The 1,049,836-nt window shown below is 36.3% G+C and overlaps 4 protein-coding genes, 1 non-coding gene and 5 pseudogenes across 21 annotated transcripts; 7 read left to right on the top strand and 3 right to left on the bottom strand.

The window, feature by feature from the left end:
- Positions 1–172,607: 172,607 nt before the first annotated feature.
- LOC132594075 (rRNA-processing protein FCF1 homolog pseudogene) lies at positions 172,608–173,208 on the top strand (annotated as a pseudogene).
- A 233,809-nt stretch (positions 173,209–407,017) lies between these two features.
- Positions 407,018–812,237, bottom strand: KCNT2 (potassium sodium-activated channel subfamily T member 2). 16 transcript variants are annotated; one of them, XM_060294913.1, is made up of 30 exons: positions 776,364–776,480; positions 743,874–743,958; positions 669,800–669,879; positions 667,492–667,591; positions 643,826–643,874; positions 641,381–641,440; positions 631,772–631,846; positions 630,462–630,545; positions 627,578–627,672; positions 586,808–586,988; positions 585,224–585,388; positions 583,327–583,463; positions 579,558–579,621; positions 559,167–559,275; positions 532,793–532,901; positions 514,123–514,272; positions 512,514–512,743; positions 505,095–505,308; positions 502,575–502,680; positions 498,510–498,682; positions 490,541–490,612; positions 486,906–487,040; positions 474,164–474,275; positions 462,239–462,340; positions 457,733–457,816; positions 456,707–456,835; positions 448,677–448,697; positions 432,812–433,112; positions 414,399–414,483; positions 407,018–409,801 (listed from the first exon to the last, which is right to left on the bottom strand). In XM_060294913.1, the coding sequence occupies exons 3-30, from the start codon at positions 669,858–669,860 to the stop codon at positions 409,690–409,692; spliced, it is 3,315 nt and encodes a 1,104-aa protein (XP_060150896.1). In that variant the 5' UTR covers positions 669,861–669,879; positions 743,874–743,958; positions 776,364–776,480; the 3' UTR covers positions 407,018–409,689. The 16 variants fall into 16 exon arrangements, 15 of the variants coding, with proteins under 15 accessions (XP_060150896.1, XP_060150931.1, XP_060150720.1 ...); XM_060294948.1 differs by lacking the exons at positions 743,874–743,958; positions 776,364–776,480 and adding an exon at positions 812,117–812,237; XM_060294737.1 differs by lacking the exon at positions 743,874–743,958 and having other exon boundaries at positions 776,364–776,964.
- Positions 706,653–706,757, top strand: LOC115867770 (U6 spliceosomal RNA). The gene has a single exon (XR_004045266.1). It is a non-coding gene; the product is annotated as a U6 spliceosomal RNA (small nuclear RNA).
- On the top strand, positions 758,086–758,644 carry LOC115867740 (large ribosomal subunit protein uL11m pseudogene; annotated as a pseudogene).
- On the top strand, positions 777,102–902,310 carry CFH (complement factor H). 2 transcript variants are annotated; one of them, XM_030884113.3, is made up of 25 exons: positions 777,109–777,233; positions 781,992–782,076; positions 807,462–807,555; positions 809,708–809,935; positions 817,625–817,810; positions 818,248–818,353; positions 821,890–821,966; positions 823,498–823,689; positions 825,907–826,077; positions 831,675–831,848; positions 835,364–835,543; positions 835,983–836,159; positions 865,959–866,141; positions 867,983–868,159; positions 872,091–872,267; positions 873,272–873,454; positions 873,562–873,741; positions 876,090–876,269; positions 880,913–881,095; positions 894,925–895,134; positions 895,859–896,032; positions 896,735–896,911; positions 897,966–898,139; positions 901,225–901,407; positions 901,867–902,303. In XM_030884113.3, exons 4-25 carry the CDS (start codon positions 809,878–809,880, stop codon positions 902,073–902,075), a joined length of 3,711 nt encoding a protein of 1,236 aa, XP_030739973.1. In that variant the 5' UTR covers positions 777,109–777,233; positions 781,992–782,076; positions 807,462–807,555; positions 809,708–809,877; the 3' UTR covers positions 902,076–902,303. The 2 variants fall into 2 exon arrangements, with proteins under 2 accessions (XP_060150638.1, XP_030739973.1); XM_060294655.2 differs by lacking the exon at positions 880,913–881,095 and having other exon boundaries at positions 777,102–777,233; positions 901,867–902,310.
- Positions 902,311–917,343: 15,033 nt separating this feature from the next.
- Positions 917,344–927,494, top strand: LOC115867737 (abnormal spindle-like microcephaly-associated protein homolog; annotated as a pseudogene).
- Positions 921,549–922,780, top strand: LOC138842865 (abnormal spindle-like microcephaly-associated protein homolog; annotated as a pseudogene).
- Positions 927,495–936,244: 8,750 nt separating the features above from the next.
- LOC132594074 (ataxin-1-like) lies at positions 936,245–937,196 on the bottom strand (annotated as a pseudogene).
- A 1,097-nt stretch (positions 937,197–938,293) lies between these two features.
- Positions 938,294–970,272, top strand: F13B (coagulation factor XIII B chain). The gene is made up of 11 exons (XM_060289881.2): positions 938,294–938,454; positions 946,986–947,171; positions 948,292–948,468; positions 948,838–949,014; positions 951,698–951,877; positions 951,970–952,155; positions 953,263–953,445; positions 956,937–957,137; positions 957,867–958,049; positions 968,640–968,850; positions 970,019–970,272. Exons 1-11 carry the CDS (start codon positions 938,334–938,336, stop codon positions 970,050–970,052), a joined length of 1,839 nt encoding a protein of 612 aa, XP_060145864.2. The 5' UTR covers positions 938,294–938,333; the 3' UTR covers positions 970,053–970,272.
- Positions 970,273–976,904: 6,632 nt separating this feature from the next.
- On the bottom strand, positions 976,905–1,044,049 carry ASPM (assembly factor for spindle microtubules). Its single transcript, XM_060285081.1, is given in 28 exon segments — positions 976,905–977,080; positions 979,663–979,832; positions 981,085–981,261; positions 983,106–983,260; positions 983,391–983,583; positions 984,218–984,406; positions 985,227–985,379; positions 986,685–986,894; positions 988,197–988,293; positions 989,771–989,937; positions 993,291–998,000; positions 1,006,003–1,006,197; positions 1,011,223–1,011,351; positions 1,011,471–1,011,613; positions 1,011,718–1,011,925; positions 1,012,971–1,013,192; positions 1,013,636–1,013,721; positions 1,013,811–1,013,956; positions 1,015,999–1,016,174; positions 1,016,687–1,016,817; positions 1,017,370–1,017,511; positions 1,019,830–1,019,897; positions 1,020,172–1,020,417; positions 1,022,125–1,022,271; positions 1,022,674–1,022,769; positions 1,031,567–1,033,070; positions 1,033,225–1,033,368; positions 1,043,765–1,044,049. Coding segments are annotated over 28 exon segments (10,392 nt in total). The 3' UTR covers positions 976,905–976,977.
- Positions 1,044,050–1,049,836: the final 5,787 nt, after the last annotated feature.

Here is a 1,049,836-nt window from a genome sequence, read left to right as displayed (position 1 = left end):
CTATAAAGAATGTAATAAAATAAACTGAAGTGTATCAAAATATTATTCCATAGTAGGCCTGCAACAAATGCTTCCTGAATAAACGAATGAGCCAATGATGATTTTGATTAATTTATACTATCCCAAGTATGGAGTCATTTTTAATTTAACTTTAATGAGAAAACAAGTTCTGTAGAAAAATGAGTTATACTATATTATTTAGCGAGGATTAGGTATATACATTATTTTTAGAGAAAAAATTCAAAATACTATAATTTAATACTCTCCTCTTTGTGTCCGCATATCTGATTACCATATTTTGCAAAACTTTCTCTAGGGGACTTTGTGGGAACAGATAGGAATGGGGGAAATATGTTTTTAAAATTCTTAAGTGATCTTTTGGGGGAGTTTAGAGCACAAAACAGCAATGAATTATTAAAGATGTAAGAAAAAATAACAACATAAAAAGCAGTGCTTTCTTGGCAAAGATTTTTCCTACATAAGCTGAGCTTTCCTAAATTCAACTAAAATATATCATGGCTTTTCAGAGGTCAGGAATGTTATGCTGCTGGTGGTTTCAGTAAGTTTAAAATCATAATTTTAATCAAGGTAATTTATATACCAGGATTACAATAGAATTCATTTTAATTTGAGGAGAACATATGGGCAAAGATTCAATATTCTGTATACACTCTCATGTCTTTTCAGCGCTCGAGTTCAAATGGTGCTTCTCTGATTTAATATAGGAAACTGGATTCTGTTCTGTTCATTATGAATATGTGAATTCATTTGTCTGCCACAGGATCTTTAACAAAATGGACCACATCTTACTATGCTTTACATGCAATAGTGCTTGGCACACAATACTTTGTGGGTAGTATATGGTACAAACAACGATGTGAGCAGTTGTCTGTTGGTTTTTTTTAACATATTTTGCTGTAAGTTTGTAACTGCAGAATTTTATATCAGCTACGATCAAGATGAGTATCAATATTAAGTAGTAAAATTTCTTAAAAAATTGTTCTGAAAATCAATATGAATACTTATTTGGAAGACAGAAACAGAAGTTCTACACTTATGAGCTGAAAATAGAGGCTTCTGTTTTTCTATGCAGAGATAGAATCCATGCTTCTCATTATGTAAAGAAATTGCATTTGAAAGGCAAAAAAAAAACACTAAATATATCCTTAAGATTAAGTCATGTTATCAGAAATCTGTAACGGTTGTACGGTGCCAAAATATTGGCTCTGAAGGAAATTATGGAAACACCCAGGTTAAGTACTGATATTTACAATGTTTGCAATAGAAGTTAGCATGCATTATGTCAAATAAGAGATGCTGATGATATACATGGTAGCAGATTAGTAACAGTTACAGTATTTGAGGTAGTTTTCAAGAAGAGGATTGTATTACAATTAACCCTAATGAGTGATTAGTATTCCCATAGGTGAAGGAAAAAGGGAAATATTCTGCCATGGTTAAAGCAAAGGGATACCAATTAAATGCACTCACCATGTATTGAAGGAAATGTGCACACTAGTAAGATCGGAGATTAGAATTTTATTCACTTATTCATTCAACAAATATTTATGGTTAATACAGTAAATTCACAGTATATAATCTGTGGGTGGTATCAGAATGAATACTACCTAGTCACTGTATAGTATGAAACAAGGGAAGGGGAATTATTGGAAAAAAGGAAGTATATGATATAGAATGGGGTCAAAAAATATTCCCTGTGGGTCAGATCCAGGCTACCACCTGTTTTTATACATAAAGTTTTATTGGCACACGGCTACACTCATTCATTTGCATGCTGTCTATGGCTGCTTGCTTGCTACCATGGCAGCATTGAGTAATTTTGACAAAGGCCATATGGCTGACAAAGCCCAGAATATTTTTGGTCTGCTCTATTCCAGACAGTTTGCTCACCCTTGGAATAAAATATAAACAGTTTATAGCAGGCCAAAATTATGAGTGCTTTAGGGCAGTCCAAGGAATATTCATTTCAGTCATTGGATAAGTAGATCACTGAAAGCTTTTGATCAGTACATTGGTTCCCTGTAGCTACTATAATAAATTACCACAAACCTGGTGGCTTAAAGCAACAGAAATTTATTTTCTCATAGTTCTGTAGGTCAGGAGTCCAAAATCAATGTATCAATGGCCCAAAATGAAGGTTTTAGCAAGGCTGCACTCCCTCCAGAGGCTCTAAAAAAGATGTTATTTCTTGCCCTTTCAGCTTCTGGTTGCTGTCAGCATTCCTTGAGCTAGGCCACATCACTCCAGTCTTCAAGGCCAGCATCTTCAAATATTTCTCTGCTACATCTTTACATCACATTTTCATGTGCATGTGCATGTGTGTGCACCTGAAATCTCTCTCTGCCTGTTTCTTATAAGGATACGTGCAAGTGATAGAATTTAGGGCTCACATGGATAATCCAGATTAATCTCCCCATTTTGAGATCCTTAACTTAATCACATCTGCAATGCTTTGCCAAATTCAGTAGCGTTCACATGTTCCAGGGAATGAGGACAGGGATATATATATACATATACATATATGTGTATATATATGTATCTTTGCAGGAGGAGGCATGTGTTAGTTTAATACAATCAGTAACTTAAGAAAAGTAACATTTTAATCTGGTGACCAAGTATAGTACTAATTATGGTGAAGTGACACTGAGGAAAATAAAAAGGGAAGATAGAATACTTTGTAGTAAATACAGTGAGTTGACTAGTACCTGAAATATGGTTTTGAAAATATGAATAAAATAGAGATACATTTGTAACAAAGAAGAAAAAAATGGTAGCATTTACCCTTTGAGATTTACAAATATCATTCAATTAAATCAGTTACCCCATCAAGAGATTTTCTAATCTACTCAATGTTTAGCCTTTTGCCTTCCTATCTGAACAATTACTATATGAATAAGAATTGTTACTGATGTGAGGGAGTTACAGGTAGAGATTATGGAGGCAGAAAACATAGGAAAAAAGTTTGGGATCCATTATTTTAACCTAATCTTCACTGTATCAGAATTATATAGCTGGTTAGGCCTTAATATATGAAATTCTCAGAAGAGAAATCTATAGTTTAGAGAGTTTAAATGATGTTCCTCTAGTTCTCAAGTCCAAACACACATTTTCTATTTCACAAACAAAAATATTTGGTGGTGCCTTAAAATAAAAGCACTGAGTTCCTTCTTTCTGGTCCATGGCTAGGCCCCAGGATCTGACATAGATTAAGATTAGTCCTCCAGCTGGTTGATTGACTAACTGAGGGAATGAAACACTCAACCATACCGGGACTTGATTTAGACACAAGATTCTGGACTTGGAGATGATACAGTTATGGAACAAGGTATCTGTGTAACTTAGGAATAGTTGAGTGCATTTTGCATGTGGGAAGGACATGAAGCATTGTGGGCCAGAGGACTGACAGTGGTAACCAACCTCCACACGGACCCCTGTGATCTCTTCTTCTTGGTTTTCACACACTTGTGTAGGCCTTGCCTACATTGTACTGGAGTTGCTCTATCTAAACAACATATGGCAAAATTGATGTTGTATCACTTCCAAAATTGTTATTAAATCTGTGACTTCTGTCTTATTTTTCTTTTTTCTCTCTCTCTCTTCCTTAGGTCACTCTGGGGAAACAAGTTGCTATGTTTTGAGCAACCCATGGGGAGGCCCAACTGCCAGGGAACTGAAGCCTCAGGCCAACAGCCAGTAAGGAACTGAGGGCTCTAACAGCCACATGAGTGATCTCAGAGTCAAACTCTTGAGCCTCAGTTGAGCCTTCAGACATATGCGACCCTGCCCTTCAGCATAACTGCAACCTAGTGAGAGCCCAGTTAATCCATTCAAGAATCCCAGTTATGACAAGTGGGTTAAAAAATGTTTGTTGTTTTACACTGCCAAGGTTCACATAACTTTGCTATGTGGTAACATATAACTAAAAACTTTAAAAAATATATGTGTGTATACGTAAACACACATATACATACTAACACAAACTAACCAAGTTCAGTCTAAAGTTATATAAAAGTAAGCATGTATAAAAGAATAAGAATAGGTCAGAAAGGTAGTATAAGGATAGGCTGCCAGTTTTTCTAAATATTTAAACATATAAAAGTCAAATATTTAGATCATAGTGATCCTGGTGCATGAAGAGAAAAATCAGTGGCAGGAGAAAGGCAAGTTCAAAACTACAGGAAATTTGACATGTCATATGAGAAGAAGGAATATGAATTTTTCAACATATTTTATTGATACTTCTAGCTAGTAACTTGGGGAAATAACAAAATTTGACTCTTACCAAGTGTTTTATTAAATTCATTTATAGATGTGTCAAAGAGTCACTAGTAGAAAATTAAATTTTAATAACTTTTAAAAATACTGTGAGAGGTCCTGTTGTTTTCTGTGGTTGTTTTAATAATTTGATAGTTTAATTAGGTTAATAATTTAATAATTTTGGTGGCAAAAGTCTTGGGAAATACTTAAAACTGAAAAGCCAAAAAGAGTTAAAAATAAAAAAAATTGATTACAAGATTTTGACCTGTCTACATGTCAAAGCAAAATCACAAATAAAGTATAATCATGGTTTTCAAAAGACAAAACAACAAACTAGACTCAAAAAAAAAAAAAGAAAATTCAACTCAGTCCACAAGCAAAGTGTCCATTTTAATACTATTAGGGTGATCCATATGAAATCTCTCTTATTGCCAAGGAATCAGATATTGATAATTTTTATTATATATGTATATAATAAACATAATATTATAATATTTATGTATAAAGAATATATAATCCTGAAAGTTCTTATTATCAAGATCAACAATGCAATTAGGGAAATAAAAGGAAAGGATTCTTAACATGCTTTTACAGAAAAATCAAGCATAAATCATTCTTAATACAAAAAAGATGCTCAACGTCAATCACAATGACAGAAATGCTAAATTAAAGATACAATTTTTATTTTATTGTACTGACCAATTTTGATAACTCAATCTTTTGTTGAGTTTTTTTTTTCATATGTTAGTTGGAATGAAATTTCAAACTAATTGGGCAGTCATTAAGAATTTCTATCAAAACTGAAAGCAAAAATAAGCAAATGGGACCTAATTAAACTTAAAAGCTTTGGCAGAGCAAAGGAAACCATTGACAAAACAAAAAGACAACCTTCTGAATGGGAGAAAATATTTGCTGATGATATGACAGATAGGGGGTTAATATCCAACATATATAAACAGCTCATACAACTCAACATCAAAAAGACAAACAACTGAATTAATAAATGGGCAGAAGAATTGAATAGACATTTTCTTTCCAAAGAGGAAATGCAGATGACCTACAGGCATATGAAAAGATGCTCAACATCACTAACTGTCAGGGAAATGCAAATCAAAACCACAATGAGATATCATCTTGCACTTGTCAGAATGGCTATCATCAAAAAGAACACAAATAACAGAAGTTGGCAAGGATGTACAGAAAAGGGAACCTTGCACACTGGTGATGGGAATGTAAATTTGTGCAGCCACTGTGGAAAACAATATGGAAGTTTCTCAATAAATTAAAAATAGAATTATCATATGACCCAGCGATTCCACTCCTAGGTATATATCTGAAAAAAGCAAAAACACTAATTCAAAAAGACAAATGTACCCCAATGTTCATAGTGGCATTATTTACAGTTGCCAAGATATGGAAGCAACCTAAGTGTCCATCAACAGATGAATAGACAAAGAGGATGTAGTATACATACATACATACACACACACACACACACACACACACACACACACTGGAATACTATTCAATCATAAAAAAGAATGAAATTTTGCCATTTGCAGCAACATGGATGGATTTGGAGGGTATTATGCTGAGTGAAATAAGTCAGACAGAGAAAGACAAATACTGTATGATATCATTTATATGTGGAATCCAAAAAAGTACAACAAACTAGTGAATATAACAAAAAAGAAGCAGTCTCAAAGATATAGAGAACAAAGCAGTGGTTACCAGTGGGGAGAGGGAAGGCGGGAGGGGCAGTATATGGGTAGGGGATTAAGAGGTACAAACTATTATGTATAAAATAAGCTACAAGGATATATTGTACAACACAGGGAATACAGGCAATATGTTATAATAACTATAAATAGAGTATAACCTTTAAAATTGAGTACACTTGTAGCTTATATAATATTGTACATCAACTATACTTCAATAAAAATAAAAAAAGAATTCCTATCAAAACTAAAGATTATCTTTTGATCTAGAAATTCCATATTTAGCTAATTTCCTAAAGATATAATTGAAAGTTTACAAAATAATGTATATATAATATGGTTCATAGGCGATTTTTTCTTCTAAAATATTGTAAGCATTATAATGATTACAGCTCCATGAATCAAACACATCCATAAAATATTTCCATAATCTTTAAGAAGATAAGGAAACTACATATGTCCTAGTGTAAGAAAATCTGCAAGGGAGAGTATTAAGTATAAATAGCAAATGTAGAATAATATGTATAATTTGATATAACTTGCTCAAGATAAGAACAAAGACATAATTATGAATAGGCATTGTGTGATGCATGGAATAGAGTTCAAAGGATAAAAAGAAAGTGATGTTAGCGGCTGTCTCTGGGGAGGAAACTGAGGATTTAGGGACCAAATTCAAGAACAATATATTTTAGTACTTGTGAATTTTGTACATGAGCATTATAAATGAAAAACTGCATAAATATTTTAAACTACAAAATACAATATGCAGGGTTTGCATATAAAGTACCCAATGTATATAATGCTCAACTATTAAATAAGTATGATTTTCATATTTTTAAAACCACCTTTCTTAAGATTTTTAACATAAAATATGTATTTATAGGTCCATTAAAGTACAGGTCCATGTCATAAATAATTCTGTTCAGTGCAAAAGAGATTAAGGATGTGGCTCATAAAGAACAATTTTTCACATTAAAAATTGTCAAAATTAGTATAATTTTTCATTTTTAAAGGGAAAAAGAATAGTAACTATTTAGATTACTTATTAATGAGAGAAAAAAGTCTTTGATCCTAATTAAATTTTGAGAATTTATGTGTTATTATCACCTAATACTTCAGTGAGAAAAAGTATCAAAAAGAAATGAAATGAGGGAAACAAGGGGTGGAAATGAGAATTTATTCCTTAAACATGGCTGGCAGCCTGGATCATTTAATGCCATCACAGTGTATTATAATCTGCAGAGCTGTTAATTATTTGACCATTTTACACTAGCCTTTTAAAACGAGGTTTTAAAAACACATTTTGGTGTCTTTAATTTCAGACATGTCACTTACATTTTGCTTTCTAATGGGCACTAGAGCATATAGTATACTAAGGTACTTGGAAAATTCATTCTATACACTTACTTCCTAGAAGTCAAAAAAAGGAAGAAAGAATAAAAAATGTAGGGCTTATAGCTATTAAAAGAAATTCAAAGATACTCCTTTAAATGAGCATCTTCAAGAATGTTTTTGTTTGCAAAACTATTAAATATTCCTCTGTAATTATTACGTGGGCAATTTAGCCGAATGTCAAATGATGGAACCTGAAAGTGCATTAAGAGCTTTCCATGAATTACTAACTACAGGTGTAGTGAAGTGACTTATAAATTTGACTATAACTTTTTATCAGTAAAGTTGAAAAAGAAAACAATAAAAGGTGAATAATAAGTACCATTTACAGAGAACCATATAACTGTAAAATTAGTATGTCAGATGGTCAAATTATGACCTATAAGGGCAAATTGCATTGAGAAATATTTGTATGGTGGATCTAAATTTTCCCCATCTTTGTCATTATTACTCTAGTCCTGAATATTCTTTGCATTCTGCTTTCTTATTGGTATCATTGGTGTGGTCTCTCCAATCCTATATCTTTTGAACTACAAGAAAAAAAAACAACAACTCTGTTCATAATGCAGCTATTCACCTGGCTCCTTTTCACCATAGTTCCACAGAGGTAATTGAGTGGGACACCCCTTTTCTGCTTGGAAGAAACTGCCTGCTGTCAGCATGATTTCTCTCCTTATAAAATTGTCATTGTGGTTTTGCCTGTCTCTTTCAGGAAATATACCCTATCTTAAAGGGAGCCAAGCCAGAAAATCATTTTGATAACACAAAGATTTGTGGCCTCTCTTTGAATACGGGAGACCTGGCATAATTATATTAAAACATAGTTCCTTTAGAAAAACTATACATATTAGTATACTATATTGGGAGTTCACAATATTGTAATACAATAGAGCAATGGTTCTCGAAATACATTTTCCAAAACAGAGCTGTCATCCTCAGTATCTCCAGGGAGCTTGTTAGAAACATAAATCATTAAACAAACTGAATCAGAACTTTGGGAGAGAGGACCCAAGAATCTATATGTAATAAATTCTCCAGGTGATTCTGATTCACGCTCAAGTTTTGAGAACTAAATTTAAAAGAAAACAGTTGGGATAGCGGGAAATACCTGAGTTCTGGAATGGAAGTACCAAATTGTGAATACTTGCTCTCCTAGAGGAAGCAGTTGACTATAATTATTTAATATCCTGGTCTCTGTGTGTCTATCCAACAGTATTGAAATTGTGTTTCCACCAATTACAGACTGTGAGAGCTCAAGCAAGATACTTAACATATTGGTTCTAATTTTTATCCTCTGAAATAAAATAATAATAGTAGCTTTTAATGGTTATTTAATAAGGAGTTAATATAGTTATCTGTTGTATTTTGCATTTCATTTATTAATCTTATATGCTCTTTTTGGCAAAATGCTTAGTCTTCTGAGTACCAGTCTCCCCTATCAAAAAAAAAAAAAAAAAAGGAAAGTAATGCTCACTTTGGAAGAACTACTGTACAAATCAAATCTGAAAATGCATGTTACAGCACTTAACACTGGTCCAGGGTCTGGAACATAAACAATCCAGGGTGACTTTATTTGTTTGAAATTCGAGTCTTTTAACTTGTTTTCATCTTTTGAATGCTTTCATCGCTAAACATAAATGTCAGCACTTTCTTCAGTTTCAGTCTTTCTTAAACTCAATTCCTGACAAGGGATTAGTCTCCAAAATTTACAAACAGCTCATGCAGCTCAATATCCAAAACAAAACCAACCCAATCAAAAGAGGGCAGAAGACCTAAACAGACAATTCTCCAAAAAAGACATACAGATGACTAAAAAGCTCATGAAAAGATGTTCAACATCACTAATTATTAGAGAAATGCAAGTCAAATCTACAAAGAGATATCACCTCACACCAGACAGAATGGCCATCATCAAAAAATCTACAAACAATAAATGCTGCAGAGGGTGTGGAGAAAAGGGAACCCTCCTACACTGTTGGTGGGAATGTAAATTGGTACAGCCACTATGGAAAACAGTATGGAGGTTCCTTAAAAAACTAAAAATAGAGCTACCACATGATCCAGCAATTCTACTCCTGGGCATATATCCGGAGAAAAACATGGTGTGAAAGGATACATGCTCACCAATATTCACTGCAGCACTATTCACAATAGCCAGGACATGGAAGCAACCTAAATGCCCATTGACAGATGAATGGATAAAGAAGATGTGGTACATATATACAATGGAATATTACTCAGCCATTAAAAAAGAATGAAATAATGCCATTTGCAGCAACATGGATGGACCTAGACATGATCATACTAAGTGAAGTCAGACAGAGAAAGACAAATACCATATGATATAGTTTATATGTGGAATCTAAAAACCAAAAATGATTCAAATGAACTTATTTATAAAACAGAAACAGACTCACAGACTTAGAGAATGAACTTATGGTTACCAGTGAGGGAAGGGTGGTAGGAGGGATAGATTGGGAGATTGGGATTGACATGTACATACTACTATATTTTAAATAGGTAACTAACAAGGACCTATTGTTAAAAAAAAAAAAAAAGTTAATTCCTTTACGACATTCTTTTCTTGGCTGTATAATAGGTCTCTCAAAATGAATATGCCCCAAGCAGACATCCTGACTGGCATTCTATTTCTCCTCCACCAGCCAAGACTGCTCTTTTCCCAAGCTACATTACCTGAGTAAATGGCAATTTCTCCTAATTGCTCAGACCAGAACTTTGAGTCACCCTTGATTCTTCTTTATCTCACATTTCATATGTAATCTTCTAATTTTATTTTATTTTCTCTTTCTTCAAAAATAGATCCAGGACCTGTGCACATCTTACTATATCCCCTGCGTTCACTCTGGCCTGGGTCATCCTCTTCCATCACCTGTCCTTTCAAGAGCCACCTAACTCATGTCCAACTTTAGGCCCCTGTCCTTTTTCTCTCATTTCCTAACACAGAAGCCAGAGTGATCTTCTAATAAGTAGGCCATATCCTGTCTCTCCTCCCCTTAAACACCAATTCCTCTTCATCTTATTCAGAGAAAGAGACACAGTCTCCAAATTAGTTCTTCTCCAACTATCTGTAGAGCCATCCCCCATGTTTGCAGGAAGCAATGCTGTTGTAAAAATAAATAAAAATTAATAGAAACTTTTTTAAAAAAGGCATGTGGATTCAAACAGTGATGACATACATGGATGTCACAGTAATGTCAAATAGCTATAGAAGTGTGTAAACACTTTCTCTCAATGTCTGTATTTATCTTGGCACTAATTCATGGATTATTTTTTGAACAGTCCTGCAGCAAGTAGTCTGCCCATACATTCTTAACTGTTTGGCCTCATTTCCTACATCTGCCCCTCCCTCAATCTGCTAACTCTGCTGTTAGTATCTCCTCCAGCAGGGCAGGCTCATTTCTGCTCAGACCTTGCCTTGTGGTTGTGTCTGCTCACAGAGCTCTTCTCCCTGCACTATATGTAGATAGATAGATAGATAGGGAGATAAATAGATAGATAATAAATGTTAGATGATAGAGATAGGTGATAGATAGATAATCGATACATAGATAGATGGTAAATGATAGATGAGTTAGATAATAGATAAATGATAGATGATAGATAATAAATGATAGATGATATATAATAGACAGATAAATAAATAGATAAGTGATAGATGATAGAGATAGATAATAAATGATAGAGATAGATGATAGATAATAAATACATAGATGATAAATGATAGATACAGATAGATATTAGATAGATAATAAATGATAGATGATAGATACAGATAGATGATAGATAATAAATGATAGGTGATATAGATGATAGATAATAAATGATAGATGATAGATATAGAGAGATAAGAGATAGATCTATCCTGCCTTGCTTTATTCAATGTCAATTTGTCACTGAACCCTTTTCTGACCACCTACCTAAAACTGTACCACCTCCCACACTCCTTTTCTCTGACTTTATTTCCTCCTTTCCATCTATCCTTATTACCATGTTATGTATTTTCCCTAATTATGTTGTCCATTGTCTGTCTTTTTAACCAGAACGTAAGCTCCACCTGGGCACGAATTTTTATGTTTGTTTGCTGCTGTGTCCACAGGTGGCTAGAATGGTGCCTGATACTTGACAAGTGCTCAAAAATTTTTCATTGAATGGAAGAATGAATGAATGAATGAATATTTGAATAGTATTCAGACCCTTAAAGGGCCAATGAAATTGTCGTAGTTATTATGAGAATCCTCAGTAGAAAACATACTTTAACAAAATAAGTATAATAAAAAGAGCACTTTATAAAGCCAAGGCCCATTGATAATCCTATATGATTTCCCAAACTGCAGAAGAATATATTGGTTCTAAATTATTTGAATTAATGTACATTACACTAAAAGAGGCAGTTAAAGTTCAATAGAAACCCTTCAGGAAAAGGTAACTCAGACTAATTTTCCGGAGTGATGCAATTTCTAGTTTTAAATGAAGTTACTGTGTTATTTAAATTTTGTTAGCTCACTAGTTGAATTTATTTAATAGTTCATCAGGGAATCACAATAGCTGTATAATGCTGGTGTCTTACTCCAGTATTTGCAAGGATAAAAATTAAATAAAAATCAACCAAACAAAACTCTGGAGGCTGGAAATAACAATTTTTTGCTCTTCAAAATATCCCACTGTTGATAAAGACTCAGCTATGTTCCAAAGATATTTCTTAGTCTACTAAAGCTTCAGCAATCTCCAAAACATTCTTTGTACAGGTGCAAATGAAAGAATTGGACATTTTCCAATTACCATGATACCCATTTATATAAATATTCTTGGGGATCATTTAATCTAATGTAACTATTTTAAAGAGGAGGAAGATGAATTTCAGAAAGGAAATATGATTAATAAAAGTCAGTAGACAGATTTCTCTTCACTCTCAATTCAGTGTTATTTTTATTATACAACCACAGCTTTTATAAAGCTTTACTAAAGCAATCAAAAAAACCAAAATCCTTCTAACTCTAACTTAAAAGGTGGTTAAAAAATAAATCATTAAAATTTTCATGTGTCTATTTAAAATATTTTCATGTGTGTATTTAAAATATTTTAAATACTTTAAAACAATTTAAATAGCAATTTCTTTCCTGAACATTTGACATAGAATTGAAGCTTTTGAATACAGACCTGTCCAAGGATAGTGAATTCTCTCTCCCATGAATGACAGATTTCCAATTTAGATTTCTTTAAATTCAGGTGAGAACTTTTAAATTCTCATGAAGTAATCTGAAGGGATAATTATTTAGAAATGTATCATCCCCATGACTATTTTCTAGTAGTCTTATAGTGATCTAGTAAGAAAAAGGATGTTTTTAGCAACTTATTTTGATATTTCTACAGCTTTCAAATAAATATCCTTATAGCACATTTCTTCCTTTTCAAATTCATATCTGGTTTGTTAAAAAATATTATGTCACAACAATGACATACAACTAGCATTAATAAACTTAACAAATCTAAAGGACCACATCATCGGTTTCAGGGCAAAATGTGTCAGCATAAATTTTTTAAATTTAATTTTATTTATTTTTTTATACAACAGGTTCTTATTAGTTATCCATTTTATACATATTAGTGTATATATGTCAATCCCAATCTCCCAATTCATCACACCACCACAACCACCCCCGGCATAAATATTAAGGAGTGGCCTTCTGGTCATAAATAATTAGCACCAGATGAACACCAAAAGTCATACTTTACAATGGAAATGGATATGGTTGTCTAACTATCCAGTGATTTAAAGGGATTTTTGTAAGGGCGCTTCTACAATACTGATTAAAAACACTATATTTGTGTTTATCTCAACCATGAAGGTTAAATATTAGTGCTAAGATCCTAGGAGTGCCCAGATATATTTAGAGTATGCATCTTTTTGACTTATTGCTACAAGGAGGCAGAACAGGTAACACAGTGGTTGTGATATGAAAGACTGTTAACTTTCACACATGGTCATATAGAACTACCTCACTGCTATTAAATGCTGACTTATAGTTAATATATTCTATTATTTATCCATACTTTATCAAAAGAGCTTATTTTCAGTCACTTGAATTGCTCATTTTGATGCAAGGTGGATTATTTACAAAAAGATTATATATATATATATATATATACACACACAGATATATATAAATGGTTCATTTTTCCCATTAGATCATTCCCATTTTCCCATTAATCACTATACTTTGTGCTTGCAGATAGGACACATTGAACCTTATATGTATCTGTTTCTTATCCTACCATGGTAGACGCTAATGAACACTGAAGAAGTAGCAATAATAGGGCAGAAGTAAGGGAAAGGGGGTGGTGATGAAGGACTTAGAAGCAGAAGTCAATGGTAATAGTCTCTCCTTAATATTTTCTTAATTAAAATTCTGTATTATATATACATGTGCATACCTATATATGTATCTGCATGTGTATAAATGTACATATCTGAATAATGATGGCATTTAAATACATAGTACTTTATTTTATGTTATGTTACTTCAACTGAACACGCCCTTGAAATGATTAAATGTCTATTTTACTGTTTACTCTTTTTTTTAAAAAACATCTTTATTGGAGTACAATTGCTTTACAATGGTGTGTTTCTGCTTTATAACAAAGTGAGTCAGCTATACATATACATGTTTAGTGTTATTATGAAGGGACAGACATTTTAAGAAGCTCATGAAGTTTCAATTTTATATTTTAATTCTATTAAGAGTTTTATTACAGAATTGATGATGGTTGTGAAATTGCTTTTTATCTCAAAATCAGGAAACACATTATTTTTCTAGAAAGCTTTATTTGGGTCATTCATTATGAATGACAAACCTAACAGTAATGCTATCAATACCATAATGGCTACATTTTCCCAAGAAAAGAGTCAAAGATATTATTAGTGACAAAAACATGAACTCACCTCGAAAAAATCAATTTCTGTGGTAACCTAAATGCATATGATATGATTGAATAAGTAATTGTAGTGTTCCCTGTGAAGACTAAGGGACACAGACCATGGTAAAGATTTCCAACTAAACCATGTGATGAACTGGCACAAACCATGGCTTCTACAAATAGAATTGTTTTTAGAAAAAGTTCATTGAAAAGATAAATTATCTCTTTTTTTCCCCTAAACACCAATATCATTCTCAGAATAGTGTTTGCCTCCTTTTGCGAAATTATACCCAATAATTAAACGCTAATAGAACAGAAATGTCAGTTTTGTGAATTCTCGCTTTGCATTCCAGAAGCATTCAACCCAGAGCTGAAGGGAAGAATCACAATTCTCAGTGAATGAAATATTCTCTGCAACATTAGACCAAAATTATTTTTTGAGAATAATTCAGCTTCTATAAGCACAGACACAGCCAAGAATATTAAAATAATCCATGGGCATTGTGCTACTGATTATCTCCCATTTTGTCAAGTCTCCTCATATGCTTGTGTTTATTCTGTGTTTTTTCTTGATAAGCGTCTTTTTATGTTTCTTTGATTTCTCTAACCGAAACTGGAAAAGCTCACTAGTGTTCCTGTAAAACGTGCTATTTGCTTGGAGAAAATGGTTGTACCAAAGAAAAAAGTATATCTTAAACATCAAAACTAACACAACATTGTTAATCAACTATACTCCAATATAAAATAGTTTAAAAAAAAAACACTAACTCTAAAAATGGATAAGGTAACATAAATTCTTTAAAATAATAATGTTAGATAATAAGCTCAACAAAAATTAGTCATAAAAAAGCTATTTCATAAACCTCTTTCAAGATTCATGGAAAGAGAAGAAAAGTTACTAACTGATCCCATTTTAAGAAAATATAAAATGTAAAAATACAATCTTTGAAACCTAATTTAAAAGGCGATTCCCAAATTTCTTTAAAAATGTTATGAAATGTGGTCAAGATAAGCCTTGTAAAGAAGACCGCTATCAGGTTATATGGCGAATGTTTTAGGTCTGATTTAAGATTCTTATGTGTTTATTATTACTCGATGCCTTAGTTTGGGCTGTTATAACAGAAGACCACAGACCCGGTGGCTGAAACAACAGTATTGTATTTGTCACAGTCTGGAGGCTGGGAAGTCTGAGATCAAAGTGCCTACATGGTCAGAATCCGGTGACATCTCTCTTCCTAGTTTGCACAAAGTTATCTTATTGCTGTGTCCTCACATGGTGGAGAACACAGAGAGATTCCCTTTCTCCTCCTGTTTTTGTAAGTGCATTAATCCCACCATGAGGATTTATAATGTAATCTAACCCTAACTGAGGATTAGGGTTTCAACATAGGAATTTTGAGGGCACACATACATTTGGTCCATAACACTCAAGGTCTACATTGAGGTCCAAATTACAAACATAGGAACTCTGATTTAGTACTTTTATCACTACATAGTTCTTCTTAGAGGCTTTTATATATTTTCATATGCTAATTCATACACACACAGGCATGCCATGGACTGAATGTCAATGTCCTCAAAATTCCTATGTTTACACTCTAAATCTCAAATGTGATGAAATTTGGAGGTCCAGCCTTTGGGAGGTAATTATGGTAGAATCAAAATATATCTCAAGTTCATCCTCACAATTCATTGCTTTGTCCTCTGCCAAACAATCCTTGCTTAAATAGTTTATGAAGTCAAATAAGATTATTGTGAAATAGTGCCCTTTTTTATTCTAAGATATGCATTTTCTATTTTCACATTTTTTGAAATTATGACATATTTTAATATCAAAGTCAAAAATATGCACCAGCCACCAAAGTGCTAGACTGTGATGCATTTTGCACTGTCCATGAAAGTTTAAATTTAGCCAAGCCTAGAAGGGATATGAATGTCACCTCAGTTACATTTTTTGCATTTGTGTTTTCTCTCCTGCTTGAACATCAGGCAATGCAAGTAAAAAAAAAAAGAGAAAAATATCTAAATCCTAGAATAGGAATGACATATTCAAAATGTCAGAGGTTTGTGTGACTAAGATGCATCCTGTGGATTTTTAATAGGGACCCAGCTATCTCTTGGCAAAAAGTTTCCAGCTATCTAGAATGTATTTAATTTTTAATGATACATGAATCCAGTGGAGGTGTGGTAGGGGGGCTGCAATTTAACCAAGCAAAAGTGTCACAGGAAACCCTGGTATTCTTCGTATAAATTAGAATGTATTATCTGTTCTAAATGTCTAAAGCAAGATCTACCCTAAGTATTGAGCATTCCAAAAAAAAAAAAAAAAAAAGAAAAAAACAAAAAAGGTCACAAGTTACTGCAATAGTTTCATAATTGCATTGGTCATGAGTAAGTTAAAGAAAACTTTAGATTGTGGATTGAAAAAGATATTAACTAAAATTCTAGTTTTTGCCTAAAACTTATTGTGCTCTTACTGTGCCCCAAGTACTATTTTCAGTACATCACTATGTACAGGCAAACCTTGGAGATATTGCAGGTTCGATTCCAGACCACTGCAATAAATCGAATGTTGCAATAAAGCAGTCGCATCAATTTTTTGATTTCCCAGTGCATATAAAAGTTATGTTTATAGTATACTGTATCCTATTAAATGTGCAATAGCATTATGTCTAAACAATGTACATAGCTTAAATTAAAAAATACTTTATTGCTAAAAAATGCCAACCATAATCTGAGACTGCAGTGAGTGGTAATCTTTTTGCAATAGTAACATCAAAGATCACTGATCACAGATAATAATTTAAAACTTTGAAATATTGCAAGAATTATTAAAACGTGACACAGAGATATGAAGTGAGTAAATGCTGTTGGAAAAACGGCACCCATAGACTTGCTGGACTCAGAGTTGCCCACAAACCCTCGATTTGCAAAAATTGCAATATCTGTGAAGTGAATTAAGCGAATTATGATAAAATGAGGTATGCCTGTAAATACTTTTCATTTTTTACCTATGAAGTAAATACTATTATTTACCCTGGTTTACAAATGAATAAACTAACAAAGGTTAAAAAAATTGGTAGTATAGTATGAAGACAAAAATCAAACTTAGTTCATCTGGTTATAGAGTGCGTACTCTTAACCACTATTTTTGCTTCTCAATTGTGTTACTTAAGAGGAAAGTATGTTGTTTTAAAATGACCATGTATTTCTTTGTCTATCTATCTTCTATTGGGAGGATTTCCTTCTTTTAGGAAATTGAGTCTATGCCCCTGTCATAATTTAGCTTTACTGGGATCTTACATGTACTCCACATGACCAAGCTTGAACAAATAAGTAGTTTTTTTTAGTGGTTTTGGTTGTTTGTTTTAATTAAAAATTAGGTAGAGGCTGAAAATATAACTATAATCATTTCCGACAGTCATATTTCCTGCTCTGTCAAAGTAACAAGTCTACCAATTTGAAATAATTAAGCTCACATGAGACACATATATTGATACAACAACCCTGCCAGTAAGTATCCCCTGAATCAATCTGGGAACACAGAGCCACACTAAGCATTATAGAAATACATCTAATGTTGGACTTACAAAAATGTGTAAAGAGCTGGGAGAGTGAAGGTCAAGGAGGGAAATATTTGTTGATGACTACATTGTGAAACACTCAAGCAGCTGCCCAAAATTTGTTGGGAAAATCCCACTACTACCTTAATATGTGTCAGAAAAAGAGTGCTTACAAAGAAGACTGAGAAACCTCTCAGTGCTAGTTCTGTGACATCTCAAGAAAAATAGCTTTTCCTTTTCCCAACTTTCAAATATTTTGTGAGTTACTCTCAGTGGCAAACCCTAATCTGGGACCATAGAATGAAGGGGGACCTGGTAAACAAAGTTTCTGGGCTCTTCTCTGTAATGCGATGCAGAGGAAACCTTCAAAGTGAGTGACTGACATGCAAAGTTGACAACTGACGACGTACCACACTCCTTTCCTGCAAATTGCCTGATCATAGTACACAGTGATTTGGTGTTACAGGTGGGAGATTTGACAGAGAGAAGAAACGATGTGATCTAAAGAAATGGTAGAGCTGTGCAGAGAAGGAAATGGTGGTAATTAAGGCCCTTGGATGAGTTAATATCTATGGAAAATCATTCCAACAAAACTTGTCATGTATAACTGCTTGATGATTTCATGTAAAATGACATGTCTTCAACAACAGGAGTAGTTGCTTACTCTGAAGGACGTATAAGATTTTTCATTAACTGAAAATCACTTCACTTCTGGAATACCTCTGAAGACAAACTGGGATTCCTCCAAAATAATTACACTGAGATTTCAGAGATCACAAATATCTTCACAAGTTTATTCCCTCTTGGTGTTTCAACATCCTTCTTATTTATGTTCTTTCTTATAAAAGTTATTACCTTGGTTCATTAATTTGTTTATATTTATACTCCCCATTTTCTTTTCCTGAAGTTTTTTCTGATAGATCTACGTTCTTTCTAATTAAAGGTTAATCTATCTATCCTACAGATGCATCCTTCCACGCAGAACATTGGTAACTCCTAGAAAATCACATCTATTATCTCTGAAATTGTTTCACCAAAATTTCATAGTCTCCAAATTCAAACTCCGCTTTATGGCTCAGGTCTTGTCCAGTTATGCTTCCCTGGAATTTCTCTTATTACCCTCTTTGACAAGTCCATATTTCCTTCTCTTTCCTCAAATTCCCTATCATGGATGTAGGATATCTGTAATGATGAGTGTGGTGAGTGAATCCTGTCCCCCCAGAAAACATCAATTAACCTGGTCACAACTATCTAAGATGATCATTTAAAGTTCTGGAAATTGGCCAAAGAGGATATAACAAGCGCAAAGCATTTATTTTATAAAATCTATAGATACTTAGTAAGAACAGTGGGAGGCTGTGACATTTGTGCCAGGAGCAGCATCTGTCTCCCCCAGTGTCCTATTACAGAGATCTATTCTGGTTGAGATGGGCAAAACCAAGGACTGGTGGAGTCCATCCCTCCTAGGTCTGTATTGTGAGAGGTATTCAGAATGGACTCAGGTTGGGTCCAGGTCCCATGTCTCTTAACTCCCTGTTGTGAAGAATCTAGTTTTGGTGGGCATTAGAAGCAAATTAGTGTTGTTCATTCTCACCATTTCCCATTTGGGTAACTAACATTCAGAGTCAGCTAACATCTCTGTTACCACAAAATGTAGATCAACAGAAATTTAAAAGGGAACGAGACAGTCAAGGAAGGCTCTGTTAAAATCATACTCATCCTAGTATCTGGAAAACTGTTTGCATATCTAAATCGCTTTCAAAAGTCACTGGAAAGGTTGTCTCTGACCTATTAGTCCATGATGCTGAAGATGTTAAAACTAGTAATTTCCTGAACTTTGAAATCAGTTCACAGGCCACACACAGACCCAATGGTAAATGTTGCAAATCATATGGGTAAAGAGGACTTCACCTTACCTACTGACAAATAAGTGGCTGATCACTAATCTATGCCAACCCAGTAATGACCCCATGGAAGTCAGATTTGAAAATAAAAGCAAGGAAAAAACACCTGAGCAGAGACATCAAAGGAATCACAAAGCAGGGGAAACAGACTTTGCAGAATTAGTCCAGTAAAGTCATTTAAAAAAGGAAAAACAAACAGCAACATCAGAAGTAGGGTAGGTCAGATTACAAAGTTGCTATAATACATTATATAAAATCCTGAGTGCTCAATGAAAAATATTTTTGACACATGCAAAGAAACAGGAAAATTTGACCCATATGAGAGAGAGAGAGAGAGAGAGAGAGAGATGAGAACTTTTAAGGGACTTAGATGTCAGAATTAGCAAAGATTTCAAAGCAATGATTATAAATATGTTCAAAGAACTAAAGCAAAGTACGTTTCAATATCTAAAGGGAAGTGTGATGAAGATAACTCATCAAATAGAGGCTATCAATAAAGAAATAAAAATTATTTTTAAAAAAAAAGAACCAAATGGAAATTGTGGAGTTGAAAAGCCCAATAACTGAAATGAAAAATTCATGAAAGAAGCTCACAAGTAATTCTGAGCTGGTAGAAGAAAAATAAATAAATGAACTTGAGATAGATCAGTGGAGATTATGCAATCTGAGAAACAGAGATAAAGCATAAAGAAAAATAAAGCCACGGGACAAATGTGTCAAACCATTAAGTACATAACTGATACATAATGGGAGTACTAGCAATAGAGAAGAAAGAGAAAATGACAGAAAAAAATTTTTCCAGATATAATAGCAGAAAACTTCCTACATTTGATGAAAAACATTAACCTACACATCCAAGAATCTTAATAAACTGGAAGTTGGATGAACACAAAGAGAGTCACACCAGACACATAATCACACTGTTGAAAGCCAAAGATAAAATCTTGAAAGCAGTAGGATTAAAATGAAACATCATAAAGAAGGAAACCAAAATAAGATGAACAGCCAAGTTCTCATCAGAAGCAATGGAATCCAACAGGTATTGGGATGGCATTCACAGGGCAGAATCCTGTACCCAGCAAAATTGTTTTTCAAAAATTAAGTCAAAATAAACAAGTTTGTACATGTAAAAGGAAGAAACATGAGATCACTTGTTGATTGTAGACCCTCCTTAAAAGAAATCCTAAAAGAAAATTCTTCAGGCTGATAAACCCTATCATTTCTCCCCATGCACATATCGATAAGCAGTTGAATTCATGTGTTGTTATACGTAATGAGCCCATCAGGCAAGAATCACCACATTTTTCACCTTCACCTTCAAATTCTTCAGCCTTTCAATTTTTGCCTTAGTTTTTGCTGATCAGGTGAAAGAGATGAAATTCCACATAATCTGTCCAATGTAAATTTCTCTCCATATACGTTCAATATTATATTCTTGTTTTCTTCCTGGATTTTCCTCTATCATTCCTTCATCCCTTATTTCATCTCTATCACTATTATTTTTTCACTGTTCTCTCTTCCTTTTGGATAAAAAGCATGCTCAACTTCTTATTTACTAAAAATAACCTCCCCAATTTTTCCTCAATCTTATGTCCACCCCATTCCTATAACAGTTTATCTCTTTCTGTGTCATATAACTGAACTTCTAGAAAATAAAGTACTGATCATCCTTTATATCTCTATTTTTAATTCATTTGCTACTTACTGCAATGTAGCTTCCACTTTGACAAAAATAATCCTTAATAATGAGGCTTTACATTATCAAAAGCTTTTCTGCAAATTTTGCCCTCACACTTATATGCATGTGTAGAGAATATAGACTGTTAGGTTTAAGATAATTGTCTCTCAACATTTTGGAGGCATTTTCTTTTTTCTTGTTTCTAGCATTTCTGTTAAGAAAACTTAAAATTGTCTAATTATGTATATTTAATATATTTGGTGATCAATCACCTTGGTTTTCCTGGGCAGTTCTGGTGTACATCATTGGCCACAGGGTCTGTGACAACCTTGAATTGAGCAAGTCTATTGGCACCATTTTTTCAGTAGCATTTTCTCACTTTATGTCTCTGTGTCACAGTTAAGGAATTCTCACAATATTTCAAACTTTTTCATTATTATATTTATGTGAGCAGTGATCTTTGATGTTACTATTGCAAAAAAAATTACAACTCGCTGAAGACTCAGATGGTGGTTAGCATATTTTATCAATAAAGCATTTTTAATCAAGGTATGCACATTTTTTAGACATAATACTATTATACACTTTATAGAATATAGTACAGTGTAAGCATAACTTTCATAGGCACTGGGAAATCAAAAAATTCATGACTTGTTTTATTGCAATACTCACTTTACGGCAGTGGTCTGGAACTGAATCCACAATATCTCCAAAGTATGCCTGTAAGTCCATCTCCTCTGCATCTCTATCCATCTGCCACTTATAATGCCGGACTGATCACCAAATTTTTAAAATATAATTTCTCTAAAATTTTCCACTTTTTAAATATTTTTACCTTCTGGGAGATGGGGCACAGATTATTTTCCAAAACTCTTGGTTAAATATTAACTTTTATAATATTTTTCATTCCAAAGATATCTCTCATTCTTATTGTTACTTTTGTCAGCACCATCTTCCTCCCCTCTATATTTTTTTATACTTGACCTAAGATCTGAAAAGATTAATAATTCTATTGCTCCACACCCAGTGGTCATCTCCCTATTACTCTTCTCTGCTTCCTTCAAGTTTATTTTGTCTGTTGATTTGTTCTTGGTGTTTTGTGTGAGAAGTTTTTTCTTAATATATAATTATTCTTATTTCTGCTAAAAAAAAAAAGACAGTGAGGCATTACAAAGCTCTCAGCCAATGCTACATTGCCCCAATCACATGACTTAAAAAAAATTGTTTTCAACCTATAGAAGACTAATGCTTGTGGTGTGCAATTATTTCTCTTCATTTCTTCTCTTTCTCCATCTTTACTGATGCCAAGTTAGCACATATCTTAATTTCCTTGACTTTATTTTTTACCAGTCATGTCTTATGAAAGGTGGAAAATATAACTTTTTAATGTTTTCTTTGAGGGGTTGTGTCTGTGAAGAGAGAGATTGTAACTTGAAAGTAACATTTTTATTGTTTAAAACTATATATATTTGTGTAAATAATATATAAAAACATATATACATAAAGAAAAAAGATTTCTTTTTAATAGCAATTGTACTCATAAGACCTATGTTTGTTCTGACAGTAGCTAGTAAAAGTTTTAACTAAATCACGAAAGTGCATTTCAAGCAAAAATATGTTAAATTTTTCTTTACCTATAAATATTTGGGGGGAGGGGAGCCAATATTTATGACTAATCATAAAATAGTTATTGAATACTTTAGAGAAACTTGAAGAAAATTTAAGGTCAGCTGAAAGATTCTAAATGTTTCTTCCAAGTAAAAGAACATTTACTTAGAGGAAAATGGGAATCAGTTCAAACTTCTTTGAACAGCATTTATTTTTACATGGACAATTTTATAAAGGACTTCTGTAGGAGAACAAAAGCATCATTAATTTCATTTTAATGTCTATCATAACATGTAATCTGGTGGATCAAATTATTGACAGAAACATAATGTTTTTCCTTTATGTACATTGGAAACCCTATATAAGTGAAGTTTATTATAATATATGTATGTCCATTCTATGGAGCTTATACCAAATTTTATTATTCTAGATTCCTGAGAAAGCTAGAGTTGCTGTATCTTTGCTTTGAGAGCAGTTATTAATCCTATCTATGATCTTATACAGAGAAATTTGTGAGAAAGGCAAACTCCTGAAATTTTACAACTGTCTTTATGGGAAAGCATCATTCACTTTACAAGAACTAAATCATGATTCAAGTTCTAGGAATAGATTATGTATAGGTTGAAATTTATGTGTGCTTTTGATTCTATGAGCTAATTTATGTTTTGTTGTTAAGATATGTGTAGGAGGAAAACAGGTTCAGATGCAAGTCTCAATGTAGAAATGCTTTGAAATTGACTTCTATTTAAGGTCACTTTAAAAAAAAAGTGTTGGAGCTATTTGAGCAGTTCTAAACTATCACAGACAATTTGCTGTATAATAATCCTGTCTCATTGCAATATAGCAATTATATAATTTTATATGCAAATTAAGCTATAATCAAAGATGTATGTTTTAGCTGCATTTAAGTCTATTGCTCAGAAAGTCAAATTCATTTAAAGCTGCTGATGCACTCAGAATATATCTGTTCAGGCACTAATCTTGACTAAAAAAAAATGTATATGTCTACAGGTCAGCTTATATTAGAATTTGACCTGGATCATGCATTTGCTGTATCGAAAACATCATTTTGTATTTCATGCTTTGGAAGTAATGCATGTTGAGGTTCATTTATCTTAAATCCATGCAAGGAATAAAACTTGAAAACCACATACATATCTTCCTTCATTGAGGGCATATTGACCACAGTTGAAAGGAAGAGATATGATATTGTATTTAAAAACCTATGCAGTTCTTTAATGCAGAGGAGGTTGACTTTAGCTGCATTAAGCAAAGAGCTGCTGACACAGTGAAGGATTACACTGTAATTTGGAACAGGATGATTAAATGATGTACAAACTTCCTACAAGAGTAGCATACAGGATACTGGAACATATGGTTCAGGACTCTTTTTTTCCCTCAATAACTACAGATTCTGGCCAGAGATTTTTGTTGATTTGTACAAAATCTCTTGATTAGAGTCCTCAGCCATCTGCTTTAGGACAGCAATGTATGAAAATGTCAGCAGAAAGAACAGAGCTTAAAACTTATTTGTGGAAAGGATTTGAAGCTAGTATAACCATGCGCAAGACAAGGTGATCAGCCCCAATGTGTCAGGAGCTAATTTATGCTGAGAGTGAAAAGAGGGTGAAAATGTTGCCAAAGTAAAGCAAAGACAAACATATATGTTCTCTATTGTTTGGAACTCACACAGATGCTGATACTTTGTCCCCTATGAGCGCCAAAATGTTACATTGTAATATTTGAAAACTGTCTGAAATTTTCTGAAACATAAAGCTAATAATTATTTAAATTTTTATTATAGAGGAAACCTGAGTAGAATATTATTATTTATATCTTAGTTTTAATTCTATGTAGGGCATTCCACAATACTTAATAATCTAGATTCAACAACCACCATGTCACTGAAATTTCACTTTCATTGATCATCCGTTATGACCCAAATTGCATATCCAACTTTCTAAAATTTGCACATTTTCCACTTGACAACACCTCTCTCCCTCTCTCTCTGTCTCTTACTCTCTAATTCTCCTTACTTATATTTCAATACAGCATATATACTTTTCTCCCACTTTCATAATCCACCCTTTTACATTCTCTTTTCTGACAAGAGTTCTTTCTTATTTGCACTTGCCATAATATATACACTTCTACAAGTATTACATTCCTGTCATTTGGCAATTCCATTCACTCTTTCATGATTTCAACTACTATGGTTATGCACTGAATTCTCTCTCAGAATTCTCTCTCAAATTTGATAATCCAATACCAACAGTATAATCTTAAAAGACAGACACTACATTTCTCTAATAATTAGCAATGTTTAGCATCTTTTCATGTGCCTATTGGTCATCTGGATGTCTTCTTTGGAGAAATGTCTATTTTGGTGTTCTGCCTGTTTTTCTGATTGGGTTGGGATTTTTGTTGTTGTTGTTGCAATTGAGCTGTGTGAACTGTTTATTTTGAAAAATAAGCCTTTGTTTGTCACATTGTTCTCAAATATTTTCTCCCATACTGTAGGTTGTCTTTTCGTTTTGTTTATGGTTTCCCTTATTGTATAAAAGCTTATGTTTGATTAGGTCCAATTTATTTATTTTTGCTTTTATTTTCTATTGCCTGGGTAGTCTAATCTAAGAAAACACTGGTAAGATTTCTGTCAGAGAATGTTTTGCCTATGTTCACTTCTAGGAATTTTATCGTGTTATGTCTTATATTTAAGTCTTTAAGCCATTTTGAGTTTATTTTTGTGTAAGATGTGAAGGTGTGTTCTAATTTCAATGATTTACATGCAGCTGTCCAGCTTTCCCAGCACCACTTGATGAAGAGACTGTTTTCATGTATATTCTTACCTCCTTTGTCAAAGATTAATTGACTATAGGTATGTGTTTATTTCTGGACTTTCTATTCTGTTCCATTGACCCATATGTCTGATTTTGTGCCAGTACCATGCTGTTTTGATTACTTTAGCCTTGCAGTATTGTCTGAAGTCTGGGAAGATTATGTCTTCAGCTTTGTTCTTTTTCCTCAGGATTTCTTTGGCAATTCCGGGTCTTTTATGCTTCTGTATACGTTTTAGGATTATTTGATCTAGTTCTGTGAAAAATGTCATGGATAATTTGATAGGGATCACACTGAATCTGTAGATCGTTTTGGGTAATATGGCCATTTTAACAATATTAATTCATCTAATCCAAGAGTGTGGGATATCGTTCTATTTCTTTGAATCATTTAAAATTTACTTTATCAATGTTTTATAGTTCTCAGTATATAAATCTTTCACCTCCTTGGTCAGGTTTATTCCTAAGTATTTTTTATTGATGAGATTTTAAAGGGGATTTTTTTTTACTTCCCTTTCTGATATTTCATTATTAATATAAAGAAATGCAACATATTTATGTATGTTAATCTTATATCCTACTACCTTGCTGAATTCTTTTATCCATTCTAGTAGTTCTACAATGTGGTACCACCTCACACTGTTCAGAATGGTAATGATTAAAATGTCTAAAAATAACAAATGCTGGAGAGGGTGTGGAGAAAAGGGAACCCTCCTACACTGTTGGCAGGAATGTAAATTGTTGCAGCCACTATGCAAAACAGCATGCAGTTTCCTTAAAAAACTAAAAATAGAGTTGCCATATGATCCAGCAATCCCATTCCTGGACATGTATCCAGATAAAGCTCTAATTTGAAAAGATATAGGCACCCTAGCACTAGCACCAATAGAAGCACTGTTTACAATAACCAAAACATGGAAGCAACCTAAATGTCCATTAGCAGATGAATGGATAAATAAGATGTGGTTTATATACAATAGAATGCTAGTCAGCCATAGAAAAGAAGGAAATAATGCCATTTGCAGCAACATGTATGGACTTAGAGATTATCATACTAAGTGAAGTAACTCAGAAATAAAAAGACAAGTACCATATGATGTCACTTATATGTGGGATCTAAAATACAATACAAATGAACTTACCTTTGAAACAGAAACAGACACACAGACATAGAAAAGAAACTTACAGTTACCAAAGGGAGAAGTGGGTGGGGGAGGGATAAATTAGGAGGATGGGAATATCAGATACACACTACTATATATAAAATAGATAAAGAATAAGGTCTTACTGTATAGCACAGAAAACTATATTCAATATCCTGTAACAAACATAATGGAAGAGTGTATGAAAAAATATGTATATATAACTGAATCACTTTACTGTACACCAGAAACTAACACAACATTGTGAATCAACTATACTTTAATAAAAATAAATAAATTATACAGACTACAAAAACATACCTAAAAGCACTCCTCCAAAAAAATTTCTACTTAACTAAAGAAATAACTTTAAAAACAACAACCACCACAAAATATCTTAGCTTTTCTTTCTGACTTTCCCATTTTGGTGAAATGTATGGTAATAAATATTAGTCCCAGAAGAACTAAAACTAAAATGGTTAAGAGTTGTAGGCTCTTGTAAGATACATACATATATGCTGCTAGTGCTAATATCAGTAGAAATTTCCGGGCACTCATGTCCTGTACATGGTATAATTGGCTGAGGCTTCCCTTGGCTTAGACAATAAGCAAATCCTAAATGAATTGGTTAGGTCTGAAAAACTAAGTCATTCATCAGTACTCTAGCTAATACCACCAGCCTCTCCAAATAATACATTTTTTAAAAGAAATAAAAATAATTACGCACACAGTAAAATTGAACAATATATGCTGTAAGGAACTCCTTCCCTCTTTCTCCTGTAAGCCAATAAAATAAGGGCTGGTAAACAGATAGGCTTCCCTCTTAGAGAACTAATTGGGGGCGAGACTTCCTCTTTTCCTCCATCCATTATTCACCCTTAAAGGAGGCCTGACATCTATGTTTATTTTTAATCCAGGTAGGAAGAAGCTACTCAGGCATGGTTCTGACCCTTTGAGTTTTAAGTCTCTGTCTTGTATTGGCCTGCCTGCAGTTGGAGCTGTCATCCTTTCAAATCTTACTCTCATACTGTGCTCACATCAGGGTCAGAGCAGCCTGAGTCCTGGATTCTAGAGTTGGGACTGTAGTTCCATGGCTCTATTCTTGACCAATATTCTTCTGTATTCATGGAATAAACACTGTTGTACTGGCTGGGCAAATTAAGTAGACACCCCATACACACATTTTACTAGAAAGAATTGGATTTACAGAGAGGTAGCATGAAGCCCCCACACTACAAGAGACCCCAGTTTTGATCATTTATCTAAATTAATAAGCAATAAAGAAGATCCTATTTTTGAAGAATATAGGAGAAAATTTTTGTGATACTGAGTTAGGCAAAGATTTTTCAAAGATAGCAAAATAAACACAGTTTACAAAAGAAAAAATTATAAAAGGGAATTTAACAAAGTAAAATAATTTACACATTGAAAGACATTATTAAGATAACAAGAAGGCAAGTGTACTTGGAGAAATGTTTTGAAAACCTATCTGTAAAAGAGCTTATATACAGAATATATACAAAAGTCTTATAACTCAATAATAAGAAGATAAACCATCCAAGAAAAAATAATGGTCAAATTATTTGAACATATATTTCTAAATTATATATACACATATATTTATATGTATATATATCCAATAAGCACATGAAATATGCTCAACATCAATATTCATGAGAAAAATGCAAATTAAACCAACGAGATACCAGTACACACCCACTAGAACAGTTTAAGACTAACATACGAACTGCGAGTGAGCATGTGAACCAACTGGAAATTTTGTAGATTAGTGATGCAAATGCAAGGTCGTCCAACCACTTTGGAAAGCAGTATGGCAAATCTTATAAAGGTGAATATATGCTTATCATATGATTGAGCAATTCCACTCCTAGCTATTTACCCCCAAAATAACATATGTCTACAGAAAGATGACACATAATATCCAAAATCTGGATGCAAGCATACAAACCTGTAAGTGGTAAATGGATAAGAAATTCTAGGATAGTCATACTATGAAATAATACTCAGAAATTAAAGGAAATAGAATATTAATACATGTAATAACATGGATGAATTTCATAACTGTGCCAAGTGAAGAGCCAAATACAAAAATTACATACTGTATGATTCTAAATATATGTAGTTTTAAGGAAAAAAAGAAAAATTATAATGACTGTAGGCAGATTCAGAGAATTTCTGGGGCCATGGGTGGGTGCAATAAGGAAGTAAGAAACTTTATGATGAGGAAAAGGTTCTATTGTGGTTATACAACTGTAAACAATTATACACATTCAAAGTTTACTTAAATTGAGTGAATTTCATTGAATGTAGATAAGAATGAAAGAAAAACTAATTAAGACTAAAAACTAATTAAAACTAAAGAAAAACTAATTAAAACTAAATAAGGAAAACTAATCCTGTCTAAGCTACCTATTCTCTCTGTGGCACTATTTTTTTTAAGTTTATTGAGATATATTTGAAAAAAAATCAAATAGTTACAGCATATAATTTGGTGAATTTTGACTTATTTGTACACTTATGAAATAATCACCATAATCTAGATAATGAATGAGTCTAATCATACATGTTCTTATGCCCCTTTGTTATATATCACCCCTATCATATCTCCAGGTAACCACTGGTCTGCTTTCCGTCCCTATAGATCAATTGTAATTTCCTAGAATTTTATATAAATAGAATAATGCACTATGCACTTTATTTTTTCCTGATTTCTTTCATTCAGCATAAATATTTTGAGATTCATATAGTTGAATTCACAAATAATGTGTTTCTTTTTATTGCTGAGAAATATTCCATTGTATCAATATACCAAGATCTATTAATCTATTCAATTATTAATGGACATTAGTGTGATTCCCAGTTAGGAGCTATTAAAAAGCTGCTATGAATATTTGTATAAATCTTTGTGTCTTCTTTTTGCATTATAAATACCTACGTGTTGAATGATTGGAACATATCATAGCTGTATGTTTTAAATTTTAAGGAAACTACCAGCCTGTTTTCTAAAAAAATCTACCATTTTTCATCTCTGTTAGTAGTAGATAAAAGTACTGGTCCACATCTTTGAAAACTTGTTATGTTCATTCTTACTTTTTAATTTCCTGAAGTATTTTTGCCTTCTGAAATTTGAGACTGTTGTGGGGATTAAATAAGATTATGCTTTTAACACACATAGTATATCTGAATTCAATAAATAGCAAGTTATTGTGATTACTCTTCTTGTTATTACTCATTGTTTTAAATTTCAGCACCAAGCTAAATCAATGCAAACATATACAGAAATATTTTGCTTTTCAATACATTAATAACAAACTATAAAAGAAAGAAAAATTAAGAAACAATCCCCTCTAAAATCACATTAAAAAGAAGAAAATACCTAAGAATAAACTTAACCAAGGAGACACAAGATCTATACTCTGAAAACTTTGAAACACTGATAAAGAAAATTAAAGATGATATAACAAAATAGAAAGATATCCTGTGTTCATGGGTTGGAAGAATTAATGTTAAAATATCCATGCTAACCAATCAATGTACAGATTCAATGCAATCTCTATCAAAATACCCTTGACATATTCCCAGAACTAGAACAAATAATCCTAAAATTTATATAGAAACACAAAAGATCTCAAATAGCCAAAGCAATCTTGAGAAAAAAGAACAAAGCTGGAGGTATCATGCTCCCTGACTTCAGACTGTACTACAAAGTTACAGTAATCAAAATAGTATGGTACTGGAATAAAATCAGACATATAGAACGATGGAACAGAATAGAGAACTCAGAAATAAAACAAACAAATGAATATAACAAAACAGAAATAGACACACAGATATACAGAGGAAGCTAATTGTTACCAGTGGGGAGAAGGAAGTGGGGAGGGGAAACATGGGGTAGTGGTTTAAGAGGCACAAACTACTATGTATAAAATAAACTACAAGGAAATAAAGTACAGCACAGGGAATATAACCAATATTTTAAAACTTTTTCTTTCACATCTTTATTGGACTATAGTGTTTTACAATGTTGTGTCAGTTTCTGCTGTACAACAGAGTGAATCAGCTATATGTATACATATATCCCTATATATCCTCCCTCTTGAGCATCCCTCCCACGCTCCCTATCTTATCCCTCTAGGTCATCAAAAAGCACCAAGCTGATCTCCCTGTGCTATGTGGCTGCTTCCAACTAGCTATCTATTTTACATTTGGTAGTGTATATATGTCAGTGCTACTCTCTCACTTCATCCCAGCTTCCCCTTTCCCCCCATGTCCTTAAGTCTGTTCTCTATGTCTGTGTCTTTATTCCTGTCCCGCCACTAGGTTTATCAGTACTGCTTTTTAAAATTCCATATATATGCATTAGCATACGATATTTGTTTTTCTCTTTCTGACTTACGTCACACTGTATGACAGACTCTAAGTCCATCCACCTCACTACAAATAACTGCTTCGTTCCTTTTTATGGCTGAGTAATATTTCATTGTATATATGGGCCACATCATCTTCTTTATCCAATCATCTGTTCATGGACATTTAGGTTGCTTCCATGTCCTGGCTATTGTAAATAGAGCTGCAATGAACATTGTGCTACATGACTCTTTTTGAATTATGGTTTTCTCAGGGTATATGCCCAGTAGTGGGATTGCTGGGTCATATGGTAGTACTATTTTTAGTTTTAAGGACGGTTCTCCATAGTGGCTGTATCAATTTACATTCCCACCAACAGTGCAAGAGGGTTCCCTTTTCTACATACCCTCTCCAGCATTTATGGTTTGTAAATTTTTTGTTGATGGCCATTCTGGCTGGTGTGAGGTGATACGTCATTGTGGTTTTGATTTGCATTTCTCTAATGATTAATGATGTTGAGCACCTTTTCATGCATTTGTTAGCCATCTGTATGTCTTCTTTAGAGAAATGTCTATTTAGGTCTTCCACCCATTTTTGGACTTGTTTTTTTTTTGTGATACTGAGCTGCATGAGCTGCTTGCATATTTTGGAGATTAATCCTTTGTCAGTTGCTTCATTTACAAATATTTTCTCCCATTCTGAAGGTTGTCTTTTTGTTTTGTTTATGCTTTCCTTTGGTGTACAAAAGTTTTTAAGTTGCATTAGGTCTCATTTGTTTATTTTTGTTTTTATTTCCCTTAATCTAGTAGGTGAGTCAAAAAGGATCTTGCTGTGACTTATGTCATAGAGTGTTCTGCCTATGTTTTCCTCTAAAGGTTTTGTAGTGTCTGGCTTTACATTTAGGTCTTTAATCCATTTTGATTTTATTTTTGTGTATGGTGTTAAGAAGTGTTCTAATTTCATTCTTTTACATGTAGCTCTCCATTTTTCCCAGCACCACTTGTTGAAGAGGTTGCCTTCTCTCCATTGCATACTCTTCCCTCCTTTGTCAAAGATAAGGTGACCATATGTGCATGGGTTTATCTCTGGGCTTTCTACCTTGTTCCATTGATCTATATTTCTGTTTTTGTACCAGTACAATACTGTCTTGATTACTGTAGCTTTGTAATATAGTCTGAAGCCATGGAGCATGATTTTTCCAGCTGTTTTTCTTTCTCAAGATTGCTTTGGTTATTCAGGGTCTTTCCATACAAATTGTGAAATTATTTGTTCTAGTTCTGTGAAAAGTGCCGTGGGTAATTTGATAGGGATTGCATTGAACCTGTAGATTGCCTTGGGTAGTGGAGTCATTTTCACAATATTGATTCTTCCAATCCAGGAGCATGGTATATCTCTCCATCTGTTTATGTTATCTTTGATTTCTTTCATCAGTGTCTTATAGTTTTCTGCATATAGGTCTTTTGCCTCCTTAGGTAGGTTTATTCCTAGGTATTTTATTCTTTTTCTTGCAATGGTAAGTGGGATTGTTTCCTTAATTTCTCTTTCTGACTTTTTGTTGTTAGTGCATAGGAATTCAAGAGATTTCTGTGCATTAATTTTGTATCCTGCAACCTTACCAAATTCATTGATTAGTTTTAGTAGTTTCCTAGTGGCATCCTTAGGATTTTCTATGTATAGTATCATGTCATTGGCAAACAGTGACAGTTTTACTTCTTTTCCAATTTGGTTTCCTTATATTTCTTTTTCTTCTCTGACTGCTGTGGCTAGGACTTCCAATACTATGTTGAATAAGAGTGGCAAGAGTGGACATCCTTGTCTTGTTCCTGATCTTAGAGGAAATACTTTGAGTTTTTCACCACTGAGAGTAATGTTTGCTATGGGTTTGTTGTACATGGCCTTCACTATCTTGAGGTAGGTACCCTCTATGCCCACTCTCTGGAGAGCTTTTATTATAAATGGGTGTTGAATTTTAGCAAAAGCTTTTTCGGCAGCTGTTGAGGTGGTCATATGGTTTTTATTCTTTAATTTGTTAATATGGTGTATCACATTGATTGTTTTGCATATATTGAAGAATCCTCACATCCCTGGGATAAATCTCACTTGATCATGGTGTATGATCCTTTTAATGTGCTGCTGGATTCTGTTTGCTAGTATTTTGTTGAGGATTTTGCATCCTGATGTTTTCATCAGTGATACTGGTCTATAATTTTCTTTTTTTGTGACCTCTTTAGTTTTGGTATCAGGGTGATGGTGGCTTCGTAGAATGAGTTTTTTCCTCCCTCTGCAATTTTTTGGAAGAGTTTGAGAAGGATAGGTGTTAACTCTTCTCTAAATGTTTGATCCAATTCTCCTGTGAAGCCATCTGGTTGTGGACTATTGTTTGTTGGAAGATTTTTAATTACAGTTTCAATTTCATTACCTGTGATGGGTCTGTTTATATTTTCTAATTCTTCCTGGATAGATCTTGGAAGGTTGTACTTTTCCAAGAATTTGTCCATTTCCTTCAGGTTGTCCATTTTATTGGCATAGAGTTGCCTGTAGTAGTCTCTTAGGATGCTTTGTATTTCTGCGGTGTCTGTTGTAACTTCTCCTTTTTCATTTCTAGTTTTATTGATTTGAGTACTCTCTCTCTTTTTCTTGATGAATCTAGCTAATGGTTTATCAATTTTGTTTATCTTCTCAAAGAACCAGCTTTTATTGCTCTTTGCTATTTTTTTCTTTGTTTCTATTTCATTTATTTCTGCTCTTATCTTTACGATTTCTTTCCTTCTATTAATTTTGGGTTTTCTTTGTTCTTTTTCTAGTTGCTTTAGTTGTAAGTTTAGATTGTTTATTTGAGATTTTTCTTGTTTCTTGAAGTGAGCTTGAATAGCTATGAACTTCCCTCTTAGAACTGCTTTGCTGTGTCCCATAGGTTTCAGATCATTGTGTTTTTGTTGTCATTTGTTTCTAGGTATTTTTAAATTTCCTCTTTGATTTCTTAAGTGATCTCTCGGTCATTTGGCAGTGCACTGTTTAACCTCCATGTATTTGTGGTTTTTTACTGTTTTTTTTCCCTATGAGATTTCTAATCTCACAGCGTTGTGGTCAGAAAAGATGCCTGATATGATTTCAATTTTCTTAAATAATCCAAGGTTTGATTTGTGACCTAAAATGTGATCTATTTCGGAGAACGTTCCGTGTGTACTTGAGCAGAATGTATATTCTTCCACTTTCAGGTGGAATGTCCTAAAAATATCAATTAAGTCTATTTGGTCTATTGTGTCATTTAAAGCCTGTGTTTCCATATTTATTTTCTGTCTGGATGATCCGTCTATTGGTGTAACTGGGGTGTTAAATTCTCCCACTATTATTGTGTTACTGTCTATTTCTCCTTTTATGGCTGTTAGAATTTGCCTTATGTATTGAGGTGTTCCTATGTTGGGTGCATAAATATTTATAATTGTTATGTTTTCTTCTTGGATTGATTCCTTGATAATTATGTAGTGGCCTTCCCTATCTCTTGTAAAAGTCTATATTTTAAAGTTTATTTTATCTGATATGAGAATTGCTACACCAGCTTTCTTGTGATTTCCATTTGCATGGAATGTCTTTTCCCATTCCGTCACTTTCAGTCTGTATGTGTCCTTAGGTCTGAAGTGGGTTTCTTGTAGACATCATATATAAGGGTTTTGTTTTTGTATCCATTCAGCCAGTCTGTGTCTTTTGGTTGGAGCATTTAATCCATTTATATTCAAGGTGATTATCAAAATGTATGTTCCTATTACCATTTTCTTAATTGATTTCCATTTAATTTTCTGGGTCTTTTTCTTCTCTTGTGTTTCCCACTTAGAGAAGTTCCTTTAGCATTTGTTGTAAAGCTGGTTTGGTGGTGCTGAATTCTCATAGCCTTTGCTTGTCTGTGAAACTTTTGGTTTCTCCATCGAATCTGAATGAGATCCTTGCTGGGTAGAGTAATCTTGGTTGTAGGTTTTTCCATTTCATCACTTTCAATATGTCCTGCCACTCCCTTCTGGCTTGCAGAGTTTCTGCTGAGAGATCAGCTGTTAACCTTATGGGGATTCCCTTGTATGTTGTTGCTTTTCCCTTGCAGCTTTTAATATTTTTTCTTTGTTTTAACTTCTGATAGTTTGATTAATATGTGTCTTGGCATGTTTCTCTTTGGGTTTATCCTGTGTGGGACTCTGTGCTTCCTGGATTTGATTGATTATTTCCTTTCCCATGTGGGGGAAGTTTTTGACTATAATCTCTTCAAATATTTTCTCAGACCCTTTCTTTTTCTCTTCTTCTCTTGGACCCCTATGATTCGAATGTTGGTGCATTTAATGTTGTCCCAGAGGTCTCTGGGACTGTCTGAAATTCTTTTTATTCTTTTCTCCTTTATTCTGCTCCCTGGCAGTTACTTCCATGATTTTATCTTCCAGCTCATTTATCCATTTTCTGCTTCAGTTATTCTGCTACTGATTCATTCCAGAGTATTTTTAATTTCACTTATTGTGTTGTTCATCACTGTTTGTTTGCTCTTTTTTTTCTTCTAGATCCTCGTTATATGTTTTTTTGTATATGCTCCATTCTCTTTCCGAGATTTTGGATCGTCTTTACTATCATTACTTTGAATGATGTAGGAACTCCTCCCCTCCCCCAGCCACCCCTCAGGTGCCAGTCCTGGAGGTCTGACCTTTACTTTTGCTCCCTTCACTCTCTCCCATTCCCTCAGGACCCACACAGCTGGAGGGGGTGGCAGAGGATCAGGCTCGGGATCTCAGCAGGTTCCTCGGGGCCCAAGTGGGCAGGGGAAACCTGGTCACGCTCCCTTTTCATCCTCTTCCTTCCCAGTGGTTCCCTAATTTCCCCCTTTGGGCAGGGGATCCCTTCCCCTCTCCCAGCCACCTCTCAGGGTTGCCAGTCCCGTCCCACCTCCACTTCTCCTTCCACTTCACTCCCCCCATGCCTCACGTCCTATCAGGTTGCTGGGGGTTCCTTCCATCCCCTTAGGTGTCTGTGGTCCCCCATGGGTGTCAGGTAGGTGCCCTAGTTGCACAGAGACACAAATTCCACCTCCTCCTAGTCCACTATCTTGACTTCACCCCTATAATAACTTTAAATGGAGTGTATTCTGTAAAAATATTGAATCACTATGTTTTATACCTGAAACTAATATAATATTGTAAATCAGCTAACTTCAAAAAAAAAATCAAGGAAAAATCTAATGAAAACAGATCCAGAATATACCTATTTGGGTAACAATTCTGGACACACACACATAAAGAATTTAGAAAAATTTTACTTACAAACAGACACCAAGCAGTCTTACTTTCTTATGCATGAACAAAAAGTCATGACATATACATATTTTGAAAGAAAAAAAAGTAATTCCTTAGATTGCAAACCCAGACAAATTAACTTTCATGTATAAATATAACAAAAAAAATTGTTAGAAAAACAAAGAGCAGGGCATACATCCAACAATCTACCTCTGGAAAATATTGAAATTACTTAAAACATGGATTTTAGAAAATAGAAATGATAAACACAAAAGCACTTGAGAACTAAAATTAACTAAAATAAAAATTAAATCTGAATCTATAGTTTTCAACTGGGGTGATATTACCTATCCCCAGAAGACATTTGGCAGACATATTTGATTGCTACAACTAAGTGTAGTTTGCTAAATACCCTATACTGTCCAGGACAGCTCTCCACAAAAAAAAATCATCTGGCCCCAAATATCAATAGTGCTGCAGTTGAAAAGGCATCTTCAAAATAAATGTTTTAAGATCAGTTTTCAATCATGAGGCACAAGTAAAAATTAAAAGAGATACTACATGAAGAGACTATTTAACATAGTAAGAATAATCTCAATCTGGCACTCCTGGTTGTATATTCAATGGTTCACAAGTACTTGGGAAAAGAAGATTTGGAAGATTTGAAGTAAAACTATTTGATTACATACCTTAAATTATCTGAGATCTTACAGTTGTTAATTCTGCCTTAAAAATGACAGAATGACAAAATATAGGCTTAATGAATAAATCTAAACGTTTAAAAGTGCTACTTGCAGTAAAATACCTGGAATTCTTATTATATCATAATGATGGAGAAAACAAAATATTCAAAATTGGACATAGAAAAACTATCTAAAGTTAAAACTAATTTTTATAAAAGATACAAGATGAAAGGGAAGCAGAGACAAAATGTATGTGCTGTATATATAAGCACAGTTAGAAACAAATTCAAATGTATCTTACAGTAAAAGTAAAATTTAAAAATCACAGATAATTGTTAAAGTAGTGTCTGTCCAAAATCAAGTAAACGAGGACACAAATAAATCAGGGATCACATATATTTCAACCATGTATAATTCAAGGAAAAAACACCAAGCATGACAATGATGTGTGCAAAGTTTTTAAAATTTGCAATACAGATGAAACTATGATAATCACTTAGATGTAAAAAAAGAAAATGAATTATAAAAAAAGCAACAGAAAATAAATAATTATGAAACATAAATTAACACATTAGTAATCTAAAAAAGTTTGAAATAGATCAATAAATGTAAAAATCATTATCACAGCTAAACTGAGGAAAGGCTAACCAAAGAAAAAGAGAACATATGTAAATAATTATATGATATAAAAAATAAGTTAGGCATGACCGCAAATATAGAGACATTTTAAAATCATAAGATCTATTCACACCTAACTTGTGTGCCAGTAAGTAACAAAAATAGATGCAGTACTTGCTAAGAAATTATGCATTTCAAAAGCCAAACAGAAAAAAATGAATCCACATATAAAGACAATTATATAATTTGAAAATAAGCACTATCAAAAGGCAATTTGCAAGAAAGTTCAGGTAAAAGCTATTACATTTTCCAAACATAGATTATTTTTATGTTAGTTAAATGGATTTCTCTTTTGTTTTTCACTTAACCATTTATATTGGAAATATGACACCACAATTTTCTAAAAATGTCTTTTTTCTATGATTATGAATATACTTTAATTGCATAGCTATTGATAAGCTTTGAGAGAGAAACCAATTTTCTGAAAGAATTCCATTAAGCACTTAAATTCCTTATTTAGTTTTTAAAAAGATTTCCATTTTGAATTGTCAACTATAATTATGTTATCTAGCATGTTATTTTTCATGTATTCATTTTATTTCATGTTCAGGTCATTTACCTGTTTGATTTTTCTAGAACAAATTTACCAGTATTGTATTTTACCACTTGCAGGGTTAGTGGTTACCTTTTAAGTTTTGCATTAGATATTTATGCCTGATTGGAGTAAATAATTGATATTTTGTTGTATTTCTCAGGAAATTTACAACAAAACTGGCAAGAATTTGTCTATGGCAATAATGCTGTTTGTTTCTGTGTTCTTCAGATCACAGATTTTAACAAAATAAAAGGTAAATTTCAGTGCAAAAATATAATCATGGCATAAAAGACTTATTACAAGACAGTGATGAATTGCTGGTACTGTGTTTCTCATCTTGCTGCACAGAATCTTAACACTAGACAGCATGCACACAGCAACTATTTTCAGGTGTTGGACAATAGACATAGTCCTGCAATCCCTGAGCAAAGAAAAACACACAAAGTGAGCCTCATCTTTACTCTGGCTCTCTGCCTTGGAATAATTTTCAGACACCTGCTTAGGGAGCATAAGAGATAGAACCCAAGGTCAGGACATCCTCACTGAGCTGATGAGGCAGATATTGGAATTCACAGCAGCTGGAGCAGCTAGAACCTAGAGATCAGGGTATTTATTATTGGAATAGGAAATGGAAAGGTCGGGTCTAATAAATGTGTGTGATTTTTCCCCCCTGTCCTTGCTGAGAGCTGGACTGCAAATATGAGGGCCCTACCAGCAAGCAGATATCTCATGGTTAAGAGCAGAACCAAGTTAACAGAATTGTACAGTACTTGGGGACATAAAAGTTATAGACATGTAGAGTGAAGTGATCTCCTAAATACTCAGGGTATATGTTTTAGGAACTAGAAAAGTCACTGAGGTATTTGGCCTCTGGTTGAAAAACTATGTGTGATCTTTCAGTCTCAATAATAGGCCATTACAAAGGCTGAACCTTTGGCCAGGCATGTGAGAGAAAGCTGCCTTCCCAACATCACTTAGTGCATGGCCGTCTGAAGCTGCAGTCAAGGATTCAGGCCCCTTTGGCCGGTCATGCTCTTTTCCTATCTGCATTCCTAGCCCCTGTGCCTTCATTCCCAGGACCTTGGGCAGAGGTCTTCTGCTGAGGTTTCCCCACTCTAACTCAGTACCCAGTGCTTCTCCACTCCTAGCCCTTTGCCTTGCCCTCCTCCCTTGACCCTAGACTCCATAAAACTGCCAGAGCATATTGTTTTTTGGGGGGGCCCATCAACATTGAGATGACTCCTATTTCTTTGTTGATCCACTTGATCTTCAACCCATGTGCCTTTCCATGGGGAAAAGTGGAATAGAGGGAGTTGGGCTTCTCTCCAGTTTGAAACTCTTGCTTTTGCCATCACAGTAACTGATTAAAGCCCTCTTTCATTTTCGTCTTGTTGTTATTCTGACACTTGGCAGCTCAGCCCTCTGTCCTAGCTCAGCAGAGCTCCTGACAAAGATGGCTTAGGAACTATATTAAAAAGCTTAAAACTACCACCATGAACCAGTGGAATTTGAAATTGAAAACAGTACCATTGATATTAACACCCCGAAATGATATACTTATATAGAAACCTAACAAATTATCTGTGAGACCTATATGAAGAAAACTACAAAACTGATGAAAGATATCAGAGAAGAACTAAATAAATGGAGAGGAATTTTACGTTCATAGAGAGGGAGACTCAACATTGTGAAGATGTCTATTATTCTCAACTTGATCTACAGATTCAATGCAATTCCAATTAAAATGCCAGCAAGTTTTTTTTGTTATTGACAAACTGAGACTAAAGTTTACATGGAGAAGCAAAGACCTATAAGCCAACATGATATTGGAGAAGAACAAAGTGGGAAGACTAACACTACCCAACTTCAAGACTTATAAAGCTACAGTGATCAAGACAATTTGGTGTTGGTGAAAGAATAAAAAAGAGAGCAATGGAACAGAACCAGGATCCCAGACATAAACTCATTTAAGGATGGTCAACTGATCTTTGGCAAAGGAGCAAAAGCAATAAAATGGAGCAAAGATAATTTTTTCAACAAGTGGTGCTAGAAGAAAAGAATGGATCTAGACACAGATTTTACACCCTTCACCAGAATTAATTCAAAGTGGATAATAGGTTTAAATATAAAAGCAAAAACAAAACAACTCCTAGAAGATAACATGGGAGAAAACCTAGATGACCTTTGTTATGGCAATGACTTTTTAGATACAACACGAAAGGCATGATCCATGAAAGAAATAATTGATAAGTTGGACTTCATTAAAATTAAAAACTTCTCTGTGAAAGATGATGTCAAGAGAATGAGAAGACAAGCCAAAGACTGGGAGAAAAGATTTGCAAAAGATACATCTGATAAAGGACTATTATACAGAATATACAAAGAGTGCTTACATCTCAACAGTAAGAAGACCAACGATGTGATTAAAAAATACGTCAAAGACCTAAACAGGCATCTCAGTGAAGAAGATAAAGAGATGGCAGGGGAGCATTTGAAAAGATGTTCAGCATCATATGTCATGAGGTGCTTGCAAATTAAAACAGTGAGATATCACTACCCACATATTAGAATGGCCAAAATCCAAAACATTGACAACACCAAATGCTGGTGAGGATGTGGAGAAAAAGAAACTCTCATTCATTGCTTGTGGGGATGCAAAATGGTACAGCCACTTTGGAAGCCAATTTGGCCATTTCTTACAAAATGAGTGTACTCTTACCATACAATCCAACAATTGTGCTCCTTGGTATCTCCCCAGGAAGTTGATACCTTATATTCACACAAAAACCTACACGTGAATGTTTACAGAAACCTTACTAATAATTGACAAAACTTGAAAGCAACCAAGATGTCCTTCAGTAGGTGAATGGATAAACAAACTGTGGTACATCCAAGCCACGAAATATTATTCAGCACTAAAAGGAAATGAGCCATCAAATCATGAAAAGACATAAGGGAAGCTTAGATGCATATTACCAAGTGAAAGAAGCTAATCTGAAAAGGCTACATACTGTGTGATTACAAGTATATGGCATTCTAGAAAAGATAAAACTATGAAGACAGTAAAAAGATCAAAAAGTTGGTAGGGAGGATAGAAGAACGAATAAGCAGAGGACAAAGGATTTTTAGGGCAGTAAAATGATTCTTTATGATACTACAGTGGTGTATATATGTCATTATACATTTGTCCAAGCCCATAGAATGTACAACACTAAGAGTGAAACTTAATGTAAACTATGGCTCTGAGTAATAATGATGTGTCAATGTAGGTTCATGAATTATAACAAATGTAACACTGGGGTACAGAATGTCAGTAGTGGGGAAGATTGTGTGTGTATGTGAAAACAGAGTAGATGGGAATTCTGTGCACTTTCCACTCAATTTTGCTGTAAATCCGAAACTGCTATAAAAATAAAGTTTATTAATGAAAAACAAAGTTTTAAATAAATATATATAATTGGAGTCCCAAACTGAATGGAAAGAGAGAGGGATGGAGGGATGGAGGGAGGGAGGGAGGGAGAGAGAGAGAGAGAGATTGATTTAGAAAAGGAATAGGAAGAAACAGGCAAAATTTTCCCATATATTTTGAAGTAAATTCAAATTCCAAGAAGATAAACCACCTCAAAGAGAATTAAAAGAAAAAAACAAGTACCTTGTGCCCATAATAATCAAGTTGCTGAAAATTAAAAATATGTTTATAAAAATTGATAACATCCAGAAAGATGCTTTATTTACAAAGGTATGAGACAGACAATTTCTTACTTAGCATCAGAAATAGAAGCCATAAGACAAAGAAGTGTCATATTTAAAATGCTAAAAGGAGAAAAATTGTTAACCCAGAATTCTATATCCAGTGAAAATATTCCTCAAAAATTAGAGAGAAATAAAATCATTTTCATATAAAGGAAAACTAAGAACATGTGTTGCCAGCAGACTTGTCTTACAAGAAGTAAGCAGAAAAAACTGTGATACAGAAAGTATACCAGTGCAGAAACTCAGATGTGCAAGACAGAATAAAAAACCAAAAAAGATAAATTTTTGTGTAAATATAATAATCTAGGTTTTTTCCTTCTTGTAATATTGTTAAAAGGGACATATTTGTTTAGAGCAAGCATAATACTTTTGCAAAATGGGGTATATAATGTCTTTGACACATAGAGGATATGACAAGCAGAGGTAATGAAAAATGTAAAGATTGGAAATGGAGATGTAATATCATTCTTATTCACAGAAAATACTAGTCTATTTTTTTAAATCCCAGTGAAAATACAAAAAATATGTTTGAATAACTGAAATGCAAAAAAAAAAATTAGAGAATACTATGAACAATTATATGCCAGCATAGTTAACAACCTAGAAGAAATGGACAAGTTTCGAGAAACACAGAGCCCACCAAAATTGAATCAAGAAGAAACAGATAATTTGAACAGACAAATCACTAGAAGTAAAATAGAATTTAATTAAAAAAAGAAAACTCCCTACAAACAAAAGTTCAGGAGCAGATGGTCTCACAGGTGAAATCTACCAAACATACAAAGAAAAACTTTTACTGATCCTTCTCAATCTCTTACAAAAGACTGAAGAGGAGGGGACACTCCCAAAGACATTCTATGAAGCCACCATCACCCTGATACCCAAACCAAAGATGCCACCAAAAAAGAAAATTACAAGCCAATATATTTGATGAATGTAGATGCAAAAATTCTCAACACAATATTAGCAAACCAAATCCAGCAACACATACATACACCACGACCATGTGGGATTCATCCCAAGCTCACAAGAATGGTTCAACATATGCAAAGCAATCAATGTGGCACACCACATCAATAAAAGACAAAACCACATGACCATCTCAATAGATGCAGAAAAAGCATTCAACAAAATTCATCATCCATTCATGATAATAACTCTTACCAAAGTGGATATAGAGCAAACTTATCTCAACATAATGAAAGATATTTATGACAAACCCACAGCCAATATAATACTTAACGGTGAAAAGCTGAAAGCCTTCCACCTAAAATCTGGAACAAGACAAGGATGCCCACTCTCACCACTTCTATTCAGCATAGTACTGGAAGTCCTAGGCACAGCAATCAGACAAGAAAAACAAATGTATCCAAATTTGAAGGGAAGAGGTAAAACTGTCATTTTATACACATGACATGATACTATATACAGAAAACCCTAAATCGTAGCAGGATACCAGATTAACATACAGAAATTGGTTGTATTTCTATACACTAACAATGAAATATCGGAAAAATGATGGCAAAAACAATACCTCTAAAAATCGCAAAAAAAACAACAACTTAGGATAAATCTGACCAAGAAGTGGAAAGATTTATATGCTGAGAACTATAAATCATTAATAAAGAAAACTGAAGATGATTCAATGAAATGGAAATATATCCTGAACTCTTAGATTGGTAGAATTAATACTGTTAAAATGGCCATACTACCCAAAGCAATCTACAGATTTAATGTGATCCCTATCAAACTACCCATGACATTTTTAACAGAACCAGAATAAATAATCCAAAAATGTATATGGAACCATGAAAGACCCAGAAATGACAAAGCAATCTTGAAGAAAAAGAACAAAGCAGGAGGCATAACCCTCCCAGACTTCAGACAATACTGCAAAACTACAGTAATCAAAACAACATGGTTTTGGCACAAAAACAGACATATGGATCAATGGAACAGAAAAAAGAGCCCAGAAATAAACCCACACATCTATGGTCAATTAACCACTGACAAAGGAGGCAAGAATATACAATGGGAAAAAGAAAGTCTCTTCAGCAACTCATGCTGGGAAAGTTGGATAGCTGCATGTAAATCAATGAAGTTAAAACACCCTCACACCCTACACAAAAATAAATTCAAAATGGCTTAAATACAAATGTAAGACATGACACCACAGAAATCCTAGAAGAGATCACAGGCAAAACATTCTCTGATATAAATCATAGTAATGTTTTCTTAGGTTAGTCTCCCAAGGAAATAGAATTAAAAGGAAAAATAAACAAATGGGACCTAATCAAAGTTACAAGCTTTTGCAGAGCAAAGGAAACCATAAATGAAAAGACAATCTACAGAATGGGAGAAAATACTTGCAAATGATCTGACCAACAAGGGATTAATTTCCAAAATACACAAACAGCTCATACAACTGAATAACAATAACAACAACAACAACAAAAATTTTAAATGGGCAGAAAACCTAAATAAACACTTCTTCATGAGAAGAAATACAGATGGTCAATAAGCACATGCAAAGATGCTCAACATCGCTAATTATTAGAGAAATGCAAATCCAAAGTACAATGAGGTACCACCTCACAGTGTTCAGAATATCCATCAACAAAAAGTCTACAAATAGCAAATGCTGGAGAGGGTGTGAAGAAAAGGGAACCCTCCTACACTGTTTGTGGGAATGTGAGTTGGTGCAGTCACTATGGAAAAGAGCATGGAGGTTCCTCAAAAAGCTAAAATTAGAGTTGCCATATGATCCAGCAATCCCAATCCTGGGCATATACCCAGAGAAAACTATAATTCAAAAAGATACATACACCACTATGTTCATAGCAGCACTATTCACAATAGCCAAGACATGGAAACAACCTAAATGTCCACTGACAGATGAATGGATAAAGAAGACACAGTACATATATATAATGGAAAATTACTCAGCCATCAAAAGAATGAAATAATGCCATTTGTAGCAAGATGGATGAACCTAGAGATTATCATACTAAGTGCAGTCAGAAAGAGAAAGACAAATACCATATGACATCACTTACATGTGGAATCTATAATATGACACAAATGAACATATCTCAAAACAGAAAGAGACTCACAGACAGAGAACAGACTTGTGGTTGCCAAGGGAAGGGGGCGGGTAAGGGAAGGAAGGAATGGGAGTTTGGGATTAGCAGAGGCAAACTATTGTACATAGGATGGATAAAAAACAAGGACCTACTGTATAGCACAGGGAACTATATTCAATATCCGGTGATAAACCATAATGGAAAAGAATATATATATGTATAAATGAGTCACTTTGCTGTACAGAAGAAATTAAATATGACATTGTAAGTCAACTATACTTCAATAAAATTTAAAAAATAAAGTGGGTCTGAACTAAAATATAAAAGATACAAATATGAAACTTTTAGAAAATATATGAGAACATTTTCATGAATTTAGAGTAGGAAAAATTTGTTAGGTGGATTCAAAAGTTGCTAATAATGAGAATAAGAATTATAATTTGTACTTGTTAAAACATTTTGCTTTTTTAAATTACACTAAAAAAATTTAAAAAGCACACAGGTTTGAAAAAATTACTTATACCTATGTATGTGTATATAAATATATATATCTCCAAAAATATCACGTGTGTATTATATAACTAAAATATATCAAGAAGACTAAACCTCAGCAAAAATGGGTGATGGATCTTTATAGACCTTTCCCAAGATACATGAATGTCTAATACACATACACACACATGTGCACATTAAAAGATGTTCAACATAATTATGCATTAGTGAAATGGAAATTTAAAATGACTGTGACCTATAACTACACACCTGCTGGAATGTCAACATTTAAAAAGGACAATATGTCAACTGAGTAGCGCAACTGAAACTCCCAAACAAGCTTGAGGGAATATAAAATTCCAGAACATCAAATGGAAAAAGTTTGGCTGTATCTTAAAATGCAGTATAATGCAGCAATTTCACTCTTAATTTCCCAAGAAAAACTAAAACATGTCTCCACAAAACTTATACATAAATGTTTGAAGCAGTTTCTTTCATAGTAACTCAAACTGTAAATAACTGAAATGTCTGTCGAGAGGAGAATAAATGCATATATTTTGGAAAATTTACAAAATGAGATACATTCTGAAATGAATAAAAACATTGTGATATACGTGGCATCATGGAATAATCTTCTAGATGAGTCTGATGTTAATGTGGCCACAAACAATATGTATTTAATTATTTCACTATGTGAAAGTCAAGAACAGGTCTGAGGTTAGGAGGGGTGTTGACTGTGAAAACATTAGAAAACTTTCTGGGGATATGGAAATATCTGCTTCTTAAGGATCTCAATTGCAGTGTTGTATGTATTTTTCAAAACTCATTTCAGTTTACACATCAAGTCTGTGCATTTTATAAAGTATACTGAAGATAATGTATACATGTATTTCTACAATATAAAATCAGAATCAATTTGATAAGGTCAAAATAATGAGATTAATTTGTCTGAAGAATAAGCAGTTGGGAATCTTTGCAACGCATTTTGTAAGGCTAGGCACGATTATGAAAATCCTGAAGCCAAACCAAAACAAAAATTTTAGATCAATTTCACATTGCTAGACATGGAAGCTTATTCTATTTTGGTTCCTGCTTTTGGGTAGGATGAATTAAGTTGTTTTTGGACAGAATGAAGCCAATTCTCTTCATGTTACATAATCAATTTATTTATTCACAGTGATATTCTCAGTGAAACATTAATTAGCATTTATAAAATACCCTTAAATAACACTAAAAATCAATATTTCACAATAGGCCAAGAAAATTATCAACATAAAAACTGAGCTGACCTTATCTAAAGAAAAAGTTAAAGTATATTATAAAGTGACCAAGAATAATATGAGTCAGTGGCAAACATACACAGATAAGCCATTGTCAAAAGTGTTCTGAAACAAACTTAATTTAGTTTTTATGGCAATGTATAGTAAATGTACCATTTTACAACACGTGTGAGCAACTGGCTATTTGGAGACAACAATGAAATTCAATTAATTTTTATAACATGCTCTAAAGAATTTCAGATGAAATAAATGTTTACATACAAAATGGTCTATACGCATACTAAAAGAAAATTGATGTTGCTTCTTATTTAATTTTGATGTGGCAAGACTATCAAATGTAAATCAGGAGCAGAAATCAGATGTTACAGATCTATGCAACTTCATTAAATTTCAAAAATAGCTTTTTAATTAAAAAGTATGAAAATGTACACAATATATAATATATAAATGTGTGTGTGTTCTTGGTTTAATCTTAATTTGTATATGTTTGAAAGGTTTATTTTATGAACTAAGCAAAACAGTATAACAAAAATTTTTATAAAAATGTTGTTCCATCAAACAGTGAATTTCAGGAATCAGATTTTGTTTGAATGAGTTTTTCCTTTTAGTGGAAATGTATATACCCTCAGAAAGATGAATAGCTTATTTCAAAAAGTTCCTAAGAAATTAAATGCTATTATCATTTGCTTTTTTTATAATGTATAACATTTATTTATGTGCATTATTAAGCAGCTAATTTTTGTATTTCTCATGAGAAAATATTAAACAATTATAAATAAGTTCCTTTTACTAAGCTTGACCTTGCATGCTAGGTTTTTTATTAGTTTTTTTAAAAAATTTGTTTAAGAAAATGTATATTGTTATAGGATATAAAGAAATATCCTCTATGCCTTTACTCTCTGGATTTCTTTTCTAAATTTACATTAGAGTAAGTTCTCCTTTACACAATAAGGGCAACAGTACATTTTTACTGTATTGCCTCAGGATTATTCTAATTCTCTTGCTCATAATTAAAATATTACCTGCAGGAAACTTGGTCATGATCACTTTCTGAGAAAGTCCAAACTCCAGGTGACTTCTCTTTGCTTACACACATTTAATCAACAAAAGCACCCAAATATGGGCTCATAATCCACAAGTAAAAATTAATGTTTTAAGTTGTTTATTATGAATAACTTCAAACTGATTTTATGCTGATTCAGACAAGCACTGGAGTACACACTTTCCTTGCATTAATAAAAAAAAAAAAGGACCTGGCAAGGAAATTAATAATGTAAACAAGATATGAGGGAGAAATGTTCTACTTAAGGTAACAATCTCTTTTCAATTAAATTAGAAGCAACCATTTACATACCAATTATAATTACAAATGAGCCTTATTTGTGCTTTAAATAGGGTTTGGCGGTATTTCTACTTGGTAGTATTTGTATATTAGCTTTAATTGTTGGATGCCCTGGGAATGATTGAAACTCTTCCTTTAAAAGTAATTTGCGGGCTTCCCTGGTGGCGCAGTGGTTGAGAGTCCGCCTGCCGATGCAGGGGACACGGGTTCGTGCTCGGTCCGCGAAGATCCCACATGCCACGGAGCAGCTGGGCTTGTGAGCCATGACCGCTGAGCCTACGCGTCCGGAGCCTGTGCCCCGCAATGGGAGAGGCCACAACAGTGAGAGGCCCGTGTACCGCAAAAAAAAAAAAAAAAAAAAAAAAAGTAATTTGCACTTCAAATTATTAGGATGCTTCCTCTACTTCAGCTGAATTAATGAGATTTCATCATGTTTATGTTAGTGATGCCTTAATCTTTTTCTTTTCTTCGACGTAGGCTAATAATCCCTGTCTACACTTATTCTAACATGGAAGTTCTCCGTCGTGATGCAGCAAGCTGTCAATCGAAAAGTAAAAGCAAATGCCAAACGATAGACAGGGAAATAATAGACTGTGAGTAATGACCTTCAGACACTAAGGTTCTGTTATTTTAGGATTTTACTATTAAAGAAAATGTGGGTGCACTATTACTGAATCCAACAAAATCATTTGAAAGCTTTATGTTTTTAACCAACTATATTACAGTCGTGAGACACCACACTCCTGAATATAAATAATATAACCATGTCACAGTCGCCCAGAAAGTCTCATAAGAAATTCAGAAAAAATTTTGTACCCTCTCTTGCCTTCCTTAAATAAATGCAATAAATTATTATCCCCTCAGAGGCACCTCCAATAACAGAGAAGTTTGTAGATTTCTGAGATGTTACAGTGGGAGAGTTTTTATATTCAGAAAGATATACTGTTCACCTTTCAAATATCTCACTTTGCATAACATTTTTGCCTCTGAGTCAAGAATGAGAACTTGTGACTGAAAGAAAAAATAACTTGGGAACCGGCCCTGTCAGTCACACCATTTTTGAATAATAATAATGGTGGTAATGATAAATATATCTTAGAGTGCATTTCTTTCACAGCACATATAAAGGTCAAGAACAGAGAATTACAATCTTACTCATTTTATCTAGTACAAGACTTGGGTGGTATAATGTGGAAAATATATTTACGTGAAAGGCTATTCTTCTCAATGATTGACAATGGCACTATATGAACTGTGTGCCATTGCTAGAATAGCTACTTAACTGAAAAGCACAAATACCAAAGGCTATTTGGAATCCACTTGCATCCATTTGCATACATCATGGTGTGTGTCTGTGTGTATAAACAAACAAAATAGTTTTCAAATAAATTAAACCAGGGTGAGACCGTTATTCAACCTGGGTGCCTTATTACAAAGAGATACACTTTTTTCTCAGTGATAAGTCACATAGTTTATTCAGCAAAGACTGGATTCAAGGTAAAACCAGAGGTCGTATGCTTATTTTTAGATAGTTATCACTGTCTAGTTGCATAGTTAAATGCATTCAGTTCAAGCTAAACCTATACTTATCCTATGTGAGTTTATCATAAAGATGAGTTCTCTATTAATCATCTAAGAAGTGAAAGATAATTTTTTAACAATTGTTAACAATTCCAGCACTTTTGCACACAGGCTCAGCGGCCATGGCTCATGGGCCCAGCTGCTCCGCTGCATGTGGGATCTTCCCGGACCGGGGCACGAACCCGTGTCCCCTGAATCGGCAGGTGGACTCTCAACCACTGCGCCACCAGGGAAGCCCCCCCAGCACTTATTTAATTTAGGCAAAAAAAAAAAATACATGAATATACTTTTAAAAGTCAAGTAATACTAAATGCCTTATGGAAAAAAACTAAAGTCTTTTTTCCCTACTTCTCCCTAGTCCATGGTCTCACTACAAAGTCTTTTAGAATTTTTTTCTAAAAAAATTGACTTCCCTATTCATAAATAACATGTTTATACTGACTCACCTTGATTTTTTTTTTTTTTTTTTTTGGCGGTACGCAAGCATGTGGGATCTTCCTGGACCGGGGCACGAACCCGTGTCCTCTGCATTGGCAGGCGGACTCTCAATCACTGCACCACCAGGGAAGCCCTCACCTTGATTTTTAATACTAGACATTATTTCTTGGACTATACTATAAAAGACTAAGGTTTACCTCCTCTATACTACATCTTCTCTTGCCCTCTCAATAAAGCAGATTAAACGTTGTGGTTTTACCCACAGCTTTAAGGTAGTTTTTAAAATTTATTTATTATTGAGGTATAATTGACAAATTTGTAAGATATTTAAATTGTGTAATGTGATGATCTGATATATAAGTACATTGTGATGGGATTACCCCCATCTAGAATATTTTCATTTTTTAATAATTTTTATTGGAGTATAGTTGCTTTACAATGTTGTGTTAGTTTCTGTTGTACAGCAAAGTGAATCAGCTATACATATATCTCCTATTTTTTTGATTTCCTTCCCACTTAGGTCACCCAGAGCACTGAGTAGAGTTCCCTGTGCTATACAGTAGGGTCTCATTAGTTACTTATTTTATACATAGTATCAATAGTATATATATGTCAATCCTGATCTCCCAATTCATCCCACCCCTCTTCCCCCTTGCATGCATCCATGTTTGTTCTCTCTACATCTGTGTCTCTGTTTCTGCTTTGCAAATAAGATCATCTATACCATTTTTCTAGATTCCACATATATGCTTTAATATACAATATTTATTTTTCTCTGACTTACTTCACTCTGTATGACAGTTTCTAGGTCCATCCACATCTCTGCAAATGACCCAGTTTCATTTAGAATACTTTCTTTTATTTTAGCCCATGTTCTCTAGAAAACAGAATCTGAACAAAACCTTGAGTGGTAATACTTAACCAGGTACAATCCCAAGGCAGAGTGAGTGAGGAGAGCATATTATGAGGCCAGGAAGGAAGAGAAGCAAATTTCTGGTGGTATGTGATTCAGTTGGCTGCCACTTCAGGAAGAGCAATGATTGGTCCCTGACCATGTGAGGTGGCCCTGGGCAGTCTCTACTGAAACTATGCTTTGGATTAGTCTATTAGAGGAGAGAATGGAGAGGACATTCCTCTGTCACTCATTGGTGAATGAACTTCACACTTCTGAGGAGTGCTGTCTGGTCCCTTTGGCAACTGCTATGGTATCTTAGTCCCCTCCTTTGAAAAATGGTGCTATTATATATGTGAGTCCAGAATTAACTGAAAGGAGCCAAAGACTCTGGATATCAGTCTTAGGAGACAGAGCCTGGAAGGGCTATACAGAGTTGGTCCCTATGGGAGCGCCTAGGGTTGAGCATGAACAAAAGCTCAGGAGATAGGAAAGGTTTAGAAAATAGGATACAATACAGATGTGTCTGATATAGTTCATTCTTCGTGGTATTTAGATCTGATGGTGCCCTTCTGCTGGGTTCTATACTGCAAGTGGGGTACCACTTTTGGAATACTTCTTTACCAGTTGTGAAAATACAAGTTAAATCAAGCAGAGTATCTGTGAAGATCAATCTCAATCTCTAAGAACACTTAAGAAAAAACATTAATTAAAAAAAAAAAAGCTATAGCCTCTGCTGCAGAAACCCCCTTCATCATATCACTACCCACCCTAGATTTCTTCATCTTTGCCAATACTTCAAACTGCATTGGGAGCCCTAAGTGGATGGGTGTTAGTTGCAGCTCCTAGTTCAGCATCACCATTAATATGTCCTCTGGTAGAAGTATTTTCACCTTGAAAACTAGGACATCTTTCATAGCAGAACTTAAAGTTGCAGCAAAGAGAAACAAAAGTTCAAAGGACTCAGTAGGTGTGATGATCAGATATCCTGCTTCAATCCCTCAGCTCGGTGATCCACTTAATGTAGCTACTGGAACATGCTAGCATATTTTGGCAAATGATTCAGTGCATGTTGTGTTTCCTGGAAGGCAGCACTGAACTTCCTAAGGTGCATCCCCTAAAACTTACATGTGCCTGCAAATCTTCTATCAGTCTGATTGTTTCTCATTGATAGGGCATATGAAATTATTAGTGATGTCAGTGATTCTAAGCCTACTGCACCAACTCTTTTGTATAAAATATGCCCCTTGGCCTGAATCAACATTGTATTTGATACCATGTTCAACATGTTGAACATATTCTGTAAGCACTCAGATGATGATGCTATAGAGATATCACAGCCAGAGAAGCATTCTCTGTCTGGAATATGTATTAATTCTGGTAAAGATGAATAGATGAACCCTTCAAAGTACAAAACTGTTCTAGTGTAACTGAGTAGACTTCAGTTAGCAGGCAGGGTTCCCTTTGCAATATCAAGGGCTCAACATCTTTCTTTTTTGCTGGCAGGTTGGGCATCATGAGTGTCAACAGCTAGATGGTTTGCTGAGATTTCATTTTATTCGAAAAACGCATAGTCTTCATTCATGTCACTCTGTCCACCCTGTCTATGGACTTACTGTAAAACTACTTAGATGACACAGGAAAGAAGCTACCTAATTACACAGCACGTATCATCTTCACCTGTGGCTAAATATCTCCTCTGTGGCAGTTGAACTTTACCATAAAGCATAAAGACTCACATATTTTGTATGCACTAACACAAATCCACCTATATATCCCTCTGTCAGACCTACCTAATATCAGCCTTCCAGGTTTGTTCTTGCCAGGTGACTGACCAACTGTCCATACTTACCTCTGCACACAAGTTAGTGCCTATGAGTTCCAACTACTTCTCTTCCATAGACAGTAGATGACCAGGTTTAGTGAGTGCCACTCTATCTCCCAGAAGGTTTGTCCTCAACCTCTATACTTTGTAATTACCATGATATGGCAATAATGTGGCAGCAACACATTTCCATTTAATACCAACACAGAGCATCATGATATGGGGTTTGGACTAAATTTCTTTCCTCTTCTTTAAGTTGGACATAGGTCAAGAGGATGCCTTTGGTATATATTCAGGGAGAATGTAAGCAAAGTGAAGTCACCTAGAGTTTGGACCTTTTCAGAAAGTGACCATGACCAAGTTTCCAGCAGGTAATATTTTAATTATGAGCAAGAGAATTATCATAGTCCTGAGGCAATACAGTAAAAATGTACTGTTGTCCTTGCTGTATAAAAGAGAACTGACTCTAACATTAATTTCAAAGAAAGGAATTGGAACAAAGTAAATCCTAGCAACAGTATTGCTCTGTACCAGTAAATACACTACAGCAGCAGAACAGCTTCAATAAAGGCTATACCCTCGTTAAGTTTACAACAATCCACTGACTTCTGTCATGATATATATGTTCTATTAAGAGGCTGGATAGAATAATTGAATAGAGACCACCACTCTGAGTTTTTTGAGTATTTGACAGTGGTTTTAATTTCTGCATTCATTCAGAAACACAGTGTCTTCTTATTTTCTATCATAAGGATAGGGTTACAGGGTGGTAGGTAGTGGTCAGGTCCTGACTTTGCTCTTCCTATTATAACTTTAATCCATGGGTCAAGAAGTATACATAGGACTCGAGAAAAGATGGTGAAGTAGAAGGACCTCGAGCTCACCTCCTCCCATGAGAACACAAAAGTCACACGTAACTGCTGAACAACCATCAGTAAAAAAGAATAAGACCTACCAAAAGAGATACTCTACATCTAAAGACAAAGAAGAAACCACAAAAAGGTGGTAGGAGGGGTGCACATGTGATATAATCAAATCCCATACCCCCAGGTGGGCTACCCACAAACTGGAGAATAATTATATCACAGAAGTTCTCCCATGGGAGTGAGAGTTCTGAGCCCCATGTCAGGCTCCCCAGCCTGGGGATCTGGCATTGAGAGGAGGAGCCCCCAGAGCGTGTGGCTTGAAGGTCAGTGAGATTTGATCACAGGAGATCCAAAGGACTGGGGGAGAGAGACTCCACTCTTGGAGGGTGCACACAAGGTCTAATGCACACTGGGCCCCAGGACAAAAGCAATGACTTCATAGGAGCCTGGGCCAGACCTAACTGCTGGTATTGGATGGTCTCCTGGGGAGGCAGGAGTGACTGTGGCTCTCTCTGGTGACACAAAAGTGGGTGATGAACATAATCTGGGTACTCATCTGAAGGCTGACGTCTTGCTTGGGTCATTAGCACAAAGACCTGGCCCCACCCAAAAGCCTTTAAGCTCCAGTGCTGGGACACCTCAGGCCAAATGACCTAAGATGGGAACCCAGTCCCACTCATCAGAAGACAGGCTGCCTAAAGACTTTCTGAGCCCACAGCAACCTCCAGACATGCTCCTTGACATAGCCCTGCCCACAAAACAGCCAAGACACAGCTCCACCCACCAGTGGGAAGGCACTGGCCCCTCCCACTAGGAAGCCTGCACAAGCCTCTAGACCAGACTCACCCACCAGGGGCAGACACCAGAAACAATAAAACTAAAATCCCACAGCCTTTGGAACTAAATCTGTAAACACAGTTCAGAAACTACCCTGAGACCAGCTGGTCCCTTCTTAGGTGATGAGAGAGGAGTGTACTGCTGGGATACATAGGACATCCTCTAAAGAGGGCCGCTTCTCCAAGGTCAAGATATGTAACTAACCTTCTGCATAGATAAATATATAAATGGAAATTTAGACAAAATGAGATGGCAGAGGAATATGTTCCAGACAAAGGAACAAGATAAAACCCCAAAAGAACAACTAAGTGACGTGGAGATAGGCAATCTACTAGGAAAGAGTTCAGAGTAATGATTGTAAAGATGATCCAAGAAATTGGGAAAGAAGTGGACGCACAGAGAGAAAAGTTACAAGAATTTCTAAGAAAAGAGTTAGAAAAAATAAAGAACTAAACAGAGCTGAAGAATACAATGTCTGAAATGAAAAACAGACTAGAAGGAATAAATAGCAGAATAAATGAGGCAGAAGAACAGATAAGTGAGCCGGAAGACACAGTGGCAGAAATCCCTACCAAAGAACAGAATTTTAAAAATAATAAAAAGAAATGAAGACAGTTTAACAGACCTCTGGGACAAAGCAACATTTGCATTATATGGGTCCAAGAAGGACAAGATGGAGAGAAAGGGCCTGAGAAAATATTTGAAGAGATAATAGCTGAAAACTTCCCTAACATGGGAAAGGAAACAGTCACCCAAGTCCAGGAAGCGTACAGAGTCCCATACACGATTAACCCAAGGAGGAACATGCAGAGACACAAAATAATCAAATTGACAAAAATAAAAGATAAAGAAAAAATATTAAAAACAACAAGGGAAAAGCAACAAATAACATACAAGGGAATCCCCATAAAGTTATCAGCTGATTTTTTTTTGTGTGTGTGTGGTACGCGGGCCTCTCACTGTTGTGGCCTCTCCCGCTGTGGAGCACAGGCTACGGACATGCAGGCTCAGTGGCCATGGCTCACTGGCCCAGCCGCTCCGTGGCATGTGGGATCTTCCCTGACTGGGGCATGAACCCATATCCACTGCATCGGCAGGCGGACTCTCAACAACTGCGCCACCAGGGAAGCCCCATATCAGCTGATTTTTCAGAAGAAACTCTTCAGACCAGAAGGGAGTGGAATAATGTATTTAAAGTGATGAAAGGGAAAAACCTACAACCAAGAATACCTTGCAAGGCTCTCATTCAGATTTCATGGAGAGATCAAATACTTTACAGGCAAGCAAAAGTGCAAAGAGTACAGCACCACCAAACCAGTTTTACAACAAATCTAAAGGAACTTCTCTAGACAGAAAAGAGAAGCCCACAACAAGAAACAGGAAATTACAAAATGGGAAAGCTCACTGGTAGAGGCAAACATACAGTAAAGGTAGGAAGTCATCCACAAATATGGTATCTAAATCAGTAATCATGAGAGAAGGAGAGTAGTATATTGGGAATATGCAGTATATTGGGAATGTATTTGAAATTAAGATATCAGTATATTAAAACAATCACATATATACATATATATATATATATATATATATATATATATAGAGAGAGAGAGAGAGAGAGAGAGAGAGAGAGAGAGAACGCTATATAAAAACTTCATGGTAACCATGAACCAAAAATCTATAATAGATGTACACACAAAAAAGAAAAAGGAATCCAAAAACAATGCTAAAGATAGTCTTTAAATCACAGGAGAACAAAAGAGGAAGGGAAGAAAAAAACCTACAAAAACAAATCCAAAACAATGAACACAATGGCAATAAGAATATCCATATTGATAAGTACCCTTAAATGTAAACAGATAAAAGCTCCAACTGAAACATATAGACTAGCTAAATGAATACAAAAAGAATACATGTATATATATGCTATCTACAGGAGACCCACTTCAGATCTAGAGACACATACAGACTGAAAGTGAGGGGATGGAAAAAGGTATTCCATGCAAATGGAAATCAAAAGAAAGATGGAGTAGCAATACTCATATCAGACAAAATAGACATTAAAATAAAAAATGTTACAAAAGACAAAGAAGGACACTACATAATGACAATGGGATCAATCCAAGAAGATGATATAACAATTGTAAATCTATTTGCACCTAACATAGGAGCATCTTAATATATAAGGCAAATGCTAACAGCCATAAAAGGAGAAATCAACAGTAACACAATAATAGTGGAGAACTAACACCCCTATTACATCGATGGACAGATCATCCAGGACAGAAAATCAATAAGGAAACAAAATAAGGCCTTAAATGTCATAATAGACTAAATGGATGTAAATGATATTTATACAGCATTCCACCTGAAAGCAGAAAAATAGACATTCTTTTCAAATGTACGTGGAACATTCTCCAGGACAGATCATATGCTGGGCCACAAAGCAAGCCTCAGTAAATTTAAGAAAATTGAAATCATACCAAGCATCTTTTCCAACCACAACACTATAAGATTAGAAGTCAACTACAGGAAAAAAACAGCAAAAAAACAGAAACACATGGAAGGTAAACAACATGCTACTAAACAACCAGTGGATCATTGAAGAAATCAAAAGGAAATAAAAAAAATAGTTAGATAAAAGTGAAAAAAACCCACAATGATGCAAAACCTATGGGGTTCAGCAAAAGCAGTTCTAAGGAGAAGTTTATAGTAGTATTAGCCTACTCCACAAAACAAGAAAAATCTCAAATAAGCAATGTAATGTTACACCTAATGCACCTAGGGAAAGAAGAATAAACAATACACAAAATTAGTAGAAGGAAAGAAATTATAAAGATGAAAGCAGAAATGAATGAATTAGAGACTAAAAAGAAATAGAAAAGATCAATGAAACTAAAAGCTGGTTCTTTGAAAAAATAAACAAAATTGATAAACCTTTAGCCAGACTCATCAAGAGAAAAAAGGACAAGGCTCAAATCAATAAAATTAGAAATGAAAAAGAAGTTACAACCAACATCACAGAAATACAAAGGAAAATAAGAGACTACTACAAGCAACTATATGACAATAAAATGGACAACCTGGAAGAAATGGACAAAATCTTAGAAAGGTATGATCTCCCAATACTGGACCAAGAAGAAATTTTAAAAAATATATAAAAAGACCAATTACAAGTACTGAAATTGAAACTGTGATTTTAAAACTCCCAACAAATAAAAGGACCAGATGGCTTCACAGATGAATTCTACCAAACATTTAGAGAAGAGTTAACACCTATCCTTCTTAAACTATTCAGAAAAATTGCAGAGGAAGGAAACTTCCAAACTCATTCTATGAGGCCACCATCACACTCATACCAAAACCAGACAAAGATACCGCAAAAAAGAAAATTACAGGCCAATATCACTGACAAACATAGATGCAAAAATCCTCAACAAAATACTAGCAAACTGAATCCAACAATACATTGTGAACTTCCAAAGCTATGTTGAGTAAAAGTGGTGAGAGTGGGCATCCTTGTCTTTTTCCTGATCTTAGAGGAAATGCTTTCAGCATTTCACCATGAAGTATGATGTTAGCTGTGGGGTTGTCATATATGGTCTTTATTAGTTGAAGTATGTTCCCTCTATGCCCACTTTCTGGAGAGATTTTTTCACAAATCGTGTTGAATTTTATCGAAAGCTTTTTCTTCATCTAGTCCCTAGCCTTCAGAAAGGGAAAAAAATATAAAATGAATCCAAATTGGAAAAGAAGAAGTAAAACTGTCACTTCTTGCAGATGACACAATACTATACATAAAAAATCCTAAACACACTACCAGAAAACTACTAGAGTTCATCAATGAATTCAGTACAGTTGCAGTAAACAAAATTAATACACAAATTTGTTGTATTTCTATACACTAACAATGAACTATCAGAAAGAGAAATTAAGGGAAAAAATCCCATTTACCACTGAATCAAAAGGAATAAAATACCTAGGAATAAACCTACCCAAGGAAGTAAAAGACCTGTACTCTGAAAACTATGACACTGATGAAAGAAATCAAAGATGACCCAAACAGATGTAAAGATACACCATGTTCTTGTATTGGAAGAATCAATATTGTCAAAATGATTATAGTAACCAAGGCAATCTCTAAAGATTCAAGGCAATCCCTATCAAATTGCCAATGGCATTTTTCACAGGCCTAGAAAATAATTTTTTTTTAATTTGTATGGAAACATAAAAGACCCTGAATAGCTCAAGAAATCTTGAGAAAGAAACGGAGGAATAAAGCTCTCTGACTTCAGACTATACTATAAGGTTACAGTCATCAAAACAATATGGTACTGGTACAAAAACAGAAATGACATTAGAACATTCTTTAACACTACACACAATGAAAAACTCAAAAAGGATAAAAGACCTAAATGTAAAGACGGACGCTATAAAACTTCTAGAGGCAAACATAGGCAGAACAATCTTTGACATAAATTGCAGCAATATATTTTTGGATCTGTCTCTTAGAGTAATGGAAATTTAAAAAATAAACAAATGGGACCTAGTTAAACTTAAAAGCTTTTGCACAGCAAAGGGAGGCATAAACAAAACTAAAAGACAGCCTTCAGACTGGGAGAAAATATTTGCAAATTATGCGACTGAAAATGCCTTAATTTCCAAAGCATACAAACAGCACATGCAGCTTAATATATATATTAAAAAAAAGAAGTTTGTAGTTGAATTGTAAAACGGAACTCATAAGAGAACTGATTGATATAGTGGTTGCTTACTGTAACAGTTTTCAGATCCCATGGCATTTCTGCAGCATGATACAGACTTGAAGACAAATGAGAAAATAAAATAATAGTTGAAAACAGTTGCAAAAAAATTTTAAAAAAAGAACCCAATCAAAAAATGGGCTGAAGATCTAAATAGACATTTCTCCAAAGAAGACTTATAGATTGCCAAAAGGCACATGAAAACATTCTCAACATCACAAATTATTAGAGAAATGCAAATCAAAACTACAATGGGGTATCACCTAACACCAGTCAGAATGACCATCATCAAAAATCTACAAATAAGAAATGCTGGAGAGAGTGTGGAGAAAAGGGAACCCTCCTACACTATTGGTGGGAATGTAAATTGGTGCAACCACTATGGAGAACAGTATGAAGTCTCTTAAAAACCTAGAGTTACCATGTGACCCAGCAATTCCACTCCTGGGCATATTTCTGGAGAAGACCATAATTCAGAGAGATACATGCACCCCAATGTTCATGTGGCATTATTTACTATAGCCAAGACATGGTAGCAATCCATCGACAGATGAATGAATAAAGAACATGTGATATATATACACAATAAAGTATTACTCAGCCATCAAAAAGAATGAAATAATGCCATTTGCAGTAACATGGATGGACCTAGAGATTATCATACTAAGTGAAGTAAGCCAGACAAAGACAAATATCATATGATATTGCTTACATGTCAAATCTAAAAAATGATGCAAATGAACTTATTTACAAAACAGAAACAGACTCACAGACATAGAAAACAAATTTACGGTTACCAAAGGGTAAAGGTGGGAGAGGGGTAAATTAGGAGTTTGGGATTAATAGATGCACCCTCCTACATATAAAATAGATAAACAACAAGAACCTACTGTATAGCACAGGGAACTATCCTAAATATGTAATAACATATAAGGGAAGAGAATGTAGAACAAAGTATATATATATATGAAACTGAATTACTTTGCAGTATACCTGAAACTAATACAACATTGTAAGTAAATTTTACATCAATAAATTTTTTTTTAAAATGAAAAAATAAGAATAAGAAAGTATATGTAATGATACTGGTAGCTGCTAAGTTGACATAGATAGATAGATAGATAGATAGATAGATAGATAGATAGATAGATAGATAGATAGAAAGAAAGACATAGATTCTAATTGTGTGTATGTGTGTAATCAAATATATGTCAGAAACATAATTGTAGGATGGATTCTTGAATAAATTTAACCATCTGTAAGATGAACCTTGTAAAAAACTAAATTTATCACCCAACTTCCTTAAGCCTCCACATAAGTTGGAAGACCACAGTGGCTCTTCAGGTACTTTGGCATCAATATGCACAGCCCTTAAATTTATCAATGTATTATTATAAGCTCTAAAGTAACATCAAACTACTGAATCCAGTCCACAATCTTCAGAATTATCATTGCTATTCCCCATATTAAGTGTTATGTCTGCTTGATCTACCAATATCTTAAAATTATGTATTCCTATAACAACTGATCACAGAAAAAGCTTAAAGCTTTAAAAAGTGCAATGCCACTTCTTGCCAAAGATAATTACTAGCTCATTTACCAATAGCAATGAGACTCATATTGCTTTCAAATAGGATTGTGATTAAAATCCAAACTAATATCTTGAGTATCTGTTCTCTAGAATTAGTTATAATTTTAGTCCAAGTAAATTTAAAAACAAACAAAAACTTAAAGGAAAGTTTTAGTATTAATGTATTGACACTTAGGAGGACCAGGTAATGTGAGTGATGCTAAAATGAATTATTGCAAAGCATAACAGAAAGAAATATACGTTGATTTATTATCAAGCTCTATTCCTTCTTAAAAAAGATAACAGCTAGCATCCTTGGAAGAGTTCATTAGAAAATGACATGAAAAAGTAATTAATTTTCTAGTTCCTCTCCTCATCTGTCCCTCCACTATGCTTCTGTGTGGTTAATTTGGTCTGTATGGGAGTTTCTGGGTAAGCAAACAGGCATATATAGTGTCAGTCACCATCAGGTGGCTCAGGTGGGACAAGGGATGAGAGATGAGCCTAAAAGAATCTGAAACATCCTATAAGGTGTGCACTGAACAGTTAGCGACACTCAAAATGGAGTAGACTTAAAACTATAATACACATCAGCCCTACTAACAGGTGCTGTAACAGTTATCAATTTACTGCCTCTAAGCTCTAAGCTATGCTTCTCTGCCCTTCCTTGTATAATACCAGAACTCTGCTTAGTAAACACTTCTCTTTTGCCAGATAGTGCAACATAAGCTATGCCAATAGAGGTCACTGGAATTATGCCACAAGACTATTTCAAGAGAAAGGACGTGTCCTTCTTGTCTTGGGGTACTTTTCTTCTCCAGCATAGCTGTCACTTAGTGTGCCAAAGGCCAGTAACAATCACCTCAGTGGTCTTCACAGACCACTTCTACACGATGCATATGCACTAGCTCATTTCTTGGTCTACCTGGGGGACCATTCCTGTGGACCAGCTCTAACCCACTTGCAGTATCCAGAAATCAACTCATTCTCATGCATCAACTCCAGCCCATCCTCCAATGAGTTTCTCAGCCACCTAGGATATTCTTCCTGTGAACCAGTTCCAACACAAACTGCACCTGCGTCTACAATGGCATCTGGCAAATTTCTCCACCACCCTGTAATCCATTCCCATGACTCAGCCTCAGACTGCCGCACATAACAGCAAGTTTATCCACCAGCAGCTGCTTCTTTATACCAGCCTTGGTCCAGCACTCTGGGAAGGTTTTTTTTATCAACAGCAGTCTGCATGTGTCAAAATGCCCTCTCCAACAAGGTCAGAATCTTAGCACTGGGGGGATATAGGGGCATTTTCTGAGTACTTAATTTCTTCCTTATCCGCTCTTCCTCAGTGCCAGAGATAGTGGTCACTTCCTTCATTTATCTTTACCATATTCCTTAGAGTACTCCTTTGCACCATTCAGTCTCCTTTTAGTAGTTAATAATTCTTTACATTAAGTTTTCCATGTTCAAACTTCTGATTGCACCTTGACTGACACACGTACCCTCTTCTTGGCAGTTTTTAGTTATGTGAATGCCTTTTGACTACAGTGGATTTTTCAAGAGCCCAGTCACCTTCCACCTTGAAGCCACCTTGTAAATCTGAATCTGGCCCTGGAGAACTTTGTCTTTGGTGTCATTTTACTGTAAAATTAAAAGATGCAATTTGGTTCAGTGGAACTGCTTTAAACACCCTAGCAGTCACCACATTGTGATTCTCTGATCCTTGCAAAGTCAGGCTCTGATACTTGAAAACTCATTGATTCCAAATCAAATGATTTATAACTTCTGCATAATTTTTGTGCCCTGGTGATATCTTCTTAAGTCAATTTACCTCTCCTTTCTCCTCAGGAGTACTTAATCTCCCACCAGAGACAATAACTCCTTCACTACTAGCATTACACAGGAGTCTTTTTCATTCCAATATTGCTATTTTTTTCAGAGGGAATAGCATTCCAATGTAGGATGGGAATTGTTCTAAAATTGGAATTGTTCTATCAAACATCTGCCTTTCTAGACAGCTGATTCTGGACAAAGCATTTGAAATGGCTATCTTAAATTCTGCTACAAGCACTTCTGTGTTATATTTACTGGTTGAAATATGAGAATTAGCTCATATGAGAATGAAACTTAGCAGTGCAAGAGACAGTGAGGTTTTTCAGATATTCTCTTTATTCTAAGTATTTTAATGTTTTTATGAAACTTGTTCATTTCCAGCCCAACAAAATCAACTGTTTGTGAGTTACAGTATTGCTAATATTAAATTTTTCTTAGTGTGTAGAAATGAAATTCCCTAGATATCATTTTATAAGAATTGATTCTGCAAAATGCAGTAATTTAGGTTTCATTTATTTTATAGGGCACATAATATAATGCTGAATTTACATCATACATAAATATTGTTCGTTTAAATATAAAATGCCCTAGAGACGCAAAATAATCTACATTATCCACTAAATTTCTTCCTCACCAAAATAATGTTATAATTAATCTTCAAATAATTTTAAAACAGCAACTATGACTATCAAATATTTTGCAATAAACATAATTTTATTTATAACAGAGTTTTCCACCAATTTGCCAACAGAGGAGATAATTCTACTTTCTAGAATAAAATTATATGGAGATGAAATGAATGCTCTGTCCATAGAGCTGCATTTTGAGGATGCAAATGTTAGTGTCTTACATACAAAATTGAATAAGACATCAAACCCATCTCAAACTATAACTACATCATGGCATCCATGAATAAACATGAAGACTAGCACCAATACAAACATTTCAGAATGTCTTCATTCAAAAAGTCACAGTGTTGTTTTTTTTTTAACCTCTTTATTGGAGTATAATTGCTTTACAATGGTATGTTAGTTTCTGCCTTATAACAAAGCGAATCAGTTACACATATACATATGTTCCCATATCTCTTCCCTCTTGCGTCTCCCTCCCTCCCACCCTCCCCATCCCACCCCTCTAGGTGGCCACAAACCACCCAGCTGATCTCCCTGTGCTATGCGGCTGCCTCCCACTAGCTATCTATTTTACATTTGGTAGTGTATATATGTCCATGCCACTCTCTCGCTTTGTCCCAGCTTACCCTTCCCCCTCCCCATATCCTCAAGTCCATTCTCTAGTAGGTCTGCATCTTTATTCCCATCTTACCCCTAGGTAATTCATGACCTTTTTTTTTTCCCCTTACATTCCATATATATGTGTTAGCACATGGTATTTGTTTTTTTCTTTCTGACTTCACTCTGTATGACAGACTCTAGGTCCATCCACCTCACTACAAATAACTCAATTTCGTTTCTTTTTATGGCTGAGTAATATTCCATTGTGTATAGGTGCCACATCCTCTTTATCTATTCATCTGTTGATGGACACTTAGGTTGCTTCCATGTCCTGGCTATTGTAAATAGAGCTGCAGTGAACATTTTGGTACATGACTCTTTTAGAACTATGGTTTTCTCAGGGTATATGCCCAGTAGTGGGTTTGCTGGGTGGTATGGTACTTCTATTTGTAGTTTTTTAAGGAACCTCCACACTGTTCTCCATAGTGGCTGTATCAATTTACATTCCCACCAACAGTGCAAGAGGGTTCCCTTTTCTCCACACCCTCTCCAGCATTTATTGTTTCTAGATTTTTTGATGATGGCCATTCTGACCAGTGTGAGATATCTCATTGTAGTTTTGATTTGCATTTCTCTAATGATTAATGATGTTGAGTATTCTTTCATGTGTTTGTTGGCAATCTGTATATCTTATTTGAGGAAATGTCTATTTTGGTGTTCTGCCCATTTTTGGATTGGGTTGTTGGTTTTTCTGATATTGAGCTGCTTGTAAATTTTGGAGATTAATCCTTTGTCAGTTGCTTCATTTGCAAATATTTTCTCCCATTCTGAGGGTTGTCTTTTTGTCATGTTTATGGTTTCCTTTGTTGTGCAAAAGCTTTTAAGTTTCATTAGGTTCCATTTGTTTATTTTTGTTTTTATTTCCATTTCTCTAGGAGGTGGGTCAAAAAGGATCTTGCTGTGATTTATGTCATAGAGTGTTCTGCCTATGTTTTGTTCTAAGTGTTGGATAGTGTCTGGCCTTACATTTAGGTCTTTAATCGATTTTGAGTTTATTTTTGTGTATGGTGTTAGGGAGTGTTCTAATTTCATTCTTTTACATTAGCTGTCCTCTTTTCCCAGCACCACTAATTGAAGAGGCTGTCTTTTCTCCACTGTATATTCTTGCCTCCTTTATCAAAGATAAGGTGACCATATGTGTATGGGTTTATCTCTGGGCTTTCTATCCTGTTCCATTGATCTATATTTCTGTTTTTGTGCCAGTACCATACTGTCTTGATTATTGCAGCTTTGTAGTATAGTCTGAAGTCAGGGAGCCTGATTTTTCCAGCTCCGTTTTTCTTTCTCAAGATTGCTTTGGCTATTTGGGGTCTTTTGTGTTTCCATACAAATTGTGAAATTTTTTGTTCTAGTTCTGTGAAAAATCCCAGTGGTAGTTTGATAGGTATTACATTGAATCTGTAGATTGCTTTAGGTAGTAGAGTCATTTTCACAATGTTGATTCTTCCAATCCAAGAACATGGTATATCTCTCCATCTATTTGTATCATCTTTAGTTCCTTTCAACAGTGTCTTATAATTTTCTGCATACCGGTCTGTTTTCTCCTTAGGTAGGTTTATTCCTAGATATTTTATTCTTTTTGTTGCAATGGTAAATGGGAGTGTTCTCTTAATTTCACTTTCAGATTTTTCATCATTATTCATCATTAGTGTATAGGAATGCCAGAGATTTCTGTGCATTAATTTTGTATCCTGCTACTTTACCAAATTCATTGATTAGCTCTAGTAGTTTTCTGGTAGCATCTTTAGGATTCTTCCTTGAACTTTTAGTTCAAACATTTTTTATTCTGTATTTTGAAAATAAACAAGTTATCACATTAAAAGGAATATTAATCGCGACACACACGAGTATTTGTCTATTTCAATAACACTACATGCTATTTTGCTGAAACCGTCATTTCCAATATCCTTTTGTATACATAATTTAATTATACAAATAATTAAGTGTAGCAATAACAGTTCTAGTTCATTGGCCTTTAGTGCTACTTAAATGGCTTGTATTTCCAGATCAGTGAGTAGAACCGCTAACTCTGCTCTCCTTTGGCCAAGCTGTCCATCAAAGGGAGCAGCATCTCTCTCCTCAAACTTCTTTTACCTCAAACTCTCCATTTTTCTAGGATCATCAAAAGAATGAGGTAGGTTCATAACACTCTGATATAGCAGACCATTGCTGTAAAGAAATGAAATGTGTTTCACTTATATAAGACTATGAGGTTACATTTTAAAGGGATTCTGATGTTAAACCTACTATCTTTATTATCATAATATGGGAAGACCCAATTAATTTGAGGAATAAATTAAGATTATTATAATAATCAAAAATTAATACAAAGTTGAATGACTCCTGATTTTATTAATGAAGGATTAACTTTTAACCTTATAATTCAGTCATACAGTTAAGTCAGTTTTAATCATTAAACTTTAGGAATATGAAGAGTAATTCAGTAGAAAATGTACAGATAGATGTACGAGCTTAAACTTGGTCTTAAAAGAGCTGAGTTAAATGAACACGTGTTAGATTGGGTTAGGTTCTCTTCAGGGAGATTAGTTTATTATAGCATTTCAGGTCAAGGTGAGTGGCACTAAATATTCCTGCTTCATTAAGAAAAATGAGATAAGCATCATTGGTAAGAAACAACTCATAACACTTTCAAACACGTGAACTGTACCCAAATTTTAAAAAACCCAACATTGCAAAATTAAAATGTAAATTAAATGTGATTAAAGAAGTAATTATTTACATTTTAGACAGTTTCCTCTTATCCTTTTCAAAGAGATCAAGTTTTCCTCAACATATTCTCAGTGATGGTGATTTATGTTGCCAAATAGAAAAGTGTCATAGTATTGATTACTTAGGATAGGGTACTGCAGAAGTGGAAAAGATATACTATATTGTTAAAATTTTAAACATTTACAGAAGGATTTTAACAACTGTTGTTTATTTAAACTTGATATATTATTGTCATTTTAATACATCAAGTATATTTATAGTAACAACACTGAAGGGTGATATTATTATACTCATTTTGCCAATATTGAAACTGAAGCTTTAAATTTAAATATTCAGGTGGTTTTGAACACAGGTGTATCTGACTTCACAGTTAGTGTTCTTTGATATATTTGAAAATAATTAGTGTAATTTGTCGAACATTTCTAAATGTCCTCTGGGAACACAGGGCTGCACTTTCTGAGTCTCTTGTAACTGAGTTGTTACCAGAGGAATAGTTTTAACCAATATGAGTGAATTGAGGTGTGTCTTTTTGAGGAGTACTTTATTTCCTTATGAGCTCTTCCGAGCCACCTTCCCTTTGCCACAATGACCTCCAAGGTCCAAAATTGCAGCTTCCTTGTCCATCTGTGTCCCAGACGATGGGCACATGGGGGAGAAAGAGTAAACCTTTGTTATAAGCTACTTAGATGTGAGGAGTGTTTATCACTCCAAAATAGCTAGTCTTTTGAGTGTGATATAACACAGATGAATCAACAGGAAATAAGAATGGCATATTCCTAAAAAAAGACACAGTTAACTCTGGGTTAGGGGCTTGACCCAGAATATTTAGCCCTTCTACTTACTTTTCTAATCCATTTATAGGAGCCCAAACACACATTTAACATTTTCATTTCAGCTTGCATAGTTGTGGGTGCTGAAATGTGTGTGGGCTGGCAAACACCAGGTCAGAGGGCATACAAAGTTTTATCTATAGCCACACTAGGAAAAATCACGGCAAAACTGAAACTATTGAATAAAAAAAAAAGAGAGAGAGAGAGAAGGGATTCTAGTTGAAAAATTGAGATTAATCAAAAGTCCCACCAAAAACAAAATGCCAGACTAATCCTAATTCTGTCATATTTGTCTAACTCCCTACAGATTATATTCCTTCTTTCAACCTATACTTAATGATCATTATTACCTCAAGTATAAGCACAAAGTGTCATCCAAAGCATTCTATTTTTCTACCATTATTTTTATTCCACTCACTTTTTTTTTCTTTTTTACAAGTCTCCAACATCCCATTCTACACCTTTCTTTGCTTTATGGTGATTGATGTATGTATATATTTACATTTTTCTATGATATTCATCTTTACATACTCACAAAAATTAAAATCTAACTTTCCCAAAGGAACATGAGTTCAACAATTCTTTCGAGAGAACAGTGGGGTTGGCCTCTTCCTTTCTACCCAGTGCCTCTTGTAGCTTTTATGCACTGCATATCCTATATGGCATTGATTTGAACGTTCTTCTTTTTCCTCCCAACCTCACTATTCATTTTTATACATTTTCATATCAATATTATAAAATCTAAAAATGTTCCTCTCCTCATATCTGCACTTATCATAATTGGTTTTCCAATCAAAAATTTTTTCTTTTTTCCATGCAATGACTAGTTTAAAATTGTCAAGTTTTTTTTCCCCAAGCCTTCAAAATTGTCCCAGTCTGTTTCTCAGTTTTATATAGCAATAAGTTCACTAATACATAAATGCATAAATCTCACTTTCCCTGCAACTGAAATAACTTTTCATTCACTGGAAAAGCATTGTGATTTTCATTCACAGTACCTTTGTTCTGATATTTATATTCCTCTAATAATTCTTCATTGTAGTCTGTAAAACCCTTCCCTATATTTCAAAGTCAGTTTGTCTCACCACTTCTTCTATGATACCTTACTGGTTGACTTTGATTACAGTATACTCTACCTCTTTGAGCTATAACAGTCAGTTGAATTATTCACAATCATCAGCACCTTGGATATTAGTGATATGTTTGTGTCTCAAAACCCATAAATCAAACTTTTTCAAGTTTATTATGACCTTGATGTGTACAACTCTATGTCTTTCTTACCATGGGTCTGTTTATGTAGTAAGCATTCAGCATATGTATTGTGGAATCAATGAATGAGCTACTGGAGTCCAAGTAGATTAATTTAAACGGCGATTTGGATTAAATATATTTAACAGCGTGGAACAGTTGGTGCTCAAATGGTCACTAAATTGAGTTATTCATATAATTGAAATTTGTTAAATTGATGTGTAATAAGCTTGGTGAAACTGATTCATAACTTGTTAGGCCCCCTGCTTATTAGGTCAACTGGACAGAACTGACATGCTAATATATGTATTCCCAGTGGAATCTCTCAATCTCTTGAAATTCAATTGAGATATGACTGATGAAAATGAAGGAAAGAATCAAGGGGGTTATAATTAGACTGCTTTGCATTTTTCAGTTATGTTTCCAAAATTCAAAGGCATAAATATTGCTGTAAATCTCAGGATCTGACTACACAATGCCAAAAATTAGGAACAAAAAGTGAAATTTTCTCAATTATTCATATTGTTTGTTTCTACTGAATGAACTACCATTGATCTCACCGTTATTAAATTAGCTGAATTGAGACATTATAGTTTAAATTAGAATTGTTAAAATTATGTCTTTTTTTTATTAGTTACCTATTTTACACATATTAGTGTATATATGTCAATCCCAATCTCCCAATTCATCCCACCACTACCCACCCCCGCTTTTCCCCCTTGGTGTCCATACATTTGTTCTCTATATCTGTGTCTCTATTTATGCCTTGTATGTTTTATATTTACTCTGCAGAATCTTGTCCTTTAAAAGAAGGACCAAACAAAAACTCCAAATCCTAAATGATAGATGAATTGAATGTGAACATATGGATCAATTATATGAATGCTTGAAAACATTAAACTATTTGATATCTTGTGAGCAAAATATTGATTAAATTTCTTTTCAAGCAAATAAAAATCCCTGCTCATGATAGTGTAAGTACACTATAATTTTATGTCATAAAATTAAATAGAAACAATTTTGATACATGATATAAATCTTTACTTGAAATTAAAAATATAGCATTATTTTCTCAAAGATTAAAAAAACTAAGAATAACCATATATGTGCTTAAAATTGTTTTCGTGTCAACCTTTTAAAATTTTAGTTTTTATTTGTGACTACTTACTCCAGTATTGAGGATACCATCAAAAATTGTTGTCATCAAAGAACAAAACTGATTGCAAAAATAGTCTACTTAGAAGAGTCAGCCTTAATAGTATACCTTTAAAATGATAACTTTCAAACTTGGGACCTTAATTTGATTCTAATTAAATTTAAAGACTCAGGGAAATTAACTTTTTGATATATCTCTCTAAACTTATCAGTATGATTGTTTAATTAAATAGAACATTAATTATGGACATGGAGATTAGTCTAAATTATTATTTGAGAAAGTCAAATATATAACAAAGTTATTGATCTACTAGTTGTGTGTAGACACAAAGACTAATTTCATCCATTAAACTATTTAGAGCAGTTTCTATTGAAACATCTTGATTTCCTGAGTCTTGTCCTTGAGTGCAGCTGAAACTTATTGTACTATAAAAGCAAAAGTACCTGGAGCAGAAGGTATTTTTAAACACATGTTTTCCCAAAGTAGGCAGCTGCTCGCTGCATGAATTCTTTGAGCACTGCTGTGCTCAGCAGTTAACTTTCTTTACTTGAAGGTACCAGGGCAAGGAAGATAACCTCAACACATTGTTTTTCTATTATTTTTACTATGTTCTCAGTACTATCAAAGGGCTGATATTTGACAGCAAAGAAATTATTAAAAAATACTTTGAATAAATTGAAGTTTCTTTTTTAGGAGAAATATTAACAGCAAATCTTCGTAGTTACTTTAGTGAGTATTTTTCTAAAGAGTAGCAAAGTCAGTCTATATTTTCTCTACAGAGAAAAGAAACTTCTGCCTGGAACATTTCCTTTTCTTTGGTCGTTTTACTGCTTGTTTTTAAAAATATTAACTTGTACTTTCATTTTATCCAATAATGCACTGGCATTGTAGTACTGAATATAATTAAATTAAAATGAAGATAATATTTGTATTCTTATCACATACTCTGCCTTTGTACATATGAATGTGTAAATACATCTATTGCTCATAGAAAATGTTAATAAATGCTAACACTTTTCTTTTAGATATGCTAACCTATTGCCAATTATGATAATTATGCCAGGCTAGAATTATTTGTCATTAATAAATGTATCTATGTATCATGAAAATATGCTTCAGGATTTGTAGCATTTGAGACCTGTATTGATAGGTGTTTATAATTAGAATGATACTCTTTTGAAGTTCAGGTCAAGAAAGTCCTGTATTAGGCTGAGCGAGAAAGCACAGAATTTTTGGATAAACAGAGAAAAACAAGTTCCAAACTGCCAAAGAATCTAACAGTTGACAAAATTACAATTGTCCCCCTCCCCCAGAAAAATAAGAAAATCCCTAAATGTTTATTTTCCCCATCTCTAACACTGAGTATAATGCTTTCCTGATAGTCAGACATGAGGGATGTGTGAACACTGATTAAGTGACACAAGCTACCCTTCCCGAGAGTGTTCCGTGGTGCCTTCCCAGGAAATTGATGTCTTGTGAGTGTTAGGTAGCTAGAATCAATTCAAGAATCTCACTCATCAATTATATCTTTCGCAAACTCTAATCTCAGCGTTCTTTTCCAGTCTTTGAAATGTATTGCGCTGACATGCACAGAGTATTCTTTTCAGTTGTCTGTGACTCCCACACTTTTAAATAGCTATAATAAAGTAAATATATATATTTTTTCAATGGCTAACTTTTACAGACAATGATTTAGTTGAGATTAAAGAAGAGTGTTTACCTTAAGTAGTAGACAGAACAATTATCTCCAAAGAGGCTCATCATGCCCTAATCCCAGAACCTATGAATGTCACCTTAAATGGTAAAAAGAGACTTTGTAGATGTGATTAAGAATCATGTGATAGGAAGATTATTCTGGATTATCCCCATGGGCCTACTGTAATCACAAGAGTCTTTATAAGAAGGCATCAGAGGGCCAGAGTCAGAGCTATGACAATGGAATCAGACATTTAAATGCTGGGCATTGAAGATGGAGGATGAAGCCACAGCCAAGGATACAGGCAGCCTCTCAAAGCTGGAAAAGGCAAGGAAACAGATTCTCCCGTAGAGCTACCAGAAAGGAATGCAGTCCTGTGGGCACCTTTATCTTAGCCCAGTAAGACCCATTTCAGACTTCTGACTTCCAGAACTATAAGATAATAAATTTGTGTTGTTAAGTCACCAAGTTTTTAGTAGTATATTATAGCAGCAGTAGGCAAGTAATGGACCTTATGCAGAACATTTTACATGGAAAGCAGAAATTACAAGAAAATTCACTGAAAGAATTCCCAGTGACACCGTATGGGATGACAAACTCAGAAATGAGCTAAATTATAATCCTTATCAAGTAAATATTTATTTATTCCAGTATTTCTATATTCTTACTTATCTCAACAATTGTGTCCATTAGAGTATTTGAGAGTGGGAACATCTGAACTTTCCTTAACTGACCTTATCCAAGAATTCACAAAAAGCACACTACAGATTTACTTTTATGTTTAAGTTTATGAATGACACAGCAAGCTAAACTTGTTACACAATATACAAGCATTCCAAGATATTTTCCATAAATATTCTTATAATTTATTATAACCTCACTGCAATATATAGGTATAGCGTGTCCATTTATAAATATCATATATGTCCTGTCTCATTTAAGTCTAAAGATCTTTAATTTGTGTACTCTTTCCAAATCTAAGAAGTGAGGAAGATATTCTCAGTGTGACAAAGATTGTCAATCTACACAATAGTTTATATTTCTAAGAGATCATCTCTTAGAAACATAAATGGAAATGGCATAATATTCCCAGAATACTAATGACTCTGTAATCATGCTAATAAAGACCTAATTTATACTCTTTTCACCTTTGGTCCTTTGTAATCAGTACTAGAAAAAAGGTTTAAGTAAAAGAAACTTTTAGACAATAGGCTTCCATTTCATAATGTTGTGTTCTTTATAACCTAACTGATTTTCATGTTTAAATCTTTCAAAGCTACTTTATTCTGTTACCAATTGTTCATGCTATTTTGATTTCAAGCACAATGTCTCTTCCAATATCCAATAACTACTGGAAAAATATCAACTCATTTATTACCTTTAATAGCCATTAACTTGGGCTTCCCTGGTGGCGCAGTGGTTGAGAGTCCGCCTGCCGATGCAGGGGGCACGGGTTCGTGCCCCGGTCCGGGAGAATCCCACGTGCCGCGAAGCGGCTGGGCCCGTGAGCCATGGCCGCTGAGCCTGCGCGTCTGGAGCCTGTGCTCTGCAACGGGAGAGGCCACGACAGTGAGAGGCCCGCATACCACAAAAAAAAATAATAATAATAGCCATTAACTTTTATTTTAATTAAGTAAAGTAAAACCTTTCTTCAAAACTAGTTGTTTTACTTTAGAGCTGATATAAAGCAGATAAATATATCATTAAGCAATTATTACCAAGTGAGCTGAATAACTGGTGATTATAAAATCAGGAAAGGTAATCATTAGTGTCTTATAGTTGTGGAATTCGTTTCCAAATTGCCCAAAAGTTATTGACTTAATATAAATTTATTATCTTACAGTTTTATAGGTTAGCAGTATGATGTGGGCTAAAAATCAAGATGTCTTTTCTGAAGGCTCTAGAGGATAATCTCTTTCCCTGTCTTTTCCAGCATCTAGAGGTTGTCCACATTCCTTGGCTTGTAGCCTCATTGCTCCATCTACAAAGTGATCAACAGTGCATCTCCCTGACCATTTTTCAATACTCACATCTTCAGAATCTAGCCAGGAAGGTTTCAATTTTAAGAACCCATATAGTTAGGCTGGGCCCTATTTGATCATCCAGGATAATCTCTGCATCTCAAGGTCCTGAACTTAATCTTACCTACAAAGTCCCTTTTGCCATATACGGTAACATATTCACAAATTCTAGGGATTCGGATGTGGATATTTTGGGAGTCCCTATACTATTCTGCCTACCACAGTAATCTTTTACAGCATTTCATTTTTTTCCTTCAGTAGTGACTTGAGAAAATTAAGATAAGAGATAAAGGAAACAAATTTGACTGCTGACAAAATGACTTTGGTAGACTATTAGCTATTCTTAAAAAGATAATTGTCAATTTCTAGGATTTTAAAAAACCCAAACCAACCACCAAAATGAGAAGAAAACAAAGACTTAAAAGAAATTATGTAGAGGGAGGAGTTAGGGCTTTTAGCAAAATCTCAAAACAATATGAAACAATTCGGTTGTACAATCTATTCAAAAAGCTGAGACATTGTCTTAAGCAGAATTTATACAAGTGTGATTTTCAGAACATGGAATGTGGTAACTTAACAAATTTCTGAGCTGGCCAGATGAGAACAGAAGCATTGATAAATTAGGATGTGTCAAGAAGAGAGTGATTGGAATGAGAAGTAAAATGAAATTATGCTGGATGAGGAGCAGTTAACACAACTACAAGTGGTAAACCAGGATTAATACAAACATAGTGGTTCTGACACATCAGAAGTACCATGAAAGAAATGAGTGTTTAATGAGAGGCTTTTCTTTTGCCACTTCAATTTTCTCATTTGATTGCTGTAATCTTACTCTATATTTATATTTGTATAAAAACCTCTAAATATTTTTCAAATAAAGTAGAGGCATAGGTAAATTAAACTCCCAGGCATAAACTATGAGAAATGAATTTAGATGCAATAGTTATCTGGACAATACTATTTTACAAGAAACTAACATTCTCGACAGATAATTGAATTACACAGCTCTAAAATTCATTAGTATTCTGATTTATGATAAATTGAGCTATAAAGCTGATGAAGTTGTTAAAGGACATTTATCATATCAACATTGTTTATCTCAGTAACTTTCAGTTTATCATAATAACAAGGGTTGAGAGATTAATAAAAATATAGGACCCCCAGTAAAATTTGAGTTTGAGATAAAGAAAAAGATTTTAGTTTATGCATATTCCATACAATATTTGTTCTTTATCTGAAATTCAAAATAATTCCTGTATTTATCTGGTAATCCTAATTGATTAGGAAAATACAACCATAAAAAAAACATCATTACATGTAAGAAAGACCATTCCAAACTTCAAGATTTACTTCAATGAGAAATAACTTGTGAATCAAGTAAGCTTGATGATTGTTCATTTTTCATTAGTCTTTGCTTTCTAAGTATGTTTCAAATTTATTTTTCACTTTTTATCTTCATTCTATACTTGTGGATGGCTTTTGATGTATTATTATTATTTAATAAAAGAAAATTGAAGAACTTAGAAATATATAAAAAGAATTTTATTTCCATGCAAAAGTTGTTCTGATAAAAACAAATTAATCTGAAAGAAGACACGTCAAAGAAGCCAAGGTTGTACTATTTAGTAAATGCATAATGATGTTATATCCAAGTTTTCCTCACTTGAAATTCAACACAATTCTCATCTTTTCATATTCTAAGAGTTTGGGATCTGACTGCCATTTTGGAATATTATAAAAATTGCTTCATTAATCACTGTGTCCAAAGAGGGAAGAATCCTGTCTTAACACAGAATAACAGTCTAGACTTTAGAGGTATAACACACAATCTCATGTTAAAATAAATGAAAACTTATAAAACAGATTATTTATGAAGCGTTATTTCTATCATGGCATGCATGTAAACCTGGAGAGTGTTAAATTACACTGGAACTGGCATTTACAGCAACATAAATAGATCTTGAGGATGTTATGCTAAGTGAAATAAGTCAGAGGGAGAAACACAAACTCTGTATGTTCTCACTCATATGTGGAATCAAAGAAAGCTGAACTCACAGAAATACAGAGTATAATGGTCATTGCTAAGGACCAGGGTGTGGGGGAAATCAGGAGCTGTTGGTCAAAGGGTACCAATGTCCAGCTATAAGATGAATAAATTCTGCAGATCTAATGTTCAGCATGGTGACTATAATTAACATTACTGTATTATGTACTTGAAAGTTGATCTTAAACATTCCCACCAAAAGAGAAAAATGGTAATTATGTGAGGAGATGGCGGTGTTAACTAACTTTACTGTGGTGATCATTTTGGAAGACATACATGTAACATCACCACATTATAAGCCTTAAAACTTACATATGTTATATGTCAATAATATCTCAAAGCTGAAACAAATTTTAAGTAACACTGGAACGTTTCTCTGGTGATGTGAAAGAAACTGTCAATACCTTTGACATATGGGGAAAGAAATGAGTTTCAGAAATGGTAGACTTCAACTTGGTAAAAGAAATGTGTGTGAATAGTAGCCAGAGACCCATCATAAAGAAAACTGTCTAGAAGTTTTGATGGTGTGCAGGACAGACTCTGAAAACTAGTTAAACATTTTTGACAAAAGATCTAACAGAGTTTTATGAATGAAGCAGCAACTCAGGCCCAAAGTCATGCTAAAATATTGCTTTCCTGCCATTTGAATTTAAATATGGTACCTTAATATTATCTGCTCTGAGTTGCCTTATTTTTTCATGCTCACTGATTCAGATACCCAAGGTTTCCATGGTCTCCTTTATATACTTCTATTATAATTCACTGCACAGTGGATTTTAGTTTTAGGTGACTTGCCTCTTGTTGGCTTTTGTGTTATTACTGTTAAGCTCCAGATAAAGTCTACTTCTGACTATTCTTAAAAGAAGCTGGATAGATGATAGATAATAAACATTATACCAATTCTACAGTCTTTTTGAACAAATAGGTTTTAATGATTAGGCTGAAATACAATTGGTACTTGCCTTGAGACTAATAGTGTAGAAAAGATAAACTTTAAGACAACCCAGAATGACTTTCCTGGTGGTGTAGTGGTTAAGAATCTGCCTGCCAATGCAGGGGACACAGGTTTGAGCCCTGGTCCAGGAAGATCCCACAGGCTGCGGAGCAAATAACCCATGCACTACAACTACTGAGCCTGTGTTCTAGAACCTGTGAGCCACAACTACTGAGCCCACATGCCACAACTACTGAAGCCCATGTGTCTAGAGCCTATGCTCTGCAGCAAGCCACCACAATGAGAAGCACATGCAATGCAACAAAGTGTGGACGCCCAATCCTCACAACTAGAGAAAACCCGTGCACAACAATGAAGGCCCAATGCAGCCATAAATTAATTAATTAATTAAATTAACTAAATTAAAAAAGACAACCCAGAATGAAAGATGATACATTTCACTTAGAATTCTGCAAATTTTAAATTCTATGATATGTTATTGAATATATATTTCATGTAACAATTGCAGTTTTTAGAGAGCTGTTAATTTTCAAAGTAATTTTAATACAGTAAGATATATTTAACATCAATGAAGTGACACTGACAATCAACTAGCAAGGATTCAGAAGTTATTTTAGAAATTTATGGGGATCCACACTGGTCATTTGCAGTACATATATCTGTTATTTAGTTCCAAATCTGTGACCTGTGGCAAGCTTCTGGATTTATTTATGATAATAACATTGACAATAATCAGACCTATATACATGTCAAACATTGTTCTATATGTGGTATATAGGTTAATATTTGACAGCACTATAAATATGCTATAATCATCACCATTTTTGAGATGAGAAAACAGAAGGTAAAATCACAATTTCAGTGTTTTACACTGAGTATAATGGTGAAGACATGTTTCAAACCTAGCCTCTCTGGTTCCTTGCACCAAGTAATTTCTGATACCCATTAATGTCTGAGATTTTGTTTTATATGTATTTATCATGTTATTATAAAACTGAACTTGAGAAGGATGTACTTACTAATACTCTAGGTACAGCAATCTCTAAGTACTTGCATGTAGCCTCGATACAGGGAAGTCAAACAGGTACATTCCTGGCCATTCAGTAGTTGTAGATCAATATTTTTTAGCAACTATATTGTTACTACCCTTGTGGAAATAAATATAATTGTTGGCAGTGATGTACATTGGATTAAGTGATTCCCAGCAATGTGGTTTCCCTGTATCTTTCCCGTTCAATGACAATATAATAAAATGAATACTAAATTTGTTAAAACTAGTAGCAATGGAGTTTTATAATTTTCATATAAAACATAAATTAATTAAACAACAATGAGAGAGCAGCAAACAAACAGCAGCAAATAACGGCAAAGAGAGAGGGATAGAGAAAAAATAGAGGAAGAAGAAAGGAAGGGAGACAGGGGAGAAAAGAACCAGAGAGGATTAAAAGTTGTAATATGGTAATTCTACCTACTGATTAACTTACTGGGTAAATGCCATAAATGAAGACCACCATGTCTGCCACCAGCCTCAGCTCTTGAGCACTTCACATAGTGAGAGAATCTAGCCTCATGGAGTGTGAATTTCATTTTTGACATTAGTGTGTATGTTACACAAGATGGTTTCAATTACTTTATCTGGAGTTTAAATAAAAAGAATTTGTTTCAAAATGGAAGAGAAAAAAATTTGATCAAAAGTTTTGAGAAACCATATGTTGGATTACAATATAGTGTCTAAATATGGCCATGTACATGTTGAGGGAAAAGATGAAATTAAATTTAAACACACTTACAATTTTGTCTGGAAGTTTTCATCCAAATAGCATTTCTCACTAATCTCTCTTTGCCAAACTGCTTTCGGAATATCATAAAAATTCCTCTTTCTTACTTACAAAAACTTACTTCCTAAGTTCAATTCACAAACCACAAATTACACCAAGATAAACAGTCAACAAGATTCATCTTTTCTTAGCCACATGACTGTCTGAGATCAGATAAATTTCAAATTTCTAGAAATCATATGATAAGTGATAAAAAAAACCTAAAATTTACTTTGCAGAAAATTTGAGTCTCATTTACATTAACAACTGTGTACGCTTTGAGGCCATTCCCTACTCCAAACCAACAAGTTATTCTGCCAAGCCTTCATAGAAGATATGAGACTCTTGATCAAAAGCAAGGAACTTAATCACTCATGGATCAGCAGGCAGCATGAGCTTCACATTCACATTAGTTCCTTTTATCTCTCCCCTCTGAGTCCCACAGGGACGTCGAGGATGGGCCCAGATGGATGATGCACAATCAAGAGCTGTGTCATGACTGAGCAAGGCCAGTTTTAGAACCCCCCAATAGTATATGGAGGGCTGCTAGCAAATCTGCCCAACTATCCTAAAATGATATCATATTGATTATTCTGCTCAAGAAAGAATTTTGAACTCTGCCCTCAAGAAGGAGACACTATCTCTAAATTTCTAGGCTGCTTAATATCCTTGAAAAAATAGTATAAAGCAAAACCTGATAAAAGATGTGCATAAGTGTGAGACTCATGGAGAATTCTTTCCCAACAATATGCTCACATCAAAATACTTTGGGGAGAATAAAGTTTTCTTAATAAGAAGGTCATTACAGACTAGAAGAAAATATTTGCAAATGATCTGACTGACAAGGGCTTAATTTCCAAAATCTACAAAGAGTTCATACAGCACAATAACAAAAAAAAAAACCCAACCCAATCAAAAAATGGGCAGAAGATCTAAATAGACATTTCTCCAAAGAAGACATATAGGTGGACAATAGATACGTGAAAAAATGCTCACCATCGCTAATTATTAGAGAAATGCAAATCAAACTACAATGGAGGTATGACTTCACACTGGTCAGAATGGCCATCATTAAAAACTCTGGCCACAGCAATCAGAGTAGAAAAAGAAATAAAAGTAATCCAAATTGGCAAAGAAGAAACAAAATTGTCACTGTTTGCAGATGACATGATATGATACATAAAAAATCCTAGAGCTCATCAATGAATTTGGTAAAATTACAGGATACAAGATTAATACGCAGAAATATGTTGCATTTCTATACACTAACAACAAAAGATCAGAAAGAGAAATCAGGAAACAATCCCATTTGCCATCCCATCAAAAAAAGAGTAAAAACCTAGTAATAAAACTACCTAAGGGCTTCCCCTGGTGGTGCAGTGGTTGAGAGTCTGCCTGCCGATGCAGGGGACATGGGTTTGTGCCCCGGTCCGGGAAGATCCCACGTGCCGAGAAGCGGCTGAGCCCGTGAGCCATGGTTGCTGAACCTGCGTGTCCATAGCCTGTGCTCCACAACGGGAGAGGCCGCAACAGTGAGAGGCCTGCGTACCGCCAAAACAAAAACAAAAACAAAAACAACTACCTAAGAAGGCAAAACACCTATATTCTGAAAACTATAAGATGCTGATGAAAGAAACTGAAGATGACAAAAACAGATGGAAAGATGTACCATTTTCTTGCATTGGAAGAATCAATATTGTTAAAATGATATACTACCCAAGGCAATCTACAGATTCAATGCAATCCCTATCAAATTGCCAGTGGCATCTTTCACTGAAATAGAACAAAAATTTTAAGATTTACATGGAAACACAGAAGACCCAAAATAGCAATCTTGAGAAAGCAAAATGGAGCCAGAAGAATCAGGCTCCCTGACTTCAAAGTATACTATAAAGCTACAGTCATCAAAAGAGTATGGTGCTAGCACAAAAACAGATATATAGATCAATGTAACAGGATAGAAAGCCCAGAAATAAACTCACGCACCTATGGTCAATTAGTCTACCACAGAGGAGGCAAGACTATACAATGGACAAAAGACAGTCTCCTCAATAAGTGGTGATGAGAAAACTGGACAGCTACATGTTAAAGCATGAAATTAGAACATTCTCTAACACCATACACAAAAATGAACTCAAAATCGATTAAAGACCTAAATATAAGACTGGATACTGTAAAATTTCTAGGGGAAAACAGAGGCAGAACACTGTTTGGCATAATCGGCAGCAATATCTTTTTGGATCCGTCTTCTAGAGTAATGGAAGTAAAAGCAAAAAAATGGAACCTCATTAAACTTAAAACATTTTGCATAGCAAAGGAAACCATAAACCAAACGAAAAGACAACCTACAGGCTGGGAAAAAATACTCAAACGACCTAACTTACAAGGGATTAATTTCATAAATATACAAACAGCTCAATATCAAAAAACCAAATAGCTCAATTAAAAAACGGACAGAAGATCTAAATAGACATTTCTCCAAAGAAGAGATCCAAATGGCCAACAGGAACATGAAAAAATGCTCAACATCCTTAACTATTAAAGAAATGCAAATAAAAAATACTATGAGGTATCACCTCACACCAGTCACATGTCCATCATCAAAAGTCTACACATAAATGATGGAGAGGGTGTGGAAAAAAAGGAACCCTCCTACATAGTTGGTGGGAATGAAACTGGTACAGCCACTAGGAGAACAGTATGGAGGATCCTTGGAAAACTAAAAATAAAGTTGCCATATGATCCAGCAATCCCACTCCTGGGCATATATCTGGAGGAAACTCTAATTCAAAAAGATACATGCATCCCAATGTTCACTGCAGCACTATTTACAATACACTCACATATATACATATACACACAATAGAATACTCCTCAGGCATAAAAAAGAATAAAATAATGCCCATAACATTGTAGATCAACTATACTTCACAAAATTTAAAAAAATTAAAAAATAAAATTTGCTGCCATTTGCAGCAAATGGGTGGACCTAGAGATCATACGGAGTGAAGTAAGCCAGAAAGATAAGACAAATACCATATGATATCACTTATATGTGGAATCTAAAATATGATACAAATGAACTTATTTACAAAACAGAAAAAGACTCACAGACATAAAAACTTATGGTTATCAAAGGGGAAAGGTGTGGGCTTCCCTGATGGCGCAGTGGTTGAGAGTCTGCCTGCCGATGCAGGGGACGCGGATTCGCGCCCCGGTCTGGGAAGATCCCACATGCCGCGGAGCTGTTGGGCCCGTGGGCCATGGCTGCTGGGCCTGCGCGTCCGGAGCCTGTGCTTCACAGCGGGAGAGGCTGCAGCAGTGAGAGGCCCGCATACAGCAAAAAAAAAAAAAAAAAAAAAAAAAAAGGGAATGTTGAGTGGAGGGATAAATTAGGAGTTTGGGATTAACATATACACACTACTATATATAAAAGATAACCAACAAAGTCCTACTGTATAGCACAGATATTCAGTATCTTGTAATAAACTATAATGGAAAAGAATATAAAATATATATATATATATATAACTGAATCACTTTGCTGTACACCAGAAACTAACACATTATAAATCAACTATATGTCATTAAAAAAAGAAAATCCTTCTTTATAAACCAAGTATTAGTTAACTCATCATATTCTGTGTATCACTGTGTATGTCAGGGAGTATAAAATCAAACATAAGTGATAATGGCCATGGCTCAGGAGCCTAGCTGCTCCACGGCATGTGGGATCTTCCCAGACCAGGGCACGATCCCATGTCCCCTGCATTGGCAGGCGGACTCTCAACCACTGCGCCACCAGGGAAGCCCAAGAATTTTACTAATTTTGATCATAGATTATTTTCACTTTACTCACTGAGTGTTAGCCTAAGATGTTTTCCCTTTCTTCTCATTTAATTTTCAAAACGGCTGAGAGCTATGAATTGTCATTATTATTGTTACTGTGTTACATATAAGACAAAGGAGGTTCATAGCAGCTAAGTAAGTTTGCCGAGGTAACACAGCTAAAAGGTTTGTGTTAAAATGTACAATGGTGTTTTAGAAAAACCATTACCAAAAGATGACAGTTCCTTACTTTACCATAGATGTGAAGACTTCAAGATAAATATTTACTTTTTTCCCACATTTTTTTTCCTGAATTTTTCAACTCAGATCAAACTTAATTAGAGAATATAGTCCCCTTCTTTGAAGAAAACTCACAAAGTACAATGGGAAGAATAACTTCTTAGAAGATGGCACCATGCCAAAAGAATACCATTTCCATTATTTATTATCACTATAATCATGGTAAGGACTTAATTTTTCTGAGTCACTTTCTCTGTATTAGTAAAATAGGGATAATATTATTTACCACAGAGCCTTTTTCTTCAGACTAAGTCTGATAGAATATGTAAATATAACTGCACATAATAGGTGTTCATTAAATTGGAGTGATAATGTTCATATTCTGAGTAAACTACTTCAGCTTTTCTCTTCAGTTTTAAAGCTAATAGATGTAAGGATTCTGAATTGTTTTAGGAAATTAAGAGATAGAATTAGGAAACAATTTTACAGATAAAAGAACTTCTCCATTAAATTTTTTACATCATAAATCACTTTTTAAAATAAATAATTCAAGACCTTTTGGTTATTAACATGTTGGTTAATGTTCTACCTCAAATACACAATTTTAGTTAAGCAAAATATTACAATATGTCAGTTGTTTGGGTATTTTGTGTGACATGCTAACTCATCTATATCAAATTATAATTTTACAGTCACCTTACAACTGCTTGCAAAAACTGAAGAATAATGTAAAATTCTCTAGAAACACATTCTAAGTAGGTCTTAAAATTATTCTCACTCAATTCGCTATATGAAGCTGGTTTTCCATTAGGCATATATTTTCCTTTGAATTCTTGTTTCACATTTTATGCTTTTATAGTTATTTTGCGTATTTTAAATTTGTAGCAAGTGCATTTTCATGAAAATATTACTATTATCTTTTGAATTGGTAAAGGTGAATATATTTTAATTGTATCATTGAAATAGAATAACTACATTCCTAAATTAATATGTGTTGCCATGTCACATAAAATGGATTTAATATATCATTATGATATAGTAGATAATCAAATATTCACAGTTCCCTTTTTTCCACTACACAAGTATTAGTAGTATTCTTACTATATATGAGTAAGAACTGTAGACCACCTGCAACCTGAAGACCAAATCTGGCCCACCACTTACTTTTGCAAATAAAGTTTTATTGGAACACAGCCAAACACATTCATTTACATATTGTCAATATATGCTTTCTCATTTCAATGGCAGAATAGGGTATTTATGGCAGAGAGCATGTGTCTCTCTCAAAGCCTAAAATATTTACTGTCTGGTGTTTACCAAAAATGTTTGTTGGCCCTTGCATAACACAGTTGCATTATGTACTGTTTGCAAAAACACAGAAGTAACTTATCTTCACATTATTTTTGTTAAATATGCCAATGATATTGAAGTATATAGGCTAAAGCATGAATGATTCTCACTCACTATCCCTCACCATTGCTCCCCCCACCTCAGAGTAACCCCTTAATTTTAGTGTTTAACCATTTAGACCATTTTATTTTTAATTACCCAAAGTGTACTTTTATATTTAAACAACTGAGATTCCATAGAAAAAAGGGAAAATACACACAAAAATTTAATACCCTTGTTTTGAATACCATCTAATTTACACACATACCCATCCTATCCTTTTGTCTCCTATAGGTAACCACCATTATCAGTTTGAAATGAGTCCTTTCAGACCATTTTGAATACACTTATAGAATGATTTTTACCTATAGAAATATGTACTTGTATTGTGCATGTGTGTATTTGAGTCAAATGCATCTTCTCTTCAGATACCATTCTTCTGCAACTGCCATTTTTCACTGATCTTCGGAATTTATTGATATTAGTATGATTATGGATGGACATTTTCTCAGCCTTTTCATAGATTGCCTGTGCCATAATTTAAAAAAATTCTTCTACTTTAAAATATCTAGGCTATTTCTAATTCCTTTGTAAGCTACATAAAGCTTACTTCCCGCTTGAAGGACTAACTTGCTGTATGAAATTCCATTTCCTTGAATGATTGCAAAGTTGGACATTCTTTCTTTATTGAAAACTGTGTCACTACTCTAAAACTGTATATTCACATACTTTGATATCTTTCCCCACCTTAATGACATGTTTATCCCTTTTGTTCCTTAAAGGTAAAACAAATGAAATCCAGACACACAATAATATTTACAATGTCAAGCAATGAGTCAAAAATACTAAAAATGCAAAGGAAGTAGGAAAATATTACCCACAATCAAGGGAAAATGAGTCAAAAGAAAATAGACCCGAAATTACAAAGATAATGGAACTAGCAGACAATGACTTTAAAGCAATTACTAGAGATGAAAAATATAAGATCTGAAATAAAATATTCACTAGTTTTGATTAACAACAGGTTAGGCACTGCAGAAAATATAAAGTGAATTGAAGACATAGCAATAAAACTAGAATTAAACATAGAGAGAAAAATGCTGAAAATTTAACAGAGTTTCAGTAAGCTACAGTAAAATATTGACTGGTTTAGAATATATATTATTGGGCTCCAGGAGGAGAGGAAAAGAGTAGTAAAATATTTGAAAAAGTAATGACTGAATATATTCAAAATTTGCTTAAAAGCATAAATGCTTCTGTGAAGGAGGGTATGGAAAGCAGATAAAGAAAACATACTCTGTATACAGCTAAGAGCATACTTTCGGGTGAAAATAAAATGCATTTCTCCCAAGATTGGGAATAAGGCAAGAATATCAATTCTAATATTTCTATTCAACATTTTACTGATCATTAAGCCAGTAGAATAAAGCAATAAAAAAAAAATTACATATAGTGTTAAAGTAGTAACACACTCTTTATCTTACCACAGGTTATGTATACAGAAAATTTAACATAGAGGACTGCAGACTTTGCATAAAGGGCCAGTTATTAAATATCTTAGGCTTGCAGGCCATCAGTGTCTTTGGCAACTACTCAACTCTGAAATTGTAGTTTGAAAACTGCCATAAACAAATGTAAACAGATGGCTGTGACTGTATTCAGTAAAAATTAACTTGTAAAAAGACCAGTGGTATCAGTAAAAATGGAGGTGTAGGGAACTTTAGGGTCTATCCCTCTGCAGAAACACAAAAGCACATGGCAAACTAACAGAATCAACCTTCCTGGGCCTCTGGAACATATTCTAAAGTTTATGGCAACCAAGCAACTGCTTAGTCAGGATAAAAACCACTGAGAGAGTAAGACTTTTGTAGCATATTAACCAACCCTCATCCTCAACCTCTCTCCACATGGTCGTGGTCTTGAAGGTGCCAGCTCGTGTTCCTTGTGTGAACAGATAATTCTTGAGGGAGCAGAACAGACCTTGTAACCAGAGAATTATATTTATCTATTTTGAACTGACTGGAGTTGCCTCCCTTTGCCACAGGGGGCTCCCTGTTGTTTTGCTTAATTTGGAACTCTATCAGATCAGAGAAGGTCTGCAGTCCTCAAAAACAATGAAAGTCAAATGAAAAACATGCTGCTGCTGTCTGGGGGAAAAAATGCAAACAATAAACACACCAAATTATGGGAGAAAAAGCCAGAGAATGAGTGTTTTGAGGGAACAGGGGTTTTTTAAAGCTGCTGTGTATGTGGAGAAATTAGGGTCACATGAATTCTCAGGTCAGTAAACATGTTCACAGAAGACCTGAGAAGGCAATAAGCTTTCAACTGTCACTGGTCTTTACTCTCAGAACAAACAGGAAATATAACCAGGCAGAGTGGTAAATGTCCTGGTTCAGCACTAAAGGAGTGCCCAGGATCAATATGCAAAAATGTGAGGAGTAGAATTTTTCTTTTCTTGTTTTTTTTTTCCATTACCCTTTCTTTTCATTTCCTTTTTCTCTTCTCTGTTCTTTCCTTACTCCCTCCCTCCCTTTCTTCATTTCTTTCTTGCTCATTTTCCCCCTCAGTCTTTCTTCCTTTCTTTTTTGCTCATCATAATACTAAAAATGTCCAATTTTTAAAAAGAATTTTAAAAGATTGTAAAGAAACAAGGAAGTATTGTCCAATTACAGGAAAACAAGAAACAGGAAAACTGTCCATGAGAAAGTGCAGATGTTGGATTTTCTAGATAAATACATTAAATCAACGTTCCTAAACACTCTCAATTAGCTTAAGTAAACCAATGACAAACAGAAGAAATGAGGGGAACAAGGTATGAAGAAGTAAAATATCAATAAAGAAATAAGAAAGTATAAAAGGGGACAAAACAGATTCTGGAGCCGAAAAGTACAATAGCTGAAATGAAAATTTCACCTGAGCTGTTCAACAGATTTGAGAAAACAAAACTGAATTAGGAAACATGAAAATAAGACAATTTAAATTAATCAGACTGTAAAGAAGAAATGAAAAAGAAAAAATTGAAGAGCTTTAGAATCCTATGGGACACTATCAATCATACCTACATATTCATTATGGGAATTCAAGAAAGAAAGAGAAAAAGCAGAGAGAATATATGAGAAATAATGGCTGAAAAATTCCCAAATTTCTTGAAGTACATGAATCTAGAAAGCCAAGGAACTCAATGAACTCTAAGTGGGTTAAACAAAGAGATCCACACTAAGATACATTATTTTAAAATTGTAGAAAGCCAAAGATAAATAAAATCTTGAAAACAGCAAGAGACAAGTGACTTCACATTCAAGGGCTACTCAATAAGATTAACAACTGATTTGTAAGTAGGTACATGGAGGGAGAATGGCACTGAGAAGACATATTTAAAGTGCTGAAAGAAAAACACTGCCAAATAAGAATTCTAACTGTGGAAAAACTATTCAAGAATAAAGGAGAAATTAAGATTTCCCCAGATAAACGAAAGCTGAAAGAGTTTATTCCTAGTATAACTAACCTATTAAAAATGCTAAAGGAAGTCCATCAGACAGAAAATGAAGGACACTAGGCAGTAATGTGAAGTCATGTGAAGAAAGCTGGAGCACTGATAAAATTATTATAACTACACAGGTACATATAAAAGCCAGTATTATTGCATATTTTGCTTAGTAAAACATTTTTTCCTATATGATTTAAAAGACAAATGCATATAATAATTATGCCTATCTTAATGTATATATAGCATATATAGATGTACTCTTTAAAATATTAAAAAGTAACAAAAAATTAAAGGTATCATGATGTATAACACAAGTTTTGTTCAATATTGAAACTAAGTTAGTATAATTCAATGAGATTGTTATAAATTTAATATGTTAATTTTAATTCCCAAAGAAACCAGTACGAAAATAAATTTAAATTATACAGAAAATGATAAAGAATTCAAAATAATAAAAAAACAAACACAAAATAATGCAATAATGGAGGAATTGAGGACCAAAATGATATTCAGAAAACCAATAGCAAAATGGCAGAAGTCTTTCCTAGTAATCATTTTGAAACTAAACAGAGAAAACTCATCAGTGAACAGAATCACAACTGCAAGATGGATAAAAATCATGCTATAACTATAAACTGTCTAAAAAAGACTCACTTAGGACCAAAAGACAAAAATAAGTTGATCTTGAAAGGATTGAAAAATATATTCTAAATAAATAGTAAACAAAAGTGAACTGCAGTGGCTCTACTAATATCAGACAAAATAGACTGTAAGTTAAAAATTGTTAAAAGATGAAAAAAAGGTCATTATAACTTGGTAAAAAAGAAAATTCATCCAAAAGATAGCAATTATAAATAGATATGTATCAAACAATAGATCCCTCAAATGTATAAAGCTAACATTGATGCGACTGACAGAAATAAAAGAAATTTCTATAATTATAGTTGGTGACTTAAATACCCCATTTTCAAAAATGGATAGATCATATAAACAAAAGATCAATAAAGAAATAGAGGAATGGAACAATAGTATACACCAAGTAGACCTAAAAGATCTAGAAAGAGCAGTCCATCCAAAAACAGAAAAAACACAGTTATCAAGTGCATATATCAGCAAACTACAGTGCAGGACCCCCCATGCCAAACAACTAGCAATACAGGAACACAACCCCAAGCATTAGCACAGAGGCTGCCTAAAATCCTAATAAGGCCACAGACACCCCAAAACACACCACCAGAAGTGGACCTGCCCACCAGAAAGACAAGATCCAGCCTCATCCACCAGAATACAGTCTCTACTCCCCGCCACCAGGAAGCCTACACAACCCACTGAACCAACCTTAGCCACTGGGGACAGACACCAAAAACAATGGAAACTACGAACCTGCAGCCTATGAGAAGCAGACCCCAAACACAGTAAGTTAAGCAAAATGAGAAGATAGAAAAACACAAAGCAGATGAAGGAGCAAGGCAAAACCCCACCAGACCTAACAAATGAAGAGGAAACAGGCAGTCTAACTGAAAAAGAATTCAGAACATGACAGTAAAGATGATCCAAAATCCTGGAAATAGAATGGAGAAAATATAAGAAATGTTTAACAAGGACTTAGAAGAACTAAAGAGCAAACAAACAGAGATGGACAACACAATAAATGAAATTAAAAAATTCTCTAGAAGGGATCAATAGCAGAATAATTGAGGGAGAAGAACGGGTAAGTGACCTGGAAGATAAAATAGTGGAAATGACTACTGCAGAGCAGAATAAAGAAAAAAGAATGATAAAAATTGAGGACAGTCTCAGAGACCTCTGGGACAATTAAATGCACTAACATTCGAATTATAGGGGTCCCAGAAGAAGAAGAGAAAAAGAAAGGGGCTGAGAAAAGATTTAAGAGATTTGAGTTGAAAACTTCCCTAATATGGGAAAGGAAAGAGTTAATCAAGTCCAGGAAGCATAGAGAGTCCCATACAGGATAAATCCAAGGAGAAACACGCCAAAACATGCATTAATCAAACTATCAAAAATTAAATACAAAGAACAAATATTAAAAGCAGCAAGGGGAAAACAACAAGTAACACATAAGGGAATCCCCACAAGGTTAACAGCTGATCTTTCAGCAAAAACTCTGTAAGCCAGAAGGGAATGGCAGGACATATTTAAAGTGATGAAGGAGAAAAACGTACAACCAAGATTACTCTACCCAGAAAGGATCTCATTCAAAAAGAGTCATGTACAAAAATGTTCATGGCAGCTCTATTTACAATAGCTTGGAGATGGAATAACCTAAGTGTCCATCATCAGATGAGTGGATAAAGAAGATGTGGCACATATATACAATGGAATATTACTCAGTCATAAAAAGAAATGAAATTGAGCTATTTGTAATGAGGTGGATAGACCTAGAGTCTGTCATACAGAGTGAAGTAAGTCAGAAAGAGAAAGACAAATACCATATACTAACACATATATATGGAATTTAGGAAAAAGAAATGTCATGAAGAAATGTCTTACCTAGGGGTAAGACAGGAATAAAGACACAGACCTACTAGAGAATGGAAGTGAGGATATGGGGAGGGGGAAGGGTGAGCTGTGACAAAGCGAGAGAGAGGTATGGACATATATACACTACCAAACGTAAAATAGATAGCTAGTGGGAAGCAGCTGCATAGCACAGGGAGATTGGCTCGGTGCTTTGTGACCACCTAGAGGGGTGGGATAGGGAGGGTGGGAGGGAGGGAGACACAAGAGGGAAGAGATATGGAAACATATGTATATGTATAACTGATTCACTTTGTTATAAAGCAGAAACTAACACACCATTGTAAAGCAATTATACTCAAATAAAGACGTAAAAAAAAAATGACAGAGAAATTAAAAGCTTTACAGACAAGCAAAATCTAAGAGAATTCAGCACCACCAAACCATCTTCACAACAAATGCTAAAGGAACTTCTCTAGGCAGGAAACAAAGAGAAGGAAAAGACCTAAAATAATAAATCCAAAACAATCAAGAAAATGACAATAGGAACATACATCTTGATAATTACCTTAAATGTAAATAGATTAAATGCTCCAACCAAAAGACACAGACTGGCTGAATGAATTAAAAAACAAGACCCATATATATGCTGTCTACAGGAGACCCACTTCAGACCTAGGGACACATACAGACTGAAAGTGAGGGGATGGAAAAAGATATTCCATGCAAATGGAAATCAAAAGAAAGCTGGAGTAGCAATTCTCATATCAGACAAAATAGACTTTAAAACAAAGACTATTATAAGAGAAAAAGAAGAACACTACATAATGATCATGCGATTGATCCAAGAAGAAGATATAACAATTGTAAATATTTATGCACCCAACATTGGAGCACCTCAATACATAAGGCAAATACTAATAGTCATAAAAGGGGAAATCAACAGTAACACAATCATAGTAGGGGACTTTAACACCTCACTTTCATCAATGGACAGATCATCCAAAATGAAAATAAATAAGGAAACACAAGCTTTAAATGATACACTAAACAAGAGGGACTTAACTGATATTTATAGGACATTCCATCCAAAAACAACAGAATACACATTTTTCTCTAGTGCTCATGGAAAATTTTCCAGGATAGATCATATCTTGGTCACAAAAAAAAGGCCTTGGTAAATTTAAGAAAATTGAAATCGTATCAAGTATCTTTTCCAACCACAAAGCTATGAGACTAGATATCAATTACAGGAAAAAATCTGTCAGAAATGCAAACACATGAAGGCAAAACAACACACTATTTAATAACCAAGAGATCACTGAAGACATCAAAGAGGAAATCAAAAAATACCTAGAAACAAATGACAATGAAAATATAATGACCCAAAACCTATGGGATGCAGCAAAAGCAGTTCTAAGAGGGAAGTTTATAGCAATACGATCCTACCTTGAGAAACAAGAAACAACTCAAATAAACAACCTAACCTTACAACTCGAGCAACAGAGAAAGAAGAAGCAAAAAAACCCCATAGTTAGCAGAAGGTAAGAAATCATAAAGATCAGATCAGAAATAAATGAAAAAGAAATGAAGGAAACGATAGCAAAGATCAATAAAACAAAAAGCTGGTTCTTTGAGAAGATAAACAAAATTGATAAAACATTATCCAGACTTACCAAAAAAAAAAAAAGGGCGAAGACTGAAATCTAGTGAATTAGAAATGAAAAAGAAGTAACAACTGACACTGCAGAAATACAAAGGATCATGAGAGATTAGTACAAGCAACTATATGCCAATAAAATGGACAACCTGGAAGAAATGGACAAATTCTTAGAAATGTCCAACCTGCCAAGACTGAATCAGGAAGAAATAGAAAATATGAACAGACCAATCACAAGCACTGAAATTGAAACTGTGATTAAAAATCTTCCAACAAACAAAAGCCCAGCACCAGATGGCTTCACAGGAGAATTCTATCAAACATTTAGAGAAGAGCTAACACCTATCCTCAAACTCTTCCAAAATATAGCAAAGGGAGGAACACTCCCAAACTCATTTTACGAGGTCACCATCACTCTGATACCAAAACCAGACATAAATGTCACAAAGAAAGAAAACTACAGGCCAATATCACTGATGAACATAGATGCCAAAATCCTCAACAAAATCCAGCTGCACATTAAAAGGATCATACACCATGATCAAGTGTGGTTTATTCCAGGAATGCAAGGATTCTTCATTATATGCAAATCAATCAACGTGATACACCATATTAACAAAATGAAGGAGGAAAACCATATGATCATCTCAATAGAGACAGAGGAAGCTTTTGAAAAAAAATTTAACAAATTGGAGAAAAATATAATCATCTCAATAGATGCAGAGAACACTTTCGACAAAATTCAACACCCATTTATGATAAAAACCCTCCAGAAAGTAGGCACAGAGGAAACTTTCCTCAACATAATAAATGCCATATATGACAAGCCCACAGCAAACATCATCCTCAATGGTGAAAAACTGAAACCATTTCCACTAAGATCAGGAACAAGACAAGGCTGTCCACTCTCACCACTCTTATTCAACATAGTTTTGGACGTTTTAGCCACAGCAATCAGAGAAGAAAAAGAAATAAAAGGAATCCAAATTGAAAAGAAGAAGTAAAGCTGTCACTGTTTGCAGATGACATGATACTATACATAGAGAATCCTAAAGATGCTACCAAAATACTACTAGAGCTAATCAATGAATCTGGTAAAGTAGCAGGATACAAAATTAATGCACAGAAGTCTCGGGCATTCCTATACACTAATGATGAAAAATCTGAAAGTGAAATTAAGAAAACACTCCCATTTACCGTAGCAACAAAGAGAATAAAATATCTAGGAATAAACCGACCGAAGGAGACAAAAGACCTGTTCGCAGCAAATTATAAGACACTGATGAAAGAAATTAAAGATGATACAAATAGATGGAGAGATATACCATGTTCTTGGATTGGAAGAATAAACATTGTGAAAATGACTCTACTACCCAAAGAAATATACAGACTCAATGCAATCCCTATCAAACTACCACTGGCATTTTTCACAGAACTAGAACAAAAAATTTCACAATTTGTATAGAAACACCAAAGACCCCGAATAGCAAAAGCAATCTTGAGATAGAAAAATGGAGCTGGAGGAATCAGGCTCCCTGACTTCAGACTATACTACAAAGCTACAGTAATCAAGACAGTATGGTACTTGCACAAAAACAGAAATATACATCAATGAAACAGGATAGAAAACCCAGAGATAAGCCCACACACGGTCACCTTATCTTTGATAAAGGAGGCAAGAATATACAGTGGAGAAAGGACAGCCTCTTCAATAAGTGGAGCTGGGAAAACTGGACAGCTACATGTAATAGAATGAAATTAGAACACTCCCTAACACCATACACAAAAATAAACTCAAAATGGATTAAAGACCTAAATGTAAGGCCAGACACTATCAAACTCTTAGAGGAATACCTAGACAGAACACTCTATGACATAAATCACAGCAAGATCCTTTTTGACCCACCTCCTAGAGAAATGGAAATAAAAACAAAAATAAACAAATGGGACTTAATGAAACTTCAAAGCTTTTGTACAGCAAAGGAAACCATAAAGAAGACAAAAAGACAACCCTCAGAATGGGAGAAAATATTTGCAAATGAAGCAACTGACAAAGGATTAATCTCCAAAACATACAAGCAACTCATGCAGCTCAATATCAAAAAAACAAACAACCCAATCCAAAAATGGGCAGAAGACCTAAATAGACATTTCTCCAAAGAAGATATACAGATTGCCGACAAGCACATGAAAGAATGCTCAACATCATTAATCATTAGAGAAATGCAAATCAAAACTACAATGAGATTATCTCACACAAGTCAGAATGGCCATCATAAAAAAATCTACAAAAAACAGGGCTTCCCTGGTGGCGCAGTGATTGAGAGTCCGCCTGCCGATTCAGGTGACACAGGTTTGTGCCCTGGTCCGGGAAGATCCCACATGCTGTGGAGCAGCTGGGTCCGTGAGCCATGGCTGGCTGAGCCTGCACATCCGGAGCCTGTGCTCCACAACGGGAGAGGCCACAACAGTGAGAGACCTGCATACCACAAAAAAGAAAAAAAATTCTTCCAACAACAAATGTTGGAGAGGGTGTGGAGAAAAGGGAAACCTCTTGCACTGTTGGTGGGAAGTAAATTGATACAGCCACTATGGGGAACAGTATGGAGGTTCTTTAAAAAACTACAAATAGAACTACCATACAACCCAGTAATCCCACTACTGGGTTTATACCCTGAGAAAACCATAATTCATAAAGAGTCATGTACCAAAATATTCATTGCAGGTCTATTTACAATAGCCAGGACATGGAAGCAACCTAAGTGTCCATCAACAGATCAATGGATAATGTGGCACATATATACAATGGAATATTACTCAGCCATAAAAAGGAACGAAACTGAGTTACTTGTAGTGAGGTGGATGGACCTAGAGACTGTCATAGAGAATGAGGTAAGTCAGAAAGAGAGAAATAAATACCATATGCTAACATATATATATATGGAATCTAAAAAAAGAAATAAAAGAAAATGGTCAGAAGAACCTAGGGACAAGATGGGAATATAGATGCAGACCTACTAGAGAATGGACTTAAGGATATGGGGAGGGGGAAGGGTAAACTGGGACAAAGTGAGGGAGTGGCATGGACATATATACACTACCAAATGTAAAAGAGATAGCTAGTGGGAAGCAGCCGCATAGAACCGGGAGATCAGGTCTGTGCTTTGTGACCACCTAGAGGGGTGGGATAGGGAGGGTGGGAGGCAGGGAGATGTAAGAGGGAAGAGATATGGGGACATATGTATATGTATAACTGATTCACTTTGTTATAAAACAGAAACTGACACACCAGTGTAAAGCAATTATACTCTAATAAATATGTTTTAAAAAAGTGCATATAAAAGGTGTTCCAGCACAGCTAATATATTAGGCCACAAGTCTCAATAAATTTGAAAATGTTGAAATTACACAAAATATCTCCTCTGATCACATGGAATGCTAAAAATCAATAACAAGAGGAAAACAGAGTAAGTAATCCAAAAACATGTAGAATTCAAAAGCATGCCCTTAATCAACCAATGTGTCAAAAAAAAAAAGGTATCACTGAGGAATTAGAAAATACTTTAAGGTGAATGAATATAGTTTGAGGTGAATGAATATAAAGAATTGACATACCCAAAGTTAGGGAGCAAAAGCAATGACCCGAGGGAAATTTATAGTTGTAAATGCTACATTTAAGAAGAGGATATAGTTCAAATCAATAAACTAGCTTTATACCTTTTCTAGGAACTAGAAAAAAAGAAGAGTGTAATAAACCGAAATAAGCAGAAGAAAGGAAATAATGTAGATTATAGCACAGAAATGCAAAAGAGAATAGAAAAACAATAGGGGAAATTATTAAACCTAAAAGTTGGGTTTTTGAAAAGAACAAAATTGACAAACCCTTTCCTAGATTGACTAAGAAAACAAGAGATAAGATGCAAATAACTAAAAATTAGAAATAAAAGTTGGGACAATACTAACAATACTAATCTTACAGAAAAAAATTATAAAAGTACCATCAGAGAATACTATGAACAACTGCAAGGTGTATTAGTTTCCTAGGGCTTCCATAACAAAGTACCAAAGACTGGGTGGCTGAAAACAAGAGAAATTTGCTGTCTCATATTTCTGGAGACCAGAAATCCAAAATTAAGGTGTCAGCAGGGCCACGATTCCACTAAAACCTAAAGGAAAATCCTCTCTTGCCTCTTTCTAGATTCTGATGGTTTTTCATCTTTAGCATTTCTTGGCTTGTAGGTGCCTGACCCCAAACCTACATGTTCACATGGCTTTCTCTTGTGTCTCTTCACATAGAATTCCCCTGTACATCTTTGTCTATGTCCAAATTTCCCTTTTTTTATAAGTACACCAGTCATATTATATTAGAACACAACCTAATGACCTCATATTAACTTCACTACATCTGTATTTCCAAAAAGAAGCACTGGGGGTTAGGACTTCAACATATATTTTTGGGTGGATACACATCAACTCATAGCACTCCACTTTCTAGCTCCCCAAAGGAGCATGTCCTTTTCATGTTCAAAATGCTTTCTCCCCATCCTAACATCCTCAAACTCAATCATTCCTGCACTAAATCTCCAGATAAAATTTCATCTAAATATCGTCAACTCAAAGTTCAAAATCTTATCCTCCAAATCAGTTATGGGTGAAACTTAACATACTATTCAGCCTGGAACAAAATCCTTTTTCATCTCATCTGTGCACCTTGAGACCAGATAAGTGATCTGCTTCCAAAATACAATGGTAGGACTGGCTTAGGATATGCATTCCCATTCCAAAAGGGAGAAATAGGAAGGGAAAAAATGGATCAAGTGTCCCAAGGAAGTCTGAAACACTACAGGGCAAATTCCATTAGATTTCAGAGCTTGAAAAGAATTCACTTTAGCTCAGTGTTGTCTTCTGTGCCAGCTGGGGTGGTGGGTCCTGCCCCCCTGGGCCCTGTGTGCTGTCCCTGTCCTGGGCAGAAGCACCATCCCCTCAGCCCTATGTGGAAGCCTCACCCCTTTAGTCCTGGAGATAGGGGGTCTTCCATCAGGAAGTAAGGAGACAGCGGCCCTGTCTTCTCCACCTGTGGTCTCTGGGTCTGTGATGGCAGCAGCAGCCATATCGGCTTCTGATCTTCCCTGAGAGTCACTTTTTTTTTTTCTTAAAGGCTAATGCTTGTTCCAAACCAAGTGGCTCTATAGGCCCATTCCCCGACTTTGAATCTTGGAGGTCTGACAGCCTCACTTTGTTGCATCCTGTCTCTGCCCCCTTCAGTCCAAGTTGGCAGCATTTCTGCAGTTTCAGTAGACTGGATTCATAAGTCACAGGCCTAATCTCTTTAGAAAATGGTTGCCCAGCCCCACCCTTAGCATTCTCTCCAAGTATGCTTTCTCATTTTTTTGCAATATGGATAGGCTGAGAATTTTCCAAGTCATCTAGTGCTCATTCCTTCTTGCTTATCATTTTTTCTTTCTCTCTTTCCTCTCTCATTTCACTATAAGCACCAAGGAGAAACCAGGCTCCTCCTTCTACATTTTGCTTAATCTCCTCAGCTGAACATCCAAGTTTATAAAAGTTCTACTTGCCACCCAACAAAACATATTCAGTCAAGTTTCTGCCACTTTCTAAAAAAGATTACCTTCCTCCAGTTTCCAGTAACATGTTCCTCATCCCCATCTGAGATCTCAGCAGAAGTACCTTTGTATTTCTACCTCAAGTCTCCTTTTTATTTTATTTTTTGGTCACACTGGGTGGCTTGCAAGATCTTAGTTCCCCAACCAGGGATCGAACCCGTGCCCCCAGCAGTGTAGGTGAGGAGTCCTAACCAATGGACCACCAGGGAATTCCCAATGTAGGCTTTTTTTTTTAATCAAGCACCTCAGAACTCTTTCAGCTTTGACCCAGTACCCAATTCCAAAATTACTTCCACATTTAAAGGTATGTTACAATTGTACCCCCCTTGCTTGTACCAAATCTATATTAGTTTCACAGGTCACCTTTACAAAGTACAAACTGGGTGGGCTTAAAACAGAAGAAATTTATTTTCTCACAATCCTGGAGATAAGAAGCCTAAAATTAAGGTGTTGTCAGGACCATCCTCCCTCTGAAACATGTAGGAGAATTCTTCCTGTCCTCCTCCTAGCTTCTGATAGTTTTCTGCCTATCTTTGGCATTCCTTGGTGTATCTATGCATGACTCCAAACCTCCATCTTCACATGAAATTTTCTCTGTGTCTCTTCACAGAGTCTTCTCTGTGCATGTTTATGTCTGAATTTCTATTTCTATAGGAACACCACTCATACTGGATGAGGGCCCACCCTAATAACCTCATCTTAACTTGATTACAAATAAATACCACATTCCGAGGTACTGGGGATTAGGACTTCAACATAGATTTTTGAGAGTGACACAATTTAACCATAAAATATTGCAACAAATTAGATAACCAAGATTAAAAAGATAAATTCCCAGAAACACAAATTCCCAGAAACACACCAAAATTGACTCAAGAAGAAATTAAAAATCTGAACAGAGTTATAGCAAATAAAGAGAGTGAATCAGTTATCAAAAAATCATTCAAATAAGAAAATCCCAGAACCAGATAGTTTCATTGGTGAATTACATGAACCATTTAAATAAGAATTAACACCACTTCTTCTTAAGTTCTACCAAAAATTAGAAGAGAAGATAACACTTCCTAACTTATTCTGTGAGGCTAGTATTACCCTCATACAAAAGCCTAAAAAAGATATCACAATTAAAGAAAACCACAGACCAATATCCCTTATGAATATAGATGAAAAAATTATCCACAAAATACTAGCAAACTGAATCCAACAAGATATTAAAGAATTATGTACCATGACCAAGTGGGATTTATCCAAGGAATGCAAGGATGGTTTATCATCATACAAACAATGTAATATACCATATCAATAGAATGAAGGGGCATGATCATCTCAATTGATACAGAAAAAGCATTGAAAAAATCCAGCATATTTTTATAATAAAAACACTCAGAAAACTGGGAATAGAAGAGAACTTCCTGAATTTGATAAAGGACATTATGAAAAACCCATACCTAATGTGATGCTCAATGGTAAAAGACTGAAAGCTTTTCCTCTAAGATCCAGGACAAGATGAAAATGCCTAATTTTGCCACTGCTGTTTACCATTGTGCTGGAAGTTCTAGCCAGAGCAATTACCTAATAAAAGAAGTAAAACACAACTAACCTGGAAAGTAAGATGTGAGACTATCTCTATTTGCAGATGACATGATCCTACATATAGAAAATCACAAGGAATACACAGATGCACACACACATATATGACCAAAGCTAATAAATTCAGCAAAGTTGCAGAGTACAAGATCAACACAAACAAATTAGTTGTGTTTCTACACACTAGAACAATTGGAAAAGGAAGTTAAGAAAACAATTCCATTTACAAGAGTATTCAAAAGAATAAAGTATCTAAGAGTAAATTTAACAATGAAGATTAAAAAATTATACACTGAAAACTATAAAATATTGTTGAAATAAATACCTAAATAAATGAAAGACATCCATGTTTATGGATTGAAAAACTTAATATCGTTAAGATGAGAATACAACCCAAACTTATCTATAGTTTCAATGCTGTCTCTATTCAATTTATTGAATCCTTATTTCACTTTTTTTTTTTTGGTAGAAATATAAAAGCCAATTCTCAAACTCATTTGGATTTGCAAGCCATCCCAAATAGCCAAAACAATCTTGAAAATAATAAGATCAATGCATTCACACTTTCAGATTTCTAAACTTATGATAAATGTACAATTATCAAGACTTTGTGGTACTGATATAAGGGTAGACATGAACCAATAGAATTAAGAGTCCAGAAATAAACTCATATCTATTGCCAATTCATTTTTAATAAGGGTGTTGTGATCATTCAATGAGGCAAGAAAAGTTACTTCAACAGTGATGCTTGGATAACTGGTTATCCATTTGTAAAAGAATGATGTTGGACCCCTAATTCACACTCCATACAAAATCAACTCAAAATGGAGTAACAATCTAAATATAAGAGCTAAAACAATGAAACTTTTAGGAGAACACATAGAACTAAATCTTTATGACCACGGGTTTTACAAAAAACAATGAAACTTTTAGGAGAACACATAGAACTAAATTCTTATGACCATGGGTTTTATAATGGATTTTTAGATATTACATCAAAATCATGAGCTACAAAAGAGAAAAAATAAACTGAACCTCATCAAAATTAGGAATCTTTGAACACCAAATGGTATTTCTAAGAAAGTGAAAAAACAACCTACAGAATGGGAGAAAATATTTGCAAAGCATACATCTGATATGGGTCTAGTATCCAGAATATATAAAAACTCCTAAAACTCAACAACAAAGAAAAACAGCTCAACTAAAAATGGCAAAGTAGTTTAGTAGACATTTGTCTTAAGATATATAAATGTTCAACAAGCACATGAAAATATGGTAAACATCACTAGTTACCAGGAGAATGCAATTCAAAACCACAATGATACACTGTCTCATTTTCTATTTCTTATCTCCACCTGAGCCTCAAAAAAAAAGATATAGCATCTGATATTTTTCCTTAAGGAATACTGTTTTACTTTGAATCTTTTTGTACTCTTTTCTTCTAATTGGGTGGTTTCTAAGTATCCATCTTCAAGTTTAAGTTTATTGACTCATTCTTCCATATAATCCAAATTGCTGTTATGTCAACCCAATGATTATTCTTTATTTTTACTTCAGATCTAGAATCTGCATTTGATTATATTTAAGATTTTTTATTTTCCTATTGAACTGTTTATTCATTGTGTCTATGTTTAAAACAGCTGCTTTAAAGTCCCCTTATTCTAATAAAACAACACTTGGATTATCTCAGGGTTACTTCATTTTGGGTGTTTTGTTTTGTTTTGTTTTTGTACAGATGGTGTCTTTGAAGATGGAAGAAGAGGGCCATGAACTAAGGACCTCTAGAAACTGGAAAAGGCAAAAAAATGAATTCTTCTCCAGAGCCTCTAGAGAGGAACTCAGACCTTCAATATCTTGGTTTTAGCTCAGTGAGACCCATTTCAGATTTCTGACATCCAGTAGTGTAATAAAATAAGTTTCTTTTAAATTTAAGCTACTAAATTGGCATTGGTATTTTCAGTAGCAATAGGGAATTAATAAGCTTCCTAACCAGGTGACATCTGACAGCTAATTTAACCTATGACTTTATATGTCAAAAAGGAAGATAATAAGCATATTAAACTCCACAGTGTATTAGCAAGATGAAGTAATGCATACAAAATACTTATCTCCATAACTGGCAATTGGAAGTGTTTAGTAAATGTTCATTTATTCGATGAGATTAATCAAGTATCTACCATGTGTTAGTTTCTATTCTAAGGGGTAAAAATATAGAAGGGAATAAAAGGGAAAAAATGATGCTCTCATGTTATTTAAATTCTAGTAATAGCTAGTACTTGAGTTTCTCTCTGTTCATCACTTTTCTAAACACTTTACATATATTAATTCACACAGTTTTCACAATAATCATATAAGTTCTATTATCATTCCTGCTTTACAGATTAGAAAATTAACTTGCCCAGCATAAGTAGAAGACGTAGAATACGAATCCAGATCATTTGTCCTAGAATGCATGCTCATAAATTTTATGTTGTCCAACCTTGTATTGTACTCTGATTATTACTGTAATTATGTGATTTAATGTTCAAGGTGAAGGGCTTCATTATGACATGAGAAAATGTATTTAGATATATTAAAGAATAAAAATGTTACTTTCTGGAGAGTAAGCTAATGACAATGATAGTGAATGAAATTAGCAGGTGATAAAAGCACAGTCACACAGGTTCACCGCTTAATCCATTGTTCTAAACACCATGCAATGTATTTAGGATATAAAGATAAAATATTGAGTGACAAGTTGATTTGGTAGTGCACATTATCCTGATATTTGAAAAATTACTTTTTGAGACCTAGAACAGCATGTGGAAATTAGATAGAAAGTATTTGAATATTTCTTAAATAAATGTTGAGCTTTTTATTAAGGCATTCTGTCTTATTTTCATATTTTAATGGCAACTATAGAAAGGCAAATATATTCCAAATTTTGAATATGCTTCTCCTTTGTGTTTTTGAATGTTGGTTTTGTTTCAATCTTAACTTATAGTTGAGATTTGTTTAATTCTTCCCTTTTAATTTCCTAACATCAGTATTTGTTTCTTTTCATAGTCATATTTGGAAAGAAAGTGATTTTTTTTAACTGCTTTCCTTTGAGGAATTCTACTATTTTTATTTCTAAGATATTTTAAATTTCTGTTTCATTTAGTTGTTTTCTCATCTTTCTAGACTTTTTTTTTTGGCTTCTACTTTACCATCATATGCCTTTTTTTCTGGATTATTTAAAATCATCATGTAGTTATTTAAGAATATACGTTGATGTGGGATGATGTTTAAGCCACACTGAGAGACTGTTTAAAATTTTATGAAAGGAGCACATTAAGATATTTCTGTATATGTAGATAACCACACATATGCATACCTATATATTAACTTGCTATATATTTTTGTGCATATATAAATATATATAAACTATATTACATATTACATATATAACCTTATAAGAAAAATGTGTATATATATGATGCTTAAAAATGGCTTTTTCAATTGTGAAATTAAATTTTTCTTCTTTTTAATTTTTCTACAATGAACAATCCATTGTATATAATTTTTAAAGAAAAAAATGGTTGAAATGTTAACTTGTTGATCAACAATAAACAGTGCTAATAAGATATCAAAGTTTGTTACAGAATAAAAGCTGTACTTTGGATTTAGCAGTAAATGAATTTATTGACACATCTGTAAGAGTAGTTTCAAAAGACTATGGTGACAGACACCAAACTGCTTTTAAGGAAGAATTTAGGGGCATTTACATATCTATTATTCCACAATAAATTCCTTTTTTAAAAAATGAACTAAAAGGAAAAGAAAAACATGGAACAATTAATAAAGAACATTCTTCAAAAAGTGTGACAAAGAATCCAGTTCCTGGAATCAAGGAAGGGCACAGAGATGATACTGTTTTACCAGAGAGGAGAGATTTGATATATCCTTATGATGAATTGGGAGAGTGGTTGGAGATACTAATGAGAGGGAATATACTTGATAAAATATGATTTTTGAGGGGGAAAAAAAGTTGATGGAATTTAGTTCATACGTAGACAGGTCTTTGAAAAGAGAAGAATACTTTTTTCCAATTAGCAAGAATGAAGACAACTGATATTATAGAAATGAAAAGTGGGGTATAGATTTTGATCTGTGAAAGAAATACAGAAGTAATATATTTTGAAATGTTTGCAGAATCAAATACATTTTTCCTTTTGTTCTATAATTTATATATAAGCAGCAGTATGTTATTATTGATATAACAATCGATGGCCCATGGCTAATCTTGGTTCACAAAAGTGTTTTGTTTATGCCTCAGAGAAATTAGAGACTTCCAAATAAAAATCTGGATTTCTGTCTTGTTTTGAAAAATTGAAAGTATTCTTTTGCTGATTCTAAAAGGTCCCACAATAACAATATTTTTGAAAATCACAATTCTAGGACAACTTAAGCTGTTTTAAATTTTTTGGCCAGATGCATTATAAGAAATCTTCAGCCCTCCATTGACTGTTCTAATCTCTGCTACACACCACTGCCTTCTACTTTTTAAAACCTATGTAATTTCTATCCATAACATTTATCCATTGAGTACACTGGGAACTATGAGTTATAGAAAGATGCTTATTTGTGAGCCAGGAAAGGAACACCATTGCTCTCATCTCAAGAAATCGATCACCAATGTGTGGGATGAGGCCCTTATATCTCAAAGCTATGGGATCATAATAGACAAAATCTCCCATGAACTTTGTGGGTAGTCAGACTGATAAATCTGTAAGGCTGAAGTGTACATTAGCAATAATGGTTCTTTGTAGTCCCACAATCTTAATACTGTGATAGTGGACGCGAGTTCCAAATTCTGGAAAATCAATGTTTAGGTTTATTTTCTTATATAGTTGTATATTTTCCCTTTTGTTATGTTTTCAGTAGTATTTTAATGGAAGTTTAGAGATGAGTATGTCAGGGTTCAATATGCCAAACTAATGCCATTTTAACTAAGTATTGAGAATATATCTCTTATCAATATACCCCCTTTTTTTCCTCTAGGCATTCTGTACCCTCTATTTCTCTTAGTGAAATACATGTCTAAGGAAAAGGTACTGAGGGAGGGGTAGGGAGAGAGAGAGAGATGTGTGAGGAGGAAGAAAAGAGGGAGGGGTAGAGAAAGAGGGAGAGAAGAGGAGAGGAAGAAAGGGAGAGAGAAATGTGAATGGATTCTTGGAACTTCATAACAGAACACATTTGTTTGCCCAGATGATGGATTTGAAAAATAAACAAAAACAATATTTGCAACAGGAAATCTTTTTTCACAAATTACCCATGCTCCAGGCTGGAAAGAGAATACCGAGTGGAAGCAGTGAAGGAAAGAGGCTCTAGATCCAGGAAAGTGAGATAGTAGGACCCTGAGGGCTTTGTGGAGAGAAATGGATAGACTGTCATGATATGCCCAGTCCTTAGATCTATAAGTCCATTCGCAGTGGCTGGGAGCCAGATCAGCTCCCATGTGGACTCCCTATTCATGACAACACTTAAACTTTCTGAATCTGAGAAGCATCCTGGATTGTCTTACCAGTTGGCTTCAGGTTCAAAGCTGATCACCCACCAGAAGCTGAATGTTTAAGATACTCAGCCATGCCCTAAGACCTGAACCCCCTTCTAACTACTCCATGTATTAAACAGTCTCTCCATCACCAAGGACATGTATAAGTCCCTCAAGAAAGGGAATGGGTTCATAGACATCTACCATTACACTCAGAATAGTGCTTCCAATTCTCAACTAATGATTAAGTCCTCCAAAATCTGGAAGGACAATCCCCAGGTACATCTGTACTACCCAAACAGTATTTGGGTCAAATTGATTGGCACTAGCTGAAGATTTTTCCCTGAACTGGCACAGGGATAAACCATACTCTTGTTATACAAGTTGAGGAAACTGGATATAATCCTGAAAGCAATTGGCAGCACTTGTTGTGTTTTAAACAAGAGACTAGAATTTTTTTTAAATTAATTTTAGGACTATCACTCTGATTGTAGTGTGGAAATGGAGATAGCAAGTGAGGTTAGGACACAGTCTAAGTAGTAGAAAGACCTGGGGGAAAAGCTGTTAAAATTGCATTGACATATGTGATCTTGAGCAGGTTACTTAACTGCTTGGAACTTACTTTATAAAACGAAAATAATAATTGACACACAATTATGTTGTGAGATTTCAATTGTATTGTTCCTATGACCATCTGACATTGTGCAACCACATAATATAAGCTTCTCCCACCAAAATGTTAGTTTCCTAACGGTAGGGAGTGCATCTAAGCACATAGTAAGCACTTAAATTCTTCAATAAACGATGAATATCTATATGTGTGATATTAATTAATGTGTAAGTAAAACTGTTTAAAATAGGCTCAGTTACTATGAGCTTCTAAAATTTACAAAAATGTTTATTTCTTTATAAAGTTGATCCTCGAACAACATGGGTTTGAACTTCATGGTGCCACTTTACATGATTTTTTTTCAATAGCAAATACTATACTACATAATTCACAGTTGGTTGAATCCACAAATACAGAACCACAAATACAAAAGAAGAGTGGATACTGAAGAACTGTGGATACCAAGGGCAGACAATAAATTATAAACAGATTTTGGACTGTGCAGAGGGCTGGAGCTCCTAACCCCACATTGTTCAGGGACTATAGTATTTAATGGCTTTTAATAAGAATGTATAATCTAGAATACATACTTGTTTATAATTAAAGAATATATGAGGAAGATTTTAAAATTTTAGGGACTCTTCTTGGATGCTTAAATATATCATGAGCACAGGCCTAAGAAATGGGAAGATGCATAGATAGAATTTATTCACTGATAAATGTAACTCCCAAAATATCAATGTGCTGAAGGTTGTAATTATTTAATTCTGATATTTAGCAATTAGTCAGTATTCCCATATGACTTAATTTTTCATATGCTTAAATAATTAATGACTTTACGGTCATCCCCTAAGTTATCTTGTTGTAATGCTCAATCTTTCAAGCTTGGATGAAAACTTCCTTTTGGAGAAAAGAACTCTTAATTCAGAACTTTGGGAGTATTATTTGTTATATTTATTATTTGAAAAGGTAAATTTTCAAGAGTATATTCTTTAAATAGATTTTAAATAAAGTATGACTGCATCTATAAAGGAAACACAATGAAATGCTTTGACAATTTAATCCAAAACTCATTTTTTCAGATGGACCATAACTTTAGAAATAGCAGTTCATTAGCAATATCTATGGCTGTATCTTCAAAGAAATTTCCCATATGTAGCATGATATTAATTTCCAAGGATAGAAATTTCTTAAGTCTAAACTATAGGGTACCTCTTTGAAACAGTGAATATGTATTCAATTTAATAAAATAGACTTGTGCACTAGTGGTGTGAAAGTATTTTATTCTATGCAAGTAAAATATTCTTTCAAATACTAAACAAACCACACATATTTTAATAGAAAAAAATTCCTTAAAATATTCAGTCTCTAGTTACCGTTTGTATGTTTTTAATAAGGACCCAACACGGTGGTTAAAAGTACAAGTATACTCAGGGATCCAAGGCATTTATTAATCTCTGTGTTCATAGCTAAGATGATAATAAAAGTACTTTTTCATAAAATTATTAGAAAGAAAATAAGTTTGTATATATAGTCCTTAATAGTGTCATATATGTGCATAACTTTAAGAATAACCTATGATTATTATTAATGGTTTATATAATATAGTCAATTATATCACTGACAGTTTCACAAATTCAGTAATAAAGCTAAGGAAAGAGTACATGAAAACAATGTATTTTAATGTCATGTGCCATGAAAATTAAGGAGACATCCTATGGCAGACAAATGTACATGCTACTTATTATCAGCATACTCATTAAAGCTTCAAATATTTTAGCTAAATAACTGTGAAAGAAGATCAGTTTGACCCCATAAGACATTTTGATTCAAACAGTGTCAGATGATGGCTTTTCCATTCCAGCTGTGGTGTAGCTATTAAGCTGTTTGGCATAACGTAATTTATGGTGGAGATTTTTAATGGGAAAACAGTAGATAATTGCATGTTTGGTTTTTTCTTACTCATTTCAACTAAACTCCTCTCTTCTGTTCAGTACTAGTGTACAATCAATTTACTGACCAAAATGACATTGATAATCAAGCAGATTAAATATTGTGTTGAAATAGGATTCACTAGTACAAGTCCTGAATGTTATACCTTATTGTTCTGAACATGCACTCCAAAACTTTTGACTGAAGATATAAGAAAAACTCTTTCAAACTGGCTTTCACTACACAGAAATTCAGAGCTGAGGTGTGTTCAGAGTTGGTAATTCAGTAGCACAATGACAACATCGAGGACCCTGGTTATTTTCCACCCTATTTTGTTGTCAAGGTGACAGCTTTGCCCTCAGCCTGGCTCCTGTCATAGACATAATGATTGCTGAAGTCATGTCAAGACACAATAATTATCTGAGGCATAAAGGGAACTAGTTTTTCTATGCCTCTCCTTAAAAAAAAAAAAAAAAGAAAAGAAAAGAAATATGACCAGAAATACCAGCAGACCTCTCCGTATATCTCACTGGCCAGAAGAAGATCCTATGCTAACCCCTGAACCAATAACTAGCGAAGGGAATGGAAACCTCTTTGCCTTAGAACCAACCAAGCCTTACATCCCAACAAAAGAATGGAGTCACTTTTCCCTAAGACACATGATGAAAGGATGAACGTATTAATAAAAAGGGGATTATGTTACTAAAAAGAAAAGGGGAATGACATTTGTTGGACAACAGTATCTGCTTAAATAATCAGGAACATCTTTTTCTTCCAAAATCATACACTACATTGTACATCATCAACGTCATATTTGATTAGTTACAGATGAAGAATGCTAGACTTTGCTAAAGTATTTTGTAATATAATCTGTCAAATTGATATAATAGAATTAGTTAACTTTCAGATTAATGCATTATTTAATTCATTCTCCATTTATTTCTTGGTAAAAAATGATAATTATATACCATATCTGAGTTAGGTATTAAATGTAACTTTGTAAACAAAACACATATGTAGATATATGATGCTAATAAGCTTAGAGTGATAGGCCAAGCGTTAAGATACAATAGATATAAAATTAGAGAATATAAATGATATGATGGGAAATTACAGGCTACTATGAGACAGTAAAATCTGAGGGGTAGAGGAGATATGTTAGATTGTGGAATCTGAGGGATTTCAGGGGGTCTCAAATGAGAAAATGACATTTAAGTTGAGTCCTGAAAGATCAGTGGGTATTGACATTCTTTCCTTGACCTAATTTTATTCAGCTTCCCCTGAACTTTACAAGCAGGCCCAGTTTGTTTTCTCTGTGTTGTCCAATCTTAGCCAGACTCCGGATAGGTCAGTTTAGCCAGAATTCCCCTCATCCCTGATGTCTCCTCTTACGCTTATTTTCCATCCACTGATCTCCACACTGCTCCTTGGTTATAAATCCCCTCTTGCCCCCACTTTATTCAGAGTTGAGCCCAATCTCTACTCAAAATTCCATGCAGTGGTCCCTACACCTGTGCTGATTGCCCTTCCCTTAAATAAAGTCTGTCTTATTGTGCTTTAACAGTACTGTTGAATACATTTTTTCTTTAACAGTGTTCACTGTGTAAAGAATTGGTGGGAGGGGGCACCAGCCCTGAAAGAGACCACTCTCTGCAAAGAACCTTAAGGTAGAATGAACTTTTATGAGTACAGAACCAATCATTTTAAAAAATGAAAACTTCAAAGTAATGATCAGAAATCATTGTTTAAACTTTAAGTCCCGTTTAATTTTAATCTATTAAATCTTGTTTGTAACACAATACATTTTATATGTAATGTGTTTTTTACATAACTCAATGCTATTTTTAAAAATGTGTAACTAATTTTCCTTTTAGCTGGGGAAGCAAATTTATGGAAATTGAAATTCACAAATAGAAATTATTTGAAGTCTTGTAACTTCAGTAAAATATGCATTTTAATTAGTATTCAAAGGATGCTTTTATATTCATATTAATATAGCATAAGTGACTTTCTAGAATTATCAAATGAATGGGATTTATAATAACAGTGCTTTTACATTATTCCTCTTTGAAAAACATTCATAGTGACTGCTTTCTTTAGCAGAAACCATATATGTTTACCTCAAAGCTTACATTGTTTTATCATTTCACAAAAGGGAAAATTGATAGGAAGTAGTTAATAGCATGCATAAGATGATATTTGTAACATCAAGAAAAAAACCCAGGACTCCTGATTATTATAACCATGAAAAATATTCTTCAAGTTCATGACTCTTTATATTTGCCCTAGACATAAATAAAGGAAGGTTTTCCCTTCTACTATTTAACACTGTCTAACTAGAGCCTCGTTAAATTAGAATTTCCTCAATTCTGCCTCTTCTTCTTGTGTAACCCCAGGGAAAATATGTAATTACTATAAGCCTTTATTTACTCACATCCTTCTAAAATATAAGTTCTAGACAGGAAGGACTATTTGTTTTGTTCCCTGGTGTATCTCCAGCACCTAGAGTCCAGCACATAGTAGGAACTCCAAACATATCTGTTTAATAAAGTTAAGTTCTTTAATAAAACTCTTTGGAAGTTTCTACGGCTATTAAATGATACTGTACACTTAAATGCTGTTGAAAAGGCTGACAATAGGTGCTTAACAGGTATGGTAGGTGTTATAAATAACATTTCCAAATGTAAAATATCTAGCCTTTAGAATTAGAATAACATGATTATAAATAAATCTAGTTTTTCCCCCAGATTAAAAAGGGTAGCAATTTTATTATTTAACTATTTTAGCATATACTCATTTCAAAATAGTTTTCAGAGAGAAAAAATGTGTCTATACAGGAGGGAAAAAGTCAGTGCTATGTTTTATACATGTTAATCTTAGTAGGCTAGTTTACGTGACTGGGTCATATATTTTGCATTTTTAGTGGCATAATCAATCTATTGGTAACATTACATTTCCTGAAAAGTCGAAAGGCGTTAAAAGATTGAAGCACAGCCATGAATAAACAGATTGGCTACTGTAACTTAGATTGAGAAAAGAGGTGATACTATATTGATTCACTGGGATCAACACAGTGAAAAACAATCAAAAACAATGTTAAATGAGGAGCTATTGATGAAACTAGGGATGGCTTTTTTGAATAAAATAAAAGTGATTCTAGTACTTAATTTTCAATGTGTAGGGGGTGGGGATTGAGAGCCCAGCAATAAACCCACGCACCTGTGGTCAGTTAATCTATGACAAAGGAGGCAAGACCGTACGATGGAGAAAAGACAATCGCTTCAATAAATGGTGCTGGGGAAACTGGACAGCTACATGGAAAAGAATGAAATTAGAATATTCTAAAACACCACACACACACACACACACACACACACACACATACACACAAAGTCAAAATGGATTAAAGACCTAAATGTAACACTGGATACTATAAAACTCCTAGAGGCAAACATAGTCAGAACACTCTGACATAAATCACAGCAATATCTTTTTGGATCCATCTCCTAGAGTAATGGAACTAAAAGCAAAAATAAACAAATGGGACCTAATGAAACTTAAAAGCTTTTGCACAGCAAAGGAAACCTTAAGTGAAACAAAAAGACAGCCTACAAAATGTGAGAAAATATTTGCAAATGATACAACCGACAAGGGATTAATCTCCAAAATACACAAACAGCTCACATAACTCAACATAAAAAAAAAATCCAATCGAAGAATGGCCAGAAGATCTAAATAGACATTTCTCCACAGAATACAAACAGGTGGCCAAAAAGCACATGAAAAGATGCTCAACATTGCTAATTATTAAAGAAGTGTAAATCAAAACTACAGTGAAGGATCACCTCACACCAGTCAGAATGCCCATTGTCAAAAATCTACAAACAATAAATGATGGAGAGGGTGTGGAGAAAAGGGAACCCTCCTACACTGTTGGTAGGAATGTAAACTGGTCCAGCCACTATGGAGAACAGCATGGAGGTTCCTTTAAAAACTAAAATAGAGTTACCATATAATCCTGCAATCCCACTCCTGGGCATATATCCAGAGAAAACTGTAATTCGAAATGATACATGCACCCCAATGTTCATAGCAGCACTATTTACAAGAGCCAAGAGATGGAAGCAACCTAAATGTCCATTGACAGATGAATGGATAAAGAAGATGTGGTACATATATACAATGGATTATTACTTGGTCATAGAAAAGAACAAAATAATGCCATTTGTAGCTACATGGATGGACCTGGAGCTTATCATATTAAGCCAGACAGAGAAAGATGAATATCATATGATATCACTTATATGTGGAATCTAAAAAAAAAGATACAAATGAACCTATTTCCAAAACATAAAGAGACTCAGACATAGAAAACCAACTTTGGGTTATCAAAGGGGAAAGGGGGGTGGGGGGAGGAATAAATTAGAAGGTTGGGATTAACATATACACACTACTATATATAAAATAGATAACCAACAAAGACCTACTGTATAGCTCATGGAACTCTACTCAATATTTTTTAATAACCTATAAGGGAAGACAATATGAAGAAGTATATATATATATAAAAAACTGAATCACTTAGCTATACATCTGAAACTAATACAACCTTGTAAATCAACTATACTTCAATTTAAAAATTGCTTAATAATAAACTTTAGATCTATTAAGGTCAGTTGGTGCAAAAAAAAAGGTAATAAATTTGGTCACTTTATTGTACACACAACTGAGGTATGTTTGTCTATTTATGAAATTTATATATTGGGTATTATTTTGAATGATTAACATACACAATTACTTTCACTTTAAATACTGTATTATGGATGAATATTCACAGCTCCAAGTCCAGCTTTCTCCTGCCTAGTATATTATTGACCTTTTTAGATGTTAACTTTCCTCATCCACCTAATATCTGATTTTTCTTCCAACAAAAATCTGATTTTTGTCTCTCTTCTTTCTAGTTTTTCATATCTTTAAATGTACTATAAAGCTCATAATTTCTTCTTTTTTGATTTCTAGCTATTTTCTGAAAATGTTGACATCACTCTGATTGTAGAAAAATGGACAGGTATGGGGTAGAAGGTGGGTGGGTTCATGACCAAACTGCAGAAAATAAAGTTAATGGGTAACATCCAGATACAGGATTGCTAAAAATAAATCATGTCTGCAGGCTAACTTTTGAACCTTGGGTACCAGTCTATGAACATTAGGATTCAAAATTGGAGGTAGTGTGTTATTATTGAGAAAACCAATAATCAAGTTTTTCTTTGAATGATACATTTAAGAATTATGCTATACAATAAACTTTTGTTAGAAGTCAGAACAGTAAGTACCTTTGGTGGATGGGGGACAGAGAGCGACTGTATAAGACTCCTAGTGCGGTTTAACGAGACTTTTATATTCTGCTGTGGATTTGGGAGCTGGTTTAACAGATTTGTTCAGTTTGTGAATACTTAGAATTTCATACTTAGTACAGGTATACTTTTCTAAATGTATATTTTACATCAATAAAAAGTTTAAGTTTGTCCTATATTCATGCTTGATTATTCAAGAGTATGAGTTGAGTTTATTTTTATACAGACTGGACTAGAAAGGATATGAATTAAATAACAATTCCATGTTTAAAAAGTATTTCATTCTGTTTATAATTGTTACTGCAATCATTGTAATCAACCAGTTTCAAGCTAATCTATTTTTAAAGATATTTTATAGTTTATTTATGGCCATAAATTATTAGACAAACTATTATGACTTAAGAAACCAATGAATAGATGCATATCATATGAAGGGAAGCGTTAAGATAGAATAAATTACCAAACATTAGTATTAAATTGGGTAGACATTTCACAGAATTTCAAATTTAGTAAAATATATTTTTGGTAATGATGCTTAGTGTTGGGTAGGAATCTATGAATTTATTTGTAAGAGTAAGGGAATTGTATCACCTCTCTTCCCCTGTGTCTTAAGTGAAGAGATTATTTTTAACAGATTAGATTGTATCAGTTTTCCTAGCAATTTACTAATTCAGCAAAAAGTAGTGGTTAATTCATTATTTTATCCAGTGGACCAGTTGACTGAATTTTAAATTAATCCATTTAAGTCAACATCCCTCTCAAATATGTAAACACCAAGTATAATCTGAATTTGAAGCAAGTTGATATTGCACTCATCAAGTTACAGCCTTTTAAGCACCAGTAAGCATGAATAAAGTATATTTTCTAATTTTAAACTATAGCAAAACTTATAGACAGACCTGAGAGGGCATATATATGTAAAATGAGAGATTTCAAGTTTCTCTATTCCAAATTAATGCTTGAATTCCCCAGATTATACTCACTCAAAACTATGTCACCACTTATTTTTCTTATCATGAAAATTCTTATGGTCAAATCAAAGTCAAAAGACTTTACATAGTTTTATTACTAAAATATTAGCTGTCATTGTAATGTATACCAAACACTGGGCTGGGTACAGGGGACATAAAGATGGGTAAGTGTGTAGTGAAGAATTAACTTCGCCCAAAGAGAGGTCTGGGCTTTGTCCCAGCTCCTGAGAGGTAACCTGTAGGGCTGTGTTAGGAATTGCCCAAGTGGCAGGAGTGTCTTCTGTAATCATGGTGAGCACCTTAGACCACATCTGATACCTTATGCTAAAGAGGTGACTCATGGTGGGCCCCTAGACAGCATATGCTAATAGGATAACTCAGGATGGAAGCTGGCCAAACCACAAGACCAAACGTGATTAGAGGGTTGATGTTTTAAGTCGTAAGATATCAACCCTACCTCCAGGGATAAGAGGGAGGCTGCAGATTTAGTTCAACCACATGCACATAATTAATTAAATCACTATGTAATGAGTGTCCCTGTTGGCAATACTCTGAGGATTGACCCATTTCTATGCCAGGAGGTTAATGCACCCCTGAGGAGAACAGAAGCTTCTGGTTTGAAGCCTCTCACACCTTACTCTGTGCCTCTCTTCCTTTGATGGGCTGACTTGCATCCTTTTGCTATTATAAAATGGTAATCATTAAATATAGTGCTTTTCTGAGCTCCGTAAGTCATTCTGGCAAATATCAAACGTGAGAAAGTTCATGGGAGTGCCACATTTATGGCATGCTGGTCTGAAATAAAGGCGGCTCTGGGGAACCCCAAATTTGCAGATGGTGTCTTAAGTGAGTGCATTTTTGCGAAGGACTGAGTCCTTGACCTTAAGTTTGGTTAAATCTGGGTAGTGAAATTCTGCCCTGCCTTTAAAAATTAGCAAGACATAGAAGAAATATAGTTAGAACTGGAAGCAGAAGATCATTATCTGATATCCACAAGATGCTGTATAATCTTGAGAAATCACTTAAATATTGATTTTTTCTGTTCCCTCACACCTGCTACTCCTATCTCAAAGTGTTGATCTAAGTTATTGGAATCTCAGCATATAACTTTCAAGGCCAGGTACTAAATACCTGCTTCACCTGGAAGCGACTGAATTAACCAACACAATAGAACATCAGACCAAGAACAATGAAATCTTGACAACATTGTGAGAGGTCCAGAGTGTTTCTGTTGCCTCTGGTAAGACTTTCTCTCCCCAGACCTTGCAGTTCTAAGAACAGTGAAAACAGATACATGCATACATACATACATACACACACATGTACATACATACATACATACATACACACACACACACACCACAACTACTTCCTGCCTTACACCTCCAAATGACCTAAATGCCTAGTCCTTTGAAATGTTATAATTAACTAGAACTTATTAACTTATTTATTGTCTTTCTTCCCCAAAGAGAGAATCAAGTTTAATTCCATTGTATTGTACTTTACAGCCTATTTATTTCAGTTATCACCAGAAAGCTGGGTCAGGTCTCTTCACCTGGACTCTCTCTCATCCCCAAAGATTTCCTAATTTGATACAATCCATCACAGCTTTCTAAGCTGTCCTCTGCCTTCCTCTTCACTACAAATTCTCCTACTGTGCTTCCTGGGACACATTGGACACATCATTGATCTGTCATCAGCAAAATCTCTTCTTTCCTAATCTTCTGCTCATACTTTCACCTTGATTCCACGAAACCTGGCTCTCCCCTAGTAATACTCTCCTTGGCAGCTCTATCAAACTGTGGCTGTTCATTCCTTATTTTCCAGGTATTATATGATCTACAGGCTGTTAGGAAACATTCCTGCTCTTCATTTCCCTTGCAGATCGTTTAACATTTGTCCTCAAAAAAACCCACAAGTTCACTCCACCTTGGCACAGGTGCACCAGTGAATGATTGACAAGGAGCTGTAAATTGTGACCCCTCACCTCAAGGTCAGATCAGCCCTGTGACCTGCAGAACTCCTCACAGGACTAGGCTAAAGGTAGTGAGTACCCTAGACCACATCCTTGTTTAGCTTTCCTCACATACCCTAAACTACTTCCCCCCACCCAACTCCCTTGTGCTGAGACCAATCCTTCAATAAATGACTTTCCTAAAAATCCCCTTTTCAGGCTCAGCCTATAGGAAGCCAATCCAAACCCCCTTGGATGAAGACATATAAAAATCTCTGGGTAATTTTTGTTGTCATTCCAAGATTTTAGCAATGGGTTCAATGTCTTTCCATGTTGCCTGGCATAATTCTTGGTGATTTCAGAATAAATATAGGTAGTCATCCGATAACCTCACTTCTAATAATTATTTCCTCTTTCCTTCCATGATTGTATCCTCTGTTCCATATTCTAGGCTTTTGCATTACCAATATCTGCACCCCCAACATATCAACTTGAAATTTCTCACTCATCATTTGCCCAGTCATTGCATTCACTTTCCAGCATCATGATCCCAATCATTCGTTTTACTGTAACAATTATTTGATTCATGGGAATCTTCAGTCGAACCATCCTGCTAACTTTTCACTCTCTACCCCCACTTGCCTATCTTCACTTTGATCGATAACACTCAGGTGCCATTATTCTTTTTAACCGCTCCCTTGCATTTTCTTCCATTTTCACTCTCACTCCTGTACTTAGTTGAATGGTGTCCTTCAAAAATTCATGGCCATCCAGAATTTAAGAATGTGACCTCATTTGGAAATAGATATTTGCAAATATAATTAACATTAGGTCATACTGGATTAGGATGGACCCTAATCCAGTGACCTGTGTCCTTATGAGAAGCCCATGTAAAGACTCAAATATACAGGTAAAATGCCATGTGACAGTGAAAGCAGAGATTGAGGTGATGTATCTACAAGCCAAGGAACACCAAGAATTGCCAGAAACCACCAGAAGCTAGGAAGAGTCAAGGAAAGGATCCTCCTGTAGAGACTTCTCAGAGCATGTGGCTTTGGTGACACCTTGACTTGAGACTTCAAGCCTCCAAAACTGTGAGAGAATCTATTTCTGGTTCTTTAAGCCACCCAGTTTGTGGTAATTTGCTATGGCAATTTTAGAAAACTAATACACCTGGGAAAGCAACAACAACAAAAAAAAAACCCCAAATTTTCAAAACTCTCCACATATGTACTTGAACTCAGACAAATGGTCTCACTGTATTTTTACAACCACATTTGTAAGTCTCGTTTCCTGACAATCCTATTATATTTTACTATTAAATGATTCTACTCTTCAAGATAAATCCTTCACACTTTCTACCCTCTCCTCAAATCTCAAATTCTCCAGCCCTCCTTGATCTCACCTGATGAAATTGCTTCCCATTTTTCTGAGGAAGAAAAGCAATCCGTAAAAATCTTCCACATTTCCTCATTCACCGAATTTTAGCCACGGGCCACTGTTTGTGCTTTATCCCTGATATCCTTCCTGTTACTATGAAACCCTAGCTATGCTCTACTCTAAGATCATCTCCTACTTTTCTGCACATTGAAATCTCTCTTAAATCTTGCTCCACAAGTTATAGCTCCCTATCTCTGTACCTTAAAACAAGTTTTAGAATAGGTATCTATACTACTGTTCCATTTTCTTCCCTTTTGTTCTCTCTTGAATCTCTTCCAACTAGACCTTTCTCTAAAATTATTTGGGTAAATGTCATGAGTGATATCCAGATTTTCCCCCAAAATGATCCATCCTGAATCTCCATTTTACTGGAATTCTCAGCACTACTTAATTCAACACTGCTTCTTTCTTTAAAGACTTTTTTTTTCCACTTGGCAAAACATTATTCTCCCCATTTTCTTGCTGCTTCCTCATGTCCACTCCTTTGCAAATGCCTTGCTTGTTCCTTTCCATCTTCTAGACCTCTAACTGTAGGGGTAATTGAGGACTCAGCCTGAGAATGACTTCTTTTCCACAGCTATTATTACTTCACAGGTGGTTGACACAAGCTTTAAATACTTTCTTTAAGCAAGGCCCTTCACTTTTATTCCTCTACCCTTCCCATAAATTCTGGAATCCCTACTTGTCATCTTTACTTGGGTTTCCAATAATCATCTAAAAACAAGCATACTAAAAAAACTTAAATATCTGCTTCCAAATGTGCTCTTCTATCAAATGTCTCCAACTCTGTGAGTGGTACCACAATTCTCCCAATAGCCTAGGTTCAAAACTTGGTATTATCCCCGACTGGTTTCTTTCTTACAGGCTCCACAACACGTCAGCCAAGAAATGCTGCCTAACCTCAGCAACTTCTCCACTACAAGCTCAGGTGAAGCTACTATTCTCTCCCACCCTTGAATTCGATTCCTTGTTTCCTCCCCTGCCTTAGATAAGTTACTGTCTAAATAGTAACAGGAGTGATACTTTAAAGTATAAGTTAGTTGCATCACAGTTCTGGTGAAAGCCCTTCCCTAGTTTATTTCACATAGACTAAAACTCAAGTGTCTTGCCTGCGGTCTGTGAGGCTCTCCATGACGATCCTCTAACCAGATTCCTGAGCTCATTTTCTCTCCTCCCTCCCCCTCTCAGTTTGCTCTGGAACTCTGGCTTCTTGGCTTTACCTGAACAGGGCAAGTGTGCTTCCTACTCAAGAGTTTTGCAACTGATGTTCTCCTTCTTGAAACCTCTTCCTCCAGTGATGTCATAAAGAAAAGTGAAATTGTGCAAGAAATACGAAAGGAAGGTACTGATATTTTAAACAAAATTGTTAGGAAAAGATTAACTGGTTAGTTGGCTTTTAAGAGAGACATTTAAGTGATCACATTTTCTGTATAAATATATACCTATTTACATTGACAGCATCGTTACAGTGTGCCTACTAGCTGGCTCCATTTCCGTAATTTTTTTTTTTTTTTTTTTTTTCCGGTACGCGGTCCTCTCACTGTTGCGGCCTCTCCCGTTGCGGAGCACAGGCTCCGGACGCGCAGACCCAGCGGCCATGGCTCACGGGCCCAGCCGTTCCGCGGCATGTGGGATCTTCCCGGACCGGGGCACGAACCCGTGTCCCCTGCATCGGCAGGCGGACTCTCAACCACTGCGCCACCAGGGAAGCCCCATTTCCGTATTTTAAACTCCCTTTTTTGAAAGTGAGAACCCTGACTCCCAAGTTTTTTAATATACTTAAAAATAAAAAATCAATCAATCCTACTCTACGCAGCCAACCTCCTATGTCCACGGTCGCCTTTTTCACCACACCCAGTTCAAACTCTCGCCCCCACCCCTGCCCCTTGCTTACCTGCTCAGCTTCTGCCACCCCTGCCGGGCTGCCTCCGTCCGTAGTCTCGCTCTCCCTGTGATGCACCGAGCAGCCCTCCTATGAAGACGCGCTCAGCATTGCTCCACCCCCAATACCTGCTCTGGGCTGCCTGCCACGGCTCCCCGCCCGCTCTCCCCAGGTGTGCTCTATTTTGCTTGCCTTCTCATAATGGCTTTAACCTGAAGTAGATTTTAAACGCTGTCATGCAGAGATGACGATAATACACCAAATCTGTTAGGGTCAGAACTCTCCTTACTTAAAAGAGGAGACACAAAATCGAAAACACATGAAAGGACTGGTGAAACCAGTTTGAAACATGAAGTAATAGAGAACTTTTTGCTCAAGGTGTGATGAGAAGGATACAGATTGCAAAGTGTTTCAAGAGATAGCTGCGTACAATTTCATTATACACCTGCACTGTTTTCCCCTCGAAATCTGTTTTTTTCAATACTCTGTGAAATAGGCTGATGTGTAAAACAACTGTGACAGAGGAAATGAAAGAGAAGAGAAATAAAACAGTTAAAAGAGTAGGCTGATTGAGATAATGAGGATGTAATGAATCTAAAAATCTAATGTTAAAAAAATCTGATTAACAGCCGAAACTCACAAAATTGAATCCATAGTGTATTAGAAGAAATTCTTTTTGAAAAACCACTCTCGCCCTTGTCAATCCCTCTGATAAAGTTGTGGATTTCATTATCCTCTCTCTCTGCCACACCTCCCCACCCTCTCCCATGAACCCACAGTGATAAACAAGTAGCTCAGGCCTAGCCAATCATAATAGCACGATCTGGCAATAAGACTGCTACAAGTCCTCCAAATACCATCCCATCGATGACAGGTCTTCTATGGAATTCTTATTCAGAAGTTTAAAGGAGAAAAAATGTAACTGCATTTTAAAGCAAAGAAAGTTGCTTCTGGCTCTATGAATTGTCACACAAAGGTTTCTGTGCTCTGAGAATAAAAGTCAAGAATGCATGATCAGAGATGAAAAATGGATGGAAAGAGAGAGGAAGCAAAATGCACCTCACATGGTGGGTCTTGGTTCCAGCTCCCGAGCTCCCGGATCCTCAGATGCTCTGAGCTTCCAGTGAGTCTGTTACATATTTCAGTGTGTGCTGTCCACTCCCTACCCTCCACCTCTTCGCTGTGTCTCTCCAACATGTCTTCTTGTTGTCAGAGCTCACCTCTCACAATGCAGGCTGAAAATGGTAAGCATTTTTGCAGCCTCAATTCAGCTAGACTGTAGGCAGAACTCTAGCTTATGACCCCTGAGGAGAAATCTGCTGATAAAACGAGGGAAATGTCAGAAGAAAGTTCTCCATTTTCTTAAAGTTTGCATGCTGTTTAAGAATAATTGGGCACTAATAAGAATCTACTGCTAATAAGGGAACCCTACTCAATACTCTGTAATGACCTATATGGGAAAATAATCTAAAAAAGAGTGGACATGTATAGGTATAACTGACTTACTTTGCTGTACAGCAGAAACTAACACAACATTGTAAATCAACTATACTCCAATAAAAATTGATTAAAAAACAAACAAAAAAGAATGATTGGGTGCTGGAGACAGTGATGAAGACTTAAAAAGAACCATAGAAAAGCTGACTTCAAGCCTTGATACTATGGAACTCCTGAATGTCTCCCAGATGCACTAATCTGAAAATTATGTTCAATTTAAGAAAATGAAGCCTCTGTTATTTAAGAATTTCTAAATACATATCCTATTACAGCTAATTGACTGCCAAATGATATGCCTCTTTATTAGTTTTAGACTAAAAATAGAATCCTACCAAGAATATAACTCCAAAAATCATGGAAGGAAAAGAGATATTACCAGGTAGCTGGGGGTGAACAAGAAAAGTTAAGAGCATATAGCAGCGCCAGAATGTAAAGAAATACCCAAAGGGGGGAAAAAAAGTAGAGGAATGGGGACATTTTAAATGATACAGAGCCTACTGCATGATTTTTGGATCCTCATAATTTGTGGGTGTCCATGTTCAACGTGGGGACATCTTGTTCAAAAAAAAGAAAACACAATGTGTTAAAATTACAAAAATTATATATTTTTCCTTTCCCCTGAAGTTTCTCTCTCAGATTGGCATGATGCTTTTTATTAACAATGTGCTATACACTGAATGTTTGTGTTCCTCCCAAATTCATATGTTGAAACCTAATCCCCAATGTGACAGTATTTGGAGGTGGGTCCTTTGGAAGGCAACTAGTTCATGAGGATGGACGGCTCATGACTGAGATCAGTGTCCTTATAAAAGCAGCAGGAAGCTCACTCTCCTTCTGCAGTGTGAGGACACAGTGAAAAGTCCACTATCTCTGAGCCAGGAAGGGGTTCTCACCAGACACCAAATCTGCCAGTGCCTTGATCTTGGACTCCCCAGCTCCCAGAACTGTGAGATATATTACTGTTCTTTATACATCACTCAGTCTGTGGTATTTTGTTAGAGCAACCCGGATGGAATAAGACATTACTCAATATTGTTCTAAGAAAAGAAAATTTAAAATTTTAAACGTTTGTATGCATTATACTGTTCATCTTTATATCATGTAATGACATCTAACCTATATGCAGAATTACAAAAATTGCACAATTTATATTTTGTAGCTTATTCCCAAAGGTGACTCCAGCAGGCCTGAAAAGACAAAGGGAAGCCAGAATCAGGAAAGTTGAACAAGGAAGAAAAGAACCTTCCAGGCATGGAACTTGAGAGTGTACCCTAGGGAAGCACTTATTCCTGGGCCACGTAAGACTCTCACAGGCTTCTGAAATCCCCTTGCCCCCCTTGACTGAGGGCATATGAGGCCTGAGAGCTGAAGTATTCCACCTCCTTCCAGTCTCTGGCCTGTGGATGGATGTGCTGCAGCCCAGCTGGGGGTGGACACTGGGAATGTTGAGCTGGTCATTTTCCTTTTCTGTGTCCCATTGTCCTGACCTACAGCAGAGACAGCGCCAAAGGATCTTCACCTCTGCTCTAGTACAGGTTAGTTGCCTGGATTGGGGGGTTGGGCTGGAAATTAGAGACTCAGCCCTCCCACAACACAGTCTCAGGCTGGCTGCCAACCAGACAGGCAGGTGCTACCAGCTCAGATGCAAATGGCCATGGCCGGGCCCCACTGAGACACTCCAGGGCATGTGTGCACAACTTGGACTCTCCCATTCTTAGTTCCGGGCAGAGAGTGATAGCAGAACGCAGTCTTTCTCATGCCAAAGGGACCTAGGTCACCTGTGAGCAGGGCATCAGTTATCTCTGGGCCCTCAGGGGAAGGAGGAAGCCACATCACACCCATGGATCCAAAGGATGTGAGAATAAGACATGGACGATATGTCCCAAGAAAGAGGAGTCAGGGAGAGGGACCCTGTGTGAGCGAAGTCTCCAAGCCCCCAGCACATGACTCATTGTCCCATCAGATTTCAAGTAGAAAACCCAAATTTAAAGATAAAATTATTAAGATGTGAAGATGGTGACAGCAGAGCATTAAACCAAGCATAGAGGTCTCCTGAATGTGGACTCAGGGGAGACTACAGAGGTCTCAAGCCCCTGAGTCCAGTTCTGCCCAGAAGCCAGTCTGAAAGAACTCCCGATGGCCAAAGCTGGAAAAATTTGAGCTACAAAATAAATATAAAAATATTGGATTAGAACCCAAAGTATAAAATAAATATTCACGAGTACATTTTAATATAAATAAGTAAATAGAAACAAAGGACAGATCTTCTTTAAAGAAGAATTATAAATAATACATATAGATACATGCCCTCCTTCCCAATTCGTCCCCAGGTAGAGTTTAATTAACCTCCCCTTCATCGTGGGCTGGGTGTAGTGACAAAAAGAAAAAAAAAAAGAGTATGGTAAGGAAAAATTTAAAGAGAAGAAATCTGGCAAAAGCCACCCTAAACAAGTGCCAAATGTTAATATCACTAACCATAAGTAAGGGAAAGAACAGGTGAGTATAATTTACAGAACAAATATAAGAAAGAGCTAGTCATGACCATCTTGAAATGTACCCAGTCAAGTGATTTCTTGCAAAGACAAAGAATATATAAAATTCTCTACAAGAATGACAAAGGAAACATCTCATCCATGACAGGATCCTCACTCCATGGATATGGGATCCTAACATGGTTTTTGTGATAGAAGTCTAAGGAGCCCCCTCCAAATCCCCAGCCCTTTGTGTTCACACTTCTTATGCTTGATATTCAGTTAACATTTTAGCTACATGCTGCTGTAAAGGGATTTTGCAGATGTAATTAAGGCCCACAGTTAGTTGATATTAAAACAGGGAGATTGTAGGAATTCCCTGGAAGTCAGTTTGTTAGGTCTTCATGCTCTCACTGCCAAGAGTACACAGGTTCAATCCTTGGTTGGAGAACTAAGATCCCTCAAGGCATGCAGTGTGGCAATAAATAAATAAACAAACAAACAAATAAATAAAATAAAATAGAGAGATTGTCCCAATGGGCCAGACCTAATCATGTGAATCCTTTAAAAGCAGAAAGTTTTCTTCAACTGGTCACAGAAGAGGAAATCAGAGAAACATGCACTAGCTGGTCTGGAAGAAAGCAAATCTTCATGTTTTGAACTGCCTTTTGGGGCCACAGGCCAAGAAACTGCAGAGAGTCTTCAGTTGCTGAGATGGTCACTGAACAACAGCTAACAGGAAAATGAGAATCTTAATTCTGCAACAGGATGCAAATGAATTCTGCCAATGACCAGTGAGCTTAGAAGACCCTGAATGACAGCTAAGAACTGCATCCCTGACCAACATCTTGATTTCAGCCCCATCAGGAGACCCTGAGCAGATCCAGCTCTGCCATTGCATCTTTGGACTTTTGACTCCCAGAAAATGTGAGATAACAAGTGTGTGCTGTTTGAACATATTTTTTAGAAATTTGTGACCCAGTAATAGAAAACAAATATACTATTTATCTCCTTAGTCAAGTTAGGGGAACCCAAATCTTATACATGATTGGGAGCTTCTGTATAATAGTCCACTTTATGTAACAGCTCCATAATTTGGGGAACCTTTTTTATTAAAAATGTGTAGTTCCTATGTTTTTTAAGGGTATTTTTGTTTATCAAATCAGATTACTATTTAAAAAATTATACAAATAGAAGAAAAATCTATGAATAAACTATGAATAAAAGGAAATTTTCATAATATGACAAAGAATATCTGTCTTACATCTAAAGCCAAAATCATACATAAAACTTACAATAGAATAACAAGACATTGATGGCAGAAATAACAACTTTTGTTTAAAATAGCTTTTATGTCCCAACAATTCAGTTGTAAAGAAAAACAAATAACCGTATAAATATTGAAAATGAGAACATGTAACAAGATGGTGATGGCTTGTTCAATATAGCTCTGACATTTCAAAACAATTGAGTTACAAAATAAGAACACAAATTATTGTTTCCTACAAAAGAAATGCTTATTTGCCTGCAAAATCCAGGAAAATTATTAGGATTAATACAGGGATTCATTATACATTTTGATTTTAAAAATCCTTAAAGATAGACTAAATTGTTTTCTACATATGGTGCACTTGACAAGTTAGAAAGCATTATGGACATTAAATCCTATTCATAATAGCAATTGAAATATAAAGTATATAGAAAAAAACAACAGCAGGATTATAACGTTATACTGTTATGCAGATTAAAAGAAGGCAAACATGGGAATGAACATATATTTCTAAATTTCTCTGTTAAAGATTTTGATAACATGTTCAATGATTTATTTTTTTTTACTTCAGCTATGTCAATTTATCATTGTTGGAATTTGTAGGTTTCCTCTATTATTTAATCTCATCTATTATATTTTACTTCCAGCTGTTACAATCAGTTCTCCTCCTATTGCAACAAGCCACATTTATTTTGTGTTAATTATGTATACATTTTATTTAGGTATGTTCCTACAAACTGTGTATTTCTATTTTATGGACATGTATTTAATTCCATGTTTTTTTTTTATATTTCACCCAACATTTTTACAGAGAAATCTGGTTTTAAAACACAACTCTATTGCTGTATTTACAACCTATACTTTGCTTCTAATTTCTGGACAGTAGTTCACAGTATAAACCCACCATACTTTATCCATCCGCCCTACAATGATGGAAAACCACATTACCTCCAAATCTCTACATCACAAATAATGTTCATTGAGCATACTTGTACATGTCTCCTTTGGAACACTGTAGGGCTTTATTTTAAGTAATACTTACCCAGTCACAGTATTGTTATAGAATAAATATGCCTGTACTTAATTTGCCTAAGTGTTGCTAGATTGATCTCCAGAACAGCTGTTCTCTACTCTCCTCCCAGCCACCAACACATTAAGGTCCCTTATTCCCATTATTCACCAAAAATTAACTGGTTTACTTCCTTATTTTTGCCAGTCTAGTAGAATATTGTTTTATCTTTTTATTTTAATTTGTATGCCTGAATCCTAATTCAAATATTGTTATCATGTAAGAGTTTCCTTTTATAAATTGCTTATTTATATTATTTACCTGTTTTTCTCTTGAATTGTCCTCTTCTTATTGATTTGCAAAAGTCTTTGTATATTATAGATATTAACAATGTTTCAGTTTTAAACATTGTGAATATCTTCTAAAATGTTATCTTTCTATTAACTTTGTGATATGCTTTATTAAATAGAAATCTTTAATTTTATTATAATCTCACTCATTAATGTTTTGCTTTTGAAATTTTGGGTTTTTTAACTTTATTTTATTTTATTTCATTCTACTGTGGTTAAAACACTTAACATTAGACAGTGCTATCTTAACAAATTACTACTAAGTGTAAGCTACAGTATTGTTACAGCAGATCTGTAAACATATCCATCTTGCTTAACTGAAACTTTGTAACGTTTGACTAGTAACTCTTCTTTCCGCGCCCCTCATCTTAGCTCCTGGAACCACCATTCCACACTTTAATTCTATGAATTTGACTATGTTAGCTACCTCATATAAGTGGAATCATGCAGTATTTATCTTTCTGTAAGTGGCTTATTTCACTGAATTTTTACTTAAGAAATTCTTCCCCATCCTAGGTCACCGATATATTCTATATTTGTATGCATGCACAGATTACCCTAAGCCAAAGGTCCGTCCAACTAAACAGCCTTGCAAGTAGGAAGGACTCAATACACAGTTTACCACTGTGGAAATGACAGCTGTTCAAAACAGCTTTTTAACCATTTTGTGCTTGCAAGAATAAAAATTTTAGGAATATCGGCTCTGTGTAAAAAGTAAAAAAAATGAATCTTTTAAAAAGGATTGTTTATATTTTCTGTTGAAATATACCAAATGTATTTACATTAAATGTGAGTCTTTCCCCAAGACTCCAAGAAGCTTCACTGAGAAACTTAAATGCTCCAAACTTGAAATATTATAAAATCTTTCAGAATTTTAATCTGCTAAAATTTATATGGTGACCCAATGTCTAAGACCACAAATATAAAATTTTGTAGACATCTTATATAAAGCTTTTGAAATGTGTGAAGTGGAAGCAAACATCTATCTTCTCCCTCTGCCTGCCACCCAAGTGCACGGTGTTCCCCAAGCCTGTAATTCTTCTGAACTAGAGATTCTGGAATCAGTTGTTGTACTGATACTTATAAAAGAACTAGGGGGACTTCTGTGGCCAGTACATGTTTACTCATACTAGTGAAATGTGGGTAACTAAGTCTAAACATTAAAGCTATCAAAGACAGCCTGGTGAAACCAAAAGGTTATTATATAGAGAAGGAAACATACATTTTTGCACATGGTTTAGAGTATTTGAGTTTTTCTGTATTAGAAGGAGTGTAAATTTTTAAATGTATCCCTGGGCTCTACTAATAAATACATTCCTGAGCCACTTTTGGATGAAATAGTCATTCTTCAGCATAGCATTTTTACTGTTTCAATTTTCCTAAAAATTTTCTTCTTTAAGGTAAATGGCTATCTAGCAGAACATTAATAACAAAGACTTTCCTATGTCATTCTCTTCATTGACTTGCAAATGCAATCATTCTTGTTCTCTTTTGAGCACAGAGGAATATAGTGCATTGCGTTACAGACTGCAATTCTCATCAGTTGTGCGAAGAGCTAGTTCCATTTCTAATTCATATCTGGAAGAGGACTATTGAAAAATGTCCTATTTTGTATATAAAGTTTATTCTAGCCTTCAATCAGAAAAGAAGAATCTACCTTTCTCACTAAGGCATAAGTAATATAAGTAAAGTCAATGGAAAAGTCCATATCAGAAAAAGGAGAAAATCTGGGTCCAAGAGTCAAATACAAAAAGTCAAATGACTTAAAATAGAGATACGTGTGAATTCCAAACAATGGAAAAATGGAATTATTTTCAGGTTTTGAAGAAAGACTTAAATGTATTGCTGTTTTCTATATTCCTTAAAGTACTACCTCATAGGCAGGATATGTCAGAGCTGTGAATGTATATGTATTCATGTGTGTGTTTTCTAATTTTATGGCATATATTTCAACTCGTTTGATTATGACAGGTCTTAAAAATGAAATAGATTTAGTGATAAAAGATTATAGTGAATTTATAGGTTACAACCAACATTAAAGAAGAGGAATAAATTTGGAAAATTTGACCAAAGCATCCCAACTGACTATCTGGGCCAATTAAAACCTTTTTCATCATGTAACAGAGAATGGGAAAAATAGGAGATAAAAGTATTAAAAAGTCAGAAGTTCAGGGAAAGCCTGGACAAGTGATTTCATTATTGTTTGTTGTCTTGATTTTTCAGATAAAATCCAATGCTACTTATCTATCAGTTAAGGGTAGGAGTAACAGTAACAAAACATGCTCTGTTGGAGAAATAGTTAAAACAGTATCATTTTGAAGGTCCCTCCAACTTTGGGGTTTTTGAGAAAAAGAGATAACTAATTGGCAAATAAAGATACAAAAAATAAAACAAAACACATATCTATTTGAATACAAATTTACCTAAGGGAGTTTTTCCTTCCTAGACATTGCTGTGAGAAATTCCTTAGTCTCAAATTCAGTTTAAATGAATGGTAATAATGGCTTATTGGCAAAAAAAATTAGGATATTTATATTTTTGTCTTTTTCATTTTTATGTACTTCAAATGCCATTTGTTCAGTTGGCTCTCTCCAAAGTCTTTCAAATGATGGCTTGTATTTTAATTTAGAAAAAGCTGAATTTAGGATTTGGTTGCAGTTTTAGGTCAGAGACACTTAAGTTTTGATTTCAACTCCTCTTTAGAAAACTCAACTGAAAGAGACAGGGAAACAGTAGTCACATAATTATGTTTTTTGCATAACAGCTCCGTGATGAATTTTGCAGTGAAAAATTCCCATCTCATAATGTGTACTGGTTTTTATTTATCTTCTTTTATGGCTTGTTTTCTAGTTCTGAATCATTAAATGTTAAAATTATGGTTTATTTAGGTATAGCACTGAAGGAAATCATAACATCACTTTTAGTATTTCAAATATTAATTTTAATAAAAAGTCCTAGCAAGGTTGAAATTTTGGAAGTAGGCAACTCGTGTTCCTGATGCTAAATTTGCTTTCTTGAAAGGTTAGGAACATTTAGAAGTGCAAGTAGTTGTTCAGGACACAAAAATACCATAAATCTCTCCTAAAGTGTGACTTAGTACTCTGAAAAAAAAGCATATATTTGCCAAGTCCAATACTTATTCTCCTAATGAAATTTATACTTTAGTGAGAGCAGAGCTAGTAAGCTTCTCAATTCTTTTTTCTGTGCTAAAAGTAGAGAAAGTATTAACAAGTAAATGATAAGCGAGGCTGCCTGATGTTAAAGATACAGATCAGTGAGGGAGAGATGATACCTGTCATATGAAGGGCCTGGCTCCCTGTCCAGACAGGGCCTCAGGCTGCAAACTCAAATGTGGTTATAAATTCCACAATCTGTTTGTAATATTTGCATGTGCTTGAAGGAGTGTGACCTTAATGGAAATGGCTCACATTAGCCAAATTCACAAGAGACTAACCTACTGACAAAATGACAAACCATTAATGTATAAAGAGGAATGTGAAATGACAAATCACTAATGTATAAAGAGAAATGTAACATGACAAATCATTGATGTATAAAGAAAAGTGTAACTCTCAAGGAAAGTATAACATTCATTTCCCTTTCTCAGGACAGATACTCCAAGCAGAAAAATCCTCATGAAAAGCACAAAAAATTATAGTTGGATCATGACAATAATTATCACTTAGGACCAGAGGTGACTCCATCTGCTGAGCAGGGCTGTCCTAATGGACACGGCTGAAGACACAATAAAACATCCTTACTCCTTTGAGTCCTTTTTAAAGATAATCTGGTTACTATTCCCTTTCTGTTCACACAGCCTTCTTTTAGACGGGGTATATTATAATAAATTGAGAAGAACGAAGTTTGGTTAATTCAGATCTTACATAGAATCTCGCTGTATGGAGAGCGGGCAGCGTAGCTGATCAAAGTGGAACTGAAGTGGTTGAAGTGGACTTGAGGTTCCCTTTTCCTCCAGCCCACAAACTCTCCCACTCACTGCTATCCTGTTTAGTCCCTAGAGAACTCTGGAGCTTTGCCAACCAAGATTGAAAGCCACTGGATTAAAGGAAGCAGTCTCCTCTGGTGGTCAGTGACAAAATCTTATTTGCCTAAGGTTTCTTTGCTCATAAAATGAGATGATAATATCATATTACTGTACCAGTTTGGATGATTTAGTTTACGCTTTAGTAAAAACAACTCATATCTCAGCGACTTATCAAAAAAGCTTGTTCTTCACTCATGTTCAGGCTTTTCACAATTATCCTGAATTGTTTTTGTTCTTAGGACTCACCCACTCTCTGAACATTGCTGGAAACTTTTTTTTTTTTAACATCTTTATGGGAGTATAGTTGCTTTACAGTGGTGTGTTAGTTTCTGCTTTATAACAAAGTGAATCAGTTATACATACACCTATGTCCCCATATCTCGTCCCTCTTGCATCTCCCTCCCTCCCACTCTCCCTATCCCACCCCTCTAAGTGGTCACAAAGCACCAAGCTGATCTCCCTGTGCTATGCGACTGCTTCCCACTAGCTATCTGTTTTACATTTGGTAGTGTATATATGTCCATGCCACTCTCTCACTTTAGCCCAGCTTACCCTTCCGCCTCCCCATATCCTCAAGTCCATTCTCTAGTAGGTCTGTGTCTTTATTCCTGTCATGCCCCTAGGTTCTTCATGACCATTTTTTTTCTTTTTCGATTCCATATATATGTGTTAGCATACGGTATTTGTTTTTCTCTTTCTGACTTACTTCACTCTGTATGACAAACTCTAGGTCCATCCACCTCACTACAAATAACTCAATTTCGTTTCTTTTTAGGGCTGAGTAATATTCCATTGTATATATGTGCCATATCCTCTTTATCCATTCATCTGACCTAAATAGACATTTCTCCAAAGAAGTTATACAGATTGCCAACAAACAGAAATGCTCAACATCATTAATCATTAGAGAAATGCAAATCAAAACTACAATGAGATATCATCATACCGGTCAGAATGGCCATCATCAAAAAATCTACAAACAATAAATGCTGGAGAGGGTGTGGAGAAAAGGGAACACTCTTGCCCTGATGGTGGGAATGTAAATTGATATAGCCACTATGGAGAACAGTGTGGACTTTCCTTAAAAAACTAAAAATAGAACTACCATATGACCCAGCAATCCCACTACTGGGCATATACCCTGAGAAAACCATAATTCAAAAAGAGTCATGTACCAAAATGTTCATTGCAGCTCTATTTACAATAGCCAGAAGATGGAAACAACCTAAGTGTCCATCATCAGATGAATGGATAAAGAAGATGTGTTATATATATATATAAAATGGAATATTACTCAGCCCTAAAAAGAAATGAAATTGAGTTATTTGTAGTGAGGTGGATGGACCTAGAGTCTGTCATACAGAGTGAAGTAAGTCAGAAAGAGAAAAACAAATACCATATCCTAACACATATATATGGAATCTAAGAAAAAAAAAAAGGTCATGAAGAACCTAGGGGCAAGACAGGAATAAAGACACAGACTTACTAGAGAATGAACTTGAGGATATGGGGAGGGGGAAGGGTAAGCTGTGACAAGGTGAGAGAGTGGCATGGACATATATACACTACCAAACATAAAATAGATAGCTAGTGGGAAGCAGCCGCGTAGCACAGGGAGATCAGCTCGATGCTTTGTGACCACCTACAGGGGTGGGAGGGAGGGAGACGCAAGAGGGAAGAGATATGGGAACATGTGTATGTGTGTAACTGATTCATTTTGTTATAAAGCGGAAACTAACACACCATTGTGGAGCAATTATACTCCAATAAAGATGTTTTTTTAAAAAAAAAGCAAAATGTATCTTTTTATATAATTAGTTAAAATATGATATTCAAATTTTAGTTTCTAATAAAGAAATTGATCAGGTCAGAGTGAAAGAGTGCTTGATTTAGACTCAGAAAAATATTTTATAGCTCATATTCTGGCCTTTTTAAAAAATTAATTAGGCCTATATTACAATAGAAAATTAGGTGGGAAATAATAATTGTAAACATGTACAATTTTGCAGAATATGAAGAACATAAAATTAGTGATATTTTATTATTAAATCCGAATCTAAGCTCTTAACACTAATGAAACAGGAAATTAGAATACTCTCTAACTGACTTTCAGATGCCAAATAATTGAGTCCATATATCTATCTCTTTTTATGTTGTGTTTAAATTGTAACTCATATTTAGTGAAATGCACGCATTTCAATTGTACAGTCCAACAAGTTTTCACAAGTGTTTATACCTGTGTACTTTCCACATGGTTTGGATATTGAATCTTTCCATCACCCAAAGGCACACTGTTCCCTTATACCCCTTTGCAGTCAACCCCTTCCCCACAGGTTAACTACTGACAATCACTGATATGCTGTAACTAGATTTGATTGTTATAGAATTTCACATAAACAGAATCATGTGGAAAGATGTATCATGAATCCTGACTTCTTGCACTTTGCATAGTGCTTTTGAAATTCCCCCACGTTGTTGTTCATATAGCTAATTCATCCCTTTTTATTACTGCAGAGTATTCTGTTGTTTGGCTATCCCAAAATGTGTTTATCCATTCATGAGTTAACAGACATTTGTGTGTCTTACAGAAAGTTATTATGAACATTTATGTTCAAATCTTGTGCAAACATGCATGAAATTTAAAAAGCTACAATTTTGATAAATCCTCGGAGCATGTCTTTTTGCATTGCTTTCACTTTCTGAAAGTATGTTGTTCTGGTTGTTATTCATTGTTCCCCCTTATAGTAACTTTATACGGAATTAAAACGCAATTCTTAACTGATTTTTATGTGAACTGTTCCTTAAGCTGAAGTAAGTATGCATCAGGATACATTTTCTAATGACACAGAACTCCAGCTTCTGTTGTTTTGTTTTTACTCTAGTGTTCAAAAATATGGCTCTTTTGCTTTCTGAAATTTCCTGGTCCAGCTTTCCTCCACTATTATCTGTAGCTTTCCTGTCTTTTGTCCCTTTGTTGTCTCTAAATTGCTTATTTTGATGCCACTTCAAGTAGTTTCTTTTCAGTGTGTTACCTTATCCTAAAAGATAGTGTTAGCTTATCAGTTTTGAGAGTTCATTGTGGTGGTACCGATCCAGCCATGGGGAACCAGGACATTGACATGCTGTATTGAGTTCCACTGTTTTTTCTCAGCAAATATAATATTGACATGAACTTCTTGTGTTTGTTTGCCTTTATTTAGTCTTTGAGGTTCACAGAGACACCTCATCTCCCAATTTCACTGCAAATAGTATTCATAGGTTTTATATTATGGATATATAATTACTCTCCTGGGGTTTTTTTGTCAGGACTTAGAAAACTGTGCTGCAATCCCCATCTTCCCAAAATCTCCTCATTATTTTTAAACACCTTTATACAGCTGGCTCAGAAAGTGCTTTAGTCACTAGTTTTAGTTCCCAAAGTCATTTCTTTATTAATTTTTAATGGGATGCCCAAGATGAATATGATTAGCTATGGTCATTCTACCAGTAAATTGTTAATGTTGAAAGACAGTTTTCTTCTTTTTCATGACTTGCATCAATGTTGACTTTAAGAGGCAAAATGTATAAATAGTTCTGCAATGTTTTCAAGTGGTCATACTTAAATTAAATGGGACATATGTGATATCCTCTATAAGATCTGTATGTTATTATAAAAAATAAAGTGCTTGTATTGTTCGTTTAAAATTCTTAGTAGCCAAACTTTTAAGCCTATTCCTTCAAATTTTAGAACAAAGCCAATGTTCAAATGAGCAGAAAGAAAATGAGTATAAAATTCAAAATATACTTAATAAGTTCAAAAAAATCTATAGAAGTTAATTTAAGCTTGTTTTGATAAGAAAACTATCCATGGAGTGGGAATATATTTAGTTTTACTGTAGACATTGGCTTATTTTAGACATTTATTGTGGGACTTAGTTTGGCCAATGCACTGAGCATAAATTGACACTTACTATTGTGGGAACAAATGCTACAGAGCCAAATATTGATATAACTCCCTGTTTTTTTGTCTGAACTAATGGGTTTCTTACTGAACTTTCATGTCCAGTTCGCATTCTCACAATTTCAATTTATCCTGTAAATTTTACTGAATTGATCAATCACCATATGAAAATTCTTCAGCTCATATTGCTGTTATTCTAGGAGTATTCCAAGGAGAGAAAAGAAACATTAAAATCCATCAATATTTTCTTTCTATGTGGCTTCAGGCCCTGGCCATACAGGAACATGTCAACTTGCATGGTTGAGCTAAAGAGTTGAAAAATAAATCCTATCAGTACAGTAGCAAATGTACTTACTTACAAACAATAAGTTTTTTAATTTATAAAGTGCTCCTCTATATACTAATGAACATTTATTTTACAAACAGAAGGAAAAAAATAGGCCAAAAATACAATTCTCATGTTGGTATTGATCTATACCAATTTCCACCTCTGCACATTTAACAAACTGTCCTATAAGATATTCTGACCAAGTATAATATTTTATTACCATCTTCACATCGTGTCTTATAAATAGAAAGAATTGTGAAATAAATTTCCTAGAACGTCTCTCCTTCATGTAAAGTCCTCTAGTTATTAAAGGATGCAGTAATGAGGCAAAGTTTCAACTGAGATTAGATAAGCAAGTAAGGAAGGATAGTATTTATTTTTATAAAAGGAACAACTGAGTAGCCTTATCTTTAAAATGTGATTTCACTCTCAGGAAACCATCCTCAAATTTAATTTATATATTTTTTTTATCACATAATTGGCTTTGTACTACATGATATTTTACTATAAGACCATTAGCGTTTCCGTTTGCATTTGAATAAAAGACCTGGGACTGAATGGGAAATGTATTTTTAAAAATAAGTATGAGAATGAAAAAAATCAAATTAGAATTTAAAAATACATGCATATATTTTTCATAGAGAACATTTGGTGCTCAGCTGGTAATTTAAACCATTTTACTCTCTATTTAAACTTTCAATACTGATCTCATGTCCAGCTAATCTATGTCCTTGTTAAATGTTGAGGAGGAAAGAAGTGATCTGTTTTACTCATATAGTGTCTCTTCCAGTGGTTGGATAAAATCGTTAGCAGTAGAAGCAGGCTAAAGATGTTTGTAAACAGCAATGCAGAAGGCATAGATGACCCTCTTTGATGTGAGACTAAGAAAGCCTTCTCAAGTGGTTAGCATTTCTTCTGTAACCAGCTCTTAGCAGCTGCGTGGCTATGGGAAGCATTAGGATGCTGGTGATGGTGCACTGGCCCCAGGGCCTTTCTCATTCAACCCATCAGTAGTGAGGCAAACTACATACTTTATTTTAAAATTTGAGACATACATGTAACTTCTGGAAGACAGAAATGCCTGCTGTATGATTAAACTAGGTAGCAGTGTTTATATTCTTTCCAGTACATTTATATTCCACATTGTCTTTAGCATGTATTATATAGTCTTGTATTTCTTTCTTCACATTGCAATTGCCCCCATTGTTGAATTTCTTGAGGGTAAATCACAAATCCTATTCCTCTTTAGAGTCATAATTGTTTTTATAGTCACTGCACATAGGGCCGTGACTGGAACATAGTAAATATTATATAAAATATATATATATTTAAATTAGTGACTCATAAGGAAATTATGTTATAAAATGTGAATATCAACTCAATTAATGATGACATTAAAATAGTCATATTATTCTCTTATACGGTATTTTCTTTGTCACAGTAAATATTTTAAATAATGTTAAACTCAGGAGAAGAAAGCATTTTAGAAAACATAATATGAGCAAAACTCATTTGGTGTGACACTGTAAAATCTGTTATTATTTAAGGTAAATTAAGGCTTTATGGTTTGAAAAAAATAGGAAGTTTCTGAATATTTTTACATTTTGGCCTGTGGTGCTTTCTCTGTTATAAAAGCAGAATTATACATTTAATCTACCGAAGTCAGGATATAAACTTTTTAATCTCTAAATTAGAGATAGCCAATGACTACTTTCCAGACAAAGCATTTACCAAGATGAATATAATACCCCTATAACTCAAAATTTCACTAACAGAAAAATATACACATAAGCATGGTGTGAATATCCATAACACATGGGGGAAAAAAGGCGGGAGCTCTTTTCTTATCAAATTATTTTTTGTTCTATGCCACAAAAATTAAAATTAAATATCATTATAAAACAATACAATATAAATGTTGTCAAATTATTTCAGATGTATCATTTTTCACACCAATCATTTTATAATCAGTTATGATTGTCTATTCCAATCCAAAATAAATACAGAGAAGTGGAAGTAGGAGTATAACCAAGGTCTTAACAGTATTACCTAACTTAAGGATCACTAATTTTATTCTGATTCAATGTGGCAACAGGTTTTAAATAAATTAATATGTTATAAATATTGGAACATGGTACTTAGAACCATATGTGACAGAGAAGGACCCTGCACAGTGTTGCAGTTCCTACGTGGAACCACACCATTTCAGGGTCTAATTGTCAGTTTTAACTTTCCAGAAACTGAATTTCACCACAGGATTCACAAATGAATAGACACTTAGAGAATGGTTCATGCTAATAAAGTCACATGGCCAGAGGACATTAGAATACAAGACTTTACAAGGAAAATGATAATTTTCATATGTCTTCCATATTCACATCAGCCATATTGAATGTCTCATTCCTGACATCCAATATCCTAAGTGATTACTCAGTTTTAAGAAAGTTTCATATTAAACATGCAGTCATGCTTAAAATAAATGTTGTGCTTTAATAAGTCTGAAGACTTAAAATAATTTTTATTTTGTATATTTTTCTTGTCTCCCCTGGGCCTTCTCCCCATCAAGCAAGTTGTATTCATTGCTTCAAGAGAAGTTTGGATTTAGCCTAGAACAAATAATTCAATTGATTAATGAATCCTAAAATACACAGCAAATAGAATAGTATGAAAGCAAAAATATTTAAACACACTTTAAAATATATTTTAATAAGTTTCGACTTATAGAAAATTTGCAAAGATAGCAGTAGTTGCAAAAGATAGTAGAACATCAGTTCTTCCCATTGTTAACATCTTATATTACCATGGTGCATTTCTCAAAATGAAGAAGCTGACATTAACACATTAGTATTAACTAAACTCTAGATATTATTTGGATTTCACTTTTCTATTAGTGTCCTCTTTCTGTTTCAGAATCCGTTTCAGGATTCCACATTCCATGTGCTTAAAGTAGCCTTTGCCAGATTTCTGAACTCGAAAGTTAGTATATTTTTCTTTGCATACCCTATTCTTTGGAAGCAAGTCACTGAGTCTACCTCACCCAGGGCTGGGGGCGGAGGTGGAGAAGTAGGAGGGCCTGGTAATTCAGCACCTTCTCCTGAAGGGAATGGTATCTATACATTTTACTTTGAATTCTTCCACAAGGAAGATTCGTCCTTTGTTTCCCTCATTTGTTTATTGATTCGATAATTTGTGTCGATTGGAGCTTATTTTATTTTTAGTTGATATTTTTATTTAAAATATTTTCCCAGCTTTATCAAGATACAACTGACATATTATATTGTATAAGTTTAAGGTGTACAATATGAGGGTTTGATACTTATATATTGTGAAATGATTACCACAATAAGGTTAGTTAACACTTCCATCACCTTGTGTATCTACCATTGTGTGTGTGTGTTTGTGTGGTGAGAACATTTAAGATCTAATCTCTTAGAAACTTTCAATTATATAATAGTATTGTTAATTACAGTCACCAGGCTGCACATTAGATCCCCAGAACTTACTCAACTTATAACCAGAAATTTGTGTCCTTTGACTAACATCTCCCATTTCCTCCACCCCTCAGCCCCTGGCTACCAACATTTTATCCTCTGCTTCTATGAGGATAGACTATCAGTTTGGATTATTAAAGTGATGCCATACAATATTTGTCTTTTTCTCTCTGACGTATGACACTTAGCATATTGCCCTCAAGGTCCATCCATGTAGTCACAAATGGCAAGATTTCCTTTTTGCTCATGGCTGAATAATATTCCATTGTGTGTGTAAAACATCTGTATCTATTCATCTGTAGAGAGACCTTTTGTTTTCATATGTTGGCTATTGTGAATAATGCTGCAACAAACATGTGAGTGCAGCTGTCTGTCCAAGATCCTGGTTTCATTTCCTTTGGATATACACCCAGAAGTTGGATTACTGGATCATACAGTAGTTCTATTCTTAACTTTATGATGAACCTCCATAGTGTTTTCCATAGTGGCTGGACCATCTCACATTCTTACCTGCAGTGCATCAGAGTTCCTTTTTCTCCACATCCTTACCAGCACCTCTTATCTCTTGTCTTTTTGATGATAGCCATTCTAACAGGTGTAACTTTACATTTCTAACAGGTGTGAAGTGATATCGCACTGTGGTTGGATTTGCACTTTTCTGACAACTGCTGATGTTATTATTGATGTTGAGAATCTCTTCACGTATTTGTTGGCCATTTATATGTCTTTGAAAATTTGTTTATGCGAGTACTCTGTCCATTTTTTAGTTATTGCTTTATTGCTATTGACCTCTATGAGTTTCTTACATATTTTGGACAGTCACCCCTTATCAGATCAATGCTTTGCAAATATTTTCTCCCATTTCATAGGCTGTCTTTTCATTCTGTTGATTTTTAATTTGCTAAAATTTAATTGTGTTCTTCTTTTCAATTCACTCATATCTCTTTTTGTAACTCATACCAATTTATGAAATATATTTATTTTATTTAGATTTATGAAATATTTGGCAAATGCTGACAGATGTTCTTGATGGTGACATTTAAAGTGATACTTCAGTCTTTGCATTCTTCTCTATCATGTGAGTTTATTTTTAAAATAAGCATTTATCATTTGTTTAAAAATTCTAACATTATAATTTTTAAATGTCCCTCATAATCCAAAATGTAAAGTATTTTTCTCTAATAGAAGGTTGAAATGTCTTTATTCAAAGCCCATAATCAGAAAGGGCAGGCAAAATTAGTAACTGCGTTTGTATTTACAAGATGTTAAACAATTACTCACAAGTAGGCTAATTTTAGTATCTGTGTTATGTTGAGATTTATCACTTTCCTGAATGTGCCGTGTAGATTGTTGTTTGTCAGTTGATTGTGTACTTGAACAGTTTAATCACTTCTTATTCTTTATTCAAGGAAGGAGGAGTTGAAATTGAGCTTTTAAGAAGTTTAAATTTAGAGACACTAAGCTTTATCTGTAACATTGGAATATTTTTTTTATTGAATCATCATACCCTTGTGTGTGTGACACACACACAAAGCATGAAGTTTAGGTCAATGGATTGAATCAGGCCAAATTAAAACTATTATTTTTAAAGTTGCTAAGAGACTAGAACTGAATTGTTCTTACCACAAAAAAAGAAATGATAATGATGCGATGTGATAGAGGATTTGGCTAAAGCTGTGGTGGTAATCATATATTGCAGTGTATAAATGTAACAAATCAGCAAATTGTATGCCTTAAATTTGCACAATGTTATGTGTCGATATCTCAACTAAAAAAAAAAACACAGGAAAAGAAAACACATAAAATACGTATACACATAAATACAAAGTAAACTAGTATTCTTATCTTTGGGACAAACTCTAATGTCAGAATTGTGACATTTCCAACTGCAATATTTGTACTAATAATGTAACATTTGGTGATTTTGTTCATTTTGAAATACCATACTTAAGATGTGAACTATTTGAAGTATTATATTAGGCATTTATTTTGTTCAGGAGTATATATTATAATCATTTTACTTCTTTCTTTGTAAATAGAATATTTCACTAAAATTATCTCTGGTGCCAAATACACGAAACAAAGGTAGTGAAACTTCAAACCATGACTATGTATGATATCTTTTGTTGCTCTTTTAGGTAATGTTATAATTTAAAGTGAAGAAATTTGTTTATGTTGCCATTTATGTTGTGCTATAAACTTAAACTTTGTATCCCAGAAACTTCCCGAACAAGGACATGCAAATAAAATGAGGTAACTAAAACACACAAACGTTTCAGGCATTGTTATTTCACCTCATATCTTATTAATCTTTGCTTCCTTTAAATATACTCCAAAGATCTCAGCTATGAAGTTGAGTCCTTAACTAATGTACATTCAGTGTATTTTCTTCTCTCTTTTTTTTACATGTGGAATTGCACAGGTTTTGTAGTATTCTGGTATCATTTTGTGTGCATTTTCATTGTGACTTCCTCTTTAGTTCACTATTTATTTAGGGGTGAAGTATTTAGTTTCCAACTGTATTAGTTGGTATGTTTCTTTGCTCTTTGAGGTCCTCCCCTTTTATTATGTTCATTCGATACAGATTTGTTTTATTTATCTTGCTCAGGACTTAGTATAATTTTTCAAAATTAACAATCATTCTTAATGTCTAGGAAAGTGTTCTCTATCATGATAGAATGTGTACCTTTCCCTATTTTCTCTATATTTTTTATTTTGTAAGTCATTTTAGAAATATGGAAAACTGATTCATTTTGCTGTCTCAAACTCTGAAATCCTACTTTTTCATCTTTTTATCTCACTCCAGTGATTTCTGGCTCCTTCCCTGTATAGACCTTTGTCATTTCAGCCTGTTTTCCCATATTGATTTTAAGTCTACAATGCAAATAGACATTATTCATCCCTAAATATATATTCCTGGATAGTATATAACTCATTGTACTATATTTGGAGCACCTGTTCATATGATCACTATTTTTCTTTTGAGGTTTCTCTGAAGTTTAATTACCATATGACTTTTTGATTTAAAAACATAATTTTTGTAATATCCACTTTTATGTACCACTACCACTAAAAGGTCACACTTCACATTTTTAGTTTATATTTACGGGAAGATTATTTAGTTTTTAGATATGTAACACTGTTTTTCTTAGCCCTTACAAAATTTACTTGAAAATTTGAGAGAGCACTGTCATATAGAAATAGATTATTTTAATTTGCATGACATTTAACTTATATATAAACTTATTTTAACTTTACATTTAACTATATTAACTTACATGCATATATTAGGAGGACAATAAGGATAAATAAATTGGATAAATGTTTCTAAAATGTCCTCAGAGTTTACCTTTTCTGAAACATTTTTATCTCAGAATTGTCCATTTGTCCACATAATTTTCTCTTCTATGGCACTAAGAGAGATAAATATGTAGCCTGTCTTAAAAGAGAGAGCCCTTTGCTCCTAGCGTTCTCTTCCAAGTCAATAAACATTCAATTCTACCGGAAGGTGTTGAAAGATGGCTTTTGAACAACAGCCAAAACATACACTTCTTTTTCAAATGGCTCTTAAACAGATTGCTTGTTAGAATATTGAATGTTTTTGTTAGACAGTCATAACACTAACATTAACATTATTATCATCACAAAATTGACAGTAGCAGTTTTATGTTGCTCTTACTAACTGCATCATGATTTTATTGATACTGATAGTTTAGGAAAAGTGTTCATTTGAGGACATTTGAAATGTGATATATGCATAGATAAAACCTCATATTAAATCATGTTTAGTTTTTATAATAAGCCATAATTGGCAATGTTTTATTATTATTTTAGTAAAAAGTATGATGAAATTAGTTAAATATTATCTAGAATTTTTATCTCCCTCTAGTAGGGCTCAAAACACACACACTCTCTCTCTCTGTCAGATGTTCAGCAGGTTTTGTGAAATAAAATTCAATATTTTGAAATATAAACTAAATTTCAGAAGAAAACAATCAATCTAATTGAAATAAATTGTTCTGTAATATAAAATTTTAAAACTTTATCCTTAAAATTTTGCAGATGCATTACCTTTGTGGTAATAATCAATGACATTTGTTCTGATTGTGCCTTGTTTATTTAAAACATTTATTTAATTATCAACATCCAAAAGCAAATTACACTTAGGAAAATTAGGAAATCACCCTTCTTATATCTTCATATTTTCCCTATCTCATGATTTTTGTGTGCATGATATTATCTAGTGCTTCTGCATATTTTCTATTCTTGATCCCCTTTACAACAGGAATATTTCTCAAGAGCTCTTTTTGACACTTGAATTCCCTTATGAAATCATGTACATAATAATTTACTATTAAAATTATATTTTTCTCTCTTCCTCATATAATTTAAATTGTAATATCAATGTTTTTTCCAAAACACAATGGTACAACATAAATATCTCCATGATTAATCCTGCTTTCTAAAGCTGACCTCTGATAAGAATATAAGGGTAGTTTTCCAGATGCTTTGCTGTGTTTAACTAGCAAAGCATAAATATTAGAATGATATACACTTTATTATGACCTTTTGTGAAAATAATATATATACATATAATGGGTACATACATATAATTTATATCGTCATATTCAATAAATGCTCTAAAATTTGATATTTTGCCATACAAAAATCATGTACATATTTGAGGGTTTTTTGCCAGATGATTTTTTTAATTTTTGTCATCCTACAAAATCCAGGGAAACAGAAGCTTAAGCTGAGCTGAGGTATAAATCGTCAATAGTTTCACATTATCAGTGGCATTAAAAATATTGACAGGTTCTCCTAACACAGGATTTTTTTTTTTCAGTAAATGATGAAACTTAAGACACAGTAGAGTTGCTAATGATGGAAATGTACCTAATCCTCTATTTTTAAGGGGGAGGATAGATGTATTGGAGGGTTTTTTTTTGTATTTTTTCTTCCAGTTTTATTGAGATATAATTGATATACAGAACTGTACGAGTTTAAAGTGTAGAACATAATGATTTGACTTACATGCATCATGTTCACAATACATTTAGCGAACATCCATTATCTCCTATAGATACAAAATTAAAGAAATAGAAAAAAATCTTTTGATGAGAAATGTTAGGATTTGCCTCCTTAACAACTTGCATGTAACATATAGCAGTGTTAATTATATTCATCATGTGATATATTACATCCCTAGTACTGATTTATCTTATAACTGAAAGTTTGTACCTTTTAATCACCTTCATCCAATCCCTCCCTCCTCCACCCTCCACCTGTGTCAACCACAAATTTGATTTCTTTTTCTGTGAGTTTTTGTCTGTAGGTAATGGACCTACAACATTATGTTAGTTCCTGTTACACAACATAGTGATTCAATAGTTCTATACATATCAAAACGATCACCAGGATAATTCTAGTTACTATATGTCACCAAATAAAGATCTCCCAGAGCTGTTGACTGTATTCCTCACACTGTACATTTCATACACCTCATTTATTTTCCAGTGGGAAGTTTGTACCTCTTAATCTCCCTCACCTATTTTTTTCTTCCCCCTAACCCCCTCCACATCCAACAACCAACCATTTGTTCTCTGTATCTATAATTCTATTTCAGTTTTGTTGTTTGTTCATTTGTTTTGTTTCTTAGATTCCACATATAAGTGAAATCATACAGTCTCGGTCTGCCTTACTTAGCTTAGCATAATATACTCTATGTCCACCTATGATGTCACAGATGGTAAGATTTCACTCTTTTTTATGGCTGAGTAATACTCTTTTGTATATGTATATATTATATATATATGTGTATATATACATATATACACACACACACACACATATATATATATATATATATATATATAAATCTCACATCTTCTTTATCCATCCATCTACTGATAGGCACTTAGATTGCTTTCATATCTTGTCTATTGTAAATAATGCTTTGATAAACACAAGGGGTGCATATATCTTTTTAAATTAATGCTTTCAATTTCTTCATATAAATACCCAGCAGTAGAATTTCTGAAGCATATGATAGTTCTATTTTTAATTTTTTTGAGGAATCTCCATACTGTTGTCCACAGTGGCTGCACTAATATTCATTCCCACCATCAGTGCATGAGGGTTCCCTTTTGTACACTTCCTCAACTAATACTTGTTATTTGTTGTCTTTTTGATAAAAGCCATTCTAACAGGTGTGAGTGTATGTAATTGTTGAATGGTATTCTGTTGTTAGATGTGCCAAATTCTAGTCAGATATCCTGAATGTTGAAACTTACTCTGTTGTTATAATATTATTATTTATCCATTGTAAATAATACTGAAATAAATATATCTGTACACATATTACTATGTATTTGTAGAAAGAATTCTATATAATAAATCTTTATATGTGAAATGGCTGGGTCTTAAAGTATGTGTATCATTAATTTTTACTGATACTGCTTAATTGGCATCAAGAAACCTTGTAGTAAACTTTACTGTCAATAATTGAGACTCTGAAAGTGTATTGCTAACCCATAGTATGAAGAATCTCTTAATTCTGGGCCATGCTGATTAGGGAAAATCTACACACAGTGTTTAATTAGTTTTCTCTAATTACTTTTTTATTTGTTCTTTAACTGATGTAAATTTGATTTGCGTTATATTAGTTTCAGGTTATACAACATAGCTGTTTGATACTTTTATGAATTATACTCCATTTAAAGTTACAATATAATAAAATAATGGCTCTATTTTCCTGTGCTGTACAATATATCCTTGTTCTTTATTTATTTTTCTTTATTTTTTTAAGTCATGTTTTTGAATATTTGTAGTCAGTGAATAGATAAGCAATTACTTTTATATATTGCTCCTAATATAAACCTACCCTATTAAATCCTTTATTTTTTCTGAGCATCCTTATGTATATTCTAATTGTTTTTATATTATGTCTCCTATACATATGAGTTTGGTTTTTATACTTTTAATCCTTATATCTCCAATGCCATATTATATAGTAAATGTGAGCCTCTTAGTCTTATTATTGATACTAAAGAAAAGTTATTAGTGATTTAACGTGAAAAGCACAATGTTCCCTGGAGATTTATAGTAGGTAAGGAAAGTCCCTACTGTCTCAGTTGTTGAATAGTTTATATCATTAATGAGGGTTTTCTTTTTTTTTTCCAATTGCTCTTTCCATAATTATCTGAGTTGATCATATTGTTTTTTCGCATCTAATTTTATTTACATATTATCTAATTGTCGACTGACTTGCATTTCTGTCATAAATTTAATGTCATTATGATATATTACTATTGTTTTCCCTTGGATTCATTTTGCCAGTAGGCAAAGATTATAGGGTCACTGTAAATCTGTCCCACTTTTCTCCTGTGTTTGAGTCTCTACCAAAATGCAGGTGACAGTAGCTGACTTCATTGCTACAGCAAACTCTGGATAAATAATCTGTGCTTGTCCTCATGTGGTTTGCTTCATTTACTTCCACAAGCTATACATTTCCCTTTAAAAATCACTTTCACTGAACCTCACATTTTGATAGGAAGTGTTTTCACTAAAATTCAGCTCTAACTATATTATTTTTACTATAATTTCTTCTTTGGTGTATGTGTTATTTATAAGCGTGTAACATAAATTTCTAAATCTGTAGGCATTTTTAATCCAGTTTTTGGTATTTCTTTCTTAGTTAATTCCACTACAGCCAGAAAATCTCACCTTTATGGTAATTGTTTCTTTTTATTTGCAAAGATATTTTGTGAGCATAATATGTTGGCTTGGGGAAAATATGTGTTCTCTGATATTGGGTGTAGTTATTTATGTGTATTCATCAAATCAAGTTTATTACTTATCTTGTTCCAGTCTTCTCTACCTTTACTGATTTGTGACATTTTACAAATAATTGGGAAAATATAATTAAAAACAAAATCTCCTATCCACCCAGAAGATCCCTCCACAAAGGTAGAAGAGAAAGAAGATAGTTCTATTATTAGATATGTATTGAAGTAAGAGTGATGTGCGTCACAGGGGTCACGGAGAATATGCAAAGACACAAAAAATCTGACCCTTTTACAAACCAAGCAGGCACAACCCATTATATATGTGTTCTCAAGGTAAACAATAACTAGTCCCCAAGTAAGAGGACTTGACAGGACCAGGTGTCACACAGAGTCATCCTAGATTTGCTTGGTAACTGTGAGACCACCTGCATTAGCTAACTGATTTTAACCAAAGGAAAAACAAACTTCTCTTCTTCATGACAGGAGGTAGTTTGGGAGTGAGGGGTCTAGTAAGGGCCCTTTCTTCTCTAGTGATTACATTTCAAAGAAATAGTTCCCAGGTCCTTGAGAAAGACATTCCTGAATCTTAAAGCTGAAAAGAGGCTTATGCAGCTTTAAAAAGATTTGCATACATTTCAAAGAGAAAGAAAAAGAACTTACATTTTCTTTTCTAAAGTGAAAGCTCTAAGATAAGGGAGGGAGCAGACTCTTCCCTTATTTTCAAAAGGGAGAATTAAGTCTCTTCCTTTTAATTTGTATTTGCCCTTATAATGTCAAGGGTTGAAAGAAATTTATAGAAACCTCTTACTATATTGTTGTCATTTTCTATTTATTTTTTAGTGGAAATGTCTGTTTTCGTCTCTTTTATGTTTGGTTTTCTTTTGTGTTCACACCATCTTGAGATTGTGTTACTTTCTGGTGTAGTAATAAACTTTGTCACTAATAATACTTTGGTTTTGAAAGTCTATTTTATATGATGTAAATATATTTTCCAACTTTTTATTATAATTTGCAATTTTTGTATTTTTCCAACATTATAATTTCAAATGTTTCATGTTTATTTGTATTGAAGTATCTCTTGAAGAAAAAATATATAGTTGATTTTTTAATGTAGAAAGTTTAATACCATTAATTTGGAATTACTAATATATTTGGACTTCAATTTGTTTCTACCAGTTTATCTTCTGCCTCCTATGTATTCTGTTTTTAAAATTTTTATTGAATGATTTTTAAAACATACATAAAAGTCATACAAAATAAACATGAAGTTTCATCAATTACTAGTAATCAAAACCTGTGTAACACTATTTAAGTCAAGAACTAGAATATTCCCAACAGTCTCAAAGCCTCCATCCCCATCCTTGCCCTGTGTTTCCTATTCAGTCACGGACCTCTCCCTCAAGTTTACAGAGAATCTGTATCCTGAATTTTGTGGTAATTTCCTTGCTTGCTTTTTTTTATAATTTTATGACATATACATGCATCCCTAAAAAATAGTTTGTTTCATCTCTTTTGAACTTTATGCAAATAGAATCAAACTGTTGCAGGAAAGGGGACCCCTTCCAGGGCCTGAGAGTGGGCTGTTGTCTAACACTTGGAAATGAATTTTCGGAGGAAACACACGTGCTGACAAAGCAAGAGATTTTATTGGGAAGCGGCGCCTGGGGAAAAAGCAGCAGGGTAAAGGAACCGAGGAGACCTGCTCTGCCACGTGGCTCGCAGTCACTGGTTTTATGGTAATGAAGTTAGTTTCCGGGTTGTCTCTGGCCAATCACTCTGATCCAGGGTCCTTCCTGGAGGTGCCTACATTGCTCAGCCAAGATGGATTCCAGCGAGAAGGATTCTGGGAGGTTGGTATAGACTGGTGTTTCCTCTCTGCTTTCGATGTTTCCCAAATTCTTCGAGTTGCTGGTAACTTGTTAGTGCCGTGTTCCTTACCAGAACCTCCTGTTGTAGGATAATTCATGCAAGTGGCTACTATTGTGCCTGGTCAGGGCAGATGGTTTTGGTCAGTGGTTCCCTTAAGAAAGCCTTGTGTATTTTTTGCCTTTCAGGCTTACTCTTTCTTTCTCAATATATTCTAAAATTCATCCTTGATGTGTGAGCAGTTGTCCTAAGTTCATTTTTATCTCTGTGTCATGTTCCATTGTGGAAAGAGAACCAGTTCATTGATCCCTTTTACAGCCAGTCAATATTTGATTTGCTTTCCGTATGGAGCTACAATAAATAGTGTTACAGAGAGCATCCTTTTTCATTATCCTAGTACTCACAAGCATGCATTGCTGTAGCATCTATACATAGGTGTGGAATTGAAGGATCCTTGGTTATCCATGACTTGAAATTAACCAGATGTGGCCACGTTATTTTCCAAAGTAGTTTTACAGATGTATTCAAGGACTCCTCAGTCAGTAGTGAAAGGGCAAGAGTTTCATGTACTGACAGACACTTGACGTTGTCCGACTTTAACAATGAGATTTACTATTCTTTATACAGGATATTATGTTTTGTGGAAAGCCCCTTCTGAATATCGAATTCACCACAATTTGCTACAACTGCGAGAGCACACTAGAATGGGGGAGAATAAAGATGAAAATATCAAACACTAGTGAATATGAGGAGCCACTGGGACTTGCATAGGCTGCTGGTGGGATCGCCAACTCTGTTAAACACTCATAATCACTAGGCGTCGCCTCCTGGGAGACATACACGGTAGTAGATAGATTCATGGAAAAGGCTCCAGTGATTGTTCCTGGTCATGTGACTTTGCAACCCTTCCCATTAAGAAGTAGAGTCTATTTGCCAGTATTTGAATTTGATATTATTTATTTTCTCCAGGAGCAAAATGTGGGCTCTTTCTGAGTTTAGGCTTATGCCTTTTTTTATATCAATCTGTGAAAGTGAGATGACTGCTCATGAATCCTGCAATTTTAAAGTAAGATTAAACAGATCCACATTCCATCAGTGGATTTTATTTTCTCTCCATGCTACAAAGTTCTACCAAAAGTTGGCACAAGGAATATAATTATAAAGCTACTAGTAACACTAACATTGACATAAAACCTAATTTTCCTATCCCATTCTGTAGAACTTCACACTATTCTTTATACAGCTTGAAAGGGAGTCTGCTATCTCCATGGATAGCATGGGGAGCTAAAGGTAGCAGTACTTAATCTTTAGTGAAAATCTCCAGTGCTTTTATCATAGAAAATTTTACATTAAGATTGCTCATTAAAATAAATACTAAAATAATTTTATATTCAAGTAAATCCCCTTTTTAAACATTGTGTTTCTGTTTCCTTAGAATGTTAAAATATAAGGGCATGGATATACTCCTTTTTATCTGTTAAATTTAGCAAATTTGTGAAAGCACTCTTTTATAAACAAGAAAGATGGCCTGACTTAGGTTTACTGTTACCAAGTGACTTGGGCATTATCCATACTTCAAAAAGATCTTCCTTTCAGATGATTATTCACATATAATACTACTGCCTGGAAAGTTAAGCTTTACCAGTTTTTTAGTGTTTTTTTTTTTGTAGTTGCTTTAATTTCTTTAAATGAGAACACTCAGCGTAGCTTATGATGTCCCCACAGCCTGCTCTACTTACTTCATATCATGTCTGTTCCCCTTGATACTCACACTCCAGACTCCATGGATATTTTTTCTGAGGTCCTTGAATGTGCCACATTCCTTTCTGCTTTAAAGCTTTTAAACAGGTGGTACTCTCTGCCTGGAATTCTCTTTCCCTAAAATTAATATTACTGCTTTCTAGACAGCTTCCTTTTTTTAGATTACCTAGATTATTTAGAGAAAGCCTTCTCCGACCTTGCAGTCACTCATGTTTTCATTTAATTTTCCTGTATTGTATTAAAAAGAATGTCTTTCAATATTTATTTTTGTGATGATTTGTGTAAATTCTTTCTCTTGCACTGGACTTTAAGTTTTAAGAGAGAAATCTAAGTTTACTTTCTTCACTGTTGAATTCCTAGTACCTAGTACTGTGGCTGTCAAATAGGAAAAATACTTTTTTCTAAATGTGATACATAAACAAGTGTATGAATGTGTATGTAGATCAGAAGAGAGAGAATTCCCAGTGACTTCCAGGATTCTGACATTTCTAGCTCATCAGTTTTATTCATATCTGAAACTTCATTATCTGGGAGAGTGCCTGGTGCTCAAATATAGGTGCTAAAAATACTTGTGGAACAAACAGAATTTTGTCTTGATGGAAGTGAGGCTGATCAAAAGTTCAGTGATTTCTATTCTCCAATCATTCTTTATTCGGAAATTTTCTTCTGTCTCAGAAATAAGAAGTAATCTATATCTTCCAGAGCAATACAAATTTAAAGTCATACTCTACTGAGTTTTATAAATTTCAAATTTTATAACATGTGCCTTACTTACTTAAAATGTACTATACTTAAAATATAATACTATACCCAAATATAAATATAATAGTAATATAAATAATATAATACAATGATAAGTGCATTGTACAATTCTGGTTTTATAATTTTTAATGTGCAATTGTTTATGAAAAGAAATGAGTTGTGATGCAGACAATAGTTGCTTTTATAAGAAAAGGGTATATATATTATTCAGATGAAATACAGCATTATGATGTATATGATGTATATGAAGTACAGCATCAACTGTTTTTTTTTCCCTTGGGGTATAGCTGCTTTACAATGTTGTGTTAGTTTCTGCCGTACAATGAAATGAATCAGCTATATGTGTACATATATCCCCTGCTGTGCTAATCAAAGTGATCTTCAACATAAAAACATGACTATCTCTACATTTGTTCAGAAAATGGAGCACAGTGCTTTAAAATACTGAAAAAACGTTTTGGAGTTTTTGATAAAATATTTTGGGTAGAAAATTAGGGAGAAAATATCTCAAACACACTTCCTGCCAAAAGTTACTTATTTAATTAATAAGAAGCGGTCATAGACTCTAGGAAAAAAAGTCTGTTTAGGAATTACGTTTCTTTGTTTTTGAAAGAAATGCACCAACCACAGTTTAAGTTGTCAACGTACTTTGGTTGGGAATTATCACAATATTAAAGTTAAAACCATATAATAGTTTGCAGACTTTAAGTCAGTTCCTTTAGCTGGTGAGTGCAAGAGTTTCAAAGGAAAATAATATGACTTTTTGGGAAGGAGATACATGTAGCCTCTTTGCCTATGAATCTAAATACTCACTAAACAAAAATTGTAACAGACCTTGATTTAAAATTCCTGTTTTACTGAGAGCTTTTCCTAAATGTCAAGGTGTGATTGGATGCCCCTTTATGTGTTCCCATACCACCCTATCCTTACCTTGTCCTAGCCCTCATCACACACTACACCCTCTTTTTATTTTTTCTCACTGCATCATAAGCTCAGTGTGTCTTGAATACCTCTGTATCCCCAGGCAAACAGTCAGCGATCAATAAATATTTGTCAACTGAACACATGAATGCACTTTTGGCTGAAAATGTTAGAATATCCTACGGAATTATTCATTAACTTTTGAGTCACTCATGAGTTTAGGAAATCACCACATGAATAACCTGTTGTTTCCTTTGACATATCTGCCTCCCTTTATTTCTAAACCTGACAAATTTTATTAATCATTAGACTCCTCCAATAAACCTTCCCAGTGCTCCAAAATATATTTTGTTCCATGCCTACTTCTCCAAAACACTTTGTTCAAAACTGAATCCATAAACATCTTACTCTGTACTCAACACTAAGCTAGAAACTCAGGACAAAAACCTGACCACCTTTTCACTGTAGAAATTTATAACTGTGCCCTATAATGTGCTTGTGATATTGCATTTCTGTGCATTTTATGGGTTTTCTCCCAATGAAGATGAAGCAGCTCCAGAATCATATTTTTCATCTTCGGGGTCCTATGTATTATACTTCTTTATGTATATGCTTTCACCATGGTACAGGACATGAACAGACTCCTAGGTGATTTCTTTTCCTCAATGAAGATATTTTTAATTCAATATCTTTTTTAACAACATACCTATATAAAATAAACTATTTAAGACTTATTTTAACTGTTAAATATGTGAGTCAGGATGCTACACAAAATAGGCTTTGTAGGAATGAAATTATGCAGCTGTGTTAAATTTAGTCTGGAATTCTTAAATGGAAGCAAACAAGAACCTGAGTAGCCTTATGGAGTGATAAAATGGCCTTAATGGATTTAATTAACTTACCCTATAAGTAATGAAAATTAAAGAATCATTCTTGTCTGAACTGAGCCATTAACATAGTTTTAACCGCAGTCTTTATGGCCAGAAAGTCTTAGAGCAGATGGTAAATTTGTAGTCCTTTTGCCCTTATGGAGAAGAAAGAAGGGGCAAATACAGTGCAGGAACTGTATGTGTTTCATGAATACACTCAGAATGCAGGTGGTTGGAACCATTTCTAAATGGTGTATGAAATTTACCATCATTTATTCTAAAACTATATAAACAACACATATTTTTAAGCTTTGATAAAATGTTCTATAAATAAGAAAAAAGAACTTGTTCTCTGAAATACTAGCAATGGTTTTACTGGAATAACTGAAAGAAAGAAATCCATGTATATCCTTGTTTTCTAATTAATTTTAAATACATAAGCATGAGTATATATAAGCATTATGTATATAAGCATGAAATATATTTCTTTGAGTTATTATTTCACCACATCCAAAATTAGAACTATATTTTGAATGTATAACATATGCCAAGAAATTTTCTAAAAGCCATGTATGTGTGAGTGTATATAATGTGATTCTTATACATATCTAAAATTTATATATAACTGTATATACATGCCTACCATATATTATATAAATACTACATACATAAATGTATATGATTTACATCTTTTGTATGGTTTAAAAAGCATGTGTAATGCAATCTATAACACTATCCTTTAGGTTTATTTTGAGATATTAAAAGGGATAATTTTATTTAAAAATACTGGAAGTGAACTCAAAGTAGATCAAACAGTTGTCATTTAATGATTAGAATAAATTCTTATGTGAAACTCCCAATGGTAATCAATTATTTTTCAATAACATTGTTTCATGTTCCCAATTTTCATATAGCTAAGATTCATCTTAAAAATAAAATGTTGGGCTTCCCTGGTGGTGCAGTGGTTGAGAGTCCGCCTGCCAATGCAGGGGACGTGGGTTCGTGCCCCGGTCCGGGAAGATCCCACATGCTGCGGAGCGGCTGGGCCTGTAAGCCATGGCCGCTGAGCCTGCGCTCCGCAACGGGAGAGGCCACAACAGTGAGAGGTCCACGTACCGCAAAAAAAATAAATAAATAAATAAATAAATAAAATGTCGATAACTTGTTTAAATATAACTCTGGAAAATAACATTTGCTTTGATTGTGTTATATGACAGAGACAGATGAATACTCCATTTTATAATTGTTGTATATTTTATAATTGCAAGTTCAGGATTTGTTTGGATATCTTTGTATCATGCCTTACAAATAAACCATGTAGATACAGATATACTAATAGTAATAATAATAGTAATAATAGCTAACATTAATTGAGCACTTACAATGTATCAGATGTTAATGCATTTGTTTTTTATTTCATTATACCATGACCACTAAAACAAAACAAAGAAGTATGTTAACATCGTAGGCAATATAATGGTGGGAAAATAAAAACATCACATATGGTGCCCAAAATTCAATGCACTAACATAGCGGATCATATTAAATAGTGTCCACTGGGTCTGTAAATAGTACAGGTTAAAGGGAAAAAGTAAAAAAGCAAAGCATGGTATCTTTTGTGTGAAAGAGTATTTTTTTCATATTTCTAAATATTTGTACTAGTTACCATTTGTTGGGTACTCATTGTTTGCCAGGCATTAACCGCCCCTAATCCTTCAATGTAGATCAATGTGATGTAGATTAATTTACAAATGAGGCCTTAAAGGTTCAGAGAAAATAGATAACATGACTAATACGCTTCAGACCTCAGATTCAAATTTAGGTCTGTTGAGTCAAAATATTACATTTTTTCTAACAAATTAAGCCGCAATACATACAGCTTAGAAATACTCTGATTCAATTCTGGCATTTTGTATAAGATGAGGCTCAGATACGGTTTTCTTTTCTTTAAAAAAAAGCACTGCACATCTACTGTATCAAACTTAGATCGATAGATTGATAGAAAGGGAGGGAAACATACTTTTAATATTACACTATGAGCGAGCTGGAAACTCTGTTGAATCTGTTTCTTTCAGTGAACTCTGTTTTCCTGCACTGGTATACTACCTGTGATGATGATGATGAACATGATTATATGACCCGTTTTTTGCTGCTGCTGCTATGGGAAGAGTAAACCAGGCTCAACTGAGGTTCAAAGAGATTCTCCCCTCAGTGAAATATTAACACTGGATGCAACAGCTCAGAGATTTTACTCTTTAATTAATTCACCCCCAATAGTGGGTTGGATTAAATAATGATCAATACCTTTCCAAGTTGACAAAATTAAATAAATAAATAACATCTTCAGTTCTGATGCAAAAAGAGATAGTCCTGTAGATTTCTAAAGACCATCCTCTTTGCCCAGATGACCTTGACCTAGCATATTCCCCAGATCTTGCATCAAGTGCTAAGCATTGTCTCTCTCTTCCAATAATGGCATAATATGTCTTTCAAATGAAAAACATAATTTGCACAGTTTCTAAAATAATTATTTTCTAAGTAAAGTGTAGCTATTAATTATTCGTACTTCGAATACTGTTTTTGATGCAATCTTTTGAAATATATTTGAACAGTCTTATGTTATTATATTGGTTATTTTGGGAGGAATCTCTAACCCTCCTCTTATTCATTTTTTTATCCTTATTATGACAGCTTCCAGGGTGAAAGTCAGATACAGATCCAAGAGATGAGAACAGAAAGTTTTTCTAAACATAGTGTTCTTAATATGTGCTAGGTTTATGGGAAAATCTAAGAAGGTTAACAAGACAACCCATCATATATGTAATAAAATAGCTTTTCTAAAGCTATGTACAAATATGTAGTATATGAATATATACTAATATATACATATACAAGTTATGAGAAATTATGCAGGACAATCATAAAATGAACACCTGTGAATCACTGCCTATCTTATAAACTATATTACTCATACCATCCCATCTACATTTATACGTTTATACATTTTCTTCTCTCATTACTTTTCTTTCCCTAGATGAGAAATTTTATGTTTATTCCCTCATACCTTTAGCAGATAGTTTTATTACCTATATCCCCAATAAATGCATTATTTACTTTGTATTTTTTAGCATCATATAAATATTACCATACTGGATGTGGTGTTCACCAAGTTTGTTTCCAGTTAATATTATATTCTGAAATCTAACCCATTGGTGTGTCTTGTAATCCGTAACTTTTTATAATATTCCACAGGACATATATATATGTGTGTGTGTGTGTGTGTGTGTGTCATAATTTATTGACTTCATGACACTAAAGTATTATTTTCTCCCTTCAGTATCTAGTATTACAGATAACACTGGTGAGAACATTGTTGTATTGATTCTTATGCATCTGTGTAAGAATAACATATGGGGCACACTGAATTTCATAGAACTTTATAAGAACCTTTAGCTTTACTCTGAGAAAGATAGGGCACACTGAATTTCATAGAACTTTATAAGAACCTTTAGCTTTACTCTGAGAAAGATAAGCTGTTGATTGTTTTTTTTAGCAGATTTACATTTTAACTCTGGTAGCCATTTGGAGAGTGCACTGAGGAAAGCAGACATAAATGACCAGTTAGAAAAACATTGCTTTATTCCAGAAAGAATCCAGACTAGTGGTAACAGGGTAGATGGGAAGAAGTGGCTGGTTTGAGGTATCATTTACAGTTTAAGCAGGTGATGTATTGGTGATGACTAAGGCCTGATTACAGGGCGTTTTGAGAAATGAGGGAAACAGAATCTGACAATAGGAATTAGGAAAAACTCTATAGGGGAATTTAACTATAAAGGGATCAGAAAGTCAGGTGGCAAATGGAAGAAAATATGTACTTGAGAATTCTTTTTATATGAGAAGATAAACAATTGATGATAAAATTCCAGGAAAGAGAGAAAAATGATTCCAGGGAAGAGAAGGGAGAATTGTGGAGAAAAATCCTTGAGTAGGTTAAAGTTACAAAATCTCATCAAAATGTGAGTTATTTAGAAATAACTAAATATTGGAAATATTTCAGTGGTTGCAATGCCTTTACCTGAGTGCATAATTGAGACAGATATTACATATGAATGGAGAGAGTCACCCTCACTCTTTCCATAGGAATATTGACCAACACCCCCTTCGCTCATGCCATGCCAGATTTAGATTTGCCTTGCTAAATGTGAAAGTTAGAACTGCCTAATCTCTCTTTGATAGTTAACATTAAAGCAATTCAGAATTCCAGGAAGGTAACAAGGACCCTTGTTCTAATTAAAGAAATGGTTGAGGCCAGAAGTTTAATTCCCACTAATTAACTTTTAAAATGCTCTTTCCGGCCAGTAAGTATGGTTTCCCATCATCTAGGAAATATTTGTTCCTAGAGGTTAACAGTAGACTATTGAGCACGAAACCAGTTGGTTTCTCCAAGTGTTTTAGTTGTATCTATATGGTAAAGATTTATAGGATGAGCAACATGCCAAGGTGAACGGGTACAGCCTTACAGATCTGGTTAACACTTACACAGTGAACAGTAACAAAGGCTACTATACTAGGTCTTAGGATCTAACTTCTTACTGATACTAGATATAACAGAACCTATAGATGAGGACCTTTGGTAGAGATCGGTAGGTCTTTTTGGTCTAAGTGTTTGGGGGTTTTGGACAGGAAATCTGCCTGAAGCAGCTGTTTATTATGATCTACTTAAAGGTAATGTCTTTCTTGCTCCTACCGGACTTTTATCCAAATCATCACTGATCCTGAAGGACATGAGATAATTTTTAGGCTTGGAATTCTGACCCTGTTTTAAGTGATGTCAGAGAGACTATCAAATAGGTAGAGAACCTCATAACAAAGTTTAGTCATAAAGTGGAAGTGATATGTATTCAATAATACTCCCCAGGGAAGAAGTTTAGGAGCCTTTACTTATCTGTCCACAGTATAAAATATAGAGGCCTTATAAGACCTCCCTCCACAATTAGCTGTGTGGCCTAAAGCACTGAATCTCTCCCAGTCAAGGCAAAGTAGGTTGTCTGGTTTACTGATGGGAGTTCCTGGAAGGAGGGCTGCATTGCTCATTGGAAACCAGCAAACATATGCTTTCAGTACAGTTAAATCTTAAAGGAAAAGGTAAGGCAAGAGATGACAACTGAATATTTACCAGTGGAATTGGAGGTCCCACCCTTTAGGAAATATTTGGGTATTCACATTCTTGATCTGTAGCCAATAGCTTTGTTGTACATTATGTAAATCAGCTATACGTGATTGGACAATAAAGAATACCCCCAAATTGATCTCTCTGTTACAGTAAAAAATATTCCTGCTCAGAACACTCAATTATGGTTAAAAAATCAACACTGTATGGAAGATTCTGTTATGAACATATTTGGGGGAACTTAGAAGACGTATTAAAGTGGACCATGTAAATGTCCACCAAAAGGGAAGAAAAATAAGAAGGAGGAGAAGAAAAAGAGAGAAACTGCCACAAACTTGCTAGCTCCGTGGGGATTTAAATCCTTCTCTATATAGCCAGCTTCCTAAATTTACAAGATGAGCAGGCATTTGGGTGTTCAGGCCATGCATCAAAGGGCTGTAAAGTAACATTTCCCCTTGTACTGACTAAATGACCAATGTCACAAAGAATTGCACCCATTGACAATGGGAAATAAATCCTGTGAAAGTGTCTGTGGATAAAATTCTCTAGGGACACATGCTGGAACCCAGCTGGTAAGTGAATTACATCTGGCCTCTTACTCGGAGCCTTGGGAGACTATAAACTGGGTTTGATACTTATACTACTCTAGGGTCACTCATTCAGCAACGGAAGTAACCTACAGTTGAAGGTTTGGAAAAGTGAATTCTCTAACAGTTACCACCCCATTTGAAATCTTTCTCCTGATTAGAATGTGCACTTCGTTGCCACCAAAGTACAGAAATTGGGAAGGAAGAATAGAATTATCTACTGATGCCATACTCCTTATCACCCTCAGAGTAGTGGTCTCATTTAAAATTGAAATAGGCAAGTAAAAAACTTGTTACTCAAAATGAGTGTTAAACAAGGTTTAAAGCCTAAACAGATGCATCGAAAATTGAACATGAGACTCAACTGGGAAGTTTTCTATGATTGGAAGATGGAAATTAGGGATTGGAAGAGGATGCAATCACACAACTATACATCTTTCCCACCTCAAAATTTTTTTCTTTCCATTTGCCTAATCCAGTGGTATCAGGGTTTAAATTCACTTTTATCCAAGGAACGTGGTGTATAAGACTCAGTGCTAGGCAAATGAAACATATTAATTCATGTAGTATCTTTGAAGGAAATGATGTTTCATTTTATTTGGGGGATAAATGGTTTGTAGTTTTAGGATACTTATTATTTGAATTATAAAACTGTGGTATGCATCCCACATTATCGTCTTTAAAGAAGTAGGAAAAATATCTCCACAGAGAACAATAGTATCAGTAGAAAGCATTTTTAATATGTTCTCTATTCTACTCAGAGCAGCAATGATTAAGATGTAGTCCAAAAGACTTTTTTTTCAGAAAAAACACATAAATTTCCTGAACAAATCTGCAAAGCACATTATGACCTATGGAGTGTGCGTTCTGTGTGTGGATGTGCAGAAGGGGGTAGTATAAAAGCGTACAAGCTTAGTAAAAGAAGAAAAATGCAAGGGAAAAAGAAGTTACTATTATTGTAAAATTAACTCTAAAGCAGCCACTTTTTCAAATGTGTCCCTGATCATGACTAATATTTTTGTTCAGTGAACCTGATTATGGTAGCCATTACAATTTTTTTTTAAACCTATAAACTTGATGATTACATAAGTTGCACACAAATTCACATCCCTATTTTGTTTCATACAAGAATTGAAAAAACTCATTCTTTTTAAAGTACTTGATACAATATGCTTCTTTAACAGTGCAATTCTGAATTAATACTAAAAAACCATTAACATATTCAATGCCCATTAGTCTATGGTAAGCTATTAAGTATTATAAATAAATTTAAATAAATACTGCCCTGAAAATTTAGAAGTAATACAAAGAGAAAAAGAAAACTTAATATACATGAGAGTGTTATCATTAAAAAATATTCACATTAGACAGTAGAAAATTTGTTTTTCAATCAGCATTTAGAAGGACATGATAAACCTTTACTCCCAGAGTAACAAGGAAACATATTATTAAAAATAGGATTAAGATGATCATTTATATGGTATTAAGAGAGGAAAGTTGTACAGCCTCATACATTCTTTTTTTCTTTATATATAAATTTATTTACCTATTTTTGGCTGTGTTGGGTCTTCGTTGCTGCACGTGGGCTTTCTCTAGTTGCGTCGAGCAGAGGCTACTCTTTGTTGCAGTGCGTGGGCTTCTCATTGCGGTGGCTTCTCTTGTTGCGGAGCACAGGCTGTAGAGTGCAGCCTCAGTAGTTGTGGCACACGGGCTTAGTTGCTCCGCGGCATGTGGGATCTTCCCAGACCAGGGCTGGATCCCGTGTTCCCTGCATTGGCAGGTGGATTCTTAACCACTGTGCCACCAGGGAAGTCCCACCTCATACATTCTTGTGATGCTTGGCTTCTGGAGTCCTGAAAGGACTGAATCTTCAGGTTGAACTTCAAACTGGAGTTTAACCTCTTCTCAGCTGAAGTATTTACAAGATTAAAGATCTCAGCACCTTGATGACAAACCAAAGGTGGACTAAATTGAATGGAACTGTTGCACTGTCTCAGCTTCTTTAGATTATTAAAGGAATCTTAGTGATCAGGCCAAGGCTGTCACAGTAATAAAGAAGAAAATATTGGCACTTTCTGGACCAAAAAAAAAATCAAGCATATTATATGTTCTTGTTCACTGTACTTTCATAGGCAATGTCTTGATGACAATAAATTGTGCAGCAGGATAAGGAGCAGGAAAATGTAACACAAGATTGAAAAAACAGAACAGTAAATAGATGCAGACCCACATATAACTGACATAATGGATGGAAAACTAGGACTATAAACTAACTTTTATAAGTATGTTAAAAAATTTACAAGAAGAGATGTTATAATGGGAGAACAATGGTGAATTAAATAAGAGCCTGGTAACTCTAAGAAAATGCTGATCTTGAAAATCATGGTATCTGAAAAAATGCTCTTACATTTTAATTTTCTTTCTTCAAGTTAATATTAAAAGGCCATTGAAACGTAATTGAAAATTTAGTATGTGTCCACTATGTCAAATCTACATGCAAAATTAATGCATCCTATTTTTTATTTTTATGTATGTATGTATGTATTTTTGTTAAACATAATATAATATTATATTATACAGGTGTATACAGGTGTACAACATAGTTGTTCAATATTTTTATAGATTATAATTTGTACGTATTTCTATGTGCTGTAATATATCCTTGTTGCTTATTTATTTTATCCAGAGTAGTTTATATCTCTTAATCCCATACCCCTATCCTGTCCAACCCCCCTGCCCTCTCCCCACTGGTAACCACTAGTTTGTTCTCTATAAATGAGAGTCTGTTTCTGTGTTGTTATATACATTTGTTTGTTTTATTTTTTCAGATTCTACACTTAAGTGATAACATAGAGTATTTTACCTTTCTCTGATTTATTTCACTGAGTATAATACACTTTAGGTCCATCTATGTTATTTCAAATGGCATTATTTCATTCTTTTTTATGCTTAATATTCCAGTGTATATATACACCACATCTTCTTTATCCATTCCTCTGTTGATGGACACTTGGGTTGCTTTCATATCTTGGCAACTGTAAATAATGCTGCTGTGAACTTTGGGGTGCATGCATCTCTTCAAATGAAATTTTTGTTTTCTTCTGCAAAATACATCTTAATTTTAATTTAAGTAAATTATCTTATAAATTTAATTAAATTTAAATTATTAATTTTTTAAAACTCTCATGAAGTAAAGAAAATGGGTGGACAACCCAGATGTTTATTAGAAAATGTATTAAGAAATAGTAATTTATTTTAGCATCTTATAATGAGAGACTGTACCATTCAGAGCCATCTTCCTGCTGAAGACAATGAGAGAAACTGGATAAAACGTTTTTTCGGGCCTCTTACTGTTGTGGCCTCTCCCGTTGCGGAGCACAGGCTCCGGATGCGCAGGCTCAGTGGCTATGGCTCACGGGCCCAGCCGCTCCGCGGCATGTGGAATCTTCCCAGATCGGGGCACGAATCCGTGTCCCTTACGTCGACAGGCGGACTCTCAATCACTGCACCACCATGGAAGTCCTGGATAAAACATTTTTTAAAACCCCATAACTGATGGCAACTTGGACAGAATCTGAAGGAAGGAGTCCCAGGGATGTGAGCCCAGCACAGAGAACTGCATCTCATCTGGGACTTTGCGGATTCCGGGCCAGGTGGTGGAGTCTAGGAGTCTGAGCTGTGCTGTGAATCATCTGGCTGCTCTAGGGAGGAGGCTTTGGAATCCAGGGCCTGCTGAACGGCGGGGGTTGGGAGTGGATAGCCAGGGCTGGTGGAAACTTTATTTGTGGTGCGAATCTGAAGGAAGTCACCCTCTATACAGTCAATTGTATAATGATTCAGTTATGTTTCAGAATGCAGAAATCTGCTGTACAGCATAGCACCTATAGTTCACAATACTGTATCTTGCACTTAAAAATGAGTTAAGAGGGTAGATCTCATGTTAAATGTTCTTACTTTCCGCTCTTCTGCCACAAAAGGGACACAAGGAAATTTGGGGGGAGTGATCGTGATGATGGTTTCACGAGTGTTTGCGTATGTCCAAACGCATTGGTTGTATACATTAGATATGCGCAGTTTTTGTAGATCAATTATACCTCAATAAAGCTTTTTTTCTTTTTTTTTAAGAAGTTAAGAGCAACCCAGTGACTGTAATTCAAATTCAAGTAATCTCGAATTCTTAGATATGGTTGATGTTACCCTGGATTGCTAGTTCCCCAATGGAAATAAATTTTTAAAAATTGCTGGAGGAAAATGATATCATTGCACAAAACACATAATCTCAAAAAATTAATATTGCAAATAGTGAAATCTGACATATAAGAAGAAGATAACTGGCATAGTAGAAAAAAGCAAAGATAATACAAATGTAACTGATAGGGAAATAATAGTAGACCATCACAGACTATTGGAGTTATAAGCGCAGATTTTGAAATACATGATATGACTTTGAGAAAGAAAATCTATGCAAAAAATCTCACAGATGAAATTGGCTTAACCAACAGCAATGAGACAACTTGCAAAGAACTTGGAACTAAAACAATTTTTATCTTCAGTTCATATTATGGAGCAAAATTAAGTTTAGGTAATTTAAATATGTAAATATTATATAAAATTGGACAATTTTGAATCCAGTAGAATATAATAAAATTATAATTTAATAGGGTAATACTTTATTTTTTGAACATATGAACTAAATCAGGAAACAAATTTGCTCTTTAAAGGAAGTCCTTAAAATAAGAAGTTATGCCCTGCTCATTCATTTCCCTTGATTCATTGTGGCATAAAATCTTAGCAATATGTTTGGCAGTATAATCAGAGTTTATCTCATTCACACCTGTTTATGTGGCAATATGACAATTCAGTCTGATGGATATGTGTTTATCCGTTTAACAAGTATTTATATTGTGCACGTTTTGTGCCAAGCACCGTGACATCTGCTCGGAGATCTCAGCATACAAAGCAGGTAAATCTTTTGCTTTGTGGATTCTATAATCTCATGGGGGAAAATATATATTAAAGAAGTAATTATAGGAAATTGCTGGGTGCTTTAAAAGCACTCTTATACAAGTTAGGGCATAATCATGATCAAGTGGTTGAATGTATTCAAAAAAGTAGGTATTTTTTCCCTCTCTGAATACCTTGAAGTAAACAGAAAAATTGATTGGATGAGATGGAAGAAAAAATAAGTTCTTTTTTTTCTACCAACATGATGCTCATCTCTCGCTTATCTATCCTAATGGGGAGGAGTGGTAGCGTGGAACATTCAGGATGCCTGATAATCATAAAGTCACGATGCTTGCAAACAATTTAGATGCTATATATTTGAGTAGCTTCACCTTCCTGGTAATAGTTTGCTTCAGTGCATGTTAAGATGAGTTTGTATTCTCTGTGTTCACACTATCTAGGTGATAAGGGAACATGTCCTGGAAGGTGCAGTACAGTTAGCAGTAACCTGTCAAATAGGTAATACACAGAGCAGAAAACCTGTGTCCTTAACACAAAATTGGCGCAACATCTACATGAATCTGCTGATGCGATTGAAGGCTTAGCAAGAATGTTATTTTTATTACTATCAGGTATATTTATCTTCCCTTAACCATATTTAAGAGAACGTAGAGCAACTTACATCTGAAAGCATATAGGAAAAATTTATATTTATTGCTCAAACAGAAACAAAACTAAGGAATGATACCGGCCACTAGACATGAAGCGATTGCTAAATTAGGTCATTGATTTTTCTCTGAGTTTTCTGATACATTAGGAAAAAAAGAAAGCAATTTTAGCTAAATTTGGTTAATAAAATGTACTGCTTTTATATCTGCAATTAAAAATAATGACTGTTTACTTTCAAAAGTTTTTAAATCCTAAACTGTTGAAGAAAAAATTACAAAAGTTAACAAGTTCACCAACAAAGAATAGGGCTGTTAGTGTTGTATGTATTTCATTGAAGTCTCAAACAACTACTTTCTTTTATAACAGTTAGGTCTTGCTGAGCATTGTGTTTTCCAAGCTATTTTCTTATATATCCTACCCTTTGAATATATGATTTTAATATTATCATATTATTTACCAAAACTGTTAACTATTTTATTTAATTAAGGTCTTATCACTGAATATTAAGCTTGCTTGCAAATTTTTCAAGGACAAGGAAATACTGTGTAGTGGTTACAAGTCTGATCTTTAAAAGCATAACGCCTTGGTTTAAATTCTATTTCTGTATCTTGCTGTTATTCAATAATAATTTATTTCCCAATTTCGGTTTTTCTAGGTAAATTATTACAAAGTCAATAACATTATTTATTTAGTATCCCAGGATTATTTGATTATTTGTATTTAGTTAAATACTGGTGTGAAAGGTAAAATTTAAAAAGTAATTAAAAAGGAGAGGCTTATTGAGTATGGCCCATTAGGAAGCTGAATGGACTCGGAACTATTGTTCAGGTTTTGATTAAAAGGCAACATTATTTGAATTATAATTTTAAAAGATCACCCTGGAAAAGATAGTAGGGAAGTAAATGCAAAAGCAGGGAAACCATTAGGAAACTATTATATGGAGACACAGTGGACACTTGCTATAGAGTGTAGAGATGCTGAACGGTGGTTAGGATGGAAATATTTTTTTGTAAATAGAACTGACAGAATTTGCCTAGAAATTGCATGTGGTGCTGCAAAGGGAAAAAGAAAGAGGAAGTTGAAGAAAATTCTGATGTTTTTGGCATGAGCAACTGGAGAAGATATTGTTTGCATATACCACACTGGAAAAAAGAAAGAGGAAAATGCAAGTTTGGCAGAGATGGGGTCTCAGGAGTTTGGTTCTGGACAGGTAAGTTCAGGAAGCTTCTCATCTAAGTGGAGATGTGCTGGAGGCTGCTGGACCGTTCACTTCGGGAAGATGTCTGAGCAGGAGATATAAATATGACAGTCATTACAATAGACGGGTTTTAAGTCTGAAGACAACATGGATGGGAGTGGGGATAGAAAAGAATTGTGAATGTTTAAAGAGTCTAGAGGAGGGAGAAGAGTGTTTTCTAGAGCGCAACTATAGGCAGCATTTCAATGAACAGGGGTGAATGAATGAATCAATGGTGGCAATTGTAGCAGATGGGACAAATAAAATCAGGACTGGGAAACGACCGTCAGATTGAACAACTTGGGAGTTGCTTATGACCGTGTTTTTTTGTTTGTTTTTTTCTTGGCGTGGTGGAGCCAAAGATCTATTTAAAAAGAATTTAAGAAAGAATGGAGACAAGAAATGAGGAAAAATTAGAGACTGAAGGCAGAAGGTATAGGCGCAAAGCAGTGGGGCAGTACCTGGGTGATTGATGCTGGGGAAACACAGTAGGGTTTATAAGATGGGAGAAATTATGTCACGTTTCTTGCTGTTGTGCACGATCCTTATGGATCATTCTTACTAGAGAGAAAAACTTGATGATACAGAACAGAGACAGAAAGCTGCCAGAGCCACGTTTATGAGCGAGCATGAGAGCTGGCATCTGGAGCACAGGTGAAAATTTTTGCCTTTGATCAAAATGTAAGCAGTTCATACACAGTAACAGGAAGAGGAGAAGCAGGTAGGGGCCCAGGTCATAGTGTGACGGAGATGTTGGAAAGAGCTTGGAGAAATTCTTTTTGGATTGCCTACACTTTCTGCTGAGAATGAGGCTAGATGAGCAACTGTCAGATTCAAAGAAAGCAGAAATGACAAAATAATAATCCAGGAGATTGGGAGAGTAAATTGGGAAACGTGGCAGGATTTCCCAGTCATATTAAGATGATGTTTGAGGCTATTGGTCGGGGGTTTGATCCAATTTAATGTGGCTTTCCTCCAGGAGAGGTAGATTCAATGAGGCTTGGGGCTTTTATGTGAGAGAGGAGTCGGAGGGCCAAGGCTAAATGTTAAGTGAGTGATTATAACAACAAACCGTGGCTTCTTAACTGGTTAAGCAAAAAGTGAGGGCATAAGTGAGTCGTGATAAGACCGGCGGACCGTTTGGTTACTTTAATTTTGAGTTGGATTCATTGGAAGAAGAATACAGCTGGAAATTCAGGACTTTGTGGTCAGAAACTGGGTAGCTTCACAATGATATGATTGAGGGCTTTGCAGTTGATGGTGACAAGGGGACAGGCCTGACACAGAAGTGAGTCACTGTGATAGTTTCACAAACCAAGAGAACAGGAGGCAGGGGGGCGCAAACCTCGCTGGTATTTCAAACTTTAGGTAGTTTAATACAGAGAAATAGAGACGTCCATCCTTACAGGTGGAGTTGGGGAAGCAAGCATGGGGAAATCAAAAAGTCAGGAATCGTAGACAATTCTCACCAGTATTCTCAGTCATCTGGAGGGCGAAGCTGAGTGATTTTCAGGGAAATAGCTGGGAGCTGCTGGCAAAACCTTCCATCTTCCGAAGGCCAACCATCTGTCTGCTGCAGCCACAGAAGCTCTGATTGCTTCTGCTTCTCTTTCACCTTCAAATTCTCACATGATTCCCTTAGTTTGGCAGAATGCTGTTCTTAAGCTTCCAGCTCCTGTGACAGATGAGAAAGTATAAAGAATAAAACGTGTTAAATTACCACCAGAAAGTAGGTACAGTTTACCCCTTTGGCTATGCTGATATCATATTGCTTGCTTTTAATTTAATTTTTATTTTATGTTGGAGTGTGGTTGATTTACAGTGTTGTGTTAGTTTCAGGTGTCCAGCAAAGTGAATCAGTAATCCATACACATATATCCATCCTTTTTTCAGATTCTTTTCCCATACAGGTCATTACAGAGTATTGAGTAGAGTTTCCTGTGCTATACAGTAGGTCCTTGTAGTTATCTGTCTTACATATAGTAGTATGTATCTGTTAATCCCAAACTCCTAATTTATCCCTCCCCGCCTTTCCCCTTTGTTAACCATAAGTTTGTTTTCTATGTCTGTGAGTCTGTTTCTGTTTTGTAAATAAGTTCATTTGTATCATATTTTTAGATTCCACATATAAGTGATATCATATGATATTTGTCTTTCTCTGTCTGACTTACTTCACTTAGTAAGTGAAGACTGATCTCATACTCTTGAACCCATATTTACACTTAAATAACCCCAGCAACATCAGCCTGTGTACTAGCCATGGAGTAGAGATAGCCTACTTGCATCGCCTCCACTTTAAGGCAAAACTTGTTGCCCCAGACGCTGGGAGTCCTATCAGGGGTTGCCTCCCAGAGTATTCTGTCCATCCAAGGGCAGGGCACTCCCACTGGTTTATCACGGAGGTAGAAAGTCCAGGTAATTAGGAGCCAACCTGTGACACGTCTGATAAGCCATGCACATCCATAGCTCACACTGGGAGCTGACCTCTGACCATAGCAACTCAACTTTTCCCGCTAACTCATCTTAGTTCTTTCTCTTCCACAGGTATTATCCAAAGAGCATTTTCTAATAAATATTACACTCTGTAATACTAAACTAAACCCAAACTGCGGCATCATGCTTCCACAGACTGTGATGCAACTAGATTTGCTCAAAGGAATCCCTTCATGTAGAATAAAAAGAAGACGAAAATTCCCATTAGTAACTGTATCCACCTGAGTTATGATTATTCTTTTCTTCAGGCACACTTACTTTTTTTTTTAACATTGTATAATGTAAGACTTAGCTGTATAATTGTCCACAAGCAATATCCTTTATATGAACCAGTTATGCTAGGAGAAAAGAAAAAAAAAATAGGCAGTTGTGTACAAATCAGACTAAATATTTATTTTTTATTCTATCACAGCAATGCAACCACAAAGGGTGTTGTTTGCTAACATCTATTGTGACTCCGTCTTTATTATGCCATCCCACAATTCTTTAATGTCAGCTGATTACAGAAAACGGAATATGCATTTGTATCAGAGACTCTCATGGTCATGAATCAATTGTCTTATTTTTATGAGACTATATCTATTATCTATCTATCTATCTTTCTATTATCTATCTGTCTATCCATCTGTCTGTGTGTCCGCCTATCTACTCACCTACCCATCTATTTTTCCTGCATAATGTGTCCTTTGTCAGAAGCAATATTTTGTGGAACAAGGTCACTGAGAATAAAGTGGTACATACACAGATAATGGGACTGGAAGAAACACTGGTAGCAAGAAAGGCAAATCCATATTCAGAGTAAGTGTCTATCATAGTGGAAAAAGTGATGTGATAAAAATGAGATGATAAAAGCTATTCAACATGGTTAACCAGCCCTCCTGTGGCTTGCTAATCCTCTTGTGAAACGATGCATATCTGGTCCTTATTACTGGTCTCAGTGGTGGTAAGTTAAGCACTCAGCAGTGTTGGGAAGCACATAAGCATACTCGGAAGTCAGTGGAGGGATGGAATCCACATTTTTTTTACCTTGGGCATAACTTCCTTTCCTACCTGTGTGGTGAATATATTCACAAGTCCAATGGTCAAACCTAGGGTGATTCATCTCCATGAAAGATTTTTTTCCACTCAACTTTTGCTGTGGGTGTTTTTAATGAGAAGTCACAGGGAACAAAAATAACCTTACCCTCTTTCCATATTCTAAAATGTCCATCCCACACTGCTTGCGTTATTTTTACCAATCCATCAGACTTTCCCTTCCAAATCCTGGACAATCTTGCAAAGTCATTAGGTATGATGTTGTTATATCACTACCCATTAATCCTTCTAGGAAACTTGGAAAACTAGAAGAAATTCTTGGACTTCATGCCTATTGGAGTTATTTACCCTTCCTGTTTGCTTGGACTGCAACAGTAGTACCCTTGTTGCTGCTCTACTCTTAAACCATGTCCAATTTCTGTCTTCTTCAGTCGACTGCTCTTAAGGCATGCCCCATGAGGACACGACACTGATGTGAACCGAGGAAGAGGTAGCAATGAACTGAAGCAGATACAATGAACTGAAGCAGGTACAATCAGATCCAGGGAACATATTTTCTTGTGTTTTTAGGACAAGGTTGAGACTGATTTCTTCTAAAACATGTCTACCTACTGATAGGATACTGCCGAAAGTGCCCACCTTTATGGCTTGGTAGATCAGATAATGCTGACTTCATAATAAATAACTATCAGCTCAGGTCATACGGTTACTTGGGATTCCACCAACAGGCTTTCAATATCTACCAGGGCCCAAAGTAAAATCTGGATATATTTTCCAAAATATGAATAGTTAGTTACAGGAAAGAGCATATGTTTGATAAATGTATATATATATATCATTTTTGATAAAGTGTATATTTATCAATAAATATAAATGTGTTATATAACATATTTTATAAATACATATTTTATATATTGCATATGTGTATATATAAACATATATTGCATGATGTGTGTGCCCACATATGATGAGTCTGTTTTGTGATTCTTCTGAGACCTATTAGAGGCTCCATGGGACACAGGTACAAAAAGAACAAACCAGGCATTCTCCGGGTCACAGTACTCTGCAGAGCTAGATCTGGTTCTGGTTCTTGAAACTGGATGCTTTACAGTCTACACAGTAAATTTGTTATCTTAGCTGTGCTGGTTTCCTTTTGCTGTTCTAGCAAATTATCATGAATTTAGTGGGTTAGAACAACACAAATGAATTTTCTTTTTAGCTCTTGAGTTCAGAAGTCTAAATCGAGGTGCTAGGAAAGCTGTGCTCCTTCTGGAGGCTTTCAGTTCCCTGGACTTTTCTAGCTTCAAGGGCTGCCTGCATTCCCTGACTTAGCCCCTTCCCCTCAGCTTACAGCCCCTCCTCCATTTTCAAAGCACATCCCTCAACCTCTACTAATGACCCTAGGATTACATTAGTCCCTCCTTCTCCAGAGCCTTAACTTAACTACATCTGCAAAGTCCCTTTTGTCATGTAAGGTAACATAGTCACAGGTTCTCAGGCTTAGAATGTGGACATCTTTATGGCAAGGACATTATTGTATCCACCACAGTAGTTCACTCTAATTTGATGTATGTTGTTTCCTAAATCCAAAGAGATTTAACTATCATTGCACCTCCTTTTCCTTTGTGAAAAACAAAAATATATAAACTTGCTTTTTATTTTGAAAGAGTATCTTACTATGTCACCAACATCAGAACTCCTAAAGTGTTTACCAATGATAAGGTCCCTCAATTTTCATGGTCAGGTACATTTCTTTCAAAAGCAGCTTTCAAAATTGCATTTCTTGATCAACAGTCCCAATCAGCATGATTCAATCAATGGAGTAGTTCGATAACGCAGATCAGCATAATGTACCACAGGGTGGTGATACAATCAAAGTTCCTTGGACTAGATTATAACAAAGGACTCAGGTTGTCAAAGCACTGAGATAAGACACTGCTGTGTATCACTGCAAGTGCTGGTGAAAGAGAACTGCTTCAGTACAACTGGCTAATTAGTGGAAGGAAAAAAAAAGCTAACTCAATGAGTAAAAGGTACAGGAATTCATTGCAATCCACTAACGCATACTCGTTCCTATTACCAAAGTCCCAATATTTGCCAATAAGCACCCTAACTTTCATACAAAAGCCATGAAGATATTATGAATTCAATGTGTATGATAATTTTATATTCTGAAAATCAAACTATAGATCTGGATTACATCAACCCTTTGACTAAAAAAGGTAGCAAAATGTCTCATAGCAATTATGGAATTCCTCTAGTTTTCTAACCATGTCTTGACCTAAGAACTGAAAAGCATGAGCTTGCTGTTGTCTTCGTGTAAATGAGAAGTGTTAGCCCACCCCCAAGTTCCTGTAGTCATTTCCACAATAATATTATATGGCAGGAGCTACTGCTTTCCCGAATCCTTGCCTTTAATAGACACTTTATTCCAGGCAATCAGTTAATGAATTATTTTTCCATAACATGTCACAGATTATTAATATACATTCCTGAACTGATGATGAGATCATTCTTACCTTCAAATATAAAGAGGTCAGGTATCCTTCTCAGATTACATTGTAAAATCTTTTTGCAAGGACCGCTTCGAGTACAAATAACAGTCAAGAGTCCAGCCAAAAAAAAAAATCAGTCACTCTCGATATTTCAGGCTGGAAGGGATTTAACACAGAGAATTGGGGGCATACAAAACTATTGGAAGAGCTACAGCCTTCAAGATGATCTTATTTGCAAAGCAGAAATAGAGACACAGACATAAAGAACAAATGTATGGATAGCAAGGGGTAAAGGGGGGTGAGAGGAATTGGGAGATTGGGATTGACACATATACACTATTGATACTATGTATAAAATAGATAACTAATGAGAACACACTGTATAGCACAGGGAACTCTACTTAATGCACTGTGGTGACCTGAATGGGAAGGAAGGCCAAAAGGGAGGGGATACATGTATATGTATGGCTGATTCATTTTGCTGTACAGTAGAAACTAGCACAACACTGTAAAGCAGTTATACTCCAATAAAAATTAATTTTAAAAAAAAAGAGAAAAAGGGCTTCCCTGGTGGCGCAGTGGTTGAGAGTCCGCCTGCCGATGCAGGGGACACGGGTTCGTGCCCCGGTCCGGGAAGATCCCGCATGCCGCGGAGCGGCTGGGCCCGTGAGCCATGGCCGCTGAGCCTGCGCGTCCGGAGCCTGTGCTCCGCAGCGGGAGAGGCCACAACAGTGAGAGGCCCGCGTACCGCCAAAAAACAAACAAACAAACAAACAAAAAAAAAAAAAAGAAGAAGAAGAAGCCTGAAAGTGCTCGAATCACAGGGAAATTTCATCAACAATCTCCGCTGCTGCGGGCATGAAGCCAGTGACTCACAGGAGGACGCACAGAAGCAAATTTCTTTCTTCTATTTTCTAAAAGCCAAGGATCTAGTCATTGTTGCCAATAGAGCAGTGATGGTTCCTGCTTCTTTCCCCTTCCAATCTTGCATTTTCCTTGGCAGGTATGCAATTATTGGACTTACCAAAATAAGAGACTAGGAGGACATATTAATTCCTGACAGATAAGCACAGATGTTGAAACCCTCCCAGTTATGTGAGGAATAATGCTGGAAAGAGGTAACAATGAGTAAGAGAGAGACCTTGAAGGAGTAAAGGAGAGAGAGCTTTAATCGAGTAAACTGGATTTAGCTTTTAGTTTTTAAAAATTACTTCTTAAAGCTATGTCACCATCTCACTCCACGTGAAATGTTATTTGTTATTTTTCTTTTATTACGCTCTATCACTGACACATTTGCTGACTTTCTGAAAATCAGTGAGAAGTTCTCACTCATCTTATTTGTTCCGATAGAGCTTCAATTACATTTGAATTAATTATACCTTGAATGTTCAAACCCCAAACATTTTAAAGAGACTTCTGCTAAAATTATACCTACTTAGAGAATTTTTAAACATAAAACTGACAGCCCTTTTATTTTATTTTCTAGTCTTGTTATTCTGTTTTTCTACCTTTTTTAAACAATTAGGCATTTCCTAATTTTTAAGAAAAATTATAAATTCTTGTAATTTGTCTAATGAATTAGTAATGTGATTTTTAGTACATTTCTATATTTGTTAACACGGATGTTATATGATATACCCTAATTTTTGGAGAGCCATATTGTACAGTTATTATTACTGTGGGCTTTGGGGTGAAAATACCTAGAAATGAACGCCAGCTCGCTCGCACTTCTCATGTGCTCTTGGTTTAACGGTTGTGTGTCCTCAGTTTTCTCACATATCAACTGAGAATACTATCAGTACTTATAGAATTTACTGTGATGATAAAATAGTTCATAGTACCAAGTACATAGTAAGATCAAAGTTGTCAGTTGTTTTAATAACTGTTCATAGCAGCAAACTAGGTTGTCTTTGCTCTTACCTGTAGAGACAGGGTTTTAAGATTTGCCTTTAATCCTTTATGAAAAGAAAATAGTTGTTTTTACCTCTTCTTTTTTTCTGTACCTCAAGAGTTCGTAGCTCTTTCTTTTTGTTTGTTTGTTTGTTTGCTTGTTTCCTTTCAGGACTACTCTTTGAGTTGACTGACTTATGAGACAAGGAAATCACACACTTTACCCTACTGTCACCCATGTCTAGTCATGGCCTTTGGCCTCCAGAAGAGAATAAGTGAATCACCAAGCATATAATGCTGGCAAGACCAGGAATCTCCTAGGAGGCTAATCAGTGATCTTGAGACTATATAGCTCTTAAAAACCCTTTTCAGAAAACTATAGAAGATGGGGGAACAAAACACAAAAGTGGCTGGGTTTGGCCTTAAGTGTGTATACACTACATCATGGCCTTCCATCTATGAACTATAAAATAGATGTGAACATAATAATATTTATATTTGCCTATACCTATGTCCTCTTCTTTACCAATTTTTAGTAACATTACATCCACAATTGTTAGGACTTTACTTGTATTCTAATATTAATCAGTGTGAGCATATTTCCTTCCATGCATTCAGTAACTCATAAAGTAATTAAACTAATTCAGAAAAGGAACCAGTTGAAGGGTGCTCATTTTACTCATTCGGGGGCATATAAAAAGTTATTCTATGGATATATGAAGTTATTCTAGCTTAAGGAAGTAGAAGAAAAGTCAATTACTCTCTACCCTTCTAACTGCTACCATACTGGGCAATTTGAAATGTGATGAGCCTGGAAGAAACTCAGGAGTGTGGCATGAACATGGGGAAGCAAAAGATAGCAAAGAAATACAAGATCATGAAGCAAAATGCTTAGTCTCAGCAGTCAGAGGCTTAAAGGAAAGTTAGAGTAAAACCTAAAAGGAGGAAAAAAAGAGAAAGATCTCAGTGAAAGAGAAGTCCCCCACCAATCTCCCTGCTCATCTCACAATGCACTCTTCCAATGCATCACTCTTCCAATGAGCCCATGCTTTCCTTTCCTGGTTGATATCAACTTTATCAACTTTTCTGTTAAAATCTAACTGGATGAGTACTGTCAATAATGGACTGTCTGCTTGCTAAGTGTACCACCTGTGTACCTGGTTCATGCCTGAAATTGAGGAAATGGGGCACACGTCCTGAATGCCTCTAAGGGTTGTCACAGATTCAAGATTTAAATGATTACCATGCACACACAAAGGAACTTATGCAGCTGACTGCTTAGTTACAGCGGGTAACTCAGCACAAGTGTTCTATCACAGCCACAGGACCAGGACCTTAAGTGAAGAAGCTGTACTATCCCGGGAATCCCTACCAGCTGCCTGTCTAAAGGTAGGTACAACATCAAGCAAATGCCAGATGATTATGAAGCCCCTCAGATCTAATTCTCTCAAGTTCTATGGCTTCCTTTGCCTGGTTTCTCTTTTAGTAGTTCATTAAACAGGCTTCAGCATGAATTATCTTTCCAGTCACTCATTTGTTCTGTTATGAACTAATCAAGTATGGTTAAGTACACTCACTTCTTGATGCTGTTTTGAAAAAGATAGTTTGTCTTGTTTAAAAACGTATTGCATCATTTCATAAATTAGATACCTGCATGACTGCTCTCATAATTTGATGTTCTTTATTTATATTAATTTGCTCAACAAATATGTATTCAATCCATACTACATATTTAATAAGATATGGTCCTGCCCTTAAGACACTTACATTACATGGAGGAGAGAAATATGTCATTGAGTAAATACGGTTCTTAGGGGAAGGATGTAGACACATAAAGGAGGAAAGAATTGTTTATTCTAACTTGCTTGGGATGGAGAGAGAGGAAAGGCTAAAGGCGGTGATGTTTATGTTCATCTTTAAAAATGAATACATTTGCTTGCCCAGCAAATGAGGCATAAAAGATGAGGCATAAGAAGCAGTGTGAACAAAGGCATGGAGACAGGAATTTTTCATGAAATAAACGTATTTGCTCTGTTTGGATAAGCACCAGAAGGTTTTTGTAATTCAAGTAAAGAAATAACTGGGGAAGGAGTCTGTACCCATATCTGAGATTCCAGAGGAAGGAGGCAAGAGGGTTGCTAAAGGGTCTGGACTTGATCCTGAGGTCCATATGCAGTTATTAAAATAATAAGCAGAGTGGATCACATGATCAGATTAGATTTTTTTAAATGTATAGTGTAAGGATATATATATATATATATATATATTCTTATATATTTGAAACAGAATAGAAAGTCCATAAACAAATGTATGTGTTTATGAGAGTTTGGTATATTACAAAGATGGTACTTTAAATCTGTGGGAAAAGAAAATTGTATTAGAAGGGTGAATAGTGTGGGGTCATTCTGCCAGGGTTAGAATCCTGGTTCTACCAATTAACATGTGTATGAATTGGACAAAACCAATAATCATTTGGTGTCTTACTTGTCCCTTCTTTAAAATGTTTTGTTTAATCCTCAAACCAACCCCCAAAAAGTAGGGTTAAATTAAAAACTACCTGGCACAATTAAAGGTTGTTCCATCGATATTAGTGATTATTATATCACTAAATGGCAACTTAGCTATCCCTGTAAAAATATTTAGATTCATAGTTCACGCTATTCATGAGAATATATTTCAAGTGGATCAAAAACCTAAACATTTTTTTAAATTATGGAAGTAACAGAAAAAAACATAGAAATGGGTTTTTTAACTTTTGGATAGAGAAAGTCTCTTAAATAAGTAGGCAAAAACTCTCAAATAAAAAAGTGTAAGTTTGAAAATACTCCAGTTATGGGTTTCTGTGCAAGACATCCCCTGCTCAAAATGAAGACAAATGACTGACCAGTAGATTTTCCATTACCCATAACAAGTGGCCTCAAGGGTGTGGGGAGATAGGTATTCATGTTGAGCTCACAAGAGTGCAAATAGGTGTAATCATTTTAGACAGCAGTATGGCAGGATTTGTTAACATAAAAATGACAGATGGGTTCTGTGAACCCATTTCTATTTTTTGGATATTTATAGGCACCATACAGGTAACTTACTTTAAAATACCTCAACATAAACAGCGTGATATACATGTGTAAAGAAGCATTCACAGCTATGCTCAAGGAAGCACATAGAAGGATGTTTACTGTGCTTCTGTTTGTAATAGAAAAAAATTTAAAACTACCTAAATGTCCATTAAAGCGGTGTTAACTATACTATGTCTAAATTATGGAATATCATGAACATTTTAATAGAATGAGATAGAGCTAGATTATTTGCATGAGAATAACTCTGTGACATATTGTTAAGAGAAATAAAAATTGTAAAACAGGTACTGCGTGAGATCTGCTTTAAGCCACAAAACTATAACCTCGTTTATATAGGAATATGTACATATAAATGGATAGAAGAAGGTTTGAAAATGGTGCCTTCCCTTTCCTCCCTTTTCTGGCTTTTTTGACTTTAATTGTACAGCCAAGCCTAATCCTTACTAATATAGGATATTTGTCTTCATAACCAACAAGGAGGAGAAGTGGAAAAAGAGAAATCTAAATTGTTTAAAAGAGTGGAATTTGTCAAAATACATTAAATAACATCACCAGAGATCTTGGAGATCTGTATATTTCACCATATGTTCACTTAGCATAAATTAAAATAAACAGAAATGCAGAAAGGGAGATAGAAGAAATAACGGTACATAAAAAACATAAAATAAGATGGTAAGAATACATTTAAATTCTTGATGAATATGACTAAGTTAAATTTTGTTATTAAAACACAAATGCTCGTAGTTGATATTTTAAAAATCATGTGGTTCTATGGCATTTACAAGACACACTTAAAACAGAATGACATAGAACAGTTGGGAATAAAGAGAAGGGAAAACTACACTTACCATAAGACCCAACAATTCCATTCAAGAGAAATGAAAACATATGTGCACAAAAAAGACAACACAAACACGAAAGTGTTTATTAACTTTATTCATAATAGACAAAAACTGGAAACAAGCCATTAAGCCGACCAAAAAAGCCAGAAACAAAAGAATACATACTGTATGATTCCATTTGTATGAAACTCCAGAAAAGACAAATTTAATCTATGTGATAGAAAGTAGGTCAATGATCTCCTGGGCAGGAATGAGGTGGGTGTGGTTACAGCCACAAGGCAATTTGGGTGAGTGATGAAAATGTTCTCTATGTTGATTAGTTACTTAAACATATTGATTTTTCAAGACTCATTGAGGGATACACAAAATGAATGTATCTGATTGTATGTAAATTTAAATTTGGTACATAAAGAGATGGAAAAGGGAAAAAATATATAGGAGTACAGAAAAGAAGTAGCTAATTTAGTTTTGGAGGTTCAGAGAAGGCTCTTCTCTGAGGAGACATCAAAGCATTTTTATTTTGTATTTATTTATTTTTTTTGAGTGAGATCTGAAGGAAGAGCAAGGCTGAACCAGTCAAAGAGGAGGAAGAAAGAAGAGTGTTCCAGACAGAGGCAGCCGTAAGCTCAGATTCATGGGACAGATGGGGAAGATTGAGGCTCATTTGAGGAAGTGGGAGGAGGTCAGCACGACCGGAGAGAACAGGTGTGACAGAAGAAGAATCAAGGGAGAGTCCCTGTCCTATGCTTTGCATAGGTGACACTGTCTTTATTTTGCCCTTGAACATAAATGACATTTCGTTCAGGTATAGAATTCTTGACTTACGTTCTTTTTTCCCCTTAATATTCTGCAGGTTTGGTCATTACCATTTCATACTACACGTTACTGAGATGTCTAAGGTTGCCTGGTGTTTGTTCCACAGTAGGTAAACAAGCTTTTCTCTTTTATTGAATATAATGCATGTTTTGATCTTGTTTCATTAATATTAGTTGTCCCTGATAGTCAATGAGTCTGAAAAACCCATGATTCATGTTATCACTGATGATCCCTTTACTGCAAATTGTCTCCTTTTGGAAATCTTACCATCCATACATTGGAACTCCTACGTTCTCCATGTTTCATCTTTTCTAATAATTTTATAGCCTGCATTTCCATTTCTAATGAGTTTTGAGGGAAGGTTTGTTATGCTTGTCCTTCTCCCTTAAGTTGATTTTCGGTCCTATTAATAACTCAGGGTTTTTATTCCTTTATTATTGTCTTAAATTCAGCGATTGTTTGCCAGTATGTGGTCTTTCCCTTTTCATTGCTACCAGAGCTTATTCCGTAAGCACAATGTCCTCTGAAATGTTATAATGGAATTAATGTAAATTTCTATTTATATTGTATATCACTCAGGGTTCTTCAGAGGAACGGAAACAGTAGGAAAAGCTAATTAAAGAAATAAAGAAAAAGGGAGAGAGAGAGAGAGGAATATTAAGAAATTGGCTCACTCAACTGTGGGAGCAAGCAAATATGAAATCTATGTGACAGGATGGTACCTGGATACTCAGACAGGATTTCTATGTCACAGTCTCATCCCTGTTTTTTCCCCATGTCTATTTTTGAGGGACATCTTTTTACTTAAAATCAGCTGATTGTAAATGTTAATCACATCTACAAAGTACCTTCATAGCAGCATCTAGACAAACGTTTGACCAAATAACTGGGACCATAGCCTAGCCAACATGACACACAAAGTACACTAGTTACTGTTACATTCATATAAAATATCCCAGTTGCCTATGATAGTAATACTCCTCCGGTTTCTTGTACTATTCTACTTTTTATAAAACCATTTGTTCCAATTCCTCCATGCAGTTCCCTTTGGATGAAATGTACCATCCTTTCATTTACCCACATTTTTGCTTGTGTTTTGTTTTGTGTTTTAATCAATATAGAATTTGTGTGAATGCTTGTCCAGATTTGGAAGTTGAAATGAATTCTGTCAAATCGGACCACATTGGGTAATCTACCTCAGATTTCCATTTTACAGTCTCTTATAAGTAGTAAAAATAATAATCTTTTTAGTAAAAGAAATATGTTTGTAATAACCTCTTCTTAGTCTCTGTCAGGTTGAAAACTCATTTCCAGCTAAAAGTGACAACTTTGAGTAAAAAAATGTTTGGATCTTCATTCAAAACTGTCCTATGAAATTGAAGCCAGAAAGTCACCATCATAAACAATCAGAATGATTGATTTAGTAAGCTAGGCAAAAAGCAATTTTGGAATTTTGTTAAAATAGTTAAAAATAAACTATCATTGATACCTTTCATAAAAGTAAAGAGAGTGGTCAGTGGTTATTAATAAAACAAAGAGTGCCATCTACTGACTACACAATATTCTATTATGAAAGTTGCCTTAAGCATCAATGTGATACCACACAATTTTCCAGTGTGATAGTGCTGTTCTGAATTTTCCAAGAATTTTTGTTCGTTTAAAGTGATCACATTTAAATCTCTAGTTCTGCTAACTGAAGTGGAATTTACATGTGCTTAAATCAAATGACTGCCACTTTACAAAATCACTGTCATCAAGAAGCAATTTTTTTAAAGTGCCCCTTTGTGCTAGGAACTACGTGATGTAAAAGAAATACGTCTACACTCTCCTCACACAAGACTCAGCAACAATTGTCGAGACTGCAGAAATGTAAGAACAATTAGACCCCATCCCCCCAAAAAAACCGTGCTGAAATGATTAAAGAAACGCAAGCACTGATGTAACTTCCTGATAAAGGAGACACTGAAACATATTTCATAATAGGTATAGTAAGGAGGATTTAGCACCCATCACCTTTTAATTCAGATATGATTTTATAGAGGAAGTAACATTTAGAGTTTTGTGGACAACCAAAATAACACAGTAATTGGAGAAGAGTATGATGTACTGCATTTAAATAGGATTCAGTATTTTTAAAGTGCAGAGACAAAGCTTCCTCATGCGTCCCACTAGTGACATTGTGAAGTTTCTAGAAAGTAGAGCAGGGAAGGGAGAGCTGTGCTCCCAGAGCAGGGTTGTAGCGTGTAAAGGAATAAATGGCTCCAGAGCCAGGAACTTGGGCCAAGGAGGTGCGTCTGCAGGAGACACCATTCAGGCCCACCGCTGGCTTCAGGGTCCCAGGCAGAATTGGATGAATACATTACCCTGCCCCTTACACCCCTTAAATATTAATAGATCAGATGCCACATCAAGAAACAAGACTGATGCTCCTATCAAAGTACAAAACATTAATCTCTTCTGGTGATAACTTTTACATCCTGGATTCCCTCCTTGATTAAAGCTCTCTTGACAAGAGAGGAATCATGAAATTCTATTATAAAAATAGAATTAGCAGTACATTCCAACTTCATTCCTTTGTTCACTCATTTCATAGAGTACTTCAAAGTAGAATGGGTTCACTTAACCCATTCTTCTATATAATACTGTGCTTTGTTTGAGTTAGAATATTTTTTGTTAAAAATCAATAAACGGAACAACAGCACATGCATCCAGTCCTAGGGCCCATCAGGAAGGATGTATAGTGCATAGGGTGTAAACTCTAGGATGTAAGCCTTCAACTCAAGGCCAGCAAAATCTAGTAAAATCTTACATCCTTCAGAGGGTATGCTTGGATGAAGAAGATAAAATTGTAGGCGTTTACAAGAACAAAATAGATTAAATTCATAGCTACAGGCTGTCTCTGTTGAAAAGGTTCCCAAGATAATCTTGCACTTCATATGCATTTTGTGATGGGAAGGAGAGAACTGGTGAGAAACTGATTAGAAATAATGGGAATTTGGGATCTTAGAAAGCAAAAGCTCCTCTCTCCATGAATTGGGCTCTAAAGCACTGCTTACCTGCCCTAGGAGGCAGCAATGCCACGTGGGCAATCAAACATAAGATTGCTAGAAAGATTGTAGACTGAAGTATCTATCTTAATGCAGGTAAGGGTTCAGGTTAGTTGCAACAGTGTGGTCCCAATCAATTGTATAGGTAAAATTTAGAACTAATTTTATTCCTTCAAAAATTGCAATGATACTGTAATTCCCTAACTCTTTGTGGTCAGCTAAATAATGGCCCCTAAACATATTAGGTCCTAATCTCTGAGACCTGTAAATGTTACCTTGTGTGGAAAAAGTGGTTTCAAGATGTGATTAATTTAATGAGCTTGAAAGGGGGAGATTATCCTGAATTATCTGGGTAGGTCCTAAAGGCAATCACAAGTGTCCTTATAAGAGGGAGGCAGTTGACATACACAAAAGAGAAGGCCATGTGAAGACAGAGAAGAGAGAGATCTGAAGATGCTGGCCTGAAAGATCTGAAGATGCTGATCTTGAAGGTTTGAAGGTGCTGACCTTGAACACTGGAGTTATTTGGGCAAAAGCCAAGAAATGGCAGAGCCACCAGTAGCTGGGAGAGGCCAACACCTTGATTTGAGCCCAACTATATATATATATTTTTTTTTTTTTTTTTTTTTTTTTTTGCGAACGTGGGCCTCTCACTGTTGTGGCCTCTCCCTTGCGGAGCACAGGCTCCGGACGCGCAGGCTCAACGTCCATGGCTCACGGGCCCAGCCGTTCCACGGCATGTGGGATCTTCCCGGACCGGGGCACGAACCCGTGTCCCCTGCATCGGCAGGCAGACTCTCAACCACTGCGCCACCAGGGAAACCCTGAGCCCAACAATATTGATTCAGACACGTGGTCTGGGGGACAGTGAGAGTATATATTTCTGTTGCTTTAAGCCGCCAATTTTTGTTGTAATTTCTTATAACGACAAGTTATGTAATTTGTTGTAATTTGTTATAGCAGCCATGGGAAACCAATATACTCCAGGTCACTTTCTCTTTCTATAATCCAGGGTTCTCTTTCATAATATGGGATATCATTTAAATACCTTTGGCATGATTAGTACCATGCTAAATCTTTTACACAGTGTCTCCAATCCTTACATCTCTTTTCTCCTGAAATCATACTAGTCTTTTCCCTGATTACTCTGCTGCATCCATACTGGATGCCTTAGCATGCAGGAGTATTTCAGGTTTGTGCAATGGTTGTTTCCTCTGACTGCAATGCTTTTACTCAGACATGATAAGGATGAACTCTCTCACTTTCTTCAAATCTCAGCTCAAATATGCCTTCTCACTGGATCTACTTTCGAACTACTCTGTTCAACATTGCAGCCTTCTTCCCTACCCAGTAATTGTATCCATTTTATTTTAATGTAATTTCAATCTCTGAAGTGTTAAGCGATTTACTTAATTGCTATGTTTATTTTATATCTTCTTTCTGTTTCCTCTAGAATGTAAGCTTCATAAGGTATAAGATTTTTCTCTCTTTGGTTCACTAATGTATTCCCAATGCATGGAAAACTATAGCGTACATAACAGGCACCCAGTAATATTTGTCTTGAATGAATAATTGAGGAAAAACATTTAAAAGAATATCACAATGAGCTGAGATCCTAAATCATATGAAAATGAATTGTAACTTTCAGTTCAAGGTGACAGGTCAAAACTCCTTGTGCTTTTATTATTTTAATATCTGTTCTATGCTAGCTAAAGGCTCAAACTTCATTTATAGGACCACAGAATTGGCAATAATTTATAGATATGCTGCTATATTCTTCTGTTTATCAGGCAGGATAATAGATTTCTATTTACATAAGTTCTCAATGAGTCTCCACAAAAATCTATCCCCTTGGGTAGGGGCAGAATTGCCAGGGACTGAGTTTCTGCATCAAAGTTGATCTTAAAACTACTGCAGAGCCTGTCAGGTAATTCCCTAAAGAGGCAGAAACTCACATTGAATGGATGTAAAGAAATTTAAGAAATGTTTGAACATTTTCCAAATAAACTGGATAACACGTGGAGAGAGGCAAATTTCTTTTGCAGACTACTTATTTAAGATCTTCCCTTATCTATTTTTTTAACATCTTTATTGGAGTATAATTACTTTACAATGGTGTGTTAGTTTCTGCTTTATAACAAAGTGAATCAGCTATACATACACAGAGGAATTTCCTATTTCCTTAGGCAGAGAGGCTGAAATAGTGAAAGAGTAAACCACTTCACATTTTTTAAAATTTATTTTTTGAAGTATAGTTGGTTTACAATGTTGTGTTAATTTCTGCTGTATAGCAAAGTGATTCAGTTATACATATATATGCATTTTTTTCATATTCTTTTCCATTATGGTTTATCACAGGATACTGAATATAGTTCCCTCTGCTATACAGTAGGACCTTGTTGTTTATCCATTCTATATATACTAGTTTGCGTCTGCTAACCCCAAACTCCCAATCCATCCCTCCCCCAACCCCCTCCCCCTTGTCAATCACAAGTCTGTTTTCTATGTCTGTGAGTCTGCTTTTTTTTGTAAATAAGTTGATTTGTATTATTTTTTAGATTCCACATATAAGTGATATCATGATATTTGTCTGAAAGAGTAAATCACTTTAGATAAAAAACAATTTGCACTATGTTACAAAATGTGAAGCTTTACTAAAGAGGTTCAGAGTGAGCCTGGGAAGGCCCATGCTCTAAAGTGAAGTAGAGTGGATAAGCAATAGCAATCTTCAGAAAAGCAAGAATCAGTGCAGGATGCTGAGGCTACAGAACTTCAGTGATTGTCAAGTGCTAGACAAGCAACCCAGGGAACATGCTAGTGAGAGAGAACGTCCCAACCATTTGAATACTGAGGCCAGACAACAGGCAACTTTCAATGCCATTAGCTAATATCCATACTTCCTTGATTGCCTTTTCCAGTGTTATTGAAAACTAATCTTTACATCTGATTCCAAAGTGCTTTGGTTTTGTAATCTGTGACACATTTTTCCCTTGTGTGCTTTAAATATGCATTTCAACAATGAGTAGGAATAAAGGGAATTTGTGTTCTACTTTTTTTAAAAGGAGATGTATTTATTCAAATTAGAATTAACGTTGTTAACAGGTTTTGAATATTCTTTTAAGAAGACGTGAGAAACATCACACAATTCTATTTCCGAAAGGTGTGTTTTAACTTACATATGCAGAATTTAATGATTAATAAATGTACTCTCAGGGAATGTTATAGATCACAGAATCCCAGAAGTAATAAACCACAGAAAACTGGTAGTAAAAGAGGGGGGAAAAAGATTTAAAATGTGAAAAGACTTTAGTTCCAACTAATTTAAGAAATTTAAATAAACAACCAGAAATAAAAGAAACTTGGAGACAAGTCCACAATAGATAATACGATATCTAACTAATATAACCCTAAAGATTAAAGAAATGGCAAGGTGGCATGTGGCATGATCATGGGAGAAATGTCTATTTGAAGCAAATTATTTTAAGTATAACTGTACAGAATATTAATTCTACAAAGCATAATTACCAGATCATTGGTACAATCTAGAATTTGGGTAGGAAAGAAAAATAATAATTCAGATAAAATGTTAATAAATCTGATGGATTTTATGCATTTGTTTTTAAAACTAAAGGATGGTAAGAGTTTTATTTAGTACCATATGCCAAACTGCATTCATTCAGGGGTGCAGTCATTGAGTGAGGATCCATAAATATAAACATGAGTGAAAACAATCCCTGTCCTAAGCTGCTCAGGGTTTTGTAGAAAAAGGGTACATGGATTGACTAACATCAGAATAAAATTCAAATTAAGAAGATCATGTTGACACATTGTTTTGGTCTTAGCTGTTTTATATAGTCGTGATTGATTTTGCTAATTCTCAAAAGTTTTTTGAAACTTCCTTTACGTTAAAAAATAATCCTGTCCCACAAGGATGAGTGTTCTGCAAAAAGGCATCATTCCAGGCATAGGAATCAAACTATGGAAAGAAAAGCACAGGTGGAAATAGGGTTCAGAAGAAATTATTGCAGTAATCCAGGAAGGCAGTGAAGAGAACACAAAGTTGTATGTAGAAGCAATGAATCCAATAGAAGTATTAAAGGAAGGATCACCAACCCTATCATATAATGAAGTATGTCTGAGCAGGGTCCATTTTGGTTCCAAGTACTGCATGTGATACAGGATTAGTATGTTTGGAATGCAGGGTGGTAGGTGAATCTTAAACAAAATCCATATCTCTCAGGGTAAAATATGGACACGGAAGAGGGAAGACCCAGCTGCAGTCCAGAGAAGACCAGTTTTGAGATGTGGGACATAATACCCTCAGAATACAGGAGCAGGTAATAGGTTGCACACCAGGCAATGTGTGGTAGTGAAATTCACTAAGGAATTACAGTGACATATCCTATCAGACCTGTGAAATACAGTGATGAAGGGGCTTGAAATAATGAATACATAAGGGTTTGAATTCAGCTAATAAAGAATATTAGAATAGATCACTAGTTAGAAAAAACAATGAGTTATATTGAACTACAGTCATAAGATTAGGGATTGCCACTACTCCCAAGAAAGAATAAAAACAATAAGCCAGGGGCTTGGTTACTGGGGAGTAAATCAAGGACCCACTTGAAAGAATTTGGATATAAGATATAGACCCGGTCAGAGGAATAATGTTGAATTTTCCACCTTGGTCAAAGAGTGCCCAAGGATTATTCTAATGATATATAAAAATAGTCATTAGCCATGGACTTCTTACATTTCCACAACTTAGGTCTATCACTAGTCTCTATATTTTGATAGGCAGGCGATATCTGGACCAAATTATTGGAGCAGTTGTTTTTTTTAATTTTTATTATGCATAAGTACCACCAGAGTGTTTAAAATTCAGATTCCTGGCTCCATTTTCCAGAGCTCTAATTCACTACATTTGGAGTAGGCTCCAGGAAATATCATTTTGGACAAAAATTACAGGTGACTCTGATAAATGTTATCAAGGTGGACACACCTTGAGAAACAATTAGATTAAAGAAGAGTCAAGAAATAAAACTAATATTAGATTGTCTTGGTTTCCAGGACTGGAAAATTTCCAGGAGTGCACTACTTGGGAATGTACAATATATTGGTGGCCAGCATCTGCTGATGGTCTTTCTTCTCCCAGTGACCAGATGGGGCGGCTTTCAAAGTTCATCCATGTAACCTAACCCACCATCTCCCCTCCTGGACCCACCTCTCTCTTTCCCCACTGAGCCCAGATATTGTCTCAGACGTGATCTATGTAGTCCCTACAAGTCAGTCTCAGCAGCTAAAATGATTGTTGTTCTAATACTAGATGATAAAATGGATCTCTACTCTGTTGGTAGGCGAAACAATGAATCAAATAGAATCACCACTTTACTTTTGCATAATTCTTTTTAATCACAGACTCAAGTGTCCAGTAAATTCTCTAGTCTAAATATCATTGTTAAAATGCTTCGAAACCACTTGACAACTACACAGGTGAATGACGTGACCAATAACCACACCGTGTCATTTGCCGATCTACCAAGTAATGCAGGCCAGAGTTGCCATGGAATTTCATGCTTATAAGTGATATGAAATAATACTATGTTCTTAGTAAGTAATTTGGTGGTAAAAACTTGCATTTCTAATATTTCAGAGTTCTGAAGAAATCTTCAAGTGACCCTAAGAAATAGAAATAATAATTATGATACTCTACTACAGTCACAGTTAATAAATAATACACAATTTCAAAATTCTATACACAGTGGGAATCTAGGTAGACACATGAGATGCAAGGAGAATTTTATACTTGAAAAGGTAATTTTAAACATAGCAATTTGCTTTCAAGAGGTACACCTTTAATATCATTGTTTTTTTTTTTAACACAAATCATATGCAAGTACTTTAAAGCTCATTTTTCTTAAATCATCATCTACCAAAAAAGTATGTGAAGTAAATGACAAGGAAAGGAATATGAAGTCAATGTATAATTTGTATCCAAGACAATGAAGAAAGTAAAATCAAGTAATGATTCATACTTCAGAATAACTATTACTTTCAGTACAATTATCCTTGAGCTGTTTTAGAGAATTAAATAAGAGATTTACATTCGATGTTTCTTTAGGGTTGCATACAAATGGGTTTCATCAGTGAGGATTAGTACAATACAGACAGGCATACCTCAGAGATATTGCAGATTTGGTTCCAGATCACCACAATTCAGCAAATATCAAAATAAAGTGAGTCACATTTTTTTTGTTGTTTTCACAGTGCATATAAAAATTATGTTTACCCCATACTGTAGTCTATTAAGTGTGCAACAGCATTATGTCTAAAAAAATAAAATGTGCATGCCTTAATTTTAAAATACTCTATTGCTGAAAACACTAACTATCACTGTAGTCTTCAGTGAGTAGTAATCTTTTTGCTGGTGGAGGGTTTGCTTCCATGTTGATGGCTGCTGACTGGTCAGGGAGGTGACTGCTGAAGACTGGGTTGGCCGTGGCAGTTTCTTAAAATAAGACTACAATGAGGTTTCCCATATCGATTAACTCTTTGTTTTGCGAACAATTTCTCTGTAGTCGGCTGTGCTCTTTGATAGCATTTTATCCACAGTAGTACTTCTTTCAAAATTGGAATCACTCCTCTCAAATCCTGCTGCTGCTTTATCAACAAAGTATATGTAATATTCTAAATCCTTTGTTGTTATTTCAACAATCTTTATAGCATTTTCATTTTCACAGTAGATTCCATCTCAAGAAACCACTTACTTTGCTCGTTATAAGAAGCAACTCCTCACCCTTCAAGTTTTATCATGAGACGGCAGCAATCCAGTCACATCTTCAGGCTCCACTTCCAAGTCTAGGTCTCTTGCTATTTCTACCACACCTGCAGTTCCTTCCTTCACTGAAGTCTTGAACCCTTCAAAGACATCCATGAGGGCTGGAATCAACTTCTTCCAAACTCTTATTAATATTTTGACCACTTCCTATGAACAACAGATATTCTTATTGTTCTTAATGGCATACAGAATAGTGAATCTTTTTCAGAAGCTTTCCAATTGACTTTGCCCAGATCCATCAGAGGAATCACTATCTATGGCAGCTATGGCCTTATGAAATGTAGTTCTTAAATGATAAGACCTGAAAGTCAAAATTAAAATTAATCCTTGATCCATGGACTGCAGAATAGATGTAGTGTTTGCAGAAATGAAAATAACATGAATCTCACTGTCCCTCTCCATGGACAGGATGTGACCAGGTACATTGTCCATGAGCAGTAATATTTTGAAAGGAATCTTTTTTCTGAGCAGTAAGTCTCAGCAATGGACTTAGAATAGTAAACGATGTTATAAACAGATGTGCTGTCATCCAGGCTTTTGCTCTTCCATTTATAGAGCACAGGCAGAGTAGACTTAGCATAATTCTCAAGGGCCCTAGGATTTCCAGAATGATAAATGAGAACTGGCTTCAACTTAAAGTCACCAACTGCATTAGCCCCTAAGGAGAGAGTTGGCCTGTCCTTGAAAGCTTTGAAGCCAGGCATTGACTTCTCCTTTTTAGCTGTGAATGCTCTGGCATCTTCTTTCAATATAAGGCTGTTTTGACTACAATGAAAAATGTTGTTCAGTGCAGCCACCTTCATTAATTATCTTAGCTAGATCCTCTGGATAAAACTTTGCAGCTTCTACATCAGCCCTTGCTGTTTCACCTTGCACTTTTATGTTGTGGAGAGAGCTTCTTTCCTTAAACCTCATGACCAACCTCTGCTGGCTTCAAACTCTTCTTCTGCACTTTCCTCACCTCTATCAGCCTTCATAGAATTAAAGAGAGGTAGGGCCTTACTCTGGATGAAATTTTGACTTAAGGGAATGTTGTAGCTGCTCTGAGGTTCTATACAGACCTCTAAGACCTTCTCCATATCAGTAATAAAGCTGTTTCACTTTGTTATCATCCCTTTCCTTCAAGAATTTTTCTTTTGTAATCACAACCTGGCTAACTGTTCGGTGCAAGAGGCCTACGTTTTGGCCTATTTCAGCTTCCGACATGCCTTCCTCACTAAGCTTAATCACTTCTAGTTTTTGATTTAAAGTGAGAGACATGTGAATCTTCTTTTTACTTGAACACTTATAGGTCATTGTAGGGTTATTAATTGGTCTAATTTCAATATTCTTGTGTCTCAGGGAATAGGAAGGCCCAAAGAGAGGGAGAGAGACGGGAATGAGTGGTCAGCAGAGCAATCAAAACACACAGAACACCTTTTGATTGTGTTCACCATCTGACATGCCTGTGGTACTTTGTGGCACCCCACAACAATTACAGCAGTAGCTTCAAAGGTCACTGATCACAGATCATCATAACAAATATAATAATAATGAAAAATCTGAAATATTACAAGAATTACCAAAATATGACACAGAGACATGAAATAAGCAGATGCTGTTGGAAAAGTGGGGCCAGTGGACTTTCCTGATGCAGGGTTGCCATGAAATTTCAATTTGTAAAAAAATGCAGTATCTGCAAAGCACAGTAAATCAAGCACAATAAAACGAGCTAGCCTACAGATGAATGTTTCTGTCAACTCAAAATTGCACTGCCCTCGTATCGTAATATGCAGCCACAATCTCATTCCAGATGGGCCAAAGTATGCAATTTTTTTAAAGAGCTTGTGGGAGGTTTATAAAAGGCCTTGAATCTATCTAGAACATATCGACTCACATACCTGTTTCTGGCATAGGATTTTTTTCACATAACCATGCTTACTGTAAAATGGGTGCCTAATTTATATTTGGATGTTGCTTTCTTCGCCAAAAGAAGACAGATTCCCATCATTTTAGTTAGTTTTATTTCTATATCTCAGGCAAAGAAAGAAATAATAATGTTGAAGTCTATAAGAAGTCAGATGCAGTCTGAAGAGTCAGAGGCTGCACTTCATCTGATAGACAGTAAATGCTTCCAGAACAAATGATATCCTCTAATGACATTGGAGTTAAGTTCTTAAACATGAATTTTTAAAATACTATTTAGGAGATGTCTTATTTAAATAATATTTATGCCTCATTAAAAATTGACATTAAGTTGAGACATTATCAGGCTCACACCCATCACATTCTACAGCTTTTGGAAGAGTAGCTGGATAGATGGTCCTAGTGAAAAAATAAAGAGTGCAATTAGATAATGAGATTTAAAAGTCAACAAAGATCATGAAACAGTATTGTCCCATAAATGAGCGTTGCAGAGTTTCTTCTGCTAGTCCAATCTGAAGACCATGCATGTTTCACCTCATGTGCTAAGAAAAACCATGGCCTCTGGCTGAGCATTACTGTGTAATGCAGATTAAATCAACTGGGATTTTTTTAATCACATTAAGCCAAAAAGCCATAAGTCGTAAGACGAAGATCCCTAGCCTGCTGTGTTGCTTAAAGGAAATATACTAAGAAGACTTCAGGTTACAGCAATGAAAAGCTATATAACAGAGGAATCCTTCCTCAGCCTCAAATTTCCCTAATGAGAAATTGCAATACACACGCATTTGCCCATGTATATATTTTCACAAATGAAAGCGTTTCTAATCAAGAACCTATTGGTTGCTACTTATTCTGAATCCTTCTAAGAGTGATTCTGAAAAAAATATTTTTAAAACTTCAACATTAAAAATTAATTCAGAATTAAAAGACCCTAGAAAATGGGCTTCCCTGGTGGCGCAGTGGTTGAGAGTCCTCCTGCCGATGCAGGGGACGCGGGTTCGTGCCCCGGTCCGGGAAGATCCCACATGCCGTGGAGCGGCTGGGCCCATGAGCCATGGCCGCTAAGCCTGCGCGTCCGGAGCCTGTGCTCCGCAACGGGAGAGGCCACAACAGAGAGAGGCCCGCGTACCACACACACACACACAAAAATTAAACTATGACAAATGAAAAATAATGGTATATTTCCACGAACTCTAATTCATAAGCCATAAACACAACTAATTATCCCTTTATTTGATATGTGATTTCATGGGTATATTTGATAAGCATTAAAAAGTTACTAAGGATTTTCATAGGTTTGCGCTCATACTTAACCCCCCAATAGATTGTTATCCACCATAATTATTTAATTACTTAATGTATTTTTCTAAAAAGAGGAACTTTAGTAAATGCAATCTTCCTATTAGCCACCTCCAACCCTCTTTAGAGCCCAATGGGTTACAAGGAAGTATTTAATGGCAGAAAAAAAGAATACCAGGACGAAAGAAAGGAGGGAAGGAGGAAAAAAAAGAGGGAAGGAGAAAAAGAGGAAAAAGTCTCATGATTGAGGAAGTTAAAGTCTCATGTAATACGGTACAGAGGAAATCTCAGAAAATGAGGGAAATCACCAAAAATCAAGCTTCATACTTCACATTTTAATTAAGGAATAACCTTGACTATATGTATCATTCTAGATACAGATACATTTTCTCTGTATGTTGGTAGTTTTTATATTTTTACATTTTTCCTGTGTGTGTATATTTTCATTTTTTAAACATAATTTTAGGTGTAATAGTTAATTTTCTATTTATGTCACTGCATAAAAATGAGAATTAGCTAAATAAATCATTCACTAATTAAATAAACTGATTCTCCCAACACATCACAGTTTTGACCCCAACTAATAAAGTATGTAGGAAGTAAAAATGAAAATTAGCATTTTAATGATAAGCATAAGAGAAACTGAATGAGTTTAAACCAAGAGCAGTCTACAAATATTTGCAAAATTATAAAATATATTGAGTAGGCCTTTATATTGCAGTTCACAGATTATCCAAATTATAGCTATATTTATTCCATTGTTCCCATCCTTAGATCCTTTTGGCAGTTCTACTTCTCTGGAGATATTATCTACATATTTAAATATATGTCTTAAATACAATTTATAAAGTCATTTAGGAATACCAGTTGCAAACCTATTATTAACATTAAATATGTTTTAATGTGATCTGTTGCCAAAGCTCATGTGCCATATGTCAAGTTATGAGTTATTAATATAACAGTAAAACTATCACTCTTTATTTCTCTCTTCAGAGCAATTATTCTCACAAAGTTGCCTTTATCTGTTGAAATAAGCTGAAAATATTAGATACAAAAAAGAAACGAATCCAAGCAAAATGGCAAGACACGCTTATTAATTATAAATAAAATTGAAAGCTATTCTGTATCATATTAAGAAATATTAAGCAAGACAGCATGACATTTATGTGGGGCGATAATGTTTGTAGAGAAAATAATTTATATGTGTATTTATGTCAAGACAGAGAGTATGTTTTATTCACCAGAACTCCTCTTAGAAAAAGCACTGTATTATTGGAAGAAAGAGTTTGATAAACTGCAATGATAAACAGTTAGTGAGAAATTCATCACCAAGGGCCTACTATGAAAATGTTACATAAAACCAAAAGAGGAATTATTATCTTTTTCCTGTGAGAAGTGAAGGGAAGGGAGGAGGCTGATGGGGGAAGCAGCCCAAATTAGTGATACTAAATTTTTCATTGACCTTGAAACAAATTCAAGATACGTTGAATTTGATTTAAGAAAATAAATAAATATAATATTTCTAGGACATGGAGAGTCACGAAACTGACCATCCTTCTTATATTTATATAAGAAACTTTAAGTGATTCATTGCTTCTTTTCATTAATTATAAAAATGGTAAATGCCACTGTCTCTTCTATTTATTGTTTGTTCAGTCATTTGTTTATATTCATCCTCTCAAGGACTTTTCTCTTTAAAAAATCAAGTATACTATAAAAATACTGCTTAACATTTAAATATAAAGGAACCTTATTAAAAATATGTGTATGGAAACACTAGAAGACAAATACCGTACTTACATTATCTCATAATATCGCTGAGCAATATTACAAAGAAGACTTCAAATTCATTGACAACCCTCCCATTCAAAGGTAGGGTCTGTACGCATCGCTTTGATCCTGAGAAGACTGGGAAGAGCTTCAACCTAGAGCGTACAGAGGAAAGAAAGCTATGTGCCTTGCAAAGCTAGATCATAAAAGCCACACATCTTCCACATGGTTCTCCTAGAAAATTTGCTCTTTGGAACCTCCCACCCCCCAATTTGTACACTCCTACTTAGAACCCAGATGACATGGGTTCAGAGAAACCCAAGCTACATGGAGAGATCAGAGGCAGATATTTATATCAATACACTCAACTGAGCCAGTCCATCAGCCCAGCCCAAAGACTTGTGAGTAAAGAAGCTATCTTAGAAGTCTTTCCAGCCAAGCACCCAGATACTGTGGAGCAAAAAAGAGCCATCCTCCCTATGTCATATCCTGACCATGACTCACAGACTCTATGACAAATAAGTTGATTCTTTTTTAAACTTTAATTCTGCAGTAGTACATAACATAGCAGCATTCACTACTAAGGATAGGAATAAAAGAAATGGAACCAGTTCAAACCAAGAACAGGCTACAGATATTTGCAAAATAATAAAATATACTGATAGGCTTTTATATTGTAATTCATAAATTCTCCAAATTATAGCCATATTTAACCCACTGTTCCCATATTCGTCAACTGGGTAAACCCAGGGAGGCATGGAAATAAGAGCTACAAGTGAGAGCAAATTGAACAGCCCCTGTAAAGTTGAAAAACAGTGTTTAGGGACCTTTCTTGTGACACGGTTCCAACATCATTTTCATTGCACCACATACAGTAATTCAATGAGCCTTTTCCACCAGCTGTACCTACTATCAGATATCAAACATGTATACAGAAAGACTTTTTTATTATTCCCAATAATTTGCAAAAGAAAAACAGAAAAAATGAGAATGTTTTTAGTTTTTCTTTCACTTTTAAGATAAATAGATTACAGCAAAAATCCATTTCAAGGATCACTATAAGAAGACCATCGCTCCATAAGAAGTATACCTTGAGTCACTGTAATATGCTAATTTGAGAGGGGGATGAATTTTATACATTAACATGACTAATATATCTGAATTTATAAGATTTTAACATAACCGAGAAAAATTCAGTATAGATTCTCATAGTAGGCTACTTTAAATATTTAAGAAGATAACAAAAGCTTTGTGGATCATTGTTAGAACATGTAATATTTCATCCCTTTCATTTTCCTTTTTAATAAGTAATTTGAATAAACTATGGCTTGCATTGCCCAATATTTATGCAGTGGCTAAACCCAAATCCAGTAGGTTTAAAAATAAGTATATGACCATATTATAAATGTATATAAGCAGAGCAGTACTTAGCTATACACTGTACATCCAACAAAAAGTATTGTGAACATACTATATGGATATCTACTCACTGCACTGTTCCCCATCAATTCCCCAATTGGTCACTAGATAAAAAATATCACACTCTTAAGTCCTGTTCTCTAAGCTGCTTTCTCACTGCCAAGCTATTGTATAATGCAATCCCCTGAAAATATTCTAAACTTTCCTATAAAAAGATATTTTGGATTGAAGTAAAAAAAGAAAGAAAAAGAAAAAAGTAGATTGCTTATTTTTTTGAAGGAAAGCAGTATTCTATAAGGCTCCAATCACAATGCCCTCAATCATTTTCACATTACTTGACTCCATGAATCCAAGGCTTGTGACTTAAGATTTCTGCGGGAGATTGCCTGAGTATAGGTTATTAAAAGTCAATGCGAGGCGATTCACTAACCTTGGTGGGGGAAATTAACTTGCAGAAACGTCAGATTGAATATATTTCTTTAGCACATAGTGTTTTATCTTCATATAATTGAATAAAACAGAATAATTTGATTAAAATATTAGATGGCTTCTTTGTGAAAGGTGGGTACTTTCATCCTGATGAAAATAAACATTGATAGACATTTAGATTCACTGGTCAGAAAATATAATGCCATTTGTATGGGACTGTATTGTCTACTGCTTCTAGAAAAGCCTCCAAGTTTAAAGGTAAAAATGAGTGAAAAAGTAACTTCCTTTAAACTCATGATTGTGTCTTCAAACAAATTGAAATCATTATTTGCACACCTAAAGCAAATAATAATAATAATTTGTTCCTTGGATTTTATTTTATCAAATCTCAGTGATTTATATCCAACCTTTCTAATGGTGATATGAGTTCATTACTGGAAACATACAATTCTGTGTGAACATACAGAGCTACTTGTAATTGATCTCTTTACCAAGATTTAATATTCCTCATGGTTGAATAATGACTTCGTTTAGAGAACTTATAAAGTTTTCACCTTGCTTTCCCATTGTTTCTTTCATCAATCACAGAACTACAAATAATTGGAGGGCCTTTTTGAGGACAGAGACACTTGGAAAAAGCATAACTTTTAATGATTTAATAACTTTTTAATTTTAAAACATTTATTTCACATTAAATTATATTTTAAGGAAAGTATTGAGAGTTCCTAATTTGAAACTCAATATTTCAAAGTATCTGTGTTATATCTCTGAATGTGGTATATATAAGAAATCATAATCCATGATGGAAAAATCAATTAAGTGCAAATGACTTATTATCATTTGAAAACATCCAGGCAGTCTCTTATTAGATTTTAGTGATGTTAAATTATTATTTAACAAATATTTTGTATTTTTTGTTTCCAAGATGCAGTTGAAGCAGTTGAAAAAATATGTTTTATATAAATATGCTGAAAAAAGTTGATTTCAATTAAATCATAAATGTCCATTGACAGAGTTTATGTAAACAGGTTAAGAATAACAAAGAAGAATAATTTTTTAAAAGATACTTTTAGAGACTAAACTTGTATCGATCCACTTTACTGAGAAGGTAGCTAAAACCTTTTTCATTTACAGTTTTATTTGTAAAATTCATTTTAATGTTTGGATTACAATCTAAATTTTTTTAGTCCAAATTCAGAATAACTTTTAAATATAATTGGTTCAGCTTGTATTGCTAGTGAGTTACCTGTATGAAAAATGGGAAAATAAATTGCTGATTTACTGATCTATAGATGACCCTGAGTGTATTAAGTAAATGGATTTTAAATATATAGATTCTTAAGACATTGTGCTATTTTTGAAGCTTTCCCTCTGTATAACTTCTGCTTATGCATTTGTATAACTTTAATTTACTTAATATATTTGTCCATAAAAAATAAACACTTCAGGTTGCTGTATTGAGTGTGTCACTAAAAGGCTGGCTTTGATTATATTTGGCTACAGAGACTGCTCATTGTTGAATTCAGTGAAAATAATTTCTCTATGCCCTAAGACCTATCTGAAAGTAATGATTGACTTTCTATTCATTCAACATCTAATAAATAAATAAATAATACATATATTATTTATGCATATAATAAACCATATATGAAGATTATTTATCGAGGTAAAATTCACATAACTTAAAATTAACCATTTTAAAGCATACATATTGGCTCAGTGGCATTTAGTATATTCGCAATGTTGTGCAACCATAATTTTTTCCAGAACCGTTATATATAAGCATACATATTGCATTCACATATTAGTAAAAGCTAATTTAATTCAGAAAGATTTTTTAAATCTTTCCATTTTTATAACTCCACTGAATTATTCACATGGGTGCATGTTGATTTAACTTATCTCTGTTCAATTAATGGATGAACGCCTTGTTTCCTTAATCAGATTGGAAACACCTCACGGCAAAATAAAAACAGGTTTTTGTAGTCACATAAAGCAAAGTTTTTCATAAGTTGGTGATTTCAAAGTTGGTGATCCCTTCAAATGTATCTAGATGTCCCCAAGGGTCAGCATCTGCCCTTTAATTGAACATCGCTAAAAGGTGAACTTTTGCAGGATCACTTAATTATTACATTTTAGTCAAATGCCAACTTGAGCACAGATATTGGGTAGCAGTGTTCTTTAATAACATCATCTCCCAGAAGATCTGAAAATACATGGATGGGGAATACATTAGATAGTTACTAAATTAAAAAGAGGTGTGAAATTTAACTACTTTATTTTGTAATTTTTTTGGAGGCAAAGACATTTCAAAGCCCGTAAGAAATAATTAGTATACACTTTACAGATAAACATTATACAGAGGTTAACGTTTTACACCAAATAGCAGAAAGGTTAAGTCCTCAGAACACTTTAGCCAAACTTGTTGGACTAGAGTCTTAACTTTCTACTTGATAGCTGTGTGGCCTCAGAGAAACACCTGAACCTTCAAAAAATTCAGTAAAATCGGAAAAATAATAAAACCCATACACCACAGGCTCATTATGAGAATAAATTGAGTGAATCTATTTAAAGTTGAGCAAAGTTACATTTGTAAATCATAGAAGCTCAGTTTGTTGAAAGTCAGACCTGAATTTTGTTAATATTGTCACAGCTATATGGAAATGCATAAAATATTATTTTAAAAATAACAAAGGAGAGTTCAAGGACAGTGCTTTGAAGTCCAAACTAGGTAGGGAGAACAATTATAGTATATTTATAACCCAGCAAAGTGTATAAGAAGTTTACGATAACTGTTCCAGAATAAAAGCAGGGTAATAAAATAAAAACAACTAAAAATATAGGTCTAGATTCAAACCAAGCGCTAGGAAAAAATCACCAGAAATTTAAAGATTCAGATAAATAAGTATAAAAAAATCGATAAATGCCTCTTTTTTCCTACTCTAGTCTTGAAATTTGACATACACTTTATTTTTTTAATAAATTTATTTATTTATTTATTTTTGGCTGTGTTGGGTCTTCATTGCTGCACGTGGGCTTTCTCTAGTTGCAGCGAGCAGGCTTTTCATTGCGGTGGCTTCTCTTGTTGTGGAGCGCGGGCTCTAGGCGCGTGGGCTTCAGTAGTTGTGGCACACGGGCTCAGTAGTTGTGGCTCACGGGCTTAGTTGCTCCGCAGCACGTGGGATCTTCCCGGACCAGGGCTCGAACCCGTTTCCCCTGCATTGGCAGGCGGATTCTTAACCACTGCACCACCAGGAAAGCCCAAATTTGACATACACTTTTTAAAACTAAAAATACTATGATTTTAGAGATCACTTTTTAATAGATTTAAATGAATTAGAGACAGTACAGTAGTATCTAACAATGCTGCAGAAAATTGCTGCATTAAACTGCATTCAGATTCATTTATTAGGACAAACCTCTCAGTGTGACTCTAACAAGGGTCTTAGGAAAAGGAAAGGAATAGAGATTGCTCCTTTTTCTCATTTCACTTCAGTTCACCTTCCTTCAGGGGAAGATACTGACGCAGTTTTCAAAAATGAAGGTCCATGTCATATATTACATTAATGAAATAAACAACATTTAAAAGTGGACAGACTCTCCCATTATCAGAAGCACTGACAGGTACTGAAATATTATAGTAAACGTCATTCACTTGGAGAAAAAGCATAATGTAAACAGCCTGTGTTTGCCTTCAGCATTTGTTAGATCAAACTGGAATAATGTCTTAGAAAATTTAAAATCTTTTAATGCATAGAAATGACCACAGAGGAACTATTTTTCTTGCCATGAACGCTAAGCTGTCTATTGCCTTGAGGAAAAGAAAATAATGAATTTGGAAAGTGACATTCATATTTTAAATATTGCCAGACTTGGTGATTTGTTTTTTATTTGCTATGTTCTAGTGTAACTTGGAAGAAACTGGAAATGAATACTGATTAGAAATTTAATCAAAGAGTAATGAAGGCTTTTTTGCTCTTTTTAAACCAATGTTATTACATTTTTTCCCAAAGTCCATGCCTCCTAACAAAAAACTAATGAAATTAGGACTGCAATGCAAATTCACAAATGGCTATGGATTTGTAAATGTGCCTAAAATGTGCCAAGAGACTCTAATAAGACCACATTTCAAAATATATTTAGACTGTAAAATAGTTTGCAACCCAGAAGATTAAATGGTGAGCAAAAGTCAGTGATGTAATTCTAAGACCCAATGATTGAATTCATAGTTTTCTGTCTCTTCAACCTTCCCACTCTCCCTGACATTCAGCCTAGTGGCAGGCAGACAGCAGACTAGTCACAATAGTATGTGTATTGACTATGAGGAGAATGTTTCAAATGTTATAAGAACCATATAAGATGCACACCGAACCAACCCTTGTGGGTTCAGGGCTGTTATCCTAGAGAAAATTACATTTATGTCAGAGCCGTAACTTCTAACCTTAAATTCTTCCCCAAGGAAACCAGTCATCATTTGACTCTTTCTAATGTATAATCACATTCATTAAAATGAAACTTTGGTGTGTCAGAGTCTCAATAAATGCTTGGCAATGAAGACGTTTCTTTTATTCCAACAAATTTCAATGTATTTTATGCTGTTTTAAAAAAACATTGCTTTTGTCAACTTAACACATCTACATAATTTTAAAGTCATGAATTATCACCAGATGTATAATGAAAACTCTACCCCAAATCCAAGTAGCACTCTGCAAAACCAATCACCTTAAATATTTTAGCCATTTCTTCACTTACTTACCTATAAATTCTCAACATTACTTTTATCCTGCTCTGTCGTGATTATTCAGCTTCAGACACTATTGCTTTTTCTCCACAGAAGTTGAAAATTCAACACTCTTTACAGCACTCACTTGGCCATGAACATTCACATGTAAACAAAACACACTCTCACACACAAACGTACATATTCACAAAAACATTTTCTTCCCTTATTTCCTTGGTATGGTTATATCACAATGTTGTCACTATTTATATTACAATGACAGAGATAAACTCTATACTAAAATTGCATTATTCACTGTATTATCATTTGTTACAAAGGATAATTTATTAAATATTAAGATTTGATTATTTGTTAATGTATCCATTACTATTTCTTCCCAAACCAACAGTTATATAAAACCTCTTTCAATATTATCACATACTTCTGGTAATCTCTCCAATTTTCATTTGTGGCTTTCAGAGACCTATGCCCCCTGGACTTTTGCCCTGGTACCATCTGCTCCACCATCACCGGAGACATTCCCCCATCTTTCTCAAGCGTTGACTACCTCTTGATATTATCTCTTGTTTGGAGCTCACTTTCCAGGAACTTTTTGAGAAAGAATGAATAAAACTTACTTATTGATAACTTACATGTCCAAAGATGTCTTTACTGTATATTCACATTAGTTAAAAACTTTTCTGAGTTTATCACTCAAAGTTGCCAAGTGTTTTTCCTCAAGATTCCAAAGGCAGTTCTTGTGTCCTACAATCTAATGTAGTGGCTTCAAAGCCATTCTGATTTCTGACCACTAGTATATGACTAGCTTTTTCTCTCTGGAAACTCTTCTGAAATAGCATGTTCTCTGGTTGTTTCTTTTCATAGTTTCCTGTCCCTGTTTACGGAGGTAGCATTTTCTCTTGTCTCTGAAAGATATTAATTTTACCTTGATTCTCCTGCTCCCTTCATGACTTTTTCCCTTTAAATTGCTTTTCTTTCTCTTTGTTTGTTTCAGGATCCTCTTTCGTGTTGAAGACTCTGTTTTAACAAAATATGAAGATCTCTGGCTCTTATTAGATATTTTAGAATAGAGAAAAGATGAGTAGATGTTCTGTGTTTATGGGCAGGAAACAGAGACCTTGGGCTTGAGAGTAAAATGATCTAGCAAGGGCCAATTAATTGCATTGTTAACCCCTGTAGTAAATGATGCCTCATTCACCTGTGCAGGCGTCAAACGCAGTGGTAGGAAGGGCAGAAGCCTGGCTCACAGAGTCCTGAGACTGGCCTACAGGACAGAGGTCATAATTCTTGCCATTCTATGTGCAGACTTTCTTTTTCCCTTCCTGTTTTCAGTATAACTTCTAAGCTCTATTCTCAACTGTGCTCAATATCCTGGAGCCCCTCCATCAATTTTTGCATAGAATTATCCTTCTGTCTCCCTACTGAAAAAAAGAGGGAGAGGTAGGGGAGTGAGGTCTAACTGACCCTAAATGTGTTTAAGCACCAAATTCTCAGTCCCACTCCTAACTTCTGGAATCCCTGACCGTTCCAGATTTCTACAATATGAATTAACTTGCTTTTTGTCAATTTGTTAATCTTCAGGGACCTAGGTTTTAGTTTTCACTATTCTGATAAGTATCCATCAAGCGTTCATTTAACCAATTTTTTTCTTTTTTTTTTTTTTAGCATTTCTCCTCCACTGTTGCCTTCTTTCCATTTCTCTTTGCCTCCATAAGATTGGATTCTTTTTCAACTTTTTTACTTTCATTTTTTCTGAAAATTTAGGAAAAAATCATGGAGATAAACACATGTACTCAATTGTTACCTATTTATGGAATCTTTAGGTTGAATACATACATGTTGCATATACACATACCTACATACATACATCTGCTGATGGATTTCCTCATATAAAATATTCCAATGTTGAGTCAGTCTTAAGTCATTACACCATTACCTATTACAAATCAGCAATAGTATTGTCCTCACACCAACGTGACATTCATCTCGTGTTTCCCCAGGATTTGACTCAAAGTAAGTATTTGTTGAATATAGATGCCTGACTGACTGATACAACACAAAGAAGTCTTGAGTCATTGAATTTTTTAAAATTTTTATTGGAGTATAGTTGATTTACAATGTTGTGTTCATTTCAGGTGTACAGCAAAGTGAATCAGTTATACATATACATACATCTACTCTTTTAGATTCTTTCCTCATATAGGATGTTACAGAGTATTGAGTAGAGTTCCCTATGCTATACAGTAGGTCCTTATTAGTCACCTATTTTATATATAGTAGCGTGTATATGTCAATCCCAATCTCCCAATTTATCCCTCCTCACTTACCCCCTAGTAACCATAAGTTTGTTTTCTACATCTGTGACTCTATTTCCGTTTTGTAGATAAGTTCATTTGCACCCTTTTTTAAGAATCCACATATAAGCGATATCATATGGTATTTGTCTCTCTCTGTCTGACTTACTTCACTCAGTATGACAATCTCTAGGTCCATCCATGTTGCTGCAAATGGCATTATTTCATTCTTTTTATGGCTGAGTAATATTCCATCGTATACAGAGTCATTGAATTTTATAGTTTGTGTCCTTATAATTATTATGGTGTGATTTTTTTCAATAGAACAAGATTGCTATAAACCAGTTCAGCAGAGCCTATTAGAAGACAGACTTCTCTTGATACTGCATGTATTTATTTATTTTTTCATTTTTAAATTAACTAGACTTTATTTATAGCATATAGAATTGTATTAGTTTACAAAAACTGAATATGTTTATATTTGTTATAAAAGATTTTCATTTTAACAAAATATCAGCATTTAACTCTATGTAAACGCACTGTTGATTCAGACCTTAAGATGAAGTTTATAAGGAAATTAAAAATTGAATTATCATATAATCCAGCAACTTCACTTCTGGGGATATACCCAAAAGAACTGAAAGGAGGTACTCAAACAGATATTTGTATACTCATGTTTATAGCCACACTGTTCACAATAGCCAAAATGTAGAAACAACCCAACACATTTATTTTAAAATTTAGTTTTAACTTATTATTGTACATACACCAAACATTGTTCCAGGCACTGTGGCACTGCGCTCTTCTTTCAAGCTCAGATGACTAAGGCTTTATACGAACTGGAAAGTTTCACTGCTTTCAGCAGAGCTGGCACATGGTTTGTTTGAAACCCTGATTATATAGAGAGACTCTGCTGCACTCTCTAGACATCCTGGAACATTGCTTATTAAGTCCTGTCTGACATTTCACCCTGTATACTGTGGACCTGTTGCTGAGAACTGTGCTGACCAGGCTGCTTATGAGTCTCATGACTTTGCCCAGTTTAAGACTAGATTCAGGCTTGCCATAATCTATCACAGTGACCTCACCTGAGTTGCTTTGCCAAGTCTGGACGTCGCTTCATGCCTACCCAGTAATAAGATAGCATCCTCCAAATCTTTCCCATGTGAGTTCATATGCCTGCTCAAGACAGAAAGTGCTTCATCTAGAATAATGGTAAGCTTTTCCCTGCTGGGCTTTAGATTCGACATATCACTTCATTGCTTTCATACCCGGCTTTGTGAATCCTGCACACATGCCTTAAACAGCTGTAGTCATCTTTAGTCAGATTTTGTTTACTTAAATCCTTGATTAGATTTCTGTGGATTTTAGTGATATACAGAGGGCATAACTTTGTCTTTCTAGCAAAGCAACTACTCTTTTTTGCAAGAAATTCTAAACTTTGGTATGAAAAATCAAATTAATATGAGGTATTTCTTTTCCTTTTAACTCTAAATTCTAATTTTTCCTGAAGAAATAGCATCAGCTCTCAATATATTCTGAAAGACAATACAAAGGTAAAGTAAATGGAATTTGGAGGCAGCCTGAATATAACAGAATCCTAATTCTTCCTCTAACAGGTGGTGTAACCGTATTCAGGTTATTCTATATTCCATGAGCTTCTGCTTTCCCACCTGGAAAATAGAGATAATCATAGTAACTATCCCTTAGGGATTTTCAAAGTATTACATATATTAATATATATAAAGCATGTATAAGATGTCCAACACACAGTACACATTATAGAAGTATTTGTTGTCTTTATTTTTCAGGGTCCCTGCATTTGGAATGAGAGCAATTTTTATTAATATCTAGAAATTTTAATTGAATATCTAAAACATATCATTTACCAATGGAAGGAACCAACCTGTATAAAGTCAAAGTTTATTTAGCTACATCTCTGACAAATGAATTTCTATCCAGCTCTTCAAATATGGCATGGGAATTCCATTTTATCCAGCTCCTGATAAAGTATTGTACAGTTTGATTTGTTGGAAAATTCTCTTATGCTGACATAAATGTGTTTCACTGTAATTTCCCCTCAATAATTGCTATCAATATTTAATTATAGATAGAAGGAGAAAGTATATACATTACCTCCCATTCATGAGTGTCTCAAGCCCAAAAGAGTAGCTGTCTTTTGACACGCTGGATGCACAGTATCCTTAAATTAGCAGGATTTGGTTCCTCTAGTTGGCAACAGAAAAGTTTTCATCAATATAATGATATTTATCCTTTAACCAGCATGCTTCATATATTTTTCTAGACGAACCAGAAAAGTCTTCAGAGTATCATCCAATGCATGTTTCACCATTTTAATTCACAGGAAGCTGTGGTCAAAGGTCCTGTTGAAACGAAAATATCAGCCTTATTTTCAACCTCCCATAATCTATCAGGCCAATGAGGCCATCGAAGAAGTGATCAACAACAGACATAGCTGTGATCAAGTTCTGAATCAGTAAACGTATGGGCCACTTAAAGTAGAGGAATGTCTCAAGCAAAATCATCATTTACCTGTGATCACACAGGTAAAAATTCCTTTGGAGATCAAGAACAGATTGTGAGGGAAGACGAGAAACAATGGTCCTATGAGAATTTACCCAAACCAGGTCCTTTATTACCTCAAAGAGCCCATCTCATTTTATCTCTGATTAGGTCAATGTAAATTATGTTGCTATGAATTAACTGCAAAGAAAATCATTACTAAAGGAGACTAAAGACTTTCCTATTACCAGAACAGAATGCTTCAACTGAAGGGTATCTTAACACCATGCTTCTGAGAGCAAAGCTAATTTCCTTTGATTTACCCAGTGACTCCTGCACCACTGATAACATTGTGGGGTTTTGTTTTATATTATTGTTGCTCGAGACTTTCTTTTGTTAGATAAAGATGATTTAAAGGGCCCCAAAAGGCTCACAATGGAAAGTCAAGTCACATTTCATTTTGTTTTATAATTAGGCATTCAAAAACCATACAGTTCTAATTAAAATTGAGAAAATAAATGCAAAAATCGTCAAACTCATCATTGCAACTATCGTTTACTTATTTCATTGTCTAAATTAGTTCCATTAAAACTTGGTCATCTCAGGGGATTATAAATAAACACTAAGTTATACGTTTATGTTTTACAAGGTCATAGCTCTGGCTCCATCTCAAAACATTTGGACATCATCCGGTTACCAATTTGCAAACTGCTGTATGGTAATTCAGTAGGCATTTGAGGTTTTTTATTTAAGAGTTTTTAACTTTAAAGCTCTAACCATGGCTAATTTGAATGCATGCATCTAACTGTGAAAACAACGTTATGACATTATTCTTTCGTAGTGACCCAATCCAGGGGATTTTGTTTTCTGAACTACTGCAAGGTTCTTCCAAGGAGATTTAATCTTGTTTGTTGTGTTTCAGCAAAAGCCTCAATATAACACCAAGCACTCTACCTCAATTCAAACTGAACACCTCTACTCCTTGCTTAGGTAAGCTATAACAAATATCATTTCTGATTTCTAGTTTCACCTGTTATTTCCCTCATATTTCATTCATCTTGCCTTAGTGTAAGTTGTTCCTTAGGACTGAGTTACAAGACCCAAAGAGAAAAAGAACATTGCTAGTTTGGGAACTACATAGTTATAGAAAAGAGATACTGTGTTTGTTAACTCATTGTTTATACAGAGCACGTTCATACACTATTATAAAAATGTAGATACTGTAAGCATAATAAAAAAGTAAAATAAAAAACGTTAAAAGGCTTCATGGAAGTAGCACAAAATAAGATTTGGGCTAAAGGGCTCTATTAAAGAAATTCATTTCTTAGGCTATAGTTTTCATTGGTATTTTGTAGAGATTACCTATCTTTTCCATCTTATTTTACACTGTCTGTCTTCTTGCATGTTGATGACTATGTTGTGATATGTTATGGCTGTGTTATGTGACCATGTTATCGTTAATCCTCCTGAAATTATTGCTGAAATATCAATGAGTATTTTTACACAAAACTAAAACATAATACTTAATTTTTTTCTAGGAAGTATTCTTGGACTCCTAATACCCTATCTTAAGCAAATTTTTCTGTATAATAGCTGCCATTGGTTTCTGTCCTGAGATGTTTATGGATATTATATGATCAGCATCATTTTCTGGGTTAGCTATGAGCATTGATCATTTGATCAAGTTAGTATTTTCAAAATGGTATTGGCAGTTTTAGATCTTTAGTGTTCTTTTGAAAAGACAGCAACTGAAATTTGTGGCACAGAACCTAAACATATTTTTTAAAGATTGAAATTAGTTTGTAAAAATAACTTCTATATCAATGTTAATAAAACATAGAGTAAATTAATTTCTCATGAGTATGCTTGGGTGGATCTCTGAGTTGTTTGAGAAGTCTTAAATTCTTGGTAAAAATACGCACATTATATACATACACGTATATTTAAACTTTTGTCTCCAATACTTTTTAGAACTTACCTGATAGCTAATATCAAATGCAAAGCATAGAGAAGTACCATTCTCACAGTTCCAGAAGCAGTGAGTTAACCAGCTTCACTTTTCATTCTTCACTCAACTGGTTTATAAGCAGTAAACTTAATCAACACATCAGCAGGCGTGGGATACAAGAAAGAACATGCTCTTGAACATATTGTAAAAATATATTATTTTAAAAGGTTTATTATATTTAAAACATTATTTTCAGGTAATAGTTTCTATGGTATTGATTGAAGCTTTCTAGGCAAATTCTCATATTACCTTCCTCATAAAAACCTCTCTGCCTTCAGGCAGATTCAAATGAGATCTCATAAGGATGGTCTGAAGGATAAAGTGTGCCAATTTTTTCTTGCTAGAGAATCTAGTCCATGTCCTGTAACACAATGAGAATGGAGCATACAGGAAGGCTAACAAGAAGGTGGTGGATCCAGGTGAGGTCCAGGCAGTGATCAAAGTGGTCATTGTGCAAAGGGAACCTTGTTCCTTCCTCCAGGAATTTTATTGCTGGACACCCAGGTGGTGTGAAGTTTACCTATTTGACACACAATCTTGCATGATTATTAAAGTTCATTCAACTCTTCAAAAACAGTGTAGCAACATTGTATTTTGAAGTTTGGAGAGAGTTGATTTACAGTTGGACTGGGAATGTTCTCTCTTTGTCTCTGGGGCACCTAGATGCCTGATTTTAAAATCTTGGACAAAATAAGGGTGGTGGAATGTATGTGCTGTTTTGAGTTTGTAATCTACCATAGTGACCACCAGGCTTAGTTTCTTTACTAACAGTTTGCAAATGTCCTAAGCAGTTTGAAGAGCCCAGCCTGATTATTGAAATGGCTACTGAGAGCTTTTTCCAGGGAGCATTCTCAAAGCCAAGATACCCTGCACTGAGGTTCAAGCCAAAGACAGGCGCAAACCCCGGGGAGCTGACAGTGAGAACGGCTCTCAGACCTCCTCGGCATGCCTGCAACCTCTTTCTCTCATCACACCACATCCTCTGCTAACATGTGCATGCCGTGCAGAGATTCTGGTGGGTCTCCCTTACGAGAACGTGCTCTGTGATGTTTGGATTTTGGTATATCTTTCAGTGTTGGTCTGAGACCTAGTGTTTAGGTCCCGTTTAAAGTCTTGAATCATTAATGCCTTTCAAACAGTGTATCTTACCTGGTGTGAAAACAGCTTTTCCCAACTTTGACATTCTCTTTTCTTTCAACAGCCTTCCCACAGAAGTTCTTAGTTTGACCCAGGTAAATATTACCCAGAGGCTAACGCACTCCATGGCTGAGCTGGCCGTGGAGTGTCCTAGCCGTCATGCTGTGTCCCCAGCCAGTCAGGCCCAGGTGGGAACCAGCACAGGTGGATTAGATCCAAGCTCATGATTCAGTATAAGATATGTAACCTCAGTCTAATCATGAGAAAAACATCAGACAAATCCTAACTGAGGAACATTCTACAAAATATTACTGGACCAGTACTCTTCAAACTGGCAGGGCCTCACAGAACAAGAAAATTCTGAGAAACTATCACAAACAAGAGGAGGCTAAGAATACAAGACTGCTAAATAAAATGTGGTATCCTGGATGGATCCTGGAACAGAAAAATGACATTTGATAGAAAGTAAGGAAATCTGACTAAAGTATGGATTTTAATTAATAACACTGTATCAATATTGGCTCATTGACTGAGATGAATGTACCATACTAATGTAAGATGTTAATGGAAAAACTGGGTGTGGAGTTTTCAGGAAATCTCTGTAATATCTTTACAATTTTTATGTAAATTTAAAACTATTCTAAGAGAAAAATGTATACCCCAACATTCATTGCAGCTCTATTTACAACAGCCAGAACATGGAAACAACCTAAATGTCCAACGACAGATGAATGGATAAAGAAGATGTGGCACATTTATACAATGGAATATTACTCAGCCATAAAAAGGAACAAAATTAGGTCATTTGTAGAGATGTGGATGGACCTAGAGTCTGTAATACAGAGGGAAGTAAGCCAGAAATAGAAAAACAAATATCGTGTATTAATGCATATATGTGGAATCTAGAAAAATAGTACAGAGGAACCTATTTGCAGGGCAGGAATAGAGACATAGATATAGAGAATGGACATGTGGACATGTGGGGGGAAGGGGAGAGTGGGATGAATTGGGAGATTCAGCTAGGTGCTCTGTGACAACCTAGATGGGTGGGATGGGGAGGGTGAGAAGGAGGTCTAAGAGGGAGGGGATACAGGTATTCATATAGCTGATTCATTTCATTGTACAGCAAAAACTAATAAAACATGTAAAGCAATTATACTCCAATAAAGATGTAAAAAAAAAAATGGTCACATAAATTTATATCAACCAAGAAATGTATGGGTTACTCCAATTTTTATATCACCATCAGTATTTCATATCATTCATTAATATTCACTAATCTGGTAAAGAGATGATTTAATTTGCAATTCTGGATCAACACTGAAGTTAACACTTTGGATAAACATATGGGAAAATGCACATAACCTCTATCTCATACCATATACAAAAATCAATCCCAGAGGAATATAGATCAGAATGTAGAGGTGTAATAATAAACCTTCTATTAGACAATGTAAGGAAACATTTTCATGGCCTTGGGCTAGCGAAAGCGTTCTTTAAAAGGAAACAATTGAATTAACGGTAAAGAAATTATTGATTGATTACTAAGTTAAAATTAAGAATGCATGTTTAATAAAAAAATTAAAGACTGAAAATGCAAGCCACAAAATGGAAGGAGATATTTGCAGCAAATTTAGCTGACAGAAGACTTTTATTTGGACTATATAAAGAATTAGTCTAAAATAATAAGGAAAAGGCAGATGCCTTGATAGAAAAGAAAGGACATGAAAATCAAACAGATTTCTTTAGCAAGCTATCCAAATGCCTAATAAATATATGAAAATGCTAAACTTCACTAGTTAGTCATCAGGGAAATGCAAATTAATACAATGGTGAGCTACTGCTATAAGCTCACCAGAAAGGTTAAATTAAAAAGAACAATGCAAGATATTCCTGAGATGTGGGACAGTCAGAAACCTTATGCATTGCTACTGAGAGTATATATTTACAAAACCACTTTAGAAGACTATGCAGTTATCCAATTAATTTAAACATACACATCTGTGATCCAGCAATTCACTCTTAGATTTATGCAAAATAGAAGTGTATATGTAAAAAACAACAAATTATACAGTATACATGTATTATATAATATATATATTCATTTTACATTATTTTCATATTACTTTATATTATTTTTAATAGCCCAAAGTAGCAAACAAAACAAATGTCCATCAACACTAATGTGAATAAATGAATGGGATTATTAATAAAATACTACAGCCATGCACAAGAAAATAGACTTCAAAAACATAAATTGGAGCAAAAACAGGCACAAAAAATGCATATTTTATTATTTGAATTATATAAATTTCAAAAATAGTCAGATATATTATGGTGGGTTAAAAGTCAGAGCAATGTTTACTTTGGGGAATAAGTGAAAAGCTCACAAGTTAACAGGGGCATGAGATTTGATTTTAAGTTTCTGGAATATTCTATTTCTTGACCTGGTGGTGCTTACATGGTTATGCTCAGTGTGTAAAAGTTTATTTAACTGTATATTCATGATTCATGCACTTTTTCTTTATGTAAATGATATTTCAATGATATATTTGAAAATTACAAATGCTGTCTAGGTAGATGGTTTTAATAATATATCTTAAATTTTCAGAGAGCAATTGTATGAAAGTCCAATTTTTTTAAAAAGACAATTTTTTCTAGCCTCTTAAATTGTTTTGCGTCCTGGAACATGAGAATTATCACAGTTTTACATTTTATGGATAGTTCATTAGAAATTACTACGTGCACTATAAGTGAATAAGAAGTGTAGAACATCATTTTATTTGTGAAATACCACCGGGTGGCTAGCCCTATAGGCATCTCACATGACACAATCATATTTTATATTTTGGGAAGGATACAGAATAGCTCAAATAGATAACAGAAATGGTTTCCCAATGAATACCTGACTGACTGCATCCATTAATCTATCCCAGAATGTGGTTTCAAATATCACATTAAGTTGTAAGTTATTACTCCTATAAAACTATATATAAGTTGCTAGAACACCAAAACTACTGGTGAGTAACAGATCAGGATGTAATAATTTACTTACAAATTTAAAAAATATTTTCTGTGCTATCATGCCTGCTGATACAGCATCTTCCATCTTAGCAAACTGTTTTGTAAAACATCTTCTAAGGATGTGAAATAAATTCTAAATATCACTGAAAAAAACAGCAAAATAGGAATTGAGCCAGGAAATTGCCCTTCAAAAAGAAAGATCAGATTTAACGTTAGGATACTTAAAGTTCTTGTTAAATGTTAAAGCAGTCATTATCATATAACTCTGGATGCAATATGAAATGTAGGTAATAATTACCTGGTCACTGAATAATGCCATAGGCCTTGTATTAGAAGCAGCAGGAAAGCAAGGGGATGGGCCTGAGGTCAGTGTGTCACTTACCAGTTGTGTTGCCTTGAGACCATGTAGCCTATCAAAAAAAAAGGAATAATATTGAACTCCAAGATGTTTGATAAACATGCTTTAGAATAGTTGCTTTCTTTCTCTATGGCACTGTCACAAACAGGTAAAAATCTATGTGGCTTGATTAAAGATCTATAATAAATGTTTCTGAAATGTTCCTACATTTTTATTAACTAATAGATTAAAATATGGTTATGTGTTTGATCCTTGAGTTATAATCAGAAATCCTCTTTTTTGTCTCTGGTTACTCCAATAACATGTTTTATTCTGTGCAAATAATACATGTTCCACACAAATGACACATTTATTTTATTTTTTTACTTCCCCAGTTTTCTTATTATTACTTTGGTTTAAGGGTATGTTGTCCAAATATATCTCCCTGCATAAATGATAATTTTTACGATCCAATTATAGTTCCCAAATATGATAACTGGTTTCAAATTTATTCATCCATAGAGACTTATTTTACTACAAGTACATTAATCAGTATAATGAATGCAGGTGAGCAAAATTGTAAATATGCTAGAGAAAATGCAAGGAAAATGCATAAGTAATTATCATATTATACAGTATTAACTATTTTATCTTTTTTATATGTTAACCAAGAATAACAATTAATGGAAAACCTCCTGGAAGGAAATATGAATTTCACTATATTTACTCCTTCAGTAAAACATGTTTAGTGAATACCTACTTTGTGCCAGTAACGGTAATCTATTAAGTAGGAATATAAAAGGAACTAGAGATAAGAATATCTGTTTTAACAGAACTTAACATTTGTGCGAAGGAGAGAGAGGATAGATGAGTAAACAAATGAATAGATGATCCATGTTCAGAGAGTGATAAATGTCATCAAGAAAATGAAACTGATGTGAATGACTGAAGATGGTGATACCAAGCAGGACCCAGCGATATTGTCTAACAGCAATATTAGATATATTGTCTAACAGCGATATTTAAAATGAGACATTTAAAATTTCTTCTAAAATTAATTACAGACTTGTTTTAATTCAGCAATTTTCTCCCCTATGAAAGGAACAATGTGATTTTTTCTCTTCCTGAGTTAGTTTCATGCCTGAGCTTGTTGAACTATTCCTTTAGTCCTACTGCATCTGCCTCCACAACAGGCATGTGCTCCCAGAGATTTTGTTTATTTTAATCTAATATTTTGTCTTTCGCAGGTACATTAATTTTGAAAATATATACGTTGGTCTAATACTAAACTTTCCTCTTTCTTGCTTTTCAATACCTCCTACTCTGTTTTTCTAATACAAATCTGCCTAATCTGTGTTCTAAGCTTTGCATATAATGATGTTAATCACATAATGATTTCAATCACAGTGAACTGGAAATAAGTTCAATGAACTAGTAGTAAACGATAAAGTATATCATGGAGGAATGCAATCTCTTGTAGTCATTGAAATAAAACAATATTTATGAAGAGCTCCAAAAACCGGAGATTTTTGTTACAATGCTAGATGAAAAAGCATGACACAAATTACATTGAAGTACTGTTTAATATTTCCTATTTTGTTCCAAAAAACTTAAGCTAGCTTACAAAATCTCATATTATTAAACACAGCAAAAATATATTAAACTTGGGAAATGATTAAAAAGGAAAAATTAGTAGGGAAAATAAAGTGAAACATTAGTCCATTTTACTTCCAAAAATCTGTCAGAAGATGTTATATACATTTGCTGTATTTGGACACATAATTTACCCTAAGCATCCTCAAAAACAGGTATGCCTAATGAAAACCAAGTTCAGTTACATAATTTAGAGCATCTGCTAGAGAAAGCAAACCAGCTGCTGCAGGGAAAGCCAGCTAAACTTGACATGTCACCTGCTAGACTTTTCTGTGCTGTCTCAGACTCCTTATCACTTGTCGGGCAAATTTAGTTCTCTTCAGTAGGAAGGGCGACGAAACGGAAGAGAAAAGTGTAACCAGCTTTCTTAAAAACACTATTGTCGTAAATATACAACTGAAGAGAGATGAATTATTCTCCGGTTCATCAAGAGAAAATCCCAAAGATCTCGACTCATTTATTTGCATTCAAATGAAAATTACCTCTGCTGCTGCTGCTGGTGATGATGGTGATTAGCTATTGTCTCCACGATATTGTTTAAACAGAAAGAATAAGCCACTGATATGTTGACCTACAATCATACTCTCTCTAAATGAACTATAGTGACCTTGACATGGGAAGGATGCAGGTACAGCCCACAATTCCATGACCCCAAACCCTTGGGACTCGACATATTTTTTAATCTATTTTTTAAAATTTTGGTAAGTAGTACAATATATAAATTACGTGCTATGTTACACTTCACAAACAAACCTATTAATATTTCTGCAGGGAAGCAAGTGGATATTCTCACTTGGTTGGATGAAAAAAGACTACAAATAACATAATAGCGTCACAGTTTAAAGCATGATTTGCTACCAAAGGAATTTACAAATACTACAAACAAACTTAGTTTTTGCCATTTTTACTTTTTATTTAGGAATAGTAAGTAGGGGGCTTGATCTGAGCATTCTGCGTAGGGTTGTTGTGAAAGTTAAGTGTGGGGTTTTAAGTCATTTGATTGACGCTTGCTATGTGCTCATATACATTACGTATTTTGTCTGAGTTTCTGGCAGGCCCCAGGTCCCATCCAGCTTGCTATTTTTATTGCAGACAGGGAATGTAGAATATATATACATGTACACACAGTTGTTTTTCTATCTATGATTCATCTATCAGCTATCTACATACCTACATAAAATATAAATATTTGATAGAATCTATTCTCTTTCTCTCTCTCTCTCTCTCTCTCTCTCTGTCTTTCTGCATGTTTTAGATACCTTTAGAAACTCTCCTATTTCAGAAATAACAACTGTTGATACTCTATTTGCAACACATTATTAGATTTCTCAACTCCCTATGATAGTATTTATTTCTTACTATTTGAACTTATTCACAAGATTTCCAACTGATCTGCCCTAAAAACGTAACTATAAAACTTCAAACAATCACCATTATCAACCTCAAATACTGCTCCTCAATATTTTTATTAAAAATGATTTGACTTGATTAATTATACACATCAACTGAAGATTTATACACAGTTGAAGATCCACTGATATGCTGAGTTTTGCTGTGCTCCCCTGTCTGTGGTGAGAAATTTAATTGCATGTGTTTCTGCATTGCTTAAATCATTATTATTCTTAATAAGTCCACATATTCCTTGGCATATTTGCCAAGGAATAATGAGACTTCTTTCACTATAATAGAACCCACTCCATTAAGGAAAATGCTCATTAGTAATGTGTTTGTTTGTGCCTTGAGTGAGGACTACATTATGAATCATTATTTCATTTTAGAGCAGATGATGTATGAAAAATTCCAGGAAAACTTCAAGCCATCATCATTTGGGCTAATCCAAGTGATTCTACAAAAGCATTTTAACATCACAATTTTACATGTAATGGACCAAGAAGAGAGAAATCTTGTTTCTCATCTGCAAGCCTGCTGTGATCAGCCCCCTACAGTCACAGGAACTGAAGAAAATTGGCCAGAAATATCCTTTGGAAGGGGGTGAAGTGAAGTTTGCTGTCATGAAGGACATTGCCTCATACAGGGCAATTATTATGAATGGCATTTGGAAAAATGAGCTCTGATGCCACTAGCATAGATGGAGCTTTAGACCGACTAGATAATTTGTTTAGTGCACTTACTCTTACATAGTTTTAGAAAACAAACATATCTGAAAAATCATATGAATACAGTTGTCTCTAAATGTCATAGAAATCATTTTAAAATGATTTTATGAGTAATGCTGATTTTTTTTTCTGTTTTCGAAAACATTGCGATGTTGAGTAAATTGCGATTTAATCACCTGAGCTTCACACAACCCTAGGAAGTAAGCACAATGTATAACACTGTATTACTGTGGAGGAAAGAGAGTGTGGAAAGATGAAATACCTTGCACAATATCTCAAGCCAGGATTAAAATTCTAAAGGTCATGATCATAACTACTAAGCAATAGATATACTTGTTCATCTCGAAAAAAACAATCAGATTTAAAAGTATGGAGCAGACCTTAAGCTAGAGACACTTTTTGATATTAAGGCAAAAGTCTGGTATTGTGGAATGGAGATCAAATCAGAGTTTTAAAATAGATCAGTAAATCAAGTCATTACCTTTTTTTAATCTTAATATTACATGTATTACCTGGTATTTTTTTTTACTTCTTTTTATGTTTTCTACTCTTTCCAAAACCAATTTGAGCAAAAAAAAATAGTAGAATAAGATGGACAGGAATAAGTAAGGGTTATGCTAAATTATAACACTACCTGAGTCAGCTTCCACTTCCAGCCCATATGGATGAACAGAGAACAGGTTTAACTAGTTGATAGTGCTAGAAAGTGAATAAGTAGTTGTCTGAGGGGAGAAGGGGCCCAGGAAGGGGAGAAATAAACTTCAAAAGGGTATGAGGAAACTCTTGGAGGTGATGATTTATTCAGACTCTTGATTGTGCTGATACTTTCACAGATGTAAAAGGGAAGAGCTTAAGACATAAATTTGAGAGTTATTTTCATATAACTGGCATTTGACATATTGAAAGTGAATGGGATAACCAAGAAACTGTGAGTTTTGAAATTTTCATCTTCCTGGATATTCAAATCACTAAGAGTTATAAAAGTAGAAATTATGAGAATTAGACATCTGATCAAGAATTACAGTCGTAGAATGAGAAGCCAGCTTGGGTATCTGCAAGCGTCTGCAATATGAAGAGATACAGGATGGATTACTCTGATGACAGAAGATGCAGACCTGAATGTTTTAAGGAAGAATAGAATAAGGAGGTTCTAGAAGTAGCACTGGGGAGCAAAGCACAGAGATTCAGAAACTAACAATTTAAAACCAATGAAGTGCACAGAAAAGGCACAGGTATATGAGCAGAGAAGTGCAGCAGGTACTGCAGAGTCATTGGATTTTACTGCATTTTTGCAGAAAGTTTTGTATATTAAGATAGTTGAAGATTCTAGTGGAGTAGCTTGGCTGTAAATTGTATTCCCTTAGACTCTATGTACCTGAAATTTACTCTCAGATTATGTCTGTTGTTCTTATTTTGAGGAAAATAAAATTTTAACCCTATAGTTATGAAAAATCATTTTTCCAACATAAAAAGTTAACACAACCCCGGGCAATAGTTAGTGTGTTAATTACTAATAGCCACAGAGAATTTAGATTACATTAGAGTTAACATCTGCATCAATCAAAGTGTGGTTAGCCAGAAGCAATAATATCTACTACTATACTGAAAAGTACTGGTTTCTGGTTCACTACTGTATTGTAAAGAGAATAAATAAAGAACAAGAGAAGACATCACATTTTAATCCAAGTTGACAGTTTTATTGATTAAAGATCAAGCATTTCCTATTTAGTAATATTTTCTAAATGACTATGTATTTTAGTCATTTAGTCTACAGAGCACAAATACAAATGAAACCAAAGTATTAATTGAACTAGAAAAATGAAAATGAGCTCCACAGATAGCACATGAAAAAAATGTGAAAATAATTCATTCCGATGACTGATTCCTAATATTTGAAACTTCCACCAATAACTAGCACAAAATGCACATATAGAAATATATGTGTTACTTTTATACATAATTAGCAACACCATAACATTATATAGACAAAGGATGAATATTTACCTTATTGCATAAGTGTCACACTATTGAGTGAATGCTAGTATGATAACAGTTTCCACATCAGGGCTCTTGTAGCTGGGATGTTATTCCCCAGTCTCTGGGCATGATGGGTTTCTTCTTGTCTTTCACCCTAGTTGTATGTCTATTACCTTAGTATAAATACTACTTATGTGAGTTACAGAGATTATTCAAACTATATAATAAATTCCATCATCAAACACCAGGATTCAAATTGATTCTTAAATTATAAGCATTAAAGGGATTTTCTTTGTCTTCTGTATAATTTCCTTTCTGTCACAAAGTGCAGCAATACCAATATTTAGAGGCATCCACTGGATCTAATGGTTAGCTGTAGATGGTCTACTTCGTGGATCATTTTGGCACTATTTTAATTCCATGCAGATTTTCCTCTCCAACCTAGCACCATTTTGAACCTCCTCTGACATTCCTTTAATTGCTTTTTGTCAAAGAATTTGCTGACAAGTTCTGAAATAAATTTTTATTATCCTGAGAAAAAGTTGATTACAAACGTAAGCCACTGCCATAAATAAACCAAACATTGTACCAACTCAATTTTCAATAAAATGTCTATTTTCTCATTCTCCTTTTAATTTGTTTCATGATTGCTAATGCTTAATCTAAACAAATCAATTAAGAGAATGTTTTAATAATGTTACCTGCTGATCTTAACTCTAAAATGAGCCAGAAATACAACGTTTCTGGCATGGCAGTATGAGATAGGAAAATACATTAAAATATTCCTTTGACTTAATGAGGATTTTTATGTGGAACTACATGTTGTTGATTGTTGTTTATTAAGTGTAGATGCAGAAATAACTTAAATTTCTTTAAATTCAGGTGAATGACGTAGAAAAAGGTAATATTTTATTTGCTTTGCTCCTGAGAATGCTTTACATGTGAATTTAGTGTATTTAGATAATTTCTAAGTTAAAGAGCCAATGAACGTGCAACTTCCAAGTAAAACTACAAAGATCACTCTGGATGGGTAATTTTAAGTATTCACTTTGCTTCAAAACTTGCGAGTAATAACTTAAAAATCAGACTAGCAAAACATAGGATGTCACAGGCAGGCGGCATTCCACATTCAGTGTTGTGTAGAAAAAGAAATGCTAGCCTGACAGAAAGGAAATGCTATGAGGTCACTATAAGAAAGAAAGAAAAATAATGATGCATTGTTTAAAAGAATGAAAACGTTACAAAAGTTCAATGTTTCATATATTTAGAAATCATATTCCAAAACCTATTTTTATTTTGGCATTTTTATTGCACTCTTCCATTGCAAATAGGTAGATCATTAGAAGAATATAAAGCTAGGGTCAGAATGAAAGATGGATTATGTTTATAGATTCAGTTTTGAGCTGAGCTACATAGTATTGAAGATGAAAGAATAATGATTACTAATTTCAGCATATCACTTTAGAGTTAAGAGATCTTCTTAAGCAGTCTTATTTGACATTCAAAATGACCTTGTCTGATGGTCATTGATTTCACCCTCCTTTTACTAATGAAAAATTTGGAAGAAATATTGAGAAAATCATCTGAAATCATGCAGCCAATGGTTACTAGAGTTTGGACTTGATACCAGGTCTCCTGAATTTGGACCCAAGGACTATCGTATATGCAGTGGAGAGAACGACCACTAGAGATATGAAAGTCTAAATAAATACCACTGCAGTTTTCAATGTTATGTATTCAAATTATGAGTGAAGTCTAGATTTTGTTGTTGTTCTTGCTTGGTGTTTTTTGTTTGTTTGTTTGTTTCTTGTCTATTCCAGTGGCAGGATCTCTTGCCATATATATAGTTTGGCTGCTATGATTCTTGTAGCATTCAGAAGGCAGCCTTAGTGTTACTAATAATTTCACTGTGATTATACAAATTACAATTTCTCTTTGTTTACACTCTGATTTGAAAACAATTAGGAGGCAGTTAAATGATTTTTCAGGTACCTGTAAAATTTAAGAGCCACTATTTTGGGTTCTGCACCCAATTTTACCATGGGGAGGGGAGCTTCCCCCATACCACCAAGCAATTCCCCAGACACTAGCTGAGCATTCTACAATTCAATTCAGTTCAACTCAATTCATATACCATTTACCTGATCTACCCAGAGACAGCATCAGATTCCATAAGTTAAGAGTTCAGCCCTACCAGACTGCCCCACCCCACATACCTGAGACACCAGGCACAAGCCCAGGTGTCACCTGTGCTTCTGACTGACTGCAGATCAGAGTTTCCCACAACCACCTCCTTGGGTTCTATTATTTGCTAGAGTGGTTCACAGAACTCAGGAAACACATTTATTCACCAGATTACCAGTTTTTTAATAAAAAGATATAACTCAGGAACTGCCAGATATGTAGGGCAAGGCATGGGGAAAGGGTGGGAGCTTCCCTTCACTCTGAGAGCACCATTCTCCCCAAACCTTCACGTGTTCACCAACCCAGAAGCTCTCCCACACCCAGTCCTTTTGGTTGTTCATGGAGGCTTCATGACTTAGGCAAGACTGAATAACTCATTGGACATTTGTGACTTCAATTTCTAGCCCCTCTCCCTTCTCTAGATGTCCTGGGGTGGGACTGAATGCTCCAACCCTCTAACCACAATGTTGATTCTCCTGACAACCAGCCCCCATCCTTAGGTGCTTCCAAAAGTCACCCAGTTGTGTTAACATAAACCCAGTTGTGGCACAAAAGAGCTTGTTATGAATAACAAGACGCCCATTTCACCTTTATGGCTCTGAAGAGTTTTTTAGGAATTGAGGACGAAAGACTAAATATTATCACAAAAACGCTACCATTGCTCTTATTTCTAAAGAAATTCCTCTTGTCCCATTATCTCTACGTGGCATGACAAACATTTGTTTACCAAGCATTTGTTCTTCCCATCTCCCTATAAATTGTCTTCCTCCCCTTTGGAATCCCAGACCCCTACCTCTTCTCCTTAGCTCAGGATGGCACACAAGCCTTAACTGCCTGTCTTGGATCTTCTCAATCCTATGTGAGGCTCCATATACACAAAATTTCATTTTTTTCTCCTGTTAATGTCTTATGTCAACTTAATTATTAGACAAGGTGAAAGAACCTACAAGAATAGAGGAAAAATGTTTCCTCTTCAACAGTACTAATATCAATTTTTTAGTTATGGACATTGTACTATAGTTTTATAAGTGTTTATCACTAGCTGAAGTTTGGTAAATGTTACAATGTAATCGATGTAGTACTTTTGGAACTTGCCATGATTACATAATTATTTCAAAATACAAAATTGAAAAATTTCTCAAATGTAAAACAATGTTTCTTCTTATGAGGTAGCCTTTTTACATAGTACAAAAGCCTGCTAAAATAATGTAATCTGAAATATAACAAATTCATCAGCTTAGATAATTATAAAACCCAAACATTATGCAGAAAATAAGATATATATTTTAAAATTTCTTAAGTATTCTTTTATCCATGGATGAATAAAATATTTATTCAAAAGTTAAGTCTGAAATAGACTCATTTATTCAGTCTTTCTTCAATGACTGAAAGCTCACTTAGTTGAAAGCTCACTAAGTTCTTAGAGTTTACTGGATAACCATTGCTTGGATTGCTTTTTGGAATGATGAAATAGCTATATACGAAAATTATGGCAGGGAAATTAGCAAAATGGGGTACTGGGAGGAGTAGCCCTAAAATTTCACTATAAGTAACTATCATAGAGGCCAAATGAAACCTGAACTACTATATGTCAACAAGATCATAAAGAAGGATCAGACTCTGGTCACTCATAAGGTATAGCTTGTAACTTTATGGCCTCATTGTAAATGATATTGCATTTTTATGCTTGAATTTTTCATATTAACTTAATACAAAGTAGCAACATAATAAATATTTTATAACAAATTGTCTTCTTATTCCTTTAGTAAGAAGAATCAAATGGCCCCAGCTACTAGTAAAATCTTAATGGAAACTTTATAACTATTTGGGAATGTTATTCTTTTCCCTTTGTTGGCTGTATCAACTATTTACATTTCTAGATTCTTTGATTTTGTAGACCTTTCTCCCATCACTTTTGAGATGAAGCTCCTCTATCTCAGAAGAACTTTTCTTGAAATAGATTATCTATTTAAAAAATATAATCATAATAACTAATATATTATAGAAAGTTGTTTTTGTCATTTATTCATACTAGTTTAACAGAATAGGGCTTCTCCTACATAAGAGGATTTGAGTCTCAAGAGTAGTATTTTCCAGTAACTATGAATAACATTAAACATGCAGAATAAGTACTATTGAAAACATATGCGATATTTAGGGGAAATGAAACATTTTTGCAACTGTAATTATAGAGAGTGCTTTGTTCCTTTTATGTTTTAGTTTTCCTCCACTTGTTTTGCCTAGAGTTGGAAAAAAATGCTTTTGATCATATTCCTTTTGTAGTGTTTTGGAAGCCTTTGGAGAGAGAGAAGTATTGCACTTGTGAAATCATTTTTAGGGAAACTAGTATGTGAATCGTAAGAGCGCTGCACCCGTTCCCATTTTATTTTTCTGGCCAGTGTTCCTGAATTCAGCACTATGCAATTATAGTAACTGCCAAAATGAATACTAACTCAATAGAAATAAGAAAACGGGCCCACTGTTCTTGCTTTTGAAAAGTAATTACATAGTGGCATCAAGAAAATAAGAATCATCATGTAAAAAATACTAAATAGGAATACTGGAAAATTTTATGGCAGCATATGAAGCTATTTTGACTATCTTGTGTAAAACATGTCAACAGGAACCATTCAACATAACGTGTCTGAAATATCTAAATATCTCTGAATTGCTTTTTTCCGTTGTATTTCAGCTTTCTTAGAAAGTCAATTTTGGTCTGATATGAAGAGACAGAGGAAACATTTTTTAAAGTGTTTTTTAGTTTAGAAACCCTGCCTTACATTCATCATCTCCATAACTAAACCTAGGATTATGTTTACTGCCCTTTGAAAATTAGTCTTCTCCAGCTTGTGTAGTTTTGAAGTTTCCAGTGCATAACTGGGTCCTTCTAGCAGTGATTTAAAAAACAAACACACAAAAAACATCTAGGGTTCCCAGGGACAGTTTCAACATTCATGGGAAAGGACCAGCTTTTATTCTAGCAATTTATGGGTGAGGTCCAGCCCACAATTTTATGATGTGCCCCCTCAGAGGATCAGACAATCTCCCTGCTGTGTTTCTTCCTCTCCCTCAAGAGAGACAGCCCTCAAGAGAACTCTCCACTCATGAAGCAACACCAGTCTGATAGATCAGATTTATCATTGTTTACTATTAAAGTAATTTTAAGTGTTTACAAGAATAGTTTACTTCAAAAATTAAAATATTAATGTAGATATTTGCATACTTTCATAAAGCATTCTGAACAACATAGTAGAAATCACACCTTGTTGGGAATTAGACTGAGGTTCTCATTGGTCATGTTTTTAATTTAAGGTCATGACTGCCTGGCATAGAGGTGGATCAAGACACCATAAGTCCCATTGGCTTTTATTAGCATCATATTCAAATTAGGGTACTGATTCTGTATGGAGACATACAGAATTACTGCAAGAGCATATAAAAATGGTAGATGCTGACTCCTTTCCACAGATCCAAAACGCCTCCTCCTAAAAGCATTGAACCAGACATTAACCACTTTAGAACCACTGCCTGTTAGAGCATGATTGGTTTTATTTGAGATGACTCAGCTGATGATACCGTCAGAAAGGAATTAAAAACAAAAACAAAACAACAAAGACAAAAACAAAAAACCCCTATAACTTTCCTTTTGTGTTAATTGTTGACCCATTCTAACTATATAACTTAGAGTGGAGAGGATTCCAACATTATCCATATTCCTTTTCAGAAATGTTTGATAACACTCACCAGTAATATCATCAAAGAGTTGTATGTTATTCGAGAAAAAAAATTTTGTCTGCCTTGTCAATTACTTCTAAGAATTACTCTATGAAATTTTTTCTCTAGAAAAGCATTTATTTCATCTAAAATTTTTAATTTATTGACATAAAGTTATATATAATAGACTCTAAAAATTTTGTCTGACTTTATTTTCCTCTTTTTGATTTCTAAGTTTATGTGTACCTATAAGTGATCAAATTTGCCAGTAGTTCTTTTGTTTATTTTTTCCCCAAAAGACTAGCATTGGGTTTGACTGAACAATAGTAAAGTTTTCTATTCTATTTAAAATTATTATTTTTTGTCTTTTAGGGTTTTCTCTGCCTTGAGTTTATTTTATAGAATAGATTTTCACAAAATAAATCTTGTTTTAGAATTAGTCAAATAGTAATTTTACAAGTTTTCTTTTTAAAATTTACATATTTTCCTGTTATGCTAATCATATCATACATAATATTTCTATTGTTAAAAATAATAATTTTAATTTTCTTCTTGTTCAAGAATTATTTAGAATAGTGTATTTTATTTTATTTAATGGTGAAATATAATTTTGGCTAACTTTCTGCATTTTGAAAAAGTATAGAGTAAAATTAGTCTTTTTCTTTTAAAATTACTTGACATTTCTTTTAAGATCTAGTACATGGAAATTGTCTATTAATGTTTCTATACATGTTTCAGAAGAATGCAAATGCTGGGCTTGTGGGTATATGGTTCCATATACATTTATTAGATCAAGTTTTCAATTGTGTCAATCAAATTCTCTTTATCCTCTTCTTCTTTTGCTGTTGTTTACTCTATCTTTTCTGAAAGAAGTATGTTCAATTTCTTCAATTTTATAGTGATTTTTTATTGCTATATTGCATATCTAGTTACATGCCTGAAGGCCCATGAATATTATGAATTCTTAGTATATGATCTCAAAACAATTGTCTTCGTCTGCTTGGCCTACCATAACAAAACACCATGGACTGAGAAGCTTAAACAATAGAAATTTACGTCTCACAATTCTGGAGGCTGGCAAGTCCAAGATCCAAACGCCATCAAGGTAGGGTTCATTCTGAGGCTTCTTCTCTTAGCTTGGAAGCAGCTGCTATCTTGTAATGTGCTAACATGACCCCTCCTTTGTGTATGAGTGTAAGGACAGAGACCAAACTGTCTGGGGTTCTTCTTATAAGGGAACTAATCCCATCCTATGAGGGCTCCACCCACATGACCTCATCTACCCTAATTACCTCCCAATAATCCCATCTCCAAATACCATCACTTTGGGGATGGGGGCTTCTACATCTGAATTTGAGGAGAACACAAGCATTTAGTTCATAACAATAATCTGAAATATCCTTCTCTATTATATTAAAGTTTTTTCTCTAATTCTCTTTTGTCTGACAACATTAATGTATCTGCTTGCTTTTTGTTAGCAATTAGCCTGGAATCTTTTGCAACCCTTCATTTTCAATTTTTCTGGATAACTATAACTTAGGTGAATCATTTGCAAAATGCATATGGTTGGATTCCTTTTTAAACCTATTTGCCTTTCACAAAGGAAATTTAACATATACAGATTTACTATATTTACTGATTCTTAGACTTATATCTACTATCTTAATTTATGTTTTATCCATCATATTTATTTCTTATTTTTTCTACCTCTTTTGTATTTATTCTATTAGCTCCATGTCTAAGATATAAGACAGCAACACGCATTTCCATGTCATTTCATTTCTCTTTGGTTGTGATGCAAAAGTATAGCTATGGCAGAAGTTTAGTTTTATAATTCTGGGATGGTCACAGTACATCAGGAACAGAGGTGGGGACTACAGATGTTACAGCTGGTATTAAATATTTGATATGTTTTACTCACAAAGAGTTTAAGCCAATTTGAAAAAAAAATGATATGATTGATCATGTGTCCTGGGTACAGCACAGAGAAGAACTTGCCAAACGTTTTCTATTTAGCATTCAAGTTTTACTAAATGTTTGCCATTTTATTGCAGTCTTCCATGACCTCTTTTTTTTTTTTTTTTTAAGTTGCAAACCAGCATACATAGCAAGCACAAATTTTTAGCAGTTTTGTTCACTGATTTTCATCCAGTTCCTGGAAAAGTGCCTGGTAGATAGTAAGAGCTAAAAAAAAAAAAAAAGATTTAATAAGTAAATTGAAAGTTTTAAAAATACTGAAAAATGTTGGAGCTTTGGTAGTCTCTACATATGAAGGAGGAAAGCACATATCAGCTGTGATATCTCCATATGAACTGCTTAATTTTTTTAAAGTATATTTCATGTGATTAATGCAAATAGAAATATAATTAGTTGGACTCTACTTGTTTCCCTACATTTATTATATAGATTAAGAAAAAAATAATTATCTGAAGAAAGTTGATTGTATGTGTCCCCTCTGCTTCTTTTATGATGTTATATAAAGAATTTCCCCTGACACAGAGGAAAGTTAAAAATGCTGAAAAACTAATATCGTTTTTGGCAATGATAATGTAGTTTTCTACCATGTCCTTAAATGTCTTGATAAACTATAGTTTCAATAATATTATTAGAGTTAAGTGCCTATTTAAACATACTATAATTTTTTTTCCTGAGTTTCCTATTTTTAGAATTTTAAAGAGAACATATAATCCTTAGGTTACTACTGGTCTGATTTTGTTCTATTTGCCTTGATTTATATAACAAAACTAAATATGATGTTGAAGGATAGATTTTTTAAAAAGACTCTATTGTGTTTTTCTTCAAAGTGTTCTCTCTGTTCTAAGCATTTCAGCCTAATGTTAAAGATCCTATTCTCTCTTGGACCAATTTAATCAGGATTTGCCCACACTACCCCAAGGGAACTTTTTATCAAGGCCACCATTGGCTTCCATGTTATTAAATTCAATGATCCGTTCTCATCTTACCGTCAACAGAATTTGATATAGGAAATCAGCCCTACTATTTTTCACTCAACCTAAAAAAACTCATACTTTCTTGAATTAAGCCCTGCTTCCCTGTTTACTTCTTCTGGTCTCTTTACTTCTTCCTCCTCTGCCTGTCTTCCTAACATGGGCAGGATTCAGGGTTAAGTGCTTATCTTTTTCCCTTCTCAACCTACACACACTCCCAGTCTAATAAAGAAATCTTCTAATTTTTTTTTAATTTTTAAAATATTTTTAATAGATCTTTATTGGAGTATAATTGCTTCACAATACTGTGTTAGCTTCTGTTGTACAACAGAACGAATCAGCCATATCCATACACAGGTCCCCATATCCCCTTCCTCTGGAGCCTCCCTCCCACCTTCCCCATCCCACCCCTCTAGGTCGTCGCAAAGCACAGAGCCGATCTCCCTGTGCTATGGTGCTGCTTCCCACCAGCCAACTAATTTTTATCTCTAGCATGAGCTCATCCCGCAATCCAGTCTGACATATTCCATCCAACTATGTACTTAATGTCTGTTGTTATATATCTAAAAGATATCTCAGATGTAGTGTGTAAAACTAGACTGATCTTGCTCAAACTTACCCACTTAAAGTGGCAACCATTATGATTAATGGCAATATTGTCATTTCATAAGTTCAGGCCAAGAACTTTAGAGTCTTTCTAGACTAGTCGTTTTCTCACAACATCCATTCAATCCATTAGAAACTCCTAAGAGCTCTATCTTCTGAACATATCCAGAATTTAATCGCTTTATCCTACCAACCCATCTGCTACCATTATATCCCAAGCCATCGTGATATCTCATCTGGATTACTAGAATAGTCTCATAATTCATTGATGTATATCTTAAGTTCTACCACTAGACTGATTCTTTCAAAATCCAAACCAAGTTTCCTCTCCTCAAAACGCTGTAATATGTCTGTATTTCATAAAAGGTAAGAGAAAACATCCTTATGATGGTCTACAAAGCCTTATACAATCTGGTCACCTTGTTACTTCCCTAATTTCATCTCTTCCTTTTCAGCCATTGTTCAGCTCAAAGATATTGTTATGTATATCCCTTGTGCAGGGGTTGGGGGGTGGGGGTGGCACGAGCAGGACCCTGTCCTAAGGCTGCACTATTGTTTCTTGACTGTCCCTCCTTTGTCTCTGCATCCCCTCCCTTCCCTAATTAGCAAACGTTTGAACATGCCCATGCTCCTTGGAACTCAGAGAAGGTCATGGAGGCTGAAAGAAGCCTATTTCCTGTAATCAAGAAGTGGGGGACACAGAAAGCCCCACAGGGTCTTGCTCTGTTTCAATTATGCTTTTATTTTTCTTTTTTTGCGGTGCGTGGACCTCTCACCGTTGTATCCTCTGCTGTTGCAGAACACAGGCTCTGGACGCGCAGGCTCAGCGGCCATGGCTCACGGGCTTAGCTGCTCCGCGGCATGTGGGATCTTCCCGGACCGGGGCATGAACCCGTGTCCCCTGCATCGGCAGGCAGACTCTCAACCACTGCGCCACCAGGGAAGCCCCTCAATTATGCTTTTTACCTTGTCCGTTCTTCCCCCAAATATGTTTGTGACTCATACTCTCATCCTCTACATCTTTGCTCAAAGATCGCCTTCTCAGTACCATCAAAACAGGTCACTCTTTTCAAAATCACGCATCATCCCCTTTTCCAATTCTCCTAATGCCCTTTATGACACTCATTTACTTTCATGTATTTATGTTATAAAGATTCTTAAAATGTGATCTGCAGCATTCAATGAATCCTCAAGGCCTTTATAGGTTATCTGGAACACACAGACTATTTTCATAATAATGTGATGGCCTTATTTGTTTGCTTCTCCACTGTGTTGCCATTTGCATTGATGACACAAGAGCAATGGTGGGTAAAGCTGCTGGCCTTTTGGCACAAATCCAGGGATGGCACCGAACTGCAGTGGTCGACTAGTATACTACATGCGTGAATGGTCACTTTATTCTTCATTGTCATGTACCTACACATTTTTAAAGGCAATCCTATTGAAGAAATCTCTTGATAAATCGATAGCAATTACTCATTTTCATATATCTGGATCTTCAAGTGGACCTCATTTTAATCTTCTGTAGATGAAATGGGACGTGTGTATAAGTACTTCTATTACACAAAGGTCATCTCGAGGAAACACACTTGTGCAATTATTTGAGATGCAAGCCAAGCCAGCTGCTTTTTTAAAAAAACATTTATTTTTACTTGAAAGAAGAAGTGACAGACAAACTATGGTTGTTCAGACTTGGGTATTTCCAGATATTTCTTGAAAATGAACCAAGTGAGCCTCTCACTTGAAGGAAAACCCCTGACAGAATTCCTTGCCTCTTGTGTGGGTCTCAGCCTACTGATGGTGATGTTCTCTGCTAGGGATGCCTGAGGGACTCACCTGGTCTGGTGCCAACAGACGTCCCCTCTCACCACCACCAGAGCCCTTGTTGTGGCTAGACAGACTTCCCAGTTCTTATTAGGATTACAGGACATACCTCAGCAAAACCATCAGGAAGCTTCGAATAAGACAATTTATTACTCACAAGTCCTGGAAGGTACCTGGTACACCTGAGGCCCACACAGCAAGGGTCATGGGTAGAGAGAAAGAGAGGGAGCGTGGACTTGGACTCTGTCTCTTTTAGGTGGGGTGCCTAGAGTTTTGTGAGCTCACTCTTTACTGGTGCATAAGCATAAGGAGTGGGAATTAGGGTGAGGGTAGGGAAAAGCTGTCGGTTATCTAGGTCACTCAGGGATTGCTTTCTTTTTTCTTTTTTTAATTGTTATTGGAGTATAGTTGACTTGCAATGTTGTGTTAGTTTCATGAGTACAGCATAGTGAACCAGTTATATATATACATATATCCACTCTTTTTCAGATTCTTTTCCCATATAGGTCATTACAGAGTATTTCCCCCATGGTAACCATAAGCTTGTCTTCATCTGTTACTCTATTTCTATTTTGTAAATAAGTCCATTTGTACCATTTTTTTTTTTAGATTCCACGTATAAGTTATATCATATGGTATTTGTCTTTGTCTGACTTACTTCACTCAGTATGACAATCTCTAGGTCCAGGGCTTTCTATAAGGCGACTTTCTTGGGTAGAGCAGTCTGGTTCCTTATGTAGTTATTTTGACAGTAGCTGTGTCACACAGCTGGCAATATGTTTATTCAAGATAAATGCCTTTAAAATGGATGCCTTGGTAATCAAAAGCTTAATGTTAGGCATTTACATTACAATTAAAAAGGTTAATGCTAGGCACTACATTGCCAATAATACAATTCAATTTTTAAGCAAAAATTAGCATTTTGGGAAACTTGTATCAGTGTCCCAGTATTAATGGCTTTTCTGATGAAATTGGTAGTGACTTTTTATATTGTATAATGAAATATGTCAACATAAGACATAATCACCATTTTCTTAATGGCCAATATATGAAGTTACAAAATCATGCATATGTGAGAGACCCATTCTAAGTGAAAGGATCACCAGTGGATTTTAATGTAAGAGAAAATGAAGAATTCATTGCCATAGTTACAGATTTCACTTTGCAAGAAAACTCTAAGAAATTAATATTTAGTGTTGATGTCATATCAGAGAAATATATCCACCATCATCTGAAAAGCCTGGTAAAATACCCTTCTCTTCCAACTACATAACTGTATGAGGTGAGCTTGTCTTCATTTTCTTCAAGGAAAACAACATATCTCAATAGACTGAATGAAGTACCCAATACATAAATCCAGTTATTATCTAATTAGTAAGATATGCAAAAAAATAGATTTGCAAAAATATAAAACAATGCCACTCTTCTATTTTTATATTTTGGATTTGAAAAGTATAGGTTTTTTATAAAAGTATGTTAACCTGTAATAGGTTAATTATTGTCACTTTTAACAAATATATTTATTCTAAAAGTTTATTTTAATATCTAATATGGTAAATATCAACAGATATCAACATAGAAGCTTTTTGTGATCTGCAACCATTTTTAAGAGAACACAGAAATCCTGACTCCAAAATATTTGAGAAAAACTCTTCTAATATTTTATTATTCATTTGTATATTACGCTTCTTGTGTCTTGGCCTATATCAATTACTTGTTGCTATAAAACAAACCACTCAAAATCTCAGTGGGTTAAACCAACAATCGCTCAAGCCGCCGAATCAGTGGGGTATTTCTGCTGGGTGATCTGAGCTGGACTCAGGCACACAGAGCTCTGCTTTGATAGTGAGCTTGGCATTAGAAAAATAAACTCAAAAAAGGAAAATTTTTGACAGTTTTGGCTTCCAATGTATCCCCATTGCCTAGAAGTGCCCTTGTCATCCTGCATGTTCAATAAACAGTTGCAAGGTAACAAAGAAATTGCAAGAGGTGCTAATCTGATAGAAATGCAGTATCATATCATTGTTTGTTCTCTTGGATACTGAAGCATAGTAGCATTTGCCAGGTGAAGATTCCTAATATAATTTAAGCTCCTTGAGAATGAGAACTAAACTCAGCACCTAATAAACCCTCAATTACCATTTGGTGTATTAAGAAACATCTCCTTAATGAATGAAAAGATTAAAATATTAAAAGAAATAGAAAAATTATTATATTTGAATAATTAATAATTTATTTATCTGCTTACCTAATGTTAGTTAATACTTCTAAGAGAAGTAATTATGTAGACATATATTTTACATAGAAAAAAACTAATCATGAATTATATAAAACAAAACCATAGATAGGAACATGAAAAAGACTCAAGTTAATGCTGGCATTAACTTCCTTTTTTCCATATTTGCTCTTTTATTCTCTGTCATTTATTATACACCAAGAAGATAACAGTGTTTCTAAAGATTCCCCCCAAAAATTAAATCACCAATTTTTAATTGTGCTATTATTTATAATTTTGGAAAACACAAACAATAAAAAATCAGAGCAAAATCAATAAGGCAAATGATATTAAAATAATAACTATGCAATTATGTTATTGTAACTTTATAAAAACCAAAGTACAAAATGCCAAATTGAAATTATATAGAACATATGTAAATAAATTTCTTTTCAAAGATAGTATTGTCACTTCTGAATGTGTGTTGACTTTTGTAGATATTCTTTCTTCAGTTACTGAATGGAAATAATATTTTCAAGAGAGATTTTTATCTTCACCTCAAAAAAAGGTATGCTTAATACATCCATGTGTGGTAGGAAAAGTATATGTGCCCTTTATTAGAAAAGCTTCATAAATAATGAATGTTCTCTAAATCATCATGCATGCCTGAAAACTAGTAGAAATACAGTTACCCACTATTTTTTAAAGATCAGAGTTCTAAAACATTCTTCTTGCCCAAAGTTTCACAATGGGCAATGATAAAATATGCTTGGCCTACTGGCCCCACTGTTGGACCTTGCTACTTGTCTAGGGCAGACAAAATCTTCAGAGGGCCACAAATGGTGTGGACTTTTAAAAAGTATTCTCAGCTGAAATATGATGGTTATAAATGCACTCAGTTCTTTAGATTGACTAAAATATCTTTCAGATAGAAGAGCGATGAAATCGACCTTTCTAGGTCTTTTGGCTAAGTTCTGAGTAAAAAGCCACATACAATTCAGGTCTTAACTTGCAGTTAAAAGCGTGAAAATGTGTAGGCAAACTCAAAACAATTAAAATTTCATTTGTAAGCTAAGCTATTCAATCTAATAGGTACTATTCACATTTATCCAATCAATATGGATAAAATGCAAAATTAAAAATCTGATATAGTCTATAGATCATAGAAAGCTATCTCACTCATAATCGTGTTCTTTTGATACCAGTTGTTGCCTAATACAAGCCATTTTGTGTGATATTATAGGAAAAGAATCAGAAGATTATTGAACCCCCTAGTGAGAAACAGCAGGAATCTTATCTGTGCTATTCTTGATTGCTCCATAGTCTTTTGAAATTTTGATCTTGAAGAAAAAGAATACTAGAATATTTTCCAATCTCACATTAGTTTTTCAGTGAACCAACTTACAGCTAATAAGCATAGACTCTTTTTACATATTATTTTTCAGGCTACATCACTTCTTACTGCAATTAACAGAACCCACAGAAAATAAAATAGCATGTGATTACTTATAGGACGTGTCTGAACCCAGGAAATTAAAAAAAAAAAAAAAAACTCACTCTGTTAAAAAACTTTGAAGTAAGAAAAACAGAATATATAGACTATAGTAATTGGAGGGAAAATGCCTTTGCCAGTATGTCAGTTTTGGGAAAATTTAGGCAATAATTCATTTGTAATTTTTGGAAGTAAGTAGATAAGAAAAAAGATTTTTAAAATATGATTTATATGTATTTTAATAAACATGTACTGTTTAAATATTATTTCTTTGTAGGGACAGTTATACATATACACTTGCGTGTGCATGTGTGTGTAGACACACACACACACACACACACACACACCACCACGTATTCTTCTCCAGAACATAGAAGTTTATAAAGTTACACATTAAAGTCAGTCACTTCTAATCATTTTGCTGGGAAAATAAATTTAAAAATTAAATGTGTGATTTTAATCTCCCACATATTTTATGATGTTTCTTTACACTACAGCAATAAAAAGAAGTTCATGTAGTGTCAATGCTAATAAATATCACAGACCAAAAAATGTCTCGTGATTTTTTTCAGCTTTGCTTCTGGTCATGATCTTACTTAGAACAATTGTATTCTTTATAGTCCAGCTCAAATTGTATCTCCTTGAAGCCTAGAGAGCAGCAATCTCTTCCATCAAGGAAGTGATATGACACTTTATATATTTGTCTTGTTTTTGAATTCATTTATTCATTCACTCAACAATGCCTGCTTCATTCAGGTTACTGTTATAGATACTGAGGAGACATCTTGGATCGTGTACTCAAGGATTTTTTTTTTTTTTTGTAATTTAGGTAAATCATAAATGAGTATTTGTGTCAGCCTGTAAGTGGTATTAAGAGGAAAGCAAGCATTGGGTAAGTGGGTCAGGATGCTAATTTGTATTGGGTAGCCTAGGAAGGCCTTTCTCATTCTGTTGTCTTCTCTCATCTGTTTATAGACTTGTCACTTACTTGTCACGTAGTGTTTATGGCTTTTATTTCTTTATACTACCTCCAGAGTTCCAGCTGTTATGGGGATTGCCTGTGCCCATTCACACCCATCAATGATGTTTCCTTCCACAGAGAAGAAACATAGCACTGCTGGGTTCTCTTCATTCCTCTCCCATCCTCTCATAATGGCATATATTCAGTTGCATAATGATCCTGCTTAAGCTTAGCTCTGTTTTTTCTTCTCCTCTTTTTCTAGGGAGCCAACTTTGACAAAGTGTGTGTAAGTAGGATGGTTCTAAACTGTGATTGTCTGAGTGACTCTGTCTATATCCGGGGTCTGTTATTAGGAAGACTCTTAGCCCACATATATAAGCCACAGTCTTAAACGTTGACGTCATCATTTACAAATACTACATTTTGCTCCCATATGCTTAACCTACTTCTTTTATTTCTTAATTCATTTGAAATCCAATGAGGAAGAGGGAGGTTATTCAAAGCACCGTATTTAGGAATTGTGTAGAAAGGACAGGTCTAGAAAAAAAAATGGTCCAGAAAAGAAGAAACAGAGATGAATGAGGAAATCCAGGAGTGACTCTTATGAAGGAATCTAAACGATAGTAGCTCATTTGACAAAGGGAGAATCAACCATTGGATTCAATGTCTCTCGACTATTGAATACAGTGAGGAGATAAAAAGTATGTACCTGTGGAGTGGCCAACACAGAGTTCATTCGTGATAGTGGAAAGGATGGTTTCAGCAGATGGAGAAACACGAAGCCGTGTTGGTATGAGATGAAGAGTGAAAGGGTGTGGAGCCAGTGCCAGCAACACTTGAGGATGAGGGTCTGGCAACTGTGCAGCTGCTGCAGGCTTCTGGGAAATGAATATGTAATCGCGGAGGGGCTGGCGCGCAGCCCTTATGCGGAGACTGCGCTTAAAGGTCCAGCTCCTTTAGCGCTGCCCTTAAAGGTACAGCTCCTTCAGCAGCCAGCCTGGCCGTGGTCCTCATTGGCAGAGTGCAGTGAGAGGCGGAGCTCGGCCTTCTCCTAGGGCCCTCCAGTTCCTCTGGCCCGGAGGCGGGCGGGTGAGCTGGGGGCCGGCGACAGGCTGAGGGCCGTGTCCTGCGGAGCTCCAGAGCCCTCGGCACGGCGGACCACCCGCCAGGCCCAGGCCTCGAAGAAGTCGTGAACCTCCCCCCAGTCCCTGCCTCGGCGACCTAATGGCAGCAGCGGTCCCCATGGGTCGTGGTGCACAGAGGCCTCAGCACCTGGAGTACACGGACACTGTCATCCAGGTAAGAGCTTCAGCCGGCTTCAGACTCTGCTGAAGTTTCAAAACTTGGTCCAGCTTTGATAAGTTGTCCACCCCAGGAGGTGGCCAGAGGTCAGGGTTCAGCTGCAAGGACTTTGCACAGCATTACTTCAGGTCCGCCTCTGTGGTTGGGCTGTTCTCGAAGATGGGCAATTGTTGGCAGCTGGGAATTCACCCGACTGGTATTTGCTACAAATGATTCTCTCCAGTTTAAAGGAAAAGCCTGAGGGCCCGCAGGGTCCTGGGCACCTGGCTCCCTCAGTGATGAAGGCTGGGCAGGGTCTGGGGACCCTGAGAGTCATTGTGTTCTGATGAGATTACCTTTTAGAGAGAATTACTTTGACGGTATATGAGAAAGGGGTGCACGCTTATGGAGTGAAGTTTCTGAGAATAGGAGGGTCTGAGATGAGAGAAAATATGGAGGCATTGGCATGTGCTGGAAGAGATGCTTCCTCCTAAATAGGAGTAAGAGGATGGTTTCAGTCACATCAGAAATATGAAGCTCCTATACCTAATAGTATAATCACAACAAAATATAAACTGAGACTATGAGTTGGAAGGAAGTAGGGGTGGAATTAGAAATCCAGGCACATTAGAAAATGTGTGTAAGACCCCTCGCTGAAGATAGGAAAACAAGCTTAAAAGAGCTAACTGGAAAAACAAAGTAGGATTACTGGGCGTGGTTGAGGGCCTGTTGGAGTTACCTGTGATTTTACCGTAATTTTCTCCTCAGCTCTGTGATTTTTGCCGAGGATTCTCCTTAACTCGGTGGCCTGTCTTCCTGAACTCATATCCTCCACGTTTTATCCTCCCCTTCTCCCTAATTTTACATCCTACCCTATCTCCTCTTTAATTGCTCCTTTATCCAACCCTTTCTTAGAGAAACAGCTTTACTGCCAATGACATTGTTAAATTAGCTACTATATGGGGAAATATTTAGCAGTGTTCCTGACAAACAGTGGTTTAATTCTAGTCAAATATTACGTATTTTTTCTTTTTCCTGGAGACATAGTTACCTTTGAGAGCATACTGTTCACCTAATAAAGGATGAATTCTTAGGTAAGTGTTATGTTGCTTCTTAGACATTACAGAGAGACAGCTGCTAATCAGTTATACAGAAATTTATTTAGACTGGCATCTGCCATATTCCCAATAAAAGCAAAGCACTTACCTAAATCTATGCGATGTTTTAGTAAATGCTTTCTTTAACATTCTACAGTACTAAATCAGAAGGCTTTTACTAAATTAATAACAGCTTGTGGAATACAAAGTAAGACTCCATAGAGCCCTCCTGGCTAATGTTAAGTTGAGAGATGAAACATCTAACACTAGATGAAAAGGAAAAGCAAAAATGTTTACATTGTAACTTTATTTCTTCAGAAAACTTTGCTAAATGAAAATTATCTGTATGTTAATGCTATCCCCAAGATACATATTCAACTTTCATTAAACAAATATATTTGAGGACTTCATGTGTGAAAAGTTGTGGCAGAAACTGCTAAATTGTTCTGGGTCCTTGAAGATCCTCTTAGAAGAAATCTACCCAGTGGACAGGACAACCTGTTTGGGACTTCATGTGATTAATAAATACACTTCAAGTGGTAAATCCACCGAGAACTAGGGGTTTATCTTTGGAGCGGTAAGCATCTCCTTCACCAATAGTTCCATACCTTGTCTTTCCCACTTTCTCAGGCTAAACTGTACACTTAGAATGACAGCAACTGGGTCCCTGTAACAAAGTCACCTATGACAGTGGCACCATGGACTAACAAGAATTGCCCTCCTGTATCTAGATTCCTATTTGAAGGAAAATCAAATATCTATTATCTTTGAGCCACTGTTATGGGAGCTCTTTGTTCCTACACCCTAACTTAGTGATGCTCATGACTTAGATTGCATCAGCATCACCTGTAGGGCCTGTTAAAACCTAGATTTCTGTTAAACATAGATGTAAACCCCCAAGTTGAAACAATAGATGCAAAGATAGCGTTATTTTATCATAATTATTGAAATAGATTTATGCATAAGAAATGAGGCATGAAAGAATTATAAAGCTAAACCTTAGCATACGGTTGTGATGCCAAACATGCTACTTGTCAACTACTCTTTGATGAAATAGGGCCTGTGCACTGTTATTGAAACACGCTATCCTCCAAAGTAGCACACCTGGCCTTTCCCTCAACTGTTCTACCTTTTCAGCCTAGATAAATTTCACCAGGGGGAATTCCCTGGTGGTCCAGTGGTTAGGACTCTGTGCTCCTACTGCTGAGGTAGGGATTGAGGTTCAATCCCTACTGGGGGAACTAAAATCCCACAGGCTGTGTGGTATAACCAAAAAAATAAATAAATAAAATTTAAAATTAAAAAAAATATATTCACCAGGTATGATAATGACATTAAAATCATGGCTTAATATTTGAATGTAGTTATCTTCGTTTCACTCCTTGGTCACCTTTGTTTGCTTTAAAGCAGTATGGATTTTAAGGAAGTTTGAAAGCCAAGTGTAAACATATTTTCATGTCAGCGAAGACAAAGCCAAGTTCATGACCTACTGATAATTGGTGTAGACTAACATACGGAATAGAAAAAAATATTGAACTAGAACAAAATGAATCAGGGCATTATTCTTGACTCTGGAATTAAGGGACAAGTCAATTCATAATGTTTGGTTTTCTCCCCTGCATTTACCAAACAGCAGCAATGCTCCTTGTCACAAACTCATTAAGTTTGTTTGTCTGTTTTTAAAGATTTATTTTGATGTGGACCATTTTACTGAGTTTGTTACAATATTGCTTCTACTTTATGCTTTTTGGTGTTTTGGCCCTGAGGCATGTGGGATCTTAGCTCCCCGACCAAGGATCAAACCAGCACCCCTGCTTTAGAAGGTGAAGTCTTAACCACTGGACTGGCAGGGAAGTCGCCAAGATTGTATTAAGTATATTAAGTAGGTGGAAATGTCTTGTAAAGTTCTAAGCAAATGTGTTTATTTGGATAACTGTGTCAGAATTTAAATAGGTTAAGCCAAATGTGCACATGCTCCCTTTTTTTGTTTTGTTTTGTTTTTTTTGCGGTACGCGGGCCTCTCACTGTTGTGGCCTCGCCCATTGCGGAGCACAGGCTCCAGACGTGCAGGCTCAGCGGCCATGGCTCACGGGCCCAGCCACTCCACGGCATGTGGGATCTTCCCGGACCGGGGCACGAACCCGTGTCCCCTGCATCGGCAGGCAGACTCTCAACCACTGTGCCACCAGGGAAGCCCCACATGTTCCTTTTTATTGAATATTCTGGCCATTAATTTATTTTTGAATATTATCTATTTATCTAGAATAAGAAGCCAGCTAATGGGGAAAGAAGTTACTTAAGGTGTATTTGTATGTGTTCAGATTTACTCCCTTATTACACTTTTCTTTGCCCATAAAGTGAGAAAAATACTGTTTGCAAACATGACAAATTGAAGTATCCAAATGAAAACATTTACTCCAAAGGGAATGGTTTTGCTTTACAGACAAATTAAAAACCAGCTGTGCCAGACTTCATGGAAAACATTACACAGCAACTGATTTGTCCACAAATGAATCATTTCAATGAACACAATACATAAGGCTGCAGGTGGCATTTATTTTGACAAACTAGGTTTATTAAGGTAGCTGAATTTAAAAAAAAAAGTTCTCTGTAAAATAATTGAAAATTGCTCTAAAATCTATCTTTTAAGTTTAAAAGGAAGGGTTCTTCCTACACTTAATTGAGTTTCTTGGATTTTCTATTGCTGTAACACAGAGATGCCACATAGATAATACAGAACAATGCATAGTAATTTAGGTAAGAGTTTTATAGTTCAAAGCAGAAAATCCAGCAACGGGAGTCCAACTGGCAACAAGGTATCATTATATAAGATAGATAGATGATAGAGATATAGTCATATACTCAGCAGTACTCACTGAGCTCCAATGATAAGCAAGGCAGTGTCTAAACTGCTAATATTTCAGTACTGAATAATGCAGAAAAGTCATTACTCCATAGAGCTCACAATCTAATAATGGAAAAACAGATATTAAACAACAATTTTTGTTACTGATATTCAATCATAATTTTAATAATTTCAGTTACGTATTTCCTTAGGTGACTCAAATTACTGCATTGTCATTTGATTCCATTAAAAGTACACATTTTCAGTTGTGTGTCATACATGACTGTAGAAGTTGGGGATATAACAATAAATTTAAAAAAAATAAATCTCTGCTCTAATAGAGTTTAAATTTTCATGGGAGACAGATCCTAAAATGTTATGTTATGTAGAATATTACTAGGTGATTAGTGCTATGAAAGAAAATAAACTAGGTAGGAGAATAAGAGTGTTATAATACTAAAGAGTAGAATTAGGAAAATTATTTACTGAGGTGAGCCAATTATTGAAGCTGAGGGAGTGGAATGTGGGACGATATTTGCAATATATTTCCAGGCAGATGAAAGGCCATGGGGCAGAAGTGAGTCCAGTGAAAAACAATTTCAATAGGGTGAAAAGAGGTAATCAGGGGAAGATGAATAGAAGATATGGAGATACGTGTTATGGACTGAATGTGTTCCCCCCAAATCTATACGTTGAATCCCTAACCCCCAGTGTAATGGTACTTGGATATGGGACTTAGGGGAAGTAATTAGGGTTAGGTGAGGTTATTATGGAAAATGGTTATTTATGGAAAATTCAGGAGTTCAGAATAAGATGGTGTCCTGGTCTAGGCCCACCGGAAGGATGTCATCTATATGATGGAAAATGTTCCCTCCAAGACTGGGACTTGTTCCAAGTCATGGCCAACACATTGATGGCAAAGACCCCAGGAATTTGGGCAGGCTTGTGGAAGGACATTAAAGGTGTAACGCATTCCATGTGAAGGCAAGCTATCCTGATCGTCCTGGTGGAAAGGTATGCTTAAAAGTGCCTTTGCAATGTCAATTACCAAGCACCCTCAGTTTGGGCCATAGCCTGTAGCAATCACAATGTCAGGGAAGCACTGCAGGCCCCAAGTGCTGAACTACAGTGTTGAGCCATTTATTACACATGGTGACTCTCCAGGTACCTGCAGCCTTCCACACAGGCAAGATGGGGCTACTGAATAGAGAAATAATCTCAGAGAGGGCTTTGACTTCCTGGAGCTCAGCAATGAGGACAGCTGTTTATTTTTCTCCCTCAGGCAGCCAGTATTGTTTTTGAGGAATAACAGCACTAGGTGAGGGTGGTAGGGTAGGTGCGTGGTCTTCCGTATGCCGTGCGAGGATGGCCCTGATTGCAGTACTTTCTGGCAGGGACTGGGGGCGAAAGTGAGCAAGATGGCACATGGATAATAGACCTATTCATTCAGTAGCAGGAGGTGCAGCAATGGGGGTTTGTACAGGCACTAAAGGATCCACCTATAGTCAGCTTGGGCAATGGTCCCAGAGGTGGTGGCCTCAGCCCCCATATCAGAAGCCGTGATTCTTCCCTACCTCCCTATTGGACTGTAACCTTGGCATAGAGCTTCCTGTTCTCCTGGGGGTAGATGGACCTTGGCTTAACCTCTGGTACTGTCTTGTCTTTTTGTATTTTGTTTTGTTGTTTTTTGAAAGCTCAAAAGATCTGGGTCAAAGTTGCTGGGGCACTCCAATTCATCTCCAGATTCATGGGAAGGGTCAGAGGGCATAGCACTCATATTAGTCATGGGGACCACCATGAGGACCCTAGCAGGGTCACCCATGGCACTCTCCATGGCTTGTACCTGGCCTGGGGAGTCCATCCATCTCCTCCACCGAGACCTCATGTTTGAAAAACCAGACCCAGAGATCGCTTTGGGAAGATCCTTGCCCACATCGTCTAGGGGAGGGTGTGTAATTACCATTTTTACCTGTATTTCTCTGTTGGTCAATTTTGCTATTTTGCCTGTAGCTGCCTTTTCCATGTCCGAGTTTGTCAGTTAAGATCTGGGTTGTGTCCTAGACAGATAGAACTGACCCTATAAGGAATTTAATTGGGCTTGATAGCCAGCAGGATCTGCATGAACAAATAGGGGAATCTGACTAGCCTAATAATCTCATCACCTGCTGTGCCCACTCCCTCATTGTAGAACCAAGAGATAACCAGGGGTGGCTTGCAGGGGCACCATAGTCTCTGTGAGGATGGTCTAGAATGTTTTTCAGTGATGGGGAACTCATCACAGGTGGACAAACTGGTGGGAGCCCAAGTAGTACCCAAATGAGGAAGAAGTGGGTCTGAGGTGCTGTGGGACCCACACCTTCCTCCCGCTTAGGCAAAGAGGATGATGTCAAGGCACTCCAGAGGAGAGGGTCTGTTTCCAGGAATGCATTCAAAATTGAAAAATCAATTAACGAGTCACCAATTTAACAAGAAATTAACCAACTAAAGATCAGGAGCAAGACAAGGATGTCCACTAGAAATTCTACCCAGAGCAGTTAGAAAAGGAATTAAAGGCATCCAGATTGGAAAGGAAGACTGAAAAAGATCTCTATTCATAGACAGCATAATCTTGTATGTAGGCAAACCTAAGGAATGTGCTAAAAGACTTTTGGCACTAATAAGCAAGTTGAGCAATTTTTCACGTACATGATCAATATACAAAAATCAATTGTATTTCTACACACTTGCAATGAAAAATCCAAAATGGAATTAAGAAAGCAATTCCATTTACAATAGCATCAAAATGAAAAATATAATTAACAATAAATTTAACCAAGAAACTGCAGAACATATACTTTGAAGACTACGGAACAGTGTTGAAAGAAACTAAAAATGATTCAAATAAATGGAAATTGTTCACAGAACTCATAAATTACTATAGGTAAGATTGCAATACTCACCAAATTTGTCTAAAGATTCAACATAATCCCTATCAGAATCCCAGCTGGCTCTGCTGCAGAAATTGACAAGCACACTCTAAAATTCATATAGCATGGCAGGGGACGCACAAAAGCCAAAACAATCTTAACAAATAAAAGTTGTTAGACTCACAGGTCCCAGTTTCAGATCTTATTACAAACCATAGTAATCAAAGCAGTGTGGTACTGGCATAAAGATAGATACATAGACCAATGGGACAGAATTGAGAGTCCAGAAATAAAACTTTGTATCTATGGTCAATTGATTTTCAACAAAAGTGTCAACACCATTCAACTGAGAAAGAATAATCTTTTCAACAAATGATGCTGGGACAACTGATAGCCACATGCAAAGTAATAAAATTGGACTTCCACCTCATGCTAAGTACAAAATTTATCTGAAAATGGATTCAACAGCTAAGTATAAAAACTGAAACTATAAAACTTTTAGAAGAAAATATAGGGATAAGTTTCTGTGATCTCAGATTTGGCAAAACATTCTTAGATATGACACCAAAAGTATAAGCAACCAAAGAAAAACAATTTTTAATTGGACTTCATCAAAAAATAAAATCGTTTCTGTTTCACAGAAACTATCAACAAAAGTGAAAAGGTAACCTGTAGAATGAAAGTATTTGAAAATTATGTATATGATAAGGTACTTTTATCTAGAATATTTGGAACCATTACAGTTCAATAATAAGAAGACAACCCAATTAAAAAATGGGTGAAGGATCTGAATAGATATTTCTATAAAGAAGTTATGTGAATGGCTAATAAACATATGAAAAGATGCTCAACATCATTAGCCATCAGGGAAATGCAAACTAAAACCACAATAAGTTATCGCTTTGTACTCACTAGTATGGCTATAACCAAAAAGTCAGGTAATAAGTGTTAGCAAGGATGAGAAGTTTCAAACTTCTCATAGACTGCTGGTGGGAATATAAAATAGTGTAGCCATATTTGAAAACAATCTGGTGGTTTGTGAAACATTATCATATGTTACCATATTACCCAGAAATTCCACACCTTTGTATATACCTAAGAGAAACTAAAATATATGTCCACACAAAAATTAGTAGGAGAATATTTATAGCAGCCTTATTCATAATAGTCAAAAGATAGAAACAACCTGAATTCCATCACCTGACAAATGGATAAACAAAACTCAGTATATCCATACAATGCAAAATTATTTAGCCATAAAAAGGAACGAAGTAGTGATACATGCTACAATATGGATTAATCTTGAAAACATGATGCTAAGTGAAAGAAGCTAGTCACAAAAGACCACATAGTATGTGAATTGTCCAGAATAGGTAAATCTATAGAGACAGAAAGCAAATTAGGGGTTACTTAGGTTTGAGTTGAGGGGTTAATGGGAGTATAAGATGGTAATAGCTATAGGGTTCATGGTTTCTTTTTGCTGTGATGAAAATTCTAAAATTGACAATGATGATAGTTGCATATGTCTGCGTATAATAAAACAGTGAGTTATATCCTTTAAGTAGGTGAACTGTATGTTATGTGAATTATGTCTTAATTAAGCCACTATAAAGAAAAATAAAGCATTTGGTGCAGATTGGAGATAGAAAAAAAAAGAACAACTATTTTGAGAAGTTTCATAATAAAGAGGAAGAACTTAATGGGGCCAGAACTAGATGAAATAATATGGTTGGGGGAGTTTTTGGGTTTTTGTTTGTTTATTTTTTAAGATAAGGTAACATAACATGGAGAGAAAGGAGCAAGGAATTCATGAGGGATGTTGTTTAGATTCTGGAAAGAGCATGTGAGTCTATTTAACAAAGACAATGGCTTTATAACAAATATGCTATTAGAAAACTTAGTTACTTCTGCTTAAATGAATATCCATTTTGACCCTAAGTAAATGACTACCTTGAGCTAATGAAGCTAAGTATATTCTTACTTATTTATTTATGGAACTGGATTTTTTTGGTCCTAAAATCAGTTCCTATTCTATTCCATAAACTGGGATTTGAATAATGCTATTTAGATTGTTATTTTTACAAATTCTGATCAGTCTTTCAGGTCCCCAATTTCAAATATATCTATATCTATATATCTATATAATTCTAGTATATCGAGTTATATAAACTCTAATATATATGTATATATACTATATATGTGTATATATACTATATATGTATATCTGTATAATGTATATATAGTCTGTATATCACACAATAACTATTGTTACTGCATTTGTTGTTGTTATAATTATTTCAATTTGGTACAGCATTGGTTTAGACTTTAAATAATGATTCCAGGTTTTCTGCTGCTTTAATCTTGTTTAAATTACTTCATTTTTCTCACTCTCATTTTTCACAACTATACTTAACTGTAAGCACACTAACCTGTATCTTGATTGTCTGTAATAATATTAAATAAAAGTGACATATACGTAGAACCTCTCCTCTTTACCCACTGTTTAAGAATCTTTACGTTTTTATCACTTTTTTCACCTTTTGTGCTTAATATCACATGAAAAATTTTTCTCAGTATCTGTGTGCTCAGTCATTTCAGTCAAAATCAATAATTATGTGATAAAAATGCACTAATCTAGATATGGTAACCTCCATTTTAAACCAAATTATAGTTTTGAACTTAGCAATCAAGAAAAAATAAAGGAACTCATTATCAATTTGATGAGTCATTCAGTACTTTTACATATTATTTTTGGTTGAGAAAGAAAACTTTAAGAAATCATTTTTCATTCCCTGAGAGGTGTAATTATTTAACTCATTAGCAGGAATCAAACTGACTGCTAAATTTTGGTGATTCATACCAAATAACTAAAATTTGAATATTTTTCTAGTAACTTCTTTCATGTTAACTTTGAAAACCAAGAAATGATATAGGAGAAAAAGTTTGTAACACTAATGGATGTTTGTTTGTTTGTTTGTTTGTATAATTGCTTTACAATGGTGTGTTAGTTTCTGCTTTATCACAAAATGAATCAGCTATACATATACATATATTCCCGTATCCCCTCCCTCTTGCATCTCCGTCCCACCCTCCCTATCCCACCCCTCTAGGTGGTCACAAAGCACCGAGCTGATCTCCCTGTGCTATGCAGCTGCTTCCCTCTAGCTATCTATTTTACGTTTGGTAGTGTATATATGTCCATGCCACTCTCTCACTTTGTCACAGCTTACCCTTCCCCTTCCCCATATCCTCAAGTCCATTCTCTAGTAAGTCTGTGTCTTTATTCCCGTCTTGCCCCTAGGTTCTTCATGACCTTTTTTTTTTTTTTTTCCTTAGATTCCATATATATGTGTTAGGATACGGTATTTGTTTTTCTCTTTCTGACTTACTTCATTCCATATGACAGACTCTAGGCTCATCCACCTCACTACAAATAACTCAATTTTGTTTCCTTTTATGGCTGAGTAATATTCCATTGTATATATGTGCCACATCTTCTTTATCCATTCATCTGTCGATGGACACTTAGTTTGCTTCCATGTCCTGGCTATTATAAATAGAGCTGCAACGAACATTGTGGTACATGTCTCTTTTTGAATTATGGTTTTCTCAGGGTATATGCCCGGGAATGCTGGGTCATATGGTAGTTCTATTTTTAGTTTTTTAAGGAACCTCCTTTTTTGATGCAAAAAGGGTAACCTAAAACTCTTCTTATTAAAGAAACTCAATTCATAACAGCAGGCTTGAAAACCTGGTACAATCTGAGTTTTACAAAAAAGCTAATGTTAAAGCTCTTATTAATCTCTCATCTGAGATGATAGAAATTCCAAAAGTCCTCCTTGAAATATGTTATCACCTTTAAAAGTATTGCTTATAAAGTTATTCTTCTTTTCAAAATGTACTTCATGTTTCCAAAGTCAAATGAAAACCTCAGCTCTCTTTTTCCATGTCTAAAGGCTCACTAAAGGTAGAGGTATATTAACACTAAATACTGACTGTTGAGCACAATAAAGAGAATTAGCTAATAAATAATTAAGATATACTTCTGCTTACACTCATAGGAATATGCCAGTTGTTAATATTTACTTTAACCCTCCCATTTAGCTTCTGAGAATGTACATCCTACACACACACATACACACACACACACACACTCATTTATACATTGTATGTATTATATCATTTTTATTGACCCTAAGAAACATAACTTCCCACATTCTCTCCTTTCTGATATTTTAATGCTTCTTATCATCAGTGGAGTCTTACATTTGCAGGCAGATGGGTAGGCAGTAAGAATAATATATTTGTCATTGCCTGACATTTGGCTTATATTTTCCACCTTGCATACATACACACCAAAGTATGTATTAAATATAAGTGTCTTTTTGAATTTTATTTTATTTATTTTTTATACAGCAGGTTCTTATTAGTTATCCATTTTATACATTTTAGTGTATATATGTCAATAGCAGTCTCCCAATTCATCACACCACCACCACCACCCCTCACCACCACTTTCCCCCCTTGGTGTCCATATGTTTGCTCTCTACATCTGTGTCTCTATTTCTGCCCTGTAAAGCGGTTCATCTGTACCATTTTTCTAGGTTCCACATATATGCGTTAATATACGATATTTGTTTTTCTCTTTCTGACTTAATTCACTCTGTATGACAGTCTCTAGGTCCATCCACGTCTCTACAAATGACCCAATTTCGTTCCTTTTTATGGCTGAGTAATATTCCGTTGTATATATGAACCACATCTTCTTTATCCATTCATCTCTTGATGGGCATTTAGGTTGCTTCCATGACCTGGCTATTGTAAATAGTGCTGCAATGAACATTGGGGTGCATGTGTCTTTTTGAATTATGGTTTTCTCTGGGTATATACCCAGTAGTGGGATTGCTGGGTCATATGGTAATTCTATTTTTAGTTTTTTAAGGAACCTCCATACTGTTCTCCATAGTGGCTGTATCAATTTACATTCCCAGCAACAGTGCAAGAGGGTTCCCTTTTCGCCACACCCTCTCCAGCGTTTATAGTGTGTAGATTTTTTTGATGATGGCCAATCTGACCCATGTGAGGTGATACCTCATTGTAGTTTTGATTTGCATTTCTCTAATAATTAGTGATGTTGAGCAGCTTTTCCTGTGCTTCTTGGCCATCTGTATGTCTTCTTTGGAGAAATGTCTATTTAGGTCTTTGGCCCATTTTTTTGATTGGGTTGTTTGTTTTTTTAATACTGAGCTGCATGAGCTGTTTATATATTTTGGAGATTAATCCTTTGTCCGTTGATTCGTTTGCAAATATTGTCTCCCATTCTGAGGGTTGTCTTTTCATCTTGTTTGTAGTTTCCATTGCTTTGCAAAAGCTTTTAAGTTTTATTAGGTCCCATTTGTTCATTTTTGTTTTTATTTCCATTACTCTGGTAGGTGGATCACAAAGGATCTTGCTGTGATTTATGTCATAGAGTGTTCTGCCTATGTTTTCCTCTAAGAGTTTGATAGTGTCTGGCCTTACATTTAGGTCTTTAATCCATTTTGAGTTTACTTTTGTGTATGGTATTAAGGAGTGTTCTAATTTCATTCTTTTACATGTAGCTGTCCAGTTTTCCCAGCACCACTTATTGAAGAGACTGTCTTTTCTCCATTGTATATCCTTGCCTCCTTTGTCATAGATTAGTCAATGGTGGGTGTATGGGTTTATCTCTGGGCTTTCTATCCTGTTCTATTGATCTATATTTCTGTTTTTGTGCCAGTACCATATTGTCTTAATTACTGTAGCTTTGTAGTATAGTCTGAAGTCAGGGAGTCTGATTCCTCCAGCTCCATTTTTTTCCCCTCAAGACTGCTTTGGCTATAAATATAAATATTTAATAACACTGTGTTGTAAGATTATATAGATAGTTTCATTGGCAAGGTATTTTTTCTTTTTTATTAACACATAAGATACTGGTGACTTAGATTCAAACAATGATAACCTTAGGTTCAATATTATACACAATAAATACATATACACATTTGACCTTGAATTCATTTCCAAGAATATTTCCTTTCAACTTGATTTCATTGAAAAGTGGTTTGTACTCATTCTCTCCATTTCCTCCCTGCCCATTCATGGTTCAAGTTGTTTGACTTTTGTTCCCACTATTGGGTAACACTTTCCAGTAAAATGTAACCAATGACTTCTAGACATTTAGTTCTTACTCTTTGTATCTTTCCTGAATTTCAAACCTTTGACTATTTTCCTTAATTCTATCCAGTATCAGTTACCATTGTTTCCCAGTCTTGTAAGGAAGACTGGAATGTCTTCCTTTAGACACTTACATCTTATGATTCCACACAGTTCTGTCTTCAGATTTCTTCTCATTCAACTTCTACTAACCTCATCTTAATTTATCTAACAATATGGTTTCAAAAATCACCTGTTTGCCAATAACTCCCAAATCAATACAGTCATCCCAGACATTTCTCTTGAGAGTCAAAATGTATGTATCCAACATTTTATTATGTGTTCCCCTGATAATCTCATACCCATATCAAACTTCAAATATCTAATAATGAATCATAACTACTCATTTACCTAATCATTTTAAAAGATTTTGCTAGGAAATATGCTTTGGTCTTCATATTCAAACAGTATTTCATCCTAACTTCTATGCTTTTATTTGTACCATAATCTGCATAGTTTCTTGCATTAAGAATTGGGATCATAGGCAAGACTTTATTTCCTCATGTCCTCACATTAAATTAATAGATAACTAACAAGCACCCACTATATAGCACAGGGAACTCTACTCAATACTCTGTAATAACCTATATGGGAAAAGACTCTGAAAAAGAATAGATATATGTATATGTAAAACTGAATCACTTTGCTGTACACCTGAAACTAACACAACATTGTAAATCAACTATACTCCAATATAAAATAAAAATTAAAAAAATATGTTTAGGATCAGCAAATTCTGCTTTCTAATTATATCTCTGATCCTCTCTCTTCTGTTCATTCCTGCTGTCTATTAATTTAGATCTTTTCTAACATAGTTCACCTTTGGAAAGGCCCCCCTCACAGTGTTCTTTCTGACATTTATTCTTTAACCATCCTTCAGATTGCTTCAAAAGGGATAGTTTGGAAGAAAGAAAACCTGATTATTATTTTCTTAATTAATTTATTTATTTATTTGGCTGTGTTGGGTCTTAGTTGTGGCATGCGGGATCTTCGCTGCAGCACATGGGGTCCTTCGTTGCCATGCACGTGCTCTGTAGTTGTGGCACGTGGGCTCAGTAGTTGCAGTGCATGGACTCTCTAGTTGTAGTATGGGGGCTTAGTTGCCCAGCGGTATGTGAGATCCTAGTTCCCCGACCAGGGATCAAACCCTTGTCCCCTTCAATGGAAGGTGGACTCCCAACCACTGGACCACCAGGGAAGTCCCCAAAGCCTGATTATTTTTTTCTCTTAATTAAATCCCCTTAATAGCTCCCTGTTCCCTTCCAGAAAAAGTGTAAACAACCTAGCGTGTTTCTTAGCAAGTTTGATGATTATAATACAATAGTGCTGTCTATGTTCACTATGCTGTGCATTAGATTTCTAGGGCCTATTTACTACTTATTGCAAATTTGCATCCTTAAACAACATCTGTCCTATCCCCCACCCTCATCCCCTGGTAACCACCATTTTATTCTCTATTTTTACTAGGTTGGCATTTTTCGATTCCACATATAAGTGGTAACATACATTATTTGTCTTTCTCTATCTGCCTAGATCTTAATTATTCCAGCCACCAAAAATAAATGGAAATTTTATGACATGATAAAGAAGCTAATTATTGCTACAATGGCAATCGTATTACAATATATGTGTATCACATTAATGTGTCGTACAGCTAAATTTGCACAATATTATACATCAAATAGATTTCAATTTAAAAAATAAATAAACAACCTAGCATGCTATAACCTGGCCCTGGTTACATCACCAAGATTATCTCCAGCTATACTTTACATTCACAATGAATTATTCAATAGTTCTACTCTTTTCTAACTGCCCACTACTATCACCTACCCTTTCCTAATAGTCATTACCTTTTATTTGCTTCCTGGAAAAGTCCCATTCATCTTCAAAATACAGGTCATACATGACTAAAGAAGATGTTCTCTGCTGCTTTTACCGTTGTATTAAAGAAATTCCACTGTTTGTTTGCCCGTCTGTCTTTCCAACTAGCCTGTGCATTTCTTGAGGAAAAAAAAAAAAGTTTCTTCATTTATCTCTATGTCTGCATTGCTGTGCACAAGGCCCAGAACTTAATAGGAGCTCCATCCATGTTTACTAAATGATGAGTGAGAAAATAGTGAATAAATATATGGATAAAATTAAAAATGAATACCTTTATAAAATTAAAATTAAGAATAACTCTGTTTGTTTTGAGCCTGACTTCTTTATGTACTGGGTTAAGATATATCCCAGGTATTAGCTTCAGTCTATAACTGTTATACCTCAATCTGTCTCTTTCCTATTCTGTACTAAGTTGCAGTGTTATTAGAAAAACTTGGTTGAGAATATCAAGGAGAGGAGGACATTACAAAGCAAGTTAAATATTCTGAAAGAAGTCTTTTAAGGTAAGGTTCATGATTGTCTAGAAAGATTTAATGAATGAAATATAAGGGGTCTATGGACTTCCTGAAATTGTACACAGAATGTGAACTGCATATGTGAGGAAAGAATCCAAAGACAAAAACAAAATTAGGAATTGTGTCCCAAAGGAAGCTTACAAGTATGGCTCTAGAAATTCCTCTACTAAATCATATCAATAAGCTAAAAACCTAAAATTTCACCAAAATCTGCTCTGATTATTAATACCACAGAGAAAAACACTCTGAAACTTCCTTGACTAACGTGATTTAATACTGGCTTTCACATTGCTGTGTGAATTAATAGGGCTCCGATGGACAGCTCTTGCTTCGAGTTCTTGCTGCAGTTGCCATATAATAGGGGCAGGTTAGAGTCAGCTGAAGGCTTACCTGGTCTGTTCATCCAATGCGGAGTACTCACTTGGCTAGGAGACTCGAAGATCAGCTGTCAATCAGAGCATCCAGAGAGCCTCTCCATGTGCCTGGGGTTTCTCACAGCATGATGGCTGGCTTCAGCATAAAAGCATCCCATGTACAAACGTCCCAAGACAGGATGCAGAAGCTGCCAAACAAGCTAAGGATACACCTGAAATAAGCAAAGCATCCTTTCCCACTGTGTTCTATTGGTCAAGGCAATCACAGGACCCTCCTAATAGTTTGTTCTTTTTTTTTTTTTTTTTTTAAACCAAGGAGAAATAGACTCTATCTTATGATGGAGGAGGGGCAACATCACATTGCAGAGCAGAGTGTGAGATGGGAGATATTGCCTTGGCAATCCATGGAAAATAAAATCTTCCATGGTGTTTACCAAGAAGAAGGACTTTAGGAAAAGTAAATGAGGATTTTGGAAAGCTTACTGATGCCTTACAGTGGTTATTTACACTGAGACAGGTGCAAAGAAAGAAGAAGGCAAAATAATAAGGAGTAATTTAATGTGAGGTGAGAAGAAGATCAAAATACTCAGTCTTACAAGTACTATTAAGGATCTTGCATCTTATCAAAAATTAATGGTAATCTATTTTAAGAGTTTTAATCAGGTTGATGAAATTAATATGTATATTTCCAAGAATTGTGTGAAGTATCTGTGAATCAGGTGTCAGAGAAGTATTAAAATTAAGACCCTTTTACAAATGAGGAGATTGAGGTTCAGTTACACTAAAAACAAAACAAACAAAGCAAAACAAAAAAATTGCTCAAAGTTATGCATTTAGTAAATGTCAGAGCTGGCATATGAGTGAGTCTTGGACAGATGGCTGCAGCACAGGATCACTTAGTGACCGAGCTAGAATTGTTGTACGCAACACTTGAGTTTGCTTTCCCTAACCACACCTCAAATTAAAACAAAGATAAAGTCTTATTAGTCAGAAAAGGAAATGCTGGGATGGTGAATCATCTCTAGCTCTGAGATGGGGAAATGCCTCAAGCAAAAGTTAAAACCTTAATAGGCCCTCTAGTTCCCAGTTCATATATTGTCTCCTGGAATAAACTTTTATCACCATGAAGAAGCTATTTAAAACCTTCATTAAGATGCTTCAGCATCTCATCACCAAGGATAAATAAAAGCAAATTAACATGAAGTAGGAGTGAGTAATCTCTTGAATAGAATAGTGCTTTGCTCCAGGCACAAGTATTGCTGTACATAAAGTGCTGAACAAGAGGAAGATTACAGGATATCCATAGTGGCAGCACAGCTTGGAGCAAAACAGAGCTCAAGCAACCCTTCTGTCTTTGTGAAGGTGCCAGCAGGATCCACCAGTGGTAGGACTTGCTAAATTTAGATATAGAGCTAACAGAAGACCACTCTGAATTTAGGAATATGGTCAATTTATGAAGACAGAGGCCCTGACTTTAGTTCACCGTAACAGAGATCATACAAGCCATCCTGGAACCAGTGCCCTAGAAATGTCAGGGCAGGGAGAAGGAGAGTCTAAAACATACACTGCCCTTGATTGGAGGATTCTCAATATAGACACTCTCTGGATTGTTTGCTTTGGTGTTTGTGATGCTGAAACTCAGCCTCTGTGCACCGGTGCTGAATCAAATCTCTGAGAAAGAGTTTTGGGTGAAGTAGAAAAGAATATCTGTATTTCTTTGTCAGGCAAAGGGGGACACAGCGGGATAATGCCCTCAAAACTGTATGTCCCAACCCCTGGAGGATTTGGTGAGGAGTTTTATAGCAATGGTTCAAGGGCAGGGTTGCTGATAAGGATCAGGGTGTGAGAGGGGTCTGCGCTCCTTTAATCTGGCCTCAGCTGGTCTCTAGGTGAGCTTCTGTGGTTCTCAAGGTTATCAAACAGTGACCTTCTCTCTGGAATGAAGAATGCTTCATCAAGTAGTTAGTATCTTCCATTTGTTGGAGGTTTTAGTCCTACAGAAGAGCTCAAAGATATTGTTATGTGTATGCCTTGAGGCAGAACCAGGACCCTGCACCAAAGCTGCACTATTATTTCTTGACTCTGCTCCTCCCTTGTCTCGTGTCCCCTCCCTTTCCTGATTAGCAACTGTTTGAACCTGCCCTTTGGAACTCATAGAAGGTCAAGGAGGCTGAATGAAGCCTATTCCCTACAAACAAGAAACAGGGGACACAGAAAGGCTTCCGGGCCCAGTAGCCCTGTGGGGTCCTGCTCGGTTTCATTTGGGGGAAGGTTTTCTCTAACTACTCAATTCCCTGACATATTCACCTTCATAGACAATGGAACCACCGTTAGATCTGCGGAGAGGACATGTCACAGGAAACATCTCAAAGCAAGCCCAGGTAACCTGAGACATTCTGTCACAGTTCACATTTGAGGAGCCTTCATTTGTCTTGAAAATAGGATCTATCACCATGGAACTAGATGAGTTTGGATTCCAAACTAGTGAGAGGAAGACACAGGCTCTAGCTTTCACAATCCGTCTGAAAACAAACTACAACTAATAGCAAGTTAGCACACACTACCTTTGTCTCTTTCTTTTTCACCTGCTCTCTGAACACAACTCCAACTTCATTATTGAGATTTCTGAGAAATTCGACTCATTCTACAGAAAAATGTAACTTCTTGGCAAAAATATTTTGAACTAGTTTATCACATTTGGTCAATCAGATCATTTGTTATAAATGACTATTTTATTTAAAGATTGGTCACCAAAAGAAATGCTTAGTGTCCATTTTGGTATGTGAAATGCACTACTTTGAATCAATATAAAGACTGGTATTTTTGCCATCAACATTATTTGAATTAATCATGCTCTTAAATTCATCCAGTTATTGAAAACAGTAAAACCCTTTCTATATATATATATATATATATATATATATATATATATATATATATATATATATAATGGGTGCATTATTTAATTTATTAAATAGCTAAACTAAGGATGCATCCATCAATTTATTATTTTGTACAAGAACAGAATACTAAATAGAAGTTAATTTAAGTACAAGGGGCAAAAATGACAGAAATGTTTTTGACAATCAAACAGAAGTGTTTTTGTTTCCCCTTAGGAAAATAATTCATTTGAAAAACTATCTTAAATATGTAATATAATACAAAAAGAATAAAGTAGTTGTAGATATTTCAATTACTATTTCACTATCTCTATTAAAATGCCAGAAAGTGATCCTAGAGCTGTGCTTCTCAAACAGAAATCTGTACCATGACAGGAAGAATCCTAAGATGTCCCTGCGATTCTATGTTTCAATGGCTTTGTGTCATTCCTGCCCGTTAGTGTGGGTAGGACTAACAATTTCCCTATAGCAAGGAAACTGTGGCAAAGGGATTTTGCAGATGTAATTTACATCCCTAATCATTTGACTCTAGGTTAATCTAAAGGGAGATTATCTTGGGTAGAGCTGACCTAATGAGGTGAGCCCTTCAGATGAGAGTCTAGAGGCAACAGACTCAAAGCAGTAGAATCTTTCTTTCCTTACAGTTCTGAAGAAGCAAGCTGCCATGGGTTCCACAACTTCAAGGAAATAAATTCTGCAAAAGAACCGCATGATTTAGAAAAGGACCCTGGACTCAGATGAATCTGCAGCACCAGGTGATACCTCAGTACAGTTTCCTGAGAATCTGAGCAGAGAATCCAGTTGAGCTGTGCCCAGACCTCTGACCTATGGAGACTGTAAGGTAATAAATGGGTGTTGTTTTAAGTCACTCAATTTACAGTAATTCACTCTGCAGCAAAAGAAAACACCTACAGGTGGTATGCAAGTGCATGTATATTCATTGTCATAGGATGATGAACATGAAACCGCTTAAGGGAAATTTTATACTAACTCAGATTTTGGAGAAGAATCACTACCTTTTAAATTGTTTTAAGGAGCATAGTTGTTTTATGGATTAAAAGTCAAAATTCTCATGACCTTTTAAGAGATAACCCGAGTCATCAAAGATATGCAATGTCTACTAAACTCTGAAAGTTTCAAGTGAGTTTTTTCTTCCCTCTAACCTTAAGTGTTGGGTATGAAGCATGAATGTCATTGCTCCATCTTCCATGCCTGAGGAAGTTCTGGTCTTGACCAGATGTCCTTTTAAAATATTGTTGTGATGCACCTGGGGAGAAGCTATCCCAGGGGCTGTTTGGGTTTGCTAGGTACCAAGTTGCTATCTACGAAGAGTTTGAGCAGTATATCCCTCATATATCTAGATTTCTTATCATCAATAAACTGGCAATTTCTGGATCTGAGCCACAGAAGCCTTAGAATGAAAATAAGCCACATAGATTCTTACGTGGGGTATAAAAGAATGGGGTCTAAAAACTTAAAGACTCCAACCTTAAGTGGCTGTCAAGGGGTGTCTTAGGGCAGATCGCTCATGCTTCCAAAATGCACCCCAGCCCCCAAAAAGAGAATTTCTCAGGAAACTGCATCTGACGAATCGGGAACCCTAGATACTAATGCTAGTTCAGGAACCTTCTCCAAGCTTCATGGGGAGGGAGCAGGAGGGCGGAGGTGGCTGTGTTTACTTTATTGGCATCAAAATATGTCCCGGCTTGTGTGCTCTGTGTATACGTGTTATCTGTGTGCGGCCTTGAGGGGGTGAAAGGATTCCTCAAGCTCCCTCAGCAGCCAGTGGCAGTGGTTTCTTGTTTTCATGTTTTGCTGATCATAAGTAAAGCTTGGCATTGGGTAGGACTTGTGATTCATGTGAGTCCTTGACAGTTCACCTATATGTGCTCCTGCAGAGGTTTTGAAACTGTTAGGTGGCATTTTGGGGGGCTCCAAGGAGCTCCGGTCCTTTATGTCTCAGTGCACAAAGAATTCAGTGAGAGGTAAAGTGATAGATAAGAAGTGATTTATTAGAATAGGACGCTTGTGAGGCTTATAGGCAGGTGGGTGAGAGGGTGCTGTGCCCCAAGAACTTAGTGGGCTACAGTTTTATAATCAAAGGAAAAGTGGGGAGGGGGAAAAGACCACCTTCTTCCTTATTCTTGAGTAGACATCATGCTTCCATCATCAGCTCCTCCTCTAGGTCAGGCAGGGGAGTTTTCTTGTCCCTACAAGGTCAAGCAGGGACAGTCAAGGCGCAATGGAAAAATTATTTCAGGTCTCAGTACAATGAGGGTCTTTCACTTTGAAATGTCACCTTTCCATAAATTATTATTTTTTATGTGTGCAGAGAACATGTTCTAGGGGTCATTAACTTACTGAGCTCACTGGGCAGGATGTGGGTCTCATGCCACCATTGTTTTATTGTTTTGGGGCACATCTCATGCTTCTGTTGCATGGTTTTGTTGCCAAGCAAGCTTACTTTCTAGAGTGATCATTAGCTTACAGGGGTCTCCCATACTTTTTTCTTTAACTAGAACCCCCTATGGGATTAACTATTTAATCACCTCCTTTGTCCCTTTACTCTGTCCCTATCAATTTTGCCTGTAAATGTAAGATCAGAACTCGGGGGGTAGCATAAATGAAAGTCCATCTCTAAATCAGCCCAGCTCCTTTTTCAAAGTATAGATGTGTAGGTAGTCCACATAAGGACTACGGAATTAGAAGTTAGTGATGTGACAAGTCATATGTATTCTGGTAAACTTCCCCTAGATGACACTGAAGGTTAAATGCTTGGTTAGAATTACAGATTTTAAGATGTCAAAAGGTTGAGGATTTAACTTTGGCCATCAGATATAAGCACATTAAAACAATAATGGGCTCTATCCTTTATTTTTAATTCTTTTTAGTTTTTAAAAAAATTATAATACATCATGTTAGTGAGTTTTAGTGAGTGTATGGGGGATACAATTTTATAAGCAGTAATGTGAAATTATAAAACTATTGTAGAAGATATTGTGGCATTATGCATCAAAATGCTTAAAATATTTATATAACACCTTGACTCACTAATTTTGCTTTGACAAGTATATTACTAGGTTTTAATCATACAAGCAATACAAAATTGCTTTTCAATAATAACAATATGGTAAAGCCTCTATGTTTTATTCAAGGAAACTATGTTTCTGAGAATATCCACAGTTCCTTTCCATGATGGAAATAAGAGCAGATGTTGTATCTTATTTATCTTTGTAATCCTTTTGTAATTCCTTGGAACAAGATATTTCCTGAGTGAATGAAAATAATAACTACATCTGATTCCTTAGATTAGGAAAGTTATATGTCAAAGTGGTTTACATATCTTCTTTCACAGAGGTTTATCATGTATATTTTATTTTTGAATTAAAAAATAGGCTCCTTGTTTTTAAAAATGAATACCTGCAGTGATGTTTGAAATGAATTTTCAATAGTAGTTTATATTTTCTTTCTTGCATATATTACTTATACAAATTTGGGCCTAACAATAAATTCTCATCAAAGCCTGAATATGTCATATGCCAAGGATGTTTACTCTCCAAGCAATCACTGAATTGAGCCAACTTTTCTGTTTGATTATGTTTTTTAATTAGCCTGGTTGATATATTGTCAACAACCTCCTGCCTCTTGGAAAGGGCTTAGTGAGTTCATTTGGTTTTTATCTTAGAAGGTAAATTTTTCCAAAATTACTTAGGGATTAATTAGTTAGTTATTTTTTAATTAAAAATTTGCTGTTGATTTTTGGGATAGTGTAGGAGAGTTCTTAGCTGCTTGAGGCCACATCCAGAATGGTGATGGAATTAGATTTGCCCAAAGGAGTGCAATTTGGGTACGTATGTGTCTTTTTTGATGGTTTGTGAGTTTATGAGCAATGAGACAAAAAAGAGGATGAAAACAAAGTAGCCCTGCCAACTCTTCTGCTTTAATTATTTTTATATCCAGTCTAAATATTTATTTGAATAATCTTTCTAGACATTTTCAAATGAACATAAAAACATATAATTCAGCAGGAAGTATCATATCCCTACATTGTGCTGAGGTAGGAAATAATCCCAACACACACACACACACACACACACACACACACACTCACACTCACATGCAACTATCTCAGAGTTGAAGGCAGGCTGACAAGTTACCTGAGATTGAATGCCATTTTTGTGACTGCCTGAAACAGAAATGGATCAATGGACAACATTTCAGGGAGGTAGTTTTCATCTCTGCAAAAGAGAAATCTCCCAACATGCAAAGCTGTAGAGAAGGGAAATGTGCATTATTGGGAAGTGACCACTGCTGATTGGAAATTTGTGCAATTAATTTTTAAAATTATGTGCAGTAAATTTCACTCTTGGGGTAGTCAGATGTGTGTTTTGACATATGTAGTATTGCTATGTTTGTTATTTTTTAGCCATTGTAACGCATATGCAGTGATGACCCTGGGTTATAATTTGCATTTCTCTAATGACTAATGACATGGAAGTTGAGCATCTTTTCAGGTCCTTATTTACTGTTCATATATATTCTTTGGTGGAGTTTCTATTCAAATACTTTGTCTGCTTTTTAATTAGGTTGTTTGCTTTCTTATTGTTGAGTTTTGAGAATTAAGTATTCTGGATACTTTTTACAAGTCTTTTCTTAAATATGTCATTTACAAATATCTTCTCCCAGTCTGCTGCTTTTTTTTTTTTTAATACGTTTAGCAGTACACTTCACAGAGCCAAAATTTTCGTTCTGATAAAGCCAAATTTATCATTTTTTTCTTCCGTGGATAGGTTTAACTGATATATCTAAAACCTTTTTACTTATCCCAAAGTCACAAAAATTTTTCTCCTATGTTTTCTACCAGACGTTTTATAAATTTATGTTCATAGTTAGGTTTGTGATCCAATTTCAATTTTTGAATAAATTCAAGGTTTATTTATTTTTTTTCCATGCAGAGATTCCATTTTACAGCCCTTTTTTTTTTTTTTAAAAAAAAAAGACACTTCTTATCCTATTGACTTGTCTTTATACCTTTGTCAAAAATCAGCTGATTATATTTCTGTGGGTCTATTTCTGGACCCTCTACTCTGTTCCAATCATATATGTATATTTTCCTTGACAATCTCCCACTGTCTTGACTGTTTGATTACTGCAGCTTCATCATAGCTCATAAATCAGGTAGTGTGAATCTTCTTTTCTTTTTGAATAAATTATCTTTTCTAAATTTATTTTTATTTTATTTTATTTTTTTTGGCTGTGTCGGGTCTCAGTTGTGGCATGTGGGATCTTCACTGAGGCATGCAGGATCTTTTCCTTCTGGCACAAGGTCTCTTTGTTGCCGTGCGCAGGCTTCTCTCTAGTTGTGGCGTGCGGGTTTTCTCTCTCTAGTTGTGGCACACGGGCTCCTGAGCACATGGGCTCTGTAGTTTGCAGCATGCGGGCTCTCTTGTTGAGACACGCAAGCTCAGTAGTTGTGGCGCACAGACTTAGTTGTCCCTCAGCATGTGGGATCTTAGTTCCCCGACTGGGGATCAAACCCACCTCGCCTGCATTGGAAGGCAGATTCTTTACCACTGGACCACCAGGGAAGTCCCTTGAATAAATTATTTTAGTTAGTCTTATTTCTTTGTATTTCCATATACATTTCAGTATTAGCTTGTTGTGGTCTACAAAAAGTTCTGCTATATTTTATTAGAATTGCATTGAATCTATAGATTTATTTAGAGAAAATTGACGTCTTATAAACATAGAGTCATTCAATTATGAACACAGCACATCTCTCTATTAAATAGAGTTCTTTGGTTTCTTTCATCAATGTTTTGTAGTTTTCAGTGTACAAGTCTTGTACATATTTGATTGCTCTTTACCTGTTTACTTCATTTTTTTGTGCTATAATAAGTGATACTCCTTCTTTAATGTCAAATTACAAATGTTCGCTGCTGGTATATAGATATGATTGGATGTTATACTTTGCAACTTTACTGATTTACTTATTAGTTCTAGGAATTATCTTTAGAGTCCTTTGTATTTTCTATGTGAATAATCATGTCAACTGTAAATATTCAGTTTTGTTTCTTCCTTTATTTCCTATATACCTTTTATTTTATTTTTTCTTGTGATATTTTTCTGGTTATAAATTTCAGTATAATGTTTTATAGGAGTGCTGATAGAGGACATCCTTACTTTGTTCCTGATCTTTGGAAAAAACATTCTATCTTTCAACATTAATTAAATTATCTGTATTTTTATAGATACTATTTATCAGGTTAAGGAAGTTTTCTTCTGTCCCTAGCTTGTTGTTGGTATTTATAATGAAGTTTATTGAATTTTGTCAAATATGGTTCCTGTATCTATTGAGATGATATAATTTTTCTTCTTTGCTTTATTGATTTGGTGACTTACACTAATTGATTTTTCCATGTTGAACCAGACTTGCATTCCTGAGGTAAACCCTCAATCTTAGCCAAATTGTGTCAAAGATTTAGTGAAAAAAATTATTCTAAAATAGAGACATGAGTCAAAATCTACCCCTATTTGAACAGTTGTGATAATGGACAGTACAATCAAAGAAAGGAAAAAAATTAAATAAGAAGATATACAAAGGACAACCAGAAAAAAATCTCATTTCTTATCACTTGTAAAATTCTGTTTAGTTTTTTTCACTCCATATGTCTTCTAAGTCTACATATAAGTTAAGATCACACTAACTACTCTCGCATATATCTCAAGCACACATGTGCGCGAGCAGACACACACACAAAACCCTAAAATATAAATGTTTCTAAATATGAGAGGCATTTACTTTGTTTCCTTACAAAATTAAAACTGCTGTTTATTGCCAGTAGTCATAGCTCTCCTGATTAGTGATATAATACCTCAGTGTTCAACCTTAAGCTCTGCCATACTGAATGCTTGGCTTCTAGGGTCACTATGCCTTTCAGCAGCAGGCTGGCAAAAGGCAAACAGAATGGAAGGGCACATGTAGAAGGTCTTTATGCGATGGGCCTGAGACAGGCAAGTGTTCTGCCCTTTGCTTCCCAATGGATAGCACTTAGTCACGTGACCTTACTTCACAGTAAACTGGTTTAACTGTATGTCTAGGAAAAAATAACAGGCAGGTTGAATTGGTCTCTCTCATAGCCACTGATGATTTCATAGTCGATCATGAATATTCATATCTAGTAACCATATTTATAAACACATAATGTAAATTTGGGGGGGAGTTCTTTGTTTTTAAAAACAACATCCTGCAAACACACACATCAATAGTGTTAAAAAAGAGTAAAGCTTCCATTTTTAACATGAAATTCTGAATAATGTTTGAAGCAATATCAACTTATATTTATGAGTTATATACTTATACATACTTATGCATTACATTTTTTAAAAAATAAATTATTTATTTTTGGCTGCGTTGGGTCTTCGCTGCTGTGTGCAGCCTTTGGTTGCAGCAAGCAAGCACTACTCTTCGTTGTGGTATGCGGGCTTCTCATTGCGGTGGCTTCTCTTTGGTGCAGAGCACAGGCTCTAGGTGTGCGGGCTTCAGTAGTTGTGGCACGCAGGCTCAGTAGTTGTGGCTCGGGGGCTCTAGAGCGCAGGCTCAGTAGTTGTGGTGCATGGGCTTAGTTGCTCTGCAGCATGTGGGATCCCTTACGGCCACTCCATGAGTCGCTCCCCCACCGAGCCCGGGGGGTGGGGGCATCAGTCACAGGCCCTAAGGCTTCAGCAGCATTTTGAAACAGCCTATGCATTACTTTTCTTGTATGAAAATGCTTAAATTTTTCTTCATAATTGCATAGTTTTAAAAACTAACATAGAATGATTGCCTCTTTCATACATTTAAACATTTATTTTCTCATATGTGAGGGTATAAAACATGTACATATACATTTAGTATATTCTTCAAAATGCCATATATGTAACTACAGCAGGACATATAAAATATTAGTTTTTATGCTTGATTATTTTTGCTCAGTGTTGTAATTTTTGGAAGTAAATTTTAAAGGGTAGTATAATTCAGAATAAAATATAATTTTGAGATTTTATTTTATTTTTACATAATATCAATCAACAAGCTGATGATAATATATTCACACCTGTCCATGTACAGTTTTACAAAGTTTTAACCATTAACATGAATTCATTTCTTTAAGTAACACGGAAAATGATTCCCAATTTTTTTCAAAGTACTTTGGGTCCTTCACTCCTATTGTCAAACTAAGAAAAAACTAGAAAAAGTACCAAAGATAAGAATGAGTGGAAGTATGGTTTAGTGATGAAATTTAGTAAATTAGAAAAAATAACCTCGAAACAAAGATTTAAATATTCAAATATACAGAATAATTGAGCTATTACTAATATTACTATAATATAAATTAAATTGCATAAACTTATGCTTAGTGGAACCAAGTGATTATTTTCTAAATCATAACTCAAATAAAATATTCGGCCTCTAAGATGAGGTTAACATATTTGTATGCAGTGCTCCTAGGGGAAAAAAATAAAATAGCATCATTTTCAAGTTATACATCATGCAAGATTGGGTTTTAATGTGCTTCAGAATACCTCAGCAATGATACCAAATACAGCAATGCTATGGTAAAAATGTTATGTTAACAGGCATCCTATTTGTGCTTCATAATAAAATAATATTTACATTGAGATTTGAATTTTATTATGTTGGTGTTTTATTTACACTTTGAGTTGTAACATTAATAACACTAGGTTAAATCAAGTCTAGCCTAATTTCATTTTTCACAAACTTGTTTTTATATACATTTGCATAATTTCTAGCAAACAGTAATCACAGTAATTCAGCTCCCTATAACCTCCTCTAACCATGTCATTCATAATTGCAGAAAATAGAAATTAACCTTTCTGAAAGCTGAATAGCATAATACTCTTTGCTGTCACGGAAAAGTTAGCAGGTGTGGCAGTGGGCTGCAGTCCTTTGTCACGTAAACCATAATGGTGGCATCAAGACAAAAATTATGCTAACGTAAAAGTAATGCTTCTCAACACTATTCTTAGCACTCTGCACCAGCAGAATGATAATGAGACTTAAATCACTTCTGAATTTCCAAATTATTTTTTTCATATGGTAGAGTGTTCCTTAGATTCTTTTTTAGATGCTGCGCATGCAGAAGTAAACACACTGAAGGTGCTTAACAAACTGTCAATGGGTTGAATGTAACCTAAAGCTCAGTGATAATTAGGTAATATTAATATAGTCTCACATGATGTTTATTAATTTTTTATAAATGTAACAGTTTTCAGTATTTATGTTACTTAGAAGTTTAATAACACATTAGGGTCTCTTCTCTCCTTTACACACATGTTTAACTTTCTCAGTAAATGACATATCAAAAATATTGTCTTCTTCCTTGTGACTCAAATTTACAACCTGAGTTTGAGGCCTGAACCTGCCCTAGCAATGTGAACTTCAGAAAGTAAGTTAATCTCTCTTGATGTTTGGTTTCTTTATAAGTTAAAAAAACAAAATAATAACCACTCATTGTCATTGTAAGGGTTGATGATATTATGTGTATAAAATCACTTCGTGGACTTTAAAGCACAATATGTCATTAAAATACAAGTGTTACTTAATATTACTTGACAACATTTAAAATCCTCTAAATTAAGTAAGTCAGTGTTGGGAGAAAATAGGCAATCTATCATTTGAAGATTCCAAATATTGAAGTCAAACTGGTCTTGTATTTTTCTGGCTAGATCTGAAACCTGATAAATCAAAAGGATATCAAGTAGCAGAATAATCTGGTTAGGTGCAGAAGCCTCTTCTGTACCACTTTTACTTGGCAAGAGATTACGCTGAGGATATCAGTATCACAAACAAAATTCAAATGTCTGTGGCAGGCATATGAGCCCCATGATGAGGAAGTTGAAGAGGAGACAAGTGTCTTCCTCCATCACAGAGCTAAACATGGAAACAACTGGGATTTTCACACTGACTACTTGACTGCCCAAGGCCACGTTCATCATTTCTAAGCAGATGCGGTGCAACTTCTCAGCAACCATGAATCTATTAAATTATATTCAACAAAATTCCTGTGGTAAAATAAAGATGGCCACAAGGTCTTTGAGACTCTTTCTATTGAAAAGGGGATTCTAATTCTTCTCCCATTGAATCTGAACAGGTTTCTTAACTCATTTGTCTTACAAAATTAGGCAGTGGTCCAGATTTGGTCTGCAGATCATACTTTTTGACCCCTGATAAGAGTGAATTGGGTTTAGCCTGTAAGTAAAAACTGAGTGGTTCTGTATGCTATAGGACTCTTTACTGCAGCCTTAGAGAATCCCAACAAGTACATCACATTTTCCAAGTGACCTTCAAGAGACTCCTACTTTTTAGTTATTTTAGGAACATACACTAAAACCCATACACTAGGTTACATTCAATGCTTGTTGATAGACATCTGACAAACAGCCATAAGATTTCCTAAGTTGCAAGCATTGTGTTTTATTCCTGCACAAAGTACCCATTTTCATTGAGACATACAACCCAGTCATTTGTATTTCTACTAAAATACAATAATCATGGAAAGAAATGAGCCAATTATGTTTAGGTTACACAGATAGAGGAGTGAAGTGGGGAGTGAGAAAATGAGAAGAATCAATGATATCTCCTAGCTTTCAGACTTCATCAACTGGGTGACTTGCAGTATCACTTAGAGATGGAGAATACCGGTGTGATGATTGTAAACACAGCCACCCTTTTCCATTTCTCCCCTCAAGAGGTGGACTCTATCACCCAGTCCTTAAGTGTCGTTTGACCCTGTGACTTGTGGCCAATGGAACATTAGCTAACGTCACACCACAGAGACCTGAAAAGTACTTGTGAATTTTAGTTTGCTCGCTTAAGAACTTAGAACTCTCCTGCCATCCTGAGAACAATTCCAGAATACCCTGTACACATGGAGAGAGGACCAAATTGATAGCCATTCCAACCAACTCCTTTATGAAACATCCACGGTGGCTGACCTGCCAGCTGGCAGACACATGAACCAATCAGCACAGACCAGAATTCTCCAGTAGGGTCAAAACCAATTGCCAAACTGCAGAATTGTGAGATAAATGACTAGTTGTTGTTTTAAACCACAGTTATCTGGAGATTGTATTAGTTACCTCTTATGTAACAAAGTGCAACAAACTTAGTAACCTAGTAACTTAAGTCACCATACATTTCTTATTTCAGTTTTCACTGTTCAGGAGTCAGGGCATGGTTTAGCTGGGTCCTCTGCTAGGGGTCTCTCAAGGTCGAAATTGTATCAATAAGGCTGCTTTTATCTAGAAGTTTGACTGGAGAAGAATGTACTTTGAAACACACTCAGGTTGTTGGCAGAATTTATTTCCTCGCGGTGGCAGGACAGAGGATTCATCTTCTTGCCTGCTTTTGGCTGGAGGCTGCCCTCCATCACCAGAGGTTGCCCACAGTTCCTTGCCATATGGGCTTTGCCAACATGGCTGTTTCCTTACTCAGCCAGAAAAGAGCATCTCTGGAGCGAATCTGCCAGCAAGACCAAGACTTCCTTAAATAATATCCTTTTTTCTCTGAATCAGAATTTCCAATGACTGGGACTTCCCTGGTGGTGCAGTGGTTAAGAATCCTCCTGCCAATGCAGGGGACACGAGTTAGAGCCCTGGTCCAGGAAGATGCCACATGCCATGGAGCAGCTAAGCCCTGCGATCTAGAGCCCATGAGTCACAACTACTGAAGCCCACATGCCACAACTACTGAAGCCTGGATGCCTAGAGCCTCTGCTCCACAACAAGAGAAGCCACCGCAAGGAGAAACCCACACACCGCAACGAAGAGTAGCCCCCACTCGCTGCAACTAGAGAAAGCCTGCGCGCAGCAATGAAGAGCCAACACAGCCATAAATAAATAAATAAATGAATAAATGAATAAATAAATAACATCCTCAAGGAAGTGACACAACATCACCCTTGCCATATTCTGTTGGTTAGCAAGTCACAGATTCTACCTACACTCAGGGCAGGAGATTATACAAGGTCACGAATACCTGGAGTCCATCCACCACAAGGTCATTTGTTACACAGGAGAAGTTAACCGATATGACCAGGTACGAAGACATTATGATTTTGGGGCTTAAAAGAGTAGGTTCTGTAGCTAGACTGCCTGATTTTATATCCTAGGTCTGCCTCATATCTGTGTGATATGAGGCAATCCATCTAACTTCATCCCTGACCACATAAACAATTTCTATTTAACAATGTTTGTAGATTTTTGACCTATGGGACTCAGTAATAACAACCAAACAAGTCACAACCATACCGATACCTTTTACTCATATCATATTAATAACAAGAAAAAGAAAACTGGAATAAGATGTATCTGTCACAACTTTATACCCAAACACAACTTCCCAGTAAGAAAAAAACATCTGTCAGCATGAGCGCTGTGGAAAACAGCACAATGCAAATCTGCCTTAGGAAGCTTTTAGTGACTTAAATATTGAAGCCGCTGAAACATTAATTTGAATTTGGGATTCATGCTGCAGTGATTTTACTGTATTGTGTAGTTGGTTAGGACTTCCCACCTGTTCTTCCACAAAACTGAAAGTAGGAAACAACTGAAATTTAAGTAGGCTTTTACCTAAACTTTCTCATTTGTAACATCTAAAAAGGCAGGATGTAACAGCTAAGAGGATAAACATTCCATTTGGATGTTAACAAAGTAATTCCTTTAAACTTTATTCTTCTGTTTAAAATGGAAAATACTGTCTATAAACGCTCTCCTCTTGCACATATTATTTACCCATATGATTTTTAATATATATTACCAACATGATTGGCATGTGATATCACAATTTAGGCTGAGCATTAAGTGGCATACATAAAATAACATAAAAATAAGACATTTTATTCTTGTATTTTTATTTTTAAACTTTTGGGTACCTCAAGAGTATATTAAAATAAGCCTGACATTTCATGACTTTAGAGGAATAATTGACTCATTATCTATGAACAAAACCAGGGAAAACATAACTACATTGTTTTAATTTATTAATGGCAAGTGTGTGGCATCATAGCTTTAGAAATCCTTGATCCCCTAATTCTTACATAGTTCTTGATCTTTTCTGAAGCAAAATATATTTTTCTTTATTGTCTTATGCTACTTGCTGCTTCAGAAAAATCACTCCATAGTCATTGCCCTACACTCTTTTAATGGTTCATTGCCATTACTTAGAATATGTGTTAATGAAAAGATGTTATGAAGACTGTCTGAAATTTAACTTATTTAATCTGAGAAAAAAAGCAAATAAGCCTTTTAGGTCATTGCAAACTTGTGAGTTGCAAACAGTAACTTGTAGAATCATTAGGATGCTAAGATGGAAAAAAGAGAGAAAGAAAAGCCCTGAGTATTGAGTATAATGATCTGCACCTGCTTTCAATCACGACTTTCTGTGGAAGCATGGACCGTGTTGGAATACAGATTTCAGTGCTTGCACAGCTGGAATACAATGCTACTTTCCAGATAGTGGAAAGTCATCAAGGGCATATAAATAGACCACAATATGATTTTGGAAGATTGAACTATGAAATTTACTGAGGGATAGGATTGTTTAAAACACGTTTGCTTTGTTCAGAACTCCTTTTCTTAAATAGCCTAAAAATAAATACAGAGAGGATCGTGTTATTGCCTGTCTGGGATTGATTTACACGAAGTCTATAAATACAAGAGTGATTGCCATCTAATGTGGGAGCTATCGCTTCTGTCCAAAAATAAGCCCCTCTGTATGGCTCCAAAGGGTAGAAATTCTGCTACCAGGGGAACAGACTTGATTCTCCACTTATCTTTTAATGACTTCCTGCAGGCAAAAACCTGGAGCCAAAATCCTACTGACATCTGTTTGTTGGTATGGGTCTTGTTTAGAACCCCAGTACTAGGTAATTATTCATTTTTTGTTGGCATTAGGATTGCATAGCTCACAATGTTTCACAACATGTAAGCTGTGATAAATAAAGGAATCAACAAAACTCTTCTCCTAAGTGCTCATTTATATAAAGCATCAGCAAAACAAACCGGAAAGCTTATACCATTTATTGCTAGATTGGCACTGTTCACATTTGTCATTAACAAATGGAAGAAAAGGAAACTGCCAGCTTTTTCATCTTAAACCAGGTCTGATATTTTAATGATCAAGGAAAACTTCATATTGAAATTTATGCTATTATGTAAGTCATCCTGTGGAGTATTTTCTTTTATCCTTAGTATTTATCTTTAAGGCACTATGACTTCACTGACTTAGAAAAATGTGGATTTAAGCCTAAACCTGACCTTAGAGATATTAGGAAAATCTCTTAACCCTTCTAAGCATCTTTACTCCCATACTCCATGGAGATAACAATATTTATTTCATAAAGGCATAGTGGAAAATAATTTAACAGACATAGGGTATATGACATCACTATCTTAGTAATGCTTTATTTTCTCCCTAAACTCTTCTGCTACTTGCTTTGAAGTATTTAATTTTAAGCACAAAGCGGTGCTGACCAAGTTGTTTCACGTGGAAAGACAGCCCTTGTCAATTCAATTTAAAGATAGGTAAGTTGTGAGCCAACCACATAATAGAACTATTAGTATGGCACTTACCAAACTGAGAGAGATCCAAATGGGGCCCATGTTTATGGGAGGCTAAAGAATGTCCCCAGGAAACCAGGACCTAATTCCCACAACCTATGAATATCACCTTATATGAAAAAAAAAGATGTGATGATTTGTAAGGATTTTGAGCTCCTATCACCCACTGATCCTGTGATTTCTCTCATTGGTTGATTTACGGTGCTTTACCTAAATCACCACTTAAAAACTTAGGCACCTATCCCCCTGCTCCTAGGAATCTTTAACTGCTGATGGCTCATAGTGACAGGCTTCTCTGGGACATATCCTTGGCTTCAGGGAACTGCCTCACCAAAGGAATCTTGTCTCCCGGGGAACAAGGCACAATAAGTGATGTGCAGAGGTGGGGCTACAAAGGTCTGACCCTTGCCTGAAATGGGAACGGTTGTGAAGGGTCATTGCAGATCTAGAGCTCGCCCAAGGGTGAGTGAAGCTTCAGATGTCATCACAGTGCAGCTCGGCTTCTCCTTGTGCCAATACTTCCTTGCAAATATATGTTTAGGGAGAATCACCATTAATCTCTAAAGAACGCTCCATCTCAAAGTCTGTTTTCAAGAAATTCAGTCTAAGACACTCTCATTAGCTAAACCAACACAAAATCAGCCAGTAGGAAAGCCCAGGCAGTGACCTTCATAGCAGCCAGTCTGCCTGGGCTCACAGCACAGGAGAGAAAAGGGCCAAGAACGGAAGAAGTGGGGGTGGGATTGAGATGCAAATACAGAATAATAAAATACTATCAACAAAATTTGGAATAATCTCTTACATTTTGTAAATTATGACTTTCTTTCTTGCTAATAAGTTTATGGCAAATTTAAATACAAATAGACCTCAAATTCCAATAGTACATAGGGTACCATCTTAATAAACATGTACCACAAATAACTGCATTTTCACTGCACTTTGCTCACTCTGTTGAGTTTTAACCAATGTCCAAATATGAAACCAATAATTTTTTCATGACACACACACAAATTTTATTTCAGATGTTCAAGGCTTCTCTTTTAAATTTTATGATTCTCCCTGACTTATTATTATATAAATATAAAGATGGATAAAAATAATATGTTCCTAAATTAGTTGTGACAATGCTAAAAGACCTATCCAAGTTTCCCTTAATTGTAAACATAAGACATATAAAGATGGGGGTAATGTAAGGGAAGTATAAAATGACCTTTTAAAAACCCAGCTCCATAATGCTGAAAAAAAGTTCTACCATTCAACAATTATATTTTCTATGATTTAGACTCATAGAAAAGAGATTGTTCAAGATGAAGTAGAATAAATGAGGTAGATGAAGCAATAATCAGTAGAGCACAAGACAATGAACTTGAAGACATATGGGACTCTTTCACAAACCTCACTCTTCTCATAAGTGTTAAAAGTAAGGAAAGACTCGTACCTAAAGTGGAAAAATAACAGTTCATGGATGACTTAATCTTGCTTCATCTACCCTTCCACACTTTATTATTCAGCAAGAGATGGTTGGCTCTATTAAAAAGAGAATTGTGTTTACAGACGTTATTAGACAATTTTTAAAATAAGATAAATAAAGCGTTTATGCTGATGACAATGATTCAGTAAAAAGAAGAGAATTTTTGATCAAAAAGTATGGAGAGTTTCTCAAGCCATGTCCTTGTAGACAAGTGTGAGAACCTGTGTATTAGATAAGAGCATCACTATACAAGAAAAGGTATAGTATTGACATAAGATTGAGATGCTGGTAGGCGAGTAGGCATGTTTAGGAGATTTCAGAATATTTTCTCTTTTTTATTGTTTCCATTTTTGAAGAAAAAATAAAATAATCTGTATTTTTTGTTATGTTTTTAGATAACCTTTGCAAGTTAAAGAAGTTCTCTTCTATACCTACTTTGCCAAAAAAAATCGTGAGATTGTTATTCTTTTTATGATAAATGAATGCTGAAGTTTTATAAATATGCTACTTTTACTGCAGTGAACCCATTGTTTTACTCTTTATTCAGTTAAGATATTGATTTACTTTTGTTAATTTCTAATAATAAAACTTACATTCCCCTAGATCAGATTTCTTCAAGATGTATTTATATATTTACATATTTCTGAATTTGTTTTGAATTTTTTTTAAGAATTTATTACACCCATGTTCCTATGTGAAATTGACTAGTCATTTTCCTTTTTCTTACTATCCTTGTCAGATTTTGGTGTTAAGGTTTCCCAGCCTCATGAAATGAGTGTTTATCTATTCTCTAGAAGAGCTTCTATAAGATTGGAAACATTTCTTCCTCATTTGTAAGGTAGAATAAAAGATAAGCCATCATGACCTTGAGTTTTATTTGTGGAAAAATTATTGGTAACATTCCATTTCTTTAAAATATATAATACTAATTAATTTTTTTCCATGGGAAATTTAGCAAGTTACTCTTCACATCTATTTTCAAATCTATTGCTGTTAGATTGTTCATAATGCCCTTTTATTACCTGTTTAATGTCTTCTCCAGCTATAGTCACCCATTCTCTGTCATAACTGATATTCATATATTTATGCTTTCTCTTTCTCTTTTTCTCTCTCTCCATTAAGTAGCCACTGTTTTGTTGATTGTATTATTCTTTTAGAAGAAACATTTTTTGGAGCTTTGTTGAACTTTGCTGCATGTACACTTTCTATTTAATTATTTTTCTCAAAAATGTTTTCTTCTGTTCACTTTTTGGACCCAGGTTGCTTTTCATTTTGCAACTTTTTCAGATGATACTTTATTTCTAAGGTATACATTTAAAATTACAAATTCCTTAAAAATGCTGTTTTACTTTTTCAGACAAGATTTGATATGCATTATTTTGTTATCAATTAGAATCTTTTCTTAATACACTTGTGTATTTCTTAATATCTAAAAATGTGAGGTGAGGGGTATTTTACTTGTAGTTTGCCATTGATTTGTAATATAATTGCATTTTATTTTAAAAATATCTTAATTTCACTTCTGAAAAGTTTTGTGATTTGCTTTTGGGTCTAATATATTTGTAAATGCAATGCTTACAGTGCTTATAAATGCACTATTATGCTTAAAAAATAATATAGAGTCTAGAGTTACTGACCTAATTTTGTCCACTTTCTGCTCTTTAAAGTTATCTATTTTTGTATAAAATAATTATTTTATTTTTCTAATGATAAATAAAATTTATAGTGCAAGAATATACTTTATAGTATCTACTTTAAAAACATCTTATTGCTATCCAAAGAAAGTTGAATAAAGTAGATATTTATTAAAATAAGGCAAATTCTCCTACCGTCCCATAAGCACATCTCATCAAGTTATAAACTAGTTTTTAGAGCAGCTTCAGATTAAAGAAGAATGAAAGTATTTGAATCTACTGAAGTAGATTCAACCAGCTTTTACTTCCTCCCTACCAAAATGTTTATTTACCACACAGCAGTGAGAGAATTTCTTTAAAATACAGGATACCCTGTTCTTTTAATTTTAGAAAATGAATAAACTGTGTCCCATGTAATATTTGGGACATGTTTTATTTCACATTCATTCATTGTTTATCTGAAGTTCAAATTTAACTGGGCATCATGTGTTTTTTGTTTGCTGAATATAGATGTTTCTCTTCTGCTCAAGATTCTCCAATGGCTTTCCAATCTCATATAGAGTAAAAGCCAAAGTAAAAAACAGTTTTAGACATGGCAACACAAGCTCTGACCTGGACTAACTCTCTGATCTCATTTCCTATAATAACATCCAACATTGCTCCAAAATATCCACAGTGACCTTCTTGCTTTCCCTGGATGACACAGAACACACTTCTGCCCCAGGGCCTTGCTATTCCTATCCTCAATTTCTTCAGGTGCTTGTTCAAATGGGTCACCTTTTGAGAGAGTCCCTCCCTGACCAGCTTATGTCAAACAGCAACAATTTCCACATGCCCTGTCCCTTGCACTCATCTTTCTTTGGGATACTTATCACCATCTGATGTTATCTAATTTTGTTTTCTGACTCTCTCCCAAATAAATACATTTAAGCTCTACAAAGCCAAAGACTTTGTTTTACTCACTATTGTATACAAGATGCCTAGAACTGTACCAACATGTAGTAGGGACTGAATATATTTTTGCAAATGGAATAAACCATTGCTTATCCAGAAGGTAACAGAGTTGTTTTCATTCATAATATTATTCTCCAGTGTACCATCATCCCAAACATTGTGTATACAAGTCAAAGGAATTTTATGTAGAGTATCAAGGTGATTTAAATGATCATTTCAACCCAAATTGTATTTAGCCTTCAATTAGAAAGATTAATATTTAGATGAGAGAGACATCAGCTATTTTCATGCCCTCTTATGCTTTACTTAAAAATTATTGAAGCAAATAAGTAGGAGACATTAAAATTAATGATGTTATCATATTACTAGATATAGTGTTGAAAGCAATTAAGATTTTTATGATTTGGCTTTAAATTTACCTATGCAGTTATTTTGACTCTTCTCAATATTTTTATAAAGCGGTACCTAAACTTTCATGTTTTTTAAAAAATATGATTGCAAACACTGCATGTGTTTCTTTTAAAAATTTGATGTATTAAAAAATAATAAAATACTAAAAAGTCAGAGATGCATATAACTCTACCCCTACAAATAATCAAAACTAGCCACGCAAGTCCAGTGATACTTGATGATTATGTTTCTAGAAGCTGCTCTGAGATCGGGATTGGAGCTCATTCAGATCACTCTCTCATGCTAAGGTATAGTTTGTAAAGAATGATATAGTGCCAGAGTGGTTGCACTCAGGGACTTAAAACCTCAGCTGTAACCTCAGTGCCAACCCCCTACATAAACAGTCAGACCATTGTGTTTATCCATGGATGCCACAAAGGCCTCCACTTCCCTCAAGATGCTTTCCTCTTAAGAATCTGGAGAATTATCTTTCCAGAGGACATGAATTAGAAGCTTTCCATCCCATTATGGAGGTTCCAAAAATATTGAGGGAAAAGAGGTCCTGACCCTAATTGTTTTCTTCCTAAAAAACTCCTTGAGCATGTTGGCAAAGGTGCCTATAATTTAGTGTTCAGCACTGCCAATCCAAGAGTATTTAGAGAGACTAGCGCCTTCACTAGCCTACAAATGTATTGTTAGTTTGTTCTACAGGGAAATGAGTGGTTACTTGCTTTACATTTGCACAGCTATAAAAAAAAGGCCATTCAGCAATTAACTCTGTGTAAGGAAAGGGTGGGCCTTGCTCTGGTCTGCTCTTTACAGAGAAACAGTGCCTCTCTCCAGTTGCTCCCTTATATCATTATGACAAAATAACTGAGAAGACCTGGAAACAGAACTTTATTTTAATTTTAATTTTATTTTTAAATATTTTTTGGCTGCACCGTGCATCTTGCGGGATCTTACTTCCCCCACCAGGGATCAAACCCATGCCCCCTGCAGTGGAAGTGCAGAGTCCTAACCACTGGACCACCAGAGAAGTCCCCAGAGCTTTATTTTTTTTAAATAGCTACTACATTTTGATATCTTAAATCAAATATTGTTAACATTAACTCTAACACTTGGTTGAAAATATGTGTATGAGAGTGAAGATTAAGGTTTAGCTCGGGCTTATTAACAAAGCAGAGACTAAAATATGTTGAAAATATTTCTCTAAATTTCATGCAATTCAGTTATCATAATTACTACAAAGCTGCATACACTATGAAAGAGAAAACCAAAATTGTCTGTTAACACTGAGACTCCTCCCAACTATAGCTAATATTTATTCTAAACAAAATTGTTATTGAAAACTTTAAGTTGCTTGGAATTTTATAAGACGCCTCCAACTAGCATCAGACTGTGGAATGGCTGTATTTTATTTCATCTGTGCCTCTTTTTTTTGGCGGAAAAGGCCTTTGAATTATTATGATTTCAAGATGAACCCAGTGGCTTAAATTCTTACAATATTTCTGAAGGTACAAACAAATTATGTTATTTCAAGTTAAAGCAGTAGAGTCATTTCCAAGTTCTCCCTCATAATGAGTTTATTTCAGAGAGAGAGAGCACAAAGAAATAAGAAAACAAAAGTATTTTTCAGAAATTACAGATGCAGGCTTTACCAACAACTTCAGTTCAGGTATCAAATTGGGGCTCCTGTCCTGGTGACACCCGCATCTTACCAACCCAGCTCTCTCCTCTGTCTGTCTCTCTCCCCTCTTCCTAGGCTCAGTACCGATTCTACTGCCCTGCTTCTGGGCTTTCTCTCTGGGCATTATATTTAAAACTCCCGATCAGAAAGGATGTGGTTACACTGTTTCGTCACTATCAAATTGAGATCATCCCTATCAGGTAAGTGTGTGTTTGAGCTCTTGTGTTTTGCGTTTTTTTTGTTTGTTTGTTTAACAAAGCAAGATTGGGATTGAAATTATCACACTAATATATATAAAATAGATAACTAATAAGGACCTACTGTATAGCACAGGAAACTCTACTCAGTACTCTGTAATGGCCTACATGGGAAAAAAAATCTAAAAAAGAATGGATATATCTATATGTATAACTGGTTTGCTTTGCTGTACACCTGAAACTAGCACAACATTGTAAATCAACTAAACTCCAGTAAAAAGTTAAATAAATAAATAAATCAGATTATTCTCCCCATCCCCCCAAAAAAGGCATGGTCTTAAGTCCAGTCCAAAACTACCTTTGTCTAAGATGCTGATTCCCGATTCAATTACCTGTGGATTAAGAATCAAATGTCAAATCAAAGGACTGTGATTATGACTTTATTATAGAATTTCAGGGTTGGTCTAGTAGTCTAGAAATATTTAGCCATAAACATGGAAGAAATGTTATTTTTTATATACTTTCAATTAAATAAATAGTACTTATGAAGACTCTAACAATAATTTACAAATTCTTACCAGACTGAAAACAGCATGCTATTCTAGTCATTATTATGTTTGTGGCCCTCTTTAGAAAGCATTACTAATGCAAATACATGTCATCAAGGTGTATTTTTTCATTTTTTAAAAGTATTTTTAAGTGCTTCTTTGTGAATTTGATCTCTCTCTCTTTTTATTCATTTTTTTCAACTTAGTTTCAATAAAAAATTAAATTAAAAATATAATAGCTTTTGCAGAATGTTTGCCAAAGCTATAGTTCATATTTATTTACTATAATAAACTGAATATTTTTGTAATGTACATAGGCATTATCGGTTTGCACTTACATAAAAGTAAAAATTAATTTGTTAAAATTTTTACAAATACAAAAATGTATGTTACTTGTCAAATCAACATTTTCTTACTGATGTTATAATAATTATAATTATTGACTGCAATGAATTTCTTCTGTTAATGAAAATGTTTTCCTTCACTATAAAACTGTGTTGGCATATATATATATATGTATATATACATATATATATACATATACAACGGACTATAATTCAGCCATAAGAAAAGGATATCTTGCCATTTGTAACAGCATGGATGGACTTTGAGGGCATTAGGCCAAGTGAAGTAAATCAGACAGAAAAAGACAAATACTCTATAATCTCACTTATATGTGAAGTCTATAAAAACAAAATAAAATACCACCCCCCCAAAAAAACTGGTCTCATAGATGCAGAGAACAGATTGGTGGTTGCCAGAGGCAGGTTGACAGGGGGTGAAATGGGTGAAGGGGGTCAAGAGGCACAAACTTCCAGTTATATAATAAATAAGTCAAGGGGATGCAACATACAACATGGTGACTATAGTTAATAATACGCTACTGAATATTTGAAAGCTGCTAAGAGAGTAGATTCGAAATGTTCTCATCATAAGGAAAGAAATTGTAACTATGTATGATGATGGATGTCAACTAGACTCATTGTGGTGACCATTTTACGATATATACAAAGAGCTAACCATTATGTTGTATGCTTGACACAAATATATAATGTTATATGTCAATTATATCTCAATTTTAAAATGTTTTATTAAAGTCTTCTTTCTGCCCATTCTCTGGTCTAACACAATTGTTGTATTCAATTATGCCTGTATTTGTTTATACAGGTTTCTAGTCTACTTTGAACCTCATAATAATAATTATATTGAAACTAATTTCTCTGACAAACATTTATTGTGTCAACTATATGTGAAGCACATACTAGGCATCGAGGAGACAGAAATGATGAGAACTGAGTTCTGCCCTCAGGAACATTTGTCTTAGCACTTATTCCATGTGTGTTATAAGCCAGGAACTATGCTAGCACTTTCTATGCATTATCTCATTTGATCCTCTTTCCAGAGAAGAGGAATTGCGGCTTCTAGGAGCTCCTAGCTTGATCAAGATCACAGATAAAAACCAGCAAAGCTGAACTGAATCCCAGGCTGCACAACTTCCAAACCCACACTTTTAATCCCTAAGTTCCTCTTTAATGTGGGAGTTCACACCAGGACAAAAAAATGACTCTTTTCACTTTGCAAACAGTTTCTATTTTTTTTAGTAACCTTTATTTACAAAATTTGCAGATGCTTTATACCCAAAAGATGGTTATTTTAAAACTACTTTTGTGGAACTATGTACAATGAAAGCTATAGAAGTTATTTTATATAGGAAAAGAAAGCCAGAAAAGACTGTAGCCAATAATGATTGTGTGATCAGTTTCATCCACTCTCAAAGGAAGAGTGGATAAAATGGCTATGAAGATGATCAAGATGGTAAAATGTGCTATAAAAAGTGATAGAGGGCTTCCCTGGTGGCACAGTGGTTGAGAGTCCGCCTGCCGATGCACGGGACGCGGGTTCGTGCCCCGGTCCGGGAAGATCCCACATGCCGCGGAGCGGCTGGGCCTGTGAGCCATGGCCGCTGAGCCTGCGCGTCCGGAGCCTGTGCTCCGCAGCGGGAGAGGCCACAACAGTGAGAGGCCCGCGTACCGCAAAAAAAAAAAAAAAAAGTGATAGAATATACTTTTATCATCTTTAAATTTTATCAAATTTAGGACCCTACAGTCACATATCCAATGCTTAGAAATGTCAGGTTTAATTATATGATATTATTTGCTCTTTTTAAAAAATAATTCTAGTCCTTATTAAGAAAATATAATTTGCTGAGCACCTATGTTTCAATGACAGAGCAAAATAGACTATGTGGACAAATTTTTGCACTTCGACTCTATGATTCTTATAAATTAAACCCAAGTCTATCTTACTAAAGGAATAACAGTCTCAAACGGATTCCAAAACTGTCCACACTTACATATTGTTGCAGGCTATCTAGAAACACTTTCCAGGCCCCAAAGATAAAAGGCAAAGACATAGAACAACAGTGAGGGAAGAAAAGAGGTTCCCCTTGGTTTTCCTTCCTCCCAGAAGAGAAGGGAAAACTTAGCAGATGTAGTGGAAGCTGACTGAGATCAGGAAAACCAGGCAAGTAGGAGACTCTCCGATCCCTCTCTGCCTAAATACATGGTGTGTTATTTCCATTTCATAGCCACTAGGACTGCTTCCAGGTTGACATTGGCGAGAGTCCCAACCAGAAGTTCAGCACAGGCATCACTGCTCTGGAAATCCCAGACAAATCTAAGGGGCTTTATCTCTCTCTAAGAAGGGTTTTGACCCCAGGAGAGGGCAAGATGCAGACAGGAATCATCTGAGCACCCAGCCACGACTACACACAAGTCCTACTAAATGCACCAAGACTTCCACCTGCCATTTGCAATCTGAGATGGATTGTGTGACAAAGAACCTTTGGGTCTACTCTACCATTTGTAGTCTGAGTCCTCTGAGTTGTCAACTTTGAGCTTAACAAATATTTTTATTTTCCAAAAGGCAGACTTCTGCATAAAGCAGTAGCTCTCAAGACTAACTTTTCCCAATGGGCCTGGAAAAGTCTCATTTGAAATTCAAAACTGATCTGTGACATTTTTTTCCTATGCTATATGTGTTTCCCCTGAGGCAACATTTGCTACTGACTTTGTAAATCAAGGGATAGTAAGTATATAAAGAAATCCAGAAAGAAGCATGTCTGTTAAACATTTTCACATGCTATTTGGTTCCAGTAGTCTCTGCATTTGTAAATAACAAAGGCAAGATATACACGGTATCCTTAAATAATTTTTAGTACAAAGTAAAAATATTGACAGACATCAACAAAAGTTTAGCTCAATAATTTTGTGACCTTAGTATAAAACAATTTCAGTATTTTATTTCATATATACGTTGTACAGATTTAAAACAAAAACCTGGAATTCAACCTCCAGAACTAGAATCTTAATTCAGTTCTATTTCTAGAATTTAAATTTAAGATTTTTATTACTTTCAAACAAATACATTACTATAAGAAAGATACTGTGCCAGGCACTATATGTCTAGAGAGATGACACTCTTTGAAGATAAATAAGCATGTGAATATATATAATTCAACATACAAAATGATTTAGAAATTAATTTTTTTAAAAATCTATATCACTGTAGACAAAGCAACATTTGGTATAGTGGGTCTCTCTCTAAACCAGACCCTAATACAGGAGATGCCATTTTCACAGGCTGGTGTACTGTGATTTAACCGTCCCTGGACTTACGTGCCTTTGAAATCCGAAGGAGTCCTTGAGCATTTTTTGTAAGACCAAGATCTTCCCTAGTTCCTTTCTAAGATGGTGGGGTGGCAGTGCAGTTTTCCCAGTTCTTCTGGGGCCTTTCCAATACTGCACAAAAACAAATCTCACTAAGAGAATGTTAAGGAAACCCATGCTTTAAAATGTCTCAGCAGAATACAATAATTTTTAATCAAAGAATACGTCAAACATACAAAGTTAGCACTAGCACGGGGCATATTCCATATCTCTAAAATTATGATGCATTTCTACTATTAAGGTGAATCAATAAATCCTGATTCATTCTCTATGCTGCTAAACCATGGTCTTCTCAAGGAAAAGAACCATCCTTTACTTTAACCTCTCTGTCTAACAGCCCTTAACATTATCTCCATCATGTAGGCTTCCCCTATGGTAAAAATCCCAAAGAACCTATAAAAACCTATTTAACTTATAAATATAAAAAAACTGGGCATTCTCAGGTAAAATATAAAAAGTAATGCAGCAAAAGCAAGAAATAAAACAACAAGAAACAAAGGGAAAAAGGAATTTTAAAGTAAATTTGTATTAATTTGCTAGTATTTGATTATCTGCATATTTATTAAAAATGACATCGGTCTGATTGGCATTTTCATTTTCTACAAGACTATTATTGATGAATGCTACTGCCTTTATAGCATTTAAGCTTATTTTAAAGCTTAGTGTTTTCCTTTTATTTTTTTCCTGGCTATTGGTATATCATTGGCAATATTAAACCGTATAGATTATGGTTAAGATAATACTGTGCCTTTACTTTGAGAATATAGAGAAAAGAGTAAGGGTTAAAGGGATCTTCAGGTATAATTAAGGAATGATATACCTATTAGTCTTCTAAATCATTTTAAGGGGACTGAAGCAACTTAAAAGAAAAAAAGAAATATTTAGACTACACGTTTCCTTAGGCCCGCGGTCCTCCAGTTTTCACTGCTAACGGAAATCATCGTATTTACCAGAGTAAGACACAGACAGGGAGGATGACAGAGCAGCGGAGATTACCCAGTTGGCTAGGAACATTCCTGATAACATGGCACCTAGAGAAAGTGACTTTTCCATATATCACCCACCAAACATTTTGTATATCTGACACTTTTTAGTTTCAGTATTTTAAAAGTAACAAAGTGTATCTTAAAAATTTTGAATAACTTATACATGTTCTATGTTCTATTTAACACCTTTCACTTAAATTTCAATGTTATTGCATGAGTTAAATGCACTGATGATAAGAACTAAGTTCCATGAAGACAGAAACATTTTTGGCTTGATCTGTAGAGTACATCCAGTACCCACACATGGTTTACAGGACATAACAATCCATAGTGCCCCAATGAATATTTTTTTTAATATTAGGGACTATTAAGACATGAGTAAGTTAAGATTCCTAAAGACTTTGAAAAATATTGGATCAACATTCTTGTAAAAATATTGTTTATAATTTTTGCACTAAGTAAATAAAATGGGGCTTCCCTGGTGGCGCAGTGGTTGAGAGTCCGCCTGCCGATGCAGGGGACATGGGTTCGTGCCCCAGTTCGGGAAGATCCCACATGCCGCGGAGCGGCTGGGCCCATGAGCCATGGCCGCTGAGCCTGCGCGTCCGGAGCCTGTGCTCTGCAACGGGAGAGGCCACAACAGTGAGAGGCCCGCGTACCGCAAAAATAAATAAATAAATAAATAAAAATAAATAAAATGCCTTAAAATATGATAAAATAATATCCTAATATCCTAATCAATATAAATTTCCTTATGGTATATATCCTATTACTAACAATGAATGTCTTAATGATTATGTATTTCTTCCAGCAATTTGTTCTAAATTGTATTCTGAATAAAAATCCAGCTTCAAAGAATGGTGGTTAGTTAACTAACTTCTGAAATTCTTAAAGATCTCAATTAGCATATTCCCTTATTCCAAAGTAGATACATAGAGATAGGCATTTAAAACCTAATGTAGAAAAAAATAATTTTTTGACATATATAAAATCAGGGAATGAATCCAAAGCAGTCTATTTCATTCTGCTACAAATTGATGAAAAGCAAACTGGCATAAACAGTAATTACATTTCAGGCACTGTTCTGCAAGGCATGTTCAGCTTCTGAAGAATAGAGCAGCTGCTTGTAAAATGTGACAATCTCTTCCTCTTAAAAGAGGAGCAGAAAAGTCTCATAAAAGCAGAAAATCACATGAATGGAATAAGTGTTTTTTTCTTTTAAATCTACGGATGGGTAATAAACTATAACTTGAACAAGCAGGGAAAAAATGTAATACTGGTTTCTACATGAATATTATAGAATGTTAGTATTTTCATTATTTCTTATAAATTTTCAGATATAGCACAAATCATTCAAATATTTTAAAAACTGTAAACTCTATGTTTTACGCTATCTGTCACAAAATGTAATCTCAGAGTAGATAATATTCAACATAAAATCTGAAACCATTCCTCATACAGCTCCATAGGTAATGCTCACAAGTCGTTAAACTGATTTTCAGATTAAATCTGCTGCAACAGTTTCAAAATTAAGTACCATATCTGAAATCTTAGCACATCTTTTATTTGAACTCAAACTACTTCAAACTGAGTCACTTTTCTCTGATTAAAGCCTTGGCAGCCACCACTGAGAGCTTGCTTTTAACATGTCAATTCACAGACTTCAAGAATTCTAAAGTTCTAAAGAATTCTAAAGTTCACTCAGGATTTAGCAAATAATTTTCAGATTTCCATTCAGGGGAGAAATGGTACCAAGAGGACCTATTTAAGGATGACAACTTTTCCCCTTATTCACCACTCTCTGTTGAAAAACTTGTAAATATAAAAATTACAAACAAGTATGATTCAGAGGAGTTTATCAAACTGGATTTGACTAACCCATCTAGTCTTCTGATGCCAAGATAAAGTAAGGATGCCACCACCAACATAAAGTAGCCTAGCATAAGTTTCTCATATTTTCTGGCATTTTCCCTTTTTGCAGAAACAACAGTAATTTCCAACACCATTTTAAAGTGCAGCTAACAGAGTGAGGAAACTTGCTTAAAATTCAGCATCGGAATCTAAACACTTGACTCTAAGGAGGATTCCCCATGGTGGTTATTCAGTATTTATTTCCTTTTTACTTATAAAGCATGAATAACTGCTTTCTTGTAAGGCAGAAAACACAAAAAACAAATTTAAATAGGATGTTTTGTAAAATCAGAGAAAACTACAAGGATGGAAATGGGCAAGTACAGTTTTTCAGTATAACAACGTCAGGTCAAAACGATAGCCTCATTTATCAAAAGGGTGCCACTTCTACATTTTATTTGAGAAAACAAGGAGGCATGCACTAAATGATTTAGAAATATTTCAAAAATTGCTAATTTTTAGATTGTTATCAGTGGGAAATAGGCAGAAGTATTTACAAAAGCAACAAACAAAAAAGAACAAGCAATCCTTATGGTTGCTTTTTAAATGAGCAGTGATTCCCTGTGGGAGATATCTTATTGGAAAAGGTTGTTTTCTTAAGTAACCTATGGGATATTTAGGTCATAAAGAGCATTGCTCTAGTGCATTTGAACCAGACTAATAATAAGAAATAATAGCATATTACCCCCTTGGATCATTAATTTAGTCACTAGTCAACTGTAAATTGGGTCGATTTCTCCCACTGTGTAGAAGTACTTGAACCAAGAGATGAATAATTTCCTGGAATGGATTAAGTTTATTAAAATATCTCTTTTGGGGGACTTCCCTGGTGGTCCAGTTGTTAAGAATCCGCCTTCCAATGCAGGGCACTCGGGTTCAATCCCTGGTCTGGGAACTAAGATCCCACATGCCGCGGGGCAATTAAGCTTGCACGGCGCAACTACTGAGCCCATGCACCACAACTAGAAAGAAGTCTGCGCACCGCAACGAAGAGCCCACGTGCCGCAACTAATACCTGATGCAGCCAAATAAATAAATAAATATTTTAAAAAATCTCTTTTTGGTAATTTGGCATTTAAAATATAAAGCAGTGAAATTCAAACAAGTAGAACTCAAATTGTGAGTAAGATACCCAATATATTTTCCAGTTTAAATAGGTTTAGTCATAGTAGAAAGAGAAAAAAATGTCCTTTTTCCTACTTCCTTTCTCTACCTGCCATTACAACTGCTGGTCCCCAGTTTGGATCCAAAATAAGCTGCCAGTTCACAGTGGCAAGTTAAACAAGGCAATTTGATGAATATATAAACACAGAACACAAGTGTACCTTTGTACCACTAGCCAGTGCTTTAACTTTTAAGCACCTTGTGGATAAATTTAAGAATGCCTGATTTTCAAAACTTAGAACCCAGGAAGGCAGAATCAGTGACTCAACACTTTAGTAGCATTCATCACCCCATATAGTTACAAAAATTTTTTTTCTTATGATAAGAACTTATTTATTTATAAAATTATGATCTCCTGATATCTCAAAACAGAGGAGTCATAATATCAAGATTAATAACTGTCTCAGGGTATATTCTGTGTTCATCAAAAGAAGAATATTTGTAGCTACATGTTCTTCTTTTGGAAGCAAATGTTCCAAGTGAGATTCTTTTTTTAAATTAATTTTTACTGGCGTATAGTTGATTTACAATGTTGTGTTTCTACTGTACAGCAAAGTGAATCAGTTATACATATACATATATCCACTCTTTTAGTCTATTCCCATATAGGTCATTACAGAGTATTGAGTAGAGTGAGATTCATGCTTTGTACATACTGAAGAAAAGAAGATTCTGCATTGTTTTAAAAATTCAGTGAAACCTAAGTAACAATAACTTTAAGAAATACACATTCTAAAGTGAAAACAGTTTTTGACCTTCTACAACGTTGTCAGATTTTCTGTATCAGGAAGAGATCATTCTTCTCAGCAGGGTACCATATATATTGCAAAGTGCAGTGTCCAAAGAATTTTTTAGAAAACACTTTTGTCAAATTATGGGCTTAGCCCTCAAATTAGCCCTTTGAGATGGAAAAAACTTTGGCTTATGAGTTAACTCTTGGTTCACTTGGATTCTAAATCAAAACTGAATGTGGAAAAGAGTGAGAATAATGTAACTTCATAAAATTCTGAGAAGCCAAATGAATTTCTTCAGTGTGGAAAGTATCTTGAAAAGAACAAAGCACTACAAAATAGCTTCACTTTGTGACGATGATCACTAATAATGATAACAAAAGTGTTTTCTTCATGATTTTTACCATTGCAAGACATGGCAAATTTTCAGAAATTTAACAGTTGCAAGACTATCTGAAAATATCAAGATGTTTAAAAGGAAGAATTCACTTCACTACAGCCATCACGTAATGGTCAGGCTCCCAAGAATCGGCATTGTGAATTAAATAATATTTAACACAAAATAAAGGTAACAAGAGATACATCAAGTAAGATAAAAAAAAACTTTCAAGATTTTTTTTTTCATATTGCAGTAACAAGCAATTAAAAATTTTAGGAACTATATATAAATTTACATATGCAATAACAAAATGATTCATTGCAATGTTGTATTTAAACTCTGATGGTATTAAGAACATAATATCCCAATTTACCTAGACTTATAGAAGCCTTTAAAAAAAAATGTTTTCTTTCATCCATGATGTCCCAGAATTCATACTCTCTTTGACCTAGTAGACATTCTTATATTTTATTAAGTGTATATTACTTAAGCAGTCATCAGTTTTCTTTTGAATGTGTTTAACTTAATGTACATATTTATGTGGCAGGCAGCCTCTAAGTTGATCCCTGATGATCCCAGGCACCTGGTATGGTATGGGTTGGTTGTATTGACTTGCTTCTAAAGAACAGAAAAGAATAGAATATGGTGCAAGCGATGGGGTGTCACTTCTGAGATTATGTTACAAAAAGACTGTAGTTTCTCAATCCTGTGTTTCTCTTATTTTACCTTCTTGTGGGTTACTTAAACATTTTTTAATAAGTCCATTTTAATTTAATTCATTTATAATCATTTGTGTATACTGTTTGTATAGTTTTCTTAGTGGTTGCTTTTGGCATTACAGTATACATATGTAACTTATCATAGCCTACTGGAATCAGTGTTTTATTACTTCAAGTGTAGTTTCAAAATTTTACTCCCATTTAGGTCTCTTAATATTCCCCCGTTTTAAAGTATGATTTTCTGTAGTATTTCCTTTCTCTACATTGAGAACCCCATCAGATGGTGTCATCATTTTTGCTTTGACCATCATATAGAATTTAAGAAACTCACGAGGCTAATGATAGTCTCTTATATTTACCCCATTTGTTTTCACCCATTCCATTGTTCCCCTTTTCTTTCTGAAGTTCCCAGTCTTCTGTTATTGTTTTTTTATGTTTTCATAACAGTAGGTGATATCTGGGCTTTCCAGTGCCATTGGATATGAGTTTCAGGAAACACTGAGCCTGGCTCACTTAATGCTACTGAGTTGGAGGGTTTGTATATGTTGGGCCTGTTGGCACAGCAGATGCTAGCAGATTAGACTAATGTTGATGGGACTAGTGCCACAGGAGGATGGATTCCCATTCAGGCTATGCTGCTGCTACAGTAGATCAAGTCCCCCTCTACCCCAAGTGTGGGGCAGTGACCTGCTGCTGTCACTGCTTTGTATTAGGCTGCTTTTGCCTCAGATGTGTGGTGGGATCCCTTGGAAGCTGCTGCTGCTGCTGCTGTCAATCACAAGGTTAAATTCATTTCAGAAATACTTAAGTATATATATATAGCCTGGCTCTTGTAGGACCTCTGTATTTTTTTTTATTGCTTTCATACAAATTATCCCAAATTTAGTGACTCAAAACAACGTAAATTTATTACCTTACAAGTCTGACATTGGTCTCAATTGAGTAAAGTAAAAGTGTTGGCAGGATCGACAGATGAATGGATAAAGATGTGGCACATATATACAATGGAATATTACTCAGCCATAAAAAGAAATGAAATTGAGTTATTTGTAGTGAGGTGGATTGACCTAGAGACTGTCATACAGAGTGAAGTAAGTCAGAAAGAGAAAAACAAATACCATATGCTAACACATATATATGGAATCTAAAAAAAAAGAAAAAATGGTTATGAAGAACCTAGTGGCAGGGCAGGAATAAAGACACAGCCATAGAGAGCGGACTTGAGGACACAGGGAGGGGGAAGGGTAATCTGGGATGAAGTGAGAGAGTGGCATGGACATATACACACTACCAAATGTAAAATAGATAGCTAGTGGGAAGAAGCCACATAGAACAGGGAGATCAGCTCGGTGCTTTGTGTCCACCTAGAGGGGTGGGATAGGGAAGGGAGGGTGGTAGGGAGACGCAAGAGGGAGGAGATATGGGGATATATGTGTACGTATAGCTGATTCATTTTGTTATGAAGCAGAAACTAACACACCATTGTAAAGCAATTGTACTCCAATAAAGATGGTTAAAAAAAAAAAAAGACTGTAGCTTCTGCCTTGGGTGATCTCTCTTACTCTCTTCCTTGCTCTGAAGGAACTCAGCTGCCATGCTATGGGTTGCCCTGCTGAGTAGCTGCCCCAGCTGAGTACAGGGTTGGAGTGCTGATCAAAGAAAAGACAGTCAAACACTTGACTAGTATGCTCCCAAAGGTACTTCATCAAGGTCGTGGAAAGCAAGAAAAGACTTAGAAATCATCACCGAGGAGCCTGAGAAGACATGGTGACTAAATGCCATGTGATATCCTGGATCTGATACTAGAACAGAAAAAGGGCTTTAGCGGAAAAACTGCTGAAATCCAAAGAAAGTGTACGGTGTAGTTTAGAGTAATAGGCCAATGTTCCCACTTGAGTTTAGACAATGGTACCATGGTTAGGGAAAAAAATAGCATTTAGGGAAATTTGGTAACGTGTAAATAGGAACACTGTACATATTGTCTTTGCTACTTCCCTGTAAATCTGAGTATATATTATGTGTTATACATATAATACATATTGCATATAACATAAAATTAGAAAGAGAGAACACTTGGACAATTAAGGTTTATTAAATGTCAGCTACTTATCAATTTTAATAGAATGCTATAACTGTCCTTAATAAAATGTACTTTATGTCTCTTAAAGATTAATTCGTGAAATATTCTTCCACGGGGATTTCTCCATTTTAATTTGAAGTATGATAACTGATTTTAGTCCTGGGATAAATCTGCTTCAACTCTCTATATTTTTAAACAGTTTTTATATGTAGAAACTCATTTTATCTTAAAAGCACCTTGTTATATCAACAGCAGATGTTTTAATAGGTCCATTTTAAATATAATAAAACTGAGGCCAAGAGATTTATAAGAAACCTTTATGTGCATCCTCCGATTTCAGTATTCTCTCCTCTATGGCAGTGACTTAGGAGTTCTCTTCTTTAAAGCCTACGGCTATACATGGGGTACAGAGACACTGATAAGCATGTTTTGTGTCTCTGATTACCCCTGATTATAATGTAGATGTATCATGAAACTTTGCTTTTAGGTGATTGATGCATTTCAAGATGACTAGGATTAAAAGAGTTTGTTTAGTATTTTACTGAAATTTAAAATAAATACACGTTTAATTAGCTTCTGTCAGCTACAGGATTGGAACTGTAAGTATATTTTGTGTAAGTATTCATAAAGATTTTTGACAGAGGACTATCCCTTTGAGTCCTACCTAACTTTCAGCACAGACTTAAATGATGATATTGTTTATTCAAGTTTCATTCATTCTTTATACTTCACTACCTTTAAATATGCAGGGAATCACAGAGTTGAATTGTCTTGATAGACTTATACTAATCGCCCTATTGCAGATTAGTTGAGTATGGATACGTGTACAAATAGGATGCTTTTGGGGAGTTTAACTATAATTAACTGTGGGTTATTATACTATATGGCATATAAATAGAGAAAATACGTGAAATATTATGTTATAATATATTAAATAATCCTTATATGCATATATATATCTGAAATGCAAATATATCCATATATATTATACATAGTTTATATGAAATTGATAATTGATACTGATAAATATCAATTGATATAGCTTGCTATAGATTTGTATAGTAAAATATAAATTTCCATAAAATGTGTGCTCTTATACTCATTACTTTGGAATAAATTTCACATTTTCTTTTATGCTCAGAGGTAAAGGAAAAATATTGATACAAAAATCTAAAGATATTTCATTTTGTTTGAAATCATATTATCTTACTCAAGAAAATATCGTAGATAAAAGATAAACAAATTTTTACGGTCCTTAGTATTCTAACAAAAAGAAAGGTAAGTAAGGCTCCTTGATACTCAATAGTGAATAGATTCAGAAGAATGAAAATACTGAACAGGTCATGAGGCGTGACTTGGGATCTAACCTATACATAGTACTGACTCCTAACTACAGTATCCATGAAACATTTTGTATATGTCATGATCAGTTTCAGACAGAGACCCCTTTGTCACTCATAATTCAAGGATTATTTAGGATTGTGTTGGGAGAGCCCTGGGACAGAAGACTTTTGATATGCATGGTGGTTAAAGTAGTTTTGAAAAAGGTGTGTGGGAAAGGAAATAACAAAGAAGTTAAAGAATATTTTTTATAAAAAATTTTAAGCATACCACTTCATTTCAGATTTCAGAATTAGAGAATATAATTAGAATAAAACTGAAATCCCAAACAACTAAAAGCGGTATAAAAAGGTCATAAAAAGAATGTTTTGATCAATAAATCAAAAGTTTTTAGTGTATATTAGAGAATAACTTTGAAGCATAATTGGTCAAATTGCAATAGGCAAGTTTTTTTGGTCTGTTTTCAAGCTCAGATACAAAGTTCTGAATAATTCCAAATGAATTAACCAGTTAGTTAGGAACTATAAGAATCAGCATGAATGCTTCACATGTTTCCTGTACAAATATAGTTCAGAAGCTTGGATGAGAGAGATTCAGAGAGAAATAAAATAATTACCTTTCTTTATGATACTACTGACAAGGATATAAAGCTTTATATACTTATAAATAATTTGCCCAAAGCCCAAAACATTATAATTGCTAAAGTCACTTCAAGAAAAATAAGGTACTCTAAATCATTTAACTTTCAAAAAATATAGGTCATCTAAGTAAGAGTAAAAGGCAGTGTGATATAATAAAACAAATGTGAGAGAGTCGGTGGGGTGGGGAGGGGTGTGAATTTCAGACTGAAATTTGATCTTTAGAGTTTGATTTTTAGTTTCTGTACTTATTTATGTGGCACTAGGAAAATTATTTAATTTCCTTGGGACACAGCTTTTTCCTCTCTAAAATAGTATTGAGAATACTACCTTGTAATATTGCTGTAGGCATTCACGTTAGATGTAAAGTCCCTTGCTCAGTGCTTTCTCACATAGAAAGACTTGATAAATGCTATCAATTATTTTGAACATAGAAAATTACTGGAAAAAAACTAAATAGTAAACTTAGGAGATTTTCAATTGTTAAACACTCAATTATGTAATCATTTGCATTTAGGAAAATCTTGCTTATGATTGACTCATCTCCTCAGTGATCAGGGAGGTAATTCAGAAAGCCATAAATAATATTCTTTTGTCAAATATTTTCTGAATGTTTCATACCCATAGGAAATATAAATACTAAGGCAAGATAGCGTACAAGACGTGTCACATAGCAAAACTGCATATGGTTACTATCTACCCTTAGGTACTCATAAATTCCATAGTAATTTAGAATTTTTAAAGATGGTTTCACTATATGTGTAGAATGATCACATAATACAGTTCTGATATGCTTCTATTCCTTCCTTTTGCTTCCCTCACCCACATATACTGTATTCCAGTCTTATAAATAATGCTTTACTCTGAACAGCCCAAGTTATTTCACAACTTGTGCCTTTAATTATGCTCTTCCCTCGGCCAGGAATGCCTGTCTTTACTATAGACTGTAAGCTACAAATGCACCAGCATTGTCCTCTCCTTTGTAGGGCTCTATGTTCGCTAAATGTCTAATAGTTGTAGCAAAAAATGAATGTCCCTCCAGAGAATCCCTCCTTATTCTCAAGACTCGTCTCAAGACAAATTTAAACTTCTTCACTGCCAAATCCTTCTCTCCTACATTTTTACAGCTCACTGTAGAATTACATACCTCATCCTTTGAGCTTTTAAAACATCCCATGTTTGCAACTAGTATAAAATTTAAGATCAACAGAATCTATTCAGAAGTGAGGATAGAAAGGGAGAAACATCATTAACCTCTTAGAACTCTCTCTAAAATAATTTTTAATGATACACACAGCAGTTCTCAGATTCATAATTCTGTAGCCCTGAAGATGTAGTACTGTGTTGTTGACCTGTCTTTAATAAATCATGACCCTCCTTGAATTAAAGCCCATGTAAGGTAAATTATAAAAATATACCAGAATGTTTCTACATAGCTTTTGATGAAACCACACTTTTTTAATAAATTGTAATAATTTAAATAGACCAGTTACTGTAGAATCCAAACAATAAAAACAGAATTATTACCCATGGATTTTGACCACTGCCATCTCCAGGTATCACAGATTTTCATGATTTTTTTAAAAAAGAAAATACAACCTAAGTGTCCATCAACAGATGAATGGATAAAGAAGATGTGGCACATATATACAATATTACTCAGCCATAAAAAGAAATGAAATTGAGTTATTTGTAGTGAGGTGGATGGACCTAGAGTCTGTCATACAGAGTGAAGTAAGTCAGAAAGAGAAAAACAAATACTGTATGCTAACACATATATATGGAATCTAAAAAACAAACAAAAAAAAACTGGTCATGAAGAACCTGGGGCAAGACAGGAATAAAGACGCAGACCTACTAGAAAATAGACTTGAGGATACGGGGAGGGGGAAGGGTAAGCTGGGACAAAGTGAGAGAGTGGCATGGACATATATACACTACCAAATGTAAAATAGATAGCTAGTGGGAAGCAGCCGCATAGCACAGGGAGATCAGCTCGGTGCTTTGTGACCACCTAGAGGGGTGGGATAGGGAGGGTAGGAGGGAGGGAGATGCCAGAGGGAAGAGATATGGGGATATGTGTATATGTATAACTGATTCACTTTGTTATAAAGCAGAAACTAACTCACCATTGTAAAGCAATTATACTCCAATAAAGATGTTAAAAAAAATTAAAAAGAAAAAGAAAAGAAAATACATAGCCAGTTAATGATTGCAAGTTGAGTTATTAGTAGGGAAAAGAAAATCCAGAGATTATAGAAATTCAACTAGTGAAAGGAAAATAGCAAAATAACGAAATTAACTAAATTACTATGTAATAGCAAACTGCTTAAAGTTTATTTTAAGCAGAATTTAAAACAAAACAACAAATCTCAATGTTTCCTGTTTTTCTAGAAGTGTCATAAAAAAATAACAGTGCTTTTCTAGGTATTGAAAATGGGTCAAAAGTAGTTCTTTTGAAATTTATGGGCATCACACATTTTGCAAATAGACCTACTATTCCCCACTTGAGAGTAGAAAAGGGAAGTAAAAATTCCTGGCTCTTGAAATCCTCTCATTCATTCTCTTTGGTTTTGTTCTTGACTGCATTAGCAACACGTCCCAGTGTATTATCATCAGCTTCTGTTTTTAAGATCATGTTGGTCAGAGTTTGTCACCGTTGGTCTCAGGGTTTTCTAAAGTGATTTACATCATGTTTGCTTCCCTCCTCTGACTTTTATGGTTGTCTCACTCTCTCACTGTGACTTTTCCAGACTGTGTAGGAAACAGTCTCAAAATAGTTTGAGAAGTTGTACTTCTAGAGGATTAGCATAGCCATGTTTTCTTTCTTTGCCTGAAATTATATTTTTGACTGTAAACCTGTGGACATGGTGATAGGGATGACAGGAGAGAAGAGCCAATATTTATCAAAAACTGTCTGTGATAGACACGACTTTTCCTTGGAGCCTCTCCTGATTTCCATGTGAAAACAGCTTTTCTTTTATGGAAGTGAATATTATAGTTTGAAAATTGTAGCAAATCCCAGATCTGTTCAATTCAATAGGGTCCTAAGCTTGGCTCTTCCTGAATAATTTTTTATTTAGTCCACTAGTGCACAAACTTTACACCATTCACAGCAATTTCCCTACTGTTTAAAACACTAAAGTTTAACTATCAGTTACTGTCCTATACCTTATATATTTTCTATAATTGATGCTATATGCTGTAAGTATTAAAATATAGAGTTAGCTAATTGGATAACAGTGTTACATTAGTTTAGTATTTCTTTTTTTCCTTCAGTTTTGATTTTTTTTGTTTTTGCTTTTTCTTTCCATCTCAAAATTTGTTTGTTTTGTTTTGTTTGTGATGGGTATCATGGCTTTGAAGCTAATAGATAAACTGGAATGGACTTGATATTGACAACTGCAAATGATTTTATGCTTGCCATGAGCTAAATTTAGCCAAGCTGATTGATCATGGATATTAACTAATTACAAGAAGACAATAATTGGTAAACACAAATAACTTTTAAATCAAGTCCTAAATTATTATACCACTGTCATCGTTAGCAAAAGACTATGTTCCCCAAGTCAATCATTCATTCATTTATTCATTCATTTTTTCATTGAATAAACATGCTTTGAGTGATTTTACCAGTCACTGTGTCTTTGAGTAATGGCCTGAAAAGAATTTTATTTCACTCATTTATCTCTACCCTAAATTTAGTATTTTAATATGTGCAAAGTTTAGAATAGCAATTTCTTATTTTTATATGAAATGCTTAAATATTTAGGGTTGCATTAAGTAAGGGTTTATTACAATACATGATAGGCACTCCTAGTTTACATCACTTTTTTTTTTTAAAGAAGTTGTTGGGGGTAGGAGTTTATTAATTAATTTATTTATTTTTGCTGTGTTGGGTCTTCGTTTCTGTGTGAGGGCTTTCTCTAGTTGTGGCAAGCGGGGGCCACTCTTCATCGCGGTGCGTGGGCCTCTCACTATCGCGGCCTCTCGTTGCAGAGCACAGGCTCCAGACACGCAGGCTCAGTAGTTGTGGCTCACGGGCCTAGTTGCTCCACGGCATGTGGGATCCTCCCAGACCAGGGCTCGAACCCATGTCCCCTGCATTAGCATGCAGATTCTCAACCACTGCGCCACCAGGGAAGCCCGTTTACATCACTTTTGTGTTGCCATAGTATTAACCTAATAATCTAGAAGTTTTTAAACTCATTATACTTAAATTAAGTCCCCAAAACTAATCAGCTATTTCTTATTTGTACTCATAGCTTATATTCAGGCTGTCTTTCACTTTATATCCATTAATCTAATTTTTCTTTAATGATATTTTCATTCTTGATTTTTAACTCTGAAATTTTCTTATAAATATAGAAGTTTTGACAGAAAACCAGAAGAAAATTTAAATATCTGCAATCTCACATACTAGACATAAAACACATATGTATAGATGCCCAGCACATGTCAGTATTTTGCTTACTCATAAAAATTTATTCTGCCAGGCAAAACAGTAAACATTTAGATGCATCCCTTTATAAGACTTTCACTACCCATAAATAAGCATATATATATAAAATTAAAAATTGGCATCCTCTTACATGTAGATAATCTGATGTCTACATCTTAGTATTAACATAATAATATAATTAATATATATAATGTTATTATAATATATAGTATATATAATATAATGATTGTGAGCACTTTCCAATATCACTAAACATTCTTTGAAAAGATTTCATTGTCACCATAATACTAGTGTCCTGTACTCTAAGTGCATCTGTCCAAATTTTATTACAATTTTTATATAAAAACCTTTGTACCTACCTTTGTCCACAGTTCTGATTATTTCCTAGTTTTGTCTAAGATAATATATTGGGTTAAAAGTGTAACTTTAAAGGCTTTGGTAGGTATTGTAAGAATAATTTCAAGTTGTTCCTATTGTTTGTGCCGCACTGAACACTGTTTCCTTTCTCACATTTCATGATACAACAGTAAAAGGCTTATAAGTTTCCCATATGTCTTGCTATGTTTTTTCTTTGGATTTTTCCCTCCTTTAATTTTATTCAATAATCAAAATTTGATTCAAGAGTTACTCCAGAAAACTTTACTTAACCTCCCCAGGCGGGGTGAGATGGCCTTTATTGACTCTCATAATAGTCTGTGCATATCCCAAAGTAAGACTTGTGTATCTGTGCGTATTTGTGTCTCACTCAAGAATGATGATTATATCTCTCTTTGTAACGCCTGTGTCCAGCACAATGCCTGGCCCATGGTTGACATCAAATAATTTTTTTAATTAAGTAATCATCCGACTGATATACTATTCAATCAGTAAATTTGATTCTCACAACAAACTCTTCATGTGGGCAAGTACTATTTTCCACTTCATACTGAGCAAAGAAATATAAAATGGATTACTTTCCTGGAGTCAGACAGCTAGAAAATGTATGCAGTGTGTTTCTGGAGCCAGAAACAGACCTTATGAACCCTATTATACTATTATATTAATTTTCTCAAACTTGACACAGGAAATCTATGATGGAAATAGCCAAAAGAACTGGAAAATCAGCTTGGCAGTTAGGAAGTGTTAGGTTACAATAAATATCATTATTTTTGCCCATATGATATTAATAGTGGATTTATATTACCTTTTCCATCGTTTTTTATTTCCACATTTTTAATTTCTTTGTAATCAAAAAATAATGTGAACTGACTGTCATTAAATAATGTATGACATGATAAATCATTCTTAGTAATTATTCATAGAGGAATCTATTTAAAGACAGAGGATATGAGACTTACAGTGTGATTGATAAATGTGCATCATTAAAATACTTGAAATATGTTTTTTCAAAAACATCTGGTAAGCATTTTATGTAAAATTGTCCTTTTTCTTTTAACTTGGCCTCAGCTAGAGGAGTATATCTAGGAAGTCCATTTTTTCCCACCACAATAACTTACATTGCTTTAAAATGGCATTCTTTATCGGTAAAATGGCAGAGTAGAAATAGCATGAGCTTTGGAATCAAACAGACCATATGTTTGAGCCCCAGGTCACCCCACTTCAGGATGTATGATGTTAGGAAACTTATTACATTTTCTGATCCTCATTGTAAAATGGAGATAGAAATAAATGCCCTGATAATAAACACCAGAGTCTTATATACTGTGAATATTCAGTAAATGAAAGTTTCACTTTGTTTCCATCTCTCTAGGAGGAAAGATGGTGTTGCTGGACAAAAGGCTGGGGAAATAAATGTTGGGTCTTTTATACCCCATATAATGAGTTTTCCTTCAGATGGTTATCAGATTTACCATAGAAGATTCTAGGGCCTTAATTTTGCTATGAATATGTAAGGTTGGTTTGACCTTTGAATAAGTGTGGTTGATTGGTTGTGATATAAAGCAGTGAATTAGCTTGGCCTGTTTAGTAGCAGTTGATAAAATCCACAGCTTTACCGAGTTCGCCTCACAAAGTTGCACGTCTTCCAAACTGGCCACTGGCCGAAAAGTTCTCTCTCTTCTGACTAGGGAAAGAGTAGTTCTTAGCACCTGAAGTGAGCTGCAGGCTGCTAAAATGAGTTCCAATTATTCTATAGTTTGTTGAGATTTCATGGGGCCAAAAAATAATATCATATAGACTTACCGAAGCCCAAACCCACTGAGATAAACACAATAGTAAACTAAATGTTAGTGTTATTACGCAAAAACAGGATTGGAGGATGTGGTGAAGATAAGGCGTCCCAATGGGCTTCTGCATCCTTCTCTCAGAATTAGCAGACTTCCTCACGGAGTCACTGGCAGTCCTGGGAAATCACTGACCACTTCTCACAGAGGCAAACAGCTGACTTCAAGGCCATGAGCAGACCAGAATGTTCCCAGTCTGCAGGCTGGCAGAGCCACAGAAATGAGAGCAGAGAAGGGCCTTAGAAAGGCCAATTCCTTCTACCAATTTCCGTAACCAGGTAAGTTATTTTTCTTTCTTTAGGAAGGAATTTCCAAGAGGTGTGAACTGAGGCAAAGAGTATTACAGTAAAGCAATAGTTCTCGAAATGTGGTCCCCAGATCAGTAGCATCAACATCACTGGGAACTGAATGGAAAGGGAATTTCTCAGGTCCTGCCTCAAACCTATGGAATTAGAGACTCAGGATACAGAACCCAGCAATCTGTTTTTTAACAAGCTAGGCAGGTGATTCTGAGATGTTAAAGTTTGAGAACCATTGAATAGAGGAAGTCTCCTGTGCTAATTTCCTATTTATTTCTCTATAACAAATTACCACCAATTTAACAGCTTATAACAACACCTATTCAATATCTGATGCTCCACAGGTCAGAAGTCTAGGTGGACTTAACTGTTTTCTTTTCTATGGGATTCAAAAGGCCAAAATGAAGGTGTTAACCAGGCCGGCATCTTATGTGGAGGATCTGGGGGTTGGGGGCAGGTATCTGATTCCAAATTCAGTTGGGTTTTTAACAAAATCCAATTCCTTAAGGTCCTCATTCTGTTGCAGGCTGTTGGCTGAGGGTTCCTCTATGCTCATAGGACCAGCTCTCAGGTCCTTCCCATCTTGCCTCTTCCATCTTAAAAGCCTACAATGGAATATCCTCTCATGCCAAAATTTTCTCACACTTCCAATCTCTTTGATTTCTCCTTCTGTTACCAGCCAAAGGAAACTCCTTGCTTTTAAAGAGCCCATGTGATTAGATTACATCAACCTGGATATCTGGTACCTTTTATTTCTGCATTTTTAAATAATTTTCTATATTTCTCAAACTTTCTATAATCAACATATTTATCTTATAATAAAAAAAACACAAATTCTTGTTTTGGAACAGAGTTTGGTCCTACCTTGTATAATTTTTAATTGGGCATTTAAGTGAACAAAACCTTATTATTCCTGTGTAGCAGGAGAAAATTGATAATTTTGTAGACACCCAGCATATGAACTACTACTTAGATGCATGAAAATGTCCCACTATCCAGGGCTTGTTGAGAGACAAATATTTCAGATACTTAATTTCTTAACACCCACCTGGAGGTAGACAGTTGCACCAAACTTAGGCTCACCTTATCAGATGCCCTGCCCTAGATATTATATCCAAATATCTAACATTTTTAGAGCTAATTATGCAGAGATAGAATAGATATTTCACTCTGGCAACACAGTATTAACAGCAACATCTAGTCTCCAAATAATCAGATGTAACAGCAACTCCCCAATTTTCTCCCCAAATTGTGACAGTTTTAGAAAAGTAATATCAAAGAATTTCTGTAGAACCAGTTCAACGAACAGGGATTTTACTACCATTATGACTATGTGAAAATCATTTCTCCAAATATAACACCTAAAAACTCTTCACAAGATTTTAAAAAATTGCCTGAAAATACTTTACAGTAACCATAGCCATTCTAGTGAAGAGTGGAAATTCTGGAAAACAGAAAGGACAAGATGGTGAAACCCAAAATACATCAAACTCTGATGATACTAACATCCATATTAGCAAATCAGTCCCGATAGAGTAATTTCAGATGCTTATCAAAGAACGGAGTTTATTTAATATCACAAATTTTATTTAAAATAGGATATTAAAGATTAGAATTATTCAAATGAGCCTGTAATTATTGAATTAAAGTCTAACTTCAAAAGTCACAAGCAATCAGAGTATTTCTATAGCTAGTTCTCACATTTTTTCTTTTTTCCCTGTTAATGGTAACTTTTATGTTTTATTTTTCACTGAACTCTCTGTCTCCCCAGTTGGAAGCCACTGACTCTGTCCTATCTCTTCTCCTGCAAGTACAATTTGGTCTAAAAATGCCTTGAGTATTTGTTGATGTAAAGTCAACTTTACTGAAATTTCCTTTTAATATGAAGTAAATGAAATTTGGAAAAAAAATACCCTGGATTTAGGTTTTCTTTGTCTTCACAATGAGCTGTGTAACATTAATTAGGGTGCCTTACCTGTCAAATTTTACTCCATCATAAAATGGGAATTAAACTAGCCATTCCACAAGCTCACTGTGAGTAATATTAAATGTATATGTCAAATGTTTTTGTACAATAAAACAATTTTTGCCTACAACAGACTCTTATTTGCCATTGTGTTATTTGATTTTAAATGACTTTGACTACCAAGTGGACAGCAATTGCTCATTTAAACCTGGGTAATAATCCTAAGGCTTAAATATTGTGCTGTCCTATATAGGAGTGAACGATGGAGAACCACACTAGTTTATCAGGATTCAACTCACAGGGTTCATTTACCTTACAGTTTTAAAATTGCAGTCTTTTCACCATACTGAACACCAAATAGGAAATGTTCTTAAATAAATTATTTAGATCTCTAAAGAAGTTTCATGTCAATTCTTAGAATATTTGTAAAAGAAAAGAACCGACTATCTGAACTGAATTGTTCACTTCCTGATATGTCTTTATGAATAGGTTAAATCTTCATTTTTAACATTCTTAGAGATATCTTTACCTCTGTTTAATATTAAATAGATGTAAGATGTATTATTCCTACAATTTTAGCATGGTTACAGTTTTTAAAGCAAAACTATAATTCTCTGATCTGGAAACATGAATAAATTGTGAAAACACTTCTTTAACATGACCATAGTTACATTCAAGAAGTTAGCTTTATATATATATTTTTAAAAATTTTGCTTCATTCATCATAATTGTTTTAACAAGTAATATTATTTGACAAATATATATTTCCTATAAGGTGACTACAGGTTGCAGTATTAGCTGACCTAATAGCATTTTGAACTCAGAGAGTTATCCCATATTATTCTAGATCAAGTGAAATCATATTTCTAAGTATCCACACACCACTTCTAGACGAAAAGCACATTACCACAGTTCTATCTACGAGTGAACAGGATTCTGTTCCTCCTGTTTGGAATAGACTTCCTGCAATTAATGATTCTACACAGGCATTAATCACATCCTCTATCAAGTAGCCTAATGTTGCTGAGGAGGTGGAATCATTATGATGCTAAATTATATTTTGCCTGACAGGGAATGAAAATTCTCTTTTAGTAATTATTAAAGAGATAGGTAAAAAGAACAAGAAAATGACATGTCAAAAGTATTCTTTTAATTTTTCTTTAGAGAAAAAGAAATTATATGCAAAAAGCGAGCTGTCCTTTTCGTCACTTTTCCCTTATTTCTTGTCAAGTTATTACATTGTCTATGTTACCAAAGTTACCTGTCCTGTTTGGAATATGTTGGAGTATTATACTTTTCTTACACTAAGCATCACTTGTAAAACTTAACTGGATCATATCCTCGTAACAAAGGAATAATTTTACTGTTTTATATATGTGAAAAGGCTTTCAGAGCTACAAAGCCCTGTATAAATGGTCTGGAACTCACTGCCAATTTTAAATTTTACCTCACAAGTAACTGAAGCCTGGTTATAAAAAAATAACAACCAAGAGAAATAAGTTAACTAAAATAGACTTCAGAAGAATGCTATTCACAAGAGGATGAATACTGCAGATTAAGAGTTCTGGGAGATAATTATAAGTGGGAATTAGCAGTAGGTTGTCTTTGCTTTAAAGTGAAAGAATATTAATGCTTCTATTTTAAAATCCAATTAATTATGGGAGGATGGTAGAGTTTTACATCTTCCTTTTTTCCCCCTACATCCAATATACAATCATTTACCAACCCTTGTTAATCTCACTGCTTCGAAAACCACCCACATAATCCTCTCCATCAAAACAAGAACAACCCAGTTTATCTCTATCATCTCTGATCTTTATTCATGCATCATCCTCCTAGTGACATGTCCACCTTCATCCGTGCTCTCTTCCCGATGTCCTTCCATTCCCCAAAGTTATCTTCTGAAACACAGGACTCATCTTGCCACTCTCCTGATTAGAAATTCAACATCACGGTTAATTTTATATGTGAGCCTTCTAGGCTATAGTGCTCAACTCTTTAGTCAAACAATAATCTAGATCTTGCTGTGAATGCCTTCTTAAAGGTGTGGTTAACATCCAAATCAGGAGACTTTGAGTAAAGCAGTTTATCCTCCACAGCCTGTGTGGGATTCATCCCATCAGTTGAAGGCAAAGACAGATTTCCTGAAAAAATGCAATTCTCAAGACTTTAATATAGAAAACTTGCCTGCCTGAGGGTCGAGCTTTCTCTCTTTATATGTGTGTGTGTGTGTGTGTGTGTGTGTGTGTGTGTGTGTATGTATTTCTATTTATGTATATATAATATATATGTGGATCTATATATTTTTTTTCTGTTTCTCTGGAGAATTCTGACTAATATATCTACACATAACCTTCAGTTAAAGTGTAAACTGAATACCAGATGCTCTGTGGCCACCTTCCATATTCAGCTTCATCTCTTGAATCACCTAGCACAGCACTCTGGTCCTGTTGAATTTTCTGTATCTCTTTCTCATCTTCTGTCTGCATACTTGGCCTTGGTACATTTTGCCCTGTTCAATACCTGGTTACTGTCCTTCAGAACTCAGCCACCCATCATCTGCTTTTGCTCCTCCATCCTCCATTCCTGCAAAAACTGGACTAAGAAGTTTCTGCCCTTAGACCATCCTTTGTGCACCATTACAATACCATTTATCACACAATAATCATGGATTTATTGTCTAGCTCACCACTGTAATTTTCCCAAGGGCAAAGCCAACATTGTATTTTTCTTTGCGTCCCCAGACTCTTTTGCTATTCTAAGCACATATTAATTGTTGAATAAATCAATTTGTAATCAATTCATTGGACCATGTCATTCTACCAAGTAAAGCCTACCAGATAGGTGACTCCTTTCTCTTTTCTGTTTACTTTATTCATTTGAAAATATACTTAAAATAGCTGTAACATTTTATTCTTTGAAAGGGATCTGAAGCTACTATAGACTTATTAAGAATAGAGGAGAAAGGAGTGACATCAAAGTGTTTTATTCTGTAAATCAAAGGAAACTCTGTGTCGAATGCACAAAATAAAGAAGAAAATATACTCTAATGATAAGAGTGTTTACTGTGTGTCAAGCACTGGTCTAAATACGTTATGAACTCAGAGATATGAGAACCTTATGAGGTACACATCTGCATCGTGCATTGTATAGGCAAAAATCAAGATACAGAGAGTTTGAGCAGTTTGCTAAAGGTCACAAAGATAGAAAATGACATAGGTGGAAAGATGAACCCATAAAATTTAGACCTAGCATGTATGTGCTTAGCCACTTTATAATGTCCATTAGAGACACACATTTGGGGAAACATAAATATGTGTAACTAACTAGCCTTCTGTTACTTCTAGTTCAGCCTTAGATTATTTGTGCAATAGCTTCCTGTTAAATTTAGCCAATTTAAGTGAAGAAACAAATAATGGTAATTTTTAATTAATGACCATAAACTACTTGTTATTCTTTCATATGTTTATTTGCTTTCAATATGTACTTCCCCAGACTTCTAAAGTCACTCCAAATACATTGTAATCAGAGGCAGGTTTTAAAAACCAAACCAAACAAAGAAAAACAAACAGGTAAACAAAAACCTTTATCATGGCGGTACCTTACTGAATATGACGGTCTCATCTGGGTGTTAATTGCCAGAAAGGAAGATGTGCTATTTTAAAAAAAAAAAAAGTTTCTTATACATTTTGGAATTTGTATTTAATAATGGTGATACAATATGGTTTTCTAGCTTCACTTTAGAAATAGAAAGAACATGTTTCTTAGCTATTTTAACACTGAGTTCAAGCAGATAAGAATCTATGTTTAACATTAGCAATAATCTGTGTGGAGTAACTTTAGCATTTGCTTCTTTAAGAATCCATTTCCAATTACCATGTGTACTCAGATTGCTGAAAATTGACAATCTTAGTTTTGTAACAGTTGTGATTATTGAATTCTATCCCTGTGTCATAGACAGAGAAAAGAATTAAAAAGAGGGGTCTAAATTCTTTTTTGTCATGTTCTTTAAAGATCAATCTGACATCTTTTATTTATTAAAGAAAATAGACAATTGAATTGTTTCACTTATACTGTACTACTAAGTTACAATATTTTCCTAAAATAAAATATGTATTTTTGATCATTATAAAAACAATATAGGATACAGACCAGAACCGAGTTTCAAGACTCAGCAGTGCCCTTTGATAGCTGTTTGATCTTGGCCCCATATCACTTGTCCTAGTGTATCTACCTATCTGGTCTTTATAAAAATTAACCAATACATGGTACAGAGAGGAACATTCAGTTTTTGTTTGTTGTTTCTACTTTTGCTAGAATAACCGTTTCTAGGCTGGTATATTTTTTTTAACATTGATTAACAAAGAGAACACACTTTGTTCTCAAGCTGTGTAATCACAAGCAGTAGAAATAATAAAGAAGTTAACAGTTACATAGATATTTGTCTTTGTCTGTCTGGCTTACTTCACGTAGTATGATAATCTCTAGGTCCATCCATGTTGCTACAAATGGCATTATTTCATTTGTTTATGGCTAATATTCCATTGTATGTACATATACCACATCTTCTTTATCCATTCATCTGCTGATGGGCATTTAAGTTGCTTCCATGTCTTGACTATTGTAAATAGTGCTGCTATGAACATTGGGGTGCATGTATCTTTCTGAATTATGGTTTTCTCCAGATATAGGCCCAGGAGTAGGATTGTAGGATCATATGGTAGCTCTATTTTTAGTTTTCTAAGGTGCCTCCATAGTGGCTGCACCAATTTATATTCCCACCAACCCACAGACATAGAAAACAAACTTATGGTTACCAAAGGGGCAAGGGGGGGAGGGATAAATTAGGAGTTTGGGTAACATATACACACTACTATATATAAAATAGATAAACAACTAGGACCTACTGTTTAACAAAGTATTTTGTAATAACCTATAAGGGAAAAAAGTCTGAAAAATAATATATATGTATAACTGAATCATTTTGCTGTAGACCTGAAACTAACACAACATTGTAAATCAACTATATTTCAATTAAAAAATAAGGTTAGCCATTTTAGCTTCCTAAAATTTCCATTTTCTCCCTACAGATCTTCTTCCTGGAGAGATTATTTCTTGATCTTCATGGTGAGTGTTTCTGTATTTCAGGTCATTCCTCTCCCCACTAATGAAGAGCCAGTTTCACCTGTGTCCTAAGTGACCAGTTTTCCAATTCCAGGTGGCTGAACAACTTGAGCCCAGTAAGCTTAAGGAAGGTTCACGCCCTGAACAATTATTTATTGTTTCCCTTTTAAATATTTCAAAAACTTTGAGTCAGGGGTCAGAAATCAAAGGTGATCACAGAGAAGCAATCATAGGATTAAAAAGAACAACTTCTCTTTAAAAAAGAACTTTTACAATTTCTTAAATCTATGTTTTAAATGACAAAGGAACCACATGTTCATTGTAATAAGTCTGAAAATGTAGGCTATATATATATGTAAAATACAAATAGCATCCCCGACTCCTGCAACAAAGTTATACATGTTAGTAGTGTGTTCTGCAGGGTTCCATACCTTTCCTGTAGTACATTTTCAATGTTGCAGTTTGTAATTAGATTTGTGATTGTCCAGATTGTGACTGGTAGATCATTTCCAGATCATATGCTACATTTTTACAGCAATCAATACTCGCAGAATTAGTACTTGTACAGTAGTATTCATGATAGTCGAAATATTTCTAAGATGATAATTTTCTAAGAGGATGGTGTTGATAAGTAGTAGCAATGATCACAGGTCCATAGGTCCTATTGAGCAGAAATTTTCTGCTGCCAACAGCAATCGTCCAAGACTGTGGCTAAGCATGTCATGTGGTGCCTTTGTGCAACTAGAAACTGAACCGGCAGATGATCCAGAAGAATACTTGGAATCTTTCCTGTATAATAAATGATAACTTCTTGAAAAAGCCCTGTCATTCTCTTCTGAAATGGAGTAATATAATTTTTAAAAATTATTAACTCAAGAAAATACTTTGGACACTCAATAAATTATCCATTTAGCCAAGTGATTTTTGAAACTCTATCACAAATGAGAAGGTTTGGACTACTAGAGAAATCAAAGATGAGATTTAGAATAAAATATATATTAGATGCTCAGTAAATGAATTTTGATGTCATGAGTAACTGTATATGGACCAGAATAATGAGTAAAGATTTTAACTATCATGTCATCAAAATCATAACTTTTATTTTGAAGGTATAAGCAAGAAACAAATACTTGCTAGCTTAAAAAAAATCAGAGATGGAGGCAAAACGGGAAACGCATTAGTTAGGGTTTAGTTTCGTGATTTATATCAAAATAAAAATGACTGTTGGGTTGAATTTTTACCAAGTATATTAATTTCTAGGGTGGCTGTAACAAAATGCCACAAATGACAGAAATTTTATTCCCTCATGGTCTGGAGCCTAGAAGTCTGAAATCAAGGTGTCAACAGGGCCATGCTTCTTCTGAAGGCTCTAGGGACAATCTGTTCTATGCCGCTCTCCCAGCTTCTGGTTGTTGCTGACAATTCTTGGCATTTCTATCTGTATCGCTCCAGTCACTGCCTCTGACATCACATGGCCTATTTGCCTCTGTTTGTGTCTGTATCTCTGGGTTCAAATTTCCCTCTTCTTATAAAGACACCAGCCATTAGACTTAGGGCCCATGCTAATTCAGTATGACCTCATCTTAACTAATCACATCTGCGAAGACCCTTCCAAACAAGGTCACATTCACAGATCCTGCACGGACATGAATTTTGGGGGCACACTGTTCAGTGCAGCACCCCAAGTCTACCTTGTAAATAGACAGTGGTTTTCAACTGGACTCTGTCACCAAAGTTCCTCTTAGGAGCATTTTGTTGTCAATAGCGTTTCTTTACAATATAAACTAGGTATATTTTAAAACTGTTGAAACTCTTTTTCTGTTTCTTATGTTTAAATGCTTTCCTCTGTTAATTCAAGTGAGGTTTATTCATCACAAGTAAATTGAAGACATATTATTTTTTAATTTTAAGTTACTAGTTATATAAGGATTATGTGTGTGTGTGTGTATATTTTTTCTTTTTAGTGTCTTTATGGTAACTCTTAGACAATAACTAATGTCCTCCTTTCTTTGTAAGTGGATAGTTTTGTTCAAATTGCAGCCTCATTTTCCCCCAAAGCTTTTTAATACTACATCATCTTCAGATGATTTGAGTACTTTTCTTCTTTTATATTGATCCATCTCTAAAATAATGCGCTTTTCAGAGTGCTGGACACCATGACTTCTACCGCAGCCCTGCATTTTCTATGGCTGATAATGGATGTGCAATTGGGAATAACTTTTTTAAAAAGATTTGAAGCTACTGTCTCTTATTATTATTGCTCTTTTTCTCATTCTATTTCTAGAGAGAGGAAGCTGAAATGTGTTAACACTAACTTATTTTTACTGATGTTAGTAAGATGATAGAAGTAGTACTTAGAGAGTCTCATAGTCTTGTCTGTGGCATTTTTAACAAAATGTTCCATAGTAATACATTAATTTCTTTGGGAAAATGTAAAGGCTTTTAAATGTATAAATGATCTTAAACTAAAATTCTTATTTCATTATTACTGTATGAAAATAAAAGACCCTTTTTCATTTTAGGTATTTTTCTGTATACCCAGTAGTTATTTTAATTTTTTTAAATGTCTTAAAATGCATGTCTTTTTATGGCTTGATAGCTTATTTCCCTTTAGTACTGAACAATATTCCATTGTTTAGATATACCACAGTTTATTTATCTAGTCACATACTGAAGGACATCTTGGCTGCTTTCAAATTTTAGCTATTATGAAGAAAGTTACTATAAACATCTGTGTGCAGGTTTTTGTGTGGACATACATTTTCATCTCCTTTGGATAAATACCAAGTAGTGCAATTGCAGGATTTAATGGTAAGAATATGTTTAGTGTTGTCAGAAAAAACAATTTTGCAAAAGTTTTAATTTTAATGAAGTCCATGGATTGTGCCTTTGGTGCTATATCTAAAAGGTCATCGCCATACCCAAGGTCATCTAAGTTTTCTCCTATTCATATTCTAGAAGTTTAATGGTTTTGCATTTCATATTTAGGTCTATGATCTACTTTGGGTTGTTTTGTGAAGGGTGTAAGTTTTGTGTCTATATTCATTTTCTTGCATGAGAATGTCCAGTTGCTGCAACATCATTTGTTGAAAAGATACACTACTGTTTTAAGTGGAGAAAAATTATTTTAGTTATAAATATAATTGTAAGCATTCAATGTTTATTTGTGATTCGGTAAAAATATTTCTCTTAACTAGTTCACAGGTTCTAACTATGCTGCTCACGGTGAAACCTTTCTACTTACCCTATTTTCCACCTCTGTGTTTATAATGAATTAGATAATCTCCAAGCTCCTGAGGATTTTTGTCTCTAAAATTCTTTGAACATGAAGTATCAGATTTGAATTGATTCATACAAGTACTTGGGAAGAGTCAATTATTGGAACCTTAAAATATCTTTTAGCATAGTGTAGACACAATCTTAGAATCAGTGGGACGTATTTTAGGGAAAAGTGAAGAAGCCCTCAGTGAAAAGACGGTTCATTTAGTTCTACTTCTGCCTTTTTCCTGCATTTTCCTATTGTATTTCAGTTTATTCCCCTCTGTCAATATTCTAATTTGAAAATTATCTTAGCAATGGTGAAATACAAATCACCACAGTTTTTATTACTTACAAGGACTATTTGACACATCTATGTAAAATATTCAGGTAATTAACATAGAATTTTGAGGCTCATAAAAAAATCACTACACTCAACAGAACTTCCTGACACCATATAATAGATTGATTTTTAATGTAGCGTAATGTTTAGTCTCAGTGAGTAGAGATTTCTGACTATAATTAGATTTGATGACTTAGAAAAAATATTATCTATGGTGATTGATGATACTCTAGCTATGTATGTGAGAGTCAGTAATTAAATTACATTCAGAGCATAGAGGTATTTATGTCATTTTATTTGTGCATCATGAATTTACTGTCCTTATCTCAGAATTCTTCAGTAATGTTTTGGCCACTCCGATTTTATTTCCATGGATTTATATAAAATTTTTACTTGCTATTAATTATTTGGAAAATTTCAAGTCTGAGGTGCAGTGCTGCTTTACATATACATTTTTGCTAGAATATTTCCAAATGATTATTCTGATAAAGGGCTATTTTACAAAACATTTTCAATTGCAAACAATCTTGTGGGTTTTTTTTCTCTGAGACTGTGATAATGTCAGTGCTAATTGAATAAACTAGTAACTTGATCCGTCTAATTTCCTTGATTTATGCTGTAGAACCTCTGCCAAATAGAGAAAATCATACAATTTGTTATCTTGGTTGACTACATTCCAGATGCTGAAATAATGAGCCCAGGATATTTCAAATTTATTTGAAAACAGTTTATATAATCTCCCTTAGTTAAAGAAGCTACGAGCAGGATAGAATGATTAAATTATGATATTCCAAAATATAGAGATGCTCCTGTCTTCTCCTTCCCAGATTTCTTTTCCTATGCCTCCTTTTCAGTTCTAAGAAAAGGACACCACACAAATTTTGCATGACACGTAGAGTCCCCGCTGAGCTGACCTCACAGGTGTTTCCATCGAATCCTAGAATATGTGTCAAGCTCACCTCACACTAGATCAACAACCTCCAACAGTCTGTGTACTTTCACATTCTAATGCCCTTACTTATGCTTTGTTTTGTAGTCATAACAGGGTGATATGTGTTCTAGTTCCCCTTCTTTTCCAAGAAAATGGTAGCAGTGTACTTTTCTGCTCCATTTGAAGAGTGATGTGGACATACGATATAGCTTGACCAGTTAAACATGAGCAGAAGTCAATTGCAGGAGGGAGATGTAAGACCTAGTGAATTAATATTTATACCCTCTCCCTGTGCCATAAGGATCTTAGATGCATGTGCGTGAAGATGAGTCTCCATCAGCCTAGATCCTAAGTGTCTACAACGGGCAGAGCTTCTGCGTCAGTCAGGCTTCTGGCAGGAAAGAGAATTCAACTCCCTTGGTTCAAAGAGGATAATGTAATGAAGGTATGACTTGGAGAAGCGGGGCCAGGGTTAAGGGGAATCACCATAAATGTCAAGGCCCCCAGAGGTAAGGGGGAGAAAAGAACATTCCAAGTAGAGGAGGTAGCAGGTACAAATGAAGGGGGGAGGGGGCACTGAGCATGGGTTTTCAGCACTAAAATTAAAAAACTACAGAGATTGAGAGTGAGATAATCATGAAATGAGAAAGAAAGGTAATACTAATACTATGGTAAATTCATGTCTAATTGAGTGAAAGCCACTGCTCAAAGTACTTTACCTGTGTTAGCTTATTTGAGTTTTTAAATGATTATATGAAGTAGGTACAAGTAATAACTTTTCTGAGAACTGAGGCTCAGAGAAGGAAACATCTTGTATAGTTCATCCAGTTAAAGTGTGAAGGTGTTTAGGTTTGAACCCAGGCAGTGTAGCTCCACAACTCTTGTCTATAACAACTACACTAAACCCGCTCACACAGCTGCATGAAAGATCGTGCAAGACTTGTGTGGCAAATGAAGGATTTCTTTTTCTCTTCCTCCTAAGCGAAGTAAGAATCCACTGAAGGGTTTTAAAGGATAACCTGAACATATGTGATTTCTAAAATGGCTCTTCTTTTTGTAGTGTGGAGAACTGGATGGAGAGCAAAAGGTACAGGTTAGCGAAACTAATTAGATCGAATCAGTATTAGTCTAAGCGAGAAATGGTGGTATTTGGCTTAGAGTGAAAGTGGTACTGATGTTGAAAAATATGAATGACTTTGAGACAGATTTAGAAAGTAAACTTGAAAAATCTCAATGTGAATTATATACAGAAGAGAGGATTAAGGACAAGCATTAAGGACAATGCCTATGTTACTGTCTTATTCAACTGGATTTACTAGGGGGTTGTTCATTAAAATGAAAATAGTGAAGAAAAAAAACAGCAAAAGAGAGAGATGAGTTTGGTTTAGGACTGGCTGACTTTGAGTTGACTTTTATTTATCCCTATGTAGATACTGATTAAGCAACTTTTGGTGATGTCTGATTCTCACTAGAGCTACTAATTTGGAGCCTATTTTCTAGAGATGACATTTACAGCAATAAACATGGATCAGATTACCAGGAGAGAGAATGCAGAGTGAAAAAAATGGGGTCTCAGACCAGGTCTTAATTGCTTCGACATTTAACAGCTCAGGAGAAGAGGTAGGATTTTAGAAAAGAAGAGGTAGATCCCCAGCAAAGAAGAATATGAGAAAACACTATAAATAGTGCTAAGAAGAGTACAAAGATAAACATAACCAGATACTTAGAATAGAAAGCAGAATGAAGAGCTGTCAGTGAAACCAAGAAGAGTTTGAAAAGAAAGGCCACAGTGTTGAAAGCTGCTAACAGTTCAAGCAGTTAGAAAAATAAACGAACGGCTCTTGGTGTCAGATATGACCTTAAAAACCAGTTATTCCAAATTTATTATTGTTAGTATATGAAACTGAGATCCAAAGAAATTGAGGAATATGAAATATGTATTTTATACCATGTTATACATAGCATCCATCATTATTTTCTCATTTAATTATCTAAAACAGTCAAAGTGCTCTACATAATCACATCAGGAGGCATATATTGTCATTTATTAGGAAAAATTATCCAAAATTTGCAAGTAAGACAAAGGGAAGGTGGTATGTCCTTTCAATGTCATGCAGGGGCATTGCTTAAAAGAATCACCCAAAGATTATGTAATTCTCCAGGAAAATGTACCTGAGTTAGATTTGGCTTTTTACTATTTGATTAGTGCCCAGACACCACTGTAAAGTCACATCTTAGTTTACAGGTTTCTCACCAGTAAAAAAGAAAAGAAAAAGAACAACATAAACCCAAATTTATGATTTTATTGCCCCAGAGAATTTTAATTAGTGTCATGTCTTTCATGGTATTATTTTTATTATTTCTTATTCTACTATTTATAAATGCCTTAAAATGTTCTTTGAACCAGCTTTACTATCTCTCTGCCCCTTCTCAATAATGAAATAATTTTAGTTACATTTTTATTTGTATAAGATAATTTTTAAGTTATACTTTCATATAATCAATCAGTTTACTAGATTAAATCACTGTTTTACCATAGCAAATAGCCCAGTGGTAGCCTGAAAATTATTGGTTCACTACAGATTATGTGATGAAATATCAAAAAAAGCTTACCTGAAAATATTTTTCTAGAAGTTACATTTTATTATGCATAGTAGGATAACAAAATTGAACCATTTCCTTCTCAGACTGAGACGTAGCACAATAAATGCCAACTGTTCCCACATCCCAAGTTGAATTGTGATTCGACAATTTGAAATGCAGTAAAAAGCAAGCTTGCTTTTTTTTTTTTTAATTTAAAGCTTCTCAACTACGTAGAGACAACAAAAGTGTCAGGATTTAGAGATTAAGAGAAGATTTTAAGGGAGAGTTCTTGAAGTGCTGTGAGTCCCAATCGCAGTCCCGAAGGAAACAAAGTGGAAGATACTTCCCTCTTCATATCATGTGAAAAAATAACAAGTTTAAGAAGACCACTCAGATAGCTTACTATGGCCCCCCCCCTTCAGCTTGAGGCACACAGTGTCTCATCTGACTCATATCCTCCTAAGGAGCAAAAGACTGGATAGCTAGGTGGTATTAGGTCAGATCAAGGACAGAGGCGTCTGAGTTGAAATCAGCCTTCTGACAGTTTCTTCAGGCGGCCACTCGGGAGGCTAGAGGCTTCCAATGATGAGAGGAACATGAACGCTGTAAATATCCTCTCTCAAAATCCCACAGCCAGGTGAGATGTTACAGTGAAAGCAAGGCTTAGACCAAATTCTATCACTCATAGAAAAATGAATTGACAAACAGATCCCAGACAGTCCTGAGTTGTACTGTTGCAGCCATATTCAGTCCTATATCCCATAAGTTCATCGGTATTCAGTTCTACATTTAGTACCTTTTCCTCTAGTACGATGACAGATTCTTCCATATCACGGTGGAACCGAAGGAATAAACACCTGGGCCAAAACCCCCACTTGGGAAAATGTTACACCTTGAGTTCTCTAGAACTCGTCCAAAGGCCAAGTATCTGTAAAAATTTGCTAGTCAATAAACATATCTCAACCACTACCCGTTTAGCAAATACATACATATTTGTAAATTCCCTTAGGCTGATTAACAAATCCTCTATTGCAGATTGAGATAATGATAGTTCAATCGTTTTTAGTTGAAATCTACCTCTTTATGATTTTTCCAGGCGTTCCTTATTTCTCTCAGTAGAAATCGAAAGTTCCTAATTTTCAAATGCTGACTCACTACCCCTAGGGTGAATATTCCTGATTAAAGTATTTCAAGTGTCAACCAAATACCTAGAGGGTATAATACAAATACATATTCCATACATGTCACACATGTGATGATGAGTTATTTTTAAATAAATTACTGACAATATAAGACCTAAAGTTCTACAGGGTTTCCTGGCAATGGATTGGGTAGGTTGTTTGCATAGGACAAGATATAGGCAATAGCTGGGCTTCCCTGGTGGTGCAGTGGTTGAGGGTCCGCCTGCCAATGCAGGTTCGTGCCCCGGTCCGGGAGGATCCCGCATGCCACGGAGCGGCTGGGCCCGTGAGCCATGGCCACTGAGCCTGAGCGTCCGGATCCTGTGCTTCGCAACGGGAGAGGCCACAGCAGTTAGAGGCCCGCGTACAGAAAAAAAAAAAAAAGAGATATAGGCAATGGCTAAAACTAACCATCCAGAATAGAGTTGCTCTTGGTAACCCTAAAGGGAACCACGTGTGAGAGATTCCCAGTGATGGGGCAGTGGGCTCCGAAGAACCCACACACCATGAGAGAAAGTGTCAGCTTTAAGCATCTACCGGGCACACACAACATTATTAATCTAGTAAGAGCTTTCATGCCACACTCCAACAACTAGTGTGGATCGAAAACTTCTCCCTTGATGGGGGGTGGGTGGAATTTCAACTTTAAATGAAATTCATAATGTTGAAATTAATACAGTGGATTGAACAAAATAATTATTGAACTGAGACTGTGTGTGGAACTGGAAGTTACTGGTGGATTCTTGTTATCTGAAAGTGACCATGGCAGGTACGGGATGTGCACTGCTTTTCACCCAAGGAAGCAAAGGCAAAACAAGTCTCACAGCACAGGTGGAATGGACAGTGGAGGATAAAAATAAGGCTCCTTTATATATGCTCTCAGTGGGTCCCATTCTTCAGTATAGTGATTCACGTCATTCAGATGATTCAGAGTGAGGCACCTTTGAAATAAACTTATTTTTTTTTATCACTCAGTCTTTTATAGCATAACTATAATGAGTTAAAGGGAGATTCTCTTCCTGTAAGAGTGAGAAAAGGAAAGAAAGATAAAGTAAGTGAGGGAAACTGAAGACACCATCCTGCTTCATATGTTTTAGGACATTTTATCTGCAGTTGTTCAAAATTTCAGATTTAAGATGATGTATCAACTTGTTGGCTAAATAATGTCATTCAATAAGCCTGACCCTAGCTACCTATTACATATAGGTTTTCTCTGGGCTATAATTCCTCTCTAATAATCTCTAAAATGACCATTCTAAGTGCTTTTGGCTTAAAAGACTATATTCCAGAAAAAGTATAATTTCTATTTAACATAATTATGTTCACTTATCATGTACATTTCTGTGCATAATTATGTTCACTTATCATGTACATTTCTGTGCAAATTATCAAATGTGCCAATGAAATTATGGAAAAAAATTGTCAACTAATTTTAGAGTAAAATAAATGATTTATAAAATATTATACTTAACGTATGCTCCTTGATAAATTAAAATTAGTTTTTACCATCCTCAGTGATTGTTTTGTTCACATAACATAGAACTACCTAGAGTGACCTGATTCTGCCATGGAACTAAGAGCATCATTAGATTTTAGAGGAAGAATGATGGCTGTAGGGAGACACAGTTGATTGGCTATGTTTCTCAGATGTTCACACTACCTCCCAATAGCTGAAGAATTGTGCCCTAGAGTTATCATGTCAGAGCTGCCGAATGCCATCCTGACGTTATCATAAACCAGTGTCATCAATGATCAAGTTTCCCTCAGTTAAGTATAAAACCCCCAGCTCCCCTCCATAAGCTAACTGAGTCTCACCGTACTCTCTCACTTTGATATCTGTGATGAATTTAAAACCTTATAATCAGTAGAAAAGTGTGGTTTTGGTTGGGTAAAACAAGTTATAACTAGAGCTGAGTATAAATGCTGTTATACTCAGGATAGCTGTCAGTAATACATGAACTATAAATGCACACCTGTTTCCTTTGAGATCAACTCAAGGAAGAAATGAAAAATGTAAATAACCAGACGATATAGTCTCCAAACAGTACATCCTCAATTAAAATGAATATAGCACATAGCCTACCTTCAGTATAAAAGAATAATCAAGTTTCCTTAAGGAAGACTGCATGTCAACAAAAGCAAAAATTAAAATTGCAAACAGAATGAGCTTTCTCGTGAATTTGTAAGATATGAAGGGAATGTGTGTGTGAGCGTGTGGTTGAGAAATATTAAAGGAAAAAGAAGAATCTGTGACCTCCCTGTTTTCCTTTCTAAAAAGAATATATTCAGAAAGTTCTGAAGGTTCTGCACTTTAAATATATATTGATAGAAAGAACTAGTAATACTCCCAGTTATAGGAAATGTAATTTTTAGGAACTGCCCAGCAGGAACATAATAAGTAGGTGAAAACTTGCAAAAAATACAGAGAGTCAATCTTGAGGATTAGTAATCCTCAAGTGATTTTTCCATGAAGACTTTGAGCTGCTGAAATGAGAAGGTTGGTATTTGTTGTAAATAAAACAAGTAAGTGCTTATATTAAAACTTGAGAGAAAAATCACTTTTTCTTACAACCTAGTAAGTTGCAGTCAATAGTCTGCTTGCCTAGTTGAAATATTTTTATTAATTTATCTGCAATTACCAAAGAAATATCATGTAGAGGTAATTATGTGCTGTTCTCACTTTTTGAAAAATAGTGTTTTATCAAATAGTGTTTGTATGTATCTATTGACCCTGCACAAATTCAAAGGGAATCTGGAGAAACTACTGAGGGAAATGCACTGTACTTTGCAGCTCCATTTCAAAGTTATAGAGAGTTAAGGATCCAACTGCTAGTTATAAAACAGTTATGTGCATCTATTGGTCTGACATTTATTATTTTAGCAATATTTCTGTGTAGAAGCAATATCTCTATATTTAAAAGATACATTATTTTACTTTTATTAACTAAGGTCTTTACTCCTTTTTTTTTTTTTTTTGGTTAATTATAAGCCTTGTCCTTTAGATCCATATAGTTTCATAGTTCATTAGCAAGCACAGAAGACAATATTATTATGGATAATATCTATTGAGCACTTACCATTTGCCAGGTGCTATGTGAAGGACTTTACATGAACTAGCTTATTTAATCTACAGAACAAATCTTGGAAGTAGATATTTTGTTATCATCTTAGTTTTTCCAATGAAAAGAAATAAGGCACAGAGAGGTTAAGGCATGCTGTTGGATGCAGAGCAGGCTGGGAGCAGAGCTAGACTTTGAAGTTAGTAGTTATCTCTGAAGCCTGATGCCTGACCACAGTGCCATGTTTCCTCTGTTACAAAATACTCAGCCAAATAAAAGGAGAAGAATGTTTCTTATAAACAGTCAGCCTTTCAGGCAAAATCACCAGTGGCTTACAAAAGGTGATATTATTTAACATAAATAAGTAAAAATTACTACAAAGCAGAATGATTCAAGTACCTTAGGGAAAAAAAAAAGGACAAGTATAAATAAAAAATTTCTGTAGATGTACCATATACTGAGATAATGCCGAAAGCTCACTAATGATGTGCTCATAAAGCATTGTTTTAAAACACAATGCATGGAGAACTTAACACATTAGAAGGTTATTGTTCCTTTGACATGATGGCTGAGGGTAGAGGGAGAGGGTGACTTTATCCACAGGCAAACCATTGTTTTCCAAAGACTACAGAATTATTTGTTTCCATGTTATGGCATATAATTATTTTTAAACAAAAATACTCTATTTTTAATCCTGTGTTTGAAAAATGTTGGCACATTTTAGGACTTGAATGCTTTGCAAATGTTGGAGAAGTAAGCGTGAGAGCACCTCTCTGTGGTGGGAAGTTGTTACTGTTTTAAAAAGAGAAAAACGTTTTTAAAAAAGACTTTTTCAGGAGCTAACAATTATTTTGTGTCTTTTCCAAGCCATTTGTCTTTCTCCTGACTGCAAAGTTTTCCCTCTTTTTTTCTGTTAAGTATTGCTAGCAAATAAGTAATGTTTAGGGTGTTATGTTACTCCTGACTTTCAAAGAAAAAGGCACAGTGTAATTCCGGATCTTTAGGAAAGTTAAGGATAAGTTAATGACATCATATTTCTTTCCTCTATATTTCTAAGAAAGAATGTATTAATATTCATTTCCAGAATACAAAGGGAATATTTCAGTATACATTCCACAAAAGAAGCAGAACTACTAAGAAATGATGCCCATCTGTCCATCTTCTCTCCCTGACTTCACGTCCTGTGGACTCCAAGCTCCAGTATCAGACACAAGGCAACAGTCTGACCTAGACAACTGTGTAAGGTCGAATTCTTAGGACTGTGTCTGATGCTGGAGCTTGGGGGTCACAAAGTAGGCTGCGAGGGAGAGAATATGTATGTAAAGTAAAGTAGCAACAATCCGGAACCCATATACCAAAAAAAATAGCTAGAGGCCACGAAAACAGAATGAAACCTATGTGAGCCCTTATTGCCTCTGACCTTGACTGTGTAGTTTTCCTGAAGAAGTAAAGCCCCTTCCTCATGGAACTAAATACCCACACTGGTCCCAGAGTAGAAGAATCTGAAGGAAGGCCCAGTGAAAGGTGGGCAATGGCAGACCTGGCCACTGTCTCTCACCAACGAGATGAGCCAGCAGATCAGTAAGGACATAAAATGACTGCTTCTTCATTTCCCCTCCAGTGCCCTGTTAGAAGCTCTGCTATACCCCACCCTAACCAGAAACATACAGAAAAGAAATACTGGAAAGTGTGGTAAGGCCTAGCCAAGTGGCCACATCACAAGGCCACCATAGCTCACCCCTTGTCAACCCATGCAAATCTCCTTAAACTGTATTGATCTCCAAATATTGAAAACAGCCAAGTCATGCTTCCACCTAACATAGTACAACTATCCCAGGTCCAACTGAAAACAGATGAATCCCTTCCTCGGAAGGGATACAAAGTCCCTTTTTTGTCTTTGCGTGATAGTCATTTTCTATTAGTTCATTCATACTCTCTCATTGGTATCCTGCAGCTTAAATATGGAGATATACAGTTAGATATTATTAATGTATCTTATTTTACATGATTAGAGTATGAGAAAGAGGAGAACAAAAAGAAAAAAATTCTGTGATGTGATGTGTGTATGTGGGGGTGGGGAGATTTATCACACACACAGACACACAAACATATTCATATCAAAATAAGGAGGAGGTACTCATAACTATTATAGTCTGTGTTTCTCCTGTTGATCACATGATCATAGCTGGTATGTATAACAAGCTTCTTCCACTACCATCCTGTACACCCTATACCCTCAGCAAGCACTCCTGTTGGTCATAGATTCTTGCCTGCTAAACTTACCCAAACCTTTATTCCTGAAGAAACTGGACCATAGCAGCCCAACTTGAATTGAGTTATGATAGTTTTCCACTGACTTTAATCATATGAAATGAAAATCTTAAAAGGCACCCTGGAGGATCTCCTGCATTCCATACAGACCCTCCTTTACCCACATTATTTGGTAGCAATCCAATTTCACCTTGATAGAAGAATCTCTCCAACTAGTGCAGAAACCCCATTCTTTGCCTGTTAATTCAGAAGTCCCATCTGGCTAGGTCAAACTCTCAACTTCTACTTCAATGAAATTATTGTCAGGTTCCCTGGCAGAAGCATTATTTTCTTTGGTACTAAGATCTCACAGGACTTAACGTCATGGAGATGAGAAGCAAATATATTGCTAGTGGCTCACTTGCAGTGATAGTGGAGGAGCCTCTTCCATTTTCCTCCCTTGATTCCCTGACCCAGGAACTCTGACTATGGGAGATATAGCACTATATGTGAAGGAATGGTGATCATACAGAACACCCTGGAGATATTACCTCAGCCCTGAAAGGTATTGCCATCTAGCTGGCACCGTAACTGAGTCTCCCTTAGACCATACCACCATTACATCTGTGGTTCTGTAAGGAAAACCATGGTTGGACTAATTAATGCCATGAGAATGGACCCATTGCCACATTTCATTTGCTGTGAAATAAATCCTTTGGTCAATGATGGCACATTCGGCGCATTGGGGAAGAGCATGATGATGAATAAGGCATTCTGTACATACATAAGGTAGTCTTGTGGGTAGATTGGGCACTTGGCAGTGCCTGTAGCCAGTAAACCTTCACTTGGGACACAAATATGTTCAAACTGTGTGTCTATTTGGAGGATTTTTGTCACCAGTTGACCATCCAAGCAAACAGCTGGCCATAGACCATGTATCACTATAGACCTGAACCTCTGGTTATTTCTCATTCTAAGCAAAATGAACAACAGGGTGCACTTTTCCCATTCTGCCCATTGGGAAGGTTTCTTTTCATCACTGTCCTTCAGGGCTATCCCATAGTGGAGCTGGAGAGCTGCCACTGTCCTCTTTGAGAGGTACCTAAATATTGTGCAAGACCACAGATAACAGACCTGAGGGTTTTTCTTCCCCTCATTCAATTGATTGTAGGGAGCTTTCCATGACACCATAGACGTGGACTGGGAGAGAGATGTCTATATAGCAGGAGTCCATGGGCAGTGGGACCATCTCCTTGAGCAACTCACTTGTGTCTTCAGGGCTAGCCCAGCTCCATCTCATATATACCACTGCCATCTGATGGTGGAGCACTGCTGTGACTGCCCCGTTTTATGACTTGGTGGGTCAGACACACCCAGTTTATGATGGGCAGTTCCCTGTTGCATGGTAACTTGGTGGTCCATGCTCAAGTTTTCAGTCTCTACTTAAGCCCAGTAGCAAGCCAAAAGCTGTTTCTCTAAGAGTGTAGTCATCCACAGGGCTTTGTTCCAAAATCCTAATAGTCTGTGTAGTGATTTACCTATGACAGGCTTCCCAAGCCTTCAACAGCATCACCATCAAATGTGCTGAGCCATGTGGCCCAGGGGTCAGAGCAGACTGTTATACAGCAGCCTGAACCTGTGGCAAAGGCTCCTTTTATTCCACGCCTGACTCAAAACTGCCGTTTTTTACTCATTTGGTAAATGGCTTGGAGTAGCACACCAAAATATGAAATTTCATTAATTCCTAAAGTCTGTGGAGTAATCGAAACAATTTCTTGGAGACATTCAAATTTAACATCATATAAGTATACTCTGATTCCCAAACCATAAACAGAAGTTCAAATCAGATTTGGAGACATTTATAAAGATACATAATCGGGAAATTTCAAAATGTCCATCTGTCACTATTTAAAGATTTGATTGTTTCCCAATCAAAAATAAAGTGTATTTCAATCAATGTGTCCATTTGTGGTCCATGGGGTAATGTGTGCCTATGATTCCATTTATGTGATAATTTCTTTGGTTCAAATGCTGGAAATATTGATGTAGTAGCTCATTAGTTTCAGTAAACTCAGTTCATGCTGTTTTCTAGAGGTGAGATATTAAGGTAGAACACAAAGAGCTATAAATGAGAATCCATAAAAATTAGCATTATATTGGCAAATATAAATGATGAAGAAAATTGAATGTTGACGATTTAGCCTATAAAAGAGAAAGCTAAAGGAACTATGTTTTGAAGAAGATGTAAAATTTCTTCTAAAGTGAATTTAAAAGAAAAAAAAAGAAATAGAAAGGAAGTATGGGAAGGAGGAAGGAAGGAAGGAAGGAAGGAAGGAAGGGAAAAAGGAAGGGGGAAAAGTATAGATTCTCTGCACTGGAAGTGTACTACATAGAACCAAAAATGACACGAGAGAGATGTGTTTAGACTTCCTCTAGTTTCATTTTTCTAACTCATGTTTACAATCTAGAAATTATAAACATTTATACTCAACCCTAATATTTAATAGAAAGGTGAAGCCTGAATTTTGAGTAAACAGATGGCATCTACTACAGAAAAACGTGCTCGGCCCCACTTCTTGTTTGCCTACATCTGCTTCCAACTTGGATCATTTGTTTGGCTTCCTTCTGCGCTGCATGTACACAGATTAAACAGGTTTATTCAATATGCTGTTTATTCAATATCTTATTGAGATAGAGTAATTCACTAATTTGCTATATTTAAGACTAATACCTTACTTACGGCAGGTTTTAGTCCATGTTTTCAAAAGAGGTGCTGATGCAAACACGGAGCTACCAAGGTAACTGTCAATAAACCCTTCCATCTTTTGTTGAAGTGCCAGTTCCCATTTCTTCTGCTGTGACTTTTTTTTTAAAAAATCTTTATTGGAGTATAATTGCTTTACAATGGTGTGTTAGTTTCTGCTTTATAACAAAGTGAATCAGTTATACATATACATATGTTCCCATATCTCTTCCCTCTTGCGTCTCCCTTCCTCCCACCCTCCTTATCCCACCCCTCTAGGTGATCACAGATCACCGAGCTGAGCTCCCTGTGCTATGCGGCTGCTTCCCACTAGCTATCTACCTTACATTTGGTAGTGTATATATGTCCATGCCACTCTCTCGCTTCGTCCCAGCTTACCTGTGTTTTCCGTGGAGACGGCATGGTGTATTACCCTTCAGGAAGCCCTCCTTAGTAACTCAGGTTGGTGAGCCGGGCTCCTTGCAGGAGAGCAGAGGATTAAATGCAGACTCTCCTGCTGTTCTCCAGCAGCAACCAGGTAGATCACTGGTTCAAACAGATGTTTCTCTTGTAGATCTTTAAGAACTATAATTGGGTGGAAAAATAGCATGTTTCACTTAATTCAATTTACTAGTTGCATTCATGTGTTGGAAACTCATTTAAAATCCACATAAATATGTTGTTTTGAATAAATGAAGGTAGTCTGAGGTGTATGATTCTGTCCAGACGTCAATAAAATATATTACACAATGGTTGACATTAATAAATGGCAGCTTAACTCTGAGAGAATTCTCTGTGAACATATGCCTAACTCACTTGATAACAAGGGTCTTGACGTAGTGTCTAAAGTTCTCTAGCTCTAGCAACTTCGCTATCTGGGTTACTGCAATATATTTATCTTCTGGCCTTGACAATTAAATACCCAGTAAAACTTAAGTTAATATCATATTTAAATATAGGGTATACATTTATACATATTAAATACATATTGTACTATTATATTTATTTAGCTATATGATGTGATATACAAGAGAATAATTAAAGGAAAAAGATAAAAATATAATTGCATGATTATGTCGTATGTATACAATACCTTTGTTATTTGCAAATATCAGTAAGTTCTTTTAATTTACTTTGTATTTTATTAGACACTAAAACCAATGGAAATGGAAATATAGGGAAAACCCAACATATTTTATTTATTTATTTAAATCAATTTTTATTGGAGTATAGTTGATTTACAATGTTGCATTAGTTTCTGCTGTAGAGCAAAGTGAATCAGTTATACATATACATATATCCACTCCTTTTTAGATTCTTTTCCCATATAGGTCATTACAGAGTATTGAGTTTCCTGTGCTATACAGTATGTTCATATTAGTTATCTATTTTATATATAGTAGTGTGTAATGTCAATCCCAGTCTCCCAATTTATCCCTCCCCCATTTCCCCTTTGGTATCCATAAGTTTGTTTCCTACATCTGTGACTCTATTTCTGTTTTGAAAATAGGTTCATTTGTACCATTTTTTTAGATCCCACATATTTTAAATAGTTATTAATTTATGGGAAAGAATCTAAAGAAATTATAAGCTTGAGAGATGGAGTATTTTTTAAATGTGATCTGTAATTTTGAAATTTTTATTGACAGATGAGAGTGGAGGAACCAATGTAGCAAAGTGCCCAGCTGATCACACAGAATTTTATATTTTTTTGCTGTGTTACATAATTTTTTAACATTCATCTCAATTTGAAGCAATATGGCACATTAATTCATCAGAATACTGCATAATTATATTTATGGGTTAGTTGGCCATTTTGAACAGTAGGACTCAATAAGAATTTTCTTCTGGATTTTTTTTTTTCATTAGACCCATATTCAAGATCATTCACTGTGGTTTACATTTTTTTAATATGAAGTGGAAGACTTCAACTTAGATTTTGTTTTAGGACACATTAGGAAATTCTGTGGAGCCATAGTTTTGGAGGTGGCCCTGGAGTTAACATCCAATGTTTAAATAGTTTAATAATTTAATATTAGGGTTTTACATCATGCAACTGTGGTGTTTCTAAACATTTTCTCTGTATTATTTCTGGGATAACTTACACTCAAGTTAGTTCTTAAGAAGCTCATTTTGAGAGTTAACTATGAATTCAGGGGCTCACTCAATTTTAATTTGTTTCACCATTGCATGGGAGATATCAACAAAGTTATCTTTCTTACTGAATGAAGGATAGCTGTATATAAGGCATGTGATTTTTTGTTTAGTAAACACCTTGTCATATAAACAAGTTTGTAGGACATACTAACAAGTTCAGAACACCTGAGAAAGCTATTTTCTATCTCTTAATAAAGCCATAAAAAATCTTTCACTGGACCAATGGAAGTCACATAGCGACAACCTAAATAATTATAAATATTAATCTTTATTGAAGTCATACCATCTTTCAAATTCAGCAGGCAATTCAAGTCATATCATCTTTCAAAGTCAGCATTCCTAAAATACTTAATCAGAAATGTGGCACACAAAATTTTTCATAGCAAAGCATCATACAATCCACCAACAAAATACTAAGAAAAACATTAATTATAAATTTAAAAAAATTCATTCATCAGAATCATAATCTGTGCCATAGGTCTGATCCTCTAAAGAGTATAGTCATCATTTTGTCAAGTCTATTTCAGCTAAACTCCTCAGTCTAGTCCCCTAATCCTCCAAAACATGCCCAGTTCGGCTATGAATACGTTTTCTTCTATTCATATCTTCCTTTCGATCTCTCACCCTATCTTCCATTTCACAAATTTATTATAGAGTCTTGGGCCATCTACCTACACCCTTCCATATACTCTCAACATTATCAGAGAATTCTGACAATTTTGAAAGTCAAACACTATTAAAATCTTCTTTCTCATTAATAAGGATGGTCACTTTGAGACAATTATATCTCTCTTCCCCTTTTCTCACCACAGCACTTAACGCCATATGTATTCAGGTTAAAGAATAAAATAAAGTCTTTAAGGAAAAGAAAAAGCACAGTATAACAACCTAAAAGCCAGCCAACTTACGGAGAAGAAAGTTGAATAATAGAAACCTAGATTCTTAATATGAGAAAGAGTCCTTTCCCTTAATGCAGAAAGCTCCTGTGTAATAACCAGAAAAAAAGATTAATAGTCTTTGCTTGAACAATTATAGCATTGGGAAATTCACTACTTTATTGGGGAGTTCATTGTATTGCTGGACAGCTTTAAAATTGGAAAGTTCCACGTGATATTTGTTCATTTTTCCATATAGATCATGAGCAAAGTGTAAAGCTAATGCAGCTGACCTCATCCAGACTCTGAACAGGGATGACCTCCCTGGATTTGTGTGCTTTGTACTACAGATAATTTGACAGTAAAGGGCCATGTAGTGTTCACCGTTCAAAATGTTCACGTGTAAAAATATCTACACAGATTCTTTTATTTAAAATTTTGTACAGATGATAAAATACTTTCTTGATAACTGAACTCACACTCTGAAATGAGAGCCTGACCACACAATGAGTTACCAATCTCCTTTTCCTGCTCACCGAGGATATGGTGAAACTCTTCACCCATGTGCCTGAAATAATAATTCTGGTTTGGTCTGGATCTTACACAGTGTGCCCTTTATAGTTTTTGCCCTATTCAACGTGATCTAAAAATACAGTTGCTTCTTTTAAACCAAGTCTGCTAGTCTATTGATTTTGCCCTTGTTTAAAGCATAATCTTTTATACTAAGCATTGTGTGTTTAAGAAATAGCTTTGCCTCCGTCCAATGTACCTGGCTGGATGCCAGCTGGGAATGTGTAGGGCTTCCCACCTGTCTGAGCTTTAGAGGCTCTGAAGATGGAGGGAGATTAGCATTGAAGACTGTGGGCATTAAAACCTTTTTATAAGGCAAATCCAAACCTGCTTAGTGTTTGAACTCAAAAAGGTGTAACACATCTCTTCAACATTGGGTCAGTGTAGCAATAACGATCCCCAAGTATGATTAGCTTAGGACATGACGGTGTTTGAGTTTTACAAAGAAGTTTTAATTTTAAACATTTTCATATACACACCATCCTGTATACCTTCCAACCAGGACACCAACTACCAACTTGAAGTATAAACTAAGTGTCTAAAACGAAAAAGCCTACCCCTAATTTTAAGTGACAAAGGCTCAGGCATTTATCTAAAATATCACAGTGGTATCAGTACTGGTTCTTTGTTTACATTTATGCTTGGACGCCCTTACTAGTTTTTAGCTACAGATAATACAAACTAATACTTCTCTATATATCCAGATAATCAGAAGCAAGACATCAAACTACTATAAAGATACAATATTTCTAAAGATGTGTTTTAATTAATTTGCTCAGAAAGACTGCAATACAATAAAAATAGAATACATGAACTGATGTTTGACACAAAACTAAGTTGAATTGATATTTGACACTAAGTTGTGTTAGTTTTGACACAAAACTAAGTTTGACACAAAACTAAATTGAATCTTGAAAAGTTACATTCAGGGAAGTATTTAGATGTTTTATTTAGAGAACATTCTTAAAATGGTTTCAAATGCTTGAGAACAACTAAATGAGTCACTTTTCTTTCCCAGTGATGTTTCACTTATTTGTTATTTGAGAAATCTTTCCAGACAATTATGCAAAAAAGTGTGAAAAATAAGGACAGGATTTTCTGAAAATGATAAAAAGAGATTATTTTTACTAGCTATGTCTTTGTAAAAGAGAAGCCACGTATTAAAGATTTAAAAAGTAGAAAAATTAACATTCATGAACTGTATTAAATTCAGACAGAAGTTTCACTAAGGTGAAATAATAAACATATGGAGCATGTCACCAAGGAGACCAATTAAAAATGTCATCAATCAAAAGTACTGACGGGCTTCCCTGGTGGCGCAGTGGTTGAGAGTCCGCCTGCCGATGCAGGGGATGCAGGCTCGTGCCCCGGTCCGGGAAGATCCCACATGCCGAGGAGCGGCTGGCCCGTGAGCCATGGCCGCTGAGCCTGCGCATCCGGAGCCTGTGCTCCGCAACGGGAGAGGCCACAACAGTGAGAGGCCCGCGTACCGCAAAAAAAAAAAAAAAAAAAAAAAAAGTACTGTCATCATCCTGGTGGAACAGAAGTAAAGGGAAAAACACAAGAGAAAACAACTAAATGTTTTCTATATTGACAAAGGTCAGCCATTATTATTTTTTATCTTTATATATATACAAAGTAGACTCTCAGTTGGTATAAATTCCTAACAGAAATCTCACCCCTGCATATAAAATTTTTAAATTAACATTTTTCCCATCAGAATTCTATTCTAAAATACCCAGTCTTGTATTTTTATTCTCCCATTATCTTAATTATTCATTTTAGAATGACTACATAAAATTCTGAATTTTGTTAAAGCACACTGAGATTTACTTTTTCATATTTAGGATTATTATAATTGATCAAGATACAACCACATCTATATACTGAGATAATCTTTCATACATAGTAGATACACATATCATTCTTCATTTTCTAAATGTCTTTACCATTTCTCCAAATATTGTTTAAACAACTAAACATTTAATATTTCTGGTTAAGTCATCCTGCTCTTTCTGTTAAGATGCAAATTCCTCTACATAGATTCCCCAGTCATGATCAGGTGTATCCTCTAATAGGGTCCATTTATTGAACATCACTATTCCAACATCACCATTGACTGAGAGAAACTGTAACCTGGGTTAAAGTAACTTCATTGTGTAGAGAGCGTCGAGGATGCTGCAAAGTGCAGAGTTTTGCTCATCTCTAGGCAAATACAGTCTCCAGGCAAGTAAGGAACCAGAAAGGAAAGACATAGACCTCTGGGAACAGAAAATGGTTGGAAGAAAAAGTTGGGACAGCAGAAGCAAAATGCAGACAATTTAAAAAACAAAAAAAACCAAACCTATTTCACAATGTAACCTCTACATTTGGATTAGCCAATGTGTTTTATTACTTTAGTTCTATGTATCATTAATGTCTATACATCATTATGAAAATAAAAAGTGTAAATCAGCTTATCAAAATTAGAGTGTCAAAGTTTTAAAATTAATGTTTATAAAACATTTTAGTAGAAAACGATGAGATAGACCTGATATCTGTTCATTTACTCTGCAAATAATTCTCAAACTGACTACTCACAATGAACTGTGCTTACACATAACTTACAATGAGGCAGAGGGTATGAATGACATTTCTTTAGTGCTACAATTGGCTCTTGCATATATTTTCATACTTTGAGTTGTTTAATCTTATGAGCTTTAAAATTTTGAGCAGGACTCAGGGATTACACTATTAGAAGGTAAGTTTATTTATAAGAACCATTCAGAAGGAGAGAAAGGATATTGCATCAGAATGATTTAGAGAGTTACATTTTTAAAAATTATGATTGTACTTAATTGAGAGAAGATTTAGAGCACGTATTCTTGGAAAAACTATGTGTCCATGATATTTTCAATTTTTGTTTATAACCCTGGAAAGGAAAATATTATTATCCATAATTATGGATTGATACATCTGGGTATCAAGCTTCTTTGGAAAGAAATGATGGCTTGTTGATATGTTCTCTAAATCATTTCACAGTCTAAGATAAAATTTTACTGGTTGATGAAATCTTCGAGAGTTACCCTTTAGGTAAATTATTTTACATTTCATTTAGTTTTCTATTTAACTTTATATAAAATTGGAGCTGGATACTTCTGGGAAATAATTTTAATGCTAACATGTTATCAAAATGCATAACAGAATATGGCACACTATAAATTATAATAAAATTATAGTATTTTCTAATTTAATATTATGATTAAAATAAGTTATAATCATATAATAAAAGATAACCAGCTTACTAAATATTGGAATACAAGCTTCTCCTTGTGTGTGTGTGTGTGTATATATATATATATATATATATATATATATATATATATATACAGTACACAAAATAGTGCCAATCACATAGTAAGGAACTTAACGAATATTTGTTAAGTGAATAAATGAATTTAAGTTTAAGTGGACAAAGGGACTGCTTACTTGAGTCACTCATGTTGTACTCAAATCAGTGCATTGCTTGAAAACACTGTGTTCAAAGTTCTATGTTAAGCAAACAAGTAAATCCTAGTTGAGACAAAAAAAAATGGAAATAAAGAAAGAGAAGGATGGGCTTCCCTGGTGACACAGTGGTTGAGAGTCCGCCTGCCGATGCAGGGGACACGGGTTTGTGCCCCGGTCCGGGAAGATCCCACATGCCGCGGAGCGGCTGGGCCCGTGAGCCATGGCCGCTGAGCCCGCGCGTCCGGAGCCTGTGCTCCGCAACGGGAGAGGCCACAACAGTGAGAGGGCCGCGTACCGCAAAAAATAAATAAATAAATAAAATAAAGACAAGGAGGATTTAGGTCAGGAAGAGGAGGAGGGAGAAGAGGAGAAGACAAAGGAGAGCATTTACCAGTTACCTTTACCTCTGGCATCCTTCCCCCCCTCTTAGTAGCTTTTATCCCCACCTTGGTGCATCCTTCCCCAATTCCTACTAAGGGACTCAGAGCTACGGCAGTATCTCTGGGATGTCTTTGAAGCTGCAGCGGCCCATCAGTGGCTTGTCCTGGGAATCATCAATGCCATGAATCTCCCTCAAAATACTTAACAAAATGTTCTCTTCACACATATTCTTCAACAGCATTCTATATTGCAAATTACCTAATAAGATCATGGATAACTTTCTAGTTGGTAATTAAGGGCAATTGCGTCATGAGATATTCCTTGATGACCAAAACAAACAAACAAAAAAGCAACCACAAAAAGGCCCTAAACAAAACATGCAAACCAACAAAAGATCATGTCTCTTATCCTACATCTAAGGCGCCCAGCAATGCCAGGGAAAATTACACACCCTGCATATCTATACTTCGATAATTTAATGTCTTAATTTCTCCTCAGGACATTTGACTCTGCTACCTAGTCTGTCTCCTCAACTGCTCATTGAAACTTTACCTCAAATCCCCATCTGGTAATCATCCCCTGGGTAATTTTCAAATGATTATTCCTAATTCATAAATTTCCTCAACTTTTTATACCCACAGAGAAATGCCCTCACCTTTCCCTCCAGTCTCAGAAATAATAAAAACATAATAACACCCTGGGCTAATGAACACAAAGAATAGTGTTTAACAGAGTCATGATCAATAATTGTTTTTCAATAATGACAACAATGCTCTGAAATAAATACTAAAATTGTTACCATTTTTTTAAATAATAAAACTGAAGTTTAGAGAAGTTAGGTAATATTACCATTTTCATGTAGTTAGTAAGTAGCAGATCCAGTATTTTAACCCTCCTGTTTGGAGATCTCCTTCTCACCTTCACTTAAATTGAAAGAGAATAAGATCCAATTTAATCCTCAGTCTACCACGAATAATCCCTCCAAAATTATCCTTTGGGGATGTAAACAGAAAAGAGTTGAAGAAGAGAAGATGGTCAATAGTTTTGTTCCTTAAGTTCCCAGCCTCTTTTCTTACCTCTACTAATGATCCTTGTTTTATGGGTATCTAGAATATCTGCTGGAATGGATGTGTGTGGTTGATACTCAATAAAGATACACTGAATGGGCTTCCCTGGTGGCGTAGTGGTTGAGAGTCCGCCTTCCGATGCAGGGGACGCGGGTTCATGCCCCCGTCCGGGAAGATCCCACATGCTGCGGAGCGGCTGGGCCCGTGAGCCATGGCCACTGAGCCTGTGCGACCGGAGCCTGTGCTCCGCAACGGGAGAGGCCACAACAGTGAGAGGCCCGCGTACCGCAAAAAAAAAGAAAAGAAAAGAAAAGAAAGATACACTGAATGGATAAATCTCAGTTTCTCCTCATAGCCAAGAAAAGACATCATCTTCAGGGTATTTGCTAAACTCTGTGCTAATTCTTTTGTTCCTCATTCCTCTGGTCCTTAAAGACGGGTGAAACCCAGAATTTTATCCTTACTCATCTTATTTCACTCTATCCCCTTTCTTTGGGAAATTTATTCAACATCCAACACTCAGTTTCCACTTGTAATATGCTAATTTATTTCAAATCAATCCATATCTTATGCTCAGGGCTCTTATTTTCTTTGTCTCACACACTCAACTTCTATTTATACGTGAATGCCCAGTATGCATCATGAATAAAAATAAACTTACTTCCCCCCATAATGAGTGTGTCCTGTATTCTCTGCCCATACAAGTCAGCAACAATTACCTAATTCCTTAGGTGAAAAGCCTGGGAGGTATAAAAGATAGCTCTTCCTTCTTGCTCATGTATAACTTTTCCACATTAAAATAGAATTTATTTTCCCCTTTTGGCCATCTCCACTGCAACAGGTTATACTCTATCATTTTCTTTGTGTAATAATTTCTAACTGAGAATTATCCATATTTCACAATGCATCAAAAGTGAATTTTCAAAAATACAATTCCAGTGCTGTAATACTCTTATTTAAAATTCTTTACTGGTTCCTATTATCTTCAGAATGAAAATCCAACCTCCTCTATGTGGGATATCTTCTCTCTATATCTATCCTTCATGTTCTGGATATATACATAGCACTTTCTTTACCAAATTCTTCTTCCACGAAGTCTATACCCTCACTCTAGGTTCTAACCATTCTGAATGAATTGATTTTCTGAAAATGAGATGTATTTTATTTTGCTCATGGCTAACAATCTGGGTCTCAAGATGCATTCCAAGTAGCAACTCCTCTGAGACATTTTTCCCATGACCTCAAGAAAATGTCCCCAGGTTGTGACAACGTAGCATTATTTACAAAATTCTATCATAATGGATTTTCCATCTCCCTCTTTAGGCATTGGCTCCTTGAGAACAGGGAGCAAAGCTTTATCCTTGGAGCACTGGAAATTAATACAATGCCTGTCACTAAAGATTTTGTTGTTCTCTTTCTTTTGACTTGCTAGTGGAAACTAAATCTTTACCACTGGAATTAGAAACATCAGTGAAAGGCAATTTGAGCATATAGGTTACATATCCTCTTAAATAAACCATTTTTGGTTAGGGTTTACATATTTCAGTCTGTTTTCAATAATGATTTCTTGTTCAGATTCATTACCTAAAAGTGTTAGCTACCAGACAAATTTTACTCTAAATGTGGTTTCAGTTCCTAAGGAAGTTATGAGGGGAAAATCAGAGAAGAGGAAGAATGTTAATAGATTAACTTCAATACCAGGTAAATTACTAAATTGCAATTATCAAGAAAGTATTATGTGGAGAATGTCATTATTATTCACCAAACTGTGAAGTCCAAGGTAACTATCCTTTAGTTGACACTATGACATATCTTTCCATTACCTCTGCCCTCAATTCCTCTGCATAATCAACCTTGCCCTTGGTGGTAGGGCTTTTATCATTGTGTTAAAAAGTCAGAAGCATCAGTATAATCTGTGAGTGAATAAATCAGTCTTTTTTTTTTTTTTTTTTTGCGGTACGCGGGCCTCTCATTGTTGTGGCCTCTCCCGCTGCGGAGCACAGGCTCCGGACGCACAGGCTCAGAGGCCATGGCTCACGGGCCCAGCTGCTCCGCGGCATGTGGGACCTTCCCAGACCGGAGCACAAACCCGTGTCCCCTGCATCGGCAGGCGGACTCTCAACCACTGCGCCACCAGGGAAGCCCTAAATCAGTCTTTTCAACTACATGTATATTTATATCCAAACCATATCCATATCTAGATGTTTCAAACACATAATGAGTATGATAGTTATAACAGAAATTGGTATATATGTATTCTTATGAATTTTATATCAACATGATCTTCCTACTAGCAAATATAAATTTCCCACAAGTCCCAAAGTATCATGTTCACATTAATGTAATTGCATATATTTTATTATCTTTAAAATAAAGGTCATTATTAGACAGGACTTGGGGAATAGAGACAGCTGTAATATTACCGGCCCCCATACCAAAATGCATCACTAATTTATATATTTGCTTTAAAAAGTGGGATTGCCTCTCCATTATTTTTTGCATAGATAGACATACAAGTTTTCCACTTTATTCATAGCCAAAAATATGTGTAAAATGTTTGTTAACCAAATTGAACAGCTGCTTTTTTTATGCAGTTGAGTGTTAGCTATAACAAAGGCAAAATATAGGTCATTCCTTTTTCTCTCAACTGGTACATTTATTCAATTCAGATATATAGCTGGGAATTTTTTCAGTGTTTTTCCTATTCTGTTAGTCAAAACAGCACATCTAAGATTGCAAATGAACAGATCAATTTCAGAAATATTGTGAGTGTCATTTAGACAGCAGGTTCTGTCCTAGGGACTCTGTTAGAATTCCTTTCCCTGAAGACACAGTTCTTTATTATATTCTCTCTATCACACAACAAATTGTTAGTGTCCTGCAGACACAAAGTCTGAAGTCAGGTTTAAACCTCATGTTAAATATATTCACTGTCTTAAGCAGAAACACATAGAAATAAGGAAATTAAAAATCATATTATCTCCTGCTATGATGTTTTCTATTTCCTCCCACAGGAAAAAAAAAAAGAAATCTTGAAGGATACTAGTATAGGACTATTCAATCCTGTGACGTTGAATTTTTCACACTTGTTGTTTAATTTTAGCTCTATCTAATTTATTACTTGAATTTAGAGCATAAACTTTGTCTTTAGGCTCCAGCAGCATTATTTTTATTTCCGACTTGTATTCTTTTTTGATATTAAAGCTTTATACTTCTAAAAATTAAATATAGATCACATTTTAACAAAAAGCCCATTTTCAATGAAAATTTAGTTTCTAATCTTCTGATTAGCCAACCTGAAAGTGTACAACTTGCTTTTTGTAAATGGTCTTTGCCCTAAAATACCTGACATCTCTTGCTGGTATTCTTCTGTATTCTGTGTGTTCTTCCTACACATTTTTGGGTTGTTTTTCCAGCAAGTATTTCAAACCCTGATTATTTTGATTCACAGTTGAATTCAGGTGACATTTATTGAAATTCTGCCCCCAAAAATCTTAGTTTTAAAGGATACAAATATGAAGCAAGCACAAACCCTATCCTTTAGCTTTCAGAAAAAATTGAGAAATCTGACATTTATTGTACATCTAATATGCACCAGATTGCCTCTGATACATATTATTAGCTCAACTGCTGATTCACAAACAACTACCCCACAAAGATATTAATATTGATTATTTATTAATATGAAGGGCTCAGAAACATTAGATAAAAATGTCTTAAATATTAGGGCCAAGATTTGATGTAAGAGCATATAATGCCAAGCACATATATATACTGCGGCGAGCCGCCTCCGACCAGCAGAATGACGAGTCGCCACACGCAAGATTCTTCTCGTATCACACTTTATTGGAGCACAGCTTGGTTAAAGAAAAGATGGAAGGAAGACCCCGCAATCCTATAGCAGTCTGCTTATATAGGGATTAAGAACATGTGTCGCTCTGTGATTGGCTTTCGCTGATGGTGCGACTTGTGAGCCAGCATCGGATAGGTCGCTACTTTAAAACCTCATTAGTATACTTAGCGCAAGCGCAGTGGCCACAGGAAGGATGATTCAGCTTGCTTCAGCTTCCTGCTGCGTGGCAGTTAGCTGACCGCGCCCTACAATATACTACCATGTGTAAAACGGATAGCTATTGGGAACCTGCTGTACAGCATAGGGAGCTAAGCTCAGAGCCCTGTGATGACCTACATGGGTGGGATGGGGGGGAGGGAGGTCCAAGAGGGAGAGGATATATGTATACATATAGCTGATTCACTTCGTTGTACAACAGAAACTAACACAACATTGTAAAGCAACCAAACTCCAATAAAAAAATAAAAATTTTAAAAAACCACGCTCTTACCATATGACCCAGAAAAAAAAATACAACATGCAGTTTAAAATATTTTTTTTTGGTATCAGTGTATGTTCGACATTATATTCCTTGATGAGAATTTTAAATTCACTTCTCATTCAGTATCATAGGACTCCACGTATTTTCTTAAAGTTGTTCTTCCTAACATGACCCAATCAATGTTCTCTGGTATTTTTTATTTACGGGTTTATTTGGCATACAATAAATGGATATATTTTTTCTCAGGACACTAATATCACGCACTCCAGTTTACTGGCCTTAGGCTGTCTTTCAAAGATAGTATTAATCCTCCAACTCTCTTCTTTTACAAAGTTATTTTCATTGTTCTATGTCTTTTGCATTTCCACGTGTATTTTTAGAATCAGTTTGTCAGTCTTTACTAAAAATCCTCCTGGGTTTTTTTTTTTTTTTTTTTGCGATATGCGGGCCTCTCACTGTTGTGGCCTCTCCCATTGCGGAGCACAGGCTCTGGACGCGCAGGCTCAGTGGCCATGGCTCACGGGCCCAGCCGCTCCGCAGCATGTGGGATCTTCCCGGACCAGGGCACGAACCCGTGTCCCCTGCATCGGCAGGCGGACTCTCAACCACTGCGCCACCAGGGAAGCCCCCCTCCTGGGGTTTGGATTTGGCTATGTTGAATCCATAGATAAATTTGGGGAGAACTGATGTTTTAATAATATAGTATCTTTCTTTCTTTCTTTCTTTTTAATTTTTTGGCCATGTCACGCAGCTTGTGGGACCTTAGTTCCCTGACCAGGCATCGAACCCAGGTTCCCCGGCATGGGAAGCTCAGAGTCCTAACCACAGGACCACTAGGGAATTCCCAATACTATGTCTTCTGATCCATGCATGTGGTATATCTCTCTATGTATTTAAGTTTCTTCAATTATTTCTAGTCATCATTTGGAGTTTTCAGTATGAGACTTCTGTACTTCTGTCAGATCTGTCCCTGTATTTTGTATTATTTGTTACTGTCATGGCATAAGACCGTCTAGAGGCTATGACATGGAAGGAGAGGAGGGGCAGGGAAAGAGGGGGCTAGAGAGGGGTGTACATGTCCAGGTGAGCATAGCCAGGGACCTCTGGGTCAGAAAACACCCAGGGCTGTGGCAGCTCGGGCTCTGTTTGTAGCCGCAGGGCTTATTTTATCTATGGCTAGCACAAGGTGCAGATTTGCAGGGTACAGAAAGCCCCTAAATGGCTAAAAATCTGCTTATATTTTAAGACAATTGGATGTGCAAAAATTTTGAGTTTGGTGCCAGTGGGCTTTTGAGTTAATGGGCCCCAGCTTTCTATGAAGAAGTAAACAACATAGGCTCACTATACAGAGGCCACCTTTAGCTCATTTATATAACAATCCATCCCTTGGCCCCATGGTGCTTTACAATCGAAGTTGCACATTATAACACTTGAATCTGAAGAAAGGGATAAAGCATCTTCAAGACTCAGAATCCTTAAGGGTCATAATCTTGGATTTCAAAGTCCTTTTGCAGCTAATCTGACCACATAGTGGAGGAAAACCCTGGGGAATGGATGAGAAAGGAGATTCTGACTTGGTCAATCTGTTTAGTTAGTAAAGTGATATTATGGCCCCTTGGCAGTGTGTCCCTGGCTACCTGTAAAGCAAACTTGGCCAGTGTCATCTACCCACAAGCAGCAAGATGCTCATCAGGTGTACAGACCCCTCCTTCAGCAGCCAATAAATAATCTAGGATCATGTGATTATCTACCACCATGACCGGTAAAGCTCGGTGAGACACGGCCGAGAGCTCCAGCCCTCGGGCCGTTTGTTTAATTTGTGTGAATGACTCCTTAGATATGGCTCTCTATGTTGTGTGCTGTCCTGTACATGTGAAGTCCCTACTGCCTCCAAAATTAGCGACCTGAGGGTGATGAGTTCCAGGTGGACTCTTCTCAAAGTTCATTTGCGGTGTTGGAGAGTTGCAGCAGTGTAGTTTGTAGGAACAAGAACTTTCATGGGGGAGGATGTTCATCTACTGAGTAAAAATCTACTGGAATTTTGAGCCAAACCCACGTGCAGGGAAATATTGGCCAGGGTTGGATGAGAAGAAGCTTAGGGGAAGCTGTTTGATTCCCTCACTGGTCCACGAGGCTCCCTCTGCTACCTGTATTCTCTGTGTTCTATGAAATAAGTTTGCATTAACAAACTTCAAGTTTGCATTAACACCATTCCAGCTGGTGTTAATAGGAGCATAGAAAGGTATCATGAAGTAAGCTTGCATGTCATCTGTCTTGCATTCAGCACATGGGTCAGTTAAATTGGTTATGGGTTCAGCCTATTATTGTCCACATATCAGCAAAACAAAACACACAATTAACTGGTGCCCTCAGGCAAACAGAGCAACGGGGCCACCACCTACGAAGTCTCATTTCTGTAATGCCTAGAGATTGTATTCAGCCACTGTTACTACCAGAATGCTCGTGATCGGTGCAATCAAACTAAAGCTGCTGTAACCCATAGGCAATGCTGTCAGATTCTACAGCATTACAGAGATAAACTTACAGCTCTTACTATAATCCTCATCTTACCCTGGGGTGATGATAAATGTAACCCCTGCCAACAATGTACGCCCCTACAACTACTGGCTTCTCTTCCTATTAATTGTAATAATCTCTCTCCCCCTCCCGTACCAGCCCCATTTATCGGTGTGGAAAGAAATTGCACTAGCCCAGTGGCTAAGGGCACCTTAACACAGGTCTCCTCCTCAGCTACTAGGCACTAAAACAAGGGAGACAAAGTATACAAAATAATATGTATACAAAAAAGGCAAGTTTTATATAACACTCCATGACAGCCGGCTCTCCAATAATTGCTGAATCAGGTGCCTACAGTACATAGTCATAGCTCTTGGTAAGTTAACCTCAGAACTTAGATGTTAGCCACGTCTAAGACGCCAAACCATTTACCCATGTTATTGCGAATGTCACCTGTGAAGGTAGCTATAGCTGGTAGAGGGAACAGCCTTGCTTAATTCTCTATAGTCTCTACTTAGCCTCTAGGCATTAGCAGCTGGCTTTAAGCACAGACCATGCCTGGGAACTGAAAGGTGAACTAGTAGGAATTAGTACCCCTTCTTTAAGCGAAGACACTGCAACCCTTCAGTGCTTTGCCTTGGGGCACTGTGGCATGTCACCACGCACATCAGTAGGGGAGTGTTTCCTGGTTCCCACTGGGCAGCCCTCAGCAGCAGCATAAAAGCTCAGGCTTGTTCTGTGAGTAACCTGCTGACAGAGGACATACCTTCCAATAATGAGAAAAAAGACAGCCTGGGGCAGAGGGATGCGGTGAGGAACAACCGGGACAGAAGCATCTTTCAGCAAACCTGGGCCAATTTTAACAGTTAGCTGTGTAATGACCCCTTTATTTAGTCCTCCCAGGAAGCCAGCACTTCCTGAAGCCAGGTCAGGGGAGAGCAGGATCTCATAAAGCATGAGGTCTTCCTGGGATGTGAGATTTGGGCACCAGGATCCCAGAGAGCCAGCCAGTGTTGTTTATTTTTTGGAGCGCAAACTACAGTTAATGTGGTAAAGGGGAGATTGTCTAGAATCTCACAGGAGGGGACTGCTGGATCCCTCTGTGGGGCAGGTTTCTACCACTCCCTGAGATGGGGGCAGGAATGGAAGTGTAGGGGAGCAAACCTTGTCACCCTGAAATGTTTCTTTGGCATGGGGATTATTTCCAGATGAAAAAAAATCAGGGCTCAAAAGACTCAGGAAGAAACTTTGACCGCCCCCCAACTATGAATTCTTCATCCACACCACCTTCCCAGCCCAATTCCAAGTCCTACTGTACACTCCCCCTACACTAGCCTTTTTTCAAATTCCTACTCTTGTTTCAAATCTCAGATAGCTAACGATTTTTCAGGGAACCTTCTCTTGAAAAAGATACATAAGCCCCGCACCGCTTTCTACCATGTGTTTTCACAGAAACACATATCTCTCTCTGTACAACTCATCCCAGTAACACGTATTCAAGTGAATATATTTTTCATCCATATGTGTCCCACAGTTGACTCTAAGCTTATTGAATTCTAAACACTAAGTTCACTTCCTGGCACATGCAGTGAGCCAATGCATATTTGGTGAGAGGAAATAAATGAATTAAAACATGTATTGGGCTTCCCTCGTGGTGCAGTGGTTGAGAATCTGCCTGTTAATGCAGGGGACACGGGTTCGAGCCCTGGACTGGCAGGATCCCACATGCCGCGGAGCAACTAGGCCTGTGAGCCACAACTACTGAGCCTGCGCGTCCGGAGCCTGTGCTCCGCAACAAGAGAGGCCGCCATAGTGAGAGGCCCGCGCACTGCAATGAAGAGTGGCCCCCACTTACCACAACTAGAGAAAGCCCTCGCACAGAAACGAAGACTCAACACAGCAAAAATAAATAAATAAACTCCTACCCCCAACATCAAAAAAAAAAACCAAAAAACAAACAAAAAAAAAAACATGTATTGATTACTTCTTCTGGGCCAGATAGAGTACCTTATATAGAAACAGCCACATTTGTAGGGGTCTTATCCTAAATTTGTAACTTTAATGCTTAATTGCCAATTATCAGAATTTAGAGTTTAAGGTATTAATGTAATTGTTCTGATCCTTAATTTTCTGGTACACACGAGTTCAATTACTGACTATTGTGCATTTCAAATGCTTGTTACCAACAAGGTAGAGAACTGAAAAATAGGCTAAAAAATAATAAAATGAGATTCTACTCAGGGAGTGATATGTACCACCATATATCTATGGAAAAAATAATAATCTAAAATACAAATTGAAAGGGCAAGAGTTACCTGGAAGTGTGTAAAGCCATACAAAGCATTGCATGAGGGTAGATAGCAAATTGTATACAGTAAGTCCCCTACATACAAATGAGTTCCATTCCGAGAGTGAGTTCATAAGTCCAACTGTTCGTTAAGTCCAACAAAGTTAGCCTAGGTGCCCAACTAACACAAGTAACTATATATTACTGTACTGTAATAGTTTTATAATATTTTCACACAAATTATACATAAAAAACAAACAAACACAACAAATAAAGAAAATATTTTCAATCTTATAGTGTAGTACCTTGAAAAGTACAGTAGTACAGCACAACAGCTGGCACACAGGGGCTGGCATCAGGTGAACAGGCAAGAAGAGTTACTGACTGGAGGAGGGAGAGGAGGTGGGAGATGGTAGAGCTGAAGGATCGACAGCAATAGGAGACAGAGGGCAAGCTGCTGTTTCACTCTCACCTGACCCAGATGGCATGCGCATTCGCATCTTTGAAAGTTCGCAACTTTCAAAATGTTCGTATGTTGGGGACTTACAGTATTAAAAATAAATAGACATCCAAAGGTCAGTTATTCCCTGTGCTTCATATCAAACTGCTGTCAGCAATGAGATTATGGTCTCCATGTATTAAAATAAAAACAGCACATGATAATCCACCTGCTTCTGTTGGGCAATATGTCATGGGATATGTAGGAAACTGGTGAGTAAAAATGAATTTAGCACCTGTTTCAGATGTTGGTAACACATGGTCAGAGCTATTGCAAGGATGGAAGAGTAGGTGATGATGCTGAACTATTTACCATCAAACTGTAGTCCTGCCATGAACTGACGACAAATAGATTTCAAATCTTTTCTCAGAAATTCTCCTTTGCTCTCCATTTTCTTCTTTACAGAACCCCTGTTGCATCCGTACCATTTCGTCTTTTCTTCATCAACAGCCTTGATCCATACATACATCCCAATGGACAGTTTCTCAAGTTCCATTTTCTTTTCATTGTAGAGATATTGATTAATCCTGAATTTATGATTATAACTTTATTCTCATTTATAGCTCCTTAACTTCAGGAAAGCATAATAAGGATGGAAAAACCAAACACACTCTTTGGAGCCTTAAAAAAAACCTGTTTAATCTTGTTCAATCATTTGTTACCACTTTGATTTGGGAAAACCATTTAAACCATGAGAGATTTCTTATCTAAAATGGAGAAAATAAAAAAGTCTGGAAACAAGTGTTTATAAAAACTACTGGAAACTCTTTAAATGTTAGTTCTCTTCTTGCCCTTAAAATAAATGATATTTAGTAAAAAAGAAAAAAAAAAAGTGTGGGAATGAGCACCACGAACTTCATCTGGCATTTTCTCCTCCATCATCTTTGTGCACTTGGAGTCAAAAGTGTTCTCCCATTTTCTGAAATACAGTTTTATTAATTAAAGCAATATCTTATAGTGCACATCATGATCTCTAAAATTAATCAGATTAAAATTTTCATTTCATATCTAATATTTACCATTATGCTAACAATAAGATTGGATTCATAATGTTTCATCACTTGGCTCACAACTAAAATGTGAGACTTAAAATGATGCGCATGGCTTCTCATACGAATCATCTTGGAAAGACATTAACATTAACATCAATATGAGGTTGAAGGCAGATGAAAGTCCACAAATCATTGAATCAACAACCTCATTACTATCCTACATGATTATACTGTAAATAATATGAGACATATCACAAAACAATCTCTAACTTCAAGGGCTTTTTTTTTTTTTTTTTTTGCGGTACGCGGGCCTCTCACTGTTGTGGCCTCTCCCGTTGCGGAGCACAGGCTCCGGACGTGCAGGCTCAGCGGCCATGGCTCACGGGCCCAGCCGCTCCGCGGCATGTGGGATCATCTCGGACCGGGGCACGAACCCGTGTCCCCTGCATCGGCAGGCGGACTCTCAACAATTGTGCCACCAGGGAAGCCCGAGGGCTTTTTCTTCTTGAAGTAACTATTTATCTTCTAAAAAACTGGCTTATTTTTGTCATTTATGAAAAACAAAAGAATGGAAAAAGAAAGATTAATGGATTAATTTTTAAAGAAAAAATAAAACACATATTCACTGAAATTAACAAAGTCTGTTTTGGGTACAAGATGTCAACTACTCTGTGATGGTCACTGGGAATCAAACATGAATTCCCTTTTTATATTTAAGGATCAATATCATTTCAAAAAGAGGTTTGGCAAAGTTTTGTTTTGTTTTAAAAATCAAGTGTCAATCTGATTTCATTCGGTAATTTCAATGTAGGAGTTAAATGTTAACCTAAACTCTATTGTGCAGAAAACTGAAAGTGATTCTTTTATATTACATTCCATTGTTATAAAAGGGAAACAAAAGTTTCTCTACAAAGAGCCATCAAAGAAAGGAAAAGAAATGTAGTGAAACATCATATTCAGAAAACAAGCATCTTGTACACACATAACCCTTTCAGGTAAGCCCTTGAGCAGGGTCATTTCAAGATGAATCTCACCCAGCTTGAGTTCACTGTACCCCCTGACCATGCATTGATATGGATGGAAAAGCAACTTGCTTTCACTCCCACCCAGGATATCAGGGCAACCCCAGTTATTTTTTTAATCTTGACATCTTTATGCACATTGGACACCAGATTTTTACCTTTCAGACTCTAAGGGATACTCATCAATACTTCTAAGGTTTCTCATTCTCAGGTGATCCATGATGGCACTGACCCTCCACTGGTCTTGGGTTTGACATGTGGACATTAACATCCTTCTCCCCTCTCCTATGGCTAAGGGAAGAGAAGTGTTCCCCACCACACAAACAGCTGTTTGCAAGGAAATCCAGACTTCGATCACACTCCTTCACGGCCCTCCAGGTTTCTCCTATCCAGAGGCTGGAAGGAGGCGATGGGTTGGGGAGTCCAGAAGATACTTTTGGCCACTTTTTAGAGAGTCCTGCCAGGATGTGTCCAGCATCTTTCTTTTGAATGTGTGGGTCTTTCACACCCATTGTCATCAACATGGAGGCACCAGTTAAAACTCTGGAAGAGAATGGAAAAGTCAGTTTAACATCCTTCTAAACGAATACCATTAAATCCCCACAACCTGTCTACACAAGCATTATTTTATTTTATAGGACAATACGCTAAGCAGATTAAGTAATTGGCCTGATAACACACAGCTAGAAGGAAGAATGGCAGGAATTCCAATGCAAATAGCTTGAACCCACTATAGTTCTACAAGGTGGAATCTTAGTAGGCACTTGAGTTTACTGACCTGTGTTTGTCAAGGACCCTCCTCAAGTTTAGGGCAGCAAGTCTGATTTCCAGCTTCACTCACTGGAGAAAATGGGGCCACTAGTATACTGTCAGGCTTCTTAATGACTGGTTCTAACAGAGAACAGAGGCAAGTCCACATGGTGAAGGACTCCAGGTCTTGTATTAATTAAATGAAAGTAAGACAGTGTAGGGCAAATGGCCAATGAGGCAGTGCATAATGGGGAAAAAAAGAAACTTATTACTCTCAGATTATTTTAAGCAGGTAGACCACTGTTTCATGTGTTTTTTAAGAACAGGAGCACTTTACAGATTACTTTGCCATTCCCTAGAGTATCCTCATCATTGTCAAGGCCAAAGCTAGGCTGATACGTGCAGATACTAGATAGAGAGAAGGGAAAAGTGTTTGTGAGGCATAATTACCATCCAAAGGCACCATAAGGGACGTGCACATTTCCACCAAGTCCATGGGTGAGGACTTACTCATGTAGTCACACCTAACTACAAAGGAGGTTGGGTAATCAAGTTGATAAATGGAATATTTCCTGCCATATCAGTTAACAAAGGATGTCACAGTCATCAGCGATTGAGCTGGTGAGCTCTGAGGGAACTTAGAAATGAAAAGAATACCTGCCATCTAACAGCCATCAGACTGCAGCCACTCCCCACGATGAGCCCTGAAGAGACTCAGGAGGAGAAAACACAGGATGCTGGCCCCAGCGAGCTGAGGTGCATATCAAAGGAATGATTTCGGTGAGCCCAGACTCTTGCATCTTCCCATACATAGAAAAAGGTTATATTCCTTAACTTGAGGTTTCTAGTTTTCTTGAATTAACAGTAATCTTTTGTTCCTACTACCTATCCTTTGTGGCAAAACTCTCTCATGGTTACTTGAGATGCTGCCTCCCGGGCTTGAAGTCCTAAAACTTCCCACTGAATAAAACATAACTCTTAACTTTTAGGTTGTGAATAATTTTTTAGTCGACAAAGTACAGCGGGGTAACCAAGTACCTAACTACAATCCCAGCATTAGGTAAGAAGGGAAGAAAAAATTACTGTGGGAGACTAGTAATATCTGGCATTGGCCTCCAGTAAGACACAATTGCAGAATGAAAAACTGAGTAGATGGAGAGAAAAGACCATGGAGTTTGGAGAAGAGACACAACACAGAAAAGCAACAGGTGTCCACAAAATATGATTGCCACACCATGTGAGAACCATGGTTGGCAATGACATTTACAACACACACATGACAGAGCTGAATGCCTGAGAGCAAAGATCAATAATGCTGGGTGGATACGAAAGAGCCAGATTTGCAGAGGAATTGTGGGAGGGCAAGAAGAAGCTGTAATGGAAACTATGTGGTTTAGTAAAAAAAAAAAAAAACCACACAATCAAAAACAAAACTTGAACAAAAAGCCAGACACCTGGATTCCAAGAAGGCATTTACCATTGATTTTCTGGGCAACATAAGGTAAGTCAGTCTTTCTGCACCTCAAACTTCTAGAACTACACTCTGTAAGTCAGTAGCCACTAGTGACATGTGGCTATATTTTCTTTTATTATAAGATCTTTATTGAGGTATAATTGACATACAGTAAACTGCATATGTTTAAAGTACACAAATTCATAAGTTTTGTCACCACAATCAAGATAATACACATCACCCCTAAAGTTCCCCTGGGTCCCTTTGTAAACCCTTCCTGCCAACCTCATCATTCCCTTCCATTCCCAGGAACCAATGAACTGTTCTCTGTCAGTAAAGGTAAATTTGCATTATTAAGAATTTTATATGAATGAACCCCACAATATGTTTTATTTTAAACCAAGCTTCTGTTACTTGACACAATTATTTTGAGATTCATCCATGTTGTTTGCATTAATAATTCATTCCTTCATGTCGCTGAGTAGCATTACATGGTGTGAATGTACCACAGTCTGTTTATTCACTTGTTGGACTTTTAGGTTGTTTCTAGTTTGGGGCTATTTACAACTAAAGTTGTTATCAACATTTTTGCGCAAGTCTTGCTTTTGTTTCCTTTGGGTAAAAACTTAGTTGCAGAATAGCTGAATCATGTAGTAAGTAAATGTTTACCTTTTTTAGAAACTACTAGGCTGTCTTTTAAAGTGATTACACCATTTTACATTTCCAGCAAACATGTGCAGGAGTTCCAGTTAATCCACACTTTTGTCAACACGTGTCAATCTTTTTAATCTTAGCTTTTCCAATAGGTTTGTAGTGGTATCTTGTGATTTTAATTTACATTTTCCCCATAAATACTGATGTTGAATATCTTTCCATGTTTTTTATTTGCCATCAGTATATCTTCCTTAAAGTAGCTTTTCAAATACTTTACCTATTTCTTAAACTAGATTGTGTGTTCTCTTATTAAGTTTTGAGATTTCATAAGATATCCTGAATCCATGTCTTTCATCAGAGACGTCACTAGCAAATAATTTTTCCCAGTTTGTGACTTCCTTTTCCATCCTCTTAACACTGACTCTGATAAAGTCAAATTAGTTAATGTGTTATTTTATGGATTTATGTTATTTTTATTTTGTTGTCATGTCTAAGAAGTCAGTGGCTAATCCAAAGCCACAACAAATTTCTCCTGTTTTCTTCTGAAGATTTGACTGCCTTAGGTTTTATATTTAGGTCTGCAATCCTTTTTGAAATTTAATTTTTGCATATAGTGGATGGTATGAACCGAAGTTCATTAGTTTGCAGATGGATAAATAATTGTTCCAGATCCATTTGTTAAAAAGACTATAATCCTCCAATACATTGCCTTTGCAACTTTCTCATAAACCATTTGACTCAAGATGTGTCTATATATGTGTCTTCCATATTCTTTCTTCTGAATTTGTCTATCTTAAGGCCAATACCACACTGCCTTGATTACTATAGCTTTATAAAAGGTCTTGTATTCAGGTAATATAACTCTTCCAAATTTACATCTCCATATAAATTTTAGAATCAGCTTACCACCTTTTACAAAGCAACAAGAAAACACCACTAGCTATATAATGGAAAATAAGCACTTGACAGTATTGAGTCTTACAATCCATGAACACAGGTCTCTCTCCATTATTTATATCTCTTTAATTTCTCTCAACAATGTCTTGTAGTTTTAAGTGTATAGGTCTTGCACGTCTTTTTCCAGATTTATCCCTTAATATCTCATAGATTTGATGCTACTGTATGGAGACATGATAAATGGATGTTTTTCTAAGCAGAATGTATATTGCAGTACTAACCATATGAAACATACATGATGCAACGTTTTGTCAATTTAGTCTTCTCAGAGGTCTCTTCCATTTTGTTAAAAGTATATGTTTTAAAATATTGAAAGTGTTTCTTGTATGAATTGCCGAGATGCCTTGTCATCATTCTCAAGCCACTGAGAGTTATGATTAATAAGAAAATGGCTCTAAATACATCAATCCCTTATTTAATGATTCTGAAAATTTTTCACATCATGGCTGCCATAGACTGAATGTGTCCACCCAAATTCTATACGTTGAAACCTAGTCCCCAGTGTGAAACCTAGTCCCCAGTAATTAGAAATGAGACCTTTGGGAGGTGATTAGGTCATGAGAGTAGAGTCCTCATGAATGGGATTAATGACCTTGTAAAAGAGACGCCAGAGGGCTTGCATGGTGGCGCAGTGGTTGAGGGTCCGCCTGCTGATGCAGGGGACACGGGTTCGTGCCCCGGTTCGGGAAGATCCCACATGCCGCGGAGCGGCTGGGCCCGTGAGCCATGGCTGCTGAGCCTGCACGTCCGGAGCCTGTGCTCCGCAACGGGAGAGGCCACAACAGAGAGAGGCCCGCGTACCGCAAAAAAAAAAAAAAAAAAAAAAAAAAAAATTGTATGGTTAATTAGAACTTTAGGAAAAATCACATTGAAAAACTGCCTAGTTGCCTAAAAGCATTGATGTTAGAAACAAATTAGCTGGGGAGGGAATCGTGTGGCATGTTGCGTTAGACATGGAGTGCCGGGGGCATTCTAAACATCAACAAGCACAATTTTTGTCACGCTTGCGTTCCCTTTCACTGTAGTTGAGACATCTGACAAGCAGCCTCCACGCTACAACAGACAACCTCCCCAGACACCAGGAGCTTTCAACAATCTTAATCCAGCTGGTTGCATTTCCAAAGAGTTTCAGTAAGTCTGGAAAACCAAGGGGCTTCTCTTCTCCATACGCACTGCACAAACAAGAACCATATTATTGCAAAGTTGAAGAGGATTAGTGATTATGCCACCTGGCTTCATTTTATTATCATTATCATTATTATTATTTGAACACCATTTTTATTCTCAAGTGTAATAAATTTGGCGATTCTTAATTCAGATGAAAGTTGGATTATATCACAACAGAAACAAATCAGCTTTTCATTTGTTTTGATGTAATGCACATGACAATAGCCTAGAAAAAGTGTGACTTGGTTACATTAGAGGTTAAAGCCTATACTTTTCCTCTGATACAATTTAGGAAGCAATAGAACTTTGAATAATATTTTTTACAACAATTCTCCCTCATCTCTCAGTGGGCACATTGTTACCAATACCCTCATCCAGGTTAGCATCACCTTTTGCTTGGACTAACAAAGAAGCCACATCATCGGTCTTCCCACAAATCTCCTCTAATCAATATTCCATCCATAGGTGTCATTTGAAAATCCAAATGTGATCAAGTTCCTCCCCTCCTTGAAACCTACAATAGTTTCCCTTTGCTTTTCCACCGGGATCCTTTAAATCCTTACAGTCTCTATACCAAGAGCTTCAAAGCCCTCTTTTTGTTGTTAGAATGCCCACACTTAGTTCCAACATGAATCTTCATGTAGCAAATACTACTATTCTCTTTGCTTGAACAAGGCTCTGCTCTCATTCACCCAACACCACTTTTGACTCATTCCTTACCTTAGTTCCTTATCTCAAAATCCCATGTTCAAGGAGGTCTTTCCTAACCTCTGAGACTCTACAATTTCCCCATTTAATGATCTCACAGGAACCTATATTTCTCTTTTGCAACAACTGTAAACAAATAACTAATTGTGTATTTAGTCAGTTGATGTCTGCATTCCTTGCTAGAATTTAACTTTCATGAGAGCAGTTCTAGGGAACTATCATCACCCTGCATAGTAGAAGACCATTAAATATTTATTGAATATGCAAATTAGTATTGTTCATTGACAGAAAATAAAATACTAAACTAATTTGTAATTATCATTATAATGTACCCAAAGAGAAGTATGTTAGAGAAGTTGTCATAGAGAAGTTAGGTGGCCCACAAACAAATCCTTAATACTCAAAGTAGATTGGTGTCTATAATACTATTGGTATTACTCCAACATTACTAAATACAACTTAAAATAAAATTTCAGTCAGTTTAAAGCAAATAGAAAACACTGGTAATTTTATGCCCTTTGTGTGTGTGTGTGTGTATATATATATATATATATATATATATATATATGTTATAATGCTGAACCACTTAATTTTTCTAAACATTTTTTCATAGCTGACACAAAAATAAAGCTTATTACATAAAAAAGATTTCAACTTAGAATGATAAAATAAACTGTCAGTTCCAGACTAACAGACAGGCTACAGAACTAGAATTTCTTTTCTTGAAAAAGTAAAGCCAGAATGAAATTTAAAATATGGCATAAATATTATCTAAAATGAGTTATAGACAAATAAAAAAGCTCTGTATTATAAGTATTATTTAAATATTATAATATTTATATATGTAATTTAAATTGAACTCTATAAGAATGTTTATTAAAAAGTTTAAGAGGGCTTCCCTGGTGGCGCAGTGGTTGAGAGTCCGCCTGCTGATGCAGGGGACATGGGTTCGTGCCCCGGTCCAGGAAGATCCCACATGCCGCGGAGCGGCTGGACCCGTGAGCCATGGCCGCTGAGCCTGCACGTCCGGAGCCTGTGCTCCGCAATGGGAGAGGCCACAACAGTGAGAGGCCCGCGTACCGCAAAAAAAAAAAAAAAAAAAAAAAAGTTTAAGAAAGAAAAGATACACAATAAAACTAGAAAATAGTCCTAATTTTTTCACTTAACAGGTATTTATTAACATAAACAATGTTCCAGACATTATGTATATTGAGCACTGGGAGATAAAAGGTGGGCAAAAGTTGATATTGTCCCTATCTTCACTGAACTTTATATTCGTCAGAGATCCAGGCATTAATCAAATTATCACAAAATTAATGGAAAGAGTTAATTGTTATGAATACATTAAGGCGGGGACATGATGGGGTGAGGCATATTACAAAGACGCGACCTTTTCTGTGGATTTTGAAATGGTTTATAGTATTTGAGGATGAATATTTAACTAAGAGCTGACTCGGTGAAGGTTTAGGGGAACAGAAAATGGATACCTGGCAAAGGAAATAATGATGGATTCAACAACCAAAAAATTTCAAAAGCCAGTTTAACAGTATTACAAATTAGTTTTCTGTCCTTCTCTGTGTGATACAGTCACTCAGTTGGAGAATGGAGGGTGTTTAGACACACACACACTCACAATACACACATATAGATAGTAATACACGCATACACACTTATATATGAATGACAGAGCAAAGGGAATAAGTCAAGAACTTAGGAGGAAAAATTTTAAAAAGGCATAAACAAGCTCTGCAGTCTTAGTAGGGAACAATGGCCCTGACTAGTGGCCAAGAAAGATTGTAGCCTTTGTTATATTTTCTTTTCTTTTTGGTTTGTTTGTTTTCATTTTCCTCTCTTTGTCACTTTTCAGAAATAATCTATTAATCAATTAGCTGTGTAGTTTAAAGTTAATGTTATTAACTTTGCAATCCCCAAAATGCATTCATGGCTAAATATTTTTAAATCCATTTTACTGAAAAAATTATTGAATTATACTTAGAGTAATACATTTGGTTACTTATTAAATATTGATTACTTAATGTTTTAATGACATTTTATGGTGCATATAAAGTAATAAACAAAGTTTCAACTTGTTAATATCAAATTAGTAATTATTACATTAATATTTTATATGTTCCTATAAATGTCTATCCATCCCCCAAGTATGTGACTGGCTCTGCTCACAAACCAGGTTTAATTTAAAAATTCCAGACTTGCTTACAGGGTTATGCAATTTCTAATTTTATAGGATTCTAACTCTCTAATGAGCACTCTACTACAGAAAACTAGTACAATATAGCATCTGCAACCCAAGACACATACAGATTTCTGACCACCACTAATTGCATGAGTAAATCATTTAACTTATCCCAGCTACAGGTTTGCATCTGAAAAACAGACATTCTAAAATTAAACTTCAGAATTGTTTTAAGGATGAAGATAATGGTTTAAAATTACCTGCCACCCTTGGTGCTCTTCCAAACTATGACACAACAAATGCAATATGGTGGAAATAAAATTAGACTGGGGACAATATGATTTGGTTTTTTGTCCTGGCAAAAACAATTAACTATCTGATTCTTGCATATGACACAACTCCTGAGCATCTGTTTTCTTATATATGTAAGATAGAAAGAATAAAAGCTGCCCTGCCGTTCTATGAACATACAATGAGATAACATACGAGGAAAGGCAGCAGAACTGAACTGATGCCACTGATGCTTTTGAAATAGACCTCTGAGAGTTCTTCCCACGGTGTTTGTCTAGGTGGCATTTCTTTGACCAAGGAAAGAGCCAAAAAGAAATAGGTAAGCTGGGGCCACTCAATGCACTCCAAATAACTAGGGAAAAAAAAACTTTCACTGCTTCCTATTCCATCATCCACCCCCTCGTCGTCCTTGCTTAAAATAAGACCCCTGTAGGAAAAAGAAAGCAAGTAACGTCCAAAGAGATCTAGGCTGGATTTTGCATCAGAGCCAATTTGTACTAGTTATTCTACTGATGTGAGAGTGCTGTATTCATGAGCTATGATGTTTTTCTTACAGGTCCAATTGCTGTACATTAAAAAACAAAAAACAAAAAAAACAAGAGAAGTTCTATCCTAACACCGTGACAATGTGATGGTAATTTTACTTGAATCTTTATCTTTTAATCTAATTTTAAAGACATAGGATGAATGTAAATGTGTTTTATTTTTTAAAACAAAAGACTTTAGCACAGTAGATATATTACACAAAAGAGTAAAGTCTTACGTTTATGTTATTTGGAGCTATGTAACTTTTTTGGTGATATTTGAGATCTGTATGAAAAGCTTAGGGGAAAACTGATGAAAGTAAATGAAAATAACCCCAGTGTTCTAAATTTTTGCCTTTTAAATTCACATAATTCCCCTGATTATTTTCATTTCTTATATACCCGTACGATGGAGAATATATTTAAATGATAATAGAATACCTCTTTGTCCCATCTTATGTAACACCACTGTTTCAATACATACACACTTGTGTGTCTATGTACATATCACAATATACACACAATATCAAATATTCTCATAGGCATTATATATAATGAAACTTACTGGCAACACTGCTTTATGGAAGACTGCATTTTTAAAGAAAGCATATAACCTTTATTTTTCTTTCTCTGAGAATTAATATGTGGCTTGAACTATGCCAGAAATTTCAATTTTATGTAAAACTATATTTTTGTAAAGAAAAAAGTGGAAAAGATAGAAATTCGGAAGGCAAGGGATTTAACTGGAAAAGAAATGGTGAATTTCTCTCTGACTCCATCATATGTGCTAAAAATCCTGTTGTGCATACTTTAGACACAGAGGTTTATTAATATTCAGGAAGCCTAAATGAAAGTAGATATGCATATTCAAATTTAAAAATAGGAGATTTATGAAAGGAAAATCCTCCAGTGACCAGACAGAGGCTCACATTTTTCCTTTGACCAAATGAATGAACATCATTTTGCCTGAGCATTAAAATCGATTAATCCTGGATCAATTGCAGCAAGATGCATTTCAGATGGTATAAGGATAATTATTAGGAAAGTGTCCTTTCAGATAAATGGTTTATGATATCCATTATCCTATGTTTTGCTAGGATGAGTTTTTAAAATAATATTTTATTGAAGATTAGGAGAGAAACAAAAGACTGAAAAATTGAACTATCTCAACGATTTAAAATAAATTTCATATCTGTCAGAGCTCATACGTGAGAAATCAAGTAATACATGTTTACACTGCAGTAGAATCCCAAACAAATTATATTAGCCATCTGCTTTGTATTATTCATATATACCCTTGTGAATTTGATTTCTTTCCAGGAAATTTCCCTCATTTTTAAAGCTGCAGCTAAAATGCAATGCCTGGTTTCTGCTGGATGTTTATATATATATATATATATATATATCTCCCTCTCTAATAATATTTTATGGATCCCTGTGGAATTATTTTTTAATTTAATTAGATAAAAAGATAAATACTGTTATATTATAACAATAAATTTCAAATCTTCATAAATTATCTATTAAAACAAGAATCATAACATTTGAGGATTCCATAAATATTTCCTGTGAATTTCTCTGTGACTTTTTGGGATTTTTGGCCCTGAGTATAACAAAAACAAAAACATAATGGCCTCCATGATTTCATCATCTATTAAAAGAATTACACACTCCTATAAGCAATTATCCAAGAGATCGGAACTATTAATTCAGCATTATGAACTATGAAGAACATTCTCAGCAGAGATGAAGAAGCAATAAAGTGTATTGTTTATGGAAAGTGAGATGAGGCTGTTACGGAGGGAAATATTGAGGAAAAGTTTGGCTGGGAACCCAAACATTCTAAGGAAATAAGAATAGGCTATGGTGTCAGAAATACCTGTAAACTGGCTAAGACATTGTGACTTGGGGTTTAATTCACCCATTCTTATATACTTCATGCACTCATGAAGGCAAGAATGCCTTTTTTACAGAAATAATGTATCAGATGTGGAATTGTATGCATACTGCCTGACACATACAGAAAGCCAGTAATTTCTAAGTATTAATTTTAATTACAAAGAAAGTAATATTTTTTAATTAATTATTTATTGGCTGCGTTGGGTCTTTGTTTCTGCGCACAGGCTTTCTCTAGTTGCTGAGAGCAGGGGCTAATCTTCGTTGCGGTGCACGGGCTTCTCATTGCAGTGGCTTCTCTTGTTGCAGAGCATGGACTCTAGGAACGCAGGCTTCAGTAGCTGTGGCTTGCGGGCTCTAGGGCACAGGCTCAGTAGTTGTGGCGCATAGGCTTAGTTGCTCTGCGGCATGTGGGATCTTCCCTGACCAGGGATCGAACCTGTGTCCCCTGCACTGGCAGGAGGATTCTTAACCACTGCACCACCAGGGAAGTCCAACAAAGAAAGTAATATTTGAACTCACCCTAGAAAATGACAACTACTTCTTCAGATAGAGCATGAAGAATGTTAGTTTCAATTTGAAAGAAAACATAAACAATAGATGGAAATGTAGTACATGTAAGGGAAACATTAAATATTCTCTTATGAGTAGAAGCTGTACAGAGATAGTGGTGGGAGATGATGCTGGGGAAGGAGACTAGATTCTGATAATAAAAAATTTAAATGCCTTACTCATAAGTGTGGACTCCATAGTGTAGACAATGGGAACCAGGAATAAGTGATAGAGGGCTCAAGTGGGTAGTGGTATATTATCTGTAGATAAAACTTATTTTTGATTAAATGATAATATGAGCAATACTATCACATTATGATCTATTTATCTATATTGTATAGAAATAGAAAACAATCCTAAAATTACTTTGGAACCACAAAAGACCCCAAAGAGCCAAAAACACTTTGAGCAAAAGAACAAAACACCTGGAAATATCATACTTCCTGCTTTCAAAATATTTTACAAAGCTGCAATAAGCAAAATAGTATTGTACTAACATAAAAACAGACATATAGACCAATGGAACAAAATAGAGAGGTTGTAAATAAATTCACCCATATATGGTCTCCTAATCTTCAACAACGGTGTCAAGAATACACAATGGGGAAAATATGGCCTCTTCCACAAATGGTGGTAGGAAAACTAGATATCCACAAGCACAAGAATATAAGTGGACCCTTATCTCTCCCCATAGAAAAGAATCAACTCAAAGTAGATTAAAGAGTTGAGCATTAAGACCTGAAACCATAGAATACATAGAAGAAAACATAGGGATAAATAAACAAGTGGGACTACATCAAACTAAAAAGTTTCTGCACAGTGAAGAAAACAATCAATGAAATCAACCTATGGAATGGGAGAAAATATTTATATACCATACATCTGATAAGGGGGTAATATAAAAAATATATAAGGAACTCCCATAACTCAGTAGCCAAAAGAACAAATAATCTGATTTCAAAACGGGCAAAGGAGCTGAATATTTTTCCAAAGAAAGATATACGAATGGCCCACGAGTATGTGAAAAGATGTTCAACATTGCTATTCATTGGGGAAATGCAAGTCTATGAAAACAGTGTTTAGGTTCCTCAAAAGTTTTAAATAGAATTACCATTTGATCCAGCAATTCCGAAGGAATCAAAGTCAGGATTTCGCAGAGATATCTGTATTCCCACATTCCCCGTAGTACTGTTCACAATAGCCAAGGTATAGAAACAACCAAAATGTCCATCACTGGAGTAATGCATAAAGAAAATGTGGTGTATACATATAGCAGAATAGTATTCAGCCTTCAGAAAAAAAGGAATCATTGTTATTTTTGACAAAATGAAAGCACTTGGAGGCTTTTATGCCAAATGAAATAAGCCAGACACAGTAAGACAGACATGGTTTGACCCCTGCATTATAAGGAATCCAAAATAGTCAGATACATAGAACCTAAAAGTAGAAGAGTGGTTACCAGGGGTCGCGGTAGGGGTGGGTGGGAGGTATTGGTCAAAGGACGCAAAATTTCAGTAATGTACATACTACTCTAGATATCTGCTTAACACTTATGTTAAGTGTTCTTACCACAAAAGAAAAAACAATATAAAAAAGGCAGAGAAGGGGAATGGGAGAAAACTTCTGGAGATGAACGATACATTTATGGCCTCATCATAATGACGGTTTCCTGGATGTATCCTTATCTCCAAATTCATCAGTTGTATGCATTAAATATCCATAGCTTTTCATGTGTCAATTATAACCCAATAAAGTGAGTTTTTTGCAAAGGGATATGTCTCATTTATTTGTAAAGCACATAGGGGAAAGGAGAAATGGATTACAAAGTTACAACAGGAAGTTTTTAGGTGTGGTGGTTACATTCATTATCTTGATTGTGATGATGTTTCCATAGGTGTATACATATGTCAAATCTAATCAGATTTTAAATTTGATATATTTTATATGTCAAGCACATCTCAATAAAGCTGTTTTTTAAAGAAAGAAAAAAATACCTTGAAATTCAATATCCGAAACACCTAAAGAAAATATACTCTACACAAGTCTGTTGCTTCTAAAACAACATTAGGGAAGAAAATTGATAATTGAAAAATAAATTTATTCCATGCCCTATCTTGTAGACCAAATTGTTGCCAGAGCTGTGACCTTTGAAATCTTCAATTACTTATTAATAACTGAATCTTACCTCTGAGTTTCTTTACAGAGCTTGCCCAAGAACTCATATCAGTCTCTGAGCAAAAGGTCAGAATGTTTTGCCATGTAATATGAGTTTTCATTATTTCCTTATAAACTATGACATTTTCAAAATGTCTGCAGCAGAGAAAACTCTAGGGTTTTTCATTCTTTCTTCTTGATATGTACTACGAAACATATTACACGGAATTCATATGAAATATGTTTATATTGTGACGAGTAATAATTGGTGATACATAATAGTAATATAGAGGGCTTTTAAACAACTTTTCTTAAAGAATTTAAAGGCAAGTTGAGGTGTGTTTCTAAGTCACCTAAGAATACGGAGGACGTGTGTTAGCAACCACAGTTTCCACTTAAAATCTCTCACACTTAATTTTCTTGTGGAGTCTGAAGTCACATAACAAATCAGTGAAACTCAAATGTGGCCTTCAAGTGAAGCAAATCGAAATCAGTAAGATATGCTGTGTAAATTTGGACTAATTAAATAAGCATAAATAATTTTCCCATCAAAGTGAAAATGATTTTAAACAGATCCTTTAAAAAATGAAAATTTTATTAATTTAGTAGTTAAAGTTCTTAATATACTCTGTTTTAAATTATGTTATTCTAATCTCTGCTCGGTATAATACTTAAAAGGCAATTTCTTTGAATCAATTGCATATACACTCCAAAAACAACTAGTACAAATATACCACATACTTTTTCATTTAAACTGGCATTAACATTTTCTAAGACCTCTGAGTTCCAGTAGGCTCCCATAATTTAATATTTGCTACCTTATATCCTATTTGGTTTAATTTGTTCATTATTAACTCTGGATTTTTGGAAGTATAGAGTGAAAATCAAAATCATGCTCTGTTATTTTCAACAGCTTTTTCAGGCTACTAGAGGAGGAGATTGTGTGTGAATTTGAGAAGGCGCTGCTCCCCAGTCGTCATTTATTTCCCACCGGATCTGACCTATGGAAGGTACTGTGTGAAAATACACTTCTGAAGGACACATGTTATTTTCAGAAAAAGAAAGGTCTGACTAGGTTTTCACTAAGTTGTAGTCCTCATTTTATTGTTTTTTTTTTTCTTTTTTAATAACTAACTGAAGCAGTTGCTGTGGTTAAGTGTCTACTGAAGAAGTAGCATCTGGAAGATGAATTAGCATTGTGTGTTGAATTTTATTCTTCTAAAAGTGAGATGGGGAGATTCCCATCAATATATTAATCATAGGCTGGTGAATACATAGAAAATTAGCAGCCATGGCCCTGCATTGTATCCATACACTAATATTACATGAACTATATACAATGTTAAAAAATATTACAAAACATGAATATGAGGGGAAACAAACTTTGGTATCTATTAACCATGGATCACCAGAGTTGATTCTGCTGGAATTTCTCTTTCTGAATGGAGAGATGGCTACAGGACATGCCTCCTTCTGGAAACTATGAAGCTGGAAAATTTCAAGGCAACAAAAATTCCAATGAAAGAATGTAACCATTAAAAGAAGGAAAACACAGAATTGTAGACCCATGTTCGGACTGGATTCCTGCCTAAGGGCACTTTTCACTGCCCGGTGGAGGGAGGTTGAGCCCAAACAAAACCCAACAGTCTCACTACATCAAGGATGCAAAGGTCAAGCCTGGAGAAGAGGCAGGACTCTCAGAAACAAGTGGGGACAGAGCAGCACAGAGGAAGGGCATCCGATATTTGCATGGGGATCCTCTGTGGCGTCTTAGGTAAGGGCTGGGCTAAAATGTACAAGGCAAGACTCCGTGAGGACCACCTGTGTGTTTGAAAGCCAAACAGGTACCAGAGATCACTCAACACAGGGATGGGTTAGAGCTGCAGTCCAGCCAGAGTTGGGAGATTCTTGTGAACCTGAAAGAACAAAGTCCATTCCTTATTACTGCAGACAAAACTAAAATAGATTTGCCCTAACAAAGAAATGAAAATAAGGCTTGCAGAATCAGTCAAGAGAATTCTCCAGTAGCCGAACTGCCTGCCATAACAAAACACAAATATGAAACAGCAGCGAGTACCCAGATCTGAACACCAATTGAGCAAATTGACATTTACCAATTTTATCCCCAACAACATAAAAGGTAACTGAATAGTTTCATAGCTGTTTTTTAAAAATTAATTAATTTATTTATTTTTGGCTGTGTTGGGTCTTCGTTGCTGCGTGTGGGAGCTACTCTTCGTTGCGGTGCGCAGGCTTCTCATTGCGGTGGCTTCTCTTGTTGCGGAGCATGGGCTCTAGGCGCACGGGCTTCAGTAGTTGTGGTGCATGGGCTTAGATGCTCTGCGGCATGTGGGATCTTCCCGGACCAGGGCTGGAACCCGTGGCCCCCGCATTGGCAGGCAGATTCTTAACCACTGCACCCGCAGGGAAGTCCCTCATAGCTGTTTTTAAAAAACTAAGTTTGTCTGTAGAAACTTTAAAAAAGTACTCAAGGTCCGGATGGTTTCACTGGTAATTTATATCAAATTATATCAAAGTTATAGAATTACATTAAACCCCTTATCTGCATTTTGCTTTCAGTGGTTTCAGTTACCTAAAGTCAATTGCAGTCTGAAAATATTAAATAGAAAATTCCAGCAATAAACGATTCATAATTTTTAAACTGGGCACCATTCTGCGCAAAGTGATGAAATCTCTCACCTTCCTGCTCTTTCCCGCCCAGAACAGGAATCATATCTTTGTCCAGCATCTATGCTGGACATGCTACCCACCAGTTAGTATAGGAATAAACATACTATAAACAGGATTCGCTATTATTGGTAAGTGTCCCAGTTTCAGGCATTCACTGGGGGTCTTGGAAAGTATCCCCTACAGATAAGAGGAAACTACTGTTTCCAGATTCAAGAGGGTGGAGAAAAGCACTGCAACTCTTGGATGAGGAATAGCCAACGTGACGGTGCAAAGAGCACATGTAGTGGCAGTTAGTGCTGCAGATATCCTTGGAAAACATAATCTGTCACATAAACATTTATTGAATTTCCAGCATGTGAAATTGTTGGATGCTTTAGGGTACGTAGTCCTGGAATAGGCTAGCCATCAGGAGTGGAGCTCGGCAACAAAACTTCAGATAACAGAATACAAGGTAGAAGGTGCCAAAGCAAAGAACAGAGTGCTGTGGAACTTCCAAGGAAATAATCGACGTTCTAGCGGGGAGAAATTGAAACAATAATGCACACAAGAGTTGGAGTGCAAGGTGGCCCTTGAAGGAAAGATAAGCTTTTTTACAGATGAGGAAATGGGAAGCAACATATAATTAGTGAATATTCTATTTGTGGAAACAAAGAAGAAGAGGAAGGAAAATGGGGCAAAGCTTCTGGAATCTTTATAGGAAATAAGAAAGAACAGTGTGTATAAAAGAAACACTAGAAGTTTTTTTTTAAAAAAAAACAAAAAACAGGCAGGTATGTGGATATTATAAGGCATAGAGAAGGACCATGATTTGAGTGTCAGCAATGCAACAGGAAGGATCCTGGGTATGTTACGTAATTTAACTCATGTTATCTTCATAGCCATCTTGTAGGTTTTAGTATCGTTAAAGGAAGTGAGGCTTTCAGAGTTTCAAAAACTTGCTCAAAGCAGAATAGAGAGTCACTTCATGTTCTGTTCTGGAGCCCATATGTTATACACTTCACCAAGTGCCTCCCCTTGAATGAATCTGATTTGGTATTTAGCAGAGATTCATAGAAGGGTGTGGACAATTTTAACTGTGTTTTAGAAAGATTCTGGTGGCTTGAAAAGAGAACTTAGGGAGAGCATTCAACAGGCCACAACAAATTTCCATTACAAAAGATGTGAGACCTTAAGTTATGACCAGGCAGGGGCATATGTCCAGACAAACCTATAATTCAAAAAGATACAGGCACCCCTATGTTCACAGCAGGACTATGAACTATTGTCAAATAGCCAAGACATGGAAACAACCTAAATGCCCACTGACAGATGAATGGATAAAGAAGATGTGGTACATATATACAGTGAAATACTACTCAGCCATAAAAAAGAATGAAATAATGCCATTTGCAGCAACTTGGATGGACCTAGAGATTATCATACTAAGTGAAGTTAAGTCAGACAGAGAAAGACAAATGCCATATGATATCACTTACATGTGGACTCTAAAATATGACACAAATGAACCTATCTATGAAACAGGAACAGAATCACTGACATAGAGAACAGACTGGGGGTTTCCAAGGGGGAAGGGGGAGGGGGAGAGATGTAGGGGGAGTTTGAGGTCAGCAGATGTAAGCTTTCATATATACAATGGATAAACAGCAAGGTCCTACTGTATAGCACAGAGAACTATATTCAATATCCTATGATAAAAACTATAATGGAAAAGAATATTTTAAAAAAGAATGTATATATATATATGTATAACTGAATCACTTTGCCATACAGTAGAAATTAACACAACATTGTAAATCAACTATACTTCAATAATAAATAAATAAATGTCAGGCAGAAAAAAATAGAAAACAGATTTAAAGGAACTTGCAGACTTAGCCTAGGACTTGACAATCAATTGTACATGTACATCTGAGACATTTGGGCAGCAATGGGTCAACAGTGAAGCCAAAGTAAGAGATTGATTGGTACAGATTTAGTCGGAGAAGATGCTTGAAGGTATATTTGGTCTTTGATGAGATACTGATGATTTTTTAAAAAAGATAAAGTGTAAAAATAGCAACTGACATTATCAAAAGAGAGATGTAATGGCATCACAGAAAAGGCATTAACAATGGCCTTGAATATTAATGGAAGGATAAAAATTCTCTGAAATCTCTGTGAGCTTAGCTACCAAAAATATATGACAGGCAGGTGGAGTTTACAACTAACCTGGCATGCAGTTTTATTACGTGCAGAGTTTTGAGTATTTAGAAATGAGCCAGCTATAAAACCTGCAGCAATATCTTACTGTTTGTTATCCAGGCAGAGGTCCTTGATAACTGAAATATTAAAAAGTGAATGTGTCACAATTCCAAAGTTTTACTTCTCTATTTCTCTCAAAGCATGATCCAATATTTTTATGGTAGGCAGATGGTCTTTTTTCAGTGAAACACTCACCTCTACTTACTGAGAAACCAAATGAATGGGGGTCACATTTCTTCCAGATTTATCGGCATGGTCTCTTCCCTTGTAAACTATTGATTCATAAAGTAATACTGTGTTTCTATAGTAATTTTAATTAAAGTCCATATTATATATTAGCTTAATTTTATCCATACAGCTCCCCAAGGGGAAGAAAATTATGATATTGTAGTCTCTGGTCTCCATTAAATAATGGTGGAAAGTGTTACGTAGAAGAATTAATTAACTTACCCAAAGTCTTAGAGTAATTGTAAACTTGGCACAGATATTAGAACCCAAGGAGCCCAACACCCACAAATGATACTATTTCTCCTAAATTGAAATTTTTTTTGTTCATAATGAAAAAAAAAAAAAGATCACATTTACCTAAATAATATTCTATTCCATGCCTATGCCCAACGTATTTACAGGCCTTAAAATTGCCCACTTCTATGAAATACACATACTCAAAAATTATATATATATATATAATATATATACACACATATATACACACACATTTATACAATTGTAAATGTGTGTATATATACCTTCACATATGTGTATATATTCACCATGTGTATATATTAATACACATTAACCATATATTTATATACTATATGTACGGTATTATATGTAGTATTTATATACAGTGAATTAAAACAGTGTATATATACAAAAATACTGATTATTTCCAAATATGATCTTTAGGAAACCAAATGAAAGAAGTTCAATGTTAAATCAAAACTAAAATTATGCCAATATTGGACTTCCTGATTCATACTACTCTAATTTATCGTCCACTTTTTGTGGGAAAGGGGCATGCTGCTCCCTCTGGAATACCAGTAAGACACCTTGAGCCCTGACTGACATCCTGCCCTTCCTGATATGATTGATTCCCTGAGGGGAAAGCAGGGTGCCGCTGTGACAGTACCGTCAAACTGCATCCGTTGTTGATCGAATCATGAGGAAACACTGCACAAATGCAAACAAAAAGACTTTTTACAAAATGGCCTGGGATCTTCCAAAAAGTCAAGTCATGAAAGCCCAGGAAACAATAAGGACCGGATTTGGAGTAAGGAGATTACGGAGAATCGCGGTTAAATGTATTAGATCCTGATTCAGTGAATTTTTTTCTCTTTCTAAAGAAATTAATGGAACGATTACAACATTTGAATGTCTATAGACTAGGTAATAATATTGTATCAGTATTACTTTTCTGATTTTGAAAATTGAACTGAAATGATATAATAGAATTCCTTGCTTTTAGGAAATACATATGAAATTACTTTTGAGATAAGGCATCAGGTTTGCAACTTACTGTCAAATATTACAGAGAAAAGCACACATACATGAATACACATGGAGAGGAGAGAAAGAAAGATGTAAAGCAAATCAGATGACATCTTAACTTTGGGGTCATCTCAGCAATTATATGGGAATTCTTTGTATTATTTTTGCAAGTTTCAGTGTCTGAAATTTTTCAAAATAAAATGTTACGAAAGATTATAAATTCTCATTCATTCTTATTTTGCTCGTTTGAATTTTCTGAAGCCAAGACAAGTGAAATTACACACATTTTAAAAAGAGAGAACTATACCAAACAAACAAGATAAGAGCAATTGCTATGTAAGATTATAAATTACAAAACTATACCCCAGAAAATGGAATGCTGAGTGGTTTGCATTTAGTTTCTAAATATCACTTTGAAAGTTTTTGTTAATGTTGATGAATATATGAGGATGGATATTAAGTTACAATCAGAAGATTTCAAGTTAGATATACTCCAAGCACCACTCACCTGTTAACACTATAAAATTTTGTTGAATCCTATTTCTCATCCCTTCAGGGACAAAGCCATATTGCAATATTTAGTATCTTTTTGTGTATCTGTTTCTTATAGATAGGAATACATAATTCCTTCTTTGAACTTCTTAATCAAAAAAATGATTCATAAATGAATATTATTCTTGTGAGTAGTATATATAATAACACAGTGGGGGAAGGGTCCTCAGCAGTTCTGCCCCAGAACTACTTTACTTCCTGAAAACCCTATACTCTCTCATCCCTAGAATAATCTTTCCCCCTCAACTTCAACTCTGAATTATCCCTTTCTTTATACTCCATAGTTGTTTATACTTCTTGTAGAGACTATCACATCTCAGTATAAATAATCACTCTCTTTTCTGCATTGTAATGTCTTAAAAGACAGGTACTAGCTCATACTTTTCTTCGAATTTGGCAGTTAGCCCATTCCTGTCACATAGTAGACACTCATTAGTGACACGGAAGCGCTGGAAAACAATGGGGACTTTGGTGTCAGGCATGCCTGTGTGAACTCCAGCAAATGACTTAACCTCTTTTGGATTCCGTTTCCTCATATGTCAAGTGAGAAGAGTAATTTTATCTCACAGAGTAATATTCAAGCTAGTCAGCTAACGTCTTTAAAAACTAACCTGTTCTCAACATGCAATGAATGTTAAAAAAAAAAAAAAAAAAAGACTTCCTAAAGGTAACACTGAATTCAATGAATCTTTAAAAAGTTAATAGGGTTTCCCTGGTGGCGCAGTGGTTGAGAGTCCACACGGGTTTGTGCCCTGGTCCGGGAAGATCCCACATGCCGCGGAGCGGCTGGGACCGTGAGCCATGGCCGCTGAGCCTGCACGTCCGGAGCCTGTGCTCCACAACGGGAGAGGCCACAACAGTGAGAGGTCCGCGCACCGCAAAAAAAAAAAAAAAAAGTTAACAGAACACATAATATGGAAAAGTACAGTGAAAAGATGAGCCTATCTTCACTTTCCACGAATAATCTGTACTTTGAAATATTAAGTGATTATACCAAAATTGCTCCACATTCCTTTCAGAAGGGTATTTATTACTGTCATGTAGGAAGTAGAAGGGTATTAAAAACAGCATTGTCTTATAGTTCCTACTTCAAAAAGGAACATGCCCAGCTCCTAACACAATGCCAGGCATAGCCAGGCACTAAAAAACCAGGTACTGAATGGATTATTGAGTGAATACATACCCACTAGTGAATAAATGAGTAAATACCCATTCTCTCCTTCTTTCAATTGTAATCTCATCAATTGTTACCTGGGCATAAATTGCCACCCAGAATTGAGACCACCTTTCTCAGCCTCAGGTGGACCTCATAGGACTTCACGGAAAAAATCCCAAGGAACATGAACTCATAAATATATACTTTTACACTCCAAAACATGGAAACAAGGCAACATGGGCAAAGGCAAAAATCATGAACAATTGAATCAAATCACAAAGGCACCACACATTGTAATCAAATTGTATATTTATTAAATGTTTATGATAGACTCAAACAGAATTTTGGAAATATAAACAAAGAACAAGAAATTATCTTAAAATAATAAGGCATATTTTAAAAAGGACCAAACAGAACTTCCCAATATTGAAAATATAATGGTTGAAACAAATAATTAAAATGTGGTACCTATTTCAAACAGAAATTCTGAGCGCTATGGAATCTTCAATAGAGAGGGAAGCAGTAATGTGTATGTTATCTTACTGGCTTTTCTATTTGCAGTAACAGCATTGGAAAAAAGATAAATTTTAAACATTAAATCAGCACGATACCTTAACAGAATGTTTTGCTATAGTTAGCATGTTTTCAAGTGCATTTTTTGAAGTTAAAGTACAATATAATGTCAACTGACTTAGTACGTTTGACATTCAGAGTGAATTATTTATTAGCGCTGCCTCAACAACAAAATCATTTGCAATAATCATCATGCAATGATCAGTAATAATCATTTCTCAATTTGTTTTAAAACAAAATGTCAACAATCAATATCAAATTTAAATGCATTATTCAAAATCATTTTCAAAAAATGCGTTATTCAAAATGAGTAAAATATTTCATGTGCATATTATTTAATATTATTTATTAATTTATTTTTAAAAATTTTTGCTGCATTGGGTCTTCGTTGCTGCACGCAGACTTTCTCTAGTTGCAGTGCACGGGCTTCTCATTGCAGTGGCTTCTTTTGTTGCAGAGCACGGGCTCTAGGCACACGGGCTTCAGTAGCTGTGGCTTGCAGGCTTAGTTGCTCCATGGCATATGGGATCTTTCTGGACCAGGGCTTGAACCCATGTCCCCTGCATTGGCAGGCGGATTCTTAACCACTGCGCCACCAGGGAAGTCCTCATGTGCATATTTAAATATGCACATACTAAGCAAAAACACTATATCTCTTTATCTCACTTTGTTTCAATCTTTTAATTTTAAACACATACCAAAATAAACTGCAAGTGCGCATATAGAAAAATGGAAATAAAAGAAATCAAGTTCTGTTTCTTTCCCTTTATAATCATTATGAAATCATCTTTAAACATCAACAAGTAGGGTTTCTCAACCAGGGTTCCGTGGAATGCTAGTTTTTGGCAAGAGGCCACTAAGGTCTCTGAGCGACTGTGGTTAAACAAGAGCAGTTATTTCCACTTTACGTGCCACGTGACACGAGTGCTCCCAGAGATAGACAGAGAGCAGCCCCTTTACCAATTGCACTGAGGGATGTTCCGGCCCACTTGGCACCATACAGAAGAACGGTCCCTTTGGCTGAGTCCAGTCTGCGTTTCCGATGTGCAGGGACAGAGGCTATTGATAATTGGAGCGTGTCCAATGGCTTAGAGGGGCCTAAAGCTGATGATGTCGTTCTCTCACTCTTCAGTCGGCTCTCCTCCCAGCTCCCCTCGCTGGAGCTGACATACCTGATAGTGAGAACATGCTTTACTCTTAGGATTAAAAATCACAGGGGAATTTCCATCCTAAAGAAGGAATTTATTGTGACCCAGCTGCCCCAGTCATCTTGCTATTATGTTAAGGGCTATGAAATGTGGATTATGCAGATTAGAAGTAAATTGTTGTGTGAAGTTTTCATATGTTTTTCATCTTGTCACTCATCTATTAAGCTCTTCCGCTTTATCTTTTATTAGTTTTTGCAAACTTGTCTGATAGTGTTGCTGAAACTCAGCCTCTGTTCACTGGTGCCAAACAGAAAGGTGGAGACAGAGTTTTGGATGAAATAAAAATCAATAGCTTTATTGTTTGCCAGGCAAAGGGGACCACAGTGGGCTGCTGCCCTCAAGACTGTGTGTCCTGCCCTGGAGGGGGTGGTGGAGAGTCTTTATAGTATTCAAGGAGCAGGGTGTGATCAGCTCGTGGACACTCTTCTGATTGGTTGGTGGTGAGGTCAACAGGAGTTGGCATCATCAACCTTCTGGTTCCAACCAGTCTGGGGTCTCCGTGCTTGTGGGCAGCAGACCGTTAACTTCTCCCACTGGTAGGAGTCTCAGTATCTGCAAAACAGCTCAAAGGACATGGCTCAGAATATTATCTATAGTCCTCGAGGAGGAACCAAACGTCCTTGACTTTGTTTACTGGCTAAAGTATTATTATTTTGTCTTGCTTGACTGTTTTCCTTTCTGCATTTTCTCACTTCTCTGATTAAATTTATTCTTTGGCTAAAGTTTTTCTACAGACAAAAGGCAGGTGGAGGACATGGGTGGTGTCTATTCTGGGAAGGCCTTGTAGGGTCCTGCTTGGTTACAATAGTCTAATGTGATTATTTTTGAAGATGATGTATGGGATGGAAGAGAAGGATTCTGGGTCTACAATGATGAATAAATTGGTAACGGTAGTGATAAAGGATGAAAATCTCCACTGCACTAGTGCAACAGAGGACACAAAATAAATCCTTTGTTGCAAGGAAAACTACTTATCCCTGGGTCTTACACAGGCTGCTGGTCCAAGCTGTCCTATTGCACTGTGCATCGTCTGTGGCAAATGAGTCAGATATGCTGCAATGGCTCTGGCCAAGTTGTAAAGCTGCTTCACTAAATATCAAGGCATTTGAGAAGTAAAGGTGCTGATTATTTAAGACAAGTATTGAAATCTCAAAACAGAGTATGACTTTAAAAAAAACAGCTAGTGAAAAGGTTCAAGAAGAAGTTATTGCCCCGAGAAGAAAAATTACACAGATGGTGAAAATCTATAAGACATTTATGGAAGTAAATGCTAGGTCAAGGTGTAGTAGGAAAAGTTGAATAGATTCCACTCTCATAAAGTATAATGAGTTGACGTACTGATAATATGTCACATGATGCTGAAGAGGCTTTGTGTAATAAACCGATAAACAATAGCTTCTATGCCCAGGTGGATGAGTCAGCAAAGTTTACCACAGTGTAGCTGTTTTAGATTTGTAAATGATAAAGAAACTTAAGAAAACTTTTCTGCTGCAAAGAGTAACCTAAAACAAGCAAAGGTCAAGATCAATTTAATGTTTTGTCTTCATAACAGGAAGCAAAAGCTGTGTCTTGGAGAAACTATGTTGATACCTTTACTGATGGTTTTCCATGGTTAAATCTACCTCCAGCCTATAGATCATCAAAACTGATGAAATATGCATATTCTTCATAATATGTTGTGAAATAATTGACTACCTTTTATAAGAAAGACTCCAAACAAAGTATTTGAATGTCAATTTAGACATAGTATCTGGCCTCAGTGAGCTGAAAAATCTATCGAGGGAGCAGCCCACACACATTAAGGCCTTTTAAACAATGGTACAAAGTTTGGGGGAAACAATAAGCAGCAGAATTCCTGTGATGATCAATGTCTACGAAGACAGTCAGGAAAGTGAAATATAAGTTGACTTTCGTCTCTAACAATAGACCTTAACCAAGGGGAAAGTATAGAAGCTTCAGCAACTGTTAGCCAACATGCATATACATTAAAGGAAAAAGGTTGAGCGTTTTGTTTGCATTTTCTCATAAATCCAGACATTATTATTTGAGTCAGACTCACACTCAAGAATACTAATGAAACACTCATTGACTGTTTTCGTTACCCAGGACTAACGGCCACGGCAGATGGAAAATATTATAACTGGTTCATAGTCTCTGAATGTTCATATTATATCTTGAATTTAGTTTTAAAAGGGGAATAGAACATTTTGTCCATATTGTGGATTGGTTTATAAAGAACAAGTTCAGGTACATTTTGATCATTCACAGTTAACTTCAGGGTTATTTACAGCAAACTTTTACCATCATTTCCTTAATACTTAATAGTGTCATACAAACTAATATATTTTGTATTTTCTTAAAAATGAAATATCTGGATGTCCCCTGTAGAGCGGAAAAGTGTGAGAAAATGGACAACAGTTGAAAGTATCAATTCTGTTTCTCATTACCTAGAAAGATAACTTATGTTGTAACAAATGCCCAAATATTACACACATATACTCATGTTTAAATATATGCTGAAATATTTATTTTGAGCTCAATAATGTCTAAATATCACTATTTTATACTATAGAAATATAATCCATCGTTACTCGTGTATCATGAAATTGACTACATTCTTATATATGCATGCAAAGTTTTCAATTAAAATCACAATAAAAAAACATAACTTTGTACAATGAAAAATAGACCTCTAATGAGTTGTTTGACGGGCATCGGATTTCTAGAATCATACTATTATTTCTTCTCTCCGCATCATTGCATGGGACCTGCCACGTGGCCACAGTTGATTGTTCCAGGGGTAGACATGGATCCAGGTTGTACAAATAGGTTCTTTTACTGAGAACTTTAGATCAGCACGTTAGGGAGAGAAACAATTTTCTCCACAGTGTTGGATGTCCTTTAAAGTTTTACTAGGGGATTATCAGAAGAAATTTTTCTTGCTATATTGAGAAAGCTTAAAAAGAATAAAGCTACAAAGAATAAAGCAGGTGAGTGAGAATAAACAGAATAAAGCAGATGTAAGAGTGCAGAGAGGACAAGAGCTCACTGGCCAGTGCCCAGGGCTTCTGCAACCATTGCCCACCCAGCTTCACCCTTGCTCAGGATCCACAAGACGTTTCCTCACGTAACCCTCACAAATTTATGAAATAGCATTAAAAATACCAAGTTAAAAACGCGGGACAGGGGCTTCCCTGGTGGCGCAGTGGTTGAGAGTCCGCCTGCCGATGCAGGGGACACGGGTTCGTGCCCCGGGCTGGGAAGATCCCACATGCCGCGGAGCGGCTGGGACCGTGAGCCATGGCCGCTGAGCCTGCGCGTCCAGAGCCTGTGCTCCGTAACGGGAGAAGCCACAACAGTGACAGGCCCGCGTACCGCAAAAAAAAAAAAAAAAAGAAAAAAGAAAAAAGAAACAATACTGTCTGTAGCCTTACATATTAGTAAACTAGTCATTTTACACCTGAAAGACTTTATCTATAGAATAGGTCTCTAGCAATTGAATAACTTAGCAAAAAGAGTGTGTGCATTTGTAGTTTTTATAGATATTGCAAAAATGTTACCATAAAGGTTGTACCAATTTATACTCCCAGCAGAAATGTGTGAACATACTTGTTACCCATATTTTTGCTCTGCAAAATTTAATCTAACTTTCTGAACATTTTCCGTATGATAAATAAAAAGTAATGTTTCAATGTGCTTTAAATAAATAAATGTGGGTAAACATCTCTTCCTGTATTTAAGAACTATGTACTTTCATTCACAGCCTTTGGGTATTCCTTGGTTTTTTGTTAGCTAGTGCCAGTGACTGAATATGAATTTTTATAAATACAAATGCTTGTAGTCTTCATAGCTGTTTGGAAATTCCTATGAAGTTGTTCATCCTGATTCTTGCATATGTGCTCAAAATAGCCTAATTTATATACTTAATTTGATCATTCTTCATTTTTTGCATTTTTATTAACATATATCAGTCTTTTTATTGGCCCCTGGACACTGGAGGTATACATTTGAATAAGACTCTTACTAATAAAGATATTATATTATAGTGTTGAGGAAAGACAATTAAAACAGAATGATAAATCCTACAAAGTTATACCCAACCATATATAGGAATATGGGGAAATTGCCTAATCCAGAATTGGGGAAACAGGAAAGTTTTACTAAGGGTCCATCCTGACTGTTAAATAAAACATAACTAGTAAAATAATGGAGGGAGGGCATTCATTAAAGTAGGAGGAACATTTTTTGTTCCTCAAAGTCAAGAAAACACACCTTTAATGTGAAACAAAAATACTCTTTTAATTTCAGAAGTTGAAGTCATCTTGGAGCTAGATTTCCACATCGATTGTGAAGGTAGGTTTTGTGACATATGAGGCTGGAGAGATAAATGAAAGTTTAGAGGCTGGAGTTTACACTGAAAGCCCCTAAAGGATTGTGAGCATCCAGGTGACACAGAGTCACGCACTTTAGGAAGAAAATATTAACTCAGCAAAGACTGAAGAATGAATTGGAGCAGTGATAACGGTGGCAGAAATAATGCAGGAAAGACATCGTGCAAGAATCAATGTGGGAAGTCAATGAGAGGTCTTTGGAAGACCTTGCAAGCTAGACAGGGTTAACCTGCAGTGCATGATTTTGAAAGTCTGGAGTTGTCTGGAAGTAGCTTTTAGAAACAAGGAAAATATAAAACTGTCCCGAACTTGAAGGTACATAAGATACGCAGTTATGTATAACAGTATATAGGAGTGCATGGGAAGTTAGCTAATCTAGAACTGGGGACACAGGGAAGCATCTCAACACGGACGACCCCTCCCCAGTTTAGAGATCTGTATGAAGTGGCATCGTTAGGGATAGCACTGATTTTTTTTTAAAGGCAAGAAGGTAGAGTGGGCATTTTGTAAACAGATTAAAGATATATTTTGCTTATCATACAGTGAAATTTGCAGAGGTCACAATCCAAAGATTATGGAGAGTAGTGTACAGTGAGAGATTGGATCCTGGGAAAAGAATCACAGAGTATTTTAAGAAAGAGAATTAAGGGAAACAAAGTAATAGATGACCTGAAGGGGACAGTATAAGAGCAAAGAGGACAAGGAGGTAAATGATGGAAGTAGAACTAGCCTCAAACATTTAGAAAAAATTTGAGGCAAAATTGCCAAGGGAGGGGCTTCCCTGGTGGTACAGTGATTGAGAACCTGCCTGCTAATGCAGGGGACATGGGTTCGAGCCCTGGTCTGGGAGGATCCCACATGCCGCGGAGCAACTAGGCCTGTGAGCCACAACTACTAAGCCTGCGCGTCTGGAGCCTGTGCTCCGTAACAAGAGAGGCCGCCATAGTGAGAGGCCCGCGCTCCGCGATGAAGAGTGGCCCCCGCTTGCCACAACTAGAGAAAGCCCTCGCACAGAAACGAAGATGCAACACAGCAAAAATAAATTAATTAATTAATAAACTCCTACCCCCAACATCTAAAAAACATCCTCCCATTCTACAAATTGTTAAAAAAAAAAAAATGCCAAGGGAGGTGTCAGTAGAGGACTCATTTGGAGGTTAGAGGTTTGGCAATGCCATCAGGAAGTCTGGACTTGTGTATGTTCATTTTAAAGGAGTGCTTGGGGATTAATGCAGACCACCCTCACCTGGAAACCTTTGTTTCATTGATAATACCTTTTCTATCTTTATTAATAAAATAGCTAGATCATCTCAGATAACGGTTGAGCTTTCAGAAAGTTTCATTTTCTGTATATGCACCAACGGAACTGCATTTTCCAACCTTCGATTGAAGTAATAATGCTATGAAATTTCTGAATTTTCCACATAATACCTGTATCAGAGTCCAGTCAGGAGAGAGAAATGATATTGGTTTATTTTAACAGAGAGAAAATATTCTTTAATGTTTTAGCTCGGTGTAAGCTTATTAACTTGGCGACTGAAAAAGGAAAATGAAATTATCTTGGAAGGAGCAAATGCAGGAAGCAGCTATGACATCTACGTCTGGACGAGAAGATGTAGAGGCTGGAGTTACTGAGCCTAGAAGCCTGGGGAGAGGGCCGTGGGCTGCTGAGACGCAGACCCCAGGGAAGGGCATGGTGCTTGGCTCCGCTGGCATCTCTGAGTTTGGGGAAGGAAACCTGGGGAGGGGGACTCAGACCTCTGAGCGGATGTACGAAGAGAGCTTGCATTGAGATTGGTCCTGCTGTGTTAGAAAAGCCGCAAGCTGGACTTAGATGCTGCCAGGAGAGGGCGCTGTTGATGCAGTGGCTGCAGGTGCCGCTGCTCTGAAGAGGGGATTCCCCCAGGACCCTGAGCCCCAGGAAAGAAGGTGGAAGGAAGGAATCCCGAGCCTCCCAGTCTCCCTCTAGCAGCTTCTTTTGGTGAAGTTTATCAGGGAAAGAGCTGGTAAAGCAGAAACGTGGTTTGCCGAGTTCCAGCCCCAGTATCACAAAGCCGAGTGTAGAAGGATGGAGTTAGACCCAGAGCCCAGAGTGAAAACTCAGCAACCGTATTCATGACTCACAGTGTATAAATTATACCTGAATATCTGACCCAGAAAAAGTGCTTACCTCTAATTATATGTGTATGCACGTGTGTATGTGTGTTTGGTGTGTAATGTATATATAATATACACCTGAATATATATATTATTAGTATATATCTTTATATCATTTATATGTATATAGATGATTATATTTATATATATATATATATATATTTGTAAAATGTATCTACTACAAAGCTTCCCCCCAGGGTGTAATTGAAAAGTTTCCATTCTTAGTGGGTAAACAAGGTCTTACAGTATAGCGTAGGGAACTGTATTCAATATCCTGTGATAAACCATAATGGAAAAGAATATAAAAAAGGATGTATATATATATAAAACGGAATCACTTTGCTGTATAGCAGAAATTAACACAACATTGTAAATCAACTATACTTCAATAAAGAAAGAAAAGCCTTCATCCTTTAACTAGTTTTGACATGCACTTTCTCTAAATGTTGTACTGTGAATTTATTTTCATTCTGTTTTTCTTGAACTGTTTCTTTACCTTTAGTAATTTCATTTAATATTTGAGTAAATTGTCTGCTGTCTTACAGCAGCTAGAAACATTACCCATTGCAGCCATAAAATCTTATGGGCCTTAGTAAGTGAAAAATACATTAGTGTCTGGCTTGCAGCTCCTGCTTCATTATGAGAGAAAGGAATATGCAGGTCTGCCAAATGTCAGCAGTTTCCCTGGTACAGACTCTTCTTTCCCCTGGTACTTGACCTGTGAGCTAATACTCATAAACATAGCTTTCCAGGATGGTGGTATTATGCTCGGCGTCTCTGGCACCAGAGTTTGGAAATCCATTTGTCTGACTCCCTTAAATCATGCAGATTTTTAAAATGTCTTCTACTGTGCACTTGTCATCAAGCCTAAATAAGCATCTGTTTTTTGTTTAAATTATATTTTCATTCACTGAAATAGAAATAAAATACAAATATTTATGTGCATACAATAAAGCCATGAGTAGAGTTCCAGAGGAAAATGAATATTCATTTAAATAATTTGAGCGCTATTACTTCACAGAAGCTTAAGCCTTTATAGGTAAAACACTGTTTGAATTCTCATAAAAGTTTACTCAAGGAAAGGAGAAAACAAAAAATGCCTTAATATAAGTAAATCATTAGAAAGAATAATATATTTTTTCAATTTATATTTTTATGAACTAAAACACTTGTAGAACATAGATTACTCATTAGGTCTTTTTATGAGAAAACTGATCAACTACAAAAGGTAAAATTAAAATACACATACTTCATATTTTATTGTTTCACTAAAATATTTAGTGAATATTTCTCATAACATTTCAGAAACTCAAACATGCATTAGTTCACATCACTTTATTTTTTAAAAATATTGGGGGTATTATAAGATTGGGGGTTCATGTTCTCATAACCTAAATAGTTTGTATTATTCTTTAACAAGTCCCGTAATAAGGCTGTGAAGCTGTATAGAAAATTTTAAATCATATGAATAAGGATTAGTTCTGTGATAGAAGGATCATGCATTCAAAGTATTTGAAGCACAAATTTAAATGATAATATTGAATGATAATATTCATTCAATATTATCATTCAATTATAATATTCATTCTCAGTAAGAGAATGTGCTTACTGTATTATTTAAAGTAGAAGATGATAATTTGGTTTTTCACTTGGAAAAGAAGACCGAGTTGTTGGGGAGAGAGACTAATTTGTCTAAACTGAAGTCTAATAATAACCATTTTTAGAATGTTTATTCCGAGTACGATTTGAGAAATGCGAGACTGTGCTAACACGACAATAAAGACAACCAATTAAAGTTGGAAAATCAAACCTTTTAATTTGGCAAATTTCAGTTATATCACAAATAGTATAAATTGGCCTTACTTTTCCTCCAAGTAATTCAGGCATACTGTAATATTATTGATGGACAGATATATCCTTTAAATTTTTTCCCCAGTATTTTAGTGAGAATCTTTAAAGGACTCTAAGCCCTTGTATATGTGTGGTAGCCACCCCTCAAAAGGGCCCCCGATGATTCTCGTGTCTTGGCACTCAGGCCTCCTGTAATCCCTTCCCCTATTGAATAGGTCTGACCTGTGTAAGCAATAGGATATTGAAGAAATGATGGGTGTCACTTCTGAGGGTAGATCATAAAAGACGGGTGTTTCACATTTGCAAGCTCTTAAATCACTGCTCTGTGGAAGCAGGTTGCCAAGTCATGACACTTGAGAAGACTGATGGAGGGGTCCAAGTGGTAGGAACTGAGGTCTTCCATCAATAGCTGGGAAGAAACTAAGGCCTCCGACCAAATGCCCCGTAAGAAGCCATCTTGGAAGTGGTACCCACAGCCCCAGTCAAGCCTGGAGTTGACAGTAGCAGTATCTTGACTGCCATCTCATTAGACACTGAGCCTGGACCACCCACCTAAACTGCTCCTAGAATCCTAATCCCAGTCTACAGAATAAGATAATAAATGTTTACTCTTGTTTTAAATCACTATATTTAAATTTGTTGGGCATCGGTAGGTAACTAATAAAAATGTGTTTAATATTAAACTTGAATTCTTTGTTAGGGTGACTTTTTAGACATCAATAGGTAGTTAATAAATTTATGTTCAATGCTAACCTGAAATCTCATGAGAGAAGAAACTCAGAATTCTACTTAAGATTACTCTAAATCAGTCATAAAAGTTCCTTATGTCTTTGAAGACTAGCTTGGAGATTGTTATAAGGCTGTTCAGTAATTAAACATTGACAAATGGGCCTGAACTTGGAAAGCTTTCTTTTTAACCACAGGGCCCACGCACACAGAATATTGAAGGAAAGAGGGGTAATTGCATAGACACAAAATGATGACAGGAGTCATAGGTAATCATTAAAGATAGAAGATGTAGCAGCAAGATCACTCTGGCTCCAATAGCCAATGTGAATAAAATCTAAAGATTCAAGGACGGTCTTGACACAAATTTGAAAATGAAACTTTCCTTGAGAGGTAATCTGGTAAAATATCATGGACTCTGGGTGTGATTAATCACTTGAGCAGCTAACCTAAAGGCTGAGTCTACACTAATGACTGAAGATTTGAGGGTAACATGCAATTTAAATCAAGGTGACTTGAGTATTATCTCAAAGAAAAAATAACTGTAATGTGGTTGTATTGCATACAGAAACCTAGGCTGTTTATTTTGTCCCTGTTTGTAGGAAAAATAATAAACTTAATGTAATGCCAATTAAAAAAAAAGTCATACAACTTTTTTAGAGAACTCAAAAAGTTGATGCAAAGTTTCATATGGAAAAATAAAAGGCAAAAATTGGCAGAAAAGTATGAAGAATGAGTATGGGGGATGAATTCATCCTACCGAATATCTTTCTAAATTCGGTGGGAATATACAAAACAATAGAGAGCTGATAAAAAAGATATGTTGATATACGACAGAAGGGTATTACAGATAAGTAAGGAAGAGATAGGCTAGTCAAATAGACATATATAAATGTATTATTATATATATTTCAGTTATCCATATGAAAAAAATGAAATTGTATCCCTACTTCAAATCATACACAAAATCAAAATGCAGATGGATAAATGTCAGTTGTGAAAACTCAAACCATAAGAGTGAGCATGGAGTCTATCTTTAAGACATCAGGATCAAACAAGGCTTCTTAAACTAGTCACAAAACGCATGGACTGTAAATGAAAAGATAGACAAATAGGCCACATCAACATGTATTTTAAAATTCTTTGAGTACAAACACAACACAAAAACATAGGAGATTGGAGAGGATCTTTGCAATGCATATTATTAGCAAAGGATTCATTTCTGGAATGTATAAATCATTCCTACATTAACAAAATATAAAAATAATAATAACCCAATAGAAAATAATTGCAAAGGAATAATAACATATCTGAAGTGCCAGTAAATATATGGAAAGATTTGCAGACTTATTAGTAATCAGTAATGCATTGAAACATTAAAATACTACTTTTTCACCAAGATTGACAAAATATAATTAATCTACTAATATTAAATGTTGTCAAGGATGTAAAAAAATAAGAACGCTTGTGCATTGCTGCTAGAAGGGTAAATTGGTTTAACCATTACAGAGGGTAATTTGACAAATTTCATTATATTAGAATATGTATTCACCCTAACACACAAAATGCTATTTATAAAGGTCTTCCCTAAAAATTTTTATCTTCTGCACAAGGATGTTTCTTGTAACATGGTTCCTAATGACAGAGCTGGAAACGACTAAACTGTCCCTCATTATGGGAAAAGTAAATAAATAAAACCTGTTAATTTATACAAAAGAATAGTATACTTAATATGAGAGTGAAATCTCAGTGTGGCACCATAGATAAATCACATAACTCAAACCAAGGAAAGAAGCAAGTTGAAAACATATACACAGAGTAAGAGATTTACGTAAAAAACGTAAAAACATATAAGAGATTTACGTAAAAAACATATACACAGAGTAAGAGATTTACGTAAAAATTCAAAGCACCTATAGTTAGATACTATATGCACAGAAATGAAATAAACCAAATTTCTATGAGGAGGGAGGAATAAGTGGGAAAATGGGACAGGACCAGTGAAATAATTAAATCTGCATTTGACTTATTAAAATCGGCAAAATATTGACACCTTTTTAATTGTGGGGTAGGTATATAAAATTGTATTCATTGATGAATTTCAAGAAATTACATAAAGGAGAAGAAGCCTGCTGCTGGAATATTCTAAAATAAAATAAACATGGATAGTCAAAAGAAAAAAGGAGCCCCAGGCCTTAGTGTTTGCTTTGTCACTAATTTCTGCTGTGATCAGGAAACTTATGCATTCCCTCTGCACCTCAAATTATCACTGACTGCCAGCCAGCTTTGACATCCTGGGAATCCCGGGTCTGTGGCTGTGAAACACCGAGGAATATCCTCACAACAGTGGAGGAAAGTAAAAAAAAACTCATGTTATTTAGCAGAAGAATATCATTGTAAACTTTGAATTTAGTCTCCTTCAATCCGGAGTTTGGTTTTCAAAGTCTTGGTTAAAATGTTACATCTTGGGGTCTTGAGGGAACCCCTTCTAACAGCCCTTTAAACTATCTGCTAAAAACAGTTATGACGAACTGGGCTGGAATGAAAAAGATGGAATTTCATCCTGGAGAAATAGGGCAACTTGGAGAATACTTCTGTGTTCTATAAATGCTATCCCAATCTGTGTCCCAGTTCACAGGTATAAAAATATATATGTGAATTCGGACTAAAGCAGAATCAGAGGAAGCATTTATTTTGCCAACATGTGACTCCTCTTAGAAAACAGGGTTCTCCTTACTAATGTCAAAACTGGACTTACCTTAAGTTCACACTTCCCCAGCCCTCCAGGTTTAGTATGAACCTAGATTTCATAAAGAATTTACAAGCAGCTCATGCAGCTCAATAACAAAAAAACAAACAACCCAATCCAAAAATGGGCAGAAGACCTAAATAGACATTTCTCCAAAGAAGATATACAGATTGCCAACAAACACATGAAAGAATGCTCAACATCATTAATCATTAGAGAAATGCAAATCAAAACTACAATGAGATATCATCTCACACCGGTCAGAATGGCCATCATCAAAAAATCTAGAAACAATAAATGCTGGAGAGGGTATGGAGAAAAGGAACACTTTTGCACTGCTGGTGGGAATGTGAATTGGTACAGCCACTATGGAGAACAGTATGGAAGTTCCTTAAAAAACTACAAATAGAACTACCATATGACCCAGCAATCCCACTACTGGGCATATACTCTGAGAAAACCATAATTCAAAAAAAAAAAAAAAAAGTCATGTACCAAAATGTTCATTGCAGCTCTATTTACAATAGCCAGGAGATGGAAGCAACCTAAGTGTCCATCATCGGATGAATTGATAAAGAAGATGTGACACATATATACAATGGAATATTACTCAGCCATAAAAAGAAATGAAATTGAATTATTTGTAGTGAGGTGGATGGACCTAGAGTCTGTCATACAGAGTGAAGTAAGTCAGAAAGAGAAAGACAAATACCGTATGCTAACACATATATATGGAATCTAAGAAAAAAAAATGTCATGAAGAACCTAGGGGTAAGATGGGAATAAACACACAGACCTACTAGAGAATGGACTTGAGGATATGGGGAGGGGGAAGGGTAAGCTGTGACAAAGTGAGAGAGTGGCATGGACATATATACACTACCAGATGTAAAATAGATAGCTAGTGGGAAGCAGCCGCATAGCACAGGGAGATCAGCTCGGTGCTTTGTGACCACCTAGAGGGGTGGGATAGGGAGGGTGGGAGGGAGGGAAACGCAAGAGGGAAGAGATATGGGAACATATGTATATGTATAACTGATTCACTTCGTTATAAAGCAGAAGCTAACACACCATTGTAAAGCAATTATACTCCAATAAAGATGTTAAAAAAAAAAGAATTACAAAATTAGACTGATAAAATTGGATGTGTATTACATTTTAATATAGAATCAGATGAGAAGCATAAATAGACACTTAGGAGTCACAGAGATGGCACCAAACACACCTGTTTCCCTCTACAACTTTGTTTCAGTTCACGCACACATCCGTGTTTTGTGTACCTAATACACAGCAGGCACTGAGATGGTATATATGGTAAGAAAACAGATATGTCTACTCCAGATGAGTACACATATTAATGGGAAAGGTGGGTAACAAATAAAGTTACAGGTATAGCAGGATGCGCAATGAAACTATTTTTATCTCATTTTCAGTCGAGGCACCAACACAAATGAAGCAAGCCACAGTCAAAGTAAGGTGAGACCCTGCCATGAATGACTTCCTTGGAGGATGCAATACAATCTGCTCTGTCCAGAAAAGACAGATGCTGAATGATCACTAGGGTACCAATTGATTAGGACTTTTCCAGTCCTTTATCCCCTCTCCTATCCTGCAGCTCAGTCCCTAGAAGGAGAAAAGAACTTCTGGGTAATAAGTTAGGAGAGAAATGGCAAAAACACTAGATGGGAAAGAGAGGAGAAATTGACTGTGGTCCCTCCTTCTCCAGGGACCCAAACAGGGTCAAAGAAAATTCTTAGCTCTAAATGAAATTTGATTTTTTAAAATTACCATTAAACTAGAGTAGATATAGTAATTGCTAAACTGAGAGTTTTATGACTAGAAGTAACCAAAGAGATTTTACTATTTAAAGATGATTCAGACTATCACAAATTATAAATCAACTATACTCCAATATAAAATTAAAAATTTTTTTAAAGAGATACAAATTGCTATGTATAAAATAGATATGCAACAAGGATATATTCTATAGCATGGGGAATTACAGCCATTATGTTGTAATAACTTTTAATGAAGCATAATCTGTTAACATACTGAATTACTATGCTGTATACCTAAAACTAATATAATATTTTAAATCAGCTACACTTCAATTTAAAAATTATGATGAAAAATATAAAAAATAAATTTCTTACTAAAAAAAAAATTAAAATGATGAAGAAAGTCTTGGGACTTACCCTGAAATTCATCAAAGTGTCAAAGGGAAAACCCCATGGAGTGATTATGAAAACACAGAGAGGGAAACAAAAAATGTTTTAAAAAAATTAAATGTTGCTCATTCAATGTAATATGATGAGCTATAAGAAGGGAAGTAGAGTGTGCTATGAAATTCTATAAAAAGAAGGATCTAAACTTTTCTGGAGATCAGCAAAACCTTTCCAGGAGGCAGAATTTAAGCTCATACCAGAAGGATGAGTAGAAATTAGTTAACTAACATGTATTGTGTGCATTGTCTATATCAGACACTGCATGATTTAAGCATGTAGATACTATTATTATTTCTATTTCACAGACAAGGAATTTGAATGGCAGAAAGTTTGATAAACTTGCCTGAATGATTTAACAAGCGATTGGTGGTACCAGGATTCAAACTGATACCTGTGGGGTTTGAGAGCATTAAATCTTAACCAGATGCAAAATTGACACATAAAGTTTGGTTCAGTCTAGACTCAATAGGCAATTTAAGCAGACAGAATGCTGGTCCTAAGAGATATTAGATACTTCTGGAGAATCAACACCGCTACACATAAAGGAGAAATACAGCTTCTACTACAGGAAGGGGATTGGTGTCAGGATGGTCCTGAGGTGGGTAACGTAGGCAGTTATCTACACATCATATTTCAAAGGGCATTAAAAAGACCCTGACTCCAGTATATTTCTGTCAGTAGCCTCATCTTTACACCTGAAATTCTAATAGACGCTCTCACAATTTAATGTGCTGCAATGCCTAATCAAACATATATTTATTTTCTCCACCCAGGCAGATGCTACTGCCTTAGGGGGAAAAGATAGATAGATAGATAGATAGATAGATAGATAGATAGATAAATAGATAGATAGACAGATAGATCAGGTTAATTTCTGAATAATAGAGCCTAAAGGAATAAGTGAAAGAGTGTTATGTTCTGAAGAAAGAATAAAGTTTCGGAGTGCAGTATCTCTTCTGGAGACATATAACTAGAATTTCATCAGAACTGGAAATGTTATGAAATAATCCTAAGACAGAATTAGAGAGGGGTAGTAAAAACTATGGCAGTAAAAATGCAGAAAATATATGTGTAAAAGACAGAAATGAACCAGTTGAGACATTACCTTGACAGGCTAGTCCCAAGGCTAAAACTAGGTTAAGCCTAGATGTAAACGTGATACCATTACATGATGGCATTTATGGGTTTTGACGTATGGTGTGATTAGGAACCTTACTAGAGTAAACTGTGGCAATTTAAACTTGTCTGCACCATTTGTCAAAGAAAAAGAGTTTTTGTAGATGTAACTAGTGTAAAATACATTATATTGTAATGAAGTGTAAGCAGGTAGGAAATAAAATTTAAAAACTGATGCTGCGACACGACACAGAATTTCCGCGGGATGGAAAGAATTTCCCCAGGATGGTCCTGAGGTAGTGCCATAGCCCGTTACCTACATGCTGTGTCTTAAAGGGCATTAAAAGGACCCCTGACTCTAGTATATTTCACTCACTAGCCTGTCTTTATACTGAAATTCTAATATCATCCAACATCATTCTAATATTGAATGCTGGTAAGAACATCAGCCCTATTAATAGGTATTTACTGAGAAGACTATAATATGTAAGTAGTATAAGGTAATCCACCAAATGAAGCTGCTTCTTTCATTGACAGGAGGATTATTTTTCACAAGGAGGGGTAAAAGGGAAATTGACAATTTAAAATCTTGTATATAATTTAAACCTAGAATGGCAATTAAAGGACCCATAATGTAAGGAGAGTCATCCTTTTCATCTGATTCTTTTCTGGAAGGCTAGAAAATAGAAATTTCTGCCTTCTTGGAAGAATTAAACAAGTGGATTCTACCCTTCTCTGTCTCACGCGCTCTTCACCAGGAATGAGTTGTCCAATTGTCTGATTGGAGAGATTGTCGAAAGTTTGAAGGACACGTGCGTCACCAAGTCTGAGGTCTTTTTTGTAAGAGAGAGCCCTTCCACTGCTTCAGCTTTGACTCCCTGTGTTGCGTCACTAAGGAAGGCTTCATCCCTGGGACTTTGCATTTCCAAGCTACACTTCCTGGCACCATGAGAGTCAGTGCAAACCTCATTCCCCCCTTGGTTAGATCCCAAGGTCTGGACTTGGAAAAAGCAGAGAATCCCAAATTCTGAATTCCAAGTCCAGTCTCAATCTATGTCCCCCAATGCAGCTCTACTGGAAATAAATCTTATTTTTTTATCTCCTTCTGGTCCCAGGTCTATTTCTACTAAATCCAGAGTGCTAAGATTGAGCTAATTTGATACATTTGATTATTATCTTCAGAAACTAAATATATAAGAATTTTTTAATACTTCCATTCATTTACATCCAAAAGTTTGGACTGTCTTGACCTCTATTACTTTGAATGCATAAACTATGTAACACTGTGTGACACACTAACTTTGTAATAATTTCTTTAAATATTTGTCTGCCTCTGGTAAACTGTAAGCTGAGTGAGGGCAGTAATCCTGTCTGTTTAGTTCACTCTCACGACCAGGGTCTAATGCTGTGTCTGGTACATCGATGGTTCTCAGAAAACACTTTAATAAGTGAATTCAGCAATTATTTATTGAATTCACATCATCCTAGCTCTCCAGAATCCTATACTAAACACTATAGCTATGATTTCAGGCTTCAAAGAACTTTACTTTTTCTATCCTCTCTCTTAAAATCTCTCTCATGGTGACCCGAATGGTAGCACCTCTCACGAATAAAATGTTCACAGAATAAAAATTGAGAAGGTGCTTGTGATGTTATCAGAACCATCTAGGGGTTGAGGAAGTAAAAGCTTTGAAAATTTAACTTGCAAAATTTTTACTTTTCTTCCTTTTATCACAGCACCAATACGCTCACATACTTCCAAGTTACTCTTGCTTGTTTATTCTCTATTTTTATTCTACCGGGAAATGAGTTGGTAACATCCACACTTCAGCCTGGCCTTTTGGACTTCAAAGCAGAGATTTTTCATAAGACAAACTTTTCGACTAAGATGCTTTCCTCCCATGAATAATTCATTCTGTGCCCACAGTGCTCTTATTTCTAGAAATAATTCATTCCTTAGATGTAATAATGGATGTTGTTGGGGGAAAAAAAGCTGAGAAAGGGGGTGAAGTGGCTGATCGGGTGGGGGGTGTGGTTTGATATATGAAGTATGTCTCTGATTGGGTGATATGTGAGCAGGACTCTGGAATAAAGGGAGGGATAAAGTTATGCCAAACTACGGATGGAAAATATTCCCAGCACAAAAAACAAACGGTGTAATGAATAACCAAGGGCCAGTGTGGAATGTGTCATACTGGCTGTTGAAATAAAATACAGCCCATCTCTCTCTGCCTTCTCTCTCTCTCTTTCTCTATGACCTTAGTTCCCCCCCCTTTGCCGAGACCCTCCTATAACTTTTTCTTTTCCTCTCCTTTTTTTTTTTTTTTTTTGATGGTTGTAATGCATTTTTTAAAATTGAAGTATAATTGACACACACTCTTCCTTTTCTTAACAAAAGCCTCAGATACTGTTATCAGGCCATAGTAAGATTTAATCCACTTTTCAAGCTGTGACTGTTCATTGTTTTGCAGAAAACTAAGGGCAGGCTTATATTCAATACAAAAGAAATCCTCCAACTCCGAAGGCAAGTTGATTGTCTCAAACAACTCAGATATGTTATGTCTAGTTCCCCCCCTTTTTGCTAGTCATATTCAAGAATTTACAAATTTAAATTCAAAACAGAATAAAACACATCCTGAGTCTTTATATTGAAACGAAGTAGAAAGCTTAAATCCTCTCCATCAACAGTCCAGCCAATCAGCCAATCCGAAATATTTACCTTCCTAAATATCTCCCTTATTTAGCCTCTTGGCAAATGATCCAGACACTATGGCAGCTTCTGGGAGAATTAAGACAAGAGGCCCAGACATCATCAAGAGATGCCTATGCTATTACAACCATATTCTTTTTCCCCAGCTTCATACCATTCTCTATTTTTTTTCTGAAAACACTGATTTGATCACATTGTGATCTTGCATAAAACCTTCTTTCACCTTACCTGGTTTGGAAGATAAAGTCCCAACTCCTCAGTACAGGCTGAAAGCTCTTTAACTCTGGCCTTGACCTGTGGCCTCCAGACTTGTTATCAAGCTCATCCTCCCTAACCTTGCTTAGGTTCTAGCACGATGGTTCTCAACTCTTGCTACCCATTGGAATCAAAATGGGGAGCAAAAATGCCAATGTCCAGGTACCTACCACCCCAGAAAAATTAAACCAGATTCACTGTGAATGCAGGCTGGGCGGCAATATCTATTAGAAGTTCTCTGTATGGATCTAAGATGCATGTGCTGAAAATGGTTGAAAAGTACTCCCACGGCATGTTGCTGTTTCTGTTAGCAATTTAGCCTAATTTCCAGATGTACTAATTCAAAATCCAATAAAGGGGTGATGTAAAATAACCACACTGAGCTTATTTCTCAAACATCCATAGGTTTCTATGTTCACAAATGCTTTCAGTCAACTTAGAACAATCTTATGCACCTTCTCAATCTGGCAGCCTCCTATTTATATTTCAAAAGGTAGTTTAAGCACAGATATGGAGAACAGATCTGTGCTTGCCAAGGGGGAGGGGTTTGGGAGAGGGATGGATCGGGAGTTCGGGGTTAACAGATGCAAACTGGTATGCAAACTAGAAAATGGGTAGACAACAATGTCCTACGGTATAGCACAGGGAACTATATTCAATATCCTGTAATAAACCATAATGGAAAAGAATCTGAAAAATTATATATATATATATAACTGAATCATTGTGCTGTACACTAGAAACTAACACAACATTGTAAATCAACTATACTTCAGTTTTTTTTAAATGTAGCTTGAGTACCACTCCTTGAAAATGCTCACAGCTCCACAGGACAGTTAGTAACTTCTGGTTCTAAACACCACAGAACTTTGAATTTATCTCTCTTAGGATGTTGTAGAAAGATTACTGGCTCACCAGCTTACCTCCTGCATAACGAAATATCACAGCCTTAAGGACAAGGAACCAGACATGTTTTATGTGTTTATCTGCCTTATTCCTCTTGAAAACTGTAACCAATGAGGTAGAAGGAAAATCAGGGGGATGCGGAGTCCCAAAGCCAATGGAAGACAGATTTTTGAAAAGGAAGAAATAATCAACTTGTTAAATGCTGCTGATAGATTAGAGACGACAAGGACCAATACTTGGTAATTATATTTAGAATATGGAGGTTACTGGTGAGTGAGAGAAGTGATAGAATATAGATGGACCTCAGAGGTGTCTGCCTGGGTTTTAATCCCACCTCCACTTCTTACCAGCTACCTCGCAGGCCGCTCTGAGGATTAGATAAACAACTAAACAGTCGTATAAAGCACTTGGAATGTAGTAAGTAGTATATTGGCGTGAGCTGTTATTAGCAATATTTTTACATAAGCAGTTTCACTAGAGCAGAGAGGATAAAACAGTACTTGGAATACGTTTAAGAGAGATTTGGAGGAGAGAAAGGAGTATGTGTATTCTTTTGAGGAATATTACCATTAAAGACAGAGGAGAAATGAGTTAATAGCTGGAGGGCAATATTAAAACAAGAGAGAGCTTTTATTTTTAAGAGAAGAGAAATAACACTGTGCTTGTTTGCTAATGGGAATGGTTCAGTGCTGGAGAAAATTTAGCAGAATTACTGAAATGATATCCTTTAGGAGATGAAAAAAAAAATAACCTGGGTATCGGTGCATACGTGGGAAGATTAGACTTGGAAGTGCTAACAGTTTATCTTCGGTAAAAGAAGGCAAAGAAGAGATCATGATTCCTGAAACTTTGGGGCACAAGAATGGTAAGTGGCTAGATGTGGGGGAAGACGGTAGAAGTTCTTTTCCAGTTCTTTTGATTTTCATAGTGAGGTAGAAGGTAGAATTATTAGCTGATGAAGGACGAGTTGGTGGGGATTTGTGGAGAGTGCTGGAGATGCGAAATTCTGGCCCAGAAGAGTGGAAGAGTAATTGGATGATGGCACTATCTTAGAATTGCCAGGTGGCATTACGATTATCCATCACACTTTTCATAACAGGCTTGACTCTAAGCTACCGGAGGGCAAAATCTGTGCTTACCGCATGGCACAGTAGCTGGTAGGAAGTAAGTATTCAAAAAATGTTTTGGTACGAAAATATCTATAACACAGTCAATAATCAAGCCCCTTGTGGCAGACAGAGTAATAGCCTCCAAAGATGTACAAATTCTAATCCCCAGAATTAGTGATTATGTTACCTTACATGGCAAAAGGGACATTGCACATTTGATTAAATTTGAGATAGTGAGGTTATCCTGAATTATCTGGAAGGTTCCATACACAGATCTTCCTGGATTCATGATGGCGTGATGTCCTGATACACCCATTGTAAGTTGCAAATATTGTAGGTCAAAAATGCAGGTAAGGGGCTTCCCTGGTGGCGCAGTGGGTCCATGAGCCGTGGCCGCTGAGCCTGCGCGTCTGCGGCTTGTGCTCCGCAACGGGAGAGGCCACAGCAGTGAGAGGCCTGTGTGCCGCAAAAAAAAAAAAAAAAAAAAAAAAAAAAATGCAGGTAAAACACCTAATCAATTGAACATCTCAGCTTAGCCTCGTCTACCTAAACGTTCCAAGAACACTTCCATTAACCTACAGTTGGGCAAAATCATCTAACACAAAGCCTATTTTATAATGAAGTGTTGACTATCTCATTGAATTCATTAACTACTGTATCAAAAATGAGAAGAATTGGGAGATTAGGATTGATTCGTATTACACTAACATGTGTAGAATAGATAGCTAGTGGGAACCTGCTGTATAGCACAGGGAGCTCAGTTCAGCACTCTGTGAAGACCTAGATGGGTGGGATGGGGTGGGGGTGGGGTCCAAGAGGGAGGGGATATATGCACACATATAGCTGATTCACTTCATTGTACAGCAGAAACTAACACAACATTGTAAAGCAACTATACTCCAATAAGAAAAAAATTTTTTAATTAAAAAAAAAAACATGAAGAACAGAATGGTTGAGTGGGTACAGAATGGGTTGTTCACCCTCATGATCGTGTGGCTAATTGCTGCGGCCCAGCATCACAAGGGAGTATATTAATTCATATCCCTAGCTCAGGAAAAGATCTAAATTCACAATTCAAAGTATGGTTTCTATCGCATGCCTATTGCTTCAGCACCATCGTAAAGCTGAGAAGTTCTAAGCAGAACCATCGTAAGTTGGGGAACGTCTGTAACCATGAGGGTCCTCACCAGAGGGAGGCAGAGGTGCTGGGGCATGGGAGCAGAGGTTGGATGATACACTTGACAATGGAGGATAAATGCCAGGAGTCAAGAAGTGCGCGCAGGGCTTCCATGGTGGCGCAGTGGTTGAGAGTCCGTCTGCCGATGCAGGGGACACGGGTTCGTGCTCCGGTCCGGGAAGGTCCCACATGCCGCAGAGCGGCTGGGCCCGTGAGCCATGGCTGCCAAGCCTGCGCGTCCGGAGCCTGTGCTCCGCAACGGGAGAGGCCACAACAGTGAGAGGCCCGCGTACCGCAAAAAAAAAAAAAAAAAAAAAAAAAAAAGAAGTGCGGGCAGCTCCCCGCAACTAGGAAAGACAAGGGAACGGATTCTCCTCCGGAGCCTAGCAAAGGGACACACACCGTGATGTTAGCCTCTGAAGACTCTGTTTGAACCTCTGGCTTCCAGAACTATCAGGTAATAAATTTGTGCTGCTTTAAGCCAATAAGCTTGTGGTAATGTGTTGTAGCACCAGTAGGAAACTAACAGACATGGTAATTAAACTGATTATTTCCTTGGACTGTAAACGGAACACTCCCTACCTCTGTAAAGGGGCTGATACAATCCCTAGTAGATATCCTAGTCCTGAGGGCTGAATTTCTATCTCACTTCCACATAAACACTGAGATAGCTTCCCTCTGCCTTCTATTAACCCATCCTTTGACCTTCAAGATGGAGAATAAATACTATATTTAAAATGGATAACCAACAAGAACCTACTGGATAGCACAGGGAACTCTGCTCCATATTCTGTAACAACTTAATTGGGAAAAGAAATGAAAAAGAATAGACACACACAAAATAAAGAAATACATAAATTCCCTTTTCGCTCAAAAAAAAAGATGGAAAATAAATGAATTTCATTATGATGATAGGTAAGTGTGACACAGTTATATCTTCATGCCGTGTGTGGTTATAATATGATAACAAAAGCCCCAGCACTATGGGCCTATTTCATTTTAGTTGTAAATAACATTAGATGTATTTTCATTTTTATATACATTATAGCAATTCCTTACGTGATTTAGGCTCAGAAATTTTCTGGCAAATGCCGTACAGGTGGATTCAAATTTGAGAAAATATTGGCAACCAGCTAATAACTTCTTGCACAGTCAGTTGTGAAAGTGACTTACAGTGACAAAATATATTATACACACTAAAATATTTAAGTTTTCTGGACATATCATGAATCGTAAGGCAATGGTATTTTATTTTTGATGCAGCTAAATGCAACTGCAGCTTGATGGCCCTCATAAGTAATAATCTGAATTGCCTATCAGAAGAGAGGGCTGGAGTTATTTACAAAGAAAAAACCAACCCAATAACCCAAGGTGTCACCATTTTATGCAGAAATAAAGTGAAGCTGGCAGCAAGAATAATGAAATGAGATAAGCTACACACTTGAAATGTTATGTTTCACATTAAAAAAGTCATGAAAACTATTTATAGACATCTATAGGTTTACTGAAATAGAATTCATAGAAAATGCATGGAAGATCAGCTAAAGAGATGACTCTGAAATTCCTTGTAATGACTCCAATCACTGCTCCCCCAAATGTCGGCACAATTCAGGTCTTCTAGGAGTCATGCCTCAGGCTGATTACCTCTGGGTTTCTCCTTTCCCTCAATTCTCCCAAGACAACCTGTTTATTCCACAGACTGCGTCCACGTCTGCCATTTCTCTGTTACTAATGCAACCACCCAGCCCAGAAGATGCTCTCCATAATAAGCCTTAATTTTATTCAGTAGATCCCAGCATTTTGGTTATAATTATTGTCATGCAGATTAAACAAAAATCTGTTTTCCTTACGTTTGGCCTATGACATCTGTTCGTTTGTAAACTCCTCACAAACTAACTTTTTTCAAGTCCTTTTATTTTTTTTAATTTGTACTATGTTCACAACTGACCTTCATTTTCCCATGATTCCTAATTATCACTGTATTTTATAATTATCAGTTAAGGGGAGAGAATGAATGTTATGGGAAGAACATATAGCCTTGGGAGACAACCTCTGCTATTACGTAGTTGTGCAGGACAAGTAAAGTTATTTATAGTTCTGAACTTCAGTATCCTCCTTTGTGAAAATTTCTGTTAGGAAGAAGAATTCAGAATGCTGAGAGGAAATAAATAAGCTGAAATACATGAAAGTCTCTAATACCAAAGTTGGCCCATTTGGTGTACGATGTGTTTTCTCTTCTTTCAGTGTTTAAAGATATTGGTATCCAAACAGGGAAAGCCCTCGCCCAAAGAGTGAGGGACGCCATATTTACCTCTGGAAACATGCCATCCAGCAGCAAGAGAAGCAGCAGAAGCTACAACCATCCATCCCAAACATCTGATTCCTTAGCCTTGCGGCTCTCAAAGTGTGGTTCGGGGACCATGGAGGTCCTTTACAGAGGATCCGTGAGGTCAAAAATATTTTCAGAATAACCCTGAGACAGTACTTGCCTTTTTCTCTCTCATTCTCTTTCAAGTGTTCATTGGAGTTTTCCAGAGGCTGTGTGATGCCTTTATTGCAACAGAGTAAAGGGAGAAGCAAACATAAGAATCTGGCTGTCTTCTGTTAAGACTTTATCCAAGAGATTTGCAAAAATGTAAAGCAAGGCTATTCTCATTATGATTTTGAAAAATGCAGTTATTTGCCATAAAATATATTATTTATGTTAAAACCTAGTGGGTGTGTTAATTTTAACTAAATTATTTAATATTCTTAAATGTCTCAGCTTTAATTTCTAATTAAATTTAATTAGATTAATTTCTAATTGAAGTAATCGAGATAATCTGCAAACACAAAAACTTCTCAGGGTTGGTCCTGAATAATTATCACTAATGTAAGGAGGCCCTGAGAGGAAGGCTTTGGAGCTGCTACTCTAGATTTTCTTCTCCTGGTGGATCATACACTGTCACTCTCATTCCAATTGAGTCACTTTACTACCCCACTGTTTTCCACTGTAACATGTCCCGCTATAGCTCCCTGTGAGTATTAATTCATACTACTGCCCTTTGGGCTTGAATGTGCTCAACCACAGCAGATGTATGCAAAGTTGTGTCTTACTGGAAGAGACCCAGTGCTCCAATCTACATTTGTTAATTCCATGGAGGACAACTGCTCAGAACAGGGTCTATGGTGTCCTCTTAGTTTCACTGGATATGAAGGCACTCTTCCCTAATATCCAGTCTGAATCCTGGAACACTCATCTCCTTGCATGTCCTTGGATCCCATCTCAAAGTCTGTCCCTCCAACCAAGAGGAGCTCTAGACAATGAAGTCTGCTTTTCTGCTCAGATGTTGCATCTTCCTTCTTCCCTACAATTTTGACAAGGACTCTGTAGCATGTTACTCGAAAGAATCCTGGCATATGCTAATTCCTTCCTGTCAATTAACAAGTCCGTAGGGGAAGGCTTATTGTCTTATGCTGATGGACTGATAGAGTCTCTGGAAGAAAATTGGTTGTAAAAATAGCTGTGCCTAACCTTGTTAATGAAGCCGGAAGTGATCTAAATTTTTAGATTATCATACTCTAACAGAGAGTTTGGTTTTTGTGATTGCTCATTGTTTGTCTGGGAAAGTGGTGTTTCTAGAGTATATCAAGTCCCATATTCTAGAACCATGCAGTCCAGTGTGGCTGTTGAGCTCTTGAATTGAGATGTGTTGCAAAATACACACCAGGTTTTGAAGACTTAGTACAAGCGGAGACTGTCTATCCCTGTACTTCCAATCACATTGCTCTGCTCTTCCCACTTTCACCTTTCTGTTCGTATAATCCATTCTTCAGGTACTAACCAGAATGAAAACAGTAAGTCATTCCTCAAGACTGTCAAGGTCACAAAAAACAAAGAAAGTAACAGACCAGAGGAGTCTAAAGACACCTGACCATTAGACAGAGGAGACAAAGGAGCATGACAGCTAAATGCAGTGGAAAATTCGGTAAAATCCAAATAAAGTCTGGAGTTTAGTTAATAATAATGTACTGATGCTACTTAGTTTCTCCAAAGTACTATGGTAACATACGACATCAACAATGAGAGAAACTGGGTGAGAGGCACACAGGACTTTCTGTAGCATCTTTGCAACTTTTCTGTAAATCTAAAATTATGCCCCCAAAACGGGCATCAAAATTAAATCAGATTATGTTATCCCTTTCCTTTGATTCTTCAATGTCTTTCTACTTGTCATACAGTGAAACCTAAGCTCCCCGCATAGTTCACGAGACCCCTGGCCACGTCTCTATTCCCATCTCAAATGCTACCCCCTTAAATATGTCGAGGTAATTCCTATCTAAGTTTCTTTGTATTTACTGTTCCTTCTGTCTAGAACCTTCAAGATATTACATGGTTGGCTACTTTCATCATTCATATCTCAGTTATTTTTTTCAGAAATTTTTGTCACGATCTTCCTACCTTAAATTATCACCTCCCCTTGAGGCACTGAATATCACATGAACTTATGATACACATTACCTTTGTTTACGTACGTATGCATGTGTGTATTATTTTATAGAACTCATCACGATATGAAACTAAAATTTTCTCGTTACTACTATGCTTTTAATTTTTCTGTTTCTCCTAACTCAAATGTGGGCAGAATGATGTTTATTTTATTTACTGTTGTATATGCAACACCAAGAAAATTACTGGTAGATAATAGGAATGTCCTGGCTATTTATTGCTGCATAACATTCCAAAAGTTAGTGACAAGCCCATAGTTTTGTAGTTCAACAATTCAAATAGAGCCTAGAAGGGATGTTTGGAGCTTCTGTTGGAACAGAGCAAACGGCTGGGCTGGAATACTCAGTATGTCTCCATCAGTCACATGGTGGTCCAGCAACATCACTTTTTCTACGTGTGGTCTTATCCAAGTTCTCCTCACAGCATAGAGTGGGTTCCAAGAGAAAGCAAGCAGAGACGGCCAGTCCAGTAGACTTCTTCTACTTTATTTCATTGGTCCAAGCTCTCATGGACCAGAATCAAGGAGGTAGAAAGAAAAAGACTTCACCTCTTGATGGAGCAGTGGCAGGATCACAATGTAGAGTGGCATGTGGGATGGGAGATAGCGTTGGCCACCACGATTCACATGCAAAACGTACTGACACCCTACCTGATATCCTGATATTCCCAAAGTATCATCCAATCATGGCACCATGAACATCTGCCACATGCTATCTGGGGCCTCAGCTGAGATAACTCAAACAACCAGGGTTGAAGGATGAAAAATGGTTTTTTTACAGACATGTTGAGCAAGTTGGTACCGATGCGAGCTCAGCTGGGTGGACGGCTGGGAACTGTGGCTCCTATCTGCTTGGGTCTTTCCAGGGTTCTCTCAAAGCTGGCTTCCTAGAGGAATGGAAAGAAGCACCCAACCAAATAAGGCCTATGGTTGTATTTAATCAAAGCACTCATAGGACCAACCCAAATCAAAGGGGTGGAGAAATAGTGTATAATCAAGAGATGCTGGGAAAGCAAGGATCCAGTATTTTCAGCATCGATGGACAATTTCTTCCACCCAGATATATAGGTTGTGAGATCCCCTAAATACAGAGACAAGATTCAGATTCAAAGTACAAAAAAAGAAAAAGAAAAATGCCCATGACAGAAACTTTTATGAATATTCCAAAATTCAGTGGAAAATAATAGTATAAGTTAACTATAAATTCATTGTACAGTTTTAAAATATGCACTGATTGCCCTGGTATAGTGCAGGATCTGTTTTTAAGGTCAGAGAAATGTTTTTCACTTTTCTAATTATAAATAAAATATGTCTTTAGGGATATGGTGAGGTAATACTAGAAATTCCATTTTGGTTCCATGTGTGGGGTTGAAAATGAAAATTTCTGTCATATTATTGTTAATAGATTACAATTTATCTAAATTAGCTACTAGGGTGGTAAAAATAAACTAAGACTAAGTTCTCAGCATCTTACCTTCAAAATCTGTGTGTGTGTGTATGTCTCTGTTTCAAACTTTGTTGTTTAAATCAGTGGTCTAGGGCTTCCCTGGTGGCGCAGTGGTTGAGAATCTGCCTGCCAAAGCAGGGGACACGGGTTCGAGCCCTGGTCTGGTAAGGTCCCACATGCCGCGGAGCAACTAGGCCCGTGAGCCACAACTACTGAGCCTGCGCGTCTGGAGCCTGTGCTCCGTGACCAGAGGCTGCGACAGTGAGAGGCCCGCGCACGGTGATAAAGAGTGGACCCCGCTCGCCACAACTAGAGAAAGCCCTCGCATAAAAACGAAGACCCAACACAGCCAAAAATAAATAAATAAATAAATAAATAAATAAGCTTTCATTAAAAAAAAAAAATCAGTGGTCTATCCTGAGTTTGGACATAGACTGAAATCAAAGGGTAGCTTCTAATAATATGTTCTAGTTGCTCATTGAAGGCCAATGTAAAATGCATCTTGTTTCATCTCCCATCCAGCTTATAAAACACACATGAAATTAAAAAAATAAAATGTTAAAAAAGAAACTAATGTGGTGTGGATTCAAGCTTAATACAATAAAAACAACACGTTGGAAAAGGATAAAATATTCTGTTCATGATGTGCACATTTCGAATTTGAATCTCTATAAAACTGTTTTAGGAGGAAGCCTTAAGGAAAAATCTCTATTTCTTTCTACTCATCTCTATTTTATTTCTTTATAAAACACTGACTATATGGCATTAGTGAAATGGATCTTAAATTATGGTAAAAAAAATTTACAAAGAGGAAGAAGAAAAAATGAGCATGAATTTTAAGAAATGGTGATGAACAGTGCACACTTGACATTAAATTATGAAACTATTTGGCTGGGGAAGAAATGTGTTCTGCCCTGCAAGTTCCTTCAGGGTCCCCTGAGGGAAGCTTATGCACAGAGAATGAAGCAAGGAAAAGAACACTGTGTCATTAACGGGGACTTTAGTATCACATTCCTAGAGCTGAAATCCAGTGAGTTAATCAGCCCCCAAGTATTTATATATTTCTAAGCACCGTATTCATTGCTAGGGCAACAAAATAAGCAATCAACACAGTACCTGCCCTCTTGGAACTTATAGTTTAGTGGGAAACATACAAATCAGACACATAATCTCAATTAATTGAATAATTCGGCCAGTGCCAAGTGCTGCAAACAAGGCATATGAGAGTGTCTGATAATGGTACCTAATTCATTGTGGAGAGCTGAGAAGGGCTTGCAATTAGGCTGAGATTTGGAGGGTAAAGAAGAGGTAGGAAGACGGAGAGAAGAAAAAAGAGGAGCAGCATATTTGACATCCTGGAGGTGAAAAAAAAAAAAAGCATGAGAAATTTGAATTTACAGAAATCCAGCATACAGAGTGAAAGCGGGAGGGCATAGGATAAGCCTTCAGAGGAAGGCAAGGGTGAAATCTCTCTGACCTTGTAAAGCCCTTTATGGTTTTTAACTTTGTCTAAATTGTTTAACTTTGTCTAAATTCCCTATTGCTCTAGGGAATTATATGGTACAATTTGCATTTTACAAGTGGTTTTCTATATCTAATGAGGAGAAAGGGTTGGTTGAAAAAAATGCATGGAAGAGGGGTGAGTGGCTAGGCAGCTCCTATGGTGGTTTGAGCCAAAGGCTGGATCAAGTGAAATTCCTCCTCTAAACCAGATTGGCCGGAAGCAAAGAAGCTCACATTGTCAACCTTCCCTATTTCCCTAAAGCCTAAACTCAGAGCAAGTTCAGGTGGAAGCATTTAGTGGCAAGTCGTAAGAGTGTACTTGCCTGTACTGTTGAAATTGTCTGGGTTTTGTGTTCTGTGAAATATGTGTAGCCAGATGCAGAAGGACTTTAAGTTGGCATCACCGGAAACGCAAGCAGCCCATCACAGACTGAAAACCCAACTCTAACATCTGGCTCTGATATCAGGATAGACTGGCACGAAGTCTGCCCTCTAAAATTACAGAACTTTGGGGTTTTCACAAAAACAATTAGCCTATTTTGTAAAGCTTTCCCATTTTCAACAACAATGAGGAGGACATTACTCAGTCAAATTAAATGAATTCCAAATTCTGTGATTCTGTTTCCATTCAGATGAAATGTGTGTGCGTGTGTGTGTGTGTGTGTGTGTGTGTATCTGTGTAAATGTGTTGGAATCAAAAGATTGGGGATAGTTGATTATCAGGCTTAGGGCCTGAATATCAACTAACAAATGCCAGATTATGAACACATTGGCTGAATTTCATGTTCTTTTTTCTCTTTTTTCTTTTTTTGCAGTACGCGGGCCTCTCGCTGCTGTGGCCTCTCCCATTGCGGAGCACAGGCTCCGGACGCGCAGGCTCAGCGGCCATGGCTCACGGGCCCAGCCACTCCGCGGCATGTGGGATCTTCCCGGACCGGGGCACGAACCCGCGTCCCCTGCATCGGCAGGCGGACTCTCAACCACTGCGCCACCAGGGAAGCCCCCATGTTCTTTTAATATCTGTATGTCTGCGTGTGTGCTACCCTGTACCTTAGCAATCGCACTGAATAGTGAATAATGGAGATTAATGAGATTCACCTGAGTGGTCACACGACGAGCCGAACTAACCAAGCTTTGGTAACAAAATACCGGGACTGGGGGAGTTCTGAAACGGCCCTCCACTCAGGTGGCATCCTCTGAAACTTTGAAATCTCTGAGCAGAATTGTGGGATCGAAAACTTGCAATCCTGAGTGATTTGACAGCGTTGCTAATCACTCTGCCCTAAGCGCCACGGGCACCGACTTCCTTCTATATCCCTTAAACAGTCCCCCTTGCTTGATTTACTGAAGTGTGTCTGAGGCTGCTCGTTTCATCAGTCTGAACAAACTGTTGACAAGATAGTTGTGCACTTTCCTGCCAGAGGTCTGACTATCTGGATTCGGAAAGCATCAGAGCCTCCTTGGGGATGCACACTTGGGGTCTCTACTCCAGCGAGCACATTCAAAAGTGTGTTTTCAAACAAACAGAAGAGCCGCAGCAGGCCCTGACTGAGAGATTCAAAATGACTGAAGCCCAGTCCTTTTCCCTGGGGCCTTGAGAGAACCCTGGTCCTCTGATGTTGCAAAGGGGGATGCAGAGACCCATGCCAAGCGGAGCCTGGGGCAGAGTCAGGGGGTCCTACAGCATCAGTCACGGGCCTTTCGGACTAGACATCTGTCCAATGCAGCTGCTTAGTACCCACCCTTTAAAAGACGCTTATGAGCCTCCTCCTGGGCACTGCTTTTTGCTATATGTGCTGCTGAAGACCCCAAGTAACTCTGAGACCAGATATGATGAAGACTACATATTTTGCAAGGAAAACGTTTTAAATAGGGAAGGAGCAGATTTTTGAAAATTCACTCATTTAATGATAAAAGCAACTAACCCCATCTCTCTGGAGAGAGACAGCACCTACAGGCACCTAGAAACGACCCCCAAGCGTTTGTTTACCTGGGACAGATGCCAGAATGTCACGCGGAAGTTGGTTGGCAGGTGGAGCTAGAACGTTTGATTGACAGTTTGGGGCCGCGTGAGAGTGTGACCCCCTGGGCTGCAGACACTGGGGGGTTCCTTCTCTTTTGTAGGCTTTTCCTCCATGTCCATCGCCCGGCATCCGAGGGGAAGCTTGGGGGGGTCCTGGAAAATGTTTACCTGTTTTGCCACCTGGGGAATGCAAATAGCCGCCGCCTGCCAGAACGGACGCTACACGAATCCATCTCCTCCAAGGGAAGCTTTCATCTGTACGGAAAAGGACCACACACATTTTCCCCTGAAGGCATGCAGGGGAAAATGCAGCTCTTGGGGTATGAGAATAGAGGAAAACCTCTATCCCTGGAGAAGGAGCAGGGAGGCGTATTAGGCTCAAAGTTATATCTACAGGGGAGGCAGGAAGCCCCGTGAAAGCCTCATCCCCAAACCTGGGTTCCCAGTGGTGCCTAAGATCAAGGCCAAATCAGAACACCAGAGAAGATCCCATTCTCCACTCCGCCCATGGCACTGACAGGCACGAAATAAAAGTAAAAGTGGGTACACGGGGACAGCTGCCCTAGGCAGATTTTCTTGAGGCACAGCACAAAGGGGGGGCCCAGAGACAAGCAGGGAAAAGACATTCAAGGATAAAAACACCAGTGATTAGCTCGCAACAAACACAAGGTGTCAGTAATTTGACACCTCCTGTGCTGTGAGAGCCACCATAGCACAAAACAACTATAAACTCAGTCCAGCTCCTGAAGAGATGAACACAAATCCCCACTCTAAAGCCTGAAGGAAGGAAAGGTGGACTCACCTCCAAGCAAAAAAGATATTTACCTTAGTATCAACTGTCTTATATGACATGTCATACACGCACACACGTACATATGAGGCACAGAAAAGTGATTAGTATGTGAAAGGTACCAAAGGAAAATGTAAAGACAAAGTGACTCAAAGGATGGGAAGGAGAAATTGGGAATATACTATATATTATCCAGGATCAGATAGGTATTTTCGTCAGAGAGACAGACACTGTAGAAACCCAGTGGAAATTGGTGACCCACAAGATAGATTGATAAAAGCTATGAAAAACTGAAATGAAAAGAGAGAGGGGGGTGGGTAAAAGAAAACAAAATGACCAGAGCATCCAAGAGCTATGGCACAACATCAGTGGTCTCATATATAATTGGAATTCCAGATGAAGAAGACAGAGAGAAGGGGGTAGAAAAATATCTGAATAAGTAATGGTGGAGAAATAGACAAGAAACTACATATCCAAAGCTCAGAGAACTACAAACAGTATGAATAATAAATTTTTAAAACCTTAGCATATTATATTCAAACTGGTAAAACAAACATAAAAAAGAAAAGAGGATATCTTGAAGGCAAAGAAAAAAGACACGTGAACTACAGTAGGGAAAGAATAAGAATTTTAGCAGATTTGTCACAATCCATGCAAACAAGAAGAAATGGAGTAACATCCTTAAAGTGACAAAAGAAAGAAACAAACTACCAGAATTCTATACACAGAGAAAATATTCTACAAAAGAAATGGAAAATTAAGATTTTTCTCAGTAAAACAGGAGCTGAAAGAATTTCTTGCTAGCAATCCTGCTTTATAAGAAGTATTAAAGAAAGTCTTTGGTAAGAAAGAACATGATATGGGTCAGAAATCTGGATGTACAGAAAAAATAAATTTTCAGAAATCAAGTAATTGAAAGTAAAATATATTTTTATCTTTAAAAAGATAACTGTTTAAATGAAAACTAGTTATAATATACTGTGTGTTTGTAGCACAGGTAATAGAGAAATGTACAACAAAGTGACTCAAAGGATAGGAAGGAGAAATTGGGAATATGCTATATATTATATAAGGTCCTCATGCTACATAAGAAGTGGTTTACTATTCTATGAACATAGACTCAGATTACTTAAAAGTGAATATTGCAAAGCTTATGAAACTATTGAATTAGTAAAAAGAGACATAAATAATGTCAGCAGAAGAGATAAAATAGAATCATAAAGAAGACACAAACTCAGAGAAAGCAGGAAATGAGGGGAAAATAAAAGCAAAGAAAAACAAGTGGAAAAAAACGTCTAGCAGACTTAGATTAATAAAACCATATTAACAGCCACTTTCCACGTGAATGGTTTAAACACATCAGTTCAATGAGAGATTGTTAAATTGGGATTTAAAAGCTAGACCCGATCCTATGCTATCTACAAGAAAAAGTGCTTTGGAAGGAGTGTTTCACTTTCGGGGTATGAATTTCCTCCTTGGCAAACAGAAGGGTTTGCACTTGTGACACCTACATTGCCCTTCAGATTAAAGACTCTGCGTTCTCTTTCTTGTCATCAATACTTTGCACCTATAAGCAGACAGATGGGACATGATCCTTCCTGGAATAATCTCACAATCTAAATTAAATGGTCACGGGAAATACATCCTAGGGGAGAAGACCGAAATGGGGCCATACTCCTTACAATGAGCTACAGTCGATAATTAGAAATTGTGCATTATGAAGAAAAATTAACATTAGATTTATAGTGTTGGCAACGGTTTGGAATAAAACACGGTGAGATGGTTCCCAAGAAAAACGAAATTGGTTGAAATGGCCCCTCATTCCAGCATAAGGAGTGGAAGGCAGGCAATATAAACCTGGAGTCGTTTGGTTACACTCACTATTAACACCTAATATGAATAACACAAATTTTGATGGCCTTTTCTCTATTACACTTTTCATACTTACGACACATTTCCTATGGATTAGAGACTGTTATCTTTATCTTGTCGAGCCCTTAGATTCTAAAATATTTTAAAGCTTAATGATAATAGAATTTCTTCAACTTTTTTCTAGAATGTTTAACAAGTAAGTTCATAACTGGAAATATTTCTGATTTTAAATGAATTCCTCTATATAATGTATGGTAGACAGGATTTTTCTTTGTTCAAATATAACCTTGGTTTTAAAAAGTATTAAATACTTTTTGGAGTATTAAATTCGCCTTAAAGATTACAATAAGATCTTTCTCAATAATTTACATGATGATAACCTTTTTGAATCTTAGATAACACAAAACCAGGTCTTAAAATTACAGTAAAATCACTAAAAAAAAAGACAGTGTTGTATAAGTTTAATACCGTAGAATATTCATAGGCAGCTTTATATTGGAATAAACCCAGCCTTGATTAGTTTGCAATGAAAACTATTTTAAGTTTGGCCACGAGATGGTGCTATCACAAAACAATTCCAAAGAAGCCAAATCATATTCCAAAGTATTTGTACTTTACTTGTGCTTATTTCCAAGGTAAGTCTTTAAATATAAAAATTCTCGTCAGCCAGTGTCTTCTCCCAACTTATTTTGTATTTCTTGATCTGTTCCATGTCTGCATTTTGGGTTGTTTTTTTTTTTTTGGTGCCTCATATCTATTGCCTCAAAGGAGATCAACTAAGTCTATTGTTTTGAAATCTATACGCAATGTTAGCAATATAATATTTCAAAAATATGAAATAATATACTTCTATTTGTATTCATGATTGTTGTTTATTTGTTTCTTGTTATTTAACAGAAAAGAGATTTCCTGCTCCTGGACCAGTGTCAACGTAACGATGACAGAGCAAGCACTTGGGAAAATAATAAACTCAATAACAGGCTGAAAGAATATTTTCGTTAAGTTGGCCAGGTGGTCCCTCTTTTTCCTCACCATCTGGATCTCCATGTGTTGAAAGTTTTGCCTAGCCAGCAGAGAAAACAAACAATTAAGAAACTTCTCCAAGATACACAGAAATTGAGAGCAAACCTTAACAAAGCATCATTCCCAGATGATTTGACATCCTTCACACTGCATTCGATGGTCTTGTGTCCAAAGGGTGCGGTTACTAATTATTACTGCTTCATGAGGCTCAGAAAAATTTCAGGACTGTAATGCTGCAACTTGTCTAGAACCTAAGTGTAACATCGAAGGTCCTGAAGACCCTCAGTGTGTCAGAGGATAGTGATTTTAGGGTTTGTTGAAGCAGAGAATGAATTGTACTAGAAATTGCAGAAGCTAATGGTCCAAAGTTGAAAAATGAGACAGTCTCTGCATGGTAGGTATAGATTTTTGGAACTTTCTTGGACCATCTCAGAGTTAGCACCACGTTGGCACTTTGTGCGTGTACATATTTGGTAACTGCCCTTCATTAACTGAGTGATTTTCTCACACCCCGATTGAATAATAGATGTTGAAACTGATCGTCTGTATACAAGATCTCACAAACGACGCTAGATCCCCCCTTCGTTATAACCGAGTACCTCATTTTATTGTGTTTTGCTTGCTTGTGTTTTTTACAAATTGAAAGTTTGTGGCAACCCTGTGTCAAACATTTCCAATAGCATTTGCTCACTTCGTGTCTTTGTGTCCCATTTTGGTAATTCTCCCAATATTTCAAACTTTTTCATTATTATTATATTTGTTATGGTGATATATGCTCAGTGATCTTCGATGTGACTATTGCAAAGAGATTATGACTCGCCAAAGGCTCAGATGATGGTTAGCAATTTTTAGCAATAAAGTATTTTTAAAATTAAGGTCTATACATTTTTTAGACATAACGCTTTTGCACGCAATAGACTACAGTACAGTGTAAACATAACTTGCACTGGGAAACTAAAAAACTCGTGTGACTTGCTTTATTGCGATATTCCCTTTACTGTAGTGGTCTGGAACTGATCCTGCAATATCTCTGTGTAAAAATCGGTCATTTCTACAAAATAACAATAATTAATATTTATTGAGTGATTATTAAATATATTAGCACATGTAAATCCCATAACAACCATATGAAGTACAGAGACTTATACCCATGTCTTACCATGACAATACCCATATTGAAGAAACTGAAACACCAAGTTAAGTAACTTGTCTGATGGTCTGTAAATACTGAATTGGGGGCCTGGAGACTGACCCAGCATCTCTGATTTCAGAGACAACACTCTTAATCACTTTGCCACGATGCCAGCTTAGGTCCCGCTAAACAAAATCAATCTTAATACATCAAAGCAAAATACATTCCTGGCACCTGCATAGAGTTGCAGCTCCATTGGAGCTGATTCTTGGCTACTGAGAACAATCCTGACAGAAATTACATACTTTTATCAATGGGAGAATTGAACTTTTCCACTGGAATTAGATTTCTGTTCTTTTTCACTATGTTGCAGATTGTGTAAATTCTCAAGGGCTGTTTCTTAGTTTGAAAGGCAGATAATAAAACCTACCTCATATGATTGACCCTTAGGAATGTAAACTGATGGAACCAATGCAAAAGTGCCTAGTATAGAACTCGACAGTTTACATCTGCCAAGAATGCTGTGTCACAAATTGTCTCAAAATACAGCGGCCTGAAATTAAAAGCATTTATTATTAATTTCTGTGGGCCACCTGGGGGTCAGCTGAGCCAGGGTGAGCATGGCTGGGCTGGACTCCACGCTGCGGGTTGGTCCAAGTCTGCCTTGATGCCTCTTATCTTCCCCAGACCTGCGGGCTGATTAGGGCACATTCTTCTTATTGTAGTGATACAAGAACAAAAGAGCAAGTCCAACCCCACCAGCTCATCTCAAGATTCTGCTTGCATTGTGTATGCTTACGTGCCATTGGCCAAAGTCAAGTGGGAGAACATGAAGTCAGGGGATAGAAATCCACCCTGTCTTTGGGGGAAGGAACTGCAAGTTCCCAAGGCAAAGAGTATGTAGGGAACATAGAGCAAAAATTCAACCAAGACTCCAAAGTCTTTGCACACATCAAATCAAGCAAACCATCATCTAGAGAAGCCAAAATGAGAGAAGCTCTTTTCCCAATATCCATAGTAATAAGTTAAGTGATGATTTTAAAACACTAAATAAATGATCTATAATTCCACCCATCAAAGTGTCATAGTAAAATAATAATAATATTTAGTTTAGTCAGGGTGCTGCGCAGATTTAAAGCTGGCGTTACCTTGCTTGACAATATATTCTAAAGCCCTGACATTATTCAGAAACTCTGATGGAGAATTCCTATAAACAGCCACCTTTTTCTCTGCCCAAGAACTCAACAGCTGATAGAGGTTAAGAGAACATGGCTTAGTTTTGTGGCAACATGATGCTTCTAATACTGAAGCCCAGAGTCAAAGACTTGCCCATGTGATCTCAGGCTGCCCTGAAGACCCGCAGGCCCCCTGCCAGGACAGAGCCCTTATCGATAACCCTTAGGCACAAATGCCCACCAGGCTCTCTGCCGGCTTATAGGGCCCCAAATGAGGAGGGGGACAGGGGACTGGGCTCTGAATGGTCTTAGCTCTTGTTACTAACTTATCATTCCAAGAGGCTTAGAATGCTGCTCTAATGACTGTCTCCACCTTTCAGGAAACATCAAGAATAAATTAGGAAAGCATTAACGTGTCTGAAGATGAATCTTTGGCTATAATCCAAGGTACAAACATATAGAACCCATGTGTCAAATAAGAAAAAGGACCTAAATATATATATTTATTTATATAAATATTATGATGTAAATATCCATTATATAATATATCAGTCAGGAGTCATGAAGCAGAAAAAAAGGGTGGGTTTGGAGCTGGGGACAATAGCTTAATAACCATATGAAAATGGTTACATTTGGGTGTATATAAATGATGGGACAGTATACAGTCATAAAGATGTTTTCAAGAATGCTTCAAACGTTGAAAAGTCCCACAGTAGAATATTAAGTTCAAAAATCAAGATATAGGGCTTCCCTGATGGCACAGTGGTTAAGAATCCGCCTGCCAATGCAGGGGACACAGGTTCAATCCCCTGTCCGGGACGATCCCACATGCCGTGGAGCAACTAAGCCCACATGCCACAACTACTGAGCCTGTGCTCTAGAGTCCTTGAGCCACAACTACTGAGCCCACGTACCACAACTACTGAAGCTTGGGCGCCTAGAGCCCGTGCTCCGCAACAAAGAGAAGTCACCACGATGAGAAGCCCAAGCACCGCAACAAAGTGTAGCCCCTGTTCGCCACAACTAGAGAAAGCCCGCATGCAGCAACAAAGACCCAATGCAGCCAAAAATAAATAAATAAATAAATTTTTAGAAATAGAGAAAAGAATCAAAATTAAATTATTTTAAAAAATCAAGATATAATACTGCAGATGCATCTAATATAATATTTGATATACATACTACATTGAGAAAGTTATGTAGAAAGAAGAAAAACACAAATATATTAATAGAAAATATGTTTGGGAGCTGGTATTGTAAATTATAATGATTGTCTTTTTCATATTTTATGTATATTCCAAAATCTCTATGAGCATATATATAACTAATTAATAATAGCACAAATTATTTAGATACATTGTGTATATTTACCTTATTCAAGCAAAAGCATTGTTGAGATAAGCCTTAGTTATAAACAGAGTGCTTTTTTTTTAATGTCTCTTCATTGTGTATATAAATTCATTGATATTGGGCAATTTCTCTTCACAGATTGGACTAAATTATGCATTTATAACTTTATATTCTGAAAAATCGAGTACTATAACTACACTTGTAGAAAAGCTTTTATTGATCATTCTTACTGTAGGGAATCCCAAGTTTTCATACCCGTGGTGAAAGCTACAGAGCACTTCCTTCTCAGGTTAAAGTAAATTCTTGACCATACTTAAGATCATAAAATCGAACTATGATAAACTAAGTATATTTTTCTTCCACTGGCACACAGTACATACAGTTTGCAAATCTATTCCATAAACCAAAACCACTGAAGACAGGTAGAACAGAACAATTCTTATTGGTTTCAAAACGATGTACTTTTTTTAAAACATCTTTATTGGAGTATAATTGCTTTACAATGGTGTGTTAGTTTCTGCTTTATAACAAAGTGAATCAGCTATATATGTATTTATAGATATACACACATAAACATTTTCAATAATGTTCTAGGCAGTGCATTATAATACACAATAATTGCTGTCTAATCTAATGGAAAAAAGACATTAAGCAAATAATAACAACATAACTAGTATGTAACACAAATGGCAAACGTTGAAAAATGATGCAGTGAATAAGTATAATAGGGGTGGGAGGCATTGTGGGTTGGGAGATTCTGAATAATAGACATTGATGCTGTGACCTGATATATTTAAGTTTGGGGAGTCATCCGTGTGAAGATTGCATATATTCATTAGTTTATTGCAGAAGTAAATTAAATTACCTTGAGAAAGAATGTAGGTTGTGAAGAGGATTATAACTCGGTGATATGAAAACCCTCAGAACTATTTATTGATGTCCTTTGCTTCTAGTAGAATCATTACGTTTTCTTTATTTTTATATCCTATTTATCTAGAGGCTTTTTGGTTTATTTTTCCTTGAACTATTTCCCTTTGATTTTAGTCCAACCCTGACACTAGCCTGAATGGCAACTTTGGGCAAAGTACCTCTTCTTTAAGATATTTAATTCCATCTGACTTAAAATCATTTGTTATATGGATTTTCCAGGTGCAAGGCATTTTACTGCTATCTGGAGAAAATTGTCCTCAGAAATCTAAAAATCTTCAATGTGCACATTAGGAAAGTCACCCCCTTTAGATTTAGAACCATACAGGGTAGCTTCGTCTTGGTTTATTTATTTATCATAAGATTGATTTTATTGGGCCCATGGAGCTCCCCATCCACTTTCTACAATATGGTAAATAGTTTCCCTCTAATCCTGCATCCCATCCTTCATTGTTCTTTCCTTTTGCTTGTGTCTATTGACAAAAAAACCTCATGAAGAAATAAAAAAGATGAATGGGAGATAGATTATCTGAGTCCTTCCATATCTCAAAAATAACTTTTTTTCTACCCTCAGAAGACACTGATAATTTTATTTGGTACAGAATCAAAATGGAAAACAATTTCCTTAAAACTTTAAAAGTGTAGCTCCATTATGTGCTAGACAGAGCATGTTAAAGAGAAATCTGTTGCAGATCTGAAATTCATTTATTTCTAGATGGCTTGTTTTATTTGTGTGTCTGTTTGTTTTTCTTTGTTTCTCTAGGAGCTTTCAGGTTGTTATTTTTATGACTCATGTCCTAAATCTCATGGTGTGTCTAGGTGTATGTGGCAGCCATTGGTTATGCTCTAAATATTGCCAGCTCTCTCTTCTGAGCCCTTGAGATAGGTTGGACCATGTGACCAGCTATGCACAGTAAGGGTGAGTGAAAGTGTTCTCAGTCTCTCTCTATCTCCACAGACATGGAAAGAGACAATCTAAGGAGAGTAAGATAGTCAGGTTTAAGGGCTATATTCAAATTTCAGATCTCACTACTTGACCAGAGAATGGATGAAAGATGAACTGAAATCAGGTTATCACTTCATAATTATGAATGCAAGAAAGTAAAAAAAGAAGGGTACATATATGCAAGATAGCTTAAACAAACTACTCCTGTCATTAGTAAAAATGGACCAAACAGTGTCCTGGACTTTGGAAAAGTAGATTAGATTTTCTACTACTTGAAATGAAGTAGAAAGATGAAAAGAGTAGATTACTCACCACAGAAATCATTATTATATCCTCATTTAAGGAAATGTGGTTTGGTTTTCTGCCAAATGTGGTTTGGATTTCAGCATTTGGTTTTCTGTTGATATACATGATATTAGTGTCTACTATGCTGTCAGCTATGTATTGTTTCTGCTCCTGCGGTCAGAATATTCTTGTTCAAAATCAAAATGAGCTGACAACATTAAAATATTTTTTGCTTGTTATACATTTTCAGCATCATTTGTATCAACTATATGAAACCAAAGGTATAACATTATTTTCAGATCCAAATTTCACTTCATTTTACCTATAATGTCAAAGGATCAAGATAAATGAGAAAAGAAAGACACATATTTACTAAATAGGGAAGATCAGCACTTTAGAGCTGGATATACTTTCTCTATTGCAATATATCAGCTCCCGAAGACACTTGAAAAAGTTACAAAACATGAGTCACATAAAAACAGCAATTATCTGTTCTCTGCATTTCATAAAATTGCCTTTCTTAATCTGTACCATCTACTTACAAATGAGCTACTTACTTTTTCATACCTTCTGGTGTCCAAACCCAATACTCTTTTAGCTCCAATTGTAACAGGAAGATAATCTGATTTTAATTTTCAAAATTTTTCTGAAAGCAGAAACTTTATCCCTTAAGGAAATCAAAGCAACAAAAACCCTCACAATGAAATGCTTCTACCAGAAATCTGTTCACTATGAAAAAAAAAGTTTAATGGCAATAGATGAACTTTTAAAACTAATGAGAAAAACATGTATTCATAGGCATATGAATTGTTTTAGTCAATGAAATACACAAGTGTAAAGACTAAACATCATTTTTGGTATTTTTTAATCTATTCCTAACCATATAAGAAGTCAGATGGAGACAGTATCAGGAAAACCTGGGGAAATGAAACTGTGGTACAGGGTTATCCTGTGGTTCCCGTATTTAAGCGAAGTGTTGGGAAAGACAATTCCACTGAAGATGTAAGGAAAGAAAGTAGAAAAGGTCATGATATTATTCAACAGAACTTTTAGGATACATAAGAAAACTTGGCCCATAAAGTTCTAATGGGTATAAAATGGGTTACTATTTATGACTCCAGTGTCCATTTTTTCATGAAAACAGACTCTGACGTGTGTGTTAGAAGAGAGATCCTGATACAAAAACTATTAGCAACAATTTCACCATCAAAGCTTTATTTCAGTGGCTTCCTATGAGAAGAATTTTGCTTATATGAGATTCTGCTAAAAGATGGTACATGCTAATGGGTGTTGATCTTCAAGTACAATACTCAGATTTTCTTTCTGGAACTGGATATGTGCTTTTAGTATCTTTGGCCTCAAAAAATCTACACTGCACCTTTCAGCATTAGCTATAAACATTTAGAAGTTGTGCACATAGGTTTAGGTTTTTAGAGTTTAGGATTCTCGATAAAATTGCCACCCAGAATATCGTTCTTTAATTTATATAAACTTAAGTTTTCTTTCTGTCTTTATAATAACCTTATTACTGCACATCATTTTTTTTCTACTGAAATGATTATACTCTGGAGACTTTTTCAAACAGGTAAACTTCCTTGTTCTGAATAAAGAAGAATTGATTCTATCACAATCTGGGCTTTTGTGACCTTTTGTGTTCGCTCTATGAAATTCAAGCTATACCACAATTATGAGATTCAAATTTGACTCCATCATAATTTGAATATCAAAAGAAAAACATACAACTAAAAATTTAAAGATGATTTGATTATCTGAAGTTATTGATTCCCTACTGATATTTATTATGTGTGTAACTTTGAGAATTAGTTGGGTGAAAATGCAGTAAATTCAAATCAAGAAGTTTTAAATGATTATAGAGAGCATAAGAGTTACTCTGTGGGAATGCAATAATGAATAATAAATGATTTGTTATGGTTTTGCACATGTACAATTTTCTCCTACCAAAGTCATTTCCAATTTCATCACCCAGGTACCAAGGCCGGTGGTTTACATTCCTCAGAGCCTCAGACAGAGATTACCAGGTTGGTAAGAAATATCATAGAAACAACAGCCATGTTACAATATTGGGGAGTTGATACTGGGTGACAAAGCACCTTTCCACACAGCCAAAATTTCCCACTATTGAGCTTCTGCACACCCAGCACTAAGTAGCTGCCTCTGTAAGTTGGTGCGGTAAACCATACCAGGATGCAAGATGTGGCAATTGCAACACAGGTAAGTCCAGAGACATGATCAATATTGTATACACAAAACAAATTACTTACCCTTGATCATCACCTGTATCCTGTAGTTTATCCTGTGAAGATATGAAGATATTGGAAGAGTTACAAAGAAACAATTGATTTTGGACTCAGATGAAAATTGTCTTCTATCCATGATACAAAAAGACATTAAGTTACTTCACTAAGTTACTTCAAGGTTACATGAATTTAGTAATTGCTTTGGTAGTTATTTTATATCAAAAGGTAGACAAAAGGAAGGTGTTGAGGAATATTGAAATATATCAGGGAAGTCTGATTCTTTTAATACAGAAAAATGGCTCTGTAAGTCCAAATAATTATGAGGCAGCACAGACCTTGTCAATATTTTAAAATAGTTTCTATTTAAGAAAACATTTACAAATATTACAGGAACTCTTGTGAAATGCTAAGCTTTTGTTCTTGCAGATTCTTTTTTTTTTTGGCTGCACTACGGAGCATGAAGGATCTTAGTTCCTGGACCAGGGATCGAACCCGAGCCCCCTGAAGTGGAAGCGTGGAGTCTTAACCACTGGACCACCAGGGAGGTCCCCTTGCAGATTCTTAATAATACACGTTTAATAGTTTATTTACAGGATGTAGTTTTGTTGATCCAAATGAAAATGTAAAATGAGGCAAGCTCAAAATTGTCAAAAAGATGAGTTTATTCAGGAATAGCAGAGGAATTGCTATTTGGGACGTGCAAACAGTAGTAAACTACAGTACAGGCAAGTCTGTTGAGGGTTTGGGGTCGGTTGTATTTATGGGCAGGAATGTAAAGAGGGGAGAGTTCAGTTAGAGTCTTTTAAAATAAAAAAAAAACAGAGACCACCTTTGAAAATTCCCCATGCAGACAAAACCAGCATTGCCATACAAACAAAGCTCAATTCAGTTTATTTTGTGAGACCAACCTGACCTGGATCAATTTTTGTTCATCCCTCTAGAAACCATGCAAAAATTTCCTCAGGTTGATATGAGGTAACACCAGACCAACCCCCTATCATTTAAGAAATTCTAATACTATCAGTTTTCTATAAATCAGGCATTTATAGGAAGTCAGTTTCTCAGTCTTTAAGTTTTTGTCTTCCTGAAGGCACATGTGTGAGATTTTTCCATTTTATATCCCCTGATCCATTTTAGATGAAATTCTTTCACAATATCAATATTTCAGCAAATAAGAAAAAAAAAATGATAGCATACCCCCAAAATGACAAAATAAAATTATTTTATTAAGTGATTTTTAACTTATAGGACCATCTAATAAATATCACAGCCATGTTGTTAAATAGAAATTTTTCAACAGATTTTTTTAAATGTGCCCTGAATTATTTATATTCCAGAGTGATCAAGGAACCATCTTCACTCCTGCTAACACAGGTTCTTGAGTTTGTAACAGTGACTTGGAAGTAACTGATTACTCTCCATTTTGCTTCAAATTGGATTTCAATTTGTTTCCTAGTGGAAGGATAAATTTTAATTTCACTCGAGTGAAAAATGAGGATTGCCCACACTAACTTGGAGGCCGTTGAGTACTTCAAAATAAATGATTTTTCTCCTTTAGTTAGAGATAATAAATCAAGCACAGCTACTTAATTATTTTTAGTAACGTTTTCCACTGAAAATGTTCGTCATTTTATAGTCATTTCACAGCATGCTTTTTGCCATAAACATTAAAAATCAATTAGTTTTTATTAAAAGGCAATCATAAGATAGTCTCTTTTCAAAATCAAATCATTTGCAGCTTAGTTGGCCCAAAATATCTAAAATTGAAGTATTTTTCAAGTAGTTAGTGTTTTCTCAACATTTTTCATCTAAGTTTGAATTCTAAGATAGTAAATATTTCCATTATATTTATACTACTCCAATGATTTGAATATTTATATTATTCTAGTAATTGTGTTTACAAACATCAAGTTCAGTACTTACCTCAGGCATAGTAATAAGAGTATCTCATAGGTCCTATCTTTTGTAAGTTGAGAGTATTCCAAGACCTACATAAGCTTTCTTATTCTATATAAATATTAATAACACACAGATCGGGGAAAGACAGTCTGTAAATTCAGGAATGTTTCCTTTTGGAATTGTATTTAACTTTCAAGTGCAAAGTTATCTAGCCTGGTAGCACATGAAATGAAACATATTTTGTATGTGATAGATGGAAAACATAAACCTCTGTGTAGAACTATATATTTCTTTGGAGTGTGACTAAATAATAGTGCAGTTTCTTATATTTCTGCTATGACTTATACTTAGGAAGACAGACTATTATTTTATCTCTATTGAAACATTTTAGATATAAGCAATAGAATAAAATTCTGTTGAATACTATGATAGCGCATAAGTTTCAATTATAAGCCAAGTAACTGCTTCTTTAGAACCAGTTGCTATAATCTTAGATTGATCTACCATAGTTAAAACTGACCTGTCCCTCCAAATTATATAGACTAGAGAGAAGTCCTATAAAAAATCAGGGAAGATCAAAATGAAATAGAAGTTGTCTTATGCTCCCAGGAATAAGCATTGTCTGTCTTAAAAATTTCCCAGCAGACACTATTTAATTTGCTGAATTTTCCCAATATCTGTCCTTCAGATTCCAGTCCTTGGAATTTGATATCACCATTATCTCAGATTTATTCAGATGGAGAACTCATTTATGCATCCAGTCTCAGCCAGCATTCAATCTGGAGAAATAAACTACACAGTGATTTGGACAGAGAAAGTTTAAGGTAGATAATTATAAACTGTAGCAGAGCTTTGGAGTAATGACAGATTGGTTAGTAACAAGTAGTAAGAACTTGAAAATAATATAGCAATAGCAGATACAAGGAGCATGCATTGTCTTCAGACCTGAGATACAGCATCCCATGAAGAGACCCCAGGGCTGAAACCCAGACTCTGCTGGCACTGCTGTGGCCCAAAGGCTTGCAGAAAAGTCACTGGGGTTCTCCCTTGTTGTAAATCGCTGGAGCGTCTTCATGGGGAAGGGTCTCACTGGAGGCACTTGACTACACCACCAACCGAGGGGATGCTGAGGGAAGCTCCTAGCCACTGGGTGTGTTGACCACCATATATTTTAGGAGACATTCTCTGAACAAGCCAATCACACTGCAGGATCATCAGAAGGCTGGTGCTATGACAGTTGCATATGCTGTAAAGTCAGCCCCTTGGAAGTACAGAGCATGTTTTTCTTGGTAATTTTGTCTGTGTTCATTAGTATTTCCCTATATCCAGAGCAAGCTCCACAGAACGCAAAAAGAAAACCCAGAGAACTCACCACCATGCTGCTCCTCAAGCTCCAGTTTCCTACTCTATCTTCCTTCTCTTTACCTTTCAGTCTTCTTATGCTGGATTGATGTATAATATCTGTTACTCAACCAAACTTGGGTCTTCTTGCCCAACGTGCAGCAAAGCCAATTTTCTGACACTTGGTTGTGGTGAAGGAAAGTACAGCATTTACTGCAGGGTGCCAAGCAAGGAGAACGGTCAGCTACTGCTCAAAAGACCCAAACTCTCCAGTGGCTTTCGAGGAAGGGATTTTAAAGGCAAGGTGAGGGAGAGGGTCCTGTGTAATCAGTTCATGTACATCCTTATGATTGGTTGGTGATGAGGTAACAGGATGTTATTTCAGGAATCTCAATTTTCAATTTTCTGGTTCCACCTGGTGTGGGATCTATGTGCTGGTGGGCAGCACACAGTCAGCTTCTTCCCTCTTGCAGGGGTTTCAGTATCTGTAAAACAGCTCCAGGATATGGCTCAGAATTTATAGCTCTTGAGGAACTAAGGGTCCTTGACTGTTTTATGGCTGAACTATTATTATTTTGTCTTGCTTCACTGCTTTCCTGAGACACGGTGCAGGAGGTGTCTGTCCCTGGGAAGGCCCCACAAGGTCCTGCTCAGTTTCATATCTAGGGTTTTTACCTGTATTTAGGAGAAGGAATGGGGAGAAAAGTTTCTATTCCATTTTCCTTAGATCAAAAGTCTAGTTTTGCATTTAAACTTATTTTTATTTTCTCTAACCAGTGCTTTTCTGGCCTTTAAATGACTGTATTGAGACATTATCTTCCATTTTGTTAAAAAAAAAAAATTCTCTTCTGGCACCTACATTGTTTTCATTTTGCCTTCTTTTTCTTCCCTCTTCTTCCCTTTCCTTTTCCCTCCCTCCCTTTGTTCACTTCCTCTTCTCTCGTTCCACCCTCCCTGTCCTTCCTTCCTTCCTTCCTTCTCTTTTCCTGTGACATAGTTATTCAGGAGCTATTATGTTAAGAAGTAATTCAACAAGTTTATTTATGGCTATCTTTTCCAACGAGATCACCTTCATGTTTATATTGGTTTTGAAAAATTAAAGTGACAGGTGAAAATATAATTGTGACAATTCAAAATATAATTTGTCTAAATACCTCAAGTTTTGGCAAAAAAAATCAAGGGTTTTCATCATCAGAAATAATTTTATTATTTATTTTAAAGCAATTCAGTGTAACTGGTAGCAAAATGGTACATAGACAATAAACAGAACCAAATCCCATAGGGTTACAAGGACTAATGTTGACTTCATTTTTTATTTTCATATGCAAGTGTAAGTATTTAAAAAGGCAACTGTTTGTTAAAAGGCTTTTATAAGTATGTTTTTATTCTTTAAATAACAGAAAGGCTAATAAACTATCATTATTATAGCAAGCTAATATGAATTGTGTCAAATATTAAATTTGGACTAATGTTCATAATCAAAAATAATTATTGTAAAATTTATGAAACAAATTTTATAGTGTTATAGGAAATATAGTCAGGTCCTAGCTTAAAATCCTAGTCTTGACAACTGTCATAATGCAAAAATACTCAACTTGAGATCTTGTGGGGAAATAGAAGATTCATAAAATCTTACATTTATTCCTAAACATAACTGTAATGGAGTAAAGAAAAGGCAACTCAAAGAAACATCATACTTAAATATCAATGTGCAAATATAAAACAAGTTCATTAAATTTATTATTGTGCTCCATTACATGTATTTGTTCAATTCCACCTTTAGTTTGAAATTTTACATGTGAATATGTATTTGTCTGATATATTTCAGCTGTGTTTATAACATATACACATACATATGCATAAAATCTTTGTTTTAAGATATGTTTCCAATTTTAAGTAACCTGCTATAAATTCTACTTCCCTGTATAGTTAAAGAAAATTAAATACAGGCTCTCCCTATTTTAGGGGAAATTCTTGATGTTCTTGTCATTCTAAAATGAGAGTAATGTAAAATACTAAACAAATAGGCATTTCATATTCTCAAAGCCAAATATACAATGGCTATATAATCTATAATTTCACATTTTATGTTTTATATTTTATACCCATAGAATTATTGGGGAAATATTAGGCTTTCTTTATTTTTCTTTATTTTCTTTCTTTATTTTTTTGCAGTACACGGGCCTCTCACTGTTGTGGCCTCTCCCGTTGCGGAGCACAGGCTCCGGACGCTCAGGCTCAATGGCCATGGCTCACGGGCCCAGCCTCTCCGCGGCATGTGGGATCTTCCCGGACCGGGGCACGAACCCGTGTCCCCTGCATCGGCAGGCGGACTTTCAACCACTGTGCCACCAGGGAAGCCCTCTTTATTATTTTGAATCCTTCTATTTTCCTTTCAATTTATCTGCTTCTTTGTGAAATGAAATGATAACATGTCTCTTTCTAGTCTTATGTGTCCTATTTTCCGTTGAATTAAAATTTAATGTCAAATTCAGAAATAAAAACATACAAAATTGGAAGAAAAATATCTTTTTAAATTTGTCAATGTCTCTTTCATGGGAATGACAGTGCATTTCAATTACCTGGCAAACTGTGCTCTGTGCTTTTCAACCTGTTTCTGAAAGGGAATAATGCAATGTAGGTAAAAGCACTGGTGTTGCCAAAGGTCAGCGTTTCTTTATTTATAACTGTCAAATTATGTATGGTTTACCTTACATTTAAACAGCAAAACCTACTTATTTTTATTTTATGCTTTTTCCTCACAATGTTAAAACATAGCTCCTATAGATAACTTTCCAAAATTAGATCAAAATTTTTGATATACCAATTTTTGGTGTATTATTATTTCAATACTAAAGGTATAAAGGAGGACTTTTAATGTTTGAAATTACTTTGTATTCTATAAAAAGTATAATTTTGCTTCTTTTAATTTTAAACTATCTTTCTAATGAAATATACTGTATAGATATATAAAAAATGTTAAAGCTCAAGAGTCTAATGAAAATCATTACTGAATATTTCAATTAATGCTTCAATTCTTAGATTAGATTTAAGTCAACAAATGTGTTTTAAGTATTCTCTATGTTAGGATTCTTTTAGGAAAACAATAAATATTTGCTTTCACATACTGTTCTTGGCATACAACGTGTGTTAAACATAAAGTTAGGGAAAAGTTCATGTAGTTGATATTTCTTTTTGTTTGTTTTGGTTTCTTCAGAGTAATAAAACATGCTATGAACAGCTCAAATTCTAAAATGAATATATCATGTGAAAAGTCAACAAAAAGGGTAAAATGACTTAAAGATTCATATTCTAAAGCAAACTCTGATTCTTACACAAAAGTCAGCCACACAAGTTTGTCTGTTAATCTGTGTAGAGAAGGCCGGACACTTGTGATGAGCTCATTTTTATAAAATGGCAAGTTTAAAGAATATAATAGGACACATTTAATTTTAAGTGGAGCAACAATCTTCTATGTCCATTGGGATGCACCAGATATAACTGGACTTCTAGTTTACTTTCATAAACCTTAATACTTTTTAAAAATTGGCTTCATACAGTTTGTATTATTGTCAAACAATGAAACATCAGGTTCAAATTTTTGCATTTCAATTTAGGTGTTCAAAATCATTCCATTGATATCTTTCAAATATTAATGGGAGGAGTACCAACAAAGCAGTACTTTAAATTTCAAAATTATCTAAACTTCTAGGAGAATAGATTTTTTTTTTAATATGAGAGAATTGGATATACTTCAATCTAGTTTATTTCATGCCAGCAACACTCTTGTTTTTCTAAGATTTAGAGTTGTTTCAAGCAAGATCCTTGTAGGAGAAAAAAGTCTCTTATTTTCTTTTTTATCAAAGCTGAGTTTCCTCCCGAGAATCTTGGCCTGTGGTGTTGCAGATGCTGTTTTTTCGACTGGGTTCACCATTTGGTAGGTAGGCCAGTGGATCGGGTCGGATTAAGTATCTAAGAAAAGAAAACAAGGCAAATAACTGTAATCAAAAAAACTAGTTCACATTGACACTTTAGATTGTTACTTTAAATTTATTTGTTCAGTGTTTAAAGTTATCGAAACTTGTCTCTATATAACGTTGGTGGAAGGACTTGCTGTTTATTTCGCAAGGGCTTGTAATAATTCTACACCTAAGAGAATTATCAAGATGAATGTGGATGAATGAAGAATCATTATCTTTCAGTTAGGATACATTTCACCACCTCCATCTTTTCAAAAGTTTATGTTTTTAGTATTTTGTTGATTTATTATTCTTTTCTTTGGCTATTTTTCTATAAAGGATACCTGAATCCTAGCCATGATTATATTAATCAACTGCTCTTAGTGTTATTTTTATCATTCATAAATAAATTTGATCTACATTATTCTATAGGCTTTTTAATTTAAATATTCTATGATTCTATAAAATTAATGATTTCATAAACGCTCTGGAGGATATTATACCTAGATAATATTTTAATTATTGGGAAATTTATTAACCTAAAATTCAGGTTATGCTATAGTAAGAAATTGGACAAAGAAAATAATTCTCAATTCATTCTACTAGTAAATAGGAAAATGTTCACCTGCCAAACTCACACATTTCAATAATGTTAGAATTTGTTTCAAGAGAGATGTTTTACTTCAGACCGTCAAGTGACATGAGCGTCCATTTCTTGAGCGTGTCTGGACTACTGGGCTAGGTCCTGGGAATACAAAAAACCATACACTTCTGACCCCTGCAGAGGATTAACAGAGCGTAATTTATGAAACAGATAGAAAGATTAAAAAGAAATTCCAAACATCACAGAAAGACAAAAAGAACAACAGTGAATGAGGGAATAGTTTATTGAGGAGGTTGGATTGATGGCTTTCCAGGCTTAAGTGGAGACAAACGGAGAGGAAATGGGACACAGAAAAAGATGCTCCCAACACGTTTAGAAAATGAGTTTGACTTTAGAGGACCGGTTAGACCAGGAGATGATGGTAGGTAAATTCAGGAAGAAACATAGAAAGCAGCTAATAAAGGACTTTAAGTTTCAGGATAAGTAGGTTCTATTTCTGTTCCAAAGGCTTCCCACTGGAAGCCACTGAGGGTTTGGAAGGGAGAGAAGGAAAGTAAATATATGTAATACAGCATTCTAAAAGTCTTGTTCAGGTGCAAATGCAATTAGTATTTCATAGTTTTATAATAATGTTCGGAGTTACAAAATAAATGGAGAAACTATTTTAAAAGTGGGGACTCTAATGAAGATTTGTACTTCTCCTCTTAAAAACCAAAGGAAAAATATTCATAAAATATGTCCCTTAAAAGAGCAATTTCAAGCACTACAGTCTATTTTCTTGGATCAAATGAAAGTTGAGATTAACGTCCTTGGATCTATTTATTAACTAGATTTTGTTATCCAACCACCTGCTTTATAATTACTTTGAATATCAATAACATAGTAGATCAATGAAGAAAACTAATAGTGCACATTAAGCTTTTTAACCCCATATCACCTAGTGATTTATTGTTCTTCAAATCAAATTATTGTTGCACCTTCATTTAAAGTGAACTTTTGAAAGTGATATTTTAGAAAAACATAAAAGGTATGAGTATAATCCATTATCCCCTAAATTCATTGATGTAGCTGCAAAATTTCCTTTCCCTATTATAATCACTACTAAAAGTATGAGTCTAACAAAATAAGTTTCTTAAATGCATTTTTTGTACTGCTTGTCATGGTAGCATATTTTCTTGCTCCAGTTATACTAAAATTTAATTATCTCAATGCAAAAAAACAGATCATGGAAAAAAGAGTTCTTTTTTTTTTTATAGCAGTCAAGTTGATGTTTTAGCTTAAAACTAATAAAAAATAATAGCATCCAAAAGGCAGAATATTCCATGGTTATTTTACCTGTATATATTGTAACATCATATATTTTATTTTTATGTTTCAGTTTTTAAAAGTTTCAGGAATTATTTTGAATTATAAAATCTATCTGATGGAAGGATTTGTATTGATACATAGACTCAAAAGGTAAACACTATCTTCCCATGCCATCAAAAATAATCATGGCAAAGAATTATATTAGGCTCAAGAAATTTACAATTTGTTATGAAATAAAAATAAGGTAATCCCAACTTTTTAAAAAAATATATATAGTTGATAATTTGAAAAAGAGACATATGAAAGTTGGGACTACAAGGGCAGATTTTTTAAAAATTGCCTGATTTTATGGGTTAAAGGAAGAAAGACGTGTAAATATGGACACAAGAAAAATGGAGCAGTTTTGTTGTATTACAGTCATATGCTAAGTAAAGTCTCCAGAATGGGCAGTTGAAAGCCAGGTGCATCACAAATAAGATATTTTCATCTAGCTTAAAGTGCTCCAAAAATTCAGCATCCCCACTGGATATAAAGTTTGACAGCCGCCTTAAGAACTCTAGCAGCTGGAATCACCATTCATCAGATTCCCCCAAGTTCCTATACTCTAACCAGTATCATCAGATGGCAAAATAAAGCATTATTAAACTTGCTAGTTGTATCTTAGGTGACTAACAAAAATCTTTTCACACCGATTTTGGGTCAAAGTTACCCCTGCTGATGTATTTTCCTAAGAAGCTTTTGAAGCACATTCATCTTTTTGCCCTAAAACTGAGCAGTACTCAGCAGGCCAATATTCATTCTTCTACTTCTACTTCTTTATGTATCGCTTTTTTTCAAAAAATCATTCTCTTTTCCGTTTTATTCATTTAGAAGGTGAAAAGTAACTAGTTTCTATATAGAACTAGCTTCTTTCCAAAGCTTGGTACTGTATCTCTATATACTTTCTAGACATTTCCACTTAGCACTGAACAAGGTACCTAAACTCCAGCTCATCATCTCTCTTTTCTCCATACCCAACGACTGCTCTTTCCTGCTTGAAAAAGTGCCTCCCTCTACTGACTTGTTTCAGTGAAGCAGTAATTTCTTTTGCAATCACATAGATTTGAAATCTGAAAGCCATGTGAGAGCCTTTATTTTCCAATTCCCAGACCAATGAACAAGTCTCACTCTTTGTCTCCATAAATTTACCTCCATAGGATCTTGTCTTTACAATCCATCATCCAGATGTTATGAGTGATTCTTATCTCCATCCTGCCAATCAGTTCTATTGCTTTTTACAGAGCTCTTTTTTAAGAAAATTGAACCCTCCAACCCCAGCCAAAATCTCCCATGAAACTGACAGCATCTAATTGCTGGCATATTACTAACTTTAGTTCTAAATCACTTGCATGGATCCACTTCATGCTCTGCATCACATAATGTTCTCACTCTTTTTAGTCACTGACCTTATTATTTCCAGGTTATAGATACAAACACATCCTGTGGACCTAACACCCACCAAGACTTTTGAATCTTTGGCATTTGTTTTATGTCACCAATACAACCTGGAGTTAACTATCCTGTGTAAGCAGGCCTTGGTGCAGCTCAGCCTTAGGACCATGAACCTCAAGCTCAGACTCATGAGGAATTTCTCACCTAGGCTTACACCTACAACTGTCAAAATGCCTTTGCTAAAATCCTTCTACTTTCTCGCTCATATATCCAAGTGCTGCCCATTGTCTATAAGGTTGAATATCAATTCGTTATTTTGTCATGTAAGGTCCTTCCAAAGCCAGGTTTAATATGTTGCCAATATTATGTTTAACTAATTAACAACAGAGATGTTAATACAAAGCTTTTACTCTGGTCAAACTAGGCTCTGTAGTATTGCCAGCTGGCACACATTATGCGATGCCCAGGCAGTGCATTTTCTCAAGCCATCTCCCTGTTCTGGAACAAATGTTCTGCATTTGTCCCCTCCTTTCTCTCCACCTGCACAAATTCCATCTACCCTGAGTGTCTAGTTCAAGTCCGTCGTCCTTCGTAATCCCTGTAGCTCACAATAATGGCTTCTCTCCTGAATTTTGAAAACCACCATCTCACTTAATCAATGCTTAAGTCATGTGACAAACTCATATATATACTGCTATTAAAAGTTTATGCTTAAATTGTAGTTTTTTTAATTAGAATGTAAACACTTTGAAATCAGGGAAAATGCCTTATTTGTTTCTATAGAGCACATTTTTAAGGCAACACTAGTACAACTGAACATGCATAATACATAGTTTTTGATGAATTAAATTACTACCATAGATCCTTTCCTAATAAGGGTTTTGACCAATTTTACCTTGGCTTTGAGAAAGTCTCAGGTATTTCAAACTAGCTAGTGTGGGATATTTTAGGTTTTCCTTTGAGCTGATCTCTTCTTGTTCCACATATTTTCTATTATTTGTCCAAATGTATATTTGCTCACAAAATACAAAATTCATGCTGCTTTTTCCTTCTTTTTTAGCTCTACCATCCTACAATGCTTTTATATAGTATTACACACAGCAATATACAAAATGCATTTGTTTATTGAACACAAAAATTAGACTTTGATTTCCTAAGCATTTGTATCACAAGAAAGATAAGGGGCTATTATGGTGGAAATAAAAATATAAAAGTAAATAAATCAGTGGTTTTCTGAAAATACATGGCTTATGTGAGATCAACTTACACAACATCATTCAGCTCTAGTCTGGTATCTGGAGATGGGTTTATCAGGATGTAGGAGAGGGTACTTTGATGATCGTTCATTTCATCTAGAAGATAAATAAATGCCAAGTGTGTTATACCACTTACAGAAAATTACAGGAAGTACCTAAAAAGCACGAAGGCCCTAAATACTTTTGACTTCCTTACATGATATATCTGATATAAGACATGGTAATGTTCTTGCCAAATGCAAAGAATCCTGTGGAACAGAATTTAATTGTAAGTTTTAAGGGAAGTGTACCACGGGATCCTTTGTTTTGTCTCTAAAACAATACATATTTTAAATATAAAAAGCTGTGCCCTTTAAGTTTGTCAATTCACTCTGAAAACATCATCAGACTTCAAGTATGGAGAACTGAACTGGCACTGAAAATGAAAACAGCTTTAGGATTGAGATTTTTTAGCTGCTAAGGCTATGAGAAGGTGTAAATATAAAGCCACGTGGACACATACTCAATAAATATTAATCTTCCCAAGGGTAAAGTTTTTAGGCTGGGAGGGCACTGTTTCAAATCCTGCTCTAGAGCCATAGTACTCATCTAGCCACTTCAGTTGCAGACAAGCTTGGTTCCTAAAAGTAGTACTAAATTTTGCAGTTTGATCCAAAATCTAAGAATATATTTCATACTAATAGAGATATATCAATATATATCAAGTATATATCAAGATATATACTCAAGTAACTGCCTAAAATTAAAGATAGTTTTTAGGCCAACATAGCTGATCCTGATAATTTCCTACACTGGAAAATATATATTATTTTTATAAAACAACATCTACCACTAGGTTTGACTAGAAACCTGTCACTTGACTGTGAAAGACAGTAATTTCGGTTATGATCTTTCAAGTTGATATCCAGATGTGCCTTATTCTTAAGTCTATAAATGAACATCCTTATCTTACAAGGCAGATAAACTGCAGTATAATCGAACCCACCATAAGTTTGCCAGTAAAGCTATTATAATCATAAGATTGTCAAATTAATATTCAAATAAAGGAATATATTCAGTTGCATATCCCAGGGGCAGACACAAGGAATTGTATCCTGTCATGGGGATAAGATTGCCAGGCAAAATAGAGAATGCCCTGTGAAATCTGAATTTCAAATTAAAAATTAACAATTTTTTAGCATATATATATATATATACCAACTATTATAGGTAACACGCTTATATTAAATATCATTTGTTGTTTATCTGAAATTTAAATTTAACTGGGAATCCTGTATTTTTACTTGCTAAATCTGCCAATCATACCTGGGGGAGGGGGTGGACGGCTAATTCAATCAGCTGGAGCTTGGAATTCCAATGAATATATAGCGATGAGCTTACTCCAAATAAGGTGCAATTTCAACTCAATGCATATTGTACTGGCAGAAGATTACCAGAATCATCTTTCTACATAAAAAGCAATTTTGACTTATGTATTCTTTCTGAGAAATTTCCCCCTTGTGTGAATTTCCACAATAGCTAAACAAAAGAACAGAGGTTAATTGTACATTCTGGAGACTAAAGCAGGATGCCCTGAAATGTGATAGGTCATTAGAAAATCTCCACCTATTTGGCTACGTATAACTCAATTTCTCATGTAAACCATGGCACTGTTGAAGTCTCTTATGTAAAGCAGTGAACATTATTGAACAGTGGCACTAGAGGGAAAACAATTTTAACAGATACCTTCTCAGTTAATATTGATATTCAACCCTTCTCCTTGATTATTAACATGATGTTGTACTCATTTTTGGTTCTGGGATGAGGTCAAAATCTTATTGGTGACTTGGTATGCCTGTTACAAATGTAAAAACTGTCTAGATAACTGAGAACTTTACAGAACTAGGTATAACTATCGTGTCTGTTCAAGTAGATAGTTGGACTTTATCTTTCTGAAGATTTTTGTTTTTCCATGGACTCCAGGAATTGGAGCAAACATTTTGCTGATATGCTCAATTCAATGATCCCATAAGGTTTATATGGAAACACGGGTAACATCGCAGTCAGAACTCATCACTCCTGGTCTTTCCTCACCCACCCCTCACTGACCTCCTCAGTGTTAAATTAACAGAATTAAAATAAATTGCTGAGCTCAAAGCTGTTCTCTCTTTCCTTCTGATGCCTGCCTTGCTGTAGGGTTCACCTTGTCTGCTTGTTCTCTGTCGTGCTGCTCTGTCTGGAAGTCCTACAGTTCACTCTCTTTCACTTTGTGACTTTAAGAATTAGACAGTGAGCTTTTAAAAGCCCATTGTAGTCATCTATCAAAATCACATTCAACAATCTAGTTGTATCAGCCCTAAGTCTGGTATTTTTGTCTCTACCAGTTATTCCCTACATATTTTTTAGTTATTTCTGAATTCTGGAGGGGGAAATATGGTAGGTTTCCTGTATTTTTAAGACCCTATCATAGTAATCACCATTGGTGGTGGCAAAGACATGAATGGATTAAATCTCTTGGGACTTCCCTGGCAGTCCAGTGGTTAAGACTCCACGCTTCCAAAGCAGGGGGCGCAGGTTCGATCCCTGGTCGGGGAACTAAGATCCCACATGCCGTTCAGGCAGCCAAAAAAAAAAAAAAAAAAATTGCAGATTGACCCTCCATATCTGTGGGCTCCATAGCTGCAGATTCAACCAACTGAAGATCAAAAGGCTCTTTACCACAAATATAATAACATATTTAGCGAAGAAAATAAATGTACTTAGGAAAATTTGGCTCATGAACCAGAGTCGAGATTTTATCTCCTACCCAGCAAAAATATCTACTAAGGAAATCTATTGTGAGGACATTCAATGTGTTCTTAATAAGCAATCTCTGACCTTGGTAAAATAAAAAGCACTAGATCATTTAAAGTGTCTTATAGAAATTATTGTTCATCATTGACATACTTATCTTAATAAAACTATTCTTCTTTGAAAAGTTGAAATAAATGAAGTAGAATACTTAAAACTTTAAAAGAAATTTGAGTCAAGTTAAACAACTACTAGTAGTGTTTACCAAGAAACTTCTTTTGTTGTATTAATTAGCATATGTAATTATTCAATCGAAATCTTCATATAGGAAATACTCTGCATAGAGTGTTTCAGGTAAATAGATCATAACAGAAAGGATATAGATGTATATTCCTATTGTTCTTACATAATAATTGATTGAGTCCCATTCCACACACGAGTTTCATATTTTTGTTTTGTTTCAGTTTCTAAAACGTCCCTTTTGAAGTATTTTAAAAGCAGTTTTAAAAGAGGAGAATAAAATTTGATAAAATAAATTTAAATCTTGCATGTATTTGTGTAGGTTTTGTTAAATAAGACTGCCAAAAACACACATCCATTGTGTATTGTTATCAGAGAAGCATTTCAAAGAATACAAAGGTATCAATGAAAAGCTCTGTTAAGAACAAAGACCCTGAAACCAGAGGGCTTGCATTGAAATCCTTGTTTCCCAATTATGCCGAGACCTTAGGCACATTATTTAATTTCTTAATCTTTCTCTTTTCAGTTTCCTCACCTGTAAAATGGGGTAGCAATAGGTTTTGTCTTAAAGCTTATTATTAGAATTAAATGATAAATGAATAATAAGTATAATTTAACATTAATATATCAGAATAAATATACAGTTCTTAGAATCAATTCTGATCCAGAATATCAAGTGCTGTATAAAGGTTTCCTATTATCAGAGCAGGCAAATTCAATCCATAACTTGTAAATAATAATTGTACCTATATTGTGATATGAAGGTGTTGGCATGCAAAGATAGGGGAAGAAAAGTTTACAAAGAACCCCAAATGGGAAAGGCTGAAATGATTGAGTTTAAGTTGCAGAAAGCAGGTCCTTGAGAATGGACTAAACAAGAAGGAGTTAGTTGGAGACAATGTCAAAAGGGCAAGCTGGGTCCAGACCTTGGAGAGCTTTAGAGACCTTGATCAGAAGTTTGAATTTTAGTCTAAAGGCACAGGGAAGCCATTGAAAAGTTGTAAGGATGGGAGGTTTGGAGGTATGATCTGATTTCGTGTTGAGTATATCACTTTGGCTGCTCTGTGGGAAATGGACTTTGTGGGGGCTCAAATTTGCCCTTAGGGATAGTAGGCGAATAGTACAGAAGCCCAGGGGAGAGACGATGGTGGCTTGGGAGCAACGGAAATGCAGGAAATTTGGGAGGAGGGAGGGAAAGATAGACGGAGAGCTTGAGAGAGCAAGAGAGCCATATAGAGAGAAGGGGGGGAGGGGAGAGCAGAGTGAAGGAGGGAGGAAGGGAGGGAAGAAGAGATGGAGATGTTTTAGGATGGACACCACAGCACATCTGAATGCTGATGGAAAAGGCAAGTAATTAAAAAGGAAGAAATTGGTCTGTACCAGCATGAGAGCATATTTTTTCTTCAGTGACACAAGAAATACCAGAGAAAATACTCTCCATTGCACAGTGCTTATCTCCCCAACAGGGTGCAGTCCAAATAACTGGTAATAGCACAACCTAGAGATGATTTCCCTTTCCCCTCACCTGAATTTCCATCTACATTATGTGTTATCCACCTATGAAACGGGTTAGTTTTTTAGTGCTGATTTAACTGGCTCATGTATTCCAGTTTAGTATCAAACTGTGTTTATGAGTACAACTATTTTGTTCATTTTACTGAACTTACCAGTGTATTTTCAGGGAAGAAAAGGTGGCTAGAGGTATGGATAAAAGAACAAATATATTTAACCACCTCTACTTAAAATGATTTTCATTACCTTCCGATAATTTGGAACTACTTTATGATACACAAGATAAAAGCAAGAAATATACTCTCTTAACCTCCCTTCATGTAAACATCCAGAAATCAAGATGAGATGAAACAATTAGCCAAACAAGAAGAATGATATAAAGCAAAGCTTCAGAAATCATTCATTTTCAACTGTCATGAGCCTCCCCATCACTTACTAGCTTCATACACAAAACTAGTTACTTTAGACTCAATTTTCCTTTAAAATGGAGTATTTGATATTTCTTAACATTTAAAAATCTGTATTACTACCTTGTATAAACGGTAAAAGACCAAAACCCCCTTGCCATTTTTTAATGTGATAGAGAATTCAAAAAAAGTGAATAATGTGTCTAAAAACATACTATTTCTTCAATGGTTCAGGTTCAGTTTTGTTTTTTTAAAATGCTTTCTCCACTGCCCACCCTCCCCTAAACAAGTATTGACCTTTAGAGCTATTATGTGTCCCTAGTGAATGGAAACTGCTCAATAAATGCTAGTTTCTTTGAAAATAATATTACAATACTTTACATTAAGTGATGTGGGCTGAAACAGTACAGATTGTCTGCAAAGTAACAAACACAGGTACACTTTAAAAAATAGAACATTAATTACATTCGCAAATAACAGGTTCAATATATTTTCAGGTGAATATTTCTAAATTTAAAACTATGATCTCGCTGATAATCTGAAAAATTAAAATAAATACACTTCTACACAGAAAGTCCAAAAGGTTTTGGAAAGACCTTATTTATTTTCATTTTAGTAGTTGGATACACTACTTTAAACTTAAAGGTACTTCACCTGAAATAGTATCTGAGATTGAAGAAAAATGTATTGAACATATTATCTGAACAATTTAAAAATAAGTATATAGCATGTTTTTCAGTTTTGCAGCTAACCTGTAGTACCACCGTATGTCTTACCAGAGGCATTTTTATGATTAGTTGATAATCATAATTTATCACATGATATTCATTATTTTATTCTCCAATTTAGTCATTTAATAATGTTAACTGGGCATGATTATAGTCACAAATAATTCTAAATCTGGGGACAGCAATGAACAAGATAGGCAAAGTCTATAGGTTTACCTTTAACAAGTTAACTGTAAACTTCCTATATGATTTTAAGCATATAATTTAAGTTATCTTTGGATAATCATCATTGTTCTGTTTATCTCAGACTTATTGGTAAAACAAAATAAGAAATTTACTAATTCAAAATGCACATTCAATGAGTTTTGATATATGCATAGAATAGTGCAACCTCTACCATAATTACAACATAGAACATTTCTATAATGACAAAAAGATCCCTCTTACCCTTTTGCAGTCAATTCCCACCTTTCACCTCCAACCCCTAGAATCACTGATTTCTAGGAACAATTACTCTGCTAAGATCTTACAGTGTGTTTCTGTGTGGCTTTTTTTTTCCCTTTGTGTAATGTTTTTGTCAGGCATCCAAGTTATTGTATGGACCTACTTTAATATTAATATAGCCACTCCAGTTTTCTATGGATTTGTGATTATATGAAATATAATTGTATGCTTTTACTTTTGATCTATTTCTTTGTTCACATTTTAAGTGGGCTTCTTTTAGGCAACACAGAGCTGGATATTGCTTCTTTTAATCCCATCTGATGCCTTCTGCCTTTTAATTGAAATGTCTAGTCCATTTATATTTAATATAAATATAGTTGAGTTTAAATCTACCATCTTGCTAGCTGTGTTTCACTTGTCCCAGATGTTCTTTGCTCCCCTTTTCTTCTTTCCCTGCCTTCTTTGGATTTAATGAGTTTTTAAAAAGCTCTTCATATGATCATTCCATTTTATTTGCACTATTAGTTTTTAGTTACATCTCTTTGATTTAGTTGTGTTGTAGTTTCTCTAGATCATGGGTTGGCAAATGTTTTTTTTTTTCTGTAAAGAATGAAATAATAAACATTTCAGACTTTTCAGACCATATGAGCTCTGTTTTACTTATTAAACTTTTTAAACTGTAAAGTGAAAGCAGCCATAAAAAATACAAAAACTAGTAAGAATGTTTGCTTTTCTCCAAAAACTGGTGTGCCGCAGTTTGCTGTCCCCTGCTCTAGGGTCTAAAATATACAGCTTTAACTTTTCGGTATCTACTCTTAAATAATACACCACTTCACATGTAATATAACAAGCTTACTACATTATACTTCTATTTCTTCCTTATTATCTGAGTTATTACTGCCATACTTCTTTGCTTCTATATATGCTATAAACCTTACAATGTTTGTTATAAACAGTAAATTATCTTTGAACAAAATTTTAAAAATAGAAATGTATATTTTACATGTGCCCACATACTTACTTATTTTGTTTAGATCTAACTTTCCACCTGGCATCATTTTCCTTCTACCTTAAGAACTTCTTTGAACATTTTTTTTTAGGCTGCAGAGCTGCTGTTGACTAATTTTCTCAGCTTTTTTCCCTAAAACTGTCCTTACTTGCTTTTAGTTTAGAAAGATATTTTTATCGAGTATTAGGTAGACTATTTTTTCCAGTACTCTAAAGAAGTTTCCCAACTGTGATTTGGTTTGAGAAGTTTCTGACAAGAAGTTCGCTATTGTCCTTTTATTTGTCTCTCATTCAAGAAAAAAAAAAAAAAAAGACATCTTCCTCCAGCTTTTTTTTGTTGTTGTTGTTGTTTTTGTTTCCAAAATGCTCTTCTGCCTACATGGAAACACAATAAGAGGTAAGTATACTGTGTTGTCCAGCTTCTTTTGAGGCGTTTTATCATTGGCTTTTGGCAACTTTTTATATTGTGTCTTGGCATTATTTTATTTGTTATATTTATATTGCTTGAGTTTCACCGAGCTTCTTAGATCTTGAATAGAGTCCCCATCAAATTTGGAAAAAAAATGTTAGTCATTATTTCTTCAAATATCCATTCTCTTCCTCCTTCTAGTACCAATTACATGATCATCTGATACTGTCCCACAAGTAACTAACACTATTTTTTCAAGGTTTTTTAATTTTCTTCTCTATTTTGCATTTTGGATAGTCTATTGCTATGGATTTATGTTCATTAATATTTTCTTCTGTGGTAGCTATTCTTATGTACATCCCATCCAGTACACATTTTATTTTGAATACTGCATTACAAATTCTAAACTCTAATAAGAGTTTCATATCTTCAATTTCTCTCCTTATTCTCCTGTTTCCCTCTACCACCTTAAACATATAGATAGTATTGTAATAACTATGTAATATTTGTGTTTTTTGAGTCTGTTTCTGTTGATTGATCTTTCTCTACTGGTACAGGTCATATTTTCTAATTTGGGGTCCACTTACATGACTTCCAGCCTGTAAAAATCTTAACTCATTTGTTAACCTTTTCTCGGGTAACAAAGTTATATGCTAATTTTTTCCAATATCTGCACACACTGATTTATATTTTTTCTAGTTATTTAAATTGAGAGCATAAACAGTCATCATAATTGGAAATTTCTTCTTACTGTTTTAATGTATTTAGAAAGCTCATTCTTTTCTCTCATTGACTATTTATACTCAACTCATAATAAAATGTTGGAAGTAAAAAGTTCACTCAACCAATTAAATTTTTTTCTCAATGACAAAAAAATATTTTATTTTATTCAAATGGCCACATTTTTCTTACACTTATGCCAAAGCACAATACTTGAATTTCCAGTTGTAAAAATAAAATATATGTATATTTAAGTGCAATTAAGTTAACCATCGTGTTAAATTATGTAAAAATGTTGATATCATTGAGAAATTAATGTTCTGGGAAGGATATGATACAACTCCATGAAACAAAACTTTATACTTTTACTTTAGGGATATATGGAAAATTCATTGCAGAAATAATTTCATTTACCATAAATCATTATCAGCTCAGCAATTACCTCCTTTGAAAGCTTCATTACTTTATCTATTAAGAAAACCATTGAGTTTGTTTCTTTCTATTAACATTCTATATACAAAATGAGATTAACATAAAAACCATGGATTTATCCTTCTGTGTCTGCCTGCCACCTTGTGAGAATGGGTCAGTTCTGGAAACATTAAATCGTCCATTTTCTAGAAATCTATACTGGCAGTATATACTGATTGTACATGTCAACACTATTGTACTAATTTATATTGGGAGATGGAAAATGATATATTTCAAAAATCAATAAAAATCCAGTGTCAATTTCTTTTGAAATAATAAATTGTTATTGAAGTCATTACAGTGATCTCAGATACTTATATTGTTCCTCCTAAATACTAAATGTTGTAAAACACGCTAGAAAAATACCTAGCTTTGATGCCTTTTCCCTCTTTGGTAATTTGTTTTAGGATAAATTTGTAAGTAATCTTTTACTAGAAAAAGGTACCTAACCTATTGTTTAGAATTTGGAGGAATTTTTTACTAAAAGCCTATATGAAAATGGTCAATGATTTATAAAAGATTTATAAAAGAGTCTAAAAATAGAAGTTGATGGTTTTACTATTACCATTACTGCTACTATTACTACTACTGCCATCACCATATATATCATTTGGGTGGGAATAACAATCCTTTGTTGTTATTTTTGCTTGCTTCTATCCCATAAGAAAGAGGATGATTAAGAATTAAGTCACCATATTAACTATAAAAAAAGCTCTTGGTTAACCCATCCGTTATTTCAGGCAAATTATGAATTTACTTAACAAAGAAACTAAGGCTTCCTGGTGGATGTAATGAAAGCCATGTCTAACTGGAAGTTACTCTTTATCACTTAAAAGGATTTCATTTTTTTCCCCCTTGGCATTCCCTCATTTACTAACAGTATGAAACGTAAAATAAACCATGTCAAAATCAGCTAGAATCTGTAGCAGCGGTCACACCAGGAACACTTACTTGCCGATTTATAATATGAAAATATATTCTATTTTATATAATACAAAATCTTATAATATAAATATTGAATATTAAAAATATGCATCATTCTAAGTGCTAATCATTAAGAGTCTGTTAACAGTGTTTAAGAATAGTTCTTAGTGACTATGAAAGCCAAATAGATTGTTGAAGAATAATGCCAGTTATTAACAGAAAGAAAATAATAACTATATATTTGCAGCACAGTTTATAGACTGAAAAATCTTTTGTCACATGCATTCTATTATTTCATATCTCACCCCTTCGGAAGACCTGATTACCCTTATTTGATGGTTGAAGAACATGAAATTCAGGGACACAGTGACTTACCCAAGGACACATGGCCAGTTAGTATATAATGCCATGATCTTTGAGGTCAATAAGTTTTTAAAGTTATATCAAAGATGTTTTCAAACAAATTTCAATGAAAAGCAGGCAGAATTTGTAGATTCTCATGTTATTTAATTTCCCAAGACAGGCAGGTCCTCAAATTCTGTCTCCCAAACCCCTGGGGCCAGATGTGTACCAGAACTGAATATTTTAGATTTCGAAAGTAATATTGGGCACATAATGTAGTTCATGTAATACACTCAGTTGGGCCTGAAGCAACAATTTCATATTTCTGTAGCAAACATATGAATATTCACAATAAATCTGATAAAGGATACAAAGAGTTTCAAGAAGTTTGGATAAGGTTCAGCATTTATACAAGTTTTAGTGTCAAACCTGCTTAAAAATTCAGTCTTCAGAAATTTTGGATTTTAAAATTGCAAGTGAGGGATTATATACCTGTTATCTCATTAATGTCTTTTGGGGGATAGGTATATGTTTATCTTAGTTAATACATGCACAAGCATTTATAGTATTTCAACCTAACCTGTAGAGATAGGCATGTCAGGAAATATTAAAAATGTTATCCCCTGGTTTTTAAGAATTACCTTTCTTTTGGAATTGAATACTATAAAAAACAAGTGAGAGGTAATCCATGCCTTCAGCAAGCATGGTTAATTATCAAATATTAAGTTAGTGACTTTTTAGATTTTAAGTATTTTTTTCAGTGTTTCTTTATGATTTCCTACTATTTGAGATATAATTAAGTTTTTCTTTAAATAGTATAAAAATAACTTTTCTAATCTATCACTTATAAAGCAGCATTGTTCTACAAGTTTGATCATTTGAAGTGATTTTCATGCAAACACTTAGTTGAAAGGTAAATTCAGAAAGAGGACAGAGAAAGAGGATCCAGAAAAGGATACTGCCGTAGATAGAGCAGGGAAAATAAGAATCCTTTGTATGTGACAGTGTTCTCAGAAAAGGGGTAGAGATGGAGAAATGTGTGGAGAGTAAATGTGAGGTAATAATGCGCAGACATGGAATGTAATTAGTAGATAAAAGAAAGAACACAAGAGAAAAGGTGAAGACTAAAGGGTGTGTGTGTGTGCACGTGTGTGTGCATTCATGTGTGTGTGCATGTGCGTTTCTGTTGGGATTACGGGAAGGAGACCTGATTTCCTTGGAAGAGGAACTAAGAGAAAGGAAAGGGAGAAACATGAAAGATTAGTGGGATTAGATGACAGCATCTGGATTTGAAGGAGCCAGGAAGAAGTAGGATTAAAAGCATGGGAAAAGAATCCTTTCTTTTCATCTGAAGCAAACAAGTTAATTATAAAATTAATTCAGAAGAAGAAGCATCCAAATATAGCTAGGCAAATATTGAAAAAGAAGAGTGCAGTGCTCCTAGCCCTACCAGATATCAAAGACTCCAATTAAAACAGTAGGTGTTTTTGTCAGAAGAGGCAGACAGACCATTGTAACATGACAGAAAGTATAGAAATAGACCCAATAACAAGTACAAATTTAGGATCTGCTAAAACAGGATCTAAAAATCAATAGAATGGGGTGTGCATTTTAATAAGTGGTATTGTATACCTAAATATGAAAAAATGTCTTAGATAATACAAAACTGTGTTCCCTTGCTCACCATATATACCAGGATAAATTCCAAACAGATGGGATATTTAGATGCAAAATGTGAAACCAAATAAGTAATGAAAAAAAAAATAGAAGAATTTCTCTCTAAACTGGAAGAGAGAAACATGTTCCTATTACTTAAAATTGATCAGTAATCATGCAAATGATTTAAAAATTGGATTAAAATATAAAATAATAAAAGTAAAGGAAAAAGACTAAGCTGAGAAAGGAATATTTGCCATTAATATCCATAGTTCTAATTTACCTAATACATAAGCACCTCTAAAAATATTAAGAACAAAAAATAAATCTATAAAAATTGGCTAGATATGAATAATTCACTAAAAATGACTCTTAACCACATGAAAGGATGCTTGACCTCATCAGAATAAGAAGGCATGCTGAGAAACCACTTTAAAAAATCTATTAGATTGGCAAAACATGCAAAAGTCTAACAACACATTCTGTTGGCAAGGTTTTGAGAAAATGGTCTCTCATACTTTTCTGGCAGAAACGCAAAATCATACATATTTAAGGAGGAAAATTTTTCCAATAGCAAAATTTTATATATATATACACATTTAATCTTTAATCCAGTAATCTCACTTTTAGATATCCATCCCAAAGACACACTGAGAAAAAACACAGAAAGATGTAGGCATATGCCTATTAATTGCAAGACTTTGTAATTAGAAAAAACAGAAAGGACTAGCTTAATAGACTGATACATTTATACAATGGAGCATTAGGCAGCTGTAAAAAGAAATAAGAACTATTTCTATATTCTACTAAATCAGTGATCTCCAGGATGTACTGTTAAGTGAAAGAAGTAATGTGGGAAAAAAAAGAAAGGAACATATCATGCTACCATATATATTTTTAAATTTATAATTAAAAATGGAAGGATAAACCATAAAGTTAAAAAAGTTTACTCACGGAGGAGAAGGAGATTGTGTGGCAGTGACAGGGACAGATGTTAAATTTCTTTGAATATAACTTGTATTAAATATTTCTCTTTGGACTGTGTACATAGTTTACATAACTAAAAAACAAAATTAAATTTTAGAAAAAGCAATTCTTAAACACTGAAAACAGAAATGAGTCTAACTTTATATCCAGTTGATAGTATAACCACATCAAGAAGAACTTTTCCAAGACTTAGAATAGTTTTACTAAACATCCCTATTGGGCTAGTCTATAAAGTAAAGAATGCATAAAAATGCATTTTTAGCAATTATAGTGTTAATATTCACATTATATTATATTCTGAGACTGTTTTATATATACTGTGAAAAAATACAATATGATTTTTTATAATTCAATCATTTCTATCGTTATTGACAAGCAGTAATCTAGGTGTAGGAAAAAGAAAGTATAGATATAGGACAGGAAAAGTTAAATAAAATCCCTATAGCCTGCATTTTAATTGTAAGTATCCATATGAACTGGTGAAATAGTTTACCTATCTATCATCTATCTATCTATCAACTGTCTATCTATCTATCATCTATCTATCTATCTATCATCTATCTACCCAATCTTTTAGCTCTTGACTGAAAAACTCAGATAAAGTGACAAACACAGTAAAAATGAACATCTCTGAAACTTGGTTATAATCTTGAAATACCATTTCCCACTAAAAGAGACAGGATCCTTGGAGGGATGGCTTATTTTAGGTGGGGAGCATTTAGTCCTACAGAGAGCAAGGGAAGTCGATCACAGACAGTTGATGTCATGACAAAAGGACCCAGGAGGCTATCTGAAGAAGCTCCCACTGGCCAAATTTAGAACAACATGATGAATAATCTAATAACATATGGATTAAAACATATAAAATACATTTAAATCTAGGAGTTCATAGTAATAACAAAAAACGGTTAAAAAAAGAAAAGGCAGGGAATAGAATAGGCCAACTTAGAGTGGAAATTCAGAGTCTAGGAAACCGCAGGACAGAGAGTGAGTTTCTTCAATAAATAGATTGCAGTAGGAAAAATACAAAATGAGGGAAATTAAAAATGGTTTAACAAACTTGTCACCCATCTCCATGCACAGACCTTCATTAATCCTAATTTAAATAAAGTCTAAAAAATTTATGACATTTGTGAGGTCACTGGAAATTTGAACAAGTGAACACTTGATGATATTAAAATTATTTTTAAGTGTGAAAATGGTAGGTGGCTATATTTTTTAAACTAGTACTTAAATGATAGATCTACTATCTATATATTTCAGTATCTACTGAAATATATGAGGTCTGAAATTTACCTGATATTAATATGAGACATGAAGGAAATTGGTGGGTATATACATGGAAGAAAATAGGCCATGAGTTGATAATTGTTGAAGCAGTAAAATGAGTATACGTGGGTTCATTATACTTTTCTTTCTATATTTATTCGTGCTTGAAATTTTCTATATTAAAAATTTTTTAAATCAAGAATAAGACAGAAAGGTTAGTCTCGGGCAGAAAGGACACCTTTTCCTCTGAAGCTGCAAACATTCTGACTTATTTTTAAAACACTCACCCTTCCACTCTTGCCATCATTCTCAACAGACGATTATACCTCTTAACTATCACGTGAAATATTACTCAACTTCCTGTCAAAATACCTACCTGTTTATGCATTTTAAAACAGTCATCTTTCCCTCACTTCCAAATATCTAAGCAAGGGCTCCAACTGTGATATCTTTCCTATATTTTCTTTCAACTTCTCCACTGGTGGCTTAATCTTATTTAAACATGCTCTTACCTCTCTGACCTTAAAAAAAAAAATAAAAGAAAAATAGTCCCTCTTCCCTCTCTACTTTCTCATCCAGATTCTTCCAGATTTCTCACCTCTCCTTCACCAGGACATTTCTTAAAAAACATCCACTGAGTCAGAGAATAGTTGTCTTTCAAAAGACATTTGCCTTGTCTTCCTAAATATTAGATTCAGGCCACTGAAAATGAAACATACTTGCTTGCCAATGGGACATAGTGGAAATGGTGTACACAACTACTTAGTAATATCTTTTAATTGAGGAGACAACCCTTTCTTCTCTGGTCTCTGCCTCCTTCCTCCTGGATGGAATTTCAACATACGTCTTGTACCGTGATATGACTTTGGCAATGGAAACAATAGATCATGGAGCAATAAGATAGAAGACTAAATTTTCAATATCTTGAGGTCCCTAATATATGAAATCCACTATATCTAGATCTTAATTCATCCTAACGCTACTCAAATCTGGCTTTCACACATGCTATCCAACTGATACTATCCTCAGCAAGGTCAGCAATGACATATCACTATACTTTCTGCACTATTAATCATTCCCTCCCATTTCTCTACTGCAAAATTTCAACATTTTTTCCATATCATAAAACACATAGGACATACAACTTTATATTACATTGGGGTAGCAGGCAAACCTGCTTATGACTAGAAGTGACCAGCTTCTGACCAACCCAGGCCCCACCTGGCCTTTGAAAGGTATAAAGAATCAATGTAACAATAAAACATGTAACCGACTGATAGCATATTATTGTACTATGACACATCTTTTGGGTAATTCAGTTCTAGACACTTCAGCCTCTTGTTTTATAAAGAAAATAATTCTTCCCTTAACATTCCAGGAATGTATTTTCTAGAGTTCTCTTGTAGTCCTTCACCTGGGGTTATTCCATCTACTTCTATGACCTTACTCAAAATCTATACGCTGATGACTCCCAAGTCTATATACACATCTCATTTGTTCTTCTTGAGCACTGGACAGCAGAAATCTAGCCTCTTATGGATCATTATCCATTTGAAGTCTTCCAGGCACTCAAATTAAATGTATTATCTTCACCCTAAAGTATTCCTCTTCTTCTAAGCTCAGTGAATGTCACCACCATGCACTTACTTGCTCCAGCTAGAACCCTCAAAAGTCATCTTTTGACTCCCTTTTCTCTCCTTTCTGTCTCATATCCAATAGGTCAAAAGAAATCTATTCATTCTCTTGAATCAGGCGACACCTACTCAAGAAAAATCAGATTATGACTCGTGGTTAAATCAATCATCATGCATTGTGTATAAAGCACTTAAAAATATTTCAAATCTGTAAAGCGCTACAAAATATTGACACTAATGTAGGAAAAATAAGTGGTCCAGTGGATTCACAAAAATATATGGAGTCAAAAGTCACAAGTTAAAGGACTGACTTGAGTGTATACTAGGTTGGGAGATCCAAGTAAATCGTTTATATTTGAGACCCAGTTTTCTCATCTGTAAGCACTCCATTTGTTCATGCAATCAACATGCAGCTACTGGGTTCCTATGTGTCAGGAAATGTGTAATTGGTTTAGGGATACAAAGATTAAAGAATGAGTAAGACATTTCCTTTTTCCCCAAAAAAGAAAAAAGAAAGGCAAACATGTAAAACAATAATTGTCTCATAGCATGTATTCTGCTTGAAGACAACATTGCCCCCAAGGGTGCAAAATGTGTTTGTTTGTTTTTTGAGGTGGGCAAAAAAAAAATTACTTTTTTTATGTATAAAGCACAGACAGACACACAGTACTTAGACAGATACATGGTAGATCTGTGGGATTAGCTGAATGCCAGTTCTGGGCTAAGCACATTATTATTCATTATCCCATTTGTCCTTCACAACAAAACCTACAACATAGGTATTATTATTTCTATTTCAGAAATCAGAAAATGGCCTTGAGAAGTTAAATAATACAACAAATCTACCAGCTGACACTAGAATATAAATTCCATAAATGCAGAGGTCTTGTCTGAATAGGTCATTGGTCTATTCCGAGTACCTGGAACAGTGCCTGACACTAAGAAGGCAACCTAATAATATCTGTTGAATGGATGAATTATTGTGAGTTAGGAATAAATGGAGAAGTTCAGAGGCCCATGATGCATTAGATTCCAAATCCTGTTTTCATAATCGCTATGTTATTGGAGGGTCCCAATACAGGACTTAGAATGGATTGATGGATCTATGGGTAGATAGATGGATAGAATGGATGGAGAGAGAAAGAAGGAAAGAAAAGAGAAAAAACGGTGGACAGTGTCTGTTCTTCCTTCCTGTAAGAATTAGCATGAGAATTAAATTAATAAATTTACATAAAAAAAAGAGAATGGCTAAATGTAAGGTAACTGATAGAAGTTTTATTAGCAATAACATAATATGCTTTCCTGATGAGTCTCCCATGCAGTCAGTTCACGCATCTTGTGTCTCTCAGAGTCAAACTATTATTTGCCACACTGCCTTCAGGACCAGCCTGGGGTTATAATGTTCATGAAACACAGCTGGAACTTGGATGGATAATCACGTACTAGAACTTTAAAAAAAAAAAGAAAAAAAATACCTGAATAATAACTAGAAAAAGTACATGTAATTATAGGACTAAGAAGTACAATCATACTTCATGTCATTAAATTGGCAAAGAGCTCCTAACATAATTTTTAAATTAAGATTTTTTTCTTTTAATTTGCCTCAATATAAGACCTTTTGTGCTTATATTAAAATTATTCGTCATGAATGAGTCTGTACTACATTTTAAGTAAGTGAAATATAATTATGAATTTCAAGTACCTATGGAATCCTGACTTCAACATATTTCAAGTTTATGTCCTCGAGCAAGATCTTTTACCTCTCGAACTTCAACTTCTTGAAGGGCAAAATGGGACACACATCTAATCAGTGTTTATAAGGAGTAATAAGAAAATATACATAAAGCACCTAACACAATTCCTGGCATAGATTAAGTACTCAGTAAATATGCTTCGTCTTCTTGTTCAAAGAAACACAGATAACTTCTTTTAAACTCCATCCAGTTCAATGATTAAAATTTCTCCCTATGTACACTGTTTCAAGTTGAGATTTAATAATAAAGATGAGATGGGGGCAAATACGGCATTTATTCTATGTTACCCTTAAAACCTACATGATACTGACATCTTAGCTCCTGATTTACCCAAGTTATGTATATATATACATATATATGTATATATATATAACAAACTAAAACACCTTATTTATTATTTGATTTTCTCATATGTTGACTAAATTTCCTTTAAATAAAATTCTTATAGTGATAAATGACATATTTTAAAATTGTCTTTGCATTATTTATTTAAGCTGTGTTATATGCAATATATATATATTACGATCATATATCAACATAAGAGCATAACAATCATTGGGACATATCTGCACTGTATGAGGTTAAGCACTATTTGAGCTTCAGATGAAAGCTTTTGAAGATTCTTTGTTTCTGGATCACAACAAACTGAACAAATTTTATAGAAACATTTTGGTTCATCTGTGGCTCATCCATTTAGTTACTTGCCAATGCCACAAATTTATTTTATCCCAGGTCCTAAAATAAAATGTGTTGTGTGTGTTTGTGTGTGTGTGTGTGTAAAACAGACTTTGGAGCCAGACAGAACTGTATACAAATCTCAGTCAGGCTATTAACAAGCTAATTAGCAAGTTACTTGACTTAGTTTCCTTATCTCTAAAATGGAAGATTTTTTGTGAAAATTAAATTAAGCTAATTCTTGTAATGGGTTCAACACAGTGTCTAGAGACCTGAGCAAATACTTAAAAATTTCAGCGCTCTCTTTTTAACATTATAATTGTCTCTAGGAGATTAGACATGTGTTACTAGTCCCTTCAAACTGACCTGTGAAACAAAAATGTGATTCTTAAGTTACTAAATTAGAGCCAACTCTGTTACAACTAACTGCAAGAAATCACAAGTCCACATCATACAATACTTGTAAAGAGCATACCATATCCCACTGTAGAAAGACCCAAGTGTTTCATTCTATTTTTCACAAGTTCAGCAAGCTCTTGTCTTTCTGACCTCCTGTAGAGGTTCAGGCGTTGCTGGGTTATTTTCTCAGCTGTTTTACCGGAGTGTTTGGGACCTTTTCTGCTCAGTCTTCGGGCCCACTGCATGCTCTTCCTCCTTAGCAGGGGATGGTCGGACTGGTCACTGGATGTTGAGTTGCGGTGGTTACTTCGGTGGTGACCTTGCTCTTTGGCATCTTTGGTGTCTTCCCACTCTTCCACACTGATGGATATTTGAGACTTTAAAAGAAATGCATATTGGTAATTAGATATTTTAGGAATCATGTAGCCTGGAGTTATATTCTTATTTTTTGCTAATATCTTAATATAATTATATATCTCATGAGAGTTTTTGCAGAAAGAGCAAAATCATAATCATTGATACTAACTTTCTGCTACTAAAAAATTAGAAAATATGTTTTTTGAACTTATATTTGAACCAGATAAAATATCCTTGCATCCTCCAATATAAGTTTCTTTATAAAAATAATTTAATTTTTTATGTATCAGAGTTATCTTATCAAATGACTACTAGCATAGAGTTGTTTGAAACCACAAGCAAAAGAACTAGATATTTTATAACTTTATTCAAATAAAGTCAATGTAATGGACTTTTCTCAATTTGCTCCTAGTATTTCACATGAAATTTAAATAAGGATTATAAAAGTTGTTTTATTTTTGGAATTAATAATCTTTTTTAAGGTTTTAAATTTACTGCTCTTTCTAAAAAAGGCATTGGCCTGAACTTTATAAAATGTGAAATTTTTTATTTGCTCATATGACCCAGAGGAAAACAAAAAGTACATTTTATTTAATTCATGCATTAATTATTCACCACATAAAATGTTTTCTGATGGAAATATTACAATATATTTCAGGAACTGTTCTCAGTGTTCTAAGTGAAACTGTGTTGTAAATATTAGTATTTCACAAATGTATTCTAGAATCACAAAGAAAACTTAAATCAGGCTATTCTCCATAGGAGGGAAAAACAATGAACATATTCATAAAGTCTATTTTGATCTACTCTTTTACTACTAAATCTGATTTTAAAGTAAGAAGCTTTCCTTAGGTCCTTTTTATAGGTCCTTAGGAGCCAAAAGTTTCCTGTTTCAAAATTGTTGCTTTTCATACCAGGAAATCATATGAACTGAAACACGGTTCAAAGCAGAAAGCCTTACTTTCTAAAGCATGCACATGCAAAGGGACAGCTTCCTGCATTTTATTCTGCATAAGAACCATGTTTAGGAATCCTGCTGTGTTTCCTGTCTGTGAATGGAAGTTTGAGCTTCAGCTACAACATGCATGTGTCGCTGGCTTCCAAACTAATAGAATTTAAATTACCAAGTTAAGTAAGGTCAGGAGTCAGATCCAACAAGATCCTTTAAAAGTGAATATAAATTATGGAGGCGCAGTCAATGCCTTACACACAATTCTGAGTGCCAAGCTATGCAATCATCTCACACTTAAATTCAATAAAAAATGTAAATATTCATTCACATTTGTTCCAAAACAGTACTGTAGAAGAGTGATATCAAAACAATTTGTTTAACCTTCATAGTTTCATGATAAGAGACTATTTCTCTCTTGTTTAGATTGAATTATTTATATATGTATATAACTAAATCACTGTGCTGTACACCTGAAACTATTGATAACACGACATTGTAAATTAACTATACTCTAATTTTTTTTTAAAAAAAGAAATAATTCAATCTAAACAAGAGAGAAATAGTCTCTTATCATGAAGCTATGCAGGTTAACAAATTATATATATTATACATATAATTTTTCAGGTTCTTTTCCCTTATAGGTTATTATAAGATATTGAATATAGTTCCCTGTGCTGTACAGCAGGCCCTTGTTGGTTATCTATTTTATATATAGTAGTGGGTATATGTTAATCCCATTGGGATAAGAGAACATTTCACCCAAAATATAGAAACCTCATTTTAGCTATAGAAATTTAGGTTGGAAGTATTAAAAATTTTAATACAATGGTTTTGCAGTAATGGATACCTTTATAAGTCTTAACTTATTCTAGTTTTATCTGGTTGATAATATACTGAAAATCCTCTTCTCTGAAAGTAAAATACATAAACCCTTGAGTAATATCTACCATCATTAAAGAATATCAATCTTTGTTCAGTAATTTCAGTTTATGTGTACTTTGTGGCAAAAATGAAAACATGTTAGTTCATTCATATTTAGATACTTGGCTTGTAGAGATTCACGAATCACAATATTAAGTTTATTTGAAGTAATCTTTCTAGTCATAAGTCTCTGTAATAGTTTGATTCCTACAAATATGTGGAAATAGTAATCTTGCCAGACCAAATACTCAAGATATGCCCATATAATGTCACTGACAATTAAAGTCATGGAACCGTAAGTTAATAAATATTTTAAGGGAGAGACTGGAGATTCGCTTCTCTTCCAGGTAGACGATACAGCAATATTTGTCTTTGTGAATGCTTCCTCTTAGTTGTGTGTACCAGGAATTATATCAAGTATATATTAGCTAAATAATACTGGATCCCTTATTCACCATTGTTTTGAATTCCCTAGGGAAATGATATCATGATTTATACAAAAAATCCATAGGACTCACAAGGCATTTTTATCATTATTTCAATAAAAGTAACATCTCTTTTTATATACCAGTTTAACTAAAGAGAAAAGAATTAGAAGGATTAGGGGATCAATTTTAAGAAATCTAAACTGACAATACATAGATTGTTCTCTACATGTTTGGAATTTGTATGCCTTTCTCCCATCCTTCCAGTATGACATAATAAAAAGTACTTTGAATTTTTCTGCATTAAGATACACAAACTTGACTGATATTTTGGATATTTCCTAGCTCTGTGCCTATAATAAACTGTGTAACCATTATGTAACATGAGAATAATGATACCCATCTTCTACCTCACAGAAATGTGCAAATTCATATAACACATTAATATATTAAAAAAACATGTCACCTGTATCCTTCCACACATAATAATAATATTAATATATCCTAGTAAGAATGATGATCCATAATATCAGTTACTTTGGTAACAAACTGAGTTATTCTATTGCTGGGTACTGAACTTGTGTAGGCACACATGTGTGTGCCTCTGTGTTTTAAAAGAAGGTCAACTTATAAATACATTTTCCTGGTGTCATTTCATCACCTGGTTGTAACTCTACTGTGTTCCTAACATGACATCATGACCTACTGGAAATAGAGTAGTGCTAGGATACACGAACGTGCCTTCATCGTAGGACCTTTTCCTGAACATAGAGTCAGGGTTATAGAGTGGTTAAAAGCAAGTATTCTGGCATCAGATAGAGCTCGGTTTAAATACAAGTTCTACCACTTACTGGTTCTGTATTCCTGGTTATGTAACTTAAAAGATTATCCCCAGTTCCCTATCTGAAAAATGATAATTATATTATTACTTTGCTCAAAGTGTTTTTCCAAGCAAATCTAAAAGATGACTCATGAAGAGTGCATAATATAGTGACTGTCTCAGCAAGTGCTAAGTAAATATTAGTAAATATTATGGTTCATAATCTTATATGAAAATACCATAAAAGGGAGAAAAGAAAAATAAATAATTATGAGGTGCTATATAAAAGTAAAGCATAAGTATGAAAAAGGAATGACTCATATTTTGGTGCAGTTCCTCTACCAGTGACTATATTTCATAAGAAATCAAGGTGCTATAATCAAATTCTTGGGGGTGAAGTTTCCTTGGTTAAAGTTTTGTGAAATCTGAAAAACAAAATAGGTATTTAAGCCAAAGGGGAGATTTATTATTCTGTACTGCTTCTATGAATTATTTTTCACTATTTCTATGAATAATGGGAGAACTCTGGCTTGACTTTTTGTACTTTTATTGTCAGAAGCCTAACATAATTATTAACCTGAAAAACCAAAGTTTAACGCTAATGTTCGTGAGAATGAAAAAATATATTTGCATATTGCCATGGTCTGATCTGAATGTTTGTGTCCCCTCAAAATTCATATGTTGAAATCCTAATTCCCAAGGGTATTTGTAGGTGGGGCCTTTGGGAAGTGATTAGGTCATGAGGGTGGAGCCCTCATCAGTGGGATTAGTGCCCTTATAAAGGAGATCCCACACTGCTTCCTGGCCCCTTCTACCATGTGAGGATGCAAGGAGAAGTGTGTGACAAGAACAGGACCCTCACTGGACAGTGCTGCTACCCTGATCTTAGGCTTCTAGCTTCCACTGCTATGAGAGATAATTTTTGGTTGTTTATAAATTACCCAGCCTGTGGTGTTTTGTTACAGCAGCCTAAATGGACCAAGACACATATTGTACATGAAATGATTCTAGAAACATATTTATATAGTTCAGTAAGGAAATGAAAAATTCATATGGCTACTCCAACAACAATTTTCATACACATTTAAAACTTCATCTTTTTTTGTTATATTATTTTCCAAATATTTATCAAACAATATGGTTGAAAAAAGCTAAAAGTGTATCTTCATAATAGTAAGACTGGAAAACTTTATAAAGAAGAAAATGTATCTTATGCTTAAAAGAGCTTAAGTACCTTAATTTTCAGAAAGGTAGAAAGTGTCAGATTGATAAGATATATGAGACATTCTTTTCCATACTTCACATGCACACAGACACACACACACAGCTGACTCTATTCAACTTCTCTCAATTTTTTATTGAACAGTTATTCATGTCATAGGTTATTGAGCATCTGTGGAACAAAGTGGTATTTTAAAATAAATCAATTCACCCAGCAGTTTGAAAGTGTTTGTAATCTGGATTAGTGGCTCCCTTAAGAATAGTTTTACAGCCTTAATAATAGACTTAAACTGTGCTAGCTGATTTATGTCTGAAGACATTCTGGACTGTTGCTAAAGAAAACAGATGAAAATGAAATCAATGGAGATTTGTTAGTTGAATCTTATAGGAAAGAATTCCTATAAAATGTTTTCCATTAAAATAGGTTAAATTATAATATTTGAAAGATCATCTAAATTTAAATCTACAAGCAACATGGCTAGTAACTCTGGGTCCCCTGGAAATATCTTTTTATCAGTACAAATCCACAGAAAGACGTTTCTCCATTTTCAATAAAGACTCAGTTTAATAAGTTCATTTAGTCTGTGGTCTAAGAAGAGATATAAAATAACTAGTTACATTGTATTTAGATGTATTTTCAGAATCACAGAGATAATTAAAGAACAAACAATATTATGGTCTAAAAAATGCTGGATTTGGAATCAAATGCTAAGTTGTATTTTTAATCACATCAGGTAAATGCTTCATGACTTTGAGCAAATCAACTGAGCTTCTTGAAAAATAGTGATCATAATACTTATCCTGGTTTTCATAGCAAAAATAAACAAAACTTACAAGAAAACAGTAGTAAAAATCTCACCAAAATTCTAAAACCAAATAATTTCTCAAGAATTCAGGCTCAAATAATCGATTTTCTAAAGCTAATAATTTGATAGAATAATTAACATTATTCCAATCTCTTGGCTTCATCCATATCTAAAAATAAGATAATTCATCTACATGTTCTCTTAGGCACCTTTCAATTTTATCGTTATTCTATGAATATAAGGTTTACTAGTAGTAGGTAGAATCTCCATTAACTATTAACTCACCATTTCAATCCAATAACTTCAAAAGTCAATGTTTAATTTTATGTCCAAGTGAAAAAAAATTTTCCGATTCTCTAAAGATAATGTTGAATAATCTACAAATTTATGTTACTTATTTTCCACTATGGTCAGACCACATCTTTTCCTCCTCCTTCCCCTCCCCCCTTCTTTTCTTTCTCCCTCTGTCATATGTAAGACCTATCTTTCTGTTGTTATCTGTAAGAGAAAATCAAACCTAGTCAGTTACTTTTCTATTTATGAGTTAAATCTCATTTTTGATTATTTGTTTGTTCTAAATGTACAATTAAGTTATATATTCACACATCTTTGGTTTTCCGTGTGTGTGTGTGTGTGTGTGTGTGTTGTATGTGTGTTTAATTAAATCTCTGCTTTCTTTGCTGTCTGTGAAATTTGAAACTTGGTTAATTTATTATCTCGATATTATTTCTCACATTGGTCATTAATTTTTTTCCTTTGAGCCTTCAAAACTGTCATTCAGAAACAACTAATGTACAAGGGTTTCAATTATCTAATGCCTTTCCTAGTGCTTTAAGCCCAGAAAATCTTACTTTTTTCTTCTTTGTTTAGGATCTTGAATACTATTATCATGAACTTGCTAACTACATTGTGGATGTTTTCCCGTAAAATTTAACTAATTCATCTTGGTTCATAAGAAAAAACTGAGAAATAATTTTGACCTAATTTTAGTTGTTTGTTTGTGTTCTTTTACTAGGAGTCTTGTAAAGTGTTTATAAATATGTAGGTGTTAGTTGGCATATATGTTACTCATTTTGTTTTTTATCACATGCTTAGGAAGCTACACTCCAAAAGAACTAGTTCAGTTTTTAAATTTTTACAGACCAAAGTCTGAGAAGCATGTTTGGAAATGGATATTAAGGGTACGGGGTAATGGTGGAAGAAACATAAAGTTGGATCGGGCAGGATTTATTGGGCTCACTAAGTGTTTAACGTTACAGCCTGGGGAGTCAGAAAGGGTTCTTAAAGTTGTAACAATTGGTACAGGAAGCAGGGTATCTAGGCCACGACTGCCAGCTACACAGTTTTATGTTGCATTTATTCAGTCCTCCCACGCTTCTGTTTGGATTTAACCAACCTAAGTTAGAAGTTTCAATAATTGGCATTTAAGGACAAGAGTATGGAATTGGGGCTCTTGTTAAAGTGGTCCTGTGTCTCAGACTTATCTGAGTGTTTCATATTGAATTGTGTGCCTAGATTCCAGTAAGGAGCACGACTGACATTAAGCTCAGAGAATCATCCTTATCCTGTGACCAGCGTTTGTGTGTCTAAAGCAGTCATCAATCCCCATTGCATAGAGCGTTCAGGGAAAATGCTGATACCTTGAGCATCCTACAGCTGGATTACGTGGTTGCTTGTGTGAAGGAAGAGTAGTTGCCATGCTGAGATCCACAATTCTGAACACAGCTCATTGGGACCCTACAAAATGCTTCTGCTGCTGCCGCCTATGCTTCTAGAACAATAGAGTTGCTGATCCCCATAGCAATAAGGAGAAGTACCCACAGGTCCCTGTGGCACTGCCCGGGAGTGAATTCAAAACTGAGTTAAGCCTCAGGTCCTTAAAATCTGACAAAGCAATGACAGACCCATAACTCTGAAGATACTGACTTCAGATTCTCTGGAGCAGGCGACTTATACATATGAACCGGGTAGAAAAGAGCTCCCAGAGTGTCTGCCAACCAAAGACAACAGCAGCAACAAAACTGGAGGAAATAAACAACTGCAACAGAAGTCCACAATTAGTCCAACTAGAAAATTCTTAATTCACCAACAGAGTTTATTAAGATCAAGAAAAATACAATAAAAAGGGAGCTGATTGGCTTTGTGCCTCTACAACATAGGTCCCAAATTAACTTTAACATCTCCTGAGATGTGCCGATTGGTAAACTTTTAGGGCCTTCTTTTCTCTTTGAGTTGGAGCTCAAATTATAGTTATGACTGAAGATCTCACTACTTTTAAACAAAGACCCTAAATATGGAGATTGCTCTAAAATTAAGGTACTCTCTATACTCTTAGCAGAGTTATCAAATATAAAATAGAGGACAAAGAGGTATGCCTCATCTTAACCATTAGAGCTATTTATCGCCTTGCCTAAATTTCCCATGGTCATAACACCCATGGCCCCAAAACATCCCCTAGTAGACATGAACACTCTTCCAATGAGTAATACATTAAAATTAAATGAAATAAAACCTTTGGTGCTTACAATCAGTTGGACAAAATGGGACCCTATGAACCTTCTGTCTGCCCAATATAGTTAATAAAATCTCCAAGGATTGTACAGAGCTTTCAAGGATTGAAATCCATTATAAGAACTATTTAGAGAACAGATGATAATCACTGCTGCTTCTCCGTTTAACAGTCAAACTGACCTGTTCTTAAACCTGTTCTTAAACCTGGGAAGAATGAATGGTGCCCCACAGTAGACAGTCCCAACCTTAGTGCCCCACTCCCACATATTAAGGCACCGTGCCCAATATTGTTGAAATTACTGAATCTATTCAGTTGGCAACTGATAAATACTTTGCAGTCATAAATTTCACTAATATGATTTGTTTGGTGCCTGTTTTGACGGACTCAGCCAGTTTCCCTTCACCTTCGAAGGGACACAGTACTCCACTTAACTATACATGGGGCACCTCAACAGCCCTGCAATCACACACAGGCTTCGCAGGCAAGATCAACACTGCATCCAACTTTCTCTGGAATACAGGTATGTCATGACATTGATGACTTATCATTCAAGGAGAGTCATTTGACACCCTCATTCAGGACACAGAAACATTCACAAAGGAGCTCACGAACAGGGATGGGCCACTGTCTCACACAAAGTACAAGGTCCCCTCAACTTAGGAATACTTCTAGACATTATTTGCTCAGTCAAGGGGTTCTCTATCCCTGTCACTGTCGAGAAATAATTATTGATCTGTGAGTACCGACAATATTAAGACAAATCTAATACTTTTAGGCCTTTGGGTTCTGGAGACAACGTATTTCTCATTTACAATTTTTTTAAAGCTCATTTATGCTGCTACTCACAAATTGGCCTACACTGAATGAGGTCCATTACAAGAAAAGACTCTAAATTCTCTCCAAATTGCAATACAACAGACAACTGCATTAGTTTCACCTTTCCCTCCTCTGCCTCTATCCCTAGATTTCTTCACTGCAGAGGCCTCCTCTAGGACCTCCTGGAGACTCTGAACCACTCACAACAGCTAAGTTGTCCACAGGCTTCCAGTGCAAGAAACTGTCCTCCTTGGTCTCATGCTCACACCATCAGAGCAGCAATTACAAGGCATGTATCCATAAATATTTACATAAAATTAAGGGTAATATGATAATTAAGGGCCAAAATTTATGACAGATGTGGTACAGAGAAAATTATATAAATTTGAGTAGATTTGAAAGGATGACTCCATGTTGAGAAGGAGATCTGTGTCTGATTTCAAGAAACGTACACTGAACACTTGTGCAAGGCACCGTCCAAGGCACGTGGGATACAATAACGAAAAGATAGATGTGGTTTAGCGATAATTCCCTAATTTCAAATTTTATACCTCAATATCCTCAGTTGGAGAGTATGACGTAGAAGAGAAGTGAGAAATTAAGAATATGAGAGAAGGTAGAAAAATGGATTATCTTGGAGTCCAGGAAGATGTATTTTTCATGGAATGGAAGGGGTGATGAATATTGTCAAATAGTTCCTCCTGTAGCTTTTCTTCCCTCTAACACAGGGGTCCCCAACCCCTGCACTGTGGACTGGTACCGGTCTGAGGAACCGGGCCGCACAGCAGGAGGTGAGCGGCGGGTGAGCCTGAAGCTTCATCTGCCACCCCCATTGCGCACATTACCGCCTGACCCATCTCCCCACCACGACCCGTCCATGGAAAAATTGTCTTCTACGAAACCGGTCCCTGGTGCCCAAAAGGTTGGGGACCGCTGCTCTAACATACATGTCATAAATAATATCTATCATTACAGAGACATGAGGAAGAGGAAGAAAAGTTATAAAAGGTCATTACTTTATCTAGGACCATAGCATTGCCCTATGATGGAAGTTTGTTTGTTTGTTTCTTTTAATAAAGGTTAGGCATCTTCCACTCATATAAGTGTGTTACAGAAATTATTGGTGATCTTGAGAAGTGAATTTTCTAAATAGCAAGTTGAAATATTTACTAGTTAATATGTCTAACATAATGTTTTTCTGAGTTGTGGTGTTCAGAAATACATTTTAAGTGTTCAGTGAAATTGCCTTAATTATGTCATGTTTCTATATCATATAGCTCTATCAATGCGGCAGCACTACTTTCTTTCATTGTTTTTCTTATGAACTCAGGTGACCTTTCACTGTGCAACAGTGGAATGTTTTTATCTTTTCTGAAGCTATAACATTTATTTTCTCCTCAAAATAATGTATTTTTAAGGTGAAGTAATAATATTATCAGCATCAAAATTATCATTACTCTACATTTTGTAACTACGTTTTTTGTAGGTCTCAAGGCATCTCTTCACTCTTCTAATGGTTATTTAATATTGACTGTTGTATTTCATGTTGATATGTGTCTGGTAGGTTAGAATCAAAGTCTGGCTCAAATCTAGACTAATTTCATCCTCATTAACTTTTAGTTCATTAAGGAAACTAAAAAGCAGTTTTCTTTAACCAAATGATTCATTTTATATCTAGAAATAACCAAATGCGCCAACATATTTTCTTTCTACATAAAATGTCCTTTTGGGGCACATATGATTTGGTTTTTATGTATTGTACATACTTATATATGTGTGTGTAGAGAATTTTCTTATACACCCGAATAGTTTTAAACTCCAAATTTGACTTATAAACAAAAAACCAATAAATGGAAGAGTACTTATTAAGCACACAGGTTCAACACAGCAAGAAAGGAAGGCACTCAGATAGTTTACATGATCAGAATCATAGTTTCATTGCCAGTTCTGTCATCTTCACAGTACAATTCTCACTCATCATTTTCTAGAATTTTCTAGAATTACAGGAATACATAGCCTAAAGCAATGGTTTCAACCACATGTATATGTGTGTGTGTAGACCCTACTTACTGTAGGGTAGGTGAAGGGGGCTATCATTCTATCACCTCCAGAATCTTACAGTACAGAAGAAAACACCTAAGTATATAAAGTTATGAAAAACTATTATAGTCAGTTCAATATGAGTATAGCATCAATTCCACCATACCCAAACATTTTACACACACACACACACAGACGCACACACACACACAGAATCCTCTTCTCTTTTTCAGCATTTGAGAACCACCACCCTAAAGCATATAACAGTTATGAATAAATGAGACTGTGGAAAGAAAATTTCTATGATATATGTAATGTCTTAACTAAGGAAGAGATTCAAAGACTTGGTAGATATGAATATTTATATTCTTATGTAAAGAATCTATATAAAACAGTATTATTGATCCAAGTATACTGTTGCTGAGCGATCATCACTCCCTTATTAAGACCTAGATGGCTTAGATCAACCTTGTAACTTTCTATTCAGTTCTGATTTTGTAGACTCCAGCACCCATGCAACAAGAAGTTGTGACTAAAGGCTTACTTTACTTCCTGTGGCAGGGTAAAGTGAAAGAATGATGTCGTGCAGTTTAAGATATTAAGTGAACAGAAAGCCATGACTATGTAGTTAAAATAAAACAAATAGATTGGATGCATTTAAATAGCTTCTTGCTAATAAGTGTGCCAGTGAGACTGTTTTTTCTCTTTCTCCCTCCCCCAAGCCACACAGCATGCAGGATCTTAGTTCCCCAACCAGGGATGGAACCCACACCACCCCCTGCAGTGCAAGCTCGGAGTCTTAACCTCTGGACCGCCAGAGAAGTCCCGTGCCAGTAAGAGTCTTAAGTTAAGGTACGTAAATAATGCAAGTAAGAAATGCTTTCCTGACATTGAAAATAAGATAAGAATTAGTAGAGCTAGGAAATATTATAAAAAAGAATAATAAAATGGACTAAAAATATTCGAGTCAAATTTTTATAAGAGAAAAGTGAAAGAAAATTACAGGTGAGCTGAGACCCATGGTGTGTGTGTATGTGTGTGTGCCTGTGTGCGTACGAATTAGAATGCACTTGAGGTTTGTGAATATATTTACTTTTTATAATATTACAAGGTATTTATCCAAATCACAGGAATACTTCCTATTATTTCATTTATAAATTTAAGTGTATTGACACAGACATTTTCTGAAGCAGTGTTATCCACTCAAAAACGAAGAAGCAGTGAAAACTGATGAGATGAGACCTATATTACTCTATGTACGTTGGCACAGAATTGTTTGCCATTAACTATGAACGATTTGCTTAACACATTTCTGCCTTTTTTCTAACTGATGAAGTGATAATAATAAACCTCCCTACTTAACCTCCACTCTGCTATGTGTTGAGAATTGCCCAAGTTCACACACAGCTAGTAAAAGTAGGAGCCAACTTTTAAACATAGATTATCTGGCTCCATGTCTAGTGCTTTTACCGTCAGACAAAATAATTGAATAAATGAATCTTCCCAGGAACAGGGAGAGAGGAGAATAAAGAATGGCTAGAATATAGGAACTTAAAATTCGGTCACAAGCAATTGACTTGGTATGACAGGCATCAAACATCCACGATTAGGCATTGTTAATCTGTGTGTATTACACAAGACACTGAAGGGGAGAGAATTTGGATATCGTAAATCCACCCAGAAGTAATTAAATCCAAGAATAGGCATGAAATGTTCATGTCCACTTTCTGGTATGTTTACTGACTCATTCCAAGCACCTAGATGAGAACATCTGGACCTTGGTGGTGCTCAGTAAATATCTGTAATTCTGGAAGGTTATAAGACAGAAAGTATCTGGCAGATAATGAGTTTGTTATTCACGTTTAGGAATTAGAACAGGGAGGGCAGAGAACAAAAATTTGCCATCCCTCAACCCCGAAGTAATCATTGAAACCACAAGATACATTGAGTGCTACAAAGCTATGTGTTGAAAAGAGGAAAAGTCTTTTCCAAATCCCCAGTTTTCGTTCAAGTGGCAATTCCCCCATTGATTCCCAAACAAAGCACTTTGGGATCTCAAAGCAGATGGTGGAAAAGAGAGAGGTGGCCAGAAATTGGTAGAAGCTCCTACAGCGAAACCTAGTGATTAAGAAAAACAGGCTCTGATGTCAGAAAGTGATAAAGTTCAAATCCAGGTCTGCTACTTCCTAAGTTTTTATTTTATCAAGTTAATGTGTCTAAGTCTCTGCTCATTTACAAGTGGGAATAATATCATGCACCGTATTACCCTGCTGGGCAGATTAAATAAAACAAGAAAGCGCTTAGCATTGTTCAGGGATCGAGATTAATGCTCTGGGAGAGATGACCTGCAGTGAACTTTAGCCCACCCTTAGGTAGATAATGAAGTACTTTCTGGAATCTAAAGATGAAGCCCCATCCTAGGGGAGGAGGTGAAGGTGATCGCTGCCTCTCCTTGGGGTCCTGCGTTCTAGAGCCAATCCCGAGACAGGAGATTAGACGAACCTTCAGATGGAAGATCAAAGTAGCAGCATCTAAAATGAGCTGTTATAGGCAGAAACTGAACAGCAAAAAAGGGGAAAAAGAAATAAACCAGTGCAAACAGGGAAAATAGGAGTAATTCATGATATGAAAACTAAGGATAAGAGAATTTTAAGATGTAAGAGATAATGAACCCTGTTGAAGGTTCTACAGTGCTTAAACAAATTACAACTAATTTAAAAGGCCAATGATTTTGGCTAAAAGAGATTTTTAATAATTGAAGAACAGTACTGATAAAATAGTGGGGGAAAAACTGGGAGATAAGGAATAGAATGGACAGCATGTATGAAGTCTTCTGAGAGTTTAACAGCAAGAGTAAAATAAGAAAAAACAGAAAAAAAGGAGAAAAATTTCTTGAGATTTGGGGAAACCTGAACATATTTGAAGGGAGAGAGAAAAAACCAAAACAAAACAAAACTAGAGGTGGAAAGGACGGAAATTGTATAAGAAAAAACTGGAATTACAAGGATAAGCATATTTTAATATCTAAAGTACAATTAGAGCTTTTTCTTCATAAAAAGGATTGTGAGAAGGATACTGATATTGGAAGACTCAAACTTCCCAGCAAATTAAAGGGAAGACACTTTATTTATATAGGGAATTGACTGGAGGATTTTGAGACCTCGAATAGTAACTATGAGAAAGAAAGCAATCAGAGGAAAAAAGTTATGAGTCAACTTGTAATTGGCTACGAAAAGTCAGAAATGAGCAAACCTTTGATTTTCTGCATCTGAAATGGTAAGTTAGAGAAAAGAGGAGATAGTGAAGCTTGACATCTGAGTAAAAAGTGAAGAACAACACTCTGAATCAACATGGAAAACTACAATAGAGCCAAAACCTACATTTAAAAATTAACTTTACTTTCAAACATGAAGCTATAAAGTTTTTTCACAGATGAAAACTTTGTTCTTACTGGGACATGGTGTGACCACTAACTAGTGTTTCTACCACCGTGAAGCAGATCTGGACTCACACCCTAGAAAGCCTTCAGTAGAGGCAAAGTGAAGCAACTTGGCTTGTGACATGTTCCTAAAATACTTCCTAAAATAATGTCTGCCAGTTCATTATAAATAAAATTAAATTTTATTTGTGAATCAGGTCAGGTCAAATGCTGGTATAAATTTAAAATTTTAGAAATATATGTTTGATCTCATTTGAGCTCAAAGAACTACAAAACATATTCTAATAAAGCAACTGTAAGAACCCTAAGATGAGCTCCCCAAACCTTGCATGTGCCAGAGCTGTGTTCTGCATTGAACTAGAACTTTAATTTGCACCACCTGTGGTGGTAGCTGGAAGCCCTGAGCAGCTTCATGCTAAACAAACGTTCCTATTTTCTATGTACCATCATGTGAAAAAGGTCGGAAAGCATCTAAAACATTTTTCTTACATCCCAAAGTGAAGCCTCCTTAGTAAATATTTAGTAAATTCCAAAGGAATACATATATGGGAAAACAAAATTAGAATATTTAAAAATATAATAAAGCTAGAGATTATTAAACCTTAAATAATTTAGGATGCTCAAAATAATAAACAGAATTTGCATTTATTACATGGATTCAAATCTATGATGTAGAGAAAACAACACTCTATCAAAATGTTGGGTATTATGATAATATAGAACTTCTCTCCAAAATTCAACAAGCTCAAAAGTAGACTCATACCTTTGGTTGGTAATTTTGGCACACAGCTTTTACACTTGTGACTGTGTTCTCCCATTGGGCTGAATGGTACCACTGCTTTGACATTCAAAATGCAATTTTTAAAGTTGAAAATGTTTATATCTGTAATAGTTTCTTTAATTCTACTTAATGCTTGGGAGTTTGTGTTAAGTACTAAGGTCATAATGACAATTATTTATCGTGATTTAGATGAAGAAAATGGAAAATAAAATTAAAAAATGCAAATCACATGAAGATAACATCAAGGGTTCAGGAATATAAGAAGTGTATGTAAACATACATAATGTGTTATTAAGAATTTTTTTATTGTAGTAAATCAATGATTATTACAGGTTAATATTATCAAACATTAAAGTGATGGCTTCTTCATGACAATAAATTAAAGCTATTAAAGAAAAAATTCAGCATTAAAAAGTGTCCCAGAGGAATCCATCACAGGTCCTATTGTTCCCATAACCATTTCTAGGGGGTCCAGCCTACATAAGAAGCAAACTAAAGGTATGTTTTATATCAAGACCCCCATTCCCTTTCAGTACCAGCTGATTGCATTGAAGGTGGCATCTCCCTTGAGGACAATCTACAGCTAGTAAGTGACTAGCTGGTAATGACACCACACAGTAAAATATGTGATTGGATTAATACATAAACATAATTTGAAGACAAACAGGTAAGATTTGGAATATTAGGGAAATATAAATACACTAACTTGAAAATAGAGCATTTAAAAGCATTTCACCTTACTTGTTTTCTTTTAAAATCTGAAATATTGAGTTCAATCTTTAATATTCTTTTCATTTAATAACTGAATACATTAGACAATTTGAGGAAAGGGAGACAACCAAAATACTTACTTGTGATGCTATTTCTCGACACTGACACAAAGCGAGGGAAAAAGAAACACACAAAATACAGTTTAAACAATGACTAAACAATACATACACAAACCAATCAGTAACAGGACAATATATGACAGATACCACAGAACACATCATCTAATTATGTGTTTGATTATTTATCATAGCACTTTTGAATACAATTAGGTAAATAATAAGCTAATATTTTAAAAATTTGCTAGAAAGTTGTTCTTGTTAGATTTTTTTTTCTAAAATCGTCTAAGATTTGACAGAAAGTTAATGCGGTGCTAATAGAAAATAAAACAATTGATAAGAGCTTATGAAAGTACTATATTCATGAGAGGATATTGACATAATCATTGATATTCAATAATCACTATTGGTATTAATAGCTGTACTATGTAAAAAACTTTAGACCTTATAATAAGATTGTTCTTTCACCTCTATGTATACATTTAAGTAACTATAGAAATAGATTTAGTTACCACATAGGCTATAGAGGATAAAAATTGATCTGCCCAGTCAACATATAAACCCTAAACATTTAGGGGTTATACAAATCATGCTATCTTTTTCTTAGGAATAATATTTTCATTCCTCAAGGTAGAAGTGAAATTTTCAATTATATTCTTTGGTGTAATACAACTCAAGTCTAACCCATTATCTAGCATTCTCACTATTGTTACAAATATAAAAAATGCATAATAAATATATGAATATAGCCTCCTTGAAATTATTTGTCTGCAGATTCTTAACAATTGGCCCAATGAGTGAGTGAATAAATGCAGAGAATGGGCAGCTCGAGTTTCAAAACTATTTTATCTAAATCCTTACTAAAATCATTGTATTAATGTAATTTTATAAAATGAAAACTTTGTTTTTTGGGTTTTTTTTTGCGATATGCGGACCTCTCAGTGTTGTGGCTTCTCCCGTTGTGGCGCACAGGCTCCGGACGCGCAGGCTCAACGGCCATGGCTCACGGGCCCAGCCGCTCCGCGGCATGTGGGATCTTCCCGGACCGGGGCACGAACCCGTGTCCCCTGCATCGGCAGGCGCACTCTCAACCCCTGCGCCACCAGGGAAGCCCGAAAACTTTAATCTTAATAATATATTTAAAATATTACTTTCCAATTTAAGGGAACCCTCCCTTACTGTTGGTGGGAATGTAAATTGGTGCAGCCACTATGGAGAACAGTATGGAGATTCCTTAAAAACTAAAAATAGAGCTACCATATGACCCAGCAATCCCACTCCTGGGGATACATCTGGAAAAAACCATAATTCGAAGATACGTGCATCCAATTTAATTGTAAAAAGTTAATGGTTGGTAGATGGTTAACTATTACCTATGCACATTTTTTAACAATATAGGATTTATTGATGATGAAGGTGAACAACAGAGTAACATATTCCACAAATTTATTGGTTATACTGTAAAGCTGTTGGTATTTTAATATGCTTTAAAATGACCTCTTTCTAATTTCTAGTAAAATCTTCACTGGTTATGGTTCACTTCAAGAAAATGTGATTTTCACTACACTGGAAAACTGAAGGCAAATACAATTTCACATTTTCTTACCAAAAAATGAGAATAAATATTTTTATTAATTCAGAAGTTTTCAGATTTTGAAAAGTATTATATACTGAATAGTAGGTAATACCTTCAGAGGGTCTTGGGTAGCATTTTATAATAAAAACACTTCTGTAATGAAAAACATGAATATTCATTTTAAGGGGAATAAGTAAGTATTATGAAAAATCTCAGAACAGTTAAAGTGAGGTTTTGCCACCAAATCAGTTTAGTAAGCTTTCTGAATTTGAGAATTATGGAGAAAATACTGTGGGCAGAAATACTGTTCTCCTTTGTCCCCAAGAGAAGCATGAGTCCTTGTTGATTCTCTATTTAGTTTTTGAACCAGAAAAGTATGGTATTTGTAAAACTTCCCTGAAATAGACATGTAGAGAGTGGTCTATTCTAGCTTGGTGTTGTACAATTAGGTGAAAAGGGGCTGAACCAGCTGTACCCTACTCTCCACGGACTGATTTTCCAGTCCCTGTACGCACTCCCACTGTATGTTTGTATGAATCCTCCTTCCACCAATTTATAGCCCACAAGGAAAAAACTGAGTAAGTGTGCCAGGGCTTTTATAAATTTCATGATTTTAACTATGTGTATTTTTTTATCATCACGTGTCTTTGAAAAGACATCTGCAAAGGGATTTAGTGCTTCCCCTCCTCCCACAGCCAAAGCAGTGACATAATTTAACTTTTTTCTCTATACACCAAATATGGGAAGATATTGAAGTCAGATTAGGAGACGATGTGGCATGAAAACCTGCATCTGCCTTTAAAATGTATTTTTTTCAACTCCATGAAAAAACAAGGAAGCAAGACCTAGATTTTTTATGTTAGCTTATCCTTCCTACATTCTTATATGAAATGTTGGCATTAAATTTAAAATATTTCATATATTTTGAATAGAATTGAATTGAATAGAATTGGATATTTAAAAGCATAAATTGAAGAAAGGATCGATGAGTGAGTCTGAAAATGAAAGTTTACAGCTGGAAATGTATTAGTTGTTTTTATTAGTTATACATACATAGTTTAAATAGTCAGAAAATGTTACGGTTTGTTTTGAAAAATAGCAGCTCCCACCATGATCTCTTCTATTTTCCTCTGGTAGGACCCAGCTACTTTTACCTCTTTTAGCTAGACATGTAGGTCCTTATCTTTGTGTCTCTATATAACATGCTTGACTGTCATTTCTTAATTTTTTTGTCAGTTTCTACTTTTATCTATTGACTTCTCACTCTGGAAGAAGAGAGAGTAACTATCTTTTCCACCCACCATTGCCATATCCCGTCATTTCAAAATGGTTGAAGTATAATTTTGGTTAGATCAAAATTCAGGTCATATTATGACTACAATTTACAGGTGAAATACATGGGAAATGTGGTTACTATTCATTGCCTGCATACTTTTTTGATGTTGGTGGTGGTGATATTGTATTCCTAGAGTTAATTAATTAATTTTATTAATTGCTTCATTAGATTTGTACTTGGTAATCCACCCTGAACTCTTTGGCAATTGTCTAATCTTTCTTTAAGACAGTGAGATGCATCATGTATCCTACGGCTTCCATTTTCCAGAAGAAAAATTTTCTGAAGCTTTCTGACCTGCTCCAGGTTTCACTTCTTGCCTGGTGGTCCTTTCATCACCTTCTTGACTTTTGCCTTGGCCTCATACTTGTTGCCAGGTTTCCATAAAATGTCTGGTTTCTTTGCATTACTTCCTCAGTTTACTCATTACTTCTTCAGTTTACTCATTCATTTTGGTGGAAGTAATTTCCTTAGAAAGCAGGCATGGGAGCATATGTTTGGAGAAAATTTTGAAATATGATTAATTCTACCCTAACACAAGTTTGGTAGTTTTGTCTGAATATGGAATTCTAGTTTGGAAATAATATTCCCTCAAAATCTCGAGGGCATTGCTCCATTGTCTTTTGGCTTGTAGTGTTGCTGGTTGAGAAATCCAAAGAAATACTTTGAATGTGACCTACCCTTTGGTTTTCTCTCCCATCTCTTTTAAGATCTTCTCTTTTCCTTCAGTGTTCTGAAATTTTATGATGATGTGCCTTAGTGTGAGCCTATTTTATTCACTGTGGTGGGCCTCTGGTGACCCTTCCCGTTTGGAACATGTTCTGTTCTAGGATTATTATTAAATTATTAAACTGATATTTCTTCAATTTGCTTTCATTTCCTCTTTAGGGAAGTCTTAAAATTCAGATCTTAGACTCTTAGACCCCCTGGACTAGTTCTCTAATTTTATCTTATCTTTACTATTTTCCATGTTTGAATTTTTGCTCTAGTTTCTTGGTGGTTTCCTCAGCTTTATGGTACAAACTTTTTCACTTCTGCTCACGTACTATCAATCCCCAAGAGTTCTTTTTTATTCTAAATGTTCCTTTAAAAATACAGTTCCTATTCATCTTTTATCCTTATAATATCTTATCTTTCTAATAATATTAATTACAGCTTTTCAATATAGAACTTCCCTAATACATATTTGACATATCCTATAATTCACCCACTTCAAGTGTAAAATTCAAGGATATTTTAGTAAATTTACCAAGTTGTACAACAAACACCATAAAAAGATTTTAGAATATTTCCATCACCCCAGTAAATCCCATCATGTTCATTAACTGTTACTCTCCATTCCCTCCACCTCACCCTGTCTTAGGCAATCACTAACCTACTATCTGTCTGCATACATTCACCTTTTTTGACATTTCACATACTTGGAATTATACAATATGTGGTCTCGAGTCTATTCTCTCACTTGACATAATGTTTTTGAGGTTTATCCAAGTCACAACACATATAAGCATTTTGTTTCTTTTTATTGCTAAATGGTACTCCATTGTATGGCTGTACCGCATTTTGACTATCTGTTCGCTAGCTGAAGGACTTTTAGGTTGTTTCTAATTTTTGGCTATTATGAATAATGCTGCTGAGAACATTCATGTGCAAGTCTTTGTATGGATATATTTTCATTTCTCTTGGGTAAACAGGAGTAGAAGTCTTTATTATATTTTATGTTTTATATTTTCTTTTCCCTCAGTGATCTGTCTTTCTTACAAGTTCAGTTTTTTCTTTCTGTTTGTTTATTTTGGTATCTCTATTTCATTCTATTCCCTGAAATAGGGAATTTTGAGTTGTCTTCTTATATTAAGAGTATAGGGCTAATAAATTGATTGAAAGCTCTGGGTGGGGTGTTTTTAGTGTGAGTTTCAGGGTCCCCTGACTAGATCATTGACCTGGACACTCTCCCGTGTCTGTATCATTAGGCCGTTCACGTGGCTTGGTCAGATTCCCTGGGGAAGACTCTTCAATCTGCTGTTGAAGGGTAAAGTACACAGAATGTACCTTTGCACTTAGCTCTGTGAATTCACTGTGGTACTACTGCCTGCAAACGTGCCGTGTCTCCCAGTCCACAGACCATCTGTGTACCCTCTTCATAGAGTCACCTTTCAAACTGCCCCTGCGGGGTGAGGGACAGTAACACAGCTCTGTGAGCTGTTAGGGAGAATGAGGACCTGTGAACTATCTAAGAAAGAAGATGCCAGATGTTTCAATTCTAAGTTGTTGCTGTTGTTGTTGTTTTTGCTGTACGTGGGCCTCTCACTGTTGTGGCCTCTCCCCTTGTGGAGCACAGGCTCCGGATGCACAGGCTCAGTGGCCATGGCTCATGGTCCCAGCTGCTCCGTGGCATGTGGGATCTTCCCGGACCGGCCCGTGTCCCCTGCATCGGCAGGCGGACTCTCAACCACTGCGCCACCAGGGAAGCCCCCAATTCTAATTATTGAATGGAGTTTCTACCTCCTGAAATCTGGTGTCCTCTTTTCTTTTCTTATTTGTTTTCTTTTTATTTATTTATTTTTGGCTGCATTGGGTCTTCGCCACTGCACGCAGGCTTCTTCTAGTTGCGGCGAGCGAGGGCTACTCTTCTCTGCAGTGCGCGGGCTTCTCATTGCGGTGCCTTCTCGTGTTGCAGAGCACGGGCTCTAGGCACGCGGGCTTCAGTGGTTGTGGCACGCGGGCTTCAGTAGTTGTGGCACACGGGCTTAGTTGCTCCGCGGCATGTGGGAACTTCCCGGACCAGGGCTTAAACCCATGTACCCTGCATTGGCAGGCGGACTGTCAACCACTGTGCCACCAGGGAAGCCCTGGTGTCCTTCTTTAATTAAAGTAAGAGAAAAATTGGCATTTTGGACAACGATAAATTATTTGAATTCTAACACTTGAGTATTCTCGAACCATTTGAAATCTGAGAGAGATGGTGGAATGTATGAGCCACTCTTTCATTTCCTTAGATCCACTAAGCTCTTATTCTGTGTTTTTATATAATCAGGAAAAAGAGAATGTTTTCCCCTTTGCACAAAACCCGATGTCTTTACTGAGTTAATACTGAATTGATGTTCCCCTCTTTAAAAAAAAAAAATAGAACATCGACTTAAGGAATATTCACCTTATTGGTACTTTTGCATCTTGCAAAACTATAATTAAAGATAGATAATGTTCATCATGTTATCTCTCTCTTAAATATCTCTAAATATTCAATGTCTTAAATAAGGAAGCACATAATATACTCATTCTTTTAACAGTGATCAGGAAAAACAAATCTTTCTCTAGATGAACTTACATCCTTTTGTGTATCAAACTACAATTATTATAAAACTCAACAGTTCTATTTTTGATTATTTGCCAGGAAAATAAACGTAGAACTCCTTTTCAACTGTAGCAGTCACTTCATTTTAAATGTAAAGTAGCATTAATTTCTCTGCCCCTATTAATATATTTTGCTGTAAAAGTGCTTGAAGGTCCTATTTTTATCTTTAATTATTTAAATTGCCTTTTTTTCTATAATAGGCAGAATATAAAATCTAAATAAAAATATGTGTTCCAGAAGATGAACTGAATTCAGTATAGGAAGACAACAGGTATTATCCTCATTTAACCCAGTATCCTTTTATTTTTCCAAGGATGTGTGCTTTTAATATAAGCTAAAGGGTTGGGGGTTTATAAACATTTTGCTGGTTTGTGATAGGAAGAAATGACCAAAATGTAACATTAAATACTCCTTGATGACAGTACAAATACTCAATTACTCTTTCCCTACCTGTACTGTAAACAACATACAACAACATCCCTTAATAATACATAATGACTGAACATGGATATGAACTTGACCAAGGGCAGAATTTACCATGTTCAAATTCACAAAGTACATATTGTAAGATAAAAACAGGATAGTATTCTGCTGTGTGAAAATATTCTTTGTTCTTATCAAGTTCAAATAAGAAATGGTTAATTGCTTAGGTGTGAAAGCACTTTTTTTCTCTTAACCTTTCATCAAATAATAATTTTTTGGATGCAGTGTTCTTTAAATTTTAGGCATATCTGGCTAAGCTGTCTTACACATTTAACTTTCTGGTATGTTTCTCCCATCAATCATTCCTGATTTTCTCTGATTTTGTCTTGCTCTTTGTGGTGTGAACCACGGGGACCACAGCCAATGACAAACTCAGATTCAGTAGCAGAGCTGGCAATAAAGCTTCTTTTAGCACCTCTGAAGCTGCAGTGAAACCACTAAAGAGCATCTCAGAAAAACTGAACTATTTTCTTCCGGCCTCAATATCACTTACTTAAATGTCAAACTATAAATTATATCAAGAAAATAAAAATCTACTCCATTACTCTTATGCTTCTTATAAAGCTCTTCTTTTCCACACATGGATACACTGATTTTAATCACAAGCTGGTATAATGATTACATGACTATTAAAATGCATGTAATTAATCTGAGCCTCATAGTTGAGGTTCTATTTTGCATAAGACCAAAGAAAGAAATGGTTAACCAAAATTTTGAATAACTTTGAGGTACCTGAAGAAGTAAAAATCTTTCAAGAATATAAACCGTAAGTTGGAACCACATAGTGTGACCAAATTAAAATGTGAATATGTTTTTGGTCACACGCAGGCATCAGAAATTCTGTTCCATTTTCATAGGCTCTAGTTTGTTTTTATAATTACTGAGCTTTCCTCTGGGAGGGTCTGGCACTGATCCTAGAGTTTTTTCTTAGCTTCAAAGTAGTCCTCAACCTAGAGCTTGAAAAATGTGAGTTTCATGCTTCCTAACTCATCTTTGTTTTCCCTCTTTCCAAATGCTAATATGTGGAGTTGAAGATTATATTAGAAAACTAGTTTGCTTGCCCTGAGAACTTTTCTTATGTATCCAAAGGTTACTTAGAATTAACTTACTTCCTGAAAACCTACAAAAGACATTCAGAGCCCAAAGTCCACAAACTCTAAAACAGTCCTTTAGCCAACATTATTTTATGAAATTCCTGACATAATTTACATAATTTAATGACATATTTCAGAAATAAGTTTATAGGCTTAGGAATGGCAGTATTCAATAAGATTAAACATTAAGACAGGAATATTTTGATATTTCCAAACCTCAGATGTAGTAAGTTTTTGAGATTCAGTCCTGTAGATTCCAATGGGAACATCTCCAGTAGAAGAACATAACTTCTGATACAGTCTGGCATAAGTCCTGATCCATAAGTCATCCTCAGTGATTTTCATCTACAATCATATGAATTATTTACATATCAAGTTTTTAAGAAATAACCCAATGGTAATTTTTCACTCTTTAAAGGTAGATTTTATTGATATTTTGAAATCTCAAAGTGACATTCATAAGTGCTTATACATGTATTAAAGCTTTTTATTACATTCCATCTCAGCCTTATCCCTGGGTTCACCCAAACTTAAGAAACCAACTGCTCCATTTGTGGCAGCATGGCACTGTATTAGTCCCATATACTTGGAATATCACTGGTAATTGATTGGGAATTGTTGGAAAACCTGTAAAGGCTTGTTTGAAAGTTGCAATAACCTTAGTGGACAGGGTCTGCTGATGTTACAAATCTTGAAGTGCAAAGGACACTCCAGCACAAAAACGAATTGTCCATCCAAAGTTCTACTAGTACCCATACTGAGGAAGATGTGTAAAAGTATGGAGCACAGGACTCACAGACAGGAGGCATAAGTACTAGTCTCTCTTTGCTAAACATGAATTTGAATTTGTTAGCAAGATACTTCATTAAATACACTTAGGCATAGTATACTTATTTATAAAACAGAGAGGTTAAATGTCATGATCGCTGTTTACCTTGGCAGTGTAGCATCCTGTGTCAGAAACTCAGTCTCAAATACCTGCTAGAATTTTGTACAGAACGGCTACCTTCAGGATCATTTTTGTTCTGAATTTTGTACAGAATGGCTATCTTCGGGATTATTAGTTTAAATAATGTTTTCCCTAAACATTGTTTAAGGGATTAAAAAAAACTAGGATGCTATTCTTTGAGCACGTATTAGAAAAAAATAAATAAATGACATAGAAGAGTTAGCCAAAGTACATTATAGATGGCTTTCAGAATTGCCTGTCAGAATAATCTACACCAGAGATTAGTAACTTACAGAGCAAAGAAACCCCGATCCTGGTGTAGTGTCCAATCCCAACAGAAGTCTGGTGATAGAAATCATGTAGTCCTTCACAAATGACTGCAATATAAACAAAATACGTATTTATTGTGTGTAGGAAATACATAGAATAGCTTAGAGCATGAACATCTTATCACATCTTAAAGGTTATTTCTTGTAACACATCATTAAGCCCCCATAAAAAAGGAAATAAAAATCTATCTTGCCAGTGTCCTCAATACACATGTACAGTTAAGCTGTCCTTAAAGAAATATGGGAAATGATTATTTTCTAGAATATCCGGATATGCTTAAATTTTATGGATGTTATTGGATGTGATGAAAACATTTTTAGATTTTTAATAACAAAAACTATAAGCCGAAATATAATAGAGAATGTTTTAAAAAATCTAAAATGACTAAAATTTACAATGAAATATTTCAACCGGTATTTGGTTTTTTGTTAGGATTAAACTTGATGCTAGTAGAATACATTTCTATATAATATTTAAGTAAATCTAAATATTAGTGAATTAATAGGTTAGTATTTTTTTAAAAAATAAATTTATTTATTTATTTATTTTTGGCTGTGTAGGGTCTTCGTTTCTGTGCGAGGGCTTTCTCTAGTTGCGGCGAGCGGGGGCCACTCTTCATCGTGGTGCGCAGGCCTCTCACTATCGTGGCCTCTCGTTGTGGAGCACAGGCTCCAGACGCACAGGCTCAGTAGTTGTGGCTCACGGGCCCAGTTGCTCCACGGCATGTGGCATCTTCCCAGACCAGGGCTCGAACCCGTGTCCCCTGCATTGGCAGGCAGATTCTCAACCACTGCGCCACCAGGGAAGCCCAATAGGTTAGTATTAAATACCATCATGAGACTATTTTGTTTGCTAACATATATTTTGACATGTTGTTAGAACACTACTCAATAGTTCAAATATTAACTGAAAAATGCTTCTAGTTTCTTCAGTTTATTTTTTGGTCTGAGTGAAAAGAGACTTTCAACCCATACAAGCAAATTTCACCATGATATGTAACAATTACTTCATAAATCGTATGAAATTACTGCCTTGAGTTTGATCGTCAGGTGTTAACAAGTGAAACATTTAAATAATCATCTAGGTATTTTGCACCCTTGTTGCTGCAAATGGCATTATTTTGTGTTTTTTTTATGGCTGAGTAGTATTCCATTGTATATATGTACCACATCTTCTTTATCCATTCATACAGAGATTATCATACTAAGTGAAGTAAGTCAGAAAGAGAAAGACAAACACCATATGACATTGCTTATATGTGGAATCTAAAATATGGCACAAATGAACCTATCTACAAAACAGAAACAGACTCTTAGACATAGAGAACAGACTTGTGGTTGCCAAGGGGGAGGGATGGGCTAGTAGATGCAAACTATTACATTTAAAATGAATAAACAACAAGGTCCTACTGTATAGCACAGGGAACTATACCCAATCTCCTGGGATAAACCATAATGGAAAAGAATATTAGAAAAAAGAATGTATATATGTTTATAACTGAGTCACTTCGCTATACAGCAGACATTAGCATTGTAAATCAACTATACTTCAATAAAAAAATAATAACAATAAATCATCTAGTTATTTTGTATAGCAAAGACTTTAAAAGTTATAACACCTTTTTTTTTTTTTTTTTTTTGCGGCACGCGGGCCTCCCACCGCTGTGGCCTCTCCCGTTGCAGAGTACAGGCTCCGAACGCGCAGGCTCAGCGGCCATGGCTCACGGGCCCAGCCGCTCCGCGGCATGTGGGATCCCCCCGGACCGGAGGACGAACCCGTGTCCCCTGCATCGGCAGGCGGACTCAACCACTGTGCCACCAGGGAAGCCCTATAACACCTTTTAAACAAATCATCTAGACTACTTTGTTGATTGCTAATTTCTTTTACCAAGAGCTAGTTTCAAAAAAATAAACCCATCTAGAAAAGAACATAAGGAAACACATCTATTCCATTTTTTTCAGGCCATTTATTTAAATGGCTCTTTGGTTTTCAAGGCGTATTAACCTCCTAGTAATTAGGACATGAACATATTGGGGCCACCAAGAGGAGCTGTGACACGCACCCCTGTTAGCATCATTCAATTTCATTTGTAACTCAGTGTGTGCTAAAGAAAAATTTTAAACAAATTCTTGGGCACTTAAAACTATTATTTCCAAAATAAAAAACAGAAAGCACTCATGGAAGAGAAATTAAACTGAAGATTTGGCAAATGACTATTTTAAACTATTTTAGAGCCAGATGTGGTAATATAGCTAATGTTTACTGTATTCTTCATCAACACATTCTTTGTCCAGAGGTCATCTGTCCTGTAACTTCATCAGGGCATAGACTAGAGTTAGATGTGAGCGAAAAATGTGGATAGCCCCATTTAATATCACCAAATCCATGCATTATGTCTTATGTGATACAATCATAGAACATTTTTCATAGAAGATTTTTTTAATATCTATTTAATGTTATTTTAGGTAATAACTTTTTTAATAATTGGTTTTCCTGATCTACACAGATGAGAATTAATAAAACTGATTAAAAATATGAAAGCGATCTGTGTTTCAAGTGGGATATAATAAAAACCAACGAAACAAGCAAACAAACTCAAGCATTATACAAACGCAGAGTCATTTACCACAGGAAAAGGGTCGGGATTAATCTAATGAGGTATGCATGGCTTGAAGATGAGTATTCCCACTAAACACTGGACAGTTGACCTTCCTGAGCCCTTGTCTCATCCATATATTATGATTGATAATACTGCTTATGTTATAGTTTTCCTTGGGGAAGCAAATAAAATGAGGTCTAGAATAGAATTACATTAATAGTAAATCACTATAAAATTGTAGTCATCTATAATAGTTCTTGAATATATAAGCATTTATCTTTAAGAAGATGGGTTTAAATCGTTAACCAAAAGAATTAGATTGTATATTTTAAGAATAGAAGAATGCATGTTATATAATTTTAGAGAATAAAATATTTTAAATTTCTAATCTCTTTTTAACCTGTAAATAAATACTCTTTACCTGTCTGAAAAACCTACCATTAAAATATCTCATTTGACATCAGAAGGTAAATGGGCAATTACTACTTTGAAAATTATTGTTCTAGTTCATTCTTTCTGCAGCTGCTAGCTTTGGAAAAAACACAATTTCCTGTATTTCTATGTGTAACAAAAAAAGTGAAACAAAAATGAAAGGAAAGTAATAACTACTGCACTCCAATTCTACAGAGTGGTTTTCCTTCTACTTAGCTTATATATCAAAGACTTTCTCATGAGATTTCGTTTAAACATAAGGTACTGTGGCTAAAATATCTGAAAACCACTGGTGCATAATGACAGCAAGCATTTGACTGCTATGGATATAAATCCCCTCAGAGGCAACACTGCTCTTCAAACAATCCCTCCCTTGAACCCCCTCTTTGAGAGATCAGAATTACGTGTGCCTGGCAATGGGGTCTGGGGTAGAAGCCTGGCTTCCGGAGTACCCAGATAATGTGTCTGGAAACTTTCGGGAGAACAGGAGTGTTTATGGTTCTTTGCTGTGTTGTTCCCGCACTCATCTGGCATAAGCAGATGGTTTGAAACACGGCCAGAGACATAGTCATAGGCATAATTAGCCCAGAGGCCAGTAGAAAAGCCTTAACCCTCTTTGGATTAGTTTATTCCTTCAAGCATGGAGGATGAGGGTACATAAAATACATGATCAAAAAAGACAACACAATGCTTGAATGCTTAATTTGAGATTAAAGTTATCAAATAACTTAAAGCCTTATGAATATCTTTTTTCTCTTAATGGATATATTTTAAAAGTATCTGATTACTTGATTCAGAGAATACGAAATATTGCTTTTGTTCAGTTTCTGACAGAGTTAAAAAAAAGATTAAAATATATTAGTGTAAAATAAAATCTCTATGAACTTCTTAGCTAAAGTTAAGAATGATAAAATGACAATGTAAAACTGGCATTCAGGAACAAACCGAATGGTTCTTAGTGGTTGTAAAATCTTCCTTACGTTTTTCTGAAGTAGGCAATAATTAGCAGATGTTTAAAGTGTCCTTGGTTTATCAGTTTATTGACATCATTTGCTATTACTTACTAAAAAAATATGTATTAGAAAGAAAGCTGTCTTTTTTTTAACCTAGTAATTCTTTCTTAGCTTTTATTGTCTAGTAATGTGCTTAGAGGAATATGCAAAATGTATTAAAATGTCACATTAAACATTGTAGGACACTGGTGTCATAGAATGCCTGATATCACTTCATAGATTATTCTGAGAAGTAATTTTTTCTTACAGTGTGTTTCATAGGCACATTTATGTCATTAAATACATGAAGTAAAATATTGGATTACTTCCAGAGCCAATTTTAAGTTAACGGCTCCAAGAGAAACACTAGTTGTATTATGCGTTTGATAGAATCTAAAGAAAATAGAAAATAAACATTTTAGAGAGAAACAAGAAACGCTGCATACCTGGTAAAGAAGCGTGTCCAACATGCTGATACTGAACACCCTCCCGGCAGCAAAAGGCAGTCGGAACATAAAGGCCAAATTAGAACCTCGCTCTCTTTCTTTCTGTTCAGAAATTTGAAAAAGAAAAATTTGTGAGCATTCTCTATTTTATGCTTTTCTACTTACTTAAATTTTCCTAACATATGTGAAGAAAGCCATTTTTATCATGTGGTTCTTAGCTATGAATGTGTCATGACTTCACTTATAATTGTATTTTTAATGTCCCTTTACTTTTCATAACCAAGTTTTCCTGGTTAAAATACCCAGTAGTAAAGAAAGCTTAATCCTTTCATACATTAAACATTTATTTACTCTTAGTACCTATTTCTGAACAGGATTTGAAGTGACATTAATAAAAGGAACACACATAATAACACTATTTCATCAAATATAAAAAAACCTAAAGCCACATAACGTATCCTAACATCTAGAATATCTGCTTTTGAATATTCTCATATGTGAGGACAAAAAACATAGGCAAGTAAGGGCGATCACAACCAGTGGTTCCTAGCTTTCTGTCATTCGAGTTTTAATTTACCCATCTGCCTTTAAAGTTGTGCCAACCATACCAATCTGCAGCTAAGCTTCTGTAAGTGACAAAAAAAGTGTGTGTGTTTGCGTGTGTATTACGGTGGATGAGGGTTTCTTTTGAAAAACTCTGTTGCTATTAGTGCCTGCTAATAAATGAAGGCCTATGACCAGATGTTTGTGTAAGATTGGAAGGACTTTCTTAACCTTGTACTTAAGTGGTAACTCCAAAAATGTTCGTTTCTTTTGCTGCCAGCTTCCGTTTAACAAGAAATACAAGACACAGCCAAGCCAATAAAAAAATCACCCCTCGCTCTCAGAGGCAATGGGAGGAAGCCCCTGTCTCTAATGTAGCAAATTTGGGAGATCTCAAGGGACGGGACGTCTCTGGGTCCCCCTTTTTAAGAATGGAGGGGAGGGAGCATTGCTGAAGGAAGGGGTCTTGGAGAGGACGGGGGCCACTGCTGCTGCTTGCTGTCATGATGGTACTAGAGAGACTTGACCCCTGGGCTTCCCCTGGACAGACAGATGAGGCTGGTGCTCAGAATCAAACCTTTCAGGGAGAAACAGGAGTTATTCCACCACATCTAGGCCCATCCAGACTATAAGGACATCCTCACTTGAGATGTAGACAGAAGGAGGGATGCGCAAGTGGTGGCCCCTCGGTGTCCGTGTCCATTACATCACAACGCGGTCTCTGATTTACTAGGCTTGGTGTCAAAAATGCTTCATTTGAACCGCCTCGGTGGTTAGGAGATGCCTGGAATGAGCTGTCTTCTTGCAGGGATAGGCAGGCTTTCCTGTGAATTGGGGGCCACATCTGGTTCTTAAGGTGTACTGCCAAAACCACAGATCTTCAGCCCATGTTAAAGCAAGTAGCCAAAATAAAGTGCCGAGACCCTAAGAATCTGAAGTCCAGCATCTGTCACGAGGTCAGGTGGGAAACAGCAAGACTGCTGGGCTCTGCACACGGCTCATTCAGGGTCTTCTTTCCCAGAACTTGGTGACAGATCTCTGTTACCTGCCTGGGATCTTCTAAGCCAAGGACCATCATCTCTGTTCATTGTTCATTCCTCTAGCTAACAAGGGGCTTGGGACACATGGCAAAGTACGATTTTATGCTTTTGCATGTTTTCTCATCCCTTAAAATTTTTAAATCAAGTTTTGTTCTTTTTTTTTTTTTTTCTTTGATGCAGACTTAGCTGCAGTAGAACTAGATAGGGAATTAAATTGTTCATGGTTAGACTCAGAGAGTCGTGGTGGTTGGGTGGTGGCGATGGAGAGGCACAGGAGAATGTTCCCAAGGTGATCATACGTGGGGCTGGGGTGGGTGGGAGGCAGGGAGTGTACAGTGGCTGCACAGACGGAGATCCGAGGAGCCGGACACACTGAGCACGTTCCAGCTGTAGAGGAAGATGTGGTCTCAAATACTGTTCAAAAATCAAGTTGGAGGAAGACTGAGAAAAGCCATAATTTAGTGATTAGAACATGATTCCAACTCCGGCCTCTCCTCTGCTCTCAGTGTGAAACCGTCTAGTTTTTGGCTTTAAATATCTCATCTTAGGACTTCTAAACCCATACATTAGCGTTCACATCTTTCCCAAAGTTCAGTTACAGCTATCAGCCTGAATAGTTTTTTTTTTCCAATTAGACAACTTTTACTAAATGAGAAAACTACATTTAAAATGTGCTTTAAAACAAAATGGAATTAGAAAAAAAGACATATGCATTTGAAAGAAGGTTGCACTGTGCTGAAAATCAAATCTCTTGCAGTAATACAATACGCCAATTCTTAAAACATAAGTCAACAGAATTCTCAATTTAACATTTTCAAAGACGATATTAAGGTCAAGAATTTCACATCTATGGTAGCACTTATAGAAGGGCATTTATAAATATGATGTCCATCCCTGTGAAGCTTACACATTTGACAACGCTCAGTAAAAGCTTTTAGAATCACATCCAAAAGTGCTGCATTCAAAGCATCACAAATCTGTGTCCTGTAAGTTCTCCTTCTAACATCTGTATGTTGACTTTTCTACTCCTGTCATTGGTTAATACTACCCTTAAAAAAAAGAGAGCAGGAAAAGAAATGCTTCAATAAACCCTTGGTCATGTACAGAAATTACTGCTACTATAGTTCACTACAAAGCATGTCTATACAATACCATATGAACTTTGATCATGAATATCTTTCTGTAAACATAATCTCATGCTTTACTAAAATGAATTTCTCATCATGCTGAATAATCGCCTAACTAGTTAATCAAAGGTACTGACTAGTCAATCAGAGAATCTCTGACCACCATCTCTGCATCCCTCTCCCCAGTCCATCCATTAAATTTCCAAACTCCAGCATTTATCCTTAGAATTATCTTAGAATTATTCTCTCTTTGCATCCTACTGCTACAGTACTTGCTGGGCCTTAAACCGACTATTAATTTGCCAACCTCTAGTCTTTTGTGACACCCAGTCATCCAACACGATGCTGCCAATTCATTTGCTGCCAAACAATTGCAATAATGTAAATTTTTGTTCATAAATCTAAAATCAGTTTACTCTAAGATCCAGACTTTCTTGCGGAATACATGCCTGGACAGCTCAAAGCCAAGATTTCTGTGAAAAAGCAACATATCCTCATGAAAAGAGCTTGTCCTAAGAATTTCCTGACGAAAACTTGAGTCTATGGTAAGCTCAGTGGATCAGAGGCAGGGTCATCTTTGGCATATAGCGGTTTCTTTCACTCACATTATCCCTGCTCAATGATTTACTGACGGAGAAGATACATTTCCTAAATCCAGTGGGTTGTTCTCTAATTTTAATAAAGGTTTAACCAACATTTCAAATGTTCTCTTTTATTATATACCTACATTTACATAGATGCTTCAGTTAAATTACATTACGTAGCACATTTAATTAAAAAAAAGTTTGGTTCAGTTACATTTTCCAGTTCATACACTGTATTTTCCAAATACAGAAATATTCTTTTACCTTCAGGGCTTACACTGAAGGAAAGGTACTCACTTCCTTTTTCCACACATCTGAATCCTATCGATAAGTATCATTTTATAAATCATTCATTATTAAAGGTTCCAATCAAACACTAACTCATTCATTTATTTACTAAATTAGTCAGTTAACAAATAACAAATAGTGTTGACAAGTCTACTCTACATAGGGCATTATCCTTAGTGCTAGGCATACAGAATTCCTGTTAGAACTCATAAATTCTGTTAATATAGAATTATTATGCATTGAATATGGACCAGGCACTAGTAAACAAATATGGATACCTTCCTTGCCTACAAGAACTCAGTAACTGTGAGTGATACCAAAAACAAACAGGGAAGACACCGGGGTGAGAATATGCAACAAAACAGGGGTAGATGCTTGGGTAGCACGTAGGAAGGGCGTCTACCGTAGTCTTCTGGTGGAAAAGTCGAGAGACTGAATTAGAAGTGATGTCTAAGTGGAGACGCAAATATGAGTAGAAATTAGCCAGTAAATTTGGGAAGGGCAGGTGTTAAGCAGAAAGTCATAAACAAAAGGTTCAGCATATGCTAGAAGCTGGATAGGAATAAAGCTTAAAAGACTTGAGGAGCTATAAGCAATTCTGTTTGAATACAGCATTGAGTGTGAGTGTACGGGCTGGATGGAGAGGTCAGAGGTGAGACTGGAACAGAAGCCAGGAATTAGATGTTAAAGTTCCAGGACACTTGAGAGGAAAAAGGATGTTATCAAGAATTACGCTGAAAAACAAGGGTGAAAATTGGGACAGCTCCAGGAAAAACAGGACATACGATGAACCCATTTTGAAATCATGTTAACAATTTTGAATTGTATCTTAAGTGTAATGAGAAACAACTTACATATTTTTTAAGAGGAGGAGTGATATGGCCACATTTCTAGAATGGTCATTCTGGTGACAATATGGAAAATGGACTGGAAATGGGGAGGTGGCACGGGGAGACCAAGCAAGTTAAATGAGGGTGTTAAGGCAGCAATTCTAGTGAGAAATGAAGGTTTACAGAAACAGATCTTCTTCAAATATATTTAGACATCAGACATTAAATTTGAGGGAATTTTTGACTGAATTGGGTAGTAGAGAGAAGATGAGGATGATATCCCACTTTCTGGATAACTGGGTGGATAAGTGTGCCCTTCTGTAAAAAAAGGAAAGGTGGAAGAAGAGAAGACTATAAGTTAATTTGGACTTGAGTTTCAAGGTTAGTAGAGAAGTCCAATTGCTAAAAATATGGATCCAACAGACAGTATAACACACAGTGGTTTGGAGCTTGGATTCTACAGACAGACAAGGTGACCAGTCAAATATTGCCACTTCTGGTTGGACGGTCTTGTACAAGTTACTTAAGCTCCTTCTTCCTCTGTTTCATCACCTGTGAAATGGGGTTCATATTGGTTCATATTGGTGATGACATTGCATTGTCATTCTAATAAATAAACAAGATAAAACATCTAAAAGTATTATGTATAGTAAGCACTTACTGTCTTCTATTACTAGTAATTCTTCAAACACATCAAGTGATGCATCACGTTGTGGACTTGATATTGCTTGCTTTCTTCCTGTACTGATACTTCCAAGTTTTGACTGGACTAGTCTGGTGTTATCATTATAGCTCAAATATCACCTCCCCAAAGAGACCTTACTTTATCACCTTATTTAAAGTAGGCGTTCCCCAGTTACTTTTGAATATAACCCTGTTATGACTTTCAGAGCTCTTCTGAAATCTATAATTCCTTGTTTATTTTTTTATTAGTTTTCTGTTGGTCTGAGGTAGCTCAGTGAGTCCCAGGACAATGCCTAACACAATGCCTGGCACACAGTCAATGAAATTTTATTGAACAAATGAATAAATCCTTTCCACTTATAGTAGTTGCCTACATCTAGGGAAAGTTTGTTGCATAAAGTTTATAACATTTATATTAAGAGGGAGGAAGGAAACCCTTTGCGGTTTACTCAATACCCCTTCTTTTCACTTTGGTTCTTTAGGTTTGAAGATGGAAAAACTGCAATGTTTGTGTTATATAAATTTCTCTGACTTTAGTATTTCTTTTGACTATTGTGTTTTATAAAATACAATAGTAAATATTTCTATGATTGCTTCTAGTATAAATATATAATACCTTTTTATCAGACATATCGTATTTGCTTCCTTAGTAGAATTCTAGATTCAACTGAAGCTTCCATGATGATTTTGTGTTTTCCTAACAACCACTTATCTAAAAATACCTAAAAGAAATCTGAGAAATCCAAATCAGTATTAAAAGATCTCAGACACTTTAATACCCTTGGTCTTACCTATTTCTTTCATTTGGTTTGTTATCATGAACATATGCTTTTGTTGGAAGAAGGGATCTGTTTCTGGCAGAAACTGTGTTTTTTTTAAACTGTGTCCATCCAGTACCATATGGAATAGATGATAAAATTGTTGGACTTAGCAGAACGGTGTGGGAGGTGAAAAAAAGTCAAGAATTTTATTGGCATAAATTAATGGTTTCTATCCGTATTTTCTCAGCAATTGGCTTTTCTCACCATTCATCCTACTTGACCTTCTTTACACTGTTTGACATAACGTCTTCTTTTTTTTTCCTCTTTTCCTCCCTCTTTCTCCCTGTCCCTACCCTAGTTCACCAACAACCCTCAAATCCTATTTCCAAATTCTCAGGTCCTGGGCAAACTAACTGTGCCTTTCCTTTCATGAAACTGCTTGCCCAGGGAGTGGCCTTTTGAATGCAAATACAGAAAATCCTTATATTAAAATACCAAAGCCTTCAATGAGTTGCTATGGTTTTATGTATCCTGTTTACAGAGCCTTCCCCAGAAAGAGACTCGTCTCTACAGAAGGTACCCCATCACAGGGGCTCTGCACAGCAGCTCTGAGATGCGCTGGCTCTTCCAGAACAGGTTTCCTATCAGAGCCTCTCACTGGAGTGTGTGCTTGGGAACTGAGGAGAGAGAGGACCCTGGGCCATCGGTGGCTTTAAATCAATCTCTCTTTCTCTTTCTTTCATTTCTCCTCTCTTTATATTGCAAACAGAAAGAGGAGGCGATTCTAGTAATAAAGAGCATTTCTTTCTGCATGTCCACTTTTCTTCTTACTGGAAAGAGTAGGTTCCCACTACACCCATGCACACATGCACATACACAAACACAAACACACACACACACACGCACACGCACATCTGTTCCAGTCTAAGTGGCAGCTTAGAGGGGGTGCATTTGATGGACACTCAGGGAGTCCACCTTGTTTATGAGGACTCAAGGCTAACTCAGACCCATGTCCCAAAAAACCCTTGAGTCAACCCAAGGCAAGTTCATGCTGAAGGAGTCTGGGGTGTGCGGGACCCTCTTCCTTATCTTAGAGAGGAATGCAGGGTCTTCTAAGCAATGTTATTATCCTCCTACACTAAAATACAAGTGGTCCTTGCCTTATAAATAGGGTGATTATGCAGTTAATCATCCAAATCAGGACATCTTGACAGGAGCTCCTAGTAATTATACTGAGACAACAGCCATACACTAGGAGTGACGGGCAAAACTGGACTTCAACCACGCCATTTATATGTTAGAAATATGTGTTTTACAAACAATACACACAAATGGCTTCCTGCACCCTGTTCTCCCATGAAGGCCCTGATGCTCCTGAGAATTGAGAAATTTGGAAAAGTGGAAGCTTCTGAAAGACATGTGGAAAGGATGTTGAAGGATTAAACATGTGAATTTTGGTGTGTGTGGGTGGCATAAACATTCAGCCTGTGACAACTTTGAAACTATTGTGTGAAATCATAATACTATGCACACTCTTCTTTTTTTCTTTTTCTTTTTTTTTTTTGGCTGTGCTGCGCAGCTTGCAGGATCTTACTTCCTGGGCCAGGTACTGAACCCAGGCCCCATCAGTGAAAGCGCCGAGTGCTAACCACTGGACTTCACTATGCACATTCTTAATAGATACATTTGTACATTAAAATAGTTATCCATATATAAATTACATATCATCACTCCTCTAGAGTAGATCAGGCTGTGCTTTACTACATTTAAAAGCAATAGAAACTAATTAGCATTCTCAAATTCTTCCTGGACCCATATGGGGGAAGGTAAATATTTTCTTAAAAATTGGATAAGAAATTTTCCTAATGAATCCGGAAGATAGCACCAAACCCTCCCTCAGCCACGATAGCACTTAGATTATGAATAAAAAGTAGTCCAAGTTGTTTGGACAGAAAAAAAAATAATACGGCAATGTGTTTTTGTTTGTTCCGATATATCTGTCTCCCGTCAAATTACAAATTCTATGTGTTTTATTCAATTTCATAACTTCTAGCATTGAGGAAGGCATATGGCTCACAGTAGGTGCTCAGAGAATATTTAGTGGCTTGAATTTAAATTGAGAATATGTAAAATTTTGCCTTCTGGCTTTAAGACGGTGAATATGTTAAAAAGTAAATGATATTCTTGCCTATTTCTCCCAGAATATATCTCCAATGTGTATTATTTTGCTCTACCACTGACTACATAGCAATATATGATTTATAGACATGACTGTTTCTATTCTGACACTCATTCTCTAACACCAACAGGGTGTCCTACAATTCAATCCTGACGCTCACTACTCAGAGTTGGCTCAGACCTCCAAGACTGCTCTCATTTCAGCCACCATCTCCAAGTCCTTGGTGTCTCCAAACCAACAGCACTTCTTATCCATCCAGCTACAAATCTGGGACTTCCCATAACAACCTCAGTTTCAATAATTTTCCAGAATGGTCACAGAATGTGTGAAAGTGCTATACTTAATGATTATCATCTTAATATAAAGAATGCAAATGAACAACAGATGAAAGGCACACAGGGCAAGTCTGGGAGGGTCCTGAGCACAGCAGCTTCTGTCTCCATGGAGTCTGAGGGCACCACCCTCCTGGTACATCAATATGTTCACCAATCAGGAAGCTCTCAAGCCTCATTCTTCAGAGTTGTATCAAAGTTTCATGATGTAGGCATGATTAATTAACTCATTAACCACATGATTAAACCCAATCTCCAGCCCCTTTCCCCTCCCTGGAAGCAGGGAGGTGAGGAGGTACTGAAAGTTTCAATCTTCAAGGCCCCTCCATGAGTTGGCTTGTTAACATAAAATCAGGCATGGTTGAAAGGTATGAATAACAGAAGATACTCCTATCACTTAGGAAATTCCAAGAGTTTTTGAAGTGCTGTGTCAGGAACTACAGACAGAGACCAATTATTATTTTTTATTATACTGTATTATTCATCTCACTTTTTCATTACCTTGCTTCTTACATCAATGTGTGATTACCATATGATTGCTAAAGTGTAATTATGATCATCACAGGAGAAGGTTCAAAAGCAATTTTTAAAAAGCAGTCTTGAAGCAAATTGTAGCATAAGCATGAATAAAATTCATTTTTATGAAATGCGTCAAAATAAGAGAAATGAAATAAATCTTTAGAGGGAGAGGAGACAAAAAATTTCTCTTTTTTTTCTATTGTTGTTTTCCTCTCTTCGGGTTCCTTGTTACCCATCACATTTCCCATCTCTGCTTAGCTCTCATACTGCGTTTCAGCTGCCCACTACATCAGATTTTTAGGAGGAGTGTCAATGACCCAATGACCAATGACTGAACATGGGAAGTACAGTTGGTCCTCTGTATCTGCAGGTTCCACACCTGCCAATTCCACCAATCACAGACTGAAAATACTGGAGAAAAAAAATTCCAGAAAGTTCCTAAAAGCAAAACCTGAATTTGCCACCTACTGGCAACTATTTACATAGAACTTACATTGTATTAGGTATTATAAGTAATCTAGAGATGATTGAAAGTACACAGGAGGATGTGCGTAAGTGATACGCAGACACCACACCACCCTTTTATATAAGGGACTGGAGCATCCTCAGATTTTGGTCCCTGCTGGGGTGGGGGGGGTGAGAAGGGAGGGGTCCTGAAACCAATCCCCCATGGATACCGAGGGACGACTCTACTTTTGAGTAAACAGTAGCAGTAAGGTAATGTCAATATCCAAGACAAGAAAGATAATGTAATAGAAAATAAAACGACTCAGCAACGATGAAAGAATGATCAGATGAAAAAAATACAAACTAAAGCATGATGGTCTGGTCCATTAGGAAGTTATTATTGTGGATATTCTTCAGTGAGTTGTCGCTTCCAGAGAAACCTTGAAGAGTATTCCTTCTATTAGTAATGGCAACGACATATCTACGAGAATGCAAGGTCTACCAAGAACACATCAGCTACCAGGATGAATGCAAGCTAACCTTCCATACTCATTCTTGCAAATCCTATCACTTCTTCAATTTGAATGACAACCACTTCATGACAAAAAAAAGTGTCTTAAGCAGCCAAGTTGGTGTCTGTTTTAAATTCAAAACCTTGATTGTGTTTCTAAAGGTGAAGGCCCCATCCGTGAAGGTGCAGGTGCATCTAATTATAGGTAGAATAAAACGATATTCATAATTGCGTTCAGAAGAATAAAAATCCACCACTTCCTCAGCCAACAGTAACTCTAGAAAATATTATTGGGAATGTATTTGAATATTGGAAACAAAGATCAGTTTCCTAATACTAAAACTACCTCCCTGTGCTTAGAATACAAATATAGGAAGATAATTACTTTAAACAGTAAACTAACTGTATACGTATAAGTGATAAGAAGCACTGATTAGAAATGAACAGTTACCATTATCACTGATGGCATGTGTTGGGCACAACAGTTATTTAATCTGTCTTAAACTCTGTTTCCTCATCTGGAAGCAGTGCCTAGCAACAAGGTAACTATGCCTATAAAGGGGCAGTGGCAAGGCTCTACCAACACAATGTATGTGACCAGCGTTGAAGATGGAAACCAACAGACAAGAGTACCTCACTCTGAGAGTACCTCACAGACAAGAAGTGACCTCACTCAACAGTACGTCACCCAGGAATCAGGACAGTGCCCGAAGTAACAGGTAATCAAAATAAAATGAAGTGAAAGAAAAAAACTAACCAAAAAAAAAATGTAAGCCATTCTTATCTCTATTTTATAAATATTATTACAAACAATAAAGATGGCATAGATTTAACACATTTTCTCACGTATAAGATTGGATCTTATTTTTTTCTCTTACATCGAACTCTCCCAGTACACTAGTATCAAGTACACCTGGAATGCAAAATCCATTTATCCCCACACTCAGCCTGGATACTGAGAAGAAAACCACACCTTTCTGTGCCCATAACATGACTTTGCAATAATGCCACTGTCTTCCTTAGCGTTATTCTCATCTCTTCCTAATCCTAGTAAGTCCCCACATGAAAAGAGCCTCATTAAATACAATTCCCAACTCTTGATAAACTTTGACCTTCCTTTCCCCACTCCAAGACATTGACAAAGCTCTCTTGAGTCTTAATTAGCTCTATCTGATTGCAGGCATGTTTTAGATTTGTGGGGAGAAAATTCATCTTTGGCTATTATAAAACCACTCTTATTTCTTAGGTGGACTTGAGTCTTTGACATGTCCAGGCCAACTTTTTTTGGATCCCAGGTATATGTTTTTATTCATGGATGGCTCACTTGGTGTACAAATTTTGAAGACTTTTATATAAAGTTGTGAAGAGCGGTGTTGGCTAGGAAGGCAAGGAACAAGGAGTTTTAAGCAAAGGCAGATGTTCTGTTATCCTGAAGATTCCAAAGGCATTTATGACAGCAGTCATGCATCTTAACAGGTGACAGGCAGGTGGATGGATGCTCATGGGATAGAAGAGCAAACAACTTTCAATTTTAATAAATATTTATAAACCAAAAAAAAAAAAAAGCTCTCTTGAGGTGACAGCCTCCCTTACATAAGCAATAAACTTGGCTTTGTCTCAGATTGTGAGCTTGTGTCTCATATTATCTCCTTTGGGAACTGACTTTCAACAAAGCCTACAAGTTTTCTAGGACTTTAAGGATTTATGAAAACTGCAAATTCCTATGTAAATGTAGATGTCTTGACATAGTACTCGTGATATTATCAATAATGGACATTATAAGTGAGTATATATACTCCTGTTGAGTTTAACTCTTTCATATATCATGCTTTCAATTTATGATTACCGATGATGGAACGAGATACCTCCATCATGTTCACTTGTGATATAAATGGTTCAGATCCATCAATCCATACTTTTAAAAAATTATAAATTAAGATTTTAGCCCCCATATAGGAATTCAAAACAGCATTTTTATTTTTACTATTTCATGGCATTTCTCTCTACATGTAGAAATTTTAGAGTTCGTCTTTCAACCCAAAAGGTTAAATGCAACTTACTTCATGATGTGAATTCTTACCTTTTCGAGCTTGGAAAGAGCAAGGGAGTAACAGTCTTTGGCTCTGAATTGCATGAATCTCATGTTGGCTGGGTGGGTGAGCTCTGTGATAATACTGAGACTGGAAAACAACCTGCATTTCAAAGAAACATTTGCATTACGCTAACAATCCAATATGGTATTTTTTAGAACAACATATTTATGAGTGAGTAATACCTAGCTGTAGGCATAAAACTACACGCCATTATAAGAGCAGGCCATGCCACATCACCTGTTCTGTGCAGTGCAAGAAAAATGAAACCCTCTTTCCCAAAGAATATTTTAACCAACATTTTAGCACCATAAGAAAAATAAATTCAGTAATTTGGCTTTTATTAGGCATTTTCTCGCCACACATTCATAAAGCTGATGGAAGAAGTTATCTCATGGATAATATTGAAATAGAAATTTGTAAGATGAATATCCGGATTGGCAAAATTTTCCTATGATGAGCTTATTGTTCATAATTGAGTTCTTTGATCTTCTATGGTTCCCTGTCCTCATAGTATGTGCCTTTAAATGCCAAATCCTGCTACAATGAACTTCTGAGAAGAGCAACTATTTTAACTGAAATAACAACTCATTGTAATGAATTGAGGCCATGGCTCAATTGATGGCGTTGTTCTAGAAGGATCCTGAGACTGCCCACTTGCCCAGAGTTTTGCATTAGCGTTCTTTCCATTTACCTCCTCTCCCTCAAAAACACACACGTGTGCAAGTGCACACATACCCATGCACACGCATGATTTCTCCCCCCCCCCAAAAAACCGGGCAAAATAAAACCACAGCAAACACCTTCTTATTGTCGCTGTGCTTGATGATCTGATCTCTGATCTGATGATCTGATGTCCGTGATCACTGGTAGCTGTCCTGGCTCAAATATTTTGAGATTCGCTGTGGCGGCCACATCATGGGATAATCAGCTTTGCTCTCCATACAATATGTCTTCAAACCCAGTTATGGCCACTTCAAATTCCTACCAGTAGCTGAATCCATGCCTTGAACTCAGGCACTAGAACTGACTGAAATATGCTGGCCAGAAACATCTGACTCGTGGCTCAGAAACAAATCAGCATCTCCAGCTGATCTCGCATTATCTGCGGGGTCCAGGAGTGAGGGCACTGTTACTCCATCTGCCTGAGCGCTTGGCTTGGTGTCTTAGAGAGGAAGCTGGGAGCCCTGACTCTGAACTCCAGAATGACGGATGCGATTACCCCTTTCCTCGGCTCTAACTCCCTAAAGCTGATGGATGGTTTGCTAGACCCTCTCCCTCCTCCCAGGGAGTGAGGGTCTGCCTGCAGGCTTGCTGGGCCTTCCCTGAGGGGCCCTCAGGTCAATTTCCAGGGGGCTTAGTCACCCTATCAGTTAAGACCTAAAAAATGCTTAAAAATGCTATATTTCAGAGTTATCTGTGAAAACTACATGTGCCCTCTTGATTACATTGCTGGACCGGTATCGAGACTTACCTAATCAAAGCCTTTGCAAACTACGGTATCATCAGGTGTTTCATGAGATCCACTCTTCGGAGGAATAAATATAGCCACACGGCCTCATCTCCATTTTGAGAGCAAATATTATTGTACTTTAAGGTACAAGTTACAGGTAACTTGTAATAAGTTGGATTGAAATAATATCAGCAAAAGAACAATCAGAACATAATTTCTTTTGTTGACTTTTAATGTTAAAAGTATAATTTTATTGGGCTTTCCTGGTGGCGCAGTGGTTGAGAGTCCGCCTGCCGATGCAGGGGACACGGGTTCGTGCCCCAGTCCGGGAAGATCCCACATGCCGCGGAGCGGCTGGGCCCGTGAGCCATGGCCGCTGAGCCTGCGCATCCGGAGCCTGTGCTCCGCAACAGGAGAGGCCACAACAGTGAGAGGCCCGCGTACCGCAAAGTATAATTTTATTTGTGCAGTTCATCACGGTTTACAATAGTTCTGTTACCTTGAGTTGATTGAGGAAACACTAAACCTCAGATCCTGTACAGGAGAGGTGGTATGAAACTTAGAGATACAGTTTGTGAAAGACTTAGCACAGTGTCTGATACATAACAGGTCCTGTTCCTTAGTTGTGGCGGTATTACTATTTTCTTAACTTTTTTCTTTTTTCTCCTGTTGCTATTTCTGCTTGAAATGTAGTTTCCTCCTTCCTTACTTTCCTCCTCCACCCCTATATTTGGAATCTCAACAATTATTTAAAGCTCTTATCAAATCTCATTGAGATGAAGCTGTACCATTGCTTAAAGTCAGAATCCACAGTGGCTCCTGGTATTTGGTTTATTTGTAATACTGCTTATTACATTGCATTTTGCACTAAACTCTGGTTGGTTTCATCCACACCTCAGCCCTCCTACTAAAGCACAGCAGCCAGGAAGGCAAAGTTTCCCTCCTAGTGTCCTAGTAGTTCACATTATATTCCTCTAATTGATAATTCTTTGTTACAATAAACACATCTCGCAGTTCTGATTTGTGTATTTTTGGTTTAGTGGATTAAATCTTGGTGAAGAAGGGGTGTGATTTAACTAGATTAGTTTATGGAGAAACACCATATAATCTGTATTCCTCAGGACTTTCTTTTAGAAGCTCTATTCTCACTCAAAAGTCCCCAATGGTAGCACATTTGATTAAAAGTTCATTTTCTCAGAAACTTTTGAAAAATTAGAAGAGTGGCCTGATAGAAAAAAATATCAATTGACTTTTGGGCTGGTGCAACTCCATCTGGTAAGCCTAAGAAATGACAAATCTCGTACCATCTGGAAGTTTCACAAGTATTCACTTAAGAAATATCTCAGGGCTTCCCTGGTGGCACAGTGGTTGAGAGTCCGCCTGCCGATGCAGGGGACACGGGTTCGTGCCCCGGTCCAGGAAGATCCCACATGCCGCTGAGCGGCTGGGTCCGTAAGCCATGGCTGCTGAGCCTGCGCGTCCAGAGCCTGTGCTCCGCAGCGGGAGAGGCCACAACAGTGAAAAGCCCGCATACCACAAAAAAAAAAAAAAAAAAAAAGAAATATCTTAAAAGAACAATGTCTCTAAAGATATTTACCATGATATGGTGTGTCAATTGGCTGTCAAAACAGAAACTAAAATGAATAAATAAGAGCAACATGGACGAATGAAGATAAAGCATGTAGTCTCATTTAGAGAATAAATGCCATATTCATGATCTGAGCTTCTACAAAGGAAAATTAACTGACCTGAGGTTTTTCTCTTTGTCTTTTCACTTTTTTTTTTTTTTTTAAATCTTTTGGAAGGTTAAAGAAAGGTCCAAAACCCGATAATATCTAAAATTTACAGAGCATTATTCTTAGAGCTTTCCATGTATTGATTCATGTAATCTTCAGAACATCAGGTTAAGGACCTCCTTCTTTTGGGCTTCCATCTGCACCCCCTGTTCCCTGGGAGGAGCTGGGGACATATGGCTCACGCCTGACTCTGCCTTTGCAGTATCTCTGGGTGTGTGCTGGTCTGAGCCAGGCCATGAAGTGAGCGCAGCCCTACAGGGCAGGCCCAGTGGTTGTCTAGCAGGGCTCCTGATCAGGGTTCTCCACTACTGCCAGTGTACCAACGCTACACAGTTCTGCCTAGCATGGGATCCCCAACTGCCTGACTTCTTTGGGTCTCGATAGTTACCAACTTGTTTAGGAAATCGAGAGAGTCACTTACCATTTCTTCAAATTCCAAAAACTACTCTATGATTTACTTACAGTTATTAGTTTACAGTCGAAGAAACTGAGGCCCAGAAAAACCAAATAAAACGTTCAAGGTAACATTCTAGTAGGTAGCAGAGCCTGGGTCACACACAAACAGTCAGGGTCTAGAACACGAACCTGCCCCCCTCCCTATTTTAATAAATAGGTAGGTAGGAAAGGAAACTCAAATGACCCAAATAAAATAGTAAGTTATTAAGAATATCTAGTAACATGTTGGAGTTTCAGATATTACAAGTCAACTCTATTTTAAACTTTTGTAATCTCTACTTCTGTATCTATCCGGAAATAGGAGCTGTTAGATCATAACTTCATTATAGTTGTTTCAATTTACTGAGGACAATATTTAGTATCTAATTTAGCAAATAAATATCAAGTGTTTGCTGTTGGAGAGCTCTGGTCTCCAGGAGATAAAAAAGAAGTGGAACATGAAATTCCTGCCTTTATATTAGACTCTTATGATCTAATAGAGGAAACTGCAAAAAATTCATAAATTATAAGGTTGTACATATTTTTCTAAGGATGATAAATGTGGATGACTGAAATCTGTGGTTCAAAATTAAATAGCTTTAAGATGCTAGTGAATGGATAGCTTGTGAGGAACATCTTGGAAGGTACTGAGATATATGGCCAGAGAAGGAATTTCTGAGGAAGCAGAGTAAACAAATGAAAAATGTATCTCAACTTTTGGAAATTTTTATTTTCTTTGAGAAATATGGCTTTTATCTTTCACATATATTATTTTTCTAACTTTAGACAAATTTGTGACCACTTGAAATCTTTTGTTTATAATCCTTTTCTAACACATTACATCAAACAGAAATATATATATATATGTAGCCAGATGTATTTGAGGTCTTAGTAAGAGTCAGTAATAAAATGACTGAGTGATCTAGTCATTGTATTTACGTGACTTCTAGAGTTGAAATTAGATAGGACAACAAAATTTATGTGATGTGCCATTTCTGTTCTATATAATTGAACCTACACCATTTATGTTAGTTTAAACTGAGAAACTGCACTAAGTCTGCCACCTAGTGAAAGTCTAGAACTAAATAATACTTAAATAATGAAACATTTTATTGTAGTGCCCTTCGTATCTATAAAATATTACTTGTATTCAATTATAATACTTTATATTTGCAAATTTGGTTGTCTAATAGATTTAATTATATATCTTTAAAATACTAATACTGTACATCCATTTCTGAGCCTTAATATGACCTAAATACATTTTGAATATATAACATTTTAGAATTAAATGACCTCATAAGTCTCTTTTCCCTAGGTACTAGGAGCATCATAAAGCAATATAGTAATTGAAAATAATGTAGTTTGTTCTATTTTAAATTGTTCTACAATTACTTCTCTAGTTTAAGTTTTAAATGACTTGTTTAATACTTTCCTTGTACACTGGAGTAAAACTTGCTATCCCAAAATGTCTTTGGCAGTTGAAATGGTTGTTTTTTCTTCAAGACACATTTTGATGGGCCAATTTACTCGGTGACCTAAGTATAATTGTGTAAAATATCTATGGAACTGTCATCTGCTTGAATTAATTCATTTAATAAATAATTTTGACATGCCCAGGTACGTTAACCAACACAAAGATGAAAACCATACCATATACTTCATTTCAGAGACTGGGAGAACTCTGAGACTAGCTGCCTGTATATATTAAAGCAAAACAAACAAACATCAGAACATACAAATCTGAAAATTATTTACAATATTTTAATAAAAATATTACTTAGTGAGCTAGTGTGTTACACTATAAATTTTGATCAGTGGTGGCTGGGAATGATGTTTCTGAATAACAAAGGGTGTCTATTATTATGAAAGGTATAGAAACACACTTAGATGCATGAGCCCCCAGTTTTAGACTATGATTGAATATTGGCACTAAAACAAACATGAATATATTTTTTCACAAATGTTTTTAAAACACTTTAGATCTGAGTCTGGGGTAGTAGTAATAAATGACAGTATAATAAATATCAGATATCTCCTGCATTTAAAATTTTAATCCATGTAAACCGAACAAAATATTAAAATTTTTGCACTGTATAAAAAAATCACTCTTGCATTGATATGTATTCGGTACCAATGTTTTGAATTACATCATTTCCCAAGTGCCTATGTGTGTTATTTCTTCAGTAAGACTATGACTATTTTGCCAAGCTAGAGATGATATTCCTTTTTTATTTTTAACTTGACATTTATGCTCTTATAGTCCTTGCAATTCAAAAGTCTTCTAACTGGTCGGTTTTCACCCACTCTCACTTTTCCCCAAACCATTCTTCACACTGTAGCTAAAATATTTTAAACTTTCCTATCTTTCAATGATTTCCTGTTATTCTTAAAATAAAGGGCAACTTACTAAAGTGTTCTTCAAAGCCATGAATAGTCTGGCTTCTGGTTTCCATCTCAGCCTTTGGCGTACCTTCCTCTGGCTCTGCTCCAAGTCCTTGGATGTTTAGTACCTAGCGCCTTGGTATTTGCTGCCCCCCTGTGGAATGCTCTGTTCATCTTTTAAGCCCACTTACTGCCTTTATCTTTTTAGTAAAAGACCAGTTCCTCAGGGAGAGGCATTCCTTCACCCACTGGACTAGATCACATATATTCTTCTATTTTCTTTCAGTAGTTGCCAAATTTATAATCCTCTAGCTAAGTCCTTAAATGACTTGCTTAATACTTTCCTTGGATAGTACAGCAAAACTTCCTACCCCAAAATGTCTTGGGCATTTGAAGTGGTTGCTTTTCATTCAAGGCACATTTTGATGTGCTTATTTAAATTTAATTTAGATACTAATACTCGTTCATAAAAATGTGAAAACGTTCAATATTTTCCGAATGTATCGAGCGCCTTGTTAGGTAAAACTTTAGCAAGAGAAACTTAAATTTGAAAGTGAGGATCTGCTTTTCTTATTTTATTTTATTATTATTATTTTTTTTTTCGGTACGCGGGCCTCTCACTGTTGTGGCCTCTCCCGTTGCGGAGCACAGGCTCCGGACGTGCAGGTTCAGCGGCCATGGCTCACGGGCCCAGCGGCTCCGCGGCATGTGGGATCTTCCCGGACCGGGGCACGAACCCGTGTCCCCTGCATCGGCAGGTGGACTCTCAACCACTGCGCCACCAGGGAAGCCCCCTGCTTTTCTTTTAATTTGGAAATCAGACAGGGGATCTTTGTGCTAGGGAGACTCACTTGAGTGTTTCTCTTAGAAATGTAAGGAAAGGTGCTTAGACAGGTAGGAGAGAAAGTTTAACAGGCTCTAACCTGACAAAGACCTTATCTGCCAATGTCTTCTGTGCTCTGAAATGCTCTCTGGGGGAGGTGGTGGGCCAGCTGCAAAGGATTCACAGTCTCTTCTGAGCAAAGTAGTGGAGGCATTCCCTTCCTCAGGGGGTCTGGAACCTCTGGGCTAGAGGTCATCCCAGAGGAAGTTTGCTGCTTTATGGGGCCACTAAGAACCCATAAAGGAAAACTCACCTTGCGAGAAAGAACACATCTGGGTAAGGACCCACTTAGGTCCTTCTGGAGAGGCAGCTCATGCTGGCACAAAGCACGGCTGGAGGTTCCTCTTGGTCCAGCCATCCTAGCACACACTTCAGAGTGCTCACTAAATGAGCATTAAAACTCTGGACACCATGCTCTAGGCTTTGGATGTTAAAGATGAATCACTTCCTGGGTAGTTCTCTGGGGCCAAACCAGCAAACAGGTAATTGCCACACAAGGTGGATGAAGACACATTAAACTGTGTTTTCCAGCTTTCAATCACAAAACTATGTCACAGATGCAATTGCAGACGGAAAGGAATTCTCCTCATGCCCCCAAGGCTCCCCTAACTTCTCCTCCCCTTTCCACCTCCCATGCACATAAACACTGCCAGTGAATTAAGGAGCTTCTGTTTGCCTTTGGTCTTTGGGGACTAACTTTTAAGGTCCTTGAACAATCCGGGGAGAAGAGAGCCCTGTTGAGTAAAGCTGTGAGTCCTAGTAAGCTGGGCAGGTAGGGGCTCAAACGATCAATCTGAGCTTCTGAATAACAAATTTAACCTTATTTCAGACTGGTCATACCAGTTACATCAATAGGTTGTGAACTAGAGCACTCTTACTTTCATTTCATACTTGAATTCCATCTCATTCTTGTCTCCTGGGCTCTAATATAAGCACAGATTGAAGACTTTTCTAACACATTCCTTCACAGTTTTAGAAGCAAAAAATGTAAAAGTCAAAAAACCCCACGTCCAAACAGAATGTCAAAATAATCAAGTTAAAATGGCATGGCCCAAACAGCTAAACAGTCAGAAATGCTAGCATAAAATGTAGCATCACCCCATATAAAGTAACAGTATACAGTACTCTTTATTTGCCTAGTACCATCCAGATACTATGGAGATCACAAGATTTGATTGTCTCCTAGAAATAAATAAGCCAAAGAAAATATTGCATCTAAATTCTTGCCCCAATTTTCTAGCTAGTAAAGTAACCATAATGTCTGCTTACACACTTTCATGACCACGATATTTTAGAAACTGCAACTTGAGGACACTGCCAATTATTATCTGCCTATTATGTGCCTGGCGCTGCTGAGTGCTTCTCAGAAATCATCTCACTTAGTCCTTTTAGCAACCTTGCTTGGCAGGATGATGCAACAGTGTGGGCATATTCAGGCTGCCTAGATTAAAATGAACTTAATGTTAGACTTTGGGACACTTCTGATTTAAATCCTAAGCTCCATCAATACCAGCTGCATGACTCTTAAGATAGTTCTCACTTTACGTTAAAATGCTTCAGCATAAACAGTGTGATAGGTTCAAGGTTTGGTTTAAGAGAAACTCCAGGTGCAGCTAAGCATTCTATTTCACCACCCGGGGTGGCACAGTTTGTTTTTGTAATAAGAGTACACATACCAGAATTGAAATGACTTCTGTTAGCCAGACTTCTATCAACACCCCAGCCTTACTAGTTAGCCAGTAAGAAATTGGCTCTCGTTTGAGGAATGAATGATGGTCATAAAGATGCAAGGATTGGCTGAGATCTTTTAGACCTACTGTTGTTGAAATAATTTCTAGGCCCAAGATGGAGTGGCTCCTGCCCTGGGTGCCACATCAGCAAACCAAAACCTAAACCTTCCTGTTCCTGTAAATGTCCCACTTGACCAGATATAGATTATAGTCAAGTCAGCCAACCCCCAAATGCCAAGCCAACTCTGGGCTCTGTACTTATATCCTTGTTCCTTATTCATTTCCTATTTTTTTTCTCTTCCTTGTTTCTTATTCTTTAAGCTATAAAAACTTTCTGCCTCTCACCCCAGTTTGGAGTTCTCTGTACCCTTGGGAATGCAGACTGTCCACTTCATGAAGTGTTAAAGTTTGTTTGTATTACCTAAGTTGTGTTCTTTAATCATGTTTAACACTATTTACTCTTGCATACTCGATGTGTAAGAATCTAGTTGCCTTGGAGATGGGGCCCTAGGCTTTTCTCCTGAATAAATAGTCTGCTATCCACCCACTGTGACTGGACTTCTGGGTGCCTGACGCTTACTTATAAGAGTAACTGGATCCTCTCTCTGGAGTGCTGTCATCTGCCTCTAGGAAATTTCATGCAAGCTGGTGGGTAGAAAATCTGAAAGGACAGAAAACTGGGAGTAGGAGGAAGACAGAAAAAGGAAACAGAGTTGAGATCTGTGTTAGCCCATAGTAGATAATCAGTAATTGGCTGTTTAGGGTTTCAGCACAGGACTGTTTGTCATGACTGATCTTGGAGTTTAATCCAGGTAAAGAGGGAAGAGAGCCCTCAGGTGACTAAGGACAGTAGAATCAGTGGACAGTAGATTCCAGCAGAAAACGACTGTTCGGAGTGGGGGATATGGGAAGCAATGAGGTAGAAAATAAGTAGTAGTGCTCAGAGAGTTGAATGAAATTCAGAATATGGCGGGGAGGAACTATTGGTATTCTAATGACCACGAGAATAGGTGGCTACGGTCAGACATCGAAAGGACCATCTGGGTAGGATTTTTGAAAACATCAAGAATTATGGTAGAAGCAGGGTTGGCAAGAGTCACAGTGAATCAAGAAATGAAACCTTCAAGGAATGTGGCAGAGTGACCTCAAGGGTGATATCTGACTGACTGCACCGATAAAAGGAAACTACCAAGTCTGTACGATTTGGGTCATTTATCTACATAAATGGTATTCCATATACCATAGGGACCCACTTGTATCTGACTGACTCTTTTATTATGTAAGACTAGCCTAGTTTAGCATGCCTAGATTAACAGCTGATGAATTACTCCATAAAAAAGTTTCATAGATTTTTTAAAGTTTATTTTAAATATTACCATATTTTTAAAAATAGAAGTATAGTTGATTCACAATGTTGTGTTAGTTTCAGGTGTACAGCACAGTGATTCAGTTACACATACATATATATATATATATATATATATATATATATTCTTTTTCAGACTCTTTTCCCTTATAGGTTATTACAAAATATTGAGTAGAGTTCCCTGTGCTATACAGTAAGTCCTTGTTGGTTATCTATTTTATATATGGTCGTGTGTATATGTTAATCCCAATCTCATAGTTTATCCCTCCCCTCCTTTTCCCCTTTGGTAACCATAAGTTTGTTTTCTATGTCTGTGGGTCTATCATAATTTTTTTTTCCTGAAAAATATTGTTATATACTTAGAAAAATGATAATGCCTTTACAGACACAGGAAAAGAGAGAACAAAATCTGGGTATTTCATAGTTCTTCTCAAATTTCTGCTTGAAACTATTCAGTCTAGATGTTTTTATGAGCCATACAAATTGCATAATTTCTAAATGTTCTGCTGAAGATAGGTAACCTTAATAGTGAAAAGATCCAAAATCACTCATTCATTCATCCAGTCATTCTTTCAATATGTGATGCCTCCTCCACCAGGTACTCAGGGAAGGCGGCCTTCCCACCACCAGCAACCGCATGTGCAGCTGCCCTTAGTTATTCTGGTCATCTAGTTCATTGAAAAAGATTAATTAGAGCCTTTGCACCTCTCAGTAAGATGGGAGTTTATTATTCTCTTGAAATAAAAATAATTCATTCAGAGAATATGTCAAACCAATAGAACTGTCACCATAAGAGAAATAAACTCACAATAAGCTGAAAATTAAAATGGCACGTTTAATCAAAAAGACCAGGATCCTCTCCTGTTAAAACTATAATTAGCTTTTGCCAAGCATGGAATCAAAAAGTATGATTTCACTTTATTCATTGGCTATAAATCTCATCTATCTGAATTCATTTTCCACCCTGTGGTTTCCTTTTTCATTCTCTAGAGAAAAAAGAATGCTTATATATATGTCATATTTTCAACATGTGCTATGCTACCTTTAAATGTACTATTTACATAGCTCAATGACTAGTTAGCTATATTCTAAATGAACTGCCCATTACAGTAACTTTAGAGGGTGTATTACTCCTTCTGGAACAGGAGGAGATTCTAATGCAAGTTAGGGTAGATTTTTCCAATTGCTGTGACAGATTCTTTACATACCTGATTTCCTGTCCTCACACTGACACTGTAAGAAGGGTTAATTATTCTCCACATGCATTTTATAGATGAGGGAAACTGAATTTCAATGAGGTTAAGAAACATACTCAAAGTCACAGTAATTTTCTGCGGGAACCTCTGGGATAGAGATCATGTCAGATGAAGTTTGTTGCTATATTGTTCCAAGGTCTGTAGCTTTTCCACTCTGCCCCACATAAGTGATAAGTCTATGGCTAATAATTATAGTAGCTAACATTTATTGAGAAATTGAAAACGACCAGGCAGGTACTAAGGCATTATATGTTCTTAAATCTCCAACAACCTTGTGATTAAGACATCAAGGTTTAGAGAAGGAAAGTAATTTGCCTAAGATCATATAATAAATAGTCAACTTAAGTGAGATACACAACTTGGCTCTCTCTCCTGAATTCTGACCTCAAACTATAAACAGATAACTATCCTCAATATATGGTTTACTACAATACAAAGGTATGAAGTGAGGGGAGATAAAGATAGAGTTCAGATTGCTTTATTCACTTTCATAATTTGGTAGCTCAGATATTTCCTTTAGACTTCTGCAAAATTCATAAAACTGAAATAATGATCTTTTAGTTATTTAAATTTTAAGATGATTTTAGGAAGCATCATTCCAAGTGACACCGATGTCTTGATTTATTGGCAGTTTTGACTTTGCTCACAGCATGAACTTTTCTCTGGTCAGTATTGCTCATTCTTACGCAAAGATGACCCTAACGGGAATTCCTACCAGGATGGGTTTAATTATTGAAAGACAGGAAGTGTCTTTCATGAGGAAGTGAGGATAACATTGTGACTTGGCTCCTAACATGGGTATATTAGCCTTGCGATCTTTTCTTCCTGGTTATTCAGTATGTAAATGCATACCTTTGGCTACTGCTGGGCATAAAACCAAAATTAAACATGCGTGGTTTGGCAAAAATCATGACTGCTACTGCACACAGCTTTTTAGGATTTCTTAAACTATATGAAAAAACAAATGCATTATTCTTTTTATTTTTTTTATTTTTTTAATTTTTTTTGGCGGTACGCGGGCCTCTCAATGCTGCGGCCTCTCCCGTTGCGGAGCACAGGCTCCGGACGCGCAGGCTCCGGACGCGCAGGCTCAGCGGCCATGGCCCACGGGCCCAGCCGCTCCGCGGCATGTGGGATCTTCCCGGACCGGGGCACGAACCCGTGTCCCCTGCATCGGCAGGTGGACTCTCAACCACTGCGCCACCAGGGAAGCCCTCTTTTTATTTTTAAAAGAACTGCTGACCTGATGTTAAAAATTAAACTTCACACAGTACCAGCCATACATTAGGTCCTAAATAAGTATTTGTTTTATGATGAAAGGAATAGACATAACTGCAGTATAAATGTCTCATGTTCATTCTTTATACACAGAGTCACAGAGTCATATATCTCACAGATGTTTAAGGGCTGGGTTATCCAGACACTTACCTGAAAAGGGTCTGCACGTTTACAATCGTTTTGGCATCTGCCATGTAGTCTTCCTCGGCACTCATGGTGCTTTCTTTGTCCACAACCACCATGTTGGCAGCGAAAGTCACTCCACACCTGAGTAAATCGTCTAGACTTTGATAAAAACCAACAGAGAAAAATGAACTTTCAATAAATCTCAGTACTAGGATGGTGCTAAAACTTGCTTACACCCCTGCGCTTATAGGCGTATAGGTTGCCCTTATACGTGGCTTTCACAGAGTGGACACTGGTAGATGTTATGGGAACTAATATAAGACAATATTCTCTACTTATATGAAGTAAATTGTATTTGGGGTTTCTTTATGTTTCATTAGATCTCAACCATTTCAAAGCATGTGTTAAGGATCTTTATTTAATAATACTTATTAATTTTGTAAATAAAACATGGAAACACCCATTTTACAATCAAATAGAATTAGAACATGTTAGAACCTTGTTTTTACAATTAGCACATTATTTCAAAGACACGACATTCACATTTTTTATCCCTGAGGCACTTTTGGTAAGAATAGAAATGAACACATATTAATTTAGATGGTCAAGCCTAATAAAGAAATATATTTATTAAAAATACTTATTTTTAAATGTCTATTATTTATTTGTGTAAAGCTATGTGTTATAGATTGGTTCTACACAGCCAATAGCATGTAAAATATATAAATATCGGATGCATTCAAGCCTACCTTCTAGCCACTTTTGAGCAAGTGATTGAATGAAGTAATTTTGTTGGTTGCAGGAAATAATTGCTAAACTAGGACACAAGTTCCTATGAGTTACCACAGAGTCAGTCTTCTCCCCTATCACTGATAAAAATTTTACCTCACACTGAATTTAAAAACAATGTTACCATAAAAACTGAATTAAGAAAACCATTATCTCATTGCCTTTGCTTCATACAAACTATAAAAATAGGACTGAACTGGATAAGGGAGATTGTATCAAAACTTGAATGAGTGCAAGAGTATTCTAGGTTCAGAATTGATTGAAGATAGATAAGAAGAATTGGGCTAATTGATTTCTACATCTTTTGATTTAAAATGAGAAGTGTAAAACTTAAAGAACAGTAGCTCTTTTTAGCTTCTTAAATGGAAGAGTCAGTTCCCCAAGGATCTTCTCCAAGTGCCTGATCACTTGAATTAGTCATCTCACTAATTCACTAGAAGGAATTTTCCTTTTATGGGAAGGCAAGAGGCAGGATTTCTTACTCTTTTATATGGCGAGACAGTATTACCAAAGCTTTGAGTCAAAGATCCCCAGGAGTAGTCCAGAAAAAAATATTTCGCTTGAATCAGGCACAGTGTTCTGTGGCAGGGATTTTATGGCTAAAACTGTGGAAACAGAATGTTATTCCAAATAAATTTCCTATGGTGAGAGGGGCCAGGACCATAACATCCAATCAATATGATGACCAAGTTTAAATCTCTAGGAACACTTTACTAGGGTATTCCTTTTAGCTAGGAAATTCATAATTGTTCTTACATCTATTAAAATGCATTTTTTAAAAAGAAAAAAGTAGGTGGAAAATGAATGTGATATGGTCCCTTATGTACCATAAAAATGATGCCTAAATCTTATGTCTTCACCAACCTTATTTTAGTGGTAATCCACTTTCTCATATTTCATTTCTTACAATCTTTACTTCCCTGATTAAAAAATTATAATTTTCTATATAGGAAAAGGGAAAGATAAGGTGGTAGAAGGTAAGCTTGACTGAAAAAAGATACACAAATAGAAGTGATAATAAAATATGAATATTTCATCAGCAATAAATCAATGAAGTTGAGACTTAACAAAAAACTTAGCTATGAGAATTCCTTTACTAAATAGTCACTAACTACCTAAACCTGTATATATCAGTTAATTCCATACTCAAAATATTGGCCGTTGTAGTTGACACATAACTTTGGCAAATGATTTTAGTAATTATTATTAAATATGAGTTTAAATCTAAAGAAATCTATAGAATCTATAGAAAATATATAAAATTGGAATGGCATTTCTGAACCACGTAGAAACTTTTTTGTTCTTCATGTCTTAACTTTAAATTATTTATATTCATTTAATATTGTATTGTATTCTTTCTTTCCTTTTTTTATTTGGCTTATTTTATTTGACCGATTTATTCTTATAATTCTGTGTCTACCATAATTTCTCCCCACTATCTTATCTACAAAGCCACTGCCCATTTTTTCTTTAGCACTATTGCTTTACGCAGTTTGGTCACCAGATGGTGGCCCAAGAAAAAAGTCAACATGGATGAAAAACAGTTACAGATAATCTAACTGACATTGCCCCTCTTTCTACCTTTCTCTGACTTCCTTTTCAAAGAGAACCAGAATGTAAAAGAATGAATATAGGTGAATGTTTGTGAGTGTGTTCTAATTCATTCATAGTTTTCTTTGCTTATTTATGTTTAAGGAAAATTTCAAACATAAGCAGAAGAGAATACTATATACTGAACCTCCTGTACCAATCACCCAGCTTCAAGAATTAGCAACTTGTAGTCAATCTTGTTTCATCTCTAATCCCAGGGATTTGATCCTTTCCATTCTTCTTTTCCTCCCCGTAAATACTTTTATAGATGGAGAATTCATTATATAGTTTACATCAAAGAAGACAGATGAGAGGTTTATTTTATATCTTATAAATATAATGTTCTAATGAATTTTAATAGAATACTCTCACAACAAAGAAACATTACTATTGATAAAATATGGATTGATTTCATTTTCATGGATTTAAATAATAGTTTTAGTACAGCTACATTTTAGTTAGTTGGTTAGTATTATGCAACTGATAACATAAATTATATTAACGTAGAATGGAAGCTAAATATATGTTAATCTGTTTGGCCTTTAATGTGTCCACAACCAATAAACACTGTCAAAGTTACAAAGCTTTGTTTTTCAGCATCTACAAGATGAAATGTAAGCATGAAAGTTCTCAGTGGATAACTTTTAGCATTTTATTTGGAATGTTTTGGGCTGATTTTTTTTAGAATGGAAAATTAACACATTTTATAAGCATACTAGTTTTCTGATCTTTTAGTTTTTGTATTTGTTATAATGTCATCTTTATGCATATAACAATTTGTATTTTAAAACTGAAGCATTGCACACATTTGACCTTTAATTAACAAATTTTGGAAAGACTCTGATATGTTACCAGAATAGACTGTCAAGGAAATGCTCCAATTAATAAATCTGATTTAAAATGAGCATTTCCAAATTATTTTGAAGGTTTCCAGAAGTTATGATAATGATACCAATGCATCACAATGTTGAAATTCTAGGTTTTCTCTACAAAGATGTTAACAGTAATAAAGTTACTGCTATAGATGACACAAAACTGGAATAGCTTTAGAAAGGGAACAAAATTGACATGCAACAAGATTTGTTTTAATTCAACAACAGATTACTGCTTAGGAAGTTTGAATGCAAGATGTATAACACAAGAACATAAGCTCCACATGCAATAAACATATTTTCAACACTGAAATGGCAGATTACACTCATCATGCAACACAGGGGTGCAGCACATGACAAACCACAGGACACCACACTAGTTAGTGTGCCAAAGATTTTGTCACCTACTTGTCAATAGAGCCCACCATGTAGTAAACCATTGGAAACCAACAGATTGCATCCAGAAAATGCATATCTGGCCTAAGTAGCAGATGGGTTACAAAATGAAACACAATGTCACAACAGTGGCAGCACTTCTAGGGAAAGGAAGTAAGTTGACTTAGTTTTCATTTCCAAAACTAAACATTGTTGACAAGATTAATTTTAAGTGCCTTTTCTCTTAACATTAATTTTAAAATGTCATTTGCACTTGTTATGAATAATACAATGCGCTCAACAATGATAAAAACAAGTTGTATTTCTGTTTTCTAAATCAGAAACATTATGGCATTATTCTACAAAAACACTGAATTGATACTCTTATAACTAAAAAGTCTTGTCAGTGAGTTTAAAATTATTCATGATGAGAGAGTCTTGTAAAATGGGGAACTGATGATTTTATTAAAACATAAGGAACTAAATTATCATGCCTATTAAGAGCAATTTTCTCTAAGGGATATATAGAATCACAACATGTCCCTTAATATATCAACATATCAATAAATAAATATGTACCCATCTCTATATATTATATAAAATTAAAATTAAAGTAATTCACCTTTTACATTACTGATTTCCTCAATATATATTGTTGAGCAAATGTGTACTGCAACTGAAATCTTTACTCTTTATGCATATTTGGGGAAAGAATCATGAACCTGGAAGCTTCCTTAGAAATTACCTAATCTACTTATTCATTTTGTAATTCTTCGAATTTGTATTCATTTTGAATTATTAATTCTTTCATGCATCTATTCCCTCAGCATATATGTATCCAAAAAGTTTTATCTAACAGACATTTTGGTATATGCAGGTGTATGCAAAAAGAATATGTTGTTAACTTGTACTGTAAGAAATAGAGCTTTTGGAACACATAAGTAAAAGCACAAAATTACAACACATTGTAATCTGAAAAAATAAGGAATAGGTTGCACTCAGGAGACAGAGTTCAGGATCATTTCACAGAGGAAATATTTAATTTGGATGTTGAAGAACGAGTAGGATTTGGCTCAGTAAAGGAGAAGCAAAGGGAACCTCTAGGCAAAGGGAAGTACAGCCCCTGCAATATCCCAGGTGCTTCTCCCAGCCTGAAGAAGTCTTGTCCTCCCTGATTTATTTTCTTCCTGTTGATCTTACTCATCTTTTTCCACTCTAAAGAAAAATAACGCTCAGTGCAGTGAAGCATTAAAAGAAAACTTCCAAAGACTATCCCTGTTGATCACATTCCTACCATCAATAAATTACTTCCTAACCATTTTAAATGGCCCCATATTACTACATATTATAAATGTACCACAATTCATTATAAAAATCCTCAATTATTTCATTTATGTTATTTTCACTTTTGTGCTATTAATTACTGGAGTTTCAAGCTATTTCCAATATCCTGCTATTATAAATGTTACTCGTCTGGACATTTTTGGATGACTCTTTTTCTAGCATTTGTTTTTATCATTGACCCCAAAACATTCATAAAACTTTTCACATTAGTGAATCACAGGTTACAAATATTTTTAAAGCTCATGCTGTAGGTTGTTTTCAACAAACATAATCATATACAGTCCCAGTAGTGGTCATGGCTAGTGCCTTCCAGTTCTTCTCTTTCTGGGCACTGCTCAGAGCGGGTATTCTCACTGCTAACTCAAGACCCTCCATGTCTCTTACCCACCTCGTGATTATAGAATAATACGTCAGGATACAAGTGGCACAAGACAGGGACAGCACTGAGATTCTGTGGTGCTTTCAAGATCCTTTTGACTGTGTCATTTGGGGGGTTATTATTTTGTTTTATCTCTCTTTGCTCCAACATAGTTCCAGTCAGATAAAGTGAGTAGCTCAATAACTTGTGTAGCAGAGTTGGGTTCATAATTTCTCATTATTAATTGCAGAGCTATACCCTGTCTGGAATAACCTCCTCATTTTTTTTAAAATTCAGATTATTTCAATTATTTACACTATCTTCGCTGACCATCTGTCCACTGTAACATATCTGTCTTCCAAAGTCTTGCAACAGTAGTTAATGTTATTGAATAATTCAACTTAATAAAGATACCAAAAATTTTCCATGTGATAAGAAGTACCGGGGTCACTAGTCCTTACGTTATGCCAACTCTTCTGTTAGAGCTAAAACTGAAGATGTGGCCTTTGTATTTTTTTGTTTTGTCCAGTAGAAATCATTCAAAGTACGTAGACATCAAAATTATTGCCTTATATATTCCTGAAACTCATGAATCTCACTGACATGCAATTCTGCCACAAACATGTATTTACAATGCACAAACAATCTTTCAAATCCTTAGAAATTAACATCTGTATTGTGGTAGCACAATTCATCCTTACATGAATCCAGCTATGTTACAAGGCAGGGCAAGTCACCTGAAACCTGGTAGACATATAATCCTGATGAAGCATATCTAATACCCTGCAAAATTTAACTTATAGAACAAACAGATCCATCCACTACTTTTACTGATAAAGGCGGTTTAAAAGGAAACCTGAAATATAAAGAATATATCAACTATACGTTCATATGGATTATGTTGGCTCATTTAAGTAAATCAGCAAAGGTTTTGATGGCACTAAACTGCTTAGGAAAAAAAAAATGAGCACATCATTCATCAGAGTCCTAACTGTAATTCTATTAAGAAACATGACTATTTATGAGTCTAAATATCTTCATTATATTTAAAATAGCTTCATTATTATATAAAAATTTTCATTATATGCAAATATGAATTAGCTAGCTATTGATAGGAAGTTAAAAGTTTTGGGAAATTGCATGGATTTGCAAGTTGAAGATCATTTTTTCCCATTTAAGTAATAACTATAATGAACTTAATTTTTTTGTTTCAAATTCGAGAAAAGAATGCAGTGAGAGTTTATTTTGCTAGCATTTCATAATTCCACTTTTAAGAAGTTTATCTCTCCCTTAAAAATACAGTAGTAGCTTAATTTCAACAACTTGAAATAAATTTCCCTTTTTTTGTTAATTGGGTTTTCACAGAAATTCTCCCATCAGTTTAAATAGTGACAATGTCCTTCTCTTGATTGGTAGAAGGGGGGAAACTGACATTTCCTCACTGCCTTTTATGAGTCAGATATGGTACTAGTCCTTCATATACATTATTTTATAGACTTGCAAAATAACTTAAGATAAATGTTCTACTCATTTTATAAATGAGAAAATTGAGGCTTACAGAAATTCCGTAATATGCAACAGGCCTATCAAGAGGGTAAACTTAGATCTTATTTCAGATCCGTGTGAGTCTAAGGTCTGAACGTCTTTAATAAGGACCCTGACATATCAGACAGTTTATCGTTATTTTTGAAATAAGCTGAACTGGAGCTTACTTTTAGCTCTATGTGGAAAGAAGATTGATTTAGTAAAGGGATAGTTTAAACAAGATGTTGTAAAAATTAAGAAGATAAGCCTGGATCTTGTACTTTAACCTTGTGTAGCTTTGGGTAATGTATTCCAAAGTGTTTGACTCTCTTTTCCATGTCTCATATGAAATGGTATCAGGAGATGACTAGATGATCTTTAAGGGTGAGATGGTAATCAAAATATTTAAAATCAGTGTGGCCCAACAACAGGCCAAAGAGAACAGATGGCCAATCAATCAGAACTGAGACCAGCTCTAATGAACCAGTACCAAGTGTAAGATGTTTTCCAATGTACCCGGGTTTTATGTAGTTACCATATGAAATGGAGAAGCCTTTCTATTTGGAAACATTGTGAAGACTTATTTTGACATATTATGTATGTGAATATCATAAATTTAATTTACATTTTTAAATCCCATATTTGTGGCATCTGTTATCTGTTTCTGGTATATTGAATAAATTGGTCTTCAACTAAATTTCCTAAGTAGCCATGTATTGATATTATTTTCAGCAATGCTCATGTGCATTTAAAATAAAGTCAAACCCCACTAAGCTAATAATTGTAGAAGTGTGTACAATTATTAGTGTGCAAATTCTTATAACCCAGAAATATTTTAAAGAAAACATCATATTTCTTTGTAATACTATAGGATAGACTGAAAAATACTAGCCACAGCAGAGAAACAAGTATCTCATTGTTTAAAAAAAAAAGAGGAGGATTGCATAAAATTTCCTGGAACGTTATTTATTGGTGTTTAGTTTTTGCTTCCTCATTCTCAATCAAAGAACAGAGAACAACAAATAAAAATGTTAGATACTGCTTTCAGGAAATGCACAGGAAGCTGATAAATTTTATAGCCCGAGCTTTCATCTCAACGCTTTGAAAAAAAGTCAAACCCCATTAAAATCATTTAACAAACAACATCATGTGAATAGCTAGATTCCAAACTGTAAGTCCTTAGGAAAGCAAAGAAAAAATTTAATGCAAAATATTCTAAAGTTAAAATATTCTTGTTTCTAAAAACAATTGACAAACAATGTATTTTTGCATATATCAAAAACCTGTAAGTAAAGTAAGGTCACATAGTTGAAAGATCAATGAACTATGAATTGCAGAGAAGGTTCTAATTCTAGAATTGACCTTGGAAAAAATCATTTAACTTCTTTGGCCTGTTTTTTCCTTTCTATGAAATAAGAGGCAGTGGTGTAATCAAGTCACACAGACTGAATTCTTTAAATGTTATCATTGTAATTTGCAAGCTTTGAGATCTTAAGCTGCTTGGTACATCTTTCTGAGGATAAATCATCACTATATGACATGGATATATTTTTTATGGAAATACAATGTGAAATAAAGGTTAGGTATCTACTATGATGATTGCCATGTAGTAAATGCTCAACAATTATTACTATAATAAGCAGAGGGTGGTGGCAAAGAATATTAATTTTATTAAATAGTCACTATGGTATTATTCAGATAAAATATTCTCTGATAAAAGCTACATCTATATTTATATTGAAATACTGACCAGTTTGCCAGTAACTAAGAGAAACAGAGTCTTCAGATTTTTCTGTGATAGATCAGATTCAGGAATTAAGACTCTAGAAATAACCACTTGATTTTTATAATTCTAATATACAAACCAATCAATCAATCATTCAGTAACTGGGCAGTTTGGTAACCTGTTAATTCAAAACCAAACAGAAAGAGGCTGATTTAGTTATGGTAATTCCAAAGTCTACACCAGGTACACAGGTTAAGAAATCCTAGCTCCTGCCACCTGTTCATTGGAATAATAAGGGGGAGAAAGGGGGATTAGTGACTCTGAGATAAGATTACTTAGCAAGACTGGATATGGAAAAGGAGTGGAGCCCATCTCCACTTCATGGAGTAAACTCCACTCCCAAATTTGGCAAGACTGAATCTTTTATTGTGTTTTATAAGGAATGTATATTTGGTATTCACATTCAGATTTCTCACATATATTTGGTCTTCACCACATTTTCTAGCTCACAGCTCCCAAAACCCTTGCAATTTCCTGAGTGATAACAGCAATGGGAGCATCTTTTGTCATAATATTTGGTCTCTAATCCTAGTTCCTGAAATCACTTCAGAGCCAAAAAAGGTGAAATGGGTGTCTTGTTCTTCATAACAAGCCCCTTTCCAGGAACACTGGGTTTAAATTAATGAGGTGCCGTTTGGAAAGTACCTAAGGATAAGGCTGTTTGCCAGGGAAACTGAAGTTCCAACCTGAATAGAAGGTTGGAACTTCAGTCCCACCCCGTGATTTTTGAGGAAGGGGGAGAGGCAGGAGATTGAGTTCAATCACCAATGGCCAATGATTTAATCAATCGTGCCTATGTAATGAAGCCTCTATTAAAAACCCAAAAGGATGGAGTCTGGAGAACTTCTGTGCTGGTGAACAGGTAGAGATTTGGTGATAGTGGTGGCCACATAGAGGGCATGGAAGCTCCATGCTCTTTCCCCATACCTTGCCCTGTGCATCTCTTCCATCCAGTTGTTCCCAAGTTATATGCTTTTATAATAAGGTGGCAATCTCGTAAGTAAAATGTTTCTCTGAATTCTGTGAGCTGCTCTAGCAAATAACTTGACCTTGAGTAGGTGGTTGTGGGAACCCCCGATCTACAGCCATTCAGTCAGAAGTACAGGTAACAATCTAGACATGCAACTGGCATCTGAAGTCCAAGGAGGGGGTCACTGAAATTTCCAATCTATAGCTGATCAGTTATGGGGTGATAACCTGGCTTGTGATTGGCTTCTGAAGTGGGAGTAGGACAGTTTTGTAAGACTGAACTTTCAACCTGTGGAATCCAATGCTATTTCTGGGTACACGGTGTCAGAAGTGAGTTGAATTCCCCCAGAACTGAGCTGGTGTCCTGCAATTGCTTGCTGGAGGTGTGGAGAAACCCTCTGACACACACATACACATTGAAATCGGGTCCAAGAACCCAATTAGGAGATTTACACATCAGGACAAGAAATTATACCTTGAAATAATATAAATAAGGTGAAAGGATAGTTTTTCCCCTTTGCTTTATCACAGGGCTGCTGTAGGCACAGTGCCACTTCTTTCTTTCTAAGCCTCTTCCTATCTGCTTCTCTGTATTCTGGGGCCTGAGTTGATCCACTTTGATCCAAGCCAGCCGAGATGGAAATGCTCTAAGTCAATCAACTTGTAAATACCCCTGTCTTAAATTTATCTTTAAGGCAGTGGACACATTACACCATAAGCAAAAAGAGCCAAAATTGGACACTTCTGAATTCACATAGTTGATGAGCATCTCTTATGTGCCAGATCTTCGCCAGTTTCTTAGAGCCTCCTACCAGAAAACTTCCAGAATAAGAGATATATCCCAAGGCCTTGGAGGTGCTTTGCCACCATACTCTATCACCCTAGCCATCCAGTAGTTCAATTTTTATTCTCCTAAGGTTTGTTTTATTAAGCTTTTATTTCTTCTGACATTGGGTCCAAGTTTTTGTTCCCCTACACCTGCCCTAAATTTATCTCACCTTTCCTTGGATGCTAAAGTGGTATCAAAGAAGTCATTGAGTCATCAGACCTGAAAATTCTTCAACTGAAACCTCTGGAGGTGTGCTCAAGTTTTAGAGTTGATTACCATTGAGATACTGACTCTAAAACAAGATGCGTCAATCAGTATCTTGATATTCATATATTCAGAATAAATAATGTCATGAAGTTACAATATATTGGGGAGATACCTCTGTTTTGAAAAAATTCTTTTGATAAATTTTAAAAGCAGAGACAAGGCAGAAGATTTTGGCCTCATTTGGTTTACCCTGAAATCTGCATCACTTTAGAGTTTAAGAGGAGAGTTGGAGGATTCTAAAACATGGTATTGATTTAAGGACCATCTGCTACTAATCTGAGTCAGAGAGAGAAATATTGCAATTTTAGTATACAATGGATTTGACCACAGCATTTAGTGATGTATATTTACATTCATATAAGGATTTTGAAATGTTTAAGTAGTCTTATTTCACAAGAGTATATCAATCAAACATTTTCAAAAGAAATGAACATTGTAAAGCACAAACTATTTATGTTATGTTACAGAATATATGTTTTAACAGTGGAAGAATCATAGGAACTTATGATGATGTGTAATGGTATGATATAAAATAGATCATTAATATGCTCCTCTGATAATTAATGGTTCTTCACAAAGACAATGAAATTGTCCAGTTTTGGCAGAGATTTTCTAGGCTCGTTGATTAATTTAATGAAAATAACTATAATTATTTCAGTGGTATGTTTCCCACTGGTAGAGAGCAATGACCACTTGCAAAAATAGTTTTAAATAAAAGGCTCAGAGTACTCCAGTGACGTTTTAAGTTGTACTTGTGAAACACAATCATATACAATGGTTGTTTTCTACCACAGCACAGAATATATCTCTCAATGAATCATGTGCCATAATGTATCTGATTTAAAATATTCTAAGTAAATTAAATTATTTTTGATAAAATATTAACAAATTTTTGTCTTGTTTGTGCATTTAAAAATATACTTACGGGTTATCCAATAGCAGTATTACGGGATTAAGTTCTTTCTTTGGTCTATAATATGCCCTGAGAGGAACAATAAAATTATACAATCCATTTCCAGCTGTTTCAGCTGCAACTATAATTAGCTTATTTTTGAATCCATAGGCTTTTGCGTCCTCATAGTAGTTATGCTGGCAACTCTAGAGAAGAAAAATTATACAAAGAAAGGCCATTTTTATACTCCACTAATATTGGGTAAAAATATTTAGAAGATCTGGAAATGTGAAATTAATCTAACCTAGTAAATCCTTTGTTTTCTAACAAATTTGAAAATAGTTACATTTTTCTATGCCAAGTTCTCCAGCCTGAAGGTGTGCATGGACGAGACAAATGAATTGCAGGTATGCAGCTTGATCTGGGGAAGGAAAAGGCAGCAACACAGTGTACACATGTTCCACTGCAAACTGAAACTTGCTGCCAGATGACGTCTGGGTATCAATATTAAGGAATCGTCACAAGGTGTATGTATATCAAAGCATCATGTTATATACCTCAAATATAGACAATTTGTATTTCTCAATCATACCTCAATAAAGCTGGAAAAAAATAAATCATCTGCCTCTGACTTTATTTCCAGAAATAGAGTAATATTAAAATTAAATAACCTTGGAACATTCCAAGTATGGAATACCAAAAGGATGGATATCAATATCGAAAGGGATTTTTTTTTTTGGTTAAAAAACAAAAATTAAAAGAAAAAAACCCTAATTGTCTAAATGTATACCTGAGCTGGCAAGATAACGATGCAAATACTGAAATGTAAAATACTAATGTTAACAATAATAACAACAAATTACCAAAATGTGTTTCCTGAGGATATTTTGCTACCTCCTAGGGAGCTAGAATTTACTGGACTTAGCATTATTAAATCAAGATGCTTTTAAACAAAATTATCTGCCTGGATAATTGCTTTAGTGTTCTGGGTTTTTAATCTTTATACGTCTTTATGAGGGTTTCTTTTTATTTGGGTTGAGATTTGTTGATTCTCTGTGGATTCATCATCAACTCTGGAATGTTCTCTGCCTTTATTCTTTAATAAAAAGTTACAGAACATTGTTGGGAACAAGGTACTTTGAGTCAGCAGAAGCAATAAACACCAGAATTAGAATCACAAAGATTACAGATTTCACTGTTATAAGATTCAGAATAGAAAATGAGCGTGTTTACTATGTTTAAAGAAATAAAAGAGAACATTCAAAGCAAGAGCAAAGAACAAGAGGGTATTTAAAATATTCACTTAGATGTTTAAAGAAATTGCATATACTCTATTCTGGAACTAAAAATATAACAATTAAAAACAGAAGCTCAAAAGATGATTTAAATTGCCCATTTGATGCATCTGAAGGGATCAACTGCATGATTGAGTTGAAGTAATTACTCAGAATACAGAAAGAAAAGAGAAAGTAGTATGGAAAAATTAAGATACTTGGAAGATAGTGTGAGAATGTCTAATACACATTTAAAAAGAATACCTGAAAAAGAGATGCAAGAATCAGCAAGAAGCACTATTCACATAAATATTGACTGAGGATTTTCTAGAATTAATGAAATATCCAAATCCTCAGGTTCTGGAAACCCAATGAATCCTAATCCAAATAAATAAAGAGAAATCCAGTGTCATACACATTGTCATAGTGCAGAACAGCCAAGACAAGAAGAAGATCTTAAAAGCAGCCAGAGAGAAAAGAGAGCTTTAACTACCAGAAACACAAATTAGAACGATGGCCGACCTCTCATCAGCAGTGTGGAGCACAGAAAGTAGTAAATAGAATCCTAACAGGCTAAAAGAAAAAGAAAATTCAGAGCCTGGAATTGGACACCCAGCAAAACTATTCTTCAAGAAGGAGGACAAAATAAGGACACACCTAGGGAAAGTGAAATTGAAAGAGTTTACCACTAACAGGACCTCATTAGTAGAATTTCTAAAAGTAGATTTCTAATCATGGAAGTAGGAAGATCAATCCAGCAGGAAGGATTAAGGCATAAGAAAGAATGGAGAAATGGGGAGTGGTAAAGGAGAAGGACAGGCAGTCTTCACTGGAAGTATGATTGGAGAATTACTACTATAGACAGGATCTGAAGCCACATGAAATTAGGTCACTTACAAAGAGATTGTGGAAGGAGAGGATGACAGGCTGAGGCTGAGATTATTAAGAACTTCATTTTTATGAGATCAAATGAGGTAAAAGAACTAATTTAGAAGATTTAGAAGTAGCTCAACTAGTAAGAAAAAAAAAGAAATAGAACAAGGACAAAACAGGGAATTTAGTATTGATAAACCTTGACCAAAAGGAGCCTGCTGATACTAATGCAAAACGGACTGGGCAACAAAATACCTGCTCACAGACTTCATGGACACAGTAGGATTGGCTGCATAACCCCATCTGCTAATCGCAAAATGGGCACTCATTTACAGAGCAGACCACTACCTCCAGCCAGACTAACGCCACCTAAAGAATGGATAACCCCAGATGTTATCGGCCAATCAACAATACTCGGAAACATCGCTTTTTTACTTTGGTGAAGAGACAACTTGTCTTTTGGCTTTAAAAGACTGTTTCTCCTCCAGCAAGCCTCATCTCTGAAAGCTTAATTTTTCCTGTGTCAGGTTCCCTTCTTGGGAATCTGTGGAATCATTTTGACTCTTTGGTTTCCCAACATTACTTTCATCTTTGTGTGTTAAAAAGTAAAATGCCACCAGATGTGGCATTTTAAATAAAAGGCTCAGAGAACATGATATTATTTTGGAAATCCTCTTTAAGGAAAAAAACACAAAAGTCATACATAAAAAATCAGTCACAGGTTCTTGGAAGGGGCCAATACAGGAGAAGGGCTCTGAAGCTTAAGATGCATCAAGGTTACCAAAGATGCAGAGCGAGCCAGTGCTAGAAATGCTGTGAAGCAGGAAAGCAAAACAAGGACTGACAAAAAATAAGGCATCGAGAGACGGAACTGTCCACCTTAATGGACCCAGATGAACATCTGGGAGCAGGGGTAAGGGTTCACAAAAAATCTTTAGGAAGATAGAGGCAGAAATTTTCTAATGATCTGCTAATCTTCCTCAAGAGTGACAGCTACAGCCAAGATTCATAATGTTTATCACATGGAAAAACTAATAGTAGTAAAAATATTAACAAAATGTATTAAGTGCCTATACATTTATTACGTTCCTGGCACTGTGAAAAGCTTTCTCCATGCACGAATTTATATCATCTTCACAAGAACCCTATAAGGTTCATATTAAAATTACAAGCATTTTGGAGATATGGAAACTGAAGTTTAATGATAATGTTATTTGCCCAACTGGCTGAGCCTGGAAGCAGAGAGCTGGGATTTTAACTCCAGCTAACTCCAAAATATAGAATAAAAGAAGAAATTCCTGGTTAGAATTAGTGGCACGTTTTAATTTCTGAGAGATTGGGGGTTTGAGAGTCTTCTCTTTATCTGCTCTCTGACTCATCATGAAAACAAATTCTTACCCAGGTCATGTCCAATGGCCATACTGTGAAAGAGAAAGATTCCTGCTTTCTTGGAATCTTTCTGTTTCGGATGGTTTCTCCTGAATATCAAGGCAGGAACCAAGAACTACTATAAAATCTTTAAGAAAGGGGACATTAAGCAAGACACTTCCAGTCTAATAATTCAATAATGAATTATGACTAGCTAATTTCACCATGTCAAGCGATTCCACTTTGAGATTTGAGGCAAAAATGTCTAGTAAAATAAATAGAGCGCATCTGGCCAAAATGATCTGGGGAGACTCTGGTTTGAGGCTCTGGCATCTTTGTTTTTCTCTTTGAAACAATGACTGACCAACTCGTTGGCTACATTAGTAGAGGGTAAAGCACTTGGATAACCTTTAGTGCAGTTAAGAAAGTAAAATTCACCACTTTATGTATTACATTTACATTTGAAAGATAATATTCTTTTAACATATTTCAGTCAAAAGACTATACAAAATTATTTAAATACATGTAATTACACAATGCCATCATTTTAGTTTTACAGAAAATAACAGCAGTAAGTGCTTACCTTGTCTAGTCTTAAGCAGCAAAATGGCACTTTTTCATGAAGGAGATGACAAAAAGTGGGTGAACTTCCTATATATGGAGAGTAAGGTGGGTAGCCTTTAGCATATCTGTAAAACAATAGGAAATACTGAATTGCCTTGAATTAAGGCAGGCAAAGTCAGACAATCAAGTTATAGCCATGTTCCTCTACTTTGATAAAGTTAGGTGCAGTAATTCTTTCTTTTGATATGGACATAGTTTAGAATAAGGCCCATGGACCTAATCTGGCTCATCACATGGTTTTGTGAACTAAAGTAGTTTTAATATTTTTAAATGGTTGGAAAAACAAGTCAAAAGAAGAATAATATTTCAGCTCGTGAAATTATATGAAATTTAAACTTCAGTGTCCAGAAGTGAGTTTTGTCAGAACACTGTCATGCTCACTCATTTTATGTATCGTCTTGGGGTGCTTTCACGCTTCAGAAACAGAGTTGAGTAGTTGGGGCAAAGACCACATGGTCCATAAAGCTGGAAATATTTACTAGCTGGTTCTTTCCAGAAAAAGTTTGCCAATCCTCAGTTTAAAAGATTTAGACACATTTTAGAAAATAGTAATGTTAATCTTTACAAAATACATTAAAGCAAAATGCATTATTATGATTCACTCTATCACTATTCATCAGTCATGGATGCATAACCAAAAAAGAGTAAATCATTTTAGACTGAGTAAATTATTCCATCAGACCCACACAAAAGCCAGAGTTTTTGCTGGAATCACGCTTACATATTATCAAAGATGCTCAGTTTATTTGCTGACTTTATAAATATAGTCACATTATGGTTGTAAAATTTTCAAAATGAAACTATCAAAAAGTAGCAGCACAAATGAAAATTAAGAAATAAAAGAAAATTTAGTAGAGGGAAAGTTATTTTATCCAATATGAAAGCTCTTTTTTGATAAAGAAAATTTATCTTTCAAACCAAGAACTTTCAAATCTAGTTATTCCAGACATCATTAGCTAGGACGGTAAAATGGAGAACATTTTGCAAATTTAGAAGTTGATAGTCTCCCACTATTACTTCAACATCTTTTTCATTTTTCTAGATATAAAAAAAAATTCCACCTCAGTTTTTTCAGTACATGTAAAGAAAGAATTTGTATCACACCACACAACACCATTTCTAGAAATATACTGGTGGTCAAATCTCTTCTTCTTCCTGTCAAATATTTCATAAATCTATTTGAGTATTATTAATTTCTTGGAGAGTGGACTTGTCTTCTGTGGGTATGTGTAAGTTTCTTGTAATAAATATTTAAAAGTGTGAAGGAATAACAGAAGGCTTTTTCTAAGTTTCAATTATATTTCAGTTCATTTTAGTTCAGTTCAACATTGATTGAACTTCTATTATATGAAAAATATTAGAAGTGTTTGAATGATGTTACCTTTGCCACTACGACCAATACTACACCAAATAGTATTTAATACTCATTGAATGCTTACTCTGCACAAACCATTGTCCTAAGCACATTACTCTATTACCTCAATTAATCTTCATATGAACACTATTTACAGATAAAGCATCGTGGGTCAGAAGATTTAATCAAAGTCACTGGCACACAACCAGTATAAGGTAGAACTGCCATGGGACACAAATTCCTTCAGACTCCACTGTCAAGACTGTTGAACACTGTGCTTTCCTCATGAAATGCCAACAGGGCTTCACTGGTAGTGCAGTGGTTGAGAGTCCACCTGCCGATGCAGGGGACACGGGTTCGTGCCCCCGTCCGGGAAGATCCCACATGCCGCGGAGCGGCTGGACCCGTGAGCCACGGCCGCTGAGCCTGCGCGTCCGGAGCCTGTGCTCCGCAACGGGGGAGGCCACAACAGTGAGAGACCCGTGTACCGCAAAAAAAAAAAAAAAAAAAAAGAAATGCCAACATAATATACGACAAGTAAACAACCTCTACTGTAGGCTAAAATGTGATTAATAGCTTAAACATTGATACTATCTGTTATGGAATCTTAGTAAAGAGAACTAGTACTTCCTTTATTCATTCATTCAAAATATTATTGATGTATCCTGAATAAAAATGATTGCTGAATGCTGAAATAAGAGAAGCTTAATGGAAGAAGCTGCATTACATGTCATTGAATAATTGATTGAACTTCAATATGGAAGTGAAAAAATAAATTAGAGGTAGAAGGTACATTATAATTCAACAAAATCATGTAATTATGAAAATACAAACTGTATCCTTAAAGAAAAATATGTAAAATATAATATAGGTTATATCATGGAAATGCTGATTTACCTATTTTTTTCTTTAAGGATAAAGGATAATATAGAGAAAAATGAGGCTGTCAATAGCTGTTGAAGCCAGAAATTTGAGGACTTAGGTTACTTTATCATCAAGAGAGATACTGGCTAATAGGAAGGGTGTTTTGGTAGAAGCATGTAGGATTGATTCTAGGATGTCCAGAAGGGAAGGATATTAGTTTTTCTTGGCAAGCACAAATCCCAGTAAATCTTACAAACATACTCCACATTTGAGGACATTTCTTCATCTGGTGTAGTTTCATCTTCTGATTGATCACTTAGAAGATCGCATGTTTGAAGTGATGACGTATCTGCAACCTCTAAAACGGGAGCAATGCTGGGTCTTCTGACTTCTTTGTTTCCTTCTGAAGGAAGAGACAGGGTAGGGCCACTTGCTGACCTACAGCTTGTGTCTTGCAAGTCTATGGCCACAGTTCCTGGAACAATGAGACATGAAAATCCATCAAAGCATTTGCCGCCTAACCTATAGGACCTGTCAATCATTTAATGATCAAAATGAGATGAAATACAGCCAGAATAACCAGGAAATATATGATATACTGTTTATCCTTTAATCTCAAAGGTTATTTATTTCTTTTTAATATGGGTATTTTTGCCCGCATGGATAAAAACAATTTCTGTATTTGTGCAAAAGTGTATTTGCTGCAACCAGCTCTATAGTATGAAACATAAGATTTGTGAAATCCTGAAATACTTAGAAATTTCAGTTAAAAAAATACCTTGTTTCCATTTATATTTATTTAAAATTAATGAAAAAAATTTGCCATTTGCATTTTGTGGGTTTCTCATTATATCTTTTTCCCCCATTTTTTTATCTTTCTCTTACTGATTTATAACCGCTTTTTTACATTAGAACCATTAATGTTTATGTTTATTCAGCAAATATTTATTAAGTACTCTGTGTGGCAAGCACTAGTCTAGGCACTTGAGGTATGCAAGGAACAAGGCAGACAAGGTTTCTACACATACGGATTTATCTTTAAGATAATCAAGTGGACAGAGAAGTGAAAAAAGTAATTCCTGATAACGCCAAATACCATGCAGAAAATAAAACAGAATTATGTGATACGGAATAGTGGGGATGGGAAGCGGGAGGAGGGATGAGCTTTTCACTAGGCGATGACAAGGGCTACTCTGAAATCATGACATTTGATTTTTTTGACCTAAAAGAAAATCACGAGCACAGGAGCCACGGAAATACCTTGGGGCAATAAGAAGAGCGAATCTAAATAGCTTAAGGCTTTTGAATTCTTGGGATACTCAAGGAATAGTAAGCGGAAGAAACAACTTCCTTTGAGATTTTAAATTAACATTTAAAAACTAGTCTAAACATCAGTATATGGAAAGTGGATGTCTCTCCCCTTCTGGTAGAAATAATCCAATCTAACGGATAACTGCCTCCATATTTTACGATAACTCACTTCATGTATGCTTTTATGGATAGCCGGTCATCCTTCTGAAAGCCCTTAGTCCTCATTTCGTCTCATTCTTCGAAGCAACTATTAAAACACTCTCCACTTCCTTCAGACTTCTGTCTGACCTTGCCACCTTCTTCACTATAACAGCCTAAGTTTGTAAAGGGGGGGAAAAAAACCTCATGGGTTTTGGCATCTCAATGTTTCTGAGTGTGAAAGTTGATAGAAACAAGAGACTGGGGAGAATATCTGGGTATTCCTCAACATTGAAATGTGGGAGGTCAGGTTTTAGAGGCTAGTACCTCTTCATATACTATACACAACACTCAGATTAGAGGGAGGGGTGGGCTGGTGTGTCTACAGTCAACAGGGAAGACTCCTGCGAGGGACCTGTAAGAATATGTCTAGAGCTGCTGTGCCCGAGGAAAGGACGTGATGACCAGCAGTCAGCAATTCCAGTATCTGAGCAGAGACAAAGGCGGTTGGCATCAGAAGCTGTACACTTGGCCACTGTTTTAGCACCATAAATAAGGATTAATTTATAATTCAATCTATCTTAGAGGTGAGATGGGGATCTTAGAAAAACTGAGATTGACTTTTCCACTAATCAGGTGACTGGATCTGATCAAACATGAAATTTTATAAGGTTGATTTATCGAAATAAAGCCATATGATATGATTTGCATCTTAATACTATTAATCCAAATCCATATTTATGACGTTTATCCCCTACAGATGACCACGTCGTCTAATTCAGAGAGAAAAGAGAAGTTACGGCAGAAGAAATCCTTCAACTTCTTCAAGCAAATGAACATGAGAGTTTCACCAGACATTTTTTTTTCCCCTCATTTACATTTGGAATGAAACAGACATACCTCCATTTATGTAAAACTAAGCCCTACTCTTGCGGTGGGGATAAGTCCCCACCTGCTTCCTAAGGAACCATGTTCTCTGAATTCCACCCCCTCCCAAATATGTCTCCACATCACCTCCAGTTACCTCTTCACCATCTTCCTGACCAACACAGGAAATGTGGTCTCTCCCTGACAATTCTGCCAACACTGATATCTGTCACCAAGCTGGGCTTGGGGGATATGACCAAGAGAAAGTCAGAATTTAGCAGAGGGAAGACACAATTTTAGAAAGCAGTCACAGTTACAGAAACAAGCTCTTCTTTGAATCCTTCCTTCCCCTAACAAAACCTGGCTCTTCTCTGACATCTTTCCCTGCAGTTCTGAAGGCTGCAACACCTAAAGAGATGTCTGTGTTTTGGAAGTGGGGAGATACCCTCAATGTTCTCACTGCCTCTTTCAGACCATTTTCCTTTCATCACCTATAATACCGCAGCTCTGTACCCAGTATCTTTCACTATATTCTTTGTTCACTCCTGTGTCTGTCATCCCACGTAGTGTTGTTTTTTTTAATTGAAGTACTGCTAACAACATTATATTAGTTTTATATTAGTTTCAGGTGTACACATAGTGATTCCATGTTTTTTTTATAGACTATACTCCACTAATGGCCTTTTCTCCCATCATTCCTTAGCCATTCACTTTCACGGTCATACCCTAGATTTTATAATTACTATTGATTTATGATTTATGATTACTATTGACACATAAGCTCTATTTCTGGCATCTCATTCTTTGATACTTATTGTCACCTCTTCTCTTGCCAGCTCCCTCCTTTTTGATTCCCACTGGAACTATAATCTATTAAATTCACTAGCTTTTCAGTCTCCTTCAACCAACAGATGTCTTTTCACTTCCTTACCTAAGTTAAGTTCCATGGTCCATCACTGTACTCATTCTCTTACCTATACTCCTGATTAACTTGCCCTTCTCACTTTCTTGCACATCTACCATTGCCACCAAGTCTTTTCTTTGCACTCTTTTTCAGCACAACTTTTTCAGAGTCGTCTAGACCTAGTTTCTCTACATTGTCTTCTGCCATTCTGTCATAAACCCCTCTGACCTGGCATTCTCCACTACCACGTCATTGAAAGGGCTGTTATCAAGGCAAAGAACACTGTTTTGCTAAATTCAATGGCCAGTTCTCATGTTATTTGACCTACTAGCAGCATCAGACATGGCTGGTAACTCCACCCTCTGCATACACTTGATTCATTTGGATCCCAGGACAGGACACTCATCTGGTTTCCCTGCTACCTTGTAGTAGCTCCTTCTTTGTCTCCTTTGCTGGTTTCTTCCCATCATCCTGATATTAATATTGACGTGCTGCAGGATTTGGTCCTTTGTCTTTATCCCTTTTCTTCCCACAATCGTTTTCTCAATGATCTTGTTCAGTCTCATGGCTTTAAATATAATACATAAGCTCAGGAATCCAAAATTTACTTTTTCAGCATACACCTCTCTCCTGAACTCTAGACTCTTACCTCTTTTTTTTTTTTTTTTTGCGGTACGCGGGCCTGTCACTGTTGTGGCCTCTCCCGTTGCGGAGCACAGGCTCCGGATGCGCAGGCTCAGAGGCCATGGCTCACGGGCCCAGCCGTTCCGCGGCACATGGGATCCTCCCGGACCGGGGCACGAGCCCGTGTCCTCTGCATCGGCAGGCGGACTCTCAACCACTGTGCCACCAGGGAAGCCCCTAATCTCTTGTTTGACATCTTCCTCTCAATGTCTAACAGATATTTGAAATTCACTGTGTCCCAAACTGAACTCTGTATCTTCCCTGGCTCCCACTAAACCTTTACTCCCCCACCCTCATTGATGGCCATTCCCTTTTTCCTGCTGCTTATATGAAAAACCTTGAGTTCTTTACACTTCTCTTTTTCTTACAGTTCACTTCCCATTCAGCAGCAAATCCTGGTTCCTCTACCTTCACAGTATACACAGAATTTTTTTTTTCTTTTTTACCAATGCCACTTGAAAATACACTGGATCCTTGACCTAAACCATCTATTCTCAACAGCAGCCAAAGTGATTGTGTTAAAACGGAGTTCAGCACAGGTGAGATCACGCTGTTCCTCTGCTTAGAACTTTATCGTGACTCCCACTTCACTCAGAGTGGAAGCTACAACTCTTACATTGACTTAAAAAGCCCAACATGATCTGACCTCTTTTTACCTTTTCCCTCTCATCTCCTGTACTCTTACCATCAAATCATCATGTTTGAGTCACGAAGGCCTCTTCTATGTTTTCAAATTAATTTTTATTGGTGTATAGTTGCTTTACAATGTGTGTTAGTTTCTGCTGTACAGCAAAGTGAATCAGCTGTACGTATACATATATCTCCTATTTTTTAGACTTCCTTCCCACTTAGGTCACTACAGAGCACTGAATAGAGTTCCCTGTGCTATACAGTAGGTTCTCATTAGTTATCTGTTTTATACATAGTATCAATAGTGTATATATGTCAATCCCAATCTCCCAATTCTTCCCACCACCCCCCCTTCCCCCTTGGTATCCATACGTTTGTTCTCTATGTCTGTGTCTCTGTTTCTGCTTTGCAAATAAGATCATCTGCATCATTTTTCTAGATTCCACATGTATGCGATAATATACGATATCTGTTTTTCTCTTTCTGACTTACTTCACTCTGTATGTCCATCCACGTCTCTACATATGACCCAATTTTGTTCCATTTTATGGCTGAGTAATATTCCATTGTATACGAGGGCCTCTTTACTGTTCCTGGAGCACATCTGTCAGGCTCCTACTCCTACTTTAGGGCCTTTGTACTGGCTATTATCCCTGAAGGAATGTTCTTCTTTCAGACAACCACAGGGATAATTCCCTCATTTTTCTTCAAGTATTTTCTCAAATGTCACCTTTTCCATGAGGCCTACAATCCACTCAAAAATCCAGTTCTCCCAAAATTCATACGCACTTTTACTAGCTCTGTTTTCTTCTCTCTTTTATCTTATTACTCATCACCTTCTAACCTACTAAATAATTTACTTTTAATTTTTTTATATATGTTATTTATTGCAAGTCTTCCCCATGATAGAATGTTAGCTCTGGGAGCTAGGGATCTCTGTCTGCTTGTTCTCTAATCACAAATACTTATAAGAGTTCCTGGCACACACTAGGTACTCAATAAGTAATTCTTGAATATGTGAAAGAAATGAATAGAACTGCTATGGAAGAGAAATAATCATGTTATATCAATGACAATCAGATTTACTTAACAAAGTCCAAGCAGGACCAGGAAATATGCCTCAGAGGGGGTGATATTGGGACTGAGATGCAAAGGATTAGAAGTAGTTACATAGGCAAAGTTGGGGGCTGAGGAGTAAATGCCGTCCGAAGAAACAAAGCATTAAGGTTCACTGGTGAAAAAACCATTAGGGAAGATTGAAATGAATTAATATGATGGGGGCTTAGGAGAGCAATTGAAGAGATGATGAAAAACCATTAGTGAAGACTGAAAGAAATTTAGTATGATTGGGACTTAAGAAAGCAATTGAAGGGATGGTAAAATGTGGGACTAAAAATATAAGAAAGAATCATTAAAAAAAAAAACTTTAAGTAAAGTGACAGTGTAATTTATCTTCTAAATTAAGATATTCCTGAGAGTCAAAGTAGAGTTCTGTTAATAATGACACCAGGAAAATGTATATAAACCGGTACTGTCCTGGGAAAACTGGGATTACCTCATGTAAAAAAGAGGTTTTGATCATCCAATTATAAGCCATGTTATAAAATTTAGACTTTTTTTCCAATGGCTCATAGGAAGCAATTAAAAAGATTAACGCAGGAAAATGACTATAACATTATGTAAACATTATTACTCTGGTTGCAAGGTGGAGGACAGTGTAGGGCAGCAAGGCCGGAGGCGTGCAGAAAAGATTGGGGGGATGATGCTGCAGTGGAGAGAAAGGATGAGGGAGGTTCAGACTGACCACACTGATAGCACTGAGAATGGACACAGAAATGAATGACATTAGGGGCTACTTAATGGTCAGATTTAGTAGAATTCAGTGAATTATGAAGTATAAGAGAGGAATCGTAAAAGTCAGACTTGTGGCATTACCAATCAGAGGATGATGATGTCCCATTTGTTTTTAGCAAAAAAAAAAAGGAGGTAGAAATGGTTTTGAATGAGGGGGGAAGATTAGTTCAATTTGAATATGCCGCGTCGGTTTTTCCTGTAGGCACTCAGATAGAAATAACCCACGGACAGTTGAATATATTGTTGTGAAGAGAGGTTTAAGGTAATGATTTAGGTAAGGGAAGCATCAATTTATGGAGGACAGTTGAATCTCTGAGATCAGATGTGACTATTTAGGGAAAATGAATGTACAGGATGCAGAGGAAAAGCACTAGAGCATTTTAAGATGTCCACTGGAAGATGCGAAGATGTCCACTGGATTTAGTGACAAAGAGGAGAGTGGTGGCCTTGCCAGAGGAGTTTCAGTAATATAATGATTGCAGATTTCAGACTAAACTGGTAGAGACATGAGGGAACAATAAGATTTCAAGCTGTCAACCGCAAACAGCTCTTTAGAGGAATTTATCTGTGAAAATGATGTCGTAACATGAGGTCCAGAAGTGTGTTGTGTGTGTGTGTGTGTGTGTGGAGAGAGGTGAAGTCAGAGAGAGAGACAGAGGGAGGGAGGAGAGAATGAACCAAGGATTTTGAAAAAAAAAAAAAAAAATTTAGGTAATGAGGATGAATAAAAGACTGAAGTTCCTAAGGGGGAAATGGAGAAGGGTCCATGGCATAAGTGAATGCATTTATACTAAAATATTAGAAGTTAAAAGAAGAAACTCATTTTCCTTGTGATAGAAACTAAATGCTTATAGGTGTGTAGGTGGTTTGGTGGCAAAATTTAAAGGAAATTCTTATTTGTCTGAATCTTTTTTTTTTTAATTTCTGTGTCACAGAAGCCAAGTTCTATGATGAGAATTAGATGGATAGGAGAGTTTTGAGAAAAATGGAGAGTATTTGAAAGAACCACTACTGATAACTGAATAGAGAACTGACAAAGAAATATAGAAGTGTCAGGTGCTTATATACTAATCAGATATATGAAATCATCGTTAGACGTTTTGAATTAGCTTAATTTCTTACCAATTTAACAGATTTGAAATTTTGTTCTGTAATACTTAGCTATACCAAGTTTGTAATACACACAAGTATGTTTTAAATTTGGCTTTGGAATTTTAAGAAAAATTAAAGTATATTTATTATTCTTTTCAAAGAAAGAGACTAATGATATTTCCAAATGTATTTATACTTACCCATGCTGGCAATTATGCTATGTACAGGTAATCTAGATGGTCCATGATAAAATGACCTTGATACATTGCTTTTTTTCTGATGGTCGTGGTTTTTAAATGCTGAATTCTCTTCTTTGGTAATATTAATATAGAAACATATATCTGTAGCACTCATAATATATCGAGGACCTGGATTCAGCAAAATGTTTTTATTATCCTCCCTCCTAATACCAATCAAGCAGACACCAAACCTTAATTTAAAAAAAAAAATAAAAGAGTTTAAGGGTTAAATTCAGCAATTAGTTTTTTTTTTTAAAGTTCACATATGTAAGAAAATAATTAAACTATTATAAGGCAGAGAAAAATTAAAACCTCAAATAAGAACATTTGAAAGCTTGAAAAGATCCTAAAAGTTCAAGGCTCTTGTTTTTAAAGGAAAAAAAAAAAAAAACAACTATGTCCTTAGTGTGTTGTGAAATCAATTTAGTTAATTAAGACTATATATGTTTTTTAATAAAAAAGAATGGAATAAAAGATAATAGAAATATTATCTACATATCATTTAGTAAGGGTAAGAGTTTTATTGTAAATTTTGTGTGTGTGTACTGGGTCTTACCATAAAATGTATACCTTAATTTGGTCAAAAAAGATAAAACAGTATTTCTTACTTTGGTCAAAAAAGTTTGACAGCCATTGGCTTAGGGGAGAGGAAGAAACTTACTCAAGGTCACAAGAGAAAGAATTAGGGTCCCTAAATTTATTTTTGTTCTGTCTTGAATTTTAGAAAAAAATTTAGAAAAAAAAATTAAATAGCATTGAATAGGTACACAACTTAATTAGGAGAAATAATAACCACTAAATGTAACAGGTGTTACTTAAAATTTCTTATATACTTTTTCAGGTTATGTTCCAAACACAAAACCTTCTGAATATTTTTATCTCAATATGTCTTATAGTGTTACAAATAAATCAAACTTAAAAATATTTTTTAAATATAAAAAAAGTATATAAACAGAATCATGTTGGGAATTAAAGTAGAATACTTTAGATATTAGATTACTGGAATATACTAGATTATTACAAATCTTAAAAATGTTATATTAATATTTTATAATACTAATAATATATTATTTTCATGTTAGACATACTTTTTATTTCTTAAGTAAAGAATTTCTCTCAAAAAGAACAAAAATAATAATGATCTATGTTTGAATTGGAAGGTACTATCATTTATTTTTTAACTTATTTTTCTGGACAAAGCAAGTTTTAAAAAAATGTCTAGCTTTTATAAATGTTATTTTTACTTTGTTTAAATTTTTAATCACCACTTTAAAATTTAGATTTATAAAGGAGATTCATTTTCATGTGAATTTTTACAGGATTAAAATATTTTTAAAGTTAAATTAAAAGATACTAAAGTCAATATTCTTACTAAGTTATATGATACACCCAAGAATCTTAACTCGTAGAGACCATACCAAAGGCCAGAATTCAAATGTCTCAATAATTATGTCAAAAATTCAAGAATAATTGCAACTTATGAGCACCAATATGGGTTATATAATGGAAAACTGTGTTTAAAGGTATGACTGATTAATATTTTAATTCCACTCTGGAAGCAGAAACATACTTTTTGTGTGCATGGAAAGAAGCATAGGTGAAGCTCTTTCCTTCATATTCAGCAAAAAATGTACTTTCTTCCAAAACGATGTGGTACACTTCATTCCCAGAGCATCTGCCGTACATCTTCTGCCATTGTTCTGGCGATTGCTGGCCTTCTCTGCAACAAAAGCATACACACATACACACAGAGAGAGACAAACAGTGAATGTGGTTCAAAAAAGTCCTTGTCATACATAATCTGGAGTTTTCCAACTGTAAGAATGGACAAGCACAGTTCAAAGAAGTTATCTGTGTGGTGCTCAAAATGATGACACGATTTACAAAGAGTTGCTATAAAAATTTCGAAACTAACACAACATAGAAGCTTGAGAGATGGCAAATTTTTAAAAAGTAGAAGGTTTTCACAATCCAGTTAATAAAAGCATTTATTGTGATCATGAACCAGTGAGCTATAGCATCTGATTTTTAGTCTTTGTTTAGGTATATCATGTCATGCATGACCTATATATAATACTTGTCTTATAGTCTCAGTAATACAGCCCACTTCATCCCCTTTATGATACCTGCTTGGCTCCTGTATGTAACTGACTGCTTTGTATTTAAAATTATGAATACATACATCTCAAATTATCAGTTTGATTTTATAGAAAGCATGCTCTTAATTTCTATCCATATCATAGCAATGGATTTCTTCCAATTGTGTATCAGTTAAGAAAAGATACTTCTTTGTGATAAAAGTAAGGATCTCCAAAAGAGATTACCAGAAGTATTTTTTAAAAGAATATAAGTTTATCACAGAAAGTGCAGTTTCCTTTTTATTCTAGAATATTCTACTCAGTGAGTTTGGAAATTTATTAAAAACTCAACTTATGACAAAATTTATTGTGAATATACAATAATGATTTTTCCCATTTTGTACAATAAATTCCATTTACTTTTGGTGAATAAAGTTTATGAACTCTGTAAGTACAACAAATGAACCTTCTAGAAGAAAAGAGATGAATTTATAAAAATCAAAATATTTCATCATAACCTCTGTAGCTTCTGGATGGATTAAAGCAGACAAGTCATATTTATCATATTTTAAACTCTGAGTTTTGTCTGAAAACATTATAAAACATTTATAAACATTTTCAAAGTGTCAATAAATTTTTAAAAACCCATATATTTTCCAGGTATGTTTCACTTGCACTTCATTCCTTCTTAAGGATGTTTAAGGGTTAAGAGTCTGAGCCTTGGAGTCTGACTGCCTGATGTGAACCCTAACTCTGCAATGTTGGGTGAGTTATTTAACTTCTCTGTGATACTTTACTTCTGTAAAAAACATTATCAGTCTCACTGGGTTGGAGAAAATGCAGTAAATCAAGTAAATCATTTAGCAGATGTTGGGAACACAGTAATCTTCAGTAAATGTTAGCATCCATTATTATTTTGCTGTTATATCTTCCTCATTGCTGAATTCGGGAGCCACTTTCAACATTCCTAGTCACAATATGAACAATATTGCTCTTAAAATCTTCACCCTTTCTTCTGTAATGTTAACATATTTTTGAAACTAGGAAAATAAAACAAAACACATTTGACTATTGACTATATATGGCTACACCTAACTACTACTTCCTAAGAATGATTGTTCTTGGTGGAGAAAACTCTTCCTTTGGCCAACAGAAATAAAACTATTTTTGGTAGGTAACATATTGCTACTTGGCAAGATAGTACTTGGCAAAGATAGAATTCGTTTAAAGGGCTGAAAATGTAAGAGAAGGTGCCAGTAATTCATCAGGGTTTGTTTGTCATCCAAAAGGCCTCATGGGGTCAAATAATTGTCACATAAGGGCACTAAAAGCTATTCAAGAGAATCACAAATCTAATTCCAGCAGCTGAAATGGAAATACAATATGGTAACTTGGAAGGAAACAGAGAAGGACGGGGTCAGACAAGGACAGCTCTGATGAATTTCCTTAAATCACTTGCTGGTTCCATGCTATTTTATACTGGCACCTTTTTACCAAACATCTTTAATGAATCTCTAAATTCAGCTAATTGTAAATATATAATTCTTTTTGCTTTCACTTCATGTTAATTACTTGAGAAATGTTGGAAATGAGCAACTCCATCTACTACTAATGGGTATGTCCAAGTCTCACTTATTAATTCCTACATGAAATATTTATTGAGCACGTGGGAGGCGGCAAGAAAAGTTCTAGATTTCTAGGCGATGACAGTTGACAAAAAGGGCAGACCTACTTTCTTTCTTGAATCCTTTAGTGGAGGAAAACTGACAATACAGCAAATTATGTGTTGGAAGTGATAAGTGGTGGGGGGAAAAATAAAGCAGAGAGGGAAATCGTTTTCAGGGGTGGATTGGAGTATAAATAGTATGACTGAGGAAGACCTCGCTGAGAGAATGCCATTTAAGTAAAAATCTTGAAATGGATGAGAGAGGTAGTCACAGGGGAGAAGACTGTTTCTGGCAGAAGCAGCAGCAAGTGCTTCCCTGAGGCAGGGGGATGCCTGGTATGGCTGAGGAGAAGCAAGGAAGCCAGTTTGGCTGAGCTTGAGGAAGGAGGAGAAAAGGAGGCCAGAGAAGTAACTGGCAGGGAGACAGGTCATGAAGGGATTTCTAAAATCTTGCTACTTTGACCTTTATAGGGAAAATTTGCAAAAGATTCTGACTTATACTTTGCAAAAATCCCTCTGGTCATTGTCCTGAGAATAGACTGAAGCAGCAGCAATGAGCAGTGAGTTTATTGCAATGATTTAGCAAGAAGATGATGGCTTGGACCAGGTGAGATCCTGGGTGTGTTCTGCAAGTGGACCTGAAAGTATCTGCTGATGGAAGAGAAAAATAAAAATAAACACCTTAAGTGCCCATGGCCATCAGAAATATGAAAATTAAATGAATAAATATCCATACAGATAAAAGTGAAAATGTAAGTACTAATGCTTATAAAGCACCATGGGGAAATCTCAAATACGAAATGTTAAAAGGATTAAGTAGTGCTAGGTGGCTCATTTAGTTAACCAGGTCCTAGGGAAGAAGACACATAAATCAGAGATAGTATATGTGGGCTTCACAAACATGTGGAATGTTTATTTTTTCTAAATTTGGAATGCTAGGTTCATGGATGCTCATAATAATATTCTTATACCTTTGAATAGCTGAAATATTTTCTAACAAATAAAAACTAAAATGCATCACCAAAGTGAAAACACAAACCAGGGCTAGTAGTAAGGATTTTAAGCTTTTTGTTGTTATATTTTTCACTGCTACCTTTCAAGGCAGCATTACAGGCTGCCCTATACAAGGCCTCCCTGCTTACCAACATTTTGAGACTAACATTTTATTTAGGCAGAAAGTAATATTTTCCCCTCTTACTATGAGGAATGTATCAACAATTTTTTTCCAAAAAGCTACCCAGTTTTTCAATTTATTGAATAGTCCATCTTTTCACACCCTGGTTTAAAATAACTCCCCTATCAAACACCAAATTCCTGTTGCCTACGGGCCTCGATCTCAACTTTCTAGTCGGTCAAATTGACTTGCCTCTACCCATTACCTAACACTACCTAGGTCGACTATTGTAGCTATAAAATTGTTTCAAAATACATCAGGATAATCCCTCTCGTTATTATTCTCCTTCAAAAATTTTCTTGCTATTCTTGTCTCTTCATTTTTCCATACGAACTTAAAATCAGCTGGTTTACTTCAAAAAGAATATCTTTGATATGATTATTGGGATGATTAATAAATTTGGGTGAAATTGACAGCCTTGTGATATTGACAATCTTCATTTGTATGTTTATTACTTGTCTATTTCTTCCACCATCTCTCACTCATCCTGCAGCAGAATGTAAGCACCAGAACTTCTCAGTCCATTGTCTATCCTGATCTCTGTGGGATCTCCAGTAAATAGAACATCTTCTAGAATACAGTGAATGTTCAAAAAATGTTTGTTTAATGACAGCATTTAATTCTTCTGACAATCTGTGAGATGCATGCTAGTATTATGCCCATCACACAGATAAAGAAACTGAGGCTCAATGGTTTCAAGTCTTTGGTCTTGCCAGCATGGACAGACCAAAGAATTCAACCCAGGCAGTCTGGCTACAAACACTGCCCCTTACTCCGAAGCTTCAGTTCTGAGTAACTCCAATATTTAGTGTGAATGTGTAGCTGTTCTATTACTTTTCTTCAGGATACTAGAATGTGAGAGCCAAATTTTCCTTTTACCCTTATTAATAATACAAGGCATTTTATAGCCTGTAGATTTGTAAAAAAACAAAAACAAAATAAAAAACTTCTGATTTGTCTTCAACTTACCATTCTACCCGAATTTTCCTTTGTCTTTTCCCACTTTACGTATCTGGGGAGACTTAATTCAAGATTATTTTTGAATGAGAGGAAATGTATCATATAAATAAATAATATATTTCCAAATATTTTATACAAGAGAATTCTTTAGTTCTACCACTTAAGTAGCTCGTAAGTAGCACTTACCTATTTCTCCACCATCCACTCTTACACTCCTAAAAACTGTGCTAACCCATCTCCTAGCTTCCTTGCTTCCTGTGTTGATTGGTGCTACATTAGGAGTGAATTTCAAAATCTCAAATCACTTCATGTCACTCTCCTGCTGAAAATAGTTAAAGGGCTTCCTCCTTCCATTTGAAAAAGGTGAACTTTCTTACCATCATTACAAAGCCCTCCTGACCTATGCCATGCCTGTCTTCCAAGTTTCAAATATCATTCCTGTGTCGTTTCTCTTGAGTTCTCCAGCCATGAGCAGTCTTTAATTTCCCCTGAAGAAGAGACTCTCTTATCTTGGTCTTCTCACAATGCTGTTCTTTCTTCCTCCTACGCCTTCCTCGTTCCTGGACCCACAGCTCAGGCATTACTCTCTCAGCTGTGCGGTGGTGTACTTCCTTCATGATATTATAACACTAAATTGTATTAACTAATCCTTAATGTCTTGCTTCCCTGTGAAATAGGCCCCATGAGGAAAGGGATCATGTCCTGTTTACCACTGTATCTCTGAGACATGACATCTGTTCTGACACAGAGTAACTGCTTAATAAATGTTTTGTTAAGTGAACAAAGAATAACCTAACAATGTTCTTCATGCTCAGTTACTAAATGTTCTGCTTTTCTAATCATATAATTCCTTTCTCCTTCACCAGAATCATGTTTTAGGTCTCACCAATTACTTTCCCCATGATGAATTTGCTGTTAGAATGCGAGGAGGACCTTCACTGAGTTTCGTAATCATAAATGGATATGAAATGAACTTAACCTCAGCAGCAGTAAACAACACAAAAGATATTAAGGCTAAAAAAGCAAAGAATGGAAAGCTCCGTGAAAAGCCCTTTTAAAAAGACTTACTATGTGTTTACACTAATCAAATGAACATTTAGGGAAAATAGTTGGCTTGTGCATTTAATTCCTGTTAACCTCGAAGTAAACCCCAACCTGTAAAGTAGGATAGCCCGTAGTCTATTTCATACACTTTCGAGGCTGCTCTACCATATTGACTGGTAATTAAATAGTAATCAATTCTTCCTAGGCAGGTTTAGGTACACCTTTATTTTCAAAATAATGGCTGCTCCAGCTGTTTGTAAAGGTGTTAGTAGAAAAAGAAAGAAGGAAGAAGAGGAATATGAAAAGAAAATATTCTACTAAGAAAGTAAAGGAAGTACAGAATGAACGTGTATGCTCAGTACTTGAATCTCTTTAGATCTCTATTTGCCCTGAATAAAGGGTAATGCTGTGAAATCCATGCATCCAATACCATAGTCATGAGAGCCTTAGAAAAATGTCAGTGGGCAGCTTAGAAGGAAAAGAAGCTTGTGCCTGCTCTTGTCTGCATTTTAAACCCTTAACAAAGGTCTTAGTGAGAAAAATATTTGGGAAAAAAAAAAAAGGAAAGTGTAAGGACAGGTGATAGAGAATTGTTTATGAGAAAACAAACAAACAAACAAATGTCCGTTGAAGTAAATTACAACTTCCATGTTAAAATATTCACGACCTTGTAGCCTTCAGCCATGCTCTGTCAAATTTCCATCCCTGTCCTATAATAATAATGTCTTGGGCAGATTCCACTTCTTTCAAATCATGTTCAGTTATTAAAAAACCCAATCCCATCTGATTTGAAACTCCAATCTTCCCAGGTCAGGCTAATTCTCCCTGGAATGCTGATGCTTAGAAGTGACTCTAACTGGTCAGCAATGGCCTCTGTGAAGGTGTCTTGTAGAGACATGTGAACATACTTTGTGGGGTATGAGGGGTGGGCCTCTGGGCACCATCACTGGGAAGCAAGAAACTCTCTTTCACTCTATCTCACCTACTTCCCAGCAACACATCCCATCCACCCTATGGCTGCTTGGGTTTCCTCACCTTGTAGGCAGAACCCTTAGATGGGGTACCACAGAGAGAGAGTGCAAATCTTTTTAAGCCATCAGCTGTGCTGCTGGAAACCCAAGCATGGGAGGGAAGGTTCTGCCATCTCTCTCTCTCAAATTCTTTTTTCTTCATGTTCAAATAATCACAGAAAACTACATACGCAGATGTCCAACTAGGGAACGAATTGCTAGTTCCCACTTCCTGCAGATACTCCACGAGTATTAGGTCATTTTTTGGACTTCACTTCATGAGGCTGGGGGTAGGTGCAAAAACACTGCTGCACTACCGGTTCCCTCTCTGATCTCTTTCTACAGAAAGGTGGGGAGATTAGAAAATGGGATAGTTGACTCTTTTTCCTCCTTGGTTTTAGGTTATGGTCACCAATCCTGGGACAACATGAAAAGTCCCTCTCATGACCATAAAAGGCCAAACAGTGGGCAGTGACCCAATTCCTGGAAATCTCTGCCCCTTCCCCAAAATAGTTGTAATAATTCTCCCACTAATGAGCCTATGAAATTACCCAGCCCATAAAGAACTGACCACCCCATATTTCAGGGCCTCTTTCACTCTCTGAGATGGACCACATTCTGCCTATGGAATTCTGTCTCTAAATAAACCTGCTTTCACTTTAAAAAAAAATAAATAAATAAAAATAAAATAAAAATTTAAGAAAAGGTATGTTCGTTCTATCCTGTTTATTGTTCCCAAGTTAGAAATATCATTTGCTCCAGTTAACTTTTCAATGGTGCATAAATTAAATTTGACAACTGATTTTATCTTTCTTTCAAATGCAAGTTGAACATCCCTTGTTAACCCACGATTACACTTTCAAGGCAAATGGGGTTTTATTGCCGGAGAGCAAATTAACTCCCATACAGTCTCCTGTGCTTCAACACGACCAACCAGTTGGAACAGGACGGTCAGCTAATAAGTGCTTGGGTCTGCAATTTGCAGAAACGTGCTTCATACAGGCCTCTGAATGCAGTAAAAGAATCTGACATGGTTTTGGTTTTCAAAATTTCCCTACATCAGGGCTTCCCTGGTGGCGCTGTGGTTGATAGTCCCCCTGCCGATGCAGGGGACACGGGTTCGTGCCCCGGTCCAGGAAGATCCCACATGCCGCGGAGCGGCTGGACCCGTGAGCCATGGCCGCTGAGCCTGCGCGTCCGGAGCCTGTGCTCCGCAACGGGAGAGGCCACAACAGTGAGAGGCCCGCGTACCGCAAAAAAAAAAAAAAAAAAAAAATTCCCCCACATCAAATTTTCCCAAAAGGAGAAAATAAGAATCTAACTGGAATTTCCTGTTCCAGATACAATACCTTGAAGTCTTATTATACTGCACTCTCTGTTCCTATTTCAGGAATGTACTGAATGACCCTGCTCAGTAATGTGGTTTGCATTTTTTTAAAAACAGCATACAAGCTTATTTGATGGACAATGCCCTATTTTTATGAAGATGTATGTTTTTGTAAAACTCAAACTAATAACTTTTAGAAGGTAAAATTTGAATTTTACTTTCATATTTTCTTTGTGTATTTAAAGATGCCACCAAACTAAAGGTAAACTCAAGAAGTGTAGGCAGGCATTACTGCCTTCAAGATTGTACAATGAAATTATTAGTGCAAATCCATCTCTTCTACAATATTATATCTGTCATTTTAAACACCTCTGCATCGTAATTATTGGATTTAGTTTTGCTAGTACATTTTGTTCTCTTCAATCCTAAATAAGGCATTTAAATATACAAAAAATGGTTAGTTTCACATTCACCAAAATTGACACAGATTGCCAAATTAGTTGCTTTTATATATTTATTTTTATTACCAAACTAAATTATTTTCACATCAATGGGAATAAAGAACATATTGTCACAAGGTATCTTTGGTATAAAATCCATTCTTCAAAATGTAATAAAAGGCTTTACATATAACTGGAGGAAATCTTTGCCTTAGGAAAAGGTGTCATTTAAATTTATACTTGCAGAGTTACATAAGATAAAATTTCCTTATGATGTTTTATTTTAAACATAAGAAAATCTATTTATTACCTCATTATACTAGATTGAAAGTAGATGTAAAAAGTCTAAAACAAGTGACCCAAAGGTTTTAATATAACTGAAATTAACATATTTTATTTAATTCCATACTCTAGTAGTTCACCAATTTAATGTCAGCTTGGTTCCAGATAATTGTTTATATTCTTTACAGGAGCCTCTCTGAAAACATACATGAATTACATTAATTCACAATTGTCCCAAGCTTTTACTTTATTTAAAAATTAAGATATTTAAATGGTATTCCAATTCCCTTTACTATTAATGTCAGGAATCTACAGTGAACACTGCAAGTAAAAGAAATGATTTTGACAAATTGTAGCCTGTGTCATTGAAAACATAATTGTAATTTATGGAATGGAAAGGGCATATTAGAGTAGACGGAAACTTCCACTACAGGTGAGGCTACAAAAGAGAAAGCTAACACAGAACTTTGGATGAATGTTTATTCTTGCTGGTCTGGGGATCGATCTGACACACAAATTGGATTATCTTACCTAGAAAGAAAAGTAGTCAAGAACTCTAAGTAGAGGAGGTAATAAAACTCAAGATTAAGTAATAAAACTCAAGATTAAGCTGAACTTTCCCCAGCTTTTTATGGTATCAGACATCAAAATAAAAACCTGAGTCCTAACATTAAAACCATGTGGAGGATGATAATCAATTTTCAGCCACTAGATGGAACCAGAAAGCTGTTTGCCATTCTCAGGATAAGAAAAATTGCTGTGAAAGTGAGGAGAGTACAGAAATGCTATACAACTTTCAAGCATTCTTAATAGTGAACATAAACAGTGAACACCCTTTTGAAAGAGACTTCAAAGAGAAATGAAATAAAGCTCCACCGTTAAATCTGAAAGGCTGATTGCACATGAAAGTGGCCCAAACTCACTACCCTTAAAGTTTGTTCTTCAAAAATTCTAGTGTGGTTTTCTGAAGTACTCACTTAACTCAAGAAGCCACCTAATTATCACACACACAAATCCTAAAATTCTGTGAAGACTTTTCACCTGCTTCTTAAACTGTCAGGTGAAAAATAAATTCATCTCTCATAATGACACTGAATTCTCAGCTCTTTAATTCCATTATTAAATAAGTCGTATCCCACTGATTTTAAACTGTTCTCCTTTAGCATTAATAAAAATCCATAGCGAAGGTGTACCTTCCCCCTCTCTCTCTCAGAACACAGCCTGCTTGCTTATGAATAAGTACCATACGCTTAGCTTATGGTCGAGTGCTCCGTGCTCTTGTGCATTTGCATTGCTCTGCTGTATCTGTCACTTTAGTTGAGAACATCATAGTGAAGTCTTCGGGAAAGTTGTATTCTATAAATATTAATATTTAGGGATATAGGAGTTTCATAAGCTCCTATTGTTGTTATTCACATTTTATCATTTTGAGTATGTTTTTTGCTCTTTTAAAATTATGTGTAACTGGCAAGTTTCTTCACTGGCTGTCCATGTTGTCATTTGGTTTATTCTCAAGGTATGCAAACTAATCTTACCATAGCTAAAAGAAACTACATTAATAAAATAAATCTACTGGGGAAACTTATAACACATTGCAAACATACATAAGCCATGTTTACATTGTGTTCTGCCTTGTGGTTTTTTTAGTTTTTGTGACCAGGATGGAACGTTTTCATTTTTGTATTTCCCGAACTCCTAACACAGTGCCTTACACTGTATGAATGCATGTGATTGTTATCGTGGGATGAATGAATGAATGACCAAACCATAACAATATTTTAACTCTATTCAGTGCTATTTTTAGCATGGGACTTCATTCATAACTTAAATTGACCAAAAAAAAAAAAAAATGCTTCCAGATTCTGGGCTTCATTTAAAGAGTTTTGAGGTATCTCAATAAAAATGTGTTATCAAATTTTATTACTATGTCATGGTAGGCATTTTCTATTGACCACCATCTCTGAGGTGTGAGAGAAAATAATTATCTCACAACAGATTCCCCACAGGGCTGTAAGTATAGAGTAGCAGTGACTATAGATACAGGTCTCTTGATTTTCCATTTTGTAGGCTGAGGATATTAGCTACTCTCCCTTCTACATCTCCTCCCTACTTTTCTCTAAAATATCATTTGCTGTACCTTTTTACATTGTTGAAAATGCAAATATCTGTATTTTGTTCCCTGGCTATAAATAAGTCAATGGCTTCAGATAAAAGTGGAGAACCCGTTGTACATCTCAAACTTATACGTTACATGTCAATTATAATAAAGCTGGGAAAAAAAAGTACAGAAAACCTGAGTTCAGTGATTACATTATTCGGATTATTGCAACATAGTTCATTTAAGAGTTCAGTGGAATGCTATAATTATATGAACTTCTCTGTATTCCCTGAGCAATTCAAGAGAGAATACAAAAAAAAAAAAAAAAATCCTTACTTACTGACAACCTATTGTTCAGTATTATGGCACATTTTAATTTGATTTATTATAGTTTCTTTTTCATTTTCTTGGAGTTTATGACCACCTTTTTTTTTTCCAGTTGGGAGAGAAAACAGAAACTTCCTTTGCCACATCCCATTGTATATGTTGCTTTTAATCTAGTCCAGTCTCTTGTTGAGACTTGTCTGGCTTTTCCTATCTCGACCATAGCTTTTAGAAATCTTTGGTTTTAGCTATGGTACAGACATGTGACCTAGGTTCTACCAATTGGACACAAATGCGAGAGTTTATTCTGGAAGTGAGCTAAATGAGGAAACAGGCAGGCGAGGGGGCATCTATATTGTTGAGATGTCTGGCTGCAGAGGTAGCTGGCTCCCAGGATGTTCAGAGGTCAAAGTTCCTTATTGGGTTAGCTCTGAGGTGGGGTAGTGGGAACTGTTCGTGCATGTTGAGCCTAAATAAAGGCTAACTTTCCTGTTCTATGAGTTATCTATATTCCTCCATACACCTCTTTATAATCAGACTAGCTCAATGAATATCCTTGCCTAAAGTTAAGAATCCTAGTCAATATTGAGATTTCTCTTCCTTTCTACAACTTTAAGAGAATTCTTCTTCATCATTACTGCTTTATAATTTGGCAGTGTTATGTCTCTAGGTGTGGTTCTCTTTCATTCATTGTCATTCACAAGCAAGAAACCCGGTCTATTTAAAGATTTAAATCTCCCTTCTTCTGTTATAATTTCTTGCATTCTATTCTCTCCATCCTTTCTGGAATTCCCACCAAATCAGATATTACCTCTTTAAGATTGATTTCGTGTACTGTGAATTATTTTTCCTACATATTCTATCTCTTTCTCTTTTTTTAAATCTGAAATCCTCAAGATTTCTATGATGTTATCTTTCAAGGTTTTTATAATCACTCTGTTAATTTCAAAAGGTCTTTACTTTCTATTTCTCTACTATAACTCCTTTTTGTATCTTCCTGGGAGTAATAATTACAATTATTTTTAGCTATTCTGGATTTGTGTATTTATGTATTATGGCTTTTCCCATTATTATTGAAGAGAAAATCATATACTTCAGAATCATAATCAACAAATTTAAGTTAAATATTCTGAAAATTTTAAACTCTACAAATAAAGAAATTCCTCAGCATTTTATTCCTTTGAACAATCATCATCACCCTTTCATAATCCTTCAGTATTCTTGTGAACTATTATTTATACTTCTCTACTTTTCAAAAATACATTTGAATTTCTTTTTAATGTATTTTTGTTCTCATTTACTGTGACTCTCCTTGCTTCCAAACATTTGACTCTCCTTTCAAATGTTATAGTTTTTTGACCTTAGAAAAAATTGTTTCCTAGTGAGTAGAAGACCCAACATCCCTATTACACCAAAACAATTCCAGTGTGAATACAGATATTGTTCTCTTCTAGCTGGATTTGTTCCCTTCATTTCAACCTGCATGCTGGCTGTCAGCAAATGACAGGAGCCATATTTCAAAGTTCTGAGTATAATATATAGGGATATTAAATAGATTCCCTTGTCTGTGAATATGATTTGTTAATTCATGTTACACAGGTTACATCTTATATTAAGCAAGAAGGGCTCAAACTATCTAGTCTGGGGTCTCTAAATGCCAGATTAAGAGGGTTGAACCCCAACCCCAAACTATATGCTGGCTTATAACTCAGACTAATTCATTCAGGAAAAATCTGATTTTTCCCAGTGGTAAATGTCTGACTAAACTTAATTATAGAGAAATGGTACTGTGGTGGATGAAACAGGGGTAACTTGTTCTGTATACAGAAATTCAATCAAAATGTGTCCTCTTCTTTCTAGGTATCTTGCACCCCACAGCCTCACTGGGGGCTGGGATTTTGTCCTGCTGTATCACCTTCTAAACATATGCTGGGATGGAGGTTTCATCAAGTTTATTTACCCACTTTCCATCTTCTAGAAATTCACTGAAATCTCTTCTTTTTCACTGATAAAAGCTTATGACTTTTATTTATTTGGTATCATTTCAATGGAGCAGATGAGGAAGAGCAGATGAAGACAGTGGATCATAAACTACTTTGAACCAGGGGCCTCAATGAATCATCTTTAGTATATCCTTTACTTCATTTACTTAACTAGTGTTTTTTGAGCATTCATGCTGTGAAACACTATAGAAGGTATAAGAATGAGTAAGACATGTTCTCCACCTTAAATGAAATTATACCCTATTATGTAGGAAAAAATAAAAGGACCATAACACATGCTCTGGCAGAACGTCATAAAATTCTATGTGAGTTTGTAGAAGGGAAAGATCACATTAAATTGGGGAGTTTAAAAATATTCTTGAGGAGATAGAATTTTCGAATTCTAGCAAAACCCTCTAGGAAGGCAGAAAAAATTCAAGGCAGAGGGAACAACGTTAAAAAAAGATGTAGAAGGCGGAAACCGCAAAGTATATTTAGGATCATGTTATTTGCAGAACACGATACATATGAGTATCATGAGAAATAAGGATATAAAAATAAATTAGTACTAGAGCATACAGGGCTTTAAATAAATAAAATGGATATACTTAAATCTAATTTGATAATGAAAGATGAGCTATTAAAGCCTTTCCAAGCAGAGGACTGTCAGACTGAGCAGGACCTGTATTTCTCAAGATATGTTTAATAGAATAATGTTCTAGTTAATCTTTTTTTTTTTTTTTTTTTGCGGTACGCGGGCCTCTCACCGTTGTGGCCTCTCCAGTTGCGGAGCACAGGCTCTGGATGTGCAGGCTCAGCGGCCATGGCTCACGGGCCCAGCCGCTCTGCAGCATGTGGGATCTTCCCAGACCGGGGCACGAACCCGTGTCCCCTGCATCGGCAGGCGGACTCTCAACCACTGTGCCACCAGGGAAGCCCTCTAGTTAATCTTTTAATAGGCGTGATTAGGAAAAACATTTCTCGGGTAATCAAACAGATTTTGGATACACCTAATAAAATGTAGTTCTGTGGAGATTTTCAGTCCATGTTAGTTTATATAAAAGAAAAATGAGTAACCTTCAGAGGTATATCGTTTCCCTTTCTTGCAATTACCCCATTCAGACCTCCAGTCTTGAAGTGTGTGTGTGTGTGTGTGTGTGTGTGTGTGTGTGTGTGTGTGTGTGATGGGAGAAATGGAGACAGGACCACCAGGGATATACAGACAATCTTTCTTAATTGCCATGATCAAAGAAGCAGCTTTCTGTGGAACCAGCAGAACTATCTGTTGTGCAATAGAGCTTTCATTATTTTTCTTTCTTATCTTCCTGGACAAACTTAATGAAGTGGCGGCCTTCGACCAGGCTTCACTTTCTTATCATCTCCTTATTTGTTCACACTATCTCAAAATGAGAAAGTCTCCATCGTCCAAAATTGTTTTCTCAGAACTTCCCAGAGACCAGTGACCTACTAATTCTGTTTGTCTTCTCCATCTTAAATCGTCTGTATTGTCAACCATCCAGTTCTTTCTAGAAATCCTTGCTCCTTTTTGTTCTGTTAGGCTATACTATAGTTGCTGTCCTTTTCTTCCATCTGTTTCCTAAGGAAAAGCCTTAAGTGGTCATTTTCCCCAAATCCCCACCATTTCTGCTTTCACCTCTGTGGCCCTGAATAACCCTGATCTCTCCTCCGGAACCAAGAGTAGCAGTAATTTCCACGAGCAATGATACCCGCATCAGAAAGCAAATAGATCCAATACCAAACTCCTTTCTCCTGCACAAACCACACATTTTATAGTTCTCTACTGTCAAACCTCAGTGTGTAAAGGGATTTTTTTCTTTTTTTCTCTTTTCTACATCCATAACTCATCAGTGGCCAAGTTGTGTAAATTCTAACTTTGCAATATTTTTCTTATCAATTCTCTCTTTCCTTCCCATTGAGGATCACTAAGAGCAAAAATATTACCTCTTGGATGGGATTAATGAAATAAATAAATATTTTCATGGAAGTAAATGGAAAGGAAAAGAAAAAATTAAATTTTGATAGAGACAAAATGTCATCAAGATGGGCCAATTGAAGGTCTACTAACTGTTCTGATAATTTGGCATCTCCTTGCTAAAATCATCACCTGTTTGACAGCCTACAGTGATATCGATCCAAAGAATAAACTTCTGTTCCTCTTTCTAATGCGTTTGCCAAATAATTCAAAATGTTAATTTAATTGACAATAAGAAATACCTCTGCCAAGAGCACTGAGTCCTCAAATGTAAATGAAGTGAGTGAGAGGGGAAAACTATGAAGGGCTAAAATACAGAGTAAACTTGAATGAACAAAAGGAGCACAGTTATTCAAAGTCACCTAAAGTTAGCATCATCTAGTTGACTCACAGATCAAATAGAACAAGATGAGTCCACTAACATCTAGGAAAAGAAAATGTAAGATCATGACAGCATTAATGAGCCTTGGGAGATATTGTTCAGGGTCCCAGCTAAGTTGCTCCAGAGACTCCGAAATATTTTTAAAATTAATATTCCCCATAGAAAAGTACAGAGGTAGGCAATTCGTACTTAATATATGGTTTCCATTTTTCTCCCCATTATCACGAGCTAGAGGAAGAGAACTAAGAAAAGGACGAAGGTGTTTTTTAAGTGAGCAAATCTAATTCTAAGGCTGAATTAGGAACTCCATTCTCAGACCTAAGGCAGGTCTGTCACTAAAAGAGCTGACCTTTCTATCTCTAACTCCTGTTTCCTTTGTCTATCTTATTTGTTCCAGAACTCATATTTATTATTTTCCTTAAATACCCATAATCTACAGAGCACTTAATTTTAAAATATATTTTTAAGTTAGACTATTTTAGGTTTTGTATTATATTTATGTCTGTGTTTGTTGGGTCTTAATGTGTTTAGCTTGTCAATATCAACTATTTTTAGTCAAAAATCACCATTAAAAGTTCATTTATGATATGATGAACTTCTAATAATATTATTCTCTCTCCTTTTTTAATGGGGAAATTTGAGTATTATCGTAAGCTTTTTTTTCAACTAGTGGTTTGATAATCTTTGCATAAAGCATTTCCTAGACTATTCAACATTTTCCCCATTATACTACTTAATTCAGCTCCCGAGTTTGTTCTCTTATTATTAAATCAATATGTTTGAGCTCTCTGATTTCTGCTGATGCTCAAAGGCAAAATTTCAAACATATTCTGTTAATAACTGAATCTTCACTACACCTTCATTTAACTCATAATACAGAAGACAATACAAATTACTTTAGTCATACAATATTCTTAATAAAATATAATAGGTATTTTAAATTAAGTGATCTGTTTGGATGACTATTTATATTCAAGTGATGGTATTTATCTGTTTAAAGATCTGAATAGGTTTTTCTTCAAAGGTGATATGAAAGTGGTCAATAAACACATGAACTAATGCTCAACATTATTAGTAATCAGCAAAATGCAAATCAAAACCACGAGACAGCACTTTACATCCACTAGGACAGTTATGATGCAAAAGGCAGATGATAACAAGCATTGATGAGGACATGAAGAAATTGGAACCATGATACACTGCTGGTGTCAATGTAAGATGCTATAATCCCTTCAGAAAACATTCTGGCAGTTCCTAAAAAAGGCTAAATCGAGTTACCCGATGACCTGGCAATTCCACTCCTAGATATAGACCCAAAGAAATTAAAGCACATGTCCACACAAGAATTTTTACATTAATATTAAGACCTGCCTTATTCACAATGTCGTAAACAGCCCAAATATCCATCCGCTGATGAATAGGAAAGTAAAATGAAATACACCCATACAATGGAAAATTATTCAGTTATAAAAAGGAATGAAGTAGTGATGCATATTACAATATGGATGAACTTTAAAAACATTATACCAAGTGAAAGAAGCCAGTCCAAAAAACAAAAAAGCACATATTGTATGATTCCATTTATATGCAATATGCATTGTCCAGAATAGGAAAATCTATAGAGACAGGGTAAGATTAGCCTATGGTTGAAAGAGTTTGGATACAATGTGGGCGGTTGCAAAAAGGTAAAGAATTTCTTTATGGGATGATGAAAATATTAGGAGTTAGCAGCGATAGTTGCACAGTTCTATGAATATACTAAAAATATTACATTGTATACTTTAATGTGTTAATTATATGGTATGTGAACTATATCTCAATAAAGCTGCTATAAAGAGGGTTATTTTGGTAGACTAAGGCATTTATTGTATCACTTAACTGGAAAATAATTTTGCAGGTCAATCTTACTTATGGGAAATCCTTAATTATGTGGTAACAATGTATTCAACAACATCACTTTCATTTTTAATATGACAAAATTCATTAGAGTATATCAGGAAAAGTCCTATTTTAAGTGTCGCTGAAATTCTTTTTAAATTTATGTTAAGTGCAATTTGTTCACCAGGCAATATTGTGTGCCAATAAATAATATTTACTAGGAGTTGGAAAATGTAATTTAACCGATCTATAAATACTAATGTGTGTTAGTGGTGATGGGCCTCATTTTATCATTTGTGCAAGAGAGACGCTGGGCTAGATATTCAGCTCTAAATCTGTATGATTCTATGACAAAGATGGATGACAAAATAATGAAGCCATATGATAAGTTCTATGAACATTCAATTAGTTGGTGACAAAACAGCTTTCAGTATTTTATTTAATTCCATCAAAATGCTAAGTATGTCCATCAAAGAAAATCAATTTCATCCATGATCCTGTTACATCCTTTCCACTGTAAATCTTAAAGGCTTATAAATTTATAGAATAGAAACATTTATATTCAGAACTTTGAGAAAATTGCTCCTGGGAAAATCTTTCTGTCTCAATAGAACAGAGACGTAACTAGAGGTAAGAGAGTAAAATCCACTTAAAATACCAGAGGGCATTTACTATTTTTCAATTAGCACTTTCCTCCGTCCAGTACTAAATCCCAGGAAAGAATTTTCCTTTTCCTTGACTTATCTGATTTGGCACTTCACTTAAATAACTATTAATTAACTCACTAAATTTAAATTTTCATAACTACAAGCACCATGGTGGAATTTACTTAGAAAATCAACATTTTGTCTAAAATATCAAGTAAGGAATATGAAAAGTACGAAATTCAGTGCAACATTTGTCTTTAAATAAGGGCAGTGACTATGTTCGCTGATTGTATTTTACTCGATTATGCAAGTCAAAAACAACCTCTATATTTTATGAAACTCTATCAAAATAAACAAATAGGAAAAAATGTTTTGATGATATAATTTCCCTCAATACCCTGAAATTCATATTAAACATTATTTCTTTTATACTACATTAGCTGATTTTATCAACTACTTTGTTATCATTCCATAATAATTATAAAATTTTAATTTTGAGCTCATTTGTGCACATGTAGCTTTCAGATAAAAACTTACCTCAGAAACAGAAAAAAACCAGCTTTAAGGCCATACAGTAATGACTGCTGTCATCCTGTTTTTACAAGTTTTATTTGAGAATTACTAATCTTGAAAATAGAAACAATGCCCTAATGCTAGGCCTGACAAGTGATGAAGACATAAAATTTAGGATGAAACAAACTATATCAAGATTAGTTAGAAAAGACAGCAAATCACTGTCAATTTCCTATATGGCTTGGACCCTATAACAGTTTTGTATCTGTCTGTCTGTCTCTCTACCTATCTATCTGTCAGATGATGATAACTCACACAAATACAAGTATAGGTACATATCTAGCTGTATACCTAGGCTTACTACTGTATTTCTAAATCACATAACTGCACTTATATGTTTTATAATTTAAAATGCATTATCTTAAAGAAAAAATATACTTACTGCCCTCTAGAGGTATGAACCAGTAGTGTAATAAGTGTAGATGTTGCTGGGCATATACAGTTTAAAGCTAACATGGCGTATTTAAACTCTTCTTCACAAACAACATGATCTGTTTGAAATAAAATAGGTAAATTAGAATAATCTACCTTGGGATAGTAGTATTTTAAAATAATATGAAAAATAAAACAATGAATAAAATTACAAAACTTTCCATATAAACACACTTGTTTTAGAGAGGTTTTTACATGTGCAAATTTATCCCCAGGAGAAATGATTCATAAGAGAGAGTACTAGACTATGAGGTAAGTTATTGAGGTATGGAGGATCTGGCCCCAGACCTGTCTTTACTAAAATTGACAGCCTTTGGCAAAATGCTTATTTTTCCTGTGCCTCATCTGTACAAGGAGGTAACATGTAGGTAGGTTAGAGGTACAGTCTGGAAAATAAACCAAAGACTATATAAAGTCTCCTTTACTTCTGATAATTCTATGGTATGAAATACAATAGTACTGATTTATAGCATAATTGATTTATCAACTTCATAGTCAACATAAAGACTCAGAAAGTGATTATTAAAAAATGTGGCAGATAATATTTGCACAACATACAAGTAATAGATTTTTATAATCAAAACAACCATAATTGCCAATCAATAAAAATTAATCCTGAAATAAATATAAATTTAAATTATACTTTAACCTCAGGACCTAGGTCAAAAATTCAAAAGATGATAGAGTCAGTCAGAAAAGATAATAAATGGCATAAAAAGAAATCCAATGACATAAAAACAATAAAGAGTGTTACAAAAGATGGCACGTAAGGGGGCGCAGTCATATTAAAGGGGGGTGATGCTACTCAGCCCAAGTATATTATTTTCATGCAAGAATGAGGGCCCGGATGCCATACACTTAATTTTCCACAGAAATCATATTTTAGAGAAGCAATTAAAGTTTGTTTGGGAAAAAAGCTGTTTGTTTTGGGGAAAAAAACTTCCCTTACAAGTAAACTATTATAGCTGGTATTGGAAATAAAGACTGTTTAAAGTTCTAATTAAATAAATATTCTTAGGCAGAAAATAGCAGTTTTAGCTAAATTAAGAAATAGAAGGTTGAATAGGTGAGTCGGATCTATAAAATGAATACATATACCATACAATTTATGAAGAAACAAGATTACTTGGGAAATTGTTCATCAAATGCTCCAGACAGATAAATAATAACATTACTCCAATTTGTATAACATGAGTTAGCATATGAAAGAGCCCATTATTTTTTTCTTTTTCCTTCATTTCTTTATTCATTTTTTTTCTTTCACCTTTTATGGAAGAAATTCTATGCTATGGTTACATATCAGGATTTACTCTTAAAAAAATCAAGAATCTGCTAACAATGTCTCTTTCTTTGTTTCTCTTTCCTCTTTTTTTGCTTGTCAAATATATTATAATGATAATTTTTAAGGAAACTCTCAAAAATACATAACCATGATACTTAATATATTGCAGGAAGGCAGGTAGATTCAAAATCCAATTTTGAATGTGGAAAAGTATACAAAAATATTTGCAAAATAACAGTGACTTAAACCACTATTTCGATATTTCTCAAAATAATTTTTGAGTGTGTATGACCTATCTATGAAAATAAAGTAACAAAACTGCTAAATGAAGAGTGTTATTACTTTAGAATCATATGATAGCCATACATATGGGGTCCATAAATCTTAAACCAAAAATTGAACATATGATTTAAGAAAAATGTTTACACGTATTATGACATGAGATAGACTACCAGAAAATTTAGAAGGTAAGTTTACCATATATGCAAAACCACATGCAATTATTAACTTTCCCTTGGTTTAATGTACAAACCGTATTTCTTCTAGTAGGGGACCATGAGAAAATGTGATAGCTCTGTGATAGCTGAAAAATATTCCATCTTATTTCCCTTCAGTGGTTAAAAAGTAAAAAATTGGGTCCCCTTCCTTTCCTTTTCCTCACTTAATGTGTTCATCTGTGTTTGGTTGGGAATGGTTGATGGAAGATCATGTTGCACTCGCTAATTTTTCAAAAACTATACTAATCTGTGGGAAGTGGAAAGAAGGGAAAGATTAGTAAGTTTTAGGTACTAATTTTTATTTCTGTATATGCTTTTTTCTACAAGTAAGTAAAGTTTTTACAGTGTCTATTAGCCTATCCAGCACTGTACATATTACTGGAGGCTATTTTACACATAAATACAAAGTAGGTTCTGCACTATTTTAGTAAATACTGAATTATTTAGAAAGACAACCACTGTATGAATTAAGAGAAAGTTTATTTTGTTTAGTATTGTATGTGAGTCATTAATACAAATTTAAGATATGATCATTAATAATAAGTACGTGCCCACTACTGTCAGTGTCAGTAGTGGGCACGTACTAATGGGTGCAAGCAATTGTCTCTCTTGTGTTGTCCCTCTTTGGTTATTCATACCTGGGCATTTACATATTGAAATATACACTTCCTTACTATTATTTCCCTCTCTTTCTCCTTCATATTACAATTAGGACATTATATTAACTATTTAAAATGTATTCATATAGATGTTTACATTTACTCTGAATTTCACTCCAGGATAGTAAAGGAAGTGTTACAAAATATTTATCATAAAAAAGAGGTATTGGATCAGATACGTTGAAAACAATCGTCTTAGATTAATGAGTTAATTGTATATAATGTTGGGATTCCTTGTTAGATAATAAGAAAAATCAGTACTCTTTTTATAAAGAGAACATCTATGTAATCAATAAGGATGATTGTATAATCTCCAAAATATACAAACAGCTCAGGCAGCTCAATATCAAAAAAATAAACAACCCAATCAAAAAATGGGTGGAAGACCTAAATAGACATTTCTCCAAAGAAGACATACAGATGGCCAGCAAACACATGAAAAGATGTTCAACATCACTAATTATTAGAGAAATGCAAATCAAAACTACAATAAGGTATCACCTCACACCGGTCAGAATTGCCATCATCAAAAAATCTACAAAAAATAATTTCTGGAGAGGGTGTTGAGAAAAGGGAACCCTCATGAATTTTTGGTGGGAATGTAAATTGATACAGCCACTATGGAGATTCCTTAAAAAACTTAAAATAGAACTACCATATGACCCAGCAATCCCACTACTGGGCATATACCCAGAGAAAACCATAATTCAAAAAGACACATGCACCTCAATGTTCACTGCAGCACTGTTTACAATAAGCAGGACATGGAAGCAACCTAAGTGCCCATCAACAGATGAATGGATAAAGAAGATGTGGCACATATATACAATGGAATATTACTCAGCCATAAAAAGAAACGAAATTGAGTTACTTGTAGTGAGATGGATGGACCTAGAGTCTGTCATACAGAGTGAAGTAAGTCAGAAAGAGAAAAAAATACTGTAGGCTAACACATATATATGGAATCTAAAAAAAAAAAAAAAAAGGTTCTGCAGAACCTAGGGTCAGGACAGGAATAAAGACGCAGACATAGAGAATGGACTTGAGGACATGGGGAGGGGGAAGGGTAAGCTGGGATGAAGTGAGAGAGTGGCATGGACATATATACACTACCAAATGTAAAATAGATAGCTAGTGGGAAGCAGCCTCATAGCACAGGGAGGTCAGCTCAGTGCTTTGCAACCACCTAGAGGGGTGGGATAGGGAGAATGGGAGGGAGATGCAAGAGGAAGGAGATATGGGGATATATGTATATGTATAGCTGATTCACTTTGTTATAAAGCAGAAACTAACACACCATTGTAAAGCAATTATACTCCAATAAAGATGTTAAAAAATAAATAATTAAAATTTAAAAAAAAAGAAAATGTGGTACATATATACAAGGGAATATTACTCATCCATAAAAAGGAACAAAACTGGGTCATTTGTAGAGACATGGCTGGACCCAGAGGCTGTCATACAGAGGTAAGTAAGTCAGAAACAGAAAAATGAATATCGTATATTAATGCATATATGTGGAATCTGAAAAAATTGGTATAGACAATCTTGTTTACAAAGCAGACATAGAGACACAGACGTAGAGAACAAATGTATGGATACCAAGGGGGAAAGGGGGGAGTGGGATGAATTGTGAGATTGGGATTGACATATATACACTATTGATACTATGTATATAATAGATAACTAATGAGAACCTACTGTATAGCACAAGGAACTCTATTCAGTTCTCTGTGGTGACCTAAATGAGAAGGAAATCCAAAAAAGAGGGGATATATGTATACATACAGCTGATTCACTTTGCTGTACAGTATAAACTAACACAATATTGTAAAGCAACTATACCCCAATAAAAATTTTAAAAAAAATTAAGTTCAGTGCGGGGATTGCCACCAAATAATTCAGGTCAGGTCAGATTTTAACACCAACACAAATACTAAAATGTTTTCTTTTTTCAGAATTTTCTGGATTGGGGATTACAGCTAAGGGATGCTGGACCTTTATTCAAACTCTGATAATCTCTCACCGGGGGTAACAAAACAGCTTCTGAATTGCTCTTCCTGTTCTCCAATTCTTCAGCATCCCACCTATCACCCTTCTAAAACTGTGTTGGCCAATACAGTTGCCTCAGCCATAGAAAGGAATGAAATAATGCCATTTACAGCAACATGGATAGACCCAGAGATTACCATACTAATAAGAATGACACAAATGAACTTACATACAAAACTGAAGTAGACCCACAGACATAAAAAACAAACATGATAATCAAAGGGGAAAGCAGGGGGAGGGATAAATTAGGAGTTTAGGGATTAACCTATACACACTACTATATATAAAACAGATAACCAACAAGGACCCACTGTATAGCACAGGGAACTCTACTCAATATTTTCCAATAACCTATAAGAGAAAAGAATCTGAGAAAAAATAGATATATACGTATGAATAACTGAATCACTTTGCTGTACACCTGAAATGAACACATTGCAAATCAACTATACTTCGATAAAATAATTAATTAACTAATTAATTACATAAAATAAAAATGAAACTGTGCTGGCCAATACAGTTGCCTCTGCTACATGTGGCTATTTACATTTAAATAAACTAAAATTAAACAGAAATAAAAGTTCAATAACAATTAAGTTCTCAATAATACTTGTGACTACTGGCTAGGTATTAGACAAGGCAAATACAGAACATTTCCATTATCAACAATAACTAGAGAGTGCTGTTTGATCTGCCAAATGGATTAATGACCTTTCATAAATCCTAAAGCTTATAGACTATATTTCGAATTCCTTAAAATGTCATTCCTAGATTGTCAGAATTTGGGTAATCTTACTAACATATCACTCTTTTCATGCCTCTTCCCAGCCATATTGCTACTAAAATTGTTCATCTATAATAACAGGAAAAAAGGTAGAATATATGGGCGTTCTACCTTCAGGTTGGTGGGTAGATGTGTAGACAGACGTTTACGAAAATTTTGTTCTTCTTCCAATTGTTCTACTTTCTTAGTAAAATAGGTGGAAATGATGATTGGGGAAGAGGTTGGAGGTGAGAGAGAAAATATGGTATCACTGTTTAAGAGCGTGGGAGAAGAAACAGAATTGAGGGACAGAATGATCGTTTGGCAGCTTCTAGACCCCGAAAAATTAGTGATCATGAATTTAATGGAGGAATAGCCTGCAGGTCGTCTTTTGTTTGGTTTCCTCTGGCCACAGTCAAATGCATGGAAGTAAACACCTAGAAGACAAAGAGTTGTTCACTAGAGTTGGTTTCTGACAAACAAGTCTAACTAATGGAAGGTCAACGAACTAGGCTGAATTGAAATTATGGGTTCTAAAGGTGTGCTATGGGGTACAAACAGGTTAAGAAGGGAAGACAGGACCAACAGGTGAAAACTTGGTCGAATCAACAAATTGCAAGTCCCAGTGTAGTCAAAAGATTGTTGGAGTTCTGTATTAGAGGACATGAACTAGAAAGATAGGGGGTGGTGGTCACAGAGGAGGGGGCTAGGAATAGCCATGATAGAAGGCTCACATTTACATGATCTAGGGAATATGTCTCTGGAAGTGGGTGCAGAGATAAGACGTGGGCAAAAACACTGAAAGAAGGGAAATCACCGAAACACAAGCCTAGGGCACTGAAAGAAGCATTTTCCTGGCTATCCATACCATTAACTATTATGACCAAGCAGTGTGGAAAAGAGGGACAGTGAGTTAGGAGATTGGGCAGTTTTTCAGCTCATTTTTTTTCATCAGCTACTTACATTTCCTTTTGGGGACATTTCAAGCCACAAACTGCCAATTTTTATCAAGTGATTTTCTAATTAAAAACTGGCCATCATCAAAAAATCTACAAACAATAAATGCTGGAGAGAGTGTGGAGAAAAGGGAACCTTCCTACACTACTGATGGGAATTTAAATTGGTGCAGCCACTGTGAAGAATAGTATGGAGATTCCTTAAAAAACTAAAAATAGAGCTACCATATGATTGATCCAGCAAACCCACTCCTGGGCATATATCCGGAGCAAACCGTAATTCAAAAAGATACATGCAACCCAATGTTCATTGCAGCACTATTTACAATAGCCAGGTCATGGAAGCAACTTAAATGTCCATTGATGGAGGAATGGATAAAGAAGATGTGGCACATATATACAATGGAATATTACTCAGCCATAAAAAAAGAACAAAAATGGGTCATTTGTAGAGACATGGATGGACCTAGAGACTGTCATACTGAGTGAAGTAAGTCAGACACAGAAAGACAAATATCATATATCACTTGTATGTGGAATCTAAAAAAAAAAGGGTACAAGTGAACTTATTTACAAAACAGAAGTAGAGGCACAGATGCAGAAAACAAACTTATAGTTACCACAGGATAAGGAGGGGGAGATAAACTGGGAGATTGGGATTGACATATACACACTACTATATATAAAATAGATAACTAATAAGAACCTGCTGTATAGCACAGGGAACTCTACTCAATACTCTGTAGTGACCTATATGGGAAAAGAATCTAAAAAAAAAAAAAAAACAAGAGTGGATATATGTATAACTGATTCACTTTGCTGTACACCTGAAACTAACAACCCTGTAAATCAACTACACTCCAATAAAATTTTTTTAAAAAGAAGATTAAGTTATATAAAATTTAAGTACTATAGAGATGCATAATGTAGAATTATATCTGTGACAGAAATTGCTATCTTTCCCTATTACCCATTTTCCCTTCTGAATGCAGAAACTACCTGTCGATGGAGACACGTATGGGAGAGGTATCAGAAAGGGCAAGAATACTAACGTGGGTGACAGCACCTTGCTGATTTTAGTAAGGTGACAGATGATCTGGGGCAAAAATCGATCACTCTGCAAGCGGAGAGAAAAGGGAAAATTGCTTGAAGCCAGAAACCTAGGAGTCCAGGAATCCGGACAGTTGCAGAACCAAAACAGTGAACTGTACCCTAAATCATGGGAGATGACACTGTCTTTCAGAATCTTTATCAGTGACCTCCTTTTAAGACTTTTCAGCTAGATCAATAAAGCTGGACCTAATGTGGGGATCAGATAAAGGTGCTGTGCTGCCTTCCCACCCAATAAACCTATTGTTTCAGATGGTGCCGAGGTAGTTGCCATGACAACCAAGAGGGTGATACAGACACGGCAACAAAAGCCAGTAAATATGGCAAGTGCAAGAAAGTTCTTAGAAAAGAATTTTGAGCACAATTATTGACACATAGAAAGGACTGGAGGAAATCTGTTCTAATTTCAACGTTCTCTGTAGCCACAGAAGATAGTGACCAAGGATCTATGCTTATGAATAGACAAAGGAGTTATTTCTAAGAGCAGGATGGGTGTCTAATCAAAAAAATTACTGCAAGGTCTCTGCAATTCATGTCCCACAGGATTTCACCATTCCTATGGAACAATGTCTGCTGTGTGTCTCCCTTTCTTTTTCCAAAACCCACTATTTTATCACAGCTATCTTGCTCTGCTATTATATATGCATATGGGGTGGGGGAGAGGTAACTAACTCACTTATTGGTGTGTTCATTGCCAGACTATCAGGATCCACAGCTAGCAATGACTTTGTATTATCGAGATATCCTGCACTTTGAGTTGGATTCAGCAATTGAGGCAACTTTGGGGTATTTTTCGTAATAATGAATGAGTATCTTAATGTATAAGGGAAAAACACTGTACATGGATACTTGGGTGGACAAAAAGATTTGAACTGTGGCTGAAACTACTCTCACTCCATATTCATTCTCTCCTTCTTCCTTTTAGTAAGAGGCTTCATTTTCCCTCACCCATCCCCAAGGTTTAGCTGGGTGCGTGCCTGTCCAGGGAGAAATGACATGTCTCAACTCCTCTTTTAGTTAAATATGGTTACTAGACTAGGTTTTGTAAACTTCTGGATTAATATTTTGTAGACACATCCACTTCCCCTACACAGTGTCCCTCTTTGCTGGTGAGACCACATAAGTGGCAAAAGTCCAGTTTTGATTATGCAGACAGAGATGACTCCTTAGCAATGATCAAATCTGTCCATGTTTTCTTTCTAATTTCCTTCCCTTGTTGAAGAAAGCATTTCCTCTTTCGAAATCTTGTATTTTCTTCTCGTCCCTGTAAAGTTGCTGTTTTGACTCAGCTCTTTCTCTTGGGTTGCTTGCCATCAGAGCATAAGCACACGAGAGCAAATGGTGTCGCCCCCAAGTGTGCCAGGTCACCGGCAAGGTCCTGATCCCTCAGAGCCTAACTTGCCTTATCTTTAAAACTGTAAATCATAATAATATTTACCTCATAGGGTTTTCTGTGGAGAAAAGTAGATAATGAATATAAAATGCTCATCAGAATTCTAAACAGGTACTATTTATCACCACAATCCTACATTATTAAAAATAAAAAGATAGATTTCAATAAACCATCTTGAAAGAACGTCAATAATACAGTTTTAAAATTTAAGTAGCAAAACGATACACTATAACTCCATTGATAAAAAAGCTGACTTCTGCATATATGTTCATGTGTGCATACGTATGTCTGAATAAGCATGAAAAATTGTAAGAATGGGAATCAAAATGTTAATAGTAACTCTCTTAAGGAATGGGAAACAGTTTTCAAGGGCTACGACTTTTAAAATAGCAGGATTATGTGAGATTTGTGGTTTCTGTTTTATGGCTATTTTTATTATTTTTGATTTAAAAGCTCTTCAGATAAGCAATTGCAATTAAAGCTACAAATTTATAGATAGATACGATCAAATCTATTTTCAAGGCCCTTTTGCTTTATGGAAAATCAATTTGTTAATTACATTTTAACAAGTCAGAATATTTTTTTAAAAGTCTGCCTCACAGTATTTTTTGAGCTTGTCTATGATTTAAAGTACTGGAAGCTTCTTCCATGCAGTTGCTAGGTAACAGCTCTTCAGAAAGCAGTAAGCAACAGTGGACAGTGCATGAAACCAATCTAGTCCTAGATTTTGATTTACAGAAATCAAATATCCTTTGGAGAAAGAGCTTTTAAAGAGAAACACGAAACAGGGTAAATTTTAAAAATTGAATGTTATTTGTTTTTATTTTATAGGGAAAGAGTTTATTACATAGACCGACTGAACAAATTGCATTATAAACCTCTCACATAGCCTTTGCTTATTAGACTCTGTTTATAAGCATGAGTGGATTGATTGCCATGAAAATTGCCTCTTTTTCTTCGAGGAGAGTAATCTCTAACAATCGAGTTTTATTTTGATCCTGTTGCTTTAATCAATAAAATACCAGTCGGAGTGTGTGTGTTTGTGTGTGTACATGAGCAGACATCATACTTCTGCCAATTCTAGGACTGTGAACCATTCAATGGCTAAGAATAGGTTTAAGTAAAGCTTTAAAAGTCATTTAGTTTCACAAGATCTAAATACAAGATGCTTATTAAATATACAGAATTCAACCCAGTTTGACGCTGGCAACGTTCTATAAACAGACGTATTTCACTTCAGTAATATTGAGTATAAAACACATTTTTGTGTGTTTCTAATTGCTTGAATCCTTATGTTAATGCTGTAATTTTTTTAATGTATCATACTAATTAAGTGCTCAAAGGGGAATCATTTCCTGTATCCTAGAGCAAAACAGTTTAAATTTTAATAACCTCCTTTATTTTAAAACATGTCACAGAAACAGCAGTCTTAATATTTTTTGAAAAATTGCTGACCTCAAAACTCCATTTATTTAGGTACTAACCGAAAGTATTCATTTCTCACTAGCTCATGATAGTAATTGATGTCATGAGAGTTAAGGATATAGTTATTGAATTGCCTTAACATATTATAATAATACTAATCCCAAATAGGATTTCAAGTTTTATGCTAAATGGTACATATATATGTATGTATGCATGTGTGTTATTAAACCTCACAAAAGTTTTATGATATATATTGTGTTAAACAGTTTTCAGATAAGCAATTAGATGTTCAGAGAGGTCAAGTTACTTGCCTAAATCCATTATTAACTTAAATTCACACAGCCTATAAAGAACTCTACAAAAGCTATACAAGTCTAAAATTGATTAAGGAAGCACATTACAATAAGTGAATCTTCTAGTGGTTTTTCTCTCCCCTGAACTTACTTTAAAGCTTACTACTTGCTACCAGACGGACAAGTGGTTCAAACAACCTCTTAATTGAACTGAAAAAATACAAACACCACGTTTCCCAAAACCCCATCACTTAATGAGGGAGTTTGGAAGGAATGTGGCCAAATCTGACCTTGAAATCAATTCCATTGCTTTTCAATCACACACACCCCAAAATCATAGCTGGACTAAAATGATTTGAGTCACTGATTCAAAGGGATTTTGAAAGATCTCTAGAAAATTTATTAGTAGCAAATACACTGCGATAAATTTTATAAAGGACATAAATGCAAGTGCTCTAAGAAGATACAAAAGGATACCTTTCCTGCTCTGCAGGAATCAGAAATAGTATCCCCAAAGAAGTGATGTTTAAACTAAGATTTTTAAGGATAATTAACAGTAGTTAGTTGAAAGGTGAAGAAAGCATGCAGAGGTGATTTTCTTAAAAGTAAATCAGAGAGGCAGGAGGATATTTAAATTTTTATGGAGATAAATTAACAAAGAAAGAGGTTTGAAGATTAAGGAGAGAAAACTATCACAAGGTTGCTGACAAGGTACAACGTGATGGGGTCCAGCCTGGAGATAAGGAAATCCTATTGTAACAGGAGAAAAGCAGGAAATGGTAAGTGAAAAGGAAGTAACACTAGGAAAATTCGGTAGCAAAAATCTGAGGAAATTTTCACTCATTGGCTTCCCCTACCTAAGAATTAAGAGGTGAACTAAAGATTGAAATGGTAACTGCAAGAGTAAGAGTGTGTTTTGATAAGGAAAAAAAAATCCACACTGTTAAGGGCCTGTGAGCTGCCAGAACATGAGTTCACAGTGATACAAGTCTGATCCACGGTGTGATTTTTTTTTTTCCTAGCAAGGCTCAGTCAAGGAGCAGGAAAAAAGAATCCATCTGATAAGAATTTTGTTTGTTTGTATGTTTGTTATTGTCAATCAGGAGGCATAGAAAGTTAAAACAAAGGAAAGCAGTATATACAGATATGAGGTTGGCTGAATGACAGACCACAGAGTTCAGGTGGTTTAAAGAGGACAGGACAGAAAAAAGGAAGGTGAGGCACAGAAGACTCTAGACCGATAAGGCATCAGAGCTATGCTTCTCAGCTGTTCGTGATGAAGGACAGATGTTTCTTTTCTTTTTAATTTCCAATGCATTGCAGACACATATGCAGTTCGAACGTGCATGCCTGTATAGAACTCAAGCCATACGTGACTCACCTATGAATATGATATGATCCAAACCAGTCTACTCGCTTATCAAAGAGACAACACACTGTGGTGCACTAGGGTGTCACAGCAATGGCAGATTGCTATCAAAGTTTCTAAATGCTCACTGTCAATTTGGTATTTATTTTATAGCCTAGTAAAAGTCTGTAGACTGAAACTGGTTTTTGGCCCACACTTTGAGTAGCACTGCGTTAAAAGCTAATTGATTTACAATGTTGGGCCAATCTCTGCTGTACAGCAAAGTGAAAAAATAAAATAAAATAAATTAAATAGGTCTCACATCAAAAAAAATAAAAAAAGCTAATTGAAAAGCATTGCATCAATGAAGTGGAGGGGAAGGCTTTAGATAGCACTAGATGGTTGAATTAGCAAAACGGAAGATTGAGTTTGGGTATTGTGAGGTCTGAATAGTGTAAATAGGCCTGAAATCACTTGGGAGGACGTCAGGGGACAGGTATACACTCCACTACATATCTTTTTCACTCTAAATCTCTGGAAATCATTGTCAATTAAACTGGAAAACAGACTTTCTGAACCACACATTCTATGAAGACTAAAATATAATCCCAGCATTTGTAGAAATACATTATAAAGTAGGAAAATGTTGCAAAGGTGCTCCTGTACTTGACTGAAAGAATCATTACATTTGGAGCCACAAGGCATAAGTTCGAATTCCACGTCTTTAAGCACGTTAAGGCTTTGAGCAACTATGCCTAGTATCATATTAGACAAGTTGGTATAGTTATTTATCTCTGTCTTACACAAATGTAAACTTCAGATTGAAATAACACAGAAGAGCATACAGCAAACTACAGCAAACTCCCATGATAAGTAAAGTTTTTTCTTTCATAAAAATAGACAATAAGTGGAAATATGCACTTCTGTGAGTACACACCTTTTCCTTACCAAAGACAGAAGATGCTACGATCTGCCTGATCTACCCACGCAAACGACAACCTATAGCCATATTTATAGTTGTCATGTATAACCTGAGACAGCTGTTTTCAGCCATGTCATTACTCTGGACAAAACTGCAAAGGAAACTCTCACCTCATCTCTTCTATTGGGTATTTAGGATACACTCATTGGCCACTGCCAATGAGTGTATCCTAAATACTGTTTTTCAGCAGTCTCCCATAATAATCAAATCTTTTCCTTTCCCTCCAAAATGTCCATGCTTACAGAAATAAACAGGTAGATAGACGCTACTATCAATTAGATATTCATCTAACAATCTTAATAAAGAGACGTACAAAAGATGATTGAAATTTCAATTTTACCAGGAGGCATATTCAATTTAAAAGGAGTTTCTTAATGCAAAGTGAGGTTGACTTAATGGGATAATTGAGGCATGTGTCTTGTCTTGCTGAGTCCTTGCCTACTATGGACTATTCTTCCACCAACCAGCCCCTACAATTTTTCAACATGATGTTCACATCAACAGATTCCAAAAAAATGAAGTAAGTTAGGCATTTCAGTCCTTCACGATCCACACATTCTTTTTGATCTTAGGAGATAATTCTAGGGGTTGCTAAAAACTCTGTCTTAAGAAAAGTAACTATTGGAAAAATAAACTGATTTGAACTATTACATGATGGATCCTTGGATAATCCAGAGGCAAAAATCATAAAGAAAACATTGATGATTGTGCAAGAAGGAGACAAAAATTCTGTTAGTTAAAAACACCATGAACACAACCGAAAGACAATTGGCAAACTGAAAAAAAAAATGCAACTTTCAAAAAGTCAAAATGTTAGTAATTTTAGAATACAAAAAATCTCTACAATTCACTAAGAGAAAAATAGTCACCTCTGTAGAAAATAACGGTAAAGCGATGTTTTATACACAAATGCACACACAAATTAAATGTACAATAGATACATGGAAATGTGCAACTGTTAGTAATCAAAACTTTAAAATTAAAACAAACTATTAGTGGCAACACCACATGTCTCTTAACAGCACACATTCTGGAGACAGAAAACGTGCATTTAAGGTCCAGCTGTACCACTAAGTTATGGTACCATCAGCATTTTACTTAACATCTTCCTGTCTCAGTTTTCTCATCCGTAAAAGGGGAATAATACTGGAATCTACCTGTGGCAGCTAGCCTTCCAGACAGCCTCTATGACAGGCTTTAGATCCTGTGTCATTCCCACCTACACAGAATAGGACTGATCTTGTGACCAGTAAGATACTGTGGAAATGACAGAGTGTGATGGCCAAGGCAAGGACATTCTGGCTTCTGCCTTAAGGAAAAGTCTAAGAGGTAAGGAACTGAGGCCTCCTGCCAACAGCCAGCACTAACTTGCCAACCATGTCAGTGAAAAGGGGACCACCCTGGATGCAGATCTTCCAGCCCAAGTCAAGCCTTCAGATAACGTAGCCCCAACTGACATCTTTACTGCAACATCACACATAACCTGATTATTACTCCTCCCAAATTCCTGACCCACAGAAACTGTGAGACAATGAGTGTTTACTGGTTATACTGTGAAGATGTGAAGTCATTAACTCAGTATCAGCAATAGATAACTAATCTACTATCTTAACAAGGTTGTGATGAAAATTCATTGAGCTACAATACTCTGTAATGACCTATATGGGAAAAGAATCTAAAAAAGAATGGATATATGTATGTGTAGAACTGATTCCCTTTGCTGTACAGCAGAAACTAACACAACATTGTAAATCCACTATACTCCAATAAAAAATTAATTAAAAAAAGAAAATTCATTGAGTTAATCTATAAAAAGTAGTCATTGCATATAGTAAGCATTAAATAAATGTCAACTGTCACAATAATAATAATATAGTTCTTATATTATTTTTCATTCAGCCAAGGGGCAAAAGTTAAAAGGAATATTGCTCACTCTTGCAATGATAAGTTATTCATTTCTGGAGAGCAAATTGGCATTGTGTATTAAAAACCATAAAAGTACACATACCATTTAACCTAGGAATTAAACTAGATAATCATCTTAAGGCTATTATAACACAAGTTCACAAAAACCTCTTTTATGATAATCGAGCTTTTATTTTACTTTTTTTAGTTCCAGACAAAACTGAATCTTAAGAAGCTGAAAACCTAATAATGAATAACAAATCGAAAAACAAACTGATTTTGTCAAAATTACTAATTTACAATTTCAACATATTACAGATTTCTTTTTCTTATTTTTAAACATGTAAACTTCCAAAATTTTTTGGAAATAACTTATCTCAGCTAATTACATTCACCTTGGTGGTTTTAAAAATAGCTACCCCTTTTTAAATTGACTTATTTTTCATTCCTTATTGGAAGGTGAATTTAACATTCTCAAGGAGGAACTAGGTATTGGCTAATTCATCAGATTTAGTCCTTATGATTTACTACACAGAATAGCTTGATGGTTTAAATGAGAACTGGGCACCAATGAAAGTTGTCATTATATCAGTATATTAAATGAGAGTTGGTTGTGGGTTATATAACAATATGCTAATTGCACAGATCTGTAAGTTCACATACATTATCTTTTACCCACATAATAGTGATATTTCAGGTCTATACAAACATATTATAGCCTATACAAACATAACCCCTTGTTGTAATTAAGTTAACATCTTCCCTGCTTAGATATAACTATTTGCAAATTTTTTCATGGCATTAATTACACTTGATAATTTGGATCTCGTGGGAAAAATGTGAAAATGTAAACTCCATAAATAAATTAAAAACAACCATCTTCAACAAACTTACCTTCTAGCTAGTATTACATTTCCATATAAGATACAATTTAATGTACATAAATAGTATTAATAAAATTGTTACCCTACTTTAAGGAATTTCCTATCTTGCTTATTTCATCTGTACTGCTCTTCATTTTAATATAATTTCTAACAATGACTTATAGGTGCATAATTTATATACACACCACATCTTGTATATCTTATGTATGTGTTCTCATATGAGACACTTTACTTCTTTCTACGTCTATTCTTACAATAAAAACTGTAATGGATGTCTTTTTATTTAAATGTTGTGTGCAGGTCATATTATTTCCTCATGAAAGCTTCACGTAATTGTATAAACCGATACTAGCTGATGTATCCATCCTTTTTGGATTTCTGCACGTGCATCCTTTTACTACTTTATACAGTACTCTCATACCAAGCATTTCCCAATACTTCCAGAGTAGCATTCTACGGACACATATTTTAATGACACTGCTAGAAAAAACGAATGATGCAGAAAAAGTTACGGGGTCTGTACCTAGATTTCTGGTGTTCTTTTCCTGTGTCACTCCTTCTCCTGTAGAATTCCTTGTTACCACATCATGGTGGAAGATTACTTACTTATTTGAAAGCTTTTTGTGAGATAATAGAAAGGATATATATTGATTTCTATCCCCAGTTTTCCTGACACAGAACTCCTGAAACCATTGTAATATCCTGGTTGATAAGAGCACTCAGAACATCTCTTGTTATTATATTTGGCTTCAACCCAGTCGCTGACACAGAGCTCTTAAAACTGTTGTAAATTCCTAAGTGATAAGAGTACTCGGAGCATGTTTTGTCCTAATGAGGTGGCTCTGGGTGGGCTTCTGGATGGCTCCAGGATGGGACTGGTCACCAGAAAGACCAAGTTGTGATTAGAAGCTTGGAATTTTCAGTTCCAACCCCATCTTCCAGAGAGGGTAGAGGGGCTGGAAGTGGAGTTAATAAATGGTCATGCTTATGTGAGGAAATCTCCATAAAATACCAGTAGTCAGGGGTCTGGAGGGCTTCCAGGTTGGTGAACACATCTACCCTGGGAGGCTGATGCACCCCAAATCCACAGGGACAGAGGCTCCTGTGCTCAGGACCCTCCCAGGCCTTGCTCTATTTACCTCATCATCTGGGGGAGTTTTGCAGGTCTGGTCCCTTAACCTGTGGGATCTGATGCTATCTTTGAATAGACAGTGTCAGAATTGAGTTGAATTGTAGGACACCCAGCTGGTGTTGCACAGAATTGCTTGGTGTGGGGAAAAAAAAAAAAAACCACACATTTGGTGACCAGAAGTGTCAGAAGCAAAGTGCTTGGTGTGAGAAGTAAAGGTCACAGCAGAGAAACAGGAGGAAAGACCTGGGGTTTCCCCGACACAGGTGGAAAACTGTACTTTTTTTTTTTTTTTCCTTTTCACTATTTCATACATTTTTGCATATTTTCCTTTTCACTATTTCATACATTTTTGCATTCTCCTGAGTTACAGTATTACTTTTCAACATTCTTAACAGATCATTTAAGTTTTTAAATCATATGAGTTAAATGAACATCTAAGCAACTACAAATAGATTCGTTAACTGTTATAGTATAATTCATATTAAATATGAGAATACACAAACAAGAGATGGAAAGTTGCAAAGATAAAATTATTTCTCACTCTTCTGTGGCTCTCACAGTCAACTTATTATGAAGTCCAGAGAACATCTGAAATGATTCGTGAATCCGTTCTCACCCTGAACGACCATTAGCTTCAATCTCTCAGTATCGCTCACCTGAACAAATATAATAACTTCCTAAATAATCACCCCATGAGGTCCTTTTTTGTCCTCTTCCCTGCGCTCCATATTTCCCCTGGAGTCACTCTGTTAACTAGTTAAAAATTTACACCTTTACCTAAAACCTTCATTAGCCTCTCATTGCTTCTCCAACAACATTCCAATTCTTTTTTTTTTTTTTTTTTTTTTTTTTTTTTTTTTTTTTGCGGTACACGGGCCTCTCACTGCTGTGGCCTCTCCCGTTGTGGAGCACAGGCTCCGGACGTGCAGGCCCAGCGGCCATGGCTCACGGGCCCAGCCTCTCCGCGGCATGTGGGATCCTCCCGGACCAGGGCACGAACCCGCGTCCCCTGCATCAGCAGGGGGACTCTCAACCACTGCGCCACCAGGGAAGCCCCCAATTCTTTAGTAAAGCCTAATTCACAATCGCACACACACACAACACCCACACATGCACATGTTTACAATATGTCCTTACGCAGTATGATCTGAGGCAATGTTAGATTAAATAAACATCCCATTATAATATTTGCTCTCTCCACTTGTTGGCTGTCCTAGTATTAGGATCTCATTCTTTTGGGGTTAAAAATTGTGTTTTAAGAGACTCTTTTCAATACAGAAGTAACTATTCCAGGAACAGGGATATTATATCAAATCATGAAAACTTTACTAAATTAGAACATAATTGGGATCATGAGTTTTGATATATAAGGAGGGTGGCAAGGGTTGAGGAGGAGAATTCTAAGGTTACAAATGAAGTTCTCTGTAGAAAGAAAAAGCTCAGTTGAAATGCTATTCTTGGGATGAATGTAAAGGTGCACTCCCTGGTTATTAAAGGGTTAGAGGTAAAGAAAATTAGAAAATCTGCCATTGGAATAGATAGCTACTCCATCTTCATCTTCATTATACCACTAGTGCCTAGAACAATTTATTGCTCACAGTAGGACTCAATAAAAATGTCTTGAATGAGTAAGCAAGAATAAAAGAGGATATACCGGTTTTCTTTATGAAACATTCATATCAAGAAACTACTTTACAGACTGAAAATCATAGGCCTGGGTTGTGATAGAATATGTCTGGCACTTTCCTAAGACAGAAGAAGAAACACGCTTCTCTGGTTTCCAGAATCATGAAAATGAATCTTTGAGAAATATACAACCATAAGAAAATTAATGGAGAAAAACATAAAGATGCTTTGAGTTAATTAAATTATAAGCGGTCCTCAAGAAAATGGCTTTAAAAACCTAATGGTCAGCAGCAATTAATCAAGTGTCAAAGAGAAAAGGCAGGAAATATGGTTTGGCCCATATTTTAAACTTGTAAAAGTCACAGAAAGGAAAAACAAATACAAGATTGATATTTTATTAGGAGGAGCAAAATACAGGAATGCATTTAACTTAAAAATAATCCACAGCAATGTTAATTTTTAAATTTTTGATTAAATGGGCCATGGCTATATAAGAAGTTAACATTCCAGGAAGGGTGTTATGTGAAAGGCTACATAGAAGCACTCTGTTCTATATATACCATTCTTCTGTTGATCTAAAATTACTTCTACAAAAAAACTTAAAAAGCAAATGCAATTAAAAATAAAATGTTGATTTTCATCTCTTAGGGGTGAAAATGTTATCTTGGCTATGTAGCAGAATGTCATTCTTAGGAAAAACATGCTTATGTAAAAATGTGTGTGTTTGTGTGTGTGTGTGTCTGTGTGTGTGTAATACACAGAAGATGAAACAAATGTGGAAATGTTCACTGTTGAATGTAAATGGGGGTAATACACATTTTCATTGTATAATTTTAAAACTGTATGTTTGATTTTTTTGCAAAGTGAAAAATAGTGGGAAAAAAAAGTAAAAACTCCAAATTGTGCTGGGTCTAAAGATGGCCTTATGTTAAGTGGTTTCTGATAATCTTCACAATAAGACAAAAATCAAAAAGAAAATATTTCCATCTATAAATGGAGAATTTTCAAAGTTTTGGTAATTTATCTTTGAAAATATAAGAATTCAAAGCATTATGTTTTTAAGTAGGTTGAAAGAATGAAGTTTAACATGGTGTCTATGTGGGTGTATATGGGAAATGAAGAAATTATTCAGCATGAAGAACTCACACATCACCATTTGGTAAAAGCCAAGCCTTGTGCATACATATGTTATCTAGAAACAGCTAAGATAATTTCCAATATTTATATTGCTTAGAAATATTTTTCCACTCTCTTTTTGGGGAGGAAAAATTGAGGCATTGGAGTGTCTGGTGCGCCAGTAAAAACCGATGGCTAAACTTTTAGTCAAATCATTTCTCCAATATGTGCGTATGTGTGTGTGTGTGTGTGTGTGATTTTAAACAATATTGTTTTTATAACGGTAGCCATCCATGACTATATACTATAAGAAAAACATATGTTTATAGAGTATTGTCAATGATATTGTTAGAAAGTATTTCCTTTTGCCCATTTTAACTTTTTTTGCAATTAAGATCTTTTTTTGTTTCTTTTTTTAAGTTGCCAGAACTCACTCCTATAGTTCTAGTATCATGAATCATTCTTCTCGGCACACTTTAGTGGTGAAGGAGAAAGAATTTTATTCATTCAGCACTTTACTATTGTGGTCTGATTCTTCCATTCATTCATGAACTTTAATTCAAATCTGTTAGGAAATATCATCATCGAAGCATGGGAAATAAAATTCATAGAAAATTCACAAATCACTTACAAATTGATTTTATGTTCCTCACTCCTACAAATTTATTTACAGACATATGTTTACATTCTTTACTCCTACTTGTGGGTGAAAATTTATCAATTTGATTTTTATGCCTTCCTATATTTGTTAAAATGAAGTGGGAAATTTCCAGAGAACCCAGTAGTTGAAAGAAAATTAGTCGATAAAGAAAAGGGAATTGAATAGTCACAGATGACCTAACACTTTATTTGGCAGGGGGAGTATAGAGTGGGAACCTAAATTTAGCAATTAATTTACTCAGATAATAGGGGTTCACCCTCTCACAGATTTCTGAGTAATTTCATCTGATTAGGAGACAAACAGCAAAGATTTTCCATTCAAGTGACAAACTGGAGAGTACAGTTCATTCTTTAAGTTCATTCAAGGCTTTGCAGTAAAGGAGTTCTTTTCCTAGTCAGGTACATATTTTTCTTGTCCATTTGTTTTGTTTTGTTTTGTGTATTTTTTTTAAAGAATTTCGGAATGTACAGTGAAGAAAAAGATATGGGTTTGGTTTTATTCTGATTAAAACGTGGGCTACAGAAACACATCTAAAAACTGAACTACTATAATGTTTTGCCTTTTTCATCACAGTTTTGTCACTAAGGAGAGACAATTTATGAACAGTTCAGCAATGTGGAGGCGAATCTTTTTTCCAGGTAATTTCAGGTCAAATATTTGACCTGGAGAGGCTTTACTGGAATTGCTAGTCCCACAAGAGGCTGACAAAGAGTACAAGATGTTATAAAACCACATTTTTCTATTAGTCATAGCTAGGGAACACTGCCATTACCTCTTCCTATGTTCAGTACCAATTCCCACTTCTAAAAAAGAAGTGCATTGACAAAATTATTTCTCACAGGAAAAAAGATTTAACATAACCAAAGCTATATTACCATTCAATTTTTCATCTACAGAGGTTGACAAAAAATAATCCACTAGAGTCATTTAAAAATAATGATGTTGGGACTTCCCTGATGAAGCAGTGGTTAAGAATCCACCTGCCGATGCAGGGGACACGGGTTCGAGCCCTTGTCCGGGAAGGTCCCACATGCTGTGGGGCAACTAAGCCCATGCGCCACAACTGCTGAGCCCACGCGCCTAGAGCCCGTGCTCCGCAAGAAGAGAAGCCACCGCAATGAGAGGCCCACGCAGCACAACAAAGAGTAGCCCCCGCTCGCCGCAACTACAGAAAGCCCACGCGCAGCAACGAAGACCCAACACAGCCAAAAATAAATTTAAAAAAAATATAAAAAAATAAAAACAAAGCTGTGAAAGAATGCTGGCATCCATATACTGAAAGGAGGAAACAGTGAGTTTAGGCTGACATCGATGGTATGAAGATGTAACTGTCTCCTACAATACACAAATGACATTCATTATTGAAAATATGATGGGAATATGAGAGCAGCAATAAGTTTATAGATACAATTTGTAAATACTCAGGAGAAAAAGGAAAGGGAGTGTTTTGAAACAGCCTAAGTAAAACCTGATTATGGCATGGACAAGGGTTGTGTCTGTGGATAAGCCTGAGATATTCAGGGAGTGGAACCATATACCACTTGATGGATTGGATACAAACAATGGAATAATGGAAGACTCATGGGTTTTGGGCTTGAGTTCTAAGTATTAATAGATGCTGCTGGGAAGAATGGGGGTGAAACAGATTTTAGGTCAGGGAAAATCAGTAACTATCTCTAGATATCTTAATTTTGAGACAGCTATTAGAAACCTAACAGGAGACACTGACTATTTATTTAGAGGAACAAGACAGGAGTTCATAGTGGATATTTGAGGGAGAGACTCAATTTTGGAAATCAAATAAATGGATGAGCTCCCATAAGGAAAAGGTATTCTAGGAAAAAAAGAAAATTCTTTTGAATTTTCTTCGTAGAATATCTTATGATATGTGGATAATGGCAATTTTATTTCTCTTTTTCCAATACTTATTCCTTTTATTTATTTTTGTAGTCTTAACGCATGCCTTAGGATTTCCAGGACAATGCTGAGTAAAAGTGGTTTTAGTAGGCATCCTTGTTTGTACATAATCTTAAAGACAGACTCTCAATATGTGACCACTAAATATTTGTTTTCCTCTAGGTTATTTTGTAGATAACCTGCCTTAGGTTAAGAAGTTCCTTACTTGTAGCTTCCTAGCATTTTATATTTTTCTGTTTTTAAAATTTTGAAGGGATGTTGAATTCTCTCTCAAATGCTTTTTTGTATCCATTGAAATAATAATAATATTTTCTTCTTTGAAATGATGATCTACTTCTAGAATAATTCCAACTTGGTGATGATACATTATTTTTTAAATACATTACTTTGCTAATATATTTTCTATAATTTTTCAACCATGTTAATCAACTAAATTGGTCTCTAATTATCATTTCCCATACTATGCTTAATGAGTTTTGTATCAAGGCCATAATCCCATACAATGAGTTAGGGAGACATCTTTCTTTTTCTGTTCTCTGGAAAACATGTGCAAACTGAAAATTATGTGCTCTTTGAATGTCTATAATAAGCTCTTTGTAAAGCTTCATGGGAAACCCTCAGTTACTTTTCCTGGAGACAAAGATAATACAGACTATTAGGAGGGTGAGACATAGGTATTCAAGATTCATGACAATCATCAATTTGATAGGTACTAATTACTAGTGGCTGATGTTCTTTTGAGTAACTTTTTTAATCATAACAACCCTATGGGATAGTTTCTCTTATTACCCTCACTGTACATATTGAAGAACTCAACCTTGAGAGATCAAGAAGCCTGAGATCATGCAGTCATTACATAATAGAACAAAGATTTGACTGAGGTCAGCCTCATTCCAGAATTTGCAGTATATATCTATTCACTTTGACAAATTTATTATAAAAAAGGGCAAACTGCTGAAAATAAATACTGTTTTTCTATGAACCAATTTGTGTTTATTTTCTTCTTGAAAATTGTTGTGATTAAAATAATCAAATAATCTGTGAAGGATATTTTTATTTTACTTGAATCATTACAATTTATACTTGGGCTCATATTCAGAAATCTTTTATTGTAACTATTATTTTCCTGAGGATTTTGTTCTTTCTAACTCTAGGCTCACTATGTTAACTTTCTCTCTTGTTGACATGAGTAAGAGCATATCTTTTCTATTGCTGAAATCATGTCCATATGGACTTTTCTTCTGTGAATCTGATCAAAATGTAGAAAATAATTGTATTTATAATTAATACTATAATAATTCATATAATAATTGTTTTTATAATTAATACTATAATAATTCATTCAAATAATAGTGTAACAATTCCATAATTTACTTTAATGAATGCCTACAGTCTTTTTGTTCAGGAGAAAATGATCCATAAATTATATAAATGGTATATCTGCATAAAGTAATAGTTACTAGGTTGCTACATATGTTTTTGCTTTCTAATATTTTCCATACATATCAGTTGACTTTTGAAGTTCTCCCTTTCATATTTTAAAAACGTGGATTTACTTTAAAAAAATACATCAATGATAGTCATGCTAGGAGTTCTATAATTTAGGGGACGTGAAGAAAGTAATTAAATAAATGGAAATAAAAATATATTTTATATCTTGTGATAATTGGAATCATGCTGTTTAATACTCATGAGACTACAAGGACAAAAATATAATATTACCAAGTAAATATGATTTAAGATTAAAGCAATTATTATTTTATTACAAACAGTATTCATTATCTATTGCTGTATAACAAATGACTCCAAAATTTAGTGGCTTAAAATAATCATTTCATTTCTCAACATTCTGTGGGTCAGCATGGATTTTTGGGTTGGTTGATGGGTGAGTTGGGAGCTAGGGAGGTGGGGTGCCAGGGATGGATGAGCCTCACTTTCCATGTGATTTTTCATCCTTGGAAAGACTAAATCGGGATTCTTCACAAGCAGTCTCTGGGTGGTGTTCCTATGAAAGGCAAGCAAAGGCTGGATGGCCTTTTAAGGCTTAGTTTCTAAAGTCACACAATGCCGCTTTTGTCACAGTGCATTGGTCAAAGCCAAGTGACAGGACAACCCATACTCAAAGGGTGGAGAAATAGATTACACCTCCTCATGGAAGAAGCCGCAACGTGGAATCACAACAGGACACAGACACAGGGAGCATGGCTCATTGGAAGCCATTATTTTAACAACCTACCACACCAACGAAATGACAGCTTGATATACTGCCTTTTGAAAGGTTAAGTCCATAATCTTTTTAACCTCATGCTGAGATATAAAGCACATTATATTGGTTTGAGAGTCTCATACATCACCCCAAACTGTTTCTTATGACATTTTAATGAAACCAGGGTGCTTTCATCTTTTCATATTATAAAAAGAGTTCCTCTGAGATGTTTTAATCTCAGCCATAAAAGAATACAGACATTATTAAAACGAATTTCAGCAGATGCCATAAATGAGAAATAATGAGATAAACTATTGGGATAGAATTTTAAAACTGTTCATTTTGATGGATTTATCGAAATAACAGCAAAATAAGAATGTGAAAGAATCAATTCAAATCATTTTGTAAAATGATTTGTTTGTAAAATAGACAATTCCAGTGAGTTTGGTCTGTTGTGAGCACATCAATGGCTTGCTAAAGGGAGAAAAACTAAAATCTGCTCTGAATTTTAGTTATAGCACATTCAAAAGTAAAAATTGTTTTCCCAAACGACATATTGTTTTAAGATCCACATTCAATATTCATTTATTGAAGACCTAATATGTTTCAGATATTATTTATTTAATCCTTACTGCTAATTCTAAACAATGGAATAGAGACATTATATTATTATGGTCATTTAACAAGAGAAAAATATAGGAGCAAAAATACTAATATGCTGAGCTAAATCTTAAATGTTGGCACTCAAAGTTAAATATATTTTTAAGAACTTTAGTGCTGTGCCATTACTATCTTCCTAAAAATTTTATCATAGCAAGTCATTATGAGGTATGAAGATTTCGCAAAAATATTCCTTTTCCTAAATAATATTAAAAATAAGGCAGCTTAGTTACAAACTTTTTTTAGATAAATAATTGGCACTTCTTGAATGTTAATAACAAATGTAACTGGCCAAGAATGGAATACTTTACATGTATTTTTCCATTCAATTTCAAAAGATTGTCTACAAAGGAGGTACTGTTACTTTTAATTTTCGGTTTAGGAAACAGGCTTAAAGAAACCCTGGCACCATCTAAACCATTTAAATTCACAGAGACCATTTAAATTCTCAGAATCTTTGGTTAGTACTTTAAAAAAATCTTCAAAACAGATTGTAAAATGCTGCCAAAGTTGAGAGTCATTGCTTTAAGTTGTTTCCTATACTTTTTTAGAAAAAAGTGATGTCATTAGCAGCAAGGTTAAAAGATAAGAGTCAGAGAAAATTGAATAGCAATAATTTCATGATTCTCATCATTATTTTAAAATTTCTTAGTGTTTATAATGTTTCTTTTAAATATCATATGCTAATAGGTAAGCATTTTAAGGTATGTGAATACATCTTCTGAAGGACATACATTTTGCAAATGCATACTTAAAATGATTTACATTTTAACGATTTTTGAAGGTTTATACCATTAAGGTGAAATTTTATAAAAATGGTTCTTATATTTGAAAAAAAAGTATATAAATTACTGCCTGGATCAAAATCAATTCCTACAGAAGCACTTAAGAAAAAAATAAAGTACCATTTTACTGTTCAATTTTCTAACAGTTTAAAGTATAATGTCTTGTGGATAATTATTTTAAAAGCAGCGCCTGAATGAAAAATTCACATGTATCTTGTTCTTGAATTGTTTTCAAAATCCACCCCCAAATTAAGTCTATTTAAAATCCTTGAATATATTATATTATTCTATTCCGTGGTAAGTTTATATATTTATAAAATGATCTATAGCAAAGTATTGTCTATCTATATGTAAACATAAGTATAAATTAGTACGTATAACATTTGAAACCTGTGTCTATATTATGTACTCAACTAATCACGGCTAATCTATTCAAGCTTACTAATGTATCCAGCAAGTTCGGTTACTAAAATCACCAAATTATATAAAAAAGTAAAAATTCACATTTTAAAGTGAATAAATCCTCATAACAAGTAGATGATAAAAAGGAAATTCTTCTGTTCTACAGAAACATGAATGTAATAAGTTACCACTAACTTCAGAGACATAACTCTTACAATCAAAATGGGAATTTGAGGCAATTCAAAGGATCTCATTCAAGGCCAAACTTACCAGCAAATTTGATATGGAATTTATTTTCAGGCTTTAAGATCTGGACATACAAAGGGCAATTTGGAGCAAAATCTTTTACAGCCCATGCTCTCAAAATTGTTTGGTGGTCCTGAAATGATAAAAATCAAAATATCATGAGATAAATTGAAAATTTTATAATATATTAAGTAAAAATCATCAGTCAGTGTGTGAAATGGTCATATCTACAGTTTAAAATTAAGCATATGAAATCATTCTTTGTGAGGTCTTACTATTAAAGATAGTTATTATTTCTATAAAAGAGATCAACAATACCTAATTCAATCAGCAGTAATTATCAACACTTAGGAAATTAGCAGAGATTAAGAGGGAAGTCTCTTGACAAGCTTAAAAGTAATTTTCCCAGAAAATACTGGAGGGGCAGAAACCTTCAGAAATGCAGCACAACTGTTAGTTTGTAATAACAGTTTCCATGGCAAAAAAATATGGACATAAAATAATTTTAACATAATTAGAAAGATTGGTAAAAGGGGAATGACTGCAGTGACTATTTGTGAGGAGAACACATTAGTTTACTTTTTATATGACAGTAAAGATAAAAGGATTTTGACTGTGTGTGTGTGTTGGAAGACCAATAACGTTCAGATATTAAAAAAATAACAGAAAAAAGATCTTTTAAAAAAGATGCTAAGACTGAGAACGACAGTGAAAATCATGCTTACCATGAAATTTTACACATAGTGTCACCCTATAAATTATTAATTAACTGAATAAATCAAAGCAAATTACAGCTGTCCCTCAGTTTCCCGGACTCTCCGTGGACAATAAAATACAAGGATGCTCAAGTCCCTCATATAAAATGGCACAGTACTGGGGGCTTCCCTGATGGCACAGTGCTTAAGAATCTGCCTGCCAATGCAGGGGACACAGGTTCAATCCCTGTTCTGGGAAGATCCCACAGGCTGCGGAGCAACTAAGCCTGCGAGCCACAACTACTGAGCCCATGTGCCACAACTACTGAAGCCCATTTGCCTAGAGCCCGTGCTCTGCAACAAGAGAAGGCACCACAATGAGAAGCCCGCGCACCGCAATGAAGAGTAACCCCTGCTCACTGCAACTAGAGACAGCCCGCAGGCAGCAACAGACCCAACGCAGCCAAAAATAAATAAATACAATAAATAAATTTATTAAAAAAATAAAATGGCATAGTATTTGCATATAACCTATGTACCTCCTCCCATATACTTTGAATCATCTCTAGATTATTATAATATTTAATACAATGTAAATATGATGTTAATAGTTGCTGGCAGGCAGTAAATTCAAATTTTACTGTTTGAAAATTTCTGGCATTTTTTTTCAAATATTTTTGATCCACAGTTGGTTGAATCTGAGGATGCAAAACCCTCAGATACAAAGGGACAACTGTATTGGAGAAATTTGCTACTCAGCTACATTTATTTTATTTATTTACTTTTTTATCAAAGTATAGTTGATATACAACATTATATAAGTTACAGGCGTGCAATATAGTGATTCACAATTTTTAAAGGTTATATTCCATCTATAGTTATTATAAAACATTGGCTATATTCCCTGTGTTGTACAGCTTATCTGTACGTAATAGTTTGTACCTCTTAATCCCCTACCCCAATATTGCCCTCCCTCTCCCCCTCTCCCCACTGGTAACCACTAGGTTTGTTCTCAATAAATGGTAGTCTGTTTCTTTTTTGTTATATTCACTAGTTTGTTGTATTATTTAGATTCCACATATAATGATACCATACAGCATTTGTCTTTGTCTGACTTATTTCACTGAGTATAATACCCACCAAGTCCATCCATGTTGCTGCAAATGGCAAATTTTCATTATTTTTTATGGCTGAGTAATATTCCATCGTATATATGTACCATATCTTCTTTATCTTTTCATCTGTTGATGGACACTTAGGTTGCTTCTATATCTTTGCAATTGTAAATAATGCTCCTATGAACAGTGGGGTGCATGTATCATTTTGAATTAGTGTTTTAGTTTTTTTTTCAGATACATAAGCAGGAGTGGAACTGCTGGGTCATACGGTAGTTCTAGTTTTAGTTTTTTGAGAAACTTCCATACTGTTTTCCACAGTGGCTGCACCAACTTACTTTCCCACCAAGAGTGTACGAGCATTCCCTTTTTTCCACATCCTCACCAACATTTATTATTTTTGTTCTCTTTGATAACAGCTATTCTGACAGGTGTGGGTGATATCTCATTGTGGTTTTGATTTGCATTTCCCTGATTATTAGTGATACTGAGCATATTTTCATGTTCCTGATGGCTATCTGCATGTCCTCTAGCCACAAAAATCAGAGAAGAAAACAAAATAAAAGAACTCCAGATTGCAAAGGAAGAAGTAAAACTGTCACTGTTTGCAGATAACATGATACTATACATAGAAAATCCTAAAGATGCCACCAGAAAACTACTAGCGTTCATTGGTGAATTTGGTAAAATTGCAGGATACAAAATTAATATACAGAAATCTGTTGCTTTTCTATACACTAACAACAAAATTTCAGGGAGAGAAATTAAGGAAATAATCCCATTTACCATCGCATCAAAAGGAATAAAATATCTAGGGATGAGGAGGTAAAAGACCTGTACTCTGAAAACTATAAGACATTGATGAAAGAAACTGAAGACCACACAAACGGATGGAAAGATATATTGTGTTCTTGGACTGGAAGAATTAATATTGTTAAAATGACCATACTCGCCAAAGTAATCTACAGATTCACTGCAATCCTTATCAAAATACCAATGGCATTTTTAACATATCTAGAATAAATAACCTTAATATTTGTATGGAAACACAAATGACCCCAAATGTCCAAAACTGTCTTGAGAAAGAAGAATAGAACTGGAGGAATCACACTCCCTGACTTCAGACTATACTACAAAGCTAATCAAAACAGTATGGTACTGGCACAAAAACAGACACATAGATCAATGGAACAGAATAGAGAGCCCAGAAATAAACTCACATATGTATGGTCAATTAATCTACAACAGAGGAGACAAGAATATACAATGGATAAAAGACAGTCTCTTCAATAAGTGGTGCTGGGAAAACTGGACAGTTACATGTAAAAGAATGAAATTAGAACACTTCCTAACACCATACACAAAAATAAGCTCAAAATGGATTAAAGACCTAACTGTAAGACCAGAAACCATAACACTCCTAGAGGAAAACATAGGCAGAGTACTCTTTGACATAAATTGTAGCAATATTTTTTTGGATCCATCTCCTAAAGCAAAGGAAATAAAAGCAAAGATAAACAAATGGGACCTAGTTAAACTTAAAAGATTTTGCACAGCAAAGGAAACCATCAGCAAAGCGAAAAGACAATATACAGAAAGGGAGAAAATATTTGCAAATGATATGACCCAAAAGGGTTAATATCCAAAATATATAAGCAGTTCACTCAACATCAAAAACCAAACAACCTGAATAAAAAATGGACAGAAGACCTGAATAGGTATTTTTCCAAAGAGGACATGCAGATAACTAATACATTTCAACAAAGAAAGCAAAAATATGTTCTACTGTAGCACTGTCCATGCAATAGCCACTAGCCAAATGTGACTGTTTAAACTTAAATTTAATAAAATTAATTAAAATTAAGAATTCAATTCTTTATCACACTAGCTACATGTCAAGAGTTCAAAGCAACATGCAGCAAATTCAAAACTGTATTGGATAGTGGAGATATAGAATATAGAGCATTTTCATCATCACAGAAAGTTTTATCTGACAATACTATTAAGGAAAAGGAGGATTAAAAATATAGGTAGATCTGAGGGACTACAGTGCAGAAAGAAGAAACTGTTGTCAATGGTTTGTAACTTTAAGTTGCATGAAAGTTAATGAAGAGTAAACCAGAATTCTTTACGTGAACAGTGTGTGTCTTCCAAAACATAACAACGAGCCTAATATGGTGTGATAGTTAATTTTATGTATCAACTTGACCAGGTCACAGGGCGCCCAGGTATTTGCTTAAACATTGCTCTGGCTGACTGGGAAATACCAGAATATGGAGAGGCAGAGAAGAGAAACCACAGACTGTGCGTAAAAATTTACACAACATTGGCTGACCCCTGAACCGTACATGCATGGGGCTGAATAAAAGCAATCTGAACTAAGACTTGAATCACTGCCAACTGCAAGGGTGATACTGAGTTGGATCAAATTAACTGCTTTCTAAAACAAGAACATCAATACTCTTGGAGGAATACAAGAGAATCCAAGGCTTCGCCACAAAGCACTATAAACAGAAAACAAAGCAAAATTACTGAATATATGAAGTGGCAGAAAAATGTGACCTATTTTCATTGGAAACAAACAAATAAAACAATACCCAATAGCTGCTAGCCTCTAGATGATCTAGATGTTAAAATTATCAGACAAGGATTAAAGCAGCTCCTATAACTAAGATCAGCGAGGTAAAGGAAAATAATGCTTGTAATAAACCGAGAAAAAAAAATCAGTAGAGTACTAGAAAATACTTTAAAAATTAAATAGAAAACTAAAATATCTGAAAAATATTCACTGGATGGACTTTGAGATAGAATGGAAATGACAGAGGAAAGAGTCAGTGAACTTGATCACAGATCAATAGAATTTATCCAATTTGAAAAACAAAGAAAATAGGAATGGAAAAAGGAACAGAGTTCAGGGACTTTTGGAGCAAATGTGAAAACATCTTAAGTAATGTAATTGGACTCCCAGGAAAGAAACAAAAGATAAATTAAAGCAGAAAATTATCTGAAGAAATAATGGTCAGAAACCTCCCAGTTTTATGAAAGACACAAATTTACAAGTTTAAGGAGTTCAGCAAATCCCAACTTATGTACACAAAATGATAACCACACCTAAGCACATTGTAGTCAAACTGTTGAAAACCGAAGATAAAGATACTATCTCAAAAGCAGCCAAAGAAAAACAGTCATAAGACCAAGGACTCTCATCGAAATCATGGAAACCGGGTGACAATGAAACAATAGCCTGAAGTTCAGAATGATGAGGAAACAAAACAAAAACTTGTGAAATCAGCATTTTATATATAGAGAAAAATCCTTCAAAGAGGTGAAATAAAGGACTTTTTCAATAATAAAATCTAACAAAATGTGCTGCCATCAAAATCATACTACAAGAAAAGTGTAAGAAACTCCTTCAACAGGGAAAGTTAGAACTTCAGAAACCAAAGAAGAGTATTAGAAATGGTTACCATTAGAATGAATAGAAAAGACTATTTTCCTCTTAATTTCTTAAAAATATATGTCTGTCTAAAGCAAAATTTATAGAATTGTCTGTGGGGTTTCAAATTTATAAAGATAACTGACATCTGACAATTACAGCATAAAGGAGAGCAGAAGAGGAATAAAAGCAAAGTATCTCATTTTAAAAAGTGGTATAATATTAACATGAATTAGACTATAAAAAGTTAGTGAAGTGTATTGTAGTCCCTAGAACAGTCACTAAAAAATATTCAAAAGGTATTTCTAAAAAGCCAATAAGTATATTAAACTCAAATTCCAAAAAAAATTCAAATAATTTTTAAAAAGTAGAAAAGAGGAAACAGAGGAACAAAAATCAGTGGGAAAAAATAGAAAACAATTTAGAGTTACAACCAACCACAAGAATGATTATATTAAACGTTAATGGACTAAACATACTGAAACATAAAGAATATCAAAAGGACAAAAGAAGTAAGACCCAACTATGAGCTATTAAGAAGAGATGCATTTTAAATATAAAGTTACTGATAGGATAAATGAAGTAGATAATAACAAGAAAACAAACGACACAATTTAAAAATGGGCAAAAGATCTGAACAGACATCTCATCAAAAGCATGCACAGATGACACACAAGCATATGGAAAGATGCTCAACATATTATGTTGTTAGGAATTGCAAGTTAAAACAACAATGAAATACCACAACACACCTACTAGAATGACTAAAATCTAAAACAGTGACAACACCAAATACTGGTGAGGCTGTGGAGCAGTAGAAGTCTCATTCATTGCTGGTGGGAATGCAAGATGGCACAGGCACTCTGGAAGAGAGTCTGTAGTTCGCAGCAGCACTATTTACAAAAGCCAAGGTGTGGAAGCAACCTAAATGTCCTCTGACAGATGAATGTATAAGGAAGATAGGGCATTTTTTATATATAACCACAAGTCTATTCTCTATGTCATCAAGTCTGTATACGTATATATATATATATATATATATATATAGTGGGAATTTGGGGTTAGCAGATGCAAACTACTATATATAGAATGGATAAACAAAGCAATATATAGCACAGGGAACTATATTCTATATCCTGTGATAAACCATAATGGAAAAGAATATAAAAAAGAATGTATATATATATATGTGTAACTGAATCACTTTGCTGTACAGCAGAAATTAACACAACATTGTGAATCAATAAATACCTCAATAAAAAAAGATGTGGTATATATATACACAATACAGTATTACTCAGCCATAAAAATGAATGAAATAATGCCATTTGAAGCAACATGGATGGACCTAGATATTATCAGACTAAGTGAAGTAAGTCAGACAGAGAAAGACAAATATCATATGACGTCACTTATAGGTGCAATCTAAAAGTATCATATAAATGAACTTATTTACAAAACAGAAATAGACTCACAGACATAGGAAACAAACTTATGGTTAACAAAGGGCATAGCAGGGGGAGGGGAGAGAGAAATTAGGAGTTTGGGATTAACATATACACACTATTATATATAAGCTAGATAAACAGCAAGGACCTACTGCATAGCACAGAGAACTATATTCATTATCTTGTAATAACCTACAATGAAAAAGAATCTGAAAAAGAATATATATATGTATATGTGTATATACATATATGTGCATATATATGTATGTATGTATAACTGAATCACTTTGCTGTATGCCTGAAACATTGGCTTTCATTACTCTCAGCATCAAGTCCAAACTTCTTAACAAGACGTGCAAGACCGTTTACTCAACTGTCCCCAAACTACTTCCCCAGCCTTTGGACTCTTTATTCCAGTGAGAAGGCATTCTCCCCTCCTGAGACTCCAGGATTTCCCACATGGAACAATTTACCTGGAACCATTTGTCATTCACTCTAGGAAGTCCTTTCTTCGGACTGAAGTCCACGGTACTTGTTCCCACTGTATTCTGTCTCTGCCTGATCATACCATTAACCCCACATATTTTTTTTCGAGTTCATCCCCACTAAACTATGAGTGCCATGAAGTCAAGGGCCATGTCTATATTTTACTCACCCTAAGCACAACCCTAGCACCTAGCTTTCATTTGTATTTCACAGATGAATAAGAAAAACAATATTTATTTCATAGGGATATTGTGAGCATTCAGTGAAATAATATAAAGACCAGCAGACACATAGAAAGCATTTAGCAAATATTTCAGTTCAGCAGATAGATGGGATGAAGTACCTATCGTAAAGGCCCAGAAGCCTTCTTTATTTTATTCATGCACAGTGCCCTACCAAGATATAAGCAACATCTATGATCCTGTGAGCGATGCATTGAGAAAAAGATCAGTACACTACGGCATAAATTTCACATAAGGAACAGAAAATAAATATTTTCCTACTACAGGTAATAAAATTGGAACAGAAACAAGATTTTTAATTCATTCTTCTAAAAGAAGAGGACGATATTAATTTTTTTAACTTTCCTTGCTGACAAACTAATCTTCAAAAAAGATACTCTATTTAATTTTAACCAAAAAGTAAAAGTGCCAACTGTACCAACTTTGGAATAAGCAACCTATGATAATAAAGGAAGGTAGCATAGGGTATATTTAGGGCACCCTAGTGTCCATTGCTACTGTGAAAACAGAACATTTCACCTATATTCAGTTCACCTAAAAATCAAATTGACTAAAATGTCTTCATAAAATTCAACTTTAATAATTTGAAGCATGTAAAAATTATCGTTGGCATGTTAAGGACCTAAAATAAATCACTATATATACTGCAGGTATTTTTTTTTAATGGAACTCCAAATGACCATCAAGGAATTGAGACATTTCAAGTGAAATTTTATACATGGATTGTTTCCCTCTCCTCCATAAGAATTTGTAATTTTCATTACAGTCTCAAACAGAGTCTGTGACCCAGAGAATGGTAAGACATTGGTCTGGTCAAAGGTCAAAGGTCACTTTCAACCCAATTTTCAATTTATAAAATACATCTGTAGCCCTTAGAAATGATAGACTTATTTTTTTACATTCTGAGTATGTTTTGCTAATTTATCTATTGGATACTTTGGTAAGATGACACTAATTTATAAATTAAAACTGAATTATGAAACTTAATATTTGAAAATAAATATTTATAGACAACTGAACAAAGACAAAACATTTATACAAGAGAGAGTAAAAAGTCTTGCCACAGACTGGATAACAAATCTTTCCTAGAAACACTCAAATGTGTTGTTTTATAAAAAATTCTGGTTAAATATAATCCTTGCCCAGAGAACAATTTACACACAGAAAAGCTTGTAAAGAGTTTGCATTAGATTAGACTCAAAAGCACCTGAGTATATAGATCTGTTTTATTCACATTTAGGTTGTCATAAATTATAAGGTAAGATTACATATATAGATATCTATAATGTAAGGGATGAAATGCAATTCTGATACAAAGTACCTATAACATATATCATCTATAATTAGTTGGTCTAACTTTATGACTGAATTTAAAAACTACAAGATTTCATTGTAGTTAATTATAATTTATATCTTTGGAGAAGCAGGCTTCAAATTTGATATATACTTATTATAAATACAAAAGTAATTCAGAATGTTCTGAAATAAAATACTTGAAAACAAAACATATAACCAAAACCCTTAAGATACAAAAACATTAAAATACATTGCTGCCTTTTAGACTAAGAAACTATTAGAAAGCAAATGATCAGGCCATCTAGTTTTAGTCAAACACCTATAGGCTCAGCAGTAACTCGGTCTTCAAAAATAATCTGCACCACAGGCAAGAATAATTAAAGAAGCTTTAGTCTTGCATTCTGGACCTTGGTATCAAAACTCATAGAGCTGTTAGCATACTTTTATCTCCCTGCCATGTTTAAACAGAACAGTTTTTACATTATGTCTGGGACCTGCTAAAGAGAAAAACCCCAGGCCCAAAATGGCATCACTTGTGCTAAAGTCCATGATACCAACCTTAGATTTAATACCTAACCTGCATTTTTGACCTTTACCAGAAGTGTAATCTTAATCAGTTTGGAAATTTCTGGTCAGCACCAGTGAGGTAAGATGTCATGTGGGCCCTTCTCCAACCCCACCAGAGGAAGAAGAGGTAATCTGCAAGGTAAACCCCTTGCTGATCTCCTGGCCCCAAATATCCCTTTCTTTCTTTTGTAATGACTTCCTGGATCCATCCTCCTTTCTATAAAATCCTTCCATTTTCTACCACTCCTCAGAGCTCCCTTCTACTTGTTAGATGGGATGCTGCCTGATTCATGGATCACCTATTAAAGCCAATTAGATCTTCAAATGTACTGGGTTGTATTTTGCTTTTTGACAGACTGAAAAATTATTTTGGATTCCAGTTTTAAGATTACTTGTACTCCCTTGCTCTTGACAATGACTTCTCAGGGATTGTAATCCTACCTTTGATTTCTGAGAGTATACTAATTCTCACAGATATGTACTGGCAAAAACCTGACTGCCTGTCTGAATTTCTAGATATAACGTATTCTTAGAATGTTACTGGACATTTTGGGACTGAGAAGCAAGTCAACTATAGTCAGTTCACATGTTTACCTTCTCTTTCCTATACAGAATCTATTTTGGACTGTGCTTCTCAGAGCTGAAATCCTATACTGTTTTCTAGTGCTTGTTGGTCTGAGTTCCAGCCACTTATTCAAAGCCCTACATAGTGCCTCTGGCTTATTTAAATCCTCTCCCAGGTTCTGGAGGAATCCACCCTGAACACCAAATCCAACTCCAGACTATAACTGAAGTCCAGTGATGATCTGTCAAGAATTTACCAAAAGGTATTTCTGGACAGATTAAAACACAAATAACCACAGTTTAAAATTCTGTGATTTTATGAATTGGTAAGAAAGGTCTTTTTGAGAACAGGTTAACCATTAGATTGAATAAAAAGCAAAATAAAATTGCAAAACCTCTCTAAAGAATTTAAGGTACGTTTAACTAGGGAATAAAATAATAGAATGATTACGTACTACAGTGTTGTTTTGTTTTGTTTTTTTGCAGTACGCGGGCCTCTCACTGTTGTGGCCCCTCCCGTTGCGGAGCACAGGCTCCAGACGCACAGGCTCAGCGGCCATGGCTCACGGGCCCCAGCCGCTCCGCGGCATGTCGGATCTTCCCGGACCGGGGCACGAACCCGTGTCCCCTGCAATGGCAGGTGGACTCTCAACCACTGCGCCACCAGGGAAGCCCCTATTACAGTGTTTTAATGCCCCAAATGGATCTGCTTAAAACAAAACAAACTTAAAAAAAAAAAAAAGTTTAAATTGTGAACGGTAGCAGAGTATGCTAACCAAAATACGCCTCTTTAGCATAAGGATTATTTTGAGCTGATTATTTTTGAGAAAAAGCAGACACAGGAGGAGTTCTTAAATCAGAGTAGAATTTATCCTTTTGTAAGGGCAATTTATATTCAAAAGGGAAATCTCCATTTTTAAGGATATCTCTCTCTTTGTACCAGGAAGGATGACTATAAATCACAAGAAACTCTATATCAGTAAGGAAGGCACCAGACTTAAATCTGCATGACAACCTTACGGTACCTTTCCTGATAACCTCCCATAGCTAGCCTCCCCTCTCCCAGCTCCTTTCTTTTGTCTTTAGTTGAAGATAGTATTTGAGGTGGTGGCTTGGACCCTTTGGGGGAGTTTTACTCAGTCTTCCTAGGTATCGCCCAGGTACACGTGAGTTTACTAAGCTTCGGTTTGTTTTGCTCTCCTTAAGCAGTCTTCTATTACAGGGGTTCTCAGCCACGGAAGGTACTGAGAGAATGTTAAGGGAAGATTATTTTTCTTCCCCTGCAATTGCACACATTTTATTTCAGTTCTTTTCTCGCGCTCTCTGAAAGGGTCATCTAGGGAAATTACTGTCTGAGCGCTCAATGATTATTTGCATTCTACTCTAAGATCCCATATATTCCAAAATGCATGTAATAATCAGGAAAAAAAAATCTTTGACATTTAAGAGGAAAGCTAGGGCTTCCCTGGTGGCGCAGTGGTTAAGAATCCGCCTGCCAATGCAGGGGACATGGGCTCAAGCCCTGGTCCCGGAAGATCCCACATTCTGTGGAGCAACTAAGCCCATGAGCCACAACTACTGAGCCTGCACTCTAGAGCCCGTGAGCCACAACTACTGAAGCCCGCGCGCCTAGAGCCCGTGCTCCGCAACAAGAGAAGCCACCGCAATGAGAAGCCCGCGCACCGCAGCGAAGGGTAGCCCCTGCTCACCGCAACGAGAGAAAGCCCGCGCCCAGCAATGAAGACCCAACGCGGCAAAAAAAATATTTTTAACAAAATTAATTAATTTTAAAAAAAAGGGAAAGCTAACCATATGGTCTAAGATACAACTTTTTCTGAGACTTAGAATACCAAGTCTTTGGAGTTGGATGACCAAGATGGCCTTAAAGTTCCCCAGGCTTGACTTTCTGACAGGTTTCTTCAAAACTATAGGCCCCTTGCCTCCCTTTTCTTAGAGCATTTACTTTAGAAAACTTTCAATTATAAATTCTTTCTCTGTGCCTTTGAGATGTAAATCTTCTCCTAGCCTCTCAGCAGATTTACAAGAGAGAAAAGTCTTTCTCAAGGGCCTGGAGGTCATCTCTTTGAAATGTGACCTTCAGAGGTGAAATCTTCCTGATCTCCAGTCTCTGTGGCCAGAAGACAGCTGGACTTTCATACACAGCAGTCAGCAAATGATGGCCTAATCACACTGACCAAGCTCCCCAACCCAGGACTTTTCCACTAGCTCACCCCAGAGGGTAAAAATCCTCCAGCCTTTTGCTTCAGAAGAGTTGAGTTCAATCTCTCTCCCCGAGGCAACAGCCTTTAGTAGTCTTTCCTGCCTGTTTAACTCTGTCTGGTACAGCTTTTCTTTGACACAGAGTAGGGTATAAATATAAGGTCTGTGAGCTACTAACCCTATATCCCTAGAAGATTAAATAAAATAGCTAACCTGAGCCTTGGTTTGTTAATATACCAATTGGAGCTAGTAAGAACTTCCTTGCAGGATTGTCGTGAGAAATACATCACATGCATAATATGTATAAATATATATAAGTAGTCTCTAGCCTGTAACTGATATTTAGTGATGGCTAATAAATGAGGGTGTTATTGTGTATTTCTTGTCTCTTTTTTTTTTTTTTTTTGCGGTATGCGGGCCTCTCACTGTTGTGGCCTCTCCTGTTGTGGAGAACAGGCTCTGGACGCGCAGGCTCAGCGGCCATGGCTCACGGGTCCAGCTGCTCCGCGGCATGTGGGATCTTCCCGGACCGGGGTACGAACCCACGTCCCCTGCATCGGCAGGCAGACTCTCAACCACTGCGCCACCAGGGAAGCCCTCTTGTCTCTTTTTATTCCCAAGAAGCAAGAAGTCTAAAAATCAGTAGTGCCAAAAAAGCTAAAAGAGAAAAGCAGACGCTATTGGTTTTTTCAGAACCAGATCACTTTAAGTAAAAATTCATATGCCTAGTTCAGCTAAGAAAATCAAATTCTTTCACCACTGCAAAGAAAGGCTATTTAGAAGGTAAATCAGTTATGCTTCCTGCATTATAATGACTCAGAGAAGAGACTTAGCTTTGAACAAATCTTTAAATTGAGCACATCTACTGATAGATTGAGTGAACAAGATGTTCAAAAGTAAAGTGTCTGAACCTTGGAAAACATATCACAATATAAGACACCCTCCTTCCGTCCTCTCACTGTCCCTTACTTCCCAGCTCACTGTCTAGGACGGTGATTCCAATGAGTGTCTGACATCATAAACAAATTCAATCTATTGACACTACCAATTTTCATTCCCTGTTACCTCTATACCCTCATCTTCGTTTTGCTTCTTATCAGCTTACATTAAACGTTTCACCAAAATAACCAAACCCTTGTATAAACCGTCCGTTTGCTTGCCTCCCTCACCCAGGCCTACTCTATAGGCAAAATTACAACCTTGATGAATCCAATGATCCATCTACTGCAAAGAACAAAGAACGGTTGGTTGGGCGTAAACACAAATAGATGATAAATAGGTCCTTCTTTAAATTCATAGTCCATAATATCATCCAGGAGGTGAGTATTGTCCAGGAATTCCACATCTGTCCAGTCCATCCCCTCTCCCACTGTTTTAGAGAACTATTTCATATCTTCTTCTCTCACCTCAAACCTCTACCATCTGACGATTTCAACTGCTATAAAAATAATAATAATAATAAAAACCGAGCTTCCCTGGTGGCGCAGTGGTTGAGAGTTTGCCTGCCGATGCAGGGGACACGGGTTCATGCCCTGGTCCGGGAAGATCCCACATGCCGCGAAGCGACTGGGCCCGTGAGCCATGGCTGCTGAGCCTGCGTGTCCGTAGCCTGTGCTCCGCAACGGGAGAGGCCACAACAGTGAGAGGCCAGCATACCGCCAAAATAAATAAATAAATAAATAATAATAATAACCAACATAGAAACGGTAAGAGAAGGACTTCCATAGCTCTCTCATATCATATTTGACCATATACTTGTCTCTGGATCTATATAGCTTGTCTTCCCAGTTTTCAAAATACATGAGCATTTTACTCATTTATTTATCAAAGGAAAATCTTCCAATTTTCCTTCTCCTGCATCATTCATTTTACTCTCTCTGGTAGGTCACTTCCTTTAGCATATAAGACTTGCTAAAAATTTTCCTACTTAGGAATAAAAAATATGACACAAATGAATCTGTCTGTGAAACAGAAACAGAATCAGGGACGTAGAGAATAGATTGGTGGTTGCCAAGGGGAAGGGGGTGGGAGAGGGAAGGATTGGGAGTTTGGGATTAGCAGATGCAAACTATTATGTATAGGATGGATAAACCACAAGGTCCTACTGTAGAGCACAGGGAACTGTATTCAATATCCTGTGATAAACCATAATGGAAAAGAATATGAAAAACAATCTATATATATGTATAACTGAATCACTTTGCTGTACAGCAGTAATGAACACAACATTGTAATTCAACTATACGTCGATAAAAAATAAATTAAAAAAAAAAAGAAATGGAAAAAAATTTTCCCACTTAAACAAATGGGCAAATATTACCCATCAGTTGCTGCCTTATTTCTCTGCTCCCACTTACAGAAAGCACTTCTAAAGACTGTAATTGTCTCCACTTCCTCTTTGCTATTCAATTTTTAAACTTCTTTTCTAATACAAGAATTTAAAACTATGAATCCCTCTTTAGGCACTACTTGAGCTGCATCCTACAAATTTTGAAATGTTGCATTTTTCATCACAATTCAATTAAAATATTTCTAATTCTCCTTGTTATTTCATATTTTACCCACGGGTTAAAAATGTATAATCTAATTTTTTAATATGTGGGTATTTTCCTGCTATAGTTTTAGTATTGGTTTCTTATTAAATTCTATTATGATCAGAGAACATACTCTGCATGTTTTTTAATTCTTTTATCTTTTCTGTCATTGCTTTTATGGCCCAGCACATGGCCCATCTTTGTGAATGTTCCATATGCACTAGAAAAGAACGTGTATTCTGCAGTTGAGTGTAATGTTCCATATGTCAGTTGATCTAATTGATGAAAATGAGTTCAAGTTTTTAATAACCTGAATGATTTTCTTTCTATTTGTTCTATTGACTGAGAAATACTGAAATTTCTAACAATAATTGCACCTTTTTATGTTTCCTTTCTGTTCTGTTGTTTCATACTTCATAAATTTTGAGATTTTATTATAAGGTGCATACACACTTAGGAGAGTTATGTCTTCTTCATGAATTAATCCTTTAATAAATATAAAATATTTCTCTTTATCTCTGTTAAAAGTTCCTGCCTTTGAGGTCTTCTTTATCTATTTCATATGGCCATTCCAGCTTTTGTATGACTAGTGTGCACACAGTATATCTTTTTCCATCCTCTTACTTTTAACCCAATTGTACGTTTTCCTTTTGAGTGAAATTTCTGTGGATAGTACTTCATTTGGTCTTTCTTTTACTTATCCAGTATGAAGACCCCTACCATTCAATACTGAATTTAGTTAATTCATATAATTCACAGAGTCATTGATATGGTTTAAGTTTAAGTTTACTATCTTGTTGTTTTCTACTTGTCCCATTTGTTTTTTGTTCTTTTTCTGCCTTTTTTCAGATTAAGTAAATATTTTTAGTATACCATTTTGTCTTCTGTTTTATCTTAGATATCATGGTCATTCTGTTTTATAACATAAATCTCTATCAAACTCTTCATTCAAATAATATGTAAAGCGCAAGAATCTTATTACAGTATATTTCCACCGTCCCTTTCCAATCTTTGTCATATTATTGCCATTAATTTCACTTCTACATTTCTTACAAGTTCCACGACTATTATTTTTTTTGCCTTAAACAATAATTTATATTTTAAAAATTAAGGTCATTTATATTTACCTACATATTTACCATTTTTGCTCTCTTTATTTCTTCATATAAATCTAAGTTCTCAGAAGACATCATTTCTTTTTGTTGAAGAACTTTAACTTTTTAAAAAATGTAGTCTGCTGGCAATAAATGCTCATAGGTTTTGTTTGTATAAAAATGTTTTTATCATGGCTTCCTTTTTGTGAGATATTTTTACAAGAAATGAAATAGTATATTGACAATTGTTCAAAGCACTCTAAAACAGTTGTCCCATTGTCTTCTGATTAAAATTGTTTTTTCCTCTGTATGTAATGCATCTTATAGCTACATAAGTTTATCTTATTGATTTTCAGAAATTTGATTATTACAAGTTCCAGTGCAGTCTTTTAAGTAATCATACTTCAGATTTGTTTTATGAATCCGTGGTTTTATAATTTTTGTCATAGTTGCAATAATTTCAGCCATTATTTCTTTATTTGTTTTCTGCCCAGAAGCGGAAACTTCCTCTCCATATATTCAACCACATCAGGGAACGTTGATTTCATCTTTTTCCAGAGGCAGACCTCCCTTCTTGCACTCCCTTCTTGCTTTTGTCCCAGAATCTGCTTTGACCGTAACCTTGGGAATTCCCATTCCCTCCCCTGAGTTGTATTCTGTCTTCACTCACTCCCTAGTTTTGGTAAAACACATCTCCCAGCAGCCTCCTGAAAACTGTGCATTTTTGCAACTTTTTAATATCTGTAAATATCTTTCTATCTTCTTACTTGTGGAGCCCTACATCAAGGACACAGGACAAAAATTCTGGAATTAACCAAGCCCCCATAGCAACTGTTGCCATGCGCTCTCCTAATCTAAACTGGACAGCCCCCCAACTCCATATTAGGTAAAATAATCACCATGTAGTAACCTTGTAGCATCCTGACCAATCACCTAATGCCATCCTGCCAGCAGGAATTTTCTTTATCTTGAGGCTATAAAAGTTGGCCACTAGCCCATAAAGGAGGTCGGCTCTCCCTGGTCTATCAGGAAGTTGGCCCACTGTATTTGCAGCGCCCCTCACTAACTCTGCTCTTTCTTCTCAATAAACTCTCTTTTCTAAAATACTTCCGGCCTGGAAAGTCTTCTTCCAACCCATGCTCGGACCACAACATTACTGAAGTTTTGCCAGGATACAGAATTCCAAGTGGAAAAGTACTTTCCCTCAGAATTTTGAAAGCCTTGACCCACTGTCTTCTGGCTTCTGGTATTACTGCTAAGTCTGAAAACATTCTAATTCTCCATCCTTGGTTTTGAGTGTTTTCTTCTACTTTACCTTCTCTTCATTTTCATTCTTTTCTTCCTCTTGGTCCTTCTCGTATCTCAATTTCTCTGGCAAGCATAACATTTTTTAGTCATTAATCTCTAATAAGTGGCCCCTTTCGATCTGACAACTTCAGTCTGAGAAATTTGTTTTAATTTCTGGGGTTTTTTAAATTTTTTATTTTGTTTTATATTTTTGCTAATAATTTCCCCCATTTTCTAGACCTTGTTCCTTAAATTCTTACTATATGGATATTGTTTCTTCCTGACTACTCCTTTCATTTTCTCTTGTTTTGACTCCCCTTTTCCATTATTTGGTTTTATTGTTCATTTTATTACTCTTCATTCTTTCAATGTCCTTAGATTTATCTTCTAAATATTTTATTTAATTTTTCATTTGTTACCAATATTTAATTTCCAGAAGCTCTTTTTGGTTCACTGAATGTTCTTGTTTTGTTTTGATTTGTCTTGTTCTATAGCCTACTATTCTTGTTTTATATATGTATACTCTTCTCATCTTCTCAATTACTAAATGACTAAAAATAGGATATTTATTACATATTTTGAAATTTATTTATTCTCCCAGAATTCTATGGTGGTATTTGTGTTTTCCCTTAATTCCTCTTTTCTATATGCTTTTTGTATGTCCGTTACTTGGTTCCTTCTTTTTCTTGTTCCTTGTTCTTTAAATTCCTTAAATGTCTAGTGATCACTGTTGTTTGAACATATGTAGGAGTGAAGTACTCAAAAGCTGTTTGGGACCTGAGTGAATGCAGGAAGCTTATTTTCACATCCTATGTACACACACACACACACACACGCTTGGCTAAGAATGCTTCCAGTCCTAATGTGCGTCTACCAATCAGTCTTGCTGCACCAACCAGCCCAATACAAAGGGAGCCCTTCTGGGTGTTCCTGGAGGGTCCCCACCCCACCATCTGGATCACGCAGTAACCTGAGCTGTCTCCACCATAAGTAGGCAGAGGAAACAGTCTCCTGCATCTCCTGTCCCCCAACTGCTTCAGTAACTCACACTGACCTTCTCTGAAACTGCACAGAATCAGAGGATTTCGCTTCCAATGCTTCATTCCCAGGGGGCATCAGTGGGTCAGGAGTCTCTGCCACAGGCTAATTTCCCACTCTTTCTTCCTGGGCAGCCAGAAAGTGTTTATTTTGGCCAAATTCGCCAAACAGTAAACCTATTTTCCAAGGATGGGGAGAGGGACCAGCCATAGATGTGTGGAGGGGTTCAGGGAATCTAACTGCTTCTCCTCCAGACTTTTAATCACTGTTCATATATTTAGTACCACGTAAGACCCTACTTGCAGAGGCATCTGGTGCCTCTATTTCCTGCAACTTTTGAGGCTCCATTGCAGAAAAGAGCCTGCTTCTGATTTGTTTCCTCTCTCAACTTAAATGTTACCTTCCTTCTGTCTGTTAAGTCAGTTACCACCCAGCCATCTGCTTTCTAGCTTCCAAACTTGTATTAATGTCTCCTCATCTACCATCTCCTTTGTCTTGATGAGTGAAGTCTTTTTATGCATTTCTTACAAATTTTCTAGAGCATCAGGAAATGCATGGAATGCATCTGTTTAATGGAAAGCATGGAATGCTTAATGGAAATGCATGGAATGCATCTGTTTAATGGAAAGCTTCCAAATTCACCTTGTAAAGGGTACTCTAAAAGACATTAGGTAATTATTTCCTAATGTTTACTCCCCTTATTACATAGATACTGGAAGACTGGAAGTCTTCTGAAACTAAGCTGCCACTGGAGAGGCCCAAGATTCACAATTACATAAGTTAAATAATTATAGAAACATAAGGTAGAGGATGTTCAATTCCAGTTCACTTATTCAATAAATATGTTTGGAGCATCCAATGTGTGGAAACAATTAAGAAACCATTGCAATAGTGCGTAAGTGGACCGAGGAGAATCTGGTCTGAATTAAGACAGTAACTGTGGAGAAGGAGGGGAGCAAGTGAATTTTAAAATATATATTTTTTAAAAAGAAATATTTTACAAACTTTGCAATCATTTGTTTGGTCTATGGCCTTACATTAGTTTGCTAGGGCTGCAATAACAAAATACCACAAACTGGGTGGCTTAACGAAAATTTATTGTCTCATCGTCCTGGAGGCCAGAGTCCAAAATCAAGGTGTTGGTAAGGTTGGCTCCTCCTGAGGGCTGTGAGGGGAGTATGTGTCCCAGGCTTCTCTCCTGGCTTAGAGAAGACTGTCTTAATGTGCATGTGGCATTCTCCCTGTTATCTGTCGGTCACCACATTTCCCTTTTTTACAAGGACACGGCTCATATGGGACTAAGACCCACTCTAATAAACTCATTATAAGTTGATTATCTCTATTAAGACCTTATCGCCAAGTAAGTTCACATTATGAGGTACTGGAGGTTTGGAACACACGAGTTTTTGAGGGACACAATTCAACACATAATAGTCCTCTTCAAATGAAGGATGAGTAAGTTGGTTTAAAAATGAGTAAAAATTTTAGTTAAATTAGAGTGAGAACAACACAAAGCCTGTCACATTCAGGACTTGCAATTCTAAAGTAATGTACCAGAGCACACCTATTAGATGCTCCAGAAAAGTGCAAATCATGTCCCTAAAAGACCCAGACATATTTTGCCTTTTCCCCAATCACTACAGAAGCCAACAAGGTTCTCATCTGTCTGTGTACCACAGGTATGACTACCGATGAACTTACTGGCTTAGAAACACAGGAGTTAACAGTACATCCTCAACATAGAATAATAAAGCACTTTTTAAAAGTAATAAAATTAAAATGTATTTAAAAAATAGAAGTTATAATTTGGTAAATTGTAAGATTTAATTTAATTGTGAGTTTATAGAACTTTAGACCTAAAAAATGTATCATGGAGATCATATAAGCCAGAGATTTCCAGATTGGGAGGTGCTTCAAAATCACCTGGAGATCTTTTAAAAATACACAGCTTCCCAATTCCCACCCTGCATATCCTGAATAGAACTTTCACAAATGCATATTTTTTTAGAAACTCTCCAACTGATTTTATGCAGAGTGCCTGATCCATCTGCCTTGTTTTTAAGTTGAGGAAATTGAGATCTTTTGAACAAAATCACATCGCATAGGATATATTTAATTAAAAATGATCTAGTTCTGTTTATATATGACTCATTTCATTTTGATCAACTGAAAACCCAAGGATTAGTGATAACTACTTCAAGAATACTTTCGTTGATACAGTCAATGATGCAACTATTCTTATATTTTGGCAAGATAGTTTAGAGATATTCACTTCCATGTAGCAAAATTTTTAAGGTCATCAGTATTTAATGTTGGCAGATTAAAAAATAAATAAATTAAAAATCTTCTAAGGAAAAAAGAACAATTTACAAAAAGAGATTTTAGAAACTTACAGAGGATGTCCTATCTACTTCACAACGGCTGCTCAGAATAAAACAGGCCTCAGCATCATCCATCCTAAATGCAGATGGAAAAATAAGATAATCACACACTGACATATCTGTGTATATCTATGCATTATCTGCAAAATAGAATTCCAGTGCATATAAAGTACGTGTAAACTACGGACATCCTTAGGTTTAAATGAAAGTAGGATTTCTAGGATCGTGACTATATTTGACTGTAAACAAAATAATTGTTGTAGATTGGCTATATAACTCAAGAGCTTATAATGACAGAAGTTAAAAAAAGTCAACTTTTATTTTCTCTTTTATCATTGTATATTTTTTTCATATATATACTTTGTGTAAATTTAGGGAGTTGTATTAGCCTTTAGTTTAGATGGATTACATTTTGGCTTCAGTATGTCAACAAAACTAAGAGAGAGGAAACAAAGCTGCTTAGTATTTGTAAGCCAAACTCTACCGTACATTTATATTTCCTGGAGATGAATCATCAACTGTTCGAAAACCTTTCCTTTCATGCTAAAGTTCTATATTTCTTAAATGTAGTGATAAACAGTAATTACGCTTCAGTGCTTGATAAGTAATGTTCTAAAAACATAAAACTGTGTATTTTCAAAATAAGGAATTATTTATCTTTCTGGTTCATTATGATAAAAGAATTTTTCTCCAAAATATTTTCTATGAAAAATCCATGGAATTAGACCAAACCAAACAGTTTTGGAAAAATGTGAAGTAGTCGTGGTTATTAAGACACTATGAGCATTGTATAACATTTTCTAAATGTCATCTTCAACAGAGCAATTCAAAACTCATACAACTGACCTTTGGAACTGGTTTGGAGAATCCTACTCCTTGTTTCTTGCATGGGGAATTGTACTGAAGAATGTATTAGTTAACATTAAATCCCAAATCTTCATGTGACATAGGATAAGAAATGAACATAGAAATGGTGCCTTCTTTCTTAATTCAGCTTTTTGAGAATTACCACCCTGCTACCTCTCACTCATCCACACTTTTCTTTTTTATTCTTATGGAGGAATGCTTCTTGCAAATGTGACTGATTTTGCTAAGAAACCATTATTAACACTATTAATACTAAATGAGTGTGTTAATCCTAGGTAGTATCGAGCTAAGATACTAACAGCCAATCCTAATGGCTTAGATTAATTTATTAGGTAGTCAAAAGACTTCATTTATCACAGAAATTCATACTGACCATAATATGTGCATGACTCATTCTTACCATATGAAGAACTTAACTCATTATAATAAATTAAGCATATTGATTACCTATGCAGATGAATATAAAGATCCAAGTTATATTACTGTCTAAGCAACTATTTCTTTACGGTTCCCAAATAATGAGTATAGATAGCAAATAGCAAACACCTGTGTTTTACTTGAGGTAATGGGAGAATCTGACTTATTCTAGAACTGTCATGTATAGTGACAACATATATGAAGTATGTAATCCACAACAAATACTAATATTGGGTGGGCCAAAAGTTTCGTTCAGTCTTTTGGGTAAGATGGCTCTAGTATGGAGAAGGTGCTGCGACTGATTGAACGTGTCAAAAGTTTGCGAAGTTTCGTGCTGGAGATTTCTTGCTGGACGATGCTCCACAGTCGGGTAGACCAGTTGAAGTTGATAAGGATCAAATTGAAACAATAACTGAGAACAATCAACATTATACCACGCGGGAGATAGCCGACATAACCAAATCAAGCATTGAAAACCATCTGCACCAGCTTAGTTATGCGAATCGCTTTGATGTTTGGGTTCCACATAAGTTCAGCGAAAAAAACCTTCTTGACCATGTTTCCACGTGCGATTCTCTACTGAGACGTAATGAAAATGTTCCATTTTTAAAACAAATTGTGATGGGCAAAGAAAAGTGGATACTGTACAACAATGTGGAATGGAAGAGATCATGGGGTAAGTGAAATGAAGCACCACCAACCACACCAAAGGCTGGTCTTCATCCAAAGAAGGTGATGCTGTGTATATGGTGTGATTGGAAGGGAATCTTCTATGATGAGCTCCTTCCAGAAAACCAAACAATTAATTCCAACAAGTACTGCTCCCAATTAGACCAACTGAAAGCAGCACTCGATGAAAAGCGTCCAGAATTAGTTAATATAAAAGGTATAACCTTCCATCAGGATAACACAAGACCTCATCTTTCTTTGATGACCAGGCAAAAACTGTTACAGGTTGGCTGGGAAGTTATGATTCATCCGCCGTATTCCAGACATTGCCCCTTCGGATTTCCATTTATTTCAGTCTTTAAAAATTCTCTTATGGAAAAAATTTGAGTTTCCTGGAAGACTGTAAAAGGCACCTGGAACAGTTCTTTGCTCAAAAAGATAAAAAGTTTTGGGAAGATGGAATTACGAAGTTGCCTGAAAAATGGCAGAAGGTAGTGGAACAAAAAGGTGAATACGTTGTTCAATAAAGTTCTTGGTGAAAATGAAAAATGTGTCTTTTATTTTTACTTAAAAAACTGAAGACACTTTTTGGCTCATCCAATATATTCTCAAAGAAGCTTAGTTTTACAATTATGTACCATTCATTATATCCTGACAGTTTCTACTGACTTTTTTGTTTCAGAAGTTATTAAATCTTTGGAAAAATCTCAGTTAAACTGACCTATTATATATAAATCAAAACTAATGTCAGAGTTCCTGTTATGAGCTATCTAGTCATCTTTTGCAGGAGTAAGCAGCAAAAATGAGTTTGGAAATTTTCTTCTGTTCTTTTCCATCACCCACACACCCCCTCCCCCATACACACACAAACACACAGAGAACATGCATAAAGAAACACAGAACATACACAAACACATGGAGAACATGCACCAGTACACACACACTAACACACATACTCAAGCGATCTGGAAAAAAACCAAAACAACAACAAAGAAAAAAACAGTTATGTTATGAAATTGAGGGAAGATACTTTTAAACCTAAAAGAGTTTGTAGGACAACTCAAGGATAAACATGAAGATATGTTTAAAACTTGTAAAACAAGAGAAAACATTGAGCAAAGCTACTTGTGCTAAGGATCTCTTCTGGCTTCTGAAACTAAGGATGCTGTTTTGCAGATGCCCAGATTCCCCAGTGTCTACAGCCTAACCAACCGTCCTCTCACTCTGCCCCCATGAAATGACCCTCATGACCTGTGACAAATGTGTAAGACTATGTCACCTTTAAGCTTGGTGGGCTGGCACCTACACAACAAGAAGAGAGAAACTAAGACCCCTGTCACCTTTCTGATTCTTCCAGTTCCCAAGGACTCTTTCATCTCAGACACCACCGGGCAACACAAGTGTTACCCGACCCGTATATGATACAAGCTCCTTAAATTTAAACCCTGACACGAACTGCTTTGGCATCTCACACAATGTTTAGCCCAAGATTTTTATCTGGGAATAAAAACAGTATCCAGGGATTTGGAGATGACTCTCCTTGAGTCTGGATAACTCAGCTCACCTCCCAGAAGCCTGAGATAATTACGTGACACCACACTTCTCACCGTGTTGTGTGGACACCGTCTGCCAAACATCCCTGCCCTGAGAAAGAGGAGCAAATACGCGGATTTTATATTTTTAACCTTCCGATTTGACCAGCAGTGGGATGAAAGCAAAAGCCTGTATTCAAAAACACACCTTGCAACACTGAAAACTGCTAAAATTTGGAGGAGAGAAAAGATATTAAAACAGTACAAGATGGAAAATATTGAAGAGATATACTCACTTTGCTCGCAACAGATCCTGATCTTTAAGGGCTGAACCTTGAAGGTAGATGACTCTTTGTGACCACATCGGAATCTGTAGGACCCTTCGGACCTGCACATCCATTTCAGTAGGACACAAAATCACCACATAATAATCCTACTCAAAACAAAGGGGGCCATGGGTTAGAGACAATAATGCTTTGTTTTATACTACGTAGGTAAATAGAATATCTAAGAACATTTCAAAATATGATAAAGTAGAAATTAACTCTTATAACAAATAAAAGTTTGCATTTAAAACCCAGCGTTAAATAAAATGATTCAGTAATAAACATAACAGACATATAAAAATCTCATAAATCAATATATTCATCCTGATCTTTTTCAATTTTATTAGTACCAGGAAGGGAAGGTAATCAGTGCTTATACTCAGCACACATTTCCAGTCTACGAAGTTTTCAGTTACGACTTCAGGCTGATTCTAAAAGATAAATTGCATACCAGCCAGAAGTCCTAAGGATCAATTCATACTTCGAATTGTTACTTTTAGAATAAAAACTGTGATGGTGATTTGTATCAATATTATTATGAACTGATAATATTGAAAATATTCTGATGAATATCTGAATGGAAAAAGATTCACAAAAATATTGATAATACTGACAAAGTAACTTAAATTTAAAAGTTTGAGATCAAAATATTTCAAAATAATGGTCTTTTGGAGAAAATAAAAAACAATCTGTAAGAATTTAAAATCTATAAGAATTTAAAATAATTTATCTATAAGAATTCAAATTCTCTGGTAAACACTCACCATTTTATCACTTTATAATATATCTAGTAGGAATTTTTGGAGTTCTAAGAATTCTCCATATTGATATTAGACAAAATAAATTACTAGGGATCAAAATCTGGAAGGATCGAATTTTCCCCAAAATAGATTTTCTTTGTGGGTTATAATAAGCATCTGAAATTATTTAATATGCATAATAAAAAACCTAACCATTAAATTTGGAATTCCTGCAAAAAAGGAAAAATAATTTATGCAAAAACAGAAGAATATATTATATAAGTATCACTTCTAAATTAGATTTTTTTGAATCCAAAAAAGTAGTATTTTAAAAGTTCTCTAAAATATTCAAGAAAAAAGCTCTTTATTTAAGGGAGAGATAATTGATGTACTCAGCACTGTCTTGACCTCAGGATTATCCAAACTCTTGCCACTAATTTATTGGGGAAACACAAGAAATTCAAGTAGCTCTTTGCTGTTTGGACTAGATTAAGTGCCTTGAGCAGCAAAGGAGATGACCTAAGTCTACAATGACCCAGAACCATGGCAAGTGGAAGAAGTATCTGAGGAGTTCGTCTGCATAGACAGAAGAAGAGATTTTTCTGAATTTATGATCTCAATCAGCAAGTTATTTCCCAAATTTTGGTCACTTATTGTTACTATAAATAAGACCTAGTTTCACTCCAGGAAACAAAAGGAAAAATGGAACTTCCAGACTTCCACATTTCTATCAGCAACACTTGATAAAATTCTGAAATATTCAAGTGAGCAGATGATATTGCAATGATTCTTTCATTGTTTTATTATATTTTATGTTAAATTTCACTGTTTCATAAAAATATCATTTATGCATTACCCAAGGGAGAAAAAAGCAATCATTTTAATCAGAGGAAACCTTTCTTTATAGCAGTAACATAATTCCATCTGTCTTTCAGTATAGATACAGAAGGAAACTTAACATACTGTGTATTCCTCCAGCATTTTTTTCTATGTTCCTGGTTATATTTGTAGTTCTTCATTTTCTCATTCTAAATTTGAGTGTATAAATAAAAATCCTCCAGAACACAGGCTGTACTATGATTAACTGACCTTGACAATGTTAGTAGGTATGATCTGTTTAAAGGTACCTGGAGTCTTGGATGAGCATAGAATTCATTCAAAAAGTCCATGAGTAAGTCAATCTTCAGTGAGCTGACACACAGAACAACGTGCTTTTCAGTTTGAGCTCTGTGTCGACTATAGTTTCCACCTGACTTTTGTCTCTCCATCCACAAATAGGCCAGCTGTTCAAACTGTAATGCATTTTCCACATGTGAATGAAAGACACGGGACATAAAAATAAAAATAAATGCAATACATCTGTTGTTTATTAAGTATACTCAATTTCTTAGATGAAAGTCTTTGAGATTCAAATGATCAGTGTTCCCTTCAATAAGAGGCTCTTCACAGGATGGCTGCAGAGCTTGCTAATGCCTCCCAGGGCCTTCAGGTCTTCAGGAAACACAGTAATATGATTTTCCTATTGTATCATAGCAGGGCACTAAGAGTTCCGTGCCTCTGCTCTGTCCAGTAGGGTATGCAGCTATATATGTCATGCACTGAGTCAAAGAGAAAAGCCTCACTTTTTTCTCCCACATTCTTATATCAACTTCAGCCCACATCTCCTGCAAGGGGAGATACCCTTACCACCAACAAAAGGCCACATTCTAGTTATTTAGTAGCTGGTATCTAACGGTTGTGGAGTGTATAGGGGAGGGGTGTCATTAAGGATGACATATATGATTGGATAGGAACGGGAAGATCTTTTTTTTTTTTTTTTGCGGTACGCGGGCCTCTCACTGTTGTGGCCTCTCCCGTTGCGGAGCACAGGCTTCGGACGCGCAGGCTCAGCGGCCATGGCTCACGGGACCAGCCACTCCCCGGCATGTGGGATCTTCCCGGATCGGGGCACGAACCCGTGTCCCCTGCATCGGCAGGCGGACTCTCAACCACTGCGCCACCAGGGAAGCCCGAAGATCATTTTTATACCTATGTAAAGTATATTTCAATACACTGTGTCCAATGGTTCTGTAACGGAACATGCAAGATTTATTTGTATTGACCACATCCTGTTTCTGACCTGCCCACCCATGGACACCCAGAGTTCATTGCAGGAAAAAGTTGAAGATTGCCTCTATGTACCTTTAGTCTCATTTTATATCTCTGTCCCTTTGCTATCTCCTTATCCATTCTCCAAAATGCTGCATGATAGCTATGTATCATCTTCAGATTTTGTTTTAGTTGACCATCATATGGAAACAATTTTTATTCATTACAACATATGGCTTTTACATGTATTTTCAAGACTCAAGAGAAATCAACCCTTCACAAGTATATTTCCTTGAGCTATCATTCTATAATTTAAAAATATACTATCCTACAATCCTAAAATTAACATAAGTACTCAACATTTGAAAGAAAGCACCTTGAAGAATTGAAATGAAATGTGAGCTATCAATTGTGACTGGAGGGAAAAAAAACTCAGTGTTTCTAATACCATGCAAAAAGGCATTTCTGATACAATTGTAATTAATTGACTGGATGGAACAATAGCAGGTGTTAATATATTATTGTTAGATTAACAAGCCACCCTGCAATTTTTATTAAATGTGGAAGATTTGATTTCATAAGACTTTGCAGGTTCCTATAAAATTTAACATGGTTGTGTTTACCTGTATGGGGAGAACCACGAGAGCAACACAGATCATGGCAACAACGAAAAGCTTGGACGACCATGTTTCTGGAGTGACATCCCCAAAGCCCACAGTAGAAAACGTCACAATGCAGAAATAAAGGGAGTCAAAGAGATTCAGCTTCTTTCCTATTCGTTCCAGATGTTGGATTCCACAAATGCTAAAGAAACACATGTGTATTACAATTAAAACTTTCAAATTAGGCACACTGCTTCTCATCATGACTCTCTTGAAAACCAAAGTGCATTTCATAAATCCACTTAGTAGTTAGGAACTTACATGGAACAGTATTTTGGTTGAGGAAATATAATTTTTAAGCTTTTTTTCCTACATCAAACAGATATAGTCTTATTTTCATTAGTAGCCAAAAATTGTAGCCAAAGTATCACAAAGTATATTTGAATAGCATGTAAAATAAATAGACTGAATTTCATGGGTGACCTACACAAACATTTTGAATGCGTGTCGAGGAAACACAGACACCAGAATTCACTAGATCTCTTCCCCATCAAAATAGCAATTGTCAGGGGGTGGTGGTGGGATGAATTGGGAGATTGGGATTGACATATATACACTAACATGTTTAAAATAGATAACTAATAAGAACCTGCTGTATAAAAAAAGTAAATAAAATAAAATTCAAAAGAAAATAGCAATAGTCAGTAGTCTTTTTTTTTTTTTAACAGAGAGACATTTTTCAGTATATACATGTGGTATAGATATACGTGTATATATTCCGTGTGTGTGTGTTCCATACACAGTCATCCTTCAGTATCCCCTGGGGTCTCGTTCCAGGATCCCCACAGATACCAAAATCCACAGATGCTCAAGTCCCTTATATAAAATGGCATAGTATTGATATTTGCATATAACCTATACACATCCTTCTGTATACTTTAAATCATCTCTAGATTACTTATAGTACCTAATACAATGTAAATGCTATAAAAATAGCTATAAATAAGTTGCAAAGTCTATGTAAATAGTTGCTTGTGTGCGGCAAATTCAAGTTTTGTTCTTTGGAACTTTCTGGAAATTTTTCCCAAATATTTTCAATCTGTGATTGGTTGAATCCACAAATGTGGAACTTGTGGATACAGAGGGACAACTGTATACAGGAAAGGCTTGAGGAGTTAACCATTGCAAGGTGCCTCTAAAAATGAGTCTCTAAGTAGATCGATTATCTGTACAAAGCTATTGATGATATGAAAGTCAGGGAACAGCATAGAAATTGTTATAAGATGTTCCCAAAGTAGAATTCCTAAAATAGCATTAGAAATAGCACTGCTACTAGCTTAAAAAAAAAAAAAAAGTAAGGCTATGAAACATGCATATATGTGCAATGTTGGAGGGAAATGAGACTTGCAACATAAAAAATCAGCAATAAAAAGGAATCTAGTACTGACGCATGTTAAAATATGAACAAGCCAAAAAAAGAGTGAAAGAAGCCCGATGTAAAGGACGGACTACATATTGTATGATTCTGTTTATATGAAATGTCCAGAAAAGACACAGAAAGCATATTAATGGTTGCTTGGGACTGATGGTAGGAATGGGGTGATGAAAAAGAAGATGTGCTATTCAATGTTTAAACTACAGAAATTCCTTTTCCAGCCTTTTAAGATATCTATGTATTTGTCTAAGTTACATATCATAAATATTCAATTATCTTAAATCTTTTTAAGGCAGAGTATATAAGCCACTGGATAGTTAGGAAGATGGGTAGGCACACAGGTAGATAAACCAAGGGACAGAAGAGAAACAGTAGGGTTTGTGTCATCATTTTGCTTCTGAGGCAGGAACTGTTCTGTTATTTTTCTGTTTTCTTAACTCCAGGTCTCCAGAACATTTCAGCAAAATTTCACTGGTTCTATGTTCAGAAATTTTGTGTAAGCTGCCAGGTCATAATAGTTGACTCATGTCAGTTTATTTTCTCAGCTGCCTCTATGCAATATACCAGCCAAGTTAATTCTAAGACTATTCAGATGGAGCCTTCATACAACCAAAGAGAACAGCTGTTTGATAACAATAGACCTTTCTGTGGAATATGTTTTTTACTTTATTTAAAATAATTTATATTTGAGAAGGTAAACAACTTTGCATCACTTTTATACTTCAGTAGGAAATAGAATGAGGAAAAATATAATTTATATATTTTTAAGAATTCAAATGTTACTGAAGGGCTTACTATATTTTGCATCACTACACATTAAAAGCAAATCTCTGTTTATAGATAAAATGTACATTTCCTAATTGAGACATGTGTTACCGTGACCAGAACTACCAGAAAAAATCTCCTGCTCTGCTTCCTGGTCTTCAGTTTGTCCTTCTTTTAATGCGACCCACTCATAAAGGCCATATTCATATTCTTTAAACACAGCTTGGATATATCAATCTCAGGTTCAAAAAAGCAACTAGATTCTCACTGTTGAAGAACACTTTCTTTTTTTTGTTTGTTTGTTTGTTTTTTTGCGGTATGCGGGCCTCTCACTGCTGTGGCCTCTCCCGTTGCGGAGCACAGGCTCCGGACGCACAGGCTCCGGACGCACAGGCTCAGCGGCCATGGCTCACGGGCCCAGCCGCTCCGCAGCATGTGGGATCTTCCCGAACCGGGGCACGAACCCGCGTCCCCTCCATCGGCAGGCGGACTCTCAACCGCTGCGCCACCAGGGAAGCCCGAGAACACTTTCTAATTTGTGGTGTGACGTACTATTATAATAGCTGCCAATAAATCAATTCTTATGTTCATTCTCCTTTGCAACATGATATTGCTGTACTTCCCACTAAGGTGTACAGTGTGTCTCTCCTTGACCTTGAATTTAAGCTGGCCTATTGACTTGTTTTGACCAATAGAGTATTGTGGAAGTGATGCTGTGTGAGTTGCATAAGCCTAGACCTTAGAGGACACTGAAGTTCTTGTTCTCACTTTCTTGGAAGTCTAAGACCAAGACTTCCAAGTCTTGGAAGTTCTGAAGACACTGAAGTTCTTGTTCTCACTCATGGTGCTGTGCAGCAGCCCCATATAGTCAACTGGAGGATGAGGGGCCATGCGGAGAAAAAACAGCATGTCCCAGCTGCCAGCCAGCACAAACAGCTGCACAGCAGAAAGACGCCGTCTTAGACTCACCAGCACCTGTGAGGCCGTCACGTGACTGAAGCCAAACGAGTAATCACAGGTGAGAACAGCAGAAAAACTGCCCCAGTCACCCATCACACAACTGTGAGAAACTACAAAGTTTGGGGTTTGGCAGTGGCTTGTTATTCAGCAATAGATACGTGGTGCATATAGAATTAACTAGAATCCAAGGGCTTCCCTGGTGGCGCAGTGGTTAAGAATCCGCCTGCCAATGCAGGGGACATGGGTTCAAGCCCTGGTCTGGGAAGATCCCACATGCCGCAGAGCAATTAAGCCCGCGAGCCACAACTTCTGAGCCCACGTGCCACAACTACTGAAGCCCGCGCGCCTAGAGCCCATGCTCCGCAACAAAAGAAGCCACCGCAGTGAGAAGCCCGCCCACGGCAACATAGAGTGGCCCTGCTCACCGCAATGAGAGAAAGCCCACACGCAGCAACGAAGAGCCAACCCAGCCAAAAATAAATAAATGAAAATGAAATAAAATAAGGTGCCTCTAGTAAAGAGAAATAAGGTGGAAAATAAGGTGAAAAAGTAGCAGATAATTAATAATCATTTGATAAATCTTTGCAAAGCTTTGTAAGAAAAAAGAATTAACTAGAATCCAAAACCTGGATCTAACCTGTTTTTTCTTCGTTTGTCTCACTTATCTCCCTTTTACATGTTATTTGGACTGTTTGCTTATCATAATATATATAACCCATGGCCCAATGTATACTTTTTGCCCAATCTGTTTCTTTCAATTGAAAATCCTCTTTCTCCAATACCTACAAGAATTCCCATTTTTTGAAACCCTAGCTCAGATATGACCTCCCTCATGAAGACTTCTTTGTATCCCAAGCTACAGTGTTTCTGATGAATTTCTAAAGTATATATGAGTTCATGTCTTAGATAGCTACACTTTTACAAATATGTATATATATATATATATATTTAGTGTTAAATATTTATCAACCCTACTCAACTATTATCAACCTCGATGACAGTATTTATACTTTATAATTTTCCTACAACACTTAGAACAAAGTGCATAGCAGCTATCCAGTAGCTAACTGCTAAATGAACAAAATAACACTTAATTAAACCCTGCTCAAATAATATATACAAACAAACTCCAAAAAATAGTTCATGCATGTTTCAGTTTTATATTACTGCAAAACAAACTCCCCCAAACTTATTGGTTTAAAAAAGTAACAATTTATCATCTCACATGGTTCGGTGGGAAGCTCCTCTGGTTTTCTTGGGCTCACACCTGCAGCTGTGTTCAGCTAGAAGTCTGGCTGAATGGAAGGCTCAGGATGCTCCCACCACTGGGGTCTATGGTCAGGTTTCATTGTTGGCTGTGGCGCCTAGTTTCTCTCCATGAGACCTCTCAGCCTCCGATCAACTCAACCAGTTTCCTTTTTGGCATGGCAGCTGCAAGCCCTCTGAAGACCTAGCTTTGATCAGCCCATTCTATTTGCCAAAGTCACAAGATCCTCCCAGATTGAAGGAGTGTGGAAACAGACTCCATGTCTTCATGAGAGGAGCCACAAAATATTATGGCTATGCTTTTCAATCTACCAAACTGTATACATGATAATACCTATCACAACCTATGTAAATCTTAATAAATTTTGCTGAATAAACCATATTGCAAGGTATTTAATTTCCTTGATATGGTTGTAGTTAAATCTATACTTACAAGCATTTTTTTATAATCCTTATGCAACATTCCATTTACTTGACCTGGGAAAATCATGTGAGCCTTTCACTTATTTGTTAATATTACACTTACACTTGAAGGACTTGGTATACCTTAATGCTCTCTAAATTGATATGAAAATGAAGACCCCTAAAATGATAAGAAAATGAAACAGTTGTTGCATATTTGGTATAATTATACAAAAGCAAAATCAACTTTTTAAAAAAAGACTAATAAAGATGAATACACTGAATTACTTTTAGAGTTTTCCTCTGATTTTGAATAGGCTCGTCTGCTGGTTTCTCTTAGGGGCTCATTAAATGGGCCACTGCTTAGGTTCATGAGTAACAATGTCCCTACAGTTTTTAAAACATTGATCTTCTAAGTCAATAAATATTTTTGTAATAAATAAATGACTTTTGTTCCTTCTCCCCAAGAGAAAATGATGCAGAGGATACTTAAATATTTAGCCTGAGAACACAATAATCCTTTTAAATTATAGGTCAAATCTTGTTCCCTCTCTGTTTCTAACTCTCAATGCCACATTCAGAATAAAATCCCAAACACCTGGCTCTTCTCTGAACTCATCTTCCGAGATCACCCCGAATTCACTGTCCTCTAGTCCCTCAGCCTCACTGCAGTCAAGCGTCAACCAGCTTCTCTCAATGCCTTCCCTTTATTTCCAATAGACATCTCAAAGTTAACATGTCCAAATGGAATCCTAAACTTCCTCTCAAACTCTTCATCATTGGATGGTGGCAAAGAGAGCTTTCTTGAACCAAAATCCTGGAATCATCCTGGACTTTTTTTTTTCTTTTTTTATAACAACCCATATCCAATCTTTTAGCAAACTCCACTGCTTCTAACTTCAAAATATAACCAGACTCCACAATCACTACTCACCATTTATACTGCCACCACAATGATCCCTGCCATCAGTTTTTTTTCCCTCCACTGCAGTAAGCATCCCCACCCTTTTTCCAACAGCTTATAGTCGACCCGTCAGCCAGAGCTGCCCTATGACAACATGAGTCAAGCCATGCTATTCCTCTACTTAAAGCCCTGAGAGGGCTCCCTCTTTCACTTAGACTAAAAGCTAACAATCTTTCATTTGTCTCCAGCGTGCTCCTCTATCCGACCCTTCCCTATGCCTTTTGGACTAATTTTCTACTTTCCTCCCTGTGGTTTGCTCTGCCCCAGCTACACTGGCATTCTTGCTTTCTGACCAACATGACAGGCATGGTCCGGACTCAGGGTCCTGTCATGGACTGCTCTCTCTGGCTGGACCCTATTGCCGAGATATTGTCATGGCTATCTCCTCACATCCTTCAAGTCTTTACTTCTATCCTGACCATCATATATACTCCAAGTCTTTCTTATACTGCTTAATTAAAAAAATATATAATAGTTTTAGTCATTTGCTGGATTTGAGGCCCATTATCCATAAACCTCTATAAGAATGGAGTCTATTAGGACAGAGTCACATGGTGTCTTCATCTATGTTGCCTGAGCACCTATATTACTGCCAAGAACATAATGATGTGCATTAATATTTCCTGAATGAATGAGGGTCTGAATGTAAAATACACAGATCTCTGTTGCCCACATTTAAATCACCTAGCTATTTAGCCTGTTTAGATAGATATAAACTAAATACATTTCATTAAAGAAAGAGCACACAAAAATGTTTATCTCACCACTGTCTTAATGGTGGAATCTAATACAACTAAGAGGCAAGGCTAAATACTTCTTTGTCAAAACAGGCAAATGACTTTCCCACCACCTTTTGAAATATTCGAGTACTTATAAACAAGTAAATTAGGTTTTATTTTCCTTAGTAATTCGCTTTTGTAACCCCATCATTTGTTTAGTTAGCATTACTTAATATGATAAATACAAAATTTGGAAATTTAAAATGCATTGACTTACTTATTGAAACCCATTCTGCTTGGGTAATAGGCGAGCAAATTGTATAACTAAAAATTTGTCTTTTTATAAAATCAAATTTAATATTCAAATATAAAACTTGTATTTATTTAGTCTTGTTAACATTCTAAACTTTGTCACTAACATATTTAAAAACAGTTTGAATTACTGAATTAAACTGATTATATTTCACGATTTACTAATCAAAATTTTACCCAAAATCCCGTTCATGTTAGTGAGTGAATCTTGCATACATTAATACTAAGTTCAGTCAATCAGGTTAGTTACATAGCTATCATAATAACAAAAGTATCCAGCTTATGTTTTATGGAAGAAACAAATTACTCTCCAACATTAGAGAGAGATTTGCCTACAATAACTTTATGATCTTGACTTCGTTGTTGGGATTCACTTTCACATGAACTTCTGCAACTATTTCCCTTATGTTCTCTTGTAAAGAATCACATTATTCGAAGGGTAGAAACACTTTAGAAGGGAATTCTGCAGAATTTGCACTAACATCAAATTCTAAGATAGGATCTTCACATTATTTAAACAAAAAAGTCTTTCAAACCTCCTCTAGAATTATAAAAATTAGATTTTAAAAGTATTTTGAAAATTACTTGTTGCATGTTTTTATTTTACAAAAGTAAATACTAACACATGGGGAAGCTTAATAAAAAGGCAGAGACCAGACTACTCTGATCACATTATATGGACACAGCATCACTTTCTGATACTAGTTATAGAGCATCTACATGCAACACGTGGAGAATGTTAAGAATATCTGCCAACTTATTACATACCATTTTGGTTATAGGTGACACAACTAGGAATGTTTTAAAGAAATATGAAAACTTATATTACTCTTCTATGTCAATCATTCAAATAAAAATACTTTAATATTGTTCATATAAATTATCTTTCTAAACAATAATTCAGCTACTTTTATGAAGGAACGTAAAAAGTGCACTTTCAAGAGAGATAGATACACAGATAGTTTACTGTTACTTTATTATATAATTCTTGAGGCTAAGACAGTTTTAGCATTGAAATACCATTTTATTTTACTATGCATAAACATTAATATTTCATTTATACGTTAGCTATTTTTCCTAGCACTGTGAATGCTACAATGTGCTGCATAAGGATTTGAAGCTATTCAGTGATTATAATCCATTTTAATATAGATTGTTATCTTATTTCATTCACAGATGTCTTTCGAGCCATTATTAAATGAAAACTGCCGCTTCTCCCTGATCATAATTGATGAAGTTCAGTTAATTATTATTTTGTCTCTGTACCCAGAAGTGATTTTAATGATGGCACAGATTTTCTGATAAACTAAATCCAAGAATGTGCTCAAATACAGCACATTCATAATCAAAATATCCTATTTTGCCTTCTTATAAAAGAGATACATCTGTTCAGTCAGTCAAAGCCCAAGGTAAACTATTCAAGTTATATCCTGAAATGAAAGTAGCAGTAGGATTTAATAATATAGAATTAAAAAATAAATAATCATAGCTGGTGGATATTAGTAAACACTCTGTTACCTTCAAATTTCCTAGTAATCAAATTTAATGTTGTTTTGTGACTGGGCCATAATATTTAAGAAAAAAAGCTCACTTAAATGCTTAATTTTAACGGATACCTAATTGTAACCAAATTTTTGTTTATTATCACGTATCCCCTGCCTAAACATTTGAAATTAAATAATTTACTACAATCTAAGATATAAAAATAGACCAATATCACACCATGTTCTATTTGCCTTTTTGTTTCTTTAATTTGCATACAAGTTACTCAGATTCATTTGTAGTGAGTGACTTTGAAATGAAAAGTTGCAAATGAATATATTTTTCTTATAATTCCTCTACTGTAAAAATACCTATCAATTTTAAATTTAAAAACGATTTCTATAAAACCAGTAAGTGCTATAATATTTTAATCAAATGTTTAAAATGGAAAAAGGGTGAACTAGTATCATAAAGGTAAGTCATGTTTATTCATACAAATACACTTATTGATGGCTTACTAGTGCCAGGCACTGCACTGTATGTTAGAGATGCAGATACATGACATCTTAGTCTACACAAAAACAGTTTCTAAAATCTAAAGTGAATGATTCTGACCTCAACTTTATAACACTAATTACTACTAGCAATAACACCATAAATTAATAATCAAACATTTAATTCATAATTTGATTAATACTAACTTAGGGAAACTACTTAAGCTTTTTAAACATCATGCTCCTCAACTGAAAAGTAAACGTAATCATGTTAACTTCTTCATTTGGTTATTATGAGAATTAAGCGGCCTAATGCTCAGTGAAATGCCTGACACCTAAGAACCTTCAATGAATTCATTAGTAATTTTGTTATTTATATGACAGCCCCAGCATAAAAGAAAAAGAAACACAAAAATGAGTCAAATATAAGGATCCAATATCTCCACATAAGTGTTAAAAAGCCCTCTCCACTTGACAAAAAGCTAAATGCAAGAGAGTCAGGGACTGTGGAGGAAGAAACTGGCAATGAGAAAATAGCCTGTCTGTTCTCTTTGCTGTGGATTAGCTAACAGAGTTGTTAGCAGCAGAAAACCACTCATGGATTAATGAATATCTGTAATCGTGTCCAATCTTTTCTCCGCCCTGTAACTCTTAACTGCTAGGGGAAGTGGAAACATGGGCAAGTGTGGAAGGCTCTAAAAAGAAAAGTTAGGGGCTTCCCTGGTGGCGCAGTGGTTGAGAGTCCGTCTGCCGATGCAGGGGACATGGGTTCGTGCCCTGGTCCGGGAGGATCCCACATGCCGCTGAGCGGCTGGGCCCGTGAGCCATGGCCGCTGAGCCTGCGCGTCCAGAGCCTGTGCTCCGCAACGGGAGAGGCCACAACAGTGAGAGGCCCGCGTACCGCAAAAAAAAAAAAAAAAAAAAAAAAAAAAAAAAAACAAGAGTTAGGCAATTTGCAAGGTAAACCTATAATCTTTAACTATTTAGAAAGATGGTCATGCTGATATTAGTTGACCTTTGGAGGGTTCACTGTCGTCATTTACAGAAAGGGACAACTAATTCTTGGTAATGCAGTAAGGGAAAAAAAAAAAAAGTTAGGTGTTATTTCTGGGCCAAAATGTCAATATCAGGCTAGTGACTTGTTCTAAAAAGGAATACTTATTTTTAAAAAAGGACTACTTATCCCTGAGATTGCTTAAATGAAAGAATTCCTATTGTGATTATATAAAAGACTGTACATATGTATATTATATATGTATCTATTTTTAAAATTCACTGACAGGTAGCTACTAAGCATATCATTATATGGTAATATTTTAAGATTTAAATGTTAAAATCATAATATTTTGAAAAAAACAGTACAATTTTCTCTTTTTATATTATTTAACATATTAACTCATACTCAAGGGTATCATTTAAATATGTATTTAATTTTATATAACTTATGAATTTTCTATCTTATGAAGATTAAATATACCTAGTTTTTGAAATTCTATGCATTTTGAGAAGCAGAGTATTCCTGCCATAGAGTATTCCTGCCATTCACATATTTATATTTTTTTCATAATTGTAGTCAGTATTCACAATACTGGGCTTAAACTGGAATTTCAAAAATCTTTCACATAGCCATTTCTGCCTTAATGCAATTTAGTTTTATATGAATACTCACTTGTGACAATGTCTATTTTAAAGATCATTGTCACAGAATAAAAAACCATTGAGGAATTTTATAGCAAGCACTTTGGAAAGTTTTTTGTTTTTTTTTAAATCAAGTGGACATGCATTTAAACTATGCAGATTGGAGGATGAAATGCCAACTAGTCAAATATGTCTTTAAATACCAACTCAGAACTTGATTACCACCAACATGCACCAAAAACAGAGAAATGCCCTCGAGATTTCATATCATCCAATACTTCCACGATCAATAAGGACAAAGACTGACTATATGACTAGAACCATATGAACAAACACAGCTCATGAACGATACAATGTTTTGCTTGGTTTTCAACCAATATTTGTTGTTTTTCAATATGACCTATAGATATCAAGGAATAAAGGCAACAGATAATATCAGCATAAGAAAAGAAACAGTAGGAAAAATTCTGCAGATGGAGAGGGATATAAATTATTTAATTTTGGGATATGTTGAATTTATCATTCCTGTAAAATATTATGTCCAATTCATTGCAATAAAGTAGTTTATTAATATATACCTATAAGAAGCCATACCTACACTCCTTGGGTAAATCTTACCTGATGGTAATTTTTTTACAGTTCTAATATTTTCAATTCCAAAAAACAGTAATATGCACTTGTTATTACAAGACAAATAACAAAGATATAAATAAGAATTAATATCATTCCACCTCTTTCTATCCATGAGGTAATAATATTTAGTATATACCCTTTTGCTTGTTTGGCATTTTGTTTTGTTTGCTTTTGTCCTTAATGTAAATGCACTTTTGATTTGAGTTTGGCAATTTATTACTATAGGATTTTTATATCTATCTTTTTAAAGTGATCTCGGGTTACAGTTTTATATCCCAACCCATGTTCCCTGAAAAGCCAGTTTGCTGACCAGACATAGGGGTCTACAGTCAAATACATCTGGCAACTCTGAGTTAAGTATATTTTATTTAGCAAAGGATTTTTCAGATCCCTTTAATGAGTTAATGTTGATCATGAATCTCTGAGAATAGAATACTTTTCATAGGATTAACCAAACATATCTGCCAAAGTTCTTACTTTTGATAGAGTATCTTGAAGTAGGAGCATTTTATGAACTAAAATATGAGAACATCAGCCCATAATTTGTGCTCTGAGTATTTTAGAATAACTGTTTAGCTTAATCATTAAATGATTTTGGTAACTTTGTACCTTTGTCCATGTCCTGAATTACACCACCCTGGATTTACTGTTCCTTGAAGAAGTTTAACAATGAAACATTCAGTCCCTGGAGTTTTTTGCTTTGTTTTGTTTTTTGTCTTTTTAATTGAGATCAAAAGATATAATTTTTAAATGCAACATTTTAAAGGTGTTCCATCTCTACCCTTAATCTCAATTTATTTAATACTACTTAAAAACCCATAAATATGCATTTTGGAATGACCTACCATTCCTTCCATAGATCCACAAAAATCAATATGCCTCGCTCATAATTCCTTGGTCTTTACCGACTTCCTACAAAACTGAACTTTGAGCACATATGACAAAGGACAGTTTATAAATACAGGCCCACAGCAGCTGTACTGAGTGCTGGATATACATAGAAGAGTCCTCTCTTTCTTCCTGCTCACAAAGAAGCTAAGAGAATAGGACAAATTTTTTCATAAGCACTGTAATTATTTAGATGTGGATCGCCAAATTGAGCATGTTATATGAAAAAGAAGACTCCAAATTTTATCTCATTAAAAAATTTATAAATTCTCCTTTTTTGTTAACTGAAATAGTGTTAAATCTTAGGATAATTTTTTCAAAAGTATTCAAACACATGCAAAAATCATAATCACATTAATTAAAAAAGGATTAGGCTCCATTTTACACTAAATATATAAAGCGATGATATATAGTATACCACACATTTAATTTCTAGTTAAACTTAGGAAAAAATAAGGCTAATGTAAAGTATTTATTTCTTAAGTCTCACTTTCACTAAATACTCCTCCATTTAGAAACGCTAACATCTTAATTTATATATTTTAAAATCTACTTTGTTTCTCTTTCACTCACTTAGTGAAAGAAGGAAATTATGTAAGGCTATACGCTACACTAACCATAACAAAATGGTACGTGTTCTTTCTTATATTAAATATTTCAATTAAAGAGATTCTACATTGTCCCTTGCCAGTCCTACAGAATACATTTATTTTCACAAAATTACATTAAATTTCAGTTTATTACATTTCCTCTCTTTTCATCAATAATGACCTAAACAAAATAAAAGCATCTACTCGATAGTCTATGTAAATTACTCATAGGCTCATCAGCCTATAGGCCATTACTAGTGTATTGCACACAGATGGAAGTAGGATTTTTTGCTCATGGTAGGAAAGACGGAATTTATAATCATGTAGTGTTTTTTTTCTATGTTCCTCAGGTTATATGTTGAGCATGTATTCATACTCATCCATAATTATTTATTAAAAGAATGGGTACTGTGTGTCGATGTAAAATGTATTTTCTACTATAAACTGTGAAGGAAGTAGGCAAATAAAGAAACAAGGCAGTGGGATAAGAAAGATGATTAAACAGATTAAACTAGGTGAAAACAAGGAGACAAAATCATCATGGTTAAAGGTAATAAATAGCATGGTATAGGCAAGAATCAAGTAAAATCAGGATGATGTTCTTGAAAATCTCACTTTAGGAGACTCCAAAATTCAGAGATTAAGCCCTTACTGGAAAAAATGGGGAACTGTATCACTAGCAGAAAGCTATTAAAATTATGTTCATATTTTTAAAACAAAATAACATGGATAAGACAGTAAATAAAGACGTGATACTTATCTTATATTCTTGTAATAAGTGAAAGCATTTTTTACTTACTACTCCTTGCTTTCTGGAAAACTTTTAGGATTTTTCTCTCCTGAAGCTTGAATAAAGGGCTTGTAATTTCATTTCCACTGTGTTGTAGATCATAAGCATTTGAAAAGTTTTTACATTTATTTGTTCTCCTATTTAGTGAGTGTTACTGTTTGTCTCAGTACCAGGTCCTGGGGGAGAAAATGGTATAGAAAAACTTGCAAGACTACTTCCTCAATGGGAGTTAGAGTGCAGTGGAAGAGAGAGAAAATGATGACTAATGTAAATATATACAAATAACAAAGGAGAGCCCTCTAGTGCTATGATTTCCTGTAATAATGGAATCCAACCTACTCAGGAGAGTCAGGATTCAATAAAAAAGTGATGCTTACATAAAAAGGTGAGTCTGACCTTAGTCTGCAGAGAAGACAGAGCATTTTAGGAAGGAGGGGGGGTTAATCTGAAAGAGGAATCAGGGGGAAAAAAAGAAAAGCAGAGTTTCTGCTTGAGAAAGAAAAGATGGGGGGGAAATCCCGATGGTGCAGGAAATTTAGAACTTATTAAGGAGTTTTGTATTCATCCCACAACACATGGAAAATCTTTAACAAGCATTAAGCAAGTGGTGACACAATTGTATTTACATTTCCCAGTGCTCACTGCGGTGGACACGAGATGAATGGTTTGGAAGGGAACCAGAGTGGACAACAGGAAAACCAGTTATAGGGCTGTTGCCATAAAAAGGTTATGACAGTTTAGATGAGTGAGGTGAGACTGAGAGGGACAGAAGTGGGAAGATTTCCAGGATATATTGGAGGTAAAGTGTATGGGATTTGTTTTATCATGTACTGTGTAACAGAACAGGAGGTGTGACGAATGACTCCATTCTTTGGGATTGTCCAAAAATGGACAGTAGCTGCTATTTCAGAGTTACGGACAATTTGGGGGAAGAAATAGCATAAGTTTGCTTTTGAACATGTTTTGTTTGAGGAATCTAAGAGGAAATGGCACAGAAACGGCTAACTATAAAGGACATAATTAAAACCATAGAAACTGGCCCAAGACAATTTGGTCACAATTATTAGGTTCTTTCTGTCGCACACTTGTAACCTCCAATGAAAAGAGGAAAAGTTGTGGTGTCAGAATCTCTCCCTAACAACCTTGCTGCCAATCATGACACGATGAGAGCAAGTCATAGACTGAATTCTGCCACATAAAACACTCACGAATCCCTGTTCTGCAAGATCCAAGAGCTTCCTGTTCTCTTGTCTTTCTGTGCATAACAACAAATACATTGAAAGAAATGATCATACCAAAGAAAACCTGAAAACGTACTGAGGGCAGTTTCTGCTAATGGTCTGTGGGATCAGATGACAAAATGCTCTAAGTAGGAACAGGTTTGAAAGGGTCTCTAGACCTAAGGCACAACTTCCTTGAAGGGTTAGGCTGCTGTGCTCACCAAATTCTTATAGTCCAGTTATGCAGGGGCAGAAATAACCAAACCACACTTTCTTGACAACTATATGTCTAGAAAACTATTTTTAATTCCCTTTATGTTAATTTGTAAAAATTCTGACACAGATATTGATGCTTTAATCTGTTGATACCTGATAATGAGTCCCTGATGAGAATCCTTCACACACTTATTAACCATCCCTAGATTTTAACTTGTCTGGACACACGTATACCATGCTGTCCTGTGGTATGTATGTGATATTTACGGGATTACAGAAAATATAACTAAAATATATGATACATTCCTAGAAGAAAAATAAAAATAAAAAGGCTGAGCACTGACTGCTGAGAAAACACATCATTTAATGAAATGTTATAGAAGAGAATGAAGACATAAAAAGAGTGTGAATGCACATATGGGGTGTGTGTATGTGTGTTTCACATGCCCAATGCATTCTCATAACCCCCATGTACATGTAAATTATTCTTCATGTAAATTTTTCTGACTTTAATACTGGGAAATATTAAATAATATTTAATATTAAAATATTGGAAATATTAAAGTCAGTGACTTACGCTGGCTTTCTGAGTCCTACTGTGATATCAGAGATTCCTTCAAATATATTTTTGCTCCATTTCTAGTAATAGAATAACAGAATAAAGTCAATAGCTCTAAGGATCATATTTCATTTTTTCCTCATTTTTAAGACTTAAATTTCAAAAACAAACAAAAAGTATGATACCTATTCTTCTTTCCTCTTGATTTACACTTTTTATTTCTAACCATAAGTTTACTTTAAAAGAGAAAATAAAAGGTATTCTTGATAGGAAAAGCTTCACAATCAAGTCACGAACAGTTCAAAGTAACTTCTACTGGTTGCAAAGAAGATAAAATGGAATCTTGCATAAAAACCTCAACTGTGAAAAGCATTGCTATAGTGCAATTGCCTACAGTATAGCCTTCAGACTAAGACAAATAAGGGAAGATAAAGCCGGTGATGTAAGACAGGAAAAATTGTAAATTGCTTTCTATACAACACCAAAGAATTTATACTATACTGAAGACTCCAAAGACACGAATGAAGAATTTTAAGCAAGAGAATGAATGATGTGATCAAATCAAATAGTGTCGAGCTCATTAATAAAGTCTGCTGATACTCTGAGTGGTTACTACTGCTCCAAGCAGTAACATTTACACTAGACTCTCAGTCTCCAGGCTGACAAATCACCTTTAAGACACTGCCCATGCAAATCACCCAAGTGAAGTTCCATCTGTGAGCAGAGGAAATAATGGCTACTACATTCAGTCCTAAAGTTTCTTCTAGGTTTGAGCTCTTGCCTCTCTGCAATATACTTTTTTTTTTTTGCTTGATTTTTTAAAAATTATCTTATTCAGTTCTCAAAAGTGAAGTATATAACCAATAAAATATTAGTTTTACACACCATTAATTCCCATTATATATGTAAGATAGGTTTATAAAAATATGTATACATCCAGAATCTTTTCAGAAAATATTTGATTTACAATGCATTTCTATTTTACTATCAGGAAGCTAGTAAGATAAACACTAATTCATATGTTTCTGTACATATGAAATATGTAACAGTGCCAAATAAATATCAGCTAATTTAGGCTGATTTATACTCATTTAACATGTTCCCACAGGAATGTCTTGCTAGTTACTGTCACATAACAAGACCAATCCCAAATATTTAGTCACTAGTCAACAGTTTCTGGAAATCAACTAAGGCACAAAACAAGGCTTATTTTATTCTACCTGAAATGATCCAAATTTAATTAGCCATTAGAAATAAAAGAAAACATAGACCCTCACATGTTACTTTATATTGTAAGGAGTGGGAATTACTCCCATAGAGAAAGTGACTCTTACTTTTATGTAATAATTTACTTGAATCCAATTTTTAAAATGTAATATTGTTATCATGTTCATTGACAGAAAAGCTCTGTCATACTGATAACACTTTTACATTCATAATACTTAATCTCTGCTTAAAAGCAATTGAAAACTCTCCCCTAACAGACAGTGAGGTGAACCTATAACCATTTCATAGACTCTATGAAAGCTAATATTTCAGAAAATTCTGTAATATAAAATATTTCTATATGTGAGTCAGAATACTCGTGAGAAGTATCTGACTGGCTCATTTGAGCATTCGACTAATTGATGGTGTATTTACTGCTTCTAAGTTAATGCCAAATATATCAGTATCTATGTAGAATTGTCTCCTAGGTAAATAATTATTTTTCGTTTTCACTGGAAATTACAACTGTTTTCCTGATATATAATATCTGTTCAAAGAGCAGTTTCAGGAGGTCAATCACACATTCTAAACTAAAGAAATTTACTGGAAACGTGGTTTACATTAACATTTACCTAAAGCACATTTTGCTCCAATGGCTTCAATTTTTTAAAAATTTGTACCAGCTTTCCCATATCAGATTATATATACTCAAAGAGATTAAGCTAGGGATTAATATTGCAATTAAGGTACTACCATTCAAAAAAATCTTTGATTTTTTATTTTTTGGCATCCAAAAGAAATTCACTAAGCAAAACAATAGCATTTTTAGGGTCAAACCTATACAATAAATATGGCATTTCCTTTACTTTTTACTCATCATGAGACTCATTCAGTTCAAAATTTCATTTAACATACATCATCCTAATAGAATTTATCCTCATTCTTAGCAATTATGAATGTCATAGAATGATATAACTTCAATAACCCTGCTGGGAAAGTTCTGGGACACCCAGGGTACTATAGCACACTGGATTGAGAACAACTGATCTAGTCCAACTCCTTTCTCTTCCGAGGCAGCATCTCAGGGAGAAAAGAGTCCAACACTTGACCAAGGCTATCTATACTCTTAAGAGGGAACACCAGGAATATAACAAAGTTTCTTTTCCCCTACCCACAACTGTGTAGAGATTAAATAACACAACCTTTCTTTAATAAAACTGTGAAATTAGACATGTTTTTGTTTGAGAGAATAATTAGAAAGGAAACCAATTACCTCAAAGCAATTTGTTAATTTAAGCTGTAGGTTCTAAATCCTTCCTGTACCAAAATGACTAATGATTTATTTAGTTACTAATTAACTCGGGTGAATGTCCCAAATAAGATGAAATTTGACTGAGCTATGTTGTCTTTCCTGAGTGACAAATTTGTGTACAATATCTTCCACGTAGGTAAAGCGAAGAGGAAAAGACTCATGTAACATCAATCCTTTTACTACATTCTGTCTTTAACCATCTGAAATGTAAACCTATAAAACATTTTGATACATGTTTTAGTACTTGTGTCAAAGTGTAAAACAGGGCTAGGATAAGAGGGAATAATAATCTATAAAGCAATCTTTAGTATTAGCATCTTTAGATATGACTGAACTTAAAATCAGTTTTATATTTTACATCCTCAATCAAGTATTTTATCCCAGACTTACAGTACAAACTCAGTATCATTCCATAATCTATTTTACATAAGAAAAAGAAAATAAGTCTAATTTCTGATAAAGACAGATGATTAAGATAACAGAAGGCTAGTGCACTGCAGAACCACTGCTTGTGGATGATACAGCAGAGCTGTCAGGACCCTTGACTGAGTTGTTAAGAAAGGTTCCATGAAGGCTTTAACATATGAGCTGAGACCTTAAGGACGACAAAAACTAAGTGGAGATTATACAAAGCAAAGAGAACACTGTTAAGAAAACCCGGAGGGACCTTCAAGATGGTGGAGAAGTAAGACATGGAGATCACCTTCCTCCCCACAAATACATCAGAAATACATCTACATGTGGAACAACAACAATATGTGGAACAACTCCTACAAAACAACTGTCTACTGAACGCTGGCAGAAGACCTCAGACTTCATGAAAGGCAAGAAACTCCCCACGTACCTGGGAAGGGCAAAAGAGAAAAGAAAAAACAAGGAAAAAAGAATAGGGACGGGACCTGCACCAGTGGGAGGGAGCTGTGAAGGAGGAAAGGTTTCCACACACTAGGAAGCCCCTTCGGGGGCGGAGACTGTGGGTGGCCGAGGGGGAAAGCTTCGGATCCGCAGAGGAGAGCGCAGCAACAGGGGTGCGGAGGGCAAAGCGGAGAGATTCCTGCACAGAGGATTGGTGCCGACCGGCACTCACCAGCCCGAGAGGCTTGTCTGCTCACCCGCCGGGGTGGGCGGGGGCTGGGAGCTGAGGCTAGGGCTTCGGTGGGATCCCGGGAAGAGGACTGGGGTTGGCTGCGTGAACACAGCCTGAAGGGGCTAGTGTGCCAGGGCTGGCCGGGAGGGAGTCCAGGAAAAGGTCTGGACCTGCCGAAGAGGCAAGAGACTTTTGCTTGCCTCTTTGTTTCCTGGTGCGCGAGGAGAAGGGATTAAGAGTGCTGCTTAAAGGAGCTCCAGAGATGGTTGCGAGCTGCAGCTAACAGCGCGGACCCCAGAGACGGGCATGAGACGCTAAGGCTGCTGCTGCCGCCACCAAGGAGCCTGTGTGTGAGCACAGGTCACTATCCACACCTCCCTTCCTGGGAGCCTGTGCGGCCCACCACTGCCAGGGTCCCGTGATCCAGGGACAACTTCCCTGGGAGAACACACGGTGTGCCTCAGGCTGGTGCAACGTCACACTGGCCTCTGCCACCGCAGGCTCGCCCTGCACCCTGCATCCGTACCCCTCCTTCTCCCCGCCTGAGTGACCCAGAGCCCCCGAATCAGCTGCTCCTTTAATCCCATCCTGTCTGAGCTAAGAACAGACACCCTCAGGTGACCTACACACAGAGGCGGGCCAAATCCAAAGCTGAACCCCACGAGCTGTGTGAACAAAGAAGAGAAAGGGAAATCTCTCCCAGCAGCCTCAGGAGCAGTGGATTAAATCTCCACAATCAACTTCATGTACCCTGCATCTGTGGAATACCTGGATAGACAACAAGTCATCCCAAAAATGAGGCGGTGAACTTTGGGAGCAACTGTAGACTTGGGGTTTGCTTTCTGAATCTGTTTCTGGTTTTATGTTTATCTTAGTTTTATTATCATTGGTAGATTTCTTTATTGATTTGGTTGCTCTCTTCCTTTGTATTTTGATTTTTATAATACATATATATTTTTCCTTTTTCTCTTTTTGTGAGTGTGTATGTGCATTATTCTTTGTGTGATCTGACTGTATAGCTTTGCTTTTACCATTGGTCCTAGGGTTCTATCTGTTTTTTGTTTTGTTTATTTTGTTTTTAGTATAGTTTTTAGCACTTGTTATCACTGGTGGATTTGTTTTTTGGTTTGGTTGCTCTCTTCTTTCTTTCATTACCTTTTTATTTTTTTATTATGAATAATTTTCTTAAATGCTTTATTTTAATAATTTCATTTAAAATTTTTATTTTATATATTTTTTCTTTATTTATTTCATTTTTTTTCTCTTTTTTTCTGAGGCGTGTGGCTGACAGGGTCTTGGTGCTCTGACCGGGTGTCAGGTATGAGCATCTGAGGTGGAAGAGCTGAGTTCAGGATACTTGTCCAACAGAGACCTCCCAGCTCCATGTAATATCAATTGGTGAGAGCTCTCCCAGAGATCTCCATGTCAACACTAAGACCCAGTTCCACTCAATGACCATGAAGCTACAGTGCTGGAAACCTTATGCCAAACAACTAGCAAGACAGGAACACAACCCCACCCATTATCAGAGAGGCTGCCTAAAATCATAATAAGTTCACAGACACCCCAAAACACACCACTAGACATTGTCCTGCCCAGCAGAAAGACAAGATCCAGCCTAATCCACCAGAACACAGGCGCCAGTCCCCTCCATGAGAAAGCCTATGCAGCCCATTGAACCAACCTTAGCTACTGGGGGCAGACACCAAAAAACACTGGGAACTATGAACCTGCAACCTGAAAAAGGAGACCCCAAACACAGTAAGTTAAGCAAAATGGGAAGACTGAGAAATATACAGCAGATGAAGGAGCAAGGTAAAAACCCACCAGACCTAACAAATGAAGAAGAAATAGGCAGTCTACCTGAAAAAGAATTCAGGGTAATGATAGTAAAGGTGATCCAAAATCTTGGAAATAGAATGGAGAAAATAAAAGAAATGTCTAACAAGGACCTAGAAGAACTAAAGAGCAAACAAACAATGATGAACAACACAATAAAAGAAATTAAAAATACTCTAGAAGGGGTCAATAACAAAATAACTGAGGCAGAAGAACGGATACATGACCTGGAAGATAAAATAGTGGAAATAACTACTGCAGAGCAGAATAAAGAGAAAAGAATGAAAAGAACTGAGGACACTCTCAGAGACCTCTGGGACAATATTAAATGCACCAACATTCGAATTATAGGGGTCCCAGAAGAAGAAGAGAAAAGGAAAGGGACTGAGAAAATATTTGAAGAGATTATAGTTGAAAACTTCCCTAATATGGGAAAGGAAATAGTTAATCAAGTCCAGGAAGCACAGAGAGTCCCATACAGGATAAATGCAAGGAGAAGCACGCCAAGACACATATTAATCAAACTATCAAAAATTAAATACAAAGAAAACATATTAAAAGCACCAAGGGAAAAACAACAACTAACACAAAGGGAATCCCCATAAGGTTAACAGCTGATCTTTCAGCAGAAACTCTGCAAGCCAGAAGGGAGTGGCAGGACATATTTAAAGGGATGAAGGAGAAAAACCTACAACCAAGATTACTCTACCCAGCAAGGATCTCATTCAGATATGATTGAGAAAATAAAATCTTCACAGACAAGCAAAAGCTGAGAGAGTTCAGCACCACCAAACCAGCTTTACAACAAATGCTAAAGGAACTTCTCTAGGCAGGACACACAAGAGAAGGAAAAGCCCTACAATAACAAACCCAAAACAATTAAGAAAATGGGAATAGGAACATGCATATCGATAATTACCTTAAATGTAAATCAATTAAATGCTCCCACCAAAAGACACAGACTGGCCAAATGGATACAAAAACAAGACCCATATATATGCTGTCTACAAGAGACCCATTTCAGACCTAGGGACACATACAGACTGAAAGTGAGGGGATGGAAAAAGATATTCCATGCAAATGGAAATCAAAAGAAAGCTGCAGTAGCAATTCTCATATCAGACAAAATAGACTTTAAAATAACGACTAGGGCTTCCCTGGTGGCGCAGTGGTTGAGAGTCCGCCTGCCGATGCAGGGGACACGGGTTTGTGCCCTGGTCCGGGATGAGCCCACATGCCACGGAGAGGCTGGGCCCGTGAGCCATGGCCGCTGAGCCTGCGCGTCCGGAGCCTGTGCTCCACAACAAGAGAGGCCATAACAGTGAGAGGCCCGAATACCGCAAAAAATAAATAAATAAATAAATAAATAAATAAAATAAAATAACGACTATTACAAGAGACAAAGAAGGACACTGCATAATGATCAAGGGATCGATCCAAGAAGAAGATATAAAAATTGTAAATATTTATGCACCCAACATAGGAGCACCTTGATACATAAGGCAAATACTAACAGCCATAAAAGGGGAAATCGACAGTAACACAATCATAGTAGGGGACTTTAACACCCCACTTTCACCAATGGACAGATCATCCAAAATGAAAATAATAAGGAAACACAAGCTTTAAATGATACATTAAAAAAGATGGACTTAATTGACATTTATAGGACATTCCATCCAAAAACAACAGAATACACTTTCTTCTCAAGTGCTCATGGAACATTCCCCAGGCTACATCATTTCACAAGTCACAAATCAAGCCTTGGTAAATTTAAGAAAATTGAAATTGTATCAAGTATGTTTTCTGACCACAATGCTATGAGACTAGATACCAATTACAAGAAAAAATATGTAAAAAATACAAACACATGGAGACTAAACAATACACTACTAAATAACAAAGAGATCACTGAAGAAATCAAAGAGGAAATCAAAAAATACCCGCAAGCAAATGACAAGGATAACACAATGACCCAAAATCTATGGGATGCAGCAAAAGCAGTTCTAAGAGGGAAGTTTATAGCAATACAATCCTACCTCAAGAAACAAGAAACATCTCAAATGAACAAACTAAAGTTACATTTAAAGCAATTAGAAAAAGAAAAGCAAAAAAACCCCAAAGATAGCAGAAGGAAAGAAATCATAAAGATCAGATCAGAAATAAATGAAAAAGAAATGAAGCAAATGATAGCAAAGATCAATAAAACTAAAACCTGTTTCTTTAGAAGATAAACAAAATTGATAAACCATTAGCCGGACTGAGCAAGAAAAAGGAGAAAACTCAAATCAACAGAATTAGAAATGAAAAAGGAGGAGTAACAACTGGCACTGCACAAATACAAAGGATGATGAGAGATTACTACAAGCAGAAATATGCCAATAAAATGGACAACCTGGAAGAAATGGACAAATTCTTAGAAAAACATAACCTTCTGAGACTGAACCAGGAAGAAATCGAAAATATGAACAGATCAACCACAAGCCCTGAAATTGAAACTGTGATTAAAAATCTTCCAACAAACAAAAGCCCAGGACCAGATAGCTTCACAGGCGAATTCTATCAAACATTTAGAGAAGAGCTAACACCTATTCTTCTCAAACTCTTGCAAAATATAGCAGAGGGAGGAACACTCCCAAACTGATTCTACGAGGCCACCATCACCCTGATACCAAAACCGGACAAATAGGTCACAAAAAAAGAAAACTACAGGCCAATAACTCTGATGAATATAGATGCAAAAATTCTCAAGAAATTACTAGCAAACAGAATGCAACAGCACATTAAAAGTCTCATACACCATGATCAAGTAGGGTTTACCCCAGGAATGCAAGGATTCTTCAATATATGCAAGTCAATCAATGTGATAAACCATATTAACAAACTGAAGGAGAAAAACCACATGATCATCTCAATAGATGCAGAAAAAACTTTCGACAAAATCAACACACATTTATGATAAAAACCATCCAGAAAGTAGGCACAGAGGGAATTTGCCTCAACATAATAAGGGCCATATATGACAAACCCACAGCCAACATCATTCTCAATGGTGAAAAACTGAAAGCATTTCCACTAAGATCAGGAACAAGACAAGGTTGCCCACTCTCACCACTATTATTCAACATAGTTTTGGAAGTTTTAGGCACAGAAATCAGGGAAGAAAAATAAATAAAAGGAATCCAAATCAGAAAACAAGTAACACTGTCACTGTTTGCAGATAACATGATACTAATCATAGACAATCCTAAAGATGCCACCAGAAAACTACTAGAGCTAATCAATGGATTTGGTAAAGTAGCAGGATACAAAATTAATGCACAGAAATCTCTTGCATTGCTACACACTAATGATTAAAAATCTGAAAGAGAAATTTAGGAAACACTCCCATTTACCACTTCAACAAAAAGAAAAAAATACCTAAGAATAAACTTACTTAAGGAGACAAAAGAACTGTATGCAGAAAATGATAAGACACTGATGAAAGAAATTAAAGATGATACAAATAGATGGAGAGATAGACCATGTTCTTGGATTGGAAGAATCAACATTGTGAAAATGACTATAATATACAAAGCCATCTACAGATTCAATGCAATCCCTATCAACCTACCAATGGTATTTTTTACAGAACTAGAACAAAATATTTGACAATTTGTATGGAAACACAAAAGATCCCAAATAGCCAAAGCAATCTTGAGAAAGAAAAATGGAGCTCGAGGAATAAGGCTCCCTGACTTCAGACTGTACTACAAAGCTACAGTAATCAAGACAGTAAGGTACTGGCACAAAAACAGAAATATAGATCAATGGAACAGGATAGAAAGCCCATTGGCTTTCTGTGGTCACCTGATCTTTGATAAAGGAGGCAAGAATATACAATGGAGAAAAGACAGCCTCTTCAATAACTGGTGCTGGGAAAACTGGACAGGTACATGTAAAAGAATGGAATTAGAACACTCCCTAACACCATACACAAAGATAAACTCAAAACGGATTAAAGACCTAAATGTAAGGCCAGACAGTATAAAACTCTTAGAGGAAAACATAGGCAGAACACTCTTTGACATAAATCACAGCAAGATCCTTTTTGACCCACCTCCTAGAGAAATAGAAATAAAAACAAAAATAAACAAATGGGACCTAATGAAACTTAAAAGCTTTTGCACAGCAAAGGAAACTATAAACAAGATGAAAAGACAACCCTCAGAATGGGAGAAAATATTTGCAAATGAAGCTACTGACAAAGGATTAATCTCCAAAATAAACAAGCAGCTCATGCAGCTCAATACCAAAAGAACAAACAGCCCAATCCAGAAATGGGCAGAAGACCTAAATAGACATTTCTCCAAAGAAGATATACAGATTGCCAACAAACACATGATAGGATGCTCAATATCACTAATCATTAGAGAAATGCAAATCAAAACTACAATGAGGTATCACCTCACACCAGTCAGAATGGCCAACATCAAAAAATCTACAAACAGTAAATGCTGGAGAGGGTGTGGATAAAAGTGAACCCTCTTGTAATGTTGCTGGGAATGTAAATTGATACAGCCACTATGGAGAACTGTATAGAGGTTCCTTAGAAAACTAGAAATCGAACTACCATATGACCCAACAATCCCACTACTGGGCATATACCCTGAGAAAACCATAATTCAAAAAGAGTCATGTACCACATTGTTCATTGCAGTTCTATGTACAATAGCCAGGACATGGAAGCAACCTAAGTGTCCATCAACAGACGAATGGATAAAGAAGATGTGGCACATACATACAATGGAATATTACTCAGCCATAAAAAGGAACAAAACTGAGTTATTTGTATTGAGGTGGATGGACCTAGAATCTGTCATACAGAGTGAAGTAAGTCAGAAAGAGAAAAACAAATACTGTATGCTAACACATATATATGGAATCTAAAAAAAAAAATTGGTTCTGAAGAACCTAGGAGCAGGGGAGGAGTAAAGATGCGGACACAGAGAATGGACTTGAGGATATGCGGAGGGGGAAGGGTAAGCTGGGACGAAGTGAGAGTTTGGCATGAACATATATACACTACAACTGTAAAATAGCTAGCTAGTGTGAAACAGCTGCATCGCACAGGGATATCAGCTCGGTGCTTTGTGTCCAGCTAGAGGGGTGGGTTAGGGAGTGTGGGAGGGTGACGCAAGAGGGAGGGGATATGGGGATATATGCATACGTATAGCTCATTCACTTTGTTATACAGCAGAAACTAACACAGCATTGTAAGGCAATTATACTCCAATAAAGATGTTAAAAAAAAGAAAGAAAAGAAAACCCAAGTCAGGAATCGTCATAATATCATCAAGGAACAGAAAGAAACCAGTCGTGTGGCAGCCCAGTGGTTCAGAGGAAATACAATATAAGTTGAGGTCAAAGAGGTAAGCATGGGCCAGACCGTGGACAGCCCCATAATTATTTTTGGTGTTTTGATCCAAGTGCATTGCAGGGGAAGATGGAGGTTCTTAAACTTGTAAGAATATTCTTACTGCTCTGTGGAAATAGATTGTAAGAAAGCAAGGGTGTCAGCAGACAGACCAGATATCCAAGCAAGAGACAATGGCTGTTTGAGGGGTAGAGACAGTGCAGATAGAGGGGGATGGTGCCTGGAGGGATCTTGGCCCTTAAGCCAGTAGGCTTGCTGATAGATTGGATGTTCTGCCTGAGAAAAAAGGAGCGGGCCAGATGACTCCAGGTACTTTGCTTTTTTTAAGGAATGGATCAACAGTGGGATAATTGAGAACACATAGGTGAAAACTGCCTGGAAACAGAGAAGAATTAAAAATGTTTTGGGCTGCTGAAGCTGTCCGCTTACAGATGGTTTTGGAAGCCACAGGCATCAATGAGCTCACCTAGGCAGATAGAGTAGCCAGGTCGTGGAAATCAAGAAAAGCCTTGATAACTTTCTCTGCCAATTCTTAGCAAACGTCTGGAAAAAAAAATTTATGTTGGAGAAAGTTAGGTGAAAGTACAAATGATCTTTCCACTCTCTATGTGTTCTAATTGATCTCCTAGAATAAAGTTGAACCCTGCCAAGCACCATAATTTGTACCACCACACACTGTCTCCTGAAAGAATTGCTTTCACGCACCTGTTAAGGCCTCATATGCATAGAAAAGATGACAGGTCATGATCAAACAAATCTGAGCTCACTCCTGGAGCCCCACTTACTTCCAAAACTCCTTAACTCTTTCCTCTGCCCTTATTGGTCTCCTCTCCAAACTAGGGATATAATGCATACCTCAGAGTGTCATAAGGCTGTCATGGGGGCTTAGTAGAACACTAAGCCAATAAGCAGAAAACCAATGCTATCTTTCCATTATGTAAATTTTTGTAAAAATAATATACATTGTGCATCTACCCTTATATATTGTCTCTGTATCATTCTGCCTACAGAATGAGTTCCTGAGTTCTGCAGGAAACAGGGAAAGAGGACATTAATTACATTGAGGGATGTGTGTGCTTCCTTTTTTCTGATAATGAGAGCTCAGTATAATTCATTTCTCTCCCCACCTCAGCTGTCTTAAAACTTAATATCAGGTTTATACTTCATCCCTACTATGTTGATTTGTTGTTTCTTCTACTTCTGTTATAATGACCCAATTTCATGTCTGTTTTGAAAACTGCCTCCAACTTTTGTTGAAGATTATACAGTGTTTTTCTGTCTCCATTTGACAAATGAATAAATCAAGCCTCAGAGAAGCTATAATTTAACTGAAGTCACAGCAAAAAAGTGACACAACCAAGAAACCTTCAAATCCAAAGAATTTCTGTTTTTACCTAAAGCCCCTCCAGAGAGCTGCATATGTCCCTGTGAGAAATAAAGCCTAAGAAGAACGATTTCTTTGTTAAACTAAAAATCTGTCCCCTAAATTATGGCAATGAAAATTACTACTTTACATTTACATGTACTTTACAAAACGCTTTTATATAAATGATCTTGATCTTTGTGTTTATTCAGCACTGGGTCTTGCTTGACTTTATAATTAGAAAATAGAGAAGATTTAGTGAAAGGCAAACGAACAAACCAAAAAAGTCCTGTAGAGAAAAATTAAAGCACTTGGGGGATATTTGACTTGAAGAAAAGAAGACTGTGCTTCAATTGTCAATATAAAAGCTAATTATAAAGCAGGGGATTGAAAGTGGTTTTTCACCTTCCCAGCTGGCACACTAGAGGGAAGAAGCTCATATGAAATTCAAATGAGGTATTTAGAACATCCTAAAATCAATTTGCTAGCAAATGAGAAGCCTAAAAATAAATACCAGAAACTTAAATATAAAGGTAGAACAAGGGCCTGTAATAAATATAATTCAGTGGGCTAATAGACAGGAATGAGAAAGAATTTTAAGTAGTTGAATCAGCCTGAATTATTAGGGATAATCAGAAATATTCTGTATACCATTTGCATAGCAAAATGTTGGTGAAAGTTATTATAACCTTGGGGCAGGAGATACCACCAGAATAAGCAATGGGTCTAGAGAAAGGAGACAGTGCTGAAATGAGGCTCTCAACACTGAATCAAAATACTCAAAAGCACAGAAAGAGGGTAAATTACAATACCCTCTATCTATTTAAATAAAATATAAATGTAAAATATTATATATTTTGTAACATAAAATAACTTAGAGAATTTACTAACAGGAAATTGTGAGAAGAACAGCAATGATACATGACCCTGCTAAAAGTCAGTTGAAACACAAAAGTGTCTAAGCAATTTAAGGAGTTCAGTAACTGAAAAGGAATTAATGAGAAGGGAAAGAGAAGATGAAAAAATGAGGAGGAACTTTGAAAGAGAAAAAAAAAGATTTTATGGTGTTTTAAAAAGATGTATGAATTTTGCATAGGCTTTGTCGCTTGATGGTAAGAAATGCTTTTATTATAATGAAAATGTACTATAAAAGCTCTGACATTGACTATGGTTTGAAATAGGCAGCCATCTGGTTGGATGGTATAGAGAGGGCTATGTTTGGAGAAGTGAAAAATAAGAAGTATTCTGGGATCCACTTGAGTATGATTCTTTATTAAAGTCGTCTGCTGTTATTATATTTTTATCAAGTTCTCCTAGCATTTTCACTAGTTTTTACTTTATATATTTAACTGCCACCTCTTTTGGATACAGAGGTAAATGAAGATCCCGTCTCCTTGTAAATTGTGCCATTTATCCTCTCTTCCTACTCTGTTAAGGTTTTTGTTTTGCTTTGTTTTTAATCAGAATTTCTACTGTGTTCTTCCCTAGGTGCTCTTTTTTTTTTTTTTTTCGGTACCTAGGTGCTCTTTTCTAATCCATTGCCTTTAATGCTGATCCATATGTTGACGGTTACCAAATTCACCACCTGGTCCCCACCCTTCTCCTAAACTCTGAGCTCCTACAGACACATGGCTACTCGACACCTTACCTTAGGTTTCTAAAATGTGTCTCAACTAGAATGGACTCTTTTTCTTCCTCTTCATGTTCCTTTCCAGATTTCCTTATCCTCACATATGGCATGACATTCAGTCAGTTTCCCAAAATGTAAATCTCAAAGTCATCTTCAATTTTCCTTTCTCTCTCACCTTACGTCCAATTTGTCATCAAAACTGTGTTACTTCTGTTAAAAAAAGAAACCATGGGCTCCAAATGGAGTCACTTGTGCTGAGCCCCACATCAGCAAACCAAAACTTAACTGCAATTTTAGTCTCTCCCAAGAATGTACTCTTTAACCAGTCAGTCTGGAATCACCTGGTCAGCACTAGTGAGGTCATCTGCTGGATAGACCCCTGCCTTCCCCCATGGGAAAGTGACCTTGCCTGAAACAATCTACTCTTTGCTAATAAACTTCCTTTCCCCACCCTCTTTCTGCCTTTGAAAACCTTTCCTTTTCTACAGCTCTTCAGAGCTCCTTTCTATTTGCTAGATGGGCTGGCGCCCGATTCATGAACTGTTGAAGAAAGCCAATTTGACCTTCAGATTTACTCAGTTGGATTTCAGTTTTTAACCCTTCTAAATATTGGAGTAAAACACTTAACATGAGATCTACCCTCTTAACAAATCTATAAGTGTACAATAAATGATCTAAAGGTATAGTCATGGAATTAATCAATGGAAAAGGCATAACATGAACCCAGGATTGTATTGCTCCAATTTATGATTTTTACCATTATACCAAAGAGCAAGCACACCTCAGAGCTCACCGAAAAAAAGCAACTCTGTAGTCACTCTGGTATGACAACAGCTGTCATTAAGATAGAAATTAAAGAAGTTCTTAATAAGTGACGGAAAATAACTGTGTTTAAGACCAACCTGAGCGAAAGGCACACAGAAAATGAAAAAGTTTCAGCACAGATTGAACCAGAATGGAGCATTTCTTAATTGTTGTAACGCTCTCTATTTTGGCCAAGGTCTCACACACCATTCTTATGGAGGAGCCAGCAGGTAACATAAATCAGTATGTGGCTTGTCCTGACCTTGAGGGGAATGCACTCACAGTTTGAGAATACAGGTAAGACAGTACAGGTGAGTCATGGCCTCAAATTGCACCATTCACAGCAGTGATGGACCTGGGCTCTTAACAATGATAAGAACTAGAATTAGAAGACAGGGCCCTGGGCACTTGGAAGGCTTATGCAGCAGTTCAAGACAAAGCTCCCAGTGCACATATGGTTGGAGCTACAGAGATGCAGCATCAGACTTACCAAGTATCTCAGCCCCAACCTGCAAGGAGGTCAACCTACCTTATTAAAATGACATATATAGAGTTTTGTTAATATGTGGCTGCTTCATTAAAAAACCAATACTGAAAAATAGTATAGGCACTGAAAACTTATACTTCATTTACATTCACATGAATTAAATACATTTTTTAAGTTTCAATGTTAGCTTATTATTATTTGCCTTTTAGAAAAATGTTTATTTTTGAAATGATTCATGAAGAGTGCTGGATTTAAGAGTCTACTGTGAGCTTTGCTTCTTTACAAAACATTCTTATGTGCTGTCTTTGACACAGATCCATGCAAAATAATTTTAGTGTTATACAATTCTAAAACAAAATGTGAACAACATTTATTTAGGATTTAAAATACAGACTCTCATGCTACCCTCTTTAAAACGACTGAAAAATCGTAATTGATTTGCTTACTTAAATAGGTTATAAATATAATAACAAAAGCACCTTAATTTCTAATCACTTGTAATTGGTGCTTTTTAAAATGTGCTTCTTTTAATATGTTACCTATACATTGAGTTATATAAGCTTTTTAAGCTTTGGCAAGGTTTATAAGGAAAACATTAATTTGAATGAAAGGAAATATTGAGACTGTAAACTTTTTCACCACAAATTTCACCTGGTAAATGTCAATTTGTACAACGAAATGTTTTCAGAGGGAAAAAAAATTCACATAGCAGAAATAAATAAATATCAACACACTCCCTATGAATCCCATTGCTGTGCAGAGTTAACTGGAAAAATTTAATTATCAATGGCATTCTGTGCTGAAAGCATCTAACACTTTGATTTCATGCTTGTAATTTAGACATTAGCATTCAGATCAACCCACAACTTGCAATTTGGTATTTACTGAATGAATACCAATTAAATTGTTCCAAATAATCATTTTCATTTCCTGTAGCATGTCTGCCTAAAACCTAAGATTCCCATTGGATTTAAGATCATTTGAGATGTTAGGATTTTACATTTTCTAGAGAGAATTGTTGCTTTTGAAGTAATAACAAATCTCATTTTTCTATTGTTAAAAGCAAGTTCTCACTCTGCTGGTCATTGTCTTCATGTCTATACAAAAAAAGGTTAGTAACTGATACCACAGGCCACAGATCTGAAGTCAACATACACTGCAATTTAGTAGTTCGTGAAAAGTGACCACACCCCACCCTATGCCCTGATGCACAAACATGCATTTTCTTTATTTTAAAATAATAGATAAACAGACTTTTCAGGAAAGGATTGGGATTTAGATCAGATGGGAGAAACAAAAGTGAGATTTCAGGAACCAAAGAAATCAAGGAAAGAAGTAGAAGAAAAAACAAACAAACAAAAATCCTAAGAGATGATGGGAAGAGAAAAGCATGATAGTACATGTATCCCAATGCTCTCTAGTATCACATAGGAGGTGATAATTTCAGTAATTTTATTACATTGTTCTTCTCTCTCAAATTTTAACATTAAAAGAAAAATTCTCAAGATGTAAATTCTGAAGTTATATGGAGACAAAATTAACAGCCAAAATTTGACTTATCTGGAAGCTCCTATTTATGAGGTATGTGTATGCAATTTATAAAAATTATTTCAGAGAGCATCTCTTTTTAACTAAAAAAGTTGTAGAAGTTTTACTATCCAGTTATATCTCTTTGACAAGTGAACAGGACTAGAATGTCTTCATAAAACCATAGTGGCATAGAAGGTTAAATTATAAAGATTCTTTCCATCACCTGACACCAAAAATGAAAAGAAGGCATTTAAAAGAACATTCTCAGAATATATGGTTTGAATATGCTTAGCTTACAATATATTTAAGTATCTTCAGTTGATAAGGATATTGTCCTGGGATTTTTAACCCCGGAATGTTATTTTCTATCAATCGCAAACATTTGTTAAGCATCTTATATTTTCCAACCACAAGAGATACTGGACATAAAATGGTAAGAAAGGAAAATTGAAACTTTGTTATATACGATAAAAATTTGGCAGGAAACACTGATAATTAAAGAAGCATTATATATTTTATAATTTTTTCCATCACTGAGAAACATAAAGCTTGGGCATCTCCCATTAATTCAGATAAACTTCAAGAAAACGTCATAAAAGAGCTTCAATCTAAAAGTCGAGACTCAAAGGATAAGCAGGAGAGAAAGGTGAGGAATTTAGATTAAAAAAAAACTTAACATGAGAATCATTTTACAAATGTAAAGAAATTAATCATACAAGTCATATTGAATGTGATCCTTACATTTTGCATTTTGTGTTAAATTTTTTTGCCTCTTTTTAAATTCCTTAATTTTTGTGACTTTCGTTTTAAAAACTTACACACATTCATTTTGAAAATTTAAACCATAGCAGAAAGTATAAGAAAGTTAAAAGAAAAATCCTATATCCTTATAGAATCACTTGATATATTCTTATCTATATCTCTATAGAAACATAGAAGTATAGAAAGACAGATGAACAGGTAAGTGGAAATAATCTGAACAGATTTTAATCATGTATATATGTGGTAATTTTATCTAAATGTATCATATTTGTTGTTGATAAAACTAAAAAAATAAAGATTAGAAACTTGCTAAATTTAAAGTAACCATTCACACAAAAAAGAAAGTAATGGCTAAAATATTTTTCTATAGTTAATCCAAAATATCTTTACAAATGAAGAAAGTGTCATCTTAATGTCTTATTAAACTATTATCCTACTTCAAACAGTAATTTAAAATTCACAATAGAAATGAGCAAATTATCATAATTCTATTTGAGTTTTTGGTTTGATTACAATTTTTATATATCTAGGTTAATGACTTCTAGAACTTCATACAAATAATATTACAAAGGTTAAGGATGTGGGCTCTGGAACCAACCAATTTGCCTAGGTCCAGATCTGAGCTCTGCTTCTTACTAATCGTAGACTTTGGATAAACTAAGGCTTATCTTTCCATCTAACCTTTCTGTGCCTCAGTTTCTTTTAACATTAAAAGAATGTTATATTTATTCTCTGTAAAATGAGAATAATACCTACCATAGAAGGTTGTTGTGCAAAATTAAACAATTTATTACACATAAAGCAATAAAAAAATTGGCTGGCAAAGAAGGTAAACATTAAATAAGTATTAACTGTAATTACTATTATGATGACATTTTAGGATCTCTTTGGGAACAGAGCATTCATGTCTGCTGCCACAAGTAAACTGATTTATCTCTTACCTCAAATCTTTTATCAAGACTTCTTTATTTTCCTTAATTTTATTTCTTAATTTTGTAGATTTTGTCCTAAGGTAATTTTTTCAAGGAGACCTCACATGTGTCACACTCCCTACGTGTATTCATTTTTGAGGTTATCAGTTGATGGCTTTCATACATAACTGACCATCTTGAGTGGTATAAAACCAATGTCACAGAGCCTTTCCTGCAGAACTATTATTCTCCTAAAGACCATCAGAAGTCGTTGATTCTCAATTAGTGCAGTATGACAACTGGCTTTCTCTCACACCTTTACCCCAGCTTCTAAGTGGAAACCTCCCTTGGCTAGGTGTCTTCACCACGAACAATAAAAATGAGGTCTCTGCCTCTGCTTGGATAAATCTTCAACTACACTTCTGATAAAATGAAGTGTGAGATGGGGTTTCCCAGAGCCAGATCCAATGAGTAGCTGTTGCATATACCACTGCTTCTCATAACGTATTTTTTTTTCCTTTACCTTTTTTTTTCTTATTTTTGTAATACATGTTTAATACTACATAGGTAGCATACTTTCTAAGTTCTTGTATATCTGAAAATAACTACATTATCCTCATAATTCAGTGAGGGCTTAAATTCTATTAAAGTTTAGGTTCTAAATCAATTTTTCTTGGAAACTTGTGAACTGTGTTTTAGAAACTTTTAACTCAGATGAGAACATGGATATCAGATTGATTCTTATTCATTTGTAGGTAATGCCTTTATTTTTTCCTGAAGTTTTAGCACAGCTTACAGTAGATAAGTGGATATTTAAGATAGATATACTTAGCTGTTTTACTTTTTTTGCAAATTCCTTAACTACTTTGTGCCTCAAAGTTTCTTCATCTATAAAATAAGGACAATAGAACTTATCTTATAAGCTGTTAAAGGTTAAATTAGTTAATACATGTGCTCAGAAAAGTGCCTAACACATAGGAAACCCTTGAAATGTTAGCCATTATTCTCAGTATTTGATGTTTGAAAATAACTGTACATTATTGTCGTATTTCAAAAATTGCTTATTTGTTGCAGAATTTTAATTCAAAACCATGTTTCTTAGATTTTTATATTAATAATAATTACATAATTATTATTTATATATATTCAATGACCATATTCTGCTTTTCCTCAATTTGAATTCAGCTTACTTGGTTAATTAACTGCCTAAAACTTGGCTGCTCACGTATGCAAAATTGAGTTGGGACAAATAGTTTTCTATTTGTTCTAGTGTGAAACAAGCCTGGGGACTGTTAGTCAGTTGCCAGATCTTTAGACAAATGCACTTTCTGTCGTTCATTTGTAATATAAGCAAAACAAATGTGACCAAACAAAACTAGTAATCAAATATCATGATGGTGCTATACTGCTAGACCATATGTTATAATACTTTCTCCAAACTACAGTACTTAGCTTCTCACTGTCCACTTCCCAAGTAGCTCTTTGCCTTAAGAGTCAATTCAGTAAATTGAGTTCAAGAACTTAAGCATCCAGTATTCAATAAGTATTAATCAAAGATGCACAAGAAAATCCCAAGTACTTTTGAATTAAGCATGCTAATAATGTTTAACTAGATCATATTTTAAACAATAAATAAATAGGTTCATTTTCTCCTTAAATAAGACTGAGGAGGTAAAATAAATTTTTTTACACTGGACTAAAACACAAAACATCCACTAACCTAATATAGCTCTTTGCTTTACAACTCTACAAAATAATATGAAAATACGTAATACATATTCAAATAAAAAATTTGAATCAAAGTAGGTGCAAAAAAAATCTACTAGTGTAAAATTAGAAACACCAAATGCATTATAAATTAGAGTACTTACTATTGGTTAGAATATGCTGATAATTAAGCTAAAGTCATGCACTTAATTACCAGATGGACCAGTTGTCTCTGCTTTGTTCCAGAGACACAGGCTGAATCACAATTTCCAGCTGTCTTGGAACTGTGCACTACTGAGCTGAAGGGGCACACAGCCGACATGTGGGAAGATTAGTCCAATTCCATTACAATGACAGGAAAAGCAATTCTGAGCACATTCCCTACAGAAAGGGGTCAGTAGCCTCATTTTTATTTCAGTTTGGCACTGAGCACGGTGTCTTTTATAGACGAATGCTTAATGACAGTCCTTTTTAATGTTCATAATGTTGAAGACAAGATACATTTTAAAACCATACAACAGCTTTCCAAACAGGTAATATTAAGATTGTGAGATCCATGAACAACAGAGTCATTTCATCAAATATTAGTTCCTGAATCATTTGGGGCTTAAAATTTAATGTATGTATTAAAAGTTCTGATTTGGTAAAGCAATGATAGACTTGCTCTATGAAACAACTTAACAGCAATTAATTATGACTAATTTCACCACAATGGAATATATATATATGTGTGTATATATACATATATACCATTATACATACATAGATACAAATATATACACATATTTACAAATATACATATAAAAATATGTACATATATACACACACACATATATACATACATATATATACATATATATATAATGGAATATCACTCAGTCATAAAAAAGAATGAAATCTTGCCATTTGTGGCAACATGGCTGAACCCAGAGGGTATTAAGTTAAGTGCGACAGAGAAAGACAAATAATGTATGATTTCACTTATATGTGGAATCGAAAAAAACAAAACAAATATATGAAAACAAACAGGTGGTTGCCAGAGGGGAGGGGATCTGGGGACTGTACGAAATAGATGAGGAGAATTAAGAGGTACAAACTTACAGTTGCAAAATAAATGAGTCATGGGAATGAAATGTACAGCATGGGGAATATAGTCAATAATAATGTAGTATCTTTGTAGGATGATGATGGCGGTCAAAAGGTACAAACTTGCAGTTATAAGATGAATAAGTACCACGGATGTAATGTAAATCAGGATTAATATTAATATAATTAACACTGCTCTGTTATATATGAAAACTGTTAAGAGAATAAACCCTGAGTTCCCATCACAAGGAAATTTTTTCTTTTATTTTATATTTATATGAGATGATAGTCACTAAACTTATCATGGCAATTATTTCATGATGTATATAAGTAAATCATTATCCTATACACCTTACATTTGTATAATGCTGTATGTCAATTATTCCCCAATAAAACTGGAAGGAAAAAAAAAAGTAGTCAGTCCCCTGTCTGCTGCCTAGAATCATTTTTAGGCATCCTGATTCAGTTTCATAGTATTATTAACAAATTACTATGCTTAAACATTTTAGAGTAAATCTCTTTTTGCAGGTTCACATGATAATTCAATCATCTTGTATAAAGAGGACTTCTGAAATTAAAATTTTTGGAGTGTTCACACCATATGCCATGCCCTCTGCTAGATAGACATTTTATAAACATATCCAATTTAATCCTCATTTGAAAAAACACAAACAACAAAAATCTTATAGGATGATTAATATTGTACTCATTTAATGATGTGGAAAACAAGGCTAGATAAATAAGTAATTTGCCCAAGGCCTCCAAATTAGTATAGCCTTGAGTTTTAAACAAACAGTGTACATGTAAACGTTCATGACTTATCATTGCCAGAGACTGCTTATTGTTCCACAGCATCGCATTTTTCTTTTTCTTGATAGTATAATATTCAACTGGGTATTTGTTGCCCCGACAGACTACATTTTTTGCAGATTCCCTGCAGCTATTGTGTGGGTATATGACCAAATCTAGCCTAAGTTATGCACACAATTTCTGGGTTGTGCCTTATATTCTTCTTTCCTAAGGATGGAGTTAGGATGTAATGGCAAGAGCAAAGCAGCCATACTAAACCACAGAAACCCTGTTTTGAGAATGGCTAAAAACAAGATATAAGCAAACTTTGTCTCCAACAGTATTAAGCTGATGGAACAATCTTGGAACAATCTTTAACAATCTTGGGGCTTAAAATTTAATGTATGTATTAAAAGTTCTGATTTGGTAAAGCAATGATAGACTTGCTCTATGAAACAACTTAACAGCAATTAATTATGACTAATTTCACCACAATGGAATATATATGTGTTTCTATTTGTGTAAGTTCTTGTATCTTTGTGTATATTTGTCTTTTATAATATGTGTAGTGTAACTCTTTGGTAAAATAGCCTGATGATACAGCATAAGTAATGTATCATTGTTCATATTTTTCTTGTAGGTAACCCAACCATCAATGGTGAATTTGAATAAGACTTATTCTACCTTACTATGATTATCATGATTTATGAAGACATTTCGCTTGTAATGCTAGAGAAGAATACACAAAGAAATCAAACTTCAGTTTTTCCATCCTTGATATTATAATTTTAAAACATATTAATGTAAATGTATTGAGTACGTGTGATTAAAAACAATAACATTTTATGTACCTAAACTAACTCTATATTATAATTGCACGTTAAAAGGTAGACTCATATCCACGTATTGGTGACAGTTTTAACATTAGATAGTATCTGTCAAAACTACCACTCAAATGTCTAAAGTTTAAACATACATACACACAACAACAACAAAGTAACTATAATTGCAAATAAAACAAAAAGTGAAACACAAATGATTAAAGTGACAAATAAACTGCATAATAGAAATTACATATAGATCATGAAAGCCCTTTATCTGGCACAGCACTGTGGCATAAGAAAGTGGCAAAATTTGTGTAGTTGTTTCCTTTGAAAATAAAAATTACTCAAGAAATAGATGTATAGGCAGAAAGTAATAGCAAATAGAGAGCCCATTGTGGGTAGTTCACTGTGATGAGGATGCCTCCAGAACCAAAGTACTGGACTAAGTGTTATCATACAAAAATAATCTGTCCTTACTTTTGCATTAAAATTTCGATTACCTCTTTAGCAAATTTACTTTAACAGACTCCCATATTATTTAGACTCATTTATTTTACTTTTTGTAATTTTCCAGTAATTGAGAAAGTAGCATGTGCATAGGTATATAAAAATTTTAATTTTAAATAATACTTTTCCTTAAGTAAAATGAGAAAATTCCTAAATTATCTAAATTATGTATCTTAAAATTAAGAACTTTTTGTGACATTAGAAGAGAAGGCATTACTGTTAGTATTTCAAATTTATGCAGTTAGATATTTACTAGGTAAATAATAAAAACAATTTGTGAAGAGTAAAAAAAAATTAAATGATAAGATGGCATTGTGTCCATTTTAAAGGGGTATTTTATGTTTAAAGGCATGGAATATCCTAAAATGTGTGCTTTTTAAATATAAAAGTATGGAATAAAACATATTTAAAATCCATTTAAAAGAGGTATTAATTGCATACTACTTAGGTGTAATAGTTGTTATATTGCTGTACCTACAACTATATTTACATACATATATCTATAGCTATACTTTAATCTAAAAATAGTATTGTAGTAGTGATGAAGGCATTCTTCCTATTGCAGTACTTCCTAATTAGCTTTTTCTCTTTCTCAGTAGGTCGAATCCAGGTCAGAGCACAAATACACATAATTAAGTTGAAAAACAGACATATCATTCTACATCATTTTTTGATTTTCACATTTTTTTTTCTCTAGTAAGGCTCTGCATGAATCCATATGGGCAGTGCATCATTTCTCATTCCAAAAGAAGAAATACTGCTCAACATCACTAATCATTAGACAAATGCAAATCAAAACTACAATGAGGTATCACCTCACACCAGTCAGAATGGCCACCATCAAAAAATCTACAAACGATAAACGCTGGAGAGGGTGTGGAGAAAAGGGAACCCTCTTGCACTCTTGGTGGGAATGTAAATTGATACAGCCACTATGGAGAACAGTATGGAGGTTCCTTAAAAAACTAAAAATAGAACTACCATATGACCCAGCAATCCCACTACTGGGCATATACCCTGAGAAAACCAAAATTCCAAAAGAGTCATGTACCACAATGTTCATTGCAGCTCTATTTACAAAATAGTCAGGACATGGAAGCAACCTAAGTGTTCATCGACAGAGGAATGGATAAAGAAGATGTGGCACATATATACAATGGAATATTACTCAGCCATAAAAAGAAATGAAATTGAGTTACTTGTAGTGAGATGGATGGACCTAGAGTCTGTCATACAGAGTGAAGTCAGAAAGAGAAAAACAAATACCGTATGCTAACACATATATATGGTATCTAAAAAAAAAAAATGGTTATGAAGAACCCAGGGGCAGGACAGGAATAAAGACGCAGATGTAGAGAATGGACTTGAGGACACGGGGAGGGGGAAGGGTAAGCTGTGACAAAGTGAGAGAGTGGCATGGACATATATACACTACCAAATGTAAAATAGCTAGCTAGTGGGAAGCAGCTGCATGGCACAGGGAGATCAGCTCCGTGTTTTGTGACCACCTACAATGGTAGGATAGGGAGGGTGGGAGGGAGATGGGAGAGGGAGGAGATATGGGAACATATGTATATGTATAGCTGATTCACTTTGTTATACAGCAGAAACTAACACACCATTGTAAAGCAATTATACTCCAATAAAGATGTCTAAAAAAAATAAAAAACTAGTTCATAAAAAAAAAAAAACTGTTTTCTATAATAAAGCAACGTACCAGTTGCCTCCCACTGTCCTGTCTGCCCTCGCTTTCTGCCTGGATGCCTGAGAGAACATTGGGGGAGGAGGGGCAGGCAGACAGGGACGGGCAGGGACAGTGTTCTCAACAGCAGTTCTGCTTTGAAGATTATGGAAAGATGAGGGCACCCCCATGCCAGCAGTTTGAAGGAAAAATTATTGTTTGACAACTGTGGCCTGCAGTACAAATTCTTGTGATCTGGTTGTTTACAGCATTTAGGAAAACCTCAGAGCTGCAGTAAATATCAATACCAAATGGCTGACGTGCTTTCTTGTTTTTTTCCTTAAGACTGAAGTAAGGATTTTACTTCTATTTCTATAGGTGACCATTACTTTTTATAGTGAATATTTATCTATTCATTTACTGTAGCCAAATCTTAATTAAAGTGGTTTATTATATGTTTTTGTAGAACTATAATTAAAACAAAACATAATAAAAATGCTGATATGTATGATCTTACCAGGTGAAGATAAGGCATAGTAATGTAGATATTAAAATCAAAACTTGATTAAACATTGCAGACTGTGTACGCTGAATGGCTCTGTGTAGATCATTCTGAAATAATACAGAACAAGCATATTTTAAATTTTGATAGATACTACATATTCATGAGTTTTGTTACATTTATTACTATGTATTACATTTCAACTATCTTGTGCATACTCAACACACATACTTTAAATGGATATAGCAGCATATTTTCGTTTTTGCCTTGGTCTATATAACCTTACTGTAACATTCATATTACCAAGATAATACTATGGGAGACCACCAAAGCACCAAATTTTAGTTTACTCGCCTTACAAACATCTGTAGAGTTGTTACACTGACTCCCCAAAAGCCCTCCACGGTGAGTATGCTCTCTTGTGGAAAATTCTAATTTTAAAAGATCAGAAAATAATATGTTCAATTAAGGGGAAAGTAATAGATGGATCAAACTACAACCATATCTCATTCTCTGAATCAGGAAAAATAACATGAATTATGCCAGGTGATTTATCATAAAAATAAAAAATTATATAGCCAATGAACATTTTTAGATTAATTTCATTCATATTAAGAGAAATGTGAATTCAAGATATAATTTTATTTTCCAATTGAAAAACACTGAAAATAATAATACCCACTGTTATTTAATATGCAAAAAACAAGCACTCATATATAATACTGCTCATGTAATTTGTTATAAATTTCTTGAAAGTAATTTGGTAATACAAGTCAAAATTCACAAAGGTATGCCCTTTCTACTTCATGGTTTCATTCATTTAATTAGTATTTACCCCATAACATAATTTCTAAAAGCTAACCACATGAAAATTATGAGATGGAAATCAAATACTTATGTATGTTCATCTTTATTACAAAATTATAAGATTTATTACGTGAAATAATGAATGTCCATTACTATTAAAGTAACTAAAAATGCAATAGAAAAATGGTTAAATAAATTGATCAAAACTAGATAGCAGATTTAATGCATCCATTAAAAATGGTTTGAACAGGAATATTTAATGACATAGGAACCTGTCCACCACATACTATTATATGACAAAAAATTTAAATTATAAAATTAAACATACTATTTTGTGTGTGTGTGTTTTCATAGAAAATATTAGAAGAATATAAGTTATTACTAGTGCTTAGTCTGTGTGGAAGGTTTGTAGTTTTGCATAATGTTTTATTTTATGGTTTCCTGTTGTATAAATTTTTTATAGTAACATTTTAACAGTCTGCATATCAGGACTGCGTGAGATAGATAACTTCATCAATACAAGCAAAGTCTCAATGAGTCATAGTTTATCTTTCTCTACCACACATTTAACCAAAACTGTAACAAAAACAAACTAAGTTGACTAGAATTTCACCTCGCATCTCTTACTTTCTTCTAACAGAGGTGTTAATGAACAGAAAAATAAATTAAAATTTAGCAACCAGGAAGAGGAGAAGTAAAATATAGAGCTATGATGGAAAATGAATCCTAAATTAACAATGCAAGCACTACTTCTACTCTCAACGATTGACTAATAATTCCTCTCTTGGTTAGGTTACTTTTTCCAACAGCTAATAAATGCAAATTAGCAAAGACGTTTATTTTTTTTTCCTGGAGTATTTCTTTTTCATTAGGAATTTAGGCAATCTATATTTAGTGAAATAGTATTTTTTTTGGACAGTTAAGACAGACTGATGTTTCCACAAACCATCCACAGGCTACAGTCTCCCCTTCTTAGTCATGAACTTTCATGAGGCTCCAGTGGTTACTTAACACAGATGTTTAGAAATATTCATCTGGTTGTGAATATTCAAATGTTATCCAGATATTCCTTTTGGCCACAACTGGTGTCATAATTTCTGTTAAAAAGCTATTTACATTGTAAAGCAATTATACTCTAATAAAGATGTTAAAAAAAAAAGGTATTTAAGAGAAAAGCAAGTTTGCCTCCAAACAAATTTAATTTCTGTGTGATAAAATTAATAATATTGAGCCCTTACTATGTTTATGCCAGATACAAGATTTTACACATACATATATATGCATGTATATATAATTTCATTTAATTCTCACAGCAAGCCTGTATGTAGGTACTTTTATTCTCTTGTGAAGATGAAGACATTAGCAAAGAAGTTGAATCATTTGCTTATCTTATCAGAGCACTTAACATAGAGTGGACTCCTATTAACACCTGTAGAATAAATGACCAAGCAGCAAGCTCACTCATAAGTGTCCAAGTCTATTATAGCAAAGAGATTTTGGTCATAGTTATAAATCAGTCCTTCTGAACAGGGTCAGCCTTGGGCAAAATGCAACTGTGGCACATCTCTTCTTTCCTGCTTCCCCTTCTCCCTCCTAATATCCTACTCCCAACCCAACCCAGCCTAAAAAGGTGACTTTACATGAGGGCCTTCTGGCTGCAATATAGGGTCTTACAAAAGCCTATAGATTTTTATGGACTGCGAGACTACCTACAGTTAAGAACAGTTTAACAATGTTACCTCCTGAAGCCTTAAAACCAGGGGTCCCGTTATACATCAAGAGATTGCCTTAGAAGGGAAGGCTGTTTGTCTTCAGGAAATTGGCTAACTAGTTGGACCAGTCCGAACAGCAGTTAGCTTTGGTTTGGTGATATTTGGAATATCTGAACTATTTTTGTTTACCAGCTCATAGGGCCTTATGAAGGAAGGGACTTGGCAATATGGGCATTTTATGACTTTTCATTCTCATTAGGGTATAAGCAGACTTGGGATCTATTAGCTTAGACAGTTATGCAACACATCACTTTAATGAGGTAAGAAATAATGGAGTGTTGAAAAATATTTTTGTCTTTACACTTGTCTTTTATACTTACAATCATATTTTCCAAGGCATGTTTGGCAAGCCAACAGTTTAGAAAGACTGGGACAAATAGATTTCTTAAGGAAGGCCAGAATATCTGGAAAACAAATCAAAACTAAACTTTTATCTCAAAGCAAGAAATCGATATGATTGAGAAGAAATGTGAAACAGAAATAAGTTATTAAAAACAATAGAATGATCTAAAACATGTGGCAAATACTTTAAACTCATATGACTATTGAAATGCAAGGAGCAGACAGGATCTTTTCATTCATTCTCTAAGTCTTACTTAAGGAAAAATTCTTCGGAAAATTATTGTAGAAGCAGAATGAAAATAATCAGCCCTCACTGGATGTCAGCTATAATGTGCTAATTAGATCACTAAATCTTTTAGTGTGACAGTTTATAATAGACATTACCTCTTTCTTTCCTGCAGCTGGAAGTAAAAAGTAGATGTAAGGAGACAGAGCTTTAGTTTTTCATAGCATTACCACTTAGTCTCTGCAGATGCAAACATTCTTACTGACTTTGGGGAACTGTACTCCACTGGAATTATGTTGAATTAGCCATTCAATCTGGGGCCAGTTGTTCCTCTAGATAAATCACTCAAATTAAAATAATTGTCAGAACTGAGCAACAGCCTCAGATCATATTGACTTCTTTTCATAATTTTCCAAATAAAATTCAAACAAATAAGGTTTAGAAAGCATATTACCAACAGATATTACTGTAACTTTATCAAATAGAGATTAAGACCTAATTTTGCAATGGGAAAGTGCTAGTTACATACTTTGTAGTTAAAACAGGATCACTGTGGAATTGGTCCTCCACAGACTTTGATAAAGAAGCAAATTACTAGTTGTCTGGCTGACGGCAACTTTCTTAGTAAAAAGAGAACTGGACTTAGGAAATCCTATGGTTAAGCTCGAGATAAACATATTCTTAGCATGAGAAATCTTTATAAATACTTGGTTTTACTTGGTTTCTATTTTTTTTTAATTCCACAATATACACAAGAAATGGAATGATTAATTCCTGGTCTGTTTAGACAATATTGACACTTGTTAAAATGGCACCTCTAGAGCATATATTTCTAAAAGCATTTCATTTTGCAATTGTACTAAATCTCATTAATTTTCACTTAATTTCACAATCCAGTTACCCAACTGATTTTACTATTTATTTTTTAATACCATGATTTAAAACAATAACAAAGTCTAAATTCATCCATCTGAGCTAATATGTTATCTATTACTATTTAGATTTAAAGACTTTATGTCTAATTAAAAACTTATTTCTTTTAAAGATTCTTTTAGGACTTACTGAGATAATGAAGGGAACCGCATTAATTACTTCCAAGATGAAGGGTATTCGTAAAATCTGTTCCCAGATGTTTCCCTTCCAAGAAAGAATGAGTAAAAATGAAAGTCAATTATAACTGAATCCCATTAAAGGGGGAAAAAGACAGCATCAGAATTTCTCTAGCAATAAGGATGTTTATATTAATAGAATACCAAATTATTATTTAGAAATGTAGCAATGACTTTTAGAGATTATTTTGCTGAATGTAATTGTGCCCTCTCAATTTTGTAGTCAGTGTAAGAAGTAAAACAAATGTTTGTAGTAATCCTTGAATATTGCATATAACACATTTTAATCATAACATATTTCATGGAAGAAAAGTTACTAGTAAAAATAAAACACATTAAAAAACCTTACAGAATCAATGAAAAAGCGACTCAATCTTAATTTTTTTACTATAATAATTACATTCACAAACTTTAAAGCATATCAAATAGTTCGCAAACACAAACATATAACAATGTTCCTTGGAATTAACATTGTTTTTAGATTAATAAAATTTAAAGGGAGGATTTTCTCAATCTTCTGGATTCTAATTTTCCAACCCACATAGTGCAACAATATTAATCAGGCCTGGCTACCTAATTTGTGGGGCTAAGGGCAAAATGAAAATGCAGGGCCTCTTAGCAGGGCCTCTTATTAACAAATTATGAAGAATTTCAAGAAGGTGACATCAGAGCATTAAAACAAGCACAGGCCCTTCTAATTGTGCAGCTCTGGGCAACTGCACTGGCTAACAGGTCATTCCTGAAACTTTCTTGAACGGTGTCTAGCAAAAAAGAACTCAGAACTTCCTAAAGCAGTTTATTCGTCTATGAAAACAAGAACTACCCATTAGTAAGGCAATTTGAAATCTGACTCCCTGTAATGTCTAATTATTTTGTGACACTGGCTATAATATTGGGATTCTTTATTTTTCTTGAGGTCCCAAAGCCTTAAAACATTACAATGATATAAAACACCTCCACTTCACAAGGCAAGTTCTAGATCAGCAATCATCTGTGTGCTAAAGAGGTTTTGTTATCATTAGTTCATCACCCGTCTGCAAGCTGTATAAAGAGTGGAGGAGGGAGCAGGTGGAAGAAACAGAAGCAATGAGACCTCCTCTGTGTAGAGATACAAGGGTGCTGTGTTACTTCCCTCACCACATCCAGCTCAGTGAGGAGAGCTCGGGTGAACGACCCAGACAGCTGTGCTCAGACATGGGGGCTGCATTTGGCCAATGCTTAAAACATCATCAAAAAACAGCAGAGCAAAGACAAAGAGAGTTGAGATGAGAACAGGCCATACTTATGCCAATCCTAAGAGGTACTTATTTTCTGCGGATGAGATATAGACCCTAAAGAATGAAACTTATGGCCATTCTAAGTTCACACTCAGGAGGGCTGTGTTCCTAAGGGGACATGGAACCGTGACAGACGGTGGCCCTCAGGACCCCAGGGCCTGGGTCAGAGCCCTAATGGCCAGCCTGAGGCTTGAGGCATCAAGGAGCTTTGGCCAAAGGCCTCAGGAGAACTACAAAAGCCCCGTTTGGACCTGCCATCAGAGCAACCCAACCGCAGACTGTTCTTGTGCCAGTAAGGCAACTTTGTCCCAGAAGCTGACCTCACTCCTCCCCATGCCTCCTCAGCCCTGAGGGACCAAAATCAGCTGGTGTCAAATAAGGGAGGAGGGGAAAAGAGGAGATGGCCCCCAAGATGATCCCCTGCCCCATGTGGTTCCAGGCCAAGAAAAAGTTAAAACTGGATAAGAATTTTAAATTTTTACATACTGATCATAATTTCTTAAGTACTAAACTGAGATTTGCATTGCGATTGAAAAGTCTAAAAAAGCTAAGATACCTGCCCAAGACTTCATCTGATGAGCATGGCTCATAAGGAAAATGACTGGATTTGAAGGAGAAATGCAGGAAGACTAAAGCCTTTTCCTACTTGCACTGAGTCAGGCCTACCTATTCAACAAACCATTTATAATTGATTTTAATTATGTGAAGCTCCTATTTTTTATTGTGCAGGTTAACATTACCATTTCTTTCATCAGTTTTTTATATGACTCAGTTTCCAGAATGTTTAACACTTGGCTTACTCTTTCCCTACTGTGTTTTTACTTGTCATTGTACATTGTTCCTTGATGTCAATGATTCTGCACAGGAAAAGAGACCGATGTGACCAGAAGAAGACGGCAGGGTGGAGTGGGGAGGGGTATGAGTACAGTTACCACTGGTCATACGGCAGGATCTTTCTACGAATACACAGCAAGATTAGTTGGTTTTCTTAGCTGTGGCACACTGGAAAGTTTAGCTCGTAGTAAACCAAAAGTCTTTCTATCTCTAATGTCCCTCTTCATTTCCATTTATAACACACCAATTTGATTTTTATGATTTTTTCTCAAACCAGTAAAAGAGTCTCATGACTGGTATGTGACTTGGTTGGGTTCCCTTCCGATTTACCTTCCATATTAAAGCCAGAGAATTCTTTCTAAAATGCCAAATTTCCATTGCCATCATATTAACATCCAAACTCCTCATTACATCATATGAAGCTTCATAACTTGGACTCTGGCTACTGGTTTGGTTTGTACCTACTACATTCCTAGCCCACCTTGAATTCAGCTACAGATACATCACATGTAAAACTGATTTTGAGGCAGTTCTCTGAACACACTACGCTATTTCATACTTTTACAACTTTGCTCACATACTTCTCCCTCTGCTTGGAATGTCTCAGTCCCCATACCTTCACCACTAACTACCTGGATATATCTTTGTAACATTTTATAAAACTTATTTGTTTATATGACATTTGGACTCAATAAGCATGTGAATGAATAGATGAAACTTTCAAATATCTTATACATATTCTTCCCTTCTTGGTATAATTAATTTTTGACCTTAAACATTTATATTTCTTTCTATTGGATCCAAATGGAAACCCCTGAAAGAATATTATTGTTTAAAGCCTTCCTGGTGCAATTATAAATAAGTTGTTAAACTTATGGCCACAAAGCTCAACAGGTTTTCTGGAAGAAAGCATTTCAAGAGTACTTGGCTATATACCCATCTTAGGTAATCTCATCTATGTGTCAACTTCAACATATCGTCAATAATAAACCAATGACTTCCAATGTTGTATCTCTAGCTGAGATCAATATTCTATCTGAGAATCTCTTTCAGATCTCCACTGCCTAATCCACTGCTTCACACAGATGCCTCAAAGGCACCCTGTGGGTAATATGTCTAAAAGTAAAATTTAAACGACAATGAAAACAAGACAATCCGAAACCTATGGGATGCAGAAAAAGCACTTCTAAGAGGGAAGTTTATAGCAATACAATCCTACCTCAAGAAACAAGAAAAATCTCAAAAAACAACCTATCCTTATACCTAAAGCAACCAGAGAAAGAAGAACAAACAAAACCCAAAGATAGTAGAAGGAAAGAAATCATAAAGATCGAAATAAATGAAATAGAGACGACTCATCTTGATGACTCAGACTCATCAAGAAAAAAAGGGAGAGGATTCAAATCAATAAAATTAGAAGTGAAAAAAGAGAAGTTACAACAGACACCACAGAAATACAAAGGATCGTAAGAGACTAACAAGCAACTCTATGCCAATAAAATAGACTACCTAAAAGTAAAATTTATGATGTTTGCCCTGACTGGTTCTCCAGTAACAGAAACCAAAAGTTCTGGAGAAACTCTTTACACCTTCCTTTCACATGCTAAACAAGAATAATTTGACAATAAGACTTCCTGATTCATATATGGACCTTGAGTCCTCTGGTTCTCATTCTAATGCTAATCCCACTCCAGCCTCCTAACCGGTCTCCTCCCCTTCCTTCTTGCCGCATTCCCATCCACCTCCCACAATGTTACCAGGAATATGTTTCTAAGGCACATCTCATGTGCCAATCCCTACCCCTCACCGCACGCCACCCCCACTCACTTTGTAACTCTTGAACAATTCAGACACTTGCACAGCGAAACACAGATTCTATTACAACCTACAAAAGGCAACAAATCGTTTAGCTCTCCTTGTCCTCTCCCCGCGAATTTTAAAGATCATTCTTTCCTAAGACCTTCCACTCCTCATATATGCCAGGGCCTTGGCACGTGCTTTTTAAGAGACTTGGAAAATCTCCACCTTCCTTTCCAATTTCCCTTTGTCTAGTTAATTCACACACATCTTTCAGCTCTTAACTCAAAATCTTTTGAGTGTTTTGAGGCTTTCCTTGCCCCCTCATTGCACACACACCAGACAAGATCAGATTCCCACACTAGGTTTTTCTATCTTCATCAACATCCTTCTCATTCCTTTTTTTGTTTGTTTTTATATATCTAATCAACACTTGATTTTAATGTCATGAGGTCCAGGTGAGAGCATCTGTTTAGTTCGGGATTCTTTGCTCTGTTCCTAGCACAGTCCTTGACAGCCTGAAGCTCCTCAATAAAAACTAGAACTGCATTATGTCAAACACGCTCCTGTGGATTCATAGCTAACGTGTGTGTATTTGTGTGTTGTAGCGAAAAAGGAATTTCCCCCTGAGGACTAATTTTCACAATATAAAATTATACAGGGAGGCAATGTACTCATTGCTAAAAATAAGCGAATAACTTTTCGATTATATTCATTAGGTTTAATTCTAAGATCTCAGGTGGTCTTCTGAACATTCATAAATTATCTCCCCTAAGATAAGCTGACGAAAAATAGATAGAAAAATTATCCAAAAGTTGCATTGGCTATTAGAGAGTCCCCATCGGCCTGCATCATATAAATCCACATGATAAAAGTAATTATGGTGGAAAAAGAAAGCCTAAATCTGGAGAATGCGGCTACATAGAGAAGCATGAAATAAGATCCAAAAGGCAGGCACATGCCTTTCAAAATTAAGTTAAATACCTGTTTCACTTAATCTTATTTTCCTGAACGAGATGAAAGGCATTAGTCTCCTTCCAAATGGTAACCTAAAGAAAAAAAAGTTTCTAAAAAGTAGGTTTTTCTGTTCTAAGCGTGTAGAGCTCTCTGTGTTCCTCTCCTTATTGACAGAATTCAGTAAAATATAAATAAAACCTAATCTAACCATTCTACAACATTTGGTATGGATGTAACCTTCCTTAACCAATAAAAATGCAGGACAACAGGTGATTTTCTAAGATGTACCAGGCTTTTATTTTTATCATAAAAGAAAGTGCAAGTTTGGAACTATTATCTAGGTAACTCTAAAAAGCACTTTAAAAATTATAAGATTTATGGTAATTTAGTTGTTAGCCCAGGATGGAACATGGGACTTTTAAAAAGCATTTTCTTCTATAATATTAAGAATACCTATATTTAAAATATTTAACCAAAAAGACTAATAACTTACTTTCCTTCAGTGAGTTTAAATTATGGAGTAACCCTATGGCAGTCTTTTGTATTTCTGAATGTAAACTCAACAACATTTAGATTTACCATTTCCATGGCATGGTAAGCAGAATCACCAGGATCTAGGCGTCCTAGTCCAAATCCTTTGTTCATTCCAGAAATAAGCCCATCATGATGTTAACATTTCAAAACTGTTGCTTTTTCATAAAGCGATTACTGTATAGAAAAAAGAATTGTAGATTTAACCAAAGCCTTCTAGGTGTGCTGAACTTTTGCTTTCAGAGATTTGGAAATTATGCCAGGGTGTGTTTTTGTTTCCTTTTGAGTTAATGAATGTATGTGTATAAATAGAGTTCTATTTTGAAAGCAGCTGATAAAGACATAGAGGGTATCTATCTGACAGAAGAATAAGAACTTCCCTGTTGGGCAATCCCTGTGACTATTTTGACAAACAGCGATAAATAAACATGAATTGAATGATGATTTAACTTCAGACCTGCAATTCTGTATGACATAGGACAAAATAAGTGGATGTCAGGGATTTGTAAGTTATTATCTGCTAACCTCAACATACACTTTTAAGAGTTTTTGCTCATTTTGCTTTTACTCATTAGTCTTTTGATTTAAAAAAAAACTATAGTCTCCATGATAGTTAAAACTTTTTTAATTGTTAAGGATTAAGTCATGCTTATTTTAGAAAGTCTAATTTTAAGAACTATAAAGTACTTACAAATAAAGTATTAAATTTATTTTAAAATATCACATATATACATATATGTTGTATATGTAAATATATACATTATCTGTATACATATATGCAGATGTAAACAAATATGAGAAAATTGTATGTTGATTTGCTATTGATATTTCAGAACTAGAAATATCAAAGAGCAATATTAGAAATGGATTTCATTACTAATACAATATCCATTTCTGCATACCTATCTATAATTTTTCTTAAAAGTCTAATTTGAGAGAAGGACCTCATTTGAAGTTCTGCTGTATGGATTTGCATTATATATATGCCATAAATAGTTATCAATTATTTAATTTTTTCATTCCAAAAAATGTATCCAACAGTTTATTGAAAGGGTCAGAAGAGTTCATGAATTTGACTGAATATATGAAAGGAAAGAAGGTAATTAACAGCAACCTGTCCTTCCAGTGTCACATAACTCCTTTTTATCTTTTGTGTTGTAACACACAGGACTCTCACCATGAACCTCTCCTCCATCTAGACATTAATGTTTATGAAGGTCAGAATGAAAATATTATATGTCATCTAGCTCTACCTGCTAGGTCTTTGCTCTCATTTTATAAATGGCAGGAATTAATTGATTACGAATGTCAGCACCACATAATTACAATGGAAAATTATAATTCCACCTTGAATCTCTTCGTGCTTTTTAAATGACTACTATTAGCAAAGCACCAAAGTTAATTTCATATTACTTTTTAGTTTGAATTTGGAGCACATACATTCACCAATGCAGATTAATATTTTGGCCAGTTTATGCATTTGTACATACTCTTGTACTAGCGGAAGAGATTTCATTAAATTACAAAAAAACACCCACATGCCTAATTTTTTAGTATGTCACTTTTTGCGTATCATATTCAACATTTATCACATACTTGAATACTAAAGACCTTAGAAGATAACATCTTGGATGTTAATTTACTTGATTTTTATTTTATTCTTCTAGGTATCCAAAATCCAGATTTGTCAATCAGAACATATTTATAGAGCACCTATTCTGACAAGAAGATATACTAATAAGCCATTAAAAGATGCCTCCTCAACATCTTATTCAATAGTGTCCATCACTACGCTAGTATTTTCTAAGTAATTTAGGATTAAGTGACCAGCTATGTGCAAGATCTTTGAGCTTCGTCCTCTAACTTCAAAATATTCTTTCAGGCACCATTTTCCATCTCCTGTGCTCTCAGAAAAGAACAGAATGTAACCAAAGCTACTTAGTAGTCCTCAACTTCCTGTTCTAGCTTTTTCTTACTTTTTATAAACCTTGCTTCATCCATCATTTTTTCCTGTCCCCTCTACTTGCTCTCTTTAAAAGATGCATATTTTTATCATCGTGAGGCAATCTTCCACCTCATTATATTGCCTCTAGGGAGCTCCTGTACCAGTCAATCAACATTCTTCATTTGACAATTTTACTCTCAACTGTATTCCATTGAAATTGGGCTCTTAAGGATGAATAACAAATGATCTCCCAAATTGTAAACCCAAAAGCCTTTCTCAAGCTTCTTACTAAACTTTCCAAGGTTCCCATGCTTTCATTTAACACTTTCCTTCCCTAGACATTTCTAACATCCTATTTTTCTCATAAATATTAAATCAATCCATCTGTATTATTTTTGGAAGGCACTCACTCTTTTCTTTCTACACTTTCTAATTCATCAATCTCACCTTATTAGACACTGGCCTTATGTTCTTTAGGCGGAGTTAATGAGAGTTTTAAAAAGGAAGCCAGCGGAAAAGGTGAAAGAGTTTGTAAAGACTTCTTGCCCTGAATTTTGGATTAAAAAGTAGTCTAGGGAATGTTATCTTCAAAACCTTACGTTATGAAGTGAGAAAGAAATTTATATGGTAGATAAGAATTCCCCCAAAACAGAACCTTGAGTGCACTTGTTGACGTCGTACATGCAGAAACTGCGAACTGGAAATCCGTGATGACTATGACAACCATTCTGATGACTTTCCACGCTTCTCACCTATTCCTCTGTCTGTCCTCATTGCTTGGTTCTTCCTATGGACACACTATAAGCATCTTCATTAACGTGGGCCTTCTCTTCTCCATTGGCTACTATCCCATCCTTAATGGACTTGCATGCTTCCTTCATCATCTCTATGGAAATGACTGTCAATTCTTAATAAATCTCTCCTGCAAGTCCCAGATCCTCCTTTTCAATTGCCTGCATGTCACAGCTATTTGTCCAAAAATACCTCAGATTCATCATTTCCAAAACCATTTCCATTATTCCACCTATCTCGACCCCAGTCTGATTTTTTTCTTGATGTAACTTTTCTTGGTTTTACTGCCTTGTTCCCAGTCATTTGGATTTAGGAAATCTTAAAATGATTTTTGACATTTTCTTCTCCTCATCTATTTCAACTAATCAGTTGATGATTTCTTTAGTTTCTACCTTCATGACTTATCTTGCATTGAATGTATTCCTTTCACCCAGCCAAAGCTTCACTCGAAGTTTTCCTTTCATACTGCAAATGCATCTTAACTGAGCATGTAGTTTTCAGTGTCATGTCTCTTTGACCTGTGCTGCACAGATGTTCTGAACTAATACTCCTAAAACTTAGTTACAATTATAGAACTCTTGTGTTCAACATCCTGCATCAACTTCCCACTGTAAGTTTCCGTACAAGGCCCTCACTATATTGTCCCATCTTTTTCCACCAATATTTTCCTACATATGCCATACTCTGCCCAAACCTAAGTAGTTATTCATTCTTCCAATTTTATATGCACATTCCTTCTTTTATGCCTTTGCTGATTCTATAAATCCCTGATGTTCTACCTTTTCATCTTTCTTTAGTGAAGTTACTGATTCAAGGATTCTGCTTAAATCAGTCTTTTCACCTCTCTCTATGAAGCCCCACAGGACTTTATTTGCACCTCATAGGAAGTACCTATTATTCAGCCTTGTATTATTATTGTCTATATAATTTTCTCCTGCCCACCCCCCTTTCTAGATTGTAAATTCACTGAGAAAAAAACAATGCACAGTGTGGTGCTCTTCATCAAATAAGAACTTAATAAACATTTGTTAAATTGGGTTAGCCAAGCAAACCTTCGCCAAAAATGAAGGGAATTCATTAAAATAATTCCTAACAGACATGTTTTTCTCCCTCAGTGTTTCCTGTACAGGTCAGGAGAAGAGATGGAGAACAATAAAAAGCCAAACCATTCCATCTGCTTATCTCATATGAGCATGCACGTAACTGGTAAATTAGCCCATGGGAATTAGCGAAGTATGTTTAAGCCACCAAGGAAAACATTACTATGTTACCACAGCTTTTTATCACATACTGGAGAGGTTCAAAATAGTTAAAGGGGTTTAAGAAGAGCTTGCTTTATCCCCAGAGTATGAATTATAAATAGAGGAATACTGGGTCAATGCTAGTAATGTGTTCTACCAGCAGAAAACTTCTAATTAAAATAACTTACCTTATAACTGAGATAACCAAGTAGTATTGTTTCAAAGAGACTTATCAATGCCACTGAAACCTAAAATATAAATTATACCTTAATGAGAAAATCCAACAAAATCAAAATATATATTCTGATTACAATACTTTTAACTTTATAAATATGTGCATATATGTGTGTATATGCATATATACTTATATATATATATATATGATATGTATATATATATATATATGTATGATATAGGAGGTGCTATGTGGCACTTTAATTTCTATATACAGGTGGTAGGCAGCAGGCTGTTCCAGGCACTACAGCTTAGTTTTTATAATTTCTAATACTCCTCAATAAATCTTTTTAAGTTTATTACCACAAATGTAAATGTGGGATTGGAACAGTCAGATGGCTGGAATCTTCACCATATGTAAAGAATAGGTTTTGTTTGTGTGTGTATTCTTAATACACACAATCACACACAACTGTCCCATCACAAATAATGCTCTCCCCCAGCCACACCACCACCATCTCAGTACACCCACCAAAAATGGCAGCTCCCTTCAGAAAATAAAAGAATACAAGCTTGGAGTTAAAGGATACTTTCCATCCTATCACCCACTTCAAACAAAATGAAACATCCTCAAACACTAAACAAAATAGTCCATGTCAGCACTTCAAGATACTTTCAGATTTTATTTGAATGGACTTCGCAGCCAATTCCCCTTCTGCCGCTGGACATGGGCATCCTGCAGCCCCCTAGACAAGCTTCCACTTTTCTCTCTATTCTCTACTCTTTATACAGTTTCCTCTGCTCAGCTACCAAAGAGCTATGATTGCAACAGAAAAAGTAACCAGTAAAGACATCCAGATTATTTTGTGTTAAAGACCCTAAGCACTTCAGGAGACAGGAATATAATCAAAATAAGCAAGCATCAACATGAAATAACTGAGGTAACAAATATATTTGTTCATAGATTTGTGAGAGTACAGTCAATCTGCATGGGAAGGGCAGATACCATAGAGTTTTAGATTCTGACTCCTGTTGGAATGAAAACTTTGATTTAGGTAAAATATAAGGAGAATTTTAAAACATATGAATGCATGACAATCTAAGTAAAAAATCTAAGTAAAATAAGTCCAGAAGTACATACAGTAGACAGATAGTAAAATAGAAATTTTTCACTTTTTCAATTTTCTCCACAAATTCTCTAAATCATAATCTCTTACTTTTTCTAGAGGTACACATTGTTAGATGATCTTGAGACCACTTTTAGCATGAATTGCCCAAAATCCTATGTGAAAATGAGTGTTTTTATTATTTTAGAATATCACTATCAGATAAAAAGCAATTTGAACAGATCAAAATATATTTCAAGGTCATATATAACTATTCATAAAAATATTAACTTACTTTACAAGTGTGTACGGCACTGAAATGAAAGTCAGTAAAAAAAAAACATAAAACACAACTTGACTTCAATAAAATACAAAATATGCAGACATAGTAAAGACTTGATTCATAGTTATAATCACAATGCATACATAATTAAAATAATTCATTGTCACATATAAAATGTACGGACCTCACAATCAACCTGACTTTAAAAGACAAACCAAACATTTGATTTTAAAGTATTTCAAAGGTTGTTTATACACAGTGAGACTTGAGTCCTTCCATTTCTTCCAGACTCAACTGTTTTTAATCTTAGAGGCTCTACTCTTTGAATGATTTGCTTTTGAAAAACAATAGAAACTAAAAAGTATCTGCAGGAAAGAGACACGAGTAGAGGAGATGGGAAGTTGTAAAAAGTTTGCCTGGCATGAAATTCAACAAAAAAAGGAACAAAGATAGATCCAGAGGACTCCAGGGAACACCCCAACAATGTAGGTCAGACACACTGTGCTCCACAGGTTCCCTTACTCCTTCTTCAAGACTCCTTTTATGCCAGGGCACACTTTTTGTTTCATTTACAAAATTATCTGCTTAGGGACCAAGCTCTTCCTATTGGTAATGCGAACTGTTTGTTCATTTGTTTATTCATTTAACAATTATTTATTGAGATTCTACCATGTTCCCAACATTGAGCACAAAAGGTAAAAAATGCAAACATGGTTATGGGCTTTTGATTAATTTTTCAAAGATGATATAACCTAAGACTTTAGGAATGCCTAAAGTAGTTTGGGGAACTTGTTGTGCCTTCAAACAAGGTTGGGTTTACTTTAGTTTCCTTCAGATCCTCAAAAGCTTTCTGAAGTCTAAACCTGATCATGAGGAAATTCTCAAAAGGTAGAATGGAGGGCTCACGTAGACATGAAGAAAGGAATAAAAATTTTAAGATGTGCATCAAGATTAATTAAACAATAAACGAAAACTCATTTTTAATGTCAAAACTTTTCTCCCCAGTAGTATTGCTCAGTAAAATATAAATAAATCCAGAAATATAGGAATACAACAAAATTGTACATAACCTGTAAGCCCCATAAAGGTAGACTTCTGTTCACCCAAAAGATATGAGACCTATGAAAAGAATAATAAGACATTAGTTTTTTTTTAATGAAAAAAGCATTCATTTTTACATTTTCACTAAAGTTGGAAATATTTAAATGTTGTTACCATAAAAAAACAATAAAATACCATAACTAAAATTAGAAAAAAGATCTTACATTGCTTCAATTTTCTTTTTGGTAATACTCGTCTCTGTTCCAGGAAAAAAAAAACCCTTTTTAATTTTGTTTTCGGTCTCATGTTAATCATGTAAGAAAAGACAATGGGCCCTTATTTAAGGAGTGAGGATGGCCAGGGTAGAAAAACTCAAACCACCTGCTAATCAACTCTCTATTGAAAAGCCACTTAAGACTCTTCCATAAACTCTAGGACTTTGTTATTATTTTTTTTTTTAAATATTTACCAATCCCATTTTATTTTTTATTTATTTATTTTTTGCGGTACATGGGCCTCTCACTGTTGTGCCCTCTCCCGTTGCGGAGCACAGGCTCCGGATGCGCAGGCTCAGCGGCCATGACTCACGGGCCCAGCCGCTCACGCGGCATGTGGGATCTTCCCGGACCGGGGCACGAACCCGTGTCCCCTGCATCAGCAGGCGGACTCTCAACCACTGCACCACCAGGGAAGCCCCGGACTTTGTTATTTTTAACACAATATATCGGCAACACACATTCAACAGTTGAAATAATCAGAAGAAAGTCAGTGACTCAGATTGCAGAGCACATTTATATTCAGATTTGAATCTTTATAAAATATTTAATATATCACCCAAAAACCTGTGACTGAGGTTAGCATAAAACATTATGCAGGGGCTTCCCTGGTGGCGCAGTGGTTGAGGGTCCGCCTGCCGATGCAGGGGACACGGGTTCGTGCCCCGGTCCGGGAAGATCCCACATGCCGCGGAGCGGCTGGGCCTGTGAGCCATGGCCGCTGAGCCTGCGCGTCCGGAGCCTGTGCTCCTCAACGAGAGAGGCCACAACAGTGAGAGGCCCGCGTACCGCAAAAAAAAAAAACAAAAAACGAAAAAAAAAAAACCATTATGCAGGACAAGGAGTAATTGTCCTTAAATGTCTCTTAAAAATCCTATTATCTCTGACGTTAGAAATTGTTTATAGTCTGCAAAGAACACCATACATTCTAATGTCCTACTAGTTATAATTTCTCACTGTTTATACCTCACCCTTACCTACATCATTTGGTGTACAGTTGATTTAAATACTAGTCATTCACAGCAATACACTCTACTTAGGAAAAGATGGAAATAGCTGTATTACACTGCCCAAAATATGCAAATAAAAAACATACAAAGCAGAACAAAGCCTACTCACTAGAGTTAGGAAGTATTCGAGGAATCCCATAAAAGACTGTGTATTTTTAAATCTTTGAATCATTTTCTTTTTCATAATATGTTAAACAAAAATAAAGGGCAAGAAACTCTTTAAAATTCTTGTTTTAAAGAGAATTGCAAACTTTAGAAAACTATTCAAAGAAATTACCAAGCATATTAGACTAAAGTACTCTTTGTGATTCTAGAATGTAACATCTACCTGGGTGATTAACATCTTCAGTTGCTCCAAAACAAACCCGTAACCTTTCTCACCAAAACAGGTCCTCTCAGGTTTTCGCATCTCAGTAAATGGACCCAAATTCCATTGTGTTTGGTTAGCCGAAGACTTAGGCATCGTCTTAGATGCTTTCCTCTCCTCTATTTGTAAATACTTAATACATGAGTCACCAAACCTTTTCAATTCTTCCCACCAAATATCTGTAGACTGTATCTACCTCTCTTCATCTCCACCACCACAGCCACCTTAACCTAAATTAATCATTTTTTGCAACTGGACTCTTGCAAAAGCCTGCAACTGGAACCCTAAACCTCCTTTTGCCTTCTACAGTTTTTCTCCAAATTACAACTACAGAGATTCTTTCTAAATGCACATCATCACATCACTCCACTGTGTATTTTTTTAAAGCATTTCCTTTTTTAAAAAAATAGTTATGTATTTGTTTTTGGCTGCTTTGGGTCTTAGTTGCAGCATGCGGGATTGAACCCACATCCCCTGCATTGGAAGGCAGATTCTTAACCACTGGACCACCAGGGAAGTCCCTCCACTGTGTACTGACACTTCACTTTTGTCAAGATAAGGACCAAAACCCTTGACCTGGCATTCTGAGACTTTGTCAACTGTGACATGGTCCTTCCTATCACAGCCCTTTTCACATGTTCTTCCCTTATCCGAGAGCTCTCAGCTCAACCCTCTCTCAGGGAAACCTTCCTGAAGGCTTCCCCTTGATCAATGTAGCCAATGAATCTCCATGTGTAGCCATGTCACTCACCATACCTCCCTTGCCACTCATCTAGGTTGTAACCTTGTATTTGTTTGTAAATGTATTTCTTGAATAGTTGGCGCCTCACTAAACTGCAAGTTCCACAGGATGAAGTAGTATGTCTATTTCACCCACCATTATGGTCCTAATGTCTTCCCAAGTACGTGCCTATAGTAGGCTAGGCATTCAATACAAACAAATGGATGGTGCCAGTAAAAGCAAATTGTGAGTGATGAACTCAGCAACACTGTCATTTCCAGAACACATCTCACATATGTTCTCAGTAACATTTGAGAAATCAGGCCAAAATACAGTATGCAGGAGCAAAGAGGGATAATACATATGTTTTTTTGCAGATAGAAATGGTATGCTACAAAAACTATGAAATAATTAAGGAGATAGCAATCTCTGTAAAATCATAAAATAAATTGCAAATAAGATGTTTGAGAACATTTTCAAAAAGAGATTGGTAATTAGCATAGATTTACTAAAAGCTAGTTATCAAACTAATGGCCTTTTCTTTGATCTGACATTGTTTTAATACGTCTTGAAAGATCAGATACTTAAATTTAAATAAGACTTTGAAAAAAAGATTTTTTTGGACAAGACTGTGCCATGTGGAATACGTTTCATGATCCTTAAAAAAAGTTTCTACAAGACTGTAATATGTAAAGTTTGATAAAAAGTAAGATCTCCAATGGAAAGTCATCTTTTACATCCATTTACCAGGGACTAAACTGAATAAATGCATAGAAGGAAAATGTACACATTCTAATAAAAAGCTAGTGCCCAAACTCTCCTGCATAAAATAAATTTATCAAGAAAAAAGAATGTGGGATCTGATCTGCACAGTCCTAGAGAACCATCAAAACAAACAAGAGTTGAAACTGAAACTAGCAGACAGACTAATTCCAAACGAGGCTTCAATCCCATTGACAAAAAAGCACTTGGAGGAAAGAAATCCTGTACAGAAATATTTATTGCAATATTATTTAGAGCAGGAAAGTAACTGGAGTCTACCCGACCAACAAAAAGAGAATAGTAGTAAGTAGGCTCCTCATCGTTAACAACAGCAAAAATACCATCCCTGAGAAAAAACTCACTGATAAAAATGATGTAGATAATATTGTCATAATTGTATCCGTGTGAGTGTGTTACGCGTATACGTGTATAGATAGAATTTACAAAAGATTGGTGGTCAAAATACTAAAAATACTTATTTCTAGGTATTGAGATTTTAGGTAACTTTTACTTCCTTTTCCTTGCCCTATGTATTTATATGGCAATAATCATGAACCATTTATAAAGTCATAAAAATAAATTTCACTTTTTAAAATTATAACAATAAAATAACAAAAGCAAACATAAAAATGAAATTTATATCACTCAGTTATTCTAAATTAAAGTAGGCCTATAAAAAAATAAAATAAAGTAGGCCTATAGATAAAATCATGTTGAAGCATCATTATGAAAACTGGAAGAACCATATCAAACAATGGAAATAATGAAGTTAAATATGGAAAATTAATAATATGCAGCCCCAGCCACTCTTCACAGCGCGCTTATTTATGGTGAATAAATACCTCTCCTAAAGGTAAGAAAAGAGCTGCTGAAAATGTCAGAACTGCTTTGGCCACAGAGGTGGAGGTCAGGCGGTGAATATGTTAACCGGAAGAATCAAGCACCTGGTAAACATGCGAAAGTAACAGGGTCACCACATGGGGCAGAATTCATATGAAAGACTTGTGGGTCACAGCTCAAGGTGAACTCGGGTTGCCAGAGCTCCAAACACAGAAGGCAAGCTAGTATTGTATTAACGAAAGTGTAAGATCCAAAACCAGGGAGGAAAATTATGACACTCGCCTAACCATAACAAACACTAAGCAATGAGTACTACCTGTGGTTCTGGGTCCACGTTTTGAGAAACAGACAAAATTTAGCATGTGACCAGGATACTGAAGCATAGGAGAGTCTTGACAATATATTAGGAACATTTTCCAATAGCCAAATCCTTTCAAAACTCAGGTATACTTTACACTAACTGTCGGAGTGTGGACGAGAGAACTAAATGTTGAGCCTTTGAGAGAATGGAAGTTAAGAGCCTTTCCATCTGACACACATGGGCTGAGGCAGAAGTGGCTTTCCGTCTATCAACATTCGTTCTCCCCTTCCACGGTACAGAGCTGGGTGCAAAAAGCGACTCTTCATCAAAAGGCCACATTTCTCAGGCTTTGTGTCAAGGTATGACATGTGACCGATTCTCAAATGAGATCTGAGTATGAAATACAAGTAAGAGTGACGCTCCTCATTTGTCGGCCAATAATTTTAACAACTGTATGTGTCTTCTCCATGCTCTCTTCATCTTTCTGAAAGCTGACTGCGAAGGATTCTAGGGTCTTAGGACAGCACATAGCCACAGAATGAAAGTGGCTTGCATATATAATATTGAACTTACCATGTTATAGTGTGTGTGTGTGTGAGTGTGTGTGTCGCCATATGGAGAAGTATACTGACTAAGAGCACCAGCATTAGACTCTAGTAAACAAAGAAATTCTTTTGAATTTTTGGGTTTACATGTTACAATACTTGGAGATGCTTTAATCTATACTATAACCAAGGTATATGAGAGAAGAAAAGGTCTACATTATGATATTCAATCTTATTGGTCATCAGATATTTAAAAATACTGTGAAAATTATATTCCTTCTTTGAATAGTTGTTACCCTAAAGAAGAAATACCCTTTAAAATTGGAATGTCATCTCAACACACTTGTTGCTCTATTAGGCACTGATTTTAAATGTAAGTCCAAGTACCATAAAATATAAGACATTTACATGCTTCTTACTTTTGTCTTTATCATTTGATGTTGAAAATTAATAATCACTTCAACAACTTTTAAAGTGGGAAAGGATGCGTGAGTTTTGACCCATTGAAGAGCCACCATAAGCACCAGCAGGCAATGAGTCAATGCTAATGATTCAGCTCTCAATGAAATTCATGAACTACATGCTGGATGTGTTTCCTTTGCTAATGCCTTTAAATCATTTACTACAAACTGGGTGTACATGAGAGCTTGTCATTTGCACAATTCCATACATTAAGAGTAAAATTCTTTTCATATCCTTCAGTTTGTCCACACCTGCAACATTTTCATATCAGTTTGGACTCCTGGGACTTAAAAATAAAGCAAAGCGGCACAAAATATCTTCAGCTTTATTATGTCAGAAGCTCTAATTAAATAAATCTCTTTGCTGAATTAGCCTGATTATTTTAAAATAGAGCCTGTGCTCATAAGGGCCACTGCTGTTTTTCATTAACCAATATTACATTGACAATGGGAACCAAACAGAACATTGTATTCAAAATAGAGCCCTGAGTTTTTTTGTTGTATTTTTTCATTGCGGTAATCTGATTTTTCAAGTGTATATCCTCTGTAATTACAGTTGAATATTCTTGCTAATATGGCATAGAAGTTAATTATGGGAAACTTTGTTCCTCTTAATGTTTTCAAATAATATTATCTCACTTTTTATCACCTGCCAATGCCCTTTTACTCTTAGAAGGATTCTATCATGCCTCATTTTATGATTCCCAGGTCTCTCTAAAGTACATTTTATTTATAAATCACCAAGTTTTAAAAACAATGCTGGAGGGTTTCTGGAAGGGTTTGAAATGTGATCCATTTTTAATAACACATAGACAGAAAATGTAATAAATGTAATACTAACTGACATCTCTAGGCAGTGATCTTCAATCATCTGGATTGTGCAACATTATCAGTAAAACCATTGAGCATAATTCCATTAATTCAGCAACATTCACTGACCCACCAAGTCCTATGCTAAATATGAAAGCTACAAAGGCAAATACAACATGGCCCTTGACCTCGGTGAATGTATAGAGAGAAGAGAAGTAAACGGTGAAATCAAGGGCAACATGTTAACTGTGGTGACAGAAATATGTGGGGGACACTCGCAGAATCCCCAGAAACCACTCCTAACCCAGAGTGGCACTGGGTTATAGGGCATGATGTCAAGTGAGAGTGTCAGATTAAGTTTTATCCAATAAATTGTGGTCCTGAAGGTCCAAAGGTCCTGAGGTACGTTGAAAAAGAGTGAATGAGGAGGGACAGGAGTGGAAATCATGGGCCCAAGAACTGGGAGCAAATGTTCAAAGGCCCAGAGACAGTGGAGAGCAGAGTATAGGTAAGTAGCTTCAAGTAGGTCAGCATGGCCAGACTAAGAGGCTGGTGAGGTGAAGTAAACAAAGGATCTTCTTTTATTCATGCTCACCCATTACTCAATCAGTACTCACTTGTTTAATAACTACTAGTGCCATATGGTGCCAGCCTCTTTGGATTCAGACAACAATCTGTGCCCTTGTGAAATTTCTATTGCAATCTACATGGAACACACAGAAAACAAAATAAACAAGTAACAGACATACCCTATGTGAAAGAGATAAAGGCAATGGAGAAAAATGTAAAAAGAAAGGAAAAAAGAGTATTCAAGAGAGTCTTGTGAGGTGAATACAATTTTAAAAAGGATGTTTGGGTAAGGCTTCACTAAAAATTTGATTTTGAGTAAATATCTGAGGAAATGTGCCAGAGTTACCTGATGCAACTCCAGACAGAGGGAACAGCAGGTATGAAGGCCCTGAGCTGGCAGGGTGTCTGGTGTGACCCAGGACCAGAGAAGAGGCCAACGTGACTGGAGCAAAGTGGGTGGGTGGGGGGTTGAGTAACAAGGAGGGAGATGCAGGGAAAATGGGGGTTCTTATAGCCATGGCAGGTACTTTGGCATTCAGAGCACAGCTGTGCCAAGATCTGACTTATACTTTAAAGGAATACTGGCTGCTTCACTAAGAATAAACCAAAAGGGAGAAAAGGCAGAATTAGCAGGACTAATTAGGAAGGGTCCTGCAGTGATCCAGAGGAGAGAAGATGGCTTGGCCAGGATGGTAGCATTGAGAAGTGATCGTATGCTGAACTATCTTGAAGGTAGAAATGATGGAACTTTCTGCGCATTTTGCACATGCTGCAGAATGTGAGGAAAAAAGAGAAGTGAAGACTTACTGACTCCAAAACATTTGGCCTGAACAGCTGTTTGGATGAAGTTGCTATCAACCGAAATGTAGGAGGCTGTGGGTTGAGCAGGGTTTGGGGAAGGATGGGGTTGCCATTCACTGAGATGTAGAAAAGCACAAAAGTCGACTGGAACATGGCAAGTTTGCAATGCCTATTTGACCTCCAAGTAGAGAAGGTGAACGTGTAGTTAGAATTTGGGGAGTGGCAGGGAGGTGCTGGCTTCCTGCAGACAACAAGTTAATCAGGGATAAAAAAAATTACTGCTGAGGTTCTCAAAGTGGAGGTCAAATAGGAGAGAACTTCTGCTTCTTTATATGTAAGGTAGGAATAATAACATTAAGTGTGTATTGAAGGAAATAACATATATAAAACAACTAGCCCAGAGCCAGAAAATACAAGAACTCTAAAATATAAAACCTTTTAAAGGGCTGAAAATTTCCTGAGGGTAGTTAATGTTCCTTTTCGTACCTATGTCTTCATTTACAGCAATATGAATACATACTAAGTATTCAAAACAGATATAGTGAAATATCCATAATTATATTCATTGAATAAATTATATCATAAAGGATTATCATGTAAATTATTACACAATGAAATTTCACTTTTTAATCTTTATCTCCAAACCCTTTAACACATATGAAATCATTTTCACTATCTAAACAAGCTGAAGAGTAACCAATTCATTTAAATGCATATTATGACTTCATTTTCCACTTAACTTTGATCTTTTTTTTTCTTTACTTTTCTTAGGGCGAGCCTCCACATGAAAAAATAATTGTACAGAAGTTAGTCATCAAATTCGTTTTCTGCTTTGAAAATTATTTTCAATTTTGTAGGCTGGACAGAGACCCACAGTAGCTTTGAGATAATAATTATTTAGGCCATTACACACCCAGTCCCCTTCCCTACTGCTTCTAGCAAAAGACAGAAAGTAAAAGGAAAACCCATAAATGAATAGAAATACAATTTAATAAAAGCAACATGATAACGAAGGGAAAAGTAAGTTAAAATAAATCAATGTCATTTAACTCAAATTAGATAAAGAACTACACAAGCTAAATCTGCGACTTGAATCAGGCATCCCAATAAATGCTGATATGTTTCTATTCAAGAATAAATAACCAGTTTTGTTTTTGTTTTGTTTTGTTTTGTTTTAAGATTCCACATGTGAGATCATACAGTATTTATCTTTTTCTGTCTGACTTATTTCACTTAGAATAATGCCCTCAAGGAACCTTAAAAAAAAGTAATGTCTAGACTATAACTGAAAATACTTACAAAACTGGTATACAGTAGAGTAAACCTTTTTGGAGTATATGTGAATCAAGAACAGAAAAGTATTTGGGTCTTTAAAGAGACTGATTCATTTCAAACAATTAAATAGAGTACTTTGACTAGCAATAAAAATTGTATGGGTAAGTGTCAAGTATTAGCATTTGACAAATAGATAAACGAAATAAGAGATGTTTTCAAAGAAACTACAAATACTACATTGATGTATTAACTGAAAACCAGATCAATTTAATTGTGACAAACACCTAAAATGTCCTTGAAGAAATAAATTCTATACAACATTCTTTAAAATTATACTACAATTCAGGAGGTGATTCAAAATGGCAGTGTAGAAAGATCCTGAACACATCTCCTCCCACGGACACACCAAATCTATTGCTACATATGGATCAATTCCCTCTGAAAAAGACCTGAAAACTAGCAGAAGTGTTCCTCCACAACAAGGGATAAAAGGGCCACAATGAGACACGTAGGAGAGGCAGAGATGCAGTCTCATCAAAAACCCCACCTCTGACGCAGTGACCCACGGATGGGAGGAATCTCACAATACAGCGCTTCTCCCTGAGAAACGGGGAGTCTGTGCCCCACACAGACGCCCAACCCTTGGGACCTGGAGAAATGAGCCCAGAAAACCACCAGCTTCGAACACCAGTAGGATTTAGGTTCAGGAGACCCAAAAGGCTGTGGGGTACTAGAAGTCTGCTCTTAAAGGGCTCACATGCAGACTAACTCACCCTAAGACTCAGAGAAAAGGCAGCAGTTTAAAAAGCACCTAGACCACATATGTAGGAGATTCATTAGCCAATCTTAAAGCAACTGCCAAGGGCACAGGGCTCTCTTTGGACATCATCAGGAAACAGAGGCACTGGTGGGTGCCATTTTTGTGTTTCCTCTCCTTGCTAGCATCACCCACACTATCTTGTGGCCCCAATGAAGCCCGCGGGTGCAGAGCGTCAATACAGGTGATGCCCCTTGAGTACCTGGCCCTGGTGGCCAGGGAGGCCTGCATTTCTGGGCCTCAGGAGATTGAAATAATTAGGCATCACAGCTACCACCCCAATGACATAGCAGACTGAAACACACCCCCAGTTTTCCACTAAAAAAGGCCCATTTTCTTGTCCTAGAGCCTCAGTGCAAGGAGTAGCTTCAGGCTTTCCACACATCTAGGGGTTACAGAGGAGCTCTCAGGGAACCTAGGCTAGGGGAATGCCATCTTTGCACCCTCCCAGGCCTTGCTACAGCTCACCAGTACCTCCCAGAAAAGAGCATATACACTCGTCTACAGCCCTGACTTTTGCAACTGTCACCTCCAAATTACCTCGTTTGAAGGTCAGTAAAGATAACAACAGTGGCCCCACCAGACTATATATATTTGCATATTTTAAAGCTGCTGCCTGAGAGTCTGGCTTCAAATCAGTCTGAAACTAGGGGCTGACTGAGATCCCTACCTTTGAACACTGATAGGGCTTAGCACAACCTCAAAATCTGGAACTTATCAAGAATAAACCACACTGCTTAAACAATCACAAAGATTTGAGAGACCACCAAGAGCTAGGGCAAGGTCAAACAATAATGTTCACTGCTTACACAATAGAACTCCTTCGAGACTGGGTGAGGTATCCTCTTTTGCCTAATACATAGAAACACAGAGAGGCAAGCAAAATGAGGAAACCAAGGAATATGTTTCAAAAGAAAGCAAGATTAAAAAAAAAATCCTTAATGAAATGGAGATAAGTAATTTACCTGATACAGAGTTCAAAATAATAGTCATGAAAATGCTCACCAAACTTGAGAGAAGAACAGATGAATACAGTGAGGACTTCAACAAAGAGATAGAAAATATAAGAAAGTACCAAAACAAAAGTCATAGAGCTGAAGAATACAATAACTGAACTGAAAAAATGCAGTAAAGGGGTTCACTAGATCAAGCAGAAGAAAAAAAAAAAACCAAACTCAAAGATAGGATAATGGAATTCATTCAGTAAGAGCAGCAAAAAGAAAAAAAGTGACTAAGAGTGAAGCCAGCTTAAGAGATTTACAGTACCCCATCAAACAGACTAATATACACATGATAGGGATGACAAAAAAGGAAGGGAGAAAGAAAAGGGGCAGAAAGTTTATGCCAGGAAATAATGGCTGAAATTTTTCCTAAGCTAGGGAAGGAAACAGACATCTAGGTCCAGGAAGACAAGAGAGTTACAAATAAGACAAACCCAGAGAGAGACACATTACAATAAAAATGTCAAAAGTTAAAGAGAGAATATTAAAAGCAGCAAGAGGAAAACAACTTTTTATGTACAAGGGAACCTCCATAAGACTACCAGCTTATTTTCAAGAGGAAGCTTTGCAGAGCAGAAGAGAGTGGCATGATAGATTCAAATTGCTGAAAAGAAAAATCTTTCAACCAAGAATACTCTGCTTGGCAAGGTTGTCATTCAGAATCCAAGGGGAGATAAAGAATTTTCCAGACAAGCAAAAGCTAAAGGATTTTATCATCCCTAAACCACCCTTAAAAGAAAAATAAAGGGACTTCTTTAAGCTGAAAAGAAAAGGCACTAACAAGTAACAAGAAAACAAAAGAAAGTAAAAATTTCACTGGTAAAGGTAAATACACAATAAAACTAGTGGACTGACCATTTACTAAGCTATTATTAAGGTTAAAAGAAAAAAGTAGTAAAAGTAACTGTAACTACAATAATTAGTTATGACATACATAAAATTTTTTAAATGAAAAATATGCTATCAAAAACATAAAACGTGGATGGCAGTGATAAAAATGTAGAGTTTTTAGAATATGTTCAAACCTAACTTGCTCTCAATTTAAAAGAGACTGCTATATGTATATGCTGTTATATGTGAACATCATGTTAATCACAAAGCAAAAACCTTCAGTAGGTATACAAAAACAATAAAGAAGAAATCTAAACATAACAAAAAAGAAAGTCATCAAAGCACAAGGGAAAGGAGCAAGAGAAGAAGAAAGGAACAGAGACAAACTACAAAAATAGCCAGAAAATAAGTAATGAAATGGTAATAAGTACACACCTATCAATAATTACTTTAAATGTAAATAGAATAACTTCTCTAATCAAAATACATACAGTGGTTGAATGGATTTAAAAAAAACTCATCTATATGTTGCCTCAAGAGACTTACTTCAGATGTAAGGACACATACAGACAAAGTAAAGGAGTGGGAAAAGATATTCCATGAAAATTAAAATAAAAAGGAAGCTGGTGTAGCTATATTTATATCAAACAAGATAGACTTTAAAACAAAGACTGTAGTAAAAGACAAAGAAGGGTATTAGATAATGATAAAAAGGTCAACCCAGCAGGATGATATAACATTTGTAAATATATATACACCCAACTTAGGAGCATCTAAATATATAAAGCAAATATCAAGACACCTAAAGGGAGAAATTGACTGCAACACCATACTTCCATCAATGGATTGATCATTCAGAGAGAAAATAAAGAAACATTAGTCTTAAATGACACATTAGATCAGATGTATTTAATACACACATACAGGACATTCCATCCAAATTCAGCAGAACATACATGTTCAAGTGCACATGAACATTCTCCAAGATAGGACACATGTTAGATCACAAAACATATCAGAAGACTGAAACTATACCAAGTACCTTTTCTGACCACATGGTATGAAACTAAAAATCAATTTTAGGAAGAAAACTGGATAAATCACGAATACATCAAAATAAAAAAACATGCTACCAAATAACCAATGGGTCAAAAAAGAAATCAAAGAGGAAATAAAAAATTATTGTGAGACGAAAATGTCAACACAGCATTCCAAAACCTATGGAATGCAGCAAAAGCTGTTCTAAGAGGGAAGTTCATACAGATACAGGGCTACCTCAAGGAACAAGAAAAAATACAAATACACAATCTAACTTTATACCTAAAAGAACCAGAAAAAAAGAACAAATGAAGGGAAACAGTAAAAAAAAAAAAAGGGAAATGATAAAGATCAGAGTAGAAATAAATGAAATAAAGACTTAGAAAACATTAGGAAAGATGAATAAAACCAACAGCTGGTGCTTTGAAAAGATAAAAAAAAATGACAAACCTTTCACTAGACTTACCAAGAAAAAAAGGGAGCAGGCTCAAATAAATAAAACCTAAAATGAGAGAGGTATTACAAATGATACCACAGAAATACAAAAGATCGTAAGAGATTATTATGAACAATTATGTGCCAAACTGGACAACTTAGAAGAAATGAAAAAATTCTTTGAAATATGCAAGCTTCTAAGACTGAATCATATAGAAATAAAAAATCTGAATAGACTGACTACTAGTAAGGAGATCTAATTAGTAATTTAAAAATTCCTAACAAACAAAAGTCTACCACCAGCTGGCTATACTGATGAATTCTTCCAAATATTCAAAGAAGGTTTGAAACCTAGCTGCCTAAAATTCTTCCAAAAATTGAAGAGGAGGGAATGTTTCCAAACTCAATTTTAGAGGCCTGAAACCCGGATAATGAAACCAGACAAGAAAACCACACAAAAAGAAAATTACAGGTCAATAACCCTGATAAATATTGATGCAAAAACCCTCAACAAAATATTAGAAAACGAAATTCGACAATACATTAAAAATGATCACACATCATGATCAAGTGGGATTTATTCCAGAGATGCAGAGTGGATCAACATCTCATTAACATTAACCACATCAGGAGAGACCTTCAAGATGGCGGAGGAGTAAGATGTGGAGATCACCTTCCTCCCCACAAATACATCAGAAATATATCTACATGTGGAACAACTCCTACAGAATACCTATTGAACGCTGGCAGAAGACCTCAGACTTCCCAAAATGCAGGAAACTCCCCACGTACCTGGGTAGGGCAAAACACAGACAAAAGAATAGGGACAGGACCTGCACTTCTGGGAGGGAGATGTGAAGGAGGAAAAGTTTCCACACACTAGGAAGCCCCTTCACTGGCGGAGACGAGGGGTGGCAGAGGGGAAGCTTCGGAGCCACGGAGGAGAGCACAGCTACAGGGGTGCAAAGGGCAAGGGGGAGAGATTTCCACACAGAGGATCTGTGCCGACCAGCACTCACCAGCCTGAGAGGCTTGTCTGCTCACCCGCCGGGATGGGCAGGGGCTGGGAGCTGAGGCTCGGGCTTCGGAGGTCGGATCCCAGGGAGAGGACTGGGGTTGGCGGTGTGAACACAGCCTGAAGGGGGCTAGTGTGCCACAGCTAGCTGGGAGGGAGTCCGGGAAAAATTCTGAAACTGCCTAAGAGGCAAGAGACCATTGTTCCAGGTTGTGCGAGGAGAGGAGATTCAGAGCACTGCCTAAAGGAGTTCCAGAGACAGTCACAAGCTGCGGCTATCAGCTCAGACACCAGAGATGGGCATGAGATGCTAAGGCTGCTGCTGCAGCCACCAAAAAACCTGTGTGCAAGCACAGGTCACTATCCACACCTCCCCTCCCCGGAGCCTGTGCAGCCCACCACTGCCAGGATCCCGTGATCCAGGGACAAATTCTCCTGGAGAACACACAGTGTGCCTCAGGCTGTTGCAACGTCACGCCAGCCTCTGTCGCCACAGGCTTGCCCCGCATTCCGTACCCCTCCCTCCCCCAGCCTGAGTGAGCCAGAGCCCCCAAATCACCCGGTCCTTTAACCCCATCCTGTCTGAGCGAAGAAGAGACGCCCTCCGGCGACCTACATGCAGAGGCGGGGCCAAATCCAAAGCTGAACCCCACGAGCTGTGCGAACAAAGAAGAGAAAGGGAAATCTCTCCCAGCAGCCTCAGGAGCAGTGGATTAAATTTCCACAATCAACTTGATGTACCCTGCATCTCTGGAATACCTGAATAGACAACAAATCATTCCAAAATTGAGACGGTGGAATTTGGGAGCAACTGTAGACTTGGGGTTTGCTTTCTGCATCTAATTTCTTTCGGGTTTTATGTTTATCTTAGTTTAGTTTTTAGAGTTTATTATCATTGGTAGATTTGCTTAATAATTTGGTTGCTCTCTTCCTTTTTTTGTTTATATATATATATGTATATATATTTTTTTCCTTTTTCTCTTTTGGTGAGGGCGTATGTGTATGCTTCTTTGTGTGATTGTGCCTGTATAGCTTTGTTTTACCATTTATCCTAGGGTGCTATCTGTCCATTTTTTTGTTTGTTGGTTGGTTTTACTATAGTTTTTAGTGTTCTTATCATTGGTGAATTTGTTTTTTAGTTTCGTGGCTCTATTCTTTTTTCTTTCTTTTCCTTTTTTAATACTTTTTAATTTTTTTATTTTTAATATTTTTTTTGCTTTTTTATTTTAATAACATTATTTTATTTTATTCTATTTTATTTTTTACTTTCTTTATTATTTTCTCACTTTTCTTCTGAGGCATGTGGCTGACAGGGTCTGATGCTCCGGCCAGGTGTCAGGCCTGTGCCTCGAAGGTGGGAGAGCAGAGTTCAGGACATTGATCCACCAGAGACCTCCACATAATCTCAAACAGCAAAAGCTCTCCCACAGAACTCCATCTCAACACTAAGACCAAGAAACACTCAACCACCAGCAATCTACAGTGTTGGACACCCTAGGCCAAACAATTAGCAGTAAAGGAACACAACCTCACCCATTAGCAGAGAGGCTGCCTAAAATCATAATAAGGTCACAGAAACCTCAAAACACTCTAGCGGAAGTGGTCCTGCCCACAGGAAAGACAAGATCCAGCCTCATCCACCAGAACACAGGCACTAGTCCCCTCCACCAGAAAGCCTACACAACACAATGAACCAACCTTAGCCACTGGGGGCACACACCAAAAACAAGGGGAACTACGAACCTGCAGCCTGCAAAAAGGAGACCCCAAACACAGTAAGTTAAGCAAAATGAGAAAAAACAGAAACACACAGCAGACGAAGGAGCAAGGTTAAAAACCCACCAGACCTAATAAATGAAGAGGAAATAGGCAGTCTACCTCAAAAAGAATTCAGAGTTATGATAATAAAGATGATCCAAAGTCTTGGAAATAGAATGGAGAAAATACAAGAAACGTTTAACAAGGACCTAGAAGAACTAAAGAGCAAACAAACAATGATGAACAACACAATAAATGAAATTAAAAATTCTCTAGAAGAAGTCAACAGCAGAAGAATGGATAAGGGACCTGGAAGATAAAATAGTAGAAATAACTACTGCAGAGCAGAATAAAGAAAAAAGAATGAAAAGAATTGAGGACAATCTCAAAGACCTCTGGGACAACATTAAATGTACCAACATTCGAATTGTAGGCATCACAGAAGAAGAGAAAAAGACAGGAACTGAGAAAATATTTGAAGGGATTATAGTTGAAAACTTCCCTAATATGAGAAAGGAAATAGTCAATCAAGTCCACGAACCACAGACTCCCATACAGGATAAATCCAAGGAGAAACACGCCAAGACACATATTAATCCAACTATCAAATATTAAACACAAAGAAAACATATTAAAAGCAGCAAGGTGAAAACAACAAATAACATACAAGAGAATCCCCATAAGGTTAACAGCTGATCTTTCAGCAGAAACTCTGCAAGCCAGAAGGGAGTGGCAGGACATATTTAAAGTGATGAAGGAGAAAAACCTACAACCAAGATTACTCTACCCAGCAAGGATCTCATTCAGATTTGATGGAGAAAATAAAACCTTCACAGACAAGCAAAATCTAAGAGAGTTCAGCACCACCAAACCAGCTTTACAACAAATGCTAAAGGAACTTCTCTAGGCAAGAAACACAAGAGAAGGAAAAGACCTACAATAACGAACCCAAAACAATTAAGAAAATGGGAATAGGAACATACATATCGATAATTACCTTAAATGTAAAAGGATTAAATGCTCCCACCAAAAGACACACACTGTCTGAATGGATACAAAAACAAGACCCGTATATATGCTGTCTACAAGAGACCCACTTCAGACCTACGGACCCATACAGACTGAGTGCGAGGGGATGGAAAATGATATTCAATGCAAATGGAAATCAAAAGAAAGCTGGAGTAGCAATTGTCATATTAGACAAAATAGACTTTAAAATAAACGCTATTGCAAGAGACAAATAAGGACACTACATAATGATCAAGGGATTATTCCAAGAAGATATAACAATTTTAAATATTTATGCACCCAACATAGCAGCACCTCAATACATAAGGCAAATACTAACAGCCATAAAAGGGGAAATCGACAGTAACACAGTCATAGTAGGGGACTTTAACACCCCACTTTCACCAATGGACAGATCATCCAAAATGAAAATAAATAAGGAAAAACAAGCTTTAAATGATACATTAAACAAGAGGACTTAATTGACATTTATAGGACATTCCATCCAAAAACAACAGAATACACATTCTTCTCAAGTGCTCATGGAACATTCTCCAGGATAGATCATATCTTGGGTCACAAATCAAGCCTTGGTAAATTTAAGAAAACTGAAATCATATCAAGTATCTTTTCTGACCACAATGCTGTGAGACTGGATATAAATTACAGGAAAAAATATGTAAAAAATACAAGCACATGGAGGCTAAACAATACACTACTTAATAACCAAGATATCACTGAAGAAATCATAGAGGAAATCAAAAAATACCTAGAAACAAATGACAATAAAAACACAATGACCCAAAACCTATGGGATGCAGCAAAAGCAGTTCTAATAGGGAAGTTTATAGCAATACAATCCTACCTTAAGAAACAAGAAATATCTCAAATAAACAACCTAACCTTACACCTAAAGCAATTAGAGAAAGAACAAAAAAACCACAAAGTTAGCAGAAAGAAAGAAATCATAAAGATCAGATCAGAAATAAACAAAAAAGAAATGAAGGAAATGATAGCAAAGATCAATAAAACTAAAAGCTGGTTATACGAGAAGATAAACTAAATTGATAAAGCATTACCCAGACTCACCAAGAAAAAAAGGGAGAAGACTCAAATCCACAGAATAAGAAATGAAAAAGTAGAAGTAACAACTGACACTGCAGAAATACAAAGGCTCATGAGCGATTAATACAAGCAACTACGTGCCAATAAAATGGACAACCTGGAAGAAATGGAAAAATTCTTAGAAGAGTACAACCTTCCAAGACTGAATCAGGAAGAAATAGAAAATATAATCAGACCAATCACAAGCACTGAATTTGAAACTATAATTAAAACTCTTCCAACAAACAAAAGCCCAGGATCAGATGGCTTCACAGGTGATTTCTATCAAATATTTAGAGAATACCTAACGTCTATCCTTCTCAAACTCTTCCAAAATATAGCAGAGGAGGAACACTCCAAAATTAATTCTACGAGGCCACCATTACCCTAATACCAAAACCAGACAAAGATGTCACAAAGAAAGAAAACTACAGGCCGATATCACTGATGAACATAGATGCAAAAATCCTCAACAAAATACTAACAAACAGAATCCAACGGCACATTAAAAGGATCATACACCATGATCAAGTGGGGTTTACCCCAGGAATGCAAGGATTCTTCAATATATGCAAATCAATCAATGTGATAAACCATAGCAACAAATTGAAGGAGAAAAACCATAAGATCATCTCAATAGATGCAGAAAAATCTTTTGACAAAATTCAACACCTATTTATGATAAAAAAAAACCCTAAAGAAAGTAGGCATAGAGGGAACTTACCTCAACATAACAAAGGCCATATATGACAAACCCATAACCAACATCATTCTCCATGGTGAAAAACTGAAAGCATTTCCTCTAAGATCAGGAACAAGACAAGGTTGTCCACTCTCACCATTATTGTTCAACATAGATTTGGAAGTTTTAGCCACAGCAATCAGAGCAGAAAAAGAAATAAAAGGAATCGAAATTGGAAAATAAAAAGGAAAGCAGTCACTGTTTGCAGATAATATGATACTATATAGAGAGAATCCTAAAGATGCTACCAGAAAACTACTAGAACTAATCAATGAATTTGGTAAAGTAGCAGGATAGAAAATTAATGCACAAAATTTCTTGCATTCCTATACACTAATGACGAAAAATCTGAAAGAGAAATAAAGGAAACACTCGCATTTACCATTGCAACAAAAACAATAAAATACCCAGGAATAAAACTACCTAAGGCGACAAAAGACCTGTATGCAGAAAACTATAGGACACTGATGAAAGAAATTAAAGATGATACAAACAGATGGAGAGATATACCATGTTCTTGGATTGGAAGAATCAACATTTTGTAAATGACTACACTACCCAAAGTAATCTATAGATTCAATGCAATCCATATCAAACTACCAATGGCATTTTTCACAGAACGAGAACAGAAAATATCACAATTTGTATGGAAACACAAAAGACCCTGAATAACCAAAGGAATCTTGAGAAAGAAAAACGGAGCTGGAAGAATCGGGCTCCTTGACTTCAGACTATACTACAAAGCGACAACAATCAAGACAGTATGGTACTGGCACAAAAACAGAAATATAGATCAATGGAACAGGATACAAAGCCCAGAGATAAACCCACACACATATGGTCACCTTATTTTTGATAAAGGAGGCAATAATATACAATGGAGAAAAGACAGCCACTTCAATAAGTGGTGCTGGGAAAACTGGACAGCTACATGTAAAGAATGAAATTAGAACACTCCCTAACACCATACACAAAAATAAACTCAAAATGGATTAATGACCTAATTGTAAGGCCAGACACTATAAAACTCTTAGAGGTAAACATAGGAAGAACACTGTATGACATAAATCACAGCAAGCTCCTTTTTGACCCACCTCCTAGAGAATTGGAAATAAAAACAAACAAATGGGACCTAATGAAACTTAAAAGCTTTTGCACAGCAAAGGAAACCATAAAGAAGACGAAAAGGCAACCCTCAGGATGGGAGATAATATTTGCAGACGAAACAACTGACAAAGGATTAATCTCCAAAATATACCGGCAGCTCATGCATCTCAATGTCAATAAAACAAACAACACAATCCAAAAATGGGCAGAAGACCTAAACAGATATTTCTCCAAAGAAGATATACAGATTGCCAACAAACACATGAAAGAATGCTCAACATCACTGACATTAGAGAAATGCAAATCAAAACTACCATGAGGTATCACCTCACAGCAGTCAGAATGGCCATCATCAAAAAATCTACAAACAGTAAATGCTGGAGAGGGTGTGAAGAAAAGGGAACACTCTTGCACTGTTCGTGGGAACGTAAACTGATACAGCCACTATGGAGAACAGTATGAAGGTTCCTCAAAAAACTAAAAATAGAACTACCATACGACCCAGTAATCCCACTACTGGGCATATACCCTGAGAAAACTATAATTCAAAAAGACTCATGTACCTCAATGTTCATTGCAGCTCTATTTACAATAGCCAGGACATGGAAGCAACCTAAGTATCCATTGACAGATGAATGGATAAAGAAGATGTGGCACATATATACAATGGAATATTACTCAGCCATAAAAGGAAACAAAATTGAGTTATTTGTAGTGAGGTGCATGAACCTAGAGTCTGTCATACAGAGTGAAGTAAGTCGGAAAGAGAAAAAACAAATACCTTAAGCTAACACATGTATATATGGAATCTAAAAAAAAAAAAAGGTTATGAAGAACATAGGGGCAGGACAGGAATAAAGATGCAGATGTAGAGAATGGACTTGAGGACATGGGGAGGGGGAAGGGTAAGCTGGGACGAAGTGAGAGAGTGGCATGGACATATATACACTACTAAATGTAAAATAGCTAGCTAGTGGGAAGCAGCTGCATCGCAGAGGGAGATCAGCTCGGTGCTTTGTATCCACCTCGAGGGGTGGGATAGGAAGGGTGGGAGGGAGATGCAAGTTGAGGGGATTTGGAGATATATGTATACGTATAGCTGATTCACTTTGTTATACAGCAGAAACTAACACACCATTGTAAAGCAATTACACTTCAATAAAGATGTTTAAAAAAAAACATTAACCGCATTAACAAAATAGATGAAAATTATATAATCATCTCAATAGATGCAAAAAAGGCATTGTTTAATTTTGATTCAACATCCACTTATGATTAAAAACTCTCAACTAAGTAGGTATAGAAGGAATGTACCTCAACATCATGAAGGTCATATACACCAACCTACAGCTAACAACATACTCAATGAAAATTTGAAAGCTTTCCCTCTAAGATCAGGAACAAGACAAGGATGCCTACTCTTGCCTCTTTTATAAACATAGTATTGGAAGTCCTAGGCACAGCAGTTAGGCAAGGAAAAGAAACAAAATCATCCAAATTGGAAAGAAAGAAGTAAAACTGGAATTATTTGCAGATGACATAAGACTACATATAGCAAACCCTAAAAACTACACAAAAAAAATATTAGAACTAATAAATGAATTCAGCAAAGTTGCAGGATAGAAAATCAATGTACAGTCAACCCTCCTTATCCATGGGTTTTACATCTGTTGATTCAATCAACCATGGATCAAAAGTATTTGAGGGGCTTCCCTGGTGGTGCAGTGGTTGAGAGTCCGCCTGCCGATGCAGGGGACGCGGGTTCATGCCCCGGTCTGGGAAGATCCCACATGCCGTGGAGCAGCTGGGCCCGTGAGCCATGGCTGCTGAGCCTGTGCGTCCGGAGCCTGTGCTCTGCAACGGGAGAGGCCACAACAGTGAGAGGCCCACATACCGCAAAAAAATAAATAAATAAATAAAAAGTATTTGAAAAAAATTCCAGAAATTTCCAAAAATCAAAACTTGAATTTGCCACATGCTGGCAGCTATTTACATAGCATTTATACTATATTCAGTATTGTAAGCAATTTAGAGATGATATAAAGTATACGGAAGGATGTTCATGGGTTATACGCAAATACTATGCCATTTCCTAAAAGGGACTTGAGCATCCATGGATTTTGGTATCTGTGCAGGGGTCCTGGCAGCAACTCCCTTTGGATACCTAGAATGACTGTACAGAAATCTGTGCATTTCTATAAATTATAATGAAATATCAAAAAGAGAAATTAAGAAAACAACCCCATTTACAATTGCATCAGAAAGAGTAAAATACCTAGAAGTAAATTTAGCCAAGGAAGTGAAAGACCTGTACACTGAAGGCTCTAAGACATTGATAAAAGGTATTGAATAAGACACAAAGAAATGGAAAGCTATTCTGTATTCATGGAGTGGAAGAATTAATATTGTTTAAATGTCCATACTACCCAAAGTGATCTACAGATTCAATTCAATCTCTATCAAAATTCCAATGACATTTTTCACAGTACTAAAACAACCAATTTACACATTTCTATGGAACTACAAAAGACTCTGAATAGCCGAGCATCTTGAGAAAGAAGAACAAACCTGGAGGAATCATGCTCCTTGATTTCAAACTATACTACAAAGCTATAGTAACCAAAATAGCATGGTATTGGCATAAAAAAGATACACAGATCAATGAAACAGAATATAGAGCCCAGAAATAAATGCACACATATATGGTCAATTAATTAATGACAAAGGAGCCATGAATATACAATGGGTAAAAGACAATCTCTTCAATAAACTGTGTTCAGGAAACAGGACACACATAAAAAATGAAAGTAGACCACTCTCTTACACAATACATAAAAATTAATCCAAAATGGATTAAAGACTTGAATGTAAGACCCGAAACCTTAAGACTCCTAGCAGAAAACATAGGTGGTAAGTCCCTTGACCTAGGCCTTGGTGATGATTTTTTGAATCTGACACCAAAAGCAAAGGCAACAAAAGCAAAAATTAAAAAGTGGGACTATTTCAAACTAAAAAGCTTCTGCACAGGAAAGGATACCATCAATAAAATGAAAAGGCAACCTAAAATGGGAAAAATATTTGCAAATCATATATCTGATAAGGAGTTAATACCCCAAATATTAAAGAACTCATTCAACTCAACAGCAAAAAAAAAAAAAAAAAAAAAAAAAATTGGAATAAAAATGGTCATAGGATCCAGATAGAGATTTTTCCAAAGAAGACATACAGATGTCCAACTGGTACATGAAAATGTTCTCAACATTACTAATTATTAGGAAAATGCAAATCAAAATCACAATGAGATATCACCTCCCACCTGTTAGAATGGCCATTATTAAAAAGAAAAGAAATAAAAAGTGTTGAAGAGGTTTCAGAGAAAAGGAAATCCTCTTACACTATTGGTGAGAATGTAAGTTGGTGCAACCACTATGGAAAACAGTATGGTGGTTCCTCAAAAAATTAAAAATAAAACTACCATATAATCCAGCTATTCTACTTCTGGGTATTTATCCCCTAAAAATCCCCCAAAACACTAATTCAAAAAGATAACCACACACTCCTATGTTCATTGCAGTAGTGTTTACAATAGCTAAGATATGGAAACAACCTAAGTGTTTATTGATGGATATATGAATAAAGAAGATGTGGTGTGTATGTATATATACACACCCACAATGAAATGTGTTATTCAGCCATAAAAAGAAGGAAATCTTGACATTTGTGACAACATGGTTGGACCTAGAGGGCATTATGCTAAGTAAAATAAGTCAGATAGAGAAAGACAAATACCATATGATTTCACTTATATGTAGAACATAAAAAAAACAAAACATGCTAACAAAACAAAACTCATTGATTGCTGGTTATCAGAGGAAAAGGAAGAGAATGGGGTAAAATGGGTAAAGGGGATGGATTGTATGGTGACGTATGGTAACTAGACTTATGGTGGTGATCGCTTTCTCATGTACACAAAGATCAAATTATTACGTTGTACACCTGAAACTAATATAATGTTATTTTTACCAGTTTTACCTCAAAACTTATAATACAATTTAAACTAATCAAAAGAATATTGTAGAAAATCAGACAAAGATACCTTACCATTCATTTCCTTGTGAAGGGTTTTCTAGTAGCACTCGGATTATGTACAAAAAGCAGCTTAATAATTTGAGCGAAAAATTGAACAGACGTATTCTTAGACCTTTAAACAAACAACAAAAATTGGATTTTCATTTGAACTCAGGCCACAAAAGATTAAAAAGAATTGTCAAAAATATCAGCTTTAAGTACAGCACTCAAATTGTGTTTAGAATCTACAATACCATAATTGCTTACCCACTCTGAAGTTCTAGGTGGCTAAATATTGAAACAAAAAATGAGAATGACAGAATGTATGAACCGCAAATGACTGAATATTATACACTAAGAGTAAATCTACATTTGAGCATTCAGAAGCCACAAAAATCATGTCCGATCAAGATTGGTTCAAGTATGCTTAGAAGTTTAAGCATTTTATAGATCCATGAATTTTGGAATAAATTTTAACTAGCCAGAAAATCTAGCTGCTTACAAATTCACAGGGTAAGTTATAAATCTTGTATCTTCTGAGCACCTTGTAGGTTTGATTGCAGAGAAATTATAATCATGTAAATAATTATGTATTATACATTTAATTAGTAATTATATAATTATAGAGAAATCCTAATAGCATATGCTGGGAAATACACAAGCACACACACACACACACACGCAGACACATTTTTGAGACTCCACCAACTTTTTACTTTAGGTTTAAATACCAATGAAATCTTAAAAAAAAATTTGTGGGAATTAAGACTGCCATGTATGTATCTTTGAAACTGTGTCGCTCACAGTTATGCAGCCTATAATACTTGATGATGAAGAAGAGTAATTAATATTAAGCAAAACATGTTTAAAGTCTGATTAATAGAAGCATTACCTTTCCTGCCATTATCAGGTGGTAACTGATTCACAGACTGTGAATAAAATTTTGAGGTCTTCCTATAATTAATTCTCAATAAAATCTGGAAATAAAATGCCATTTTGTTTTTACTCTGCTATAAGTGAGTGTACCTGAGGTAATATTTCTTAACAGTAAAAGGTTAATGCTTATTAATTGTGCAATTTTTCCTGGGTTTTCCTACTAAAATGCTAGGTACTTATGGTTTAGCTTCTTTATAAAGTCTTCTAAACTGTTAATGAAATTGCCCTGGTTTTATAGAACGGATCTCTTCAAATGACAGCTTAGTCAAAGCTGGCTGTTGTTAAAGTATTCAAATAATACATCTATTCCTTCTGGCCTGGAGAAAGAAAATTTTTAGTAAAATTTTTAAAATAAAGGAAACCTTCTATGCAAATGATGTGGCCTCTCCAGGTAACATCTATTGGTGGGATTCCACCTTGGGAATTCAAAACAACTGGATTAGAGAAGCATTAGTTATTATTAGCCTAATCCTAAAACTAACCAGCCATTAAGATTCTCTAACCTGTGTGCCTTACAGACTGAAATATTCCCTGTAGTCAGTATTTGGGTAACTGCTCATAACTCAAGTTTCTCTCTATGAACTCTAAAGAAGCACAACTTACTTTAGACCACCCCAGGAGGTCAAAATTCAAAAAGAGCAAAGTCTACACCAGTCTAATGTAGACCTCTCAATGCTTCTTGACATCTTAAGCAACAATCACATGAAAAAACTGCATATTGGTTCATTATTTACGGCTTTTTCAAAGTACATGGTACTAGGGGGAGGCAAGTATGACTGGCACTTCAAGCCTGAACAGGCTTAGGAGGTCAGTGACTATGCTGATTTCATGCCTCCTTGAAGTTCCAATGTTTCCCAAGGTTTTTTGATGATAAGGATCACTGAGATGTTATATGCTGAGCTTAGCTCTATACTTTCTGATTTTAAATCTCCAGGGGAGGATGCTAGTAATCTGTACCTTTCGGAACAGCCTACATGTTTCTTGTTATTAGGTGTGATGGGGAAACTCTTCCCTACTAAATCACTAAACCAGAAAATTATTCCCCATTATGGTCACTTGGAATCACCAGAGTCTTCTCAAAACAAGTTTTGGTATCCCTCACAGTTAAAATATGGGGAACCCTCACTTAAATGATTTTCCTCAATGTTCCTAGCAATCCAAATGGTCCACTCAGAAGTCTACTTACTGATGTGGGATTTCAAGAAGTAAAATAGTCAAGAAACCTTGACTTGACACCACCAGATGTAACATCTATTGTTTTCTAAATTTTAATGCCCAGCAGATAAGACTATCAATTTTACTTCTCTCTATAAAAGATATTTTGCAAAAGGATTGCAAAGCTGGAATTTTTTAAGGTAAACATATATACAAATATATACACAGGGGAATAAAATTAAAGACTTACTTGATCTCTGGTTTTTGATAAAAAATAACTTTAGTCTCTCTTTAAATGTGTTTTCATTCATATAAAATTCAACTTGCACCCTGCAAACAAAAAATAAAAACATAATTAATCTAAAGACTAATATATAAGAAAATAAAAATAAATTATTTGATGTGATACATTGTATACTTTGAGTGAATCCCCACCACAGAAAAGGAGAATTGAGTAAAATGCTAATTTTTTATTTTTGAGAGAAGCAGTTACTTTCCAATTTTAAAGATATAGTCAGTTCAAATATCATATGTAGTTGATTTCATTATTTGTATCAGTGGATATGATGAGTGGTATGGGTGATTCCAAACAGCAATAATGCAAAAGTCTTTCATATGTGTTTTTGGAATAATTTTTCATGAGCGTTTTCCTAATTCTTTTCCCTGTCATCAGAATCAACTGCATGCTTAAGAAATTCAGGTTGAACTAATCACTCCAGATCTACTGTATCTGAAACTTAAGGGACTGGGCCTGAAAATCTTTTCTAGCAAGTCTTCACTTTATCTTGAGACTATTTGAGACTATTTGGGACACCACGTATGGAACACTTTACCTTTTTATTTATCTAGCTCATATTAAAATATATATGGATCAACAAAGGAGTGGTAGTGCAAGTGGCATGTTAAAGTCACCATAGAGAAGTTACAAACCAGACAAATCAGTTAAGGGACTGAATATTCTACATTTAATCTACTATAAACTGATACCAACACTCTAAAACATAATAGCGTTCTAATAAATGCATTTGCTTTCTCCCTAAATTCTAGCAAACTTCTCTTATGTGATAGGGCTTAAATAATATTTTCAAAATACTGAGTGAAAAGAAACATTGTGTTCAGTGCATGGTAACTTGTGAATAATCATCATCTGAAATTTTCTTAGTTAAATAGTCTCAAACATATTTATTATAGGCTAGGATTCTAAAAAAATTAAGAAAATATTTTAATGCTTACACAAACAACAAAGACATAATTTCATTTTTCCTTATGTGACAGAATTTTGATAAGGTAATCTATATAAATGAGATAGTTTTTTGTTTGTTTTTTGTTTTGCAGGAGTACACAAAAGAGATAAAACTGGAGAAAAAATAATTGACATGTACTACAGAAATATTTCACTCCTAAATTCTAAGCTGCATGTGCAAGAAGATCTATGAATGTTTTAAAAGCAATATCTCTTAGGCCATAAAAACAAAAGGGCTTTTGTTATCAATTGCAAAACAAGTTTTATCTGTTACACCTTCCAGAAGACTTGAATTGCTCTTTTTCTCTTATTCCTAAAGAAAATATCCTCACCCATAAACATTTTTTCTCTTCTTTGCATCATTTTTTCATTTACTGTCCTCTTTTTTACTTTATATGTAAAATCACAAAAATCAACACATAAATCATGATTCTCTTTACTTGTTAATTTCTTTAGCAAGAAGCCATGAAAAAACAATATCTTCTAGCAGAACACCTCTATATGCATGCCTGTGTGCACGCACATACCACTTCACATATATGCAAACCTTCACACTCACATGCTATAAAAGTACATGTACACACATGCAGTCCCACAACTCCACTAGTATCTTGGAAAGCCATGATTGGCTCTATTTCCCTTGTTTATCAAATGAAAAGGACTTTATTTTAAATAAAGCAACTGTAACACTGATATCAATCTAAATTAGTTCATATTTGCTATGGATACAAAAGCAAATTTGAGAGGACATATGGCTAATACACAAGTAATAAAGCAAAGGCCATGTAGATTTGCTTCCTAGAATTATCCAATTTATAAAAATATGAGTCCATTCTTCAGTTAATATCAGGAGTGCAGTACTGGGTATATAATAGAGGTGCATTTTTCAACTAAAATGAGATCATCTAAAGCCTGAAGCAAAAAATGAGGGATCTGGAAAGTATTTCATTGGATGACAAGTTTAAGGAACTGGAAGTGTTTAACCTAAATATGAAGAATATGCACTAACAAAATGGCTGTCTTTAAATACTGAAGTGACCATCACTACTAAAATGAGATGATTCATAATATGATGCTCTATTGTATAGGATTAATTATAGAAAAATATGAGATTATGAATGATATTACCCGATTTTGAAATGGCCATCATTATAAAGTGGAGAGCTCGCCAATCCATATAAATGTGCCAAAGACTAGATAAGAGCTTGCAAGTGACTGGATTTTTTTCCTGAGGTAAAAACAATTTTGCATGGTGTGAGGTCTCTCATTAAATGACTTCGAAATTCCATTTTAAGTATAATATCGTGTGAAGTAAAATTCTTTCTTTTTTTAATTAATTTATGTTATTTTATTTTATATTTTTGGCTGTGTTGGATCTTTGTTGCTGCATGCTGGCTTTCTCTACTTGCGGCGAGCAGGGGCTAATCTTCATTGTGGTGCATGGGCTTCTCATTGTGGCGGCTTCTCTTTTTGCGGAGCACGGGCTCTAGGCACGTGGGCTCAGTAGTTGTGGCACATGGGCTCAGCAGTTGTGACTTACGGTCTCTAGAGCACAGGTTCGGTAGTTGTGGTGCACGGGCTTAGTTGCCCCACTGCATGTGGGATCTTCCCAGACTAGGGCTCGAACCCTTGTCCCCTGTATTGGCAGGCGGATTCTTAACCACTGGGCCACCAGGGAAGCCCAAAACTCTTAATTAATCTAGCGATCTCTCCAAGTCAATATCACTGAGGACCATGGATGATATTAAAGCATAAATTTATACAAATGCTTTTCAAAGCTAAAATGAAAAAAAACAAACAAAAAACAAACAAAATGCTTTTTGACCCATGTCTTCTAACAGGTACAAAAAAATGTCCTTTGGGTTTACTATTTATAATATGGAGTGGATTTTTCTTTTATTTGATCCAACGGCAACTCTTTGGGAATCAACGCCACTTAGTGTACTGTACACTTTCAGGAACTCTCCAGCACCATAAAGTTCTCTAGTACTCAGAGATTTAGGACAGAGTTTACTTTTTATCTTTCCCCATTTTTTTCATGATTTTAGTTGATTTTCAACATCCTCCTAGTATTTCCCTTTCCAGATTTAAATGTGCTTTTCCTTCCTTCCTTCCTCCTTTTCTTCCCTCCTTCCTTCCTTCCTCTCTTCTGCTCTCCCTCTTTCCTTCTTCTCTTCCTTCCTTCCTTCCTCTTTTATGGCCTGCCTCCTCCCATCTAACTTTATCTGAACTTACCTCCATCCAGGAGGTCATTTTAGTGGACTCAAACTATATGGTTTTGAACAATACACCAGGGCAAATCTGCCCTCATCAATCCTTAAAATGTGATTTTTCCACGTTTATACTCAAAATAAAATTAAGATCATTTTGTCACATTTATCCTAATATAATAGTGGAAATGGGTGTATTTAATAAAAAATAAAGTGGAGTTGCAATCCTTATTAGGCCATATCTGTTCTTACTGACATATGTTACCATTGGTTAATAACATTATTTTTATGTTGGTCAACAATGTTTTATTTGGGCAGATCCTATTATATTGTTTGCTATTCTAAAAGTGTTTTGTTCCAACCTTTAACTTTTGTTTTTGATACTGTAACTGACTACCATGTTGAACTCTCTCATAGGTAGTGATATTTTTCAGGTTTATTTTCTGAGTTTTCTAGGCAATCATGTCATCTGGAAATCTCCAATATTTGTATTCCCATTTTATTGTTCTTGTCTTATTACATTGACTAGAACCTTTTGATGAAAAAAAAATAATCAAATAACCATGGTGTGCATTCTTAGAAGGCTTCTAGTGCTATAGCAGTAATTATATTGTTGACTATGAGATTGCAATAAATACTTATGTTTTACTAAAACTCATAACAGGAATGAATGAATGTTGATGTTAAAAAAAACCTGTCTTGAATCTATTAGTTGATGGTACATTTTTGTTTTTCTCTTGATTTATTGATTTGGTAAACTATTTTAATAGTTTTTCTATTAGGCAATTATTTTTTTCAGTTGTGGAATAAGTTGTTTTTGTAATAGTGAACTATTCATGTAATTTACTGCTGGATTCATTTTCCTATATTTTAGGAGATTTTCTTCTATGCTCATAACTAAGATTGATGTGCTATTACCTTTAGATTATTCTAATATCTTCAAATACAGACTGAAAAACTCTCCAGATATTTTATTCTCTGGAACAATTTTAAGTATATAGAGATTTTTTTGTATAACCATCATCAATTTGTCTTAACAATATCAACTGCCTTAATACTGATTTAAATGTTTTATTTTTTTCCCATTTTCCATTGCTCTGGTTACTTGAATTTAGCATAAAAATTATGCAGGATCTTGTTAAAAGGCAATTTCCTTGTTTCAGTCTTAAAATTCTTGTTTACTTTCTTTAAAATACCAAAAATAATTCTGACCCAGGTTGTCAGTGCACCATTCTTTCAGAAACACTTTTTTTTTTTTGCTCTAATAATGCCTTGGACTCTGTTTAGGATGCCAAAGTTTTGCAGATATTCTCTTTTGGAAATTATGCTACATACAGATCATTACCAAAGGAAAATTCTTCCTCTGTGTCCACTTGGTGCTTTTCCCTTCCTGCTTTCCTCTGATCCTGTGATATTGGTCATGGAGTCCAGGTACCAGTTTTTCTATTACTACACTCATTCAAACAAGGCAATATCTACCTGGACTTTCTGGTCTAACTGTTGTTCTTCCCTTCCAATCATTCTCTGTGATGGTGACGGTAGCGCTTCTTAGTCATATGAAGTAAGTCCATTAGATTGTAAGCTCCATGAGGGTTGGGACCATATTGTTCATGTTTATGTCTTAAGTATCTCTTAAGTTACTTGAGACCTATTAGGGACCTATTCCTGTTCAATGCCTGAATGAAGGTCCCCAGTTCTTTCTTTGGTACAAACCTTAAGGACTCTGAGTCGATAGTGTAGTGGAATAGATAAAGTCATCTTCCTTTCCTTAGGTTATAACTATTTTGAGGATGCAAAACTTGGGTTTGTGGTGAGCTGAATCCTCGTAAGCTCTTATTCCAACTTGGTCTACCTTGTGATTAATGATCATTCCCTGCAGCGTTTTTTTTTTTTTTTTCAGTTTTATTAATTTGGATGTGTTTGTTTATTTGCACCATCTCCCCATGATTTAATGAACATTTAGAAAAAAATCCACTACTGTTGATTGATTTAATTTTTACAGTGTTGCTATGACTTGGGTAAGGCCACCATCAATTTTATTTTATAGAGAAAAAACTTCAATTCAAATAATTTTAGCGACTTGCCCAAATTTATAGCTAGTACTGAGACAGAATTGGGACACTGGTCCTTCTGTTACTACTTCTTGCTTCCTGCCTCCTCATCAAGTTAGTTCTTCATTATTAGGAGAGTTCTAGGTCACCTGCAAAGTCTTACAAAAGAGGACTGCAAACACCAAACCCACACAGGGGCACTGAGAAGTGTTTGTTTAATACTGCCCTTTGATTATTGACTCTAAACCAGGTTCCTGTCCATTTCCAAATATTCACTCTTAACTTCAGGTAACTAAATTATTTAACAGAGCTACCATTCAAGTGGAACCTTGTAAAACAATAAATTAAAAAATAAGCCTACCATTAATTTCTCATTTAAAAAAATTAGTTTCACCAGTTCATGCTCAAGTGCTTCCAAAGGCCTTCTACCTGGCTTCCAATCTTTACTACATACACAAAAAATAACCTCACTTTAAATACTTTGGAGTCCTTCCTAAAGCATTTCCCAACATCTTTTTGCCCATCTTATTCTTTTCATAATTATGCAAGCCTAACTTTCCCACCTCTTTTAGTTGGTAACATCTTATAAGGAGGCAGAGATTAATTCTGGAGACTTTCAATAGCATTCTCTGCATCTTAAAAATAAAATTTTAAATAATGTCATTTTCAGAAAGGGAAACCAGCTATTATTATATGCATATGTATATATATATATACACACATATATATATACACACATATATATGTGTTTAAATAGATATATGTTTATATATAGTACATGTACATATATATATATGTTTAAATAGATATATAATTTTATATAGTGACGATAGATAAATAGATAGATAGATAGATAGATGTAATGGTAATGAGGAAAGAACCTGGGGTGCTAATCACTCATCAATTTTCTTTCATTCTGGATAATGCTGATACCCCTCAATAATAGCATTTATGCTTTTGTCACTCCTTGGTAATCACAGCTTGCTGGTAGCTGGAAATAACAGATTTGTGGTTTCCATGGGAAAACAATTTACAAGTCCACCCAGGAGTACTTTTTTATTCAAGTCTCTCTTCAGTTTGAAAACTCATGTCCTGATGTCAATGTTCATTTTCAGGACCTACTCTCTGTACTTCCCCATTTTTCTAAAAATAATTAAATTTAAGCAATCCCAATTTAACTTAAGCCTATGCACAGGAAGCAAAACATAAAGAAAGCTAGAATAAGTATTTAGCTTTATTTAGGTATAAAGATACACTTTTTTCACCCTTAAATTGCAAAAAGGTTTTGCTTCTTCATACCTTGGCCCAACTGCATGGTGGCGGGCAGGTCTGGATCAAGTAGGTATATATACATACTCATACAGGGTATAAAGATATATATATACACAAATATATGAACATGCATAAATGTAAACATACGTTCGTAAAGTATAAAGCTGTTAGCCACAGGAAGGCGGATAAACTTACATAATAACGACTACAGGTAGCATGGCCTCACCACAAGCCGAACGGCCTCCCAATCAAAACTCATAACAACTACAACATGTAAACCCTCTTTGCTTTTTCTGTATGCATATAAGATAAGAAGAGGATAGAAGACACCATGTAATTTCTAACTCAGATTGGACTCTTGCACCAGTCATTTTAAAGCCTTGAAGGAAAAATATAACAATGCTCCCACAGCCCAGGATTGCTAGGAATGGGCGGCATGATTAAATAGCAAAGCCCAGTTTGGGAAGAAATGTGTGTGTTTTGGGGGAGGAAGCTATTGGGTGTCAAATAGTCAGGGCATGATCAACAGATGCTAGTTGTTAGTATGAAACTGGAAATTACACAAAGACTTCCATATGCAATGAAAGAAGCACCTTTTAGTTTTATTGAATTCTTTGCACCAATGTCATAAGATTTTAAATCAGTTCTGCAAGCCCTCTCCCATTCTGCACCTCAAAAGTCATAGATCCTTAATAGGCACAGCTCACTGGGGACACACATTTCTTTAGGATTTATTTTATTACTTAATATTCTTACTTAAGTAACATATATGATTTTAATAGATAAATCATACTGGGTTGAATACAGTTAAAGACATGGTCCCACAATTTGGAGAAAGAGGGGGAAACAGTCACAAATAGAATTTCACTCAATAAATATTACAATAAATCTAATGGGTTTTCTAGAGAAACTGAATTTTTTTCCACAATAGTTTGTTGGTATGTTCATTTATTTGTTTATTTTGTAGTGAAGTATAACAGCTAAGAGGGATAAGAGCACAGACTTTGGAATCAGATGATATGCATCTGATTATCAGATTTCCTAACATTTATTCTCTGTAAAATGTGGATATTATTTCCATTAACAGGTTATAAAAATTAAAGAAGATACTTTCTACGTGAGACAAACAACTGGACAATGGCAAATAACTTTTTTCTGGTATGTTGGTAGCTTAAAAATATTCCTAGAATAAACACTTATAAAGGGAAAAACAAAAACTGTGGATCACTGATGCCAATTTGATGTAGTTGATTCCTCCAAGATATTTGCTTAGGAAAAATGAGGATATAAGGCAATAAATAACTTCAGTTTACCCCAGAAAACTCCTACAGATCAATTTATTGGGGACAACAGTCCATTTACCTAGGCAAACACATCACTTATTTATAAGACATTAAGACTTGCATTGTCTTTTTACTTATTACTCATTAAGAGTTCAAAACCCTCACTTTGCTGTGTCCGCCAATGCTAAGTGACTTATCCTTTTTCACCATGAAAGATCCCTCTTACACCACTTGAGCCCTTATTCCAAAGCCTAATAAATATCTCACTTCTAACATCATCTTCTGAAGCATTGCTAATGCTTACTCACTAACTTCAGGGAGTTTAAATAAACTTAGTTTTGCTTCATTTACAAGCATCTGGTGACATGTCAATTATTTAAACAACAGTATAAAGGAAATTATCCTACATCTGCTGATTTATAACGTAATTATTTTTACTCAATCATAGAAGATGCAGGCCTAGATTGTCATTTTTAACACTGCATGGTATTCTTCTATATATTCCTCTATGTTAACAGTGCACCATTTTTTCACAATTCTCTTACATACATAAATGGATTTTTAGGTTTTGTTGGTTTATTATGAAAAAATAAGGAAAAAATCATGCACTTTTCTAATAAGTAATAAATATATTGTCTATATTTTTACTAAATAACATAAAATCTAAATGTCAAATCAATTTAAACCTATGTATATGACAAACAACATAGCAGTAATCTAAAAATCTGGTTATCATCTTATTTTAACAGTCAAATAAGTTTCTCTCAGAGTACTTTCCCAATACTTTTTTCCCAAACTGTCCAAGAAGGTAAAAATGATACAGTTAAAATGTGAAACTGTTACACTACAGAAACATTTGCTGTCAGTTTTGTCAGGAAAATTATCCAAAAGTTGGAAGTAAGCAAAAGAGATTACTAGATGTTCTTTTAATAAAATGCTGACTTTGTATTTTCTGTGCATTTTTACCACCATGGAGGAACAGACCTTAGTAAGCAAAGTTGTGTCAAGTAGACATGCAAAGAATCTCCACCCAACAAAAGAGAAAGCTCCAAAGGTTAATGCACATGGACCCGTAGGACTTCTGGAGGTGGGGCTGCTAACCCAACCACCTTATTTTGACATTGCCTGGAAATACCTAGCTTCTTCAATACTCTACCAGTTTTAAATTAGTACTGTTTCCCTCCTTAATCAATGAGTTGAATATAAGTTTTGACAAGTTTTCATTTCGTATTTGGATGAGGGACATGATCTTTTAACCTTTTGAAAATTGTACTCTAACAGTTCCTCCTCTAATAAGGGCTTCTTATTAATTACCAGCATAATTTAAGTTGTCCCAAATGCTTTGGAAAACAATTTGGTATTTATATTATAAAATAAACCAAAGGTTCTATAAAATTCCAATCAAAATCACATGGGCAATGTTGTGGAACTTGATAAGCTGATTCTATAGAGGGTGAAAGATTAAACTAAATAAGACATTTGTGAAGAAGAATAAAGAGTAGATATTTTCCCTACCTGATATCAAGACTTATGATCCTACAGTAATTAAAAGATTATAAGTATGGCACCGAGAAAGAAAAATTGATTCGTGGAATAAAACAGTCAAGAAATTGACTCATGCATATATTGAATATTATTATGTAACAAAAAGAGTATGACAGGTCAATAGTAAGAAGAGGAACTTTCAATAAATTGATTTTTTAAACAGTTATCCAAATAGGAAAAAAAGTGAAATTGGACTCCTATCTCACACCATATGGATTAAATCACCTTTACATAGATTAAGGAAACTTTTAAACTCTTATTAAAAAATAATGGTGAGGGCTCCCCTGGTGGTGCAGTGGTTGAGAGTCCGCCTGCCGATGCAGGGGACACGGGTTCGTGCCCTGGTCCGGGAGGATCCCACATGCCGCGGAGCGGCTGCACCCGTGAGCCATGGCCGCTGAGCCTGCGCGTCCGGAGCCTGTGCTCCGCAATGGGAGAGGCCACAACAGTGAGAGGCCCGTGTACCGCAAAAAAAAAAAAAAAAGTAGAAGAAATGGCAGGTACAAAGGGAAAAAAAATGTGAGAAAAAGTATAGTACACTTATGGAATTAAAAGAAGTTAAAATGGCTTGAGCACAGGAAGTGTATCAGGTAATAGCAATATGGGAAAGCAGAGAGGTAGAGAAGAAGCCAGGTAATTAAAAGAACTTGAATAGAAGCCAAGAAATGTGTTAATAAACAGTGACAGTACCATGGAGGAGCTACTTATTGAAAATACCCAAGCACTCCACTGAACATACAGATGTATTACCTCATTTAATTCTCAAGACATACCCTTAATGGTACTATTATTATTACCATTTTACAGATTAGGAGACAGAGGCATTTGCCCAAAATCACACAAATCCTACATGGTGGACCTAGCATTCACAACCAGGCAGTCTAACTCCCATACGCCTAAGCCTGATGATATATGAGCTTTAACCAAGAAAGAAACATCGTGGTATATAAATCAAATTTACTTTTCTTTTTGCTATTTTTTACTGAGATAAAGGATGGATTTTAAGGACAGAAGGGAATGAATGAGCTAAGGATACCCAGGAGGAGTAAACTGTGATGAGAAATTTTAAGATCTACTATCTTAGCAACTTTTTTTAAGATCTACTATCTTAGCAACTTTCAAATATGCTATACAGTATTTTAAACTACAGTCACCATGTTGTACATTACATGCCCAGGACATTTATTTTATAGCTGGAGGTCTGTACTTTGACCATCTCCACCCCAAATTTACTTTTTATTTTTTAAGTTATTGTATTTTTTTTTCTGATTACAAAATATAGTAAAACGGATTATAAAATATACAACCATAGCTGATAGACATTTTTGGAATTTATTGGATTAAATTTTATTTACACAAGAAATACTGCCTAACAATTTCACCTTCAACTATTTTAGTTTAGTAAATAAATATTATTCCTAAGACTGTACCATGATTAAGTACCATATAACTGAATTTGGTAGACATGGAATTTTGGCACCCAGACCACTCTCCTTCAATGATAGCTGGATAATTGCTAGCTCTAAGCTGCTACAGGCTCTGCCTCGGTTGCAATGAGCCAGCCTACCTGAGATCACACCTTTCACAACCCAAACTCTTATCAAGAGTTTGTTCTTATCAAACTCTTACCAAACTCTTATCTTCTCTGCTTCCAGAGAATCCGATAAGAGACACTGGAGATTACTTTAGATAGATTGTCTATGAGTTTAATGGTAACTCAACTTGATCAAAAAGCAAGCAACTGATTGTGATTACATTGGCAACGTATAGATAACAGCAAACTGCTTTATCACAAAAAAAGACTTCAAAGTAACTCAGGATTTTGCTTCTGACAATATGGTAAAACATATTCCATAAACTCTTCCCAAATGAAATACCTTGAGAAGCTAAATAAATTATTAAATGCACACGCACACACACACCACACCACTTTTTTAACGTGTATATCTTAGTTAGTAGGAAAGTAAGGGAAATCCTTAGAAGCCAGAAAAGACAAGAAATTAAGAAACCAGAGATATAAGTTAGCATTAAATCTGCTGTTCACCCTGGTGCTTTCTGCCAATTTTTGATGATATGGAGTTTCTATTCTGACAGACAGGAGACCTGGCAAAGAAATCTCCCACAGAAATCCCCTAGAAAGAACCAGGGTTATTGAAAAGGCAATGTACATCATCAGTGCATGAACTAAGGAAAATCTCTTATAGCAGAAGAGGATGTGAATGCACTTAGCCGTCTTGGCCATGCATTGATCCGTACTGAAAGAAATAAAGAGACACTGAGACTTGCTGTATTCATTTTCTAGAGCTGCCATTACAAAATACTTGGGTGACTTAAACAACAGAAATTTATTTTCTCATAGTTCTGGAGGCTGGAAGTCTAAGATCAAGGTGCCAGCAGGTTGATTTCTCCTGAGGCCTTTCTCCTTGGCTGGCAGAGGGCACCTTCTGACTGTGTCCTCACGGGATCTTCCCTCTGAGTTCAAGCATCCGTGCTGCCTCTGTGTGAGCAAATTTCCCCTTTTTACAAGGACACCAGTCAGACTGGATTAGGGCCCATCCTGATGGCCTCATTTTAACTTAATTACCCCTTTAAAGGCCCTGTCTCCAAATACAGTCACGTTCTGAAGTACTGAGGATTAGGGCTTCAACATAAGGAATGTTGTAGGGCACAATTCAGCCCATAACACTTACAAACAATAAACCTAAAATCATTGGCTTCAATTCCTCACCTCTTCTTCTTTCTTAAGCCTATTCCACTTCTCCACCAAATTGCAATCATCAAGGTCACCGGTGACCTCTACGTGGCACGATGCAGAAATCAGGTCATCTAACCTATTCTATCAGCATTGGGCATAGTCGATCACTTCCTCATCCTTGAATCCCTTTCTTCACTCTATTCTCTTGGTTTTCTTCCACCTTACAGTTTACTCCTCCTGGGTATCCTTGGCTCATTCATTCCCTTCTGTCCTTAAAATCCATCCTTTTGCAGCTATACTCAAAGAGTAATGAATCTCTATGCCCAAGTTTGCCAAATTTATATATCCCACCCACTCCTCTCTCCTAAACTCATACATTCAAATTCAACTGCCTACTCAACTTTTCTACCAGGATCTCTAGTGGATGTCTCCAACTTGGCATAACCAAGACCTAAATTTCTGATTTTTTCCCCTGGAATCTTCTCCCAATCTGAGCTGATGTTAAATCCATGCTTCTGGTGGTACACACAAAAGTCATGTAGTTATACCCGAATCCTCTTTTCACTTGAGCATATATTAATATTATTCTCCAGAGTTCTTCGAGCAGTACAAATCTTTTAGCAGAATAAGAAAGAAGAAACTTTTTTTAAAAAATGCTTATAATCAACATGTTTGGTCAACACCAGCTTGCAAGAATGACCTAAAGATATTTAAACCTGCCTGCAGGTTAAAATTGATTTTCAAGGCAAGGTATGGAAAAACAAAGTGAAACAAAACTTCAAGTGATAAATATAAATATTGAACCCAACTGGAAACTTCATCCATGTATCAATCTAGAAAAATAGGTGCAAAATATTTCACATCACTGAAACAACTGTGATGTGCAAAGTCTTCTATCCTGAGCCATGACCTTTAATTAGATACCACTGCAAAAACTGCCAGATTAGATACCTAGGGATGTATAGTGAGACAGAGGGAAGTACTGGAAAGGAAATAACCACCCACTTTCTTCTTCCCATCACCTTATTGTGTCTGAGAAAGGAGATACTCTGATCTACCTGCTAATTTTCCCTATGCTATCCCCTCGCTCCCCCCAATTAATTCCAATTCTATCAGAGTTCTATAAAAATTCAGGATTGGTTTGAGGATAAAATTTGTCATCGCACAGTTTCTTAAAGCCTCACTAAATCGCAAGCTCCACTAGAGCGATACTTATCAGGTTTTGCTTATAACTGTTTGCCCAGGGCCTAGAATAGAGTGGATGTTCACTAATATATATGGAGTGAAAAATTATTTGGCAGTAGTTGCTGCTGACACCACGTTAGCATCCAAAGTTGACAACTATCAGCATGCAGTGGCTGGCAATCTGTGGCTACTGCCATCTGGCATCTATGCTGGGCAACAAGAACTCCCAAGTTACCTTGCTCCAAAAGGAAGAACACATTTGTCAGTTTGCAAATGCATGCTTCTGATTTGCTGTGGATAATATGGATACTCTAGCATGCCATAGTCCCTCTTTACTTTCTCAACCAGACTTAATTATCATACGAGTTACTGGGCTTTTAAATTTGTGGGTCCACTACTTTTCAATAAAAAATATTCAGCTGGATCTTAAGAAAAATGAACAGCTCAAACTAATTAAGCTTTCTTTTGCCTTCCTTCTCCACCTTGCTCTGCTTCCTTCAGGTCTCATTTCAGATGCCACCCCAACCTCCTTCCTCACCAAAGTCTTTAAGTGACACACATGTATTTTTGCTTAGCACACTCGATTCCTTTGACCATAGTGCTTATTATAATGTATCAGAATGATCTTTTGAAAGGTGTCTATCCATCAAATAAACCTTACAGAGCACAAACCTAGTTCTATGGCATAGAACACAGAAATGTAAAAGAAGGAAAAAGTTAACTTTTAAACAATATTTACATAATTAGAAATTGGGTCCATTTACATTTTGAAAATATATACCCTCCTTGAGCAAAGCAGAAACCGCTTAGCTTAGTGCTTTGCAAGAATAAAGAACAAAAATAGACTGAAATAGACAGGAAGCTACCAAGTACCAGATGGAATGCATCATTAATAACATCAAGCCTCATCAAGAGTTGATTTGAGGGCATGTTTCTTGCTGTGTGTCCCTCCAAAGCTGCTAGTAATGGCTTTGCTTGGCTCTAAAATTGTGAGCGCAGGAACTATGTCTATTTTGCTCATTTTGATTGTGTTCTCAGAAGCTAACACAGTGCCAGGTATACATAATAGGTACTCAATATATTTGCTGAGTGTTGAATGAATTTTGCTATAAAAGTTTGCTTTTTGCTCATTATTATTTACATTCTTATCTGCCAAATCATATTGTCAATTTAAAATCTCTTCTGAAGATGTTTCTAATTTTCCATCATCCTTCCTTTACACATTCTGATGTGGAGGCATATTTGAAATTTCCACCCAGTATTTCCTTCAACCTTCACTCCTCAATATTTTCTTCTCTGTGGGAGAAGTACTATTGAAAATACATATATTTTTCTTTCTGATACTTTCAGAATAACTATTGCACTTCACAAAAATTACTGATAAAATGTGGCTAAAAATGTGTACCATGTGAATATTGACTTATATATTTACTTAAATATTTAAATAAGTACATGTACAGTATTTGAATAGTAATTTACATATTTAACTAATCAGTGGCATCTCTATATTTATATAAAAATATAAGATAGTCGATTTCCATTTATTCATTTCTGTTGGATATTTTTCTTTTACATATTAATAAATCATTAAATTCCAAAAGTATCACTTTGGTAATTCTGCCAAAACATGGCTTTTAGAATCGTGAAACTATTTGCCCCTGAAATGAAACATGTAAGATATCTCTCAGATCAAATAAGTCTGAATTACAATCATCAGTTTTTAAGAGGGAAACAAAAATGAATAGAGCTCATCTCAAAGAACAAATGAAACAAAGCCACAATAGATGACAGAATCCATCCCAGATGGATGGATTGAACCTCTTGTCAGAACCCAAGTCTCTGGTCCAGGGAAATTGAAAAATATGTTTTAAAGTACTAAAAAAAAAAAAAATTGGGGAAAATTCTGGGTCCTGGCTCACCATCATTGACAATATTCATGGAAAGGAACTATGAGGATGGTTGTAAAGCATTTGTAGCATTTTTTAGATGAAAGCAATTTTACTAGCAACCACAGCTATGGGTATAACTACAGCATGACCCTTTCAAGGATCCTGAGGTTTGTCACCAGAACTCAGAAAGCTGCCACCTCACATTCTAATCCCTATTAAGAAGGCTTCCAACTCTAAATATCAATACAAGGCTTTTAGTTTTCTGTTAAAAGATAGTCATTCTACACTATAAAATAGATGATAAGCTCAAGAATACTAATACCATGCAAACTTGCTTACCACTCTAGTATTTATGAAAATATGAATATTTCACTTTTATATTTATAAAAGTTGAGCAAGCACTGGCTCGCCATTAGCAAGGAAGGTGTTCCTTAGAATTAGAAAAAAGTTGAAGTGAAATTAAAGCCTGATTATAGATACATCTTGTGAAAATAACTGAGATTCAATTGTAATGGAATTTTTCTTCTTAATGATGGAATCATATTTTCCCTCATTTAAAGAAAAAATGGAAATGAAAAGAATATGTGTAGTTTTATCTAACAACCAAAGAATATAAAGATCTCTATAATTATATTTAACAATATGTTTATGCAGAAAGAATCTCTACTTGGCAATTCCATTTCAAACCAGCTTTCACTTTCTCCATGCATATCCGACAATTCTACCCTTTTTTTCTTATTAAACTTGTTTGTAAATGTACTTGGTATTAATTCATGTTAACAAAAGTTAAAATTAAAGTGAAAAAATTAATTTTGTTGTCCATAAATGTTATAGGTCTCTTATATACAAATGCTGAAAGATACTACATATGCAAAAAGTATTATTAATAGAGATGCCAGCAGTTTCTGATGAAGAACAGATTTACATATACCAAAAGAATGTTATAATTTATACAAAGAGTCAGTAAAATCTGCAGTAATGAAGTTACTAAATCTTACATATTTATGCTTTGACTAAAAAAACTTGCAGATGCCTGAATTGACTATATTATTTGATATGTGTTATATCACTTAAGACTTCAGCTTGCAATTGAGGAAACAAACCTATTCAAACTATCTTAAATTAAAAAGGAATTTAAACTCATTCATAATTGAAAAGTGCCAGCCTGGGATTGACTGACGGAATGGCTTGAAGCAGGAGCTCATCAATTTCACTGACTTTATTTTTCTCCATCTCCCAGGCTTCATTTCCCTTACTTTATCCTGAAACGGATTTTCCTTTATGGTAATTAGATCTCTACAACTGCTTCAGAAATTGCATCTGTTCATGTGAAGTGCAGAGAAGAAGAAGCAAGTCTTTACCAGAATCTCATTGACCACAGGGTGTCAATGGATCTGATTGTGCCATATATCCATCCCTAAAATAAACACTGAGTTCAGGGGATGAAGTTCTCTGATTGGCTTAGCCTTGGCCATATTCTTCGGTCTCAAATCTGGAGCTTAATTAGGGGTGGGGTGGAGGGAGGAAGGCACTAAAGCCCATGGACTGAGATGGAGGAATAGGTGGTTTTCCAGAGAGAAATCAAGAATCAAGATAAAAAATGAGCAACTGGGGCTTCCCTGATGGCGCAGTGGTTGAGAGTCCGCCTGCCGATGCAGGGGACACAGCTTCGTGCCCCGGTCCGGGAGGATCCCACACGCCGCGGAGCGGCTGGGCCCGTGGGCCATGGCCGCTAAGCCTGCGCGTCCGGAGCCTGTGCTCTGCAACGGGAGAGGCCACAACAGTCAGAGGCCCGCGTACCACAAAAAAGAAAAAAAAAAGAGCAACTGGATGCCAGTGGCAATACAATGTATGATATGATGCAAATTATACGATGTAAAACAATACAGTTCACATTAAAATCACACATAATCAGATTTATTTTCAGTGCTAAGCAAGATCTTCATGTTCCTATATCTTAAATATCGTTATCATAAATAATATTGAAAAATGACATTAGAAGTGCATTAGGACATTTCTATCTTGATTTAATATTTGGGGTGTCAGCTTATTACGGCAGTTCCTAGCTATCAAAATTTCATTTTGCATACATCTCTAGCTACAAATAGGAAAATCAAATTAGACATAATTTTGTGTTAAACTGTCCCCTAGCTTAGAGAAAATTAAGTTAAATAAAATGCCAGGTTTCAACTTTTATAAATACAGGGAGTGTTTTGTTATATAATCTTCAGTTTTTACATCTATTTTATATTGTTATGACTGGAGTAGAGAAAGCAAAGGAAGGTGATCATGGAAAGGTGTCAGGGTTTCATAAGCCACATTAAGGAGTTTGAAATTGGACTTTAAAGGTAACGGGGAGCCATTTAGATAGAGAATTATTTGTTATGTCTGTGGTTTTTGATAGTTCTAATCAGTATAGACATTGCATTTAAAGGGTCAAGGTTAAATATGAGGAAACTCCAGTAGTCCAGGAAAAAGGTGATGTTAAGTAAATTTAAAAACGAACACTTATTTAGGGCTAGAAAGAAGACAATTTGGTGATTTGTTGTATATCAAGGTCCCTGTGGAGAAAAGAAGTCAAATTTGACTCCCAGATTTCTAGCTCAAGCATCTGATTAGATGTGGGTGTCATTTAACAGGAAATCAAATATCAGAAAAGTGATATTTCAGTGATTTTTAGTTGTTGGAGAATAGCTAGTGAAGAGATAGAAAATGACAAAATCAACATTCTCAGTAGTTTCACGGTCATTTGTGGATTTTCACAAAGCAGCAAAAAAATATGAGTCTTTAGGGCGAGTTTTCAGCTGAGGTTGAACAAGATGCTCTAACTTCTTTTATATATATATATTTTAATATATTTTTTATATATATATATATATATATAAAACTTCTCATACTTTGAACAAGTGCCTTTTCTATGGTCTATTTAGTGTCATGTTTTTTGCATTTTGTGTGCTTTTTGTTGGTGATTTCGCTGTTCAAAATAACCCTCAAGCCACAATGCTGAAGTACTGTCTGGGTTCCTAGATGCCAGGCTGGGATGTACCTTATGGAGAAAATATGCTTGTTAGATAAGCTTCATTCAGGAATAAATTAGTGTTATTGGCTGTGAGTTCAATGTTCCTTCAGAAAAAGGAAGTTCACTGATCTGTATGTGAGCCTGCTCTGGAAAATGTCTAATTGAGATCTATAGTGTATGATGAAGCTATGGAAAAGTTGGAAAACTGGCTAAATGTGTGGATTCATGAGATGTGAACAACGAGATGTTCACACATGCATACCTGTATACAAATTATATATACAGTTAACCCTTAAACAATGCAGGGGTTAGAGATCGGTCAAAAATTCACTGGTAACTTTACAGTCGGCCCTCTGTATCCTTGAACTTAACCAACCACAGACCACGTACTACTGTAATTTTTACCATTTAAAAAAATCCACATACAAGTGGACCCACGCAGTTCAATCCTGTGTTGTTCAAGGGTCAACTGTATATATATTATATAAACATAGTTATAATATGAAGTTATCACTTGTACTAATCCTTGATCAGGACCTATCTTGTAGTTATACTTGGATAGTATAATGTATTCTTGTCTGTTCTTTAAATGTTACCAACACAAAGGCACTAACAGCCTTATACATTTTTACATTCCCCACAGTGTGTTGGTTCTACAGTATACTCCTCAAAATTTCCTGTTGAAGAAACAAAGGGTTTTTTGAAATGGCAAATTATCTTTTATTCATTTTAATGGGAATGGAAAAGGTAGACCTCAGAGCATTTATGAGCCATTTATTAGCTTCAGTAATTTGTCTTTTGTTATCAAAGTATAAGGTTTTACTACCACAAAGGCTGAAAGTACACACATAGAAATCTATCACACGAAAATAAAGTTGGTTAAAATTAACTGAAATGTGTTCCGAATTATTCACACATAATGACACTTTACTAGCAAAAGAGGGTGACCTAAAATCAATGGTATTAATAATCTAACAAATTTCCCCAAAATGAGGCCGTTATCTTTACAGTTTCAAGTACTTTAAAAGCTGCTTGAATTTCTTTCACAGGGAAGAATATTAATAGGAAACCATTATTCCGCTTATAAATCAGCATGTGTCCTTTGAAAGCAGCATATATTTCTAGCATATGAAGGATATATGCTTAATAACGCAGAATCTTTCATTTAAATAAAAAAATAAAGTTGCAATTTGAAAAGTTTCCATTACTTTAAATAATTGAATGTGAAACAAAGTTCCTGATGCACATGAAGGAACATAATTCATATAAAGAAATACATGAAGCTTCAAGTTGAATTCATTTCTCACTGTAATCTGCAGATGTTCAAATGATTTTTTAATTTGTTTAGTTCAGCAGTTGCCATGAAAAGATCCAATCTGTAGGTCAAGAAACTATTCAAGAAACCTGTTTTTACACTTATGCATCTTCAACAATTACATAGCTCAAGCACTTTGTCCTAAGTATGTGCAAGGCAAGTTGACAAATATGGGTAAAAGGAAACAGAAGGAAAAAACAATCCCAAATGACTAATAAGAGGAAAAAATTTTCATCACCAATAAAAATTTTCATCTCCAAAATGTACTTGTATTAGATTAGTCATAAATACCATCTTAATATATGTCTGCTATATGCTAAGAATGTATTTTTTATTATTTTTATTGTTGTATACAACTAATGTACAACATTAAGCTAGTTCAGGTGTACTACATAATGATTTGACATTTACATACATTAAGAAATGATCACCAGGATAGGTATAGGAACCATCTTTCACCGCACAATGTTATTACAATATATGACCATATTCCTTATGCTATATATTATATCCCTGTGACTTACTTATTATAAAACTGGAGGTTTGTACCTTCTAACCCCTTCACCTATTTTGCCCACCACTCTCCATTCTGGCACCCACTGGTTTCTTCTCTGCATCTATGAGTCTGTTTTCACTTTGTTTTGCTTATTCCTTTTGGTTTTTAGATTCCACATATAAGCGAGTTTGTGTGTTGTCTTTCACTGTCTGACTTATCTCACTCAGCATAATACCCTAGTCACAAAAAGATTTCTCCTTTTTTATGGCTGAGTTACATTTTATTGTGCGTGTATATATATATGTATATATATATATACATACATACACACACACACACACACACACACACACACACATATATATATACACACACATACTATATATCACCTCTTCTTTATCCATTCATCTATCAATGGACACTTAGGTTGCTTCCATATCTTGCCCATTGTGAATAATGCTGCAATGAACATTAGAGTGTATACATCTTTTTGAATTAGTTTTTTATTTTCTTCAGGTAAATACCCAGAATTGAAAGTGCTGGATCATAGGGCATTTCTATTTTTAATTTTTTGAGGACTCTCCGTACTTCTTTCTATAGTGGCTTCACAAATTCACATGCTCACCAATAGTACACTAGTGTTCCCTTTTCTCCACATTTTCATCAACATTTGTTATTGGTAGTCTTTTTGACGATAGCCATTCTGTCAGATGTGAGGTGGTATCTCATTGTGGTTTTGATTTGTATTTCCCCAATTAGTGATGTTGAGCATCTTTTCAGTTACCTGTTGGCCATTTGTAAGTCTTCTTTGAAAAAATGTCTATTTAGGTCTTCTGCCCACTTTTTAATCAGGTTATTTGCATTTTTGTATGAGTTCTTTGTATATTTTAGATATTAACCCCTTTATTGGATATATGGTTTGCAAATATCTTCTATTCAGCAGGCAGCCTTTCTGTCTTGTTGATAGTTTCCTTCCCTGTCCCAAAGCTTTTCAGTTTGATGTAGTCTCATTTGTTTATTTTTGTTTCCTTTGCCTGAGGAGACAGATCCAAAAAAATATTCCTAAGACTGAGGTCAGAGTGCACTGCCTGTGTTTTCTTCTAGAAGCTTTATGATTTCAAGTCTTACATTTAAGTCTTTAATCGGTTTTGAATTAATTTTTTTAGAGTGTGAGAAAGTATTGTGTTGGCCAAAAAGTTTGTTCGGGTTTTCTGTAACATCCTATGGAAAACCCAAACAAACTTTTTGGCCAACCCAATAGTTCAGCTTGATTCTTCACTGTAGCTGTCTAGTTTTCTCAACACCATTTACTGAAGAGGCTCTCTTTTTCTCATTGTATATTCTTGCCTCCTTTGTTATGGGTCAATTGAACACATAAGTGTGGTTTTATTTCTGGGCTCTCCACTCTGTTCCACAGATTTATGTGTCTGTTTTTGTGACAGCACCACACTATTTTGATTACTGTAGCTTTGTAGTACAGTTTAAAATCAGGGAGTGTGATACCTCCAGCTTTGTTCTTTTCTCTCAAGATTGTTTTGGATATTCAGGGTCTTGTGTGTTTCTATACAAACTTTAGAATTATTTGTTCAAGTTCTGTGAAAAACACCGTTGGTATTTTGATAGGGAATGCACTGAATATGTCTTGGGTAGTATAGTCATATTAACAATACTAATTCTTCCAATCCATGAGTATGTATATCCGTTTGTATTGTCTTCAATGTCTTTCAACAGCATCTCACAGTTTTCCAAGTACAGATGTTTTACCTCCTTGGTTAGATTTAGTTCTAGGCATTTTATTCTTTCTGGTGCAATTGTAGATGGGATTTTCTTAATTTTTTTCTGATAGTTTCTCATTAGCATATAGAAACTCAACAGATTTCTGTATACTAACTTTGTATCCTGCAAATTTACTGAATTCATCAATGAGCTCTAATAATTTTGCATGGTCTTTAGCTCTTTAGGAATTTCTACATATAGAATCAAGTCATCTGCAAAGACAGTTTTACTTCTTCCGTTCCAATTTGGATTCCTTTTATTTCTTTTTTTCTTGACTGATTGCTGTGGTTAGGACTTCTAAAACTATATTGAGTAAAAGTGGTGAGAGTGGGCATCCATGTCTTGTTCCTGATCTTAGAGAAAATGCTTTCAGCTTTTCACCATTAAGTATGATGTTAGCTGTGGGTTCATCATATATGGCCCTTATTATGTTGAAGCCTATTCTCTCTGTACCCTCTATACTTTGTTGAGAATTTTTATCATAAATAGACATTGAATGTTATCAAAAGCTTTCTTTCATCTATGAAGATGATCATATAATTTTTATACTTCAGTTTGTTAGTGTAGTGTATTAGGTTGATTGACTTGCAGATATTGAAACATTCTTACATCATGAGAGGAAATCTCACGTGGTGAGAGTTTATGATCCTTTTAATGTATTGTTGAATTTGGTTTGCTAATATTGGTTGAGGATTTTTGCATCTATGTCTATCAGAGACATTGGGCTATAATTTTCTCTTTTTGTGGTGTCTTTTCTGGTTTTGGTATCAGGGTGGAGCTGACCTTGTACAATGAGCTTGGAAGCCCTCTTTCCACTTCAATTTTTTGGAACAGTTTGAGGATAGGTGTTAACTCTTGTTTAAATGTTTGGTAGAATTCACCTGTGAAGCCATCTGGTCCTGGACTTATGTCTGTTGGGAGTTTTTAAATTACTGACTCAATTCCATTCCTGGTAATATCTGTTCAAATTTTCTATCTGTTCATGACTCAGTTTTGGAAGATTGTATGTTTCTAGGAATTTATCCATTTCTTCTAAATTGTCCATTTTATTAGTATATAATTGTTCATAGTAATTTCTTAGGATCCTCTGTATTTCTGTGGTGTCAGTCATAACTTGTCTTCTTTCATTTATGATTTTATAGATTTGGACCATGTCTCCTTTTTTCTTGATGACTCTGGCTAAAAGTTTATCAAGTTTATCTCTTCAAAGACTAAGTTTTCTACTTTTTTTTTTTTAACTCTCTATTTCATTTACTTCTGCTCTGATCTTTATTCTGCCTTTCTACTAACTCTGGGTTTAGTTTGTTCTTCTATTTCCAGTTTGTTTAAGGTTGGATTATTTATTTGAGATTTTTCTTGTTTCCTGAGGTAGGCTTGTATCACTATAAACTTCCCTCTTAGAACTGCTTTTGCTTCATGCCATAGATTTTGAACCAGTGTATTTCTGTTTGTCTCCAGGTATTTTTTAAATTTCCTCTTTGATTTCTTCAGTGAACCACAGGTTGTTTAGTAGCATATTGCTGACCCTCTATGTGTTTGTATTTTTTGCAGTTTTTCTAGTAGTTGATTTCTAGTCTTAGACTATTGTGGTTGCCAAAGATATTTGATATGATTTCAATCTTAATAATTTTATCAATACTTGTTTTGTGTCCCAGTATGTGATCTATCCTGGAGAATGTTCCATGTGTACTTGAAAAGAGTGTGTATTCTGCTGCTTTTGGATAGAATGTTCTATAAAAACCTATTAAGTCCAACTGGTCTAACATGTCATTTACTGCCAGTGTTTCCTTATTAATTCTGTCTGGATAATCTGTCCATTGATGTGAGTAGGGTGTTAAAGTTCCCTACTATTATTGTGTCTCTGTAAATTTCTCCCTTCATGTTTGGTCCCAGAGGTCTCGTAAATTATCCTCATTTTTAAAAATTCTATTTTCTTTTTTCTGTTCAGCATAGGTGATTTCCATTACTCTTTTAATTCTCTGATCCATTCCTCTGTATCATCTAATCTACCATTGATCCCCTCTAATGTATTTTTTATTTCAATTGTTTATTTTTCAGCTCTGTTTAGCTATTCTTTATATTCTCTAACTCTTTGTTAAAATTCTCACTGTGCTCATCTATTCTTCTGCAGAGTTCATTGAGCACCTTTATGATCATTACTTTAAATTCTTTATTGGATAGATTGCTTTCCTCCACCTCATTTAGTTATTTTTCTGAAGTTTAATTTTGTCCCCTCATTTGGAACATATTCCTCTATCTCTTTGTTTTGCCAAATTATCTGTATTTATTTCTATGCATTAGGTAGGTTGGTTACATTTCCTGATCTTGGAGAAATGGCCTTATGTAGGAGATGTCCTATGAGGCCCAGCAACACTCTCTCATCTGGTCACCAGAGCTGTAAGATCTAGGGGTGCCCCCTATGTGGACTGTGTGGGCCCACCCATTGCAGCAGGTCCAACTTCTCTGGGTGCACTGTAGGCAGGGCTGGCCCCTGGCCTGGTTGGCTGCCAGGTTCTGCCCTTTACTGTGGTCACAGGCCAGCTGGTGGGCAGGACCAGTTCCTAGTGCAGCTGGCTGTGGGGCCCAGGAGATCTTGGGGCTGTGTTGGCCCATTATTTGGTGTGGCCAGGTCTGAGGGCAGCTGGCTATGGGGGCCAGGGACCCCCTGGCTGGTGCTGGCCCACCGATGAGCAGGGTTGGGTCCTGGTCACTGGCTGTAGGGCCCAGGTTGAGCCTGGGGCTGGTGCTGACCTGCTGGTGAGGGGGTAAGCCCCCAGCACTAATAAGATAGAGGGAGAATTCCCAAAACGGTGCTTGCCAGCCCCAGTGTCCTTGTGGTAGAATGAGCTCCACAAAATGACTGCTGCCAGTATCTACATCCCCAAGGGGAGTTCAAGTTGCTTCCTGCATCTCTGGGAGGACTGCCAAGATGAGCAAGCAGTCTGACCCAGGCTTCTTTCAAATACTGCCTGTGCACTGAAACTCTGAGCATGTGAGATTTTGTGCATGCAAAGAGCAAAGTCTGTTTCCTACAGCCCTCTGGCTCTCCCATAGGTAAGCCCTGCTGGCCTCAAAGCCAGACATTCTGGGGTCTTGTCTCCTAAGTGCAGGATTTCCAGGCTGGAGAGCCCAATGTGAGGCTCAGATCCCTTGCTCCTTGAACCTCTGCAATTGTGATTATCCCCTCACTCATGGGTTGCCTACTGTGGGGTGTGGGTGTTAACTATAGCACGTCTCATTATGGTTGGTTCCTTCTTTATAACTTTAATTGTGGAAAATGTTTTCTGCTCGTCTTCAGGTCTTTCTCATCAATATTTGCGCTATAAATACTTGTAATTTTGGTGTGTCTCTGGGAGGGGGTGAGCTCAGGGTCTTCCTGCTCCACCATTTTAGCCACACACTTGGTATTTTTTTTCTAATATTACAAAATAACTAAGAATTATTATTCTCATTATACAAATGAGGCAGATGGGGCTCAGGAAGTTCAGTATTTACCCAAGGTCACACTGCTAGTAAGTCATGAAGCTGGAATCTAAAAGAAGTGCAACTTTGCAATGAAAATAAAATGAATCTTGAAGACTTACCCCCATATTCCTTACAGTTTATCTCATAAAATCACTACATGTAAAGGGCCATAAGTCCTTCTGCACAAAAGTTCTTCGGAATTAGACTTATAGTTAGAAACTGAAGCCCAGAATAGATAAGCAATGTGACTAAGGTGCATCCCTTTCACACATAGTGTCAGAGCAAAAACCGAACACAAGTCTGATTCTCAGATCACGGCTCTCGCTGATGTATTAGATTTCTTCTGCCATATCTCCCCTACTTTTAACTTACCAACTTTCTCAGCTTCAAATCAATTTTGATTAACTACCTCTAATAAACATTTTTAAAGAAAAAATAACACGATAATGATCAATAATGGATTGACAGCCATCCTGTCACTAGTCTTATACTCTCGGTAATCATCTCTATGGGAAAATGACCACTTGCAGGTAAAAAATTAAAAGGTTATGCTTTGTCAGTCAAAATAGCCTGTCTCATTTTTAAACAATGCTTTAATTTCTTTAGTACATCAGTGCTGTGATCATTGTAAACACATCATCATTGAAAACAAGTCCTTTTGATTTTGCATAAGATAATACCTTCTGGAAAGTGAATAAGATGTGGAATTACTCTGAACAAACATTTTACCCCCAATATTACAACCCTGGGTGGCCCCAAGCATTTACAAATGCTGAAAAATATCTTCAGATACAACTAATTTTATTATTCTTTGTTTTCCTCTGAGCGCAACAGGAAATTCTTAAGCTGCCATTTCAATTGCAAAAACAAATTATGTGTGATCCTTTCCTCACTTCTCTCAGAGTGACTCTTTTTGTTCAAGCAAGGATCAAACAGAAATGGCATATATTAACTTCTAATTTTCTAATGATATCCAAGCCAAAGAAGGTATTATTGACCTAAGAGCCAATAATAAATGCAATAAATCTTTATTCACTATGGGTTATCGCCCAAACTTTTACTTGACTACAGTCCATTTAAGGAAGAAGCATTTTAGTTTTAAGTGTTGATCATAAAATACATAATCATTAATGGAGTAGAGATATATCTTTTATGGGAGTTTCCTTTTTACTGCCTCAGACTGCTCGTCAGTACTAAAAATTGGTTAGAATTTCGCTTTCCCATTAGGTAGAATTATTCCCTTGACTGGTGACATCAGTGTATCTGAAGCAACCCATCTGCAAGGCTGACAGCCTGGCCTAAAATGTGCCAATAAAAGGAGCAGAAGCAGGAGTTGGCATTTGAGAGAAGGCTATTGTAGTCAGTCAAAAGCAGGAAAAGTCAGGCAAGACGTATCTATGCATTAGATTGCCCCATACCTGTCATACTTACAGTTATGCTATACATAAATATTTAACTCTTGAATATGTATCTTAAAATAAATAATGTGATTGAATGATTTTTTTTTAGAACAAACGTTGGGCTTAACATATTCAAAATACCTTCCATTTAAATAAAAATGTTAGAAACAGAATATTATGTTGAATCAGAGCAATTTGATAATGATTTAAAGTGGGAGCATATGTTATATACTCAATTATGCTACGGTATCTCAAAAATAAATTACTAAATTAAATATTACTAAATGCTAAAAGAATTTTCTTAAATGTATCTCTCTTTTTGATCATTAAAATAAATGTATTAAAACATGCAATATAAGTTCACTGAAATCACGAATTATTAAAAGTACTCTGGGATATTAGTAAATTAGTAAAGAACAAATACTGATAGCTCTATCCATGTCAACAAAAGCACTTGAACATTGTTTTCATTTTTTTAGCCCCTTGATGTTGTAGCTTACCCTACAGTACCTTTCTCGTGAGTCAGATATTGATGGCTGAAGTCGTGGAAAAGGCACAAAAGTGGAGCCACAAGGAACTAGCTGTGGAGACATTATGATCTTCTGCTCAGATATTTGTTCAAGAGAAAGAAATGTGTTTACAGCCACAAACTCCTTTCATCCAGTTGCAAGATCAAAGGAATTAAGACTTCTGTTTTTACCATGACTTTAGAAAGATTTGATAGGGTGTCAACATTTCGGCTCCAGAAGCTAATTCTAATTTCTTTAATGCTATCTGTAATTCTGCGTTGCTTGACAGACGATTAAGGAAATGTTAATGATGCAGGAAGACCAGCGTACGTTAACATAATTATTCCACAGAACACTGCATAGTGAATAAGTTGTCACACATTCCTCTCTATTTCTTTCTAAGAATCTTCTATTTATCTGTATTTAGTCTTGGGATGTTTGATGTTCAAAATATAGAAATATCACTTCTTTCAGAAAATACATAAACTTTTCTCTGGTAAATTATGAAGAATTTCAAAAAAATAGATTTGTAAAAGAAAAGAATCTGAAAAGGAATAGATACGTATATGTATAACTGAATCACTTTGCTGTACAACTGAAATGAACACAACATTGTAAATCAACTATACTTCAATAATAAAAAAAAAAAGAAAGTATCACACTATCCTCAAGAAAAAGGTCTTTGTTATAAATTCAGACTTTTCATGCTGAAAACAAAACAAATTCAGATGCTAATTTTCAGAAAAGTCCATGGTACTGAGACCATGCTACCAAACACACAAGCCTTACAACTCAGAACAATATGAGTGACCATATTTCAAACAGCAAGGGCTTTCTGCAACTAAAAAATATATACACACTAAATGTTAAATTCCAAGAGGACATTAGTGTTTAGCATGGCCCTTTAAAATGGCTGACATATTGAGGGACACAGTAAATGAGGAGCAGGTTCTTCTAGGCATAACTGGAATGGCAGAGTATATGAAAGAAAAAAATATATATATATGTATGAATTAATAAAAATACAGACATACATAAAATGTACAAGTCTCATTAAAAGGCAGTGATAATGTTAGGAAGATATTAGCAATTTATATGATAACAATGGTGCACAGAAGTATATAAACTTTTTTCTTTTGTAGCCTCACTCATTATAATCTTGCTTGGATTGTGAAAAATCAAAGCAATGTAACTGCCCAATAATAGAAAATCAGATAAAAATATTTTTGGTACATCAATAATATGGAATAGTAAGCCATCACAAATAATGATGGAAAGCTAATCATAATATATTATTAAGTGGAAAACCAATAAATAAACAAACAAAAATAGGTTACCAAATACCATTGTCGTTTGATTCTGTTTAGATAAAGCCCATACATTTCAAAATAGAAAAAAAAAAATCTGGATTATTATACACCAAGTTATTAGCATTGATGAAATTATGCTTTTGTGGGTTTTTTGAAGTTTCTGGTGGTTGTTGTTAATCAATTATTTTCCACCTTTCCCGTAGTGACCACGTACTACTTATGTAATAAAAATAAAGCACTGGGCTTCCCTGGTGGCGCAGTGGTTGAGAGTCCGCCTGCCAATGCAGGGGACACCGGTTCGTGCCCCGGTCCGAGAAGATCCCACATGCCGCGGAGCGGCTGGGCCCGTGAGCCATGGCCGCTAAGCCTGCACATCCAGAGCCTGTGCTCCGCAACGGGAGAGGCCACGGCAGTGAAAGGCCCGCGTACCGCAAAAAATTTTTTAAAAATAAATTAATAAATAAATAAAGCACTAACTAAAGAAAATGAACCAGTTGTACCAAGTGACATCACTATCACAAAGTTTGACCACGATTTTACTTCCTAAAATGTGTATCCCTTCAAAATCACTTTCTGGATGTCATTTACAAAGATCCAAATAATTGCTCTCTGGTGACATGAGGTCATTTTAAAGTACGTCATGCTGGAAATCACATGACATCCAGAGTCAGAATTGAGAGCTCCTCATCCTAAATGCTACTTACTAGTTAGTTCAGCTAATTAGACTTCAGGCCCTACCAGCTTCCCAGGGTTATTTGCTAAGCTCAGAAAAGAAGTTTAGAAGAATAAATCAAAGGCCAAATATTTACTGTAGATAGCAATTTTACAAAACATAAGTTCTTGACCTTATCACTATAGATCAAGCACTGTATTACCTAATATCCTTATTTACCTTATTAATATCCTTATTACCTAATATCCTTATTAAGTTATCCTATAACTTATATCCTTCTGCAGAGTCTCTGGAGGTTGCTTCTGTCATTCCTTCTAGTACAATGTATGCGCTTTGCTGTTCAGAGCTTAGGAGGCATTTTCTTCAACTCAACGGAGCTGGACCCATACTTTTCCACCAGTCTCATCAGGGAGTCCCACAGTTCTCAGAGCAGAATCCCCAAGCAGACTTCCTAGAGAACAGGTTACCATCTGAGGATTATAATGTTGAGGGAAATGGACAAAATTCAGAGCCACAGGACTTGCATAGACTGGCTAGTCCCATAGGACTTTGAACAAACCAAGGTTACCTAACTGTTCTGAGACTCACAGTTTCCTCGAAGTGGTGAAATGGGGGTAGTAATTCTTACTTCCTAATGTTAACGAGAACGAAATGAGAATGCGTGTGCAATACCTAATATAGAAACTGACATAGTAGCCTCTCGATTTTCTTTCTCATATCCTTATTAGCCTGGTATTCTTAAGATAACCATCATTATCACACAAGGCTAATAAAATTTTACCCCACAGCAAATAGACATTTTAGTAAGGCGTCCCAGTATTATCACTAAGAAATGTAGATTTGTGGTAAGTTTATTGAAACAACAAAAATAACTCAAGGGTTCCGAGATGATTATAGCAGGATCTCTAGTCAGGCTGTACTACAGTCTCTCTCCATGAAGTAATCAGAGATGCCTTTATTTCAGCAATTTAATGTAATTAGACCATATGGCTGCTGGTGGAAGTGCAGAAGCACAGCTGAAGCAGTATTTCCTAGCATTTATAAGTTTTATAAAGTGATGGCAGAGAGTACCTAGGTAGGCTTATCTGTGAACTAACTTTTTTGCTCTGCCCATGCATAAGCCATCAAAATCCTCAAACTGGTGATTTAGCTTCGTTTGCTCAATACTACAGTAAAGTGGGTTTTCTTAGTAAACAAAGCCTTCATTAGCCTTTTCTCCCTCTTAGGAAAGAAATGCCTTATCACATGCTCACATTCATTTATTTCACAGTGACTGCAAATGAGGATCAACAGAAATAATATTCTGACTTAAACCTTTAGTCCATGAAATATCTTTTCAAAACATCAGAGTTTGGGCTAACAGTGCACGCTGCCAGGAACAACTCATTCTGACTCTGAATAGTATCATCAACACCAACAGTAGCCAAGCAAGAAGCAGGGAAAAGTAGGTGATTTGTACCATTTCCATGTAATGTATTTGGACATCATTTGAGTTTCCAGAACTAAATCAACAGAGCCATTCAACAGCTAAGTTCATTTTTAAACTTCATATGCTGGAGCCCTTTAACATTTCTGAGCTCAAACTTGGAACATGAGTCTTACTAACCAGAAAGGAAGGAAAATGTGGAGATAAACAAACGAGAAGACAGACAGAATCCTTGAGACCACCATATGTTTCTTATTTCATACTAGAATGTTCAGTATACCTAGCAGGATTCTGTGTGCATAATATTTATTAAATGAAATAAAAAGAAAAAGTCAAAAAATTGTAACTATATTGCAACCTCCAATAATTTATCAGAACACACTTTTCAATATATTTAACGATTCCCTGCGGCTGAGCCAAAATCAATTACCTCTGCTTTCTATTTGAACTTTTCCATGTAAAAAGGGATGTTTATAGGATAATATCCCGCTCTATTAATATGCTTTGATAAATAATCAAGTTGATGAGCTCTTCTTATGGAGAAAAGGAAACCCTCCTACACTGTTGGTGAGAATGCAAATTGGTACAGCCACTACAGAGAACAGTATGGAGATTCCTTAAAAATGAGTTGCCATATGGTCTAGCAATCCCACTTCTATGCATATATCTGGAGAACACTATAATTTGAAAAGATACATGCACCTCAATGTTCATAGAAGCACTATTCACAATAGCCAAGGCATGGAAGCAACCTAAGTATCCATCGACAGATGAATGGATAAAGAAGATGTGGTATATATACACAAAGAAATCTTAGCCATAGAAAAGAATGAAATAATGCCATTTGCAGCAACATAAATGGACCTAGAGATTATCATACTAATATGTGTAATCTAAAAACAAAAAATGATACACATGAACTTATTTACAAAACGGAAACAGACTCACAGACTTAGAGAACAAACTTACTGTTACCAAAGGGAAAAGGTGGGGGGAGGGATAAATTAGGAGTTTGGGATTAACAGATGCACACTACTATATATAAAATAGATAAGCAACAAGGACCAACTGTATAGCACAGGGAACAATATTCAATATCTTGTAATAATCTATAATGGAAAAGAATCTGAAAAACAATGTGTGTGTGTGTGTATAAATATATATACATGTACATATGTATATATATATCTCACTTTGCTGTACACCTGACACTAACACAACATTGTAAATCAACTATACTTCAATTAAAAAAAATAATAAAGGCAGTATCAGTAGCATATAGGAAGTGGGAAATCCAAACCACCTGAATCAGTTAATGACAACTCCAATGAAAAAAGACAACTGAAAACAACTCTAATAAGTATTTCAGAAAATGTAGTAAAATTGGGCTCTTTAAAAACAGTCCAAAAAATGTTTTTGAGTCATGCTCATTTTCTTCGTACATTTTTATAACCTTGGTTTTGTAGCATCATGACCTGATAGGAGAAGGATATTATATGTAACACAAGTTATAGGTATGAACAAGTTATGTTCATAGGGAACCCTAATCTGAAGTATCTACAACTGTATATAATGTCAAGCCATATTAAAATGAGATTTTACTAAATTGTAAGACTCTGTTTTCAATATACCATTTGACTATCTTGATTCATTAGTCTCAAAATTTTCTAACTTCTGCTTACTATCCTAGCACCACCCAGCTGAAAAATTAACTTTAAAATGTATTCAGAGGATTAGAGCTTCAGAAATGAAATATGCACTTCCATGAAATGTATCTCTATTTGAATGAAAAATAAATAAATGGCTTTAACTCCCTCTTCATGTTTTATTATGTTACAGTTTTATATTTTGTTGAAGTGAGGGCATTTCATGTATTTCCTGCAAAGTGTTGTTAAATAACTTCCTGAAGACAGAAATGAGAAATGAATACAAAGAATAATTTTAAATAACTAATATATTTCAAGAAATTATCCATTATAAACTCACTGAGCTTCTTCAGTTATTAAAAAAAATAATAGGACTATTTACTGAGGATTGACAAAAGGATATGAGAAAAAAAGATTGGGGGGGGATAAAACAAAGTAGATAGAGTATCAGTGCCATTAATTCATTCATCCAATAAACATTTGAGTACTCCATATGTACTGGGCACTGTATGGCCTGCTGAGAATACTATGCCCTCCCTCACAGGGCTTTCTGAAATCATTATTATGCATACATAAAGTATAATCATTGGTATATTTAATAATTTTCAACATGCTTATCATGTTTTAACTATAAATTTCTGACTTCTGTGAATAAATATCAAAATATTAATATCTTACACTCTGTAAAAAAGTTTAAAAATAAGAACAGCTAATGTTTTTAAGGGTATTAGTGTCTCTTACATAGAACGGCATTATTCCACATTCTTGACAAATATTTTCAATTTCATCACACACAATATTTAGTTTTTATTTTAAATAAACTACTCTTCTTACAAAGAGGGGATTTTCCTCCTCCTTTATAGTCATTAAGTAATGACTGCAACTCTTATCAATAGAATAAAAGGCAATGGCATGATCTTAGTAGTAGTTTCTGCTTTAAATTGTGGAAGCAGATATGAAATAAATTTTTTCTCTGACATCTACAGGTCAGTAAGTGAACCTTCTAATTATTAGCCTTTAAATGATCATTAAAATTAAAGAAATTGTCTGATCTCTAAAGCCCTATGATTTGGAATCAATAATTTAATTATTTAATTACAGAATGCTCTGGTACACCGGAGATAAACCCACAAATCTCTAAAAGGATTTTAAAATGTATATTTGCCAGGGCTAAAGAGAGAATGTCTTAACAGCATGGCAGATGACTGTTGAAGGTCATAATCATCCAATTGGTTAGCATATTTCAAGCTATTAGTGCAAGATTCTAACGCAAAATGAAAATTTAACCTTTTCCAAACAAGTGATAATATTAATTATAATGGCGTGCTACTAGTTTTTGCTTTTACTGAAACAATCCTGTTTAAATAATTTAATAAACTCGTAAAATACTCTGAAATAATCTCTATGCAATAAATCAGTATCTATTCAACAAAGGTTTGTTTAAATTTAAATAGTAATAAAGTAAAATGCATTTCCTATGTTGAAGTCCCTTTTTAAGGGTAGCTGAATTTTACTCTCAACATTATAGCTATAATTCAATGCTGTTGTTGGGATGAAAGGATCACACTCTTAATTATCTTAAGTCCCAGAGAAAGAGCGCATGCTTTAACAAATGTTATAATCCCTCCAGAAAAACACTTCATTCTCCCTCTAACCACTGCGAAAAACAATCCCCTGATATCGGGGTGTCATCCAATGTTCTGAACATCTGAGGATGCAAGAGGAAACAGACTGAAATTGCAGAAAGAAAAATTAAATTATACATATAACTGCAAGTCAGGGACCATATTTGGAAAAAAAAAAAAACCTCTATTTTAAACTCCATTTGCCAATTTTCCAATCCAATTCCCCTTAAAAGGGAAGCTAGATAAAGTAAAATCACTCAAGTGAAAATTACGTAATGAAAGTCACTATGAATTCAATTTTCCTGTTTATATGTTTGTGAAAATAGCAGCACTGAACATCAACCTACCAACAGACAGCAACAAAACTTTGAACACCTAAGTTCCATGAGCATAGAATGGTGCCAAGTGGAAGCAGCATATTTATGTGACTGAATAGTAGTTGTTGTTGTTCAGTTCTATAACCATGGAGTATGATCACCTCTGTTAAAAATTACAGTCCAGGGATTCCCTGGTGGCGCAGTGGTTGAGAGTCTGCCTGCCGATGCAGGGGACGTGGGTTCGTGCCCCGGTCCGGGAGGATCCCACATGCCACGGAGCGGCTGGGCCTGTGGGCCGTGGCCGCTGGGCCTGCGTGTCCAGAGCCTGTGCTCCGCGACGGGAGAGGCCACAGCAGTGAGAGGCCCACATGCCACAAAAGAAAAAACAAAACACTACAGTCCATCCCCTAGCTAGTACATAGGGGAAATGTTGCTAATCCTCTTCTTCATTACTTCGTCTATAAAATAGAAATAATATCTACTTCATAGTGTTGGTAACTGGATTAAGTGAGATAAAGTACCAAGTGTCTAGCATCTAATCATCACTCGAAAGTGTTATGTCTTCTTCCCTAAGTAATATATTGAATTGAACATATAAGACAAAAAAAAATTAAGATATTTAATAATCAGTATTTTGAATACACTAAAGCAAAAAACATCAGTTAAAAATGAAATGAATTGTGTTCAGAACCCAACAACATATTTTGCTGTACTTCAGGGGTCAGCAAACAATAGCTCAGAAGCCAAATCTCGCCCACTGCCTGTTTTTTTTTATAACCTGTGAACAAAGCATGTTTTTTATATTTTTAAATGTCTGGAATAAATTCAAAGAAGAAGAATATTTCATGGCATATGAAACTCAAATTTCAATGTCCATAAATAAAGTTTTATTTCAGCTCAAACATGTTCATTCATCTACATATTGTGTACAGATGCTCTTTAAGTTACAACAGCAGAGTTGACTACTTGTAAAAGAGTCCTTACGGCCTACAGGGCCTAGACTAATTACGGTAATATCTGGTCCTTTCCATAGGAAAAATTTGCTGATTCCTGTTCTAGCAAGCAGAATATCCTATCTTCTGCCATAACCTATTTTGTTACATTTTAGCAAGACCTTTAAGAGACTCACTTTTTGATTATAGAGGATTTGTTTTAATTATCTGATAATACACCCTGGACTTTTAACTAATCCATATCCTATGAGATGAGATGATGTCAGGACACTAAAAAAAAATGATTATTGAGGGCTTCCCTGGTGGCGCTATGGTTGAGAGTCCACCTGCCGATGCAGGGGACACGGGTTCGTGCCCTGTTCCGGGGGGATCCCACACGCCGCGGAGCGGCTGGGTCTGTGAGCCATGGCCGCTGAGCCTGCGCGTCTGGAGCCTGTGCTCCGCAACAGGAGAGGTCGCAACAGTGAGAGGCCCGCGTACCGCAAAAAAAGAAAAAAATGCTCATTGAATGGAGATATGGATGAAAATTGGGTAGAGGACAAAGCCCGGAGAAAGACTTTTCACAACATTCTTGTACAGTCATTGATTATTAATATATGTAAATATGTTACCTATTCAAAGTATATGCTTATTTTTTAAGAGAGGAGATGATCAAACCCTTTAAGCACAATGATTTCCTCTGTCAAATTAAGAAAAAATTGTGTATAGTTTTTAGAAAAGGAAGAAATATAACATTTATAATTTTAAAAATCAAGATTTAAAAGGCTTAAATAACTAACTCACTTACACTGAGTTAAAATCTACCTAACGTATTCTATTAAAAAAATATAGTTTCTAAGGTGCACTTTTTAATCTAATTAGAATTTCTTAATTACCGTCTATGAATTGAACCAAATATGCATTACCCTTCCAAAGACATAGCCACAAAGTGATACTGTCTTTTCAAGACAAGGAAAAGGAGCAACTTCCATTTGATTTTGTATATAAAACTTCATAACATCTGATTTATGTATGTAAAACTTCAGAGATCATTGATTTGGAGTAAACATGTAGGCATTTTCATAGAACTCTGCCTAACATATAGAATACTGGATACAGGAGTCAGAGGTCTAACATAAGTCTGGAATATCTGGAAGTGGTTGGAGGAGACTAAATTCCAGGCAACTTTCTAGGGTTCTCCCTTCTTCTTACATAATCTTCCTTCTGAGTTATCAACCTGCTCAGCCTCAAAGAAATGGGAATTAGGAACAAATAACTTAGTTGAGAAAGAATCATGAACATGTCCATGGAACTTAGAAGTTGGGAGGTATTTTCAAGTCCATTATTTCATTCCCTCAACCATTCAACGAAAATACATAAATTTATTGAGTGCCTACGATGGGTAAGGCACCCAGCTTGAGAGTGGAGAGAAAACAATGAACAAGAGAGACATGGTCCTCCTCCTGAAGACAATGAACAAGAGGTTCTGTTAAAGGATGATGGATACTGGGCTTCCCTGGTGGCGCAGTGGTTGAGAGTCCGCCTGCCGATGCAGGGGACACGGGTTCGTGCCCTGGTCCGGGAAGATCCCACATGCCGCGGAGCGGCTGGGCCCGTGAGCCATGGCTGTCGGGCCGGCGCGTCCGGAGCCTGTGCTCCGCAACGGGAGAGGCCACAGCAGTGAGAGGCCCGCGTACCGCAAAAAAAAAAAAAAAAAAGAAAAAGGATGATGGATACTGAAGATGCTGGCATATGTGTTATAAGAGGAGAGTTAAGGAAACATATAGAAGGAGGATTTAACCTGGTCCAGAGTTCAGAATGCTCACTTAGGCATCAGATCTACCAGAACTGGAACCATGCAGAGAAGATAAGCATGGTCCCTGTGCAAAGATGACAGAGTTCCACAAAGCCGAGAAAATAACCAAGGAATAGAGATCCGAAGGGTCAGAAAGAAAAAAGCTGGTAGAACACCAAGGAACAAAGTGAAAACAGAAATAAATACTGTGAGATATTTTGTATTGTTATAAATTGATAATATAACTATTTAGCTAACATGTAAGCAAACCATTAATTTAAAATATAGTGGTAGTGGTCTTGAAAGCTATTGACTTACAATTCTTCAAGGGAATTCACTAGAGTTAAGCTTCATGCATAAGAAATTTGGTTCATGATTTAATTTGTAACTTCCAAACAATTATATTTGATATGTAGATAATTATCCCATCTGTCTCTCAGCAATATCTTAGAGAATTAACATTTTAACATACTGCAATTGTGAGGATTCTGAAATCAGAAGACTAAAGTTTAATCTCAGCAAAATGTCTTGTGTACATCTCACAAGGGATTATCAATCAGAAGTTTCTTCTGGTATAACCACAGAAAGATAAATTTTGTCAGATTGAATAGCAATTAAAACATCACACTACCATCTTAATACTCTCAAAGGTAAATCTGTGAAAGTAAGAATATAATGAAAAAGAAAATATTGCGAGACAAAAGGAGTCCAGACAAAAACGAAACTTAATTTTTAAAAACTGTAAAGTACATTTAACTTACGTTTTTTTCATCTTTTTTTTTTTGCGGTACGCGGGCCTCTCACTGTTGTGGCTTCCCCCGCTGCGGAGCACAGGCTCCGGACGCGCAGGCCCAGCGGCCATGGCCCACAGGCCCAGACGCTCCATGGCATGTGAGATGCTCCCGGACCGGGGCACGAACCCGTGTCCCCTGCATCGGCAGGCAGACTCTCAACCACTGTGCCACCAGGGAAGCCCTGTTTTTTTAATCTTTAAGGAACCATTCCATAGTGGAAAAATGGACATCTCCAAGACTTCGTATAAAGTGAAAAAAAGAAATGTACAAAATAGACTATATAATCACTAGCATTTGTATAAAGATGAAAAAAAGAAATATGTATATATATATATATCCTTCCAAATTTGTAGTATGTTTCTTGAACCATATACCAGAAACAAAGGACCAGCTAAACTGCTTGTCTTTGGAAATGCAAACTGGGAGGGGGTGGGGGGGAGGAGGGAGAATTTTCATTCTATTTCTTCTATTCCTGTTTGCACAGTTTTAAAATGTTAAACCATGTGAATGTATTACATATTAAAAATTATTTTTGAAAAATTATATAAATTTTTATAATTATATATAATATATATTATATAATTTTAATTATAACATATAATATATATTATACAACTTTAATTATGTAAAAATATTTATACATATATATTTCAAGTTCTAATAACCCTCTTCCCAAACTAACAGAAGTGTTTTAATTATAAATGGGGTTACAATTATAAACGTAAAAGGGCATCTTGGGGAATTTTAGATTTAGAATTTTAGATTTCCAAATTTATTTGGAAATAAATTTGCCTAATACATCTCTAGTCTGGAAGTGAACTGCTGGATGTCAGAAACTCTCTGATGGTTTGAACACTTTCTTTGATATGATTCCATATTCTCACTGAGTAGTCTTTTCTTCCTAATTTGTTTTCAGACATAAAATTCACTGGAAAAAGAATGCCCTAAGCAGTGTTAAAACACATCAGCAGGCCTGGCACTTTTATGTCTCATTATACATGATCAAATTTGTTTTGTAATACAAATAATGTCTCCTGTGAGATTAAACAGTGAAATTTTTCTCAGGATGTGAGCAGTTGAGGAAAAAACTTTGGAATAAAAACTGACCACAAAATAAGAAGAGTGGGTTTAACTCTGAAATTTATGAAATGTTTTCCTGGACAAGAGGAAGAGAAAAAAATCAATCCTCATTTCATTCTTAGCAAAAGATTAAAAAAAAAAAAAGCCCAGTGGACTTCTCAAAGAAGCCTAGCAGGCTTGGAAAACATGATTTGGTTCAAATATATTTCTGTTTTCTCCAAACATGCCAAAAGTTACTAGCAGGAATTACAATTCCTGTGAATTATGAGATATTTCCCACAACCCTAATCCCAAAAACAACCATTAAAAGAATTGTCTAGGTTTGGATTTTTACTTTCACCAGAGGTTTTTGGAAAGCAAAAAAGAAGGCTTTGGGAGACAAGCAGGGTATAATGATGCAGTGACTGTAATATTAAAAAGAAAGCAAGGGAAGAATAAAGCCACCTCCATGTGTTAGCTCTAATCTTCACCAGGACCATGAGAGGAACCACCTGGACTGAGGGGAAGAGGGACAGAAAAATGGTACCAGAGTATAAGCAGAGCCATGACCTTGGGGAAACAGTCTGACTGGGAAGCTGCTAATATCATGAGGGACCAAAGAGAAACCTGGGAGCAAGACTGCACTCCACTTGGCTTTTTTCTTTTAGTGATTGTATTGTGATATAATTCTCATAGCACAAAATTTACCTATTTAAAGTATACAATTCAGTGGTTTCTAGTATATTAGCAGAGTTGTGCAATCATCACCAAACCTAATTTTAGAATATTTTCAGCCCCCCAAAGAAACCCTATACCCATCCACCATGAGCAATGTCTCTACATCCCACTCCCACCCCACCCCAGACCCTGGCAAAGACTAATCTATCGATACTTTGTGTTTTTATAGATTTGCCTATTCTGAATATTTCATATGAATGGGCCACACAATATGCAATCTTTTGTGCCTGGCTCCTTTCATTTAGCATAATATTTTCAAGGTTCATCCATGTTGTACCTTGTACAAGTACTTAATACCTTCATATTGCTGAACAGTATTCTTTGGGTAGATATATCACATTGCACTTACCCATTCATCTATTAATGGGCACATAGCTTGTTTCTATTTGGGGGCTATTATGAATAAAGCTACTATAAACACCCACGTACAAGTTTTTGCATGAACGCATGTTCCCATTTCTCTTGAGTGTACACCTAGGATTCCTGGGTCATATGGTAAATCTGTGTTTCACCTTTTCAGAAATTGCCAGACTGCTTTCCAATGCAGCTGCACCAGTTTACACGCCCACCAGCAATATATGAGGGCACTGATGTAGGTGGAAAGGAGGTTCTCACCGTGGTTTTGATTTCCATGCCCATGATGGCTGTAATGCTATCTTTTCTTATGCTTCTTGGCCAATTTGTATACATTCTTTGCAGAAATGCCTATTCAGATCCTTTGCCCATTTTTAAAAACTGGGTTATTTGCCCTTTGATTATTGAGTTGTAAAAGTTGTGCATATATTGTAGATTATAAATATCTAGAATATCTGATACATGTTTTGGGAATATTTTCTTCTATTCCATGGATTATCTTTTCACTTTATTGATGATGACCTTTGAAACACACAATTATTTAATTTTGATAAGGTAAATTTATTTTTTTTTCTTTTGTCGCTTGTACTCCTGATATCATACCATGTGTCGTTATTATAGAGGAAACTATATATCTTCTGAGAGGGGAGCCTAATGAGCTACTTGCCATCTCTGGGCCATATGGGCCTTCCAGTGATAGCAGCCAACAATGTGACATTTATATTATCAACAGATGGACATCTTCCCATAACTCTGAGTGTTTTCCAAGTCACCTCTGCTTGTACCCTGTGGCCACAGTTCAGAACATTCATCGGTCTCTGAAATAGAACATTGGTGATAATTCCTAAGGGTAATGACATAGTACAGAAGGAAAACTCTACACATCAGGGTCGAGTGAGTGATGAAATCTCCCATTCGTAAAAAAGCTGGTTAAAACAGAAGAAAAACAGAAGAAAAACAAACAAATCTGAACACACAGATAGAGTTCCCAAGAAACGGAACAAGTAAAATGGAGAAAAAAATTTTAAACTTTATCAAAGAAAACTGTACTGAAGTAAAGGAAACTCAAATCTATGGCAACTTACGGCACACTGTGCACCACAAAAATATTGATAGTAAAGCTAAGATATTCTGGTAAAGTTACTAAACTTCATAGAAAAAGAGTTGTATATATACTCCCTAAGTACAAGAAGGGGGAGATAGGTGTATTAAACTGTTCTGAGATTTCTTCCAGAAAATAATCTCTGAAAGCACAGCAGTATCACCAGTATTAAGCATCAAAGAATAACAAAGTATATATCCATGCACTTTGGCCTTCCAGGAGAAGGACAACATGCCTTCTCAAGCATGCAAGAAGCTAAAGGAAACAATACTCGTTCGACTGTCTTGGGAAGAGAATAGTAATATTTAATGAAATCTTTGCATTTAAGAGATGAATCAAAATAAAAATTCAGGATGGGAGATGCTGTAAGTACTACTGATAAGATAATTGTACCCCTAAATAAAGTAGTAAGCTTAAACAATTATTAAAATCATGATGGTAGAATGGAACGTGAATATTAGAAACCTTGACACTGCAAAAAAAATTGTTTTGAAGAAACAAAATCGGGAGGTGAAAGTGCAAAGCAGTGCAATGATATTTATTTCCTCATCCTTCATTGGACAGACAACAGATGTGCAAACTTGAAACACAATGTTATTACATTTTAGAAGACATTTAAAATCTAATACCTCTTCTTGTAAAGAAAGGTTTGCTTCAAGTTCAGCAATACCTTCAATTTCACTTAAATTTCTTCGTATTTATAAATTCTCAATAATTCTAATTTCAGAAAAAAATAACTTAGTATCTTTCATTTTAAAATGTTTTATAGATAGCATGATTTCACTTCAGTAAAATTTTCTCTCTCGTCCTTTCCCCATCCATCCATCCATCCATCTTTCTACCTATAGCTACATCTATATCTGTATATAGAAATGTCTAAAATTATCATATGATAATGTTATTTCTGAGTGGTTGAGTGAGTTTCCTTATTTCCATTTCTCTGTATTATCTTTATATCTTAAATAAACATGTATAATTTATACAAAAACAATACAGCTATTTTTTTAAAACATTATTATTAAAAATTTGTCATTTCATAATGTAACATATTAAAAGTAAACTCCAGTCTGGTAGAGCCCAAGGAAAAGTATTTTAAGGTAGCACTTCTCAAATTTTAAAACAGATACAAATCAACTAGGAATCTCATAAAACGCAGGTTCTAATTCAGTAGGTCTGGACTGGGTCCAAATTTTCAGCATTTCTAGTAAAGGCCCAAGGCCATCCACTGAGCAATAGATTTTAAGGAATTTCATGGAGTTGCTCATTAAATAAGCAGAACTTTTATATGCCATGAAAATGAGTATATGAGGGGAATTAGAGAAAACAATAGTAACTAATAAATAAAAATACTAAAAACCTATTCTTGGCATTGAACTTCTACAGTAAGTCACTTAAGGAAGATCTGTTTTCATAGTTTTTTAAAATATTATTTTACCCAATCAAATGAGCAGAAGATCTAAATAGACATTTCTCCAAAGAAGACATACAGATGGCTAAAAAGGACATAAAAAGATGCTCAACATCACTAATTGTTAATGAAATGCAAATCAAAACTGCAGTGAGGTACCACCTCACACGTGTCAGAATAGCCATCATCAAAAAATCTACAAACAATAAATGCTGGAGAGGGTGTGGAGAAAGGGAACCCTTTTGCACTGTTGGTGGGAATGTAAATTGGTACAGCCACTATGGAGAACAGTATGGAGGTTCCTTAAAAACCTAGAAATAGAATTACCATATGATCCAGCAATTCCACTCCTGGGCATATACCCAGAGAAAACCATAATTCTAAAGGATACATGCACCCCAATGTTCATTGCGGCACTATTTACAATAGCCAGGTCATGGAAGCAACCTAAATGTCCATCAACAGATGAATGAATAAAGAAGATGTGGTACATATATACAATGGAATATTACCCATAAAAAAGAACAAAATAATGCCATTTGCAGCAACATGGATGGACCTGGAGATTGTCATGCTGAGTGAAGTCGGACACAGAAAGACAAATATCATATGATATCGCTGCTATGTGGAACCTACAAAAGGGGACAAATGAACTTATCTACAAAACAGAAACAGAGTTACGGATGTAGAAGGCAAGCCTGTGGTTGCCAGGGGGTGGGTGAGGGGAGGGATAAATTGTTACTACTATATATAGAATAGATGACTAATTTGTAATTTTGAAAGTTCATTTTCTTCCATTTTTCTCAATTGTGACTCCATTTTTTTACACATGAACTCTAGGTGAAATACTATATGGGAAAATTCATTGGAGAAAAGAAACAATTATTCTGCAGGAAATAGGCCCCATGCCAGAGAGTGAGAACTGTCTAAGGAGTAAAACCTATAAAAATTATACACAATTTTATTATGTGACTTGAAGCATCATGTCACAAACCCCAAATATTCTATCTATAATTTGAAATAAATCCTTCTAAATCTCTGGCAATATACAAAAATCCTAGACCTATGTTTCCCAAATAGCCTCCAAATCTGTTAGGGAATTTGTTTAAAATGGACATTCAGGGGCTGGGGCACCAGGCGCCAAATATGGGCTTTCAACAAGTGATGCATACTAAAAACTGAGAACATGAACATGTAAGTCTACTACTTAGATTCATTCGAGTATTTATTTTTTATTGCTAGCTGAAAGCAGAGTTTAATTGGATAAGGCCTGGGTATTCTGGTAGAGGTTAAGCTAAACAGCAAGTTATAAAAGTCATCATAGGGCTTCCCTGGTGGCGCAGTGTTTGAGAGTCTGCCTGCCGATGCAGGGGACACGGGTTCGTGCCCCGGTCCGGGAAGATCCCACATGCCGCAGAGCTGCTGGGTCTGTGATCCATGGCCGCTAAGCCTGCGCGTCCGGAGCCTGTGCTCCGCAACAGGAGAGGCCACAACAGTGAGAGGCCCACGTACCGCAAAAAAAAAAAAAAAATAGTCATCATAAACCTTTGCAAGAAGGAAGAAGTTCAGTAGGAAACCTCGTGGGCCCTGACACCTGAATATTCTTAGCAGAAAGCAGATGAGCCAGAAAGAGGACAGAGTGGCAAAGAAATATAGATGAGAAGGCCCCAAAGACAGACCTCATGTTCTCACTGATGTTCTAAGACTAGCCTGGTTCTTTCTTTAGTCAAACAAACTAGAGCTAGAAATGGTCTTCCGTTCCGTCCCACTGGTTTACAAATGAAGAGACTGAGAACCCACAAAGTTAAATGGTTGTGCTAATCTAGTGTCATAAAGATGTAAACAAAACCCAGGTCTCCATCTCCTTTTAGCTATACCTCTAAGATATACCACTTGATTTCTCAGAAGTCTATTTTCTCAATAGATACAGAAGAAAATATATTTATAAGTATATCCTTTAAAATCAGTTAATGCCTCTAGGGTATATTCTCTATCTGTTCAAAATCTTTCTTAGGAGTATAGGACTATATATATATTATAATATATTATACTGTCATATAATATATGTTTATATATGTTATATATATATTATGACATATATATACTATCATATAACATACATGTTATTTTATAATTATATAATAGAACATATTATATATATGTATGTTATTTCTAAAAACATGGTTCCGAAAATAAGAGATAACAAAAGAATGGTGATAGGATAGGCATAATAATAATAATATTCTTGCTGCCGCTATGTGAATTTCAGTATCCCTCTCTGCTCCTTAATTCTCTTCCTTGAAAACCATAACTTTATAACTCTAAGGACTAAGCAAAATAATCACAACCCCAATTATGAAATATACTCCAACCATATGTTTCTTCCTATAAGCTCCACATGAGGATGATTTTTTACTGAACTTTTAATATATTTTAGCCTATCACTGGATAGTTATAAAAAAATTTTGATACCTTACATTTTTTGAGTATTCAATAGAAATCAACAGCTTGTCTCAACTTCAATCCCACTCCCATATGCTTATTATCATCTTAAAGGGGAATAAAAGCATTGCTCAAATAGACTAAATTTCAAAATGTATGTACTTTCTCAGCAGGAGTGAGAGAAAAAAAATTTTAACTCAAAGATTCTGGCAAAATCATTTGGAAAATCAAACATTTGGATTGTCTAGATTCCTCTTAAGTGTTTTGCTTCCAGTACCATGTGTAAGAAAAAACACAAAATGAAGATTGGTTATTTTAAACATCACACATTTTGTGATCACTCTGTCAGAAAAATGTGGATTTTTATATTATATATAATTTCTGTTAGATATACTATTATACTAAAAGATTCAAAATCAAGGAAATAACTTCAGCCTTGTAGTCTTTCGACATCATCACTTATGTTAACATATAGGACCTCATTTAGGATTTTGTATGTAGACCACATTTATATTTTATCCAAGTACACAGGCTTAAAAACAAACACAAGATCACGTGTACAAGTTCTAAAATAAATCAGCCAGCAGACACCAGATCTGCTCTGTTTCTCACTTCTATTCCCTTTCTCCTTAGGTATCATGGAAACCTCTGTTTGCTTCAGGTAGGTACTTCTGTTCTCAGAACCAGAGGCTTGGGGACAGTAAAAGGAAAAACAACCAAAACCAAAACCAAAAAACATGTTAGGAAGAAGAGGGATTGTTGAGAGTAAATTCAAGTTGACCTCATGGGACAACTATGTTCCTAATGAAATTTTTTTTTCCTACATACAAGCAACTGTTCACATTCACATATTTATCATTCGTGAGTTCAGATACTTGCAGAAGTTATGCCAGACCATGCTCTCTCAGTTCAAGGTGTGTGTTTTTACAGCACTGCCCCTTGGGGCGGGAGTCACTGAAAAAAGTGGGTGGGCTCATCAGGGCCTCCAGGAGACATGTCGAGCTTAGAAGTTCCCTGTTCTTACCTCTTCCAGGACTGAACACTTAGATATTGATGGGGATGTACTCATGCTTAAACACCCTCTGAGATCATTCCATTTATTTTAAATCCATAACTTCTGTTGAATTATTTTCACCAGATTGTAACACAAAAGCACTGAGCAATAAGGGCTGTTTTTGTTTGGATTTGAGGGACAGAACAGATGTTCAATTGTTTGCATAAACAGTGGAACTAGAGGGAACAGGAGAGCTGGTACATGACAGGTACACGTGGGGCTTTGGAGATTTTGAAGATGGAAGAACAATTTTAAAAGGAGAGGGATTCTGAAGTGCAGAGAGAGAATTACAGAATTGAACTCTGACTACTTTGCTATTTCAGTTAGATCGTGGTGACTGCAGTATTTTGTAAGCTAAGGACATGAAAGTTAGAATCATGTAAAATTAAAATGCAGGCGTTCTTTAAAAGGTACTTTCTTCTATGCCCCAGAGAGATATCTTCTAAATCATCCATGAAAGATGAACACCAGCATTGGAAGTCAGACTTAGTGTTAGGGAACCCAATTCCTTCATAAGGATGAAGTCCATTCCTAAATACGAGATAATTCTTCCTCTATGTGTTTTCCTGCAACTTCTTACTCTCTTAGTGTTGCCCTGAATCATGACCAAAAAAAAAAAGTTTCCTGGGCTTCTCTGGTGGCGCAGTGGTTGAGAGTCTGCCTGCCGATGCAGGGGACACGGGTTCGTGCCCTGGTCCGGGAAGATCCCACATGCCCCAGAGCGGCTGGGCCCGTGAGCCATGGCCGCTAAGCCCGCGCGTCCAGAGCCTGTTGCTCCGCAATGGGAGAGGCCACAACAGTGAGAGGCCCGCGCACCGCAAAAAAAAAAAAAAAACAAAAACAGAAATAAGTTTCCTTCTTCAATTACATTCATTTAAAGAACATCCACTGTAAGCTACATTTAGTGCTAGGTAAAAAGGCTACCACATCAAGTTAAATAAACATGGTGGTCACTTCCCTGAGAAGCTTAAATATCTCCAGGCATCTGAACATAGATAGATCTCATACACACTCTCCACCCTTGCATTTTAATTCAGAGAGTGTCACCCTTCTACCTGCCCTGGTTGGTATCCTTTGTGAATTGGTGCACCTATAACTAACCACAACATGTGAGACGAATTTTGAGGAGTCCATAATGCAGTAGGAATCCAGGCACTATTACTAGATTAAAAGTCATGTGATTTGGGATTCAGAAGTATTTATAAACACGATGAACCTCAAACTCTTGCCAATTCTTCTGTTCTTCCTATCCTTGTCTATCAAGTCACCACAGTACTTGCCTACCCAATTCCAACCCCACCCTAGAATCAGAATAAAATAGGTTAAAAAAAAAAAAGAGAAAGCAAGATAGATATTTTTATGCCAATGAGAAACAAAGATACCATACACTAATTCTAAAACAACACTCCCCAATTCTCTCCACAGCTGTGCCCACCCCTACATTATATTTGTTCCTAAAAACAGGAATTACTGACTGTTCTATCATTAAAATCATGAGTTTTTTCACTTTCTGGGTGTCTCTGTATTAGATCATAAATACTTCATAGTACTGTTTTAGAAAGACAAATAAAGATGACATAAAAAATCTTTTTTCTACAAAATTCTAACAGTATTTGCATCATAATTTTGATTATGAATTAACCAAAACATAGCAAATATCACCCTACACCATTTCTTACGGAATATAATGATCTCGGTGTACATTCCCACCAAACTTTATCACCTGTAGCAGGCAGCTTGGTGTTAATTAACAGTCATGACGTAATTTTTCATGGTCCCTGTGGATATTCTCCTCTTACAAAGTTTATGATTCAACATTATCTCTGTGTAGAAAAAAAAAATGGTAGGCTGATAAGAAAAATGACAATCTGACCCAGTACATACAGGGAATGTATTAATTAAAAGCAAAGTTATTCCATTCTGCTTAGCAGAGCCCCACCTAATCACATCAAAGTGATGAGAAATACACAAAAAGAAAAAAAAACTTTTTAAAAATTATAAAATCACTCAAAAGTGAGGAGTGGGTAAAAAAAAGTTCTTATTTGTGAACAAGAGCAGGTAATTTACTTAAGAAAATCAGTTTTCTGGTTATCTACCTTCTTTTAAATGAAAACATACATCATTCACTATTTTAAAGCACATCTTTTGTTCCCTAGGAAATCAAACTTCTTTATCAAAGAATACGTTTCAGGACTGGTTCAAGATGGTGGAGTAGAAGGACATGCTCTCACTCCCTCTTTAGAGAACACCAGAATCACAACTAACTGCTGAATAATCATCAATAGGAAGACACTGGAATTCACCAAAAAAGATACCCCACATGCAAAGACAAAGGAGAAGCTGCAATGAGATGGTAGGAGGGGCACAATCACAATAAAATCAAATCCCATAACTGCTGGGTGGGTGACACACAAACTGGAGAAGTTCACCCACTGGAGTGAAGGTTCTGAGCCCCAGGTCAGGCTTCTCAACCTGGGGGTCTGGCAACGGGAGGAGGAATTCCTAGAGAATCAGACTATGAAGGTTAGCAGGATTTGATTGCAGGACTTCGACAGGACTGAAGGAAACAGAGACTCCACTCTTGGAGGGCACACACAAAGTAGTGTGCACATTGGGACCCAGAGGAAGGAGCAATGACCCCACGGGAGACTGAACCAGACCTACCTGCTAGTGTTAGAGGGTTTCCAGCAGAGGTGGGGGGCAGCTGTGCCTCACCGTGAGAACAAGGACACTGGCAGCAGAAGTTCTGAGAAGTACTCCTTGGCGTCAGCCCTCCAAGAGGCCACCATTAGCCCCACCAAAGAGCCCAGGTAGGCTCCTGTGTTGGGTCACCTCAAGCCAAACAACCAAAAGGGAGGGAACCCAGCCCCACCCATCAGTAGACAAGTGTATTAAAGTTTTACTGAGCTCTGCCCACCAGATCAAAAGCCAGCCCTACACACCACCAGTCCCTCCGATCAGGAAACTTCCACAAACCTCTTAGATAGCCTCATCCACCAGAGGGCAGACAGCAGAAGCAAGAACTACAATCCTGCAGCCTGTGGAACAAAAACCACATTCACAGAAAGACAGACAAGATGAAAAGGTAGAGAGCTATGTACCAGATGAAGGAACAAGATAAAACCCAAGAAAAACAACTAAATGAAGTGGAGATAGGCAACCTTCCAGAAAAAGAATTCAGAATAATGATAGTGAAGATGATCCAGGACGTCGGAAAAAGAATGGAGGCAAAGATCAAGAAGATGCAAGAAATATTTAACAAAGATCTAGAAGATTTAAAGAACAAACAGAGATGAACAATACAATAACTGAAATGAAAAATACACTAGAAGGAATCAATAGCAGAATAACTGAGGCAGAAGAACGGATAAGTGATCTGGAAGACAGAATGGTGGAATTCACTGCTGTGGAACAGGATAAAGAAAAATGAATGAAAAGAAATGAAGACAGCCTAAGAGACCTCTGGAACAATATTAAACTCAACAACATTCGTATAATAGGGGACCCAGAAGGAGAAGAGAGAGAGAAAGGACCCGAGAAAATAGTTGATGAGATTATAGTCGAAAACTTCCCTAACATGGGAAAGGAAATAGCCACCCAAATCCAGGAAGCTCAGAGAGTCTCATACAGGATAAACCCAAGGAGAAACACACCAAGACACATAGTAATCAAATTGGCAAAAATTAAAGACAAATAAAAATTATTGAAAGCAGCAAGGGAAAAACGACAGATTACATACAAGGGAACTCCCATAAGGTTAACAGCTGATTTCTCAGCAGAAACTACAAGCCAGAAGGGAATGGCATGATATACTTAAAGTGATGAAAGGTTAGAAGCTACAATCAAGATTACTCTACCAGGCAAGGATCTCATTAAGATTCGACAGAGAAATAAAAAGCTTTACAGACAAGCAAAAGCTAAGAGAATTTAGCACCAACAAATCAGCTCTACAACAAATACTAAAGTAACTTCTCTAAATGGGAAACACAAGAAAAGAAAAGGACCTACAAAAACAAACCCAAAACAATTAAGAAAACGGTAATAGGAACACACGTATTGATAATTGCCTTAAATGTGAATGAAGTAAATGCTCCAAGCAAAAGACACAGGCTTGCTGAATGGATACAAAAACAAGACCCATATATATGCTGTCTACAAGAGACCCACTTCACACCTAGGGACACATACAGACTGAAAGTGAAGGGATGGAAAAAGATATTCCATGCAAATGGAAATCAAAAGAAAGCTGGAGTAGCAATACTCATATCAGATAAAATAGACTTTAAAATAAAGAATGTTACAAGAGACAAGGAAGGACACTACATAATCCAAGAAGAAGACATAACAATTATAAATATATATGCAACCAACATAGGAGCACCTCAATACATAAGGCAACTGCTAACAGCTCAAAAAGAGGAAATCGACAGTAACACACTAATAGTGGGGGAATTTAACACCTCACTTACACCAATGGACAGATCATCGAAACAGAAAATTAATAAGGAAACACAAGCTTTAAACGACACAACAGACCAGATAGATTTGATTGATATTTATAGGACATTCCATCCAAAAACAGCAGATTACACTTTCTTCTCAAGTGCGCATGGAATATTCTCCAGGATACATCACATCTTGGATCACAAAACAAGCCTCAGTCAATTTAAGAAAATTGAAATCATATCAAGCATCTTTTCTTATCACAATGCTATGAGAGTAAAAATCAATTACAGGAGAAAAAAACATAAAAACACAAACACATGGAGGCTAAACAATATGTTACTAAATAACCAAGAGAACACTGAAGAAATCAAAGAGGAAACCAAAGAATACCTAGAGACAAATGACAATGAAAACACGATGATCCAAAACCTATGGGATGCAGCAAAAGCAGTTCTAAGAAGGAAGTTTATAGCTATACAAGCCTACCTCAAGAAACAAGAAAAATCTCAAATAAACAATCTAACCTTACACCTAAAGGAACTAGAGAAAGAAGAACAAACAAAACCCAAAGTTAGCAGAAGGAAAGAAATCATAAAGATCAGAGCAGAAAAAAATGAAATAGAAACAAAGAAAACAATAGCACAGATCAATAAAACTAAAAGCTGGTTCTTTGAGAAGATAAACAAAATTGATAAACCATTAGCCGGACTCATCAAGAAAAAGAGGGAGAGGACTCAAATCAATAAAATTAGAAATGAAAAAGGAGAAGTTACAACAGACAGCACAGAAATATAAAGCATCCTAAGAGACTACTACACACAACTCTATGCAATAAAATGGACAACCTGGAAGAAATGGACAAATTCTTAGAATGGTATAACCTTCCATGACTGAACCAGGAAGAAATAGAAAATATGAACAGACCAATCACAAGTAATGAAATTGAAACTGTGACTGAAAATCTTCCAACAAACAAAAGTCCAGGACCAGATGGCTTCACAGGTGAATTCTATCAAACATTTAAAGAAGAGCTAACACCCATCCTTCTCAAACTCTTCCAAACAATTGCAGGGGAAGGAAAACTCCCAAACTCATTCTATGAGGCCACCATCAACCTGATACCAAAACCAGACAAAGATACTATAAAAAAAAGAAAATTACAGCCCAGTATCACTGATGAATATAGATGCAAAATTCCTCAACAAAAGACTAGCAAACAGAATTCAACAACACATTAAAAGGATCATACACCATGATCCAGTGGGATTTATCCCAGGGATGCAAGGATTCTTCAGTATACGCAAATTAACCAATGTGATACACCATATTAACAAATTAAAGAATAAAAACCATATGATCATCTCAATAGATGCAGAAAAGGCTTCTGACAAAATTCAACACCGATTTATGATAAAAACTCTCCAGAAAGTGGGAAAAGAGGGAACCTACTTCAACATAATAAAGGCCATATACAACAAACCCACAGCAAACACCATTCTCAATGGTGAAAAACTGAAAGCATTTCTTCTAAGATCAGGAACAAGACAAGGATGTCCACACTCACCACTATTATTCAACATAGTTTTGGAAGTCCTAGCCACAGCAATCAGAGAAGAAAAAGGAATACAATTTGGAAAAGAAGAAGTAAAACTGTCACTGTTTGCAGATGACATGATACTATACATAGAGAATCCTAAAGATGCCACCAGAAAACTACTAGAGCTAATCAATGAATTTGGTAAAGTTGCAGGATACAAAATTAATGCACAGAAATCTCTTGCATTCCTATACACTAGTAAACAAATGGGACCTAATGAAACTTCAAAGCTTTTGCACAGAAAAGGAAACCAAAAACAAGATGAAAAGACAGCCTTCAGAATGGGAGAAAATATTTGCAAACATATCATCAGACAAAGAATTAATCTCCAAAATATATAAACAGCTCATGCAGCTCAATATTAAAGAAACAAACAATCCAATCAAAAATGGGCAGAAGACATAAATAGACAATTCTCCAAAGAAGACATACAGATGGCCAAGAAGCACATGAAAAGCTGCTCAACATCACGAATTACTAAAGAAATGCAAATCAAAACTACAATGAGGTATCACCTCACACCAGTTAGAATGGGCATCATTAAGAAATCTACAGGGCTTCCCTGGTGGCACAGTGGTTGAGAGTCCGCCTGCCGATGCAGAGGACATGGGTTTGTGCCCCGGTCCAGGAGCATCCCACATACCATGGAGCGGCTAGGCCCGTGAGCCATGGACGCTGAGCCTGTGCGTCCGGAGCCTGTGCTCCACAGCAGGAGAGGCCACAACAGCAAGAGGCCAGTGTAAAAAAGGGAACCCTCTTGCACTGTTGGTAGGAATGTAAATTGATACAGCCACTATGGAGAACAGTATGGAGGTTCCTTAAAAAACTAAAAACAGAATTACCATATGACCCAGCAATCCCACTGCTGGGCATATAGCCAGAGAAAACCATAATTCAAAAAGACACATGCACCCCAATGTTCACTGCAGCACTATTTACAATAGCCAGGTCATGGAAGCAACTTAAATGCCCATCAACAGATGAATGGATAAAGAAGATATGGTACACATATACAATGGACTATTACTCAGCCATAAAAAGGAACAAAATTGGGTCATTTGTAGAGATATGGATGCATCTAGAGACTGTCATACAGAGTGAAGTAAGTCAGAAAGAGAAAAACAAATATCGCATATTAACGCATATATGTGGAACCTAGAAAATGGTACAGATGAACCAGTTTGCAGAGTAGAAATTGAGACACTGAAGTAGAGAAAAAACCTATGGACACCAAGGGGGGAAAGCATCGGGGGGAGTGGTGGTGTGATTAATTGGGAGATTGTGATTGACATGTATACATTGATGTGTATAAAATGGATGACTAATAAGAACCTGCTGTATAAAAAAATAAATAAAATTAAATGAAAAAAAAAAAGAATACCTTTCAGAATTATTAAGAAAAAGCAATGAGATCTAATTATTCTTACCTGGAGAGATGTGAGAGATTGCACACTCTGACAGGGAATGCTCTATAATATGTTACCTCACTGTTTTCACCAAAATGTTACAAATTAGCATCCTGGTAAAGTGGGGGATGTCTAATACTTTCCACAAAGCACTCTTTAACCGCAAGCTGATATTGTAATAGAGTGAGTGATTAACTTTTATTTCTAATTAGGAAATAACATGATACAATGAAACCGAAGACATTTCTTCAGTAACTGTAGTCTCCTATGCATTGCCAAAGAAATTATATATGCAACTCTCATATACCACAGGAAAATGTGCATAAAGGTCAAATTGAATCAAATGGTGAAATCTATTAAAAATCGACCTCCAATTTAACAAGGAAGATCATAAAGTAAGGATATTATATCTGTATTATTATTTTATAATTTTTAAATTTGCCTTAACTTGTGTGGGGTTTTTTTCTTTCTTTTTTTCTCCTTCTTCTCCCTTCCTTTTTTTTTTTTTTTTGGTTTTTGTTTTGCCCTGCAGCTGTTGCAGGAAAATGGGAGCAATTCTATTCCCACAACCAGTGCAACAAGCCAAGTAATATGTACTTACCAGAATCTCTAATGTCTTTGGGGACCTGGTCAATGATTTTCCAGGAAATAGAACGAAAACAAATAGGCTATGAACTAAGAGGAAGAAGACAAAATGCTGAATTAAATAAGCTCACAACCAATCTCTTATCCTTGCCTTTTGTTCAAGTATTTTTCTCATGGTTTTCTATTTGCTTCTCTTTTTACACAGTCAAAATGTGTTTTCTTTCAGAGTCGAAATTTATTTTTAATTATTTTGTGAAAATACAGTAAAACTGAAATATATTCACTGAATCAAATGTACCAGCTTCTGAATTTCTTTTTAGTATGCATAGAAAATTTAGTTATAAATCTCTAATTCTAACACACAGGTTTATATACAGTTTTATGAAAAGGTGACAATACATGGTTATTCTTCTTAATGCAAATAATATCTTCAGAGGGACATTTATTTGAAATACACATAAAGAAAAGCCATGCCTAAATAAAAACTAAAGATGTAAACAATAGTTGTTTTACTTGGGGAAAAAAATTCACTGAATATTCTCCTTAAATTGATCACACCTAAAGAAGAGCTTTTTAAGATCACCTGAAGGTGAAGTGTCTTTTCAACAATTCTTATTTACATATAAAATCTAATTTTAATATAGGTCATAGTAAATAAGTGGAATGTTTTTGTTATTTAATATTATTATATATGTGTGTGCGTGTGTGTATATATATTTGTTAAACTTGGCAATAAATACAAAAGGACATATTTCCATGCTGTTAAAAACTACCTGAAAACATCATATTTTGTGCCTGCACAGAAATTCATCCCATAAATATACATATTCTATAAATTAGTAAACCATTCCTCCAATTTTGAATAGTTAGCTTGTTTCCAGTATCACACTATTAAAACAAACTGTGAATAATAAGCATCTTTATGTGCTAGGTTCTTGCTGCATTCCAGAGGACATTCCCAGAAGTGGATTTACTTGTTCAAAAAGTATCAACATTTCAAGGCTCTTCATAAATATTACCAAGTCATTTTGCAAAGAGTTGTACAAATCTACATTCCCACTAGGAATGTAAGAAAGTTTTACTATATCCTCTTCCATATTAAATAGTATAATTGTAAAAAGCACTGCTAAACATGACATCTAACGTTAATGTGCATTTCTCAGCTTACTGGTGATGTATCTTTTTCTGTGGTTGGTATTTATTTAGATATCATCTTTTCTGGATTTTATTACCTAATTCTTTGTAAAATATCCTCCCCCCAAAATTATAATACAGTACTTAATTCATTGCTGTATTTTTCCAGTGTATTATTTGCCTTTTGATTTGTGTGTGTGTGTGTGTGTGTGTGTGTGTGTGTGTGTGTGTTTACACATGGGACACTTTAAATCAAATTTATCATTTTTTTTCTTAAAGAAACCGGTTCTACCGTCTTTTTTTAACCATTAAGAAGCTTTCCTCCATTCAAATATTTGCTAAGTATTTAATCAATTTCTCTTTTACTTTTTTTACTAACTTTTTAATGTTACTCTTTTTTATTAATTCCTTTAAAAATATTAGGTGCTGGACTTCCCTGATGGCTCAGTGGTTGAGAGTCCACCTGCCGATTCAGGGGACACGGGTTCGTGCCCCGGTCCGGGAAAATCCCACATGCCGCGGAGCGGCTAGGCCCGTGAACCATGGCCGCTGGGCCTGTGCGTCTGGAGTCTGTGCTGTGCAACGGGAGAGGCCACGACAGTGAGAGGCCCGCATACCACAAAAATAAATAAATAAATAAATAAAAAATAAAAAAAATATATATATATATAAAAATAGGTGCTTACTATGCATAAAGAAAACACAGTTTAAACTTGGCATAAAGCAATACTGAACAAAATCTGATACAGCCCCTGGGCTCATGCAGCTTAAAATCTCACGCAAGAGGCAGCTATTACTGAAAGGAAGGCTCGAGCTGAGATGTAAAAGATCTGACCATGGCTAAATTTGTTGAGGGGATGGTGAAGCAGAAAAATTATCTTATGCTAAAGCAATGTGGTGTGAATTCTGATACAATAAAATAAGAACAATGTAGCTGAACATGCGTGTGAGGAGAGAATGGAGTCAGAGATAAAGCTGGAGAGAGAGGTAAGGCAGCATTACAAGCCTGTTAAGATTTCTGGTCTTTATCCTAAGAAGAATGGAAAGAATGGAAACATTTTTGGTGTTGTAAAGACAAATACAAATTAAAAATAAGAGGTTTAATTCTCCCTGTTGAAAATAAAGAGATTTCCCCAACCTCCTTTTCCTTTGAGCATTTCCTTAAAAAAATCTGTACTTGTAAATACTTTGCTCTTCTGAAGTGATAGAAATCCTTTTGAAAACTAGGTCAGCCTCTTGTGGGCTTTACAGACCTCGGACTGTCATTCTTTCTCAAGGACCTGGGAGCAATCTCTCTGAGATGTGAACATCAAGGGAGATAGCCCCTGTCTCTCAGTTTCTGTAGTAGGACAGCAGTCTATCTTCAGGACTTCAAGTTGCAAAACAACTTCCTGTAATAAAGACCTGGGAAGTTAGTTTGGCTGTCCTCTGGGTAAAGCCATTTAGTTAACACAGATGGTCACTCCAATTACCAAGTAAAGTTAAGATGAACTGTGTGTGACAAATGGTGCTGTCAAGTCCTATTACTTGAGGATGAGTTATTGTTTATCTTGAGAACATGTAAGTGATGGGTTGTATCTGCTTGGCTATATCAGAGGATGAGGTTTCTCTTTTTTCTGTCACCTAGTGGGGTGCCTGTGATGTGTCTCAAGTTCCAGTCTCAGGCTTACTCAATGATAAAAGTGTTTTCTTTCTCTCTTCCCTTCATGGAGAAATTTTCTGGACTGGAAGAAGACTGTGTTTTTAATCATTTTCCCCCAACAGTATGAAGGGAGGGAAAATACACTTAGTTTTTATATTTCAGAATGATCTCTTTGGCTGTAAAGAAGAAAATGGGATAGAGGAAAGGAAGTCTCACCCAAATAATAAACATTGTGGAGGAGAAAGGGGAGAAGCTTGGAATAAGATGGGGATGGTAAAGGAGAGAAGTGGATGTATTCACAGATATCTCACATACAAGAGCAATAGGATCTGATAATGAATATGATATAATGGTTAGAGGTGTAAAGATAACTCCGAAATTATTTTATAACAATATAGATAGTGCAAGAAATATGGCCACAGATACATGGCCATTTCCCTTGGTTGGGGAAATACTGAATTTGAGGTGACTAAAAAAATGTCAAATGAAAATAGAAAGTTAACCATTGCATAATTTATTTTGAATTATATTTTAGTGAGTGAAGTAAGGTTCTAATTACTTTTTATTCCTTTTTTCTTTTTTTCTGAATAGCTAATTACCTCCAGGGCAAGTTCTATTTTAGCTTGGTCCCATGCACAAAGTCCTCTCTTGCCAAATGCAAACAAATAAAACAAAACCAAGAACCTGAGAACCCAAGAAGAATATTATTTCCTTCACACCAGGTATTCTTCCTTTCAATTTAACTAGACTCCACTACCCAAATCTAATGCAGAATCTTTGCTTCAAACTCATTCATGCTCTCCACCTACCATCAGTGTAGAGAATTAATATAAAAGGGTAGGCATTTGATTCTTTAAGACACCGTCCCAGTATTTGAGCTTTCCAACCTCTAGGACTTAGGCTTCAAACCATGATTATTCTTTGCCTTCAGCGTTGGGCCCTTCCCAACAGTTGCCAAGAATCTAAGGACTTTAACCTATATCCTATTCATCAGCCTCCCAATTGCCCAGGAAATTAAGGCGGCGTTAGGAATATGAGGAAAAGAGAAAGCATTTTTTGTTAGCATTATTCTTTCTGAGGGAACAATTTTCCTCCCAGTGCCCCCCAACCTGGCCCCCACCATTCCTTTTCTAATCACAGCCAGTGAAGGAAAAGATAATTTGGGTCAAGAGATCACTAAAGACCCTTACCGCCAAGGGGAGTGGGACGGCTGCCTGTGGGTCCAATTTCATTGGGTTCAAACAAAGGAAGAAATGACCTTCCAGAAAGAGAAAATTAATCAAATAGCAAAGGACACATTTACCTGAATAGAGCAGCTTGAATGATTTCATAGGTAATCTGGTATCAAAATTGGTGGCCTTTAAATGTTAAATTGCAGAGTTTAGACTGTGTCCTTTGGACTATAAAAAAGTCATGGGGGTGAACAATAAAAGTTGTCTCGATGAGACATGACACGATCCAAGAAATTTTTATGAACAGGAGTATGGCAACAGTGTGCAAGATTAATCAAATGGGATGGAGCAGGAAACCAATGTCTTAAGAGGCTTATTTCAAGACCAGATATGAAGTCGTAAAGAGGCAGGTTAACATGGTGAAAGTACGAATGGAAAAAAGAAAAATTGTACAAAATCTACATGGAAACTCACCTACAGTTTCACAGTGAATAAGCTATTTTTATGGTTTCATCCTCTTCTAGTCCCAAAGGACAAATAGCTATCTACAGGACATTTCCTTAAAGATAAGCAGTAAATCTTATACCGTTACCATAGCTAAATGTGGTCGGTGAATGCCACACAGAGAAGTCAACTTAGTAGGGTACCTCTTACAGGAAAAGTAGAAGATGTACGTAAATAATCAGATTTAGCACTTTGTTCTATTAAAAGATATATTTTAAAGTGAGAAAAATTTTATAGGTTTTGAATATATATTTAAAATGTATGAGACAATACTTTGCAACATGAATAAATATACGTAAGGTCTACAGGCAAAAATACATACTAAAATGTATAAATAAACACATAAATAAGTAGTACATAAAAATAGCCTCGGGGTTCATATAACATCTAATTAAGAAAGGTAGTGATTAATCAATACACTTAAGCAAAAACTTACTGGCTGAATATTAACTGCAAAATTAAATATGAATTCCTCAATTTAGAGTAAATCAATCATAAAACAGTTCAGTCTACTCATTCATATCTCTCACTCCTCCTCTCCATGAACATCAGTGTTTTAATTAAGCTACTCTAGACTAAGCACCATTTCTGGAACATAACTCACTTTTGCATGCCCTCTTCCATCCACCTGGAATGCCTTCTTTTCTTTAATTTTCTTTTTTAAATTTTTATTTTATACTGCAGTATAGTTGATTTACAACGCTGTGTCAGTTTCAGGTGTACAGCAAAGTGATTTAGTTATACGTATACATATATCCACTCTTTTTCAGGTTCTTTTCCCATATAGGTTATTACAGAATACTGAGTAGAGCTCCCTGTGCCTTCTTGACAGTGTAACCTCCTGGAAATCCCCTTATCTGTCAAAAGCAAAACTCAAATGTCCCCTCTCCCCCGACATCTTATCTTGTGATGACATAGTTTGTAAGTCTCTGCGTGATGAGATCGAATCTTTAATGCTACTGGCATAAACCTAGGACTTTCCACGTTTTTCTACAATCTTTACAAAGAGGATTGATGATGCTTGAGATTCACCGGGAAGGGAGAGCAGACGGGTCCAGGGAAGGTAGACTGCACACCCCTGGAAAGATATGTCTTCTTGTGTCATGAGGTGTACTCACCAGGGCCAGGTCTAAGAACCTGAGGAACTCTCTTGTGTGATGGCTTCTACCTTATCCCTCTTTAAGAAAAAGAGGAATGTAGTGAAGAAGCACTCCTGAGCAGAGTGGAGAGCATCTCACTGAGCCTGCATGGGAACGGGACGTCAGGGAACAGCACAGGAACCGCAGGGCAGCACAAATCTCCGACTCTCCCCCAGTACTTGAGCCTTCCTCCCCCCAGAACTTTGATCTCATTTAGGAAAACTCGATGCCTTGAGCCTTGGGTTCCAGTTGATCGGATCATGGTTTTCTTCACAATCCTCAGCAGTTCTGATATTCGAGCATTGAAGGCATCGCCTCTCAAAACAAAAACAACCACCTTGAAACTTGCTCCCTCCTTAGACTAGGTTAAGAAGTCCTTCTCTGTTCTCTCTTAATACCCAGGACTAATTTCGATCTGCATTTACCACAAATTAAAATGCCTGCTTTATGTTGTAGCATGATGGGCTTCTTTTCTTTCCTCTCCAGAGTCTGACACAACTGAAGCAAGTAGTAAATGTTGGTTGAATGCAGGCCAGAAAGACCCTATGCTAGGAATGTAAAGACAGAGTTCTGGGCTCAAAGAGCTCATAGCATGTAGAGTCAAATCTATGGATGTGTTCCCTTGTGATAATTTTCTATCCATTTAAAGAAATGATAATCCAGGGCAAGGATGGGGCAGAAATCACTGAGTAGATTAAGAAGCTAAGTATAAAACAAAAGTCCAGCTTCCCTGGTGCCGCAGTGGTTGAGGGTCCGCCTGCTGATGCAGGGGACGCGGGTTCGTGCCCCGGTCCGGAAGGATCCCACAGGCTGCGGAGCGGCTGGGTCCGTGAGCCATGGCCGCTGAGCCTGCGCGTCCGGAGCCTGTGCTCCGCAACGGGAGAGGCCACAGCGGTGAGAGGCCCGCGTACCACAAAAAAAAAAAAAGTCCTTTCATTAATGTAGAAATTAATTTGAGGATATCAATGAAAGGATGGAAACTTATTAGGAGTAAGTCAGTGTTATTATAATTTTATTCCTAATAAGTTTCCATGCCTTCATTTAAATCCTCAAATTAATTTCTACTTTCTCTTAGTTTGTCTAGCACTTTTGTTTTATGCTTAGCTTCTTAATCTACTGAAATATTTGTAAACTGGTTTGATTTTTATAGGCAACTACATCTCTAAATTTCTTTAATTTTTTTATTTTTTTAAATCAATTTTTGGCTGCGTTGGGTCTTTGTTGCTGCGCGTGGGCGCTGCGCGTGGGCTTTTCTCTAGGTGCAGCGAGTGGGGAGCTACTCTTCGTTGTGGTGCGCGGGCTTCTCATTGCAGTGCATGGGCTTCTCATTGTGGTGGCTTCTTTTGTTGGGGAGCATGGGCTCTAGGCACGCGGGCTTCAGTATTTGTGGCACATGGGCTCAGTATTTGTGGCTCGCGGGCTCTAGAGCGCAGGCTCACTAGTTGTAGCGCACAGGCTTAATTGCTCCACAGTATGTGGGATCCTCCCGGACCAGGGATTGAACCCGAGTCCCCTGCACTGGCAGGTGGATTCTTAACCACTGCACCACCAGGGAAGTCCCAAATTTTTTCTTTAAAAGTTAATTGATGACTTTCTATCATGTCAGGACTATCAAAACTGTTTCATTGATCTCTACAACTATTGTGAATGAATATTCGGTAGTATCTGTCTCTATTTTTTCAAAATGACCTCTTGTATTCTCAACATTTATTTTTCAGATTATTTTGATGGTGATATGTTGATTTTTCAATAAAGGATATATTTTAAAACTTTTATTGGAATTGTAATAAAGCTATAAATGTATCTGATATTTGGTGACCTCCTTAGGATAAAGCTACAGCCTTACATTTGTAAGTCTCTATTTATATATCCCAATTAAATTTTATAGTTTTCTTCAGGATCGTTTGGAAGAATTTACTGCTCTGCTATTTATGGAGAAACATGAATGAAGGAGTTCAGACTTCTGGAGAGACCCAAAGAGCCCCTGAATTCTTAATTCAAAAGGATAACAACAGGGAAGTAATACTGGCTGCCCACAGGGAAGGAAAAGAATAGCAGACATGGGGCTACAGATCCCTATTCAGATCTGAGCAACTGAGGTTCATGTTCATCCAAATTGGCCAGACTGGGGAGAAAAGTAAAAGACTGCTATTCACTACACCGTGAGAAATTTCTATTAAAAATAAAGTCATGCTTTTGTTTTGATTACAGGGCCAATGGACAATCTGGGGGGAGGGGTGATGGGCAGAGGTAGAACGAAATCTATAGCCAACTTGGTCATCTCCAAAGTCACTAAAGGATTACAGGGTCTTCTGCTCATGCAGGAGAAGTTCTGACCAACAAGTCTCCAGGGTCCAAGAAGTCTGAGCCAGAATAGAAAAAGCCCTTTTAGTAAAAGGATTTCGTGTAATGGTAGGCTATGAAGTACAAAACAACACCTCATTCTGCTAAAAAGAGAAAAGAGAGAGAGAACCTGTTCTTAGGGTAAAATTTAGTGACTGTGAAAGGAAGAGTCTCATTTTGAGGAACTGCTGGAATATGATAATTCTTATTGATAAAAGCCTATTAAGTGTTTGTGTTGGCAGATTTTTACAAGGTGTTTGTATTATATAATTTTGATGGGGCCTAAATAAACCTGACTTTAAAACAATCAGATAAACTTTTCTGCACTATAAAGAAAGGAATCTGAAGCTTTGCTGACTTGGAGAGTTCCTATTTGTGGGCACCTCCTCTCAACACTTTCATATACCATGCTGGTGTCACACTCTTCCTCAATACCAAGCCAACTGAAAAGTTTTGAGTTTTGAGTAGAGAATACCACTTGCAGTAGTGTTCTCAAGGCAAGAACATACTTTACACATCTTATAAGCCGGCAGATGCAATGGTACACAAGTTGTCTGCGGCAGATTAGGGTGCTATAAAGAATGTGTGTCAAGCTCTCACAGGAAGAACCAAACAGGGATGCCTAGGATTCTGAAGCAAAAATAAATCTTCCTTGAATGAGTAACTACCGTCCTTTTTTCAGAAACAGCAAGATTCTGGCTTGCTTCTAGATCTTGGTGAGGACAAAATGTCTAACCATTAAACATCAGAGAATTCATCTTGAAGGTGCCCCATAAATAACTGGTTGCATCCCATCCATTCGGCCAAAAAATCAAGCATTCATCCTTTCCTCTAAAGGAAGTGCCTGGAAGGCAAAAGTCAGTTACAGGAGCAGACAGCTCACTCCCCTAGCCTACTCCTGCCACACTGCTCTGATCTGGTCCCATACAACCAACCTCCTATATTAATTTGTCTTCCCCTCCCCTTTCATTGTCCCATGAGGGCAGAAATGTTTGCCTATTTTATTCACCTGCACAACCTCAATACTTTGAATAATGACTGTTACCTAGGAGATGCTCAACACATATTGGTTGAAATAATAAATGCTTTAAGATTAGATATTTTTGTAGAGATGGACAGGATGTTGCTATTAAACAGAAAAGGTACAAATAAGTTCAATATAGATCCATTTACAGTATCTGTTGGAAGAACTTGGGCAACATGGGAAAAGACACGAAAAACTCCCCCGACTCGCCCCTGCTCAAGCTATTGATTTTGGAGGAGAAAGAACGAGAGATGACATGGCTATTTTGGAGGAACATCCCAGAATACAGTAGCACTGGGACTCAGTTCAGACAGAGAGCTGAAAGAAATGTAGAAATGAATAAAATAAGCCCCTTGACGTAGAATTTTTGGTACTCGAGGGACTGGAGTTAAGGTAGTTTTTCAACACAAGACAAAAGTGTCCTCAAAAGAGATCCCAGTTCCTCGTTATTAACCATGCTGATGAGTTTGCCTCCACCGTAGAATTCTTGTCTATAAACAAGATACTTATGATCAATAGGTCAATCAGGCCCTGATACCTAGCAAATAAGAGTCCCAGGGGTACAAATCCAGAAGGCATAGGATGGCAGAGACACGTATTTCCAGACATGCAGTAAATTTCATTATTGCCCCAGAGATGCAGAAATCTCCTTCCATGGAAAGGGTCCGGAATAGCTTGGAATGAGGGCTGAAGTGTGTTTTGGGGATGTCACAAAGCAGAGATATCAATTCTTTTGTTTTAGTAATGGATATAATGTGTATTTGGGGGAATGTATATCCATGCTAAAAGTCTGACGCTGATTGTGTGATTATGCAGATGCTAAAACTTGCCTAAAGGAGATTTTAAAACTGAGAAGCAGGACCTGAGAGGTAATGTATTCCAACACCATGAATGAAACAATCCAACTGACTCCATAAGGCTCAGATCCTGTAGAAAGGGGCTAATGAGCTTTAAAAAGTGCTCACCTTTTAATCTCTTTCTCTGGTGGACTAGCAAATGACAACAAATCTTGACTGTAAAAGAAGAGAATATGGTAGTGACATATTTTGAGAGTTTACTCACCCTCTTGCAAAAATTAAACCCTGCAAATTGAAGTTTTAGATCTGATACAAAGATCCACTAGGGGCTTGGGATTTCTCCCAATGCAGGGAAAACTCTGCCTGACACAGGATCCTCCAGATCCAGAGAAGCCTAAGCTTGGGTGGTAGAAGTTGGTATGATGACCTAGTGACTGGGCAAGTGAATGAGGGTGTCTCCCAGCATCTAAAAAGGAAGGCAGATCTAGATATCAACAAACAAAAGGGATCTTAGGGGGATTAATCTTGGCCTTCTAGAAGTAAAGAGAGTGAGAGAGTGCCATGAAGTGAATTAGAGAAGGCTGAGGAAGAAGTATCCAACTGACAAAAATAAATATGCTTCGTCACCTTGTTAGCAAATCAGAGCCACCATCACCGCGTTTGGTGGGATCATCAGTAAGGCACCATCGTTACGACATCCAGATGCTTTCTAATGAGTGTAGCTATTATCATTAAAAAGCTGTTTTATTTTATTGAGCACCATGATGCATTTGGATAGGTGAACGTAGGCTTTCAAGAAAAGCTGATGACAAAGGAAAAGAGAAATTTCCTGAGATGCTGGAAGGCCAGACACCTTGTAAAATGAAGTAACACGTGGGAACCACCAACAAAAGAGTTGCTGCAAAGGCTTTAGGAGTAAGAAGGTCTGGCATATGATTTTCAGTTGTTTCTGGATGCATGCTGACCCTTTAGTGCTTCTCAGAAAACGTTAGGCATAAGTTCTACTCCATATAAATGGGGCTATAAATGGAAAGGGGCTCTAGTGCCTCACGTTTAGATGGATGCTAGGATGAAATAAAAGAACCCATGTACATCAGAAAGGAAAGAATCTCCAGGATTTTTTAACCACAGCAGGCCTTGTCTTTTCAGAATTTTGAAAAAGTTGAGTGTAGGTTTTTAACTTCCGCAAGGCACACAGTGGATATTTGACCAAATCTTCTAATTCGAAGATTAGGAAACAACTGTCACAAAGACTTCGTCCACTGCATTTAACTTCAAAGAATTACCTTAACTGTCTTCATGGAAAATGTGAGAGTTATGACTAATGTAAAGTTTTAAGAATAAAATAAAGCTGACAGAGAGAGAGAGAGAGAGCAAGAGAGAGAGAATTCTGAGAGGTACATTTAAAATTCTATGAACGTAGAGAATATAATTCCTGAACATACATGTGTGTGTTTAATCACTTCATGGCTTACTCAGATCCAAAATCAATTGCACTTTTTGTGGTTGGAATGAGTAGACACAGTGCTTTGGATTCGGTTGTACATACAGCATTACATTTCATCGCTTAATTATCTTTTTTAAAAAGTTACTCAGGGACAGTCTTTTTTTTTTAACATCTTTATTGGAGTATAATTGCTTTACAATGGTGTGTTAGCTTTCTGCTTTATAACAAAGTGAATCAGTTATATATATACATATGTTCCCATATCCCCTCCCTCTTGCGTCTCCCTCCTCGCACCCTCCCTATCCCACAGCGCTAGGTGGTCACAAACCACCGAGCTGATCTCCCTGTGCTACGTGGCTACTTCCTGTTAGCTATCTATTTTACGTTTGGTAGTGTATATATGTCCATGCCACTCTCTCGCTTTGTCACAGCTTACCCTTCCCCCTCCATATATCCTCAAGCCCATTCTCTTAGTAGGTCTGTCTCTTTATTCCTGTCTTACCTTAGATTCTTCATGACATTTTTTTTTCTTAAATTCCATATATATGTGTTAGCATACGGTATTTGTCTTTCTCCTTCTGACTTACTTCACTCTGTATGACAGACTCTAGGTCCATCCGCTTCATTACAAATAGCTCAATTTCGTTTCTTTTTATGGCTGAGTAATATTCCATTGTATATATGTGCCACATCTTCTTTATCTATTCATCCAATCATGGACACTTAGGTTGTTTCCATCTCCTGGCTATCGTAAATAGAGCTGCAATGGACATTTTGGTACATGACTCTCTTTGAATTATGGTTTTCTCAGGGTATATGCCCAGCAGTGGGATTGCTGGGTCATATGGTAGCTCCATTTGTAGTTTTTTAAGGAACCTCCATACTGTTCTCCATAGTGGCTGTACCAATTCACATTCCCACAAGCAGTGCAAGAGGGTTCCCTTTTCTCCACACTCTCTCCAGCATTTACTGTTCTAGATTTTTTGATGATGGCCATTCTGACTGGTGTGAGATGATATCTCATTGTAGTTTTGATTTGCATTTCCCTAATGATTAATGATGTTGAGCATTCTTTCATGTTTTTGTTGTCATCATGTATATCTTCTTTGGAGAAATGTCTATTTAGGTCTTCTGCCCATTTTTGGATTGGGTTGTTTGTTTTTTTTGTTATTGAGCTGCATGAGCTGCATGTAAATTTTGTAGATTAATCCTTCGTCAGTTGCTTCATTTGCAAATATTTTCTCCCATTCTGAGGGTTGTCTTTTGGTCTTGTTTATGGTTTCCTTTGCTGTGCAAAAGCTTTGCAGTTTCATTAGGTCCCATTTGTTTATTTTTGTTTTTATTTCCATTTCTCTAGGAGGTGGGTCAAAAAGGATCTTGCTGTGATTTATGTCATAGAGTGTTCTGCCTATGTTTTCCTCTAAGAGTTTGATAGTTTCTGGCCTTACATTTAGGTCTTTAATCCATTTTGAGCTTATTTTTGTGTATGGTGTTAGGGAGTGATCTAATCTCATACTTTTACATGTACCTGTCCAGTTTTCCCAGCACCACTTATTGAAGAGGCTGTCCTTTCTCCACTGTACAGTCCTGCCTCCTTTATCAAAGAGAAGGTGACCATATGTGCGTGGGTTTATCTCTGGGCTTTCTATCCTGTTCCATTGATCTACCTTTCTGTTTTTGTGCCAGTACCATACTGTCTTAATTACTGTAGCTTTGTAGTATAGTCTGAAGTCAGGGAGCCTGATTCCTCCAGATCCATTTTTCATTCTCAAGATTGCTTTGGCTATTCGGGGTCTTTGGTATTTCCATACAAATTGTGAAATTTTTTGTTCTAATTCTGTGAAATATGCCAGTGGTAGTTTGATAGGGATTGCATTGAATCTGTAGATTGCTTTGGGTAGTAGAGTCATTTTCACAATGTTGATTCTTCCAATCCAAGAACATGGTATATCTCTCCATCTATTTGTATCATCTTTAATTTCTTTCATCAGTGTCTTATAATTTTCTGCATACAGGTCTTTTGTCTCCTTAGGTAGGTTTATTCCTAGATATTTTATTCTTTGTGTTGCAATGGTAAATGGGAGTGTTTTCTTGATGTCACTTTCAGATTTTTCATCATTAGTGTATAGGAATGCCAGAGATTTCTGTGCATTAATTTTGTATCCTGCTACTTTACCAAATTCATTGCTTAGCTCTAGTAGTTTTCTGGTAGCACCTTTAGGATTCTCTATGTATAGTATCATGTCATCTGCAAACAGTGACAGCTTTACTTCTTCTTTTCCGATTTGGATTCCTTTTATTTCCTTTTCTTCTCTGATTGCTGTGGCTAAAACTTCCAAAACTATGTTGAGTAAGAGTGGTGAGAATGGGCAACCTTTTCTTCTTCCTGATCTTAGTGGAAATGCTTTCAGTTTTTCACCATTGAGGACGATGTTGGCTGTGGGTTTGTCATATATGGCCTTTATTATGTTGAGGAAAGTTCCCTCTATGCCTACTTTCTGCAGGGTTTTTGTCATAAATGGGTGTTGAATTTTGTCGAAAGCTTTCTCTGCATCTATTGAGATGACCATACGGTTTTTCTCTTTCAATTTGTTAATATGGTGTATCACATTGATTGATTTGTGTATATTGAAGAATCCTTGCATCCCTGGGGTAAATCCCACTTGATCATGGTGTATGATCCTTTTAATGTGCTGTTGGATTCTGTTTGCTAGTATTTTGTTGAGGATCTTTGCATCTATGTTCATCAGTGATATTGGCCTGTAGTTTTCTTTCTTTGTGACATCCTTGTCTGGTTTTGGTATCAGGGTGATGGTGGCCTCGTAGAATGAGTTTGGGAGTCTTCTTCCCTCTGCTATATTTTGGAAGAGTTTGAGAAGGATAGGTGTTAGCTGTTCCCTAAATGTTTTACAGAATTCGCCTGTGAAGCCATCTGGTCCTGGGTTTTTGTTTGTTGGAAGATTTTTCATCACAGTTTCAATTTCAGTGCTTGTGATTGGTCTGTTCTTATTTTCTATTTCTTCCTGATTCAGTCTTGGCAGGTTGTGCATTTCTAAGAATTTGTCCATTTCTTCCAGGTTGTCCATTTTATTCGCATAGAGTTGCTTGTAGTAATCTCTCATGATCTTTTGTATTTCTCCAGTGTCAGTTGTTATTTCTCCTTTTTCATTTCTAATTCTATTGATTTGAGTATTCTCCTTTTTTTTCTTGATGAGTCCGGCTAATGGTTTATCAATTTTGTTTATCTTCTCATAGAATCAGCTTTTAGTTTTACTGATCAGGGACAGTCTTGCTTTCTAATCAGACCAGGTGAAAATGATCTTAACTTAAGTTGATGAGTCACTCTGCAGAACTCAGTTAGACTGAAGATTTGATACATGATATTCATATTTCCTTCTACATGTTTATGCAGTATCCTTCAAGGTGTTTTGAGCACTAAATAACTGATGACTAAAAGAAAAAAAGGGAGGGAGGCACAGAGAGGAGAAGAAGAGGGAGGGAGGAGCGTCTGAATGTGCTAATACACAGAAAACTGGCTAAAATATTCATAAGATTTGGTCATTTTATTTCTAACAATTTTCAGTGCTAATGGAGGAGACATGAAAACTGTTCTCCCCCAGGAGGCATTTATTTTATTTATGTTTATCACTTGCTTTTTTTTTTTTAAGTCTTTTATCTTGAGATGATATAAATTCACAGAAGGTCAAAGATGTTCAGAGATGTTCTGTGCACCCTTCACCCAGGCTCCCTCGATGTTAACATATGACATAACTATAGCACAATAGTAACACCAGAAAAATTGAAATTGGTGCAATTCAAAAAGCTTATTCAGATTTCACCAGTTGTAAATGCACTCACTGGTATGTGTGTGTTGTATGTGTAGCCCTGCAAAGCTTTATCACCCGTGTAGCTGCCTGTAACTACCACACAATCAAGATATTTAATTGTATCATCACAAGACTCCCTCCTGCCATCTGCTTAGAGTCTCTCCACCAACCGGCATCACTTATACCTCACTACCACTAATCTGCTCTCCATCCCTATAATCACATTATTTCATGAATGTTAAATACATGTAATCATGTCATATATATTCTTTTGAGGTTGGCTTTTTTTTCTTCAGCATAATTTCTTTGAGTTTCATCCAAGTTGTCGAATTTATAAATCAGTTTTCCTTTTTACTGCTGACTAGTATTCCATCGTATGGATGTACCACTGTTTATATAACTAGGGACTGGCTGCTGTGAATATCTGTGTACAAGTTTCTGTATGAAAATCTAAGACTGCCTTAGATTGAAATTGCTGGATCATATGGTAAATCTATTTTCAGTTTTAAAAGGAACTACCAAACTATTTTCCAGTGAGGCTGTACCATTTTACATTTCCACCAGCAATGCAAGAGTGCTCCAGTTTTTCCACAACCATACCAGCATTTGATGGCAAGGATCACTTTTTTTTTTTCCCATTCTGAGAGGTATGTAATGATAGCTCCTTGTGGTCTTAATATGCATTTCTCTAATGGCTAACAATATTGAACATCTTTTTATACACTTATCTGCCATCTGTATATATTCTTTGGTGAAATGTCTGTGCGTATCTTTATCTTTTGCTCATTTCCTAGCTGGATTGTTTTTGCTTCTTTTTCAATGCTGAGTTTTGAGAGTTCTCCATATATTCCAGAAACACGTCCTTTATTGAAATGTGGATTGCAAATATCTTCTCCCAGTTTGTAATTTGTCACTTCATCCTCCCGACAAAAGCTTTGAATTTTGATGAAGCACAATTTGGGCAGGGGGGCAGGGGATTGTTTTTAGTGTCGGTCTGAGGACCATTTGCCTATTCTTGGTCCCAAAGATTTTCTCCTATGTCTTCTCCTAGAAATGTTAGTTTATGTTTTACATGTAATTCCATGAACCATTTTGAGTTGTTTTGTGTTAAGTGTGAGACTTAGGTCCAGGTTCATTTTTTTAGCTACGGAGGTCCAATTGCTCCAGCAGTGTTTTTTGAAAAGGTTATTCTTCCTCCATTGAACTGCTTGTGCTCCTTTGTTAAAAATTAATTGGACGTATTTGTATGGGTGCACTTCTGGGTTCTCTATCCAGTTCTGTCCAGCTCTGTGCGTCCTTCCTCTAGGACCACAGCGTCTTGAATACTGTGCCTATACAGTAAGCCTTAACATTGAGAAGACCGATTATTTCCACATTATTATTCCTCCCACAAAACTGTTTTGGCTATTCTAGAGACTTTACCGTTCCATAAAAATTTTGGAATTCATCTATGTCTACAAAAAAACCTTGCTGAAATGATGATAGAAATTGTCTTAACCCAACAGATAAATTTAGGGAGAAATGACATCTTTACTATATTGAGTCTTCTGATCCATGAACGTGTAAACTGTTTCTTGAACCTCACTATTTCCAAATTCATTTTTTACAGGACACTGACACCTCTGTGAGGCACTAAGGTGGAGGTGTCATGTTTGAGTATTACATAATTAAGCCAGTGCTTTTGGTAATTTCTATTATCTACACCAATTTGATACTTTGACAAGCTTATCCCGGTCTGAATAACTTCCTTTATATACAAATTTATCACAACATTTATCATAATTACAGCTGCTGAAATACATGTTAATCCCACTTGAGAGGGCTAGGGACTATATCATTCATCACTGTATCCACAGTCCTGACTTGAGTGCCTGCCACATCGTGAAGACTCAACAATGTTCACTGAATGAGTGAAACCATTCTTTAATCAATGAGGGAATATCTATATGTACTTATGTCAGATTTTTAAAGATCTGGGGTGTCTGAATCTTCAACACAAACTAGGAATGCTCTCCCCTAGGAAGCTCCTCTCTTTTGCTTTGTTTTGCCATACATCATACTTCTAATGATAACATATATAATACAGCATAAAACCATATACATAAATACACGTGTATGTGCACACACATCCACCTACATACACACTCTTACCAGGGCAAAAAATTACCCATTAAAATCTCAAAATGTAATGACACAGTTAGGCAATGTGCCTTTATCTCTAAGATATAATTCGTTGACTGTAAAGAACTTTCCCAACAGAAATTTGAACCAGAAATTATATCCATTTTGCATATATCTTGTGTCGCAGCCAGACTTAATCATCCAAATCTTCGCTAAAGCAAAGCTAACCTTTAGTACACGCAGAGGAGAAAGATCCAAAACTGGATTCCCAGCAGGTCACTTCGTGGTTTAAAATTATTCAGTAGTCTCCCTCCTCCATCAGCCAAAAAACTCTAAAAATTTGAGAGAGGCATGGAGTGCTTTCATGATCAGAAAGCTCCCTACCTTCACAATGTTATCTCCTGGCATTCTCCAGCCCCTGGCTCGCCAGTTCCTTATGTTCTCCATGCTCTCTCGTGGTTCTGCACCTTTGCACATTTTATTCCTTCTGCAGGTTCCTACCACACTGACCTGCTGGACTCACTCAAGCAACTGGTCCACTTCAGATCCTCCCCTGGTCCTTCCTTTCCTTGTGCTCTCACGACACCTGCAAGTTGATCACACCATGCTACATGGAACTCTTATTTACTTTCCCAGCTACTGTAAATGCCTTTATAGCATGGTTTCCTTTATAATAGTACCTGACAGGCAGGTACTTGAAATTTCTTGAGATAAAGAGAGAAAGAAATAGACTGACATTTCTAAGATAAAGAAAACTCGACTAAGTACACAAAATTGGGTAGCGATAGAATAGTACGGTAGAGTGGGCCTGGGTTTGAATCCCAGCTCTATCATAGTTACATGGTCCTGAGAAAATCATTTAGTTTTGCTGAGAATCAGTTATTAATAGTTTTGTTATCTAATCTGGAGAAAAGAGAAAATAATACCTAATTTTTATTTTATGAAATACAGCAGGGCTTCCCTGGTGGTGCAGTGGTTGAGAGTCCGCCTGCCGATGCAGGGGATGCAGGTTCGTGCCCTGGTGCGGGAAGATCCCACATGCTGCGGAGCGGCTGGGCCCGTGAGCCATGGCCGTTGACCCTGCGCGTCCGGAGCCTGTGCTCCGCGACGGGAGAGGTCACAACAGTGAGAGGCCCGCGAACCGCAAAAAAAAAAAACCAAAAAAAAAAAAAAAAAACAACATCTATCCTGTAGCTTCTACTGGCCTAGATATAGTAACAGACACCAGATCCACACACACACACCCCAGAAACAACAAAAAGACTGACCACACACACACACACACACACACAATTTCAAGGCAATGAACCTCAGGCAACAGAGGATGGTATTCCCGGAAAGATGAGAAACAAACGAGGTGAGCCCTACAGTTGCTTCGATTTACTGTAACTGCTTTGAGAAAGTTGCTCACAGACAGTAAGATCCAGATGGAGCCTGGCAGCCTCTGAACTGAGAAGACAGAGCTAAGTGTCTGGAAAAACCAAGGCAGCGAGAAATCACAGGATTCAGTACCAGAGAGGAGAGGGCTGCACAGGGAAAAAACTCTGGAGATAAGCAGACATTCTCAAGTACTCAGCTGACTGCTGATTATCACATGCATGCCAGGAAACTAAGGCTGGGAAAGAACCAGCAGTAACAGTGCCTGGCAAAGAACACAGGCTCAGGAACTGTACCCAGGCTTACACCAAATAGCCTGCAGAAACTCAGGATGCCCAGGGCTAGAGGACTCAAAGGGTCTTGCCTCAGTAGTGGGAAATAATAAACCTTAGTCTGAGCACTGCTCTGGGGCTGCCTGACAAATTTCAAAAGCAAGACCTGAAAGGATCAAACAGTTTCCAAATAACAACATTCCAAAATAAAGCTCGGAATATTTACAGAAATATAAAATATCTGTCTCAAAGGACAGAATTCACAATGTTTGGAATCCAATACAAAATCACTAGGAGGGCTTCCCTGGTGGCGCAGTGGTTGAGAGTCCGCCTGCCGATGCAGGGGACATGGGTTCGTGCCCCGGTCCGGGAGGATCCCACATGCCGCGGAGCGGCTGGGCCCGTGAGCCATGGCCGCTGAGCCTGCGCGTCCAGAGCCTGTGCTCCGCAACGGGAGAGGCCACAACAGTGAGAGGCCCGCGTACCGCAAAAAAAATGCAAAGAAACCAGAAAATACAATCCTTTGAAGTTCAAGTTCTTTGTTTCCTTCTCACATGTGCTATTTTACAGTTTGTGGATACTTTTCTCACTAGGAAAAAAGGACAACAAACCATGAGAAATGTAATCTGCACTGCTTTCGGGATGTTGTAAGATTTTACTTAATGCTATATATTACTTATTTGCTGTCCTAGATCACTGATGGAAGAGAACAGAGCTCAAGGCACAGAGATTGATATTAGAAAAAGTTTTCATTTGTAAGCAAAATTTAGAAATGAGTAGTCATTACAGACTCCATCATTAGCAGAAAAACGAGTCAACTGAAACTGCTCCAGAATTGACACAGATGTTAGATAACACAGAAGGACAAGAAGCACCTTTGTACCTGGAAAGACCAAGTTATTGGGAAGTGGGAACCTTGGGAGTAGAGGAAGGGCTGGTGAGAAAACAGAGTGGATAAAAGGTCTATTAGTACCAACATCCCCTGTTCCATCACACACAATTAGGCAAATATCATTCCCTGACCCCCAGAACACCGGACGATGAAAGAGGTTACACCACGGTGGACCAGGGTAGACCAGGGAGAACAGAAAGTGGGGAGGGAGGTGGCACTGTCCAAGACAGGGGGCTTATGCTAAAGGCTGCTATTGTAAGTTAATGTATAAATGACTTCTTTTCCAAGATTTAGGGGATTCAAATCTGGACAAACTAGCCCAAGAGGTAAGAACTACAGATGGGGGCAGGGGGTGGGGGCGGGGGAAGGGGAAAATGACAAAGAAACAGTCAGCTCCTCTTCGTATCATCCCCAGTAAAGTCCACAGGCAACAAATCCCATCCATTCATAGAGCTTCCAGTTAATTTTTGGTCATTCACTACTAAATTAATGAAATGTAATAATAAAAAGACCTGCACCGAGGTACATCATCATGAACGATCAGAAGAATGGAGATGAAAGTTTTCAATACCTAGAAGCAAGTCACTCAAATGATCATGGGGTTCTCAGCAGCAGCACAGGAAAATAACAGACAGTGGAACAGTTCCTTCCAAATTCTAAAAGGAAATAATTTTCCAAAATAAATTTTGTATTTAGTCACATGTAATGGTAGAATAGCAATATTTTTAGACATGTCCCAGCTCAAAAATCTTTCCTTTTAAAAACCCTTTCTCAGGAAGCTTCTGGAAGATGTATTCCACCAACAGAAAGGAGTAAACAAACTTAGAAAATAGGAGACTCCAATATGAGAAAATGAGGACAATCCCCAAGATGATGGAGTAATGATGAACTGAGGTCCCAGATCAACAGAGAGAAAAGAAGCCGAAAGAGTTGAGTCCAGAATGAAGCATGAAGATGGTTCAGTGGGAGGGCAAGGGGTACCTGAGTAGCTCCACAGAGAACAAGTGAGGATTTGAGGCTGTTTCTGACCTTAGCACAACCTGAACCATCCTGACTGATACAATCCCTGATGTGTCTGACCACACTGAGAAAGCCTTTATATATAGTTCTGTTAGAGTATTGCGGGAAAGCTAGGCAAACAAACCAACAAACCCAAAAAATGAAACTGATTAAATTCCTAAAGAGCAAAAAATCTGAATAAGAAAAAGTTAATCATAATACATTACTACATTACTCAGCTCTGAGCAATATTTCAGTAGTCGTAAAATATACATCCTTGGCATCCCCTAAGCAAGCAGGACTATAGTGGGGAGATGGGGAACGGAAGGTGTGTGTGGTGGTGGTGTAATCGGACTTCTAACTCCTCATCTTCTACAGAAGGAAGTCAACAAATACTGCCAGAGACTAAAAAACTAAGAAATATACTACAGTGAGTTAAAAACTCTATAGAAGAAACAGGTAAAAGACTGAAAAGTGTTTCTGTCTGAAAGGTAAACCATGTTGTTTTAACATGTTGATAACATGTTGGCAGGAGCCAAATGTTTGGTTTTAATAAATTTATTTATTTATTTATGGCTGCGTTGGGCCTTTGTTGCTTCCCGCGGGCTTTCTCTAGTTGCGGCCAGTGGGGGCTACTCTTCATTGTGGTGCGCAGGTTCTAGGCGCGCGGGCTTCTCGTTGTGGTGGCGTCTCTTGCTGCGGACAGAGCATGGGTTCTGGGTGCGCAGGCTCAGTAGTTGTGGCTCGTGGGCTCTAGAACGCAGGCTCAGTAGCTGTGGCGCACGGGCTTAGTTGCTCCGTGGCATGTGGGATCTTCCTGGACCAGGACTCGAACCCGTGTGCCCTGCATTGGCAAGCGGATTCTTAACCACTGCGCCACCAGGGAAGTCCCGGGCCAACTGTTTCTGTTGGTCTTGTTTTCTTATTCTAAGCCTTAGGATAACTGCTGACTTTTTGAACAATGTACATGTATTTTGATAAAAACACTTTTTCAAAACCAGGTCATTTATTCTCAAGGAATTACAGCAACTACAGCTATTTACAAAACAAGCAAGATTTTACAACAAATTAAACTTTAAACATCAGTCTATATGGAATACAATCTTTTTAGCATTTAGCTTTTAGCTATTAATATCACAAAGGCTTAGTATAAGATCACATAAATGGGGCTTCCCTGGTGGCGCAGTGGTTGAGAGTCTGCCTGACGATGCAGGGGGCACGGGTTCGTGCCCCGGTCCAGGAAGATCCCACATGCCGCGGAGCGGCTGGGCCCATGAGCCATGGCCGCTGAGCCTGCGCGTCCGGAGCCTGTGCTCCACAACGGGAGAGGCCACAACAGTGAGAGGCCCGCGTACCGAAAAAAAAAAAAAGATCACATAAATGCTAATCTGTGGCAAGAAAATATAGATTAGGTTGCAATGCTTCACTTTTTTATATAATAGAAAAATTGTTTTTACATATTTAGGGAGTGGGAAGCAGGAGATATTTTTCCTAAGTATTTCATTTTTGTAACTTCCCAAATCCATATGCTCACAAAGGCACTACATTCTTTTATCTATTTATTACTTTAAATTTGTATGTTACCTTAAACTTTTAAAAATGTGAGGGAGGAAATCTGGTGGGAAAACGCAAGGAAAAGGCACATCACCCTATCTGACATTTTAAGCTCTCTCTTTAGACTCAATATGGTAAGAAATAAATTATAACTTCTGATAATGTATAATTATTGTCATGGGTTAAAAATGCAAGGTCTTACACCCCAATGTTCATAGCAGCACTATATACAATAGCCAAGACAGAAACAACCCAAGTGACCATCAACAGACAACTGGTTTAAGAAGATGTGGCATATATACAATGGAATATTATTGAGTCATAAAAAGGAACAAAATAATGCTATTTGCAGCTACATGAATGGACCTAGAGATTGCCATACTGAGTGAAGTAAGTCAGACAAGGAGAGACAAATATTACATGATATCACTTATATGTGGAATCTAAAAAAGAATACAAATGAATCTATTTACAAAACAGAAACAGACTCACAGACATAGAAAACAAATTTATGGTTACCAAAGGGGAGAGGGAGAGAGGCAGAGACACATTAGGAGTATGGGATTAACAGACACTACTATAACATAAAATAGGTAAGTAACAAGGATCTACAATATAGTACAGGGAGCTACATTCAATATTTTGTAATGACCTGAAAATTATAACTAAGTCACTTTAATGTACACCTGAAACTAGCACAAAATTGTAAATCAACTATACTTCACTTTAATAAAAACCACCAACAACAACAAAAATGCAATCGCTAATGTGGGCACCTTCGGTATTAAACAAAAAGAGTTCCTTTCCTTTTTATGCAAACAGGCAAAGTGAATTTGCAGAAGTGAAGCTGAGATTTGAGAGGATTTGGGGAATTAGGTAGAAGGACAGAGGGCAAATTGTGCAAGCTGCCTTACCAAAAAAGGTTTAGTTAGAATTTCATGCTCCTGGTTTGGGCAACTGGTTGTGTGTTGCTACCATTCCCCTAAAACAAAATACCAGAGAAGAGATAGTTGTAAAGAGATAAAATTAATTTTGTACATTCTACACTGAGGCATCTCTTGAACGTCAGCTATGCAAAGACGCTCAGTGGGAAAAGGTAAATATAATTTTAGGTATATATAAATTTACATAGAGGAGCAAGGCAAATATAGAGATTTGGAAATCATCAATACATCATTACAGTTACTAAAATTTGAGTGAAATGGACTAGAAAGAGGTAAGAAGTGAAGAGAGCAAAACACGAAGAAAGGGCCCTTGGTAAACCATAATTTTTAGGAGTAAGTAAAAGAAAGGAAAACCTATAAAGGAGAACTAAGAAGGAACGTACAGGACATAAACTAAAGGAGAATGATGTTGTAGAAATCAAGAGAAGGAGGTTTTGGGAATTCCCTGGCGGTCCAGTGGTTAGGATACTGTGCTTTCACTGCCAGGGCCCAGGTTCAATCCCTGGTCAGGGAACTAAGATCCCACAAGTCGCGGCGTGGTGCTGCCCCCAAAAAAAAATTAAAAAAAAAAAAGAGAGAGAGAGAGAGAGAAAGAGGTATCAAGAAAGAAGAAGAGGAGAATCAGAGAAAACTGTTCATTGGATCTGGCATAATAAAGATGATCAGAAACTCTAACAGAAGTGTCAGTGGAGCAGTAAGACAACAAGAAGTACAGGAAGTGGAGGGTAAATAAGAGGCAGAAAAGAAAACCAGAGGCTAGAAATGAATGGTGAGAATCCTGGAAGTAAAGTGGAAAGGGACTGAAGCTCTTGCTGACAGGTGAAAGTGAATCAGTTTGGTGCCAGTGAAGACATGAGGGCTGCAAGGTCAAGAAGTCATACAGTGGGAGGTTGCAGGGTATGTTCTCAGAAGTAAAGCAATTCTGGTCACAGGAGGGTCCAGCCTTATAAGAGGATGCTGAAGAAAGCTGGACGTGAAAGTCATCAAAATAAAGGAACCATAGAGGCAAGATCCAGAAAGGGTCGTTCACTAAGGTAAGGAACCTGAAAAGGGGAATAGCAGAATCTGGGATGAGAAGAAAATATGGAAGCTGTACCCATACCCTCCATGACTATGAAAGAACCACTAAAAAGTTGGGAGAACACAGCGACAAGGAAAAAACAAAGGTCATAGTAAAAAAAATGCACCTCAAAGATATGGAGATGTAACGGTCTATAATTTATAAGGTCAGCAACACACCCCCAGACCTGTGGTATGTGGAGAACAGCGTGAAAATGGGCAGTTTTCATGGAAAAGATGTTCACATTACAGCTTGGTTCCTATTAAAATAAGCAGATGCAGTGGACTCTCTTCCCTGGTGGCACAGTGGTTAAGAATCCGCCTGCCAATGCAAGGGGACACAGGTTCGAGCCCTGGTCTGGGAAGATCCCACATGCCGGGAAGCAAGTAAGCCTGTACACCACAGCTACTGAGCCCGTGCTCTAGAGCCCGCAAGTCACAACTACTGAGCCCACGTGCCACAACTACTGAAGCCCGCGAGCCTAAAGCCCGTGCTCTGCAACAAGAGAAGCCATCGCAATGAGAAGCCTGCGCACCGCAATGAAGCAGCCCCCACTTGCTGCAACTAGAGAAAGCCCGCATGCAACAACGAAGACCCAATGCAGCCAATAAATAAATAAATTTATTTTTTTAGAAAAAGATTTAAAATAAGCAGATGCAGCATCATGGATGGACCTAGATATTGAGTGAAGTAAGACACAAAAAGACAAATATCATATGATATCGATTATATGTAGAATCTAAAACAAAGGGTACAAATGAATTACTTACAAAACAGAAGTAGAGTCACGGATGTAGAAAACAAACTTATGGTTACCAGGGGATAAGAGGGGGGAGGGATAAACTGGGAGACTGGGATTGACATATACACACTACTATATATAAAATGGATAACTAATAAGAAGCTGCTGTATAGTACAGGAAACTCTTCTCAATACTCTGTAATGGCCTATTTGGGAAATCTAAAAAAGAGTGGATATATGTATACGTATAACTGATTCACTTTGCTGTACATGGGAAACTAATAAAACGTTGTAAATCAACTGCACTCCAATAAAAATTTTAAAAAATAAAATAAAATAAGCAGATGCAGTGGACTCTCTTTGAAAAGTACTGAGTGTGTAAGAAAATGTATTTATGATGGTGCAGGAATTCCAGAAGATTCCAAAGAAAGTAGGGTTAGCAGAGAGGACAGTGTCTGCACAGTTAAATCAGCAGAGTGTGGGGATAAGACAAAGAGAATACAGATGAATGAACATATTCCCAGGAAAGGATATCACCAAACATTGCCGTGACTAGAAATATTGTTGTCAAAAGGAAAATCCTGCCTTTTTTCCCTAACTGAATTTTTTGTTAATAGTAAATTGATAGGCTTTGCTAGAATAGGAACCTTGGGACTTAGGGTGAAATTACTTGGCTTCAAGATTCTATAATGGAATTCTGCTTAAGTTTCTAGGAAGACAAGTGGAGAGAAATATACAGCCAGAGGAAAATAGTCAAGACAGCTACTAAAATAAAAATTGAGAAAAAAAAATTTTTAACCAGTAAGTAGTAGAGTTTACAATTTCTTCCACTATATCTCACCATAACAAACTATATAGTTTTCACAGGTCCTTCCCTTGATCTCTTAACTGCAGTATTTAATAAGTGCTCATGGAAGAACAAAAGTCTCGTCGTCTGTGACTAATGAAAGAAAGAATTCCTCACCTTGGAGCTTGACTCTCCAAAGCACAATCACCATATTTTGTTAAAATAGACTCAAAACCTAGGAAACAAAAAACAGCAATAAACTTTCACTATCAAGATTCAACTTTTTTCAAAGCTACTTTATCTCACTCCCAAAGGCAGTAAGATTACTACCCTCATTTTATAGTTGAGGACTCTAAGACTACAGAGATTAAATAATTGCCCAAGACCACACAGTTACTAAGTACTATTTCAAGACTGAGTGGCTTTTTTGTTCTTTTCTTGGCCATGCCACGAGGCATGCGGGATCTTAGATCCCCAACCAGGGATTGAACCAGGGCCACTGGCAGTGGAAGCATGGAGTCCTAACCACTGGACCGCCAGGGAATTCCCAAGAGTGAGTGGCTTTTGAATATCTCAGCTTTTATAGTTCAATGTGAATGTGAATTAAATAGTATTTGAATGGGGATGAAATATGCAGGAAAACAAAAAACAGGAAAAAAAATAAAACATTTAAAACAAAAAGCTGCTGCCCTATTGTCTTGGGAGTAGTATGCCATAAATGTGATGATTTACTTGAAATAATAAAAACCTGACTATTATTCATTTACCTCATTAGCTTTTCCTAGCAGTCAAGGTCTATGTGTGATTTGTTCATCTTTTTCCTTTCTTTTTGTTGCTACCAGCACAGGGCAAAATAGAGATTTTACTAGCAAGCAAAAGCATTATCTTATTGTAAGCATTTTGAAATTTCATAAAAGCAGTAGCTTTTATTGTTATTGCTAAAACATGCACTGACGTGTCAATTTCCTTGCTTTTTCTTCTTTGCTTTTGTTTTGCCAATGATATGCATGTATAATGATATAAGGAAAATACATAAGGAAAGTAAATATATATGATGAGACAAGGATGATACCCAAGGAATGTAGAAAAGACTAATATAGCACTCCCTAGGCAACCATGTTATAAACTTCTTTTTTACAATGATCTAAAATCTGCATAGTTATGGGCACCAATTAATAATTACTGTATCTAGAAACTGAAACATATTTCTAGAGTACAGTATGGAAATACACGTTAAAAGCTTTAAAATTGACATGGTAATACCACATTTAGGAATTTATTTTAGGAAAATCATCAGCAAGGCCTTAGAAATGCTTACAAATATTTAGAGACAAGAATGTGAAATAGCATGAAAGCAACCTACAGCCTAATAACAATATGAATTAGATAAATATGATCACTCATATCATGGAATATTACACAATCATAAATAATCTCATTTCAGGAATCTACTTAAAGATACACTTCACTTAACAGATTTAATTAGATCTACTTAACAATATGTTAAGTGAAAATAGCAGTTGACAAAACTGTTTCTTTGAGAGGACAGACAGCAGAAGTAAGAAGAACTACAATCCTGCAGCCTGTGGAACAAAAACCACATTCACAGAAAGACAGACAAGATGAAAAGGCAGGGGCTATGTACCAGATGAAGGAACAAGATAAAACCCCAGAAAAAAAAACTAAATGAAGTGGAGGTAGGCAACCTTCAAGAAAAGGAATGCAGAATAATGATAGTGAAGATGATCCAGGACCTCAGAAAAAGAATGGAGGCAAAGATCGAAAAGATGCAAGAAATGTTTAATAAAGACCTAGAAGAATTAAAGAACAAACAGAGATGAACAATACAAAAACAGAGATGAACAATACAATATCTGAAATGAAAAATACACTAGAAAAATCAATAGCAGAATAACTGAGGCAGAAGAACGGATAAGTGATGTGGAAGACAGAATGGTGGAATTCACTGCTGCGGAACAGAATAAAGAAAAATGAATGAAAAGAAAAGAAGACAGGCTAAGAGACCTCTGGGAAAACATTAAATGCAACAACATTTGCATTATAGGGGTCACAGAAGGAGAAGAGAGGGAGAAAGGAACCAAGAAAATATTTGAAGAGATAATAGTCGAAAACTTCCCTAACATGGGAAGGGAAATAGCCACCCAAGTCCAGGAAGTGCAGAGTCCCAGGCAGGATAAACCCAAGGAGAAACACGCCAAGACACATAGTAATCAAATTGACAAAAAATAAGGACAAAGAAAACTTACTGAAACCAACAAGGAAAAAACAACAAATAATATAGAAGGGAACTCCCATAAGGTTAACAGCTGATTTCTCAGCAGAAACTCTAAAGCCAGAAGGGAGTGGCATGATATATTTAAAGTGATGAAAGGGAAAAACCTACAACCAATATTACTCTACCCAGCAAGGGTCTCATTCAGATTTGACGGAGAAACCAAACGCTCTACAGACAAGCAAAAGCTAAGAGAATTCAGCACCACCAAACCACTCTACAACAAATGCTAAAGGGACTTCTCTAAGTGGGAAACACAAGAGAAGAAAAGGACCTACAAAAACAAACCCAAAACAATTAAGAAAATGGTAATAGGAACATACGTATCAATAATTACCTTAAATATGAATGGATTAAATGCTCCAAGCAAAAGACACAGGCTTGCTGAATGGATACAAAAACAAGACCCATCTATATGCTGTCTACAAGAGACCCACTTCACACCTAGGGACACATACAGACTGAAAGTGAAGGGATGGAAAAAGATATTCCATGTAAATGGAAATCAAAAGAAAGCTGGAGTAGCAATACTCATATCAGATAAAATAGACTTTAAAATAAAGAATGTTACAAGAGACAAGGAAGGACACTACATAATGAAAATGAATCAATTCAAGAAGAAGATATAACAATTATAAATATATATGCACCCAACATAGGAGCACATCAATACATAAGGCAACTGCTAACAGCTATAAAAGTGGAAATCGACAGTAACACACTAATAGTGGGGGAATTTAACACCTCACTTACACCAATGGACAGATCACCCAAACAGAAAATTACTAAGGAAACACAAGCTTTAAATGACACAACAGACTAGATAGATTTAATTGATATTTATAGGACATTCCATCCAAAAACAGCAGATTACACTTTCTTCTCAAGTGCGCACGGAACATTCTCCAGGATAGATCACATCGTGGGACACAAATCAAGCCTCAGTGAATTTAAGAAAATTGAAATCATATCAAGCATCTTTTCTGATCACAACTCAATGAGATTAAAAATCAATTACAGGAAAAAAAACATAAAAACACAAACACATGGAGGCTAAACAATACGTTACGAAATAACCAAGAGAACACTGAAGAAATCAAAGAGGAAACCAAAGAATACCTAGAGACAAATGACAATGAAAACACGATGATCCAAAACCTATGGGATGCAGCAAAAGCAGTTCTAAGAAGGAAGTTTATAGCTATACAAGTCTACCTCAAGAAACAAGAAAAATCTCAAATAAACAATCTAACCTTACACCTAAAGGAACTAGAGAAAGAAGAACAAACAAAACCCAAAGTTAGCAGAAGGAAAGAAATCATAAAGATCAGAGCAGAAATAAATGAAATAGAAACAAAGAAAACAATAGCACAGATCAATAAAACTAAAAGCTGGTTCTTTGAGAAGATAAACAAAATTGATAAACCATTAGCCGGACTCATCAAGAAAAAGAGGGAGAGGACTCAAATCAATAAAATTAGAAATGAAAAAGGAGAAGTTAAATCAGACAGCACAGAAATACAAAGCATCCTAAGAGACTACTACAAGCAACTCTATGCCAATAAAATGGACAACCTGGAAGAAATGGACAAATTCTTAGAAAGGTATAACCTTCCAAGACTGAACCAGGAAGAAATAGAAAATATGAACAGACCAATCACAAGTAATGAAATTGAAACTGTGATTAAAAATCTTCCAACAAACAAAAGTCCAGGACCAGATGGCTTCACAGGTGAATTCTACCAAACATTTAAAGAAGAGCTAACACCCATCCTTCTCAAACTCTTCCAAAATGTTGCAGGGGAAGGAAAACTCCCAAACTCATTCTATGAGGCCACCATCACCCTGATACCAAAAGCAGACAAAGATACTACAAAAAACAGAAAATTACAGCCCAATATCACTGATGAATATAGATGCGAAATTCCTCAACAAAAGACTAGCAAGCAGAATCCAACAACACATCAAAAGGATCATACACCATGATCAAGTGGGATTTACCCCAGGGATGCAAGGATTCTTCAATATACGCAAAACAATGTGATACACCGTATTAACAAATTAAAGAATAAAAACCATATGGTCATCTTAATAGATGTAGAAAAAGCTTTTGACAAAATTCAACACCGATTTATGATGAAAACTCTCCAGAAAGTGGAATAGAGGGAAACTTCTTCAACATAATAAAGGCCATATACAACAAACCCACAGCAAACATCATTCTCAATGGTGAATCACTGAAAGCATTTCCTCTAAGATCAGGAACAAGACAAGGATTTCCACTCTCACCACTATTGTTCAAAATAGTTTTAGAAGTCCTAGCCATGACAATCAGAGAAGAAAAAGAAATAAAAGGAATATAAATTGGAAAAGAAGAAGTAAAACTGTCACTCTTTGCAAATGATATGATACTATACATAGAGCATCCTAAAGATGCTACCAGAAAACTACTAGAGCTAATAAATGAATTTGGTAAAGCTGCAGGATACAAAATTAATGCACAGAAATCCCTTGCATTCCTGTATACTAATGATGAAAAATCTGAGAGAGAAATTAAGGAAATGCTCCCATATACCATTGCAACAAAATAATAAAATACCTAGGAATAAATCTTCCTAAGGAGACAAAAGACCTGTCTGCAGAGAACTATAAGACACTGATGAAAGAAATTAATGATGATACCAACAGATGGAGAGACATACCATGTTCTTCGACTGGAAGAATCAATATTGTGAAAATGACTATAGTACCCAAAGCAATCTACAGATTCAATGCACTCCCTATCAAATTAACAGTGGCATTTTTTACAGAACCAGAACAAAAAAATCTTAAAATTTGTATGGAGACACAAAAGACCCTGGATAGCCGAAGCAGTTTTAAGGAAAAAAACAGAGCTGGATGAATCAGACTCCCTGACTTCAGAGTATACTATAAAGCTACAGTAATCAAGACAATATGGTACTGGCACAAAAAGAGAAATATAGATAAATGAAACAGGATAGAAAGCCCAGAGATAAACCCATGCACCTATGGTCAACTAATCTATGACAAAGGAGGCAAGTATATACAATGGAGACAAGACACTCTATTCAATAAGTGGTGCTGGGAAAACTGGACAGCTACATGTAAAAGAATGAAATTAGAACACCATACACAAAAATAAACTCAAAATGAGTTAAAGACCTAAATGTAAGGCCAGAAACTATCAAACTCTTAGAGGACAACATACGCAGAACACTTTATGACATAAATCACAGCAAGATCCTTTTTGACCCACCTCCTAGAGAAATGGAAATAAAACAAAAATAAACAAATGGGACCTAATGAAACTTCAAAGCTTTTGCACAGCAAAGGAAACCATAAACAAGACTAAAAGACAACCCTCAGAATGTGAGAAAATATTTGCAAATGAAGCAACTGACAAAGGATTAATCTCCAAAATTTACAAGCAGCTCATTCAGCTCAATATCAAAAAAACAAACAACCGAATCCAAAAATGGGCAGAAGATCTAAATAGACATTTCTCCAAAGAAGATATACAGACTGCCAACAACCAAGTGAAAGAATGCTCAACATCACTAATCATTAGAGAAATGCAAATCAAAACTACAATGAGATATCACCTCACACCGGTCAGAACGGCCATCATCAAAAAATCTAGAAACAATAAATGCTGGAGAGGGTGTGGAGAAAAGGGAACCCTCTTGCACTGCTGGTTGGAATGTAAATTGATACAGCCACTATGGAGAACAGTATGGAAGTTCCTTAAAAAACTAAAAATAGAACTACCATACGACCCAGCAATCCCACTACTGGGCATACACCCTGCCCAGGGAGATCAGCTCGGTGCTCTGTGACCACCTAGAGGTGTGGGATAGGGAGGGTGGGAGGGAGGGAGATGCAAGAGGGAAGAGATATGGGGACATATGTATATGTATAACCGATTCACTTTGTTATAAAGCAGAAACTGACACGCCATTGTAAAGCAATTATACTCCAATAAAGATGTTAAAAAAAAAAAAAAGATTGAAATTAGAACACTCCCTAACACCATACACAAAAATAAACTCAAAATGGGTTAGAGACCTGAATGTAAGACTGAACACTATAAAACTCTTAGAGGAAAACATAGGAAGAACACTCTTTGACATAAATCACAGCAAGATCTTTTTTGATCCACCTCCCAGAGTGATGGAAATTAAAACAAAAATAAACAAATGGGACCTAATGAAACTTAAGAGCTTTTGCAAAGCAAAGGAAACTACAAACAAGACAAAAAGACAACCCTCAGAATGGGAGAAAATATTTGCAAACGAATCAGTGGACAAAGAATTAATCTCCAAAATACATAAACAGCTCATGCAGCTCAATATCAAGAAAACAAACAACCCAATCCAAAAATGGTCCAAAGACCTAAATAGACATTTCTCCAAAGAAGATATACAGATGGCCAAGAAGCACATGAAAAGCCGCTCAGCATCATTAATTATTAAAGAAATGCAAATCAAAACTACAATGAGGTATCACCTTACACCAGTTGGAATGGGCATCATCAGAAAATCTACAAACAACAAATGCTGGAGAGGGTGTGGAGAAAAGGGAACCTCCTTGCACTGTTGGTGTGAATGTAAACTGATACAGCCACTATGCAGAACAATATGGAGGTTCCTTAAAAAACTAAAACTAGAATTACCATATGACCCAGCAATCGCACTACTGGGCATATACCCAGAGAAAACCGTAATTCATAAAGGCACATGCACCCCAAAGTTCATTGCAGCACTGTTTACAACAGCCAGTTCATGGAAGCAACCTAAATGCCCATCAACAGATGAATGGATAAAGAAGTGGTACATATATACAATGGAATATTACTCAGCCATAAAAAGGAAAGAAATTGGGTCACTGTAGAGATGTGATGGATCTAGAGACTGTCATACAGAGTGAAGTAAGTCAGAAAGAGAAAAACAAATATCATATATTAACGCATCTATGTGGAACCTGGAAAAATGGTATAGATGAACCGCTTTGCAGGACAGAAATAGAGACACAGATGTAGAGAACTAATGTATGGACACCAAGGGGGGAAAGTGGCGGGGTAGGGGTGGTGGTGTGATGAATTGGGAGGTTGGGATAGACATATATACACTAATACGTATAAAAGGGATAACTAATTAGAACCTGCTGTATAAAAAATAAATTAAAAAAACAAAAAAAAACCTATCTTCTGGGGTAAAACTCCATTCATGTAAACAACATCCATTAAAGTCACTACAAATAAAATAAACAATATGTATACATAGATATGCAAATAGTCATTTTATGTATTCTTTGAACAATTTTACACATTAAAATGTACCAACTATATTAAAAAATGTTATAAAAAATACTATTTAGCATAGTATTTGTAGTCCAGAAATTACTGGGACTAAAGACCAAAGTTTGATTTTTTAAATAAAAGAATAAAATTATTTGAATGATCTATTATCAACTGAGTTTTCTAATAAGTTTAAACATAATAGTTTGCCTCATTTTTCTGTTCTAAAACTAAAACTAGCTATCACTGGGGTGTCTACACAATCCAAAGACAACCTCTCTGAAAACAGCCACATCTTCTCAATCTAAGAAGTTGCCCCTCCCTTATAAAAGTATGAATAGGTATGTTTGTGACATTTATTATATTCATTGACACATTATATTTCGCTATCACTGCATATCCCTGATATTCTTGGATCTCTATGGGTGTTTTGAAAATATCTAACTTTCCCTTTTATTCATTGTGTCAGTTATTGAATCGATAGCGTATCATATTCATGTCATTTCATTAAAAGAAGGCTTTAGGCATATAAATAGTTAAATCAATTTTTACTAAGCATTACCTAGGATGTGCTCCTACAAACCTTCTAAAAGACATTTTTTAAATAAAAGAAATGGCTTTCCTCTGGCTTTCCTCATTCCTATACCAGAGAAAACATTTTTGTAGCCACTGTTGTTTTAAAAAACAGCATGGCCCGCTAGACTTTGGGAAATCACCAAAATGTTAAAGAAGATATTAAAAGGAATAAGGCTAAGTGCACTACTACTTTTCAAGCATTACCTGATCAGTTATGGTCCCTCCTTCTCATAATTCATCTTAAATATGCCAGATCAGCAAAATTATAAAAGGAACTATATAAAAATTCCACACCTGTCATACGTGATCAAGAGATGCCTGCTACTGCCAGACCCCAGATTTATTAATGAGCAGAACATATTATAATTGTCAGATGACTTGTTACAAGAAAGAGATAAAGTGCTGTAGTCACTGGGATGCAGGCCAGGTTTTAGAAGATGTCCCTGTCCCCCTCTTCCCCCCATCTCCTTGCTGTAGACCTGAAATGAACTAAGGCCGGGAACTCCTCATCATGTCAAGGCTAAGCCAGGCCACTCAGGCCCTCAGGAAGCCCGAGGTCAGCGGCATGATCCGGACCATCGGCCCGGGCCCCCGCCAGGCCCCGTCCTGGGTCAGCAAGGCATTTCTGTCAACCAGTTCTGTAAGGAGTTCAACGAGAAGACCAAGGACATCAAAGAAGGCGTTTCTCTGCCTACCAAGATTTTTGTGAAGCCTGACAGGGCGTTTGAAATCAAAACTGGCCAACCCACTGTTTCCTGCTTCCTGAAGGCAGCTTCTGGGATTGAGAAGGGGGCCCCACACACAGAGAAAGAAGTGGCAGGCCTGGTGCCACTGAAGCACGTGTAGGAGATCGCCGGCGTCAAAGCTCAGGATAACACCTTTGCCCTGCAGGACGTGCCCCATCCTCTGTTGTCCACTCCGTCATTGGATCTGCCGGTTCCCTGGGCATTTATGTGGTGAAGGACCTCCGTTCTGAAGAGCTGGCAGCTTTCCAGAAGGAGCGAGCCCTGTTCCTGGCTGCTCAGAAAGAGGCAGATTTGGCAGCCCAGGCAGAAGCTGTCAAGAAGTGACCCCTGTCCCCCACCCTCCAGGATTTTGAAGGGGGCCAGTTGGGAAGGCGGGGCCAGTGGGGAGGAAGGGAGGTCACATCAACCTGACCTCTCCCTGGCAGAGTTCAGCCCACCTGTTTCCCCATAACCTGGCAGGACCTTCAGTCTCTCCACTGCTCTTCCAGATAATGTAGGATGTGCTTTTTCAGGTAAAGAATGACTTTTCAGTGAGGGGGGTTGGTGTGGCTGGTCTACATTAAAATTTTAGATAAAACAAACTTCCTGCTTCTAAATTGATATTTTGAGTAATAACACCTGGCAGTAAGGAAGCATTCACCTCAGCTACACCTCATTTATCTATATTATAGATATAGATATAGATCTATCTATCCATATATCTGTATGCCCTTCCTTATTATCTACTATCAGCACCAAAAATACCAAAACTTCCTCAACACCTATATGATTAAATGTTGATTCTGTGAAAAGAAGCTTTGCACTCTCAAGACCTGTTAACTACCATAACATAGGGATGATTTACAGTGGCTCGGAATTTTCCAAAGGGTCCAGTTACAAGTTAGTGCAGTGTTTATAACATTATAATTGTTTTGTTTGTTTTGTTTTGTTCTTTTGGCCGCACTGCGCAGCGTGCAGTATCTTAATTCGGGACCAGGGATCGAACCCGTACCCCCTGTAGTGGAAGTGCAGAGTCTTAACCCTGGACCGCCAGGGAAGTGCTTATAACGTTATAATTTTCATAAGGGAATTTAAGAACCTTCCCATATTGGACTTTTCTGTTTATTAAGAGAAGACTTAGGATACCTGCTGAGATTACGATTTCCTCTGAGAACTGCTCAGAAATGAAGGCAAACAATCAAACAGTTAAAGAATTACACTTAGGGCTTCCCTGGTGGCGCAGTGGTTGAGAGTCTGCCTGACGATGCAGGGGACACGGGTTCGTGCCCCGGTCCGGGAAGGTCCCACATGCCGCAGAGCGGCTGGGCCTGTGAGCCATGGCTGCTGAGCCTGCGTGTCTGGAGCCTGTGCTCCGCAACGGGAGAGGCCACAACAGTGAGAGGCCCGCGTACCGCAAAAAAAAAAAAAAAAAGAATTAGAGTTAGAATTACACTTAGAATTGGAATTATGGGTTCCCTACCCCAATAGCCATATCACTTGCCTAACCTCCATCCCTCCTCACCCACCCACCAACACACACATAGATTTTTTTTTTCCCCATAAACAAACCTGATTTTTGCACACCTTGAAGTGGCAAAGTTCTTCTGAGGAGGCTGGGTCCACCTCCAGCCCCCGAGGTCTCATTGCTCTGGCCATGGTTTGGTTTGGGCACAGCACAAAGCAACTCCAGCCAACAGCACATGAGAGCATATCTGTCAGGATGCCTCTGGCAACGCTTTTCTCACTTTAAAGAAGGGCTTAATACAAGGACAATTCTTTTCTCTACCTCTTGACTTTGTCACTGGAACCAGAGGAGCCATTCAGGGACCAAGGGGACAAGCTCCAGGACACAGAGATAAGAGTAACACATGTCAATGGAAGCCATGGAGAAAACAGATATATCCTGGAGTCTAAAGTCAACCCTGAAACTATAGTAGTTCCAGACATCTTGTTTTATTGAGTGTATCTTAGCTGGGATTTTTAGGATTTGCCACAGAGAGAATAGAGACTTTCTGCTATTGTGTCAGGCATTTAAATTCTCTTTAGTTGAAGAAACAGACTCACAGACATAGAAAACAAACCTATGGTTCCCAAAGGGGAGAGTGGGGTGGGGGAGGGATAAATTAAGAGGTTGGGATTAACATATACACACTACTATATATAAAATATGTAACCAACAAGGACCTACTATAGCACAGGGAACTCTACTTAATATCTTGTAATAACCTATAATGGAAGAGAATATGAAGAAGAATAGATATATACATATGTATAACTGAATTGCTATGCTGTACACATGAAATTAACATGATATAGTAAATGAAATATACTTCAATAAAAAAATAGAAGAAAAAAATAAAAAAATAATTATCTTTAGTTGAGTTTCTGCCTATAAAATGCAACATGAGATTGGTTTACCTTTCCATACATGTTGTGAAGAATACAAAACCAATAAATTTTAAAAGGATTAAATACAATATAATAGCTGTTATGTATTAATGCACATAATATTGTCACATAATTCTTTTTCCCCTGTGCTAGCTCCACAATTTGCTCATACTTATTTTTATGTAGTATGATATATAATAATTGCTTGTTTATTTGTCCTTCTCTCCTTTCTAAGATATATGAAGGTGGGAACACCTTATTCTTTGTTTTCAGAGGCTTAGCACAGACCACAATTCACGGTCAGGCCTTAACTATCCCTTGTTGAATTGAATTCAATTTTATCAATAATGAAAATGAATATGTTAAAGAGTACCTTCCTTGGATGTTCTGCAAGGCATAATTAGATACTAGAGATTTTGCTACCTAGAATTTATAACCCCAGTGAATAATATCAAGTTGCATTGCACAAACATGACAAACACTAACCCAAATTGATCCTCTTTTCATATTTCCTCTCATTTCACAATGTTGATATTCTTCACCCCAATCCATTTTCACATTTGTTAATGACACTTCCAAAGTATTTTATTGAATTTTTTTTTTTTGGCCATTTTCACTATCACTGCTCTACCTCTTTTATCCCATTAAACTAGCTTAATGAATTTCCTACTCTTCCAGTAGTTTCTAAAGCTACAATTTTAATCACACAACTTCCTTATTCAAAACCTTTCAACAATTCCCCACAGTCTACAGAAAAAAAAAAAAAAAATCACACTCTTCAACTTGGCAATATAAGTTCTCCTACAGTCTTCCCCCAAACTACTGATATCCATTATTGATCCACAAGTATCTTATACTATGTCCCATCTAGTCTACTTACTGCATCTTTTCCTAGAACATGCCCCATGGAAGACCCACCATACCTTTGGGCTAGCCATTACTACTTTATGTCTAATACATGAATCCTAATATATAAAATTTACTTTCTAAAACTCTCCAAGAAGCTCTTTCTAATACTCCCATAATACTGTCCCTTGTACCATGTTCTACTTTATGGGAGTTATTTTGCATGTTTTATATCTCCCACACAATATAAGCTCAAGGATGGTATGAGCGTGGGATTGTATCATTCAAGTACCTCATATACATCATCCTAACTCATATGGTAGCAGGCATAAGTTTAATGTGAACACAATTTGAGATGCACAGAGGAACTTCCCCTCACTTTATTATACGGGTTTACTAAAAGGAGATATTTCTTGGAATATGTAGTAGAAGTTACAGAATCAGCAAGTCAGAGCAACTTTATAATGAACATTTTAACTAGTCTTTTTTCTAAAAACACATTAAATTATATATTTCTGTAAGTGACTAGAGTATGTTTCTCTCCTACCTGCCATGTGGTAAAGAGATGTATTATAAGCTTCTTTCTGATACTGAAGAGGAGAATGAAGTGAAATCAAAAGTGTTCATTCCATTGGACAAAAACAGCAGGTAAAGATCTGACTCGGTAAATAGAATAATAATTGGAATATACACGTTTTGGAAGAATGCGCCTCCTTCTATTCAAAGACTTGGAACATGTTTAGATAACTGTCACTGATATATTTCACATAGTTTTTATTCCTCTAGAAAATCATTCTATTCACACTAACACTGCAAAATTTAACATACTCAACTATTATAAGCACCGTTCCTCAATAAAAAAAAAAACCCTGTTTTTTACAGTATTTAAGACCAAAAGAATTCCTTCTGTTCATCCCAATTATATAAGTATTACTACCACCACTACCTATCTGATCTTTTCAACACCTCCACAAGTCTCTTGGACAAAGGCACTGCTGGCTGTCAAGCAGACTGATGGCTTTCACTGAGCAGCCCTATATGTAAAATTCAGAATTCACTTTAACAGTCATTTGAACTGTCACTGTATGAATTATGGACTGAAGCACATTCTGCTTTGCCATTTCAAAAGGAAAGCTTCTTGTGAATATTAAACTAGAAGTGGGAACGGCATTTTCAAGTCAAATGATTTAAACTACATACCTGGGTTTAGAAGGAGCTTTAAAAAACTATTTTGTTTCCATGGAGAAAAACATCTCAAATTCAAATGATCTTGTACTTTTATTATAATAATGTATATATGTATGTATGTGGTGCACATATATATTCATAGCTGTGACTTTTTTTTCTTTTAAAAATATCTTCCTTATATTACAGAATTAAAATTCTTGGAACCTTTGTGTAAACCACGTGTGTTAAATAATATAGGAAGATCCAAAATGAATTGAAGACATGACTTTTTCCCTAGAAAGTTATATGTTATACCTGAAATAACATGTCAGTAATTATAAAACAACATCATGATATGTAAAATATATTGAATAGCCTGAGTGATTTCAAAGATTTCATTAGTAACTCTGGCTCTGTGTTTGATTTTGGGTCCAATCATGAAGCAGGGGGATGACGTGAACAGGAAGAGATGCCAGGAAGCCTCAGAATGTGGTGTGATACCAGCAAAGGCAATGAAGTGGATATCAGCATGGGAGGTGGGGAGTGATTTCTGTGAGTAACTACAATGACTAAATTTCAAAAAGCAGTTTAGGAAAAATTAATGAAGATATTATGTGCTCATAGACTGGAAGAATTAATATTGTTAAAATGTCCATACTACCCAAGGTAATCTAGAGATTCAATGCAATCCCTATCAAGATTCCAATGGTTTTTTTTCACAGAAATAGAACAAACAACCCTAAAATGTATATGGAATCATAAAAGACCCCAAATAGGCAAAGCAATCTTGAGAAATAAGAACAAAGCTGGAGGCAACATGCTCTCTGATGCCAAACTATATTACAAAGCTATAGTAATCAAAGCAGTAAGGTATTAGTATAAAAACAGACACTAGATCGATGGAACAGAATAGGGAACCCAAAAATAAATCCATGCATATATGTTCGATTAGTTTACAACAAAGGAGGCAAGAATATACAATTAGGGCAAGGACAGTCTCTTCAATAAATGGTGTTGGGAAAATTAGGCAGCCACGTTGAAAAGAATGAAACTGGACAACGATATTACACCACGCAAATAATTAACTCAAAGTGGATTAAAGACTTAAACATAAGACCTGAAACTCCTAGAAGAAACCATAGGCAGTAAGGTCTTGACATAGGCCTTGGTGATCATTTTGAATCTGACACCAAAAGCAAAAGCAACAAAAGCAAAACTAAACAAGTGGGACTACTTCAAACTAAAAAGCTACACAGGAAAGGAAACCATCAACAAAAAGGCTGCCTACCAAATAGGAGAAAATATTTGCAACTGATAAATCTGATAAGGGGCTGATATCCAAAATATATAAAGAATTCATACAACTCAATAGCAAAAAAGCAAGCAATCTGATTTTAAAAATGGGCAGAAAATCTGAATAGACTTTTTTTTTTTTTTTGCGGTATGCGGGCCTCTCACTGTTGTGGCCTCTCCCGTTGTAGAGCACAGGCTCCGGATGCGCAGGCTCAGCGGCCATGGCTCATGGGCCCAGCCGCTCCGCAGCATGTGGGATCTTCCCGGACCAGGGCACAAATCCATGTTCCCTGCATCGGCAGGCGGACTCTCAACCACTGCGCCACCAGGGAAGCCCTGAATAGACATTTTTTTCAAAAAGACATACAGACGGCCAAAAGGCCAAGGAAAAATGCTTAGCATCATTAATCATTAGGAAAAAGTTAAACAAAACCACAGTGAGTGGGGTGGTGGTGGTGGTGGTGGGATGAATTGGGAGATGGGATTGACATGTATATACTAATATGTATAAAATAGATAACTAATAAGGACCTGCTGTATAAAAAATAAAATAAAATAAAATTCAAAAAAAAAAAATCAAACCACAGTGAGATATCACTTCACACCTGTCAGAATGGCTATTATCAAAATAACAAATAACAACTGTTGGAGAGGTTTTGAAGAAAAGGGAACCCTCGTGCACTGCTGATGGGAATGTAAATTGGTGCAGTCCCATGGAAAACACTATAAAATTCTTCAAAAAATTAAAAATAGAACTATGATATGATCCAGCACTTCCACTTGTGGGTATTTATCTGAAAACAAGAAAACACTAACTCAAAGGATATATGCAACCCCATGTTCATAGCAATATTATTTATAATAGCCAAGATATAGAAACAACCTAGGAGTCCCCTGATGGATGAATGAATAAAGAAAGTGCAACAAATATATATGTGTGTGTGTGTATATATACATATATATTTCAGCTAAAAAAAAAAAATGAAATCTTGCCATTTGTTACAAATGGTGTTGGGAAAATTGGGGAGCCACACTGAAAAGAATGAAAATGGACAACGATATTACACCATGCAAAAAGTTAACTCAAAGTGGATTAAAGACTTAAACATAAGACCTAAAACTATAAAACTCCTAGAAGAAAACATAGGCGGTAAGGTCCTTGACATAGGCTTTGGTGATCATTTTGTATCTGACACCAAAATGGTGTCAGATGGACCTTGAGGGCATTCTGCTAAGTGAAATAAGTCAGACAGAGAAAGACAAATAAAATATGATCTCTCTTTCATGTGGAATCTAAAAAAATAATAAGTTTTTTAAAAAAGAAAAAGCTCATAGATACAAAGAATAGATTGGTGGTTGCAGAGGGTGGGAGAGGGAGTAGGAGAAATGGGTGAATTGTTTGTTTTAGTTTAAATAAATTGATTTATTTAAAAGAAAAAACTGGGCCTGCAGTTTGAAGACATTGAAAATGTGTTTCCAGGAAAAAAAAATTAATGGAGGAGTCAGTTAATGAAGAACATTGAATACTGGGCTGAGCATTTTAAATTTTACATAATAAGCATCAGTGACATGAATATTATGTTAAAATTATGTTAAGAAGATTCTGATGAAAATGCTTAAGTTGAATGAGACTTGAGCTGGCCATGGAGATTATTGGAGGTGGGGTGCAAAGAACAGGCTTAGAACAATGAAGCATGCTAGCAAGAGCTATATTAATTTAAATAAGAAGGAATGAAATGTTACCGATAAAGAATAGATGGAGATCAAGAACTAACTAAAAAAAAAAAAAAAGAACTAATTAAAAAAGCAAGCTGAAAAATAATACAAAACTATGGTGAGTTTTGAAATGCAGAATTCTGGAGGATTATAATGATATTGGTGATGGTGGATAAACTGAAAAAATATTCTAGTTTGAGGTTATTTGTATCAATTAATTAGCAACCAGAAGTCTGCTATAAAAACTATGTGCTTAATATATATTTCTATGTATATGAAGATATATAGGGCTATATAAATAACTAAATTCAGGATATTTACAAAGTCTTTATATAATGTTAAATTGTATGATATGTACTTTAGGTATTTGTGGGAAAATAAATGAATTAATCTAACCTTTGTGAGGAGGTGAGAATAACTACAATTCAGTCTTGTGTTTTGGTTAGAATCTTCGTAGATTCTCCATGAAGTGAGTCATCCTACCTACTATTGAGTACATTTATACTTCCGGTTCACAACGAAGAATATAACCCTAAACTCTTTGCATTCTTAATTATTAATCAAAACCATCTATATAAAAAACGTTTTTAAGGAAGATTACATGACAGACTCAGTAACCTCAGGAGTTTTTTTTTTTTGTCCTAAAATATGTATCTGAAATACATGTATGTGTGTCCTGTAGATCTACTTTAAGTGAATAATTCTTTCTAGTTATATCAGCACCTGACAGTGAGATGTCACAAAAGTCTTATGAAATTTGCTCTTCTTTTATGACAGGAAAGTGGGTGAGGATATTGTACACTAACCAAGATCCACGGGACCAATGTCCTTTCAATTTGAACACCAAGAAAAGCTGTATTTCTCCTGAACTGCTGGTTTATTTCTCATCTTATGTGACCAATCATGTCTTTGCTCTAACTCTGTGGTCCATCTCTGGTAACTACATAGGAACTCATGGAATTCATATCGTGTACCAACTCTACACCTGATTCATTTTCACCCCCTTATTATATTTTTCTTCAGCTGTTTTTTTTTCTATTTATGCTATTGCACATAGTTATGTGAACCACTGCAAATCTTTTTTGGAACAGGTGAAACATACTAATAGGTACACCTAAATGTTAAGGCCTCCATCAAGTAATTTGACATTACCACATTTAGATGTCATAACATCTCTGCAAGAGGATTTTCATGATCACCAGCACAATTACTGAGAAAAATGAATTTCAGGTGGGTACAAATACCTTAAGGAGTAGAAGTATAAGTAGAAAATCCCAAAGTTCTACTGAGAAACATAAAAAAAAAAACCTAGCCATATCAAAAGAAAGGTAATTGTTGTGAATTGTTGTGACTCCTGGGATATCGATTACCTTTAGCCTATTTCTACTATAAATAAATAAATATTTAAATAAACAAAATCTCTGCTTTGTTTGTTTCACTAATTTCCTATTTCAATCCACTTTATTTAGACTGTCAAAAGAACAATGCTCTATATGGAGAGAGGAAAAATTATTTTCTCCCAGAAAATATTACCAACTTCAAAAATTCCATAACTTTTCTCGAGTTACTCATTGTGATGCTAGCTTAAAGGGATGCAGATGCTATGTGATTCTTTTACCCTTCCAAAGCATTCACATTTCTTTGTGTTTTGTTCCTTCTGTTATTTCACAGCATTAAATCACATCTGTTTAGTTGTAAACATAGGGGGTAGGCATAATAATTAGATTCTGGTTCTAGCTCTTAGGATTATGTAATTTGGAACAAGTCATGAATTTCTGTACCTCAGGACATTCATCCTGTAAGAAGGGGAGGATACCAGATTCCTCAGAGCTGGTGTGAAGATTCAGTGAAATAATACATGGGACATGCATAGAACAATGTGTGGCGTTCTATACCTTCTTCAATATCATCACCTATTTTCACTTCATCTTCTGTATTTTCAGTAAAGAGGTGGAAGAGCACAGGAACTCTTGTGGAGAGATAGGCAAGAAATAGAAACATCATACAAAAGCTTCCATCTACAATTTGCCAGTGTCATCATCCCATGGTGTGGTCGTGACTAAAGTCATTGCCATCACTCCTGACTGGAACTTGTGCAGCTTACTAATCACCAGATCCAATTCCTAGCGGATGGAGTAGTATTTCAATTTTTGACAGACCTGACACAGCAGGCTGTCCATTATTAAACCACACATCTGGTCCCTCTTGTTAATAACTGGTTGTTTGCAAAATGTGGACAATCTGCAAGTCTTCCCACAGGGAGTTAAATGAGGTTGAAATGTGTTAACCCACTTTTATCCCTATTCACACAGTGATTTACAAGATGGGCTAAGTGTGCCCCCGTAATAATTCATCATTCTGTTTCTGTGCAAGGTCCACTGCAAGACAGCCAAGAACAAGCTGTCCTTTAGTCCTTAGATTCACTGGTTTTTGGCTTTGTGTGCAAAGTCCATTTCTTGCACATACATAGTGTGAAAAGTAGAAATAATACAACTCTGAGTTTAAGAAAGGCGCACACAGAGGGAAATGATTCTCACTCTTTAAAGCCGTGGCGTAATGGCAGCACTGCTGAGAAGACTAAAGCACAGTCCAAAGAGAGGCCCGGTTACGAGTCTGAACAGGAAAGGGGTCCAAGAGTTGAGACTTGCTGTCAGGCAACAGTGCCCTACAGACCAGCCAAGCTTGGCAGCCTGGGTTTCTGTTTCTACTTCCCTTCACTGCTTCTATTTGTCAAAAAAAGACAAAGATAAATATGATCAATCCAAGACAAAATCGGGGAGAGAAATCTCACTGCCCCCGGTCACCCTTTTCCGCGGATCCTCTTCTCAGTTTCCGCAGGAGTATTTCCCCCCTACTCCTTTCAGGTGACTAGGACTTTCCAGCCTCTACCGAATCCCTTTCCCAACTCCAAACCCATCCCCACTTCCCAGCCAAAGAGGACAGGTAAATCTAATACCACTGGAGCACTCAGCTTACACAAATGATTTACTCTTCTGAGTATGTGCAGTGGTTCTTCCTTCCCTTGAAATTATACTACATCTCAGATTCTCCTTAAGAGAATCTAGTTCTGATTATTGAGGAATCAAGGTCAGATATTTTGAATTCACTCTTCTGCTTCCAGATGATCAGATATGAAGGACCCAATGCCATTCTTACAGTGCTTTCTTGCCTTCACAACACCTGGGTTTTTATTTATCTTCTGCAAGCACGTACATGGTCACTCTTGCACATGAGAGATATGCAATCAAATATCACAGTGGCTCAGGGTCATGCAATACCCAGACACTGTAACAAATTATGAGGCCAAACATACACGAACAAAGATTTGGGTTGGAGCGATGGAGGAACCTAAGGAACCACAGCCTATGCTCTGTAACACATGAGTATAACAAAACAACAGTGACATAATACAGAATATTAGAAAAGTTATCAAGATTAATGATTGTTGTAGGCGAAAGAAAACTAATAATGTGATTTGGCTGGCAAAGTAAAGCTCATGATTGCAAAATGTGGCAAATTTAGTGCTCGCTTCCGCAGCACATATACTAAAATGTGGCAAATTTCTTCATTTCTACGTTAAGTAGAATCGAAGTACAATAATCATTATAAATGTGTATTAGGTATAAATATTTAATACGGATTATATTAAACGTTTGACAGATTAACAATGTTCTATATTTTATTGAATTGCAAGGGTAAAATATCTATGCTCAGTCTTTATAATTTGTTCATAAAGTTTGGTCATTTGCTTACAGCTTTAAAAACCTTACATACCACCACCATGACTACCAGAAAGAAGTTTCTGGCTCAGCTTAACTTTATCCACTCTACTTGGGCGGTACACTCAGTATGAAAGGGGACTCCCGCCCACCACCCGCTTCACTCACATCCTAGTTTTTACTACTCCACACAGCCAGTTTGAATTTGTACTGAGGTTGAGATTTTCTCAGTGCTACAGATGCACCTTTTTCTTTTTACTCTGTTCTCCAAGTAGTTTTCTCTTAAATTGCAACTTGATTGCTGTCTAATGATTAAGATACTTGTGAAAAAAAAAAATCATGACCTATTAAAAAAAAATCCCATATCCAGTCAAAAATTGTCAAAGAGTAAAAGTAATTGTCCTTCTGGATTATTACCTATTGTTTTGATTACTTTTACAGAGAAATTTTAAATTAGCAACTTAAGACTCAGGAAAAGCATTAGTTTAAAGACATCTTGATTGAAGGTATTAAATACAGCTCAGAAAAGGCCACCCTTATTAAATTTCAAACTATAAATATACAAAGCTACTGGTTAAATTTCACTGTAAAAAGTATTTCTTCTTGTTTCATTTTCTAAAGGCAACTTAGACAAGCATGGCACATAAGACAACACTGGCAACACATAAATACACTAATAAAAACAGATGAGCCATCAATGACAAAATGATATATAAACGATAAACAAGAGCATGATTTTTTTTGCTTTTTTTTGGGGGGGGGGGTATAGTTCTTTTACAATGTTGTGTTAGTTTCTACTGTCCAGCAAAGTGAAGTAGAGTTCCCTGTGTTATACAGCAGGTTCTCATTACTTACCTATTTTATACATATTAGTGCATATATGTATAATCTCCCGATTCATCCCCCCCCTTTCCCCCCTTGGTGTCCATACGTTTGTTCTCTACATCTGTGTCTCTATTTCTGCCTTGCAAACCGGTTCATCTGTACCATTTTTCTAGATTCCACATATATGGGTTAATATACGATATTTGTTTTTCTCTTTTTGACTTACTTCACTTTGTATGACAGTCTCTAGGTCCACCCACATCTCTACAAGAGCACGATTTGAAAAAGCCAATAAAAGTATCGCATTCACTATTAACCTAGCTACAGGTACACGTGATGACTAAAGATATTGTTACTTTTTATTTGGTACCAATAATGAAGACCAAAATAAGCTTTCATTTGTATTACTTCTCTTACTACCTTTCAAATCTATTTTTGCAGAAGTTGAGTTACATTACTAACAGAGAAGGAAAAAAGTATGCTAATTCTGATAAAACAATAAGTTAGCTGAAATCATTTTCTTGGTCATCCATCTGGATTTATATCTTTCTACCCATCCTCTAGACTAACTTGAAGCTGCAGTGGAGAAGCTGTTTAGTAGAAAGTTTAATCTCCTTAAAATGTCACATACCTTATGTGGAAAATGAAATTGCTACATTCCAACTTCCTTCACCCAAGATTTATTGTACATAGAGGTATCTTGAGAAAAGTGTAATACTCACAGAAGAGGTATTACAAATAAGTAACCATATACAAAAAGTGGATATATAAGAGTGGTTAAATGGAATCAAACTTTAAATTCCAATAAATTTGAAACGCCGTATTTCAATTTTATTAATAAGAGTAGGTAAAAAGAAAAAATCCATGTTTTTATATAAAATATGAATGTCTGAATTATTGGTAACTATTGAAAAATAATAATTATTACACTATCTTTTTCTCTGCATTTTATATATTATATATATATATATATATATGTATGTAAAGTCAATTTTTGCACCATTACCTACTTCACCAGTAGGTAATTTTTTATTGCCTTATTCAAGGAGATTTCTCTTAATATAATAGTGCTAAAAGACACCGAATAGTCTGGGTTTTCTGATAATAAGTGCTTAAATCATTTTTATAGATATTGCATATGCATGGTTGGTTCCACTATATAATTAAACAGTAAAAATAACATTTTGTTCTTTTTAATAACAATTAAAATATTTTAAAAGTATATTTACTGACCTGAACATAAAAACTTAGAATAAGAACTTTATATTAAATGGCTACTTTTCAAAATAATATATAATTTAATAAGAAAGATAAAATTGGTAACACATAAATGTGCCAGATGCCAATCCAAAACCCATTTTCCCAATTCAATTTGATTATATAAAGTCATATTACATATTTTCATTGTATGATATCTAAACTTACACATACTCCAAAAGCTATCCAACATTCTCCCCATTTTATAAATACTTCTTAAACTGTTAATCGATTGAACTGTACCCTTTGTTCAATCTCTTTTATGTTTTCAATTACTACAATGCACTAGGTGACTTGCATTACTTTTAAATTCCACCTACAAAATATGAAAGATATACTTAAAATTACTGGAGTTGCAACACCTGACCAAATATCTGAAAACTAGAATAATGTTAATTAAATAAATGGCCTGCTCCGATATGACTGCAACTGAGAATTGTCCATTAACAGTAATTTATCCACAGCTGTGATAATTTATCCACATCAAGTGCATTGTGTTCCAAACTTTAAAATTACTGAGTCATGATGAAGGATGAGAAGGGCTTGTCCTAACTGCCTAAAGGCATTTAAAACCTGAAATTTACCAATCTTTAACTGTAAGAGAATATTCTAAATTTTTATTGCTTTATGAATCTTAGAAACATTAAAATAGAAAAAAAAAAGTATTTTAACACTACAACAATTTTACATATTACAGAATGGCTCCCATATAAGATCAGTTAAATTCTGTCTCTATTCATATTGGTTTCAATCATAGAGTAACTTTGATGATATTAAGTATTCTAAATATTAAATTCAAAGTATATTAAGATTTTGAGCCATCTCTAATATATTGATTTTAGCTACTGTATTTTCAAGCCAACACTGAATATCCTATCTACAAATGCTGGATGCTCTTCTTGACAGTCTTAAAACAGAAATTCTGCAAGGATATCATCATAACATAAGCAATACTTTCAACATTCTGGGGGAAAATTCACCTCTAATTATATCTGTGAACACCTCCTGATCAAGCCCTGTTTCATTTTCTTTCTTATATTCTTCCCAAAGCCTAACTTAGTGAGTCCCTCAGATGTAGCATGTATTCAAATATTAGCTGATTGGATAAATGACCATTAAAGAAATATTATACAAACCATTTAAATTAGATTTTTGTGTTCTATTCAGGAGGCCAAAAAAGTAAACACGCATTATATATACAACAGACATCCCTAAGGCATAAGCAGTGTTGTCATTTAGCAACTCTCAAACTTATTCATGGCCTCCCAGAACTAACGTTATTCCTGTGCTAAATTATCTTCACTGCTCTAACTCTTTTCCCTTCCGTGCTACTTAGAACAGGATACCAGAATGCAAATAAGGGAGAGGTAATTATGTAAGGACGCACTGACCTATACGTTACATAGTCATTCCATATATTTCACATAGAATACAGATCTATCACATATACATTATACATATACATACATATTGCATGTATTTTAAGTGTGTGTCTGTTTCCCTACCAAAAGGTGATACAACATAAACGCAAGTGAATTATCCAAGGCTAGTTCACAGACAATCTACGGTGTGGAGTACACACTTCCTGTATCCTGATAGACCCACCAATATTCCCTCTGTAACAATACCCCTTCACACATCAGTGATATGCCTCACTCATTTTCACATGCCAGTCCAACATATCCTACTAAGATTGAATTTAAAATTCTTAAAATGAAGGGCAGGGTAGAAAGTGTCTACTTTCCTATCATCTAATTCCCCCGTCATTTCTAGGATGTGACTCTAGATGGGGAAGGTACCCAGCCTGATCCAGATTCCCCCAGAAGAAGACCTTGAGTTAAAGATCAAAGCCTAAATAGCGTATTTGGGAAATGATACAGAAAATACCAGTTAGGGAGAGGGGGAAGGAAGCCAATAAACTCGCAATACCGAGCCAGTTATCACCGTGAGCCAACTAGAGCTGAGTCCCATTGGACACAGTGTAGAGAACATGCTCCAGAATGGTCCCAACCAAGGAACTAGGAGGCTAAGGTATTTGTCTAACAAATCCGTATTTACTCAGTGGCCTTGCTCTCCAAGAGACCCTGGTGTGCACCTGAGGCCAGGAGAAAACAAACAAAAAACCTCAGACAGGCAGAGGGTGTTCATAGAAAATATCCAGAGAACATGGGCAGAGCGCTAGATGCATCTGTTGTTAGAAACTGTCTACTTATTCCTGTATGAAAGACTGCTTCCTCCTCGACTCTGCAGGAATTGAGTCCACAAGATAACTGAGCAGAATAAAATTGCTATTCAGTCTTAATCGCAAAGAGGAATTTGTGACAATACTAAAGACAAAAGAGATGACTTTACTTATTGCATATTAATTTAAGATTCTGAAGAAAATTTTAAAAGTTGCAAACTTCAAGTCGTAGGTGAAGAAGGGAACTAACATTAAGAGCACCTCACCTATGCTAGATGCTATAAAATTATTCTTATAAGTTCAAATTTAATTAAGTGGAGGGAACTTCGGAGCTTCTTGAGTAATTTCAGTCACAAAGTCATCTTTACAGTTGTAAGATATATCACCAACACAAGTATTTAATTTCTCAGAAACTGAGTTTCCTAGTCCTTAAAATAATTACCTACAATTCAGGGACTATGTGAGGATCGACTGAGATAACACATATCATAAGTTAACATATACATGTGTTTATATATATATAGAGAGAGAGAGAGATAGATAGATATAGACATAGATATGTTACCCACACACATACATATAAGCATATAACATATAGCATAGTTAACATATAGCACTCGCCAAGTACTTAGTACCAACTGTTAGTTTTACAGAAATATCTTACAGAAATAAGATTACTGAATTTCATAATGGCTGAATGACTTGCCCAAGGCCACTCAGGTAGTGAAGAAATAAGCATAGGATTGAAACCTGGGTCCCTATTAATCAAAGGCTCTTGTCTTCGAAGATGGACAACTAATAGAACCAAAACAAAGTTTTCACGGAGCCACAAAATTACCTTTAAAGCGGACCCACGTTTGGTTCAGTAACAATACCTCATTTTAACAGTACGTATGGCCTAATTTTAAAGCTAAAGTTGGTCTAGCATAAACTTTCATTATAATACGTATTTTAAATAAACGTGCAAAACTTTTTTTAACATAGCAACGACTCATTTAGGAAGCAGTCAACTAACCAAAATTCTTAATTCCTGAAATATAACTTCAGCACCCCTAGAAAAGTGAAGGCAACCACATGGACAATTAGCATATTGGATACGATGCTAAAAAAACAAACAAACAGTGCTACCACCACCAAGTCCAAAATGTGTACTTCATGTGCTCAGCCCAACTCACACTTTTCCAATTAGGATTTCTATTCTACACGATGATCCTGACCTCCTGAAGTAACAAATACAGATCCAATTACTATGAACACTTCACTGTACTTGATGAGCCACTGAGCTAAGTTAATATAGTTTATCTAAATGTCAATTAGCATTGAAATTTGTTTAAATATTCTTTTCTTCATCTTCAGTCAACCAGAACACCTTACATTCCAAGCATACTCGTAAACTGGTATTTGTTCTTTAATTTTTTTACCAATATATATGTTTTTGCCTAAAAAGAAGAGATTGAACTGAAATATTATCCTCTACAAAACATCCATACCCCTTTAAATTACTAACATGAGACCAAAGAAGAAGTCCACAATTGATGCTCAAGATAAAATCCCCTGTGTGTAGGGTAGGGGTTGGCATTGAGAGCTGAGATGGGAAGGAAAAGAAGGAAGGTATTTCCCAGTGGTTGAACAAGGAGATTCTGAATGGGACCAATAATGGATATTTTATGCAATTAAAATAGAACATCAATACCAAACTGAACTTTAAGGAAACATTTCAGTTGAGTTGAAAGACTACTTAGTATACACATATTATTTTTAAACAAGGAAATGTGGCATGTGATACCTAAATGATTATTCTGGAAAATACTAAATTCAATGAAACATAAACTGTGCTTTTTAAATAATAATAAGACATAGCAAGAGGAATTCCAGAAGTTTAACTAGGCAAAACAGTGATGCTATAGATAAAACACATGAGCAACATTTTGCTAATAATAATATTTTAGTTTTGAGACTTAGTTTTAATTTTGTGACATATACACTATTTAGGTTAAGTACGTTATTTATGAAAAGGTTGGATCATACTATACGAACACCATTATTAGTAATAGTCATAGTTACCCGTTCAAAGTGAGTATTTTCCACTGCCAACGCTGTCATTTTCACTAACTACCTGTTACATATTTAAACCAATTGTCTACCTGCGTCTTCAAATGTTTAAAAAGCATAAAATTCCCAGTGGCAGGAGTCTTGACACCTAATCAAGACAAGACTGACACGGAGTAAGTAAACAGGTGGGTGCAGGTGATTTTAAGTTTCTAACGTGCTTTTTCAATCAACTTGGATGCATTTTCGAATTTGGTTAACAACACCTAAGAAAAAAAAATGAAAATTGACTGGCACTGATATTGCGTGCCATTTGGATGTAATTGTACCTCTCACGCCAGCCTCATACACACCCTAAGAAAGCACAGATAGACAAAAGAATAAGCACAAATAAATGCAACAAATACATTGCAGGGATCAGAAAGTGAAAAGGCAAAGAGTTCCTTGCCTACAGCAATTGCTCTAGAGAGTCAAAATGGAGAGACACGTCAAAGAGTCCCTTTTCCTCCCTCCCCCAGCCTCTGGCTCCTTTCCCTCCTCTCCCTCCTTTTCCCCTTCCAGCCTTCCCATCCCTCCCTTTTCCAGCTGCATCTACGGAACCACACTGCAGCACACCACTCACCTGTCGTCGTTCTGCCATCCTTGGTCCCCTAGAAGCAAATCCCGAAACCTGTACCTGGGAGGCAGAGGGGGCACTTCGCTCTCCAAATCAACCATCCTTTCTCAAAGAGTGGGAAACGTAAAACAACGAATGGAGGCGAGGAGGACAAGAGAAAAAAAATATTGCGGAGTAGAGGGCGAGGACTAACGAAATGCGGGAGATGGGCTGGAGCAGGGGAAGGGGCCTGGGATGGGGGAGGGGGGTCTGCTCCCAGCCGGAAGCTGAGGCTGAAAGGGGCCGGCTCCTCTCTCCTGAGGGTGTGATGGGGATGATGCAAACCCAGCCCAAGAGCAAAAGTCTGGCTCTGACAAGAACCAGCGCTGCCAAGGAACCGCCCCCAGGATCGGCGCCGCCTCTGGTCCCCAGGACTCGGGGGAGGCGGGAATGCAAAAGTTACTTCGCCCGAAAGAAAAAAGAGAAAAAACGCGCGGTGCCTAGAAAGAGGGGAGAGGGGTGGGCGTGCGCTCAGCGTTAGGGTGAAGCACTTTCCCTCACGGCGGGCGGCGAGAGCCTCCTCAGAGGACAGCTCCGGGTAGCAGGTCTTCTCAGGCGGACGCCCCGCACGGCCGCGCAGGCGCCGGGGGTCCCGGGGTTGGAGTCCCCGCGCGGCGGACGGGCTCTCCCCGTGGGCGGGGCCGCCGCGGAGGCCCCGCCAATGAGACGCCCCTCATTAGCATGACGGTGACGGCGGTGCCTGGGGAAGACCAATGGGGGCGAGCCTAATTAGCGGCTTCCAGGGCTCCAACCCCCTCTCTGGAGGAGGAGGAGGACACGCGCGCGTGGAGTGTCCCCAGGTCCCCCAGCTCCTTCTCCTTGGCCGTCTCCAGCCAGGTAGGCGGGGTAGAAATGGCACGTTCCGGGAGAGGGAATCCCCGCTCCCAGCCCCAGGAAAGTCTTAGTCTTTTTTCTCACTGACTGAAAGCAAGGGAGGTGTTTCCCTGATCCTGGAAGAGAATGAAGGGCCACTTTAGGCCGCTGCAGAGAAACGATTAATGCAAGGAGGATGACATACTAGGAAATGAGCGCTGCTGCTACTCGTGGTGCTGTGGGCTTCCAAGTGGCCTTCACCTTGCCAGGTGTGCTCTTGTTAGTGGCCCACGCGGTCAGAGGAAGGATGAAACACACAGCCTGTTTTTGAGTATGGACCGCAGCTTATGGGAACCTGCTGTGTATACAAGCCCTAGTCCTATTTGCCTATAGTGTTTTTCCACCAAGAACCGATTCCATCAGGGTACGTACAGACACCAAATATTTCCCCCTCTGAGAGACTCGGGCCTGAGGATACAAGACTGTATCACGGCCCGTGCCCTCAGGATCTCATCGTTTGCTTGCAGGAACAAGCTTATAAATGAAGTGATACAATATGAGACACAGTAATCAAGCAACATATAAAGAGTTTTGGAAATACCTGTGAGATAACACACTTTTTCATGCAGGGAAGGGTCAAGACATAGAAAGTGAACTAAGACTTCTATGCTAGTTTGCAACTTACTCAAGGGAAGGGAAGAAAGCAATGGAGTGAGGAAAGAGAAGCCTATGAGTAGAAGCAAAGGGATATTTTTAAATGTTTGGTTTATTCGGGAGACAGTGATTAATCTGGTATGATTAAATTCTCAGTGAGGTCATGTAGTGGAGGGCTTAATACAGAACGTTAGAAATTCAAGAAGAAATCAGCAAAAAGGTAATAACAGATAAAATAGAATGAGTACCTACCTAAATCTGAAGAATCAGTGGAAATAGATGTCTCTGTCGTCCAGATCCAACCCATTCTTCCAGACCCATCTCAATTGGCATCTCCTCTATTAGATTTCCTGATGCGTCCAGCTGGTTAAAATGCCTTCTTCCTTTGAACCCTTCATACCCTCTGTGAGTATTTTGCTTGTAGTGCTTATTATATTATGGCCTGCTGTGCATTTTTCTACATCTTATCCCCCTTCCTGTGGCTTCTCTCTCTAGGACAGTGCATTCAAAATGAGTAAAATCTTAACAATGTTGAGATGCATTAAAAGCTTTTAAAGATAGTAAATTAATCTTTTTTCACATTTGCTTTAGCTCCAAAGTTGTGTATTTATGTTTTTTTGCATAAACTTTTGTCATCCCTTTGCCAAATGAGAAAGTTATATCACTACATTGTTAGTTGGGGGGAGATGGGGCCAGAAGAGAGAGAGAGAATATCTGTTTTATATTTTGGACCTTATCATCTGCTATAAAGATAGCTCTGTGAAGTTTACTTTTTTTTAATGTTCCAGGCTAATATTTATATTTTTATTTATATTATTATAGTCTGCCTTTATATATTTGGCAGAAATCTGAAATATTTATGTATCAGTAACAGACTCAGAAGCAAGGTGCTAAAAACAGGAAAAAAATAGCTGTTGAGTGTTAGACTCCTGCAATGCTAGAGATTAGAGAGTAAAGCAATAGCATTTGACTTAAAAGAAAGTTGTGCTATGCAGCAGCTTCCCACTAGCTATTTTACATTCGGTAGTGTATATATGTCGATGCTACTCACACTTTGCCCCAGCTTCCCCCTCCCCCCACATCCTCAAGTCCATTTTCTATGTCTACCTCATTATTCCTGTCCTGCCCCTAAGTTCATCAGTACCTTTTTTTTTTTTAGATTCTATATATATGTGTTAGCATACAATATTTGTTTTTCTCTTTCTGACTTACTTCACTCTGTATGACAGACTCTAGGTCCATCCACCTCACGACAAATAACTCAATTTCATTTATTTTTCTGGCTGAGTAATATTCCATTGTATATCTGTGCCACATCTTTATCCATTCATCCGTTGATGGACACTTAGGTTGCTTCCATGTCCTGGCTATTGTAAATAGTGCTGCAATGAACACTGGGGTACATGACTCTTTTTGAACTAGGGTTTTCTCAGGCTATATGCCGCTAGTGCAGTATTGTGAAGCAGTTCTACTCCAATAAAGATATATTTAAAAAAGAAAAGAAAGCTGTACACCTTATTTTGGTGTCACTTTTATGGCAGTCTTAATTATTTGGCTTCCAAGTGCCCAGAAAACATTTTAAGAGGGAGCAAGTACCTCAGGAAGAAAGAAAAAAAATAGAATAAGTAAAAACTTGCTCAGCTAGTAGTGTCATAGCCCAGCTGTTAAGGATACAAAGGGTACAAAGGACCGTACTGTGTCAAAGCAGGTGGAGACCACTATGTGCCTTAAAACTGTCACAGTGAAGAATCTTATCTTTGTAAGTTTAAGAAAATAAAAAGAATAATGCAATCTAACAAATACTATCCTGACTTCTTAAAATATAGCAATATTTGGACATTGAAACTTAAATTTAGAATTGGAAGATCCTTTGCTCTCCATTCTATTTTTTTGTCAGTTTTCTGAAGGCAGACTTTTCATTTTTTGTCATTAATTTTGACTTTTAGCTCTCCCACCTTTCTTTCTATACTTTTTTCTCTTTTTTGTCATGTCAGTTCCTGCTGTTAAAATATATTTTCCTCTTTCACTCTTTTTATCTTGGTTTCCTTTTTTCATTGTGCTCTTTTAGTGTCCCATTTCATAGAATCTTTTTCTCTGTGTGTGTGTGTGAAAGCTTTCATCGTACTATAACATGAAATTCGATTTTTAGAAACATTTTTAAACTTGGTTCTGTACATTACAATTTTGCACCTTACTCACTGGTGTTCTTAAGCACCCTAATCAACATCTAGTGTAGATTAGAGCAATAGACTAATTTGGTCCCATACTACTAAGAGAGTACTCACCAAAAATCTTCTGAATTACAATGGTGATGGAGTAGAGCATGTTAAGAATGAGAATTAGGGAGAAGATTCATCCCCTAGTTTAAGAATTTTTCTTTCCAGAAAACACATTTGAGAATATCTTCTAATTTCTTCCTTTTCTTTAAAAGAAAAAAAATTGTTTTTTTAAATTTTTGATTTCCAGTACACTGATTGATTACATTAATATTTAAATATAAAAAGAAATGAGTCATTCCCATGATTGAAGAATGATTTTACTTACAAAAAAACAGTTTCTTGATAATTATCTTGTGAATAATGAACATAGTTGTGAGTATAGAATATGATGGATTTTTTTACCCAAAAAATATGTGCATATTACATGTTATTTTTATGACAACATTTTCAAAACTGTCAATGATTATGTCTACCTAGACCTGTAAAAGCTATTTGAAAATAAATTTTAAATAGAAAAAAGTAACTTTCTACGTGTTAGACTACCTACTTCATAGATGCTTCATTTGTGTAGGCAGAAAAAGACAGGATAATCCACATCTATTCAGCATCATTAAGCTACATAGCAACATCTCAGTGTAATGGAGAGAGATGTGTTCAATTAATTTTTTTAAACAAAGATTCGTCTAGTAGTTACTATGAATTGAACCTCTCATAGTCTTAATGGGGGAGAGGAAGACCATACAATAGTTACACTAGAATGTGGCAGATCACACTCATTAGCACTGGCAGCCCTGTTGCTGAGGAGCTCAGAGGGACATATTCTGGTTTTGGAAAATCAGGGAAGGCTTTGTGGAGGAGCTCACATCTATACTGAGGGATGAAAACAGTGAGTGAGTAAGAGAAGAATCAGCAAGTATATAGGTACAGACAATGGATATAAGAAAGCAATGGTAATTTGAGCTCAGGGTCTGTATTTAGATGGGGAGGGGGCAGAGAGGAGGGAGGAAAATTGGCAGGAAGGTTAGTAGCCAGGAGCTGCCTTCATTTATCATCTGGAGAGGCCAGGCAGGTCATGCCAACAAGTTTGGGTTTCAACTTGTAGACAGTGATGAATCTCTTGAGGATTTTTAAGTAAGTAAGTGACAAAGCCCAGTTTATGTTTGGAAAGACCGCCACGGTTAGCAGTGCAGATGATTGATTGGTGGGGAGGACAGGAAGGGAAGAAAGGGGACCATTTATGAGCCATACAGTATGTCAGGAGAGATATGCCAGTTGTCTGAAATGAGGCAGTGGTTACAATGCAGATGTAAAGGAGAGGACAGATTTGTAGGAAATTAGGAAGATGGTACTGGCAGGACTGGATAAGTGAGAGAGAGACTATGAAATTTAATGGGGAGTGAAGAATCGATGATACTTTCTAGGCTTCTGGGATGAGTAAGCACGTGAAGAGTTTACTGTTGGGTGAGATAGGAATATAGAAATAGGTTTGAGTGAGAAAATGAGTTCACTGTGAGCCATCTGCAAAAGGGAGAAGTCAAGAAGGTTTGAATCTGTGGGTCTGAATATAAGAAGCAAATTCTTATCCAGACAGAAAAAATCAGGAAGCATCATATAGAGGGGTAAATGCACCTGACTCGAGGCACTGGGAGAGCACAGCAGGGCAGACGCTGAGCCTGTAAAGGTTCCCGGGAAAGGGGATGGGCTGGAGAGGTGGGAGGGATGACAGAAGGGAATTCAGCTTCTACCCGCAGCATAGAGACGGGCATTTCTCTATTTTCTTAATTAGTTTTATTCTGTGACCCTTGATTCAAGCTAAAATAGATTCTATCTGCAGGAAGAAAAATGTAACAAACCCTGCCCTATATTCTAAGCATGTCCAGCCACATGAGCAGAATAATTTTTATTTCAGCAACACTGAAAAGAGGAAGCAGTAGAGAGAAAAGGAAAAGGCAGACCATCACAACTGATTCACCAATTCCACCTGAAAAGCACAGGTAAGTAGTTTAGAGGAAGGCCATCTGGAGATTTATGAAGATATTGTGGTAAGTAACATGATTTACCCAACACTTCTAGTGGTTTTTGTCATTCTAAAATTAAGACTTGCCCGAGAGGCAAATCTGTGTGTGTGCTTTACGGTGGAAGCTTGTCAGGAGTTATATTAATTTAATATATTAATATAATCTTTTATTATGAATATATTAAGAGCAATGTCCTCTGTGAGCTTCCTCCTTGCTTCCTTCCCTTTTCTCAAAGCTCTCCCTCAACACACATCTTATTCAGCATCACTCTTAATGATAACACACATCATCTCCCTTTACCTGCTTCTAAACTCTCTTCCTTTGACTGATTTTTTGGAGGAAAAACACAGAGCCAAAGGGGGAATTATTTAGTATCAAATGTGATTCAATACCTTCGAAGCATTTTATCCGACAGTAATCCAGGAATCACACCCACATGAGTCTTCTACCTACAAAACAAATATATTTTCTGCAGGGAAAAAAATCTCCAGCATGTTTGGAAAACTCCAGTTCTCATCTTTGATCTACCCATCCTTATGTTGCTAGGGTCCCAAATCCAGCTCACGGGTAGATCAGACAAAGCACCCTGTTCATGTTCGTTCCTCCACCTTCACCCTTGTCATCTCCAAACCTTCTAAAACAAGTAATGGCAGCTACGACTTGGCCTTTTTCACAAGGGTTGTCAATTAGTGGGTGATCAACAACTGTCTAGTGAGTGGGTGAGAAGCTACATATGTGAATGGATTAGGTTGTATCCTTCCTTGTCATTCTTCAAGCATAATAACACACAAATGCTAAAAAATTAATAGCTGCAGTGTAACTGTTATGTGCCAGATATTATGTAGGAGATTCACAACAATTATGAAAACCAAATAATTTTGTCCAGTTTTGAAAGGTAGGAAAACTTAGGCTCAGATAATGTTACCCAGATAGAAGGTGCTAGGCCAAGATTCAGAACCTTGATTTTCTGACTCCAAAGTGCATGTTCTTCCCAATAGAGCTGAGAAAGAAGGTTTATGGTCAATAACTAGTAGATATCTGTGTTTCCCCATTGGTCATCTAAATTAAAATTATGATTGCCCAGTCAAAGTCCTACTGATCCACCATCATTTACCTCCTTTTCCCCCTGAGGGACTTTCCATCACTTGTTTGTTTTCCCTGAACTGTAATTCCCCCTTCTTGCCACGGCTGCCTCATAACTTCCTTGTCACATCATCAGAGCAGACTCTTCTAATCATCCAACATGGAGATGCTCTGTGTGTTTGTGTTTCCCTAGTCCTTCACTCCCACTGTGATCAATATAAGCTCTATGAGGGCAGGGGCCTTGTTGATCTTGTCAGCATGCAGAACAGTTCCTGGTATATAGTATGGACCCCAGAACAGAGTTTGCTCAATGATAGAAAGGAAAGTAAGGCGGAGTAAAGGAAGAGAAAATGATTCAATAATCTTGTTGAATAATTGCCTAGATTTTTCAATTCCAATATGGGAAAATTGCATTGCCCATATAGATATTATTTTTCTGTGTGTGTGTACACATGCATGTGCATGTGCCATGCTTAACTAAGTAAGGCATGCCAATTTAAAAAGTGTTTCATCACAGCCTTTTATTAGGTGTAATAGGGCCTCTCTCATGAGGGTGTGATTTGAGAAATAGAGTAATGCTTGCTTGCAAGAAAGAAAAAGTATATGGGGTATGATTTTTGCAATTAAAATGGTTTTACTTGTATTGAAACATTGTCATTAATTTTTTTATTGATTCCTCCTATTAGAAATTTAATTTACAAGGAGGAAAACTTTTGGTGATTTCTGTGTTATTTCTAGAATATATTAACAACTTACACAGTTACTGCATGTCCATTCCAGTGTTAAAAATGACCCCAGACTCATTTGTTCAAAATTTATAATAATTTGACAATATTTTATATTAAGAGAATAGATATTCTTCTCATTCTGAAGATGATTAGATAGAGGAAATGGAAAGCTAAAATAAATCACTCAATACCCATTTCACTATAAATGATATGGAAGTCCAATTTTCCTGATTATCATGCAGTGTTCCTAGGCTATGAGCTAATAGTAGTAATTTTCATTGCAAATAACATGATGGTGTAAACACAGCACATAATAAAGAAATCAAAGAAATTAGAAAAATCTCACACTTTTTTTTCACAAATAATAGTGTTAGATACATTGAGGTTACTGGTGTTTATGAATACATAAGACTCTGGACACTCATGTATTTTCTTTAGCTATAAAGTTATGTTGTAAATATTAATTATATTGCTTTCATACACCAAATTTTGATCTTATTTTCAGATAGCTCTCCACTTTAAGGTATTAAATGGTAGCTCTGCGTCCATTGCCATCTTGATTTGTACCATTTGAGTATACAAATTATAAAATGTGTATTTACTGTACATTTTTCTATTGTCATAAAAATAAGAATGAAACAAAACTACAAATACTGATACTAATGACAAGATGTTGAATACTCGTTCTAGGGATTGAGAAAAGAGAGGGAATCATTAGGCATGGCCATTAGCAGCAACTTCTCAGCCTCAATTGAGCCTTCTATATTCAGTCTTCAGGAAAAGAACAAAATTATAGAAAATTAGACATATCTTTGAAGAGGTTGCCGTTTAAAAGGTGATACATTATTAGTGATTTCACACTTGGTAGGTATCTGAAAAGCTATTATTTGAAAGTAGTGAGTCAGTATGTATCTCATTTTCAATGTAAATGCTACCTTTTTTACTCCTAGGTCACTCCAACCCGAGGGGTACAAAAGTTGTGTCCTATCTTTTACACACACACACACACACACAAATAAAATCTTAGTAAATCCTTTCCTGCAGTTCCATCATTTAGGCTCTGAATTCCAGAAGTGGGCATAGTTTGGCACAAAATCTACCCTTTCGCTTGACCTCCCCGCGTACCTGGTCCCATTGCCCACCAGCCCATCCACCCAACTACCTGAAAAGCAATATTCTTTGGTGATCATGTATACATTTTCTGAGTCTGGACTGCTTGGATTTACACCCTGACACTGGCATTTATCAGTTGCTTGACCTTGGGCAACTTAACCACTGTGCTTCAGTTTCCCCATCTATGAAATGGAAAAATTAGAGCACTTATTTTTTGAGGATCAAATACATTAACACGTCTAAATATTTTAGAAGGGTGTTCACCACATACTATGCCATTCTTATTACAAGTGTTTTTCAAAATGTAGGCATCCACATTTTTAGGAGTCTTTTCCTTAATATAAACTCGTCTTTGCTGTTTAGCAACTAATGAATTTAATTACGCGTTTCCAATTTCACACAACTGGTTGAACAGCTTTGATTACCTTTTAAGAGATAAGCTATGTACCCTCAGAGCAATTGAAGCAATGTAAAAATATACTAAAATTAAAAAGAAAAAAATATCCGGCTGCTCAGTGATTCTTCTGAACTCCCATGGAAATAATAAATATGGATAATCAGAAAGTACCTTAAATATTCTCTAGTTAGAAGCCAGATCATGGAGGCTTTTAAAATTAAAACAAGCATCTTGAATTATTTTCACATGCAAAGCAGAAAAAAATACACACCATATTGAGTTCAGATGCAATAAGCTGTACATGTGCTACAGAGCTCCAAGAGAAATGCAGTTTTTACGCTGGCTTCACGCAAACTTTACAGTTGCAGAAAATAAGGATATGGCAAAAAGCAATCTGGAGATGTCACACCCAAATCAATAATTAGGAGGAAAGGTGACCACCTCCTACTCAAATATCAATACAAAATATATTGAAATACTGATTAGTGTGAAGAAATGCAATATGTATTTCAGAATATTACAATGAACATTTTTAACAAGGCATTCACCCAGATTTAGGAAACATGAATAAGAAACAACTTTAGGGCTTCCCTGGTGGCGCAGTGGTTGAGAGTCCGCCTGCCGATGCAGGGGACACGGGTTCGTGCCCCGCTCCGGGAAGATCCCACATGCCACGGAGCGGCTAGGCCCGTGAGCCATGGCCGCTGAGCCTGCACATCCGGAGCCTGTGCTCTGCAACGGGAGAGGCCACAGCAGTGAGAGGCCCGCGTACCGCAAAAAAAAAAATTAAAAAAAAAAAAAAAGAAACAACTTTAATTTGCACTTCTATTTCTTTTTGTTTTGCCTATAAGCCTATACACTCACTTGGATTTAAGCCCTGAGAAAATCACCATGTTGCACAGGGTAGTACAGAAAACCTGAATGCTATTATACGTTAATGACCTGACAGCCAAAGTGAGTTTTCAACTAATTTCTTGAAACATTAGTAGATAATTTTCCTAGGAGTTGACTACCAAATTCTCTAAGATCATGATTTCTCCGTGACTTACCTGTTTTACTCAGATAGTCTTTCCAAAACAATTTATCCAGTTTAATTATACTAGAACATGGTTCAGATAGGACCAAGACTATAAAAATAATAAATCAGATAGCTTTGTTTTGAAATTTCCCACCTTCTCATTTTCTTTCAATGCTTTTTTGCTTTGCTAAGCCTCAGCTCCCTGATCACAGATGGAAGACCGATTCCAAATTCCTAGGTGAAATTCAGTTGTTAGAAAGAGCAAAGTAGAAGCTAGGTCTTTTATGCTAGAGTCATGTGAGAGCTAGTCAGTAGGAATGAATCAAAGAGGAAAGAAAATAAAGTTGCCAAAATCGTAACTTAGTAGTAATAAAGAGACCATGTTAGAGATTCTGCAAAAGCTGAATTGGATTCTAAAGAAGATCCAAGTCAGTAGATCAAGTCAAAAGTGAAATGAGGATGCTCAATACAGAGGAAATATTCTAGGTACTGGGTCTAGTTAGATAGAGCAAGAGGAGTTGTTATAGGAAGAGGGACATCAGAGAACATTAAGGTGAATATGACATATCCAGATTAGCAGATTATTAATTCTCATGAAAGGAGATTCTGACACTTAGTCAAGGCTAAGGGCCAAAATAAGCTGGAGTATCACTTAGGATGTTTTGATTATTAGTAACAGAATACCTGATCTACTACACCATAAAACATTAAAGAAGTGTATTGTCTAATATATGGAAAAATCGAGAAGTAGAACGTCTTTAGCCAAAGCTTGATGTGGTGACCTAATGGTATCACAGAAGACTTAGTTCCTCTGCATTTACTTGTCCTGCCTTCTATATTCCTTCCTATGATTTCAAGATGCTGGAAGAAATTCAGAGGACTAGTTCATTCACTTCCGACAGAAACAAGAGAACATCTTGAAACCTAGGATTCCAAGCAAAACTTGAAACTGCCAGAGTAAATATCCTGGTGTTTGGTTTTCCAATCTGCAGCTAAAGAATAAAGATCACTGAAATAGCCTAGTCTTGTGGTTTGTTCTTTCCTCCAGTCCTCTTCAAAACAAAACAGAAGAGACTTCAGGGACTCTGCACATACTTAAAGCAGAAATGCAAATCCTTTCCCAAGATTATATCTCAATCAGGATATTGAAAGAGTACAGCCCAGCTAATTATATTAGACTTAAGTTTTGCTCTACCAACATCCTGTTGTTGTACATAAAAGTTCTACTCTTCTCATTTGATCACAGTGGAATTCAACACACATTCTTACATAGCTGTATGATCCAGGTTGGGTCAAAGAGTATGGACGATGGGAAAGGGGAATCTTTCATGTATGGGTATTGTGAGTGAGCAATTCTCTTTCTGCTGGGGTTTCTAAGAAGTTATGTGTGTCCTTCTTGTAAATAACTTGGAACTGACCGGACTTTTGCAGCAATACAAGATATTTTTTAAGCTTCTGGGGCTGGCCATGACTAAAGTAAACATCATTCTTAGAACACTCAGTCATAGGAATCAATAAGCTCTCCTTTTTTCCTTAAGATGGTTTGAATTTCTATCATTTGCACCTGAAAAAAAAGTCCTAACCAATAAATAAACTTATGTCACATATGACAATCTCCTCAATAGTGCTATGAATAATTACCAGTCCTTTTTTGGTCCCATACCAGAATCATTTCCTAATAAAACTAAGTAGTACAACAACTTTACATTTTCTTTCTCAGCAAATTTCACTGCTGTTTGGATGCTAATTTTCACATCATTGGCATGGACCAGCATTCCATAGGCGAGTCCCAAATTTTACATTCTGCAGTATTCACATAACCACCACAAAGCAGCAGACCACCTGATCCTACAGAGAAATGTAAAATTGCATAATAATAACAGACTTTAAAAGATGAGCAAATTAGAAAATATTTTTACTGACCAAAGTTTTACCTAATTTCAGAGAATTAAACATTGTTCCCTTCTGTAATTTTATCTATTTTATATTGTAATGCCAACTGAAAGAACAACCAAATGTAAAAAATAGGGGCTGCTGTATCTTCCACGGGAACAGGAGATAGTCACAGTCCAAATCACAACCTCCAAAAAGAAATTAAAGAAAAATATTATTGGGACCAAAATGGCAAAAGGTGACAAGAACAAATGCAAACTCCTAGAGACACTTTAAATAATTCAGAGGTCCTTCAAAGTAGGGAGAACAGCTCTAAAAGGATCAAAGATACCTGGAATGGAGGTGTGAGCAGAGTACAGGTGTCTAAAGCATGCCTGAGAAGTGAGGGAAGGCTAAATAAGAAAATTCATACATACATCATCTTTTCAGGAAGCAAACAAGAAGACAGAGAATACACCACAGTCATTGTGGTGACAGCTAATCAAAGTCCATGAAAATAAATTAATAATGGTGAGATATATCATAGACACCTGAAACATAGGGCTTTACTGTGAAAACTCAAGATTTTCTGCTTACCAGACGTAGGAAAGGTAATAATGAGTGGAAACATTTACGAAGGAGACGACAAAACAGAGGTGATGAAGATGTGTCCTAAGCTTCCACTGCTTTAGTTTATACCTCTCAGCTTTAATATATTTCAGCAGATACTTCAACCAGATATATGTGCCCCATTCAAACTTAGTAAAAGTCAGAAAGAAATAAGCGTGGATGACATACTCATAGGTAAAAAAAATTAAACATGTAGGAAAAGAGCAATGTAAGAAGGGCGAGAAAACCATCAACAAAGTGAAAAGGCAACCCATTGAGTGGGAAGAACCTATTTGCAAATGATATGTCTGTTAAAGGTTTAATATCCAAAATATACAAAGAACTCATACAGCACAATAGCAAAGAAAAACAAGTTGAGTTAAAAATGGGCAGAAGACCTGAATAGGCATTTTTTCAAAGAAGTCATACAGATGGCCAACAGGCACATGAAAAGATCTCAACATCACTAATCATCAGGGAAATGAAAATCACCTGGTCAAAGTTAATAGACCAATGACAGAATGGGAATCTGACATTTACAATACCTAAAATCAATGAGGGGTAACTTTAGAATATATTAGAAATATATGATACAAGAAATTTCTGCATATTTACAATGAAATGTATGATTTCTCATTAAAAACATAAAAAGGATATGAACAGGAATTTTGTTGGAAGGGAAAGGAAAAAAGCTAATAAGTATATGAAGTATAGAAAGAGATGTTTACACACATTAATAACTAGAGCAATGCAAATTAAAACAATAGTGAGATATGAGGATACAGGGAACTACATGTGCTGTCTGGGAAGAGAGACAGGTATAGCCATTCTGGAGAGCAGGTAAAGTGACTTTGGACTAGAGAGTAAGACTGTCTCCACTGCTTCTGGACTTCAATTTTAAAAAATACATAATAAGCTTAAAGTAATGATTACATAGCAAAAAAAAGCACAAACCAATGTTTTTGAAAATATTGATTTTCAAAGATGGATAAGGAATTTTACAAAGATAATGTTCTATTTCTTAAGCAAGGGTAGGTTTTTTTCATAGTTATTCTTCATTATATGTTATAAATAACAATGCATATGTTTTAAATGTTGAATACAAATTTTAGGGGGAAATGGGAAAATCTGCATATCTTTGTATAGCAGTATAGAAAAAAAAACTGTTGAGTAGTATAAAACTGTTAAATAAGTTACCTTAAAGTAACTTAAACAGTGCATTATCATTACAAACCCACAGAAAATTACTAAAATGAAAAATTCACACAACATTGAGAAGGATTTAGAGAAACCAGAACTCTCATTTATTGCTGACAGAAATGGACATTGGTGCAACTACTTTAGATAACCCTTTGGCATAATTGACTAAATCTGAACACATGTATATCCCACAATCTAACCGTTCCATTCCTAGGTATATATTTTTATGGGAAATGTACAAAAATGCCCAAGGCAACACTATTTATAATGGTCAAAAAATACCCAAATGCCTATTAACAGCTGAATGGATAAATAAATTGTTGTTTAGTCACCAATTGAATATGATACAGCACTGAGAAAGAACAAAGTACAAACTACCCAGAACAAGGAAAAGGAATCTCACAAACATAAAGTTGAGGGAAAGAAGCTACAAAAGAGTGCATGGTATATGATACCGTTTATATAATGTACAAAAACACTAGTTTTAGAAGTCAGGATATTGAAGAGGGACTTCTAGAATGTTGGTGGTTTTCTGTTTAACGATCTTGTGTCATGTACAGTTATGACCCATGATCATTTATATATAATTCTTCAATAAGACATTTTATCAAAAAGACCTTGCTAAATAGACTTATAATCACTAACTTAAGATTTTTTTAAGAAGCATCATTAAACACACGGCAATGAGTCAAAACTCTACCATCCTTCCCACATAAGTACAATCATTGACACCTGAAGGTATGGAAATTTAGTCTTCTTTCAAACTGCTCACAAAATGTAGTTCAGATATGATTATTCAAACTATGCATGCCTCTTTTCATTTGATATGGCACTTTGTAAGCAAATGCTTTTATTAATAAAAAGTATAAACTTCGTGTCACGTTCCATCTGTCTTTGTTCCTATGTGAAATTTCATTTACCAAAGAACTTCTTTGTTTTCAGTCCTTTAAAGAATAAGCAAAACTATTTTAGCTGTTAGAATAGTGGTTACTCCTTGGGGAAGGAATGGAGCATGAGGGGGCTCCTAGAATGCTGGTGCTGTACTGTTTTCTTATCTATATGCTGCTCACATTGGTGTATTCACATTTATAAACTTAATTTGCTTTATATATATATGATTTGCACGTTTTCTGTATCTGTGTTATAATTTAATAAATATTTATATTTTTAGAAAAACAAGCTTAGGAGAGGAGATTGATGGAGGATATAAAGGCTATTGACATTTTCTCTGTCTCTGTGCTATATGAATGATTAAAATACCACATCTTATTTTGTAACTTAAAAAGGTAAATAAAATTACATTTAAGTTATTTAAAAAATAAAAAGCATCCTATGGGCATCCTGGAGACAAATCATGCAAATGAGAAAATAAGAATAATATTAAAGTCTTGCACATAGTCATATGTTTAAAATGAGTGAAATAATGTTTATGAAGTCCTTATGAAAAAGAAGTGCAATTCAAGACTTTTTTAAGACTTTTTATATTCAGTCAAGTTGACATTTTAGTATAAAAGAAATAAATTCATGAATATGCAAGAAATCAAGAAATAGAGTCCAAGAGCCTGTTTTTAAAATTTGATTATGAACTTCAAGGAAAAATATCAAAATTAAGATCTCGATAACAGAGAAGCCACAGTTGGAAAGTACCAGTGATTAAAAAATAATACACTCAGATGTAAAACTAAGATTTGCAGAAAATAGAAAAATTAGTTATGAAATTGAGCATAAATGTTAGAACCACAGAATACATGTTAAACCGCAGACAACCAGGAAGTGATGAAAGGAGGGTGTTGGAGGTACTCAGCAGAACTGACACAGTTTTTATATTAAAAACATGCCTGGAACCTGACTTGGATGATGAAACGAGAACTGAGGTGACTTGTGTGATCTCAAGGCAGAAACTTTAAGAAATTGTATGCAATTTGCATCTCTTTCCCTCTGTCCTAGTGACTGGTAGTCCCACATGGCCTGGACCCTGGGGCTAGAACAACATGTACTGTCAATCCATGGGTTGCCCATTAAAAACAAGTAGCATGAATGAGAGGTAATACAAACAAGTGTAAACTATTGTTACAGAAACTTGTTTATAAAACATAATATTCATTTAAATGTTTTACACTTTGTATATGGTATGCACAATTACAGTATTTTGTATATGTTTGCATTTTTACATATAAAAACAAATAGAAATATCATCTTCAGCCATTGAGATTCTAGGATTATCTATTGCTGCCACTTTATCTAGCTGCTTGGGGCTCTAAAATGTTCCAAGGCACAGTGCTGACTTCTGGAACCTGGCAGAAAAATAGGCCTTCAGTATTCCTGCATATCAAGAAAATATTAGTTGACAATCAAAAATCATCAAACATACACAGATTCTTGCCTTCAAGAGTGAGAATGATCAAAAACCGAAACCAAAAGATTGACAATCACGTGGACTTTAGATACTGAAATTATCAATCAAAGAATATAAAATGTGTAACTGTGAATAACCCAAAATGCATGTGAAAGAGAAATAGAGGAAATAAAGAGAAGGCATAATGTATCTCTAATCTGAGTCTGAGAAAGAATATATAAAAGGAAAAAGAGAGAGCTCTTGAAGAGATCATGGCTGAGAATTTTTCAGAACAAATGAAGATAGGAAGCCAGGAACACAGAAGGCATGTAAATGACTAAATATACATCTACACCTTGGCATATATTCATAAAACTTAAGGACACCGAAGACAAAGAGAAAATTTTAAAGCAGGCAAAGATAAATGACAAATCACCAGCAAAATGAAGACGACTAGACTTAAGATGCCTTTTAAGCGAAGATGGAAACTGTTAAGGTGGTGGAATGCTCTCCTTATATAGCTAAGAGTAAATAAAATCAGCCTCTAATTGAGAATGTAGAAATACTATGTTTGAAGAAAAAATATTAAAAAATTATTTTTAGATAAAAAACTAAGAATTTACTAAAAATAACCAATTCAAGTAATAAGCTCACCCAGAAACACCTTCACTGACACACCCAGATATAAAGTCTAGCTAAATATTTGTGTTCCTGTGACCCTGTCAATAAATAAATATAATTAACAATGAATGTTTCTATAAAATAACAACAGAAGGATAGTCTAAGGTGCCGTTAAGTTGGTAAATCTATAGATATATTTAAATAAATATTGCTTTTTTAAATTTATATAATTTTTAAATAGCAGTGTTGAAGGAAAGTTGTTCAATTATTGAACAATAATAGCATGTAAATTGGGAAAGGCATAAACAGATATATTAAGTATTAAAATGTTCCCTTGTTGAAAGGTGAGTAAAATATGGATTAACTTTATAAAATTTAAAGGTAATCATTTAAATAATAAAAATAGAGGTAGAAAATTGAATAAGAAAAGGAAACTGAAAAATGAAATCTTGCTATTTGCGACAACATGGATGGATCTAGAGAATATTATGCTAAGTGAAATAAGCCAGACAGAAAGACAAATACCTCATGAACTCATTTATATGTGGAATCTAAAAAACAAAACAAAAGGAAAACAGACTCATATATACAAAAAAAAAATGGGTGGTTGCCAGAAGGGATGGTGGAGAGAAGGGTGAGCAAAATAGGTGAAGAGGATTTACAGGTACAAACCTCCAGTTAGATAACAAATAAGCATAAGGAATATGGTCAATGATATTGTAATAACTTTGTATGGAGACAGATGGTTACTAGACTTGTCATGGTGATCATTTCATAATGTATGCAAATGTCAAAGCATTATTTAGTACACCTGAAACTCACATAATATTATACATCAACTATATTTCAATTAAAAAAAAAAAAAGTAGTTTCCAACCACCCTTGCCCTTCTCCTGTGAACTGTTGTTAGTGACAACCATCATGTTGTACTGCCCTATATAAGTTGAGTTCCACACCAGACACTCTTTTTAGACTTTAGTACTTGGATAAATTTTCTCTCTCAAAAAAAAAAAAATCAATGTACTTTCATTTCTTAGAAAAGGCATTTTCATCTATTTTCACACTGAATTTGCAGTTGTTAAGGAGAAATATGTGAACCAATGTTTCCCTTTGTGTCCTGGTTGTTAGGAAGCTCAGTGCCAAATTTAATATTAAATTATTGTACTATGGTAATAAAGTTTTTGCTTCCTATAAAAAGAAAGAAAAGAACACTGAAAAATTCAGAAAATGAGAGAAATAGAAAATTATAGAAATAGGGAATAATTATTATAAGAAGGCAGGGAAAAAAATAGAGACAATTGAAAATCACAATTACACTAATTGGGCTGAACTCAGCAGTGAAAAGCCAGAGTTGTTGAATTGAACAGAAAAAACTCCATTACACTGCAAAACATTAGCAGAGGTAAAGAGGATCAGCACGTAATGGCAAAATGTGTATTTAACAATTTATAAAAACTTTTAAATTTTATCTAACAACATACGAGGGAGGAAGAAAGGGAGAGAAAAAAGAGAGAGGAAGAGAGATTGAGAGAGAGAGAAGAGAGAGCAAGTAAAATTGACAAAAGTATCATCATTCATGTTACTTTATTATATCTATTTTAAAAATAAGCAATTTGAAGGCTCTGATCACACCATTGCCAAATTAGAACTAATAATATATACAGAATATTGTACCTTCACACTTGAAAAATATACATTTTTTCACGCACATATAGAATATTTATGAAAAGTGATGGTGTGCCATGTCATAAAAGTAGTTTTTAAAACTTTCAAATATTTGCTAATATTGGAACTTGTCTGATGACGTTGCAATTAAGGAAGATAATGATAACAAAGGATGACTAGAATAAAACTACATTTGGAAATATAAAAATTAACACATGCAACTCGTGGTTTATAGAAGAAATCACTATGGAACTTAGGCAATTTTTAGACATTTAAAATAGAGAAATACTAGGTATCATAACTTGGAGTGTTGGGTAAATGGACAGACTAAAATTCTTGCATTAGGAAAGAAGTGTAAAAATTAATCAGCTAAATATCTATCTTATGATATTAAAAATAAAAAAACAGACTAAATGCAACCAAATAAAAGGAAAATAATAAAGATAAGAACAGGTCATAATGAAGTTGGAAAAACAGATGACAAATAAAGTCAAAAATTAGTTTCTGGGCTTCCCTGGTGGCGCGGTGGTTGGGAGTCCACCTGCCGATGCAGAGGACACGGGTTCGTGCCCCGGTCTGGGAAGATCCCACATGCTGCGGAGCGGCTGGGCACGTGAGCCATGGCCGCTGAGCCTGCGCGTCTGGAGCCTGTGCGCCCCAGCGGGAGAGGCCCCAGCAGTGAGAGGCCCGCGTACCCCCCAAAAAAAAAATTAATTTCTTTGAAATGACTAGTAAAGTAAATAAACCTTTGATAAGATTAAGATTAATCAGAACTGAAAGGAGAATGGGTAGAATTAAACACTATTAAGAATGAAGTATTGTACATAAATAATGCTACAGAGGTTAAACAAATAATGAGGCTATTATGAACAAAAGTATGCCAATATATTTGAAAATACGTGAAATAAATTCCTAGAGTTCCTAGAATTATTATTTAAGTAGAAGTTGATAAAAACTGATTTAAAAAGAAAGAGAAAATCTGAACAGCCATAAAACCATTAAAGACATTCAGTCTTCATTTGAAATTCACGTGCTGACTGTAAGCAGTCCCGAGAATTCTCATTATTTCACAGCATGGACGAGGCATGCATGGACTCTGTGGACCACAGCCAGGAGCCTGGGCAAGATGAGAGTCTCCAGAAGGGAGAATAAGCCCTGTCTCCACTTCATGTCACATATATTTGAATTAGTTTAAGGGATGCTTGCGAATGCATAACTTAATTAACAAAAAATGTTTCAAGAAATCCCCAAAAGAACAGTACAGGGAGGTCATTCTAAGACCAAAATCTGCAAACCAAGTGCTATAGGGAAAACCTTGAACGCCAGGAATGCTGTCATCAGTCAATGGTTTTGTTCCACTTAAGCTAGTCAGATCTTTGCTTTGCTATCAAAAGGGGCACGGACATGAGCCTCCAAACCATCCTGATGTGTCTCTCATACCCTGGGGAGACTCAGTAATTGTAAGTCATTCTATTGGTTCTGATTGACACAAGCTCCTAGTGGGTTTCACGGTGTGTCTGGGAGTTGAGATGTTTGCCCACTATTTTCTGAGAGTGGAGCATCAGTGAGAAGCCATGCAGCTGGATCAAGTGGGATGTGGCATAGCCACACTTAGGAGGGATTCAGATTTATAAGGCATTGCCTAAAAGCTTTGTAGAAAGATATTTCAGGCTGTTTGTATATGTCTGTAATAGAAAGAGGAAATATTTTATTTACTTTCTTCCCCCTACTCATCTCCCAGGGTCAGGGATTTTTATATCCAACCAGCTAAAGTCTGAATGCCCTCTTGGGAATGAGACAGACTGATTGTCCTGTGTCCAGAATAATGAATTGAGTAAGGACATAAAGCCATCATGTGGTTCTCATAAGCAATCTATGGGGCTGAGAAGGGGGTCCATAAAACCACTTGAGGCAAACTCAGTGTCCAAGGTCATGTCTGCTCAGGTGTCCTTGTTTGAGCAATACAATCTTTGCCTCCACCTACTGAGGTTAAAGCAAGCATTTAAAAATTTTTCCTTGTATCTTCAGAGATCAGAAAAAGCACACACACGCACACACACACAGTAGATGTTACACATATTTAACAACACTGCTATGAAAAGGAGGAAGACGTACTGTTTCTTCTCAAAATTTTTTCATTCTCCACTCCCTGATTCATGGGTTTCTAGGAGTACTGCCAAGGCAGAAGGGGTATGGCCATGTGAAACTTACAAGAATTTGAAGACAATCAGATCATTTGTCCTTGCTTGTATAATCACAAATAATAAAGGCTTTGAAAATAACACTGGCATTCTTATCTGGTTGCATTTTCTTGGTACCTCTGAGTGTACTATGTGGGCTACACCAGAAGTAATAGCTCTATGTTCTTGATTGGGCTTTGTCGGAAAATACTTTGACTGAAACATAGTCCCTTTACTTGGACATACATGTGTGTGATGTCAAGATTTAAGTTCATGAACAAGTTATTATATCCGGTTTCATATAGATGTATTTTTAGTATTATAGCCCTAAGTTCGTATCCAATAACCTGACAATTTTTAGGCTTTTAGTGTTGGCCCACGAGTCTGTGTAAAGATGAATTTCAGTTAGTGTTGAGATGATGTGCTCTGTGTCTAGAACACTTTTGACGTTCAGCCCACTTTGCAGAGCCTCACTGCTGTGGGCTATTGGGGGGTCCATCATTATGTTGGAAGGCTGCATTAGTCCACTAAATGCATCCTCTTTGTGTCTAAAGGTGGATTTGTTAGGGAGGCCAAGGATGCAAGGCCCTGTTCGGCTCTTATTTGGAGGTTCCATTAGAGAGTCATGACTTGTAGTGAGACAATCTCTGAATCTACTGGGTAAGCTATATATAGGCCCTTTCATGCAGAATCCTGGAGGCTGAGGGGTACTGATGGTCTATTGCCAAAGGTTCCAATCAAAAAGCTGTGAGGCCATACACAGATATGTGTAATATCGTGGGTTCTGAAGGAGGTATGGGCTTAAGGACAGCACTTGAGGTATTAATGTTTGGATTCATTTCAAGGCCTCTACCTCAAGAGATTAGGCTTTTTGTCTGTTGGCATGGTGCAGAGGCCGCAGCAAAATTTCCGCTTGTGCTATATGCTATCTGCAACATCCAAAGAAGTCGGTCAGGTGTTGGACCTAACTTCTTTATACCTGCTGGCTGAAGAACCAACAGTTCATCTCTACCAGTTGTATGAGTCACTTAGGGCTGCCATAGCAAGATACATAAACTGGGTAACTTAAACAACATGCATCATCTTCTCACAGTTCTGGAGGCTGGGAGTCCAACATCAAGGTGCCAGGGTTGGCTTCTAGTGACACCCCTCCTCCTGGCTGGCAGATGGTGGCCTTTCCTCTGTGCATGTGTGGAGGGAAGAGGATCTCTGCTGCCTCTTCCTTTTCTTATGAGGACACAAGTCCTATCGGATTAGGATCCACTCTTATGACCTCACTCAATCTTAATTACTTTCTATAAGACCCTATCTCCAAATACAGTCACATTTTGGGTAAGGGTTTTGAGGTCTGAATTTGGGGAGGTACAATTCAGTCTATAACATAACTATAAATTACAGTCCAGAAAGTTCCCAGGGTGGTAACTTGGTGGTACCGTGGACTTTGGCTTCATTCAAGGTTGATCCATTTTGTCACTTGTGCTAGGATGGCACATGATGTGATGTAAGGAGTTTTCTCAGAATTGTTACATTCAAAAATCATCATTATAAGAAAATCTGAACATACACTGAGTCAGTATTGTTTTACTATTTGTCCAACTTATTAATGATTTGTCATTCACATGACTTAGTTTCTTTCTTCAGAGTCACTGTTATTTCAGTGTGGAAACGATAACCACTATAGGCCTCTACAGTGTGGAGTGGCTCCATTGTCTGGTCAGGGCTGTTAAAATCAGATATAACTTGAGACAGTGTTTCCACTTCCACTAATCCCTCTGTGAAAAGACCAAATACTGTTTCTTCTAGTCTGAGACATTGTCTCAATTGTTCAAGCTAGACAAGCATCCCAGTGACCATTCTCAGTCATGCATTACTCTGACAGAGGTCACCAATAACTATATCCAATCAAGATATTTTTGCATTTAAGCAGCTGGAACATTTGTATCAACAATATAGAGAACCTTTTGGAAATTCCCTGGCAGTCCAGTGGTTAGGAATCTGTGCTTCCATTGCAGGGGGCATGGGTTCAATCCCTGGTTGGGGAACTAAGATCCCTCAAGCTGTGTGGCAGGGCCAAAAGCAAAACAAAACAAAAAAGAACAACAAAAAAAAAACCCAAAACAAACAAAAACCAAAAACAATATAGAGAACTTTTAGTTCCAGCAAGTCTTCACTGCTGTCCTTACAAGAAGAAAATCTGGATAAATTGAAAATCAACAATTTTTCTTGAACCCGAAAAAGAATTGAGTTTGCAGACAAACCACTACCCTGAAATCTGGAAAGAGAGGTAAATCCAGAGAATCACAACCAAGATCTGCTTATCTGGAGCACAAGTCACTTGAACCATGAACTGGTAAGATTTAATTGATAATGTTGACAATTGTTGGAGACTAAGTATGGACTAGAGTAAGATGAGAAGCTCCTGGGGGCTTTAGCCTTGTAGGAGACCCCCACACTTTTGTGGGCTTTACTTCCCGGAACCCCATCAGGTTCTCAAAATGAAGATCTGAGAATTATTCCCCTCCTGAATCTGCAGGGACAGAGGGAGAGTAATCCTTGGAAAATATGCCCAGACCTTCTCCATAACAAAGCCCTTCCCTCCAAGAGGAAAAACTTGACCTGAGCCTTATCCCAGAATCATAGGAAGGACATTCCTCTCACTCCAGCCCCCTCTGTCCTTCCTGTCTTACATTGAGAGGAGGGATTTTTCTAAAGGCTATACAAGAAAGAAAAAAAAAAAATCACTTGTGAAAGTCACCAGCCAAAGATTAAGGCTCACTATAAGAATGAGACTTAAATGGAAAATTACAGAACATTCACCCCCCACACACACACTTTGCCACCACACCAACAGGGTTCCTGTTGATCACAGATGAAACTGCTATAAGACACATTCTTTCCGTAGACGGGTATGTAGGAAAGCCTGAAGTCCAGAAGGGAGACAAAACCAAGGATGCTAGAGAAATTTGAAATCCCTGGCACCTATAGCTTGATTAAATATGAAACAAAGTTCAGATCCTGATAAGATCATAAATTCTCATGGTAGAGGCCTGTTTACCTCAATTCTTATTACCTGATATAACATGTCTAGAATTCAACAAAAAAATTACTAGCTGCACCAAAAGGCAACAACAACAAAAACAGTCTGAAAAGACAAAGCAAACATTAGAACCACACTCAGATGTTGGTATTATCAGACAGAATATCTTAAATAACAGTGATTAATATGCTAAGAGCTCTAATGGGATAAAATAGACATGCAAAAACAGAGGGGTAATGTAAACAGAGATAGAAATTCTGAAAAAGAATCAGAAGGAAATGCTAGAAATCAAAAACACTGTAACAAATTTAAAAATGCCTTTGGTGGGCTCATCAGTAGATTGAATAAGGCCAAGGAAAGAATTGGTGAGCTTGTAGATTGGTCAATAAAAACTTTCCAAACAAAAATTCGAAGATAAAAAAATGAATAATTTGAAAAAACCACAGAACTACTAAGAACTCTGGGACAAAACAAAAAGGAATAACGTATGTATAATTAGAATACCAGAAGGAGAAGAAACATAGAAGAGAGCAGAAAAGATAATTGAAGAAACACTGGTCAAGAATTTTCAAAAATGAATGACAAACTCCAAACCACAGATAGAGGAAGCTTAGACAATAGCAAGCAGAATAAATACCAAAAACTACTCCTAAGCATACCACATTCAAACTTAAAAAAAAAAAAGACAAAGTAAAGAGAAAATTTTAGAGTCTAGGGAAAAAAAAAACAAAACTGATTTCTCATCAGAAAACACAGAAGAAGAGAGTGGAGTAAAATATTTAAAGTGTTGAAAGAACAATCTACCAACCTAGAATTTTATACCCAGCAAACTTAGCCTTCAAAAACGAAGAAGTAAAGACATTGTCAGACAAACAAAAGCTGAGGGATTTTATAATTGATAGACCTGCCCTATGAGAAATGTTAAAAGATTTTCCTTAGGCAGAGGAAAATAATATAGGCCAAAAGCTTGGGTCTATATAAACAAAGAAGAGCATCAGAGAAGAAAGAAATGAAGGTGAGATAAGATCTGTTTTTCTTTCTTTTTTTTTTTTTTAACATCTTTATTGGGGTATAATTGCTTTACAATGGTGTGTTAGTTTCTGCTTTATAACAACGTGAATCAGTCATACATAAACATATGTTCCCATATGTCTTCCCTCTTGCAGATCTGTTTTTCTTATTTTTAATTGATCAGCTATGTAGCATGGCCGAAGAACTGCAAGTACAGTCCAGACACAAAATACAAAATAAAAGCCATATAAAATCTGGTCTCTGGCAAGTTCAAGAATGTTTGAAGTCTTCCACCTGCGAGGCAAGTGGGGGACCAGATCATATACCTAATCTTTATTCCTGATCCCATCTCTGTAATTTTTTTGAAGTTCAGTCCAGGTTTTTGTATCGACATGCTGAGGATAAAGTAGACTTTCTTGGGATGGAGTTGGTGAATCAAGAACTTTGTTTTATACATGTTAGGCTTAAGATGTCTATTAAGTAGTCATTGATGCTTCAATTCAGGGAGTCTCTTGACATAACTATATTAATAAAGCAAAATTCAAGACACCACTGATAGTGCCATAGATCATAACAGATATTTGGCAAACTTCAGTTATTTGGTTTTTTAATGAAACAATTAAATAAGAATAGATGGAAATTTGATGTTTAATGATGAAACACTGCAAGAATATATATTAATGTCAGGATATGACACTATAGCCACAATTATGACAAGCTTTAGCAAACAAATTAAGGTAAATAATGTGTATAAAATATGGATATGGTGAAAAATTCATTAAATCTTGTTGTAGCCAGATTTGGTTCATTGAATAGCTCCATTGATGCATTAAGAAATATAACTCAAAAGAAAGTAGTTTTTCAGAGCTGGAATTCCTTATATGTTAGCAAAGTGAATGTTTCAATATTATACTCCCCTTCTCTCCCAGCCTTCATTATAATAATTCAGAGGAGAGACAATTTAAGACTTTAGCCAAGACAATAAGAGATTTACTGGGGAACAAGGGAGCCAGATAATAAAAATTAGTGAGTTAAAAATTCACAATTTGATTAGGTGAAACACAGGGGATTTTTTAGGGCAGTGAAACTATTATGTATGGTACTATAGTGGTAGATGATGACATGCATTTGTCAAAAGCTCATAAAACTTTATATCACAAGGAGTAAACATTAATATATCCAAATTCAAAAAAATTACAAGGTTGAGGGAGCTCAGAATGAAATGCAGAATGTAAAAGTTATTAAGTATATTACAAATGTGTGACCGAACCTCACTGTGGGGGGGTGGCAGGGAAGAAAAGCTGCTGACCTAAGTAACTTTAGAAATTATTGGACCTGTAAGACTAAAGGCAAAGGAACTGTGTGTAAGCTCTACTCTAGTTGGTAAAATTATTTCTCATGTGGACGTGGGTTAATAATTCTGAAAATGCTATGTATGTATACTGGAATTAAATAAAACTAAACAGATGTTAGATGTGGGAACCAGGCTTCTCACCATTGGAAAGGGAGATTATAGATAAGCAAGAAGGAAGGCTAGAATAAACCTTGTAGAACAGGGTTATAGTCAGAGCCATTAGCCTGAATTCATGTTTGGCTTAATACATAGATGGGTAGATTTAGAAGTTATTATAGGTATATGTATAAACATAGACTGGGATACACACGTATATTTCCTAGCTCTGCCGGCTGAAAGATCCTAGAAGAAATAACACTCCAGTAAAACAAGCACAGTTAGTATCCAGATCTTTGTTTCTAATACTATTTTCCAATAAAAGGAACCAGGGCTCCTCAGAGAAATCACTGATTCTAGGGCTGGGGCAGAAATCTACAAGATGATCCTGAGTCCAGGATCATCTTTTAGTACTGGAAAGTAAGGAAGTGCTAAAAAACCAAGATGATGGGGGCATGCCAAAAGTACACTGGAGTCAACCTAAAAGAACTCTCGATGGCCAAAGTTGGAACAATTTGAGAAAATATATAAATATGTAGTATTGGATTATCACCTAAAGAATAAACTAAACATCCACAAATCCATGCTGATGTATGTAAATGATCGAATAAATAAATAAAGGGCAGTGAAGAACAAATTTTCAGTACGGACGAATTCCAAATAATTTATGTAAAGACTCTCCCATCAAGAGGTGGGGCTTCATTCCCCACCTCTTGAACATGAGCTGTGCTTAGTAACTAGTTTCCAATGAATACAATATAGGAAGGGGGGAAAATAGCTTCGTGTGGAAACCTTACAAACATCACTTCAGCTTAATTGAAGTTAGCATCATCAATGATGTCATGATGATAGCATGTACCTTTGATATGATGTAATGAGAATGACACTTCCTTTCTTTAATCTTCCTCCCCAAACCCATAACCTCAAAACAGTCATGAGAAAAACAGCAGACAAACTCCAACTGTGGGACATTCTTCAAAACAGCTGATCGTTCCCCCTCAAAATTGTCACGGAAATACGTCTAAAAATCTGTCAGTCCAGATGAGCCTAAAAAGACATGATGACTAAATATAATGTGATATTTATATTTAATATAATTTGGATGGGATTCTGGAAAAGAAAGAGGACATTAGGTAACAACTAAGGAAATCCGAATAAAGCATGGAGGTTAGTTAAATACAATGTACCAATATTGGTTCATTAGTTGTAACAAAAGTACCATGGTAATGTAAGATGCTAACAATGGGGGAAACAATAGAAGTATACAGGGGTTCTTGGCACTGTCTTTGCAATATTTCTATGAATTTAAAACTATTCTATAAAAAGTTATTAAAAAGTTAACACAAAGAGAAATAGTAATATGAACATTCCTATATCTATTAAAGAAATATTCTACATCATTAAAACCTGTCCATCAAGAAATAGTGTAATAGAAATTCATGAAAATTAGCCTGGTAAACACTTTTTCATTTTTTTCAAAATTCAGTTTCAGTGTCTTCTCAATTCTGTAGGCTTTCTTAATGTATTATTTATGTCCCTTTCCTATTCAGTTTTATACTTATTGATATATCTACCTATGTCCCAGTTTTACTGTAAGTTCCCAAGCAGGGACTATGATTAATTTTCTCTACATAGCCAGTGTCCAGCAAACATAAGTACGTGTAGTTACCGGTATGTGCTTATTAAATGTATGGAGATTCAGATTATGGAAGAAAAAGAACTAAAGCCAAAGTTACTGGAATAGAGGAAACAAGAAGATAAAACAAGAAGACAGAGCCAAACAAGGTTAGAGAAGATTAAGAACAGAAAAACTCAGTATCACAGAAAACAAGAAGGGGGAGTTTCAAGAGAAAAGGTCAGTAGTTTCAAATGCATCAAAGAGAAGATGGGGAATTTTTATTAAGATTGAGTGTTGTGGTTGAACCATGTCACCCAAAATAGTACGATCAAGTCCTAACCCCATACCAGTGAATGTAACCTCATTTGGAAATAGGGACTTTGCAGATGTAATCAAGTTAAGATTAGGTTAAACTAGAGTAGCGTCCCTAATCCAGTGCTTTGTGTTATAAGAGAAAGAAGAGGAAGGTTTATTCACGTAAACACAGAGACAGCACACAGGGAAGACAGCCACATGGTGATGGAAGTAGAGATTGGGGTGATACCACTGCAAACCAGGGAATCACAAGGATTGACAGCAACTACCAGAAGCTAGAAAAAATCACTGAAGGATTCTTCCCCAGTGGCTCTGGTGGTGGTCTGGCTCTGCTGACACCTTGACTTCAGACTTTTGACCTCCAGAATTGTGAGAAAATAAATTTCTATTGTTTTAAACTACCCAGTTTGTGATCATTTATTATAGTAGCCCCAGGAAACCAATACCTTGAAAGGGACTAAATGATTAGAGAGTACTAGGAGTGTTCCAGATAATTGTTTTTGAGGGAAGACAAAAGCCAAAATTATGAACAGCTGGGAAATGTATGACAGGTAAAGAAAATAATTACGTGATCATAAACCACTACTGCAAAAATTTTTAAGTGGTCAATCCAAAAATAATTTATGTTAACTACACATCATAGGCAAGACTCACTTTATTTTCCCCAAGAAATTATTATTTCCATCTTGAAGTACATAACTTATTAGATATTTTTAGGATAACTTTCAATAAAATTACAGTCTACCAAAATGCAGCTTAATATCATTATACAAAATACTGTGTTGAATCTCTATGAGTCCTCATTAGAGACTGGAAAAAGACCGATTCTAAGAGTTTCCTCTGTCCAGAGGAAAAATTGATGATGAAGTTTTTGGAATAATACACACTTGGAGTCAAAAAGGTGGTGAGTCTAGTGTTTAAATATTCAACTGTGGGATCAGACAGTTTGGGTTCTAATATAATTAAATAAGTTGCTTAACCCTCTCTGAAATTCAGCCACCCTATGTGTAAAAAGGGAATGATAGAACTATCTCGTAAGGTTTCTGAGGGAGTTAAAGTACGTAATATAGTACACACAAAATACACACAAAAATTAATCATTATTAATTATTAACAGATTAATAGTGTCTGGAAGGTTGAAGCAGTGTTAGTGCAGGGGCAATCAAGTGACTTTGCTCACAGATTTCTAGAAAAGCCTCATAAATGTGCAACTACGTTGTGTGTTGTACCCTATGGTGAATGCCTGGAAAAAGGACATTAGGGAAGGAACAACCAGTTTTCTCTGAAGGCTTTTAGAGCTTTCTGCACGTGCTCCATATGCTTGAATAAGTTGCCAAGGAGACAGCAACTTGTTTTTTCTTCTTCCTCTAAAGGGTTGAAACATTTGGAAGAGCTTGCAATCTAGTTTTAGAAATGCACCTAATAAAATAAATGCAATAATTAGGAATTGAGGCCATATGTGTTTTCACTTCCTTACAACTAGAATTAAACAAATCCAGAGTCACTGTTCTTCACTTCTATGCAAATTATTAAATTGGATTATGCTGGCGGTGTCCCCATAGGAAGAAGTAAAGGTACTAGCCTCCTAAGGAGTGGGAAAGGGAACTCTGGAATGTTTAGGGCTTCTCCATGCAAGTGAGAAGATATTCTAAAATAAATCTGAAGGATGATCTTTATCTAAGGCCATGCTTGTATAGTGCAACTTGTACATTGTTTTTCAGGATATCAAGGAGGAAAGATGACAAGGAAATGTGTCAGGATGTTTTAAGCTCTTTCCTAAGGGAGATCATTACACACCTGAGTAGGTAAGGGGAGGAAAAGTTAACCTCAGATCAGGAACAGTGATAGAAAATGACAAGCTGTTCCTGGTTTAAATTAATTAGAGAAAGGATAATGAACTCTTCACAATTTCTTTTCCTATTTTTTGCAACTCTAATTTGTATTTGCAATAGTAGTGGTGCTCTCAAAATGGTTGTATGAAAAAGAAGGCAACATTTTCTATAGGCTGACATTGATATATACTCAAAAGAGGGAGACGTGAGACAACAATTACCAAATTATATACAATTGTGAATGCAAAATATACCTCACTCATCTCCAACTACATGTATTCTCTCCTTGACTTCTTGGTTGAGTCCTCCAAAGCCTGTAATGCCAACTAACTCAGTGGAAATATGATGAAGGGGGAAATTAGAGTAGAAAAAGACAGTAGTTTATTCTCTTGCAATTCAGACATCTTTCCAATTTTTACAAAAATATACGACCTTGAAACAACATCACTAGGGTCCCTCTCAGGTCCTTGATGGTGTCTGTTCAAACGATAAGCTCTGAAGTGTAAACTCCACCAGCCTCAAAGGAAATCAAGCTCTTAACTGTTTTCATCAGTTTTTCCCTTTTTCCATCCATTGAGCTTCTGTATAATTGTTGCATGTTGAATTCATCCAGTTATCTGCTTAATTTGTTCTCCTACGTCCTTTTCTCTCCATCCATCCTAACACAACGGCCAAAGCAATGCTATTTAAACTGCATTTCCTACATTCCTTTGCCTTAATTAGATCTATCAATGATTACATATTGCTTATAAAATAATTTACAAATGTTTTATCTGGAATTCAAACCTTTCCTCATTCAAAGCCCCTCTTACTTCTTCCACAGCTTCCTTGTGCAAAACCACTGCTCTGCTGTCGATATTCTCATTAATTCTAGAATACTCTCTACACTTTTCCATACCTCAGAGTCTTTGCTTGGATGTCCTCTTCCCCTAAATTAGAATTTAATAAGTAAATATTCTTGAGACCTTCCCAAATCAAGTCTTTGGAAGAAATTTCTCTTTCCTTCAACTCCTGTGGTACATATTGACCATAATAGTCATTTGTTACTTAGTATGGATATTACTTACTTATAATTTTAAAATAGGAGAATTTTTAAAGTCTCTTAAGTCTTATAAATTTTTCCTAACTTTCTGCCCTATAAATACATAGAACACATTTGTTGAGAATGTGGCAACATGGATATTGAGAATAAATACAAGTGTTTGGGGCTTAAATTTAGTACTAACGGTTAACTATTTGCAGTCTGTTCTTGCTAATGGTAATCTAATATGGTTAAGTCCCCTACATAGGAACCTTCAAGTTGCGAACTTTCAAAGATGCGAACGGGCCCCTGTATGCCAGCTGTTGTACTGCACTACTATACTTTTCAAGGTACTGTACTGTAAGATTAAAAATGTTTTCTTTATTTTTGTGTTTGTTTGTCTTTTATGTATTATTTGTGTGAAAAGTGTTATAAACCTATTATAGTACAGTACAGTACTATATAGCTGATTGTGTTGGGTACCTAGAATAACTTTGTTGGACTTATGAACAAATTGGACTTAAAAATGCACTCTCGAAATGGAACTCGTTAGGGGACTTACTGTACCATATAACAACTTTGTGTTATGAAATAATAACATGTTGGTAATTTTCTTATGTTCTTCTAAATATCTTTGAAATAAATACTTGGTTTTAAAAATATTGATGAAAATAAAAAGGAAACAAAAGCACTCAACTGATGACTTGGCCATCAGTCTTTGAAATCAAATAGAAGAGAAAAAACAGTAAAAATAACACATCTAATAGATATTGTTGAAATTAATTTGAAGCCATTATTTTCACTTGAACAGTGGAGTGGCATCTTAAATGTTCAACAACTGCAAATAAAGTGAAAATCTGTAAAGTAAAATCACTTCTGAAAATACTTTAAATTCTCCGTAAACATATATGTGTTTGTGTACATACATTAAAAACCTGTATGGTAATATGTTTACATAATTATAAAATAAACACATAAATGTGAAGGTATTTACTAAAATACATTTGCAAATATTTATAGCATTTTAAATTATATAAAGGAGTTATTGACAATTTAATTTATATGCATTTAATAGTATGGGAAGCAAATCATTTGAAAGGCAGATCTGTATGGGTTAAAAGTAAGATTCAGGGAATCTGATGGCTGGGTTCCATTGTGGTTGTAGCACAATGTCTTTTGACTTTGAGGAAGTTGCTTAAATGGCCTGCGGCTCAGCTAAATGACCGATTGTGGCATGAAAGTCACTCAACTTCATTCCTTATCAGTAAATGCATATTAAAACCTCAGAGAATTACTGCTGCCTGCTCACCAGAATGTCTAAAACTACAAAGATGGAAGACATCAGTGTGTTGAGGGTGTGGAGCAACTTACACACTTGCTAATGGGAATGTCAATCGATATAGACCTTTTGGAAAAGTGTCTGATGGTCCCTATCACACCTAGAGATATGCATACATTATGTCCTAATATTCCACTCCTAGGTATGTACTCATCAGAAATGAGAACACGTGTTTCCCCAAAACCTCATAATTTGATGTTCACAGCAGAACTATGTGCATTGTCTCCAAACTAGAAGCTACCCAGATGCCCACTGACAGACACACAGATAAATAAAATGTGGCATATTCGAAGAATTGAATATCATACAGCAATAAGGGTTAATAATCTACAGCAACACCCAACAGTGTGCTGGAATAATCTAAACATAGTTTTTAATGGAAGGCTCCAAGCACAAAAGAATAAATGTCTTATTCTCTGATGTATACAAAGTACAAAACCAGGCAAATCTGCCCCCTGTTCACAGAGATCAGGAGAGTGTGTCATGGGGCAGGGGAGAGGGGGGACTGAAGCGGGGGCTGGGCCTTTCCTCAGAGACTGCTGTTCTTCACCTCTGTGCTCTTAGCACGTGTGTCTTCACTTTCTCCGTATTCAGCAAACCATTTGCTTACATTCTCTTTACGCATATTATATTTCAGTACAAAGTTTAAAAAATTCAGCATTTCAGTTTCTTGATTTTTGAATTATTAAACTCATTCATACCTAAGGAGAGTGAGCCTGTTGCTTTATACACACATTTATAACAAGTCCTTAAAAGACTAATTTCATGGACTGCAGGTGAAGCAGTCTCCCCAAATCAACCAGCGCTGCCTTCCTGCCAAAGTTTAGTTCTGTTGTCTGGGTCTTGATTGTGAAAGCATTGCCTAACCTCAAGTTCTGTAAATGATTTCCGAAAGAGCTTTTATTTATTTATTTATTTAAATCTTCTGAGGTCTACCGACGGTAGATCTGAATGGGGTCTAAATAATTGGAGGGTTTATGAAATGCAGAGAATATCACCAGTTATGCACATTCCAAGAACCTGAACGTTTCCAGTGAAGAACATGCCTGGGTTTTATAAAAACAAAGCAAGGGCAGGTCAGGACATTAGCTTTCAGTGGGAGTGCAGGCTCAAACTCTGGCACTGCTGGGGCTCCTGGCTGATTGTTTTCTTTTACTTTGCAGAAGTTTCTGATGGGCGGGACATCTAGCAATGGCTTTAATCCCTAAGCTGGGTTTGGACTTCCTTTTGGAGCAAGTAGTTTCCTGCACTTTCCGTAGTTTTTAACAGAGGAGAGCCTGACACAGTGTTAAGCACTGTCAACTACTAGATGTGCCCCTGAAGGGTCCCCAACATGAGATTTCCAGCAACAGTTGTGTGGTTTATGTTATGGACTGTTTGTGTCGCAAAAGGTAAGATTAAAAAAGGAAGGCTTTTTTTTTTCTATATTGCAAAACATTTGCTTACATGCTTTTTACGGTGGTAATGAAAATTTGGTCTAGAAAATGTGTTTAATTACTGTGCTGTAGCCTAGTATGTGAGATGCTTTTGACACTGTTCAGTTTGAAAAATATAAGCAGCTTATTTGAATGGCACATCTAATTATTCATCATAATTTTATTTAATGTAGAAGTTCAGAAAATGTTTTAATAATTATCTTCAAAAAATGTGACATGTCATGATCATTTCCCTTGTGATTATCATAAAATGTAATTTAATTTTTTTGCCTAGAATTTTCACCAAAATGCCTATGTGAATGTATTAAGAAGTAGGTGAACATAGAACAAGAAAATGAATTAGACAATAAAAGCCTTCAAGCTGCAATGATTGGACTTATTTCAGATAGAGATGTGAACTCTTGCTAAAGAAAAATTGATTTATCATTTACAATTGATATTGCCATGGCTTTAAAAGTCTTGGAGACAGCCATCACTTGTATCGTTTGAATGAAAATGTATAAATTTGAAAAAAAATTGAATATGCAACCTTTGTAAAAGTTACTCAATAGGATTTTCTTCCCCTATGGTTGGTATAAGATATGCTAGTAGGAAAGCCTTTAGGAGTAGTGAATCTGAGTGCAGGAGTTTTTTGCTGATACCAGTAAGAATTTATGGATAATTAAATTTACTTCTATCACTTTTCCTTGATAGATGAAAAAGTTTCTTCTTGGAGCAAATTTGGTTTCCTAGTTCATGATAGGTAACCAATAATGTGATACATGTTTGACTGACATTTTTTTAAGTTATTCATAAATTCCCAACATTCTTCACTAGGTCAACAAATTTCAATTGAATGCTTATTTCAAGTCAACCTCTAGGCAGTGAGGAATATTAGCAAACAAAACAAAACAAAACCCCTGTCCTTGAGGGTCTTTCAATCTAGAAAATAAAGCCAGATGTCTTTTTTAAGTTGTATCCTTTAGTAATTTTTTTCAGGCTTTTCTCAAATGTGTTTAAGAGTTTTTGAAAGATAGTCTTTTTCTCAGTTATACACACTAATATGCTATTGCTTGATTTTTAGCTTGTAAACCTTATATCCAGCCACTTTTTAAACTAGGTGTACAATCATTTCCCTGTCCATAAGAACATTACAACTAATAATAACTAATATTACAACACAATATACCAAAATATGACTATATTGGCAAAGAGTTCTGGAGCAATGTTAATGTTACCAATAGCAAACATCTTTTTCTTTACACAAGTGTTTTTGTCTTTTCTTTAATAGGAATACTCTTAGTGCTTCACGATTTCCATATTGTTTGCTGAGGTTTTACATAGATTGCATTTGTCATGCACTGAAGACTTGTTTGGTTCCTAGCTCAGGTTTAAAGCTAAGAACCCATGCTAAATTTAATGAAACTGTTTCAGTGATGACAAAGTGGAATTTGACATATTATTAAAATTGGGTGCTACAAAGTGTAAGTGATAAAAAGTAAATAATAGTGATTTTAAAACTCCCTGCGTCCCTAATTGATTCCAGCTGATTCATTTCACTTGTATTTTATATCTCATGAACGTATGTTGGAATGTGACAGCAGTTTCTGCTGGTGAATTGAGCTTTAGCACTACACGCATTACAGTGAGAGTGGCTGTAAATCTGGCCACTTCCCAGATAAAGTACAGATTTGGTATTTAAAGTAACACTTACATTAGCCTCATGGCTTTCCCAAAAGCACACACAACGCACAACCAATTCCATCAGTCTAGCCCTAACAGAAGTTTTACTCAACAGAGTGGCCTTGATCCTTAAAACTATCCACATCTCCTTCAACATTTGCCTCTGTTTTTGTCTCCCACGTAGAAATGACGATGGAATACAAATTGAGAAACTGAGAAATCCTAAACTGAATACTGAATGCTAAGTTGAGAAAGTGAGAAAAGACGGTTGTGTATACTCTCACGATCTGCTTTACTCAACTAGAAACTGCATTTCAGCCTTTCCTAAGTGGTCTCCATCCTGTTAAGAGTGAACATTCCTCAAAAATACTAATCACTACTAAAGAGGAGTAGTAAACAACAGCAAGAATTTATAAGCTCAACTTTCTATTTTTTCCCCCTTTTTAGAAAAGGATATTGGAGACCAAGCAGTACCTTTTTAACGCAATGGGTGGTCTGCGTCTTCATCCCTAGCTGTATAAGAACGTCAGCTGCGTGCCGGGTAGTTCACCCCAGGCTACTAAGAGCCGGGTCAGATTTACAGAGTTCAGAGTAACCGTTCCTGAGTTATACCACATCGTTTCTGCCTTCTGGAATATCTTGTGACCAAGCTTTTCAAGAACTTTTAGATTTAAGATCCAAAAAGCGTATACTCTTTGAAATTAGCCACGGCCCCAAAATTCCAGGCTGCTTAAAGTAAATAAATCAAAACACAATTGAAATATGTCCAAGTGCATGCTGGCTATGTTGTTTGGAGAGATGTGTTTCCTAATTCTGGAGGTTTAAAGGGCAAAAATGTTCTTTCAGAACCTGAAATATGTTACATATCAGAGAGCTTCTATTCCAACAGAGAGAGGAGAATTTATTTCTTTTTACTATATTGTTTCAAGTACAAGATGGTTTTGAATTTGAATTAACTAATACAAAAAAATCTATATTATGATCATAAGAATTAATTATAAATTCATAAAAGTTACTCTTTTTTAAGGATAGATGTGAATATTATGTATATTCATCTAATCCAGAAAACTTGTGATAGCGGTTTATAATCCTAAATTCTATGTTTCAGTTCCAGTGTGATACATAAGAATTCCCCATCTCCAAAAAAATCCCACATTTTCAGAGGTAGTAGTGTGGGTATTTACCTATACGGTGGGATCTAAAGTGGAGCAATGGCCCAATTGTCTTCAACATCTTCCCTTCTCCTAAAATGTTTTACCTATTAATAATACCATAAACTCAACCAGTCTGAAACTTATGTGGAGTGACAATACTCTGAGTAAGAGTTGGGACAGTTAAATTTAGTATTATGCACCACAATTATGTGAATTATTATCCACAGTAAGTTTTCTGTCTGATAAATTTTCTGCAACAATTTTAATGGGCAGAGGTAGAAATGAATGAGGATGAGGTAAAAACAGGACCCAGCAGTCCTGGAAGATGAGGTTTTCTCAGGAAGGAAGATCTGATAGGGGAAGCAGTCTCGTGGGTACTTTGACCAGGGGTAGAGGAAACACCCCCAGGAATGTCACGAGAGCGAGAGCCTTGCTGACTTTAAGTTTAGGCACAGCCTGGGGATGCACTTGCTACTCTTCTGCCTGCACGTAATTTCAAATTAGAACTAAATTATTTAAGTATTGCTAACAGTATTCTTAGCTAGAAGTAAGTTTTCAAATATACGTGGAAGCACAGTTTAGGGAGCATTCTTTATTTGGGGCCTTTGGGTGCTAGGGCTGGAGCCTCGGTCCGAGTTGGCCCACTTGTTTATCCCCTCCATCCCTGACGGTTTCACAGCCTTGGGCATGTTTCCTTCTTCCCAGCTCTGTTTCCTTCTCCTCACCCCACACACCATCCCCACCTGCCTGCCTGTGAGAGTTTGCCAACCAGCCTACCCCGTGCTCACTTAACTAACGTGCACTTTGCCCACTTCTTAACAGCTTTAACCAGTCTCAGAACACAGTGTACAAAACGGACGCTATGCCCCTGAAAAACTAAAGTGTTACGTTCTAGCTTAAGGTTATAAGGAAACACTATAAAAAATGATTCAGAGAGAGTAAAGTAATGGGACAGAGAAAAAAATCACAAAACTAATAAAAAGAAAGGGAAAGAAAAAGAAGTGACAGAGCACTTTTATTTGTTTTGACATTTTGACCGAGAGAGCCAAGTTTCTCCTAACCCTTGTTAAACAGAACTGTAACAGATAGAAAAGTGATTATAGAAATGCTCCTTCAAAGGTTCCCCGAAGTTTTTTGAGCTAAATTAAAATGATTCCTGACTTCAAAAAGTATAACATACATTCCAACATAGGACACATAGGAGGTAGAATGGAATTTTACAGATGTTAGATTTCTTGGGTTCATGCAACAGAGGTTTAAGTGCACTAAACATTTGTTCCCTTATCTTATCTTTTATGTTTGTTGCCGTCTACAATGCCTTTTCCCCAGGTTATCCATAATCTACAGATAAAATTGAAAGTCTTCGGGATAGCTTCACATTCACTCATCCATTCATTCATCTATTTATTTGCTCATTCAATGATCATCTTTTTTCTTTCGAGTGACTGCTAAGTAAGTACCAGGCACCGTAACAAGCACTTTCCGACAGGAGGTCACTTAGGAGGCAAAACAGAAGGGACGATTATTGTATTTTATCATATAAAGTATTTTGATGGAGATAACTGAAAACACTGTAGGGTCACTTAGGGAAGGCAAGATGCTCAAATTGGAATGAAAGGATGGAGTAGGGTGGTGCTAAGAAGTTGGTTTGTAAGAGGTACAATGAAGAGAGAGAAATATATCAGGGTTGCGATGACATCATGGGTAGGTTTTGACGGATTGTGGTGACGGTCCTTATTCTTGGGGAAGTTACATTCTGATGCGAGGATAGGTACATAAACATAACTATGAACCATGAATTATGTTGTGAAGGAAGTAAAGTAGGTGCTGAGAGGAAATAACAGAGATGGGGTAGTGGGGTGTCTTGCCTACCTTGCCTAGAGGTAAGTGGACCACTTGAAGGAAGTGGCTGAAAGCTCCGTGAGCTGTTTGTATATTTGGAGATTAATCCTTTGTCCATTGCTTCATTATACAGCAGAAGCTAACACAACATTGTAAAGCAGTTTTACTCCAATAAAAAAATAAAGAAAAATACACCAAAATAAATAAATAAATAAAGTTTGTGGAAAAAGCACCAGAGTTTTAAAATATCATTTGAAGTAAAAAATGTAATGAATATGAGAGCTCTTTATATGTAGTAAATATGTATACACAGAGTAAATATTGTGAGAATCTGGTAGAAAGACAGTATGAAAGAGGTGTATCCTTGTCTTTTATGTCTGGGTGTTAAAAGCAAGTAACACACATGATTACTCTTTGGGTAAATGCATTGCTTTAATAAAAATCATTTAAATTGAATAAGTTAATTGATAAGAAAATTTTATTACTTTTTTCCTTGCATGAGCTTAATAAAAGGATAGGAATTAAGTTTATCAAAATGTTAATATATTAGTGAAAAGTGGTTCAACTCCACTCACAATGTTGGCATCTACATTTGAAATTTAACTAATTAATTTTTCCAGTAACCTAAACGCCATGAAATGGATCTGAATTTAGAAAGTGGAAAACACACATATTATCCTGTAGTTAAACACAAAATTTCCATGTAAAAACATGATCCTTAAGTTGAAAAAACAAACCCAAAAACTCGGGCTTTTTTGGGGAAAGACAGTTGCTGGTAGGAAGAGGCGCAGGCGGTTTGTGTTGTTTTATGGTAGGGTGTTAGCACCATCTAGTGGAGTAAAAGTATGTTTACTTAAATTTTAGAAATCAAAACTAATGTGGAATCATCGATTACAAAGTTTCCTAACAAATGTGCTAAACATTTGCAAAAAAGTCAGAGAAAAATTAGTGCATATGAAAGCCCACACAAGTGCTATTTATTACACAAAAATGAAGTTTCATATGGAGTTTCTGTTCTACGAAATGTAGAATGTGTTTGTAATGGGATCCAGCTCCGTTGATTATTTTTTCCCCTTGCCTTTACAAAAAGAAATTCTAGAATAGAATGTTAAACCATTCTTATAAAACCAAGTAAGAAAAGGAGTTTAACAATGAAAATTATATCAATAAATATATATATGGTGAGAAGTATCTGAATTTGCCAATTTAAAAGTAATATGTTAAAAGTCAACTAATGAAATCACCCTAATATCAAGGGTAGTTGTATCTAAACTAAGCAGCAAGAAGTATTAAAAAGATTAGCAATTATAATCAGTAGGCATGAGCTTCATTACTAATTTTATGTATTCCCTTCTTTATATGTCATTTTGTTAAGGAATTACTTTTTTGGAAAAAAAGAATCATACGGTACATGCAGATTCTATTACTTTAGTATCTTTATTGTGAAGTATATGAGTGAATAAAATATGAATGTACTGTATTTTAAAATAGTTATAATTACCCATGTCAAGAAGTAGAGCATTCCCAGCATCCCCCAAATACCCTTGCGTTTCTTCTAGATTAATACCCCTTCCTTTCTTTTAGAAGAAAACATTACCGTAATATTTATGGTAATTATATTTTTGCTCTTCTTTAATACTTTTTAACCGTCTATATACACGTACCTATTATATATGTCTGTTCATAACTACAATTTTCTGAAAAAAGTAAGGATTCAATTTTATTCCATTTCACCTCCACTGGTTTCTAATTGCTAACCTGCCAGAGTGGGTTTCAATTTGAGATTGTCAATCACATTTACACAATACACTTGACCTCTCCAGTTCCAAGGTTACTGAGCTTCAAGAGATAATACAGAATAGGAGTATAGCAGCCGGTACAAGAGCTTGATGAAGATTTCGGAAACCCGGACACATTATCTCTTTGAATTTGTAGTTAATAACTAACCTCCTTACTAGAGTGAAAACACTTTGAGAGCAGATATTTTCTCTCTTTATCCATTTTTTTTTTCCTTCAGAGCTTTTATTAGTGCCCAATATTTCCTGAATTTAAAAAAGAATAGTATTAGAGAATGCGGTGCAGCAGTTAAGAATAATATAGTAAAGTATAATTATTTATCTGGAAAGTTATTCTTACAAATCTATGTAGATTTAATTTCTGTACAGTAAAATATATATCTTATATATATTAAGACTTACATTTGCAGATAAATGAAGGCTAACAGTGATATTATGATTAATAATAAGAAATATACATTTTGGCCTTAATCCATGGTTCCTGGCACACAGCTCCAAAACTCTTATAATTTCCTAATGAATACAGAGCAAAGGAAGTATCTTTGGTTGATAATTTTTGGTCTTTTGTTCTCAGTCCTGAAATAGCTCCAGAGGATCAGAGGTGAAAGTAGTGTCTTTTGTTATTCACAACAAGCCTCTTTCAACCACACCTAAGTTTATGTTAATGAGGTGATTTTTGGAAAGGCCCTAGAGAACCAAATGATGGGGGCTGGTTGCCAGGAGGAACCAACCACTTGATTAGAAGGTTGGAACTTTTAGCCCCACCCTCCCCACCCTCCCCCAGTCCCCAGTCTCAGGGGTTCTGGGAAGGGAGGCAGAACTGGAGGTTTAGTCAGTCACCAAGGGCCAGCGATTTGATCAATCGTGGCTGTGTAATGAAGCCTCCATAAAAATCTCTAAAGAATGGCATTTGGAAGCTTCCAGGTTGGTGAACACAGGGAGGTGCTGGGAGAGTGACACACCTGGCCCTCCACACCCCTTCTTCCAAGTCTTGCCCTATGCATCTCTTCTATCTGGCTGTTCCTGAGTTGTATCCTTTCATAACAAACTAGTAAACTAGTAAATTAAAAAAAAGAAAAGACTTACATTTGGATGGACCTGTATAGTTTCTTTTTTAATAAAAAATAACCTAAACCTACTGCATTTTTAATAGTTATTTAAACACCTATTGTGTTTTAATTTTTTTGTAGATTGTCAAGAACCCCCTCCAAGAAGAGAAACAGAAATTCTGTCAGGTTCTTGGACTGAACAAACATATCCAGAGGGCACTCGGGCTACGTATAAATGCCGCCCTGGGTACAGAAGTCTTGGGAGTATTGTAATGGTATGCAAGGATGGAAAGTGGCAATCTCTTCATCCTTCGAGGATATGTCAGAGTAAGTCGTTCCTACATTTGTGAAATCTGTGAAAACTTTTAGTTGTGAAAATGCTGGGTGCTACTATGGAAACGCTGGCTGAATTCTATCACTATTGTCATTTAAATACAAAATGATGCATCCTCATTATTTTCTTTTTAACTTTTCATTTTATATTGGAGTATAGTTTATTCACAATGTTGTGTTAGTTTCAGGTGTACAGCAAAGTGATTCATTTATACATACACAAGTATCTATTCTTTTTCAAATTCTTGTCATTATTCTTAACAAGGTGTTGTCATCTTCCAAAAGGTACAGATAACTTTGCCATTTTTCACTTTTGCATATTTTCAATTCTGTCCTTTAATACAATATCAAATATCCCTGTCCTCAAACTCATGTAAATTGTTACTCCCCGTGCTGCATACTAACATTACATCCTTTTTTTTTAATTTTAGAAAAGCCCTGCGGACACCCTGGAGACACTCCATTTGGTTCTTTCCATCTTGCAGTAGGAACTCGGTTTGAATACGGTGCAAAGGTTGTTTATACCTGTGATGAGGGGTATGTAGCCAATAGAAAAAGAGGCTTCTAATTCAGATAATTCATAATGGAAATAGTAAATAGAAACTGTACTAATTTATGTGTTTAAGGTTACTATATTTTTCTATGAACATATTTATAAGTAACATACAAGCAACCTGAAAATTTAAACTATCATGGAAATGATTATATATTGATACAATTATCATCTCCTCAACACTGAAAAATTAAAATGAATTATGATTACTCTGGGAGAGTGTAGTTATAGGAGAGTGGGAAAATAGCATGCATATAAATAAAAATTCACTGCAGTGAGCCCTCACTACATTCTATTATGTGCAGAGTATTATAGGAGTTTGATATGTCAGGGGGATCAAGAAATTACACATGGAATCATTATTCTCTTTCCATTTATTTCTTGAATTGAGGCAGTAGAATAAAATATTTTAAAGCTTAGGCTTTGGAGTAAGCCTATATTCCAAAACTCTACCACTTAATAACTATATGTATATTTTTAAAATATCTCTTTACTCCCATGTCCTCACTTATAAAAGCAGAAACATATCAAGTGCATCACAGGATTGGTGGGAGAAATAAATACGACACACGCTTGTGGCCCTTAGAAGAGTTCCTGGGATATTGTAAACACCCAATAAGTATTAGTTCTTATAACTTAGTCTCTCCTTGGTCACTACCAGAGGGAGATTTTTCAAAGAGTTTTTGCCCCAATCTCTGAAATATCCCTTTCCAATCCAGGCTACTCTTGTCCCTTTAAGTTCCACCCTTGACCTAGCAAAAGGGGTCAAAACTCATAAACTTCTCCTACTAGATTCCCTGAATCTCAGTAATAAATAATATTTATAAAATCTCAGTAATAAATATATTTATAATTATAATATCTATAATAAAGAGGTTAGTGACATACATGCTTTGACTCTGGCTCTGTTTAACTCATCTTTGCCACGTTCATCTTGTATTAACTATGGATAAACTGTCATAGACCCTGTAAGAGCAACTGTTTCCACCACCCAGCTTGGGCTTTCAACAGGACTAGATATTTGTCAGTGAAATAAAAGTCCTTGGACTGTTGTAAGGTCAGCATCAGAGGGGATATAAGTCTTCTGACCCAATACTGGAATGTGAACATAGAGTGGGTTTACTGTACCCACGGTTTCTGCCAGCAAACCCACCCTGTGTGTCCCCTTGTCCCATCCCCCTTTTGTCTGCTATGTACCCATTTAGCTGAATACTAGCCACTTACCAGAATACTCAATATGGAAGACCAGTTTGATCCTCCTACAGGGAGGGAGTCTTATAAGAGGCCCTCTGCACAGTGTTTCTTGTATTTTGCCAGCTTGGGGTTGCAGAAACACAAGCCCTTACTTTTCTCCAAACCAACATTTGGACAATCTCTCTATCTTTCTCTCTCCCTCGATGTACATGGGCCCTAGCATTACTGACCTTTTCGAGTCGTCTTAACAAGGGTCCTTCTGCCCGGTGTTCTTTCAGCCAATAGAATGAGACTGAGTTGGGTTCAGAAGCAAAGGAAAGCTTCATTTTTAAAAATATTATTTTTTATTGGAGTATAGTTGATTTACAATGTTGTGTTAGTTTCTGCGGTACAGCAAAGTGAATCAGTTATACATATACATATATCCCCTCTTTTAGATTCTATTCACATATAGGTCAGATTGTCATACTGAGTGAAGTAAGTCAGACAGAGAAGGAAAAATATCATATGATATTGTTTTTATATGGAATCTTAAAAAAGGGTATCAATGAACCTATTTACAAAACAGAAATAGAGTCACAGATGTAGAAAACAATCTTATGGTTACTGGGGAGGCGGGAAGGGGAGTGGGGAGGGATAAATTGGGAGATTGGGATTGACATATGCACACTACTATATATAAAATAGATAATTAATAAGGACCTACTGTACAGCACAGGAATGCTTCATTCTCCCAACAGGTTGCAAGTGAGCAGGGCTGCTTTATAGGGTCTTGTCAGCTGGGAGGGGGCAGGGCAGCCGCTCTGCTCAGGATCCAGACCACAGTGCTGGGTGCAGCACCTCTGCACACGGCCTGATGCCGCCATCTTGGATGGAGTGTCGTGTGCAGGGTCTGCACATGGCCCTAAGCTGAAGTTTAGGGGCAGCCATTTTGAAGGAGGAACTCTAGTTTGAAGAGCCAGGTGCAATTCCTCTGCAGGTGCGACCCTGTGAGCCAGTGAAACTAGACTAAGCACAGCGGGGGTGGGGGAGGGGGAAAGGTTAGATTTATTCCCCAGATTCTAGTTTTATTCCCCAGGAATTGTGAATGGGCTTTGCTGGTGACGCTAGGCGGTTTTGTGTAGAATTTTGCAGAACTCCTGAGAGAGATTTGGGCGAGTGGATGAGTCCCTGGTGTAGATGGAAAATCTTCACCAGGAAATCATCTTTCTCCGTTATAAGGTAGAGCCAAGAGAGGAACCAGAGAAGAACCTTTAATAACCGATTATTTTGTTCCTTCGTGTGACAGAGGCACAGAGTAAAAGTTTGACTCCAAGTTCTGTGACTCCCATTTACTCTGTTGAAATGTTTTCTTGCTGTAGAGAATTAGGAACAAATCAATCCCAGTCCAAGAAAGACACAGTGTTTTTTGAAGGAGAAAATTTCTTTTACTTGTGTAATTTGCAGAACAACTCTTATTTGCAGACAAAGGAAACATTTGTCCACGTAGAATTCTTTAGAAGTTCATGAAAGACCATTTTTCAAAATTCTCTTTTGTGGTTATCAAAATGCCTTCCATTATTTATTTTTTGAGAAAAAGGTTTTGTTTGTTTGTTTTGTTTTTTGCCTCCAACCGTCCAATGTAATAAATATTGAGAAGGATGCTTTGCCTTCATCTGAAGCATCTGGGGATGACTGGACACTGTACACCTGCCCAAGGACCTTGCGTTAAAGTACAGCATCTTTGGTTTTAAGATCAGACTTGATGAGTTACTATAATTCGACACTGAATGACTTCTGTAAGCCAACTTGACTCAGTGACTGCACTCTGGAAAGCATCTCGGATCTCGGGGATGGAGATAGGGAGATGGAGACCAGTGCTGAAAATAAGCCACACTAAGACATTTTTGTTAGCACTATCCTTGATCATGTAAAAAGCCCAAAGCATCCAGAAAATATCACAATCATGGAGGGTAGGAGTATGGATAGAAATATGGAAAAAGAGTGGACGGGGGTGACATACAGTGACCTGCTGTTTACTATCATGTTTTTATCTTCTGTTTTTGGTGATTGTTCGTGGAGCTTATTACATTGTTAAATGTACCTCATTAGTGAAAAAATAAATTAATGAAGGAATAAAAGTGCATTGTGCATGAAACAGTAATGAGTTTGTGTCATGAACCAAGGGTTATGATTATTCCAAGTCCATACACCTGAGGGTTTGAGGGCCTTTCTTAAGAAAGGAAGGAGGGAAGTATATGCTGTTAATTTTCCATGAAATGGTATCAAACTTAAAACTGGGCATAAACACGCATTAGCTCACAACTCCGTTATTGTTGGTTTTCAGGTATCAGATGCTGGGCGAGGTGAATTTCCGTGAATGTGAATCAGATGGATGGACCAATAATATTCCCATATGTGAAGGTAGATGTAAAACTGATTTACAAGTATATTAAAACATATACTTAAAATATTAGGATTTTTTGAAATGTCTTACATCAAATATTCATAAAGTCTATAATTAAATATTTCTTACTCAAATTATTTTTGTGGATTCTACTGTAGTACAGAGTGGATATCTAGTCCTTTTATTGCTACATTATTATGTGTTTCAATAACCAAATATAAATACAGGCTCATCTGATCTAATGGTTAATGTATTACAGATTAGAAAAATCTATTTTTTTTTCCTTTTGGATTCTAACCACTAGAAATAACACAAGTATCACATCAAAATGAAGCTGAGAATTTCAACTTTATTCATGAAGAGGCACTTGCCCAAATAACGACCCCAGTGCAGGGATCTCTGGTAGCGGCTGAAGTGGAGAACATGATTTAGCCACCTCCTCCCTCTTGCCTGGCAAGGGGAGTTTTCCTCTGGTCTTAGTTGTACTGAAAAGAGGCAGGAACTAAGGAAGACCTCTGTCCTTTCTTACTGATCCATAAAGCAAACAATGAGAATGAGAAAATGTACATCCTGTTCCCAAATTTTGAACTAGTAATTCCAGTCTCTAGTCATCATGAAAATAAGAGATCAATCAGAATTGTTTTTCAAAGTTCCATGGTGAGGAGTAAGGAGAGAGGGAGAAGAAGAGAGAAGGAAAGGGAGACAGAGAAAGAGAGAGAAAAACAAGGAGGAAGCGGAAGAGGGAAAAGGGGAGGGGGGAGGGGGAGGAGAAAAAACATGATGACTCAAAAATCCCGTTGTCTGAAAAAGAGAGTGGATTTTTCATCTGCGGAAATGAGGGGAAGGACATCAATGTTCTGAGGAACATCCACATTGGAATCACCTGGGGTGCTTCTTAGAAACTGAAGTTTTTGGTTAGTAAAGATGTATGGAATCAGTATCCCTGGGGTGATAGGGCAGCCATAGAATTTCCATTTAACAAGCATCCTGGGTGATCATTGTAAAATAAAGATTGAATATCATAAGCTAAGGGATACTGGAAAATATTAAGGAAAATCAAAAAAGTGCTCAAGTTATTTTGATATGGAAAAAGGAAAATTAAAAACTATTTATTTATTGAAATAAACATAATCAGAAAGTTTGCTTTTACACCTTTTAGGGATACAGTTTTACATTATTGTGGGACTTAAATGGAAATTTTGTATTTAATTATCCCAAACTTTATATTTCTCAATTATTTAAGAAACACTTGTTTGCTACTACAAAATATATAAACTGTCATTCAAAAATTCAAAGTAGTAATTTTCTTTGTTCACTCTCATAGAAAAGAATCAGAGATAAACTTACAGTTTTCTTTTGTTTGTTTTTTGGGGTTTTTTTTACTTAGTAGAATTTATTTCTGGCTAACAGGTATATCAAATACATCTTTAAAAAATTTAATTTTCTCCAATCTTGCTATTGGTTATATATATGTTATATTTCTATATACTCATTTTTCATAATAAAATTTTCCAATTCTGTTAAAAAAATTTATATTTATTTTTTCAGTTGTTAAGTGTTTACCAGTAACAGAACCAGAGAATGGGAAATTTTTCAGTGGTGCCCTGGACCCAGACCAAGTATATGTTTTTGGACAAGCAATACAGTTTGAATGTAATTCAGGCTACGTACTTGATGGACCTAAACAAATACATTGCTCAACAGATGGTATTTGGAGTGGAGAAAAACCGAAATGTGTAGGTAAGATACACTTACTGTTTGATTATTTGAATGAGTTTAGTTTTTTTCATGAAAATATGCCTTTCAAAACACTGTGCATCCTACAGAATCTGAGAAATACTAACTCACTAGCATTTATTCAGCACTTACTATTTCCCAGTAAGTGATCTAAGTTCTTTACACGTGTCATCTATTTTACCTTCCAAATGACTATGTGATTCATGTACTGTTTTCACCATTATTTTATAATTGAGGAATTCATGGTGCAAAGAAATTAAATCACATGTACAAAATTATCATGGCATATATGGTAGAGGTTAAGATTTAAACGTAGGTTATCTGACACTAAAGTCCATGCTCTTAACTATAATTAAATTGTAATTGACTCTTATGACTAACATAAAATCTTAAGCATTTCTGCTACAAGTTTAATATTAAAACTCCAGAATAGGTCGTTTTTTTATTTGAAAAACTATCATTATTTATTTCTATTGATGTGTCATGATAACATTGTGTTTTTGAATAACACTTCTAGGAAGTGCCCCTGTTTTATACTTGCACTGGGAGTTTAGCATAAATATTGCTGAACTGAATTGAATCCACTAAATAAATCTTTGTCTTTAAAAAAAAGTTCCATAGTTAGCTAGAAGTTAGCATTTCTTTAGTTTCAATACTACTGACCTGTGCCTGATGGCCAATATGATGATTCTGGCTTTTGTAATAATATATTTTGTTCAATTTATTTAAAAGTACCATACTTCGTTTGACCAGTATTTCTTTGGCAGAAATTTCTGCCATATTTGTTTTTTAACATTATCTAAAATCCCCAAATTATTTACACTTTCTTAGTCTAGTCTCTCCTACAGTGAGATGAAGAGAGAAGCGTCCCTCTTCCTAGGAAGTCTTTTTTACAAAACTAGTTCTTCAAGTTAATAACGGCAAACGTATTTATATTCAGTGTAGCAATTACTGTATACTCTAGAGGTTCATGGATGGGACTTATTTCTTGCAACTAAATTTCTGTGGTTAGTTAAACCTTTCTGGAATGACTGATGCAGAAAATAAGTCTTAAAGGAAGAATGAGAATCTTTCAGATGAAGCTGAGGAGGGCAAAAGCAAACCAGTCAAAAGTAGTTAGTGGAGAGGAAGGGACAATGGCCTTGAGGCCTCTTTGAGCATGAAGCTCCCCTATTCCCACTGTTCTCAGGGGCCTTAACTTAGAATGCAGGCAGGGAAGAAGTTAGTGATGGAGTGAAGATTGGCAGTCCAAGGTTCTGCGGGGCTACATACACCATGCTGAAGAATTAGGCTTTTATACAGACTAAATTGGGAATCAATGAAGCATTTTAAATGGAACAATAAAGTGACAAGAAGAAAAGATCATTAAGTTACAAACAGGAAAAAAAGATTAAGATGAAGGGAGAATAAGATCTGGGAAATTAATCACTGTTGCTGGAGTCCCAGAGAAAAATTTTGGAGTGACGATAGTGTGAAAGATGATGGCCAGCTCTTTATTTTTTTTTTTGGATGGAAAACTTGGATGGATAGCAAAACCACACAAGCTGATCAGTTGCTTTTTGGAGATGTAATAACAATGAGATATATTAATTTCTTTGACAAACTGTTTTGTCAATAATTACTCTATTATCAATAACTAAAAAAATATGTAATTTTTACAGGTCACTCAGTGAAAATACATATCACATTAAACCTATTTCATTTTTTCTTTGCGGTACACGGGCCTCTCACTGCTGTGGTCTCTCCCATTGCGGAGCACAGGCTCCGGATGCGCAGGCTCAGCAGCCATGGCCCACGGGCCCAGCCGCTCCGCGGCACGTGGGATCTTCCCAGACCGGGGCACGAACCCGTGTCCCCTGCATCGGCAGGCGGACTCTCAACCACTGCGCCACCAGGGAAGCCCTAAACCTATTTCTGTATTTAATTTTATATATACAGTTGATGAATGTTACTGGCCACTATTTATTTCAAGAGGACTAATTTGTCCCCAAACTAAATAAATTAGCAACATGATTTAAATCAGAATTTTTACTTACTTCAAAAATGAATGTTAAGAACAACCGATAAATTATTCACCAAGCATTCACGTCAAAACAGGACTTTTGTTTAGTTGTCTGATTTACCTAATGGAAACAAGAGTTGTATCTTTATATAATTATGTTTGGGACACAGTCCTTTAATATATAACAAACCTGTTGGAATTTAATCCCTTTTCTTTAGAAATTTCCTGCAAACAACCAACCATTTTAAATGGTTATCCTATATCTCAGAAGGAAATTTATAAGACAAATGAACGAGTTCAATATAAATGTGCAAGAGGTTTCGGATATGGGGAAAGAGGAGATGCCGTATGCACTGAATTTGGATGGACCCCAGTTCCTTCATGTAAAGGTAATGCTATGTTTCTCTTCTATATCTTTTGCTGTATATTTTTACCAGTTGTTTTAATTCATATACTCCTTCTGGTTAAGCAGTTTATTTTTTCTCACAATGGAGTGTTAATGTTTATAGGAATCAACTATTACAGAGACATAACATTTTATGTGTGCAAGGCCTGTTTTGAGATCAATTGGTGTGATTCTCTCACTCTGAAGATACACATAAACAGGACCAGAAAAGTTCAATAGCTCATTCAGTCTTTGGTCTATGGTCACAAAGCAAATCTAGAGCAGAGCCAGGACTGTAACAGGTTTTCCAATCCCCAGGTATATATACCTCTCAAATAATTAGAGTCCTCTCATAAAGCCCAACATTTCACTTTAAAAAGTAAATTCTATTAATACCAGATGAGGTAATCCTCCATGGATAATGGAATTAAGTAGAAGAAACTGGAGATTTCATTAAGCACAGGCTTCATATGAATCAACTGTGGTGATGGCGCTGAAAACAGCTCCTCTTTCAGGCTTCGTAAGGGAAGGATGTTACCCAGACTCAAAGAGTTCATTTCAACTGTGCTCTTTGCCCACCGGAAATTATGTCTGCTTTTTTGTTTTCTGCTTAGCCTACCTCATTTAGAAAGGGATAGTTTCAACTATCATGGCTTAGAAGAGAAAAATATATCAATAAATAGTTGAGGAATGTAAGAAGTCATAAGAAGAGCAGGCAGATACAGCTATAGCATGGTAATAACAGTGTTGAGTTACTTGCAAACACTTGTGAAAAGGAAGGAGTTAGCTTTTGATGAGGGCTGCTTCACCGAGTAAAACAAGTAACAGTATCGTCACACATGACATCCGAGACAAGTGACTTTCTAAGAGGGTGACTTTTACAGGTATTGCCACACTGTGATCTTCACCTCTTAAGAGCCCTCTGAACTTTAAATCATGCTATTCGTAATAACATATATAAACCTTGCTTTGGTGATCCTCTTTTACAAAAACTACAGATAGCTTTTGAGCTGATTTTATTCTTAAAAAAATTTAGTTGAGCCCACAAGCAGCTCCTTGGAAAATACATCCTCCTGAATGACCTTCACTTTCAAGCATTGTTAAGAAAATATTTAGAAAGAAGTTAATGAACACAAGACAGCGATAACTGTTACCGAACCAAAACTTGGGTCTGCTCCCCTGCACACAGTAGAGCTAATCTACTGACACCAGGCTGTGGTGAAGGGAAGTGCAGCATTTATTGTAAGGCACCCAGCAAGGGGTCCAGGGCAGCTAGTGCTCAAAAAGCCCAGCCTCCCCGATGGGTTTCAGCAAAGCATTTTTAAAGGCCGGGTGAGGGAGAGGTGTCTCAGGGTATGTGATCAGCTCCTGCTGATCAATCAGGAGAATTGCTGATCATAACCAATCAGTTATCTGATTGGTTGATGGTGAGGTAACAGGGCAGTGTCACAGGGGTTAACATCATCAGTCCTCAGGCTCCAGGCATGGGGACTACATGCTCATGGTCATCAAGTAGTTAACATCTTCCATTTGGTGGGGTTTTCAAATGTGGAAAACAACTCAGGAAATGTGCATCAGATACTATTATCTAGGAAGTTCAGAGAGGAACTACAGCAGATGATATGGGGGAGGGGTCTGTCCCAGGAAGGCCCCACAGGGTCCTGCTCGGTTACACAACCATATGAGATCTCTGTGAGGCTGATGCTGTGTGGAGTCCAGCTGTTTATCTCCATGGCATTCGTGGCTCCTGAGCAAAGAAGGTGGATGCACAAGTTCTCTGGTGTCAAACTCTGCCATATATGCTACTTCCAGAGCCCCTCTTCTATCCATCCAATCACCAAAATAGAGCTTATAAACCACTTATTTTATATCAGGACTCTTGTCCTGTATTGAGGATAAACATTAGAATAAAGTTTCAATGAATTCCAGGTTTCGATGAATTCAAAGTAAAGCTTCAGGAATTCAATTTTACTTGGACATAGGACTCAGGATAACATGATGTAGAAGTTATTGAATTATTCCTTTTTCTTGGTCACTTACCTACCTACTTAAAACTCCTCCTTAGAACAGATCCGTTTTAGTAGTGGGAAATCTCTTTTTTTCCCCACAGTGTTACTACAATTTCTAGGCTTACTTCTCTTAAAACTAGACTCCTTTACACACACACATTAAAGAATCCACATTTATAAGACATTTTCCTTTTAAAAGTTCATTTTCCCAGTCACAAGTCATAACCTAAAAATTCAAGACTGTATGCTTTAAGGTCCTGCTTTCTTTAGCGAGAGAGATACCAGGATTAGGATTGGTACTCTCTCTTTTACAAGATAATTTGCTAAAGATCAATAAAAGTAAAGAGTGGTTCACCCCAAATTAGATAAGCATGCTCTGTCTCTTAAAGATGCTTCATTTTATTAAAATGCAGTTTACATGAACTAGATATAGAGAAGTCTTTTATTAAAAGAAACTCCACTCTCTTACCTCAGCTAATGACACAAATACCTCTCCCTATTTTCATGGTACATTGGAAGGATCTACCTGCTGATAATGATAAATTCCAGATCTACATATCTTATTTTGTAGAACTCTACAAGAAATTTGGAATTAAGTCATAAAAGTAAATTTAAATAAAATAGTCTAGGATAAAACACTTAAATTGTCTTCTATCTGGTCTATGATTTGTACGTGTCAGGGGTTTTATTTGAGGGTGATTTGTCCAAACTTTGGTCTCTGTATCCAATAAGGGATAGTCTCTGACAACAAGTCACTCACAGGAATAAATAAAAGTACCAAGACCTGTTAAATAAAAGCCACCTTTGATGCAAATCTCTCTGTTCCCTGTACAGACTGGATTTTTTACGATTCACAACAGAGTGTTAACCTTGAATTAATTATTCTTATTTCAAGTGCTTAATGGTTGCTTCTAAAAGTAGAAAAAATTTGGCCTTACATATTCAGACAGTCTCAAATATTATTATTATTATTATTTTAATAGAAGCACCTACCTAGGCTAACTTCTCTTAAACATTGCCCTGGCAATGTTTTGATAACATTATTTATTTTAATGGAGATCATGATTATTTTAATGGAGATCCCTAGAAGTTCTTATACTCTTAATTAATTTAACAAAATCTCCCAATATTATTTAGTAGGTATCTTAGTGAAACACGTTTATTTATGTATTGTGACTTTTGAGTTCAAACTTTGGTACTAAGTTCAGCTGTAGCATGAAGTAAAAACTAAGACATGGGGCTTCCCTGGTGGCACAGTGGTTGAGAGTCTGCCTGCCCATGCAGGGGACACGGGTTCGTGCCCCGGTCCGGGAGGATCCCACATGCCGCGGAGCGGCTGGGCCCGTGAGCCATGACCACTGAGCCTGCGCGTCCGGAGCCTGTGCTCCGCAACAGGAGAGGTCACAACAGTGAGAGGCCCACGTACCGCAAAAAAAAGAAAACAAACAAAACTAAGACATGTAAACTGGACTTCACTGCGTATATGAAAATATGATAGATATAGCAGAATGAAGTGAAAGAGAAAAAACAGAAAAGAATAAATGAACACATTCAAGGTTCATTTGAAGTTAGTGTTAATTAGTGAAGATCTGTTTCACATAAAACTTGTGTTTAGGTGATCACATGTAATTTCTATTATTTCTAATATAATTGTTGCTAATAAATATATTATCATGTTAGCAACAGAGGCATACTGAAGCTTATCTGGCAGAATGGAATATAAATTTAAGACCAATTAGGAGACTACTGTACTACCTCTAAGAGCTGACCATACACAGTGGAGGTGTCTTATGAAAGGGAGGAGATATATAAGCAATAATACCAACTTTATAGAATATGGTGTTTGACTGAATTTTGAAGTGATGTGGAGGAAGGAATATAGGGGTAAATTTCCAGGCTTCTGTCATGAGGTTCTTGTGTCACAAATTCCAATGTTATATACAGGAAGAAAAGCATATACTGAAAGAAGGATGATGATTTAGTTTGATATATGATAAGCTGAGTATGCTTTTGAGTTTTACATATGGACCTGTCCAATGTGAGCTGCAACTGGATATATAGACTGAAGAATTTATTAGCATAACAGGTAAGCTTTTTGTCATGGACAAGTCTTGAATTACACAGAGAATATGATGAGGAAAACAACAAAATCAAGGACAAATACTCATGTAGATCCAAGTACAAGGCATCTCTCTTCATTCATACAACACTTACAGGGTCTTCAGGGAAGATGTTTCTGGCGTGGTGATAAGCATCGCTATGAAGATTTAGAGGAGAATTGTTCAAGACACAAGGAGCAGAAAGTGCAAATGATAGGCATAAGCTTGGCATGTGTGAAAACCAGACCGAAGGCTAGTGTGGTGGTAGCACAGAAAATAAGTAGGAAAGTGGTAGGGGATGCGATTGGAAAAGTAGGCTGGGCCTAAGAATTAAGTGGAGTGGTGGAAGAAGAGGAGTAACTATAAGTAAACTAAACAAAATTAAATCGTGTTGTTCAGACAAAGGTAAGGAGAAGTAGGACATACAAAGGTAATGCACTGGGGAACTTCAAGAAGTTGGTGATCAGCAGTGTCAAATATTACAGAGTTTAGCTAATAATATACACCAGACACTGTAATATGTGGAATACAAAGATTTTTGAATTTGGAAATTGGAGGATATTGGTGACTTCTGTCAGAGCAATGTCAGCACAATGGTGGTGTGAGAAGCCAGATGGAAACAGGTTGAAGAATAAATGGGAGGAGGAATAGAATACCTTAGTGTAGTGTAAGTGTCTGCGACATTAAACTTTTGATTGCCAAGGCATACTTTTTTTTTTTTTTTTTTTTTTTTTGCGGTACGCGGGCCTCTCACTATTGTGGCCTCTCCTGTTGGGAGCACAGGCTCCGGACGCACAGGCTCAGCGGCCATGGCTCACGGGCCCAGCTGCTCCGCGGCATGTGGGATCTGCCTGGACCGGGGCACGAACCCGTGTCCCCTGCATCGGCAGGCGGACTCTCAACCACTGCGCCACCAGGGAAGCCCTCTATGTTCTTCCTTTAATCACTGCAGCTGTGGGGAAGAGAACACAAAAATTCACACAATGACTGTTACAGTCACAATGACTGTTCCTCCCTAAAGGAAAACATATTACTTCCATATTCATTTCGTTGTCCTATGCAAGCCATGTGTTTATGTCTACTTCAAAGGGGCAGGGGTATACTAGCCAACCAAGCGTCTGGAGGGAGGAGACTCAGAATATTTGTAAATAGTACTTGTGAGAATGACAGAAGCTGAGGAACTTGCAGAAAGTAGAAAGAATAGCTGAAGTGATATACCAAGAATCCATTGCCAGGTATGGAATATCATGAAGCATGTGTTGGCTTTGGAGAAAGAGGATTCAAGAATCCAGGGGGCACAGATACATTAGATGAGAAATACAATGGAGGGAAATATGAGTGATACAGCAGGAAGGGTATGAGGCTGTGCTCATTTTAATGACATTTTGTGCTGTACTAAGAACAAATAACATCCACTTTTATATTTTTATATGCTTGATTATTCTTAATGGATAGTTATTTCTATATTGTACACATATCTTTTTTCTTTTCAGAAATAACATGTGATCCTCCTTATATTCCAAATGGTATTTACACACCTCAATTAGCCAAATACAGAGGTGAATATAAAATCACTTATGAGTGTAAAAGTGGCTTTGCTCCTGCGATCCAGGGAAATGTTGCAACATGCACCAGCCAGGGCTGGTCACCTGCTCCAAGATGTTCCTGTAAGTTTCACTCACATCTTGACCTACTTCTTAATTCTGAAGTTTCTATCTCTTAAACACACAAAAATGGGGACAGAATAAATCCAAGTATTTGCCCTACTTTGTTTGCAAAGTAGAGGTTTTAGAGGCATTCTTCGCTTTTCAAAGTAGACAGTTCTAAGGAGGAATAAAAACATTTTTGTAAACTAAAAACTCTTTAAATTTTTTGCTACTCAAAGTTAAATATATGTCTGTGTGTATGAATATATAATTCTCGAATATAATTCTAATATCTGAACTAAAACATTGAGTAAGACTTACATCACCTAACACCTAGTATATTAGTTATCTAGTGCTGTGTAAAAATATTCTCCCAAAACATATGGGCTTAAAACAACACACCTTTATATTCTTAGAGCTCCTATGGGTCAGGAATTAGGAAGTGGCTTAGTTGGCTAGCTCTGAATCACACTTCTTGGGTTGCAGTCGGGGTGCTGGCCTGGGCTGCAAGTCACCTGATGGCTCATTTGCTTCCTAGGCTCTCTCACCTGGCTTTGGGCGGGAAGCCTCAATACCTTACCACATGGGCATCTCCACAGATTGCTTGAGAGGAAGCTATCTTTCCCCAGAGCTAGTGATCCCGGAGAGAGCAGGAAGTTTCCATACCATTTATGACCTGGTCACACACTGTCACCGTCACTTCAGCCATATGTATTCTTTAGAAGTGAGTCACTAAGTCCAGCACATTCAAGTGTGGGGAATTAGGCTCTAATTTTGGGAGGGAGGAATGTACAAGACATTGTGGAATTTTCTAAAACTATCACATTTAGAAAAATGTCACTCAACTGAACAGAGTATTTTATTTCTAGGGATGCTTCCTTTACCTTTTTTCAAGAGTTTTCTGTCTCTACAATCATATTCTTTTTCTTTATACATCACAGTTTATTGTAAAGATGCACTACAGTTAAACTCGATCTTGCATGAAAGAAAAATGTAATGATACAAATAATAGATCAGTGACCTCAATATTAATTCCAGGCATAAGTCCAAAATGATTTTTCAAAGTATGAGTCCCTTAAAAAGGAAGCTATTATCAGTATGAAACAGATTTCAATGTGCATAAGAAATATAAGAGAAATATTTAATCATGTTAAAGTTTGGTTTATGAATATGGCAGATGAGCCTGACTGTACCTCAACAAGTTTATCCCACAAGGGAACTTCCGAAGTTCTTGCGGACAAGATGGGGAAATTGACCAATTAGATGGTTTATCAGATATTCATAATTTCATTAAATAAGCCTATCTGATTATCAGATTCAGGACTGTGTTCTCAGGCCTGCTCCATTCCTCTAGTTTAATGGTGTAGAGGAGATGCAGTACAAGTTCACCGCTGGAATGATACAGGGGTGCTGAAAGAGAATCTGCATTAGGACAGATTCATCACTCAGAAAGACTCCCATGTGTGAGGTTGGATCTAATAACATGAAATTTAACAGTGATAACTGTAAGATCCTGGGTTTGGGCCATAGGAGTCAGCTGCACAAGTACAGAAAGACTAGAAACACTTTAAAAAATTAAAAGTGAATATTAAATATTAAATTAAATTAATATTAAAATGAATATTTTAATCAGTTTTGAGATCAGTCTGAGCCAACACTGTGATGGCACAGCCAAAGCTGCTCATGAGACCAGAGCTCGTGTTGGTAGAAGTGTGAGAGGGTAGTGAGGCTGTTGTAAGTCCTGCCAATGTTAGTGCTGATCTGAGCACAGTGGAATAGTACACGTGCTTCAGGAAATGATCTGGTTAGAGAGATACAAACACATTCACATGTGACCGAATGAAAGACAAGAATAGGAACAGGGCTCGGGCCAGTGATAGTATAATACTTACTTTCAATTATGCCCTCTGTGTGTACCTTTTGGAAACGAATCTCAATGGATTATTTAACTGTATTCCTATTGTATGAAGAAACATAATGAAGTGGATAAACATACTAGTTCTGAAATCAGATCATCAGGATTCAAATCTCTGCTCTACAATTTAATGGCAAAGTTAATTGAGTTCTTTAAGATTTGGTTCTTGCAAATACAAAGACCCAAGCTTGCCCAATGTAGAATTATTGTTAAATATACATATCTTGACATAACATGATGGAATTTGTAAAATCCATGGATGAGGGGAAAATCTTCTGAATCTCCAAAAAGTAGTGTGAAAAAAACTAGTCTGTTACTTAAAAAGAATGAGAGTAAATAAGCATTTCAATCTTAAAAGAGTGGGAAGCTTCACAAAAGTGGGGGAAATCTATCAATGATGAGAGATACAGACTATAGGACAAGAATCTATACCAAGAGAAGGTATTATTCACAAGTCTTTGTAAAGAAAGACATTAGGATATGCAAAGATTCAAAGTTTTTAATTCACATAGCAAGTCTGTAAAAACAGCTTGAGAGATTTCTGTAATCATACAAAAAAGAAAACGGATCATTGATCTTAAGGAAGATATAAATGGTAATGAATATTGTGTGTGCATGTTGTACATTTCTTTAATGTGTTGCATATGTGTTCTTTTAATATCATATTTCATGATGTAAAATAAATACTAGTGTAGTATTAAAAGTATTAGATTATCTCCAAACCATCCAATAAAAAGGGTAAATTTTTCTGAAAAATATTATATATAAAACTGTTATAAACAACATAACACTTAAGAATACATGTGAAAATCACTCAATATATAAGAATAACAATAAATGTAATTATATTATACCTCATTTAAAATATTTATAAGAAACAGTGAAAAAACATCATTCTCCAATTAAAATTAGAAATAAGCATTCAAGTGTTTCCCTTAATCGTAACCATTTGGATATTAAGAATTATTCATTCATTGTTCATTTCTCTGATTAGATAAAGAAGGGAAAATATGCCTTAATGTCTAGTTTGAGAGTTAAGTAAGAATGTTTTTTTTCTGTGTAATGTGATCAATGGATCAATGGATCAACTGTTGTGCTTCTCTACACTTATCACACATTTCCAATAAATAGAAAAGTAAACTAATGAGTGTTAATCTAAAAACAAAAACTGTTTTCCTACATTGACTTGGTCTGAGAATAAAAGCCAGGATCCTGATTTTTGATGAGAATGAAAGAGAAAGAAAAAGAAGACAGATGAGCTGCATGATAAAATTTGTACTTTCATCTCTCGATTAAGATGCTAATTTAGTCAACCAAGGCTAGGACTTATGTACTTAAGGATAATTAAATCAATAGCTCTGTATAGTTTTCTACCAAGAGAGCTCACATATAAATTTTATGTAATATGACCCACAAGACATAACTTGATCTTCATTAGCAAGGACCTCCTTACATACCTCAGTCATCTGAGTTTTCTATAACTTTTCTTTTCCTAGAAACTCTAATGCAATGAGGGTAATTAAGCTAATAGGAATATAATTCATAGATGAAACATCTGATCTCTAATTTGATTGCTTACTAAGGTAAAACATTATTCATACCGTTTTTTTTTTATTCCAAGTTAAACCTTGCGATTTTCCAGTAATAAAACATGGAAGCATTTATGAACATAGGGGATACTTTCCAGTAAGGTTAGGTCATTGGATCCGCTTTGACTGTGATCAGTATTTTGTGCCACAAGATCGCCGGCCTTACCTTACATGCACACGAAATGGATGGTCTCCAGAAGTACCGTGCCTCAGTAAGTAAACCTCTTAATTTTATGTGTATAAATCTTCCAAAGAGTGGAGAAACAATAGTACATAAGTGAGTACAATTAAGTCTTACACGACAAAAATAAGGCCAAGGGTCAAGTTCTGTGAGCAAAAAGACCCAAATAAGCCTTCTTTTTATGAGGAGCTCTCCATGGAAATCACATGAGAAATATAGAGACTTTATAAGAATATCTGCATCATTTACACATATTGTAATTATAAAAACTAAAGATAAATAACATGGTATATTGATTTTTTTTTCTTTTTTAGCAAACACTTGGTAGTAGCTTTCATTTTCATTAAGTTATTTGTTCTTTTTGAATACTAATGCATTGTCAGGTAAATACCATAAAGTTAATTTTTAATGTGCTATTTTACCAAATATATGTTATTTTTTTTCTTTTCTCTTGTCTTTATGATCCTTAGGACAATGTATTTTCAATTACTTGCCCAATGGACATTACCCATATTACGAAGAAAAAGTGTTACAAGGTAAAACTGTGAGAGTTCGCTGCTATGATGGCTACAGTCTTCAGAATAACCAGAACACAATGACCTGTACAGAGAATGGCTGGTCTCCTCCTCCCAGATGCATCCGTGTCAGTGAGTAAACTGGTCCAAGATCCCAGTATATTTATAATTTTCTAAGACTCCGCTATATTATCCACTGCAAAGTGTTTTTATCAACTTTTTCTTGTTTTGCCAAAGGACTTATTTAGTTTTATTTTTTACAAGTGTGTGTGAGTGTATGTACAGACTTCTTGATAAGTATATAACAAAATAAATGTGCCTATTGATAGACATCAGTCAAGAATACAGGGGAAAAAAAAAAACACAAAGAAGAAACCTATAATAACAGAGAGATGTCAGCAAGGTGGCCGAATAGGAGTTTTACTGTCTCTCCTGATACAAACTTTGACAATCATGAATCGATAAGAATATCTTTGTGGGATTCTAGGAGTCTAGCAGAGAAATTATAGCACACTGTTGGAGCACAGAGATTCAAGACTGAATGCATCAAAGAAGGTTAGAGGAACAGTTTCACTTTACCTGTGTCACCTCTCCCCTAAAGTAGCACAGCTTAGTGCCCAGAGAGACCCCCTCAGCACAGGATTTCACCTGTGGGGGAAAACAAGAGCATGTGAGTAAGGGCCAGCTTCCTCAACTTGCAATACTGATCAAAAGGCCCACTTCTCTTTCACCCCGTCCGGAATAATGGAGTAATCTGCATGACTGAGGGGTGGGGAGAGGCCAGGAATACAGCATCCAGGGCTAGAATTCATCAAGAGACAAGGATCCTACTGACCATTTTGTAGACACCACCAGCTGGCTGAGGTAGAGGTGAAGAAGTTCAAGAAGATGACAGAGGGCCTGGGGCCCAGCATCATCAGGGACCTCGCTGTGGCAGGACTGGAGATGCAGGTAAAACTGCTCCAGAGCCTGGGCCTAAAATCAACCCTCATCACCGATGGCTCCACTCCCATCAACCTCTTCAACAAAGCTTTGGGTCTTCTGGGGCTCAGGTCTGAGGCCCAGCCCCCAGACAAGAAGGCAGCCTCGGGGCCCAGAGCCTAAGAGGGCTTGCTTCTCCCCTCCACTGCTGGCTCTCTAACTCTTAGAAGCAACATGTCATGCCTTAGCCCCCTACTGCACTGACAAATAAAATTGACACTTCTGGGCATTTAAAAAAAAAGGAAGCCCACCCTCTAACCATTGCAGACACCTAGTTTGTGAATCCTTCTCACCCATGGGCACCCTCAACACATCCACATCCCCCTGCCCCATGGCCAGCTCCCTGTGTATGTCCCCAAGGTGGCGATGCAAACTTTTGCAGATGACTAGTGAGACATCTAGAAGCCAGCCTGACCCTGTGGGATTGTGAGAAAATACACAAACATGAACATTTGTCATTGCCCCAGGGAAAGCAACCAGGAAACTGTCAGCCCACAGACTGGCTTTGCCAGATAGAGGGAAGCATACAATCTTCAAAATTCTCTCCCACAGGGATCAAGATGTGTGGAACTGGTGTGTCCTTAAAAAAGGTCTGGAAAAGCCTGTAGCAGTGTGACAGAATGTATTTTCCTCCCCGGTCAGTCTGTAAAGACTGGAGGAAGCAATTGCTTCTTTAAGTGTGAAGACAGCAACAGGCGACTTCAAGAAACAAAAAAATCAAAGGACTACAATACAGACAAAGGAGCATATTAGTTTTCTGTTAACTGACCTCAAATAATGGATATGTACAATTTATCTGATAGATGCTTCAATATAGTTACTTTAAAGAACTTCACTGAGATGCAAGAAAACACAGGCAATTCAAAGAAGTCAGATAAACAATAATTGAACAAAACAAGAAGTTTAACAGCGAGATAGAAAACATAAAAAAACAAAACAGTAATTCTGAAAGTGAAGAATACAATGAATGAAGTGATAAATACAATGGAGAGCATCAACCACAAACTATCAAGCAGAAAAAAAACTCATTTGAAAGTATCCTGTCAGAGTGAAGAAAGCCTACAGGAATGATTGGAGACCATCAAGAGAAACATTGTAGAGATTATGGGTGTCCCAGGAGAAGAATGGGAGAAAGAGCAGAATGTTTATCTAAAGAAATAATGGCTGGGAAGACATGGACATTCAAGATCATGCATTTCATAAGTCCCCAAACAGATTCAAACAAGAGGTATTCTATATACAAGACACATTGTAAAAAACTGTCTAAAATCAAAGGCAAAGAGAATTTTTGAAGCTGAGAGAAAAACCTCCACAAACAAAAGGGATTCCCCATAAAGATATAAGCAGGTTAATAAAACTGCAGAAACACTGTACACCAGGAGAGAGAGGGATGAAATATTCATATTACTGAAAGAAAAAGACCTGCAACTGAAGAATTATTTGCCTGGAAAAGCAGTCTTGTAGCAATGAACAGAATATAAAGACTTTCCCAGATGAATAAAAACTGAAGGAATTCATTAGTACTAGATCTGTCTTACAAGAAATGCTGAAAGGAGTTCTTCAAACTGAAAGAAAAGGATATTAATTAGTAATGTGAACCCATGAAAATATACAACACATACAAAATAACATAAATTGTGATATCAAAAACAAAATAGGTGGGGAGGAAAGTGAAAGGGTAAAGTGTGTATGCAATCAAAGTGAATTTGTTGTCAGTTACAAATAGACTGTTAAACCTATAAGATATTTTGTGTAAGCCTTGTGGTAACCACAAAACAAAACCTATTTTAGATACACAAAAGATAAAGGAATCAAAGTGTACCACTACAGAAAATCATGAATTCTCATGAATTCTCTAAGAAAGGGTGCAAGAGAAAGACCAAGGAACAATATTTACTATATAGTGGCCAGAAAACAGTTAATGAGATTGTATTAGTAAGTCCTTACCTATCAATAATAACATTAAAAGTAAATGCATTCTATTCTCCAATCAAAAGGCATAGAGAGTGCATTAAAAAAAAAAGGGAGAACAAACAGAAGATCCAACTATAAACTACCTAGAGGTAAAACTAAACTGAAACTCACTTCAGCATTTAGGACACCCAAAGGCTAAAGTGAATGAAAAGACAATATTCCATGCAAATGGACATCAAAAAAGAGCAGGGATAGCAATAGTTATTTCAGAAAAATAGACTTTTAGTCAAAACAGTAAACAAGAGACAAGGAGGGATCAAATCAAGAGGATTTAACAACTGTAAATATATATGTATCCAGCATGGGAGCACCTAAGTACATTAAGCAAATTCTAACAGATCTAAACAGAGAAATAGCAGTATAATAATAGTAGGGGAGTTCAATACTCTACTTTCAAAAATGGGTAGATCGTTCACCCAGAAAATCAATAAAGAGCAATTCGACTGGAACCAAACTTAAACAAATGTACCTAACAGACATATCAGAACATTCCATTCAACAGCAGAATATATATTCATCCTAAGCATACAAAGAACATTCTCCAGGAGAGATAACATGCTAGGTCACAAAACAAGCCTTAAAAACCTTAAGATGATTGAAAGTATACCAAACATTTTTTGGACCACAATTGTATGAAACTAAACAATCAGTAACAGGAAGAAAAGTAGAAAACTGACAGTATGTGGAAACAAAACATTTCTCAACAATGGGTCAAAATAGATATCAGGGAGAAATAAAAATAAATTCTAAAGGAAATGAAAATTTAAGCACAACAAAAGCAGTCCTATGAGGAGAATTTATAGTGATAAAATCATACATTAAGAAAAAAGGAAGATCTGCAAAAAACAAGCCAATTTTATACTCAAAGAAAAAGAACAAACTAAGCATGAAGTTAGCAGAAAGAAGGAAATAACAAAGATCAGAACAGAAATATATGAAATAGAGGCCAGAAAATACAACAGAAAAGATCACAACATACCTGCTTTTGCAAAAAGATAAACAAAATGAACAAACCTAAAGCTAGATTAAGGGAAAAAAAGAGATAAAACTCATATAAGTTAAATCAGAAATGAAAGATGAGACATTACAATTGATGCCACAGCAATGCCAAGGATCATAAAAGACAACTATGAACTATCATATGCCAACAAATTGGATAACCTAGAAGAAATGGATAAGTTCCTAGAAACTTATAATTCAACAATACTAACTCATTTAACAATAGAAAATCTGAACAGAATAAAATTAGAAATAAAATTGAATCAGAAATTTAAAATCTTCCAATGAAGTAAAGCTCAGGACCAGATGATCTTATTGGTAAATTATACCAAGGATTTAAATAAATGCCAAACCTTCTCAAACCATTCAACAAAACCCAATGGCATATTTTACATAAGTAAAATAAATAATCCTAAAATTCATATGGAAACACAAAATACCCCCTTTTCTTGAGAAAGAACAACAAAGCTGGAGGCATTACACTTCCTGATTTCAAACTATAGTTTGAGAGCAATAGTAATCAAAATAGTATGATTCTGGCATAAATAATAGACACATAGCCAACGGAATAGAATTGAAACCCAGAAATAAGCCCATGTGTCACCTAATATTTAACAAGGCAATCAAAAATACACAATGGGGGCTTCCCTGGTGGCGCAGTGGTTGAGAGTCCGCCTGCCGATGCAGGGGACACGGGTTCGTGCCCCATTCCGGGAAGATCCCACATGCCGCGGAGCGGCTGGGCTTGTGAGCCATGGCCACTGAGCCTGCGCGTCCAGAGCCTGTGCTCCGCAATGGGAGCAACGGGAGAGGCCACAACAGTGAGAGGCCCGCGTACCGTAAAAAACAAAAACAAAAAACAAACAAACAAAAAAATACACAATGGGGAAATGATGGTGTCTTTAGTAAATGGTGCTGGGAAAACTGGATATGTACAAATAAGAATGAAATTGGACCCCTATATGAAAACACCAACAAAAATTAACTCTAAATGAATTAGAGACTTAAATATAAGCCCTGAAACCATAAATGTCATAAAAGAAAACTTGGGGAACTAGTTTCTTGACATTGGTTTGGGCAATGATATTTTTTGATATGTCACCAAAAGCACAAGTAACAAAAACAAAATTTAAGTGGGACTGTATTAAACTAAAATTTCTGTTCAGCAAATCAACAAATGAAAAGGTAAACTATGGAATTGAAAACCATATATCTAATAAGAGGGTAATATTTTAAAAAAAGGACTTTTACAACTCAATAGCAGAAAAATCAAATAATCTGATTTAAAAATGAGCAAAGGATCTGAGTGGATATTTTTCTGAAGAATACACGCAAATGGCCAACAAATACATGAGTAGATAGTAAAACAATTACTAATCTTCAGGGAAATACAAATCAAAACCACAATGAGTTATTACCTCACACCTTTTAGAATGTCTTTTATCAAAAAATATAAGTGTTGGGCTTCCCTGGTGGCGCAGTGGTTGAGAGTCTGCCTGGTGATGCAGGGGACGCGAGTTCGTGCCCCAGTCCAGGAAGATCCCACATGCCTCAGAGCAGCTGGGCCCATGAGCCATGGCCGCTGAGCCTGCGTGTCCAGAGCCTGTGCTCCGCGACAGGAGAGGCCACAACACTGAGAGGGCCGCGTACCGCAAAAAAAAAAAAAAAAGTATATATATATATATATATATATATATATATATATATATATATATATATAAGTGTTGGCAAGGATGTGGAGAAAAGGGAATCCTTGTACACTTCAGTTGGAATTTAATTTGTTACAACTCTATGGAAATCAGTGTGGAATTTCCTCAAAAAAATTAATAGAACTTTCACATGACCCAGCAATCTCATTCCTAGGTATGTATCCAACAGAAATAAAATCAATATCTCAAAGACATATCTGCAGTCCCATGTTCATTTTAGCATTATTCACAGTATCCAAGCTTTGGAAACAACTTAGGGGTCAGCAAATAAATAAATAAATAAAAGAATAAATAAAGATGTGATCTATATATGTAAAATGGAATATTACTCAGCCACAAGAAAGAAAAGAAGTCCTGCCATTTGATACAACATGGACGAACATAGAGGACATTATGCTAAGTGAAATAAGAAAGAAAGAAAGAAGGAAGGAAGGAAGGAAGAGGGGAAAGAGAGAGAGAGAGAAAGAAAGGGAAAGAAAAGATTGAATTCATAGAAACAAAGAGAAGGAAGGAAGAAAAGGAAGGGAGAAAGGAAGGAAGGAAGGAAGGGAGAAAGAAAGAGAGAAAGAAGAAAGAAAGAGAGAAAGAGAAAGAAGAAAGAAAGAAAGAAAGAAATGAAAGAAAGGAAAGAAAGAAAGAAAGAAAGAAAAAGAAAGAAAGAAAGGAAAGAAAGAAAGAAAGAAAGAAAGAAAGAAAGAAAGAAAGAAAGAAAGAAAAGAAAGAAAGGGTGGAATGGTAGTTACAAGGACCTGAAGGTGAGGGAAATGGGGAGATGCTGGTCCAAAGGTGTAAGGTTTCATTTATAATATGAATAATTCTGGGGATGTACAGCTTGGTGATATAGTTAATAATACTATACTGTATGCTTGAAATTTGCTAAGAGAGTAGATTTACAGCATTCCAAGCACACATACAAAGAAAAGGTAATATGTGAGGTGATAGATGTGTTAATTAACCCTATTGTGATAAATGTATATGTATATCAAATCATCTCATTGTATACACTATACATACAAAGTTTTAATTGTTAACTATACATCAATTAAGCTAGGGGGATACCTACAACATACACAAAAGATAAAAAGAAAGTAAAAAATTACAAAACAATCAAATAACAATGAAAGGTAGAAAGACATTGAAAAAGCAATTGCAGAGTAAGCTAGTTAACAAAATATCAATAGTAAGTGCTCACTTATAATGATTAATTTAAATTTAAATGGACTACACTCACCTATCAAAAGGAATAGAACACCTGAATGGTTAAAAAAACAAGACTTAATAATTTGCTGTCTATATAAGGCTTATTTTAGAATTAAAGACACAGATGGGCTAAACATGAACATACGGAAAATGATATTCATGCAAATAAAAGCCAAAAGACAGCAGGAGGGGCTGTCAGAAAAAATTGACTTTTTGTCTAAACTGTTTCTTGCAACAAAGAAGGTTGTTATATAATAATAAAAGTGTCAAATCAACAGGAAAATGGATTATAAACATATAAACACCCACCATTAGAACTCCTAAATATATAAACCCAATATTCACAGGTCTGATTAGAAGAAATTGAGAGCAATACAATAATAGTAGGAGATTTTAATACTCCATTTTCAATATTGGATAGAATGTCCAGACAGAATTTTAATAAAGAAAAAGCAGACTTGAACAACACTGTAAACTAAATGAACCTAATAGATATGTACAAAACTTTTCACTCAACAACAGAAGAATACACATTCTTCCCAAGTCCACATGGAATAATCTCTGGAAGGATATGACCTGTTTGGTCACAAAACAAGTCCTGACAAATTTTAGAAGAGAGAAATCGTGCCAAGTATCTTTTTTAACCACATTGAAATAAAACAAGAATACAGTAACAGAAAAAAAGAAGAAAAGAGAAAATCTACAGATATGTGCAAACTAAACAACAAACTCTTGAACAACAGTTTGATCAGAGAGGAAATCATAAGGAATTTTTTAAAAATCTTAAGACAAATGAGAACAAAATAGGACATACCAACAATAACGAGATACTGTAAAAGCAGTACTGAGGGAAGTTTTTATTATAAATGCATACATTAAAACAAAAGAAAGATCTTATGTAAACAACCTAAATTTATACTTTAAAGCACTAGAAAAAGAACAAACTAAGACCAAAGTTAGAGAAAGGAGGAAATAATGAAGATAAGAACAGAAATAAATCAAATGAAGAATAATAAAAAAAAATCAACAAAATGAAAGGTTGGATTTTTGAAAAAATAAACAAAATTGATAAAAGCTTAGCTAGACTAAAAAAGATAGACCACTCAAATTTATGACAAGTAAAATCAGAAATGAAAGAGGAGACATTATACAGGATGACTCAAGAATAAAGATAACCATAGGGACTAATGAACAAAAATATGCCAACAAATTTTATAACCTAGAAGAAATGGACAAATTCTGAGATACATATAACCTACCAAAACTGAGTCAAGAAAAATATATATAAAGTCTAAAATGTCCAACAACAAATAAGGAGATTGAAGCAAGTCTCCACCAAAAAAAAAACCTCCCAAAAGAGAAAATACTGGGAACAGATGGCTTCATGGGTGAATTCTTTGAAGCATTTAATAAGAATTGGTAACAATCCTACTAAAAACTCCTTAAAAATCAAAGAAAATTTACATTCCCACCAACAGTGTTCCCTTTTCTCCACACCCTCTCCAGCATTTATTGTTTGTAGATTTTTTGATGATGGCCATTCTGACTGGTGTGAGATGATATCTCATTGTAGTTTTGATTTGTATTTCTCTAATGATTAATGATGTTGAGCATTCTTTCATGTGTTTGTTGGCAATCTGTATATCTTCTTTGGAGAATGTCTATTTAGGTCTTCTGCCCATTTTTGGATTGGGTTGTTTGTTTTTTTGTTATTGAGCTGCATGAGCCGCTTGTAAATTTTGGAGATTAATCCTTTGTCAGTTGCTTCATTTGCAAATATTTCCCCCTATTCTGAGGGTTGTCTTTTGGTCTTGTTTATGGTTTCCTTTGCTGTGCAAAAGCTTTGCAGTTTCATTAGGTCCCATTTGTTATTTTTGATTTTATTTCCATTTCTCTAGGAGGTGGGTCAAAAAGGATCTTGCTGTGATTTATGTCATAGAGTGTTCTGCCTATGTTTTCCTCTAAGAGTTTGATAGTTTCTGGCCTTACATTTAGGTCTTTAATCCATTTTGAGCTTATTTTTGTGTATGGTGTTAGGGAGTGTTCTAATCTCATACTTTACAATGGAATATTACTCAGCCCTAAAAAGAAACGAAATTGAGTTATTTGTAGTGAGGTGGATGGACCTAGAGTCTGTCATACAGAGTGAAGTTAAGTCAGAAAGAGAAAAACAAATACCGTGTGCTAAAACATATATATGGAATCTAAGAAAAAAAAAAAAAGGTCATGAAGAACCTAGGGGTAAGACAGGAATAAAGACACAGACCTACTAGAGAATGGACTTGAGGATATGGGGAGGGGGAAGGGTAAGCTGTGACAAAGTGAGAGAGTGGCATGGACATTATACACTACCAAATGTAAGGTAGATAGCTAGTGGGAAGCAGCCGCATAGCACAGGGAGATCAGCTCAGTGCTTTGTGACCACCTAGAGGGGTGGGATAGGGAGGGTGGGAGGGAGGGAGATGCAAGAGGGAAGAGATATGGGAACATATGTATATGTATAACTGATTCACTTTGTTATAAAGCAGAAACTAACACACCATTGTAAAGCAGTTATACTCCAATAAAGATGTTAAAAAAATAAACTTGGTTAGACTATGACTGTCCCAGATTAAAACAAAAAAAAAATCAAAGAAAAGAGAATACTTCCAAACTCATTTTATGAGCTCAGCATCAGTCTGATAGCAAAGCTAAAGATACCATAAGCAGAGAAAACTATAGGCTTATAGAAAACTATAAGCAGAGAAAACTATAGATTAAAAAAAAAAAATCAAAGAAAAGAGAATACTTCCAAACTCATTTTGTGAGCCCAGCATCAGTCTGATAGCAAAGCTAAAGATACCATAAGCAGAGAAAACTATAGCTAAAGATACCATAAGCAGAGAAAACTATCTGAACACAGATGCAAAAAATTGTAGTACAATGATAAAAGAAATTAGACATAGATAAATGGAAACATATCCAGTGCTAGTGCATCAGAAGCTTGAGTGTTGTTAAAATATCCCTACTACCCAAAGTGATGGACAGATGCAATTCAGTCCCTACCAAAATCCCACTGGTGTTCTTTATAGAAATGGAAAAAAATCATAAAATTTGTATGGAACCACCAAAGGCCTGAATAGCCAAAGCAATCTTGAGCAAGAAAAAAAAGCTGAGGACATCATGCTTCCAGATTTCAAATATATTACAAAAATTACTGTAATCAAAATAGTATGCTACTGGCATAAAAACAAATATACAGTCCAATGGAAGAGAATACAAAGCCCAGAAATAAATCCATGCATTTATTAATAATACATAATTGAGACACAATCAACTTATCTATGACAAGGGTGCCTAGAATACACGACTGGGAAAGGATAGTCTCTTCAAATAGTTTTACTGAAACTGGATATCCACAGGCATAAGAAAAAAACTGGGACCTTATTTCACACCACATACAAAAATCGACTCAAAATATATTAAAGATTATATGTAAAGTCCCTTTATCATTATATAATGCCCTTCTTTGTCTTTTTGTTATAGACTTTGACTCTGGCTACCCCACCTTTCTTGGCATTTCCATTTGCAGGAAATATCTTTTTTCATCACCTCAATTTTAGTCTGTGTGTATCTTTTTTTTTTGCGGTACACGGGCCTCTCACTGTTGTGGCCTCTCCCGTTGCGGAGCACAGGCTCCGGACACACAGGCTCAGCGGCCATGGCTCACGGGCCCAGCTGCTCTGAGGCATGTGGGATCTTCCCGGACCAGGGCACAAACCCGTGTCCCCTGCATCGGCAGGCGAACTCTCAACCACTGAGCCACCAGGGAAGCCCTAGTCTGTGTGTATCTTTAGCAGGCAGCATATAATTGGGTCTTGTTTTTCTATCCAATCAGCCACCCTATGTCTTTTGATTGGAGCATTTAGTACATTGACATTTAGAGTGATTATTGTTAGGTACGTACATATTGCCATTTTCTTACATGTTTTTTCGTTGTTTTTGTAGTACTCTCTGTTTTGTTTTTTTTTTTTTATTTTTATTTTTATTGGAGTATAGCTGATTTACAATGCTGTGTTAGTTTCAGGTGTACAGCAAAGTGAATCAATTATATATATACATATATATGTATGTATGTATATATATATCCATTCTTTTTCATATTCTTTTCCATATATGTTATTACAGAATATTGAGTAGAGTTCCCTGGGCCATACAGTAGGTCCTTATTAGTTGTCTATTTTTATATATACTAGTGTGTATGTGTATACATTAACCCCAATCTCCTAATTTATCACTTCTCCCTGTATTTCCCCTTTGGTAACCATAAGTTTGATTTTGAGATCTGTGAGTCTGTTTCTGTTTTGTGAATAAGTTCATTTGTATCATTGTTTTAGATTCCGCATATAAGTGATATCATACAATATTTCTCTTTCTCTGTCTGACTTACTTCACTCAGTATAACAATCTCTAGGTCCATCCATGTTGCTGCAAATAGCATTATTTCGTTCTTTTTTATAGCTGAGTAATGTTCATATATATATATAAAATACCATTATATATATATGGTGTGTGTATATATATATATATGGTGTGTGTGTATATATATATATAATATATATGTATTTTATATATATACCACATCTTTATCCATTCATCTGTCAACAGATATTTAGGTTGCTTCCATGTCTTGGCTGATGTAAATAGTGCTTTAATGAGCATTGGGGGTGCATGTATATTTTCGAATTATACTTTTCTCCAGATATATGCCCTGGAGTGGGATTGCTGCATCATATGGTAGCTCATATTCAGTTTTTTAAGGAACCACCATACTGTTGTCCATAATGGTTGTACCAGTTTACATTCACACCAACAGTGTAGGAGGGTACCCTTTTCTCCGCACCCTCTCCAGCATTTATACTTTGTAGATTTTTTGATGATGACCATTTTGACTGGTGTGATGTGTTACCTCATTGCAGTTTTGATTTGCTTTTCTCTAATAATTGGTGATGTTGAGCATCTTTTCATGTGCCTCTTGGCCATCTGTATGTCTTCTTTGAAAAAATGTCTATTTAGATCTCTTGCTGATTTTTTTTATTGGGTTGGGTTTTTTTTTTTTTTTATATTAAGCTGCATGAGCTGGTTCTATATTTTGGAGCTTAATCCCTTGTCGGTCACTTTGTTTGCAAATATTTTCTCCCATTCTGTGTGTTGTCTTTTCATTTTGTTTATGGTTTCCTTTGCTGCGCAAAAGCTTTTAAGTTTAACTAGGTCCCATTTCTTTATTTTTGTTTTTATTTTCATTACTCTAGGAGGTGGGTCAAAAAAGATATTGCTGTGATTTATGTGAGAGAATGTTCTGCCTGTGTTTTTCTTCAAGAGTTTTATAGTATCTGGTCTTACATTTAAGTCTTTTATCCATTTTGAGTTTATTTTTCCGTAAGGTGTTAGGGAGTGTTCTAATTTCATTAGTTTACATGTAGCCATCCAGTTTTCCCAGCACCACTTATTGAAGAGACTGTCTTTTCTCCATTGTATATTCTTGCCTGCTTTGTTATAGATTAGTTGAACATATGTGCATGGTTCTTTCTCTGGACTTCTTATCCTGTTCCATTGATCTATATTTCTGTTTTTGTGCCAGTACCATACTGTCTTGATTACTGTAGCTTTGTAGTATATTCTAAAGTCCAGGAGCCTGATTCCTCCAGCTCCATTTTTCTTTCTCAAGATTGCTTTAGCTATGCATGGTCTTTTGTGTTTCCATACAAATTGTAAAATTTTTTATTCTAATTCTGTGAAAAATGCCATTGGTAATTTGATAAGGATTGCATTGAATCTGTAGATTGCTTTGGGTAGTATAGTCATTTTCACAATATTCATTCTTCCAATGCAAGAACATCATATATCTCTCCATCTCTTTTTGTCATCTTTGATTTCTTTCATCAGTGTCTTATAGTTTTCTGCATACAGGTCTTTTGTTTCCTTAGGTAGGCTTATTCCTAGGTATTTTATTCTTTTGCTTACAGTGGTAAATGGGATTGCTTCCTTAATTTATCTTTCTGATCTTTCATTGTTAGTGTATAGGAATGCCACAGATTTCTGTTCTTTAATTTTGTATCCTGCAAATTCACCATATTCATTGATTAGTTCTAGTAGTTTTCTGGTGGCATCCTTAGGATTTTCTGTGTATAGTATCATGTCTTCTGTGAACACTGACAGTTTTACTTCTTTTCAAAAGTGTATTCCTTTTATTTCTTTTTCTTCTCTGATTGCCATGGCTAGGACTTCCAATACTATGTTGAATAATAGTGGTGAGAGTGAACATCCTTGTCTTGTTCCTGATCTTAGAGGAAATGCTTTCAGTTTTTCACCATTGAGAATGATGTTTTCTGTGGGTTTGTTGTATATGGCCTTTATTATGTTGAAGCATGATCCCTTTATGCCCACTTTCTGGAGATTTTTTATCATAAATAGGTGTTGAATTTTGTCAAAAGCTTTTCCTGCATCTATTGAGATGATCAAATGGTTTTTCTTTTTCAATTTGTTAATATCGTGTATCACATTGATTGATTTTCATATATTGAAGAATCCTTGCATCCCTGGGATAAATCCCACTTGATCTTGGTGTATGATCCTTTTAATGTGCTGTTGGATTCTGTTTGCTAGTATTCTGTTGAGGATTTTTGCATCTATGTTCATCAGTGATATTGGCCTGTAACTTTCTTTTTCTGTGATATCTTTGTCTGGTTTTGTTATCAGGGCGATGGTGGCTTCATAGAATGAGCTTGGGTGTGTACCTTTCTCTGCAACTTTTTGGGAGCGTTTGAGAAGGATGGGTGTTAGCTCTTCCCTAAAAGTTTGATAGAATTTTCCCATGAAGCCAGCTGCCCTGGACTTTTGTTTGTTGGAAGATTTTTAATTACAATTTCTATTCCATTACTTGTGATTGTTCTGTTTATATTTTCTATTTCTTCCTGGTTCAGTCTTGGAAGGTTGCACCTTTCCAAGAATTTGTCCATTTCTTCATGTTTGTCCATTTTATCGGCATATAGTTGTTTGTAGTAGTCTCTTATAATCCTTTGTATTTCTGCAGTGTCAGTTTTGATTTCTCCTCTTTCATTTCTAATTTTATTGATTTGAGTCTTCTCCCTTTTTTTCTTGATAAGTATGGCTAAAGGTTTATCAATTTTGTTTATCTTCTCAAAGAACTAGCTTTTAGTTTCATTGATTTTTGCTATTGGTTTCTTCATTTCTATATCATTTATTTCTGCTTTGATTTCTTTCTTCATACTAACTTTGGGTTTTGTTTGTTCTTTTTTCTCTAGTTGCTTTAGGTGTAAGGTTAGATTGTTTATTTGAAATTTTTCTTGTTTCCCAAGGTAGGATTGAATTGCTATAAAATTCCCTGCTAGAACTGTTTTTTGCTGCATCTGATAGGTTTTGGGTCATCATGTTTTTGTTGTCATTTGTTTCTATGAATTTTTTGATTTCCTCTTTTATTTCTTCAGTGATTTCTTGGTTATTTAGTTGTGTATTGTTTAGCCTCCATGTGTTTGTATTTTTTAGTTTTTTCCTGTAATTGATTTCTAATTTCATAGCATTGTTTTTGGAAAAGATGCTTGAAAGGATTTCTATTTTCTTGAATTTACTGAGACTTGATTTGTGACTCCAGATGTGATCTATCCTGGAATTTTCTGTGTGCACTTGAGAACAAAGTGTATTCTGCTGCTTTTGGGTGGAATGTCTTAGAAATATCAGTTAAGTCTGTTTGGTCTATTGTGTCATTTAAAGCTTGTGTTTCCTTATTTATTTTCTGTCTGGATGATCTGTCCATTGGTGTAAGTGGGGTGTTAAGCCCCCCACTATTATTGTGTTACTGTCGACTTCCCCTTTTATGGCTGTTAGCATTTGCCTTATGTATTGAAGTGCTCCTATGTTGGGTGCACAAATATTTATAATTGTTAAATCTTCTTCTTGGATTGACCCCCTGATCATTAGGTAGTGTCCTTTAATGTCTCTTGCAACAGTCTTTATTTTAAAGTCTATTTTATCTGATATGAATATTACTACTCCAGGTTTCTTTTGATTTTCATTTGCATGGAATAACTTTTTCTCTCCCCTCACTTTCAGTCTGTATGTGTCCCTACATCTGAAGTGGGTGTCTTTTAGGCAGCATATATATGGGTCTTGTTTTTGTATCCATTCGGCCAGTTTGTGACTTTTGGTGGGCATTTAATTCATTTACATTCAACGTTATTATCAATATGTATTTTCCTACTACCATTTTCTTAATTTTTTGTGTTTGTTTTTGTGGGCCTTTTTCTTCTCTTGTGTTTCCCACCTAGAGAATTTCCTTCAGCATTTGTTGTAAAGCTGGTTTGGTGGTGCTGAATTCTCTTAGCTTTTGCTTGTCTGACAAGCTTTTGATTTCTGTGTTGAATCTGAATGAGATCCTTGCTTGGTATTATAGTCTTGGTTGTAGGTTTTTCCCTTTCATCATTTTAAATATATCCTGTCAATTCCTTCTGGCCTGCAGAGTTTCTGATGAAAAATCAGCTGATAACCTTATGGGGATTCCCTTGAACATTATTTGTTGCTTTTCCCTTGCTGCTTTTTGTATTTTTTTCTTTGAATTTAATTTTTGTTAGTTTGATTAATGTGTGTCTTGGCATGTTTCTCCATGGGTTTATCCTGTATGGGACTCTCTGTGCTTCCTGGACGTGTAGTTTAGTTTTATAAACTAAAACTAAAACTTATAGTTTTTGCCTATGATCTCTTCAAATATTTTCTCAGACCCTTTCTGTTTCTCCTATTCTTCTGAGACCCCTACAGTTTGAATGTTGGTTTCTTTAATGTTGTCCCAGAAGTCTCTGAGACTGTCCTCATTTCTTTTCATTCTTTATTCTGCTCCTTGACAGTTATTTCCACCATTCTATCTTCAAGCTCACTTATTTTTTCTTTTGCCTCAGTTACTTTGCTATTGATTCCTTATAGTGTATTTTCCATTTTCCATTATTTTGTTTTTCACCACTGTTTGTTTATTCTTTAGTTCTTCTAGGTCCTTATTAAACATTTCTTGTATTTTCTTAATCCATTCTTCCATTCTATTTCTGAGATTTTGGATCATCTTTACTATCATTACTCTGAATTGATTTTCAGGTAGGTTGCTTTTTTTCCTCTTCATTTATTTGGTCTTTTAGGTTTTTACCTTGCTCCTTCATCTGTGACATATTTTTTGTCATCTCATTTTTTATTTTGATGGGTAGGGCTGTGTTCATGTCTTGCTGGTTGTTTGGCCTGCTGTGTCCAGCACTGGAGTTTGTAGGCAGTTGGGTGGAGCCAGATCTTGGTGCCGAGATGAGGACCTCTGCGAGATCTCATACCGATTAATATTCCCTGGGTCCTGAAATTCACCGTTAGTCCAGTGGTTTGGACTTGTCACTCTCACCACAGGAGCTCAGACCCAATCCCTGGCCTGGGAATGAAGACCCCACAAGCCATGCAGCATGGCAAAAAAAAAAAAAAAGAGAAAAGAAAAAAAGGCCAGAAAAGGCCTTGGGGGTGGCGGGGATTAGGCTCAGGGCCTGTGCTGCCAGAGGGGGCCCAGGAGTGCAGAGTTTCAGGCCCAGGCCTCCAGCAGGTTTGCCGGGTCAGAGTGGGCAGGGGAGACACTGGCCATGTTCCCTTCTTATCTCCTGATCCCCTGAAGGTCTCTCCCCATTCCCACTGATTCCCTCACTGTGAGTTGGCCCCTCCAAGCATGGTAATGCCTCCCCTCCCCCAGCTGCCCCTCAGGCATGCCTGTCCCATCCCGCCTCCACTTTTCCTCTCCTCCTCCTCACCCCCTCCACGTCCTACCTTGTCACATAGGGGTTCCTCCCTTCCCCTTAGGTGTCCAAAGTTCCCCACCAGCGCCTCCTAGGTGCCCTAGTTATGAGGAGACACGAACTCTGTGTCCTCCTACTCCTCCATCTTATCCATCCTATGCCTTTTTATTGAAGAATGTAATCCATTTTTATTTAGAGTAATTATTGATAGGTAATGACTTACTAATACCATCTCTTTTTTTAAGACTCTTTTGTAGTTTCCTAATTCCTTTCTTCCTCTCTGACTGCCTTCCTTTGTGAATTAATGATTTTTATAGTGGTATGCTTTTAATAAACTTCTCTTTACCTTTTGTGAACCTAGTGTGGTTTCTTGCTTTGTGTTTACCATGAGACTGAAATAAAACATCTTACAGAGTCAGCGGTCTATTTTATACTGATGAAACATGAGCATCAACCACATACAAAAACTCTTTCCTTTTACCCTCCACCCTTTTATATATATATATGTTTAAAATATATTTATTTATTTGGCTGCACCGGCTCTTAGTGGTGGCATGTGGGATCTTAAGTTTCAGTGTGCGGACTTCTTGCGGCCTGCATGTGGGATCCAGTTCCCTGACCAGGAATCGAACCCGGGCCCCCTATATTGGGAGCACGGAGCCTTACCCACTGGACCACCAGGGAAGTCCCACCCTTTTATATTTTTGATGTCATGATTTGCCTCTTTTTATAGTGGGTACTTATTAGCCAATAGTTGTTGCTATCATTTTTATATTCTTGTCCTTTAACTTTAATATGTTAAGTGTTTAACATTCCATATCAAAGTACTATAGTATTCTGAATGTGACTGTATACATAAATTTACCAGTGTATTGTGTATTTTCATGTTATTAATTAGCATTGTTTTACTTTACCTTGAATAACTCCTTTCAGTGTTTCTAGTAAGACAGGACTACTGGTGTTCAATTCCCTCAGTATTTGTTGGTCTGGGGAAGTCTTTATCTTCCATTCATTTCCAAATGACATTTTCCAAATAAAGTATCCTTGGTTGGCAATTTTCTCTTTCAGCACTTGGCTTTCTCCTGGCCCACTAGGTTTCTGCTGGGAAATCTACTTAGAGCCATATGAGGGTTCTGTTGTAAGTTCCAAGGTCTCTTTCTCATGATACCTTTAAGACTTCTCTTTTTTCTTTGATTTTTTCTGTTTTATTATAACATGTGTTGTAGAGGACCTTTTTATGTTGAATTTTATTTGGTCACCTAAAAATGTCATGAACTTAGATATTCAAATCTCACCCTTGATTTGGGAAGTTTTCAGCCATTATTTCTTTAAATAAGCTTTCTGCCCCCATCTCCACCTTTTCTCCTCTGGAACTTCAATAATTCACAGATTGGTTCTGTTGATGACATACCATATATCATGTAGCCTTTCTTAATTCTTTTTCATGCTTTTTTCTTTGTTCTCCTCTGACTGGATAACTTCATTATATCTGTCATCTATCTTACAGATTCCTTCTTCTGCTTGTTTCATTCTGTTGTTGATGCTACTCTATTGCATTTTCATTTCATCATTGGAATTTTCAGCACCAGAATTTCTCTTTGGTTCTTTTTTTGGATTTCTATCTTTTTGGTAAACTGCTCATTTTGTTTATGTATTGTTTTCCTGATGTTTTTCAGTTGTCTTCCTGTATTTTCTGGTAGCACATTGAGTTATTTAAAACAGCTATTTTGAATTCTCCATTGGGTAAATCACAGATCTCCAATCTTTGAGTTTGAATACTGAAGATTGTTGTGATACTTTGTTGATGCCATATTACTTGATTTCACGTTCCTTGAAGTTTAGTGGTGTTGTGTTTGCTTTGGAAGTACCAGTCTCCTTTGGGGGTGAGAAAACTTCCTTCAGCCCTGCTACAGACTTTTAGACTATCTCAGATCTTCTATGGGAACACCAGCTCACACTTCTTCTCCCTCTAGTGGCAGAACTTCTGTGCTTGTGTGCCTTGTCTAGATCCTACAATGCACCAGGATGGGTGCTGACAGCCTGTCTTTTGTTTCCCCAAAGATGGCACTACATCTTAATCTTGTATTCTCTCCCTGGCCCACAGATTTGAGCCAAATTTCTGTGTGTGCTCACTAGCTGTCTATCAAAGCTTGCTTTTACCTCCAATGTCAGTTGTGCCCACAGGGGCTGGCCACAAGATGGGAGGGTGTGTGAGTGAGGCAGACAGAGCCCTGAAGGGGCCAGTGGGCCAGTTGAGTGAATAAGAAGGTGAGGCATTCCCAGCAGCTTTTGAGTGAGTTCTTCAATGGAGTTTGCAATGCAGTTAGTAGGATCAGCCTCCCTTTAATGCTCTGTAAGTGTCCTGTCTTCTGCTTTCATAGCCTCTTCCTGACTCCCAGACATATAGCTCATTATTAGTACTCTGGACGGAATGAAAGAGAAATGAGCCTTTTGGCAGATCCCATACAGATGAGGAAGCTGCAAAATCATACACACACTCCCCCTTTCCCCTGTGGGAGAAATCAGGGGCCCAGGAAGTTTTCTATTAGCCTTAATCTGTGCCTCCTTTGGGGGAGGGGTGATGAAGGTAAAGTTGAGCTGTTCCTCTTACCCAGTCCAATGAATCCAAACTTATATATTTTTTTCTCCAGTGTGTGCTGCAGCTCCTCCTGTGAAAACCTGGACTTTCACATAAGTACTCTCCTGCATGTGTGACTGTTTAAGGTAGTGTTTCCAGTGACTACTGGACTGAGGCTGAGAGAGGATAGAGCTGGTTCATGGGCCACTGCAGACACCACAGTCAGGACAGAGATCTTTCTGCCTTTTATTTCATGCGTATGTGGGTGAGACACCTCCTGGGTCCCTTGGCATATTGTGTTGAGTCCCACACCTCCCTCAAAGACAGGTTTATTTGTGGATGGATGTCAAATTTCTGTTGTCAGATCAGGAACAAAAACAATGAATGTCTTGTGCCACCGTGATCCCATGTTTTCTGGTAAGGGTTTAAAGTCTATTTTGTCTAACACAAATATCACTTACGCTGCTTTCTTTTGGTTACCATTTTCATGGAATATCATTTTTCATCCTTATATTTTCAGCCTGTGTTTTTCCTTAAAGTTAAAGTTAGTTTCTTATAGAAAACATAAAGGTGGATCTTGTATTTTTATCCATGCATCCAGTTTATGTCTTTTAGTGTTGCATTTAATATATTTACATTTAAAGTATTTTTGTTGATAATTTTTTTCTTTTTCTTTTTTTTTTTTTTGTGGTACGCGGGCCTCTCACTGTTGTGGCCTCTCCCATTGTGGAGCACAGGCTCAGCAGCCATGATTCATGGGCCCAGCCGCTCCGCGGCACGTGGGATCTTCCCGGACTGGGGCACGAACCCATGTCCCCTGCATTGGCAGGCGGACTCTCAACCACTGCGCCACCAGGGAAGCCCAATAATTTTTTACTTTTATCATTTTATTACTTATTTTCTGTTTGTCTTGTAGTTCTTTTGTCTCTCTTTTGCTTTCTTGCTATCTTCCTTTGTTTCATTGGGTTTGTTTCCTTATTTGTTTGTTTGTCAGTTTAAGTAGGCTTTGATTCCTTTCTCTTTTCCTTGATGTAATGTATAGGTATACTCTTGTTGGAGCTTACATAAAATATCTAATTTTTACAGTTGTAAACTTTTATCGCTCTCCCCTTCCATGTTAAGTTGTTGACACCAGAATTTACATCCAATTTTGTTTGCAACCATTTATATAATTTTTTATATTTATTCATAATACTTTTGCCTTTTAACTTTTATACTAGCATTAAAAGTGATGTGGGGGGCAGTGTCAAGGTGATGTTGTGTGGAGACGTGGAGTTAGCATCTCCCCACCACTAGGGTGCCTGCTGACTGCTGATGGGGGACTCTGACCCCCCAGGAGACAGGAGGAACCCCCAAGTGAACGTTTAGGATGTGGGGGGATGGAAGGGGGAGGAGAAGTTGAGGCCAGACAGGATTGGCACTCCAGAGGTCAGGGAGATCAGGAGAGGCAGGTGAGAGGGACACTTGCGAGGAGCAGGAGAGGAGCAGAGGACAATGACCCCACCCACTCGAGCCCAGGAAGCCTGCTGGGCTCCCAGGTGAGGTCCCCTGCCCTCTGAGACCAGGGATGGGGGGCACGCCTGTGCCCCTTCTGTTCCTTGAGCCTAAGCACCACCCCCCACAGCTCCCAGGGCCTTTTCTAGCCCTGTGGGTCCTAAGCATAGGCCCTGCCCACCACCCAAACTTCGCCCTTGCTTAGGCCCCACCCTCCACAGCCAAGGCTTTCCTCCTCCTTTTTTTTTCCTCTCTCTTTTCTTTTTCTTCTTTTCCCTCCTCCGCTTTTGTACTATTGTGGTACTGAGGTACCTCCCGGTTGTTGATTCATCTGTATTTTTATTTTTATATTCTTTCTAATATATCTGTTAGTTTCCTAGTCTAATTTTATTTTTTACTTTGTTAATGTTCTCTTTTTATTTACCACCCCACGTGGCTTGGGGGATCTTGGATGCCCCATGAGGCAGGGGTTGGGCAAATCTTCTTCTGTGGGAGCTCCAAGTCCAAACCATGGGACTAAAAGAGAACCTAAGACCGCAGGGAATATTCATCAGAGTGAGGTCTCAGGGAGGTCCTCATCTCAGCATCAAGACCCAGGTCTACCCAACATCCTATAAACTCCAGTATTGGAAGCCTCAGGCCAAACAACAGTAAGATAGGAACACAGTCCCACTCATTAAAAAAATTAAAAAAACAGACAGCAAAAAAATATGTCACAGATGAAGGAGCAAGGTAAAAAAGTACAAGACCAAATAAATGAAGAGGAAATAGGCAATCTACCTGAAAAATAATACAGAGTAACGATAGTAAAGATGATCTAGAATCTCGGGAATAGAATGGAGGCACAGATTGAGATGATACAAGAAATGTTTAACAAAGATCTAGAAGAACTAAAGAACAAACAAAAAGAGATGAACAACACAAAAACTGAAATGAAAAATACACAAGAAGGAATCAGTAACAAAACAAATGAGGCAGAAGAAGAAATAAGTGAGCTGAAAGACAAAATGGTGCAAATAACTGCTGAGGAGCAGAATAAAGAAAAAAGAATGAAAACAATGAAGACAATCTCAGAGACCTCTGGGACAATGCTAAACATACCACATTCAAATCATAGGAGTCCCAGAAGAGGAATAGAAAAAGAAAGGGTCTGAGAAAATATTTGAAGAGATTATAGTGGAAAACTTCCCTAACATGGGAAAGAAAATAGTCACTCAATCCCAGGAAGCACAGAGAGTCCCATACAGCATAAACCCATGGAGAAACACACTAAGACATATATTAATCAAAGTATCAAAAATTAAATTCAAAGAAAAACACTAAAAGCAGAAAGGGAAAAGCAACAAATAACGTTCAACGGAATCCCCATAAGGGTATCAGCTGATTTTTCAACAGAAACTCTACAGGCCACAAGGGATTGGCAGGATATACTTAAAGTGATGAAAGAGAAAAACCTACAACCAAGATTACTCTACCTGCAAAGATCTCATTCAGATTCGATGGAGAAATCAAAAGCTTTTTCTGACAAGCAAAAGCTAAGAAAATTCAGCACCACCAAACCAGCTTTACAACAAATGCTAAAGAAACTTCTCTAGGTGGGAAACACAAGTGAAGAAAAAGACCCACAAAAACAAATCCAAAATAATTGAGAAAATGGTAATAGGAGCATACATATCAATAATAACCTTGAATGTAAATGGGTTAAGTGCCCCAATCAAAAGACACAGACAGGCTGAATGGATACAAAAACAAGACTCATATATATGCTGTCTACAAGAGACCCACTTCAGACCTAGGGACACATACAGATTGAAAGTGAACAGATGGAAAAAGATATTCCATGAAAATGGAAATCAGAAGAAAGCTGGAGTAGCGTTACTTGTATCAGATAAAATAGACTTTAAAATAAAGCCTTATAAGAGATAAGGAGGGACACTGCATAATGATCAAAGGATCAATCCAAGAAGAAGATATAACAATTATAAATGTTTATGCACTCAACATAGGAGCACTTCAATACATAAGGCAAATGTTAACAACCATAAAAAGAGAAATTGACAGTAACAAAATAATAGTAGGGGACTTTAACACCCCACTTACACCAATGGACAGATCATCCAGACAGAAAATAAATAAGGAAACACAAACTTTAAATGACACAATAGGCCAGATAGATTTAATTGATATTTATAGAACATTCCACCCAAAAGTGGCAGAATACACTTTCTTCTCAAGTGCACACAGAACATTCTCCAGGATAGATCACATCTGGGGTCACAAATCAAGCCCTGGAAAATTTAAGAAAATTGAAATTGTATCAAGCATCTTTTCTGACCACAACGCTATAGGATTGGAAATCAATTACAGGAAAAAAACTGTAAAAAACATAAATACATGGAGGCTAAACAGTGCACTACTAAATAACCAAGAGATCACTGAAGAAATCAAAAAATACCTAGAAACAAATGACAACAAAAACATGATGACCCAAAACCTATGGGACACAGCAAAAGCCATCTAAGAGGAAGGAAAGTTTATAGCAATTCAATCTCACCTCAAGAAACAAGAAAAATCTCAAGTAAACAATCTAACCCTACACTTAAAACAACTAGAGAAAGAAGAACAAAGAAAACCCAAACTCAGTAGAAGGAAAGAAATAAAGATCAGAGCAGAAATAAATGAAATAGAAACAAAGAAAACAATAGCAAAAATCAATAAAACTAAAAGCTTGTTCTTTGAGAAGATAAACAAAATTGATAAACCTTTAGCCAAACTTATCAAGAAAAAAAGGGAGAAGACTCAAATCAATAAAATTAGAAATGAAAAAGAAATCAAAACTGACACTGCAGAAATACAAAGGATTATAAGAGACTACTACAAACAACTATATGCCGATAAAATGGACAAACACAAAGAAATGGACAAATTCTTAGAAAGATACAACCTTCCAAGACTGAACCAGGAAGAAATAGAAAATATAAACAGAACAATCACAAATAATGGAATTGAAATTGTAATTAAAAATCTTCCAACAAACAAAAGTCCAGGGCAGTTGGCTTCATGGGAAAATTCTATCAAACTTTTAGGGAAGAGCTAACACCCATCCTTCTCAAATGCTCCCAAAAAATTGAAGAGAAAGATACACACCCAAGCTCATTCTGTGAAGTCACCATCGCCCTGATACCAAAACCAGCCAAAGATATCACAGAGAAAGAAAGTTACAGGCCAATATCACTGATGAACATAGATGCAAAAATCCTCAACAGAATACTAGCAAACAGAATCCAACAGCACATTAAAAGGATCATACACCATGATCAAGTGGGATTTATCCCAGGGATGAAAGTATTCTTCAATATACGCAGATCAAGCAGTGTGATACACCACATTCACAAATTAAGGAATAAAAACCATTTGATCATCTCAATAGATGCAGAAAACTCTTTTGACAAAATTCAACAGCAATTTATGATAAAAACTCTCCAGAAAATGGGCATAGAAGGAACTTACTTCAATATAATAAAGGCCATATATGACAAACCCACAGCAAGCATCATAGTTATGATAAACTGAAAGCATTTCCACTAAGATCAGGAGCAAGACAAGGATGTTCACTCTTGCCACTCTTCTTCAACATAGTTTTGGAAGTCCTAGCCATGGCAATCAGAGAAGAAAAAGAAATAAAAGGAATATACATTGGAAAAGAAGAAGTAAAACTGTCAGTTTTCACAAATGACATGATACTATACATAGAAAATCCTAAAGATGACACCAGAAAACTACTAGAACTAATAAAGGAATTTGGTAAACTTGCAGGATACAAAGTTAATGCACAGAAATCTCTGGCATTCCTATACACCAACAATGAAAAATATGAAAGAGAAGTTAAGGAAACACTCCCATTTACCATTGCAACAAAAAGAATAAAATATCTAGGAATAAACCTGCCTAAGGAGGCAAAAGACTTGTACTCAGAAAACTATAAAACACTAATGAAAGAAATCAAAGATGACATAAACAGATGGAGAAATATATCATATTCTTGGATTGGAAGAATCAATATTGTGATAATGACTACATTACCCAAAGCAATCTACAGATTCAATGCAATCCCTATCAAACTACCAATGGCATTCTTCACAGAATTAGAACAAAAAATTTTACAATTTGTAGGGAAACACAAAAGACCCCAAATAGCCAAAACAATCTTGAGAAAGAAAAATGGAGTTGGAGGAATCGGGCTCCCCGACTTCAAACTATACCACAAAGCTACAGTAATCAAGACAGTATGGTACTGGCATAAAAACAGAAATATAGATCAATGCCACAGCACAGAATGCCCAGAGATAAACCCACACACATATGGGCAACTAAGTTATGACAAAGGAGGCAAGAACATTCAATAGAGAAAAGACAGCCTCTTTAATAAATGGTGCTGGGAAAACGGTACAGCTACATGTAAAAGAATGAAATTAGAACACACCTTAGCACCATACACAAAAATAAACTCGAAATGGATTAAAGACTTAAATGTAAGACCAGACACTATAAACTCTTAGAGGAAAAACACTCTTTGATATAAACCACAACAAGATCTTTTTTCACCCACCTATTAGAGTAACAGAAATAAAAACAAAAATAAACAAATGGTACATAATTAAACTTAAAAGCTTTTGCACAGCAAAGGAAACCATAAACAAGACAAAAAGACAACCCTCAGAATGGGAGAAAATATTTGCAAAGAAACAACAGAGAAAGGATTAATCTCCAAAATATACAAACAGCTCATGGAGCTCAATATCAAAACAACAAAAAATCCAGTTAAAAAATGAGCAGAAGACCTAAATAGACATTTCAACAACGAAAACATACAGATGGCCAAGAGGCACATGAAAAGATGCTCAATATCACTAATTATTAGAGAAATGCAAATCAAAACTGCAATGAGGTATCACCTCACACCAGTCAGAATGGCCATTATCAAAAAGTCTAGAAACAATAAATGCTGGAAACGGTGTGGTGAAAAGGGAACCCTCTTGCACTGTTGGTGGGAATGTAAATTGATACAACCACTATGGAAAATAGTAAGGAGGTTCCTTCAAAAACTAAAAATAGAACTACCATATGACCCAGAAATCCCACTACTAGGCATATACCCTGAGAAAACCATAATTCTAAAAGAGACATGTACCACACAATGTTCATTGCAACACTATTTACAATAGCCAGGAGATGGAAGCAACCTCAATGTCCATCGACAGATGAATGGATAAAGCAGATGTGGCACATATATACAATGGAATATTACTCAACCATAAAAAGAAACGAAATTGAATTATTTTTAGTGAGGTGGATGGACCTAAGAGTCTGTCATACAGAGTGAAATAAGTCAGAAAGAGAAAAAAAAATACTGTATGCTAACACATATATATGGAATCTATATTTAAAAAAAAGGGTACTGATGAACCTAGTTGCAGGGCAGGAATAAAGATGTAGACATAGAGAATGGACTTTGAGGACACGGGGTGTGAGGGGGAGCTAGGCCAAAGTAAGGGTAGCATCGACATATATACACTACCAAATGTAAAATAGCTAGTGGGAAGCAGCAGCATAGCACAGAGAGATCAGCTCGGTGCTTTGCAGTGACCTAGAGGGGTGGGATAGAGATGGTGGGAGGGAGGCTCAGGAGGGAGGGGATATGGGGTCATATGTATGCATATGGCTGATTCACTTTGTTGTACAACAGAAACTAACACAGTATTGTGAAGCAATTATACTCCAATAAAGACCTATTTTTAAAAAAACTTATTTACCCATCACTGTATTCTATATTTGTCTCTATATTTACCATTACCAGTGAGTGTCATACTTTCTTATGCTATTGTGCTGGTGTTTAGCACCCTTCTTTTTCGACTTGAAGAACTGCCTTTAACATTTCTTGGTATGCACATCTAGTGGCGATAAACTCCCTAAGCATTTGTGTGTCTGGTCATATTTGTACCTCCCCTTTATTTGTGATGGTCCAATTTGCTGGTATAGTATTCTTAGCAGTTTTTTCTTTTAGCACTTTGAGTGTATCATCCCACTCCCTTCTGGCCTTCAGCGTTTCTGCTGTAAAGTCACCTGGTGGTTTTACAGTTCCCTTCTTTGTGATGTTTCCTATTGCTGATTCAATATTTTACTTTGTCTTTGACTCTAGACAATCTGATTATGTGTATCAGTCGGGGTGGGGGGTTGTATTTTTTTGCAGTTCATCTCACTTCATTCGGGCTTAGTGGATCTGAATGTCTGTTTCCTTTCCCAGATTTAGTGCATTTTCAGTTGTTTTAATATGTTTGATTCAGTTTTCTGCCCCTTTCCCTCTCTATTGTCCTTCTCAGTCTTCTGTAACATATATAGTGATCATTTTGGCAGTGTCCCATAAGTGCCGTAACCTATGATCACTTTTTTACTGTTTTTTTCTTTTTGCTTTTCTGAGTCAATTACTTTTAGTGACCTCTGCGTCCACTGATCCTTTTTTCTGCTTGTTCTAGTCCGTTGTTGAACCCCTTTATTTAATTTTTCAGTTTATTTATCACATTTTCCAGTTCTATCATTTCTCTTTTGGTAATTTTTATATTTTCTATCTCTCTGTTGAAATTCTTACTTTGTACATGTATTGCTCTCCTGTCCTTGGTAAGCATGTTTATGATGGCTATTTTGTGGGTTTTGGGGTTTCTGTTTGTTTTGGGGGGTTTTTGCCACTGAAAAATGTATTTTATTTCTAAATATTCCCTAGTAATAAACCCACAAGCTTTAGTTACAAGAGGGCGAACATCAGAAGCAAGGGAAGAAGCTGAGTACTTAGGCTTGGACATGGGAGCTGCCCGTGACACTCACCTGGGACATATGTCAGGCCCAAACCACCTCTGCTTTACTCTTTTGTCAAATTTTTTGCTCTCTGACTGCTATTTTGAATTTCTGTTGGGGAAATCACTGTAAATGTAAATCACCTGTAAATCACAGGTGATTTACATTTAGTTAGTGTTGGTTTATAGATACTTATCTTGTTCTTCTGACTGGAACGTATTTCTCTATTATTATTTTTCTCGAATCTCTGTGTTGATATCTGTGCATTAGATGAAACACCCACACCTCCTAGTCTTCACAGACTGGACTCATAAGTAGAAAGCCTTCATCAGTCAGCCTGGCCAGAGATTCTGGATGCCTCTCTAACCTCTATGCTCATCCAAACTGCTGTCTTTGTACCTAGCATCTTCCAGGGGTCTAGAGTATGCCAACTCCCATCTATGTCCTGAGACAGGTGACCTAGAAGCCAGAAAAGCTGCTGAAGCTGGGAGCTGGACTTTATCCCCTCACTCACTCTGCACTGAGCTGGGGAGAAGGGCTGTGGAAATGCCTGCGTGCTCCTTCAAACCCTGTGCTCTTCCAAACCATTCTTTTGCTCTCTGTAGTCCCCAGGCATCAACAAATTCTGGGCTTCATCAGCTCTCAGAGAGAGGTTAGTTAGGAGCCAGTTCCTTAGGCAGCAGCCAGAAAAGACGAGGGTCTAGGGCTTCCCTGGTGGCGCAGTGGTTGAGAGTCTGCCTGCCGATGCAGGGGACACGGGTTCGTGCCCTGGTCTGGGAGGATCCCACATGCCGCGGAGCGGCTGGGCCCGTGAGCCATGGCCGCTGAGCCTGTGCATCCGGAGCCTGTGCTCCGCAATGGGAGAGGCCACAACAGTGAGAGGCCTGCATACCACAAAAAAAAAAAAAAAGGATGAGGGTCTAGATGTGTAGTCTAACTCCTTCCATGGAGAAACTGGGAGCTGCTCCCTTTGCACTAAGGTAGGGGATGACCTGTGAGCAGTGCTAGCACAGCCATTCCACTTTGTCCTCAGTAGTCCCAGGAGACTGGAAATGCTGGGCCCTCCCAGAGGCAGGTGAGTTAGAAGCCAGACCCTGGACTAGCAGTTGGAAAACTGGAGCCCTAGATTGTGGTTCAAACTCTTTGCTCCTCCAGGAGAAGCTGGGAGTTGAGGGTTCCCTCCCAATTATATGGTGCTGTGCCTAGGTGGGATTTATTGTGAGAGTGTGTCTCAGTTTTTCCTAACAGTTAGGATTTTAGCATTTTCTCACTTGCCTTGAATGCAGGAGCCTCTCAACCAGTGTTTTGAATAAGGGGAGCTGATACGTGCATAGCTGTTAATTCAGTGTGTCTGTGGGGAGAGGTCGAGGCATCCTATTCCACCATCTTACTAATGTCACTCTATTCTTTCAAATTTATATATGTTGTGTTTGTTTGCTTTTCTTTTTATAGTTTTTAAGTAAAAAGAATTATTGATTTTCAATCATTGTTTTCTATTACAGATTTTCAATCTTTATTATTTTCTATTATTGCTATTTAATGTTAAAATTCCCCTCTCAGCACACTTTCGTGTCATTTCATAAATCTCATAAAATTTTACTTATCATGTTTTTATTTTCATTCAATTCAAAATATTCAAAGTTTTCTCTTTTGATTTCTTCTTTATCCACGAGTTATTTAATAAATGAAGCTGAGCTCTGTGAAGAGACCTAGTAAGTGACAGAAATGTACTTTACTATTTCAAGTTTAGTTATACATAGTTTGACGAAGCATCATTTAGTCCTTTGTAGACTGAATACTTGTGTTGATCATTGTCATCTGCATTGAACTCCATATATTGACATGGCTTTAAGCACCCAGTTTTGATGACAAACATTTCAAATTCTCAGATACAAAGGCTATGGTAACTGTGGTGGAAGATTCCGAGATCATCACCTGATCTGAGATACCCCAATTTGTTAACTGTGTTCTGGGTTGCTTAAGAGATACAGACTAAGCAATGTTTTGAACAAGTCCCAGGAAAGGAAACCCATTGTTAATAGAGTTCTGACATGCTGTAGGATTCCAGATCCATTAGACAAACAGATTTCTAATAATTTCCTAGTAAGGATTCTGAGTACTTTAAATCTTGCTTTGTTCTAAAAACATGAATAAAGTGTCTTGATTTAATATCTTTGGAAACTCGTAGATTTTTTTCTCTCACACAAGAACTTAAATGATTAGAATTTTTCTAGGTTTACATTTATAAATGACTCCCCATTTTTCTATAGTTATATTTGCATCCTTATAAAATGTTTATCAAATATACGCTTATCTTTTCTTTATGCTTTCTCCCTTTTAGAAACATGTTCAAAATCAGATATACAAATTAAGAACGGATTTTTTTCTGAAGCTACCTTTACATATCCTTTAAATAAACAAACAATGTATAAGTGTAAATCAGGATATGTAACAGCAGATGGTAATACATCAGGATTAATTACATGTCTGCAAAGTGGATGGTCAATGCAACCTGTATGCATTAGTAAGTAATTGATTATTTTGTATTCATTATCCTAATGATCACTCTAGAGAAGTTTTCTTTAACTTCATTCTTTTTACCCTTTTTTTTTTTTTGCTGGGGTGGGGTGGTATGAGGTGTTGATGTGGTCCCATGGCTGTATTTGAAAAGATAAATTTTAAAATGTGTATCATTTTTTACCTTTTATGATTAATTACTAGTAGGGTAGAATATCATTGCATCCTTCACTTCAAGGTTTTTTCACTTTAACACATCCCGTGATTATAAACTAATTTAGCTAGGAGACATACCTATATTCTGGTATAAACTCATTTATTTTAACCTGAATCCTTTATGCCGATTGCATCTGATTTTATTTTTTGAGACTTTTATGTCAGAATCTTTCCTCCTAAGCCTAAAGGTTATGTTTTTAAGTGAAGATATGAGTCCATAGTGCATAATCTTCAAATAATATAACTTGTAAAATTTATATGTTTGAAACTGTAGGGTAGATCCACTTGAGAAAAATTCTCTCTGTTAGGAAATCTTCATAAACATCTAGTAAGTGGAGACACAGAAACACTTCTAGATAGGACCAAATTCTGCTGTGCTGAGAGGTTTTTCCGTCCCACCACACAGATGTTTACGACGATTTTCTAAGGAAAATTTGCTGAGTTTATCTTATTCACCCCAAAGCTGCACAATGATATTTTTGAAGTGATATTTTACATAGTCACTTCAAGTGAAGTGGATATTTAAAATATCGCTTTCTACTGTTTACATTTTATTTCTTTTTCTTTCCAATGTCTATGCTTAATATGGGCACTAGCCAAAGAGAAAATGATAAAACTTGCCCCCATATCAAACTCACTTCGTACTAATATGCGACCAATTTTCCATTCTAACACTCTTTTCATGGAAGAGAAAACTTCTCTATTACTTTTGTTTTTACTAGTATAGTTTTGCTTTAATTTTTTAAAGTTTTAAGCTGGCTGGCTACATAACACATTATGAAATTTGAGGTTAATTATTTAAACCTTTATTAACATCACTCTATTACAGTGTTAGTGAAAATTGATACTGTTCAATTTTACTTTCTTGTAAAGAAACATTTTACTTTCTTGTAAATTGTTATAAATAATAGAACTACTTCTGCATTCAACCTTGATAAATATAAAAGAATATACAACCATTAGAAATATATTTGGGAAAGCAAAATCAGCATGTGACTTTAAATATTAGTGTGTTTTAAAGTAGAATTCTATAGAATGTTTAAAAATTTACTTACCTTGTTGGAAATTACTCTTTTTTTCAATTAATCGATTTTTCTCTGGCATATATGTCACAACTGCTAATAAGTTCAGCATATTAATTCAGAAAATGCTGTTACAAAAATAGTACAATACATCTGTAATGGCTTATTTTATTACTAGCCTGGGAAAAATGCATAAGTATAATTAAATTGAGAAAAATGTTCATAAAAGAAATATTTCAGAGACATTAAGTGTTGAGAAAAATGTTGTGTAGAAACATATTTTTTCAGGAATTCCCTGGCTATCCAGTGGTTAGGGCTCTGCACTCCCACTACAGGGGGCACAGTTTCGATCCCTGGTCAGGGAATTAAGATCCCGCAAGCCGTGTGTTGCAGACAAAAAAAAAAACAATAACAGAAACATACTTTTTTTCATTTTGAGTAACTATTCCAGGACAGTGATCTATCACTGGTATTCTTGGATTATTTTTGCATTATAATTTATTAGCACATACTAATTGGTAAAGCCCCCTTTCCCCTTGAGATGAAACTTAATCAGATTGCCCACTAAATAATATTAGAAATGAAATATTTTAATTCCATTATCCCTTAGAATCCTGTGATATGCCAGTATTTGAGAATGCCAGAGCCAGAAGTGATGGCACATGGTTTAAGCTCAACGACAGCCTGGACTACGAATGCCTTGATGGGCATGAGAGCCGAGATGGACACACCACAGGCTCCATAGTGTGTGGTGAAAATGGCTGGTCTGATAGACCTGCATGTTATGGTAAGAACTCCTTTACAGCTGTTATTCTTTTCAAGATGAACATAATTAACAATAATCATCAAAAATGTTTTATTTTTACCAAATTTGACTGATCTAGAGTCATTATTAAGGCATGATGATTAAAATCAAGATGTCTCCTTCCGCTTTAATGTAAACTGGGTGGAGGGGAAATTTTGAAGTCCAAAGACTCACTCATTACCAAAGTGACAGTGTCTTACAACCTCTTCAACTGTTTTGCTCCTGAGTTTCTGCTCTATACCTCCTAGCTTGAGTATTAATTTCTGCAGGTACTGAGAGGAGCTCTTTATTTTCCCACCGTGACAAGTTCTGAGGACAGTGACATGAATGTCTTTTATGTTTGCCAATCAGCGGTCTTTTCTCCAGGGCTAGAAACAGGGCTTCAATCTCTGGCCAACTGAATGGATGTTGAATGTTCCAAGCCAAAGGAACAGTATATGCAAAGCTTTGGCAACAAAACAATATTTGGGAAATACCAAGGTTAATGGATTCTACTCAAGGTGTGGGAGAATTTTATGAGCTGAGGCTGGATAGGAGGCAAAGGAAAGATTATCCAGGTTACTTCAGGGCATGTTCACATTTGGATTAATTTTATGATTGATGAAAAGTCATAAGGAATTTTAAGGAAAGGAATGATATAATTTTATTTGGGTTCTTGAAAGTTTTTTTTTTTCAGGAAGCCATGTAGGGTGAGAAAGAGTGGGGATTAGATAAGGTTATGGCTGAAGAGATGCACAGCAGAGGGTAGATTTGAGATATATTTCGTTGGCAGAAAACACAGATAATGTCACTAAATGGTGGATGTCAAAAAGAGCAAAAAGTCAAGGGACTCGCGTGCTTGCTCTCCATTGCTTCATAAGCAAGCAGGTAAATGGAAATGACTTTGTCAGGTGCTACTGGCAGGAGAGAGAACACTTTGGGAAGAACATGGCAACTTTTGACTTGAACACATTGTGATTGGGCTGCCCATGGACCATAAGAATTGGATATATCCACTACAGAGTTGAATATCTAACCAGGAGACACACCTGTGAGATCATCACCCTATAAATAATGATATCACATTGGGAAAGAATGTAGAATGAAAACAGAAGAGAGATCAAGACTGAGCCCTGAAGCATTCCAGCATTTAGGTGTCAGACAAAGAGGAATAGATGGCAAAGTAGATAGGAAAAAGGAGAACCCAGAGAATTTAGGGGAAAAACTTAGAAATGAATGTTTCATAGATGTGGGGAGAAGAAAATGTGTAAAGGTAAAGCAAGTATAATAGATCAACTAATGGTGAATCCTGTGGAGTCAGCCTGGATGGGTTCTAATTCCAGTTCTACAGTTTGCTAGGCATGTATCTTAGGGCAACAACCAAGCCTATTTGAAGCTTTGTTCACACTTCCTAATCTGGAAAATGGATTAGTAATTACAAATGTTCTAATATTTCAAAGGATTTTGGACTAAATTATTCATATAAAGTTCTTGCCATAATGCCTGCCATACAATAAAATCAAGGAAATTGTCATCTAATTACATTATTATGATGGTTAGAGTGGTGAATATTTCTAATTCAGTAGATATGTCCCGTTAGAAGACTGTAAAAATGTGGTGGATTTGGCTACATAGAGGGCAACAAAAACTGCAACAGAGATGGTTTTGGATGGAGTAGACAGGGAAAAACCTACATAGAACCTGCTGAAAAAATGATTAATAAGAAACTTATCACAGCATGTGGACATAATTCTTTCAAAAGATTTGCTTGTGGCAGAGAAGAGGAGGTTCAGGATATATTGCTAGGGAAATTACGCACTGAATAAAGAATTGTTTTAATGGGAAAGATGAGAGTGTGTTGAACGCTGAAGAGGATATGCTAGAGAGGGGAGCAGGCAGAGACTGAACACAGGAAGTTCCCTGTGAAGGAGAAGGGAAAGGAGCCCGCGCTGCTGAGAAAATCCTGGGCTTTGGTGGCAACAGCTCTACTTCCAACTTCCTATCAGGAGGAAGGAAGGAAAATGGATGTGTAAATCTAATGCTGAAAAGAAGCAGTCGCTGATGGTTTCTATTTTCCTTTGAGGTAGGAGACAGAGTCATGTGAGATTAAGTGGTGCACAGGGGAAGGAGGAGAAAGAACACTAGGCAGAGTAGAAAAGATTAAAAATAGAGATTTCAGACAGACACACAGAGTGAATTTATAACGGAAAAGAGACAGGCTTGTTCAACAGTGTTCTGGGCACAAATTTCACTTTTCAGGCTGTCAACAAACACCTAATATGTCCTAGAAGTAGGCTAAGAGAAAAATGGTGAAAGATACAAACAGGGGACCTGCCTTTCAAGAGCTTTCATTCCACTATGAAAAAACAACAAATAATTAAGGTAAATAATGAACAAGAAGGTAAAATATTTCTAGTATATTTTCCAAGTAATTGTATTCGAAGAACAAAAGAATCCAAGCGCTTAGAAAATAGGAGGGGACTGAAGGCTCTAGTTCCTACAGGAAGACATCTATGCAAAGAAAAGTTGGAAACCATTCATTCAGCATAGAGATAAGGGTCTGTGCAACAGCCGAGGCAGCAAAGAAATTGACCTATTTTAAAAATTCTGTATTGACTCCAACTCCAGGGGCAGATAGATGACATTGGAAGTGTAGGCAAGGAATGGATTGTAAAGTGTTTGGAGCTTACTCTAAGTAAAAGGGGAGGCTCTTAACACGATCATGGCATTCTTAAAGTCACTGTCTTTATGTGAAGACAGCAGTTGGAAAATAGCCTACAACCGATGTTATTGTTAATGCAGCATTTTTCACAATATGATAAAATAGGAATTGTATATACGCACAACATATATAAACAGACACATACCAATAAAAGTATTGCTATGTGGAAATTTGGAGTAGAATTTTCGGAAAGGAATCTCAATTGTTCTCATCAAGCGTGACCTTCTCAACTAAGCTACAAAACTCAATATTAACACGAAACGAAAACTATTTTTTGAGTTATTTTTTGTAACATTACTTTTAAAAATAGTTAACTTACATCTAACTTTATGACTATGTGTTAAGACTTGACTTTCAGATGGTATGAATTTTCATTTTGGTGAAATTCTAATTTTCAAATTCCAGTTTTGAATTTTATAAATTAATTAACAAGATAGGAAGACTCCAAATAAGAAAAATGCAATTTTTCATAATTTGTAGCAATGTCACAAATTTCATACATTTTATAAATTTGGGGGTATAATTTTACACATTTCTAAATTGAGTCAGAATAATTATAAATATATTAATAGTAAGATCATTTACAGGTACAACAAGAATAGATACTTGTATATCCTATACATAATCATGACACCTAGAATATGCCTATCTCTATGGCCTTGAACATGTTCCTCATTTTGTTTCATGTTTCAATTTGATCATGTTTCAGTTTGATTTCCACACTTGTAAAATTAAGGGATTTTTAATGTTCCTGTAACTCAAATACATGAGAAATGTCTCCCTTATGTGTTCTGGTTTCCCAATTATATTTTTAAAAATACCATTTTTCATTTGTGTGCAATTTAAAAATTGTAGCATTCGTTTTCTTTAACATGAGAGAATCATTTTACATTTTGAGACAGAAAAGTAACATTAAATTTTATAAATGTCAGTGATAAAATCATATTCAGTTCAAACAAGCTGACTTAACAAATAAATTATCAGGACACATACGTTGCTGTTCAATACCTTAATATTTCTCAAAGAGCCCCATATGAATGGAGAGGGTGTATAAAACCTAATATGTAATGTTTTTCAAGGAAGAGCATTTATGTGCTGCCCCTCTGTATATGCATGCAGTACCCAGCACCTCATTTTTACATGACACATATAATATTTATTTGGCAATGATTAGTTGTATATTCTCACTAAATTATTTGTCTCTTTCTATAGAAAGAGAATGCAGTATTCCACAAATGGAAAACAATTTAGATGCTAATCCCAAGAAAGACAGATATAGATGTGGAGATGTGTTGAAATTCTCCTGCATACAAGGACTTATTATGGTTGGAGCAGTTTCAATTCAGTGCTACCACTTTGGATGGTCCCCTAATCTTCCAACATGTAAAGGTAAATATTTATCTTACAGCTGCTGAACAAGAGTTAAAACCTTAGACATCAACCATTTCTTTCCTCTTAATTTTCTGTCTGCTTCCAGTGCATCTATAATCTAATGCATTAAGCCAGAGGTGTACCCACCATGGACGAGTGTTGGGTTGTAGATAAAACAGTTTTCCTTATTTAAGAAATTAATCTCCAGTTGCTTCTTGAAGTGTGTGGTGGAAGTATCCACAGATATGTATAAGGAACCTGACACTGGCAGGATTTCTTGTTAGGTTTCCTTTTGCCTACAATTCCACCATTAATATTGGACATTTTATATAATGTGGGACTTACCTTAAGTGTCATCAAGTGTGTCTAAACAATGTTCAAGTAGCTTATAGTCAATTCAATCATATGTATGGCTGGAATGAAACTTAAAACTTGATCAAGGGGCTTCCCTGGTGGCGCAGTGGTTGAGGGTCCGCCTGCCGATGCAGGGGACGCGGGTTCGTGCCCCAGTCCGGGAAGATCCCGCATGCCGCGGAGCAGCTGGGCCCGTGAGCCATGGCCGCTGAGCCTGCGCGTCCGGAGTCTGTGCTCCGCAACGGGAGAGGCCGCGACGGTGAGAGGCCCGCGTACCGGAAAAAAAAAAAATAAAACTTGATCAAATGCTTGTTTCAAAGGATAATATTTTTTCCAAAAGTTTTGATACAATGTTTCCATGGAATAAGAATATTGTTATAATTTTACACACCCATATTTATGAATTGGTTTGCATACCTATTTAGGGTATCTGGATTATTGAACATGTTTTCTGGGCTTACATAGACTTCCAGTATGTTAGCTCAGGATGAGCAATAGAACTAGGAAACAGAGTCTGGTGTAAACACCATTGTTTTTTCATTGTTTAAGAATGCTAAAATAAATTATGTAATAAATAATAAACTAACAAAAAAATCTCTGCATTAGCTGGATTTTTAAGCTGTAAAATAGACCACGTGACCATTATTTACACAGCATGTCTACTGTAGGGCAAGTAAAATCGTGTGCTCCACCTCCTCAACTGCTCAGTGGGGAAGTTAAAGACACACAGAGAGAAGAATATAGACACAGTGAGGTGGTGGAATATGTCTGCAATCCTGGATTTCTGATGAAGGGCTCTCATAAAATTCAGTGTATTGATGGACAATGGACAGCTTTGCCCGTGTGTATTGGTAAAGTATTAAAAATAGTAATATTTAAAGGTAAGTCAACACTTTTATTTGTATTCTTATACAAACTTAAATGATAAAGACGAACATATTTTTGTGAAATTTTCCAGAGGAGAAGAGTACCTGTGGAGATATACCGGAACTTGATCGCGGCTATGTCAACCATTCTGCCCCTCTCTATCACCATGGAGACTTGGTAGAGTTCAGTTGTAGAGAAGCATTTACAATGATTGGACCCAGATCAGTCACATGTATTAGTGGAAAGTGGACCCAACCTCCTCAGTGCATTGGTGAGAATGCACTTCTCAAATTGACATTTAACATTTGCAGCCATATTGTTGAAATTTAGAGTTATCCTTGAAAATGTCAGCTTAAATTATGATTCCCAACATTTGTTGTTTATAATTCAATATATGTCTGAAGAGGAAAAGTATAAACTAGAAGAGAATTTTATGAATCTTTCTGTCCTGATATTAACATTGTTTATCTTTACAAGTGTGAAGCTAAATCTTACTGATATTCACATGTTTAAAATATGAGTACTAGTTACCAGGAAAATACAACTGTCTCTGCAGAAATACCAGTTTTGTTTTTATATGATACTCTTTCTTTTAGGACCTTTAAAACAAGGAAATATAGCTAAGAAAATACCCATTTCATGCATTCCTTTAGGAATCTTGCCTCTCGCAAAACTTCTAACAATGATGATTTCTCAGTCAGTTTCAAATGCAGCAAAAAGAAGTTAATGTGCTGGAGGGAAGGTGGGCTCAGGCCCTCCCAGTCAGTAGGTAACTCAGTCACAGGAGGCCCTTGGGCTGGGGCCAGGAACCTGCCCTGACTGATGCATTTCACTGTAAGTGAATCATCCTGACCTTTGGATGACCAAGTCTTTGATGACTGATGACTATCTTCCTTCACTTTTCCCTTAGATGACTTCTTTCCTGGAGTTTTCCTGGGTCCTGCATTCAAAGAGAGCCCTGGATGCCCGGTCTTATTTATTCATCAGATTTCTAGTCATTAATTATTCCAAGAAGAAAGTAGAGCTTAGGCTCAGTCTCCATGAGAGCAGGGATTCATACCTGTTTTGTTCACTGATATATTGCCAATACCAAAAGACTGGCTGACAGATGGGAGATATTCAATAGGAGCTTATTAAGTTAATCAGTAAATTTCATTGTTTATTACTCCCTACATTTTTACTAAACACAGTCCGGTCCAAGGTATTGCCAGTTCTTCACCAAAGCTCATCTTTATCCTCTTCCATCTCCACAAATGGCCTCGCCTCATTAACTTTTCATTCTACCTTACACCAAAACATGTGCTTCAATTATTACTCCCCTGATCTCAGAGCTTTCCTTGCAAAGGTTAATCCTCTACCTGTATTCAGTTTAACATAATCCCTCTCAGCTATAATAGACCTTATTCCAATTTTCTCCTCTCAGTGTTTATTTTGTAACTCTGTCTAGTCTAGCTTTTCATTCTTCTTACTATATTTATTTTCTCCTAATAAATAAGTTTGCTTTCCTTTCAGAAACCAGTCAATCATAGGATGATGACAGCAGCCACCACTGCTCCTTTTGAGTATACATCTTCCTTCGGTTACCATTCCCTGAAGAATACTATCGGCTTTGTCTCCCTCAACACTCTGAACAAATCCTAAAAATAGGGCTGATTCTCAAGCCTCTAGTGTGTTTTGAATTCATCTCCTTATTTCATGTTATTTTTTCAGGGTTGCATTTTCAAATCATTACTTTTCGATAGCCAACTACTTGACTTTTATTTATTCTGTTATCCTCACTTGACTCTTATCACTAACAAATCATAACAAATACTACCAAAGACCTATACTGATATTTTGTCATATTCAAAAAGAACTTCCACCTGCATTGATTTTTGAAATAGGTTGCTATATAAAAAGCTTTTTTAGTCCATATTTAACTTTTTTTCTGGAGCCAGAAAAAAAATTGTTATTATGGCATTATATTGGATCATAGAATGACCTGGTGTATAATATAGCTTCTCAAAGACTCTACGTGTATATACAGAAAACAAGTTTTAACTTTAAGTACCCACTTTCTTATTCCAAGTATTTGTTATTTTTTGTGATCATTCAAAAGATCTTAAAAATTAAGATTCTATTAAAAAACCCTTAAATGTACTTTTCTTATTATGTTTCATTACTTTTCTTGAAAAAATATATATAAACTAGCAACTTGATATTCTATATCCACACATAATTGTTTTTATTTTAGTGTTTTAAGATTGTGAATTAAAAGCAATGCAGAGATGCTTGAGATCTAAAAACAAATGAATATGAACATTTGCACATGTTTCAAGTTTGGGACCAGATTATTCATGCAATGACTATTCACTATGTAGATCATGCAAAAATGTTCCAATCCAAAATGCAGAATGTCTTTAGGATGGATATTTTCTCTGAAATTTCAAAAACTGGATGCAGGACTCAGGTTCATATATAATAGTCCATTTCATGCAATTTGATCAGTAATAACTTTGTTGGTGGAACTTGTAGGCATAAATTGTAAGTTCATTATATTACTGACTTCATAGCTATTTATTGTATTTGTTATTTGGTTCTTAGAATTAGTCTTTTCAAGGGAATATTTTCATTTTATAGCGACAGAGGAACTTAAGAAGTGTAAATGGTCAAAAGTATTTGCATCTGAGGGAAATCCATCGAATAAGATTGAATTTGACCATAACACCAACATAAGTTACAGATGTCGAGGAAAATCAGAATACAAACACTCAATCTGTATAAATGGAAGATGGGATCCTGAAGCAACCTGCAAAGAAGGTAAACTCTTCTTTATAATGTTTTCAAAACTGTATTCTATTTCTTTCTAACTTGTAAAAGTAGTATCTTTGTGTCTTTCAAGGAAATTTAGTTATTTATCATTACAAATAATTTTCAATCTGAAAGGTAATTTAGAAACAAACCAAAACACTGTTTCTAAATATTAATTGTATCGTGTGCATTAGTCAGCTATATGACACAACACCCAGAGCCTTGGTGGCTTTAAATTAACATCTGGGCCATTAGCATGGGAAAACCATTGCTTTTGATTTCTTACATTACACATAAATGTGTTTATGTCTATGCTGAACTATTATGTATTTATTCATGTATCTATTTATGTATCAATCTATGTATCTATCTATTTATATATATTTATGTATCTATCAAGTCATCTATTTATCTGTTTGTGTATCTATAGCTATCTTAAAAAGTCTTGAATCATATTGACACCACCAATTCCAATTGAATAGGCTCATTTCAGTTTTTTACTTTCACATCTGTTATCTCTCTTCTCTAACTGTAGGACACCTTGACTCACTATCCTCAATATTTTTACCAATTTCTACAAGCCTATAATATACAGAAAGTAACTTCAAACCAATATAAAAACAAATCTACTATCTAGTGTTCAACATCTTGTAGTTCTTTCTTATATGAAGTTCTCTATGTAAAAATCATACCACACTAAAGCTGTTAAAGGAGAATAAATTATATAGAAAAACATAAATATTGGGAATTAAACAACAAACTTCTAAACAACTGCCATGGCAATATACAATGTGTACTGTATATTATACATGATACATTTATGATTGCTTAGTCCTTGTGAATTAACTCTTTTATAATTATAAAATATTTATTTATAGTTTTTGTAACACACTTTGTCTGCAAGTCTATATTAGCTTATTTAAATATAGTTAATTTATTTAAAACAATTTATTACTTTATATGATAAAGGAATGCCCAACAAATTTCAAGTAATCAATGTCCTCAAAGCAAATATAAAATTAAAAGAGAACTTGCTACACAACTGCATCTTTAAGGAAACAAATAATATTTAGAGGCAGTGAAGTACATGTGTTCTTCTACATTTTCTTCTAGAAGCTTTATAGTTTTAGTATGTATATTTAAGTATATTATCCATCTTATATTAACATTTAAGTATTGCATAAAATAGAAGTTGATTTTTTTATATATGGATAGCCAATTGTTTTAGCAATATGTGTGGAAAAGACTTTGAAATGAAAATCAATTGACTATGGAAGTGTTGATTTATTTCTGGACTTGCTATTCAGTACATTTATCTATTTGTCTGTCTTTATTCCTGCCAAATTGCCTTTGTAACTAGCTTTTTAGTAGACTTGAAGTCTGTGAAGACTGATATGTAGTCTCCAAGTATGTTCCTCCTACTCAAAATTGTTTTAGTTATTCTGGTCTTTACATTAACATAGAAATTTCAGGGAAAGCTTATTAATTGTTATAAAATATTTTTTTGTATATGGAAAGGGATGGCTTTATAATGAGAAATAAATTAGGGAGAATTGACGTCTTTACCATATTGAATATTCACATCATAAACATGGTATGTCTCTTTATTTATTTATGCTTCTATTTTTCCAGTAATGTCTTAAGTGTAAAACACTTATAGTTCTAAAAAATTTTGAATTTACATGTGAAGTCATCTGATATGTAGTTTTCTTTTTTGGAAGTTTCCCTTGATGAAGAATTCAATTTCAATAGGAAGTGTGCTATTCACATTTTCGATATTGTCTTTTGTCAAGGTGTGAAAGTTGTATTTTTCAAGAAATGTCTCCATTTTACCCAATTTATGAAATTGATTGATGTAAAATTCTTTCTAATAGTCACTTAACATTCTATTTTTCTTTTAACTCTACAGTATATTTGGTGATATCGCTTCTTTCGTTCTTGGTATTGATAGTTGTTTCTCTCCTTTATTTTGATCTTCTCCCAAGAGTTTTGTTTTTCAATATTATTATTTTCAAATAACCAATTTTAACACTCTTAATTTTCTCCATTTCCTCTCTTCTCTAATTTTTAGCTCTGTTAATTTTCTCTGTTTTCTCTTTTCTATTCATCTTTCTCAATTTTCTCTCTTTTGTGGACTTAATTCTCCTTCCTTATACTTTCTTGATTTTAATTTTACTCTCTCATTTCTTAAGATAGAAAATTAAAACATTGATTTAAGCCATCCTACTTTCTAAATGTACACCTGTAAAACTACCTTTTTCCCTTCTAAGTGCTGCTTTAGCTGTGTCTCAAAAAATTATAAATACATCCAATTTACTTTCATTTAGTTCTATGTGGAATATTTTCTAATATTCCTAATGACTTCTTCTTTGACATGGCAATTGTTTAGAAGTTTGTTGTTTAATTCCCAAATATTTATGTTTTTCTAAATAATTTATTCTCCATTTAAGAGCTTTATTGTGGTATAATTTTTATATAGAGAGCTGAATATATTTAATGTATACAGTTTGATGAGTATCATGGGCGTTTGCATAGAAAATTTATTCTTATTGATTTCTAATCTAATTCAATTGTCACAGAACACACTGTGTAATTTTTCAGTATTTTGAAATTTGTTGTTTCTTTATTGCACAGCATATTGCCTATCATTGTGGTATTTCCTTTTTCATATAAAGCATATGTATAATCTAGTTGCTAGATCAGGTTAAAGTGGTTCCTAGTGTTCTAAAAATTTATCTATGTCTTAAAATTTTTTTTTCTAGTTGTTCTATCAGTCAGAGTAAGAAGGCTATCAGTATTGTTAACTAGGATTATGGATTTGTCTATTTCTTCTTTAGCTCTGTCCATCTTTGCTTCATTTATTTGATATATTTTTAGATACATTATACATTTATGATTGCTTAGTCCTTGTGAATTAACTTTTTTATAATTATAAACTGTTTCTTTATAGCTCTTGAATACACCTTGCCTGGAAATCTATATTAGCTTATTTAAATATAGTTAATTAATTTAAAACAATTTATTACTTTCATACAATAAAGGAATTCCCAACAAATTTCAAGTAATCAATGTCCTCAAGTTATTCTCTCTAAAGTAAAAGCAAATATAAAATTAAAAGAGAGCTAGCTACACATCTTATTCACACATGTCAAAAATCCCTAAACTAAAAAACCCCATTTTTGGTGGTTTACTAACAGAAAATACGTTAAATTAAGTAAAATGAAAAGGAAAACAGTATACTTTGAAATCTATGGGATACAGCAAAAACAAAGATATTTGTAGTTTAAAGCATGCATTACAAAACAAGGAACAAACTTAAAGTAATAGGAAGTACAATCTAGAATCTAGAAAAGAACATACACCCAAAGAACATAGAAGGAAAGAATAATTAAAATTAAAATATCAATTATTATAATAAACTAAAAAATCATAAATTGCTGATTTACAGAATATTAATTCAGTTTATAGGGAAATGTAGTGGATAGACCAACTTCTGCAAGACTTATTAAGTACAGATTAATATTATTAGGACAAAAGTGGTTAAACATCAGACACAAAAGAAAATAAATTCTTGAAAATACGTTGAAAAAAATGTCAAGATAGTTAAAACAGAAATAAGAAAAATATTTTGGATGAAATATAAAATACTTCTGTTGATGTAGAGCAAAATAGAAAATCTGATGATATTAGTTAGCATGAATGAAGTGTATTCAGTCAAATATTTCCCTGAATTTAATACAAAATATTGAACAATTGAAAAGATTTACAAGACTTTCCAGTATATACTTGCATATGGCTTCTAATGAAATAAAAATGCAGTATGGCAGGAGAAAACAAAATCAAGAAGTCACAGAGAGGTCCAAAATCTTCCAGGTATAGTCATGCAGAGTCTTCCCTCAGTTAAGCAGGACAGGCTTTGTCTTCAAATTATGAACTGCCAATATATATCTGAGGTATCTCAATTTTATGGGACTCAGACACAGTTTACAGAGGGGTCTTTTATACCCTGCTGGTCACGTAACTAAAGCCAGGTTGTCTAATCCATTAAACCAGGTGTATTTCATCAATCTGTATATCTCTTAACAGCACAGGAAAGCTAGTAAATTGTACCTCCAGAAGAGTTCTGAACTGTAAACAGTATACTATAAATCCCAGTGAACATATCTAATTCTTACCTTGGCCAAGACTCTGCATCAAATTAATCGATCATTACCTAAGTGTAATTTTTCCTCTGGCTAATCTGCTTCCACTGGGAGAAAATCTTGTGGGGATTTTAAGCTGATTCCAATACATCTGATCACCAATATGTGTAAAAAAAATACCCTGATGTCAGTTTTTACTTAGTGCCTGTAATTGAGTGAGCAATTCACTTAGAACATTCTAAAGGTTAGAAGTAATTAAAATCGATTTTATGTAAATTATGCAAGATTGACCACAGAAATAACAGAAGGAAGAACCTGCAAGGAAGACCATGACACTGTAAACCAAGTGTGATATATTAAAGTGCTTAACAAGCTTAAGAGTATAATTGAGTCTAATATTGTTTAATCATTTATGATATATTATTAGAGCTTTCTATTTATTGAAAATTATTCCTTTAATATTTTTAACTTATGGTTTTTAATCAAGAAATCTAATTTTAATATTTTCAGAAGCACAAATACAATCATGCCCACCCCCACCTCAGATTCCCAATTCTCGAAATATGACAACTACAGTGACATATCAGGATGGAGAAAAAATATCTATTCTCTGTCAAGAAAATTATCTAATTGAAGATGAAGAAGAACTTGTGTGCAAGGATGGGAGATGGCAGTCAATCCCACGCTGTATTGGTCAGTAGTGCATAACGTGCTTTATAAGATTCTTTTAAATAAGAATAATACTCCTCTAAGCTTTGTATGGATCAGCAAGGTCAAGATCTCTCTATTCCACTTTATCTTGAAACGGTAAATCACAATTAAGTATATAAATTAATGAACATTCTTTCACTTCTAGTGAGAAGTAAATACAGACAAAATCTTTGGCCTACTATGTAAATACAAGATAAAATTTATGTTTATGCACATTTTATTTCTAATGATCAAAAGGACAAGAATGAAGGGGCAGTTGGGCTGCCCAGCCTGGGAGTCACAGACTTGGAAGATAATTCCCCCAGCATGTCTGACTTAGAAGTCCAGTGTAGCTTGTGTACAGGAAAGCCAGAGGGCTGTAGGAAACAGAGATTCTGTTCTTAAAAGGCACACAAAAATTCTCACTTGCTCCATGTCCCAGTGCAGAGGCAGCAATTAGAAAGAAGTCTGGGTTAGACTGACTTGCTGATCTTTGTGAACCTCCCAGAGAGGCAGGAGGCAACTGGGGACATGGATACTGGTGCCAGCCATTATAAGAGACAAGTGCCACTTTGGAGTTCTCCCTATAGCTTATTAGCACCAGAAGCTTACCAACCCACGACAGCACCAACCCCAGGCCCCACCAGGCCCCACAGCTCCTACAATGGGACCTGGCCCTGTTCCTGGGTGGGACAGCACCAGCGCAGGTACCCTTGGGCCCTGCAGCCAGCTGCCCCAGGACTTGGTCCTGCCCACCAGAGGCTGACAGCCTCTGCATGAGGCAGAGTCTGGTAGCCAACCAGGTGGGGGGCCAGCCCCACCTACCAGTGCACCCACAGTAATTGGCCTTGCTACAACAGATGGGCACCCTTATAGCATAAAGATCTGGTGTATAGATCCTACAGAGGGGAGCATGCTGCTGGGTCCCATAGACTTTTCCTACATAAGGTCACTCCTCCAAGATCAGGAACATGCCTCACACATATTAATAAACACAGAGAATTAGGCAAAATGAGGAGACAGAGAAATACATTCCAAATGAAGGAGCAAGACAAAATCTCAGAAAAAACTCTAAACAAAGTGAAGATAAGCAGTATGCCCAATAGAGTTCAAGGTAATGACCATAACAATGCTCAGTGAACTCTGGAGAAGAATGTATGAAAACAGGGAGAATTTTAAGAAAAAGGTAGAAAATATAAGGAAGAACTAAACAGAACTGAAGAATACAGCAGCTGAAATGAAAAATTACACCAGAGGAAGTCAACAGCAGATTAGAGGATTCAGAAGAATGGATCAGTGATCTGCAAGACAGGGTAGTGGAAACCACCCAATAGCACAGGAAAGAGAAAAAAAGAATTAAAAAAAAAATGAGGATAGCCTAAGGGACATCTGCAACAACATCAACTATAGTAACATTCCCATTATAGGGATCCCAAATAAAGAGAGACAGAGAGAAACAGAGAACGTATTTGAAGAAATAATAGCTGAAACATTCTAACAAGAAATATACAGATTTCCAGGTCTGGAAATCAGAAAGTCCCAAACATTTACCCAAAGAGGGCCACACCAAGACACATTATCATTTAAATGGCAAAAATTAAAAATAAAGAGAGAATCTTAAAAGTAGTAGGAAAAAGCCATTAGGTACATACAAGAGGACTCCTCTAAGACTATTAGCAGATTTTTCTGCAGAAACTTTGCGTGCCACAAGGGAGTGGCACAACATATACAAAGTGATGAAAGGAAAAAACTTACAACCAAGATGACTGTATCCAGCAAGGCTATCAAAGGATGGATCAACAGCTTTACAGATAAGCAGATGATAAAAGAGTTCAGCAGCAATAAAATGACTTTACAAGAAATGCTAAAGGGACTTTCTAAGAGGAAAATTAAAGACCACAACTAGAAATAAGAAAATTACAAAAGAAAAAAATCTTAATGGTAAAAGCAAACATACAGTAAAGGTAGTAGGTGCTAGTAGGAAGGTTAAAAGACAAAAATAGTAAAATCCTCTGTATATACAATAAGTAGTTAATATAGAAACACAAAACAAAAGGATGTAAAATATGAGGTGGGGAATAGAAATGCAGGGTTGTTAGAATGTGTTTGAACTTAAGAGACTATCAACTTATAACCCATATGAATATATGTTGTTATATATGAATCTAATAGTAACAACAAAACAAAAAATCTATAATAGATCCACACACACAAAAGAAAGTAATCCAAACATAACACTAAATATAGTCAGTAACTCACAAAGGAAGAGAGAACAAAAGGAACAAAAATGAATTACAAACACAACCAAAAAACAATTAACGAAATGGCAAAAGGTACTTACCTATCTATAATTACTTTAAATATAAATGAACCAAAATGCTCCAATCAAAAGACATAGAGTGGCTGAATTGATTTAAAAAAAAAAAAAACAAAAAAGATGCATATATATGCTGCCTATAATCACTCACTTCAGATCTAAAGAAACACTCAGACTGAAAGTGAGGGAATGGAAAAAAGCATTTCATGAAAATAGAAATAAACACAAATCTGGGGTAGCAAAATTTATATCAGACAAAATAAACTTTAAAACAGAGACTGAAACAAGAGACAAAGAAGACATTATATAGTGAGAAAGGGACCAATCCAACAAGATTATGCAACAATTTAAAATATATATGCACCCAAACTAGAAGCACCTAAGTACATAAAGAAAATACTAACAAACACATACAGAGAAATAGACAGTAACAAAACAATAGTAGAGGACTTTAACTTCCCACTTACATTAAAGGACAGGTCATCCAGACAGAAAATCAAGTTTAAATCCAGTGAAGAAACATTGGACTTAAACTATAAGTCAGATGGACTTACTAAACATATATAGAACATTCCATCCAAAATCATCAGATACACATTCTTTTCAAGTGCACATAGAACATTCTCCAGGATAGATTACGTCTTGGCCACAAAAGAAAGTTGAGAACATTGAAATCATAGCCAGCATCTTTTCTGACCACAAATGTATGAGACTAGACTTCAACTACAGGAAAAAAAAACCAAAACTGCCAAAAGTGCAAACACTTAGAGGTTAAACAATATGCTACAAAACAACCAAGGGGTCACTGAAGAAATCAAAGAGGATATTAAGAAAAATACTTGAAGACAAATGAAAATGGAAAAACAATGGTCCAACATCTATGGGACTCAGCAAAAGCAATTCTAAGAGGGAAGTTTATAGTGATACAGGCCTACCTCAGGAAAGAAGAAAAATCCCAAGTAAATAGTCTAACCTTAGACCTAAAGAAACTAGAAAACGAAGAGTAAACAGAACCCAAAGTTAGTAGAAGGAAAGAAATAATAAATACAGAGGAGAAATGAATGGAATAGAGACTTAAAAAAAACAATAGAAAATATCAATGAGACTAAGAGCTAGTCATTTGAAAAGATAAGCATAATTGATAAACCTTTAGAAAGACTCATCAAGAAAAAGAGATGAGGGTCTGACTCAATAAAATCAGGAATGAAAGAGGAGAAGCTACAACTGATACCGCAGAAATATAAAGAACCATAAGAGATTACTATGAAAAATTACACACCAATAAAATGCACAACCAAGAAGAAATTGATAAATTCCATGTAATGCACAATTTCTCAAATATAAATCAGGAGAAATATAGAAAATATGAACAGACTGATTACCAATATTAAAATTGAATCGGTAATTTTAAAACCCAAGAAACAAAAATCCAGGACCAGACAGATTCACAGGTGAATTCTACCATTTACAAAAGAGTTAACACCTATTCTTCTCAAAATATTCCAAAAAAATTGAAGAGGAAGAACACTTCTGAACTTATTCTGCAAGTTCAGCATCACCCTGAGGCCAAAAACAAAGACGGTGCAAAAAAAGAAAATTACAGGCCAATATCACTGATGAACTTAGGTGTAAAAATCTTCAATCAAATATTAGCAAACCAAATTCAACAATACGTTAAAAGGATCATACATCATGATCAAGTGGGACTTTTCAGAAGGATTCAAGTATGTTTCAATATCTGCAAATCAATGTGATATACATCCACAAATTGAAGAATAAAAATGATATGATTATCTCAATAGATGCAGAAAAAGCTCTTGACAAAACAATATCTATTTATGTTAAATCTCTCAGTGAAGTGGGTAGAGGGGAAACATACCTAAACATAATAAAGGCCATATATGACAAACGTCCAGCCAATGTCATACTCAACGGTGAAAAGCTGAAATCATTTCCTCTGAACCAGGAACAAGACAAGGATGCCCACTCTCTCCACTTTTACTCAACATAGTATTGGAAGTCCTAGACACAGCAATCAAACAAGAAAAGAAATAAAAGAAATTCAAATTGGAAAGGAAGAAGTAAAGCTATCACTATCTGTAGATAACATGACACTATACATAGAAAAACACCACCAAAAACTATTAGAACTAATAAATGAATCCATTAAAGTTGCAGGATATAAAATTAATATATAGAAATATGTTGCATTTCTATGCCTGAACAACAAAGTTTTAGAGGGAGAAATCAAGAAAGCAATCCCATTTACAATTGCATCAAAAAGAATAAAATAGCTAGGAATAAATCTAACCAAGGAGGTAAAAGACTTGTACTCTGAAAACTATAAGAAATTGATGAAATAAATTGAAGATGACAAAACAAATGGAAAGATATCATGTTCACAAATTGGAAAAATTTATATTGTTAAAATGACCATGCTACTGAAAGCAATCTACAGATTCAATGCAATCCTTATTAAATTACCAATGGCATTTTTCACAGAATTAGAACAATTTTTTTTTATTTGTAAGGAAACACAAAAGACCACAAATAGCCAAAGCAATCTTGAGAAAGAAAAGTGGAGCTGGAGGAATCAGGCTCCCTGACTTCAGACTATACTACAAAGCTAGAGTAATCAAAATAGAATGGCACTGGCACAAAAACAGACACATAGATCTAGGGAACAGATTAGAGAGCCCAGTAGTATACCCACATTTATGTGGTCAATTAATCTATGACAAAGGAGGCAAGAACATCATGGGGAAATGATTGCCTCTGTAAACGGTGTTGGGGAAACAGGAAAGTTACATGCAAAAGAAGCAAGCTGGACTACTTTCTCACACAATATACAAAAATAAAATGAAAATGAATTAAAGACTTAATTGTAACTCTTGAATCCATAAAACTTCTAGAAGAAAACAAAGGCAGTATGCTCTTTGACATCAGTTTTAGCAATATTTTGGGTTTTGGGGGGTTTTTTGGATATGTCTCCTCAGGCAAGGGAAACAAAAGCAAAAATAAGCAAACGGGACTCAAAAATGAGAAAGCTTTTCCACAGCAAAGAAAATGATCAATAAAATGAAAAAGGTAGCCTACTGAATGTGGGAAGATATTTGCAAAGGATATATCCATTAAGGGGTTAATATTCAAACTATACAAAGAATTAATGCAACCAACATCAGAAAAACAAATAACTAGAAAATAGGCAGAGGACCTGAATAGACATTTTTTCCAAAGAAGACATACAGATGGCCAAAAGACACACGAAGAGAAGCTCAACATCATTAAAAGGCAGGCAAATGCATGTCACAACCACAGTGAAATGTCCCTTCACACCTGTCTTAATGGCTGTCATCAAAAAGACAACATCCAGTGTTGGCGAGGATGTGGAGAAAAGGAAATCTTTGTGCACTGTTGGTGCAACTGTAGATTGGTGCAGCCACTATGGAAAAGAGTATGGAGTTTCCTTAAAAACTAAAAATAGAACTGCCATATGATCTGGCAATTCCACTGCTGGGTATTTATTCAAAGGAACCAGAAACATTTGAAAAGATATATGCACTCCAATGTTCATTGCAGCATCACTTACAATAGCCAAGGTTTGGAATCAACCTAAGTGTCCATTGATAGAGGAGTGGATTAAGAAGATGTTTTATATATACACACAAAATGAACTATTACTGAGCCATAAAAATTACACATTTCCATTTGCAAAAACATGGATGGATCTAGGGTGTATTATGGTTAAGTAAAATAAGTTAGATAGAAAAAGACAAATGCCACATGATCTCACATATACGTAGACTCTAAAGAAGCCGGGGGATGTGTATTCAGCATAAGGAATATGGTCAATGATATTATAATAACTTTGTATAGGGACAGATTGCTATTAGACATCCTGCTGGTCATTTCATAATACATGTAAAAGTCGAATCATTATGTAGTAGACCTGAAACTAACACAATATTTTTTTTAATTTATTTTTTTCACACCTTTATTGGAGTATAAATGCTTTACAATGTTGTGCTAGTTTCTGCCATACAACAAAGTGAACCAGCCACATGTATACACGCATCCCCATATCCCCTACCTCCCAAGCCTTCCTCCCATCTTCCCTATCCCACCCCTCTAGGTTGTCACAAAACACCAAGCTGATCTCCCTGTGCTATGCAGCTGCTTCCCACTAGCTATCTATTTTACATTTGGTAGTGTATATATGTCCGTGCCACTCTCTCACTTCATCTCAACCTCCCCCCACCCCCATGCTCTCAAGTCCATTCTCTACTTGTGCATCCTTGTTCCTGCCCTGCCACTAGGTTCATCAGTACCGCTTCTTTAAATTCCATATATATACATTAACATACGGTATTTGTTTTTCTCTTTCTGACTTACTTCACTCTGTATGACAGATTCTAGGGCCATCCACCTCACTACAAATAACTCAATTTGTGTCACATCTTTCTCCATTCATCTGTTGATGGATATTTAGGTTGGTTCCGTGTCCTGGCTTTTGTAAATAGTGCTGCAGTGAACATCGTAGTAAACGTATCTCTTTGAATTATGGTTTTCTCGGGATATATGCCCAGTAGTGGGTCATATGGTAGTTCTATTTTTAGTTTTCTAAGGAACCTCCATACTCTTTTCCATAGTGGCTGTATCAATTTACATTCCCACCAACAGTGCAGAAGTGTTCCCTTTTCTCCACACACTCTCCAGCATTTATTGTTTTTTTGTTTTGTTTTAAATTTATTTATTTATTTTTGGCTGCATTGGGTCTTCGTTGCTGTGTGCAGGCTTTCACTAGTTGCGGCGAGTGGGGGCTACTCTTCATTGCAGTGTGCAGGCTTCTCATTGCAGTGGCTTCTCTTGTTGTGGAACATGGGCTCTAGGCATGCGGACTTCAGTAGTGTGGCTCATGGGCTCTAGAGCACAGGCTCAGTAGTTATGGCACACAGACTTAGTTGCTCCGCGGCATGTGGGATCCTCCGGGACCAGGGATTGAACCTGTGTCCCCTGCATTGGCAGGCAGATTCCTAGCCACTGTGCCACCAGGGAAGCCCCTTATGTTTCTAGAGTTTTTGATGATGGTCATTCTGACTGGTGTGAGGTGACACCTCACCATGGTTTTGATTTGCATCTCTCCAACAATTAGTAATATTGAGTATCTTTTCATGTATTTGTTGGCCATCTGCATGTCTTCTATAGAGAAATGTCTATTTAGGTCTTCTGCCCATTTTTGGACTGGGTGGTTTGTTTTTGTGATACTGAGCTGCATGAGCTGCTTGTATATTTTGGAGATCAATCCCTTGTCAGTTGCTTCACTTGCAAATATCTTCTCCCATTCTAAGGGTTGTCTTCTTGTCTTGTTTATGGTTTCCTTTGCCATGCAAAAGTTTCTAAGTTTCATTAGGTCCCATTTGTTTATTTTTGCTTTTATTTCCCTTACTCTAGGAGGTGGCTCAAAAAGGACCTTGCTGTGATTTATGTCATAGAGTGCTCTGCCTATGTCTTCCTCTAAGAGTTTTATAGTGTCTGGCTTTACATTTAGGTCCTTAAAACATTTTGAGTTTATTTTTGTGTATGGTGTTAGGATGTGTTCTAATTTAATTATTTTACATGCAGCTGTCCATTTTCCCCAGCACCACTTATTGAAGAGGCCATCTTTTCTCCATTGTTTATTCTTGTCTCCTTTGTCAAAGATAAGGTGACCATATGTGCGTGGGTTTATCTCTGGACTTTCTCTCCTGTTCCATTGATCTATATTTATGTTTTTGTGCCACTACCATACCATCTTGATTACTGTAGCTTTGTAGTATAGTCTGAAGTCAGGGAGCCTGATTCCTCCAGCTCCGTTTCTCTTTCCTAAGACTGCTTTGGCCACTCAGGGTCTTTTGTGTTTCTGTACAAATTGTAAAATTTCTTTCTTTAGTTCTGTGAAAAATGCCATTGGTAATTTGATAGGGATTGCACTGAACCTGCAGATTGCTTTGAGTAATATAGTCGTTTTCACAATATTGATTCTTCCAATCCAGGAGCATGGTATATCTCTCCATCTGTTTATGTTATCTTTGATTTATTTCATCAGTGTTTTATAGTTTTCTGAGTACAGGTCTTTTGACTCCTTAGGTAGGTTTATTCCTAGATATATTATTCTTTTTGTTGCAATGGTAAATAGGATTGTTTCCTTACTTTCACTTTCTGATCTTTCGTTGATAGCGTATAGGAAGGTCAGAGATTTCTGTGCATTAATTTCGTATCCTGAAACCTTACCAAATTCATTGATTAGTTCTAGTTGTTTTCTGGTGGCATCTTTAGTATTTTCTATGTACAGTATCCTGTCATCTGCAAACAGTGACAGTTTTAGTTCTTCTTTTCCAATTTGTATTCCTTTTATTTCTTTTTCTTCTCTGATTGCTGTGGCTAGGACTTCCAATACTATGTTGAATAATAGTGGCAAGAGTGGACATCCTTGTCTTGTTCCTGATCTTAGAGGAAATGCTTTCATTTTTTCACCATTGAGAGTGATGTTTGCTATAGGTTTTCTTACATGGCCTTCACTATGTTGAGGTAGGTTCCCTCTATGTCCACTCTCTGTACAGTTTTTATCATAAATTGGTGTTGTAGTTTGTCAAAACTCTGTCTGCATCTATTGAGATGATCATATGGTTTTTATTCTTTAGCTTGTTAATATGGTGTATCACATTGATTGTTTTGCATATATTGAAGAATCTTTGCATCCCTGGGATAAATCCCAGTTGATCATGGTGTATGATCCTTTTAATGTGTTGTTGGATTCTGTTTGCTAGTATTTTGTTGAGGATTTTTGCATCCATGTTCATCAGTGATATTGGTCTATAGTTTTTGTGTGTGTGATATCTTTGGCTGGTTTTGGTATCAGGGTGCTGCTGGCCTTGTAGAACGAGTTTGGGATTGTTCCTCCCTCTACCATTTTTTGGAAGAGTTTGAGAAGGATAGGTGTTAACTCTTCTCCAAATGTTTGATGGAATTTGCCTGTGAAACCATCTGGTCCTGGGCTTTTGTTTGTTGGAAATTATCAGTTACAGTTTCAATTTCATTACCTGTGATTGGTGTGTTTATATTTTCTAATTCTTTCTGGTTCAGTCTTGGAGGGTTTTACTTTTCCAAGAATTTGTCCACTTCTTCCAGGTTGTTCATTTTATTGGCATAGTGTTGCTTGTAGTAGTCTCTTAGGATACTTTGTATTTCTGCAGTGTCTGTTGTAACTTCCCCTTTTTCATTTCTAATTTTATTGATTTGAGTCCTCTCCCTTTTTTTCGTGATAAGTCTGGCTAACGGTTTATCAATTTTGTTTATCTTCTCAAAGAACCAGCTTTTAGTTTTATTCATCTTTGCCATTATTTTCTTTGTTTCTATTTCATTTATTTCTGCTCTGATCTTTATGATTTCTTTCCTTCTACTATCTTTGGGTTTTCTTTTTTCTTTTTCTAGTTGCTTTAGGTGTAAGGTTAGATTTTTCATTTGAGATTTTTCTTGTTTCTTGAGGTGAGCTTGAATTGTTATGATCTTCCCTCTTAAAACTGCTTTTGCTGAGTCCCATAGGTTTTGGATCCTCGTGTTTTCATTGTCATTTGTTTCTAGGTAATTTTTGATTTCCTCTTTGATTTCTTCAGTGATCTCTTGATTATTTAGCAGTGCATTGTTTAGCCTCCATGTATTTGTGTTCTTTACTGTTTTTTTTTCTCCTGTAATTGATTTCTAATCTCATGGCATTGTGGTCGTAAAAGATGCTTGATATAATTTCAATTTTCTTAAATTTTCCAAGGCTTGATTTGTGACCCAAGATGTGAACTATTCTGGAGAATGTTCCATATGCACTTGAGAAGAAAGTGTATTCTTCTGCTTTCAGGTGGAATGTACTAAAAGTATTAATTCTGCCTGATCTATTGTGTCATTTAAAGCTTGTGTTTCCTTATTTATTTTCTGTCTGGATGATCTGTCCATTGGTGTAAGTGGGGTGTTAAGTCCCCCACTATTATTGTGTTACTGTCAATTTCTCCTTTTATGGCTGTTAGTGTTTGCCTTATGTATTGAGGTGCTCCTATGTTGGGTGCATAAATATTTATAATTGTTATGTTTTCTTCTTGGATTGATCCCTTGATCATTAGGCAGTGTCCTTTAATGTCTCTTGCAACAGTCTTTATTTTAAAGTCTATTTTATCTGTTATGAATATTGCTACTCCAGCTTTCTTTTGATTTCTATTTGCATGGAATATCTTTTTCCATCCCCTCACTTTCACTCTGTATGTGTCTCTAGGTCTGAAGTGGGTTTCTTGTGGACAGCATATATGCAGGTCTTGTTTTTGTATCCATTCTGTGTTTTTTGGTTGGAGCATTTAATCCATTTATATTCAAGATGACTATTGATATATATGTTCCTATTACCATTTTCTTAATTGATTTGGGTTTGTTTCTGTGGGTCTTTTTCTTCACTTGTGTTTCCTGCTTAAAGAAGTTCCTTTAGCATTTGTTGTAAAGCTGGTTGTAAAGCTGGTGGTGCTGAATTCTCTTAGCGTTTGCTTGTCTGTAAAGCTTTTTATTTCTCCATTGAATCTGAATGAGATCGCTGACAGGTAATCTTGGTTGTAGGTTTTTCCCTTTCATCATTTTAAATATGTCCTGCCACTCCCTTCTGGCTTGAAGAGTTTCTGCTGAAAGATCAGCTGTTAACCTTATGGGGATTCCCTTGTACGTTATTTGTTGTTTTTCCCTTGCTGCTTTTAATGTTTTTTTCTTTGTATTTAATTTTTGACAGTTTGATTAATATGTGTCTCAGTGTGTTTCTCTTTGGGTTTATACTGTATGGGATTCTCTGTGCTTCCTGGACTTGATTGACTATTCCCTTTTCCATGTTAGGGAATTTTTTGACTATAGTCTCTTCAAATATTTTCTCGGACCCTTTCTTTTTCTCTTCTTCTTCTGGGATCCCTATAATTCAAATATTGGTGTGGTTAATGCTGCCCCAGAGATCTCTGAGACTATCCACAATTCTTTTCCTTCTTTTGTCTTTATTCTGCTCTGCTGTAGTTATTTCCACCATTTTATCTTTCCAGGTCCCTTATCTGTTCTTCTGCTTCAGTTATTCTGCTATTGCTTCCTTCTAGAATATTTTTAATTTCAGTTATTGTGTTGTTCATCATTGTTTGTTTGCTCTTTAGTTCCTCTAGATCCTTGTTAAATGTTTCTTATATTTTCTCCATTCTGTGTCTGAGATTTTGGATCATCTTTACTATCATTACTCTGAACTCTTTTTCAGGTAGGTTGCCTCTTTCGTCTTCATTTATTTGGTCTTGTAGGTTTTTACCTTCTCCTTCATCTGTAACATAACTTTTTGTCGTTTCTTTTTTTTTTTTTTTTTTTGATGGGTGGGCCTGTATTCCTGTCTAACTGGCTATTTGACCTGAGGCATCCAGTACTGGAGTTTGCAGGTAGTTGGATAGAGCCAAGTCTTGGTGCCAAGATGAGGACCTCTGGGAGGCTTCATTCCTATTAATATTCCCTGGGGTCTGAGGTTCTCTGTTATCCAGAGTTTTGGACTCGGAGCTCCCACCACAGGAGCTTGGGCCCGACCTCTGGCCTGGGAACCAAGATCCTGCAAGCCACATGGTAAGGCAAAAAAAATTAAAAAAATAAAAAAAATAAAAGATAAAAGAAAGGAGCTGTACAATAACAAAGACTAAAAGACAAAATAAAATTAGAAAGATAAAAACTATATTAGGAAAAATAAAAATATAATTGAAACAACTGCAATAAAGTAGAACAAAACCACAACAGAAAAAAAGGGGGTGGGGGAACAAGCCAGAAGGAGCAGAACAATGACAAAGTATAAGGAATAAAATAAAATTAGAAAAGTAAAAGATTTATTAGAAAAAATAAAAATATAAATGGATCAACAACAAGGTAAAACAGAACCCCAATCTAAAAGAAGAAAAAAGAAAAAAAGATAAAAAAAGAAAGGAAGAAAAAAAGAAAAAACCTTGGCTATGGGGAGTAGGTGTTTAGGCAGAGATGGAACTTAGGCAGGGGCGGGGTTTAAGGTGGAGTGGGACCTAGGCAGGGAGGCTGACGTTTGAGCATGAGGCAGAGCCTAGGCCCAGGACCCACGCAGCCAGAAAAGGCCTTGGGGGTGGGGCCTAGGTGGGGCATCATTCAAGTGGAAGCAGAGAGACAGCAAGTCTAAAGGACTGCCTATGGAGTGTGGAGTTCCAGAGTTTGGAGGTAAGGCCCTGGTTGAGGGTGTGTGGGTGGGATTTAGGCCCAGCGTGGTTAGAGTGGGTCTCAGAGGGGGTCTCCAATTATAGAGGTAGGGCTCTTGATGGGGTGTAGGGGTGGGGCTTGGGCTCTGAGCCGCAGGAGGGAGGCTCCAAGGGCAGTGGATTAGGCCCAGGAGCCCAACAGGCTCCTCAGTGCCTAAGTGGACAGGGAAAGTTCTGGCTGCATTCCCTTCCATTCCTCTGTGTTCCCCCACATCTCCCCCAGGGTCTCCCCCATTCCTGCTGGATCCCTGACTGTTGGTGGGTCTTGCTGGGTGTAGGAACTCCTCCTCTCCCCCAGCCGCCCTTCAAGGGTGCCAGTCCCAGAGATCCAGGCTTTACTTTTGCTCTCCCTTCCCACCCTCCCACTCGCTCAGGACCTCCACAGCTGGAGGGGGCCTAGGTTGCCAGAGGATCAGTCCCGGGATCTCAGTAGCCTCCTGGAGGCCCAAGAGGGCAGGAGAAACCTGGCCATGCTCTCTTTTGATCCTCTGCCCTCCCAATGGTTCCCCAATTTCCCCCTTTGGGCAAGGGATCCCTTCCCCTCCCCCAGCCACCCCTTAGGGGCGCCAGTCCCATCCCACCTCCACTTCTCCTCCCCCCTCATTCCCCCCATGACCCACGTCCTACCTGGTTGCTGGGGGTTCCTCCTGTCCCCTTAGGTGTCCGTGGTCCCCCAGTGGTGCCTGGTAGGTGCCCTAATTGTGCGGAGACATGAATTCCACGTCCTCCTAGTCCACCATATTGACTCCTCTCCCTAACATACTATTATATATCAAATATATTTCAATAAAGATAAATTTAAAAAAAGGATGAAGGGGCATACTGAACAAGTGGATAGCAGCATAGTGTTTATGGAGACAAATACCTTGCAAGTTTCAAATATTTTTCAGCTTTAAAATTCTTTAACTTGTTCAGATTATTTTTATTTTTTATTTATTTATTTATTTTGCTGTACGCGGGCCTCTCACTGCTGTGGCCTCTCCCGTTGTGGAGCACAGGCTCTGGATGTGCAGGCTCAGCGGCCATGGCTCACGGGCCCAGCCACTCCACGGCATGTGGGATCTTCCCAGACCGGGGCACAAACCCGCGTCTCCTGCATCGGCAGGCAGACTCTTAACCACTGCGCCACCAGGGAAGCCACAAATTATTCTTATTTTAATGTATTTTTAATTTAAACATTACACTTATACTTTACCCTTTGATCTCTGTTCTTCATGTAGAAAAACTTCCATGTTCTCAACCACCTCAAATAGACCATGGAACGATTAATTCATCTAGCTCTGCAAAAGAAAGGAGAGAAACATTTGAGCCCAAGCTTTATGCACATGGCACCAAGTTAAGTTATACCTGTGAAGATGGTTTCAGTATATCTGAAGAAAATGTGATAACATGCCACATGGGAAAGTGGAGTTCTCCACCTCGTTGTGTAGGTGAGGACAGCATGCAAACCAAAATTCTATTTTCAGTACCATTCTTTACTAATCAATTATCATCAAAGTCATGGAACAGAATCCTTTAGATTCCTAAATATATCAATTATTTATATATTTATAGGTCATTTATGTATTAATATATAATTTATATTTTTATACATTTAATCGATTTTTGTATATTCATTTTCTGTTAATTTCATCAGTTCAGTATAGAATCACTTTTAAATCTGGTACTTTCTTTTGTATTAACGCTGTATGTGTAAAAAAAGTAAACCTACCTATTCATATACTTAAACCTATTTATATTCCTATTTATTCATATAAGTTGCAATGTATGCGTTGCCACCAAGTTTTTTCAAAAAAAACTTACGTTCTTCCTACAATGTCTCTTTTAATGTCTTACAATATATAGTACTTTTCTTAAGGTGATGAAGTCTCAGTGTGTTCTCTTTTATTAATCATAATTGCTTAGAGATGCACTGACAGTCTCATTCATAAATATATTGGTATTTTTAGTTTCAAGTTCTTGTTCAAGTGGACAGCTGGAAACACACCAGAATGGTGATTTTTGGGTGCATTTGTGCATTTCTCTGCAATGTGATGGAAGTTCCTGTAAAATCATTTATTATTTTCAAGTAAAACTATCAAATATGGCAAGCAGTACATCAAATTAGATTTCAGAGTTAGTGAAACATGAAATCGTTCTTTCATTTATTCCTAGGACTTCCTTGTGGACTTCCACCTTTGATTCAGAATGGTGTTGTATCTAATGAGAAAGGCAGTTACCAAGATGGAGAAGAAGTTACATACGACTGTGTTGAAGGTTTTGGGATCGATGGACCTGCATCTATAAGATGTTTAGGAGGAAAATGGTCCCTTCCACCGGAATGCATAAGTATAGTATATTTTATTTTATTCTGAGGCTGATAAATATCTTTAATTCAGGACATAAATGGCACAAGTATGAAACTAAGCTGTAATTATAGAATTAAACAAGGTGTCTTTGGAAAGTTCTGGATTCTGGTAGAGAATTAATAACCCTAGTAATAATAAAAGTTTGATTCATGAACTAAATTATCTCACTATCACATCATCTTGTGTACACTTTGGACGTGCTCTGATACACATTCTCAGACTTCTGGTATCTGTTCCTATAACATAGCTGGCCCCTGCTCATCAGTCTTATCAGCACTCAGTTTACTGTTAATTTATCAGTTATTTCTTTATGATATACAATTTTCTAAGATATTTGACATAATTCAAGGGAACAGAGTTTGACAGAAGCAAAAAAAAGAAACATATCCATAATGTAGGTGACCTGTGATGGGGAAAAATAATTTAAATGTGAGAAGTGTGGTCTCAAACATCAAAGGCATCCCTGTCTCTTTGAGTATCACCATTCCCATGTTATAGTTTTGATGAATACAGACACAATCAATGTAACTAAGTCAAGACTTCTAACATTTTAAGTTGTAAGAGAAATATTGTACAGTATTCATTGGTTTGATATGTGTATATCTATTTTTCTAGAATATAATTATTGGCCACTATTATTTTTAAAGATGTACTAAAGAAATACTTTTTTTCTTTTTTTCAGACACAGATTGTTTTAACGTACCCAGCTTTGATGATGCTGTACTCATAGACCAGAAGAAGAAATCGTATAGGTCAGGAGAACAGGTGGTTTTTAAATGTCTACCATCTTATCAATTGGAAGGAGCCAATACCATACAGTGTATTAAGAGCAAATGGATAGGAAGGCCAGCATGCAGAGGTACTTTGGTAAATTTTAAAACTTTATTTATTAAAGTATCTTAAGTAACATAATACAGAAAAGTGCCTCTACCATCATAAAATGGACACAGATTATTTTCAGGTCAAGTCAAAGAAGGTTTATGCCTGAACATAAAAAGGGATGGAATTGTGTACTCAGTGCTCAGTCTTGTAGCCCAATAATTCTCAAAGCACAGCCCCTGACACAGCAGTCTTAGCATATTCTGGAAGATTATTAGACATGCAAGCACAGATTCACAGGCTCACTCACACCTGTTGTATCAAAAACTCTGGAGATGGAACCCTGAAACTGTTTTAAAGATTCCCAAGGGATTCTATGCACATTTCCGTTTAGGAACCATAGCTACAGTGTATTGTACTTTATATCCACCTGAATCTCATTGATGAATTACACATTACTCATTGTTGTATACTGAAGCATTTGCAAAAGTATATTATTAAAGAGCATTTTAATAAATACATACATTTATTTTTCTGTTAGTTTTCCAGATCTTTGTTTGGATCTTTTAATTAATCATCTTCTTTCAACTACGGTATTCTTAAAAGTATGCTAACTCTTGATCGAGTCTTTAAAGAATTACCTAACGTGTTTATTTTTCTAAGGGCCTAAAGTTACAGTTCATAAACAGGATGACTATAAACCGAATCCTGATGTCAAATGATCTTTTATTATGATTTTCTTATGGTTCATAAATTCATTTTGAATTTATATAATTTATAACACTTAATTTACTAAACTCAGAAAGAGATGTCCAGAAAAGCTTTCATTTTCACTGGCCTAAAAAATGTGTATCAACCTTCTAGTGAAGGATGGGGGAGAGATTTAAGATACAGAAGCTTAATTTGTACTAAAAAATATTGCTTTATCTCCTTATCCTCAAACTTACATGTGAGTTTATTAAAATTAGCAGTCTTTCATGACAGATTAACTCTTGATTTTAAATGACCATATGGAATATATGTGACATCCCACTTGGTAGCTTGCTGTTCATAATGATCATTATATTAGAGATACTATTTTTCTTTCTATCTAGATGTTTCCTGTGTGAATCCACCCCAAGTGGAAAATGCTATTATACAAAATGAGAAGTCTAGATATCAAAATGGTGAGAGAGTATATTATGAATGCATCTGGCCTTACTACCCTTTTGGGGATGTAGATGTGATATGTTTAAATGGAACTTGGACAAAAGCACCTCAGTGCAAAGGTAGAGTATCTTACACCGCCACCCCCCCCCCCCCAATTTTAGAGAATATATTAGGGACAAAATATGTTGATATAAATGTATAATGAAGTAGTTCTTATGGAATTCTTTTTTGATGCAAATAGAATGAAGGTGCTTAAAATCCAGTTCTTTTGTGGACTGAATAAGTAATCTGACATACTTATTGTTTGAAAGAGTTGACCAGATTTGAACAGTTGGAATCTTGGAACACTTCTTATCTTAAATATTAAGACATTCAGTTACTTCCTGGTGAATAAATGTGTTAACGATACCATAAGTACATTTGACAGCCCAAGAAATTCCACTTTGAGACATGGAATATAGGCAGCCAGGGCCTGATCACAGAATGTGACTTAAATTTGTGCATCTTCAGCATATGGGTGATATTTAAAGGTATGTTACTAGCTGAACTCATTCAGGGAATTAGTATACACATAAAAAAAGTAAGTCTGAGAACTTGGTCCTGGGACACTTCAGTGTTTAGAGTTCAGGAAGTAAGGGAATCCAAACCAAGAAATATATTAGCCACTTCTAGTTTTTCAAGTTAACTTTTTCCTGGTATGTATTTTTTGCAGTCTTCCACTTGAACATGTTTTCATGTTTAGAGTGATTTTCTTGTAGACAGCATAAAGATGAATCTTGTTTATGTGTCCACCCTGCCATTTTCAGTCTTTCCACTGATATATTAAGGCTATTTACATTGAAAATATCTATTAACATAATAGGGACAATGTCAGCAATTTTATTCTTTGTTTTCTGTGTGTTTCCTCGGTTTCTCATACCCATTTCCTTTTCTTGTCTTCCCTGTGGGTTTTTGAACATTATAAATAACTTAATTTTTATACATCTGCATTGCTTTGGAGTATATGTCTTGTCATGTTTTTATTAGCGGTTGCTCCAAGTATTAAGATCCACATAAGTGGCTTATCACTCCCTACTTGTATTGACATTTTACCACTTCAGGTGAAATGTGGAAACCTTACTTCCATTTAGATTCTTTTTATCTCCCCACATTTCAACATAAGTGTCTGTAGTATTCTCTCTATATACATTGAGCAACATTTCAAATGACATAATTTTACACCTAATTTAACAAAATCATTAGGGAAAAGATATTCTTATTATATTTACCCTTATTTTTAAAAATCAATTCCATTGTTTTTTCTTCCTTCCTAAAGTCTCAATCCCTTTTCTAGTTTCCTTTATATTTGAAGAATTGCTTTAGCAATTCTTTAGGTATAGATCTGCTAGAGACAAGTTCTCTCAGTTTTCCTTTGTCTGGAAAGATTTTTCTTTCTCCCTTTAATCCTAAAATATATTTCACTCAATATAGAATTTGGGATTGACAATTCTTTTCTTCCAGCACTGAAAAAATGATGTCACTTCTTTCTGGTTCTATGTTCATGGATGAAAATCCTACCAGTTTTTGAATCCCTTTTCCATATAAGTATTGCATAATATCTATCTAGCTCTTTTAAGATTTTTTTCTTTTTCTTTAATTTCCAGCAATTTGATTTTGATGTATCTTGACATTGATTTCTTTGGATTTATCCTGTTTGGAATTCACTTAGCTGTTTTATTATGTAGATTTGTGCCTTATACCCTATTTCAGAAATTTTCAGCCATTATTTTTACTTTTTTTTTTCATCTCATCCCCTTCCTTTTCATTTTCTGGGTCTCCAATCTTTTTCTATTTTCCCATGGGTTCCTGAAGCTCTGTCCATTTTCTTTTCAGTCTATTTTCAAAGTTAGTCTATAGTCAAGTTTATTTATCCTTCTGCCATCTGCAATGTATTATTGAGCCCATCCAGTGTGTTTTTTTAAAAAGTTATATTACTCTATTTTCCAGTTCTATCAATTTGACTGGATTTTTAAAAACCATTGCCCAATAATTTCAATATGTATGTCATCTCAGTGTTGTCTTCTTTTGATTGTTTTTTCTCTTTTGAGGTTTTCCTCATCCTTGGTATGATGAGTGATGATCAAATGTATTCTGGACATTTTGGGTATTATGTATTGAGATTAAGGACGTTATTGAAATCTTTTATTTATCAGACCTCCCTTACTGCCATGCAGGGTGCAAGTCCAGGGTTCCCACCTGGCCTCCACTGGCTCCTGGAGAAAGGGGAGAGGTGTCTTCTTCCCTCACCATGTGGGTGGAAGTCTGGACTCCTCACTTGGCCCCTGCTGATCAAGGTGGGGATGGGTTGGTCTTAGGTTCTATGGTGTATTTCTAGAGAAAGTCAGGATTGTAAAAACTGTTTCTGTCTTACTATGCTGATCCTTTCCTGGGACTTTGCTTAAAGAGACCAAGTGCTTCTTGGGACTATTTTTTTTTTAATTTTCTTTCTGAACTTGCTATCATTTCTGGGTTGCAGTCTCAGTGGTCCATCCAGGATACAAAGAAGGGAAAAGGAAAACCCAAACAAGTCTCTGGAGTGTAATTCCTTGAATCCCAATGTCTCTAACCAGATATCTTCTCTACATCTTTCACAGTCTCCTGAGTTGGTTTATTATAATATGTTCAGGATTTTTAGTTAGCAGAAATAATACAGAGCAGATGCAATAAGCAGAAATATTTCTACCTCATCTTGTCCAGAAAAGGAAGAAAGCATTCCCTCTGCCACTATTGAGATCTGTAATTCTTTGACTTTTATAAAAGCAGCTGTTGGGGCTGATGTTCATTTTGTAATAAAAATGAAAATCAATAAATATGACTAGAGATTCAGTAGACACTGCTGTATGTTGTATACAAGGATATTTTTTTATCTTAGTTATCCATCTGTCCAGCATATATTCACTAAGAAAACATGTTTTAATACCAGAACACTGCAAAGCAGACATATTTGTTAATGTATTATGTGTACTTTCTTGTGGGGTAAAAGTAGGGACTTAAAAATGTGCCTTTTCGTTTAAGTGTTTCAAATTTCTTCAATAAATCATTTCTGTCATCAGAAATCAAAAGCCTGATTATTACATACTAGGCTACATTTTTATCTTTTTATTTTAAACTGTGGGGTTTCCTTTTCTGTTTTTTCTCTTTCAATAAATCAAACATATTTTTTAGACTCTCAAGGAAAATGTGGGCCTCCCCCACCAATAGACAATGGAGACATTACCTCATTCCCGGCACCAGTATATCCTCCAGGATCGACAGTTGAGTACCAATGCCAGTCCTACTATGAACTTCAGGGAAACAGATACATAGCATGTCAGAATGGAGAGTGGTCAGAACCACCAAAGTGCTTAGGTAAATATTTCAATCTTCTTGTGGATCCTGGGAAAATCGGTGTACTGAGTATGATGTTTAGCTGTTTATAATAGAATTTTCATGGATTAACTACCAACCATTCTGTTGCATGCTTGACTACCAACTAATAATATGTGTGGAAATAAATTTTGAAATTTTCCTGTTCAAGCAACAATAGCAACAAAAGATTCCTTAATGAAAGCTCTTCATATGATAACTGACATTATGAATCTTTGATTATAACATTTAATTATTACACTAAAAATAGTACCTCATTCTTACAACATTAACTGTTTAAAATGATGGAAACTACATACTGGATTTTCAATGAATTGGTTTGTAAAAGGTTTTGAGAAGGAATTTTTGGACCAGAGCAAGAGATTCTACTTGAAAGCCTGAAATTCTGTGGAAAATATTTGTATACTACTTAACAGTTTATGTTTATTTTTTTAACTTCAGATGCATGTGTAATTTCAGAAGAAATGATGGAAAAACATAACATAGAATTAAAATGGAGAAGAGATAAAAAACTTTATTCTAAAACAGATGACACTGTTGAATTTAAGTGTAAAAGAGGATATTGTACAAAGGCACCTAGCTCTGCACTTCGAACAACCTGTCGGGAGGGAAAACTGGCATATCCTACTTGTCACCGAAACTGTCGTTAAAGTGCAGTTGTAAAACTGAAATATGTACATGTATTCAGAATTTTTCATTATTATTCCAGTTCTCAGTTTCTTTTTATCAAGTATTGTTTAACTCATCTCTATTCATAAATCAGCTTCATGTTAAACATTATAGGGATGATGTAATTATAATCTTGGAGACCAACTAATCACTTCTTAAAAGCACTTCATTAAAACTTGGCAAACCAAAATGCTACGTGTCCTGTTGATAAAACATCTACGGCAAGAAATTAGATGCAATCACTTCAGTACCTCCTTTCATCCATCAGTTTCCTAACTTTCTAAAGATTTCTCCATAACTTCTGAGGTTTCCTAAGATTCTGTTTCAGAAGAAATGGGAAGAAATACTTGTCTCCATTTTCAAAATAACATCACTTTACAAACATGTAAAATGCAAACTATGTAATACCTATATTAGTAATTACATGTAAGTAGTTATTTCTTACTTTTGCTCATCCGTCAATAGATAAATATACCAAACAATAATGAAATACATGATCTTTTACAAGACGCCTATCTAGCACACATTATAATTCACATAAAGAGGAATTAGAGGACTTCCCTGGTGGCACAGTGGTTAAGAATCTGCCTGCCAATGCAGGGGACATGGATTCATGACCTGGTCCAGGAAGATCCCACATGCCGCGGAGCAACTAAGCCCGTGCGCCACAACTAGTGAGCCTGCGCTCTAGGGCCCACCAGCCACAACTACTGAGCCCACGTGCCACAACTACTGAAGCCCGTAAGCCTAGAGCCCGTGCTCCGCAACAAGAAAAGCCACCGCCATGAGAAGCCCGTGCACCACGACGAAGAGCAGCCCCCGTTCGCCGCAACTAGAGAAAGCCCGCACGCAGCAACTAAGACCAAACACAGCCAAAAATAATAACTAAATATATTTAAAGATACTACACTAAAATCAATAAAATAATAATATATTAAAAAAAGATGAATTAGAATCAAATTGGTTGCATAACTATCGTTATGATAGTTATGCAACCAATCACATGACATATAAGTGATTTAAAAAATCCAACATCAAGTATAAACACACATACACATATAAACACACTATGCCTTGAACACTGAATACATTTTTATAGAACAAATATTGGCAACAAGTACAATAGAATATTAGAATATTTAGAATATTCTACAATAGAATATTTAGAATAACTATAGTTGAATTTAGAGACAATAGGGGTAAAACGTGGTGTTTAAGTCCGTTTTACTTACCACTATTGTAAAATTTTCATTGTATATCACCTTTGAACCATAGCGTGTTATTTTAAAATAAAGATGTATACAAGGTAAGACAACATATAGTACATACAGTGTTGAGAACTGTAGAGACCTCTTTGGTAAAGATCTGCAGATCTAATAACATTTTCATGATTTTGCTGGTATAGAGAGTTTTGGAAACTTTCAACCACAAGAGTCTGAAGTGTGATCTTTAGGTTCATACATTTCAAACAGCATAGTTATTTCTAAAAATCATGAAAATTTTCACATGAAAATAGGGATATAAATAATTGAGCTAAAATATTTTAAGGTGATATCTTGTTACTCCATGTTGCGTCAAATCAAGTGGCTTCTTAGAATAAGAAGCATGGCTGTCACCATTGGAGCTAATTGATCTAAATCTGAATCACTGGTGACAGCTGCTTTTCTCATCCTTAAATTAAATTGTTACAATTGGAAAGTTATCTTTGCTGTTAATGTTAACATTTGTGTATATACTATTTCTCCAAAATCTTCACCTCATGGTTGTAGAATCTATTTATGACACATGGCTACAATCGGTTATTTCACTGTTGATAAGAAAATCGTGGTTTTAATGATAAATCTTCTCATTTTTCTGCATTCATTCATTGTCATTCTGTATACAGATGAGTGTTAATTTACAGACTCTGTTCACATTCAACTTTTACCTAAAAAGTTTTGGAAATCTTTATTTTTGCCCATTAATTTCCAATTTTTGGAGGAAGGACTTGATGTAATTGTAACCTTCCATGGTGGCTTTAAGACTTTTTGCCTCTAAAAAAAATTGTTGTTTGTATCAGCATGGATTCCTACATTTTTATTTATTCAATTTATCACAATCAATTATACTCATTCTTTGAAGATAAAATGATCCAAATTTTGGCTAGTGAGTGCCTCTTGAAACTGGTTCTGATTGCTCCTGATCTAGCCCCGTTGGTCTTTGAGCATTTCTCTTCTTTTTAGCCCAACACCGATAATCCAGTCTCACTATATACCTCCCATGCCCAACACCAGTAATCATCTATATTTCCAAAACGTCTGATTCTTTTTATTGAAGAGTTGTTTTAAGAACCCAAGAATTGTGTTACTCGTGCTAGATGGGAGTTTTCAATACTGCTGAAATGTCTTTTCTTCCAGGGTCTCTTGGTTGTCAGACCTTTGAAACAGAAATGAAATTTTTTCCCATAGTTGGATTTTTAAATATTTTTTGATTGAGGTATAATTGATTTACAGTAGTTTCAGGTGTACAACATAGTGATTCACAATTTTTAACTGTACTCTATTTATAGTTATCATAAAATATTGGCTATACTCCCTGTGTTGTACGATATGTCCTTGTAGCTTATATATTTTGTAGCTTATATATTTTATACATAATAGCTTAGCTTATCTATTTTACACATACTTAACTTATATATTTTATACATAATATATTTTATACATAATACTTTGTACCTCTTGATCCCCTACCCCTATCTTGTCCCTCCCCCTTTCCCTCTCCCCGCTGGTAACCACTTGTTTGTTCTCTATACCTGTGAATCTCTTTCTGCTATGTTACTATTCACTAGTTTGCTATATTTTTTAGATTCCACACATAAGTGATATCATACTTTGTCTTTCTCTGTACGACAAATTTCACTCAGAATAGTACCCCCCCAACTCCATCCATGTTGTTGCAAATGGCAAAATTTTATACTTTTTTATGGCTGACTTGTTCCAATGTGTGTGTGTGTTTATATGTGTCTATATATACACATATATACATATGCAGTGTGGTGGGTTTGGGTAAACCTAGTTGGGTATAAAGATAAGAAAACAATCATACTGGGTTTTTCTTTCAGTGTCATCCTGGTTATTGCAGGTAAGCTAGGGAAGAGAAGATTTAACTTTGGGTCACATTCATCTAATTCATCTGTTTACATTGAGGGAGGAGTATTCATTTCCAAGCTGAGATGGCTTTTGAATAATCTTATTTGAAGGATGTATTTCTAAAGAAGTAGAAGAAGAGCTGTGCAGTATAACTTTGTTTCCCATGTATCTAGTGTGCAGGGGTGGGAGGTATAAAAGTGGAATTGTTTTACAATTGCACCAATATTTCAGAAAGAACAAGAACAATAAGAACACAAAGTATTTTTTTTAATTTCAGTGAAATGTCATAATTTTCTAAGGTAAATATTAACTAGAGACTTTACAGTTACAAATAAAAGTCACTAAAAATTTCTTTAGTCTTTCCCCAATTGTACTGAGATGTCTAGCACTTTTGGAAAACACATATTTAATAATATATGTATCTATAGATATGTAGTTCTAGAAGATGAAAACGATAAAAAGAAAATATTATTAGTTGAGGTACTAGAGAATAGACTGTGTATCTGGCAAGTTAAATAAGTGAGAGAGGAGAATCTAGTTATATTTCGTGAATCTGCAATGTGAAACACCCCGGGAAAAATGACTCCATGGAAGATGGCAAATCTGGAACAAAGAGTAAAGAAAGAATGTAAGGAAGGAACCAGAACAATAAGAACACAAAGTATTTTTTTTTAAGTTTCAGTGAAAGGTCATAATTTTCTAAGCTGAATATTAACTAGGGACTTACCTGGTGGTCCACTGGTTAAGACTCAGCACTTCCACTGCAGGGGGTGCCAGTTGGAGCCCTGGTCTGGGAACTAATATCCTACATGTTGGGTGGCCAAAACAAAAATACAAAAATTTTAAAAATTAAAAATAAAGAAAGCATTTTCTGCTAAGGTATATTATAAAAAAACTAGACTAATGTATAGATTAATCTCATTCCATGCAAATGTGACAATCTTTCTCAACAAACCTCAGACTGGATAATGAACACATCCTACAGAAATTCAATTCTCTTGGGGGAAAAGTCGCCTTATCCTTATATAAAAATGTGAATGATGAATGATATATCCCAAGTCTAACAGCTATAAATCAATTTAGATATATACTAATGCTTTATGAGATATCAAACTATTAAATCAAACTATATTAAAACTATTAAATCAAACTATATTAAAATTAATATAAGGTCATTTATTAATTATGAAAACCTATAGAATAAAAATAAAATGGTTTCACAATCACTCTTAAAAATAAATTTTAATTGAGTAATTCACAAACATGAAATTAGAAAACAAAACTCAGAATACCATATTTTAAGAGGTTGATATAAAATTTGTATAAAAAATGTAGTACACAGATTGACAGAAGAAACTCCAAGTGCAGGTTTTTAAATTTTGAGGTTTGGTATATGTAGTTTTTCTATAATAAAAATAGATTACTTTAAGGGTTACATAATTATTTTAATTTAAATAGAAATCATAGCGCTAAGAAGTATATATTCAACATCTGAAAGAACAAATCTGATACTACTCAGGTATAATTTACATACAATGAAGCTTACACTTTTCTTTTTTTACCATCTTTATTGGCGTATAATTGCTTTACAATGGTGGGTTAGTTTCTGCTTTATAACAAAGTGAATCAGCTATACATACACATATATCCCGAAATCTCTTCCCTCTTGCGTCTCCCTCCCTCCCACCCTCCCTATCTCACCTCTAGGTGGTCACAAAACACCAAGTTGATCTCCCTGTGCTATGAGGCTGCTTCCCACTAGCTATCTATTTTACATTTGGCAGTGTATAAATGTCCATGCCACTCTCTCACTTTGTCCCAGCTTACCCTTCCCCCTCCCCATGTCCTCAAGTCCATTCTCTAGTAGGTCTGCGCCTTTATTCCTGTCTTACCCCTACGTTCTTCATGACCATTTTTTTCTTTTTTTTTTTAGATTTCATATATATGTGTTAGCATACAGTATTTTTCTCCTTCTGACTTACTTCACTCTGTATGACAGACTCTAGATCCATCCACCTCACTACAAATAATTCAATTTCTTTTCTTTTTATGGCTGAGGAATATTCCATTGTATATATGTGCCACATCTTCCTTATCCATTCATCTGTTGATGGACACTTAGGTTGCTTCCATGTCCTGGCTATTGTAAATAGAGCTGCAATGAACATTGTGGTACATGACTCTTTTTGAATTATGGTTTTCTCAGGGTATATACCCAGTAGTGGGATTGCTGGGTCTTATGGTAGTTCTATTTTTAGTTTTTTAAGGAACCTCAATACCGTTCTCCATAGTGGCTGTATCCATTTACATTCCCACCAACAGTGCAAGAGAGTTCCCTTTTCTCCACACCCTCTCCAGCATTTATTGTTTGTAGATTTTTTGATGATGGCCATTCTGACTGGTGTGAGATGATATCTCATTGTAGTTTTGATTTGCATTTCTCTAATGATTAATGATGTTGAGCATCCTATCATTTGTTTGTTGGCAATCTGTATATCTTCTTTGGAGAAATGTCTATTTATGTCTTCTGCTCATTTTTGGATTGGGTTGTTTATTGATATTGAGCTGCATGTGCTGCTTGTAAATTTTGGAGATTAATCCTTTGTCAGTTGCTTCATTTGCGAATTTTTTCTCCCATTTGGAGTGTTGTCTATTCATATTCTTTACGGTTTCCTTTGCTGTGCAAAAGCTTTGAAGTTTCATTAGGTCCCATTTGTTTATTTTTGTTTTTATTTCCATTTCTCGGGGAGGTGGGTAAAAAAGATCTTGCTGTGATTTATGTCAAAGAGTGTTCTGCCTATGTTTTCCTCTAAGAGTTTGATAGTATCTGATCTTACATTTAGGTCTTGAATCCATTTTGAGTTTATTTTTGTGTATGGTGTTAGGGAGTGTTCTAATTTCATTCCTTTACATGTAGCTTTCCAGTTTTCCCAGCACCACTTATTGAAGAGGCTGTCTTTTCTCCATTGTATACTCTTGCCTCCTTTAAAAAATTAAGGTGACCATATGTGCGTGGATTTATCTCTGGGCTTTCTATCCTGTTCCATTGATCTATATTTCTGTTTTTGTGCCAGTACCATACTGTCTTGATTACTGTAGCTTTGTAGTATCATCTGAACTCAGTGAGCCTGATTCCTCCAGCTCCATTTTTCATTCTCAAGATTGCTTTGGCTATTCGGGGTCTTTTCTGTTTCCATACAAATTGTGAAATTTTTTGTCCTAGTTCTGTGAAAAATAACAGTGGGAGTTTTTTTGTTTGTTTGTTTCTTGTTTTGTTTTGTTTTTTGCGGTATGTGGGCCTCTCACTCTTGTGGCCTCCCCATTGTGGAGCACAGGCTCCGGATGCCCAGGCTCAGCGGCCATGGCTCACAGGCCCAGCCTCTCCACGGCATGTGGGATCTTCCGGGACCAGGGCATGAACCCATGTCCCCTGCCTCGGCAGGCGGACTCTCAACCACTGCACCACCAGGGAAGCCTGCCAGTGGTAGTTTGATAGGGATTGCATTGAATCTGTAGATTGCTTTGGGTAGTAGAGTCATTTTCACAATGTTGATTCTTCCAATCCAAGGACATGGTCTATCTCTCCACCTGTTTGTATCATTTTTAATTTCTTTCATCAGTGTCTTATAGTTTTCTGCCTACACGTCTTTTGTCTCCTTAGATAGGTTTATTCCTAGGTATTTTATTCTTTTTGTTGCAATGGTAAATTGGAGTGCTTTCTTAATTTCACTTTCAGATTTTTCATCATTAGTGTGTAGGAATGAAAGAGATTTCTGCGCATTCATTTTGTATCCTGCTACCTTACCAAATTCATTGATTAGCTCTGGTAGCTTTTTGGTGGCATCTTTAGGATTGTCTATATATAGTACCATGTCATTTGCAAACCATGACAGTTTTACTTCTTCTTTTCCGATTTGGATTCCTTTTATTTCTTTTCCTTCTCTGATTGCTGTGGCTAAAACTTCCAAAACAATGTTGAATAATAGTGGTGAGAGTTGGCAACCTTGTGTTGTTCCTGATTTTATTTGAAATGGTTTCAGTTTTTCAACATTGAGGACGATATTGGCTGTGGGTTTGTCATAATGTCCTTTATTTTGTTGAGGTAAGTTCCCTCTATGCCTACTTTCTGTAGGGTTTTTATCATAAGTGTGTGTTGAATTTTGTCGAAAGCTTTTTTCTGCATCTATTGTGATGATCATATGGTTTTTCTCCTTCAATTTGTTAATATGGTGTATCACATTGATTGATTAGCGTATACTGAAGAATCCTTGCATTCCTCGGATAAACCCCACTTGATCATGGTGTGTGATCCTTTTAATGTGCTGTTGCATTCTGTTTGCTAGTATTTTGTTGAGGATTTTTGCATCTATGTTCATCAGTGATATTGGCCTGTAGTTTTCTTTCTTTGTGACATTTTTGTCTGGTTTTGGTATCAGGGTGGTGGTGGCCTCGTAGAATGAGTTTGGGAGTGTTCCTCCCTCTGCTATATTATAGAAAAGTTTGAGAAGGGTAGGTGTTAGCTCTTCTCTAAATGTTGGATAGAATTCTCCTCTGAAGCCATCTGGTCCTGGGCTTTTGTTTGTTGGAAGATTTTTAATCACAGTTTCAATTTCATTGCTTGTGATTGGTCTGTTTGTATTTTCTATTTCTTCCTGGTTCAGTCTCAGAAGGCTGTGCTTTTCTAAGAATTTGTGCATTTCTTCCAGGTTGTCCATTTTATTGGCATATGGTTGCTTGTAGTAATCTCTCAGGATCCTTTGTATTTCTGCAGTGTCAGTTGTTATTTCTCCTTTTTCATTTCTACTTCTGTTGATTTGTGTCTTCCTTTTTTTCTTGATGAGTCTGGTTAATGGTTTATCAATTTTGTTTATCTTCTCACAGAACCAGGTTTTAGTTTTATCAATCTTTGCTATCACTTCCTTAATTTCTTTTTCATTTATTTCCACTCTGATATTTATGATTTCTTTCCTTCTGCTAACTTAGGGGTTTTTTGTTCTTCTTTCTCTAATTGCTATAGGTGTAAGGTTAGGTTGTTTATTTGAGATGTTTCTTGATTCTTAAGGTACGATCGTATTGCCATAACCTTCCCTCTTAGGACTGCTCTTGCTGGATCACATAGGTTTTGGGTCGTCATGCTTTCATTGTCATTTGTTTCTAGGTATTTTTTGATTTCCTCTTTGATTTCTTCAATGATCTCTTGGTTATGAAATAGTGTATTGGTAGCCCCCATGTGTTTGTATTTTTTACAGATTTTTTCCTGTAATTGATATCTAGTCTCATAGCATTCTGGTTGGAAAAGATACTTGATATGATTTCAATTTTCTTAAATGTACCAAGGCTTGATATATGACCCAGGATATGATCTATCCTGGAGAATGTTCCATGAGCACTTGAGAAGAAAGTGTATTGTATTGTTTTTGCATGGAATGTCCTATAAATATCAATTAAGTCCATCTTGTTTAATGTATCATTTAAAGCTTGTGTTTCCTTATTTATTTTCATTTTGGATGATCTGTCCATTGGTGAAAGTGGGTTGTTAAAGTACCCTACTATGATTCTGTTACTGTCGATTTCCCCTTTTATGGCTGTTAGTATTTGCCTTATGTATTGAGGTGCTCCTATGTTAAGTGTGTAAATATTTACAATTGCTGTATCTTCTTCTTGGATTGATCCCTTGATCATTATGTAGTGTCCTTCTTTGTCTCTTGTAATTGTCTTTGTTTTAAAGTCTATTTTGTCTGATATGAGAATTGCTACTCCAGCTTTCTTTTGATTTCAATTTGCATGGAATATCTTTTCCCATCCCCTCACTTTCAGTCTATATGTGTCCCTAGGTATGAAGTGGGTCTCTTGTAGACAGCATATATATGGGTCTTGTTTTTGTATCCATTCAGCAAGCCTGTGTCTTTTGTTTGGATCATTTAATCCATTCACGTTTAAGGTAATTATCGATATGTATGTTCCTATTACCATTTTCTTAATTGGTTTGGGTTTGTTATTGCAGGTTTTTTCCTTCTCTTGTGTTTCCTGCCTAGAGAATTTCCTTCAGCATTTGTTGTAAAGCTGGTTTGGTGGTGCTGAATTCTCTTAGCTTTTGCTTGTCTGTAAAGGTTTTAATTTCTCCGTCAATTCCGAATGAGATCTTTGCTGGGTAGAGTAATCTTGGTTGTAGGTTTTTCCCCTTTCCTCACTTTAAATATATCCTGCCATTCCCTTCTGTCTTGCAGAGTGTCTGCTGAAAGATTAGCTGTTAACTTTATGGGGATTCCCTTCTATGTTATTTGTTGTTTTTCCCTTGCTGCTTTTAGTATGTTTTCTTTGTACTGAATTTTTGATAGTTTTAGTAATATGCCTTAGCATGTTTCTCCTTGGATTTATCCTGTATGGGACACTCTGTGCTTCCTGGACTTGATTAACTATTTCCTTTCCCATATTAGGGAAGTTTTCAACTATAATCTCTTCAAATATTTTCTCAGTCCCTTTCTTTTTCTCTTCATCTTCTGGGATCCCAACAATTCGAATGTTGGTGCATTTAATGTTGTCCCAGAGGTCTCTGAGACTGTCCTCAATTCTTTTCATTCTTTTTTCTTTACTCTGCCCTGCAGTTGTTATTTCAACTATTTTATCTTCCAGGACACTTATCCGTTCTTCTGCCTCAGTTATTGTGCTATTGATTCCTTCTAGAGAATTTATAATTTCATTTATTTTGTTGTTCATCATTTTTTGTTTGCTCTTTAGTTCTTCTAGATCCTTCTTAAACGTTTCTTGTATTTTCTCCTTTGTATTTCCCAGATTTTTGTTCATCTTTACTGTCATTATTCTGAATTCTTTTTCAGGTAGACTCCCTTTTTCCTCTTCATTTGTTAGGTCTGGTGAGTTTTTACCTTGCTCCTTCATCTGTTGTGTGCTTCTCTGTCTTCTCATTTTGCTTAACTTACTGTGTTCAGGGTCTCCTTTTCGCAGGCTGCAGGTTTGTAGCTCCCTTTGTTTTTGGTGTCTGTTCCCAGTGGGTAAGGTTGGTTCGGTGGGTTGTGTAGGCTTCCTGGTGGAGGGGACTGGTGCCTGTGTTCTGGTGGATGAGGCTGGATTTTTTCTTTCTGGTGGGCAGGTCTGCGTCTGGTGGTGTTTGGGGTGTCTGTGACCTTATGCTTTTAGGCAGCCTCCCTGCTAATGGGTGGGGTTGTGCTCCTGTCTTGCTAGTTGTTTGGCATAGGGTGTCCAGCACTGTAGTTTGCTGGTCATTTAGTGAAGCTTGGTCTTAGCGTTGAGATGCAGATCTCTGGGAGATTTTCACCATTTTATATTACGTGGAGCTGGGAGGTCTCTGGTGGACCAATGTCCTGAATTTGGCTCTCCCACCTCATAGGCACAGCCCTGACACCAGCCAGAGCACCAAGAGCCTGTCATAGCTGCAATATTTTATAACCTAATCTAGGAAGTGATATCACATCACGTCTGCCACTGCGAGTCCCTAAGTCCACACCACTCAAGGGACACAAATTAAGATTCCCCTCTTGAAGGGAGAAGTGACCAAGAATTTTTAGACACACTTTGAAAACCTCCACAGATTCATTGGTTCTAGAGAAAGCGTTCTGTATGTCTGTGCATGGATAGTGGGGGCAGGTACAGCAATCTATACTCAGCAAATGCATCTACTCCAGAGAGGAAAATACCACCTCTTCTGTGGTAGAAAGGGTTTAATGTAACCCACATGCCACAGGTAACTGGTTGGTCCCTGGGGAGTGGAGTCACATTGGGGGTTCTGCTTGGCCTCTGTTCGCAGGTCAGGCTCTCAATGGTGGGATATCCGATCAGCCTTGGAAAGAGGGAGACTGTTTAAGCTCTTTCATAGCCCGCATATCTGCGGCCATGGCCAGTGTATACATGGGTTCACCAAATAAGAATGGGGTCTCTGAGGAAAGAGGTTCTGACACCTAAGCAGGACAGGTTGTCTTGTTTGCCTGATTTTTGAGCTCTTCCTTTGCCTTGGATATTCTCTGATGGCATTTACTAGGGACACAAATTTCTTAATTTCCTGTCCCTATTTTTCTTTTAAATTAATTAATTTATTTTTGGCTGCGTTAGGTCTTTGTTGTGGTGCGCGGGCTCCTTACTGTGGTGGCTTCTCTTGTTGCATAGCATGGGCTCTAGGCGTGCAGGCTTCAGTAGTTGTGGAACATGGGCTCAGTACTTGTGGCTCACGGGCTCCAGAGCACAGGCTCAGCAGTTGTGGCGCACGGACTTAGTTGCTCCGCAGCATGTGGGATCTTCCCCGACTAGGGCTCAAACCCATGTCCCCTGCATTGGCAGGCGGATTCCTAACCATTGTGCCACCAGGGAAGTCCCCCTGTCCCTATCTTGAGATGTCATTTTACATACCTCTCCTCCCCAGACTTAACTTGTCACCAAGTTTTCATTTTGCTTTTTCCAAACCCTTGACCTGCTGCCCAACCTGTTGACTGTGCCCTTGAGTCAGCAGAGAGCAGAGACGTGTCTTCTCCCCTTGGAAGTGGATTAGATGCACCATCCAAACTTCTGCTCCCTGAGTGTTCTCATCTACCCTGAGGGGAGGCTATAGCGCAGCTCTGCTCACATCTGGCCTACCATACACAACCGTCCATAAACCACGCTTTGTCTTCCTTTATGAAATGGTCAAGGAGATCTCCGATTTCCCCGAGGTACAGACTGAGAGAGACAGTGTAGGAGGAGGAGATATTACAGGACCCGTGTCGTCTGTGCAGCTTGTGAACTTGGGGCCTGCTCAGCCCTGGGCTGGTGTTCACCACTTTGACTTGATAATGGAATGTTGCTTGTCACATCCAGTTGTTTGGTTCCTTGGATTAGATCCCAGGTCAGCAAACTTCTTTGTAAAGGGCCAGATACTAAGTAGTACAGGCTTTGCAGGCAATATGATTTCTCCTGGAACTATTCGACTCCACCTTTGTAGTGTGAAAGCGGCCATAGATAACATGTAAAGGAATGGGTGTCTCTGTGTTCCAGTAAAGCTTCAGCGGGGTAAGTCTCAGACCCTCCCAGCTCCTGACAGCTGTTTCTTGCTCATCAGATTTAATTAGCAAATGTCATCAATATAACGGACCGGTGGAGGGGCTGCCTCTGCTGGTGAGGGAGGTTTGTGGGAATAGGGAGAAATACAAGCTCTCAGCCTTTAAAATTTTGCCCAAATACTGTACTCCTTCCCAGGGTCCCCCTCCCTCCCCTTAGCTAGGAGGGCTGGTAGGGTCGAGCATTTCATCAGTGTTGCCACATTTACCAGCAGCCTCGGGATTAGTCCTCGGCCATGTGTTCCCTGAGACCACAGGAAGTGAGGGGCTTCTTCAGGCCTTCCCTCCACACATTCTTGTTCTCAAGATATGTTCTTAGTGGTACCCTTGGATGTTCAACAGAGTTTCATTTTCTTTTTCCCTATGTATGCTCTCCAGGGTGGTCAGGTGAAACCAGGTGAAACTCTAAGCTTTATAATCATTTATAAAGTGTTGGCATAGCCACTGTGTGCCCCGGCCACCTGATCTTTGAATAAATTGCCCTTCGTATGCACTTCATCTCATGCTGCCGCCACAGATAGATGATTTGAGGACTCAGGATGCTACCACATCCTGTGGATTATCATGATGTTTGTCGCTAGCAGGAGTTTATCCCTGTGCTCCTCAGATAGGAGCAACTCAATTCAGAATTCGATCTTAAGAGGCAATTTCCTAAGGCCACTATTGCATCAGCCAGGGACACTAAGGAAATAGTTGGCCCTCTCCAATTTAGTGGAATTCAAGGAAGTTTAATAAAGGGACCATTTGCAAAGATGTGACAGGGATGCAGGGAAACAAGCAATAGTGCCATATCCTGGGACTAGTAACACCATGGTATCCCCACACCCAGATCCCCAGAGACCCATGAGGAGGGGGCATCTCTCCAGCTACTTGTGATTTTAATGTTGAGATGGAGCCAGCCCAAGGGGGGCAGGAATGGGGGAAGTACCCTTACCTCTCTCTTTGAGTAAAACAGAAGCTACAGAGTAAAAAAAACTATGGATGTAGCAAATACAGAACACAGGCCAGCATCCCACAGCAAAGAGCAGGCTGGAAAAGGGTGGAGGATGGAAGTGGAGGGCAAATAAAAAATAATCCATACAGTTCATTCTGGATTTTCTAAAATTGTGCGTCAACAGCTTTACTTTATGAAGAGAAGCTGTGAGGGGAGAGCATAGATAAACAAGATGTGTTACTATCATGTTAAAAAGGGTTGAAACAAACATTTCAGTGACTTAAGCTTAAGGGCTTATATTTCTAATGTTAATTTGATGAACAACATTCACAGTATGAAATAATAAATATAAATTAAGTGTATATGAAGGTTATTGTTGTTCACATTAACATTTTGCTAAAAAATTATGGAGTAGTGGTCTCATTGTGCATCAATCCTAAATTAGGATTTTAAGAAACCTCCATGAACACTTTTGATTCAGTATCGTTAAGATAACCGGGTTCAACATCAGGTCAAAATGGGTGTCAGCGAATATAATTTCAGATCCCACCTTCCTCATTTTGGTTTTCCACCCAGGGAGATTTCTTTTGATATATTTCATGCACGCGTACACACATCTACAATTTATTTTTTAAAGTCTCCTCCTGATATATTTCATGCACGCGTACACACATCCACACCTTATTTTTTAAAGTCTTCTCCTGTCTTTAGAGGCAGTAGGTGCAGGGGTGAGAGCAAGACCAGCCGAGCTGCCTGTGTCCATCTCTTGGCTTTGCCACTTCCTGGCTGGCTGGACGCCGGCCTCGCTCATCTGTGAAGCACGAATCATGGCACCTCCCTCACAGGGTTGAAATGAAGGTTGAGATAAATATGTGCAGGGCTTAAAACAATGCCTGGCAAAGAGTAACATGTAAGCGATAACCATTATTATCGGATGTCTACAATTAAAATGAAAACCGGAAGTTATCTGTCAAGGGCAATGCCAGTCAAGACCATCACTTATGAATTTCTGGGAATCTCAGGTTTTGTTTGTTTACCTAGTTTTGCTCCCAGTATCACTGAGGCCCTGCTGGGGTCAGGCACTGACATCAGCACGTTCACACTAACTATTGTAAGGTCGGATCTTAACAAACGGCACCACGAAACAGAGGAAAGCTTCAAGTGAGCTTTATTAAGGAGCGCTCCCGGGCGAGGTTCACTGGTCCGAGAGAAAGGGGCCAGAGAAGTCGCACCCGGGCGAGGGTTGGGCAAAACTTTATAGGGGAAGAAGGGAAAGGGGTGCGGTGAATCTGGGAGGGCGCAGGGTATTCCTTATTTGGTGGTCTTTTCGGGTATCCTGGGGGACCGTTAGTCCCGCCCCTCGAAAGGCGGGAAGGCTGGGCTGGTTTCAAAGTCCCCAGGTCAGTTCCTGGAACTGGGTGGTCCGGAATGTCTTCAGGACAGTTTCTGGAACTGGGTGGTCCGGAGAATTTCGTTCTGATGCAACCTGTGAATCTGATTGTGTTCCCCTGCCTCGGGCCAGTTGGCCTTACAACTATACATTTAATTTTCCTCATTTTCTCCCATTTGGGCCCAGGAAGCCTCTGCGGGGAGCTCAGGGTTGTGACCCTGGGCGGGGATACTGGGGGAGGGAAATCACTGTCCCAGCAAGGCAATGACTGCTGCATTTACGGTGGAAGTGCTGTGACACTCTTTCTTTCAAGCAACCTGTTCACAAAACCGAAAGGCGAATTCCGAGTCTGAACCCCGGGCCTCGGGGCCCACCGAGACCCCGACGTCACTACCGCCTCCGCGCGCAGAGCGACGCGCCGCCGCCGATACGTTTAAATAAGGCGCCTTCTTCTCATTGGCCGGGGCTGCTGCCGGGAAAGGTAATTGGCCCCGCCTGGAGGCGGGCGGGGCCTGGGGATCCCATTAGTGGAGGCGGGAAGTTTAAACAGCAAAGAATCTGCGCTGTTTGCTCCTGTTTCTAGTTTGCGAGTCTGTGCCACGTTTATTTGCCGGGTCCCGGCGATTGCACGAGAAGGGGGGCGAATTCGCTCCAATTCCCCCAGCTTCCCGAGAGGACACGTTGGGCGTTCCTCCACGGGCGGCTCGGAGCAGCCTGTTGGGCCCAGAGGCCGCCATGGCGACCAGGCGTCGGGGGCGCGACTGCTGTGAGCGGAGCCCCCGGAACCGAGGCCGCGGGCGGGGCCGCGGGGCCCCCGGGCCGAGGAGGAGGCGGCCTCCCCGCCGGTCCTTTCCCTTAGCCACTTCTGCAGGTCGTCCTTCCTCTGCTTCGGGGACGTGCGCCTGGGAGCCTCGCGGACGCTGCCCCTGGCCCTGGACAACCCCAACGAGGAGGCGACCGCCGTGAGGTTGTCCCGTGGCCCGGCCGCCGAGTGCGGCTTCACCGTCTGGCCGAGCGCCTTCGTGCTGCAGGTAGGAGGGGAGTGGGCCCTCCGCGGTCACCCCGCCGCGCTCCGGGAGGGGCCTCGGAACAAGCAGCAGCGGACCTGAGGCCTGGAGATAAAGCCAGGTCCTTCCCTCTAACTCTGGGTGAGCCTTGGTCCCCGGGGCAGAGGAGCCGGGTCGGCGGGGACTCGGCGGTGACAGCGCGTCCACGCGCCTGCGCGGAGCATCCTTAGGAGCACTTTCCTAGCTTTCTGTTACAGAGAAGCGTTTTTCATAGGCTTCGGCCCTCGAGAAGACTTGCGGTTCTAGAGTAATGGATGGCACTTTTAAAATTAATATTCTTTCATCTGTCTCTCTATCCATCCATCTATCCATCCATCCATCTGTCTGTATTTAAAACTGCCAGGAGTACTTTGGTTAGAGCAGGGTTTTTTAATTGCTTTTCATCAGTCATCTTAAATATCCACTTTAGTTTCCATAGGGAAACTGATTCCACAGAGTGAGGGTAACTCTAATACTTATCATAGAGAAAGAGTGAGCTCCTTTTTAGCTGAATGTCTATAGCAACAAAGCCAAAAACACCTCTTCAGGGTTGTTTTCAACAAGTATGAACACTTCAGTGTTTTACTCTTTTGTTTCCTTTGCTGTAGTGTAGTTTTTTGTTTTTGTTTTTTTTTTCTAAAGAGATGGGGAAATAAAGATATATGTATCAACAGAATAATTTTCATTGCAGTGCTTTTGTGATAATAGTAATCTGTAATAATGCAATAGTTAAATAATACATCCATTAATTGTATCTATCAAAATTATTTTAAAGAGTTCTTTATGCTGCAGTGTACTTTTTATTTTTTAATTTTTGGCTGCATTGGGGTCTTCGTTGCTGCGTGCGGGCTTCCTCTAGTTGCGGCGAGCAGGGCCTACTCTTCGTTGTGGTGCGCGGGCTTCTCATTGCAGTGGCTTCTATTGTGGCAGAGCACGGGCTCTAGGCCTGCGGGCTTCAGTAGTTGTGGCACTTGGGCTCAGTAGTTGTGGCACTTGGGCTCAGTAGTCGTGGCTCGCAGGCTCTAGAGCGCAGGCTCCGTAGTTGTGGCGCACGGGCTTAGTTGCTCCGCGGCATGTGGGATCTTCCTGGACCAGGGCTTGAACCAGTGTGCCATGCACTGGCAGGCGGATTCTTAACCACTGCGCCACCAGGGAAGCCCTGCAGTGTAATTTTAATGGCGATTCAAATTTTGTGACTTTTGTTTCAGAACTTCCTGGGTAGCTTTTCTGCATTGCATTGACCAGAGCAATGCTCCCATTCCTGTCACCAAAATCCAAAGAATTTACATCCTTATTTTGACTGCTCTGGTCTTTCCATTGATTAGAACCTCTGAAAGTGTGAAAAGAAAAAAAAAAAAAAAAAGCTGAGGGAGTCTTACTCCTTGTCTAAATAACAGCTTCCTAAGGCAGTGAGAAGAGGCTCTAATCTGAGGTCCATGGGCTTGTATCTAAGCAGTGGTTCAGCTACACTTAAGAACCTGCCCTTCCCCTTTAGTTTATAAATGCTTGCTTTACATGGAAAGGTATATATTTTTTCTATCTACGTAATACTTTTTTACTTACTCTTTTTTGTTATGTGGAACTAAAGGTTTGCTGTGTTATTTTTTTTTGGTTTTGTTCTTTTGTTTTAGAATTTACTCTTTTATAGTGTAAAAGCTCACTGTTCTTTTTAAAAACCAATTGTTTATGATGTATTATGGTTTCTGCTTTAAAACAAAACTTGTCTTTTATTAGCTGTTGATTTCCCTCAGCTTCAGGTCTGAGTGTGCTGATTCCACTTAACCCACCAAGCCACTAAGATAATACATACAAACATAATGTTCACCGTTTACAAATTCTTTTAAACTCTGTTGCCTTATTTAATCCTTACATCAAACTCATGGAGTCCTTATCCACATTTGTAGATAAGGCAACACTGTCAAAGGGTTTGTGTCCAGTGGATCAGGGTAGGCAGCTCAGTTCACTCTTCTGAGTCTTCCGTGTCTATTTTCTCATCCATTGGTTGGAAGTAATGCCAACTGCAGCTGTGCATGGTGCTCAAATGAGAGAAAGCTTCAAGCAAAAGTCTGGACTCTGTGTCCTGAATAAATGTTCTCTTCCTGATTTTTAATGAGGAAATATGCTCAGAGGGTGGAAATATTTACGCATGGTTTTATTCATAGCAATTGACAGAGCTGGGATTCCCATCCAGGTCTTATAATTTTAAATCCCATGCGCTTTCCCTTATATTGATTTATAGACGTGAGACATGGTTCCTCCCTAAAGACATATGTTAGGAGGTTGAGGGAAAAATTCTAAGAACAAGAAGAAGCTACATCAAACAGCTATCAAGGAGGTTGGGATGTTTTGAGGAGACCGGTGGTTCTCACATTTAAGAATGCATCAGAATCACCTGGAGGGCTGGTTAAAGTACTTTTGGGTCCCCACCTTCAGAGTTTCTGATTCCATATGTGTAGAATAGGACTAGAACTTGCATTTCTAAGAAGTTCCCAGGTGATGCCTCTGCTACTGGTCCAGGGACCACATTTTGGAAAGCACTGTAGTAGAAAATAAATATTAGAACATCCCTTAACTACAACACACCCCACACCTTCAGTGAATTAGCGTGTCACGGTATGACTAAGCAGCGTTTCTCTGCGATGCCTCAACCACGTGCGTCAGATTTGTCTGGATTGCTTGTTAAATGAGGGAGATTTCTACTCACCACTGCACACTCACTAATGTGAATTTCTGGGGGTAAATGCAGAAAACTCGATGTACGCAGATGGCATCTAACGAACCACTAGGTAAAGTGTTATACTTGCCAAATAGTGACAGAAATTCACAATTAGTATAAAAATAGGTCTACAGTACAATGTATCTAGGCCTAATAAGGAGTGAGGACCAGAAGACTGTCATTTGGGATATTTTTGTAGAGCAGATTTACTGGGGCCAATCCAAGGAAAACTTTTTTAAATGATCTTTTGGGTTTCTTTTAATCTCCTAGTCATTCTTTTTAAAACTTCAATAATACTGGTGTGTTAGAATCTGCATAGGACTGCTGTAATGTAGGGGGTTTGTCATTTGGGTCTAGGTCTTCAAAATAACATTCAGTTAAAATCACCAGCCATCCTATTGAATGGGATTAAGCTACGTGGTGTTTCCATCCTGACTGCATGGTACCTCAGTGGTGAGCTTTAAAAAAACCACCGGTACCAGGACCCCGCTTCAGCATCACTCCTGGGGAGGACATAGAGGAAGGTCGGGGTGTTTTTAGTTTTTACAAACCCCTCAAATGATCTCTGTATCCAGGGTTATGAACAACTCAACTGGATGGTTTAACAGACTCATTGGTGCCAGTTCTGGAAATAGGAGCTTTTGCTCTGCAAACGAGTAGAGGCCAACATGAGGCAGCTCGCACTTCTTCAAGAAAATAAGCCACCCGTCTATTGTGCAATGAGTTTGATTCTAATTTGATGTGACTGGGAGACTTGGATGAACTGACTGGCAAGGCAGCCCCAAACCTGACTCTTCCCTCCTTCACAGGCAGGCTTCTCAAACAGTCATGGTCATTGCACTTATGGCCACAAGGGGGCGGGCCAGATCCATTTAATAACGAGGCAGCTTCAGTTGTCACTGGCTGCAACTACCATTTTCTGATTTGTCACTAATAAAAAGTTTGTAAACAAAGACCACAGAATCTTAGAACTAGATGGAATTATGAGAGATCATCTTGTTTATTGATTGACAACATTTTTTTAATCTTTTCCCATTGGAGGGAGATGCAGCCCACTTTTTTAATTGTAATTCTGACTTTCTGCTGTCTTTCAGAATCTAGATAAAATAGTAAGATTCTTATCTCAGACACATGGCAATGCTTCTGTTCAAAAAATTAACAGTGATGCATATCCAAGAATGCCATTACTGAAGGTAATAGAGGCATATTTAAAAGAAAGTAGTATAACAGATCTGTTCCCTCATTTGTTTGGTTACCTAAGAAATTTTTTTAAAGGGTGGAGTTGGGGGGTGGGGGAGACCAAATAAAGATTTACAAAAGGGAAAAGGTAAAATGCTTTATGTTTTATTTCTGTTTTTAGACCTCTGAGGGTATTTGTCTCCATAAAAGCTGAAGTTTTATAGCTAGACTATCACTGCAGTCTGAAAAGCAGGTATCAGTCATAAATCCCTTTGTGTCTCTCAGAACTGACTCGCTCTCTGTGCCTTAGTCTATATAGATTGTTACAAATGATGGAAGGGCTTCCTCATGGGAAGTTGGATGGAAGCGGAGAAGGCAGAGAAAAGAAAGATGGAGTGAACACTTTGAGCATCTTTTTTGCTCATGTGCTCTCCTCCTGGATTAGCCGATTAACCTTTCAATTAAGGATAAAAAGACTAGCACTTCATTTTGTTATGCCTTAAGAAAGGCCTTAAGAAAGAAGGCCTTTCTTTCTTATGCCTTAAGAAAGAAAATAGACAAACTAAAAATCAAAAGCCTTTGCAGCCACAAAACATACACCTAAGTAATGTTTATAATTCAAATCTACTAAATAAATTACATATATACAACCATCCCCAACATTTTGAAAGATATAATTTTAATGAGAAAGTCATAACTGAAGCTTCCTTTGACCCCATAGATAATGTTAATGGCCAAAGCGAAGAGAATAGTAAACTTATTCTTACCCCCAAACTGTTTTTCAACTTTGAACATCACACAAAGCCAAGGAAATTTTCTAAGTCCAGATTTTTTTGTGAATAATAGCTGTGTAGCTAATAATGAACCAGAATTAGTGGAATGTCTTTCACCAGATATGTTTGTAAAGATTATTCAAAGCCTATGCATTTGGAATCAAAACGTGTGCATGAGATTTTCTGCACAATTTTAAGTCCAGATTCTTTCATAAATGATAATTACAGACTAAATTAGGATCTAGAATCAGAGTCAATTAGTCCAATTCTACCCCCAAGTCAATGTGTAAAAGATAACATGGCATATATATCTCAGCATATATGTGAATTATCACCATCATCAGATGAAAATTCTCACAACCTCCTCAAGATGAGAGAAGAAATGAAGTTTTACCTTGATTCCTGAATGTCAGGGTTCAAAATCTCCAAAAGCTATTTTTGAAAAATCCAAGCTTTAGAAATGAAGTCAAATTATTACACTTTTAAGAAACCATAACCAGCCTAAATTTTCTGCAGTTCAGGATATTTCTAATCACAGCCATAATAAACAACTTAAGTGATGACTGCATGAGGTAACCTAAATTACAAGACTCTGATAGTGCCTGGCACAAAGTATTCGACTGTTAGCTGTCACTGTTATTTTTCATAGTATTGAATTCTTTTCTACCTCTTCCAACCTCTTTTTTGTCTTGTTTTTCTTATCTGTGTTCTTGGCTCCGGGCACTTTGCAGTTCAGTGGAAGGCCCCGTTCCTGGTGTGTCACGTCCACTGCAGGGTCAGCTCAGGGTCACCCCTGCCAGGAGGCTGGCCTGCCGTTTAGGTGACTTAGCTCTCCCTCCCCTTGTCCCATGACTCCTCATGTGTACTTCTCCTTATGCAGTGTATTGTGATTCTTTCTACACTTCTGTGCTAGACCGAGAACTTCCTAAGGGAAGACAATGTTTTATAAAAATTCAAATTGCATTTCAGAATTTAATTTTAACAAATCAAATTCTTTAAGGGCTTAGCTTTCTAATTTATAAAGGGGGTGGAAGCAGAGAAACCAGTTAGGAGGCTCTCCCATTAGTCTGGGTTAGAGGTGATCATGTTGGAACCTGGACAATAGAGGTTGTGAGGAGTGGTTCGACTTGGGATACAGTTTGCAGGTGTAAGTGTCCTGAGAGCTCCTACCAAGGATGAAGTGTCTCTCAGAGCTTACAAGTTAAATAGATTACGTTGTGCTGCGTGTCATTTATTTACTTCTGAAAAAATGGTTAAAGCTATGAAAAATCTTGAAATTGACATTGAAGTTAAGCGGTTAATTCTTGGAAGAAAGATGTGGGTAAGAACATTACAGAAATCTTGAGATTAATTCTTTAAACTTTAAATTCTTCAAATATACTCTAGAAATGTTGTATTTCACAGTTTGGCTTTGCTGTCTAAAAATCTCACAAACTTAAATGTGGTCATGTATGTTAAAGAGTGGAAGTATACTTTATTTAAATTATTTCATGTATGCGACTTTCCTTTTTTGCCACTGAATTCTCCATGAAATTTTATTTACTGTCTCTATTTGATTAGTGATCTGAGCTTACTTGCTTTTCACTTGCATTTCAGGAGAACGACAGAAAGTCCTGAACTGGCTGTTGTCATATAATCCTTTGTGGCTACAAATCAGCCTAAAGGTAAGTCACCATTTGATTTTTGAAAAAAAAGATAATTTTTTTAGTATATACTTTTAATAGATTCTTTAATAAAATATGGTTTCACTTATAAAGACATTTGGTTAGCTTAATTGACCTCTCAGTATGAAATTTAAAGTCCTTTAATAAATGCTCATTAGGTTAATAGACCCTGTCATTATATATTATTGCCATTTTGTTATATAGCAATTTTCCTGTTAGTTTCTTAAATATATAAGATGTGGTACTAGATGTAACAACAAGTATAATAAACTCCTTTCTGAGGATTTACAAATGACAATACTAGGATGTTTTAAATACATTTTCTAGTTTAAATTTTTATAAAACCCAGTGAGGTATGTATTATTATTTCTACTTCACTGACGAAACAGAAGCTCAGATGTTAAGTGACTCGCTGAATGACAATGACTGGTTGGGACTGGAATCTACAGCAATCTGATGCCATTGGAACCATTTTGATGGAACATTGCTCATAAAAAGTTCATCGGAATTTGAGTTTTTCACATGGTGCATGGTTCAATAATATTTAGAATGTTAAAACGAACTGAATTAGAAAACCACTCGGGGGACTTCCCTGGTGGTTCAGTGGTAAGGAGTCCTCCCTGCAATGCAGGGGACATGGATTCCATCCCTGGTCAGGCCACTAAGATCCCACATGCCACAAGGCAACTAAGCATGCGTGCCACAACTACTGAGCTCACGCGCCTCAACAAGAGAGCCTGCGTGCTGCAAACTACAGAGCCCACATGCCCTGGAGGCTGCACACCACAACTAGAGAAGAGAAAACCCGCACGCCACAACTAGAGAGAAGCCCGCGCACCGCAATGAAGAGATCCCGCGTGCCGCAACTAAGACCCAAAGCAGCCAAAAATAAATAAGTAATAAATGAATAAAAATATATTTCAAAAAAGAAAACCGGGACTTCCCTGGTGGCACAGTGGTTGGGAGTCTGCCTGCCGATGCAGGGGACACGGGTTCGTGCCCCGGTCCGGGAGGATCCCACATGCCGCAAAGCGGCTGAGCCTGCGCATCTGGAGCCTGTGCTCCGCAGTGAGAGCCCCGCGTACAGCAAAAAAAAAAAAAAAGAAAACCACTAGGAGTTGACTGTTTTAAAAAATTAATCTTTTATTAAAATCCTCAATGTTTTCATTTCCTTTAGTCTTTAACTGGTGCATTCTTCTATTTTCTTTAGTTTTTTTTTTACCATTGTCATGTCGGAAAATCTGATGGTCCTCAGAGAGATGCATGCCCTCAGGATTCTGCAGCAGGATGGGCACAAAACCCAGGGTGTACCTGTGGTAGCCAAGTCTGTATATCAAAGAATACTGCTTGTTGGTTTTTCCTTTGAATAGTTGCTATGCTTAACTTGTATGGTTTGTTTGTTGGTGTATTCTCCATTACTGAACTTCAGCTGTGACTTTACATTTTGTTCAGGCAGTTAAATTTTATTTAAAAATGATTAATTGATTTTAGCTTATTAACAAAAAGATTTAATTGATTTTGATGAACTAGATTAACTCATGATGTTAATTTTCTTCCTTCCCTCTCCCTCCCTCCCTCCCTCCCTCTCTCTCCCTCTTTCCCTACTTCCTTTCTACAACTCATCAGTTCTCTACTTAGTGCAAATCCAACAGTGTTGACAATGACCTATTTCTTGGCCTGGGTTATATAGCAGTTAGCTTTATAATTACTCATAATTATACAATGTGTAATAGTTGTAAATTGGTTTTGTGCCTGCATGTTTCACAGTATAAGGTAAAAATAGTCTACTTGCATGAAATTTATTAGTGGGAACCATCACTACATATGATTTTTATTTAAGGACCGGGTACATTTTAATACTAATTATCTTGTAAAAACTATTAACATATGAATGAATAGGTTCTTTTTTTTTTTTTCTTTTGACATAAGCAAGTTTTCTGAGGTAAAACTCCCAACAGTATAAATGTACCCTTTATTTAGGTATGCAATTCAATGAGTTTTGACAAACGTATACAGTTGTGAAACCACTACCACTGAGATAAAATATTTCTGTCACAACAAAGTTCCCTTGTGCCCCCTTGCAGTCAGTTCTCTCCCATTAACCCCTAGGTTCTGGAACCTGCTGATGGGAGTTCAGTACCTTTAGTTTTGCCTTTTCTGCTTTGTCCCATAAATGGAATCACACAGAGGTAGCTCCTTGTGACGGGACGCTTTTACTTAGCGTAATGCTCTTGAGGTTCATCCATGTCGATGCATGGCTTAGATTGCATCTCTTTCTTCACAGACTGCTGTTCCACGGTAGGGGGATATATACCCGCTCTGTTTGACCACCCCCCAATTCATAGATGTTCGGAATTTTCACTGGAAAGAACAGGAAGATGGAAGTGCATATAGTGGTAGGGATTCATGTGAGGAGGGTGGCTGTGATGCCGTTTCCTCAGTGAAGAAGGAGATCATAAACATTAGCTCAGAAGCAGATGGGGGACGGTGTGGAGGGGACATTTGGAAAGAAGAAAACAGTCATCTTGGGGAAAGAGAAAGGAAGCAATTTCTAGGTAATTTCAATCATTGGCATAAAATCAGCCAGCCTGGTTGTGCAGGTTTTCTTTAGCAACGTCCAGCTGTGCAGGAATGGAGAAGGCAGATACCTGGATTCAACTTGGAATCCACATAGAGCTTTCCAGTTGCATTCAATAGGGAAGAGCACCAATGGCGTTAACGGCATTTGCAATGGAGATTATACTGAGGGACCCAAGCTAGATGGGAGGGAAAGGAGACCAGCATTGTGCTGGGTGACAGGCACGTGCTGAGGTCCCCTGAAGTGGACACCACAGTGGGAGGAAGCTGTGAGCCGTGGAAGTATTAAGTCAAAGGGCGTGGATGAACCCCAAGGGGTGGTTTGGGCTGGAAGGCTCAGGCTGAGCAGTCGGTGGCCGGGCACTTTCTGAGGGTGACAGCGGCTGTCTTGTGATTGTGTGACGGGGGGTGTGCTGAGTGGACCCAAAGGAAAGGGGGCAGAAACGGAGAGGTGAGGGGTCGGCTCTTTAGCTACAAGGCTGCTGAAGTTCTGAGATGGGGCAGGAGTTGAGGGAAGACCAGGAACCAAGTTTACAGACAAAACACTGGGGTTTGGTAGCTGAATAGCCTGAGCTTCAAAGGAGCCAGGATCATCCTTCAGGGAAGATGGAGAGAAATAGTCTAAAGTCATAAACGGCCATAACATGAAGCCTCCCACCTGTGTGAGGGCCTGTGAGGGAGGTGATGCGTCCAGGAGGGACCACATTTCAGTTAAGACAAAGCGATGGACGTGAGTCTTCTAAGAGAGGAACTGGGTTAATGCAAGGTTTCTATTCTTCTCACAGACTTAAACTGGATTGGGTGTTGAGAAGAGATAACTTGGAAGAAATCGTGAATCCTCTGAAAGCTATTCAAATGGTGATGGACACACTTGGCATTCCTTATTAGCAAAGGCAAACGTCTCAGTATGTACAGGAGAAGAAATAGGAAAGCTGATCACATGTATGGAAAGTGCTTTTGGCTTGCTTTGTACAACTTTTAAAATCTGACTTTGTGTTAAAGTTCAAAAGGTATAGGTAACAAACAAACTTTTTCTATTCTTCGTTTCTTTTATCTAAAATTTAAAATTCTTTTTAAAATTCATTTAAAAATCTTTGCTGATTAAGAAAATACTGTCTTTTGGATTGCTTGTTGCTAGTAGCTAGGCTTCCTAACAGGCTTCCTTTTAATTTTTATATTGTTCACTCAGTCCAGAAAGAGTGATAATTAATCTACTATAGTTCTACTTTCACCAAAAAGAGAGAATTCCGGGCTTCCCTGGTGGCGCAGTGGTTGAGAGTCCGACTGCCGATGCAGGGGACACGGGTTCATGCCCCGGTCCGGGAAGATCCCACATGCCGCAGAGCGGCTGGGCCCATGAGCCATGGCCGCTGAGCCTGCGCGTCCGGAGCCTGTGCTCTGCAACAGGAGAGGCCACAACAGTGAAAGGCCCGCGTACCGCAAAAAAAAAAAAAAAAAAAAAGGAGAATTCCGATGGAAATATTTATAGCTTCTTTATCAGAGGTAAATATAATGCAGATAAATATTTACTTACAATTTTCATTTGAGGGCATGTGTATTTGTTGGTATGTGTAAAAAATTCCAACCTATATAGAGGAAGAAGGAAATAGTCCAAAAACCTGCTTATTTCTAGGAATACTTAAGGGGGTTCTACATAAAGCAGTGCTTCTGCATCTTGCATAAATTATGGACCCTTTTTTTCTCCAATTATACAGAAGCCTATTTCAGAAACCAGTCTTAGAGAGTAGAGTTTTATTCTATGAATAATATTCCATTATTACTGCAGATAACTTTTGTATTTGGAATAGTGATGGTTTATTTTGAATTATCTAAATGAGACCAAAATGAAACTTGATCTAAACTTTGCCCTTGCTTTGCCAAAGCATCATTAATTTTCATACCTGCTGAACATTGTTGGAGTATTAGAAACAGGCTCTTCCTGCCGTCAGTAATTGTGATGGATCTTTATTGAGGTACATTTGAAGAACAGTCCGGTGACATTTATATTCACCTTAACAACGTTATTAAAAACATAGGTTACTCAGTGTCTTCCTTCTACTGTTACTGTCTGTCTGAGGCTGTCTGGGTTCCATGGCCACTTTCCTACAAGATCTTTCAATTCCATGTGTGTTCCTATCTGCTCTAAAATAAGTGCTGACCTACTGGACAGGTAGCAGTGATCTGCTTCCATCACACCCAGGCAGTTTTCGAGTGAAAATCCATCCTGATTTGTAGCCTCGCTGTCAGCGTGCAGGTGTTTGCTCTTCAGCAACTTCTGTGCTCCACGTTTAGAGATGCTGTTTACGTCAGCGGTTTGAAGTATCCCGTTGTATGCCTTGCTCAAGGCTCAGAATGTACACTTAAAAATTCTGCATTTCTTTGTAAATTTCATGGCAAAAGAATCTTTAAAATTACTGGGTTAAGGATATATTTGCTTTAGTTTTTAGAGGAGCACACACAAATACCTACCACTTACTTTGAAATGCGTCAAAAAAGGACAGATGGATAGATGAATAAGTACATGATTTTAAAAAGTATAATAAAATGTGAACGGTAGAATCCAGGGAGAGGTTATGTTTGAAAATTTTCAAATTAAAAAATAATCTTTGAAAATAAGCAGAGGCCACCTTATATTCCTTAACTGGAAGTCACCCAAATGTCCATGAAGAGTAGAATGGGTGGGTAATTCGCGCCATATTAGCAGAGTGGAAAACTGCAGGGAAGGAGTTACCTTCTACAGCCCAAGACCAGAACGAATCTCACAAGCAAAATGTTAAACAAAAGAAGCCAGATATTTAAAAAAAACCCAAAAAACTCTAGGATTTCATTTATGTAGAATAAAACCAGGCAAAATTGACCTATGCTGTCAGAAGCCAAGATTGTATTTATACTGGGAGTAGACCTTGCCAATGACCCGGAGCGGGGACTCTGGGAACTAGTGTATCCTCTTGTTCTGGGTGCTGGTTCACAGATGTGTTCAGTTAGTGAGAATCCATTGATCTGTGCACTAATTGTACCTGCACTTTTCTCTTAATATGTTGCATTTCAATAAAAAGTTCCTGAACTGAAATAATAATAGTTCCCACCTCACAGTATTATTTTGTAGTTTAAACTAAAACCCATTAGAATGTAAACTCCATGAGGACAGTCACTGGAATCTATTTTTTCACTGCCATAAACCCAAGACTAGAGCATGTCCTGATATAAACCAGGTAGTCGAAGCATTTTTCATGAATGATAATTCAGCACAGTGCTTCTCTAATCACCTGCCACAGCATACAACCTCTCTCAACATTAGACTTTACAATCAATAACATTATTCTATCACTGCTCGAGACAATTAAGGCCACTTTTCCCTTTAGCAGTGCAGTCTAGACAACACTGTTTTCATATCAGGGATCCATTAATTCATGTACCTAAGTTCATCCCTTCATTTGATCTACAGTGGTAAAGAAATCAATGGCCACCAATGAACTTTACTCCATGGACTTACTTTGGGAAATTAACATTGAAAATTTACCCTGTTTTTTATGCAGCCTGAGTTAATTATTTTGCTGCTGTTATCGTTGACCTCATCGGTGGTCATGTTCTTATTGGACTGTGGCGTGAAAAGTACTGTCAATTAATGTAGTTGTGTATTTTTAGTGTTTTTCTAAACTGTTTTAAATCAAATATAAGGCTTGTTACAAAGGGACTTAGATGTTGTAAATAATTAACTTTTTTCAGGAGACGCATTGTGTACTTAATGAGGAGTCCCTAGTACTTTAGAATGGTTAAACCCTTTATTAAGCACACCATAGAAGATGAGGTCGAAAGGCTTGGCTCTGATTATCATATTAATCATCTCAGGAGAACTCAATGCAGAAGGTAAAGTTAACTTTAAATATTCTTTATTCTTTAATAATTATAAAGGGAAATTCTAACATTATTTCTCTTGAGCTTTTAATATAGTCTTTCATTTTTATGTACCAATTTTATAAAAAAGATACTTATAAATATAATTTGTTATAATATTTAGACAGACTTTTTCCTTTGAGAAAAACTACTAAACTATTCTTAGAGTAACATAGCTTAGAAAACCAAAACAAGACAAAAAAAAAAAAACCTTTTACATCTTTAGTTTTGAGGGTATAGGAAACCAGGATCTAAAGACTTCAAAGTGTTTTCAGGCTAACAGGCTAACGGTACCACCATTTGAAGCTGTAAGTTAACCTTAATTCTAATTTCAGACCAGAATTCATTCCTAACACTGCACAGCTTGTACAATTTTAATTCTTTGCTCTTAAAGAGAGAGCTTTCATGCGGGAAATTTTAAAAAGAACCATAAATCATCAGCAAGATCTTTGACTGTTGACACCTTGATTCTTATCCTAATTTTTATTCTTTGGTTGAAGACGGTAAGTAATGATTAGTAGGAGGACCATATGATTCTTTATGTAAATGAGGACATGCCTCAGGGTGAAAGCAGGTTTTATTAATACTCAAATGGGACAGCAGGGGTAAATCAGTACTGTCCAGAGAAGCAATACCTGTGGACTCCCTAACTGTTAGAAATCTTTCTACCCAGACTGCCTCATGTGTGAGGTGAATGTGAGTGTGCAAGTGTGGGTTATTTAGGAAGAGTTAACGATGTTCTTGGGCTGTAGGGATAAGAAGCCAGGCAAGTCATTAAGTATCAGCAAGAGTAGTAGACAAAGTAGGAAACCACAGCCATAAGCCTCTTTTAAAACACCTTAGGAAATTTCTTGAAATAAAATATCTGACAGATTATATATAATTGCCTTAGTTGAATAGTTTACTACAAATTTTCTGCCAGAAGAGGCTCTGCAATTAAAATTATGAAAGTGAAATTAATAGAATTCATCTTACACGTTTATTTCTACAATAAGATAATTTTTGCGTGAAGTTTCCTTTTATTTTTCTGTCTAAATAGGGAAAAAACAGCTGATGTAATTGTCTATTATCTATACCATGAAAACACTGCAATATTCTAGCTAATTTTCTAATTATTGTGTAATTATAATCTTCTTTCACACAAACAAACAAATGTCAGCTGCCTGAAGACAGGGACCATGACCTCATATTCCCATGCTTCCCCCACCCCCATCTGGAATCTTGGGGGCAAGATCAAGTTAACTATGCTCCTCATTTCATGTGACCATCACTGGCCTATGAGAAGTGTCACTTTTGTTTTATTTACACATTTTCCCTCTTCATTCCTGACCCTGAATTCCATTTCCCTTTCAACCCAACTGTTGAAAACCCAACTGTTGGGACGCACTATAATGTTTGATATATCCTTAAATATGCAAATATCTTTGTAAACTATGTCTGGTTTTGTGTGTTTTACATTCATATAAATGGAAGCTTGCCATAGATTTTATCTCCTTATTGTTTCATTTTACTTGCTACTGTTTAAACGTATTTCCTTGTTGCTGAATCTAGTTTGTTGCCCTTTAGTGCTACCTATCTTCATATATTTACTTATCCACTCTCCTAAGGATGGACACATAGTTTCCTCCTAACCTCAAGTAACTCTGAAATGAGTGCTTTCATGTAATCACCTTATTTCTCTGTGACGATTTCTCTTGCCTGTATATATCCCCCATGTAGGGCTATGGGCTCAATTCCTTTTCTTTGTTTCCTGATTTATAACAGATTAGCATTTCCCTCTGCTTTCTGCCTTTTAAAGAGCTGATTTGTGGGAGCTCTTTGCAGACAATACATTTTAACTTCTTGTCACTTTTAGACATTGCAAATTCCTTCTTCCAAAGTGTGATGTGTGTGTTTTGTCAACAGTACTTTTCATGGAAAGACATTCTCAATTTTCATATAATCAGATTCATGAACTTTTGCCTATAGTTTCTTCTTTGTAAATCCCTGGTGGTATGGGTATGGAAAATTGTGAGAATTCTCAGGGGACGGGACCTCCCCTGCGCATGTTTTTATCTGCTCCTTCCTTCCATCAGACTCTGGAAAGTTTCTTTTACTCATAATTCCTTGCCCACTTCCCTCAGCCCTGGGAGGGCACTGCTATTATTTTATGTCTCAGGGTAGCAAGAGGGTTGACTGTCGTCCCCAAGGCATTGAAGGAAAAATAATCCCATCCGCCCGGGTCTTCTACACACCTGCCACTTCCTCCCAACACAAACCCTAGGGGCTGCTCAATAACTGCTTTCTTTTAAGTGTATTTATGATTTTAAAGTCTCCAACGTAAGGACAGATTTTTAAAAATAAATGTTTTCTTTGGAGTATAATGTATGCAGAAAAATGCAAAAAATCATAGGATGCCCCTCTATAAATGTTTACTAAATTTTACTGCACCCGGATCAACAAATAGAACATTGCTCGGCACTCAGAAGCCTCCTAAATGTCCCTTTTTTTTTGTGGTACACGGGCCTCTCACTGTTGTGGCCTCTCCCATTGTGGAGCACAGGCTCCGGACGCGCAGGCTCAGCGGCCATGGCTCACGGGCCCAGCTGCTCCGCGGCATGTGGGATCTTCCCGGACTGGGGCACGAACCCGTGTCCCCTGCCTCGGCAGGCGGACTCTCAACCACTGCGCCACCAGGGGAGCCCCCTAAATGTCCCTTTTTAAAGGACTAAACCTCAGGTAACCATCCTGACTTCTCTGACCATGGTTTATCTGGCACGAGGGTGACGTGCCAGAGGTGGGTGGAAGAGGCTTCCAAAGGGATGCTCTCCAGAGCCATCCTGGAACAGGAGCCAGTGCTGCCAAGCTCCAACTCCCCAGAGACAAAGGAGGAGCCTTCACCCACCCCCTGAGCTTGAACACATCCCCAGAAAAAGCACAGGAGCCCCAGTAGAGCTGTGGGACTGGCCTGGGCCACCAGCTTCCCTGTGGCACCCTCTTCTCCATCCTTCTCTCCCCCGTGGCACCCTCCTCCCATCCTCCTCTCCCCTGTGGCACCTTCCTCTCCATCCTCCTCTCCCCCGTGGCACCCTCCTCCCATCCTCCTCTCCCCTGTGGCACCTTCCTCTCCATCCTCCTCTCCCCCATGGCACCCTCCTCCCATCCTCCTCTCCCCCGTGGCACCCTCCTCCCATCCTCCTCTCCCCCGTGGCACCTTCCTCCCATCCTCCTCTCCCCCGTGGCACCTTCCTCCCATCCTCCTCTTCCCCGTGGCACCTTCCTCTCCATCCTCCTCTCCCCCGTGGCACCCTCCTCCCATCCTCCTCTTCCCCGTGGCACCCTCCTCCCATCCTCCTCTTCCCCGTGGCACCTTCCTCTCCATCCTCCTCTCCCCCGTGGCACCCTCCTCCCATCCTCCTCTTCCCCGTGGCACCCTCCTCCCATCCTCCTCTCCCCCGTGGCACCTTCCTCCCATCCTCCTCTTCCCTGTGGCACCTTCCTCTCCATCCTCCTCTCCCCCGTGGCACCCTCCTCCCATCCTCCTCTTCCCCGTGGCACCCTCATCCCATCCTCCTCTCCCCCGTGGCACCCTCCTCCCATCCTCCTCTCCCCCGTGGCACCCTCCTCCCATCCTCCTCTCCCCCGTGGCACCTTCCTCTCCATCCTCCTCTCCCCCGTGGCACCCTCCTCCCATCCTCCTCTTCCCCGTGGCACCCTCCTCCCATCCTCCTCTCCCCCGTGGCACCTTCCTCCCATCCTCCTCTTCCCTGTGGCACCTTCCTCTCCATCCTCCTCTCCCCCGTGGCACCCTCCTCCCATCCTCCTCTTCCCCGTGGCACCCTCATCCCATCCTCCTCTCCCCCGTGGCACCCTCCTCCCATCCTCCTCTCCCCCGTGGCACCCTCCTCCCATCCTCCTCTCCCCCGTGGCACCTTCCTCTCCATCCTCCTCTCCCCCGTGGCACCCTCCTCCCATCCTCCTCTTCCCTGTGGCACCTTCCTCTCCATCTTCTCCCCCGTGGCACCCTCCTCCCATCCTCCTCTCCCCGTGGCACCCTCCTCCCATCCTCCTCTTCCCCGTGGCACCCTCCTCTCCATCCTCCTCTCCCCCGTGGCACCTTCCTCTCCATCCTCCTCTCCCCCGTGGCACCCTCCTCCCATCCTCCTCTCCCCTGTGGCACCCTCCTCCCATCCTCCTCTCCCCCGTGGCACCCTCCTCCCATCCTCCTCTCCCCCGTGGCACCCTCCTCCCATCCTCCTCTCCCCCGTGGCACCCTCCTCCCATCCTCCTCTCTGCCATGGCACCTTCCTCTCCGTCCTCCTCTCCCCCGTGGCACCCTCCTCCCATCCTCCTCTCCCCCGTGGCACCCTCCTCCCATCGTCCTCTCCCCCGTGGCACTCTCCTCCCATCCTCACCACAGGGAAGCAGGAGAGGACCATCTGCAGAGGTTGAAAGCTGCCAATCATGCGGCAACAGCATTGCCGAAGATGAGAGCCAGGGCCTGGGCCTTCCAACATGCATCTCCGGAGGTGGCACTCTCCCCTGAACGACTGACATGGTCCCAGACTGTAGAGTTCTTTGGGTTTGGCCTCAGTTCTGGTCCTTGCCTCAGGTCCAAGGAGGGCATGTGAAGCCCAGGCTGTTGCCAGCCCCACCCTCTCCAGAAGCCATCCAAAGGTAAATAACGTTAGTTATTTGGTGGGAGGCTTGGTGAAGGGGCGTGAGAACTGCTGAGGCAGAGGATCAAGCAGAGGCTGGTGGATGGGGGTGAACTGCCCCCAGCCCAGCCATAGACCCTGGGACAGAACCACACATCAAAGCGACAAGCACCCAAAAGAAGAATCTGGGGGGACCCTCTTATATCCAGGGGGCCTCCTGCCTTCCCACCACAAAAAGAAAAAGTCCTTCAGACATCGGAACTGCTCCTGCGGCTGAGGGCCGTCATCTTTGGCTCTTTCCCTCTGACCTCTGCCACTTGCTCCCAAAGCCTGACTCTCCCCTTGTGGGAGCGAGGGCTGGAGACGAAAGAACAGGGAGGCCCTGCGGTGTAGACCGTTTCTCACTCTGCGAGCACCCATCCTTCCTGGCCCAGGACTGCTTCTCCCATCACGGCCCCCTGGGCTGTCCAGACAGGAGGCCCTGGGATCAGGAGCAAGGGACCAACCTCGGAGGCTGCCTCCAGGCCTCCCTCTCCGGGTCTCACAGCGGGGTGTGTGCACCTTGTCTGACGGCTCCCGGCGAGGCCGGCTCTGGGTGAAGCCCAGTCCTGGTGGGAGAGGTTCCTTTCCCTGCACGGATGCCCTCGGCTGCCTGACTTGACCTCCTGCACGATGAGCCAGGGACCCGGGCGCGCAGCCTGGCCTCCTCGCCTCGCGCGCTGTGTCTTTGGAAGCTCCGGGCAGGCTCTTCTCCTCACGGTCACACTGCTCTCTGGACCCCAAGACTGTCCTCTGGCCTTTCTCAGGTTGGCAGGTGGCCTGAGAAACCGAGTTACCATTCAAGCTCTGCAAACTGATGGAGATGCAGACGGCCCCCACCTGTGGCCGCTGGTGGAGCCGAGGCAAGAGCGGTGCAGTCCGCCCAGCACTGCCGGAGGACCCACCCGGCCTCGTGCGAAGAAAGGATGCTCAGGGCACCTGGGTGCTCACCAAGCAGGAGCGCAGCACGACCATCCAGGCACTGGCTCTCCTGAATGTCCACGAGTCAACCTTCCGCCCCCACACACCTGGCACCGCCGACGGGTCTCAGGTCCTCCACGTGCTCCGTCCCCACGGCATCTCACCCACGGCAGCTGGGTGGTGGCGCCTTTCAGAAGACGGGAAGGCAGGTGGGAGGAGGTGGTGCCTGTGATGATAGTGGCCTCTGCTCTGGGAAGGCGCCTCTGGCCTGCGTGTCCGAGCTTGATGCCACCAGGATCTCTGAGCCTAGGGGTAGTGGCCTGGGTCAGGACCCACGGACGCCAGGCTGCCATTGGCTACAACCACCGCTTTGGGTAAAGGTCTGTGTTTCATCAGTGCCTGTTGGGATTGAGGGCAGAACGCCTGGGCCTGATTTTTCTCGGCCATCTCTGCTGAGTTCCTGGTTGACCCTCGCCCCTCACCCTGATGGTCGGAGGTCTGATGGGACAGGAGGCGGACGCTGGGCTCATCCTCTGAGCTGCCACCACACGATACTCTTGAGAAGATAAAGCGCCAACCACCCTAGGACCTCAAGTCTGGGTGTAGGGTCGCTTGATGTGTCTGCAACACCACCTCTCACCATGCAGTCTGAGAACAACCATCCATCCCTCACATTCTGCCACTGGCACCGATCCCTGCCTTCAACCTTTTGTTGCAGTGGGGCCAGTTCTTCACTTCCCGTTTTACTACATTTCTCCTGGCTCTCTCTGCCTGACAGCCGTGGCAGCTTCCAGAACGGACTGGTCCTCCTGAGGGGTAAGAACCCAGCTGGCACCTGATGGAGGGGTTCCAGGCAAGTGTACCCACAGGCAGCCTGCATATCTGATGAGAGATGGGCATTGGACCTGGAGCAGGTCCATGACTGAGCTCTCCAGTGAGGTGACAAGGGCCCAGGCGGAGTGGCTGGGGGCTTGGTTGAATGAGTGGGGGAGGGGCTCCTTCTTCCAGGAGTGGCACAAGTGGGGAAGGTGGGAGGTGGTGAGGTTGGCAGAAAGAAAAAGGAGGGGACTCAGTAGGAAATTAGGTGGCACGGCGGAGACAATCATAGGTCTGTGAGGTTCACCATGAGCATCAACACTCATGTTGCTGTGTAATATCCCTTGTGTGGATAGTCAGGCGTGTGTTTGTCTTTTCTGCTGTCAGTGGGCACTTGGTTGCTTCCAGTTGGTACCACATGCAGAGACTTGCCAGGAACACTCTCTTACACATGTGGCTGCACAGAGATGTGCTTTCAACGTGGTTTGTACACATTCTGTCGTACTGTTTTCTCAGGAGAGGTCGTACCTGTTTACACTCTTACTTGCAGTGGTCTTGAGCTCCCTTTTCTCCATGTCCGCCCCAACCACTGGGGTAGTCAGTCTCTTCCAGGTCAGTCATTCCTCTGGATGTATGGTTCTATCTCACAGTGATTTAAATTTGCCTTTCCCTGGTGACTGATGAAGCTGAGTCCTCTTTGCTAGACCTCTCACCGTTTAATGTAAGGTTCTCACTCAAGTCTTTTATTTTTTCAGTTGGTTGTCTGTCTTTTTCTTAAAAAACAAAACAAGACAAAAGCCATTCATATGAAAACTTGTAACTGCGTATCTTAAGGAGAACCTCATCTAATCTAGAACTTTCCCATCCAATAATACAGTGGCCAGTAATCGCATGTGGCTTTTGAAATGAGACTAGTCCATATTGGGGTGTGCCATGAGTGTAGATACACACTGGAGTTCAGACTTAGTAGGAAAAAAATAATATGCTTTTAGTATATTGGGTTAAATAAAATCTGTTATTAAAATTAACTTCAACTGTTCCTTTTATTAATGTGCCTGCTAGAAATTTAAATATACATATATGGCTTGTGTTCCTATTAGAACGTACTGTTTGACAAAGTTAGGAAAGGCTTCTCTGAGGAACTGGCCTGCCCAGATTTGTTCTGACTCTTGGGTGTTGTGGTTGCTAGCAGATTACTTCCTGATTGAAAAGGATTGGCAAAAAATACCCTAAAATGTTAAGTAATAAAAATAAGTACTGGGTACTTATGGGTACAAAGTGTCTGCAAACACTTTGAATTTAAAAACCTATTGTCACTTCATCACAAATTGTATGGTTTTAAATATATTTTTCAGTGTTCAGCTTGATATTTTCTCATTTCAGAGCAACCCTGTGGTCTTCCAAGTGTGGAAAATGGAAGGATTGCCCAATATTACTATACTTTTGAAAGTTATTACTTTCCAATGAGCATAAACCAAAATCTGTCATTTTCCTGCTTGGCTGGTTATACAACTGAAACTGGGAAACAAGAGGCCCAGACCACGTGTACGGCAGCAGGATGGTCCCCAGAACCACGGTGCTTCAGTAAGTCAGTGGTGGGGTCAACATCACGTGATAACACGGAAATAAATGAGCTTGTAAAACTAGCATCCCCTAAGATATGGCAGGTGTCTAAACCTTTTGGTAGATAAGAACAAAATTGCTGGCCAACTGTCTTTTTTACAAAATGAAAGCATATACTGTAATTCTGTAAATCACGTCTTTCATTAAAATGTTATCTTCTTTATGTGTTTGTAATATTACCCTGTGAAGAGAATACTGATAGTTATTGAAATTGTTATTATCACATTGCAAAGAAGAGAGGCACCACTGCATGAACACAACCTGAAGGGGCTAGTGCGCCACAGCTGGCTGGGAGGGATTCTGGGAAAAGGTCTGGAGCTGCCGAAGAGGCAAGAGACCTCCAAGAAGCCTGTGTGTGAGCACAGGTCACAATCCACACCTCCTCTCCCGGGAGCCTGTGCAGCCCGCCACCGCCGGGTCCCAGGATCCAGGGACAACTTCCCCGGGAGAACGCACGGCGCGCCTCGGGCTGCTGCAACGTCACGCTGGCCTCTGCCACCGCAGGCTCGCCCCACACTCCATGCCCCTCCCACCCCCCGGCCTGAGTGAGCCAGAGCCCCCGAATCAGCGGCTTCTTTAACCCCATCCTGTCTGAGCGAACAAAAGACGCCCTCAGGTGACCTACACGCAGAGGCGGGGCCAATTCCAAAGCTGAACCCCAGGAACTGTGCGAACAAATAAGAGAAAGGGAAATCTCTCCCAGCAGCCTCAGGAGCAGCGGATTAAATCTCCACAATCAACTTGATGTACCCTGCATCTGTGGAATACCTGAATATACAACGAATCATCCCAAATTGAGGAGGTGGACTTTGGGAGCAATGATATGTATATATATTTTTTCCCTTTTTTCTCTTTTTCTGACTGGGTATGTCATGCTTCTGTGTGAGATGTTCTCTGTATAGTTTTGCTTTTACCATTTGTCCTAGGGTTCTGTCTGTCCTTTTTTTGTTTGTTTGTTTGTTTGTTTTTTAGTATAGTTTTTAGCGCTTGTTACCATTGGTGGATTTGTTTTTTGCATTGGTTGCTCTCTTCTTTCTTTCTTTTTTTATTACTTTTAAGTAACTTTTTTAAATAATTATTTTTTATTTTAATAACTATTTTATTTTATCTTCTTTCTTTCTTTCTTTCTCTTTCTTTCTTTCCTTCCTTCCTTCCTTCCTTCCTTCTTTCTTTCTTTCTTTCTTTCTTTCTTTCTTTCTTTCTTTCTTTCTTTCTTTCTTTCTTTCTTTCTTTCTTTCTTCTTCTTTCTTTCTTTCTTTCTTTCTTTCTTTCTTTCTTTCTTTCTTTCTTTCTTTCTTTCTTTCTTCTTTCTTTCTTTCTTTTTCTCCCTTTTATTCTGAGCTGTGTGGATGACAGGCTATTGGTGCTCCAGCCAGGCATCAGGGCTGTGCCTCTGAGGTGGGAGAGCCAAGTTCAGGACATTGGACCACCAGAGACCTCCTGGCCTCACATAATATCAATCGGTGAGAGCTCTCACAGAGATCTCCATCTCAATGCTAAGACCCAGCTCCACTCAACGACCAGCAACCTACAGTGCGGGATACCCTATGCCAAACAGCTAGCAAGACAGGAACACAACCCCACCCATTAGCAGAGAGGCTGCCTAAAAGCATAATAAGGTCACAGACACCCCAAACCACACCACCAGACGTGGACCTGCCCACCAGAAAGACAAGATCAAGCCTCACCCACTAGTACACAGGCACTAGTCCCCTCCACCAGGAAGGCTACACAACGCACTGAACCAACCTTACCCACTGGGGACAGACACGAAAAACAACAGGAACTATGAACCAGCAGCCTGCAAAAAGGAGACCCTGAACACAGTAAGTTAAGCAAAATGAGAGGACAAAGAAACACACAGCAGATGAAGGAGCAAGGTAAAAACCCAGCAGACCTAAAAAATTAAGAGGAAGTAGACTGTCTACCTGAAAGAGAATTCAGAATAATGATAGTAAAGATGAACAAAAATCTGGGAAATAGAATGGAGAAAATACAAGAAACGTTTAACAAGGACATAGAAGAACTAAAGAGTAAACAAACAATGAGGAATAACACAGTAAATGAAATTAAAAATTCTCTAGAAGGAATCAATAGCAGAATAACTGAGGCAGAGGAACGGATAAGTGACCTGGAAGATAAAATAGGGGAACTAACTACTGCAGGGCAGAATAAAGAAAAAAGAATGAAAAGAACTGAGGACAGTCTCAGACACCTCTGGGACAACATTAAAGGCACCAACATTCTAATTATAGGGATCCCAAAAGAAGAAGAGAAAAGGAAAGGGACTGAGAAAATATTTGAAGAGATTATAGTTGAAAACTTCCTTAATATGGGAAAGGAAATAGTTAATCAAGTCCAGGAAGCACAGAGAGTCCCATACAAGATAAATGCAAGGAGAACCATGGCAAGACACATATTAATCAAACTGTCAAAAATTAAATACAAAGAAAAAATATTCAAATCAGCAAGGGAAAAACAACAAATAACATACAAAGGAATCCCCATAAGGTTAACAGCTGATCGTTCAGCAAAAACTCTGTAAGCCAGAAGGGAGTGGCAGGATATATTTAAAGTGATGAAAGGGAAAAACCTACAACCAAGATTACTCTACCCAGCAAGGTTCTCATTCAGAATTGACGGATAAGTTAAAACATTTACAGACAAGCAAAAGCTAAGAGAATTCAGCACAACCGAAAGAGCTTTACAACAAATGCTAAAGGAACTTCTCTAGGCAGGAAACACAAGAGAAGGAAAAGACCTACAATAACAAACCCCAAACAGTTAAGAAAATGGTAATAGGAATATACATATCGATAATTACCTTAAGTGTAAATGGATTAAATGCTCCAAACAAAACATAGAGACTGGATGAATGGATACAAAAACAAGACCCATATATATGCTGTCTACAAGATGCCCACTTCTGACCTAGGGACACATACAGACTGAAAGTGAGGGGATGGAAGAAGATATTCCATGCAAATGGAAATCAAAAGAAAGCTGAAGTAGCAATTCTCATATCACAAAATATAGACCTTAAAACAAAGACTATTACAAGAGAAAAGGAAGGACACTACATAATGATCAAGGGATCAATCAAAGAAGAGGATATAACAATTGTAAATATTTATGCACCCAACATAGGAGCACCTCAATATATAAGGCAAATACTAACAGCCATAAAAAGGGAAATTGACAGTAACACAATCATAGCAGGGGACTTTAACACCCCACTTTCACCAATGGACAGATCATCCAAAATGAAAATAAATAAGGAAACACAAGCTTTAAATGATACATTAAATAAGATGGACTTAATTGGCATTTATAGGACATTCCATCCAAAGACAACAGAATACACTTTCTTCTCAAGTGCTCATGGAATGTTCTCCAGGATAAATCGTATCTTGGGTAACAAATCAAGCCTTGGTAAATTTAAGAAAATTGAAGTCGTATCAAATATCTTTTCCGACCACAATGTTATGAGATTAGATGTCAATTACAGGAAAAAATCTGTAAAAAATACAAACACATGGAGGCTAAACAATACACTATTTAATAACCAAGAGATCACTGAAAATATCAAAGAGGAAATCAAAAATACCTAGAAACAAATGACAAAGAAAACACAACGGCCCAAAACCTGTGGGATGCAGCAAAAGCAGTTCTAAGAGGGAAGTTTATAGCAATACAATCCTGCCTTAAGAAACAAGAAACATCTGAAATGTAAAACCTAACCTGACACCTAAAACAATTAGAGAAAGAAGAACAAAAAAAACCCCAAAGTTAGCAGAAGGAAAGAAATCATAAAGATCAAATCAGAAATAAATGAAAAAGAAATGAAGGAAACAATAGCAAAGATCAATAAATTTAAAAGCTGGTTCTTTAAGAAGATAAACGAAATTGATAAACCATTAGGCAGACTCATCAAGAGAAAAAGGGAGAAGACTCAAATCAATAGAATTAGAAATGAAAAAGGAGAAGTAACAACTGACACTGCAGAAATACAAAGGATCTTGAGAGATTACTACAAGCAACTATATGCCAATAAAATGGACAACCTGGAATAAATAGACAAATTCTTAGAAATGCACAACCTTCCGAGACTGAACCAGGAAGAAATAGAAACTATAAACAGACCAATCACAAGCAAAGAATTTGAAACTATGATTAAAAATCTTCCAACAAACAAAAGCCCAGGACCAGATGGCTTCACAGGAGAATTCTATCAAGCATTTAGAGAAGAGCTAATACCTACCCTTCTCAAACTCTTCCAAAATATAGCAGAGGGTGGAAAACTCCCAAGCTCATTCCACACGGCCACCATCACCCTGATACCAAAACCAGACAAAGATGTCACAAAGAAAACTACAGGCCAATATCACTGATGAACATAGATGCAAAAATCCTCAATAAAATACCAACAAACAGAATCCAGCAGCACACTAAAAGGGTCATACACCATGATCAAGGGGGGTTTATCCCAGGAATGCAAGGATTCTTCAATATACGCAAGCCAATCAACGTGATACACCATATTAACAAATTGAATGAGAAAAACCATATGATCATCTCCATAGACGCAGAGAAAGCTTTTGACAAAATTCAACACCCATTTATGATAAAAAACCCTCCAGAAAGTAGGCATAGAGGGAACTTACCTCAACATAATAAAGGCCATATATGACAAACCCACAGCCAACATCGTCCTTAATGGTGAAAAACTGAAACCATTTCCACTAAGATCAGGAATAAGACAAGGTTGCCCACCCTCACCACTGTTATTCAACATACTTTTGTAGGTTTTAGCCACAGCAATCAAGAAGAAAAAGAAATAAAAGGAATCCAAATCAGAAAAGAAGAAGTAAAGCTGTCACTGTTTGCAGATGACATGGTACTATACATAGAGAATCCTAAAGATGCTACCAGAAAACTACTAGAGCTAATCAATCAATTTGGTAAAGTAGCAGGATAGAAAATGAATGCCAGAACTCTCTTGCATTCCTATACGCTAAAGATGAAAAACCTGAAAGTGAAATTAAGAAAACACTCCCATTACCATTGCAACAAAAAGAAAGAAATATCTAGGAATAAACCTACGTAAGGAGACAAAAGACCTGTATGCAGAAAATTATATGACACTTGAAAGAAATTAATGATGATACAAATAGATGGAGAGATATACCATGTTCTTGGATTGGAAGAATCAACATTGTGAAAATGACTCTACTACCCAAAGCAATCTACAGATTCAATGCAATCCCTATCAAACTACCACTGGCATTTTTCACAGAACTAGAACAAAATAATTCCACAATTTGTATGGAAACACAAAAGACCCCGAATAGCCAAAGCAGTCTTGAGAAAGAAAAACAGAGCTGGAGCAGTCAGGCTCCCTGACTTCAGACTATACTACAAAGCTACTGTAATCAAAACAGGGTGGTACTGGCACAAAAACAGAAATATAGATCAGTGGAACAGGATGGAAAGCCCAGAGATAAACCCACGCACATATGGTCACCTTATCTTTGATAAAGGAGGCAAGAATATACAGTGGAGAAAAGACAGCCTCTTCAGTAAGTGGTGCTGGGAAAACTGGACAGCTACATGTAAAAGAATGAAATCACTACAGTCCCTAACACCATACACAAAAATAAACTCAAAATGGATTAAAGACCTAAATGTAAGGCCAGACACTATTAAACTCTTAGAGGAAAATATAGGCAGAACACTCTATGACATAAATCACAGGAAGATTCTTTTTGACTCACCTCCTAGAGAAATGGAATTAAAAACAAAAACAAATGGGACCTAATGAAACTTCAAAGCTTTTGCACAGCAAAGCAAACCATAAAAAAGACAAAAAGACAACCCTCCGAATGGGAGATTTGCAAATGAAGCAACTGACAAAGGATTAATCTCTTAAAATTTGCAAGCAGCTCGTGCAGCTCAATATCAAAAGAACAAACAGCCCAATCCAAAAATGGGCAGAAGAACTAAATAGACATTTCTCCAAAGAAGATGTACAGATTGCCAACAAACACATGAAAGGATGCTCAACATCATTAATCATTAGAGAAATGCAAATCAAAACTATAATGAGATATCATCTCACACCAATCAGAATGGCCATGATCAATAAATCTACAAACCATAAATGCTGGAGAGGGTGTGGAGAAAAGGGAACCCTCTTGCACTCTTGGTGGGAATGTAAATGGATACAGCCACTATGGAGAACAGTATGGAGGTTCCTTAAAAAACTAAACATAGAACTACCATATGACCCAGCAATCCCACTACTTGGCATATTCCCTGAGAAAAGCATAATTCAAAGAGAGTCATGTACCACAATATTCATTGCAGCTCTATTTACAATAGCCAGGACATGGAAACAACCTAAGTGTCCATCAACAGATGAATGGATAAAGAAGATGTGGCACATATGTAAAATGGAATATTCCTCAGCCATAAAAAGAAATGAAACTGAGTTATTTGTAGTGAGGTGGATGGACCTAGAGTCTGTCATACAGAGTGAAGTAAGTCTGAAAGAGAAAAATAACATGCTAACACATATATATGGAATCTAAAAGAAAAAGAAAAAAGGTCATGAAGAACATAGGGGCAAGACGGGAATAAAGACGCAGACCTACTAGGGAATGGACTTGAGGATACAGGGAGGGGGAAACGTAAGCTGGGACAAAGTGAGAGAGTGGCATGGACACATATACACTACCAAATGTAAAATAGATAGCTAGTGGGAAGCAGCCACATAGCACAGGGAGATCAACTCGTGCTCTGTGACCACCTAGAGAGGTGGGATAGGGAGGGTGGGAGGGAGGGAGACGCAAGAGGGAAGAGATTTGGGGATATATGTATATGTATAACTGATTCACTTTGTTATAAAGCAGAAAGTAATACACCATTGTAAAGCAATTATACTCCAATAAAGATGTTAAAAAAAAAAAAAGAATGAGGGGCTTTTACAGAGAGTTCTGCAGGAGACCGAAAAATGCTTGACATTGGCCTTAGGAAGCATATATAGGGTTGTTACTCTAGTATTTTATCATTTGAAAGACTCTCCTTTGTATGACAACTTTTTCTCACATAATATCCATTGAAAAATGTGTTTTTTTGAGTTCAAATTTGTGAAAAGGAAATCTGATCGGCTCATCTCAATATTTCATGTGAGGCTACACTAGAGTCAAACTATCAGCTGGCTTCCATGGAGTCAGGTTACCTCTCTTGATTGACACATTCCCCAGGCTCTGTTTTGCAGAGTAAGGCGCTTTGGTTGAGTCAGTTTCATTCAGAAGAAGTGGGTATGTTGCTTATGGTGGTCGATATGTCCAGTGTATATATCTATTTGGGATAATTATCCACTCCATGACTTGTGGACGGAGCATCAATTTAAGCATTGCACTTTTAGTATTAACATGGACCACAGATTAACTGTAATAAATACATCTCACTCATAACTAGAGCATAAAAGTAAATTAAACATCTTAGATGAGATGATGTGAGAGCAGTGAAGTAGGACCCAGAAAAGGATGTTGCAGGGTTAGCATTGCAGTGTCAGGATTGAGACACCCTCTGTGGCCAGACTGCCGCCTGTGAATACTGCTCCAACACTGAAAAGTGGCTTAAACATTCCGAGCTGGACTTTCTCACCTATAAAATGCAAATCATACAGCTTCGATGAGATCATCTTTATAAAGGGCTCGCCACACAGCAAGTACAACATATATTTAAACTAATATTAACCTTGGACAAGTCTCTTCGCCTTTCTGAATTGGTTTGTTATGAGGGTCCGTTAATGAGGCTTAAAAAATGATTAAACTCCATACAATGCTAAGGTAAATGTACTGTCCAACACATCACAGTTCCAAGTATTTAGTAAAAATTAGCTCTGTGAACTCCAAGGTTTTGAGTAGCCTGTCTGTGACTCAGTCACAGTTTACATGGACTGACTATGGAGTCTTACTGTGCAGGTAGGTGATCAGAGGCTTAAAAAATAAATGAACACAGTTTTCACATTAAATTGTCTGCATGATTCTTTAAGGATGCATAGAGTAGGTATATGTGCTTTAGTTACACCATGTTAAAAATTATCAAATGCAGTGGCCTCAAAAGTATTAGGAAGTAAACCCAAAAGAAATTCTTCTATTTTCCATTAATGACAATTAGTTAGAAGAAGATCCCTGGATATATTTTCTAACGTAGATGAGGTAGGGGTGGGATGACTGTGAGAACCGAAGTTAGTACATCCAAGAATTTTATTGTCAAATTGAATCAACTTTTAAAGAAATTTGATGCAGAGCAAGCAGGATAGTTCCAAAATTAAATTAAATCAAGGAATTGTGGAGTGAACATTTTTCTTTCTCCTTAAAATTCCAAGAATAATATTAAACTTTTGCATTGTTAGTTTTACAGCTTAGTAAAGAACAAGCTTAATTTCATCAATTTAGAACAGAAATATTTTTTCCCCACAGAAAAATGCCCTAAGCCTGACCTGAGGAACGGTTACGTCTTTGACACAAAATTATTTTACAAAATTCAAGAGAACATGCGTTATCGTTGTGCATCAGGGTACAAAACCACAACAGGGCAGGATGAAGGAGTGGTTCAATGCCTCCCTGTTGGATGGTCTTCTCAGCCAACCTGTAGGAAGGAACATGGTATGTGTTTAAGAATTATCTCCTAAATCTGAAGGTAAGAGCTTGTGAGTTCAATGCTTTCTTATATGGGTAGGCATTCTTGTTTAAATATAATTGTTATTTTATTATGTCTCTCGATGCAGGAAGTTATTATATTGTTTCCCTCTAATGCTGGGTGTTTCCTTAATCCAAGGATTCCCAACCTCTACCACACACCTACTCCAGCAGTTCCTATTTTTTACTAGTAAACAAAGAATTGGAGTGGAATAAAAGGAAAGACCCTTAATGAAACTTTCTGTCACAACATACATAAATTAGTATTTCCTTCATTAGAGAAGAGTTTGAAATAATGCACATTATTTTATACCTCAAACCAATATCAGATAAACTTAAAAATAACCCAATCAGGGACTTCCCTGGTGGCGCAGTGGTTGCGAATCCACCTGCCAATGCAGGGGACATGGGTTCGAGCCCTGGTCCGGGAAGATTCCACATGCTGCGGAGCAACTAAGCCTGTGCGCCACAGCTACTGAGCCTGCGCTCTAGAGCCTGCAAGCCACAACTACTGAGCCCGCATGCCACAGCTACTGAAGCCCACGCTCCTAGAGCCTATGCTCTGCAGCAAGACAAGTCACCACAATGAGAAGCCTGTGCACAGCAACGAAGAGTAGCCCCAGCTCACCACAACTAGAGAAAGCCCACGTGCAGCAGCAAAGACCCAACGCAGCCAAAAATAAATAAATAATAAATTTATTTTAAAAATAACCCACTTATTTGTATATATATATATGTATATATATAGTTAGTGTGGTGTTATCTATTTAAATTATACAAATCCACAGATGGGACATCATCAAAAAATCGCTACTGCACAAGTTTTCTATTGAATTGTGACCTTTGGCCAAATACACTAGAGTAGAATTTTAGAGACTGAAGACAGGTAGAGCTAGGATTCAGGGTGCATGAAGAAAGGGAATCCAGAGACAAAGGCAAACTTTGATTATTTTTCAATTTTGCCAAGAGCTGATTCTGTCATATATTGTTAAAATTCATAGAAAATACTTTTTGAGATTTCCTTTTAATATTCTAGGTTTAGGGATGGAGTTCATAAAACAAATGACTTTAATTTCTTTTTTTTTAGAAACATGTTTGGCCCCTGAATTACATCACGGAAATTATTCCACAACACAGAAGATGTTCAAAGTGAAGGACAAAATACGATATGAGTGTGCCTCTGGGTACCACACAGCTTCCGGGAAGAGGACAGAGGAGGTGGAGTGTCACCCGTACGGATGGGCCCTCACCCCACGATGTGCCAGTAGGTTCTCACTTTGAAGACGACTACTTTCACTTTGAAAACTCCCTCTCAGAAATGGGTACAAGTTGTTATGCGAATTATGTTCCTTTTTTCATATTTTTTTGCTTCTGGTTTTAATGATGTTGACAGTAGGCTTTCATCATTTCAAGCTCTCAAAGAGGGAAAAATCCTTTTAGCTCAGATACTTAAATTAAAATAAGTTTAATGATATTCAATAAATATATAAATTGGCAAGCTTTTACTAGGAATAACAAAATTTGGCAAAGTTGCTGATTTCTAATTCAGATATGGCAGGTAAGTAGTGGGTGAATTTTGTTCTAGCAGGAAAAATAACACTTCTTTGTTTTTTATTTGTTCTTTCATTTTTAGAATTAATATGTTCTTCTTTAAGATCAATAGAAAATGGTTATTTTCATCCTGTGAAGCAAACCTATGAAGAAGGAGACGTAGTTCAGTTTTTCTGTCATAAAAATTATTATCTAAGTGGATCTGATTTAATTCAGTGCTATAACTTTGGTTGGTACCCAGAATCTCCTGTCTGTGAAGGTAATTTTTAAAATTTCATACTCACACAAATAAAATATCATGTCTGAATCAGCTTTAATTTCTTTAATTTCTATGGAAAAAAGTCTCTGATGATATCTAATTCTTCTCCAGAGTGCTATTTTTTAAAATAAATATTGTCTTTTAAATCAGTGCTATTTTCAACAGTCTTTAATACATTTAATCTGAAGAAATCTTAATTTTTACATTAGTTTGTAGAGTGGATATATCTTTTAAATATATTTTTAAAAATCGATTATAAATTGTAAATCTCTCATTATAATGAATAATTGTTGTTGTTGGGAATTAACTAGATCCAGTTGTCCCAAGTTGGCAGCTTTGTGGAGGTACTTTCTTATTACTTAGCCACATATTCCCTGATGTGAAAATACAGTCTTCAGAACAGTGGGGTAAAGAGCAGGAAAAGCAGCAGAATGTTACCCAGATTGAAAATGAAAACTGAGGTCATCCAGTAAGAGCCACTGTCAAATGGGACGTCTGTGGTTCCATTTATATCACTGGCTGTGTTCAAGCAGGTGGTATGATTATCTGTTAAGAGACATCAATTCAATAGTCATATAATCACACCTGCAGTGTTATATGAAGGAGGTCCTGGTCTAGCAGAGGAAACAGATACAAATCATTGGTACAATGTGACAACTGGTGTAATAAAGTCAGGCATAAGGTGTTTGAACAAACACTGAAGGTTCTGATTGATATGGTGTGGGACAGTGTTTACAGAGGTGATGGATAATGTCTGAACTGGGCCTTAAAAGATAAATAGGACTTGGAGGATTGGGAAGGATGGGGAGAGGTAAAGGGCTTGATAGCCTCTATTGTCTCTGTAATGTAGGAAATAGTGTCATTATTAACAGGCAGGAGAAAGACAGGAAAGGAAAACTTGGAAGAGAGTAGTGAAGATTTGAAACAGTTGCTGGGAGGAACGAAAGAGGGGTCACCAGGGTTATGCAGTGGGGTTTCCCAGAACTGCCATCATTCTCTAAATGCTGCCATCATTCTCTAAATGCTCATCCTCTAAATTCTCTAAACAATGACTTTAATTTTTTTTGTTAGAAATATTCTTTTTAAAACTTTCCAGTGGTGCCCAACAGCCTTGCTCTAACAGCAGAGAGGAAGATTGTTAGCAAATTACCTGTAGCATATTATTTCAAAATGAAATGGCAGACCCCTACCTACTTATCACCTGTTCGCCCCACTCCCACCAAATTAAGTCAGGTGCCAACATTCCTGCTATCGTTTTCTAGCAAACAGTCCTTAAATGTAGGATGGGCAGTGTAGTCGTCTGAGTAATGCTTCCCTCCCTCCCAAAAGAAAATATTCATATTCAAGTCCCTGGAACCAGTGAATGTTACCCTATAGGGCAAAAGGGACTTTGCAGATGTGATGAAATTAAGGATCTGGAGAGAGGAATAATATCTGGGATTATCCATGTGGGCCCCAAATGTAATCATAAGCATCATAATTATATAAGAGGGAGGCAGAGGGAGATTTGACTACAGAAGATCAAGTATGAGATGTGACGATGGAAGCAAAGGTTGGAGTGAAAAAGGAAGGGGTCATAAGCCAAGGAGGGCACGCAGCCCCCAGAAGCTTGCAGAGGCAAAGAAGCTGCTTGTCTCCTAAAGGCTCCAGAAGGAACACAGCTCTCCTGATACCTTGATTTCAGCCCAGTGAAACCGATTCTGGACTTTGGCTTCCAGAAATGTAAGAGAATAAAGGTGTGCTATTTTTTAAGCCTCTCCATTGTGGTAATTGGTCACGGCAGCCATGGGAAATTAATATAGTCAGTATTTTAGAATAGTTAAGAGCAGGAGATTTTAATTCAGATAGACACGGGTTTAGGAACAGATCCACCACTTACTAATAATTTACTTACTTCATAAGTTTTAGTTTCTTTGTCTGTAATATGGGAGATGTAATAGTCCCCACTTAAAGTTATTTTAAGATTAAAGGAGATAATGAATGTAACGTGCTGGCTCTTTTAGTTTTCTATTGGCACGAACTTAACAGCTTGAAACCACACACCTGTGTCTCACAGTTTCTGTGGGTCAGGATTCTGGGTGGAGCTGACCTGGCTCTGTGTCCGTGTCTAACAAAGCTGCAGTCAAGGTGTCAGGTGGGACTGCGGTGTCATCTGGGGCTGGGCTCGGGAAGAACCTGCTTTCAAGTTCACTGTGGTTTGTGGCAGCATTTGGAGCTTGGCAGGCTGCGGAGCAGAGGGCTTCAGTCTCCTCCTGGATGCCCCTGCAGGCAGCCCTGTGCCCCCTGCCCTCTGACCCACCCCATTCGGAAGCTCGCGATGAAGCAGCTTGCTTCTCTTCCAGATCAGCTGCGAAAGAGCTCGGCAAGAACGGCCTTACCATACTGTGCTGCGAGAGTATGTGTGCATGGTCATCGCATCCATCCTTGTGGCTGTGTTTAAACAGGTCACATGCATCCCATCATCTTGGCTGTGTTCATTGCTTAGAAGCAAGTCCCAGTTCCTGTTCTTGGGGAGGGGCATGACTCAAGGAAGTCAGCCTCAGGATGTGGGGATCCAGGGGGTGGCCCCAGTCTGTCTGCCATACTTCTTAGGGTCCTTGGCACAATGAATGTACTTATGAAATCTTAACTATTATTTTTTGGTAATTATATGACTAAATATACTGATGTTTCTCCATAAAAGGAAGAAGAAATCGATGTCCTCCTCCCCCTGTGCCTCTGACCTCCAGAATCCAAAGGTACTCCACCACTTATCGTCACGGAGAAACAGTGCGTATAGAGTGTGGACTTAACTTTGAGAGGCAGGGATCAGAAGAGATACGCTGTGAAAATGGAAAATGGACAGAACCTCCCAAATGCATTGGTTAGCAGCACCTCAAATGAGCTTTCCCTAAAATGCAACCTGCGTGCATGTGGAGCTAAATGGTCTCTTCTGTTTCAATTTTCCCTTTTCAGAAGAAAAGCAGAGGATGGGCTGTGAGGACCCGCCCTTGGTTGAGAATGCTGCAGCAAACCTATCCTCCAAGGTCTATTATAATGGGGATAAAGTGACATACGTGTGTGAAAGAGGGTATCACCTCCGGGGACCAGAAGAGATAACTTGTAAACGTGGAAAATGGACCCTTCCCCCTGAGTGTGTTGGTATGTGTGCTGCGTTTCACATCCAGAGCTAAGCCTAGTGTGTAACATTTTCCTTTGTTTAATTCACACACTTACAGCAACGGTCCATTGCTTAGAAGAGTTTGAAACACACAGATAGAGCACTTACTCTGCTATTTTTCCTGAGCATATGGAGCTCTCTGTAGAATTTAACTGGATATAAAAAATTGGGAAACAAACAAGTTTTTAACATCTTGATGATAGTACTTTTGCATCTGGCCATTCTGAGCCCTCCACCCTCTGAGCCATATACCTGCTCTTTCATCTCACTGAAGGGCACAACCAGGGTACCACTCCTTGGTGCTACCCATCCTGCCATCCTTCTCATTTCTTTTTTTTCTTTTTTTTTTTTTTTTTGCGGTACACGGGCCTCTCAGTGTTGTGGCCTCTCCCGTTGCGGAGCGCAGGCTCAGCGGCCATGGCTCATGGGCCCAGCCGCTCCGCGGCATGTGGGATCTTCCCGGACTGGGGCACGAACCCGCATCCCCTGCATCGGCAGGGGGACTCTCAACCACTGCGCCACCAGGGAAGCCCTCTCCTCATTTCTTGATCAGGTCCTAGAGAGACCTCCACAGACATGTTTACCGAGGATATCTGTTGTGTAAGAGAAAAGCTATTAAAGATGCTAGAGAAATTAGCCGAGTAGGAGAAAGACTCTGAAGACAGAGAGAAAAATGGAAATTTTCATCCATGGGCTGATTGAGATCTGAGATGAAGAGAGATGAGAAGGAAAAAATAAAAATGGATAATAACAAAGGTCAGTTTTTAAATGGACCATAATCGTTAGGTTAAAGAACACTGTTTACCTTTCTGTACATTTTAAGAGTATCTATAGCAAGAGTCCTTCAGAAGCAAGAAAAGTGAAAAATCCGCTGCATACTTGTCCTTCAGCAAAACATTTGCTCTTTAGTTTGGCTTAGTAAATTTTAACAATACTTAGCTGAATAAAGTTTCTCTGATTCTGGTACACTGAGAGATCAATTGTCCTAAATTACATAGTGAAATATTAAAGTACTATTGTATGCGCAGCTGTATTATATCATTATGTTGTTATGTTTGTATTAATTTAAAAATAACTTCTTTTCTTAGGAAATACTGAGAATTGTAATTCTCCACCTGATGTAATAAATGGAGCTGTTATTGGTGGATTATTAGCAAGCTACCCAACAGGATCCTCAGTGGAATATAGATGCAATGAATATTACTTATTGAGAGGAGCAAAAATATCTCATTGTGAACAAGGAAAATGGTCATCCCCACCTGTTTGCTTAGGTAAGATAGAGAACACATTGAATTAAAAAAATTTTTCCCAGCCTTATTGAGATACAATTGACATATAACCTTGTGTATGTTTAAGGTGTATAATGTGATGATTTGATACACAAATACATTGTGAAATTATTACCACAATAAGGTTAGTTTATTTATCCTTCACCTCATGTAATTTTGGGGGTTGTTGTTATGATGAGAGCATTCAAGATCCACTCTTAGCAACTTTTAAGTGCACAACATTGGGGTGGTTTTTTAAAAATTTTTTACTTTTATCTTATTTATTATTTTATATATTGTTTTGTACATTAGGTCCCTGGAACTTATTCTGCTTATAGCAGGACACATTGAATTTGTTTTACCCTTATGTTTGTATTCTTACGTGATTTTCATATAATGTTTTATAGCATGGAAAAGAGAATTTTGTATATATCTTTCATTCTTCAAGTGTTTTACCTTATCGTTTCTGTCAGCAGAAAAACATCCCTAGTATCTTAGGGTTTAGGCTATACTCGTTCTTACCCCACTGCATTTTTTTTTTTTTAATGTGGTAACATAAGAACAACAAAACTTTACCATTTTAACCATGTTTAAGTGTCCACTTCAGTGGCATTAAACATAATCACATTTGTGTGTCTGATTACATTTGTGTTGTCTTTCTCCTAACTGGAATTTCCCCTGGTTGTTTATATTCCTCGTTGTCTCTCTTATTGTCCTCAGAATGTCATTTGGACAGAAGAATAATCAATCCAATTCTTTCCTTGAAAGAGCATGTCGTTTATAGCTTTCTTTGCCACTGCTTCCTCACTTTTGTTTTATCTTGTTGAGCAGATAAAAATGTTTGTAGTTACTCTATATTTTGGATTAAGGCATGGATTAATTAATGTTAATGTTTTCAAGTAGAAAACTGAGGCAGCTATCTAAATAATTACCTAAATTGAAATTACTTTGGGAAAACAATATTCACCTCTCATTTCAAGCCTATAGATTTGCCTCATTTTTTAACTTTGCTAGTCAGAGTTACATTTAAAAGTAACGTACCTGGTCACTACAGTTGCAAAGAACTTCTTACATTGTGACTTCTACAAATAGAAAATTGCATGATAAACTCCCTATAAGTTAAAAAAGACGTTTAGTTAAAAATATTAGCCCTTTAAACTACAAAAGCAAATCATTGTTATCTACAAGAAAATTAATAAACATACAGAATAAACTAGAAGAAAACAGAAAATATCAGTAACCTTGCCGGAAACGTCAGTGACTTAGATAATGGTCTTTTACACCTTTTTCTACACCAGCTTCCAACATACATATTCACAAAACTTTATGATATCATGAAGAGGCTATGAATCTTGTTTCTTTCACTTAAACTATATTATGAACATGGTTTGCTATATTTCTACATTATATTTTAATGGCTATACAGTTTTCCTTAATGCAGATATGCCATAATTTAATTATTTTTTGATGGACATTTAGTGTGTTTTCAACATTTTTATATTCCACACAGTACATCTTGTACTAAATATTTGTACATGTAAATAATCTTTATTTTTTAATAAAATAAAATTAATTCTATTTATTTCACATGTTTTGTTTTTGTTTTCAGATTATCTGAAGAGGAATTTCTGGATCAAAGAGATCTGGAATTTTAATTAAATTTCTGATAATTTCCAAACTGCCCTTCATAAAGTTTATTCTGATTTATGATCCTAGCATCAGTGAATTAATGAAGTAGTTTCTTAATCTTTGTGAACTTGAATATCTTAATCTTTACATATTGTTAATTAAGCAATTAAACTTACTTTAATTGGATTTATTTGGGTATTAAACAGTTGACATTTTTCAATTTCTAATGGCCATAGGTGGTTTTTCAATGAACTGATTGTTCATAGGTTAGCGATTTTTCCATACCCATAAGAGCTTTATCTATATAAATTACATTATCCATTTGACAGTCATGTATATTGCAGCTATTTTTTGTTTTCCTCTTCCTTTTATTTATAGTGTTTTTAATATACATAAATTTAAGTTTTAAGTCAGCTCTTTCAGCATCTCCTTTGTGGTTTCTCTCCTTCAAGTCATTCTTAGTTTGCTGTTCACATTCACATTCAGATATATCTTCACCTGTAGTTTTTCTATTGCTCTCATATTTTCATAAATCATTTTGATGTTAAGCTTTTGATGATGTGATTGATATTGCATTGAATGGAAGTACAGTCATCTCTGAGGATAGAGACTGGACCGAAATTGTAAAGGAAAAGCTAGTAATGGAACAATCCCATAGGGAACAATAAGGTTTAAGGAAACCTATCATTTTCTGTCTGGAGCAATTGCCTCATGACATTTAGGCTTGGTGCCCACAGCCTAAAGCAAATACTGAGTGAAGATCATTTATTGTCATCAGGGCAAGAGGAGAGAGCTTTGTACATCTTACTTGTCCTGTGGGACTGAAAATACTCTCACTACGAATGGGAAAGATGGTGCTATAATTCCCATCTGTGAATTATTCCAGATGTTATGAACTTCTCAACCTCCCCCCTGCTGGTCTTCCCTGCCCTTATCCTACTTCAGCCAGTCTAGTCTCATTACTCCTCCCCAAGTAAGCCAGGTGTGCTCTCACCTCAAGGTAGTTCCCTGTGCCTGGAATGCCCTTCCCTCAAAAAATGACTTGGTTCAGGGGCTTCCCTGGTGGCGCAGTGGTTGAGAGTCCGCCTGCCGATGCAGGGGACATGGGTTCGTGCCCTGGCCCGGGAAGATCCCACATGCCGCGGAGCGGCTGGGCCCGTGAGCCATGACCGCTGAGCCTGCACGTCCGGAGCCTGTGCTCCGCAACGGGAGAGGCCACAACAATGAGAGGAAATGACTTGGTTCACTCCTTAGCCTTCTGCAAGTCTGTTCAAAGATTACTTATTTAAGCCTGTCCCAACCACCTTACCTAGAAGCACAGCCCCCCTTCCCCCACGCCTCCACTATTAATTTTCCTATCGCACTTATTATATGTAGTTTAAGGATGGCCCCAAATTATAAGATCCATATATTTATTACATTTATTGTTGATTGTGTGTGTGTGTCTCCCAGTTAGAAGGTAATCTCCATGAGGGCAGGGATCTTTGTTTTATTCACCGACGAATATCAAGTGGTAAGTGTCCCACAAATATTACACAGTTAATACATTTTCTATTTGAAGATTTTATTTTATAGGAAGGAAATCAGGATGAACCTAAGTGGTTGTTGCCTTAAACAATATTTTTAATGTTTCAAATTAAGTGGTTTTAATTTATGATATATTGAAGATAATACAAAATATATAAATTCATTTGACAGCAATAAAGTGTATCCTTTATCATGTATATGTGTGAAGAGCTTTAATAATGATAAATGGTAAATATAAAATACTGCTTTTGATGCCTGTCATAATTTTTTTTGTAAAAATATATCACTTTCATACTTGTGAGATGAGTAAAGAATTGAAAAGACCCTTTGTTTTACAGAGCCGTGTACAGTTAACATGGATGACATGAGCAGAAATAACCTAGAGATGAAATGGAATTATGAAGGAAAGATCCTACATGGAGATTTAATAGATTTTGTATGTAAACAGGGGTATGACTTGTCTCCATCAACTGCACCCTCTGAATTATCGGTGCAGTGCAACAGAGGTGAAGTGAAATATCCTTCATGTATTAGAAAAGGTAAAACAGTAGTGCTTCCTGACAATTTCTTGGGTGACCAGTATCACAGGTGATCAGTATGAGTTCAAAGGATAAGACCCTAAGCAATCCACCACCCTCATCATCTAATCTATAAAATTGGGAATGACCTGATCAATTTCCAATCAGCCCATACCCTTAAATAGGATCTATGCTGACATCTTTTAATTCTGTAAGTCAGTTTTATAAAGAGAGAAATCATGAGATTTTGTACATATCACCAGACTTTCAGAGGATGGATCACCCTCTTGTGAGCAATCAACAACCCTGTAAAGCATTGCTCTCCTCAGGGTTTGCAGGGGAGCATTGTCTCAGAAGAGGGCTTAAGGTAGAGTGAGAGACTTTGTGTACTCCTTGGGCATGGGACTGTCACTTTTAATAAAGAAACAGGAAGAGAATGCATACAGAAAGCATGGCCTCAAGACGGATCTTATATGCTTTCACTTTTGGCAAACAGAAAGGGGAAAAGTAAAATCCCAATAATTAATACTTTGCTAGTTTTAAACATGTATTTAATATTATGATATTCTAATTGCAATCATAAATTTTATGTATGAAGTTATTGCAGAAATGCTTTTGATATTTAAAAATTACTTGAGAGATGTCTTAAAAATGCTTTTACATGAAATATATTGTTTTATTTCTGTAGAGATTATAAAAACACTGGCTGCCTATTGTAGCAATTCATTGCAGACTTTATTATTTTTGCAGAATCTAAAAGAACATGTGCATCTCCCCCATTTATTAAAAATGGAGTTATTAAGAGTTCAACAGTCAGGACCTATGAAAATGGTTCCTCAGTGGAATACAGATGTTTCGAGCACCATTTCCTACAAGGGTCTAAGGAGTCCTATTGTTTAGAGGGAGTGTGGACTACACCACCATTGTGTTTGGGTAAGTACTGCCACATATGTCTCTATTTATTAAAATAAAACCATATTTTTCACTTCCTCTTCTCTTCGAGTTGATATAGCTCTAATATAAAATTTAAATTTTGCATTTTTGTTATTTTATTAGTGTGCTTGTTGAATTACTGGTTTCTACTCTTTCCTCTAGATCATGAATAACTAGAATCCAGCTCATTCTAACAAGTACTTTTTAAGTACAAACCATACATGAGGTACTGGGTTGGTAGGACCTATATGATGGTTAAGCTGTGTGCTGTGGGTAACCAGTCTAACAGTGGTCATTCAGTGTTATTGGTGCTGTGCTAGAAAACACGAGGACAGCGGGAAACAGATATAGGAATCGTCCCCTCAATCTGAAAGATGATAATGCCTTGTTGATGAGGCATCCTAATAAAAGTAACACTATCTCCCAAAATTCTCAGGAGTCATAAAATAGCATATTTTTAAATAAAAAGAAAATATTTCTTTGTGTTTATATCTGGCTTTCATTTATTTTCTTATCTTATTTCACTGTCTTGGACTTCAGTATAATGCTGAGTATAAGTGGTGGGTATCTGTGTTCTGATCTCATAACTAAATCTTTCAGTAATTCATCTTTAAATATGGTGTTACAAATACGTTAAAAAAATCAAAATAAAGATATAGAAACCACCTATTTCTATTTTGCTAAGAGTTTAAAAAAACCTTCAGTGCAGTGAGTTTAATTTTAGCAATATCTGTTGAAACAATCATATGATTATTACATTTATTTTTTTTTCCCTGGAATTACATTGCTTCTTTTTTGAATGTTAAAGCAGGATTGTATTTCTGTAATAAATCCCACATGGTTGTGATGAATTATGCTTTTTATATATTGTTGAATTTTATTTGCTAATACTCTACGTAGGATTTTTGCAACTATTTTCATGAGGGAGATTGGTTTGTTATTTTCCTTTTGGGTTTTGTATCAAGTTTCTGCTAACTTCATACAATGGGTTGGGAAGTATTCCCTTTTTATCAATTCTCTAGATTTTGTCTAAGACTGGTACTATTTCTTCTTTAATAATTGTAAGAAATCATCAGAGATGCCACCTGGGCCTTGAGGTTTTTTTTGAGGAAAGGTTTTAATGACAACTTCAATTTGTTTAATAGATATTAGGTTATTATTCTCTTCTCTCCGTTTCAGTAGGAAGTGGTTTGTAAGAATGTGTCCATTATATCTAAATTGTCAAGTTTGTTGACATAACGTTCATGACATCCTCTTAATGGTCTTTTTAATGCCTTTAGTGATGTGTCTTTTGTTATACTACTGTGAAGAAGTATGTCTTTCTGATATATCTTGCTGAGGGTCTGTAAATTTTATTGGTCCTTATAAGCAATCAGTATCTGCATTTTTTGATCCTTTCATCAAATGTTGCTATTTCATTAATTTATATTCTTGTCTTTATTATTTCCTCTCTTTACTTTCTTGGATTTATTTTATTATACTTTTCCTAGCTTGTTTAGATGTATACTTAGAGTACTAATTTTCATCCTTTATGTTTTTCCCTAAAAATGAATTTAAGGATATAAATTTCCCACTGAGCATAACTTCAGCTTCATCCCACACATTTTTATATTTTTGATTTTTACTATCATTCAGCTAAAAATTTATAATACCCATTTTGATATCTTCTATGCACTCTGAGTTATGTAGAAGTTTATTTTTTAAATTCTAAACATTGGAGGATTTTCTAGTTTTCTTTTGGTTGTTGATTTCTAGTCTAAATCCATTGAGACGTACTTTGAATTATATCTGTTCTTTGAAATTCACTGATACTTAGTCTATTACAAGCATATACTTGTTTCAGGTAAACCTTTTTACTGGAAATAAATTAATTTTGTCCTTGTTGGGTTCACTGTTGTTACATACATATCAATTGAATTGAATTTTGTTTCTCATGTTACTAAGTTCATTCTTATCTGTCCAGATTTATGTTTGTTTGTTTATTTTTCTACCAATTATCAAAAGAAGTGTGTTAAATTCTCTCACATGGTACATTTAAAAATATTTATCATTTTAGTTCTGTCAAATTTTGGTTATGTATTTTGATGCTATTTTATTAGGTGCACACAGATTGAAACATGTTGAATCTGTATAATTTGAGTCTTTCTTTACCTATAGTAATGCTTTGTTTTTGTTTGGTTTTGCCGTAAAATCTACTTTAGCTGTACCAACTGGCGTTTGCCAAGTATTTACAAGGTGTACAATTTTTCATCCTTTAACTTTCAACTTTCTGGATTCTTACTTGTAATGTGTATGTCTTACAAGCAATATATAGTTAGTGTATGTAAAATTATACTTATTCAGTCTGACAATCATTTCCTTTACAATGGATTATTTAGTCCATTTACATACTAATGTGATTACTGATATGTTTGGGTTTATAGCTACTACCTTACTATACTAGATATATATCCTATCTGTTCTATGTTCTGTTTTCTCTCTCTTTTTTTTTTATTGTTTTCTCATGGGCAAATCAAATTTTTTGTTATACCATTTTACTCTCTCATAGCTTGTGGATTATACGTTCCTCCAGACTTCTTTTAGCTGTTATCATAGAGATTTCATAATGCAAAATGGCCTTATTACAATTGAGTACAAATTCGTAGTTTTACCATTTCTCTAGGACACAGAACACTTTATTTACTCTTCCCACTTTTTGTATTATTATGTCATGCATTTTCATTGTACATATAGTTTAACTCCCAAAGATATATTAATATTATGTTGTCCAACAATATTCTTTTAGATTTACCCATATATTTATCAGTAATTTGTTCCTCATCTTTTCTTTTTTTTTAATTTATTTTTTGATACAGCAGGTTCTTATTAGTCATCCATTTTATACACATTAGTGTATACATGTCAATCCCAATCTCCCAATTCATCCCATCACTACCCCCCCCCCAACCGCTTTTCCCTCTTTGTGTCCATACGTTTGTTCTCTACATCTGTGTCTCAATTTCTGCCCTGCAAACTGGTTCATCTGTACCATTTTTCTAGGTTCCACATATAGGCATTAATATGCAGTATTTGTTTTTCTCTTTCTGACTTACTTCACTCTGTATGACAGTCTCTAGATTCATCCACGTCTCTACAAGTGACCCATTTTCCTTTTTATGGATGAGTAATATTCCATTGTATATATGTACCACATCTTCTTTACCCATTCGTCTGTCGATGGGCATTTAGGTTGCTTCCATGACCTTGCTATTGTAAGTAGTGCTGCAATGAACATTGGGGGTGCATGTGTCTTTTTCAATTATGGTTTTCTCTAGGTATATGCCCAGGAGTGGGATTGCTGACTCATATTGTAATTCTACTTTTAGTTGTTTAAGGAACCTCCATATTATTCTCCATAGTGGCTGTATCAATTTACATCCCTACCAATGGTGCAAGACGGTTCCCTTTTCTCCACACCCTCTCCAGCATTTGTTGTTTGTAGATTTTCTGATGATGCCCATTCTAAATGGTGTGAGGTGATACCTCTTTATAGTTTTGATTTGCATTTCTCTAATAATTAGTGATGTTGAGCAGCATTTTATGTGCTTCTCGGCCATCTGTATGTCCTCTTTGGAGAAATGTCTGTTTAGGTCTTCTGCCCATTTTTTGAATGGGTTGTTTGTTTTTTTTAATATTGAGCTGCATACGCTGTTTATATATTTTGGAGATTAATCCTTTGTCTGTTGATTCATTTGCAAATATTTTTTTCCCATTCTGAGGGTTGTATTTTCATCTTGTTTTTAGTTTCCTTTGCTTTGCAAAAGCTTTTAAATTTCATTAGGTCCCATTTGTTTATTTTTGTTTTTATTTCCATTACTCTAGGAGGTAGATCAAAAAAGATCTTGCTGTGATTTATGTCAAAGACTGTTCTTCCTATGTTTCCCTCTAAGAGTTTTATGGTGTCTGGTCTTACATTTAGGTCTCTAATCCATTTTGAGTTTATTTTTGTGTATAGTGTTAGGGACTGTTCTAATTTCATTCTTTTATATGTAGTTGTCCAGTTTTCCCAGAACCACTTATTGAAGAGACTGTCTTTTCTCCATTGTATATGCTTGCCTCCTTTCTCATAAATTAGTTGACCATAGGTACGTGGGTTCATCTCTGGACTTTCTATCCTGTTCCATTGATCTATATTTCTGTTTTTGTGCCAGTACCATATTGTCTTGATTACTGTAGCTTTGTAGTATAGTCTGAAGTCAGGGAGTCTGATTCCTCCAGCTCCATTTTTTCCCTCATGAGTGCTTTGGCTATTTGGGGTCTTTTGTGTCTCCATACAAATTTTAAGACTTTTTGTTCTAGTTCTGTAAAAAATGCCATTGGTAATTTGATAGGGATTACATTGAATCTGTAGATTGCTTTGGGTAGTATAGTCATTTTCACAATATTGATTCTGCCAATCCAAGAACATGGTATATCTCTCCATCTGTTGGTATCATCTTTAATTTCTTTCAACAGTGTCTTATAGTTTTCTGCATACAGGTCTTTTGTCTCCCTAGGTAGGTTTATTCTTAGGTATTTTATTCTTTTTGTTGCAATGGTAAATGGGAGTGTTTCCTTAATTTCTCTTTCAGATTTTTCATCATTAGTGTATAGGAATGCAAGAGATTTCTGTTCACAAATTTTGTACCCTGCAACTTTATCAGATTCATTGATTAGCTCTAGTAGTTTTCTGGTGGCATCTTTAGGATTCTCTATGTATAGTATCATGTCATCTGCAAACAGTGACAGTTTTACTTCTTTTCCAATATGTATTCCTTTTTCTCATTTTCTTCTCTGATTGCCGTGGCTAGGACTTCCAAAACTATGTTGAATAATAGTGGCGAGAGTGGACATCCTTGTCTTGTTCCTGATCTTAGAGGAAATGCTTTCAGTTTTTCACCATTGAGAATGATGTTTGCTGTGGGTTTATCGTATATGGCCTTTATTATGTTGAGGTAGGTTTGCTCTATGCCCACTTTCTGGAGCGTTTTTATCATAAATGGGTGTTGAGTTTTGTCAAAACCTTTTTCTGCATCTATTGAGATGGTCATATGGTTTTTCTTCTTCAATTTTTTAATATCGTGTATCACACTGATTGATTTTCATATATTGAAGAATCCTTGCATCCCTGGTATAAATCCCACTTGATCATGGTGTATGATCCTTTTAATGTGTTGTTGGATTCTGTTTGCTAGTATTTTGTTGAGGATTTTTAAATCTATATTCATCAGTGATATTGGGCTGTAATTTTCTTTTTTCGTAGTATCTTTGTCTGGTTTTGGTATCAGGGTGATGGTGGCCTCATAGAATGTGTTTGGGAGTGTTCCTTCCTCTGCAAATTTTCGGAAGAGTTTGAGAAGGATGGGTGTTAGCTCTTCTGTAAGTGGTAGGATTCACCTGTGAAACCATCTGGTCCTGGACTTTTATTTGTTGGAAGATTTTTAATCACAGTTTCAATTTCATTACTTGTGATTGGTCTATTCATATTTTCTATTTCTTCCTAGTTCAGTCTTGGAAGGTTATACCTTTCTAATAATTTGTCCATTTCTTCCAGGTTGTCCATTTTATTGGCACAGAATTGCTTTTCGTAGTCTCTTAGTATGCTTTGTATTTCTGCGCTGCCTGTTGTAACTTCTCCTTTTTCATTTCTAATTTTATTGATTTGAGCCCTCGCCCTCTTTTTCTTGATGAGTCTGGTTAATGGTTATCAATTTTGTTGATCTTCTCAAAGAACAAGCTTATAGTTTTATTGATCTGTGCTATTGTTTTCTTTGTTTCTATTTCATTTATTTCTGCTCTGATCTTTATGATTTCTTTCCTTCTGCTAACTTTGGGATTTGTTTGCTCTTCTTTCTCTAGTTCCTTTAGGTGAATGGTTAGATTGTTTATTTGAGATTTTTCTTGTTTCTTGAGGTAGGCTTTTATAGCTATAAACTTCCCTCTTAGAACTGCTTTTGCTGCATCCCATAGGTTTTGGATTGTCGTGTTTTCATTATTATTTGTCTCTAGGTATTTTTTGCTTTCCTCTTTGATTTCTTCAGTGATCTCTTGGTTATTTAGTAACATATTGCTTAGCCTCCATGTGTTTGTGTTTTTTTTGCTTTTTTCCCTGTAATTGATTTCTAACCTCATAGTGTTGTGGTCAGAAAAGATGCTTGATATGATTTTAATTTTCTTAAATTTACTGAGGCTTGATTTGTGACCCAAGATGTGATCTATCCTGGAGAATGTTCCGTGTGCACTTGAGAAGTGTAATCTGCTGTTTTTGGGTGGAATGTCCTATAAATATCAATTAAATTTGCCTGGTCTATTGTGTCATTTAAAGCTTGTGTTTCCTTGTTAATTTTCTGTTTGGATGATCTTTCCATTGTGTAAGTGAGGTGTTAAAGTCCCCACTATTATTCTGTTACTGTTGATTTCCTCTTTTATAGCTGTTAGCCATTGCCTTATGTATTGAGGTGCTCCTATGTTGGGTGCATATATATTTATAATTGTTATATCTTCTTCTTGGATTAATCCCTTGATCATTATGTAGTGTCCTTCCTTGTCTCTTGTAACATTCTTTATTTTAAAGTCTATTTTATCTGATATGAGTATTGCTACTCCAGCTTTCTTTTGATTTCCATTTGCATGGAATATATTTTTCCATCCCCTCACTTTTAGTCTGAATGTGTCCCTAGGTCTGAAGTGGGTCTCTTGTAGACAGCATATAGATGAGTCTTGTATTTGTATCCATTCAGCAAGCCTGTGTCTTTTGGTTGGAGCATTTAATCCATTCACGTTTAAGGTAATTATCGATATGTATGTCTCTATGACCATTTTCTTAATTGTTTGGGGTTTGTTTTTGTAGGTCCTTTTCTTCTCTTGTGTTTCCCACTTAGAGAAGTTCCTTTAGCATTTGTTGTAGAGCTGGTTTGCTGGTGCTGAGTTCTCTTAGCTTTTGCTTGTCTGTAAAGCTTTGGTTTCTCCATCGAATCTGAGTGAGATCCTTGCCGGGTAGAGTAATCTTGGTTGTAGGTTCTTCCCTTTCATCACTTTAAGTATATCATGTCACTCCCTTCTGGCTTGTAGAGTTTCTGCTGAGTAATCAGCTGTTAACCTTATGGGAGTTCCCTTGTATGTTATTTGTTGTTTTTCCCTTGCTGCTTTCAATAATTTTTCTTTTTTTTAAATTTTTGCCAATTTGATTACTATGTGTCTCGGCATGTTTCTCCTTGGGTTTATCCTGTATGGGACTCTCTGAGCTTCCTGGATTTGGTTGACTATTCCTTTCCCATGTTAGGGAAGTCTTCGACTATAATCTCTTCAAATATTTTCTCGGGTCCTTTCTCTTTCTCTTCTCCTTCTGGGACCCCTGTAATGTGGATGTTGTTGTGTTTAATGTTGTCCCAGAGGTCTCATAGGCTGTCTTTATTTCTTTTCATTCTTTTTTCTTTATTCTGTTCCACAGCCGTGAATTCCATCATTCTGTCTTCCAGGTCATTTATTCGTTCTTCTGCCTCAGTTATTCTGCTATTGATTCCTTCTAGTGTAGTTTTCATTTCAGTTATTGTATTGTTCATCTCTGTTTATTTGTTCTTTAATTCTTGTAGATCTTTGTTAAACATTTCTTTCGTCTTCTAGATCTTTGCCTCCATTCTTTTTCCGACGTCCTGGATCATCTTCACTATCATTATTCTGAATTCTTTTTCTGGAAAGTTGCCTATCTCCACTTCATTTAGTTGTTTTTCTGGGGTTTTATCTTGCTCCTTCATCTGGTACATAGCCCTCTGCCTTTTCATCTTGTCTGTCTTTCTGTGAATGTGGTTTTTGTTCCAGACTGCAGGATTGTAGTTCTTCTTGCTTCTGCTGTCTGCCCTCTGGTGGATGAGGCTATCTACCTCATCTTTTCTTGTTTTTCTCTGTTTCTCATTTTTTGTATGCCTGAAAAAATTAGTTCTTTATTATTTTCTCAGTTTGTGTTTGCCTGCAAATCTCTTTATTTTTTTTCTCCTTTGAGGAATATTTTTGCCTGATATAGAATTCTAGCTTGTCCATTATTTTCTTTCAATGCTTTAAGGATGTCATTTCATCCTTTTCTGTTTTTGTACTTTTTGTTAAATAGTCAAAGATCATTTTAATAGTACTTTTTTGAAAGTAAGCATCTTTTACTCTGCTGCCTTTGAGATTCTCTTTGCCTTCTCAGTAGGTTATTTTGGTTCGACATAGATGTTGGTTTCTTTGTGCACTTTATTCTCCTAGTTGGTAGGACTTCTTGAATCTGTGACTTGATATCTTTCATAGGTTTTGGAAATGTTTGGCTAATGTCTTTTCAAATATTTTTAACATTTTCTCTTTTCACTCTTTCTGTGATTCCATAAAACACATGTTACATCTTTTTCCAGTGTCCCCTGTCTCTTAAAATCAATATTTTCTTTCCTTTTATCTTCTCATTGTTTCAGTTTGGTAATTCTCTGCTGATATATTTTCCAGTTCATGAATCCTCTCTTTAGATGTGTACAGTCTGCTTTAAACTTGTATACTGAGTTCTCAATTTCAACTATTATCTTTGCATTTCTAGAATATCCATTTCATATTTTTTTGTAGATTTGAGTTGTCTGATGAAAGACTTCATCTTAACATCTATTTCCTGACCATATTAGTCGCAATTATTTATTTTTAACTCCTTGTCTGCAAATTCCAATATCTGGATCATCTGTAAGCTATATCTATTTTCTAGATCCATTTCTTGCTATTTCTGTTAATGGTTGATTGAATATCAAATATTTATGTGTGGATAAAATTTTAGGATCTTGAGACAATGATGCCATCTTATTCCAGACAATACTCATCCCATCTTCTGGCTGATAGTGTAGGGAAATTTATTCTCTATTCAGTGAGAGACAAAGCTTTCTCTAAGCTTATTTTCAGAACTTTGTTTGCTCCTGCTCATAGAATGTACCCTGCAGGGTTCTTCACTAGAGTTTGGTGTGTATACCAAGGTCCCCCTTCCTGCCTGGCTCTGATATTCCTGGGAGATGGCCACTGCTCACTGTAGCTTTCCGTTCACTTCAAGTTGAGCTCCTCATTCTCTCTCTGCACAATCAAGAATAGGCAGATGCCCCCCTGGCAAAGCCAGGGCAGAGTATCAAGCTCATTTCATCCTACCTCTCATCTCTCTGGGCTCTGACACGTCAAGTCCTGCCTGTCTTGGCTGACCCACTTTTCTATCCTCAACCCCGTGGGATTTCCAGCAGCTCTTCTGGCTCTGTGTTTGTCGCTGGCCCATCTGTATCTAGTCTCTCAGCTTGCGCTGAAAATCAACAAAGCCCCAAGAGAAAAATGGCACAGAGTGTGGAACTCATCTGAATGGGCTTTTACCAGACCCTTAGCCTCTGGAGTACTGCCTGCCTTGAAAATTCTCTGATCCCTTGAAATACTTGCTTTGGGTCTGTTTTCAGAGTTTCTAGTTCTTAGTAGAAGTGCTGGTCTGATATAGGTTACTCTGTCATGGTTGAGAGCAGAAGTTCCGTGAAACAATTTTGAACTCGTTTTAATTTAAATTGCATGTTTTGTAGAACATTCTAAACAATAGTACCATTTGACCTCATTTTCAAAACTATTTTTCAGTGACTATAAAGATCCTGTTAGACTCTTTCTAATCATTCCTGCCATTTGTTTTCTATCTATGGCGTTTCTAGGATGACATCTGACACACAGGCCTTCACTTGAGAACGACTGAATAAAGAAGTATTTTAGCGTGTCAGTTGTATGATTCATTTGCTCTGTTAGCAACTCTGGACCTTTTTATTTATCTCAGAAGCAACTGCTTGGTGCGCTCAGTCATCCAGGAGGCAAATATGAACACAAGCAGCCCCATTTTCTGACATGATTTGACATTTGGTATCTTAAAAATACCAATGTTTTTATCAAGGAAAAGAAACCAGAGAAGTTTGTTGGGTATCCTAGTTCTTATCTTAAGTTTTTATTTTGTTTTGTTTTAATGCATAAGGAGAAGGACACAATAATACTGTCAATGCTTAAAATTTAAAGCATCTCAATCCAATCTTAATAATCCTTAATAACTGAAATTTAAAAGAGAAGAAACTGTTAATTACTTTGGATATACTTTATACATCAGGTCATAAATTCTGAGTCAGTGTCGAAACTCTAGCTTGTTTCTACATTTCCATAAAATATTATCTATCCAACCATCAATGGTTTGTCTCATGGGTGTTTTATTTGCACTTTCTGAAGAAGAAAAAAGAAAAAGAACACTATTTCAATGACTATTATTAACTATCAATGTTTTTTGAAAAACACCTTTTTTGCCTTCTGTCTTTGCAAATCTTAATGGCAAAAAGCTCAGTAACTGGCAGGACATACCCTTTTTCCAAATTCAGGGCAACAGAGATAAATGGCAGGCTGTTTTCTGTGAGCTTTGAACATATTTTCTGACTTGAATATGAATTCTAACTTACTTGCTGCTCTAATGCCTGGGAATTTTAAGGTTATTATGAGAAAGCAACACAATGGTTCCTGTTAATACTGAGAGGTATCAAGATAGTTTTCTTTGTTTTTTATTTTTTTCAGAGCCTTGCACATTATCTTTTGATACAATGGAAAGTAATAATTTGCTCCTGAAATGGAGTTTTGACAATAGGCCATATATTTTGCACGGCGAGTATATTGAGTTTCTTTGTAAGAGAGATACTTACATTGAGTTTCCTATTATCGGATCGAAATTGAGAGTGCAATGTGACAGAGGGCAGTTAAAATATCCAACATGTATTCAAAGAGAAAGGTAAGGAGAGGCTTGTACCTGCAACTGTTTTTTTTTTCTGTTCAGGTTGTTATTCATGAGATTCATTATGTTATAAATTTTAGAAACATTAGGTTCTACAACAGTCCTACTTTATGGTCATTATAAAGGGAAAAAAATCACGTTGTCTTTATTTTTTAAAACCAAGACAACTCCTAGACGTATTAACTAATTCAACAAGCTTTCTGAGTGGTTTAAAGTCAAAGCACTGTTTGCTATTGGATATTTGTGACTCTTTGGCAATCAGGTAAATAAATCAATTTGAGCAATATTTAAATGTGGAAAAATTAACCTACATGTTCTGAGATAAGAGAAAATCACATTTTCTCCCATTTCTCATTAGAGGTTTGTAATAATGATGGGAAACACAGTTTTACAAACTTGATACTGAGGGAAGAGCATGTCAATAACAAAGATTAAAATTATGGTATTTGTTTTCAGGAACACGGTTCTATATAAGAATTTGGAAGTTATTTCTGAAGTGTTTTCTCATATAGCAATTTTTAACATATATTTTCTACTACTTGATCAATGGAAAACAATCCTGTTCTTTTCTTAGAGAAATGTTAAAAGAATGCAATAAAATAATGTAATTCATTTTATTGGGTCAGAGTTTTGCCCCCTTTGAAGATACATTATAAAATGGGAATTATACTCTAGGTTCAACTAAGAACATTTTTAAATGACTTAAAAGTGCATGTGGTACTCTTCTAATGGTTATAAAGAATGAGCTGTATGAACTACATAAGGACAGTTTTTTAGATACTTGGAACATTCTAGAAAAAAAATTCATAAGACACACAAGTGGAAAACTTTTATTTTTAATTGCAGTGAAAAATCAGAGTAGAAAAATGTATGTGCTATTTAAATTTTTTATTATATCTTGCATTTCCTATTTCTAAGAGAAAAAGGAATAAGTAACTTAGAAAAAAAAATGTAGAAAATGGTGTTAGTGTAGTTAACGACATTGAGTTTTTAAAAAGAAATTGGTGGTATAATTTACCAGGGATGGTTACTTGCTTTTATCAGTACCTCATTAAAACAAGGACCAGTTATATGAAATATTGAAGGGCTAAGACTGTAATAAATACTTGACCAGAAATGATGCTTATTTCAACCCCCACCTTCTCTCTCTTTTTTTCTTATCAAGGATGTTGTCTTATCAAGAACGCTTAAGAACATGAAAATGAATGGCAAAAAGAAGAATAACATTTTGACACATCATAAAATCCTTTATAAAACATAATTGTTAGAAGAAAAATGTTGAATTAAAAACCTCTGATTTTTTACTTGCATGAAGATTTGAATCTAAACTGTTTACGCTGGACATTTTCTTTATTTATAAATAAAAGCTACACATGCTATTGTTTCACTTCTGGTTTGGATGACTTGACATGTGACCTCATCTTTGCTGCATGTTTCATCTATTAAAATATCAATCTGCACATCAAAATATTTCTGGTTCCTAATGCCAGTTCACTGGACTATACTGTCTTCAATATATGTGCAAAAATTCACACATGTCTTTAATCGTCTTTGTTAATATCAGGGTTTTCTGTTACTTTGAGTTCAATATTTATTCAAAAGAACCAGCACACTAGAGCTGAGAAACTATGCATCATGTTAGAGGATTTACTTTATTAAATGAGCCGAGACTGCCCTTCAGACTTTCTAAGTGTAAAGAACTTTTAAAATTAACTGTACTGTTAGCTACCATTTGTTAATAATCAAATGGTTTGTGAATTAGTGAACCTTCCACATGTTTAAATGTTGCCCAAAGAACACAGCTATAAAAAAGAACAACCCTTACTATTTTTATATTATACACCGTCAATTTTTTTCTTAGATTGGGTAATTAATGGAATCATGCAGATTCTGAAAAATAAAACCTGAAGTCAGAGAGACCTTCAAGCACCAAAAAAAGGGTGTGTCAATAATACTAGGGCCTGTCAGAGGCCTGAAATACTGCGTTCAGTGTGAAAGAGAGTTACTCACCCAGTTGTTATTACGGCTCATTCATAAGCACTACCTGGTTCTAGTACCCTTGTTAGGACCAGTTGTTGTTCCCAGAACAGCACATTTTTCCTCCCTAGAAGGTCTTCAGTTCTTCTAACTCAAGACCTTATTTTCCCAGTATGATGGCATTCTTCAAACCCCAACGTACAATTCCTGCTCCTGGGCTATGAGAGTTTCTCTGGAAATGAAGCCACACCTGGACTTAGCTCTGTGGATTAAACATGAATTCATTTAATGTTCAAGCATGTATGTTTTAGAACTGTCCTTCCTTGAGTTCATATGCATTATTTCAATTAATCTCCAAGAGTAGTTTTTCACAGTGGATCTCATAAAATTGAAATTTGACTGAAATATCAATAGGAAAGTATTAATCCTTTCCAATTAATTCGACCAATCCATTAAGAAATGATACTGATCAGGTGTGGTGTCCCAGGAAACATGTTAGGTAATGCAGGATTCAGAGATGAATAAAATTCAGCTCATTATTTCAAGGAACTCACAATAATGAACTACTTAGTTTAGGAAAAGAGTTAAACTTGTATTATTGGTCATAAACTCTGATGCCTGGGGACAGGCACAACACGTGGATGGGTGAAGCAGGTCTAGTGGTATTTCTGGGGAACTGCTCACGGCATGCTCTCTTTAACCTGGGTAGCTTGCTAGCTTCCTGATTTTAGTTTTTAAATGTGGGTTTCTGCATTTTAAAAGTAATTTAGCAATGGTATGTAAAGTTTTGTAAGTTGAAAAAAGGTATTAATCTTTTTCCATTAATTCATCAATGAATCCATTTATAAATGATGTTGAGTACCTGCTTTATCCCAGGAAACAGAAGTTTCGCTCAGGGAGGATAACTGTCATGTGGGAATGTTGTATCCAGCATTGCCGTATCTTCTGGTTTGTTAATTGTGAAATCTACTGATTTTTATATGGGGAGGGGGTGCATAAAAAATCTGTGACTCATCGTGGCTCATTAGCAGCCAATTTGTAAACTCCAAATGCTAAAGCAATAAAAGTGTGAAAAGTGCAGCGATGGAGCATGTAAAAGGAGTGGCATTGAGGAAGCAGTAATTAACTTTTTTGGTATTAACTGGGCTGTAGGAAGATTCCTGGAAAAAGTTAAGTTTACAAGACTAGGGAAGACATTCCAAGTAGAAGGAATGGCACACACAGAATCAAATACTGAGCACACGCTATGTGCCAGGCCTGAGGCTCCACACTGTAGGTAAAGCACTGAATAGGACACGTTATTTCTGCTGGTAGGAGCTTGTGCTCCAGGTAGATAAAAAAGATATTAAACAAACCATTACAAGATGCAGTGTGTCAGGAAAGATCCTGTCTTAGGCAGCAAGGACCAGGAGGGACAACCTAGCCCTGGATGCCCAAGAAAGGCTCCTCTGAGGAGGTAATACGGAGGCTATTTGAAGGGAGAAAAGAAAGCATTTCAGGTAGAGGAAAGAACACGTAGAAAACAGCAAAGAGCATGGTGTTTCCAAGAAGCTAATAAAAATGCATACTGGATTGAGCGGAAAGGAGGGAAGGCCTTTGTCCGCCAAATTAAAGATGCCGGAAGTCAGTGACCGAAATGAGATGCTTACAGTGTTTTTTTTTAAAAAAAAAAAAGAAAAAAAATGGTTCTGAGAAACCTAGGGGCAGGACAGGAGTAAAGACGCAGACGTACAGAATGGACTTGAGGACACGGGGAGGGGGAAGGGAAAGCTGGGACAAAGTGAGAGAGTGGCATGGACATATATACACTACCAAATGTAAAATAGATAGCTAGTGGGAAGCAGCTGCATAGCACAGGGAGATCAGCTCGTGCTTTGTGACCACTTAGAGGGGTGGGATAGGGAGGGTGGGAGGGAGACGCAAGAGGGAGGAGATATGGGGATATATGTGTATGTATAACTGATTCTCTTTGTTATAAAGCAGAAACTAACAACACACCACTGTAAAGCAATTATGCTCCAATAAAGATGTAAAAAAAAAAAAAGAAGAGTAAGATGAGCAGAGCTATCAACAGACCCTGGGGTTTAGAAAACCGAACAGTGGTTTTCAGAGTCTGTAAGAGAACAGGAAACTCTAGGGCCTTGAAAAATAAGAGTAGGTGAGAAGTAGACATAGACTAGCCTGCCTAGGGACCGAAATCCATCTCGAAACTGTCTCAACCTAAATTGGATAAAGGTGATGTGAGGTAGCTGGTGTTTCTAGCCTAGTTGTCAGCTGGGAGCACAATAAACTCTCTGGAGAAGATGACATCATTCACAACCTTGCATTGTATCTGAGTTTTCACATTTAATGTCCTCAATTAATTTTTTAAAAGTAAAATTGTATTTTTTGAAGGAGAATACAACAGATGATAAACAACGTCTTCAACTTCTGCTATGAATATGCACAAGTAAAATTCTAAGAGATAACAACTATAAGCTCTGAACAAAAGCCAAACTAACCCCCAACCCCAAACAGAAAACCAAATACATGGATGCACAGCAGAATGGAAAATAGCAGATTGTGGACGGGAGGATTCAGCTGAAAGAAGGTAATGGAGCTAGTTCTCTCAGGCAGTAACCCATTTTTACAGGTTACTGCCTGAGAGAGCTCTGCAATCAACACGTTTGCAATGGAGTTAAACCTTGGACTAAAAGAAAAAGCCCACAGCATTCTAGCCAGAGGTACCAGTGAAGTGGGTGTGGGGCAGTCACATCCACTGAGAAAGGAGGCGGACGGGTAGATCAGACTAGTGAGAGCAAAGAGAGGGCCCCAAATTTCGTGTGTAAATTCTACATAAATCTCTAAATGACTCTTGGATATCTATGTATTGGGCAAATTCAAAGTAACTCAGATAAGAATAAAAAATAATTGAAATAAGATTTGAGCTGCCACCCCAAAATCAGTGTTCAGCTTGAGCCGACCAAGTTGTTAAAAACATTATTTTTTGGAGGACTAGAAGAGAATCCAGAGCCTCCACAATATAACATTCAATATGTCTAGGATACAAGACAAAATTATGTAATATACAAATAGAAGAATGTGGTCCAGACACACCTCACAGAGGCTGTTGAAGAGCAAACACCTACATGCTGAGAGCGAGGCTACAAATCAGGATGGATTTTCACTTGAAAGCTGACTGGGTGTGAGGGAAGCAGATCACTGCTACCTGTCCAGTAGGTCAGCACTTATTTTAGAGCAGATAGGAACACACATGGAATTGAAAGGTCTTGTAGGAAAGCGGCCATGGAACCCAGACAGCCTCAGAGAGAGAGTAACAGTAGAAGGAAGACACTGAGTAACCTATGTCTTTAATAACGTTGTTAAGGTGAATATAAATGTCACCGGACTGTTCTTCAAATGTACCTCAATAAAGATCCATCACAATTACTGACGGCAGGAAGAGCCTGTTTCTAATACTCCAACAATGTTCAGCAGGTATGAAAATTAATGATGCTTTGGCAAAGCAAGGGCAAAGTTTAGATCAAGTTTCATTTTGGTCTCATTTAGATAATTCAAAATAAACCATCACTATTCCAAATACAAAAGTTATCTGCAGTAATAATGGAATATTATTCATAGAATAAAACTCTACTCTCTAAGACTGGTTTCTGAAATAGGCTTCTGTATAATTGGAGAAAAAAAGGGTCCATAATTTATGCAAGATGCAGAAGCACTGCTTTATGCAGCCCTCCATAAGCATTTATTGAAATAAGCAGGTTTTTGGACTATTTTCTTCTTCCTTTACATAGGTTGGAAATTTTTACACACACCCACAAATACACACGCCCTCAAATGTAAATTGTAAATAAATATTCATCTGCATTACTCTTACCTCCTGTGTAAGAATTTCACTGGAATTCTTCCTTTGTTGAAAGCAGAACTACAATAGTTTATCACTCTTTCTTTATACCAAGAAACAGTGGCAGCTGAACAATATTAAAATTAAAAGCAAGCCTGTTAGCAAGCTTAGCTACTAGCAAAAAGTAATCCAAAAGACAGTATTTTCTTAATCCGCAAAGATTTTTAAATGTTCTAGGCTTTCATTGCTACAATGAAAAATTAGAAGTTATAAAGATAATAAAACCTGGAAAAAATCACCTATTGAGAAAAATTCAACAGTTTTGCGTAACAGATTGCACAATGTGAATTTCTTCCTCTCAAGCATGAAGCCAAAATATGGTATGGGTAACAAGCTATATGAGGGATAGATAAAATTTTCCAAGGTTGTAAAAGTATGGATTTTTTTTTTTTTTTTGCGAAAATCATAACTATGTAACTTTATATATGTATACATTTAAAACTAAATTAGGTACTTTCCTGGCGGTCCAGTGGTTAAGACTCTGTGCTTCCACTGCAGGGGGCACGGGTTCGATCCCTGGTTGGGAACTGAACTAAGATCCCACGTGGCTTGCAACACGGCCAAAAAAACCAAAACCAAAACAAAACAACCAAAAAACCCCACTAAATTAAAAATGACACTCTATGGTTATAATGACATCTACTGGAAATCTGGGTTAATTACAGACAAGAAGGTGAATAAAATTCACCTAACTTCACCAGTAATAAACTCACCTAACACAGAACTAGATTGGAGTTAACGTATTTATATTCCTTCTTTAATACAATGTAATCTCTCTGTAGGAAACAGCAACTTCTAAAGAAAAAGGCTTAATTACCCCTCAACCATTCCTTCCAACCACACACACACACACACACATACACACAAGCCTTCCAGCCTTCAGAAAGCCTTGGAATCCTGATATGGATTTATCACATACATTTAAGAGGAATATCCTTCACATGAAAATAGAATATTATGTAAAATTTAAAAACTTTTAGTCTGAGTTCCAACAATAGAAAAACTGAACATCTAGAACTCACCTTTCACGTATAACTTCATAGAAATATTTCTTGTGCAAATACTAATTGGTTATAACCATCTTAGAGGAAATTAACACCAATAACATTTTATGTTGATTATATCCTAGTGGTATAATTTACCAAGTAAATAAATTGCTTACACTAAAATTCTGTTAAATGAAAGAGAAAAACGATCCATTTGGGAGAGTCAACAAAAACTATAGTATTTGGCATATTCTAAGTAACAAGAGTTCTCCAAACTCCAAACACTTCATTGGAAGAAAAAAAAAAATCCAAAAATTTCTAGTTACTTTCAATATATTCTTTAATATGTCAATATGGTCTTTATTCTAACCAAATCTCAACAGTCTCTGACTAGGTTTAATCCTCATTCCAACAGAATAATAAAGTTAAGTAGTTAAATGGTCTCTCCATTTCTAGCTACTAATGATTTATTTCAAGCACTTTAAAGCTGTCCTGGCCCCCATAGCTAGACAGTCTTTGGGACCAGATCAGACTGCAGACAGCCACTGGAATTAGCCTTCTGTGGCTCTGGAATCACACTGGCTCAGTATTGGTAACAGTGACCCAAAGCTACTGAAAATAACAAGTCATGTTTCAACACCTGAATCATCTTCAGGTCTGTGCTCAGTGACTAGACAATGAGTTTCTACTACAAGCAATACCTTGCTCTTCCCAGGTCAAATTACAGCCCCACTCAGTTCAAAGTCAGGAGTTTTTAATATATGAAGGGGTAGGCTGAATTTGTCTAATTTCCTCAGAGCGGCTCATTTGCCCATCTTGATGGTCCCGTCAGTCAGGAAACAGGGGTGCTGTCTATGGCATTTGTGGGATTATTTTATCCTCACTTCTACGTGAGTTGGCAGAATCTTAAATTTTCAACATTTGTTTTAGATAAATGCCTCAATTTACCTATAAAACAGGAATAATAAGCTAATCTTTTCCCTTTAGGAATATGATTATATTCAAACTAATATAATATTTTAAGACAACAGACATAGATAACAGTGTTGGAATCATGTCATGACATTAGTTTGTTATCTGCATAAAGCTATTAAATAAAAGAAACGAAGAATAGAAAAAGTTTGTTTGTTACCTATACCTTTTGAACTTTAACACAAAGTCAGATTTTAAAAGTTGTACAAGGCAAGCCAAAAGCACTTTCCATACATGTGATCAGCTTTCCTATTTCTTCTCCTGTACATACTGAGACGTTTGCCTTTGCTAATAAGGAATGCCAAGTGTGTCCATCACCATTTGAATAGCTTTCAGAGGATTCACGATTTCTTCCAAGTTATCTCTTCTCAACACCCAATCCGGTTTAAGTCTGTGAGAAGAATAGAAACCTTGCATTAACCCAGTTCCTCTCTTAGAAGACTCACATCCATCGCTTTGTCTTAACTGAAATGTGGTCCCTCCTGGACGCATCACCTCCCTCACAGGCCCTCACACAGGTGGGAGGCTTCATGTTATGGCCGTTTACGATTTTAGACTATTTCTCTCCATCTTCCCTGAAGGATGATCCTGGCTCCTTTGAAGCTCAGGCTATTCAGCTACCAAACCCCAGCGTTTTGTCTGTAAACCTGGTTCCTGGTCTTCCCTCAACTCCTGCCCCATCTCAGAACTTCAGCAGCCTTGTAGCTAAAGAGCCGACCCCTCACCTCTCCGTTTCTGCCCCCTTTCCTTTGGGTCCACTCAGCACACCCCCCGTCACACAATCACAAGACAGCCGCTGTCACCCTCAGAAAGTGCCCGGCCACCGACTGCTCAGCCTGAGCCTTCCAGCCTGAACCACCCCTTGGGGTTCATCCACGCCCTTTGACTTAATACTTCCACGGCTCACAGCTTCCTCCCACTGTGGTGTCCACTTCAGGGGACCTCAGCACGTGCCTGTCACCCAGCACAATGCTGGTCTCCTTTCCCTCCCATCTAGCTTGGGTCCCTCAGTATAATCTCCATTGCAAATGCCGTTAACGCCATTGGTGCTCTTCCCTATTGAATGCAACTGGAAAGCTCTATGTGGATTCCAAGTTGAATCCAGGTATCTGCCTTCTCCATTCCTGCACAGCTGGACGTTGCTAAAGAAAACCTGCACAACCAGGCTGGCTGATTTTATGCCAATGATTGAAATTACCTAGAAATTGCTTCCTTTCTCTTTCCCCAAGATGACTGTTTTCTTCTTTCCAAATGTCCCCTCCACACCGTCCCCCATCTGCTTCTGAGCTAATGTTTATGATCTCCTTCTTCACTGAGGAAACGGCATCACAGCCACCTTCCTCACATGAATCCCTACCACTATATGCACTTCCATCTTCCTGTTCTTTCCAGTGAAAATTCCGAACATCTATGAATTGGGGGGTGGTCAAACAGAGCGGGTATATATCCCCCTACCGTGGAACAGCAGTCTGTGAAGAAAGAGATGCAATCTAAGCCATGCATCGACATGGATGAACCTCAAGAGCATTACGCTAAGTAAAAGCGTCCCGTCACAAGGAGCTACCTCTGTGTGATTCCATTTATGGGACAAAGCAGAAAAGGCAAAACTAAAGGTACTGAACTCCCATCAGCAGGTTCCAGAACCTAGGGGTTAATGGGAGAGAACTGACTGCAAGGGGGCACAAGGGAACTTTGTTGTGACAGAAATATTTTATCTCAGTGGTAGTGGTTTCACAACTGTATACGTTTGTCAAAACTCATTGAATTGCATACCTAAATAAAGGGTACATTTATACTGTTGGGAGTTTTACTTCAAAAAACCCCGACAGTGTCAAAAGGGGAGAAAAAAAAAAAAAAGAATCTACTCATTCATATGTTAATAGTTTTACAACGTAATTCATATTATAATATGCCAAGTCCTTAAATAAAAACCGTATGTAGAAATAGTTCCCATTAATAAATTTTAAGCAGACTATTTTTATGTTATACTGTAAAACATGCAAGAGTAAAACCAATTTACAACTATTATACAGTTTATAATTATGAGTAATTATAAAGCTAACTGCTGTATAACCCAGGTCAAGAAATAGTGCATTGTCAGTGGTGCAGGATTTATACCTAGTAGACAATTGTCCAGTCATAGAAAGGAAGGAGAGAGAGGGAGAGAGAGGGAGGGGTTCTAATGATTCCTGCATCTAATTTATATCTCTAGACCATTTCCCTAATTTATATCTCTAGACTGTTTCTTCTGCCCAGAACCAGAGAGCAACAACGAATGTCCTTACAAGAAACACAGAGGAGGGAGAGGGAGAAGAAGCCCTGTGAAGACTTAGGCGGAGGACAGAGCTATCGAGCAACAAGCCAAGGACACTTAGCCGCCAGAAACTGGACGAGCCAGGGAAGGATTACACCCCAGAGCCTCAGACCAGGTGAGGCCCTGCTGACAACCTGCATTTCAAACTTTCAGTTTCAAGAACTGTGAGAGAATAAGTTACTGGTGTTTAAGGCCACTAAGTTTGTGCTAGGTAACTAATACAAGGTCAAAAAGAACTTCTCTAGGAGGAGAAATTTCAGGCATCGGGGTGATTATGCAAGGAGTTGGAGGTTGACGTTTTGGCCACCAGAGACCTTCGCCATCTCCCCAGTAGTGCAGCTTGTCCTACATGGAAGGGAAAAAATGATACGGCAAAGCTTATTCAGAGCTAATTATCAGCCTTAGCACGTACCTTGTTAGAACCAGGAATTTACCCAATAACTACTAAATATTCTTGGCTGCAGTGTTATTACTTCATTAACTGCTGAGATCGTCTCCTTTAGATTTACCAAAGATTTTCTTCTTGTTCACATGCTGTTTCTCCATTGTCAAGCACAGTCTCTTGCTCATAGTAGGTGCTCAATAAATGTTTGCTAAGTGGATGAATGAATGAATGAATGAATGGTGACACAAAACTATAGGGTACATTTACTGCTCACCTTGAAACCATTCTGGTTCTTACAGGTGTTTCTGGAATAAAGGAAATGCTCATAGAAGATTTCTTCTTTTGTTTACAAAGGATTCTTTCAGTATTCACTTTATGTTTATGAGCTGTAAGTTTATAGAGACTATAAATACGGTCAACAACTTTGGACCTGCTTCGAACATCCTACAAAAGAAAATGTGCATTTATTAAACTAATAAGAATTCTATATCCCTTCTATGCTAGCAAAATCAATCACAGTATACAAACACTATGCAGTAAATTAAGAGCTTTTAACAATAAAAAAGCCGAGCTCTCCAAGTTCAGCAGTTAGATTGGTTTAAATTATGAATTTATAAGACAATTATGAAGAAGGCAAATATTCAAAAATTGTACACTTAACTCCATACTAAATAAAAAAGCAAACATTAAAGTAAATATACCTATTATACATGGTTACCAAGTCCTGTGAATTTTACCTTCTTCTTTTTTTTTTTTAAGAAGATGTTGGGGGTAGGAGTTTATTAATTAATTAATTTATTTTTGGCTGTGTTGGGTCTTCGTTTCTGTGCGAGGGCTTTCTCTAGTTGTGGCAAGCGGGGGCCACTCTTCATCGCGGTGCGCGGGCCTCTCACTATCGCGGCCTCTCTTGTTGCGGAGCACAGGCTCCAGACATGCAGGCTCAGGAGTTGTGGTTCACGGGCCTAGCTGCTCCGTGGCATGTGGGGCCCTCCCAGACCAGGGCTCGAACCCGTGTCCCCTGCATTGGCAGGCAGATTCTCAACCAGTGCGCCACCAGGGAAGCCCCGAATTTTTCCTTCTTAAAGTTTCCAGCGTTACCCACTTACCTCTGCCTGATGCGACCCCAGGTCAAGTACAGTCTCTTGCCCAGACCACTGTGTGTCTACACGTGCCTCTTTCCTTAATGGTCTCCCTATACCCACACGATCTCCCAAATCCATTCTTCGACCAGCAGCCAAAGTGATGTTAAAAATTAAACTGGAACATATCTCCTTGCTTAAAATCCTTCAGTGGTTTCCCACTGTTCTCAGGATAAAGGCCACAGTCCTATCATGGCCTGCAGTCACCCCTGCTGACTGTAACTCCTGGAGAGGATGCTCAGAGGCCTCACCGGAGAAACGCTTGTCACGTCTTTATGTCACAGCAGGGGGTGAGGAGTTGTGCACATCTGGATTTCTACCTTGCTGGGACAGCTGTTGCTTCTCTCAAGTACATGGGAGCTGGTTGCTCCTAGGGCTGTGATAAATTCTACTTCTAGAATTCAGCTTCTCTGACACATAAGAAACAACTCATTTCAGCACAAAGAGCAGGTGTGAACACACGCAAAGCCCTATTTAAGTTGTGATAACTGCTTAAAAGTCTTGGACTTAGAACATGTAGAGATAACATCAAAGGAAAACAACTGATGAATACTTACAGAAGCTCGATTTGTCCTCTTCAGTAAAACAGCTAACAAACAACAAGTTTTTGTGAAAATGCTTCTACTCTTGTCTGCAACTTTGTCACCGGGCTTTTCTTGGTACATTTGCAGAAGCTCCAGCAGTGTATCTACACAGTTTTCTACATCGTAAACTGCTGAAGTCGTTTTCTCATACTGGAAGAGAACAAAACCAAGTTACAAATTATAATAAACACAGATACTGGGCTGGCCAAAAGGTTCGTTCGGTTTTTTCCGTAAGATGGATCTAGTAGTATCAGTTTTCTTTAACTTCATTCAAAACAATTTTGTTAGATTGTATATGGCAGCTGTCATATCAGCGTGCATTTAAAAAAAGACTAATCAAAATTGATGAAGTTTTGTGTAGTTATTTTAATATTGAAGATGGAAGAAAAAAAGCAACATTTTCAGCATATTCTGCTTTATTATTTCAAGAAAGGTAAAAATGTAACCGAAATGCAAAAAAAAGATTTGTGCAGTGCATGGAGAAGGTGCTGTGACTGATCAAACGTGTCAAAAGTAGTTTGTGAAGTTTCGTGCTGGAGATTTCTTGCTGGATGATGCTCCACGGTCGGGTAGGCCAGTTGAAGTTGATAGCGATCAAATCGAGACATTAATTGAGAACAATCAGTGTTATAACACGTGGGAGATAGCTGACATACTCAAAATATCCAAATGAAGCACTGAAAATCATTTGCACCAGCTTGGTTATGTTCATCGCTTTAGGTCTACGTTAAGTTAAGCGAAGAAAACCTTCTTGACCCTATTTCCGCATGCAATTCTCTACTTAAATGTAATGAAAACGTTCCATTTTTAAAACAAATTGTGACGGGTGATGAAAAGTGGATACTGTACAATAATGTGGAATGGGAGAGATCGTGGGGCAAGTGAAATGAACCACCACCAACCACACCAAAGGCCAGTCTTCATCCAAAGAAGACGATGTTGTGTATAGGGTGGGATTGGAAGGGAGTCCTCTATTATAAGCTCCTTCCAGAAAAGCAAACGATTAATTCCAAGAAGTACTGCTCCCAATTAGACCAACTGAAAGCAGCACTTGACGAAAAGCATCTAGAATTAGTCAACAGAAAACACATAATCTTCCATGAAGATAACACAAGACCACATGTTTCTTTGGTGACCAGGCAAAAACTGTTACAGCTTGGCTGGGAAGTTCTGATTCATCCACTGTATTCACCAGACACCGCACCTTCGGATTTCCATTTATTTCTGTCTTTACAAAATTCTCTTAATGGAAAAAATTTCAATTCCCTGGAAGACTGTAAAAGGCACCCGGAACAGTCCTTTGCTCAAAAGGATAAAAAGTTTTGGGAAGACAGAATTATGAAGTTGCCTGAAAAATGGCAGAAGGTAGTGGAACAAAAGGGTGAATACGTTGTTCGATAAAGCTCTTGGTGAAAATGAAAAATGTGTCCTTTATTTTCACTTAAAAACCAAAGGCACATTTTGGCCAACCCAGTACTTTAGAAACACCAACCAAAAAGGAAGCCAGACGTGATCAGAAGAGGTTCTGCTGTTCTGATACAGCGCAGTGTACAGGCTGTCAGCTCCGGAGGGAGATGGACATGAACCCTCCACCACTGACCACACGCTGGTCCTCGGGCGAGGACCTTACCTCCTGTAAAGACGATTATCCCTTCACTACAAAATGGGAAGGATAATACCATAAGAACCATCTTAGAGGATGAATGGGAGCACTAAATTAAATGATGCATGAAAAGAACTAGCACATAGTTAGCAAGGCCTTAACTAACTTGCTGTTATTAATATTATAAAAACAGGAGAAATAAATCATAAAAAATTATAGTTTCTATGTACAGTTATGTTAACAGAGTAAACATTCCCCCCCGAAGACTCTGGCACATAGTAAATGAACTTTAACTCGGGGATCTGAGTTCTAGTGATGAGCAAGCATAAACCCAACTTGCTAGGGGAGGTTTCTTGACCAAGGAACTCTTCATTATCAAGACGGAAACTACCTTGGCGACGTTAAGCAAGACCTGCACAGCGTATCCGATGACCTCCATACAAGGGACACTACGGTTACAGCTTCGGATCAAGACAAATATTTTAGAAATTGCTCCACTCTGGGCCATATTCTCACAGCAAAGTGAAGACAGTCCAGTAACTACCTCTGAAAGGGGGAAAAAAAAGAGATACATTCACAGCAACAAAATCAGTATCGTATTATTATATTCTTTGTACGACTCAAGGGTAAAAACGCATTTCTAACCTTATACAAGATATTGTTAAAACAAACTAACCCAGGTGCTTTAGAGCCTCAAGAATAGCGGAAAGGTACTTGTATGTCAGGAGATAGTGCAGGGCAAGTGCGGTTCTGTGGTAGAGCTTGTTTTCTTCTCGAATCTCCCGGTTAACACACTGAAGTCTCTGTCGAATGGCTTTAATTTTTGAACAATCATTTTTCTTCCTCCAAGAATATCCTCTCCATAACGCCTTAAAGAGACAAACCAGTAACTTTAAGATTACAACCTCTGATGTTGTGGACTTAACATCTACATCTACTTCCACAAAGTAAATGTTTTCAGTAAAATTATATGATGTGATCTTTGCAACTTTGCAACTACAACTTCAATTCAGGTTCTAATAAATAGCAAAAGCAATTTTTCTAGGAAGAAATACATATAATATTCCTGTATATAAGTTAAAGCATCATTCACTGGCCAAAGACGGCTAAATCGATTCAAAAGGCAAAAATGCTTTTGCATCTTTCAGTCATCAACTTCCTCTCTGGAATGTGAAAATAAAGGGCTTAACAATGAAATTATGGTAGCATAGTGCATATGAATTATTCTATTGGCCAATCACAGCTTTTTAAAATGAGTATGACTGTGCTTTTTAAAATGTTAGATGTTGGGAATTCCCTGGCAGTCCAGTGGTTAGGACTCGCTGCTTTCACTGCCGTGGCCCGGGTTCAATCCCTGGTTGGGGAACTAAGATCCCGCAAGCAGTGAGGCGCAGCCAAGAAATAAAATACATAAATAAAAATAAAATTCAATAAAATGTTATATATCGTGTAGATGAATTGCAAACCAAAGTCTTGAACTAAAATCATAATATTTTCGGTTACCTGGATTTTAGTGACTCTATTATTAAGCTTTTCCTGCTTTTTACGGAGGAGGAAACGGCGTACGGCTTTCTGTATTACTGATGCAGCCCTATTTTGCTGGCTTATACGTTCTTGAGCTTCATTCTGAATTTTCATGAAGCGATGTTTCTGAAGAAACCTCTTATGCTGTAATCTTGCTCGAAACCATCTCTGTTTAAAACATACGAATAGTTTTTTTACTTCAGGTTTCTTAATGAAATAAACAGAACATTTATTGAAATATCTTTCAACCCTCCCCAGTGGCATTACACTCCACTCTAGTTGGTGCAGAAAATTCCAGGCCACAGTGGGTTTAAGTGTGTGTGTGTGTGTGTCTGAGAATTTAACCCTGCACAACATGTTCCTCATTTCATAATTGATATAAATCTTATCAAGCTGTATATTATTCTTCAATTTGTTTCTTTACTCAATATTTTATATGTAAGTATATTAACATATACTGTACAAACAGGATTCTTATCCAGAATACATAAAGAACTCCTATAATCATTAAGAAAAATAAAACACTCAAAAGAAAAATGAGCAAAGTATGTGGAAAAAAAATTTAAAAAGCATACCGTACACAGATAAAAATTTGAATAACCAACACAGAGGAAAGAGTTTTTAGAATTGCTAGCAATCATAGGAAATCCAAACCAAATATGAGATGTAATTTGCCATTCATCAAAATGACAAAATCACAAAGTCTTGTAATGTCACGGGTTGGCAAGGAGGTCGAGAGAGAGACAGGTGCCCTGGGTGTCGCTACATGAGGGGTGAATGCGTACAATGCGCCAGAGGATAACCCACAGCCTTAGTCCTGAGCCATAAAACGCAACTCACCTCTAAGCCGGCCAACCACCCTCATGGCCACATGGCAAAAGCTAAATACTACATAACTTTAGCAGAGGTATTTGGAAATTGTTTACGAAATATTAAAAAGTTTCAAACAAAAATTAGGCCATAGTTTTACTGCAAAGGAAAAGCTAACCTGAATACGGATGGCTGAGTTAACCTGTTTATCATCAGCATTCTTCAGAGCCCTGTGAAGTCTGTAGGCTCTTTGAATTCTAAGAGCAGACAGGTGATAAAAGGCAGCTGCTGTGAAGTGAAGAAGCCTAATTTTGGCTCTCTGTTCTAAAATCTAAAGGAGAAAAAAAGATTAACAACCAAATAGTTGACTCTTAAGACAATCAACCAATGTTTATTTTTGTATATCCTTAATACCAAATTATATAAATTAGCAACAGTAAACTAACTTGTAACTATTAAAATTATCTACATTGTAACCTGAAGTAATTATACTCCCTTACTGTACAACACTTTCAATGGTGTAACCCCTAACTGAGGATATAGAAAGCACAATTATATTTGGGCACTTCACTGCAGAATTTAACTAGACTACCCAAGGGCAGCTAGATAAGGCTTTGAAGGTACTAATTATAATGGGAGAAGTCTAGGAATAGTAAACTGAGAAAGGGTTAGAGAGCTCCAAGCAGAACCGTTGAAGATGGTGACGTTAAATCGGGCAAACATTTGACCCGACTTCTCCAGTAGTGGTCTCGCCACATCCAGCACAAGGCTTCTGCAGCAGAAGCTCCCTCCAGGGAGGGGCCTTTGGCCTTCAGAGTTTCAATTTATACTCAGTGAACAAAACACAAAAGATTTCTCCTTTAATTTAATTATTTTCTGTTTACCACTGCTTCATGTACTGGATGCTCAGAACGTCAAGAATTCCCTAGGGAGGATTCTCTCCTGCTGAAGGTGTGGAAGTTATCAACGGAATGGTCCTACAACCCCTGAGAGAGTTGCTTGGTGGTAGCAAAAGGTGACTTGAATAACAACCTCCTTCACGTGTGGGGAGGGGGAAGGGGAAGCTGGGACAAAGTGAGAGAGTGGCATGGACTTATATACACGACCAAAAGTAAAACAGACAGCTAGTGGGAAGAAGCAGCACAGCACAGGGAGATCAGCTGGGTGCTTTGTGACCCCCTAGCGGGGTGGGATAGGGAGGGTGGGAGGGAGACGCAAGAGGGAGGAGATATGGGGATGTATGTATGTGTATAGCTGATTCACTTTGTTATAAAGCAGAAACTAACACACCATTGTAAAGCAATTATACTCCAATAAAGATGTTAAAAACTTAAAAAAAAAAAACTCCTTCACATGTGGAGCCCTCCTCATACTTCAGTTCCTTTGTTAAGATTTATTACACGAGAAAAGTTATTTTGCATTTTTGGTGAGCATCTATGGGAAATAGGATCACAGAACAAAAATCTATGGCAACCAGTGATCTTGTTACATGGGGCTCTTCAGAAGCTGAATAAATTCTAGTTAATGGCTATATCAGTTCTGAAATTATTCTCCAAAATCTCAAATTTCTTAACACAATTTAACATCAGGTATTTCCACTTCATAAGACTGAGATATCCTACTTAAAAATACTTACCCTTTTTCTTACTAACCAACCACGCACCAGTGCTTGTAGAACAACTGTAGATTTTTTTAATTCAACATATTTTCTCCTTTCAGACTTCTCAGTCTTCCTGGCTCGTATGTATCTTTGTATGGTCAAAGCAGCTGATTTCTGCTGGAGAAAGACCTGCCTTCCTTTATATCCTCTGAAATTTGCTTGGATCAAACAAGCAGCTTGAAATCTCTATAAGGAAAAATTTGCAAGTGACACTAATAGATAGAAATAATAGTTCAACCCACTGGAGGTTCTGGAATTTCTCAATGAAAAATAAGATGGTATAATTATGATTTTTTTTTTTTTTTACATTTTTAGTTTAAGAATGTCATATTTCACAGATTTTGAAACCCACAGAGGGCTACAGCTAAAAATGAAGCTTTTATGAAGGTGCAAACCATGGACCATAGATACCTGGTGTTTTTTCCCTCCCTTCCTCCTGATACTTTTCATTGTGAATGAGCAAAGGACTAGTATTACTACAGGACAAATGCATTTAATACAAAAGCTAGCTACACTCTAGAGAACAGAATGGGCATTGTAAGCAGCTGTGAGGGAAGCTGTCTGCTGCTTCAAGAACCAGTGTACTCCCAGCACATCTTAGATTCCTCAATTCTAGAACATCCTGACAATCAAATTCCAAGACACATAAAGCATCTGGATTGAAACAAAAACTAGGTTTGTTTTACAACATAGACCCCCCCACCTACTAGCTGAGTGACTTTGAGCAAACCCCATTATCTCTCCAGACCTCAGTTTACTCATCCATAAAATGGGAATGCTGATAATAGCTGCCTCACAGAGTTATCATGAGGATCTGATTAGTTAGTAAATATATAATAGAAGGTGTAATAATAATAGTGTGTATATAATCATACATAGTGAATATGAACATCAAAATTTACAAGTAAAATTTTAATTTTGATTTCCTTAATAAAAGACCATAGGTACCACCACTGTTCTAGAACCAATGTTAAATATTTTAAATAGATTACCAAATGTGGCTTAAAGAGTATGTGTTGACTCATACAGACAGGATATGCTACATCTATTACGATTTTCTTCAAATAAATCACTTCAAATTGGGTTTGAGAATATGTTATAAAAACAGATACACAAACAAAAATACAAATAGTATTTTTATGAGTGAATAAAATTTTTTTTTTTTGCGGTATGCGGGCCTCTCACTGTTGTGGCCTCTTCCATTGTGGAGCACAGGCTCCTGACGCGCAGGCTCAGCGGCCATGGCTCACGGGCCCAGCCGCTCTGCGGCATGTGGGATCCTCCCGGACCGGGGCACGAACCCATGTCCCCTGCATCGGCAGGCGGACTCTCAACCACTGTGCCACCAGGGAAGCCCGAGTGAATATAATTTTTAATTGACTGCAATGATGTGTTTAAAGCAAATGTATAGCTAGATCTTTATATCATTTTTTGTTTTCTGTTTTTTAAAGTAGTTCTTTACATATGAACTGTTTTTTTAACACCTACTTTTGTCGTTAAGAATTGCTCATGAGCTGTTCTTCCAGAAAGTACAGCTCTCCATTTTCTCTGAATGATGATTGTTGATGCTCTCACGTTCAAAAACCTAAAAAGTGATTATTGGAAAGCAATTTCAAATTAACTCATTTAGTAAGTATTCATTGCCCACCCCCTATAAATACTAGAGGAGAAAGAAAATATAAGAAAGGCAATGAGAGAATAAAAAAAAGTAGAAAAGGATAACTCATACTTAGGTTCTAGCAATCAGAACTTTACAAACACAAACACACACACACACACACACACACGGTAACACAATGCAAAACAAGTTTTACAATTGGCAATATTTCAGTGGTCAAGAAATATTAAGTTCTAGAATGACAAAAAATTCTGAACGGGATCGGAAGAAAGTAGGATTAGCCAGATCTAGACAAAGCCTAGATAAAGGGGAGGTGGTAGAAAAAATGGTAGAGAATAAAGTCTGAGTCCACACTGTGAGTGAGTCTTTGAGCAGACAGGTGTGGCTGAGAAGACAGCCTGGGAGGGTGGAATGGCATCAGGCAAATGAGAAAGAAACACTTGTTTGAAAGGAAAGATGGCATCATCAAAAGATTTAAAAAGGAATATTCTGTAAACAGAACTGGAGAAAAATTTTAAATGTGAGGGCTAGAGATTAAACTTTAGGCGTCAACATAGCAGTGACAACAATCGAGAATCGGCAGGCTCTTTCATCTGTTCATGGTCCTGTGGAAAAGGGAGAGAGATTAACCTATGTCATGTGGCCACCTTTCCTAGAAAGTAAGGCTGAATATCAATGGGAAAAACTGGACACTGGTCCTTAATAGCTGAGAGCAGCAATTATATTTTTATTTGTTAAGCCCTGACTCTGCCCATGGAATTGATCAAGAAACGCCTGTAACACTAGTGTGCTCTCCCAAAACGATCTTTAAAACCATCACTGATATAATAATTCATCAATTCTGGGAACTGATGAAAAAATTCTTACACTATGAAATAAAAAAATAATATAGACTATCTGGTAAGAGCTTCTGAAAATGTGTTTAAAAGAAATGAACTAGGAATAGGGAAATACGAGCAACATAGATAAGTTGGTAATTAGGTCTTCGTCATTAAGGATAAAGAGTACAGGGGTTAATACAAAGAAAAAAAAAAAAGCATAAGAAAGCAAATGTTGCCAGTAGCTAAATCAACAGACAAAATGGACCCGTGCACTAACAAGGAAAACAAGACTTACTAGATCATTTTATTAACTTCCCATCCTCAGTCCCTACTGAGTCCCTCAGTCCCTTATCCTTATGAACCTGAGTTAATCAAGTTTAATATTTTCTCCTGGATTATACCATCAAGGCTGTATCTCAAAAAATAAGACAGTCTCAGAGATAATTTTGTTACATTATTGCAGGAAACACCAGCAAACCATACAAATTAAGCATAGCAACTATTTAAAAGAAAACCCAACAAGCAGTATTACTTGACACACAGACTTGGTTACGGCACATGCGCGCGTGCATGCACAACCCCCCACACACACACGCTCTCGCCCACGCAGCTGACACATTTACCGTCTTCTCTGCAGTTTGGTACGGAAGCAACCCTGAATGATTCTAACAGCTCTTAACACAGCCAGATACTCTTTACGTGCTTTCCAACACCTGTACCAGGCTTGAATCTTGCAGGCAGCTTTCACTTCACGTAAATATTTCCTGGCTTTATGTCTCCTCCACGCAGTCTATTAAACATATAAACATAACAAATATGCAATGAGATGTCTAATTATTTTTTTGTAAACTGGAAGACTCAGTATTGATAACAGTTAATATAAGGTCAAGCAGACAGGATCAACTGCAGAAATGCAGTCACACCCCAGCTCCACTGTGGGACTCGCTCACTCCGGACACATGAGCCCCCTGAGAACAGCGGGCTGACCTGTGACCTCCTACTACCTGCTTCAGCACATACCCTGCGGCTGGCTGCTGGCTAAGCCCAATACAACCCTGGAAAGTATTTAAATTGTAAGCTGCACGCAAAGCCTGGGAAGCCAGGTGTGTGCACTGCCCTCACCTTCTCAGTCCATGTGAAGGAACGAAAGGAAATGAATGCCTCCAATTCCAGGGAAGGGACGGGAATTCTTCCCACGGCCCTCCCCACACACTGCAGACACATCCTGGGTTCTGGGTCCATCCTGTTGCAGAATCCTGAGGGCATCCATCTACCTGAGGACCACCAGATTTTCCGACTTTGGCAACCTTGTGGCTGACTAAAAGCTTAAGTAACAGCTACAACTTCTTAAGTGCTTAGCGCTATACTAAGCACTATAATTCTTTACAGTAACATAGGTAGGTAATACTATTATCTCTAATTTAGAGATGAAAACAATGAAGGCCCAGAGGAACTGACACCAGTAAAATTACTTGTTGATGTCACAGGTAATAAGTGACAGACATATCTTATTTAATCCTTATAAATATCTTGTGAGATGATTATTAAGATCTCTATACAAAACAGAAATTAACGTCAAGAGACTTGTTACCACATAGCCAGTAAGTGATAGAGTCAAGATTTGAACCTGAGTCTATCTGACTTCAAAACACCTACAGCAAATACAATAGCTCCACCTAACATGGGGATCAGGCTCTAAATTCAGTTGACAGGCGAGAATGATATATATGGTCAAACTGAACTCTTGTGATGTCCTTAACTCAGAGTATTTCTATATGGTTTTTATGTAAACAAAACCAAATACCAACATAGTAGTATTCATAGTGGAAGCCAGGTATCAGTACTTTTAAAGATTCCAAAGTGATTCCAATGTGTGCTAAAGTTTAAGACCACTGGTTGGTATGTGTTAAAAACTAGATGTGCAACATGCACTTTTATAATTTAGTTACATAAAAGAAAAAACAGGGCTTCCCTGGTGGCGCAGTGGTTAAGAATCCGCCTGCCAATGCAGGGGGCATGGGTTTGAGCCCTGGTCCGGGAAGATCCCACATGCCACGGAGCAACTAAGCCCGTGTGCCACAGCTACTGAGCCTGCGCTCTAGAGCCCACAAGCCACAACTACTGAGCCCGCGAGCCACAGTTACTGAAGCCCGCACGCCTAGAGCCTGTGCTCTGCAACAAGAGAAGCCAGCGCAATGAGAAGACCGCGCACCGCAACGAAGAGTGGCCCCTGCTCGCAGCAACTAGAGAAAGCCCCTGTGCAACAACAAAGACCCAATGTAGCCAAAAATAAATAATTTTTAAAAAACCCCCAAAAAACAACAACTAATTACTAAAAAGAAAAAAAAAAGAAGAAAGAAATAACAGTTGAATTTTCCTAAGATTGTTATTTTGGCTTTTCTAACATAACCCCAACTAACACACGTGCTTGACACCCACCAGTCCTTGACTCCTGGCAGCGTCTGGAACTTGGGCGCTCCTTTCTTCCTCCCTCAACCCTTGGTTTCTTCATACCACAATCTTTAGCTTTCTTCATTCCCTCTTAATACCATATGTTGGCTTCTCCTCTCAGCACCCCTGAATTTTGATGCTCTTTAGGGCTCCAGTCCTGGGCCCTCTTCTTTTGCCCACTTCATGCATTCTCCCTACGTGACCCCCTATCTCCCACAAGTTCAGTTATCAGTGTATGCCAACAACGTAGAAGTCAAATTCCAAAATCCGTACTGCTGTCCGAATTACAACAAACATAGCAGCTGCCCCGCTGGACGCGTGGTGGTCACGTCAGCTTCACGTACCCCAGGCCGAGCTCATCGGGCTCCAGACCGGCTCCTCCCGTTGTTCCCACGTCAGTGAAGGGTACAATCTACTGAGTCACCTCAGCCATAAAGATGGCTTGGCTCCTTGTTTACGCTCTATACAAGACCAATCCCATCCTCCACTCACACTGACCCTGACAACCCTGCTGTCAAACGGTGGTTCACTTTCCCTGACCTACTGCCTGCAGTCTCCTGGCTAGCCGCCCAGCATTCAGTTCAGTCCATTTTCCACATCCCTGCCTGAGTAATTTTTTTTTTTTTTCGGTTGCACCACATGGCTTGGGGCATCTTAGTTCTGTGACCAGGGATTAAAACCGGGCCATGGCAATGAAAGGGCTGAGTCCTAACCACTGGACTGCCAGGGAAATCCCATCTGAGTAATTTTTAAAAAAATAAACTATGATTCTGCTCTTCTCCTACTTAAACTCCTCTAGAACTTCTTTTAGTCCAGAGGATAAAGACTAAACTTTTTCTGTCTTACACAGCTGCCCACATCTCACTCCATGGATCGCATCCTGGTCGCCGGTCACCCTTTATTGCACACCTGTTCTCTCTCATTTTTGAACTCCGTGTTACCTCCTACAGCTGGAATACTCCTTGCATACATTTTACTTGGCTGTTTCCAGTTCATCCTTCAGCTTAACATCTCAACTTAAATCACTGTGACTAGCTTAGGTTTCTCTTCTCTGCATTCCCAGCAACATACATTTCTCGTTCTGTATTATCATGAAGAAATTTCCATACACTGAGGTATGGGCAAGTCATTCTGGCTAATACAGGATTTAATTTGAACTTTATGTTAACTAGAACAGCCTCTTTTGTGGCCTATTAAACATATACTGTGTATCTGCTTTAACCATTAAAGAAAAGAATGCATTTAAAAATCAAAATGGATTAACTGTGGTTCAGGCATCCACAGTGGAGCCGGGTGGCCATTGTGGATGTGGTTTCAGACATGTTCCTACATCACTGAGAACGTGAACTGTATCAGACTCAAGGACACCACCAGCTGTTCTCAAAAACAATATCTGCTCACAGCTGCCAGCTGCAACCTGATGGTCTCAAGGTCTCTGCTTTTAACTGTGCAACCCTAGTTGCAACAAGCTTAGGGTGTCACACTCAGAACAATCCCAGTTCTGTGCCGTCTGCGGTGAATTATTTTTGGCACCCTTTGCCCAACCTCAAAAATGTTCCATTTTGGAAGGTAAATGAAAAGGCCACGTAAACTAAGTATTAATCTTTACAACCTGCTTAAGCTCATTTTATAAATTCTAAGAAATACTGGCCAAAGAAAGAATGAAAGCTTTATATTTCAATATATAAATACCTGGATTTTTATGGTGCTATCTTTAATTTTCTGAAACTTCCGTTTCTGTATAAATCCTTCCATTCTAGCCTGAATAACGATAACACTGCTTCTTATTTGTAAATAAACTTCTCTTTGATGTTTTGCAGACAAAAAGGCTCTGTGGTGATTTTGTAAAACGACTGCTGCTTCTCCATACAATAAAAACTGTTTTCTGGTTTGCCTTTTCCTGAAATACCGCTGTAAAGTGATAGCTGCCCTTTTCTGCTGAATGAATCTTCTTCGATACACAGCCATCTGAAGGAAGGACTGAATTCGCACGGCAGCACGCTTGTGCTTTTCCAATCTTCTTGTGACCATTTTACGAAAAGCTTTTTGAATTGTTACTGCAGCCTTTCTTTCAGAATGATACTCTGCTTCCTGTAAGGGACCAACCAGAGAAGCTTTACACCGCCTTTGAACCGTAAGTGCTGGGCTTTGGCCAGCTTCATACTGAGTTTCAGTTCCGTGACAGCAGAATGCAGTTTGGGCAGCAGGGACTGCCATTTCTTCTTCGGGCATGTTTTTAAATTTCTGTCTAAGTTTCATGCCGCTAAGCGCAGCCTGAATAGGTCTTACAGATTTGTGAATGGCTAAACATTTTTTTCTTTCCATTTTTACTCTGGCGTATGACCTGTAATAATTCTGTATAACAACAATTGCCATTCTCTTTGCCTGATAATCCACTCTGGCCCTGTACATTCGGTAGAATGACTGAATTCGGGTGGCAGCCAGGTGCATGAGTTGGATACCCCTTCGTGCCTTAAAGCCTCTGTAGTAAGACTGTATACAAATGACTGCCTGGGTTTGCACTGCAACTAGTGTTCTGTACCTTCTTTGAACAAAATCTACCTTTGCTCTGAAGTGGAGATGGTGCCTCCTTGTTTTAAAGGCTCTAAAATGCTTCTGAAGAGTAATGGCAGCCTGATGCTGCTTTTCCTGAATCTCTCTCCTTATAATCATATCCTGAAAGTCTGCTTGGACACAGGGTGCTGCTTTCTTGAGTGCATTGTGTTGAAGAGCTTTCTTTTTATTGGCTCTATATCTTTCTTGTATTACTTTTGTAGCCCACTGAAGCTTTTGGTAGAAAAAATACTGCCTGTACATTCTGTATGTGCTTTGTATTATGACAGCAGCTCTGTGCTTTTCCCTTAAAAGCTGTCTTGCTTTCATCCCCTTATAGGCAGCCTGAATGACCACTGCAGAATGCCTTTGTTGGACATAATGCTCTCTTTGCAATTTTGCAGCTCTGTATGCTCGGTAATGTTGCTGAATGAGAATCGAGGCGTGTTTCCAGGTCTGAAAGGTAAGGTGTGTTCTGTGCATTCTGAAAGTTGCCTGGATGAGGGCTGCGGCCCTGTGCATCTCCTGTAACTTCTTCTTTGCCATCAGCCTTCGGTAAGATGGCTGGATTGTAATGACTGCCTTCTGTAACTCCAAGAATTGGTGCAAGTGATGTTTGGCACAAATGTTGGCTCGATATTTCCTCTGAACAAAAATAGCTGCTTTCTTGAGGGAAAGGAACCTTTTCCTCATCACTAAAGATCTAAATCTGCTCTGAATCAGGGTTGCAGAGGCATGCATCCTTTTCAAATGTCTTCTGGTTTGCATACCCCTGAATGCAGCCTGGAGGACCACAGCAGAGTGTCTTTGCTGGAGGTAGAGCTGCCTCTGCAGCAGTTTGGCCCTGCTTGCCCGGTATTGCTGCTGGATGACCCGCGAGGCGTGCCTCCAGGCCTGGTATCTCACACGTGCACGGTGCCTTCTGAAAGCCGCCTGGAGAACGGTAGCAGCCCGGTGCATCTCTTGCACCTTCTTCCTCACCACCCACCCTCTGTACCAGGACTGGATTTTGAGGGCTGCCTTTTGTAACCGTAGTAACTGTTGTAAGCGATGCTTTGCGCAAACATTTGCACGATATTTTTTCTGAATCCACACAGCGGTATTCCTGAGAGACAGGAATCTCCTTCTCATCATCAGAGTCCTAAATCTCCTCTGAATCATAGCCGCGGCTGAGTGCATGACTTTTAAGTGTCTTCTAGCTTCCATCCCCCTAAAAGCAGCCTGAATGCAGATTACGGAATGTCTCAGTTTGTTATACCTTTGAAATTGTATGTTCCTTTCCCTCACTGCCCGGTACTTTTGCTGCACCATTCTTGTCACCTTCTTCAACTTATTAAAATAAGCTTGTTGTCTGTGTCTTCTGTAGTGGGACTGGATGAGTGTTGCTGCGGTCTGCATCCTTCTCAGGGTCTGTCTAACTCGTCCTCCTCTGAAACTGGCCTGGAGAATGGTAACAGCTTTCAAAGTTGTCAGGTACTTTGCACGTTGAGTTCTACCCTGATGATATGCTCTGTACCTTACCTGAATTATGACGGCTGCTGTTCTCATTTGATGATATCGCCTCCTTGATTGCTGCATTTTAAACACGGCTTTAATAAGAGTGGCTGCTGCGTGCAGGTGCTGAGTCTGTCTTCTTACTGTAACACCTCTATAAACAGCTTGGATTTTCACAGCTGCCTTCTTTAACGTAAGATATTCCTTACGCTGACGGTCTGCAATTTTAGTATCTCGATACCACCTCTGAATTATAACAGCTGACGCTCTGTAGGTGGCGTACTTCTTTTTGGTTTGGTAAGCTCTGTAACTAGATTGTATAGCGGCTGCCGCCTTGTGGTGCTCCTTTATTTTTTTCCTCACTCTCATACCTCGGTAAGCTGACTGTAGGATTACTACTGCTGCTTTGGTTTTCAAATACAAATGATGCTGTTTTCTCCCAGTACTGTAAGCCCGATAGTACATTTGAATCAGACAAGCCGCTTTTTTCATGATTTTCCACTTCTTTCGCTGCACGTACATTCGGTAGCACGACTGTATGAGGACAGCACATTTGTGTTGCTTCTGAACCTGTCTTCTCGCTGCTCTGCCCCTCCACGTGGACTGGAGCATCACTGCTGCAAGGCGGAGCGCAGTGTACTCCATCCGTTCCCTCCTCCCTGCAGCCCGTGCTCTCAGATGTTGCTGGATGACGGATGCTGCCGTTTTTAACAACCCGAACTCTTTCTGGGCCTTGGCCATTCTGAAAGCAGACTGAATCTTCACTGCAGCTTGATGTTCCCTTCTGATCTGCTTCCGAACTTTCCAGCCACGGTAAGCGGACTGTAGAGAAATCACAGCTGCCCTTGTCTTTAAAAAATGTGTCCTTATGTCAGAAGCAGTCTTGTGTGTCCTGTACCATCTCTGAATCTTGAGAGTAGACTGAAGCACAGATTGACATTTCATCCTCTTACTGTAGCCTCTAAAAGCTGTTTGGATTTTAAGAGCAGCTGTAGATTGTTGTTTGATTAGCTGGCGTACCTTATAACCTCTGTAAGTGGCCTGCAAGCAGATAACTGCTCTTTTGACTTGCAAGAAGTGCTTCCTCTGATTGACCTGCGCTTTGTATGCACGATAGTAACTCTGAATGACAACAGTTGCTTTATAGATTTTCAGGTAGTACAGGCGCATCTTTCTCATCCTGAAATGAGACTGTAGTGAAACAGCAGCTTTTCTCTGCAACCTCACTTGCTTTCGAACCAGGTACCCTCTGACAAAAGCTTGCAGTTTGATGCAAGATGCCCGCATGTGTTCTTCTCTTTTTAGTGCAGCTGCTCTTAAATGTAAATATTGTTTACGAGTTTGCTTCATCTTGACGATGGATTGTAACTTCACTGCAGCATTTTTTAGCCTCAGAAATTTTTTTCTGGAAACATAAGCCCTGTAATATGATTGAATCCTTATAACAGATGTGAGGATGTGAATAAACTTTTTCCTGGCCTGCATCCCTCTAAATGCAGACTGCAGAACAATGACAGCAGATCGTGTCTTCTGGTAAGAAGCTAGAACTTTCTTGGCTGAAATGTAAGCTCGAAAATGAATCTGAATTACAAGGGCGGCTTTCTTCATCTCCTTATATTTCTGTAGTTGTTGATGCTTCCTTATGTGTGCCTGCAATCTGATAATATTTTTCTTAAGGTTTAGAAATCGAAGTCTGTCCTGTCTCATTCTCCAGTATGACTGAAAGACACAAGCAGCGGTGATCTGTTTGCGTAAATTACGAGCTTTCATTCCCCTGAAAGCGGCCTGTAGTCGGATGGCTGCAGCCCGTTTCTGCAAATAGCTGGTGCGCTCAACCTTTCCTTTCAGATATGCTTTGTAGTACTTCTGGAGAGAGAGGATAGACTCTTTTTTCCTTTTATATAACTTTTGGGCTTGAAAGCACCGAAATCTTGTCTGAATGATGACAACACAAGATCTAATATGAATGTATTTCCGTAATTCTCTCTGCATCCTGTACCAGGATTGTATGACCATGGCAGCTTTCTCTTCTTTAACCTGTTTCCTGACACACCGTTCTCTAAAAGCTCTTTGCAGTGTTATTGCAGCTTCTGTTTGTAGCTGCATTTTACGTTGCCTCCATCTTCTGAACGCAGACTGGATTATAAGGGCTGATGATCTTAGCATTTCATATCTCTGTTGATCCTGCTTTCTTCTTAAACAAGCACGCCAATGCCTCTGAATTGTAACTGCAGCCCAAAGGTATCGTTTGTAAGAAGCAACAGCAATGATCATTCTTATCCTAGATTGCAGGATGATTGAATAATATTTCAGCTTCAGAAACTGTTTTCTAGTGGAATATCTTCTCCAATATCTCTGAAAAAGGTAAGAAAGGACACAAAGTAAAATAGACACATCTTTCTATACTTAACACCCTTGAAAGTATTAACGTTTCTAACATTTTGCTTAAAAACAAAGACATTAATTTTAAAAGCAATATATTTTTAAAGAAGATACTTATCTCTTTTGTTTATAGTTTAGTTTCTGTGTTGATACAACTGTAGCCAATCCAAACTAATGATATTTATATGGCATTTGTATTCAGGAGACATAAGAAATATAAACAAGTTTATGCTATATTAGAATAATATATTAGAAGATTTAAAATGAAACTATAGTAATATTCTGCTATCTATTGATACTAAGTAATTTCCTATGAATGTATCTCTGGATCTTATATTTTCCCCTTTTATCAAGGTTGCTAAGCTATCTTATAATGATTGAAAACTGTTTATAGGAGGGACCCTGTGTTACAGGCCTGGTAACATCAACACAGGATTTTGAGAAATATCACTGAGTCACAGCACTCTCTGAGTCAGTATTTTCATTAAGAATAAAATTTAGGAATTATAGATACATGGTTAAAAAGTAGGATTCTGGAAAGACTTGAGAAGTAATAAAGCTTTTTCCTCTTGCTTCCTTCCCAACCACCCCACATTCCCTAACTCCTTAGTTATCCCAGCAACATGCGAGCTACAAAGTCTCAAGCGGATCCTGGCTACTGGTCATCAAGCTCTGGACGTTCTTCTCGCAATAAGACCATTCCTTTGTCCAAAACACTCCAAATATTGCTAAGATGTGGCGGGGACTAATGGAAGGATTAAAAGTCTCAGAAAAAAACCATCAAAGATACAACTAAGAACCAAATGGGAATATTAGAACTGAAAACACAATAACCAAGACAACAGCAACAAAAAACCTCACTGGCATGGCTCAGTAGCAGAATGGAGATGACAGAAGAATCAATGAACTTGGAGATCAATACAAATTCTCTAGGCTGAAAAAGAAAGAAAAAAAATGACTGGGGAAAAAAAGAGAAAGAAATGTCTCAACAAACTAAGAGTAGAGGGGAACCTCCTCAGTATAATAAGAACATTTACACAAACCTACAGCTATCATCAGATTTAACGGTGAGAAACTAAATGCTTTCCCTCTTAGACCAGGAATAATACAAGGATGTATCCTCTCACCAAGCCTATTTAGCATCTACTAGAGGTCCTGCCTAATGCAATAAGAAAAGGACATAAAAGCTATGCAGACAGAGAAGAAATAAACCCTTTTTTTGTTCATAGATGACATGATCATTTATGTAGAAAATTCAAAGAAATGACAAAAAAACCCTCCTGGAATAAGCAATTATAGCAAATTTGTAGAATATGGAAACATTAACATTACTAGCAAAAAAAAGAGAAATACTTAAGAATATCTCTAACAAAATATGCACAAGATCTGTCAGAGCTACAAAACTGTGCTGAAAGATAACACAGAATATCTAAATAAATAGAGATATATCATATTCATAGATAGGAAGGCGGGATTTTGTTAAGATGCCAGTTCTTCCCACCTGGATCTATCAATTCAATGTCGTCTCAATCAAAATCTCATCCAGTTACTTTGTGAACACTGGCAGACTGCTTCTAAAGTACATAAGGTGATGCAAAATACCCAGAATAGCAAATACAATAGTGAAGAAAAACAAAGTTGGAGGACTAACATCATACAACTTCAAAAGTTATTATAAAGCCACAGTAATTGAGACAGTGTGATACTGGCAAAATAATAGAAAAATAGATCAATGGAACAGAATAAGGAGCCCAGAAATAGACCCATGCAACATAGTCAACTGATGTTTGATAAACAAACAACACAACTGAATGGATAAAAGATAGTTTTGTTGGGCTTCCCTGGTGGTGCAGTGGTTGAGATTCTGCCTGCCAATGCAGGGGACACGGGTTCGTGCCCCGGTCCGGGAGGATCCCACAGGCCGCGGAGCGGCTGGGCCCGTGAGCCATGGCCGCTGAGCCTGCGCGTCCGGAGCCTGTGCTCCGCAATGGGAGAGGCCACAGCAGTGAGAGGCCCATGTACTGTTAAAAAAAAAAAAAAAAAAAGGTAGTTTTGTCAACAAGTGGTACTGGAAGAAGTAGACATCCATATGAAAGAAAAGTGAGTCAAGCACTAACTCTTAACCTTTCACAAAAATTAACTCAAATAGATCATAGATCTGAATGTAAAATGCAAAACTATAGAACTTCTGAGAGATAACAATAGAATATCTAAGTAACTTTGGGTTTGGCAATGGCTTTTTAGATATAATGTCAAAAGTATAATCCATGAAAGAAAAAAAATTGATGTCAGAGTTTATTAAAATCAAAAAAAAAAAAATCTGCCCTGTGAAAGACTCTGTTAACAGAACAAAAAGATAAGCCATAAACTAGGAGGAAATATTTATAAAATATAAATCTGATAAAGGGTTTGTATCCAGTTATACAGAGAACCCTTAAAACTCAACAATAAAGAATTCAAAAATGGGCAATAAGAATTTTAAAATGGGGAAAATATCTGAATGCTTCACCAAAGAAGATATACAGATTGTAAATGGCATATGAAAAGATGCTTAACATCAAATGCACTAGGGAATTGCAAATTGAAACAGCAATATGATGCCTATACACATCTATTTTTAATGGTCAAGTCTAAAACAGTGACAACACCAAATGCTGGCCAGGAAGTGGAGCAACAGGAACTCTCACTCATTGCTGGTGGGAATGCAAAATGGTACAGCCACTTTGGAAGACAGTTTGGCAGTTTCTCACAAACCTAAATATAATTTTGTCATATGATCAAGCAATCCCATTCCTAGGTACCTACCCAAAGAAGTTGAAAACCAAGTCCACAGAAAAACCTGCACACAGGTGTTTATAGCACCTTTATTCATAATGGCCCCAAATTAGAAGCAACCAATACGTCCTTCAATAGGTGAAAGGATAAAAACGACTGTGGTACATCAATATGATAGAATGTTATTCAGCAATAAAAAGAAACAAACTATCAAGGCAGGAAAAGACATAAAAGAAACTTAAATGCATATTGTGAAGTGAGAGAACCTATCTGAAAAGGCTACATATTGATGAGTTCAAATTATAGGACATCCTGGAAAAAGCAAAAGTATAGAGACAGTAAAAAGATCAATGGCTGCCCAGGATTTTGCAGAGGGATAAGAGATGAATACGTAAAGCAGAAAGGATTTTTAGGGCAGGATTTTTGTCAAAGCACAACTATACCACATAAAGAGTGAAACCTATGGAAACTAAGGACTTTAGTTAATTAAAATGTTCATAAATTGCAAAAAGTGTACTATAAAAAAAGAAAGCAAAGCTACAGAAATGAAAAGTATCTGCATTAACAGGATATTATTCTCATGTACTCTTTAAAATATTTATTATGATTGAAAGCAAAACTTATAACATTACCTGATGTGATTTTATTTGTATGTAGGTTTAATAAATAAGACCGCTAAAACATAAAAGTGGGGGGAGCAAAGGGACCTAGATAGTGGTAAGTTTTCTACATTCCATTTAAAGGGATAAAATATTGATTCTAAGTAGATTAAAAGTTTTGTATACTGAAATGCCTATAGCAACCAAAAAAAGGCAAAAAACCAACCAACCAAACAAACAAACAAACCCCAAATAAACAAACCCCTGTACAAGGGGATAAAATAATAACTAAAAAGAAAAATGATAAACTAAAATGTAACCCTAAAATGTATTCAAATAATTGAAAAGACAGGAAAGGGGAGAGAGAAGAATGAAAGAAAGTGAACATTCAGAAAACGAAACAATAAAATGATAGACCCAAATCCAAGCATATTGATAAATATCTGAAATATAAATCGTATAAATCATCAATTAAAAGATAGAGATTTTCAAAACATAAAAACTATATGTCAAGACTTTAAGCCATATATAATGATGTAAGCAAATAATAAGTAAAAGAAAGGAAAAAAATATACCCTGCGAATGATAATCAAGTGAAAGCTGGAGTGGTTATAGTAAGAGCATGCAAGGTTGACTTCAGAGCAAAGAAAATTTTGAAGGATAAAAAAGGAACATTACACAATGATAAAAAATGATTTAAAAAAATTCAAGTCACCAATGATAAAAAATTATGATAAAAAACAAAACTCAACTCACCAAGAGGACATAAAAATTCCAAATGTGTATGCACCTAACAAAACATCTTCAAAATACAGGTGGATAAAACCAAAGGGAGAAAGATATATCCACAATTATAGTTAGAGACTTAAATACTGCTCTCTTGGTATAAGACTAAATAAACAGAACACCAGTTAGGATATAAAAGAACTGTTAAATATCGTCACCCAAGTAGATCTAATTGACATTTATAGAACACTCCACCCAACAACAGAATACACATTCTTTTCAAGTACACAGAACATTCACCAAGATCAAAGACCAGCAAACTCTGTCTGTAAAAGGCCTATTAAGAGAAAATAGTTGCAAATCACTGACAAACAACTTGTACCCAGAATATAGAAAAAGTCTCAAAACTCAATAAGATAAGCTCTCAATTATAAAAATGGGCAAAAGATTTCAAGAGACACTTCATAAAGAAGATAATCGAAAGGCAATTAAGCATTTGAAGACATATACATAGCCATTAGGAAAATAGAAACTAAAACCAAGACACCACTACACATCCATCAGAACGACTGAAAAACATGGAAATCCGTGTTGCTAAGGATATGGAGCAATTAGCATCCTTACACTTTGGGAGTGGGCAGCAAAGTGGGTTAAGCCACTCTAGATACAGTTTGGTGATATCTTATGGAGCTAAACATACACTTACCAAATGACCCAGCAATCTCATTCCCAGCTGTTTACCCTAATGGAATGAAATCACCTAAAACTGGAAACAATGCAAATACCTCTCAACAGATTAATGTATAATCAAATTGTGGTACATCCATACAATGGAATACTATTCAGCAATGAAGGAGAATAAACCACTGATACATGCAACAACTTGGATGAGACTCAAAGGCATCCTGCAGAGAGGGAAAAAAACCAGTCTCAAAACTTACCTACCGCATGGCTCCCTTATGCGACATTCTCAAAAAGGCAAAACTATGGGAATAGAGAGCAGAGCTTGGGTGCCTGGGGCTGGGTGAGGAGGGAGAAAGGACCGCAAAGAAATAGAATGCAACAGTTCTTCTGGGAGATGGAACTGTTCTGTATCCTGATTGAGGTGATGATTTCACAACTGTGTTTAAACACATGTGTATGTGTGTTTAAATCTGTGGAACCACACACCAAAAAAAGAAAAGCACATTTTACTGAGGGTTAATTTAAAAATTTTAATTTTAATCAACGTAAAGTTAAAATTTATTAAATTTAAATTTAAAAAAATTTATAATATACCTAGGAACAAATGAAGATATTTAAGACCTCTTGCATCAGATCATAAAACCATTTTAGGAGACTTTTAAAGACGGCCTAAATAAATAGGAAATAAATACCACGTTTAGTAGCTAAAGATATCAATTCTAACTAAACTGACCTATTCAATTAAATCTCAATCAAATTCCAATATTTTTTAAACTTCAGATTCAAAACGTGTGAAAATGCAGAGGACTTTAGAATAGCCAAAAACTTCTTAAAGAAAACAAAGAAAGTTTTATCTACCAGACATCCAGATTTCTTGTAAAACTAGAGTACATGGCTCACTGGTAGACAAAAAGAACAATGAAATAGAAAAAACTCTAGAAACAGAACCACACATATAAGAATATTTTATGTATGCTAAAGATAGCACAGCAGGGCTTCCCTGGTGGGGCAGTGGTTAAGAATCTGCCTGTCAATGCAGGGGACACAGGTTCGAGTCCTGGTCCGGGAAGATCCCACATGCCGCGGAGCAACTAAGCCTGTGAGCCACAACTACTGAGCCCACGCGCCTAGAGCCTGTGCTCCACAACAAGAGAAGCCAACGCAATGAGAAGCCTGCGCACCACAACAAAGAGTAGCCCCCGATCACTGCAACAAGAGAAAGCTCGCACGCAGCAACGAAGACCCAACACAGCCAAAAATAAAATAAAAATAAAAAATAATTAAAGATAGCACAGCAATGAGGCAAGTGTGGTCATTTCAGTAAATTGTAACTGAAACAATGGCTATCCATATATACAAAAAGAAAAATGGTCCCTAACACAAATCATATGCAAAAATTAATTTCAAGAGAGATCTAAATGTGAAAGACAACACATTAAAGGATTCAGAATATAATACAGGAGAATATCTTCAAGGCCTTAGGTTGAAAAAACACTCCTTAAATGGTTCAAAAAAAAAAACAAAACCCACTAACCATAAAAGAAAATTAAGATCTTTCACTGAAGACATAAAACTATAAACCACGGTCTGGGAGAAGACATTTAAAACCCACATATCCAACAAAGGTCTGATAACCAGAATAGATAAAGATCTCTTACAAATCCACAAGAAAGCAAACAATCAAAATAAGAAACGGAAAAAAAGATCCTTGAAGAAACACTTCATGAAAGAAGACTTTCAATATGAAAATGTGTTCAATGTCATTCATTATCAAGGGAATGCAAATTAAATCTAAGATACCACCACACAACGACCAGAATGGTGACCAGGATGGCTAAAATTAAAGAGATAACTTCCAAGTATTATAAACAGCTGGTGGTGCTATAACCACCTTAGAAAAGTCCTTGGCAGTATGTACTAAAACTGAAATATATATACTCTAAGACAAACAGTTGTACTCGTAGGTATATGCCAAACAGAGTGAATATATTTCACACCAAAAGGCACGTTCATAAAAGCTTTAGTCATAACAACTCAAAACCAGAAAGCCAGATGTCCATCAACAACAGAACAGACAAATAAATTGCAGGATATTATAAAATGAAAGTTAAATCACAGTTACACTCAACAACACTGATAAATCTCCACAAATTTCATGTTCAATAAAAGAATTCACACTGTCTGAACCCCTCTATGTAAAATTCAAAAAACAGGCAAGACAATATTAGAGCATTTAAGGAAGATGTATAGGAAAAAGGCATGATTAGCATACATTAGAATAATGGTTACCTTCGGCTGGGCTGGGGGATTAACTGATTGAGAAATGCCTTCTGAGAGGCTAGCAATATTCTATTTCTTGACCTAGGGTGTGGTTACGTAAGTATTCACTTAGTGAAAAACCATTAGGCTCTACATTTGTGTTTTGTGCAATTTTTTATGTGTAATATTCCACATTAAAAAAAAGGTTCAGAGAAAGAGAATTTATTAAATCAGAATCTCTCACTTTCAGTAGTAGTAGCCAGAAACAAATCTCCAAGTTTATAAAATAGATAAAATTCAATGGCATTTACATAGGGTAAATTTAAATAGTACACCTCTCTGATGTTATTAAAATAGAATGTAATATCAAAGACTAACATTTGGATGTAAGGAATATGTCCATTAAGTAAAGTAGATAAGTTAATTTTTTTTTTTTTTTACTCAGTAGAAAAATTACATAGGCATTCTATAAACTGATGATAAGTAGTATTTCCAGCACTTGCCAACTAAGTGGGTTGGAGAGGAAGATGTACACTGTTATCCCCAAAGAAAAATTTCCAGGACTCATAGTAAAGATGCAAAAGAGAGTGTGGCTGGGTTTATGGATATACAAGGTAGAAGGATACAGTGTGCCAGCATGACCCACAGTGGAAGATTGCAAACTTCTAATGTAAAGCAAAGAAGACAGCACGGGGTACAGAATTAGACTGTTCCCTCCTTCAGAGCAAAGGAGGTGTTTCGATTTGTTTGACCTTTATGCTGAACACAGCCAAGAGTTTTACATGTAGCAGGGAGGTATCAAATATTTGTTAAGCTTAAGTACTACATAAAATATAGAAGCCTAAAATATAATAATTTAAAACTTTATCATATTTTACTTTCTTAAAAATGTCATTAAACCCTTTTAAATTCAAAAATTCAGAATACTATACCTGAATAACAGATGCTGATTTATTTTGAACTTTTTCTAGTTTTTCCTTTTTTAACATTAATAATTTTCTCTTCGCTAAGAGTCTTCGCCAATATTTCTGAATGACCAATGCTGCGTTGACCTCCTTTTTGAATTGTCGTTTAGTTAGAAAATTGATTACAGCTGACTGAATAATTCTTGCAGCTTTGTCTCTCTTCTAGGAAAAAAAAAAAGCACTTACTCACTTAAGACCCTAAACCATTATTTGTAAGAAAATCACCTGTTAAATATTAATCAAATCGATCCTGGAAATAAAATGTCCCCCAGACTTATTGTAAAATATGCTCATCACTTCTGGGCATGTTGAAATAGCTGATATATTGTTGAACATATTGAATAGACGTGCAGATATATTTATATGATAAAACAAAGATTCCTAGGAAATATCATCCTAAAATAATGATCACAGACATGTTTGATTTATCACAGATCATCGGTAGTCAATATAAAGTCAATTTAAATGTGGTATGTGTCTCATTATGGTGCAGTGAATTCATGTTTGATTTGAGAAAGGGATGGATTGTAGGAGAAAAAAAGAGACTCTAAAACAAATGCTTTACAGTATAAGGTGGTACTGTTCTGCTACAATTTGAAGAAAGGAATTCACAAAAAAGGAAAGGCAAAATACCCTCCTTTATCCCCAGAATACATGGTGGCTTTAAGCCATACAGGCTGAAGAGAACAGAGTACTGGGTTGTGATAACTGATGCCAGCATTGCCCTGCAGCATCGGTGGCCAGAGAGGAGCTGGCTGCCCCGGGAGCGCTAGAGGCCAGTGCCCTGCACATCTCTACTTCTTACCTCTAATCATGAATTAGTATGAATAATAAAAGATTAAATACCAGGTGTCAGGCACCATTCTAAACACTGCAGGAATGATTCACCCAACCTCACAACAACCATTAAGAACAGATGAACAGGCACTACTCTCATGGCCATGAGGAAACTGGGGCTGAGCGCTCAGGTAGATAGTCAGTCCACCAGGAGGATGGCCAGGATTGGACATAGGTAGTCTGGCTTCAGAGTTCGTGCTCTTAATCATTTTGCTATACTCTTCAAGGCTAGATCTATCACTTCAGTTCACCTGAATTAGAAACTGGAATATAAATTATTCATCTAGTGAAAAGGAACAACTTAGAGATCGTCTGATAACCCTTTGCATTGCTGTCTGGGACCACGCACTACGCAAGAGTGGGCTCTACACAGAGATTAGCAGTTTGCCTCTACACAGAGATTAGCAGTTTCCTAGGGAAGGGATCAAACTGCTATTCTGACAGAGGAAAAAGGGAACTAATGGACTGAAACATATACTAAGGAATGGCGGGGGCCATATATTGGATCACACCCTTGAGTGAGGAAAGACTAGAAAGTTCTAAAATTAGGCTGAGGAATTATGTCCAACAAGTGGATTAAGCCATCTAACGTCATTGTCAGTGCCCTGTGAAGCCTGTGGCCTTTAAGGCTATAAAGATCCAAGTTAAAAGCACACCCCCCTTCACCAACACCCACAATTTCAAAACATATCACAAAGCTACAATAATCAAACAGTGTGGAACCAGCATAAAGACAGATATATAGAACAATGTAATAGAATAGACTGCCCAGAAATAAACCCCCATGTAACTGGGTAATTGATCTTTAACAAGGGTGCCGAGACCACTCAATGGGAAAGGGACAGTCTCTTCAATGAATGGTGTTGTGAAAACTGGTGTTTGGATACCAACATATCAGAGAGTGAAGCTGGACCCTTATCTCACACCCTATGCATTTATTAACACAAACTGGATGAAAGTCCTAAACATTCAACCCAAAGGTATAAAACTCTTAGTAGAAGACATAGGGTAAAATTTCATAACATTGGATTTAGCAATGATTTATAAGATATGACACCAAAAGCACAGGCACAAAAGCAAAAATTAGACAAAATGGGATTACATCAAACAAAAAATTTTGTTCATCAAAGGACACAATCAACAGAGTGAAAAGGAAACCTACATACTGAAAAAAAATTTTGCAAATCATATATCTAATAAGGAACTTGTATCTAGAGTATATAAAGAATTGTTACAACTCAACAATAAAAAATCAAATAACCCAATTAAAATATGGGCAAACGAAGATATTTCACCAAAGATGACATACAAATGGGCAACAAGCATATGAAAAGATGCTCAACAACACTAATCATCAGAGAAATGCATATCAAAATCACAATGAGATATCTCTAAACTACTACAAACAAACAACCAGAAAACAACAACTGCTGGCAGGGATCATGGAGTAGCTGGAATCTTTGTTCACTATTGGTGGGATTGTAAAATGCAACCCACAGTGACTACTATTAGAAAACAGTACAGTGGTTCTTCAAAAAAATTCAAAAATAGAATTACCATATGATCCAGCAATACCACTTGTAGGTAGATCTCCAAAAGAACTGAAAACGGGGTCGAAAAGAGGGATTTGTACACTCCTGTTCATAGCAGCATTATTCAAAATAGCCCAGAGGTGGAAGTAACCCAAATGCCCATTGAATGGATAAACAAAATGTGGTATATACACACAATGGAATACTATGCAGCCTTTAAAATGAAGGAAATTCTGCTGCAGGCTACAACATGGGTGAACCTTGAGGGCATATGTTAAGTGAAAGAAGCCAGTCACACAGGGATGAATATACTGTATGATTCCACTTATATTAGGTGTCTAAAGTAGTCAAAATAGGAAGTAGAAAGGTAGTTACCAGGGATAAGTGGGGGAGGAAATGGGGAATGGTTAATGAGTACAAAGTTGCAGTTCTCCAAATTGAAAAACTTCTGGAGATCTGTTTCACAACAATGCAAATATACTTAACACTACAAATGGTAGTGATCTGTAAACTTTAAAACTAGGAATAACCTAAAACACAGTTAAGATGGTATATTTTATGATATGTGTTCTTTACCACAGTTTAAAAGAAAAATATTTCAGGGGAATAAAAAGCACCCAACTGATTAGCTTAATAAAGAATACAATGCAGTTCAAAAGTAGCTTTTGAGTCAAAAGCTCTAAGGACCAGGGGCATTTTTGGATGCAATAAGTTGATGTAAAATGAAACTGAATTCAGCTTGTAGATCATCTCAATCTCAAGCAAACTAATGTGGAACAATTGTATGTGACATTAGAAAAGCTACAGAAGGAAAGTAGATAAGTTCAAAGAGCCAAGTATATTACAAAAACTAGCAACTATTTGAAAACTTACATAAACCAATGGCAAAAGTTCCCATACCCGCAGTCACTGACCACATGTCATCATTTTTAATTCTACCGTGTGGCTGAGCCAACGTGTTACCAGTTTATTTTTATTTTGCTTTGTATATGTAAAGAATTTACTTTGCTTTGGAACTGGTGCCTATTCACTCAGGAAGAACTAAGAGGTAGAATGTGTCGGGGACCCTTGGATAACCCTGCTTCATTCGTCAGGGAATTTGGGCTGTTTAGCCAATGCTTCTCCATCACAACAAGAGCTTGAACCATTCTATTCTCAATAAATAGTTTATCTAAATTATAATAATGACTAAAGGAAAATATAGAACCTGGAAAATAGCTACCTCAAGGTAATGTTTATGTGCTTACTACCTTGTGATATTTCTACAGGAATATGAAGGGAACCTGCTGCTTAATGTTCCCAATAGCAAATGAAGAGGTATACTTGGATCTCAGTGTAATTGTATAAGAAAAGGAGTATTGTCACCTGGAGAAAGGAGAGAAGCAGTGGTTTTCAAAAAAAAAAAGGGAAATTTCCAATACTTGGACAAAGGAAATAAATCAAGAAAAGGAATCTTGTGAGGAAAAAGCTAAGAAATTTCTGCAATTGATATGTGTGATTAATACAAGACTACCTTGAGCAGAAAACTAAGATTTCATTACCAAAAAAAAAAAAAAAAAACTAATTGATACCTGTTTCTTAAAATCTTAACTGTCTCATTTATTGCCATATAAAAAGAATTAATGAACTAATTTGAGGACTGGCCAGGAGGGTGCCCTCCCTGAAAACTTTGCTAAAACAATTCTCCGATAAGCCTCCAGAAGTGCAAGTTATCCTCCAAGGATATGTGGGCAAGGAGGCGGACCCTGGGAAGATAAGGGGTGAAAGAAGGCACAGAGAATACGTGGCAGCAGAGAACACCCCTTGCGAGTGTAAGCCACTGCCTACTTCCCAAAAGTTACTACCAAGACTTAGTGGGGCCAGAGCAGATTATTTCAATTAGTGTTATTTCCAGGTCTGATATGGTGTGAGAGAAAACATGGTATGTTTATGATTCGCCAAAATTTAGCTACTTTACAGCTACTAAGAACTTTATCGTAAGTGCATTGTAATTCAAAACCGAGGCGCAATCCTGGGTGAAATGTATTTCTGAAACAGATCTGATAAAATTTCTTAAGCATGGCTGCTTCTTTGATTTCTCCAAATAAATACAGCATCATTAGTGGAAAGAGTACTGAGATAAAAGGATTAAAATAGTTTTTTCAATTTGATCAAGGAGACCATTTCTCAGATTGTTAAAAATGATATTTTTCTCAGAACTCAAGAAAACTCTTATTTTATGTTAATGCAAAATTCATACTACTGGGGTTGCAAAGGAAAACAGTAAATAACATCCTTCTCCCTGTGCTCAGGTCCTAAACATTTTGAGAAATAAAACGATGGAAACCAAAATGCTGCTTTTAAACTAACAAAGGATAACCTAGAAGACAGTTCCATGGCAGACAAAATGAGCTGGCTAATTGAACTGCAGAATCAGGCAGGCGACACCCAGGCCCGAATGGCACTGGTTGGGGTCAAGCCTTCCAGAGCACAGCATGAAAAATTAAAGGAAAACTCCTGTTTCCCGGAGGCAAGTCAGAGTCCAGGAGGAAGGAGGGAAGAGCTGAGTCAGACCTCCCCAGTTAACTTTTCACCAATTTACAACGTGGTTAAGGTACTCCATGTCCCTTGGGGCAGAGGCTGGAAGAAATATTGAATGAAGGAAACATGAGGAGTTAGGGGAAAATGTTCATCCCCAACTCGAAACACACACAATTATGAAAATTACCTCAGTAATTTCCTACCTCGGTAAAACGTAAGAACAGTACCAAGAATCAATCAGCTGACATCTTATGAACTACAGTTTAGGTTATAGTGTTTTTTCATTTTTGAGGAGTACCTGATGGCGTTTTAGATCCTTTTTTAGCTTATATTTTCTCCAAGTTGTTTGTATAAGTCGAGCGGCTCTCGTTTCTTTACGAAGATCTAAAAGCCTCGCACAAAGAAATGACAAATAGGTAATAACCACCTAAGAGATAACATAAAAGATGAAAACAGAAGTTTCCATGAGACAGAGAATATAAAACTTCCTGTCGTCTGAGACTCTAATTATTAAGAGGTATTATTGGTTAAGAAACTTTTACTTACCTTCTCGTCGGGAATTGTATTTGACATATCTGAGTGATGGATCATAGCAGGTATTCCACCGAGGTCTCTAGCTGCAGACCTGACCAACTGAAAATTCTTCTTTTCATTTTCTAGGAGTTCTTTGTATAGTTCCGAAGTATTTTCTGCAATGCAAGTAAAAGAGAGAGATCAGATTAGACTGCTCTTGCCAGAAATCAGACAGGCCAATGAAAAAACTGGAAAAGTTAATCAACCAAAAGGGACTAACCCTGATCAAGTGCTTTAAGAGACAAATCCAGGGAACTTTCATCAGATTCAGATGATGAGTTTAACACCACAGAACCAGTTTGCGTACACTCTACGGTTTGGGTGGTACGCTGACATATGGCAGCAAAAGGCACATAGCAAGGATGGTAGTGGTGGATCAGGTAACACAACACCCGGCCATCTGAGAAAGACACTGTAAAATTCTCCACCTGATTGGAAATATCAGAAAAAGAATGAACTGTATTTAGATAGGAATATAGATTCTAATGGTTTTGTAGTCCATATTTCCTTTGAATAGCTGACTATCACGTTAATTTCTAGTAGCGCCTAGTATAATACCACATGCACGGCCAAATCCTCACCTATAAAATATCAGTCATATTGTTGTTCTGGGTTGGACAGTGTTCATCAAAAATTCATGTCCTTCCCAGAATCTCCGGATGTGACCTTATTTGGATACAGGGTCACTGCAGGTTTAACTAGTTAAGGTGAGATCACACTGGAGTAAGACGAGTTCTTAATCAGACGTGGCTGGTGTCTTTATAAGAAAAGGAGAGACGCAGAGACAGACACACAGGGAAAATGCCGTGTGAAGATGGGCAGTGATGGGAGTGATGTGTCTACACAGCAAGGAAGGCCAAGGGTTGCCAGCAGGACCGGAAGTTAAGAGAAAGGCATGGGACACATTCTCCCCTAGAGCCTCAGCACTAGGGTCTTCAGGGCTCTCTAGTGCTTAATTAAAACATAGACGATTACCCATATATTTGATGGTTTTTCTGTTTTATATTCCTTACCAGATATTTTATTCATGTGTGTCAGGACCATTTATTTTCATGTATTTATACTTAAACGTACATTTCATACAGAAATACAGGATCGATCTAACAAATGATTATAAAAGACACAGCTTAGACTCATCTCCTCCTCTCTAACGTCCCTCTGTGGTTTATTTGCATTCTCTCTTGTAATGAGGGTGTGATCCTTTGGCCCACAGTTCAATGCAAGCATCTCCTATTAAGACTCCCAACTAGGACATTTTTTTTTCTTGGTGATACATAAAATAATCGTGCATTATACAATTGGTGACAGATTAGATGACACTAGGTATGTGACAGTACCCTTACTCATTAGAGGAAAAGTTTGCTTATACATATCAACTAAATTATTTAAGAAATTAAAGAAAATATTTCACATGCTAAGTTTGACTTTAACCAAAATTTACTTAAAGAAACTGGGCTAAAACAAAGAACTTACTTTTTTATTATAGAAGTCACAGACAGCATTTACCCAATCCATCAGTAGCTTTACGCTTTCACTATATTGTTCAAAGTGACCACTATGCCTTTTTTCTTTTTTCTTACTGATAACAGCATCAGAATGGCATGACAGTGCAGACATTGTTCTCTTCATACTCTGTGTGTGCTTTAAAAAGTCAATTTCTTCCTTTAACTGATCTAAATTAAGGGAAATATCCACCTGAAATACGAAAAGAGGATACATATCTTTATATTTTTCATATATTATTTTTGACCCACAGAAGCTAAAGTCTTCTATTATCATGATTTTTTTTTTAAGGCAAATACAATCTACGTGGAAGTGATGGAATGTGTAAGTGGCTAAGTGCATGGGATCTGCGGCCACGCAAGCCTGGGTTCTAATCTCCTCTCTGCTTCTGTTCAATGCTGAACCCTAACTCCAGTCTCCTCCTTTCCCTATGAAGTAATGACAATTAGCTACCTTATAGGGGCATTGAGAAGATTAGACTGGAATATACTTAAAGCAGTTACCACAGTTCCTGGGACAGAAGAAAGTCTAGTTAGTAATAACTACTACTGTTAGTCTTTATTTGATGAAAAATGCTTTTATAAATCAATATTGAAAATTGATAAAAAGTACAAAATGTACCAAATGTACAATACCTGAAAAGCCAATACTATCTTCCAAAGCAAAGCCAGAGTTTTTTCTTTGTGCCTATCCACAATATCCTTAGAGAGGATTGTATTTCCTGCAAATGGAAAGATAGTCCGTTAGCACAATATGTGTACACATCAATTTTTAGTGAGAAGAAAAGTTTTATAGTTACTCAATTTTTACCATGCTCATCATTCAACTGAATTCCTCGTGATTTAAGAACTTCAAGAACAATGTCAACATTGTGCATCTTTTGAAGACGACTTATTGCAGGAATCCTGAGTTTCTTTGAGAGATTCCAGTTTCGTGTGAGAAGTTCCATGGTTCGCCTAACAATAGAGGAATTTTCAGATGAAATTGTTAGATAAAAACATACATGAAAAATGAACTTCATTTAAATAAAGTAATCACCCACATCAATCTTCCCGATTTAAAGGGTTTTAGGTTAGAAAGACCCCAAAATACTATCTCAAAACTCTGGTTGCTCCACAGTTAGCAAATAGAGTTATTTCTCATTTAAGTCGGGGGGTTAAGGTCTGTGAACAGAATGTAAGAATGAAAAATAAGATGCACACACACAAATGCACACAGGAACAGAACAACAAGGTTCTATAGGGAAAGGAAAGGAAAATGGACATTTATTGAGGGGCTACTGTATTCTACACATCAAGTAAGTGCTTTCTTTTATTTTAGTCCCCATGGCAAATCCCACAATCAGGCATTATTATCCCATTTTTGGCAGATGAAGAAACCAAAGCCCAGAAAAGTAAAGTAAATTGCCTGTGATCATACAGCTAGTAATGACAGGACTAGCTGTATCAGAGCTAAAACCCAGTTTTACAGTTTCCAAAGCCATGCTCTTATACCTATACCAGATAAGATAAAAATGCTTGAGTGCCTACCTTAAGAAGTCATTTATACCACAGTTTAAATCAAACTCTTAGTATCATGTAGTGTTTTACACTAGACAAAGATCCCTGTTTCCACAGAAAAATCAAGCCCCAACTGATTACCATATATAGTTAAAATTTCGCAGAATTGTTTACAGAACCATATTTCTAAAGGTTAGGAAGCAATGTACGATGATTGTAGGCCAACCACTCAGTCAACGTCTGAAGCGTTTCTGCAACACTAGACTGACTGCCACCTACAGCATCAGTGGATTAACCGTTCCCAAGTATCCTCAAATGACCTTGAAGACCTATGGCCATTTTGCTGACACTGAAGAAAACAGAAACTTGGTATGCAAGATCGAGTCTCTTAACTAGCAAGAGTTCCTCACCAATGACAAAGCATCAACACCCAACACTGGGAAATCCTCAGTAACTCCTATAAAAGCACAAAAATGTCCTTCATTGTCAAAAATAGCACTGAACATAAAGCCAATCACTGCTCCTCCTGGACAGTGGAAAAAGTCTAAAATCGTGAATTCCTACTGGCCAGAAAACAGATGTGGTGGCTTGGATTTATGAAATGAAAAATTAAATATAAAAATAATATGGAAAACATTATCAGCAAACGCTCTGGCCTATATGGAAATTACTCAAGTGAGAGGAAGCTACAGTAAAGTTCAAAAGACTGTTACCTTGCCATGAGAATATATGATCAGAAAAGAAAAGAAAGTTCATGGAGACTTAATTTAGAAGGCAACAAGGGACATGCATGCTGTTTTTGAAGAACTGGGGATTCACAGAGATATAGGGATCCCTTCCTCACAAATGTCAAACGTAATATAAATTAGAGAGTTTCCTAGAAACAAGACGGATGTCTTCAATCCACCTGTCCTAAAGAAGCCAACCAAGGCACAGTGTAAAGGCCACTCCTTCCAGAGCAGGCCCTGGTAACTGTTGTCACACCAAAGCCAATGTTGAGGATTCCAGTTTGTTACTGAGGAAACAGCGTGGGATCTGAAGCCAGACATCCGGAGCTGATTTCCACCACCACTGTATAAAACCTGGGCAAGCCACTTTATGTCTTCATCTCACATGTCCTCACGTGTAAAACAAGGTTAACACGACTAAAACTGGTCTCAAACGATGCACTCATGAACCCATTGCAGACGTAAAGCATCATTTAAATGTCTGCTAATTTAATTAGTTCCATGCTTTCCCCAACTCCTATTCTGGGGTATAAGTGGTTCCTACTCAGACACTGTCACATGCCAGCAGGGAGAAAAAAATGTGGATAGGAGACAAGGTTTCTGGGCCTAAAATTGACAACATTTTCCCAAACTTATCCCAACTTTTTTAAACCCTAGATTTATCCCATTACGTAAAGGAGCAAGAAAGATTGTGTATGTACAGAAAAAACTGTTTTCCAGAAAATTTTAGTCTATTCTAGTGAGCAAAATAATTCCATTTCTTATACTTACACAAGACGCACCCCACACTGCAAGTCTACAGCAAGATTTGTAACAGCAAAATCAAATTCATCGAAAGGTGTCTGAACATGGTTCACAGGTAATCCCAGGAAGCTCAGGTGACGGGAAAGGTCACCTTCACCACCTAGGAAGTTTCGTGAAAAAGCCAGAAGAATTTCTTTACTAGCCTATGGAAAAACAAGTGGCAGCTATTATATTCTAGAATTATAATTTTATTTACAATGAAAACAAATTCTTCAAATCATTCTGTGCATATAGAAATAAAATTAATAGTAGTATAAAAAGACGGTCAGTTTCATATCCCGTAGTAACAATGCGAAACTCATATATTTCCAATTTAAGACCTTTAAAGAAAGTGCTCATAATTAATAATACACTCTAAAAATTAGCATTAATTTGATAACATACTAAATTAGGAAAGAAATTTTCTCCCAAATTAATTCCTCAGAAGCATAGTGACATTCATTCTCAAATCAAAGTTAAGAACAGGGTGATATGCTGGTGAAATGTCAACCAATAAAAAGTTAGGCAGGGTTAGAACTACTGGATAGGCGTTCTTATTCTACTCCAGAGTCCTGTTCTTTGGGAAACTCACTTTTTCTAAGGAGGAAATATATAATAAAAACAGGCAAAAGTCTTAACTGTGAAATATAAACCAAATATAAACTGAAAACTATACCTTGAACTCAGCATCTTTACAGAAGAGACAAGGATCGTGATCAATAAGTCTGGAGATTTTAGCATAATCAAGGAAACAAACCAGCAGCAATAGCTTTTTCAATGTAAACTTAGACAAAGCTTCTTCATGACCTGAAATAAAATACAAAAAAGCCTAGCAAGTTAACCTGTACCCAAGCTGTTTTTTTTTTTTTTTTTTTGGTTCTGAATCTAGTTTTCTATATTTATTTATTCTGTTGTGCTTTTAGTCTATATATCCCTACTAAGGATTCTTGAGATGTGTTTTATATTTTAAAGTCAAATTATCTTGGAATTCTTTATAAGATTATAAAACTTCTTATATTTACCTTTTTTTCTGGCTGGGTTGGTTGCTTTGTTTTGGCAGGGGGAACGTAAATTGGTGCAGCCACTATGGAAAACAGCATGGAGGTGCCTCAAAAAACTAAGACTAGAACTACATGTGATCCAGCAACTCCACTGCTGGGTATACATCCAAAGAAAACAAAAATGCTAATTCAAAAAAATACATGCACCCCAATGTTCATAGCAGCATCATTTACAATAGCCAAGAGATGGAAGCAACAACCTAAGAGTCCATCAACAGACGAATGGATAAAGAAGATGTGGTATGTACATAATATATAGACATATAGATATATCTGCAGTTGAGGCAGAACCACTTACCATCTCCATATAGATGAGGAACGGTCGGGTGCCGGTACTTGGCTGCAATATCAGGATTCCAAAGCAACCGATTCAGAATAAACATTGCCAACCCTGTGACGTCACTGTTGTCTTCCAAAGGGATGAGTTCTCCATATATTGTCTAAAAAGAAATTCATGCTAGAGTTGGGACTGTGTCAGCTCTAAGGGGCAGTGGGATGCAAAAGGGGAAAGACAGACAATGACGGTCTAAGGAACTGGCGCTGTTCTACGTCCTAGATAGCATGGGAATAATAGGAATATTTGCTACAACTCTTTGGACTGAACATATAAGTTTTGTGCAATTTTTAGTGCATATAGTATATTTCACAATGAAAAAGAGACGAAAGCTCATGACTAAGACAAATTCTTAAAAATCATGTGACAAGTAATATTTACATTTTAATTTTTTCCTTTAAGAACTATCAAATGTAGGCCTGTTGCTCAAATTTAATTATAACTGTCCCACAGAGTATATCATGAAGGTACAACAGACACGTAAATAATTCTAAACTTTCGAATAGTTAACAAATGGAAAACCATCTGTAAACCATGGTTCTAAACTATCTGGGACGCTCAGATCTGTATATAATCAATGACTAAAATATGTCATTAATTTAACATCAATATGATTAGTATTAACGATTTTTAAAGCAATTAGAAAAAACTAAAAATATATCAAATTATATTTTATAATCTTACACTGACAAAACTAGACAAAAGCATGGGAAAGTATTAATATCTGCCAAAATACAGAAATTTTATCTTTATTTACTTTTTTTTTTTTTTTGGCCTGTGATGCTTTTTTAAGATCCTCAAAGGTCACACCCACTAGCAGAACCCTAAGGTGTGGTGTAAAGTAGAATGTTTTGTCCACAATTATTCATCCCTTCCTTCCCTTTAAAAGGTCTTATTCCCGAGCTTCCCTGGTGGCGCAGTGGTTGAGAATCCGCCTGCCAACGCAGGGGACACAGGTTCGAGCCCTGGTTTGGGAAGATCCCACATGCCGTGGAGCAACTAGGCCCGTGAGCCACAACTACTGAGCCTGCGGGTTTGGAGCCTGTGCTCTGCAACAAGAGAGGCCGCGATAGTGAGAGGCCCGCGCACCGTGATGAAGAGTGGCCCCCGCTCGCCGCAACTAGAGAAAGCCCTGGCACGGAAACAAAGACCCAACATAGCCAAAAATAAATAAATAAATTAAAAAAAAAAAAAAAAGGTCTTATTCCCAATAAATGGCATAGACTTGCTGTGTCTCTTGCAAGAGAACAAATATTTCTGCCTCATTTGTGTCTGGACAGATAATGCACTTTGGCCAGAAATACGGTTGGTAGTGATGCACACTACATGTAAGCATAAGTTTTCAAAGGCATTGCATGTTTCCACCGAACTCTCCTATGTTTTACTTCTGCCACAAAAAAGCTATGCCCCAAATAGACAGGTTCTACTTTAATTGAGGTTCTGGAACTATTTGACATGTGAAAGCACAGCCAGGTGATATATAATTTTCTAATTAATCTTTCACTGAAAGAAATAAGAAATTGAATTGAATTTCAAATCAATTGAAATAAGAATTAAAGTAAGAAGTCTTAGCAAGGACACTATCGAGCTGAGTGACCAGAGTAGGCTTCTTATTCATTGCCTCAATTCCTTGATAAATAGCCAGATTATTGTAAAGATTCCTTTCAGTACCAAAGTTTTTTAATTCAAAAGCCTAGAAGTAATTGAAGCAAGAATGAGATATCCCACATGACAAAAGTAAAAAGCCTGAACAAAATATGAGTACACCAGTAAAAGACTGAAGGAAATGGAAACACTGAGGATTGTAATAAAAGAATATTTTTAAGAGTCAACTCCTAGTGGCTTTCTAATTCAGTTAGTTTTAACATTCTAAATATTATTGAACCATGCCCCACGTAAAAAACTCAAATTCCGATGACGTTTCCATGAGAGGTGTTCCATCAAAATGGTTCCAAAGGCATCAGACTGGTGTAGATTCCAGTCCTGACCAGTCATTGGCATTCAGCGGGTCACTTAACATCTGAGCTTCTGTTTTGTCAGTGAAGTTGAAATAATAATACATACCTCACTGGGTTTTATAGAGATTTAAATATGGAAATGTATTTACAACACCCTGGCATTGTCATTGGTAAATGCTCAGAAAGGAGCTAACTATACTTGTTATTACATCTGGTACCAAATTATATATTGTATATATTTAAGAAACTAACAGGAAAATTGCTGTATAACAAAATGGCAAAATATATAATGATGGGGTCTATTAACCTAATGAGCATTTATTAAGGGACCTTAAATTTCATACTGAAAGATCAATTAAGCTAACCAAATGACTTTATAAGTGAAACCATCATTTTATTAAAGAGTCTATTAAAAGTATATAATAAAAAGATGTTCCTTTTTTCAAAAACTGAAAGGTGTACTTACCTCTAGGCCGATTCGTAGCCACAAAGGATTATATGACAACAGCCAATTCAAGACTTTCTGTCGTTCTCCTGGAATACATGTGAAAAGCAAGTAAGCTCAGATCACTAATCAGAGACAGTAAATAAAATTTCATGGAGAGAAATCAGTGGCCAAAATGGCAAATCACATATATGAAATAAGTTAAAGTATACTTCCACTCTTTAATATACGTACATGATCACATTTAAGTTTGTGAAAGTTTAGGCCACAAAGTGAAACCATGTACATATATTTGACTCTGAAATAAAAAATTTCTAGAGTATTTTTAAACAATTAATGTCAAGATTTCTATAATCTTCTTACCCACATCTTTCCAGAGGTGTCTGTCTTTTCGAACAATTAACCGTCTAGCTTCAATTTCAATTTCAAGCTTTTTCATAGCTTTAACCATTTTTTCAGAAGTAAATAAGCGACATGCAGCACGACGTAATCTATTCAAACTGCAGCGAGCGGTATAAGCTCTGAGAGACACTTCATCCTTGGTAGGAGCTCTCGGGACACTTATTTTATGTTGACTCTCCAGTCCCAAAAGAAGAGTGGAAGCATTTACTGGGTAAAAACGAAAGAAAGAATGTTTTTGGTTAAACAATATTTATATACATTTTAAAACCCTGCAATAAATGCAATTGAAGATGGCCAAGACAGAACCTATTCCCCGCCCCTTCCAGCCTGCTTCTTCTCTTTCCCACCTCAAAATAAAGGTGTCGCCATTCACTCAGAACCTTAGGCCATGCTATCATTGCAACATCTTGGCTCTTGCCTTCAAACTGTACCCCAAGTCTAACCATTTCTCACAACCACTATTGTCCAGGTTCCAACATGATCACCTCTAACCCAGACTAATGGGAGAGCCTCCCTGACTGGTTTCGCTGCTTCCACCCTCTTTATAAATTAGAAAGCTAAGCTGCTAAAGAATGTGATTTGTTAAAATCAGTTAAATTTTGAAATGCAATTTGAATTTTTATAAAACACATTTTCTCTCAAAAAGAGAACTAAAAATCATGCTTTGTTTACTTTTGGAAAATAAAGAAAAGTACCTCAGAGATCATCTAATCAAAGGGCCTTTTAATGTAAAATTCCCATACACACTTCTCTGACACTTACAGACCAGTGTCTGCTGGAACACTGCAGCAATGGAGAAAGCATCTCCCTAAAGTCAGCCTGGGTGTTGCTTTGGCAAGTTAAATATTTTAAAGGGTTTTTCCTTAACTTGAGTAGAACTGATCCCTATACCAACTTCCATGGGAGAGCAGCCCAAGTGAAGCTTCCTTCTCTCAGGAGAAAACTCTTTAAATATTTGAAGGATATCATGTTTCCATCCTGTTCTATACTTGAGTTTCTCTCTTTTCCAGAACAAACACTGAAATATTTTTAAAATTCCCCATATCAACTGGTTTTCAGAGCCCTCATAATTATATACTTGTCTACAAACTTCTTAAACTAAGGTACAGTGGAGACAACATCCCTAATCAGGCCACATAAGACTTAAATTGATTCACCAGGACATTACACTTTATTAATGCAGCTAAGACTGAACTGGATTTCTAGGCAGCCATGTCTCACTGTTAGTGCAGATTGAATCTATACTAAAGTAAAACCCATTCACTGCAAAGGCTAGAAATTGAACTGGCTGAGGAGCAGGAAGATAAAGCAAAAAGAAAAAGTAAAGTTCGGAACTTTCAGCACAAAATTCTCACCCGCACGATCTTGAGTATTTGTGTTAATGATCTAGCGAGCCATGCCATTAACTACAATATAGTAAACATGTATAACTAAAGAATGAAGAATCACGTTAAAAAACTACCTGTTAAGGGACTTCCCTGGTGGCGCGGTGGTTAAGAATCCACCTGCCAATGCAGGGCACACGGGTTCGAGCCCTGGTCCGGGAAGATGCCACATGCCGCAGAGCAACTAAGCCCGTGGGCCACAACTACTGAGCCTGCACTCTAGAGCCCACGAGCCACAACTACTGAGCCCACGTGCTGCAACTACTGAAGCCTGCGTGCCTAGAGCCAGTGCTCCGCAACAAGAAAAGCCACCACAATGAGAAGCCCACGCACTGCAATGAAGAGTAGCCCCCGCTCGCCACAACTAGAGAAAGCCCACATGTGGCAACAAAGACCCAACACGGCCAAAAATAAATATAAAATAAATAAATAAATTAAAAAATATATATTAAAATAAAAATAAGTATTTTTAAAAACTACCTGTTAAAACAAAAGTATTATTTAATTTAAACATTAACTAAATGTTTACCTTCAGAAATATTTGTTTTTACAGTGAAGTCATCAGGAGTTAATATAAAATTTAGCCACCAAGTAAAGCCCTGTTCCTGCTTTTCCTTCCAGCGTTCATCATAAAACATGTTTTTTGCAGCAAACGGCATTGGGTGTCTAGGAATACCTAAGAATACAATTAGGTTATGGCATAAGAAATTTTCCTTTAAATTATTATACAATCTATAGCAAAAGACCATTTTTACCAGCAAAACCACCTTTAAAACACTGAACAATGTTTGCTTGTTCACTACTTCCTAGAAATAGCTGAAAGCATTTTGAGTATAAAATGTAGTCAAAGTAAAAGAGAAAAGGTATGGCCATACCTCCTGGTTTTTTAAAAATCCCAAGTAAAGTGGGTCAATTTCATTGAACTCTGAGAAAATATCCTGTTATTTGAATACACACTTTAACAATTTTTCAAAGCCTTTATTTGACAAAAAAGTATCAATTCATTTCCATTTGAAATGCAATTAATGCTTCATTCCATGTCAGTTTTTCATAGACTTTAAAGATATTAAACACTTGCCTGTTTTTAGTGGTTTTATGAAGGTCAAATTAGATTGTGCCACAGGAACAATGGGTTTTGTCTTTTTGTTTTTTTTAAAATTAGGAGTTCTGTGTCCTAAAGACTCTAAAATATATGAGAAAACAGAACAATAGCATTAAAAAAATGAAATAAATTCTGTGAATGAACTGCTGACAAGTTAAGGTTTGGGCTCTCCAAAATCATATCCGTTTAGAAAATGCTGAATAAACACTATGTGCCAGGGTATGAACTCGGGTAATAAAACTTATGTCTGAAGTTACAGACCAGAAACTACAGTATATTTTGTGTCTACAGAAGCTAGGGTTCAGATTCAACCAGTTCACTGTGTGTGTGTATACAGCAGACTCCGTGCCAGGTGCTGAGAACGCAGAATGGAAAGATGTGGTCCCGGCCCTCAGGAAGCTCTCGGTCTAGCACAGAAGTGTAGAAAGAATCACAATACACTGCATAAGGAGAAGTACACATGAGGAGTCATGGGACAAGGGGAGAGAGAGCTAAGTCACCTAAATGGCAGGACAGCCTCCTGGCAGGGGTGACCCTGAGCTGACCCTGCAGTGGACGTGACACACCAGGAACGGGGCCTTCCACTGAACTGCAAAGTGCCCGGAGCCAAGAACACAGATAAGAAAAACAAGACAAAAAAGAGGTTGGAAGAGGTAGAAAAGAATTCAATACTATGAAAAATAACAGTGACAGCTAACAGTCGAATACTTTGTGCCAGGCACTATCAGAGTCTTGCAATTTAGGTTACCTCATGCAGTCATCACCAGAAACCTATGAGAAGTGCGCTTTTATTCTCTACATTTTATGGAATCAGGATACTGGAGCTTAGAGCAACTAAGCCACTTGGTCAAAGTCACGCATGCTAGTAGGTGGCAGAGCTAGACAGTATAGCTCCAGAGCCTGCACTATTATTCAGTTAGAAGTACCTGGTGGGCCAGTGAAGGATTAAAGTCCAGGCAGTAACACCATCATATATATTTCAGAAGACAGAATGGACAATGGAGTGACAGGAGTCAAGCGTAGAGATGGAAGCCAAAAGGAAGCTATCCCAGGGGCCTAAGTTAGCTATGATGAGAACTTAAAGGAACACGGACGCAGTGGAGACAGATTAGAGAAGAGTTGTTTTCACAGCAGAACTAACAAGGCTTAATGTCAACTGACTAGGCAAGTGATGGAGAATGAGAGCCCCGATGGGTCCCCGTGCCTCACCCCGGTGATGAGGAAGACAGTGGGTGGTCCCTACAAGTAACCTGTCCGAACGCAGTTCACTCCCTCAAAGGCAGGTTTCACACCAGCTCGCGCTGCTGCTCAATACAAACAAGAAGCCAATAAAGACAGAGGAGGGAAAGCTAAGGCCCAGGGCAGAATCCAGCCCATGGCTGTTTGTGTACAGTCTGCAAGCTAAGAAGAATTTTCACATTTATAAATACTAGTTGGAAAAAAAAGAAAAACCCTCCAAACAATTATATTTCATGACACATGAAGATGATATGAAATAGTCACACCTGTTCATTTACACATTGTCCATGGCTGTTTTCCCTTCCACAATGGCAGAGCTCAGCAGCTGTAACAGAGATCGTATGTCCTGCAAAACCTAAATATTTACTATCTGGACCTTTAGAGAAAAAGTTTGCTCAGCTTTGATTTAGAAGAGTTGCAAATCTACTCCAACTGTCAAAATAAGGAGTATGACCAAATTGTTACATAATAGTTATTAGGTTATAAGGGTCTTTGCACTGTAACATATTTAAAAATAAAAATATGAGGAAAAGTTCCTCATTCTGAAGGTTTGCAAAAGCTGGCCCCTCCACCTAGAACCATTTTATTCTGTGGGAACCTTCTTTGGACAGGTCTCACAGCTTCTTGTCAGTCACGTAAAGCCAAGTAAAGTGCCCCCACTTCTGTGCTTTCATGATTCCCTGTGCATAACTCAAAGGACTGGGAACAACTTGAGGACAGGAATGATACCTTTTCTCCTTGTAGCCACAGAGCCTAGAACAATGCATAGGACATAGTAGGTACCTTATCAAGGTTGAATAAATGCATCTTGAAAAACTGACTTCTTTTTCTGCTCTCCTGGGTTTGTCAGAATAGAAAGAAGGCAGACACTCTTAGTGAGTTACCATGCTCATAAATCAGATATCCAGTGTGTGCAATTCTCTTTAAACCTTGCAAAGAGGTTCAGCTCAGCTAGGCAGCCACCTCAAACAAACTGCAGGTTCAAGTGTCAACACATCAGTGGTTTATTTGCTCATTCATTCATTTACTGTGTCATTCATTCATCATTTAGTGTACACCTTGTAGGAGGTCAAAACAGATATGTTCCTTACATTCAAAGAATTTGTTATCTGGTCAGAATATTTCTATAGGAAATAAAATGATGCGAGCAAAGAAATGGAGTTAACAGGTAGATACGAGATGTCTCGTATGCTGCATTCAAATTTGCTAAGGGAATATACATAAAGGAAAAAGTCATCAGGGAATAAAGTACTAGAAATCAGTGAAAGATTTGAGTTAGTGAGAAAACAACATATATGAAAGTTAATAAGAGGATGCATGGTCAGGAACAAGATAAGGATGCCCACTCTCATTACTTTTATTCAACATAATCTTGAAAATCTTAGCCACAACAATTAGGCAAGAAAAAGAAAGAAAAGCCATCTAAATTGGAAAGTAAGAAGTAGAAACTGTCACTATTTGCAGATGACATGATGCTATATATATGGAAAACCCTAAAGACACCACCAAAATACTGTTAGAACAATAAACAAATTCAATGAAGTTGCAGGATATAAAATCAATGTACAAAAGTCTGCTGCATTTCTGTACACTAATAACAAACTATCGGAAAGATTCTTACCACATCAAAAAGACTAAAATACCTAGGAATAAATTTAACCAAGGAGGTGAGAGGCTTGTACACTGAAAACTATAAAACATTGTTGAAAGAAATTGAAGAAGACACAAATAAATGGAAAGATATTCCTATGTTCATGGATTTGAAGAATTAACACTGTTCAAATGACTATACTATCCGAAATCTACAGATTCAATGCAATCCCTATCAAAATTCCAATGGCATTTTTCACAGAATGAAAACAAACAATCCTAAAATTTGTATGGAACCATCAAGAAAGACCTCAAATAGCCAGAGCAATCTTGAGAAAGAACAAAGCTGGAGGCATCATGCTCCCTGATTTCAAACTAGACTCAAAAGCTACAGTAATCAAAACAGTATGATATTGGCATAAAAACAGACACACAGATCAGTGGAACAGCATAGAGCCCAGAAAAAAACTCATGCACATATAGCCAATTAATTAATGACAAAGGAGCCAAGAATATACAATGGGGAAAGAAGAGTCTCTTCAATAAATGGTGTTGGGAAAATTGAACAGCCACATGCAAAAATATGAAACTAGACCACTATCTTATACCATACACACAAAAAATAACTCAAAATGGATTAAAGACTTAAATGCAAGACCTGAAGCCATAAAACTCTTAGAAGAAAACATAGGGGGTAAGCTCCTTGACATCAGTCTTGGCAATGATTTTTTTGATCCCACATCCAAAGCAAAGGCAACAACAGTAAAAATAAACAAGTGGGACTACATCAAAATAAAAATCTTCTGCACAGCAAAGGACATCACCAACCAAATGAAATGGCAGTCTACTGAATGGGAGAAAATATTTGTAAATCATATATCTGATAAGGGGTTAATATCCAAACTATATAAAGAACCCATACAATTCAACAGCAAAAAGCAAACCATCTAACTAAAAAATGGACAGAAGAGCTGAATAGACATTTTTCCAAAGAAAACATACAGATGGCTAACAGATACATGAAACCATGCTTACATCACTAACCATCAGGGAAAGGCAAATCAAAAGCACATTGAGCAAATCACCTCACACCTGTCAGACGGCTGTTATTAAAAAGACAACAAATAACAAGTTTGGAAGGGTGTGGAGAAAAGGGAACCCTTGTTGGTGCAGCCACTATGGAAAACATTATGGAGATTTATCAAAAAATTTAAAACAGAACTACCAAATGATCCAGTACTTCCACTCCTGGGTACTTTCTGAAGAAATGAAAACACTACCTTGGAAAGACACATGTTCACAGTAGCATCATTTACAACAGCCAAGGTGAAAACAACCTAAGTGGTCACTGATGTTGTATACATATGCCATGAAATATTAATTAGCCATAAGAAAGAAAGAAATCTTGCCATTTTCAACAACATGGATGGATCCTGAGGGCATTATGCTGACTGAAATAAGTCAGAGAAAGACAAATACCACATGATCTCACTTACATGTGGCATCTGATGGAAACACAAAAACAAAAAACAAACTCACAGTGCTTCCCTGGTGGCGCAATGGTTGAGAATCTGCCTGCCAATGCAGGGGACACGGGTTCGAGCCCTGGTCTGGGAAGGTCCCACATGCCGCGGAGCAACTAGGCCCGTGAGCCACACTACTGAGCCTGCGCGTCTGGAGCCTGTGCTCCGCAACAAGAGAGGCCGCAACAATGAGAGGCCCGTGCACGGCGATGAAGAGTGGCCCCCCGCTCACCGCAACTAGAGAAAGCCCTCGCACAGAAATGAAGACCCAACACAGCCAAAAATAAATAAAATTTAAAAAAAAGAAAATAAACTTGTTTTAAAAAAAAACAAATAGATACAGAGAACAGATTGGTGGTTGCCAGAGATGGGGCTGGGGGTGGTGGTGAAATGGGTGAGGGGGTCAAAAGTTACAAACTTCCAGTTATAAAGTAAGTCCTGGGGGTGTGATGTCCAGTGGGGCGGCTGGACAAGACTGCGCTGTGTATTTGAGAGTTGTCGTGAGAGCAAATCTGAAAAGCTCCCACATAATAAGAAACAATTTTTTATTATAATTATGTATGCTGAGAGATGTTAAGAACAACAACAAAAGAGGATACCTGGACAGAATGGCAAGAGTAGCATGGCGAGAATGTTGTTGAATAATAAGACAGCAGGCTGGATAAGGGGAGGTCACATGAAGAGAATCTTAAATGACAGAATAAGGAGCTTGGAAATCATCTGGTGACAGCAGAGGGCCGCTGACGGTTCTGAGGCAGGAAGCAGGTAAAGCCACGTCCTGGACACCAAGTGCCTCAAGCTAACTGGCACATCACAAGTTTGAGGTTGGTGGATCTCCAAAACTGTCATCCTTGGTCAGTGCCCAAAATAAAAACCTCACGTCTACCCGCTCTCTCTCTTTCTCAAATCACAGTAGGATAGAAAGATGTGGTAGAACATGTATGTTGTAGACAGGGAGACCTGAGTTTAAACCGTGGCTCTATTTTAGGAGATTTTGTGACCTTGGGCAAGTTACTGGCCCTTTTGAGGCTGATATAAGGGACTTAGAGAAGGAAGTCATTCTATACAGAGGGGACAATTAACAGCAAATACCCTGAGGGAAGAGAATGTTGAAGGGTCAAGGATAACAAGGAAGCCAGGGTGACAGAAGCAAGAAGGACAGAGAGGAACGACGGAGGTTGGGAGGAGATTGGGGCAACACAGACCTTACAGGGCCTTGTGCATCATCATTGTAAGAACTTGGTTTCCAGTGAGACGAAAGGTCATCAGGGGCATAGTAACGGACAATGTTAGCATCCACTTAACAAATATTTGAAAAGTATGGCCCTGGTTGCTACGTGGAAAATAGACTCCAGAGAAGGCAAGGGTGAAAGCAAGATCTGTTAGGGGGCTTGCAGAGTCACAGACAGGCTCAGATGGTGCCATCAGAAATGGTGAGAAGTGATCCAATCCTGAATGTATTGATACTTGGAAGGAACAGAAGATAGGATTTGTCAATGGACTGAATTTGGAATCAGGCAGACCGTGTGCATTTATAGAGAAAGGGTAGGAGAGAAACACACTTAGGGACAATCCCAAGCTTTGGGGCCTGAAATGAGAGGAGGTCATAACAGAAGTGCTGTGTCGGGAGTGATACACCAGGTACACGTGTCACGGGAGTGGCGATAGCAAAGGGCTGGTTTTGGACAAATTAAAGATGCTTACTTGGCAGTCAAGTAGAAATATTAGATGTTGGATAAATGAGTCTACAGATTAGCGGTCCATCCCAAAGATATAAAATTGTGAGGCCTCCATGTACAGATAGTATTGAAAGCTGTGAGATGGCCTGAGATCGTTAAGGGAATGAGTGAAAGTATAAACAAGGTTCAGTGACTAAGTCTTCGTGTACTCCAAGGTTGGGAGGCTGGAGAGACACAGTGCTCCAAAGAGAAACCTGAGAAGCAGCCAGTGCCGCGGGAAAAGAACCAGGAGGAAGTGCGGCTGGCAGGATAAAGCATTTCGAGAAGAAGGAGATTCAAAGCATCAGTCTGCCTAAGAGTTCAAGATGAAGACTGAGAAATAACCACTGGACTCAAAGTGTGGATGTGTTCATGACCTTGACAGGAAAAGTTTTAGTAGAGTCGTCAAAATCTGGTTGAAGCGGTTTCAGCCAATAGGTGAGGAATTGGAAACAGCTAACATAAGCAACCTTCAAAGTGATTTTTTTTTTACACTAGAAAGCACCTTTTAATTCAAGCACGATGTTTACCCGGAAAAGTATACAGAACTCAGTGAACTATCACAAAGTGGATACCTAGGTTCTTTCGAAGAGTTTTGCTTAAAAGAAATCAAAAGAAAGGAGCAGGGCCTGAACGGGTAAGTGGTATCAGCAAAAAGTCTTTGTTTCTTTAGGAGCTGGAGGTAAGAACGGCACATCTGTGTGTCAATCAGAAATGACCCAGTAGGGAGTAAAACACTGGAGATGTGGGAGAGAGAAGGCAGCTGCTAAAGCAACGTCCGTGTAGAGGGCGTCGGGCTTTTGGTGCCGGTAGAGTCCGGCCTCACTGGGCGTGCAGACCTTTCAGGCTGTAATAGGAGGGAAGGGAGCCGTGCATGAAAACACAGCGGGGTGGTGGATGCTGCAGAAGTTTCCCTCAGTGAGGCAGGAAGCAGGTTGGGGAAGGAGCAGAGTGCCAGCTCCGGAGCCCTCCTGACCAGGTGGTACCCCAGCCCAACCACTTACCACCCGTGACCTTAGGCAAATTACTCAGCGTCTGGATGCGTACATTCCCTCATCTTCAACATGTATTCATGACAACATCTACTCGGTATGATTGCTGTAGGTAGGTATGAGAGGAGGAAATAGCAAAGCACTTACAACCGGGGCCGCGGAGAATGCAGTCAGTAAATGTTCACTGCTGTTATCCATCCTGAGCGGAGGGAGGGGGTGCTCGAGAAGAAGGGAGGGATGAGATAGGCTGCAGCAAAGTGATAAAGTCAATAAGCCAGGAGGATAGAGCCAAGAGGAGCTACGGGCTTCACTGCGGTTAGTGGTCAGGAATTTGAAGACCAACCAGCAAGGTCCAGGCACAGAGCAGGCAGACTTGGGCTAAGATTGGAATTTGCCAGACAAGCACAATGAACGTAAGAGAGGTGAACAAAGGGATTATGAGGAACTGTGGAATCCAAGCTGAATAACTAAGAAAGTGAGGATATAATGAGGTGAGGGCTGGGGAAATGGGGCTGGATTAGTTGGGTTCTAGAGAAAATGCTGAGATCATAGCGAGGGAGACGCCTTTAGGACAGTGTGGCCTAAGTACGCTGGAGCTAACACGCCAGGATATTGGAAGGCTCTCCTACAAGAATCTTGGGATCATAAAGAATCATCGTAAAGTAGTAGTTTTGGAGAAGGTCTCATGAGCCAAATGTAAAAATCTCGAGTTATCTCTCACTGTAACAAGGAGAACTCTGGGTGGGATAGTATGAAAAACGAACTTCAAGCTGTTTGCTGCTGTTTGCTTTCTTTTCGTTTGTTTTTAAGGAAGAAAGGAGAAGCAATAGTCTGGAAGCAGATATGAGACGGCGGGCGGTCCATTGTCCTACCGAGATACTCAAGGCCAGAGGAGCGGGAGAGAAGACAGCCAGTGCTGGCGAGGGTTGCATGAGGGCAGTGTTCTCGGGGGAGGGCCAGGCTCAGCGTGGGAACAGGAGGGAGTATCCAGAAGACAGGTGCTAAGGAAGGGCAGTGAGTCCACAGGGCACAGACCCTGTAAAGAGCTGCGGAGAAGGAGTGGAAGATGGTCCCAGTTAGGCGGTGTGCAAAGAAAAATGAGATAAAATACAGAGGGGGATATTTCCTAGGAGTCCTAGAACTCTTTTAAAATTACCTGTTAAATAACCTGTGTGGTTTGTTTCCCTGTGGGGACCTTGATTGGCGTCTGAGGGAACTGGGGTTAAAAGGTCATGATGGGATTGGCCCTAACAGTTTTCAAGGCAGACAGCGGTAGTACGGCTGTGAGTGCTAGGGAAGGAATGGTGAAGTTTTCCCCAAAGGAATGAGGCGCTCAGGTGCCCCGTCTTCATTCCTAAATAACGGCCAAGTAAAGGCTGAGCAGAATGATGTCCCCGGAGCACGGGGAGTGTAAAGGCCTCCTCTGCATCCCCCCAGGTGGTGTGATGGGGCCAGGCATTCACTGGGTCCTCCCATCAGGGCCTGGACTAAGGTGAGGCACGTAAAGTACAACACTAGAGGCGGGGGCCAAAAAACTCAGTCATCAAGTATTTTAATGCAAAATTTTTTAAAAATCAAAGTTAATGCAGAAAAATCACGATGAACAAAACGTTAAAAGTTTAAAAAAGAACGAGATCACAGTGACTGCAGAATTCAGCCCTGCGCTACGTTTGCTCCATCTTCCACTAAGCAAATTGGTAAATGAAAAGTACAAGTAAATTCAAGCTTATCGATAGTAATTTACTAAACCAAAAGAAACAGAAAATATGCCCTGCATAGCTATACTTTCATTAAAGATTTTATTAACAAGACTCACCAGTTTTCTTCTTCAGCTTTAACTTCTCTCTGTTGCTAATACGTTTCGAGGTGGAGGTTATCACTTTCTTTGTGTTTTTAACAGTTGATGTTTTGGACTCCACAGGAGAATAATGGATCCTTTTGATTTCTTGTACTTCTGTGTATTCTGTAACTGTAACCTTCAAATTTGCATCTTCTGTGTTTCCCTCACTCTTTCTTTTACGAGCAACTAAAGCTACCTTTGAGGGAGGAGTTATCACATTTTTACAACTCTTAGGTCTACTCAGTATTAAATCTCTAGCTGGAAGAAAAGAATGAAAATCACCTTTCTCTTTGTGATCATCTGTTTCTTTTTCACACTCACCCACTACAATACTGAGACATCTTTTTGCCTTCGGTTTATCAGCCTCCGTTTGGTTTTCTCTGGCACAGGTGGGCTTTCTTTTAGTAACAGTGGCAGAAAGTATTGGGCGTCTCTTAAGAGGTTTATCGTGGCTGTGACTAGAAATATCCTGAACTGCAGAAAATTTAGGCTGGTTCCGTTTCTTAAAAGTATAACAACTTGACTTCATTTCTAAAGCTTTGGATTCTTCAAAAGTAGCTTTTGGAGATTTTGAACCCTGACATTCAGGAATACAAGGTAAAACTTCATTTTTTCTCTCATCCTGAGAAGGTTGTGAGGCCTGAGAATTTACATTTGATAATGGTGACAATTTACATGTTTGCTGAGATACACATATGTATGCCATATTATCTTTTAAAAATTGATTTGGGGATAGAATTGGATTAATTGACTCTGATTCTAGATCCTGATTTAGTCCATAATTATCATTTATGAAAGAATCTGGACTTAAAATTGTCCGATAAATTTCACATACACTTTTTGACTCCAAAATCACAGGCCTTGAATTACCTTTCACACACATACCTGGTGAAAGACACATCACTAATTCTCGTTCATTATTAGCTGCATGGCTGTTATTCACAAAGGACTCCGGACTTAGAAAATTTCCTTGGCTTTGTGTGATGTTCAACGTTGAAGAATAGTTTGGGGTAAGAGTAAGTTTACTGTTCTCTTCAATTTGGCCACTAAGATTATTTATGGAGTCAAAGGAAGTTTCAGTTATGACTGTCTCATTAAAATGAAAATCGTTTACAATGTTGGCACCTTCTACTTTTAATACTTCCCCATTTTCAGATGCAGGAAGGGATGTGTAGGTAGTAGACTGATGGACAGAAACTGGCAAGCAGGTCTCCCCATGGCACTCTTGGAAAGTGGGACTGATAGGTGATATGGGTATTTTATTTTCTTCAAGGATTAAAGAATTGTTTTCTGTTGGGGAACAGCTTTCGTTCGTAGCCAGATTCTCACATGCTTGTAGTGGGCTCCTAACTCTGTCAAATTTTGAGGAAACATTAAATGTTTTATTTACATTTTGAATATTTGAAATCTTCTGGTTATGACCTGAAGAGGCTGATACTTTCTTTTTATTAATGGTATCCCAAAGACTCCTCTGCAAAAATAAGAAAACATACAGATTAAGTTGATAACTATTGAATAGTACCTTTAAGCAAAATTATGTATGCTACCTCAAGACTGTTAACAAAATAATTTTTACATATTATTATTTTCCTAGAGTAAATTACAGAATGATGAAAACTTAGTACCTTTTTCTTTTTCGGCTCTTCTGCATTTCCTAGTAATATAGCTTGGTGTTTCAGAACATCATTTACAAGAAATGTCACGATCTCTCTTACTCGGCCTCCTTTTAACGGTGTCCAGGTAATAGAAATAACAATTTTTTCTTTAGGCTATAATCAAAAGAATACATTTTAAATGACTATAACAGTAGTGATGTATAATAACCAAAATATATTATATGCAACTTAGAATACAGTAGATGATTAATAATTGTTACTCACCAACACTCTATACCCTAACAACATTTAGAAATCAAATATATTTTCCTACCCTATCTCATTTCATTATAAGGAAAAAAGTTACTAGCAATAACAAGCTTCACAACAAAATAAAATTATAATAATCACTCAGTGGTTTTTAAAAATTTAATCACATATTTCCACTTCTTTAGAATATGTACAGAACCTCTGTACATATATAATGTACAATATAATGTACAAATATAATGACCTTACATTAGAAAGAATTTTTCAAAAAGCAATGTAAAGATGATCAGCTAAATTCCTTGCTCTCCACTTCTCTAAAGTCCATATTATCATTATTGATATTTGTTAAATACTTTGTTCCAGGCATAGTTTCAGGTATCTAATATAACTAGTCAAATCCTCACATCCCTAGTAAGCAGATACTGTGATGATGCACGTTTTACAGATGAAGTAATCAAGGTCCAGAATGCTTTAAGTATTTTGCCAAAGTCATACCGCTAGTAATTAGAACCCAGGCAGCCTGAGTCCAGAGTTTAAACCTTAACATCTACACCCTACAGCCTGGCAGGAATTTGCAAAATGCAAAACCCTCACATGACAAAACAAACTCTGTCTTTGTTGTTTTTCAGGGGAAAAAAAAGACAAGTTTTGTTTGTTTGTATGTATGTATGCATGTATTTAGACAAATTAAAATAGAAGTTTTACTGCAGAAGTTGTATTATGGTAATGCTGGAAGGGAGGAGAGATGGTAGACCAACTACCAACATTAGGACCCACAATCACACAACCCGAAAGACAAGAAATAGTGGAGCTGAACTGGTATCAGCCTCACAGAGGAGGTCAGACCTTTACAGCTTTTCCCCTGGACAGAAAAAGCAATTCTCCTGTCCTCTTCATAGTACCTGGGCTTCTCAGAACTCATACTCCTAGAGTTTAGTTATACAGGTGCCTGTTTTTAGTACCAAGCTTGCCTGCCATATAATAAAAGTCCTTACTTTGATATCTGTCTTTTATTCCCTTCTCTATGCTTGGCCATGGGCCCAGTAGAAGCATACTCCAGTTTCATGATACTGAATGAATATCTTTGGATCTTTCTTGTTGAATTATGCTAACTCAGTTAAGTGACCAGCTACAGCAAAAACAACAAGAATAAAATCATAAGAAAAACTCTGGTGAAGGCTAGCCTCCCCCTTGGCTGGCCTTGCAGAATTCCTGAGCTTCTCAACAACTGAGTATCCATAATTAGGTGAGTGTCCGAGACTCACTTTCAGAGCTCTGAAGGCCTCAGTAGATGGATAAACTGGAAAAATCTCAGTCCCAGAGACCACACACACCATCTTCAACCCACCTGTTGTTAACCTAGGTCAGATCAGACTCACACAACTCTAATAAAAGGAAAGGGGATTATAAGCAAAGGTTAGGGTTGGAAGATCCCCCGAATTTAGAGCTTAAATGGGCTTTGTCTCATTTCACTAAATATCAACTCATCACTTTGTTAAATTAATGTTTAACAGCACATCTGTGGTAGGCTAGATCATTTTGGTTCCAGGCTAGGATGTTTCTGGTTCTGTGATGTGTGCTCCCCATATAGAAATCATTAGGTCAGTGAATGTTCTTCCTTTTTTTGTCATATACAGACATACCTTGTTTTATTTTTCTTTATTTCGCTTCATAGATACTGCATTTTTTTTTTTTTTAATAAATTGAAAGTTTGTGGCAACCCTTCATTGAGCAAGTCTACTGGTGCCATTTTTCCCACAGCATTTGCTCACTTTGTATCTCTGTGTCACATTTTGGTAATTCTTGCAATATTTCAAACTTTTTCATTATAATATTTGTTCTGGTGCTCTGTGATCTTTGATGTTAGTATTGTAATCGTTTGGGGTCCAGGAACTGAGCCCATAGAAGACAGCAGCCTTCACTGAGAAATGCTGTGTGTGTTCTGACTGCTCCACTGACCAGCTGTTCCCCCGCGTCTCTCCCTCTTCCTCGGCCTCCCTGTTCCCTGGTTCCCTGAGACACAACAACATTGAAATTAGGCCAATGAACAACCCTGCGACAGTCTCTAAGTGTTCCAGTGAAAGAAAGAGTCGCATGTTTCTCACTTTGAATCAAAAGCTAGAAATGATTAAGCTGAGAGAGGAAGGCACGTCAGAAGCGTTGACAGGAGGAAAGGTGGGCCTCCTGCGTCCAGCTGTGAAGGAAAAGGAAACGTTCTTAAAGGTGATAACCTATTTAAGATCATTTAAAACTCAAAATGGAGCAACTGTTGTTCAGGCATCCAAAATGGAACCTGGTGGCCATCGTGGATGTGGTTTTAGACACATTCCTGCATCAGTAAGAACCTGAATTTTCTGAACGGTATCAGACTCAAGGATACTGAGGTAGGAGATAGACGGGCCCTTGGGCTGGACAGCTGGTGTTTGTAAGCGGAGGAAAATCTGTTCTCCCTGGACACTCCAAGGACAAAGTTAATGGCAGGAGCTGAGCTCTGCTGGAGTAACAAGATAAGATGACCACTCCTGACTCCTTGGGGGTCAAAAAGGAGGGGGCACCACCCCATAATAGGTGATGCCAAGCCTCTCACAGCCCCTGTGATGGAACCCATCTTGGAAAAAAGATGCACGCACATGTTGGGGAGGGTCCTAGAACAGGTCATTTGTGGGAAAAGAAGTGAGATAATTGGCCAAAGGTGAACAAAGACCCGGCAGGACTGTCCCTTATAAAGGGTTTAAATCGCCTCTTCACTGCACTCCTCTTCGTTAGGAAGGACACCCACACCCTTTCTCCCCAGGTGTGTATTGCTTCAGTCTTAAATAAACAAACTGCTTCTCTGTGTGCTCTCCCACTTGTTGTGCTGTGTCTCTAATAATAAACTTTGTACCTGTTTTTACAGTTTTTGCCTCCTTGAAACATTCTCACTTTCAAACGGGGGTAAGAGCCAGGGCCACTCTGCTTCTAGTCTCTGGCCCCTGGTGGTCTGGCAGCTAGGATTCCTGGTTTTCATCCAGGTGACCCAGGTTCAATTCCTGGGCAGGGAACTAAGATCTCGCTTCAAGCCACGGCTCACTTCTGTCTTTCTGAAATCACTACTACCAGCCGTTCTCAAAACAGTATCTGCTAGAACTGCCAGCTGTAACATTATGGTCTCAAGGCCTCCCCTTGTAACTCTGCAACCCTTTTGGACCCCAACAAATCCTGGCTTAACAAGCACCCTTACTTCTTGCCAGCTCCAATCCTAATCCTTGATGAACAACTTACGTCACCTTCCTGTTTTTTGCCTTAATAAGCTTTCCTCATTTTGTAGTCTGATGGAACACAATTCAAGTACTTTTTGGATCTGTGTCTCCTGGGCTGGAGTCCTAACAAACCCAAATAAACACCTCTTTATTTCAATCAGTTCTTGGAATTCTTGGTTAACAAAGGAAATTAAAAGTGCTACTCCAGTGAACACAAGAATGATAAGAAAGCAAAACAGCCTTATTGCTGACATGGAGAAAGTATTAACGGTCCGGATAGAAGACCAAACCAGCCACAACATTCGCTTAAGCCAAAGCCTCATCCAGAGTTAAGATCCTAACTCTCTGCAATTCTATGAAGGCTGAGAGAATTAAAGAAACTGTAGACGAGTTTGAAGCTGGCAGAGCTTGGTTCATGAGGTTTAAGGAAAGAAGTCATCTTCACAACATTAAAAGTGCAAGGTGAAGCACTAAGTGCTGATGTAGAAGCTGCAGCAAGTTATCCAGGAGATCTCCTAAGATAATTAATGAAGGTGATTGCACTAAACAAGAGGTTTTCAGTGTAGAGGAAACAGACTTCTACAGGACGAAGATGCAATCTAGGACTTTCATAGCTGGAGAGGAAAAGTCAATGCCTGGCTTCAAAGCTTCAAATGACAGGCTGACTCTCTCCTTAGGGACTAATGCAACTGGTGACTTCAAGTTGAAGTTAATGCTCGCTTACTATTCTGAAAGTCCTACGGCCCTTAAGAATTATGCTGAATCTACTCTGCCTGTGTTCTGTAAATGGAACAACTAAATCTGGATGATGGCACATGTCTTTACAACATGGTTTACCAATATTTCAAGCCCACTGTTGAGACATACTGCTCAGAAAAAAAGACTAAATTCCTTTCAAAATATTATTGCTCACTGACAATGCACCTGGTCACCCAAGAGCTCTGATGTAGCAGTGAGATTAATGTTATTTTCATGCCTGCTAGAACAACATCTATTCTGCAGCCCATAGATCAAGGAGTAATTTCGACTTTCAAATCTTATGAAGAAATACATTTCATAAGGCTATAGTTGCCATAGATAGTGATTCCTCGGATGGATCTGGGAAAAGTAAATTGAAAACCTTCTGAAAGGGATTCAGCATTCTGGATGCCATTAAGAACATTCATGATTCATGGGAAGAGGTCAAAATATCAACATTAACAGGAGTCTGGAAGAAGTTGATTCTAGTCCTCATGAATGACTTTGAGGGTTTCAGTTACTTCCTGGAAGTAACTGAAGATATGGTAGAAATAGCAAGAGAACTAGAATTGTAATAGGGAAGAACAAATCTGACTCCATATTAGATCTGTTTCTTTTACTTTAAACTTTGTACTCTATTGCTTTTGCTACAAGTTAAGAATATTGCCTATAGCCTGAAATATACAGGATAGCCCATTCTCAAGGCTCTGACCTTTAAAGGCATAACACTTTTCCATTCATATAGAGATTCAAAAGCTGCAGAACAGAGAATAACATTTGTCTTGTTGGAGGTTTATAGGAACATCATGACCTGACCTACAGGGACAGCTGCGAGAGCAAAGGATTCTGACACCAAGAAGTTTGCAACAACTAACAAGAGACCCTCCCCTTTTAATATAAAAGAAGCCTGAATTCTAACTCAGGTAAGATGGTTCTTTGGAACACTAGTCCGCCATCTTCTTGGTCAGCTGGCTTTCCAAATAAAGTCACTATTCCTTGCCCTAACGACTTGTCTCTAGATTTACTGTCCCGTTGTGTGGTGAGTAGTACGAGCTTGGACTCGGACAACAGATTTAAAAGTGGTGCTTGCAGATGTGACTGAATTGCTGCAATTTCATGATAAAACTTGAATGGATGAGAAGTTGCTTCTTATGGATGAACAAAGAGAATGGTTTCTTGAGATGGAATCTACTCCTGGTGAAGATGCTGTGAAGATTACCGAAATGACAACAAAGGATTTAGAATATTACATAAACTTAGTTGATAAAAAAAGGCAGGGTTTGAGAGGATTGACTTTAATTTTGAAAGACGTTCTACTGTGGTTAAAATGCTATCAAACAGCACCGCAGGCTACAGAGAAATTGTTCATGAAAGGAAGAGTCAATCAATGCAGCAAACTTCACTGTTGTCTTGTTTGAAGAAATTGCCACGGCAACTCCACCCTTCAGCAGCCACCACCCTGATCAGTCAGCAGCATCAACATCGAGGCAAACCCTCCAATGAGCAAAAAGATTACAGTTTACTGAAGGCTCAGATTGTTCCCATCTTTTAGTAGTAGTCTTTTTAACTTAAGATATGTATATTGTCTTTTTAGACATGATGCTATTGTACACTTAATAATTACAGTATAGTGTAAACATAACTTTTATATGCACTGGGAAACCAAAACATTCTTGTGACTCGCTTTACTGTGATTTTCACTCTATTGCAGTGGTCTGAAACTGAACCCACAATATCTCCAAGGTCTGCCTGTACAACTGACTTAATGGGCATATCTATCAAATTTTGTTCTTATTGAGATTCAAATGAAATTATCTGTTTAGGATAAATTCAAGAGTGTGAACTCTTACTACTTGCTTCTCAATTTATATATAGAAAATTTTAAAAGGGGGTGTCCCTTCTAAAGAGTTACTGTTATTTAACAAATAGTTATTGAGTGCCTAATGGCATACATAGTGCCTGACACAGGATAGGCATACATTAAATATTTAACTGACAAAATTATTGAATGAATGAAAAGTAGACATGGTCTCTGGCCTCAGGGACACTATATTCTTCTCAATAAAAGAAATTACAAAATCTAAGTGAAAAGATAAATACAAAAATACAAGTCCCCAATACTGTTATCAATAAAACAAAAAAAAGGTTTGAGAGAGCCAGAGTGAAGGGACCTATAATCTCTAACTGGGTGATCAGAGAGTATACTACTAATTTTTAAGCTAAGACAAAGTATATGAGCAATTCAGCAGAACGTGCCAACATGTACACAGCCCTGAAACAAGAAATTGCTTAGTGTATCCCTAGAAACAAACAGAGGACCAGTGTGGCTTCATGTTAGCGGGAAGGCAAATGACCTGCGATACATGAGGTTGGAGAGAGAAGCAGAGGACTATGGTATATACGTAATCTCTTTAACAGATTTGAACATTATAAACAGCATTACTTAGGTGTACATTTTGTGGCTGCAGAGGCTTTGTTTTGTTTTGTTTGTTTGCCTATTTTCTTTAAGGCATACCAAAATGAAGTGCTAGTCTTTTTATCCTTAACTGAAAGGTTAATCAGCTAACTCAGGAGGAGAGCACATTGGAAAGAAGATGCTCAGAGCGCTCATCCCCTTTTCCTTTTCCATGCCCCCTCCTCCATCCACCTTCTCATGAGGAAGCCCTTCGTTAATCTGTAACAATCCATAGACTGAGACAGTGAGAGCGACTCAGTTCTGAAAAATATGTCAAGGGATTTATAACTGATACATGCTTTTTGGACTGCAGTGATAGTCTAGCTACAAAACTTCACCTTTTATGGAGACAAATACCCTCAGAGGTGTAAAAACAGAAATAAAACATAAATCATTTTACTTTTTCCCTTTTGTAAATCTTTATTTGGTCTCCCCTGCCCCCCAACTCCACCCTTTAAAAAAATTTCTTAGGTAACTCAAACAAATGAAGGAACAGATCTGTTACACTACTTTCTTTTAAATATGCCTCTATTACCTTCAGTAATGGCATTCTTGGATATGCATCACTGTTAATTTTTTGAACAGAAGCATTGCCATGTGTCTGAGATAAGAATCTTACTATTTTATCTAGATTCTGAAAGACAGCAGAAAGTCAGAATTACAATAAAAAAAGTGGACTGCATCTCCCTCCTTTGGGAGAAGATTAAAAAAATGTTGTCAATCAATAAACAAGATGATCTCTCATAATTCCATCTGGTCCTAAGATTCTGTGGTCTTTGTTTACAAACTTTTTATTAGTGACAAATCAGAAAATGGTAGTTGCAGCCAGTGACAACGGAAGCTGCCTTGTTATTAAATGGATCTGGCCCGCCTCCTTGTGGCCATAAGTGCAATGACCATAACTGTCTGAGAAGCCCGGCTGTGAAGGAGGAGGGAAGAGTCAGGTTTGGGGCTGCCCTGCCAGTCAGTTCATCCAAGTCTCCCAGTCACATCAAATTAGCATCAAACTCATTGCACAACAGACGGGTGGCTTATTTTCTTGAAGAAGTGCGAGCTGCCTCATGTTAGCCTCTACTCGTTTGCAGAGCAAAAGCTCCTATTTCCAGAACTGGCACCAATGAGTCTGTTAAACCATCCAGTTGAGTTGTTCATAACCCTGGTTACAGAGATCATTTGAGGGGTTTGTAAAAAGTAAAAATGCCCCGACCCTCCTCTATGTCCTCCCCAGGAGTGATGCTGTAGTGGGGTCCTGGTACCGGTGGTTTTTTCAAAGCTCACCACTGAGGTAACGTGCAGTCAGGATGGAAACACCACGTAGCTTAATCCCATTCAGTAGGATGGCTGGTGATTTTAACTGAATGTCATTATGAAGACTCAGACCCAAATGACAAATTCCCTACATTAGAGCAGTCCTATGCAGATTCTAACACACCAGTATTATTGAAGTTTTAAGAAGAATGACTAGGAGATTAAAAGAAACCCAAAAGATCATTTAAAAAAGTTTTCCTTGGATTGGCCCCAGTAAATCTGCTCTACAAAAATATCCCAAATGACAGTCTTCTGGTCCTCACTCCTTATTAGGCCTAGATACATTGTACTGTAGACCTATTTTTATACTAATTGTGAATTTCTGTCACTATTTGGCAAGTATAACACTTTACCTAGTGGTTCGTTAGATGCCATCTGCGTACATCGAGTTTTCTGTATTTACCCCCAGAAATTCACATCAGTGAGTGTGGAGTGGTGAGTAGAAATCTCCCTCATTTAACAAGCAATCCAGACAAATCTGACGCACGTGGTTGAGGCATCTCAGAGAAACGCTGCTTAGTCATACCGTGACACGCTAATTCACTGAAGGTGTGGGGTGTGTTGTAGTTAAGGGATGTTCTAATATTTATTTTCTACTACAGTGCTTTCCAAAATGTGGTCCCTGGACCAGTAGCAGAGGCATCACCTGGGAACTTCTTAGAAATGCAAGTTCTAGTCCTATTCTACACATATGGAATCAGAAACTCTGAAGGTGGGGACCCAAAAGTATTTTAACCAGCCCTCCAGGTGATTCTGATGCATTCTTAAATGTGAGAACCACCGGTCTCCTCAAAACAACCTCCTTGACAGTTGTTTGATGTAGCTTCTTCTTGTTCTTAGAATTTTTCCCTCAACCTCCTAACATGTCTTTAGGAAGGAACCATGTCTCACGTCTATAAATCAATATAAGGGAAAGCGCATGGGATTTAAAATTATAAGACCTGGATGGGAATCCCAGCTCTGTCAATTGCTATGAATAAAACCATGCGTAAATATTTCCACCCTCTGAGCATATTTCCTCATTAAAAATCAGGAAGAGAACACTTATTCAGGACACAGAGTCCAGACTTTTGCTTGAAGCTTTCTCTCATTTGAGCACCATGCACAGCTGCAGTTGGCATTACTTCCAACCAATGGATGAGAAAATAGACACGGAAGACTCAGAAGAGTGAACTGAGCTGCCTACCCTGATCCACTGGACACAAACCCTTTGACAGTGTTGCCTTATCTACAAATGTGGATAAGGACTCCATGAGTTTGATGTAAGGATTAAATAAGGCAACAGAGTTTAAAAGAATTTGTAAACGGTGAACATTATGTTTGTATGTATTATCTTAGTGGCTTGGTGGGTTAAGTGGAATCAGCACACTCAGACCTGAAGCTGAGGGAAATCAACAGCTAATAAAAGACAAGTTTTGTTTTAAAGCAGAAACCATAAAACATCATAAAACAGATGGTTTAAAATATAAGAACAGTTAACTTTTACAGTATAAAAAGTATAATTCTAAAAAAACAAAACCCAAAAACTTTAGTTCCACAAAACAAAAAAGAACAAGTAGAAGCATTATGTAGATAGAAAAATGTATATATCTTTTCACGAAAAGAAAAGCAAACATTTATAAACTAGAGAGAAGGGGCAGGTTCTTAAGTGTAGCTGAACCACTGCTTAGCACAAGTCAACAGACCTCAGATTAAAGCCTCTTCTCACTGCCTTAGGAAGCGGTTATTTACATAAGGAGTGAGACTCCCTCAGCTAATTTTTGTTTTCTTTTCACCCTTTCAGAGATTCTAATCAATGGAAAGACCACAGAAATCAAAATAAGAAAGTAAATTCTCTAGATTTTGGTGACAGGAATGGGAGCATTACTCTGGCCAATGCAATGAAGAAAAGCTACCCACGAAGTTCTTGAAACAACATAAAATTAAATTTGAATCACCGTTAAAACTACACTACAGCAAACAAACAAAAATAAGATTAAAATAATAAGGTGTTCATACTGGTTGAAAACAACACTGAGGAAGTGTTTTTGGTTTTGTTGCTATAGACGTTTGGCCAAAACAAAGCTCACCGGAATAGTAGTTACCCTGACCCTGTGGAATCAGTTTCCCTATGGAAACTGAAGTGGATATTTAAGATGACTGATGGAAAGCAATTAAAAAACCCTGCTCTAACCAAAGTACTCCTGGCAGTTTTAAATACAGACAGATGGATGGATGGATGGATGGAGAGACAGATGAAAGATAAGAATATTGATTTTAAAAGTGCCATCCATTACTCTGGAACCGCAAGTCTTCTCGAGGCCTGAAGTCTATGAAAAACGCTTCTCTGCAACAGAAAACTAGGAAAGGGCTTCTAAGGATGCTCCGCGCAGGTGCGTGGACGCGATGTCACCGCCCAAGTCCCCGCTGACCAGGCTCCTCTGCCCCGGGGACCAGGGCTCACCCAGCGTTAGAGGGAAGGACCTGGCTTTATCTCCAGCCCTCAGGTCCGCTGCTGCTTGTTCCGAGGCCCCTCCCGGAGCGCGGCGGGGAGACCGCGGAGGGCCCACTCCCCTCCTACCTGCAGCACGAAGGCGCTCGGCCAGACGGTGAAGCCGCACTCGGCGGCCGGGCCACGGGACAGCCTCACGGCGGTCGCCTCCTCGTTGGGGTTGTCCAGGGCCAGGGGCAGCGTCCGCGAGGCTCCCAGGCGCACGTCCCCGAAGCAGAGGAAGGGCGACCTGCAGAAGTGGCTGAGGGACAGGACCGGCGGGGAGGCCGCCTCCTCCTCGGCCCGGGAGCCCCGCGGCCTCGGTTCCGGGGGGCTCCGTTCCCAGCGGTCGCGCCCCCGACGCCTGGTCGCCATGGCGGCCTCTGGGCCCAACGGGCTGCTCCGAGCCGCCGTGCAGGAACGCCCACCGTGTCCTCTCGGGAAGCTGGGAGAATTGGAGCGAATTCGCCCCCTTTCTCGTGCGATCGCCGGGACCCGGTAAATAAGCCGGACACACAGACTCGCAAACTGGAAACAGGAGCAAACAGCGCAGGTTCTTTGCTCTGTTTAAACTTCCCGCCGCCACCAATGGGGGCGCCCGGACCCGCCCACCTCCCCGCGGGGCCAATCATCGGGCAGCAGTCCCGGCCAATGAGAAGAGGGCGCCTTATTTAAACGTGATGACGGCGGCGCCTGGCTCTGCGCGCGGAGGCGACAGTGGCTTCGAGGTCTCGGTGGCCCCTGAGGCCCGGGGCTCAGACTCGGAATTCGCCTTTCGGTTTTGTGAACAGGCTGCTTGAAAGAAAGAGAGTCACAGCACTTCCACCGTAAATGCAGCAGTCATTGCCTTGCTGGGACAGTGATTTCCCTCCCCCAGTATCCCCGCCCAGGGTCACAACCCTGAGCTCCCCGCAGAGGCTTCCTGGGCCCAAATGGGAGAAAATGAGGAAAATTAAATGTATAGTTAGTGTGAACGTGCTGATGTCAGTGCCTGACCCCAGCAGGGGCTCAGTGATACAGGGAGCAAAACTAGGTAAACAAACAAAACCTGAGATTCCCAGAAATTCATAAGTGATGGTCTTGACTGGCATTGCCCTTGACAAATAACTTCCGGTTTTCATTTTAATTGTAGACATCCGATAATAATGGTTATCGCTTACATGTTACTCTTTGCCAGGCATTGTTTTAAGCCCTGCACATATTTATCTCAACCTTCATTTCAACCCTGTGAGGGAGGTGCCATGATTCGTGCTTCACAGATGAGCGAGGCCGGCGTCCAGCCAGCCAGGAAGTGGCAAAGCCAGGAGACGGACACAGGCAGCTCGGCTGGTCTTGCTCTCACCCCTGCACCTACTGCCTCTAAAGACAGGAGAAGACTTTAAAAAATAACGTGAGGATGTGTGTACGCGTGCATGAAATATATCAAAAGAAATCTCCCTGGGTGGAAAACCAAAATGAGGAAGGTGGGATCTGAAATTATATATTCACTGACACCCATTATGACCTGATGTTGAACTCAGTTATCTTAACGATACTGAATCAAAAGTGTTCATGGAGGTTTCTTAAAATCCTAATTTAGGATTGATGCACAATGAGACCACTACTCCATAATTTTTTAGCAAAATGTTAATGTGAACAATAACCTTCATATACACTTAATTTATATTTATTATTTCATACTGTGAATGTTGTTCATCAAATTAACATTACGCATATAAGCCCTTAAGCTTAAGTCACTGAAATGTTTTTCAACCCTTTTTAACATCATAGTAACACATCTTGTTTATCTATGCTCTCCCCTCACAGCTTCTCTTCATAAAGTAAAGCTGTTGACGCACAATTTTAGAAAATCCAGAATGAACTGTATGGATTATTTTTTATTTGCCCTCCACTTCCATCCTCCACCCTTTTCCAGCCTGCTCTTTGCTGTGGGATGCTGGCCTGTGTTCTGTATTTGCTACATCCATAGTTTTTTTACTCTGTAGCTTCTGTTTTACTCAAAGAGAGAGGTAAGGGTACTTCCCCCATTCCTGCCCCTCTTGGGCTGGCTCCATCTCAACATTAAAATCACAAGTAGCTGGAGAGATGCCCTCTCCTCATGGGTCTCTGGGGATCTGGGTGTGGGGATACCATGGTGTTACTAGTCCCAGGATATGGCACTATTGCTTGTTTCCCTGCATCCCTGTCACATCTTTGCAAATGGTCCCTTTATTAAACTTCCTTGAATTCCACTAAATTGGAGAGGGCCAACTATTTCCTTAGTGTCCCTGGCTGATGCAATAGTGGCCTTAGGAAATTGCCTCTTAAGATCGAATTCTGAATTGAGTTGCTCCTATCTGAGGAGCACAGGGATAAACTCCTGCTAGCGAGAAACATCATGATAATCCACGGGATGCGGTAGCATCCTGAGTCCTCAAATCATCTATCTGTGGCGGCAGCATGAGATGAAGTGCATACGAAGGGCAATTTATTCAAAGATCAGGTGGCCGGGGCACACAGTGGCTATGCCAACACTTTATAAATGATTATAAAGCTTAGAGTGTCACCTGGTTTCACCTGACCACCCTGGAGAGCATACATAGGGAAAAAGAAAATGAAACTCTGTTGAACATCCAAGGGTACCACTAAGAACATATCTTGAGAACAAGAATGTGTGGACGGAAGGCCTGAAGAAGCCCCTCACTTCCTGTGGTCTCAGGGAACACATGGCCGAGGACTAATCCCGAGGCTGCTGGTAAATGTGGCAACACTGATGAAATGCTCGACCCTACCAGCCCTCCTAGCTAAGGGGAGGGAGGGGGACCCTGGGAAGGAGTACGGTATTTGGGCAAAATTTTAAAGGCTGAGAGCTTGTATTTCTCCCTATTCCCACAAACCTCCCTCACCAGCAGAGGCAGCCCCTCCACCGGTCCGTTATATTGATGACATTTGCTAATTAAATCTGATGAGCAAGAAACAGCTGTCAGGAGCTGGGAGGGTCTGAGACTTACCCCGCTGAAGCTTTACTGGAACACAGAGACACCCATTCCTTTACATGTTATCTATGGCCGCTTTCACACTACAAAGGTGGAGTCGAATAGTTCCAGGAGAAATCATATTGCCTGCAAAGCCTGTACTACTTAGTATCTGGCCCTTTACAAAGAAGTTTGCTGACCTGGGATCTAATCCAAGGAACCAAACAACTGGATGTGACAAGCAACATTCCATTATCAAGTCAAAGTGGTGAACACCAGCCCAGGGCTGAGCAGGCCCCAAGTTCACAAGCTGCACAGACGACACGGGTCCTGTAATATCTCCTCCTCCTACACTGTCTCTCTCAGGCTGTACCTCGGGGAAATCGGGGATCTCCTTGACCATTTCATAAAGGAAGACAAAGCCTGGTTTATGGACGGATGTGTATGGTAGGCCAGATGTGAGCAGAGCTGCGCTATAGCCTCCCCTCAGGGTAGATGAGAACACTCAGGGAGCAGAAGTTTGGATGGTACATCTAGTTCACTTCAAAGGGGAGAAGACACGTCTCTGCTCTCTGCTGACTCAAGGGCACAGTCAACAGGTTGGGCAGCGGGTCAAGGGTTTGGAAAAAGCAAAATGAAAACTTGGTGACAAGTTAAGTCTGGGGAGGAGAGGTTTGTAAAAGGACATCTCAAAATAGGGACGGGGGACTTCCCTGGTGGCGCAATGGTTAGAAATCCGCCTGCCATTGCAGGGGACATGGGTTTGAGCCCTAGTCGGGGAAGATCCCACATGCTGCGGAGCAACTAAATCCGTGCGCCACAACTGCTGAGCCTGTGCTCTGGAGCCCGTGAGCCACAAGTACTGAGCCCATGTGCCACAACTACTGAAGCCTGCACGCCTAGAGCCCGTGCTATGCAACAAGAGAAGCCACTGCAGTAAGAAGCCCGTGCACCACAACAAAGACCCAATGCAGCCAAAAATAAATTAATTAATTTAAAAGAAAAATAGGGACAGGAAGTTAAGAAATTTGTGTCCCTAGTAAATGCCATCAGAGAATATCCAAGGCAAAGGAAGAGCTCAAAAATCAGGCAAACAAGACAACGTGTCCTGCTTAGGTGTTAGAACCTCTTTCCTCAGAGACCCCATTCCTCCTTGGTGAACCCATGTATACAATGTCCATAGCCGCAGATATGGGGGCTATGAAAGAGCTTAAACAGTCTCCGTCCTTCCAAGGCTGATTGGATGTGCCACCGCTGAGAGCCTGACCTGTGAACAGAGGCCAAGCAGAACCCCCAGTGTGACTCCACTCCCCAGGGACCAACCAGTTACCTGTGGCATGTCGGTTACATTAAACCCTTTCTACCACAGAAGAGGTGGTATTTTCCTCTCTGGAGTAGATGCATTTTCTGAGTATAGATTGCTGTACCTGCCCCCACTATCCATGCACAGACGTACAGAATGCTTTCTCTAGAACCAATGAATCTGTGGAGGTTTTCAAAATGTGTCTAAAAATTCTTGGTCACTTCTCCCTTCAAGAGGGGAATCTTAATTTGTGTCCCTTGAGTGGTGTGGACTTAGGGACTCACAGTGGCAGATGTGATGTGCTATCACTTCCTAGATTAGGTTATAAAAGACTGCAACTTAAATCCTGCCTGTGTTCTCTTTCATTTTTTCAGCTGGGGGCAGCCAGCTGTGTATCTATCACCAGGCAGCCCTGTAGAGAGAGGCTGTGTTGGGAGGAACTATGGCCAGAAGTGGGCTTGGAGGTGAAGTCTGCTCCAGGATGGCCTCTAGAGACTGCAGGTCCCATGAAGTTTGACTTCAACCTCTGGCCCTGAGCCAGAGCCACCTAGCTCAGCCAGTCGATTCCTGACCCACAGGACCTGTGAGATAATGTCTGTTGTTTCAAGCCACTACATTTGGTCTAATGTGTTACACAGCAATAGAGAATTAGGTGTCCCACACAACACCGCCTCCAGTAGGAAGGCTTGGAATTCACTAGTCTTCTACCAGCTGCCTGTGGAGGCTCAGTTATGGTGCCAGATGCAGATGACAGCTGGCCAGGTCGGGTGTGTCCTGTCACTCAGCTCTTGCCTTAGACCAGCAGTGGTCCCTCCTGTGGCCAGAGTGTACAGTTCTGGGAATCTCACTGTCGCAGGCAACAGCCCTTTCATGGGATTTCCTACACTTCAGACTCCTGGGGAAAAACAGCACATGACTACTTCAAGCATAATAGTCCACTATTAATATTTAAACATATTAATTAGCCACTTAAAAACCATTAAATAATGATTTATACATTTAACATATAAAATATTTCATAATGATACCTAGCTTATGAAAAATAAAGAAAATTTTAATAACTGTGCCCCAAGACACTGGTTTTCTATGTGTTCATGATCTTTTTATTCAATTTTTCAGGAGGCAGGCAGAGCACTGCATTGTCATGCTGTGAAAATGTGTTCAATAAAACCTAGATATGCTTTATTAGGACCAAAGAACTTTATTTTAAATATCAAAACAACACAAAGAACTAGTTCAATATACAATACACTTCCTAGTCTTCACAGAGAACTGAATTTTTCTATAAAGACATTGGTACTCAGGATACACGAGACAGTCAAAATATCTATAAAACTCACAAGATACTTTACACACAGTTGACAAAATAATGAATCTTGATATTTTAGATTTTTCTTTGCAATCGTTTTTTAAAAGAGTTCTCATGATTAAAAAGAAAACTTAGGATTGGAGACTGAAAACTAGGTTCATAGGCATTTCCACTTTAGTGTACATCATAAATCCCGTAATCAGAACACTTCCTACACAACACGGAGCAGCCAAGTGCCCACCTCTGTGCTCATGTTTTGGCAGCCGCACGCATCGGTTGTAAAACAGTTTTGTCCACAGGGATAAGAAAAGTCCGATTGTTACAAGGAATAAAAATTTTGTAATTACAAAGCAGGAATACCAAGCAACGAGGCGAAATAACAATGAGAAGTGTGCATGCTCTTCTTTCAAGAAATGTTTTAAAATCGCCAGCAGTAATGCAAGCACTGAAATTACTTCTTTACCTAAGAATTTGGAAAAAAGCAGAACAAAAGACGTATATCCATCTTTGTATAACCTCTAGTCTCTGAATATAATTCTTATTTTCTCTCTATATAAATGGCTACAGAGGCTAAATTTAAATTGGGGATTTTTCAA

The sequence above is a fragment of the Globicephala melas genome, chromosome 1, assembly GCF_963455315.2.
Source record: "Globicephala melas chromosome 1, mGloMel1.2, whole genome shotgun sequence".
Taxonomy (NCBI): domain Eukaryota; kingdom Metazoa; phylum Chordata; class Mammalia; order Artiodactyla; family Delphinidae; genus Globicephala; species Globicephala melas.
Note: the sequence above shows the minus strand (reverse complement) of the source record. Positions and strands in the feature narration are given on the sequence as shown.

Excerpts from the sequence above, each read along its gene's own strand:
- CFH (XM_030884113.3), top strand. The coding sequence starts at position 809,878 with ATGAGATTTCCAGCAACAGTTGTGTGGTTTATGTTATGGACTGTTTGT. Across the intron at positions 817,811-818,247 it reads TCCTTCGAGGATATGTCAGA|AAAAGCCCTGCGGACACCCT; the intron begins GTAAGTCGTTCC and ends TTTTAATTTTAG. Across the intron at positions 901,408-901,866 it reads AGAACCACCAAAGTGCTTAG|ATGCATGTGTAATTTCAGAA; the intron begins GTAAATATTTCA and ends TTTTAACTTCAG.
- F13B (XM_060289881.2), top strand. The coding sequence starts at position 938,334 with ATGAGCATAAACCAAAATCTGTCATTTTCCTGCTTGGCTGGTTATACA. Across the intron at positions 952,156-953,262 it reads CCTTCCCCCTGAGTGTGTTG|GAAATACTGAGAATTGTAAT; the intron begins GTATGTGTGCTG and ends TTCTTTTCTTAG. Across the intron at positions 968,851-970,018 it reads ACATGTATTCAAAGAGAAAG|GATGTTGTCTTATCAAGAAC; the intron begins GTAAGGAGAGGC and ends TTTCTTATCAAG.
- KCNT2 (XM_060294737.1), bottom strand. The coding sequence starts at position 776,458 with ATGGTTGATTTGGAGAGCGAAGTGCCCCCTCTGCCTCCCAGGTACAGG. Across the intron at positions 514,273-532,792 it reads GTTCATACCTCTAGAGGGCA|AGAAGGCCAGCAATCGCCAG; the intron begins GTAAGTATATTT and ends CTTTTGTTGCAG. Across the intron at positions 433,113-448,676 it reads GTCGAGAAATAGCATCACAA|TCTCAAATATCCATCAGTGT; the intron begins GTAAGTATTTTG and ends TTTCTTTTAAAG.